General features: G+C 39.6%; 1 protein-coding gene, 3 long non-coding RNA genes and 5 pseudogenes across 7 annotated transcripts in view; 4 read left to right on the forward strand and 5 right to left on the reverse strand.

Moving 5' to 3' along the window:
• Positions 1-16,585, forward strand: part of LOC133772717 (uncharacterized) — a 20,867-nt gene extending 4,282 nt beyond the window's left edge. Inside the window, exons 3-4 of one of the 2 annotated variants that reach the window (XR_009867808.1) lie at positions 1-515; positions 16,373-16,585. The exon at positions 1-515 is cut by the window's left edge and continues 464 nt beyond it. This is a non-coding gene — a long non-coding RNA (uncharacterized LOC133772717). Of the gene's footprint in view, positions 516-2,870; positions 4,217-16,372 lie in introns of those variants that run through there. The other variant, XR_009867807.1, reaches the window with a different exon arrangement.
• A 91,414-nt stretch (positions 16,586-107,999) lies between these two features.
• On the forward strand, positions 108,000-122,377 carry LOC133772346 (small ribosomal subunit protein uS2-like; annotated as a pseudogene).
• A 1,565-nt stretch (positions 122,378-123,942) lies between these two features.
• Positions 123,943-762,949, reverse strand: LOC133772720 (uncharacterized). The gene is made up of 8 exons (XR_009867809.1): positions 762,908-762,949; positions 690,656-690,690; positions 633,625-633,689; positions 632,757-632,776; positions 164,940-165,086; positions 163,194-163,268; positions 160,091-160,242; positions 123,943-123,996 (listed from the first exon to the last, which is right to left on the reverse strand). It is a non-coding gene; the product is annotated as an uncharacterized LOC133772720 (long non-coding RNA).
• On the reverse strand, positions 136,134-137,041 carry LOC133772181 (centriolar and ciliogenesis-associated protein HYLS1-like; annotated as a pseudogene).
• On the forward strand, positions 164,202-175,098 carry LOC133772721 (uncharacterized). Of its 3 annotated transcripts, none has more exons than XR_009867810.1 (4): positions 164,202-164,276; positions 165,850-166,009; positions 171,840-172,049; positions 174,992-175,098. It is a non-coding gene; the product is annotated as an uncharacterized LOC133772721 (long non-coding RNA). The 3 variants fall into 3 exon arrangements; XR_009867811.1 differs by having other exon boundaries at positions 165,850-165,956; XR_009867812.1 differs by lacking the exon at positions 164,202-164,276 and adding an exon at positions 164,737-164,823.
• LOC133773109 (U2 spliceosomal RNA) lies at positions 177,203-177,375 on the reverse strand (annotated as a pseudogene).
• On the reverse strand, positions 740,843-741,235 carry LOC133772182 (small ribosomal subunit protein uS8-like; annotated as a pseudogene).
• Positions 762,148-778,254, forward strand: ETAA1 (ETAA1 activator of ATR kinase). Its single transcript, XM_062209554.1, has 6 exons — positions 762,148-762,505; positions 763,902-764,027; positions 764,298-764,374; positions 769,506-769,618; positions 769,862-771,813; positions 777,897-778,254. The coding sequence occupies exons 1-6, from the start codon at positions 762,283-762,285 to the stop codon at positions 778,022-778,024; spliced, it is 2,619 nt and encodes an 872-aa protein (XP_062065538.1). The 5' UTR covers positions 762,148-762,282; the 3' UTR covers positions 778,025-778,254.
• Positions 778,255-933,351: 155,097 nt separating this feature from the next.
• LOC133772347 (U3 small nucleolar RNA-interacting protein 2-like) lies at positions 933,352-1,005,457 on the reverse strand (annotated as a pseudogene).
• Between the last annotated feature and the right edge of the window lie 147,976 nt (positions 1,005,458-1,153,433).

Consider the following 1,153,433-nt stretch of genomic DNA (forward strand, 5'->3'; position numbering starts at 1 on the left):
AGCTTTATAATTCAATGCCATATAAATAAATGCCAGCAGGTAACAAGTAATTTAGCTCCAATCAAGCTTTCACCCCGGCATTAATATTGTTATTGCAAGAAAATGGAAAATTGAAAAAATTCAATATGTTAATGAATTAAGAAAGGTTCAGGGGCTATGCAACAGAAGTTGAAAAGGGAAACTAAGATTACTAAGGTATCATACTTGATGCCATCCTAAGGGCCAACAGTCATATAATCAATTGAAACAAAAAGAGGAACCTGGAGCAGTGTTGCCTTAGACTCCGGACCTGGGAAAAATGGAAAATGGCCTTTGAAAAAAAAAAAAAATCCACCTCTCTCCAATTTCTGAGGACTCTCAGTAGAAATGTAAGAATGTATATATCATGGAGCATTTCACTGGCTTTCTTTTTCCACCTGAAATATTTCCTATGAAGCAGGGAGAGGCGTGAGTGAGTATCCAAGGAATATTTCCATCTGTTGAAGAAAGTCGCGTGAGCACCTGCTTCCTGTACAGTAAGTCTCATAATGAAACTATTTTAATATAAAGCCTATTTTTAAAATCTGGAGTGAAGGTAAAGGCAAAAGTCATTGTTGCTCTCCAGCTGTCTACGTTGCGGAAGTGGACTAGAGGATTCGGTCCCATCTTCGGAAGGCAAACTTCCTGATCAAACCAATTTGCAATTTTACTATTTGTCCAGCAAGACAATGTGCCATCATGGTGACAGCAGTAAAAGAATTTGAAAATCTCTAATTAGGAGAGCTGCAGAGCAATTAACGCATGTCAAATTTCACTTCATCAAGTGCCACTCTGATTTTCCCTCTAAAAATTAATGGATTTTTTTTTCCTTTTGGTATGTGTGTGTGTCCCCTTAAGGCAATGTTGATTCAAATCTGCTCAAGATGCAGTGTTGCACAGCTAAGCATCTTCTTGATTACAATCCGCCACACTTCTAACTGCGCTCATTCTCACTGCCACGGATACTTTGTCAACAGTCAAATTACACCACGCCGATAACAATGCATAATGGTGTTCCTCCTCCGAGGCCTCTGTCAAGAGATGGGGTTCATAAAAATGTGATGTTTTTCTCTCAACTGGCTCGAAAGGAACTTTGTATGAACAGGTCCCCAGCCAGGCATTCAGTTTTAAAACTTAATATGTTCATTTTAGAAAAAAGAACAAAATGTCAGAATCAGAGAATCCTGTCCCCCACCCCCACCCCGGAAACTCTCCCCTCCAAAAAAAAAAAAAATCACAGGAAGAATGAAGAATTGAGAATATCTGTGGCCAAAGTTTTGCTTAAACACTTTGTTCGGAGACGTTTTCAAGAGCACTATTCTTGGTTAAATACCAGATTTTTTTCCCTCTTACTTATGGGCTATAAACATTGGAAGCGTCTCTTGAAAAGACAGTATTCAGACTGTGTGAGAAGTTTGTTTAACTGCCATATTTGCCAGAATCTTCAAAACATAACAGGGCACGGAAGACAAATGACTTTTTTTTTGGAGGGATTGGGGGGGGGGGCGGTCAGGACTGTATATTCCAGATAAATGTTGGTTCACTTAACCATGTTTTATCTTAGTTGCTTGTTGCACATCAGAGTGTCTGAGTCGTCAGCACATGTGAGGAATGTTACTCACTGAAAAATGAAAGAGAGAAAAGCAAAGATTAGAATTCGAGTTTATGTCCAGTGTGTTTAGAGATGATCCAGGTTTTAAAGATTTTTTTAAAAGGGTCCAATCCAGAGCAAACATGAAGAAATGCAGGAAAATGCTTAATGCATCTCTTGATAGATTCTTCAGGGAGCAGAGAGCATTCGCATGGATGGGCATCTCAGTTTTCCCAGCATGTAGGTAGTTTTTTGATTATTGATTACCTTTCATCATACATATTCATTAATAAAATCTAAATTCATGAAATGTAAACTTCATTTTTTAAAAAATTTACAGCTCTAATCCATCTCTTCATTTGCTGACCACTAGCTCAGAAACTTAAAACTTGGTATTTTGAGGTTTGTATTTCCAAATTTGAAAAGCCTTGCCTATGGCTCCACCCCAGCACGTTCTTAAGTGGTGTATTTCAAACAAAAGAAAATGTCATCCCCCTTCTACTCACCAAATGTTAGATCCTCTCAAAACCGATTGGGGGCTCACTAGAAGTTTTGTAATTAGATTCACACAAATTGAATTATTTTCTTTCTTCCCAAACATCATCCTTCAAACTTTATAAATATAACCACACTGAGTTTAGAGTTCCATGTGGCTTGTTTACAAATACAGGCATTTTGATAAAACCAAGCTCTGTGTCCTTCTGAAACATAAAAACCTGGACCGATCTCCTGTGAAAACATTACGGAAGGATTGTAAAGGGAAATTTAAAGGGAGAAAACTTGATTATATAATGCAATCCAGCAGTAATCAATTTTACCTTCCATATCTTGCTTTTGTTTTCAAAATGCTAAATAAACAATACATAATGCATCCCCCATCAGCCAAACCAGGGAGGCTCTGTGCTCGAATAACAGGAAACATATTCAATTTTCCTAACAGAAGACAGTTCATTAAGCTGTGCCACATCAAATAAAACTTTAATTTCTCCAGCATCAGAGTCGCAATGAAAGCAATTGAAGAAGATGAGCCATATGGTACTTCTATCAGCAAACACATATTGCTCATTCCCCCAAAGTTTTCTAATTCTGCTCCCCAGACCTGTGTAATATAGATAATGTGCTCAGAGAGCAGCAACCATGAGCTATCTCGTGTACACTTCTAATACTGTATTTAATGGGAAATAATGAATCATAAAAGCCTCGAGAAGACGGCGTTTGCTACCCTAAATCTCAGCTGTAATTTCATTGTTCTGTGTCTAAGATGCTGTTTGCCCTTTCCCAACAACCACGCTTGAACATAATTATGCTGCCTCAAACCCGGGCTGCAGAGAGAGCATCCCTGATATAACCAAGTTCCTGTTAACTCCTGAAATTCTGAATTCCACGGTGCCCGGATCCCGACGTCCTGAGATCACAGACCACGTGTCGTCTTCAGCCCCAAGAAGCCCCTTCGCCTCCTCCCCGGGCAGACCTCGCCAAGCTGTTAACTCCCTCCCGCCCCTGCCTTCCTCCGCCCCCCGCCTCCACCCCGTGCAACAGGAGTGGCACGATTAAAAATGAGGAGATTTTCTTGTTATTAACAAATTTGACATTTGCCTGATGAAATGCGCATACAATGGGGAAGCGAGGCAGTCCTGGGAAGGAATGCCTCCCCTCCCACACCGGCTACAGGATGAGACCATTTAGGTGAAGGAAGTGTAACGATCCTTGTCTGTCTCCGCTGTGCAGTGCTGGGGTTGTGTTATAAATGAAGGCGCCGAACAGCGCGGAGCTTTCAGACTGATAGCATGTTGACACGTGTGACGTGCGCAGTGTTTCATCTCTCACCTTAGCTGCCTAAACAGAGCACATATGCTCCAATGCGGTCATTTGCCTCGCGAGTCCAGCCTCTCCCTGGTGACACCTTGGGGCTGGGGTTTTGTTCATTTCTAGAGAAAAATGTGGTCTTACACCCCCCCCCCAAACAGGTTGATGATTTCAGCTTTTCTACTTCTAAAGCTCATCAAATCAATATTTTACCAACACGATGCTAATTTAAAACACCATCAAATAACACTGCGGATACATATTGAAAACATATTTTAATGGCTTTGTTTGTTTTGGCATCATATGAACCAAGGACGATTAAATTAAAAAGAGACTTTTAAAAGTTAGAGATTGCCTTTTTAAAGCTTATTAAAATCAGCATGTTACATGCCTGTCTGTGAATTAGCTCTACACACTTGATTGCCATCATTAAAACTAGTTGTTTGGGTGCTGCTCAAAGCCGATTCTGACTAGTTATTACTTGAAATCTCTTTCAACGGAAATGAAAAAAAAAAAAAAAACGCAAAAAATCTTTCTAAGTGGAAGAAGAAAACAGTCACCAAAATGTGAGCTGGCACAGCGACACAGCGGCAGCAAACCCCAGACAGACCAACAGGTAAACTCACAACAGGAACATCCAACACAGGGAAAAACAAAACCAAACCCAACCCACGCAACAGCAACAAAGACGCAGTCCATTGATTATATTTCCTGAAAGCCTTAAAACAAATGTTTGAACAGTTTCCTGAGACAGTGCAGAGAACCTCTGCCTGCTCCGCTGGCTGCAGGGACAATGGTCTATTGCAATGGAAACCACGCGGGAGCAGAAAAAGGTGCTTTTTGTTACCATTTTATCAAAGCTGTTCATCTTCGAGCTGCAGGCAGCATTTTGCTGGAATTGCAGATATTTCTCTGTCCAGGCTCCTTTGTTTGTGCATCTCATTTGCATATATTTATCTCCAGCTGAGGGTGCTTTCTGCTCATTAAAGCCTCCCTTCAGATTATTTCATAAGCCAGCTGCTAAGAGGGATTTCACCTGTGGTGGCTGAGAAAAGAGGGGTGAAAAACTAAATTCTTCATAAAAAGGAAATCTTCGGAGTCTCTTCCCCTATAAATGGGCACCATTTGTGTTAAACAGCCTCTTGTCATGATAGATGCCTCCAGAGGTCAGGGGTTAAAGTTGATTTGAAGGTCAGCAGTAAAACAACAGACAAACCAGACGCCAAACTGGTTCCTTAGCTGTCGGTGGGAGCTGTGGTACAACCAGGTCTTGAACCTTTTTCAACCTCTAATAAAACAGGGGATGAATCTGAAGTGGATCAACCAGGCCCCTGAGGAAGCAGCACAGCAAAACAGAAATAATATCAATATCAGGCAGCCACAGGAAACAATGGGGCATTTCTCCGTGCTGCATGCATGCTGCTATTGTTTCCCGAGCTGGGGAATTAATTCCACTTATTTATTTAAGGCGTGTCAACTCACTGCCTAAACCTGTTTCAGTGTCAAGATGAATAAAACTTTTATGGCTCATAAAATAGAGCCATTCATCTCAATGTTCTTTGTGGTGCGTTTTTTTTTTTTTTTTTTTCCTGGCATACTGAGCTAGGCCTCTGCTCCGAAATGGTTACATCTGAACCCACTGTTGCTATGATCCACATCATATTAGAGAAAAAAATTATTTCACTGGCAAATGGATCTCAACAGAAAAGACCCAGGGAAGCGTTTTAGCTACGATGTAGTAGTCCCAAAAATCCTTCTAAATATGCCTCATGCCGTGGCATCTGTTTGGGGCATATATTATTTACAAAGCAGAAGTTTCATTAGTTTAGAGAAAAGTTCAAAAATGATAGCAATCCAACAATTAGTTTCCTAGACTATTACATATTTCCTTTTACTTTAGAAATGCAGCCTTGTTAGCATAGCTTTTCCCCATCATCATTTTTTTGCCCAAGTTGTCACCGTTATGCAGTCAGCTTGCACTGATGTAATAGTCAAATGCCTTCCTTTATACTTCTGCTCTGAATTTTATGTTTGATTTCAAGAGTAAAATGGCACACATAAATGGAAAAGAAAATATGTTTATGTGAATTTTGCGTTATAAATTTTTCCAAAGTTCAGTTGTAGAATTAATTTTACTTTTGATTGCCTGACAAATGACTGTAACAGTAATACAATACTAATACACAAGTTAAGTTTATAAAGTGCCACACACAGTGCTAGGCATGTGCATTTTCTCATGCAAATATTACTGATATTCAATACATGTCACAAAGGTCTCTTTAGGATGGGCTGTGGCAGTGCTCTTTCTTATCCACAAGATTTTTGTTAAACAAAAAGTTCCAATCAAACAATGTAATCACTAGAGTAGATCATTATAGTCTTAATGGGTAACGTCATGGAAACATGATTGATTTATGTTAAAAGGGATAAAACAAGCCATTTGGTGACATTTTACCAACTTTCCAGTCACAGCCTCAGTCATGTACCCCACAGCTCTTTGCTCTATTGACACATAAATTGAGTTGTGGAGGCTTGACCAAACTCTTTTTTTTTTTTTTTACAGGCAGAGTGGATAGTGAGAGAGAGAGACAGAGAGAAAGTTGACCAAACTCTTGTCCTGGTTGCTTTGCTTGCAGGTTCTGAGTGAATATTGTGGTCTTGTGATGCTGGATTATTTCTGGCTTAGTCAGTGGGTAGGTCAGGGTCTTTCAGTATGAACTCGAGTTTTTCCAGTGAGGAGGTTATTTGAGAACAGCTCCAAACACAAGTTGTGTTTTCGTTTTTGCTTATGCACAAAGATGTGGCCCTGGTGAAGAGGGACTCAGTGTTGGGGTGTCAGGCATTGCACACGCTTCAGCAGCCCTCTCCTGCCTTCCCCTGTGAACTCGTGCATGCGCTCCACAGAGGCACCACTCATTTTCCATATGGGTGGCCCATTTATGAAGCAGCCTGTTTGAAAATTCAGGTGCTTCCAAGTGAACCACCATGCCCTAAGAAAAATATTTCAGCACATAATTGATTAAATTTTGGTAATCTATAGCAACATGTTCTTGGTTCAGCATGGAGCAGGAGATTTTTCTTTTATAACCAATTACAGATTTCAAAAAATGCAACCAGGCTTGCTTCACAGAGGAACTCAATGTGTAGTAGGAGAAATTTTCCAACTTATTAAATGTTGTTTATATCCTCCTCTTTGTAGACCCTCTGCCTTCTCAAAGCATTTTATAGCTCCCTCTGTAACTGACTTATCAATTTTCCTTCTGACCTTCGGCATTAAGTTTAACCCTACCCCCAACCCAAACCCAGGACCCCAAGCAACTAGACTGCAGCAACAGAATACAGTTTATTCTCTGCACGTCTGCACCACATCTCTCGTTTTTCTTTTCCTCTAATCTAATCGCCAATTCTTAGGCTTGGCCAAATAGTTAAAAATGTTAAGTGCTAGCAAAGCCTTCTACCTCCCCCTCATATCTGTCTCTGTTTATGGAATGGGTCCCAGTTTCCTCCTTTTCTCCTTCAGCCTGGGGTCTTCAGGTCAGAACACTGTAAATACACACAGCCCTGTCTGGACCCATAAATCTGAGCAAAGGGCAGGCTTATATATTCAGATAAGCGCAGCCGCGGATGGGGCATGGAAGGAGGGAGCCCCAACACACTCAGGCCTTGCAGCTCTGTTCAGAGAAAACCCAGTAAGAAAGGCCAAGAATGCTTAGTAGGGAAGGAAAAAAGGGATTTTGTCTTGAAACCTCTCCCCTTATTTCTAATGGATGAGGTTGGCACTGCTTCCTCTCCGTTTATTTTATTTTTTCCACAGTGCTTATATTCACATCCTTACCAAACATATTATCTTAGAGGCAATCAAATTAAACAATAAATTTCATTTATTTCCAATGTCCTTTTTTCTTCCTAAGCATATTTGTTTGTGTTTTGACCTTTCGGAGAGTGTGTGTGATGTGAATTGGAGTCATTCTACCAGCAATTCTCCTTTACTGTAATTTTTCAGTCACAAGGTCTTTGACTACATAACCATGTTGCTCGTCACCACATTGAATCTCAAAAAAAGTAATGTCTGACGGAGTTGGGAATGGCAAAGCGAGAGACAGGGGGTGACGTAGCCTGTGGTCTTCAAGGCTTCTACCTTATTCCTGGGTCTAGGTATTCCTGTTGGACCTTTAGGTCTCAGGGTTTTCTGTGACTCTCAGAAGACCGTCCTTCTTGGGAGACGTGCCCCTTGGGAACAGGACTGTCACAGTGGAAACTTCTGAGCAGGCCGTCATGGCTGAGGTTGTGCTTTCTGTCACGCCTCTAACCTGACTTCTTGAGACGCAATGTGTCACATCCCAGATTTGCCCTGGCCATTTAAGACTCCAGGAAAAAGTGGCACACAATTTCTTGCCAGTCAATGTTTTATCATATATATGTGTATGTATAGATATATACGCGTATATATATAGACACACACATATGTATTATATACACATACATGTAACACACATATATGTAATATACACACATGTACATATATGTAATATAGTCACACATATATGTAAAATATATAAACAAATTTTATCTGATATCTCCATGTATGTATAGATATATATGTGTATATATAGATATAAATGCATATATAGATATATACACATACATATACATGTAATATATATACAAACAAATTTTGTCTGATTTCTCCATGCTATACTTTAGGCTAAAAAGCTAAAGCCTGATTCATGTTTGTCTATGCGAGCTTCTTTTCTTTCATTGAAAAGTCAGTGAAAACTCCACGTAGTTAAGAGAAGTTCATGGGAAAAACTGCCAAAAGAGTAATTGAGGGGGTGGGGGGCCAGCGCTGTGGTGCAAAAGGTTAATTCTCCAGCTGTGGTGCTGGCATCCCATATGGGCTCCAGTTCTGTCCTGGCTGCTCCTCTTCCAATCCAGCTCTCTACTGTGGCCTGGAAAAGCAGTGGAAGATGGCCCAAGTGCTTCAGCCACTGCACCAGCGTGGGAGACCTGGAAGAAGCTCCTGGCTTCTGGCTTCGGATCGGCACAGCTCTGGCTATTTCAGCCAATTGGCAGTGAACCAGTGGATGGAAGACCTTTCTCTCTGTCTCTCCCTCTCACTGTCTGTAACTCTACCTGTCAAATGAATAAAATCTTTTTAAAAAAAAAGAGTAATTGGGAGTCCAGAGTATTGCCTACATTAGAACCTCATCTTTGGCATGATAATAAAATGATAATAAATGATAATAAAAATGATAATAATAATCATTGAGCACTTACTTTTGGAAAATAATGTACTAGGTGTTTAGATATATATTAATGTTCATGTTTATAACAGTTGGTAAATGAAGTATTACAGTCTCCATTTTGCAAGTGTCAAACTCTGATTTGACCCTGGCACGTACATTTGAACCAAAAAATTGAGTATAGATCCAGTTCTAGAGCTCTCTCCTCTGAGCTGCCTTCCCTGGCCTCACGTTCTGCATCTTCAGGACGATGGTCGTGGGTAAAATGGTATCTGTTTTGCAGGGCTTCTCTATGTCCAGGTAGGTTTTCTCCAGTCCATGCCTTTCCTCATCCCTGGCTTAGCATTTTCAACACCACCTTGGCACCTCGGCCTGGCTCTTGAAGACTTCCTAGACAACACGTCTGAAACTGATTTCCTCCCTGACCTGATTCTACTTGGTGACCTGGTGGTGTTTAATGGGAGCACCCTCCACTCCACAGTCCAAGCTGAGGGTTCTCGGGCTGCGTCTGCTCTCTCTGGCCTTATCTACTGTGCTCATTGTTCAGACCAGCAGGGTAGTCACCTATGCAGCAGGTTGGACAACCTGAGTTTGGATCCTGGCTCCTCTGTTTGCCAAACTGTGCAGGATTAGAAAGTTACTCTACTCCTCTGTGTATTGGTTTCTCATCTGTAAAATGGCATCTGAAATTCTACTTATATCGTAGCTGGCCCAGACTCTTGGGAATGCCTGACCAAACTATTAAAGTAGCCTCAGTCTGGTGTTTCTATAGTTAGTTTCTTCCTTCTATAATCCAGCCTCCTGGATTAAAGAATCAAATATATATCATAAACACGATACATTAATGCTTCAAAATCTTTTAGACTCCCTATCATCCTCAAGTTAACTATTGAGTCAAGCAAAGACCTTCATAATCTCCCCATGGCTGGCTTTTCATGGGTCACTTTTTGCCACATCCCTTAGGCAATTTGCACCCTTTAGCAGCAAAAAAATTGTACATGTGCTATTCTTTCATGCCTTGAGACGTTTGTGCTGTGCCCTTGACCACGAATGTGCTTCCTTTCCATTTCTGTCTAGTGAGAGTGCACTGACCTTGTACGGCTTGGTTCAAATGTCATCTATTTTCTAGGGCAGCATAAATTAAATTAATCACTTCTAGAATATACTCCTTTGTCTTAGAACCTAACATGTTGCATGGTAATCATAGGCACTGTAATTATTTGTCTATCACTAGGCTGTGGATTCCTGGGAGTAGGGACTGTGTCTTTTTCCACTTGATATCTTTTGTTTTAGGACCTCACATATAGTGGGAGTCCCTCAAATTTAAATTAATATATAAAATACCACTCTTCACTCCTTACAGAAAGACTTAGAGCAAAAGTAAATGTGGAATACCTGATGCTGTTAACTAGTTGAATTAATTAGCTTGAAATAATAGGCAGCGAACTTGCAACAAAATAAAAAAGCTCAAGTCCAGTTGTGTCGTTCTAGCCATCTACAAGATGAAGCCAAGGTATTTTCTTCTAGGACACCTGGTACGTTTTGCTCTCACCACTAGGCAGAGTGAGTATGGAAGTCTTTTAGAGCATTGTGTTGGATGTAGAGCACCCTGCATTTAATACAGTATTTCATTATAAAAGGAGCCTGTGTTTTCCTCCTGTGCCCTTACTCTAACTTTTCATGGGAAACAGCCTAAGTGATCCTAAGTTCCGGAGATGGAATGTGTGGGTTTGAATGCTGTGCTGTCACTTAGAAGCTGTGTAACTGCTGCAAACAGTTTTCTCAAGACCTGCTGTCTCATCTGTGAGATGGGCGCCATAACAGCATTTGGTGCAGAAAGCAATTCCAAGGCTCTAAGAGGTTAACACATCTGGCACTTAGACGAGTGCCCGGCTTGTAGCGCGTACTGTACAACTGCGCCTCCTTATTCAGCTGTTGTTTATTAGACAAGTTCTTGGCCTCTTGGTGAACAGGTGAGGGAATCTCCTCATCAGTGGAAAGGAAGGGGGCTTGAGAGCTTGTGAGAACTGGCCCATTCACCCGTGCAGGACACCTCATGAAGCACTTCCTGTTGTCAGTTTACATGTGAAGCAGCACCTGGTAAGAAAACCTTGTTTCCACCACACGGTTAGGAAGGTTCCAGAAATGTCTGAGCTTCAGTGCCAGCTCCATTACATGTTGGCTGTGTGACCTTGGGCAAGTGTTTTCGTTTCTGTAAGTCTAAGTTTTGTCATCTGACAAATGAGAAAAAATGGAACAATTTTGCCTTCTACCTGTTGTGAAAATCAAATGGAAAAAATTTCCAGAACATTCTTATTATAATGTCTGCCACATACTAAGGGCCCAGTATATGTTGACTACTGACATCATGTTGAAGCTATTATTTTTTTATTATATGATGTGCTTTCTTCATATACTTTATTGCGACATCCTATAGAAGAGTACAACATTTATTCAGATTTTCAAAAGCAAAGAGAACACCCACCTGTTCCCATCCCAGGGTGGAAAGGAAAGGTTGCTTAGCAGTCCCTTTTCCCCCCTTTTTTTTTTTTAAGGGAAAGGTTGGGGGGGGGGGAAACCTGACAGACCAGAGGGAAGGGGCGAAGAGGGAAAAAGAGAAGGAGAGCGTAAGAGAGATCAAGAGAGAGAGCAAGAGAGAGACACATGTTCAGGAACAGGTCCTATTAAATTGTGTGTGGGGGGTGGGCAGGAAGGGAAGTAGGAGCATCGAATCCCAATAGGGTGGGCTTGGAGCTGACACCTGTGGTTGTCTATGTGCTTTCCTGAGCACAATATTTCCACTCCCCTTAGAAGACTTCTGTCTCTCCTTTGGGTCATCACAGACTTTGACTTCATAGTTTTAGTTCTTCTAAATGTACCACTAAACAATATGCTATTTGATTTTGTCTTTCATGAATACTGTGTTAATGGGAGTTGTTGCGAGTACGTGTGTGTAGATAGACATTTATTCTGTGCCTCACTGTCTGCTCTCAACAGATACAACCAGAGGGATGTGGGTATTCAGGTTCAGTCAGTGTCTCCTGTATAGCATTTTATGATATCAACACCACAAAACTTGGTTTATTATTTTGTTCCTATTGATGGGCACCTGGAGTGTTATTTACTTTTTTTAATTTATTGCTTGCTGTAATGCATTCTGCTTCCTAGAACATTATTTTTTTTTAAAAAAAGTTTATTTATTTATTCGACAGAGTTACACAGAGAGGAGAGGCAGAGAGAGGTCTTCCATGCGATGATTCACTCGCCAGATGGCTGCAATGGCCAGAGCTGCGCGCCAGGAGCCAGGAGCTTCCTCTGGGTCTCCCACACGGGTGTGGGGGCCCAAAGACTTGGGCCATCTTCTACTGCTTTCCCAGGCCACAGCAGAGAGCTGGATCAGACATGGAGCATCCAGGTCTCGAACTGGTGCCCATATGGGATGCAGGCACTTCAGGTCAGGGTGTTAACCTGTTGCACCACGGCGCTGCTCCCCTAGAACATTCTTGTACGTGTGCCCTGGTATACATAGGAAAAGACTGAGAGTCTTTCCTTAGGCAGTTAGGCCTAGGCGTGGCATTGCTCTGCAGGATATGTGAGTTTTCAAGTTTATTAGGTAACAGCAAACTCTTCTCTGAGTAGCAGCACATAAAGGAGTTTTGACAGAAGGTCATTACATATGTATTTTGGGTCCTCATAAAAATTTCTATATGTAGTAGTCGGTCTTCAAGACCTTAGAGTTTCAATGTAAGATCCACACAATCCCCTCCTCCTGGTATTGACACTCTTGTGTAGTCCCCTAGCAACCTGTATCCCAGCTTGTCTGTGCAACAAATAGGATATGGTGTAAGTTCTGGCATGGTTAAGTTCCAAAGGACTGTGGCTTCTGTTTTGGGCATTCCTCTGCTTCTGTCTCCTTTGCGTCACTCATACTGAGGGGAGGAGCTGCCATGGTGTGCAGTTCTGCAGAGAGGCCCACACAGTAGGCGACAATGGCCTTTGGTCCATAGGCATGGGGGAACTGTGCCTGCCCACAACCAGGTGACTGAGCTCAGAAGCCAGTTGTCTGGCACCTGGAGTCTTGAGATATCTGCTGGTAGGGAGCTTTCCTACAGCCTCATGAGGGACCCCTCCCCAGAACTGGCATGGCTTGTGCCTGGACTCCTCACCCTCTCAAACAGTATGAGATTATAAGTGCTCATTGTATTGAGGTAAGTTTTGGGGTAACTAGTTATGCAGCAAAGACACTAATACAAATTTTATTAAGCAGGTAAACATTTCCAAGTCCCCTTAAAGAATTTGCACAATAAAGCAGGATATTGAGATGAATAGATTTGAAATTAGATAATATGAAATGCTGATGTATCAATAAATCGAGGTGTTAGTAAGTTAGTTGGCCATGTAAAAAAGGCACCATGCAGATGAGAAAGCAAGAATAATTTGTGATTCATAACCTGTAGAATCATATCAAATGTCTTCCAACTTTTTAGTTGATTAGGATTTACAATTATGACTCCTTTTGATATCTTTGTTATTCTCAATGTGAAATTATAATAGCAAAAGATTGAGACTAAATGTGTGGAAATGAGAGAATCATTAAATAAATCACATATCCACTCAATAGAGTTTATAAAGCCATGAAAACTTTTTTCAAAAACAAAGTGACGTGTTCCCAACATGTTCAGTGAAAAGAGCAGGATATAACGTGCAAACAGTGGAAAGCTAACCTCGCAATGCTGAGCAGGTGAAAATGGGTTGTGGGATGATGTGGGAATTTGTTTTCCTCATTAAGCTTTTCCTGGGCTTGTAAATTCTGATAAACATGTGTTGTTACTTTTATTATCAAGAGAAAATATTTAACATTTGAAGAAATTGTTTTTATTTTTAGTTCTACAAGGAAATGAGGACCACAACTCCTTTCTTTTTTTTTTTAAAGATGTTTTAATTTATTTGAAAGGCAATAAATGAGAAAGAGAGAGAGAGAGCAGGAGGAGAGGTTGAGAGAGAGAGAGATTGAGAGAAAGATATATTTTTCATGTGCTGGTTTGGGCAAATGTTGACAGTCGCCAGGGCTGGGCAGAACTGAAGCCAGGAGTCAGGAACTCCATTTGGGTCTCCCACTTGGGTGGCAGGGGCCCAAGCAGTTGCTTCTATTGCTTTTCCAAGTGCATTAGCAGGGAGCTGGATTGCAAGTGGAGCAGCCAGTATGCTAACTGGTGTCCACATGGAAGGCCAGTGTCACAGGCAGAGGCTTAACTCACTATGCCACAACATCGTCCCCCAAATTCTCTTTATAAAAATACTTCTGCCCATGAGATTAAACTTGGAAAAGACCTTGCAATGGGGTGTTCAATTTGGAAGAATTACCCAAAGCCCCACCACTGGAGGAAAGCTGCTTCAGCATGTTGAAGTATTTCCTCTGATAAATGCTTTGTGCAATTGCATTGCACCCTGTGGTTTCTCTCTCTTATTGTCACTATAGCTGTCCTCCGAGCCTGTCAATTCTGGGAGAACAGCATCTGTATCTTTCTGGCTTACTATCCTTTTCTCAGCCCTCTTAGAGCATAGTATGTGTTTAATAAACACATTTTGAGCAACTAAATTGTTAGGCAATACAAGGAAAAGGGAAATTCCAAGAGCAGAAAGTTAAGGCAAAGCTCTATGCCAACTGAGGCTATTGGCAATCTGGAGGGTCAGTGTTCTGCTTCACTGGGTACCAGGTGCCCAAGAAGACAGGTGGCACCAAGGGTGGGCACCAGGTGCCATCCAAGTGCCCTGGGGTCTGTGCTGGGTGGAAGTGTGGAAGCTTTCTCAGTCAGTGCCAAGCAAAGAGACTGGGGTTGGTTTTCTGAACTCCCCAAAAGCAAACAAGAATAGGGAGCTTATCATCGATGCTTTGGGATAAGCAGGAAAACACCAGGGCTTCTAGATGCATTTGAACCATCTAATTCTGAATCATATTTGGTTCTCAAAAGGAGAAACTAATTTGCTTATCATGTATAAAATATCATGGTCACAAATATTTCTGGCAATAGGAAAAATATATTACTAGCTATGGCAAATACTGGAATTTATAATTTGGAGACTTTGAAAAGATCTAATCATCCCAACATTACATCTCTAAGCCTTATTTCATTAAGCACTGCATTGATAGGGAGCCTCATAGCCAGAATTTATTGTTTGTTTAGATTTTTCCAATGCCCTCGTCACTGAGGTCTCTGATTGCATGTGTAGAAGATTAAGAGATATAATAAACTCAGAAGAATAGACCAAGCAACACACTCTAGACCCAGGCCAAATTAAATAAATACGTCTATTTCGAAGTCCTGGAGTTCAACAAGAACAGAAACAAATTCTTACAGACAAAATAAGTGAAATGTTTTTAAGAAAGAAACTTCAGCCTTAATCTGAGTCTTGATCTGAGTTTCCCTAAGTTAAGCGTTCATTTATATGAAAACCAGTATTCATATTATATTTTCCAATCATATTTTTGAAAATATTATGCACCCTAAATAAATACAACCAAGCAAAAGTGAAATCCCCCAAGGTGTGAATTACAGACAAAATATGTATTTCCACCTCAAAATAAATGATTGAAATCCTAGTTGAATCTGCTGTGCATAAAATTGACAAGAAGAAAATACAGCTTAAGTGCCTTTCTTCATAGTGTCTGGTTAAAAGCCAAATTCTTCAGTTTCAATATTGTGTTGTATCGTGGTGCACAAATTACTTACCTATTTGTGTCTCAGTTTTCTCACCTGTAAAATGGAGAGAATAATCTCTCTCATAGGCTTGCCTGGAGAATTCCATGAGTTAATGTAAGTTTAGTTCTAAGAAAAATGACTGACACACAGCAAATGCTTTATCAATAGCTATAATTGTTAGGAAACAAGGGAACAAAACACTTGCCTATGACATATCATCTCATCTTTTTTTTTTTTTTCTTGACAAGGGAACACATTGGTCTGACTTACAGCTGTAGTCTTTCACATTATTGTTTTTATCATCATTATTATTATTATTACTTGAAAAGTAGAGAGAGAGAGAGAGCTCTCCCATCTGATGATTCATTCCCCAATGTTCTCAGCAGTCAGGGCTAGGCTGCCAGGCTATAGCCAGGAGCCAGGAACTGAACCTGGTTCTCCCTATGGACGGCAGGAACCAAGTATTGGAGCCAACCCTAGCTGCCTCTCTTGGTGTGTTTATTGACAGGAATGCTGGAATCAGAAGCAAGGTGGAACTCGAATCCAGACCTTCCAGTATGCGCTGCAGGCATCTTAACTGCTGTGCCAAATGCCCACTCATTCTTATTTCAGTTTCCTTCTTTCCTCCTTTTGTGCAAGAAGTTTTCTTGGTTCTCCTGTTGTCAAGTCTAATCTCTTTTGATTTACCTCTTATAAAGTAGGATACTGTGATATGCTGGAGCAGGAAATAGACCGAAGGTGGTTCCTTTGCAGATGAGTGTTTGTACTTCCTGACATTCCAGAATCATCTATTGTGCTAGGCAAGACCTGACACAACTTAGAAATCTACAAGAACACAAGAGCATGCTCTTAAATGCATCTGTTCTAAAACAAACCTCGTCCTGGGGTGAAGGTGATTGAGCACCTCATTTTGCTATATAAAAATGGAGAATAAAAGAGCCAATTTCCATGTGAGGGTCATTGTTGACATGTATGTGCAAAAGACACTGAATATGAATTTTCTTTCCTTGCAGATTTGAAAGGAGAAAACAGTTGTCTGTTTCATTGGCTTGTTACTTTGCAATCTCTTCTGGAATGAACCAAGAAGTGATCAGAGGGCTTGGGCATAGAAGGAATGTGTGCCCTGATGTTCTATCCACAATTTCAGTCCATCTCAGGCACCTGTGGCTTGGCTGAACACTTAGTGGTCCATATCTTCACATTTCATACCCTGGGATTCAACTAACTTTGGGGCACAAACAGTTAAAAGAACTGTCTGTACTGAACAGGTACAGATTTCTTTCTTGTTGTTATTTCCTGAATAATACAATGTAATGACTATTTACATAGATTGTACTCAATATTATAGGTAATTTAGAGATGATTTAAAGTATACAGGAAGATGAGTGTACCCCACAGGCAAATATCCTAACAAGTTCAACACTTCCTCTTATTTACTATCTTTGTTCTTTCCCATGCCTTGCCTTTGGGAAGATTGTTTCTTGTGATGTTAAGATACTTCTTAGCTTTCTTTCCTTCGATGAAATTTTCTCTTCCTACATATTAAATCCAAGTTGTCTTGGCCTTTGGGAAATTTGCCCTGAACTAAACTGGTCCATTCATGGTTTCCCATTGCAGTGTTAGCCATGCTGTGTTGTACCTGCCTTTTGATGTTCAACATGATCCAAGGTTGTGCTAGAAGCTGCCTAAAATTGTATTATGTTCATGTTGTCCAGTGATCTACAAACTTCAGAGGACAGCGGTTGACTCATCCATTTCAACAACTCCTGCACCTGGTGCCTAATATATCATAACAAAGTCAACAAATGCTGATGGAATAAATACATGAATGAAGCCTTATTTGACAAGAACTCAAGGACATCATTAACCTAGAGGGCCTTGTAATTTGTAGTATATATACAATTTTTTAAATTTTTTTTTATTATTTTTTTATTTTTGACAGGCAGAGTGGACAGTGAGAGAGAGACAGAGAGAAAGGTCTTCCTTTTGCCGTTGGTTCACCCTCCAATGGCCGCCGCGGTAGGCGCGCTGGGGCCGGCGCACCGCGCTGATCCAATGGCAGGAGCCAGGTGCTTCTCCTGGTCTCCCATGGGGTGCAGAGCCCAAACACTTGGGCCATCCTCCACTGCACTCCCTGGCCACAGCAGAGAGCTGGCCTGGAAGAGGGGCAACCGGGACAGGATCGGTGCCCCGACCGGGACTAGAACCCGGTGTGCCGGCGCCGCAAGGCGGAGGATTAGCCTGTTGAGCCACGGCGCCGGCCTATATATACAAATTTGGTTAGTGAAAAACTTTTCTGAACGAACTGAGAGGAGGCCGATCTAAATCATACCATAAATGTCTGATGATTTATTAGAACCAGAAGGGGTATGAGGAAAGAATCAGGCTACAGAACCTAGGGAGGAGTTTTCAACAGGTATCACACCTGAACGATTCCGTTTAGAAACTGATGAGCTGTATGATTCTGCCTGTAGGGCTCCGAAGCTCGTGAAATGAACACAAGCTGTGGGAAGAGGACTTGTCAGAAAGTGACTAAAAATAAGCTGAGACTGCAATAGGTGCCTAAAGTTGCATCAGTGTTATTATTAACTGTTTATCGAACACCTAGCATCTGTTGGGCATTTTCATTACATGCTCTATGTTCATAACCTCATATAATTAAACTCTTACAACATTTCTGTGAAGTGAGCAGTAGTAGCCCTCTTTTGTGATCAACTAGGCTGGGGAGGAAGGGAGATTAAGCAACATACCCAAGGTCTTACAGCTTGGATGAGATGGCACTGAATGCATGACTCAATGGTTAGGGATGGAAGGAGAGGTAACCTTGATCCTACACTGTCATTCATGTGTGAAAGATTATTTGCATTTTGAGCACCCATTTTAGGACGACCCTAGACAAACTAGAGTAACTTCTGTGGAGAGAAGCTGATGAGGATTCACAGATTCTTATCGCTTCCTCAGATTTCTGAATCAATTGAGAAATACCTAAAGAAGTTGCACAGATGGAAATGCACATGTGAACTTTTACAAAGGAAATTTGTGCTAATCCTGTACCCCCATCCCCAGTAGTCAAATGTAGCCCTTGGGACCACAAGTCTATCTGGAAGGGGCAGATCTCCTGGGGAGCTCCTGCAGGCGTGGGAAGTCAGAGTCCACAGGCGGTTCTGAAGCATGGACTTGGCTGCCCTTGCTCAGTGACATTTCCCATACTCAATAATTAGGTAAGTCATAACCCCTTGTGGGCAGCGATGAGTCAGGGAGAGGCCAGAAGGATGACTTTCCATCTCCTCCGAGGTGCATCTGGCCAGGGAATGAAATCCTTGTCACTAGCCATGGCCAGAATCTGCTCATTGACATGTCACTGGGGACAAGGGATGGAAGGATGGATGCAGTGGCTAAACTTAGGTGTCCAACTGACCAGGCTGTGATGCCCAGATGTTTAGTCAAGAACCAAATGAGGTGTTGCTGGGGATGTTTTTCAGATTTCATAATAACTTGATCAATAGACTAAGTGGAGCAGATTAAGCTCCACATTTGGATGGGGCACTCCCAATCCATTGAAGGCCTTAGGAGAAAAGACTGAGGTTTCCAAGAGAAGAAATACTTCTTAAGATGCAGCATCCGCTCTCACATAGATTTCGAGGCAGCTTGCCTGCCCCCTAGATTTTAGACTAGCTCCTAAAACAGTGTGAGCCAATTCCTTAAAATCAATCTCTATTTCTCTCTTTCTCTACACATGCATACACATACATACACATATAAACATAAATGCACTTATAGAAGGGTACTTCAAAAATTCCCTGAAAAATGGATTTAAAAGATGTTCCTCTTGGTGCAAGACCAATCGAAACCAATGTGTTGTTTTTTTGATAATGTATATGTCATGAACGTTTTGAAGACTTGTCAGAAGCACGGCTTTCACAGAATTTTATGTACCAAAATAATCTTTTAATGCCATTTTTCCAGGAACCTGTTGAAATCCCTTTGTCTGTATCCTTCCTGTTGGTCTGTTTCTCTGGAGAACCCTGAACAATATGGCTGAGAATGTTAAATCTGCAGCTGAGGAGTCAAGGTAGCAGTCATGGGAGCTGTGTCCGTATTTCTTATGGGTTCATATAGGACAAGCTATTGGGCTTGTTCCCCAAGGTGGACTATCTTGCAATACTTTTAGCATTTGAAATGGCTTATATGGAGTTCAACCCCCCTGTCATTGGTTTAGAAGAACTGTTCATATTAAGAGAAGGCTGACTCAGATTGCTGTCAGTGACACTATCTTATGCTTCTGCTCAATAATTATAATGCCATTTTTCACATTTTAATATTTGTGAAGTTCTTTCATGTCTGTTAGTTTACTGGTTTTCCCGTAGTGCCCAGTACACAACTGGCAGTTATGGAATTGAATTGCGAGTGCAATAATGGCAAATTAGGAACCAAATTTCAGCTTGAAATGGACATGTATGTCTCCTTATTCATATTCCTTTGTCTCTATATACTCTACTTTTAAAGTATTCATTTTTTATGACCAGCATGTTAGTAATGTTCTATTATTACTTGGTTATTTAATTATAAATTAAAATACATAGCTCACAGGATTTTTGACCAGAACTAAGCAAGAAATTAAAATACAAACAAGAAAATAACCTAATTTGTAAATAACATTTCTCTGAAATCAATTATCTTATTTTCATAGGAAACACAATTAGAAGGAGAAATCTGTCTGCTAAATTCATCCAAAAGAATAAAAGAGTTAGTGGAATCTATAAAAAACTACTGCCTCTTTAAATGCTAATGAACACCAGCTTTATCATTTCTAAAGAAGAGGATTTTGCTCTTATTTTTGATCTTCCACCGAAAAATTTTTCTGCCTCCTGTCTGGCAAAGGGACGTGGGCTTGAGCCTGAGCTTTGAGACCAGAAAAAGAGCTGATGAGAACATTTCAAGCCAATTCCTTCCTCTTTCCATCCAGCACAGTTACACACCCTCCCCCTTTCTCCTTGAATTCTCCTGTCAACAGTCTTGGTCTTGCCAGTGTAGAGACAGCCATCATGTCAAGCCCAGATGCTTACCTTTGCACCTTACAAGGGAGAGGGGGATCTTTTTGGAGCCCCGACACCATTCACCTGTTCAGATCATCTTGCAGGGCAGAGAACAAGAACCGAGGCAGGAGTCCCAGGAAAGCAGAGGCTGGGGGTATGAACAAGCCTTGTTCTTAGTACTTCGTGTGGGAGACAAGTCAGGCAAACTCTGGCATAGCACTGAGATGACAGACACCATCTCTGTATGGCAGCAAAGCACGGCAGAGCCTATGCCTGACAGGGCCAAGGTTCTCTCAGATGGGCTTTTTTTTTATGCCATAAGCTGTCAACGTGTGGTTCTGGGATGGGCAGTATCAGCACCCCTGGGGGCTGTGTCAGAAACACAGCTTCTCAGGCCCCACCCCACATCTGCTGAATCCTAATCTGAAGGCGGGGCCCTGCAGTCCAGTCTCCAGGGAATTCTGATGTGCATCCAAATCTGAGAATTGCTGATTTATAGCACAGCTCCTCACAAAACCAGATGTGTGGACATTTGGGGTCCTCAAATACGATGGAAATCACATTTCCATCAATAAAGAAGGCACTGGGTACACTGAAACTGTGTGTGTGTGTGTGTGTGTTTGGGGTAGATATGAGGATCAGGAGTTTCCTAGAACTGTCCCCGTCAACTGTGGATCTGTATTCCTGGACAGTCTTCACTCTGCATCCCCTGGGCTTTGCAGAGCAAAAATGGCCTCCCCTGCGCCTAGCCACAGTGAGGCCTCAGGGTGCCCAAGGCCAAGGGCTTTGCTGAGATGAGGTGCACTGATATACTCGTGGCTCCTGCCTGTCAGACAGTACAGGACTGCATCTAGTGGCCTGAGTGCAAATATGGCCTAAGCTGTGTGACCAGATGTTTGTGGTGAGTCAACCATCAGAGTGGACATCCTGGGTAGGTGGGCAGGGATGGTGCTGACTACCCAGGCCTCCCTCACTCCTCTGTATCTCCTGTTGTACAAAGACTCCAGTAGAAGATGTGTGAGGATACTTCAGAAAGTTCAGAAAGATCGAATGGAGGCAGTGATGTGCATTTTCTACAAACTTTTTGAAGTACCCTTCCATGAAGAATCTCTAATACTGGAAAGAAAACCATTGTAAAGCAAGTGTTCATTTCTAGGTTCATTTCTAGCCCCAAAGCTCAACAGGCAGGCCTTGGCTGGGTGTCTTACCTTGGCATCCCTGCACTGATGGCTTTATCCAGGCTTTCAAAGAGCTAGGGCCCCTCTCTGATTTGTTTTCTGGTGGTGGGCTTAGCAACTCTATTTTTTTTCTTAATCTATTTTCTTGTACAAAGAACAAATGCCCCCAAGTGCAATTGCACCCAGATTACTAGAGTCTCAACTTAAACATTACCAAAAGCTATAATTTTGAATTTCTTTTATCTATCCTAAGCTAATAGCAGTTTTGCATGTATTCATATTGTTTTCATCTGGTTCCTTAGCCCCCCTTTCCTTTGGTTATTGTCTCTGGAATATGTGCGGGCTTGTTTAATTTTACTGCTGAATTTGGGATATGGAAAAGATTACTCTTAATTCTTTTACTTATTTATTGAAACCTAATATATTTAAATGGGCCTTCTGTGCTACAGAAGCAATGTGCTCTTCTGTGGAGATGTCACCGGGAAATTGCTGAGGACCTGAATGAAACAGGATCTGAATCTGAAGCTACCCTGGAATGAGCCACTCTGCAGCATCTTCAGACCAGCCTCTCAAACGCTTGCTTCCACGTGAAACACGCATGCTGGCCCTGGAGCCAACCAGTTCAGTGCTGGTGCACTACACTTCCATGAACCTGCTAGCTAGGCCCCTTCTGAAATGTTCACCCCAGCAGGACCTGGGTCTCAGATTTCCCTCCTAGGGAAATTAACACAAAATGAATTGGGATGAGTTGATGAATCTTGATTTATCTCTTTGGCAGGGTGACTACAACCCTGAGACTTAAACTATATCAGGTCAAACTACAGCCCAAATGACTTTTCCAAAATGATATAATGCAAGTAAAGAATCAAAAATAATCTTTAGTCAAGTCATTGCCAAGTAGAAAAAAAATCCAATCTCATTGAATTTATCACTTTGTCAATAAAAGTAGGAACCTCAACTTCCTGCATATTTCTTTGTGCCTGCTGGTAAGGCAGGAGCAGTGCAGTGTCGGATGTTGTCATAGGACCCCGACCCCATATGCTGCTCTGCATGAGGGCAGGACCAGCCACATGATTTTTGGGTCCAATGCCAAATGAAAATAGGAGGCTCCGGTCGGCGCCATAGCTCAATAGGCTAATCCTCCACCTAGCGGCGCCAGCACACCGGGTTCTTGTCCCGGTCAGGGCACCGGATTCTGTCCTGGTTGCCCCTCTTCCAGGCCAGCTCTTTGCTATGGCCCTGGAGTGCAGTGGAGGATGGCCCAAGTGCTTGGGCCCTGCACCCCATGGGAGACCAGGAGAAGCACCTGGCTCCTGCCTTCAGATTGGTGCAGTGCACCGGCCGCGGTGGCCATTGGAGGGTGAACCAACGGCAAGGGAAGACCTTTCTCTCTGTCTCTCTCTCTCACTGTCCACTCTGCCTGTAAAAAAAAAGAAAAGAAAATAGGAGGCTCCATACTCAAAAATTATTTAGGATTTCAAGATGGTAGTGGCAGAGCATCGAAACAGGCACTGTACTCTTCTGAACTGGGTGCCTGGACAGTTGCACAAGTCACATGCTCATGAAAGCCTGCCCTGGCTCAAGGAGAGACCTGGTTAGGAGGGGCAATGCTCATTTCCTTCTCTCCTGTTCTTGAGCCCAAGGCTTTTAGGTTTCTCTCTGAAGTCTGCATGCAATTCTCCTAGCTCAATTAACTGCCTCCCTGCTTACCACATTCGCCCCACTCTTGAGACTATCTCCAAGGGACATGTCCACTGTAGTGCCAAGTAAGCCACATTACCATGAGTCCTCAAAGGGCTGATGAAGGCCATGGGGAGGGGCAGGGGTGCTCTGCCCTGCCTGAGTTAATAGCTCTGCAGATCTCAGACATGTCCCCAGCTGTGCAGCTTCCTCTCCCTTTGAGTCCGACAGAATCCTCTATCATTCTCTTTCAGTGTTCCAGGGCTTTATTTGCCTTTTCAAATAATTGTTCCCAATGCCTGTAGAATGCCTTGGACCTTCCCCTCCTTGTCTTTACTGTAAAGCCATTCCTTACTCTTTTTTAAAAAGATTTATTTATTTGTCTATTTGAGAGGCAGAGTTTACAGATACAGAGAGGGAGAGACAGAAAGAGAGGTCTTCCACCTGCTTGTTCACTCCCCAGATGGCCTCAACAACCAGAGCTACACAGATCCGAAACCAGGAGCCAGGAGCTTCCTCTGGGTCTCTTATGTGGGTGCAGGGGCCCAAGCACTTGGGCCATCTTCTAATGCTTTCCCAGACCATAGCATGGAGCTGGATCAGAAGAGGAGTAGCAGAACTTGAACTGTCGCCCACATGGGATGCCAGCACCGCAGGCAGAGGATTAACCTACTGTGCCACTTCATCAGCAAGGTCATGGCTGTGCACAGGAGCAAGAACTCTACAGAGATCTGGTTTTCTTTGTCCCTATGTTTATTTAATTGTTCTAAGAAGATGTTCTTTTGTCCCCCTGAAGGAATCCCACTGTCTTTTCACAGTCTCTTCTATAAAAGTCTGCAAATGGGGGGAGGGATTTAGTATAGTGTTTGAGAAATTGCTTGGGATGCCTGCATCCCAGGTCAAAGTGCCTGGGTTCAAGTCTTTGCTGAGCTCTGATTCCAATGTTCTGCTAATGTGTACCCTGGGAAGTGGCAGGCCTTTGAGCCCCTGCCATCCATGTGGGAAACCTAGATTGGCTCCTGGCTGTTGTAGACATTTGGGGAGTAAATCATCAGATGAAACATCTCTGTCTTCTCTGTCTCTCTGCCTTTCAAATAAATAAATAAATAAAAATAAAATTCTCCCTACTATTCCCCTTCCAATTATGTTACTGATTTCTGATCACATAAAAAATTAATTGTGTTGTTCTAAATTGGAACCCACAGTTGACTCAGGGATAACTTTGCCAACAATGGGAGTATTTGGAAATTGTTGCTTCAAAACCAAAGTCCTGGAGGCCCCCTATGGAGAACATTGAGGGGGTCTTTTAGAGAATATTCTTGCTGATGGTGATTGCCATTGGGCAATAAAGTTCTTAGACATTAGCAAATGAGTAGCTTAATTTAAAAAGCTCATTAATCAACTTTGGGACTTCTGAATTACCCCACCACAAAAAAAGTTGACAGAAGCATTGAAAATGAGACTATAATGCCAGGGCCGTACTGGCCTCATCTCCATCTTTTGCTCAGTGCTACCCCTTGTCTGTGGGGTGCACTTAAAATTTACCATCTCTCTGTTGGCTGAGTATGGCAGTGGCTGCAATCCCAGGCAGAGAAACCAGAAGATGTGGGGTGACTTGTCTGCACGTTCTTTGCTTGTTAAGTCTTACATGACTTTAGCCAGACCACTGGATCCTGTGATTTCCACATTGAAAAATGATAAATGATCTGTAATTATGGACTTTTCTTTGCAGGGAGGTGAGTGGTGTGGATGGAGGAAGTACCTGTGAGAGCAGTTAGAGATCCTGGAAAGAAAGTGGTCTTCCTTCAATGGGATTTTTTTCTTTTATACCTTCTCATGGGAGTCCTCCACCTCCCACACACTCATTTCTTTGGTATTTTGAAGGACAAGACAGAAGGATTCAGCACTCTGAATATTTTCTTTGTATTGGGGTAAGTTTGGATGTAGATGTTAGATCCATGGCTTCTAGACCTGCTGAGGCCCAGGTCTCAGTCCATTAGGCCTCCCTTCCCTTCACTGCTGTAGAGCTCACAGCAGATGTCTAGCTAGCACTCTGATTTACTTTCCTAGTTGAGTGAGGTTCTTTTCTTTCTTGAGGTATTCTAAGGGGGAAGGTATGCATTCCTAATTAAAAAGTAAATAGATGGAATCAAGTCCATTGGGTTCCTCTGTAGATTATTTCCTCATCCCTAACAATTGTTATGTACTTTCTTTTCTTTTAAAAACATTTAAAAATAACTAATTAATTAGAGAGGGAGGGGGGAAGAGAGAGAGAGAGAGAGAGAGAGAGAGAGCGAGCGAGCGCACTCCCATTCTCTGGTTCACTCTCCAAATGCCCAACACAGTCAGGACTGAGCCAAGCCAAAGCTAGGATTTGGAAAATCAATCCAGATCTCCCATGTGGAGTGGCAGGAGTCCAATTACTTGAGTCATCACTAATTCCTAGTTTCTGCATCAACACACTCATGACAAAAGAGGGGTTAATTGCTTACACATTTTGTTGATGGAAGCCATTTTGTTGCAGGAGTCAGGAGCTGAAGCCAGGCACTGAACCCAGACACTCTGATGTGGGTCCTGGGCTGCTGAAGCAGCATCGTAGCTGCTTCCTTGACACTTCTTTGTTGAGAACAACCTTGATATTTTTCCTCTTAATGAAATGATATGAGAAGGGAAAATAAAATCCCTTCTGCACTGCTGTGTCAGGCATCCCCTACACTATGCTCGCTTAGCGTTTCCCAGGACTTTGGGGCTCCTCAGAAGCCTGGGAAGCAGATTTCCTTCTGCCAGACTCTTTCCTTCATTCCATGATGCCAGGAATATTTTTTTGCTAATGTGGAACAGTTTCAGTTTGTTGCACCAGAAAATAAATGTTTTAAGGCTTCGTAACTTTTTGTCCTCCCGTGGTACTCTAAACACATGAGCAGTGGGTTTCCATTGGCTCACCAAATAATTTCCTACAGACTATTTCCACTTTGTTTGTCTTCCGTGACATGTCTTTCTCATGCTGTTTTCCAGCTTACCAACATGCTCCTGTCCAGGGAGGAAGAGTTAGGAAGACAAAAGAGCATGCGTGTCCCTCAGAGTTTTTAGATTCTGGCATTACCTATTTCAGCATCTTATTAATTGTGAAAATTTTAGCAGTCTCTGAGTCTCAATTCCCTTCTTTGCAAATGGGGATAATAAATGGTACTTTCCTTGCAGAGGTACTGTGAGGATTACTTGAGATAGAACATGTCAAAAGCTATTTTTGGATGTTTAAAAATGTGTGTTTATTATTATTTCAGTAGACTGATTTTTTTCTAATTGTCATTTTGAGTTTTCCAATTCATGCAAGTAAGTCTGTTTGTAGATTAAATTTAATTATTGATTCACAAAACATGGATTTACTTTTTTCTGATGTTAAACTTGGTGTCAAGCCAGGTTTTGAACCCTTTGTTTTACCCAACAAATCTAAAGTTAGAAATAAATGCCTAAATTATGAGGAAGAAACTTAAGTACAGTTCAAGCCATAAAGCATGCTAATTAACACATTTGTTTGCCTTTGGAACATCTGGAAAAGCAACTACATACGAATTCTCTTAAAAATGATTTATTTAAGCATTTGTGGTAGATTCAGGTATGTGATTTTAATTACACAATTAATTAATTATTGGTGAAGTTCTTTTATTTCCTAGTAATCAACATAGTAAAACATTATGGTGTAAATTATGATAGAAAAGAAAATTAATAAACATAATTATAGTTTTCATTTTCATTCTGAAATCATTTTCAACTTATTTTGGATGTTAAGTAGATTTTATCCTACCTCCCACCCTTCTCTCCTTCCTTCCTTCCTTGCTTCCTTCTCTCCTTCCTTCCTTCCTTCCTTCCCTCCTTCCTTCCTTCCTTCTGCTGATAGAAGCAACACACAATGATGAGAAGTATGCTTAAGGAAGGAGTTGACCTAAAAGTATTTAAGCTGTGAAAAGATGAAAACAAGAATAAAGAGGATTGGCTAACCTGAGTTTTCTCTATGAATTAATCATATTGACAGGAAGAAAAGGTTGCTGACATTCTATGTATGTGATATACACACATGTTTGTATGTAAACAATTTGGCACATTCACAGCCAAAGAAGAGTTAATTGCTTCTGACATTTTGTTGATGGAAATGTGATTCTCTGACTAATTATTTCTTATCTCTTTAGATTAGCTATTTTCTTCCTGATTTGTACCAGACTTTAGATGAATTTACCAATTTCCAGTGGTTGGCAAATGGCCATGCACACTTCCCAGATCTACATGTGCCCCTACCCTGTTCCAGGAGTCCTCTTCAAAGAGTGGGAAATCTCCTTTCCCAGAAGCTCCCTGTGTCTTGGTCTATGTGCCCATCCCTGACCCAAAAGCTACGAATGGGGAAGGGATTATAGTGATGGATTCAGAACTTAGTCGTAAGTTCCAAACAGATGTCAGCTTCTCCCAGAACTAGAGGGCGCAAAGGAGAATGTGGATATTCAAGAAAAGAGGCATGGGTGATGAGAAGGCCACCCTGAAGTCAATGATAGCAAATCTAATGACTGTAGTAGGTTGTTATTCCCCCTGAGGACTAATTCTGGGAGAAGTAGGGGGCCTGAGAGGTCACCCAGACGTTGAGAGGCTGCCTCCGATCTTGTATCTCAGATCTTGAGGCTGGTATGCTTACACCAGAATCCAGGTGTCCTGATGCTGCACTCTATCTCTTTCCATCACACAGCACAACTCTGCCTCTTGAGATCTTCCTGCACTTTTGAATTTTACATCTGGGAAAGTAGAGGGTGAGAGTGAAAAGGATTCCCTCCCTGTTATGTAGCCTGTGAATGAGTGAAGGTCCTGGGCCTGTAACTACTCCCTCCGCCCAGTACATCATTCCAGGTACCAGTGGACAGCCAAGCTGTTAGGAATTTTGTAAGTAAATGAATAGCTGTTGTCATGTACATGGATATCCATGTCAGCATTGTTGACAATGACAAGCTACTCAAAGCTATTTAAATACATGGCAGTGAATAAAATGCAACATATATTAAACTTATATCTGCAAAATTAGACATAAGAATGTAGCTCTATATGTGGTGGGGATCTTTATAAAGCGCCCATCAAGTTACAGGTTCTACGAAGAAAGCTATACTTAGAAGAACATGGTATTATGGCTCCTGTTCCCTGTGTGGTGTGTGTGCTTGTATATACACTTAAATTTCCTTAGGAACACTAAAGAAACTGTAGCTTCTAGTTACTTTGGGCAAGGAAACTGGGGTTTGATTGAGACAAGGATATTTCTAATGATTAATTTTTAAAATTATTTCTACAACTATTATTTATATTACACTTCCACTTAAGAGTACTACTTTGAAAAAGGATCTAGCCTGCTTGAGTGTCAGTCCAGGGTCTACAATGTCATGATTTTAGACAAGACATTTCATTTCTTGGAGTCTCAGTCTTATCCTTTGTAAAGTGAAGATGATAATGGTTATCATACAAGATTCTAATGCAGATTCGCTGAAAAAGTCCTGTGAATATGCTTTCAGTTACTCATGGTTATATTTGATGGCATTTTTCTTGAAGACTACCCCACACCTTCCCCATCCCATGATGTCAAAGAAACAGCTGTGGAAATTAAGGGAAAAATCATCTCCTTAGAGTTTCTGGTTAGCACTGACTCAGTAGGGAGGCTGAGGGGTTCAGGGAAGGTCCAATTTGGAGTCTATGAGCCTTCTTCCACACGTTGATGGACTCGGTGTTCCTAATGCCTGAATCCTGACACAGTTGTGGAATTGGGCTTCAAAAACCCTCAATGCATTCTTACATGCCCCCAAAAGATGGAAATGTCTAATTGCACTTCAGTTTTTATTTGTTCAATCAGTACTTACTATATACCAACTGTATGCCGGACACTGACTGCTAAGAGCAATTCAGCAACCCTTGGAGTACAGTAGAGCAGACTCAGCAAATATTCATTAACTATTGTGCAGAGTAACCAGCATTCATTTTAAATAAAGGATGTTGGTGGACAGAATGCATACCCACTAACTCCTAGGAGTGCAGTTACAACACTATGAGGACACTTCACAAAGATCATGGAAAAATGGAATTTAAAGTTAAACTTATTTTGGTGCAAAAGAATTTTGAAATCCATAAACATGCATAGTTTTTTCATAATATGCATTTTCCTTGAACTTTCTGAATATACCTTGAGTGCCAGTTTGTAGCTCTCCATTGTTTATATAAAAGCAAAGTGCCTGGGGTGGGCATTTGGCCTAGTGGTTAAGACTTCCACATCCTGTTAGAGTACTTGGGTTTGAGTCCAAGCACTTCTCCTGATTCCAGCTTCTCGCTGCTGCACTCCCTGGGAGGTAGGTGATAGCTCAAGTAACTGGGTCCTTGCTACCCATGTGGATTGACATCTTTGTTCCTGGCTTTGGTCTGGCTCAGTCCTAACTTGCAGGCAATGAGGAATGGACCAGCAGGTGGGAAGTTTCTCTGCCTGTCTGTCTCTTTCCTTGTCTCTGCCTCTCTGTCTCTCTACCTCTCAAAGTTTAAAAGAAAAATTAAAAAATAAAAACAAGATGCCTGTATGCCTGCTCAGAGTTTGTATACATCCTGGACATATTTTCCAAAATGCAACCATTGACGGTCAAGGGGCCAGTAGGAGCCAGACATGATTTTCCAAGGGTTTCATCAAGCCGTCAATTCTGGGTCTATGAATTTGATCCTTGGCTGTACCAGGCATCTGCTGAGAGCTATGGAAGCTAATGGAAGAAACAGAGTAAATAGAAATCCCTGTAGACAAGAAGGACATCGTCTTAGGACTCAGCATAATGGATGAGAACTTGGGAGGAGCAATAGATCACAATCCAGCTTTGGAGTTTCTTTGACAAGGAGGCTCTGATTCACATAGGTGGCAGCTTGCTTCCCTTACCCGCCCTCCACTCACACACTTCTGAAAACTTTCCTGCTTGCAACGGAACATCCCCATGAGGAAGCTTGAATCCAAATAATTCAGGTCTGGAAAAGAAACCTCTTGTTAGAACACAGACATCATTGACAATTAGCCAGGATTCCAGGGAGAAAAAAGGGAGGCGCCGGCAAGGTAAGCACACTTGTGTTTATATAGCATGTGATGTGTTTTGAAGTCCCCCAAGAAGAAAGGGCCTCTCTCCTACTTCAAAAGCCATTTTCATGTTTTTGAAATTACTGGAAATTACGGGCTAAACCCCCTTCACACGTAATTTATTTCACCCAGTATCTCATACTTTGTGATAACATGCAAATACCATATGTTGTACTTTCTCTTTATGGATGAAGGAGGGAAGGGAGGAGAACTGGCAGAATTATCACTAGGCACTGCAAAACCTTCCATTGAAATCCACATTTACCATGGTGACATTTACTAGTTGTGGCAGAGCTGATCAACTGCAGATTTTCCTGCTGCTGAGGCTAAATTGCAAGCTGCTCATAACGCCATCAGATGCTGCTGGGCTTTCAGCCAATGAGAACTTTGGAAATGCTCCCCTCCTTCCCTAGTGCAGTAGAGACCCCATGCCACCGTGTGTGCAAAGTCGGCACAAACTCTACCCTTGTTTGAACTCGATTGACCTTATGCAGCATTTTCCAGGAATTAAAGGCATCTCCCAATCTCTTGTGGGTTCCAAATACTCAAACAAGAGATCCCAATGTATTCCCAGAGCCTTCATTTTTGTTTTCCCTAGCAGGTATTTATTTTTCTAGATGAAATAGTCAATATCTAGGAGTATATATTATTCATAAGATGGAAAGCTGAAAAAAAAAAAAACCCCATGTCTTGTATTCTGCTATTCTATTTCATCCCAGGCAAATGTTTTATGCCAAGCCAAGTGAGTAAAAAACACAAAGCTATTATTCAACCCATAGCTGCTTCAATCATTTCTCTACCAACAATGGTGAAAAGATGTGATTTTACAAGCAAACAGGAAGAAAAGGCTTGGACACGCCCTGAGAAGGTGTTTAAGAAGTTGATTTATGTTTCATGCTGAGTCTTACACCTGCAGTTCAAGCAAAACCCAACTTGGCTGCCCCACAGAGTCTGGTTTATTAGGTATCAAGGAGTCGCAAGAAGCCATGTAATTAAAACCGTAATTAACTGGAAAAGGAAAGTGCCACCTGAGTTTTGAGAGGCTGTCAATTTTATTTCCATTACAGCCCTCCTTCTGGCTTTCCTCTTGGACTTTTTATTTTCCTTTGCCTGATTAAAAAAAAAAAAACCTATATATATATATGTGTGTGTGTGTGTGTGTGTATTACATGCATATATGCTTTTTAATGTATTAAAACATGTATGAATGGGCCCTTCTTTAATGCTGGAGGTCACCAGAGTTGTTGTGTGCCTCAGGTTTTCTAGATCAGTTTGTCCATGGGAGGAATATTCTAGAAGTGCAGCAGTCACCAGTCACATGTGACTATTGAGCACCAGAACTGTGACTAGTCTGCATTAAGATATGCTGTGAGTGGAAAATCCAAGCAAGCTTTGAAAGCTGTATTACAAAACAAAGAGTATAAAATATCTCAGTGATGCTTTTTGTATCATTGTTGAGTGATATTATTTTGGATATATTGGGTTGTGTAAGAGCGCATTACATTTAATTTTACCTGTTTTTAGAGTGGCTTCCAGAAAATTTTGAATTGCGTAAGTGAATCACATCAGATTTCTACTGGGCAGTGTTGGCCTAGCGGGAGGCATAGTGTGTTTTCCTACTGAATTGTGAAATAATGCATTCGAAGTATCTATTTCTGTTCTCTCTGCCATCTGGAGAGCCATGAGGGCTGGCCAGCATGGAGAAATAGGAGCACTTGGTGGCAGTGTGCAAGGGTGCTGGAACGAGTTATTAAGGCACATGTTTGCGATTGCTGGATTGTTCAACTCAATTTCTCAATAAAAGGGCTCAAAGGAGATGTCTGGGCAGCACAGTTGGAGCTTCAAGGGTCCTTTCTTCTCTAACTGCCCCTTGGCCAACAGAGGTTCAAACGGATCATGAAATATGTTAGCACCAGAATGAGGAGTGCTAGAAACTTCAGATGAAGGTACTGAAAGAGAGTTCAAAACCAACACGTGTGCCTTAATTTGTGAATTAAAGTGCTGATAAAACAAGCTTTTGAAAAGGTCAATCCATTTACTTTTGATTCTGTAAATATCCATCTCACATTATTATGCCGCCATCTTTCTGAACCACATCCTTTGAGGGTTATCAAGAGGATTTGTAACGAAGACACAATTATAGAATAGCTTTGAAGGTGGTTAGGAATGAAGGCTTTCCGGCACTATAGACTTGAAACAAGCAAAAATTCAAAAACAGCTTTGTTGTTCTCTTTTCCTTTTTTAAGGATTTTGGTGGGGTGGGGGAGGTAGCAGAGATAGATCTTTTGGACACAAATAGGTACATAAAATCTTGTTTTCCTATTATCACTACAACATTGACAGATTCAACAGTTAATACTACCCAAAGGAAGGGACTGAGGGCATCTTTTTCGGGGGCAGAAGAGAAAAAAAAAATCATGTGTTTTCCTAGCCTACGTTTTTCCCCACCTCTGTGCACTTGTGCATTTTAAAGCTGCCTACATTAAAAAGTAAGGGTCTCTGGAATCTTCCAGTTCACAACAGAATTATGTCGGTGTGTAATTTTGGGAAGTGAGCCTGAGGTACCCAGAGCAGATGACACACAGGGCTTAGGTCCTGATTCAGCTACAAGTCAGCGGGGCACCCCAAGACCATCTGCGTTCTATAAATTACAGTAACGCTGGCACATGCAGCTTGTAAATCACCGATGAACAGGCTTCACCTTGTGACACACGACATGAACTCTGTTGTATATTCCAATAAACTCCCATAAACCATCTGATATAAACTCCGGATTATGTTTCTTTAGGGGTTGGAATTCAGATTTTCTTTGCTACACATGTGAAATGAATGCACACGGTATATTCCCTTCCTTTTCCCATACACTGAGAATTTTGCTATTTTCAAGTGCAGAGTTTTACGTTGTGGCTGACATGTGCAATTTGGTGAACTTTAAAGGACTGATCTTTTATTCCTTTGCCTTCTTTAATAAACTTGTTTCTTTCAACACTACTGTGAATGTCAAAGTCTTGTGGTTACTACACATGGAAAATACAATTTATAAACAGCAAATTAATGGCGAAATTGTCAGTAACCTACTCCACTGAATATAAATAAACGCCTATCATAAAAGGTCCTATCATTAACATGGTTTTGCCGGCTTTCTGGCAACCCACACGGCTGCCTTCTACAATGCTTTTTTTTTTTTTTTTTTTTTTTTTTTTTTTTTTAGTGTGCAGGAGTATGAGGAGGAAAAATAGCTGGAGAGGAGATAGCGTTCAATTCCATTTATGGAACACCCATAAATCGTTCCAAGCAACTGTTTTTTGTTGGGACACAGTATTACCCTATTCTTGGAGACTGATCCTTCCTCCATCTTTAGGGAATTTTCTTCTGAAGAATTCCTTCTTAAGGAGTAACACAGCTGACTTGCTGGTTCACATGCCAGAGAAAATGGAAATAACCCCCAAAACAACAACAACAAAACCCAAATATGAGTCCTTTGTAAAATCGAAGCTTTATTTCTCGTAGAAAGATGGTAGGCTTTTCCCCTAACCTCTTCTTCTAATTTTTTTTAATTAAACTTTTATTTAATGAATATAAATTTCCAAAGTACAGCTTATGGGTTACAATGGTTTCCCCCCTCCCATAACTTCCCTCCCACCCGCAACCCTCCCCTTTCCCGCTCCCTCTCCCCTTCCATTCACATCAAGATTCATTTTCAATTCTCTTTATATACAGAAGATCAGTTTAGTATATATTAGGTAAAGATTTCAACAGTTTGCCCCCATATAGCAACACAAAGTGAAAAAAATACCGTTGGAGTACTAGTTATAGCATTAAATAACAGTGTACAGCACATTAAAGACAGATATCCTACGTAATATTTTTTAAAAATTAATTAATTTTCTACTTCTAATTTTTAAAAGTAGTAATGTCAAAAATACCCTTTGTGCTTTTCTTTTCTTCATAATTAAATACTTCATAGTTTTAGAAATTTCTTCTTGTCAGTTTGGATGAGTACTTCAAAAAAGTTCATGGAAAATGAAATTAAGTGATATCTTTATTTTGGTGAAAAGAGTTTTGAAATCCACAAGTTTTAATGCGATTTGCATTTTCCATAAACTTTTTGAAGACTCCTTGTATCTTGATGTAACATTGAATTACTCTCTTTATGTCACTTTTATGTACCCGAAGACGAGATCATTATTGCTTTGTGTAGAATTTAAAATGAACATAACATCATTGTGAGACAAAATTCAAAGCTAAAGAATGAGATAATTCCAAATTTAGTTTTATTTGACTGACTTAGCCTACTCATATTTAGCTGAAAGTTGTGTTGAATTTCCACATGCATTGTCTGAAAAACACATTGATTTTCTCTAATAGCTATGAAAAACACAATACTGTTTTTATTATTGATTCAAGATTTGTAAAGGGTTTGATTACTTAATAAAAATCAGATAATTTTTTCCGAAGTTGTGGTAGTTCTCGAGATACAAACATACTGAGTGTATATGAAGTGTAAATTTCCAGGCTGTATTGAGAAAATAGCTGGAAGTGATCATCTTAGTGGAAAAGAGGTACAAACTGAATTTTGCTCAGACACAGCAGCACTTCTATCAATTCAAAAATACAACTTTCAGGAACACCTAAATACATAATATAATTCTTTAATTGATAAAATTCATCCTGTAATTTTAGGGATTTATTAATACTGGCAGAACATTTGCAAGTAACGTATAAAATTTCATGACATATTATATATCTCAAAGGATTTCATTCAGTTTTTTTTTCTTTTCAACTGCAATCAATAATTTCTTTCAAAACTCTTAATATGCTGAGATAGAGTACAGTTAAGAGATTGTTGGAAATTCTCAAAAGAGGGATTTAAGAAAACAAATATGAACAAAGATGAACTTTACAACATTATGTTATTTCCTTTCATTCACATAATTTTTGAACAAGTTCTGTCTCTGTTTTCTATTACACCTAAATAGTTCTCATTTTTATTCAACTTCAAGAGATATTAATGTGGGTGCATCAAATCAGAGTTTGAGTTCTTTGAACCTATCAAACTATTTTTTTCCAAATATTTGGGGTTTGATAAAACCCAAAATGCATGCTAGAAGCACTTTTTCCATTAATTATTAAACCCATGTGCATTTTGAGGAAAATTTGATCCATATGGGTTCTGGTTCATTTATGCTTTACTCATCAAAATACTTTTTTCTTAAAGCCCATGTCCAAAAAATCTTTTGAGTCCTGTTAAGTGTTTTGAGCTCTGCCAAGAATAAACAAAGTTGAACACCAAAAGATTCAAGTTAGTTTGTAACTCTATACCTACAGAGCATTAGTGGGTTCTAAACTTGGATTAAACACATGCCCTCGTCTCTTCACAGGTAGTGGGATGTACCTCCAGAGGGAAGTTTGTCTTAGAATCTAAATGAAAAGTCAGATCTATGACAACAAAGATACCAGAAAAATTCTAGAGTGTATCACCAGTCATTGAAAATTTACTTTGATAAGATTTTGAGTACATATGCACGGAGATAGATGTTCCATCAAATCAGAAGTGAAAGGTTAAGAAGCATCCCAGGTAAGTAACCAAAAAAGAAAAAAAAAAAAGCAAAAAAATTATTATCTAAAATGTGAAATCCCAGCCTTTTGTGAATAATTCCTAAATTTGGGACTTGATTAAAAGCGAGTAACTATGGGAAATATTCAATTCCTTTTTGAGAAAAATGGGAATACTGTCTCTGATGCTGTTTCTTTCATCTTTCTAAGAGTTTTTTGCTTTGTTTTCTGCTTTTCTTATTTTTCCTATTTGTTTTTGTGTCTTTTGCCTTTTTCTCCCCTAGAAACATCAGCCCAAGTCAAACTAAAATTATAAGTAAATGCAGATTGGATTTTAAGGTGCTGGTCTTTGATTAGATTGGATTCTTAGAAACTTCAGGAGAAGATAATAAAAAATTTGTTATGAATAAAATAACGCATTATTTCCAGAGGCTAGAGAAAATAGAATCTCCTAATGCCACTACAATTAGGGTGTGCTAAAAATCGTGCTTATCTTTTTAGAGATCCCTACTGAAATGTATGTAGAAGAAATGGCAGATCTGTGGGATCTACTTCTGAACACAATAGGAGTTAAGGATATGAACAGAAGATGCGATCACAAGGTAAGAGTCACTGCTGTTTCCTATAGGCATTGAACACCCCTTATGACCACCACTCGCGCTTTGGACCACTCCAGCCAATAGTGTAGAGATGGCTGGAGCAGCGCCTGACCCCAGCTGTGCTCTGGAGACTTCTGTAGGAACCTCACAGGTCATTCTGGTGAAAAGTCCTTATGTAACTTCTGAACATAGACAGTCCTTGCACAAAACTTTGTCTCAGGGTAAGGCTATTTATATTTGGAATTTTTTATAATAAAATATTTTTCTTTTCTTAAAATTTATTTGAAAGAGTTACAGAGAGAGGTAGAGACAGAGAGAGGGGTCTTCCATCTGCTGGTTCACTCCCCAGATGGCCGCAATGACCAGAGCTTCGCCAATCCAAAGCCAGGAGCCAGGAGCCAGGAGCTTCTTCTGGGTCTCCTACATGGGTGCAGGGGCCCAAGCACTTGGGCCATCTTCTATTGCTTTCCCCGGCCATAGTAGAGAGCTGGATCGGAAGAGGAGCAGCTGGGACTAGAACCGGCATCCATGTGGGATGCCAGGGCTTCAGGCCAGGGCTTTAACCCCTCTGAGCCACAGCGTCAGCTCCAATAAAATGTTTTTCTAGGAGTGAGTGCTAAAGGCACATGAGAGAGCCTGGGTTTTAGTCCTGGCTCTGCTCCTGACTTCTGGTTCCTGCTGATGCAGAGCAGGGAGGTAGCAGTGATGGCTCAAGTGATTGGGTTCCTGCCACCCATAAGGAGGACCTGAATAATTTTATTCCGGCTCCTGGCTTCAGCCTGGTTCTTACAGGCGTTTAAGGAGTGAACCAGTGAACGGGAGCTCTATGTCCCTTTTGATCTTTCTCTCTGCCTCTCAAATAACTAAAAAATAGTTTTAAAGCATTCATGTTTTAATATAATTGTATGTGTATATGTATAAAATATACATTTTATTTAAAAATACATGAACAAGATTTTCCCTAGCAGTTAGGCAATTGGAATTCTATATTGTCACTGCTCTCTTTGAACTCATATTTATATTTTATTTCCTCCACAGAATTTTTTCTAATCTAACACATTGTATGATTTAAAGTCTTTCATTGGTGATTCAATCACAATTCTCTGTCAAAAACATGCATCCAACTTTAAGTTTTTGAATTTTTTAAATTTCCTGTAACCATAAGCTTTGATGCATTAAAATATTTATTCTGAATTGAATTAATGTTACAAATATCTGTTGCACTCAATTTGAAACAATAAAAATATATTTTAAAGTTTAAAAATTATTAAAGAGTAGAATTTATAGGAAAACATATCTCTTAATGAAATGGATAGATCTTTTTAAAACATATTTATTTATTTGGAGGGAGGATGAGAGAGAGAGAGAGAGATGAATCTCCCATCCTCTGGTTCACCCCCCAAAAAAGCCACAACAACAAGGCTGGATCAGGCTGAATCCAGGAATTCCACCCTAGTCTCCCACATGGGTAGCAACAGCCCAAGTACTTGAACTGTCATCTGTTTTCTTCCCATGTGCATTAGCAGGAAGCTGCGTGGGAAGTGGAGTGGACAGGACTTGAACTGGCACTTCAGTATAGGATGCTGGCATCACAAGCAGCAGTTTAATCTGCCACAACACCAGCTCCGACTTTTTTTTTAATTAGTTACTCGAATAAAGATTTCAGAAACAATTTTATACCTACTTTTCTTGTTGTAAATGTAAATTTTGACAAAGTTTCTTTACATAAATAAGTGGGTAAAGACTAGAAGAAATTTTGTAATGCACTATACCTCAGTTAATATGAAATGATTTTGAATTATTCTAAATATTACATTGTGATTCATGATCAGAATTATTTTAATTGATGTGACATATGACAACTTCATTAGTTTGTCCTGCAATTTCATTTTTTTAAAAGGTTTAGTTACTTGAAAGGCAGAGTTAGAGAGGCAGAGGCAGAGAGAGAGAGAGAGGGAGGGAGAGAGAGGGAGAGAAAGAGAGAGAGAGATCTTCCACGTACTGGTTCACTCCCCAGATGGCTGCAACGGCCAGAGCTGCGCCGATCTGAAGGCAGGAGCCTGGAGCTTCTTCTAGGTCTCCCACGTAGGTTCAGGGGCCTAAGGACTTGGGCCATCTTCTATTCTTTCCCAGGCCATAGCAGAGAGCTGGATGGGAAGTGGAGCAGCTGGGACTCGAACCGATATCCATATGGGATGCTGGCTTTACCTCCTGTGCCACAGTGCTGGCCCCAATTTCAATGTTAGTTAAAAGTTGGACACCATCTTCTTTATCAAAGATTGTGTTTGGACCACTTCACTTTATCAAGCCATCATTCCTCTGTTTGGTAGTACATCCAGGAAACACATCATAAAAGAGTAGGACAGATGAGGGAGATATCACTCTTTTATAAAGCAGGAAAGGAACATTTGTGAAGAGGAGTTTTTTAAAACACTAATTTTTTATAAATTGAAATTTAATTCACATACCATAGAAATCACATGCTCAAAGTGTACAGTTCGGTGAGTTTTAGTGGTTTCACAAAGTTGTTCAACCTTTTTCACTATATAATTCTGGGGTAATTTTATCACCCAAAAAGAAACTCTGTAGTCATTAGTAGTCACATACATCTGCTCTCTACCAAGTCCATGGAAACCACTAATCCACTTAAGGTTTATATGAGTTGCTCATTGCAGACATTTCCTATAAGCAGAATCATACAATGTGATCTTTTGTGTCTTGTTTTGGTTCTTTCACTAGCTCAATGATTTCAAGATTCATCTCCATTGTGGCATGTATCAGTATTCTATTCATGTTTATGGCTGAATTATATTCCACTGTATCTTTATCATCAGTTGTTGAGTGTTTAGGTTGTTTCCAATTTGGCTGTTATGAATAATTGCTATTGTGAGCATTCATAAACAAAGTGGACACACTTTCAATTCTCTTTTTGTGTCATTTGTTGGAAAGACTATTTGGCTTCATTGAATTGACTTGGCACCCTTGTCAAGACTCAGTTAACTGTAAATGTTTTCGTTTATTACTGTATGCCTAATTTTATTTCATTCTTCTGTATGTTTAAACTTATTCTATTATTTAAAAAAAATTATTTATTTGAAAGTCAGAGTTACACACAGAGAGAAGGAAAGATAGATAGGGAGAGAGAGAGAGGGAGAGAGGTCTTCCACCTGCTAGTTCAATCCCAAAATGACTGTAATAGTCAGAGCTGGGCCAATCTGAAGCCAGGATCCAGGAGCCAGGAGCTTCTTCCGGGTCTCCCATGCAGGTACAGGGGCCCAAGCACTTGGGCCATCTTTCACTGCTTTCCCAGGCCATCAACAGTGAGCTGGAATGGAAGTGGAGCAGCTGGGCTTTGAACTGGCACTCAAACAGGATGCCAGTGTCGCAGGCAGAGTCTTAACCCACTACACGGCAGCACCATCCCCTAAACTTATTATAGTACTGTATAACCTTGATTGCTTGAGTTTATTTTTCTTTCTTTCTTATTTTTTAAAAATAGGATTTACTTATTTGAAAGTCAGAATTATGGGTCAAGGGGAGGGGAGACAGAGAGAGATCTTCCATCCCCTGGCCCACTCCCAAAATGGTAACATTGGCCAGGGCTGGGCAAGAGAGGCCAAAGCCAGGAGGCAGGAGCTCCATACCAGTTTCCCATGTGGGGGCAGGGGCCCAAGCACTTGGGCCATCTTCTGCTGCTTTTCCAAGTACATCAATAGGGAGCTGAATTGTTAGTGGAGTAGGTGAGACATAAACTGGCATCCCTATGGGATATTGGCACTGCAGACGTTGGCTTAACCTGCTGAGCCACAACATTGGCCACGATTACTTGAGTTTTATAGTAAGTTTTGAAGTCTGAGTCTTCCCACTTTGTTCTTCGTCAAGATTGCCTTGGCTATTCTGAGTTTCTTGCATTTTTGTATGAATTTTTGGTTCAGTTTGTCAATTTCTATGAAAATGGCAGACGGGATCCAGGATGGCTGAATAGGGTATAGCCACACTAACTTAAGCTACTCTGGGATATGAAAAGAACAATGGAAGGACTATGTTTCCTGGAGTCTGACTGACAAAAATTTTCAGTGAAGAAGTGAAAAATAAAACTTGGAAATTAATCAATGTCTACTGAATGATCAATTGGCCACTGAAGAAATGAAAAGGAAATCAAAACATTTTGTGAAATAAATGAAAATGAAAACACAACATAACAAAACATGAGGGTTACAGCAGAAGTATTAAGAGAGAAGTTTACAGTATTAAGTACTTATATTAAAATCAAGAAATGTCTCAAATTAAACATCTAATGATACATCTTGAAGACTTAGAAAAACAATAAGAAACCAAACCCCAAATCAGCAGAAGGCAAGAAATAATAAGGATTAGAGCAGAAATAAATGAAATTGAAACTAAAAAAAACTATAAAAGATCAACAAAACAAAAAGCTTGCTTTTTAAGAAGATAAACAAAATAGATAAACCTCTAGCCAGTCTAACAAAAAAGAGAAAAAAATTCACATAAAATTAGAGATGAAAAAAGAGACATTACAACTGATACCACTGAAATACAATGGATCATAAGAAACTACTATGGAGAACTATACGCTAATAAGGTGGAAAACCTCAAAGAAATGGAAAAATTCCTGGATACATATATCCTACCATGATTAAAGCAAAAAGATACGGACAACCTAAACAGACCCATAACAAGCAATGAGATTGAACCAATAATCAAAAGGCTTCCCTCAAGGAAAAGTCCAGGACCTGATGGCTTTACTGCTGAATTCTACAAGAAATTCCAAGAGGAAGTAACTCCAGTACTCTTCAAACTTTTCGAACATATTGAATGGGATTGAACTCTGCCAAACTCTTTTTATGAGGCCATAATTACTTTGATACAAAAAGCAAACAAAGACACAACACCAAAAGAAAACTACAGACCTACATCCTTAATGAACACAGATGCAGATTCTCAACGAAATACTAACAAGTCAAATCTAGAACCACATTAAAAAGATCATATATCATGATCAAGTGGGATTTATTCCAGGAATACAAGGGTGGTTCAGCATTCACAAATCAAGAAAAGTCATAAATCACATCAATAGAATGAACAGCAAAAATTTTATGGTCATCTCAATAGACGCAAAGAAACCATTTGATAAGATTCAATGCCCTTCATAATAAAAAACCCTCCACAAATTAGGAATAGAAGAAACACATCTCAAAATTATAAAGGTTTTATACCACAATCCCACAGCCAATATCATACTGAATGGGGAAAAGCAGAAAGCATTTCCCTTCAGATCTGGAACATAACAGGATGTCCACTTTCACCACTCTTATTCAATATAGTACTGGAAGTTTTAGCAAAGAGCAATTAGGCAGGAGAAAGAAAAAAAAGGGCATCAAAATTGGAAAAGAGGAAGTCAAATTTTCCACGTTTGCAGATGACATGATGTTCTACATGGAAAAACCTAAACACTTCACCAAAAAGCTGTTAGAATTGATAAGCCAATTCAGTAGAGTTGCAGGTTACAAAATAAACATACAAGAAACAGTAGCTTTTTTGTATGCTAATGATGAACTCACAGAAAGAGAAATCAAGAAAGAAATCACATTCACAACAACCATAAAAAAATAAAATATTTAGGAATAATTTTAGCCAAAGAAGTGAATGATCTCTACAATGACAATTATCCAACATTGAGGAAAGAAATCATAAGGACACAACAAATGGAGAGATATTCCTTGCTCATGGATTGGAATAATCAATGCCAACAAAATTTCTATCTACCTAAAGGAATGAACAGATTCAATGCAACCCCTATCAAAATACCAATGGCATTCTTTACAGAGTTAGAGAAAACAATCCTAAAATTCATATGGAATCACAAAAGACCATGAATAGTCAAAGAGAGCCTGAGCAAAACCAAGCTGTAGGCTTCACAATACCTTATTTCAAAACATACAAAATTAAAACAGTTTGGAGGCAGGCGCTGTGGTGTGGGTAAAGCCGCTGTCTGCAGTGCCAGCATCCCATGTGGGTGCTGGTTCAAGTCCCGGCTGCTCCACTCCAAATCCAGCTCTATGCTATGGGCTGGGAAAGCAGTAGAAGATGGCCCAAGTCCTTGGGCCCCTACAGCCGTGTGGGAGACCCAGAAGAAGCTCCTGGCTCCTGGCCTCAGACCGGTACAGCTCCAGCAATTGCAGTCAATTAGGGAGTGAACCAGGGGATGGAAGATCTCTCTCTCTCTGCCTCTCATCTCTGTATAACTCTGACTTTCAAATCAAATAAATAAATCTTTAAAAAATTTGCTTGGTGCTGGCATAAAAAGTTATACATAAATCAACGAAACATAATAGAGAGCCCCAAAATTAATCCATGTACATACAGAAAACTGATTTTTGACAAAAATGCTCAGACCATACAGTGGAGTAAGGATAATCTCTTCAACAAGTGGTGTTGACAAACTGGAGGTATATATGTAGAAGAATGAAATTATATCCATATCTCTTACCATATACAAACATCAACTCTCAAAGACCCAATTCAAGACCTTAGACCATGCAGTTGCTGGAAGAAAACATAGGGCAAACACTCTAAGACATTGGTGTAGAGGACAATTTCTTGGACAAGACCACCAAGGCACAATTTAGTCCAAGTCCTTGGGCCCCTGCACCCGCGTGGGAGACCCGGAAGAAGCTCCTGGCTCCTGGCTTCGGATCAATGCAGCTCCAGCTGTTGCGACCAATTAGGGAGTGAACCAACAGGTGGAAGAACTTTCTCTCTGTGCCTCTCCTCTCTTTGTGTAACTCTGTCAAATAAATGAATCATAAAAAAAGAGAAATGACCAAAGTTGGTGGAAAACTATCATTCCTGTTCTTTTTTCTACTCTTGGGCCTGTCCCAAGAAAAACCGAAATGACTTTGGGGAGAACAAATAGAAAGCTACAGTGAAGAACAAATAGAAAACTACATGTGAAATACTGAAAAGTTACTGGGCTAACAGTTTCAAGTTCGATTTCTTTGCCAATTTTCCATCAGATCGTAGAAGTTAGTTGGTTAAAAAAAAAAAAAAGGCTTGGTAAGCCCTGAGCAACACCATATCCCACTTTTGTCATAGACACCCTGCTTTCTCCACTCCGCCTCACAGCACCCGTCAGAAGTTATTTTCTGGGTGCTAAGCATTACGTTGCCTGGGCATGCTGTGGAGTCTGGTCTGCTCCTGAAGCCCAGCAATGAAGCCCAGCTGTGCACTGGAGCAGCGAGGTGTCCACACCCACACAGACCTGGAAGCCAGCCCAGGGTCATTAGTGTCAGTGACTGTGTAGTCCTGAGAACCAACAGCATGGTCTCAGAGAAAGGACAGAGCTGCATATGGGCTCAGACACTTGGCCCCACAGAGGGGCCTTTTATCCATGGAGAGGACATGAGAGAGAAGAGACAGAGTGGGAACCTCTAAAGCCTGCTGCCCTGGGTTAAGAGAGGTTTTCTGATCCCCAACCTCCTAACATGTATTCTCTAGGAAGTTCCATAGGGGCGCAGATAGAGGTGAAGAACTTATCTCTCCCCCTCTCTCTCCCTCTCTCCTTTCTTCAGGACAAATAACACTGTGCAATCTTAGAAAATGCTCCACAGTGTAAGTAGGAATATTCTTACCACACCTCGCTTGTAGTTCCCTTGAGTGTAGAAACAATGTCCTATGCCTTTTGGCATTTGCAATATTATCTAGTAGAGTCCCAAATATAAAAAATAAGAATGGGAATAGGAGAGGGAGGAGGAAAAAGGGTGGGAGTATATGTGGGAGGGAGAGTAGGGAGGGAAGAATAACAAAGTTCCTAAATTTGTATATATGAAATGCATTAAGTTTGTATACCTTAAATAAAAGGTCTCTAGGTTAAACAAAAGAAAAACATGTTAATAGAGGTTGATCTCAGAAATCTGTTCCAAAATCATCTAACATATTTTTGCCTCTGAGGTGTAAAAAATGTGTCATAGACATGAATACATAGAGGGCAGACAGCCGGCGTCTGCCCGGGGACCTTCAGACACCCCAGGCTCAGCACAGAACCTCAGGCTGCTTGACACGGAGCTAGCCTGGGTTCTGCCCTGACTCTGGGCTAGCCTGGGCCATAGCCTAGAGTGAATATTTTTCATCCCAATGGCACTGGTCTGGTTTATATGCATACTCTTGTTTCCCTTGAATCAACTCCTGCTGGAGCCATGCCCAACACACTGTGCAGTCTGGTTCCCTATTTCTCCTAACAAGACTCACAGACTTATCTAGCACTATAAGAGCATTTGCAATTGGGTGATTTCAGGTTTGCAACAGTCTCAAATATGCAAGTTTATGAACCAATAAGATGGCTTACAATTTCTATATTTTCTGGTTTCACAGCATAGGACATTGGCTTCAATGAATAATTTTTGGATTTTACCAAATTGATCTTTTACTTAAACCTCCTTTATATATATAAAACTCCAGAGAACTGTTCGTGGGAACAGAAATGTACCCAAAAATGCAACTGCATAAATGAAAGAAAAGAAGGCCATCATGCTGATAGGAAGAGCACATATTTCTAGACTGAATATCTGACTAGAAAGCAGAAATAACATAAAATTCTTCAAGGTAAATCTCTGCACCGTGGACACGAGAGAGCCAATTCCCTATCGCCAATGTTTTATGCTTTTTCCCCAATAGGTACAGAATCTCAAAGCACTGAAGCAATTTTCCTCTTACAAAGTAGAATTAGCTATCCATCCTCCCCTCCTCCTCCCATTAACCATCTCCCCAGCGGCTACACACAAGAACCATTTATATTTACATTAAAAATGATTTGGCCTATGTACACTGCATTGTTTGACAGGAAAGATGGATGTTCGCTTATAATTAAGTTTCAACATAAATGACATCATTCAGGAGGATAAGCGTTCCCTTATTCCCTCTCTGCTGGTTTTCTCATATGGTCCTATGGGTTACATGCAGACTCCTAGGATTTTTTTTCTAGACCTTCTCATCAATGGACAGCTCTGCAACAAATCAGTTACCTCTGAAAATCTGAAGGGAATTTTTCCTGTCCAACTCATCAGCTATCTCTGTTCTTTGCTTCCAGATAAGGGGGAGGGGGCAGAAAGCTTCATCACTCAAAATAAAGTCTGTGGACTGGCAGCATGGGCTTTGTCGGGAGGTTTATTGAAAATACAGGACCTGTGAGATTAAAACCTGCATTAAGAGGGTCCCCTGGTGATTACTCTGCAGATGACAGTCTGAGAGACACCAGTGTAAGAGTCATGATCTGTACAATGGTCAGCATTATAGATAAGAAGCATTTTTCCTGCCTTATATACCAGGCTCTGAGGGTTGTGTTTTCCACATTTATTTATTATTTATTTTTTTGACAGGCAGAGTGGACAGTGAGAGAGAGAGACAGAGAGAAATATCTTCCTTTACTGTTGATTTACCCCCCAATGGCCGCTGCGGCCGGCGCGCTGCGCTGATCCGAAGCCAGGAGCCGGGTGCTTCCTCCTGGTCTCCCATGCGGGTGCAGGGCCCAAGCACTTGGGCCATCCTCCACTGCACTCCCGGGCCACAGGAGAGAGCTGGACTGGAAGAGGAGCAACCGGGACAGAATCCGGTGCCCCGACCGGGACTAGAACATGGTGTGCCGGCACCGCAGGTGGAGGATTAGCCTAGTGACCCGCAGCACAGGCCTCCACATTTCTTATATGCCTTTTCCCTACATTCCTCTCTGTAGCAGAAGAGCAAAAACATTTTTTCATCTCATATAATGCTTTCATTGCTCCCAGTGAGCAATCTAACCTTCCCAGCCAAATTATAGGGCAGCAACCATATCAAAATAAACTATTTCTCCTTTATCATATGTTGAATACATGAATACATTTCAAACATGATATCAAATATGAGGGATATGTTGTTAGAGGTATGTATAGGTATTATTCCTGACAAAAATAAATGCTTGTTCTTGTCTTGTCATCATGAGACTTTAAACTTCCACAGAATATGTTGGTCACTGTTGGACCAGTAGCTCCTAGCACAGTGCTAGGACAAAGTAGATGCTCAATAAATATTTGAATGTCATTACAAATATCTAAAGGCAGGGTATATATAGTTAGTGTCAGCACCCATATTGCTGCCACTTGCCTCCACTTCTACAAAACTGATGCGCCTAAGAAAGAACGGAATCCTTCACAGACTCTTCCAGAAAATTACTGTTTATTTGACAGGAATAGTGACAGAGAAGGAGTGAGAGCAAGAGCAAGGGCGAGTGAGAGAGAAATCTTCCATCTACTGGTTCACTCCCCAAATGGCCACAATGGCGGAGACTGGGCCAGGCCAAAGCCAAGAGCCAGGAACTATATCCAGATCTCCCACATGGGTTACAGGAAACCAAGCATTTGGGCCACCTTCCAACTGCTTTCCTAGGTGCATTAGCAAAGAGCTACATCAGAAATAGAGCAGCCAGGACTTGAATCCACACTCCCATATGGGATATCAGAATGGCAATCATTGAATGTCAAGCAGTGGCTTAACACACTGCATCACAACACTGGCTCCAGAAACAATTCTTATTTAATTCCATGAGGTCAGTATCACCCTGATTACCAAACCAGACAAAATATAACCAAAAAAGGGCATACCAGTAGACCTGATGAAAATAGACACAAAAACCCTCAGCACAATTTGAGCACACCAAATCTAGTAACACAGAAAATAGGTGATGGAGCGTGATCAAATGGAAAAATCAACCAATCTAGAATGACATATAACAAAATCAGGAACACAAATAATAGATTATCTCAATAATGCAGAAAAACATCTGATAAACCCCAACCAACAATACTCTTTTGTAATAAACACACAAAAATAGCAACAATAGGGGCCAATGTTGTGGCATAGCAGGTAAAGCTACTGCCTGAGATGCCAGCATCCCATATGTGCACTGGTTCAAGTCCAAACTTCTCTTCTTCCAATCCAGCTCCCTGCTAATTCTCCTGGGAAAGCAGTGGAAGATGGAACAAGTGCTTGGGCCTTGCACCCATGTGGGAGAACCTAACGAAGCGCTGGCTCCTAACTTCAGTCTGGCCCAGCCCTGGCCATTGCAGCCATTGAGGGAGTGAACCAGCATATGAATGATCGCTCTCTCCCTCTCGCTCTCTTTCACTCTCTCTCACTCTGTAACTCTGCCTTTTTTAACAAACAGCAATGATAACAACATCAAATGGAAGAGAACATGCTTGCCTTGATGAAGGGCATCTATATAAAACCCCCAGCTAACATCATAATTGTAAAGGAAGACCAAAAATAAAAGATGTCTCTGCTTACTAGTTTTATGTATCAGTTGAATCTAGAGATTCAATCCAAGGCAAGTAGGTAAGAAAAATAAATAAAAGGTATCCACATTGGAAAAGAAGAAATAAAATTATTTGTATTTACAAAGACAAAATCTTGTATATTTAAAAGGCTAAAGAATTTACAAAACCATTATTGGAACTAATGAACAAGTTCAGCAAGTCATTGGGCTTCAGATCAATGTACATAAATCAGTTGTGTACCTATACAGTAGCCATAAACAATCTGAAATTTAAAAAAGTCATTACATTCACACAGCATCAAAAAATAATAGATTTAGGAAAAAAATTTAGCAGCAAAAGGTCCAAGACTTAATGAAAACTACAAACATGTTGAAGGAAGTTAAACAAGACCTAATCTGTGGAAAAAGACATCCTGCATTCACACAATGGAATATTTAATATTGTTAAGATGGTAATAGTCACCTATATATATAGATTCAATACAATCCCTATTAAATTCCAGCTGTCATTTTAAATTTTTTTTATTTTTAGTTTTTAACAGATTCAATGTGATTTGCGATACAATTCTAAGAATATAATATTAACTTCCTCCCTTCCCTCCCTCCCCCCACCCTCTTCGCTTCTCCTTTTCTTTTTTCTTCCTTTTTTTTTTTTTTTTTTTTAGTTTTTGAGATAACGTGTTTTAAAATTACATTGCAGCATGTATTGGAGTGAAATAGACATTTTGAGATTCTAGAATTATTTACAGCCCTTGTCTTTTCCTTTGAGGAGCAGTTTTTTTTTTTTTTCCTCTTCATATTATTTGTTGAACTCTTCTACTTAGTGTAGAACTATACGATCATTAAGTAAACTGAAAATAGATCTTAGTAAAAATTAAGAGTGGGAATATTAGAGGGAGGAGGAGAAAGGGTTGGAGCGTGGGAAAGAAGGAGAGTAAGGGGGGAAGTATCACTATGTTCCTAAATCTGTATATATAAAATACATGAAACTTGTGTAACTTAAATAAATTTTTTTAAAAATTACATTACAATGAAAGGACTTAATACTTCACTGAATAAAAAATTTAATGACTAAAAAGCAAAAAAAAAAAAGGCCCTAGTTTTGTGGAAATATAGACAATGGTTGCAACCAATAATTGAACAGAAAAATGACCATTTAACCCATATGTAGTAAATTTTAAAGTAATAACAGATAAATAAAACTATAGTAGTATAACATTCTTAACCATTGACTTAACAAAGTTATAATTATAGCAAAGGTTTATAAAACTATATTTGCAGCAGATACACACAGACATTTCTTTCTTTTTCCTTTTTTTTCTTTGTTTTTTTAAATTTTACCTACCACATATAAGAAAGAACATGCAGTATTTGTCTTTCTGTGTCTGGCTTATTTCATTCAATATGATGTCTTCCAGTTTCATCTATTTTGCTGCAAATGATAGAATTTCATTCTTTTTATCGCTGAATAATATTCCATTGTGGATACATATCACATTTCCTTTATCCATTCATCTAATGATGGGCACATTAATTGGTTCCAAATTTTGGCTATTGCCTTAAACATGTTAGTGCAGGTATCCCTTTGATATGTTGTATTCAAGTCTTTTAGATATCCAATAGTGGGATTGCTGATCATATGGCAAGTCTATTTCTAGTTTCTTTTTAAAGATTTATTTATTTATTTGAAAGCCAGAGTTACACAGAGAGAGAAGGAAAGGCAGAGAGAGCGAGAGGTCTTCCATCCGCTGGTTCACTCCGCAATTGGCTGCAACAGCCGAAGCTGTGCTGATACGAAGCCAGGAGTTTCTGCCAGGTCTCCCACGCAGGTGCAGGGGCCCAAGAATTTAGGCCATCTTCTACTGCTTTCTCAGCTCATAGCAGAGAGCTGGATGGGAAGTGGAGCAGCCTGGACTGAACCGGCGCCCATATGGGATGCCGGCATTGCAGGTGGCAACTTTACTCACTTTGCCATAGTGCCGGCCCTCTGGTCATTTCTTTCTGAAACCCTCAACACCATTTTTTCCTTCTTCCCTTGAGGTGGAGAAAATCAGACAGGGAAGAAGTGAGATAAGGAAGAAGAAAGATGGAAAAGAAGAAGGGAGACAGAGGGACAAAGAGAAAAGATTGCTCTGGTGCTCCCTGTGATCTGGAGACATTTGCCAATAGTAGAATTTGAACTGTTGATGAGGGAGAGGAATGGAGGGAGATGGGGAAGGGAGGGGGGGACGAGTGAGATACCATCAACACTGTTTCTTCCAACTACCAGAGTTGACCAGGAATTAAGACAATCTTTATCCAGTGCCTGGAGCTGAAATTGGTGGCAATAGTCCACACTTCAGGCAAGGGAGGTGTTGTCTGATTTGCTTTTGTGGTTTGGGGAAAACTTCTTCAATAACTTTCAGGTGGTGACTTTCTGAAAGAAAAGCTTCAATTGTTTCCATGGGGCCCTGTCCCTGGCACCAGGGCCTGCACATTGCCAGCAGCTAATGAGCTTGTTGAGTAGGTGTGGAGGTGGTGGGGGCTGGCTTTCATCACACTCTGTTGGTTCATTTTGACAACTAGGCTGTGTGTCAGAAGCTACTGTTTTGGTTTTACAACGCTATTTTTTGTATCTGTTGAGCCCCTATTTGAAAATGTCTTTCTCTTTATTTCACTATAAATTCTGAAAACTTGAACTTAATATCCTCACTATAAGGAAGTGTTTTCTCCAACACCATCAAGAGGACAGGAGAATTGTTTTGGACCAAATGACCAAGGCATTGTTAAAATACTGTTTAGCTGAGAAGTCTTAGAACCCACAGTGAATCTAAAACAAGGAAGACAGTATCCGCCCACAGTTTCAATGCACATTTTATTTTTTTAAAAGATTTATTTATGTATTTGAAAGGCAGAGTTACAGAGGGGCAAAGGCAGAGAGAGAAAGAGAGAGAGAGTGAGCGAGCTTCCATCTGCTGGTTCACTCCCTAGATGGCTGCAACAGCCGGCGCTATGCCAATCTGAAGCCAGGAGCCAGGAGTTTCCTCCAGGTCTCCCACGCAGGTGCAGGGGCTCGAGTACCACAGTACCCACATTAATTTTCACAATTTTTAAAAAATTTCTGTTTTTTTCTTGTGTTCTGTCATTTAATTTCTGAGTTTTCACTTTGGCTTAAGTTTTTCTTTGATGTCTTGCATCATTTCTTTAAATCTTTTAGCTCATATTGGAATAGTGTGCATTAAGTTTGATTTATTCTCCAAACATTCTCTTTCAGGGAGCAATTTTATTTTTTGCAGAAATAGCATTTGGCTCCTTTTTGGTTTCCTGTGTTAACTTTATATGGAAATTAACAGTAGTACTTTTCTGCAGATCGTTTTATTGTGAAATTAGTTTTCCTGGACATCCAGAAGGAGACTTAATTCAGATAGCTTTCCTAACTTCACAGACTCTTTTGATGTAGTAATGGGTTGTTTTCGGAGATTTTTAGTGCTGTTTCTGTCCTCCACTCTAATCTGTACCTACCTTCCTGCATCTGTCACCAATGACATGGTTAAATTTGATTCAACTTCTATTTTTTTTCAGGGGGAGGGGCATTGTTTGGGAGGGAATCCCTGCTGGGTCAGTTTTGAGACTTCACAGCAGACAGCCCGTAACCCCCTGGTATTCATCTGCTGTTTCGGTGAGCCAGATCTACCCCAGGTTTGAGTGGTGTTTTCACATTGGTCTTCTGAGCTTTCCTGTGAATACTTATTAACTATTTTGGATCACTCCTCACTTCATTGATTCATTGTGCATTTATCTGCACAGGTGTGAAAGCATGCCAATTTTGAGATTATTGGTTTATATCTACCTGTTTATATTGAGAGATGCATGGTAATATTTTGTTATCTAGTTTTGTTCCAAATGTTGTCCATGAGTTTTGCTGTCACTTTGCTGTCAATTTTTACATGAGGATCCTGGAAAACTGAACAGCTATGCTGTTACTATTACTGCAGTGTTTCTTGGAATACATTTTCAAATGGCATCAGTATTAAAATTTTATAGAGCAGTGATTTGCAGAGCTCTAGTTTGAGAAATGCTGTCCTGATCTATTAGGAGCATTAATACTGGCTTAAGCATATTCTCCCTGGTGCTTAAAACAAAATCATTATTTTCTAGTTTGGTTAAATACTGTAATGTCAATCAGCATAGTAATTATGAGCTCTTAAACTGTGAATAACTTTTCCCTTTATGAACACACATGAGCACTATCTTAGATAATTGTATGGTCATTTCTGTATAATGGGTAGGGCACCTAATATTCATTTTAGAGAGGAGGATTTGGAAACTCTGAAAGCCTGAGTAGCTCTCATACTTGTATATCAGGCAGTAAGTCAGGGATCCCTCCCTACCCTTTCAGGGTCAAAGCCATGCTGCCAGTGAGGAGTAGCCAGGGGTGGGATGGTAAAGATGGTAAATGCGCCCCCATGAGAGATAGACAACTTCCCCAGTCACACTGGAATTCTCTTAACCTCATCCCCACCTACTCTCCAGTTCCACCTGTTGCTTGGTTCTGGGTCCCAGTAGTGTTATTGATTTGGATCCACATCATAGTTTCTCCTCTGTGGAACTGGGATTGAATAGGGGAGACAAATAAGGAGTTGGGAATGAATTCAATGGAGGGAAGCTTAAGCTTCACCTTGGCCAATTATCAATAGTCAGATTAGCTGGAAAATATTTCAGCTTATGGAAGGAGCACCCCCTCTCTGCGAAATTCTGGCTTCCTTCTCCACAGAAATCCTCCCTCCAGGCTCCACATCAGCCTGCCAGTCTTTGGTCTTTCCTGCGCTCTAAATTCTAAGCATTGTGGATTAACTTGTTAACTCTGAACCTCTGTCCATTGTCTACGTTTACTGATGATTATACTCATATTCATGTCAGAGAAATGTCAAGTGACTTCTTTGCACGATCCTTCCATAGAAATTCTTAGCTGCTTGAGGCTGATGCTAATAGCTTCTTCCTCTTTGCTTGTTCTTGGGATCTACTATGAAGCATTCCACACATTACCAGCTATTAAGTGCTGATGATTGGTAAGATTTACAGGTAAATATGTATCCATTTATGGACAAAGAAAAAAACACTTTTCTTCCCTGAAATTTTACCTGCAGGACACAATAAGAAAGGAGAGGAGCTGGCATCGTGATGCAACTAATTAAGACACCATTTGCTATGCCTACATCCTATATGGGTGCTGGTTCTAGTGTTGGTGGCTCCACCTCTGACCCAGCTCCATGCCAACATGCCTGGGAAAGCAGTGGAAGATGGTCCATGTGTTTAGGCCCCTGCCACTCATGTGGGAGACCCAGATGGAGTTCCAGGCTCCTGGATTCAGCTTGGCTTAGCCCCTGCTGTTGCCATTTAGGTGAACCAGCAGAGGGAATATTCTCCCTCTGTCTCTCCCTCTCTCTCTAAAACTCTGACTTTCAAATAAATAAAATAAATCTTTAAAAAAGAATAAACAGGAAAAGAGAGAAATATTCTGGGAAAATAAGGTACATGTTTGATTAAAAAAAAAAAAAACAAGGAGTAGCGTGAAATAAAAGAACATGAGAGAGGTAGACATTGTAGCACAGTGGCTTAAGTGACTGGGATGCCTGCATCCCAAATCAGAGTACTTCCTCAAGTCCTGACTACTCTGCTTCCAATGGTCCAGCTTCCTGCTAATGTGTCTGGGAAGGCAGCAAATGATAGCCCAAGGCTTCGTGTACCTGCCGCCCATGGAGAGGATCCCAGTGGAGTTCCAGCCCTGGCTCTTGTAGGCATTTGGGGGAGTAAAGCAGCAGATGGAAAATTTCTCTCTCTCTCTCTCTCTCTCTCTCTCCCTTTCCCTCTCTCTCTTTCTCTCTCTCTCAATCTGTTTCTTCCTCTCTCTCTGTATCATTCTTTCAAATAAATAAATCTTAAAAAAAAACATGAGAAGCCAGGAAGAGGGATGGCCATACCCAAGATTCAAGCAATAGGTTGTGGTTCTTTCTTAGAGTGAGAATCAGCTCATAGACCATATGTGGCCTGGTTCCAGTCTTCATAAATAAAGTTTCATTGAAACACAATCATGTCTATTTGTTTAAATCAAATTCATTGTGTCTTTCATGTTACAGTGGTAGAACCAAGCAGTTGCAAGAGACCTCTTGGCATGCAAAGCCAAAAATGTAACCACCAGGCTCTTTTCAGAAAAAGCTTTCTGGTCCTTTCCCTAGACCAAGGGACATTTGCATAGCACTGGGGACTGGAGGGAGTTCTCACTGGAGTCAGAGACTTTCCCTCTCGCTACTTTCTGCTTTCAACCCCAAGGGAAGGTTATAATGACACTGTAATGGTCCCAGTGTTCTCACTTCTCAGAGAAGAGAAAGAAGGAGGAAAGGACGAAGTTCATGAGTCAGCCACCAACTCTTGAGAGGTCACATAGGCTATTGGCCTTGTTTCCCTGCAGAGTGGAATATGAAAGTGAGATAGAAAAATGTGTTAAATACATCTTCCTTTTCTGGGGAAATAGCTTTTTAGGTATATCACTGCTCATACCCCTGTACATATATCTCATTAAAGCTTATATTGCTCTGAAATGAGCTTCTGGTTGAGATAATAGTATTGGATCAAGATTTAGTTTATATTGAAGTGGTTTGATTGGAGTATCATAGTATATGGAAGCAAGGAAAAGGCCAAATGCACTTACATTAGATGTAATTTAGTAAAAATGGAAAGTTCAGGCATTTCTGGAATATAGAGAACATTTATAGAATTTTGGCTTTTAACATTCATCTTTTAAAGTTCCCAGTTACAACATTTTCTTTTCTTGGCTCCTTAAAAATAATGAATAATCTTTCTCTGTACTCATAGACTGAGATATTTTGGTATATGTTAATTCAGAAGATAAAATTTCTTTTGAAAATGCTCACTTTAGGCTGCATACAAGAAATGAAGTCTACTAGCTAGAATTCAAACACTACCAGTTGTCATGAGTTCACATCATTAAACTATTTTGAGAACTTACTAAAGATCTGGAATTAGTAACCATCCATGTAGAATATCAACTCAAGAGTCAGGTTCTGATTTAATGACTCCATCTACTCCATACTTTTATATCAATATTAAGCATGTGCTTTAGCAAGAATTAAAAGTCAACCTGTTTGGAAAGCCATGTCCACTTCCATCTTAGAAAGAAGGATTACAGCTTTGGAAATCTTATGACGGTCTATTTTGATGTCTATTGTCCACCAATGTTTGTCCTTTTCTACTTCTAGGTACTTTGTAGGACATTTCATTGCTTCCTTCATGTGAAGGATGGCCTTTGCTCTGACCAGCGCCCTGTCAGAGGAAGTTTTGAGCATCATTTCTGGTTGTCAGAGCTCAAGCTTGTATCCCCGCAATCATTGCCCCTTTTTCCATCCTTAACAATCAGAGAATTTTATATAAATCTGGATTCCACAGTACGGTAGGTAATGTGGAGGCGAGCCCCCAGCCACCCTCCATAAGATATATAGTGAGAGTAAGGCAAGCATCTTCACATATTAAGCCACTGGGACATGTGGTTTCTTTTGTTATTGCAGCATAACCTGGCCATCCCTCATGATTCAGTATCTCTGGGATTTCTTAATTTTTTAAAATGCTAATTCTCCATAGTGAAAGGAGGCTCTATGAAAGGATGGGCAATTTTTTTTTTCCAAAGGGAATCATGTGAATCTGTGGCTTGGCATTTTAGTCAATGATTTTATATTGCTAAGCCTCTGGGATATAATGCATGCTCTGAACTGTCTGCTCACTTTATGTTGCTGTTGTTTCCTATTTATTTTATTCCCAAGAAAGAAGGCATTTGAGAGGATACTTTGGAAATTGAATGTGTTAAAGGCAGTCCGGCTCTCAATCAGCATTCCTTGGAGAAAGCAACCCTAAGAAGGAATTGAGTGGTATTAGGCCTGGGGGAAATGCAGCCAGAGAGTAACAAGCTATTAGCAAATTGGGTTGCTTTCAGCATAACATAACATAACAGGATAATATAAATACGGATTAGTGCTACAGTCCAAGTTTTTACTGCAAGAGGTACAGCTGATGTGAGTGGAAGAGTAGCTGAGACAAAGATTTAGCCAGAAAAACACATTTTTGTGTTTGTCAGACCACTTAATCCATCCCTAGACTCATTTTTAAGCCTGGGCATTATAATTGTTAACAGTTTGTCACCTTTTTAAACTTGGAGAGACTAAGGCTCTTCCCACACTCTTGAAAATCATGTACTTGGAACAGTTTTCATTGCAGTAGCCTTAGACAAAGGGCTAAATTAGTTAGGCTTGCTAGTGTTCTGATCTTTCCTTTCTTTTCTGTCGAGAGAGGACAGGGATCTCTTGCAAAGATTTTCTGTTAGGACTAGGAACTTGCAGATCTTTCAGGAGACAGGTACTGAAGGAAAGAAGCTATTTAAACTGGCCAGCGTAGGTTTGTGCTTGCACAGAAAAAGGCCATGTTCTGTGCCTATTGTTCCAATCATAGCCACATGCACATATTAGCAGCAATAATAAAATATTGCTGCATTATCCCCAAAGCATAAGGCTCTGATAAGATAAAAGCTTTTTTCCCAGAGGGCTTTGTTAGTGTATGGGGGTGGGAGATTGGAGAGGAAGGAAATACATTAACCCCATGTTTCTGCTAGAGGTGGCCTCTTCCGTGTTAAATGTGTGAACAGCACAATTGTAACATCTCGGTTACCTTCTCATTCTACTTATCTTAGTTTATAGGACTAATAACTTACTAGAATGCTGTGATTTGCTCCAACGGTAAGTGATTCATGGATAACACACTCTGAATTCTATACAACAACAACAACAAAAGAATCAGAGAGGTTATTAGGTCATTGGGTGCGGGGAAACTCAAAATGCACTATATATATATATATCTGCCGTGTCTGCCTGTTCCCTGTGAGGTCTGTATGACAACCTCTCCTTCTCATGGCCTGGGATGAAGCTGGTTTCTTTTTCTCATGACATCTCTGCAATGTGAGGATAAATGTAGCATATGTGTAAGCAATGAAGCAGAACAATAAAGGGAACTGCTGTGAATTCAGCACCCAGTTTTAGAAACACAAATATCATTTCATTTGCTTCTATAATTCTCCTATAACACTTGTTCCTGGATCCTCCCACAATGCTGATGAACTTTGGCTTTACAATTGCTTTACTAAGAATTATTTAAACGCACACATACACACAGCTCTCCACATGGTGTGCTTTCAGGTTTTGCCTTTATCTTTTGAATTTAAAAAAATCATATATACCTTGTGTCACCTCCCGGTATTTTAGATATTTACTGAATATTCAATTTTTTAAGACTCACCATATTGTTTGTGAAGTTCTAGTGTATTTATTTTTCCTGCACTATAATTTTTCATTATGTGGCTGTATTACAATTTGTTCATCTATTTTCCTGTGATTGGCATTTTAGTTGTTTCCTGGTTTTTACTGCCATGAATGAAGCCACTGTGAATATTTTGTTTGTGCCTTCAGGAGTAAGTGAGCAAAAGTTTCTCTGGAGTATTACCTTTGGTGGTAGTATGCATGAATATATGAATATTCAACTTCCCAGCAGAACACCACATTTTTTCCCCACAGTAATTGCTTTTCTATCACTAGTATACAGGACTAAAATTCCCAAGATTCACATCATTCAGTCATTGATACTACAGAATGATTTTTTTTTTGGCCTTATAAGATGTAATCGTTTTTGCCAGCCTGGTGTAAAAATGATTATTGTAGTTCTGATTTGCATCACCATGATTTCTAATGAGTTTGAGCATCTTGGCAAACATTATTAGCAATTTGTGTCATCTGCCTTTTTGTTTGGAAACTTGTGAACTTTCAATGTTAAATTATTTATCTTCATTAGAAGAGAAAGAGAAGTCAGCCAATTAAAGTCCTTTGTAATTACATTTGCAACTGGTAGGCAATAGATGACTCAAAACTAAGATGAGTGCCAAAGGTTCTCCTCGTGAAGTAGAACATCCAAGTACCCTTGGGTATTCTGTAAAATCCTCTACTGTTATGATAGTGTTAGCTATTAAGAACAATGAGTTCTATCTGTAAATAAGTACCCCTTATAAGTGGGGATTTTCTATATTCCCATCTAGATGAGTCAGTATTTTGTGGTTGTAAGCAAAAGAAACCTGCTTTGGCTGACTTACGCCCCAAAAGATCACAGATAGCAAGTCTGCTCACAAAAGCAAAAAAACTGGAAAGATAAAAATATCCATTAACAGGAGAATGGGTGAGTCAATTTTTGGAGGGCAGGGCATCTGGAAAGATGGTTCCACCACACTGCACATGGTCTCAAGAAAGGTAGATGAGCAAACTGGGTAGGAAAACAGCAGAGCTAAACACCTGGACTCACTAAGTTCTTTCTTAGGGAGAAAGACTGAAAGAGTCACCAATTTCCTAGGAAGACAGACAGGAGCTTAAATGAAAAATTTGTTAACATAATCCATTATGGGAGAATAATGTTGGATTATTATTTTTTAATTATACCAGCATTCCTGTTGGCAGGGGGTTTTCTAGGCCAAGCTAACAGTCAGTGAATATGTTAATTCATGCTAGGATGTGAGAATGGTAATGACTTGGTTCAGGGAATGAGTATGTTCCAACTCCAGGGACAGATTTGACCCCTGAGCACATTCATGCATTCATTCTAGGTAATTGTGAATCATTAAGAGAGAAACTAGATCTCCATTCATAAGAAGTTTGGGGCCTGCTCTTATAACCGAAGGGAATGGCTTTTGTTAAGATTTCTTTGGTCTCTCTTGCTGGCAGGAGTCATCTTTAAATCTTATCTTTCCAACAGTTTGAAATTGGTATTAAGTGTAAGTAGACAGTAAAGACAGCGCCTGGGTTCTAACAAGGCACCCCAAAACCCTAGAGGTAGAAGGGGCGGAGACTGTGAAGTTTAGTTACTTTTACATAGCAGAGGAGATAGGGCAGCATCACCTTAAAACCCTACAAAGGTTTGACTCACAACAAGGTACTATATAGTTAGGGTCATTTTACTCTGATTTTTATGTTAGGCATAGATATCAAAACATATGGTAAAAATAATTAAGTTATAGAAGCAATACAAAATTTTAAAGATGAGCTGTGTCAATGATAATAATGACAATAGCTCCCATTTGTTGATTTTTCTTCCTTGTGTGTTTTGTGTTGGATTTTTGACCCTCGAAAGGAATCTTTCCATAGGTTTCTTATTCCTATTTATAATCAAGAATGCTGAAGATCACCTTGTTTCAATACGTTATGTAAGGTGCAAGTGATATTGCTGGGATTTTGTCACATTTGGATTTAGATTTGTGCACAAAATGAATTTTTGTACATTTTACTTTTTCCATACACAGGATTTGATAACTGTGCCTTGGATTTATGTGCAGGGTTATATCAGTATAGTCAGGTGGGAATAGTTCATGAAACAATTAAGAGTGGAACAGTTTATTTTTAATTGGTGAGGGAGCATGGTGGCATACTGGATGCCTCTCTATGGTAAACACCTCTTGACATTTAGCATCCTACTTTTGAAGTGGTTCTAACAAACTTTCTTTTTCTTCCTCTTTAAATGATGTGGAGAAGTAGAAGGCTGCTCAGATGTGGCCCAGTGGCTGGGAAATGTCAACTTGTTTGGTGGAAGAGAGTTCCATGTTTGGATCTGTTGAATTGTTAAAGTCTTGGGGGATTTGAAAATTTGACCCATTTGGATAGTAGCATCATAATAGCACTGTATTACAATTCTGGTTTTTGCTTAAGCCAATTACCTAGATTTAATAACAATCTAATTCTTTAATATAAGTCTTATGATGCTGATCAGCACTGTGGTTCTTTTCCTCGCCTTAATTTGTTGCTTGCTGGACAACAATGCTCCCATCTGAGCCACCAGGCGGGGTATGCTCCCCTGGCTCCTGCAAGATGGACTGGAGCTCAGCGTTTTGTGTAGTTGTTATCTTTCAGCTTGCACTCTAATCAGCAGTCTTGCACAGCTTGATCTCCCTTTTAATTTAGGATTTGTCTTTTTTCTTGGCTGCTGGCTGCCTTCAGAAAGGAATGAGCATTCTCAGTGAGTAAATGTAACTAACTCCCCAACCCTCACTCTTCCCACCCCAGCAATCATTAGTCAGAACATCTGTTCACCCTGTGTTTAGAACTTGATAGCGTTCACACTGGGATTTTTGGTTGGGATCTTTTCAACATCAATTATTTACTAGGCTGAAAGCTCCTAAAAAGAGGAAACTGTGTCTTATAGTCAACTGTGATTCTGAGTCTGAGCATAAAGCCTAATTATGTTAGGGCCAAAGAAATATTTGTTTAATTGCATTGGATATTTACATTTGAGACATTAACTCAAGATGGTCAGTAGAGGAGGGAAACCAAAAGAACCACTTTTTGTCAGAGAGATTTATGATATAACTTATCCTTCCCTGGAAAAGAAACATGATAATGACTTTATTCTTACAGTTTAATTCTTTTTATACATTTGCCTTTTTAACTCTGTGAGGCAGTAGTGAGAGTTCAGCTTTCGAGGCAGACGTATGTGGGACAGACCCCAGTTTTGCTGTCTCCTAATTTGGTATCCTTGAGCAAGTAACTTAAATATTCCAAGACTTAGTGTTCTCAGCTCTAAAATGAGCATGGACAATTGCAACTATCTTAGTTTAGCATAGTAGTATAGTATAGTATAGTATAGTATAGTATAGGGTTTTGAGATAGTACCAGTAAATTATAAACAGTAAGTGTTCAGTGATTGAAAGCAATAATGATTCTTATTTTACAACCAAAATAAAAGTAGGTGTGTTACTATACTAAACATGTAGCCAGCTTTTCCATTCAGTTTCAAAGATTTGTACCATCTAAGATAGTGATTCATATATAAGTTGATTTACTTTTATGTACCCCTAATAGACATACAATGATGGCTGAAGCAGCATGATTCTTTAAAAAGATTTATTTATTTATCTATTTGAAACTCAGAGTTGCAGAGAGGGAAAGAGAGGATGAGATAGAGAGTGACATGCTCCATTTGCTGTTTCACCCCCAAGATGGCCGCAATCCAGGGATGGACCAGGTCAAGGCCAGGACCCAGGAGCTTCATCATTTGGGACTCTCACATGGGTCGCAGGGGCCCAGACACTTGGGCCATCTTCTGCTTTTTTCCCCCAGACCATTAGCAGGGAGCGGGATTGGAAGTGGAATAGCTGGGACTCAAACTGGAACCTATTTGGTATGCTGGCATTGCAGCTGGCAGCTTTACTTGCTACATCACAACACCAGCCCCAGCATGATTACTTTGTAACATAAAATGAATCCTTCACCCTAGAAACTCACTTAAATTTTTTTAATTTCTTAAAATTTATTTTTAAAAATTAAAATTTTGAGATAACATTTTAAATTTACATTATAGTCAAAGGTTTAATGCTCCATTGAATAAAGAGTTCAACAAATAAAAAGACCATAGTTCAGCAGAAATATAGGTAACAATGCACACAAATCAGATAAATAATAATCGAATAAGAAGTAGATCTTCAAATCAGCTTTTCTCTATGGGTTTTTGTGTATTCAGTATCAAGTCTTGCAGTGTGTATCAGTTTGCTATTGCTGTATAACAAACCATTCCAAACACATAATAGCTTCAAACAACAGGCACTTATTCTCACTCACACAACTTTAGGATGTGTGGGTAGACTGGGTTTGGCTGGGTGGTTCTACTTCAAATTGCATGTCTGGTTAAGCAAATGTACTAATTGCATATTGAGTTCATGTCTCCTCATTCATTGTGTGTCAGAGTTCTCATACTAATTCCAGAGGTACAAGAGGGCAAGCACACCTGTACAAGTTATCTTACGCCTTTGTTTGCATCTTTTCTGCTAATATCCCATTGGCAAAGCAAGTCACATGGCTTAGTTCAGAGTCAGGAAAGTGTGTTTATCCTGTGGAGATGAGTGGTCAGGAGTAAATACGAGTTTATTTGACCAATATTCAATCTTTCCCTAAGTATAACAACTCATGAAATTCTAAATCGAGACCAGTGGATTTCTAAACGTTTATTTCCCACAGACTCACATAACAATTGTGACTGATAAAAGAATGAATTTTTCTAGGGATACATATTCAACCAACCTTGTACCACAACCTGGTCAGTTCAGTATTACTAAGAGGAGGTATATAACATACCTTAAAATATGCAGCACATGAGAAAGGAGATTGAAGTGATACCTGGGCGGCGGGGGGGGGGGGTATTACTAAAGAGATTACTATCACTTATAGCAATCCAATTTATGCTTCCTGCCAGAATACTGTTTTGGGTGTCTTTGTTTTAGAGAGAAAAATTAAACTGTGCTTGGGTTAGTTTTGATAATTTGGCTTCTGAAATACAGCATTAAACTTTGTATATTAGGCTTTGTAGAAACTTTTATTTTGTCGGAATTTTTCAGTGGAAAAAAAACATCAACACGTTCCACGTTCTAGATTTCCAGGTGTGTGCGTTCGTTTGGAGGCATTGGGGGCAGGCAATGCTCATGCTCTCACTCTGGTTTGCTTTCAGTGAAGCCTTATAAAGAATAACTGTCTTGAGGTTCGCTGTTTGCCTAGCATGGAGACCTTTATTCAACTGAACGTGGTGACTGAACATAGGCTGGTTAGATATTTACCACCTTTGTAGGAAGAAATGTATTTGAACTAAGAATTTTTTTAGTTGTTCAGAATGCAATTGTATTAAACTAAGCACCTTCAGAGCAATTTCCTCTTTCCTCTTCGTTCTCACCATCATCCTCCAGGTTAGCAAGCGGAAGGCTGCCAAGCTTCTGTATTTATTTGGGTCCTGAGTCAGAGAGGTTGATTTGACTGGTCCCCTGAGCATCAGAATATTGAATGCTACCCCGACTAATTAATTTTGTAGCTAGAATTGTGGACCTCTAATTAAAGCTCTTGCTGTCTTCGTCTTTGTCATCGTAGAAACTCACTGCCTCTAGATTCATCCACATTCAGTGCTATTCAGAATGAGAGGGTGGACACAGTGGGCTGTCTTCAGTGCTCCTGGAGCTTGTCATTGCATAATTTAGTCTTTACCAAAATCTTGTGAGGTGGGTATTGTCTTGATTCTTTTGAGGAGCAACCAATGCCTCAGAGAAGGAGCTAGCTTGCCCTCAAACACAGAACAGTTAATCCCAAAGTTAGGATTCCAATCCTGGCTATCAAGTCCTTTCTTACTCGGAAATGAAACTGAGGAGGCACTCTTTTGCTACCCTCTTTCATCCCTTCTCAGATGGAGAGCAGGTTTTCATAGATGAGTGTGTTAAGAGACTCATAAGCAGAAGAGTGGATATTAAGTTAAGATAGCAACAGGCAGCTGTAGCTGGATTCAGATGCACACTGAAGGTAAGTGTGGTAAATAAAGGACAGGGAAGAGTTCATGGCAAGTTGGATTGTAGATGTAGGCTTCAGCTTGTATCTTATACATGTAGTGGCTTCTGAAGTCTTCCTAATGTAGAAAGGTGGATGGGAAAAATGAGAACTTCTAAAAATGCTTAAAAATTGGGAGACAGGCTTTAGAAATTCTGATGTTGAGAAGCAAATATTGGCAATTCCAGAGGAACTATGGTGCTAGAGAAAGCTTGGAGATGGATGAGGGGTGAAGAGAAAAGGAATCAAGAAGGTTCTTTTTTTTTATTTTTAAATTTTTTTTTATTTTTTTATTTTTGACAGGCAGAGTGGACAGTGAGAGAGAGACAGAGAGAAAGTGCTCGGCGCCGTCCTCGTCCAGCAAGAGACAGAGACCGAACACTTTGCACGGGGTTCCTTTATTGCTCGGCAAGCAGGAGATCCAGCTTCGATCTCTTCTGGGCAGGAACTTCCCTTACACCCGCGTAGCAAGGGTTTATATGCACAATACACGTCACAAATCAGGTGATAGGCTAGAAGCGCGGGGATAGGACAATCTCGTGGCAAGGCGGGAAGGAGCGAGCAAGAGCGGGAACTCCCTGAGATGAGGAAGAACCCGGAAGCAGGGAGTCGGCGCCATCTTAGGGGCACGGTTCCTCCGGTCTGGTTCCCTACATCTCCCTCCTTTTGTTTTTGCACAAATCACATCCCCGACGGCCCTGGCTCATGAGGGCCGGGAGAATATTTACTAGGCAGAGAGTAGAGGTGCATACCCAGCGTGCTTGTGATCCGTTAGTTACGGAACTTCAAGGGCCTGGCCACAACCCCTGATGTCTCCGTTAGGGATCAGTTTTTATTCCCTTTTGCTGGGGCAGGCTGGGAATTGAACCTGCATGCATATGCATATGCTCTCCCAGGACCCCCGGAACCCCCGGGTGGACTCCTGCTGCAGTACCTTTGGTCTCGCATACCCAGTTTTCGCTCCCCGTCAGGGATGGGTGATACAGCCCAATGAATGAGAGGGGGAACAAGACAACTCGAGGAAGGTGTGTGCCTGATGGAGGCATTGTCCATATGTGAGGCGTGAGTAGGGATGGGGGGACGAGGGTTTTAATCGCTTTGTTAGCTGTTGGTGGCGGAGCTGGTCCTGTGGGCCTCCGCCATCAGAGATATGCACGGGTGCCGTAGTGCGCCAGCACGCCCACTGTCCAGGCGTACCAACACAGGGGGCTGAGAGGTAGGGGGATGAATGGACTACCTGTGGCAAATGGTCAGGACTAGAGGACCTGCGAGTACTTTGTAACTGGGTGGCATAGTACGACTGACCGCCAGAAGTGCATTGGAAGTATGAGGAATCGCAAGAGCTGTGCATGGATTCTTGAAAGGTCGAGCAAGGACAGGAGTGGTTTTTGCTATGGAGATCAGAAACGCGGGGTTTGGGCACACATATGTAGCCGCGTGGTAGGCCGGGGATCCCCTGGAGGGGCAGATATGCAGTTTTGTCCCCACAATCAGCTGTGGCGATGTGAGTACGCTGCAGTACGGTGTTGCTGGTCCCCCCTTTGCAGTCGCAAGGGTTGCCTACGTTCTGCAGTAAAGCAGTGGGGTTGGAGTTAAAGCCCGCATAAGAGCCAGGGAGCAAAGCCGCTGCCAGTATGAAGAAGCGGAAGGGGTGCATCTCACGTCTCGTTGTTTTGTTGCAATTTGTCGTCCTGTGAGAGCGTGGTAATCTCGGTTATCTCGGGGGAGATGTCGTCCGTAGGTGATAGAGGTGTATCTTGCGGCGGCGGGGCTGTTTTTCTGACCAATCTTTCCGGTATCCAGAGAGGTTCTCTTCCAGATTCCTGTGGGAAGACACAGACCGCGCCTCGGTTCCAGCATAATACCGGATCCGGGCCGTACCACTTTCCCGTGAGGACATCTTTCCAACGGACATAGCCTCGTGAAGATGGCTCCTTTAACATGTGTCTCTCAGCGGGGGACATAGAATGATCTGTCAAATTCAAAAAGTTTATAGTAAACAGTGCAAGGGAGAGGCGCATTCGAGGGGTTTTGCCCGTGGCAATTCCCTCCTTTTGTTTTAAGAGAAAAGCCTTGAGGGTTCGATGAGCCCTTTCAATTATGGCCTGTCCCTGAGGGTTATAAGGGATTCCAGTTTTATGTTGTACCTGCATACGGGTGCAGAAATCTTGGAATGATTTACTTGTGTATGCAGGACCATTATCTGTTTTTAAAGTTTTTGGTTTGCCCCAGGCTGCCCATGCAGCAAGGCAGTGATTAATGACATGGGTGGTACGCTCACCCGTCTCCAGAGAAGCAAAAATTACTTGGGAACAGGTGTCAACTGACACATGAACATACTTTAAGGTCCCAAACTCGGATATGTGGGTGACATCCATCTGCCAGATATGTCCTGGTAGTAATCCTCGGGGATTAACCCCCACCGAAGGCACAGGGGTTAAAGTAGGGCATGCGGCACAATGGCGAACAATATCGCGAGCGGCAGCACGAGAAAGACCGAATTTGGCGGCAAGGGTTTTTGCGTTTACATGGAACTCTGAATGAAACTGGATAGCCTGCTCTTCTGGGGAAGAAAATTGGAGTATCCAAATGGGGCGTGTGGCTTGATCAGCTATAGCATTGCCTGTGGTCATGGGTCCAGGTAAGGAAGAATGAGCTCTAATATGAGTAATAAAGAAAGGAGCAGACCGATTCCAAATAGATTTTTGCAGGGTGAGGAAAACTGTCGCTACGGAGGATGAAGAATTGACTAGTCCTGCGGCCTCAAGGATAGACACAGAATTAACCACATAGCGTGAATCAGACACAATATTGACAGGTCCGGGGAAATCAGAGAAGACTTGGTTAACTATAAGAAGTTCAGTTACCTGGGGGGAGTTAGTAGCGAATTGGAATGTTTTTGGCACAGATCCTGAAACAACATATGCACCGACTCCTGTTTTAGAACCGTCGGTATACACTACTGGGGCTCCCTGTAAGGGCTTTTGGGATGTGGACTTTGGAAAAATAACTGGGTGAGACTGAACAAAGGTTAGCAAAGGATCAGAGGGTGTTCTGTTTGTAATAGTTGCGGAAGTGGAGCAGACTAAAACCGCCCAAGCATCAGTACAAGCGATTAGCACACGTACCTGTTCCATGGAATAGGGGACAACAATGGTGGATGGTTCGCGTCCAAAATGTTGGATAGCCCTCTGAATGGCTAGGAGAGTTATCTCCGCCACTGCCACGGGATAGTAACTAATAGATCTAGTAGATGACATTGAGGGATGGATCCAGAGGAGAGGCCCATCCTGCCATAGGACCGCGGTGGGCTGTTTAAGGGTGTCGAGGACCCAAAGAGTAAGGTCTCCCGCAGGGTCCCAACGTTTTAGGGCAGCTTTACTAAGGGCATCGTTGACAATTGACAGTGCTTGTTTGGCCTCAGAGGTGAAGGTTCGGGGGGAAGCAAGATCCGGGTCTCCTTTAAGTATATTAAAGAGGGGCTGCAATGCAGCATTAGGAATGTTAAGGTAGTGCCTAATCCAATTGATATCCCCTAAAAGTTTTTGTAAGTCATTTAGAGTGGAGATAGCATTGATTTTTATTTGAATTTTTTGAGGTCTAATTTGAGTAGGGGCGACTATAGCCCCAAGATAAGAAACTACAGACGACAATTGCACCTTATTAGGTGCAATATGCAGCCCTGCCCCTTCCAGCACTTGTTGGAGTGTACTGTATAAGGCCAGGAGCCTCTCTGCTGTGGGGGCTGCACACAGTAGGTCGTCCATATAATGTAGGCACCTGCAGTCGGAATATCGGTCTCTAAGAGGTTTTAGTACTTGGGCTACATAGACTTGACACATGGTGGGGCTATTAGTCATACCCTGAGGCAAGACTGTCCACTCCCAACGCTTGTCCGGTTGTTCCTGGTTCTGGGTGGGGACAGTAAAAGCAAAACGTGGGGTATCCTTTTTGTCCAATGGAATGGAAAAGAAACAATCCTTAAGATCTATTACAATAACAGGCCATTGGTTGGGAAGTGCCGAAAGCAGAGGAAGACCACGTTGCACAGGGCCCATAGGCTGCATCTGTGCGTTGACTGCCCTAAGATCATGTAAGAGTCTCCATTGACCTAATTTTTTGCGGATGGCAAAAATAGGCGTATTCCATGGAGAGGTGGATGGGATCAAATGACCAGCGTTGACCTGCTCCAAGACCAGAGTGTTGACTGCCTCCAGTTTCTCCTGAGATAGGGGCCACTGTGGAACCCAGACGGGTACGTCCGTTAGCCACGAGATGGGTAAAGGCTCCACTGGTTTAGGAGGCGAAACAGTGACCCCTAGGAAAAACCCAGGCCAACTTTACTTGGTCTTTGTTTTGGTTCAATGGGGGAAGGGTGGCCCTGGAGCTGGACACCGAGTCCCTTGCCTGGGACGTAACCCATATTTTGTAGCATAGATCGTACTGCAGGGGAAGTGGTGACCAAAGCAACATCCATTTCGGCCAGGACGTCTCTCCCCCAAAGGGAAATGGGTAGAGGTAAAATGAATGGAGAAAACTGTCCTCTATGACCCTCGCTATCCTGCCATGACAACAAGGCTGCACTGATTTTTGGGAAATGAGCAAAACCAAGTCCTTGCAAGGTTTGTTCCGCCACATTTGTAGGCCATGTACTAGGCCAGTCCTTTGTTGCTATAATGGATTTGTCGGCTCCTGTGTCTAAAAGTCCCTTAATGTCCTTGCCATTAATCTGCAACACTAAAGTGGGACGTTCATTTAAAAGCATATGTAAGCCGGTAAAATTAATGCCAGAGGACCCAAAGTTACCAGCGCCGCGAACGTGGTTTTTAGCTGGGATTAAAGAGTGAAGACTGGGCAGTAATAACATTTGTGCGATACGGTCTCCAGGATTGATTACTAAAGGTCCCTGAGGGGCCTGAACCATGATCTTTACTTTACCAGTGAAATCAGAGTCAACTACCCCGGGGATCACAGCTAGCCCTCGGAGGGCGGCGGAGGACCGACCCAACACTAATCCAACCGAATCCGGGGGCAGAGGACCGGAGCAGTCGCTCTCCACTAATTGTACCCCCATCTCCGGAGTTAAGAGGAGAGGGGAGGTGGCGCGGAGGTCCAGGCCTGCGGACCCGTGAGTGGCACGGGCTGAGGGTGCACTGGGTGTAGCGCAGACACGGGAGGTGGAACCTGAGAGTAGATTTGATTTTGGGGGCTCCTCGCTGGGTTGGGGAGCCCCCTCTGGCCGTTTTTTGGCCCCTGGGCGCTACCTGTAAGTGGGTTGCCATCGATATCGAAAGCAGAACGGCATACCTCTGCCCTATGAGGGCCCTTGCGGCAACGGCGACAAGGCTCTATGCCTGAAGGCTGTGCCGTGGAATACCCATGGCTGAGATTGGGGCAATCGCGTTTTCTGTGACCCGGTTGATGACATTGGAAGCAAAGTCCTGAAGATATGGGGGGTCGGGTCGATTTAGATTTTGGACTGTTTTCTTTGACTTTTGCCAGCATCGCAGCTAGGCCCGCATTAGTAAGTGGCCCACCGGTATCTCTGCAGTATTTTAACCAGGAGTCCAGAGATTTATGTCTATATTGTCGAAGAATGTTTTTGCACTCTTTATTAGCCTGCTCAAAAATAATTTGTTTGACCAGTGGCTGAACGTCAACCTCGGAAGGGAAAATACGCGACGCAGCCTCAAGTATGCGAGCGACAAAATCAGCGAAGGGTTCGGCCGTGCCCTGAACGATCTTGGTGAGGTGGCTAGCTGAGTCACTTGGATTGGACGCCTGCCTCCACGCACGTTGGGCACAGTTGGAAATTTGCCTGTATACTTGTCTAGGGAATTGGGTCTGGTCAGCCTGATAAGGTCCACGCCCTAAAAGCATATCAGCATTCCACGTAGGGTGGCCGTCCTCAGCATTTTCATCTGCCTGGTCATGACAGCACTCTGTATTCATAGATTGCCACAAAAGAAAGCCGCCTGGACTTAAACAGGCCCGAGCCAATTGGGTCCAGTCGCTAGGTGTTAAAATGGACTGGCCGACTGATTCAAGGAGTGACAATGTGAATGGGGCTGTGGGTCCATAGTCATGGACCGCAGCCTTAAGTTGTTTTAATACTGTCATGTCCAATGGTTCGTGCCGGGCCTCTCGCGTGCCCAAAGCCAAAACAGGGTAAGCCTGAGCGGGGGCAGCGGGAGCGCCAGTTCGCAACTGTTTCCAGGCTTGTTGATGAAACTGTCTGCCTGAAAAAGGTGGCACATTTGGGACGTTTAATGGCCATGGCGGCACGGGTGTTAGATGGGGCTGAGGCACGCCTACATGACCGCCAGTAGGAGGCGCTGCGTCTTTAATCTGATGGGCGGGCACGACATCGATAGGAGGAGCCGTAGGCACTAGAGGGCGTAAACAGGCATCTTTTAACTTTTGCCGCAGCTGCGCATACGTAGGAGGCGGGGATTTAGGATCGCCGTCCCCTTCCCCCTCAGACTCAGAGGAGGCGGAGCCACATTCGGAGCCTGAGGCCAGTGAGGAAGTCTGGCATCCCGTGTCCTTAAATTGTATGAGGTCCCGGGCGCCGTCCGAGCTCTGAGAACGAACTTCCTCGAGAGCCTCGCGAACCGCCGTAAGAGTCGGGCGGTCCGCTCCCACCGACCTCTCCTCTTGGAGGCACGCCCGCAGTAGTTCCCATAAGGGGAGAACAACGGGGTCGATATCGGGTTCCTGGGGATCGTTAACTGTGCGCCGGAGATCCTTTCCTAATTTCTCCCAAGACTCAAGAGTTATTTGGCCCTCGTGGGTGAGCCACGGCGCAAAGAAATCAACACTTCCAAGGAACCTGACAAGTGTGGTCTTAGAAACCTTAATCCCTTTGCTACGCAATAATGCTTTTAACGGATTAAGCAACATTGAATGGCTAGATGAATTTCCCATTTTCAGTTTAAAGCGGGAAGACACGTCCGCTATCTTATTTTCAGTTTAAAGCGGGGGAACAAGTCTGCTATTCTTTCAGTTTAAAGCGGGGAAACACGTCCGCTATCTTAGGGTGCGTCCACCCTCCAACCACGAGATATACCTCACTCGCGGGGCCCAGACGGTAAGACTGACCTCGCTTACCTTCTACTTACCGGGCAACGTAGAGGAAGCTCCCCGTACGGGCCACCAGCTGCTCGGCGCCGTCCTCGTCCAGCAAGAGACAGAGACCGAACACTTTGCACGGGGTTCCTTTATTGCTCGGCAAGCAGGAGATCCAGCTTCGATCTCTTCTGGGCAGGAACTTCCCTTACACCCGCGTAGCAAGGGTTTATATGCACAATACACGTCACAAATCAGGTGATAGGCTAGAAGCGCGGGGATAGGACAATCTCGTGGCAAGGCGGGAAGGAGCGAGCAAGAGCGGGAACTCCCTGAGATGAGGAAGAACCCGGAAGCAGGGAGTCGGCGCCATCTTAGGGGCACGGTTCCTCCGGTCTGGTTCCCTACAAGAAAGGTCTTCCTTTTGCCGTTGGTTCACCCTCCAATGGCCACCGCGGTAGGCGCGCTGCGGCCGGCGCACCGCGCTGATCCGATGGCAGGAGCCAGGTGCTTCTCCTGGTCTCCCATGGGGTGCAGGGCCCAAGCACTTGGGCCATCCTCCACTGCACTCCCTGGCCACAGCAGAGAGCTGGCCTGGAAGAGGGGCAACCGGGACAGAATCGGTGCCCCGACCGGGATTAGAACCCGGTGTGCCGGCGCCGCAAAGCGGAGGATTAGCCTGTTGAGCCACGGGCCGGCCAAGAAGGTTCTTGAGATCAAGAAAAATTGGGCGTTGGATTGCAGAAGTCAAGGGCAGGAGAGCAAGCAGGGCTTGCAGACAGGACAAATGTCCTGCACCTCCAAGGTAGGAGGAGAAGTGGATCATGGCTGCTCTTAGGGTTAGAGCCCCTCGCAGCTGCTTTGCCTATTACAGAAGCCCTCTCTCTGGGCCCTGGGGGACTGTTGAATGGTGTTGATGTGGGGGCAAGTCCTCTGGGGATTGCCTGGACATTTAACAGAAGATGTTCTGCTCAGAGGGGACAGCTGGGGATGATCCAGGTCTGTTTCAATGCTTCTTTGTTTCAAGATCTTAACATGATATAGAAGCAAAAAAGAGCAAGTGCATGTGTATGGAATAAAGAGACAGCACAGATAGAACTCATAGGTGAGGAGAGGTAATTATGAGATGTGCTTTTCTCTAAAGTTTGTTACATCCTGGCAATATGAACTTTCGAAGCTGTAGGATTTTTCTGGATGTTTTGGTATAAATGTGGGCGGATCCCTCCAAGCAGAAAGTACTTTCAGACTGAGCTTTACGGTGTTTTGCTTCCTATTCATGTTTCTCAGCTGGGTCTCGAGTCACATGCTCATCAGTCAGGGAACATGAAAATTCCTCTTCTGACCTCTGACGGCTGCAGACAGACTTTTAATTTCACCTCATGAATTAATGAATCAGAAAGCTTCATTTATATTCTCAATTCACTAATAATAAAGCCTGGTAGTTGCATATTAAAACATGTTCTTTATTGATTATACAACATTTCTTTTTGTGTGTTCCCCTTTGAGCCTTACAAAACCTATCTGACATAGTCTCCATTGGTATGGGTTGTGTGATTTGACGTGGATCCTGATTCGTAAGTTACTGATCCAATGCATTAATTGAGTTCTGTGAAGGAAACCACAGTATGTTTTCTGTGCAGTGCCTTATGCTCTGCTGGGTGTGTTGGCCTAGAGACACACTTGGCCTCCCAGGAACCCTGGTAAGATGAGGCAGATATTGCCACTTGTTTTATGGATGAGGAAGCTGAGATCTTGAGTGAAGAGGTCATTTTCTCAAGTTGCACAAATTTGCTTTCATATTTGGATCCCCTCTCTCAAGGTAATTAAACAATACTGGCTTGAAAACACTGCCTGAGGGACAAGAACTAAAGCAGAGGAGGGATAAGACCTGCTGCCCTGGGGGCTAAGGTTTTCCTGCTTATTCTTCCCTGATTCTAGTAGAATGTGTTGACTCTTTTAGAATAACATTCCCATGTCCAATTAAATGGTGGGTTATTTTAATTATGATGAAGTTAAACTTAGAATCTGCATTTAACCACAAACTCTTTAATTTTGTTCCAGACCAGACATTCAAGTTCAGTCATCTTGCTTTCCCTCACCCCTCGCCCTGTCTCTCTTTCTCACAGTTATACAAGCAGTGTTCTTCAGAAAAGTGGAGGATAAGAAGATGCACTGCCGATGAGGGAATTCAGTATTGTCATTTTAATTTATTTCATTTTTATTCTAGTTTTTCTGTTGGTTTTACATGACATAAAAGGTTAGTCTGTTACATATATACAACACACTTGTAGCTTACAGAAGTGCGATAGACATATCAAAGTGTGCACACAAGGTATTTTAATTACTGGGTATCTATGGGGTATATCTGTTTCTAAGAGTTTGGGGACACCTAATTCTATGTCCTCCCAAAGAAGAAATGTTGAAGTGCCAACCCCCAGTACCTCATGATGCGATGTTATTTTGGTAATAATGTCACTGCAAATGTCATTAGTTAACATGAGGCCACACTGTAGTAGGGTGGCGCCCTAAGACTAGTATCCTTACAAGATGATAACCATGCAATGACATAGAGACACAGGGAAAAGAAACATCATGTGGAGATGGAGGAAGAGGTTGGAATGATGCATTTACAAGCCAAGGAATGTGGAGACTGCCAGCCTCCCCAAAGGTAGAAAAGAGGCCTGGAATGGATTAACTCTGAGAGCCTCAGAAGGAACCAACCCTGCTGCCATCTTGGCCTCAGACTACTAGTCTCCAGGACTTGGAGACAATGAGTTTCCCTTGTTTTAAGTCACAAGTTTGTGGTGCTTTGTTAAGGCAGCACTCAATAACAATAGACCTAGTCTTTCACGACAAAAAATTACCTGGACTATTTTAAGAAAATGTCACAAGTTGAATTATTTTTCAAGTAGTGCAATCTATTAATACGATCCTTTTGTTATGAAACCTAAGCAGACAGATTTGAAGTCTGAGGCAGGCACAAGGACTCAGGGAGAGAAAACACAACAAGTGCTGTTGGAAGCCATCTCATTACTGGGGGAAAACCAGGAGTGTCTCTGCAGAGGAAATGAATCCAAAAAAGTGCTTGGGAGACTGGGAAATGCCACTGGGCTTTCAGAGCAAAACTTGAATGGCTGAAGAAAGATATTGGAAGCTAAGAAAAGAAACCAGAGAGGCCTGGGGCTAATTTTGGCTGGTTTATTTTTTTCCCATTTGTTTATTCACTACAAGTCAGATTTTGGAGCAATTAGCAAAATATCATGCAAATATTCCCAGTGTGACTACACATGAATAACTTTAATTCTGCTGAACATTTGTCTTGTTGCTACAAAATACATCTGCTATTTGCATTAACTTAATCTGTGAAGATATTGTGAACTAAACCACAGACTTCCAGAGACATTTAGGAAGCAGCTTCCCATTTTTATTGGACACTTTTGACTAGCAAAATCTGCTTTGTGATCACATGACCCCACCCCAGGAGCACCTCTTTTCCCAGTGCCATTTCAGGCAATATAAGAAGCAGCATAGTGGAGCATCATATAGGGAAAATGTTGATAAAGCAGGAGGGATGATGACTGGTAACAGAAGCAAGCAGTGGAATAAATAATTAAAAGATGGTAACCCGTGGATATTCATTCTGCAGATTTCAGAGAGGAGAAGAAAGTAATTGAACTCTTGACATGTGCAACATGAAAGTACATTGTATGCACTTCACATACCTCATATCCAGTCCACCTTGTGACCACTTTATAGGATGGATTTAGAGAGTCAAATCACTTGCCTGTTTACACAGAGAATAGGAACAGTATGAGTTTTCCTTTCATTTATTCAACAAGCATTCTTTTTTTCTTTTTTAAAAGATTTATTTTATTTACTTGAAAGTCAGATAGGTAGATAGATGATATAGATAGATAGATTTTCCATCTGCTAGTTCACTCCTCAAATATCTGTAACAGCCAAGCTGAGCCAGTCTGAAGCCAAGAACTGGGAACTCAATGTGAGTCTCCCACTTGTGTTGCGGGGACTCAAGGACTTGAGCCCTTGCTACTTCCCAGGGTGCACATTAGCAGGAAGCTGGAATAGGAAGCAGAATTTGTGGACTTCTTACTCAAGATGGTCCTGGAAAGCACCTCCAAAGAGGTGATAGTAACTGGCAAAGAGGAACATCCTGGGGAGTGAGAAGACGAAATGCCACCAGTCAGGATTGACAAGAAGAAGGCAAGCCATTGGTGAGTTTCCACCAGCAGAGATGTGACTTACTGCAATTCTTAGGTATTGCTTTGATTGCTATGTCAGGGATGGCTTGCCCAGGCTAAGAAGCAGGGATAGTGATTTGGAGGTGGTTGGTGGTGTCCAGGGAGAGCAGGTAAGGTGTCAGGTCAGGACGGAGGCAATGGTAGTGCACACGAGTGGGGCAGATTGAGGCTGTATCTTGGAGGGAGGACTGACAGAGTTTGTTGGTAGTTAAGTAGGAGAGTGATATATCAGTAAAAGAATGAATGAATCTAATGTTTTCTTGTTTCATCAATTGGTAATTTGTACTATTTACTGAGATGGTATAGGCCAGGCAGGAGTGAATTTAAGGTGAAGGAGAAACGGAAAATTCCCTTTTGAGAATATTGAGTTTGAGGTGTGTGAGGTAGCCCAGGGAGAGTACAATGTGATGTTGGAGATTTCTGGCTCTAGAGGGAGGTTGCTGGGGAGTAAGTCCAGCCTTCATTTGCCACCTGAGTGGCTGCGGCTGATCACTTAAACTCTCTATAGAATATAGATAATTACTAACAGTGAGTGATGCTATGGCGCAGTGGATTAGGCTGCTCAGTCTGGGACCCCTACATCCCATGTTGGGTTGTGATTCCAGCAGTGGCTACTCTGCTTCCAGCTGGCTTCTTGCTGATGCATCCTGTGTTATCAGATGATGGTTTAAGTACTTGGATCCCTGCCACTCATGTAGGAGACTCAGATGGAGCCTTGGGCTCCTTGATTTGGCCCAGTCCAACCCTGGTTGTTGCGAATGCAAGTGAACAAGTGGGTTGCAAATCTCTTTCTCACTTTCTCATTCTCTGTATCTCTCTCTGTCACTTTGCTTTCCAAATAAAGAGGACCACTTTTATCGTGTTGTGGAGATCTGAGGATAATGCATATAACAATAGTGTATAGCTTTTATCAAATTCTGTATCTCTTATCTATATTGTCATCTCGATCTTTCTCTATCATCTTATCTCTATATAATTTTAAAAATATTTATGTCAAGGGGCTGGCGACATGATGCACTAGGTTAATCCTCTGCCTGCGGGCCCTGGCATCCCATATGGGTGCTGGTTCTAGAACTGGTTGCTCCTCTTCCAGGCCAGCTCTCTGCTGTGGCCAGGGAGTGCAGTGGAGGATGGCCCAAGTGCTTGGGCCCCTGTACCCGTATGGGAGACCAGGAGGAAGCACCTGGCTCCTGTCTTCAGAAAAGCGTAGCTCCGGCTGTTGTGGCCATTTGGGGAGTGAACCAATGGAAGGAAGACCTTTCTCTCTGTCTCTCTCTCTCACTGTCTGTAACTCTACCAGTCAAATAAATAAATAAAATCTTTCAAAAAATTTATGTCCAGTATTTTAACCTAGAACTGAGTGACACCAATCCTATGCTCATTATGTGAAACTCAAGAAAAAGGTAAAACCAATTAAATTTTCGCACTCAGGACACTTTAACTGAACCTTATCAGTAAGCTCTTCTGTTTTTCTTCTTCCCAATTGTTCAGTGTCTAAGGTCCATCTAAATTCACAAGACCCTGAAAAGCATGCCATTTCCTGAGCCTAGTGTCTACATAGTTTCCCCATTGCTCACAACATGAAAGACTTGTTTCATAGTTTGAATATGTCTCCCAAAGTTTGTATGTTGGAAATGTAATTCTCTAATGCAACAATGTTGAGAAGTGGAACTTTTAAGAGCCAATTAAGTCAGGAGATCTTGGCTCTTAGGAATGAATGACTACTGTTACCATATGAGTGGGTTAGTCATGGTGGGAGTCCATCCCTGATGAAAGCAACTTTGGCTCTTTCTCTCTTCCTTCCTTCCTTCCTTCCTTCCTCCCCTCCCCTCCCCTCCCCTCCCCTCCCCTCCCCTCCCCTTCCCTTCCCTTCCCTTCCCTTCCCTTCCCTTCCCTTCCCTTCTCTTCCCTTCTCTTCTCTTTTCTACCGTGGGCTGCTGAAGCATGAAGGCCTTCACCAAATGCTAGCACCATACTCTTAGACTTCTGTGTATCCGGAACCATGACCAAATACATTTCTGTTCATTAGAAATTACTCAGTCTGGGCCAGCGCCGCGGCTCAATAGGCTAATCCTCCACCTTGCGGCGCCAGCACACCGGGTTCTAGTCCCGGTCAGGGCGCCGGATTCTTTCCTTGTTGCCCCTCTTCCAGGCCAGATCTCTCCCGTGGCCTGGGAGTGCAGTGGAGGATGGCCCAAGTGCTTGGGCCCTGCACCCGCATGGGAGACCAGGATAAGCACCTGGCTCCTGCCATCAGATCAGCGCGGTGCTCCGGCCGCAGCGCGCCGTCCACGGCGGCCATTGGAGGGTGAACCAACGGCAAAAGGAAGACCTTTCTCTCTGTCTCTCTCACTGTCCACTCTGCCTGTCAAAAAAAAAAAAAAAACAAAACAAAAACAAAAACAAACAAACAAAAAACCTCCTTGAGTCTTGGTTTCCTCATCTGTATAATAGGGATAGTGAAAGAACATATAGTATAATGGGGGGGGGGGAGGGGGAGAATTACATGCAGGAAGGCATACATGCCCCTTAGCATACTATCTTTGATATGGGCAAGGAACTTATTAAATTTGAAACCAGGCTCTTGTGTCCCACAAAGTTGGAAATACAAAGTTGGAAATACTGAGTGGAGACCAGTATGGTGTGCAAATAGGAACAGAGTTTATTTGGCAGTGGGAGAATAAACATACATTCAGGGGAGAATGTAGACCACCCTGCACAGAGAAAGCAAGTGGAACAGGACAAGCTGTCCACAAACTAGGGAAGAAAGAGAAAAACTAAAAACAATACCTCAGTGGGAGGAGTCCATTCTAGGCCCATATGCAACAGAAAGGAGCCCAGACTAGAGCCATAAGTCCAAGTGCTTTCTACAGTGGAAAGACTGAAAATGAGAATGCTACTTCTAAGCTGGGTCCATGGAGGACAAAGAAACTCTTGAAAAGCTCCCTTGGAGCTTGGACACAGTACCTCTAACGGAGGACTAAAGCTGAAAGGAGAGTGCTCTCCCACTTTCCATCCCCTTTTATCTCCCACGTGCTCAGGTCCCTGATGTAGCAGGTGCATTATGGGAAGTCAGGTGCCTTGATTAACTAGTAGGAGGGTACATGGTCGGGGGAGGGGGGTGTGTGACTCTGAGTCCCACAGACCTAACTAGAATTCTACTATTTATCCCACCTCATCTTTGTGTAACTGGCCCTTTGTATATTTGTATTTCTCACTCTACAAGTCCAATTCATGACCTAGGTACTAGAAACAGCATGTACCCATTGCTCACTGAATTCATACATGGGTATATATGTCTGGCATTCTAAGTTTTCTGACTCCTCTCCTCAATCCATGGTTAAGGTTTTAATTCTGTTTTAGTATGTGACAAATTATAGAGATATGTTTTCCTCCTGGATCAAGTCTTTTTAAACATTTTTCATTTAATTCATTTGTATTATTTTTAAACATCTAAATTACCACTCGTGGGGAATGTCCACTTTGAAGTTCACTTTTTTTCCCAGAAGAGAGCAATTTATCAGCTTTCAGATGGTTATGATTCAGCAGGGAGCCTGCTCAAGTCCATTTTGAGACATGAGTTCCTCAGAGGCTTCAACACAAGGAAGCACAGTCAGGCCTTGTTAACAGAAGTATTAATATTCATAACGCAGCCCTCCATCTCTTTGGTGTCTTAGACTCATCCTTCTTCTAGAACGCTGTGATCTGTATCACTTTACCAGCTGCAACTCAAGCCATTTTGCTGATAATTCACAAAACAAATAAATCTGCTCCTTAGCCTCTCTTCCCCCATGGGTCTCCCAATCTCTCCTGGATCACTTTCTTCTTTTCCTTCGATTCTGATTCCCCAACACAATGGCATGTGCCTGGTATCATCCACAGTGAGTGCCACCTGGGAAGCTTCAGGCAGGCCCTGCGAGGGGCAGCCCAGGTGTGGACACCTCTCTGCTGGCTTCCTCGACACCAGGAAGTGTCTTGGTAGAGTATCAATTATTAAAATAAGCATTTGGGTTTATTTCTTATGACACAACATGTCAGGTCAGTAGATTGTACTGAGCTGAAGTGGTTGGGATTTAATGGCAACAAACACCAAATAAGTGTATACAATGCACAAAGGTACAACAGAGATGTTGACTGTATTTCATACCTAGAAATATAAATTGACAATTTAGAAACAATGTTTAATTTTACTACTTGCTGTATTTTCTGGTTGCTTTTCTTTTTGGAGGTGGGGGTGGGACAGAGAGGGGTCAAATAAATTGAGTTTATAATTATGTGAATATATATAACACATACACATGTACATACACATTAACTTGGCTCTGTGTGCACTTTCTTTATGATTGACTTTTGCCTTCAAATTATTTATTTGTGAGTATTGATAAAGCCTTAATTTATTTCTTAATCAAGTCAATTGTAAGTGCAGGACTTTCTTTGGAGTTGACACACTCACTGTCCCACACTCAGTGGGTACTGCAGATGCCCACTTTGCTTTCCTTGGTCACTCTCCAAGTACTAGAAAAATATTGAGCTATCTCAACCAGATCAGTCTCTCACAATCTGAGTCCCAGCACATTTGCATACAATTTTTGGCTTCCACTTCAAAATCCCCTTTAATCTCCCTCCCCAGGAATTTTTGTTTAGACTCCGAATCTGAGGTGAGTAATGAGAGAAGACACAATGCAGCATTGACTTTCAAATCTGGAGATTGCCTGCTTGAGCAGCCAAATAATTCCACATGGAATTTTAGGAACTGTACTGCCTCCTTTCTGGAAGACCCAAGATGAGTTTTTACATATGTGTGTGTGTGTCTCTGTGTGTGTGTATGTCTGTGTGTCTATGTGTCTGTGTCTGTGTGTGTCTCTGTGTATATGTGTGTGTGTGTGTGTGTGTGTGGAGTAGCTGGAATATGCTCTGCCTGCTCTCTCAGAAAAGATAAGAAATGCCACATCTTGTTTCTTAGTGAAGCTGACAAGACTAATATAATCTGTGATTTTGAGCTTTAAACATGTTAAATGTTTCCTTATCCAACAAGGGAAGTGGGATACACAGCAGACTCATAGAATGGCAGATGTTCTAAACAGCACTCTGGCCTCAGAATCAGCCTTTAAGGCATTTGGATCTGGCTGAAAATTCCATGAGAGTATTTCAGGCATGGAAAGCCAGACACTGTGGAAAAAAAAATGACCTAAATGAAAGATCTCTGCAAGTGTGATCCCAGTGGAAAGAACAGGTCATCAAAGAAGAAGGTACCTTTCTCAGAAGGGAGGAGAGAACTTCCACTTTGATTATGACCTTGTCTAAATAAGATGGGAGTCAGCAAACTCAAAAGGCCTCCATAGCCTTGGCAACTCATGACAAGAGCCTAGGGTAATTACTGATGCCATAAACAAGAGTGTCAATTTGTTAAGTCAACAACAGGAGTCACTGTGTACTTACTCCTCATGTAGGATCTCTGTCCTAAATGTGCTGTATATTGTGATTTAGTGCTATAACTAGTACTCAAACAGTGTTTTACACTTTGTATTTCTGTGTGGGTGCAAACTGTTGAAAAGCTTCACTTAATATATGCTAAGTTGATCTTCTGTATATAAAGATAATTGAAAATGAACCATTGTGAATGGAAGGGGAGAGGGAACGGGAGAGGGGAGGGTTGTGGGTGGGAGGGAAGTTATGCGGAGAGAAAAGCCATTATAATCCATAAGCTGTACTTTGGAAATTTATATTCATTAAATAAAAGTTAAAAAAATAAAAAAGGGCATGTAATAATACAAAAATAATGTTACATGACAAAAAAAAAATGTTTCCTTAAGACTGACTTGATGTCTACTGGTAGCCTCCTTCTAAAGCACTCAGAACCACTTGATGAGATAGGTATGCTAGATAAGAAGATGTTACTAGATGGGAGGCTGCCTTGTAGCCTAGCAGGTAAAGCCACTGCCTGCAGTGCTGGCATCACATAGGGGTGCTGGTTTGAGACATGGCTGCTCCACTTCCAATCCAGCTCTCTGCTATGGCCTGGGAAAGCCGTAGAAGATGGCCGAAGTGCTTGGGTCCTTGCACGCGCATGGGATACCCAGAAGAAGCTCCTGGCTCCTGGCTTCAGATTGGCTCTGTTCAGGCTGTTGTGGCCATTCAAGGAGTGAACCTGCAGCTAGAAGACCTCTCTCTCTCTCTCTCTCTCTCCCCCTCCCTCCCTCCCCCCCACCCCGCGCCTCTCTGTAGTTCTGCCTTTTTTAAAAAAGAACATAGTACTGGAATGAGAAACACTTATGGGACAGAATTCTAAAAGCAATTCCATTTCATGCCTACCTCTCCCTTCAACCTGTGCAAAAACAAAAGTGTTTCCCTACTACTGGCTAAACACTTGGAATCTTGCGGCTTTTTTTTTGCTTACTTTCAGGTGACAATAGTCCAATGGTCACTTTAAGGAAAAGAAACAAAACACAGTCTCCATTTGGGTGTGAGGAGGCCCAGTCCTCCTGGTCCAACGATGAATCACTTTTAACCAGTCTTTGAAGGGACGCTGGGTCTGCTTACCAGCTACCCCAGCTTCCTCAGGTGTGGGTTTTGCTCAGGCTACCGTGTTTCTAACAGTAGAAGCCCACGGTGAGAGTTCCAGACTTTTCTCGGACGTCCGTTCATAGTTTGGGGTTAATAACAGCATCCTTCCCTCATCTCCAGGATGGGAGATTTGAGGTTGCTGAGCAGCGAATACCAAAACACTCTTGCACAGTTACAATTCTCTCACAGTTTCTGTGTTCTCCTTGTGGGAAAGAAATGTTTTGACTCAGGAAGCTCCATTCTATTTATTTCTCTTGAAAATGTGCATTTGGCGTGTTGGAGTTTCATAGGCACAGACTTTTGGGTACATGGCTTTTAACTTTTACAAGTCTTGATCATTCTGTTACACGTGTCATAGAGATAGCTGAGGCCATAATAGTTTATTTCCTGTTATATGTGTGTCACATGGTGACTGGGACTATAAAAGCAGAGAAGCCTTGAGGGTTCTGAGCATTCTCTGCCTGTGGCTGGCAGTTCTAGGGGAGGCCTTAGTGACGAAGGGACTCTTTAAGGGCTAAAGGATGAAAAAAAAAACAAAAAAACAAAAAACAAAAAACTATTGACCATCACTCTCACAACATTCAGAAAGACTTTGAGGCTTTATCAATAAAGCCTCAAGAGGATCTAGAGCTGGCATATGGACGTGAGAAAGCAAGGTAGCTTCCTATAGCAGGCAGGGTTCCACTATGACCCACAGAGATGTTCAGCCTTGTATAATTCTCCCTTGAGTGTGGTCAGACCTGTGGTACGATGGGACATCACTCCTGTGATTAGGTTATGTTATATACAAAGGTGAAGGGAGTTTTGCAGGTCTAATTAGGTCTGTAATCAGCTGACTTGGAGTTAATCAAAAGGCAAATTGTTTTAGGTGGGTCTGACAGAAATAGCTGACTTTAGAAGAAAGAGTCTTCTACCAGCTTGAAAGGAATTTCACGATCATTTTGTGAACTGCCTAGGGAGAAGAGTGGGCTTTGGTAACTGACAGTTCCATTCTTATAGCCACATACAAAAACCTCCCTGAATTCTATCCACATTGAAGGAGTGTGAAAGTGGACCTCAGTTCTCAGATAAATCCACAGCCTTGGCTGACACCCTAATTGAAGACTTTGGAGTCCTTGAGCTCAGGACTCAGCTAGGGCATGCCTGGACTTCTGACCCATGGAGAGCAAGATGATAAATGGTGATGTTGTAAGCTGCTAAATTCACGGTAGTTTGTTATACAGCAATAGGAAATAAGTATGCTTCTGTTCATCAGACCGCTTCATGTTGGAGCATGTTGGGACACAGAGATACAAAACTATAAAAGGGATTCAGGGTGGGAGATCTGATAGGAGTGTACTATTCAGGAGAGAGCTGATATGTGATATTAAACAATAGTAATAATAATACAGACTGATTTGTTCATGCTCCCTATTCTTTACCGATTTGCTGAAGGTATAATCGTGCCCAGTCTCACCCCAGGTCCCACGCTGATAACGACTCTCTGTAATGCTACCAATGGCTGTGATAGAAGACAAATAGGAGAATATAATGAATTGTATAAAACCAATTATATCTTTTGTCCAGAAGTGTCACATTTTAATTTTACAGACATTCTGTGGGCCAAAGGATGTCACATGGATATACCTCACAGCCTAACATCAAAGGTGAAGAGAATGAACCAAACACATTTGTTGAACTTTGTCAGTGTGACATAGTCATTTAAGATTCATGAACAAGATGGTGACGTGATGACAGTTCACCTTCCTAATTTATACCCAAGCTCCTTCTTCCTTATCTCAAACCCTAGGAGGTATGCAAAGGTACATTGCAAACACACAACTTGTTTGATAGTGGATATTTGACCCTAGAGTGAATAGTGAGCCAACACTAGGGAATGAGTGTCTTTTCTTATGTTAATGTTTCCTACTATAGTATTTCTGTTGCATATAAAAATGCATTTTAAGCCATATGTATGTTAAGAATGTCAATTTTCCTGACTCTTCAATGGCTTTATATGCTCCTCCTCTTCTCTTCTGACCGTCAATTTATGAGCAAATTCAGTACCAGGCATGAAAGTTTCAATGAGAGATGACTGGGAAAATTTAGAAAAGGTATTCTAATAAAAATGGTTGCATTAGGCCTTGGAGGAGAGTTTAAAGGGTTAAAAACCAGTTGTAGGCCAGCGCCTTGGCTCACTTGGCTAATCCTCTACCTGCGGTGCTGGCACCCCAGGTTGTAGTCCCGGTTGGGGCGCTGGGTACTAGTTCTGGTTGCTCCTCTTCCAGTCCAGCTCTCTGCTGTGGCCTGTGAAGGCAGTGGAGGATGGCCCAAGTCCTTGGGCCCCTGCACCTACATGGGAGACTGGGAGGAAGTACCCGACTCCTGGCTTCAGATCTGGCTTCGCAGTGCACTGGCTGTAGCGGCCATTTGGGGGGTGAACCAACGAAAGGAAGATCTTTGTCTCTCTCTCACTGTCTAACTCTGCCTGGCAAAAAAACAAAAACAAAAACAAACAAACAAAAAAAAACCCAGTTGTACACATGCCAGTTTGTAATAATATTATAACAATTTACAAATTCTCAGGGCACTTTCTTCTCTCTGCTGGCTGGCAAAGGGAAGAACAATGGTTACTATCTGACTTGTGACAAATGAAAAGCTGAGAGATAGAGAACATATGACTTGCTTCTCTTCCACATCTTCTCCCATCAAAATATTCCCTTAGGAAAGAATTTGCTGGCATTTTAGTTCTTCAAGGATTATCTGCATTTTAAAATCTAAAATGAAGGGGCTGGTGCTGTGGCATAGTAGGTTAGGTTTCCACCTGTGGCACCAGCATCCCATGTGGATGCAGGTTTGAGTCCTGTCTGCTCCACTTCCAATCCAGCTCTCTGCTATGGCCTGGGAAAGCAGTAGAAGATGGCCCAAGTCCTTGGGCCCCTGCAACCACATGGGAGACCTAGAAGAAGCTCCTGACTCCTGGCTTCGGATCAGCTCAGCTCTGGCTGTTGCAGCCATTTGGGGAGTGAACCAGCAGATGGAAGACCTTTCTCTGTGTCTCTCCCTCTGTCTGTAACTCCACCTCTCAAGAAATAAATAAAAATCTTTAAAAAAACTAAAATGAAATGAGACCTATGTTCTTTGTGAAAATTATTTGAGGCATAAACAAAGATATGGTAGAGATTGATGTGGGAAGGTAACATTCTAGAGAGGGACTCAATATCGTATTGACAGTGTGGGAGCCAGATATGGAGGAGGGAGCCACAAAAGAACACTCAGAGTAAGCAGATGAATGGACATGTTAAGGCATGATCAGCCTATGCGTGTCCTGGGTGGAACAAGAGACAGAAGAAAGAACTGAGGAAGTGCCTAGAGAACTACTTATAGAAGGAGGAGTTGGGAAGAAGGCTTTAAAGAATCCAAAGATGGGAGCCTTTTCAGAAGAAGGGAAGGGTAAAGTGTCAGATCTTAGGAGGCAGATGAGAAGTGGCAGTAAAGAATTTTGTGGATGTAGTAAGACAAGGTAATTACTGACCTGGGGCAAAATCCTGCTGGTAGAGAAGGAATGGAAATGAGACTAGTGAGGGACATAGATTTATTTCCAGGAAGCTATGAAAAGAATTGATGGGTAGGGTGATAGATATGGTAAGAAACACAACCTCAAGGGTATGGTTTGAAGTTGTCACTGGGGGAGAGATGCGTTTGTTTCTATGTAAGGGGACAGTGTTCATAGAGAGGAAAAGATTCATCATGCAAGTGAGAGGTGGTGCTGTTGCTCAAGACTGGTGCCTGCTGAGGTGGAACTTCAGTTGGAAACATTAGTCTCTTATCAGGGGAGTGTTCCTCTGTGAAGCCCAGGGGAAGGAGGGAAAAATAGTCTCCCATGAAAGTGAGGTGGGATGGGGCTGGAAGGTGAGGCCATTCTTGTTGAAAAGCTGTTTGTTTGTTTTTTTTAAACTTTTATTTAGTAAATATAATTTTCCAAAGTATAGTTTATGGATTACGATAACTTTTCCCCCCAATAACTTCCCTCCCACCAACAACCCTCCCATCTCCCGCTCCCTCTCCCATTCCATTCACATCAAAATTCATTTTCAATTATCTTTATATATATTAGATCAATTTAGTATATATTAAGCAAAGATTTCATCAGTTTGCACCCACACAGAAACACAAAGTGTAAAATACTGTTTCAGTACTAGTTATAGCATTACTTCACATTGGACAACACATTAAGGACAGATCCCACATGAGGAGTAAGTACACAGTGACTCCTGTTGTTGACTTAACAAATTGACACTCTTGTTTATGGCATCAGTAATCTCCCTAGGCTCTAGTTATGAGTTGCCAAGGCTATGGAAGCCTTTTGAGTTCGCTGACTTCCATCTTATTCCGACAGGGTCATAATCAAAGTGGAAGTTCTCTCCTCCCTTCAGAGAAAGGTACCTCCTTCTTTGATGGCCCCGTTCTTTCCACTGGGATCTCACTCGCAGAGACCTTTCATTTAGGTTTTTTTTTTTTTTTTTTTTTTTTTTGCCATGGTGTCTTGGCTTTCCATGCCTAAAATACTCTCATGGGCTTTTCAGCCAGATCCAAATGCCTTAAGGGCTGATTCTGAGGCCAGAGTGTTGTTTAGGACATCTGCCATTCTATGAATCTGTTGTGTATCCCGCTACCCATGTTGGATCGTTCTCTCCCTTTTTTATTCTATCGGTTAGTATTAGCAGACACTAGTCTTGTTTGTGTGATCCCTTTGACTCTTAGACCTATCAGTGTGATCAATTGTGAACTGAAATTGATCATTTGGACTAGTGAGCTGGCATTGGTACATGCCACCTTGATGGGATTGTATTGGAATCGCCTGGCACATTTCTAACTCCACCATTTGGGGCAAGTCCGATTGAGCATGCCCCAAATTGTACATCTCCTCCCTCTCTTTTCTTTAAAGTCATATAGGAAGCTCATCTGCACGACAAGGTGGCTTAAGAAGACCCAAGCCACTCAAGTTTTGCAAAATGCAAAAATCCATTGAATCCGTTTTCAGGAAGTTAGGTAGCATGGGAGAGCTTCACAGAGCATGCTTCTACTTTTGGATGAGGCAGGAGAGAACGCGATGGTTCCTCTGAGCCAGCTGTCCCTTCACATTCCTTATCACATCCTTACCAGTCCAGAAATACATGATGGAGAGCAGTGGACAGGGTGGAAGGTGAATACCTTTCATCAGGCCTGAAAGAAGCATGGCTTTGAGTAGCAAGCTATACCCGTGAATTTAGTGAGTGTTTTTGGAAAATGAATGCATACCTTGTGATTAATAATTAATCTTGTAACATCTAAATCACGAGGAAGATGACTTTGACACCTCTTTTTAAATACTATATTTTTATTAATATAACAAGAACAGAATTCTTGTAGTTCATAGGTATAATTCTAAGAATATAATGATACCGCCTTCCCTCCTAACTCCTATTCTTTCTTTTTTAGCTTTTGTGATAATATATTTTTCATTTACTTTTCAGTCACAGGTTTAGTGCCCCACTGAATAAAGAGTTCAACAAGTAACTAGTAGAAAGAGCACTGTTCAACACGGCCACAGACAAGGGCGATAGACACAAGTCAAGTCCCAAGATGACTTTGATATCTCTTTATGTTTGCATCTGTAAGAAAGACACTTCGCCTCAGTGAGTCAAAGAGTTATCTACTTTTTCCTTTCTTGTGAGCATTTTGTGGGCCAAGTGTAGTCCCTCTTCTTTCTGAGAAATGGGTTTTAGGTTTGGGGTGAGCTTGTCGTCTGTTCTGTCAAAGAGCGTCTCATGAAAGACACTGTTTGAGAGCGGCTGTTATCCGTAGAACCGGAGGAGGGGTTTTCATCTCCTTGGGTTAGGTTGATGTACCAATCTCTTTCTTCTCTGGGGTTTTTATAAAGAATCTTCCATGACTGGCTGAGCATGAGGAATCTCCCTGTGACAGCTCTATAAAGAAAGAAAGACAATAAAGACAATCTAATAGGCAGTCAGTCGATGAACATTTTGTCTGGAATAAATTTAGCGCGTCTCATAAAGTTTTTATAGATGCTACCTTTCAAATGCTTAGAATATTATTATCTAGCCCAACATTTCTCTGTTCCTGATTTTTCTTATCTTGCCTAAAAAAAAAAAAAAAAAGGAAAACCCATGCTTTTAGGGTGTTCTGCATCTATTTTAAGCCCTTAGCAGACTTGTTTAAGTGACTGATTTCTCTTTTCCACTACTCAATGTTCTTTTCCTATGGGATTTAATTAGAGCCTTCCAGAAAAATCTGACAATTAGTGGGTGTTGCAATGGAATTTGTGATTTGTATTTTTACTTGGGTTTAATGTGTAAGCCTCAACAGGTCCTCCATAAACATAAGGTTTTGGATGCTTCCATTTTGGACCAAAATGGACAACAAATGAAATTATAAAAGAGAGAAAATATTGGATCATTCCCAACTACCAGACAGAAAGTGACCATGAATCTAGCTTGAAGTAGCCAACATGAAGTTACTTAAAAACTCACCCTACATTTGAAAACAAAACAAAGCAAACAAACAAAAAATAGTTAGCAGCTATATTACTCAGAATCCTATTCCCTTTTTGGCAGGGCTCCTTGAGTCTGCTTTTCTCTGGCGATCAGTAAAACTTTCTCCTACCCTAATCCCGTTCCTCTTCCTCCTGTTGTCTTGTTTTTGGCAGGAATTGAGTGAGAGTCCACACAGATACAAGGACTCTGAGGCAGCTACAGGGGAAAGATGTGTGTGTCAGGTAAAAATATATTCCCATCTTTCCACATGGATGGTGCTCGATGAGCTCAGCTTAATGTCCCCTGGGTCTGAGGAGTTGTGAGACTCCACAGCATATTTTATTATTTAATGGGAAAGAGAGTGTGTCCTTGCAGTGGGGCACCTAGGATGTCCACAACCCTGCCACATAGATACTCCTTTTATGAAAATATTTTTTCCTTCTTTTCCTGAAAAAAAAAAAAATTGAGATGGGGGGAAAGGAATTTGAATCAAGAATTATTTCTTGAAAATCTTCCTCTTCCCTAAATCTTTGTAAGTTGAATGCTCTGATTTCTGCTGGCAAAGCTCCCCTTTTATGGTAAGGAAAGAGCAGTGAAAAGATAATGTGTTTTAATGTTTTCCCTTCTAGGGAGAAAAGCATATTGAGGTCATGAAATCATACTCTTTTTATGGTGTTTCCATCACTCCTGTACCTCCACAAAGAGAAAGCAGGCACTCAAAGAGTTGGATTTAGAATCTATTTTTTTTTTTTCAGAAAATATTCAAGGAGGAAATACAAATCTTAAGCCTATGGCTTTGAGTCCTTCATGTCCCGGCTCAGGGGATGGGGAGGCGGCACTGTGGAGGGAGGCAAGATCAGTGCAGAGCCAGGAACAGAAGTCCCAGAGGCAGTGGCTGTGTGGTGCTGGGCATCCACGCAGGGCCCAGGTGGGGAGGACTCACCTCAGACACTCAGGGTGCTCCCTGATCTGCAGATGTGTGGTGAACACCAAGTGGGACCTCTGGACTTGTCCTTTTATTCTAGGAGTTGAGAGAGCTAACAGAGAAAAGAAAAGCATTGTTTTGGGAAATTGTGGGCTTTTCCAACAGCAGCACTGTTTGCTCATGGCATTACCTTGGGCAAGTGAAGTCACTTCATCTGGCTGCCTCTATGTGGTGACTTTGGCATAGACCGAAAAGCACTTTGTCAGCTGGAGAAACCTCGCTCTGAGCACTTTGTGCTTGGGCTCTCTGGTGGAAGGCCCAAGACTTTCAGACCACAGTTCTGGGCTCTAAGCAGTCTGAGAATTTTCAAAGCAGAAAGAAGCAGTGATGGCCTTACGTCTTTCAACAGGGTTGTTCAGATAAGCAGTGGGCAGGTGCGTGATTTACCATAGTAGTCCCCAAACTCTCTCAGGGGTACATGAACCATGTGGATGGCAATGAAGGATCAGAAGTTGTTATACTTTGTTTCTGAACACTCCCCTCACCCCTGACATTAAAATATGTTTATACATTTTTATCTTATTTGAAAGGTGGAGAGACAGACCTTTCATCTGCTGACTTGCTCCCCAAATGCCTGAAACAGCCAGGGCTGAGCCAGGCTAAATCCAGGAACCAGGAAATCAATCTGGGCCTCCCACATGGCTAACAAGGACCCAAGTCTCACAACACATTCTAGCATTATAGACAGTGAGAGAGAGAGACAGAGAGAAAGTGCTTCCTTCTGCTGGTTTACTCCCCAAATGGCCGCTACAGCTGGCGCTGTGGCGATCCGAAGCCAGGAGCCAGGTGCTTCTTCCTGGTCTCCCATGCGGGTGCAGGAGCCCAAGCACTTGGGCCATCTTCCACTACCCTCCCGGGCCACAGCAGAGAGCTGGACTGGAAGAGGAGCAACCAGGACTAGAACCCTGCACCCATATGGGATGCTGGTGCCGCAGGCAGAGGATTAACCAAGTGAGCCACGGTGCCGGCTCTCTAGCATTCCTTAAACCAGATGTCTCTTACAATTAATGACTGATTATAGTTTAAATAGAATTTCTTTTTGGTTAGTGGTACACAAGCAATGCATCTTATAATCTATGAAGTCTTAGATCCAATAAAATATCATAGAAAAAGAAAAATGCTGTGTCTATGATATCCAATGCTACTAAGTACAGTATTGGAAGAAGAACTTTACGCAAGTGTTACTAGAGTCTCCCAGCATCAAGATCACTTTATCTGTCATCCAAATAGTTTTACAAAATAGGAAAGAGCAGATATTTCACATGGATGTCTCCATCTAAACTATTTGATTTTGACATTTAGAGCATCCAAATGCTATCTGTAAATTAAAAAAAAAAATTAGAAACATGATCGTATGTGGCAGGAAAAACTGAGACAGGAAATTCAGACACTAAGGAAACAATGGGTCTGCAACCTTGAACTTTTATCTTGAACATTGCTTTCAACTCTCAGCAGTGGATTCTTTCTTTTAAAACAATTTTTATTTAATGAATATAAATTTCCAAAGTACAGCTTATGGATTACAATGGTTCCCCCCCCCATAACTTCCCTCCCACCCACACCCCTTCCCTCTCCCGCTCCCTCTCCCATTCACAATGGTTCATTTTCAATTAACTTTATATAAAGAAGATCAACTTAGCATATATTAAGTAAAGCTTTTCAACAGTTTGCACCCACACAGAAACACAAAGTGTAAAATACTGTTTGAGTACTAGTTATAGCATTAAATCACAATGTACAGCACATTTAGGACAGAGATCCTACATGAGGAGTAAGTACACAGTGACTCCTGTTGTTGACTTAACAATTTGACACTCTTGTTTATGGCGTCAGTAATCACCCTAGGCTCTTGTCATGAGTTGCCAAGGCTATGGAGGCCTTCTGAGTTCGCTGACTCCCATCTTATTTAGACAAGGTCATAGTCAACTTGGAAGTTCTCTCCTCCCTTCAGAGAAAGGTACCTCCTTCTTTGATGGCCCTGTTCTTTCCACTGGGATCTCACTCGCAGAGATCTTTCATTTAGGTTTTTTTTTTTTTTTCTTTCCCCCATGGTGTCTTGGCTTTCCATGCCTGAAATACTCTCATGGGCTTTTCAGCCAGATCCGAATGCCTTAAGGGCTGATTCTGAGGCCAGAGTTCAGCAGTGGATTCTAAGTCAACATTGAATTGCTTCTAATTTTTTTAACTGACACACCCACTTCCATTTCTTCTTCTTTCTACCCCACATATTGTGTTTGAAGAGTCATGTTGGAGCAGTACCCCTTCGGCAGCTAAAGGGGGGTGAGGTAAGTGGTGAAGAGAAAGGAAAGACTACTCTTCTCTGCTCTTAGTTTCTGTAGCTGAGCCTGAGAATTAAACGAGAAAGGTTTACAAATTGTATTTCAAGTGAATATTTCACATGCATACAGAACGTCTTCACACATAAGAAATGAAGACCCAAAAAAGAAGATAGACTTGCTTGTATACTATTTTAACAAGGAATGATAAATTGTGACAAAGTAACAAGAAAAGAGAATTTAAGAAATGAGTAGTAAATTGTGGGAAAATTCCTAGGAAATATAAGGAGAGAAACTAATGCGAGATAAGAGTTATTTTTGGGGCTGGTGCTATGGCGTAGTGGGTGGGGCTGCCACCTGCAGTGCCGGCATCCCATATGGGCACCGGTTCAAGTCCCAGCTGCTCCACTTCCAATCCAGCTCTCTACTGTGGCCTGGGAGAGCAATAAAAGATGGCCCAAGTCCTTGGGCCCCTGCACTTGGGTGGGAGACCCAGAAGAAGCTCCTGGCTCCTGGTTTCAGATCAGAGCAGCTCTGGGTGTTGCGGCCAATTGGGAGTGAGCCAGTGGATGGAGAACCTTTCTCTTTCTCTGCCTCTCCTTCTCTCTCTGTTTAACTCTTTCAAATAAATAAATAAATATTTTATAAAAAAAGTTATTTTCTAAGTTTTGTACGGATTCACCTCAGCATTGACTCTGTGATTCTAGTGATAAGAATGCTCTCCTTCTCTTGGTACCGAGAGGGCACTTTTCTCATGGGAAATTTATGCCCTGCTTTTAGATAGAAAAGGGGAGATCCAAGAGTCCTTCCTGTATCTGCTTTTCTCCAGTTGCTTTCAGCTCAATATAATATACCACAGCAGTATAATTTGGGGGTGTCATGTCTTTATCACCATCACTTGTTCACATCTTTGTACTTTCCTTGAAGGTAAAAATTCTCCTTTGATTTTCACTTGGGCTGTTTCCCTAAAGCCTTGAAATATGGTAGTCTCCTCACTATATCTCAGTGCCTGATCTGAATCCCATTGATTTCTGGCTCTGAGTTCCCAGGTCTTCCTGCTATATTTCTCGTGCCCTAAACTTTTAGTTTGTATCATTAAGCAACTTGACTTCCTCACTCCGCCTGCTTATTACAGCAGGTGGTTGAAGGCCCTCAGTTCTATCAGCTCCTTCTACTATTCTTTAACATTTCCCTCAGGAAATAAATTTCTTCTGTATTTTGGAGGTTAAGAATCAGACAGGTTCTGGGTTCAAATTTGGTCTTTGCCAGTTAACTTCTCTAACTACTGTATCAGTTGTCAAATAGGATAATGATAATGCTTACTTCCTACTACTGTTGTGCTGTTGATCTTAGAAGATAAGGGGAGCCGGTGCCGTGGCACACTAGGTTAATCCTCTGCCTGCGGGCCCTGGCATCCCATATGGGCGCCTGGTTCTAGAACCGGTTGCTCCTCTTCCAGTCCAGCTCTCTGCTGTGGCCTGGGAGGGTAGTGGAGGATGGCCCAGGTGCTTGGGGGAGACCAGGAAGAAACACCTGGCTCCTGGCTTCGGATTGCTGCAGCTCCATCTGTCGCGGCCATTTGGGGAGTGAACCAACGGAAGGGAGACCTTTCTCTCTGTCTCTCTCTCCCTGTCTGTAACTCTACCTGTCAAATAAATCAATAAAATCTTAAAAAAAAAAAAGAAATTAGAAGATAAGTTTTGGGGCCAGCGCTGTGGCGCAGCAGGTTAATGCCCTGGCCTGCAGCGCCGGCATCCCATATGGATGCTGGTTTGAGTCCCGGCTACTCCTCTTCCGATCCAGCTCACTGCCCTCTCTCCCTCTCTCTCTCTGCTTCTCTTTTATGTAACTCTGACTTTCAAATAAATAAATAAATAAATAAATAAATAAATAAATAAATATTTTTTAAAAAAAAATAGGTGTTAAGTGCTCAGCACAGTGACTGGCGCATAGTGAGCACCAGGCACATTTGAAACTATCTTTGTCTCCTTCTCCCTAGTAGTGGTAGTTGTTTTGGTAGTGCTAGTCATACTAGTAATATTTGGGGACAAAGAGGGCCTTGCAACATTTCTCAAATGGGTTTATAAAGACATGTCTATGCTCTTTGAAACACCCAGCAACCCTCCTCAAGATTAAGTCCTAGAACTTTAAACTACACATTTCATGTAATGAATTAACGTATTCTGTCTGTATCTAGAACAGAAAGCACCTTCCATGGGAGAATTGAGAAAACAGTCATTCAAATCATTTTCTATGAGGCTTAATTCTCTCAAGGAACCTTGGTTGGGAAAAGCTGATAAAGAATAGATTTCCATAATTCACGAAGTTGATTTTGTGTTTGAAAGCTATTTGATTTAGAAGAATGAGTGTGACTCAAAGGGGAACGAAGCTAATACATGAATTTCAAATATAGAGTACTTGTAAGGTGTTCTGAAGACTCCATCTCCAAAAGGAATGTTTCTGTTGTTTATGGTTATCCTCTATGGGCCTGGTCCTGAAACCTATTTCCTAACTAATAATTTCCATTTTTCCATTATTGAGCCTGAGTGCTGACCACAGGCTTTTCTTGCAGGTGGTGCTAAATAAGAATGTTGATGCATTTATTTTGAAAGCCATTGGGGAATGTTGTCCAGCCACACTTCCCGCTACACTCCTCTTATTAAAAAATGAATATACCTTTTTGGTTGACACTTAAAAAAGAAAACAAGGAAAGGGCATATGTCTGCAATAATACAATAATACTGCAACATCAAGTCTTCCTTCTCATTTGCCTCTCCATGACAAGCAAAGTACTGGTTGGGGATGTAGGGGAATTTCCCAAATTCATTAGAATTGTGAAGACACAAACTCTGAAATATTATAGGTATTTCTTGTATTTGAATCAGAATTACTGCTCAGACTGGGGAGACAAAGTGGCTGGGACACTCTCTCTTTGACCACATCCAGACTATAAACAGAAACCAAATGATGGAATCAAGAAAAAGGTGAATTGATCAATTTTCTCCAAACAAATCATGTGGTTAGGGGAGGAAGAGAACTGACTAGAACTCTGAAGGGGCTTCTTTGCTAGAGGACATTCGTGTTTGGAAATAAAAAGTTGTTCACAGCATCTTCCAGGTTTTTGAAATGTCCTGTGATTGTTTTATCATGGACATGATTTGATTCAAGGCAGGTATAAGAAGGGTACAAGAAGAGTCAACATTAAGGGGATCTGATAGTAGGAAAATACAGCATGAACACATCTTCAGGAAGCCCCATGTTCTGACCACATCCCCATCACAAGGTAGACTAATTTAACATCGTGACTCTGACGTACTGAAATTTGGCAGTCACTCCCCTTGCTGCAATCTTGCATTTAGTCTTTTCCGATGAGCATTAATATTTAAGCTATTTAGCTAAGTGAAAAAATTATTGTCTATGAAAGGTTAAGCAATTTATACACTTGTATTAAAGGGATATTTTCCTTTTCCTGTAGAGATTTACATTTACTTTAAAGATTAAACATAAAATAAGCCATGAGAAGGAAAAGAAAAAGTGGAATCATAGATCAGAAGAATTCCACTTGCAACACATCTTCTTCTAATGAGCCTGCAATTAGACAGAGATTGTCAACATTGCCTTTGCCAAAGCCCAGACAATTGTTTTTACCAGATTTGGCGGAGTTAAGAGATAGAAAGGGAGGAAATTCTATGTTAGGAACCTAACTGTTTCTGCATGTTGATGAGCAAACTCAAGAAGATTTGTAGTCCGCTGAGCATCCAGGTGAGCTCATCTGTGGAGAATCCCGGGCTGTCCTCTTGCTGTGTATTCAAATAGCTCAACTCATTGAAACAGGGTTGATGAGGCAATTTTTAAAATTCCTGGTAAATTTGTGAAACAGGCTGTAAAAGAAAGCATCTTCTAACTCCTTTCAATTGTTTATTGCTTTGTATCATATATCCAACTGCTTATCCACCTGCCTCCACTCCCATCTGCATAACAGCAACTTCACAGGCTGGGAAAAACAACAACAAATAACATACAGATATTATGGGATACTTTGTGATCCATCAGCATGAAAACAGCTTTTTGACAATATCTGGAAATGGGGAACTCAGTGCCTGCAATAAATAAAGTTGTTCTCCTATTACCTAAGGGCAGAGTTAAGAAGGGAAGGGTAGTGTACCACCACAGGATGCAAAAACTCAGAGAGCAACAATGCTGATGGTTTCAATCAAAGTCAGCAGTGCTGGACTTGGTGCTTAAACATCACTTGACCTTGCCTTGCACAGGTTGCATGAGCTGTTTTGTGCATCCCAACCCGAGTTCATGATCAAAGCGATGCCCTGGTGGTTGCTTAGGTTTAAAAATACTTGAGTAGTTACTTCCTCTTAGATTCTATACATCCTAGTTAGAACTGATCAACTATCAGCCTCATCCTGAGGGTATGGCTAGAAATTGAACCTCACAGTGATTCCTGAAAACTGCACTGGTAGCTTTTTGGGGCTACTAATGAGAATCATAAAATAACACTAAAGAAAGATCTGAACATGCCAGTGACTGCCTTTGTTCTCATGGAATTGGATTTAAGACTTATACACCGAGTTCAAAGCTGCCTTAGCATGTGGCTTTGCCTAAAATTTGACTGTGGTGTCTACTTAAATAAAAGTGGTTTTAAGAGTGTGATGAAATTGTTTTGTTATCGAAATACTAATTTAGATGTGACAATTGCCTAAGAGGTGACCCCACCAGGGAGACACACCTTGCACATTTGAACTCATGCCCAACAAGAGCCCCTTTCTTGTGTGTGTGTGTGTGTGCATGTGTGCCCACACATGTCATGATTTGACAAGCCCTTCTGTGAGTGTCAATATTGGAATGTTTCTACCCAAGGGATTGCCTGTGGTTGCATTAGAACACATTCTAAATTATTATCGGTTGGGCACACAAGTTCTCCTTTTCAAATATCATCGAATACTTGACAAGATTTGGAAGCTTCCAGAAAAGTATCCAAGGCTTAGTGGCTCTGATCATGAGCTAGTAATTTTCTTGAACAGAGCATCCAAGCACCCACACAAGGCAAAGGGAAGAATGTGGAGTGTGGTCCACTCCTGACCAGTCTAGAGAAGCAGCCTTTTATGTAGACCATTGAAATGAACCCCCTCAAGTGAAATGGCTTCTTCCTGTCCCCCAGTTAGCCTCAGCTCTGGGGAACCAAGCAGTCCTGAGGCACTGTTGTCACTGTGGATAAACACACCCATGCTATCTGAACCACAAGGTCTCCCTGCAGCCATGCAAATCGAAAAGTTAATGCACTTTGGGCCGAAACAAAGCCGTAGGTTTTGAAAGCCCAGCATGGCGATAAAATGTACAGCAAATCTGCCATTTGTGGGGGGCATCTGAGGGAGAACGCATTAGGGCTTGAACTTACTTGTACAGGAGGTAAGCATGAAGAACTGTCAATATAACACTAATTGTGGGTGATATTTGTTCTGTTCATGTAGCTTTTTCAATTAGCACAATCGCTAAAATGCATGGTTAAGACTCTGCAGTATTTACCTGTTCCTTCCTCTCATTGTAAATGTGGAGACTCTGAAATGTAATAAGTGGGAAGGAAAAAGGATGCAGAGAGAGATGGAAAAAACCCAAGACAGAGATGAAAAGTACCATGTTGGAGCTCGCAACCTCTGGCTCAGCAAGGCTTTCCAGGTCATTCATCTTACCTTTGATTTGTCTGCCTTTTCACTTCAAATAGGTTTACAGGTTTTTAGCTGAAACCAATTAAAGACAGCCAATTGGCAGAGTTAGCACTTGTGGTGTTTATGGTGTGCATTGTATTGATTTATGCTGCTTGGTAGCTACAGTGAAAGGCAAACTATGAATAGGAAGGGAAACCTCATACTGGGGCAGGCATTACAGTTTATACAATTATTTTGAGGACAGTAATGAACAACTTTATAAAGAAAACTGATGACTCCACATGATCAGGCAATAGGGAAGCTTTTTTTTTTTTTTTTTTTTTTGAAGGATGAACCAACAGCTATGGTTTAATGACAAGTAATTATGCAAGATGCTGAGTATCAGTTGACAATGCAGAGTCCCTTGACTTGAAGTTACAGAAAGGGATGCAGGAAAAGGAAAAGGGAATATGTTTTCTGGTTATATGGCAGCTCCTTTAGGGTTAGCCTGCTGGGCAAAGAACTAATTTGGCAGGCCCAAGGAAATGAGTTCCAGGAGAATGTTCTATGATGTTATTGATTGGTGAGACAGAGGTAACTTTTTTTTTTCCTTTTTAGATAGTGCAATATTGAAAATAGTTGACTGATTAGCAGATAATGGTTCAAATAATTGGGTCCCTGCCGCGCCCATGTGAGAGACCTGTATGGAGTTCCTGTTTGCTGGCTTTGGCTTGTCCCAGCCCTGGCTGTTGCAGGCATTTGGAGAGTCAACCAGTGGATGTAAGATTTCTCTGGCTCGCTCGCTCTTGCTCTCTATTTGCTTTTTCAAATACATAAACCTTTCTTTTTAAGATTGATTTATTTATTTGAGTTACACAGAGAGAGAAGGACAGGGAGAGAGAGAGAGAGAGAGGTCTTCTATCTGCTGGTTCACTCCCCAATTGGCCGCAACAGCCAGAGTTGTGCTGATCCAAAGCCAGGAGCCAGGAGCTTTTTCAGGTCTCCCTTGCAGCTGCAGGGGCCTAAGGACTTGGGCCATCTTCTACTGCTTTTCCAGGCCTTAGCAGAGAGCTGGATCGGAAGTGGAGCAGCTGGGACATGAACTGGTGCCCATATGGGATGCTGGCACTGCAGGCAGTAGCTTTACCTGCTATGCCACAGCACTGGCCCCTCAAATACATAAACCTTTAAAAGAACATTGAGTGAGATATTCTGGAAAATGAGAAGTCTTAGGGGAAACACTCAAAGGGTGAGGGTGGTGAACACAACCATTGACTAACTTCTATGATTTTTTTCTCCTGCCTTCAAGCTGTACAGGGCATTGAATGCTCACTGTGGTACCCTCAGTCTTAAGGAGTTATTGAGGCTTTATATGTTTAATCATACAAAATCATGCAAACAGGCAGAGTAATGTGCTCATGTTTGTGAATGTAAGTCTACTTGGCTATATCTTGAGGTGTGAGGGTAGGGAATGCCCAAAGCCTTTTTGTTTGTAGCCCTCTAAGGCATAGGCTTACAAAATGCAGGAAGGGTAACAAAAACAAAACAAACAAAAAACCCTCTTTTGATAAATCTCATAGATTCATGGAGGCAAAAAGCTTTGATTGTTGAAGACAAAATTACGAAAGCAAGTAAATGATCAGTTAGGTTTGGAAATTACTCATGCTTTATTGTCATGCAAGACTTTTTAAAAATTTTTATTTATGCTATACAAGTTTCATATATTTCATATATACAGATTTAGTAACATAGTGACACTTCCCCCCACCCTCCCTCCCACCCACGTTCCAACCCTTCCTCTCCCTCCCTCTTGCATTCCCACTTTTAATTTTTACAAAGATCTATTTTCAGTATACTTAATGATCATATAGTTAACCCTACTTTAAGTAAAAGAGTTCAACAAATAGTATGAAAAGAGAGAAAAAAAACACCATTACTCAATGGAAGAGACAAGGGTTATAAACAATCATCAAATCTCAAAATGTCTATTGCGCTCCAATACATCTGTGCAAAGCTTTTATGACTTGGTGTTAAGCTTCATAAAGACAGGTGAGTCAGGTGCAGCCTTGAATATTTGCAGCAATAATAGTAATTATTATTATGGTGTTAATAACATTGCCTTGCTTTTGTTTAAGAACAAGTTTTTTAAAATTTTTTTATTTTTTAAATGCCATAACATGCACTGACTCTTTGGTTATCAAGGCAGTCCTGTGAGGTTGTAAGGTAGGCAACATTAATCCCATCTGAAAGATGAAGGAATAACCTCAGGAAGATTAAGTGATTTGTTGTGGAAACTGATCAGGGGAAGTGGAAAGGAATTAATTGTTGGAGACTTAGGTTCACAAGACCCTGGACTTCTATGTGTTGGGGCTCAAAACTCAGGTATCAATATTTTGACAGATGAGGAAACTGAGCACAAACAAATAATATAGACTTCTCCTAGGTCAGTAACAAGTGGGAGAGGGCCTGGGGTTTGAACTCATGTATCAAGGATACTCAGACTTTCCCATTCCCTCAACCATCTTGGCTACTGTATTAAAGAGGAAGTTCCTTTGTCTACCATGTAAGGATCTTAGATATCATCACTCCATTTTTTTTTTTAATGATTTAGTACTTGAACATAAGCAATGTAATCTTTCAATATATCATGCATCTTTTTAAAAAAGATTTATTTATTTATTTGAATGTCAAAGTTACACACAGAGAAAAGGAGAGGCAGAGAGAAAGAGACATCTTCCATCCACTGGTTCACTCCCCAGTTGGCTGCAACAGCTGAAGCTGCACCAATCCAAAGCCAGGAGCCAGTAGCTTCCTCCAGGTCTCTTCTACACGCGTGCAGGGGCCCAAGGACCTGGGCCATTTTCTACTGCTTTTCCAGGCCACAGCACAGAGCTGGATTGGAAATGGAGCAGCCGGAACTAGAACCAGCACCCATCTGGGAGGCTGGCACTGCAGGCGGAGGCTTTACCCACTACGCCACAGTGCTGTACCCTTCATCATTCCATATTAACAATAAGTAAATAGTTAAACAAATGAAAAATCAACAACTCTTCTAAGATCCATCGAAGTGAGATCACAAGGAAACCTCCTTCCATAACTGGAGAGGAAGATGAACATGGAGACACATAACTCACAAGAACAGCAGTCTCTGCGGAAACAAGTCCTGTGTAGTAAATCCTGCACCGCAACTGAGGAATTGCTGAGGCTGCAGTGTGGGCCAGTCTGAGAGACAAAATCCCAGGGGATCCAGTCTTGGGGAATGCTCTCACACTTCCGTGAATTTTATCCCCAGGATATCTGCCAGGCTCTCAAGTGAAGACCACAGAGAAAAGATCGCCTTGGGGTTCCTGGAGGAGGAGGGGAAGTAGCCATGTTAAAATACTCAGCGTGCCACTCTCTCCTGACAAGAGCTGCCCTCCAGAGAAAATATTTCAGTAGATCCTAACCTAACTGGGGAAAGCCCACTTTAGCCTTCCTCATGGATGAACAGGCAGAACACAGAGGATTTTTAAGGCAGCTTCATAATACTAAATGCTGGAGACACGTCCTTTTTCATTCATCCAACCCACAGAATGCAAACACAAGAATGGACCCTGATGTAAACCATGGGCTTTGGATGATTAGAATGACCCCATGTAGGGTCATAAGTTGTAGCAAATGTACCACTCTCTTGGGGGATGTTGATAGCAGAAGACATTGTGCATATGTAGGGGAAGAGGGTATATGAGAACTCCCTGTACTTCCTGCTACATTTTTCTGTGAACTTAAAACTGCTTTAAAAGTGGAGTTTATTTGAATTTTAAAAAGGATATGTCACAAAAGCCTCAGGATTCACTCAGGTCAAGCTGAATGAAGACCTCTGACCAGTTTATTTTTTTAAAAAATATTTATTTATTTTTGTTTGAAAGTCAGAGAGAGAGAGACAGAGAGAGAGAGGGAGAGACTCTCTTCCATCAGCTGGTTCACTCTCCAGATGGCTGCAATGGCCAGGGCTGGTCAGGCTGAAGCCAGGAGCCAGGAGCTTCATCTGGGTCTCCCATGTAGGTAGTAGGGGCCCCAAAACTTGGCCATCTTCCTTTGATTTTCACAGGCCATTAGCAGGTAGCTAGATTGGAAATGGAACAACCAGGAATCCATCCAGTGCCCATGTGGGATGCTGGTGTTGAAGGCATTGGCTTTACTAGTATGTCACAATGCAGGCCCCAGAGTGGTCAGTTTATAGTTCTGTTTTTAGCTCCCTTTCAGTTCACATGTGCTGTTTTCTGATACCCATTCTTTATCTTACTTAACGTATAGAGGTCATAGACTTCTTGGTCCCCAAGAAATATGGAAATTTTCTTTGTTATGGGACATGGAAATAAGAGGCCATATAATTTATTGTCCATGTAAGAGAAGTTTTAATGCAAAGGAAGACATTATGAATCATTATATCAGGAAAACAGGCATAAGCTAGACTATGCAGTGCAAAACAGGAAGAGTGGTCACTCAACTTATGGCATCAAGGGGTTTAAGGAGAACTGAGCCTGTGTGTTTGTGTGTGTGTGTGTAGTGGATTAAATCCAGGCAACTCTAAATACTCTCCCGTGAAGCCATGAGTTCCTCAAGGGCAATGCTTGTTTTGTTCTTCTGTGTATCTGCGTTACATTTGCTGGCTTGCCAGCACTTAGCTACTTAGCCGGTATTTCATTGAATGAATGAATGGGCTGAGAGAGAGGCACAGATGCAAATTCATAGAGCTATACATAGTTGAACTTTTCTTTTGCTAAAATCTTTGCTTCCTGATATTGTTCACAGCTACTTTTCTCTTTGTTTCTTCCATATCAACTCCTTGTATTTGGATTTCTGATTCTGTCTACGAGCTCCCTTCCAGTGACATCATTCATTTTGGACATGAAAGAGTCTAGCTATTTATTTCTTATGTTCTTATTTTTTCAGGTGCTTTTCTTTGTAAGGCCACACTAACTCAGTAATTGTAGCAAATTTGTGTCTTGGGATCTGGAGGTTGAGTTAATGATAATAGCTTTGTGAAGTTTAGCAGAGAAAAACTTTTGCAAAATGGTGTATTCTGAGGCAAAGACAAAAGCAGCCCTATCCAGCAAGCAAGAATGGCAGGGGAGGAAGCCTGTCACAATTTAGAGATTACTGTGGTCATCATATCTTCTATGCATATCACAAGGAAAAAATAAGAGGTAGAGTTGATTTAGGAACCTACTACAAAGTTGATAGAAGAAAAAATATGACAATATCTTGATAACACAATTTTCTTAAACTAACCAACCAAACGAACAACATGAAGCAGATTTTTATTACAAGGGCTTGATACAGATCCTTTTAAGCCTGGATAAGGCTAAGTATTGGCACGATGTGATATGAGTAATGGAGAATCTGAATTATAACCTAGCAAACCTAAGTTCTTTTTTATTATTATTTATTTATTTTTTATTTAATAAATGTGAATTTACGAAGTGCAACTTTTGTATTATTGTGGCTTCCCCCCTCAACCTTTCTCCCTCCCGTGGCCCTCCCTTCTCCCACTCCCTCTCCCATCCCACCCTTCATCAAGTTCCATTTTCAATGATCTTTATATACAGAAAATCAACTTAGTATATACTAAGCAAAGATTTCAACAGACTGCATCCACACAACCGCACAAGGTATAGGGTATTGTTCGACTAGTAGTGTTATCTTTAACTCTCATAGTAAAACACATTAAGGGCAGAGATCCTACGTGGGGAGCATGTGCCCAGTGACTCCCGTTGTTGATTTAACAATTGGCACTCTTATTTATGACGTCAGTAATCACCCGAGGCTCTTGCCATGAGCTGTCTAGGCTATGGAAGCCCCTTGAGTTCACCAACTCTGAACTTGTTTAGTCAAGGCCGTGTCACAGTGGAGGTTCCTTCCTCCCTTCAGAGAAAGGCACCTCCCTCCTTGATGGTCCTTTCCTTCCGCTGGGGTCTTGTTCACCAGGATCTTTCATTTAGGTTGTTTTTGCCACCATGTCTTGGCTTTCCATGCCTGTGAAACTCTCATGGGCCTTTTAGCCAGATCCAAATGCCCCAAGGGTTGATTATCAGGCCGGAGTGCTTTGGGGCGTTTGCCATTCTATGAGTCTGCTGTGTGTCCTGCTTCCCCTGCAGGATCATTCTCTCCCTTTAATTCTATCTTTCATTATTTGCATGCACTGGTCTTATTTGTGAAGTCTCTTCGACACTTACCCTATCTTTTTGATCGGTTGTGTACTTATACTTATCACTTTACCAAGTGAGCTGGCATTGGTACATGCCTCCTTGGTAAGATTGAGTTGAAATCCCCTGGCACATTTCTAGCTCTACCATTGGAGGTAAGTCCAAGTGAGCATGTGCCTACCTGTGTATCTCCTCCCTCTCTTATTCCCATTCTTATATTTAACAGAGATCACTTTTCTGTTAATTTTAAACGCCTAAGAATAATTGTGTATTGATTACAGAGTTCAACCAGTGGTATTAAGTAGAACAAACAGAGCAACAACAACAACAACAACAAAATACTAAAAGGAATAAAATAGTAAGTTGTTCCTCAACAGTCTAGACAAGGGCTGATCATGTCATTATCTCTCATAGTGTCCATTTCACTTCAATGGGTTTCCTTTTAGGTGCTCGTTTAGTTGTCGTTCATCAGGGAGAACATATGATATTTGTCCCTTTTGGACTGGCTTATTTCACTCAGCATGATATTTTCCAGATTCCTCCATTTTGCAAACCTAAGTTTTATCATGACTTGGAGGAGTGCCTGTGTCACTGAACCTCCGTGGGTCTAATTTTCTTCATCTGAGATGTCAGGGAATTAGGACCCCATACTCTTAATCTTTTTATATGACTTTTTGAAGGTGCTTAGGCTAGAGCGCCCTGGAAGCAGAAGATGCCTGAGTTCTAGGTAATACTGCTTCTCCAGGCATGTGCAACTCTATTCTCACAGAATAGCAGCCTGGGATCGTCTGTGTCCTGTTCACTTAGTTACCAAAGGGACTAGTTAGTACCCTTTAGACACTAGGCTCAGAATTCCCCAGCTTGGAGAAATTTAGGCCAACTCCATAATTCTACAAGAGAGAAGCCAATGCTCATGGAGAGGCATATCTAAATTCACAGAGCCATGTTATACCAGAATTTTTACTAAAATATCTCCTAATTTTGCTTAAGTCTTATAACATTTCATTCATTTATTCATGCATTCAATATTCTCTGAGTATCTACTATCAAGTGAATACCTTTTTTACCTGTTAGGACTCAAAAAGATATAGAAGTTATGACCGCTGTTTAGCAAAAGGGTCTTTATATATTGATAAAATCTCATTGTTGGTGTTGGTTTTGTAGTTATTTTCTTTCAATAGCTGCCTGCCTTTGCATCATCACTGAAAAATGTTTTATACTGCTTCTGTGGGCTGAAACACTCAGATGACCACACATGTGTGAAAGGTAGATGCAGAAGTGCAGTTAGCTCTGTGCTCTGACAGAAGATAACCGTAAGTTTTTGTGAAATTCCTGCAGTCTTTGCCATACTGCTTTGTGTTGCAGTACTTGAAGTGTATCCCCAAACCTCACTTTTTATTAAACCATTCTGTACATTCCTATTCCTACTTAGATCAAGTTTATTTAGTTTGGTTCATTGGTATTTGGAGTTAGATCAAGTATAATGTTAAATGTCTGTGTTCACCTGACTTGAAAGTCAGTTTACTTGCTCTTTTCCAGATGCCTTTAAAATTCTGCAAATAGGGGCCAGCATGGTGGTGTGGTGGGTTCAAGTCCAAGCTGCTCTACTTCCAGTCCAGCTTCCTGCTAATGTGCATGGAAAAGCAATGAAGAAGGCCCAAGTGCTTGGGCCCCGTACCTACATGGGAGACCTGGAAGAAGCTCCTGGATCTTGGCTTTGCCCTGGCTCTGGGCATTGTGACCATCTGGGGAGTGAACCAGCAGATGCAAGACCTCTCTCTCTGTCTCTCCTCCTCTTTTCTCTGTAACTCTGCCTTTCAAGTAAATAAAAATAAACATTTTTAAAAAATGCAAATAAAAATTTAATATTGCATTTAATAATAGAAAACAGATATGAACTGTGAAGTTTTGTTTCTACATCTCATTTGATTTGGTTTTCAATACAACATATGTATAAAATATCTTAAGATATTTACATATACTCTTTATTAAAGCAAGCAAACAAACAGAAATAATAGAAACAACAATAAAATAGACATCCATTATCTTAGAGAAAGTTCTGAGGGTTTAAAGGAAGAGAGTTAGTCAAGCATATTTTTAAAATTTGAGTAAGAGATAACAGTGGAAATAACTTCTATTTCATGTAAGAAATACATTTGTATAGTTATGGAAATATTGTTTTACCTATCATTAACAAGTCAATGTAGAAAATCTTTCAACCTACCAATAATCTTTTATATCAACTTATGATTAGCCATTACATTGAAAATGCAAAAATTTGATAATGACATAGGGTTGAGCACTAGATAAGATTACTAAACTTCTTCAAAGAGACACAAAGGAAATCCTGAAGGGGATCACTCAAAGATAATTTTTATTTATTTATTTATTTATTTATTTATTTTTTTTGACAGGCAGAGTGGATAGTGAGAGAGAGACAGAGAGAAAGGTCTTCCTTTTGCCGTTGGTTCACCCTCCAATAGCCGCCGCGGGAGCGCGCTGCGGCCGGCGCACCGCGCTGATCCGATGGCAGGAGCCAGGTGCTTATCCTGGTCTCCCATGGGGTGCAGGGCCCAAGCACTTGGGCCATCCTCCACTGCACTCCCGGGCCACAGCAGAGAGCTGGCCTGGAAGAGGGGCAACCGGGACAGGATCGGTGCCCCGACCGGGACTAGAACCCGGAGTGCCGGCGCCGCAAGGCGGAGGATTAGCCTAGTGAGCCGCGGCGCCGGCCTTCAAAGATAATTTTTATTAATTAATTGATTTAAGAATATTTATTTATTTGAAAGGCAGAGTGACACACACACGCATACAAGAGACAAAGGGAGGGAAGAACTGAGCGAAAGAGACCTTTCTACACTGGTTCACTCCCCAGATGGCCAAAACAACCAAGACAGGGCCAAGTTGAAGGCAGGAGCCAGGAATTCCATCTGGTTCTCTCATGTGGGTGGCAGGAACTCAAGTATTTGAGCCATCATCTGCTCCAACTGGCACTTCGATATGGGATGTGTGTGCCCCAAGTAGTGGCTTAACCTGCTGTGCCACAATGCCATACCTGATAACTGTAATCTACAAATCCCCATCCAACAGTAAGTACTATTTCTCTGGATTTTCACATGGCTAACTCTTGTACTTTATTTCTGTTCAATATCTCTTTTTCAGCAAGGCCTTCTCTAGCTACCCTATCAAATATAGCTTCTCCTTTCCTAGCTTTATTTTTATAGCTTGTTTGACTATTTCACATAATATTAAATCATATTATATTATTACTATTTGTTTATTGGCATCCCTACACACCAACAGAACATAAGCTCAAGGAAGGCAGAAACTTGATCTGCCTTGTTCAACATTGCATTCCTAATACCTTGAACAAAGAGCATCTGAATTATTCTGAGGCCTCAATACATTTTGTCTGAATAAATGACTTGCTTGTTTCAAATAGAAACCAGGTTGCTCAATGGTCACATGACCAGAGTGTGGGTCATTGGCTATGACCCACAAGTGCCATTTTGGGTGATTGCATCCTTCAAGTCATCATTGGCTTGTGCCAGTTAGCTTCAACCGATGAAATAACTGTCCACAATTTAGTGGCTTAGAACAACAATTATTTATTTAGCTTATGATTTTGTGGGTCTGCAATTTGGGCTGAGTTTTCAGCTGGGTGGTTCTTTTGGTCTTGGCTGGGCTCACTCAAGCATCTGTGGTCAGGTTTGAGTCAGCCAGGGGGCTCTGCCATGGGGATTGGCTGCCTGTCACCTGTGTTCACGGGGGTGACTGAGCCATGTGTCTCTCATCACCTAGCAGGCCAGACCAGACTATTTACATGGCAGATTTCCCAGGGTTTCAAGAGTAAGAGCAAAAGGTGGAAAGCCTTCTGAGCCACATGTTCAAAACCTATGTTGCAATCTATTAGTGAATGTATGTTACAATGGCAGCCCTGATTCAAGGCAAGTACAGATAAACTTCACCTCCAAAAAGATGGCATGGCCAAGACTGAGTTGAAGAACATGGATCTAGACAAGCGAAGAGCTGTGGACAGCTTCGGAATCTATCACCAAGCCTTTATTGCTTGGTATAGAGGACCTTCTGATCCTGGACAAGCATCTTTTCCTAAACACCATCAAATCAAGACAACCAGCTATAGAAAGTTCAAATGCACATCTGGCAGCAACAGCCTTATCTGCATAAAAAGCTTCTCCTGTGGGGGAGGACTGACTGCCCCCACCCAACAGCCGTCACCTTTCTTTCTCCCCAACAATTGTGCCCACCCAACAGCCATCACCTTTTCTTTCTCCCCCACAACTGCCCCCACCCAACAGCCATCACCTTTCTTTCTCCCCCACACTATTCATTACGGTCTACTTTGCATGCATCTCCGCTCGGTCTACCTTACCTCTCAATAAAAAGAGATGCTGCTTCAAAACAAATAGTCCGATGCACTGTAAAGAAGCAGCAGATACTTAGAAACAATATTTTCTAAATATTTATAAGCTATATTTCAAAATCTGCTACATTCAGTGAATTATGTAAATAAATATCAGACCTGCAAGTCGGCATCCCACGGCTCCAGTGCAGCAGGACCAATTACTCATCTGTAAACAGACAAGTCATCATTTAAAACTCTGTCCTCTGTCTTACAGCTCTGCCTTTGGATTTTATCCAGCTAAACAAACCTAAAGTGTGAAACTTGTTTTTTTCCTACTGGAAGAAAAAAGAAGAGTGTCTTTATTATGCAGGGGAATGACAGTGTTTGTTTTATTTATTTTTTAATTGCTAGAAGACAGTGGGGAAATCAACCAGTGACACTGATCCAAGACTCAATTGGAACAGGGTAGAAGGACATGGCAAGGGAACAGGAGATGGGAAAAGGAGAGAAGAAACAGAGAGCCTTTTTGCGGAGAGTCTGAACTTCACTTCCTTGAAAAGCTCCAGGCGTGCAGAGTTGCAGTCTAAAAGGACAGGTCAGCCAGATGGGAGTGTTTAGGTCACACTTTTGGAACAATGTTCTGCAGGATGTGAGGATGAGAGGGAAGCAGGAAGCAGAAAGCCCCCCCCCCCAACTATTCATATAGTGAAGCCTCATAGAACATCCACATACTTTGTTCTCTCTGCCTGACCACGTTCATCTCCCTAGAGACTGGATCCAGATCTAGACAGAAAGATGAGAAGTCTGCCCTGAAAGTCTGAGTGTATTGAACTTCATAGATGGAGTTTAACCAGCAGACTACAAAGGTTTTGCTGGAGGGATTTCTTTACTGTAGTGTGGATTTGGAGATTTTTAACGGACTCTTTAAGGATAGATACAGCAATCTAGAAAAAGTACCTCTGGTAAGATGAGTGCAATTGAAAAGCTAGAAATGGGGTCTGTGGCATAGTAGTTAAAGCCACAGTCTGGGGAGCCAGCATCCCATATAGGCGCTAGTTCGAGTCCCAGCTGTTCCAATTCCCATTCAGCTCCCTGCTAATGGCCTCGGAAAGCAGGGGAGATGGCCCAACTTCTTGAGCCCCTGCACCCACACAAGAGACCTAGATGAAGCTCCTGCTTCCTGGGTTCAGATTGGCTCAGTTCTGACCATTGTGGCTATTTACAGAGTGAACCAATGGATGGAAGACCCCTCTCTCACCCTTTCTCTGTAACTCTGCTTTTCAAATAAATAAATAAATAAATCTTTAATAAAAGAAAATCTAGAAATGTATGTAGGGTATTTGGAGACCTTGATGGTCTGAGTGCAGTGAAAAAGATGGTTTGAATGCAGAAGGATTTGTCTTGGGCAGAGGTGAGGTGTGGGAAGGTAGGGAAAGGGTAGGGATCTTGGGATTAATTCTAGTGGTAATGGGAAACCACTGAGGATTTTAAACTCATATTTAAAAAAGAATGTATGAGAGATGTGGACAGTTGTATGGCATCTCCTTGAAAAATTTTGAGTCCAGGTACCAGGCTCCTTGTTCTCAGTGATGAATTTTAGCAAAGGAAAATGGAACAAAACCTGGCCTATTTGACCCTCTGTAACCCAACAGAGTGATGGGGAGTTTCTGTGCCAATGGTCAATGCCAACTGACAAAGGAAGGGGACTGAGTTATAGTATTCATAGCTACTTCTGCAAATTAGATTTATCTGTGATTTTATCTTTCCTTTCACTTTCTTGTGATTTAAATTGTTTTTCTGTGACAAACAATTGTGATTCTTATAATATGGAGAGTTATTGAAAAGTTGGTTACAACTTTCAAGTAAAATTTGTGAAACAAATTCAAGGGAGCTTTTAAACCTTTTTGCTGAAAAGAAAATATTACCTTTCATTTAGAAATGGTGTCTGCATTGGAAACAGTGGAAATACTTAAGTTGAATTGCTAAGAGCAAAAAGTACAGAAAAAAATCAGCAGGGTTTGTACCAGGCAGCAATCTGCCTCAGAAAACTTGGGAAAAGGAGAACTAGTACAAATATTCAGAAAGGCGTTCATCTAAAGAAACAGAATACATATGATAGAAAAGACTGGTGTGAGGGTATTTCATTAATTCAGAAAGCTTGTTTGTTCATTTATGTATTTGTTTGAAGAATTTGTCTGTAGAGAATTACAGTTTAATACCCGGGCAATTGCCAAGGGAAGCGAAAAGATTAGAAAGATTATTTCAAATTTCCAAGCACTTTGAGCTTCCACAAAGATCATTCTCTTCAGTAATGGACAAAAGTCTTTACAGTTAACACTTACCCATACTGAACAGTCTATGTGACTATTCTGATTGTGTGTGTGAGTGCATATGAGAGAGAGAGAGAGAGAGAGAGAGAGAGAGAGAGAGAGAGAATGAGAGAGCAGTATGGTGTTAATTTTTTGAAGTATTTTGAGGTCACTTTTGATGAAGATGAGGAGAAAATATATGATATTGATGCCTTTTTTATCTAGAGCCTATCATGAGTAACTTAAAATATCAGTATTTTCTTGGTTTATTAAATCTTTGCAAAACTTAAAATTTCTTTACCAAAATTAGCAATAAGTTATTATAGAAAAGATCAAGGATAAATGTTACTACTGGTAATTATTGAGGAGCCAGCTACTAGTAAGGATTAGGGGTCTTAGCATTTTGAATCACTGTGTCCCCCCACAGAGATCTGAGATTTTACATTCTCCACATAAATATTTTTAAGGACCCAAATTAGTTCTTCAAGGTGTGAATGACAGAGCTAGTTTCCTTTACTTAAAAAAAGATTTGCATGATTTAGAAGCAGCCAGATGCCCTAGCCTTAAAGACACAGTTTACCCAAAGTCTGTCATCAGTGCAGCATATAATCTTGCTGATAGCAGTCTCTTTTGCTAGAACAGAGGAGTTATTAAAAGCACTGATCCAGAAAACAAAACTACTTAAAATGCCTTAAATGTATGTCTTATTTCACTAAACATTTATTCTTATAAAAGAGACCACTTTCGAAATTAATACAAAGAGAAAAAAGCTGGCAGCTGTAATTATTCTACACTCCCCCCAAAGTAGAGCAAAATATCAACATGGGGGTGGGACATCTTTTTTTGTCTGAACTTAGTTCTGATTCAATAAAAGTTAGTTTTTTTCTGCCCCAAACTCACAACAATGTAACTTAAAAAAGTTTCTAGAAATATTTATTGTATACAGCCTAGAAGATGAAAAGAATGTAACTATTATTCTTGGTTTGTTTTGAGGTTATTTACTTAGGGCTAAGCACCTCATTTTTCTTGTGTACAAAAAGTAATTATGCAGTCAAAAGAAATATAGCTCATATACTTCAAAACATATGAAAAATGTAAAACTTTATTACACACATTAATTTCTAACAAAGGACATCTCTAGCATCAGTGTAACTGGGACAAGCCAGATAACTGATGTATATATACGGATGTTTCTCCCAAATGGGTTTTATAAAGGCAAACAAACAAATAAACAATTTCTCCTTTTATGTCTGCCTCTCTTTTATAAATTTTCACTCCTCAATATGGGCAATAGTTTTGAGGATTTTTGCATTTGTGTGTACATTGATATATTCTGTTCAAGCAAGTCTTGCTAGCCCTTCATTTCTCATTTTATTGATTCAAGCTACTCAAGTTGAATCTATTTCTACATGTAGCAAAGCAAAGATATGAAAACCTACAAATTATGAACTAAATACATTCGTGGATTTTTCATCTCAGATCTTGCCCATTCTGCCTTCTGGAAATGTCAGTACATTGGAAAACCACGTTCAGTGTGGCCAGGTCTGCTCCATGTGCCCTCATTCTTTCATTCCCTGAGCGGCTCCTGGGTAACGAGGTCTGGACTCTTGCCACTCCAGCAGGGAGATTTGTGGCTTGACTTTGGTTGTCTTCAGGGCCGTGGCTGATTCACTGTGGGCATCATGCTGCACACTGTAGCATGGGGCTAATGTGAAGGACTAGGTGTTCATCTTGTACACGCACACACACACACATACTAATAAATATGCACATATCCATATACACACATATGCACATGTAAACACACACACATACATACCCACCCTTGCACATACACACGTATACATATTTGTTACTACAGAAACCATCTTATCAATGAAAGAGAAATAAATAGACTAAAATCCAAATAACAGATCTATTCTCAGATGAAGTAATAGAACTTAACATTTTAAACTTGCAAGCTAGAAACTTGACCTAAGTCGCTGTGCCAAATGCCTGCTCTGATGAAATATATTTTTATGGAAAATATCTGAGTGTCTACGTGTATAATTTTGTGTGTGAGTATGTATGTGTTACTGTATAATGTTCTCTGGAACATATATCCCTCAAGGCTAGCACTTGTCTACATCCCCCAGCACAGTACTATGCACATATTGGACAGTGAATGTTCAACAAAACAAGCATCTTGAATTAACCCTAAAGTATTTGGTAATGAACAACAAACAAGAAGATTATTAAGAATGGAGAGCTACAATTCCTGAAATTCAATGTGAAACAGTATACAATCAAGACCACATTTACCAAAAAGTAAAAGGATCGACATAACAAGTTAAGAGTAGGAATAGGAGAGGGAGGAAAACGAATTGCTGGGAGCGTGAAGGAGAGGGAAGCTAGGGTGGGCAGTATCACTGTGATCCTAAACCTGTATATGTGAAATACATGTAACTTGTATAACTTAAATAAAATTTTTGAAAAATATTTACATATATATTTTAGCAGTATATGTATTATGTAAAGCAAGGCACACTACCATCAAGCTCAAACATGCTAATAATTAAATTCCATGACATTCCTTAAAGTTCTTAAGGAAATCGGTGGCAGAAAATATGGGCCATCAAGCTAGAAAATAATGCAGATTTCATTTCCCCTGATCTGAGAGACTTCGCAAGCAGGCCCATTGTTGTTATGCAGGTGTCCTGATGTAACGTATGGGACATTTCTTCAGCGGTAGACAAACTCTTTAGTTTACTCTCGCAGCCATCAGGACTGAAAGCAGAATAGATTCGAGGAGAAGAAAAGATGAAATTGTTTTTGAGACTGGTTTGACTACGTCAATTTAGGAAACAAGCTAAGAAAATGATGCCTTCTCCCATGTTGGAGGTCATCATTTATTTGAATTAAGATGGAACATGAAACTACAGGATTGCTGGTTTTAGGAGGGCTGGGAAGCAAGACGGATGCAATTTTCTTCTATCTTGGAGCCATCCTAGAAGTTCTTTGCAGTGTGATTCTGGCAGCTTGTTGCCAGATACGATAGGAAGATTGTTACCTTCTCCAAAAGTTAAAGCTCAACTTGTTATTTTATTTTATTATTGTTTTTTTATTTTAAAAAAGAGTTGGAGGCAGCCAGCACTCTGGTCCAGCGAGTTAGGCTGTCGCTTGCAATGGTGGCATCCCTTAGTGGACTGCCAGCTCAAGTTCCAACTGCTCTGGTTCCAATCCAGCTCCCTGCTAATGCTCCTGGAAAACAGCGGAGTATGGTCTGAGTACCTGGGTCCCTGCACCCAAGTGCGAAACCTGGATGGAATTATATTCTCCTGGTTTCAGCCCAGCCCCAGCCCCAGGCATCTGGGGAGTGAACCAGCAGATACAAGATCTCTTTCTTTCTCTTTCTCTCTCTCCCTCTCTCTCTCTCTGTAACCCTGCTTTTCAAATAAATCAAATACACCTTCAAAAAAAAAAAGTTGGAGAACTTCACAGGGGGCAAAATAGAGATCAAAAGTGACAAAACAGATTTTTATCTCTGAATGACAAATTCCTGCATGGCCTTTAGCTGAGAGACTTTGTGATCCCATCCTCTCTTAAAGACAGGTGTACAGTGGCAGAGAAAGGGTCTCAGACCTCAGCAACAAAAAACAAGTTCTAATACCGTGGGTTCATGTTGCAAGAGAAACTGCTGCTTTTTCACAGTAGGAGACAGAGAGAGAGAGAGAGAGAGAGAGAGAGAGAGAGAGAGAGGAATATATATAGAGAGAGTTCCCTGATGTCTGCTTATCTCCCCACTCCAAATAAAGAAAAAAACTCCCTCAAACACCTCACTCCAAGAACAAGACTTCAAATCAGCACAGCTTTGGAATCCTAATGATTTCCTCAACTGACTTCAGAGTAGAGTTCTGCTTTGCTCCCCACCATTTTGATTTCCTAGCAGAAAGCACATCCTTAGAAGTTATTTTTATCCAATTTGCCATCTTCCGTCGTAAACCTCCCTGTGTCTCTTCATCCAGGACACTGCCAAGTCCTAAACTTCTTAGATGATAAAAGTCCGTAGAAGCACAGGATTTGCAACCCCTCCATCTTTGGTTTGAGCCTAACAAACAGGAGTAAACAACAACAACAAAAATTACTTAACTTCCATTGGCTAGGGATTGAGACAAGACTTCTCCCTGGCTGCATATTTGCATCTGTATGGTCAGTGGCACAATGGTGAAAATTTAAGTTCATATTGTCCCAAGAAATGGATTAAAAACAACTGGACAGTGGAGAAGGATGGCTTTTTTTTTTTGTGGACATATCACATGATTTCTCACTGATTATCAGCATTCAACCTCATGGGTTAAGCAACTTTCTTAGTGTTATTGAACTCAATACAATCATACAAGCAAACAAAGACTGTGTGCCTTGAAATCTGTTAAGCAGAGCAGATTTCAACTATTTCACATACTGCTGTTTTCACAGAAATAAATTCAGATATCAGAAAGCTATACTTTGACCCTGCATAAGCTCTCTTCTGGATTTTTTTATGAATTGGAATTGTGTTTGAGAGGCTTGTTTTCAAGAAATTTGTAACCTTGTTTTTATTTATTTATATTAAAACTTATTTGAGAGGCAGAGAGAGACAGAAAGAGAGAGAAAGACACACACACACACACACACGGGGAGAGAGAGAAGAGTGAGAGAGAGCGCAGCAGTTCCCACTCACTGATTAACTCCCCTCCTCGAATGCCTGCAGTGCCTGGGGCTGGACTGGCCAAAGATGAGAGCTGTGAGCTCAACGCAGGTCTTCCCTGTGAGTGGCAGAGATCCAGGTACTTGTGCTCCCACCTGTTGCCTCCCACAGTGCACCTCAGCAGGAAGCTGAAATCAGGAGTGGAGGTGGGACTTAAACTCATGCTCTTTGACACAGGACATGAGTGTCCCTAGCAGCATCTGAATTGGCAGGCCAAACCATCTATTCCTTGCAATCTGATTTTTACTGTTAATGATTCTGTATGGTATGTAACAGCTTCCAGGCAAGTTATATGCAAAGAGCTAAGAAAATCTTGAGCAGGCTAGGAGGCATAGGCGCTGTTGCAAAGGAGAACAGCAGAAATGATCTACAAAGCTGTATAGGATGGCAGGACACCAGAATATGCCATTTGCATTTATACCAGTGAGCCCAAGAGACGAGAAGAGCCCAAGGCTGGTATGACCAAAGGCAGACACACACAGGAAGGTGACATTCCCAGGCATTTTGGAGCTCAGGAAAGCCCCCCATAGAACCTCTTCCCCACAAACATTCTTCTTAGCAAAGGGGAAAGATGAATGTTCAGAGTTTCTGGCCTAGAGCCTAGAGCTTCATTCCTTGCATTTACACTCCCAGTTCTCCCTTTTGGCCAATCTTCAAACACGACAAAAGATGAAGGGGTTGAGGTCTTTCTTAAATGCAGCCTTTCAGAAGTTGATTTTTATGTTTGTTTTTCTTATAGAACTTTGGACACTAATGGAACATCCAAAAACTTGTATTTTCAAATGCCAGCTAATCAGTGCTCTCTACTGATTCTGACTTAGGATCTTCTTGACTTTCTTGGGTTTATACTGGTTTGTTTTGAAGACTGAGAAAAATACTTGCTAGACGATTGGGCAGAGGAGGGTTTTTCTTTTTTTTTGTTTAAGTCTTTGGATTTAGAAAAGTGAGATGGGTAAAAGGAAGGACCATGATTAACACACAGTTGTTAAGTCACAAAATCAATGAAAAGGGAGTTTGAGATACAAAAAAAAAAAAAAAAAAAAAAAAAAAAAAACACCTCTCCCTGTGCGTCACTACATACGCAGGAGGCAGGTCTTCCATCGGCAGGTGTTACAGGGATTGGTTCACCATCAGGAACTTGTACTGCTTGCTAATTTTATAACACATCCCAGCCAATGCTGTGAACCCAAGTATGCATCTCCCTTAGAAGTCCCGTTAAGTTTTGGTTTTACTTCGACAAGTAGGAATTTCTTGTTTTCTACTCCTGACACTTTATGGATCGAATGTTGCGCACTTACAAACTTACAAAGTTCATTTGATGACATTCCATCCAGTTTTCAGAGTCATCTTTGTCCTCTCATTCCTGAATTTGGAGCGAGGCTGAGCAAGGTCATATGTTGATACAGTCTAGGACCCTCCAACATTTGTAAAATGCCTTCAAATGAAACAGGAGCATACTGGTTAACATGCTACACCCTGTCTATAATTTGCAGCCTTACAAGGAGACAAAGACCCTCAGGCATCCCCTAATACAGTTGCAATCAGGATAGGATGATGGCCCTCAAAAAGAACATAAAATAATTGTACATAGAGGCTTATGCAAAAAAGCTTTGTTTCTAAATACTAGAAAGGCAGTCACCCCGAAACAATGGGGCAAATTAGCATGCATCCAGCCCAAGGCTCTCAGCTGCACACACACACACACACTCGAGCTCACAGTGACGGATGCCTGGTGCTTGCTGGGAGGGCAACACTAAGAATCTTTCTTGGGAAGGCAGCATGTCAGGTTTCAGACACTTTCCCTACAAATGGGCTCTCCCTGCTCAAAGGGAGGGCTTTCTGATCCAGATAATACAGTCCATTTACATGAAAAGATGCCGCCTTCAATGACATGATTAATTTCGGAAATACCTGGCATCTGAATGAAGCCGAGACTTCAAGAAATGACTGATGATGAGAAAAGATAATTAGGCAAATGTCAAGAGTCGGTGTTTTGCTTGGTGACTGGGGGGCTGGCCTGTCTAGGTTATCGTATCCTCCTTCCAAATGAGAGTGAAAGGCCTTTGTGGGAAGTTGGAGATGATCAACCTACGGTTACATAGAAACTCTCTTTAGCTCATGTTGCTCTGGGTTTTACCCCGTCAGGACCAGCAGGCACCCAGGGCTTACCTTCAATGACTTCTCAGCGAATCCCACACAAAGCTGGCCTTGTTTTTCACAAGGCCTGAAAAATGGAAATTTATCTTGCCTTCCATGTCATTTGTTCAGAAGTGACCTCTCTGTCCTGAGGCCTTTCAAAAATCTCATTGACTTCTCCTCCCCTCCAAAAAAGAAAAACAAAAAAGCAAAAAAGCCAAACACATTTAATACTCTGCAGAAAGGACTCGAAGACAAAGGCTGAGGCGGGAGGTGGTGCAAACCCACTTCCCCACATTGGTGTTGAGACCTTTCTTTTTTTAAAAATGTTTTTCTGTAAATGATGATTTTCTCAATGGGGAATATGAGAATGTCAGTGACCATAGTAATTAGTGATCGCCACAGGAGAGAATTGATAGAGGACAGGGGCACTCCCAGTGGACTAAGAGAGTAGTTCTTTACTCAAAAGAAAAAATCTCTTTAGAAAAAAGATTGTAACAGCGTCAAGAAAAAAAGGGGTTCTTTCTTTACTTTTTCTGTCTGTCAGTACTGCTTAATTCACCCAAATAGTTATTCATTAAAGCCTGTGTGTTCATAGATACGCAGTGGCCCATGAATGAATCTTAGCAATCTTAACTTTTCCACTTTATTCCCTTGGTGTCCAAAGGAGAAAGGTGACTCTATGAGGCCATCTCCAGCCATGGGCCACCTTCAGGGAGAGAAGAGGTGATTCATAGAATGATTTTCCTAGCAATACGGCATGTGCATGCCAAGTTTGGTTTACATCTGGTAATTGTTGCTATGGGGTGAATTATGTCCCCCCAAAAAGATCTGCTGATATCATAACCCCCAGCTCCCTGGAATGTGACATTTGGAAATAGGGTCATTGCAGCTCAATTAGTTAAGATGAGGTCATTCAGAGGTAGGACTGGCCTTTTAGTCCATGTGCCCATTTTCCTCATGAGACAACAATGTGGAGGTATGCAGAGAACAGCCTGCAACTACAGAAGCAGGGACTGAGTGATGTGGCTGCTGGCCAAGGAATGTCAGCCATTGACGGCCACCAGCAGAAGCTAGGAAGAGGCAAGGGTGACTTTTGCCCTGCACTTTTCAGAGGAAACAAATCCCCATGAACACCTTGATTTGGGCCATCTGTCTTCTGGGGCTGTGATGCAACAGACGTCTGTGTTAAGCACCCCCAGTTTGTGACGCTTTGTAAGGCAGTGGTCATGACACCAACATAGCAGGCTTATGAACTGCACGTGTTGTCTTTGTCCTTGATTTGAATCTTTAGGGTATAACCCCAATTTCTTCCTAGCAGAAAAATATATCTTTTTTTTTTGACAGATAGAATTAGACAGTGAGAGAGAGAGACAGAGAGAAAGGTCTTCCTTCAGTTGGTTCACTCCCCAAATGGCCACTACAGCTGGAGCTATGCCGATCCAAAGCCAGGAGCCATGTGCTTCCTCCTGGTCTCCCATGTAGGTGCAGGGGCCCAAGCACTTGGGCCATCCTCCACTGCCCTCCTGGGCCACAGCAGGGAGCTGGACTGGAAGAGGAGCCACCGGGACTACAACCGGTGCCCATATGGGATGCCGGCGCTGCAGGCGGAGGATTAACCAAGTGAGCCACAGCGCCAGCCCCGACAAATATCTCTTACTAAGAGACAGTGTTACCTGTTACAAATTCTCTGGAAACTGAGAACCTACCTCTATATGACTTGACAAGTGTAGACATATGCCCAGCCTAGATAAAAGGGCTAATCAAGAGCCATGGCAGGCCTCAGAATGAAATGAGTGAAATGCTCTATGTATTGAATGAAATGCTATATTATATAACACAAAGTGCAGTGTGATACTTATTAGTCTGTAACATAAAACGCGTTTGAAAGCAAGCCTGAGAGGAGAAACAAGCCCAAGTGCAACCTACTTCATTCCTTTGGATAAATACATTAAAATATATTCACAGTGCATATGTGAGGTCCTTCATTGAATCTGTTTCTAATAGCGAAGCAAAGCTGGAAAGAATTGAAATTACCTATTGTGTAAAAATTTCTACTTAAAAGGGGACAATTTCATACTCCCAGTGTAATTTTTAAAAGCTATGATCCCAAATAGTAAGGTACAAGTGGTACTACATCAGAAAATAACGTGAATAACTTGCCATGAGTTAATTCCCTTCAAGTTTTCAGAACTTGCTTAGGAAATTACATTGCTTAGTGGCAGGTTGTGCAAATGATAAAGTGTTAACTGTAAAAACAAAAAGGATTGCTCTACTATTTATAATTCATTTATATGACATTGTGTAAACATATTTACTGAAATATTTCATTTCTGTTGAGTTTTTGCTACTGTTAAAAACATTATCAGCACACTAAACAATTTTAAAATAAAAAGATATTTTTGGTATGCGGTCTAGAAAACTTCATGGATGGGAAAGGCTTTCACAACCCAAATACAACACAATTGTGTTTTCCTAGTTGCTTTTAATCATTTGTAACTCCTGAGATACTTAACATTTTATGGTTAAATGTTATCTCCAAATGAAGCTTTTCCTCTGCTTATGCATAATTTCATCTAGAAATTAATATCTCCCACTTACAATGCATCAAAAACTAGAAACATTTTCCTTCCTTAATGGTGTAGGAATTAGTGTAATTTTAAAGCACTCAAGGATATAATTATTTACACGTACTAGAAATATTAAGTAGAACTATTTGATAAAGGTATGTGGAAAGTTGGAGAGAAGGAAAACATTCCCTGAAGTTATAAATAGCAAACTATGTTAAATGTTTCTTAATAAGAAATAATTAGATTATGTGGACATTCCAGCTTGTAGAAGCATGTGTGCCTGGAATCCTTTGAACATTAAATATGTTTCTGTAGTTTCAGAATTGCAAAGTACTTGATCTTTTACTTTATTTTCTGTTAAAGTTAATATATATGTATATATGATTTTGGTATTGTTGGAAGTGATAGAAATAAATGAAGTGTTAATTTAATAAATGTGTTGCCAGTTGTGCTAAAATTGAATGCTAGGCACATATGTCAATTCGATGTATATACAGTTGTAATATTTTTATCGTTATTATGAAATGTGCTTAGTTTTATAAATGCATCTGCTCATTGTGATGATTCCCATGTTCAGCTTAAATGAGATTTATCATTTTTCTTCTTTTGTTTATGGAGGTACCGTTTATATTTCTTCTGTGATTGATTATATTCCTGGAAGGTCTTATGATTAACAATATAGTACAATTTTTTATTGAGTTATTTTACACACAAATGGTAGGGCCCAAAGGGTATTCTGAGTTTACTGGATTTTTCCCATACATGTGTTCCTTTCTGTATTGAGTCTGCTAATTAGTGTTTTTAAACAGCTCAACATAGGATTGTTGGAAGGTACCATATCAGGGATAATATAAAACTGTTTATGTGGAAGGATATATAAAATAGGAATGTGTTAAACCCAACACAAATTGAGTGGCAAGGGGCTACTACCAGTGCTAATTTTATGTTTGCTTTGTCTCATTTAATGTTAAGATGTCTGTGTGAGAATTGTGATGTGGAACATGCTGTACTTACAGATGGACTGAAGTGTGTCCATGTATGAGCTGCATTTGTTTGCAAAGTCGATGGCTAGCTTTATCAGAGAATAGCTGGAAGGACATATGAAGACTTGCGTGCGCGCGCGCACACACACACACACACGTCACATGAGGCAGCATTTGTCAGGTTTTTTCATTTACTCACTAATGCTTCTCCTTCTGTATAGAATTCTTTGGAAATTGCCATGGACAGTGCATATTGAAGGAGTGGAAATTGACACTCACTTTTGTGAGGACTGGTTTCTAAATAAACTATTTTTAACTCTTCTGCATGAGAGATTTGTCTCTTCTTCCAGTTCATATATCCAATCATTTATTAGTATCAGCATAGACTTATGGATATTTATTTTATATTAAAAACTACTTTATGTTATTTCGTTGCTCAAATTACCCTGGCTTTGAGTGTTGGAAACTCTATCAGTTGGCTCCCATGTTCCTTTGACATACTCTCATACTTTTCGGCCACTTCCTTTCTTTCTTATGCTGAAAGATATTCTGAGCTCCTATTGTACAAGGATGCTTCCAAAAGTATGTGGGAAAATGGAATTAAAAGATAAATTTATTTTAGGAAAAAAAATTGATGTCTATGTACAGTTTTTTCACTATATACATTTCCATGAATTTTTGGAAAAGCCCTTATATTACTTGTTCCAGTCTTAGAATTAGGCATTTCTCCAGGATCTCTGGTTTCTTTCACTGCATTTTTGTATGCTACTATCCATTAAAAAATAACATTTCAGTTGAGTAAAAAAGTTCCAAATGTTTAGAGAAAATATACCAAAAAGAGGTTCAAGATTTCTGCACTGAAAACTTCACATTAATGGGAGGAAATAAGGAGACCCAAAGAAATAATCATGAATGAAAAATTCAATATAGTAAAGATGTTAATTTCCCACAAATTGATTTACAGATACAATTCAATCTCAAACAAAATATCAGGGCAAATGTGAAAATTCACAAGCTAATCCTAATGATTACAGAAAGCCCTAGGGTCAAAAGTAGTCAAGATAACCTAGAAGAAGAAAAACTCAATATATAGCTAGAACACCTAAAGAAGTGTGATATTGGGTAAAGGCACACAAATAATGGAATAAAGAAATATCCTAGCAGAACAAATAGTCTTGAAGACTATATGGTCACTTGGATCCCCAACATTTGAATATGAAACACTTCAACCATAAAGCAAACTTTGAAATAAGCTTCCTTTCCATGCTACCCAGCAAGGGGTCCGTATGAGGTGAGGTTGTTCTTAATTCCTATCATCGGGAGCCCATGCTGTCCTGCAAATGAAGGAGGAGGATGACTTCAAATTCCTTACAGCAGGAACCCACCTAAGTGGTACCCACCTTGACTTCCAAATGGAACAGTACATCTACAAGAGGTAAAGTGATGGCATTTACATCACAAACCTGAAGAGGACCTGAGAGGAACTTCTGTTGGTGGCTCACACCATTTGTGTCCATTGAAAACCCTGCTGATGTTCTTTAATGTGCTGTACATTGCTATTTAATGCTATAATTAGTAATCCAATGGTAGTTTTTTCACTCGATGTTGCTATATGGGCAAAATGTTGAAATCTTTACCTAATATATACTAAATTGATCTTCTGTATACAAAGAGAATTGAAAATGAATCTTTACATGAATGGAAGGGGAAAGGGAGCGGGAGGGGGGAGGGTTGCGGGCAGGAGGGAAGTTATGGGAGGGGGGAAGCCATTGTAACCCATAAGTTATACTTTGGAAATTTATATTCATTAAATAAAAGTTTAATAAAAAAAAAAAAAAAGAAAACCCTGCTGATGTCACTGTGATATCCTCCAGAAAAACTGGCCAGAGGGGTGTGCTGAGGTTTGCTGCTGCCACTGGAGCTACTCCTGTCGCTGGCTGTTTCACACCTGGAACCTACACTGACCAGATCCAGACAGCCTTCAGGGGAGCCACGGCTTCTGGTGATTACTGATCTCAGGGCTGCTCACCAGCCTCTTACAGAGGTATCTTATGTGAACCTGTCTGCTATTGCTCTGTGTAACACAGACTCCCCTCTGCACCTGTGGACACTGCCATCCCATGCAACAACAAGGGAGCCTACTCACTGGGTCCTAGGGTGGTGGACGCTGGCCCAGGAGGTTCTGCACATGTGTGGTACCAACTCCCAAGCACACCCGTGGGAGTCATGCCTATTCTCTACTTCCACAGAGATCCTGAAGAGATGGAAAAAGAAGAGCAGGCCACCACTGAAAGGGCTAGGACCAAGGAGGAGTTTCAGAGTGAAAGGGCTGCCTCAGCTCCTGGGTTTACTGTTACTCCACCTGAGGTTGCAGACTGGTCTGAAGCTATGCAGGCGCCCTCTGTGCCTATTCAGCAGTTCCCCACTGAAGACTGCAGTGCTCAGCCCCCCACAGAAGACTGGCCCACAGCTCCCACTGCTCAGAGCCACTGAATGGGTGAAGAATAATCACGGAGTAGTCTTAAGCTGCTCTTCACGTCCTCTGAAGCAAAAATGGAAATGAGTTTGGTGGAAAATAAACACAGGTTTCTAAAAAAGAAAGAAAGAAAGAAAGATGCTTGCAGGACCTGCCTATATGTTCATCACCTACATTCTCCCATTATCATTTTCATAGAGCTTGCAAATTGTATATTTCCGTATTCATTCATCTACCATATTTTCTTGCATGTCAAGAACTACAAGCATTCCTATAATTTCCCCCAAATATTTCGGTATGAATAATATTAAGTGTAATTCAATATTTCTTTATTTCTGGTATAAAATGATTCATGGAATGAATAATTAAGGTTATAATTGTTGAGATTTAAGAAATATTTCCACTTGTAAACACAATCTCCTATCAAATTATAGAATATGTTCATCATACCAGAAAGATTCATTGTTTTCATTTCCAGTCAATGCCTGTTCCATTTCTTTGAGACAATAATAATTCTGTTATTTTCAATTTAGAGTTTTTTGTGTTTTCTATAATTTTATATAGATGGAATCGTTCACTGTGTTCTATTTTTGTGTGCCACTTCTTGTATTCGGTGTATCTTAAATATTTTTACATGTTGTTACATGCATTGAAAAGCTATACATTTTTATTGAATGGTACTCCATTGTATGAACATACCAGTTTGTTTATTGCTCCTTCTATTGATGGACAGATGGGCAGTTTCAAGTTTTTGTTTATCATGAATAAAACTGCCATGAACATTATTTTATAAGTCCTTTGTGGACAAAATATATAATTTCTGTTGCATAAATACATCGTAGTGAAACTAATGTGTCATAGGGTGGGCATCTATAAAGTTTGAGTTTTGCAAAATCTCTATTCTGCATTATTGCCTTCTCAAGTATTCAGTCCAGGAAATAAAGCAAGCGAAAAGACGTTGTTTACTGTTCTTGAGTTCTGAGTTCTCTAGTTAGCTTGCCTTTGTTTCTCTACCTTTCAGAATTTTCTTACATTTATTTTACTTCTAACATCTAAGGATTTCAGCTCTACTTTGTCATCTTGTTTGAAATTGTATTTTTGTTATCTTTTTGAATATGCCAATAGTAGATATGGGCAGGATCTGTGAGGCAGCATCTTTGATGGTCTCGATTTTCTGCAGGTGGAAGTGGGACGGAGCTTGCCATGTGCCTGGAAATAGGAAACAGAGTGGCTAGAGTTTATGAGTAAGAGGAAAGAGACAGGAGTCAGTTTATTACCAAGAGGAATTTCTGATCTCTGTTTCTTGGGACGCTTCTTTGAAAGAACAAAACTTGGATCACTCTTGAGGGATGTCAGATGAAGGGAAGAGGCATATGCTTGGGTGGAAGTGTGAGTAGCTCAGAGCAACAACAGAGGAAATAAGCTGAATGGGCATCTGCAAGTAGTTCCTGAAGTCTTTGAGGCAAAGCTAAGTGGTGTTTTCCAAAAACCATGAGAAGGATGAGGCAAGAAAACAAGGGTAATAACAAAATACTTGCCTTTAGTTGTAGAGAAGTGATGCAGGAAAGCTAGAGGAGAATCCCTCTGGTCCCCACCTCCACTGGGCTTCCTTTGTCTTCAGTAGTCACAATTGTAGCTGGAGAGAAGTCAGACAGATGTAATCTGGGAAAGAGTGTTGCTTGAAGAGAGATCCGACATGAGCTTAAGTTAGCTTTGAGCAAAGCAGTGAAGAGTTGGGAGGAAGCATGAAGTACAAAGGAGCAAAAAGCAATTTATCTTTGCAGTTAATAACCAGACAACTTTTACAATGGGGTGGTACTAGAGAAGCTGATTTTGTTGTTGCTTGTGAGAGAATAGCAAGATGAGAATGCCAAGGGAATAAGAGACAAATAGCAATAAAAATTACCAGGATTACAGTGCAGGAAAACAAAGTCATCAGTATAGAAAAATGCCCTCTTTTAACCATTTGTAGTTAGTTCACATCTATTTACTCACAGTTTACCTGCCATTTTACTTCTCATGTAGCACGTTACATGATGTTACATTGATGTTCCTATTCTGACACTTTATGCCCTGGTTTCAGGGCAATGCATATCCATTATGACAGTCACTTATAGGGGGCCGGCACTGTGGTGCAGCAGGTTAATGCTCTGGCCTGAAGCGCCAGCATCCCATATGGTCACTGGTTCGAGATGCGGCCAACTGGGAAGTGAACCACTGGATGGAAGACCTCTCTCTCTCTGCCTCTCCTCTCTCTGTGTAACTCTGACTTTCAAATAAATAAATAAATAAATATAGAACTGCAACCCTTTAAAAAAAGGAAGTCACTCATAAATTAGCCAAAATACATACATAAACACTATATATATGAATATATATATATATATATATACACACATATATAATGCATTCTTTAGCCAAGGAAGATTTTTTGACACCAGGAGATTGTTTGACACAGGAAGATTTTTTCACACACACACACACACACACACTTAAACACATAATGTGCAAATCTTTTTGTGTTCTGGTGTCAAAAAAATCTTTCTTGCCTAAGGAATGCATTACAAATATATTTGAAATAATGTATGCCTCAAGCAGTGAGTGTCTTTTTTGAGTTACTTTTATTTCTGTCTCACTTTGAAAGCCAAATATCTTTATAAGATACTGCACAGAAATTTGTTTGCTGATTAAGAAATTTACTGATGACTCCCTAAGGCATCTTGGCGACATGGTTGATCATGACATCAGACAGCTGTTGCCACGTATGGTACATTCCTTTGCTTCTGAGGTTGACCCAAGTGCCCCAGGAGATTAGGGCTATGCTCAGTGGGCAGGGCTGGGTGCCATGTAATGCTACAGGATAAGCATGGAGATGTGCTTGAATGCATTAATCTTATTTGAGGATTTGAGAGAAAATTCATGGGGAAGAAAAGTAGTTTTGTATACACAGCAAGATGAAAAGAATAATATTTTCCATGCCAGACAATTTTAAATTCTTCACAAAAACACAGAAAGTAGATTAAGGAATAAGTGCAAAACGTAGAACTGTGACATTGTCCCCTAATTGTGATTAGTGCTGCAAACTCATCAAAGAGAAGTGAAGGTGCCTGTTGGGGTATTGGGAACTAATGACATAGCCCAGTGGCTGGTGTTCTTTCTCCTGCGATAACCAGCTGGAAGATGGGATTTATTGGTGAGTCTCAGAAGATTTACATGGCTAGAATTTTGGAAAAATGAGTTTATCCCCTGAGATCTGGGGTTTTTAACATTTGACAGTATACACACAAAAATGTTTCCCACAACTACTCTTTCTGCTCTGATTATACTCAAATGTTCTGTTTACAAACATACTCCTATTCTTAGTTCTATTTTCCTTCCCCGTGAAATCCTTGGTAATACAAAAGCACTGACAATTCTAGAATTTGACATTTATGTGTTAATCTTCATTTGCTTTTCCAATGTTAGATAATATAAATGTATGAACTTCCCCATGACAGCTGAATACAGTTCCTCAACAGACAGAACAGTGAGAAGAGTTCAAGACTCCTGGAAACCACCGAGACTGTGGCAGGTGGGACGTTCTGCTGGATGATCCTACTAATAAACTTGAAGAGCTTGATAAGAGCTTAGTGCATAACAACTTGAGAAACCGTAGTCAAGCTAAACAGCAGTAAACCTAACAAGTATGGAATGTACTTAGATGCTTTTCCAGATTTTTACTGTTGTAAAGAGGTGGATGTCTCCATGTTTTGATATTGCCTGGGGAACCTGTGAGCAAAATCTACAAAATGTTGTTGCTCTACATCAATTTTAGGAGAACTGATGCCTTAACACTATTGAATCTTCCAATCCACTAATGTATCTTTTAATTTTTTAGGTCTTCTTTCATTTATTTTCATCAGTGTTTTTTTTTAAATTTCAGGATACATATTCTGAATGTATTTTGTTAGGATTACACTAAGAATTTAGTTTTTTGGTTCTGTTGTAGTAGGTACTGTCATAGTTAATTTTATGGTATCAACTTGACTGGATTAAGGACTACATAGAAACCAAGGAAAGTGTTATTGTGTATCTGTGAGGGTGTTTCTAAATGGGACTAGTATGTAGATCTGAGTGGGCCAGGTGGGAAGGTTCTGCCTCATTGTGGGTGGGCGTCACGCACTGGCTGGAGGTCTAGGAGAGCAAACACAGGTGAATCAGTCTTTTGCTTGGAGAGCTTGGATGAACTTGATTCCTCCTTGGACATCAGGTGCTGGTCGTTGGACCCCAGGACTTAGACAAGTGGTCCTCTTACAGGAACTCAGGCTTTTGACTTTGAACTGAGAGTTGCACCCAGCTTCTCTGTTCCTGAATCTCTTAGAATTTAGACGGAGCCGTGTTACAGGCATCCCAGGGCCTCCATTCTGCAGATGACTTGTCATGGGACTTCTCAGCTTTCATCATCAAGAGATCAAGTTATCCTAATAAATCCACTTCAGATATCAGTATACATATCCTATTGATTCTGTCCCTCTAGAGAGCTCAGACTAATACAGGTACTTTTTCTGAAATTTATATTCCAATTGTTCATTTCTAGGATATAGAGATAGTTTTTGGTGCATAATGGCCTAGTGTTTTACAGCTTTACAGAACTCATTTGGTATTAGGAGGAGACTTTTTTTTTTTTCCCAAAGAAGCCTTTTTATTTAATGAGTACAAATTTCATAATTACAACTTTAGGAATGTAGTGGTTCTTCCCCCCATACCTGCCCTCCTATCCTCCTCCCATCCCACCTCCTCCTCTCTCTCCCATCTCATTCTCCACTAAGATTTGTTTTTAATTAACTTTCTACACAGAAGACCAACCCTATACTAAGTAAAGATTAACAATTTGGACACACACACACAAAATATAAAAAACTGTTTGAGAACAAGTTTTACAGTTAATTTTCATAGTAGAACTCATTAAGGACAGAGGTCCTGCATGGGGAGTAAGTGCACAGTGACTCGTGTTGCTTATTTAACAATTGACAGTCTTATTTATGACATCAGTGATCACCCAAGGCTCTTGACATGAGCTGCCAAGGCTATCGAAGCCTTCTGAGTCCTCAATATCAGGAGGTTTTTAATAGACACTGTGGGATTTTCCACAGATATTTTTATTCCTTTATTTCTAATCTAAATTTTAAATTCATTTTCTTATCTTAGGACATGGAATAGAACTTCCAGGATCATGTTGAACCTGGTGTTAAGAGGATATTCTTTTCTCTTTCCTAATCCCAAATGGAAACATTCAGTCTTTCACTATTTCAAGATTCCAATTATATGTGTGTTAGACTGTATGATATTGCCCCATAGCTCTTGGATATTTTACTTTTAAAATTCATCTCTTTCCTTCTTTCTTTTTTTTTTTAAGACTTATTTATTCACCTAAAAGGCAGAGCTACAGAGAGGCAGAGGCAGACGCAGAGAGAGAGAGAGAGAGAGAGAGAGAGAGGTCTCCCATCCACTGACTCACTCCCCAAATGGCCACAAAGCTGGAGCTGGGCTGATCCTCTGGGAGCCTCCTCTGCATCTTTCACGAGGGCACAGGGGCCCAAGGGCTTGGGGCCATCCTCCACTGCTCTCTCAGGCCATAGCAGAGATCTGAATCAGAAGTGGAGCAGCTGGGACTCAAATTGGCACCCACAAGAGATGCTGGCACTGCACGCAGTGGCCTCATATGCCACGCCACAGCCCTGACCTCTAATTCATTTCTTATCTTTTTAAAAATTTTTTATTTTTTTTACAGGCAGAGTTAGACAGTGAGAGAGAGAGAGAGAAAGAGAGAGAGAGAGAGGGGGGCAGAGAGAAAGGTCTTCCTTCCATTGGTTCACCCCTGAAATGGCCGCCACAGCCAGTTCGCTGCACTGATCCAAAGCCAGGAGACAGGTGCTTCCTCCTGGTCCCCCATATGGGTGCAGGGCCCAAGCACTTGGGCCATCCTCCACTGCCTTCCCGGGTCACAGCAGAGAGCTCGACTGGAAGAGGAGCAACCGGGACAGAACAGCTGGGACTAGAACCCAGGGTGCCAGCGCTGCAGGTGAAGGATTAGCCAAGTGGGCTGCAGCGCCATCCTATCTTCGTGTTTTAGTTTGGGCAACTTCTATTGACCTAACTTCAATGTCACTGATTCTTTTTTTAGCCATATCAAACCTACTTGAAGACTTTGCTGAAGGCATTTGTATCACTGTGTTCTTATTTGTAACATTTTCATTATATTATTTTTTATGGTTTAGTTCTCTTCAAATTACCCATCTGATCTTTCAAGTTGCTCATATTTGTATTAGAGCCCTTTATTTTTATTATTATTTTTTTTTACAGAAGATCAGTTTAGTATATATTTGGTAAAGATTTCAACAGTTTGCCCCCATATAGCAACACAAAGTGAAAAAAAAATACTGTTGGAGTACTAGTTATAGCATTACATAAGAGTGTACAGCACATTAAAGACAGAGATCCTACATAATATTTTTTTAAAAAATTAATTAATTTTCTATGCCATTTTCAATTTAACACCAGGTTTTTTTTCATTTTATTTTAATAGATTTAAGGTATATAAAATTATGCAGATTTATAGGATATGTGGTATTTCATTATGTGTATCTACTGTGTAATGTTCAAAGTAAATATATATATATATATTTTAACTTTTATTTAGTAAATATAAATTTCCAAAGTACAGCTTATGGATTACAATGGCTTTTCCCCCCATAACTTCCCTCCCACCTGCAGCCTTCCCATCTCCTGCTCCCTCTCCCATTCCATTCACATCAAGAATCATTTTCAATTATCTTTATATACAGAAGATCAATTTAGTATATATTAAGTAAAGATTTCAACAGTTTGCGCCCACACAGAACATCAAGTGTAAAATACTGTTTGTGCACTAGTTATAGCATTAATTCACACTGAACAACAGAGATCCTAATGTTTGCAAATATTTAACATTTCTTCATAGTCTTTAATATATTAATTATGGTTATTTAAAATATTATTTTAAAATTTGAGATAGGGAGATAGAGTCAGACACACAGAGACAGAGCTCCCATTCTTTGGTTCACCCCCTAAATATCTAAGATAGCTGGGGCAGGGCCAGGGTTAAGCCAGGAGCCAGGAACTCAATCTGGGTCTCCCACTCTGGTGACAGGGACCCAACTGCTTGAGCCATCATCCCTGTCTCCCAGAGTGCTCATTAGAAGGAAGCTGTAACCAGGAGCCAGAGCTGGGTGTTGAACACTGGCACTCCCGTATAGGATAGAAGTATCCTCAATGGTAGCTTCAATACTAGACAAAATGCCCTCCCCTCTTTTAAAATTTCTTTTGGACATTTCCAACATCTTTTCCATATCGAAGTACCATTCTATTGATTGCACTATTGTCAGTTGGTTGTTTTTTATTTTCTTTCCAAGTTTCATTTCTTGGTTATTATTGCTGTTGTAACCTGACATCATATGTACAACACTGGAGGCTGAAGTAAACAGTTTTTATGGCTTGAAATGGGCATACTTATGCTGCTACGAGACCCCAAATGGCTCTACACTCTCTGGCCAACCTACACACATTCTCCACAAATTTGTCACTAATTCCAGCTGACTCTTTCCTACTCATGTCTGGCGATGTCCGACCAAGCAAGGTAGTTGCTTACATTTTCACTCCCTCCAGCTACTTGTTTTTCCACATATTTCAGGCTACTCATGTCTGTGACCATAGCTCTATGATGACTTCGAGAAAAGTTGTGAACTTGCAGTTTGTCTGGATTTTTGTTTATGGTTGTAATAGTAGAACTGGTGCTCTTTTGAGGTCTCTGAACCCCTAGCAGTTTGAAATAGCAAAATTACATGAATAAGAAATATGTCCTACTACTACCAGATTTGAACAATCAAGAAGTATTTAAAATTACAAACTCACTTTCATTTACTCTTCTGTCCTATTCTGCTTCTGGTTTTTTCTTCTAGCTTAAAAAATTTAAATAAACATCTCAGAAAAATATGTGGAGGCACTAAATATCTCTCTCCCATTCTTACACCAAAATTGTCACCTCTTGCCTTTTTCTCTGAATATCTTTCTTAGTAGATTCATAGAGACGTTCTTTTTTTTTTTCCCACAGCTGTGTACTATGCCTTAGTTTATCTGATAGTTGCCTATGTTAGCCACTTAGGTTGTTTCTAATATTTTGCTATTATAAATAATATAATGGACAATTTTGGAGATATGTTAAGTTCTTACATATGCAGACTTATCTGTAATAGAAAATCAGAGAGTTGGGATTGCTAGAATTCATTCATAAGTTTACATGTTTGGCTGATTCCCCACATTTTATTTTCAACAATGTTTGTTTTCATTATTCTAGTGGAGTTTCTAGTGAGAACTAAGTTAGACATTAGTTATTAATCTACTGTCTTTGCCCAGTTCCTCACATTTATTCTTCAGTCCTCATTTCTCTTCCCACTACTCCATCTAAGCTGCTCTTTTAGTTCCTTATAGCTAAATCCAATGGGCATCTTTTTATAAATCACCTTGTTTGACCTCTCAGTTGCAGTGGGCAATTATATCTCTTCTTGGATCTCATGACTCCACTTTATTTTGGTATGGTTTCTACTTATTTACTGTTCCTTTTCATTTGCTTTTGCCAGCTCCTCCTAGGCACTCCAATCTCTTAGCTTTAGGAGTTCTCATTTCTACCTACTCACTCGCTAATTTCAGATGGTAGATGCAGAGGAGAAAGACATGTGAAATAAATGCCTTTCACCTTTGTAGACTCCAAGATCAGGAGAGACATTCCCAAGTAGTGACAAACCCCCCACAGGTCCCTATTCCACACAGCACAGAAGCAAAAGAGATAGAGTGAGGTTCTGATCAAGTACCTGAAACCAACTCCCAGAGTCCTCACGTGTTCAGTACTGTGCGAGAAGCAGTCCAGTGTTTTTCATGCTGGCAGGAGGGGTGCAGATAACTGAGACCAAAACAAAACAAAAAACAAAACCCCAAACACTACATAAATAAATAATTTGCCAAAATAAAGGATGTGGGGTTGTTTTTAGATATAAAGGAATACAAACATCAGAGAGGTTGTATTTGATGCGGGCAATGTTCTCATGATTCTTACAAAAATTTTACTTCTTTCACTTTAATATACCATCATCTCCAGTGGCAGAATAAAGTTTGTGACCATCTCCCAAAGTGAAATTTTGTAGAAGTCTGTTTTAACTAAAACATATGTGTGGAATTTTAATTCTACATCATGCATGATTCATGTTATTTTTGTATTAAATCATACTTCTATTTTTAAGGAATATGTAGTCTAAATTGCATGACACCGGATTAAGTATGCTTTTCTATTTTTAATAGTTATGTGTTTTTTTCCCTTCTAATATTTGCTTATTCAAGTAATTTATTCATAGTTTTATACACAATTTTCTTTGACCATTTTTCCTATTTTTTTTTTAAAGATTTATTTATTTAAGTGAAAGTCAGAGTTACACAGAGAGAGAAGGAGAGGCAGAGGGAGAGAGGTCTTCCATCCTCTGGTTCACTCCCCAGATGGCTTACTGGCCGGAGCTGGGCTGATCTGAAGCCAGGGGCCAGGAGCTTCTTTCGGGTCTCCACAAGAAGGGGCCCAAGGACTTGGGCCATCTTCTACTGCTTTCCCAGGCCATAACAGGGAGCTGGATCAGAAGTAGAGCAGCTGGGACTCAAACTGGCACCCATATGGGATGACAGCACTGCAGGCCACAGGGGTGGTCCCCTCCTATTGTTTTGTAAGAGCTTCGTGTTGAGGATAAATCTCATTTACAAACATGATTTCTCAAGTTCACATACACTCTGAACTTAATTTATATTATAATCTTTATTTCTGTGGGTACTGGAAACTAAATCCTAAACAACTCATGATTTTCCATCATTTTCTCCCAGACAGGGAAAATAAGCTTTATTGAACACTACAGATCATAAGATTTGATTAAACTGCAGTTAATTGACTTCTACAATTTAAAAACCACTGGGTCCAACGTTTAAAGACGAACAGATTTCACAGCAGGAGAAATTCAAATCTGTAGTTGCTGTTGAGGTGTCAGAATTATCTGTCTTCATTGGGCTTACAGTTTTGCATGGAAGCAGCTACCTGGAGCTCTGGAGCAGCTGCTCTTTTCGAAGGGTACCTGTGTGTTCTCCAGCTTAATATAGTCCCACCCTATGTGTTTTAAAAAATATGGGACACATTGGTATGTGCATGTGGGTATGCATTTAATGACCATATGTTTACATATAAACCTACCTGCAAATATGTAAGCACATATTTTTAAGTGCTTGTAGGAAATAATTCTGTTTGGATTTAAGTCACAGCAAACTACTGCTACTGTCTACTGCTCCCTGTTGTGCACCTGCATTCTTTGCTCATTTATGTTAACTGTGTAGTCCCTGTCATCATTCGAGTTTTCAATGCTTTCTCTAGACATTATGAAAACTGTGCTAGTGATAAACAACTTCATTAAAAAAATTGATATTTATACACTTGATCAGCTGGGAATTGTTAATGTAAAGTAATCTTCATATTTTATGTAGACTATATCATCAGGCATTTTTTTCCTATTTCTTGATATAGTTTCTAATCTGCTGTTTTATTTTGTACCTCTCAGTAGCTGAATTTTTATACTAGGAGGTTTGTCCTACCCCATCTGATAAACTTGTGAAATGATGTAATATATAGGATATATTTTAATCTATATTTATGTTTTATTATCTATATTAACTTGCTATTTGATAGATGAAAATGATCTGAAGCTCAGTGTTTTCCTTTGGCATACATGTAATATTTATTCCCTAGAAATCTTTTTTGTTACATAAGTAGAGAAATCACAAAGAAAAACTGGCACCGGACAGGATGATAGGTGTTGTATGATCAGATACTGGGCCGGAGGGGAAAAATAACTATAAATAAATTATATACACATATTAAGTTATGAAGAATGGTAGTGGTTTAGAAAGCACAATAAATTACTCCTCTACACCTATGAGTTCTGACCTATTAAGGAATAAAGAGTTGGTATGCAAATGGGATAATAATTATGGAAAAACCAAATCAAAATTGAATAGAAAACCTATTAATTCTTATGGCCAGAAGTCCAAATTGCTAAAGCAGAGGTTGATACAGGATTTTGACCAATTTTATTCACATTTAAGTAATAGTATTATAATTACTATGAAAATCTGTTTCTGTGGATCCAACGCTAGATAAACAAATCCTCACTATATATAGGCAGTACCTTTCTTTTTCCTTCTCCTGACTTGTAGTTACTATTTGAAATAGTATATAATATTATTATGAATGACAGCATGGGATAATATGTATTTAACATTCTTGGATTGCTCTGGTTTGTTCTTGTTTTGTGATTTTGCACTGTTTCTTATCTTGGTATATACATATGGCGTGGCATACAGGGAATGCTTTCTGAGGAAAGGAAAAGTTAACCTACCTCTGGCTTATAAAGAGTCTGTAACCATATATGTTTACAAATTGCCAACTTTGAGATGGACAGGTGAAAGGCACTATATAAGTGCCAAGTATTTTTATCTATCTACATCTTGCTGAGTGAACAAATCTTTTTAATGCCCATTGTAATGACACAGTTGTTCCATATGGTGGACTTTAGATGCATAAAAAAATCCAGAGTTAGTACATTCCCTGGAGAGAACCAGATTGTCCAGGTGTGCCATATTTTAAACTCAGGGTACAACTATGAGACACAGCTTTTCAAAATTCAGCCTCAAATAGCAACTCAGATGAAGTAAGTTTTTCCATTTACAACCCTCTCTTTGATTAGTGAAACAAAACCATGCCAGCACCTACTAAACAGGAGATCCCAATAATTTTATGGTATTTTCTTCATATATGGTTACAGACTCTTTATAAGCCAGAGGTAAGCTAACTTTTGCTAAGAGGAAGTTCCTGGGAGCTAAATTACTGAGATTATATTATTTGCATATTTTTTTCTGGAATTTGATAAAGACTCAGACTGGGCTTGTTTCTGGTGATTCCAAGAAGGTGGTGTTCCTCAGAGATCTTTGGTGGCATCTTTTAAGTCTTTGTGGATTATGTTCAGAGTTCCTCATGCCATTGGCAGATAGAACAACTAGACACATTCAACAAAGCAGTACATTTAGAAATCTGATGTTAGGGGGCCAACGAGTGGCACAGCGAGTTCAGCCACTGCCCGCGATGCTGGTATCCCATATGAGCACTGATCTGAGTTGATTCCTGGCTACTCCACTTCCAATGCAGGTCCCTGCTAATGCACCTGGGAAATCAGAGGAAGATCACTCAAATACTTGGTCCCTCCACTTAGGAGACTGGATGAAACTCCTGGCTCCTGGCTTCTGCCTGGTACAACCCTGTCTTGTGACCATTTAGGGAGTGAACTAGTGGATGGAAGATTCCCTCTCTCTCTCTCTCTCTCTCTCCCTCCCTCAAACCCTCCCTCAATGGCTCCTTCAATCCCTCCCTTTGTAACTCTGCCTTTCAAATAAATACAATGACTCTTAAAAAATTTAAAAAAAGGAAAATAACTTGATGTCAGGGCAGGTGTTTGGCATAGTGGTTAGAAACCACCAGGGATACACACATCCCATATTGGAGTGCCTGGGTTCAAGTCCTGGCTCCACTCCTGATTTCAACTAATGTTCTCCCTGGGTGATGACTCCCAGAGGTGATGACTCAAGTAGCTTGTCCCTGCCACCTAGGAAGACGGGGATTGGGTTCTCAGCAACTGGCATTTTCCTGGCCCAGCCCTAGAGATTGTAAGTATTCTGTGGAATAAAACAGTTAATGGAAGATCTCTGTCTGCATCTCTATTTGTCTCTCAGATAAATAAATAAAAGTTTTATAAAAATAGATTTATTGGAAGACTAGATTCTTACTGAGTCAGATTCCTTTTCTCATTTTACTGAGTATTTACTGTTGAAGTAGATCTTCCTTCTCCTAAATGATCAAGTATTTCTCTTGTAAAATAACTCATGCATGTGGCATCTTCAAGAAGTCTGCTTGTTGTGGTACCTAGGACTGGAAGACAAAAGTCTGAGTGAGAAGGTGAAACAAAGATGCTTGCTTCCTGGTGTGCTGGTGGAAGTGTCTGCCTGGCCTAGTGAGTTTTCTCACCAAGTCTGCTCCACTAGATAAGGTAGTCATAATGAGGCCCTCGTGGATCCTAATGACCCCAGAGCATATGCAGTCAATATTCTCTACCTAGGCTTCCTTCCGAGTCTTCCACGCAGAAAAGACTGGTGGAAAGAGGTCAGGCTTTGAAATATCATTCACTGCACCTAATTTCTTATCCTGGTTCTCAGCTGGAAGAAAAAAAGATCTGTAAGTTCCTTTTAAAAAAATTTCCAGAATTCTTTAAGAGATAAGCTTAATGCCCAGCAATTTTAAAAACATTTAAACTCAGGTAGCACACATTGGCCAAAGGTAAAAAGGCTTTAGAATAGAAATGATGCTTATTAATTTTATAAAATAGAAGGCCAGGCCTATTTTTCTTTCTCTAGCATGATTTCTCTTGCAATTTCTGTATTTAACAGCAGTGATTTGGAAGTTAAGTTGTATCTGTTACCAATGTGATATATAGCTTGGAAGGACGAGTGATGGGTGAAGTCTTTACTCTAGGTAATGTTCCGTGGGTTTTTCAAGTCACTTGTTTTTATTTAAGAGGAGAGATATGAAAGTTATTGCAAACTGTGAAGGGAGAGACAGTAAAAAACAATTTAAGAAGGAGAAAAAGGGGAGGGAAGCTTCCTGGCAATACACCATTTGCAAAGTCACAATGAACACCCCAACAAATGTATAGTGCAGCCAGACTTTCTTCTCAGTTGGCACAGGTAATTGTTCGGAACACACATGTGCTGAGGCTTGGATTTTGGTTCTGCTTGACATATCATCTGCTCTTGGACACCCCAGCATAATTTCTTCCTATGATCTTCACCAGTTCACTGTATGAGTTCCAGTATCACTTCTCAAAATACTGGGCTACCTGCTTTATCTTGCATCAGTTTCAGCTTCATTGGTCCACCTTTGGGAGAATAAAGCACTGGGTCTACTGGCAACAATCAGGTCTTATTCATATGCCTGAGGTCCCATTTCTTCTCTTTGTAGATAGCAAGTGAGCTGACCTTGAGAAATTCCTTGGTATTTAGGTGGTAGATTAAATTCTTGTGAAATATCAACTGGGGATTCCCTCTCCTCCTAAAACTGCAGATTCATCAGCCTTTGTCTTAATTTTCAGAGACTCAGATCATTTTCTGTACTGGACTCTGACTCACTGATAATTGATTCATCTGTCACTAACACCTCCCCTTCTGGCTCTCTGTGCTGCACTTTCCATTATTGGATTCTGTAGTCATTGGGAGGCTTCTGAGACCATTTCTGAAATGCCGTTGACTTCTCCATGTGGGTACTGCCACTTCACAGGAAGAGCATGTTGCTTCCTTGGGGTTACTGACACTTCACCGTAGGGATCATATTTGATAGATCGGGCTTCTCTCCTGACATCTCTCTCACTCTGCCCTGCACAGATACTGGTAAAGCCTGTGGCAGCTGGATCCACATTGGCTTCTTTTTCAGGTCCCATGTGTTCCTTCGTGGCTTCACCTACACTATAGGACCATCTTTTTTCTGCCAGCAAAATTGATTCTAGTGAGAAAATCTTTGTCTCCAGGTTCTATTTCCAATGTGAAATGTAATCATTGATACTTTTCATCAATTAGGCTAACTTCTATTGGATCATCTTATTTCAATGTATTTTTATTGGTATTAGTATTACAGTTAAAATGAGAAAACAGGTCCCACTTCTCCATGTCCTGTGGCCCAGCCAGTAAGGATTTTCCCGTTTCCTGAGTTCCTTTGTATATGTACTTATCTGTGCACAATTTATAGGTATCTTATACTTCATCTAAACCTTCATTCAGATAGCATGTTGTGAGTTTTAAGAGGTATGAAATGATGTTTTAACACAAATTCAGGAACTGTGAGGGTTAAGTGAATGAATACAACTGCTGAGAGCCAAGAGAAAGAGCAGAGTATATTTAATGATCATGGGTCCCTACCCTGAGCCTCAGCTTTGGAATTGTAGCCCAGTGAATAGGTTGATGAACTCTGGGAGTCTGTGACTGGGACCATGGAGCCAACACTGACAAGTGTTCCAATTTAAAAAGAGAAGCCAGAAGTCTGAATCTATATGCAAAATATCTTGATCTTTAAATTGTGGAAACTAATTCCCTCTCCATATCTCTACTCCCCACTTAATGCTTCCTTCACATTAGAAACAGGTGAAAGTCTCATACAATTCTAGAAACTGTAATCTCTCTTGAACTACCATGAAATAATTCTTGTATCCCAGGTTCTGATGACGTTTTCCCTGTCAGAGTTTCTATTCTGAATTATTCTTTATGTGTTTACTACCTGGCTATCTTAAAAGTCTCAGATATTTAGTCTTGAACATTTATAATGAATGTATAAATGTGGTAACTTTTCCACAGTCATCCTTTTTTTTTCAAAAAAATTTTAATTTTATTTAATTTATATAAGCTTCATATCTTTTATATATACAGATTTAGGAACATAGTGACACTGCCCACCCGACCCTACCTTCCCTCCTGTCCATGCTCCAACACTTCCTCTCCCTCCCTCTCGCATTCCCACTATTAATTTTTGCAAAGATCTATTTTCAGTATACTTAATGATCAGATAGTTAACCCTACTCTAAGTAAAAGAGCTAAACAAATGGTATTAAGAGCAAAATAACAAAAACAAAACAAAACACCATTCTTCAATGGAAGAGACAAGGGTTATAAACAATCATTGAATCCCAAAATGTCTATTTCACTCCAATATATTACATTTTAGATACTCTATTAGCTGTCTTGGATCAGAGAAAACATGATAGCTGTCATTTTGGGACTGGCTTATTTCACTAAGCACAATGGTTTCCAGTCGTGTTCATCTTGTTGCAAAAGACAGGATTTCTTTTTTTTTTTTTTTTTTTTTTTACAGCTGAGTAGTACTCCATAGTGTATATATACACCATAATTTCTTTATCTAGTCAACAGTTGATGGGCATCTGGGTTGATTCCATATCTCAGCTATTGTGAATTGTGCTGCAGTGGACATGGGGGTACAGATAACTCTTTCATATACTGTTCATATACTGATTTCTTTTGGTTTGAGTAAGTTCCCAGGAGTGGGATGGCTGGGTCATGTGGTATGTCTATATTCAGATTTCTGAGGTATCTCCATACTGTCTTTCACAGTGGCTGCACCAGTTTACATTCTCACTGACAGTAAAATCCCAATTTCTTACCCACTACAGAATTAACATCTTGTTTTTGGTGGCCATCAAGTCTATTGTCACTGCCGAAACCCCTCCCTGACTCTTCCCTGATGTGCAGAATGTGTATTACTGCTCTTCCTGGTGATGTTCTGTCCTCTCACCTGTGGTCTGCTGTCCAGGATTGGCCCTGGATTCTCCCTTTACCTACATGAGTATTAGCTTCTCTCGCCTTTCTGTGCCTGACTTCTAAAGGGATGTGCTCCCGTAAAGTTTCATTCTTGAGTTTTTAACTTCTTCTTAGACATCCCCATGTAGACATGTCAGCAGCACCATAGAGTCACTACAAAAATATATATAAATTTGAACTAATCCCTTCCCTGCCCATTTGCCTCTAGGGTACAGTTAGCAAAAGAGAATCACATTAATTTTATTAACAAAGATAACTTAAGCTAAAAAAAAAAAAACCAGGTATTAGGGGCATTGAAAATGGGCTGCAAGGACAATGAGGTAACAAAGAGACAGTAACCACAGGAAGCAGCTGCCCTGGGGCTGAGACGCAAGAGGAAGAGGTTGTGATTGTTAGAACCTAGGGACCCAGAGACAAGCCTTTCCAAAGCCAGGATATGGAGCCTTGGGAAGACCTCCCTTTGGCATCTTGAAAGACGTGCTATCTGAGACTGGTTTTAGGAGTGTGGGTAATATCTAGAATCTGGAAATACCTGCTACTTCCAACATGAAGGGTTCTTGCTGAGGGTATACGGCAAGTGAACAGCAGGAAGCATCACCGTTCTGCCTCTTCAGGTTTTCCATCTCTCTCTCTCTCTCTCTCTCTCTTTCTCTCTGCCTCTCTCTCTCTTTTTTTAAGATTTATTTATTTTATTTGTAAGTCAGAGTTACACAGAGAGAGGAGAGGCAGAGAGAGAGAGAGAGAGAGAGAGAGAGAGAGACGGAGAGAGAGAGAGAGAGAGAGAGAGAGAGGTCTTCCATCCAATGGTTCACTCCCCAGATGGCCTCAACAGCCAGAGCTGCGCCAATCCGAAGCCAGGAGCCAGGAGCTTCTTCCGTGTCTCCCACGTGGGCGCAGGGGCCCAAGTACTTGGGCTACCTTCCATTGGTTTCCCAGGCTGTAGCAGAGAGCTGGATCAGAAGAGGAGCAGCCGGGTCTCGAACTGGCCCCCATATGGGATGCCAGTGCTTCAGGTCAGGGCGTTAACCTGCTGTGCTACAGCGCCAGCCCCTCCATCTCTTTCTTTCTTTCTTTCTTTTTTTTTTTTATTAAACTTTTATTTAATGAATATAAATTACCAAAGTACAACTTTATGGGTTACAATGGCTTCCCCCTCCCAAAACTTCCCTCCCACCCACAACCCTCCCCTTTCCCGCTCCTTCTCCCCTTCCAATCACATCATGATTCATTTTCAATTCTCTTTATATACAGAAGATCAGTTTAGTATATATTAGGTAATGATTTCAACAGTTTGCCCCCATATAACAACACAAAGTGAAAAAAAATACTGTTGGAGTACTAGTCATAGCATTAAATAAGAGTGTACAGCACGTTAAAGACAGAGATCCTACATAATATTTTTTTAAAAAAATTAATTAATTTTCTATGCCATTTCCAATTAACACCAGGTTTTTTTTTTCATTTCCAATTCTCTTTATATACAGAAGATCAATTCAGTATATAATTAGTAAAGATCTCATCAGTTTGTACCCACGCAGAAACACAAAGTGTAAAAATACTGTTTCAGTACTAGTTATAGCATCACTTCACATTGGACAACACATTAAGGACAGATCCCACATGGGATGTAAGTACACAGTGACTCCTGTTGCTGACTTAACAATTTGACACTCCTGTTCATGGCATCAGTAATCTCCCTAGGCTCTAGTCATGAGTTGCCAGGGCCCTCCATCTCTTTCTATCACCACCACTGGGGGAACATGGTAAGAAGCCGGTCAGCAAAGAGCGGATGTTTATATAGTCTGGTCTCTACCACCCCCACAATGAATATAGAAAAGTGGATTTGGAGCTGAAAGCTATGCTGCATCTTCCATACCTTTGTTGAAGGCTCCACCATCATCCATGCCCTGACGACTTCTGCATTCACCTCTAAGAGATGCCTTTCTCTTCCAGTGACACTATCCTTGTTTAGACCTTTATTCCTCTTACTGAATCCATTTCTGAAGCTTACTAATGATTTCTTCTCTCCTCCTGTCTTATTTATGGTTAATCTAGATTAATCTCTACAACCACCGCCCTTTTTGTGACTCTGCTGCTACTAAGATTAAGTCAAAATCTTGGCATGGCTTTCAAGGCTTTTACATTCTCAGGCATCTTTTCAGACTCACCTAGAAGATGTGAGGTGATGGCCATGTTAATTTACTTGGCTATCCTAACCATTGTGTACAAGTATATATAGTTTCTATGTATCAAAACATCATGTTGTACACCTTAAAAAATGGATTACCCTAACAGTGCCTTGTTTCCATAATCTTTGTATACCTGGTTCTACCCATGATTTCCAACTCACCAAAGGCATCTGGATTTTCTTGTCTCTGTGCTTCTGGTCATCTAGCCTCTAACCTGAATGCTTTTCTTGTGTTCACCTGATGCCTCCAAACCTACCTTCAACACCCTCCGCCTCTGTAAAGAAACCTTTGGAAATGTCATAGGCTGAGTACAGCTCATTGAAACACTGCCTGGAACCCAGTAAGCACCTTGTTAGTCTGCAAGTTGCCATTATATTTTCTGCAGAGCAGAAATTTTGAATTATAACAAAAATTTTAAATTAAATGCGTCTTTGGAAGCAAAAAGAAAATGTAATTTTACTTTTTCACATTTCCTCAGGAAAAGAAAAAGATAAAGGCAGAAAATATAAAACATATCACTAAAAGGATCATTGTCATCAATTTTTCTCTGGCAGGAAATCAGTGAATGCACACACACATGCAGTGTGTGTATATATATATATTTAATGTATATTAACATATATTTAAATGTAAAGAGAGCACCTAACTTAGAAAAAGGGGAAGTTTACAGAAACCTGAGCCACAGACTTTATAGCTTGAAGTGAGAATATATTTAAAGGAAATATTGCTGGGAGGAAGAGTAGATGTAGAAGAATGGACATATTAAACAGAAGTTAAATAATACAGACATAAACATGATTATTTAAAAAGAGGTAGTGATGGGCATTTGGCATAGTGGTTAAGAACCTGTTTGGGGGCTGGCACCTCGGCTCAATAGGCTAATCCTCCGCCTACGGCACCAGCACACCGGGTTCTAGTCCTGGTCAGGGCGCTGGATTCTGTCCCGGTTGCCCCTCTTCCAGGCCAGCTCTCTGCTGTGGCCCGGGAGTGCAGTGGAGGATGGCCCAAGTGCTTGGGCCCTGCACCCCATGGGAGACCAGGAGAAGCACCTGGCTCCTGCCATTGGATCAGCGCAGTGTGCCAGCCGCAGTGCGCCGGCTGTGGCGGCCATTGGAGGGTGAACCAACGGCAAAGGAAGACCTTTCTCTCTCTCTTTTTCTCTCCCTCTCTCTCTCTCTCTCTCGCTCACTGTCCACTCTGCCTGTCAAAAAAAAAAAAAAAAAAAAAAAAAAAAAAAAAAAAAAAGAACCTGTTTGGGATACCCACACCCCATGTTGGAGTGCTTGGTTTTGAGTCTCAGCTCTGATTCTAATTCCAGTCTCCTGCCAATGAACACCCTGGGAAAAACTGGTGATGGCTAAAGCAATTGCATCCCTGCCCCTCACCCCGCAATGTGGGATACCTGGGTTGAGTTCCCGGTTTCTGGCTTTGGCCTTGTTCAGCACCAAGACATTTAGGGAGTGAATCAGCAGATGGGAGATCTCTCTCTCTCTCTCTCTCTCTCTCTCTGCCTTTAAAATAAAATAAAATGAATGAATGTATAATTTTTAAAAGTGCTAAAGCATTCTGAGAAGAAAAAAATTATTGGGCATGAAATAGCTTTTGCAATAAAGCTTGTAAAAAGATAATCCAAAAATACATTGGAAGGAAGAGAAAGACATTGAACATATTTTGAATGACAAGACTGAATAAGGGAAAATAAGTTTAAAAACCTCACAAATAGCCATGTTTTGCCTAAGATGTCTTCAAAATCATAGAATTCAGGAAATAAAATAGAAAATGTCTTAAAATGGCTTGTGAGGTTGGAGTTAGGGGTTTGATATGCAAAGTCTACCTCTTAGAAGAGTGATAATGAAGATGATAAAAATGCTAAATTTTGTTGCACACTTAGTATGTGCAAGGCATTCAATTGATTAAACTACCCTTTTATGAACTCATTTGATTTATAAACCTCTTCCCCATGAAACCTGCACTTCACTATTCCCCTTTTACCTCTGAGGAACCTGAGGACAAAAAGTTTTAGTCATATTGCCCAGCTGATGTGTGTTGGATCTAGAATTTAAATCACTTAATCTGAATCCAGCATCCATGCTATTGGCCCCAGACAGGACCGTAAAATGGAGATTCAAAGAGAGGACTGATCCTAAAATCAGTGAATTTATTCACAGAGGAAGTCAGCCTTTTCTAGAGGTTTCTAACGTAACTTTGAAATAGAATCAGGGTCATGGGGCAGGGGGAATAGACAAAGGTGATGACACAAGCCCTATTAACTGGTTTGGTACAGAAAGGGGAAGAGAAGACTCCTTGGTCCTGAGAGTTCCACCTGAACAATGCTGCCTTCAGTTCAAATCATTGCTGAATGAAGGGGAGGGGTCCTGTGATCAAAGGCTCTTCAGAGAGAGACATAGAGTGGCAGCCGCAGGCTCTTCCCTGTCCCCTGAAGTTCACTGCACTGCGTTTAATAATTGCCTCCCATTATTGCCTGACTGTCCTTTCCAAATGCATCCACCTGATTGGGATGGATTTGGTCTGGGAATATCTGTTCCACCCTATTAGCCAGCACCTTTCCTGAGATTTCTCTGTCTACATTTATTAAGAAGATTGGGTGATAATTCAGACCGGGTTCTGGTTCTCCTCTCAGTTTAAGACTTACAATGATTAGTGCTGATCTTAGGCCCCAAAGTCAGTGTTTCATTTTCAGTTCATCTTGCCTCTTAGTAGCAGAGGCAAGGCTACCTAGTTTTGGGGTGTGAAACCAACTTGTCAAACACCAGGAGTCTTGGTGCAGGTCAGAGAGTGGGGAGTTCTAGGGGCATATTTTCTTCTTTTCATTTTGATCTTGTCCTCTGAAAGAATGTATTGCAGGCTAAGCTTGAAGCCTCTGTCACTCCTATGCAGGCCTTTAGAGACAAGCCCATAGAGCCTGAAGACGGAGTATCAGTGACTTTTCTGGACACAACTTGTTGTTTTAGGAGAGCCTTTCTCCTTCATTAAGTTAATGATAAAACAAAAGATCAGAGGGGCTTGGCAGTTGATGACAGTTCAAAGACCCACATCACTTATTACAGTACCTGGCTGGAAGTATCCCAGCTTCTCTTTCAACCCATCTTTCTGCTAATGTGCATTGTAGGAAGCAGCAGGTGATGGCCTAAATGCTCACACAATGGGACTTCTTTAAGAAGGAATATAGAGCAATGTTACTGTATTACTCTCCAACTTGTGTAATTCCTGAGAGACTAACTAGAAAAGTAAGCTTGGTGAGAGAAGTTGGTGTGCTTGATCTAGAAATACCTTTGGCAGTTTAATTGTAACTTTGATAGTAGGATTCTACTTCTTGATTTCTTAAATATGTTAGAATTATCAGTGGGATGTATGTAATCCTACATAATGTAAAAGTCATATTTAATTAAATTAATGTAACTGAAATAGTTCAGTTGGCTTAACGTGTTCATTTTCTCTAACTGAATATCAGCTTACACTAAAAATTTTATTAATCACAGTAATGAGAATTTTTATATTAAATATATATATTACATTTAGTTTAAACGTTAATAGTCTACATTATTTTAATAAATTGCGCTAAGGGAGTATATATGGAATAAGTCTCTCATGCAGATTTTATTGGTTGCTGCATAGTTAATAGACACTAATGTGATCAGAGCCTGGATGTGATCATAAGATCAGTACTTAAAATGATTGAAATATAAATTAGGAGCTGGAATAATTGTTTGTTAGAAGCTCAGATAATAACTGTTTGGTAATGCACTGAGGGTCGAAGATATAAAACATTCAAATGTGCACCAGTAGCAGGCAAAAGAAACCCTTTGAGGCAGACAAAGGCAATGGATATTTTCTACTAAATGCTCTCGCTCTTTCTCTCCACTGAGACTCAACATGCACCTCTGCCTTCCCTTAACTTGCTCCCTCTGTGTTTCTCAGTGAGCCTTCTACCCAGCAGCTAGACCTGGTTCTTTCTCCTTAGCTTCTTCTTTTTTAAAAGATTTATTTTTTATTTATTTGAAAGGCAGTGTTTCAGAGAGAGAGGGGGAGAGAGAGAGAGAGAGGTCTTCCATCTACTGCTTCACTTCCCAAAATGCTGCAACAACCAGGGCTGGGCCAGGCCAAAGCCAGGAGCCCAGAACTTCATCCAGGTCCCTTACATGGGTGCAGAGACCCAAGCTCTTGGGTCATCTTCCACTGCTTTCTCAGGTGCATTAGCAGGGAGGTGGATCAGAAGTAGAGCAGCTTATTCTCAAACTGGCGCCCATGTGGGATGTGGGTGCTGCAGCAGCGGCTTATTCCACTATGCCACAATGAAAGATCCTCTGCTTTGCTTCTTTACTCATAATCTGTAAATTATTCCTGTTGGTGACAAGCACTGTGCCCTTATCTTTCCATTAGCATATTTGATTCTTTGAAGACTCATAGCAAAGTTATCCTTGCTTCCTGTGGGCTGAAATGTTCCTTCTTCTATGCCAAGGGTTGGCCAAATGGTATAATCAGTGCTAAGTAGTTTAAGATAAGTGAACAATACAAACCTCATTGAAATGACTCAACTCTGCCCTTATAGGCACAACAAGCAAATATAACACAATAATAGTTCACTACTGGGTATGGCTGTGTTCCAACAAAACTTTACAAAAACAAACATCAAGCCAAATCTGCTTTACTTGCCACTTCCTGTGTCAAATGTCTTTCTGACCTAAAGTTGTGTTTAGCTTTTTCTCTTAAAGGAAATTCTCCATTGAAATGTCTTCCTCAGCAATGGGGCTGTAATGAATTTCTTAAACCTGTTTGCTTCTGTGCTGCCTGACAAAGTAAAATTGGTGATTGCTAATAAAATAGAAGCAATCTAGACTCCATTTCCCAATAGACCAGGAGGCTAATTAAAAAAGAATGCATTGTGTTTAAGAGATGTAATAAATTTTTCTGTCTTATGCAGCTATTAAGACTTCTTCCAGATAGGATTTGATGATGATCAAATTTAGTTCTTCAGAAAAAATTTTGGATAATCTCTATAGAGAATTTTTTTATTTTGACTTTTGGTTTTCTTCAAAATTCTTGGTAGAACAATTGGCAATCCATTTACTTTTGTTTGGAGCCCTTGCTGGCTTTCTAACCTTTCCACTCCAATTAATTCACCTGCCTCCTTTCCCTTTTAGGATGTTTTCTTTAGTTATTTATCTTGGTGGTTTGACTGGGAGAGTTCAGGCATGTTTTCCAAGGAGGGTTTCTGGTGCATATGAGCAATGTTTCCTCTCAATCTCTTTAATACATTCCTTAAGGAAGTTGGAGATTTTTGACAGCGATTTTTGAATAAAGGGCCTCTGATTCCCTTTTCGTCCATTGCTCTGGAAACCATATAATTTTAACATTGTTTCCTCTTCCTCTCTTAACCAGGTCAGCTATTTCAACTTTTGACTTCAATTATTCATTTTTAATGCATGTATATGTTAAATTCATTAATTTCTACTAAATTCCCTTAATTTACTCACTATTGGCTAAACACTTGTGAAAGATAATGTGATGGAGATAATCATTACCCTAAAATACAAGTTTGCATGTGATACACACCTAAAAAAATAGCACAAAGGAAGTTAATAAAGGAGGCAAAGGCCTTTGTTCTCTGGGGTTAGTATGTAATATTGGACATTGGTTGATTTTGCTGTACAGTAGCTGCACTCTTTTGTGTAACGATAGTACCCTATAGAGCTCTAACCTGTTTTACCATACTTCTTCACCTTCAGTCCATGTACCGACTATCATACTACTGACTTTATTCCCAAACCAGTCAAATGCTCCAAGTCCACCCGCCCAACCAGCAACCATAAAATCCTAACTTGGGTCCCATATGTTCTTTTATGTGCCATCCCAAAGGCAGTTTCTCACTTCTGGTGACTGAGTTTTTATGACAAAGTGAGGTTAAAACTGTTGTGCACCACCTCGCAGATGCTCAAATGTAGCCAACAGGAAGAAGAGAGTTGGATTCCACTGACCTCATATGAAGTCTATATCAATGTGGAACTGAGGTTCAGCTAGATTTTTAAGCTACCTGAACTATAGATTTCTTTTTAGCTTAAGATAGTTTAAGAAGGTATTTTTGTCAATTGCAACATATGGTAGGGGGGCTCGGAAAATATGATAATATTTTATAGGTAAAGATGAGGTTGTAGTTTCCAAACATTTTCCATTTACAAACATATTTCTGCATTTGACAGTGTTGAACATAGTTCGCAAGTTGGGATAAAACACTGATTCATCTCCCTCTGACCCTCCTTCTCTCTGTGTGTATCCCTGACATTCTAATAAATAAATAAATCTCTAAAAAAGGGGGGGGGGGGCTGGCGTAGCGGGTAAAGCCGCCACCTGCAGTGCTGGTATCCCATATGGGTGCCGGTTTGAGTCCCAGCTGTTCCACTTCTGATCCAGCTCTGCTATGGCTTGGGAAAGCAGAAGATGGCCCAAGTCCTTGGGCCCCTACACCTGCATGGGAGACACAGAGGAAACTCCTGGCTCCTGGCTTCGGATCGGCTCAACTCCGGCTGGTGCAGCCAACTGGGGAGTGAACCATTGGATGGAAGACCTCTCTCTCTCTCTCTACCTCTCCTTTCTCTCTGTGTAATTCTGACTTTCAAATAAATAAATAAATCTTATAAAAAAAAAACACTGATTCAAAAGATGTGCTGTTGAAGTACTCACTGTGATCATTTAATCTACCACATTACCCACATGTGCTGGAATCATTTTAGGAATCTCAAACAGCTAAAACTAAAGGGCACCTCCGAGCACTTTACCACATTTCCCTGTGTAGCTTACTTTCCCTGGTGACATCACCACGGGCAAACTACATTGTACCCCAAGGTCTCTATAGATAGTTTACTGTTTCACCAGGCATTTCTATGCTTCCAGAAAATCACTATTTTGACCCCCCCCCCCCATAAATATATGGGAGGTGGGAAGGAAGTTAACATTTTGGAAATGGACTGTCTGTCTTGATTTATAAATTAATTAATTTGATTTTGCTGTAGAGCTAGAAGGAAATTACCATTATTTTCTTTTTTTAAAAGAAGATCTATTTATTTTTTACTTGAGAGTCAGAGGTACACAGAGAGAGGAGAAGCAGAGAGAGAGAGAGAGAAAGAGAGATCTTCCATCCAATGGTTTATTCCCCAATTGGCCGCAAAGGTTGGAACTGCGTTGATCTAAAGCCAGGAGCCAAGAGCTTCTTCCAGGTCTCCCATGTGAGTGCAGGGGCCCAAGGACTTGGGCCATCTTCTACTGCTTTCCCAGGCCATAGCAGAGAGCTGGATTGGAAGTGGAGCAGCCAGGACTCAAACCAGTACCCATATGGGATGCCGGCACTTCAGGGCAGGGCGTTAACCAGCTGTGCCACAGTGCCGGCCCCCACCATTATTTTCTTAAGGAAAAAAAATGGGGGAGGACTAGTGGATATCTCCAGCATTTTCACCTCTTCAAGCACTTCCTGGGCTCCACAGAGCTGGATCCCAGATTCTGCCAACATTCTTCAGAGTGCTGTTCACAGCTGGATTCTTGGTCAGCTCTGACACCATACAGGTTTTTCTACTAACAGCACTTTCAAAGAACATATTCAAAGTCAGCACTTCTACTCTCCCCTCATTGATGTATTGAAGCATTGTCCCTTAATGAGACAACTCAAGGGACCCAGTGCATCTGCCCAGTAAAGCCCAAATAGAGGTACTCAGACAAGCCATCAGTTGCCCCTCATTCTTCCAACTTTGTAGTCATACACACCAAACTCCTAAATCAGTTCTCAATGTCTTGTGATTTGCCAGGAGAGTCACATAAAGTGAACTTGGGTGGTTAACAGCCTGGACTTGGAATAGGAAGGAACTGGATTTGAACCCAGGTTCTGACATTTAATAACTATTATTACTAGAAATTTCTGAAGCCTAATATCCTCATGCACAAAAGAGGGACAAGTAATATTCTATGGATTTTTTGATGACCAAGTGAAAAATAAAAATAAAGGACCTTAGCATGTAGCATGTTCTTGGCATATAGTGACTATTGTTTCTGTGTGTCCTTGCTTCTGCTATTATGTTTCTGTATCCCATTGAGGTGTGCTTCAGTTAATGAAAATATGACTTATCTTTTTTAAAAAAGATTTTATTTATTTATTTGAGGCAGAGTTGCAGACAGAGAGAGAGGTCTTCTATCAGCTAGTTCACACCCCAATTGACTGCAATGGCCAGAGCTGGGCCAATCTGAAGCCAGGAGCCAGGAACTTCTTCTGGGTCTCCCACGTGGGTGCAGGGGCCAAAGCACCTGGGCCACTGTCCACTCTTTCCCAGGCCATAAACAGAGAGCTAGATGGGAAGAAGAGCAGCTGGGACATGAACCGTGCTGCTGGTGGAGGCTTAGCAAAGTATGCCACAGCACAGGCCCCAATTCAAATGATCTTATGACTTCTGTAATGGATTTCAATATTTTTTATCCCAGTTTTTCAGAGGTGTATAGGGGGATGTGCAGCACCTAACATGTATCCTGAAGATATTCCTGAATTCAGTTGTTGGAATCAAGCAACTACATCTCAAACAACTCAACTCTGTGTTGTTATATTGCCGTAAGCTCCTGGACGGGATGGTGCACAACACCTTGTGCAGTAGAACCTACAAAGATGGATAAATTTCATGGCCAATGCTAGTGTGGTGAAATGTCTGTGGGACCCCAAGGATGAGGATACACAGGGGTTTTAGTCCCAACAGTGACTCTTTCCTGAAAATGGCAGCATACTGTTGCAGTTTGTGCTCTGAGAGTTGAGAGGGACACAAGGTGAGTTATTTCTCTGAAGCAAAGCTACCGTGAGTACTCCAAGTAGTTCCTCTTACTGGACTCTAAGCTGTGATGACTGTGGATCCCTCCTGCAGCTAACATTGCCAGCATAAGGTGTCCACGCAGATGGACTCTGCTGAGGCTCTCCTCTCTACCTTTTCCCCTGCAGTAGAGAGTGCTTCTGGCCATAGGACTGGATTAGCAGTTGCTGATTGGATTTATTCCTCTCTCTATTCAGCCATTCCAGGTCTCCATGTCCTCCAGGGTTCCTAAATCTCCTTTGCTGGGTTCTGGTGTTTCCTCTGGGGTGCTCACCTTGAAATGAAGCTATTTATTTGGTTGTTTTTGCTCTTGTCTGTGGAGGAGAAATTAAACATGAGATTTCTCTATTTGATCATCTTGAAAAAAATCCAGGGCCAATTATTAAGACTTTTCGCTATTGCTCCACAATGTCCACAAGCCATCAAAGGGACATCAAGACCATTTTCTTAAGCCCCATTTGTTCTAAAGGCAGAGAGTTGCTTTTTTTTTTGGACAGGCAAGTTAGACAGTGAGAGAGAGAGAGAGAGAGAGAGAGAGAAAGGTCTTCCTTCTGTTGGTTCACCCCCCAAATGGTCACTACAGCCAGCGCGCTGCGCTGATCCGAAGCCAGGAGCCAGGTGCTTCCTTCCTGTCTCCCACGTGGGTGCAGGGGCCCAAGGACTTGGGCCATCCTCCACTGCCTTCCCGGGCCACAGCAGAGAGCCGGACTGGAAGAGGAGCAACCAGGACAGAATCCGGCATCCCAACCGGGACTAGAACCCAGTGTGCCGGCACCGCAGGTGGAGGATTAGCCAAGTGAGCTCTGGTGCCGGCCGAGAGTTGCTTTTAGAATCGTACATTTAAAATAGCTAGCTCTATAATCTTGACTTTTCTGAAAGATTTTCTGCTGTGCAAGATTTCTTAAACCAGAACTAAGGCAGTCATGTCATCTATATTGCTCAATAAGGAGGAGCACTAATTCAGCACTCTCAGCTCTGATAGCAATAGGGTAGGGATGGGTATGTCTGGAGAGAATGAGCTGTCAGGGTTCCCTGAAATCTTAGAGATCTTATCAGCCTGTCTTTCTTGGTCTTGGTTTTAAACTTGCTCTGAGCTGACTGGGAACTATCATTCACCAAAAGAACTCTGCTAGAATCAAACCCCTGCTGGAAGGCAGGCAGCAGCATCCCTGCTCACTTTATCTCACTATCATGTTATCTTTGGCAGTCAAATGCCAGCCTCAAAAGCATGATGTGTTTCTGAAGATCCTTCTGGGTGGTTTCCAGTTGAGCAACAGTTGAACTGTGGGGGTGATAATACCTTCAAGAAGTGGATTTGAGGCACAGAAAGAGCACATAGATTGATCCTCTGCTGAAAATGTGCTGAATAGGTTGAACGAAAGGGAGGGTCACTTAATAAGTCCAACTCTGTGGTAGATATTGTAGGGCTGGAGGGAAATATTAAGCTCCATTTCTGTCCTTAAGGAACTTGTGTTTGTGTTGGCAAGGGAAGACTAAGGCACATGAAACAACAGGCTAGCTGAGGGAGTATGTGATTAAGTGACAAACGAAGAGTAGAGACAGAAAGTGCTCTGGGGGCCTGGCCCTGGGAGAGATGGTGGAGACCGCCAAGTGTTGACAGGTTTGCAGTGATCTGATGCTTTTGTGAGATGCTTGCCCAGGGTTAGACACACAGTTGTGACTGTGAACGTGGAAATTCCAAAAATCTCAATGATCATTTCATTTTCTCAAGTCCCAGGATGTTGTTAATTGAGGAAATCCCATTGGAAACTTTTCAGGGTCACAGAATAGCATTTTTTTCTTTCTAAGAAACCATTTAGTAAGAGTTTCAACAGCTCCCAAGCTCTAGTAGACTTGTAAGTTTCTAAATGTATGAGATCAGGGTTTGCCTTCCTGCCACTTACTGACCACCTGACCTTGGGCTTATGAAATCTGCTACATTTCACTTTCTCTGCCAAATGACAGTAATGGTACTATCCTTACAAGGTTATTATGAGGATCACAGGAAAGTAACATATCCAAAGTGGTTGGTTCACAGAAGGGGAGTTAGTACAATACAGGTTTATCATGATCACTGTTGGACTGGGAAGAAACATTTTTGAAATGAATATAAAACCACAGAATGTGGGACCTACAAGGGATCACTGTGGTCACTTGGCCCAACTCCTTATTTTAGGCGGGTCTGGAAATAGAGGCTGAGATAAATAATTATTTGCTTGACAGCACACAGATAGCCAGCAATGGAGGTAGGCAAACACCCATTTCTTAACTTCATTCCAAAGCATTTCTGTGGAATATGGCTTCCTATATTGGTTTGAGATAAGATGTTGAGTTCAGCAGTTCTTTCTTTCTGCCTCTTTCTTCTGCTGTCTTCCTCCGGCATTTTCAATACCTACTCTGTGTTAGGTACTTTGTCAGACTGAAAAGTAAGCGGGATGGAGTCCTTGCTGTCAAAGAACTGGTGTCACAGATGACCAATACCCATTATGGCTCTCAGATTCACCTGTGGTGAATGAGGAGGAGGTCAGAAATGGGGGTGGAGGGTCATCAGGTAGGTACAAAGAGGGAAGCAAGCCAGTGCAGTGATTCAAGTTGGGGTAGGAAGATTGAGTTTGGAACTTTGGCTTAACCTTGAGTAAGTTACCAAAACTATTTATCCATAAATGGGGATGATAATAATACTTCCTTTCTATTGTTGTACAGATGAATGAGAATTTAGTACATTAGCTGTATTTATCCAGGAAAGACAACAGCGGTTTTATGTATAGGGGAGAAGAAAATAGCAAAAATAGAATCACAAAATCATAAGAAAAATATCTGATGCTAATTAGTGATTCCATTGCAGTCCTTGGAGGAAAGTCATGCACAACAGTTATTTCTTTGCTTCTCAGGAATGAATTCCAAGACATCGAATTACTCAGAAGATTCAAAGTTACTAAAGCTTTGTCTAAAGAATGAATTTGTTCCCTCACTCCTCTTAGCTTTGTACTCCAGAAGGTGATGTAGCTCAACAAATGTGAGGACATTGGATTTTTTGTAGGGAAATAAAAAGTGGTGAATCTGGACTCCTTTTTTTAAATTAAAAAAAGCTTTTTAATTTTTGCCACACTGTTATTTTTCAAGCCAGTTTCTGATTAGCAGCTTCAACTGAGTATATGAGGTCCCTTGTTCCTTATAGTTCTATTTCAGATCCGTTTTTCACCAGCCCTGTTATTGCACATTCTTTTCAGACTTGCTCTCAATGTAATAATAATACCTACCATTTCCTTTACAGTGATTTATGACTTTATTAAGACTCTTAGATTTCTGTTCAGATTTCTAATCTGTTGACTTGGGTCACTTTGTATGATTTAATTATCGGCAGAGTTTTGCTAAAGGTAGGACACCTGAATTTAATTAATGCACTGTTTGCATATTTCACATCATAAATAATGATGCTCAATAAATTACATCTTATACTAATCCCATAGTACCCCTTATAGGAACTCCCTGCATTTAAATATGTACCATTGATCAAATCCTCATCATCAACACTTATCTAAATTTTCTCCCAGGACCTTTCTAAACACTATAATACTTCTTTTCTTTTCTCCACTTAGAAAATAGGTATATCCAGGGCTTTTGAAAGATTGAGAGCAATGCAAGTTGATTTCTTCTGTGAGATTTCTTTCTCTGGTCATACAAATATTAAGAATCCAGGGGGTTAGTGGCAAGGTCATATTTGTCTAGTTTCTTAATTGCAGATCTCCACAAAGATCACTGTGGATTATAGTGCAGTTGATAGGCAACTGTCCAGAATACGGTTCCTTCAGACTCCACAAATCAATGTCACCACTTTAAGAGAGTATTTCAATTTTACTTTCATCAAAGAGTTAAAAAGCCAGAGCCTTTTAGCATCTCATTTCACCTACACACATAGCCCATTATAACCGCATAAACAAGGATGACAAGTTGAGATTAATGAGAGTCCCCAAGTGACAGAACAATTTAATTGTCAGAAATCATAGGAACTGAACTTTACCAGTGTATTTATACAAGACAGCCACAGTCTAAAAAGTTCACTAATTGATTAAGACCAATAAGTAAGAACTTGGAAAGCAGTTTTCTGGTATACAAGTAACAAATATCTCATAATAGTTAATTGAGGTATTAAGATGCATAAGGGAAGAATATTAGATTGACTAGATAATTGATTCACAATACAAGGTAAATAATTGGCAAGTTCATATTCCTAAGTAAAATATAGCTCAAAGCAACACTGAAAGTACATCAAATAAAGGAAACTGTGTTTGCTAAATGAACTCCCAGCTAATCCAGTATTATAGCTATGTTGCCTCCAGGCTCCATTGGATCCTTGCTTTCAGGCAAAGTAGCTCTCTTACAGGTCCATCAAAGCCAGAATTCTCATCATGGATCCTGCAGTCCTTGCAACTTCAGGGTGTGAGGTTGGAGTGTGATGGTGGTAGGCCAACCAGCCAGACATGCCAAAAGTGAGCTTCATGGCCGGTACTGTGGCATAGCGGATAAAGCCACCACCTGCAATGCTGGCATTCCATATGGGTGCCAGTTCAAGTCCTGGCTGCTCCACTTCTGATCCAGCTCTCTACTATGGCCTGGGAAAGCAGTAGAAGATGGCCCAAGTGCTTGGGCTCCTGCACCTGCGTGAGAGACCAGCAAGAAGCCCCTGGCTCCTGGCTTCATACTGGCTTAGCTCTGTCCATTGAGGTCAGTTGGGGAGTGAACAAGTGGATGGAAGGCCTTTCTCTCTGTGTCTCTCCCTCTCATTGTCTGTAACTCTGCATCTCAAATAAATAAATAAACCTTTAAAAAATAAGTGAGTTTCATTATGGCTGAACCAATAATATAATACCTGATCCTGCATTTGAAAGCTAGGTCTCTGGCAGGCCATGAGCCCAGCTTTGGGAGTCCAGGGTAACTGGTGTAACGTCCCTTACGCTCTGGGCTGACCTTACTAGAAGATTAAAGGAGTCTTTTTTATGTGTTACATGGTTGGGAATCCTCTATACATACATATCTCTGCTTCAATCTGTACTAGATTTTTCTCTATTTATTTTTTTAAGATTTATTTACTTATTTGAAAGAGACAGAGAGAGAGAATGTCTTCCATCCTATGGTTCACTCCCCCAGTGGTCACAATGGCTAGGGCTGAGACAAGCTGAAACCAGGAACCAGAAGCCAGGAGCTTCATCTGGGTCTCTCGGGTAGGTGCCAGGGTCCCAAGCACTTAGAACATCTTATGCTGCTTTTCCCAGCCATTAGCAGGGAACTGGATGAAAAGTGGAGCAACCTGGATTTGAACTGGTGCCCATATGGGATGCTGGCATTACAGGCAGTGGCTTTACTTGCTACACTGCATTGCCAGCCCTGTTCTCCATTTCAAACTGCACCTGTTTAATTCCTCAGATCCTGAGAGTATCACAGATAGCCATCACTAACAGGTTGCAAAAATGAGAGAAAGTCAATGCTGATAGTAGGTATAGGAAAGAAGCTTGGTGGGGATGCTTTGGGAGCCAGGTAAGAAAGTGAGATAGCCAGAGGGAAAAATCTTAATTTAAATTTTGTAGGTTTTTACCTCAGGCCATACTTTCTAGTCCCTAAATTTCCATGTCTCTAATATCTATTTCATGATTTTACTCAATGACAAAGGAAGAGGAGGAGGGAAATAAAAGAGGAAAAACAACAAAGCGGGGGGAGGAGAGGTGGGATAGAGAGGGAGAAGAAAGGAAAAAGTGAGGAAGGAGAGAAGTCATTAAGTAATTTATTGAATGAATTAGTAATTGAGAGCATAAGTTCTAGAACTACCACGGCTCTGGAATTGTCAGCAAATCACTTCATCTTTCATTGCCTCAACTTGTTCATCTGTAAAGTGTGGAGGTAGTAGATTCTTCCTGTTAGGGATGTTGAAGAGTAAAGGAACTCATACAAATCACAGTTTGTAGAGGAGCTCCTGGCACAAAGCAGTCACTAAGCAATCGGTATTATCACTCATAAGCATTTCTCAATACATGTTGGGCACTGTTGTTTAACCTTCAGCTGCTTAAATAATTTGATCAAAGTTATAGCGAAACAAAGCGGCTGAACCCAACTTTTCTAATATCAGGTTGTATCTTCTGCCCAACATAATTAAGAATTTTTTTTTCTCAAAAATTATTAAAATAGTTTTAAAAGAGCAGAGCTCTTTTTTAGCCATTGTCTGTTTTGTCGTTCTTTGCCATATGTGGATTTTAGTGAGTGTGTACAATATGTACATGTTAACAGGTGCACTAGGATTTCTTGTGGGGAATCTCACCCAAAATCCTGCACTCTCAGTGCACTTTGATTGGCTTCAAGGTGTGGCTGTGCAAAGGTTCCAAATTCTCCAAGAAATTTTAAAATTCTTTCTGCACAGCCTTTAAAGTCCTATCCTCATATATTACATGAATGGGGCTTAATTTATTCATTAGCAAGCTGGGTATACCTCCTTGGCCTCATCTTAGTTCAATTTTGAAATAGTAACTTCTCTCGTTCATTTGGATAACAGATAAAAAGTAATTTCTAAGTGACTGAAACATGCATGCCCAAAACTATTCTTGGTATATGATGCATTACTCAATTAATCCCCACTCAAACTTTGAGAAATAGAAAATATTCTTTTTTTGCTTCCAAACAAGAAGCTTGAAGTTGGTCAAAGTTAAATGACCAAATTGTGGGTTTCATACCCTTCACTCACTCCCCTTATTCCTTCATTCCCAGATGTGCCAAACGCATTTTCTGGCACAGAATTGGGTACTTAATAAATTCCAATAGAATTTAATTCTGCAAATGTTTCAGCTTGGGATTTGGGTTAAAAGCTGAAACATATTTAGAGCAACATAGAGCAATATAGAGCAACACTTTTCCATTCTCCAAATTCGAAATCCCACACTCACTCTCTGATGGTGATTTGGTACCATTAATAACAATGAGTTCATGCTTACAAACATATTTATTATCATAACTGTCCAAGGAAACCTTAGTTGATTTTAGTATTCTTTCTGAGTTGACAAACATAGGTCATACTTTCCTCTGGGCAAATTCTTGGAATGATTTCTCATGCTTTTTGGAGCAAGGTGTCACAGTCCTTACAGTTATCTGCTGTTCCTTCAACACCAGGCCTGCTTTTCCCAGATACCTGCATAGCTCATTCCATTACTCCAAGAAGTCTTTGCTCAAATGTCATCTTCTTAAAGAAGTCTACTCTGGCAGCTGGCACTGTGCTTTAGCGGGTAAAGCCCTGACCTGCAGTGCCAGCATCCCATATGGGTGCCGGTTTGAGTCCTGGCTGCTCCACTTCCAATCCAGCTCTCTGCTGTGGCCTGGGAAAGCAATAGGAGACTGACCAAGTCTTTGGGCCCCTGCACACACATGGGAGATCCAGGAGACCCTCCAGGCTCCTGGCTTCAGATCAGCACAGCTCCAGTCACTGCAGCCATTTGGGAAGTGGACCAGCGGTTGGAAAACTCTCTCTCTGCCTCTGTCTCTCTGTAACTCTGCCTTTCAAATAAATAAATAAATCTATAAAGAAAAAAAAGTCTACTGTGGGCACTTTGTTCAAGAGAGCAACCCACCATGTGCCCCAGCTCCAGCTTCCAAACCCCTGAACCCATAGCCTATTCAACTTTCTCTTTCTTCCAAAGCACTTGACATGTTTTAACTTAGAGAATTTTCTTATTTATTGAATTTATTGTTGAGTACTTCCTCCATGAGAATGTAAGCTCCAGGACTTGAATCCACCTTTTTTATTCATTGATGCATTCCAAGAACTTAGAAGTGTGTCTGTTCAAAAAAGCTGAATGAATTAATCTATAACAGCAAGAATTCGTTGAATGACTAAATGATAGCCTATTTTTTTCCTTTGGATAATTCAATATCTGTAAAGAGTTTAAGAAACATTTTTGATTAAACTAGTTTCATTATCTTAGAATTAGTAGCAATTAAGGGCCAATGCTGTAGTGTAGAGTGTTAAGCTGCTGCCTTTAGCACTGGCATCCCACGGGGCACTGGTTCCAGTCCCAGCTACTCCACTTCTGATTCAGTGCCCTGCTAAGATGCCTGGTAGGGAAGTGGAGGAAGGTCGAATTCCCTGGGCTCCTGCACCCATGTGGGAGACTAAGAAGAAATTCTTAGCTCCTGGTTTTGGATTGGCCCAGCTCTGGCCATTGTAGCCATTTGGTGCTGCTCTCTCTCTCTCTTTCTCTCTCTCTCTTTCTCTCTCTCTGCCTTTCAAATAAATAAATAAATCTTCTTAAAAAAAGAATTAATAGCAATTAGTCTTTGATCACATTTTAAACTCTCCTCATTTCTCTATGAGCTGCACCTTTCAAATGTTCACCCAAAGGTATAAAACTAAGTATACTATTTGCTTAATTTGTGAGTATAATGAAATAAATATTAAAATTTTGACTTCTAATTTTTAGGAGCTGTCAGATCCAAAGAGATCTGTTGCCATCTTGGTCTCTCACCTCATTTCTTGGCCAAGGCAATCAACACACTAAGGCAGTAAGTGGTGTTTCCAAGGCCGCTCTGCTAGTGGGTGGTTGGGATTTGGAGGAGACCCTGAATGCTGAAGGTTGGCCTCTCAGCACATTCTTGCTGGGCTCTATCACACTCCCTACCAACCTGGTTTGTGCGTTAGGCATGCCATTCTCCTGGTGACCACAGACAAGTTCGTCCTTTGAATCTCATGAATGTCTTTCCCTCCTCCTGTCTTCTTACATCATCTCCAAAACAAACGTTGCAGTTCAAGAACTCACACAGTTGCGAAACCTCATGCTGTGGCGGTCCAGCTCTCGCCTGCAACTTCTGCTTCGTAAGTCCAGAGCAGTTCTTTTTGATTGCCTCTTCTAGGCATGCTTGAAAAATAACTCAGCTAGCATTCTCCTGGCCTCCATCTATGATCTCATTGGGAAAGTATGCATAAGATACTTTGGAAATAAATATACACAAGAAATTACAACTCTGTTTGAATGACCCTCTACCTTGGAATGTCTAGAACTGTGAGAATTATAAGGCCAAGAAATATGTCCAGGCCTGCTGGCTTGAAAAGCTCCTATTCCTTATATGGAATCTGTACAGACAGGAAAGCTGAAGTTGGATAAACTAAATGGAGAGGTTTTTTTTCCCAGCCACTTATGTGCCTCATCCTTGACCTATTTCATTTATAGGTTTCTTTAAGATAGTATGCCTTCAAAGTTTGTTGCCTTCTTGTCGGTTTACTAACAATGATTTTCAGACTAGCCAGTGCTTGACGTGGGATTTGAATTGGAAAGATGGAAGAATAGGCCCAGAAAGACTGCAAGTGAAGTGGTGTAATTATATCAATGGAGTATTAGTACTGTTCATGATGTGGGAATGTGATTGGGGCACAACAGGTATAGTTTATTCATTACGATTAAAAAATTTCAAAATGTAGACATTCCAAAATGTTTAGTCTGGTTTTCAGTAAGGAAAACGGGGTAGTGGATTCAGGCAAGGACCTGAATACAGCAGAGTGAATGTTTCCTGTGCTTTCCTTGATAATGGAGAAAATGGAACAAGAGCTGAGAACCTAAAGCTGAAAAGAGACATTCTATTTTGTAACAGGAGTAACTACTTTCACTTTCACAATGTAGAAGGGGGAAGCTTTTAGCAATCTTGATTTACACAGAATATTTTAAGAAATTTTAAGAAATTCACAACACTGACAGGATATTTGAAAGGGCTTTGCTTATACTAATCCTTGCCAGAAATTTTCGAGTCTTTCTGGGTTCAAATCTTAGCTATATCATTAATCAGGATAAATTTAAAATCCTCACTAAACTTCAGTTTTCCTGTCTAAAAACAGAAGATTCAAAATAGCACCTACAGTATACAATATTTGTAAGAATTTAACTAGTTAAAGCAACATAAGCACAAATCTAATAAGTATATTGTTTGGGGTAAACAAAATAATTATTTCTCTTTCTAGCCATACTTACTAGTTGAATAGACCTTTAGGAAGTGGAAGGTAAATCATAAAAAGGTTTTGTACATAACTGGAATGCGGTCCCCAGAGTCTGAATTCATAGCCTCGTTATTCACGATTCCTTCTCTTTTCTTAGACGAAGGACTACATTTTCATTACCAGTGGGGAAAGAGTGACAGTTACCTAAACAATCCGAAGGCAGTGCTGATTTTGGCCTTTGTTACTGGAATTCTTCAGATGAAAGCTTGTGTTTCCTAAATGCATAAATTAATGTACAGTCTTACACTGGAACTTCACTAGGTTGCATTGGTATGTAAATGGATCTGCGGATTGACCTGGAAACAATAGAAAAAAAAAAGACAGATGAATTATTTCTGTTTCTTCTTAAAGTTTAGATGCTGATATAACCTTATTGCTTGATTTCAAAACAGTTCCTTTCATAGTACCCAATGACTCAACAGCCGGCTTTGCCTAACCCCTGGTTCAAATGAGGAAAATTCACCTTTGGACAATGCATTCAAATTTTGAGATGAGCTAATCTAGAAAGAAGACACTTTAGTTGTAACATACAGACCAGTTTTGTGCTTAAAGTTAGCTTTTGTATTTTAAAGGAGTGGTAGAGGAGCTAGTGTCCTAAGCTTTTCTATGCTTAGTGCCTCTACAGGTCTGATCTAGCCCTATAGAGCTGGATGATCGGGTCAGATAGATTACTGGAATACTTTTATAGCCATTTGTTTTTCTCACCAAAAGAAATACATATTTTGCATATAGAGAAGGTCAAAAGAGGGAACCTCAGATTGGTTTACTAGTTCCCTGATGGAAATACAATGAGTACTAAATATTTCCATTTCACTTAAAAACATTCATTGTAGAGACTTTAATATAATACAAGCTCTGGGTGATTTTGAATTTAGTGAACGTGATTTTCTAGTTTTTGTTTAATCTCTATTCACTAAGCGCCTGGTTTTTGCTCTTTAAAGACTCTAATACTCTCAGGATACTTAGTATTTTCCATTTTCAGCAAAGCCAGCTTTAAATATTTCCTCATGCTAATGCGTGATTTGTCTAAGCATTTTAGCTAAATCTAATCTTTCATTACTGCTGATGCTCATCTCTATTTTCAGATAGTTAATTTGCTGACTTTCTGCACAGTTCAGGTTTTGTTACATGTCTGATCAAGCTCCACAATAATTTCCTATATTATATTAGCCAAAGTAATGTTTGTTTATGAGCTTAGAGTCATATTTATTAACATCCATGATTAACTGAAAATTGCCCCATGTGGTATTTCAATCCACAAATGTGTTTTGATTAGAGAAGGGACAATTATTCCATTTGCATTTGATTCTAACACAAATGGTATAATTTTCAGCTCTCTTAGTCAAACAGATAGTAGGAGAGAAAAGAAGAAAGAAGGCCTTGGGAAGACTGCCCAGGTAGTTGATGCCTTACGGTCATTTAGACCCTAATGTAATTTCTTTTATTTTGTGGTACATTTCTATAAAATAGTTTCTGTATGGATAATTACCTTAATTGTTCATATACTCTCTAAAGTATTGCTAGGGCATTATCTATTACACTGAATGGCATTGATCATTGTGTACTTTCTAACATATTTCATTCCCTTTAGGATTGGATGTCTATTTAGATTTAATGCGTGACATGTGTTATGCATGTAAAAATCCAATAAGTAAGAAAAAAAGTGTTTTGAAAAGATGAGTTATGTTCTCTTTAATTCTGACTATTTTCTCTGAAGCTTTCCTGACCTGATATAAATCTCTGAGTCTGAAGTGGAGTTTGCTGCAGCAGCTTAAGTCACTGTTTGGGATGTCTGCATCTCATATGGTAATGTGTGGATTGAGTCCCAGCTCCTCCGCTTCTGATCCAGCTTCCTGCTAGTGTTCATCCTCTGGGAGGCTGCAGATGCTGATTAAAATGCTTGGGCCCCTGCCACCAACATGGAAGACCTGAATGGAGTTCTGGGCTCCTGACTTCATCCTGACCTGGCCCTGGCTGTTCAGCGTATGTGGGGAGAGAGCCAGTAATTAGAAAATCTCTCTGTGTCACTCTCATTCCCTCCTTGTCTCTCTGACTTTCAAACATAATGAAAATAAATAAAAATATATTTAAAACTCTCTCCTATTCCGCTTTTTTATCCAGTGGAACAGAATTTTGCTTTTCACAGATGCTTGCACACATGATGAGAGATTGTATCTTAGTGTCTGGTGCCCCTGGAATCTGGTTTTCTGAAGCCCTGCCTGAACAGGTAGGGGTTTGGGGTAGTCTTTGGAAGCATGGCAATGCCAGCATAGGATCCAAAGAGTTCCCAAGGTCCATGAACATCTCCAGGACTGCCGATACAGAAGTCACCTCCTAGGAGCTCCTTGTAGACTTCTCAATTTCACTGGAGGTAACAATGACTCTTAAGAGTCTCAAGTCTTGGCCTTTACTGTCAGACTGTGAGGTCATGCCTTTATTTCCAATTCATAGTAAAAACTGATATAACATGACTTGACTTTTGGTGTTGTGTTCCCTGAATTGAAAGCAGATACTTAAGTTTTGGTTCTATAATCTTCCAAGGTTGTTCCAAATAGAATGACAGAAAGGCGCTGGCATCTAGCACAATTCCCAACATGCTTTATAATGTAGGTTGAAGAAATGAATGAGCCATCAGAACTCTCGTGTGACCCTAGACCTAGAGCTCCCATTAAGCTTCTGTACTTCTCTCGTCTCCATGTCCCGTTGGCTCAACGGTATCCCAAAGTTTGCTCTAACTCCTGAAACTCTTCCTATGAACCAGGAACACCTCTTAACTTTTTCTTTTGATCAGTTTTAATCTGCATAGAACCCCCTTTTTGTGCCGGAATGCTAGCTTTAATAAATCAGCCAGCTCAAATTGAATAAATCTATTTAAATACTTATAAAATATTAAGGATGCATTTGGGAAAAGCCTCTAAGGTTATTGTGGCACCCATGTACCTCACAGTAACTAATTTATTAAGCAGTTTGCAAACCTGGGAAGAAAGGAAAAAGAAAAATGGTTTCATAAACCAAGAGCAGAAGCCAATTTTTCAGCTCAGATGATGAAAGGAAGCATGCATTTCTAATCAAAAAGACAGATAAGCCTTCTCTCTCCCACCATTCCCTCTCCGGCAAAGTGCCTTTTCATCATCAACAACACTCCATTCCTAATGGCTGGCTGGGCCTTTCTGCACCTTCTCCATACACTGGTAATGTACACACTGCATCCCTTTGAAACAAGAGCCCATTAGCTGTGGCAGACTACCTTTTCACATGACGTTCTTCTGTTGCAAGTCATCAGTGCAGTGTTAAATCATTCCTACTGGGCATGCTCAGAACCCTGTCAGAGGGATAAACTGATATTTAGAGCCATGGCATGAAAATTGCTTTTCAGCCCCCTTGAAGGACAGTTAAAAAAAAAAAAGGAAAAGGAAAGGGAAAAGGTCATAAACCAGGCAGGTAACACCAAGCTCATTCTTTTACCTTAGAGCTTTGGATTTCTTTGGCTGATCATTTGCGGCCCTCATTCTGATGCATGCTGTGGCTGTCCCTTTGTGCGAACTGCAGGCTCAGGATCCTCATGTTGCTGTTGCCCAGCCTGCCCCTCCCACACTAGTGTAACTATCTGCCCTAGCATTTCAGAAATGATTGCATTAATGACAGCTATTATTTTACATGAGTTTAGCCTGCTTTGTAAGGTTTGGACATATTACCTTTCTACTATTCTCCATGCTCTCATGCATGGTGGTACACAAATGAGCAGTTGTGTGGGCTGCAGAGAACCCCACTGCGTAGGTCCTTAGTCTTAATGCTTTAATGGTGCCATCATTCCCCACACACCACCCTCAAAGAGAGCCGACTTACTCCTCCTGCCTCTCTCCACATGGATTATGGAGCATGTATTGAAATATATTATGTTTACGACAACATATGTAAAGCATATGCGAATGGTTGGGGACAGGGATGATAGAGCTCATAGGGATCACTTTGTTATTTACTTCTTAAGGCCTGATAGCAACAAACTTCACTCAAAACTTAGCTATGGTTTATATTAAAATCACTGACAGAGGGTATGCCGAGAGTAGTAAACCTGGTGCCCGAAGAGGTCTCACGGTTCAGTGAGGATTTTCAAGGGCTCACTAAGGGTCATCTATACTTCCTTTCACCAAGGGCAAAGGGGAGCAGAGGACCAGCTTTCTGACAAGCCACACAGATTTGGAGTTAAATCATTTGTTATTTTAGGCCTGGATTCCAAGTGCATTTTCTGAAGGTGCTCACATGGAGTGTGTATCCGAGCCGTTTCTTTCTCCAGGAAGCTGGTTGGGACATGCTCAGAAATGGGGCTTGGGTGAGTAGCTCTCCTGACAGTGAGCGTGCTGGAGGGAACCAGCGACTGTCATCTTACCAGCAGGAGGGCAGAGTGACATTTCCCAATAGATCTGAGTCATGCGGTGGACGGGAAGACTGAGTTGAGGACTGCCATTTCAGGGCATAATTCATTTCCTTACCACCTTCAGTGCCCTCTGACCTTTCTTACCATATTTGGGACTCCGTGGGGACAGAGCCCTGTGCGGCTACAGATGCTCTGATCTGGCCCGGTTAAGTGAGCATGCGACATCTGCGTGTGGGAGTTTCTGGAGAGCTGTGATTTTGCTTTTGCAGGGGCTGGTCCCATTACTGGGCGACCACCTGAATCACAGTTGGCTGAAGTACTCAGCCTACTTAAGGGTGGAGCATAACAATCCAAGGACGCACAGGGACTTTCACCACCCTGTGAAGCGAATATCTGCCAGGGAGGTGGCAGGAGAAGGCTCAGCAGTTCCCTGGGTGCCTCTGATGAGAAGATTCTCCTGGGCTCTCTGGGTTTTACCCTCTGCTGGAGAAGTCCGGATTCAGTGAGTCTCTTGGCGGCCTGCGAATCTGTTTCTAATAGGAGCCCCAAGTGATTCCCATCAATAGGAAAGGTTCTTTGTAACAATTTCGGGGAAAGTTCTTATTGCTAAATACATACCGAAAATTCCTGCCTTGACAGCAAGCTGATGAGCTTTTTGGCGCGTTGAATAAATTCTTTTATTCTGAGTCCAACAACAGAGTCCACTAGCTAAAATGGTCCCAAGGAACAAGCTCACGTATCAGGGAGGGGTATAACAGAACGTGCCTGGATGAAAAAAACATATATTAAAACTCTGGAAAGCTCAAAGCAGTGGCAGGGTGCAGAGGTAGGTTTGGGGGGAGGAGTCCAGCCCCAGAATAGTCATTTCTGCCTTCGCAAGGGCTGGTTTTAATCACTTTCTTGTACCTTTTGCTGGCATCATTTGTCAAACCTTCGCATAAAAGTTGCAAAGTGAGGTTATTCAGCGGGTACCTTCATCCATCTCCAATTATTGACCGGAGGCGGGGTGGGGAGGATTGGGGAGGATTGGGGAAGGTTGGGGGTGGCTTGCCATTCTCCTGTTTCCAGTCTGCTGCCTGCTTTTGTTCGGTCCTGCATGACAGCCCTGAGCTGGGAGAGTGCACAATGCCCCCAAGCCCTTTCAAACAAAGTCCTATGCAGCCTGTTTGCCTGCATCTTCTGGGTGTGGTCGCCTACAGTCTGCTTTAGAAAGTTCCACTTCTGGGGGTTTACCAATCTGAAACAAATCCCTTGGCTTTGGCCCTGAATCCAGTCATTTTAAACTATGCCATGATCAGAGAGGTTTATCAGCTCAAATGACCGGGTAGCAGGGGCAGCTTTCCTTTTGCTGCTGTGCCCTCTGCCTGTTTGCTGCTAAGTTCCTGGCCCTGCTGTCTGCTCTCTGCCACCATGCCTCTGTTAGCAGTGGAGCCCTTCAATGGTGGAATGAAAGGAAGTGCACAGTGTGGGTCAAATGGGAACAGGAATGTCTTCATGCATATGACTTGGCTCCTCTTTCAATCCACAGACAACTGAAATTGCTGGTGGCTAGAGTGTATGAAGACCTGAGCACACTCCAGGCAGGATCTCAAGGGCTGTACATAGCCCTATTATTAATGCTCACAACTCTATGAGGTGGGTGACAGTATCAAGCCCACTTTGCAGATTCATGAGAACACTGGCAAGAGGTGAGGAAATAGGGTTACATCTATGCAGTACAACAGCGTGGGGCCTAGTGAGCTTGACCTTGGAGAGGAAGAAGGAATTTGATGGAAGTTGGTATCTCCAGACAAGGGAGGAGGCACCAGGGAACTTGTGGGTTGGACAAGCAGCAAGAAAGCATTTTGGATGCTCAAGAGGCATTCTGGATGACAAGTCTACGTGAGGTTTGGAAAATCCAAGTGGAGCTTTCATGAAAGGCCAATGACAGGACCTGTAAGATGACTGGCTGTTATCCTTTGCCTGGACTAGCTGGAATGCATGGAGACAAGGTGTGGATAGTGAGGAAGGCTAGAGGAAAGACTGAGAAGGAGAAAATGATGGCATGTGGAAGCCTGCACAACAGCAGGTCCATCTGCAGCTAAAGTCTGGGACCAATAAGCACGACTTGATGCCATAACTGGGCTAATATGTGAATTTGAATATAAATGCTTTGAAACTCCATTTTGTACACATTTGCCCCTTTATCAACTTTACAGATAATTTAATTTTCAAAAATACTTCTCTGACTTTATTTGTATTGATTTTCACTTTGATAACAGAAGGTGACAGTACTGGTTCACTTGCTACCAATATCTTTTTTCTGGCCCACAACTATCATTTTCCTTCTCAGCCTTTCTTAGAAGCCAGGCAAGGGGAGCCAGTGTCGTGTAGCACAGCCCCATTGAACAGAATTTAATGCAAACCACATATGCATTTTTGAACTTTTTAATAGCCATGTTAAAATGAAAATAGGTAAAGTTAATTTGAAACAGATAGTCTACTTAACCCAATATACCCCAAATATCATTTTAATACATACACAACCTGAAGTATTGTTAATGAAGATTTTTATGTTTTTTTTTTTTTTTTCCTGAACAGTCTGGAAACCTGGAGTGTATTTTATACTTACAGAACAACTCAGTTCAGACTCATCACAGTCCAGGTACTCAAGGCCACCTGTGTCTCACAGCTGGCCTACTGGGCACTGAAGTTCCATCAGCTGACTCAACCAACTAGTTGTATCCTGGCTGCCTCGCTTTTTAGTTATACATCTTTAGCAGAGTTAGTTAACCTCTGTAAGCCTCGCTTTTCTCACCATAAAATAGTGATAATAATAAGGACCAAATGCAACTGTGTTAAACCTGGGCACAGGGCTGGGCACCAAGGAAGCAAGCAATAAATTCCCACAATACCAGGACTATTACAGCAATGTTCCCGGCCTGACTTCCTTCATTCAGAACTTGCTAGAATTAAGTCAATGCTTAGCTTTTAAGAAATGTGACTCCTTAATGCTCTCTGTAATTTTTATTATACACACACACACACACACACATGCACAAGGACATGCACATGCATGCATATATATATATATGTGTATATATATATATCATATATCTTTATTTAATCTAGTAATTCTCAATCAGGGGCAATTTTGTGTTGCTTCCCTCGCTCCTTGCCTCAGGAACATTTGACAATGTCTGGAGACATTTTGATCATTATAACTGGAGTAGGAGATGCCCAGGCATCTAGCAGGTAGAAGCCACGGGTGTTGCTAAATATCTTAAAATGCACAGCCCTCCTCCTGTGACAGAGTTATGTGGCTCCAAATTTTCAGTAGTGCTGACTGAGAAACCACGTTTTAAGCAGACTAACCTGAATATGTGTGTATACATGCCTTTATTATTCTTTGATCTTTTTTTTGAAATAATAGAATATGAATAATGAATAATAGGTAAATAATAATGGAAAGACATCAATCCATAATCATTGGGATGTTTCTCACACAGAGGGAATTTGCTTAAGAAATTCCATCTACAAGTTTCCTCAGGTTTCCTGGCGGGGAGGCCATACGACTCGGGGAGTCAGACGTGGGAGACAGACAAATCCCACACTCCTGTGACCCGCCACCAGTCAGCGGAGGCTTCACCATTGTGGGGCTGATGGGATCATGACAAGGGTTTGGCTGCCGCAGGACTTGCTCCCTTGCCAGGAGCGAGTGCCATGTGAAAGCTGACAGCTGCCTTCCTGGCCCCTGCTGTCTGCTGGGTCCTCAGGAGCCAAGGAAAGGAGTAGGCACCCCACAGTGCCAGCTCTGCAGCAGGTGACCCCACGAAGAGGCCCCTTCTCACCCCATTCTCCCATTTGTAAGGGAGTGATTTACTCAGTTCACTCCAGGCTCTTGGAGAGGACTTGAGGGAAATGGCTCCACCAGCCCCCTCAAGGGTCTTTTAAGAGTGCTCAGTTCATTGGCAGGGGACCCCGGGATCGGTCAGCTCCAGGCTGCACTGCATTTTCTCTTTGGTGCTCTCTTGGGACATCCTTACCAGGGATTCTTTTGGTTTTAATTAATCTCCACATTGGTGTGCTTTATTTTTCTCTTATCATGGTGCTGTTTTCCAGTTAAAGATTTTTGGGTTTCTCAGGTTCATCTTCAAAACAGCATTGTATACTAAGTAGTCCTTGGAGTGCGTTTTGTGAAAATCTCAGGCAGAGGGTGCCTGTCCCCTTTGCTCTGGAGAGTGCTGGATCCTCACTTGTGGATCTTCTTGTAAGTAAGCTGCCTTGAGGCATTCTTGGTTTCTGCCTCCCAAGGAACCAAGGAGCAGCTCTTTGGTTCGTTTTTGTCGTTGTTTATGATTTCCCGGGTAGCTGTTGACGACATCTGTCCTTTCCAGCGACCGGAAAGAATCCTCAGCCTGTCCAGATGGATACAAGGCTGAGGAGCACAGTATTGCAACTTCAGCGACTCCTGCTGCACCTGGAAGCTGGGCTGTTGAAGCAGAGATACTCTGACTGCAAGCTCCGGTGGCCACTGGTTTGGCGGTCTAGCTAACCCCTCAGACCAGAAGATTGTTCTCAGCAAAAGACTATGAGCTGGGAGTAGGGTCCCTTTGTTTTTCATTAAAATTCAAAGTAAGCATGGAGCCCCAAAAGGAAGCATTTTGGCTTTAAGACCATGTCTGGTGAACAGATGGATGACAGCCAAGTGGCTGGCTACTCGCTCTTGCCAATGCTAGGGAGCTGTTCCTCTCCCACATGGCTTCTACTCTCATGGAATAATCAGGTTCCTTCTGGCCACCTGGAAAATGCAGAGTCAAACACCTGTTTAAGTGGATGTGGTGAGCTCTGGGCCTGCCACCACCAATCCATCTACAGCACATGACATAACATTCACCAGCTGCTTTACTTAGCATGAGGTGGGAGTGTGATGCTTTGATGAAAGCATCAACAACACACTTAAACCACCGCGGAGCCCAATGATTTCCACATCAGTGGGGAGGTGCAGGCCCCACCTGGGGTCTGCCAAGATCTTCCCAGGCTGGGGGGAGGGAAGGAGACTGCAAAAGCACAACACAAGCCGCACTGAGTGTGGAACCACTGCTGGGCTCCTGAGCACTAGGGCTGAGCAATCCTTTTCTGGGAGCAGACAGTGGCTTGGCTAAGCCAGCACTCTGATTCTAGAAAAATGAGTGCATTCTGTTGGAAGCAGTCACGGAAACCATCACTTTAGTTTTCTCCTTTGTCTGGTAAAATTTAGCTTACATCTGAGGGAAGAGAAAAGAGGAAAAGTTTTTGCCTTTGCATTTGTGTATATCTGTGTGCCTGCGTGTGTGTGTGCACGTGTGTATGTGATTTGCGTTTTCCTGTTTGGCTAAATGATATTGAGTTTGCTCTATTAACTTCATCTTCACCACTCTTATAATAAACAATGATCATTAAACACAATCCATCATGGGGAGCAAGGTGCGTAGCATAATCTATCTTAATGCACAGGCCCCTATTCTGAGAAGTGGGTGCAATTCTAGAGTATCTCAGGTTATTTCAGAGGGTGGGTCCATAGGAAATACCAGCACCTGGTTTTTCAGTGCTATTTATGAATAATTTAAAATAAAGAAGAAATCATCGTCATATTTGTGTCTGGTCTTCCATCAGGGCAGAATCACAAATGGAACTGAACATTTTACTGAGCACTTAATACATGCTAGGCACGGTTCTAAGTACTTTATACTAATTTAATCCTCACAATCCTAAAAGGGAGATATGACTGTTTTACTGCTAAAGAATCTGATGTGCAGAGAGGTGAAGCAACTTTCCAGAGGTCACATGGCTAGCATGCTGGAGGCAGGACATGAGTCGGACTGGGTCAAGAGCTGGCAAGCCAGGCTGCATCTGAGGCTGCTGCAATCTCACAGTTGTGGCTTGAAATCAGTTACGAATTATATCCATCTTCTTCTTAGACTTTTAGAAACAAATTCATTTCTGAGTATTTTGTGACAAGGCAATTGTAAAATGCATGTATTTAGCATTTAAAAATTCCTGTTTCAGGCCACTCTCAGGTGGCCTATGTGCTTTCTCCCAAAAGTCTTACTCAGGCCTGGAGGAGAAGAGATGAGGGGCTCTAGCTTCAGTGGAGTCCTCCTGGACAGTGCTATCCTAGCGCCTTGGGCTGTTGCCAGTCCTATCTACTTGGAACTGCTCAGAATTCTGTGATCAAAATCAGTTGATGATTTACGACGTGAAGGAAGTATGGGCATGGCACAGAATGGAAAAGCAAGGGCACATGTACAGCCCTCTGCATCAGCTGTGCTCCCCTCCCATCTGCCTGACTCCTCCATTCCACCCCCTGAAGTTGCTTGTTCTCCTGATGCATCCCAGGTACCTATTTGTTCCACTAGCATCAGGGAGCAATTGTCTTCAGCTTGTGAAGTTTGAGGGTTTGACCCAGGACTCAAATCAAAGTCTTTAGTCACCACACTTGACAAAGGAATTTATCACCAATGAAAAGACCACTCAATCCACTGAGCCTTAACTTTGGATTTCTCTGGGAGTCATACCAAGGCTCAGAAGGTCACTCTACAGCATTAAAAGACTAAGGTCTTCCAAGACCAGTGCTATCCATTAAAACCTCCCCATTGCCAAGAAATATCCCTTATTGACTAATAACATGAGAGTTGGAAGAATGAGGGTGATGAGGGAATTAATCTTTCCCACGTGTTGGCTGATTGTCAGGCCGGCTGACTGGAGGCTAGGATAGGCAAAGCCCTGGTAGGGCTACCTGTGTGCTCCATGTGTGCTAGAAAAGGCTCTGATTTGCACTATATGATAAAGATAGGCTATTTCCCGTATTTTATTTAATTCAATTCCAATGGAAGAAAGGAGAGAAAAGCAGAGACAATGCAGAGTCTAACCTCAGCTCTTCACTGATTAATTTGTGGGATCTTGAAAAAGTCATTTAAGGGGCTCTCAGCTCAGTTTCCTTGCTCACCACACAAGGAGACTGAGCCAGATAATCCATTGTCTCTTGCTCAGAAACAATAGTAATAATTATAATTTCAACATGTGTGAATGAGGTTGTTTCCATTTTACTTTGGGATTGATTAGAAGGAAAGTTAAAGACTCTTTAAATCATGAAAAATTTAATGGACAAGCAAGTTTAATATTTTCACTGTTATCTATTTACATCTATCTATCAATCAAACACAGAGAGAGTGCACCAATAGCTAGAACATAATACGATTTTTTTGAGTAATTTCAAAACACATGCCATGTGCTGAATGGAGATTTTTAGGACTTCTACAATTGCTAACTTCAACACTCACCTCTAATATATTCCGACTTAAAGTGTGCAACCTTGTTTAAAATGCACTGCTAAAGCATATATTTTCGTGTATTGCTATGTCTGAATGCATGATAACCAGGTTGAAAATCAAATTATCTGTGTTAGGGTGAATATTATAGTGTGAATACTGCCTGCTGTGCTGTGAATGAATCTTGTAAACACAATCAAATGCATCTTTCCCTTTCTCACGCATTCAGCCCCCGCCCTGCCCGGAGAGGCAATTCTTCACCTTCCACTTCCCATTGTCACAGCAGTTCACGTTTATCGTGGGTGACATCTTCAGCTACAACGCGGTGTGACCGCGGCCATGTTGGAACTGAGCGTTCGCCTCCAAACGTCAGCCTTCCGACTGAAGCCGTTTCATGAATAATGAAAACAGATAAACAAATAGCATCCTGATTTCAGAGGTTTGGGAAATGTTTTGTTTAACTACAAGTGTCTGCTGAGCAATTTCTCGTCTCTGACACTGTTTCACTGAGGGCGTAGAGTTGACGTTTAAAAGGAGCTGCATTTGTTTCATTGCTGGTGAACCCAATCATCAGAACAGGAGGGGTGGAGATGCTGTGTGACATTCAGAGAGGACCCCAGCTTCAGGAACTGGGAAGACAAGAGCTTTCAGGCAGGAGGGTGTGTGGCTTTGGGTCAGTACTGCTGCTTCAATGCTTTGGGGAGCAGCTTTGATAGGCATTTATGGAGTGCATGGCTGAGATACTGAACAGGCGGCAAGGGAGGACTTCATCTGATGCGAGGAGCTCCACCGTTCCAATTCCATACAAGGCAAGGTTGCTGTGCAATCCGCACAAATGATGGCCCATGCAGGGTTGTCCTAGAGCTTTCCTCCTGCTGGCAGCATTCTCACCTAGCCTTGCCAAATCCCCAAAGTTCACAGTTGCAACTTTCAGAAAGAGAAAATAAACTCCATGAATTATGGGGTTACCATGACCAGTTCTTTATGTTACAAGACAGTTAATTGCTCCCTTAGCAAAACAGTGAAGATGATGGTATTAAAGATGAACTTTTCCTTCCCAGGGCCTCGCTTTCTTCTTTCCATACCTTCCCTTCCTGGCCCCTGGCATACTGCGCCATGAAGGTCCCATAGCGCTCAAGCAGCACTCCGTGATGTGTATCCACTGTAAAGCCACACGTTTGGGCAGCACTGCAATGCTTTCCTGGGCCCCTTAACCTGGCTCTCACCTGTCTCCCTGCCTGTGGATTTCTGATATGTACATTATAAGGTGTGAGTACCCATGGGGGTCATGACTTTCCAGTCTCAGGCAGGGTTCTCATCTTGTCTGAGACCTTCAATTCCATGATCCAAAGAGGAAGCAGTGATGACATCGCAGACTGGGTGAGCCAGTGGGTGGGCAGCCTGGAGTCCCTCTAGATCTGGGGTCTGCTCTGAACACGGCGCCCAGGCGATGATGATGCTTCCCCATTTCCCTGTGTCCTCTCCTCCATCACAACCCCAGCCCACCCACACCTTCACGTGTGCAGGCTGTTTCTACCCATTTCTCCGCCTGCCCTCCCTCTCCTTAGAGTCCTTTTCTGAAGCAGAATAAATCAGAACTCATTCACTTATAAGCAATCCCCAAAACTCAGGGCTTGATTCTTCTAAAGATTCCCCCTGGGGGATTTCAAGATGAAGAGGAGTTCGAATTCCCAGAGAAGCCTGAAAATCAGGAAACAGGATCCCCCCTGGCCTCAGTGGTTGTTTGACACAGCTCAGTGAAGTTGTAAAGTAAAGGTGAGTGAACTCCCCTACCCGAGGAAAGCAGGTGGCTGTTCTACGCTCTAATAATAAAAAGCAACAAAAGCTGCAATGGTTTGACTGCTTACTGAGTGCCAGGTACTGTGCTAAGTGCTCCAGACTATTTTTATTTACTTCTCAGACTCTCCTATTATCATCCCCCTTTTACAGCTAAACTAACAGAGGCTTAAAGAAGTGAAGTTGGCATTCAGACTGAGGCAGCCTGACTGTAGAGAAAAGAGGGAGAGAGGGGAGAGAAAATCTGATCAAAAAGTAAACTCCTGCGGGTGTGGGCATTATTTTTCTCTCTGCTGTAATCTGCAGCCAGTCGCAGTCCATGGCACATACTATGCTCCTTATAAGTGTTGGTTGAGTACGTGATGAGAGATTAGATCTAACCTAGAACTTAAATGATTTCAAGATTTATAAAATAAAAACTAACATGGGTCCATTTTTAAAAGCACTTCAAATCCTGAGTGCCATCTCCTTTTATTCTCACAAAATCCTTATGCAGTGGAGACACTAGAACAGAGTTAAAGAGTCTTAGACCATTCTCATGGCTAGTTAGTGATGATCATAAATATGGCTGACATCTTATCATTGCTGGGCATCTAGCACTGTTATTCCTTGCTATTTATTCAATTATTTAATCCTGATAATAACCCCTAGATGTTATTTCTCTTATTATCTCCTTTGTGTAGAAGAAAGAATTGGAGTACAGTTAGGTGAAGAACTAGTGTTCACACATTTACACCAGCTACTTCCAAATAATGTATTAACTGCATGTGGAGTTAGGCCTAGAATCCTGTTTCTTAATGCTAATTCTTGCATTTTGACCCACACAACATTTTACTTGAAGATAGGACTGAGCAGATTATTTAATCCCTTTCTAATTTAAAACATTAGTTCCTCGAGTAGTACTATACCCATGCGATGTGTTCAGTTGTTACATGTATTTAATTGCTACTATACTGAGCAGCACAAATGATAGATTTCACATAATCTGGTTTGCTCTCCTAATATATGAGGACTCTTGAAAAAAATTCATGGAAAATGCATATGAAGAAAAAAAATCTGCTTGGATTTAAAATATTTTTTGTACCAAAATAGACTTATCTTTTAATTCAATTTCCCATGAACTTTAAAACAATGATGTATTTTTTTCTTTAAAGGCAGAGTTACAGAGAGAGAGACAGTGAGAGAGATCTTCCAACTGCTGGCTCATTTCAAGAGTGGCTGTAATGGCCAGGTCTGGCCAGGACAAAGCCAGGAACTAGGAGCCAGGAACTCCATGCTGGTCTCCCACATGGGTGGCAGGAGCCTAAGCACTTGGGCTGCTTTCCCAGGTGTACCGGCAGGGAGCTGGATTGGAGGTGTAACAGCCAGAACTCAAACCAGCACTCACATGGGATGCTGATGTCACAGGCATTGCCTCAACCTGCTGCACCACAATGCTAGCCCTACCGTGAACTTCGTGAGGTGTCCTCATGCTCATGTTTTTGGAAGCATTGTGTGCACAAGAGTCTCCACTTTCTATGTCTGCATGCAATGGAAACAATGCTCTGGCCTTAACCATACGTGCTTGTCTCCCTTGTATTGCAGGGACTGCCTGTGTTACAACTTTGCCCTGGGAAGTATGGAGTCTTGTCTCTGAAGAACTTTGGCCTGAATGTCGAGTGAAATCTTGCACTTTGAAAGTAATAAAACATCATAATTCACAGTAATTACAATATCTCTGTATATTTTTGTTGTCCCCAAGAGTTTGCAAAAGACATTCATATGCTTTTCTCTCATTTGAGCTTTAGAAAAACCACTAAATTTGAGAACAGATGTAATTATACCCTCCTAGAGATGAGAAAGGGAAAGTTCTACAAGTTTAAATAACCAGCTTGAATTCACATGTCAAAGTCTGAATGAAACATGTATGTATGAGCATATTGGAGGAATTCAAAACAAAAGATATCACCAAGGAAGGACATTTTAAATTACCGTTGTCTATGTCTATAGTTGGAGTTAGTTCTAACCCAATTCCAACCAGTACAAGTCCAAGAAAGGCATAGATGGATAGGCATGGAGAAAGCATGTTGCTCCCTCAGAGCTTATAATTCATTGGGAAAAGTAAGTCTTAACATCATTAACAAACCATGAGTTAGCAAGTAGCAAATGCCATAGTAATGTGCAGTTTGGTGTCTTAGTATAGCACAGTGCCTACCACATAGTAAGCACTCAATAAACATTTGCTGAATACATTTTTGTGTGTATGTACTCAATGTTTAAATCCAGATAAGAGAACAAAGTTTTGTTTATAGCAATTCAAGAACCTAAAACATGACCCCACCTCCATCTATTTATGTAGTTACCAGGTGAAATGTACACTGAATTCTGTAACTGCTTGAATTGTTTTTCTGATAACAATTTTTATACAAACACAGCTTTACCTCCGGAAATCAGCTAGGGCATTAGTTACTAAGAAAGGCTAAAGTTACAGTGGTAAATGGCAAATACAGTTTTCACAAAAATAAAAATAGGAGTAAAGGAATGCTACAGGAAAACTGATTATAGACAGCTAGCTCTTGGACCCAAAATGGGCGAGCCTTTTGAAAAATAGCTGGAAAGAATTACAATGTATTGAGGAATGCACTTTTTGTCTAGTGGTTAGGACATTTGTATCCCACATCAGAATACCTGGGTTCTATTCTCAGCTGACTCCTGACTTTAGGTTCCTGCCAACACAGATCCTGGAAGGTAACAGTTAGGGCTCAAGAAATTGGATTCCTGACAACCATGCGGGCTATGTGGATTGTGTTCTAGCTCTCTGATTTGACCTTGGTACAGCCCAGCAATTGCTGAGTATTTGGGGAGTAAACAAATGGATGAGAAATTCTCTCTCTTTTCCCCCGAGCCTGTTTGTGTGTGTGTGTGTCTCCCTTCCTCCCTTTCTGTCTCTCTGTATCTCAATAAATAAATATGTATATTTAAAAATGTGTTGAAAATATTATTGAAACACTCCCAATATCCTGGGAAAATGCTGAATCAGGTATAAACAAACTGTTTCATTGAGATCATTTTTTTTTAAGTTTTGAAGAAAGCTTGAGAATTTAGTAGAGCTATGTTTTATTCATCTTATTAGTGAATAAGAAAATATGTAAATTATATTTGGAGATATTTCTGTTTCTATAAGTTTATCGGTTTATTTTTAAGGATTTATTTATTTGAAAGGCAGAGTTATGGGGGATGGGAAGAGATCCTCCATCTGCTGATTCACTCCCCAAATGGGTACAATGGCTGGGACTGGGCCAAGCTGAATCCAGGATCCTGGAACTCCATCCGAGTGGTAGAGGCCCAAGTACTTGGGTCATCTTCCTCTGGGAGCTGGGTCAGAAATGGGACATCTGGGACTCAAAATGGTGCCCATATGGGATGCCAGCATTTCATAGTTGGAGATATTTCTAACCCAATTCCAACCAGAAGTAAAGATGCAATTATAAGTGGTTTGGCACTCTTTCTAATACAAGTCTGTTAGTCTTTTCAAACAAAGTTCTTCATGGTTGGTGGAGGTTGGAAGGGGGCGCCTAGAAGAGGAGACTGCAGGCAGCTCCCCCAGGACCCACCGATCCTCTTGGCCCCTTGAGGGAAGCCCTCTCCAAGGATGAAACGGTCTGAAGCTCTGAAGTAGATGACACCCTGGGACTCCACTTTCCCTTGCCCAAGTTCCATCTTAGAAAGTGACTTAGGACTGATAACTTCACAGGAGAATCTACAATTTAAATTAGGACAGGAGAAAACTCCTAGGGAATTATTCTCTAGTGGCCTGTGGATTTTTCTATCCCCTTACCTGTGAATTTCTGTAACAGTCTCCTACCAGGTCTCCTGTCTCCAGGCTTGCCCTCTGCAACCCATCTGTTGCCTGTCTACTAACTCCTTATTGCTTATACTGATAAGAACAGATACTACACTTGATCTTAGCCAAAAGGCCGAGAAGCGATCCTCCTCATTGCTTATAAAAGAGAGTACAAACTCTTTAAGCATTCGAGGTTGAATCTGACATCTGCTTCTAAAGTCTACTTTCTCTATTTTTCACTCCAAATAATCCTCTCTGCTCATTCCTTTATAATTATATTCATATTTAAGTTTCTTCAAGGCTTTGACCATGTCTTTAACCTTTCTGAAATTAATTCCTAGATCCATGATTTCCCTGTCATATAGTAAAATGTAATACTTACTGGGTAAATGGGTTGATGGATTTCACTGCTGCTTTTCTTACACTTCTGTTATATTGAAGCTACTTTAAAAAGTTCTTGCAGGGGCAAGGATGTGGCAAAGTGGTTAAGTGCCTGCTTTGGATACCCACATCCCATATTGAAGTGCCTAGCTAGAGACCTGGCTACTCCACTTTCAATCCAGTTTCCTGCCGATGCTCACTCTGATGGTGCAGACACTTGATTTCTTGCCATCTACATGGGAGACTCAGATTGAATTCTGAGTTCTTGGCTTTAGCATGACCTAACTATGGCTGTTGCAGGCATTTAGAGTGAACCAGCAGATGGAAGATTCTCTCTTGCTCTGCCTTTCAAATAAAATGAAAAAAATTATTTTTTCCAAAATTTCATGGAAACTTGGAAATATATTATACATTTATTTTGGTGCAAAGATTTTCTAAATCCATGCAGTTTTTCATAAAGTGCATTTTCCATGAACATTTTGAAAACCCCTAGTATAAAACTTTTACTTTCTAATGCATTTTGAATTTACCTTGCCTTGCTTTAAATACTAGGCCACTTGTCTTTATTTGGCATATGCTGATGTATATATTAATTGTTGATTAGCTAATCAATTAAATCGATGAGCATTTGTTGTGTGGCTTTTATGTGCCATATACTAGACCTACCACCAGGGTTAGAAACAGACAAGTTTTCTCTCTACTGTAAGGAGCTTTCAGTGTAGATGGAATGAGGAAATTGTCAGCCATTGCTGTAAGAAACCTACAGGGAATGCTGTGCAAGCTCATTGGGGAAATCTATAGGAAGGGGACTTATTAAAGTCCTAGCGGAGGGCTCAGAAAATGCTCCTAAGAGGTGGTGATGCCTAATTCAAGGGACGTTTAATTGTGCATGTCTGTTCTCTCCAATTTTCTCTGGACAGGGGTTTTGTTTAGCTGAAGGTCTGTCACTTACTAATAAACATCCTTTGTATTTTTGAGCTATTCACGATGTTTGATGAGATTTCAGTTACCTCAATTAATTCTCCGAAGGTCCATCTAACATAGACAGGACAGGCAGGAAATACCAAAGGACCCAAGAGCATCCAGTCAGTTTCATCATCAGTGTACATTTTCTTTTTATCTGACAGGTAGAGTTATAGACAGAGAGACAGAGAGAAAGGTCTTCCTTCCATTGGTTCACCCCCCAAATGGCCGCTACAGCCGGCACTGCGTCAATCCGAAGCCAGGAGCCAGGTGCTTCCTCCTGGTCTCCCATGCAGGTGCAGGGACCCAAGCACTTGGGCCATCCTCCTGGGCCACAGCCGAGAGCTGGGCTGGAAGAGGAGCAACTGGGACTAGAACCCGGTGCCCATATGGGATGCCGGTGCCGCAAGCAGAGGATTAACCAAGTGAGCCACGGTGCCGGCCCAGCAGTGTACATTTCAAAAAGTTTTCTGATCCCCGTGGAAAACTTTCAATCCTACTGGGCATTTTGAAGGGCTGGGATTACTTAGTGGAGATGGCTATTTCTGATCTGACTTTATTTTTTAAAAGATTTATTTACTTATTTGAAAGGCAGAGGACAGAGAGAGGGAAATAAACAAAAACAGAGATCTCGCATCCTCTGGTTCACTCCCCAAATTATTGAACAGCCAGGCTTGGGCCAGGCAGAAACCAGGAGCCTAGAACTCCATCCTGGTCTCCTATATGGGTTTCAGGTGCCCAGCTACTTTGGCCATCTTCTGCTGCCTTCCCAGGCACCTGAGCAGGGAGCTGGATTGGAAGTGGAGCAGCCAGGACTCAAACCCGGCACTTCAATATGGGATGCAGAGTTGTAGGTGGCAGCTTAACTCCCCACTGATCTGACTTTAAAGGCTCAGAGTTGCGTTGGCTCTGTCGCCCTTTACAAGTGAGCAAGTCGTTGTTTTTGGAGGAATGAAAAGCAGTCATCACAGGTAAACAGAAACAACACTTGAAGAATCCAACTTTAAGGGGCACCTGGAGTGTGGGGGTGGATAAATGGTGCCAGTGAGAGGGGTATTCTTTTTTCAAATGTATTCTAAGGAGATCACAAGATGGCCAATCTCAGCTATGGCAAAGATTTGCGATCTTCCTAGTGGGGTGAAAGAGAGGAGACATTTGTGCTGACAGAGGCTAGCATCGAAGACTCAAAATGAAAAAATGAAAGTTAAATGATGATTTTTTGGGGAGAGCTCTCCTGCCTGCCAAGGGATTGTTTCCTTCTCAATGTCATGTAACTCCTGACACACTTCTGCTGGTAGAGTTTTTCTTGTCTTCAGGAGAATGTTCTATAAATATGGAAGAAATATGTTCCTGGGTTGTAAGAGAAAGAAAAAGGTAGTTTCAACTTGCAACATAGTGAAAGTTTGTAATCCTAGCACTTTTCTCCAGTTCCCAGTATCTAATCCTTGAAGCCACTTGGTGAAACTCAAAAGATTACATGGCAACTTGGCTAATAATTTAAGAGCTGTCAAAGAAAAAATATAGTTCACCATTCTTCTAAGGAAAGATCCATGAGCCATAGGCCTAAAAGCTCCAGTCTTTAGGCTGCATATGTGGAAGCACTGAGCAGAAAATACTCACACTCCTTTGAAACTAAAACCTCATATGTTGAAAGCACAAAGATTTGTAGCTATCACTCACATGTGTAAGGTCCTACTATACACTTAAATCTGGGATGATCTACGCCAGGGTTTTCAATTTGAAGTGACACAACTTTCTTGGCTAGAGGGCCACAAAAATGTTGGTTCTCCAAGTCATGTTTCTGTGATTTGTTTTTGTATGAGAAACCATTAAAAACATAAAACTTTTGACTCAAAATATGAAAACTATTCCAGTAGCTTGGGTTCCTTGCATAATGGGTTTTGGTTTTTGGTTGCAAAGTAATAAAATCACCTGCCAAAATATGTGCATGCATATTAAGATCAATGCGTTAGCTAATTCATTGTAGTTTGTTACTGTGACATAAAATGTACTGTTGTATCTCTATATTGACAAGGGCAGGCTAAGGCATATTGTGGATTAAGAATGTGGGTTTTGAGGTTAGGCAGATTTGGATTTGATTCCTGGCCAATCTGATCAGTGGCTCCAAGACCTTCGGCAATTTTTTTTTCAAAACCTGTCTAAGAATTGGTTTCTTCATCTGTAAAAAGGCTAACACAACCTACTTATAAGATTGCAAGGGGAATTAAATGAGACATTGTACATATATAAAGCCCTAAGCAGGGTCTGGCAATAAATAGTAGATGTTGTTTTTGCTACTACTGCTATTTCTACCATTGTCTAAACACTATGAAGTCCTCTTGAATCCACTCTCTGATCTAAAACACCATACTCTTTTTATGATTCTAGTGATATTTTATCCATGCTTATCAGTGCTCTGAGCACATGTGGTGCATTGATCATTGAAACCAGAAATCACAGGTATATGCCTTTCTAGTTAAAGGAATTAATAGGAGAGACAGATACACTAGTGTGTGTCCAGCAAATCACCATAGGATGGTGAAACTGAGTCATATGCAGAACAAAGAGAAACCCGAGGGTATTTAGCAGAAAGACGACTTAGAAGGAATAGCACAGCCTCTTTCAAAAATGTGAAGGGTGATGATATCAAGTAGAAATTGGACTGGATCAGGGTATCCCAGTCTTATTGGGGCTTCAGATTTCCTTCTTGTGAAAGGCTGTCTTGTACATTACTTGATGTTGAACAAGGTCCCTGGATTATATGCTCTGTATTTCAGTAGTAATTTTGCTAGTTCAACAACCAAAAATGTCTACAGACATTGCCAAATATCTGCTGGAGACCAAAACAGCCCATTTGAAAACCAATGCACTGGATTGACCTTGGAGAACAGAGCAGAATTATGACCAGTCTGTTCATCTCTTGGAAGACCTTTTTGCTATCCAGTAGGTTCCCACAAGAGAACAGACACATGGTGAGTAGTGAGTTGTTGGCCACTGAAGGCATCCAAGCAAAGGCTGAAAGACTGGGTTTTCTAGAGTGTCTATTTTGAATAGATTATTGCTATTCATCATTTATGTCTTTCTAATTCCCCCTCAATGCTATGTTCTTTAATGAACGAGTTTCTATAATCTCAAATAAGATCACTTAACTAGGTCTGGCTTGTTCTCAGCATACAGGTAAGAGAAGAGGACTAACATTTGGGGAAAGGCAAAGCTGTGCTCTTAGATCTGCCTCTCTCTCTGACTTGCTTATCCTTTCTGGTCCTCAGTGTCCCAGATGACATCTCAGATTCAAATCCAAAATTCCTTAGCTCTGAAATGGTGCTTCCTAATTATGGCATCAAATCATACGCTTCCTTGTCACTCTATCTCTTTATGATTACTCATGTAATTGATAATGTGGAACAACTTTTGCTCATTCAGACCTAGATATTCTATTTGCTGAGCTTTTCAGGTCTTAAAATCTGAACCAGAAGAATAAGATCAAGAGTCTTGAGTTTTAAATGTGATGTAGGTGGATATTGCCTCTCACTAATAAAAAAGGGAAGATGATTGAGCCACAAAACTGCTTCATTCAAAAATACATGCTGATGTGCACATAAAAGGTAATCAATGTATTACCTTTTATAATTGAACTAAATAAAAGTGTCCTTTGTGGTAGATTTTTTTTTTTTTTTGGACAGGCAGAGTGGTCAGTGAGAGGAAGAGAGACAGAGAGAAAGGTCTTCCTTTTGCTGTTGGTTCACCCTCCAATGGCTGGCACACTGCACTGATCCGAAGCCAGGAGCCAGGTGCTTATCCTGGTCTCCCACGGGTGCAGGGCCCTAGCACTTGGGCCATCCTCCACTGCACTCCCAGGCCACAGCAGAGAGCTGGCCTGGAAGAGGGGCAACTGGGACAGAATCCAGCGCCCTGACCAGGACTAGAACCCGGTGTGCCGGCGCCGCAGGCAGAGGTTAGCCTATTGAGCCACGGCGCCGGCCCTTTGTGGTAGATTTTAAGCCTGGAAATTCATCATATACCTGGCTTTTTGGAACAGTATCTTCATTTCCAATTATTTTAAGTTTAGCACACCTTCTTTCTCTATATATATTATGTTACCATATTTTCTGTTTGCCAGATTGTTCTTTGACCACATGTTCCAAGTAATAGGAGATATGCATTCATATAAGACTAGATAAATGTGTTCATTGCAAAAGCAATACATTGATTTTGAAAGAGGATAGTATGTTCTATAATTGTCAGATTTTTGTTAGCCTCTTCCTACTGAATTGGCTACATTATCACCTGCCTATTATATATGTATTCCTTGGCCTAGAGATCTGTCCTTTCTGATACCTCACTTCAGAAAGATTAGACTAATAAACAAAAGAAAAACCCAAGCCAAACCCAAAATCAGACAGCATGACAAGAGGAACAAAGTTCTTGAACTTCTGAATCCAGGGTATCATGCACTCTTAAGTTTTTTATAGATGACCCATTAGCTTTCTGGTCATAGTGACTGTATCAGTTAGAGTTGGCTAGGTTGTGAAGCAGTAACAATTCCTAAATAAAGGTTACTTCTTGCTCGTATATATCCTGGGTCTACTTAGCACTACTCCATGTTTTCTTCACTACTGGGTTCTCTCTTACCTGTATGCTGAGAACAATTCTTCTTTGAGACACTGTCAATTACTAATCAGTGAGAAAAACAGAGCTTGGGGACTACATATTGGCTTTTAAAGCTCTGCAAGTTGGTAACACATCACTTCTACATGTTTCACTGGCCACAGCAGATCACATGGCCACATCACATCAATATGAGAAAGAAATATAATTCTTCTCCAGGGAGGTGGCCAAGACTATTTATGAGCAATAATGAAAGTTCTCATGGCCCTTTTCCTGAAGAATTAATCACTTTGCAGTAACAATCTGAGTGATACAAGCTTGAACAATTGAAGCACACCTGTGTGTGTTGTGTGTCCATGCGTAGACAGAGAATTTGGACTGTCAATCTTTGTCTGACAATCCCCTTTTCCACCTGCTGAGTTGGATGGAGAAGCTGAAGCCCTGTCATCCATAGCTGCCTGCTAACTTTGGGAGAGAAGGCACCAGCTGTGTCCTCTGATGGAGTGGGGATGGCAGCTGCAAACTGGAACACCGTGTTTTCTCATGATGTTTCCCTGTCAGGGCATGGATGGGTGTGTGACCACTTTTCTAACTAACCACTTGTAGAGGCATTTAAAAATCCATGTGTCTGGCCTTATTATGGGAAAACCATCCCACAGGAACTGAGCAGGAGCACACGGCACTGATGAGCTGATGTTTGTCTAGTTAGTTTGCTTTTGTGGGCTTCTCTCTCTGCTTAGACCCCATTGCTTATGACATGTGTGTTGTTGAAACTGTGTCAGAGTGAAGAATCTCTCATTGACTGTAAAAGGAGGAAAGCCAGACAAAATAAAAGTATGTAACTTGTCTGCATAAATCACTGTTGCCTTAACCCCTTGTGGCACAGTAAAACAGCTCATCTGGTTCTCTTCATTGCACATCAGAATCAAATGCATTGTTTTCTTTTATAGTATCATAAAGCAGCATGCCCTCTAAGCATCTGATAAGCTGCTGCTCTGCAATAGCTTGCAAGCATCCCTAAAGAACAAACCACGACTATGTGGTATCAAACACTAAATGCCCCCTTGTTTGGGCAGCCAGAGCATATATCTAGGTTGGAAGTCATCCTCTGTAATCTACTAAATTCATGATTTTTGTCATATGATTAGGCATGCTTTTCTCTGCTGTGGTCTAAAAATAAGGTAATGCAATGGAAACTGAATTTATTGGATACATAAACAGCCCTCACTGTGAGATGGTACTTTCTCTAGGTCAGATTTCTTGTGATTGGCAGGAAGCTGTGACAGTTCATATTGTATGCTCCTAAGAGGAACATGGGTAGAAATGGTCAATTAGAACTGCCACTCATCCTTGCCTCACGTTGGCTGCTGGTGGACTGCCACTTGAGCTCTGAACCAGCTGCTAAGCTGGGGGAATTTCTGTTCTCCAGTGTCACTGGGTTAAGTGGGGGGGGGGGGTGAATCCAGGAAAGTCTTAATTGCGTGACCTTATTGCTGAAGTTACAACCCTGCAAAAATAAAGCAACTTATACTTGTGAGTTAGAATTAGCCATCTTCCAGTGTTGGTATAGGACAATTCTTTTGAGAGGCATATTTCTTCCCAATTTTCTTCATAACCAGAACTCTCCTCTATGCACAAAATTGTTCCCTTAAGCCACCTGGCCTCCAGAAGCATGCAGTGACACAACCATGTCTGGTTTTCTTCACTTCTTTGTCCTGTGTACTGATTTCAAGGCTAATCAGGTTAGTTGAAAGAGCAGCTAGAAGAAGCTGGTCTTTAGCTGATTTCTTCTTTAGTTATGAGGGCTGCTGCTAAGTCATCCATCTTGTCCTGCATGTCTGTTCCAATGTTTCAAAAGAAAGCAGAAGGTGAGTGCAGTCCAGTGTGGAGAAACTCAACAAATAGGCAGAATAGACACATGAAAGTTTCAGCAATTGAGCCTGAACAAAGCATCTTGGTTTTGAAGTTGAGCTAGAGAAGATGTTGGATTTGAATCCAGAATGTAAGATTTTCTTGAAGGTTCTTTGAGATAAGTATCACTATGTTCCTAAATCTGTATATATGAAATACAAGAATTTTGTATACATTAAATAAAATTTAAAAAAGAGATTAAACAAGTTGTTCAATCTAGAAGAGGAACAGCAGAAGAGATAAGAAGAAAGGAGAGAAAAGGGGGAGAAATAGAAAAGAAAGAAGAGAGGAAAGGAGAAGTGAGGAGAGGCGAGGCAAGGAGAAAGCATTCTAATCATAAGGGACAGGAGAAATGGAGGAGAGAGACTCTCAGCCACGTCAAAATGTCCAAGAGCCTTTCCTACTGTACATAGTTGAGATGAACAAGAAAACACATAGATTATGCATAGGATGAGTTTGAGCAAGGGGAAGTGGATAAACATCTTAAAGGGAAGTGCTAGGACACTTTTTTCAGGAGTTCCCTTTCTTTCTGTAGTAAGCATCAACTCTACAACCTTGTGGAAGCCAGAAGAAAACAGATAGAGGGGAGATGTTAAGCAATCTCCATACCAGTGCTGTTGGTTGACACCTGCCTAATGCTTGTCTTTCAAGATGCTGTTGAACCATATGCAGGTTGAAGAAACAATGTGCAGGAGGCTCTTGCCTCCAGCTGATTGTGGAAGGAAATACTGCAGCAAGTCGACTGAACCTACTCCCTTTCATCCAGCCTGAGTCTCTCATATGTAACAGCACCTCTGGAACGGGACATTATTTGAATCAGTTCTATCAGAACATACATACTTTGTCTTCTTAGACAGAAATGGCTGTATTGAAGATTTTGGCAGTTTATTTCTAGAAGTAGTATTCACTGTGTTATTCTGGGCTCACATTGGGCTACAAGCTGCAAAAGCAGTCCAAGGCTGCATTGCTTATTGGAATGAGTTGGAAAGGAACACTGCGCTCATTTAAACAGCAAACCGTGGTTGAAGCCTACCCTAGTCGTTCAGGCTGGAATTTAGAGCTCTTGGAGATCAGAAAGTGGGATGCTCAGAGATGGCCTTTGGAAGAGGAAAGATCTGTGTTGGGTCTTGAAGTGTGAAGAGGAGGCTCTAGAGGAGGACAAAAGCCAGGAGCGCTTCCTCCATTGGGTCAAGGCAAGGTCGCTCAAAAATTTACAACTTCTCTTTTTCTTCTTTTCTGCCTGTCCATCAAATCAGCATTTTCTTACCATTTTATCAATTTCTGAAACATCTTTTAAGATAGAAGAAGCTTCTTTGGCCTGTCAAGTTCACGAAGAGAGACCCCATGGTGATTCTTTAGTCATTTGCACCACAGTTGGCTTAGTATATAGTATGTCTGGAGGCCTTGAAGTGGAACTAAGAATGTTCTAAAGACTGGACATTGAGCAGGGAGGGGTTCATGCACTCATTTATGCTTACCGAGTAGCTGCTGCTGAAGGCCCTGGGGATACAGTGCTGAAAAAGCCAACCCAGTCCTGCCTCATGGGGCTTACGTTTCAGTGGGCATGGCAGATGACAGAGAAATGCACACCAGTGATACGCAGTATAATGACAGACACTGTTTAGTACTAAGGACAGGAAGAAGCATAAAACCCTTTGCTAGTGGCTGTGATTTTACATTCCTATTTTATTTAGGTGGACAGGGAAGGTTTCTCTGATGGGCTGGCATTTGAGTAGAGGTCTGAATGAAGTGAAGGGAACATTCCAGTAGACTCCTGGGGGAAGAGGCTTTCAGGCAAAGGGAATGGCTAACATGAAGGTTTTGAGTCAGTAAATCCTTGACCTGTTCAAGTAAGAGCTATGGAGTCCATGGCTGAATCTGGGGAAGCCAGGGTAGGGAAGGTAGAGGTGAGGTCAGAGAGAGATGGTCAGAGCACATAGTCTTTTAAACTATGTTGTAGCTTTCTGATTCTATTCTAAATATGAAAAGGAATTATTGGAGGGTTTTGGGTAGAGGAATAATAGGAACTGATATATGGCAGGACTAATGGCATGGGGCAGGATGGATGGCAGCAGGAAGGATGGAAACCAGTGAAGCATACCACTTCGTGGAAGCCACAGTCTAATGGGGAGACCGGCATGCCAACAAGTGCTTAGAGTACAGTGTCATGAGGACCAAGATAGGAACTGTTATAGTGTGATGGGTACATAGAGTGGGGGAGATGAGCTTGGCCAGGGGATCCAAGAATGGTCTGGCAGACACTGTGTTTTTCAGATGCAACAGGAAGACTGAGGGACAATTCTCCAGACAGAAGAAAAGACAGCAAACAATGTGGATGGAATCAGTGGTGTAGATAAAGGAACAGGTGGGCAGACAACAATGTCTCTTGTTTGAATTACATCAAGCAACTAAAGGTGAGTGAAGCAAATAGGAGCATGGTGGTAACCCAGGCATCAGGTTAATAAAGCTACATAATGACTACTCTGGAAAGCCTCACTTGGGCAAGACTTCATTATAGAAGCACTGGATGAAGAGGATCAGCATTGTAGCAGTGAAATGAATGGCAACATTTGTCATGTGGAAAAGACTCTGCCACTAGTATGAAAAGGGGTAGATGTTTCTACCTCCTTTAGAGCAAGGACTTTGGAGTCATGCAGAACTGGGTTCAAATCCTGACTAGACTAGGCATTAGCTGAGTGATCACTTGTAAATTTCTTTATAGTCCTAAGCCTTGGTTTCTTTGTTTACAAAGTGGGGAAAACAGGGGAGTCATTGTGAACACTAAATTTTGAAAAGTACTTAGTAACATAATGCTTAGCCCATGCTAAGGATCACAGAGTTATCATGACAAAGAGTTGGAATGGAAAGACAGAGAAGGCAAGTATGCCTGTTCCGGTGAGGAGGAGGGGATGCATGTCAAGGACCCCGACTGCAATTGTAGGGGGAATGAGATAAAAAGAGACTCAAGAAATGTTTATGAACCAATGTAAGCTGAACCTGATGAATTCTTGGTATGGTGGTTACTAAGAATGGCAAAAAGTTTTTAGCAAATATGCAAGAAGATTACGGTGTGATAGTGTCTGTTATCAGAGTCCAAGAGAATAAAAGAAAGAAAGTTACCCAAGAATTCCCACAAATCTCTAGTGGGATGTTGCTTTACTATCTCACCAGCACCACTCACAACAGCAAGGAGTTAAGACCCTTGAAGGAACTCAAGACCTAACAAGGTAAAAATAACAACTACAAATACAATATCTTAGATTGTGCTCTTCTAATGTATAAGGGGGATGTGTCAAATGTTTAATTTATTTGTATTTTAATTAAAAAGCCTATCCTGATACTACTGACAATTAGGAATTGTGTGAATGCTAGGGGTAAAAATTGTGACGGTGGTGATGATGTTGATGGTGAGCTCATGATAGACAACTGTGTGCACTAGGGGAAGCCCTTCCAGGAGGCACTGAAAGCCTCCCCACTGCCACGATTCTTGATGTAGCTCTGAGGGCTGACACTACAGTGCTGCAAGATGAATCATCATGGCTGGTACCTCATTCAACATGAGCACTGCCACCTGGGACTCACCTCAGTCCCAGAGCTGGTGTAATTCATCATCTCCAAAGGTTAATTTCCTTTGCTCAGGGATGGCTAGGTACATGGTAGCATCCCAGATGACAGTTTCAAGTTCTCTGAGTGGGCTTTAGGAAGGGTGCCCAAAGAGGGTAACTGGCAGAACAGTGGCAGAAAGGTTTCCACTCCACCCATTTCCTGAGGCGAACACAAGCTGAAAGTTTGCCCTGCTGAGTAGCACTGAACACACACGCTTGCCCTGGATGGTTTCTTTGATATCAAAGAACCAAGTTTATACAGGCCTAAGCCATATTACAAACATTGATACTTCCTGTACATACCATGAGTAATTAGCTGTGAGAGTCATGACCGTTGGGCCCCCAACTTTAAGACGCAGTATAGGAATCCACATAGTTTTCATGCCATAAAAGGTTAGGCTCTTAATGAACCTCTTATCTGGGAACCTCAGCTATACTATATTTCCAGAACCTCATAATGATCACATTGACTTTATATTTTGGTGCTCTTCAGCTATGAAGGAAAAAAAGTGAGTGGAGAAAAAGGTTTTGTGGTATGACTAAGACAAAGCAAGAACTACTGCAGTACTGTTACATGTGAGTGAACTGCAAAGAAAATATGCTCAATTATTCCCCATAAATATTTGGCAAAGTTTCTGCATTTTCCTTGAAGTGGCAGCAAGTCCATGACTGGGAGGTCGTGTTCCAAAACTGCTTATGAACATTGTTATAGCTGGATATAAATTATAGAAGCCAGGATTTCAGCCATGGTAGAAAAGACTATAAAGATTTCTGCCCCTCGTTAACTACTGTGAGACCACTAGGTTTATGAATGGAGTAAAAATTTCCAAATAGGAAGGAAAACATGGTAAATGCCCTCGAAGGCACTGTGAAGAAATTTCCTCACAGTGCTGGTGGCCAGGCACAGACAGAGGCAAGAAGGCATTTAAAGCACTTGTACATAATAGCTGATACTATGAGAAAAGGAGTGAGAACTGCTAGTCTTCCAGGAGCTGGCAGGGGCCATGCGCCAGGCACAGCAAACAGGGGTGCACTTCCAATGTTAAGTAAATAAACTTAATTGTAAGTTTGTAAGACCACAGAAAGTATAAACTAGAATTTGGTTCCATGGTCTGAAACGTCTCCATTGAAAACTCATTGAAACAAGGGCTGTCTCTTTAAAATCAAGACCAAACTGGCTGAAGCGTATAACTGCCCAGAACAGAGCCCCAGGGGCAAGCGGTGAAAAACATGATTTCTGTAAACAAACCTGACATTGCAAACTTAGTGCGAAACTCTATGCATATAGCATCACTTTCGTGTGCAACTTGTTTAAATCAGAGCTGCAGGAAAAAGGAAATGAAATTGGTGTATTAACCTTTTGTTTAACAATACTCAGCTGTGCTTTGAAGTAGCTGGTGGTGTTCTGCCACCCTTCCAAGAGTTATGAATCTCTCAGCATTTACTTTGAAAATTTTACACGTTTTTAGAAAATTCAGCTCTACATATATACTCTATACATAAAATATCCTGGGAGCAAAATCTTACTTTGCTACAGAATTCCCTGGGGGTGTCACCAAATTCATTACACTGAATTAAATTTAGAAAAACATTATAAACAATACTTAACTAGGGGCCTTTCTCCTCTGTCCCTGGACTTAAAAACTGCAAATGGAGGTGGTTTATTTTTTCCTCTGTAAATTTATTAGCCAGTCTTCCCTCACTCCAATTCAATCTTTTGGTATTTGAAGACAAACCACAAAACACTGGTTGTGAATATTGTTGTAAGCCTCACCCTCTTGCTTCATTTGTATCTTTGGTTAGATCTGCTTTTAATATGACACTTTGCAAGTTTAATTAAAATCGTAACAGCTCAATCCAATGAGTTTGGACAACACTGGGTATCAACACACATTTCAAAATTCCGGAGGAAATGTAAAATCTCAAAATGGAACAGTTGGCTTACCAACAACTTAGCCTGAAAAGTCTGTTTCTTAAACACATAAATATTTAGCATGATTAAAATGCATTTACTCTCACTACAATTACTTGAAAAGATCATGTGTCACTCTTGAGTGTTGTTTCAAATGTGCTTCTGACTTGAGTTTGTGTCTCCTTCCTTATCCATGAGGTCACTTTGGGCCAGTTCAGTGTATGACCCAAAACACCATGGCCTCAGCGCATCCTCCTTGAGAATGCACTGGTGATGCGTCACCCTTTGCCCTCGCCGGAGGTGACAAGCATGTTGAGCATTTCAGATGTGTGAAAGGATTTTGCTGTTGTTGCTGTTCATTTGCCTATAGTCCTCATTGCTGAAGCAGTCAGACTAAAGCCATATATATATATATATATATATTTTTTTTTTTTTGACAGGCAGAGTTAGACAGTGAGAGAGAGAGACAGAGAGAAAGGTCTTTCTTATCTGTTGGTTCACACCCCAAATGGCTGCTACGGCTGGTGCGCTGCGCTGATCCGAAGCCAGGAGCCAGGTGCTTCTCCTGATCTCCCACGCCGGTGCAGGGCCCAAGCACCTGGGCCATCCTCCACTGCACTCCCTGGACACAGCAGAGAGCTGGACTGGAAGAGGGGCAACCGGGACAGAATCCGGTGCTCCAACTGGGACTAGAACTTGGGGTTCCTGCGCCGCAGGCGGAGGATTAGCAAATATTGAGCCGCGGCGCCGGCCAAGCCATATTAACTTAGTGTTCTGGTAGGTGGCGGATGGTCAGGAATGGCTTGGTACAGTTTGAGCTTTGGAAAAGACTTACCAGATGGGAAGATTTTGAAGAGGTTTGGTCATTATCTGGGATGTGGTACGTGCAGTCCTTTCTGCGTGGTTTCTCTGCAGTGATTAACTATTGTGTTGCTTATTTCCACTGTGCGTTCTGTGAGCCTGGAAGCATGTGTGGTATGCTTAGTGCTACTCTATTAATTATATGGAGTATCCTCAAATCTTTCCTCTATTGTTTTGCTATTAAGAATTAATGAAACATTTTCTTTGTAAGACTGTGTCCCTTGCCTGTTCAGAGCCACTTCTTCATCCCCGGAGAGGAATATTTTGTAATATATAAATTTGCACCTCTAGGCATTTAAGAAGAAAAGCTCTAACCAAAAATACAGTATGCTTTCAACCAATCGAAGACATTAAATTCCATTTTGACATCATGAGTTTTACTTACCCTGCAGGAGCCTGATATTAGGAGGTGAGCTAAGGACAGGGCATCCATGTATTGGGGTTTTTAAAAATATTATTACTAAATAGTACTGGGTTTTGTGGGATTCAACCAAGTACTAAATGCTAGAAGAACATCTTTTCAGATTTAAATTGCAGTGCACAAATATTCAAGTCTGGTTTGATTTACACTCAATCTGTTTTGTTTCCTTGCTCTCAAGATCCTGAAACGTTACAGAGACACTATGCTGACAGAGGGAGGAAGGCTTTGCGTGGATGATAGCCTATTCAGAAACTTTCCTGAATGATCACTGCCAAGGTCTTTGTTGTTTTGAAAAATTTAGGGCCTGTGCTTTGGTGAAAGTTGGGACAAAAATTAATAACTTTGCTGCTGTATATCAATGGCTAGTAATTTACTTGCATTAGGAAACCATATTGAGAACTTGTACGTACACGGGATCTTCTCATTGGATTGTTTACTACACCTATATACTGACTTTGATAAGTTCAAACAGGCACAGGAGAAGAAAATATCATCACCTGGGTGTTGCCCATTTGACCTTGAATGTAAAATGGGTGCAGAGCCAGAATTTTGGGGCACCTTGTTTGTGCCACATAATGGGGAGTCAAAAAGGATTTATTTTCAGAGGCCTTTCAAAAGTACCATTTAGAATCACATTACATGCCAGCACCGTGGTGTGGCGGTAAAGCTGCCGCCTGCAGTGCCAGCATTCCATATGAGTGCTGGTTCAAGACCCGGCTGCTTCACTTCGGATCCTGCTCTCTGCTGTGGCCTAGGAAGGCAGTAGAAGATGACCCAAGTCCTTACCCGCATGGGAGACCTGGAGGAAGCTCCTGGCTGCTGGCTTCGGATTTGCGCAGCTCCAGCTGTTGCAGCCAATTGGAGAGTGAACTAGCAGATGGAAGATCTCTCTCTCCCTTTCTGCCTCTCTTTCTCTCTGTGTAACTCTGACTTTCAAATAAATAAATAAATCTTTTAAAAAATCACATTAAATTATTTCCTATTTTCTGTACTTACCATTTTCCAAACACTGCCAATACCCCAGAGAATATTTTTCTACTCAGTGCCAACACAAAACTGGATCTAGCACAGGTATTTGTGTTGCTAGCTCGTGTTGGATCCAGGGTTGAATGTTTTCAAAACATTAGTGGTCATGTTACATCACCCCGCCTTATGTTAACGTGCACTGACTCATACCAGCTGATGATACTCAGCTTAATGAAGTAGGATCTGCCTTGCATGGTCACAGTTGCTTATGTTCCAGGGAGACGCCTCTCTGTTTCCTTCATTTCTGTCATAGAGTGGCCCCAGCAGGAATTAAGTTTGAAAACTTATTGTCATTTTGACTCTTTATTAAGAACTCACAAAATTCTAAAATAAGAAAAAAATTAGTGTATCTTATGGCCAGAGCTTATGCTAGAATTACTTTTACTTTTCTTCCAGCTTTTTAAATACAGAATATCAGGGTTCGCAAACATGTCTGTCCCTTTGCTCAGCTGAAGAATAATAAAGATATTTACTTCTATTGATGAGCATTCGCATCTGTTTTTGTTAGCTTTAAAAATTATGGCACACATTGAAGTCATTTGTTTATATGTTTTTTCTAATTGCAAAAGAAATATTTCTCTCTAAGGTAGACAAAATTGGATGGCATAGACAATCACAAAGCTAAAATATTATTCATCCCTATTTTTATTACTCAGAGAAAGCCATGTTTTTAATATTTTGGTATATATCTTCTAGCTTTAAAAATGCATATTCTTTTTGCAAAAAATTATGTACAAGTACACAAGATATTAGGCATCCTATTTCATTTGCTAAACAGTGATTATCTATAGCTTCCCCTGGTATTTTCTTTGACAACATGATTACAGTATTTAATGACACATTTGTATCATCATTTTTTAAGCCAATTAGCTGTTTTTGTTCAGTTAGGCCATTTTCAGTGTCTCACTACTATAGATTCTGAATTGACTTTCTATTGAATATGATATTTTTGTATATTGTTAAGAGCATCTCACAGCTCATAGATATTAATTGTCATACATATTTATGATATAAATTCTGAATATTTTTACAATTTGAATTAACCTTTAATTTTATTTGTCAAAGAAATTGTTAATTTTTAATGATCAAAAATATAAATCTTTATTCATATTGAAATATATTTACTTGTGTACTACTATTCTGCATGATTTTTTTTTAATTAATTTATTTATTTGAAAGTCAGAGTCACACAGAGAGGAGAGGCAGAGAGAGAGAGAGGTCTTCCATCCGCTGGTTCTCTCCCCAGTTGACCACAACGGCTGGAGCTGCGTCGATCTGAAGCCAGGAGCCAGGAGCTTCCTCTGAATCTCCTACGCGGGTGCAAGGGCCCAAGGACTTGGGCCATCTATAACTGCTTTCCCAGGTCATAACAGAGAGCTGGATTGGAAGTGGAGCAGCTGGGTCTCCAACCGCAGCCCATACGGGATGCCGGAGCTTCAGGTCAGGGCATTAACCCACTGTGCCACAGCGCCTGCCCCAAAGTAATTAAATTATTATTAAATAAGAAGGATATTCTATTCTCTCCAACTTATTATTTTCCATGGAATTTAGAATTATTTTGTGATCAAGAGAGATGATTAGAATTTCATTATAGGCATACCTTAGTTTTTTTATAATTGACATTTTGATGTGGTCGGTCTTTCAATCTGGCAGCTTACCACAGCTTTTCATTTTTGAAATTTTATTTACTGCTCATTTCTTTGAACTTTGTTTCTAAAGTTTTGAATCTTTTTCTAATTTACATGTAATTTTCTAACTGGTTATTGACATTACACATAAAACACATTTTATTTTTCATATTCCTTATCTTAAAGTAATTTATTAATATTTTTTAACTTAGAAAATCTAAAGTATAAAATATGATTATAAATGTTTTTAAATGTAAAAATTGATAAAATTCATATTACATGTAATTAAATACATCATTCACATATACTTTCTTTGTATTGTTACCTACATTAGCAATCTTTTTTCTCTCTCATAAAGATATTTATATATGTGCATTTCAAAGGATTAGCATCATATTCTTTATTCCCTTATATAAATCACATTTTCTACCAAAATAGGAATGTTTAGAAAATTTATCTCACTTCATTTTTTTTTTTTACATCTGACAAGTTTCTGGGCTGTAAAGTTGTTCATTTTCTGATTGTAAGATATAAAATATCTTGGTAGAGATAATTTTTTTAAAAAAATTATGTTTAGATACAGAAACAGAGAACTTCTGCCCCTGGGTCACCTCCCAAATGCTGGCAACAACCAGGACCTAGGCAGGCCAAAACCAGGGGTCCAGAACTCAGTCCAAGTGTCCCATTTGAGTGGTGGGGATCTAAATACCCAAGCCATGCCCTGCTGACTACCAGAGTATGCATTAACAGGAAGCTAGAATTACATGCATGGCAGGGATTCGAACCCTGTGGAATGCAGGCATCCCAAGCACCATCTTTACAGCTCTGCCAAATGTTTACCTCTCTTTGAAATTTATCTCACTTCATTTTATGGGCTATATAATAGTATCTAATCAATTCCATATTGTTGGACATTTTATGGATTCTTATTTTTTCATATTAAGTACTACATTACATAACTTGTACACAAATGTCTGAAGATATCAATAATGATTTCTTGAGAATGAAATTTTACAAGTGAAGTCATTGTATTTATATACGCACTCCAATTTTCAAGCTCCTAGTACACATTGCTCAATCTTCCAAATTTTTTTCCTAATTTATTCTCCTATGAGCAGTGCTTAGTTTTCTTAATAGATATTGTCATTTTTATTTTATGTGCTGTCAATTTGATTTGAATAGTGAAAACTGTAATTCACTAATTTAATTTACAGGCAACAAATCTTAGCTATCTTTGTTTTTTATTTTGCAACTTTCTCACTCATGAGTTCTGTTCATCTTTTGGTAGTGGCAGACTTGTCTTTTGTTTGTAATTTTCCACAGTTTTAATACAATAGGGATATAAAATGGTGAAAATTTTGAATGCTTTAAAGATTCCTTATTTATACTAAATTTTGTTTATTTTCTTTCAAGGTCTTTGCTATGAATTTGAGTTTTTAATGTTGTTTACCACCATGAAATTATATATTTTTTAACTTACAATTATTCTTAGTGGCTTTATGCTTGTGTTGTTGTAATTTAAAATTAAATTATTTTAATTTACTCAGAGTATTCTGTAAATGTATTTTTTAAATAGTAGGAAATTTTTGTGCCGATCCACTTAATGAGTAATCTAACCAGATTACATTTATATGAAACTTAATGGTTGGTTCACTTTCAAATTTTTCAGTGTTTATGCTGTGTGTTGTTCCATGTATAATACATCAGAATCTGAAGGAAAGAAATAATTATTGAGGGATTAGACTTGTTATGTTTAAAAATTTAATGAAAATGATTCTGGCATTTAATATTAATTATGATTTTTAGTGTTGTATTGTGATGAGTATTTTTAACATTTAAGAAATTGCTCAACTATTCCTGCCTATTTTTTAAAAATAATTATTTTTTTTTTAATTTGAAAGTGGAATTACAGAGAGAAATAGAGCCAGAGAGAGAGGTCTTCCATTCTGCTGGTTCACTCCCCAAATGACTGCAATGGTTAGAGCTAAGCTGAGCAGAAGCCAGGAGCCAGGAGCTTCTTCCGGGTCTTCCATGCAGGTGCAGGGACCCAAGGAGTTGGGCCATCCTCCATTGCACTCCCGGGCCACAGCAGAGAGCTGGATTAGAAGTGGAGCATCTGGGTCTTGAACTTTCACCCATATGGGATGTCGGCACTGCAGACAGTGACTTCGCCCACTATGCCACAGTGCTGGCCCTAGGATTTATTTTTAGGATTTATTTATTTGAATCTTGATGTGAATAGAAGGGGAGAGAGAGCGGGGGGTGGGAGGGAAGTTATGGGGGGTGGGGAGCCATTGTAATCCATAAACTGTACTTTTGAAATTATATTCATTAAATAAAAGTTTTAAAAAAAGATTTATTTATTTGAAAGTGTTACAGAGCGACTAAGAGAGATTTTCCATATGCTGGTTCACTCCCTAAATGCCCATAACAGCCCAGGAACTAAATCTGGGTCTCTCATGTGAGTGGCAGGGGCCCAAGCATTTGAGCCATCTTCCATTGCTTTCTCAGGCACATTAATAGGGAGCTGGACCCACAACAGAGCCAACAGAACTGGAACCGTGCTCAAATGGGATGCCTGTGTCCCTAGCTATGGCTTAACCTGTTATATCACAGCATGGACCACAAATGGTAGTGTTTTTTAATGTTTTGATTTTGATGGGATAAATTATATAATTTACTTGACAGAAATAAACATGATTTGCTCATTAGTTATTGTCATTTTAGTAAAAGATTCAATTTGCTAGGATTTTGTTTTCTTCACATTATTTGCATTCTATCTCTTTCTACTTAGACCCTATTATTACTAGCTTTTGTTAGCAAGGATATGAGAATTTTTAGGGATAAACTGGAGAGATTTCCATATTTTTTTCATGATCTGAAATGGTTTGAACAACATAGGGATTAACTCTTTGAAGTTTTAAAACACTATCGTTTTTAAAAATTGAAGTATTGAGGCTAGCATTGTGGCATAGCAGCTAAAGCTACCTCCTGCAATGCTGGCATCCCATATGGCTGCTGGTTCAAGTCCCAGATGCTCAATGCCAATTCATCTGCGTGTGATGGCCTGGGAAAGCAGTAGCAGATGACCCAAGTGCTTGGGCCTCTGCATTCATGTAGGAGACCCAGAAATAGCTCCTGGCCATCTGCTATAAACCCTGATGATGGCAGTGCCCTGATCTTGGACTTTTAGCCTTAGGGACTTCAAAAAATACATTTCTGTGTTTAAAGTATCCTATTTATAATATTTGTTTTGAAAGTTTGAACTAAGGTAATTTATTGTATTTTTCTTTTATTTTGTTTTGCTAGTTGACCCATCAAAGAACACTGTCTTAATTTTATTTCTATTGACTTCAAAGTTTATTCCTTACTATATAGCAGTAAAAAACAATGAAATCCAGTCATTTGCAACAAAATGGAGGAATCTGGAAAACATTATGCTGAGTGAAATAAGCCAGTCCCAAAGGGACAAATATCATATGTTCTCCCTGATCAGTGACAACAAACCAAGCACCAAAAAAGGAAACCTGTTGAAGTGAAATGAGTGCTATGAGAAACGGTGACTTGATCAGCCCTTGCCCTGACTGTTGATTATATATTTTTTAACTTACAATTATTCTTAGTGGCTTTATGCTTACTTAATACGTTATCCCTCTTAGTATTTTTTTGTTTGTTCTATAATACTATTGGTTGAATTCTGTTATTAATACACAGTTATTCTTAAGTGTTGAAACTTAACTGAAAAGTGATCCCTGTTAAATATAAAAGTGGGAATAAGAGAGGGAAGAGATGTACAATTTGGGACATGCTCAAGCTGACTTGCCCCAAACGGTAGAGTTAGAAGTATACCAGGGGATTCTAATTCAATCCCATCAAGATTGCATGTACCAATGCCATCTCACTAGTCCAAGTGATCAATTTCCGTTCACAATTGATCATAATGATAGCACTAAGAGTCAAAGGGATCACATAAACAAGACTAGTGGCTGCAAATACTAACCGATAGAATAAAAAAGGGAGAGAACGATCCAACATGGGAAGCAGGATACACAGCAGACTCATAGAATGGCAGATGTCCTAAACAGCACTCTGGCCTCAGAATCAGCCCTTAAGGCATTTGGATCTGGCTAAAAAGCCCATGAGAGTATTTTAGGCATGGAAGCCAAGACACTCTGGAAAGGGGAGGGTTGTGGGTAAGAGGGAGGTTATGGGGGGAGGGCAGAAAGCCATTGTAATCCATAAGCTGTACTTTGGAAATTTATATTCATTAAATAAAAGCTAAAAAAAAAGTTTATTCTTAAATACAAGGACACACTTGACAAGTTCGTGGAAAACTGAGTCAAAAGATGTTGTGATGAAAAAATGTTTGAAATCCATGCAAACAAAGGATCTCAAAAAATTTATGGAAAATGCACATTAGGGAAAAACACATGTATATTGACATTTTGCACCAAAATAAAATTATCTTTTAATTCCATTTTCCTTCCACTAACTTTTTGTTATTGGTATGTTTTATATTACATATTACATTGTATATACTAACATAACAATATATAATTCATTATATTTGTCTTATACTATATGTCTTTTACATTATACAAAATGCAAAATTTATACTATATTATGTACAGTATTTTGGTAGGGTACATTCATAAATTGTACCCTTTTTCAGAATGAATTAACTTTTTCCCTGTGTTTTTGCCTTTATTTTTAAAATCTGCTATCAATGTTATGGTCTTTTCATCTCTATTTATTGTTAAAATTTCATTTTATTATTAACATATTTTTTATTTAGATATTTCTATGTTAAATAAAATAATTGTATATTTTAACTCAATCTGAATGATATTAAAAAACGTTTAGCACTTTTATATTTATTGATACATTTGGACTTTTCCCACTTTCTATAATTTTTAAGCAATTCTCTTATTATTTTGCTATTTTCTGAAATTTAAAAGTAAAATATGGTTTATTAGTTATATACTTTTGTAGTATACTAAGATTAATATATTTTTGGAGGTTGGCATTTGGCACAGTAGTTAAGATGCCACTTGGGATAACCACATCCCATATCAGAGTGCCTGGTTTCCATACCCAACTCTGCTTCCACTCCAGCTTCCTGCTTGTGTGCACCCTGGGAGGCAGCAGGTGATGGCTCAGGTACTTGGGTCTTTGTCATACACATGGGACCTGGATGAAGCTCTGACCCACATTTGGCCATTGCAGGAATCTGGGCGTGAACCAGTAAATGAAAGATCTTTGTCTCTCTTCTTCTATTGCTCTGCATTTCAAATAAAAATAAATATAAATATTTTAAAAATAAGAATAATATATTTTTCTTTAATTCAGCTATTGATTACCTTTCAATTTTTCAAAAGCCTTATTTAATCCATTTTGTTTTCATTTTAGTGTAAAAATTATATTTTTATCTTCCCTGATATGAAAGGGCATTTTTTTAATGCTTTTATTTCTCCCAAGGTATCTCCAGCTTGTGGACTTAGATTCTATTAATATAATCTGGAATTTCCAGCCAAGAATTTTATTGAAATTTCGCTCTATATTATATATTTCCTCTTAACATAAATTCTTAAATTTTTTTCTCCATTTCATGGATTTCATGTTCTGTTCTTATTTTTAATCTTGTTTTGAATCTCTAAAATATTTTTAATCTCACCATAGCATATCTAATTTCTTTGATGTTGTCTTTTTTCCATCCATCTCCTTCTTTGTGCTGCGTTTTGATATTTGTCTACTTTATTCTTAAAGGTTATCCTTTTTTATTCCATAGAATTTATATGAACTTTTACATTTAAATCAACACATTATAATTTACTGAAATAGCTTGCATTTTTTTTTCTAATTTTCAAAGTCAAGTGATTTGTTATTAATTGTTTGGGTCTTGCCATTATATTTCATGCATCTCAGAGGTTCAATAATTTTGATTCTTTGAATTATAATCTCAAATTAGGACTCTAAGAATAAACTCTTACATTGTTCACTCAGCTCTAACTTTTATATTCTTAAATACATCTTGAACTTCATATCTTGAATAAATATATAATGTATACACATTATATTAATAGTTATTAATGCATGTTATATTTTATATTGTTATATATTAGTATATAAAATAATGTAATTAACATAATTATTAATTTATGTTGTATAGAATAAATAGTCACACATTATCTATTTTAATTTTCAAAATTGTTCACAGTTTTACTGCCTACAAAATCCAGATTACTTAATCTGGCATTGAAAATTTTTAAATTGCTTCTTCCTTATTTTTATTGTATATTATGTCCATTTTTATCTTAATTGGCAAATACTAACTATACACATATATCTTTATCAGGAACAATGGCATTTTGACATATGATATGCTGTGGTATGATAGTTAAGTCGCATTTTAATCACCTCCCATACTTTTTTTTTCTGGTGACAGCATTTAAAATCTTATTTTTTAGCAGTTTTCAAATAAATACTATATTATTATTTACTATAATCACCATGCTATGCAATAGATCACTACAACTTACTTCCATAGAACTGGAATTCTGCGTCTTTTACCATCAACTCCCTTTTTCCTATCTTGTCCTTTAGCTTCTGGTGAACACCATTCTACTCTATTTCTGAGTTTGACTTCTTTATATCCCATATATATTTAAGATCATCTGTCTTTCTGTAACTAGCTTGTTTCACTCGGAATAACATCTTCCAGATTCATTCATGTTGTTGTATATAACAGGATTTCTTCCATCTGTAAGGCTGAATAACGTTCCATTTTTATATGTATATGTATAAAAATTAGAATGCAGATATCACTCCAGAAAACGAATTTCAATTTCTTTGGCTCTATATCCAGAAGTGGGACTGCTGTATTATAGGATAATTCTATTTTGACTTTTCTTAGAGAGTGTCAATACTGTTTTTATAGTGACTATACTAATTTACAGAGTCACCAACAGTAAAATGGTCCATTTTCTCCATATGCTCACTAACACACATCTTTTGTCTATTGGTAGTAGCCATTCTAACAGTTGTGTGGTGGTATTTCAATATGGTTTTAATTTGCATTTCTATGATGATTTGTGATGTTGAGCATTTTTTTTTTTTCATATCTGTTGGTTACTTGTATGCCTTCTTTTGAGAAATGTGTATTCAGATCCTTGGCTCATTTGTTACTAAGTTGTTTGAGTCCTTTATATATTTTGTATATTAGCTTCCTACCAGATGTATGCTCTGCAAATATTTTCTCTGAGTCTATGGGTTATCTTTTAACAGTATTAACTGTGGATATGCTTTTAATTTTGATGTAATTCCATTTTTCTGTTTTTGTCTTTCATTGTTTGTGCTTTTGGGATCACATCCAAAAAAATATTATCCACACCAATGAGATGGAGCTTTCCCTCTATGCTTTATTTTAGTAATTTTAAGCTTTGGGTCTCACTTTTAAGCTTTTAATCCATTTTGAGTTGCCTTTTTGAATAGTGAGACATACCCTAATTTGCTCTTCTGTGTGTGGAGACTTATTTTTTCCAGCACCATTTATTTATTGTCCTTCCTCCATTGTGTGTCCTTAACATCATTAAAAAATCAATAGACTGTAAGTGCGTGGCTTTATTTCTGGGCTCTATCCTATTCCATTGGTCAATGTATCTGTTTTCATTTAGGTAGGGTTATTTTGATTATTATAGCCTCACATTTTATTTTCCAGTCATTTTGTAGTATGGTATGTTCAGATATGCTATTTTTTACTCAAGACATCTTTGGTTATTCATGGTCTATTATGGTTCCACAAGAAATTTGCAATTATATTTTCCTTTTAAAAATGGAAAATGACATTTAAATTTTGACAGAGATTGATTAAATCTGCAGATTGCTTCAGGTAGTATAGCCATTTTGATAATAGTAAATCTTCTAATCCATGAACATGGAATATCTATTTATTTGTTTGGTTAACTGTATTCTGAGTATTATATTTTTTGATGCTATTGTAAATGGGGTTGTTTTCTTAACGTTTTCCCATATAGTTCGTTGTTATTGTTAGTTATTTTGTATTGTTATTGCAATTGTTGGTTATTTTGGGACATGCACATACCTAATCTTCCTCAGTTATAGGATGGACTCTGAAAGCTGGGATCCCATCCCTATAGTTTTTGTTGTTGTTATTGTTCTTATGTGATTTAGAAATCTCGATTTAAGCAGAGAGTCTTGTCCTTATTGATTCTGTGATGAATACTAGCTTATTAATACATACACAAGAAACTCACCTATACTATGATCTTTGGGCACATCTATTGTTCTATTGAGGCAGAAAAAACTAGGAAAATCTATTGAAGTGAACATAAATGAAACACATCATATATGAGGAATTTGTTTGCAGTGTGCAGTGAAGCTAAAATGCTTCAAAAAAAAAATCAGGGCCGGCATTATGGTGTAGCAGAATAAGCCTCTACCTGCAGCGTCTACATCCTATATGCGTGCTCCACTTCTGATCTGACTCCCTGCTAAAGTACCTGGGAACATAGCAGAAGATGGCTCAAGTGTTTGGGCTCCTGTGCCCACGTGGGAGATGTGGAAGAATCTCCTGGCTCCTAGCTTCAGCGTGATCCAGCCCTGGCAGTTGCAGCCATTTGCAGAGTGAACCAGTAGATGGAAACCCTCTCTCTCTCTCTCTCTCTCTCTCTCTCTCTCTGTACTCTGCTTTTCAAATGAAATAAATCTTTAAAAAAAGTTATTCAAGGGGCCAGTACCATGGCTCAATAGGTTAATCCTCTGCCTGTGGCTCCGACATCCCATATGGGTGCCGGTTCTAGTCCTGGCTCTTCCACTTCCGAGCCAGCTCTCTGCTATGGCCTGGGAAAGCAGTAGAAGACGGTCCAAGTCCTTGGGCCTCTGCACCCGTTTGAGAGACCTGGAAGAAGCTCCTGGCTCCTGGCTTCAGATCGGCATAGCTCCAGTCATTGTGGCCATCTGGGGAGTGGACCAAAGGAAGGAAGACCTGTCTCTCCCTCTCACTGTCTGTAAATCTACCTCTCAAATAAAATAAGTAAAATCTTTTTTAAAACAAAGTTATTCTAGTTTTCTGTTTTAAGCTGCAGCTTTTCAAGAAAGCATTGGCATGCTCCCTCTTCTGACTCTAATCTCTTTTGCTGTTTCATTGTTCCTTTGGCAGAGATTGTTTGAATTTGTCATAGTCCCTGAACTCAACTTCAAGAACCTAAGTTCAGCCTGTGGTTCCCACACCTTAATCACTTGTTAGGTCCAGAAGCTTTTAAGGCTAAGTCAGGCATAGTAATGGTTTACAAGACTAGATTTCTTGGCAAGGCAAATGACACTTGCAGAAAGATGGGAATTCTTTTTTAATCTTTTTGTTTAAAATGAGTTAATGCAGATGGGGCTGGTGATTTTCCTTGGCATTGGATTTTTATGTCATACAAAGATCTGTGCTCTTCTAAAAACATTGCCACAATTTGTTGACTCTTTGTCAAAAATTTTGACAGTTTGTTGGCATATGGTGTATTCTTGCACCTGTCTGGATGAACTTAAAAATTTGTATATTTAAAAGAAATATTTATAAATACTTCAGCATTTAACATGGATTCAAGAGTACTTAGTGGTTATTTAAAGCACCTACATTTTGAAATCTAATCCCAGTCTTTCTGGGGGTGGTTAACTCAGTTTCCTTGGCAATCATAATACAGAATGATAGGGGAAAGAACCACGATATTCCTAAAGTTGTATCTGTGTAAAAATTCATTCATTAAATAAAAATTAAAAAAAAATACAGAATGAGAGGACACTTTGAAATCTCTAGGTGATTTTTTTTCCAGTGAGTTTTCAGTCTTATTAATCTTTTTTTTTTTTAATCATGAGCATTTAAAATACTCTGAGTTGTCCACCGCTTTTAAAATTATGTGTTTGAGGCTGGCGCTGCAGCTCCAGCTAATCCTCCGCCTGCGGCGCTGGCACCCCAGGTTCTAGTCCCAGTTGGGGTGCCAGTTCTGTCCCGGTTGCTCCTCTTCCATTCCAGCTCTCTGCTGTGGCCCAGGAAGGCAGTGGAGGATGGCCCAAGCCCTTGGGCCCTGCACCCACATGGGAGACCAGGAAGAAGCACCTGGCTTCAGACTGGCGTAGCTCTGGCCATGGCAGCCATTTGGGGGGTGAACCAACGGAAGGAAGACCTTTCTCTCTGTCTCTGTCTCTCTCTCTCTCTCTGTCTAACTCTGCCTGTCAAAAAAAGAAAAAAAATTCATGTGTTTGATATGCCCTTTAAAAGTCCAAGCCTTAGGGCTGGCACTATGGCATAGTGGGCAGGGCTGCTGTCTGCAGTGCCAGTGTCCTGTCTGAGCGCCAGTTCAAATCCCAGCTGTTCCACTTCCAATCCTCTCTGCTATGGCCTGGGAAAGACAGTGGAGGATGGCCTAAGTCTTTGGGCCCCTGAACCCATGTGGAAGACCTGGGGGTGGCTCGTAGCTCCTGGCTTTGGATTGGTGCAGCTCTGGCTGTTATGGCCATCTGGGGACTGAACCAGAGGATAGAAGACCTCTCTCTCTCTCTGTAACTCTGTCTTTCAAATAAATGAATAAATCTTTAAAAAAAAGCTTCAAGCCTCGAATCCCCTCTTTTTACAAAAAATTATTACCTTTAAGTCTACAACTACAACACTAAATAATTTCTTCCATCCTATTCATTTACATGAGGTTAGATGAGAAATATTTTGTTGTTATTTTAATCAGTATACAAAGTCACTGAATAATACAGAACATTTGAACATACTATGATATTTCATCAAAAACAGTCATCTATAACTTTCTATTAGGTGCGGATTAAAGACAGCCATGTTGAAGGGAAATGCTGGGTGAAAATTTCATACTTGAATCACTATTAACCATCTTACTATGCCTGTTTATATTGTTTATGCCACCATGTGATCATATTTCTGACATTAAAAATAGTTTAACTATTGAAGAAAACAAGTTACTATTATCTATTAGTCTTCACTTAATAATGGTGGGATTTTCTAAGAGGCAATATGGCATAATGAAGTCGGACTGGGTTCTAATTCTGACTATGCTCGCTGATTGTATCTCTTTAAGTAAGATTGTTGTCTTCTCTGAATCACTTATCATGAACTTCTCCAGAATAGGTATGAGGATCAAGTGAAATTATGCATGTGTAAGTAACAGATTGCTGTTCTTGTTGGCTAGGAAGGAAGGTTATATGGAAACTACTCACTATTTCAGAATAAAGTTGAATAAAATCTCATGGTGCAAAAAAGTACCTGATGCGTGGAAAGGGGACGGCTATAGAAAATTGGGACTAGAATTGGGTAGGTGATAAATAAATGTTCTGCCTCAACCTTCTCACCATCATTCCTATTACTTGTCTTCTGCCATAATTAAAATGAAAATCACATGCAAGGAAGAGCAAGCGGAAATGGTGGTCTCTGCTTTCCTTCAGGTGGCTGCTTTTGCGACAGAATGCTGAAAACTGCTTCATAACTAGACACAGACCGTTAGGAAGACCACATTTTCTGAAATTGATCTCCAGGAGGATTTCCTATGGTCAGAAATGTCCATTGACTAGAGCTGTGAGAGAAGATGTGAATGAACACAGCACACATTCTGATATGAAGCATAGCCATTAGGCATTAATAAGAAATGAGTGCCGATTCTCAGTTAAAGATTTTAGAATTGAAAGGACCACATGGGTTTTCTTATCATACTCGCAGTTTTATAGACGATGAAACTGAGCTTTCAAGAGGAAAATGGACATGTCTAGACTTAGAGGGTAAGCTAGCATCCTGGTTTGTTGGTTTGTGTATGTTACTACTGTTTGAGTTTCCTTACCATCTTTTTCACACTCAACAGTGTGGGGTTTGTACAGTAAATTGCATGGCCATCATTAGTAGTATCATCTACAGCTGCAGGGCCATGTCTTGATGTCTAGATATTGTCTCCTCCACTGCCTCTCCTACTACTCCACTGCCATCTTTTATTGAGTTAGCAGAAACTTATTCTGTTTTTAAAGTAGGAATTTGAAATTATTTTAAAACAATTTTGGGTTGATTTTGCTCATATAGATACTGAGACAGAGATTTCTGTTTAACACTCTTAGAGAAACATGACAGATATGATAAGAAGATATTTAGAAATTCACTAGAAGAGAATTTATGGCAAACTTGGTCAAATACCACACTTGTACTACTTTGTTTAGGAAACATGTAATCACCTATGTGTACCATAAAGTATATGAACTATCATTAGTCAATGTCTTATTGTATTATTTTTATATTTCCTTTCAACAACTAAGCAAATAATTATTGAACACTTACTTTCTAAATATAAGACATTGTGAAAGAATCAAAGAAGTGAAAGTGGATGATCTTCTAAGGAGTACCAACAATTTTCAAAGGAACAATCTCCATTTTCTTAAGCTGTGCATCTTCATTCAGTCAGGTAGCACTATGATAATTTCGTATTTGTGAGGCAAGAGTAATAGAGAGGGCTCCCATTTGCTGGTTCACCCCCCCAAAGTGTCCCCAACAGCTAGGGTTGGGTCAGGCCAAAATCAGGAACTCAGAACTCAGTCCAGGTCTCCCATGTGGGTGGCAGAGACCCAGCCACTTTAGCCATCATCTACTGCTTTCCAGGTGCACATTTACTGGAAGCTAGAAGTGGGCACAGAGCTGAGACTTGAACCTGGACACTCCAATATGGCATGTGGCTCTCCAACCCATGTGCCTAATGCTTGCCACTTTGTTACATTTATTTAATGGTCAACATCCCCAGCTTGGATTTTACTTGCACCTGCCACATTTAAGACCGCTTAGTATTAGATGTCAGCTACCTGGGAGTTTGGGGAATGTTGGTTTAACATAGTGGTTTACTGGTAGGGAAAAGGACAAGAGAGAGAATTTCTCAGTACCCTTCAAACCATACCTTCTAACATGTTTCCTCCACAAGCCCAGACCATAGGGTCAGGCAAGCCCTGCATACATAAGGAACAAAGAGCCTTGTGTCCTCACTATACAGGGTTGAGGTGCTATGTGACCTTATCCCTGAGAGGTCAGAGGTGTGTCAGAAAGCCTCCCACCACCGCCGGTGAATTAGAGTGCTATAAAACATGAGAACACAAAACCTAATGGTTTAATGGTTCTGGCTGTGCCTTGGTTTTTAAGAACTTATCTTCTTACACGGTCAATAAGCTGTTAACAAACCCACACTTGATTCTTTTAGTGGAGAAAGACACAGATGTGCTGTTCTATTCCAAACATCTAAACAGCACTACTTGGAGTAGTTCAGGATGGGACCCAAGGAAGGAAAATATATTTAAGAGCAGGGTCTCTCTCTCTCTCTCTCTCTCTCGTTTTTTTGACAGGCAGAGTTAGACAGTGAGAGAGAGAGACAGAAAGATCTTCCTTTACTGGTTGGTTTACCCCCCAATGGCCGCTGCGGCTGGCGCACTGCGCCGATCCAAAGCCAGGAGCCAGGTGCTTCTTCCTGGTCTCCCATGCGGGTGCAGGGCCCAAGAACTTGGGCCATCCTCCACTGCCTTCCCGGGCCACAGCTGAGAGCTGGACTGGAAGAGGAGCAACTGGGACAGAATCCGGCGCCCTGGCCGGGACTAGAACCCTGGGTGCACCACAGGCAGAGGATTAGCCAAGTGAGCCGCGGTGCCGGCCAAGAGCAGGGTCTCTTAAAGCTTGCCCTTACTCCCCTTCTCCCCAACTTCCCACCGCTTTTGACCCAGCCTCGTTATCAGTCACAGTAGTTAGTGGCTAATGATCTGAAAGAAACCAGAAGTGGAGGTGGGCTTCCACATGATGAAGATCTGGGGCGGCTAACAAGGAGGTTTTCGTCAGCTGCTTCCCCCGTCTTGTGAGCTGGGGTACCTTATGAGTTTGAGTTGCTGTCATTCAGATAGAATTTCCCAAGTTTGCACCGTGCAAGCTATCCAGAGCTGGAATCCTCTAGGAATTAGATGTCTTTCCATTCCCAGAAATGATCAAAGGGGCTACTTAGATATCATCTTCCTCTGAAAAATAGGGAGAAGAGAAAGAAGCTTCTTCCAGAGATTTTAGTTTACTCTGAAATGTCGGCCTTCTTGTCAGTGGAACTAAGGTTAAGTTCGTGTGCCAAAGACACCCAGCTGGAAAAGTGGAGCTGGTGCTACCCACGTCTAAGGAGTTACCCAGAAGGACAACTCCAGATACCAGACTTCTAAAATGAGATAAAATTGACATGAAACAATCTTATTCATGGGTTAAAATAAAGCTTTCGCTTTTAAATCTAAGCAGCTAGAAACTCATTTTGGATTTCTGACTGGGTCCGTCCCACTCCCCAGGTTTGGCAGAGGGCGTTTGTCCTAGTCTCAGCCAGCACTCAGGCTGCCTTCCCTCTCCTCTCTACCGGTCCTCATTTCCCAAATTCGTCATGATCCTCACACAGTTTGAAGGTTGCTGGATCTCGCAAGTAAAAATTTAGAAACACAGTTAATGCTAAATTTCAGATAAAAAGAAAAACAATCACTTTTTTTTAGTATTTGTTTTGTCCAATATTTGGAGCATATTTATACTAATATTATTTCTAATTTTTAGTGCCTATCTTGTACTTCACCTGGCAATCTCACCATCATGCATACCCTTTATAAAGTGCCAACATTAGCAGCATTTTAAGCTGGAACTGTCAAATTGGGATCATTAAGGAAAATGTATGATAACACAAAACTTCAAATACTGGCAACATTTGAAATTATTTTTAAAATGTTAAAATGTGCATATGTGTGTAAGGATTCTCTCTTTTAGCCCTAAGATGCCTGGGGCATCTGGAAAGCCAGTAAATGTCTTGAATTAAATGGGAATCCTTTAAAAATAAATTCTGTGTCCCAGCACTCATGTAATACATTTAAGTTTCAACTTGGCATTCCTCCATACTTACAGATAAAAATATTTATCTTTGATCATGCATATAATTGAAAGGGTGAACATCAAGAACTCCTTTTTCCTTATCTATATTCAGTTAACTTTGGATACAGTAGTATAAGTTATGGGAAAACAAACAATAGCAGAATAGTTTACCATCTTAGAAATTTGGGAGACAGATTAGGCTCTAGACTGAGCAAAAACATGTATGCAAGTAGCCATGTGTTTTTCTATCAGAGTTTTGGTCAAAATTAGCATATACTGCTGGCTCCTCTTCCAGTCCAGCTCTCTGCTGTGGCCCAGGAAGGCAGTGGAGGATGGCCCAAGTGCTTGGGCCCTGCACCTGCATGGGAGACCAGGAGGAAGCACCTGGCTCCTGGCTTCGGATCGGTGCAACTCCAGCCATTGCGGCCATTTGTGGGGTGAACCAACGGAAGGAAGATCTTTCTCTCTGTCTCTCTATCACTGTCTAACTCTGTCTGTCAAAAAAAAGCATATATATTTATAAAAATCTAAAAAACCCTAATCTCTAGAGAAGGAAAGACAAATAACTGTTGCCTGAAGGTGGGAGATGAGGAGGATGGAAAGGAGGTTTTATGGAGACACAAGGGAACTTTTAGGAATGGTGACTGTATTTACTATCTTCACTGTGTTTGGTTTCATGGGTGGATGCACATTTGAAACCTCATAAAATTATAGTATGAAAATGTGTGGTTTATTATGTCAACTATATCTAAAAAATTGAAAAAAATTTGAATTGTTAAAAAATAAAAGCACATGATAAGCTCTAGTAGAATTTTAAAGCATTTTCTAGGGTAGTTCTATAAGCTCCATTAAGAAAGGTACGTTATTCATTAAACTGACTCAAATTAAGGAGATTTTTTCATGCAAGAAAAAGCTATGTCTTATTTATCTTGGTTGAAAAAAATTCTCAAGTGCTGGCCCAAGCCCTGGAACCTAGGAGAAATTCATAGTATATTTTGAATGAATAGTACAATAGATGCAATATAATCTCAAAGTATACCAGAAAGAAGGATAAACTGGATGGAATAGGAAAATGCATATCAATGTTGTTCAGCTGCCAGTAACAGAATCCCAACCACAGTGGATACATTTCATAATTGTTCAATCTTCTATGCTACTGTAGTTCAGAGATTGATAATCCAAGGCTCTTTTGAGGTTCTCCTAAAGCTTTGGGAACTCAAGATTCTTCTGACTATTTCCCTGCTTCACAATACATGGCTTCTATCCTCTAGGACAATTAATTTTCCCAAAGAACCATAGAAGGCATAGCTGTTACAATTGACTTCAAGGCCACAGGATGGAGGAGGGCAGCTCTTTTCTGCCAAGACTGTTCCTTGTAAGTGGACTTCTCTGAAGACTCACATGACATTTTCCCTTTCATTTCATAGCAAAGGTGGCTGGGAATGTGGATCATATTTCAGATGCAAATGCATGTAATTAAAATTAGGCTTTGGATTACAAAGAATGGGCTTTATGTAGCAACTAGCTGCTCCTACCATAGAGAGCATCAATATTACTTGTGACTACTGTTACTCTTCTTGGAAACATAAAGAGTAATCATTTAGAGTTTATGGAACGTATTCCACATGCTTCTTTTACCAACTCAGGTCTTTTATTTCACTATAAATATGAGGTCGACATGAAGCAGATTGAAAAGGAAGTGACTATACTAGAAGAAAGTAGCAGCACTGAATTCCAACTTAAAGATTCATTCTTCTTCTGAGCAAGGAATACAGGTCAAAGGCCATTGCAATAAAAAGATTGCTTGAATTCTTTTTATTTTATTGTATTGCATATTTCTTATGACAAATGGGTTATTGCCTAGGGCTCAGAAATCTTTTGCTATATAGAGATTTTTGTCACAATAGTATTTGTTGTGATGAAATTTGACCTATATTATATTATTTTATGTCGGCTTCCTAATTTCCCTTAGGGCAGAGGTTTTCAAACTTTTTGATGGGGAAATCCTTTGTTGGAACAAAATCTTGTGGAAGCATACAAATAAAACATAAAATTGATGTGGCTCTAGAAAAAGGATTGTGAGTAGAAGTAACTCTCAAGCTCCATCAGCTCATTCATTCACTCTCCCATTCCTACCTACTATTTAAAAAATTATTTATTTCAGAAGCAGACAGACAAAGCTTAACTCTGCTGGTTCAGACCTTAAATGCTTACAATGGCCCCTGGCTGGAAGCCGAAACTTGGGTTTGGGAGCTGAATGCAGGTCTCTCATATGAATCTCAGGGACCCAAATACCAAAGTCTTTGAGCCATTCCCTCCCAGGGTCTGATTAGCAAGCAGCTCTAGTCAGTGGCTGGTGCAGGGACTCAAACCCAGGCACTCCAATTTGGGATGTGGCCATCCTAACTTGCTAGGTCAAATACCCATTTCCCAAACCACTACTGTTTTTTTTTTTTTTTTCTCAAGGATTTATTTATTTATTTGAATGGCAGAGTTACAGAAGGAGAGGTGAGGTGAGATAGGGAGAGAGAGAGAGAGAGAGAGAGAGAGAGAGAGAGAGAGAGAGAGAAGAGAGAATCTTCCTTCTACTGGTTTACTTCCTAAATGGCTGCAACAGCCAAGACTGGGCCAGGCAGAAGCCAGGGAACAGGAGCTTCATCTGTGTTCCCATGTAGGTGGTGGAGGCCCCAAAATTTCCCAGGCCATTAGCAGGGAGCTGGGTCAAAAGTGGAGCAGCTGAGACATAAACCAACACCATAGGAGATGCCTGCTATGCCACAATGCCAGCTTCCCTACCCACTACTTTTGACCATGCATACTATGTACATGTGGGCCATGGTTTAAGTTCTTATAACTGATTTATTTTTTAGTAAGATTTGCACCTTGTATATTGAAGAATAAGGGACATTTTTTGAAAATATTTTCCCTCATTGGTTCATTTCTTATCATACCTAAAATTTTTCAGTTTATTCATCAGTTAAAGAATTTGAGTATCAATAATAATTTAGTGTGCTTAAATGGTGGCTAAGCTAGAAAAATACCAGTTAGCCAACTGCTAAGGTTATATTGTTGTAAAATCGTATTAGAACATGGAAATACAGCTCTTCCCTGTACAATAGAAAACACACACATCCATTCTCAGGGAAGAGAAATTACTATGTTCTTCACTCATTTGAGAGACAAGTTTTCAGAACCTGTTGATGGATTATTTTAGTCATTATTTTTGTTTTGCTTTTCTTTGCTTGTCATATTCATAAATAAGCTTTGGGAAATTAATAAAAATGATATCTGAAGTTCTTTCATTTAAAAATAAAAGGAATCCTTAAAGGAAAAATCCCTGGAAGTAGGGTGTTGGGAGAAAGTGCATTTTTCAAATTTCAGTATTGTAAAATAGATACATGTGTTTTTTTTAAAGAAAAAATAAATGATACAGGCATGGATAGTTTTAGAAGTCAATTTGGCATTTTGCTAAAAATAATATATAGGGGCCCACCACCAAAGAAATCCTCATGTTAGCGGAAAGGAATACATAATAATTTTTACTTTTATTGAACAGAAATAACTGTGAAAAGCTACTGCATATTCAATTAGATCACTCAATTTATTTGTGTTGTAAAAATACATAATTCACTGTCTAAGAGAGTGGCACTCAAAGGCCCAGGATTGTCCTCCCAGAAGATCTTTTATTTTGTTATTTGTAAGACAGAGTTACAGAGAAAAATAGAGTCAGAGAGAGAGAGAGGTCTTCCATTCCACTGGTTCACTCCCCTAATGACTGTAACGGCCAGAACTGAGTTGATTTGAAGCCAGGAGCCAAAAGCTTCTTCCGGGTCTTCCATGAGGGTGCAAGGGCCCAAGGACTTGGACCATCTTCTATTGCTTTCCCAAGCCATAGCAGAGAGCTGGATTGGAAGTGGCGCAGCCCAGACTGGAATCGGTGCCCATATGGGATGTTGGCATCACAGGCTGGGGCTTTAATACTGCACCACAGCACCAGCCCTTTTATTTATTTTAAAGATTTATTCAGGCCGGCGCCGTGGCTCAACAGGCTAATCCTCCACCTTGCGGCACCGGCACACCGGGTTCTAGTCCCAGTCGGGGCTCCGGATTCTGTCCCGGTTGCCCCTCTTCCAGGCCAGCTCTCTGCTGCGGCCAGGGAGTGCAATGGAGGATGGCCCAAGTGCTTGGGCCCTGCACCCCATGGGAGATCAGGAGAAGCACCTGGCTCCTGCCATCGGATTAGAGCGGTGCGCCGGCTGCAGCGCGCCTACCGCGGTGGCCATTGGAGGGTGAACCAACGGCAAAGGAAGACCTTTCTCTCTGTCTCTCTCTCTCACTGTCCACTCTGCCTGTCAAAAATAAAATAAAAGTAAAAAAAAAAAAACATTTATTCACTTATTTGACTGGTAGAGGGACAGAGAAAGAGAAAGAGAGAGATGTTTCATATACTGTTTCATTCCCAAAATATGTTCAACAGCCAGGTCTCGGCCAGGCCTACGTCAGGAGCCCTGACCTCCATCTGGGTTTCCCACATTGATGATAAGGGCCCAAGTGTTTGAACCATTCTTTGTTGCTTTCCCAGGCATGTTAGCTGGGAGCTAAATCAGAAGTGGAACTAGTAATCTGATATTGAACGCTGGCATTACAAGTGGTGGCTTAACTGGCTGTACAACACTGGCCCACAGATGTTTTAGAAGCATGGAGTTAGACTGACTTGGTATTTGGAAGATGCTGTTGACATTTAATGATGACTGAGTTCTGCAGAATGAGTCATTGCTGATGACTGCAAGACTTGTGGATGCCCCAGTAGATATGCAGTCTGGTGCTCAAATAAACAGAAAGTGGTTTTTTGCATGGTTTTAATGTACACTGACTCTAAAAAATTAAAGTGAGGTTTGGTTTGATTTTGTTCAAAGTTTTATTGAGACTTGCTCACTGAGTTAAGCAGTGATGTCAGGGAGACAGAGCCATTTGTGGTGCTTCCTGCTCTACAAGGCCTCTCTGTGATGCTCTGAGTGAAGAATCAGAGAACAGGCACAAACGCTCTCTGGGGCAGTCATCTCTGAGTGTCACAAACTGAACTAGAGGTTATTTTCTTATGACCTATTTTACCTTTATTTCCCCTTATATATGACGTTAGTAGTTTATAATTATAATACTGTGGACGTTAGTAGTTTATAATTTCCATGATTTTATTTCAGGATGATAAAGGGAGTTCTAAGAAGTAGACACTGGTTCTGATAAAGTTGAGAACTACCAACACATGGTTTCTCAACCTTGGCAATATTTTAGGCCATGGCATTCTTTGCTGTGGAGCTCTATCCTGTGTACTGCATGATCTTTAGCAGCATCGCTGGTCTCTACTTTCTGGATACCAGTAGCAGCCCCTCTTACTCCCCTGCTAAGTTTTGATAACCAAAGATGTCTTATGATATTACAAAAATGTGCCCTGCAGGATGAAAAACCCCTGGTTGAGAACTATTTCAAAAATGTAAGATACAATAAAAAATCTAGAATGGTCAGATGTACTCCTTTGCCCAGTCCACCACTGCTTATTGATGAAAAATTTGGTCAAGTTCTTTGAACTGTTACCAGTGGGTATTTGAGGAATCTCAACTTCTAAATTTCCTGCAGTAGCCAATCATGACTGTGTTAGCTATTGCTTCTTTCAAACCTTTTGAATATCAGTTTCTGTTCTAGGAGGAAGAGCGCTGACCACGTAAGAACTGAATTCTAGCCCAGTTTTGCCATAACCTGCCTGTGTGACCTTGGGCTCTGGGTCACACTTCATTCGTAAAATGAAAGGTGAGGCTGCATAATCCAAGTTGCCCTCAGCTCTGAAAGTCTTCAATTCATTTCTCTCTCACTCACCTTTTTAAAAACCTGTTCCATTGTTGGAAATTCTGAGTGTAATTTGGCCGGACACAACTCTAAAAAAAAATGTATCAGGTGAATTGTCACAGAATTTTGAAATAGCCCAACCAAATTAATTGCTACTTCATGGAATCAAAATTTGTTTAAAATTTTCTTGTTTTAAGAACTCTGCTCAGAAACAGAACAGGAAGTCTCAATGGGATAATGACAAAGGGGTACACCTGAATCCTCTAGGGACCACAGTGAGCCAATAATTTGGCCATGACCTGGATTGATGAGGGACAGAAAACTTGAAGGCTTAAAATGACAACTGTTACCAATATTGATGATCCTATCTCTAAAAGGCCAGGCCACATGATGACAAATGAAGAAGTAAACAAGTCATAGAGTGTTTCTTCCACACAGCTAAATACTAGGATATTCGGAGATACAGAGAACTTAGAGCGAAGTGGCTGAATTTTCACATTTATCTTCTGGTAGTTTTGGCATCAGAAAGATAGAGCTAATTTCATATTGTTAGCAACAGGCACCTCTCTATCTAAGAGGTTTCAACTGTGGATATACCCTATTTTCTTTCTCCTCATGTACACATGGGTTCTGAGAGCACAGTGATTTCCACTATAAACTAAATACTAAACTGAAAAAGGATTGCAATGCTATTGAAGGGGAAGGAAACTTTAAGCACCCATTATATATCAGGCAAACATTACCTCTTACAAGTTAAGTACTGTATTTCCATTATATTTTAAGATTTTATTTATGTATTTGAAAGAGTTACAGAGAGCAGGAGAGAGAGAGAGAGAGAGAGAGAGAGAGAGAGAGAGGGAGAGGGGGAAAGAGGGAGAGAGGGAGAGAGGGAGAGAGGGAGAGAATCTTCCATCTGCTATTTCACTATCTAGATGGTTGCAACAGCGAGCACTGGGCCAGGCTGAAGCCAGGAGCTAGGAGCTTCCTCCAGGTCTCTAACATGGCTGGAAGGGGCTCAGGCACTCGGGCCATCTTCCTCTGCTTTCCCAGGTGCATTAGCATGGAGCTGGATCAGAAGTGGAGAAGCCAGGATGTGTGCTGGTGCCCACATGGGATACCGCCTCTCAAGCAGCAGCTTCACCCATTACTCCACAACTCTGGCCCCTGTAACTCATTTTAAAAATGAAGAAACTGGGTCTATGAGATGACTAGGGGACCTCTATTCTTTTTCCAGGATCCATATTCTTTCTACTGAGTTACCATGATATCCTTAGGTTAGCTGAGGGTAGTTCCAGGATTAGAATAGATATATTTCTCAAATGTCACTTCTGAATAAGACTTAGGTGAAGGGAAAGTGGGTAGCTTGATACTGGTTCTCATTTCCCCTCCCTCTTCTATATTCTCTACCTCCCTGAAGGTCCAACTCTTTTCTACACATCAGTATCCCAAACTGCTCTCTAGGTGCTCCTGGACTTCCATAGCACCATGCTCATTCAGAACAATTTTCAGAAAACGTTTAGTCTGTCAAATCTTACCCATCACTAATTCCATCTTTTCTCTTTTGGGTGGTGATGTGTGGTCATAGCTTTGTAGAACCAACTGCCTGATACTGGGTAGGATTAGCTATCTAGAGGATCAGATATCTTTTTTTAAGTTTTATTTTATTTATTTGAAAGGCAGAGTTATAGAGAGAGAGGGAGGGAGGCAGAGGGACACACATACACACACACACGAGAGAGAGAGAGAGAGAGAGAGAGAGAGAGCCATCTAATACTTATTGAAAGTTTTCTGTGTCCATAACATTGAGCTAAGGTGGAGATAGGGTGTCTTGCTAGTATTTGAAAGGCTTAAGATAACATATTTACAAAACTATGGAACTAAATGTATAGTTTACAGAAGAACACAGAATCAATATATGTCTTAAATACCTATTTGTATTTTTTTAAAGCCAAGAATTGTCTATATCAGGGATGAGTATTCCAGGTACTAGAGAGTAAGACACATACTTGAAAAGAAAACAGTCTGAACCCCCACGGCCGGTTGTCTGGACAAAGACACTAATACTATGTGATGGTTCCAGTAAAAAGTGACTTGACTATCCAAGATCAGTCATCTGGGCAAGTTCTACCTTGCCAGTACACAAGTAGGGCAGGTAGTCCTGTTCTGTGGTGATGAGAGAAACATGCTGGGGGAGATGGTACCCAAGTTGAGACTTGGAGGTTGAGGAGAAAGCAAGGCAAAATATGGGGAAGGTGAGGTAACAAGGAAGAGGGGAACCGTACATACAAAGCTCAGGAATAAGAGAGAAGCTGGATAAATAGGGGAGACTGCAGAGTTTGGTATGGTAAGGATTCAGAGTTTAAGGCATGGAAATAGTGGGAGATACCGGTGGAGAGGAAAAGAAATGGTAATTTATGAAGATAGCTGAACTCATGCCAGAGAGCTTAGATGTTGTTTGGGGAGTGGGGCCCCCATGATGGCTTTTGATTATAGAGGCAAGTTCAGTGATTATAGTGTAGTAGATATGGTAAAACAAAATAATGTTGCTTTTTCTGGAAAACATTGTAGACTAACAGAAAGGCCTGGAGCTAATAGGGAGATTATCGTGCAGGCTTTGGACTCAGCTGTGGTAGTGACTGTGGCATCATGTTCAAATGTGTTCTTCTCTCTCTTTATGAAGCTCTCAGTGGTGAGATTCCTTAGGAAATCGATAAAAAAATTTTGAATAAGAAGTTAGTAAAAGTCATAAAAGACATGAGCTAGAGTAGATATTTTGCAGCTGTTGCTGACTGAAGCCAGAAAGTGAAAATTCTGCAGCTGACACATATCTCCTTATAACTTTTATTGAGCAGACAACCTCCCTTCACCCTAACCACCCCTGTCTAACTCCACGTACTTTTTTTTTAATGTGAAAAGAATAAAAGTTTTAAAGTTAAGAAAACATACAAGTTGACCTGGTTATTCTGAACCAGTTTGCAAAATCCCTTTCTATTTGGATGAAAAAATAAAACTTCAGATTAATAAACTCTTGCCAAATTCCCTGCCTCTCATGTTAGCGAATTCTTTACTAGTTACATTTCCGGCTACCCAGCCATGAGGATAAATTAATACTGGAAGAACTAGGCCTGGCTGTAATTACATTAAGCATTTTTTTTGCAATAAGAAATAAAGTGTGTCATAGTGTACAGATATCCTGAAGGTGATATTAGCTCTGGCCTGCCAAATTTGGGGCTTTGCCCCAGGTTCTTGGATCCAACAGTAAGAACCATTTGGCCAAAGACACATTCTACGTTTTTGATCATTGCAGATTTAGTCATTAATGTAAGTGATAATGCTGCTGGCTAAGTAAGTGAAGAGTAGAGGTGAGTTGTACAGAGAAGGTTGGAAGAACCTGATTTGACCCTCTTTGCAGACTCCAAGTTTAATATTATCTCAGGTCTTAAGAAACTAGGCTCCTGTGACCAAGGGAGGATAAATTCTCCTGAATAGAACTGTCATCCTGGAGTTGGGAAACAGTCAGATGTCACTCTTCTCCCTAACATCTTTCCAACTTTGTCCCAAGATTCAACTGTTCTACTTTCATCTCAACCATTTCTATGGGGTTATTATCATCGAAATGACACAGTATTACTTTGGCCTGTTTTCATATACTACTTATGTCTTTTTTTTTCCTTTTTTACAATGGTTTCACATATTTGGCCTTTCTCTTGCCACTGTCCTCAATGCTTTTGTTGCAGTATGTGCTTAATGCTTTGCTAAGGGTATGATGAAAGAAAGCAATGCTCAGAAAGAGAGAATGTGTAGTGCTGGCACCGAGCTACCTTGCAAGCAAATTTTCCCTTCATAATCACATTTATTGCTCTCATAAAATATAACACTATTCTTATTACTTTTGGCAGTCAAAGAAAGCCTCTAATGTACACCTTTCCTACCATACCTCACATACTTAACTATTAAGGGAGTTCTATAGAGAGGGGCGGAAAGACATGGAAAAGGCCAGATTCTTCCATTGGGAGCCAAATGTCTTGGAGAGTGGAAGTTGAGTCTGCACTTAAAGTGGTGTGGGAAAACATAAACCTTTATATCTGAAATGTGACCCAGTGGCCCAGCCAATGTTTTGAAATGGAGTCCACCTTTCAAAATCTTTCCCTAGTTCTTCTTTGAGGAAAAGTAGTTTGAAGCTTACTTTCAAAGCCCCTTAAGTGTAAAAATAAACAAGTGTTCAGTCAATGAGGTCCCTGATGCCTTGCTATATACCACAACACATTTTTGAGTCATAAATCATGGCTCCGACAGGCCTATGATGATGCATTGTGTTAATACATCATAATGACAATACCGATGATGTATTAGTACAATATATCCTGAAAGCCTATCACTTTAGAATTCTGTTTATGGACAGCAAAGGAAGGATTTGAGGGTGGTAAAACTGTGAAAGAGAAAGTCATGTGGGAAGGTTCAGGATGACAATTATCTTTTTTTTTTTTTAACAAAGTGTTAAAAAGGAAAATTAAAAGCTTCCACCTCCCAAGAACTAACACATTCTCTCTCGTGGTAGTCGGTTATGGATGCAACTCCTGGAGATGCATACTCTATTAAACCTAGGAACATAAAACAAGAGCTCTGTTCTAGGTGAACTCATCGACCAAAATGTTTTGCTTAAAAATTTGCAACACTTAGGAGTTTGATGAACAGTACAGGAACTGTAATGCAACTGTTTCATTTACTGCAGCAGTAAACTGAATCAAGTGTTAACTCCACTTGGTTGCTAGACCAGAACAGGCAAAGTGCTAATTATATGTCAGCCTCCTCTTCAAACCAACTCAGCAGGGCTATTTCCCTTTTCCAAGGGAACATTTGTAGTGACTTGACAACAATGAAAAAAGTTCTTGGGTTTAGCTTATGGCCTTGCTCACAAAGTAAACGAATTCTATGGAAGTTGTGCCACCTTCATATTGGGAACAACTGGAAAAAAAATGCATGCTTTCCCCACTCATATTCATATATCATATCTATCAAATATTCAGTTTGTCTATCAAAGTTGGCCTTGAAAGTCTTCATTTAACTCACCGAAGTTCAGTTTTAAGACATTCCTCAAGTAGTCCACTCTGTGGTACTGCGAGTTAAGCCATGACCTGCAGTGCCAGCATCCCATTTGGGTGTCAGTTTGAGTCCTGGCTGTTACACGACCAAGCCAGCTCCTGGCTAATGTGCCTGGGAAAGCAGCAGAAGAGGGCCCAAATCCCCTGGAGCCCTGCTATCCATGTGGGAGACCTGGCTTTGGCGACCCATGTGTGAAGTTTCTGGCTTCTGGCTTTGGTCTGGCACAGCCCTGGCCATTGTGGCCATTTGGGAAATGAATGAGCTGATGGAAGATCTCTGTCTCTGTCTTTTCTTCACTCTCTCTGTAAGTCTACCTTTCAAACAAATAAATAAATTTAAAAAAAAAGATAGTTCTCAAAAATCAAACAGTCAGAAAGAAAAAAGGAGTTAAGTAGAGATACAAAAAGTCATTAAAATTGCTATGAAAATACTGAAGGAGAGTAGAAAACTCAGTTACATTGCTATGTCTTTGGTTAGAGGATAGATTGAGACTTTTTTTTTTTTCTTAAATTTACAGAGAGATGAAGAGAAATAATGGCAATGTCCTGGTTCACTTCTCAAATACTTACAATGGCCTAGGCCAAAGCTGGGAGCCAAGAACTCAGGTTTCCCATGTACACAGCAAGAACTCAATAACTCGAGCCATCATCACTGGGTCCCAGGTTCTGCATTAGCGGACATTGGAGTCAGAACGGGCGCTGGAGCTGGATATCAAACCCAGGCACCAGGATTTGGGACATGAGTGTCTTAACTGCTAGGCCAAATGTTCACCCTTGAGATCTATTTTTGTATTACTGAAATAAGTGAATAAAAATTCAGATTAGATTACAAAGTGGCTGGTTATTACAAATTCAATATACAAATTCAAATAAATCTGTATTTAAGGATAAACAGCATACTTTTAAAATCACAAATGAATTTACTAAAATACACAGATTAACATGTTCTTAAAATCAACAAAAGAGCATTTATCTTCCAAAATATTATGGAATTTAGATTTATTTAATTAAAATTAAGTATTTGTGTAGCATAGGTGAGGGTTTGACACATGAAAGTCAGTCAGGAGATATGACAAATATTGTTTGTTGGCATTTTTTGATATCAAGTATTTCGCCTTACTTGTCATATTTGTGAGTGCATTCATTGCTGCACATATAATCTACCTCTATAGACTTATATGTAGTTTTTACACATAGTCTGTTTACCCATAGACTTGCTATGTAGATGTGGACAGTCCTTGCCAACACCTTCCATACTATTTCTATAATTCCAATGTGTGGATTCTTGTTGTATGTCTTTTGCTTATGCTGACGTCGGCTGATACAATACCCTTCTGATGTCTTGACTTCCTCATTCTCTCCACCTGAAAACTCGAGATTTACAACTATGCTTTTGAAAACATTAATTCAACAAAAATTATTAATAGATGCCATTATGGAGAAAGCCAGTTTCCAGTCTGATAATAAACTTAAAAATACAGCCAAATATTTTCTATTCAGTCAATTTCTGCCAGTAAATATGGCAGCCTGAGGCAGGAGGAGCAATTATTACCACCCACTGAGTGCTAGGGGACCATTAGGTAAGTGACCAACTCTGCCACTAAATGGCTGTCTTACAGCCTGATGGAGAGAGTGTCTGGAGTGAAGCATTAACTACCAGAGCTCACCAACTGTGGCTCACTCTCGCCTGGGAACACCCACTGACCATCAACTTTGGAGGATATTGCTGTCCAGAAAATGTTAAGGTTGTTATAGAGAATGATGACAAAACCCCAAGGGTCCTGTGGCAAGGCTCCAGAACTTTGAAGATCCTCAGTTCTCTGACCAATGGGTTTATGGTAATGTTTGTTGCTCTTGGCCTTGAAGCCAATCTGTCCCACACCCAAAGTGAGCATCTGGAGAAAGTATGATTTCCAAGAACTGCTCCCAGAGGCCATATCTCTCTCCCCATTACCAGGATAAAAATATCTCCAGCTACTCCAGTGTACCTAGCTAATGAAAAGCTGTCTGATTTACCCCAGCTGGATTACACCAGTGATCTCTAGGTCAGCCTTCCCTTGCCTCTGATTTCTCCCATCAAATCAAGGGCTTAGAATACTTAAACATATGTATAAAAAGTTCTCCTTGTTGCCATTCCTTCAGATTCATAAATCATTTTTATTCTTATAAATCTACAAGGCAGTAATGCATGAGACCCAGGGGAAAGTAGCGTGGAAAGACATGGAGAAAAGCTCCCTTGTCCTGCCCAAGGGCCACCAGCATCTTAGGACTTGTTTCTTTATCGCTACAATGAGGATTTGAATTTTATGTTTAAAGGATACATTGCTATAACATTCAGTAGGAAAGTGAAAAACTATATACTGTCACAGTTATACTTCTAGAAAATAACTTGGAGGGCTACAGATTCTCTAGCAGCTGGTGATATTAACCCTACACTACACAGACATCAGAAACACAGTCCAAGGCGCTTAGACCCTAAGCAAGGTCTCTATTGCTTTCTTACATCCAATTTCCCCAAACTATCCAAACCAAAAATTTGAGTCATAAATTTAGAACATTGTTCATTAGAACAGTTCATTAGAACATTTCATTGCTACTAACATGGCTACAGCCATTTCCTACTCTCTCAAAATTACATGTAATTCATCACCAAGGTGCCAAAATTCTAGTTACATCTTCTGTTTGAGGATATTCAATCTGAAAATATTGTATGTGAATTCTAAAACAAACTCATGTTTCTATTTTGTCTCCTAAGAAATAGACTCAACCATGAAGTTCCTTTTCTTGGACTATTGTTGAAATATTTTTTTGGTACATTATATAGTGGGGAAAGAAAAGAATATTTGCTAAAGCCAGACCACCTTCTCTAGAGGGTCAATACTTGACCTGGAGGCTCTTTTGCCTTGCTGAGGGACTCTGTGTGTTGGCCTCAGACTCTAGGAAGTGGAAACTGGAAGGAATATAAGAATGTGAGGTCTTTGGAGCAATCTTGAGGTCAACAGGAAAAGAGGAATGAGAGAAAAAAGAGTCAGGTAGACCGTAACAGGGTAGGGGCACAGAATTGAAGGACCAGGTAACTAAAATATCCTCAGGATTGGGGATACTGAGATTTTTATGAACAAGGGCTGCCCCCTTCGGTGGTCTGTGTTGCTGTCATATTAATATCCTCCTGCCCTCTACAGGCCACATCCCAGCTGATTCAAGGTCTCTTGGGATAACATAATGGTTGAGAGCAGAAGGAAGCAGCTGAGTTTCTCGTTTAGGTCCTCTTGTACATGGCAGGCTGAGAATAATGAGATAATCCATAAACTGAACTGATTCAGGAAAAGTAGGAATTTCCATGCAGTTAGTCACGAAACTACAATGTTTGAGAATTTGTAGGATTCTCAGTGACATTTTTAGACTTCTACAAAGTATGGAATGTAAAGTTTGAGACAATCTTATCTCAATTTTAAACATCAGGGAGACTTCAGCAGACATATAGGTTCCATTACTGGTGAGGAGTTTTGTTGCACTGGCATTAGAAATCAAGCTAATCTCTTTAGAGCAGACTTTATCTGTGGCAATATTATGTGGAATGATAAGCCTTGGGATATATTAAAGTGAGTGGTAAATGATTTCATAACTCAGTTTTGTTCAATGTGTCCTAACCTCAAAATCTTGATGTCTAATAAAAGTGTACCCACTCTAAATACACAATAACAGCAAAACCCCTAGTCACTACTTTCATTCTCACATCAATTCTAAATTCAGGTGAAACCATGAACTTTGCCTATGTGCATTGAAGAGTGATTTTTTTTTCCTTCAGCAAGTCTCTGCATTTTGAGTCATTTCCTCTACCCCAACTTCCATGTAGCAGTTTCTGTTGTCTGCCTTCAGTCCTTGGCTATTCTCATGGCCAGCTCTCCTCTCCAAAGAGGAGACTTCGCTTCCTCTTACATCGTCTGTGATCCACAGTAACCTTTGAGGCTGATGCAGGGGCTTTGGGAAACCAGTTCATCAAGGGCTGAAGACAGCCAGGGCTGCGGTGAGCTAACAGCTCCTCAAAACTATGGTCCGCAACTGCCTTGGACCAGATTAGTAATGGTGACCTGAAGGTGAAAGGCTCTGTATTCCATTACCAGTCTCCTGAGTAATCTACCTAATTCAGTATCCTTTCATTTAATTGAAACATTATTTTCTCTCTGTTAGCTAGGGCACTCAAGCTGGTGTAGCAGTGTTAATCTTTCAGCTGATTTCCATCTTTGCAGAATTAGCTTTCTAGCAATTAGACCCACTGGTATAAATTCGCTTTTCTTCTTCCTAGGGTTCAACATTAAAATGGAAATCTCCAAGCTCAACGTGTTTTCCTCTAGGCTGACCTAGGGCAGGTATTAATTAACAAGGGTGTTGTGAAAAGGTTGAGCTGGAAAAGCCAAGTAGGAGAATTATTCCCTTAGGATATCTTTGTGGCCAGTAGTTGGACTAAACAGGGCGAGACTTGGTTGAAGAAGAATCACATTTAAAGTCAATAAAAGGCTGCACTATTAGTGAACTGGGGAGCAAAACAATGGTTATTCAAAAAGTATGTTAGCAGTTTCAAGTACCGAAATTTTCTGCATCATTTGTTGAAGTCTAGATGTAGCTCATTTGTGAATGTTCCCAGACAATTCAGGACTACAAGAATGAGTCCCCTCAGCTTGCATGAGACTGAGGGATTCCTGGGACCAGTGACTTTCTGAGACCAAATCAGGAAAATCCTTGGCAAACCACGGTATATAGATATCCTCTTATGTACAATTTCTGAGGAAAAGGCAGACGCCACTTGATTTCTTACATTTCCTACCTAATGAAGCCACTTGATTTCTTACATTTCCTACCTAATGTTAGCAATGAGTAATTTATTTTCACCACTTTATTTCCATATGTTTTCTGAAATTTAGCATCTAACTTCTACAATAGCTAAGAAATGCACAAGGTCAAGGTCAAGAAGACTACTAATTGTAAAATGTCATGGCCTTCTCTTAGATCTTGCTGTCTGTCTAGCATTGGGTATCACGGAATACCTCTTCTTTCTGAATTTTCTCTTTCTTTGATTTCTGGGGTCATGATTGTTTCTGATTATCCTTCCTTCCAACAAGTCCTCTTTCTCCATTGCTTCAATATTCATTGACAAGCCTGTTTTCTCTCTGCAGTTACTCCTGAGGGCACTGTTGATTTCTTACCTATTGCCTCTCAGTCCTGCACTTTTATGTTGTGCTCTATGCTGCAAGCTTTTATTCCATTGAGCTAACTTGCCAGCTTGCCTGTTGTTAGGCTCTATCCATACAGACATCAGGTGGTGGTCAGAAAGCACAGAACAATAGAAGCCTAATTCTCCTGACTTCAGCAGTACAGTAATCCTTCACAGTTGCTTGTGGTTTCCATGGCAGCAGAAAGATGGGATAAATTCTACTGTCCAGAAACCTTTGGAGAGTAGCACCATTCCAGAAGTTCCAGCCATGGTCAAGGATGGGTTCAGAATTGAACTCTAATAGTTGTTCCAACTGCACAGAAGCCAATGTAGAAACATGCTCCAGTCCAGAGGTATTAAACACTTTCATTCTCTGGCTGTTGGCAATCCTCTCAATTATCACTATTTGCTGTTTAAGCCCTTTCCATATGGTCATAATAAATTCTCTTCACTTAAATTTGAAATACCCAGAGTGGCTGGTGGTTTCCTAGCTGGCCTCTGACTGATCTATTCTCAGAAGTTTAAGTCTTAACAATATATATGAGATTCAACCTCAGACCTCCATTAAAAATTATTTAGAACCTATCTTCACAGATAAAACACTATCTGTCCTACACTAGTTGCCTCTTACAGATCTTGATCTTCTGTCCTAATAATTAGGAAAGAATTCTAGTGGTGTAGCCATTATTTGTCTAGTTATCACTGATATTTGCTTTTCCCTTGCCCCCAAAGCATGATCACCAAATTTTGTCCTGTTTTTAAATAAGTAAAAATAAAATCCAAGATGTTTCATTTGTGTTCCTAGTTTTGTCCCCCATTACCTCATATCTGAACAACAGCAATATCTTTCTCACACTATTTTTTTTTAACTTTTATTTCATGAATATAAATTTCCAAAGTACAGTTTATGGATTACAATGGCTCCCCCCACCCATGACTTCCCTCCCACCTGCAACCCTCCCCTCTCCTGCTCCCTCTCCCATTCCATTCACATCAAGATTCATTTTCAATTATCTTTATATACAGAAGATCAATTTAGCATATATTAAGTAAATATTTCAACAGTTTGCACCCACACAGAATATAAAGTGTAAAATACTGTTTCAGTACTAGTTATAGCATTAAATCACAATGTACAACACATTAAGGACAGAGATCCTACATGAAGAGTAAGTGCACAGTGAATCCTGTTGTTGACTTAACAATTTGACACTGTTGTTTATGGCGCCAGTAATCACCCTAGGCTCTTGTCATGAGTTGCCAAGGCTATGGAGGCCTTTTGAGTTCGCTGACTCTGATCATATTTAGACAAGGTCATAGTCAAAGTGGAAGTTCTCGCCTCCCTTCAGAGAAAGGTACCTCCTTCTTTGATGGCCCGTTCTTTCTATTGGGATCTCACTCACAGAGATCTTTCATATAGGTGTTTTGTTTTTTTTTTTTTTTTTTTTTTTTTTTTTTTTTTTTTTTTGCCAGAGTGTCTTGGCTTTCCATGCCTAAAATACTCTCATGGGCTCTTCAGCCAGATCCAAATGCCTTAAGGGCTGATTCTGAGGCCAGAGTGCTGTTTAGGACATCTGCCATTCTATGAGTCTGCTGTGTATCCTGCTTCCCATGTTGGATCGTTCTCTCCCTTTTTTATTCTATCGGTTAGTATTAGCAGACACTAGTCTTGTTTATGTGATCCCTTTGACTCTTAGTGCTATCATTATGATCAATTGTGAACAGAAATTGATTGCTTGGACTGGTGAGATGGCATTGGTACATGCCACCTTGATGGGATTGTATATTTTGGTGCAAAAATTTTGATGGGATTGAATTGGAATCCCCTGGCATGTTTCTAACTCTACCACTTGGGGCAAGTCTGATTGAGCATGTCCCAAATCACATTATTAATACATATTAATACATGTTATCTTGAAAGGGGTGGCTACTTTGTATGAACTGTTTTATGTATGTGATTTCTCAATAAATTGTCACAACTTAGAATGCTGTCTCCTCTTCTAGATGAAGTCATTGAAATTCATTAAAGTTAACATTGCAAAGGTCCACATTGGTGCTATGTGAAAGAGCCCAGATCTGAGTGTAGGTCCTTCCAACCCTAAGCCCATGATTTCTCCTTCAGTTACTCCCTTTTTAGTCTCTTTAACTTCAAATCCACTAGTGCATAACCAGTCTGGTTAATATTTGTAATTCTCACTTCTATATAAACCAGTTGAACAACAGTTATGATCCAATCAAATCACTTCAGCATCACCTGTTGAAAAAATCATCCTTTCTCTATCGAATTGTCATTGTATGTTTGTTGAAAGTCAGATGAATCTATTTCTGATCTCTCAATCCTGTTTCAATGATCCATTTGTCTCTGTTGATGCTACTATGACAATCATTGTATTTTTTTTAATAGATCTTGATGTAAGGCACCAGAAGTCCTTCAACTTTACTTATCTTTTTAAATGTTGTCTAGACTATACATTATGTCATGTGTATTCCTATATGAATTTTAGAATCAGCTTGCCATTTCCCATAACATCCTATTATGATTTAATTGGGATTGTTTTGGTTCTACAGATGAATTTGGATAGATTAGTCCCTGATAATATTGAATCTTCCAACCTATATACATGTCATAGCTCTCCATTTATTTGAGTCTTTAATTTCTCTCAGCAATGTCCTGTAATGTTAGTGTTTAAATTTTACATATCTTTTGTCATATTTCTCTTAAGCATTTCATATTTTGATGCTAATATAAATGAAATTGACTTTTTAAATAAATTTTGGTTTCTTATTATTCACAGTAAATCCTTAGAAACACAATTGAATTTTGTTTCATAACCTACAACTTCGCTCAACTCATTATTTGTATTTTCTCTTCAGGAGATTTCACAGGATTTTGCACACAGACTATATGTCATCACCTCTAAAAAGAATTTTGTCTCTTCCTTTCCAGTCTGGACACCTTTTCTTTCTTTTCCTTGCTTATTGAATGGACTAGAATCCCTAATATAATATTGAGTAGAAGTGGTGAGAGTTGGCATTCTTGTCTTCTGCTCGATCTTATAGGGAAAAGATTCCAGTATATTGTTTCCTGTAGTTTTTCTGTAGGTCCTCTTTCACAGGTTGAAGAGGTTCCCTTCTATTTCTAATTTATTGAGAAATCTCCTATATGTTTATATTTCTATAAATTCCTATAAATATTTGTTAAATACTTTTTTCTGTTTCCATTCCTGGGGTTTGAACTCCAAAAAGCCTAGCTCTCATAGTCATGATAAGAATTCATATATCTATAAGATAGATTTTACAAAGTGCTCACTGCTTCCTGACCAATCCTGGCCTTCCTTCAGGAGCTGAAGAGGAGAAAGGATGGTTATGGGAAGAAAGGGGAACCAGATCTGCAAGGAATTTCCAAACAGGGGCCACTTCTCCTTTCAGTCTCTACTCAAAGTCTAAGAGTTTCCTGGACCCATGAGCTGGCCAATCTTCTATCTTATTTACTTGTCTGTATATCATTTTATGCCTTTGTGCTCTTTTTGGCTGATCTTGTTTTTACAAATTGTTATTCATATTATCATTTTATTGATGAAGTAGATCTTTTTTTTTCTGTGTATTTATGCCATTTAGTTCTTCATTATTTACTTTAGAGTAAAAAAAAATTTCTTGATTTAAGGTAATTTTTACCTTGTCTGTTCAATCTTAATCTAATGATTGCATTATTGGTTTACTTTAAAGTTACAAGCAAGAATCATTGACTTGAGGGGAACGTCTGTGACAATTATCTGTAGATTAAGCCAGAATGCCTGGAAGATTTTCCCCTGGCAGTTCTTTATAGTTGACTCTTCAAAACTGCCCCAATATTTGCCAGTGCTGTGGCACTTCAAGGAGTACTGCTCAAAATTGAGTTCTATGCCAATGTCAGGAAGAAACTGCTCTAGGAATTCATTCCATGTTCACATACTGTGCAATGTAGATACATTCTTTGAAGTTGTACAACACAATATTGGTCATCCAGGAAAGAGTACATCCAGTGTTAACGTTTTTAAAGTAAATAAAGCAATAGCTTCATGGGCTGGTCTCCCTTTCAAAAGATCACATTAATCCTGCCTTCAGTCACAGCACAGCCAAATCATTGAAACAATGTTGTCTTTTCATATCACAAATCATCCAAACCCTTTATAAGGATCTGAATTATTTAAATTTATGATCTTTATTCAGTACAACCACTGAGCACCCAGGTAAATATATGGTTGTATAACAAAAGAAAAATGTGTAAAAAGGTTACAGATAGAAGGGGCTCTCAAAAAACTCTTTTGTTTATTTCATTTTGGCTTATAATTTCTAAAACTTCTGATGTTGCTTTTACTTTATTTTAAAATGTGGATAAAATACAGAGCAGTAATATAAAAATAGAGAACTAAAAGTGAAGAATGGAAATTAAATAACACATGTCACCTAAATTTAATTTTGATAAACTTCACTCAGATTAACTTAAAGATAAGCATCTGTCAATATATGCCTCTTCCAAAGAGAACTTTAGGAAAATTCTTTAAGTGTATAGGTAAAAGTACAAAGATGAGTTATCTAGAGATGGAATTATTGTTGAAAATGTTACAAACATGAAGCCAGCTCTACTAGTGACGAAGAATCACTAGAAAATGAAATCTCAAAGAAATCACCACTTAGTGAATATTTGTCCAGCTTCATTCTATAACCATAAACTGCTGTTTCCTATCGAGCACTTATGAGTTTATGTGAACTGTGGGCAGGCCTCTGTAGCCTTGCCCAATTCCCTAAATTCTAAGACAAATGTGGAAGGCTTAACTCTCCACAATGTAATTTGATTGATGTTCACCCCTTCCTCCATAGAGTTTATGACCTCCAATGCAATGAGATTTTTATTAAGTAAACTTCTCAAACCCCCTATCTGAGACCCACTGCTGTGAAAATGCTATCCCTTCTGTGAGACCTATCTAATTGACATCCTCATTAAATGCTTACACATTCCATTTTCCCTGCAATTTCATCCCTTTCCAGATGGATATAACTTTGTGCTAGGGGCTGAGTAAGATACTCTACACATGGGTGATGAGGTTCTTGTGTTTTAAAAATGCAATTTGTAGAAACAAAGATCTGCATAAATGAAAGATTTCATGTAGGGAAATAACAGAATCAAGTGGGCAACATTCCATACCATGGAATCTGTCCCCTTCCCCCCAAAAAGAGAGGAAATTGTGTATTAGGGTGACCAAGGGAAATTACCCAAAAACGCTGATATTTGGTGTATCCTGGATGGCTGGGAGAATTCAGAAGTCCAACAACCCTTATTGCACAGTTCTGGAAACTAGGAGTCCAAAGGGCAGATGTCAGCGTGCTGTGTCTGATGCCTCTGGGAAGCAAGCCTCCTGGCCTTCTCCAGTTGCTGGTATTTCTCAACCATCTGGTGTGCTGGGCTAGACGTATCACTCTAGTCACTCCAGTCACATGGCCATCTTCTCTTTGTGTGTGTGGGTCTCTGTAACTAAATTCCCCCTTTTACGAGGACACCAATCATATTGGAATGGAGTCTACTCTAATGACCTGGTTTTGATTTGATTACCCTTGTGGAAAAAAAAAAAAAAAAGCTATTTCCAAATAAGTTTACATTTAGAAGGTCCGGGAGTTAGGACATCAGCGTATCATTGAGAGGCACACCATTCAACCCATACCAGTAACCAAGTAAAGAGATTAAATGAACAGTTGTCAACAATTCCATCTAAAGTCAGGAGAGAAGTTTGGTCTGGAGACAAAAATGTGGGAGTCATCAGCTTTATAAATGATATAAATGAGACTGGGTGAGATCACCCGAAAGTGAGAGTAAACAAAATGAAATGTGAAGTCCTTTAGAAGTTGGGAGCAGCGTAAGGACTGTCAACATATCATTTTGCGACAATGTGTTTAAGTACCTCATCTAGGTAGGGCTTACAAACATTACCTCTCTGCCAACTTCAGAAGAGCCTGAGATTTAGTGTCTTTTAAAAACGGCTGCTGCTTAAGAGAATCAAGCGGAGTGATTTTTTTATTTGGACAATCTTAATATGGAAAATAAAATAAATAAATATATACCACTTTGAAAAACAAAGCCAGATAGCTGTGCTGAACTTCAGTGAAACATCCCATTAGAGCTCGTTAACAAATCAAAAATAATATGCATGGGCTCTGCATAATACAAAATAGTCTAACCGTAAGCGGGTAGGTTTTCAATCATAACTAACAAAAATATTTTTGGATTATAGAGCCACATAAATAAATATTCCCAAAGTAAAATTTTCTAGTGCTGATGGAATTCAGCACTGAATGTGGTTTCTAGATCATCCTGTTGACAGATGAGGAAAGAGAGGCCACAGCCAACAAGGCACTGACCCAGCTCCGATGGCTGTCTCAAAGGACAGCAATCAGTGCCAGCAGAGCACTTTTGTGTCCTTGCCTCCAGTCCAGTGTGCTTTGTACTGCTCTACACCCTTATACAAGTGGAATAAAAAACCAGAGACATTCGGGAGAGGAATCAAAACTTTGTTTTTTAAAAATATTTATTTATTTATTTGAAAGAATGACAATTAGAGAGAAGGGGAGACCCAGAGAGAGAGAGAGAGAGAGAGAGAGAGAGAGAATCCTCCATCCGATGGCTTATTCCACTAATGTTCACCACAGTGGTAGGCCAGGCTGAAAGCAGGAGCCAGGAATGTCATCTTGGTCTCCCACGTGGGTGGCAGAGATCTAAGCATTTGGGCCATCATATGCTGATGATCAGTTCAGATAAAAAAATACTTCCAAAAAATTGCAACTTACTGTGATTCCTCACACATTTTAAAATTACTTGACTATCTTTAAGTCTCTTTAAAGAATTATTTTATATTTTTCCTTTATACAACAACCACCTTGCCTATGACCAACTTATCATTGAGGCTTAGAAATACCTTATAAATTTTGTCAGACACATAAATAAGGTGAAATAAAACTGCTTTTTCCATTTGATGTTTTGTTTAAAAAAAGCAAAGAAGAAATTGGAAGAACTTCCCCAAATGTCCAATTTTCAAACTTGAGTTTCCAACTTGCATTCAAGCTTGAGTCCCTTTTGCCTAACAGTCAGTTTTAAAGGGAACCAGCTGTGGGTGGATCGGGTGCCAGGAGACTAACATCTTCAGCACGCAGGCTTGAGGACTGTTCTGAACGGGGGCTTTGCTCTCGTTTGCACATCTGATGGCTCTGGGAACTTGTCTAGGGAACACTTTGTCACCAAGGAAACACTTCTATCACATCAAGTCTAGCACCTTCGCACGTACAACGCGCTTGACAAGCACCAGCTGTAAATACGTCTGTACCCAGGAGCAGGGATATCGAGAGTCCCTCCCTAACGCCTTCCCTAAGTATTACAAATTGCCCAATTTTGGGACTTTTAACAAAAGTTCAGGACAACGGTAGATCTGGCACCAAATCTATTGCATGCTAATTGTTTCACTGAGATAATTTTGAAGTAATTATACCTCACCAGCCCACCAGTAACCTCCCTCACGCTGTACTTAATCCAGTGTAGCTTGCTATTTCCAAAAGGTCAGGAAATCTCTTTCCTCACCTCTAACTGCTCACCTTTCTCGGGTGCACTATGGGGATGCATAATTCCAACCAAGTGGAAATTCAGTCAGTAAATGAAGTCTAGGCATAAATATTCATGGCAAAAACTTTTGAAAAAAAGTCAAGAAAAGAGGCTAAGTAAATTATACCCCCTCTAGAGGCAACTAGACAATTTGCACAGATTTCTTTAAAATTTTACTCTAAATTAGAACTCTTTTCATGGTAACTGACATATCCTGCATGTTCATATTTGGATACCTCCTTTATGTTTTGTCCACTGAAGAAAGCAAGAGCGCTTGGAGCCTTTCAAAGTGTTCTTATTCCTGTGACCCTTCATTCCCTGTCTAAAATTATGGTCTTTAAAAAAAATTCAAAGGTTTATTTCTTCCCCAATGAAAATGTATGTGCTTGTTGGGGGGAAGGGGTGTTTACATGTTTCATGATAAATGCAAACCAACCTTTAGTAATAGCAGTGGCTTTTTTCCATGTTACAAATATCAGACTTAATTCTCATACTTTTTAGTTCAAAGATGTGGCAGGGACCAGGTACTTGAACCATCTACTGCTGCTTTCCCAGATACATTAGCATAGAGCTGAAGTGAAGTAGCCTGGACTTGGACTGGTGCTCATCCCATACACAGGCATTGCAGGCTGTGGCTTAACCTGTTGAACCATACATTAGTCCTTATACTTTATCTTCTTAAGCCCTGGAAAACTAGTAAAAATTTCCCTTGTTGGGGTGAGCTATCCACTAGGAACCATGCCAAATTTGGTACTTCTTAGTGTTCAGTCATCAGGCAATAGAAATAGCCATGCCATATAGCCTTGTGTCAGGGATCTTTATCAAGTGGTAGCTAAGGTCTGAAGTTGCCTGTCATAGCTAATCAAATTAAGATCATGCTGAATATGTTAATTATGTGAAATTAAAGTATTTAAATATAAATAAATACTTCTGTTTGTTTTACATTGATTTCTGTTCACTTGTTTCTTTTGTTTTCTATTGACTGATGTGGAAACTCCATTAAAGCAAGACATTGTAAGGCTGGACTGAAGGACTAAATACCCATTTATCAGAAGAATGACGAGATTTGGATATAAGCCTCCTGTTGGCACTCCTTCTGGTAGCCCTTCTTTTTTTTATCAGAGGGACAGAGAGAGGTCTTCCATCCACTGGTTCACTCCCCAAAGGATCACAACGACTGGGGCTGGGCCAGGCTGAAGCCAGGAGCCAGGAGCTTCTTCCAGGTCTCCCATGTGGGTGCAGGGGCCCAAGGCCTTGGGCCATCTTCCACTGTTTTCCCAGGCACATTATCAGGGAGCTGAATCAGAAGAGGAGCAACTGGGACTCGAACTGGCACCCATAAGGAATACCGGTTTTGCAGGCTCTGTCTTTCACCTGCTGTGCCACAGGGCTGGACTCTCTCTCTCTTTTTTAATCTTCAATATAGTATAGGTTGTTATAAAAGGATACTTGTTACCCTAGCATGTCTCAAGCCAAATGCTAGCGGCAGTCAAGAATGTCTCATCTTTTAAAAACAGCTTTTCTTGCTATGCTAAAGTGTATGAAAAGAAAATAATGAAAATAATATCTTCTCACAATTTCTTGTGATGTTCATATACATAGTAACATGAATACTTTTGAAGGTATGTACTTGATATTTTTCTTTAAAATTATGGATTAAGAAGCTACTGAAAAGTCATGCTTATTCGCTTACTATCAAATGATAAAGGAGAAGGCAACAATTATCTTAGTAGCTCACATAAATAAGTTCCTATGCCTGGCCTTTTTCATGCTTGATCATGGCAAGACCACAGGACTGCTGGTAAGGACCGTCCGTTATGCTTTCTTTGGTGTGTGACCCTAGGCGTATCACTTCCCTACTTCATGGACTCAGTTGCATTACTTGTGTAGCTACTGGCCTAGCAGAGGCGTAATAAACCTTTTGGAAAATGATTCCTTTGGCCCTTAAAATTTAGTGTTTCAGATGGACAAGAAGGAATGTTTTTTTCTTTGGAATATAGTCCTCCCTCATAAAAGATCTATTTCCCATTACATTTTCTACACCGTGTACTTATGAGCCTCAGGTGAAAAATAAGTAGTTAGCCTTTAGAAGCCATACAGGTAAAATGCAACCTTCCTGACATATAAGTTGTTTTAAAATGAGTTTGGTGAGACATAAATATACTATTCAAAATTCAAACCCAAACTCCAAGTTTTTCTTTCCTCTTTCCTATTTTCCAGGGATTTCCAGGAATAGCCATTTCATAGTTCAGATGTGACATCAAATCCTTGTATCACCAACCAGGGATATTGAACCATAAGGGAAACTAGAAAATGTACAATTTGCTTTTTTCGCTTTCACTATAGTTTTATGTGGTTTATTATTATTATTTTTAATAATCATTGTGGCAACCTGAATGGAGCACAAAAATGTTAAAAGCATGACTCAGTGAAGAAATGTTAGTTTTCATTAGTAATGTCTTCTCGATCTTTTTTCCTCAATCTTTTGCCTTCATAAAAGAGATGATGTCATAATTTATGATGTTGAGCTGACTGGTTAAATGTCACTACACAGTGATGTTTTAATTGATGATGTTAGGCTGGTTAGCAAGAAAGTGTCAAATGTCGCTTTTGTGACATAAACTGGCAGTTATGATTATATAATATCAATTTTTCTTTGGAGAATTGCATTAGATCAGTTAGAGCTGAACCAATTTATTTTGAGCAGGTTCATATTTTTTTCTAGCTGTTCATCCTGTTCTAATTATTAGGAGTAAAGCACACTTTGGATGTAGTTTAGATTTCATAATGTCCTCCCTGGAAGCATAATAGGTGTCTTACATGGCCTTTGTGTTGCAAAAGGAGGAACAAGAAAAATCTGTATTGACCTTCCAGAAAAGAGGCTGCACCCTGAATTGTTTTACCCCATCCTCTTGCTCCATAATTGAAACTCTTGGAATTATTTTCCTTGTTAATTGTGATTTAAGTGAAATATGTCACTTATTTTTTATGTTTTTTAATCCAAAGTTATAAAAGTATGTTTTTTTAGAATCTTAGTTTAATTTCCTTTGCGTATTTGTTGCTAAGATGATTTACATTTAATCCAAAAAGTCTAAACATACTTGCTTCTGTTGTTTCATTTTCTTTACAAATAAAGAAAAAACCCAATAGAGTTGAAACAACATTTCCTCATATTCTCTCTCCTTTATTACTAATGACATTTTGAAAATGTATGAGTTGACTAGAAGGATTTGTGGACTCAAAACTCGAAAACCAAATGATAAAATAATAAATACCGTGATAGCAATAACTGCCACTTCTTTTAATTAATTAATTAATTTTTAATTTTTTTTTTTGACAGGCAGAGTGAACAGTGAGAGAGAGAGACAGAGAGATAGGTCTTCCTTTTTCCATTGGTTCACCCCCCAAGTGGCCGCTACAGCCAGCGCGCTGTGGCTAACCTGCTGCGTTGATCCAAAGCCAGGAGTCAGGTGCTTCCTCCTGGTCTCCCACGCGGTTGCAGGGCCCAAAGACTTGGGCAATCCTCCACTGCACTCTTGGGCCACAGCAGAGAGCTGGACTGGAGGAGGAGCAACCGGGACAGAATCTGGCGCCCCGACTGGGACTAGAACCCAGGGTGCCGGCGCCGCAGGTGGAGGATTAGCCTATTGAGCTGTGGCGCCGGCAATAACTGCCACTTTTTAAAATGCTATGTCCATGCACAAAGCTAATCCTTCACAAGCATTATCTTATTTATTTCTAAGACAAGTCTGAGAGCTACCTCTGAGTAGTTACTAGTGAGGGCTAAGTGCTAACAGAAGGATGAGCAGGAAGAAAATATATAGCTGGCACAAAGTGAATGTAGTTGTGTGTACATATGTGTATACGTATCTGTGCATAGGTGTGCATGTTTGTGCTTGGGCATGCATGTGCATGTCCATGTCTATGCATGTATGTATGAAAATACTTGTGCAAGAGTAGACTTCTGTGTACTAGAGCAGAGCTAAGGAGTTACCATGTTGACTTGGGCATTAACCATTCAGTTACTGGACTGTGGAGCAGTACAGCAAAGTCAACTCCTGGAGGAGAGGTCAAGTGATTACAGTAAGAGGTAGATCTGCAGGTGGTAGACTCTACTTTCCAAATGTTGAAATTATAAGAGCAGAGAGAGTCCTACCATTCACAGCTGAGAGTCTTTGAAGGGCATAAATTTATAGGAGATTGCTAGCATTTTCCTGTATCTCATTCTCATTTCTTTACCCACTTGCTCCAAACTAAGGTGTCTTGTTTTGTTGCTAGTCAAAGAATTTCCTCCAAGACACCAAGCTGATAACTCTCTTCAATTATACAGAACAAGGAGGAGGAAGAAGGGTTGGAGCATGGGCAGGAGGGAGGGTAGGGTAGGAAATAGTACTATATTCCTAAATCTGTATATATGAAGTACATGAAGCTTATATAACTTAAAGGAAATTCAAAAAAATATACAGGACTCCTTTCCTTCATGCAGATATTATTTTTTAATTTTATTTTTATTTTATTTATTTTTTTTGACAGGCAGAGTGGATAGTGAGAGAGACAGAGAGAAAGGTCTTCCTTTTGCCGTTGGTTCACCCTCCAATGGCCACTGTGGCCGGCGCACCTCGCTGATCCGAAGCCAGGAGCCAGGTGCTTCTCCTGGTCTCCCATGCAGGTGCAGGGCCCAAGGACTTGGGCCATCCTCCACTGCCTTCCCGGGCCATAGCATAGAGCTGGCCTGGAAGAGGGACAACCTGGATAGAATCCAGCGCCCCAACCGGGACTAGAACCCAGTGTGCCGGCGCCGCTAGGCGGAGGATTAGCCTGTTAAGCCACAGCTCTGGCCATGATTTTTTTAACAAGAAAAAAAATTCAAACCTGAAGCTGAATCAGGTGGAATCAGAAAACTGCTAAGTCCTAAGCCAATATCAGATATTGTAGAACTTGAGTGAAAGGTTCCTGCATTTCCCTCAGGATCCAGCAAGCCTCACTACAAAAATAAATTAATCAATAAATGTGTCAAATGAGAAAACACTGTATTCTTGTCCTTGGCAGCATTTTGAATCTTCATGATAATTCTTCATGGCAAGTTATTATATTTGCCTCTGTCCAAGGCTCTACCTTTTGTTCTCTTTTCCTTTTCCATCTTGCATTAACCTTGATTTAAGAGCAAAACCAAATTATTTTATTTTGAATGTGAAAAAAATACAGAAATTGTATCTGAGACATTGAATTTTTCCCCATTGCTCCAACTCAAACAAAAGATGACTCCAGAGGAGGCAGGACAACTGTAACACACATTTGACCAGTGCTCTGTGAGTCCCAAAAGTATGTTTATGGATAAAATCATTGTTTCTTGCTATAATTTTCTGAGGTCATGCTTATTATTACCTCCTTTGACAGAAAACAAAACAAGGTTCAAAGAAGTTGTTACAATAATGGCAACAGTTTGAGTCCCATGTATTTGTGGGGGTGGTTCCCAAAGTCTTACGTTAATGGTTAATTGATTAATGTTAACAGAATGCTCAATGGATTAAGAGTGGAGACTAAATAAAATTATGGCATCTGGGAGCTCTCTAGCTCATTGGGATGTGTCCTTAGAAGGTCTTCTTGAGAGAGGTTGATGATTTAAGCTGATTTTAGCCCAGCTTCTCTCTCTGATTCCTGGCATTCCTTGTGATTGTTTTATTATCATATGGCTTCACCAGATATATAAAGCAAAGAAGCCACTTGATCTTGGATTGTGAACCTCCAAACTAAATTCAAAACAAACCTCTTTCCTCCCTAAATAGCTTCTCTCAGATATTTTAGTTAAAGTAATGCAAAGCTGACTAAATAGAAGTTACACAATACAGGTAACAGATTTTCTCAGTATATGCTCCACGATCATTATGAAGTAACAGTGAACTTCATAACTGTCTTCACTCTGGTTATTTGGAGAAATCCTAAGTCCTCATGCCTTGACTCCAAAATCACTTAGACTTCATCTTTTCTTGATTTAATTTCTGACCATGACTCACTTATTCACTTGTGTTCACTCATCAAATGTTGATTTTACATCTACCATGTCAAACACTGATACATGTTTGGTGATATGAATGTTAGCCCACTTGTGCCTTTCTCCAGGTTTCATTCCCACTGGGCCAGGTCTAAAATATCTGTAAATGAAATACTTTTGGCCTTCAGTGTTCCGTGGTTTTTCTTTTTCCTTAGAATCAAATCACCAGGTTTAGTTCACAAACATGAACACCAGGACACAGGGGTCTTTGGTAGCAAAATACCATATGTTTTCCCTAATTGGTTGTAACTAATAGAGTACCAAAAATGCAATGTATAGGGGTGAAATTGACACTCAGAGATTCAATGGTTGTTTAAAGCCCTTGTTTCTACTGTTGAGGAACTGTTTTTTTTTTTTTTTCTTCTTACTGTTTGTTGAACTCTACTTAGGGTTAATCTTATGAGTATACAGTAAACTGAAAGTAGATCATTTTGAAAATTAACAGAGGTAATAAGAGAAGAAGGGGGAGGAAAGATGGGCACACGGGCAGGAGGGAGGGTAGGATGGGGGAGTATCACTGTGTTCCTAAATCTGTTTATATGAAATACATGATCTTTTGTATACATTAAGTAAAATAGGAAAATAAAAAAAAATAAAACACTTTCTAGCAAAGAAACTAAGAAGATCTCTCAGGGCCAAAAATATCTCTCCCCTACAATGGCACGCTTATCTTAGCACGTAGTGGTAACTGCCAGCCAAACTTTCCCCTCGTAAGATGTTTTTCTGTATTGATGGCTTTAGCATCTATCTCTTAATACCTATTAAGAAATAAGCTACTAAGGACTTGAGGTGTTACCCTTTTTAGGATTAAAGCCTTCTCCAGAAGGATTTTCATCGCAAAGTATTATTATTTATTTGAGACACAGAAGCAGAGAGACAGAAAGGAGACATGGAAGATAGAGAGAACTCGCACGCACTGGTTCACTTTTTAGAGTCTTATAATGGCAAAGCTGAGCCATGACCAGAGTCATGAGCCAGAAATTCAATTTCAGGTCCCCCACATGGGTAATAGAAACCCAGTCTGCATTGGTGAGAAGCTGGAGTTGGGAGCATGAACCAGGAATTGAACCCAGGCATACAAATGTGGTACATGGGTGTCTTAACAACTAGGCTAACCACTTGTTCCCTGAAAATCATTGTATTAGAGAACACTAAGCAGCATTTCTGATCTCCAAAGCCACATCAATATCTTCCTATTCCAGTCACTGTTGGAATAAAAAACAGGCTCTAATCAGTGTCCAGTAGATTGAAACTTGCTGCAAGTCAGCACTATTTGTCTCTTGTCTCAGACAAGCATGAGTTGCTTTATTAGTAGCATTGCATTGAATGTTTCAGTAACTTACTTTGTGTCCAAGAATATTCATCGTAGAGGTGGGAGGAATTAATATCAGGTTAGAAATGTGTACTAAGGAGACTAGAAGTCCATGGTAAATGCTTCTTTCCTTGTCCCTTTCCCTACCCAAGGAAGATGTTCACATGCATTTCATTCTATAGAATAGATGATCCCACAGAGAGAAACAACTGGAAACCCAGAGATGTCTTTGCATGGGTTCTGTATTCTTCCATTTCACTTGAGTTTCCTGAGATCACTTTCCCAAATCAATTACTCATACATAATTTTTTTTTCTTAGACTTTTCTGCCTGTGGAACCCAGGCTAAGGTAATTTTCAAGATTTGATCACTCATAAAAAGATAAGGAAATAAATTACTTAAGATGAAATTTTGTGCTATATATATAAGACACTCAGATTGAAATATGTTTGAGTAAGCTGGCATTTTGTGAGATCCATGACATAGCATGAGGCTGACCATTGTGGTCCTTGAATATTCTTTCTCAGTCAGTTGCCACACTGGGTCCATCTATTTCTCTATTAAGATAATTATCTGGATCTTTATACTTGGGTTTTCTAAAATGTAGGTGGTGGATGAAAATAACAAAATGAATAAAACTCTCTGTCAGTTTATATATATCTTCTTATTTTAGGCAAAGTTTACAGGATGGACACCAAGAATGGCATTTGCTGGGGTTGGACCACAGTGCAGAATAATCAGTTCTGTGTTCATCCTGCAGGGCACTGTGCTTGGGCATGAAGCCACTGGATGCATTGTGAGACTGTTCTTCTTCTTAAGGAACCTCAAGTCCCACTGTTGTCCCTTATTATAAAACAATATACAAGCTAATTTGATAGGAGGTAAATAATCTGACCTTGTTTTCTTTCAAGAAATCTAAGCTTAAGACCAAAGCTTTTGAGCCTATTCTGAGGAAATAGATGCCCGGCATCTAGAAATATTAGAGCTTATGGTTACTTAGGAGGTGATTTAATTGTACTCCCTCGAGCACCCATGGAAAGTTGCAGCTCAACCCTCGCCCAAGGAATGAAACCATTAATCCTAGCTAGGTCATTACCAGGGAAGCCATGGTCATCATCAGAGAGCTACAAGATGATTCACCCAGAAATCCTACCCTTCCCTTTATGAGATATAGCAGATGCACAGTGACTTGAATGGAAATTTTCCATTTCCTTTGCACTTAGGATTAGTGATAACCTTTGGCCAGTATGGCCAAGGGAATATTACTGAACTGGCCCTGATTCTCCTTTATTTGCCAAATATGTCTCCTCTACACTGCCTTTTGTGTTGCTTGATTGGGCAATGTGTACTTCTGGTTTTGATGACTTCATTGTTAAGCATTAGCCTTGCTTCTGACCTTCACAACAGCGGAGTCATCAGGTAAGGGTTCTCATCGAGTGATTTTCACTGAGGTCTTTCCTCCTATCCGTTATTCTCTGTGAACTGCTGGCTGTGACTGGTTCTAGGTTGCTGTACTCCCTAGCTCTTGAAGTTTCCTTGCCACAATTACCTTCTCCATGTAGAACTAAGGTTCTTCTCAGGGCTTTGGAACAGGCTTTGAGGGTGATAAAATCATGAAGGAAAGGGGATGATAAACATACTTTTCCAGAAAAAAAAATGGTTTTCTTCTTGCATTTGGAATTAAAAGTAAGTTTCCTTTTTGTCCTATGCCAATATGCCCTATATGAATAACACCACTAAATTTCCTGCTAGTAATCCTGACACAAGAAGAGAGCCAAGATGCTATCATTCATTTTGTTGGCTTGCAGGTTTCCTTAACTAACCCGATAGCAAGTTATGATAAGGATATTTTGGACCCTGGAAAGACTTGTGATTTCTTTTGGTAGAAAACCTTCTACAGTGGCTCCCAGTGACCTCCGCCTGTTGGCATTCACACTCTCTGCAGTCTCATTCCCTTATGTGTGGTTTGAACCTAGTGACTTGTTTCTAATGCAAATATGATGGGATCCCTTCTGAGGTTATCAAAATCCCTGTCTTCCATCTTGTAGGCGTCCTTTTTCTTCCCATCTGGCCTTACTCAATTTGATGAAGCAAGCTGCCCTATTAGATCACATGGAATATGGCAAGGAATTCAGGGAAGCTGCTAGACAGCAAGGAGCCAGAACCCCCAGTCCAACGACCAGCAAATACTCAATCTTGCCTACAACCAGGGAGGGACCAAAGGGACAGCTCTTGATGTGACCTCAGGCTGGCTGACACTCAGATCCCAGTAACAATAACTTGAAGAGGAAAACCCAGCCAAGCCTGACCAGATACTTGACCCACAGATACATCAATAGTTGCAGGTAACTAATTACATAGCAATAGAGAGTGAATACAATCCCCTTAGAATGCAATCCCCATTCAATTAGGAGGCTGCCTCTCATTTTTTTGTGAGCCATTTTAACAGCATCCTCTGGTTGCAATACTTAAGAAGCTCCTGTAATATACTATCTGTTTGAATGCAGGCAGTCTTTGCCATCCCTGGATCACTAAGCAACATTCAACCTGTCAGAAACAATGGCATCCAAATTCCATTAGAGTCACCATATTTAACACAGGTACCTGGGTAATAAGGTCAGAGATGTATTTTACAGCCTCAACCTGGCATTGCATCTTCTCTGGACTGAGGGCACTTTCTATGGTTCTGATTGAGAATAGCAGTTATTTTTCCTCTCCCTCGATCAGTGATCAGTTATCTTTACTGAAAATGTACATTGCTGTCGCTTCTGACAAGGAGGACTTGTATTAGACACCATGGGCTTGCACCTGAATACCCAAGTGATGCATTACATGAATATAATTTACATAATGAACCAGGCAAAAAGCGTGTGTTAGAGTGTACATGCTTGTCAACATTTAAAAAGGCTGCAGTCTTGACAGAAAGCTGCCTCTTCCAGTGAAGAAAAGAATGATACTTATTCCTACCCCCCTTCAAACTCTTATCTGGTGCCCTACCCCAAATATTAGTCATGGAGGGAATTCACACTGTTCACACAGAAAGCGTAAAACATTTGCTGTACATCCAAATGTTAATAAAACTAGCACATTTGACTTACCTGATTGCCTTGAAGGAGATTTTTTTTCTAGGCTTTCAATGACTATGAAAGATTAAATTCACACACCAAGTTGATTTTATGGTTAAGCCACAATTTATAAGTGGGCATTAATTAATGTCAGATAAAAATGAGATTCCCAAGGAATTATATTTTACCTTCTCATTAGTGACTTGTTTATAATTATAAGCCTTGCTGGAATGAATAATTAAGAAATTGTAATAAATAACTATAGGAAGGCCCTGGGATAATGAAAACAGCAATGTTTGGCACAAGTTTGAGTAAGTAACTGGTAGACCTTGGTTAGACACATTACCTTTGGCTACTTTCACAGCCTATGAAAGACAGATTGGACTCTAACAATTGCAACTGAATTTCAGGATAATTTGATATTTTTATGAGTTCTGAGATTCCTGAGATCAGGCATAAAGAACTCTGGAAATCAAAGCAGAGTTTTTAGATTACTGGTAGATCCCAATAAACTTGATAGTGGATTTGACTTGAACACATATTCTATATCAACTATGATGTGAAAATTTTCTAGTTTGCTTTTTCTGTAATATTTTGAGGTTTAGAGCTGTATTTGCATGATACAAAAAAGTGTCTATTTAGTAGAAGGGAGAAAAAAAGCAACAAAATTGTTGTCTAGCTTCTCATAAATTCCCCTCAATCTCATTCTCTACAATGAATTTTATTTTATTAATTCCAGCTTTTAAAAAGATAGTGGACCTTAAGAAATAATCAGTGTTTTGTGTCTTAAAATTGTTTATTTCTGTTACTCAATTAAATGGAGCTATCTTTTGGTGCCTCAAATTCATGTTATTACCTTGATCCAGTCACTTAGTGTTAATAGGTGCTTGTATGTGCTATGCCAGGTAGGGGGCACACTGTCATTCTCCAGGCTATATAGTACCTGAAGCAAGATGTCCAGAGGAATGCAAGAGGAATGAGAAACTCTGACATATCGTGGCATTTATTTGCCCTATAACCTCTGACCTTGGCAAATCTTCTAGGATGGGAAAGCATAAGCTGTGCACTGACCTAAATGGAATCTATCAATCCTGCTCAAATGTTAGCCAGCTCGTAATTACCTTACACACTAACAGTTGAAATGTCAAAAGAATTGAAAGACCTTTCCTTTTAGACTGAAAGGTGGCCACCTGTACTTTCCAGAGGATGTGGCTCTTACCAGTCTTAGGTGCCAGGATGAAAGTAAGCAATAATGGCTTTGCTCCTAGCCAGCTGGATTTACCACTTTATCTTTATTTCTAGTTCCTTCCCACCTAGGTCCTTGCATTTGAGGCTACTTCTGTTTAGAATATGCTCAGATGTTCTCGTGGCTGGGCTCTTTCATTTACGCATCCAATTAAACATCATCCTCTATAATGGTCCAGTCAAACTTTTCAGTCACTTCTGGGTTTTGGATGACTTCAAATACCAATTCTATTATCTACTAGCTTTGTATACTTAGACAATTTATTACACTGTTCTGTGTGTTTGTGAGTATGGATGAATGTATCCATCTTTACTCTTTATTATTCCAAAAAGTATTTAAGACAACCAAATATATTTGCATAATTTGAGTGTTTTCCATTGATATGTCCTTAACATTTCTCTTTCATTTTTCTGTCATCTTAATTTGATTCTAGGACCAATCTAACTTCTGTGGATTTTCTCTATGTCTTCTATTATCAGGCCACAATCACTTTTATTTATTACTCCTTTTCATAAGATGATATTGATCATTTTTATATTAGCAAAGACTGTGTTTTGGATCAAAACACAAACAACAGGAGCAGATAAGAATGGGAGCAGATTTATTTAATGAAAATAAAGAGGGGTGTGTGAAATTTTTCCTATGTCTTCCAAACTAGAGGGCTCTTGTTTTATTGTCTAGTAATGGTTCAACTTTTCATTCATTTCAGCTTTATAATTACCTAACTATTTGTAAGAATTGAGAGAATTTGATCACTTTTACAGTATTTGGAAAATGATACATAACTATCAATAGAAATGAATGAATTCTAAATTGTTTTGCAATAGAAAAAAATTTGTTGGTAATTGGCTAGTAGCATTATTAACAATATTTCATGGTGTACATATGCCATAATTTCTCTACCTAGTCTTCAGTTGAAGGACATTTGGGTTGATTCCACATCTTAGCTATTGTGAATTGAGCTGCAATAAACATGGGGGTACAGATAACTCTTTCATAAGCTGATTTCATTTCACTTGGATAAATTCCTAGGAGTGAGATGCGTATGTCTATATTCAGAGTTCTGAAATAGTTCCATACTGTCTTCCACAGTGTCTACCACATTCCCAGCAAGAGTGGATTAGGCTACCTTTTCCCCCACATCTTGAGCAGCATTTGTTGTCTGTTGATTTCTGTATGAAAGCCATTCTAATGGGAGCGAGATGAAACCTCATAGTGGATTTGATTTGCATTTCTCTGAAGGCTAATGGTCCTGAGCATTTTTTTCATGTGTCTCTTGGCCACTTGGAATTCCTCTTTTGAAAAATGCCTGCTCAAGTCCATTGTCCATTTCTTAATTGGATTGTTTGTTTTGTTGTTATTAAGTGTCTTGAGTTCTTTATATATTCTGGTTATTAATCCTTTTTCAATTGCATAGCTTGCAAATAATTTCTCCCATTCTGTTGGTTGTCTCTTCACTTTGCTGAGTGTATCTTTTGCAGTGCAGAAGCATCTCAATTTGATGTAATCTCATTTGTCAATTTTGGATTGTCTGTGCCTCTAGTGTCTTTTTCAAGAACTCTTCACCTATGCCAATGTCTTGCAGGGTTTCCTCTATGTTCTCTAATAATTTGATGGTATTAGTTCATGGATTCAGGTCTTTAATCTATTTTGAGTGGATTTTGTGTAAGGTTTAAGGTAGAGGTCTTGCTTTATATTTCTGCATTTGGAGATTGCTTTTCCAGCACAATTTGCTGAAGAGATTGTCCCTTCTCCAGAGATTGATTTTACCTCCTTTGTCACAAATAAGTTGGTCATAGATGCATGAGTTGATTTCTGGCATTTCTATTCTGTTACATTGGTCCATCCATCTTTTTTTTTTTACCAGTACCAGGCTTTTTAAATTATTATAATTGCTCTGTAGTATGTTTTCAAATCTGGTACTGTGATGCCTATAGCTTTGTTTTTATTGTATAAGATTGCTTTAGCTATTCAGAGTCTCCTGTATTTCCACATGAATTTCAGCATCATTTTTTCTATATCTGAGAAGAATTCCCTTGATATTTTGATTGGTAATGCATTGATTCTGTGAATTCCTTTGGTAGTATGGATATTTTGATGATATTGATTCTTCCAATCCATGAACATGAAAAGTTATCCCTTTTGTTTGTGTCTTCTTCTATTTATTTCTTTCATGTTTTGCAATTCTCATTCTAGAGATCTTTGACATCCTTGGTTAAAGCTATTACAAGGTATTTAATTTTTTGTAGCCATTGTGATTGGGATTGATTTTAGAAGTTCTTTCTGTGTATACAAAGGCTAGTGATTTTTGCATGTTTGACTACAATGTGTCATGGTGAAGATCTTTTCTGGTCATGTCTATTAGGAGCTCTATGTGCATCCTGTAGTTGGACTTCCCTTTCTTCCTCCAAATTAGGTAAGTTTTCTGTTATTATTTCACTAAAAAGGTCTTCTAATCCATTCTCTCTTTCTACACCTTCCAGAACTCCTAAGACCTCTATGTTGGGTCGTTTGATAGTATCCCATAGTTCTCTGACATTATTATTTAGTTTTCTAATTTCTTCTCCTATTTCTCCTTCTCATTCTTCTTTTTCTCCTCTTCCTTCTTTTTTTTTTTTTTTTTTTTTTTTTTGTCTGATGGTAAAATTTCCAGAGACTTATCTTCTAATTTGGATATTTTTCTTCTGCCTCACTGAGTCTGTCGTTAAGGCTTTGCACTGCATTTTTTATTTGTTCTATTGAATTCTTCATTTCCAATATTTTGTTTTGATTTCTCTTTAAAATTTCAATTTCATGGCAAAAGTTTTCATTGATGTCATGTATGGATTTCTTTAGTTCACAGATTTGCTTCTGATTACTTCTAAGGAAATCTATGATCAAGTTTTTGAATTCTGTTTCTGGTATTTCTTCAATCTCTTCACCTTCACATTCTAGTACTGAACTGTTATGTTCTTTTGGGGGTGTGTGTCATGTTGTTTTCCTTATTCTTGTTTCTTATAGAGATACTTGCTATTTTTTTCCCCTATGATGGCTTTCATCTTTGGACTATGCCTCTGTGACTTAGTGGAGTGTCTGTTCTTTCAGTGAATACCCAGAGGCCTGTGCTGGGTGTGGTCAGGGGGCTTTGTTCAGTGCTCCAAGGTGAGGGGCGTTTTTAAGGTTACACCCTTAAATTTTCTTTTCTTTCTTTCTTTTTTAATCAGAGGGGAGGTTTGTTCAGCTCTATTGGCATATTCTCGTGCTCACTACCTCTCCTCAAAGAAGACCAATGCCTGAACACTAGCCCTAGTAGGTACAATAATCATCCATGCTGCCACAAGAACCACAGAAAGAATCCATGCAGTTCTCAGTCTGAACACAGATTGCACATCAATGACCCTCACCAGACAGTCAGGGAGCTCTGAGCATGTGGAGCCAGGCACAGTGACTGCCCAAAGTCGCAGCCACACCTTGCACCCTCCCAAGCAGCCACTGTGTTTTCACAGTCCTGACACACAAGCCTCCCATAGTCACGGACACCTAGCCCCCTGTCAATTCTCCCAGCCAGTCTCAGATGTCTCCTCTAGGTTGGTTGCTGGGTGTGCGGACATGAGCTGGCACAGCTGTTACATATGTTCAAAATGGCACCCACCCTTTCTCAGCTAATTACAGGACACCAGTGCTGGGTGGTAGAGGAGAGAAAAATGTACTCCCTTTCTTCCCCCTCTAGATTGGCAGGTACACTCTCTCCTACAGGGCTCCAAGCCAGACTATCTCCCCAGGCTCTTCTCACAGCTTAATCGCCAGTGGCTTGGGCTGCTGCAGTCTGGTTTCACCTCACTCCAAAGCTGGTAGTGAGGCTCTCAGTTGCTGGGGCCCTGAGTTGAGTCAAATTATTTAATTTAATACTTTTAAGATTTTTGCTCTGGAATAAAAATTTGGCCAGCAATGATCTATAATGGTCTTAAGACAGAAAAGGGGTACTCATTAGTGGAGAAGAAAATGAAGGCATAGTTTTAGAAGATTAGGTAAAGTATGCTTTTTAAAATCTGAAATGTTTGGGTGATTTAATTCAGGTTGACCTACCAGTACTTTCTTTAATAAAGTGCAATTAATGAGTAACCAAATCAGCAGAGACTTGGTTCCAAATAATCTATCAAGTTTGTCCTTTCCTATGGTCAGATTATTGACCCCAAAGACTTTATGAAAGCACTTTAAAAAGTTAGTGGGAAGTATAATTAAACAATGTTTATTTTGGAACAAAATAGTTTTTAAAATCCCTGTATAGGTTTTTCAAATATTCATTTTCCACAAACTTTTTGAAGATTACTAGTATGTGTCAGTCCTTCATATCTGGGCTAATTTTATGGTGAAATTAGTACTGGATTCAGTGGACAGAAAGACATTGCCTTTTATGCTGTTTAAAATAGTTTAGAGCATCATCAAAAATACTTTACCTTTTAAAGAACCCTTCCAAAATGTTTGCACTAAATGAATTTTAGAAGCAAAGGAAACTAAATTCAAATCCATTCAAATAGTGAGCCATGGGCTAAATTGCACACGGCAGAGTTTGGTGATGGAGGACACTCCGTGAACACGTTAAGTACTCCATCGCCTGAGTTGCACTGGATGGTTCTCTTCTGCTGTTTAATCAGAGCATGTGTAGAAAAACTTTACTCACATCATTCTCATGAATTGTGCCATATCAGAGAACTCCCTCTACTGTGCTTTATTAAATTGGTTTAAAACAAGTCAATATTTTACTTAGACCCATTCCAAGAAATAATTTCCATGAAAGCAAAGATCTGAAATACTACCAGTTACATTTCTTTTACCAGACATTAGAACTGCTAAATACAAAACTAAAAAAAAAAAAAAAGCTTTCATATATCACTGATTGCACATGTAAAATTGGGAAAAGCTGATGGAGTCACGGCTTTTATTCTATCCTTGTATTTTAAAAATATCCATTTGCCTCAAAAGGGTACACCCATCTGTGAATAAAACAGCCTTCCTAATGTACAGAATTCCAGGATAAAAGAACAAAGCCTGGATGCTTGTGGCTAATTAAAGAAATACAGAAATTACTTTAGAACTTGGCTTTTGTTCCAGAAATGCATTCTGATTATAATGTTCAAATTCCTAATTTAAGAAAGATGAGGTAGGTTATACTATTATGTTCTTTGCTAGATAAAGAAAACAGTAAAAAACAGCAGAAGGATTTTTTTATTACTTAGATTTTAAAATTACATTGAAATTGTAGGATTTTGCTTGATAAACACTGCTACATACCAAGCCAGTAGCATGTCTATTTTGCATGAGTAGATGTATTTCTCCTTTACCTTTGTCCCCATCCAAGAAACCCCACTACCCACTGGAATGTTTCTGTGATGTGGTGACCTATTGAACACCAACTCCCTTTAAAAGTATGCATTCCATTGCATGTCATCAACCTTTATCTAGGGCTGTCATTCTCATTGTGGGCTGCACATTAAAATCACCAGGGAATTTTTTAAAATATACTTATGCCTGAGTCCTAACCACAGAAATTCATATTTAATTGTTCTGTGGTGGAACCTGGGCATTGGTATTTTAAACACCTCACCAAAGGTTTCCTTTGTGCAACCAGCCTGGTGATTTTATTTCTCTTGCCATCATGGCAATTGTTGAGGACCTTGAAAGGACCAGGAGCTTCAGTCATGTTCAGGTTCAGGCAGGGGGGCTTTTGCAACAGAGACCACCTACAACCCTAGGTTCTGCCCATCCCTACGTTTCATTCAGCATGAGGAAAAAAGGAAACAGAAGAGCATTTCCTTTTCACAGGCTTGGCTTCTCTGTACTGGCAAGATGCCCTGGGAGAAATGGCTTTCCAGCGTGCATGCAAAGGAATGCAGTATGGACCTTGACATTAATCAGACTATGTCTCTTCTCCCTGTAAAAGCACAGCTTAGCCATAAGGTGAAGAAGACAAGACAAGGCTGTTTCATCCTGGCTAGATTTCTCTCTCTCTCTCTCTCTCTCTCTCTCTCTCTCTCTCCCCCTCTCTGTTGTTGGGGAACATGGAACCCTGAACTCAACATTTATAATAATGTTTAACAGCAAGTAAAGAGGCCTGGTCAAATTTCTGGAGGGAAAAGCAGTAGGAGGTTGAAAGTCACCATTTTATTCTTGTTTGAGAAATTAAGCTTTTCATTTTTCCCTAGCTATGCTGTATCTGCTGCATTTTCTTTCAGGAAATATGAAGCTGGTAAAAGCCTGTTGCTGAAATGAAGTTCAGGCTTTTCTCCTTTCCTCATCTTTCTGGTTTCCTTCCCTGAAACTTGGGTTCATGACAGCTTGTTGTTGGGCAGGGCATTAGCCTTTTGTAATTTATTGCTTTTAGATTAAATCTGGGGAAACTCAATATTGCAGTTGAATGATTAGAGCAATACCCCTTGGAGTAATAAATTTTCTTTGGTGCTGTGCACCTCCAGATCATGTTTCCCTTCTAATTACATTTACATAAATGATATTCTGTAAAATTAAATTAACATTCAAACGGTTACACTGGCAGGGAGAGACAAAAATTAGTTACCAAGTTGCATCTCTTAAAAAAAAATTGGAGTTCTTTTCATAAAATGAATCACCACCCTCTCTCAAGTGTCAGCAATCAACAAAACCTCGGTTCCAGAACTGCACAGGGATGTTTGTCACCAGCTAATGGAGATGTTTTGTTTCTTTCTTGGAGGTTTAGACTGTAAAGCCTCATTAGTCAGTGACTATGGTGACTTTTCAAACTTGGACACTAATGAATTGCTAATCTTCCTTCAAGCTTCTCGCCTTGAAATTCTGCTGTGATCATGGAGAATGTCCAATCTGCATATGCACAGAGAACTTGGTTATAGTCTGTGCCTTCCTCACCATCCTCCCCTGTTCTTCCAGCCGTGGTCTTTGAGTCTACAAGTTTGCAAAAGGCCTGCCACAGCTCACATCAGGGACTCCATACTCTTCCATATCTCTTATTCCACTTCAGAACATTTCCATTATTTCAGTTTGGATCTATTCAGCAGTTGCTCTATTTGGAAGGTTTGAATCAAAATCATCAATCTCTAGCTTCCTTGTGTTGGCTAGCAATTTTGCCTCCACCATGCTTATGCACATGATCTCAGAAAAACTTGACTCATTTCCGTTACATCTTTCAGTCATTCCAGTCGGTTTCATTTGTGAGCATGATGATTTGATACAAAGGTGATTTCATTTATCTCAGAGAATATACAGACATATCCTTTGAGAATATGTTACTAATTCTTATTTATGCTGTTTGAATTGCTAACAGTCAATATGTGTCATTCTTATTAAAAGCAGTATACTATTGCAGAAGAAGTGCCTCTTCAGGTACTTAGGTTTAGGTGAAGAGATACTTAAATGGGGTGATAGCAGCCTGAACCCCTAATAGCTGCCTTCTCCCTGTCAAGTTCCAGAGTTCATGATTCCTCGGCACGTAGATTCAGTAATACCTTGGATATAATCATATCCATGATCACAATTATTATCTATTGAAATGTCTTATAAAATGTGACCATCAGGAGTCCTCTCTTGAAATAATCTTTCAGGAACTTAGAGCATAATGGGAGTAAAGAAGACAATCAATATCTCTTTTGAAAAAAGATTGTTACCCTCAAAAGCTTGTGTAGGTATGTTTGAACTTTTCGTCACCTGATTTCCCCTGTTTTCATCTTTCTTGGACTTGATGGCGCTTCAACTATTCATGTAACCTGTATTGAGTTCCTATAGTATGTCAAATCTTGTGATTGTCATTGGCAATAGAATGAAAAGACAAAAAAAAAAAAAACTAGATATAGCTCTTGTTCTCATAAAGATTACAGTCTTCATGGGAAGACAAATCAAATGCTAATTAGCTAATCATGTAAATGTTTAATTAAAATCTGAGAAGAAACACAGTCCCAGGGGAATATAAATGTAGATAATCTACCCTAGACTGCTGAGGGATGAAAATAGGGGTCGAGGAAGATTTTCTATGGAAGTGAGACTCAAGATGAAGTGAGACATCAAAGATGGATTTGGATGACCCGGCAGTCATGAAAAGTCTTCCCAGGAGGGAGGAGATGATCATGTCAACTTGAGGGAACAGCATGCACCAATGCCTTGCACTGGAAGGGAGCACGTGTGTTAGATGCCAAGGGAAGGTCACTGTGGTTGCATTAGAGGAAGCCCAGGGAAAAAGATATGTAATGAGACTGGTGAGGTAGGTTAAGTTTGATCAAGCAAGACCTGAGGTCATGCTAATGATTTTGGTTTAGGACTCAGAGCAACATGAAACCATGAAAATGTCATATCCAGGGGAGTCACATTTCCATTGTCAAAAGCATCCTGAGAGCTGGGTGGGAAGTGGATTGTGGAGTAGTAAGAGTGGCTGTGTGGAGACCAGAGCAGTGTCCACAGAAATGTGAAAGAGTACATGGAATCAAAAGATAATTCATAAGAAAATAACATCGATTGGTGATAGTTGGGTCTTGTAGGAAGAGACATAAAGCAGTGACAAAAATACCTCTTGGGCTCCTCACTTTATAAAAAGGTGAGTAGTGGATGATGGAAGAATTAGGGAGCAAGGAATCAGGCCTAGAGGAATGAACAATGGCTATAGTTTGAGGCATCATGACATTGATGTCTAGAGGAGAAGCTGAGTAGGCAGTTACACATATGTCCATCTCAGAGTGGAAAGTCCCAATAGACTGTATAAAGATGGTAACTAAAGCTATGAGCAGGTACCCACGGAGACACAAATGAGCATTAGCATGTATTTAAAGGCCATGCCCTAGCTTCTTATGCCTCAACACTGCCACCTCCCTCTGTAAGCTCAGCTGACAGCCTTGTTGCACAGTTTGCCTCCCACCAACTGTGTGTGTGACAGAGGAGAACTCTACATACTACTTTGACCCTGATGTTGATAATGAATTGCTGGATTTTGATCCTACCTTTTTAGCTCCTTTTTCCAGTATTAGCTGCCATAGACCTGTTGTCCTGAATTTTGAGGAGATAAAAGAAGTCACTAAAAATAATGCTTAACTTTGAAACTTGGGTCTTAGCTCTCACACCTAACCTTCCTTCCTTTGAACCAATGGTTTCCTGCCTTCTTATGGGATTCATTCAATATTTCTGTTTGTTTCAAGAATGGATTTATAGTATATCCAAACACATGCACTGAAATACCATGCCATAATAGAGTTCTACTACACCATGCAAATGTCTATAATTCATTTTATGCCTCTTACGTAGTACTTAAGTTTTCTGTAAGTAATAGTTATTTGCATCCTTTTCTTATTCCTCATTCTCCCCTGAGAATTCAAGCCCATTGAAAGCAGGGATAGCAGGGATGTTGCTTTATGTAGTTTTATATCTTGCATGACACCAAGCATAGTGTCTGTCAGCCAGGTAAGAACATATCAACATTTACTCATTGATTCCATCCTGAAGGACTGGGATCTGCAACTCCTGGGCAAAATCAAATGCAGAATATAGATACGAGACAATGAGAAATTGGGCATAGGAAATAAAGGAATGAGAATATCTTACATGAAGTAAATATCTAATAAATAGTTGTTAACTGGTTGAATTTTAGGAATAATTGATAGAGAAAAAGATCAAAGTGAAGGAGGGAAATAAACTCATCAAAATGCTACATTCTTTTGTGTCTTACTGCTTGTGTATGCTGTTTCTTTGCCTATGACTCTATATCATACTCCCTTGTGTTCCTGCAATATTCTTTTTTTATTGATTTTTTTATTTGAAAGTCAGAGTTACACAGAGAGAGGAGAGGAGAGGCAGAGAAAGAGAGAGAAAGAGGTCTTCCATCCGATGGTTCACTCTCCAATTGGCCGCAAACGCAGGAGCTGCGCCGATCCAAAGCCAGGTGCCAGGAGCCAGGAGCTTCCTCTGGATCTCCTATGCAGGTGCAGGGGCCCAAGGACTTGTGCCATCTTCTACTGCTTTCCCAGGCCATAGCAGAGAGTTGGATCAGAAGTGGAGCAGCCAGGTCTCTAACCGGTGCCCATATGGGAAGTGGGAGCTTCAGGCCAGGGCGTTAACCCACTGCACCACAGTGCCGGTCCCTCCTGCAATATTCTATCCAGTGACCAATCATAACTTTCTCCCCATTAATAAGAGACACAGGCATCTTCCCTTATTTAGGGTCTCATTAATTGTAAAGACTATTCTGACATTTAACACATTTCTTCTTATGCACATAATTCTTTGCTCTCCAGCATTAGCCATTTTTTTCAGGGTTCTACACAGGGTCAGCTTTCAGTTCAAAAGAGGCACAATACAGGAGTCATGAGTAGTACAGAGGGGTGAATGAGGCTCCACATTCAGAATTGAGCATAATTTTAAGGGCACTTAAAATGTCATCTCACATCTGAAATGCATTGCTGTGATTTCTTGTCTGCTTGGATTCCCTTTTATGGGGAAAATAACATTAAAATTTCCAGTATTTCTTTATTCAAGAATTTCATTTTTTAAAAAAAATTTCAAATAAATGAATTTTATTATATACTTAAATAAGAAATAATACTTTTTAAATTTTTATTAATATAACTAGAACAGATTTCATGTATTTCAGATATATAATTAGAAGAAGAAAACCATACTTCCCTCTCTTCCTCTTTTTCCTCCATCAATGCCCTTCATTCTTTCATTTTTTTAACTTTTATTTAGTAAATATAAATTTCCAAAGTACAGTTTATGGATTACAATGGCTTCCCCCCCATAACTTCCCTCCCACCTGCAACCCTCCCATCTCCCACTCCCTCTCCCCTTCCATTCACATCAAGATTCATTTTCAATTATCTTTATATACAGAAGATCAATTTAGTATATATTAAGTAAAGATTTCATCAGGTTGCACCCACACAGAATATAAAGTGTAAAATACTGTTTGAGTACTAGTTATAGCATTAATTCACATTGAACAACACATTAAGGACAGAGATCCTACATGAAGAGTAAGTGCACAGTGACTCCTGTTGTTGACTTAACAAATTGACACTCTTGTTTAAGGTGTCAATGGACACTATTGACAAACAATAACTTGATCGGCCCTTGTCCAGGCTGTTGATATACAATGTAATACTTTATCCCTTTTAGTACTTTTTTTGTTCTACTTAATACTATTGGTTGAACTCTGTAATTAACACACAATTATTCTTAGGTGTTTAAATTTAACTGAAAAGTGATCTCTGTTAAATATAAGAGTGGGAATAAGAGAGGGAGGAGATGTACAATTTGAGACATGCTCAAGCTGACTTGCCCCAAATGGTGGAGTTAGAAATGTGCCAGGGGATTCCAATACAATCCCATCAAGGTTGCATGTACCAATGCCATCTTACTAGTCCAAGTGATCAATTTCAGGTCACAATTGATCACACTGATAGGTCTAAGAGTCAAAGGGATCACATAAACAAGACTAGTGTCTGCTAATACTAACTGATAGAATCAAAAAGGGAGAGAACAATCCATCATGGGAAGTGGGATATACAGCAGACTCATAGAATGGTAGATGTCCTAAATAGCACTCTTGCCTCAGAATTAGCCCTTAAGGCATTCAGATATGGCTGAAGAGCCCATGAGAGTATTTTAGGCATGGAAAGCCAAGACACCCTGGAAAAAAAAAAACCTAAATGAAAGATCTCTGCGAGTGTGATCCTAGTAGAAAGAACGGGCCATCAAAGAAGGAGGTACCTTTCTCTGAAGGGAGGAGAGAACTTCCACTTTGACTATGACATTATCTAAATAAGATCGGAGTTGGTGAACTCAAAAGGCTTCCATAGCCTTGACAACTCATGACTAGAGCCTAGGGAGATTACTGACACCTCATTCTTTCTAAGATCAATCTCATTCACAATACCTACAAAAACAATCAAATACCTTGAAATAAACTTAACCAAGGACATTAAAGATCTCTACGATGAAAATTACAAAACCATAAAGAAAGAAATAGAAGAGGATACCAAAAAATGGAGAAATCTCCATGCTCATGGATTGGAAGAATCAACATCATCAAAATGTCCATTCTCCCAAAAGCAATTTACAGATTCAATGCAATACCAATCAAAATACCAAAGGCATTCTTCTCATATCTGGAAAAAATGATGCTGAAAGTCATATGGAGACACAGCAGACCTCGAATAGCTAAAACAATCTTGTACAACAAAAACAAAGCTGGAGGCATCACAATACCAGATTTCAGGACATACTACAGGGCAGTAGTTATCAAAACAGCATGGTACTGGTACACAAACAGGTGGATAGACCAATGGAACAGAATAGAAATACCAGAAATCAACCCAAACATCTACAGCCAACTCATATTTGATCAAGGATCCAAAACCAATCCCTGGAGTAAGGACAGTCTATTCAATAAATGGTGCTGGGAAAATTGGATTTCCACGTGCAGAATCATGAAGCAAGATCCCTACCTTTCACCTTACACAAAAATTCACTCAACATGGATCAAAAACTTAAATCTGCGACCAGACACCATCAAATTATTAGAGAGCATTGGAGAAACCCTGCAAGATATAGGCACAGGTAAAGACTTCTTGGAAAATACCCCAGGAGCACAGGCAGTCAAAGCCAAAATTAACTATTGGGATTGCATCAAACTGAGAAGTTTCTGAACTGCAAAAGAAACAGTCAGGAAAGTGAATAGGAAACCAACAGAATGGGAAAAAATATTTGCAAATTATGCAACAGATAAAGGGTTGATAACCAGAATCTACAAAGAAATCATGAAACTCCACAACATCAAAACAAACAATCCACTTAAGAGATGGGCCAAGGACCTCAATAGACATTTTTCAAAAGAAAAAATCCAAATGGCCAACAGACACATGAAAAAATGTTCAAGATCACTAGCAATCAGAGAAATGCAAATCAAAACCACAATGAGGTTTCATCTCACCCCGGTTAGAATGGCCCACATTCAGAAATCAACCAACAATAGATGCTGGAGAGGATGTGGGGAAAAAGGGACACTAACCCACTGTTGGTGGGAATGCAAACTGGTTAAGCCACTATGGAAGTCAGTCTGGAGATTCCTCAGAAACCTGAATATAACCCTACCATTCAACCCAGCCATCCCACTCCTTGGAATTTACCCAAAGGAAATTAATTGGCAAACAAAAAAGCCATCTGCACATTAATGTTTATTGCAGCTCAATTCACAATAGCTAAGACCTGGAACCAACCCAAATGCCCATCAACAGTAGACTGGATAAAGAAACTATGGGACATGTATTCTATAGAATACTATACAGCGGTCAAAAACAATGAATCCCAGTCATTTGCAACAAGATGGAGTAATCTGGAAAGCATCATGCTGAGTGAATTAAGCCAGTCCCAAAGAGACAAATATCATTTGTTTTCCCTGATCGGTGACAACTAACTGAGCACTAAAGTGAAACCTGTGGAAGTGTAATGGACACTATGAGAAACAGTGACTTGATCAGCTATGGTGCTGACTGTTGATGTACAATGTAATACTTTATCCATTTTAGTATTTTTTTGTGAATTCTGTAATTAATACACAATTATTCTTAGTTGTCTAAATCTGAACTGAAAAGTAATCCCAGTTAAATATAAGAATGAGAAAAAGAGAGGGAGGAGATGTACAATTGGGGACATGCTCAATTGGACTTGCCCCAAATGATGGAGTTAGAAAAGTGCCAGGGGATTCCAATACTATCCCATCAAGGTGGCATGTACCAATGCCATCTCACCAGTCCAGGTGATCAATATCAGTTCACAACTGATCACACTGATAGATCTAAGAGTCAAAGGGATCACACAAACAAGATTAATGTCTGCTAATACTAACTGATAAAACCAAAAAAAGGGAGAGAATGATCCAATATGGGAAGGGGGAGACACAGCAGACTCATAGAATGACGGATGTCCTAAACAGCACTCTGGCCTCAGAATCAGCCCTTAAGGCATTTAGATCTGGCTGAAGAGCCTATGAGAGTATTTTAGGCATGGAAAGCTAAGACACTCTGGGAAAAAAAAAGATGAAGAATAAGAAGAAGATCTAAATGAAGGATCTCAGCGAGTGTGATCCCAGTGGAAAGAACGGGGCCATCAAAGTAGGAGGTACCTTTCTCTGAAGGGAGGAGAGAACTTCCACTTTGACTATGGCCCAGTCAGAATAGGATCGAAGTCGGCGAACCCTAAAGGCTTCCATAGCCTCAGCAACTCATGGCTAGAGCCTAGGGAGATTACTGACGCCATAAACAAGAGTGTTAAATTGTTAAATCAACATCAGGAGTCACTGTGTACTTACGTCCATGTGGGATCTGTCCTTAATAGGTTGTCCAAGGTGAAGTAATGATATAGCTAGTACTGAAACAGTATTTTTACACTTTGTGGTTATGTGTGGGTACAAACTGATGAAATCTTTACTTAGTATATACTGAAGCGATCTTCTGTATATAAAGATAATTGAAAATGAAAAAAAAAAAAACCCTTGGTGTTAAATTGGAAATTACATAGAAAAGTAATCAATGTTTTTTAAAAAATATCATGCAGGATCTCTGTCATTAATGTGATGTACACTGTTATTTAATGCTATAACTAGTAATCCAATAGTATTTTTTCACTTTGTGTTGCTATGTGAGGGCAAACTGTTGAAATCTTTATATATACTAAACTGATTTTCTGTATATAAAGAGAATTGAAAATGAATCTTGATGGGAATGGAAGGGGAGAGCGAGTGGGAAAGGGGAGGGTTGCGGGTGGGGGGGAAGTTTTTTGGGGGAAGCCTTTGTAATTCATAAGCTGTACTTTGGAAATTTATATTCATTAAATTAAAAAAAAATTTTCAAAAATATAATTTCAGCCTACTCTATAATCACAGGTTTAATGCAGCACAAATCTGATATTCAACAATTAAAAAGTAGAATGACCACTATTCCACAAGAGTATAAACAAGGGCTAAAAGCAACAATGAAATAAAAAAATGTCCAATTCATTCCTATATATTTTTTTAAATTTTACATTGACTGATACATATCAGAGAAAGCAATGGACATTTGTATGAGACTGGCTGATTTCACTAAGTTTAATTGTTTCAAGCTGCATTCAGTTGTTTCCAGTTGCACAAGACAGTATTTCATCCTTTTTTATGGCTGAACAGTATTCCATTTTGTATACACGATGATAGCATTTTTGGATGATAGCCATTCTAACTGAGGTAAGGTGAAATCTAACCATGGTTTATTTACATTTCTCTGATTAATGATACTTACAATTTTTTTCATGTGTGCATTGGTCATTTGTATTTCATACTTTTTCATATTTTGAAAATGCCTGTTTGTGTCCTTTGCCCATTTCTTAATGTGGCTTTTATTGTTGAGCTTCTTTTTAAAAAAATACTTATTTATTTATTTGAAAGTCGGAGTTACACAGAGAGAAAAGGAGAGGCAGAAAGAGAGGGAGAGAGAGGTCTGCCATTCACTGGTTCACTCCCCAGATGGCTGCAATGGCTGGAGCTGTGCAGATCCAAAGCAGGAGCCACGAACTTCTTCTAGGTCTCCCACACAGGTGCAGAGACCCAAGAACTTGGCCCATCTTCTACTGCTTTTCCAGGCCACAGCAGAGAGCTGGATTGGAAGTGGAGCAGCCGGAACTTGAACCTGTGCCCATATGGGATGCTAGCACTGCAGGCAGTGTCTTTTGTCTGCTATGCCACAGTGCTGGCCCCTGTTGAGTTTCTTTATAAATTTCTTGGGTATTAATCCTTTATCACTTTCAGTGTTTGCAAATATTTTGTCATTTTCTGTTGGTTGCCTCTTCACTTTGTTGAGTGTTTTCTTTGCTATGAAGAAGTTTCTTAGTTTGTTGCAATCCCATTTGTCTATTTTTGTTTTAATTGCCCGTGCTTTTGGGGTCTTTTCCAAGAAGTTGCTGCTTATGCCAATGTCTTGCAGAGTTTGCTCAGTGTTTTCCTCTAGTAATTTGATGGTATCACGTCATAAATTTAGACCCTTGATACATTTTGAATTGATTTTTTACAAGGTGTAAGGCAGGGTTGCTGTTTCATACTTCTGTATTCATAGATCCAATTTCCTCAGCACAATTTGTTGAAAAGACTGTATTTTCTCCAGGGATTGATTTTATCTTGTTTGTCAAAGATTAGTTAGTTGTAGCTGTATGGATTAATTCCTGGGGTTTCTTTTTGGTTCCACTGGTCTACATGTCTATTTTTGTGCTAGTACCAGGCTGCTTTGGTTATAACTGCTCTGTAGCACGTCTTGAAATCTGGTATTGTGATGCCTCAGTATACCAGCTTTGTTTTTGTTGTTTAAGACTCCTTTAGCTATTCAGGGTCTCTGGTGTTTCCATATGAATTTCAGCATTTTTTTTTCTGGAACTGAGAAGAATGTCTTTGGTATTTTCACTGGATCACATTGAATCTGTAAGTTGCTCTCTGTAGTATGGACACTTTGATGATATTAATTCTTTCAATCCTTGAACATGGAAAAGTTTTCCATTTTTTTTCACTTCTATTTCTTCCTTTGTTTTTAAATTTTTCTTTGTAAAGATCTTTTACATTCTTGGTTAAATTTATTCCAAGGTATTTAAACTTTTTAGTTGCTAATGTGAAAGGTACTGATCTTACAAATTCTTTCTCAGCTATAGCATATGTGTGTATACAAAGGCAACTGATTTTTGTGTGTTGATTTTATATCCTGCCATTTTACCAAACTCTTCTATGAGTTCCAATAGTCTCTTGCTGGAGTCTTTTGGTTCCCCTATTTATAACATCATATCATCTGCTAACAGGGATAATTTGACTTCCTCCTTTCCAATTTGTGACCCTTTGATTTATTTTTCTTGACTAATGGCTCCTGCTAAAACTGCTAGAACTACATTGCATATCCATGGTGTACTTGTCTGCTTCTCGATGTTTGTGGAAATGTTTACTAGTTTTCTCCATGCAACAAACCTCAGGTTAAATGCAGATGCAACTATGATAGGAGTCAGAAAATGGCTTTAGAAAAGTCATTAACAAAATTGTCTCAGTGTTTTTTTGTATATAGATTAGAAATATTAATATATTAGATCTGGCAATGCACATTAAAGGAACTGTTATCCAGGACCTTATAGACATATGAAGTGTCACATTCATATTGGTTTCTGCAGCTGATGTGAGGGAAGTCAGTGGTGATTGCCTTCAGCCTGTCATTTAGCCCATACGTGATTAGTGAGTGCATAGTGCCCGCCCGATTTGTGTTTAGCTGCTTTGGAAAGGAGGAAAAGTTTGGGAAGATGTGGCTTGTGTTCTCAAATTGTTTGCAATATGAATCAGAAGACAAAACAATGTAAATCAACTAAAAACAAAATATATACCAAAGCAAGGTCACCTGCCATCAGGCCATGTGTACCATTGCAGTCCTTGGAAAGAAGAGGGTAGATGAGTATTCACTTTCATTTTTATGTACAGAGGCCTCCTTTCCTTTCCTCTTCATAGATCCCTCTGCGTTTTCCATGGCCTAATTTGTAAATCCTCACATCAGGATCTCCAATCAGTACCTCCCTTCTTTGTCATGCACCCACTTTCTTTAAGCAACTCAACTCTAAGTAGCCCAAATAGCTCCTGCAATTCAGAGCTTTCAGTCCCCTTAATCACCACCTGCAGCCCCTTGCTTTCCCAGGTGGGAGGTGAGGTGCAGCTCTTAGAGCATGATCGGCCTGCTGGCCTCTCGCTGCCTCCATCTGGACCTGCTGTCAATGGATGGATGCCCAAAGCACTGGCTCACCCACCCGAGATGAACAAATGGGACCTGTGCCCCAGAGTTCCTTGGGGAGAGTTATGAAGACTGGTCACTGGAACCCATCATTGCCTGCAACTTATACACCAGGGAAGGGTTAGAGAAATTTATGAGTGGGCACCATATGCCAGCCCAACATCTGCTTCCTCATAGGGGCATGAATATAGGACAGTGCTATGTGCATTAAAGATGAGACGCAGGCACACACACAAATGTAACTGAACTGCTGAAGAAGGTAAAGACTCTAAGGCACTGTTAAGAGTTTTCATTGTCATTTTTCAAAGGCAATTTTATGGAGAACACCAAATATAAATGCAGGTGAAGTTGCTTTCTTTAGGGGAGCTAGGAGGCCCTGAGTCCTTCCCCTAAGCATTCCCTTGGATATTTCTGGGCTTCTTCCATCCGTGCTGGGAAACTGAAAGATGTAATTTTAAAAGAACTTTTTGTTGGTTAAGGGAAGGATAGTTGATTTTTTTTAAACCTTCCAGTATTTTCTGCATTAAACACTGGAGGAATTCCAATCCCATTTAAACATAATTAGACACATAGACAAGTGCAAAACACAGACATGGATCTTACTTATTGGTGTTCTTGCTAAAGTAATTAGCTTGAAGTAAGTAATGAGTTAGTCTTCTTTTGATATGGTGAATTATATGCAAAAGGTAAGTACATTCAGTATTTGGATATTGTTCTTCAGCTTGTAGGATCTACTAGATAGCCAAGGTCATGTTTTTACCATGCTATTGCTCAGAGCCAGTTTGCAATATCAACTGATAGTGTCACACAGGCAGGTATGAGAGCGAAAGGGAAATTATGGGATTATAGTGATGATGCCATTTTGGTTTCAAAACTGGTGACAGTGGTTGTATGCTGGAACCTCTATTAATTGTCTCAATTCTGCACATGCCACTGTTCTTCAAAGAAATGTCACTTTCACTGTTTGAAGCTCCATTCCATGCTGCAGTCAGCACAGTGAGTGGCCACCATCACCAGGATCGTTGTTAGGCATGAAGGTGACAATGATACATTAAAAATGTTTTTAAATTATTTCAAAATGTTCTGGTATGTTGTTGATTCATAATTCATATTTAAGTGCTTTAAAAAAGCCCAATTAGAAACAGGGGCTTTAATTATTAGATAATTATGATAATATAAAGAAGTAAATTCTATGCAGTAGAAAATAAACCCATCAGAAGTAGTATGGTAGTGGACATATCATGGACAATTGAATTGCAGAGAACTCTCCAATTTGAAGTTCCCCTCAGCTCTACAACTTACTGGATGCACTGTGAACTTGAACAGATACTTCTCTGGACCTCAGTATACTCAACAGTAAGAGACAACCACCAAGTCCTTTCTTCAGGTTGTTTAAAGACACAGTTATTGGAAGCTCCTTTCTTACCCCTACTTTATCTCACTAAAGCCATTCATGCTAGTCATAGGATCTCTGTTATAGAAAGTAGCTTGATGCCATGGAACAGAACTGGTTTTAAAGTCTGGAGATGGATACGTCATTCCAACACCATGAGTTTTCATTTTCTCAACTATAAGATGAATAATTTACAGTAATAGTCTTAATCAACATCCAAATTTTTTGCCCCACCCCCATGTAGTGGCATTGGGAACATACAAGAAGAGCAATATAGACATCCAACAACTTCTGAAACAGCACCTATTTGAGGTGCTCAATATGTAAAGATATTCTGCTGGGTGTTCTGGAATTAGAAAGTTGTGCCACACACACTCTTCAGTTCTCTGAAATAAATTGTCCTCCTGGGATAAAGAGAGCTTCCATTACTCAAGTACCCTAGCAAGTCCTCTGCCAAATAGTTCACTAGCCATGAAAGTCTAGTGTCCTGGGGCCGGCGCTTTGGCCTAGCGGATAAAGCTGCCACCTGCAGTACTAGCATCCTATATGGGTGCCAGTTCGAGTCCTGGCTGCTCCACTTCCGATCCAGTTCTCTGCTATGGCCTGAGAAAGCAGTGGGAGATGGCCCAAGTCCTTGGGCCCCTGCACCCACGTGGGAGAAGCTCCTGGCTCCCGGCTTTGCATCAGCTCAGCTCTGGCCCTTGCAGCCAATTGGGGAGTGAACTAGTGAGTGGAAGTAACCTCTCTCTCTCTCTCTCTCTCTCTCTCTCTGCCTCTCCTTCTCTCTCTGTGTAGCTCTGACTTTCAAGTAAATAAATTAATTTTAAAAAAAGAAAGTCCAGTGTATTCATTCTTTTTGTGCGACATACTTATATATCCTGTTTCTTCTAAGTCTGCGCTCCCAGGAACCAAGGGAAAAACAGCATCCTCCTGTAAAATGGTTTCACACTTCTTAAATTCTAATCAAGAAGCGAATGAATAATTGCTAAGGAAATCATCACCTCACCTCAAATATTTACATCAAGTCTTAAGGATTATAGGTAAAAACTAAAGATAGATTATTTTAGTACGTATCTTAAGTGGGAGATTTATTTGGATATATGATAGTCTTGAATCCTAGACTTAAGATGAATTATTTTAGTGGTTATTCTGTGTGCCCCATAAGAAGTCATGTCTCTTTTCCCCCACCAACACCCAGGGAAAAAGCAAAGTGGTAAATAAATGCCAGTCTGAATTTCTGGTGATACCGACATTTTACCTATGCTTGCTCCTAAGCAGAACTTCTCCTGGCAATGGTGAAGAAGAACAAGAAGCTAATAAGATCTGACCCTAATCTGATGGTATTAGAGTGCTCTGGACATCAGTGCCAAAGAACAGGGCCAGAGTTTCACATGTAGCACTTACCATGTTCTATGCAAATTTGTCTACAGCCTGCATGACTGTACCTGTTGCAGTCATTTTCTTCTCAACGTCTGCCACCAGAGTATGAATACTTCACAGCACACTCTGGCTGAATCCTTGACCCTGAATTCCCAGATTCTAACCTAGTCATCAACGTGCAAAAGTTCCCCAGAAACAGTTGCCAAATAAATTACGAGCAAAATTGTTAAAATATTTGTCTGAACTTTGCCAGAAAGGAGTAAACACATTATCATATTTTAAACAAGGAAACCAGCTATTCTAACAATTCACTTTTGTGTGATTTCGACTTGATAATAATTTGGAAATTTTTATTTTGTTCTGAAAGTGAAAGGATGAGATAAGTAGTAAACATGCAGGTTTCCTCACTTGTGTGGTAATAGATAAATCACCCAGACTCTTTGTGCCTGTTTCTTCACCTCTGAATGGGGAATAATAGCCAACTATAGACACCACAGAAATTAATCCAAGCATCTACAACCAACTAGTCTTTGATGAATGAACTAAAATCACTCCCCGGAGAAAGGACAGTGTCTTCAACAAATGGTATTGAGAAAAGTGGATCTCTGAGGTCAGAAGTATGAAACAAGAACCCTGCCTTATGCCGCATACAAAAATCAACTCAAAATTAGTCCAGGATTTAAATCTCTAATCTGATACCACCAAATTACCAGAGAACAGTGTGGACCATCTGTAAGACTTTGGCATAGGCAACAACCTCTTGTAAAAGACCTCAGAGGCACATACAATAAAAGCAAAAATAGACAATTGGGATTACATAAAGCTAAAAAATTTCTGCACTGCAAATGAAGCACTCAACAAAGTGAAAAGGCAATTGATAGAATGGAAAAAAATATTTTCAAAATATGCATCTAAAGGGTTAATATCCAGGATATATAAAGAAACTCAGCAAGAACAAAACCAACAGCCCAGTTAAGAAATTGGCAAAGGGCATAAACAGGCATTTTTCAAAGGATGAAATTTAAATGGCCAACAGACACATGAAAAGCTGCTCAGGATCACTATCCATCAGGGAAATGCAAATAAAAGCCACAATGAGGTTTCACCTCTCCCCAGTTAGAAAGGCTATCATGCAAAAATAAAAAAGTAGCACATGCTGGTGAGGATGTTGAGAAAAAGGTTCCCTAATACACTGTTGATGGGAAAGTAAACATGTACAACTACTAAGGAAGCCAGTCTGTAAATTCCTCAGAAGCCTGAAAACAGATCTACCATATATCTTGGCCATCCCACTCTGGAGGATTCACACAAAGGAAATGAAAGTTATTTGTACACAATAGTTAAGATTTACAATCAACCCAGATGTCCACAACTGATGACTGGATAAAGAAATGTGGTCCATATACACCATGGAATACTACTCGGCCATAAAAAAGAATGAAATCCTGTCTTTTGCAACAAAATTAATCCAACTGGAAACTTTTAGGCTTACTGGAATAAGCCAGTCCCAAAAAGACAAATATCATATTTTCTTTGATATCCAGTATTTAATATAAAATATGAAAATAAAAACCTCCACAAAGAATGAAGCTGACATCTTATGATTTGATTATTGTTTTCGGCCCTTGTTTATACTCCTGTGGAACAATGGTCTTTCTACTTTTTACTTGTTGAACATTATTGTTAGTGGTACATTAAAACTGTGATTATAAAGTATATCCAAATTATGTTATTGCAAATATTAAAGGAAAAAAAGGGGGGCTGGTGCTGTGGCATAGTGGGCTAACTCTCCACCTGTGGTGCCAGCACCCCTTTTTGGGCACTGTTTTGTGTCCTGGCTGCTCCTTTTCCAATCCAGCTCTCTGCTATGGCCTGGGAAAGCAATAGAGGATGGCTCAAGTGTGTAGGCCCCTGCACCCATGTAGGAGAGCTAGAGAGAAGCTCCTATCTCCTGTCTTTGGATTGGTCCAGCTTTGGCTGTTGTGGCCATTTGGGAAGTGAACAAGCAGATAAAAGACTTTTCTCTCTGTCTCTTCCTCTCTCTTCTTGTTACTCTCTCAAATAAATAAACAAAATCTTAAAAAATGGAAAGGAAAAAAAGGGAAATAAGAAGAGAGGATTGAGGGATGGAGGAAGGTCTTAAAATTATATCTATGAAATCTGTTCTCTTTTTGCTAATAAAAATTATTTTTAAATGAATGCCCAGGCATTAATAATTTTTTTAAAAAAATAGCAAAAATAAATGGGAATTGAAAGGATTAAATCCAGACTTATAAAGCACATGGAAAAATGCCTGGCACTTGAAAAATTTTATAATTATGAGCATTTTAGTAAGTCACTGTTCAGACAGAATGGCATGGTGAATTAGACTGCCAATCCTCCCCTGCATGTGCTTGTCAACTGCCTGGGAATTTGGTCCCTTGGGTTGTGAAATTGTGTTGGAACCACTGACTCTGAAAGTGCTTCTGAATCTCACAGTCTATGGAGTTCTGAGCTACTTGGGTCAACGGACACCTGGGAATTTTGACTTTTTTTTAAAAAAAGATTTATTTATTCAAAAGTCAAATGTGAGAGAGAGAGAGATTGATTGATTCCATCCACTGGTTACCCTCCAGATATTTGCAATAACCAGAGCTGAGCCAGGTTGAAGCCAGGACCAGGAGCTTCAACCAGGTCTCCCACATGGGTGGCAGGGGCCCAAGCACTTGGGCCATGTTCTGTTGCTTTTCTGGTGCCTCTAGTAGGGAGATGGATTCGAACCAGAGATGCCAGGACACAAACCAGTGCCCAAATGAGAAGCCAGTGGCAGCTTTACCTGCTATGGCACAATGCCAACTCCGGAATTTTGGCTTTTGGAATGATTCATAATTGATATTCCTCTGACATATGGCAAGTTACTAATTTCCATCCTTTCTGATATCTCAGTGTATATTTATTCTTGTCGTCTGCGAATTCTACTACTTAAAGATTAAAAGTTAATTTGAGATATATAAGAGAAATGCTGAAATAATCCAATGAGTTTTCCTTTTTCTGCTTTTCTGATTCTTCAAAAAGATTTATACTTTAAACATATCAATTTAATTACAAACATAAAGAAAATGGTGAGTTTTCCAGTCACACCCAAAATTTCACATTATTATTTTATATTTGGTTAAGCAAACTTACAATTCCAGGGGTCCTTGTAATAAAAATCATATCTCTAAAACATCTCAGAACAAACTATGTCATGTTAAGTCAATCTGATAATTTTTATTTTCTACATGTTTTTCTTTCAATGATTTGCAAATTCATAAACTTATAGATTTTTGAAGCTAGCTCATTGGTTTGAGGTAATATATGACATTCTCATCAATTTAAGGACACTTAATATGTTGATCCCAATCTTAAAGATGACATTGAAATACTTTTAAAATTTAATGCTACTTTTATTACTTTGCATATACTTTATAAGACCAGGATATATAATGTTCAGTGTTACATACAATGATGCACACTTGAACTTTATATTAGTGGGGGATGTACAGTCAAAAAGAGTTAGAGACCACCTTTTTGGACAAAAATAGTAAATAAGATTGATCCTAGTGGGCTGTAATTTTGGTCAAACATTTTGAAATGCATAAAATCACAAATCATTTATTAAATACCTACTGTTTACCAGGTACTTTTGGCTGTTCATATGATTGTGCCTTCCACACTGGAAGTGATAAGTTATGTAGTGTACCGCTGGGAAAGAACAGACATGTGGACATGGGATAGAGTTTATCTGTGTCAGATTGGCCTCTTTTAGCTTGAGTAGCTTTATTTTTTTTTACCTCCACTATTCATTCATGCATATTTGGCAAATTAATAAGTGTGAGATGATAAAATACAAAGTTCATGTCTGAAAACAAATGACAACAGACACTCTCACGAGACGGAAAGGAGGAAATTTATGCCTGGAATACTTGGTGCTTTGTGACTGGCTGGCTGTCAGCTAACAGAAGGAAGATTAGAGAAGACCTATGGGAGGCTGACTGAAATAAAAAATAATGGGTAAGTTTTAGAGGTAGGCTGATGGAGGCTCAGCGTCCCAGACATTTAGCTACAGTGCAAAGATAGCATTATCTGTCATCATTAAGACTTAGAGATAATAAGAGAAAAATGCTTAGGTTTGGGGTGTCTTAGGACCCCAAGTTAGTGACACATGTAATGCTTCTATGAAGCAGAGTATGTGTGACATTACCTAAGGCAGCATCTGAATTCCTAAACTTCAGTGTTGAAGAACTTTGTATCTCATTGGAGGCATGGCTCCTAAAGCGTACAGAGGAATGTTAACAAGCGCAGTCATGAATTTGGAGTCTATGTCATCTGAAACACTCAGAATAAAATTATGGAACTTGCAGGAGAGTTTAGAAGAAGGGAAGTTGGGAGGCCAATTGATAACAAGTTCCAGCATATGGTAGGAACTCGGTAAGTTTTAGTTGAGTGAATGTATTGAACTTTGAGAGTTCAATAGATGAGGAATAGCTTACCTAATTCAGAGATGCACAACATACAAAGATATAATGATTTGTTACCAATATTATTTAGACCAGATAACAAATAATATAGTTTTAAAGTATTTTATTATTTTAATTTGCAATACAGGGACAACTGAGTATGGTTATTGTTGCACTGTTCAGAGAAAGGTACAAGGCCAATCAAAGGCTTTGGTTTGGGGGCTCTCAGTAATGATACAGCTATGGAGCAAATCACTAAAGAACAAGAAACAGAGAAGACAAGCCAGTCAAGTCATTTTCTGCTTTCCCCATTGTTCAGTCCAGTATAGCCAGACCCAGGCATCTGTCTATGAGGTGACTTTTGACACCACAATCATCCAGAAATGGCAAATCCATGGCTATGAATGTCTGTTCAGAAACTGCCTTTGATTTCTAATTACAGAAGGTTAACAATGACAGGACAACCCAGGAATCATGGAAAAACTCATGGAATTTTGCTTTGCAGGAATGGGATTGAGGCATGCCTTTGAGAATGCAAAACGAACTTTCTGTAGGGCAGAACCTGACTTACACACACACACACACACAGAGAGAGAGAGAGAGAGAGAGAGAGAGAGAGAGAGAATTTGGATTTGGAACTGGCCAGATGAAGTAGGAAAGAATGCCTAGCAGTCTGGTTGAACATCTCTCACCTATCAATTCACTCAGTGTCTCTAAAGGATCACAGAACCCATGAGCCCTGAGCAAAGGGAGATGTCAAGGCAAGCAGCATAGTCAGTGGAAGTTTCTCCCAATTTTCATGCTGCTGGTGTCTCTATATTTTCCAGGGAATAACAATCACTTTATAACTCCTCTGGTTTCCAAAATAATAGAGATATAATGTGTAGCTAAATCAATCCTATTTCCAAAAATGGGCAGCTTGCATGTGCTAAGTGATCAGAAGGAATAGCTCTCAAGTTCAACACATCCATTCAACCAAAACTTACCAAGTGCTTTCCATATGCTGGACATTGTTATCAATTCTTGGAATATAGCAGTAAATAAAATGATAGAAAAAAGAGAAATAACAGGAAGAAAGAAAGGAAGGGAGGGAGGAAAGAAGGAAGAAATTAATAGTTTAAAATACCCCCTTTGTAAGTCATATCTAGTGTAGCATCAATGAAGTTTACAACATTTATGGCATTTTAGGAAACAGAAAAACATGACTCACAGAAGACAGTCAGCAATGCGGCCACCCACCCACTCCACATGAACAGCTTCTTGATGATGTAGACTGTGTTCAGGTCAGAGAGGAAGATCAGTCAAATCTGGATTAAAACCTGGCTGTACAATTGATTAGCCATGGAGTCTTGGTCAAATGAATACTCTCTTTACTGTGGGTTCTTCATTGGTAAAATGAGGATGAGTATACTCATCTCACCTGTCCAGGATGCAGATTAAATAAAAAAACAAAAATTCTCTGCAAAGCAATGGCTTATAATAAAAGTCCAGTAATCTATATTTTTCTTTTATTTCTGAAAAACCCCATTGTCTATGACAATTATATTCCTTTCTCTCATGATCTCTCTGGGTTTAAAGTTCAAGCTCAAGGAGAGTAAACCTGAGCAACTTTAGAGAGCTGATGGAACTATAGAAGCAAGTAATATGTGCACAGTGATGGGCATTTAGCTTGGCACATAGTAGGTTCTGACTTTTTCCTTCCTTTCTGAAAATATCATATAATAAAACCAAGCTAGATTATATGGGTAGGTGAGGCAACTTTGGGTGTGTATTTTTCTCTATGAAGAGAGTCAAATTGTGGTAACTATATGAAAAGGAAGAATTTGTGGAACAAAAGAACTACGTTCTTCAGTAACACTGGTACCCTTGCAGCTGGAAAGACATTTTTCTTAAGTGGCTGGAGCTTGTCGCTCTGCTAGATACATCCTATTTATGGTGACTTTCTCTAAAGCTCATGATTAATGTGGGCTTTTAAAAATTGTTTTTCTTTGTGTTATGTAAATAGGGTTTCTTTCCAGTATAGCTGAATGCTGGTTTTAATTAAATTTAGGGAGGAAAAGAAGGGGTTGGGTAGCCTGACAAAGTTGAAGAGCATCAGTGAAAATCACATTTATGTTTCGAGCATGGCATTTGAAAACAGAATAAATAATAAGAAAGAGAAGACTTCTCTAAATGGGAAAATAATGAATATGCTTAAGCTCTCTTATATTGTTCTCATTTTGCCTGAAGATGGGATTTCTGCTTTGGAAGGGAGATTTTTATTTTATTTTTAAAAATTTAACCCTATGTATTCTATACATACCTTCCCATGAACCACTTTTTTTGTTTTCTTTTCCTCTAGAAAAAAGTAATTATTCTATGCAAAAGAACTTGACTATTTAATTAATCATATGTGTATTTGTGTTGGTTTGGCTGTAATGTAATTGAAACTTAGACCAAGACTAATCTGCACCTGGCTCAAGTTAATTATGATGCGGTGATGAAACAACATTACTTTTGGCTGAAAATCTACCTTTACTTAGCATACTCTTTTCTTTCAAGAAGTACAAGTTAGTGGCATAAACAAGATTACTTAGGAAAAAATTCTTTTCAAACACATGAAGAACTTACCTATATTTATAATAGCTATGTTAATTAGAAACTAGTCTCATCTATTCTCAAAGCAAGACCATAAGAGCCTTCAGTTGGTAATACCATGAATGGGTCAACTCTGACATGAACTTAAATTGTTGTGCTTATTTGGGAGTCATAAAACAATATTTCTCCAAAATATTTCCGTACCCACATTTCTTAATGGTTTCAGCCTGACCTTCCCCTCTACCCGTTCAAATAAGTAAAATTGCCTGTCATTCCTAAATCATTCCTGAATGTTCTAACTCCTAACATCCAATCAATGGCATCTCCTGAGCAGTTTATGTCCTTGTAGGCTGCTTCTCACCTGAGGCAGTAAGCAAGCACACTGAGAAGGCTGATTAACTCCATCTCTGAAATATGATTAGAATTTAACTTGTGCATTTTTTAAGTGGAAAGAAAAACGCTAAATTTAAGGCAGTCATGCTTCTTGCAAAGAGGTCAAAGAGTGAGTAGATTATGGGGTAAGGGGGACGAAGAATGAAGGAGCAAGATTTATGTGCTCTGTGGTATTTGAAACCAACTTACAATGGGTCCCTAGAGTCTAGAGATTTACATATTGTGTAGTTTGAGAAAATTGATGGGAAATTTTAGAGAAACCCTCTAAAGTACTTCTTGGGAGCTTTCCTGGCCAACAGACTCTCCTGGTTAATTTAAAAAAAAAAGAAAAAAAAAGCCCTTAATATTAAAAGTCTTATTTGCTTGAAAGAAGTAAACATTTGTCTGGAAGTGTTTAATAGTGGTTAAAGGCTCAAATTAAGGTATTTATGAAGCTTTCTGAATTTGGGCAAGACCCTTAATTTCTTTATGCCTCATTATAAGAAGGACAACAGTAGTGAAGAATCACATCCTACATACCCAGTGTACAAGAATTCAACACCATGCACTTGTTAAAAGAGGAAGGGGAGAGAATAATAATTTGAATTGAGAAAATGATTCCATCTGCAATTAAACTCAATAAATGTTTTCCCAGGAAAATATGAGATGGGAGATATGAATCTGCTGCTACCACATTTTTTTCTAATTTCTGATATCCTCATGTGATGTAAAAACCACAACAAGCTCAGTATGCTTCAACTATTTAAAGATAAAGTAGACACTTTTACACAATGAGATCCACAATGTGTGAGCTGCAAGTGAAGAAAGTAAAACTGGGTCATGCTTTCTGGGAGAGAGTACATAACCCACTAACACAAAGGATGGGTAAAAAAGTTCATGAAACATGGAATTAAAAGATAAGTATATATATATTATATATATATACACACATATATGTATATATATATATATATTTTTGTATTTGAACTTTTATTTAGTAAATATAAATTTCCAAAGTACAGTTTATGGATTACAATGGCTTTTTCTCCCCCATAACTTCCCTCCCACCCACTCCCCTCCCATTTCCTGCTCCCTCTCCCATTCCATTCACATCAAGATTCATTTTCAATTATCTCTACACACAGAAGATCGATTTAGTATATATTAAGTAAAGATTTCATCAGTTTGCACCCACACAGAATATAAAGTGTAAAATACTGTTTCAGTACTAGTTACAGCATTAAATCACAATGTACAACACATTAAGGACAAAGATCCCACATGAGGAGTAAGTACACAGTGACTCCTGTTGTTGACTTAACAATTTGACACTCTTGTTTATGGCGTCAGTAATCTCCCTAGGCTCTAGTCATACGTTTCCAAGGCTATGGAAGCCTTTTGAGTTCACCGACTTCGATCTTATTTAGACAGGGTTATAGTCAAAGTGGAAGTTCTCTCCTCCCTTCAGAGAAAGGTACCTCCTTCTTTGATGGCCCCGTTCTTTCCACTGGGATCTCACTTGAAGACTTGCAGAGATTTTTTTTTTTTCCACAGTGTCTTGGCTTTCCATGCCTGAAATACTCTCCTGGGCTTTTCAGCCAGATCCGAATGCCTTAAGGGTTGATTCTGAGGCCAGAGTGCTGTTTAGGACATCTGCCATTCTATGAGTCTGCTGTGTATCCCGCTTCCCATGTTGGATCGTTCTCTCCCTTTTTTATTCTATCGGTTAGTATTAGCAGACACTAGTCTTGTTTGTGTGATCCCTTTGACTCTTAGACCTATCAGTGTGATCAATTGTGAACTGAAATTGATCACTTGGACTAGTGAGATTGCATTGGTACATGCAACCTCGATGGGATTGTATATTTTGGTACAAAAATTTTGAAATCTATGCACAGTTTTTTTATCAGATGCATTTTTCCAGAAACTTTTAAAAATATTTAAAGTACCTCATATGGTACTTTTCTTCCTCAGGTATTTTCAGTGAGAATATAAGTGGTTTGTGATTTTTGCTTCATATTTTAATTGCACTCCAGGGAAGATATAACTCCACTTTTATGATTACTCTTAAAATGTAGTTGTATCATGGAAACAAAAAGAAGAACAGTTAACCAAAAGTTGTTAGGGAATAGAGGAAGTTAGAAATGGAGAGCTATTATTTAATATCCAATTTGGATGGTGACAAAGCTCTGGAAATGGTCTTGATAAGTGCATAGCACTGTGAATGTACTTTATGCCACTGAATTGTACACTTAAAATTGATCAAAATGTTAAATATGATGTTATGTGTGTATTCATATATATATATAAAGATTTATTTATTTATAAAGCAGAGTAATAGAGAGAGGGAGAGGGAGAGAGAGAAAGAGAAAGGAGGTTTTATATATACATATATATATATATATTTTTTTTCCATCCACTTGTTCACACCATAAATGGCTGTAATGGTTGGGACTTGGGACTGGGCCAAGTTGAAGTCAGGAGCCTGGAACTCCATCCAGGTGTCTCATATGGATGGTAGGGGACCAAGCTTTTGGGCCATCTTTTACTGCATTCCAACGTGCATTATCAGGGAACTGGATCAGAAGTGGAGCAGCTGGAACTCACAATCAAACCGGCTCTCCTATGGGAACCTGGTGCAGGTGGTGACTTACCCCCACTGCACCACAATACTGGCTCCAAGTTATGTGTATTTTAACACCACCACAATGAAAATTTATTTAGGAAGACTCCATGAGAAAACAAGACACAACAAACACTTAGTACAAAGACATGAACAGTTGGTGCAAATTAACTATGACTGTTAGAGGAATTATTTGGTTACTGTTTATAAAAAGACACTACAAATAGGACCCAGAAAAAATGGAATTTAAAGCTAGTGTTCATTTTCCATGAGTGTTTTAAAGATCCCTTGTATGTCAGACCTACCTACCCCTTTGACTCAGTCTAATTCATCACAAGCGGGGATGTGATGTGATGATTTTCCTGGCTCTTGGCACATTTCAGGGCATATATCACATAATTCTTCTCTGGATACCATTAAGTCCTTGCCCCTCCTCCTCCTGAATCCTATTTCTCCCACGTTCCTGCATCTACCCAGCTCTGGCTTGCTTCCTGGGTTGTTGTTTCCATTTCCATCTCCATGATCACTGTTTGGAATTGTCTGTTTTCTCTTCATATCATACTTTATTCTCAAAATCATTTTGATTTTTCCTCCCAAATCCTATTTCATTGTTCAGGGTAATTTCTTATGGGACAAGCTTCAGTCCTTAATCTTCCACTCACTGGAGACCCAACAGGATGGTCTACCCTCAGGCTCTGAATTCGGTGTCTCTCAAGGGGATCAGATAAAATCCCCAGAATAAGATCCCAAGAGGATAAAGAGGTCCTTTCCATAACCATTCAAGTCTCATGTTCTACCTTAGGGCACAGCCTCTTTGAATATCTGAGAGAAGTAATAAAACCAGAAATTGAAGCCCTGATATGGATTTCACTTGGACAAGAAGGAATTGAAGAAAAATGGGGAGGGAGCCAAGGTGAGAAACAAACAGTGGATTCAGGATGGAACAAAGTGCTATAAACACTTTCTTGATGGTCTCATGTTGAAATCAGGAAAAGAAACAGAATTCAGCATACAAACATTGAACTGGAATCCAAAGACTGAGAATGTCTCTGGGCATAGCTAACTGTTAAAGTTCCAGATCAATTCTCATTTAATATGGCTGCCTCCTAAGCGGGAAGAGGACCTGACACCACACCACAGTGTGACAGCACCTTAGAGATTATGTAACTCTTCAGATGAGGCATGGCTGAGAAAAGGAGAAATCTGTGATCCAGTTCACCTGGCTGTTCAGTGGTGGGGTCTAGATTTGAACTCACATCTCACTATTTTCAAGAATGCCCTTGTACTTTGAGCCCCAAATGGGTGAAGACCATGAAGATGGAATTGTGTAGAACCATGCCAAATACAGTACCATATGCAGTGCAAAAAGTTATAAATGCTTCTTGATGGTGGTGGCAATGAAGATGGTGATGATTATGGCCATAGAGAAAACTCCATTTAGATGAAATTAAATGATACCGCCTGGATGAGAGAGGGAAATGCTTTGCTATTTAATGGCTGACATGTAAGATGAATTTGGTAATGAAGCTCGGGGACTTATCAGGCCAGAAAACTGCATCCTTTCATTCTATAGCCCTTAATGACCCACTTATTACTAATATAAAGGGAAAGATATACACATAAACACATGTTCTTGAATGTTTGACTGCAAGAAATGAAACCAGCACACCAGCTTGAGGGGTTAGCAACAGACGCTGTTTCTATACGAATGATCAAATTTGCTTTTTTCCATCTGGGGAATGACAACTGCAGTGAGAAGGTAAAGGATGATTTGACAGCTTACAAAGCAGACAGGGGAGAGGGGTGAAAGGAAAGCAGGTGGAGCTGGGTAGCTCCAGGCATCACTGCAGGGAACCAAGAAGTCATAGACTTATTTGGAAGTATGACTCATGCCTTCTTTTGGAAGGTGTGTCTCTAAAAGTATTCCAATCCTCATTTATATGGCATTCATTTCTCCGGCAAACTCAATCATCTAAGATACAAATGATTGCTGTCAGGGAAGCCAGAGCAGAAACTACATTTATTGAAAAGTCTTATGCCCTTCACTCATTAAGAGTCCTTGCTAAAATTTACCTACTCCTATTTGATGTCCAATCTTGGAGACTTACGTGGCTTTCTATCTCAGAGTGAATTACAAGCCACACAGCATAAGGTATGAAAGAGGTGTTTACTGACACACAGATTCTTTATAACCAGAGCAAGTGACACCTGACAACTTGAAAGTGAGCCAAACGAAAGGAAACCATAAAGCAAACAAATAAAAAAGAGTTAAGATGAAATAGGCCTCAGTGGTAGGCTGCCATTTACTGTAGGGAAGTTCTTATACATCACTACCCCTTGGGGGCATTGTTGATTTATATCACAGCCCAAGGAGTTTTTTTGTGTCATCCATGACATCTCAAGATTTAGAGGGTTAGACTAGATAACCTCCAAGGGCCTGCCAAAAAAAAAAAAAAAAAAAGGAATTTTTGTAAAAAAAGATTTTTATGGTATCTTCATAGCAAAGACTACATTCAGAAATGGTGAGGAAAAAAGCAGATTCCTTCTTTCTCTCTCACTAGCCACTACAGAACTTTGTCACTTGAAGAATTTATCTCAGTTATTTTGAAAAATTTCTCCTTAAGAACAATATTCCATACCGCTGCCCCACTGACATGCCCATGCTTTGGTGTTGTGAGTAGTAGAGTTCTATTGTATTGTGTGTTAGTAAATGACCTAGGCAAGATATTACCCTTTGATACTCTTGGTTTCTTCAATTTGTAAATTGAGAATTATAATATTTATTACACTAGGCTGTTATAAATGTTAATAGCTTGAGTTTGTGTCTAAAACATAGAAAATAATAAATATTAATGTTGTCATGTTACTGGCAATATTACCAGCAAACCATTTGCCCTTCTATGTTTGAGAGCATATACTGTGCATATGTAAGAGGTAGAGCTGTAAGTCAGGGACACCTGTGACACTTAAAGGAGCTACTCAACAGTAAGAAAGGTGAAGCATCCTCATGCCAAGATACTGCCACAAACAATGCTATATTGAGACCCCATCCTAGATACTTGTCCCTTCACTCAAAGCAGGACACACATTGGAGCAATCTTTTCTAGTTTATATGAAAATTTTGCAAACTTTGTCCCTTTGGCCTTCACAATAATTTTATGAAATAATACTATCTGCCCCATTTCATGGATGAGGAATGAGTTACCTAGAATTTAAATGGCTTGTCCACATTTAACTACTTGCAAAGAAAAATAAACCTGAACTCAAAAAATGTAATGTATACCAGTGAAAGTCACATCTTGAGATTTGATTTAGCTTTTAGCCCTTGTCTAGACTGCTGCAGAACAGTGGTCTTCCCCCTTTCAACTTGTTGAATTCATTATTTAGCGGAAGAGTAAGCCTGTGATAACAAACTGAAGGCATTGTTATTGCAAAAATTAAAAAGAAAAAGAAAGAAACAATGAAAGGAAGGAAGGTGTGAGTTATCCTTATGTGCTTCAAATTGTATATATGAAATGCATTAAAATCTGTTCTCTTTATTTAATTTAAAGATTAATTTAAAAAAGAATTATGCTCCAACACTAGTGGTATTGCTCTTTGGTAATTCTATTCCACAAGGTACATAATGGCTGATAATAGAGTTGCTAATAATTTGACAAAGGACTGACCATGGGACATGTGAGTTTGTGAAACTGCATTGAAGTGATGCAGAGTTCACAAATCCAGAAAAAAACTGGGTCAAAGATTTATTTTCTCCAACTAAGTTATTATCTGTAGATAAGTTGATAGTACAATATATAAGAGAATGTTTTAAATCATTAGAGAGAAAAATGTTTTCACGAATCCTTATGCCAATTTGGAAACATCAGTTTTACATAAAAATCCAACTACCAAATTACAAGTCATTCTTGTCTGGGTTTAAGCAAGTCTATCCATGCTGCTGGAGGGCATTAACATGTGGACTACTTGGTAGGTTGGAATGGAGTTCAATATAACCAAATCACCAATTTCATTAAAAATAATACATATTTTTTCTTTAATATGTTCTCCTATTAAATAAAATAATCCCTTCTAACATAGGCAGGAATGAGGAAAGAAAGAGAGGAAATTATTAAATTTGAGCATCTATACAGGAACATATACTTTGCTATGTACTTTCTTACATGCCAACTTATTTAATCCTGAAAACAGTCTTTTGCATTGGCTGTTCATTATTCTCCTCCTTCAAAAGGGTGGGTTTGCAAGAATTAGTACAAAAGATATTCTAGAAAGTATTTGTGATAGTATGTGAAGGGTTAGAATCAGGTCATAAACTTGCTTAAGATATGTTTTGTTTGGCCTGTAACATTGTTTCAAAAATTGTAAGCCTATATCCAGCTTAAAGAAAAATCAGAGGTTCTGGCATCTCTGGGCCTACATCCAGAACAGCAAATCCATGGCTAGAGCTGAGCTGCAACTGCCCTGTTGGTGGCCTGTGGCATTCATTTTGCCATAGACACCCTCTGGCCTGTTTTGCTTGGTCACATTGCAGCCCAGGTCCCTGTTGGCATCTGAGAGGAGATCCCCAAAGGGATAAGAATCATCAGTGTGGACCATTTTCTAAGAGCTCAAGTGTATTTATTATTGTGAGCATCACTGCATATGACCATATATTCTTTTTCAGATGAAAGCAAAACTCAAATGGGGAGCAGTTGTTTGGAGTGTCTTTGAGGACAGTATTTTTAAATGGAAATCAGCATTCTTCTTTCCTGTTTCTGCTGCACACCAGTGACACTGGAGCAAGTGTTGAAGGCCCCTCTGGCCTGCCTCTATTCCTCCCTGCCTGTCTTCAGCAAATATGTCAAAAGCAGTGAGGATGTACACAGTATTATGAGGGTGATATAGAGATGATTGATTGGTACATGCCTCAAGGACTATACAACCTAGCAGAGGGTAAAACACAGGGTCACATAACTATAATGTAGGAGAAGGAACCAAGCTCTATAAAGGAAGAATAGGCAAGTGCCCAGTGTATATAGGGAGGACTGATTAATTCCAATTTTGGGGATCAGTGTGGGTCTTTATAGTTGAAGTATCATCTTTTAAAATTTTAAAATTTCCTTTCTCTGAGAGACAGAAAGGTAGGCAGAGAGAAAAGACAGAGCTCCCACCACTGTTTCACTCCCCAAATACTTGTAGTGGCTGGGAATATTCCAGGCCAAAGGTGGGAACCATAACTCACTACAAATACCAGCCCCCAAAGTATCATTTAATTAAGCCAGATGTTTCCATAGACTTTTGTTGTGGTGGTGGTAATGGTGGTGGTAAAATATATACAACATAGAATTCATCTTGTAACCATTTTTTAAAAAAAGATTTATTTATCTATTTATTTGAAAGGTTTGGAGAGAGAGAGGGAGAGACCAAAAGAGAAAAGGAGAGAGAGAGGAGAGAGAGAGAGAGAGAGAGAGAGAGAGAGAGAGAGAGAGAGAGAGAGTCTTCCATCCACTGATTCATTCTCCAGATGGCTTCATGGCCACAAAGGCCAGGTTGGGCCAGACCAAAGGCAGGAGCCAGGAGATTCTTCGAGGTCTCCCACATGGGTGGCAGGGGCTTAAGCACTAGGACCATCTTCTGTAGCAGCCTAGTTATGAACCAGCATCCATATGGGATACCAGCTTAAGACAGTGGCTTAATCCACTACACCATACCTCTGGCCCATTGTAGCCATTTTTTAAATATGTAGTAAGTGGCATTAAGTACACTCAAAATGTGCAGCAGTGGGCATTTGGCTTAGCTGTTAAGATGTAGGTTGAAATGTCAGCATACACGTTGGAGTGCTGGGTTGCAATTCTTGGCTCCAGCTCCTGATTCTAGCTTCCTGTGAGAAAGTGATGATGGTTCAAGTAGTTGAGTTCCTGCTTTCCACTTGGAAGACCTGAACTGAGTTCATGGCTTTTGATTTAAGCTCTGGCTCCAGTTCAGCACTGGCCACTGAAGGCATTTGGGGAGTGAATCAGCAGATGGGAGTTTCTCTCTTTCTCTTCCTCTCTCTCTCCCCTTCTCCAAAAAAATAATAATGACAATAATAATAATGACATACACCTATTACAACTACTGGTTGGGAAAAATTTTGTGGGGCTTTTTTCTTCTTTTTTTTTAGTTTTTAAAGCTTTTAACAGATTCAATATAGCTCATAGATACAATTCTAAGACTATAATGATATTCTGTTGCTCCCTCCTTTTCTCTGGGGAGAGTTTAATGAATTAAAGAAACCAATAATAGTATCTCTTATATGCGCTTGTAGAATTAACCTAGTTAATTTACTCGTCTGCAGCTTCATCCTAAAGAGAATTTGATAAATGAGAACACACAGTATGCAATAAATGACATGACCTATACTATTTAAGAGTTTTGGTCATAATATAAAATCTGAGGTCCATGGCCAGGGCCTTGGATCACAGGTAGGAGGGGTTAGATTTCAGGAAAGAGGTAGTCAGAGAGGGATCTAGCTGGTTCTCGGTTTTTGTCTTGTGTGATTGGGTGCACTGTGGAGCCCTTGCTGAGATAGTAATAACAATGTTTTTTATACAAAGGACCAAAGAGTGAATATTTCAGGTTTTGCAGGCAACATGGTCTCCACCACAACTACTCAACTGTGTCGTAGAATGAAAGCAGCTACAGACAAATCATAAACAAATGAGTGTGGCTGTACTCCAACAAAGCTCTAGAGAACAATTCATTGGCTTTTGCAAGAAGGAATCAAGGCTGTCCTCAGTGCATTTTCTATGGTTTCCTACAGGCCTCTATAGGTTTATGGAAGTTTACAGTCCTCACAGTATTCTCCAACACATGTCATGTTATTTTCACAATACCCCAAGGAGTGGATTTCCCCCTGGTTTTATTCATGAGAAACTGATACTTGAGTGCTTAAAGCCCCTTTCACAAGGTTACAGAGTGACCTGATTTGAAGCCACACATTCTGACTTCATAGCAATGGCTTCTATAAGCTAGGGTTTTCAATCCACTGGGATCTAACAACATGAAAAATGATTATTATTGTTTTGGATGACTTCCTTCACAGTGCCTGTCTACTATGCATACCTTAATGAGTTCTTTATTTACTTATGCATTCAACCAGTATGCATGGAAAGGTCTTTTATGCTAGACATGATGTTAGACTGTTCAACCTTACTGACAGAAGAGTAATCAAAAGCTTATATGAGTCCTTTCCTCTGAGGGGTGGTAAAGGATGGATAGCACCCAAGTAAGATAATAAATATCACATCAATGCAATTGTAGCAAGAACTTTGAAGGAGAAGTGCATCAGATGTTCAAAGCTTGTGCAGGGGTATTTGATCTAGTTGATGAAAGTCCAGAAATACATCCTCTAAATGAATGATGATTAACCAAACAGTGAAAGGATAAGGCCATTTTAACAAAGGAGACAGAATTTAGGGTAGAAGCATTAGCTTTCCAGAATGAGGGGCTGGTTTGTTCAAAAGTATTGTGGCAGAAGGAGCACCTCATTTTAGGGACTGGAACAAAGCACAAGTGATAAGGGCACTTTGGGTAGCTGTGGGTAGAGGATCTAGATCCAGGTCTTTTATGAGAGTTTTGATCACCATATGAAAGATTTTCTGCAGAGTGTTTATCTACATTTAAAAAAGTCATTAAAATGTTTAAATAGACAAATAATACGGTCCCACTCTAATTTTTTAAACTATTGCCTTCCCACAGTAGGGAGGAAAGGATTGGATGCAAATAAAATGGATATTAGACACCAAGTGGTGGCAGTGATCATGGTAAAAGAGAGAAGTGGATAGATGCAAGGAATAGGAGGTAAAATCAGTAGTATTGGTGGTGGCCTGAAAGAAGGAATTGAACTAGTAGAGATATAAGGATCTTCCCTGGTTTTCTAACAGTGGGAGGCTGGTGGCTCACTCACTGAACTGGAAGTATGCTTCTGAAGTATTTTAAGTGCAAGGATGTTTTGTGTCTTTAGATTTTTAAGTTTTGAATTTCACAAGCCTTTGAGACATCAAGAGAAGCCATCAAATAACATTTACCAGTCTTGACTGAGCAAGGGAATAACCCAAAATGAAGATTTGTGAGGAATGTCTTATAGCTGGCATCAATTGAGGTATATCTATTTTCTCATCACGCAGGCTATGATTTTATTTAAGTGGAAATAAAATATTCCCTGTATTTTTTTAAAATAAAGTCAATAATTGATTAAATGAAATCAACGAGGTAGAAACAAGGACGTTCCACAATGGGGGATTTTATAATGAATAGAAAGAAAGTATAGACTTTCAGGTTTGGGAATAAAACTGTATGTTTTTAGTTAACTGGACATAAATTTATCCCAGCTCACATCTGATATTCAGGAAAAGCTTTACCATTCACGCAGAGCATGCTGTGAGTCTTTTAGGCTATTGTAGCTGAGAATTGGAGTGAAAGTTTCAAAATCTGCATTGTGTGGAAAGGGCTTGTTGCTTGTTTGTTTATTGTGCATCTTTCTCACTTTATGCCTCCTCTTCGCCTGAAGCTACTATCAGGAACGAGATGTTGTGGTTGTTATTTCCCAGTGAAGTATGTAAATATAAACATGAGCTAAATGCAGTTAGGGGATGTTTAGAAGAGAGTTGCTGCCACTCTGCATCTGATTTCCTTATTCCCTTTTCACTTTCTCTCCTCGTGGCTTTTATCTGCTGCAACCATATGTAAAGGTGAAAACAGAAAACGAGTCAGCTGCGGGGGAGGGAGAACCACTGCTACCTGCAAGCAAAGACATCAGGTCTGGTCTATGCAAAACTGTGACTTCTGACAAAGACACTCCATCGTTTAATTTAATCATGAATGACAAAATGAAACTGGCTAGGTATTCCCTAGAATCACCTGTGTCAGGTTGAGACATTTAGACCCATCATCTCCACCAATGTACCTGGAAGTGTGAGGTGCTAGGATAGGAACTACCTGCACTCTTAGGACAGTACCTCCATGAGAGCAGGTCCTCTGCAAATGGGGTGAATGCATGAATGACCAACAGGTAATCTTTATGGAAGCTCTCCTGGGTCACCTAACTCATTTTTCATTTTATTAATGTCATTATATGTTAAGATACCTCTCTTACCACTTTTTCTTTGTATCAAAGTCTACTCATAGTGTGTGCTCAATAAAAATTTTGGAAGGTATCTGAACTGTTTTTCTAGAATTTCTAGAAATCTAATTTCTAGAAATCTAATTTCTAGAATGAGATTCATTCCATCCCTGGGACCATCTAGAATAACTTTGGTCTTATTCTCATGTCTTAGTCATTTAAATATTGGAAGATGACTGCTGGCTTTCTAGCGTATTCTCCTTTTCCTTGCTTTTACTCCACTAAACGTTCCTTATTGCTAAAGGACCAACAAGTCTAAAGGTAAGATCTGTAAAGGCATTTCAAAATTCAAAAGGAAGTGCTCCTGTAGGAATTTTAAGTTTTAAAAAAGTTTACAGGGGCTGGCATTCTGGCACAGCTGGTTGAGCTGCCATCTTTGATGATGGCTTCCCATATGAGCACTAATTAAAGTCATTGCTGCTCCACTTCTAATCTAGCTCCCTGCTAATGCATTTGAGAAAGCAGCAGAAGATGCCCCAAGTGCTTGAGCCCCTGTCACCTATGTGGTAGACTGCGATGAAGTTCCAGGCTCCTCACTTTGGCCTAGCCCAGTCCTGGCCACTGTGACTATTTGGGGAGTAAACCAACACATGAAAGATCTCTCTCTGTCCCACTCTCGCTCTCTGACTCCCTCTCCTTCTCTCACTGTAATTCTGCCTTTCAAATAAATAAATATATTTTTAAAAGCTTACAAAATCCTAAACAACACGAGCAGCCCAGCTCTCACCAATGAGTCTTTTCTCTTCTTTTCTCCTAGATGCATTCTTGCTACAGTCACTGTCCACTTGATCCAAGTCCCTAATGAGGAGCATACATGTAGCAGTTCATTCCTCTTTGTAAGTAAAACACATTTTCTAGGAAACTTACTGAGTTCTCCCTTGGGAAGTCAGTGACTCCTACTGAGATTAGGAACACACAAATAGATTTAAAGAACATTGTTCTCTGTCTAGCAGTGGGAACACGTTCTGAAATAATCTCAAAGTGATGTGAGACCCCTACTAGAGATACTTACTAGGTGCTATGGTTGCTGAGAGAAGGGGGTTCTGACTACCTGGGGAAGCAGGAAAGACAGCCTTACGTTGAGAATGGAAGAATGAGTGGTAATGGGTCAAGAAAGGACATGAGGAAGGACACCTTCAGTTGGGTGAAAATGGTGTGTAGAACTTGTATATTCTGGTTACAGAGAGAAATCCCATGTTGTTGGGATCTGGTGACCCCAGCCTATACTGGAGTGGCATTTAGAAGTAGGTGAAGTGATGCCTTCATGATGAGCTCTGGACACCCCAGTTCCTGTTCTAGTGTTATCATCTGAGCCTGACTCTCCTGGCAAGATGCTATAGGCTTCTTCACATTGGGTGTAAAAAGTTTTACCGTGTGTGCCTATGTTCAAGATAAGGTGGACTTACACGTGTGTGCATGAGAAAAGTGAGAATCATTATTTAGAAAATTCACATCTCATTACTTAGAAATTCTCAAGGGAATTTCTGGAGCAAATTTGGCCACCAGAATTTTCTGAAGCTCTTCAAGTATCAAAGAGGAAAATTATATCAAGAATATAAAACGGGCTGGCACCGCGGCTCAATAGGCTAATCCTCCGCCTTGCAGCACCAGCACACCAGGTTCTAGTCCTGATCGGGGCACAGGATTCTGTCCCGGTTGCCCCTCTTCCAGTCCAGCTCTCTGCTGTGGCCCGGGAGTGCAGTGGAGGATGGCCCAAGTGCTTGGGCCCTGCACCCCATGGGAGACCAGGAGAAGCATCTGGCTCCTGGCTTCAGATCAGCGTGGTGCGCCAACTGCAGAGGCCATTGGAGGGTGAACCAAACCAACGGTAAAGGAAGACATTTCTCTCTGTCTCTCTCTCTCTCCCTGTCCACTCTGCCTGTCAAAAATAAAAATAAAAATAAAAGAATATAAAACAATAATTTGGGAGATATCTTAATCCCCTTGGGGCAGGAATCATTTTTCTGTGGGGACGTTTGGATATTTAACATCATTGATGGGCAATACAAAATGATCAACTTCAAAATGAACCTACTATAGATTTATTGAATTTCAAGTACTGCCTATGGTTCTCTTGGCAGGCCCAGACCAAATGATTTTTAGTGCTTTACATGGCCCACAGGTTGGATGTTCTCTACCCCTGCAAACCAACAGAAACTTTAGTATGTCTCAAACTATAGTTGGAAATTAGTTTTTAGATTTATTTCATGATATTAGAAGACAAAGACTGTTTTGCTCTTATTTGAATTGTATTTTTGTTACTGATGCATGTATATCAGTGTTGAAATTTCTACTTTTAATGTGGTGTTAAGAGTATTTACAAATTGTGTCATTTAATATGATTTTTCTTGAGTTCAACTTTATTTTATATTGATATTTCCATCTACAGATCCTTTTAGTTTGCATTGGTTGCACATCATCCACCACTTACTTCAAAAAGGTAATTTTCATTTCTTATGGGCATGTGTCTTTCATTGACAACTAAGCTTGGGGGGCTAACTATATTTAAATCTTGATCCTAATACTTTCTGTGTAAACTTGGGCAAATTTCTCAAAATCTCTAAGCAGTATAATGAGTTTAAGCAAGACCTTGACACATGACATTCAGTAGGGAACAGTTATTATATGATAATGGGAGTAATAGCATTAGTCTTGGAAGATATGTTGCAATAGTAGTAAGTAGTAGTAGTACTTACATTAGTCATTATTTGTTCTTACACTATTTAATTTCCTATCATTTTCTACTTTTTAATATATGCTACTCATCTGTTTTCTTAAATTTTCTCTAGAAATCTGAAATCTCTACATTATCCTTGTACTATTAATGATTAAAGATAGTAACTTAAATTCTGTAAAATTTAACTTAGTCTCATGTTTTTAATCTGTCAAAAAAAAAAGTAGACATGGAGCTTTCTCTTTGATATATTTAAAAATCACTTTTATCTCTTTCATTTTCCTGCTCGTTTTATTTGTTTTTAAAGAGTAATTATCTGGCAGCTTAGATCTAAATGATTATTCATTTTGTATACACATTGTTCTTTATAAAGAATTATTTTGACATTTACCTCACTTTACAACTATATTAGCATTTATTTAATTTGAAAATTATTTAACTTAGATGCTCAATATATTTCTTTCTCTCTTTTCTTCTTACATTTTCCTTTCTAGACACTTTACTCTTTTATCAGTGAATTTAAACTTTTCCTTAAGCAATGTTTTCATGTATGGATACAGGGTTGGAGTCTCTGTTTTCTCTCATATTTCTTTTTTTTTTAAGAATTATTTTATTTATTTGAAAGACATTTACAGAGAGAAGTTGAGCCAGAGAGAGAGAGAGAGAGAGAGAAAGAGGTCTTCCATTCCACTGGTTCACTCCCCAAATGACCACAACGGCCAGAGCTGAGCTGATCTGAAGCCAGGAGCCAGGAGCTTCTTCCAGGTCTCCCACACGGATGCAAGGGCCCAAGGATTTGGGCCATCTTCTACTGCTTTCCAGGGCATTGCAGAGAGCTGGATCAGAAGAGGAGCAGCTGGGACTCAAACCAGTGCCCATATGTGATGCTGGCACTGCAGGGTGGGGCTTTAACCTGTTGTGCCACAGTGCCGGTCCCTTCTCTCATATTTCTATTGGGATTGCATATCAGTGACGATTCAGTTGATCCCAAACTCCTGGGTGATAGTCTTTTTTAAAAATAGCTCTAACTCCTTTATCTTTTGGCATTTAGTATTTCAAAAGACAAATCTGATGACAACCTTACATAAGCAATGCATACAATATTTACGTTTATTACATGTTATATATTCATATATATAAGTATTGATAAGTCTATCATCTCTAATTTTTTGACAATGATAGGATAATAGTGGGATATTCTCATCTTCTAAGGATAACTGTTTTTTATATTTACTTTTACACTTGGTTTTACTGTTGTAAGAACACATAACATTAAAGTTAGCAGTTTTGCTGAGAAATTTGAGTCACTAGTTATTAATTTTATATAATACTTGACATGTCATTTTGAAAAAAGTTTTTATCTTTTTCTGGCTCAGAAAGTTTTTATTATTTTTTTAAAATTTTTTTCTCCCTAGCCATTCTTTTCCTTATAGGGTCCCTTGGATACCTTGTAATGTGTATCCTCAGTCCCATATCTCTTTATTTTATTTTATCTTATTTTTTTATTTTTTGACAGGCAGAGTGAACAATGAGAGAGAGAGAGACAGAGAGAAAGGTCTTCCTTTTTCCATTGGTTCACCCCTCAGTGGCTGCTACGGCCAGCGCGCTGCAGCCGGCGCACCGCGCTGATCTGTAGCCAGGAGCCAGGTGTTTCTCCTGGTCTCCCACATGGGTGTAGGGCCCAAGCACTTGGGCCATCCTCCACTGCACTCCTGGGCCATAGCAGAGAGCTGGACTGGAAGAGGGGCAACCGGGACAGAACCCGGCGCCCTGACCGGGACTAGAACCCGGGGTGCCAGTGCTGCAAGGTGGAGCATTAGCCTATTGAGCCGTGGCGCCAGCCCAGTCCCATATCTTTGATTTCATCATGTAGATATATGCACTCTTTCCCTCTCAGTTTGGGAAGTTACCCTTTCCTTTCGAATTCTCTTTTAAGCTTTCTGTAGTATTCAACGTGTTGATCACCCAGTCCATTGTGCTTTCAGTTTATGAATTACCTTCTCTTTTCCAGTGAAACTTTCCAGATAATTTTCCCTTTTACATGAGTGCTCCTCATCCTTGTCTCCCAAAAGGCTGATAGACTCCTAATCTTGCAAACAAAGACAACAGATTTAAATATCCCTTTCTCTTTTAGTCTGAGTTCAGTCAGTTGAAGCAGATCGCACGTTCTGAGCTCATATGGAAGAGAAAAGGAGGGAGCTCTGAGCCCCAGGAGCCTTGGCAGAAAGCTTCTCCAGGGCCTTGGGTGTTCTTATTTCCTGGGAAGACCGCAGCGAGATGAATCTAGTCACGAAGTCTGCTCCAAGGCAGAAATGCAGTTCTCTGTGGACACCACTACCCAATACAGACCACATCCTGGGGACACTGGAAGGATTAGGATTTCTTCTCCTTTCTCCTCATTTTTGCCATTGCCTTAATAATACAGAGTGAACCTCTCGTAATGTCAGTAAGTGTCCTGTGCTGTCATCAAGTGGTTGTATCCTCTTCGCTTTGATGGATGCATCTAACTTATTTATTAATTTCCCAATTGATGGACGTCCAGATTTTTTAAAAAAAATTCAGTACTACAAATAAAACATAATAAAGTCTCTCCATGTTCATATGGAAACATTTATCTGTTTATTTATCATATAGTCATAGATGTGGAAATACTGGGGAAATTAATTTGTATAACTTAAGAATTTTAATACATACTTCCAAGTTATCTTTAATACATTAAAGACACATAGTATGACAGGAAAATTGAATCACCTATTCCTTTATCTTCTAGAATTCAATATTCTTGTGGATAACTCTAGCATATTGTGATTTTTCTTCTATTATGGATAGTAGTCGCAGTGTTTACTATTTGGTGAGAACTTCCCATATTTATTTCTGTTATAGATATTATCCTTTAATATTGTCAACAAATCTATAAGCCAACCATTGCTATTATTCCTACTTTTTAAGTGTGGAAACTGAGGTTTAGCACGGTTAAAAAATTTGATGATTTCAGAGTGCATAAATGACAAGCTATGTTTTTGACTCAAATTCCTCTAACTCTTAACCCTATGATATTTTAAATTTTCATAACTTAAGTATATAGTATTCTTCCTTTACTTTTGAAAATAAAAAAAAATTAAACAGGGTGCAGACATTTACCTCCTTATTAATTTTTACTGGTTAATGTAAACTTTTTTAAAACTGAAAGTCATTCCCTTTTCCAGTTTAGAAAAGTGTCTCAATATAGCTTGATTAATACACTTGTGCATTTTTCTTGTTCTTCTTTAAAAATAGCAATAGACTCCTTTGCTCTGAATTCTGTGAGCTCTTCCTTGGTTTACCATCCATGCTGTTCATTAGTTTCTCTGTGGCATGGATCTTGCTGATTGAGGAATTTCATTTTCAAAGAATTAATCACAGAAAATGAGAGTCACCCTACGTCCCGGAAAATGTACTGTGTTGCTTGGAAATATATCAACTTTCTGTGGCTGGTTAGTGGGTGCCAAGGAGGTACCTCATCTCTAATCCTTGATGCTCTCATTGTGAAAAGGCAGAACAGTAATCACAACATCTACTTTCCAAGAGTAGGCTAATAAGGCATGAAAGAATGCTGCAGACATCTAAAAGTATATTTTAAACAACTGATATTTTTAAAACATTTTAGTACTAGATCCAGGACAAATTATCATTGGTGAAAACAAATCAGTCTGAAACAAGTAGTCCAGGACCATCATTCCAAAAATGAGAAAATTGGGGTCCAAAGAATTTAAGTGACTTGCTCATGGTGTCGGGTTAGCAACAGATATGGAGTAAACCTTCAGCAAAGAGATTTGCATTATTTTTATTTGTTCTTGAGACACATTTTCCAGCCAGGAACAATGTGGTAAAAGCCAGATCGTGGGCTGTAAAGGCTCTTCAAGGCTTTTTGGAGAGGGTTTTCATGATGTCTCAGGGAGTTAATTTGGGGTGTAGGCAATGAGCCAGCTTGGATGAATCCTACACGCCTCTTCCTTGGTTACTGCATGGTGATTTTAAAAATTGTTTTCCCTGCTGAGTGATAAGAACAGCTTCCCCAGGGAAAGTGCAGTTTGCACAGCTGAGCCTGTTCCCTAACTTTGTCCCGAGATAGTCCCATTTAAGTAAAACTTGAAGTAAGGAAACTGAAAAAGTGAACTCAATTCCATGAAGAGATAATCAAGCAGCATAATTTTACTAGTTCTAGATATCCCAAATATTGAAACTCACATTATGCAAACAGATTCATATCCAACACAAGGGAAAGACAGTGAACTACAGCAACCCCCTCCCTACATAAAAAACTCCACTGTTTCTTCTTGTCAAAACCTCCAGATGTGCACCAAGTGATCAGAATTTCCATTAAAAGTTCAAAAGATGGAATCCAGATGTTTCTCTCAGCTCTGTGCCCTTTGACCCTTGATGCATTTACTTGCTTTTGGATTTTTTTCGGCCACATGATGCTCTGAACTTTATGCTCTACCTAAATAGCTCTGAAATTTACTCTATGATAATGGAACATAGAATTGTTTGGGTTGGGGATCAATTTCATGTGTATGAAGTGTTGCTGAAACTTTAAAGTTTTCTTTTTTTCTTTCAGTTCTTTCAAAAGAATGTCTGTGTTTAAGTCATGTTATCACTATTCTATCTGGAATTTTAAGTGCTGAGCATTTTAAGTGCCAAATGTTCGACCCACTTTGGCAGCAGAAGTTTGAAACAGATAAAGATGCTAATAGAATATACATTATCTTTCCTCATATTGCAAATAGAGCATTAATAGACACTGCTGTGATGAGATGAACAAAATGTTCTAAGAAAAAATTGCTTTAAAATATATGGTTTGGCTTTCAATAACCAATCATAAAACCATTGGGCTCACACAACAATAGCAACAAAAATGGCTTTAAGCAAGAATAGCAGTTCTCCGTGTTGGACACAAATGTGTTAGTTCCTAGCCATAGGATGTGAACAGGATCTTCTGGAAGTTGAAAACAAAGGCCTGTGTAAAGTCACATTTGCAGTGGCAAGGATTCAATGTGGAAAGTCAGTTATAACATGTAGTGATAACCAAAGAATGTTAACTTATTTTTTTTTCCTCCAGCCCTGTGGGCAGTTTCCAAACTGATTCAGAGCAATAGCTAGAACTTTAGATTCTTTAAGTGAAAAATAATGGCAAAGCCATATTCACTTTTAACATTTTCAAAGGTCCTTAAAAATACTGTTTAGCTCACACCGTAAGCCCACAGTAGTTAAATGTTGAGTTGCTTTCTCAAAGGAATGTCAAGAGAGGGACTGCAGCTTGCTGTGGTCAAGCTTGGTGGAAAGAAAGTGTTGCTAATGGGAACCCAGAAGAATTCTTATAATTTCTGGTCAATGTTGTTTTTGACAAAAACATATTGATACAATTGAGAAAGATTAATAGAAAAAAGAAGTTCTCTGAAACTAAAATGATTCTGCAGCAATTTCATTTGGCAAGTTGTCATTCTGCACTTTAATATTTTGTTCTTGGAATTGCCTATTCTAGAAAAAGAGAAATTCAAGGTTATCTTTGAATGGAGATCCAACCAGGGAAAGTAGATTAGAGTACAGCCATTACTCCTTCTCTGAAAATACAAAATTCTCCATGAGGTCTTCTGATACACAGTTCCACTGTATCTGGGCAATGGCTTCCCTGCTTACCATACCCACTCGTTCAAAGACTAGAAAAACTCACCTCCTATTTTTTTCCTGGAGCTAGGAAGATGACTTTGTCACTTATAAGTGTGGATCATTTCCCTGCATTTCCTATCATACCAGTTCTAGGTGATGAATATAAATTACAGAATAAAAACTGTTTAGCTATAATTTTATAGCTAAATCACATTTTTTCTTACAACATAATAATTAGCTTTTATATATCTATTTCATTTGATATGACTCTGTGGTTTGCATTTATTTCAATAACACTGAGTTACAAAGACTGAATAACAATGTCAATAAGTGGTAAATAAATCAATTTCAAGTAAAAGTATTTCTACAGTCAGTGTTCTACTGATCAGGCAGCAAAATGGGGGCAATTCGATGGATAATTTGGCTAAAAGTAAAATTCTATTTGATGGAACACAGGAATCAAAATAATATGCATAGCTAGCTAGATGTTTTATATATTCTTTTACTTAATCATATATCCATTTATACATTCATTATTAATCATTTATTCATGTCAAGAGTAACTCAATGTTCTTTTGTCATTAAGGGCATATGATGGAAGTAGGATTCCTGAACACACACGTGAATCATCATCTTTAAGTGCTCCTTATCACCTGAATCTGGAAGGTTGACTATTGAGTGGTCCCTAACTGGCACTGATAGAATGGCTAAACTGTTATCGTTTTGGTTTTGCCTACTCTGGCAACATTTGAATGGAATTACACAATTGCCACCTCAGAAAATAAAAGAGAAATTATTTTAAAATAGCTCAAATATTAAGTAGACCTATCCATCAACTTACTAATAATTAAATTAGACATTTATAACTTAAATATGTTTCTTGGAATCCTAATTTTAACACCAACTCTACTTATTAAAATAAATTGTTATAGTTTTCAGGAGTCATTTGTGGCTTCCTCAGTGTTTCAATTCTTGTTCTTGCATCTTCTGTTGCTTCTTCAATCAGACCTTGACCTGCTCCCTCAGATCCTGATAGCCTCACTAGGCTAGATCTCTTTGTTCATGGTACTGTCATTGGTAGCATGGGTCATATTTTGAGATGGAGTAACAGTTTTCATTTTATTTTATTTAATTTTTCTCTGCCATGAAAAGTACCTGCAACAATTTTGGTTACTCATTGATAATGAAAAGCCCTGAGTAACTTCAAACCATTAAATCAGAGTCAATTCAGAAAATAAAAGACAGGGCTATATCAAAACGTCAAAGCTTGACTTAACCTTATTTTTATATTTTTTTAATTTCAAAGTCAGAGAGAGAAAGATATATCTTTTATCCACTGATTTATTCCCCAAATGGCCACAAATAGCCAGGATTGTGCCAGGCTGAAACCAAGAGCATAGAATTCAATTTAGATCTCCCACATGGGTGGCAGGGACCAAAGTATTTGAGCTATCACCTGCTGACTCTCAGGGTGTGCATTAGCAGGAAGATAGAATTGGAAGTGGAGCTGAGACACAGATCTAGACACTTTGGTATAGAATGTGGGCAGCCCACACAGTATCCTATCACTGAGACAAATGCCCACTCCAATTTGACTTAAGTTGCCTCTCAACTCTAGCTTGTACCTGTCAAAGGTGAAAACATGCAGTGGGATTAGGGGTGGAAGTGGTTAGTCTTTCTACTCTCTGCTCTCCCCCAGTTTGCCCTCCTCCACTGTGGTATTTCTCCCACCCAGGGGTTCAAGATAGAGGTGACAGAGATAATATAGATGTCACTTAGCTGAGAAGCACTAGGCCCTTGGGAGCTGAAAAATTGTTAAACTGATTCTTTCCTTGTGGACACTTTTTTTGTTTGTTTGTTTTATTGAGAGATTCCTTGCTGAGCCCCTTTTTCCTGATATTCCCTTGACCTGGATGACACTGTGTTCAGGTAGTCAACGGAGCTTCTTCCTGGGGTCTACAAAGTGTCCTATTTATGCAGGATACCCCGTTTGGCAAAACCCAACAGCTTCCCACCCTGGCCCTCTCGTCCGCACAGCCTTCATGTGATCCATAGTAAACACTGCCACATCCCTTGTTGTGCTAACTCCAGTGCAGTAGCCAGTCTCTTCCCCCTCACCACTGAAGCAGGCAGCCACAGAGAGAGAGAGAGAGAAAGCAAAAAATTCTCCCTGCTCCTCTCACATAAAGGCTTCTTTCTCTATAGTCTCTGTTATCTCCTGGTTCTGTGTAGCCACGGGATCCTGGAACAGTTGCTAGGATCATTTCCTTTGCAGGGAGAGTCCCACTGCTTCCTTTTGCCATAGTATTCAGATCATGGGAAGCAAGTGACTTAATTTTGCTAATATAAAGAGAAGACATCTATATGCATCTGCATCTCAAAGTCATCCTAACAATGTTTCAGGGGAAGCCCAGATTTCGCATCCTGCCTGCCCTGCCCCCTTTTACCTGATAACCTGCCAGGTGGAGGCCCTCACCCCTCCTGCTTCCTGCCTGATAAATCTTCCACAATCTCCCAGGTGCAGCCCAGTATCTGCATCTCAAACACCCTGCTCCCTTCCTCAGGTCTGATAACATTTGCATCCATAAAGTCCTTTGTTTCAGACCTTCAAGAGAAGTTTTTCTATTTACATCCAAAAAGCCCTTTGTTCCAAGAGGAGCAGAGGTGGGGAAGCAAGACCCATCTCCTTAAAAACCCCCAGCCTCAACTGGACTGCGCGCTCAGCTCTCTGCATCTTTGCTGAGCCGCCCGCCTGGCCTGGCCGGGTGTACTCTCCACTCACCCATGCAGCCCCCCCCCCCAGTCTGAGGGACTGGGCACTCTCTCTCAGGCCCTGTCTGGAGAGGTGCCCATCCGTCCTTACAGATGTTCCTTCTTAATAAACCTTGCTATTTTACCTCCCACTAAAAAAAAAAAAAAAAAAAAAAAAAATTTTTTGCTAATATTTATAGAGATTGTTCTTCTTCCTGATGAAGTTAATCTGTTATTGATACAATTCTGTCTTTTGGTCAAGCCTCCCTTGAAGGTCATATTTTACCTAACGTTCAGTTCATTCCATTACCTCAGGTAGGAAGACACAACATATTGAACTCTTGGAATAGCAGAATTTGAGGGCTTCCAGGCAGGCCCTTAAGGACAGTGCTGCTTTATTCCTATACAGATTCCTGTCTCCAATATGTCTGTGGCCCTCAGTGAATTCCTTGGGTTCGACAGATTAATTGCCAGTGAATGGGCTAAAACCCAGCAAATACTGGAATAGAGAAAGAGAACAAACTTCAGGCTGAAGTGGTCCATGGAAGGTTCTGCTCAGATAGCCCACCTCTTTTCAACTGTGTTTACAGCCCCAGATAATGGGTCTTAACCAACTAACAACTCTCTTACAAGGTCTAAACTCATGATCAGCCCAGCCCTTGAAACCAAGACATTAATGAAGGACTTTACAGTCGATGCAAGCTTAAGGCTTAAAATTAGTATAAGGCTTAAAATTAGTATAAGGCTTAAAATTAGTCTAATGCTTAAATTTTTATGTGGAGAAAAGTATGGCTTGGTCTTCAAATTTTATACTGTCCTGGATCAAAAGGGTGCCTAAAACCCAGGGTCACAGGTGTTGCCCATGACAATTCACAAACATTTTTTCAATGGGGTTGAGTGCTTACTGAAGATCAAATCATTTGTTGACTTCCTAAATCTGATAAACTATTTTAACATTTCACAATTACTATTTGTTAAGACTACCAAAAAATGCATTAGGCCTTGCTGCTTTTCTCACATGAAGCTGTGTGTGTAAATTAATTGGTCCCAGCTTGCACTGCCGTTGTCGAATCAACATGGTCTGGCTGCCTTCTGTGAAATGCCAACTAACGGATCAAAGCCTCCGGAGAATGACCCCTATCTTCCCCCAAATATGTGTGGTTTTCTGGAAATCCATATCTCCTGCCTCTTTTAATGTTTGTGGGTCATTGTGAGAAGACAGTTCCCATCATTTTTATTTGGACCCATCTTATTCCTAATTTACAGACCTATAAACCATGAGTATTCCACACACCACCCATGAGATGGTGTTTGAAGTGAGTTGCTCAAGTTTCTGTTCACTTGTGTGCACAGAAGTGCACTCTGGCTGTCCTATCTCTATTTCCAGTTCTACCTGGAGCAGGGCTAAGCTGGTACTTTGCATCTGCCTTCACATTGCTTTCTGTGGTAAACTTGCAGGCAGTCTGCTTCCTAGGAGATGGTAAAAAAGGAAGCATCAGTGACACATATCATGTGTGCTCTGCATGAATATTAATGATTAATATTAGGTAAGTTTGATTGATATTAACCATTCATAAGTGTATAATTCAATGGAATTAAAAGCATTCATGATGTTGCAGATCCATCTCCTGCATCCGTAACCGAATCTTCTTCATTCTTCCTAACAAAAGCTTTGTTTCATGAAACATAATCCATGTTTGTCCCCTTCCCCAAATAATATTAACATTGATGTCAATGAAAGATAGCTCAATGGATGGGATATAGGTGACTCATGTTCCTATTAGCACTACTTAGTGGTTGTCTTGTGAAAGACAACTGAGTGAGAGGGGATAAAACAGACTAAAAGTTCTAAAAACTTTCCCATGTAGTAGTATAAGGAAAAGCTAGGAGAATGTCCTTTGGGCTGAAAAAAGAATTTTTAAGCTTCTCATATTTTGATTGCATTTGGTTTTTCCTTTTGTGCTCAGGCAAATTTAGTATGAGCAAAGATAGGGGAGAGCCATGGCCCTTTCATGAAGGAGAAAGTTCTCTACTGTGTAACCTGCCCTTGTTTTCAAGGAGAGCTACACAATGAGATACTTGGACAGACAGGACTTTCCAAAGATCCTGGTGAAGGGTAGTGGGATCAGATGAGCATCAGTGAAGTCCAAGGCTGGCCTCCACCTCTCTCTCTCTCTGCCTCTCAGAAAGACCCTCCCACCAGCACTGCTGTGCAAAAGGACAATTCATTTTAACAGGCTGAGTTGCTCCAGGGGGACAACAAAAGCAAACAAGTTCCCTGTCCCACAGTAAATCGTCTCTTGCTGAATGATGTCTGATTCCTCTCTGGAAAGAATGTTCTTTGCCGAGGTGCAGTTTGCCAAGGGTCAAATATGACAGAAATGAGGGGCTGTTAATAGTGATTGAAAAGGATTCCTACTGTTTGTGGCTGGTGCTGGGTAGTAGAAAAGCCAAATTTGTGGGCCAGAAACAGCAGGAGCCAGTAAACTTTCCCCAAGACTCACTAAACTTTGAGTCACCTCTGCTTCCCCCAACCATTCTGTCAGCCCTGTTTGGGGGAAACCGATATTATAATTGCTAATCTCAGCTAGGGCCTAATGTGCAACCTGAAGCTTTTTCAGCCTTTGGAGCAATTAGGGTGGAGGGCAAGGCCAGCAGACACTGGCGGGTTCCGCCCTCTCCTCCCCAGTCACCCTGCTTGGGTTTCATGCACACACCCTTGCATCCTCTGTAGACAGGTAACTGAGCAGTGCCCGGCTCCTAGCCTCAAGTGAGTGGAAATTATTCCTGCCCAAACTGGTGGGAGCTATTAAAGGTTTAAATGTCACCTCAAAAGGACTCTGTGCTAACCTTTAAGTGGTGGCGTCTTGAGGGCTGTTTTAGGCAGGATTTGCCCCCTCCCAGGGAGTCTGGAGAGCTGAGAACATTTGTCTGTACTGTTTCTCCACCCCCTCCTTTTCTATTTCTCCTTTCAGGGAATTATCACTATACCTTCAAAGGGGAAATTCATAGGACAACCGGCACCTGCCGGACTGAGCTTCCCAATGAAGGCTCTCTTGGCTGAGTGTATAATTTCATTTAATCCTAAATAGCCCCCTTTACCTATTGTCGACAAATTCCCTTTAATCCTAACCACCACTTACAAGAATATTTACTATCAAAAGCAGACAAATCGCTATTTAAATGTGGATTTACTCAAGTCTGAAACTATGACAGTGACATATGGTAAAATGATAATATGTAAATAAAAACTGGAGACAGATTTATCCCCCGAGAAAGCTGGCAGAGCAGTGGATTAAAGTCACATGTGATCTACTTTGAGTGGCCTCAATTCAGGCCCAGCACTCAGCTCTGACCAGCAACACCATTCATTCTGCTTACTTCAATTCATTTGGCCCTAGTTCTGAATGACCCTCTGTTACCAGGCATACACCTCTGATAAGTAGGCCTTGATGTTTACAGCACTTTGGAGCAGAATAAATGCAAACTGCACATTATTTATGGGTGTGCACTCTCAGTTTAAGGGGCATTTCTCAAGAGCGTGAATACAGGTAGAAGAAGTAGATGAGTGTTAGCTCAGGCAGCCTGGCTTCCAGAAGCTAACCAGAAAAAAAAAAAAAATAGCACCCCAAAGACAACAGCTTTCAATTATTGCCCACAATCCTGAATTCCTCCCAAAGAGTTGAAAGGAAATCTATACCAGATGGCATTTTTCTGAATCAGCCAAGGGCACCAGTTATTCCAGACTCTGAGAGATGGGCAGTGATGCCAAAGAAGAGCAGGCCCTCCAAGTTCTCCCTCTGCTCACCAGTCAACAAAGACAACTTTGCTTTCTAGGACTGTGCTGCCTCATTGTTCAAATGTAATTAGAATAGTTAGAAATGGAAAATTTTTTCCTAAAAAGGCAGAAGTCAAGCAAATTATGTTCTATATTCTTTGGCAACCATCATCCAATTAACCTAACTCAGAAAGGGGAACATGCTAAATACCTATCTCTCTTAGGCATATGGTGATCATCTTTTCCATTGAGAGGCTCTCAAAATATGCAAAATCACTAACAACGCCTACACATATAGAGGGTGGGGCATAAAAATCATTGTGTTATGACATAGCATTAGAATACATTGTACTGAATCTACTCGTGTGTTACAAGGAAGACCTAGCCTGTGTTCATCAAATCCTTTCTTAAATTATCTCATCCCAAGACACCAAGTATGAGAATGAGAATAAATTTCCCTTGAAAATTCCAGAATAGGTCTGACATCTCTAACTTGGAAAGGATAGTGTCTGATACTAGTTTTGTTTTTATGTTTGTGTTTTGAGAAAATCGTTCCCTGTACAACACTCGCAGGGTTGGATCCAGTGTGTTCTACATCCACAACTCAGTATGGGCAAGTTAGAAGAAGGGTACCATGCATATACTTCCTTTAGCTCAGGAAAAGGTATTTATGACGAAGAGCAAATACCCAGGGCATTTATTCAACAAATTGTTTTCTGAACTTATTTTTCTCACCAAATAGTGTCATTTTATTAGTGGGTAGATAATGTATAGTTTTAACTTCTATTTATTTAATTTTATTTGAAAGACAGAGAGACCCAGAGAAAGGCAGAGATGGAGAGAAATCTTTCATCTGATTCACTCACCCAAATGACTGCAATAGCCAGGGCTGGACCAGGCTAAATCCAAGATCCTAGAACTCAATCTAGGCCTCCATGTCAGTGACAGGGACACAGGATATAAGTCATCACCTGCAGCCTCCCAAGCTGTGCAATAGCAGGAAGCTGGATTAGAAGTGAAGTAGCCAGGATGTGGACTATGAACCTCAACACAGGATGCAGGCATCCCAGGAGAAAAGGTGAGAGTGAAGGGAATAGGACAATCATGATGTGTGAGAGACTGAATGGTAAATAGGTTTTCAGGCTGTGAAGCTGCTCATCAACGTGTTACTTAGCCAAGTCCCAAAACACTTCGGTTAGCTGCAAAGTTTAAGCAAATGTGTGGCTGTTTTACAGAAAGAAGAACAAAACACCAATTCAGCTCAAGAAGAAACCTGATTGATAGAGGAAGCCAAATGTCCATGGTTCATTAAAGATATTTGTGTTTAACTAAATATAGGTAACTAGAGGTTGGTGGTTGAGGTTGCCAAAGGTCTTCAGATGGTTATAGTAAGATAATTTATCAGGGCTGGTATGTCTTGAAATAATGGGCACTGAGAATCAAGGCCTTTGTATTATAATTTCTACAAGCATAAATATTTCACTTTATTACTTTGATAGCCTCTTTTTAAGAATTTTTTTTATCGATCAAGGGTAGTTTTAGTTGCTTTGTGATGATTTAATTCACTTGTAAAACTGGCACTGAATTCATTAGATAATCAAGGAGAGTCTGAAAAAAAGCTCACATTTGCTGCTGATTTCTGCTAAACCAACCATGAATGCCTCAACAGCCTTCAAGCTGGGTAACACTGGAAGAAAATGGATCTTGCTTTGATGTGTTAAGAAAAAGCTGAAAAAATCCAACACTTTCTGTGATAGTGATAGAGTAGGAGCCATTAGTCTTTATTGTGGATTGGATATCATATCCATTTTGGTCAGAACATTTTGCAGTGTCTTCTGGACTCAAGTTCAGGGAGTAGGATGGTATCAATGACCCCATTAAAGTAAAATGGGCATCTTGGAGTTCAAGCTTCACCCCTAATAAAGTAGCTGAGAGGATCCCTTGCCTCGGTTGCCACTGAGAATCAACAACTGATGGTCTTAAGTTAACAAGCTAATATTTCATCCATGGATACCAGAGCATTAATGGCTAAATATGCCAGTGAAGAGAAGGAGCACATATGCAGCTATTTGCCCGACACAACTTCTGCTGTCATGGCCTATTAAAACCAGTTTACATGTGCATGTCGAATTTGATGAATATGTATGTGACCCTTTTCAGAGCCATCACTCACTGGGCTATGGCCCCCATGGCAGGGAAAACAGCACCTCTCATTAAACACAGCATGAGTTACAGGCATGTTATGTTAATATTTCTTCAGAACTTTAGGGGGTTTTCGTCTTGTTCTAATAAATCGTGCGAAGAAAATAATTTAAAAGTATAATTGATTAAAAAAAGAAACCTTTTTCTCATTTTCTTCTTAACTATTTTATTTGTAAGTTCTGGAAGGCTCTTTCCTCAGGAAGTTGTAGGACATGCTTATGAATTGTGCTTTGTATCACTCATTTGGGACTCCCAAACGAGGCCCCCTCCTCAGTGGGAAGTTTAGCAAGGCTAAACAGGAGACCTCCCTGCAGGAAACTCTAAAACTCAGGAAAAGCAGGGCTGCCTCAGAGCTTTTGGAACATAAAGGAGTGATCTGTTAACTCAGAGTTCTAACCAGCAGGTTGGGTTTGTAGTAGGTGTTCAACAAATGGTAGCTACTCCAACTATAATAGAATATTATATATAATAGTTATATATATATAGTTATATATATAGTTATAATATATAATAGTTATTACTATTATTCTATTATACTACTATTGACAAAGTCAAGATAATCTCTGTACTAAGGGAGATGAAGCCTTTTTGAAGATTCCTTTCAAAGTATATTGGGCAAACTCTTGATCCTCATAGAGTTTGCCTATGTTAGAGCAAATATACTACTAAAGCAGTAAGTTCACAGGCTATTCCAGAATACCTAAAATGTCAGCTATGTCCAATGACTCACACAGCCTCCCCATTTTTGCTGCTGTCAAGACTTCAGATATCATGGTTCCCACCCACACTGCTCTGCGTGAGCTCCCACCTTATCTGACCAACCAGGGTATGAGCTGTTTGATGGCTAGGAAGGGATGATAGCTCATACTCTTTGGTAGCATCTTAAGTGCCTAGCACACATCTGACATACAGATTAAAATAGACTCTCAAAATTATCTCATAATTACTGATCACTTTAAGCCAAAATATTGGAGATCATCCTACGTGTGCATGAATATACTAGATGTTTATTAATCTATGACTTGGAATAGTTGCGTAGTTTAGCCACTGATAGGAGCCAGTACATAGAAAGGACAGGGTTTTGGTGAGAAAAAGAACATCAGTTCACAAGGAGTCAATCCACTGAGAGATGGCAGAGGTCCTGCAGGGGCTCCTTGGAGAGCCACCAGAATACAAGAACACTGAAATACAGTTTGGGTTCTAATCTTGATTCTTCATTTATCTGGCTGTGGACCATGGACCAATTTGTGTTATACCTTTATTTCCTCATTTTCAAGTTATTGTCAAGGTCCTTAAAATTTAGTTTTCTCCACTAAGAATTTCACTCTCTTTTCAAAGAATTGGCCTAGGTTTCAGCTACTGTTCCTTATCTGAAGATAAGAAAAGATGGTTATTTCCTTAATCTGCCATCATAGAACTATACTTCCTGTGAAGAGGAGATGACATGGCTTCAATTCTCAAGGAAGATTACTAAAACAGTCATTTCCCCCACCTTCAGGACTGCCATTTGCAAACATCAGAACTGGAGCTGAGTTGGCTGGCATGCTACCTGGTTGGTAGTCAATCCAAATCTCATTGTGAAATTTTACATTGTGGCCACAAGTCTTCAGATTTACTCTCATAGATCAGAACACACAACATGCATGACGACAAAATGTGTTTGTTAAAGTAATCATAGCCAAAATTCCTCAAGTAGTTGCCTTTGGAAGTGTCCTGCTCCAAGTGCTTTACATTTCTGGTTTTTGTTAAGTCATTCAATATGCACATCTACAATACTAGACAGGTGCTATTATCACGCCTGTTTTAAACAGAACCGTGATGGAAGTAGCCTAAGAATTACCCAAGGCCACACATAACTGGTAAGGGAAAAAGGCTGGATTTATATTTGAGCAGTGTGGCTCCAGAAAATAGTTTTTTTGTTGTTATGCCATACCCTATGTCAAACTTATTCTCCCAGGTGGTCACCTCCCCAGCATAATAGACTTGGAACTAAATGGAGCAATATCCTTTGTAATAGAAAACTACAAACTCAAATAAAAACAAATAACAAAACAGACCTAGTTTTTCACCAGAGATATATTTTTCCCAGTCCAGCTCTGCTGTGAATGCCAGTTTTGCTATTGTGATGTGCACTGCAGAAGAATGGCTAGAAATTTGGGGACTGTTGTGTGTTGTGAGACCAGTCTCATCGGGGCCCAACTCTCTAGCCTGAGGTGTATAATCCTGAGGACACCACTGGGAGTACCTACACAGAACACTATCCCGGGATCCATGCCACCACCCTTCCTTCACTTGAGAGGTCCCCAGATGGCTGAGTGGCAGCCTCAATTGCCAAAGCAATCTCCAGCCCTCTGTATAAATCTAGTACCGGAGCTGCCAACAGACGGTGCTGGATGAAGTCTGCTCTGCTCCCTGCCAACCAAATGGCCCCACGGCATAAGGTTCCAGGTTTTCTCAGTCACATAAAACTTGGCAAAATGAGACCATGGTGCCATGAAATTTGCATTTATCTTGTGCACCTGACACTTCCCGTCATGATGATGGAGTGCTTCCCTCAGGTCAGAGTGCTTTTGGATTTTAGGGAGGACAGGAAATCAGGATGGAGGGTGGTTGTGGGACAGGCTAATAAAAGCCAGGAAGAAGAGTAAATCCATAGGCATGAGGGATGGGAAGCAAGGTATGGGAGGAATGGAAACTGGGGGCTGGGAGACACTGACTTAAGATAAAAGAGCATTCCAGAGCCCCTTGTGCACTTGGGCCATCAGTCATTTCTGCTTTTCAGGGACAACCTCTCTGTTGACCTTCAGGTCCTGGCCTGTGGTGTCCTTACAGCTGCCTCAGGGAAGCTGATCTCCTGTTTCATAGCCACCATTGTGTGCACATTTAGAATGAGCCTGCAAGAAAACTGACCTACAGTGTCTACAGGCTGTTGTAATGAAATGGTTTCTTTGCAATTTGTTGTTAGGGTTTTTAAATGAGAGAATGGGTGCAGGAGACTTTACTCTGTCAGCTGAGAAAAAAGAAAAAGAAGCCTTACACTCAAGTGAAAGTCCCCTGTATCTGCCTCTTTTCCATCTTACTTAAAAGTCCTCAATATAATTTAGTTTCAACAATAAATAACACAATAAAATAAAGCATGCGGTTAAAATGCTTGGACTCTAGAGGGGTGTAGGTTCAAATCCCAGGTCAACCATTTACTGATGGCCAAGGTTTGTCTGGATTATTATTGCAGATAAGCTTGTAGAACACAACAATTTTTAAAAATTGTATATATATATATATATATATATATACACATATATGTTATAGTGCTCTTGTTTCTTCATGTCTATTAGCTACATTTTCCCAACTACATCTGACGACTCGAGGATCAAATTTCGAATGTTAACTCCATGGCCTCTTCTGAGAGACAAAACGTGAAGTCGGCATTTCTGGCAGTCTTTGTTAGAGGACCTGGCCTATATTCCCTCATATGACTGCATGGAGAGTGCACTTAAAGTTTGCTGTGTTCCTGGAATCCTGGGGGTCTGCAATATTCCTGCAGTCAATGAATGTTTGGTAACTGTTCTTTGAGCATTCTTCTCCATACTACCCCACCATTCCCAATATTTGTTAGTTATGTTTTCCTTCCCTCCTACCTGTACCTCCACTGGGTTACTGCTTTGAGACCTTCTCTCTGGATATTCAGCATACACTGCATCAAATAAAGCATGACTAAATGAGAGTACCATCCATCACAGTGGAAAAACAAGAAGGAAAGGGAGAGTAATAGGCATACATTTTAAAGGCCAATACTGGTTAGTGGACAAACTTCTGCCCTTCCAGATCTTATTAGCAGAAGCACAGTGTTTCCATTTGGAGAGAAAGCCAACCTGATATTGAACATGAATTTTGATAATGAAGCTTTATTGAATTATTCATAATGTATTCACTTTTCTATCAATTTTTTGGGGGAGCTGATTCATGTTAGACTTGATCCATTAACTTTTTTAAACTGCTAGTATCTTTCAGGAATATGTATATAAAGTTAAATATTATACATTCTGAGCTGGTTCAGTGAATACAAATAAATGAGAAAGGGAGGAAGGAAATAAATTAAAAATCTTTGTTAGATAGCCATGGTGAGTCCCTAAGTCCCAAATTTGTGTGTGACACAAGGCTAAAGTGGGAAGTAAATCTTTTCTGAAATATTGGTGTTAACAGTTACTTTGCCTATTTCCTCATTGTTTAGGAAATTCTTCTCTTATCTTCAAGAACACAAAGCAAAGCTGACACAACTCGGAGAGGGAACAAACAATATCTGTCGTGAATAATACAGGGATAAATGACACAAACCAGCCATTTCGTTGAGAGTCAGGAAGTATCTAGTTTACACCATGAACTTATGTACCAATGAGACAACGGGTGCTCAAATTATTACCACTAAGGGGAGGGCTCAGCTTTTAGACTTTGAAGTTTTTTGAAAGCAGTTCTCTTCCCATAGATGTAACATTAAGATGACATATTTTATGCCTATCACAACAAACTAAAGGAGCACTAACACAAAGATATTTTCTCTTTTTTTATTTTATTTTTTGACAGGCAGAGTGGATAGTGAGAGAGAGAGACAGAGAGAAAGGTCTTCCTTTTTGCCGTTGGTTCACTCTCCAATGGCCGCTGCGGCCGGCGCACTGCGCTGATCTGAAGCCAGGAGCCAGGTGCTTCTCCTGGTCTCCCATGCGGGTGCAGGGCCCAAGGACTTGGGCCATCCTCCACTGCCTTCCTGGGCCACAGCAGAGAGCTGGACTGGAAAAGGAGCAACCGGGACAGAATCCAGCGCCCCAACCGGGACTAGAACCCGGTGTGCTGGCGCCGCAAGGCGGAGGATTAGCCTGTTAAGCCACAGCGCCGGCCTCAAAGATATTTTCACTCCAGAAATGTATGTGCAGTTTTCTATGTGCATGAGCATGTATGTGTGTATACATACTTTCACACACATAGGAGTGTTCATATATACATAGATTTGATAATTATATTAATTCTAAATTCAAATTATATACAATACTTGGGTGATAAGAAATGCTATTACTTCAATATCATCTGTTTATAGTTTCTATAACTTTCTGTTAAAATCAATAGCACAAATTATAATAAAAGTTATACTTAACATAATCATTTAGAAACTAGGGTATATCTTCATGGGAAAAATTAGAGAGTTAATATCTATCAATAATCTCTTGAGAATACTTACTACATTTTTCATGAATTAGACTGATTTCAAACAAAAACCTTTTAGAAGATGTCATGAAAGAAAATGTTCCATTTATAAAAGAAATGAATAAGATAAAATACCAAGGAATAAACAGAGCAATAAATGACTAACTCTATATAAAGGAGCATTTTAAATAATCTAACAATCTCAGCAGAAGACCTGAACAACAACAACGGCAGAAAGCCTGACATATGGCTGGCTAGAAAGACTCAACGTCATAAATATGTAAATGTCATCTAAATTAGATGAGATCCCAGTAAAGTTAAAACAAGAGTTATTTTTAAAATTTTTTATTTATAAAAAGGGAATAAACTTCAGGTGTTTCATATATACAGTTTTAAGAGCATAATGATACTTCTAACCCTACCCTCCCTCTCTTTCACTCCCACTCTACCTCCTTTTTATGTTTCTCTTACTTTTTATAATGCCATATTTTCAGTTTTCTTTATAGTCACCAGCTCAAACCTCCACTAAATACAGACTTCTACAAGTAGTAAGTAGAAAAGCAACAGTTGCTCATTTTTTTTGACCTGCCAATTTGATTTTAAAGTTCATGTGAAAAAGGAATGGACAATAATAACAATTACTGTAAGAAAAAAGAAAGACATGGGGAGACTAGCTCTCCTAGATGTTATACCCGCCAAGGACTCAAAAACCAAAGTAGTGTATGGGGTATGACTAGACAAACAAATGGGATAAATGGAAAGCCTAATAAAAAGTCAAAATATATATGAATTTAATGTATAATCAAAGGGCATCTTAAGTTAATGAGCAAAGTGACTATACAATAAATGATAATAGAACGAAACTTCTGGAAGAAAATATAAAGGAAATTGTGTACTCTATCCTTGTGCTTTGAAGTACACCACTAATAATGTTAAATGATAAGCAGGGACATTGTATTACAGCAGGTTAAGATGTCACTTTGAGATGCCTGCATCCCACATTGGAAAACCTGGCATTGAGTCCTTGGTTTGACTCCCAACATTGCTCCAAATCCAGCGTCCTGCTAATGTACACTCAAGGAAGCAGCAGATGATGGCTCAATATTTGAATCCCTGTCCCCCACATGGGAGACTAAGATGGAATTTTTGGCTCTAGACTTCCACTTGGCCCAGCCCTGCCTGTTGTGAACCAATGGATGGAAGGTATCTCGCTTGTTCTCTCTGTCTCTCTCTCTCTCTTACTCTTGCTTTCACTCTAGCTCTATGGCTTTTTCAAATAACTAAAAAATAAGTAAATAAGCATTTAAGAAAAGAGAAAGTGATACAGCAACATCTCAACAGTAAAACAATTAGATAAACCATAAGATAAACAATTCAGTGTAAAAAATGAGCAAAGGACTTGAATGAATATTTTCCAAAAAGATATGCAAATAACCAGTAATCACATGAAAAGATTTTCAATGTCACTATATGGCTATTAATTAGGGAAATACAATCAAAACCTTAGGATACTACTCTACATCCACTAGGATGACTGTCAAAAACAAAATAAAGGGGCAGATATTTAGCCTAGCAATTAAGACACTGGATAAGGCACTTGCATTTTACACTGTTTTTTTTTTTAACTTTTATTTAAAAAATATAAATTTTCAAAGTACAACTTTTGGATTATAGCAGCTTCCCTCCCCCCCCATAACCTCTCTCCCACCCACAACCATCCTATCTCCCACTCTCTCTCCCATCCCATTTTTCATCAAGATTCACTTTCAATTATCTTTATATACAGAAGATCAATTTAGTATATACTACGTAAAGATTTCAACAGTTTGCACCCACACAGAAACACAAAGTATAAAGTACTGTTTGAGTACTAGTTATACCGTTAGTTCACATAGTACACTGGGTTTGATTCTTGGCTCTGGCTCTAGGTTCCAGCTTCCTGTTTTTGCACACCCTAGGAAGCAGTAATGATGGTTTATATAGTTTGATCCCTGCCACGCGAACTGGATTGAGTACCTGGCTCCCTGCTTCTGCCTGGCTGAGCCCTGGTTATTGCTCCCATATGAAAATTTAATAAACATAAATTTCAAAAGCAGGAGGTAAGAAGTATTAGTGAGGACAATGGAGAATTTGGAACCCTCATATGTTCCCAGGGAGAATGCAACATTGTGCAGTCACTATGGAAAACAAGCTTGCAGTTCCTCAACAAATTTAAACAAATGTGCAACAGTGGATGAATTGGGAAATCAAATTTGGTATAGAATATGATACAACTAGAAAAATAATTGAAGTACTGACACATCATACAACATGGATAAAAAACATGCTAAGGATAAGAATCCAGTAATATAGAATTGCATGTACATGAAACATCTAGAACAGATAAATCCATTGAAACAAAAAAGCAGATTGATGGCAGACAGGGGATGGAAAGGCAAGATAAAAGGAGTGACTATATAATGGGTATTAGGTTTTCTTTTGAACTGAAAAAAATATTTTGGAATTAGAGGCTGTGGTTGTATAACTTTGTAGATTAATTAAATACCTCCAGTTTGTATCCTTTAAAGTAGTTAATTTTATGTTATTTTTTTCACCTCAATTTTAAGAAGTTTGAAAACAATGAGTCTCATCACTATAAATTATGGACTTCAGCCAACAATAATGGGTTAATACTGGGATACTGTTTCATCAATTGTGATAAATTTGCCATACTAACCTAAGTTGTAAATGAAATAACTTTATATACTATCTTCATAATTTTTCTCTAACTCTAAAACTATACCAAACTAAAAAGGGTTTTGTTTTGTTCCTCGAAGGAAGAAAATAATAATGATTAAAAAAATGATAAACTCAGAAAATGTAACTCATACGAACAATTAAGGGTTAATTTTACTATTTTAAAGGCTATTTTAAAGGCTGCTAGAAATAGAGAATGTTCACACATCAAAAAAGGAAATAGAAAATGAAATTTCATCAAAAGTTAATATGGAAGGTTTGTCAACAGATAAATTCAGATATTTCTTAAGCATAAAGACACTTAGTGGGGTCGGTGCTGTGGCACAGCAGGTTAACACCCTGGCCTGAAATGCCGGCATCCCATATGGGCACCGGTTCGAGACCTGGCTGCTCCACTTCCAATCCAGCTCTCTGCTATGGCCTGGGAAAGCAGTAGAAGAAGGCCCAAGTCTTTGGGCCTCTGTACCTACATGGGAGACCCAGAAGAAGCTCCTGGCTCCTGGCTTCTAATCAATGCAGCTCTGGCCATTGCAGTCAACTGGGGAGTGAACCATAGGATGGACGACCTCTCTCTCTCTGCCTCTCCTCTCTCTGTGTAACTCTGACTTGCAAATAAATAAATAACTCTTTTTAAAAAAAGTTAGTTTCTATAAAACACACAACACACACACAAATGAACCTGTCATAACAATTTTATCCACCACAATGAAAAAAAAAATTAACAATATACTCAGTAAGGCTGAGTAGGAACAGGCATTCATGATGGCACACATGTGAACTTGTGTAACTCTATGGAGGAAAATTCATCAACATCTATGAAAACTGCAAATGATTACCCTCATTGGTCCAGTAATTTCACTTGCATAATCCATCTTAGGGATATGCCACATTTATAAGAAATGACATAAGTACAAATTTATTAATTTCAGTGTTGCTCTCAATAGCAAGGAACTAGAAAAAAATGGAGTCCATTGAGACTGATCAAATAATACTTATGGTACATCCATTTAATGATATACTATGCAGCTCTAAAAAAGGATGAAGCAGTTCTCTGTGTAGCAGCATAAGAAGATTCCAAGGTTAATTGTTAAATGAAAAAAAAAATAGAACAGCATATACAAATGCTACGTTTTCTGTAAAAAAGGAGAAAAACTACAATTGCATTTGTACATACATCAAAAAACCCTAACATACGTACAATGATAGCAGCAAATCCTGGTGGAGGGGAAGTGTACTTTTGAGTGGATGATAATAAACTGTATCTTCCACCCAGTCTACTCAATGCATCCCCATTGGGTAGACTGGACACTTGGATAGATTGGGTGGAAGATATTCAGTTTACTAAATGCTTTAAAAATTTTAAATCTCCATGAATCTATTTGAAGTAAAATGAAAGAATATGTAAGAGATCAAGACAGGAAAAAAAATGTGATGTGCAGAAAACAAATGGTCTATGACTTCTAAAATTAGAAAACAGAAAGAAGAGAAATGTATTTTAACTTGGCATATAATTTCGATTATAAGAGTGAATAACTGTCACACATAAATCTCTGTCATTGTCAAATAACACGAAAATATTTTTGGATTTGACGTAAGCCCAGAGCATTATGGGTAAACAGAACTTGCTTACACCAATTATTTTTCCCTAATTATTTTGTAGCTAAAGAGTTTTAGAACATGGTCTTCTTTAGGGTGACGAGACATCTCAAGCAGAGCACTCATCAACAGAAACAGACTCCCTTTCCTTTCTCAGAACAAATTCCCTGGATGTGACGATGAAGGAGCTCTCGTTGGAATATCTGTATATCCAGGTTCACTGTGTCTGTGATACAAGAATGTAATGAATTTAATTCTCCAGGGAAATTCAGCTCATTTTGTGAGCACTGAACTCATTTGGGGAGAAGGGGGAGGGAAAAATGATTCAAATATATGTATCCATGGTTTCCAGTTGCATAGGAAAGTGTGTCAGTTAAAATATGTTAAATCAATTTCACAGGTAATGTTACAAAAACAGCTACATTGACAAGTGGATAGAAATCACTCATCTTGACAAGTGATTATGTAGATTAGGAAACATGCAGGAAGTATACTATATGGCTGAGGAATGGGGTCTGAAAATGAATTCCCTGTTGATATAATGAACAACATGGCAGGTGTGTTCTGTTCTAGGTTAACTTTCTCAGAACTTCCATTGAAGCAACACTCACTCACACAGGATGTAAGAGGAAGGTCATGAGAAATGCTGTGAGGTCCCGAGTATTTGGGTCCTCAGATAAATTCCAAAATATGGAAGATTTTTGGGCCTCCTAAACTTTTCTCTTAGTCTTCTGTGATTCAGATCTCAGTTGGGCCTCTTGAATCATTTTATTCTTGTCCATATTCACATTCTTATGTCTATCTTGAAACAAAGTTTTGGTATATAAAGTAGATTGTATTTCTGTCTTGACTGAAGTTTGCCAGCTGCTCCTACCTCCATCCTGCCTTTCCTCTGGCCTCCAGGAGAATTTATGATGGTACACTTTGCTATTCTCACAGAGCTACTGAGAACTGCTATAGTTTCTTTGGTGGGACAAGGAGGTTTTCAAGGGCAGAGCTTCTGTCAGGCACTTCCTTTGTCCACCAAGTCTCTAAAGCAGGACTGCACATAGTCTCGACATTTGCATGCAACCTACAATTTTGGTGATGGCTTCCTATTATTGACCTCTGACAAATATCTGCATTCAGCAATGTGTGAAGAGCAAGGATTCAGCAATAACATCACATATTTCCAAGGATCCAGAAATTTGAAATCTAACACTTTTCAACAAGATATATGTTTGTTCTTAGAAGTATATGCTATTTGTCATCACCTATCAAAGGGAAAGACTTTGATCATTTCCAATGCTGGACAATTTAAAAGTGATTGTGAAACTCAGTGAATTATGAGTAAAGTCACAGCTCAATTTTCCACCTTTCTTTTAAGATAAATCTAGAGCAATCTACCGTCAGCTCCACGAGGAACTAGCTTAGTCCAAAGCACTTGGTGGTAGACAGTAAGGTTCATAAAATGTTGCTCAACTCCAGAGTCACTGTTGCTAGCCTGAACTTCATCATGCGCTCCAGGAGGCTTTCGAACCTTCTGAAAATGTATGTGAGAAACCGTGTTTATGTAGCGGTTACTGAGGAAGGGCAGTATCTTTTGTTTCTTATTCTCCCAGGAATTCAGAACTGCCAAATATTAAGAGAATCAGTTTAGAATCTCACAATTCATATCTGGAAAATTTTAGATGGATTTTCTCATCTAATTTTACATGGAACATAATAAATATTGCACATTATTTATTTAGTAAATATTGATGCAGTATGTCCATATGCTAATGCTGTCCTAGGTGCTGTATAAATAAGAATGAATTGTCGGCACAGTGGCATAGTAAGCTAACCCTCTGCCTGCAGTGCCGGCATCCCATGTGGGTGCCAGTTCATGTCCCGGCTGCTCCACTTCCAATCTAGCTCTCTGCATATGAACTGGGAAAGCAGTGGAAGATTACCCAAGTGCTTGGGCCCCTGTACCTGCATGGGAGACCGAGAAAAGGTCCTGGCATCTGGCTTTGGATCAACTCAGCTCCAGCCATTGTGCCTATTTAGGGAGTGGACCAGTGGATGGAAGACCTTCCTCTGTCTTTCTCTCTCTGTCTGTAACTCTACCCCACAAATAAATAAGTAAATAAAATATATAAAAAAGAAAAAAAATTTCCTAAAAAAAATAAAAAGGAAACAGAATGAGGCTGAGGTGAATTTCCTTTAAATTTTCTAGTACTGATTTGACACTTTGTTCTCTTGAAGGTTGGTTATCACTACTAGTATATACTTTTAATTGAGTTACCATAATAACAATAAATCACTTCAATTAACATTAAGTTCTATTGTGGCAGATATAATTAAGAATACATATGTGACTATTTCTGCCTTTTATAATGGGCTTTCATAGTAATCACTATTGGAACTACAGTATTAAGTATAATTACTAAGTAATCTACTAGAACCCAGAATTACTTTATAATTATATGATATTTTCCTAAGCATATAGCATGTAGCTACATCAGGAGTAAAGCACAATAGTGACATTTAGCAATCCATTACATAATTGATGAGATCTTGCTAATAAATGTGTTAGCATTCATAAATGCTAGGCATTTTAACTTTCAAAATGAAGCCAGTCATTCATCCAGAGTTTGAAAGGAAAGACACCTTATTTTAAAACCCCAACTCCAAGGGGAAAAATTATCTGAAATGAAAAGTAATGTGGTTTTTGAGGTCCAGAAGCTAAGCAGATGGCATTCACTGTCTTATTAAAAAATGTGTGTTTAATGTACTAGAATAGGGTGTTTGGAAAAAATATTTATGTCTTAGTCTACAACTAATTTTTTTGGTGGGTACCTCTAAGAAGTACAAATGAGCACTTTGCAATATGTTTTCTAAAATAGCATTTTCAAATAAGACATAAAAGGAAATCTTTGGGGGAAATTGTGTTTCCTCAAGTTCAGTGACTTATTGCTTAACAAAGAATCCTACTATAAAACTTCTGAAAATATTAAAGCACTCTCTAAGGCAGGAAAACATAAAGCAGATAGCAATGCTCAAGTCTGTAGCAGTATAGAGAATTAGAAAACTGAAATTATTTAGTAAGGTGTATTGATTTCCATGGGCTACTTTAACAAATTACTCAAATATGGAGACTTAAAACAATGGAAATTACGGAAATTTATTCCTTCTCAGTTTTGGAAGATAGAAGTAAGAAACCAAGGTATCGGAAAGCTTGGCTCCTTCTTAGAGTCTCTGAGGGAAAATCTGTCTCATGCCTCTCTAGTATCCGGTGGTTATTGGCAACCCTTTTTATTCCATGGTTTTTTGTTTTGCTTGTTATTATTATTATTTTTTTTTTGACAGGCAGAGTTAGACAGAGAGAGAGAGAGAGACAGAGAGAAAGGTTTTCCTTTTTCCATTGGTTCACCCCCTAAATGGCTGCTACGGCCGGTGCGCTACGCTGATCCGAAGCCAGGAGCCGGGTGCTTCCTCCTGGTCTCCCATGCAGGTGCAGGGCCCAAGCACTTGGGCCATCCTCCACTGCCTTCCCAGGCCACAGCAGAGAGCTGGACTGGAAGAGGAGCAGCTGGGACAGAATCCGGCACCCCAACCGGGACTAGAACCCGGGGTGCCGGCGCTGCAGGCAGAGGATTAGCCTAGTGAGCCATGGCGCTGGCCTATTCCATGGTTTTTAGATGCATCACTCCAGTCCTTGCCTCCATTTCACATGGCCTTCTTCCCCGTGTCTGTCTGTGTCTTCTTTTGTATCTCTTACCAGAACATTTTGTGATTGGACTAAGAATCCAAGATGGCTGAATAGAGAAAAGGTGTGCTGATTTTGATGTTGGGAAGATTGTTAACAGAGGAAGGTGAAGTGGTTGTATTCCCAGGGGAGAGTCAAGCAGAATTTTGCAGCGGGAATTCTGCAGAAAGAGGACAGATGCTGTGGAGCAGTGTGGACAGTGTGAGTGCACAGTAGTAAGCAGGGACAGCACCTGTAACTCACATAGTTGGGGGCTGGAGGAGACGCCACCTTCTTGGAGCGAGGTGAGAGATTGAGGCAGCCTATGTCACTGGTGATATTGCCTGAGGGAGAACCTTGCAGACTACAGTGACTTTGAATCTGGCCTGAAGCACTAGTCAGGGTTACAGTGCCCACCCAACCCCATGAAAGGAAAGCACATATCTTTTTCCCCATCCCCCAACAAGGGCACCTGGTGACTAGCAGGGAGGAAGCACCATCTTAATAATAGGAGTAGAAGCTCACACACTTGTGCATTCAAGGGAATTTACTGGAGGGATAAATCTGTGGTTCCCATTGATTTTGATCTGGCCTGGAAGGTTGGCAGGGGGTGGAGCACCCCCTTGGGAATGTAAGGCACTCCCCTTCCTCCACTATATCACTGGCAGCTGGACTCAAATGGCCAAGGTGGATCACCAACAGGCAGCTGTCTCATGGAACGCCTTTGCCCTCTCCATACATAGGGCAGGATTGCAGGGCTAAGAGTGGACCTGTTGTTCCCTGCAGGGGTCTTATGCACTATGATTGTGGGTATTCTGACTGCACTATATAGGGTGTAGGGTGCAGCTGGGTCTCTAAGCAGTCACTATGTCTGGCTCAGAGGCTCAGAGTTCCCTGAGTGCCTGTAGTGAGTCATTGCAGAGGGTTCCATTCTCACATTGAGGACAACACAGATCTTTTGTGTGGTTCATGAACCTGCGTGGCTGGGTATATAGCCACTATGAGCTCACCCTGACATTGATCACCTTGGCAGAGAGGAGCAGAGGCTGTGATCATGCCTGCTGAGGTCATCATATTCTCCACTGTGCTGACAATAGAAGAGATCTACCAAACCAGCTTGGGTGAAACCCTGGACTCTTGTTCCACCCTTAAGCACTGATGGGAGTTCCCTTGCTCCATCCAACACATGCCTCTGGATATCCACTAAGTAGTAGACACTCCATGAAGCCACAGAGAAATATTTCAAAGATAAAAGCCATTAGATGAGGAAACCAACCATTGTTTCCACAAATGCTCCAAAATAAATGGAGAAATGCAAGAAACATGAACAAGGAAGACAACATGATTCCCCAAAAGAAACACAACAACACTTCAATACTATAATGTGAAGAGGATGAAATGCCTGAAAATGAATTCAAGGAAGGATCATAAGAGTACTCAAAAACACACAGAGGCAAAAATATGAGATAAAGAAATCCATACATGAGAAGGACAGAATATTTTGCTGGGAGACAGAGGTATTGAAGAAACAACAAACTGAAATATTAGAAATGGAGATTTCAATATGTCAAGTAAAAAATACAATGCAAAACCTTAACAGACTTGGTGAGGTAGAAGAAAGAATATTTGAGCTACAAGACAAATCCTTGGAAATACCTGACAGAAAAAAAAAAAGAAGAAAAAATTAGAAAAACTGAAAATAGTGTTCAAGATTTATGCAGTACTATCAAACATACATGTCTTAAGAGTTCCTGAAGGTGTGGAAAGAGAATGATTTGAAGGTCTATTCAGTGAAATAAGCAGAAAACTTCCCTAATTTGGAGAAACGTAGGGACATCTAAGTACAAGGAGCATAAAGAACTCCTAATAGACATGATCAGAAAAGATCTCCACCACAACACACACACATTTAAGCATTTTTTAGATTTATTTATTTATTTGAAAGTCAGAGTTACACAGAGAGAAGAGGAGAGGCAGAGAGAGAGAGAGAGAGAGAGAGAGAGAGAGAGAGATCTTCCATCCACTGGTCCACTCCTCAAATGGGTGCCACAACTGGAGCTACACCAATCCAAAGCCAGGAGCCAGGAGCTTCCTCCGGGTCTCCCACATAGGTGCAGGGGCCGAAGGACTTGGGCCATCTTCTACTGCTTTCCCAGGCCATAGCAGAGAGCTGGATAGGGAGTGAAGCAGCCGGGGCTCAAACCAATGCCCATATGAGATACTGACAATACAGGTGGCAGCTTTACCCGCTATGCCATGGTGCCAGCCCCCATTTAAGCTTTCAACAGCAAAATATAAGATTCTAAAATGTGCATGAGAGAAATGCCAAACTACTTTCAGAGGACCCCCAATTAGACTAACAGCTGATTTCTAATTATAAACCTTACAGGCTAGGAGGGAATGCAGAGACATAGTCCAAGTCCTAAAAGTAAAAAGCTGTCAATGCAGAATTCTGTACTCAGAAAAGCTCTCATTTATAAATAAAGGTGAAATAAAGACCTTTCAAAACAAACAGAAATTGAAAGCATTTGTCAATTTTGTCCAGCCTTACAAATGATATTTGTGGATATGTTACACCCAGAATCGGAGAATGATAATCATCATTATGAAAGAATGTGAAGGCAGGAAATCCAAAGCAAACAATAGGAATATTTATGGAAAAATGGCAGAACTAACTTGTTATTCATCAGTGATAACCCTGAGTTTAAATGGCCTAAATTCTCCAATTAAAAGATAAAAACTGACTTTAAAAACAAGACCCACCTATTTGCTACTTAAGAAACACATCTCACCAATACAGATACATGCAGACTGAAAGTGAAAGTTGGAAAAAAGATATTCCATGCTAATGGAAAACCAATGCAAGCAGTTGTAGCCATCCTAATATCCAACAAAATAGACTTTAATACAAGAGACAAAGAAGGGCATTATGTAGTGATTAGGGGATTGATGATGTGACAGTAGTAAATGTATATGCACCTAATGCCAGGGTGCCTGGCTATTTAAAACCAATGTTAATGGATTTAAAGGGAGACATGGATGCAATATAATAACAATGGAGGACTTAAACACCCATTTTCACCAATGGACAGGTAAACAAAACAAAGAAACAACAGAGCTAATCTACACTATGGACCAAATGAACCTAATTTATGTCAACAGAACATTTCATCCCACAGCTGCAGAATGTATATTCTTTTCTTCAGTGCGTGGAATTTTCTGAAGGTTAGACAATCTGATAGGACATAAAGCAAATCTCAACAAATTAAAAAAAAAAACCTGAAATCATACCATGTATCTTTTCTGACCACAATGGATATTAACTACTTAAGAATCTCTAGGGGCCCGTGCTGTGGTGTGGTGAGTAAAGCTGCCACCTGCAGTGCCGGCATCCCATATGGGCTCCAGTTCAAGTCCAGGCTGCTCCACTTCTGATACGGCCCTGTGATATGGTCTGGGAAAGCAGTAGAAGATGGCCCAAGTCCTTGGACCCCTGTATCCATGTGGGAGACCTAGAAGAAGCTCCTGGCTCCTGGCTTTGGATCGGTGCAGCTCCAGCCATTGCAGCTAACTGGGGAGTGAACCAGCAGATGGAAGTCCTCTGCCTCTCCTTCTCTCTGTGTAATTCTGACTTTCAAATAAATAAATTAATGTTTTAAAAAAGAAGAATCTCTAGAAAATATGCAAACACATGGAGAATGAACAGTATGATCCTGAATGAACAGTGGGGTCATGGAAGAAATCAAAAGGGAAATAAAAATATCCTATAGACAAATAAAGATGACAAGACAACATATCAAAATTTATGGGATATAGCAAAAGCAATTTTATACCAATAGTTCCTACAACAAGAAATTGGAAAGGCATCACATAAATGATCTAACAATGCATCTCAAAGACCCAGAAAAAAAAAAAAAAACAACAAACCAAACCCCAAATTGGTAGGAGAGAAAAATAATTAAAATTAGAGAAGAAACAAGCAAAATTTAAACCAACAAAAGAATACAAAAGATTGGTGATTGAAGAGCTGGTTTTCTGAAAAATAAATAAATAAACAAACAAATAAAATTGATACACCATTAGTCAAACTAACAAAAAAAACGGGGGAGAAGGCCCAAATTAATAAAATCAGAAATGAGAAGGAGATGTTACAACAGATAACACAGGAATTAAAAAGAACATCAGGAATTATTACAGACACCTATATGCTAACAAATTGGAAAACCTAGAAGAAATGGATAGATTTCTGTACACATACAATCTACCAAAATTGAGTCATGAAGACACAGAAAACCAAAATATACTGATAACAAAGATGGAAATTCAATCACAAATAAAGATCCCCCAAGGAAGAACAGCAGAGGACTGGATGGTTTCACAGCTGAATTCTACCAAAATGTTAAAGAAGAACTAACTCCAATTCCTCTCAAACTATTCAAAACAATTGAAAAGAGGGAATCCTCTCAAACTCCTTCTATAAGGCCAGCTTTGCCTTAATTCCAAAATCAGAATAAGATACAAGAAAGAAATAGAACTATAGACCAATATCATTGATAAACGTAGATGCAAAAATCCTCAACAAAATCCTAATTGAATCCAACAACATGCAAATCAATACATGTGGTACATCACAGTAACATACAGAAGATAAAACCATGTGATTATCGCAATAGATGAAGAGAAAGTGTTTAGTAAAATACAACATCCTTTCATGATAAAAAACCTTAAGCAAATTATGTATAGAAAGAAAATTTCTCAACACAATAAGGGCAATATATAACAAACCCACAGCCATCATCAAATTGAATGGTAAAAAGTTGGAAGCATTTCCACTAAGATTTGGAGATCATCTCTGGAGATATAGACCTCCCTCTGCTACTTAACCTAGGAAATGATGGCTCCTTCAAAGAAAAAGTAGCTAATGTCAGGGAAGCTAAATGGTTTAGCAAGTGTTACTATCCAGAGAGTGATAAAAGAGGGCCAGATGTAAGTCATTGGCCTCCAACTGAAGTACTTTTCTTACCCACTTCATTCAGTGGTGGAGGAGGGATTAAATTTGTCCTTTTAAGCTTTATTTCAGAAGGATGACTCTATCTATGGCTTAAAAGAAATAAGAAAATTGGCCAGTGCCGCAGTTCAATAGGCTAATCCTCCGCTTGCGGTGCTGGCACCCGGGTTCTAGTCCCGGTCGGGGTGCCAGATTCTATCCTGGTTGCTCCTCTTCCAGTCTAGCTCTCTGCTGTGGCCCAGGAGTACAGTGGAGGATGGCCCAAGTCCTTGGGCCATGCACCCGCATGGAGACCAGGAGAAGCACCTGGCTCCTGGCTTCGGATTGGCGCGGTGCACCGGCTACAGCACGCTGGCTGCAGCAGCCATTGAGGGGTGAACTGACGGCAAAGGAAGACCTTTCTCTCTGTCTCTCTCTCACTGTCCACTCTGCCTGTCAAAAAATAAATAAGTAAATAAAAACAAAACAAAACAAAAGAAACCAAAGTGCTAGAGGGTAAGATCCCAAGTAAGAGTACCTTGGTAATGGGACTTCTATGAATTAAGGTGATGAATATAGGAGTTAAATTTGCCCTTAATGGACAGGTAAAGAGGGAAGAAGGGAAAAAAAAAACAATTTAAGAATATGGTATAATGAGAAAATGGGCACTATTTGGTGAAATTCCTTGTGTCTGAGCACTTCAATATTTCAGTGAGGTTATACCTATTACTTCCTGAACATTATTTCTTTCATCCAAGGAACACTTGCCTGCACTCATTTTATCACTCCCCATTTAGCCCTAAGAACAGTGTTAAGTGAGTAGTTTGGAACTACAATAACATAAATTGATTAAATGACAGGTGGGAGCATGAGACCCTTACTAAGTTAGATTGATATATGTATACTTTATCTATCAAGGGATTTATTTTGAAAGTTTGTCTCATTTCAGAGCTCAGTATGATTGATGAATTAGTTGAACATAGTTACACCCTTTGAAGAGCAGGTAGAAAGCATTCATAGGGGATGCAAAATAATATTCCTAAAAGTCTGTGAGAATTTTAGCATTGCTTTTGAGCAAGAAAAATACCAGAGCCTTGTGGGTCATATGTTCTCTGTTATAATTATTGAAAACTGCCTTGTTACTGGAAATAAGCCATAGATCATAGGCAAACCAAAAGCTTTGGCTGCATTTCAATAAAATTTTATTTATAGAAACAGGTAGGAAGACTTTTCTGGCCCATGAATTGTAGTTTGCTTATCCTTACTTTTGAATCAACATGTTTCAAATGGCATTTATCTTTTCACCAAATTGTATCTCGTGGGAGAATTATTTTATTTCAGTGTTTTCTTCAGTCTCTTAAGCAGCCATGGTTAAACCACTGAGATCATCTTCCATCCTTTTCAGTCCATTGTTTGGCAATCTCTGCCTGTCATTGAGCATGTTATCTCTACTCCTGTACCCATCACCTTAATTCAGGGACGTCCCCATTACCAGGGATCTTTCTTGGGATCTTTCCCTGTAGTTCTTAGTTGTTATTTTTATTTTAAAATGTTCTTTCTCTTTTAAGCCATAGACAGAGTCATTCTTCTGAAATATAGCTTAAAAACATTCAATTTAAAAGGATTCCATGGATTAATGTATGTGAAGCTGTGAAGTGCTAGATAAATACAAATAATTCAATCCATACCATTTAGGAAAAATAACAGAGAGTAACATTCACACCATTAGACTGCTATGCAAGACCCTCAAAAACTCAGTAAAACCCAAATCAATTGAACAAACATTCATTGGACAGTAGAGAAAAGTGTTTAAAAGGTTGAGTTCTTGAAGTAGATCATTCGCTTTCAAATCTAGCTCTATAAATACTTAGCTGTGTGCCTTATGTGAGTGACTTAAATTCTCCTCATCTGAAAATGGGGATAGCAACTATTTCTACCTCTTAGGATTATATGAAGATTAAGTGATTTTCTTTCCCAGATAAGCACTGGAACATAGCTAAGTGCCAATATATTTTCCTTATTATTGTTGTTATTATCATCATCATATGTCAGTCATATGTTAGTCTGTCTGTTAGGGCTAAATATTTATTGAATTCCCTTCATGAACTAGGCATTGTTCTAGGTGCTAGGGACATAACAGTGAAAAGATAGACTAAGCTTCCACCATTATGATACCCTATTAGCCATTGGCCTTTTCAACAAATATTCACTGAATGCCTTTGATGCACCAGGCTCTTCTAGGCACTGTGACAGCTGTTTATTAAGACTGACAAGGTCCCTGTCCCTATAAACTTATATTTAGTCTTTTAGGTGTGGTCTTTTTAGCTAAGCTATGTGTCCTTTGGGCCAATTATCTCTATATAAATCATCCCATGTTCTAAGAACCTACAAAGGAATTATCACAGAGACTTTATTCTGTAAATATTAAATTAATGAGTGAATGAATCAATGGAAGAATAAAATGAACACTTTCATGACCCAGGCACAAATAAGTTAGCACCAAGTTCTAAAGCAGAATGGAGTTAAAATCAACCATCCTGATTAGAAACATATCATATACTATTCCATGAGGTTCCCACAGAAGACCCTATGATCCTTCCTGCTTTCAAATTGGCAGACTCAGATTTCATAGGTAGTATGCATGGCAGAGAGAGGATAAAGTCCTCTCAATAAACAAGATTCCAAAAGAACAGATTAAACAGAACATTAGGACTGTCTGCACAAGATAGAGATATTTGGGCTACATTGCTTAAGTTAAGTTTGCTTTCCACTTGGGATTAAGAATGAAATCATAAAAAGTGCAAAAGTTCTGAAAACAGCCTGGAGACCATATCTAAAAAAGCCTTTGAGGTCTAGGCTAATTTTTGAAAAATTTTATTTGGACTATGAATGGCACTGAGAAAAACATTTAAAAAAATCTGTAATTTTTTTTTAAAAAGAGTCATCATATCTAAGAACACTTTGCAATGTGTAGAAAATGAAGGACAATAAATGAAGGACAATAAATAGCTCCCATTGTCATTTGATGTGAGATCATACAGTTGATGCAGGATGAAGGCCTTGTTCAGGTACTCAGGAGAGTGGGAGAAAGGGAAGAAACTGGGGATTTTTCTCTTTCATGGCTTGAGGAAATCTTGAACAATTTAGATGCTTTATTAAAGCTTGGAGTATAGTGCTCAATCTGGAAGATATTTCTTTTAACAGTTTTAGAAATCCAGTCTGACCCATTTTCCTCAGCCATGCTTGTGGGAAGCCTTATCAGCAAGAAATGGTTTTATAGGGAAAAGCTTCTGAGACCTTGAGGCTGCCCTCACATGCAAATCCTCAGGCAGCATGCAAATGGAGAACAGTAATACAAGCAGCAATTGCACAATGAAACATTTCCACTCCTCTTCTTGAAAAGAAAAGGAGGAGCTAAGAGTGCCCCAAATCTTAGAAATGTTAGCAGTAAAGTAAGAATTATGGAAAGTCTTTGCCTGAAAAAGTACATGGGATAAGACCTGACTTCCATGGTATTAGCCTACATTTCTGGAGGAGGAAAAAAAAAAGGTGCAAAACCACAGTTGCTGTTTTTCCTTAGGTAAGTTATGATCATGAAGGTATGTTTAAAATTGGGGGCTTTGGCCATACCCCTAATGGCTATACTTCTTGTATGTAGTTTGGAAAGTACTTTAAGATTCCAAAATGGATCACGAATGCTGTAAGAAATCCTTTCAATATAGTCAGGCTAGAAACATGGGAGGCACTGTTCCAGTGAGACAACGCAACTTATGTGTTTGTCCCCATGGTCCATGGTCAAATGGCTGACTGCAGGCACTGTTTGGAGTTTTTCTAAGTTTGCTTTTAACTGGAGGGAGAAGTATATATTGTACTTGCTAGGCAAAGAGAAAAATAGAAATTGCTTAAAAGGCAGCCTGCCTCATCCAGAGATAAAAGATAAAATTTACATGAAATATTGTTATAACAAGATTATTTACATTCTCTAGTCATTAAGGATAAATAGGATACTTGCAGATCTATCTTACTAAACAACAAATTGAAAATCCTTTTTGATAAAATCTCTCTGCTCTGAGATTTTCAATTCTGTCAGATACCACAGAAAAATTGTGCCAACTTAGCATATCTATGCACTCAGGGACTGATGTGTATTCTTTTAAATGTAGATACTGATGCTAACTTTCCTATATGCTGTCTTATGTGACTTTGTACTTAGGGAGATCAGAATAAAGTCAAGAAAGCCAGCTTATTGGTAATATGATTTTTAAAAAGAGTTATTTATTATTTATTTGAAAACAGAGTTACAGAGAGAGGGAAAGAAAGAGAGAGAAGAAGATCTATCTGCTGGTTCACTCCCCAAATGGTTTCTTCTGGTTCTCCCACATAGGTGGCAGAAGCCCAAGCCCTTGGGCCATTTTCCATTGCTTTCCCAGGTACATTAATTAGCAGGGAGCTGGATCAGAAGTGGAGCAGCCAGGATACAAATTAGTATGAGATGCTAGTGTCGCAGTGGCTTAACCCACTGTGCCACATCACCAGCCCCTGGGGATGATTTTTAAGTGATTTCTGTAACAAGGATATTGCTGTCTGGGAGTGAATTTGGTGGCAATAGTTTTAAACACACACATACATAAGCACATTCACACAGTAGGGCAAATATAGGCTTGATTTTCGCCATTTAAAATGATCTATAAATTTAATGACTTATAATGTTTTCAAGCCATTGTGCCACTGATGTTCAGATATATCAGTTATTTTAAGTTTCTGTTTAATGTGTATTGTGGCTTTCATGAAAAAACAAATGGAAGACACTTGTCTAGGAAGATTAGTGTAATTAAGCTATCATGTCATACCTGGAAAAAAAGGATTTAGTTTCTTTAGTGTGGAGTGATAATGGCTCTTGTTTCTTCCTTGACATAACAAGAAAAGGAAGACATTGTGACTTTCATTGGGTGCTAATTGCGAACTCTCCTTGTGAGAGAGTGTTGCATCATATGGGGAGACTCCATCTAGTTAAACCTTGCTTCTACCTGGAAGAGAAAGCTCACGGTAGTACATGAAGACTGAAGTACTTGTGTTATCAAATAATTATGGACTATCCAGGAAGCCCTTTGGAGGAAAGCTCAGGTTCCAAAAACTACAGTCATTAGCAAAGTCTGCCTGAACCATCATGATGTGTAACAGGTCCATTGCTGCTGACAGCACAGGGGGTATCCAACAATGATCTTTGGACAGTGTACTGTGGTCAGAAAAAGATAATAAAGAGGCTAGAACACGCACCATCTGTTCTAACAGAAGGGAAGATGGAAAACATCAACAGGGAGTTAGAACTGTTATGGAAAGCCAGACGGTGAAGCATTGATTAAGATTATTTTGTTGATTAGGTGATATTCTGTGATTTACGCTATGGGCAAGGAAACCCAAATAACTTTTTTTGTGTGTGTGAAACCAGAGTGTGATGTTGAGCTACAATTTAATTTGACCCTGGGATCCTCAGAAAAAAACTCCCTATCTAGCAGAAGAGGCCAAGCCAAGAAGTGGGGCTCCCTGAGGACATGAGAGCTCTATGTGTTCTGCAGATGATGAGGCGCGATGACCTACTTGGTCCTCAGAGTTAACCGACAGCAGGGTAGCAGTGGGGTACAACATCACAGAGAGATTGCTCTTTTTCAGAGACCTCAAAGTTGCTGAATTTGGAGGCACTCTGAAAACATGTAAAGAGAAAGGAGGCCAATCAGACTAAAAAGCTTGATCTCAGCTTCCTAAGGGATCCACAGGATCAGAGTCCATTGAGGGAATACTCAGTCAGATTAAAAGTCAGCATGAGGCTGGCGCAGCGGCTCAATAGGCTAATCCTCTGCCTGCGGCGCTGGCACACCATGTTCTAGTCCCGACTGGGGTGCTGGATTCTATCCCGGTTGCTCCTCTTCCAGGCCAGCTCTCTGCTGTGGCCCGGGAGTGCAGTGGAGGATGGCCCAAGTGCTTGGGCCCTGCACCCCATGGGAGACCAGGAGAAGCACCTGGCTCTTGGCTTCGGATCAGCGCGGTGCACCGGCCACAGTACGCTGGCTGCAGCGGCCACTGGGGGGTGAACTAATGGAAAAAGGAAGACCTTTCTCTCTGTCTCTCTCTCTCACTGTCCACTCTGCCTGTCAAAAAAAAAAAAAAAGTCAGCATGAAAGGTAAATCCGATGCTGCTATATGAAATTTCCAAGATTTCATAAGACAAGTATAGGCATATATCCTAAAACTAATTTCTTATATGCAGTCTTCATAGTGTTCTCTCTCCTCTCTCCACTCAATATTATTCTTTGTCTTCCTCAATAGCAGACTTTTCCTCACAATCCGTAAGGGTGGAACAAATAATTTTAATGACCCCTTGGAATATTTTTATTGTTACCACGTATTTCTACATGACTACTTCTTTGACCTCACAGCCAGGTTTTGCTATATGCTATAGGTTTGTTCATCTTGACTTAGTTTGATCTTAAAATAGCTCTGTGAAGAACAAACTATGAATATGCACATTTAAAAAATGTGTGGAAGCTTAGATTTTACCTAAGGCCATCAGCTAGTGTTTGTTGAAGTCCAAACTTCCCAGGCCTTATCTCTTTGCTACTGTTCCACACCACCTTGATCATTTGCCTCCATTTCAGTATCTCAATTGTAAAGAAAACAGAAGTGCAGAGAGCTCAGGGAGAGTAGTTGTTTCTATTTTGATAGGAATTGGACTTGAACTCAAACCCTTGTCTTCCAATCCAGCTCTCTCTTCCCTACACCATCTCACTTCCATAAATTTGCCTAATAAATAAATAAACATATTCAATGAAAGGAAATAGCCCAGATGTATATCATTTCTCTCTTTGTTATTTTTATGAAAAGCAAGTTTCTTGGTGATCCAAACCTGTCGCTTCTCAATTTACAGGAGATGTCTCACATGGAAATATTTGCAAGGTGTTAACTAATCATTAGAAGGTACTTAAAACACAGATTTTCCTCCTTGATAGCAGCAAATGCCAACTTCCTCTTAGATGAAGTGCTGCTGCATTTTTTAAAGTTGACAGCTGGAGTTTGAATATGGGCAACTGATCCACTGCATTGACTAGAAATTCAGCTTGGTCAGGTATCATGAAGGATATTCTTATGATGCTATAGACAAAGCATCTACCTTATCAGTGAGAAGGGACATGTAGTTTAATCCTTTTGCTTCTCCATTTCATCCCAAGCAGTTGCAAGAGGATGGCATTGAGTATCAAAAGTGTTGCCTTCTGCAATTCATAGTTGCACTGAATAGAATTATCACCTTGAAATTACAGGGTAAAACTCCCTATACAAAAACAGATTAAAGACAAATTAGACTGTGAGCCAGGTCACTCTGATTGTTAATTAGTGATAATGGAAATACAATTAGCATAATGAGTTCCAATTACTGTATATGGAGAAATATGAGCATACTGCTTTCATAAATCTTAGTTCCAGGAAAAATAAAATGCATCTGGTTTAACAAAGCATGTCCTTCTCTTCTGCAGAAAGCTTCCTGGTAAATATCTTTGTGAGGCTAAATCCTTCCTCTGATGGGTTGTGATTTGGAAAAAAAAAAAAAAAAAAGGCGACAGAATGGATTTGCCCCGTCTGATAGCTGAGCAGTTTTGTATTAGCTCAGCTTCTGTTTTAAGCTTCCTAGAAAATCTAACCATCTGTTTCTCCAATTGTGGGTTAAAAACATTGGGGAGAATCATAGACCATCACATAAAATGTGCTTATTGTCTTTGAAATGTCGCTGAGCTCCCCTCTTTGCCTTTGATAAGCTGTGAAATTTGAAAGCCAATTATAGTCACATATTTACACAAATCTGAACAGCTTTTTGAAAACTCTGTGTAAGAATGAGTGGATGAGAAGCAACAGCTTTACACAGAGCTGTAGCAGGATGCCTGTGGGTGTGTTAATCAAGTTATTTTTGTAAGAGTTGCACTACAAGGTCTGAATATTTGTTTTCACTTTGGTCTAACACTATGTCAACTTTGTGCTGCAGCCACTGATTGGCCTTAACTTTCTCAGAAGGTCCATCCACTGATAGCACAATATGACAGTTCTGTTGTCTTCTTTCTTTGACTCTCCCTCTTCATGCTATGAATGCTCAACTGTTGACAGATTATGTTCCAAGGCTGGTTAAAACCCAGGCCATTTGGCCAATGAATGGTAATGAATGTGGACTGCTCAGCCCACACAGGTGACATTACACCTTGCACTGGGGGAATGTGCCATCTTCCTTGTTGTACCCTGTAAATCTGATAGATGCTATTAACCTTTTCAACAAATCCCCATGGATGGCTGCAATGGTGAATCTCAGTAGTAATTGCTAAGACAAAAATGCCCCAGCATGCCTATATTCTCTGTAAGGATCTAGGAAATAGACAAGTTGGCTACTCAAATGCCTTTTCCCCAACTGCTGTCTTGATTTACTTCCAGCTGTCAGTCTGTACCCAGGCTGCAGGGCTTCCAAATCTTTCAAACAAGCACAAGCAGCCGATCAGGCCAAGTATTTAAAACAATTAAACACTTTTGAAGAGGATTTTTAGTAGAGGAGAGTGGCATTAAGATCTGAATATCTGTTAAAGTAGCTGAGTTCATGGAGGAGATTCCCCATCCTTACCTTTATGATTCACAACACACTTTGCACCACGGTTTTGACTGCGGTTGTCATATTTTTAACCTAGTCAAGTCTCTTCAGTCTGTCTGGAAGCATTTGTAAACTGGATTATTCAATAAAGGAAATGCTTGTCAGGCATCATTCTCCTTCAGCAGTTTGAAATGACTTCTCTAAAAATGGCTTTCACACTACCATCATCTCTTCTTGAAACATACACGTATGTGTGCGTGGACGTGCACACACACAGGAATGGAATCCAAATAATCACTGACTCTCTGTCAGCACGTATTTATTATAGGAGGTATATTAGAACTTAAGAAAATGAGCTTCACTCTCTGCCTAATATTTTTATGATTAAGTGTATATTAGATCTACACTTCTTTATAGATTGTAACGAGAAAAGGCAATGCATTGCGAGGCATCTGAGGTATCCTGGAAAGCAGACTGATGTCCAGGGTGCTGGAAAGCATTGCATTGGCAAGCATAGCCATGTGCACTTGATATATGCTGATTCTAATGGGTACTTGGTAAAGAACTCCTGACAGGGTCTTGAGAAAATCACCAAAGCCTTCTGGGATTCATCTTTCTTATAGTGTGAAGAATTTCACCTAGATGTTCTCTAAGGTTTCTTTCAGGTATAACATCTTATGATTCCAAGGGGTGTACCCCCAAACCAGGAAGTAAGACATAAAGAAGAAATGCTAAAGACATGTACATTGGCAGGGGCCATGGCTCAATAGGCTAATCCTCCGCCTTGCGGCGCCGACACCCAGGTTCTAGTCCCGGGTGGGGCACCAGATTCTGTTCCGGTTGCCCCTCTTCCAGGCCAGCTCTCTGCTGTGGCCAGGGAGTGCAGTGGAGGATGGCCGAAGTCCTTGGGCCCTACACCCGCATGGGAGACCAGGAGAAGCACCTGGCTCCTGCCTTGGGATCAGTGCGGTGCGCTGGCCACAGCGCACCAGCCGCTGTGGCCATTAGAGGGTGAACCAACAGCAAAGGACCTTTCCCACTGTCTCTCTCTCACTGTCCACTCTGCCTGTCAAAAAAAAAAAAAGACACATACATCTATCTAATTCATGACTTACTTTTACCCACTTGTGTCACCTAGAAATTAGATTTAGCTGTGTCTAACAGAAGAGTCACAGACAGAAGAGGGATCCAGGTCTCTTTCCAGATTGGGTAATCCTGAAGGGGCATCTAGCCCTCACTGTTCAAGAAGGCAATAGGTGCCCCAGTCATTGCATGTATGTTCTGATGGAAGAAGAAATAAGGAATGAATACAAAAGGGTGAACCATCTATTACGTCAATCCTATAAGAAGCTTTCCTGGAATCCCCACTCAGTGACTTCATTTATATCTCATTGACGCTGGCAGCTTTACGGAAGGCTGGAAAATGGAGTATTTTAGGTAGACACATTGTGGCCCAAATAAACCTGGATTCTATTAGGCAGAAAACAATAATGAATTCTAGGTAGGTAACTAGTGCATTTAATATTTAATCCCTTTCTCTTCAATATAAATCTTTTTGTACTATGCTTCTTGGTTCTAGAAAAGAACCCTGCCAGTGTACAAAGAGAATTCATTTTCATTTTGTAACCAGGGCTATGATGGTTGATGCTCAAATCTCATCTGATTTGACATTTACTCCTTGAAAATCAAGTATGAGGCCTCCTGCCATCTAATCTATCATAATGCAAATTTAAATTTTTAAAAATAATCCTCTTCTGCAGATGGTATTAAAAGTGAAAAAGAAAAACATTTTAAAATGTTATTTATTTATTTAACTTATTTGAGAGGCACACACAAAAAGAGCACTACCATCTGCTGGTCCAATCTCCAAATGTCCTCAAGTTCTGGGGCTGTGCCAGGATGAAGCTGGGAGCCAGGAATTCACTCCCAGTGTCCTATGAGAGTGGCAGGGACCTAACCACTTGAGCCATAATCTGCTGCCTCCCTGCACGCATATTACCAAGAAACTGGAATCCAGAGTAGAACTGAAACTCAAATCAAGTACTCTACTAACCACTAAGCCAAATACCCACTCCAAGAAAAAGTAAGTTCGGTACATAATTTTATGTCCAAACAAAATTACCTAGGGAGCTATATTTAACTGAAAACAAATAAATTCAAAAAGTCTAACTATTCTTCTAAAATCATCTGTGTTTCTGGAAAACCAGTTAAATAGAATTTTTCCCAATTTATTTCATTGAATTTAAAAAGCGATTATTTTACTATCTGCAATGTTCATTTGGATGAAGAAATTTGTTAATGAGGTTTTGATTTGCAACACAAAGAAATTCTTATCTTCCATATATGTGGGAAAAATGGAATGTGACCTGTGGATTTCTATCATACAGTGATTAAACTTCTACCAGAACATTAATTTCTGTTCCCAAATATCTAATCAATATCATATTCTCCTTGGTACTATTTTAAAATGTGAGCAAGTTGCCCAAACTACAGCTTGTCTATGGATTCCAAATTATTCCTACTTACTGGTGGTTGACTTTTCAAGAGTTTCTACCAGGTTTTCCCTTCAGTGTTGGGGGCATGAAAAATACAGGGAAGAGTAAATGTAATGGCCTCACCTGTTGAAATTATTCAATGGGAGAAGGAGGACAGACTTTCTGAGGACTCATGGAATATAAGGGTTATGTTGATCACATGGCAATGGCAATAGATTGTAATGTGTCCTTTCATACTGGCCCAGTTCTCTATAAATTGGTTTTCTTCAGTTTTTAGGGGAAAGAAAGCACACAGAGCCATATAACAGAAAACTACATTAAGAGTCCTGAAGTAGGTTGGACAAGCTAATACAGAACATCAGTTAAGAATCTGAGTTGCAAGCAAAAGAATCTGAGCCTGGTTAATTTAACTGAAAATGACCACATAGGAAAGAGATTCTAAGAATTCAAAGCAGGAATGGTGAACCAAGCTCTCAAAACAGACAAATCTGACAGGTGAAGAGGTGAAGGCAGCAGTAAACATGAATCATTGTCATCTAATACCATCACTGAATCAATGAACTTAAGCAATCTGGATGGTGTTTGCTTCCATCCATTCTTTATATATATATATATATATATATATATATTCCCTATATCTAGACATAAATACACACACACACACATATATATATATATATATATTTATGTCTAGATATAAGGAATCTGGTTGGCTAAGGGACATGCCCATTCTATGGTGAAAGGAGGCTTGGGAAGTACAATTTGTTAAACAGAAACCGCAGTAATACACAGATGGAGTTGAGGAAATTTCCTCACACAACTTTTGCCTGAAATAGGTTAAATGAATGTGATTTTCTTAAAAAAAAATCATTACTGTAACCATGCCTCTTAGACTTCAATGTGCATATGAATTTTCTGGGCTTCTTACTAAGTTTCACATTCTGACTCAGTAAATATTGTCCGGGGCTCAAGATTCCACATTCATGCCAAGTACCCAAGTAATGTTGCTGTCTGCTCTGTGGGCCACTCTTTGAGTAGAAAATTCTGTAAAAGTGAATACCATGGAAACAATTAGCACCATGTTTCTTAATCCATATTATTAATATTTTTGTTTTAATTGAGGTAAAATTATGTCTGTAAATGTGTGTAAACATATAACTATTTTTGTATGCATATATATGTATATATATATATAAAGTGTGTGTGTCTGAAACATTTAACTTGTGTTTATACATGTATGTAGCCAACAGCAAGCATTAATTCTCCCCTAAAAAGCTGCTCTTGTCTCTTCTGTCTCCCCTTCAAGAAGCAAAAACATTCTAATTTCTTTTCCCATTTATTGGTTTTGTCTACTCTTGAACTTCATATAAGTATAATCACACAATATGCACTTGCTTATTTTGCTCAACATAATGTTTATGAGATTCTTCTTCCATGTGCATGTATCTGTGATTCATTCCTTTGTATTATTCTGTAGCATTGAATTCTTGAGTATACCTCAATGTTTAATATTACATCTTCTAATAGACATTTGAGTCATGTTTGACTTTTTGACATTATAAATAAAACTGCTATGAACATTCTTAGAAAAACCTCTTTATGAACACATACATTTCATTTCTTTAAGACAAGTAATCAGAACTGAAATAGAACATAAAGTGTATATGTATTTAAGCTAAACATTTGAAGAGACTGAAAAAAAGCTTCCTTTAGTGGTTGTACCATTTTGTATTTCTATCATCAGTATGTGAGAAAATTCTCATTGTTATACTTTTGGTATTAATGGTCTTCTAAAATTTCAGTCATTCTAAGTGTAGTAATAATTCACTGTGGTTTTATTTGCACTTCCTTGATGATAATCCATGTTGAGAATCTTTGCACAAACATATTTTCTTTTACTCTTTTACCTAATCTCATTTCTAACTTTAAAATACAGTCTACCTTTGAATTTAATAAAATTTTTATTACAACCAAGCCACATGATAGGATTTTTGGCTTGATTTTTATTTGCTCTTGTAAGTTATGCTTACTTTTCACAGTCATTCCTAACCAAGAATTTTGGTTCTGAGGATCTAAGTACAGCCTGGTGGACATGCTAACAATATTTTCTCATTAAAAATAATGCTCAGTTCTTTCTCTGATGGTATTTAAATTTGCCATCCCAGACTCTTGTACTCAAATATATTGATAGTGTCCCATGTGTGTTCTCTGACACTTGGGTGTAATTGTGGTGAACTTTGAATTCCCATCTTAAGGTCAGTTATTAACTATTGATGGATTCTCCTTTTCTCCACTTAATGCTAAAGTATTCATACTAACCAAGACAGATGGGAGCGGCTAAGGAGTTTTTCAATGCCATTGCTGTGTAAGCTGTCTTTTGCTTCCCTCATATGAGAAACTCAAAGCACTTCTGTAGAGAAGATCATTTATTCAAGGTAAAGCGGGGGGGAAAAAAAGCTCCCACATCCATATCCGTTCTTAAACTCCCAGTTTTCAAAGCCCCATATATTTTTCTGCAACAGAATTTTCTTGTGATTAAAGGTGAGGAAATAGCATCTTTGACAACAACCTTGGCCACCACACTTTGGAGCCAAATAGGTTCTGAGTGTAAGAAAGATGGTCAAGACTTCAACATCCTGGACAAGTCACCCTTACAAACATTGGCTCTGTTTTTGGATTTCCCAGGAGGTGGAAGAGTGCCCTCTGAGATTTATAAACACATCCATAATAAATGGGAGGCTGGAGTTTAAACTGTTCTGGAGCCTCCTGTGCTGTGCCGCGAGGTCTCCTTTGATTTAGAGAGGTGACATTTACTGTGTGCAGACCTATTATTCAGAGTGACTGTTTGTGTATAGACAATATTTTAAAATGGCTTGCTGTAGATGAAAAATTCTTATTAAGTCAGAAAAACAGTTTAAGTAGGTAACACTCTCTCAGTTTAGTCTGCTATAAGTCTTACTGTCTTGCCACATGGAAAGTGGTTGGGGTGGGAGGTACTGACACCTTGCAGGCGCTAGCTAACATACTATCTCAAGAGCAAACACAATGCCGGGCTTTAACTGAGACCAAGAAAGTCATTGAAGACCTGAAGTTAAATGAAGAGTATTTCCCCAGGTTTCTTCAGTACTGATATAATAGCATAGTCTAACCAAAAGTGTGTAGTCGGAAGAACACTGGGAGTCTAGAAACTTGAGAATTGGGTTCTTCTGCCAACTAGCAGTGTGTTCTCACTGCTGTTAATCCCCATGAGCCTCAGTTTTCCTAATCTATAGAACTGAAAAATTAGATTAGGCTATTTCTAAAATTTGTGTAACATACAACTCTTTTGTGTTGTCTTCTTTTACAGAGAAGTCACTGTCATCCCTCAATGGCTGTATGGCACAGTCCACCAAGAATATTCTCATGTCATCACTTTTCCTCTTGTAAATGTCATGTTAGTTCCCAGAAGGAGGAAAACCATGATTGTCCATGTTTCCTAATGAGAGAATTCTCCAAGAGCTTAGGTCTCAGGTTCAAGATCATCTGACTGGAAGGAGCCTCAAGTCCACATTTTGCCTCTTAGTTTAGAGGCTATGTCATCATGTTATACCCTTGCCTGCCATTGCAGATCTGGAAATGGTTACTTCCAGCCCACTGGGAGAAGACAACTGCTGCATTACAGATACGGAATGCAGGATGGTGAAAGAAGAGACATAGTTCCTGTTTTAATCAGGCACACAGTTTTCCAACAAACACAAACACGTCTCTAATTAATCAAACTCCATCCGATTTTAAAGTCCAAACTTGATTCTTTTTTTTCCTCCACCAAGGATGCCTGCTCTGACCCACCCTTATTCCAGCCTCCAGGAGTTCTCCCTTCTGCATTACTGATTCCACTCTATTTTTAGATATTTGCAATAGACTTGCTCTTTCCTCCTCTGTTTTACTTTTGTATGGGTGCACAGTATCTAATTTTTCCCTATTCATTAGGAAGCTCCATGTGAGCAAGATTTGTAAATACTTTATTAGTTACCCATACTCATTCACAGTGAGGAATCAGATAACAACGTAGTCCATCAATCAGCTAAGAAATATCTCCCAACCTGGATGAAGGTCCAAGACAGAACACTACATATTCTTCTTACAACATTAACAGATTAGAAGCTGAGCCATCATAACCTTTTTCATTCACAAGTCTGCCACCTTGTTGTCTGCATCATTGTCTCTTTGCTTCTGTTATCTTTCATCACAATATTCATTGCTACAGAACTTGAACATTTCTTTGTTTCTCTCTCAACTTGAATGCAAACTTTAACAGGGCACAGTTTTGCCTGACTTGCTCATCACTACATCATCATACCAGCAACAAAACACATTGCAGGAGCTCAATAAATATTCATGGAGTAAATAAATAAATGGATTCATTTTAGTTTTTGAGACTATAGCATGTGAGCCCCAACTTGTATCTCTATCCTCAACCCTCAGATTTTCATATCAGTAAAGTAGTTCTTATTCTATAAATTTAAACAATACTAAGTTACAGTATTTGCAATAAAAGCTTTTTTAATTACTAAAGAAAGTAACCATTGTGGTCCCACTGTGCATAATCATGGCCATTATTTTGGTGAGAAATATAAATCATGTATGTTGTTTTGGATAAATTCTCGATTTCTCTCTTCACAATCCATTAAGTATATATAGAAGAATTATTTTCTTCAAATTGATAGGATTTTCTGTTAATGACAAAATTGGACACTAGTACATCTACATTTAATGTTAGTGCATCAATAATAAAAGGCCACCATCGAGTCACCCATACCAGTCTTTCATCTTCATTTCTGTTGGGTAGTTCTATAACTTTGAAGAAGAGATTCTGTCTCTCTAAACCTCAGTGTCTTCATATGCAAAATGGGTGTAATAACAGTATCTACATCATGGGGTTGTTGTGAAGATTAACTGAGATAATTCTCTTATTTACTGGCACAGAGAAAGAACTCAGTAAATGTTCAACTTTACTATTACTGCATGGAGTTCAAAAAGTATAGCATACAATTTAAATGCAAATAGTAATTATACTGTAGTGTTCTGCATTTTTATTTTATTCTGTTAGGATGCCTGATTGCTTCTGCTAATTTAGCAGTAACGACATTCAAAACATATGTTTGTTCTCCTAAGAATTAACAACAAATAGACATGATTATTTGTTGGCTTTGGTCTGTGTGGATCATTGTAATAAGCTGCCCTATATTAGAAATTACGATGAATTTCTACAGCTGATTAAAAATATAATTTTCTGAAAAGTCATGGTAAATCTCTTTTCAACAGACACCTTTTAATAAAAAACATAAATTATAAACCTACTCTTATGCAAACAATATTGGCACAACAAGAAAATGATTAAGATGCAGACAGGGTAGGTCAAAAAGACTATAAAAGGATTAATGCCTGTTGTTGAATGTGTATTAAAACAATTGGTCAAAGTTTAGGTAGCATTTTAATTTTTGGTGTACACATACTTATGACCAATTCGAACAGAACCAAAAGCAAACAGATTCTTTTTTTTTGAAACAAGGAGTTCAATAGAAACCGCTAAAGCATGTTAAATCTACTGCCACTACTTTGTAAGAAGTATTTCAAAATAAAGAAGGCAGCAGTTCTGACTGTTTTTAATTTATGGACTAAAGTAACAGCTATTTTCTTCCATTTTTAACTTGATGCTTCTCAGATGTGGAACACCTTTGGTGATGCTTTGATTTCTCACTTGGGCCACTACATGCTAATCCTCATTTCTGAGATCACCATGGCCTTGAACACAGCAATTTTCATTGTCAAGTAAAAAAAAAAAAAAAAAAAAACAAAAAAAAAACATTAAAAGAGAATTTCATTTGATCAAACTTCCTAAGTGTATGTTTTGGTATTTTGGAATTAGTTGTGGACTCAAGTGCAACATGGCATTTTGGCAGCCACATGATGGTGGCTTATCCTCATGTGTTGTAGTAAACTTGAGTTTCCTGATGTCTCACCAGGCCATGAGATTAAATTGAGTCATGTGAAGGAGTGAGAAACCCCTTTTCACCCTAAGTATTGCTACCATTTTTATACAGCTCCTATTCTGCAATGTTTCATATCTCAAAATTGCTGGAAACCCTAAAAGGCGTCTCATACCTGTTCCCACACAAATACAGTCTGCTATTACTAGTCACTACTGGGTTTTCCCTGTCTTCTGCTCAATATATCACTAGGCATTGCTACTGCTGCTACATTCTTCTCTGTCAGGAAACCAAAGCTGAGTCTATAGGACTAGATGGTGTGCATATTTAGACATTAAATCTTGTTTAGAATCGATCCTCCTTTCTGAGTCACCTGGCCTGAACTGACTTCCAAGAAGTTCCTAAATCCCTTTATGCTCCTAAATTTTAGACCTGTTTTGCTCATTTTTCAGAAATATATAGTCGTTACTGATGTTCCATGCAAGATTATATGGAATTATTGCAATATTTGAAATCAGAAACATTTTAAATAAATTTCACTAATATCTCATGCCCGATTATTAATATCATAAGATTTAGTATCTAGAAAATACATTATATTGTTGCACTAAGAAACATCCTCAAACTCAGTGGGTTAAAGTAACAATGATTTATTCTTACTCATGCATCTGCTGTTGGGCTTCCAGCAGGGGTCAAGGTGAGTCTGTGCTTAGCTGGCCATGGATTCAAATTATAGATTGGGTTCAAATCTCCAGGTGTTTCCTATACTTCTTAGATCCATGAACTAGCAAAGGCATTATCTTCTCGTGATGAGGACAGAAACTCAAGAGAGTGAACTGTGCATGTGCATTTCAAGCTTCTGCTTTTGTTGTTTGTTAATGTCCCATCAGTAAGACATGTAGTCAATCCTAAAGAAAATGAGTGTCGAAATGTATTCTATCTCCAAGGGGAGGAGCTGAGCAGTCACACAGCAGAAGGTGTGAATATGAGAGTGATGAAGAATTAGGAACCACTATGAAATCTTCCAAAGGAATGGAAGAACCAAGTCATAATAGTCATTTAACAATGCATTCCTTTTTTAAAAATTTTATTTCTTTATTTGAGAGGTAGAGTTACAGATAGTGAGAGGGAGAGACAGAGAGAAAGGTCTTCCTTCCATTGGTTCACTCCTCCAAATGGCCACAAAGGCTGGAGCTATGCCTATCTGAAGCCAGGAGCCAGGAGCCAGGAGCCAGGAGCCAGGAGCCAGGAGGGAGAGGGAGAGGGAGAGGGAGAGGGAGAGGGAGAGGGAGAGGGAGAGGGAGAGGGAGAGGGAGAGGGAGAGGGTCTCCCATGTGGGTGCAGGGGGCCCAAGCACTTGGGCCATCTTCTACTGCATTCCCAGGCCACAGCAGAGAGCTGGATAGGAAGAGCAGCAGCCAGGACTAGAACTGGTGCCCGTATGGGATGCTGGCGCCGCAGGCAAAGGATTAACCTACTGTGCCACGGCACCAGCCCCCATATTCTTTATTATTAACATTTATGTAGCATGGAAGCAGAGTGCACTGGAGAAAGAATTGAATTTATTTAAATTCAGTAACCATTCACTGGCTATCTACTCCTTGTAATGCGGTCAGAAAATAGTAAAGATCTATGTTGTATGTAGAGAACCTTGAGCCTGAGAGGTTAATGGTGGTAATTGGGTGGGACTGACTCTCAGTGCTGAGTGAATTAAGACAGTGTCTTAGATGCTCGTGAGACCTGCACTAGCCGAGAGTCTTCTTATAGTCCTTTTTTATTTTTATTTTCATTTTTATTTTTTTGACAGGCAGAGTTAGACAGTGAAAGAGTGAAACAGAGAGAAAGGTCTTTCTTCCGTTGGCTCACCCCCCAAATGGCCGCTACTGCCGGCGCGCTGCGCCAATCCGACGCCAGGAGCCAGGTGCTTCCTCCTGGTCTCCCATGTGGGTGCAGGGCCCAAGGACCCGGGCCATCCTCCACTGCCTTCCCGGGCCACAGCAGAGAGCTGGACTGGAAGAAGAGCAACCGGGACAGAATCTGGCGCCCCAACTGGGACTAGAACCCTGAGCGCCCGGAGCCGCAGGCGGAGGATTAGCTTAGTAAGCCGCGGTGCCGGCTCTTATATTCCTTTAAACTCTACTGCTTTTATATTATTATTACTAAAGTAATACACAATTATTTTAGAAAATTGGAAAGTGTGTGTATTAAATTAAAAATCAAATATATTCGTATTTTCGTCACTTGTAAGTAACTGCTATCTGCTCCAGAAATGGACAGAGAGATGGTGGAGATTATGTAGATAAGTAGACAGCTGATTATACAGGAGTGTTTTTAATCTTTTACTTAACATATTATGGATGTTTTCAATGTCAGTAAGTATTCATATTTACACATATCATTAATGCTGCCTAATAGTTTGTCATTCTGTCATATTAATGTAGCAAATTTTATTTCATTAATTTACTGATCGACAACCAAGAATCACATCTGTGCTATTATAAACAATGTCGTTTTGTGTATATCGTACATCTCTGAACACTTGAGTTACCTAAAAGCAGAAAGAATACAAAGGATTCTCAGGAGTGCTCTGTGTGAGCAGAGAGATAATTTTTTTTTCAAGAGATTGTAAAGCAAAAGTCCAAGGGCTATAGCTAGGTTCCAAATCAAGAGAAATAATCTTAATGGAAAAAGGATCTGATTTTGCACCAGGCAAGGGAAATAAACGGACTTTCTAATTAGACACCCAAGGCAAACCTCAGGGGAGGGAATGGACCATAATATAAAAAATTTGAACACAAAAGAAAATGCACAAGCTAGGAAAAACACATTTTGTAGGATTAGTTACTAAGATATGTGCAGCAGGTAAAACTGTGAGGCAAATTGTACCGGAGAGAAGAAAATGCTGCACAAATCAACATGAATCTGTGTACCCAAACCAGTCTTCTAAAAGCTATCAGCATAAGGTTGACTTCCTGTGTGGAAAGGCATCCAGTCATCAAATGGTGCAAACGGGAGTGGCTTGACAATAAAGGGCACATTCAACAAGCCTGGCAGGGACATCTAACAGTGGTAGCACCAACTCTGCCACCTGTCTCAAGGAATAGGAAAACAAAGCTAAACTGGGGTTGTTTCCACACCTTATATGCTTGCAAATCATCCATCTGTATCAGCCTGCCTTTCTAAAGTGATAAAAGAGTAAGTCAGCATCATACTGCAATTTTAAGAACAAGGAGATGAGATGTACCTATTCTCAAGGTTGGTCTTCAGTAGTCTGGATGTCGCTGGAAGAATATCCTTAATAAATTCTGACAGCTACAATAAAATCTTCCCCTCCTATAATTACTCTATGAAGAAGAATGCTTTAATTTGAATCTAAGACAATAGCCTTAGCATATCAGGAAAGCATTTAAATTAGGATTCTTTTCTAAATTGAGAATATACTATTTTTATGGAATAAATTCTCAAATTATGTAGTTTAATTGCTTACTGTTGAAATTATTTTTTTAAATGTCATTTTTTGTTTGTTTTAGAAGTCAAGTATAGTGGCTAGTGCTGTGGCATAGTTAAACCTCTGCCTACAATGCTAGCATTCCATATGGGTGCCCATTCAAGTTCTGACTTCCAATCAAGCTCCCTGCTAATGTGCGTGGGAAAGCATCAGAGGATGGCCCAAATTTTTGGGCCCTTGGAAGACCTGAAAGAAGATTCTAGATCCTGGCTTCAGCCTGGTCCTGCCATCGTTGGGGACTGAACTAATGGATGGAAGATCACTGTCACTCCCTAGCTCTCTGTATCTCTGACTGTCAAATAAATAAGTAAATCTTTAAATAAAAGCATAAAGAATAAGTCAATACAATAAATGCACTGGACTCTAGTGAGAAAACTGGTAGAACTTATGAACAGTTTTCATCCTCTCAATTTGTGGTTGGAGATGATATAGAAAATTGAGCTGAAAAATGCATTGCACCCATAGTAAATTCCAAGGTGCATGAGAGAAGGGACTGGGTTTGCTTTGTTCACTTTTCTAACTAGGCATCTTAAAGTAAGCACCCAGTGAATGAACCTTCAAAGTGTATTTTCTTGTTGTTTAGTCTTTTTTTAAGGAAGTCAACTATAAAGGAAAATATATTAAAAAAGGAGAAAGATTGAAGAAGAGAAAGAAGGAAGGGAAGAAGGAAGGCAGAGAAGTATAGAAGGAGGGAGGAAGAAGAGAGAAAGGATAGAGGAAAGGAGCAAAGGAAGAAGAAAAGGAAAGAATGTGGAAGGAAATAATCAAGATGTAAAGGAAAATGTAGGAAGGAAGGAAGACATTCAATAGAAATCTTGGATTTTCAAGTGTTGGTTTTCCTCCAATGAGGTTCCAACCCTTTCAGTCAATGTTTTATCTATTAAGTTGTAGAATCATATTAATCAACTGTCTGTCCCTGTTTCAATGTCCATCTCTTTCTCATTTTCTGAAACCAGGACAAGAGATTCCCTTTTTGTGCCTCCTGGTTCTTTCTCTAAGCCTCAGGCCTGGGGAAGGGGGCTGGTGAGGATCACCCATCACGTGACCCGGGAGCCACCAGAATACACCTCCAAGGACACTCGCTTTCTGTTCCCTACCCTGGCGCCTCACTAGAGCGGGCTGAGAAGACGCCCCTGCGTTAAGTCCTTGCTTTGTGTGCTCTTTCCTGACCATCCAAGTAGTTTTGACTAGTTTGGCACGGTGCTAGTTAAAATTCATTCTTTAAAAGCGAATATCCACTTAGCTCCTCTCCTCTGAACTTTCGTCATTCATTATTAACAGTGAAAGCCAAAGTGCATGAAACAAGTTCAGCCCTATCTGTGTCTGGCATGAAAGTGATGTCTGGGCGTATTAGTGGGACACGGCTCTATCTTACATAAAGTGATGCCTGGGCCCACAACAAAGGCTCTGACTCTCAGCGCCTAATAGGATCACCTACTTCAAATGTGAAACTTCCTTCTTTGAAATATTTGTTGAGATTTCATAAACCTATGAAGATTCTCAAACTCAAACAAAACCTCCTCGGCCTCGATGCAAGCTCTGACTCTAAAGAGCTTTCTGTTCTATAAACCGGTTATTGGATCTGGGTCCCAAGCCGGACAGGCGGGGAAGTGTGGGCAAGTCTGCAGAGGGAGAGCTTGCTCTCCACTTTCGCTTTTTGATACAAAACATAAAAGTCATCTGGCTTTGACTGCAGAAAATGAATCATATTAAGCATTTTAAAAGCACTATTCTTTTGGTAAGGCCTAATTTCAGACCGATTAACACTTTAATATGAAACAGAAGCACATCATTTCATTAGAAGACAAAACAAGGCTTCTCAGCTACCATATGCTGTCTCTTCCTTTGGAAAAAAAAAATCTTTTGAAACCTCAGATTGCAGATTGAGCTACAAGACAAAATGCAAATTTGGCACCAACGCCCACCCCAGGTGAGCAGATTGCTTTGTGAAGGAGCCACACAATCATAGGTTTGAGGTTTTGCTTTGCTTTTGACAATGCTCATGCTCACTCTATTCAGTAACAGAAGACTTGGCCCTTGCCCTAGAAAGCTGTCAGAGAAATATTCTTCTGTGAAAATAGAAATCAAAAGAATCTTTCAGTGTGTTCTTCCTAAGAATGTCTACCCTGACACAAAGAGCAAAGAGACACTTTGTACCACTGATTTCACAGATTACTTATTTATTAAAAAGATGAAACAAAATTATAGCTGTCCCTTTTCAATATTTAAATTTTTTTAATGATAATGCCTTTAAAATGCACAGAACATGAATGCAGGAGCTGGTGTGATAGGAGAAAGCCTTATTGCACATAATTAACAGACACATAATGTCTGGTAACTAGTAATTTCCTTCTAGCTGAGTAAGGAAATAATTTAATCATGTTGATCAAATGAATCCCAGGAGCCCAGTGTAACATTATGCCTAAAAAAAAAAAATCTACATTAACTGATAAAAGACTACTTGGTTAAAAAAAACATGGTTTCCAACCTTGTTTAGGTATCCTTAATAGTATTTAAAATACAGGCCTGATTTTAGTAATTGGCTTAATCTGACATTTTAGGAATATTATTTTCCAACACCGGCTGAGGCTACAAATATTGGCATGGTCCACTTTTGTAGAATGGACTAAATCCTAAGTGTTGCAAGATGTGTGTTCCCCTCGCTAGTGCAAACAGCTCCATCCTTGCTTAGAGAAGAGGAGCTGTGAGGAGGGGATTCATGACAGGCAGGGTCTGGGATGGGTGGCTGGATCACACATCCATTTTTTTTTTTTTTTGGTAAGAATTTAAGAATTTCTTTTCTAGAATAACATCCCATATTCAATAACTAAATATAGACCCCTCTGCTCATCTATAAACAAGCCAGGGGAAGTTTTATTCCAAATCGGTCCCCCAAACACCTTCCTCTTCAGGAGAGGACATCCAAGTGGTGATGACCTGGTGTTTCCTTTGGAAATCTTTTGTGGTCTTTCCCATTGTTCTCCTGAACTACTTGGAAAAGGCAGCCGACCACCTTCATGGTATCTGAAGTCAGCTATCGGTAATGAGGTGATATAATTTAACACTTACCGTAAGACATTTTATCCATCTATTGTTTGCTAAATAATTCCTGCAATAACACTTTTATTCTTTCCATAATTCTTCGGGGCCATGCTGGAGGACTAATATTTTTACTGCACTGATTGATGTGGGGTCCTGGCGCTCGCTAGTCCCCGTGAACAGAGGTTATTGATACGCATCAGGAAGATTGGGGGGCGTGGAGGGGGCAGGGAAGGCACTCAGAGGCCCCTACTGCATGGAGAGCACATCAGGGATCAGAGGGTTAATACCATTTTATGAGGTTGTAAAAATCTACCCCAAGATTCTTGTGTTAGCAATATTCTTTGTGTAAGATGTATGTTATTAAAACAAGTAGCAGCATCTGAATTAAAGTGACAGTATGATGGATGACTACTGAAGGGGAATCGGAGCCGTTTGCAGCATTTTGGGCTAGATGTGGGAATTCTGCCTCAGAGGCAAGGAGCTTGGCAGACACATTGATTCCGGGCTGACGCGTGTTCATAAATATGCCCCCAGAGAGGTGTGGCCTAGCAGAATTTACAAAATTATGTTCATGAATTATTTAACATTTATTTATGGATGCTATATTTAAACAGTATTTGCCAAGGCGAATGGACCATAGCTTACAGAGTGATCTTTAGATAATGCAAATTCTGCACAAGGCAGAGGTGGCGGGTGGCTTGCCCAGTGATGCTGAGCCTATCAAAACCATATTAGGGGAGATGAGTCCACTGACTCTGGAGCTGCCCCTCCGAGACTGGAAGTGTTTCTCTGGTGCAGCGGAGCTCCAGAGCAAGAGCAAAGATCCAGGGATTTTTCTTCTTTAGGAATTTGTCTACATCAAAAGACAAGATTATTCTAGTTCTGATTCATAATGAGTTTTTCTATTTACAGCTGTCTTTTCATAATTGTACTCTCTCAGTTTGAGGTTGAAAAGGAGAAAGGGGAAGCTTTACAAATTGCTAGAACATGGACACACCTCTGTAATCATGTTGAAAGTCACATCCAAACATATGAAGGTAAAATTATGATTTATACAGTTATTAATTTTGTGTCATATCTTTGGCATGGGCGATATGCCAGAGACTCTACTGCTCACCAAATACTCTAGCTGCTGTCAACATTTGTCTTTTTCCTGGAAGGAGGGTGGTGCCTTCTGGCTAGTTCTTGCTTATGAAATGTGCATGAGTCACTTCTATGGATGAGTCACACAGGTTCTCAGAGGTTTTCCTTTTCTTGTCATGGTCTGAGGAGGCTACATGTTGTAGGAGATTCAGTTACAAAATAGGGGGGCTCCCACAGCCCACCCCTCTGACGGGAGTTGAGTTCCCTCCTACCTGCCCGGGATGAGTAGCGTGATAGAGAAATTACAATTGGCTTGGGTTAAGACTGAGATTTGGTGGTTGCTTATTGCTGTATTTAATGGAGACTGTCTTAATTAATGAGTAGGCCAGTGATACTCACATCGCCTTTCTGTGATGAAATAGGATGCTCACACCAGAATATAAATCAGCACATTACTCAGGTTGGGAAAGTCGCACCATGAGAAATAGGTCAGGTGACCTGAACAGTGCATCTTCTCACAGAAACTCTGTAACTAACCTCACCTGACAAGGTAGAGTTCATAGACACACTCCGAGAGTCACTGCAGTAGACAAGTAGACAATGGCACTTTGTGTTTTGTTTTGTTTTGTTTTTTGCTTCTTGGTAAGCCTAAGTCTTTCCACAAAGATTGGGGATAGTCACAAAGGGAAAGAAAAGTATATAATAGACCAGATAATATTTTTCAAGAGATAGCCTTTATGATTTTGTCTTTCTATTAATTTGAAACCACAATCTACCAAGAAGAAACAGGAAAAATCTTTTCCATTTTGATTCTTCTCAAAGGAACAACAGTATTTTTCTCTTCCAGAAAAGTCACTGTAACTGCAAGTACACAACACAGCACAACCCCCTCCCACACACACACACACTTCTATCTGAATATTTAGGATAGTTACTAGTGTAAGTTAAAAACATAGTACATTACTGGGGAGTGAGTGAATAAAATCTGTTTGCATTAGCCAGAACATAAGTATTGGAAGCACTGACTACACTAATATAGTGCATAACTGTGGTGGATTTCACAAATGTTGCTGGCATGGTCAGAAATGAATTCTCTATCTTTTATCAGATCTTTTAATAAAATGGCATAAGGAAGCTCCTTAGAATTTCTGTGACTTGACATAGACTGTTGAATTCTAACTGATACTTGTTATAAAGCTTTTCAGGACTTTCATAGGGTGCAGTAAAAGTGCTAGAAAATTGGAGAAAAGTAGTTTTCAGATGTATAGAAAAATACACAGTTCTTCTCTGACCTCCAGTTCTCTCAAAAGCAGGTCCAAGACACGATATGAGTACTGATCTGTTATTTTTGGGAGGAGAAGCCGATGGTGAGGGAAGGAAAAGGAGACAAACCAGGCATTCATGCAAAGCAAAGAATGCTATGAGCAACGAGTTAGCTTCTTCTGCAAAGTGGACATCGATGGAACTCAGAAGGTTTCTCAGCACATGTGTGTGTGTGTGTGTGTGCCAGGCACTCAACAGAAGCTTCACCTCAGAAGGAAGGGATGAAATGAATATTACCACCTCACCTCCCCTCACCTTCTCTCCTCCACTGAACCAAGCGTACAGCATGGAGGGGGTCATTCCCCACAATTCTGGGTTGGATACTTCAGCCATCTGGTAGCTGTGTGGGCAGCCCAAAGAACAGTGCTTCATTCGGGTTGAGAAGTGGAGAGACAGCCCAGCACTGTGAGAGCTTGGCAGGAGGTGAAATACCATCCTGTCCTAGGATTCAGCTCGGACTCCAGTCAGCTGACAGAGCCAGCCCAAGTCACTGGGAGTTTTAAGTATATTTAAGGTTCTCATCACAAGAATTTTCCTTGATGATGTTTTCCACAGTGACCCTGGCTTTGCTCCTAGTCCTCTTCCCTGACCCTGTTTCCCCATCAGCTACCAGTGCTCACTCATTCACCCACATTTCCCACTATATCCTGCTTCTTGTGGAATCTAATGCTCAAAGTGAGCAAGCCCCACCACCAGTGATCTTAGTTACTGGAGGAATACTCTTCCATGCGTTGAAAACAAGCATCTTTATAAGAAGTCCTTCCTTCATCCTTGCTAATCAGGTGCCCCTTCGTACACTATGTCCACATACTCATTATATTTTTATTCAGATAGTTGTCACATGATATTCTCATAATCATTTATGTGTCTTTTTCTACCCACTAAACTGTTAGCTCTGAGGGAACCCAAACCATGAAATCATACAGAATGAGTTTGAATGTTGGTGTCTGACAACTCTGATTTCCCCAGAACTTACTTGCTTCATGCTCTGACAGTTCAACTCATGGTCCACCTTTCTGAGATTTATCACCTTTTAATCCAACTGCTATCATAATACCTTATTTGGTGTGAATGAAAGTTAGCAGAGACAATTTAATGCTGCTGCCCAACAGAGTAACTGGCACACAGTAGATGCTAACTAAAGATTCATTTTAAGTCTTAATCCAGGTTTCACATCCCTTTCAATCCCAGTTGGGTGGCTTGTGAACGACAAAGAATTTCCAATTTGTGTAATATTGGTGAGTATGTGTAGTGCTTATATATGGCAGGGATGATTGTTAGCACATCACAAGAGTTTACTTATCTGATTCTAACAGGTAGATATAATTTTTATGTGAAAAAATTTACATAACACTTACTGTATGTTAGACATAGTTCCAAATACTTAACACATTTTAATGCACATAATAGTCCCCTGAGGCCATCATCATCCTCCCTGTTTTTCAGATAGGAAAACTGAGACACAGATAGGTTAGTGTCTCACCCAGGACTGTACAACTACTAAGATGTGGGATTCAAACACAGCTCATCTGTTCCAGAATCTGCATTCTGTAGAGTGTAGTGTGCTATAAATCAGCTCCTAAGTAAAAAAAACTCCCATGTATTTTTTAGAGCTTTCATCACTTTTAGATGAATAATACTTTTCTAGAAATGGCCCTATCCCCTTTTTTAAAAATGAATATTTTTGGGCTGGCGCCATGGCGCAGTAGGTTAATCCTCCGCCTGAGGTGCCGGCATCCCATATGGGCGCCGGTCCTAGTCCCAGCTGCTCCTCTACAGATCCAGCTCTCTGCTGTGGCCTAAGAAAACAGTAGAAGATGGCCCAAGTCCTTGGGCCCCTGCACCTGCTTGGGAGACCAGGAGGAAGCACCTGGCTCCTGGTTTCGGATCAGGGCAGCTTGGGCTGTTTCGGCCATTTGGGGAGTAAACCAACGGATGGAAGACCTTTCTCTCTTTCTCCCTCTGCCTGTAACTCTACCTCTCAAATAAATAAATAAAATCTTTTTAAAAATTTAAAAAATGAATATGTTATGTCTTTACAAGTACTTCCATTACCTAGATATGGTTTCTTTGTATTGAGCAATTGGCTCAATTGATTAATTTTAAGCTATGGCAACCTAGCTCTGGTTGATGGAAGGAATCAATTAGACAAGACTAGTATTAATCCTTACCCAAGATAGATTTGACACCAGCACAAACACAAGAATAAAGAGAGCTAACACTTGTTCTTCTAACTATTTTCATTACTCTATCATATTGCTGCTCACATCCTTACACCATAGGACATTTCTACCCGAAGACTCTTGCTTTCATATGCAGTTTTTGGATATCCCATAAACTCTACCTGAGTCAACTCAATGTGTGTACATGTATGCATATGAGATGAGACATAATAAAATAAAATTCCCCAGTCCATAAAATTGTATAGGCATCATAATAACAAAAGTACGAGGACATTTTCAAACAAAGTACAATGTTAGCAACATTGCTGCTTGCCTTGTGAATGAATTGAATTTGGGCCCAGACCCAGGTCACCATGATCTCATGAATCACCAAGCAATGTTTATACAATGTTGAGTACCTTCCAATATCCAGAGGACAAAAGTGAGCACATATTAAAAATCTAAAGAATTGAATTTTTTAGCTAAAGGCCTACTGAAATCAGATAAAATTCCTATATCATTTCCTTCTTCCCTGTCTTCCCCTGAGGCAAGAGTGTGAGACCCTAACATAAACCTAAGCTTGTCATCATCTTAAAGTATATACTGTTTTTCCATTTATGCCATCTTTCATACAGTTTTTTGCTGTGAGCAAAAAATTACTCAAATTCCACAGAAATGTTATCTGGAAGGTATCATTGTCCATCAGAGAAGGTGCTTAGTGCAGGTAAGACCGGAGAACTGAGAAAGCTCTTCTGTAAGTTAACAGTGTTTCCTTCAGAGTTAGCATAGATATTATTCATGTTTGACCTTTTACAAATGAAAATAAAATTATTCCTTATAGCATGGTGTGCATTTTCCTATCCTAAGGTCTCTACCCTTAATTTTGGTATTTACGTATTTGAGAGAGATGTTAGTATGGTTGGTATTAGCTATAAGAGCTCACATGTCCCCCTAAACAAAATTCTAGTTTTAAAAAAAGACACACACACAGCTGTCTGATAAATTTTCTGCCTTTCATTCCTCTCACCAGGTCTAATTATTTTTGAATGACAAGTTTCAGGTACATTCTCATGTGACGAACTCTCATTCTTCTTCATCTTTTTCCCATTATGGGCTTCAGTCTTTCTCTCCCAGTAAGCTAGGCCTTTGGCAAAACCGTGGGGCAGACTTGGCAAAACCGTGGGGCAGACAGGAAGCAAGAGGCCAGACCAAACTATCCCAGGTTATTTGCAGAATTCCCACAGCATTACTTTATTTTGTTGTTAAATTAGTCACATGCAGAAAACAGCAGGCTATGGCTACCTATGCAAAATACTTTTTTTTTTTTTTCCCCCAGAGGTAAGCAGGGAGGGGAAGGTTAGGGAATCAGGGAGATAGAGAAAGAGTTACCATTTGCTGATTCACTTTTTTTTTTTTTTTTTTTGACAGGCAGAGTGGACAGTGAGAGAGAGAGACAGAGAGGAAGGTCTTCCTTTTTCCATTGGTTCACCCTCCAATGGCCGCCACGGCTGGCGCGCTGTGCTGATCCAAAGCCAGGAGCCAGGTGCTTCTCCTGGTCTCCCATGCGGGTGCAGGACCCAATCACTTGGGCCATCCTCCACTGCACTCCCTGGCCACAGCAGAGAGCTGGCCTGGAAGAGGGGCAACCGGGATAGAATCTGGTGCCCCGACCGGGACTAGAACCCGGAGTGCCGGCGCCGCAGGCGGAGTATTAGCCTAGTGAGCCACGGCGCCGGCCTCTGCTGATTCACTTTTCATATGCCCACGATGGCTGCAGCTGAGTGGGGGCCAGAGCCAGGCTTCCCACACAGATTTCAGGGACCTAATCACTTGAGCTACTACCTGTCACCCTCCTGGGACCTCATTGGTAGGAAACTGGAATTGAGAGCTAAAGCTGGCATGAAACCCAGGCACTCTGATATGAGAAGTGAGTGTCTTAACTGCTAGGCCAAATGCTCAACCTGTAAAATAGTATTTTTAAGGTGATGTTAGACCTTAAAAACAATAGCCACGTCATTGGTCCTTGAGGAAAAGCCCAGATATCTAGGGCACAAATCCTGTTTATTGTCTGGGGCAGTTACTTTGCTATAAATCTGTAGTCCAAAAAAGAAACTTGTCATTTTTGTGAATAATCTCATCTGCCATCATGATCCTGTCTTATCATGCCCTCACATTACAGTAGTTACTATGATGACATTATGAACTAGGAGTATAGCTCTTCCAGCCCAGTGTCCCCCAGTTACTTACTTTATCTCATTTCCTTTTCAGTGGTAGTGGTTAGGGTTCATTTTATCTCCATCCTAATTTCCTCCTAAATACTAGAATCCCTTGCTTATTGGATATGACTTCCCAACCCATGCTTATTCCAGCACAAAGTTGTGTATATTCACAGAAATGGCAAAGAGAGAACCCCCACAATCATACCCCTTCCTTTTTCTCTCCATGCGTGGTCTGTCTATCCTCCCTTCAGGACAGGAGGCAGTCCATATGGAAAATGCAAACATTTCAGGGCGGTGGCTGTGTGCAGTGGGTTAAGCTTCTGCCCACAATGCCGATGTCCCATGTGGGTGCCAGTTCGAGTCCATTTCTGATCCAGTTCTCTGTTACTAACCCTAGGAAGGCAGCAGAGGATAGCCCAAGTGCTTGGGTCCCTGCGCTCACATGGGAGACCCAGATGAAGTTCCTGGCTGCTGGCTTAGGTCTGGCCCAGCCAGTGCTGTTGCAGACATTTGCAGAGTGAACCAGTGGCTGTAAGATCTCTCTCTCTCTCTCTTTCTCTCTCTCTCTCTCTCTCTCCATTTCATTCTATTTGTAACTCCACCTTTCAAATAAATAAATAAAGTCTTTAAAAAAATTGAAATTATTCAAGAATGCTTAGTAGAGAGTGTCTTACAGATGAGAGGGAGGACAAAGTTCTCCATGTGGGATTCTTATTTCTGAAAGAGTGAGAGAGGGGCTGGCGCCATGGCTCACTTGGTTAATCCTCCACCTGCAGCACCGGCATTCCATATGGGCGCCGGGTTCTAGTCCTGGTTGCTCCTCTCCCAGTCCAGCTCTCTGCTGTGGCCCAGGAAGGAGTGGAGGATGGCCCAAGTGCTTGGGCCCCTGCATCCACATGGGAGACCAGGAGGAAGCACCTGGCTCCTGGCTTCGGATTGGCATAGCTCTGGCTATGGCGGCCATTTAGGGGGTGAACCAATGGAAGGAAGACCTTTCTCTCTGTCTCTCTCTCTCTCACTGTCTAACTCTAACTGTCAAAAAAAAAAAAAATGAAAGAGTGAGAGAAGGCAAAAATCACATTAAAAACAAAGATATTTGTTCACAGTTCAAATTTGCGAAAAAGAAGAGAGGGAAGCTGTAAACAGATTGATGGGCTATGTGCAAGATTTCCACATGGGAAATGACAGGAACAAGGAGAAGGTTGGATAGAGGGCTTTAACTGTGAAGAAACTAGAAGAGATCCGTGGACAAAATTTGTGGGGCCTGGGGCAAGGGTACAAACAGAGGAACAAATACTTTATGACTAAATGTTTTTAAAATTTAAATCAAAATATCATCTATTTAATAAAATAGATTTCATTCCCAAACCTTGATATATTTTTAGTTATAGCAATAATTTACAAAAATACTTATGTAAAAGTAAAGTTTTTATAACATGGAAAACTGAAAAAATATGAGAGTAATAAATTCAATTATTAGTGCACATGTATATTCTATTGATGGACCCATGATGTTGAACGAGTAGTTGTATTATGTATTTCCCATAAAACATGTTTCTTATCTTCATTTTGGCAAAATCACTCTTTATGTTATTATAAAAAGTCTCATAAGTTATGTGCTACCGAAAATAATGCCAAATCTGACCACCTTTCATGAGTCATTGTCATTATTACAATGTGTTTTATTAATTTTAGTTCTAGAAACTCTAGTCACCATGGTAGTAGCAATTTGAGTTGCCAATAGCATTCTTAAATCAACACTTAGATTTAAGGAGATAAGATTTTTTTAAAATATTTAGATTGATTGCTTAAGATAAACTGTCAGTATCAAACATTATTACAAGATTTTAAATTATTATGAATTTCTTCATATAAATTACTAACATTCATATTACATAGTTTGTAGATTTATACAGTAATATAAGGGATTGATACTGCATTTCATGCTTTTTAAATGTAGACACACATGCATTAAGAAAACTGTGAAATGTTTAATTTTTAAAAATGTTCACTCAGCTCAGGCATCCTGTGCAATTGTTGCATACTTTATACTATTTTTCAAAACCCTACATTGCAAGAATTGGAAATTTGAAAAGGAAGAGGAGCAAGAACAGAGATATTTGGAAATGGCATTTTGTTATGCAAGAATTCATTGGGTTCCTGCTATCAGAGAGAAAGGATCTGACAAGTTAATTTATCTCCTCTCACTAAATGCTTTAGTTGCTAAAACCTGACTGCACTTGATGCAGTGTCTGTCTCTGAAGTCAGCAGGAGCACTACCTACAAAACTTCGCAGCAGTCAAATGCAGCTGCTTTTTGTTTCAAAGACATGAGGAAATAGACATGGAAAAGCATTTCCTTCCAGGGCTTGAACAGTGTTACTTACAACAGCGAATGTTTAATGTCACGCTGGGCGGACCAATTCTGGACATCGAATCCCTAGTGACAGAACGTTTCTTGAAACTATTGCAAGTCTGTTTCAATGATATGTGGGCCCTCTAAAGTATGGAGTTCAGGTAACAGCTCTCTTTCCAAGGTCCAGGTATCCTGCCTAGAAAGTTTTGGCCCTCCTTACACCTCATTCCTCAGCTGTCTCGATAGCCTTGTCTTTTCTTTTTAAGTCTTCCTCGTCTCTATTAGTTCTTCTCTCTACGACACACTATTTTTTCTTCCCTTCATTTCTTCCTTTTCTTCACTGAAATTTCTATTTTTGAAATAATTTTTGAAGAAGTACATCAAAAATTATTTCTTAAATTTGTGTGTATGTATGAGAGACAGGGAGAGAGTGAGGGAGAGAGAGAGAGAGAGAGAGAAACAGAAATAGAGAGAGAGAGGCTGGTGCCATGGCTCACTTGGCTAATCCTCCGCCTGCGGCACCAGCACTCAGGGTTCTAGTCCCGGTTGGGGTGCAGGTTCTGTCCTGGTTGCTCCTCTTCCAGTCCAGCTCTCTGCTGTGGCCCCGGAGTGCAGTGGAGGATGGCCCAAATGCTTGGGCCCTGCACCCGCATGGGAGACCAGGAGGAAGCGCCTGGCTCCTGGCTTCGGATCAGCACAGCGCGCTGGCCGTGGAAGCCATTTGGGAGGTGAACCAACGGAAGGAAGACCTTTCTCTCTGTCTCTTTCTCTCTCACTGTCTAACTCTGCCTGTCAAAAAAAAAAAAAAAAAGGAAAAAAAAAGAGAAAAAAAAAAGAAATATATAGAGAGAAAGGGGCTACAAAAAAGTGAAATTATTTCCTCCCTTGTCTCTCCTCCAACAAGCATCCACCCTATAGGAAATTACTATAGAGATCTTAATTTATCTTTCTGGGCCATTTTCTACAAATTTTAAAAGTATAGAATTTTTAAAACAAATACAAATCATCAAATATATATTGGTATACAACTGATTGGTTTCCACTTAACAATGAATAATAGGTTTTTTCATGTCATTCTATAAACTTTTAATTTGTACATATTTCATGCTATGAATGTACCATTGATTTAACTATTTCTGCAAACAATTTTCTCCAATTTTGGGTAGTCTTTTTTGTAGAAATTGTCAAATTGATTTTAAAATCTATATGGAATTGCAAAAGACCTAGACTATCCAAAATTATTTTGAAAAGTAGCCACATTGAAGAACTTACCTGACTTAATTTCAGGTACAATAATAAAGACAGTGCAGTGCAGAATAATGATCAATACAAACAAATCAATGGACTAGAATACGGAGCCCAGGAATACGATCACAATTATTCAATCATTTGATTTGTGATAAAATTATGAAATCCAATGAAAAATGGAAAGTCATTCCAACAAATGGTGTTGGAATAAATAAATATCTGCATTGAAAAAAGAGAGAAGGCACATTATAGTTATCATCACATTGTTCATCAAAATTAACATTAGATGATAGACACAAAGATAAAATCTAAACTTATGTAGCTTTTTGTTTTTAAAGATTTATTTTATTTATTTGAAAGATAGAGTTACAGAGAGAGGTAGAAACAGAGAGAGGTCTTCCATCAGCTGGTTCACTCCCCAGATGGCTGAAGCAGCTGGAATTGTGCTAATCCAAAGCCAGGATCCAGGAGATTCTTCCAGGTTTCCCACACGGGTGCAGGGGGCCAAGGACTTGGGCCATCTTCTTCTGCTTTCCCAGGCCATAGCAGAGAGCTGGATCAAAAGAGGAGCAGCTGGGACTAGAACTGGTGCCCATATGGGATACCAGTGCTTCAGGCCATGGCTTTAACCCACCGTGCCACAGTGCTGGCCCCAACTTATGTAGCTTTTAAAGAAAGACAGGAGAATGTGTATACCAATTGAGGGTACTCAAAAGTTTCTAAAACAACTAATAGAAAGCAATAGTGCAACAGAAAAGAGTGAAAAGATAGACTTTAACAAAATTAACAATGCTTGCTTATGAAAATATAATATAATGAAAATAAATATGCAATCTAGAGACTCGGAGAAGTAGGGCCTACTTCAAAAGGTTTGTGGAAAAATGCAGTTAAAAGATTAAGTTTATTCTGGTACAAAAAATTGAAATCCATGCACTTTTTTTAAAAATATGCATTTTGATGAACTTTTTGAATATTCTTTGTATTTGCAAAACATCTGTAAAAGAATTAGAATCTAAGATACATAAGGAGCTGCTTCAACTCAGTAGTGGTTTGCAAAGTTGGTGCACTTGTCAAAACATAGTGAAGTTTCACTTATGATTAGTACATTTTATTGTATGTAAAATTAATTTCAAGAGAAAAATGTACATAAATGTAGAACTCTGGTTAATGCTATGAATAAAACACAGGAAGAAATGTACTCATGTTCATGATTTACTTAGAAGTACATAAAAATCTGGAGCCAGCCTTGTGGCACGAAAGCTTAAGCCATTGCTTGCAATGCCAGCATCTCACTCATCTCAGAGCACCACTTATAGTACAGCTGTTTTGCTTCCAGTACAACTTCTTGCTAGTGTGCCTGGGAAGGCAACAGAATATGATCCAAGTACTTAAAGTACTTAGGCCCCTGCCACTCACATTGGAGACCCAGATGGAATTTCTGGCTCCTGGCTGCAGCCTGACCCAGACCTTGCTATTATGGCTATTTGGGGAGTGAATCGGTGAATGGAGGATCAACTTTCTCTCTCTCTCTCTCTCTCTCTCTCTCTGTCTCTATCTCTATCTCTATCTCTCTCTCCTTTTCCCTCCATCTTTCTCTTTCACTCTGATGTCCAAATAGATACATAAACATTTTAAAGTTTTAAAAAAGAATGAAATTATTCAAAATCTACAGTATATTAGTAGATAAGAAAAGGATTTGATAGAAGAATAAATATTTGATGAAGTCTGATACAAGGTTAGTGGTAAAATCTAAATGGTGAATCTAAATATATATATATTAACTGTGAAATTAATTTTTGGTGTATGCCTGAACATTTTATATCGAAATATTGGAAAATTATTTTTTTAAATCGGAAGACAATCAAATAAAAATGATTATATCTGATAAGACAATTCAGTAGGTGACTGGATAAAACATAAATATATAAAAAAAAAAAACTTTCTAGAAAATGTAATAGGAAGTGAAGACTCAAATGATAATGGGGCTGGCGCTGTGGCGCAGCGGGTTAACACCCTGGTCTGAAGTGCCGGCATCCCATATGAGCGCTGGTTCAAGTCCTGGCTGCTCCACTTCCAATCCAGCTCTCTGCTATGGCCTGAGAAAGCAGTAGAGGATGACCCAAGTGCTTGGGCCCCTGCACCTGTGTGGGAGATCCAGAGGAAGCTCCTGGCTCCTGGCTTCAGATCGACGCAGCTCCGGCTGTTGCAGCCAACTGGGGAGTGAACCATCGGATGGAAGATCTCTTTCTCTCTCTCTCTCTCTCTCTCTCTCTCTCTCTCTCTTTGTCTCTCTGCCTCTCTGTGTAACTCTAACTTTCAAATAAATAAATAAATCTTTAAAAAATGATAATAGCATCAAAGTTATCAGACTCATAACGGCAACCAAATTTATAAGACTCTGTACTAGTGACACAAGCTAAAATTCATATGGAAGCACGTAAGAAATGTGTAAGAACAATACGAAGAAAATTCTAATGCTTTCCTGAACAGCATAGTCCTGAACATGCCATATGCTTCTATGCAAAAGAACTTATTGGGCTGGCACTGTGGCTCAGCAGGTTAAAGCCATGGCCTGAAGTGCCAGCATCCCATATGGGTGCCAGTTGTTGGAGTCCTGGGTGCTCTACTTCTGATCTAGCTCCCTGCTAGCTACCTGTGTTGGGAAAGCAGTGGAGATTGGCCCAAGTCCTTGGGCTCCTACACTCATGTGGGAGACCTGGAAGAAGCTCCTCGCTCCTGGCTTTGGCCTGGCCTAGTCCTGGTCATTGCAGACATCTGGGGAGTGAACCAGCAGATGGAAGAGCTGTCTCTGGCTCTCCTCTCTCTGTGTCTCTGGCTTTTGAATAAATAAATATTTTTTAAATGTTATTATAATTATTATGATATAAATTTTACTCATACTAATATAATTCAAAAAATTTCCAATGAAAAACAATGAAGTGAAATATGAAAAAGAAAACCCTAAACATATTTGCAAAAGTAAATAGATTGAATAGACAGGCTGAAATAACAAAAATCAGAGGGAAATGCCATGGGATATTAAAGTAAATTATAGCATCTCAGTTACTAAAACAATGTTCATTTGCTAAAATGATCATTTGTGAAAAAAGTTTCTATTATGATGCCGTGTACAAATATAATTTCAATGGATTTTTTAATAAAAGAGACAGGGGCAGAGAGAGAGAGAAAGTCTTCCATGCACTTGTTCAGTTCCCAGATGGCCGCAAAGACTAGAGCTGCGGCAATCCAAAGCCAGGAGCCAGGAGATTCTTCTGGGTCTCCCACGTGGGTGCAGGGCCCAAGGACATGGGCCATCTTCTACTGCTTTCCCAGGCCATAGCAGAGAGCTGGATCGGAAGTAGAGCAGCCAGGACTTGAACCAGTGCCCATATGGGATGCTGGCACTGGAGGGGCAGTTTAACCTGCTACTCCTCAGCTCTGACCCCCAATGGATTTTAATGGGAATGATTCTTCTGTTTCATAATGTTTTGGAATTTTATGCAATTAAATTTACTGTCTGACTGTTGGTATCTAATTGATTCATTTCACAAAGGTAAGAAAATTTTTCTTTTTTTAAAAAAATAGATTAAAATGATACTTGTGTATTTTTATAGAGAGCAGTTCAATATTTCTGCACATATCATAATATAAGGTGATTAAACTTGGCAATTAGTCTTCCTATTTCCTTTGTTATGAATTATAGTGACCCTACTCTTCTGTGTAACACCACATTATCTTTTTCCATTATCCATCCTGCTTCCATTCTTCCACCCTTCCCTGCCCCCACTTTTCAATATCAAGGATGGTTGTGGAATAATACCTTTTTGTTATTTATTAAAATAATCACAAAAATTTCTGAAATCTATTAATATTGGCTATTGCTTGCATACATTGCCAAGCATTGAACTGTCTTTGCGTTAATAAGCCTTGTAAATATGTTGTCTCCTGTTTTTAAACAACTTTTGTTTTATGAAATTCAAACTACATTTATTGTAGTATAAAACACTTGATTTGCTATAATCTTCCCAGTGAATGCTTTAAATTCATTAACCAACTACTGTGTATACTCTGGGCTTGCGCTACACTGCTCAATGAGACAGAAGTTGTATATTCTCTGCTGACGGTCATATGCTTTAATGTGAGGAAAAAAGTTTACATGAAGATTTCTGGTAAAGTTAAGTGCTGGAAGACAGTAAGTCTGGACGGGGTGATGGAGTAAGATTGAGTACATCAGAAAATAACATTTACAATGAAATCCGAAGTCTTTTAAGCAGAAGAACAACAGTATTTTGTTTTATTAAAATGAACATTTTGGATGTTATACTGTGGATAAGATTAATAAATGGGGATGCCATTTAACTGGCTATAACTGTGGAAAGAGTGGTAAACATATGATGCTTATTTGTGTTAGGGGCAGGGTGAGCCAAATCAGTGAGTAATAGAAGAGATGTTTGCTTTTCAAAGTCTCTAAGGGATGAGTAGGAGGAGAGGAATTAAACTATGCTTTGAAAATGTCCAAGATAAAGTCCTGGGATGAGTGTTTGGTCTAGCAGTTAAGACACCAGTTGGGACACTTGCACCCCATATCTGAGTGCCTGAGTTCAAGTCCTGGCTCTTCCTGACCCCAGCTTCTTGCTAATGCAGGACCTGGGAAGCAGTGCTGATGACTCAAATAGTTGGGCCTCTGGTACCCATGTGGGAGATCTGGGTTTGTGTTAGAGCAACTTGATAAAACATAATAGAAAGTAGAGTCAGACAAGACAAAGGCACAAAAGCTTCTAATGTGGGGATGTATGGGTCCTTAGTTGTATTTATTTCAGGTTCTTGTCTCAGCATAGGAAATGAGTTCAAAGCAGATACATAAAGAGTAAGAATGGGAGCAGGACTTATTTAAAGAGATTAAAAAGATACTATAAATTCAGAAGTGAATGCAGACAACCTCATGAGGAGTATCACATTCCACTCCAGTTCAGTCTCTTATCTTTATCCAGTATGGAGTGCTGCCCTAATTGAATATACGAAGGAGGTAGAGTTTGGTCAAGGTTCAGTACGTATGATGATCTCTGGGGGAGATTTGCTGATGCCTCCACAAGGAGCTCAGCTTACACATGTTCATCATGTCATCTTCCTGCAAGACAGAGGGAGTGCAGGTGCATTATGGAAAAGTAGGTTGCTATATCAACACAGATGGGGTAGACTTATTAGTAATGCAGGGCTACAGCACAGAGACTGCTGGAAGTCTCCTTGTCCTTCACTAACTCCCTGCCTAGCCCACACCACTTCCAGAAAGACGAAATGATCAAATGTGCTGAATGCTGTGAGACATAGAATAGGATGAAAGCTGAAAGGTTACCACCATTTTTGGTCATGCAGATGCAGTTGAACTTTGATGAGGTAATTCATATCAGTGCTGGGAACTGAAAATAAACTCAAGGTATTTGTTCAGTGAATAGGAAGTAAAGATGTAGAAATAGCAAGTGGTTTTGATTTATTTCAATGTAATTCATAGAGAACAATCCGCTGGAACTAGGCTGTTAAGTATGTACTCAAGTAACAAAAGAAAAGTCATTTTATCTAATAAATCCTATTTAGGGAACTGAGACAACTAAATATAACAACTATTATGTTTAGCTAACTGCCAGACCCTGTATCATTTTCTTCCTTAGACATCCGCAGGTTGACAGAATAGAGTAAATATTTAAAGCAAACAAACACAAACAGACTTTGATCACGTTGAGTTAGTGTGAAGAATGTTCCCATCTCTCTGGCTCTATCAAAACTACATTGTTTCTATGGTGAAATACTGCATTTCTCTTTACTCCATTTGAGAAATAATTCATCATTGCTGAACTTTCCCACCAGAAATCTTGGACATGATACAAGTCTTTACTTCAGTTCCATTAAGATTTTATTTTAATAATCTAACCTTCTATCCAACAAAGTTTATTTTTTTTTTCATTGCTCTACTTCCATCTCATTCTTATAATTGGTAGCAATTGTATCATATCAACTGGCTTTTCTGGCAGCCAGAATTAAATTTAAAAAAATAATAATAAAGGTTGTTTTTCACTTGTTAGAAAGTCCGGAGAGGCTTGATGTAAAGTTTTCTCTTTTTTCCCAATAATTTCATGAAAATGGAATAGAAATACTTTATCACTGTATAGTCCTCTTTGTCTTTATGAAAATATTGTGTTTCAATGATCTCAAATGAGTGACTGATATTCATGAAAAGAATCTTATACCTAATTATTTTGGACATACTAATCCATATTCCACTCCAAAGTCTTGATTCTGTTGAGTAGGACTCAAAATGGCAGTGGAAGAACAGTACTTAAATTTTTATGGTCTCTTTGGAAATCCTTTGGGAACAAAGAATGTTGCAAATTAGACAGAATGGACAAAGCTATGCTTTGGAAGGCAGTTTTAATAGGACACAAAAGGACACTTTGACCTCATCACAGTTGTGTGGAGGGCAATCATCACTCAGGCTGTACTTGGATTATCCATAAAACTGGGATTGAAGAGGAAAATTTGGCTGTTCAGAGAAGTATTCAGTTGGAATTGTAGAGAGGAACAGTTATAATAGGAGGATATTCTTAGAAGCTAGGGAGAAATGATGTTGCCAAAACTACCTACTATTATGCTGTAAGTTAAATAAGCATTTCTCTCGTTGTTTCTACAAATGAATAAATGCTCTGAATAGTGACTGGTGTTTGTGAATCCCAAGTAAGTGTGAAGTTGTTCTTAAAATGCTTATAAAAACCAGAATTTTACCAGTATCACATTGGGAAGAAACATGCCAGTTTGAATTTTAGAGCTGTTAGATCAGGATTTGTATGCTCTCCCATCTAATTGGCAGATAAAAGAACACCTTCCAAAATGTAATTCTTGAATGTGCATCTTGAAGAACCATTGTCCCACAAACCAGTCTTCTCTGGTAGTTCCATCATAAAACTAATCATAAAGAATTGTTCTGAAATATTTTTGAAATGACTGTAGTGGTCAGAAATGAAAACATTTCCCACTAATTCAGGGTCAACCCTAATATGTTACTAGAGTTGATGTCACCCTTTTTCTAGGAAATAATAAAGTGGCTGTATTCTTATCCCAGAGGATGTCCAAAGGGAACTTTGAATTGCTTATAATGATTACTTTCCAGTGGTCTAAATGAATTACCAGCCTCCTTGGGGAACAGTATTCAGTATAGGCCAAAAGACAGAGAACTTTATCCTTGTAATAGAAGGACAAATCAAAAATTAGAGAGGATGTCACAGATACCAAGATCTGCTGCGGGAGAAATACCCAGTCTGTGATTATCCAGGGGCTGATTATCTAAGCTCTTTGTTTATCCTCTAGGTCTTATTTTTTCATGTGGTAGTTTAGCATTTTATTAAGGTTCTATGTAATGCCAGGCTCTGTGCTGATGCTTAATGTGCATTTAACCCACTGGGACATATTGATATTCTGTTCTATAAATGAGAATATTGGGACTTAGAGGTATTAAAAACAAAACAAAACCTATCCAAGTTTACCCAGATAAGAGCAAATCTGAGATTTAGGGTCTAGATAGTATGAGTCCAACTCATGTCCCATTAACCTTCACACTAAGCTAACACCTTTAAACTGAGGATTGGCCTATGACACAAAAAAGGAGATGAACATAAACCAACAGAAAAAAATAATGCAAAAGCTGTCCCAACTAAAGTTTGGCTTGGCATTTTGGGTGAGGCATATTTTTCCTGCTGTCCACTATCAAAATTAAAGGAATTAGCTGTGTTAAGATTTTTCTAAAACTTTGGAAATTGATTGATAATTAAGGTAGCCTAACTGCAAACTGTGCTATGATTGCTCCTGGTATCGAGAAATATGCCATAGCATATCAATCATCACTCAATAGTTATTATACCTTTTACTGTAAATTTGACAATTAGATAAAAAGCACTAGAGATGAAGACTTCTCACATAATCTTTATGCATGAGTAATTCCCGGCATAGACTCCAAGAAAGATAAAAGGGGATAATAGAATAGAAGGGTTTGAGAAACTTGAAAACCCCAGAATGTAAAAACTGATGAGAGAATGAAATGCCAGAACATTTTATTCACACTTAAGCTTCTGGGGAGAAATAATCAGTGAGGATTAACTTGTCCAAGGTTATCCAATTGTCTTCCTGACTGAGCAATTTGGTATTTGAGATTTTACTGTGTTTATCAAAGTCCTAATACAGAACTGGGAATATTCTTTATCAGCTTTGCTTCATTCTTTGGGATTTGGGGGGCAATTTTAAATTGTAGGATGAGTTACTAATAGACATTTCTTTATTTTTATCAAATAGTACTTTATGAGGAATTTAGCTTTGATTAAGTAGAGCGTTTCAACATTTTTCCACTAAGAACTGTTATGGTTGACACTAAAATGCTGTTGAATGACATATAAATCTTTTACTCATTTATTTTTAAATTTTGGTGTTTGAAAAGCTGATAATGCTTTGCATAATTGTTGGTTTTCTGTCAAAAATATTTTTTTCTGGGCAAAAATAGTTAACTGTTCATTTGTATGGGAATATACACATAAGAATTTACATTGGGTTATGTGCCTGACAGAGTTGAATTGGAGAAATCATAGTAATGTAAGAAGAGTTTTGTAATGCCTTATAGACGATGAAGAGTTACTACAGTTACTTATATATTTCTAAATGACCTAATACCTCAACATTCAAATAACCTAGAAACTTTATCTTACATATTTTTTAAAAGTTGTGCTTTTTTGTCTCTTGATATTTGACATAGTTACAGACATAGTTGTTTTCTACATCTTGCTTTAGGATTAAGATGATCTTTGATATATCATCCAAGCTGGTATGCTAGTTTAAATGAAAAAGGACATAAATGAATGATTACTACAGGTGCATAAAAGGGTGTTTCTCAGTAAGTGTTGTCACCCAATCTAGGAACAACTGTCCTATATGTGAGGTAATTAATGATTGTAGGAATTCAAGTCTTAAAATTAAGAAAAAATTTAAAAGAAAACATTACTTTATTCACTGAAGGCCTATGGCAGTACAGTAAACCCCCATGGAATTGTATTTTCAGTGTTTTTCTTTTACTGAGAACCAGGTTTTAAATTCTGCATCCGCAAGGAAAGTTGCAATTTCTGATTCAGCTTATTAGCACATCTGAATCTAAAACTTGTATCATTCCTTTGAAGCAGTTATTCTCAGTTCAAAATCCGCCATTTGTTGTCTTGATTACCATCTCCCTATATGAATGGATAAGCCTATGAAATGCCATCTATATGTAAACAAGATACTAGTTTGTGGTCCTTCTATCACTATAAGCTATTGTTTTAACACCTCCTAGAAAATCATGCACAAGCCTACCTCTGTATTTTTTCCCTTCATTTCATTCTTAGTTTTTTTTTTAAAGATTTATTTATTTATTTGAAAGTCAGAATGACAGGGAGAGAGAGAGAGAGAGAGAGAGAGGTCTTCCATCCAATGGTTCACTACTCCCCATTTGGCCACAATGACTGGAGCTGCGCCAATCTGAAGCCAGGAGCTTCTTCCAGGTCTCCCATGTGGGTGCAGGGGTCTAAGGACTTGGGCCATCTTCTACTGCTTTCCCAGGCCAAAACAGAGAGTTGGATTGGAAGTGGAGCAGCCAGCTCTTGAACCGGTGCTCATATGGGATGCCGGCGCTTCAGGCCAGGGTGTTAACCCACTGCGCCACAGCGCTGACCCCCATTCCTAGTTTTTTAAAAAAATCTACCTTACATCTGAAATGTTTTCTGACCACTCCACTAATGTATTGTAATACTGTCACCTTTCCGAGTTCTTACAATACTTGTCTTTGATGTTCATTAGAACTACTTCTTACGGCATGGTATTTGAGTAATATTTTCATGTATAGATATTAATGTGTCTATTAGACTGTAAGTTCCTTGAAGATAAGGACCAAATCTTACATGTATTTTTTCTGTTTTTTCTCCTCCCCCATAACAAATATGGAATCTTGCTGTGGCAGGGATCTGTTGGCATGTATTTCAAGCCCGTACACTCACTCCTCTCTACATCCAACACCCTCTGCCCATAGAATTGGAAACCCAAGATACACTCCTAAGTGAGTTAGCTGATTTCTCCAAGCTAATTTTTGCCAAAGTGTATCCTGACTCAAGATGAATCAAATTCTAATTTCCAAGTAAAGGGATCCAGGGGGAAACAACTGATCTTTCTTAATTTCTTATACTGAATCAATGTAAAAACACAGGTGGGACAGTCATTTCTGGTCATGTGAATAGACAAGTCCCTAGGGCATGACAAGACAAATAAAGTCAGTCTTTTGGAAGAAACAGGAGTAGGCGGATGCATGCCGAAAGATGACCTAATATCCATTCTCTCTGGCCAAAGCAACCAACAATCACTTTCTTTCACATTTTGTTTTCATTATTATATTTTAAATTTTGGGTTAACATGTAATATTGAAAATTTTTAAGGGGTACAATGCAACATTTCAACACATATACATAGCCTAAATTGACCATGCAGGCAACCTGTCTTTCTATTTCCCATTTTTTCTTGGTGTTTGGAGCCTACCAGCTGCTCTGTTTCAGTTATTTATACAGAATGTTATACATCATTGTGAATCACTTTGTTATTTTACTTGATTTTATTGTTAAAAATTATTTATTTGTGATTCCAAGATGAAGACATAAAGAGACACAGAGAGAAAGACAGAAAACTCCTGTCTGCTGCTCACTACTCAAATGTTCTCAATGGCCTAACCTGGGCAAAAGCCAAAGCTGGGAGCCAGGAATTCAATCCAAGTAACCCATGTGGTTGTCAGGAATCAGTTACTTGTGTCATCACTGACCTCTCCCAGAGTCTGCATTGGTGGGAAACTGGAGTCTGAAGTCAGAGCCAAGAACCAAAATCAGGTGCCTCAACGTGGGGTATAAATGTCTTAAATGCTAGGCTAAGATACCCTGTAGCATCTTCACAGTACTTACCAGGGTTTAGGTATGGGTACATTTTCTATCTCTCCTTTCTCAAATGTACTACATGACAGCAATGGCACTGTGTATTCACTGCTGTCTCTCTGACGCCTGGAACAATGGGTATAACATAACCACACTGAATCATGTTAAGTGAATGGATCCATAAACAAGTATTTACACTATTTCCTGTTTCTTAGCAATTAAAGAGACTGGAGGACAAGAACATGTTGATATGGTCAGCAAGAAAATAGGAACATAGGCCCTCACTTGTTACAGGATAGCCAAGTGGGGAGTTGTTGGCCAAGGTGAGATTATACAGTGGTCTCGGAAAGAAAGAGAGGGGAAGTGACAGAGAAGAAAAAGCCCCACAGGAGATATGGAGAGGAAATCAGAAGATAAGCTCTCTGGTGACTTTGCTGTTTGCTACCCTTGTGTGTAGACCCAGGCGGAGTAAGTACCTCCAAACAGCCAGCTGCCAGAACAGCCTGAGAAAAGGGTGGAATATAGAAGCTGCAGATAACAGAAGACTTGGAGCCTTTACAGCAAGTGCAAACTTTCACACCTGCCAGCTATAAATCAAGAGGTTTATGGGGCTGCAATATTTACACTCTAATTAAAATATCATAAAGCAAGCACCCTTTCAGATTGTATAAAACAGAAATCCAAAAATTCTACAGCAGCAACTGTTAATCAGTTACTCCTAACGATCTGCCGTCCAGATCAGGTGCTTGCTCAGCCACAAACAGCAAACAAGACAAGGGTGGAAAGTGATTTGCCCTGAGGAACAGCCTTTGGAAGTGACCGTGACTTGGCTAAAAAAACTCAGTTTATGGCACAGTCTCCATTAAGGACTGGGAAAATATTTTTGACTAATATAGTTGAGAATGTCATTTTCTTTTTCTGTGTTCCCACGTGGAACTGAATAAGGAAGGTGAGATTAGGCACCCTGAGTAGGGTTAGTGGCAGACAGAATCCGATGTAATGCAATAAACTGCCTATCAAAGTGTCAGACCTTCCATGTGCAGCTGTAACTGCACACCTGAGAACGGGGCGAAGGTGATGTTCATTTCAGTGCTTCTTGTGTTTCCCCTTCTGATGGTCCCTCTTGCTACCCAGAGGCCAGGCCCACTTGTTGCTGGTGGCTGTACAGAATAGCCTAGGCTGGTTCTTCACACTCCTGTCTTCTTCTGCATCCTACCTACCTCTCATTGCTCCCTCACTTTAGCGCAACTTTAGGGACTTCTTTCAGATACTGGAAAAGACCGTGGGATATCTTCCCCTCAAGGCCTCCACCCAACTTCTTTCTGCCTGCTCTTTACCTGTAGGATCCCTTCTTGGTTTTCAGGTCCTGCTATAATTTGGAGAAGCTTTATTTTTAAAGATATATTTATTTATTTGAAAAAGTTACAGGGGTGAGGGGGGAAGAGAGTGAGAGAGTGTGTATGTGAGAGAGAGAGAGATCATCCATTTGCTGGTTTACTCCACAGGAGGCCACAATGGCCAGCACTAGGTCAGGTCAAAGGCAGGGCTTTATTCTAGTCTCCAACATGGGTGTCAGGGGCCCAAACACTTGAGCCATCTTCCACTGCTTTTTCCAGGGCATTATCAGGGAGCTTGACGACGGGAGTTGGAGCAGCAGGGACTTGACTGGTGCCCATATGGGATGCCAGCAAAACAGGCAGCAGCTGTACCCACCATACCACAATGCCAGCTCCTATGTTTTATTCTTAAAACACCCTGCTGTTATCCTTCAGAACACTTTCTTTACTTTTTTTTTACAGGCAGAGTGGACAGTGAGAGAGAGACAGAGAGAAAGGTCTTCCTTTTTGCCGTTGGTTCACCCTCCAATGGCCGCCGCGGCTGGCGCACTGCGGCCGGCGCACCGCGCTGATCCGAAGGCAGGAGTCAGGTGCTTCTCCTGGTCTCCCATGGGGTGCAGGGCCCAAGCACTTGGGCCATCCTCCACTGCACTCCCTGGCCACAGCAGAGAGCTGGCCTGGAAGAGGGGCAACCGGGACAGAATACGACGCCCTGACCGGGACTAGAACCCGGTGTGCCGGCGCCGTAAGGCGGAGGATTAGCCTGTTGAGCCACAGCACCGGCCCTTCAGAACACTTTCCACAATTGATCATTAGATACTCAAGTGTGTATTTGATTGCCTGTCTCCTTCACTTTGTTGTTTGCCTCATTAGGACAATACGATAGCAAGGCTCTTTTATACTCCATCGAATGTAGAGCTCCTAGCTCAACATGACATATACAAACATATACATATATGTATGATATATATACATGCAAGACATATATATGCGTGCATGAAGATGTAATTATTTTTTAAGATTTATACTTGTTGAATGAATCAGCCAATGCTAGTAAATCATGCTTCCCCAAGTTGGTTTTCCAAAATGACACCCAGGAGGAAGTATCTAGGAAAAATTATGCCCCCCTTTCTTTCCTTGTCACTACCTAATCTGGTTTATACAATATAGAATTTTCTTTCCTTCCATGTCTAATATCAAAACGAATGCTAATGGTGGGAACTGCAACGACTGTAGGAACAAGGACAGAAGCCACATATTGGCAGGTATTGTTTTATACTGTTTGGAAAATATTGCTGGGAATGGTAGAAAAGATACTGGCCTTGCTTTCAGTAAACCTGGCTTTAAATATTGCCTCTGATACACATTAGAGTGCACCATTTTACCTCTATGAGTTTCAATTTCCTCATCATTGCAATGAGGATGAAATGAGCTATTGCGTGTGAATTTCCTGTCAAGCTCTCAAGAAGATGTTTATGCCACTCATTGTAAGACTGCCTGGATTCGAGGATGCATTGTCTCCAATATGGGGTTACTAAATTCACACCTTTCTCAGCCACTCTTGCTACCTGGACAGAATCTTCACTGCTTGTGCCCTGTGGGGGGCTCTCCCCTTTGTTCATTCACTAGCATCACACTTGGCCTTTGACCCTGGCCATTGGATCACTTGAGGGAAGATATTTCCAAGGCCTCTGGGAACATAATTAAAAGCATTCACTCAGTCACCCTCTACAGTTCTTGTTTCCCAAGTTGTTTTCAATTATCAGCAAAATGCACAGGCCCAGTGAAATGTAAAGGGTTTCTACCTCCAAAGATAATTACAGACCTTTTCATTTGCCCATTCAATGCAAAAGTGACAAAAAAAGAAACTTGCTTCTATCGGCACATGCTCACAGCTCAGATCATGCTGGTGTTGTGCTGCCTTGGCACCTAGGAAAAGATAAATCTTGGGGAATCACTGGGTTGCATGAGGCTTCCCATTTAGCACAGAAAGAAACACCTAATGTCTGAATTTGCTTATTGATTCAGTTAGGGACAGATGCACTCATCCAGCAGGGGAAACATTTAGGTCTGTGAACCAAGGCCTGGAGACAAAGTCTGGGTTGTAATCAGGGCATCCCATGTAGGCTGGAATTATTTAGTGAGCATTTCCTGAAGAAATTTGAAAAGAAACCCAAACTTAGCAGAGCTTTCTCTCTCGTTGACATGACAATCCCTCTTCTTCAGTCTTGGAACTCATAAGCAATGCTCAAGTGATTTTGTTCTCAAGTGCCGTGGAAGCAAAGCAGATACCTTTATCCTGCCTGCACTAACATGGTACCCTGCATAACAGAGACTTTGCAATTTATTGAAGCTCACATAGTGAATCACTGCTGTTATTACAAGGCAAATGTTCAGTTTCTCATCTCCTCACCAGCAAATATTTTATTCTCCAAGATACTCTATGTCCTCCAAATTCATCAGACGCCCCTGCCTTCCCTTGCTGATCTGTCTCCAAGGAAAACACACACATACACACACCCATTTACAGCTGAATTTTTTTTCTTTGGAAGTTTTATTCTCCTGGTTGTCTACTTCATCCACCCTCTATCCACCCCCTATTCAACCACCTACTCACCCCCTAATCATTATCCATCGCATCTAGCCAGATTTAACAAACAAAAATACAGGCCATAATAAAAGACAAGTTATTTAATGGTGAGTCCCATGCAATAACTAGAACATAGTTTTAGTGAAATATTATTCATTACTTATAAGATATTCAAATTTCACTGGATGTTTTAATCCTATCATAAATGTCCACAAAATTTCTATTCATCGCCTAATTCCATAATTCTTCCCTCTACTTTTGTACTTTACCTCCTATTGGTTCAGATTTCAGCTAAACATACTATAGTGTTCCCAAACTTCTCCAAAGTCAGGCATGACTGTGAAGACCCCCATAGGAGCACTCACTCCTGGGTTCCAGCTTGACCCTACCACATGCTGTCTGAATGTCTTTGGACAACTGTCGTAATGTCTCTAAAGTTTATCTCCCTTGTCTGTAAAGTGAAGGTTTCTACAGCTCTTAACTTGTAGTCCACTGAGAGGACTGAATGATGATGTGATGCACAGGCCCTGGCATATGGTATGAGCACATTAAATTGCAGTGCCAATCAGTACTGCCTGACTTTTGTTTTTGTGTTTATTGGCATTTTACAGATAAGGATGCAGTCTCAGAGTCTGCGAATGGACACAAGAGTACTTTTCTTGGGGGATTTCACCAAATAAACAGCCTCAAGCAGGAGTTTCTCAGAGGAAAGCTTTATTTTCTTGTGGCAAGTGAAGGAGATGGTGAGAAAGTAGAGTTCCCTAAAGAAACAGCCCCCTAGAGAGACAGTTTGCCAGGGCTTTTACAGCAAAGGTTAGGGGAGCATTCAGCATGTAGAAAGGGGTAGCAGGAGAGCCCTTCTTGATTGAAATATACAGCCAGGATTTAGGCAATGGTGAGTGGAAGTTCCCTTGGTATCCAAGCAACATACATATACCATCATACATTGTGTGTTCAAAAATATAAGATGTTTCTGAGGCCTCATCTCCTCCTAGAGCAATGTTAAGATAAGTCTGTCTTTCTTTCTTTCTTCCTTCCCCTCTCCCTCTCTTTCTTTCTCTTCCTCCCTCCCTTCCTCCCTTCCTACCTTGCTTCATCTCCTCCTAGAGCAATGTTCTGTCTTTCTTTCTCAATGTTTTAAGTCTTTCTTTCTTTCTCTTCCTTTTTTTCCTTCCTTCCTTCCTTCCTTCCTTCCTTCCTTCCTTCCTTCCTTCCTTCCTTCCTTCTTTCTTTCCTTCCTTCCTTCCTTCCTTCCTTCCTTCCTTCCTTCCTTCCTTCCATTGCTTTTATTTATTTGAAAGGCAGAGTTATAGATAGTGAGAGGAAGAGACAGAGAGAAAGGTCTTCCATCCACTGGTTCACTCCCCAGATGGCTGCAATGGCCAGAGCTGTGCTGATTGGGAGCCAGGAGCCAAGAACTTCTTCTGGGTCTCCCACATGGGTGCAGGGGCCCAAGCACCTGGACCATCTTCTACTGCTTTCCCAGGCCATAGCAGAGAGCTATTTCGGAAGAGGAGCAGCTAGGTCTAGAACCGGCACCCATGTGGGATGCTGGCATCAGAGGTGGAGGATTAACCTACTGTGCCACAGGGCCAGCCCCTAAGATAAGGCTTTCTGGAACATCCTTTGAAAAACAAGCTCCAGCTAGCACACTGTTTCAGATTGTCTACCTGTATTCTTGTGTCCCTCTCTTGCCTAAATCTCACTCTCCGTTACCAAGTTGAAATGAGTTCATATGTCTGCTTAGTGACAATGGAGCTAATTTTTAAGGAGAGCGTTTCTGAGACTGAACTTCAAATGTCAAATTTGATGTTTAAGTTAAACATTTTAGATTTATATCACTTGCAGAATGGGTATGTTAGACATAATTAGTCACTTATCCAATTGCCATTCTCATTGCTGGAAGAAACTGATTTTGGAATATTTACTCAAAATAATGTTATCAACTAAGAGTTTAAAACTTATTTTTAAAGACGTTTTTATTGACATATTTTGAAAGAGTTACAGAGAGAAGGGAGAGAGAGAGAGAGAGAGAGAGAGAGAGAGAGAATCTTCCATCGACTTGTTCACTCTGCAGATGGCTGCAGTGGCTAGGGTTGAGCCAAGTTGAAGCTAGGAACCAGGAGCTTCATTCTGGATGGCAGGAGCAAAAATACTTGGCCCATCTTCCACTGCTTTTCCGAGGCTATTAGTAAGGAGTTGGATCAGATGTGGAGAAGCTGGGACATGAACCCATATTCTTATGAGATGCTGGTGTTGCAGGTGGTGGCTTTACCTACTAAATGACAATGCCAGCCCCTAAAAATTATTTCAAATACAATATCTAGCTTTGGGAAGTTCTTCATGAAGTTCAATTTGACAAAATAATATAACAACATGCAATAACAATATAAAAACAGCATATTTGGCCGGCGCCGTGGCTCACTAGGCTAATCCTTCGCCTGTGGAACCGGCACCCCGGGTTCTAGTCCTGGCTGGGGCGCCAGATTCTGTCCCGGTTGCTCCTCTTCCAGGCCAGCTCTCTGCTGTGGCCCAGGAGTGCAGTGGAGGATGGCCCAAGTGCTTGGGCCCTGCACTCGCATGAGGGACCAGGAGGAAGCACCTGGCTCCTGGCTTCGGATTGGCGCAGTGCACTGGCTGTAGCGGCCATTTGGCGGGGTGAACCAATGGAAGGAAGACCTTTCTCTCTGTCTCTCTCTCTCACTGTCTAACTCTGCCTGTCCAAAAAACAAACAAACAAACAAACAAAAAAAAAAAAACCAGCAAATTTTATGGAATGTTTAAGGTAACTATCAATAGTTCTCACCTTCCACCATGCATCAGCATCATTTGAAAAAGCCTGCTAAACATTCAGATTTCCAGAGTAGGCATTTAGCCTAGTGGTTAAGACTCTAGTTAAGATGCCCATATCCTATACTAGAGTACCTGGGTTACACACCCAAATCCGTTGCATCCCTACCACCCATGTGGAAGACCTGAATTAAGTTTCCAGCTCCGGTTTTGGCCTGGTGACTAAACCAGTCATGAAGGCATTTAGGGAGGAAACCAGAATCCAGGAGCTTGATCTCTATCTCTGTATCTCTATGTCTTTCTCTTTCTGTCTCTCTGTCTTTAAAGTAAAATTCTGACTTCTAAGTTCTACCCCTCACTAGGAATTTGATTCAGAAGGTCTTGAGTCTGATTCAGTAGAAATTTTTGTTTTAAGTGTGCATATGATTCCGATGCAGATGGTCTATATATCATGTGTTAAGGAACATTTAACCCACAGACATTTAAACTGTTAACCCGGAAGATGGTAAGTCCAGTGTTGGCCAAAAGAAGCAGTTTTCAAAGTGTAGTCCCTGGATCAGCAGTGGAACATCCATTGGAAAATTACTAGAAATGTTCAAATTCTTGGTTGCTATCCCAGACCTGATAAATGAAACTCTGGAGGTGAGGTTCAGCAACCTGTTTTCTCACAAGACTTCTGGGTGATTCTAATGTATGCTGAAAGATTAAGAAACACTGACTTAAATGTTTGGGAAGTTTCCTTGAAAGAAGAATCATTTGAGATAGATTTCGTGAAATTTAGATATATAGTTTACTCCCTATCGGCTGTAACCCACACCAAGACAGCAAGTGAATCACGAGTATTTTATGTAAGGCAGTAGGAGGAGCCTACCCTGGCACAATAAACTTCAAAACCAAGGGTGGCTTGACCATGGTCATTAAGTGACTCTGGAATGGTGTAATTTGCCTGAATACAGGAACCTTTTCTGGGATATTGTAAGTGGGCTGTTTCCAGCTATAATTTCTGATTTTCCCACAGACCTGCTGCTTCTTTGCCAAATCTGATATTGCAGTGTGCTTCCTAGAATATCTAAGAGCCTCTTGGAGAACCCTCCTTCTAATGCAGCTTTCTTTTGCTATGGATGATAAAATTGGGCTCAAGGAGAGTGAAGGCAGCACAATAAAATCATCTTATTCCTTTCCTTTGTACTTTTGCAAGTAGGAGATTCTTCTCACTAGACTTCAAAAGAGTTGCCCACATCAGGACCATTGGTGGGTAACATTGAATAGTTGTTAACATTTCTTTTCTTTTTTTTTTTTTTTTTTTGACAGGCAGCGTGGACAGTGAGAGAGAGAGACAGAGAGAAAGGTCTTCCTTTGCCATTGGTTCACCCTCCAATGGCCGCTGCGGCCTGCGCACCGCGCTGATCCGAAGGCAGGAGCCAGGTGCTTCTCCTGGTCTCCCATGGGGTGCAGGGCCCAAGCACTTGGGCCATCCTCCACTGCACTCCCTGGCCACAGCAGAGAGCTGGCCTGGAAGAGGGGCAACCGGGACAGAATCCGGCGCCCCGACCGGGACTAGAATCTGGTGTGCTGGCGCCACAAGGCGGAGGATTTGCCTATTGAGCCGCAGCGCCAGCCAGCTGTTAACATTTCACTCACTACCCTCAAGAACTTTGGAGTCTTTGATTGGGTTAACTCACATCAACTTCTTCCATGACCTTCTCTTTGGTCACTTTAGCAAACGATTCTGGCTTTGTGAGGACTGGCATGTTTCATCTGTTAAGCTCCTTCCAGTAGAACTTAGAAATGGATCATTGCCGGGCAGAAGAAATGGTAAATTTTGGAAGCTTAGAAGCAAGCATTGAGATGCTCTTATCTGAGGTCATTAGAGTCTTAGACTTGCCTGGGTTCCCTGGCTTTACTTGTAGAAGCTGGTCCTCTTGGAAGGGACCAGATTCCCAGATTGCTCTCAAACCTACTTTCCCCAGCAGCAGTACTTGTGGTACTTGAAGGAATCTGCTGCTGCTCTTCAGATTCTACCCAGACCTGGGAAAGCTGCCCTTTAGAACTCTCCCTCCTGGTTAACTGCTAATGTTCAGGATCCCCCAAGGCCTGAAAATGGTGCTCGAAAGGCTCCTTGGAATGGTTGGATTTCTCACAAGCACTCGATGAACCTGAGGAAACTTCTTGCTTGTCTTCAGGCCTTCCAAAAGGATTGTAAAGGGGATCTCAGAGATAGCAGTTTCCAAGAAATCTCTTTTCAAGTATCACTGTTCTCCAAGCCTGGGAAGTTTTGGTGCTGGATATTGGGTCTAAACAAAGATTTTGGAAGACGGTTTGCAGGCAGAACTCTCCCAATTTTACTCTCTAAAAGAGCAGAACTTTCAAGCCTGGGATTTTCTGTACTACACACCTCATAAAAGACTGGGAAGGAGCCCTGGAAGGCAGTGTTGCCACATAAGTGCACTCCATGGCAGCAACACTCTGGACTTGAAGACATTTGCTGGACTTTAATTCTCTCCCAGGGTAAACCAGGACATCTACTGGGTAGCAGCCCCACCAAACAGCACCCTACAATGGCCATGCTGTCTTCAGAAATCTTCAGTCTCTGGAAACCCTTAGAGATGAGGTGCATGGATTTAGACCTCATCAATGGCTGAGAATGGCTTCTGGGAGGCTTTTGACAAAGCTTGCTTCCATAGCAACACTGTTTGAGAGATATGTAGGGCTTCAGGTATTGTCAAGGACTGGGAAGGCTGTTTGGGAAACTGTGGCTCCACAGGTGTCCTTCTTTCAGTAGGAGTGTCCACCGAACCTTACAATACACTTGCTCGCCATTGGACCTCAGCAAGGGCTTGGAATGGAGCTAGGAGGCAACATATCAGGGCCATGCCCACCTCAGCCACAGTACTCTCTGGACCCGAGCAGATTCATTGGTGTCTCACCAGGGGCTGAGGCTACAGTATCTGGGAGACATCCCTCTTTTTCAACAGTGCACTGGCAGCAGCACTCCAACTTTGCTTTATGTCCTGCTATTGGATACTTACAGTTCAGTCAAGGATATAAAAGAGGCTGAGGAGCCTATGGTTGTCCAGCCATGAAATAGCACATTTAAGCTGAGGCCTAGAGAGAGAAGTGCTCTCTTACCAGTAAAGCAGCTGGAGGACAGAACAGATAGGCTGTCACGTAACTGCTGTGCTGCTTCCCTCTCTACTTGCAAGCATATGCAAGTATAAAATACACACACACACACACATACACATAGAAAGAGAGAGAGCAGTTAATTTGTTTACCTATGAATAGACCATGCCACACCAAATCTAAATAAGCCTATAATACCAATATTAATCGAAAACTTACTATGATATTGGTAGTCTTTTTAAAAAAGATTTATTTATTTGAAAGGCAGAGTTATATATATATATATATATATATATATAGAGAGAGAGAGAGAGAGAGAGAGAGAGAGAGAATTTCTTCTACCTACTGGTTCACTTTTCAAAGGGCTGCAACAGCCGGGGTTGGGCCAGGCTGAAGCCAAGAGCCTGGAATTCCATCCGGATCTCCCCTTTGGTTGGCTAGGACCTAAGAACTTGGGCCATCTTCCTCTGTCTTCCCAGGTGCATTAGCAGGGAGCGGAATCATAAGGGGAGTAACTGGAACTCAAACTGGCGATCATATGGGATGCTGGCATTATAGGTTTAACTCACTGGGCTACAATGCTGGTCCCAATACTAGGGCTCCTAAGAGCTTTTACATGGTTACAGTATTGAATTATTAAAACAATTCAAGGCCAGGCTTTTTCCACCATGGCATGCTTGGCATTTGGTCTTGCATTGTTTGTTGTGAAGGCTGTCCTTTGCACTGTAGATACCAGCAATCTCCTCTTACCCTCACCCTGAGTTGTGACAACCAGAAGTGTGTCTACATATTGCCAAATGCTCCTTGGAGAACAACCACTGCCCTAGGAGGAAGACACACTTGCTTCATTTAGAGAAGTTAGGTTAGGAAGGTCACACCTTTCATGTGGTCTCTACTGGGGTGAGGGGAAGCCTAAATTTGTCACAGCCAGAGAACATTTTTAACAACCCGAGTGAGAGAAGAATGGCTTTGCTGTCACACAGTATCTAACAAGGTCACTGAACTAGGTAAGTCATTCCTGTTTTATGCTTGATGACTCACTTCCTAGGCCTCAAATACATTTTCTGTTATAGATGCTGTAAAGATCAAGGAGGCAGCTTTTGCCAAGTGCCTAGAGATTCTGAATGTATTCTTCTACAGGGATTTTCATTCATTTGCCAAGAAAAAATATAAAACTAGTAGCTGAAATTCACTAATCATCGTTAGTGTGGGAAAAGGTTCAGTGTTTTGGCTTTATAAGGGGCTAACAAAAACTATCCTTCCCTAGCTTGATGTAAAAGGAAAAGTCCAGTCAAGGTATTGAATAAAAAATAGCAATGGTAACCTATTTGTTCAAAACTTCTCTTTTTTAGCAGCTTTCCAATTTTATATAAATGCTGTGATACTTTCTAATTTCCCTACATTTTGTGGTTTTTAAATTTTTTTTGTTTATAGGCAGTGTACAAATTTCATATATACAGAGTTAAGAGCAAATGATCATGCTACCCTCCCTCCTGCAGTGCTCCCACCCTCCCTCTTCTTTCCTTTCTTATTTTTTCTTTTAATTCTTACAATGACACTTTCAGTTTATCTCATAATCATAAACTTAACCCTCCACTAAATAAAGAATTCAATGAGTAGTTAGTAGAAAAAACACTTCCTCAACAGTATAAAGACTGTACTTACTTCTCATGTGGAATCTGTCCTTAATGTGTTGTCCAATGTGAAGTAATGCTATAACTAGTACTGAAACAGTATTTTACACTTTGTGTTTCTGTGTGGGTGCAAACGGGTGAAATTTTTACTTAATATATACTAAATCGATCTTCTGTATATAAAGATAATTGAAAATGAATCTTGATGTGAATGGAATGGGAGAGGGAGCTGGAGATGGGGGGTGCGAGTGGGAGGGAAATTATGGCAGGGGGAAAGCCATTGTAATCCATAAACTGTACTTTGGAAATTTATATTTAGTAAATAAAAAAAAGAAAAAAAAGAATATAAAGACTGTAAACAATAAATAAATCTCAAAATGTCAAATTTGCTCATATACATCACATTTTTTTGGTACTCTGTACAATTCATTGCATAGGTTGCTGACTCTTTAAATTTCAGTGCCTTTTGAAACAGAAACCTGGGTTTAGCATCATTTTTCTGGGTAAGCACACCAGTGATATTGCTTTTATGTTCCAAAAATACACTTTATATAATTCTTATAATCTTAGCTTAGTAAGAAGTGTGTATGTACTATTTCAAATCCATTTCCCCACTAGCTTACCATTGCCAATGCTTTGATCATTATAGGCTCATATATTAAATAAATCTGCGCTTTACCTCATCAAGTTTGTCTTTACCCAAAACTGGCAAGATATGTCATTGTCATTGATAATATGGCAAGTAGTGCATTAAAGAAAACCCTCCAGATCATGGGTCCATGCCCCACATCGACTCTTAAAATTCTACCAATCCCAAATATAAAGTGACAACCTCAATTGCAAAGCTAAACAGTTTTGTTGAAATCTCCCCAGTCAACCAAACCCTGACCAATGAGTTTTGTCTGAAATTAATTTATGACTCTTTAATAAACGTAATGTTAACTCACTCAGTTAAAGAATTTGGCTTAAATTTTCTGGATGTATTTTTAACGAGTTTGATGAATGTATGGGTGATTAATGGAGAGAAATGTGGGGAGAGAATACAGGGAAAACAGAGACCAAGCTTGTTTTGGACTTGACAACCCTATTTCTCAACCCTCCAGACATTTATTTCTTGACTCCATGATGTCGTTTGTGGCCTCCTTGCTACCTCCCTTCAATCTATAAGTGCCCATATTTCACAAGACTCAGCAGAAAGCATGTTGTAGGCACAGCAGGTGAAGCACTATGTCCTGACAAGTGATGTCCCGATGACACACGGCAGCATCCAGCTTTGTTCTCCTCCAACCTGACCCAGCCAGCACTCCTTCTCCAGTTAGTAATTTGGAAACCATGGGAAAACCCCAGGACTGCCTGCTCCCTGTAATGCTTCTAGAAGAAGTCTCTAGCTGATGAGAATTACATGTTGTCTTTTATGGATAAACAAATATAAGGGACCGATCCCACGTATGACAGGGCATGAGCAATCACCTTTGGAGAAAGGCTTTATAATAAGCTGTGTGGAAAATGCTAACAACTCAGAGTTGTTGGTCTGAGTCGTGGCCTCTATGTTCTACCTTGCTCCTATTCCAAGCAAATAGCCTTTCTGCTTTGATGCCTGGGGGGAACGGGTGGATTTGTGTTGCTGTAAGAGAGAAGTTACTTTTAAGAAAACTCCCTTTCTGTCTTTGATTTTCTGCAACTCTGAACTCTTTACGGCTATTATGCTGGGGAGGACTTAGGGTAGGGAGTGAAAGAGAAGAATCTCCCCATCTCTGTCCAGATTGAGAAGCAGACACTTTCTGTGAGAAGTGGTATCCGTGCCCCATTTCCCAGTAATGGGACCTACAGGTGACAAGGCCTGAAGATATTCTTTCTTACAAAGAAATAAAGTCTTGTATTGAAGGAAACCAAGTATTATTATGGACAGCATGGATGCTAAAGCCAGTCTGCCTCGGTTCAAGTCTCAACTCATCATTGCTGAGCCAACTGAGCCTTGTTCTACATATTTCTCTGTTCCTTGGTTTACTTATGTGTAAAATAGCAAAAATAATTTAAAAAACCTCATAGAAGGATATATGTGACAATTAAATGAATTAATTCATAGAAGATACTGGAGCAATGTCTGGCATATTGTGAGCCCTCAATAAAATTCAACTACTATTTTTCACATTGAAAACCAACAAATAGCTCCACATTCAAGCTTGATAGAAAATCAAGAGAAATTATTGCCTTCAAGGTCCTCCATGGACTTGCACAAAAATACTGTGAATACAGGGTTGGATGAGAGACAAGACAACTCTTTCTACTTTTTATGAGTACAATACTAACTTCCAGGATTCCAGAAAAATAGAATCCCCTACCTCACACAATCCCGAGTTTGAATTTGTCAGAAATCCTGCAGGATGGAGGGGCAAGTTAGATATTCAGCAATGTAAAGGAAAGAAAAATAAAGGTGGTATGTTTTGCACATTTGAGTTTTATTGATAGTGAGCCATTTGCTTATCCTTAAGCATCATTGAAGACATTTATTGGCACAGAAAACTTAATTATAAATAAATTTTATAATACAAGTAATCTAGGAAATGGGCTCAGATGAGACTCAGAAAGTCCTTTTTAGGAAGGAGAGATCCAAGTGACATGAGGTAGGGAATAAAAGTCACCCACAGGACTGATACAGGTGAGAAAGAATGAACGAGAGGTTAATGTCTTCAAAACATAGTGCCTAGAGGAGAGCGGCAAGATGGCGGAATAGGCAGGGAGCACACTATTAGTCCGTGGGGAGAGTAAGTTTAATATAAGTGGAGATACTGCAGGGTCAAGGAAGAGTAGGGGATGAAACAGCAGAGGAAACTCTTCTGGAACTAGTGATTCACAGTGGACCTGCGTGGAGAGCGTGGGAGCCCAAGTTCGGGACACCAGCGGCAGACTCAACGCACCAGCGCTGGAACGCGAGGTGAGCTGAACCTCAATAGCCCGAGATACCAGCGGGCAAGCGGAAAGAGGAGACTAGAGGGAACGAGGCTTGAAACTCCGTGGGGAAAAGTTCACCAGGCTAACTAGAAGAGAGATAGGAAAAAATTAAAAAAGTGACCGATACAGACACAAGTTTCTCTCTCTCCGCTCACCTCTCAAAGGCAAGCAAGACAGAGCAGGCGCCATTTTGGACATACGTCATAAGCAGGGCGACCTCAGATCTGCACCAGCCCTGAGCCTAGCAGAAAAACCTGACTCTGGGGGGAGGGGTGAAATAACAGGAGATTAGCATCTAACTTGGCAACCCAGTGGGAGACTGCAGGAGAATTGGAGCCCACACTGAGGGCAGCAGAGATTCCCTGTGTGGTCCTTGGGAAAGAGCTTCTGATCTCTGGCTCCTGTGGGTATATCATTTGCCTGCTAACTACCTCCAATTACGTTCAGCTGTGCGGAACTACTTCCCTTTTAAATCAAAAAAAGAAAGATTTACCACACCTAACCTGGGAGTGTCATCTTTGACACACCCTCAACCCTGAGGAACCAAACACAGCTCTCAGTCCACACTCATCTCAAGCCTCTAAGGCTCCACTGAAAGCAGACAGTCCACTTAATATAGAGCCATACTGTAACAAGAAAAAACACCACAGTGAAGAAACCAAATATCTCCAACATGCCAAACAACAAACGCAAAAACCAAGCTAACAAGAACAAGGAAGACACTATGACGCCCCCAAATGAAAAAGACACCCCAATTCAAGATTATGAAGATGATGAGATCGAAGAAATGCAAGAAGCGGATCTCAAAAAATTGATAAGAACATTAAGAACTTCTCAAAAACAAATTCTTGAACTACAGAAATCCTTAATGGACAAGATAGAAAATCTCTCTCGTGAAAGTGAAATATTAAGGAGGAATCAAAATGAAATGAAACAACTAGTGGAACAAGAAACTCTGATAGTGACGAGAAATCATAATGAAATGAAGAATTCAATAGATCAAATGACAAACACATTAGAGAGCCTTAAAAACAGAATAAGCGAAGCAGAAGAGAGAATATCAGACTTAGAAGACAGAGAACAGGAAAGGAAACAGGCAAACCAAAGAAAAGAAGAAGAAATTAGAAATCTAAAAAATATTGTCGGGAATCTACAGGATACTATTAAAAAACCCAACATTCGGGTTCTAGGAGTTCCTGAAGGCATGGAGAGGGAGAAAGGATTAGAAGGCCTTTTCAGTGAGATACTAGCAGAAAATTTCCCAGGTTTGGAGAAGGACAGAGGCATCTTAGTACAGGAAGCTTATAGAACCCCTAATAAACATGACCAAAAGAGATCCTCACCACGACACATTGTAATCAAACTCACCACAGTGAAACATAAAGAAAGGATCCTAAAACGTGTAAGAGAGAAACGTCAGATTACTCTTAGAGGATCTCCAATTAGACTCACAGCAGACTTCTCATGAGAAACCCTACAAGCTAGAAGGGAATGGCGAGACATAGCCCAGGTACTAAGAGAGAAAAACTGCCAGCCCAGAATACTATATCCTGCAAAGCTCTCATTTGTGAATGAAGGTGAAATTAAGACTTTTCATAGCAAACAGAAACTGAAAGAATTTGTTGCCACTCATCCTGCCCTGCAAAAGATGCTTAAAGATGTGTTACACACAGAAACACAGAAACATGGTCACCAATATGAAAGAAGGTAAAGGAAGGAAACCTCACAGCAAAAGATCACAGGAAGCTCAATTTCTCTTTGACATAGAATTAAACTCTGATGCTCTGTTAAAGCAATGTGTTCAAGTAATCTATTATGTTCTCTTGATGTCTGTTAAATTCTAATTGTTCAAAAACAGCTGAATTTTTATTAAGAGCTATGGGTTATTTAAATATGTGCTTATTTTCAACTATGAATAATCACCTTGTAACAATGATCAAATTTGGTCTATGTTATGTCATGATTTTAAGAAATCTTATTTCAACCAGATATTTTGGATTTTGAGCCTTCTTGGCATTCTTGACAGGCATTCAAAAAATCAAAGTTTCAAACAATCTGGTCTCTAAAATTTCCAGTAAATCCTGGACTTTGGTTTTTCCAGTTTGGGCCCAACTGAAAAAATCGAAGGACCTATGTCTCTCATCTTATAGAGACACCAACTAATCAGTCTATTTGGAGTATATTAGAAGGACTGTCAAGATGTGATGTGGTACCAGACTTTAAGTTTCTATAATGGAAAATGCTATTAATACAAATGTTTGAGAATTAAAAAGTCTAATGATCTTGTGTTACTAGACATGATAGTTATCTTAATGAGAAAGCCCCAGAGGCCTAAAGGGTTAAATACTTGTAAAATCCTACAGGTGCTTTCAAAAATACTGTGAAGTAAGCAAGTGCCTCTTGTTGGTTGATAAGTTTATAATTTTAAACATGGCGACTTAAAGTCTTTTGTCATCCACAGTTATATATGATGTGCTGCTCATAAAACTAAAGCGTTGTTGGTTCTGTGTTTAGCTGTCCTCCTATAGGTTCCTATGGACTTTTTCCAGCCACTTTTATTGTATTCAGTACTTTGGGATGGCTCTGTAAATAGATGAAGCCAATAATGTATTAACAGTACCAGCTGAGAGAAAGTATGGTTAACTGAGGTTACTAAAAAGAAAAAGCAATTCAAATCAATTGGTAATCTACAAAAAGAGTTAAAGATTTTAAAAGCTATTATTAAAATTGCTATATTGGTCTATTATGCTATGTTATATGTGTGTACATATTGTATGTCCACATGGGGAAATTTTATTAAGAGTTTTATTTTAAATGGCTTATAGATAAGATTGTCCATAAATTTAAGCTGCTAAAATCAATCAAAGATACATTTTAATTTGAGTGACCTGAGTCTGTGTATCATATGTTTTAAACGTGTTGGTAGAAAGAAACTAAAAACATTTTAGATGGTTGTGCTTAAGTTTACTGGCTAAACAAACTACACCATGTTAGATATTTAAGAGGTGTTTTCAAATACATGATTCTTAAAATTTATAGAAGGCATTGGACCTTCTGGTAAATGTTTTCTTAAGTTGTTATCTAGTGGTTGCAACAGTTTGCTAAGTATTCATGTGATATTGCTATTGTCAGCAAGCGATCTAGGACTTGCTCCCTCATTTCTCTATTCTAAGCCCAACTTGTTCTTTCATTTCTCTATTCTCTTCAAGGTAGGAAGCTAATTCTATTATGAAGGAATCTGTAGGATGCACAATTTAATCTTTAGACCTTATAAAAGAGATGGCTAACATTTTTCTGTAATAGCATAGACAAAATAAGAACTTAAATAATAATCTCATAGCTAGATTTACTTCGCCATCAGCGAAGTAAACAGTAAGTAGAAAAAGCCTCCCTTTCAGACCAAAGGGAAAGAAAGTTTTTAAGTGAGAATATAATTTTCCTCATGGGCATTGTCTACCTTAGAAAAACTACTACAGAACATGTCTGTGACTATAGACTTGTAGTTCAGGCCACCAAAGATTAGAGATGGGACTTGGGCACTCCCTTGACTTGCATCCTCTGGTCTGCTTTAACAAAAACTAGCAGGAAAAGAAAGCTAGGCATCAGAAGCAATGGTGGCAGGCCTGTTAATGGCTGATCTGTACAGTGATCTGCCCTCAAGGAGACCCAACAGGCCAATCCACTGCAGTGGCTTTCAATGTGGTAAGCCTGGGCTTCAGCAGAAGTCAGCTTGTGAAGAGCCCTGGCAGCTCTGCCAAGAGTTGGATCACTGGAAATGGACCTGCCCTGGAGTCGAAGGATGCCCAGGTCAGAGCCACAGATCTTATTGGCTCTAAGCTGAAAAGCCCTTCACTCAGCCCAACTTTTCCAAAGTGACCACTGCAGCTGAGGGGATGGTCAAGTAGGGTCAGCAACATTGCAGGCAGAACTGTAAATTTCTTGTAATTTCTTGTTAGAGATGTCCCTTGCCTTTACCTGGCCAGCTCTCCTCCCAGGCCAGCCAAGTAATGAAAGTCAACAGAGTGCCTTCCCCTAGGAGGTTCACACCTCCCTTAGGATATACCCCATGTGAAGAGATAGATAGGTCTGGGCCTCTTAACTTACAAGGCCTAAAGCCCACCAGATTATTATCAAGCCCCTTCTATCAGGTTCTATTTGCCTCTCAATCAGAAAACTTAATTGTAGCTTAGACAGCACCTTTCTTAGCTCCTCTAACAATGACTCTGTCCTTTGTTCTAGGCCCTGTCTAGTGCACTTGGGCCTCATTCCTTTGTAATCATAACCTCTACTCCACCACCAATGGCTCTACTCCCAACCTGTGTGTACTGATGGTCCTCTTCCCCACTTAATGCTGTATAATTGTTCAAACCTGGTAAATGCCACTCTTAGGATCATTGGTTACTATCCTCACTCTGTCTTTTATGACCTTGTCTAAATATGATCAGAGTCGGCAAACTTGGAAGGCTTCCATAGCCTTGGCAACTCATGACGACAGCCTAGGATGGTTACTGGCGCCGTAAACTAGAGTGTCAATTTGTTGGGTCAACAACAGGAGCCACTGTGCAGTTGCTCCTCATGCGGGATCTCTGTCCTTAATGTGCTGTACATTTTGATTTAATGCTATAACTAGTACTCAAACAGTATGTTTCACTTTGTGTTTCTATGTGGGTGCAAACTGTTGAAATCTTTATACTAAATTGATCTTCTGTATATAAAGAGAATTGAAAATGAATCTTGATGCAAATGGAAGGGGAGAGGGAGCGGGAGAGGGGAGGGTTGCGGGTGGGAGGGAAGTTATGGGAGGGGGAAGCCATTGTAATCCATAAGCTGTACACTGTAAATTTATATTCATTAAATAAAATTAAAAAAAAAACATAGTGCCTAGAAAATTGGGTATCCACACAAAAATAATTAAGATAAACCCTTATCTTACACCATGACAAATATTAACTCAAAATGGATTAGAAGTTTATATCCAGAATATATAAAGAACTGATGAAACTCTACATAGAAGACCCAAGTAAGTCAATTAAAATTGAGCAAAGAAATTGAATAAATATTTTTCCAATTGCAGTAATATACAAATGGCCAACAAACAGAAGAAACAATACTGAACATCATTAATAATTAGAGAAATTTAAGTCAAAACCACAATGAGATATCAGTTCATAGCCATTATGACAATTAATTAAAAATAGAAAATTACAAAGGGATATGGAAAAACTGGAACTCTTTTTTTTTTTTTCAATTTTTTTGACAGGCAGTAGAGGGAGGCAGAGAGAAAGTTCTTCCTTTTTGCCTTTGGTTCACCCTCCAATGGCCGCTGCGGTAGGCGCGCTGCGGCCGACGCACCGCGCTGTTATGATGGCAGGAGCCAGGTGCTTCTCCTGGTCTCCCATGGGGTGCAGGGCCCAAGCACTTGGGCCATCCTCCACTGCACTCCCTGGCCACAGCAGAGAGCTGGCCTGGAAGAGGGGCAACCGGGACAGGATCGGTGCCCCGACTGGGACTAGAACCCGGTGTGCTGGCGCCGCAAGGCGGAGGATTAGCCTACTAAGCCGCGGCGCCAGCAAAACTGGAACTCTTTTACATTATTGGTGGGATTGTAAAATTGTATAACCACTATGGAAAACAGATGACAGTTCCACAAAAAATTAGCAACAGAATGATGATACGATCCAGCAATTGCACTTCTGGATATATATAAAACTAAAGATAGAGCCTGGATGTGACATTTGTGTACTCCTATTTATAGTAGTAGTAGCAGTTTACCATCTCTACTGGCAACTTCATTCATTCAAGACCATGTGAGTGGGCATTAGGAGAAAGGCATTAGTCTAAAGTGTGGTGAATTCACTCAAACTAACATGGCTGATGAGTACAGAAGACCAGGAGTTTTCCATTTTAGAAGTGAGTAGGTGAAACTATCTTCCATGGGGGGATCCAGATATTCATTTTACCATCTCTACTGGCAACTTTATTCATTCAAGGCCATGTGAGAGGGCATTAGGAGGAAGGCATCCCAGAATGAGCTCTGCTGCAAGATGAGTGGCACTGAGTGATTAATTTTCATATCTGAGACTCAGTTTCCTCATCTGTAAAAGAAAGAAAAGAGTTGTGCTCTAAATTATCTTCTACCCCTGGCATTCTCTTCTAGTCCGAGACAGTGATGTCTCTGCCCCTATTTTATTGGAACAAAAACTGGACACTGTGTTTCCATGAAGGAGAAGAGCACCATTAATATATAAGCCCGCAGCTGAACTTGTGGAAGAGGGTTTTAATGTGTAAATAGCTGCCTCATTTGGGGGACGCTCAACGCTGGAAACCTGACTTTATTACAGTTATACCAGGATAATTTTCTGGAATATCCTTGTTTCTCTTCCTTCCCTCCTTTCTTTTTCAGTTCTTTCCTCATCCCTTAATTCCAGCTGTATCATCATTTTTTTACTTCTATCTTCCCTTCTTCTACAAACTTTACTCTAAACCTAAATGACTTTCAACTCCAAACTGGTCTTTCTACTTGCACAATATCATCATGGGCATTCAGCTATGCCAGGAATTAAATTTCATACTGAATGAAGCCTGGATATCAGCCATAGCCATCAACCCTCCTGGCCCAGAATAATTGCTTGATCATTGTTTCTTCACCACTCAATTGAGTCACATTGACAATATAACTAAATTGAGAGATCACTAATGTTTGTTACCTAACAGATTTAGGTAAATATGTTGCAACTAATTAGTACATGATTAACAATTTATTAGTTTACTTAGAACAGTGATACTGTCTCTGTATATATTACCTGAAACTTTCTTCTATTTTTTTCCAGATAACATAAATTCAGACAAGTTCCTATTTACTTTTACTTCAGAAGTATGTTTAGCTCAAGAACTTAAAGGGAAATATTGGAATTTTTATTCAAAATTTAGGTCTAAAGCCATAAAACATTTACTCTCATGAACTGTAGTTTAAATGTTGAAAAGAATAGACATCAAATATAAATTCTCAGTTATTAACTAATGTAATAAAATCAGATGTAGAAGTTGGCAAATGTTCAAGTAAATTATACTAACACTTCATGTACCTACTCATAGCATGGGCTCTGATGGAGTTTTAGGTACTGCTATTTTTTTTGCTTATTTTAAGAAAGTAAAAGGGAAACATTTCTAGAACTACAAGTATGTGACTCTGTTTTTCTCATTTTTAATGGATAATCCAAAGTAAAATCCTCTTCACTGAATCTCTAAATGAAAGTATTCGCAAAACAACCTCCAAATAAACCTTGGTATTCTACAGTTTAAGATACTCTATTATGAAACTTACACAGTAAGGCTCACCTAGTTAATTTTAAATATTCAGTTTAAGATTAGCCATGATATCTAACAGAACTGGATCTAAATCTTACTGACACCATTCTGTACTATATGATCTTGGGCAGATTACCTAACCACTTTATACTTCCATGAAATGGGAATATGTACTGCTTCACAAAAATGTGATGAAGATGTAAGTTGCTTAGCACAATACATGGCACAGAATATGCATAATATTCATATTAATCATTTAGTAGTAATAGTCTTATTATTATCAAATAAAGGGATGGAAATATATATTCCTCCAGTTCCCTTTCAGCTTTAAAATACTGGGAATTTATCTTCTAAACTGAAGTCGCTTAGGATTTGAGAGAATGTAAAAACCATCTGTTGGGAGAAATTATGCAACTCCAGAGTTAACTTAGAAAAATTCTTTATCATTGGTCTTTGAAGGTGCATCAGCAAGCAATCAAGCCATTGCTCACAACCAATTTCAAATACCATTACATGGCACACCAAAAACCTGTGTCCCATTAAAACAAAATATGGCCCATTTATTAAGAATTTCTCTTAAGCAAATGTCTGTGTCTTTGAAAATTAATCCTTTTTTCTAAAATCATACTTTCACCATTAGTGTTTCAATTGGTGTCAACTTGTGTACACTTTACTAGTGTATTTCCAAAACCATTGACCTCCTCTAATAAGAAACGTGTTGAGAAAATCAACTCAGAGTTTCAGTGAAAAATCTGAAAGGAAGCACACATATATGCATGACCTTGGACACACACACACAAACATACAACACACACTCACGAACATACACAATACTATCTAGAAGCTGGAATCTCACACAGGAAGAGCCTCTGACTTCCTCTGAACCAGTCAGAGCCACCTCAGTCAAGCTTTCACGTTGTGCATGTACAAGCTTCATATGACCTTCTTTAGGATGCACACAAGTCTCAGCAACTCGCTGTTGAAGTTTCTCAAAGCCACAGCAGTTCTTTCTCGCTTTTAATGAAATTCCTTTCTATTTCTCCAGGTATGACTCCCCTTGGACCAGCAGGGCATATTTTCTCCTTGAGTTAGGACAGCTTATGACAAATAATGATGGGGAATCAATAGACAGGAGGGAAATATTGGGTGAGAGGCTGAATGAATCTCTGAGATAAATTATTGACCATGGGCATGGCCAGTTCTCCTTTCACTTATATGTTCGTATTCCATCTCACTAACAACCTGAAAGAAAATCAAATATTTTGTTTGGGGGCTTCACTAATATCAGCAACTTTTACTATCTTAATGGCATTTTTATTGATCTCAGCTTTAATGGGAGCTGTATATATTTGATGTTGGTCATTTAAAGTAGAGGTGAGTAATAGACTTCCCCACTGAGGATCATAAAGCAGCTCCTTGTCTGGCAAGCACGGGAAGCAAATAGAAGACAGCATTTAATCTACTGTTCTACTGCAGTTATCAGGGGCTGAGATGAAAAAAATTAAAATGTAAAGGCTGATGCTCCCCCACCTCCATGCTTCCCACCCCCTCCCATTTTCTATCCCCCTCGTCCCCTCCCCACTCTGGCTCCTGGGCACACTGGTCATCAGCAGACTAACAACAAAAGGCCATTGGCGCAATGACCTTGGCTGTGGCATCACGCACTGGAGGAAAGAAATGAAGCCATTAGACTGAGGCAGGAGAACAGGTTATAAATCAAGCCGTTTCCAATAAGCTGCCGTAATGGCCATCCATCATTGCCAGCCCGGCACACAGCAGACCATGGAGACACTGGAGCTGCTAAAGCGGAGACATAAACAATAATAATCCGGGCTTGATGTTTCAGCCCTTCAGGAAATTTAGGGACATTTGCTTTTCTTTTGTTTGTCAGAGGTGATATTTAAAGCATAAGATGTAATAAATAGAGGATAGGTGGCACATTGGTACAGTTACAAGCACTGCATTCTGGGTGTGATTAAAGGGAAAATAAAAAGTTGAATTCCAAAAATAGCCAGTGCCTCTGGAATAAAAGAGGAGAATCCCCCCCACACTCCATCAAAGAAACAAACTAAGCATCATAATTTTCATGGAATAACAACTAAATGCTGTAGGAATAGTTTGATAGATCTCATTGCTTTGAGAATTATAGCAGTCTTTGCTATTGAAGAAAGACTTAACAATACTTGATTATGATTTTGCTTGTCTAAGAAAGACATAAAATTGGACAAGGGATTCAGATCTGCAAATGTAACCAGTTCCTAAGTGGTTAACCGGAATTAGATACATAGAGGTTGTGTCTTTTAATACAATATTGTGTACTTCCAGTGGACAATTCACTATGGCATATGGCCTGATGATAAATATTTCAAAACAACGTTGTTAACATTTTAAACGCAGTGGAGATTGTTTACCTTGGCTTTTGGTGGGGAAATGCCAGTTGAAAAACTAGCTTTGCTAGTATGTCTGCTTTTTTCTGAAAGTCTTTAAAATGATTTCCTCGGGTTATTAGGATTTTATTTCAAAGCTGTGCCCATTAGAGATTGCTATCTGGCATATCTTTCCAGATTTCTCATTTCTATTCCACAATGCTCACCCATCTCTATCTTGATTTGATTACACAAAATATCCAGTCCATCTTTTTTATGTTATATGATATTCTTTACTACAAATAATAATGCCAGTTTTTAAAAATATATTTCAGATCATGAAAAGCATGTAATAGAACTGGATGGTCTTAAAATTCACAAGATGACCCTTATGGGTTATGATGCTGTTTCAAACCATTTGGTAATATAGTAGAGTGAACTTGTTACATACCAAAAGCCAAGAGCAATTAAACTAAGCATAATTGACAGACATGTTACAACAACAACAGAATATTCCAAAGGGAAATTCTTGGAAATATATGAAGGACTTCAAATTCTTGATTGCACTAAATTATTATTAACATTATTAAAATTTTGAAAATGTATTATTAATTTTATTTGAAAGGCAAATAAAATAAAAGGCAAATATAGAGAGAGAGATACCCAGGGGACAGATAGAGAAAGATCTATCATCTGTTGTTCATTCTCAAAATGCATGAAATAGCCAGGGCTGAGCCAGCCTAAAGTCAGGATACAGGAACTCAATCTGGATTTCCCACAGGGGTGTCAGGGATCCAAGCACTTGAACCATCATCTGCTGCCTCCCAAGGCATGCATGATCAGGAAGTTAGAATTGTTAAGTAGAACAAAGACTTGAACCCAGGCACTGGGATATGACATGCAGGAATCCCAAGCAGTATGTTAACCACTTATTGCAATTGTGATGCTCCAAATGCATGCCACTCTGATAGGGTGCTTGTGAAATAGTTATAAAGCAAATACTAGACCAAGGTTAAATGAAGTTCAATTAAATATTGTAGTAACTGAGGTGGAAATAGACGATGTATGGAAATTACAATGCTTCTCAATAGAAACAAATCAGTTGTAGCCAGTTAATGTGATCCACCCCCATTCACTTTCTTTTCATGTTAAACTTAAGAATCATCAAGGAAAATGTACACTTAGATTCTTATACTGAGGTGACCCATCAGTCTCAAAATAGAATATTTTAATTATATTTCCAGAACAGAGAAGGATAAGGTGATGTGCTCTACAACAGATCAATGCAAGCAATAACCATTTTTCTTCCAAGTTGAAAAATAGAACTGCCAATTGAGTGTTTGGAAACTGATTAAAACAGCTGAAGGAACTGAAGATGCTTAATCAAAAACATTTAGAGACATGACGTGTTTTGATTCCAGGTAAGCCTGAGACATTTATGCAGAAAGAGTCTATCCTTTCTGACAATTTTTAAATTTTTAAATTCCTTTTGGCTTCCCTGGCACAAAGGATGGATCTATCCAATTCCTAGAGAATGGAATTAGACATGGATTTTCCTTCACTTTTTTTTATGGAATCCTATCAAATTTGTCTCCTCAACTAAATGGAGAAGTCTAACTAGGTTGATTCCAGACATAAGAAAGTTGGCATAAATTTTTAATGGTTTGTCTAAATATTTCTATAATTAAGCATCTGAAGAATTTTAATACTAACGTAATAGATTTGTTTTCTCATGAGCTGCTATTTAAATAGTCATTTATGATAAATATTTATAAGTGTTTATAAATAAAATATTAATTGCTTGAAATGACACTTTATTGTAGTGCTAACCATCAATGAAAAGCATGAAGCTGTCTCACAAAATGTTTTGGAGGTTTTGACTGTACATCAGCTGCACCATGGTAACACAAGGGACAGGCATAGCTATGGGGGTATTTCCAAGGCTGCTGTTGGACAGAAGCAAAGCCCTCCTGTTACAAGTGATGTCGGAAATGTCAAACCACAAGCAACTCAACGATCTCTCCCCTCTTCCTTTTGCACAGAATCTTTGGGAAATGGAAACATCTAGACTATTACTAATGCTTTGCACCAGGCAGGATTCCATCTTCTCTGAGGTCTCTGTGCCAAGGTCCCTAGTCTCAAATATCATATGTTCTCCCTGATCGGTGACAACTAACTGAGCACCAAAAAGGAAACCTGTTAAAGTGAAATGGACACTATGAGAAATGGTGACTTGATCAGCCCTTACCCTGACTGTTGATGAACAACTTAATACTTTAACCCTCCTAGTATTTTTGTTTGTTCTACTTAATACTATTGGTTGAATTCTGTAATTAATACACAGTTATTCTTGAGTGTTGAAACTTAACTGAAAAGTGATCCCTGTTAAATATAAGAGTGAGAATAAGAGAGGGAAGAGATGTACAATTTGGGACATGCTCAAGCTGACTTGCCCCAAATGGTAGAGTTAGAAGTATACCAGGGGATTCCAATTCAATCCCATCAAGGTGGTACATACCAATGCCATCTCACTAGTCCAAGTGATCAATTTCTGTTCACAATTGATCATAATGATAGGACTAAGAGTCAAAGGGATCACATAAACAAGACTAGTGTATGCAAACACTAACTGATAGAATAAAAAAGGGAGAGAATGATCCAACATGGGAAGTGGGATACATAGCAGACTCATAGAATGGCGGATGTCCTAAACAGCATTCTGGCCTCAGAATCAGCCCTTAAGGCATTCGGATACGGCTGAAAAGCCCAGCCCATGAGAGTATTTCAGGCATGGAAAGCCAAGACACTCTGGCAAAAAGAAAAAAAAAAAAATGACCTAAATGAAAGATCTCCGTGAGTGAGATCCCAGTGGAAAGAACAGGTCATCAAAGAAGGAGGTACCTTTCTCTGAAGGGAGGAGAGAACTTCCACTTTGACTATGACCTTGTCTAAATATGATCAGTCGGTGAACTCAAAAGGCTTCCATACCTTGGCAACTCATGACTGGAGCCTAGGGAGATTACTGACGCCTTAAACAAGAGTGTCAAATTGTTAAGTCAACAACAGGAGTCACTGTGCACTTACTCCTCATGTAGGATCTCTGTCCTTAATGTCTGTACATTGTGATTTAATGCTATAACTAGTACTGAAACAGTATTTTTCACTTTGTGTTTCTATGTAGTTGCAAACTGTTGCAATCTTTAATTAATATATACTAAACTGATCTTCTGTATATAAAGAGAATTGAAAATGAATCTTGATGTGAATGGAATGAGAGAGAGATCGAGAGATGGGAGGCTTGTGGGTGGGAGGGAAGTTATGGGGGGAAAGCCATTGTAATCCATAAACTGTACTTTGGAAATTTATATTTATTAAATAAAAGTTAAAAAAACAAAAAGTCCCTAGTCTCTCTTAGTCTCAGGCCCTCTGGTTGTGAGATCTTTCAGAGGGGAGGGACAGAGAGACCTGACTGTTATCCAGGCTGCTCTCATCCTGTACAACTCATTCTACACCAAGATCAATCTGGATTACAAAATGGCAGAGAAGATAGGAAGGAAAGACTGCAAACAGCCCTTTCAAAGATTAGTTTGGGAAAGAAAGGAAGAAAGAAAGAAAACTAATATTAGCCTGTTGAAATGTCTTTTTAGATTAAATGTCTATGATTCACCTGCCCAGAAGCAAATAGAACAGCTACGGGCCTGAATATCTCCATCTGTGAAATATGAAAATAAATGCATTTACATATTTTAGGGATACTAATGAGAGCAACAGTTTATTGTTATTTATTCATTAATTGATTCAATTCATAAACCTCCACCATCTGGTACAAAACTCAATTAACTAATTATTATATCCCAGTTTGCAAATATAATATTTTATAAAAATGTTGAAATAGTGGCAGCAGCAGGGTGTGTGAGCAAGGTGAATTTTTTTCTTGGAAGCGTATATCACACTTTTGCTTTTCACATACCTTGAAGCAAATTTGAATATTGTGAATCTTCTGTGTTATCTAAAGGGAAGTGCACCCAGTGGGCAATGACAGACTTTAGCTACTGGCTTAGCTTTAGTGTGTACCATCTGGTGCCTTGAATGAATTTTCTAGTATCTTTGTGGGGCTTTTTATTTTGTTTTTTGAAAACTTTTTATTTCAGAATAGTTTTGAATTTGCAAAACAAAACAATTTTCCAGTATCTTTAAGTCTCAGTTTCCACATTTATAAAATGAAGAAGTTAGATTAGATGCAGATGCTGACAAGAATGTTAACAATACCTTACTTTTTTTAAAGCTTTTTACTACTTAAAAAGTTCCTATGATTATAATACTTGATTTTTTTAAAATGTCATCTCAAAGAAAGAGACTGAATAAAGATGTTATAAACCTCAAACTTGGGGATGGCGCCATGGCTCACTTGTTAATCCTCCGCCTGGGGCACCGGCTTCCCATATGGGTGCCGGGTTCTAGTCCTGGTCCAGCTCTTGGCTGTGGCCCGGGAGGGCAGTGGAGGATGGCCCAGGTGCTTAGGCCTCTGCACCCGCATGGGAGACCAGGAAGGAACACCTGGCTCCTGGCTTCTGATCGGTGCAGCGCTGGCTGTAGCAGCCATTTGGGGAGTGAGCCAATGGAAGGAAGACCTTTCTCTCTGTCTTTCTCTCTCACTATCTATAACTCTACCTGTCAAATGAATAAATAAAAAAATAAAATAAATAAAATAAACCTCAAACTTGACAAATGAAGATAATGAGCGTCAAAAAGTCAAGATACTAACATCATTCATACAACTGGCCAGTGACAGAATGAGGATTTAAATCTACATGTTCCTTCCTCGACCCCAAGTTTTGTGTAACAATGTTTTTATAATTATAAAGCATGCTCTGAATGCATGTTTTCTAAGTAGGTGGTTTCCAAAATGTATCTTATCTCAACATATCATTATTTCTCTCATTTCTAATTGGCTCTTTTGTTCTTTGACCATTTCTGTGGCACAGTGCTCTGAAAGGCCTTTCTGTTTCTTTGGTTGCTGAAAGGTTTCTCTTTTCTGTTCTAAACATGGCAGCATTCATAGTCAGGGATTTAATATGGGTCTCCAAGAAAGACAATATGCAAAGGTAAAAGTGTGTTGTGTTAATGCCAATGATGTCATAAATGAGAATGCTTGTATTTGCATACGTGAAAATCTTCCTGACTGCCACTCTTATTATTTACAAGTCATTACTTAGGAGTTGAGTCCCCCTATTCAGCCCACACTCTGCCAATAGCATTGTTTCAAGTTTCATAAAAGAAGGCAGTAAACACACAGGTACCTGTTGCACAGTCCCCTAGAAACCAATTCTCTGTGTAGTGCTCTATGAAATTCGGTTTTGATTAGGTTGTTACATCTGGGACAGAACTGCAAATAGTGTTTGGCGGAGGAAAAATGTGGGCTTGTATAATGCTAGATTAAAGTCTGTCCAATAATACAAGCATGTCAGCCGGGACAGGTCTTGTATTTATAGTGGAAAGGCCACTGAGTGAAGATTCATCACACAGGTTCAATGGAGGTAGTGTCAATTACTTTGGGACCTTTTGTGATAACACTGGATGGACCACTGAGAAAGCTCCATATTTAATCTATTTCCTGCTTAAGTGGACAAAGAACTAGAAAATGCAATGGGAAATAACCATTTGGGCAGAAAGCAGAGACAAGGAAGATGGGCAAAAATTACCTCATGCTGCAGATCCTCCACACTGTAATTTTTATGATCCTATGATGTGAGGGTCTAATTAATAAGGTGACTTCGCTGAGTATTTCATGTTCTGTGCCTTACGTAACTCTTTCAGATGGCAAATTATATGGCTTTAACCGCCAAGCAGAAGGAGAAGGTAAAAAGGGGAGGAGTAAAAGAAATGAGTTTTTAAATTAAAGGGTTTGAGCAGGGACACATCCTCAGTGGTGGACCATGCTCTAATGATTTTGTATCTGTTATCCTGCAGTAGAATGGCTTCCCCAATTAATCAACTTTTTGTATGGTTGTGTGGACATGACAGAAAGAGAATAAAAACCTGTGTGTAAAATAATCACACACTAAAAGGAGATTTCACTAAATTTGGTACCTATACACCACACAAGAGGCTCTTTGTAACAGGTCGGATTATCCCTCAGATTTACAGATCTAATAAGCATAATTGACAGATCCTGCATGTGACCACAGGTGGGAACAGCTGGTGGGTACTTGCCAAGAGCAACACATTTAACCAGCTGCCAGTCGAGCTTGCCAAAGCAGGGTCACCATGGCACAGCTGGTCTTCTGGGTAAGAAGCTAAAAATCTGTCACTAGTGCTTTCCAATTGTCAACGGCTAGATAATCTCCCAGTAGGCCCTCAACAGGAGGAAGGGAGTTAGGAAAGTGCGTGCATCACTCTGCAGCATTTGCATGTCCAGGAGATGTCTACAGCCAACAACAGGGTTGTCACTCCAACCATGGCAATGCACCGAGGCACCATGATCACCATCAGCATCAAGTTGTTTTTGCTCGCTGTAGCCCCACCCCCCCTTTTTTTTTCAAGAATACACCATTCAGTTCTAGGGAAATTCCAGATATTGTTCTCAACAAGAGAAATCTGTAGAACTCCAAAGTGATAATTTGCATTTGAGGAACTTGTTGTTTGACAAGAATTGTATTCCACAATTAAATAATTAGCTTACACCTCAGTGTAATGTAGCATAAATATAAAGATCTACACTTTCTGCAGAAAAACAGAAACTATATTTATAGCACTACCATTACAGGGTTCACACTGTACTTACCTTACCATCTCCTGATGCGCTAGGCTTTTTCTCCTATAATCCTGTGATACAAATATCCCATCCTAATTTGACCCAATTGACAAAACCCAGATTTTTGTACTCTAGTCATTAAGATGTCTTGTTTTCTATTTAGGTGATAACATACATCATGCTGCACAGTGTGTAATGCATCCCTCATTTCTTTTTTATTCCTTATTTCACAAAAATTCACACAAACTTTTAATACAGCCTTTTTCTTATAAACAATAACCTTGATAGACTTTAACCCAAGAATTGAGAGCTAACAATTTCTCTATGCCAATTGTATTTAAAATATAACTCATTGTCCCCAGTGTGAGCATTTGCGAGAAGCTTGATGCCATTATATATCAGAAGATTACACACCAAGGACATAAAAATGCTGACACATTACTGCATCCATTTTTAAGTTGTTTCCCTCTAGCTTTTAATATTGAGTTCCCTTTATCTGGATTATAGAATATTCTTTCCTTACTTCAGACTGGACAACCTGGAAAACTTCATTTCCAGCTGCTTTTTTTTATATTAAGCAGAGTTACACAGAGTTCCTCAAACACTGAAACGGATAGTAATTGTTCCTCACAACCCATCATTCCCTTCCTCCTTTCCATAACAGAATCACTTGCATTTTAACTGGCTGTGGTGACCCAGTTTAAAACTACATTTCCCAGGTTTCATTGAAACTTAGAGTAATAAGTTAAGCAAATGGGGATATGAATGGAAGTGATGTGAACAATCTCTAACTCATGCCATTTTAAAAGGAAACTGCTCATATTCTACTTTTCTTTCTCATTTTCTAGAGCTGCTGATTGCCGGCAAACTGCAAACAAGGAAGGAATCTGAAACCATGTTGATCTTCTGGCAGAGAAATAAATACACTGCTGTCTTGTTTGAGTTACTCTATATTTCAGTCTTTGTATTACAACAGCTCAATTTTAGGCCCCAACTGATACTCATATAGACCTTCCTCTTTCTGGTCTCTATCTTTTTTTCCTGCTATTCTCTTTTCTGTATCAACTTTAACTATTTAATGAATATCCACTTCCATTTGTAGGCACAGATCATATGATACCCACTTCGACTCTTCAACTTCTGTGTCTAAAATTTTTCAGTTTCCCCCTACATTCTTACTGAGTCTCTATCAGAATGGATTGTGGAGCGTTTGCTGTGTTTCACCTCTTTCCAGTTAGGTTGTGAGTTTCTCAGTGTGGAGGGGGATCACGTTCCATATCAGAACCTGGACCATCAATAAATATTTGTTGGAAGAATAACTGATATAACGATCAGAATAACAACAGGAGTTCCAAGTTTCTGTATCCATTTTCAAGTTGATTAAGATGAAGGCTGCATACTGACAGATATTAGCTGTGTGCGTATGTCTTCTCTTGCATGTCATTTCCAAAGATTTCAAGCCAGTTGTCATTATACAGACCTAGCATGTAGATCTTCTTGAGAGACAGTTTCTCCAAATATGGTACACTGGCTGGTATGCCAGTAAACTTGAAATTTCAGAGAAGAAATGAAAATGGGAGAATAACTGTGAAGAAGAGAACTTTGAATAGAAGATTATAATCATGTATACAGTAAGTCCATATGGATGGGCCAGTTCTGGATGAAATGTATTCACAAATGGAAATTCCTCTCCAAGACCTGTTGATGTATTTGTTGAAATACTCCTTTAGCATTTCCCCTCTGTGTGATAAGTGGTCTAAAAGTCAATATGGTTCCACAAAATTTTAAAGCGCCTTTTCAGAGCTGGAATTTGACCCAGGTTACAGTTAGAGGTTAGGTATTTGGGAACCTTAGAGGTGAAAGAATTTGTTAAGAAGCAGAGTGATGGCCTTGGAAGAGATGGAACACACAATGCTACACAGGAGATGAGCCACTAATGCTGTGTCCCTCCCCACATGAATGAGATGGTAACTAAAGGAGGGAACACACACTTATAATGGTAGTAAGTAATGATAAGCAACAGTCTTTAGGCTTCTAGATTAATTCATATTTTAGAAGCAGGTATTAGAGGTGATTGATGAAATTCAGGGCACTTGAAAATCCTGAAGAACACATAGCAACTTCTTGGATTGCAGTGACTTCTGGGGTGATTTTATAATTGAGTACAAGCCTCCCCTTTGAGGACAGAGTCACTTTGGTATAGTCACTGTCCCTTAAAAGTTCTAGAACATTTTTAGACTCTACTGAAGATAGGTCTCTGTCAATCACTCAGAGTTGATTTAGCCATCTCCAAGTATTATATGTTGGTGTTGAAGTTTTTGACACATAAGCTATTTCAGAGCAGGGTGGCCTCTGCCAGCCTTTGTCAAGGCATCTTCCCTCTAGTTCTGTTGCTTATAGACCATGTAGAAATAGGAATAATGGAAGTGATAGCACTGCAAATGCAGGCTTGTTTCACTTGGTGTGAGTGAGCTTCTAATTTTGAGTCATCTGCTCCAGCTTGTACAACTTATCTTTTCTGATAAGTTGGCCTCTGTGAAGCAGTGACTCCATACCTTAATTTTAGTCAATTCAACCTTCATTGACTGTCTGCCAATAACAAACAATGTCAATGATTTGTGATAGAATCTAGATCTTGGGGAAACGGGTACATAGCTGAATTGTACCAAGCAAATCCACTAGTGAAATAGATGCTCATGATGGAGATAATTATGAGGGAACTCTCAAAAATCTAATATTGGGTTGAAGGACACTTGGGGCTCTCAAAGCTGAGGGCATAGTTACAGATTAGACATATTCCCAAAAGGATTTGTAACTGATACAGAAAGAGAGAAGGCCTGATGGTCTCCAAGGATTACTGGATAGCTTTAATGATACTGAGGGATATCCATCCCATGTTTCTGCATTCCTTACCTAGAACTGCAGACTATGCTATGCAGGTCCTCAATACCCTCCCTTCAGGGTTTCAAATACCTCTCTTTGTTTGATACATTCAATCCAGGGTATCCTAAACCATGGGTGAGAAAAAGTCCTTGACTGTCAAGTAAATTAGGAGGTCACAAACTAATGCTTCATATTAGAGGACCTTTTGTTTCTGTTTATTGGTGAAGGGAAGACAGCAAGGAACTTCGTAACTCAAACAATTTCCATTTGCCTAAGACACATCAAGTAGGTACCTTTCTATCTGTCTTCCTTTTTTGATCAGAATGAGCCTGTGTTTAGCATGACTGGTCAGCTTCATGGAAACAGGAAGTGCTCTGAATTTGCTCCAGGAGCCTGGGTTTCATCGGTGGTGAGAACACTGGGGCCAAGGGACAGCTTCCTGTTCTTCTTCTACAGGAAAAATGCAGAGGCCTTGGCAAGAGAGTTGGAGAGGTTGAAGAACTTTTGGAAAATGTTTTTTCATGCCAAAGGTCTTGGCTTCAGACTCAGACAGTCAACTTTCTTGCCTGGCAAGCATTGGAGAACCCCAGAAACTAGGCCCATAGTTATCTGGAAAATAACTGCTAACTTTTTCCATCCAGCAGTCAGTATTCTCAATGCTCTGCATTTATTGTTTCATGAAATCCTCACCAATCTTATGAAGTGGGTACCAACAGCAACAACATTTTCCAGATAAGAAAACTGAAGGATAAGAATGTTAAGTATATATATATATACATATACATATATATATATATATATATATATATATATTATGCTCAGAAGTACTCATATAATAAGTAGGGCTAAGATTTAAATGGAAAAAGTCTGATCCTTGAGCATAACATTTTAATATTAGAACTGCAGCTGCTGAAACTCATTTCCCTTTTATCTCAAGACTGGGTCAGCTGGAACAATGGAGAAAAATGTTAGGAGGGAAGCTATGTCCAAGCTATGCTTCAAGGGTGACATCCAACTTTATCATTTCCTAGGAACTTATTGACTGGATATGGGCATTGTAAAGAAAGGACCTGAAGACACACAGGAACTCTGGGTTTCTCTGTGAATGACTTCCTACAACCTCTGTCCTCTCGTTTTGATTTGTTACTTTCTCTTAAATGACCTTTGGTCTCATTTCTTGCTGTGACCAAGAAGGTCAAATCAAAATGAGTATTACCTACCATCCTAATTCTTCGTTTCCCATTTACTCCCATCCGTCTCAATTCTGACAGCACACTCCAATTTGCACCCCTGGCTCTCAGAGGTGCTTCAGTGGATTTCAGTCTTCATAATATGCTTAAAACTCTGTGGTTTGGCATACCAGGTACACTGTGATTAGAACCTGCTTACCCCTCTAGGCTCATTCTCCATGGTCCCTTTTCCTCTTCCACTCCACACCCCTAACTTTATCCTCTATACTCTGTCAGGACTCAGCACTCTCAGCAAGGCGTGGTGTGAACACAGCCATAAAGTAGTACAGGTCACTCCTTCTGATTGCATATATAGCTTTCCCTCACTCCCAGCCCTGACATCCTTTATGAAGCTATTACTCATATTGTAATATTAAATCAAATATTATCTCTTCTCTCCCTTTAAAGCCTTCATGACTAATGGGTTCATCTGTTCCTGCTTCAGATTCCCATGGCTCCCTAACAAGGGGACAGGCTCTGTCCCACAAAGCTTCACATCCAAATTAGGAAAATAGAGAAGCATTATACATTTGAGTGAATAAAGCTAGATTCTTTAAGTCACAGTTTCCTGATCCATAGCACAGAGCTAATAAAAAAGATCTTCCACATGGAGTTGTTGGAAGGGTAAATGTTGTAGAATATGAAAGGCACTTAGCTCAATGTCAAGCATACAGTAAACACCAGGTAAGTGATAGCTCTTATCAGTATTATAATAATCAATCCTTTTCACCTCATAGTTGGGCAATTGCTGATCCATGTGCTTGTCTTCTTATCTAGATGTACATTTCTTGAGGATACTGTCTGTGTAATTGGATTTTATATCCCTAACACCTGGCAGAGTGCCTACTACATAACAGGTGCTCAATAAACACTTACTGGATGAATTATAACTCAATTATCTGCCATCTGGTTTGTCCAAAGCCACATATATTAACAGGATCCAGTCCACAGCTCCATCACCCCATCATCTAATCTTCCTTTATATTTACAGATAGAGTAGTTTATCCTACATCTCCTCTTGGAATCAGATCATACAGGATCTGCTGCTCTGTTCTCAATGCCTCCCAATGATCCCTACCAGGTTATGCCTGGTTTCTGGAGATTTGACTGTTAGGCACACTCTAGAAATGTAAGACTGCTGCTTTCCCTCCAAGTGATGCTGCTGGCACCTTGCTAGCCTGAAATCAGGATGTGATGTATGGAAGTCCTAATTCCCTTCCCTGCCATATCCCCCATAGTGAGCATTTCCTCCCTACTAACTCCCCACACAGTGTCACTAATGCAGTCCGTTATAGGAAATAAATTTTCAATTGAGTTGAGGCTAACAAAGGGAACTTATTTCATGGCGTGTGGGGCAACAGCAGACATCATTATTTCTAAAAATAATGCATTATTTCCTTCACCCAGCCACATTTCTTAGGACCCAGCCTTCTGGCACATGGCACTGTTGCTCTGGCTGCTCATCTTCCTTTCATCTCTCAGTTCTTCAAGCTCAAAGGATCTATCTCTTTTCTCATGTACTCTCCCATTTCTATTCATTTGTTACACAGTCTTTCATAATCAAAAGAATCACTGACATGCTTGAATAAATAAAGGATCAGTCTGTTCTATGAGTCAAATTGACATTGTATGATTTGATTACTGGTTATAGCCCTTGTATATACTCTTTTTTTTTTTTTTTTTTTTTGACAGACAGAGTGGACAGCGAGAAGAGAGACAGAGAGAAAGGTCTTCCTTTTGCCATTGGTTCACCCTCCAATGGCCGCAGCGGCTGGAGCAATGTGGCCGGCGCACCACGCTGATCCGAAGCCAGGAGCCAGGTGCTTCTCCTGGTCTCTCATGGGGTGCAGGGCCCAAGCACTTGGGCCATCCTCCACTGCACTCCTGGGCCACAGCAGAGAGCTGGACTGGAAGAGGGGCAACTGGGACAGAATCTGGCGCCCCGACCGGGACTAGAACCCAGTGTGCCAGCGCCGCAGGTGGAGGATTAGCCTATTGAGCCGAGGCGCCGGCCTACCTTGTATATACTCTTAAGGAACATTGGTTCTTCTGCTTGCTACTTGTTCAATTCTCTATTTAGTGGAGGGTTAAGTTGTGATTATAAAGTAAATTGAAAATATGTCACTGTAAAAATTAAAAGAAAAATAAGAAAAGAAGGGGGAGGGAACCTGGGGAAGAGGGAGGGAGGACAGGAAGTATCATTATTCTCTTACAGCTGTATATTTGAAATACATGAAATGCATCCCCTTTATATAAATAACAAAAACTGAAAAAAGTTCAGATTCTTACAGTTATAACATTTACAATACAACTAGACATTAAACCCTGAAAAACGATTTTATGCTAGAAGCGTCTACATGGTCCACATAGTTTTCTGAGAACTGAAAAATTCCCCCCTGATGAAATTCCTTTCCTGCTACTCTAAATATGGGTACATGCCCCTTCTTGGAAGTAGCACAGTGCACAGCATGGGTAAATTACACGCCATACTTCCACATGGAGAACGCCAGAGTGTCTCTTCCACACTCTCCTCCACAATTCCTTGATATACATGGGTCTGGTCAAACATTTATATGGGGCTTCAGGGTTATCACCTGATGAGATACTGGGGCATTGAGAGGGCAAGTGGAAGGCATACCACCTATTATTCTTGCTATTACTATACCTAGGGTTTCTGCAGAAATGATATGACCATGTGATCCAAATATAGAGCAGACAAGGTGGGAGGGATTTTATTTTTGACAACTATATAACTTAGTATGCTGCAAAAAGAATAACTCGAGAGATTTCCTCATCTGGAAAGTGACAAAGAAATTCAGTGCTCTCCAAGGGCTGGGTATGAGATATGGTAAGCTGGAGAGCAGAGAATGGCTGCACTGAATTTTGAACAAGGGTGCCTAGTGCTGAAGCAAATGCCCCAGAGTACAGCCCTCTCTATGGTAGATTAAGTACAGTGCAAACTCAGTAATCTGAACATCCTTTATTTGAACTGCCCCATTATTCAAATGACTCCCTAAAGCCAATTCCCTTTATCTTTTATGCCCTGCCATGCTAGAATTGAAATTTTCTGTCATCGTTCCATTTCTTTCTTTTTTTTTTTTATCTTCAAACTGTATTAGTAAAACACATTGCATGCTTGAATACCTTTGAGTCCTGATTTGTTTGGATAATTGAGCTTTTTCTTGTACTACAATTCTGAATCTAATATTTGATGGTAACTCTGCTCAGAGGTTCTTCACCAGATGTAAAATGGAAGGGAAATGGGACATGGCCAGCAAAGCAGGACCAGTTCTGCATTGGAGGAGTGAGTTCCCATCCCTGCTGTCTCATGCATGATTACAGTCAATCAATGAATCTTACATTTATTAAGCCACTACATATAAGCAATGAGAGAGAATATAATATAAAAGTTAGCATTTTTTAAATTTAAGTCCCAGTTGTACTACCTATTAACTTTGTGACCTTGAGCAACTTACTTAATTTCCCTAAGATTCAAATTCCCCATATATAAGAGAAATGATAATAATTCCATCCATATCATTGAGGTTGATGGAATGAATTCACTATGTGTATTTAGCACAGGACTAGGAACTTAGGAAGTGTTTGATAAACATTAGATGTTATTACTGAATTCAAAGAGGATTTCATAACACAAGATCTTGGCACTACCATCAAATGGTTTATAAACATTCTGGAAAGTTGCCATGTAACACAAGAAAACAACACACACACACACACACGTGCATATCAATGCATAATAAAAGCCAAATCTTGGCTCTGGTCCTTCCAAGTTGTTTGAACTTGGAAAAGTTACATAACATTTCAGCGACTTTAAATATAAAATGGAAGTAGTACTAGTTTCTACAACACAAAATCTTGTGATAGATTCAATAAATTGATAGATGTTTCATGTGCTTAGAACAGTGCCTGACATGACATGAATATCAGGATTAACACACAGGTAGGTGTTAGAAGTCCAGGGAGGACATATGAATGCATATAAGAAGAAGAATGGATCTTGGGTATTGAGAAGCAGAGCATGGTCCATAATGGTTGATCTTTTGGATGGGAAGGAAAAGAACTTTCTAAAGTGGAAATGACATGAGATACTTTGCTCTCAATTGTGTTGCTATCGCTGGGCAGGGACCTTTCCCCTCAAAAAGACTAGCACTGTAGTAACTCCATTTCCCATCTTAGCCCTCTATTGAGTTTTTTTTAAAGCTTCATTTGTAATTAAATTAAAAAGTTAAGTGACAGTTTCATTTGAGAATTAGGCAATAGATTACTACCCTGTTGTAAAAATGCTCTCCATTTTAACCCGTGAGGATCTACTTTCCCCCATGTTATCCTGCTGGTATTTGATTGCTCCTTCTCATTCTCCTTCGCTTTCCTCTTTAGATTGAACCCACTCTCTAAATGCCTGTCAGTGGCTCCTGGTTGTTTGCTCTAGCTTCTCCTCTGGCTCCTCATGAATGTTTTTCATGAGTGAATATATTCATCCCTATGCCTTTACCACTGTTTCGTGCTAAAGTCTCTCACCATGAAACATCTAAAGCCCTTTCTCCACACTTCCAGACACATAATTCCTTTTACTAACGATATTATCACCTGGTTCTCCGGAATGCAGTAAAACTATAGGTAAAACTTCCTCTTCCCACCTGCTTAATACATATTTCTTTTCCTTCTGAGGATGATTAACATCATCACAATCCACCTGTCTTTTTTACTAGCAATCCTGACACGTCCATTCCCATTTCCATTTATTCGATCACTGAGTTTTGTCAATTCAACCTTAGAAACTTTCCAGAAACTAATTCTCTCTTTCTCCTTCTGTTGTCACTGCATCAGTTACAGCCAACACCATTTCTATATTTGACTTAGGAGCTGTTCCTTCCACAAATCTCTCCCTAATGTCAGCCCTCCTTCACAGAGCTGCCAGTCTTAGCTTTTTCGAAAGCAAATTTGTAATTGTTACTCCTTATCACAGCACCCAGTTGATCAGAGATTAAATCCAGACGCCTTGGTCTTATTCCTGCCCACCCTAGTCTCTTCAGCTGTTAAACAGAAATTTGTACCAGGATGGAGCAACCCCATGCTTTTTACCTTCTTGTTCTCAAAATGTCATAAATTGTGAAAGGACATAGTAGAGGTTAAAAAGGGACAAATGATTTTGTATGCTGTGTAAAAAGGATAGGCCACGTGGCACCCAGAGTATAGCATTTGTTTGTTGGTGTCTACCCTTCCTCCTACACTGGCTTTAGTCAAAATGGTGAATGTATTCACTGCCCTAAATGAATAATCTTAAGAGGTGGAATACAATATAAGGAGAGCTGTATCAAGAGGTTCAGGGGAGGTTTAGAACTTTGTCTCCATCTCTGGATGCTGTTCAGTTTCTGTCTCAGGCAGATTTTCCCTTTGTGGCACCAAGATGACCAATGGCAGTCATGAGCACATGTCAGCTGTGTAGGTCATGATTCCATGGGCCCAGGGAGAAACTGAATAAGCAGACCTGAACTATACATCCACTGCCTTAGGTTCAGGTTCTAGTCTCAGTCCTGTTCAAGCCAAATGGATTGAGGGGTGGCATGAGGTTGGGGGGTATGAATGGGTTCCCAGTGAAACAGACAAACTATATATGCCCATGATGTCTCTCAAACTACACCTCTTCCCCATTATGATTAATTATCTCCACGAGAAACTTCCAGTATTCAGCCACCAAGAATAGAGCTCACAAGCATGGGAAACATCTAAGTCAGAGGTTCCTGACCCAGGGAACAGAGGGAGCACACACCTTCCCTAAAGTGTTTCTCTGAGAAGATCCTCAACAAAAGGCCAGCTACAACTTTGATTCTAAATTAGCCTACTCTTTTTCCTAACTTCAGTGCATCTAAGTCTTTGAGATCATGGTCTTATAATTTTCCCCAAAGATTAAGCAACTTTGTGTTCAGATTTCTTAATGCAGTTATGATTTTCAGTATTCTACTCCAGAGCAGCTTGTCAGACTACAGGAACCAACCAAGGGTTCAGAAATAAGAGCCCTACCCCAAAAGATTCCCTTCTTTGGTTTTCGTTTGGCTCACCCAGGTCTTTGGTGGCTTCAGAAACATTCCCTTCCCATCTGTGGGAGTTAGAGAGCAAGGATGGTGCAGAGGTTGTCTGCTATGTAAATTGATGAGAGTGTGAGTGAATCGCCCATAGACAAGTAGTCAGACTGAGTGATGCTAAACTGAGAGGTAACGAGGGAGGAGGAATGATTATTTGTAAAGAGAAAAGTGTTGAAGGGCCCTTTTGCCTGGCAAACATAAATACCCTGAAGAATAGAAAACTGTGTGTGGATATGGGGTCTACTTAATGTGAATCCTACATCAGGCGTTTGTAGGTGATATAAAACTCTGATGTGTTGTAAAATTTATATCGCTCCCCAAAATGATCTACTGGTAGAACATATAAATTTTGCAGAAACTGTTAAAGCTGTCATAAAACCTCATTGCTACAGATACAGTAGGTGTTTCAGAAATACACACTGAAGCAGAGATTTGTAATCATTTCAGTGTGGTTCACACAAAGAAGCACATTGTGTTTCCACATTTGAGAAACTGCAGATTCCCTACCTCTAAAGACCTGTTTTATCTTATTTTGCATTCTTAAAGAGGCAAGCTGAGACTAATAAACAGCTTAAATATTTAAACCTGTGAACTTCCTGTGTGTCCAGGTTGTTAGAAAAGTGGGAGCAAATGATTATTTCTTCACCAAGTTCACATAGAGTTGTTGGCTCCATTTAATAATAGTCGATCTTGTTCAGGCTGAACAAACTGGTCCCTGAGGGGGTGTGTGTGGGGGGGAAGGCAGCAATAAATCAATACCTCAGATGTAATCTTGGTGTCTAGAATGCAGAGGGAGATTTTGGTGCATAATGGCAGTGGTTTGTCTATTGTCATTCAGACATGAGCTGCATTGGAAAAGGGCTTGTGGGAACCTGATAAGAGGTGGTCAAAAGTGGGCCATAAATCACGGAGAGGCAGTATTCAGCTGATTTCATACACAGGTACTTTCTGTGGGGGAAAGAAAGTGATAGATCTGCAATTTACTGCTTATCACATCTGCTAGAAGTTTCATAATACAAAAGCCTGACCTTCAGTGAATAAACAGCCTGGTTGACTACTACCTGCTCCTGTGGAGGAAATACAGTACTTCAGCCCCTCGGTTGGGAAAGCCCTTACTGACCTATTTAACAAGCTTCCTTTGATTGTGAGCCATGCAGGAGTGAGTTTTACTCAAGAGCAACTCCTTGAACAAGGGATAGATGGCATTTATTGAAAGAAACTGGATATTTGACTCTAGGAAAACTAATGAACTGCAGGAATCACATGGATTCCTCACTTGTTCAGCACTTGTTAACTTTCTGCAGATCACTGGACCACAGAACCTTCTCATACAATAAGGGAAGGAGGAAGGGGTAGGGGGTAAGGAGAAATAGCAGGGGTGAAAAACCAAGGAAGTCACTGCTGCCCAGGGAAGAGATCATCAACTTCCCAGACAAAGACACAACCAACCAGAGAAGCAGAACCAAAAGTAATGTAAGCTTTCACTGCAGTGCACCTTACCCTAAAAAGGTGGAATATATTTGTCTCATTTTTCTTCCTAGAGAAAAGTTTGAGAACATTGACCATTATTTTAATTGTAGCACTTTCAAAATTAATCTGTATATAATTCTAGGATTCAATTCAATTCAGGGTGGCTCACAGGTAATTAAAAGTACATATAAAAATACAATTTTATAATTTTAAGATGTGTAAAGTAAATCAGTACTCAAAAGTCTCCAAATTTTCTTGTCACTACTTGATTGAATGAATCATATTCCTTAATATACTCTTTCCTGAGTTAAATATTTTCAGAGGGGATCTGAATTTTAAAAGTAGTAACTTCTTACTTAAAAATTAACATTAGCCTTAAGTGGGATACCAGAGAATATGATTATTTAAGGATTTGTAACTTCAAACTGAGTTTATAAAATATCTTAATTGTCTTATACTTCTGCAAATGAAAATTCTGTTCACTTATTATTTGAACAAATATTTATTGTGTGGTTATTGTATGTTAAATAGTCTTCCAGGTTCTGGGGTGAACTTGACATCAGCAATCATTGCCTTCATGAAGATCTAATCTAGTAGGGGGTAGGGGGTTATATATTCGAACAGCTAAATAACAGGAGCATGTCATATGTCAATAAAATGAATGTTGTAAAGAAAATAAGCAGGGAAAGTGTCTAGAGGGTGCTGGGGTCAGAGTGAGGGGGTGGGGGTGTGAATGGCATATTATTTGAATTTTAAATAATTCCCATCAGCAAATAGCTTCAAATTCCTCCCTCCCAAACTTTCTAGTTAGAACAAAAACTAGAATCAGAAATGCTTCACTTGGAGTGGGCCAGTGGCCTAGAGGTTAAAACACTCACATCCTACATTGGAGTATACGGGTTTGAGTCCCAGCTCTACTCCCAACTCCACATTCTTGCTCATACGGATCCTAGGAGGCAGCAATGAGGGCTCCATTAATAGTGTCTTTGCCACCCACATGTAAGACTTGGATTGCATTCCTTGCTCCTAGCCCAGCCCAGCCATTGTAGGCATTTGGGGAGTTATCTAGCAGATGGAAGCGCTCTCTCTCTCTCTCTCTCTCTCTGTGTGTGTGTGTGTGTGTAAGTCTGTCTATCTGTATCTCTCTCTCCCAGATTAAAAAAAAATAATAAAGGGATGCTCCATTTAAAGTTCATCTTTTGTCCTGTGCCCTTTTCAACCTATGCATGGAAGAGCCACGAAATGGCCAGTAGGCTGAGAAAACGTAGGTACGGTGTTGGATGCTCAGGGCAGCCTATTTCATTAACCATCAAGGCACTTCTTGAAGCAAAATTGATGACTGGACATACATAAGTGTATTACTACCAGATATACATCAGTTAAAATTTCAAAGAGGACAGAATATTCCAGTTCTCGTTTCTGTACAACAGTCGTTTTTATCTTAACTTCTTGACAAAAGTAGATTTAGGTTTTACTCTTAATGTGATCGATCTGGATTTTGTTCAGTCTTCCTCTATCAAGGGAAGCATTGGAGAATGCTTCCTGATGTAGAGTATTTTGAAAGACTATGAAAGCCTACTTGGCAGTTTATTTATGGCTATGTATACTTTTTATTCAACTCTCTGGAATGAATTTTAAGAGGTGTGATGATTTGGCTGAAGTAATGCAAACCAATTCTACTGGTGTCAACAACAAAGATTTTCTAATGTATACCTAAATGGAACTCCAGAAGTGGCTTGAGAAGAAAGTGAAGTGCCTATTGCCTCTACTCCTCTATTCTACCAGCTCTGCCTCTTTTCCCATGCTGTTTTTGTCTTGCAGTCCCAAGATGATCACCACCACTAATGGGCTATGGTTAGGAAAAGGAGAGAAGGAAGAAGGGAGAGATAGAAAGGGAGGGAGAAGGGGAGAGGGGAGGGAAAAGAGAGAGAGAGGGAGAGAGAGTGAGAGAGAGAGAGAGAGACTTTGATTTCTCGTAAGAGCCCAGAATTTTCTGTTTCAAACTTTGCCAGGAGATTAAGTCATTTTTCTAATTAACTAAACCTGTCTAAATTCTACCAATCTTTAAGTCAATTGTAAGCAAAAACATTGAGTAACTGGCTAATACTCAACCAACCTTGAAAGAGACCTTGACGAAATCATCTTTGCAGATGACCAACACCATAACCTTCCGATAGTGGATAATCAATTATTATTTCATTCATTCATTTATTTAAATGTACATCAAGAACCTGTACTATCCCAGTTCTCAGAATTAAGGAAATATCAGTGGGAAAAAATTCCTATTATCTTGGATTTTATATTCTAGTAAGGGGGATGATACACAATAAACAAATATATTAATCATATGATAATGACTATATACTGAATCTAAAGATCCTAAAATATAATCCAATTTAAAAGCACTAGAAATCAGTTGCCTTGGTATCCTCTTAGCCATAGTTGATTCATAAGATGTCTCCAACAGGCACAGAACATACTACACAATCCTGTTCAAATTACCATACTTCTACTTTCCTGACCTACTTACCTAGACCTGCTTGACTCTCACCTACCTTAAACCCGTGGGTTTAAGAGTCCTAATTTCCTGTGACTTGTGATTCTCCTTTGACAACTTTCTGTTTTACACTTCTTGTTGCCAATGAGGACTCCACATCAATTGTTGGGTCACTTGGTTGACAATTCCAAACCATTTTCTAGTTCTTCCAGAACTGGCACAATGACAATACAAGGTAATTGATTCCTTAGTCTAACACACAGTCCTGGGAGGTGGGTATTATCATGATTATTTTGAAGATGGGGAAACTGAACCACCATGGATCAAGTATCTTCTTCAGTACTATACAGCTAGAATGTCTCAGAAACATGATTCAACTCTAGATCCTCTTAGACAACTCAAATAAAAAAGTTGCCTCTGTTTATAAGTATTTGCTATCATGTTAAATGTGTTCATCCTAAGACTGTAGAATCCATGTCTCATATTTCTTTCCTCCCACATTTTATCATACTTAAGGATACCCTAAAATTAAAGAAAATCTGCTAACTAAAAAAACATTATAACTGATAGATAATTGACTTCAAAGGATTTCTTGCTCATATGGAAACAATACAAAAGCAACCTTGAAATAATAGTTTTCAAAAAATAAAAGTAAACAACTACTTTTGACAAGATGACAACAACGATGTTCAAATAATAAATGAATTTACTCTGATGGTTATGCAGATAGATATTAATATGGCATGGAAGCATTTTCATCAGTTACATAGGCATGTGTGGGCCCCAACAATGACATAGGAGAAGCATCAAAGCCTTTAGAAATAGTGATTAGGGAACAACATGGATCATCATTTTAAAATAACTCTTCTTCATGGCTTAAAGCACAACTGTTACCAACAATCATAACAACTCAAGTTTATAGTCACAGAGCGAGTGCGCTGAGCGGTTACTGAGCTGTCTGACTCTCGCATGGGACACAGCAACCATCAATCTGCTTCTGCCATTCACATAACGCACACCCATTGCAAATACCTCTCAGAATTTATGCCACCCGTGAACAGTCATTAATTTGGATGACCAGCACCCTGCTCAACCAAAATTAAAAAACAAAACATTTAACATACCTCAGTATGATTTACTACCTACAAATATGACTATCATAAATCAGGGAATTTCCCCAATAGGAAAGGCATAAATCTCCCAGTTTCCTTTTAGAAACCAAAACAATTCATGCTATGGTCTGAACTATCATGGGATCATGGAACTGTGGTGCTATGGGAAAAATGTGTGCACCCACCCATCTCCTCTTCTGCAAGTCCGAATACATTTTTTTTAAAAAGTCAGAGACATCTAGAGAAGAAAATTTTGATCTTCTAATAGTTTATTTATTTTAATTATAAAATATGATTACATATCTACATGTTATTATATGCACAGCATTTTTCTCAAAATTCAGCGTAGTTGTTTTACTGATGATTGGGGGTACAGTTGCTGAAACAAATGGAACCTGAGATGCGGAATGACTGAAACACAATAGAAGATGATTTTGTGCTCATTAAACAGTTGAGGCAGGTGCTTCTGGTGAAGGTAGTGATTTTTCTCCACCTAAGGCTTTAGAAGCAGTCATCTTTAACACAAGTTCTCCAAAGTGTCTGTGGAGTTGTTCATACTACCCAACCAGAAGAGCTTGGAGTGGCATTTGTGGAAAATGTTCACATGCTAAGCCAAAAAGTAGTTCCCATCATTTTCATGGTCAGATAGTGTATTGAATAAATACTAAATATCCTTTATAAAATATCTCAAAGATTCTCTACTTACTCAGTTCACCTTTCCTAAATTGGCCAGAAACCAAATTTAAGTCCTATGTTCAAGAGTGGATAAAAAGGTATGACAGATTTTCAAAATATAACAATTTACTCCGGTCCCTTTTATCACCTAGAGACTGCATGCTCAACCAAGAACTTCAGCTGCCTTCTGAAGAACTCCACTGAGGACTCAGCTACAGTAGATTATAAACTAAAAAAGCTAATGTCAGGTCACAATAAAACTTTAACTGGATTTTGTTTCCAACTTCCCCAAAGTCCATGATGGTATACCCCATTAGCTCACTAGAGAACTCCCATGTTTTATGTGCTTTTGTGCTGTGTGGCTCATGTTAGCGAGAAAATTCCCCAATTCAAGACCTTTTCATTTAAGAAATAGTATTTCAGGGTCTTTAAAAAAATCCTTTGTTCCATTCAGTCTTTTCTAAGTGAGTAAAAACCATTTTCTGTATGTTTCCCTTTGTTATTTATAATCCCTTATAATATAATATTAATATACATAATATATATAAATCCTTATAATCTCTTCCTCCTTTCTTCCTTCTTTTTCTCTGCATCACTGAATTTCTCTCTTCTCTCAACTGTGTGAGGACTGCAACTGATGCAGGGTGAGGAAGGGAAGAAGAAATTCTCTAAGTGTCTCATTTTCCATCCCCCTCCCAAACTTAACCCCATGCCTTACCTGCAATCTGAGACTGGCCACTAACAGATTTTATGATGACCACCATCCTCCCATCTTCCCCTTGCTCTCTAATTGGAACACATGGCACTGTGTGGTAAAATTTTTCCATAAAACTAATGTCAGCAACATCTCCAACTTTTAGTAAATATCAAGGGGTTGCTAACTGCTCGAAACTTATTCTAAAAAGTATAGGTTCCTCCTCCCTTGTAGAACAACTGCCTCCTAAATTTCTAAGCTTAAGAAGTTCAAAAATTAACAGAGATATTCATGCTGGGAACAGTATATTGTTGAAGTCACAAAGCTTAGAAATCCCATTTTGTCATCATAATTTGATTACTTCCTTCCCAATACTGCTGAGCCATCATGGTATTATAGTGGAAGTGGCATGGAGTTTTGCATCAGAGAACCCTGAATTCACTGTTACGTTGTATCAGTATTACCTTGGGCAAAATCCATATTGTCTCTGAACCTCAGTTCCACATTTGTAAAGTGAGGAAAATAAATGGTATAGTATAAGGAGTGGTAATTAAATGACAAATTATATGCACTATAAGCATTTTAGAAACACTCAGATCTTTTTTGGCACCATGGGCATTTTTAGAGAAGTAATCTTATAGCTGATCTCTGTGTTAATGAGCAAATGAATGGATAAGTGAATAAATGAATTTACCTAGTTAATTTTAAAATTTTTCTAAATTCAACACATGCAACTGATAGTCAAGAGACCTAGGTGAGATAAATACTATCAGCTAATTGAAGCAGACTTTGTTTTATGATTGAAGCAGTAACAAACTGTGCCATCGACTGTCCAATCAACACCAAAGCCATTTGCTACATGAAACCTGTTTATGCAAACACCAGAACAGAACTCCCTAGGGAAACAGGAAATGTACACTTTGGGTACTGCATTATGACAATGTCTTCTTGGTCCCCTAGTATAAGGATACAGATAAAACACCTGGAAAGGAATAGTGTAAAGTCTAGAAAAAGAGCACCTACTTCATCCATCCTCCCCTGCCCCCAGTTATGTAGCATATCAAGTCAGAAACTTCAAACTGTAATCTGATTAGAAAAAGATACTCTTCAGGACTTGAGGTCATCAGGAATTACTTTCCTAGCATTAGCTGAAATGTGTAAATCAGGTGAGAAACTTCCTGTTTCTATTTCTTACATTATAGATTGGTATAGAATTAATTTAATCATTTCTTGATTAATAACATGGTATTCTGTTAAATAAGTATTTTTGAGAACATTTTCAACACCCTGACCTGTGATTTCATTGTGTTCCAGGGCCAGATGCTCTTTTTGTCGACTGACTTTCTGACATTTATGACTTTCTAACATTTATAATGGAATTGAGCAGTGTAATAGGATTCACTTAACAAAATATTGCTGTGATACGAACTTTAATGTACCTTCCACTGAAAAAGGGATGCCTGTTTTAACATTATCTGGCTTCTATTTGCTCATAGAAATGTAAGCCACAAAGACACAATAGCTAGGTCTCTACAGATGAACTCACACCATTTTCTATAACGGAGACACAGTTATAAAATGAAGGCAAAATTAAAACAACATTTCATCTTTTACTCTTTGGTAAAATTCTCCCCATACTTATGGAAGACAACTTTTCAACTTTCTGCCAAAACTTCCAATGTAGTCCAGTCGCATCCTTTTAATTAAACCCTCTCAAAGTCTTCCAGCATTCTTGAAGTCTCTGGAGCTGTGCTACTGCTTCCAAGTAGCTAATGTGCTGTTATTTTACAACATTCTGCCAGAGTTGCTTTCCCTCAAACAAGAATCCTACTAGTTTTACCGTTTGGCAGCCTGTAGCACGTAAAAAAAAATTCATAAACCAGATGGCGGAAATACAGAGTAATCTGTTTGGGAAACCCAGGTTATAAATATGTGCATGTTGGGAAAAGGGCAAAAAGTTGAGGTAAAGCAGCTGATGCAGCTTTCAGGCTGGGCTCCAATCATGACCATTTTTAGACTAGTGCACAGGGAAATGTCTATATGTTTATTTTCTATCGTATTTTCCCTCTCCTCTCAGGAAAAACCCATTGGAATTAACCCTGGATACTTTCCCACACTTGAAACCAAATTGAATCTTGACTTGGAAGGTTTGGCCAATGTTTTATCTGCATAAAAGTATATTCTTCCATTGTTGTGGGGAGGGTGGAGATGACATGTTGCAACTGGGGTACTCATACTTTGAATCAACCTCTTCCTTCCTTGACCCTTCTCCAATATATGTAAGGATTTCAGCTTCTCCCTACATCTACATCCAAGAGAAGTAAAATGAATGTGAAAAGCAAAGTTAACCTCGAAAGAACAGGTGATCTAAAACCACAGCTCATGTATGTGCGGGGAATGGGATCAGATATGTGAGAGATGTAGTCAATGGAAGATCAGATCTTTACTTCTGTGTTTGTGTGGGGGGCGGGGGGAGTGACTTGTGTAAGACTTTTCATGTGTATGTACAGCAGGATCTTAGCAACTGAATCATACCCTTCTTTCCTTCTCGGGTCTTCAAGAGTCACAGCCTACCCACTATGGATTACGTTAGACTATTGAAAAGTTATCTCCTGGGGCCCGCACTGTGGCATAGCAGGTAAAGCCACCACCTGCAGTGCCAGCATCCCATATGGACGCTGGTTTGAGTCCTGGCTGCCCTACCTCTGATCCAGCTCTTTGCTTGGTGTGGGAAAGCAGTAGAGGATGGCCCAAGTCCTTGGGCCCCTGCACATGCGTGGTAGACCCAGAAGAAGCTCCTGGCTCCTGACTTCGGGTTGGCTCAGCTCCAGCCGTTGCGGCCAACTGGGGAGTGAACCAGTGGATGGAAGACCTCTCTCTCTCTGCCTCTCCTTCTCTCTCTGTGTAATTCTTTCAAATAAATAAATAAATCATTTTTTAAAAAAAAGAAAAGTTATCTTGTATAGTCTTGCTGTATATGATGTACTTTCTAGGTACTTCGGACAGTTAACTCATGTAGCCTGCCTCCTTGAAACTTATGCTCTAGAACCAGCAGCAACGTTGCAGTCAGACGTACTAAAGGCCCTCAAGCAACTGCCTACCTCAGAACCCTGTCTTCACCACCACCCTAAGAAAGAAAGATGAAGGCCTTCAAAGAAGGAGGTACCCTTCTCCGAAGGGAGGAGAGAACCTCCACTTTGACTATGACCCTATCGGAACAATATCAAAGTCAGCGAACTCTAAAGGCTTCCATAGCCCTGGCAACTCATGACTAGAGCCCAGGGAGATTACTGACGCCATGAACAGGAGTGTCAAATTGTTAAGTCAGCAACAGGAGTCACTGTGTACTTACACCCCATGCGGGATCTGTCCCTAATGTGTCGTCTAAAGCCAAGTGATGCTAGGACTGGTACTGAAACAGTATTTTTATACTTTGCGTTTCTGTGTGGGCGCAGACTGATGAGGTCTTTGCTAATTATATACTGAAGTGATCTTCTGTATATAAAGAGAATTGGAAATGAAAAAAAAAAAACAAAACAACCTGGTGTTAAAATGGAAATGGCATAGAAAATTAATTATTTTGAAAAAAAAATTATGTAGGATCTCTGTCTTTAATGTGCTGTACATTGCTATTTAATGCTATAATTAGTAATCCAATGGTAGTTTTTTCACTCGATGTTGCTATATGGGCAAAATGTTGAAATCTTTACCTACTATATACTAAACTGATCTTCTGTATACAAAGAGAATTGAAAATGAATCTTTACATGAATGGAAGGGGAGAGGGAGCGGGAGGGGGGAGGGTTGCGGGCGGGAGGGAAGTTATGGGAGGGGGGAAGCCATTGTAACCCATAAGCTATACTTTGGAAATTTATATTCATTAAATAAAAGTTTAATAAAAAAAAAAAAGAAAGAAAGATGAAAAAACAGTGTGTCATGTTAGCAGTGGTTTCAGGCAGACAGCCCACTGAGGAGATAGCAAAGACTCTAGCCATATTAGCTCCTCTGTTCCATTACAAACAGTGCTGGAAGTTCTCCCAGGTACTCCCAAGAACCACTCCAGACTTCCCTTAGCTGATTCTTTTCTTCTCATCTGTCTGACGCTAGTTGCTGTGGTTACATTCCTGCTTTTCTCTCATGACCTCAGCGACACTAATATAACCTCAGCGGGTCTGCTCTTACAGCTGCTGTGTGCAAGTGAAGAGCGAATTCTCCTCCCACTGGTGTTTTATTCTTTATTGTAAAGCACACAAACATTAGAGCTGTGTGCTTTTAGTCTCTTCCAGTAATCCTTTAATCATTTCCACCTTTCAGCATTTTAATTTCTTTCCCACTCTTCTTGGGGTTAATCACAAATGCTGAAAAGCTGTGTTGGAAAAAAGTTCAAGAAAACAAGACCAGGGTTATGGCTGGAACTAATATCAGCCTTCCTATTTGAATTCCCTACTGCAGTTAAATGGCCTAAACCTCCCAACATGACAGGGTGTCCAGGAACTTATTTGGTTTTCTGGACTCTTCTCTGAGGAAAGTCATAAGCTCCAAAAGTCTGTGCAGAAAATTCCTTATACTCTGGCATGCTCAATTTTCAAGTAATTTTATGTAGTTTAAGCTGATTCTTTTGCACTCTTGCCATGTATATATCACTTACAAATGTCTCATATTGTTGTTTAGGATTCCCTGTGATTGGTGGATGTCCAGTCATATGTAAACTTATGGTATAAATTAATTATTATTGTTGGTAAATAATAAGCATTTATTGGGGCCAGTGTTGTGGTTTAGTGGGTTAAGCCACCACCTGCAATGCCAGCATTCTCTATGGGTGCTGGTTCCAGTCCAACCTGCTCCACTTCTGATCCAGCTGCCTAGTAATGCACCTGAGAAGGCAGTAGAAGATGCTTCAAGTGCTTGGGCCTCTGCTATCCATGTGGAAGACAGGGATAGAGTACCATGCTCCTGGTTGTGGTCTGATTCCATCTTGGCCATTGCGGCCACTCAGAGAGTGAAATAGTGGAAGGTAATCTCTCTCTCTCTCTCTTTAACTCTGAATTTCAAATAAATAAAGTAAATATTTGAAAAAATATTTACTCACATTAACTGAGAAAAGAAAAGAAGTATTGTGGAAGCAGAAAGTATTTACAAAACCCAGCTCTCTCAAATTTCAAAAAAAGAATGAAATCAACCAGCAGCCTTAAGTCCTCATGAGACTCTCCAGAATCCTTTTCAGAGCATATAAAGTACTGAAGGCCACTAGCTGCTGGGTTATCCAGCATCAAATTATCTCAGCAAGATGAGCCTTGCTGAGGGCTGACTTACGCCCTTCTGCAATCTATATGTTGAGATCTTAACAGTCAGCATGACCTTATTCACAGATAGGACCTTTAAGGGGTAGTTAAGGTTAAATGAGGTCTCTCTCTCTCTCTCTCTCTCTCTCTCTCTCTCTCTCATTTCTACCTCTACCTCCTCCTCTCTATCCATCTCTATCCATCCTCTCTCCCTCCAGCCCTCTCTCTCTTTTTATCTCTTTCTCTATCTCTGTCTCATCATCTGTCTCTATATTTTTTTTTCCAAAGGCCATAGAAGAAAGGCCGTGTAAGAACTCAACAAGAAGGCAACTTTCTGCAAGCCAGTAAGAGAGGCTTCATAAGAACCTGTTGCTGCCAGACCTTGATCACTGACTTCCAGCCTCTAGACTGTGAGAAAACTATGTTTATGCTATTTAAGCCACCCAGTCTATGGTATTTTTAATGGTTACATGACATACTATTATAAGACTCATCAAAACATTATTGAGTGCCTGGTTCAACCAGGCTAATCAGATCTGCATTTCCTCATTTGGAGAGGCAAGATGAAGATCACATTCCAATCTTTCTTGAAGTACAGAGGAGAGTAGCCCTGAGAACTGGAGAGAAGTAGCAAAGGTGACATGTGGTATTAAAGTCATTTTAATGTAATGCCCTAATCAAAGGCAACATGGAAAAGCAAAGAAAGCCAGATATCCTGGAGTAGGAAAAATACATAATTTATTAACTTCCATGAATTTTAAGTCTAGAGCCAAATGCAAGTTTTTCTTGCATTTTGAGAAGTGGTTTTCTTTTCTATAGAAATGAAACTACCCTGTCTTACAGTTCATTTATACTATAGATTCAGGATTTATAGGAGAATTTTAAAGCACAATTTTCCGCTTTCCTTACAAATCTTTCTACCCTGGCTTGAACAAAAAACAGAAGTCTCTTAGGTCTTTACACATATAAGAACAGAAGCATCTCTGATGAGAAGAATTGGGTTCTTTGGGTGGGTGGTATGGTGCCACTTTGGATCCCTGCACCCTGTATCTAAGTGCCTGGTTCAAGTCTTTGTTCCTGTTTCCAATCCAGGTTCCTGTTAGTGCACATCCTGGGAGGCAGACAACAGGTGATGGCTCGGGTACATGGGTGTCTGCCACCCATGTGAAAGACCCAGAAGTAGTTCCAGGCTTCTGACTTCAGATTTGCCCAATCCTGGCTGTTGTGGGCATTTGAGAAGTGAACCAGCAGTTGGAAGATATTTCTCTTTCTCTCTCTCTCTCTCTCTCTGCCTTAGAAAGAAATAGAAATAAGTAATAAACATTAGAAAAACTCGGCACTTTCTTTTCTACTCTGGCTTCTTTGCCATCATGTTTCCTGGGTGGATTCTTCAGCCTTTGTAATGCTGTCTGTTCTGTTTTAGTTCTAAGGATTTTCCCAAATGGAAAGCTTTGCACACTATGTTAATAACCTTATCTGTTAATATGTGAATATGTTAAAATTCTGAATTTTCATCTGTCCCTCATAAGTTCAAGATCCATAAATTCCTTCTAGATATTTCCTTTATAGAATTTTTAAAAATTTTAACTGATACATAAAAAAATTATATATATTCATGGGGTACTATGTGATGATTTGATGTGTGCATATATTGTGTAATGTTCAAATCCAGGGAAACATCTATTTTCTCAATCATTTATCATTTGTTTATGGCAAAGGCATTAAAAATCCTTTCTAGCTTTTACAAATATGACACATTATCATTACCAATAATCATCCTATTATGCACTACCACAGCTGAACTTCTTTCTCTTGTCTAACTACAACTGATTCAACATTAATTAAACATCCTCCCCTCACCCCACTCCCTACTCTACCCATCCTCTGTAACCACCAGTATGCCCCCTACTTCAATGAGATTGGCCTTTGTAGATTCCACAGGTGAGTGATATCATGGAATACTTGTCTTTCTGTACCTGGATTATTTTACTTAAGATAATGCCCTCTAGTTCTATCAATGTTGAAGTAAAGGTTAGGATATCATCCATTTTATGGCTTTATAGTATCCCACTGTGTATATGTACCATATTTTCTTTATCCATTCATCAACTGATGAATACTTAGGTTGTTTCCAATTCTTAGCTATTGTGAATAGTGCTGCAACAAACATGGGAGGGCAGATGCCTCTTCTACAGATTGGTTTTATTTCCTTTGGATGTATACCTAGTAGTGGGAATGCTGGATAATATGTTAGTTCTACTTTTGGTTTTTTGCAGAATCTCCATACCATTTTTGACCATAGTTGTATTGATACACATTGCTGCCAACAGTGTACAAGTCTTTCCTTCCCTCCATATGCTCTCCAGTATTTATGACTTTTCAAAAAAATTATTTGAGAGACAGAAAGAGCACTCCCATTCTCTGCTTCAATCCTTGAATGCCCAAAATGACTGGGTCTGACCTAGGGGCCAACGCTGGGACCACAGAGATGGCAGAAATTGAATCACTTGGCCAATCACCTGATGCCTCTCAGGGTTTACATTAGCAGGAAACTGAAGTCAGGAGCTAGGACCTGGTGTCGAACCCAAGTACTCTGGAATGGCATGGAGGTGTCTTAACTACTAGACCAAATTATCACCCCAACATTTTTTATCTTCCGTTTTTAGGATAGTTATTCTAATCAGAGTGAGATCATACCTCACTGTGAGTTTTATTTACATTTCTGAGATGATTTTAGCAATCTTGAACATTTTTTTTTTCACATACATGCTGTCCATTTATATGCCTCCTTTGATAAATGCCTATTCAAATATTTTGCTTGTTTTAAAAATCTGGTTGTTTTTAAGCTATTGAATCCTTGAGCTCTTTATATATTCTTGGTATTAACCCCTTGTCAGATGTATAGTTTCCAAGTATTTTATCCCATTCTGCAGGTTGTCTCTTCTCTCAGTTGATTGTTTCCTTTGCTGTACAGAAGCTTTTCAGTTTGATATAATCCCATTTGTACAGCTTTGTTGTTTTCTGTTATCATGAAACTGTTCCCATATCTTGAACCTTTCTCCCTGGTTGTTTTCTACCTTATTATTTCTTCCTATCTTCCTTTTTGGTTATTCTTCCTCTGCTTATACTTTAAATTTTGGAGCCTAGAGAACTTTACTTGCAGTCTTCCCTGATCATTTCACATGCTCTCCCAGATCTCATCTTCTCCCATAGCTTCTGTAGCCCCTATTGCTTTTCTTGATCTGGGTCTCTGCCTGAGTTGCAATAGTACTTTCAATTTCCAAATGAACATCTGCAGGTTGATGATGTCTCACAGAAATGTGAAATCACAGTTTTACAAACTGAATTCCTTACCTATTTCCCTCAGTATTTTTTCCTTTATTATTTCCTGACAAGAATTCCTGTTAGCTACCCAGTTATACAGGGCAGATTCTCACTCATTAAACTTTTTAACAGATTCTACTCCAAAGAGGTTCAAATTGTTGATGCCAGGCATCTTCAATATCCAGCATAACATTTCTTCACTTCAATTCTGATATCAGCTGCTGTTGTAGCAGATAGTTCTGTGTGAACCAAGTCACCTTCAACAGGAAGCATGCATTCCCAGAATTTACCACTTGTCTTTCTACATAGTCTGCTCTGAAGTTTCATGCTTGTCCAAAGGCACAAGCACAACCCAATAGAGAAGGGAAGACCTATATTGCCTGGGGAAACTTCAATGGATCCAACTTGGAAGCCAGAGGATAAGCAACCGGAATCACGTTTCTATACTTATAATAGAATCTGTCTATTTTATTGTTAGTGGACATTTGAATCATTTTTAATTTGTGTTAGGCACAAGCATGTTGTCAATAACATTAATTGTACGTCAATTATTTAACATGTCTTCTGACACACATGTGAGGTAATTTATGAAGGGTACAAGTGGAAGCATCTGATCTTCAGGTATGTTTATGAGTGACTTTACAAGAAACAGATTTTCAAAGTGGTTATTCCAGTTTAAAAAGTAGGAGCAGGGAACTCAATGCAGGAATTGCTGCTGGGTGGCAGGAAGCCATCACCACTGCCTTACAGGGTCTGCACCAGCAGGAATCTGGAGCTAGGAGCTGGAGCTAGAGATTGAACTCAGGACACAGGTATCCTAACTGGTATCTAACCACTATGCCAAATGCCTGCCCCTTACCTTTTACTTATATCCTCTCTTTTGTGTGTGCCAGATTATTTTATTTTCTTTTTTAACTTTTATTTAATAAATATAAATTTCCAAAGTACAATTTTTGGATTATAGCAGCTTTTCCCCCCCATAACCACCCTCCCACCTACAAGCATCCCATCTCCCACTCCCTCTACTATCCCATTCTTCATCAAAATTCATTTTCAATTATCTTTATATACAGAAGATCAACTTAGTATATACTAAGTAAAGATTTCAACAGTTTGCACCCACACAGAAACACAAAGTACAAAGTACTGTTTGAGTACTAGTTATACCGTTAATTCACATAGTACAACACATTAAGGACAGAGATCCTAAATGAGGAGTAAACGCACAGTGACTCTTGTTGTTGATTTAACAACTGGCACTCTTATTTATGATGTCAGTAATCACCCGAGGATCTTGTCATGAGCTGCCAAGGCTAAGGAAGCCTCTTGAGTTTGCCAATTCCGATCTTATTTAGACAGGACCATAGTCAAAGTGGAAGTTCTCTCCTCCCTTCAGAGAAAGGTACCTCCTTCTTTGATGGCCCGTTCTTTCCGCTGGGATCTCACTCACAGAGATCTTTCATTTAGGACATTTTATTTTTGCCACAGTGTCTTGGCTTTCCATGCCTGAAATACTCTCATGGGCTTTTTAGCCAGATCCAAATGCCTTAAGGGCTGATTCTGAGACCAGAGTGCTATTTAGGACATTTGCCATTCTATGAGTCTGCTGTGTATCCTGCTTCCCATGTTGGATTGTCCTCTCCTTTTTAATTCTATCAATTCTGTATAATGTGTGTATTAGGGGTCTATATGTGTGTTAATTGGGGTTTTTCCATATATGAACAAAAATGTTTTTCATAGTTTACTGACCAGTCCTTGAATTCTCCACTCATCTCAGCCTTAGCTCTGTCATACATAAAGCTAACTTATGTAAGTGAGACTGTTTCTTCCCTCTATATTCCTTTATGTAAATCTTGACATTTGGTAAGTTAAGTGCTTCCCTAACTCTACAACCTGTTTTATTGTATTCAGTCATTTCTTGATTGTTTTCTACACTTTTCTCTAGAATTATCTTGTTAAATTATATATATATATATATAATTTTTATATATACACACTATACACAATTATTAGAATTTTGATAAAAATTACATGGATTTTCTATATGAATCTTAGAGGCACTGTTATCTCCATTAAATTATTACTGTTTGTCAATATATTTCTCTATACTTATTAAAGTTTACTTTATTGTCTTTTAATATAATTTAATAATTTTGTATACATAGATCTTGTAGATCTTTAAAAAATTACACCTCTAGATTTGTTTATATATGGTATACATTCGTTAATCTTTTTTCTAAAAGTGTGTGGTTGGGGGCAGATATCAGAATGCTTGAGTTTGAGTCACTGCTTTGTTCTTCACACTACTATTGTACACTGATGGAGGCAGCTGTATATTGTTGGATAGTTCAAGTAGTTGGGTCTTTGCTAACCACGTGGCAGACCCAATTGAGTTCCTAGTTCCTGGCTTCAGTCTGAATCAACTCCAGCTGTTGCAGGCATTTGAGGAGTGAATCAGCAGATGACAGACATTCTTTCTCTCTTTTTCTCTGTCTTATTCACTTATAATTACTTTTGATTACAATTGTAATTTCTTTATTACCAAAAAATTATATTATTTTTCCTTTATTTACAGATGTACAGATATTCCAAAGTGCTATTAATAATAACTGAACTACACTCTCAGCAGGAATGTGTTTCTTACAATTTTATGCCCTTGGAAACTTATTTAGACTTACATCAAAGCCACTAAGTATTAGTTTTCTGTGTCATAGTTTGTTTTGAATTCATGTAATTCTTCCATCAAAGTTAGGATGGAGAAATTTTCTATTTGTGTTTACTAAGTTGAGCTTACTAGTTATATTTTAAAAGTAGTTTGAACATTTATCATTTTTGTTTTGTTGATAGATCATAAACCGAGAAGTAGAAGTTATACAACTCTCATCAGGTATTTGAGTTATAGTCCCTTCTGTTTTGTTGATTTTTCTTTTATATATTTTGAATTTTTCTTACTAAATGCATTCACATCCAGAATTTTTTTTTAACTTCCTGGTAACTTGAACATTATCAAAATGTAATGATTCCTTTATTAAAAAAAATTTCTTGTGGTGCTTTTTGAGGAAAAACTAATTTGTCCATTGTTCATTAAACCATATTGGTTTTATTTTGGTTAGTAGTTCCCTAACATAACTTTCTAGTCATTTTTCTTTCATTCTTCTTCTGTCCCTGTGCATTAGATGTGTCTGGGCTTCACGGATGCAATTGTGTGTGCATTCGTTTATCTATCTAACAATCTATATACATTTTATATAAAATCAACAGCATATTTTACATTATATTTTGTTGCTGGCTTTCTTCAAAAATATAATGAAAATTTCCTCTTATTAACATATATTTCTTCCAAAAATTGATAGCTACATCATCTTACAGGATATGTAAATTCTACAAAATAGAATGTAAAATTGCTACTGATTTTATGTAAAACGTACATATAAACAAATGTATAAACAGTGCCTATTTAACAATGTACATATCAGGAGTAGGTAAGTAGCACAAACGTTTCTGTAGAGAGACACTGAAATCCTGTAGTGCTTTCCTTTTTTTCTGTCCTGAACTCCAAAGAAATAAAGCATGGAAAGGGGTTTTCTTTCAGTGCCTTCGCTGCCTTTTTCCTCATGTAAAACATTTCACAGCTTGTCTCATTACAGCATTTGTAAAAACACAGTCTGAAAGCAGTGGTGCATAAATGAATTATTTAAGTTTTGCAGCAAATCGTCCTGATCTTGCTTGCTGCTTCTTAATGCACTTTAAGTGAGCCCAGGGAGGCGCGTCAGAGAAGGCACGGGGTGGAATGTAAACCAAGTTTTATTAGCCACAAAAAGCCACACTATAACATTTATTAAGTATCAGAGACCGTGTGTTTAAATAAGTTTGATTCCTTGAATAATCATCCACGTTGCAACCATCTTCCCCGAATAGGAACACTCACTTGTCAAAAACATTTATTTTCTTGTCACTTTTGTTAATATAATGGGCTCTTGGGGTTTTGTGAGAGTTTCTTAGCAAATCATGATTTTCAACAAATTACTATGTGTCTCCCACTGAATACAGCTTTAATAGCAATGGAGAGGAGAGGAGAGCCGCACACATCACTGTCTGACAGTCTATCATCTTATTTTCAGTGCCACATTTAGGGACTTTAGCTGCCCTAGGAAAATGAGGAGCCAGACTTGCTCCCATGTCCTTCCCAGGCTTTCCTTCAGTAAGCAGTGTGAATAAACGTGATGTTCCCCCAGTTAGCGAGGCCTGAGGCTAGTTTCTTTTTTCTTAAGGGGTTAATCAACCCTTAAGACCAAATAATTTATACCACAGTTGCCAACTCTCCCTTTTCTAGCTTTTTCTTGCCTCTGATTCCAAACGAATTGGACAGATTCTCAGAATATTTCTGAGCCTGGGAGCACCTTCCTAACCTTACAGCAATAGGGTGAGTTGAGGATAGGTGCTTCCAAGTAGCTCTGCTATATATGGCTGCATTATGAATCCTTTTTACCCTTGGCTAAGGTCATCACTTTAACTCCAGAAGGGAATATAGCACTAAGGAAAATTAAATATGCCTAAATTCTCCATGGACAGAAGCCCGCTGATACTTAACACAACTTGGAGCTCATCCTAGGTGTTTGTGAATCAGTGTCTATTTGTGTACTTGTCCTACACCTCTATAACTAGATGTAATATATGTGTATTTCTGAGTATGTCTCTGTGTTTGAACCCTGACTGTGAAAGAAGGAAGGGAGGGAGGGGAATGGAAGGAGGGGGGGAGGAGAAAAATGTCCATTTTACCTATCCTGTCTTGGTTGAAAATAGTCCTTCTGACAGAGACAAACTTATTGCCTTCTTTTCACTGCACACACACTTGTGTCACTGCACCTCCAGAGATACCAGGGAAAGGCTTAGAGTTATGGGATTTTACTTTCTGCCCATCCTCATCCTTTTGGCAGAAGTGAACAGATAGTTTCCTTAGTCAGGTGTCTACCAAGATTGTAATTATCCATAAGAAGAATACTGTTTCCTCTGACTTACCAGGACATTCAAGTCCTTTGACTGGGACATAGGTTTATTTTGGGAGTACAACTTGATGGTGTGAAAGCACTGAGATTCATTCATTCACTCGCTCAGTCATTCAACACATATTTATTGTATGGCTATTATCTGCTGGAAATTCTGCTGAGTTGGGGCTTTTTTAGACATTCAAATTGCTCTTTATTTACTGGGAGAGTCAGAGAGAGGGGAAATTTTGTAATACAGGTAATACCTCATATAACATTACAAACATAGGTGGTTACAAGAGTCAGGGGTGGGTGGGCATTGACCCCATGACCCATTCTTGGGAGAGGTATGGGGTGAAGTGTTGGGGGGTCTGCTAGAATTTCCATCTAATTTTTTTTTAAAAAAACCCTTATTTATTTGAAGCACAGAGTGACACAGAGAAGGAGAGGGAGAGAGAGATAGAGAGAGATCTTCCATCTGCTGCTTCACTCTCCAAATGGCCACCAGGAACCAGGAGCCAGGAACTGCACCTGATCATCCTCATGGGTGTCAGAGATCCAAGTTCTTGGGCCATCTTCCAGTGCTTTCCCGGGCATATTTGCAGGGAGCTGACTGGAAACAGAGCAGCCAGGACATGAACCAGCACTCTGATGTGGGATGCCAACATTGCAAGGGCCAGCTTAACCCCCTGCACCATAATGCCAGCTCCTTAACCAAATTTTTGAGGCCAGTGGATTATATTGCAGATTTTAAGGAGGGAATTCACATGCATAATCATATTTTCAGTGTAGAAGAGTCACTGTTTTTATTTTTTAATGAATTCAGAGAGAAGTATCACTCTTTATAGTGTAGGGAATAATTTAGAGGCAGAGAGAAGACCAGAATCTGAGAGCTGATGATCTGATCAAGAGCATCTCATTGGTAAGAGACAGAATGGGGTGTGTATGTGTGTGTGTGAATGTGTGTGTGTTTTAATTTTTCTAAATACTGATAACTTGCCAGATTTAGTAGTAAATAGAAGAAAGTTTGAAAAATTAGGCCAGAGATTCTGCCATAAATAATAAGGTAAATGAAAGTTCAATCGAAGGACGAAACAGAAGGAGCTGACTTCCTAGACAGATCCTCCAAGTCACAATAGGAACAACCAGGAGAAACCATCCTATAGACAATGGACATCCACATCTGAAGTTCAGGACTGGGATTACTGGTTTCACTTTCCCTGCCTTTATCCATTCCACAGCTAAATATTGTAGCTAGCCATAATGTGCCTTCTTTCAAAGGACCTTTTCAACTATCTTCATAAAAAACATGAGGTTGAAATATAAATAAAACCAGTATCAAATCCATCAATGATTTGTCTATCATTTTTATATCAAGCACTGGGAGACTAGAAAACAGCTAGGCTTATAAATAGCTGTTAAAAGATTTTTTTTCTTCCACATCTGGCATTGTAAACAGGGAAGAAATGTTCTTCATGTCTTGATAAAGGTAAACATTACATTACATTTGGAAGAATTCTTAATTCATATTTATGTGGAACACATTGTATGGACTGACTTACTGAAATAAAAGTTGCTGTCTTAGCACACTAGAACCCCATTAGAAAAGGAAGTTTGGGATTCTAAGATGGCAGATTAGGGAACAACATACTGCACTCGGCTAGAGGTAAATATTTTTAAAAAGTGCAAGAAGTGCACTCTCAGGGGAGAATTGGAGACAAAAACCACACTGGAAATCCTAAGAGAGGAAGAGGAACAATGAGGATCTGTGTGGAAAGTGAAGATGCACAGCATGAACACAAACACAACAAGTGACTAAACAGCCAAGAGCCTGCATGGGTGGCAGCTTGGAGATGGAGATGAGATGGGACTGCAGCAACCCATGATGATATAGTCAGAGGAAGAGCATGCTGAGTCCACACTGGAGCCCTGGGGGCTAGCAATTTCTATCAGTTACCTGTGAACCCAATGGAAGGAGAGGGGGCATGTTTATCTCGCCCTCCCCCCCGCAACTTCCCCACAACAGTTGCCTGTTGCCCAGCTGAGAAAGGGTGGGTGCCATTTTGGGTTTTGGTAGCAGCTGGAGAAAGCTTTGTGCATGTGCACAGCAACTGGCTGAGACAGGATGCTGTCTTCTCGGCAGTATTGGTGGTAGTAGTGTGGTGAGAGCAACATTCAGGCAGTGGATCTTGTGTATGATTGTGACCCAGATTCAAACGAAGGGAAAAATTTGCAGTCACCACTGACTCTGAGCCAGCCTGGCTGGGAGGAATGACAGGTGGCTGGGAACCCACATAAAACTGTGAGGTGCCCCCAGCTTCCCAACAAACCACAAGCTCCCAGGATCAAGATGCCTAGGCAGAGCTAGCTCAGAGAACATCTGCCTCTCTGTTGAATGGACAGGCTGGCAAGGCAGAGTGAAACCTCTGCATCCAGCAACTGTGGGAACCTTATGTGCTGAAATCATGGGGACTCACTGACGACATGAGAGGGTGCAGGGTATAGCTAGGTCTCTGGGAAATCACTGGGTGCGGCTCCAAGGACTTGGAGCTTCTTGGTTGCCTGGGTCCTGTCATTACAATAGAAACTTTGCTCACAGAAAGGACTGCACAGATCATTTGTGTGCTTCATACGGTGGTATGGATGAGTGTTAAAAACACTGGAGAATGACACCTGGGCATTGCTCAGTTATGAGGAGAGGAGGTGAGGGAGTCAACACACAAGGGTGACAATTCTCCCTATTCTATTAAGAGGAGTTCTACCATGCCCAACTTTGGTGTCACCCTGGATACGCACTCCACTGTGGGACACTGACCAGAACTCCTTGGCCACACCCACCACACACCTCTTGGTATTCACTGAAAGGGCAAACATTCCATTAAGCCACAAAGGCATAGCTCCAAGATAAAAGCCATCAGAGGGGGGGAAAAAAACCCTCAATAATTAACTCCAAAAATGACAAAAAATAAATGAAGAAATTCTAGAAACAAGATTAAGGAAGATACTATAATGCCCCCAAAGGAGCACAACAATTCAATATTAGAATGTGAGGATGAAAAGATTGATGAAATTCCAGAAAGAGAATTCAAAAAATTAATCAAAGGACTACTCAAAAGCAATCAGAAGCAAATCCACGAACTAAAGAAAACTATATATGATGTGAATGAAATTTTTTCCGATGAAATTGAGATTTTAAGGAGAAATCAAAATGAAATATTAGAAATGAATGATTCAATAGATCAAATAAAAAATGCAGTGGAAAGCCTTAACAACAGCCTCGGTTAGGCAGAAGAATAGATATCCAAGCTAGAAGACTAATCTTGGAAATCCTTCAGTCAGACAAAGAAAAAAAATAAGGAGAAATTAGAATACTTAAGAACAGTGTTGGAAATTTATGGGATGCTATCAAATGAACCAGCATATGAGTCTTAGAAGTTCCTAATGGTATGGAAAGAGAGAATGGATTAGAAGGCCTATTTGTGAAATAATTACAGAAAACTTCCCCACTTTGGAGAAAAAAAGGAATGTCCAAATCCAGGACGCACATAGAACTGCTAATTGATATGACCAGAAAGTATCTTCACCATGACACATTGTAGTCAAACTTTCCACAGTAAATCATAAAGAAAAGATTCTAACCTGTGTACAAGAAAGATGTCAGATTAAGAGGATCTCCAATTAAACTCACAGCTGATTTTTCATCAGAAATCATACAGGCTAAGAGAATGGGGAGACAAAGTCCAATTCTTAAGAGAAAAACACTGCCAACTCAGAATACCCTGTGAAACTCGCATTGATGAATGAAGGTGAAATAAAGACCTTCCACAACAAATAGAAATTGAAATAATATTTCACCACTCATCCAACCTTACAAAAGAAGCTTAAGGATGCGCTACAAACAGAAACACGTAAAGATAGACATCCTTATGAAAGAATGTGAAAGCAGGAAATCCTCCAGTACAAGTATAAAAGAAACCCAAAGTAAACAATAAGAATATTTTATGGAAAAACGGCAGGGCCAAGTCCTTATTTAACAATAGTCACTTTGAATGTAAATAGCCTCAAATGTCCAGTTAAAAGATACAGATTGGCCAAATGGATTTAAAAAACAAGATCCATTTATTTGCTGCCTACAAGAAACACATCTCACAAACAAAGACACTTGCAAACTGAAAGTGAAAGGATGGAAAAAGATATTCCATGCTAATGAAGAGCAAAAAAAGGGCACGTGTTTCTAACTTAATATCAGACAAAATAGACTTTAACACAAAAACTGTTAGAAGAGACAAGACAAAGAAGGGCAATATGTAATGCTTAAGAGATCATTTCAAAAGGAAGTTGTAACCATAATAAATGTATATACACCCAATTACAGGGCTCCTGGCTATTTAAATGAAATATTAATTGATCTAAAGGGAGACATAGACTCCAATACAATAGTAACAGGAGACTTCAACACCCCACTTCTATCAATGGACAGATCAACTAGACAGAAAATCAACAAAGTAACAACAGAGCTAATTGACACTATGGACCAACGGGACCTAATTGTTATCTACAGAAATTTTCACACCCTCCCCGCCAAGTTGCAGAATACATATTCTTCTCATTAGTGCATGGAACTTTCTCCAGGATAGACCATATGCTAGGCCATAAAGCAAGACAAAGCGAATTCAAAAAAATCAAAATCATACCAAGCACCTTCTCTGACTACAATGGAATGAAGCTTGAAATCAGCAGCTCACAAATCTCTTGATCTTATAGAAACCCATGGAGACTGAACAATATGTTCCTGAATAAAGAATGGGTCATAAAAGAAATCAAAAGAGGAATCAAAAAATTTCTGGAAAAGAATGAAGATGACAATATATCATATCAAAAGTTATGGGATACAGCAAAAGCAGTATTAAGAGGGAAGTATATAGCATCGATGCCTATGTGAAGAAATTGGAAAGGTATCAAATAAATGAGCTATCAATGCATCTCAAGGACCTAGAAAAACAACAACAAACCAAACACAAAACTAGTAGAAGGAAGTAAATAATTAAAATTAGAGAAGAAATTAACAAAATTGAAACAAAAAATATACTGAGGATCAGTGCAATGAAGAGCTGCTTTTTTGAAAAGATAAACAAAATTGATATGCCATTGTCCCAACTAACAAAAAAGGAGAGAGGGAAAAAAGAGAAGACCCAAATCAATAAAATCAGAGCTGAAAAAGAAAATGCAAAAATAGATTACAAAGAAATAACAAGAATCATCAGGAATTACTAAAAAGAGCTATATGCCAACAAATTGAGAAATCTAGAAGAAATGGATAGATTTCTGGACACATGCGATCTACAAAACTTGAATCATAAGATACTGAAAATCTAAACAGACCAATAACCAGGATGTAGATGGAATCAGTAATAAAGACCCTCCCAACAAAGAAAACCCCAGGACCAGAAGGCTTCACTGCTGAATTATACCAGACAATTAAAGAACCAATTCCCATTATTCTAAAGCTATTCAAAACAATTGAAAAAAAGGGAATCCTCCAAAATCCTTCTATGAAGCCTGCATCACCATAATTCTTAACTCAGAAAAATACACAACAGAGAAAGAGAACTATAGACCAATTCACTGATGAATATTTGCAAAAATCCTCAACAAAAAATTAGTTGATTGAATCCATCAACACATCAGAAAGATCATTTACCTGGACCAAATAGGATTTATCCCTGATATGCAGGGATGGTTCAACATTTGCAAATCAATCAATGTGATAAATCACATCAATGAAATGAAGAACAAAAACTATATGGTTATTTCAATAGATGCAGAGATAGCATTTGATAAAATATAACATCCTTTCATGATGAAAACCTTAAGCAATTTGGGTATAGAATGAACATTTCTCAATACAATCAAGGCAGTTTATGACAAAGCCATATCCAACATCCTATTGAATGGGGAAAAGTTGGGAGCATTCACACTAAGATTCAGAAACAGACAAGGATGTCTGCTTTCACCATTGGTATTTAACATGGTCCTGGAAGTTTTAGCCAGAGCCATTAGGCAAAAGAAAGGAATCAAAGGGATACAAATTGGGAAGAAGGAAGTCAAACTATTCCTATTTGCTGATGACATGATCCTATATACAGGGGATCCAAAAGACTCCACTGAGAGACTATTGGAACTCATAGAAGAGTCTGGTAAAGTGGCAGGATATAAATCAACACAGAAAAGCCTTGGTATAAACAGACAATATCACAGCTGAGAAAGAACCTTTAATGTTAATCCTATTCACAATAACTACAAAAAGAATTAGGGGCTGGCACTGTGGCATAGCAGGTAAAGCCGCTGGCTCTAGTGCCAGCATCCAATGTGGGCACCAGTTTGAGTCCTGGCTGCTCCATTTCTGATCCAGCTCTCTGCTATGGCCTGGGAAAGCAGTGGAAGAGGGCCCAAGTCCTTGGGTCCCTGCACCTGTGTGGGAGACATGGAAGAAGCTCCTGGCTCTGGATCAGCACAGCTTTGTCCCTTGCAGCCAATTAGAGAGTGAACCAGCAAATGGAAGACCTTTCTTTCTCTCTTGCCTTCTCCTCTCTTCGTGTAACTCTGACTTCCAAATAAATCTTTTAAAAATAGAATTAAATACTTGGATTAAATTTAACCAAGTATGTCAAAGATCTCTACAATGAATTTTACAAAACATTGAAGAATGAAATAGAAGAGACATCAAAAAAATGAAAAAAATGTCCATGTTCATTGATTGGAAGAATCAAATTGTCGATGCTATTAAAAACAATTTAGATATTCAATGAGATCCCAGTCAAAATACCAATGACATTCTTCATAGAACTAGAACAAAATGGTGCTAAAATTATTATGGAAACACAAGAGACTTCAAATAGCTGAAGCAATCTTACACAACAAACAAAGCTAGAGGCATCATAATACCTGATTTCAAGACATACTCTAGGGCAGTTATCATCAAAACAGGTTGGTACTGGCACAAAAACAGACATGTGGACAAATGGAACAGAACAGAAACTCCAGAAATCAACTCATGCATCTACAACCAACTTATATTTGATAAAAGAGCTAAAATCAATCCCTGGAGCAAGGACAGTCTCTTCAACAAATGGTGTTGGGAAAACTGTATCTCTGCATACAAAAGTATGAAATTAGACCCCTATCTTACACCTTAAACAAAAATCCAGTTAAAATGATTCAAAGACATAAATCTACATCCAGATACCATAAGATTACTAAAGAATATTGGTGAAACTCTGCAAGACATTGAAAAAAGCAAAGACTTCTTGGAACAGACTGCAGAAGCACAGGAAATCAAAGCCAAAATTGGCTGACACAGTGGCATTGTGGGTAAAGCCACTGCCTGCAGTGCCGGCATCCCATATGGGTGCCTCTTTAAATCCCGGCTGCTCTACTTCTGATCCAGCTGTCTGCTATGGCCTGGGAAAGCAGTGAAAAATGGCCCAAGTTCCTGGGCCCCTGCACCTGCATGGGGGACCTGGAGGAGGCTCCAGGCTCCTGGCTTCAGATTGGCACAGCTACAGCCAATGCGGCCAATTGGGGAGTGAACCACTGGATGCAAGACCTTTCTCTCTCGCTGTCTCTCCTTCTCTCTCTGTGTAACTCTGACTTTCAAATAAATAAATAAATCTTTAAAAATAAAGCCAAAATTGACAAATGGGATTACATCAAACTGAGAAGCTTCTGCACTGCAAAAGAAACATTCAGCAAAGTGAAAAGGCAACCAACAGAATGGGAGGAAATATTTGCAAACTATGCAACTGATACAGGGTTAACATCAAGAACCTATAAAGAGCTCAAGAAATTCAACAATAACCAAAGGAACAATCCAGTTAATAAATGGGCAAAGGACTTGAACAGGCATTTTTTCCAAGACAGGAAATTCAAATGGCCAAAAGACACTTTAAAAAATGCTCAAGATCACTAGCCATCAGGGAAACACAAATCAAAACCATGATAAGGTTTCACCTCACTTCAGTTAAAATGGCTTTCCTACAGAAATCAATAAACAACAAATGCTGGTGAGGATGTGGGCAAAAAGGTACCCTGATTCACTGCTAGTGGGAATGTAAACAAGTATAGCCACTGTGGAAGACAGTATGGAGATACCTCAGAAATCTGAATATAGACTTAGCAAATGATACAGCCATCCCACTCCTGCGAATTTACTGAAACCAAAAGAAATCAGCATATCAAAGAGTGATCTGTAGCTACATATTCATTGCAGCACAATTCATAATAGCTAAGATATAGAATCACCCAGATGTCCATCAACTGTTGAATGGTTAAAAAAAAATTGGTATATATATACTATGGAGTACTATTCAGCTGTTAAAAAAAAAGGAAACCCTGTCTTTTTTTGTTTGTTTGTTTGAATGAGCTTTTTATGTTTTTTTAACTTTTATTTAGTAAATATAAATTTCCAAAGTACAGTTTATGGATTACAATGCTTCCCCCGCCCCCATAATTTCCCTCCCACTCGCACCCCTCCCATCTCCCGCTCCCTCTCCCATTCCATTCACATCAAGATTCATTTTCAATTATCTTTATATACATAAGATTGATTTAGTATATATTAAGTAAAGATTTCATCAGTTTGCACCCACACAGAAACACAAAGTGTAAAATACTGTTTCAGTACTAGTTATAGCATTACTTCACATTGGACAACACATTAAGGACAGATCCCACCTGAGAAGTAGTGTCAGTAATCTCCCTAGGCTCTAGTCATGAGTTGCCAAGGCTACAGAAGCCTTTTGAGTTTGCCAACTTCGACCTTATTTCAACAGGGTCATAGTCAAAGAACTAGTGGATGGGAGATCTCATTCTCTCTCCTGCCTTTCAAATAAAAGGAAAAAAATTTAAAAATTATCAGTGATACATAAACAGTTATGTAATTATTATGTAGTTTTGTATGCATGTATGTATGGTAGGAGGGAAATGGTAGACAGGTAGTGCCTATAATTAGCTACAAATTCAGATACAGAAAGTTGGTGAGGTCAGTATACAGAAAGATCGGTTTGTTTGCAATATAAAAATCACAGTTGAAAACAAATGAAAAAAACATTCCTGGAGCAAATATATATTAGCATAAAACCAAGGAACTAAGTGAAACTACAAATAGGGCTGTAAAAATAAAATTTCTTTAGCTTAACTGTGAAAAGATCCAGTTGTTGATCATTCAATAAATGTTTCTCTGTATAGAAAAAAACAAAAGAAACCCTGTCTTTTGCAACAAGATGGACACTACTTGAAACCATTATACTTAGTGAAATAAGCAGTCTCAAAAAGACAGATATCATATGTTTTCTTTGATCCAAGGTAAATAATATTACACCTAAAACTAATGTGTTGGAGTGAAATGGACGTTTTGAGATTTTATAATTGTTCACAGCCCTCCTTATCTCCTCCTTTGAGGAACAGTATTTTTATTTTTTCCTTCATAGTATTTGTTGAACTCTTTTACTTAGTGTAAATCATTAAGTAAACTGAAAACAGATCTTTGTAAAAATTAAAAATGGTAATTGGAACAGGAGGAGGAAGAGTGTTGGAGCATGGGCGGAAGGGAGGGTAGGGTGGGAAGTATCACTATGTTCCTAAATCTGTATACATGAAATAGATGAAAATTGCATAATTTAAATAAAATAATAAAATGAAATAGTACCATTATTCTTAAGTATAAACGCAGACAGATAAAAATATAGTATCATATACATTTATACTCCATTTCTTTTTTTTTATTTATTTGACAGAGTTATACAGTGAGAGAGAGAGACAGAGAGAAAGGTCTTCCTTCCATTGGTTCACCCCCAAATTGCCACTACGGCCGGAGATACACCCATCCGAAGCCAGGAGCCAGATGCTTCTTCCTGGTCTCCCATGCGGGTGCAGGGACCCAAGCACTTGGGCCATCCTCCACTGTCTTCCCAGGCCACAACAGAGAGCTGGACTGGAAGAGGAGCAACTGGGACTAGAACCTAGAACCCATATGGGATGCTAGCACCATAGGCAGAGGATTAACCAAGTGAGCCATGGCACCGGCCCCTATACTCCATTTCATAAGCCACTGTCCCTCACTGTACACAATTGCTTTCCCAGGAATACTTTTAAATAAAATATTATTTTGATTGCTCCAAAATATTTTAAATAAAAAGGAGAAAAGGAAATCTTTATTTACAGGAAGTTTGAGACCATTGGTGCCAACAGGAGGAAAACTCTTGGATTTAATATGATGTTATTAAACTTAATGGAGAAACTCAGAAACTGATTGCATAAAGGAGAGTTGATTAGAAATCATCTCTTTTTCTTAGAGGTTTCTATTAGGAAACAGGAGTGATTTTAGGATGTCCAAAAAGATTAAAACAGAGTATATGCTCAAAAACATTATGTGTAGTGGTAAGCAGTGATTGACTGAAGGATAATTGAGAATTAGTCCCTTCATGTCCTGTGTATGTGGATCTCCACAATTTCTCTTGTTCTTCTTATCCATTTTTTTTCCTGATTGGCACCATCTTGGTCTGGTCATATATATAATACTGTTCTCAATTTTCCATTTTACTTCTAAGGTTGTACACTGGTTTTCTAAACACTTAGCTTAACAAAGGCTTGAAGTTGATTCTCTAGTTCTAAGGTAACATGGGAGTAGTAGGTATGTGTAAGAAGATGGGGTGATGGGGCCAGCGCTGTGGCACAGCCAGTTAAAGCCCTGGCCTGAAGCATCGGCATCCCATATGGTGCCAGTTCCAGTCATGGCTGCTCCTCTTCCCATCCAGATCTCTGCTATGGCCTGAGGAAGCAGTAGAAGATGGCCCATGACCTTGGGTCCTTGCACCCATGTGGGAGACATGAAAGAAGCTCCTGGCTCCTGGCTTCGGATCGGTACAGTTCCAGCCGTTGTGGCCATCTGGGAGTGAACAAACGGATGGAGGACCTCTCTCTCTGTCTCTACCTCTCTGTAACTCTGTCTTTCAAACAAATAAAATAAACCTTTAAAAAAAATAAGAAGAAGATGAGGTGAATCCAAGGACTGATAAGAAAGTACAAGGAGAAAGAGAAGGAATTCATGTAATGACTAAGTGCAGAAGGTCTGCTTAAAGAGAGAACTGGGAACTGAATTTCTTCTCCAAAAACAGAGTGCAAGAGTCCAATAATTTGCATCTAGTTGTCTAAAATGGCTAACAATGGGTAAGGAGTGACCCACAGGCAAGCTCTGCCATCCTTGTATAGGCTTCTAGGAAGTAAGCTGATTTAAACATGCACCATTAAATTAATAACTGCCTTTAGTAGAAGAAAAGAACACATAAAAATTATGCCAAGCATACACTTTCCCCATAATAGCAAATGTTTTCTAAAGAATTGTATAGTAATTCTTTGGTAGCATGATTTAAATTTGTGTCTGAGCTTTCTTTAAGTCAATATTACAGTAAAGATTTATTTATTTGAAAGGCAGAGCAACAGAAATGGAGAGAAAGAAAGAGAGAAAGAGAGAGAGAGAGAGAGAGAGAGAGAGAGAGAGAGAGAGAGAGAGAGATTTCATTTGCTGATTCATACCCCAAAAGGACACAACAGTCCAACTGGACCAGGCCAAAGTCAGGAGCTAGGAACTCCAACTGGGTCTCCCATATGGGTGGCAGGATTCCAAGCACTTGGGCCACCATCTGATGCCTTCACAGGAAGCTGGATCAGAAGTGAGACAGCAAGGACTCAAACCAGTGCTCCAATATGGGATGCTAGCATTACAAGAGGAGGCTGAATATGCATACCACAGTGTTCGCTTCAGTCAACATCACTTTACATCTCCAGTGTCTGTGCAGGCTTTGGAGTGAGATGCTGCTCCTCAAATCTCACTGGAAGTCTTGACCTCTTTAGCACCTTTGAGGCAGTGGGATTTCAAGGCATATTGAAAACTACTCTTGGTGTATGCTGAAGTTACATAGATTTTCCTGAATTGAAGTTTGTGGTAGATAGTGATAAGTGATTATCACCTTGAAAATTATCACACCAATCTGCCTTGGAAAATTCTATGATCTGTTTCAAAAGATTTAGTAACTGGTTTTAAGTGTCTTCATTTGTCCCTAATTTTGTTTGTTTCATTATATAATTAGTTTTCCTTTGAGTGTTGGGTCACAGTGTATTTTTTTCTGAATATATTTAAGGAAATGATAAAATGTTCTAATGATGAAATATTCCCAATCCAAAACAACTGAGGTAACAAAGGCATGAACAGATTGCTTCTATGACAACCAGGCCACAGTTAACTGTGTTGTCTCATAACTGACAGTTTTTAAAAAGTTACATTTATGGATTGGTAAAGATGTATATAACACATAATTCCAAAAGTGAAAAAAAAAAGTGAAATTTGAGTTTCCTAGCTTCCCTTCCCAACAGCATCACTTTTTTAAAGATTTTATTTATTTTATTTATTTGAGAAGTAGAGTTACAGACAGTGAGAGAGAGAGACAGAGGGAAAGGTCTTCCTTCCATTGGTTCACTCCTCAAATGGCCGGAGCTATGCCGATCTGAAGCCAGGAGCCAGGAACCTCTGAATTGAAGTTTGTGGTAGATAGTGATAAGTAATTGTCATCATGAAAATTATACCACACCAATCTGCCTTGGCTCCCTCAGGAGCTTCCATATGGGTACAGGGGCTCAATGACTTGGGCCATCCTCTTCTGCTTTCCCAGGCCACAGCAGAGAGCTGGATTGGAAAGAAGAGCAGCCAAGACTAGAACCGGCGCCCATATGGGATGCTGGCACCACAGGCGAAGGATTAACCTACTGTGCCATGGCACCAGCCCCAGCCCAATAGCATCACTCTTACCAGTTCCTTTATGTGTCTCTGTAGTCTGTCAACATATAAATATAAACTTTTATATAACATTATATATTTTTACACAAGAGATAAACTGAACTTTCAGATTTTCAAGAAAATCTTTCCACTGCTTCAGTGCATGTAATTAATTAATTCCTTTAATCGCTTCAATTGTTTATATCATTTGTATTTGCCATTATTTATTTAATATATGATCCTTGGTTAATGCAGTGTGTATTTCATTTTAGTTTTAGCTTTTGCATTTTTGTTAATAATAATGTAGACAAGTCATTATTTTTATTAATGTATATTTGTTTTTATTTATTTGAAAGGAGAGAGTGAGAGAGAAAGACAGAGATCAATGTTCCATCTACTGGTTCTCTCCCCAAAAGTTTGCAACATCTGGGACTGGGCCAGGCTGAATCCAGGAGCCTGGAGTTCTGTATCAGCCTCCCACATGGGAGGCAGGTACTCAAGCACTTGAGACATTACTACTTTCTCTTTCCCAGGATGAGCATTAGCAGGGAGCTGGGTGGAGAGTGGAGTAGCTGGGACTTTGACCAGGCACTCTGATATGGGATGCAGGTATCCCAAGCAGTGACTTAACCCTCTGTGCCATGATAGCACAATCATTCTCACATATATGTAATTACATGTATGTGCGAGTGTGTCTACAGGATAAATTACTAGAATTAAAATTACAGGATCAAAGTAAATAAGCATATACAGTTTTGATAGATATTGGTGGATTGTCTTCCACCAATGTTGCAATGATAGTGCCACTTTAACCTAACCAGTTCAGCTTGCGAGCAACAATTTTGATATTTGTCAAACTTGTAGGTGAAAAAAGGCACTATATGGCTAAATTTTTTCCCATTATGAATGAGATTTCTCCACATTCTTTTAAAGACACTGCTTCTACTTTGTAGAAAACTATCTATTCACATTCCTTGCCTAATTTTCTATTGTATTTCTTATTAAATAATAGGAGCTGTTGGTGTTGATAAAAATTTATCACTATTCCTGTGATATGCATTTTAAATGAGTTTTTGTTAGCTTTTCATTTCATTGTTAATCTAAATTATGGGGTTTTTGGAGCAGAATTTTTATATAGTATATTTTCTGTTTTTTGGTAGTTTCTGAGTTTTGTGGAATAATTACAAAAGCATTTTTAAACTGTGAGATTCTTTTTTAATCTTTCCTGTTTTCTTTTTGTTGCCTCTCTACTCATTTTTTGTAATAAAATCTTTGACCTACTTGAAATTTATTTTGGAATACTAAATAAATTAGGGACCCAAATTTTCTATAAAATTTCTCAGTAGTTTTGACATAAATTACTGAATAAGCCCATCTTTTCTTCACTAAGGTACCATGCCACATTTTTGGGATACACTTAACTTTTATATGCACTAGGTCTACTTTTGTATTTTTAATCCATAATATTAATATATTCATATATTCATTCATTGGCCACTTTGTTCTTTTTTTGTGATATTTGTTTAAGCCAGCTCTCTTCATTCCTCATAAGTGTGCAGTTGTGACTATTCTTGTTTCTTTCTCCATCTGGATCATGGACGCAGAACTTCTGCTTCTAAATCTTAGTCATTTTCACTTTTATTGGGATTGTATTTTTAGTTTAAGAGGTGATGCTTGGGGCCGGCGCCATGGCGCAGTAGGTTAATCCTCTGCCTGCAGTGCCAGCATCCCATATGGTTGCTGGTTCTAGTCCTGGTTGCTCTTCTTCCAGTCCTGCTCTCTGCTGTGGCCTGGGAAGGCAGTGGAGGATGGCCCAAGTGCTTGGGCCCCTGCACCCACGTGGGAGACCAGGAAGAAGCACCTGGCTGCTGGCTTCGGATGGGCATAGCTCTGGCCGTAGCAGCCATTTGGGGGGTGAATCAACGGAAGGAAGACCTTTCTCTCTGTCTCTCTCACTGTCTAACTCTATCTGTCAAATAAATTTTTTAAAAAAAGTGCCTTTATGAAACTTGGTCCTTCTGTCTCCAAACTGTATATCATCTTCTCCAATCCCCAGAACATAGGCTTCAGTAGCTTGGTATCACCTTCAAAAAGAATATATAATCTATATTAATATTGCTTTAGGAGCCCAGAGGCTTCTGTGTGTCTCCCATCCCTCCACAAACATACCACCACATTAGCATAGGGGGCTGTAGCCTCACAATTCCAACTTGATCCAGTAGGCTGACTGTGACCCTAGCATCAAAGCCAGATCAGTGCTTTGCACAACAGAAGGTGGTGGTTTTGCTAGGAACATGCCACTCTCAGGACATGGACAATTCAAGGCCTTTGTCTCCTGAGACTAGGAGCCTATCCTTCATTTGATGTCATTGCCTCTAATAGGTAGTTATCTGTGAACAGGATGGAGCTGGAGGTGTGGCATAGTGGGGAAAGCTGCCACCTGTGATGTCAGCATCCTATATGGGTGCTGGTTTGAGCCTGCTGCTCCACCTCCAGTCCAGCTGCCTGTTAGTGCTGGGGAAAGCAGCAGAAAATGGCTCAACTCTCTGGGTTCCTGCTGCCTAAGTGGGAGGCCAAGATGAAGTTCCAGACTCCTGGCTTTGGCCTGGCCCAGAGCTGGTTGTTGCAGCCATCTGGGGGAATGAACCAGCAGATGGAAGATTTCTCTCCTACTCTCTCTCTCTCTTTCTCTCTCTCTGTCTCTCTCTATATATGTGTGTATGTATATGTGTCTCTCTCTCGCTGTGTAACTCTGAGTTTCCAAATAAGTAAAATAAACAATGAGTGCCCCAATACCTGGCCATCCCTCATCCTGAAACCAGTCACACGTGAACCTTGGTACTTGCCAAGATTTACAGCAGATGCATTTTCATCTTGCCCTCCATGACCAACTTGATTTGGTCAACTCTGCTGAAGCCAAAAGCAGGTGTATAATAAAGCATGTACCAAGAACCAGGGCCATGATCTTGGCCACTCTTTCTTCTTCAATGGTTGTTTTTGGGTGTGTCACTCTGACTCTGACACTGCTGTCATTGTACCCAAAACAATTGCTTATTGCTGAAGAAGCCATAGAGAGACTATAACACAGCACCTAAGTGGAAATAAAGCCCATGTTACCTACCAAATCAACAGCCCAAATCACATCTCTAAAAGAAAGTAGGTTTCCATGAATGTCAATCTATTAAAAGTGCAAAAAGACAACTGATCTGCTAGATGCACACATATAATGTCAGATCACATGTAATGTGAAAAAACAAGGTAATATGATGCCTCCAAAGGAACAGAATAATTCTCTTGCCACAGATCCCAAGAAAAGGAGATCTTTGAAGTATTAGAAAAAGAATTCAAAGAATGATTATAAGGACACTCAAAGAGCTACAAAAGAATATAGACAGACAGTTGAGCAAAATTAGAAAAACCATGCATGATATGAACAAGAAATTCACCAAAGAAATAAATATCTTTAAAAGAACCAAACATAAACCTTAGAAATTAAAAACTCTGTAAGTCAAATAAGAACACAGTTGAAAGCTTCAACAATGAATTAGGTCAAGTGGAAGAAAAGCTATCCATATTTGCACACAAATCCTTTGAAATTTCCCAGTCAGACAAAAGACTAAAGTAAATAAAAAGAAAGGAAGACACTTCCTGAGACCTTTGGGAAATCATTAAATGAACAAATATGTGAATTGTGGGAATTCCTGAAAGAGAAGAGAGGAACAATGTCTAATAAACCTACTGAAAATAATAATAGAAAACTTCCCCAACCTGGAGAAAGATAAGAATATCTGGTATAGGAGGTCCATAGAATTCCAATTACACTTGACCGGAAAATATCCCCACTAATGCATTAAGGTAAAATTCTCAGAAGTACAGCACAAAGAGAAAAAATTTAAGATTTGCAAACGTGCCAAGTTATTTTAAATGAATCTCCATTAAAATAAGAGAGATTTTTTCAACTTTTATTTAATAAATACAAATTTCCAAAGTACAATTTTTGGATTATAGCGACTTTCCTCCCTATAACCTCCTTCCTCCCGCACCCATCCCATCTCCCACTGCCTCTCTCATCTCATTTTTCATCAAGATTCATTATCAATTATCTTTATATACAGAAGATCAACTTAGTATATACTAAGTAAAGATTTCAACAGTTTGCACCCACACAGACACACAAAGTATAGAGTACTGCTTGAGTAGTAGTTTTACCATTAATTCACATAGTACAACACATTAAGGACAGAGATCCTACATGGGGAGTAAACGCACTGTGACTCCTGTTGTTGATTTAACAACTGGCACACCTATTTATGATGTCAGTAATCACCCGAGGCTCTTGTCATGAGCTGCCAAGGCTAAGGAAGCCTCTTGAGTTTGCCAATTCCCATCTTATTTAGACAGGACCATAGTCAAAGTAGAAGTTCTCACTTCAGAGAAAGGTACTTCCTTCTTTGATGGCCCATTCTTTCCACTGAGATCTCACTCGCAGAGATCTTTCATTTAGTTTTGTTTGTTTGTTTGTTTTTTGTTTTTTTTTCCAGAGTGTCTTGGCTTTCCATGCCTAAAATAGTTTCATGGGCTCTTCAGCCAGATCCAAATGCCTTAAGGGCTGATTCTGAGGCCAGAGTGCTGTTTAGGACATCTGCCATTCTATGAGTCTGCTGTGTATCCTGCTTCCCATGTTGGATCGTTATCTTCTTTTTAATTCTATCAGTTATTATTAGCAGACACTAGTCTTGTTTATGTGATCCATTTGACACTTAATCCTATCATTATGAGCAATTATGAACTGAAATTGATCACTTGGACTAGTGAGATGGCATTGGTACATGCCACCTTGATGGGATTGAATTGGAATCCCCTGGCACATTTCTAGCTCTACCATTAGGGGCAAGTCCAATTGAGCATGTGCTGAACTGTACATCTCCTCCCTCTAAAATAAGAGAGTTTTCAATAAAAATCTTACAGGATGGAGGGAATGGAATGATTAATTTCAAGTCCTGAAATAATAAAACAACTACCAACTGAGAATACTTCATCTAGGGAAGCTATGTTTTATAAATTAAGGAAACAATATATAACAAATATAAAGGTATTCTGGGATAAGGAAGAATTGAAGAAATTCATCACCTTGCAAAAATGTTAAAGGAAGTCCAATACACAGAAATCAACAATGATAACTACCACCATGAAAACATGTGAATGTATAAAGTCCCCTAGAAAAAGAGCAAAGGATATTCAAATAGAAGAAATTTCTTAAAAATGACAGGAATAAGTCTTTACAAATAATAATCTTGACTATACATGGAATAAACACCTCAATTAAAGATATATACTGGCTGAATGGATAAAAAATAAGATTCAACAATACATTGTTATGAGGAAAATGGCCATGAAGGAGAAGACCTTTGTTTTTGTCTCACATAGAAGAAGAATTTCCACATGGACAAAGCAGTGAGCAAAGCAAGATTTATTTAAGTTTGGTGCTGTAGCAGCCGGAGGGAGGCTCCAAGACAGAAAGACTGGAGAAACTGTGATGGCAGAATCTTTTAAGCACAACATGTTGGAAAAAACAGAACAGCAGCTAACAATCAGAGGGTGGGAATAAAAGCCATCAAAAGACTGGAACTGTAATCCTGTGTAGCTTGTTTGTGATAAAACAAAAAGGCCATCAGAAGGGTGTGATTGATTACTTCTCCTTTCTATTCTCACAATAAACTAAAAACTCAGAAGAATGGAATCACTCTTTCCTTGCTATTCTCCTGATTAAACTGGAAACTTGGAGGTGTAGAATTGGCACATTTATCTTGCTTTGGCATTTTTGGGGGAGAAGCATGCATTTTGTACCCTATTAAGGAGATTTCCCCTTTCCTCATTCTGACTGGGACCCGACTTAACTGCCTTTTAGTCCTCAAAATATTGCCTACAAGAAATTCACTTCACCAGAAAACACACACACAAACAGAAAGTAAAACAATAGAAGATATCCCATGCAAACTGTAACGAAAAGTGAGCAGGAATAGCTATATTGAAATTAATCAAAGTAAACTTCAAGACAAAAACTGTTAAAAGAAACAAATTCGCCACATAATGATTAAGGAATCAATTCACCAAGAAGATACAATGACAGCAAATCTAGCACCTGATGCTAGATGACCCAATTTTACAAAACAAACAGTAATTCTAATCTACAGATAAAATCAAATGTAATAATAATGGGGTACCTGAACACCCCACTTTCAGCAAAGGATATATCATCCAGATAAAAAATCAACAAAGAAACTATAGACCAGGTGGACGTCACAACATTTACAGAACATTCCATTTAACAGATGCAGAACACACATTATTTTCACTAGAGCATGAATATTCTTTAGGATATGCCATATATTAATCCATAACAGTATTAACAAATTAAAAATCAAAATAATATCATCTTTTCTGTTCACAATGGAGTAAAGCTAGAAATTAATGACAAAAGAAATGTTAGAAATTATTTAACTACTTGGATACTGAACAACATGCTTCTAAATAAACTGAATCATTGAAGAATTAGAAGGGAAATTTCTTTTTAAATTCTAGAAACTAACTACATAAATAAATTCTAGAAACTAAGAAAAATGAAACATAATATTCCAAAACTTATGGGATTCAATAGAATAAGTACCAAGCAGAAGGTTTACAGCAATTACATACACTTAAAAAATACAAGGATAGCAAAGAAACAACCCACAAAGACATTGCCAGTACCGAGAAGAACAAAGACAAACCAAACCAAAGCAGTGGTAGGAGAGAAATAGTTAAGATCACAGCAAATATTAAAGGGCTCTTTTGGGAAGATTTAATTATTTATTTTAAAATCAGAGTTACCCATATTGAAGGAGAGACAGACAGAGATAGAGCTCATCCATCCATTGATTTACTCCCCAGATGGCTGCAATAGTCAGGGCTTGGTCAGGCAGAAGCCAGGAGTCAGGAATTGCTTTTAAGGTTTTCTATTGGGTGGCAAGGAATCAAGTACTTGGGCCATCCTCTGCTTTACCAGGACATTAGCAGGGAATTAGATTGAAACTGGAGCAGCTGGGTCATGAACTGGTGCCTATATGGGATGCTGGCCTCACAGGCGGCAGCTTTACTTTCTATGCCACAATGCTGGCCCTAAATAAAGTTTTTGTTAAAGGATAAAACTGAAAAACTTTTAACCAGATTAAAACAAATGAGAGAAGACTCAAATCAGAATTGAAAAAGGAGATATCACATCTGATATTACAGTAATATAAAGAATCATTTGGAAATATTACAAACAATAAACTAGAAAATGAGTAGAAGAAATTGATACAATCCTTGCTATTACAACTAACACAAATGAAAGTATAGAAAACATGAATAAATTGGTAATGAGTATTGAAATTGAATGCATAATCAATAGTCTCCAATAAAGAAAGTCCATGACCATATTACTTAGTTGCTGAATTCTACTAAGCTTTCAAGAAAGAACAGCAATTCTTTTCAAATTACTCCAAAAAATTAAAAAGGAGATAATCTTTAAAAACTCATCCAATGAGGCCAACATTACCTTATTTCCAAACCAGGCAATGGCACATCAAAAAAGAAAAAATTAGAGAGAAATATTCCTGATGAAAATAGATACAAAAATTCTCAATAAACAAGTAGCACATAGAATCCAACAATACACCAAAAACAGAACTTATCATTATCTAGTGGGATTTATCCCAGGATTACAGAGATGTTTCAATATACAGGAATAAAAATATATATAAATCATCAAATCATTAGAATGAAGGATAAAAATCATCTGATTAGCTTGATAGATGTAAAAAAGCATTCAACATCCATTCATGATAAAAACCTTCAACAAATAAAGTATAGAAGGAGTAGATCTCAACATAATAAAGGATAAATATAACAAACCCATAACCAACATTATACGGAATGTGGAAAAGCTGAAAGTATTTCCTCTAAGATCTAGAACCAATAAAGATGCACAGTCTCAACTAATCTTGTACTGAAAGTTTTAGATAGAGCAACTAGATAAGAGAAAGAAATAAAAGACATGTTAATGGAAGAGTAGTAAGTCAAATTATCATTGCTTGCAGAGGACATACTTAAATATGGAGAAACCTGAAGACTTCATAAAGAGACTTTTATAACTAATAAATGAATTCAGTAAAGGTGCAGGGTACAAAATCAATACACACAAAAGATGGGGACAGCGCTGTGGCACAGCAGGTTAAAGTCCCAGCCTGCAGTGCCAGCATCCTATATAGGCACTGGTTGGAGTCCCAGCTGCTCCACTTCTGATTCAGCTCTCTGCTATGGCCTGGCAGTAGAAGATGGCCCAGGTGCTTGGGCTCCTGCATCCACGTGGGATACCTGGAGGAGGCTCCTGACTCCTGGCTTCAGATCAGCTCATTTCTGGCTATTGCAGTCATTTGGAGAGTGAACCAGCGGAATGAAAGACCTCTCTCTCTTTCTCTGGCTTAACCTCTCTCTGTAACTCTTTCAAATAAATAAATAAATAAATAAAAACTTTAAAACAAAACAAATCCAAAAGAGCAAATCCATTTTTACACACAAGTAATGAACTTGCTGAGAACAAAACTATAAGAACAACATCATTTATAAAAGCTAACCCCGATATTATTCCGAGGGGCGGAGCCAAGATTGCGGATAGTGAGGATGTGCGCCGTAGTTTGGGAAAATAAAGTTTCATAAAAGTGGAATTACTGTAGCCTCAGGAAAGTCTCAGGAAAAGACTCAAGAAAAAAACTGCAGAGGAAACGCTTCTGGACCTAGTGGATGTGACACAGAGGACCTACAGCGAGCCCACCGCGTGGAAACTCAACCGCGGGAGACGAGCCGCAGACTCTCGCCAGCGCGGGAACGGGAGGGAGGTAAGACAAAGACAGCAGAAACCCGAGACATTGGGGGGGAAAAGCAGAGGCCTCTCTTGTCACTCAACGAGCAAAACAAAGAACAGGAGCCATTTTACATATCTAAAGCGCAGCCACAAACTCAGTAACTTCGGAATTTGGTGAATCTTGAGAACAAATTGAGGGCTGCATAAACTCTTTGTGTGGTCCCAGGGGTAGATCAAACGAATACTCACAGAGGCCAGATTTCAACTACCCTCAATTTCACTCAGCCATTCGCGATTACTTCCCAACTGAGTCAAAAAAAAAAAAAAAAAAAAAGAGAGAAAGAGAGAGAGAGCAATCCAGTAAGGAGCAAGGGAGTGAACAATCTGGGTGAGTCGCTTTTTGCACAGCCTTAAACCTGAAGAATCAAGCAGAGCTCTCTGGCCACACCCATCACAGCCCCTAAGGATCCATCAAAGCAGACAGCCCACTTAGAGGCATAGTATAGTGAGAAAAAAACACCACAGCAAAAAAAAAAAAAAAAAAACAAAAAAACAAAATAAATTATCTCCAACATGCCAAACAACAAACGTAGAAGCCGAGGTAACAAGAGGAAGGAAGACACTATGATGCCTCCAAATGAACAAGACACGCCAATGCAAGATTATGAAGATGAAGAGATAGAGGAAATGCAAGAAGCAGATCTCAAAAAATTGAGAAGAACATTAAGAAGTTCTCAAAAACAAATTCTTGAACTACAGAAATCCTTAATGGACAAGATAGAAAATCTCTCTCGTGAAAATGAAATATTAAGGAGGAATCAAAATGAAATGAAACAACTAGTAGAACAGGAAACTGTGATAGTGACAAAAAACCACAATGAAATGAAGAACTCAATAGATCAAATGACAAATGCATTAGAAAGCCTTAAAAACAGAATGGGTGAAGCAGAAGAGAGAATATCAGACTTAGAAGACAGAAAACAGGAAAGGAAACAGTCAAATCAAAGAAAAGAAGAAGAAATCAGAAATCTAAAAAATACTGTCAGGAATCTACAGGATACTATTAAAAAACCCAACATTCGGGTTCTAGGAGTTCCTGAAGGCATGGAGAGAGAGAAAGGATTAGAAGGCCTTTTTAGTGAGACACTAGCAGAAAATTTCCCAGGTTTGGAGAAGGACAAAGACATCCTAGCACAGGAAGCTCATAGAACCCCTAATAAACATGATCAAAAGAGACCCTCACCACGACACGTCGTAATCAAACTCACCACAGTGAAACACAAAGATCCTAAAATGTGCAAGAGAGAAACGCCAGATTACTCTCAGAGGATCTCCAATTAGACTCACAGCTGACTTCTCATCAGAAACTCTACAGGCAAGGAGAGAATGGCGAGATATAGCCCAGGTACCAAGAGAGAAAAACTGCCAGCCCAGAATATTATATCCTGCAAAGCTCTCATTTGTGAATGAAGGTGAAATTAAGACCTTTTACAGCAAACAGAAATTGAAAGAATTTGTTGCCACTCGTCCAGCCCTGCAAAAGATGCTTAAAGACGTCTTACATACAGAAACACAGAAACACGGTAACCAATATGAAAGAAGATAAAGGAAGGAAACCTCACAGCAAAAGATCACAGGAGTCTCAAACCATATATTAGAAAAAATCTTTGGCAAATGACAGGGCAAAGTTACTCCTTCTCAATAGTCACATTGAATGTTAATGGCTTGAACTGTCCAGTTAAAAGACACCGATTGGCTGATTGGGTTAAGGAACAAAACCCATCTTTTTGCTGCTTACAAGAAACTCATCTTTCCAACAATGATCCATACAGGCTGAAAGTGAAAGGCTGGAAAAAGATATACCATGCCAACAGAAATGAAAGAAGAGCGGGCGTAGCCATCTTAATATCGGACAACATAAACTTTACCACAAAAACTGTCAGGAGAGACAAAGAGGGGCACTATTTAATGATTAAGGGATCCATTCAACAGGAAGATATAACGATTATCAATGTATATGCACCTAATTACAGGGCACCAGCTTATTTAAAAGACTTGTTAAGGGACTTAAAGGGAGACTTAGACCCCAATACAATAGTACTGGGGGACTTCAATACTCCACTCTCAGAGACAGACAGATCAACAGGACAGAAGATCAACAAGGAGACAGTAGATTTAAATGACACTATAGCCCAAATGGTTCTAACAGATATCTACAGAACATTTCATCCTACATCTAAGGACTTTACATTCTTCTCAGCAGTACATGGAACCTTCTCTAGGAATGACCACATACTAGGCCATAAAGCAAGTCTCAGCAAATTCAAAAGAATGAGAACCATACCATGCAGCTTCTCATACCACAAAGGAATGAAATTGGAAATTAGCAACTCCGGAATCCCTAGAACACATGCAAACACATGGAGGTTGAACAACATGCTCCTGAATGAACAATGGGTCATAGAAGAAATTAAAAGAGAAATCAAAAATTTTCTGGAAGTAAATGAGGATAACAGCACAACATACCAAAACCTCTGGGATACAACAAAAGCAGTGTTAAGAGGAAAGTTTATATCAATAGGTGCCTACATCAAGAAATTGGAAAGGCACCAAATAGATGAGCTTTCAAGTCATCTCAAGGATCTAGAAAATCTGCAGCAAACCAAACCCAAACCCAGTAGGAGAAGAGAAATAATTAAAATCAAAGAAGAAATCAACAGGATTGAATCCAAAAAAAATTACAAAAAATCAGCCAAACAAGGAGCTGGTTTTTTGAAAAAATAAACAAAATTGACACCCCATTAGCCCAACTAACTAAAAAAAGAAGAGAAAAGACCCAAATCAATAGGATCAGAGATGAAAAGGGAAACGTAACAACAGACACCACAGAAATAAAAAGAATCATCAGAGATTACTACAAGGACTTGTATGCCAGCAAACAGGGAAATCTATCAGAAATGGACAGATTCTTGGACACATACAACCTACTTAAACTGAGCCAGGAAGACATAGAAAACCTAAACAGACCCATAACTGACACAGAAATTGAAACAGTAATAAAGGCCCTCCCAACAAAGAAAAGCCCAGGGCCAGATGGATTCACTGCTGAGTTCTACCAGACATTTAGAGAAGAACTAACTCCAATTCTTCTCAAACTATTCAAAACGATCGAAAAAGAGGGAATCCTCCCAAATTCTTTCTATGAAGCCAGCATCACCTTAATTCCTAAGCCGGAAAAAGATGCAGCATTGAAAGAGAATTACAGACCAATATCCCTGATGAACATAGATGCAAAAATACTCAATAAAATTCTGGCCAATAGAATGCAACAACACATCAGAAAGATCATCCACCCAGACCAAGTGGGATTTATCCCTGGTATGCAGGGATGGTTCAGTGTTTGCAAAACAATCAACGTTATACACTACATTAACAGACTGCAGAAGAAAAACCATATGATTCTCTCAATAGACGCAGAGAAAGCATTTGATAAAATACAACACCCTTTCATGATGAAAACTCTAAGCAAGCTGGGTATGGAAGGAACATTCCTCAATACAATCAAAGCAATATATGAAAAACCCACGGCCAACATCCTATTGAATGGGGAAAAGTTGGAAGCATTTCCGCTGAGATCTGGTACCAGACAGGGATGCCCACTCTCACCACTGCTCTTCAATATAGTTCTGGAAGTTCTAGCCAGAGCTATTAGACAAGAAAAAGAAATTAAAGGGATACAAATTGGGAAGGAAGAACTCAAACTATCCCTCTTTGCAGATGATATGATTCTTTATTTAGGGGACCCAAAGAACTCTACTAAGAGACTACTGGAACTCATCGAAGAGTTTGGCAAAGTAGCAGGATATAAAATCAATGCACAAAAATCAACAGCTTTTGTATACACAGGCAATGCCACGGCTCAGGAAGAACTTCTAAGATCAATCCCATTCACAATAGCTACAAAAACAATCAAATACCTTGGAATAAACTTAACCAAGGATGTTAAAGATCTCTACGATGAAAACTACAAAACCTTAAAGAAAGAAATAGAAGAGGATACCAAAAAATGGAGAAATCTTCCATGCTCATGGATTGGAAGAATCAATATCATCAAAATGTCTATTCTCCCAAAAGCAATTTATACATTCAATGCAATACCAATCAAGATACCAAAGACCTTCTTCTCAGATCTGGAAAAAATGATGCTGAAATTCATATGGAGACACAGAAGACCTCGAATAGCCAAAGCAATCTTGTACAACAAAAACAAAGCCGGAGGCATCACAATACCAGATTTCAGGACATACTACAGGGCATTTGTTATCAAAACAGCATGGTACTGGTACAGAAACAGAAGGATAGACCAATGGAACAGACTAGAAACACCAGAAATCAATCCAAACATCTACAGCCAACTTATATTTGATCAAAGATTCAAAACTAATCCCTGGAATAAGGAAAGCCTATTCAATAAATGGTGCTGGGAAAATTGGATTTCCATGTGCAGAAGCTTGAAGCAAGACCAATACCTATCACCTTACACAAAAATTCACTCAACATGGATTAAAGACTTAAATCTACAAACTGAAACCATCAAATTATTAGAGAGCATTGGAAAAACCCTGCAAGATATAGGCACAGGCAAAGACTTCTTGGAAAATACTCCAACAGCACAGGCAGTCAAAACCAAAATTAACATTTGGGATTGCATCAAATTGAGAAGTTTCTGTACTTCAAAAGAAACAGTCAGGAAAGTGATGAGGCAACCGACAGAATGGGAAAAAATATTTGCAAACTATACTACAGATAAAGGGTGATAACCAGAATCTACAAAGAAATCAAGAAAATCCACAACAACAGAACAAACAACCCACTTAAGAGATGGGCCAAGGACCTCAATAGACATTTTTCGAAAGAGGAAATCCAAATGGCCAACAGACACATGAAAAAATGTTCAAGATCACTAGCAATCAGAGAAATGCAAATCAAAACCACAATGAGGTTTCACCTCACCCCGGTGAGAATGGCTCACATTCAGAAATCTACCAACAACAGATGCTGGAGAGGATGTGGGGAAAAGGGGACACTAACCCACTGTTGGTGGGAATGCAAACTGGTTAAGCCACTATGGAAGTCAGTCTGGAGATTCCTCAGAAACCTGAACATAACCCTACCATACAACCCAGCCATCCCACTCCTTGGAATTTACCCAAAGGAAATTAATTTGGCTAATAAAAAAGCCATCTGCACCTTAATGTTTATTGCAGCTCAATTCACAATAGCTAAGACCTGGAACCAACCCAAATGCCCATCAACAGTAGACTGGATAAAGAAATTATGGGACATGTACTCCATAGAATACTATACAGCAGTAAGAAACAATGAAACCCAGTCATTTGCAACAAGATGGAGGAATCTGGAAAACATCATGCTGAGTGAATTAAGCCAGTCCCAAAGAGACAAATTTCATTTGTTTTCCCTGATCGGCGACAACTGAGCACCAAAGGGGAAACCTGTGTAAGTGAAATGGACACTATAAGAAACTATGACCTGATCAGCTCTTGTCCTGGCTCTAGATGTACAATGTAATACTTTATCCTTTTTAGTATTTGTTGTTGTTGTTGTTGTTGTTGTTCTAGTACTAGTGGTTGAACTCTGTAATTAACACACAATTATTCTTAGGTGTTTAAATTTTAACTGAAAAGTGATCCCTGTTAAATATAAGAGTGGGAATAAGAGAGCGAGGAGATGTACAATTTGGGACATGCACAATCTGACTTGCCACAAATGATGGAGTTAGAAATGTACCAGGGGATTCCAATACAATCCCATCAAGGTGGCATGTACCAATGCCATCTCACTAGTCCAAGTGATCAATTTCAGTTCACAAACGATGGCTCTGATAGGTCTAAGAATCAAAGGGATCACACAAACAAGACAAGTGTCTCCTAATACTAACTGATAGAATCAAAAAGAGAGAGAAAGATCCAACATGGGAAATGGGATACACAGCAGACTCATAGAATGGCAGACGTCCTAAACAACACTCTGGCCTCAGAATCAGCCCTTAAGGCATTTGGATCTGGTGGAAGAGCCCATGAGAGTATTGTAGGCATGGAAAGCCAAGACACCATGGAAAAGAAAAAAAAAAAGAAGAAGACGTAAATGAAAGATCTCTGTGAGTGAGATCCCAGTGGAAAGAATGGGGCCATCAAAGAAGGAAGTACCTTTCTCTGAAGGGAGGAGTGAACTTCCACTTTGACTATGACCCTATCGGAATAAGATCAAAGTCAGTGAACTCTAAAGTCTTCCATAGCCCTGGCAACTCATGACTAGAGCCTAGGGAGATTACTGACGCCAAGAACAGGAGTGTCAAATTGTTAAGTCAGCAACAGGAGTCACTGTGTACTTACATCCCATGTGGGATCTGTCCTTAATGTGTTATCTAATGTGCAGTGATGCTATAACTAGTACTGAAACAGTATTTTTACACTTTGTGTCTCTGCGTGGGTACAAACTGATGTGATCTTTACTAATTATATACTGAATCGATCTTCTGTATATAAAGATAATTGGAAATGAAAAAAAAAACCCTGGTGTTAAATTGGAAATGGCATAGAAAATTAATTAATTTTTTTAAAAAATATATTATATACGATCTCTGTCTTTAATGTGCTGTACACTCTTATTTAATGCTATAACTAGTACTCCAACAGTATTTTTTTTTTCACTATATGGCGGCAAACTGTTGAAATCATTACCTAATATATACTAAACTGATCTTCTGTATATAAAGAGAATTGAAAATGAATCATGATGTGATTGGAAGGGGAGACGGAGCGGGAAAGGGGAGGGTTGCGGGTGGGAGGGAAATTTTGGGAGGGGGAAGCCATTGTAACCCATAAGCTGTACTTTGGAAATTTATATTCATTAAATAAAAGTTTAATTAAAAAAAAAAGCTAACCCCCCAAAATATATTGAAATCAATTTAACCAAATGATGTGAAAGAACCCTATAATGAAAACATCAAGGAAAGAAGCTGAAGACATAAAAAAATAGAAAGATTTCCTATGTGCATGGATTGAATTTCAATATTATCCAAAGCAATTCACCAATTCAATGCAATTCCCATCAAAATACAAATGACACTCTTCACAGAAGTAGAAGAAAAAATCCTAAAGTTCATATGGAAGCATATAAGTTCCTGAATAGTCAGTCATCCTGAACCAAAAGAACAAAACTAGAGGTGTCATTATGTTTTGTTTCAGGACGTACTACAAAGACACTGTTACCAAAACAGCATAATACACTAGGACAGAAATAGATATATATTAATCAATGCATCTGCATCCAGCTGATATTTGACAAAAGCCAAAAACATGTGTACTAGAGAAAGGACAACTTCTTCAACAAATGGTGCTGGTAAAACTGGATATCCATATGCAGAAGATAGACACTTCACCTTACCTGCCCCCCCCCCCCGTCCTATACAAAAATCTATTTGTAATGAGTCAAAGATCTAATACAAAACTACCAAAAGACAACACAGGGGAAATACTTGAAGACATCAGGATAAGACAGTGTCTTTTTGAATAACTCCCCCTCAAAACCACAAGCAACAAAAGCAAAACAAGGAAAATGAAGTTTGTTTCAAATTGAGCCTCTGCACATGAAAGGAAACAATCTACAAAATGAGAAAATATACTTGCAAACTATTCAACTAATAAAGAATTAGCATCCAGAATTTATAAAAAAATTAAAAAATATCCACAGTAACTAAAAATAATCAATTAAGAAATGAGCAAAGGTTAAAATAGACCTATCTCATCTCAAGGGAATAAATACGAATGGCCCAAAGGGATATGAAAAAAATTTTTGTCCTCCCTCACCATCTAGGAAACGCAAATTAAAATGACAAAGAGGTATCATCTCATTCCAGCTAGAAAGGATATTAATAAAAAGACAAAAAAGTAACAAATGTGGGTGAGGATGTGGTGAAAAGGAAATATACATACATTGTTGGTGGGAATGAAAATAATTACAGTCATTATGGATAACAATATGGTGGTTCTTCAAAAACACTAAATACCATATGACCCATCTGTCCTACTTCTGGGTACATGTCCCAAGGAACTGAAATCAGCATATAAAAGAGATATCTGCTCTCACATGTTCATTACAGCACTATTTCCAATAGTCAAGATTTGGAATCAACCATTGATGAATGAAGGCATAAAGACAATGTGCTGTATATACAAAATGTTCAGCCATAAGAATAAATCTTGGTATTTTCAGCAAGATGGATGGAACTGAAGGTCATAATGCTACGTGAAATAAGCCAGACATGGAAAGACAGATGATTTATATACTCTATCATAAGTGGAAGTTAAAAAACTAATTGATCTGAATGTATAGCAGTGATTACTAGAGACTGAAACGGGTTTGGGAGGAAGGATAAAGAGATACTGGATAGCTGGTACCAAAACACAGTTAGTTAGAAGTAATAAGTTCTAGTACTCCCTCAGAGTATAAATTATAGTTCATAATAATGTGTTATGTACTGTGTAAGGAGCTGGAAGAGAGTAGCTAGCAGGCTCCAAACTGAAAGAACAGATAGGAAAATGGAAAGGATGGTGGCCTGGTTTGATTGATATACACTTTGTATATATGTTCAGCTATTTCTCTGTACCCTATAAGATACACAAGAACTGCATGTCATCCCAAAAATTAAAAAAGTATTCTCAGACATATTGGCAGACCTCCAATTTATCTAGATGAAAAATAAGCAAATTGTAACTAGAGTTAGACTGCTTAATTTATAACCTGCTTTTTTTTTTTAAGAGGAGAGAGTCTTAAAAGTTTATAGTTCTGTAATTCTGCTTCTCAGAGAATATGTTTGAACTCCTGTTGGCCTTTTATTCACATGTAGTATGCTTTGGCTGAATTCAAAATTAGTTGATGATAACTATTAAAATGATGCTGGTGGCAGCAGCTATGATGGAAATGGAACTAAACCACCTCATCAGACAGGGAACACTTGCACAGCCAGGATTCCTACTTGGCATTTGAAAGCATCTTCTCAGGAGACAAGCATGCACAGAGGAGATAAAAATTGTCATCTGGCCAGCGCCGTGGCTTAACAGGCTAATCCTCCGTCTTGCGGCGCCAGCACACCGGGTTCTAGTCCCGGTCAGGGCGCTGGATTCTGTCCCAGTTGCCCCTCTTCCAGGCCAGCTCTCTGCTATGGCCCGGGAGTGCAGTGGAGGATGGCCCAAGGCCTTGGGCCCTGCACCCCATGGGAGACCAGGAGAAGTACCTGGCTCCTGGCTTCGGATCGGCGTGGTGCGCCGTCCGCAGCGGCCATTGGAGGGTGAACCAACGGCAAAAAGGAAGACCCTTCTCTCTGTCTCTCTCTCACTATCCACTCTGCCTGTCAAAAAAAAAAAAAAAAAAAAAAAAAAAGAAAAGAAATTGTCATCTGGGTTCTTGTTTCCAACCTGCTCATCCCATCTGAAGAAAGAATATCACCTTAACTTACAGGTCATACATATTCAGAGTAGTTGCTTTGTAGTATTCAGGCCCAGATTGAAGGCCATAAAGAAACTCCACATTCTAATTTATTCACCTCTCATGTTCTAATTGAACATCCCATGGAAATATTATATTTGGTTTGTGATTTACACTTGAATTAGAGTTATTTTGGTTTTTCACTGTGAGTAATATTTTCTTCTTTCCAGGATGGTGCATTATGTAAGAGGGATGGAAGAAGAGGAAGTTGGTAAATACCTAAGTGCTCCAACAACCCACAGATCCTTAATGCTGTCCTGGTGGTTTTTGGCTAACTCTACCCTATAATGTTATGAAATTAGGCATAAGATACTGCATCATTACAGTTATGAACTAAAACCCATAATTGTGATTAAAAACAGTCATAGATTTACTTTTGACATATGAAGTCAAGAAGAAACAAAGTCCATAACTAATTCTTCCATGTATTTGGCTTAGAATATCAGTATTTCAGGGAATAAAATATAGAATATTGCCAAGTTCTGGCATGAAGAGCATGTGGCTGTGTGTCAAATAATTGTCGTAAGGATTTTGTAGCCAAATTGCAAGACCTTTTCTTAAATCTCAGTGATGCTGTGCTGTATTAAAGCCAAGCCTTAGCTAGCCAGTCAGTCAAATGGTATTAAGAACCCAGACTACATCTAATTTGCCCCATTTCAAGAGTGAACCTGTTTTGAACTAGTCTGATTTTGTTTTGACTTTTTCACTGCCTGCAAACCTTTTACTGTAATTAGATAGGAAAGTTCTAGTATGGGAGACATGGGGAAATGTTGAATTTGGCGAGCATCTAGCTCAAGGTCTGTTGTAAAATACATTCTGAACTCTGATCCGCTGGCTGGTTCTACTCTTTCAAAGGCGAGGGAGAGTAGCAAATGGGTTTGTTTGTGCTGAGTTCTCTCAAAAGAAGGTCTTGTTCAGATGAGCTCTTTAAACCAAAATCACATCAACAGTAATTCTGAATTCTAAAAACAAAACCCAAACCAGGAAACATTTAAGAGTATGGATGTTCACCCATAGCATTTCCATCAGATACAGGAAAGGCTGTGTAAAGAATGGAGGCTCAGGAAAGTTTCACATAAGGATGGAACTTTCAGGTAATGAATTTGTAGTTGTATTATGTGATTATAACCTGTGAATTCAGTGCCAAACCTTCAGAGAAAGCCAGCAATCAGACCATGAGGTCCTAGACATAGTTTGAAAGACATGAGATAAAAACCAGAAAACCAAATATACTAGTTAAGAACTTGGATTCTACAGTCTGAGTGATTTGGATTTATGACAAGAAAATTCCACTTCCTAGTTCTGTGACAAAGGCAAAGCTGATTAGCTTTTCCCAACCTCAATTTTGGCTTCCTTAGCTATAAAATTGAAACAATTATTTTGATCTCATTCATTAATGAATTTTATTGCAAAGTAGAGCAGTTTATTCATTTATGTAAATGCAAACTTATGCTTTCCTATTTTATTCTAGTAGTTATGATCTTTGCTACAAATATTTAGTGTTATACTCAAATTGTCCCAGATTTACCCAATGAGAACTGCTTCACACTGAAATCTGTGTCTTTTTGACAACTTCCTCTCATTTTTAAGTCCTTCCTTATTGTGAGCTATTTTCAAAAAAGGGTGCTTCAAAAAGTTCATGATGGGCATTTGACATAGAAGTTAAGTTGCTACTTGGGATGTCCATATCTCATATTCAAGTGCTTTGGTTCAACTCCAGGCTCCACTTTCCATTCCAGCTTCCTCTTGACGCTCATTCTGGGAAGCAGCAGGTAATGTAATTGGATCTCTGCCACCCACATGGGAAACCCAGATTGAGTTCCAGCCTATTAGTTTCAGTCTGGCCCCACCAGGGCTCTTGCAAACATTTGGAGAGTGGATCAGTAGATGGGAGATTCATATTCTCTCTCTTTACTCCCCCTCTCTACATTCAAACGGAAACAAAAATTTGCGAAAAAATACAGTGAACTAAAAGATAATGTACATTTCCATGAACTTTTTGAAGACATCATGTGTGTGTGTATATTTCACACTAACTTCTTCAATTCTAATCCCAACCAAGGTTTATTCTAGCTCTTCCAACTTTTAAAGATATTTGGATCTCCCATCTCTAAGACTGAGACCAATGACATCTAGTATCCTTGATGTGATTATTTATGTCCTCATGTTTGTATGAATACAAAAATTCTGACTAACTGAGGGCTGGCTTGCTTGAATGACCTCCTTGTGTGCATCCTGACCATGCTGTTCCCCATTTCTCTTCAGCCTACCTAACAAAATTTCATGGAAGACAGGAAGTGAGGAGGAAGGAAAGAGAAGTTATGGAAGGAAAAATGTATGCCTTCACAAATGTTTGAGCTGGTTAGAGTGTTATATAGTAATGATTTGGTTCTTACTAATATGAAATGAAAAAGTCACTGCATTTTAATCAAGCAATGAAAGAAAAATAATAAAGACACTGAAAGAGAAAAAAGAAGAGAAAAATACATAAAGATAGATATTGAAATAGAAGAAAGTGAAATCTATGATTAGATTTAAATAAAATCAATTATATAAGTATTTTAGACTTAAAATACATCAAGAACTAGAAAGTAGTAGTTGTTATTACAATTATTCAAAACTTCTGTGTCTAAATATTCATTATCAGACTTCCAATTCTAAAATGGAAAGCAATCATGGGAATAAACGCATATCAACAAAAATTCTCCAGATAGATAGCTAAAGCTTAACTATGAAGGTCAAATGACAATAGCGTATCTTCTTCAATGTGTACAAAGAAAAATAAGCATAAATATAATACTGTTTTTGTCATGAAGATGAAATACACACAAAAATAGTTGAATGAGTTTATTTCTGGCCCGCAATAAAGAAAATTCCAAAGGTGTTCAAATAAAAGGAACATTTTGCTAGATGGAACTAGAGGGAAGGTCATAAATACAGAAATAAATGAAGAGAAAATAAAATAATAAATGTATGTGTACATTTAAAAACATTTTGCCTTTAAAACCATACTAATATATTTTTAAGTGCATAGACATAAATATAAACACACATCTAGTTACCAAGAAAGAGACACACAGATAATTAAAATGCATAATCTAATTAGTGCATTAGTAGAGGTTTCAAATTAAATTATTTTAAGTTCTTTGCCTGGACTAGGGAAAAGCTAAAATTTCAATTAATATTAGATTGAAATAAGCATATTAATGAATAATGTATTTTGGAGATAATTATTATAAGAACAGTAAAATAGTACACAACTTAAAAATGGAGAGATAAGGAAGATAAAAAGGAAGCAATAGAAGAGGTAAAAGGAGAATACACATCAAACAAGTAGAAAACACAAAATATGTTGCTACAATACTCTATATTTTAAATTCAGTCTATATGCCTTCTATATTTAAAGCATATATATAACATATACACATATATATATGTATATCTAACATATGCTGGATTTTCCATTTGTAAAGCCATTATGCAAAACAGTATCAAAGTTCCTAAAGAAACTAAAACAGAACTAGCACATGATACAGCAATCCATCTTCCAGATATACATGCAATGGAGATGAGATCACACCTCAAAAAGTTATCTGCACTTTCATGTGTGATGCAGTACTATTTGCAATACCTAAAAGATGCCCATAACCTGAATGTCCACTGATGGATGAGTAGATCAAGAATATGTGAGACAGGGGGAAATTTTATTAAGAGTTTTATTTTAAATGGCTTTTAGATAAGATTGTCCATAAATTTAAGCTGCTAAAATCAATCAAAGATACATTTTAATTTGTATGACCTGAATCTGTGTATCATATGTTTTAAACTTGTTGGTAGAAAGAAACTAAAAACATTTTATATGGTTGTGCTTAAGTTTACTGGTTAAACAAACTACACCATGTTAGATATTTAAGACGTGTTTTCAAATACATGATTCTTAAAATTTATAGAAGGCATTGGACCTTCCGGTAAATGTTTTATTAAGTTCTTATCTAAGGGTTGAAACGGTTTGCTAAGTATTCATGTAATATTGCTATTGTCAGCAAGTGATCTAGGACTTGCTCCCTCATTTCTCTATTCTAAGCCCAACTTGTTCTTTCACTTCTCTATTCTCTTCAAGGTAGGGAACTAATTCTATTATGAAGGAATCTGTGGGACGCACAATTTAATCTTTAGACCTTATAAGAGATGGCTGACATTTTTCTGTAATAGCATAGCCAAAATAAGAACTTAACTAATAAGCTCATAGCGAGATTCAGATCGCCATCAGCGAAGTATACAGTAAGTAGAAAAAAAAACCTCCCTTTCAGACCAAAGGGAAAGAAAGTTTTAAAGTGAGAATATAATTTTCCTCATGGGCATTGTCTACCTTAGAAAAACTACTACAGAACATGCCTGTGACTATAGACTTGTAGTTCAGGCCACCGAAGATTAAAGATGGGACACGGGCACTCCCTTGACTTGCATCCTCTGGTCTGCTTTAACACAAACCAGGAGGAAAAGAAAGCTAGGCATCAGAGGCAATGGGTGGCAGGCCTATTAATGGCTGATCTGTGCAGTGATCTGCCCTCAAGGAGACCCAACAGGCCAGTCCACTGCAGTGGCTTTCAATGTGGTAAGCCTGGGCTTCAGCAGAAGTCAGCTTGTGAAGAGCCCTGGCAGCTCTGCCAAGAGTTGGATCACTGGAAATGGACCTGCCCTGGAGTCGAAGGATGCCCAGGTCAGAGCCACAGATCTTATTGGCTCCAAGCTGAAAAGCCCTTCACTCAGCCCAACTTCCAAAGTGACCACTGCAGCTGAGGGGATGGTCAAGTAGGGTCAGCAACATTGCAGGCAGAACTGTAAATTTCTTGTTAGAGATGCCACCTGCCTTTACCTGGCCAGCTCTCCTCCCAGGCCAGCCAAGTAATGAAAGTCAACAGAGTGCCTTCCCCTAGGAGGTTCACACCTCCCTTAGGATATACCCCATGTGAAGAGATAGATAGGTCTGAGCCTCTTAACTTACAAGGCCTAAAACCCAACAGATTATTATCAAGCCCCTTCTATCAGGTTCTATTTGCCTCTCAATCAGAAAAATTACTTGTAGCTTAGACAGCACCTTTCTTAGCTCCTCTAATAATGACTCTGTCCTTTGTTCTAGACCCTGTCTAGTGCACTTGAGCCTCATTCCTTTGTAATCATAACCTCTACTCTACCACCAATGGCTCTACTCCCAACCTGTGTGTACTGATGGTCCTCTTCCCCACTTAATGCTGTATAATTGTTCAGACCTGGTTAAGGCCACTCTTAGGATCATTGGTTACTATCCTCACCCTGTCTTTTATGACCTTGTCTAAATATGATCAGAGTCGGGGAACTTGGAAGGCTTCCATAGCCTTGGCAACTCATGACGACAGCCTAGGGTGGTTACTGGCGCCATAAACTAGAGTGTCAATTTGTTGGGTCAACAACAGGAGCCACTGTGCGCTTGCTCCTGATGTGGGATCTCTGTCCTTGATGTGCTGTACATTTTGATTTAATGCTATAACTAGTACTCAAACAGTGTGTTTCGCTTTGTGTTGCTATGTGGGTGCAAACTGTTGAAGTATTTTATACTAAATTGATCTTCTGTATATAAATAGAATTGAAAATGAATCTTGATGTGAATGGAAGGGGAGAGGGAGCGGGAGATGGGAGGGTTGCGGGTGGGAGGGAGGTTATGGGAAGGGGAAGCCATTGTAATCCATAAACTGTATACTGGAAATTTATATTCATTAAATAAAAGTTAAAAAAAAAATAAAAAAATAAAAAAAATAAAATTGTATCTACAAACTATACTGAATTTGTTAAAATTTAATGAAAATTTAAAATAAATAAAAGCAAAAATATAAAGAAAAATGATCAAACTAAAAAAAAAAAAAGAATATGTGAGAAAAACATATATTTCATAATATATGGACATACATGCATATATTTATGTATATTTGTGTGTATACCTGTATACACACATATATACATACATACATATTATATATATAATATATATGTACCATCCTTAACAAAAGCAGATTCTATATTTGCTACAATCTAGATGGATATAGATGGCCATGGAGGATATTATGCTATGTGAAATAAGATAGAAATAGAAAGAAAATTTTTGTATGATCTCATTATGTGTGGAATATATATATATATATACTCATATTTTTTACAATGGCCAAGTACACAATGATAGAGACTAAAACAGTAGTTATCATTGATTAGATATACAAAATTTATGTACTAGAAGATTAAACAGAATAGTGATGTCAATACTTCTGAAGTTGTAATCTCAACCAGACATAAGAATGGTAAGTTTTAAAATGAATCTTTATGTGAATGGAAGGGGAAAGGGAGCGGGAAAGGGGAGGGTTGCAGGTGGGAGGGAAGGAAAAAAAAAAAGCACTCAAGAAAATGGTAGCGGGCTAATAAACTCATTTTAAGGCTTGCTGGTGTTCTGTTGGGCACATATTACTTTATTTTGTGAGAAGAAAATTAAATAAAAGTAACAAGTTGAAGCAAAAGAAAAAAAAATTTATTTATATAAAGGGAACAGATTTCATGTATTTCATATGTTTGGTTTTAAGAACATATTGATACATTCTACCCACCCTCCAGCCCTCCTCCCACCCTCCCTCTTCATATTCATACCTTCTTTCTTATTTCTTATTTTTCTTTTAATATTTGTTGTGACATACTTTTTTTTTTTTACAGGAGGAGTGGATAGTGAGAGAGAGACAGAGAGAAACGTCTTCCTTTGCCGTTGGTTCACCCTCCAATGGCTGCTGCGGCCGGCGCATCTCGCTGATCCGAAGCCAGGAGCCAGGTGCTTCTCCTGGTCTCCCATGGGGTGCAGGGCCCAAGCACCTGGGCCATCCTCTACTGCACTCCTGGGGCCACAGCAGAGAGCTGGACTGGAAAAGGAGCAACCGGGACAGAATCCAGTGCCCTGACCGGGACTAGAACCCGGTGTGCTGGCGCCGCAAGGCAGAGGATTAGCCTGTTAAGCCACGGTGCCGGCCCTGTTGTGACATACTTTCAATTTACCTTATAATCACAAGCTTAATCTTCCAAGAAATAAAGAGTTCAACAAGTAGTAAGTAGAAAGGTCACTGTTCCTTAGGAATATAGACAACATCTATATCAATAATCAAATCTCAAGATGTCAGTTTCATTCGTATATATTACTTTCTTTTGGTACTTTATATATTAGTTACTGAAAAGAGAAAAAATATTATTTGTCTTTTTGAGACTGGCTTATTTTACTAAGCATAATGGGCTCCAGTTACATCCATTTTGCTGCAAAAGACAGGATTTCGCTTTTTTATGGCTGAGTAGTATTCCACCATGTATACACATAACAATTTCCTTATCCAGTCATCAGCTGAGGGACATCTAGGTTGATTCCATATCTTAGCTATTTTGAATTGACCTGCAATAAACATACGCTGATTTCATTTCCTTTGGGTAAATTCCCAGGAATGAGAGGGCTGGGTCACACAATGGATCAGTTTTCAGATTTATGATAATGGTTGTACTGGTTTATGTTCCCATCAACAGTGTCTTAAGGAGCCTTTTTCTCCACATCCTTGCCAACATTTATTGTTTTTTTAACTTTTGGATGATACCCATTCTAACTGGGGTGAAGTGAAACCTTTGTGATTTTATTTGCATTCCCTTGATGGCTAGTGATCCTGATCACCCTTTCATGTGTCTACTGGCCATTTGTATTTCATCTTTTGAAAAATTCCTGTTCATATCCTTAGCCCATTTTTTAAATGGATTATTTGTTTTGTTGTTGAGTTTCTAGAGCTCATGGTATCTTCTGGATATTAATCCTTTATCAGATGTTTAGTTTGCAAATATTTTCTCCCATTCTATTGGTTGTCTCTTTACTTTGTTGAGTATTTCCTTTGCTGCATAGAAGCTTCTTTTTTAACATTTTATTTATTTCATTTGAGAGGTAGAGTTATAGACAGTGAGAGGGAGAGACAGAAAGGTTTTCCTTCCATTGGTTCACTCCCCAAATGGCTGCAACGGCCAGAGCTGCGCCCATCTGAAGCCAGGAGCCAGACGCTTCTTCCTGTTCTCCCATGTGGGTGAAGGGGCCCAAGGACTTGGGCCATCTTCTACCACTTTCCCAGGCCATAGCAGAGAGCTGGACTGGAAGTAGAGCAGCTGTGACTAGAACTGGCGCCCATATGGGATGCAGGTGCTGCAGACAGAGGATAATCCTACTGCACTTGATGTAATCATATTTGCCTTTATTGCCTGAGCTTCTGGGGTCTTATCTAAGAAGTCTTGGCCTATATCAGTGTCTTGTATTTTATCCCTATGTTTTCCTTTAGTAATTTGATGGTTTCAGGTCTTAGGTTTAGATCCTTGATCCACTATGAATTGATTTTTGGATAAGGTATAAGGTAGCAGTCCTGTTTCATCCTTCCACATGCAGAAATCCAATGTTCCCAACACTATTTGTTGAAGAGATGTCCTTTCTCTGTGGAGCGATTTTAGTTTATTACCAAAGATCACTGAGTTATAGATGTGTGCATTAATTTCTGGGGTTTCTAATCTGTTCCATTTGTCCACATACTTATTTTTGTGCCAGTACTAGGCTGTTTTGATTATAACTACACTGTACTATGTCTTGAAATCTGGTACTGTGATGCATCTGGATTTTTTTAAATTTTTTTAAGATTGTTTTAGCCATTAAGGGTCCCTTTTATTTCCATACAAATTTTAGTGTCTTTTTTTCTAGATCTGAGAAGAATATCTTTGGTATTTTGATTATATTCTCAAAGTTCAAATATATTTGAAGATATCAAATTTATGGACTAAAAGATTCAACAGAATAAAGAGATAAAGTCTTCTCAAATCTAATAACTATAAAGAATCTTCCATCTGCTTTTTGTCTACTTCATAAAAGTTTATCTACTGTAATTCTTTCAAATAAATAATAAATATTTTAGAAAACAGAGTGAGAGAGAGAAAGAGAGAGAGAGAATCTTCCATCTGCTGCTTCAGCCCCAAGTGGTCGCAATGGCCAGGGTTGAGTTAGGCCAAAGCCAGGAGCCAGGAGCTTCATCTGGGTTTCCTACATGAGTGTCAGGAGTGCAAATAATTGGGACATCTTCTGCTGCTTTTCAAAGGCCATTAGCAGGGAGCTGGATCAGAAGTGGAGCATTGGGATGCTAACCAGCACCCATATGGAATGCCAACATCACAAGTAGCAAGTTTACCCAATATGCTGCAAAGCTGGCCCCTAAAAGTAGTTTTTCATACTGAAAGTAAGTGACACTGAAGAATAAAAAGAAAATGTCAGATGGTAGAATACTCACTGGCAAGAATAACTATACAGACAAATTCAAAATGGCCTAATGTAATTAGCATGGTACACAAACCATTCACTTCTTTAGTATGAAGCCTTGAAAGTTAGTAATTAAAGAAAAATAAATATATGTTAAGACCAGGCAATAGAGAAAGATGTAAAATACATCAAAAATTCAATATTAGGGCAGGAATGGAGTGCAAGTATACAATTCTTTATTTGTATTTCTATCCCCTTTTCTGTTTCTTTTTTTTTATCTTTATAATCAATGTCAAGTGGTATCAATTATTTATAACCAAAATATGGCTCTGTAAACTTCATGGTAGCTGAAAAAAAGAGAGCCTTTTGTAAACTTTTGGTGGGAATGTAAATAAATACAATTATTTTGGAAAAAGGTATGGAAGTTTCTCAAAAACTAAAAACAGAACTATCTTATGGCCAAACTGTCCCATTATTGGATATATACACAAGGGAAAGGAAATCACTCACTCTGTTGAGGAGAAATCTACATTCCCATGTTTACTGCATACTCTTCATAATACTTTCATAGCATTCTCCATAATAGCCAAGAAATGGAAACCATATAAGGTTCTATCCACTGATGAATGGATAAAGAAAATGTCATAATTGGGTAAAATGAAATACTATTCAGCTATAGAAAAGGATGAAATCTTCCAATGGCAAAAATATAGCCTAGAGGTCATTATGCTAAGTGAAAAAATCCAAGCATTGGAAGAAAAGTACTACATTATCTCACTCATATGTGAAATCTCAAAAAAAAAAAAAGTTAATCTTACAAAAGTTGAGAGTATAACCTTGTTCACTAAAGAATAGAATAGGATGAAGGAAGGGATCAGAAAATTTTATTGATGAGTTATAGTTACTTAAGAGTAAGACGTTCTGGGTTTCTACTGCACAGTAAAATGACTACAGCTAACATTGTACTGTGCATTTCATTTTTTATAAGATTTATTTTATTTATTTGAAAGACAGAGTTACAGAGAGAGGTAGAGACAGAGAGAAAGGTCTTCTATCTGCTGGTTCACTCCCCAAATGGAATAGACGATGGATTTTATCAAAGGACGTACTGAGATAATTTCACATTTCCCTCCTTTATTGTAAAATCAATATGGTAAATTACATTTTCTGATTATTAAATGTGCAATCAATCTTCCATTCCCAGATTCCATTCCCATTAAAATGTAGTAGTTTATAATATATTACACTTTCATATATTATTGGGTTTGATTTGCTATAATTTTGTTTAGAATATTTGCATCTATGTTCATATATTATTTCTTTCCATTTTTCTTGTAATATATTTTACAGTTACAATCATGGTGTGATGTCAGTTTCATAAAAAACATCATGCTGAGTGATTTAGGCCAGTCCCAAAGAGACAAATATCATTTGTTTTCCCTGATCGGTGACAACTAACTGAGCACCAAAGGGAAAACCTGTTGAAGAATTCCCGCCTTTTCAAGTTTGTAGGAAAAAATTATGAAACATTGGTGTCATATCTTCCTCAAACATGTGGTAGAATTCACCAGTGAAACCATCTGAAATTGGGAATTTTTTTGTGGAAATATAGGCTAATCAGGCAATTTATTTCTTCTTAGACAAACTTTAAGGCTTTGGAGGATTTTAAATTTTGGTTTATATTGTTAAATTTATTGGCGTAAACTTGTTATTAAATTTTCCTTATTACCCTTTCAATGTCAGTACAATCTGTGGTGATGTCACCTCTCTCACTTCAGGTATTGTTAATTTATAACTTCTTTCATTGTTTCTAATCCACTTGGCTGCAGATTTATCAATTTTACTGATGTCCTAAAAGAGCCAGCTTTTGGTTTCATTGATTTTTCCCACGGCCACCTGCTTTTCTGTTTTCTTTTTCTTTGATTTCTGCTCTGATCTTGGTTATTTTTCTTCCTTATTTTATCCTTAGTGTGTAATTTGATTTTCTTTTTCTAGCTTTTGTTTTTTAATGTGGAAACAAGGCTATTGAACTGAAATCTTTCTACTACTAATTTGGGAATTTATTGAGTTGCATTTTCCTGCTCCTGTAAATGTTACCTTTTTACATGTTGGATATTTTCAAAAACAGTTTTAAATATTCTTGACTTTTCTTCTGGAGTGCAGTTAAGTGTCTTAGAAGCAGGTTTACCCTTTCTGTATTTCATCTAATATTTTTTTGGAAGAAATAGGCAGTTCTCTTTTTAGAGTTAATGATTTCTCGCTACTGAGAGGAGAACTTTCTCAGAACTCTTGCAAATGATATATGAGCTTTTCGAGGCTTCCTGGTAGGAAGAGGTACTAATTCTGGTCCTAAGTGAATTTCAAACACTGGTTCCTGATGCTCCTTTCCAGGCATTCTTTCCCAGCCTTGGACAGCTTCCTTAAACATGTACGTTTGATCATTATTCAGCTGAATATTTAGGGGACTCCTCTGTAGACTTTTTGGTTTCTTTTTCAATGTATATTTTTCCTTCCCAGTATTCTCCATGAACCTTGGTAGTACTTCTAGACTCTCAGCATTATAGCCTCAACTCAGATAATCGCCAGGCCCCACCTCGGTTTCCCCTTTCTGCACTACAGCCTGGAAACTCTTTCAAGGCAGTAAACTGGAAAATCGAGAAGTCATTTGTTTCTCACCATTCAATGATGCTTTTCCTCACTCATCTGCTTTGGTTGGGATACCCTGTTTTGAAATCACTGTTAAAATCTACTTTTCTTTCTATTCCAGGTGAATAGGTAAATCAAGTCTTTCTTATTCTGTTAAGACACAAGTGTTAAGTCAAGGTTCCTCCCTAGTCATAAAAATTTCAGAGATCAACTCTTTTTTAAATATTAGCAAGTGCGTACTGCCTTGTTTTCTATCTAATCACATCAATTAGATGTTTTGTTAGCATTTTCCAGCATTTTATTTCCCTGTATGAGTTTTGTAACTAGTTCACCATTGCTGAAAATAGAATTCTTACTGTGCAGTGAATTTCTCATCTTTATAATATATTGTCAATCTACTTAATTCTTGATGTATTCTCTAAACTCACAGATTGCTCTTTTTTATTTTAATTTTTTTATTTAATAAATGTGAATTTACAAAGTGCAACTTTTGTATTGTTGTGGTTCCCCCCCAACCTCCCTCCCTCCCGCAACCCTCCCCTCTCCCACTCCCTCTCCCATCCCGCCATTCATCCAGTTTCATTTTCAATTACCTTCATATAATGAAGATCAACTTAGTATATACTAAGCAAGGATTTCAACAGGCTGCACTCACACAACCGCACAAGGTATAGGGTATTGTTCAACTAGTAGTGTTGTTTTTAAGTTTCATAATAAAACACATTAAGGACAGAGATCCTACGTGGAGAGGATGTACCCAGTGACTCCTGTTGTTGATTTAACAATTGGCATTCTTATTTATGGCGTCAACAATCACCCCAGACTCCTGCCATGAGCTGTCCAGGCTATGGAAGCCCCTTGAGTTCACCAACTCTGTTTGTTTAGTCAAGGCCGTATCACAGTGGAGGTTCCTTCCTCCCTTCAGAGAAAGGCACCTCTCTCCTTGATGGCTTGTTCTTTCTGCTGGGGTCTTGCTCACCAGGGTCTTTCGTTTAGATTGTTTTTTGCCATCGTGTCATGGCTTTCCATGCCTGTGAGACTCTCATGGACCTTTTAGTCAGATCCGAATGTCCTAAGGGTTGATTCTGAGGCAGAAGTGTTGTTTTGGGCGTTTGCCATTCTATGAGTCTGCTGTGTGTCCTGCTTCCCCCACAGGATCATTCTCTCCCTTTTAATTCTATCCTTCATTATTTGCTTACACTGGTCTTATTTATGAAATCTCTTCGACACATACCCTATCTTTTTGATCAGTTGTGTACTTATACTTATCACTTTACCAAGTGCGCTGGCATTGGTACCTGCCTCCTTGATAAGACTGAGTTGAAATCCTCTGGCACATTTCTAGTTCCACCATTGGAGGTAAGTCCGAGTGAGCCTGTGCTGAGCTATATATCTCCTCCCTCTCTTATTCCCACTCCTATGTTTAACAAAGATCACTTTTCTGTTAATTTTATATGCCTAAGAATGATTGTGCATTGATTACAGAGTTCAACCAGTGGTCGTATGTAGAACAAATAGAGCAACAACAACAACAACAACAACAACAACAAAAATACTAAAAGGAATAAAATAGTAAGTTGTTCCCCAGCAGTCTAGACAAGGGCTGATCATGTCATTGTCTCTCATAGTGTCCATTTCACTTCAATGGGTATCATTTTAGATGCTCGTTTAGTTGCCATCGATCAGGGAGAACATATGATATTTGTCCCTTTTGGACTGGTTTATTTCACTCAGCATGATTTTTTTCCAGCTTCCTCCATTTTGTTGTAAATGCCCGGATTTCATTGTTTTTTACTGCTGTATAGTGTTCCATAGAGTACATATCCCATAGTTTCTTTATCCAGTCATCCGTTGATGGACATTTAGGTTGATTCCATGTCTTAGCTATTGTGAACTGAGATGCAACAAATATTGAGGTGCAAATGGCTCTTTTTTTCTCCCCTTTAAATACCATTTGGGTAAATTCCAAGGAGTGGGATGGCTGGGTCCTGTGGTAGTGCTATATTCAGGTTTCTGAGGACTCTCCAAACTGTCTTCCATAGTGGCTTTACCAGTTTGCATTCCCACCAACAGTGGATTAGTGTCCCCTTTTCCCCACATCCTCGCCAGCATCTGTTGTTTGCTGATTTCTGTATGTAAGCCAAACAGATTGCTCTTTCTAGCCATATTGGGAAAAATTGGACAGACGTTCCTTTAGTGACAACTATGTGTAAAGCATTATATGAAACAATATGTGATATGAAAAATAATGAAAAAATTGATTCTTAGTCAAATAGATTTTTAAACTTATTTAAAATATCATAATTGATTGTGGTTGAGAAATGTACATAAAAACATTGTGTATCTAATAATGTTAAAAGCCACTTAAATGCTTAACAAAGTATATGATAAAATATTTGTGAAAGTTCTTACATTTTAGTTATCAAAGCAAACTTTTAATATTTATAGATCAAATTATTACCCTAACTTGAATTTTCTATAGAGAAATCAGAAATAAAATGCAAATTTTTAAATAGAATCTATCATTCATTTTTCCTACTAATGAATTTGTTTATATAACATAAGTTAATACATTGAATGGCTACAATGTTCTATATTCTGATAACAAAGTTCACTAAAGCAAATTAAAACACACAAACATGTACTGAGTTAATATTCAAACATGTTTGGTAACTAGTATGAAAAATAAAACATTAAATGAAAGAATAGGACTAAAATTTTAATTCAATTACATTGTACACATTATTCATCAAAGTAATTATTTGTGAATGCACACAAATGTGTGTGCACATGCATATACACAATCAGGAGAACAAAGACACATAAATCAGAATTGGGAAAGGAGTTGTTTATTAGATTTTTCCAAGGTTAAGCAATAGTGGGTTTAGTTTTCTTTGTTTTTTTTTTTTTTTTTTGACAGGCATTTTTAAAGAAAGTTTTAAGAAACTTAACATCTTAGAACTATTTTAATTCATGTTTAGAATCTAGTGAAAGAAATACAAATAAATTTGATGTGATTTTCAAGAAACACTCTATTGATAGTGGTGAATGCCCTTGAGAATTAAGAATTCTGCCTTTTGTAGGTAATTCTTGCACCCCTAGAACAGCTTACTTCTGATCAATCATCAACTTCTCTGTCCTCCAAAAGTTTTATCGATGACATGTGCCTCAAAGACCACAGGGAACCAAACATGCTGGAGCTCTGCGGCTTCTGATGTTTCAAACAGTTCAGAATAAAGTAAAAGTTTTAGATTACTTCTCCAAACAAATAATTATCATTTATTCGGAGGCAAGATAATTTTCAAGAACCTTCCAATTTCTTTGATAAATTAGATCAAGAAATGTCAAGCAAATTATCAGGTCAAAGCTATATGTCCAACATTTTTCAGTAACATGATAATAGCTCTTTGCATTATCATCCAAGTTTTCTCCAAACTTCTATGCACAGAGCTTCCATTGAAGTTACAGTTTTAAAGTTGAATAAAATGATGACTTGTCTTTCAAACAATTTTGGGTAACATATTTGTAATAAATTAATTCTTCTTAAAAAGGAGATTACTCAGTTAGGAAACTTTAACTTCAAATTATACATTTTACTCAAAATACATTTTTGCAATGCTTTTTGTGATAAGTATTACATTCACATTGTACTCAGATTCCATCATTTTAGTCTTCCTTTGGGCCTTAAACAAATGGATATAATTACCTTAATATGTTAAAAATTTTCCCTAAGTACCTAATGGAAAATAGCAATCCCTTTTTTGAGATATGTACACACATGTATATATGGCTATATGCTTATGTGTATGCCTGTGAGTATATGTTATATGTATAGAGCTCTTGGTTTGCTACATCAATGGTGAAGCCAGATAAAGTGTGACAAGGAATTTATAATGTTTGGACATTCACTTAAACAAATTCTCCATTCCATAAACATTGCCTCAGCCTTCAGACATAAATAAGGAAAGATGAACTGTTCATATCATCTCTGCAGATGTTTTGTGTTTTGAGACTCCATATCACATCTGCGCCAGGGATCTCTAAATGCTGGGAAATGGGCGAACTTTATAGCTCAATGTGAACAGAGCAAAAATTCTTTGGCTCTGAGGTACACACAGGTAGATTCCATCTCTACACTTTTACCCATCGATCAAAATTGTTCATCAAGTAGTAGCTACAGGGGGTAAATTTTCCCACAGCTATTATATCCTGAATTGCATTTAAAAGTCACAGAGATTTCAAATATCTAATACTATCTTTTTATCTCTTGGACTAAATGAAGCTGGGATAGTATATATACTGAAGCTAAGAAGATAACCCCTCGTCTCTAGACCTATATTTAATCACTGCTATTGGGGGGGCCTCACTAAAATTAACACTTTAAGTAAAAAAAAATCCATATACATCATTGAATTAGAATATACATTTTATTTTTATTAAGATGTTAAGTTCGTATGAGCATAAAGGCCGAATTTTTCCCTTGGGAAAAAGATTTTTCATTTAAAGTTCTTAGAATAGCAGCTAAGGACCCATGAACAATAACGGATTTAAAGACGATGAAGAAACTTTCTTTCTTAGATGAATTAACTGACTTGCATCAATCAAACGTGACTGAGGAAACACTTGAAGGTGAAGAACATCCAGTGACAGACACTGAAAATAAGAAAAATGAAGTGGAAGAGGTAAAGGAAGAGGGGTCAAAAGAGATGACTTTGGATGAGTGGAAGGCAATTCAGACAGAAGACTGGGCAAAAGCAGAATTTAATACCTGAAAACCTAATGAAGGTGCTGATGGGCAACAGAAGAAAGGATTTATTCTTCACAAATCAAAGAGTGAAGAGGCTCATGCTGAAGATTCTATTATGGACAATCATTTCCAGAAGCCAGCAAATGATAGAATGTTGCACCTAGAGATCAATTTTGGAGACCTAGGCCACCCAGGACGTGGTGGCAGGGAAGGGCAAGGACGACGTGGGCATAGTGGACGTCCGAACCATGGCATCAGGGCTGACAAGTCAAGTGCTTCTGCTCCTGATGAGGATGACCCAGAGGCATTTCCAGCTCTGGCTTAACTGGATGCCATGACAACCTGGTTCCTTTGTGGACCCTCCTATTCAAAGCTTTTGCATGCTTAAGGATCCCAAACTACTAAGAATAAAAAAAAAAAAAAAGACTGTTATTCATACTATTCACACCTAAAGACTGAATTTTATCTGTTTTGAAAGTGAACTTCTCTCATTACACAGAAGTAACAAATATGGCAGTACGTTTTGTATTTAGGAATGTATTGGTAGCAGGGATGTTTTCATAATTTTCAGAGATTATGCGTTCTTCATGAATACTTTTGTATTGCTGCTTGCAAGTATGCGTTTCCAAATTTGAAATACAGGTGTCAACAGTGACAAAAAAAAAACTATCTTTCTTAATAAATGCTGAAGAATTTACTATTGGAGATGTGAAGGGATATCTGGTTTTCTAAAAAAGAAACAAAAAGGCTGAGCATTTGGTAGAGGAAGTGAAACATGAAGGAAAAATCTCATTTGGCCATTGGATAAAGTAAGGACTGTAAGCATTCTTTCCTGAATTTGACAAGGCATCAAAATCTCTGGAGTACTGGGTAAAAATTCAGATTCTTCAACCTCATCCCAGATCTACTGGGTCAAAATTTCAAGACATGAAGTTTTATAATCTGCATGTTCAACAGACTTCACATACAAAAGCTGGAAACTCCAAGCATGGGGTGAACAGAGAAGCTGGGTGGGATTTTGAGAAAACACAGACAAACTAACACAATGTGAATTTATTTTCAGTGAAGACAACTCTAATCATGAAATGCTAGATGAGAAAAAAATTTTTTCAATTAGCAGGATAATTGACTCCTGCTGACTAATCTATACAAGGCTCAAACAATCAGCTTTTTCAATGAAAGATAACTACCATCTATATTACTATAAAAATATTTTGGTTTGTGTTTTGTTTAAGTTTCTCTAAGGTGGATTTATTATTTTGTTAGGAAGAACAGTCAGGTGCAGATAATCTAATTTTTCTCTGCTGATTGAAGATCTTGCACTTTCTCTGGGTCATAATGGTGAGAATCATTTTCACTTGTCAATGATGATAACAATGGATGTAAATGTAATAGAGAATGGACTGGATGTGTTTTGGTGTTTACAGTACTTGAAGAGAGCAAATAGTCTCAGGAAGCTAACCGTGGGTACTAAAAATGTTTAGTGAATTGGAGTCTGGATTTCCGCAACCAAAGAGGGTATGAATGGGGCTGGGGTATGATTCTGCCAAGATATCCAAACCCCAGAATGATCAAGTTGTGGAACCAGTCTAAAGAAGAGAGCAAGGAGCACCATGGTATGTGAGCACAGGCTCAGTTCTGCAGTAAATTGAAATATAAACAGATTATATTCTGTCCTTAGTTTATTATTTCCAACAGATGTCCAACCACTCTGTGACTGCACCAACCAGCAAGTATCTAAAAAAATCACTCAAAACACAAACTTTGTATGTGAGGTGTGTGTGTGTGTGTGTGTTACAGAATTCTTGGGAGAGGCATCTTTTTGCTTGGGAGCAGCCAAGGTGTTGCTCAATTGAAGCCCAGTTAACTGGTGTTAAGCCATGTTCTCATCCTTCTCTGCCCACATTGTCTGGGCTATTCTTTAGAATGTCTACTCTAGGGTCAGGAGGATGTTATTTTATTGAAAGGAGGCATCAAGGCAAAATAAAGGTTAATAGCAGAAGGAGTTTTCATCATCCAATGAAAACAACCTCCACACAAATTTGTGACATTGAATTCCTCTCTGAAATTTCTGCAGACTGAAGTATAATTTCTTATTTTTTTCTGAAAGACTATATTCTTTTTAAGAAAAATCTAAAAATATGGAAAGGCAAAAAATTAGAATAATAACTAGTACAAATGATAAATTTTAAGCTTATTATCTTGAGAAACCATTGCAATATTTGAAAATACGTTTTCAGAGCCTTTGTATGTGTATACACTTATATTCATAGAATTGTTTTATTAATTATAAAAATGACATCACACTTTAGCTTTGTAATAAATTACTGATATTCATTAATTTTAGCCTACAAAAACAATTTCATATGGCTCAATTTATATGTAATTTTTAAAATTCACTTTCAAAAATATTATCTTTCCACACCAAATTATTATAAGTGATGCAGTTTTCCACTATGTCAGTTTATGGAAATTTAATAAACAATCTATATTTACATTTTCATTTTTTCTATTGCTAATAATGTTTCCATAAATATTCTTATAGCTGAATTTATCACACATATTCTTCTAACTCCCTCTCCTAATGAGTACATTTCTGTAACTAGAATGCTTAGGTTAATAGACATATACTAAAAATACAATTTTTAGTCTACTACTTTCTGCAAATGTTCTGTAACGTTTACTTTCTGTGATTGCATCTACATACCAAAATAAACTTTGTTCTTCATTACTTATACTAACTACTAATGCATTGAATATAACACAAGTTGGGGAAAACCCTTTAAAAATTACCCACATGTGTACTGGCAAAGCTACAGACCCTAAATGTATTTACATTATTTACTTTATTCTCCTGGTTATAAGTATTAACAGTGTGATATTTAGAGACTATGAACATGATCTGTACTAACCAAATGAAGTCTTCTCTCATTCTTCAAATGGACTCCTCAGGTGAAAACAAGTATTGAGTGAGAAGGATTTAAGTAAATTCCTGGCTTTTTTTCCCACACTGGGCCTGTGGAAACCTTGTACATAATTACCTTTTGATTTTCTAGGGTCCACATTTCAATTGCCCATCATAAACATCAACTGAATCTTGAGAAAAGTCTTTCCTCACCTGTCCTTGACTGTTTAGGCAGAAAACAAAGATAATAAAACTTGCAACATCCATGTGCATCATAATCCGGAGCCAGGCTTCATGTTGAAGGACCATGGAATTATGAATCACTGTTGCTGGCTGTGTTGAAAATAATAATTGAGTAACTTCAGCCATAGCTCATCCAAGAAGGCTGGAGCAGCATTTATGGGACTGATTAGGATTGACAGTAAATATCTCAGAATGCAGTATCTTCTCAGAAGTATGCAAGGTTAGATTGAATCTGATGTTGCTCACTTGGCAGTGAGCTAGAATTAGGAATTTTTGCGGACTGAAGCCTACAATACTCTAACAACTAACTTCTCTCTGACTTGCCTTGCATTTTCCAGGGTGAATCAATTGACCTCTGGCTGCCCAAGGACTTCATACTTGTATATGCTTCATTATGGTGTTGTGAAATTACTTTCTGTATCTCTGTACCCTGTATACTGCAGGAGCTGTGAGGTGTGGATCACAGTGTGTTCTCCCCTCCCCATGTGGCACTGAGTCTGTCCTTGAAGACCCCTAATGGCAGGGTGAAGAAAGCAATAATTAAAGAAATAAAACAATCATGATACTTCATCAGTTTTTATCAAAAGTTGAATCAATAGGAATAGTTCATATGTTCTAAAATAAGGAACAACCCTTGCAGTGTTGGGGACCTCAACAGAAAATAATAAAGTTGGCCTTATTAATTCATCCATTGTATATCAGTCTAAATTATTCAAAATGAGAAGTTGTATAAAATGGAAAAGGAAGATAGCAAGCAAGTTGTGAGAAAAAGACAATTTATGAGAGTGCAGAAAGTTGAGGGAAGCAATGAGATAGGATGGGATGGATCTGAAAAGACTGGAAGAAAAAATTTAACAGGAAACCATTTCCTGTTTTTGTCACCAATAATTAATCATTTTCTATAAGAGAAAAATTAGCCACTTACTTTTAACTCATTGATTGTGTCTTGGAGAAATTCAGTTTTTTAAAAATAGTAGATTCTTTCTTTCTTTCTTTCTTTCTTTCTTTCTTTCTTTCTTTCTTTTTTTTTTTTACAGGCAGAGTGGACAGAGAGACAGAGAGAGAGAGAGAGACAGAGAGCAAGGTCTTCCTTTTCCGTTGGTTCACCCCACAATGGCCACTGTGGCCAGCGTGCTGCAGCCGGCGCACCATGCTGATCCAAGGCCAGGAGCCAGGTGCTTCTCCTGGTCTCTCATGAGGGTGCAGGGCCCAAGGACTTGGGCCATCCTCCACTGCACTCCCGGGCCACAGCAGAGAGCCAGACTGGAAGAGGACCAACCAGGACAGAATCCGGCACCCCGACCGGGACTAGAACCCGGGGTGCCAGTGCCGCAGGCAGAGGATTAGCCTATTGAGCTGCGGCGCCGGCACTATATTCTTTATTTTTAAATTTTATTTAAGGTACAGTTGTCAAGCATTTCATGTATATAGATTTAGGAACAAAGTGATACTTCTCAACCCACCCTCCCTCCACACACACTCCTACCCTTCCTTCTCTTTCCTTTCTTAATTTTTACAATGATCTACTTTCAGTTTACTTTATGCTCATAAGATTAACCCTACACTAAGTAAAGAGTTCAACAAATAGTAATAAGAAAAAATGCTGTTCCTCATCAGTAGAGGAACTGTAAACAATCATCAAATCTCAAAATGTCAATTTAACTCCCATATACTACATTTTTGATATTCAATTAGTTTCCACAGGTCAGGGTAAATATATGATAATTTTCTTTTTGGGACTGATTTATTTCACTATGTATAATCATTTCCAGTCGCATCTATCTTGTTGCAAAAGACAAGACTTCTTTTTTTTTTTTTTTTTTTTTTGCAGCTGAGTAGTATTCCATAGTAGATATGTCATGATTTCTTTATTCAGTCATCAGTTGGTGAACATCTGGGTTGACTCCATATCTTTGCTATTGTGAACTGAGCTGCAATGAACATGGGAGTATAGATAACTCTTTCATACGCTGATTTCATTTCCCTTGGGTAAATTCTCAGGAGTGGGATTGCTGAGTTATATGATATATCTATTTTCAGCTTTCTGAGATATCTCTGTGCTGTCTTCCACAACGGCTATACCAGAGTAAATTCCCACCAACAGTGGATTAGGGTACCTTTTCCTGCATATCCTCACCAGAGTTTATTGTTTGTTGATTTCTGTATTAGATCCATTCCAGAAATGGGGTGAAGTGAAATCTCATTGTGGTTTTGATTTGCATTTCCCTGATAGCTAGTGATCTTAAGCATTGTTCCATGTGTCTGTTGGTCATTTGAATTTCCTCTTTTGAAAAACGCCTGTTCAAGTCCTTTGCCCATTTCTTTACTGGATGGTTTGCTTTGTTGTTGTTGAGTTTCTTGTGCCCACAGGTTTCCTCCAAAGATCTTGACAAAAAGAAATGCCACAGCTGCCACTCCAGAAATTTTATATTTGTGGTGCACTGGCCACTCTTACCTTTACACCATTTTTTCTAGGCAATTTCCCGAGTCCCTCTGGCTGCAATGTTCCCAGCTACTCTTCCTCATCATTCAACTGAAATGTCACATCCTCAGAATGGTCTTCCCCAAACATTCTACCTAATTAAACTGCTGCTCCTCAAGCCCTCTCAATGGATATTCATGAATACCAGCAACTACATTATTTGTGTATGTGTTTGCTCTCTGTCATGCCTTACTGTACTGTAAGCCCTTGGATAACAGCACTATGTCTTAGTTATCATTGTGTGAGCTTTACCTGTACATGTTATGCAGGCAGTGCATATCTGTTGAATGAACAAATGAATGGATATAGAACCTAGGTCTGATTGAGTTTCTGTTTTGATTTGGTTTGTTTTTGTAAACAACAGTCTTGTTTACTCTCAGTATCTTATAATTTGAGTGAATTTTGTTTAAATAAGGTAGGGCAGGCCAGGTGGAAGAAGCACACACTTCTCTTTGGGAATTCAGGAAATAGGGGATGGAAGGGAAGAAGGACACATATCCCAATCCCAAAAACATTTTCCAGGTGAAGATGATGAAGAGTTGCTCTGAGAGCAAAGGCAAGTGTCCTTTCTGGGATGTAGGTGACAGTTGTTGCATCCGAGGGACAAGGAATAGGTGCAGTTGAAATGCCAACCCAATGTGTGGGTGGAGCCCTACAAGAACAGCAGAACTTTGAAGCCCTAAAGCAATCCAAAAGAATGTCATAATTTGAGTGCCATCTTGCATGCATGAAAAGGAAGTATCTAGATAAAAGCAAATTCCACACAAAAACACACACACAAAAATCTGTATTTCCAGAATCTGAGTAATGTTTTGCTAAATTTTAAGTAATTTAATGTCACAGTAGAAAAGGACAATGAGATTGACACTGAAAATGGAGGGTGGGGAAAACATCAACATAGAACGTGAAGTTGAACCACTTTCGCCAGAGGCAACAGGAGCCAAGAGAATTTAGGAGCATTCCTAAATACCTGAGATTGGCATTCCTGTTACAAATTTCTTAGAGTTCTCTCATTTTTCAATATTGCAATTATTAAAAAGAAAAAGCCACACAAGGGTTCTTTTGACTGTCCCCTAAATAATTAAATATCCAAATTCTAGTATAGTTCATAACCTGAGAAAAATATCTTCTAACATCAGTCGTTGTTAATCACCAATGGCCTGACTGAAGCTAAAGGAGAGCTGTGGCATTGGCTGAGTGTAACATTCAGTAATTAGAGCACAGGGGATCATTCAATATTCTGCCTGCAGATTATTTATTTTGGCCATGTTTAGAATAACTTGATATATGACAAGATTTATGAAACTTGAACAAAACTTGCAAAGCACACATAGTGCTGCTGACAATATGGAATCTCTCAGTACCATCTGTATGGAAACAAAGTACAGATTTCCACAGTGCAGCCAAAGAGCTATGGTAAAATTTTCCCTGTAAGCACAATATTTCCTCAGGATAGTCCCTTTCTGAAATCACTTTCTTTTGATGCTTTGTATGGTGTAGTAAGGATGACTGTTTGGCCTGGTTGATGTGAATATAAAAAGCAAAATGAGACTCCGATGACATATGCACCATGTATAGACATATAGATGCATGTACATATAGGTGGAATACAAACGTAGCAGTAAAATACACAAATATAGTAAGAATACATACAGTAAAATATAAGTAGAAAATTGGAAGCACATTAATAATGAAAGTGTGGGAAGCCTGGCTGGAGGAAGACTTTGGTGGGATCTGTGGTGGGGTTGGGGGTGGTGGTTATGAAGGAAGACCCACAAGATGGCTGAATATTGTATAGCCAAACTAACTTCAGCTACTAAGGAATACAAAAAAAAACAAAGGAAGGAACACATTTGCAGGGGTCTGACTGATGGAAAGTTTCAGTGAAGAAGTGAAAAAACAACAGATTTTGTGGGACAAGAAGAAAGAAGACAGAGGTACCTCTCCAGCCAGTCACATGGTGCATTAGCCCCAGAGCTAGGCTCACACACTCTTTGTGATCCAGGGGGATTCACTGTAGCTTCTCAGGACTAACACCAGAAGCTGCCCATAAAATCAATCTGCCCCCCACCCCATCCCGCTCCCAGAGATCTGGGTAATGATCCCCCTATACTCCAACACCAGGACTGAAATAAATACTTCTAAATTTCTCAGTGCCACTGGAATCTACCCAGTGGGCTAGGGAAGAAGCTACTTGCATTCCACCTCCTTGGACTCACATGCTTCTGAGCAAAATCTGCTCTATACCCTGTAGACACCCTGTAGGAATGGAGCAGTGTTCAGTTCACAAACTCTAGTGATAGGACTAGGGATGTTGGTACTATAAACCACAACACCAGTTGAACTCTCCTAGAAGCACCTGAGGAAGGGTCCATCTATGTTACACAGTCCTAGAGCCCCCACATTTGATGCCACGAGACCCAATAGCACTCAAGCTTACCAGTAGGACAAGGGGGCAGACACTTTGGTCTCCCTGAGCACCAAGAACAAAGCACTGGTTGTCACAATCACTGATAATGAACTCACTGTGGACCACAGATGCACACCCTGAGAAAGCTACATTCATTTCAAATCCACACTTCTATGCCTACGAACTAGGCAGACTGGTCTACTGTGTCACTTACAGATATAAGCGATATTGATTAGACAAAAGGAATCATTCAGAGACTATACTCCTGGGCTCACCTAGAACAAAAAGCCAAAGCAATGACAAGTGATACTCTACATTCCAATAAAACCTACTTCATAAAGAAGAAGGGAAAATTTCACCAGATGTTTAGACATCAACATAGGTACAAAGGAGACATGAAGAAGCAACTTAGCATGACACTGCCAAAAGAACACAGTAATCCTCTAGAATGAGATCCTGAACTAAAGGAAAGCTACAAAATGACATATAAAGAATTCAAAATAATGAGTGTAAGGAAATTCAGAGAGATGCAAGAGATGCAAGAAAATGCAGAATGATTAGAGAAATGAAGGAATCAATAGGTGACATGAACGAAAAGATTATTAAGGAGACAGAACTAATTAAAAAGTCCCAAATAGAAATTTTGGAGATGAAATTCTTCTATCAGTAGAATAGACCAAGTGTAGGAATGAATTTCTGACTTTGAGGTCAAAGATTTTGAAATAACCCAATCAGATAAAAAAGAAAAAAAGGATTAAAAAGAATCAAGAAATTCTACACAAAATATGGGACAGCATTAATGATCAAATATTCATGTGATAGGTATTCTTGAAGGAGAAGAAAAAGAAAAAGACATTGAGAAACTGCTGAATGAAATAACAGTTGGAAATTTCCCAGGTTTTGAAAGAGATATGGACATCCAGATACAAGAAGCTCAAAGAACCTCAAGAAGACTCAGCCAAGAAAGATCTTCTCCAAAGCATATTGCAATCAAATTGTTAAATGTTGTAAACAAGTAGAGAATCCTAAAAACAGTAAGAGAAACATGTAAAAACAGATTAACATCACACTTCCGAACAGAAACCCTATGGGCCAGAACAGAGGGTGTTGATATATTCAAGGTCTTTTTTTAAAAAGATTTTTTTTTAAATGATTTAAAGCACCCCTGATGCTTCAAGCCTGAATGAATGTATAAGATACATAACAGGCCGGTGCCGCGGCTCACTAGGCTAATCCTCCGCCTGCGGTGCCTGCACCCCGGGTTCTAGTCCCGGTGGGGTGCCGGATTCTGTCCCCGTTGCTCCTCTTCCAGTCCAGCTCTCTGCTGTGGCACGGGAAAGCAGTGGAGGATGGCCCAAGTGCTTGGGCCCTGCACCCGCATGGGAGACCCGGAAGAAGCTCCTGGCTCCTGGCTTCGGATCAGCACAGCTCCGGCTGTTGCAGCCATTTGGGGGATGAACCAACAGAAGCAAGACCCAATAGTTAATTTTGGCTTTGACTGCCTGTGCCTCTGGGGTCTTTTCCAAGAAGTCTTTGCCGGTGCCAATATCTTGCAGGGTTTCTCCAATGTTCTCTAATAATTTGATGGTGTCGGGTCATAGATTTAGGTCTTTAATCCATGTTGAGTGGATTTTTGTGTAAGGTGTAAGGTAGGGGTCTTGCTTCATGCTTCTGCACATGGAATTCCAGTTTTCCCAGCACCATTTATTGAATAGACTGTCCTTGCTCCAGGAATTGGTTTTAGATAAAATATAAGTTGACTGTAGATAGGAGACCTCAAATAGCTAAAGCAATTTTGTACAACAAAAACAAAGCCGGAGGCATCATAATACCAGATTTTAGGACATACTACAGGGCAGTTGTAATCAAAACAGCGTGGTACTGGTACAGAAACAGATGGATAGACTAATGGAACAGAATAGAAACACCAGAAATCAACCCAAACATCTACAGGAAGACCTTTCTCTCTGTGTCTCTTACTGTCTAACTCTGCCTGTCAAAAAAATTATTTTATTAATTTGAAAGACATAATGACAGAGAGAGTTAGAGACAGAAGGAGAGAGGTCTTCCATCTGTTGCTTCAGTCCCCAAATAGCCTCAACAGCCGGAGCTTGGATGATCTGAAACCAGGAGCCAGCAGCTTCTTCCAAGTCTCCAATGTGGGTGCTGGGGCCCAAGGACTCAGGCCATCCACTGCTTTCTTAGGTGCATTATCAGGGAGCTTGTTCAGAAGTGGAGCAGCTGGGACTAGAGCCAGCACCTATGTAGGATGCCAGGGGGCTCTAACGCTGCACCACAGTGCTGACCCCTATTCAAGGTCTTTTTTATTATTTATTATTTATTTTTCCCTCAAAGAAACCTTTTGTTTAAAGAATACAAACTTCATGCATTTCATAAGTGCTACTTTATAAATACAGTGATTCTTCCCACCATACCTGCCCTCCTATCCACATTTCCAGCCCTCCTCTTCCTCTACCATTCCCAGTCCCAATCTCCACTAAGATCCATTTTTGATCAACTTTATACATAGAAGATCAACTCTATACTAAGTAACGAGTTCAACAATTTGCACACACACACACACACAAAAAAAAGTGTTCCTCAACAGTCCAGATAAGGGCTGTTCAAAGTCATTGCATCTTGAAGTTACGTTCACTTAATTAACTTTAAAGAAGCACCCAAGAATGATACATCTTTTGTGAACATATTCAAGGTCTTAAAAGAAAAAAAAAGATGTCCAATGAAGAATATTATATCCAGCGAAGCTATCTGTTAAATTTTATGTATTGGAGTGAAATTGACACTTTGAAATGTGATGCTTGTTTACAGCCCTTGTCTCTACTGTTAAGGAACAGTGTTTGTCTTTTTTTTTTTTTAGACTATTTGTTTAACTGTTTACTTAGTGTAGAGTTAATAGTATGGCCATAAAGTACCTGAAAATAGATCTCATAAAAATTAAGAGTGGGAATAGAAAAGGGAAGAGGAAGTGGGGGGGGGGCGTAGGTGGGACAGAGGGTGTGCTGGAAAGTATCAGTGTGTTCCTAATATATGTTATATATGTTTACACTAGGAATCATTATGTCTCATCTATACATTAAATGCATGAAATCTATATAGTTTGAATAAATTTTTTTTAAAAAGTGAAGAAATAAACTATTTTCCAGATAAGCAAAAAATGAGAGAATTCACCACCACCACACCAACCTTACAAGAAATTCTGAAAGCCGTCTTGCTTTTGTAGTAAACATGGAAACATATGACACCATCAAATTCACTAACAGAGCAGGTAGAATCATTATCTGAGCAACAACATCACAATCTTAGTTCTTATCTATCAACATTAACCTTGTATATAAATGGCTTAAATTCTCCAACCAAAAGACTTGGGTTGGCTGAATGGACAAGACATCACAACCGCACTATATGCTGCCTACAAGACACTCACTTCACAAAGATACAGACAGGGTTGGAAGCAGATATACAGGCAAATGGAAATCCAGAAAGAGCAGGCATAGTAATCCAGATATCAGGTAAAACATATATTAAATCAAAAACTGTGAAAAGAAATAAAGACATTATATTTTGATAAAAGTTTTAATTCAGCAAGAAGACAGGTCATAAATATTTATGCACCCAAAACAAGACTATCCAGATATATACAACAAATACTTAGACCTAAATGGAAAGATAGAATCCAATACAATAATGATGGGTGACTTTAAAACACCACTCTCATCAATAAACAGATCATCCAGACATAAAAATAATAAAGAAACATTGGAGTTGAAACATACTATTGAGCAAATGGTCCTAACAGACACTTGCAGGACATTTCACCAAACAGCTACAGAATGCATTTCATGAAACTTTTTTCAAGCATAGATCACACATTAGGCCACAAATCAAGTCTCAGCAATTTTAGAAAGACTGAAAATATATGATGTGTCTTTTCAGACAATAAAGGAATAAAACCAGAAATCAATAAGAAGAACAGTAGAACACTCATAAATACTTGGAAATTAAGCAACATGCTATTGAATTATCAATAAGCATTGAAGCAATTAAAGAGGAAATCAGAAACTTTCTTGAAATAAATAAAAATGAAAACATTGCATACCAAAACCTATAGGATTCAACAAAAGCTGTAGTAGGAGGGAAGTTTAAAGCATTAAGTGGTTATATTGAGAAAAGAGAAATACCTCAAATTAAAGATCTAATGATACATTTTGAAGACTTATAAAAACAATAACGAAACCAAAAATCAGAAGTAGGAGAGAAATAATCAAGAGCAGAAATAAATGAAATTGAAACTAAAAAAAAAAAAACACAAATATAAACAAAATGAAAAGTTGGGTTTTGGAGAAGATAAACCTCTAGCCAGGGTCACAAAGAAAAAGGAAAAAACTCAAATAAATAAAATTAGAGATGCAAAATGAGAAATTACAACTGACACCACTGAAATACAAAGGATCATAAAAAACTACTACGAAGAACTACATGCTCTTGAGTTCCATCGCTTTGGCAGCTCATGACAAGAGCCTTGGATGATTACTGACATCATAAATAAGAGGTCAATTGTTAAATCAACAACAGGAGTCACTGTGCACTTACTCCCCATGTAGGATCTCTGTCCTTAATGTGTTGTACTATGTGAATTAAAGGTATAACTAGTACTCAAACATTACTTTATACTTTGTGTTTCTGTGTGGGTGCAAACTGTTGAAATCTTTACTTAGTATATACTAAGTTGATCTTCTGTATATAAAGATAATTGAAAATGAATCTTGATGAAGAATGGGATGGGAGAGGTAGTGGGAGATGGGATGGTTGCGGGTGGGAGGGAGGTTATCGGGGGAAAAAGTTGTACATGGAAATTCATATTTATTATTCATATTTATTAAATAAAAGTTATTTATTTAATATTATTATAGTATTATAAAATATTATAAATAATATTATTAAAATATTATTCATATTTATTAAATAAAAGTTTTTAAAAGAGCTATATGCTAATAAACTGAAAAACCTTGAAGGAACTGATAAATTCCTGGATACATATAACCTACTAAGATTAAATAAAAAAAGATATAGACAATCTAAATAGACTCTTAACAAGCTATGGGATTAAAGCAATAATCAAAAGTCTTCCATGAGGTACTTTTTTCTTAAGGGAGGAGAGAACTTCCATTTTACTAATGGCCCTGTCTAAATACTGATGGAGTTTGTGGACTCAAAAACTTCCATAGCATTGACAGTTCATGATAAGAGCCTCAGGTGATCACTGACATCATAAATAAGAGGTCAATTGTTAAATCAACAACAGGAGTCACTGTGCAATTACTCCCCACGTAGGACCTCTGTCCATAATGAGTTGTACTATAAGAATTAATGCTAAAATTTGTCTTCAAACAGTACTTTATACTTTGTGTATCTGTGTGGGTGCAAATTGTGGAAATCTTTACTTAGTATAGAGTTGGTCTTCTGTATATAAAGATAATTAAAAATGAATCTTATTGAAGAATGGGCTGGGACAGGGAATAGCAGTTGGGATGGGAGAGGGGGTGGGAGGGTGGATATGGGGGGAAGACACACTATATTCCTAAAGCTTTACCTATGAAATTTGTATTTATTAAATAAAACCTTAAAAAAGTCTTCCATGAAGGAAAAGTCCAGGACCTGAAGACTTTTACTCCAATTTCTACAAAGCATTCAAAGAGAACGTAACTCCAATACTTTTCAAACTATTCCAAAATACTTTTTTTAAAGATTTGTTTATTTTTACTTGGAAGTCAGAGTTACACAGAGAGAGGAGATGCAGAGAGAGAGAAAAAGAGAGAGAGCTCTTCCATCCAATGGTTCACTCCCCAATTGGCCGCAACGGCCAGAGCTGCACTGATCCAAAGCCAAGAGCCAGGAATTTCTTCCGGGTCTCCCACATGGGTGCAGGGGCTCAAGGACTTGGGCTACCTTCTACTGCTTTCCCAGGACATAACAGAGAGCTGGATTGGAAGTGGGGCAGCCGGGACTCAAACCGGTGCCCATATGAGATGCCAGCACTGCAGGTGGCAGCTTTACCCGCTAAGCCACAGAGCTGGGCGCCCTCAAACTATTCCAAAATACTGAGCAAGATGGAACTCTGCCAAACTCTTTTTATGAAGCCAGCATCACTTTGATACCAAAACCAGATGTGACACGAAAAGAAAGTTATAGCCCTATATCCTTAACGAACACAGATGCAAAGATTCTCAACAAAATATTAGCAAATTGAATCCAAAACCACATTAAAAAGATTATATATCACAATCAAGTGGGATTTAACCCAGAAATACAAAGGTGGTTCAACATTCACAAATCAAGAAAAGTCATAAATCACATCAATAGAATGAAGAACAAAAACTGTATGGTCATCTCAATAGATGCAAAGAGCATTTGATAAGATTCAACGCCCTTCATAATAAAAAACCCTCCACAAATTAGCAATGGAAGGAATACTTCTCAAAATTATAAAGGTTATATACCACAATTCCACAGCCAGTGTCATACTGAATGGGGAAAAGCTGAAAGCATTTCCCTTCAGATCTGGAACATCACAGGATGTCCACTTTCACCACTCTTATTCAGTATAGTACTGGAAGTTTTAGCAAGAGCAAATAGGCAGGAGAAATAAACAAAAGGCAACAGAATTGGAAAAGAGGAAGTAAGTTATCCATGTTTACAGATGACGTGATGTTCTACATGGAAAAACCTAAACACTCCATTAAAAAGCTGCCAGAAGGGATAAACCAATTCAGTAAAGTTGCAGATTACAAAATAAACACACAAGAAACAGTAGCTTTTTTGTATGCAAATGATGAACTCACAGAAGGAGAAATAAAGAAATCCCATTCACAACAACCACAAAAATATCAAGTACTTAGGAAAAATTTTAGCCAAAGAAGTGAATGATCTCTACAATGAAAATTATCCAACATTGAGGAAAGAAATCATCAAGAACACAAAAAAATGGAGAGATATTCCTTCTTTATGGATTGGAAAAATCAATGTCATAAATTAACCACATTTGCAGATGACATGATGTTATACACAGAAAAACCTAAACACTCCACCAAAAAACTGTTAGAATTGATAAACCAATTCAGTAAAGTTGCAGGTTACAAAATAAACATATGCTAATGATGAACTCACTGAAAGAGAAATCAAGAAAGAAATCCCATTCACAATAGCCACAAAAAATTAAAATATTTAGGAATAAATTTAACCAAAGAAGTGAAAGAGCTCTACATGAAAATTATCAAACACTGATAAAAGAAATCATCACAGACATAAAAAATGGAAAGTTATTTCTTGTTCATGGATTAGAAGACTCAATATTGTTAAAAGTCTATAATCTAAAGCAATCTAGAGATTCAATGTAATCTCTATCAAAACACCAGTGACATTCTTTATTGAAATATCAAAAATAATCCTAATATTCATATGGAATTACAGAAGTCTCAGAATAGTCAAAGTGATCCTAAGAAAAATCAAGCTGGAAGTATCTCAATACCTGACTTCAAAGCATACTACAAAGCAATGGTAACTAAAATATCATGTTAATGGCATTAAAACAGCTACATAGATCAATGGAACCAGAGATCCCATAAATCAATCAACATACAAACAGTCAATTGATTTTTGACAAAAGTGCTCAGATTACACAGTGGAGTAAGGATAATATCTTCAACAAACGGTAGTGGAATAATTAATATATATGTGTATATATATATATATATATTATGTGTATGTATGTGTACAGAATAATGAAATTGCATCCATACCTCACACCATATACAAAATCAACTCAAGATGGATCAAAGACCTAAATTTAAGACCCAAGACTGTGAGGTTGCTGGAGGAAAACATAGGGGAAATACTCCAAGGTATTTCTGTAGGGGACAGCTTCTTGTTTAAGATTCCCCATAGCAAGGGCAACAAAAGTAAAACTAAACCAATGGGACTATAGCAAACTCAGAAGCTTTTGCACAGCAAAGGGAATGATCAATAGAGTGAAGAGACATTCAACAGAATGGGAAAAAAATATTACTTATCTGACAAATGATTAATACCCCAAATATATCAGCAACTTAAAAATTCATCAGTAAAAAAACAACCAATCCAATTAACAAATAGGCAAAGGACCTCAATCGACAGTTCTCACAAGAAGAAATACAAATGATCAACAAATATATGAAAAAAATGTTCAATATGACTATCCATCATAGAAATGCAAGCCAGAAATACAATGAGATACCACCCACCCCTGTCAGAATGACTAAAATCCAAAAGACAGTAACCAGTGCTGGTGAGGATGTAGAGAAGTGGGAACACTTATACATTATTTTAGGGAATGTGCAGCCACTGTAGAATCAGCTGAGGCTCGAACTGGCACCTGAACGGGAATGCCAGCATCGCAGGTAGCAGCTTTACCTGCTATGCTACAGGACTGGCCCCGACCTAATTTTCAATTTATGGTGATGTTTGAACTCTGCATCTATGGTATATGTATTATTCTGAAGACAGTAACCACATCATTACACATCAGCCATGTAGTTTTTAGCATAAACATCTTTCAAGAAGGTATAAAATATCAGCTAAATTTGGTAGTGCAACTCTTTGCTTTAACTGCTTCTATACTTTAAAATAATTGACCATGAATGTTTGTTACCATTAATCATTATGCTCATAGTGTGAATATGCTGCTCTCATTTAATACAAATATCTTTCATTGCAACATCCTGTTCTCATACTAATCAAGACTCATGGAAAAAAAGAATTGGGTTGAATTAAGCCATGATTATTAGAAATAAAAATAATTACCTATTTATGAATAGTGTTATATCAGCTCCTTTTTTAAAATCAGTTCTAAATCCAAAATTGCAACTGTTAATTGGAATTTTCTAAGGTCATTTAAAATGATCCCCCAATTTCCACTTAGTCAATTATTCAATAAGGTCTTTCCAGATGAAATAGAGAAGTCCTTAAGTTCATAATCTAAACCAATCATGTGATACAATGTTCAGCTCAAGTTTTAAGCATTAGTCTAGTCAGCAATTCCAGTATTTACCCTGCACATAAAAATAATGTACAGACACTGAAAATCTACGTCTAAATTGGACACTTCCCTTCTCTCGCACATATGTTCTATCTAGGCATGTGCATGCATTTTGGAGGATTGTTGGAGCAGAAGGGCATAATTTTACCTGATGCCTACTTGTCCCAGGGGGTAGGTAGGAAGTTACATACTTCCTCTCTCACTTGTCCTCACAAAAACACTTGCAAGTTCTTATTTTGCCCATTTGATAGATGATAAAATTGAGGCTTAAAAATAATAATTTACCAAAAGTCGTGCATCTACAAAGTGGCATAAATAGAACTCAAATCTCTAAGAAAGAAAACTGTCTTTACAGTCTTAGGCTGAAAATACCATATATAGTTATCACCACAGATCTCTACAATGTCAAAGAATAGCCATACGAGAAAAACAAACAAACAAAAAACATAAAAAACCTTGAAGGGCAGGTGTAGTGGCATAGGGGGTTGAGCTGCTGCTTGGGATCCTGCATCCCATAGCTGAGTAATGGTGAAGTGCTGCTTAGAGTCCTGGCCACTCTACTTGTTGCAGACTTTTTGCTAATGTACCTGGGAAGCAGCTGATGATGGCTCAAGTGCTTGGGCCCTTATCACCCACGTAAGTGACCTGGCTGGAGGTCTAGGTTCCTGGCTTCAGGTTGGCCCAGCCCTAGTTGTTGGTAACATTTGGGGAGTGAATCAGCAGATGGAAGAGCTGTGTGTGTGTGATTGTGAGTGTTAGTCTCTGTCTCTCTGCCTTTCTGGTCAATGAAAATAAGTTTTGAAAATGCTTTTGACATTATCACTTATTATTTACCGACCTTAGCACTGTAGCATCCTTGGGGACTTTTTCAAGCCCATGGAGAGGGAATTATGCAGTGGTAAAATCAATAAAGTGTTGAATCGGACAAGTCCCTCTGGGAAAAAAAGCTGCTACAAGCCTAAGGCAGAGCATGTACCAGCTGAAACAAGAGCCACCATGGAGAAACTCCCTGAGTACTGAGGGACACTGCCTGCCTGAGACTGATGGGGGAAAGTTAGGAGACAAGGGGAGGTACAGAGGTTGAGCCTACCAGGCCAGGCCTCTTCTGAGAGGCTAGACCTTGACTTCCCTAAGATCCCAAAGAGTGAGCTCCATTCAGCAGTTTCTCCAGTGATGGGAGCCACTTTACATGCATTTAGGGATAAGGGCTCTGCTCAAATCTGAATCTCGAGTGATCTTTCATTTCTTCTTCTTCTCCCTCTTCCTCTCCTTCTCTCTCTCCTTCCCCCTCTCCTTTCTCCTTCTTCTTTTAATTTTTTTTATTTCTTTGAAAGAGTTACAGAGAGGCAGAGGCAGAGAAAGAGAGAGGTCTTCCATCCACGGGTCCACTCCCCAGGTGGCCCCAGTGGCCAGAACCGCACTGATCCGAAGCCAGGAACCAGGAGTCTTTCCCGGGCCTCCCATGCAGTTGCAGGGGCCCAAGATCTTGGGCCCTCTTTTACTGCTTTCCCAGCTCATAGCAGAGAGCTGGGTAAGGAGTAGAACAGCTGGGGCTTGAACCTGCACCTATATGGGATTCTGGCACTGCAGAAGGCGGCTTTACCAGATGCACCACAGTGCCAGCCTCATTATCATTTACTTCTGCCAGACCTCAGGCAAACCATTTTACCAGCTCCCCTGTTTCTTTATCTGTAAAATGGACATGAAGTGATGAAATGAAGATATGTGTATAAAATGTGATGAAGGGAGCGAGTCACATAAGAAACTCTAATAACTGAAGCCAAGGATTATTATTTAAAAGCTCCATTTCTACTAACACCAGTGCATTTGCGATTTGCTTAGTTTTCTCGGGTATGCTGCTTTTGTTGGTGGGGGATAAAAGAAAAACACAATCTTCCTTCTTTTTTGTGGCCCTACACTTGAAGAATGTTATTCGTACTTAGTAAAATGTAGTATTTATTTAAGAAAAAGGGAGTAGGTCAGTTAAATGGACATAGGATCTAGTTTAAGTAATTGAATAAATGTATTTAATCTTTAATTCTAACATCAATGGTAAGGTTAAGACACCATTAACATCCATCATAATGACAAAATCAGAACTTGTATCCTCTTTCCAAAAGCTAAGCAAGTTTCTGCTAAATAAGAGAAGCTGTGTGAGAATAAAATAAATTTTATGAAACCTAGAAAGAAATGTACTTTTTGAAAATAACACAGTAAATAATGAAAACCAATATTCATAAATATAAATATAAATATATACACACATATATGAATATTAGGAAAATCTATAAAGCTTTTAATACAAGTCTATAGCAAAGGATTAAAATATTATTCTTGTTGGCATTTTGGGTGTTATTACCTATGGTGAGAAGATATTCAATAATTCGGTTTGAAAAATTCCCAGCTGTTAATGTCCTGGTTTGGTCAAGCATGCCCTAGAGACCTGTCCCCCCTCCCCCAGGGATGCAATACTGTTCTGGTCTAGTGGGTACCATCATCAGTGTGACCTTTACAAAGGTGGCCTGCATGAGTTATCATTATTAAGCTCCTGAAATGAAAAGCACCCCATCAGTACTTATTGGGCTTTGCATTTTTTATGATTCAAATATTTTATAAGAGGTGAGAAGCACTTGAAGAGATTAGAAGAGTAGTTTATAAATAGGAAGTAGATGGAGCTGAAATTCATTGGTTTGTGAAAAGCTGGAATTGCTGCATGAATACTTTTGTCCCAGAAATGTTAATTGAAACATTCACTAAATAACAGAAGAATGGCAAGACTATAAATAAAAATGCTACTCAAGGAGTACAGGTGGTTATTTTTAGAAAACTTGAAAATCTGTGTTTTGTTTCCTTCTCACAGGAAGACTAATAAAAATAAAACCCTAGCAGAAAAGACCAGCATCACTCAGAGTCATCATTACTGCCTCCATCTTGGCCCAGGCAGCCCAACATGGCTGCCATTTTGTGTTTCTTTCTGCTTAGAGAGGCCAGCAGCCTATAGACAGCTGCTTTTATCAGCTATAAAAGATAATTTTGCTGTATTAACTCCATAAATTTGATAGAGCCAGCGAGGCTTCTACAGCATAATGGCTTAATTTTTCATTCTAATAATAACTGCCTGCCAGTTGAAATGAACAGGAGCAAAAACAAACATTCTCGTTCTACAACATGATCTGCAACAGATGGACTGCTCAGGAGGCCATGGGCAGGCCAGTTCTGCCCCCTCCAGTCACCCCAGGGCAGGGAAAACATAAACTCCAAGAAAAGGGACTGATGTAAAAGTAGAGGAGCTCAAAGGCACGTGACCCAGCTCTCCCACACATAATTCTACAACTGTCCAGAATCCTGATTTAGAACCAGGCACTTTTCCAGACCTTTGCATAGGGTTATGGTTTTTTCTCAATCATCTTCAGCTTTGAAAAGCTCCGAGGAAAATTCTATTTTTTTCCCTCTTTTTCTTTTCTCCCCCACTCGTCCACTATTACATGCGTAAAAACTGAGTAGTTTGATTATTCACTTGTTTGTATGGATTTTTTTTTTTGGCTGACAACTTAACAGTGTTCTTTTAAAATGCCAGGACAAATCTTGATACAATTAAGTGAAAATAAGGTCATGCAACTTTGTGCCAACAAGCTACTCAGGCATTATGTAGTTATTGATTTATCTACCAAATGAGACTGAATATCAGCAAATTGTTTTTCACTGTTTGTAAGAGAGGTCACTTTCAGGAAGGGAAAATTTAGTGAATTCAAATGCAAATTTACTATTTCTGGAATGCCATGGATATATATTAATCAATAAATCAACATTTCCATCTACTTTTGTCCTCTTTTCCTTTTTTTTGGTAATAAATTTGATTCTTATTCAAATACTTTCAGGGCCAGCAATGTGGAGCAGCAAGTTAAAGCCCTGGCCTGTAGTGCTGGCATCCCTTATGGGCACTGGTTCTAGTCCTGGCTGCTCCTCTTCCAATATAGCTCTCTGCTATGGCCTGGGAAAGCAATGGAAGATGGCCCAAGTACTTGGGCCCCTGCACTCACATGGGAGATCTGGAGGAGGCTCCTGGCTCCTGGCTTCGGATTGGCGCAGCTCCAGCCATCGTGGCCACCTGGGGAATGAACCAGCGGATGGAAGACCTCTCTCTCTCTCTACCTTTCTCTGTAATTCTGTCTTTCAAATAAATAAAATAAATCTTTTTTTAAGATCTTCCTTCCATTGGTTCACCCCCCAAATGGCCACTACAGCCAGAACTATGCCTATCTGAAGCCAGGAGTCAGGTGCCTCCCTCAGGTCTCCTACGCGGGTGCAGGGGCCCAAGCACCTGGGCCATCCTCCACTGCCCTCCCAGGCCACAGTAGAGAGCTGGAGTGGAACAGGAGCAACCGGGACCAGAACCCGGTGCCCATATGGGATGCCAGCACCGCAGGTGGAGGATTAGCCAAGTGAGCCATGGTGCCCGGCCCCAGTAAAATAAATCTTTAAAAAAAAAAATTTCACAACATTTTACATTCTCTTCTTAATCATTAACTATTGTTCATATATTTCGTTTTCCTTTTTTTTTTATTAAACTTTTATTTAATGAATATAAATTTCCAAAGTATAGCTTATGGGTTACAATGGCTTCCCCCCTCCCATAACTTCCCTCCCGCCTGCAACCCTCCCCTTTCCCACTCCCTTTCCCCTTCCATTCATGTAAAGATTCATTTTCAATTCTCTTTGTAAAAATATTCTATATCCTAAAAGTTTTCTGAGAGATTATTTTTTACTATAAAATTGGAAATGTGGAAATCTGTATATAAATCATTTTTTAAAATACTTTCTAAATTGTTACACAACTTAATGTTATACATGTAGAAACTCATGAAAGAAAACTTTACCATAAATAATAGGTGAATTGTGTGCAACTTAATTTGATGGGAAAAAGTTATAAGACAGGAAGAAGATAAAAAATCATGATTAGGTCAATTTTTCAATTTCAAAATGAATTTTCAGATTTGATGTTATTATCCATATTTTACTTTCTTTAGTTGTTCCAGCAATGGTCTATACAACAATTTACCCCTGGGACAGGATGCAATCTAAGATCTCTTTGGTATCTGGAACATTTCCTCTATCTTTTTCTTTCATACTTTTGCCATCTTTGAAAACATACAAACCAATTGTCTTATTTAAAAGTCTCATAATTTGTTTTTCAGCTGCTTCCTTTTGGGTTTTGATTATGCATTTTGAGCGGAATTCTACATAAACAGTATCCCAGGTTATTATAACAGGAGAGACATTATGTGTGTGTGCCCTTTATTACTGACATCAATTTTGATTCTTTAGTTAAACTACCACTGTAACAAATATCCATATCATAGCGAGATCAAGATTGGTTGGCTTTTCTTTCTTCTTTTCTTTCTTTTTTTCTAAGACTAAGGATATGCTCCTATAGTTAAAAGTATTGCTTTCCTTTCGTGCGTTTGTTTTTATCCCCTTAATGCATGGATTATGTCTGAAACAAACTGAATTCTTTTGCTTTGTTTTGCATTGAGTTTTAGGGTTTATTTCTCTTCTATCTTTGTTAGATTTATTTTAGTTTTTAAATATGAAGAGTACATATTTGATTCCAAAAATAAAAATGAGGGGTTGGCACTGTGGTGTAGTAGGCTAAACCTCAGCCTGTGGTACAAGTATCCCATAAAGGCACCACTTCAAGTCAGCTGCTCCCCTTCTGATCCAGCTCTCTTCTTATGGCCTGGGAAAGCAGTGGAGGATGGCCCAAGTGCTTGGGGCCGTGCACCCGCATGGGAGACCCTGAAGAAGCTCCTGGCTCCTGGCTTCGGATTAGCACAGCTCCGGCCATTGCAGCCATTTGGGGAGTGAACCAACAGAAGGAAGACCTCTCTCTGTCTCTCCCTCTCTCTCTATTGTAATTATACCTCTCAAATAAATAAAAAAATAAATAAAATCCTTTTAAAAAGTCAAAATGAGACAAAAACCTACAAGTATGCCCAGAGAAAATCACTCCCTTTCCTAGAAGTTTTATCTTGAACTTCTTGGAAACCAGTTCTGTAAATTTTCTTTTCCTTTTCCTTTATTTCTTTGTATGAAAAAGCATGCTTTCTTACCTCTCCTTTCTTACATTAAGGGTAGCACAGTATATGTACTCCTTTGCACTTTACTTTTGTCGTTTTAACAATATATATTGGAAATTGGTCACTATCAGTTCCTAGAAGTCTCCTTTATGCTTTTTTTGACAGTTACATAGTACTCCACTGTATGATGTACATAGTTTATTCAGTTTTGCTTAATGATTTAGCAACAACCAATGGGTCCTAGTTACAAGCATTACACATGTATATTCAGGTTAAATTGCTCTAAGTGGTATTTCCTGGCCAAATGCACTTGTAGTTTTGTTTTATATTATCAGATTCCCTTTTGAAACAGTTATCATATTTTATATTGCCACAATAATGAAGGAGAATACCCATTTTCTAATAGCTATGTCAACTCTATATTGTCAGCTTAGATTTTTGTTTAATCGGTGAGTAGTAATAATAAATATATTTCAGTGTAAACATGAATTTAATAGAATGCAATGTATTTTAATTTATATTTTTGCTTTATGAATGCATTTGAATATGTTTTGATATGATCAAGGACTATTTTAATTTTTTTCAAAAATTATTTGTTTTGGCCAGCGCTTGTGGCTCACTAGGCTAATCCTCCGCCTGCGGCACCGGCACACCGGGTTTTAGTCCCGTTTGGGGCGCCGGATTCTGTCCTGGTTGCTCCTCTTCCAGTCCAGCTCTCTGCTGTGGCCTGGGAAGGCAGTGGAGGATGGCCCAAGTCCTTGGGCCCTGCACCCGCATGGGAGACCAGGAGAAGCACCTGGCTCCTGGCTTCGGATCAGGGTGGTGCACCGGCCACAGCACGCCGGCCATTGGAGGATGAACCAACAGTAAAGGAAGACCTTTCTCTCTGTCTCTCTCTCTCTCACTGTCCACTCTGCCTGTCAAAAAAAAATGTTTAGATGCTTTATTCATTTTCAATTGAAAATTTTTTCCTTCAATCTTACTGAATTTTTTGAACATGAGAACATTTATCTCTTTAAGATACATCTTGTAAGTATTACTCCTAAAATTCATCATTTATATTTAGATAAACGCATGCAAATGTTTTTTATGTAGCAAATGTGTCCATTTTCATTCTGTACCTGGAATCATAGTAATCATAGTTCAAAAACTTTACCCCAAACCTAAAGAAAAAATCAAACTACTAGACTAAAACATAGGGGAAACAAGACATTGGCATAAGCAAAGATTCGTGGAAAAGACTCCAGAAGCACAGGCAACAAAAACAAAAATAGACAAACGGGATTACATTGAGCTAAGAATCTTCTGCACAGCCACAGGAGCACTCAAAAAGTGCAGAATCAATCAACAGAATAGGACAACATATTTGCAAACTATGCATCTGATAAGCAATTAATAGCCAAAATATATAAGATGCTCAAAAAACTCAACAGCAACAAAATAAATAATCTAATTAAGAAATAGGCATAAACAGACACTTTTTAAAAGATGAACTACAAATGACCCACATATGAAATAATGCTCATTTCACTAGCCACCAGGCAAATGCAAATAAAATCCACAGTGGGGTTTCACCTCACCTGTTAGAATGGCTATCAAAGAGAAATAACAAATATGGAGGGGAAAAAGGACACTAATACAATGATCTTGGGAGGGTAAAATAGTAAAACTATTATGCAAGACAGTGCGGAGATTCCTCAGAAATCTGAAAATAAATCTGCAATAAGACCCAGCCATCCCACTACCAGGTATTTATCCCAAGGAAATGAAACGAGCCTATGAAAGAGTTATCTGTACCCCTATGTTTATAGCAACTCAATTCATAACAGTTAAGATATGGAATCAACCCAGATGTCCATCAACTGATGCCTGGATGAAAACAACATGGTTTATACACAGATGAAACACTATTCAGTCACAAAAAAGAGTGAAGTCTTGTATTTTGTAAAGAAATGGATGCAACTGGAAACCATTTTGCTTAGTGAAATAAGCCAGACACAAAAAGACAAATGTTACATATTTTCTCTGATTTGTGGTAGATATATGAAGTACCAAGAACACTGAATGCCTAAGAGTAAAATTCACACTCTATGATTTAATTATTGTTTGAAGCCCTTGTCTATATTCCTGTGGAACAGTGGTCTTTCTACTTTCTACTTGTTGAACACTATATTTAGTTGAGCATTAAGCCTGTGATTATAAAATAAATTGAAAGTGCATTATCAGAAAAATTAAAAGAAAAAAAGAAGAAATGGGAGGAGATAAGTATCATTATGTTCTTAGAATTGTATCTGTGAAATATATGAAATCTGTTCTCTTTATATTAACAACAAAAACAAATTTAAAAAGAAATGCCTGTATCAATTTTGCTGCAAATACAGTGTTTCACTCAAACTTTCTTTTACATTTTTGTCAAATTGTTAAGAATTATATACTATCATAGTTTCAATGATCTGTGACTATTTAAAATTTACTTTATGTGAGTGAAGATGAATATATTTTCATTTGATTATTGTTCATAGCCTTTGCCTGTATTTATGCTGAACTATGGTCATTTTACTTTTCATTTGCCTGAACTTTTTACTTAGTGCAGCATTAAACCTTTGACTAAAATGTAAATTAAAAATATTATCTTGGCCAGCACCATGGCTCACTTGGCTAATCCTCCACCTGTGGCTCCAGCACCCCTGGTTCTAGTCCCGGTTGGGGCACCAGGTACTAGTCCTGCTTGCTCCTCTTCCAGTCCAGCCTCTGCTGAGGCCCGGGAAGGCAGTGGAGGATGGCCCAAGTGCTTGGGCCCTGCACCCGCATGCGAGACTGGGAGGAGGCACCCGGCTCCTGGCTTCGGATTGGCGCAGTGCCGGCCATGACAGCCATTAGGGGAGTGAACCAACAGAAGTAAGACCTTTCTCTTTGTCTCTCTCTCACTGTCTATAACTCTCTCTCTCTCTCTCTCACTAACTCTACTTGGCAAAAAAAAAATTATAGCAGAAAGAGTAAAAAGTGAAAAAAAAATTTTTTTTCCAAATGGCTATCCAGTTATCACAGCAACATTTATGTAAAAGTTCAAGTTTATTCCTGATTTGAAATTTATCATTTAATTGCAATCTAAGAATCCATATGTACTTGGATATATCTCTGGATGTTCTCTTCTGTTCCATTGATCTATTTATTTAAGTACTGGGTGTTTTAATTAAAGAAGCTTTGTAGTACAATTTAACACTTGGCAGGGTTAGCAGCTGTCCCTATCCCCAAACATTTCATTTTTAATGGTTTCTTTGTTATTTTTCCATGTTCAGTTTATCATAAGAAGTTTAGTATCAACTTTTCAAGCTTAAGAAACAGAACTTGTTGATTTGGAAACACATGAAATTTATAAATTAAGAGAAAGTGACATCTTGTTGATGTTGAGACGTCTTTCCCATTTGTGCAAGTGTACTTTTGTCTTTCAGATGTATTTATATTTTCTTCATATGCTTCTTATATTATTTGATTAAGTTCATGCTTTAGAAATTTTATTGCTGCCTGTTCCCAATTCAATATTTTTCCTCTTACATTGTATCCTCCAATTGGTCATTAGTGGTATATATGAAGACATTATTTTTGTATGTTAATTTATATCCTTGTTTAATAAAAAAATCACTTTGTTCTTTAAGTTAATATTTATTTAAAGATTCACTGATTTATTTGAAGGTCAATGTTCCAGAGAGGGGAGAGAGGGAGGGAGGGAGGGAGAGAGGGGGAGAGAGTGGGGGGGGGGAGAGAGAGAGAGAGAGAGAATGAGAATGAATGAATCTTTCATCTTCTGGTTCACTTCTCAGATGGACAAAACAGGGCCGGGCCAGATTGAAGACAAGAGCCAGCAGGTTCCCCTGGGCCTCTCAGATGGATATCAGGGGCCCACACACTTGGGCCATCTTCTGCTATTTTCTCAGGCCATTTTGCAGGTAGCTGGATCACAAGTGGAGCAGCTGCAACTTGAATCGATGTCCATATGGGATACTAGCACTGCAGTGGAAGCTTTACATGTTACTCAATGCTGGCCCCTGTTTATGCTAACTTTTTTATTAAATACTCACATTATTCAAACAGGTATAATATAATTTCATTTGCAAATAAAATTGTTTTACTTTTTTTTTTTTTTACCAATTTGCATTCTTCTAATAGTTTTCTATTGTCTGATCACAATGGGTAGCACCTCAAGGATAATACTAACTGTAGTAGACAGTGAACACATTCAGTATTCCCAATCTTAGTGGAAATTCTTTTCCTGCATTCCCATTAAGTATCAGACTGGCTTCAAAATTGATACATGTTTGCATTTTTTAATCACATAGCCTTCTATTCTTATATTTTTTTAAAACTAAGAATTCATGTCAAAATTTTGTCAAAGGCTTTTTTAGCACCTCTGAAGAAAAGATCAAATAATTGTTCCCTTTGGATTTTACTAAAAAGATTTATTTTCAGAGACTTCCTATAATAAAAATTTACATTTCTGTTATAAATAATACTTAGTATTGACTTACTATTTTTTGGATAATTTTCGACTTGTTAATATTTTATTGATTGCCTTTCTGTGAATCAATGTTTTTAGTGATGTTGGTCTGTAATTTTCTTTTTCTTTCTACCAATATCAGGTCTATGCATCAATGTTACACCAGCTTCATAGAAAGAAATTTCAATGTTTAATTTTATTTTTTAATGTTTTCGATGTTTTATATAGCATTGGAACTAGCTAATAATTAAGGGCTTGAGAAAATTATGCTATTTGTATGTAGTCCTTGTTTTGTGAAGTGGTTCCCTATTAACTTCTCACATTTTAAGGAAGAGAGCATATTTTTTAAAAGATTTATTTATTTATTTGAAAATCAGTGCTATAGAGAGATGACAGAGAGAGAGGTCTTTCATTCACTGGTTTACTCCCTAGATGGCTGCAATGGTCATGGCTGTGCCAGGCTGAAGCCATGTCTCCAACATGGGCCCAGGGCTCCAAGCACATGGGCGATCACCAGTTGCTTTTCCCAGGCCATTAGCAGGGAGCTGGATCAGAAGTGGAGCAGCCGGGACTTGAATTGGTGCCCACGTGGCAGTGGCTTTACCCAAAGGGGGCTAAATCTGGGAAACTTTGTTTTCCTTGATAACCATATATTTCCTTCAGATTTTCAAATTTTATGGAGCTATAGGAAGTAATTTCTTACGACTTTTTAAATATTTCTGAATTGATAGTAATTTGTTCCTCATCATTTCTTATTTATTAATTTCTTAATTTCCCTTATTTCTTAATTATATAGTGGACTGTCGGTTTTGAAATATTTTTCTTGAAGAAGAAAATTATTCTGCCATATCTTACCTCATTAATTTGTTTTTATTTTTATTGACTCTTGCCTTGTGCTTCTTTTGCCCACTTTGATTTTCCTTTTCCAGATTTTCAAGTTAGACTTAGATTCTTTTATTATCATTTTTAAAATTTAAACACCTAAGAATAATTGTGTTTTAATTACAGAGTTCAACACACAATTATTCTTAGGGGAATGAGCCAGTCCCAAAGGGACAAATATCACATGTTCTCCCTGATTGGTGACAACTAACCGAGCACCAAAAAGGAAACCTGTTGAAGTGAAATGGACACTATGAGAAACAGTGACTTGATCAGCCTTTGTCCTGACTTTGATGAACAACTTAATACTTTATCCCTTTTAGTATTTTTTTTTGTTCTACTTAATACTATTGGTTGAACTCTTTAATTAACACACAATTATTCTTAGGTGTTGAAATTTAACTGAAAAGTGATCTCTGTTAAATATAAGAGTGGGAATAAGAGAGGGAGGTGATGTACAGTTCATCACATGCTCAATTGGGCTTGTCCCAAATGGTAGAGTTAGAAATGTGCCAGGGGATTCCAATACAATCCCCTGAATGTGGCATGTACCAATGCCATCTCACTAGTCCAAGTGATCAATTTCAGTTCACAATTGATCACACGGATAGGTCTAAGAGTCAAAGGGATCACACAAACAAAACAAGTGTCTGCGAATAACAACTGATAGAATCAAAAACGGAAAAAACTATCCAACATCGGAAGTGGGATACACAGCAGACTCATAGAATGGCAGATGTCCTAAACAGCACTCTGGCCTCAGAATCAGCCCTTAAGGCATTCGGATATGGCTAAAGAGTCCATGAGAGTATTTTAGGCATGGAAAGCTAAGACACTCTGGAAAAAAAAAAAAGAAGAAGAAGACCTAAATGAAAGATCTCTGCAAGTGAGATCCCAGTAGAAAGAACGGGGCCATCAAAGAAGGAGGTACCTTTCTCTGAAGGGAGGAGAGAACTTCCACTTTGACTATGACCCTGTCGGAATAAGATCGAAGTCAGCGAACTCAAAAGGCTTCCATAGCCTTGGAAACTCATGACAAGAGCCTTGGGTGATTACTGATGCCATAAACAAGAGTATCAATTTATTAAGTCAACAACAGGAGTCACTGTGCACTTACTCCTCATGTAGGATCTGTGTCCTTGTGTGTTGTCCAATGTGAATTAATGCTATAACTAGTACTCAAACAGTACTTTACACTTTGTGTTTCTGTATGGGTGCAAACTCTTAAAATCTTTACTTAATATATACTAAATTGATCTTCTGTATATAAAGAGAATTGAAAATGAATCTTGATGTGAATGGAATGGGAGAGGGATCGGGAGATAGGAGGGTTGCAGGTGGAGGGAAGTTATGGGTTGGGGGGAAGCCACTGTAATTCATAAGCTGTACTTCGGAAATTTATATTTATTAAATAAAAGTTAAAAAATAAAAATAAGATTTTATTCATTTGAAAGACAGAGTTACACAGAGAGAGAAGGAGAGGCACAGAGAGAGAGAGAGGTCTTCCATATGCTGTTTCACTCTCCAATTGGCGTTAATGGCCGGAGCTGTGCCAATCTGAAGCCAGGAGCCAGGAGCTTCCTCTGGGTCTCCCACATGGGTGCAGGGGTCTAAGCACTTGGGCCATCTTCTACCGCTTTCCCAGGTCATAGCAGAGAACTGGATCTGAAATGGAGCAGTTAGGACTTGAGCCAGCACCCATATGGGATGCTGGCATTGCTGGTGGTGGCTTTACCCACTACATCACAGTGCCAGACCCAGGAAAAGTTATTTCATGGGTATCGAGTTATAGCTCCATTGAATTAAGACATTCCGTTTTACAGTATATTGACTACAACAATAATGTACTGAGTATTTTTTCTTTTATAAAAAAAGCTGGAAGAAGGGATTTTAAAAGCTCTCATCATAAAGAAATAATAGATATTTGAGGAGTCAGATATGTTTCTTCTAACTGGACATTATATAATGTGTACATTTATCAAAATATCACAAACTACCCCATAAATATACACGATTTTTTAATTAATCAAAATTTAAAAATTATTTAAAAATCGATTCACAGATGGGACAAGGAATATACCTCCATTCTCAAGTGGACAAAATATATATTAAATCCAGAAAATTTGAAATAAAGTGATGAAAAGAGTTTATGTTGACCAATCTCAGAAAATTTACAGTACTTTTTAAATTATATATTTGTCAAATATATATATATATATGAAATTTTAGGATCTTTGAATAACATATTTTGTAGACATATGTTTAAGAGCACACTTGTGCTATTTGAACACATTGGTCTAATTGACTAGACTTTGTATTTGTTTGTATCGTGGCAGTGTTAATTATACATTTTGTGCAAAACCCTTAGTGATTTAATGGTTAATTTAGCTGAACACGGGCTCAAAAATAAAATAAATTATTGAGCTGGTAAGTAGGAATCTAAATAACACGTGATGTATTATGTATGATGTATGATGTAGTAAAACCTATGGATATAGGTTTTAAAAGATAAGTTTCCTTCTTTTCTTTGAAAACAGAGATATTACCTAAGCTCTAAGCAATTTTGTCTTAGCAACATATTTGGTAGTAGAGATTTTACATATAAAGGCAGCCCAGCACGGAAAGGGTTAGTAAGATAAATGATTCTTGAATTGAAAAATGAGTGGTGTGTTTCCATATTCTAAAAATAAAAAATATGCCTGGAAGATAGAAGGTAAAGTATGAATAGCTTACTCTAGTACCTACTTACTCCAGGCATCTCCTAGTTGCAAGACTTGCAATTAACCCACAAGTTTCTTTGGGTTCTCTGGAGTCAAATAAAATAAAATTGTGATTTACCAAAGATGGAGTATTTCAGTCATTAGGAATGTTGGTTAATTGTGGGGTTTTTTGTTACTAATTTAGAGTAAGCATCTTCTGTTTCAATATTATTTTCGAAATTATTTTTGATAATCAACTTAGTTACTTCACTGAGTGAAGTACTGTCCAGTACACTAGGACATATCCTGAAATTATTTCTTTATTTTAAAAGTCCTGACTTAAGATCTAGAACAATACTTTACATATAACAAAGCAATCAATAAATATGCTGAAAGAATGAGTAGAGATTTCTTATCCATATAAATGCAACACAAAAATAGTTAGTTGTGGTTATCATTAGTAAAGTTCTGGTTAAAGGTTTTTTAGAGTAACTGGTTCTAAATCCTCCATACCACAAATACAATGTTTTTATAACATTCCATTTAGGATCACAATGGCTTCCAATTCCAGAATGGCTATCAAATCATTACAAATTCTGTGAAATAAGGGATTTGACTGGGAATTTTAGGGTTGGTTAACAATCTATAATTCTAAAAATAATTAATGTTGTTATTGGGATTTATAACCAAACTCTCATACAAACTCTCTGAATTAAGAATAAGCCTAGCATGAGGTAAACATTAGGAATGGTGTGTCCTAAATAAGCCCAAGTTTTAGTTGATGGAATCTTGAAGAGAAAATTTGTTCCTTTTGAAATAACAGAATCCTTAGGTAGAAGATGGATGAAGGGAGAATTCCTCTTGCTAATAATGTGTAGTATTCTAAAGCTGCTAATAGATCATTCTTTTATAAGCCATTTGAATGACTACTTTTGAGAAATCCCACATGATTTCAATTAAAGTGGTCATTAAGGCCGTCAATAATTGAAGTAATATTTGAGAGGAAATTCTTTTGTAATATAATATAAATGAAAAAAGGTATCATCAATACCTCCGGGACTTTGTGTCTAGAAATGTGCAATAATATTAAGTATACATGAGAGGATGTATTTGAAATGTGGCTATATTTATTGTGACTTCATCCAAAGTTTCATAACTTTTTGATGCTGGGACATGTGTGAATACAAGAGCTGGAAGCTAAGCAGTGTTGTGGGACAGAAGCAGTGCCATTGGATGAAAGTAGCTGTGCATGAGAGACACTAAATAATAGCCCCACAGAAGCAAAAATAATTGGCTGAGGTATTCCTGGGAAGAACATGGGTTTCCATCTCCTTATGCCTAAATATAGTACCTTCATTTACCTCAACATCTGTCTTGCACCAGATTTCAGAACTTTTTTCCTATGGGTTCAGTCCTCACTTTGCACTTGATGTCTTGTGTCTTTTTATTTTTTTAAATTTTTATTTATGTATTTGAGAGCTAGAGTTACAGACAGAGAGAGTGAGAGACAGAGAGAGAGGTCTTCCATCCACTGGTTCACTCCTCAAATGGCTGCAATGACTACAGCTGGGCTGATCTAAAGCCAGGAGCTTTTATGGGGTCTCCTACATGGGGGCAGGAGCCCAAGTACTTGGGCCATCTTCCACTGCTTTCCCAGGCCATCAGCAGAGAGCTGGATCGGAAGTGGCACCCATATAGGTTGCCAGTGTTTCAAGTGGAGGCTTAGCCTATGCCACAGTGCTAGCCCCTGTATTGTGATTTTTAATCTTCAAAGTGTATCTGCTTTTGGCTGGTAGGAGATTATTGGTCGTATCCCTAATATCATTATTGAATTATCCGGTCCTGATTAAGGATGTCACCATATCCACTTTCTGCAGTAACTTGAATGTGATATTATTTCACCAAATTGGCCCACTCCCAACTAGCTTACCAAAATATTTTTAAAAATCTGTTTACAAGGGCTGGCACCATAGTGCTCTAGGTTAATCCTCCACCTTCGATGCTGGCATCCCATATGGGTGCTGGTTCTAGTCCCAGTTACTCCTCTTCCAGTCCAGCTCTCTGCTGTGGCCCAGGAGTGCAGTGGAGGATGGCCCAAGTGCTTGGGCCCTGCACCCACATGGGAGACCAGGAAGAAGCACCTGGCTCCTGGCTTCAGATCAGTGCAGCGCCGGCCGTAGTGGCCATTTTGGGGGTGAAGCAACGGAAGGAAGACCTTTCTCTCTGTCTCTCTCTCTCTCACTGTCTTTAACTCTACCTGTCAAATAAATAAATAAATAAAATCTTTAAAAAATCTGTTTACAAAAATTACTTTCTTTTAGGTACAACTCCTGACTCAGGAGGAGGAGTTATTCAGAGCCATTGACACATGTCCTACCTCAGTTTCCTGCAGTAACGTACAAGGTTTTATGGGAATTGTCCAAAATTCCTGTCTTTATATTCAATTAATTGCCTTTTTATTTTATTTTTAATTTCCTACTTACTTATTTTCATAAGAAAATTTAACATGAAATCTATACTTTCAACAATTTTTTATGTGGTCAAGCCATTACTACTAAATCACTTAAAAATTATCTTTTCCACTGGCAGGCATTGTGGCACAGCATGTTTAATCACTGCTTAGGATGCCTGAATCCCACATCAGAGTGCTAATTTGAGTTCTGGCTACTCTGCTTCTGATCCAGCTTCCAGTTAATACACCTGGGAAGGTAGCAGATGATGGTCTAAGTACTTGGGTTCCTGCCATCCACATGCAAGACCTGGATGGAGTTCCTGGCTCCTGGCTTCCACCTGGCCTAGTTATGGCTCTTGCGAGCATTAGGGGTATGAACCAGCAGATGGGCGATCTCGCCTTGCCTCGCCTCACCTCGCCTTCTCTCCTCTCTCTCTCTCTCTCTCTCTCTCTCTCTCTCTCTGTCTCTGTGCGCGTGTGTGTGTGTATATCTTTGTTACTCTGGCTTTCAAGCAAATTTCTAAAAACATGTATCATACCACCCAAGACTATATGATGTAGGAGGAGGGAACTTGTTCAAAAGTATTTTTTTAATGTAAGAACATTTTGTGAAGAAGACATTTTATTATCCTGGAGTTTAACCTGAGTATTTGGGGTTTCACAGAACTTCTCTCTATAAAGAATACATCCATCCATGTTAAAAAAAAAAAAGAAGTTGTAAATGTGCATAAGTCATAAACACACACAAGAGTCATTAAATGGTTTCATTGCTATTTAGTTTTTAAACATTTTATTCCAACTGCCTGAGGAGTCATCATTTCTCTTAATGTGATATGTTCCAATGCTGGGTATATTTGTCCTCTTGGATTGCTGAATAAAGCTGTGAGTACTGTGCGATTTCAGTTGTGCAATCTCTTTTTGTGTACGTTGGTTTGTGTGGGTTCACACCCACTGAGCTGCACTTTGAAAAAACACAAAGTAAAAAATTGAAACTATGCCATTTCACATAAACTTTAAGTTGTTTAAACACCATGCTAGACTTGTTAAAAAATAGACTTTTGGTTTACAATAGTTAGGAAATCTTTACAGAGTGTTGGCTGGATCTTATTCTGTATTAAAGGCTGAATACAACCCAGACTACCCTAGTCATTTAAGTAGCCAGAAGTTTTCATACTACTAAGCTATTCAATTCTTCTGCTTTGAATTATTATCTTGAATTGTGCTTATAAGAGCAAGACCATGTATGTTGGAAAAATTCCATGGTTTTAAAAGAATAATATTGCGAAATTCCTTCTTATAACTCCTTTATAAGATTTATTTACACATAGTTTATTCAAAAAATGTTTTTTAAGCTCCTATGAGTTGCCTGGGACTGCTAGATAGTTAACATATGAGGAAGAGTAGGCACTCATTTATCTCAAGAGGTTTATGGTCAATAAATAAATATGTGCAATGAGGAGTCAGAGATGCCAAGAAAACAGAAGGTATCAAACAGAATGGAGATATAAAAGAGGAAGGGAAAAGTTCTACATGAAGATGATTTGTAATATTTTCAATCAAGAGTTTGCATTTGAAGCTGCAAAATGTTAACTGTTAAGAGTAGACAATTCCTCCAGGAAAACAAAACCCCCATGAGATACCATCTCACTCCAGTAAGAATAGCTATACAAAAAAGATCAAAATATTACAAATGCTGGTGAAGTTGTGGGAAAACACAATTATTACACGCTGTTGGTGCAAATGAAAATCAGTATAGCCATAATGGAGAAAAGTATGGAGGTTCCTCAAAACAAAACAAAACACAATGAAAAAATTTAAAAATTGATCTAACATATGACTCATCTATCCAGGTAGAAACCAGAAAGAAATGAAATCAGCCTCTCAAAGAGATTCTTTTTTTTAAAAGATTTATTTATTTATTTGAAAGTCAGAGTTACACAGAAAGAGGAGAGGCAGAGAGAGAGAGAGAGAGAGAGAGAGAGAGGCCTTCCCTCCGATAGTTCACTCCCCAGATGGCCGCAACGGACAGAGCTGTGCTGATATGAAGCCAGGAACCAGGAGCTTCTTCTGGGTCTCCCACGTGGGTACAGGGGTCAAGGTCTTGGGCCATCTTCTACTGCTTTTCCAGGCCATAGCAGAGAGCTGGATTGGAAGTGGAGCAGTTGGGACTAGAACTGGCGCCCATATGGGATGCCAGCACTTCAGGCCAGGGCATTAACCCACTGCGCCACAGTACCAGCCCCTCAAAGAAATTCTTGAACTCTCATGCTTACTGCAGCAATATTTACAATAGCCAGAATATGGTATCAACCTAAGTATTCATCAATGGATGTATGAATAAAGAAAATGAGGTAAAGGTACACAATGGACTAATACAGTCATTAGAATGAAAACCTGAAATTTTCAGCAAAATAATAGAACTGGAGGTAACTATGTTAAATGAAATTGCCAAACACAGACACTGCATGTTCTCTGTCATTTGTGTAAGTTTTTAAAAGTAGCTATGAACTTGGAAAAGTGATTACTAAGATTGGGAGGGATGGGGCAGGAGAGATAAAGGGAAGCTGGATAGCAGTTAGCAAACATAGTACAACAAAAGTAGCAGCCTTTAGTATTCTACAACACAGTGAGAAGACTACAGTTTACAACCATGTGCATAATGTATAAAGAACCGGAGGACATGGGCTGGTGGGCTCCAAACATAAAGGAAAGGAAATCAAAATACTAATTGCCCGATTTGATCATGTCACAGTGTATATGTGTGTTGAAATATTGTACTATATCCCATAAATGTAGAAGTATTACATGATTACATGTTAAACAGGAATTATTAGTTTAAATTAACTTTAAAAGCATGAAGTTATTCTCAAAATAGATTCACTGAATTCTGACTTTGAATCTTAAGTCTACTGTCTGATAGCAATGTAAATTAAGTTACTTTTGATATTACAGACTGCGATCCTGAAACAGCAAACAATCCAAAATGTAAAGTATTGGGGAGAGTGTTTAGAAATTCTCTATAAATGCAGGTTATTACAAATCTTAGATGTTTATTTCATCAGACAAAAAGAGTGAAAAGCACAAAAATAATGCTTAGAATGTATACAAAGATAATCTTCTTCAAAATATTGCTCACTAATGTATCTGATGAAATTAAAGCAATAAATATATCCTAATGGAGGAAAATATTTCCAAAGTCTCTCCTCCCTTTTTTGTTTGTTTACAAGCTTGACTAAGTACTAAAGGCAAGTTGTTGTTGGATTTGGGGTATTACACCTCATGTAATACACTTTTATGACAAGCTGTGGATTTATGGACTACTGTCAATCAGAATTCAGAATAGGAGTTAAAAAGTTGGTCATTCGGACTTGCCTCAAATGATGGAGTTAGAAATGTGCCAGGTGATTCCAATACAATCCCTTCAAGATTGCATGTACCAATGTCATCTCACTAGTCCAAGTGATCAATTTCAGTTCACAATTCATCACACTGATTGGTCTAAGAGTCAAAGGGATCACACAAACAAGCCTAGTGTCTGCGAATATTAACTGATAGAATAAAAAAGGGAGAGAATGATCCAACATGGGAAGTGGGATACACAGCAGGCTCATAGAAGGGCAGATGGGCCGGCGCCGCGGCTCAATAGGCTAATCTTCCGCCTTGCGGCGCCGGCACACTGGGTTCTAATCCTGGTTGGGGTGGCGGATTCTGTCCCAGTTGCCCCTCTTCCAGGCCAGCTCTCTGCTGTGGCCCGGGAGTGCAGTGGAGGATGGCCCAAGTGCTTGGGCCCTGCACCCCATGGGAGAATAGGCGAAACACCTGCCTCCTGCCTTCGGATTGTTGCAGCGTGCCGGCCATGGCGGCCATTGGAGGGTGAATCAACAGCAAAAGGACGACCTTTCTGTCTCTCTCACTGTCCACTCTGCCTGTCAAAAAAAAAAAAAAAGGAAGGGCAGATGTCCTAAACAGCACTCTGGCCTCAGAATCAGCCCTTAAGGCATTTGGATATGGCTGAAGAGCCCATGAGAGTATTTTAGGCATGGAAAGCCAAGCCACTCTGGCAAAAAAAAAAAAAAAAACCTAAATGAAAGATCTGTGCCAGTGAGATCCCAGTAGAAAGACTGGGCCATCAAAGGAGGAGGTACCTTTCTCTGAAGGGAGGAGAGAACTTCCACTTTGACTATGACCTTGTCTAAATAAGATCGGAGTCAGTGAACTCAAGAGGCTTCCATAGCCTTGGAAACTTATGACTAGAGCCTAAGGAGATTTCTGATGCCATAAACAAGAGTGTCAAATTGCTAAGTCAACAACAGGAGTCACTGTGTACTTACTCCTCATGTGGGATCTCTGTTCTTAATGTGTTCTCCAATGTGAATTGATGCTATAACTAGTACTCAAACAGTATTTTACACTTTATGTTCTGTGTGGTGCAAACTGATGAAATCTTTACTTAATATATACTAAATTGATCTTCTGTATATAAAGAGAATTGAAAATGAATCTTGATGTGAATGGAATGGGAGAAGGAGTGGAAGATGGGATGGGTGCGGGTAGGAGGGAAGTCATGGGGGAGGGAAAAATCCATTGTAATCCATAAACTGTACTTTGGAAAATTATATTTACTAAATAAAAGTGTTTATAAAAAAATCCCAGTTAAAATGGCTTGAAAAAAAAAAGTTGGTTTTGCAACAAAACCATAAATAAACTTGTCAAAATGATCCCAGTTAAAATGGCTTGAAAAAAAAAAGTTGGTTTTGCAACAAAACCATAAATAAACTTGTCAAAATGATCTGATTGTGCATTGTGTGCCAAAGATGATAGAAATACCTAATACAAGGAAAATGTTGCCTTTTGTGATAACTTAGTAAAATAATTTCAAAACTTACAGAAATAAGTGGTTTTTGACCAATATTTCCTTTTATAATTTATTTTAAGAAATCAACTAAGTGCAGAAAAGGATTTATATCTAGAGAAGATCCAGAATGGCTAAGTTAGCTGTGGCCTAAGAGGTTTTCAATGATACAGAAAATATTCACATTAAGATATAAAAGCAAAAAAGCACAATACAGTGTCAACTGTATAAAGTCCATGAAATAAAGACTAGAAGGAAACAAGTAAAAATATTAATAATTATTTCCATTGGGAGGTAGGAATAAAGGTCATCTTTTTTACTCTTTTCAGTACTTTCAACATAAAAGAACATAGGACATTAGAATTAGACAAATAAATAATTAACAGATTGAAAAGGGGGAGAAATGCAGTGTAGTTCTATGAAATTCTTTAGTGGAGGAATGTTCAAAGGAAGAATTTTAAGTGAGGGTTTCTCTTTGGCCATCCATCTCTATCCATCAAGCTGTCATCTGTGGCCTCCATACATCCTTTCTTTGCTCTGAGTCATGTAAAATCATTTGCTTTCCCGACAATGCATCCACTGTGCAGTGCCATCTTTTTTTACATTTTATTCACATCTTCATGTTCTGGCCTGAGAGGCTCTGAAAAATCTGTCCCCAGAGTGTAAAATGCCTTTTCCAGCAGAGACTTGAGATAAGAACCAATCACTGGCCAGTCTTCAGTCTTTAATAGGAAAAGAGAGTTCCTGTGTTGTTTTTTTTGTTTGTTTTGTTTTTTGTTTTTTTGCTTTTTTGTAGCTGTGAAAAAAGTCTTGCTCAAATTGACCACCAAAAATTATTATTGTGTTTTCTTTTTCTTCATTGTGTCATAGCTAATACAATGATCTTTTCCCATGGCCATATTTGAATTTTATGCATAAATGCATAAATGCCAAAATTCAGCCTTAGGCCTTCAGGAAACTCCATATGTCTGCATTCTGTTTCAATCCTATCTGCATCTCAGGTAGAATACATGCTGTCAAACTGCATGTGGCCTGAAGAATGATCACTGGGATGTATGGTTTTCTTTCTTTTGCTTTTTATGCTAATAAATCAGCACTGTTGACTACTACAGTCACAGAGTCAAGTGAGAAAGCAAAAGCAATGAAAAATACAAATCCTAAGTATAACTGGTATTGTAAAATAGAAAACACAATTCATACTTTCAAGATGTTTGTAGCTTACAGCCATACTCTGCAGTATGGTAGCTACTAGATACATGTGGCTATTTAGCACTTGACCTGCAGCTACTCCAAATTGAGAGGTGCTGTCAGTGTAGAATGCACCCTGGATTTTGGAGACATTAGTACAAAGAAAAAGAATGCTAAATAACTCAAGAGCTTTGTATATTAATTACACACTATTTAGAATATATTAGAATAAGCAAATATTAGATAATTTCATATTTCTACTTTTATTGAGTGTAGCTCTGGAAAATTTTAAATTGTATATGTTCATTCCATTCATGACATGTTTCATTTCTACATAAAAATTCACCCATATGAAAATTAAATGATTAGACAAAAATGAATATAAATACTGAAAAATAATCCTTAGTAATGTGCATACATAATACACTTACAAATTAGCAATAAATATTGTTAGTTCAGAAGAAAAGATATGGACATGGACAAAGTCAGGACAAGTCTTGGAAAATGTGTCCAGAAAGTCACTGTGTTGCTTCAACTTAATGACCCAATCCACTCTGATGATTCTTCGATTTTGGTACCTCCAGTTATGTTTTAGTCTAATTCCTACCTTTTAAAGATTAATTCAATGCCTTGGATTTCTATTGTACGTTATGATGCTGTCTGTCTGACTCACTTCTAAATTGAAGTGCATATATAAAAAATTGAATCACTTCAATGATTTTAAATCACTCTTCAACGTGCAAGGCAATTTAAAATTACTGGAGTGCTTCCAATTTTTATTAGTCCTTGAATTTGGAAGTGATCTAGGTTTTTCTGGGCATGTGCAATGCACTGTGACTTAAAATTATTAAGCTTTCACATCGCCTCTCCACCCTTATTTTAAGAAACTGATTTCACTTTGCAATGGAAACCATCAGGAGGGTATGGCCTGGATGTTGCATGGATAACAAAAAACACAGGGGGAGAATGGCTTCCATTTAACAATGAGAACTATACTTCATAATTAGATAGTGTCTTGCCCAAAGATCTCTAAGTGCATCATAAACATTAGCTCATTCATCATGAAGACATCTTACAGGGGGCATATTTCCAGCGTGGGAGGGTGGGGTAGGACGGGTAAGGGCATTTAGATTGCCTTCAAACACTGAGGTGGGTTAATTTGAATGATGTGAGAGCTCTGCCTAGGACATTTATTTTTGGTGCTTTTTTATGTTTTTGTTTTTGCAAGGAGAAGGAGGTAATGTTACACTGTCTGATCCATTTGCAAATGTCATAAAAATTTAACGTGGCAATGCAGAATATACTAAATGAATTGCTTATCCCAAATAAACTTCAGCAGCAAGCATAAAGTGGTTGGTTTCCTAATTTAATTACTTTACTTAAACTTTGGAAGAAAACCATAAACCTTTCCATTATTTTCTTTCAAGTTAATTCTTTCCTGTTTAGCATATACAGAGTTCACCACACCTAACACATTTACCTGTAAAATGGTGTATCCAAGAATTTTTAAATCATAAAATTTTCCTCTGCTTTGTAACATGAGTTTTAATCAACATAGGAGTCTAGCAAAAGTTTTACAATGGAATGATTAAATTCAGAATCAAGAATAAGAGATTTGATTTTAAATGTAGACAAAGAAGCAGATGCCTACTTCACTATTACGCATCAGACTATTGAGACTTAATACTGCATGAGCAACAACCATGCTAAGCATTGAAAACAACGGTAGGAAACTGATAAAAATGAACCCTGTAACCTGAACCCTGTTATCTATCAGGATTATTGGAAAGGGAACATTTCAAGTGGGTTCACCACATGGTAACACAAGGGAAGGGCTTTATACAATCTACACTGTCAAAATTGGACTAGTAGTCTCTATAAAACATAATACAGTATGGTGGAAAAGATACCTCACCTCTAAAGATCTAGTTGTAGGTTATAACTAGTTATGGGCTATAACCAGTTATAGGTCCCATACAATAAAATAGGACTTAACCTGTAGCATTAACCAAGTCCTTAACAAAGCCAATGTGTTCTTCCATCTGCTGTAAAAAGCAAGACTAACTACAGCAAGTAGTAAAAAGGAAAAGAAGTGCTTAAGGCTACTCAAGGCTGGAAGAAGCAAAAACCAAATCAAATGAAGTGAGCTCCACGGAACTGAGAGAACTGCTTGCCTTGGACCACATACAAAAAGTATACCTACGAATGTAAAATTTCAATTTCAGCTCAAACAATTACAGTTCATTCTTCTAAACTGATAGTAGCAAAGCCTTGAAGAAATCCAGGCCACATCTTTCTCAGTGCATTCAGTAATATCTTAGCAAAGGTAATCTTAAAGCAAAACCTGATGTGAAATATATGTATATTGCTGTTGTCTAAAATCCTATTTCAAACAGCATAACCCACAGGCGGAAATAGAATTTACAGTAATATTGAGGATTAAAAGGAATGAGCCTCTTGTTTGGAAAATTAGCTAATCAATATGGCAAGCTTATTTTTAAAAATGCTCTAATTTTTTAAAATACAGCCTGTCCGCTCCAGCTTCCTGTATTTGACTCTGATAATAAAACTTTCAGTATGACTAATGCAGTTTAGCTAAACAAATTAGAGAGCTGCACCATTTGTGCTGAGGAGAAAGTTTCCATTAGCTACCGTAATGCTCTCTGTCTCTTCAGCATGGAGCGACTGTGAACCAGGCCAGGTAGGTGAGGCTCACTCTGACTTAATGAAACCTAAGCTGAAAACCAAAGAGAACTCAGAGAAGGGAACAAGGAAGACTCACTTTACCAGTCCTCCATTCTCTCATGCCTACATGCCATGAGCTATGAATTGAGCTGTGTAACCCCTCTCCTTAAATAATGCTGAATTCCTAACCTCTGAATGTGACTTTACTTGGAAACAGGGTCTTTGCGAGTATGATTAGTTAAGCTGCAATGAAGTCATGCTGGCATAGGGTGTCATCCTTCTAAGAAGAGGATTGTTGATGTGAAGACAGACACTTCGGGAAGAAGGCCATGTGACAGCAGAGGCAGAGTGATGTAACTGTATGCAAGAAATGGTCGAGAATTGCTGGTAACCTCCAAAGGCCAAGCACCATCGTGGAAGGAATCTGCTCAGAGGCTTCAGAGGGAGTGCAGCCCTCCTACCACCCCAATTCTGGACTGACATCCTCTAAAACTGTAAGAGAAGACATTTCTACTCTTACAAACCATGCTGTGTGAGGCAATTCCTTACAGAAGCCCTAAAAATCAAATACAGGGTATGAAGAAATACAGAACTTTCTGGGATGCCCAAAAGGCTGAGTGTGAAAAGTGGTGACTGAACTGGAAAGGAGTTGAGTTTTAATAGTGATTTTGCTGGTAATTAGCTCTGTGACCCTAATCAAATCAGTTCCCTTCCTTCGCTTCTGTAAAATACATTTATTGTCCCTATTGTTTCATGGTCTGTGAATCACTAGCTGAATAGATCAAGTGGGGGGGGGGGGACAAGGCTGGGAGTGGAGGAAATCAGGTCAAGTTCTTATCTCCATGTCAAGTGGGAAGATTGGAAGATGAGCAGAGAGGATGTTTGATGTGGCAGTTTATTTCATCTTGACCTCCCTCTTGAGGCCTACACATGACGTCTGCTCTCCCACATCAGCCCAGGGCACCGAGTACATGGGCTGTATTCAATAAGAATTCATCAATGCACCATCATTTAAAACAGTATTGTGTTCATTCTCTCACTGCCTTTGTAATGAGGTATCTGTTACACAGGGTAAGGAGAAAGTCCCTAGGATTAAAAGGAAATTTGTAGGTGTCCCTAAGAAACATATGGGCTAAAAGATAAAATAAGCAAAAATACAATGCTAGGGAATAACTACAGTGAACATATAGAGATGAGATTTACATACTTTTAAATTCATAGCAAATGAGATCTGTAAAGGAATTTTGTCAACTGTGATGCCAAAAGATTTATGATTTGGTCTATTTGATACAACAGTATATATAAAACCGTAGCATTTCGCAATAATTCCTTTTCATTAAGAAAATCTACGGTTTCTCAATAAGTAATGTTTCTCAAACCTAATCCAGCATTAACATGTTCATTAATAACATAGCCATCACCTATTTATTTTGCAGCTTTTCCCACTTTTTCTGAATGAGAATGAGCACTTGTTCCCAGAATCATTTAGTCATGATTCTGTGTCTTCTTTTACTGTGAAGATAGAAAAAAAAAAAGTGTCTGTTCTGCTCCCACTTTTGTACATTTAAACAAACTTGCAGTGTCTCCCAGGAACTCTGGCTGGAAAAGAAAACTCTTTGAGACTTGGAGTCCCTTAGCTGACTCAGGAGAGATCAAAATGCATGAGTCTGGTAGACTACATTTTGGAAGAGAAAGACAAAGGAGTTCAAGGTGTGGTTTCTGAATGTTCTTCTATGATTTGGGACTACCCTTACAGCTTCACAGAGCAGTAGACGTGGTGAGCTATAATTTGGTCAACCAACAAGTTTCAAAAAGGGAGCCAACCTGATGGAGGTCCAGCTCATCTCTTAGTTGACAAATGTAATAGCAAACTGGTGGTAAAGACCAGTTGCTTCAGTTTGTTTTTACAGAGGAAGAAATCTTGGTCCAGAGAGGAATTTACTTGCTCAGGAACATATATTAATGAATTGGTTAACTTCAAACTGTTCTCTATAGTTTTGCTTGCTACGATCATGATTTTTTCCTTATAAACTTAAAGAAGATTTTAGAAACATTTGAGATCCCCTTAATTATATACATAAGAAGTTTCACTCAAAATATGTATTTTAGAAATATAATAGAATTTCTGTAACTTCTTACTGAATAAATGAATAGAAGAATAAATAATTGAGGGATAGAAATATAGCATACTATTAATTACAAATCTTTTATAGCTACAATTCTTTAATATTTGTAAGTAATTTCCTACTCCCTCATTCTTATATTCCATCCTATCCCACTAAAATTGCATCCCCATCTTACATCCCAATAAAATCATCCTGCCCAAGCGATTTAAATTATCTTGTGCTTTATAAAAAGGAAACATGATTTCTGAACGCTGTTCCAGTGTTTGAGATCATGGCTTTTCTCACAGCTTCAAAGAACAGTACCTATGCTCAGAATTTACTTTTTTTTTTTTTTTTCGAACATCTACTTAAGCCCTAGCTTAGACTATCACATTGTTTGGAAATGTCTGGTATTAGTTTTATACTTAATACAATGTTAAGATATTCAGTTTTAAAAGGGATATGATAATCACATCAACTTAAGTTAATTCTCCTCACCTCCAAGAGAATGGAGATCCTGCCCTGCTTTGGACACCTTAAGTTGTAAGATATTATTACATTCCACACTTTAGTAAGAAATGGTGGGTGGGAGTAGATGAAAAATTAAATGTTAACATTGGTTGGTCTTCAAAAGTTGTGACTGATCATTGTTAATAACTATACTTTTTTTAAAATTCTGATTTCAAGAATAAATCAACTTTTGACTTTTCTTACCTTTGTACCATAAATGACAGTATAAAAATCAATATTTTTTAAGCATAGAATCTTAGAAACTTCATTTATTAGTTGTGATGTAGCTCTTTGGATTTGTTATTGTCCACTCATTTTGTAAGTGCATTTGTACTAAAGGAAAAGTTTGCAACATTGTCTTTCACTATGTAATTAAAGGTCAATACCATTTCCAATGTTTCTAATGTCATTGACAAAAGGTCCAAGGGAGTCAGTAACAACAAATAAATACTTAAAAGAAGGAATTCTTAAAGGAAGACATAAAAGACAATAAATTCTAACTACCCCATGGGGACAATTACAAAAAACAAAAAGAACTTTTTATGCAGTTGAAAAATGAATTGTATTATAGCAGGTCTCTAGCATATAAAAACAATTAAAAGAATAACTGTTATATTTTTCATTGTCTCATAATCTTATAAAATGAAATTTAATGAAAGGCGTGTGAATATATTTGACATGTTGAGTTTGAAAATCAGTCATAATCTAAACAATTGTTTGAAATCATGCTTGTCCACCAAATAGTTTAAGTGTAACATGTACTCTATAGGGGCCAGTGTGTGGCACAGCGGGTAAAGCCACTGCCTATGGTGCCGGTTCTTCTGATATAGCTTCCTGCTAATACACCTGGGAAAGCAACAGAACGGGACCCAAGTTCTTGGGTTCCTGAACCCAGGTGGGAGACCCAAAAGAAACTCCTGGCTCCTGGCTTCAGATTGGCCCAGCTCCAACCATTAGGGCCATCTGGGGAGAGAATCAGAGGATAGAAGATTTTCTCTGTCTCTTCCTCTCTCTTTCTCTGAAACTTTGCCTTTCAAATAAATAAATAAATCTTATAAAAATGTAATCTACGTAAGATAATAGAGACTTTTTAAAAAATCATAATAAAATTTATAAAAGAGATGAATCTAACCCATGGGATAATTTTACCCCCACCCCCACAACTTTCTAACCAGAGTCCAATAACTTGAAGGTGTTGGTCACAGTGTTGTGAATGCATAACTACTTGATGGAGAATAGTCAAGAACTCAAAGTAATTGAATAACATTCAATTTTCTCTTTTGCCTGATGTGTAAAGTGCCTGCTAATGGAGTGAGCCACAGGTTCTCTCAGAGAGGCCACTTTTCACATTTCAACCTGAAGAAATCAAGAGAACATTCTTAGGAGTGATATTCTAGACCACTGATCTCTTTTCAGAAGTAAATCCCCAAGTGATCATAGTTAACTATGGTTATTCTCTGGGGAATTTCAAAGGCATCTTAGACTCCTGCAGTGATATAGAAACATAAAAATTCGTTTGATAATCACCTTAGTCAAGTTTTTTCAGAGGTTATGGAATTTCAACAATTCTTACATTGAATAATTATGGCAAATAATTGTTCCGGTTCTTTTAAAAAAATTTAGAGAACATTTTCAATTTACATTATAGTTAAAGGTTTAATGCTCCACTAAATAAAAAGTTCAGCGAACAAAAAGCAAAAGTCCAGAGTTCAGCAGGAACACAGGCAAGAGCCATAAACAATAAACACATGAAACGATGTCAAGTTCACCAATGTACAGTAAACTTCAAGAAAAACAAAAATGATCAAAATTGTTGTAGTATATAACTCCCAACAAGTTGCCTGACAAAGATTCAAAACAAAGGTTAACAAAGCACTGTATTTGCAGCAAGACTGATACTCACAGGCATTTTTTTTTCTTCAATTTTAGCTCCCACATATAATGGAAAATGTGGTATACATCTTTCTGTGTCCAGCTTATGGACAGTTCAATATGATGTTCCCCAGCTGCAATCATTTTGATGCAAATGAAAAAAATCATTCTTGTAGCATAATAATATTTCAGTGAGTATGTGTGTGTGTGTGTAGCCTTTTCTTTATCCATTCATCTAATGATGGACAGTGTAGTTGGTTCCATATTTTGGCTATTGTGAACAGTGATACTATAAACACAGTGGTGAAGGTATATTGTTGACACATCGCATTCATGTCTTTCAGGTATATACCCAATAATGCAATTGTTGGGTCACATGGCAAATTTATTTCCAGTTTTTTTTTTAAAAATCTCCTTATTCTTTACTGTTTTCCACTGTGGTGAAACTAACTTACATTCCCAACAATAGTGTCTAAGAGTTCCCCTGTCTCCAAATCCTCTCCAGCATTTGTTACTTTGTATCTTTTGGTTAATGGCTATTCTGACAAGGGTGAGATGATATCTCATTGTGGGTTTGATTTGCATTTTCCTGATGACTAGTAATGATGAGCATTTTTTTTTTGATGTATTGGTTGGCCATTTGTATTTCTTCTTTTGAGAATGGTCTGTTGAGGTCTTTTGCCCATTCCTTAACTGGATTGACTGCTTTGTTGCTGTTGTTGAGTTTCTTGAGGTATATTAATTCTTTGCTGCATAGATAGCTTGCAAATATTTTCCTGACTTCAAAGCATACTACAAAGCTATAGTAATTAAAGCAGCATAGTATTGGCATAAAAGCTGACAGATAGATAAATGGAATAGAATATAGAGCCCAAAGCATAATTCATATACATACAACCAACTGACTTGGACAAAGTGCAGACCACACATTGGAGAAAGTGTAATCACTTCAATAAATGGTGCTGGCAAAACTGGATGTATGATGTAGAAGAAATAAAATTTGATCCCTATCTCTCATCCAATACAAAAATCAACAAATACAATGCAACATGGATCAAAGAGGCCAGCGCTGCAGCTCACTAGGCTAATCCTCCACCTGCGGCGCCGGCACCCCGGGTTGTAGTCCCGGTTGGGGCGCCGGATTCTGTCCCCATTGCTCCTCTTCCAGTCCAGCTCTCTGCTGTGGCCTGGGAAGGCAGTGGAGGATGGCCCAAGTCCTTGGGCCCTGCACCCACATGGGAGACCAGGAGGAAGCACTTGGCTCCTGGCTTCGGATGCAGCGTGCTGGCCATAGTGGCCATTTGGGGGTGAACCAACGGAAAAGGAAGACCTTTCTCTCTGTCTCTCTCTCTCTCACTGTCTAACTCTGCCTGTCCAAAAAAAAAAAAATGGATCAAAGATCTAAATTTAGGACCTGAGATAATAAAGTCGTTGGAAAAGGATATAGGGAAAACACTTCAAGACATTGGTATAGGTGATGACTTCTTAGATAAGACCCCCCCCCCCAATACACAGACAACAAAAGTAAAACTAGACAAATGTAATAATATCAAACTCAAAAGCTTCTGTACATCAAAGGGGACGATCAATAGAGTGAATAGACATCCAACAGAATAGTAGTTTCATATACTATAAATAAGAAAATATTGTGGTGCAGCAGGTTAAGCTGCTGCTTGCCATGCTGGTATTCCATATGAGCACCAATTTGAGTCCAGGTTACACTGCTTGCCATCCAGCTTCCTTCTAATGCACCTAGGAAAGCAGCAGAAGACGCCCCAAGTGCTTGGAGCCCTGCAACTCACATAGGAGACTGGATGGAGTCCATTCTCCTGCACCAGAACTGGCTGTTGCAGCTATCTGGGGAATGAAACAGAGGATGGAAGATCTTTGTTGAAGTCTCTCCCTCTGTGTGTAACTCTGCATTTCAAATAAATAGATGACTCTTTCTTAAAATATAATATAGTATTATTAATTATACCCCCAAAAGTTGAGCTGCAAAACTACAAATGTCAGTTTGTGGCTGCTGTTGATGGAAAGTATCCTCCAAATTCATCTGTTGAAGCCAAATCTTCAATGATGGTATTTGGAAGCAATCAGTGTATGAGGACAAAACCCTCATGAGTGGGATTGGCACCTTATAAGAAGGAACAGAACATAAGCATTCTGAGCCATGTTAAGGAAGGTGTCTGTCTGCAAGCCAGGAAGTGGGCTATCATCAGACACTGAATCTCTGTTTTTTCATTTTAGACTTCTCAGCTCTGGTAATATGAGAAGTAAATACCTGTTATTTAAACCACTCATGGCCTACTATTCTTGTTATAGCAACCAAATAATTTATGTCTTTGTATGGATCATGTAATAAAATATTTATTGTCCCCCAGAGTATTTACTAAACCAAAACAACCTCTCTTTGCCCATTTCTATCTCTGTCAAGAATTTGAATATTATAAGTTTTCTGAGCTTTTCCTTAGATTTACTGGAAAAAGTTCCTTGGATAAAGTAACTTAGTTTGATCCCTGTGCTGAGATCCCAATTCACTTCTCTCACAAATAGTTTAAATAAACACCAACAGAAATGTAAAACTGCTGATAATGGTGAAACTTCCTGGAATTATTTTAATTAAGACATACAGTATCAAGAATGGTTAATATTGTTTGAAAGTAAAAGCTTTCATGCCAATAGCAAAACCTCTCTGTGTGCACTGCTGGGTCAGCACTATAATTAAGAAAATTGCCTTCACTATGCTTGTTTGGTAATGCTATTATCATCTTTTTTCCCCTTTTAATAAGAGTAAACTACATGGGGATGTCCCCATTTATTCTACTTGCTTCCACTAACCCCTGATCCCACCAAGGCTATGCCAGGATAGCATTTAAATGACTAAATGAGCTACTTTATCATCTGGTTCACTCTTAAGTCTTTTACATATTTTTCTTGACCTCTAACCCACAGACTATTATTTTGACAGCTATCACTAATGCTATGTCCTGAGTAACCACACATTGACTAAGATGGATGGTGAAAGAGCTGAGGAGTTGAAAGAAATGGACATCTACTTTCATCTTCCTCTTGATTAAATCGAAACCATCCAAAGCTCTTGTGCACAGACCATCCTATGCAGTACTGCAACATATGAATAGATTTTAATGGGACACCCCATTCAGGAAGAGGAAAAGAATCCAACTATAAAACAAATAAACCACATGAACTAAACATCTAGAACTCTATACATTTGATAAATTATGACTAGTCAAGTATGAAATTAGAGTAATCAATGTGTGGTTAGAATTAAAATACTTCATAGTGTTCCACTGAAGAGAAGCCTTGCTGGTAAATTTAATGGAAAATTCCAATGTCAAGACACATAAGCTAAAATGACATAGTTAGACACAAAGTTTTGTCATATGTCTTTAAAGTGCAGGCTCCCATTGGAAGGGCCAGGTTGGTCTGCTATGACCATTTCTGTGGAACACCATGGTCTGTGGTTGCTTTGTAATTGTGAAACCATTACTAGGTTTAGACTCACACAATGTAATTGCCCCTCTCCTCCAGGAAATGACTGTAACTGAATTCAGTGACTTAATTTACACTGTAGGAAAGGCATGTAGTAAACATGGCAGTGACAGCATCCTAGAGCCCAGCAAGCTTCATAGTGATAAAGAACTTGACCAGAGTGTTAGATCTTGATAAGATGAAAGTGATACCAATTGCAGAGCTTAGAGTGGTATGAAAAAAGTTGATGGGGAAGGATGTATGGTATTGATAAGAAACTGTTCTTAAAATTGAGGTATTAATTTTTACTCAGAAATGTTGTCACTCCATTAAACAAGCTATGAGTAATTATTTGGGAACTGAGAGACAGGAGGAGGAAAATAAAATGCCATATTCAGAGAATGAGATCTGCCGAATAGATAAAGTATAGGGCTAACTGCTCCTAAATGTACATGTATTTTTTTTCAAATGTAGTTAAGACTTCAGTCACACCCTGTACCCCAAGCCTTCTCTCCATAATTTAAATTCAGAAATGAAATGTAAATCTACTTATGAATGATAGTGGGATAGCTAGGAATTTCTTCTAATTTTGTAGATAAGAAATAATCCAGAATGGTATGGTTATATTTCTTGAAATCTTGGAAAATGGACAACATCATCTCTTGAGATAATATCCAGTATAATTATTCTAAGCTGCTACAACATGTTTCATGGAAAACACCTTAAAATATGCAACATGTAAGTTAATTTGATATATGTCAATTTGCTGATTCTAAGGGGAAAATCTTTAAGCGTGAAAATCTTAAGGATATCCTCCCATGTTATAGTTACTGACAAACAACTAGACAAAGGAACACATTGTGTTATAATGGCCACACTTTTGCATGCTCGTGACCAGAGCCTCTCATAGTTTGTAAATTTCTCAATCAGCCAAAGAGAACCCTCCTCCAAAAAAAAAAAAAAAAAAAGGGGGAGAAAAACCTTCTAAGGGACTATCAATTTCTAAATCCATGATGTATGTATTTAGGTCTCCTCAAAAAGCTTGCTTTTAAAGAAAAGAATGTTGTTTTAACTCTCCTTTGTCAGAGGAAAACATGGGTAAATAAGTAAGTATGTCGAGCTTATCTTTTAGAGAATGACAATTTAGTTAAGTTCAAGCAAAAAACAATTCAACTTTGTGGTTTGTAGAATCCTGAACTATTAGGTATGATTCTTAAGTGACTCACTTCAACCTGCTCACTGATTCTTTTCTAAACAGTCAAATATCTATTGAGCCCTCAAATATGCCATCACTATAGATTTAAGGAAAGAAAAGAGCTTTCATAAAAGACCAGGAAGGAAAAGGAGTACACATAATTTAGGCTCTTGAGTCTTCTCCAGGACATGAAAAATAAGTAAACTGACAATGAAAACACTGGAATAAAATTCAACATATTAAAGTTTTAGAAATAGTACAGAAAGACCAGAGTAGAAAGCAAATGCTGAAACAAGAAAAAAAATATTTTTTCTTAAATTATAAGATTAATTAAAGGAACTCTTTTTCTTCTCATCTTGAAAAGTTGGATGTATAAAAAAAAATCTATAAGAACTAAAGCTATTTTATTGAAAAGCAAAATGATGACGACGATGATGATGATGATGAAATGTGTTTAAAAGTCAGCCTAATAAATAGAAAGGGAAAAAATTAATATATTTTCTAATAGCTTGATAGAACTGCCAATAACAAACTACCATAGATTTCTTGGAAGCTAGAAATCTGAAATCAAGGAGTTGGTAGGGTTGGTTTCTTCTCAGCCCTTTCACTCTGATTTGCAGATAGCAGGTTTCCTCTGGTTTCTTCACATGGTCTTCCCTTTGTGTGTGTCTGTGTCCTAATCGCCTCCTACTATGGGGATACCAGTCATACGGGATTATAGCCTAGGCTAATGGTCTTATTTAGCCTTCATTACTTCTTTAAAGACCCTATCTCCAAATACAGTCATCTTTCAAGATATGGGAGTTTGGACTTCAACATATGAATTTGGAGTCCATAACAAGTTTGAAGCTGTAGCATGAGTTTTGGGGTTACAAATGTCAGGATTATGTTTTACTGATTAAAACAACAACAACAACTTGGGGCCAACATTGTGGCTTAAATGGTAAAGCTGTTGCCTGTGACACCAGCATGCCATATGGGTACCGATTTGCATCCTTGTTGTTCCACGTCCAATTCATCTCCAATCCATCTCCTTGATAATGGCCCAGGAAAAGAAGAAGATGGCTCAAGTATTTGGGCCCCTGCCACCCATGTGGGAGGCCTTGATAAGGTTCCTGGATCCTGGCTTCATCCTGGCCCAGCCCTGGATATTGCAGCCACTGGGGAATGAACCAGCAGATGGAAGATGTCTCTCCCTTTCTTTATCTCTCCCTCTCTCTCTGTGACTCCGCCTTTCCAATAAATAAATAAATCTTTAAAATAATTGAATAAATAAGAAAAACTTCATAAGGACAGAGGGATTTGATGTTAAAAAAAAAAAAAAACTGGGGTAGTGTGGTGGTGCAGTGGGTTAATCCTCTGCCTGCCGCTCCAGTATCCCATGTGGGCACTGGTCCTAGTCCCAGTTGCTCCTTTTCCGATCCAGCTCTTTGCTAATGCCTGGGAAAGCAGTAGAAGATGTCCAAGTGCTTGGGCCCCTGCACCAGAGTGGGACACCAGGAAGAGGCTCCTGGCACCTGGATTCAGATCTGCCCAGCTCTGGCCATTCTGGCCATCTGGGGAATGAATACGAGGATGGAAGACCTTTCTCTCTGTCTCTCCTTCCCACTGTCTGTAACTCTACCTCTCAAATGAATAAATCAAATTTTTTAAAAAAAATTTAAAATTCTGCTTTAAGAAACATTATTTGGTTTGAAATTTGACATTCATTTTATTCAAAATAATGTGCTTCCAACAAAATAATTAGATTCCCTTTCAATTACCTCTGAAAATGGTTCTGAGCATAACAACAACCTGACGTGTCCATTCAAAACTTCATGCTCATCATTGTCTTCATCATCATAGTCATTGTCATCAAGCTAATATTTATTAAGCAATTCTTCATATCATACTTTGTGCTAGATATCTTGTAAGTATTATGTTGCTGAATCCTTATGAGAATGTGAAAGATTTAGTATAATAGCTATTCCTTATTGTAATAATAAACCTGAGACTGACAGAGTTAAATTATAATAGGAAGACGCAATACAAGTAAATGCTGGAGGTTGATTACAACCCATTCATGTCTGAATCTGAAATCTCTGTGCAGAACTACTTCTCATGACTGATGTGACACATACAGAAGGGGAAGCCTGTACTAGTAAAAATCTACATATATTGGTGTATATATAAACAATAGAAACTTCCAAGAATTTCTGCTGGATATAGAATACACTGAAGTAAATCTTGTTCTGACTTCTATGTTAAGGTGCCTTTGACCCAGGAAAGGGGAGGAAGAGTTCCAGGCAAAACATTCCCAATATCTCCTGAATTAGGAAAGCTGGAAGCAAACAGGCAGCAGTGAGAAGGAAATTCTCCCCGGTGCTTACTCTCAGCCCAATTCATGCTCAGCACTCTGGGCAGGGAGGAAAAGGAAGCAGGAAAGGAGGCTCTTTAAATATAGGATGAGGATGGGCTTTGGCCGTGTGGTTAAGATGCCCACATACCACAGTAGAGTGCCTGTATTCAAGTCACAGCTTTGCTCCTGATTCCAGCTTCTTGCTAATCTGCACCCTGATAGGCAGCAGGTAATGGCTCCAATAGTTCAGCCCCTGCCATTCACACAGACCTGGATTGAGTTCCAGGCTCCTGGCTTAGGTCTGGCTCAGCTTTTGACTGCTGGGGACTTCTGAGGAGTAAACCAGAGGATGGAAGATCTGTCTCTCTGCATGTCAAAGGAATAAATAAATAATATAGAAAATAAAAACAGGATAAAAACATCAATTGATAAGGAACTTGTGAAATAATAAAACCATCATTACTGGATTAAAATGCCAAAGATTCTAAGCTGGCATGAAGAATCAAAATGTAACTGCACTTCTTGAAATAACTTAAATGGCACTAATTACAACGACCCAAATTGGAAACTGTTTTTTAAAAAGTGCTACATGGTTCATGGAATACCAAGCAACTTTTCAAAGTTATGATCTACAAGATTATTTGTAAATAATGTATAAATATTTTTTATTCTTTAATACAAAAACCTGGGAGCAAAGTATTAATTACAAGATATCTTTTGTTGCAATGGAATTCTAAGTTTGCAAATAAATGATAATATACTTATTAACATAGGAAAAATATTTCAAATACTGTACAACCCCATTGTAGTGGGGTTAAACATAACTTTTGGCCTTTTATGTTTTAGGAATTTCCTTTAAAAAGGTATATTGTATAATAAAAATAATACCATTCTCCAAAAAATTAAAGAGGACAAAATTAAGGGCAGTTTACAGTGAAAAGGCATCTTTAAAACAACATGAGGAAACCTGTCTCAGAATAAGGGAAGTGTGCTATTGCATCTGACAGGTTATCACTGCTCAAGGGTTAGAGAATAAGGCAGATAGAATGCCAATGCTTCTGAAGCCCCAAATGAAGCAGAGGAAGTTGGTTCAGGCTGCTGTTCATCTAAGCAACACCAAGTCCTGTTAATGTGGTACTTGAAAGCATAAGGATTTACTCAATTCTCAAATCATACTCACTTGAAAAAGGCCACTAACCTAAACCAAAGACTCTCAACTCATGGCAAGAATCAACTGGGGATCTGTATATATGAAATACTTGAAATCTGTTCACCTTAGAAATTTTTTTAAAAAACCCACTAATCTGTACCACAAAAAATAAAAAACTATAAACAAAAAAATAAAGAAATGGCCGAATGTTAGTATTGCTGCAAATACAGTTTTGTCAAGCTGCCTTATAACTGTCAAACCACTGGTTAAGAATGATAACTGCTAGAGTTTTAATGATCTATGATTATTTTAAAATTAATATGTATGAATGGAACTGGCATCTTTTCATCTGATCATTGTTTATAGCCCTTTCCTATATTTCTGCTGAACTATAATCTTTCTACTTATTGAACTCTTTATTTAGTGGAGTACTAAACCTTTGACTAAAATGTAAATTAAAAATGTGTTGTTTCAAAAATTTAAAAAAGAAAAGAAAACAAGGGGGAGAAAAGGAGGGATGCATCATTATATTCTTAGATTTGTATCTATGAACTGTTCTCTATATTAGCATAATAAAAAATTTTAAAAAATGAAAAAAAAAAACTCAACTAGGGGATTCTTTTAAAAGATTGTTTCCCCAAGTCATTCTCAAGCAAATTAGACCATATTTTCTTGGATGGGCACAAAGCAATGTATTTTTAAAAGTTCTGCAGGTAAATCTACAAAGCAACCAGGATTGAGGACAATTAGTCTACCTCCAAATAATCATCTTGTAAAATGCAGGAAGTGCAAGCACTTTTATCTTTGACACACTCTTAGTTAAAAATCATCTACTGAGAATTGCTGAATTCCAATGTTTTCATGTTAATCCTTTCATGATGAGAAACTCTGTCTTCCTTTATTCTGAGCAGCAAATTTCTATCTGAGGCCATCAGCAGCCACTCAGCATTGTATAAAGATGAAGTAGACAACAAGTGCCATTAGAGGTGACTGTAAGAAGAAAGTAAATAGACCTCAGAGGGAGGACTGTCTCAGTCCTCACACAGATTTGCACTTTCTATTCTCTGTGCTCCCAAAGTCCCTGCCAATAACTCTGCTTAATTGTTGTGTCTCCCACTTGGCCTTTTTGTTCCTTCAAGCATGATATGTGTCTTCTCTATCATTTTTACCCAACATCTGGTAGGCAGTAGATGCTTTAACAAATGTTTGCTAATTAGGTAAAGAGATGAAGTAACAACCATTATTATTATGTACATTATATTATTTTCAGTTACATGACTCTAGAATTCTGTGGTATCTCTTTTCTGTCTTCTTAATGTCCCCATTTTCCTATACGTTGTTAAAATTGTTTGATAACAACAAACTTTCATGGGAAATAGTATAAATAATTCTGAATTATATTATGATACTGTGCCTAAATATGTATAAGAAATGTAAAAGTTATAATAGAATTTAACAGTGTATATGTCCAGCTATTTTGTTTTTATTTGCTTCAAAATTCCTTTCACTTATTGAGTAACAAGTTATTTATGCATGCCAAACTAAATTCTTTAGGGATAAAAATAACTGTAGTAAATAAATTTAACATGTTCAGGTTGGTGAACCATAGATCATATAGTCTGGATTTCCTCAATTAAAGATAAAATTTCTGGAGGCAAACGACTTAGGTATAAACAAATCCAATGTGCTCTGGGATGACCATGCTCATTCTTTTTTTAAGCTATTCATCCCCAAAGATGTCAAATGAAATTCAAACATTCCAGTACCCTTACGGGTTAAACTAATTCCTTGGAACTTTAGAGCTTAATATATGGCACAATCCATGTGCCAGGAGGCCAATGGGTTGTTTGACAGCAGGGGTCAACTCGGAAATTTCAGAACTAAAGAAAGATACACTATCCCACGAGACATCTACTATCTTTACTTACACACACTATGCAGGATCATTTAAGATACTGAATATTAGAAAGAGTATGCACGATGGCTTTTTAAAAACCATAGCAATTGTAATTAATTATTGCAATGAAGAAAATAGACAATGAGTTTTAAAAGATGCTTCATGTAAAACACACACACATGCACATGTGCCCTCATACACACATGGTCTGCCTGTCTGAACAGGTATTTTAGGATAATTTGCAGTAGAATATTTTGTGTTACTGCAAACAGTTAATTTATATTTTGTTTGTTAAATGCTGTTGTGAGAGTAAAAATGCAGATGAGTTTATTTCACACATTCTACTTCTTTTCCTCTACTCAGTTCTTTTTCATACTCCAGTAATCTTGATATAACCAAGTTGACTGGTGTTAAAACCTTAAGATTTGAAAACAGAAAACAATATTCTATAATCTTTGTTTTGGTTTCTTCTCCACCAAGCAACTGAAATTATATTGCTACTGCCATTGCTGATATTGAATAACAGTAAAAGCTTTATTATAGCTTGCATATCAATTGAGAAGAGTAAAGACATAATATAGTCATATATCAGAGGATGTTACCATGTGTTTCAATCTACAAATATGTCTTTCTCTAGCAATGGCATTTCCATGATTCTTTATTAAAATCATTAATTTTTATTTGATGAGTCACTATTACTCGTTGAAAGGTAATGAAGACTATTCATGTCATAGAACTGTCAAATGTACTCTTCCTATTTTCAGGAAAATGCTTACTGCATATTACAATACTTCATGCCTCACTACTAATGTTTACAAAAATCACTACAAAGATTTTTAAGTGCCATGTGTATTTATATATATGCTTGCCTAAAATATATATACGTATATATATATATATGAATTTACATATATATATATATATATATATATATATTTGCCTGAATGTCTAGCCCTGAAAAATAAGATAGAATCTTATCACATAATTATGAAATAACAAATTCATTTCCTTGGTAGGTTATATCAAATAAAATTGACACAGAATGAGCAAAAAGGAATGCACTGCTGGTGTTCATATCCTAGCTTAAATCTAGATTCTTATATCTGAATATTTCCTTTTATACCATCCCCATAATGAAACACAGGTATTTTGTCACAATAAAAATGTAACAAATTATAGATGGAAAAAGAAGTCTTCATATTTGAAGTTACTAATTTTTAGCTATGTGGAGGAAGTAAAGAAAATATGCTCATTTATCAGTGCCTGGCAGTTTCTCAATGAATTTGCAAACTTACTTGGGGTTTTGAAACCCTCCTTAAAACAAGACATTAAGAATTCATAAGTATTTTTTAGCTATAGTGTATTACACTTTCTTTTAATCATTAACTTGAGAACAGACTCAAAGGGGGAATAGTTTGAGATGCCATGTAGTAAAAGATTTTTCTTCCTTGATGCTTTATTATGAAAATTTTCAAAAATACATAAGAGGAAAATAATGACACAGTGAACACTCTGCACAGAGTGTTTTAAAAGTTGAGAAGTGATCCATCTATAGCTTTTATGTAACTAATATTAAAATAGAAAAATTCATGTTCACACACATATTTAATTAAAGCTGGAAATTAAGCATAGAGTTACAAAATAACAAAAACTATTTAAACTAAGAGAGAATATAGAGTAATTTATTAGAAATATATACCTTTAATATGAGTAGATCCATATTATTGCTGGTAGAATTATTCAAATGCATTAAAAATGGCATTCATTTGAAGCAAACTTTCACTGAGATATTGAAAAAAAAAGAAATAACATTTTTCTGTATTATCAAACTGCAGGAAAATCTGGATGGAACCATGCCAATAGATTTAACTGTAAGTTACTGTTTAAATTCAGTGTCCAAACTGTGGGAAGTGTGCTACTAGTAGTTTTGGCTTTTATACCAAACAATATAAAGATATTAATTCCATAAGTGCCTTCCAATCCTTACTATTTATCAAGAAGAAAACAGTTGTTTAATAGCATTATGCACTAAAGTCCTCTCTGCCCATCTGAATGCCTATTTTTATGATATATCCTTCAACAGGAACAGTTTTGAGGCAAAATTGATAACACTGATTTTCTTTTTAAAATTGCTTTCTATTTATGGTTGTTGAATGTGGTTTTATTTACACTTCAATATGAAATTTCTTTTACATAAATTTATTTAAGTGAAAGTGAATTCATTTGAAGAAGAATTAGGCAAATAATAATATAGACATAATGCAGAGTATAATAAGCAGAAACTAAATAGGTAGTCATCAAATGCCACAGAAGGAGAAATATTACTTTAATTGTTGCTACAAGACAGTGTTTTGAAAAATACATGATATTCCAAATGATGAAATCCCTCAAATATGTGTTTATCATCCTTCTCTACTTTTTGAATACTAATTTCTTGGTTTCTCTTGCCTAAAACTTGAATACATTCAAGATTCTGTTCATGACTGAAAACTCTCAGTGACCAAAGGTTCCATTTCCTTGAGGACCCTCAATCTATTGTAAAGACTACTTCTATTTACCAAGAGGGATGAAGTAAAATATTTTCAAACCTTCCCTGACTCAATGTCAGCCTGCAGCTTGAAAACCATTTTTTGCCAGTAGATTAAATTACCCCACAAACACAGTGATCTCTAAGCCATAAAAACAGCAGGCTAAAAATATGGGTGTGACTGTTTGAAACACAAAGTGAATATCATGTCATTGAAAGTCTTTAATTATTGACCCTTGACTCCATGTGGACTACATGAGTAAGAAAAAATTTCAACATCTATGATCATGCCTAAAACTCTTTATAGCAAATGTACGGTTTTAAGACAGGAGACTGGAATCATTGTATTTGAACCACTTGTAGATAATCTCCACAGTGAATGAGTTGAATTGAGCAAGATATTAAATTAAACCGTAGAATTTGTGAATGTTCATTTTATTCCAGAATTTCATACAGTTTAAATAAGTCACATTTCCTCCCTACCCACTCTTGCCAAAAGCAAAAGCTTTCAGATTTCAGAGGATGTTACCTCCAAAAATATTTGGGGTGAGGATGAGGAAGTCTTAGTAGGAGCAAACATAAAGTGTCCAATCCTATTCAGTAGAACAACACCATTGTTAAATACAGTTACATACACACACACACACACACTCATGAGAGAAAAAAAAAACTTTCCAAAATGTAATTGCTTTTATAATCCAAGTATTACAATATTTCATTATTTCATTTTACTAAACTCTGCTTTTAAAATGACTTAAAAATGCATCTCTCTGGTATTCAAATCATTTCAAATAAAGTATCCTATTATACATATAACTATATAGGTACTGAATCTTTAACTTTATCACAATGGTTGTACTGGAATAACTGGAGCCCATTCTCCTACAGTAGAGAGGATATCTGGAGTTAGTCACAGAAAATCACAGCTGGAGGCATAACTAGGATCATACTTTCTTCTTCTTGCAAGTATTTCACCACAGCCTAGCAGGCCCTTGAATCAAAGTGAAGGTCAGATTTTTCTAACCCTATATGGAAACATATTTTGTACTGCTCATAACAATTTTTAGCTTTTTATATTGCATTTGAAATTTAATTTTCACCATGCTCCCTCAGCCAGAATCATATTAACCACATTAAACCCTAGCACCATAACATGGATGCTAATGGGCCATGGTTAATGGACTAAAGTTTAAGTAGTCCTACAATTATTTTGTTCAACATAGACTGAGCCTCAATAATAAAAAGGATTGTGAAGCTAACAGAGAGATTTGGGTGGTTAAAATCTAAGAGGTAAAGAATTGTTTTATATTCATTATCATTTGTAATTATATAATGTCCACTATAGTTTCAACAGTGATAAGAGATTTAGAATTAAATTAGGGTTATAAGAGCATCTACTCCAGTTCTATAGACCAGATGTTATTTTTAGCTGGACAAAAAAAGAGCTTCAAACAAAATATTTTAGGTTTCAAGTTCATCGCTTAATTTTATATTATTCCATAGGATCTATATGAATATTATCTGCACTAAGTAGAATAGGAAATCTATGTGACTCAGTAGACTATTTCTTCATTCAGAGGTCTTTGATTAGGAACACTTGTTTCAATTAATTTCAATGAATACAGAAAAAGGAGCTTAACTTAAAATTAAATGCAACAAACTTCCTCATATTGCATGGCTATCAATTTGTTACTTAAAATGATAGGGCAGCCTAATAAGAAAAAAAAGTAAATTCATCTTTTTCTGAGTTTTTGTCAAGTCAATTGTCAGTTTTACCAAATATTATGGTAGAACTGGGATAGGGTGCGGGGAGTCAATCCGTTATCTTATTCTCAAATACCAAATTTCCAAAATATCCAATAGAAACATCCTCTGTTTTCCATAACTAAATCTACCAAGTCCCTTGCAAAGCTCATCCTATATTTAGGAACTGGATCCAATTTATCCCACTTACTTGGGAATCATACCCCACGGACGACTCATCCTTTGATTTACCTTCAAGGTTACACTTTTCTATGATACCGTTCCATCAACATTGCAGTAAAACGTACTCGCTGTCTTAGGGGAAAATAAATGGTTTTTGTTTTTGTTTTTGTTTGGTTTTTCCCAGCTATCTTTTTTCAACTCCCTGTGATATTCCTCCTGCTGACCTATCTCTTCCCGATCTTTAAATGATGACACTCAAGATACATCCTGTACCTTTCTCTCTTCTTAGCATTCCCTGGATAGGCGATTCCCTTCACATCCATGGCTGCTCCATCCGTTTATGCACTACCATATTTCAAGTTCACATTTCTGAAGCTGTTGCAGTTTGTTTTCCCCGGAAGACAAGAATTAGAGTGTAAGTAGTTCATTTTGGAGGTGGTCACAGGAAACATCAGGAGGGGACTGGGGAAGTGTGAAGGGGAAGGAAGCCAGTGAATGTTATCAAGTCAGTTACTGCTGTGACTTACTGGAAGGGAATCCCACTGGAGCACTCTGGGACATGGAGTAGAGCTGCCAAGGATGGAGAAGTTTAGCACTTCAATTTTCCCACACAGCTCTGCAGGGGTGTAATAGGTCTTCTAGTACAGTTACATTGAAATACGCAGTCAGAGGGTATTCTATGTGATTATTTTCTCTGGAAATGTAATGTACAAACATATTTAATTCAAGTTAATTTATCCTTTTAAAATAAATTTCATTGTGCGTTTTAGTTTTTTAGTATGAAGCTATGAGATACCTATAGATAGTAAAATTGTTGCTATAGTGAAGCAAATTAACCTATCATCACACATAATTACTTTTTGTGACAGTGCAGAAAGCACACATTTATTTAGCAAAATTGCCTAGTACAATATAATTTCCTTTATATAGTCGTCATATTGTACATTAGATTTCTAAACTTGCTGATCCTACATATATACCTCTTTGTATCCTTTAACTTGAATCTCTCTTCCTCCCTCATCCACATGCCTGGCAATCACCATTTTTTCCTGATTTCTGTATATCTGGTCTTTGAGATTCCATATATAAATAAAATCATGCAATATTTTTCTTTCTGACTCTGGTTTATTCCACTTAGTACAATTTCCTCCAGATCTATCCATGTTTTGACAAATGGTAGGACCTCTTTTGTTTTTAAGCCTGAATAATAGTCAATTGTACGTGTATACCACATTTCTTTTTTCTTAAAAAAATTATTTCTTTATTTGAACTGCACACACACACACACACAAAGAAAGAGAGAGAGAAATACCTTCCCTCCACTGGTTCACTCCACAAATCGTCACAAGGCCTGGGGCTAGAACAGGCTAAAGCCAGTGGTTTGGAATTGCATCACAGTCTCCCACGTAGATGGCAAGGAACCAAACACTTGGGCCATCTTCTGCTGCTTTCCCAGGTGCATTAGAGCAAGGAGCTGAATCAGAAGTGGAGCAGTGGAGACTCTAACAGGTACTCCAGTGTGGGACACCATCATCACTGGCTGTGCCTTAACTCACTGCACCACAACACCAGTCTGTACACCACATTTCTTTATGCATTCATTCATTCATAGACACTTCTGTTATTTCCATATATTAGCTGCTGTGAATAATGCTGCAATGTATATGGGAGTGCAAGTATCTTAGCAAGATTGTGTTTTCATCTTTGTATATGTAGTCATAAGAGACATACTTGGGTCATATGCTAGTTTTGTTTTTTAAAATTTCCTTAGGAACACTGCTTTCCATAATAGCCATACCAATGATCTACAAACCATCAACAATGTGTTAGAATTTCCTTTTCCCACACATCTGTAACTTCTTGTTCTTTTGATAGTAGTCATCCTAAAATATGAGAGGTGATATCTCACAGTGGATTTAATTTGCATTTCTCTAATACTTAGTGATGTTGAGTACTTTTTCCTATACCTGTTGGCCATTTTTATGTCTTCTTTGTAAAAACAACTGTTCAAGTTTTTGCTCATTTTTTAAAATATTTATATTTTATTTATTTAAAAGACAGAATTATAGGGAGGGAGAGAGAGAGACAGAGACAGAGAGAGCCAGACAGAGAGAGAGAGACAGAGAGAGAGAAAGTACTCTATCTGCCATTTCACTCCCCAAACGGCCACAATGGAAGAGCTAAGCTAAACCAAAGTTAGGAACCAGGAGCCTCCTCCAGGTCCCCGATGCAAGTGCAGGGGCCCAAGGACTTGGGCCATCCTTCACCACTTTCCTAGGTCACAACAGACAGTTAGATGGGAAGAAGAGCAGCCAGCACTAGAATCAGCACTCATATGGGATGCCAGCACTTCAGGCCAGGGGTTTAACCTGCTGAATCACAGCACTGGTCCCCTTTGTGCATTTTTTTAAATCAAGCTATTTGTTTTTAGGCTATTGAGTTGCAAGAGTTCTTATAATTTGGAATATTATCCTCTTATCAAGTATGTGACCTGTAATTTTTTTTACCAGATTCTAGGTTGATTTTTCATATTGTTGATTATTTCCTTTGCTGTGCAGAAATTTTAATTTAATATACTCTCATTTTTCTATTTTTGCTTAGGAAGTCTGATATTCTGCTGATATATATCATCAAATATAATGATAACATACATATTATCATTACCAGAGCTAATGTCAAGGAGATTTTCCCCTAGATTCCTTTTTTTTTTTTTTTGACAGGCAGAGTGGACAGTGAGAGAGAGAGAAAGAGAGAAAGTTCTTCCTTTTCCATTGGTTCACCCTGCAATGGCCACTGTGGTTGGCACGCTGTGGCCGGTGCACCATGCTGATCTGAAGCGAGGAGCCAGGTGCTTCTCCTGGTCTCCCATGGGGTGCAGGGCCCAAGCACTTGGGCCATCCTCCACTGCCTTCCCGGGCCACAGCAGAGAGCTGGCCTGGAAGAGGAGCAACAGGGACAGAATCCGGTGCCCCGACCGGGACTAGAACCCGGTGTGCCGGCGCCGCAAGGCGGAGGATTAGCCTATTGAGCCGTGGTGCCAGCCGCCCCTAGATTCCTTTTCAGGAGTTCTTTTATTCATTAAGAGTTGTTTCTGGGAATGGTGTTAGATAAGGGTCCAGTTTCATTCTTTTGCTTTTACAAATCCAGTTTTCCCAGAACCATTTATTAAAGAAGCTTTCCTTTCTCCATGCTTTTCCCCTTGATGCCTTTGTTGAAAAATTGGTGGACCAGGTATCTTTGGACTTAGTTCTGGTTTGTCTACTCTGTTCCATTGCTCTGTGTTTTGTTTTTATGCTAGTACTCTACTGTTTTGATTTGTAATATGATATAAAATCAAGAAGTGTGATGCTTCTAGCTGCACTCATCTTTCTTATTGCTACTTTGGCTATTCTAGTTTTTTTTTTTATGGTTCCATACAAATTTAAGAATTTTTTAAAACTTATATTTAATAAATATAAATTTCCAAAGTACATCTTTTGAATTATAGCAGCTTTTGCCCCCATAACCTCCCTCCCACCCACAACCATCCCATCTCCCACTCCCTCTCTCATCCCATTCTTCATCAAGATTCATTTTCAATTATCTTTATATACAGAAGATCAACTTAGTATATACTAAGTAAGGATTTCAACAGACTGCACTCACAAAGACACACAAAGTATAGAGTACTGTTTGGGTAGTAGTTTTATCGTTAATTTACATAGTACAACACATTAAGGACAGAGGTCGTACATGGGAAGCAGGTGCACAGTGACTCCCGTTGTTGATTTAACAATTGATACTCTCATTTATGACATCAGTAATCACCCAAGGATCTTGTCATGAGCTGCCAAGGCTATGGAAGCCTCTTGAGTTCACCAACTCTGATCTTATTTAGACAAGGCCATAGTCAAAGTGGAAGTTCTCTCCTCCCTTCAGAGAAAGGTATTGCATTCTTTGATGGCCCGTTCTTTCTGCTCACAGAGATCTTTCATTTAGGTCTTTTTTTTTTTTTTTGCCACAGTGCCTTGGCTGTCCATGCCTGTGAAACTCTCATGGGCTTTTTAGCCAGATCCGAATGCCTTAAGGGCTGATTCTGAAGCCAGAGTGCTGTTTAGGGCATTTGCCATTCTATGAGTCTGCTATGTATCCTTCTTCCCATGTAGGATCATTCTCTCCTTTTTAATTCTATCAATTATTATTTGCAGACACTGGTCTTTTTTAGGTAATCCCTTTAACACTTAATCCTATCTTTTTGATAAATTATGAACTTGAACTGATCACTTTAACAAGTAAGATGGCATTGGTACATGCCACCTTGATGGGATTGAATTGGAATCCCCTGGCACATTTCTAGCTCTACCATTAGGAGTAAGTCCGAGTAAGCATATGCCAAACTGTACATCTCTTATGTCTTATACACACTCTTATATTTAACAGGTATCACTTTTCAGTTAAATTTAAACAACTAAGAATAACTGTGTGTTAATTAAAGAGTTCAACCAATGGTATTAAGTAGAACATAAAAATATTAAAAGGGATAAAATAGTAAGTTGTTCCTCGATAGTCAGGACAAGAGCGGGTCATGTCACTGTTTCTCATAGTGTCCATTTCACTTCAACAGGTTTCCTTTTTGGTGCTCTGTTAGTTGTCACCAATCAGGGAGAACATATGATATTTGTCCCTTTGGGACTGGCTCATTTCATTCAGCATGAAGTTTTCCAGATTCCTCCATTTTGTTGCAAATGACTGGATTTCATTTTTTTTTACTGCTGTATAGTATTCTATAGAGTATATATATCCTATAATTTCTTTATCCACTCTTCTGTTGATGGGCATTTAGGTTGATTCCATGTCTTAGCTATTGTGAATTGAGCTGCGATAAACACTGAGGTGCAGACAGCTCTTTTATTTGCCAATTTAATTTGCTTTGGGTAAATTCCAAGGAGTGGCATGGCTGGGTTGTATGGTATACCCACTCTCACCATTGCTATTCAATACAGTCCTGGGAGTTTTAGCCAGAGCCATTAGGCAGGAAAAACAAATTAAAGGGATACAATTTGGGAAGGAAGAACTCAAACTATCCCGCTTTGCAGATGATATGATTCTTTATTTAGGGGACCCAAAGAACTCTACTAAGAGACTATTGGAACTCATAGAAGAGTTTGGCAAAGTAGCAGGATATAAAATCAATGCACAAAAATCAACAGCCTTTGTATACACAGGCAATGCCATGGCTGAGAAAGAACTGCTAAGATCAATCCCATTCACAATAGCCACAAAAACAATCAAATACCTTGGAATAAACTTAACCAAGGATGTGAAAGATCTCTATGATGAGAATTATAAAATCTTAAAGAAAGAAATAGAAAATGATACCAAAAAATGGAGAAATCTTCCATGCTCATGGATTGGAAGAATCAATATCATCAAAATGTCCATTCTTCCAAAAGCAATTTATAGATTCAGTGCAATACCAATAAAAATACCAAAGACATTCTTCTCAGATCTGGAAAAAATGATGCTGAAATTCATATGGAGACACAGAAGACCTTGAATAGCCAAAGCAATCTTGTACAACAAAAACAAAGGCGGAGGCATCACAATACCAGATTTCAGGACATACTACAGGGCAGTTGTAATCAAAACAGCATGGTACTGGTACAGAAACAGATGGATAGACCAATGGAACAGAATAGAAATACCAGAAATCAATCCAAACATCTACAGCCAATTTATATTTGATCAAGGATCTAAAAACAATTCCTGGAGCAAGGACAAAAAATGGTGCTGGGAAAACTGGATTTCCACGTGCAGAAGCATGTAGCAAGACCCGTACCTTACACCTACATGAAAATCCACTCAACGTGGATTAAAGATCTAAATCTACAACCTGACACCATCAAATTATTAGAGAACATCGGAGAAACCCTGAAAGATATAGGAACAGGCAAAGATTTCTCAGAAAAGACCCCAGAAGCACAGGCAGTCAAAGCAAAATTAACAATTGGGATTGCATCAAATTGAGAAGCTTCTGAACTGTAAAAGAAACAATCAGGAAAGTGAAGAGGCAACCAACAGAATGGGAAAAATTATTTGTAAACAATGCAACCGATAAAGGATTAATAACCAGAATCTACAAAGAGATCAAAAAACTCCACAACAACAAAACAAACAACCCACTTAAGAGATGGGCCATGGACCTAAATAGACATTTTTTTTTTAATTTGACATATAGTCAGACGGTGAGAGAGAGAGATAGAGAGAAAAGTCTTCCTTCCGTTGGTTCACTCCCCAAATGGCCACTATGGCTGGCGCTGTGCTGATCCGAAGCCAGGAGCCAGGTGTTTCCCCCTGGTCTCCCACGTAGGTGCAGGGGTTCAAGTACCTGGGCAATCATCCACTGCCTTCCAAGGCCACAGCAGAGAGCTGGAGTGGAAGAGGAGCAACCGGGACTAGAACCCGGCACTCATATGGGATGCCAGCACCACAGGCAGAGGATTAACTAAGTGAGCCATGGCACCGGCTCCCTAGATAGACATTTTTCAAAAGAGGAAATCCAAACGGCCAACAAAAACATGAAGAAATGTTCAGGTTCACTAGCAATCAGGGAAATGCAAATCAAAACCACAATGAGGTTTCACCTCATCCTGCTTAGAATGGCTTACATACAGAAATCAACTAACAACAGATGCTGGAGAGCATGTGGGGAAAAATGGACGCTAATCTGCTGTTGGTGGGAATACAAACTGGTAAAGCCACTATGGAAATCAGTTTAGAGATTGCTCAGAAACCTGAATATAGCCCTACCATACAACCCAGGCATCCCACTCCTTGAAATTTCAGAATTTTTGTAAAACATTTTTTGTAAATTTTAATAGACAATTTCACTGAGATTTTGATAAGGATTGTATGGAATCCGTGTATTACTTTTCGTTGTATGGACATTTTTTTTTTTTGACAGGCAGAGTGGACAGAGAGAGAGAGAAAGAGAGAAAGGCCTTCCTTTTTGCCATTGGTTCACCCTCCAATGGCCGCTGCGGTCAGCGCATCTCGCTGATCCGAAGCCAGGAGCCAGCTGCTTCTCCTGGTCTCCCTTGCAGGTGCAGGGCCCAAGGACTTGGGCCATCCTCCACTGCCTTCCCGGGCCATAGCAGAGAGCTGGCCTGGAAGAGGGGCAACCGGGATAGAAACCAGCGCCCTGACCGGGACTAGAACCCGGTGTGCCTGTGCCACAAGGTGGAGGATTAGCCTGTTAAGCCACGGCGCCGGCCATATGGACATTTTTATAATATCAATTATTTAATTCATTAATACAAGAAATCTTTCCAAATTCCAATTGGGTTATAATGGTGTATTATCCATTTTAACAGAAGGGAGATGGATGTACATTGGACACCAATAATATATCACTAAAGTATTATGTGACACATGGATTATCAGCCAGATCTCCATCTTTTGAAACTATAATGGGAACACAGTGCTCCCAGCTTTTGACAGGCTGCATATCTACTCTGCATACGTGGGAACATATATCCCTGGTTCTTGGTCCATCTCTAATCTCCTGTTTCATAGGCAGTAAATCTTTCTTTTTACCCTACTATTTCTTTTGTTCGTTTGTTTGTTCAAAGTGATCTTCCCAGGGTACTTTGTCATTCGACCTTTATTGCCTAAATCCCTTGGCCAGTGACAACTAAGTGCATACATATTCCCCACCTGTGCACTCTGTGCTGTAAAAGCATTGCAAATATTGATAAAGTTAGCAGCATGGGTGGGGAACAGGCATGTGTGGGAAATAATAAGGCTACGACACAAACATAAAGTAAAAAAATAAAAGGAGACAAAAGATTCTGCTTATACCAACAAATGGATAAACCTTTCATCTCCTGCCCATCTGTTCATCTCATCCTGTAAAAGCACAAACATACATTTCCCTGGAATGAAGCCTCATTTGCTACATATGTGAGTAGGCATGTTATCAAACTGTGAGAAGCCCAGGTCTACCAGTAGGCTAGATTGTTTTCTTTTGCTAAGAAGGAGAAATAATAATAGTATTTACTTCAGAATGTTTTTATACAGGTTAAATGAGATATTCCTTGTAATCATCAAACACAATGCCTGACACATAGTGAGCACTCAAGATGCTGATATGTTGCCAGCATCTGCCAGAAATTATTTTCTCCCAGGCACAGAGACTGTATGTGGCTACTTGCTCCCTCTCTGGCAAAAAAATTGTGAGGAGACGAGTTCCGCCGGGTATGTGCAAGTGCTTCTACACATCCTTTTCGGAAACCCTGTTGAAACTTCACCAAAGGGCATTTATCATACATGTCTGCTATCTGTTCAACAGTATATAGCTTTTTGAGGGTCTGTTTTTCCATTTACTTGTTTTAATTAAATGCTGCTGTACCTGCACTGATATAATTTGTCTGCTGATAACTCCTCTAGTATTGTAAATGTCATACTTTTGTCCTAACAGTAAAACTGTACATATCTTGGGGATTTAAAGAGTCCTCAGAGTAGAGATCATCTGCTCTACCTAAGACTGAGGGCAATAGAAGCTAAAAATTCACATCATGCTTACTGGCAGTGCGCTGCAGCTCTGGGTGAGAGATGCCCTTCTTTGGATTTTTTTCCTTCTGTACAGTACTTGAGAGTAACAGAGGACATGCTCCTTCCCTGCAAAGAGGTGTGCTCCTGATAGAGGAGGGATAACAAGGGATGAAGAGCAAATAGATTCAGAATTTTCATATAAAATAAAACAAACCTTTCTCCTCTCACATTATCTATTTAGGTTGGCAAATCTCTTACTGAGTGGGAGCAGGATTTTTTAAATGCTCACTTAAGATTTGACTTATTACTATTAGAATTAAAGATCAACTATGAAAGCAGAAATATGTTGCTAACAACTTAAAAATATTTAAGTAACAATATTCAACTTTGCTTTAAATGAGCCATACAATGGTTCTTTTACTAAAAGGATACGTATAATACCATAAGTGCATATAGTCCACACACAGATATGCCTACACACAGATGTCTATGGGTATTGCTTAACCTAGGGGGACCTTTGCCCATACCTTCACTGTGTATGCAGTTGGGCTGCGGCAGGTGCTCCCCATTGTAAGTTCTGGTTTACATAATAATTTGCTTAGCAGAGTAGCAGTCTAATGATTTGCAATCAGCAATGCCTTCCCCTGAATCAGCTTGGGTCTCAGCTTCCTCACAGTATTCATTAAGTAATTTTTTGATATTTATGTTCCACTCTTGTATTTTATTTTCTAGCAATGTGGTTACCATGTAGGAAAACCCTGACAGCTATGTTTAATCACCACAAAGAAGAGACTCAGTTCATTACATATTTGTTTATGTTTTGTTATTTGAAAATTGCCTGTGACTAAATAATGCATTATAATCCAATTTGTTGTGTTATTACAGTCATAGTTGTTGCAGATTGCACCATGCAAAAGAACTAAAGAAACAAAGGAACAGCAAAGAGGGGCAAGGGGATGAGGTCAAGTTCAAATCAGATTCGCTTTCACAGCCAAACAGCAAACAAAGAGTTGAAAGACATTGCTGTATCTCAGTAGATTATGAAACTCTCTGTTATAACAAAGATCATCAATGGGAACTAGTAAGCAGCTGCTAAGAAGAATGGTTGATAGAGAAATTAGATACAGGCCCAGCCTACCTCTGGTGTGAAGTACCAATGAAAGAAATAGCATTTATGGAGAAATTCTATTTCCAAATCGAAAGATCAGATTCATTCTCCCACGTATACACCTTATTTTCCTATGACTCTTGGACTTTGAACTTCCTGCTACATTGCATTGTCTTCACCCTCCCTCCCTCATACCATACGAATATCACTGTGCTTGGCACATAGTAAGTCTTTAATATATGTTACCTGTGATTACTCCTGAGAATATGTTAAACATTTTCTACCTTATTATTGCTTTATTGTTTAACAGACATCTTTCACCAGCCCAATATGGACTGCAAAATTGTTTACCTGTGTTAGCTAGGAAGCTTTCCTTATTCAGCCTGTATTTATTTACTTATTTATGCTGGAAAATGAGTCAACTTGATTTTGGCATGGCAGTATTATAAAACAGAATATTTTACAAATATTTCCGCATATTAGCAGTCAGTCCATTCATTACCAATAAAGCGTGGCTTTAAATAATGTCACATGTTTATTGGAAGCACAATCTACATTGTGTTAAAGATACCATTTATTTTAACATCAGATTAATTACAAAATTATCTCTTTAAAAAACACAGTGAGCCTGATTAAATTAATATACAGGGATCATGAACAATGTTTCTATTCTCCCGATTAATAAGGAGTGATTTTCTTGCCACTGGTTGCTTGAAATTGAAAAAACAAAAACAGCAAGTCACTCTAAACAAAATCAAGCCAACATCCACAGATAGAATTAAAGGCCACGATTAATTTGGAGGCCTTACTTTGTGGACAGGATTGGTCCATTCATTGATGCTAATATGGCAACTAGATGTGAATGAAACCTGTTTAGAAAAATACTTTTTTCCAGGTAAAATTCTAAATATTATCTTAACTATCCTGGATTACAACATATCAGTAAAAGCAGGGGGAACTGTCAAATAATGAACTAGTTCCATTAGAAGTTCCATCTTCTGAAGGTACTGATCAACTTGTCCTTAAAAATACCACTTGGCGTTCATTGTTCATTTAAAAAGGGTTCTGGATCAGCTAAGGTTTTCATTATGACCTTGCAAAAATATCCAGAGCATCCAAAACCTCCATTTCATCCCTCACTTATTTCAAAATAGATCTTCTCTCTTGGTTTCAGCATTGGATTTTTCCTGCAAACATTTCCCTGACTTGCTTTGTCTCACATGCTAGCAGCTACTGCTGTAGCTAACCCCATCATTTTTCACCTTATTGGCCTGATTTATTACTGTTTTGGGTGTAAAGTTGGAATCCATTATTTATTCTGTTGTTTTCTAATAAGAGTTTCTGTCTCAGTGGTGTGTGGGAGCTTACCCCTTTCCCGACTTCGTATGCTGTCTTTATGAAGTTGATATATATTAGCCAATTTTGTACACGATATTTCTCCATAAATATTTTTCCTTCTTTTTTTAAATTTCTGCCTCTACAACTAAGTACTACAGAGGGGGAGCATGAATGGAGGAAAAGCTGGTCAATGGGTACAAAGTTACAGTTAGACAGGAGTAAGTTCTGATGTTCTATTCATAGTAGAGTAATTACAGCTAAAAAATGATGTGTTTTACATATTTCAAATAGCTAGAAGATTCCAAACGTTTTAATCACAAAGAAATGAAAAGTGTTAGAAGTGGTGGATATACTAATTGCTCTGATTTGATCATTATACAAAGTATATATGTATCCAAACAAACAGGTATAATTGTTATGTGTCAGTTAAACATAAAACATTAAAAATAGCAATAACAATAATACTAAAATAAGTAGGAAGAAACTTTGGGAGTGATTAATATAGCTATGGCCTTAACAGTGTTAATGATTTCTTTGATATATACTTATTCTAATACTCACTGATATGTATATATTTTGTATGTGAAATTTTTAATAAATTAGTTTTTTATTTATTTTATTTGAAAGGTAGAGACAGAGAGAGAAGCAGGGAGACAGATCCAGAAAGATCTTCTATCTGCTGTTATCTTTTCAAGTACAACAGTGAGAAGGGCTGAGCCAGACCAAAGCCAGGATCACCATCCAGGTCTCCCACTTGAGAACAGGAACTCACATACTTGAGCCATCACCTGCTACCTCTAAAGGTACACATTAGCAGGGAGCTAGACTCAGAAACAGAGAAAGACTTGAATCCAGACACTACACCATGGGATGTAGGTATTCCAAGAAGCAGTTTAACTATGTGCCAAACACCCACCCTGGTACAACTTTGTTATGTCAACATGCCTCAATAAAGTGATAAGGAAAAAATTAAAATTGAAAGCTTGCTCTCAGAATTTTCCCCTTCTCATTATATCTCCTAGAAACTACCACTGTCCTTCAATGTTTATGGTATCACTAATACATTAAAAGAAAACACAGTCATTATTGAAGAGCTTTCTTTCAAGATAGGCTTACCACCAAATGTGTGTCTCATTTTTTCTCAAAGTGAGCTTTTTTGCCCAGAGCTAATCCATTATTCATTCATTTTTGAAAAACTTTGTTTAGCATATACAGTGCTCCAGCCACCAGGTTAATGACTGGGATATATGGGTGAAAAAAATATAACTTATTTCCATAAGGGACTAATGCAGATATAGCAGAGATGTAGTCTAATAAATGAACACTTACTCTGTAGTGGATACATCGTATCATGCACAAGTGGAGGTACTATGATAAGACATAGAAAGTACACTCTTTGGGAAAGTCAGTATCACAGAAGTGATATTGACCTGACTCTTGAGAAAGGAAGCACTGGCCAATGGACTTGAGACCGAGGGGGATCACACCAGTAAGGAACTTCTTATTTTGAATGCAAAGAGATATGGGTGAAACTCTAAGTAGCTATCATGAGTGTTGTACTAAGAAGTTGTATGAGTGATCATGAAGAATCTTGTCATTAACCCTACAAAGATTAAATTTTTTAATTGATAAATTGATTAAAAAACTCACTTGAGGAAAAAGTTAAAAATGTACATTCCCAGGGCTGGTGCTGTGGTACAGTGGGTTAATGTCCTGGCCTGCAGTGCTGGTATCCCATATGGGCACCAGTTCAAGACCTGGCTGCTATACTTCCATTCCAGCTCTCTGCTATGGCCTGGGAAAGCAGTAGAAGATGGCCCAAGTCCTTGGGCCCCTGCAGTTGTGTAGGAGACCTGGAAGAAGCTCCTGGATTCTGGCTTTGGATCAGTGCAGCTCTGGCCGTTGCGGCCAATTGGATAGTGAACCAGTGGATGGAAGACCTCTCTCTCTCTCTCTCTCTCTCTCTCTCTCTCTCTCTCTCTCTTTGCCTCTCCTCTCTCTGTGTAACTCTGACTTGCAAATAAATAAATAAATCTTTTTAAAAAAATGTACGTTCCCAGAACTGACTTTCCCTCAAAGTGGCCTGGTAGTGGGCACTGGAATTCTGTATTTTAAGAAATCCTCTTATGTGATTTTTGGAACATACTACAAAGAGAAGTCTTTGAAATCTGAGGAAGCAAGGTAGTTACATAATCAGAATTCTATATTGAATCTTCTGGTAAAACTGTAGAATGCCAAAACAACTGTTTAGTCAAGTCATTCAAATTACCAATAAGTAAAAATATTTGCCAAATTGATTGGATAGTTCAGTCTGAAAGGTGACCCAATAGTCTGACTTGGAACCATTTTAAAGTATTTTTTTGAGCTTATCATTCCACAGAATAGTTCTTGTTTGCCTTTGCACTTCTTCAGTAACACAACCCAGTTTCCGAGAGTCAGTGGTTTAGGTCCTAGGAATTATCCTTGAGTGACCTTTAAGTTTATAGACTCCATATTCATGTTAACAAAAATCAGGCATTCTGCATTGGAAATTATCTGCTTGAGCTTCTGCTGGTAATGACGTATGAGAACTTGTAAAATATAGTCAATTTCATATAAGCTAAGAAACTGAAAATCCAAGAGCTTTATTACTAGTTATATCTTATTTTTCAAAAATCACTCCAATCTGAGCTCAAGGAATTGTGCCTTTATTAGACTGTAGATGTTAGACCTAAAAGAGTTGTTATTCCTTACTGCATAGCCCAAGGAGTCAGAACTTCCCATGCCATCAAAGATTATTCCTATGCAATGGAAGACAAATTATGATTTCTTCACTACATAAAAGGATCCATCTAAGCATATGCAAATTCTGAGTGATGCAACTAACCACTGACATATACAAGGGTTCTCAAAATTTGGGTTAAGGACTCCTAGCCTTGACATCTGTTTGACTCTTTCAAGGAGTTTGTGTTATTTTTTCTCTCTAACTACATCATCTTCATGAGGCTGTTTTCTTCATCCATTTCAACCAATACAATATATCCAGTTGAATGAACACAGAAGTTGTTGTAAGAATCCAATTGTCTTCTATTAAGTCAGATGTGAAAGAGATTTGCAAAAAGGCAAAACAATGCTATTTTTAACTAATTATTTTGGTTAAAAATATAATTGTTACATAAACTATTATGTTATTATGCATACTATTTCTTGTCATTTTAAATGAAATATTTTGAATTTTTCTCAGTTTTAATTTCTAATATGATAAGTATTTATATTTGGAGTTAACATAAATCAAAGCTTTTTAGGATCCTCAGTAATTTTTCTTCTTTTTTTTTTTTTTTTTGACAGGCAGAGTGGACACTGAGAGAGAGAGAGACAGACAGAAAGGTCTTCATTTGTCATTGGTTCACCCCCCAATGGTGCTTCTCCTGGTCTCTGACGGGAGTGTAGGGCCCAAGCACTTGGGCCATCTTCCACTGCACTCCCGAGCCACAGCAGAGCTGGACTGGAAGAGGAGCAACTGGGACAGAATCCGGCACCCTGACCGGGACTAGAACCTGGGGTGCCGGCGCCGCAGGCGGAGGATTATCCTAGTGAGCCATGGAGCCGCACCCTCAGTAATTTTAAGTGTATATAAATGTCTTGAGACCAAAGGAGAGATACATGAAAATGTAGTATGTTTGGTCACATTTAGTGCTTTTGAATATTTTAATTTGGGTCCATTCTCTAAAAAAATTCCTACACTCCACTTCTTCTTCTTCTTTTTTTTTTTTTTTTTTTTTTTTTTTGGACAGGCAGAGTGGACAGTGAGAGAGAGAGACAGAGAGAAAGGTCTTCCATTACCGTTGATTCACCCTCCAATGGCTGGTGCGACCAGCGTGCTGCAGCTGGCACACCACGCTGATCTGAAGCCAGGAACCAGGTGCTTCCTCCTGGTCTCCCATGCAGCACTTGGGCCATCCTCCACTGCCTTCCCGGGCCACAGCAGAGAGCTGGACTGGAAGAGGAGCAACTGGGACAAAATCTGGCACCCTGACCAGGACTAGAACCTGGTGTGCCAGTGCCACAGGCACCGGCCCTACACTCCACTTCTAAAGACTATAGTTAATATAGATACGCTTTTTTTTTAGTAGCAGAGTTTGCTAAAAATTTAAGTTGCTCAGAAAATGCCTAACTCTTAAAAAATTGATTATATTTTCTTACAAGAAGCACACTTGCAAATGCATGTATGTGTGCACCTGTGCATGTATGCATATTCAGTGGAGAAAGATGAGAATTTAAAATGGTTGGAATACCTTTCTGAAGATTCCTAGCAAATAAATAAAATACTACTGTATGTGGTCACACCTATCACGTGTCCTCTTCAGGTTTTTTCTGCCCCATACTCTTACAAAATCTTTTCCAAAATTGCTACATATATTTCTTTTTAAATTTTCTTCTAAAATAACATCTTTGTGATGGTTTAGAGACATATATCTATACATATAAGGTGATTATACTTATACATCTATACACAACTAGATATATAAAATGTGATTATATATGACTTGCACATATTTATATCTTTTTCCTTTAAGTCCAGCTAGCACTTCATTTCCATCCAGCTGATTCTATTTCTAATTTCTCAAGATTCCTTTGCATCATTTCTCAGACTTCAACAGCATTTGTCTTTCAACTTAGATGCATAAATTTTATTACTATATTATTTACCTAGGAGATTAAATAAAGCCAGACAAAACACCAGGCCTCCAAATTCTACATAAATACATAAATAAATAAATAAATATTCTGTTCCCAATGATTGTCATTTACTGCTCCCTTTTTTCATTTATCATTAGAAGCAAGGTTGCAATACATGCAATAGTGTTCTTATCTAAGTCACTTTGAATTAATTTTGCAAGTAAGATGTGTGAGATCTTGCATAAAATAATTCACTAAAGTCAATAGGTCACTAGCACCTTTTTAGGGGAACCTGCTTCCTTGCTAATTTTGCAGCTCTTCTTCCCCTCCAAATCCTAAGCCAAACCCTCCATGCCCCCTTCTGTCACAAAGGTTTTTCTAAGAATAACTCATTTAGTATATATAGTTGCTGTTTACAGTTGGGCCATTTCACAGCTGCTCAAATGTTAGTTCTTTTTCATTCTTGCAAATCGAAACTTTTAACCCCAGGAATCTTTCTTGCTAGAGAGCAGCATCTTATGTTGTTACATATTTCATGTATCCAGAACCTCAGGATCATTGTATTCATTTTAGGACTACATTATGGTACACGCATGGCACCCTTGGTTAGAATCTCACTCCATCAGCACCTTAACCATCATCTATTCAACAGGCTATTCAACAGAACATTCTAGGGAGCAGGGATCAATCACTCACTCACTTCTTCACTCATCCATTATTTATCCATCCAACAGTATTTTAAGCACACTTTTAAGTTCCAGGTGCAATACTAGAGACAATAAAGGGTACAAAGTTTCTGCAAAAAATTCTGACATTGTCCTTAAATAGTTCAAAATGTGATGACATGGCTTGTAGAAAGTTGGACAGAGAAATTGCAGTCCAAGATATGGGAGCAGTTTCAGAAATGTCAGAGGACACCAAAGAGAATCAATCAGTTTCCCAGAGGCATAAGAAATGATCATTCTGTTCCTGCATGAAGGGGTGGGGCTAGTGTGGAGTGGACATTAATGAGTGTATTTCCTCATAGAAACTTTTGCCAGTTTGCCAATCACGATGAAATCCAATCATCCTGCTCTGTGGAAGTAACTCTTCTTCAGGTCTTAATTGAGCAAGAATAAAAGGGACAAAATGTGGTGGGATGAGAGGGTGAGAAGGCCATGCCAAGATGGTCACTGACAACAGAAACTGCCTGGCTAGCTCAGTTGGCAGAGCATGAGACTCTTAATCTCAGGGTCGTGGGTTCGAGCCCCATGTTGGGTGCCAACTGTTGAGGTAGATTCATTTCTTAGAGGAAGAGCATGGTAGGGGCAAGAGGCGCAGAGTCACCACACAGACCCTGGGAGTTGGGTGAAAGCAGGCCTGAAGCAAGCAGCCTGCAGACTCCTTTATTTCAGTTGCTACTGCTGCTTATATAGCCAAGGCAGCCAATCCGGTCAAGGGACGGTCTATGCCCTAACCAATTACAGCCTGTGCTGCAGTTTTTTAAACTTTTATTTAATACATATAAATTTAAAAGCACAGTTTATGGATTACAGTGGCTCCCCCCCCCATAACTTTCCTCTCAGCCACAACCCTCCCATCTCCTGCTCCCTCTCCCATTCCATTCGTATCAAGATTCATTTTCAATTATCTTATATATAGAAGATCAATTTAGTATATATTAAGTAAAGATTTCAACAGTTTGCCCCCACACTGAAACACAAAGTGTAAAATACTGTTTGAGTACTACTTACAGCATTAATTCACAATGTACAACACATTAAGGACAGAGATCCTACATGAGGAGTAAGTGCAGAGTGACTCCTGTTGTTGACCAAACAAATTGACACTCTTGTTTATGGTGTCAACAGAAAGAAAACCAAATGATTATCTCAATAGATGCAGAGGAAGCATTTGATAAAATACAACGCCCTTTCATGATGAAAACTCTAAGCAAATTGGGTATAGAAGGAACGTTCCTCAATACAATCAAACCAATTTATGAAAAACCCACGGCCAGCATCCTATTGAATGAGGAAAAGTTGGAAGATTGCTTTAACTATTCGAGGTCTCCTATGTCTCCATATGAATTTCAGCATCATTTTTTTCCAGATCTGAGAAGAATGTCTTTGGTATTTTGATTAGTATCACATTGAATCTATAAATTGCTTTTGGAAGAATGGACATTTTGATGATATTGATTCTTCCAATCCATGAGCATGGAAGATTTTTCCATTTTTTGGTATCCTCTTCTATTTCTTTCTTTAAGATTTTGTAATTCTCATCGTAGAGATCTTTAACATCCTTGGTTAAGTTTATTCCAAGGTATTTGATTGTTTTTGCAGCTATTGTGAATAGGATTGATCTTAGCAGTTCTTTCTCAGCCATGACATTGCCTGTGTATACAAAAGCAGTTGATTTTTGTGCATTGATTTTATATTCTGCTACTTCTCTGGTTTGCTGACCCATAAATGACTTGATAAAAACCACAAGTTCATTGGCTTCTTTCCCTTCCATGAGTCACTTTTTCCTATCAGAGCTTCCTAGGATGTCCTTCCAAAGAAACCACTCATACTTGAATGTGTCTCAGAGTCTGCTTCAAGGGGAACCCAAACCAATACTGAGAGTTTTTCTTGAAATTTTGCAAGTGCATTTGCCAACAATGCTTAAAAAGATCAGCTTAGGGGCTGGCACTTTAGTGTAGCAGGTTAAGCCTCCGCCTATGATGCTGGCATCCCATATGGGCATGGTTTCAGTCCTGGCTGCTCCACTTCCAACCCAGATCTCTGCTAATGCACCTGGAAAAGCACCAGAAGATGGCCCAAGAATTTAGGCCCGTGTACTCATGCAGGAGACCCAGATGAAGCTCCTTTCTCTTGGCTCCTGGCTTCAGCCTGGCCCAGCCCTGGTCGTTGTGGCCACTTGGAGAGTGACTCAGTGGCTGGAAGACTCTCTTTCTGCTTCTGCCTCTCCCTTTCTCTAACTCCACCTTTCAAATAAATAAATAGCAGCTCTTTCTCTAAAAAAAAAAAAAAAAAAAAAAACCAGTCTGAATGTAACCTTCTCTTTGCATCGAGTCTCAATTGGCCCAAACAATCCTTCAATCTTTTTGTTCCTATAGTACTGCACTTAATGACAATTATTCACTTTAATTAATTCCCTGTCCCAGTGGTGTAGTTCTGGTGTCCCTATGCCTTAATCTCTAGACAGGACTGATTCATTTTTTTTTTTTTTTGACAGGCAGAGTTATAGAGTATGAGAGAGAGAGAGAGAGAGAGAGAAAGGTCTTCCTTTTTCCGTTGGTTCATCCCCCAAGTGGCTGCTATGGCAGGCGCATTGTGGCCGGCGCACTGCACTAATCCAAAGCCTGGAGCCAGGTGCTTCCTCCTGGTCTCCCATGCAGGTGCAGGGCCCAAGGACCTGGGCCATCCTCCACTGCACTCCCAGGCCACAGCAGAGAGCTGGCCTGGAAGAGGGGCAACCAGGACAGAACCCGGCACCCCGACTGGGACTAGAACCTGGGGTGCCAGCACCGCAGGCGGAGGATTAGCCTAGTGAGCCACAGCTCTGGCCAGGACTGATTCAAATACCTATTCCATATACACTAGAAAGGCCACTGTCCTCCTCAAAATTATCTTGTAGCAGGCTTACAACTTTAAGGTTTCTGAATAGCCAGTGAATGCTGAATTCTTGTTTCCTGCTCTGCAGTTCAAGGCTATCCCTTTATTTCTACCCTTGCATTTCTCCAAATATGGAATTCAGTCCTTTTCATGATTTCTACCAGAAAGATAAAATAAATTACTGCTCATAGTCACTTAGTCATTCAAATATATCTTTTGAGCAAAATGCTGTTCCAGATATCATTCTAGTCTCAGGTGAAAATGAACAAGATTGAAGGAATTCCCATTAGCTGTGATCAGATTTATGTTAAATGCCATATCTCATACCACTGTTGGAGCTGTGTTATGACTGATCTCAGCTTTACTTTTTTCCCCATGAAGTTACTGATCATTCATCAAGCATATCTAAGTAAAGTTGTCCTTTTGTATCCATGAGGACTTGATCCCAGGATCCCTGAGGATACTAAATTCCACAAATGCTCAAGTCCCTTATATAAAATACCTTACTATTTCTATATTTGCACATCTTCCTATATAGCTTATTATCTTTAGATTCCAGATAATACATATTACAATGTAAATGCTATATAAATAGTTGTTATACAGTATTGTCTAGGGAATAGTGACCAGAAAAGAGTCTGGATATGTTCAGTACAGATGCAGTTTTCCCCAAATATATCCAGTCCTCAGGAGGTTGAATCTACAGATATGGAACCCATGGAAACCAAGTGCTGACTGTATGAACAATTTTCCATGCATGTATTATGAAACTACAGGAGTTAACAGTCCCATTCCTCAAGCTATTGTTGCCCAAGAATATAAAGTACCATGTCATCATCAGGAAAGCCTGGGAGAGTAGGAAGAGGGAGGCCTTACTTTCTATCTCTTGTAGTTTAGGCATTATAGGTCCAACCGAACTTGGTGGATAGCAAACAAGGGGCTAAGAATCCAAGCTACTACCAGGATATGGTTCAAGACAGCGAGTGAATTCACAACCAGGCAAAGACCTGAAGAATAGGTCACCATGACAGCAATGGTACCTATTCAGTAGAGGCTTGGAGGTAGGGACATAGGAACACAGCCTAAAAATGAGTTAAGGGGGCAATGTAAAACCAAACCAATAAAATTCGCAGTCCTCTGAGAAAAGTTAGCAGAGCAGTGTGGAGTAGCCCAACAACAGTGACCCGGTGGCTCTAATTCCCCAAGTCTTGTTATGAGTATATTCAGATCATCATTTTTGTTTTCAAAGGCTTGATTAAGACAACTGATTATGGTATCATCAGTGTCAATATAACTGCTACAAGGAACTTATCGGCAATCCTGCTAATTGGGTAATTTGGAATACACTTGAATAGGTCAAACCTGAGATACCCTGATTAGTGGTTTGTGGCTTTCCTCTTCAAGTTGTTATCATTCTCCTCACTCAGGAGAATGGATGTCCTTGTGTATAATAATGAGCCATTTGATTTTCTCATAATTGAGCTCATAGTGTAACTGGACCCCCTCATTCACTGAGAGTTGGCTCTCGGCTCTCCTTTCTGTTGGTTAGGAGATACCAGTACTTTAGCAGGCATTGTAATGTTCTTTAATACTTGATGAATCTTGCTGTCTCTATGTTACTATACACATCCACGTTAAGAAACTTGAGACTGCTACTGTAAGTATTAATCTTAAGCGATGTTGGGGTCATGCCTTTGCAAATCTATTCTATTGTAGTTACAATAACTCTCTCCTCTGCTTCTCTCTCTTTTCACTCTACTTTGGGATACTCCGTCATCCCCCAGTGACTAAGTCTCTCCTCCATCTCTTGTAAAGCATTAATACCTATCATTTTCCCTTTTACTTATTCCTGGTTTAATTTATTTTTCCACCAGTAACTAAACCTTCATATGAAAGAAAATATTTAATTGTACATTTTTTGCCAATTATTAGTAACATTTGATGCTCTATTACTCTTTTTTTTTGAATTTCAGTTACTTCTTATGTCATAAATCCATGGAGACTGCAGAAAATACCACAATGTTTAAAATAACAACTTTTCAGTATTAACTATTCTTTTATAGGGATTTAAAAGTTAATTTCCATGTGGACATTTAGAGTAGCAGTTAAGATGCCCACTTCCCAGATTGTAGTGCTTAGGTTTGATTCCCAGCCCTCTCTCCTGACTCCAGCTTCATTTTAATGTAGATTCTAGAAGGCACCAGTGAGGCTTGAATGTCTGGATTCCTGCCACCCATATAAAATACCTGGCTTTTTGGGGCCAGCGCTGTGGAGCAGCGGGTTAACGCCTTGGCCTGAAGTGCCCGAATCCCATATGAGCGCCAGTTCAAGACCTGGCTGCTCCCCTTTCTATCCAGCTCTCTGCTATAGCCTGGGAAAGCAGTAGAAGATGGCCCAAGTCCTTGGACCTCTGCACCCAATTGGGAGACCCGGAAGAATCTCCTGGTTCCTGGCTTCAGATCAGCGCAGCTCCAGCAGTTAGGGCAATTGGGGAGTGAACCATCGGATGGAAGACCTCTCTCTCTCTGCCTCTCCTCACTCTGTGTAATTCTTTCAAATAAATAAAAATAAATCTTTAAAAAAAAATCTGGATTGCTTTTCCTGTTCAGACCCCAAGACATTGCAACCACTTGGAGAGTGAACCAGTGGATGGGAGTGTTCTATCATTCTCTATGTGTATGTGTGTGTGTCTGTGTGTGTGTGTCTGTCTCTCTCTCTCTCTCTCTCTCTCACTCCTTCTCCCCCTCCTTTTCTCTCTCCCTCTCTCTCCTACATACATAATTTTTTTAAAAAAGGCAATTGGCAGGCAGCTTGTCAAATCAATAGAAGATATTCACAGAAGAATGTGGAGGTAAGGAAAATAATATCCTAGTTAAATTCAAGAATTAGTGAACACGAGAATCACTGGAGAACTTGTTAAAAGTATAACCTTCTAAGTTCTTGCCCCCAAAATACTGATTTAGCGGGTCTAGGGTGAACTCTAGGGCCTGAGTTATGAACAACTGCCCAGGTAATACTCATGTGATATGGTTTGAAGAATCACGGCATAAATTTGTAGAAACCAAACCTTTACCAATGTCCAACACAGATTTTGCTCTTTGTTGCTTTTTTCAAATATCTATAGGCACAAAAGGTATTTACAGAACTATCCTGTTGTAGACTATGGATTGATATTTGCTGTATAATACTCTAAAACAAATTCTATGAGTCACCTGAGTAATTTTTCAGGTATGAGTTAGTTCAGCAAGGGCTGGATGATCTAAGATGACCTTATTCACATGACTTGCAGTTGGCTTCAAATCAGCTAGAGCGATAGGAATAATTTTGCCTCAGCTCTCTCATGATAAAAGAGAAAGCGAAGGAGTCTTCATATGATAAGTTCATGGTTTCTACGAGCAGCAAGCCCCAATAAACAAATTATTTTCAAATCTGCAACTCATTCATGTTTGTTATTATCACACTGACCAAAAGAAGTAATATGGCTAAGTCTAGAGTCAGTGTGAGAGGGATTCCAAGTATGCTGATTCAGGCAGGCAAATGATTTCAGCAATGTTTGCAACAATATAATTTCCATGCCCAGCTGGAAATTCAGTTGACTCATACACATGCATGGTAGGGAAAAAACACAATGATTCTGGAGATAATACACTAGAGTTAAACTTAGCCTTCCACTTAGTAGGTGGAAGACAGGTATTTTTTTTCCCCTAAGTTTCATTCTCTTCATCTATAAAATGTAAATACTATCAATAATGTTTACTTCACAAAACTGTTTAGAGAATGAATGAAGTGCTAGATAAAAAAAAAAAATACTGCTCATTTATGTTTATGTGACTTTTCTTCACCCTTAAAAAAGTTAGTACAGGGGGCTGTGGTGTAGAGGGTTAAACAGTGCCAGCATCCCCTATGGACACTGGTTTGAGTTCCAGCTGCTCCACTTCCAAATCAGCTCTTACTAATGTGCCTGAAAAAGCAGCAGAAGATGGCCCAAGTACTTGGGCCACTGCATCCACATAGGAGACCCAGAAGAAGCTCCTGGCTCCTGGCTTTGGCCTGGCCTAGACCCAGCTGTTGTGGCCATTTGAAGGGTAAACCAGCAGATGGAAGATGAATCTTTCTCACTCTCTCCTCCCCTCTCTGTAACTCTACCTTTCAAATAAACAAAAACGCATATTTAAAAAATAAATATAAAAAGTTATTAAAGTATCTATTAAATAAGTGATCTTCCTGATATTTCTGACTCAACTGTTCTCAATCTTGTCCTCCCTGAATCTGTTATTAGTTATTTTCCTAAAAAATCACAATTCAAATGCTACCCAGCACTTTATAAACCTCTGAGAGATCTTCATTTGTCTGCACAATAAAGGCAGAATCAGCACATGAGGACTTTGCTAAACTGGAACCACTTTACCCCCATCCAACCTCCTTGAGTCTCCAGTGAATTTTGTTTCATTCTCTTTATACATCAAATCTTTACAATTTCAAGCTATATCCATTCTGTTTCCCTCAAACTAGAATCATCCTGTCCTACATTTTCACTTTGGCAAGCTTCTAATTTCCTTTTAACACCAGATCAAATGCTTCTTCCTCGTTCCATAAATATTTAGTGGGCTAAGAAGCTTTCTCAACTCCTTCAATGTTAATTGCTCTCTTTTCTCTAAATACTTAGTTAACAACACTAGCACTTTCCACAGTGTATTTTCATTTATGAGAAATGCTGTCTATCTCCTCAGGTAGACAATGAGCTTCTTCAGTACTAAAAAATGTTACAAGCTATCATGATACAGTTGTGAGTAAATTAATAAATGAATAGCAGAATCCTTTATTCCTTCCCTGGTTGACCAGATTATGTTCTGGTACTAAACCAATAACATTTAACCCTCTTGATTTTCTCTTTGCCAACCCTGACTATAAACCCAGAAATGTCTGTATTCTTGAGCAGTGGTCTAATCTCACACCTGGAAGTCAATTATCTGTGACTTAACCCTCAGCATACCTACTAAAATTTTGACACACTGATTTTTTTTTCAGTTTATAATTCTTTTTTTTTTCATTTTCATTTCTCTTTATATACAGAAGATCAGTTTAGTATATATTAAGTAAAGATTTCGACAATTTGCACCCACATAGAAACACAAAGTGAAACATACTGTTTGAGTACTAGTTATAGCATTAAATCACAATGTACAGCACATTAAGGACAGAGATCCTACATGAAGAGTAAGTGCACAGTAACTCCTGTTGCTGACTTAGCAATTTGACACTTGTTTATGGCATCAGTAATCTCCCTAGGCTCCAGTCATGAGTTGCCAAGGCTATGGAAGCCTCTTGAGTTCACCGACTCTTATCATATTTAGACAAGGTCATAGTCAAAGTGGAAGTTCTCTCCTCCCTTCAGAGAAAGGTACCTCCTTCTTTGATGACCTGTTCTTTCCACTGGGATCTCACTTGCGGAGATCTTTCATTTAGGTTTGGTTTTGTTTTTTTTGTTTTTTTGTTTTTTTGTTTTGTTTGTTTTGCCAGAGTGTCTTGGCTTTCCATGCCTGAAATACTCTCATGGGATTTTCAGCCATATCTGAATGCCTTAAGGGCTGATTCTGAGGCCAGAGGACATACTGATTTTCTTGACCTTCCAACCACTACCAGGTTAGGAGTTATTGCATCTTTTCTGCTACACTTAAAGCTATAATGATACAATCCAAATGTAATTGTGTCTCAGAGAACAGATAAGTAACTCATTTTTATGGGTTAAACATACTGAGAAATTTTCAAGAGAAATTTTTTTCTTACCATGTAATAGTTGAAAAAGGTAGCTCACAGAAAATAAAAACCAGAGTTACAGAGTTGGGTATGTGGCATACAGGATTTTAATCCAATTTATTCAGCAAAAAAAACCACTCTTATCCTTTGACTCTTTCATATTATAGTTTGGAAATTTACTGATCCATGTCTTATTTCCAATGGTTCACATCCAATAAAACTAAAGTTATAGTTATGACTTGGAGAATGGTAAAGGGTTACACTTGCCTATTTTAACTATATGTCTATGACCTTAAAAGATACTAAGAAGTTACAAATCGGGGCTGGTGCTGTGGCTCACTTGGTTAATCCTCCGCCTGCAGCGCCAGCATCCCATATGGGTACCGGTTCTAATCCCGGTTGCTCCTCTTCCAGTCCAGCTCTCTGCTGTGGCCCGGGGGGGCAGTGAAGGATGGCCCAAGTGTTTGGGCCCTGCACCTGCATGGGAGACCAGGAGGAAGCACCTGGCTCCTGGCTTTGGATCAGCCCAGCACCAGCCATGGAGGCCATTTTGGGAGTGAACTAATGGAAGGAAGACCTTTCTCTCTGTCTCTGTCTCTCACCGTCTAACTCTATCTGTCAAATAAAAAAAAAAAATGAAGAAAAGAAAAAAAAGAAGTTACAAATCAATTTTTAAAAAAGCATGTAGGCACAAATGTGTTGGTGGTATTACATTAATAGCTATTTTCTCACAAATTTTTAGTTTATCCAATGTTTTAGAGTAAATATGATATAAGAATTGTGGGTCACTTCAAACAAAAAGCTACAAAACTTCAGTCCCTCTGCTTCAACTTGTAAGTTCAAGATTTCATCTCCTTCTGGGCAAGCAGAAAAGTTTTGTTATCCCTTTTACTAAAAATAATAATTACAGATAAAATAATGTACTTTAAAGAGTTGGCTCTTATTCCATCTTTGGAATTTCCCACTCCAAACAGCCCTTTCACTCTTGCCATAATATGACATACTGATATGAAAGAAAGAAAAAAAAACACTTAAACATTTGAGGCCAAAAGTTAATTGAATAAGACCTTGGATTCTGATGAGTTTGTGTTTTATGGGTGATTAACTTCTTTTAATATCAAAAAATGTTTAAGAAACCCAATTATCATGTCACTTAATCTGAGTTATTGACTTATTTCTGCTAGTTTCTGGATCTCTTATTGACCAAGTTATATTTCCTACTATGACATGCAAAACCAACTGAACTTCAGTTTGGAAAGAAAGATTTAGGTTCAAAATATGAGAAATTGCCCAATAACAGAGAAATTAAAACCTTAGATTCTTCAAGCCTGTGACCCAAACTTGTAATTTCCAGTTACCAATATACTCCTGCTCTAAAAATAGTATATATCTTGTGAGAAACCTAAGGCCCTAATGTTTTTCTGTACTTTGCCTATTTCCTACTAATATGGCTACTGCCATCTAACAGTCGTGTTTTTAATTTATTTAAAATGAAGATGTTGAAGCCAGACACCTGGTTATAAATACAAGAGGTTATCAAAGAGTTTACAGAAAAATGCACATTCTTTTAATTCCATTTTCCACAAACTTCTAGAGGTACTCTTGCATAGAAACTTGAAGAGATAACAAGTGAAATCATAATATCTCATTCTTGGACCAACTGGCCACACTGTAAAGAACAACATACAACTGCATAACATGCACACATTACCAATTTTGCCTCTATTTAGAAGTACCTGCTCTTACGTTAGATGACTATCTTTAGTCATTTGCTATAGGGAAGCTAGAGGACAGCTAGACACAGACCTCTTGAAGGACTATTGGAAATTTTTACACGATTTTCTGAGATAAAATTTTTGTCTTCATCTGAGCGCCACAGTCGAGCTTTAGTAGGTCTGTGAACATGACATCATGTAGTTGTTTGCAAAATTGTGATATACATTTTTCTATTAGATTTTAAGGGACTCTGACTCATAAAAAGATAGGTTAGAAATCAATGTTCCTAAGTTCTTTAAACTTCTAGGAATAGCTATTTTTGGCATACCAGAGAATCATAAGGACCAAAGAAATGACAAGTAGAATAGAGGAAGAATGACCCATGGCTTCTTGCCTAGTACAAGCGGAGGCAATGTGGGACCATCTCTTCCAAACAGAGAATTTTAAGAAACTGAATTAACAGACTGGCTGAAATGAAAACAACTCTCATAACCTCTCATAACCATCAGGTTTGCCCTTTCCCTGATGAGTAGTGCAGAACCCTTTGTAGGATGGTTCTTCTTTTTTGCAGTACCAACTATTTGGAGTAAAGCACCGAAAACCATAGATTACTGAAAGCTGCGGATTTAACGTGATTCATGTTTTCTACATGTATTTCATTGATCAGCTGCCAAATGCCAAGTACACTGTCAGGCTCTAAAGATATGGTGGCAAACTAAGCATGAATTAGAAGCATAGCTATAAGTAAGACTTGATTCAGCCAAATTTGTATGGGAATTAGGATACAATTAAAATTCTTTGAGCTGAACTGTTAATCACAAATTAGCCCAAAGCCATAGAATTGCAGAACCAGAAGACTTGACGATGATCTAGTTCAGTCCTCCTGTTTTACAATAACGAAGAACCTGTTTCAGAGTCATTAAATTCAGGTGGCAAGTCTGGTTCATTCATCTTTCCCCTCCTTTAGATTGTACCTCCACAACCTATTATACCCTCTACTTGTTGAGCTAAGCAATTTCAGAAATCCCTGCAGCCTCTCAAAGACCTCCTTAAGAACAAATAGTTCTTAAGAGTTTCTTCCTCAGAAAATCAAATCACCCATTCCACATGCCAAGAAGGAAGAACATTCGGAATTAACTGTAAAGTATGCAGGATGACATGGATTGTGCCCAACCAATTAATAAACTAAAATAAATTCAACATTCAATGCTACTCATTGCTTAAAAAAAGAAGCATCTCTGGCTCTTTAAATCACACTGTCAACTGGTCCACTTGCTCATGATGTCATATACAGTTTGACGTTGTCTGGGCAACATGGTAAACACACCGCTTCCTTTCCATTGTTTAATTCCCTTCCCTGAGTGAGATCCTTGGGTAACCAGGCTTCATTAGTTCAGGTGCTAGCCTCAGGGAGCTACTTGTTTTAATTAGAGGGATGAAATGGCATTTTAATTGTGCACAATGATTAATAAACATGCTGAGCTGCTGCATAATGATCTGCTGCTTGAAGAGCTTGCTCTCCTATCCTTGATATCTACATCCATTAACTGATTGTTATCCAGGTTGAGAGTCATAGAGCTCTTTCTCCAGCGAAACTGCAATTGTCTGTCCTTCAATGTTTTTGCTAATAATAAGTATTAGAGCTTAGTTCCTTTTTTTTTTTTTTTGTAGTAACAGAGATAAGACTGGAATGGAGAATTTACAAAGTGATATACAGTCTATGTAATTTATTTCACCAAACTTCCTTGTAAAAGAGAGATAATAATAGGACCAACCTGACAGATTAAATGAGACAATGCATACACTGTACTTAGTCAAGTGCTAGCGTAGAGTAGGCACCCTGAAAATGTTAGCTGCCATTATCATTAGTGGTATTATTGTTGCCAGACAAGATTAAGAGTGATCAAGGTGGTATGGCTATAGACTATCATCATCTTCATCATCCTCATCATCATCACATCTTCTTCATGCTCACCATTAACTTCATCAAGACCATCATCTTGGCCTAGATTGGATACTATAAGTGTTCTCTTAGAGACTGAAATGTTCACTATATAACTGGAACATTCTAGTGTCTCATATTCTAAAGGGCAGAAAATGACTAAAGATTTTCAAAATTACATTAAAAGAAAATATGAAAAGTTTGCAAAGTTATATTCTTTAAAGGCTTAATTTCATCTCAGTAGTTGAACAAAATACTAGGTATGGATTTGAACTTCAATGAAAACATAAATCAGAAACTGGTTGAAAAAGTGTCTTCTATGAAGCTGCATGTAATTGGGATTTGTAATAGTTTCATTGGTCATTATAGTTTAATGAATCTTACAAAATTGCAGATGTTTCTAGTGTTGACGCTAGAAAATTGTTTTCCTTTGTGTCTCCTGGGAATTGTTCCTCAAGGTTATATATCTACCTAGTCTTTGACTTGGCTTGAGAGTGATAAGTTTTGATGAAACTCAGTGCACCTCCACTACTGTTTGCAAATGAATATTATGTACTTGGACATTACACAAGTAATCCTGTCCCTCAGCTTGAATTACTAAAGACAGCATTTAAAAGTATGCCAACTGACCTACCGATGTGCTTCTACATACATTTTGACACACTGCCATAACTACATATGAGTACAACTCAACTATGCCCAAGAAGAGAAGGACATACGTGACTGAGAAAGACTAACACTAAAAGTAAAATCTGCTTTCTATCCCACAAAATGTTGAAGACTTCCTGGAAGCAAATTTGCCACACTGAAGATATTTCCTGTATACAGGGTCACTATAGTTCATTGAAGCAGATATGATTGATTACATGGGCCAAATTTTACCTTGCCTACAGGGCACTATTAATTTTTGTTGTAGTTCCTTTAAAGTCACACAACCACCCGCAAGGGTCAAAGGGGAAAGGTGAATGAACTCTTTTGGCTATGTTAAAGAAAGGTTTCTCAATAGATGCTGAGCTGAAATATCCCAGACATGGCAAAAAGTAAAAGAAGATGCAATGTATTTTCATAACTTCTCATTTCCTAGCAAGGATGACTTTAAAATCACTCACTTGAAATATAAGCACACACTTGTGAGAATCCCACTCCTTGTAGTATACCCAAAGGAAATGAAATCAGCTTATAAATGAGTTACCTGTACCTTCATGTTTATAGAAAATCAATTAACAATAGCTAAGATATGGAATCCACCCAGATGCTCATCAACTTATGACAGGATAAAGAAAATGTGATATATATACATAATGGAATAATACTCAGCCATAAAAAGAATGGAATCCTGTCTTTTACAACAAAATGGACAAAATGGAAAATTTTTGTTATCCACTAATAGTTTTTAATAATCAAGAAGCAAGTATATTATACTAATTAAGATGAATCTATACTGATTGATTATTTTAATGGTATTCTCTCCTTGCTAGGTTTTCAACACATTTATTGAGTACTTAGATAGTAATAAAACTATTTGAGGGGCCGGCACACTGGTGCAGTAGGTTAATCCTCCGCCTGTGGTGCTGGCATCCCATATGGGCGCCAGTTCTACTCCCGGCTGCCCCTCTTCCAATCCGCTCTCTGCTATGGCCTAGGAAAGCAGTAGCAGATGGCCCACGTGCTTAGGCCCCTGAACCCACGTGGGAGACCAGAAAGAAGCACCTGGCTCCTGGCTTTGGATCGGCACAGCTCCAGATGTTGTGGCCATCTGGGAAGTGGACCAATGGAAAGAAGACCTTTCTGTCTCTCCCTCTCATTGTCTGTAACTCTACCACTCAAATAAATAAACAAAATCTTTAAAAAAAAAACTATTTAAACAATAATTTAAAAATCATCTCAGTGATAGAAAAAGAGAAGGAAGGGGGAGAGAAGCAGTAAAGAAAGAGGAGAGAGGAAGAGAAAAAGAGAGAAAAGGGAGGAAATTGTACCTGTATATAGTTTTTTAGTGTGTTAGTCACAACATGCATTGTCTGAATTAGATTCTCCATCTTAGTTCTCATTCTTGGTTACTCACTTAGATTCACTTGGATCTTACTCAAGACCAATTGAGTAAGAATCTCTCCGAGTAGGGGCAAGGACTGATGATTCTGATATAATTTCTGCCTTACAATGCACAACTTCATGATCGTAGTGCTGAGGCAGCATTAACCTTCTCATCAGATATTGATGTCAGCTGTCTTCCCATTTCCTGGCCAATATATCTACCACGTTCACTGCGACATGTTTTGCCATGCCTCTGGTTCTCTTTTCACCATGCTCTTAACCTCCAAATGAAATTCAGTATGAATTTCATACTAGAGAATTTGCTGAAGTATACGTGTAGGGGCATCAGAGAGAATGCTTTATATCACACATCCCACAACCACACAGCCCTTGCCTTTCTTCAAAATCCTAACTTAATAACTTAATATCACTGAGGTTTTTTTTTTTTTTTTTTTCCCCACTGAGCCAGCTTTGTATTAAAGAAAAGTGGGAAAATGTATACAGATCTGAAGGGCAATTCACCCCCTCCCCAAACCTGTATATTTCCAGGCAAATAAATTAATTACATAGATAAATAAATAAAGCCATGCAGTTAATAGATCTACTCATAATTAACAAACATTTCAATTACCATGCTGTTATTTCAGCTTATGTTTGTGATCCTCTACATTCAAACTGACATATCAGAAACTTCTCCCACACACACACACACACACACAATAATCTCTGTGACAAGAAACTTTGTACCATTTGGTAAAATAATAAATTGTTTATTGACATGTGTTAATGTTGATCAAAATGTTACTTTTGTGTTAAAAAAAGCAAACTCAGATCTGGAAAAAGTGAACAGGAAAGAGGCTAACAAATAAAGCAAATGTAGAAGGTGGGAGTTGTGATAAGAGAGATAAGTGGAAACAGCTCCGGGCGGTCTTTTGGTCCATAAAGAGTAGCTTCAGAGCACTACTGTAGCTCTACATTTCTAAAGCCTGGTGTCTCATTCTCAGTGACACTGATTAGGTAGATCTGGGTCTGGCCTCAAGTTGACATTTTTTACCAGCTCTCATATGATTCTTTTTAAAGATTTTTTATTAATATAAAGAGAACAGATTTCATGCATTTCATAGGTACAATTCTAAGAAGATAATGATACTAATGCAGATGACTACCATACTTCACTTTGAGACCTGAAACTATAAAGTACATAAAAATCACCTAAGATTGTTGTTATAATGCAGATTTTTGCTTCTAATTCTACAAGGATGAGGCCTGATCTTCTACATTTCTAACAAGTCCAAGAGAGTTTCAGTGTGACCCATGTGCTGAGGTAGACTTGGAAAATTGGGTTTGGATATAGGTGATACACATGATTTAGATGATATCCAGAAAAGACGATTTTTTGAAAAATCCGATTTCTTGCTTTCCCCAGTGCAACTTTCCCCTGCCCCACCCTGGCCCAATTCCTCAGATTTACTTCTCATTATAGAGTTAAGTAAGCTTCAATTAACAGCTGTAAATTCAGTAAGTTCATCCTTTTCTTTGTTTAGACTATATTTGAGTACCAGCTGTGATAGTACTTAGTAACCCATTACAGGCAGGCCAAACCTGACTGCTACCCCTTTTTGTAAACGTAAATAAAGTATCACTGAACCTGCCATACCCATTTGTTCACACAATGCCAATGGCTCTTTTCCTGTTGCTATGGCAAGGTTGTGTAGCTGCCATAGAGACTATAAGGCCCACAAAGCCTGTGACTCTTTATGGAAAACTTGGATGACCCTTCATCTATGACAATCCACAAACTTCCAAGCTTCATTCTCTGTGATTGTCCCAGAGGATATGTCCAGCATAAAAATACAGAGAAAGAAAAAGTAGAAAACAATCTATTACTTCTGAGGATCTCCAGAGCTCAGGAGTTTGTTTTTTTCTCTCTCTGCAACTTAATGTATCTAATTCTCTGTTGCTATTTTTTTCACCTATTAATTTGTTTTAGTATTCTGTTCAAAAATATTAGTCACTAAGTGCACAAGGAGTGATGAGAGGATCAGAGGAGGGAAAGATTATTTTATATTTGATCACAAGAAAGTCTTCATGGAGAAGGCAAGAATTAGATTTGCCATTGAAAAAAGTAGACATTCGATTACAAAGAAGCCAAGAGGGGCAGAAGCAAGGAACAAGTTGAGAAGACAAATCAGAATGATTACAGAGCATTCAACACGTGAGTAAGTACTCTGTATAACTAGATCGGAGTGTTCACATAGGCAAACGGAAGACAGGTCTAGACATTCGAGGACCTTGAAGGCTAGCGTAAGAGCTTGACAGAGTTCTTCTATCCTTGTTCTGCCAAGTGTGGTTTCCAAACCAGCCTCAACGTGCCCTGGAACCTTGCGAGAAATGCAGGCTTTCTTCCCAGCCTTAGACCTACAGAATCAAATAAATATACATTTTAACAGAGCTTCAGGACATTTGCACGCAAACTGAAGTTTCAGAAGCTCTAGTTTAGGAGAGAACACCCCCATCCCCACCCCAGCTGACACACACAAACATATACACCACATCCCAAACAGTGGAGAAAGTACCGAACCAGGCTTCTGAAGACTCGGGAGCTACCATTCCCAAAGTGAATGAACTTGCATGAGTCACCTAAAATTACTGTGCTTCAGTTTCTTCATATACAAAGTGATGTGAGAAGTGACAAAACATATTTTAGAAAGATCAACCTAAAGACTTTCAACTTGAAGTACAGATAAAAAAAGAAGAAGAAGAAACCAAAAAAACAGTTAAAAACACTGTGTTATGTTCTAAAAAAGACCATATTGGAATATAAAAAGCCATACATTTTGTGTAAAACTATTTACCAGCATAGATACTTTCTTGTATTGACATTATATTCCACTACCTATGTTTGAGTAATACATTTTTATTAAGTGCGTTAAACTACAAAATACAGGTTATGACAAAAGTAAATGAGAAAGAGAGAGAGAGAGGTAGCAAAGAAAGAAATTCAAACAATTCCAATGGAAATTTTAAAAAGTAGTAAAATTGTTGTTTTTAAATTGTCACTCCTTTGAGATGGCTGCTCTATTTCTGATTAGAATACTGTTGCCAAAATCATAGAGCCATAGAAAGTCTTCATGTCTCCTTCAAAACCAGCTATGATCTCATCATTAAAAGAAGCATGAAATTAGTTTTAAGGCATGAACAAGTTGACAAAATACTGGTGTTTTTACACCCAAAGAAAACTTCTGTTACACTACATTTTGTTGTCTAGTGATTCATTTGGAGCATATAATCTGTTCTTCCTTACTTTTCAAAAAAGTTTTGTTATAAAATTTTTCTCCAGTTCCCAGTAGATATCTTTAGAGCTTTCTTCCAGATAAATAGAGTGTCTTTTTGAATTGACTGAATTCAAGGATTTATTTCATGATCTTTTATTTGTGTCCTCCCACCTTTAAAATAAATAAGGTTAATATTGATAGAACAAGGTTGTGTTGGTCTTAGAGGATCTATTTTTTTCATCACACCTCTTTTGTTCCATCTTGCTTAGCAAATCAGATGCTAGATACATTTTGATTAGTTTGTACTTTAATGGATCATGTATGGAGGGTCCACCTTTCACATTGGGGCCATTAATTTTTCTTGAGTCTGATGGAAAAAACAGGTAGAGCTTTTCTTGTGTGCTGATTGAAAAGTGATGGATTATTTTCATGTGGTAAGAAACACAATGTTTTCTTTAGCACAGCAGGATATAATGTTTGCAAGGTCTAACAGTGAAATATTATGCATATCTGCCACTGGCCGCCTGCCAAAAATTGAACAGCAAAATCAGAGGAGATTTTGAATTTGAATCTTAAAACCGGTGCAGCCTACAAAGGAGCTAATGAGCCGTTCTAAGCAGAAAAAGCATTTGTACTAATAGATGATGCCTGCCATACATGCCAGCATTTAGCAAAATGGTAAATAATTATTCATTTAAATGTTACCTTGAACTTTACTTCAAGAAAAAAGGATATTTATTTATAGTAGTTTCCAGCAGGCACCACTGCAAGAATTTTTTTTCTTCCAGCCCCAAGTTAGAAATCCATGACATTTCCTTTCCAGGGAAAGTAGAATCATTTTCCATATAGCTTTTCCCTTCTCATGGCTGAATAATTGATTCACAGAAAATTTTAATTCACCATTATTTAGCACTTGAAATTTTTTTTTCAAATCAGTACATAAAAGCATAACAAAAGTTTTGAATTATCATAAGAAATAAATACACAAATATAATCTTAAAAGGTGGGAAAGCAAATTTTTTGAGTTTACTGAACATCTTGAGCTCCTTTGTTTACAACGTTAAGGATCTGGTGATGGGAATTCTTTCTTCAGTTTAATGTCATGGGACACTATTGTTATATTAAGGGAATAGTACATGTTTTATCTAACTCATCGAGGTACTGTTTTCTAAGAAATATTTGAGATCTTAAAAAGTGGGCACCTCTTTTTCTAGATATCTATTTATTTATTTATTCGAGAGGCAGAGACAGAACTCCCATTTGCTGGTTCACTCCCCTAAATGCTAAGAGTGAGGAACTCCTGGAGGTCGGCCATGTGGGTGGCAGGCACTACCTGAGCCTTCCCCTCTGCCTCCCAGGGTGTGCATTAGCAGGAAGCTGGAATCCTGGAACCGGGGCAGAGGAAGCTGTACTAGAAAGAACACAAGCAGTCAGATATGAGATGGAGGCATCCTAACTAGGGGCAACATAGCTAGGTCAAATGCCAACCTCTCTTTTCTAGACATTTAAACTTTATTTTATATTTCTTAGAGCTAGAAAATTTCATTTCATAGGCATTAAAAAGAATTTTGATCTAGCAGAGCACTTGCTCAGTTTTAAATGGAGAAGCTACACAATCAATATGGAAAATATACTTGGTATTACTGCTCTCTTGTAAATAGAGAAATCTAATGGGAGGAGACATTTGCTACATCTTGATGCCTTATGTATTTTATATTACTGTATTTCAATCTCACTTTTAAAGGTGGTGTTATGACTTTAAATTATAGGCTTTCGGTTTTAAGACCATAATAATCTCCCAGTGCAGCAGCACTCCTGGGAGGGGAACCAATGCTCAGTACCCTGGAAATGTAGGTGGAAGAAGAGAGGAGAGGCCCTGTTGCACAGTCACTTCTTGCTCTTTAAAGTCACAATTGAGACATGCCTGTGATCATTCAACCAGTCTGTCCTCCTGCCTGACTTACGCACCAGGTGTTCCTCTTTCCTGGAAGACCCATTAACTTTTCTGGGCCTCTAGGGTACTGAATAGTAATTTACTGCTACTTCACCCCAAATGGTGCTTTTGTGGCTCAAGGCCTGGCCTATTTCTAAGTAGACACAAAGCCTCAAAAACCTATTAGAGATGACTAATAAATTAGAAGACTATGGCTTATCTTCCACATACTATTTTTCAGATGTCACATATCATTAACACTTTTGATTTGCTTAATTGTAGATTATTTTTAAAAGTTTAGAGATCACACAATCCAAAAATCTTGGCCCTCAAAGTGTTCATTTAAAATTTTTGGAAAATGAAGTCCCAAAAAACATTCAACAGAATGCAAAGCAAATTTAAAATTTTCTTTGTATATTTGGTATGCAATACTCACATATTATATGGAATGCACGCTTTATTTTAAAAAGATAAATCAGTTCTACAAGGGCTATCCATATGTTTGAATTGTGTGAATTTTATCTGCTTTATCAAAATGGTGAGTTTGATTTATTTGTTAGAAACTCATTAAAAGGAGAAATAAAAGATCAGAATCACAAAGAACATATTAGTAGGTGCTTGAGTACACACACTTATAAACAAAGTAGTTCATGTCAATTTTTAAACATCTTAACTGTAAGGAAATATGTGAGTGATGATGTGATATTCTATCTCTCCCACAAAATTAATAGTGGTACTCAGGCTGCACTGAGACTATAATACTCAAAATTAAGTGGTGCAAGGGGAAGAAAATCCTAGCCATGTTTATTATTTTCATTGTAAAATAAAAAAAAGACTAAAAGGAAGGAAGGAAAGAAGAAAGCACTGTTGAAATGCTAAATGACAGAATGATGCTTCCATCATGATTAAGACTACAGAGTCTATTTGTTCAAACTGCTAAAAACAGTATATATTACATATTTTATATGTTTATAGCTGACATATGCAGTATTATAAGAATGAAAACTGAGACATTTCTGGATATTACCTAGCTTATTATTATTTTTCTCCTGATGTCCATTTTCCCTGAGTAGTGACTCATGTTCCTATATTTCCTGCATCTTGTATTTGATTATCTTCTTTAGTGATTAACATGTCCTTCTGGTTCATCTCACTTAGCCTATAAATTCCAAGCACAAAGGCTTCAGGTGCATGCTGTCTGGCTTCTCTATTGGTCTTCACTTTGGCCTCTGAAAACTCTTAAATACAGTTGATTTATTAAAGAAACAATTGGCCTTTTGTGTATTTAATATTTATGGAGATAAAGATTTAACTTCAGGGCACAATAAATATACAAAATACCTAACTGGAGATATTTAAATGTTTGATTGAAACTTAATATGTATCTTAGGACTTTTCCATGTTTCCAACATTTATAATGTATTACTCCTAAGCAGCTAAAGCCCCCCATCAGAATGGATTCACCAGGACAAACTTTACATTGAAGACCTCAACTGAACATTGCTGGAGCTTGTGAAATTAAAAGGAGAATGGTTGATTAGCTACATACATATTTCTAATAATCACACGGCAAATGTATTTTTGTTACTGCATAATCAGATGCCTGAGGTCTGGCAAATATACTTACTCCAGAAAGCTAAAAGTAAGAATTTGTAAGTAAGAAAAGCAACTGCAGTTCAGTTTCATGCCTATGATTATAAAACACTAAAACAAGTGAGATTTTTTTTTTCAAAATTAAGTTTTGAATTTACCCTATTTTTCTACAAGCAATTTTCTTTCACAAACCACGATTACCCTCTCTCTGTCAGAAAAAAAGCATTTGAGAATATTCTTTGTGATGTTAAAATTTTCCCTAAAGTGTTCTTCGCAGGTTCACTTTCACTGAACGATTTCTGTAATTTAAAAGTTGAATTTACCTTTAAACAGTCACTTCCCTCTTGCAGATTCAAGAAACTCACGGTGGGGCACTGGATTACAGCTCACTTGTATTTTGAAACCTTAGTAGGACTAAGTTTTCAATCCGCAAAAATTTTAACTAACAAATTCCATCCAAACCTTTTAAAATCTTAAAAGTGATGGAATTTCTATTTCACTCCAACAAAGGAAGCAATAGTAAAATTTTAGCTGATAAATTGTTAAATATTTCCCCCATCAAGAATTGTAGAGTTTCAAATGCTTCAGTACTAAAAAACCAACTGACAGATCTTTTATGAATGTTTGGAAAATCATCCTTAGCTCTTTTGTAGCCCAGCAAAGATGCAAAAAGAATCATAACGTGCATTTTGGAAAGCTGCTTGGTGATATAAAAGAGTCCCATGATAAGAGCAGACGGAAAATGGTAGTTATTATTAATTTAGAAAAACAAAAGAGCAGCCCAGCATTTCAGTAATGTGGCAAGTTGTGTGCTCTTGAAGGAGAGAGGGTTTTATAATTGGATTTGAGTGTAATTTAGAAGACGAGATAAGATGTAATGGTTGTGTATTAGAGGTTAGAACTACAACAGAAGCCCATAATGTAAGGGTTCATTGCACTGGGAGAAAACAGAACAAAGAAAAGCAGCGTCAACCGAAAATGGTCTGGGTGGCAAGCAGTAAGGTGAGGTTTGGGAGATCTGAGGCTGGCGAGTTCTCCGTGGACACGGCAGCGACAGGGGCTCGAGCTCCGTCTACAGCAGCAGATAACACGGGTTTCCTTCCAAGTGTTTGTTTGTTTTTTTTTTTTTTTCCTTTCTGCCTTCTCCCACCTTGTACCTCCTCCATCCATCAGGGCTTTTCTTTCTCCCAGGGAGTCCAGCAATCATTCCTGAGCCCCCTCCACGCAGGCCTCCGCTCTTCGCCGTCCGCCTCTGGCTCACCTGCTGGCTCCCAGGTTCTCTCTAGGGGCGCATTTACACACCCTACACCATATACACACAGTCTACACAAATACCACACGCTGCACACACGCCACACGCATACAGCACACACTTCAACCAGTGGAGCCACACACACACACAAGGCTGCTGTGTCTCTCCCCTTCCCAGGGAGCTCAGAGCCTCTGCGCCCTGGGCCGGAGAACAGAATGAGAAGGGAACGTCCAAGCTGCCCCCCTCCGCTTCCCTTGCCAGCCCGGGGCAGATGAACGGGCTTCCCCTGGAGGACCGGGCCAGTCTGGGGGAGGCACCCCTCGGCAGCGCGGCGGGCACGGCCGGCTTCTGGGCAGCGAGCTGCGCGGCCGGCGCGCGGCTACCCCCTGCTGGGCGGGACGCACGTCTGGCCCCCGGAGGCCTGGGACACAATCCACTCACTTCCTGCCAAACTGCTGTCGCACGTCCCCGCCACGATGCAGGACCGCGAACTTACCTCCCAAACCCCAAGACGTGTTACAGATTTTTTTTTCCCCTCTGAGCCCTTTGTAAGCCAGTTTAAGCAGAACAAATCTGTTTGTTTACTTATTTATTTATTTACTTATTTATATTAATTTACTTATTTAGAGGACCGGTTTATGAAAAGCACGCACATGATTCAAAGTGTGTAGTAAAATGATGGTAGGCTTTGTTGAGCGTGGAAAGTGCGCTTGCCTAAGCCCCATTTCCAGCCCTTCAGTGCGTCATTTTCCCCTGAAGCAGGACCTAAGCCATGTTCAGAGGACGTCAGCCCAGAGGCCTGACAGGGAGCAGAATTCCCAAGCCTCCTGCATCCATTTCCTCCCACTGCGCCCTTTTCGGACCTCTCGCGAGAACCTCAGCTACGCGAAGTAGGAGACCTTGGCAAACGTAAGTGGGTGGGAAACCAATTTTTAAGCGGATCAAGTTTTCAAATACAGATTAACACGTTTTAATTGTCCTCCAAACTCTTCTTAAAGTCATTCTAACAGAACCCAGATTTGGAGGAGGACATTCGCTGGCGCAATTCTAATGTGTATACACTATTAAGACAGTTATGAAACCTCGACACATTTGGAAGACACGGCTTAAAAGTGCCTTTAATACAAAATAAAATAAAGTGAAATATAAATAAAAAGGGATTAGTTGTTACAAGCTGTGACACAGCTGCAGTGACAGAAACTTCAGAAACATGTAAACAAAGGGTGCTTCTAGTTACTCAGTGACCCAAATGTCTTTTTCAGGCTCTCACAGTTCTAATTCTGCCACACTATTTCATTTCATTTATTCTGCAGATCAAGCAGAAATGAAACGGATGTTCAGATAAAGTAAACAAGGGCTTTATATGCAGCCACTAGCCTGCCAGAGAGACAACTTATGCTTACGGGGACTGCAAGGGTAGAGAAACAATGTCAAAACTACATCCCTTCTTGCATTTATTGGCGTGAGGTGAAAACCCAAATGTATTCACCAAGAAATTAATAAAGGACGAACAGGCTACAGCCTTGCATGGTGTGTGAAAGTGTCAGAACACTTGAACTCCACATTGTGCCACAGCTTCAGAAATAAACAGAAACCTTTCTCTTTGTCAGAGAGGGGCAAACAAATTAGGATTTTTGCTAAATCTCTGACTGTTTTGGTCTCATGTTGTGGCCTGGACTAAGCTTTACAACACTATTTGCAGCTGAAGCTGGCTCCTCTAGCTGCCTTAAGCAAATGAAACAAGAGGTTGCCAGGGAGGGAAGGGATTGGCTTGAGATTTTGCTTTCTTATTACTCAGCAGAGAATGCAACCCACAAATTACTGCTTTTTCAAACTCCCGCACTCTAATCCTATTTTTCCTTGATGACCCTTATGTCAATTGCTGCTGTCTGGGTGTAGTCTTGTAATAGTCATGTTCAGATAGTTTACCAAGGTCAAGACAGGAGGAGGGATGCAAAACAAAGAGATAAGCTTGTTCCTCAGGAGGAGGCTCTTACTTCAGGCAATTTCAAATAATCCTGCCCCCTCATTCAGCTGAAGAGGCAAAACAGCCTTTCCCCTAGTTCTACCAGAGGATAGGGCTCTGATCTATTCCGGCTCAACAAACTGTGTTATTTCCCTCCTCCAATCCTTGTTATCTCATGATTCCAACTCCTTGGAGCTATTTCTTCTTTCCATTTTTTTGAACTTTTGTCAGATCAACTCTATTTGTTCTTAAATTCTCCTTTACAGTGAATTAATAGGTGACTGAAGAGAAATTCAAGCATCTTTCCTGAGCTTATTGATTGTACACCAAACTGTGGTAGATGCAAAATTAGTATAAGAAATTGCCACTGACATAACGGGTCTCATACTGAACTAATAGTAAACTAATAAAAAAATGGAAAATGAAAAGTTATGTAGTAAAACAATGATTGCCAATGATAAAGGAGTTCCAAAGGAGAAAAATCAATGAGACCTAAGAACAGAAACCATCCTAAATACTTTTATGTGCATTGTATCTTTTAGTCCTTATAATAAATCTATTTGGAAAGTATTACCTCCATGTTGGGGGTGAAAAAACATTGAGACTTGCAAAAATGAGAAATTCTACATTCTTAAGTGGTAGAGCTGAGATCTGACTCCTAACCCCGGACTTGTATGGCTATGCTACTGAAATAGAATAAGGAAATAATTAAGAAAATAAGAGCAGGTCTTTGGCCTAGCAGTGAATACTTCAGTTAATCACCATCTCCTATATCGGAGTGCCTGGGTTAAATTCCCAGCTCCACTCCTATCTCCAGCTTCCTGAGAATGCAGCTCGCTCGCTCTCGCTCGCTCTCTCTCTCTTTCCCCCCACCCAAAGTAAAAAGGAAGGAAGGGAAAACAAAACAACAAAATAAGTCAAACACCCTCGCAAGCCAACATTCTCTTTGAATTGAGCGGATTTTATTATCACAAAATTCTGGACTCACACTTGCAAACATTGTAAACCAAAGGAAAGAGTGACCACTCCATGTTTCAGAGGTTCAATGTTATACAGTCCGATATAGATTTAATGGATCTTAGAAAATCTTGAGTTGCTAAAGAATGGTCCCAAGAAGTGAGTTCAGACAACTTAAGATGGAGGTGTATGTAGTTGCAGAACTGTCCAAATGAAAAGCAATAATTTTCCTTAGTCCTTTTGTCATGTGAAGTTTAGGCTCAGATCTAGATGATGGGTAAAATGTGGTTACAAACTCAGGTGCCTACAAGCAGCAGTATGTCTAACAATTTTGGTGCCTGCAGCAATGGTCAGAGGCCCACATTTTGTATATATGTATATGTATGTGTGTGTGTGTGCATATATAAGGCAACAAACTATCAGTGTTAATGTATTCTATCCTACATTAACTGACAATCTGAAGGGATAATTTTGAATTTAGAGTTTTTGAATGACTTGGAATGCTATGTTAGCATATATGGAGAAGCATTGGCTATGGCCTCCAATCTGGAGCCTAGAATCAATCTTGTGATCTCATTTCTCTTCTGACCCCTGGCTTTGCTCTAAACCTAAAGGTCCTCACTCATCTGAGCTCTGCTCACAGACCCCACTCTCAGAATCCCATCAGCTACTCCTCAGGACTAGAAGAGAATACACTGGTACCACCGTCTGTCTTAGAAGGATACACCAAAGAAGAGAACAAGTAGACTTGGCATCATTTACTCAGGGACTTCCAAGAGCTACAGCATGCTACTTAAAGTATAGGCTATAACATCAGTGGATTATTTAAAATGCCCTCACCCTTGGCCTACTGAGTTAAATCTGCATTTTAGGAAGATCTCCAAATGTTTGATAAGTTTTTTACAGTTTGGAAAGCTCTGAACTAGCAGGAAGAGTAGCTGCTGGATAGGTAAGTCCACTTGTCCCCTAGGGCTCCCCGCTCTTTGAGAGGAGGCATAGCTGAGTAAGTGCCAGGATAGATGGAGCCCATAAAAGAATGTAGGAAGACCAAATTCCTTCTCTGGATGGCCAACTCTAAAGCTCAACAAAGGCCAGGCAGTTTTAATTATGTAAGTGAATACAGTAGACCTAGTATAAAAACATGCCACATTTAATGGCAGGGGAATCCAAGGTGTCAGCCTTGCCAACTATAGCTCACTGTGACCCTGAGGCCATATGGAGAGGTCAAATCATGGACATGTGAAATTAATATACTAGACTAATAGTTCTCGTGGAAGGGTATGGGTAGGGAAAATGGATAGCAGAATCTTCTAGAAAAGTATTAGAAAATATAAATATTTCTGCCTCTAATCCTAAGGGAGTATATACAATTTTGATTGAGGGAGACATATGCATATTTTAAATCCCCAAATCATTTTGGTATACTAAATCATCCGTACTCCCCTGCCTCCATATGTCATTTTAGAAATTGTTTTAGAAAACAAAACACAATTACGTCTTTACATTGATTGTCATTTCTTAAGGCTTGGAGTTGTGTTTGCAAGAGGCTGATGACCCACACAATCTTTTCTCAATCAGTCCATTACTACAAGTATACAAATGAACCAAGGTCCACTATCCATCTGTGCAAATGGACCCAATGTTGGAACTGCAAAAGAGGAATTCCCAGATCATTTGGACCCAGTATGAATTTCTACAGGAAGTACATCTTGCCATATGCATCTGGGTTTTATCAAAGAGAAGGTTTATTTCTACTCAGGGTTCTATCTTTGAGTAGTCATATTCTTCAAAGTAGGAGAAAGACAAAAAAAGCTGGGCAAATCAAAAGTAAGACAGTATAATTACTGAAGACTCTCAAAACAATCACTTCTGTTCTTTCATCCATTGGATATATATGTATGAGTAGAACTGTATAAATAATATTCAACTCATAATTCAAAAGCAATTTATCTTTGGCATTGGAATGTAAGGCTACTTTTTTCTTTATCAAATATTTACCGAGAACACACTACATACAGTGCACTTTCATATACATTATTTTATTTAATCCTTACAATAACTCTTTGGATGAGGCATATAAGCACAAGAGAGGATAAATGACCTACCCAGATCATTTAACAGCAAGTTAGTGAGAGCGTGTCCCCAACATACACAGTGTTTTTCCACAATGATTCCCCTTTTACTTCATTATTTAGTCTTGCTTAGAAAGGGATATTCCACAAATATCATCCCTCATTATAGAAGCTTAGCATACATAGTAACCAAAACCTAAAATTTTAAACATTTTTGAAGAAAGATGTTTTATCATTTGTTATCTATCTCCACATATTCTAAATAAAAGTTAGTGAACAATGTTTGACCTTTTCTAATATTTCAGAGTCAATTACATGATTTTTTTCTAAATCAAACTATGTCAAAACTATGTAGTAGGGGGCTGGCGCTGTGGCGCAGTGGGTTAACGCCTTGTCCTGAAGTGCCAGCATCCCATATGGGTACTGGTTCTAGTCCCAGCTGCTCCACTTCCAATCCAGCTCTCTGCTGTGGCCTAGGAAAGCAGTAGAGGATGGCCTAACTCCTTGGGCCCCTGCACCCATGTGGGAGACCCGGAAGAAGCTCCTGGCTCCTGGCTTCGGATCAGCACAGCTCTGTCCATTGCAGCCATCTGGGGAGTGAACCAGTGGATGGAAGACCTCTATCTTTGCAGTTTACTAGCAGTGTGATCTTGAGTGAGTTACATAACTTCTTTGTAGATCATTTTCCTCACCTGTTCTTAGGAGTTCTCACAAGGATAAAATAGATAATATTTGTAAAGTTCTTTGAATAGCATCTGGCATATAGGAATTGCTATTAACTCATAAAATGTAGTCAGAAGTCAAATTCTGATGGGAAGAGAAAGTCACAGATAATCTTGTAAATATATAATTAGTATCAACTATATAACTAGAATGACTCCAGATTTGAGGTTCCCATTCCCTGCCATTCTCTGTGTGATGCTTATTAAGTGCACCCCTCAGAACTAAGTTGCTTATATCCTGTAAATGCCATGGCTTGTGGTAACATGATCCATCATGAGATGCTGCAACAGGCTGACATTTTCCAAATGTAAATCCTGCACTTTGTAATGTAAGAGCAATTACTTTTATGAACAGAATCTTTCCAATCCACCATTTCAAATCCTTGTCTTGCCATGTCATAGTCAAAACATCTGTCCATTAAAGCCAACGTGAAAGTATATTAAACCAAGTGTGTTTGGTTTGGGACATCTGCTTCTTTCTACTGGTATGAGAACTATTCTAAATTCAATGGGTTCAGTCTGCAGAGCTTTCAAGAAAACTTTTCAGTCATGTTCATGGGGATTATCAAATAGCCTACAGTTTTGATTACTGTTTCAGGTTCAAATAGAATTCATAGTTCAACAAGGGACTCAATCAAAATAATGACAATAATAACAACTATAATGCAAAGAATAAAATCATTCTATGACAAGTTTACATAAAGACTTTCACATATTGTTGTTAAGTATTATATAAATATGATAAAATGGTTCATATCATAATGAATATTCTATACTGTTAACACTATTGATGTATTTTTTCTTTGTTCGTCATTCTACATTCTTGCTGAAAGTAGTCATTGTTTTCACACCAAGCTTGAGGGATGAAAAGGCAAAAAATTGAGTTCAGGAGACTATGGTAGTCATAGATTTCAGATCCTGATTGACTCAACTCCAAAATCTTTTACTTCTTTCTCTGTAGATGTTGGAAGCTGAAACTAAGTGAAATTTTGGGTATCTTTCCAAGAAATCACTTATGAATAAATATATGTCTAGAAATCAGTTGTAATGTTGATACAGGTATAATTAAATTTTCAAGAAATAAATCTAAGAAACATATTCAAGAAAAATATTCTTTCATTGTTTCCACCAACATTTGGCTCAGAAACAAACAAGAAGTACAATTTTCTAAGCTAACAAAGCCATGGAAGTCTCCTTGGTCCATGGCATTCACTAATCACATACCCTATGTCATTTTATTTCCAATATACCAACAGTAAATTCTATCAGGAATAATAGAGAGCTTGGAGTAGGAAAATACTGTTCAAGTCCCAGTTAAATGCTTATCAATCTTTATATAAATTTGGGCGAGTAACACAACACATCTTTTCAGTTTTCCCAACTCTGAGTCAATATGTGCTGCCTCCTTAAGAAGGTTGAATGCTACAGAAAGTTTAAACATATAATGTATTATATCCATTAAGTGCCCACTCCATGCCAGCCTTCTTTCAGGGTGTTGATGATGATTTCATATGATCCCCAATAAATCAAATTTTGTTTGGGCCCATGCTAATTACAGAGTAACTTGGCTTTCTTCCCACTAAGAGGTGGAGTTTTTGAAAGCTGGCATTGTGGCACAATGAGTTAAGCCACTGCCCACAATGTCAGTATCTCATATGGGCAATGGTTTGTATTTTGGCTGATCCACTTCCAATCCTACTCCCTGCCAATGTGCCTGGGAAAGCAGCAAAAGATGGCCTAACTGCTTTGGCCCCTGCACACATGGAGAGACCCACAAGAAGCTTCTGGATCCTGACTTCAGTTTGGCCCAGTATAGGCTTTTTTGGGGAGTGAATCAGCAGATGGAAGATCTCTGTCTCTACCTCTATTCCTGGAAGTTTGCCTTTGAAATAAATAAAAAAATTTTTGACAGGCAGAGTGGACAGTGAGAGAGAGAGACAGAGAGAAAGGTCTTCCTTTTCCATTGGTTTGCCCCCCAATGGCCGCTGCAGCTGATCCAAAGCCAGGAGGCAGGTGCTTCTCCTGGTCTCCCATACGGGTATAGGGCCCAAATACCTGGGCCATCCTCCACTGCACTCTTGGGCCACAGCAGAGAGCTGGACTGGAAGAGGAGCAACTGGGACAGAATTCGGTGCCTCAACCGGGACTAGAACCCAGGGTGCCAGCACCACATGTGGAAGATTAGCCTATTGAGCCATGGCACCGGCTAATAAATATTTTTTTAAAAATAAAAATAAAAGAAGTGGGATCTTCCCCCACTTCTTGAATATATGCTAGTATGGTAATTTTCTCCAACCAATAAAATGCACAGAAATTACTTTCCATGACTTTACACCCAAGCCTACAAATCATTTCATTCTTGGAGCCCAAGTGCCATGCTAAGAAGTCCAGCCTATCCCAATGAAGAGAAAAGCCAAGTAGGGAGAAGGAATCCCTAGAGGTTGAGATACCACATGAGAGGATACATGGAGGGGTCTTGAGTTGCTCTATCTTTAGCCAACACCATGCAGAGCAAAGATAAGCAGATACTTCTAAACCTTACCAGAATTCTGACCCACATGGTCATAAGCAGTAATATGGTGGTTGTGTTAAGCCACCGAACTTTGACATGAACTGTTACATATCAGTGTATCACTGGTAGACAAGGTGATTTTCACTATATTGTCAATCTTCAGAACAAATTGCTAGACTCATTTCACATCCAGGAAACTGTCAGTCAGAACAGACTGATATTGAATGTAAAAACTCCTTCAAAAATCCCTGAACTTAAAATGTAATTATAATTGGAAGCAAACTCAAGCAACTCCTTCCCCTTGTCCAAGAGTGTACTGAAAAGAAATTTTCTGTATAAAGTATTGTTTCACTCCTGCAATGATTCAGAACTTCTTCAAATGTTCCCAATAAATCTCTGTCATTCCCTAATAGGCAAAAAGTCTATTTGTAGGTCTTAGAGATGGCAGACTCCATCTAAGTTCCAGGAAGATCAAAAACACTTGTACTGTAACAAAATGTTCAGTTTCTCATATTATTGGAAACAAGATTCAATAGTATACTAAGCATTATATAGTAGTAGCCTTTTGATGGAGCTGATCTAGCTCCCCGAATTTTACAAATGAAAGAAACTTTAGAGATTATCTGGTCCAAGCTTGCACTAACATAGCTAAGTTGAAACCCTAAGTCTTGTTCAAGTCCATTCAGCCAGCTCACAGCAACAAGACCAAATCTTGTACCTGATTACCAATCCATTTAGTATGGTCTTTCAGATGAAGTCACAGGGTTCCTGAACCCCTGCCAAGGGCACCTAGTACAGGATTACCAGTTTCTAGAATCTTGGAAAAGACAAATAATCGCATTTTTTCTTATTTCATATTTTTTCTTATATCATAATCAAGTTGTAGTGTGTAGTCATTTAAAGCTGTATCTAAAATCTTTCACAGTAGACAGCATCTTCTTTACCTTTTTAAAAAGTCACCATAATGACTTCTAAAATAGCATAAAGAAAAGTACATGCAAGGGCCTGGAATGGCATTTGACCAGATGAAAGGATGATCTAATTGGGCAGTATGAGCTCTCAGTTCTCAATTCATTATTTATGATGCTTGTTGACATTTGAAGTGAAACACCAATGTCCCCATCTTAGCATGAAAGAATTTATTTGGAGAAAATACCATGCAAATGATAGAACACCTTCAGGATGTATCAAATTGTAGCCATAAGTAAATAAATAAAAAAAGATACATCCTATGATAAACTTGCTTTGCTTTCATGAAGTTTATTCTGCTTCATTTGCATGTCACTTAGCAGCCTAAGTTAAAAAAGAGGTTGAATTTCTAAAGCAACTTTGGCTCAAGGTGGTAAGCAGTGGGGAAACTGGAGTTTTCTATTTTCATGGTGTATATGTGTATCTTGCCTTGGTATATCCTTTACACAATTAAAATATTATTGCACACTTCAAAGTATTTATGTACTACCTTCTGCACTAGATCAAAGTACATGAGTGCAGAACCTGTGCCTTAAACATCATCCTCCACAATGCCTACTAATTCTATACTTGTAGAAGAAGAAAATTTGCTGGAAGAATATAAATGATATTTAAAAGCTGATTGCTCTTTTTCTCCAGGTAATAATTTTATGCTATATCAACATCTTCTTGTTGAGCACGAAACCAAGGAAAGACACTGACTCAAGTTAGAGTACTTGGAAACAGAATGGCATGAGTCCCTGTGATCTCTGCATTTTAACAAGTAACAATTTTAAGTACTCAGGCATCTGCAACAGTAATTTAGATATGTAAGTTGTAAGTTTAGGAAGGAAGGGTGTTACTCTAACATGGTCAGATTTTGTGTTGTGAGCGGAAGAGGAGACACTTTAAGGAATCAGTGAGGGAGTACTCGTTGAAAAATCTCCAGTTACAAAGTGACCACCACATCTCAAACAATAGCATATGGCTGAATCTAGCAATCTAGCATAGATTCTTGACTAACACTCCATGATTCCAAGAAGGAGAAAGAGAGGAAAAGAAAGAGGCATTGACCTGAATTAGCTAAATAGTTTACACGACGTTTATGAATGAGCCTTTGTGTCCTCCTACCTAGGGTGTGCCAGGATTACCTCTATCAGCCTATGTCATTTTTTAAGTTAGATATTATATTTTCTCTTCTATCAGAAAAACTTAAAATCGATCTTAGTGATAAATAAGAATGGGATTAGGAGAGGGAGGAGGAAGAAATGTGAGAGTGCAGATGGAAGGGGAGGTAGCATGAAAAGAATCACTGTGGTCCTAAATTTGTATTTATGAAATGCAGTAAGTTTGTATACCTTAAATAAATGGTTCTAGGTAATACAAAATTACCATGGGAAAAAAATTTTTTTATTTATAAAATACCAGAAGGGTACATTTTAACTTGAAATGAAGGGTAAATTTTAACTTGAAATTTTTCCACAAAGCAGATGTCTTTTCTTGAGAAACTTGTCATATTTTTACCTTCAGAATAATCTCTGCTTTCATATGCCTAATTAAGTTTTAGAAGCCCTCTGCTTAAATAAAGATTTATTAGCTGTTAAAGTTATAGTATAATTCTTCTGCTACCTATATGCTATCCTTGAATATATTTACATGCAAACTAGGTTTATCCATTATTAAAAAAATGGATGATTTAATGCTGCTATGTATTGGTGTCAATTACCAAAATTCAGCTTCACAAGAGAGCTCTCTGAAGACACTGTTACCTGACTTTCAGATTGTCAATTTGGGTCTCTAAATTTCAGCCATTTAGTATTAGAATTAGCCTAACAGAGCCAATCAGCACATCTGGAACCCTGAGAACAAGGCCCATACAAGGTTACAAGTTATTGCTATACAAACAAAGTCACATCACTAAAAAGCTTTCTTCAGGTGGGTAAATGCATGGAAATCATAATGCATGTGTATGTTTAGTGAGACACACACAACTCACAGTAAGTTTCACCCATGAGCATATGTTTTGAAAACTACTTCCACATTCCAACAACCTTGAGATCTTCCATTTTTATATGGGACTTTTTTTTAAACACATGTAATTTGTGAACAGAACTGTTATCTGTCCATACTTAGAAATTTACTTATTTATTTTCACTTTATTTGAAAGGGAGGGGAGGGAGAGAAGGAGAGAGATAGAAAGAGAGAGACAGAGACAGAGACAGAGAGAGACAGAGAGAGAGAAAGAGAGAGAATGAATCTTCTACTGGTTCACTCCCCAAATGCCCACAACAGCTAGGACTGGAACAGTCCAAAGCCAAAAGCCTGGAATGCAATCTAGATCTCTTACATGGGTGGCAAGGACACAAATCTTTGAGTCATCATCTCCTACCTCCCAGGGTACACATTATCAGGAAGCTGGATCAGAAGTAGAGTAAAGCCAGGACTCAAACCAAGTACTCTGATATGGCATCTAGGTGTCTCAAGTGGCATCTTATCCATTGCACCAAATGCTTATACCCTCTGGGATATTTAGCTATGACTTTTTCAATCCTAAATTTTGGCAACATATTTAAAATATACAGAATTAAATTAAATTTGGCAACATAGGCAAACTTTTGGAGTCCTTATGTGTAATAAATAAATTTCTAGTATGAATTGCATTATGCCTATTTTTCAGTGGCGACTCTATGTAATCAGATCTTCCAATTCAAAACAATCTCAAGGAAAGTTCTCACTGACCTTAAGGTCAAAATATCCTTTGCAGACTGAATCAGAACACTCTAGTCTGAGTAGAGAGACTGGGTAGAAACAAGGTACAAGTATAGTTATTTAGTAAACTGGATTTTTAAACAATTTTTTTTTAAGAGGCAAAGAAACAAAGATACAAAGAGAGGCAGAGAGAGAGAGCTTCCATCCTCTGGTTTACTCCCTAAGTAACTGCAACAGTCAGGGCTGGCTGGAGGCCAAAGCTGGAACATGGAATCCAATCGAGGTCTCCCATATGGGTGGCAGGAATCCAGTTACTGAAGCCATCACTTGCTGCCTCCCAGGGTCTGCATTATCAGAAAGCCAAAGTCAAGAGCACAAGCCAGAAATCCAGCTCAGACATTCTAATGTGGGATGTGGGCATCCTAACCACTATGATAAACATCTACTCATAAACGTGAATATTTCAAAGACATAAGCTTCAATTTTCTAACTCATAAGAAAGAAGAAACATTTCAAGCTCCATTTCTAAAATCCTCCCGTCTTTACTTCAGAGGCCCCCAATGCAAGGACCAAAACGCTTAGATTACACTCAATGGAAATGGAAGGTCAATGAATTGGCATTCTAATAAAAAAAAATGACAAAATTTGAGAGTTATGATTAAAATCGCACTTTTTGGATCCTGTGCTACTATAACCCCAAAACTGAACAAAAGCCCTTCAAAATAAATTTCATAGAAATACTTCCCAACATATTTTCTTTCACTAGTCAAGCATCCCAATAGCAACTTTATGTATAGTAGCAATTTTATGTATAGTTTTTGTACTTTATGTACAAATTTTAGGTATGAATTTTACATATGACTTAATTCACTGTCACATTTAAAAAGTACAATTTCTTGCACCTTTTGGGGTCACATGAAGTTAGAGGTTTTACTTTATTGTGTTTGACTATAAACAAATACAAAAATAAGTTTTGAATGTCTGTGTTCATCAGTGGGAGACACAAGCACTTTATTTTCAGAGTGACTGCAATACACATACCATCTCTACCTATCCTCATTCATTAATGTGCCAAATAATTTCATATGGTAATACATGGGCAATTACACATTAGCCCTGAAAAATTAAAAATACTAAGAGTAAAGTTTTTTACTTGTTTGTTCATTTGTAGTTTACTTTTTTTTTCTTTCATAGCCGTGTGTAGTTCTTTGTAACATACAGATTGTCAGTGATTTCAAGGACAGAAAAGCCAGGCCAGCCTAGAACCCAGGAACCTGCTGGAAAGTAATGAGCTATCCTTACCAACACATTAGCAAGTTTCTCCCATTAAATATCATTTAAGAGCAGCACCTATAATATAAATACATTTATTTTTTCATGTTTCTTTAATTTTTTTATGGCTAATTTGTTTTTAAATTAATGTAAATGCCTGACAGAAATAGAGAAGGGAATCCAGGCTGAGCATGAGAAGTATGTCAGTGTCTATCAAGATGTGAGATGGTAAGGTTCCATCTAATTTAAGAGGGGAGGATACATGTATAGATACATGTTGGTAGGTATATGTGATTTTTCAAATTATTTAATCATTGTATTGGAATATTCTTTGAATCATAACAAAAATAGCTATTAAAATCCTACAAAAAAGTAAACTATTTTGATAGTTGATATTTAAGACATAAACCCATATGGGTGCTGGTTCTAGTCCTAGCTGCTCCACTTCTGATCCAGCTCCCTGTTAATGAGCCTGAGATAGCAGTGGAAGATTGCCCAAATGCTCAGGCTCTTGTACCCACATGGGAGACCCAGATGAAGTTCCTGGCTCCTGGCTTTTGGCTTTGGTCTGGCTCAGCCCTGGCTGCTGCAGCCATTTGGTGAGTGAACCAGCAGATAGAAGACTTCTCTCTCTGCCTCTGCCTCTCTCTCTCCATAACTCTGTCTTTGAAATAAACAACTAAATCTTAAAAAAAAAAAAAAAGACATAAACATGTACATGTTTGATTTTGGAAATACAGTTACCAAAAGAGTTTTTAATTCTATAATTTCTAACACTGGCTGGTATAATAAATTGCCACTTTCTATTTGGAAACACTTCACTAATTTAATTTTCTTGATCGATAATAGGAAGAGACAATTGGCAAAAAATATATTTCTATAACACTCAGGATTAAATTATCTTCACATTATATTGTATTATATATGACTATTATATTCTATATGATTTTTTGAAATATAGAGCACTGATTACATCAAATTATTTAATGTGAGCTGTTAAAATGGAAGTTCGGCCGGCGCCGCGGCTCAACAGGCTAATCCTCCGCCTTGCGGCGCCGGCACACCGGGTTCTAGTCCCGGTCGGGGCACCGATCCTGTCCCGGTTGCCCCTCTTCCAGGCCAGCTCTCTGCTGTGGCCAGGGAGTGCAGTGGAGGATGGCCCAAGTGTTTGGGCTCTGCACCCCATGGGAGACCAGGAGAAGCACCTGGCTCCTGCCATCGGAACAGCGCGGTGCGCCGGCCGCAGCGCGCTACCGCGGCGGCCATTAGAGGGTGAACCAACGGCAAAGGAAGACCTTTCTCTCTGTCTCTCTCTCTCTCACTGTCCACTCTGCCTGTCAAAAAAAAAAAAAATGGAAGTTCATTTACAACATGCAATATGGCCTTTCTATACTCTTACAAGTATAATCCTTGTTTTCTTTACTAGAAAGATCTAATGGTTTGAAGTGAAATCTGTAATTAAATGTCTTTGAGAGTTCTGACCCCACTCAGAAGTGAAAGAAACCTAGTTTTGTGTTAAAATCCTATTTTTCACCTGCCTTTCTTCCTCCTCAAAACATGTAGAGCTTTGGAAAACATCCTCTGAGTATCTGCTACAAACTTTTGATTCTAAACTAACATCTAGAATTTTCCTCCATATTAGGCTTCTCCAGAGAAACCAAACCAAAAGGATGTATTTAAACACATAAGAGGATATTTAGCACAAGAACTGGTTCATGACAATTATGGAGGCTAAAAAGACCCATGATACACTGTCAGGAAACTTGAGATACAGGAAAGCCACTTGACACTGAGTCCAAAGGTATAAGAAGAGAAGCCACTGGTGTAAGCCTCAGAGTCCAGAATCCCAAGAACCAGGAGCTCCAAGGTTTGAGTTCAGAGATGGATGTTTCAGCTCAAGAAAAGAGAGAGACTTCACCCTCCTCTGCCTTTTTCTTCTTTTTGGGCCCCCAGTGAATTGTATGATGCCTGCTCCCACTGGTGAAGACATCTTCTTTACTCAGTTTACTGATTCAAATGCTAATATTTTTCAGAAACCCCCTCAGAAATGATGTATTACCAGCTATCCAGGCATCCCTTACCCTAGTCAAGTTGTCATAAAATTACATCAATCCTCCCTTTCTGCATTAGTTCTCCCTGAAAACATCTCCTTCAGCTGCCTTTTAGTGGCATGCTATTACTGCTGAGCCTCCATTACCACTTCCCACCCATCAAAGGCCGAGCAATTGCAGTATGATGTTGTTGATGCCCCTCAAGGGTATTCCTGCCTTTGTTACCACCTACAATACCAATGGTGCATGATGTTCTCCCCAGATCTTTCTTCCTTGAAGCCCCAAATTAGTGTATTATGTATTAAGCCCTGGAAGTAACATTTGACTGTGCTTTTGCCTTTTCATAACTTCTAGCCTTCCTGTGTTACATTCTCTTACATAGGCAGTATGTCTGTAGAATACATCCTCCCCCCCTCCAAAAAAAAAAAAAAAAAAACTCAGATCCTTCCAACTTTATTCTTGCTTTTATTTAATTTACTCACTATTTCCTCTCCCTAGAACCCAATTATAAGTCTATGTGAGATGGACTGGAAGCTGTCTTTTCGCTGAAGCCTGGTGTCATTGAATAGAACTTTTATGCATTGTGATCCCTCTTCTGACTAATCATTTTTTCAATAAAAGGCTATGCCCAGGTCCTCTAAGTTCATCCTGCAAATTTTCCTGAAAATTGTCTACCTCCGATGAAGACATATAAAACCAAGATAAGACATCTTTTGGACATGTGTATTTCAAATAATTCTCTGAATATTCTTTTAAAAATTAAATATATTATTGTATTGAATTATTCGTAGGATTTCTTGAACTTCAGGGAAAAAAAATCATCTGTGAAAAAGCTCTACTCACTTTTTTGGAAGATTTTTTTTTTTATTTGAAATCCAGAGTAAGAGAGAGAGAGGAGAGAGACTGAGAGAGGGAGAGAGCAAGAGCTTTTCCATTAATGGTTTACTTCTCAAATGGCCACAACACCTAGGCTGGGCCAGACTAAAGTCAGGAGCCAGGAACTCCATTTGAGTTTCCCACATGGGTAGCAGAGGCCCAAGTACTTGGGCACAGTAGTGAGACACTTGATCAGAAGCAGAGCAGTCAGAATTCGAGCCAGCACTCAGAGATGAGATGCCAGCTTCATAGTGTCTGCTTAATTCACTGCACCACAATGCCAGCCCCTACTTTAGTCATTTTAATGATACAATGTTGAGGGATAAATATTGTGATGCTGGAAATACTGGACTTATTATAATGTTTCAGATGTTAAACCAACATGCTGCTTTCTATGGTATATTTCTACAAACTCTTCCATCTTTACTTTTGCTAAATTAATACAGCTCTCTCCAAATTTCCAAGTCTCTTTCTAAATTGTAGTGTGTTCCAAAAAGCAACAATCTTTTTTCTATTAACTTTTATCACATGGATTCACCTTGGCCTTTGAGAAGTCTGTGTCAGTAAGGTAGTAGTTACCACATAACACCCCAGAATAGCTGTACCTGCACCCCCTGGGCATCAAAGTAGACATATCTGTTCTCCACTCCAGACCTGGTTAATCAGAACGTCCAGAGCAAGGCTCAATGCAAAAGCACCCTTGTTAAGGAGCTAAGGAAACACCAGTAGCACACTTTATGGCACTGGTTGAGTAAGGCAGAAATTCATGCTTGTGGTGGCAGTGGGTAGTTCACACTGCTCTGCTGGAGGCATTCACAAAGCCTATCTCATGCTTACTATCATTCTCTATTTTCAACTTAAAATCCTATTATCTTGTTCATGTGGGCAACAAGATTCCACCACACACAGGATCCTATGTTAAAATGTGGCAAATAACAGGCAGAACCCAAGCACTCATCACTCAGAAGGCGGCCGAGTTTAAAAGAAGCCACCACAAAAACCATCTGATGTTTTATTAGCCACACTTCACTCAGCTTCTGGTTAAAAGGCAGTTCTTGCAGCAACCCAGTTTTAGCTGTCCCCAGGGCTCTGGCTTGAAAAGAAGTTTGATATATATTTTTAAGCCAAAGGGGCACTTGTATCATAGAAGCATCAGGCAAGACACCTGGTCCAGAGCATTGTAACTCATTTATTTCTCACTGAACAAGGTATTGCCCTCTTTTTTTGTCCAGATTGTTGTCCCCAGATGCTATTCCCATGGGTGGCCCCTATCATCATAATGTTCTCCCTCTGGTATCGATAGGTCCACAGGCCATGCAGCCTAAAGAGAAACATGGTTTGATAGCCTAGGGTGCAATTTCTCTCCTTGGGGAAGCACTGGTTCCCACTGCTCCGCCTTGCCTCTCGTTAATGTGCACTGCTAGGGCTTTTTACTGCTCTATTTAACTGCATCCACTCCATTATTGATCATATTGTCTGCAATGGTACATTTGCTGAGGAAATGATGATTATGCTGTGAAGAGAGGGCAGTATATGGGATCTTGTGTCTATACAATTTAATGATGTTATAGAATCTGCCTCAAATAAATGAATTGCAGATTCATTCTGGATGAATGGTGAGTGGAACAGAAACAGTTCCTGAGGTTGAGACAATTAATGTTCCCCCTATTCTGTAAGCCAAAACCATTCCAAAGCAGATGTTTTGTGTATTGGCCAAAAGGACATCCAGGGCCATTTATAATCTTTAAGTGAATATTATGCAATTTTGACATTATTATACATACATTATACATACACACACATAATCACCTTTTTCTTATCACCTTGTACATGCACATAATCACCTTTTTCCATTTTCTGAATTTTTTTATCTTTCTAATTTATTTTTTATTTATTCTATGGTACAGCTAAGAGTTTTGGTACATTCTTGCTGCATTCTTTATACTGAAAATTACATAGGATCATACTGTTTTATAATTTATGGCTATTTCTTCTGAAGGATGATGCTTGCTTGCATCATAGGTTGTATTCTCTTTTTCATCCTTTTACTATTACCACTTCTCATATTTAACTCAGAAAGTCATAGTAATAAAAAAATTCATTTACTTCTTTTAAAATTTATTGTATTAAAGATAGAAGAGTTATTGAATCAGTCAGGTTCCAATCAGGAGAAAGAAAGCATATAATAATTTTAACAGAGAAAGTTTAATGAAAAAAATTATTAACTCCAAGAGGGATTGCTGACTGGGTTTAGTTAGTAGAGGTAATATTACAGAAATAGCAGCCCTAGGGAAGGGCCACTATCTTGGAGCCTGAAGCACAGGTCCTAGTGAAGTCCCTCCTCCTTCAGGAGTGAGATCCTGTTCCCCTTGGACAGAGACCATGGTCACTATTCATAGAATCGCAGACAAGTCCGCTGCACCATGGAACTCTGTAAAGGTGCTCTTGGTGTTGCCAAGAGACCTCACACAAAGGGGTGATGCTAATGACATTTGCTGGTTCTGAGCACCACTGGGGTCATGTGAGCTCCTGACCACCCTGTACTATAGAAACAACTAGAGGATAAACCCGAACCAGGAAGAAAAGTCCTTTCCTCTTCCAGTGTCCCTTCAGTGCTCCCTACAGAAAAAGTTTAACATCGTGGAAGCTGCCAAGGGAGAAATGTCTCATTATCCAAAACAAAGGACAATGAAAGGGTGATTTGGAGCTAAGAGGCACTGCTCCAATAACTGACATAGTCATCTCTTTGGCAACTCAACTTCCATAATATACCAATATGCATACAAATGAACTTTCTTTTTAACAGCAAAACAAGTCTGTTTCCACCAAACAATATCTATGTATCTATCTTACTTAGAAGTGAAGTTCTTTCGCTTTCCTCAAAATGGGAAGACATATGGTCCCAATACTCCAATACAGTGATTCCACCACTAGCTTTATTAATTACCCTTCAAATTCAATCATAATCCCACGGAATATTCTATTATCTAAAACTAAACACAGGGACTGGCATTGTGGCGCTGTGGGTTAAGCCACTGCCTGCAATGCTGACATTCCAAAAAGGGGACAGTTTGAGTCCCAGCTGCTCTATTTCCAGTCCAGCTCTCTGCTAATAAGTCGGAGAAAGCAACGGGAGATAGTCCAAGAGTTTTGGCCCCTGCTACTCAGGTGGGAGACCAGGATGAAGCTCCTGGCTCCAGGCTCCTGGCTTCAGTCTGGCCCTGCCCCAGCCACTGTGGCAATTTGGCGAGTGAAATAACAGATCGAAGTGCTCTCTCTCTTGCTCTCGCTCTTGCTCTCTCCCTTTCTGTAACTGCTTCTCAAATAAATAAATCAATCTTTTTCAAAAAGACAAAATATATAGTCAAGTGGCAAACCATAAAGAAAATGGAACCCAATGTGTGGTAACATGACCTCTAACCCCTATGGCACACCTTCCCCTACATGGTATCTCCATGATCATTGATCCTCTTCCTCCCAACACATTGTTCTTCTGCCCAGTCTGAGGTAACTTGGTCCAGTTGACCCACGTACATAGTTCCCCTTCTGCTATTTTCCAGACTCATCATTGCTGTGTTTTAGTAGCTGATACAACTCAATACCATGTTTAATGTAGAAGCCACACATTTTCATGATATGACACGTGGATGACAGAGAAAACTACACAAGTAATTGTTACATGAAATCATTTGATCTCCTTCCCCAACTAGGGTAATTGGCCAATTTCAGTCTAACTTGTGTCTCTTGTACCATACTTTGTTAATGAGAACTGGGTGACCCAGAGTCAATGAGGGGAAAAATAAATAAAATTTAAAAATAAAGTCACTGAAGAGAGGGAAAAAGAGAAGCAGGATAGATCACAAGCCCGTGAAAAGTTAGGAACTGGCAATACAACGTGCCCTTGTTTTAGTATTTTTCTTCAATTGTTGCATATCTGCGGTTCATTACATCTGACCTACTGGAAGTCCTGCAAGTCACACTGACCTATTTCTAGTAACCTAGACACTTAACAACCAAGAAACAGAGCTCAGGCCTGCTTTATTTCTCTACTTGCACCTCAATAGCAGCAGTGACCTTTGTCTATTATACACCAACAATGTGGAGGGCATCATATTTCTACTGACATCTCTGTTTGGTGTGCTAAGTTATTTCAAAAAAGCTTCATTTATTTAATCCTCTAGCTGTCTAGAAATCTTTATGGGTGACCATTTTTAGCTTGCCCTTTCCCCTTTGCTCTCTGAACTTATCCAGGTCCTTGCTTGAGACTCCCAAAGGTCTAAGATCAGTAGGGGAAGAAAGTGAAAACTAGTTGTCTAATGATATAGAAGTCAGCTGGTAAAGTTCCATAAAATTGCTTGGGGGAAAAACTGGTAGAAGGGATACCATTGTGTTTTTATTCTTACTATCACAACACAAAATAATTAATGGCTAAAAAATACTTTTTGTTTAATAATTGCTGTTCTTCATTAGTGTGAACCAAGGGCACAGTCTATCTAAGACAATAACATCTGCACCCCATATTTCATTATCACCAAACTTCACATTTCACACAAAAGCATTGCTAGCACAGCCTTACAGCTTTAATTAGTTTCTGCCATAGCTGTGAAGGTCAGCCAATTATTGTGTGTGAAATTTCAATATGAAATGGCTGAATTGAAGACAGCATTGCAACAGTGTGGGATTCTGCAGAGCTATAAATCTAGTACTTTGGAACCATTTTTTGAAACAAGATAACATAAAATAATCATCAGGTATGCATGACTTCAAGGCTTATTGGTTAATTTAACATGCTTGAAAGTAGGAAAAATACACATAATTTTGATTGTTTTTTTTTTTTAATTCCCTGTTTGTTCACTGTCATTAACTATGACACAATTGTTAAGGCTGAATCCATGTTTTTATGATTAGCTTTATTTAACTTACTTAGAATTCCGCTGGGACATTTGATCTAGGAAGAAAGGCTACATTTATCAGATTTACGTGATAGAATGTTAAACACACACACACACACACATAGTCAAATATTTCCTATAAATATACATGCATTTAATACATACAAGAATCTTTCAAGAAACCTGTAGAAAAATGCAATTAAAGTTTATTTTGGTGCCAAACTTTCAAATCCATGGTAGTTTTTTTCATAATTTACATTTTCTAGGAATCTTTTGAAGATACCACATATGTATCTTATAAATATACACATATCAGGGCCAGCGCTGTGGTGTAGCGGGTAAAGCCACTGCCTGTGATGCCAGCATCCCATATGGGTGCCAGTTCAACTCCCTGCAGCTCTATTTCCAATCCAGCTCTCTGCTGTGGCCTGGGAAAGCAGTGGAGGATGGCCCACGTCCTTGGGCCCCTGTACCCACGTTGGAAGACTTAGAGGCAGCTCCTGGCTCCTGGTTTTCAATCGGCACAGTTCTAGCCGTTGCAGCCACCTCACGAGTGAACCAGCAGATGATGGAAGACCTCTCTCTCTCTTTCTCTCTCTCTCTGTCTCTCTCTCTCTCTGCCTCTCCTTCTCTCTCTGTGTAACTCTGACTTTCAAACTAAATAAATTTTTAAAAATAAATAAATATACACATATTCAAACACTATATGCTTGATCCATAATAATGTAAATGCATATCAATTGATTAGAACAATTTTAAAATGTCATTTTACTAAAAAACTTGTATTAAAAATGCTTTACTAGAGATCTGATTTTAGGATTTTCCTTGTTAAGATCATTGAATCTTGGAATTGGAAATGATCTTGAAGTACCTAGCCTCCTTTGTTTTACAGATGAGGAAAGATGCTTAAGAGTAGTGCAGAATTTAGTGAGGTCACAGAGCTCCATAGCACCAGTGTCAGCAATTAAACATCCATCCTGACTCTCTTCCCTCCTGACTCTTGATAGCCCTGTCTTAACATCCCGTAACAGTGTAGATAAGATGTACCACAGGACATATAAAGCTTCAAATATTTCTCAAGGACTTTCATGAAATTTAAAGATAGTAATTTTGTCTTCCACATTGATATACATGGGTACTTCAAAAAGGTATTGGAAAATGGAATTAAAAGATAAGTTTATTTTAGTGAAAAAAAAACCCTTTAAAATCTATGTATAGTTTTTTACATTAAAAAGTTCAAAAGTGTATTATGGAAAAATTCATGGATTTCAATTTTTTTGGACAAAATTTATTTTAATGCCATTTTCCACTAATTTTTTGAAATACTCTTTTATATGTAGCTTAAAACTAATTCAAGCAAAAAAAGATCTACTGCACTATTTCCTTGTGCAAGGCAACCTACAAAACTTTACAGGAGTCTAGAGCGATTAAAATAGTTTCAGTGAGTTTTCAAACCAGCAGAGTAGATAAAGCCAAAGAAGAGGAAGAAAAGAAGAATACAGAATTAATGGAAATACATCTGTCAAACTGGAAGTGCATAAACACAGGGCAAGGAACAAGACCAAAGAAGGAAAAAGAAAGTTGTAGGCTACTTTGCAGCATCCCTGGCCTCTACCCACTAGATGCCAGTAGTGTCTACCTGCTCCAATCATGACAACAAAAAAACCTTTCTAGACATATTCAAATGTTCCCAGGTAGAGGTAAAGGAGGAACAAATTTCCCAAGAACCACTAATCCATTCTGTACCACAGAGTATTGTATTAGAAGACTCCATTTCTAAGACAGGAAATCTATTTTAGCTTCAGTGAGATGCACGATTGCTTGATCCTTCTTGGATTTCCCTGAATACAGGATGGGAAGGTAGTATCACAAACTGCACAAAGACTAGCAAAGCTAAAGGCTGGACCAAGATCACTTAATTTCATGGTTTGGTGACTTATCGAAGGAAATTAGATTGTGAAGGACTGAGGAATGAATATGATGAGCCAGCAGAACAAAGGTATGCACAATTCTTAAAAAAATTAAGTAAAATAAAGAGCAGAAGTGGTACAGTATCTCCAGGGAATTGTAGGGCAGGCTGCATACTCTGAACCTAAGGAGTTGCTGGTGTCCACAGCACGTAATTCTTTGTTGGATAGGAGGAAGGGATGATCTGTGAAATTAGGGTGACTGTCCACACTGAGTTTCCAGCCATGAGATATCAATAGCACCCCTCTCCTCAATTGTGACAAACAAAAATATCTCTGGACTTTGCCAAATGTCCACATCTTTCCTGATTTAGAACAACCATGTTGAAGTGAAGGCTTTTTTTTTAATTGAAGATGGAGAAAACTTGGACAAGGTTTAAGGAATAGAAACAAAAACAAGTAGAATGGAAGAGAAAGAAGAAACAAGTGAGGGCAAGCAAACTTGGTGAAGGGGCCATCAAGATATAAAGTTAATAAGAAAGATCAAGAATGCTTGGATAAGAGAATGGATTTGCCTTCAGAGTAAATAAAGAGAAGTTCCCTAAATTGCAGACAAATGATAAGAGCAAGGAGTTTTGATCTTTTAAGGAAGGTTGTGGAACTTCATCTGATGATGGGATCTAGAAGTGAGAATTCACCAGAAAGTTAAGAAGCAAGCTGCAGAACTGCTTAGCTCAAATGAGAGTGCACATCTTTCTAACAAGTATATCTGAGATGTCAAGTTGTTGCTAACTCAGTTGCCCTTTATGTAACTGGAAGCAGCAGCAGAGTAGTTACTTCCTAGCACCAGGAACTATCAAGACAGGAATCAAGGGAGATGCGAGTCAGGCAGGAAATCCTTATAAGTATACATGAGTTGCAGATTGAAATAGTGAAGCCAAGAAAGGGAGACACAGCTTGGGAAATTAGGGGAGAATCAAAAGATCATGCATCCCAATGAGGTTGAAGCAGATCTGTTTTGGAATTGCAAGGCTTTCCAAGATCCATAATAACTTATTGTCTAGAATCTAGATCAGAGGTTCTGTCAGGAAATAATTCTTACTATCATTACTAGAGCTGGGGAACAGAAGGGGAGCATGGCCACTACTGGCATCTAGTGGGTAGAAGGAAAGGAAGCTGCTAAACATCAAGTGATGAACTACATAACCCCCCCCCCACTACATAATTATCTCATCCATTTGTGTCAACAATGTCACTATTGAGAAACTTTGTTCTATATTAAAGCTAAATATCTTGTAAATTATTTAATAGAAACTTGGGAAATTTTTAAAGAAAAACTGCTGAAAGTGCCTTTTTCACAATACTGTTATTCTTTGGCATCGGTTTTTATAGCCTCTTAGAAAGAAAGAACCTCCAATTGCTTTTATTCATTCATTCATTTATTGTTTCATCCAAAATGAGTTATTAAAATTGATAATGGGGACCATACTAAGCACTGTGAATAGAAAAATAAGGTTGACACGGACAACATTAACTCAGAGGAAACAGGTATGTGCTAAACTGTGTCCTCCTAAAACCCATATGTTAAAGCCCTAACCTCCAATATGCGTGTATTTAGAGATAAGACCCATAGGGAAATAATTAATGTTAAATCTGGTCATTAGGATGAGCCCCTGATATATATAATTAATATCCTTCTAGGAAGAAATCATGCCCCCGAGCCAGAAAGACAGCCCTTGCTGCAACTTACCATGCAGAAATCTAAATCTCCTATTTTTAGACTCAAGAATTATGAGAAAAAAAGGATCTGTTGCTTAAGCCACTCATTTTCAGGTCTTTGTTATGTCAACATGAACAGACAAACATATTCTCCTCCTTTACTGTTGCTCCTTTGCTTACCCTAAAGTTTCTAAGCATATTATTGCCTAGGAGACTGTCCATTCCAGCTAAACCCTTTGCCTGTTCTCCACACTGCCCCCTATCTATGGCATCTAGGAAAACAACTGAACTTTGAAATTAAACCTGATTTTAATCTATAGAAGCACTAAACTATAGAAGAACTAAAGTTCAGTCAAGATCTCTGAGACATAACTTCCTCATTTATAACAATGGACATAATCACATCTGCTTTCAGAAATGCTATATGAGTTCAATAAAAAGCTGGTGAGAATTCCTAATATCATTCTACTGGAAGTCTCTCAATAGATATGTTCCTATTTTTCAGAATTGCATTCAAATTTTCTGTCTAGGGAATTTTTCTCTTTCCAACTGCCCCATAAGGTGTTGGTCCAAAGAATCTCCCAAAGAATTTTGGGAGAAATTCCCATTGTCTAACAATCAAAACACCAATGTTGAATCTCTGGTTCTATAACAAGTGGAGGAAGTTATGGTATTTGGAAGTGTGAATACTTGATTACCACCTAAAATAAAATACATATGTAGTTTCTAATTTAAAAAATCCAACAAATAAAATATAGGGGCCAGCACTGTGGTATTGCAGGTAAAGCTGCCACCTGTAATGCCAGCATCTCATAATGGTGCAGGGTCCTGTCTTGGCTGCACCACTTCCAATCCAACTTCCTACTAATGGCCTGGTAAAGGAATAGAAGATGGTCCAAGGAGTACTTGGTCTCCTGCCACTAATGTGGGAGACCTGGAAGAAGTACCTGACTCCTGGCTTTAGCTTGGCTTGTCCTTGGCCATTGCAGCCATCTGGGGAGTGAACCAGAGAACAGAAGATCTGTCTTTGTACCTCCCAGTGTCACCCTCTCTTATGTGTAACTCTGACTTTCAAAAAAATAAATAAATACGTCTTTAAAAATAAAAGTAAAACTATATTTATTTATAGCATACTATAATATAAAATAATATGAAATATTATTTTAGCATACTAAATCACTGAAGCAGTTTTTGTGATACAGCATGGAGCAGTAATATATCTATAACCACTACATCTATCTATCAATACTCCCAGTTCACTACATGTCTTCATGGGCCAAGCATGTGCAATTCCCATTTGCTAACTCATGTTGCTCACAGAAGTCTATCCTTCCCCAGCATGTCCAGTTGGATTTTGAAATGAGGGACGTGAGCTGTCATTTGTGGTTTGTAACAGTCCCTACTTTGTGTGACAAGTGAAGCAGTATAATGCCATCTCTTCTCACCAATATAATGGAGAGTTGGAATGACTCCTGGAGGTGCTAAAGGGTGTCTGGCTTAGAGAATCTGGGCCAGTTTCATTTGGCAAAAGATTATCACAAGTTTCAGATCAATTTTTCAGGAAACTTCTCCAAACCACATCCAGAATCATCTTATCTTCACTGTTTTTCAAATATTGACAAAGGAGAGACAAAGACTCTTTTCATGAGGAATTTTTCATATGCGCTGGCTGTTAAAAATACAAGTAGTCCCTCTGATTCATCATCTCTAATCACATAGAACTCTGTGGTTGGGGGGAGGAAAGGGGTGGTTAGTGTACACCCCGGACAAGCAGGAAATGAGGCTCCTATTGCTTCATGACCAGGTCAGGACACCTGATCTCTCAATCTACTCCTCTAATAAAGATCGTAAAGCTCATGAACAGAAGAATTGGGTGACAGCTACCCATTGGATCAAGCCCTACTCTTTGTCTTCCAGGCTCCAGTCTCTAAATTTAAATGTTCTTCTGTCAGGTAGCCCAAATCACAGAGTACAATGCAAGGCAGATGGCAGAATAGCTGACATTTGGCCTAGCAGTTAAGACCTCAGTTAGGATGCCTGTTTCCCATATTGAAGTACCAGAGTTTGATAATAAGCTTCAGCTCATAATTCCAGCTTCCAGCTCATGCAGACCCTAGAAGGCAGCAGCACTGGCTCAATTAGTTGAGTCCAGCCATGCACATGGGAGACCTGGATTGAATTCTGAGCTCGAAGCTTGGGCATCTGGGGAATGAATCAGTAGACGATAGTCCTTTCTATAGATATCTATATATATCTCTATGTGTGTGCCTGCGCTTTTGTGTACATATGTATCTACACACTATACATACCTCTAACATAAACAAATCTAATAATTTTTAAAAATAAAAAAAACATAAAGCATGAAGCTGCCTTGGCCTTTCCTTAGACTGTCTCACCTTCAGATTTGCAAGACAAAAGGAGTCACAGTGGAAGAGGCTTGCAAAGTCTTCACAGACTTCAATGGACACCTTGTTCATTCTCTGGGTTCAATTATATAAGCTGTACAAGGACAGAGATCTTCGTTGTCTTCTTCACTACTAGGCATGTGTCACTCCTAGGCACGTGTCAGGCATGTTACAGACACTTAGGAATGATCGTTAGGAAGCAAAGAGGAGGAGAGAAGTTGTCGTAGAATCCACGCATATGACGGCTCACTAGAATTGTTCTTGGTATCAAAATACAGTACATAAGTGGGAAGGAGTCTCATAACTATCACTGAGCTCAACTCCTAATTTATTGAAGTAATCAATCAAAATATGTAATCGTGGTCACACACAAGTTTGTAGCATAAGTCTCCTGGCACTGAGTCCAAGAGTTTTTCTCTTATGCTCTGTGACTTCCTGGGTGAGTTTTTCTGGCTTCTGTGTCAACATTTTCTATGTTTTCAAAATCCACAGTGTACTTAGAGCTATTGAGAAATCCAAAAGCACTTCAAAAAAATCATGGAAAAGTAGAATTAAAAGATAAGTCGTGTGGCAGAAAAAAATTGAATGCAAGTGAAGTTTTGTTATAATATACATTTTCCACACATTTTTTGAAGATTCACTAGTATATGATGTACATATTCATTTATTTAATGAAATAGGTTGACACAGTCAGTTCCTTGATAACAGATAATTTCATTTTGGGTGTGTTTATGTGTGGATTTGTGTGTGTTTTGCTTTTTCAGTCTAAAACGCAGAGTAAGATTTCATAGCAATAAGGGCTTCTCTATCGAAGGAGAATGAGTTTTGAGGAATTCAAGGATTTAAATTCTGAACAATGAGTTTTTATTAAAGAAAATGCCTCCACAATTTTGGAATTCAGACAGTAGTGACATTTAATGAAATGGTCTTTAGAGTTCAAATCTTGAAATGTGCTGTGTACACACTGAATATTGTGACTTGGAAGAAACAATCATATAATTCCCAAATTAATGCCATGCCTATGAATTAGGAAATTAAGTCAACCAGGATTTCTCAGGAGATGCAAGCAGACAGCAGCAACCTGAGAATGGCATAAAACCTGATGCCAAAACAGGAAGAAAGACATTCTGCAACAAGGGAACTGCACCTTGAAACACGTAACAGGCCAGCGCCATGGCTCACTTGGTTAATCCTCCGCCTGCAGAGCCGGCACCCCAAGTTCTAGTCCCGGTTGGGGCTCCAGATTCTGTCCCGGTTGCTCCTCTTCCAGTCCAGCTCTGTGCTGTGGCCCGGGAGTGCAGTGGAGGATGGCCCAAGTGCTTGGGTCCCTGCACCCACATGGGAGACCAGGAGGCAGCACCTGGCTCCTGGCTTCAGATCAGTGCAGCGCGCCGGCCGTAGTGGCCTTTTGGAGGGTGAACCAACGGAAAAGGAAGACCTTTCTCTCTGTCTCCCTCTCATTGTCTAACTCTGTCAAAGAAAAAAAAAAAAAGAAAAAGAAAAGAAACATGTAACAGAAGGGCCAAGTCCATCTCTCCATAGCCTCACTTGCTCCTGGGCCAGAACTGAGAGGTATGGCTAAGACATGGTTTATGAAAAACTATAACATCAGAAATTTCCAATTTAACACATTATGCTGCCTCTATACATCTATAGCTCTTTTAAATTTTGTATAATGACTTCTTTCTTTGTGGGTTAGTATAACACTCTCCCCTCCACCACCACCACAAGGACTAGAGTGCTGTATTTTGTGCTACTGTTCTAGATAAAGGAATGCAGAAATGAGAGGTTACATAGTCTCTGAACTAAAGTAGAAGTCTTTTTTTCCTTCCAGTCTCATGTTCTTTCTGCTAGACTTTGCTGGGAACTAATTTTGGGGTAAAACAGTTATGTTAAAAATTAAAAGATATAGGCAGAAATAATGGGAAAAATAGAAAACTGTATCTGGTTGCCTACTCTCAGTCATCTTCTACTGTAATGAAGGACAAGGAGAATGGAATAAATCCACAAAGATAAAGATTGCCATGTTAAGAAGATGAAATGGGTCTACTACACAGCATTTAAAGCTCCAATATACCCAACATGCTAAACTTTGGCCGAGTTAAATGCTCTCTGCCAGCCTGAGTGATCTTTTGGTTGGCAGTTCTAATGTGTGAGGAACTGACTCAAGGATCAAAGAGTCCTGTAGAAAGCTATATTTGGAATAATTGGTCCCTAGGTAATTGACAACTGACTATCTTTCTGTGACCTAACCAACTTGTTCCTTCTACAAAGTAATAAACAACTTTCTGGAAACCATTTTCTATCCCTTGAAAAACTATCTTTCAAGGATATCTTTAATACAGTTTTCTAGCTCCTGGGATTCAATATCTCAAAAAACACCTTTAAGCCAACTAAACCTCTAGAGATTTTTCTGTTTTCACTCAACTCTTGTTTCAGTTCCAATACTTCCAGGAAACATTGATTGATTTACCATAGTAAATTATGAGATGTTTTTAATGTTGGATGCAGTATATCTGATTTGTGATCTCTAGGCCTCAGATTTTTATAGCATTAAGTTAAAAAATGTACACCATAGCCTGGCACAAACAGGCTCACCTGTGAGCCCATAAAAGCCTCCACCAGATGTGTTGCTTCTTTTCTCATGCCTTCTGACTCCACTCTCCCTGACTCAGTCATGATCCATATTAATAATTTAGTGAGGCAGGATTTCAAACAGCTGATTTCAGACCAGTCGTGAAGCAATCTACATGTCATGCTGAAAGCTAGCACGGATGCCAAGAGCTTGATGGAGACTGGTTATACATGAAGGCAGGCATCGCAGAGGAAGAAAGTTATGCTTGATGTGTCAGAAAAAGAGCAAAAAGCCCAAGCTTCAAAGCTTAATCATTGCCTGTTTGGGTGTTTTCCCTGCCAAACTGTAAGATCTGTGAGGTCTGTGGCTGCCCTACTCATCTTTAAATATCTGGTACCTAGCTCTGTGCTCAGCATATGGGAGGTGCACAGCACATGTTTCCGGAAGAGATGAATAACCGGGAGACCAAATGAGTCATGATGAGACAGAAACGCAAATTCAGTTGGATTTATCAAAATCTAAAGCTGAATATCTTGACTACTTTTATCTTTTTAGCATTGCTTATAAATTTCAGTAAAATTTGTCATCAATTTTTATTCATTTGAACTGACTGCACAATCATCAACTTGCATGTTCACTCTGACTCTAAAGGCAATGTATCTTGCATGTAAGCTCCATGTGGCTCCGTTGGCATGCTTCTGCCCTATGACTGGTGTATTAGTCAGTTTTTCATTACAACAGTGAAATGCCTGAGGTAGTTAAATTATGAAGAGAAAAGGTTAATTTAGCTCATAGCTTTGAAAGTTCAAATCCAAGATTGAGGGCCCCTCTGGTTTGTCTTGAATGAGGGCAGCAGATGGCAGCCTAACACGGTGGGGTTGCTTGTGTATGTTATACAGCTTACATCACCAAATAGGAAGTCAGACAGAAAAGGACTGGGGTATCCTACAACCCTCTTCAGGGGCTTTCCAATAAGCTCCACTTTCCGAAGGTGCCACCACTTTCCAATAAAGCCAACCTGGGGACCAAACCTTCAGTGAAGGATTTCTGGGGACCATCCAAACTGTAGTAGCCAGAGACCCAAATTACATATGTGTTAATTCTTACTGTCTAGGCTTGTTTTGTAATGTCTCACGGTCTTCAAAGGAAAAGTGCTTTCTAATATTGAATCCTATTTCTCTTCATCACAAATGAAACTCATCTTTGTTCTGCCATGGATGAGCACAAAAAACAATTATTCACTTACTTTCATGTTCCATTTTGATTCTTCTCTGGACCATATAATTTCTTCTGTATAACAAATCACTATTCCAAGGGGCTTAGAACAACAGCCACTTTACTTAGTTCATGATTCTGTGTATTATCAATTGGATATAGGCTTAGCCATGTGGTTCTTCTGGACTAATCTTGGCTCAACTATTCTCAGCTGACCTCACTCATATAACTAGGGGCTCAGAAAGATCTGCTGGAACAACTAATGACTGCTAATGACTGTGGTGCCTTTCTTTGTAACGTCACTCATTCTCTCGGAGGCTAAGCCAGGCTTGTTCATAGGGGCAGAGGGTATCAGAGGCTGTAAAGTCTCTGAATGCCTAGTTCAAGACTCTACTATAATTCATTTCTGCCACATTCTATTGGCCAAAGCAAATCATTAGGCCAGCTGTTTAAAGGGCAAGTAAATGAGTGTCCTTTATTAATGGGAATAATTTGTGACTATTTTTGCCCTATATTACACCATCCTAGGCTCCTGTCAATTTCCTCACTTTCATTCTTTCCCCACATTTTCCCCAAATAAGTCTTTTTTTCGTTTATCTTGTACCCAACTTCCAGATCCATATGTGTATCACAATGATTTCTTCCACAAATATGTATTGATCATGTAATGTAATCAAGATCTATGCTAGGTTCAAAAACCCGCCAAAGCATAGTTATTACCTGTAAGGACCTGAAGGCTAGAGAATTGAACAAACAATTAAGAACGAAACAGTGATAAAAAGAATAAAGAATCCCAGAAACCATGAGAGTATAGGGCAGGGCCATTAAACTCAGACAAGAAATGGTGAGTCAGAAACAATTGCTGGTAAAGGTGGGACTTAACTGAGTAGGAGTCTTTTAGATCAGCACTACTCAAAGTATGGTGCATGAAGTAAGGACAAACTGCAAATTGTTTGTTACAGGTTCAATATAGACAGCAACAAGAGTTTGAAATTTTAACTACAGATTGGTGCAGCTGCAAAGTCCAAGCATGTGGTTTTGAAAGTTGTCAGACTGTGAAAAATTGAAATTTAACTTTTCAAGAAGTGATCCTTCATCATCAACAGGGTAGAAAGAAGGTCTCAGGCTAAGGTAGTGGCATATATGTGGTAGGCTGAAAAACGATATCTGACTTCTAATCCCTAGAAGCGATAAATACATGTTATTGTATATGGAATAAAGCCTTTTACTTTATTTTTTTGCAGGTGTAATAAAATTAAGACCATTGAAATGACATTGCCCTATGTGTTAGTCCATGTTCTTTTGCTATAACAGAATATCTAAGACTGAGTAATTAATAAAGGAAAGAGGTGTATTTTTGGCCCACAGCTCTGGAGGCCCAAAAAGACAGTGCTAGTATCTGCTTGGCTGCTAGAGATAGAAGGATTCATGCTGTTGCATGATTGGCAGAAATGTGTAGGGACATGCAGGCTCATGAGGAAAAGGGGAAGGGGAACTGAAGTCCCACAACAGCTAACCTATTCTCCCAAGAAAGACATTAATCCATTCATGAAAGTATACCCTTCAAGTCTCCAAACATCTCAAAGAGACCTCCATCACCTCTCAATACCATTATGTTGATGACTAAGCCTTAACGTGAGTTTTGAAGGGGACAACCCATAACTCAACCCATAACATCTTAGATGATCTAGGTGGACTCTAAATGCAATCATGAGTATCTTTATAACAGAGAAAGGCAGACAGAGACCTGACAACAACAGAAGAGGAGAAAGCAGTGTTATCATTGGAGGAGACTGGATTGACATGGCCACAAGTGAAGAAATGCTTGATATCAGCGAAAACTAGAAGAGACATGGAACAGATTCTTCCTCAGGGTCTCTAGAGGGAATGTCAACCTACATACCCCTTGATTCTGGACTTTTGGGATCCAGGATCATGACAGAATAAATTTCTACGGTTTAAACCACCAAATCAGTAATGATTTATTATAGTAGCCACAGGAAACTAAAGCACTGTGTGAAGGCAAGGGGGCTTAAAGCACTTTGATACATTCAGGAGTCTCTATGAAACTAGAAAGTAACAGGAGTAAAAATACACATGCAATAAGGAGAGTAGAGAGGAGATACTAGGGATGGAACAAAGGAAAAGACTTTGGAAAACATTCACTTCCCAACTGACAAAACATGAATGTTTCCTACAGAGAACAAAGCACTGAGGAATATTATTCTTTGAATTTAATTCAGGAAAAAGAGTACAACTTGCTGGAATCTATAAATTCAAACTAGGTTGTGATAATTAATGTAAACTCTAAGAACAGCCTTCTCAGGAGAGCAGAATTAGCTAAATCTGACAAGAAAAGTGAGGAATTTATATTATATACCTGGTTTGTAAGGAGCAGATGCTATAAACAAGCTATAGAGCCAGTAAAAACAAATCTCCCAATTTGTCTATCCTGAAACATAATAGCATGCACTCATATACATCATAAAACCAACCTCCTGCACCAACCCAAAGGAAAAGGGAAAACCATTAAGGGAAAGAGAAGGAAGAAACTAAGAACCAGCAATTGTTAGTGACATGTTTACTAAATATGCTCTAAAACATTAAACATAACATTGGAAAGCAGATGAGCCAAGTAGTTGGAGAAGCCCACTGATTACAATTCAGGTTTGGTCTCTGATCTGTTTTCTCAGCACTTGGCTTCACAACCGGAGCTCAGCCAAATGAATCCGCATCTCTGGAGTCTCCAAGCAACTCCCAACTTGGCATTTCTGACACAGGAGAGCTAGCCAGAAAACCCCTCTTAGGAGGGGAACCATTGGCCAGACTCACTCTATCAACATCCAGACATCATAGTTAATTACAAACACACAGGACCATCCTGACAGCCAGCTCTGCAAGTAGCAGACACCAGCCTTCCCCAGGGAACTGGCTGTGCTCCAGTGAGTATTCCCAGTGACAAGAACCCTTTTAAGTAAGACACTCCAAGGGTTCACCAGACTGTGATGGGCTTTGTGTGGCCGTGCAAAGATCCCATCCAACCTCAGGAAGACCAGATTTCTTTTCAGAGAAAACGAATGGAAACCCCTGGCAGGGGGATTTATATTCAACATTTTAAAAATAAAAATAAATTCCTAATCACATCCCTGTTTCCTACCCATATGACACTACACTATTTTTAGATTAGAGCCTAGGAAGAATCTTAGAAAGGAAATTGGTAAAAACCATTCACCTATGACTCAGGTATGTTGGATGAAACAATTTGACTCGGAAGCCTATGAAGTCGTCCTCTTTTTTGACATTTTCCAACAATAAGTTAGTCAGAAGAAGAATGGAAATCTGGCCGTGAATTCATTTGGCTATGAATTAGTCAAATGTTTTTATGGAGAACTCATTTGCACTTGACATTAATTTGGGATGTCTGCTAGAAGGTTTGATTTTTTGGAAAAGTTAGGGTTAGGATAGAGTTCTGTGCAACCAGGTTCTAATTGGCTAAATCTTAAGAAACACACTTTGCTTCACCCCACACAGCAGAGTGATCTTGGCACTTGTACTTGTTACAGGAGAGTCAGATAAATGGCTGGATTAATCACATTACTCCAGTAGCCCAATAGTGACAACAGCCACAACTTGGCCAAAGTCATTCAACTCATCTGAGCCAGAGCCTGATGCCAATACTCTACATGAAGATTTCACATCCCTAAGACAATTCTACTATTGTGCAGTTTGCCACCAGAGTGTGGATCTTGGCTCTTAAGAAAAATGTTTCCAAGCTGATTCCACCCCTCCTCCCAGGCTCCGCCACCACACACACTCCTGCACATCTGCTCTGCATCCCTTTAGCAGCTTATTGCACCACAGTCAGCTAGGTAAGAGCTTTAGGCATTGACCCTGGTTAGATGGTAGAGAACTTCCCTAAATACTATTCTTCAGAGGAAACCATAACATGGACTTCTAACTCACTTTTTTCTAATAGTGAAACATGTATTTTTTTGCACAAGAAAAAAAGATTCTTTAGCCAGAAACCACAGCAGCATCGCATTCCAATAATCCTTGGTGTATCTCACTTGGAAAGATTCCTCAAGTAACATTTTCTCATTTGTATTCCATTGTCCTTTTACATGCTGCCCCTTTGATGCTCAGATTCTTAGACCATATGCACATCTGTCACACAGGACCCTTCCCTTTAAGCATTCCAATGGTCTGTGGCAGAATACCAAGTCCTCCTTCCCCATTCTATACTAGTCCAGGAGGAAATTTGTGTCCAGAAAGAGAATAGCCCTAACAAAATGACCTTTACTGAGGCTTGACATCTGCTACCTTGTAAGCTTCTTACACACTCAGCCTAATCCACCTGGAGGATTTGCTGCTTGATGGAAGGTGATAAAAAAAAAAAAAGCTGTTAGGCTGTAAGCCTTGTCTTAGATTCAAAGCATGTAGGCTGCTTGAGATTCTGAGACTTAGAGCAGGCAGAGAGGGAAATATTTCTTGGTTCAGGTGCAATTCTCAAGATGCTTATTAGGATGAACTCTAGTCTAAGAACAACTTTATTGGTATGAAAGTCAAGGCTAGGCTTCCTAATAGGAAGGAGGCACCCTGCTTCCCAACATTTCAGACGAGCTAATGTAATGGTAGTCATAAAACTTGCCTTGCCGACAAGAACCAAGAAGCCCAACTCTAGAAATTTACAATCCACGGAGGATCAACAGCTTGTATTCTGGATATCTGAAAGGTGACTGCTCTAAAACACCCATCCATCTGTAGTGCTGAAAACCTGGACACCCATGGTTATAAATAATCCAGTCTGTTTCTTACAGCAACTAAGGTGAAGGCCTAATTTTCAAATTGAACTGGCTTTTTGATTTATACCTTTGGCCAAGAGAAGAAAATGCAGAGATGAAGATTCTGAGAACAGCAAAAGCATGTCTCTGAGGAGAGAGGGAGGCTTTGAGATAAGTTACTACTAAAATGCTACTGCACTGAGCATTGAGATAATTTCTTCTCAGAATCACAAAGTGAAAATGGAAATATGAACTATGTTGCAGGAGGTAAAACTGGGGAAATGTTATTGTACTACACAAGATTTTTTTCCCCAAAGCAAGAAATGGGATTCCTAGTGTTGAACAAAATCATTCCATAGAAGAGTTATTTATAGTCTACATTGAAAGAAAAATTTGCCACATTTTCATAAATTTTAGGTCTTAGGAAATCTAGTATACTAAAAAATATTTCTCTATTGATAAATTATTTGCATTTTTCTCATTCATATTTTCATGATCAGATTGTAGAAATATAGAACTAAATGTGAGGGGGGTCTTCAAAAAGTTCAAGAAAATGAATATTGTGAAAAAACTATTCAAAATCTTTGTACCAAAATAAACTTATCTTCTTATTCTTTTTTCATGAAGTTTTTTAATTACCTTCATATATACTGAGGATACTTCAAAAGTTCATAAAAAACTTAATTTTAAGTTAATGAGGACGGGCATTTGGTACAGCCAATAAAACACCACTTGGAAGGCCTACATCCCATAAGGAAATGTTTGGTTTGAGTCCTAGCTCCACTACTGATCCAGCTTCCTGCTAAAGTACACCACAAGAGACAGCAGATGATGGTACAAGTACTTCAGTACCTGCTACCCACATGGGAGATCTGGATTGGGTTCCAGGCTCCTGGCTTCTGCCTGGCCCTGCTGAGATATTGCTGGTATTTGAGGAGTGATCCAGTGGATGGAAGGTGTCTCTCTGTCTCTGTTTCTGTCTCTATCTCTGTTTTTCTCTCCTCTCTTTCAAATACCATGAAACAGGCCAGTGCTGTGGCGTAGCAGGTAAAGCCACTGCCTGCAGTGTTGGCATCCCATATGGGCACCAGTTTGAGTCTCTGCTGCCCCACTTCCAATCCAGCGCTCTGCTACAACCTGGGAAAGCATTGGAAGATGGCCCAAGTCCTCAGGCCTCTGCAACCGTGTGGGAGACCCAGCAGAAGCTCCTGGCTTCTGATTCATATCGGCCCAGCTCCGGCCATTGAGGCCACTTGGGGAATGAACCAGTAGATGGAAGATTCTCTCTCTCTCGCTCACTCTCTCTCTCTCTCTCTCTCCCCTCCTCTGCCTCTCTGTAACTCTGACTTTCAAATAGATAAATAAATCTTTTAAAAATAACATGAAACAAATTTTAGGAAAGAGGAACAGCATTTTCCATGAACTTTTTCAAGACCTCTTATGTATATCTTATGAGAGGTATGAGACAAATAGTTCTCAACATCACTGACATCACCAGTTCTGTGCCCTTTGAAAGATACACATATTTGAATAATGGATATTCTAAGAAAACCTGTCCTCCAGGGAAAGGAGTGGGTATGTACAGGATAACCTCTCAGTCATAACAAAATCGCCCTCAGCACAAACAACAGATAGGGGATTGTTTTAACCTCAAGTTTTCAGGAAAGTAAGATGTGAACCTTAGAAATTAAGACCCAAATGGAGCTCCAGGCTTCTGGATACTGTGGCCATTTGGGAAGTGAACCAGTGGATGGAAGATCTCTTTCTCTCCATGTTTTCCTCTCTGTCACTCTTCCTTTCAAACAAATACATCTTTCCTGAAAAGAATTGGTATTCCCAATCCCTAATCTGTGCTCTCTCTAGTACAACATACAGCCTATATTCTGCACCCAAATGGACCACATTACAGAAAAGCTAATAATATGTCAATGCTTTTTATGGCTAAAAAGAGATGTCTATATTTGCCATGAGCTAAAACAATAGTGATTCTGCCAACCTAGCAAAGAACATAACTCCTCTAAGTTGCTAAGTTTAGGCATATCAGGTAAAGTAAAAGAATGCAAAGTTACGACAATTTTATATTTCCCAGTTGAGATAATACTACTGAGCATGACTTGGAGATGAATAAATTGAAGAAGTACAGTTTTGATGAATTTCAAAGGTTAAAGAAGGAGAGTATTTTTAATAAAAAAAAATTAATTGCGGGGCCGGTGCTGTGGTGCAGCAGGTTAATGCCCTGGCCTGAAGCGCCGGCATCCCATATAGATGCCGGTTCTAGTCCCGGCTGCTCCTCTTCCAATCCAGCTTTCTGCTGTGACCTGGGAAAGCAGTAGAAGATGGCACAAGTCCTTGGGCCTCTGCACCCATATGGGAGACCCGGAAGAAGCTTCTGGCTCCTGGCTTTGGATTGGCACAGCTCCGGCCGTTGCAGCTAATTGGGGGTGAACCAGAGGATGGAAGATCTCTCTCTCTCTGCCTCTCCTCTCTCTGTGTAACTCTGACTTTGGAATAAATAAATAAATCTTTAAAAAAATTTAAAAAATAAAATAAAATAAATTGCAGTAAAATAGTAATCCTATTCTAGCTATATTTTATTTTATATTTATTTGTTGAATTTCAATATTAAGTATGCAGAATAATTTGAGAAATAGTTTGGTGTGTCTCTTATCCTAAGTAAAAGGTCTAGAGAGAGATAGTTATTTTAATCACTGGAATACATAGGGGAAAAAAAGAAAAAAAATCAAAAGGAAGAGGCTTCATGCTAACTCTCTCCTTTCTGTTCCTACACTCACATGTCACTCCATTGCCTTCATCACAATTCTTTTTGTTTTTAATTGGTAGATAGTATTTCTACTTTCTTATGGGTTTTAGTATTATAATTTGATATATGTAAGGTATAACAATTAAATCAGGATAACTAGCATCTCCATCTCCTTAAATATTAATATGGTTGATACACATTGGGAAACTTCTAAATCTTCCTGCAGTCCCATATTTATTGCAGTGCACTAGACACAGAGCAAAGATATGGAAGCAACTGGAATGCCTACTGATGGATAAATGGATTTTTTAAATATGGCATATATCCCAAATTTTTACTGCGTCCAGCCCATTCAGCTATGGGCAGCACCATGTTAATAAAGATGGGTGGGGCCGGTGCTGTGGCATAGCGGGTAAAGCCACCTTCTGCAGTGCTGGCAGCGCTTGTTTGAGTCCCGGCTGTTCCACTTCCAATCCAGCTCTCTGCTGTTGCCTGGGAAAGCAGTGGAAGATGGCCCAGGTCCTTGGGCCCCTGAACCTGCATGGGAGACCCGGAAGAAGCTCTTGGCTCCTGGCTTCGGATGAGTGCAGCTCCAGCTGTTGTGGCAAATTGGGGAGTGAACCAGCAGATAGAAGGCCCCACCCTCCCACCCCCGCCCGCCCGCCTCTCCTTCTCTCTCTGTGTAACTCTTACTTTCAAATAAATAAATAAATCTTTTTAAAAAATTGATTTTCTCTATATCCACTCTCCTGCTTCCCACATCCAAGCTCACATTCACACCAAGCTTCTATGGCTTTCCATTGTACTTAAAATTAAATGACTTCATTTGCTTTCCAAGGCCATTTAATGGTTTGCCTCCCCTCACTTTTGCTATTCTTTTCTTACACAGAACATCCCTAAACTCTACTCAAAACTAGGATACTTTCTTTCATTTTCTTGAGTCTGTAATGCTCACACATGCTTTTCTGTGTTCCTGAATCATTGTCCCTACTCCTTTCCACGTAGTTGAATTTTTTTTTTTTTGCATTGTTCATTTTTCACTGAGAGAAAACAGGGCAGAAGGTCAGTTCCTCTGACCATGCCACTGGCAGGCCCTCTGTACTCCAGAGCACCTCTTCCCTGCAGCTACCATGGTCTGCCTATGGCAGACAGGGCAGTAGCATCCCAACGTGGCTATTGGGAAGTGCACCCCTGAGTGTGTGCTGCTCCAGGTATGCATGGCCTTCATTTAACTTCTAAATCGTCCCCACACAGAAGTTCAGTTATTACCTCATCAGGGAAACCTCCCTGACCTCTGGCACGAGGTCAAAGAATCACAGTAAAACCTCTCAAGTCAGCACACATTTTCACTGCACTAACCAGAATAACCATTTGGCATTTATTTGGTGACTATTTAATCAATAAGGGGCTGCAACAATAAACACATGAGCATAGGGTACAGCTGACCTGATACAACTTTGGAATGTCCTATTCAAGTTTTCCCTATGGTGCCAGTTCAGAGCTCACATCCTGCAGGGTCAGTATGCTATGCTTCAGAATATATGTAAAAAATCTTATTCTGGGGGCTGGCAGTGTGGTGCAGTGGGTTAAAGCCCCAGTCTGCATTGCCGGCATCCCATATGGGTGCCAGTTCGAGTCTTGGCTGCTCCTCTTCCAAACCAGTTCTCTGCTATGGCCTGGGAAAGCAGTAGAAGGTGGTCCAACTCCTTGGACCCCTGCACCCATGTGGGAGACCTGGAAGAAGCTCCTGGCTCCTGGCTTCAGATCAGCTCAGCTCTGGCCATTGCAGTCATTTGGGGAGTGAACCAGTGGAATGGAAGACTCATCTCTCTCTGGCTCTACCTCTCTCTCTGTAACTCTTTCTTTCAAATAAATAAAATAATTCTTTAAAAAAATCTTATTCTGATATCTGATGCTGTGCCCACAGTAAGCTAGAACACACAGGCCACAATCCCCTCGCAATCTTAATATCAAATCTGCATCTCACTGCTACCACTGGAGGTTCTGTTGGGTGAGAGCATCTGGATCTCAGCAGGGTGTGGATTGAGTGTAAGGAATGTTTCCATGTATGGCTGGGGCAGTATAGAAGAACTCTGAACCTAAAACTACCAATACTGTTTAGTTCCTTGGGCTCCTCTTGCCAGTTAACCAGCCAGAAACAAAAGGAATTACTACATTGGCAAAGCTAGTTGACCAGACTCAATATGAGAAGCTTAGGTTGTTTCACAATGTGGGCAGCAAGGAATATGTGTGGTGCTTGGGAGACTGCCAGGATACTTCTTGGTGCTGTCAGGACTGGAAGAACAATGAAGGGAAACTGTAACATCGGCAGCCTGACAGAGTAAGACAAAAGGGCTGGATCCCTCAGGCAGGATTATATGAGGCCTCCCATGAGCCAGCCAACCACTTGGCTGAACATGAAAAAGTCTGGAATGAATGGGAAGAGAGGGTGATAATGAATATCATTAATGAGTCTGGGGTCAGCTGCAGCAGACACCAGTTTTAAGTCTTTCTGAAGAGTCAAGAACAAAGTGTACTTAATATGGGCCACAAACATCCCAGAGCAGGGTAGGAGGTGGACTGTAGCCAATGGAACATCCAGTTAAAGTGCCCAGTTAAAGTCCTATCAGCATCCCCTTACTTTTCTGCCTCTGGAATTTTTTTTCTAAACTCTGGGATCTCTGACAACTGCACATAGGGCAAGCCTGAAGTGCAGGGATGGTGACATTCCTGAAAATGTCTCTCAGCTTATATTCATACAAATACAATGACAAAACTGTTTGCAAGTACACAGCTCAACAGAATCAAGAACTAAGGCTGTCTATGTTAACTTGACTTTACTAGTCTAGGACTCAGCCCTAACCAGTGTTATGTTTTGGAGCATCAAGTTCCTAATCTGTAAATAGGGGAAACTTCTTTTGTTGTTTACTCTCTGGGTATTTTCTGACCCCATGAAACTTAAAAACTCATGGCATTCCTCATTTCACCACAGCTCGTCTGTGTTGTTTAGTTTTCATCTATTGCTCCACTTTAGGAAATTAACATTGTAACAGACCAGAGGGAATAAGGGCAGTTACAATCACAATTTAATCAACTGCTTCCAAAATCATTAAAGCAATGGCTGCTACTTGAGGGTGCATCAACCAGTTTATGGAAAAGTAGGATGAAAAGATACACTTATTTTGCTGCAAAAAATTGAGATCCATGCATACTTAAAAAAACACATTTTCAGTGAAATTTTTGAAGAAAACTCTTTTGAAAGAACTTCAAAAATGAAACTTTTGGAAGAACTCTCCTATATATGATGTCAAATTTTTTACACCAAATTAAACATATTCTTGTTTAATTTTCCATAACCTCTGCAATTTAACTATTGAGTGAATTAGTTCAAACTTTAGCTGAATTTTTAAAACAATTTTGTAACTTTTGATCCCAAATTTAGTTTAGTAAGAGAACTGGATTTACATTAGAGAGACCTTGATTATAACTCTGAAATCATCACTTGGAGTACTTTACTTCACCTCTGTAATTCTGTTTCTCCAAGTGTAAAACAGGAATAATAATAAGGAATTTATGTGGGGATTTAGAAAGATTGAGAAGAATAACTGATGTGAGAGGACTTGCCATAGCACATGGTACCTACAAGAACTCCAGGCAATGACTGGAAGGAAAATCGAAGTTTATACTAAAGGGAAGAGAAAAGAAAACATGAGAACACAGTGATGAGTATAGACAGAAAGAGCTCTAGAGGCAGAATGACACCTGCATTCTGTCAGTCATTACTAGCTAAGTGACACTGGACAGGTCACTTCACGATTCTCCCTCAAGTCCTTCACTGTAGCACAGTAGGCTAGGCCTCTACCTGCAGCGCCAGCATCTCATAAGGGAGACGGTAGTGTCCCAGCTGTTCCTGCTCTGATCCAACACTCTGCTATGAACCGAGAAAGCAGTAGAAGATGGCCCCAAAGCTTGGGCCCCTGGACCCATGTGAGAGACCCAGAAGAGGCGCGTGGCTCCTGGTTTCAGATCAGCCCAACTCCAGACGTTGCAGCCATTTGGGGAGTGAGCCAGAGGATGGAAGACCTCTCTCTGTCTCTCCCTCTCTTTGTCAGTGACTCTACATTTCAAATAAATAAATAAAATGTTAAAAAAAAAGATTCTCCCTTAATTTCTTTTTTTTAAAGATTTATTTATTTAAAAATCAGAGTTACACAGAGAGAGAAGGAAAAACAGAGAGAGAGAGAGAGGTCTTCCATCTGCTGGTTCATTCCCCAATTGGCTGCAACAGCCAGAGCTGCACCGATCTGAAGCCAGGAGGCAGGAGCTTCTTCTAGGTCTCCCATATGGGTGCATGGGCCCAAGGACTTGGGTCATCTTCCACTGCTTTCCCAGGCCATAGCAGGGAGCTGGATCGGAAGTGGAGCAGCCGGTTCTTGAACCAGCACCCATATGGGATGCTGACACTGCAGGCGGCGGCTTAACCCGCTACGCCATAGCACCAGGCCCCTCCCTTAATTCCTTGATCTTTAAAATGTTGGACATAAACGGAATGATCCTTTTGATTCTACTTTAACCTTCTAGGATTCTGAAATGATTTTATTTTGCCATTGCTGATTTTGTTGGAGTGATATACAATAGCTAAACTGACTTAATCATTGCAACAAAAAAGATCAATTCTTCACTAATTATATCATGACTGGAGGCATGATTCACAGCATGAAAGCATAGATAGAGCAATATCTAGCCCTCAAAAAATGAGCTGATATTTTTTTAAAGTCTCTTAGGATTATAATTTTCAAATGGAAAACTAAGACCCAACAAACTCTCCATTAACTAACCGAAGCAACATTATCCTTTCTTCCTCTAATAGCATAGTGGCTACCTCCAGTACCTCTGAGAATACACATGTCTGTTATTCCTACTCTTCCTAACCCCTCAACAGTTCCATCTCAGCTTTTCCCATATTTCTACAACTCAGCATTCAAACAGCCTCTCCAAGTTCCAAGCAAGATCCTGTCATTGACCTTCAAAATGGGTGTTGCATCCACTAATAAGGAAACTAGACCTCTGCCTCAAAGAACTTCATATCCCATGGCATCATTCCTACCTTTCAACTAACATTGGATGGTAGTGAGATGTGTCATCTCTCTGCTAAGAACAGTTTGACCTTGAAGTCGCTAGATAGCTTGTAACCTACGTCAGAGCAAATGCAGATAGTAGATTTCCTTTCTCAAGCAACACATCTTTAAAAAATTAAAATTCCTTCCACTTCACATTGGAACGTTGAAAAAAAATATTTTATAGAAATTTTTTCTTCATTCCAAATAGTTAAGTACACATCTGTATTAAAAATAAGGTTGCCTGGACCAGTAGATAGCAAGGAATTCTGAGACTACAATTACACTGAGTGGGAATGCTATACTTGATGAGACAACGGTGTTTCAGAGAGGAACAAGGAAACGACGATTGACACAAGCCTTTTGTTTTGGACCTACTCCAGGGATTATCAAACTACACCCTTTGGGACAATTATTGATACCCCATTCATTTCTGTATTTTCCATGGCTGCTTTCCCACTATAACAGAGTTGAGTTCCATGGCACAGTATGACCACAAAACCTAAAATGGTTACTATCTGGCTCTTTGCAGAAAACATATGCTGACTCCTGATTTTAGACCAACACGTACATCTTACAAATACTAGAATTAAATATATCTTCCTTTCAGCATAAAACTTAGACTTTGATTAGTTAACTAAATTGAAGTTAATCATCACTTCTTACCAGAGGGAATACAATTTGATAGTACAATTTATTATATGGAAGAAACACCATTAAGTGGAATTAAACCAGAATTCAGAAACTCTAGTTATGTATCAACAGTGTTCACATCTTAGAAAAAGGAATTCTGCATTTTGATCCAGAGCTTACTTGTCATGTGACTTTATTTTAAAAAAAATAGTATGAAGGAGTAAATAGATGTTAGCCTAACAGCTAAGACACTAATAAGACACACACATCCCATATCAGAATGTCTGAATTCAATTCCCAGTTCTGCCTCCCAACTCCATGTAGCTAGCAATGCAAACCTAGGAAAGGAGCAATGATGCTGCTCACCACTCATCAGGGAGACCAAGACTGAGTTCCCAGATCCTTGGCTTTGGCCCCATTTATGGGCTGCTTCAGGCATTTGGGGAATAAATTGGGACAGGATATCTCCATCTCTTGGTCCCTCTCTCTTAAATAAATAGTTTTAAACAATATGATTTTCAAGAAAATAATATAACCTATATTTCACAATTATATTTCCCCCTCTTGGTACATTTTTCATAATATAAAAGGAGGAATGAATAATAATCTAATATTTATAGTTTCATTATTGGTTATTGACATCCTTATAGTTTAAGAAAAGTGAGCACCAGAAACCCTGTGGTAACTATCTTTATATGCACTTATTTTGTGTTTTAACAAGCTGAAAATGTTCACATAAAATATAAGGCATCTGGAGACTTATTGCTGAATACTCCAAAGCATTAGAAACACACTATATTACAAACACAATTTGAAAACAGTTGAGGTAATCAAGTTCGGTATAGATCTGTGCTATTTACTGTGATAGTGACTAGCCATATGCGGCTATTGAACACTTAAAATGTGGCTAGTTCAAATTGAGATGCATTGTGCATACTGGGTTTCTGAGATACAGATATAGTATGAAAAGTAATGATATTTTAGATATACTGAGTTAAAATGTATGGTTAAAATCATTTCACTGTTTCTTTATAATGTGGCCTCTAGAAAATTTAAAATTATCTGTATGACTTATGTAATCTTCCTCTTGGATATACTTCTAATAGAGAAAACAACAACAACAAAATCTTGGTGAAGATACTACTATTGTATACCTCTGCTGATGATATTCAACAATGTCATATCCCTAATCTAATGGGCAGGGTTAATAGAAAGGAATAGCTCAATAAGTCAACATCTGCCTGTTGACTTATTGTTCATGAGAAAAACGATGTGGTATATTCTGACTAAAGGCCTAATCCTTCACTGCCGTTCCTTTAAAAAGTCTCGAAGTAGTCCAACACAGTTTGTAAAAGGTCCCCTTCAATCTCATATACTCACCCCCGAAAAAAGGGAAACAGATTGAAAATACCTGCTGACCTAATAAAAGCTAAAAAAAAAAAAAAAAAACTAATAAAACACATTATAAGCCAGAGACTACTGTGTAGTGTTCAAACAGTTGAATTTGCTGAGAATTCACGTAACTGAAGTAAATATCATGTCACGATGTTTGATCTTTTTTATGTGAGCAAGGATAAAAAGAGCAGCCACAAAGAGGCATGACAAATACCCAGAAAGTGCCTCAGACGAATTCAGCAGTTGCCCAAGGTAGAGATTCTTGTTTACATCAACATCCCAAACCAGAAAGTCCAGGAGGAAGCTTCATTCCCTGAGGCATTAAATCCTTGCCCTGATTGCCCCAATCTAGGCCTCAACCACCTCTATCCAGACAGAGTCCTGAGAGCAACAACTTTGGAGGTCAGTTGTCTTTTCTGTGAAATTGTCATTAAACCATGAGTAATTTGGCACTATTTTCTGCATGATTTGTCCTCTCTGAAAATGAGCAGACTCAGGCTTGTGAAAATGGAAATTGATTTACTTTCTATTCTTCTTGAGCTCATCTATTTCAGGTCTACTTCTTCTAGGATGTGCCAGGAGACTGCACTGCTTTCAAGTTGTGGAAATTTCTTAAAAAAAAAAAAAAAAAAAAAAAAAAAAAAAAAAAAAACTGAAGGAGACTTGGAATGAGAATGCACTTGGTTAATTGGCTTGCCATCCAGCACTATGTCTCTCAATAAACGGGGACAATCAAGCCACTGTCTACTTGGCGAGGCAGTGGCAGCCTATGCGTCACCTAGGTAGTTATCTTCTACCTTCCTCAGCTGGATTGACTCCATCCTATATATCTCATTTATTTAAGACAGAGTATAAATTTTAGAATAACATTTCTATAAATCTTATCAAGCAGAAATGGCACAATTAGATGCTAAATTACAACACTGATCATTCCAAGGTGAATTGCAGAGCTTTGGCACAGTGTTTTTGGAAATGTGATTAATTTTGCTGCCAGTTCTTCTGGCAAAGCAGTCCCACAAGTTAGCCATTCGATTTCATAATAAAGTGCCTTGTGATCACCAAAGCAACACTATCCGTTTAGGTGCTGGATTAGAATCCAGGCAAGTCCACAGTATAGTCTTTACACATCATCAACTTCCACACAGGACATAAATTGCACTAATGCGGTAATACACTGAAATCTCAGACCAACTGTTTGTCATCGGATTAGAATGTGATGACACAAAATAAAGATGTGAGACAGAATCTATGCTGAGGTCTAAATTCACATTGGAAGTCTGGAAAGAAATGACTGTTTATAAAATTATAGCCCAGGAATTGCTGCCAAAGTCAGCCTTTGGTGCAGCTGTAAGTCGGATGGAATCCACCTCCCTGACATCAGACCCACCCACTGGAATGTTGCTGCTCCAACTGGAACTTCCTTGAATGGAAACTACAGGTCACACCACAGAGTAGGCGCTGTCTTGCCAGTGCTGTCAGTCTCATTGCATCTTTGTGATGGCTTGGTCATTGGCTCACTTTCATCCAGTGAAAAGAATGCCACCAGGCACTCATGGTTTTGGTATTCATATTTGTCAATGCAGGCTTTGAGTTTTCATCAAGCTATTAGATGTCACGAGTCCTACTCTACGAGAACTTTATCTGTGATAATGAGGTACCTGTTCTCTTTACTTCCTCCTGGTTTTCTATCTGTTTAAATTCCCTTTCTCTTCATCATCTTCTGTTCATAAGAAATTATGGTTTCCTTCATAGAGATTCTGTTTCCATAGATAGTGATATATCATTTACAAAACCCAAGGATACATTGTAACTGTCAATTGTTGGGAAGAATTATGGCCAAATGGGAAGATTTCATGGAATAAGAGATTATGTAAAATATTTGTCTAGACTGGAGACAAAACAGTTTTTTCTATAACTACACACTTTAGAAGCTCCTAGATAACTATCTTAAAGTTATTTCTAAAATATTATGTTTGAAGTGACAGTCACAAATAAAAATATTTAAAGAGATTCAATTGGTTTGGTAGAACAGCAGGATGGTATAATTGCTAATTGTGCTAATATGCGTCATTTAAGTTGATTATCATAAAACTCTCAAGAGAAGGAGGGTTACATTAGTAATTCAATTTTATAAAAATACTGGTATTTATAGATCAAAAGTGACATGCACAATGTTCCCTCTTAAGTCACAGAAACTTAATGATTAGAATCCAAGTCTCTCTTAAATCTTAGTTTTTTTATAACTTATTTACCTCAAACAATATATCATCTAGTCCTATATGATGTTAAGTGTAGTGATTTCATATGTTACTGGCATTTTTAAACCACTTTATTAAGGTATGATGGACATACCAAAAGCTCTACCTATTTGAACAATTTGATGAGTTTGGAGATAAGTACACAGTCATTATACTATCACCATAATCAATGGCATATACATATCTATCACCTTCTAAAATTTTCTCCCATTCCCTTTGTCATTATTATAATTTGTACTATTTTGTCATAAAACACTTAGCATAAGACTACCCTCTTAGCAAATTTGAAAGTGTATCAAATATTATAATTTATAATACTGTTAATAAGCACTATGCTATATAGTTGGTCTCTAGACCTATTCATTGTCTATAAACATAAATTATGTCTTTGACCAGTACCTCCCTGTTTCTTCCTACCCCCATCCATACTTTCTGCTTCTACAAGTTTGACTATTTTTTATTCTTCATATAAATGAGAGTAGACAATATTTGTCCTTCAGTGCCTGACTTGCTTAATTTAGCATACTGTTCTCTGGGTTTATTGTTTCCAAAAGCAGTAACTCCTATTCTAAGAATGAATAAGATTTCATTGCATTTCTATGTCACATTTCCTTTGTTCACTCATTCATTCATGTACATTTAGATTGTTTCCATGCCTTGACTACTGTAACTAATGCTACAATGAACATAGGAGTGCAGAGATCTTTTCGGGATCCTGATGTCAATTCCTTTGGAGAAGTATACAGAAGTGGATGCCTAAACCATCCAGTAGCCCTATTTAAAATTGTTTTTGGAACATCCATACTATTTTCCACAGTGGCTGTACCCATCTACATTCCCACTGACAGTGCACAAGAGCTCCCTTTTTTGTACATTCTCACAAAAATATTGTTATCTTTTTTCTTTTTGATAATAGCCATCCTAAGTAGTGTGAGCTGATTGCTCAATGTGGTTTTGATTATGTTTATCTGATGAACAGGGATGCTGAGCACAAATATATATGAATTTTATATACCTGTTGGTATAAATGGTGTCTTCTGTAAAGAAATATCTAGTCAATTCTTTTGTTTCTTTTTAAATTAGATTTTTGATTGCTTGGTAATGAGTTATGGGAATTCTTCTCTACATTATGGATATTATGCATTTATCAAACCTAGGGTTTGAAATATTTTCTCCCATTATATACATTGTTGTTTTCATTTTTTAACTGTTCCCTTTGCTGTGCCAAAGTATATTAATGTGATATAATGCCATTTGTTTATTTTTATTTTTGTTACTTGTGCTTTTGTTGTCATATCAAAGAAAGCATTGCCAAAGCCCATGAATGTTTCTCCTTGTTTTCTTCTAGGAGTGTTATGGTTTAAAGTCTTACATTTAAGTATTTAATCCATTTTAGTTGATTTTATGAATGCTCTAATGGTCCAATTTCATTCTTTTTACTTGTGAATACAGTTTCTCCAACTCTCCTTTCCCCACTGCATAATATTGATACCCTTATCAAAGATTGATAAACCATGCAGTTGACCATGCATAGGTTATTTCTGGGCTTTTCAAATTCTTAATCCAACATTTTATGATCATTTAGGTACATTCTGGTCCTTGGTTACAATCAAAGAAGTACATTGATTCAGTGAACTGACTAAGACTTTCCTAGTTTTAACTATGTGTTTATAAGTCACTAAATATATATCTTGCACATTATGTATGTACTTAATGTTTATAATCAGTAATCAGCTGATAATTATGGATTGACTTGCTGATATTGATAATAATTTCTTAGTACCTGCTTTGTGCCAGGCTCTGTGCTAGGTTATGAACGATTAATGTAGTATGCTTTGTATTAGGGCATCATCCCAGATGCTTTACAATGAATAAAGCATTCTATCAGTTTTCAGACATAGTATAAAGACATAATGAATCTTGCAAGCTCTACCATTTATTCTAAGAACAGGGTATCATGATGGGGAATCTGTATGATAACAGGGTTGAAATGAAGTGGCAAAACCTGGATTAGAACAAAAGCCATAGCAGGAAATATGATAAAATCACCAGATGACAATGTGAGTGAGAAATCAGGAGATATTGACTCTAAACAGGCATGTGAGTCTTCAGGTCAATCTGAAATTAAAGGCAGCAAGAATTCTCGAGGCTAGTAGTTCACAGTTCACTCAAAATCACAGCGCCAGTCCTCAGCCGTAGTGACCTCTTTCAGGCAAGTAGCACTTATGGGTTTCAAAGACACAGTATCCTGAGACCAAAGCCTGAACTCTCAAATGTTTCTTCTGAAGGATGTTATTGAGGAAAGGGAAAGTTTGGTTGTATAACTTATTACAATATAAATTGTCATAGTTGGTCTTTAGTTTTGCTTTATTACCTGGAATTAATGATGGGCTCAAGCCCTTCCTCAAGCTACTATTGCCTCATATAATTCTTTACTTCCAAAGCCTCAGATATTCTTCTGCCAGAATAAATGGCCATTATTTGTACTTTGGGAAAACCCCAAAGGAGTTATTGCACGCATGTGCTTGTGATGTGGACCTTTCTAGAACTTCCCTTTAAATAAACATCTATCCCTCAAATCACAAAAATTTGAAGAGTTGCATTGCAGAGTCTTCAAAGATACAAAGCATCACTTTTGTCGCATTGTTTTGGTCAAAACTGAGAACAGGCACCCACAGCCCAGATTCATGGAAATGAATGGATAGACAACTCCTCCGTGGAGAAGATGAACAAAAGAAATCCAAGTCATGGTTTTCAACTAACCATTCCTGCAAACCTACAGTGGCATCATCCTAAAGCACCAAAGTTTAATCTTTGACCCATTTTCTCTGTCTTCCAAGGTCCCTGAAACCTGAAATCCAAACAGTTTAATGATACCAAATCTTTCAAATTAGTGTCTGTCTTATTGTTCCTGCTAGTTGGGGAGGGGATCAATATTAATGAAGAGAGAAGCAGTAAACACTGTTAATGAGAATGAAGTAGAGACCAACTACTGCAGGGATGTGCTTCAGCACGCAGTAAGTAAAACGACACTGGCTATGAAAGGCTGAATCTTTAATGCACCCACAATAATAACAACACCAAAGTTAGCACTATGGGTAAATTTTAATAGATGATGTCTTACAAAAAGCCCCTTTGCTTGAAATGCAGCCCAAAGACTAAATTAGAGTCAAAGCCCCAGTCAGTTAACTGTGCTATAACATGTGAAGAATTGATTTTCTTATTTTCAGCTGTCAGACCTGCTACAAAGAATGAGTTTTAATTCTGGGGATGTTATTAAACTCCTTGCTTAACTGGCAGAAAAATGGAACTGCTAGCTGGGTGACAGTGGAGCTGCTGTCGGATTGAATGACACCTGTCAGAGTATGATGAATGACCCTCTCTTCCCCACAATCCCCTGTTCTGTCACTCAGGTGAGGCCCATTAATCTTCATCCTCGGCCTGTCAGACTAGGCACCCATGACGACAAAATGTCTTGAAGCATTCACCCCCAAGATACATGGAACAATACGATCTTCTCATTGTCAGAGCCACATCAAATTAGCATAATTTATTATGACTTCCCTCCCTCTCACTCCCTACCTCTATAACCAACCCCCAAAAAGCAAGTGGGGGCTAGATGGGATTAGACAGATGGAGTGTAGGACCAGACTGCCAACTATCAAGCCCCCTGCAGTGCCTGATGAGGAGGGAGCATCTCTACAAACCAATCAAAAAGCTGGCAGTTCAATTACAGAGTAATAAAGGGACATTCATCATTCAATTAGGCACCTGTCATGGTTTCACAAAAGGGAAAACTTCTAACCTGAGACTCCAGGGAGAAGATGCTACAACCAAGAGACAGGGAAATAAATGAAAAAAGGGACAAAGTCAATTACTAGCCAACCAGACAAAAGGATATATGTTAAAAATAAGAGGAAAGTTCTCCCTAGGCAAAAATCAGAAAACTTAGTTGACCTTACCCAGATTAAAAGGGGCTAATATTAAAAGTAGCATGATGCCCTCTTCTACTGTACGGCTCATGATTGAATTTTCCCTTTAGAAGCTGCTCAGGAAACTGGATTTTGTAAAGCCAAAAAAAAAAAAAAAAAAGTCAGGAGGAAAGAGTAACTCTGTTACTCAAAAGCATTGTCCTTTAAACGACTAAGACATGAGGGCTAAGAGAGAAAGCTTAAGTGGACATTCGGCTTTGATACTTCACCATATTGACAGGGAATGATCACAAATGGCATTTAGAAAAGATGATGCTGTTCTAGCAACTGGAAACAAGAGTTGACAAATTTTATTTCCTAGTAAATGTATGTGCTGGTAATTGAGGCCAGAAAAGGGTTTTCAGTGGAAAGAAACTTAAATTCTTTTTATTTTCCTAAACTAAAATTTGTTCTTAGGATATATCTACCAACTATTTTTCTATTTCCATTCATGCTAAAGGTTCCAGACAGGTTGTTTTGTGTAAGATAAGCAAATATGTGTGATTAGCAAGGCAGTCTGTACTACACATATTGATTCTTCTCACAGTGATTCAAGTCATGGATTTCAGTGTGGTATCTACCATGTGTCATCTTCCAAGGAACCAGGCTTTCAGACATAGTTTTGAAAGGCTCATAGATTATGTTATGGTCCCCTCTATTTGATTTCAGGGAAGAGAATGACTTCATTTTCCTTCTTGCCTTCTTTTCCTTTAGCTCTTTTTTCTCAAGTTTTTTATTTGAAAAAATATGTATTTAGGTAAACTATACCATCAACATGAAATTAATTTTGAGAACAAGAATCCAAGTAAATATAATTTTCTGTATTAGAAAAGAGATACGCTTAAACCAGACTTTTGTGGAAGCCCTGGATCATGGTCTTAGACATTGAGATCCCTTATGGGGGAAGAAAATCTATGTCATGTGCTAAGCCAATAGATGTGTATGCCAGTCTGTATACTCATACGTGTTGCATCACATACATGTACAACCTATGTACACACATCACCTTGTAAATGTATTCTCAGTTTGGGTTTTGAAGTGTCATCTGCTTCAAAATATAAAAATACAAAGCACAGCCAATCTCATTTTGTTGCATACTAACATATATTGGCATGCCCTCTCTGCTGCTTTTTAAAAAAAACATTTAACTGTCCTATCCTAAGATTAGTAAGGTAGGCCACTTATCCAGACCATATTTAGTGCTTTCATAGGCCTCTAAAATATATTGTCATCTCCACTGGAGGAAGTGGAGTACAGAGAAAATGACTTTTCCTACATCCTCTCCACATATCTATCCTTCTTGTTAGCATCATCATTTTTAAATCCAAGAGAGAGTGCCGCATAGTTTTCATTGAGAAAATAGAAACAAGACTAAAGAATGGAGGGCAAATTTGCTAAAGTCTTAATTACTTAGAAGAAAAATCTTCTAGGACAGAAGAGTAGTATGATTTCCAATCTCTAACCAATGACAAATCTCAATATATGTTCCTCAGTGTGAAAATGACAAAGGCTTAGAAGAACTGAAAAAGTTCTATACAAAACCAAAATGCACAAAAAGTTCTATATTTTGTCTATGTGAAAATTTGCCTTGTAAGACCCATGGGTGTGATGAAGACCGGATGCCCCACTGAGGGCAGGAGTCCTAATTATTGCCATGAACAATCTGTGAGATCCCTGGTGGGGCATTTCATTTCTTTGGGCTTTGGTTTACTCATTTGTAAAATAATAGAGTTTAACTAACTCATCTCAAGATCATTTCTACCTAAAATTATGTAATTTTCTAATTTCGATCTTAGAGTTATGCTTTCAGAATTTCCTACCCTGTTTTGACAAAGTTGCTAGTGACAGTCAACTGCCAAACTCTAATTAACACCTACAAAAGATACTCTTGAGGGCCTGCATTGTGGCATAGCGGGTAAAGCTGCCGCCTGCAGTGCCGGTATCCCATATGGGCACCGGTTAGTGTCCCAGCTGCTCCACTTCCAATCCAGCTCTCTGGTATGGCCTATGAAAGCAGTAAAAGATGACCCAAATCCTTGGGCCCCTGCACCAGCATGGGAGACCTGGAGGAGCTCCTGGCTCCTGGCTTCAGAGCAGCCCAGCTCCAGCCATTGTGGCCAGCTGGGGAGTGAACCAGCAGATTGAAGACCTCTCTCTCTGCCTCTCTTTTTCTCTCTGTGTAATTTGGACTTTCAAATAAATACTAAAAATCTAAAAAATACATATATATTCTTGAGGAATGCTATATCCTATCTAATCACTTGTGAGCAGTACAAAATGTGTATACAGATTCTATAGATCTATAGATAACACAGAAGGAACTTACTGACTCTGACCCCCTGAGAGGTTCCTATTGGTCCCCTTGAGAATAGCAAAGCTGGACCAAGTGCTCATTTCTGATATAAACAGGCTGAGTTTAGACTGCTTCAAGAACCAGTGGTCCAAGTCCATTGTTAGTATGTAAATCTAATCTACAACTTGATGGAAGCTACTACACAAGAAAGGATAAATCAATCCCGATGTTTCTCTTTTTATAAACATAATTAACACTGCTGTGCAAATCATTTAAAATTTTAGGTTAGATTCTAATAACTTCTTAACCAGAAGGCTCAAATGAGGAAAAATAATGGAGGAGATTACAGTCATGTTTCTTAACAAGTTTCATGCAATGACACACACAAAACATGATGAGAAGCTAAAATCTATCCCCTGAAAGATACATCATGGTTTTATATTTCACTAACAGGAAAGAAAACCTTTTCTCCCACCTTTAATTGCAGAGCTTGGCTTCTCAAGGACTTCATGTATGTACAGACATATTCCTTTCCTCAAAACTAAAGTATTTGATTGTTCATTCCTTCTGTGACATATTTTTGCATTATCAGTATCATACTTAGGCTTCTTTTTTTTAAACTTATTTTATTTATTTGAAAGGCAGAGATACAGAGAGAGAGAGACAGAGACAGAGACAAAGAGACATAGACATGTCTTTTATCAGCTGGTTCATTCCTCAAATGTCTGCAACAGCCAGGGTCCGGCCAGGACAAAGCCAGGAACCAGGAGCTCAGCTTCCCAGGCACACTAGCAGGGAGCTGGAGGGGCAGTATAGCAGCCAAGACTGGAGTCCTTATGGAATGCCAGTGTCACAGACGGTGGCTTCACAGCGGCCCACCTGCTTCCCCCTTTCCTTACCTTGTTGTATACCCAACAACTGTTTTATTTCCATGCTGAATCATAGGTTACTTTACTGAAGAAAGCTTGAGAGAAATTCAACCCAATGTAAAAAATATAATGCATATGATCCAGATGAAGTTAGGACCACATTAGCAGCTGTGACCAAGTTCAGTGATTTGCAGGCAATGACTACTATTTGAATCACTGACATCTGGCCAAAAAAACACTGTAAAATATACATAGCAAAGCACACTGGAATTTCAGAGGTATTTAATGAGAAAAAAATGCATGTTAGAATCTATAGTATGAGATAAATAAATAAATAAAGGCTTGTTCGTCATCCTGTCAATCTGCTCTCAAGGTAGCACTACCTCTACTGTCCATTGTTCCAACTGCCTAACATAAATCAAAAACCATATGTAGTTTTTCCTTTTCTTATCCCTGATCTCCAAATGGAGTAATGACTTTGGTCAGCATCACAACCTCTAGCACTTCCCTTTCTTAAGAATGAAAATGGGCTTCCTTGCTTTCTTTTGATATTGAATGAGTAAACTGAATAACAACAGACTTGGTGTAAATCCAGCCTCTGCCCCACTCCAAACTTCACTCACTCTTTTTTTTTTTTTTTTTTCAGAAATTTCATTGAAAACCTCCTCTCACTTGTGTAAAACACAATTTAGTCCTTAAAACCATGGCTAAATTTGACAAAAAATAAAATAAGTATATGTAGAACTGGATATCACATGGAACTGGCTATTTTTGAATCAGCCCTGTAGACACAGTCTTCACCTGCGTGATCTGTACCGTAAAGCAAGGTTCTCTTTCACAGTGTCTTGTCTAGTTTCCTCTGAGGCATACAGATAGATAGTGTTCAGCTCCCTTTCTCACAATCCTCTTGACTATATACAAAGAGCTAAATATTGGGCATGACTTGAGTACCCATACTCGTTCATTTGTTTACTGTTCATAGTGAGTGTCTGTTAATGTATCAGATGTTCTCCAGGAATCAAAGGCTAGTGGTGGAGACTCATACATAAAATAGATACTTGCAACACAGTGTGATAAGCACAATAGAAAGATCCAGAGCACTGAGAAACACAGTCAGGGGTACCCTAATCCTCTGACACCCTCAGAAGTTAGATTTCCCTTATAGTAGACGTCCATTATCTTATTTGGTATCCTGGTTGAGTATTGAGGTGAGATGGTGAGCAGAAGAAAAAGAAATGAAACTGAAGGCTTTGTTTACACTCCAGGTAAGGAAATGGAGGGTTAAAAAAGTAATCACACCAATGCAAAAAGAGGAGGAAGATAGCAAAGTATCAGGAATGCAGCTGGATGAATAATTGATGAGCTGGTGGCCTAACAGAGAGTCTCATTAATATGATCCTGCAGGTTCATTAAGTACTATTCCAGGCTTGTCTTGGAGGGAGCCTCCTGAGTCTTGATTAGGGATTGTGTGGCTTTTGCTTCCACATCAGAACTTTGGGCCTTGGGTTCTGACAACTGCTTCCTAAGCTCCTCTCTTTTTACCCCAGCACTTTGGAGAAGCTCTTCTTGATCCCCCTCTCACTAATCATGGGCCCCTAACCATGACAGTCAGTCCTAGTAAATAATATATCAAGATAAATGATAATTGTTCTGTTTTAAGTGTCTCCTAATGAGCATCATAAATTAAAAATTAATATTGCAAAGCCTGTATGAATAGCATCAAATCCATAAACAAAGCAGCGGGTATCACGCTTGCAAATGAAAGCTAAACACCTCCCTTGTCCTCTTTTCTGTTCCCCACCTCCACCTACCTTCCCCCACCTCAGTCCCAGTTCCACAAACTACCAGAAATTACCTTGGGAAAAACAATACTCCTTTTTTCCCACATGTGATTTCTGACCTGCTATGTTCCAACCTGGCTTACTGTGACAATAAGATCCAGTCCAGAGATCTCACTTCTCATTATTTATTTTTTTTTAGCTAAATATGGACAGGTTATAAATGAATTACGAAAAACTTTTAGGTAGGGCAGATGAACTAGATCTGATTCCAGAGAAAAGCTAAATACAAAGTCACTGTCTCTGGCATCAAATAAGTGGTGTCCATGCCACTTTAGAGAGTTGTATTTCAAAGTGAGTCACATTTTAGAAAAGATTATATACCACAATGTTAGCTAGCACTTTTTTATTTTCTGGGTAGAAAGTATTTTTTTCTTCCATTTTTGGGTGCTTTTCTGTATTTTCTCAATTTTTACCATTCCTATAAATCTTGACAATTATTATCATGATCTGAAAATCTCATTCAGAAGTGAAGGGAGGTACTGAGTCTGGCATAAAAGCCCAGTTGTAAAGGTTAGAATAACCATCAATAGATGAGCCTTTTTATAATGCAAGAGACACTGTGAGGTGCACATCACCTCCATCTTTCACAGCAGCAAAAAAAAAAAAAAAAGTAGAAGATATTATTCCCAGCATCCAATTGCTGTCTAGAGGGAACAGCAGCTTAACCAACAAGCTATGAGCATTCCAATTCCTTTTGCTGAGATGGACACTCAGATTGTCTGGGCCAAGTGGCATTATATATTCTGCTTGTGTAACTAATGCCCCTTGTTGGAATTCCAAGCTCACCCAAGCACCCGCTGGTTGTCATTTGGCTTTTTGAACAGACAGCCAACGGTCAGAGAGAGTACACATAGTCATGCTCATGGAAATATTTCAGACCATACAGCAATTGTATTTCTCACTGTAAACAAACACATTGCCTTTGTTCTATATAAAATCAATTTCACAAAACTTGAGTTCAGTTACTTTTGGATGTAAAGGGTAAGGATTTCTTAAGCCCTCACTAATTGCTGAACTCACTATAACAAATCCACATGAGTTCCACATCCCTGAACGTTCTCCCTCAGTTGATTCACTTGTTTGACTAATACAAGACCTCATATGCGCACACAGTTATCTATAGAGAAAAATACAGAAACAACTCATTTTTTTAGTAACTGAGCTAAATATCCAACAAAGGTAGTTTCTTGTCTGGTCACTATCCAGATTACTTTGACAAAACTTAGCCAAAATGCCATCCCTGTGCCTTTGACGAATCTGCCTATTGTTCATTGGTGCTGACACTACTGCCACTGTAACTCCCTCGAATGCATGGAGGCACCGCACTTGTAATACTACAACAATGAAAAACTGCACCTTCCTGTCCCAGAATGCCTTAAGACCCCTAATGGCCACACATCCCCAAACCAAAGTACACATAAGATTACAGCGTTTAAGCTAATTAAATCTGCTGCAGAACCAAGAGACTTCTAAGAACAGCACTAACACATTCTTATTTTATAAAAGTGCCCCCAATAAAACAACATATTTGAATGCAAATGTAAAACTAAGTGATAATGCTCACTTTCACATCTGTCAACATTTTAGAGAAACTTCAAAAAGAACACAATTTGTGGTTCTAGAAATTTGTAGTTTATGCAAAGGATACATTTGGGGAGAATTTGTGTTCACACATACGCAGGTATCAAATTAAAAATGTGGTGAAATCACAAACATTCAAAGCTGGAAGGGATCAAGAGCATTACACAGACCTCCTACCTCATTTAACATGTATGATCAAAGTTCAGAGAAGTTACTCACATGATTTGATGTCAGGAAATCTGAGAGAAAAAGAAATAGGGGTAAATTTCCCATTTCACCTTTGCATTCAAATGGCAAATCATTCAGTCTGCGATCAAGAGCTAAGCCCAACAAAATTCACTGGCCACCTGGCCTTTCTGTTTTGGAACATTTGTACTTTTTTTAAAAAAATTTTAAAGGCAGAGAGAAAGAAGGAGAGAGTAAGAGAAGAGAAAAGAAAGGGAGAGAAGGAGTGTGTGTGGGAGAGAGAGACAGACACATGTAGAGACAGAGAGAGAGAGAGAGAGATAGAGACAGAGACAGAGACAGAGAGAGATCCCCCATCCACTTATTTACTCCCCAAATGACTGCAACAAATAGGGCCAAGCTGACACCAGGATCCCGGAACTCAATCTGGGTTTCCCCACAAGGGTGGCAGGGACCCAAGTACTTGAGCTATCACCTACTGGCTTCTAGGGTATGCATTAGCAAGAAGCTAGATACAAGAGGGGAGCCAGTCTGCTATAATAGTGCTTCCCACATACTTTCTTAACTGCTACACCAATGCCCTCCCTGTTTTTGCATTTTTACAAGCAAAATTAAACATGGAATTTAAACATTTGCAAAAATTGCTTTGGTTAATTTATTGAGATTTGTTTAGCTTTATAAAAAACAAAATACAGTAGAATAGGCAGTGTAATACATCTTGTAGTATTTAAATTTAATAAAATCACATTTAATGTGAATATTTTTACTACATTTCACAGCTATTATTTTATTAAACATTTCATGTTTCAGTTATATCTATATGTGTACGTCTATATATGTGTTTATGTGTATATAGTATACCTACATATATTGTGGTTATGATATAAAATGTATTTCTTACCATAGGCCAGAATGAAAGGATCAAAAGTCACTTCCATAGGAGTTTCACTTGAGGTTCTATGTAACCTTTTAAAAAACAAAACAAAAATTACAAAAAAAAAAAAAAAGGAAATGTTAAGGAAGCTTTCATAAAAACCTGGAGGAAAGAAACTTACATTCAGTGATCACTTTCTTATCACTATAATCTGAAAGGTTCTTTTTTATTCTAGGCCTGGTATTAAGCCTGCAGATTGCTAAAGAGTAAACATTAAATTTAAGAAAATAGGGAGGAAGGCAAATGCATATTAGGTGAAAAATGAAATGTAACTTACTTCCACTGTTTTAAGATTCATTATTTTCCTTTCCTAAAATAATGTTTGCACAACAAATGTCATTAACTAAGTGTCTGGACTGTGGTAGATGTACAGTCATATGTGTTGAGTGAATATTAGGCAAAGAGACAGAAGAACAAGCTTTACACTCTGCTACTAACTTGTGGGGTGAAATCAGACACTTACTAATGCTTCTGAGCTCTAATCAAAAAGAAGTGACTAGACAGGAGCAGTATTTTCTTTAGGAATGTTTGAAATTTTTTTGCGTAGGATGCTAATAGATGGTTCATGAGAATCATTTGCAACTGGTAGGTCAATTGGTAGTCCCTTCCACAATCTCTCTTTCTTCTATCCTCACCACTGTATTTCTGATCATCCAATGAGTACTGGCTCAGAAGCAATGACTCTAAGGAAGGAAGAAAGTCACACTGGATTTCTTTAGTAGATAGAAAGAAATATATCCAACTACACAGACCAGATCCTTATAAACCTCTCAATCCCAGGAGCAATAGTTTTGGCTGTGGATTAGTGACCTCCTTTATTCCACACATCCTTTCTTTTCATACATCTGAATTTTCACAAAAAGGAAAAAGAAACTGAAGACATTTGGGGCTCGAGAAAATACTTTGTCCAAAAGGCAGCACAGCCACAGGCGCTGTGCAGCATTTGTTCAGGAGTGGCCCGGTACTATCAGGACAAAGTTGGAGGAGAGGAATTGGCAGCAGCCCCACTCACCTGCTTTTGTAACCTTGGAATGAAAGGGGAGCCAAATGAGCCCCAGCCATGGAGTTGTGACTCCCATCACCTACAGTTGCAACTCCGGCTTACACACACTGTTGTTAGGAAACAAAGATGACACTTTCTGTAAAGAGGTTCTGAGTTTGCATCGACAGAGGGCATGTTTCAGCTGGTGATGCACAGTATAATAATTAAACAAATAATGTTTCATTTCGCAAACCATTGGGACTTTTTTAAGTTTATATTTCTTTATGCAAAATGATACTAACATCAGAACTACCTCATGAGTTGTGTAAAGAATTAAGCATGTTTGTAGCATTTGTCCCCTATCAGATACATAGTAAGTGTTCAATAAACATCTGTTTTCATTATAACTGAACCCAAACCCATTAAGAGATCAGCATAATGAAACTTTGAAGGATTTATTAGTATAGCTGTGTTTTACTGTGATATAAATGCATTAAGAAGACACTGAGGAGGTAATTACATTGAGTTGAACACTAGTGCTGCCTTCATGGTCCATTTTACTCACTTCACTCTAGCAAAGGGCTTGGAAGAGTTGAAGAAAAACCAGCTGGTGATCTCTGAGTGAATAGGAAATCTATTTAACAGGCAAAATGACAGCCAATGATGCATACATTTATCAGGAGATATCTGCTTGCCATAGATTTCCATTCTTTGCTTAAACTGCAATACATTTCAGGCTAAAAGTATCAGGGTAGCTTGCATCCACTTTGCCATCTTGAGGCTGTATTTGCCAATGATACCCTCTTCGCAATCCTGTGAAGCACTGTTTTTGCGCTGTGATCTCTAGTTGTCTTTATGTAGTCAGGATGGCTTCAGTTTACCCTTCGCAGGCACATTACTGACAGGCACATTACTGTGCCTCTTTTATCTCTAGGAAGCAAATGTGGAATACAGAGAGCAGCAACATGTCCAAAAGACCCACTGTCTGCACGAGTTACTGAGCCACCAAATGTAGTAACTGGCCAGACGGCAGTGCGAACTCCACCACCGCCCCATCCGTCATGCAAAGCAGGTTACCCTCTCTTATTTTTATGAGCCGCTCAGGACAGAGAGTGCAAGCTTCAATTCCACCTGGTGTGTGCACTGCAGAAATGGTTGACAGGCTGTCTGAAGGTATATTTGGGAATAAAAAGAATAGTAAAGACTTAATTGAAGGATATATAAAGAAAGCAAAAGAAATTACCGAAGCTATCTGCAAACCACACACTGGAAATGAATGGGTTCTTTAGTGTTTGGGACATTTTAGTCTTATAAAAATGTAGACTATAGAGCTATTATATCAAGTAATTTATGGGATGAATATTGTAATTCATTGAATGTCACGACTTATCTTTTATTCATATAGTTACTATTCCATTACCAGAGAGGGAGGTTTGTCAAAGGTTAATTATTTTAAATTGCTCTAGCAAATTTATTTTGATTTGTACAATTTTTTGAATAATCATAGGTCTATATATTCATACATCTTTATGAGGATTCTTTTTAAAAAATAATATTCTTTGATGAGGCTGTTAAAGCTAGATAAATGCTTTAGTGATGACTTTAAAATATATTCCCTCTAACTCTGGATGTAGAACTACAAAGAAATATTAAATTATTATTGTTATTGATATTATAAGTCTATTTTAGAACTTTCTACTTTTCCAAGAAAAAATATAATAATAAATGGCCAGGAAATTAAAGTTTGAATTTCTTAAGGGATTGCTCATGTTTCATAATTGTCTTTTAGTTTTAGGAATCTATTTGAATCCTCCTAAATAGTGAAGGGGAGAGCTGTCAGAATTTCCTATCAGCTACACCCTCACCTCTGTTTCATGTGTGCCTGTCCCTTGGCCAAGGGTCTTCCTCCTTATAGGATAAATAGTGCTGGAAGATAGGCTACTACCTTCCACAATGGAAAAGCACTTTGAATTATAAACTTATGTCAGAAAGGAAGCCAGAAGCAAACACAGAAATTTTAAAAAGTAAAAAACATGCAGTATATGCAATACCAGAAATAGATTAATCTAGTCCTACCATCTTCAAAACGTATAGCCTATCTCACAAATCCTTTCTGACCAATTATTCTTGTATTCTTTATATTTCTCAAATATTTATGGATCAAGTACATAGTTCATTAGTATGGCCTTATTGTGATGTGGCCTCTTAATTATTAATACATCATTTGAGGGTTAGAGAGGCGCAGTGGAGAAAATCCTCAATTTGGTATCAGAAGATCCAAGTACACAGTGAGGTTCAGTGAGTTTTTGTTTGTATGACCTTAGACACATTATCTGACTTGTTTGAGACTCAGTTTCTTTTTATGTCAAAGAGGAATAAGAAAACCCACCCATGTGCTTTGTGGAGTTGGCAATATGTCACCCAATAATTACATACTTCTTTCAGTTCATAAAATTACATACACATATATATGTTTAACTATATATATCTTATTTAATCTTTCAAACAACATTCTATAAGATGAGCACTATAAAGAACGATTTTTATGAACATAAGCATTAGATGAATTATATGAAAATGTTAGTCTTAACACCATAAGTTACTGTTCTCAGTCTGTGTATTTCATATCATTAATTTAATAATAACAGTCCAGAGGCTAAAGGGCATAGGAATATTTTATTTGTTTTATTTTTATCTCATTCTCTCCCATATTCTTTCTTTTAGGTGGCTTTATGAATAGATTCATTCTATTTTTCTAGTACAAATAACAAATTACTTTGCAAAATAAATGCTCAGTACAGCTGCATCTATATGCTGCCAAAGTATCTAATTGTACTTAGTGTCAGGAAGAAAATAATAATACACCATTTGATCAAAATTTTCACTTTTAACCAGTTGCACTGGTGTCATGCACATGGTAAAGTTGTTCATGAACGGCACAGAAATTCTGAAGGCATGGAAATAAAATACACGTAGCATGTGTATTCTATAAATGCTATTGCTAAACCAAAGGCCACAGAACATGGCTCTGGAAAGCATGAATAGTAGCTTTAAGAACAAAGGCTCTAAAATACTTCCTAATTACTTAGCGCACCAGAAGGAAAGATCCACCAGTAAAGGACCTTGTTCGCACTTGGCGTACAGTTGGTGTTCATCAATTGTTAGTTAAGTGTAAAGCTTTTCATTATATTCATATCAGTCAGACTCTTAAAATATGATGAAACTTCACAGTAAAGAAGGATTAGGAGTTTTCAAAAACTCCAAATAAAGAACAGTGTTGGAGAAGGAACTTGTGAAAAGAAGTTAAGGAACTCTACAGTTATTATTCAACAAGGATAGCCTAAAGGAAGATCTCAAATGTCACATGGCATCATCCATTATATCTAAAATAAAGCAGGAGGGGCAGGTGTCGTGGCACAGAGGGGTATGCTGCTATGCTGCCACTGGCAACACCTGCATCCCATATCAGAGTGCCTGGCTTCTCCACTTCTCTAATGCACCTAGGAAGCATCAGAAGTGGGCCCCAATATGTGGCCTCCTGTCACAATAGGGGAGACCCAGATGGAATCCCTGGCTCCTGGCTTTGGCTTGGGCTAACCCTGGATGTTGTGGACATGTGAGGAGTGAACCAGCAAAAAGGAGATATCCCTTTCTTTCTCTTATTCTCTCTTTCCCTCTGTTTCTGTTACTCTGCTTTTCAAATAAATAAGCAAAGATGTAAGCATTGCTTTTACATAAAATAAAGCAGATGTTAGCAAGGACTGACCCCTCATCTCTGCTATTAATAGAAGCAAGGGTAGTGCTCACTTTGGCAGCACATACACTAAAATTGGAACCAATAGAAGCAGGGGTGATGTGTTCATCTTGCCATAGAAAAGATGTGCATTAGGTGAAATAAATACATATGTAAATAAATGCACACATAAAATAAATCCTCATCGAGTAGTTGAAACTGAATAGAAAAGTAACAGAATTATTTCTTCATCACTTTCTGTTCAATACTGAGTCCAGCTCAGACACGACATGTCTAATGACTTATGTTCTCTAAACAAACTGAGCAGTGAATTTTATTATGATGAGAAAACTGAGACTAGGAGCAGTCTGAATAACTAACCCCAAATCCAGGCTAGTGGCCAGCAGAGCCTAAAATGAGTGTTCATCTCCACTTACTCGGTTAAAGTCATCATTTAAGACACCTCTTTCCACAGCGTTAACCAGCTCTGCAACTTTTTCCTCAAGGAGCCTAGAGGATCCTATTTTGTTCCTATTTTGTTTAACAGTCTACATGACCGCAGAAGCCAATAATTGACAGCTGTGATCAGGCAACATCTTTACTAATGCCACCCACAGAATATTTCGTATGTATGTGTAATATGTGCAAATATTTTAATTTTCCTAAGTCTCCTTTACCAAGGGTTCACAGCAAAATATGAACCCCATAGACCAGAATCACTGAATCGGCAAGTAAAAAGATTTCATCTTTAAAGCCATATACTTGGCCCTAAACATTTTTTATTTTCTTGTTGTCTAGCTATATATCAATAAAGGAATCATTCCATTGAAGTATTGTGGATGGGGCCGGCGCCGTGGCTCACTTGGTTAATCCTCCACCTGCAGTGCCAGCATCCCATATGGGTGCCAGGTTCTAGTCCCGGTTGCTCCTCTTCCAGTCCAGCTCTCTGCTGTGGCCCAGGAAGGCAGTGGAGGATGGCCCGGGTCCCTGGGCCCCTGCCCCTCATGGGAGACCAGGAGGAAGGACCTGGCTCCTGGCTTCAGATCGGCGCAGCGCCGGCCGTGGCGGCCATTTGGAGGGTGAACCAACGGAAGGAAGACCTTTCTCTCTATCTCTCTCTCTCTCTCACTGTCTAACTCTATCTGTCAAATAAATAAATAAATAAAAAGTATTGTGGATGAATGGGCCCATAAGTGGTCACATGTCTACTTACTTCTGAAATGCAGAATATACTGTGTAAGGTAAGATTTTGGTGTGAGGACATGCTGAGCCATAGTGAGAACAACACTGGCAACAATGCTGTCACTGTAAGAGCTCAAAGTATCATTATAAATCCTTGGGGTGACATTAAAGAAGACAGACCACCCAAGAATACCATGGCAATATTCAGCCAGCAAGCACCACCAGGGAAAGTCACTCTGCATCCAGTGTCTGTTACCAGAGACAACCTGATTCCTGTGGATTGGAATATTTCTGTTTTTAATTGTCTTTAACAGAGACCTCTAAATGCAGAATCTCCCTCAAAGGCCCATGAAGTGCTGTTCAGATCACCCCTTCATGTTTCTGAGCTTCTCCGAGATAATGCAGTGGGGGAAGGCCCCCAGGGGAACAGCTGATTGGATTCTGGCAAGACGGACCAAACATCTGCTTCAAACAAAAGACATCTGCATATTTCACATTTATTTTTCATAATTTACAGAAGCAACCTGCCAAAATTCAGCAAGGGAGAATACACTAGCACATAATTAGCTTAAAGTTTGCTTGCTTTAGAAGTGTGAGCATGGAGCTCGGGAGCTCACCTGGGAGGACATTGAGGAATGGAAGGGCTGCAGTTGGATTTCTATAGATTTTGTTTTAGACCTTGTGTGCCAGGGCAGAAGACCCAGCCTTGCAAGGCTTGGAAGAGAGAACAGTAACTTTGCTATAGATGACACTGGGAGATCTTTTGTCTCAACTCAAACAAAGCCTCCACACCAATGGAATGGATAAAGGTAATATAAGTTATTAAATAAGATTTGATTAGGCATAAGGAAAGATTTTGCTTCAACCACTTAATACTGCAGTGCCCAGGTTATATAATAATGCAATGCAAGATGCCTTTTAATTAAAAAGGGCCAACGCTGTTGTATAGTAGGTTAAGCATCCACCTCTGTCTCTAGCATCCCGTAAAGGTGTCAGTTCAAGTCCTGGCTTCTCCTCTTCTGATCCAGCTTCCTGCTAGTGGTCTGGGAAAGCAGTACAAGATGGCCCATAGTGCTTGGGCCCCTGCACCCATGTGGGAGACCCGAAAGAAGCTCCTAGTTCCTGGCTTCGGATCAGCACAGCTCTAGCTGTTGCAGCCATTTGGGAAGTGAACCAGCAGATGGAAGATCTCCCTCTCTGTCTCTCCCTTTCTCTATCTGTAACTCTGCCACTCAAGTAAATCAATAAATCTTTTAAAAATATATGTATACCAAGAATACCAATGGTATGATGAGAAATAATGTGCAGGAAATTCCATTAATTTCAAAGTATTTGAAAGTCATTACCTACTAAAAATAGAAGAAAATGTATTTGTTGCCCAGATGCTAGCATGTTTGGAACATGTGATAAAAACATAAAGAGAACAAGATAATGGATGACATGTTGAGCCTTATTGTATCCTGAAGCAACGGATATAACAGATTATCTGTTCCCCATGAACTATATCTTTCTGGTTGAAATTCAGACTTTCCAAGGTCATTGTTAACATGAAATAACTAAAACTGACTTAGCTGGAGAATAAAAGAATTTTTGATGAGAGATCAGTTTCTTTTCCTATCCAACAGAAGAATTTCAACCCTATGTCTAGTGTTAAATCTATATATTACTCTAAATTACATTTATGTATTAGCTCTGGCATCCTATGAGATTTCCCTTGATGCTAACTCCAGAGAGGAAGCAGTTCAAGCAAAGATCTGCAAAATATTAGGCTCTGTTTTGAAACATCAGTCCCCTGGTGGGAGGAGGGAGTGGTATTTTGATTTTGCTGACTGTCTATGATCGTCCAGTATTAGTTACTCTTTAAAAAGTCAGTTTTGTTCCTGATTTAGTCATAGACACAATGCTGACTCTATGGAAATCTCTGCAATAATACCATGGCAGTTCCAAAGGAGTTTATATCTTAAATTGTGTGTACTTTATAGAAGCAACATGTGCAATCCAGGCACTGTGAATAATTGCTTGGTGATCCTAACTAGTTCTAAGGAGCAACTCAGTTGTGGTCATTCCAAACAACTTCTGTATGTTTTTGATATACTTTTAAAAATCTTTTTAACATGTCAAACTATTTTGAACCATGAGATTCAAATTCAAACAGCATTAATTTGAATAGAAATATTTATAATTATGCACTAGCTTATTGTTTGAAACTGGCAAGTCACTCTTAAATATGCACCTTCCTTTTTACTTCTAATGTACACAAACCCTTTCACGTAATTAAAAGTTCTCTTTTTGCCATCATCTCTCAAGGAAAGGACAGCTTGTCATAAATGGAAGGAGGCTGGACTTGGGGGCCTCAGAACTGGATTTAAATCCTAGTCTGATCATCAGTACCCTGGGTAACCTTGTGCATTCTAACTGTCTGGATTTTTAATTTCTGTCTGTGTCTAGGGGTAGGACTTTCCTTTTTTTTGAAGGCTTTTATTTGATGAACACAAATTACAACAAATTTCATAGGTAGAACTTTAGGAATGTAGTGGTTCTTCCCCCAATAGCCACCCTCCCACCCCTACTCCTACTCCCAGCCTACCTCCTACTCCCTCTCCCATTCATTCTTCATTAAGGTTCATTTTTAACTAACTTTATATACAGAAGACCAGCCCTAAACTAAGTATAGATTTCAACAATTTGCACCCCCCACACATACACAAAGTATAAAGTACTGTTTGAGAACAAGTTTTACAGTTAATTCTCATAGTATAACTCATTAAGGATAGAGGTCCTACATCGGGGGTAAGTCACAGTGTCTCCTATTGTTGATTTAACAATTAACTCTCTTATTTATGATGTCAGTGATCACTGGAGGCTCTTGACATGAGCTGCCAAGGCTATGGAAGCCTTTTGAGTCCACAAACTCCATCAGTATTTAGACAGAGCCATAAGCAAAGTAGAAATTCTATCCTCCCTTAAGAAAAAAGTACATCCTTCTTTGATGGCCATTCTTTTTTTTTTTAACTTTTATTTAATGAATATAAATTTCCAAAGTACAGCTTATGGATTACAATGGCTTCCCCCCCCCAATAACTTTCCTCCCACCCTCAATCCTCCCATCTCCCACTCCTTCTCCCCTTCCATTCACATCAAGATCCATTTTCAATTCCCTTTATATACAGAAGATCAGTTTAGTATATATTAAGTAAAGATTTCATCAGTTCGCACCCACATAGAAACACAAAGTGAAAAATACTGTTGGAGTACTAGTTATAGCATTAAATCACAATGTACAGCACTTTAAGGACAGAGATCCTACATGAGGAGTAAGTGTACAGTGACTCCTGTTGTTGACTTAACAAATTGAAACTCTTGTTTATGGCATCAGTAATCACCCTAGGCTCTTGTCATGAGTTGCCAAAGCTATGGAAGCCTTTTGAGTTCACCAACTCTGATCATATTTAGACAAGGTCATAGTCAAAGTGGAAGTTCTCTCCTCCCTTCAGAGAAAGGTACCTCCTTCTTTGATGACCTGTTCTTTCCACTGGGATCTCACTTGCAGAGATCTTTCATTTAGGTTTGTTTTTTTTGTTTGTTTGTGTTTTTTTTTGTTTTTTGTTTTTTTTTTTTGGCAGAGTGCCTTGCATTTCCATGCCTGAAATACTCTCATGGGCTTTCAGCTGGATCCACATGCCTTAAGGGCTGATTCTGAGGCCAGAGTGCTGTTTAGGACATCCGCCATTCTATGAGTCTGCTGTGTATCTCGCTTCCCATGTTGGATCATTCTCTCCCTTTTTTGTTCTATCGGTTAGTATTTGCAGGCACTAGTCTTGTGTATGTGATCCCTTTGACTCTTAGTCCTATCATTATGATCAATTGTGAACAGAAATTGATCACATGGACTAGTGAGATGGCATTGGTACATGCCACCTTGATGGGATTGAATTGGAATCCCCTGGTATATTTCTAACTCTACCGTTTGGGGCAAGTCAGCTTGAGCATGTTCCAAATTGCACATCTCTTCCCTCTCTTATTCCCACTCTTATATTTAACAGGGATCACCTTTCAGTTAAGTTTCAACACTTAAGAATAACTATGTATTAATTACAGAATTAAACCAATAGTATTAAGTAGAACAGACAAAAAAAGTACTAAGAGGGATAACGTATTAAGTTGTTCCTCAACAGTCAGGGCAAGGGCTGATCAAGTCACCATTTCTCATAGTGTCCATTTCACTTCAACAGGTTTCCCTTTGGTGCTCGGTTAGTTGTCACCCATCAGGGAGAACATGTGATATTTGTCCCTTTGGGACTGGCTTATTTCACTCAGCATAATGTTTTCCAGATTCCTCCATTTTGTTGCAAATGACCGGGTTTCATTGTTTTTTACTGCTGTATAGTATTCTATAGAGTACATATCCCATAATTTCTTTATCCAGTCTACTGTTGATGGGCATTTGGGTTGATTCCAGGTCTTAGCTATTGTGAATTGAACAGCAATAAACATTAATGTGCAGACCGCTTTTTTGTTTGCCAATTTAATTTTCCTTTGGGTAAATTCCAAGGAGTGGGAAGGCTGGGTTGAATGGTAGGGTTATATTCAGGTTTCTGAGGAATCTCCAGACTGACTTCCATAGTGGCTTAACCAGTTTGCACTCCCACCAACAGTGGGTTAGGGTCTCACTCACAGAGATTCTTTCCCTCCCTTTTTTCCTGTTTCCTTCCTTCCTTCCTTCCTTCCTTCCTTCCTTCCTTCCTTCCTTCCTTCGTTCCTTCCTCCCTCCCTCCCTCCTTCCCTCCATTCCTCCTTTCCTTTTCTTTCTCTCTCTTGAGAAGGAGGGAAAGGGGAAACAGACAGAGATCTCCCTAACATCTGATTCACTCTTGAAATGCCCACAAAGTATGGGCATGGGTCAGGCCAAAATTGAGAGCCAGGAATTCAAAGCAGGTGTCCCACATTCGTGGCAGGGGACCGACTACTTGTTCAATCACCTGCTGCCTCCCAGTTTGTGCATTAGCAGAAAGCTGGAATTGAGAGCATAGTCATCATTCAACCCAGAGCATTACAACTTGGGATGCAGGCATCCCAATTGGTGTTTTATAAACTAAGTCAAATATCTACCCCACCATTGAGAGTTTTTGCACAAAACTTTCTAGCCTTTCAACACCAAGCATAAATTCGTTTCTTTAGTTGGAGTAAATCTGAGATCCAACTTGACTCAAATATTATTTCCAAATAGTTTCTAGAGTATCTTCATTTAAAGTTACAGGAATCATAGATGTCTTTCTTGTTTGTTTTTTTTTCCAAATGCCTTGGGAGTTGAAGTTTGTTTGACACTCAGTATCATCCAACATGTGTACAACTTGGTCAAGACTATTGAGATCTGTGAGGGGAAATCCTTACTCAGAGCCCATCACTACCCTTATATTTTTGTTTATTTCTAATATAATATGCAAGAAAAGATCCCACCTTCCCTTAGTCTCTGAATTTTCCTGGACTATTTTATTTCTTTACTAGAAATACAAAAAAATGCAGCCTTAGGAGTCTTTAAAAGTCTAAAGAAAATAGCTATTAATAGTATCTTTTTATTGCCCACAATTCATGCTGCTGAAAAAGGCAGTTATGTTCTTAAAGTTGATTATGGCTTAGTCTTAAATTTTCTAATTGTTTTATATTTTTCACTTATTTTAGACATTTTCACTTTACCCTCTAGAGTAAATTAAGATGAAAGGTAAATTAAAAGAGAGGAATTCAACATAAAGAGAATAAATAAACAAAACACAGATTGCAAAGCAGGAATGAAAACAAGGTCTTCCAGACCAATCTGTTAAAGGAATGCTACAAATGTGAAGTGTTTACTATTTTAAAACATTAATCATGTACTCACCCTGTTTATTTAGCTATCAATGTTTTTCCTGTAACTCTGACTTGAAAATGTGTAAGCTGTTTAGAATTAGGACTCAAGTTGAAGTCAAATGATATTTTGATTATTTATATTGCCTAGCTTGTCTTGAAACTTCAGAGTTACAGTCCTTTCATTTCAATTCACACCTTTTTAAAAAGTCATTATTATTTTGTATAATGTGACATCTCAAATAACTTTTATTGCCACCCACTACCATATGCCTGAGCCACAGCCATTAAAGACAAGGAGCCCAACTCCTGTATCAATGGACCTATTCAGAAGATTGCTGGCATCTTGCTTGTACCTAGAATCTTTGCATCAACCCAAAACACTGAACAGTCATCAGAATCAGAAGTCCCAATGGTTTATAAATTTCCCTGGTTCCTGGCAGTATTTTCTAGGCAGATATTGTTTTTTAAAAAATTCATCATTTGGATAAGCTAAGAGAATAGCCATCAAAGCAACCATGTAACCACTGTGAACAGGGGCATCTCACCTGTTCTCATAAAAATAGAAGTCCCTTAGGCTGGCGCTGTGGTGTAGCCGGTAAAGACGCCGCCCGCAGTGCTGCCATTCTATATGGGAGCTAGTTCAAGTCCCAGCTGCTCCACTTCCAATCCAGCTCTCTGCTATGGCCTGAGAAAGTAGTAGAAGATGGCTCAAGTCCTTGGACCCCTGTATCCACATGGAAGACCCGTAGGAAGCTCCTGGCTCCTGGCTTAGGATCAGCGCAGCTCTGGCCTTTGCAACCAACTGGGGAGTGAACCAGCAGATGGAGGTTCTCTCTCTTTCTCTCTCTCTCTTTCTCTCTCTCTCTCTCTCTCTCTCTCTCTCTCTCTCTCTTTCTCTCTGCCTCTCCTTCTCTCTTTGTGCAACACTGACTTTCAAATAAATAAATCTTAAAAATAAAATACAAGTTCCTTAAAGGAAAGAAGCAGTTCACATAAGGTTGATTTACTTATTTCTCCCCACCAAGAAAGACATGAAAGAATTAGAATTTGCTCCTTTAAGAAAGATCAGAAGAGTTCTCCCAGGAATATTTGCCTTGCCCCTTTTGCTATGGCCAAAAGAGTGGAGGAGCTATTGGTGAAGGAGGGAAAAATGAAAGCTCCATCCATTTCAGAGTTTCTGATATACTCCCCATTAGACTCAAGCAGTGGGCCCACTACAGACACAGTGGGTGCTATGTGCCACCAGTCCCTCTTCTGTGTGTCCTTTGCCAGCCCCCACCCTTCCTTGGTAACTCTAATCTTGCCCTCTGGGTGCCTAGTGCCCTTATCAGCGGCTTAGCCCCTTCAAACTAGTTGTTTTGTTGACAAACTGGATCACAGATACTCAATGTCTGATGTGTATCACATCTCTTGGGAAAATTACAAACTAACATTTGAGACAAAGCAATGAGTCACTAAAGGTGTCATTTTGATCCTTAGTGTTTAACAAAGAGCACTGAGAGAAGAAATAATATCTTATAAAAGAGATGGTCTCCTGGGATTTTCTTACTCATATGTTCAACCAGAGATGTACACACATATACATGTATTACATACATGCAGACACACATAGACACTTCAAATTGAAATGCTAAGGTGTATCAGCATGAGATTGACAAGTAAAGAAGGACCTTGACAACATAAAAATTCTTACAGATATTTAATACTAATATGTATCCATTTCATTTGACACAGGCTTCCCTAAGTAAAGAAATGATTGAGAATTGCACAAAAAACAAGGAACTGCAGAAGTGATGCAGTCAAAAAAAATCACAAAATAATTCAAATGGCTGCAGAATTACTTGTGGAGCAGATATTTAACACAGCATTTTTACCTAGTGACATAAATAACCCCAGGAATGTTTCTGTGACCAGCCATTAGAAACAATACTAACTGTTCTATCTGTAAAGAATGTAGTTTTAGGCAAACCTAAACACATTTTCAAAAGCTGGTTACTTTTTATTTGGTTTAGTATGGTTTGGTTTTTTGATTTATAATCATAAACTAGGGGATTTTTTGAAAAATTAATTTTTTAAAATTCTGATTAACATGCAATACTTGTATATTTTATGGGGTACAATATAGTATTTCAACAATATAGATAGTGAAAAACTATCAAATCAAGCAAATATTTGCATTTCATCATCTTTGTGTTTGGAGCCTTCCAAATTCTCTCCTCAGTTCTTCTTTTTTTTTAAGATTTATTTATTTTACTTGAAAGTCACAGTTACACAGAGAGAGGAGAGGCAGAGATAGAGAGAAAGAAAGAGGTCTTCCATCCGCTGTTTCACTGCCCAGATGGCCACAATGGCCGGAGCTGTGCTGATCCAAAGCCAGGAGCCAGGGGCTTCTTCCGGGTCGCCCATGTGGGTGCAGGGTCCCAAGGACTTGGGCCATCCTCCACTGCTTTCCCAGGCCATAGCAGAGAACTGGATTGGAAGTGGAGCAGCTGGGTCTCGAACCGGTGCCCATATGGGATACTGGCACCACAAGTGGCAGCTTTACCGGCTATGCCACAGCGCCGGCCCCTCCTCAGTTCTTTATACAGAATATAACACATTACTCTGAACCACGGTCATGCCACTGTGCTGTGAAACACTAGAACTTGTTACTTCTATTTGATGGTGTTTTGGTATCTGTTATCTGACCTTCCTCTATCGCCCTTCCCCCCACTCTCCTCAGTCTCTACTTAGAACTATGGAAGGGTGACACAGGCAACTCTTTCCTTCCTGCTTCCTTCAATGCAACTTTACCTATTATTAGACTAATACCAAGCACAGTGATGTTTCACCTGGATTCCATACCTCTTGTGAAGTTGGTTTGGTGTGTGAACAGCTGTTTCAATTGGTGTCTCTGTAAAGAGGTGCTGGCAGTGTGTCTTACTCGACTGCCATCTTGCTCCAATCATTATATTTAAATGTAAAAATAAAACCAGAGAGCTTCAGAATACTTGGTCAGTGTACACAAACACAGAATTAGAGAAAACAGGCAAGAAGTATGGCATTCATATATTTCACATAACCAACTGAAATTCCTTAAATACTATTCATTTGTTAGTTAAATTGCTAGCTAGCTATTATGTGCCAAGCACTAACCTAGGCATGGAGGAAAAAATCAGTAAACAAAACAGGAAAAAGTACAACTTATATTCTACCGGGAAGAAGAATAGAAAATAATTACAAAAATATAGAGTTGTTAAACATAAAAAAGTAAGGGGAGATAGGAGTGTCAGGGAAATAGAGCAATAAGAAATGCTATTTATATCTTTCTGGAAAAAGAGCAAGTTTTAAAACTTGTATCTGGGCTTAAATGTTTATTTAATGAAAAGCAAATGTTATTTGGTTACTTAGTGTGGGAAAGGTGATGAACTGGACATCACAGTGGAGATAAAGATGAATAAGAAATATTTTCAAGAGTCTTTCAAACTTCCAATAGTGTTTGCAGTCTAGCAGTCTTTCTCCATTGGACCTCATAAGAAGTTTAAAGCCTAGAGTTATTACATATTCATTTTAAGCTGTGAATTAGCCTCTCTCCTATGCATCCAGAGTGTTTTTCATAGTAAACTAAACTTTGGGTAACTACTCACATCATTTTCTACTTTCTGTGGCAGAGATGAGGAATACCCATTGAGAAAGGCAAAGAGAGGTGTGGATAAAAAACAGATCCAAACCTGTTTTACTTTGTTTTATTTTGGGTGGTAGTTGTTTATTTTTTAAGACATTCAAACCACCTGTATTGGTGGCTGTTATTACGGGATAAATATACTAAGGAACATTAAGACAATTTGGCCTCTACAATATATTTGGGTTTGGCTAAATATTTGCCTTGGAAGAATTATGTATACAACATTCATTTAAAAACAGATACAACAGTTACCACCAAGCTTTAAGATTTGCTTAAAGCTTGAATTAGATTGAAAACACCTGGCTACCATTAGAAGATGCACCAAAGAGCAGAAAGGAGGTCCATTTTGCTCTTAAGGCTCATTTTGATTGAGTTACTTTGTATTGTGGTGTTGATCATTCCAATGGGTTGGGGATATTCTTATCTCTTAATGCTGGCATAAATGCTTAAGAAATACACTTGAAAAGGTTAAAGATGTCTTCCAGGTTTGTCCATTAACATCACTTTGTTCATTTGCTCATTTGTTCATTTGTTCATTGTTCATTTGTACTGTTGTACTGACCCTGTCAATAACCTCGGCTATTTCTTAGGACTTGTGACCCATCTCACGTTCTATCTCTACCTGGAATAGATGTCATTCATCCAAAAATATTGTAGCACTCACTAATGAAATGAGGCAGACTTCATGCATTGGTTCCAAAATCATTAGGTTAAAGTTTGATGGGAAATTTTATAATGGATAGATCAGACTGACATTGCCTGGAAAGCCACTCACTTATCAATCCCAAGTATGTGCTTATCAATATGCCACCTAGGGAATGTTAACTTCAAGTTTGAATCAGTCCAATCAAGTATCTACATCTAAATAGCATAAAGGATTTCTTTAGTTTCTAGAGAAACTAGCATACACAAATGGAGAAATGCCACGAGTAGAAATTAAGCAAATCCATTCCTGTCATTAGGTACTGACTTAATAATGTTAAAACAGCTTCTTATGACTAATAAAATGGCAATGGACAACCTTAATGCTTCAGTCTTGGATAAAAATGCCACAGATTGGCCCAGTAACAAAGTTTTAAAGAAACTTCAAAAAATCCTTCACAGTATTTTCAAACCTTGGCAACCAACTCAGGGCTTTGGAGATTTCAACATATCACATCCACACCTACAGCCTAACTTACTTCAGCTCCCACATCCAGAAATCCAGCATTGAGTTGGCATCTGAAACTTGACTTACCACCTAACTTCATGCCCAAGATCACGCATGCTAGAGATTAGTAATTAACCATTGACCTGGAGTAGCAACATTTTGTCTTTCTGCATGTGGATCCCATCACTTCCTACCAAACCTAAGAAACTTAAAATACTAGTGGTATTTTTAAAAATTTATACTCTGAACATGGCTGTATTCAGCCTACAATTTGGACTAAATTGTCTGAGACAGAAATGTATCAGCAAACAGTCTAATACATAGCTTTAAATGATTGACTCAAGACCAAATCAGCAACACTAGTTTCTTGCAATGCTAGTTACATATGGCTGTGTTAATATTCCCTTTCCAGAAATCCAGCTGAGAATCATTATTTAATGAAAGGCTTACAAATTGCATCCCATTTAATAGCTTTCATTGCAGATTCTGTTGTAGAAATGCAGAAAACATGTAAGTGACCACATTGCATTGATTTGTAAATTCTATGCTGTGCCTGCAATAATATGAAGGATTTGATTTATATATATATGAAACATATATGTGTCTGAATATATATGGAATGTATGTGTGTATGTATACATATAAGACACATATTGCTATATATTATATATCCATATATAGCAATATAAATATGGCATAGTATATAATTATGTAGTATATATTATATAATACATATGCTTAATATTATTTAGTATACATAGTATATTTCAAGAGATCATGCTAGCCAGTAATATCTAAATTCAGAAATTCAACAGATGGATTATAAGAGATAGATCAGAACTTGACTTTTCATATCTAATTCTAGATTTAAACACTAGCTACACCATTCATTAAATAAATGACATTAACCAGCTTTATTTCCTACCTAATCTTTTGTTTTCTTATGCTTAAAATAATAATAATATCTACAACTCAGTGTTGCTATAAATGAAATGAGAAAAAAAGACAAGTAATTAAGTCTTGTGCAGAGCAAGTACTCAATAAACTTTGTTTCTAATATAGAAATAATAAAGGAAAGATTATGGTTTGTTGTAGAACACAGTGTATTGTCCATGGGTTCATATGAAGAATTTAACTTAAGTAGGGAGATGAACACTGATCTGTAAGTCTCTGTAAGTTTGGACAGAATCCCATCAAGGTGGCATGTAACAATGCCTTCTTACTAGTCAAAGTGATCAGTTTCAGTTCATAATTGATCATAATGATAGGATTAAGTGTCAAAGGGAGCACATAAACAAGATTAGTGTCTGCTAATAATAACTGATAAAATTAAAAAGGAGATACGATCCAACATGGGAAGCGGGATACACAGCAGACTCATAGAATGGCAGGTGTCCTAAACAGCACTCTGGCCTCAGAATCAGCCCTTAAGGCATTCGGATCTGGATAAAAAAACCCATGAGAGTTTTGGAGGTATGGAAAGCCAAGACACTGTGGCAAAAAAAAAAAAATGACCTAAATGAAAGATATCTGTGAGTGAGATCCTGGTGGAAAGAACGGGCCATAGGTACCAGGGGCCGGCGCCGTGGCTCACTCAGTTAATCCTCCACCTGCATTGCTGGCATACCATATGGGTGCCGGGTTCTAGTTCCAGTTGCTCCTCTTCCAGTCCAGCTCTCTGCTGTGGCCTGGGAAGGCAGTGGAGGATGTTACAAGGGCTTGGGCCCCTGAACCCACATGGGAGACCAGGAAGAAGCACCTGGCTCCTGGCTTCTGATTGGTGCAGCACCGGCCATGATGGCCGTTTGGGGAGTGAACCAATGGAAGGAAGACATTTCTCTCTGTGTCTCTCTCTCTCATTGTCTATAACTCTACCTGTCAAATAAATTTTTTTAAAAAAGAAGGAGGTACCTTTCTCTGAAGGGAGGAGAGAACTTCCACTTTGACTATGACCTTGTCTAAATAAGATCAGTTGGTGAACTCAAGGGCTTCCATAGCCTTTGCAGCTCATGACAAGAGCCTTGGGTGATTACTGACGTCATAAATAAGAGTTTCAATTGTTAAATCAACAATGGGAGTCACTGTGCACCTACTCCCCATGTAGGATCTCTGTCCTTAATGTGTTGTACTATGCAAATTAATGGTAAAACTATTACTCGAACAGTACTCTATACTTTGTGTCTGTGTGGTTGAAATCTGTTGAAATTTTTACTTGGTATATACTAAATTGATCTTCTGTATATAAAGATAATTGAAAATGAAACTTGATGAACAATGGGATGGGAGAGGGAGTGGGAGATGGGATGGTTGTGGGTGGGAGGGAGGTTATGGGGGGAAAAGCCACTATAATCCAAAAGTTGTACTTTGGAAATTTATATTTATTAAATAAAAGTCGAAAAAAAGAAAAAACAAAAAACAAAACCGTTGTGCATATTGAAATATCCAAAAAAATAAATATCATATTTTTTGATCTGTGGTAGCTAATAGAGTATAAAAATGTAATGTATGTGAGCAAAACTGGCATTTTGAGGTTTTATTATTGTTTACAGTCTCTATTGTTGAGGAACAGTGTTTTTTTTTTTCTCCTTACTATTTGTTGAATTCTTTACTTAGTGGGGGTTAAGCATATCATTATAAAATAAACTGAAAGTATATCACCATAAAAATTAAAAAAAAATAAGAAAGGAAGGAAGAGAGAGTGTGAGAGTGTGGGCAGTAGGCAAGGTATAGTGTGGGAAGTAAAACTATGCTCCTAAATCTGTAAAGAAAGAGAGAGAGAGAGAGAAGAAGGAAGGAAGGATGAATGGAGGGAGGGAGGGAGGGAGGAAGGAAGGGAGGAAGGAAGGAAGGAAGAAGGAAGGAAGGAAGGAAGAAAGGAAGGAAACACTAAGAATTTTGCAAAGGCAGAATCATGACCAGGCAGAATTACTTGGGAGCTGTAAAATGAACGAAATCTTGTCTTTTGCAATAAAATGGATGCATTTAATATAATGACTGAAATGGATATTTGAAGACTAAGCCAAAGAGTCTTCTGGAAGGGATGTCAGAAGGCAAAGCCCCCTAAACAACCAGCTAAGAAAATAATCCCCAATTTCAAAATGGAACCCTAGCCAGAGATAGCCCATGTGGTAAATTCATATTAGTACAAAAATTGTGACTTGACATCTATCTACTTCATTCCTTATTTTGACTCAATTAAAGCCATTTGTTTTTTAAGGGAAGACAAGAGTTGACTGATTTCTCACTGAATTAATTAATTTTGTCCTGTCCAAATATTCTCAAATTTCTCATTGTTAAACTGTTTAGTAACAACAATAGCAATCATAGTTTTATCTATTTTATAAAATACTTTCCCATGTTATAGTCTGAACCACCACAGTTGCCTCTGAACCACATATTGTTGACCTAATTTTTTAAATGAGGAAAATGATCCTGAGAGGTCACAGGATTTACCTAGATTTTCATAGTTCATGAATAGCCACCCTAGACATATCTGTACTAGGATCTCTTTACAGAATTTTCAGTGTGGGTATCATAGACATGCATTCTTTAAATGTTAAGCATTTTAAAACCAGGACTGAGTAGTTAACAGGCTTCATTTCTCTATATAGGAAAAAAAGGGGGCTACAACATTCTTAAATGGGAGTAAGAAAAATGGCCCTCAGTGAACACTTACTGATTTTAGCTCCTACTCAATGAAGTTATTAACCCCCCATTTAAACCAGGAGTTCAGTGGTCCATCTCTGCTGTCCGAAATGTGAAGGATATTCACATTTTCCACGTACATGATCAATAGCTACCTCAACAGAGCTAAGCTATGCATGACTGCAGTGCCTAGCTAAGTGGGCAGTCATGCCCTGCCACTGGAGCAGTCAGCCACAACACCTGTCATTACTGTGATGAGCTTCTCAACACTTAAATAACAAAAGGCAAACATTATGATTTCCTCAAAATTCAACTGTAGTTACTTTCACAAATAATTTTTGGCCACAATTATCATACTGAATATTGGCTGTGTGTCAATGAAACCCCAAGAGATAATTTCAGTTCAACTGATGGTCTTACTTGATTTCCCAGAGGCAATTCTGAGAATTCTTTTTTTCCCAAGACTGGTCTGGTGTTGAAAATCACTTGCAAATATGTTTTGTTCTAAAGGTTCTCTTTTAATTGTGTTATCTATAATATACATCAAGAGAAAAAGACTTATAGGTAATCAGGATCCATTTTGATTGTATTTGAGGTCTGGCTCTTTACTTAGTCACCAGATACGGAAAAAGTGTGAAACCCTAGGGATATATAATCCAGGGCAAGGACTGGAAAATACCAATCTGCACCATTGAATGGCTTTCAAATAATTTTATAGTGGATCATAGCCATGCCCGTGCATTTACATATGGTTTATGGACATTTTCAAAGTAGTTATTTTTGAGACCATATGGTGGGAGGGAAAAAAAAAGTACTTGAAAAGCAAAATATTCACCAACTGGCCCCTTTAAGAAAAAGTTTGCAGGTCCATCATCTAGCGGGAACTTCTGCTACTGGCAATAGTTTAAAAAAAATAAAAATTTTAAAATAAAAACACTGTCTCAGCAGGCCTTCTTTTAGCCAGAAATACAATATTTCCCCTCACCTCAGGACTCATAATTGATGAACATGGTGATGTTCGTGAGGCAGTAAGAGGCCTTGAAGCACCTTCTGAATCAGCAAAGATTAAATTCCACTAGCTTTGGGTCTCTGTTGTCCAGATTCATTTTCTTAAAATTGAAAAGAAACTTCAACATTCTCTTTCACAAAAAAAGTCGAAACTTCTTCTACTAAATGCATTATATGTAGTCTTTCAATCTGTAATCAGAGACCCAATGAAAGTGGGCGAAGCACTTCACACAGGATCCAGGATACTTTATGGCAGTTCTGGTTTTCTTATTCTGGCTTGGGAGGTCCTCCCACCTCCCCACACTGAGTTAATATCCATTCCTAGCCACTCGCTTGCCCTCTTGCAATATTTTCACTGTTAAAAGTTATAAATGATATATTCACCTACTGTTCTCTCTAGTAACCAGGAGGCTCGTTAAACAGAGTGACCCATCCTTTGATTCTGCTTTACTAAGTAGCTAAAGCTGATTTTCAGTAGCAAACATAGATTTTGGAATCAGGCCTATGTTCAACTTCTAGCCTCCTCATTAAAAAAAAAAAAAAAAAAGGTGTAGCCACAGGCAAACTGCTTTGACTTTTTTTGCACCTCAATTTCCTCAGTTGCTAAATGGGGAAAACTTGAGAATCCAAAAAAAGGCATGTTTCAGTGCTTGAAACTGAGGAGTTAGTCATTGAAAAAGAAAGGAGTGGGCACATAGAATGTGCCGTGGGCAAATGTGTAAGTGCTAGAGCATTCCAAGGCCCAAACATAAGCTAGAGGCAGTGCTGGGAACTAAGGGTTATCCTATATTTAGGATTTATTTTAAAAAGCCTAATATTTTCTCATGTATTCATAAACATTCCAGGGCAAGTATTAATTTGTCTGGATTTTATATTCTACTGTGCGGGACTAGGAGATTAGTGCTTGTTTTTAGCTGGTGAAGAGTGCCAAGGAGTAACCGGCGTAAACACTGGATATTCTAAATGTACACAAAAGGACATTTCAAGAAACACCCTCACCTTTTCTATCTAAAAAGTATATAAACTATGCAACTAAGGGGAAATGGTATCCTTAGAAAGTCTAGATTATGAGAATCTGTCTTTCTCACTTGGAAATATTGTGTCTTGGGAAATCCAGCCATGTCTATAGTATCTGATTTTAATGTGACAATTCTCTCCTATTCTTGATTTTTCTGTTTAAAGGCAACATATTGAGCCTCTTTGGAGAAAAGTCCTCCCGTATCTGCTCGACTGAAAACATGAGGGTGCACATTCTGAGCTACATATGCTCAGCTCTGAGTTTCCAAGGAAACAAGGGACTGCTCATCTATCTGCAAAAATGAACTGACAAATCACTTTCAGCCTGTTACAAACCTTGATTCCAAATCAAATTCCTCTGTGTAGTTTAAAAAATGTCAGTGTCTTGTCATTTCTACCTAGCAAACCACTGACGCTATGGAGGCTGGCAGTTGGGCAGGCATTAGCTGAGTTATGAGTGATTATTTTTTTCCTCTTGCACTGTTAGTGAAATACTGTCAGTGAAAGCCAGCTCCACACTGCACCCATGGAAGAATGGCATTCAAATGTTTCTATCAGTGAATCCAGACAAGGCCATGTGCCTTTAGAATGCCCCAGGCTAATCACATGGGGTGGGGTGGGGATTGGGGAGAGCTGTGTGGTCCTTCTGGTCTTGTGGTGGCTACCAGCTCTCAGCTTCATGCACAAAGCAAAGCAAAGAGCAGCAGGACATCCACTTGCAAACTTTTTTTTTTTTTTTTTTGACAGGCAGAGTGGACAGTGAGAGAGAAAGACAGAAAGGTCTTCCTTTTCAGTTGGTTCACCCAACAATGGCCGCCGTGGCCAGCGCGCTGTGGCCGGCGCACCGCGCAGATCCAAAGCCAGGAGCCAGGTGCTTCTCCTGATCTCCCATGCAGGTACAGGGCCCAAGGACCTAGGCCATCCTCCACTGCACTTCCCGGGCCACAGCAGAGAGCTGGACAGGAAGAAGAGCAACTGGAACAGAATCCGGCGCCTCGACCGGGACTAGAACCCGGGTGCCGGTGCCGCAGGCGGAGCATTAGCCTAGTGAGCAGCGCTGCCGGCCACCTGCAAACTTTGATTGGAGTTTAAATCCTAGTGGTTGATGGTGTTTCTGAAGTTCTGGAATATGGAATTTCCTGACCAATTTTTAGCATTCACTGATTGGAGTACTTTAGGTGTTCTACATTGTTTAATAATCACAACAAATGTTGAAAAGGTACAACTATTTTCTTCATTCTCTGGACCCTGAGGCACATAGGGGTTGAGGGACTTCCACAGAGATAACAGCTTTTAAGTGACAGAGCTGAGATTTGAACCCAATCTGTATCACCCCAAACTCAAACTCTTTATACTTTATTCCACTTCCTCAAGACTGGTCATTCTTTAAGCTTCAAATTAATATGCCCATTCATATGTTCATTCATCCATCTATTCTGCAAATATGTACCTGGAATTTGTTATAGATTCTGTGGATATGGAAACATACAAGGTGGTCAAGGTCTCTCATGGAGCTTACAGTCTATGGAGGAGACAAAAAATAGACCAGCAAACAAATACACATTGTAGAGACTGTACTACCATGGCAACAAAAGAAATCAACACCTTGAGAAGATTAAGTCAGGAAAGATCTTGGAGCATTCAAGGTGCAGAAGGGGACAAGATGAAGTGGAGATCCCAGGGGCCCTGGTCATGCTGAACCATACAGTATGGATAAGATTTCATTTGATATGAGATGATAAGTCATTGAACAATTTTCATATTTGAGATGGGAAGGCCTTCTGTTCCTATTGTAAATAATCTAATAGGTAGATATGAAGTACACCTGTGTACCAGAGGGAGAAAAATTTATGCAACACCTGGCTCCAATGATATTTCTCTGGAATGATCTTAAATATATATAAATAAACACATATTAATGTTCTTGAAAGACTAAAATCAGCTCTTTCTATTATTGATTGATTTCTGGATTTATGGATAAAGAGAAAGTACACTAAAGTAAGAAATTACAGGAGTGGTGGTGAAAACAAGACCCATTGAACTACCACCAGAATAAAGTGTATCCATGAGTGGGCTACTTGTGACTTTTCAGCCTATTACCACCCCAAGACCATCTCAAGGACCCCAACTTCTTTGGAACATCCCTAGTGCCTGACTCTGTGAGACAGGGTCCTTTAAGTCTAAGGCTAGAGTCTTTGTTCATTTAGTGCTCATCTTCCACAATATTTGTGGATGGAATGATGGACGGAAGAAGAGAAAGATGGGAAAAAAACAGGAAATAAGGAAAGCAGAAAAGTAGGAAAGAGGGTACTCTCCTGGTTACAAGCTGATATCTTTATCTCTTGGTTGTGCATCTTCTTGACTGTTTCATTATTCTCAGTTCTCCCCAACCCATCTTTCTGGGATTAAAAAAATACAGCTGACATGACACTTGCAAAAGATTAATATTTTCATTTCAACATTTCTGAAAGTATTTCAATGAAATTGCTTTCAAATGGTTTATTTTATATTAGATCATTGAGAGATAGATTAATGCCATAAATGTAGGTAGTAGCAAGCCATATTTTTGTCTCCTATGTGCACATACTGTATATTTCATATCCTCTGATAACTTAAAGTCACTAATTTAAGTCAAATTAGGAAGGGGGTAGTAAAATAATTGCTATATTTCCAGTTCCTTATTGGTAACAAATGAGGCTTTTTTTTCTTCCACCAGTATATAATAGTGTACTTTTTCTTTGGCTAAGATATAATAGCAGTGCTCTACACGAACAAAAATATTTTTACTGGCTACGTTATTACTGAGAAATGCACCGGGAAAATGTAAAAATATTTCACGTTTATGTTGAAGAAAATAAACACAGTGGATTAAATAAAATGTTCACAGCTCTTGACACGTGCCATATGTAACACTGGGTAAACATCAAAGAAGAGGCATTGGATTCTTCTGTGAATCACAGTCTCCAGGACCTGAAGGGGACCTTGGATATTTACTGGTCCCCATGCCACCCCTCCTTATGCCAGCAATGACTGGAATTAGATGATCAGAAGTCTTTAATGTCAAGAGAAAGAAAACAAATTTAACACATTGGACAGAGGGAAAACATTTGAGAATTTTGAGGGTTGTCATAGGAAAAACTTCTGGAATCTAAACTAAAGACATTTGGAGGATATGTCAGAGAAGAGTGGTGAGGCAAAGGAAGGGTCAGGGACTGGCAACTAGTGCTTGCTTGTAGGGAAGGGAGGTCAATTCGGCACTCCTTCCCAGGTAGTGCTTCCTCACGTCGTCTGTTAGAAACCGTAAATCCCTTCCCATCAAATCTGTCTACAGTTGTCTTTCCAGCTTCCTCAGGGACCTTACTTATCTTTACTTCCTCTCTCAAGAACAGAGTTCTTTAACGTTTTGTTTTTCCTACTGGTTTGATTACAGAAATAATAAGTTCCCATAGAAAATTCTTAAGATGCTAAAAATATTTAAAATGCACCAAAAACTGTTGTAATGCAGAAGTTAACCCGTTACTTGGGACACCTGAATCCCATATGAGAATGCCAGTTTCAGTCCCAGCTCTTCTGCTTTTGATCCAGCTTCCTGCTAATCTGCCTGAGAAGGCAGAGAATGATGGTCCAGATACGTGAATCCATGCCACTCACATAGGAGACCCCGGTGGAGTTCCTGGCTTCAGCCTGACCCAGCCCTAGCTGTTTTAAATATTTAGGGAGTGAACCAAAAGAACCAGATCTCTCTCTCCATTCATTCTCTCCCTCCTTTCTGCTCGCTCGCTCTCTCTCTCTCTCTTTCCCTCTCTGTCATTATGCCTTTCAAATAAATTAATTAATCGATTAATCTTTTTGAAAATGCACAAAAAATCATACTCCTACCAGCAAGATCAATTACATCATCAATCTAAGATTTTCACTATGTACAGAATTTTTCTTGCAGTTTCAAATGCATTTTTTCCATGAAATACTGAGATCAGGACTGTGCCTTTTACAACATGACCAAAGAACTCAAAATTTTTCTTTGTATCTCACAAACGTTTAGCAAGTGTTCTTTGAATAAGGAATGGAAAGTTACTGAGAGTTTCATATGCCAAAACTTACTTTAAAACTATGGCAATTCTGCTTTAAGTATTTTACTGTAAATAATTCTAGAGACTCAATACCTATTGTAAACACTTTACTTTACTGTTCAACTTCAATGTCTAAGTTAACAAAACACTGGAAAATAAATGCATAAAAGTAGAAAAATACAGGTGCCCATGTCCTTTAATTCATACTTTATTCATGACAACTAATCAAGCTAGTGTCCAATGACTTATAGGACAGCTGGGTGTTGCCAAGTATCCCTCTTTGGATAGTTCTCCATGCTATCTTGAATTTACCTGTATATTGCTATTAAAAATCACTCAACTAGACAAGTCTATGAAATGAGGAAGCTTATTTATGACAATAGATCCACAGCACCAAACCCAAACCCAAAATCATGCCTGTTTTTTCAGGCTGAAAACGCTGGAGGAATAGGTGTGGATCTTAGATTCTTGGTCACAAAATCAAAGTTACAAGTTTGCTTCTGCCCACATGTTTTAGTCACCCCATAAAATTGAGATGGATTTAGAAACACTTTGTTCTATCAGAGTTTTCCATCAGCAGAGCAGCAAAAAATCAAGTAAATGTCTGATGACTCTCAAGAAAGTAACTAATAAACAAGATAAAATCTTCCTTTTGTGAACTGCAATGGAGAATATAGTCTTAACATGGAGTTACACATTAATGAGAGTCATTTGGTATATTACAAATGTACACTAGATTGTTAGAGCAAACATTAAATACAGCAATCACTATTATTTGCAGGGAGTTTCAAACAACACACATCCTTTTTTAAAAAAACTTTGAGGCCGATACTTGTCTTGTTTGTGTGATCTCTTTGAGTCTTAGACCTATCAGAGCTATCAATTGTGAGCTGAAATTGGTCACTTGGACTAGTGCGATGGCATTGGTACATGCCATCTTGATGGAATTGTGTTGGAATCCCCTGGCACGTTTCTAACTCCACCATTTGCGGCCAGACCGATTGAGCATGTTCCAAATTGTTCATCTCCTCCCTCTCTTTTTCCACTCTTAGATTTAACAGGGATCACTTTTCAGTTAAAATTTAAACACCTAAGAATAATTGTGTGTTAATTACTGAGTTCAACCAATAGTACTAGAACAACAACAATAACAACAAATACTAAAATGGATAAAGTATTACATTGTACATCTAAAGTCAGGACAGGAGCTGATCAGTTCATTGTTGCTTATAGTGTCCGTTTCACTTAACAGGTTTCCCCTTTGGTGCTCAGTTGTCACCGATCAGGGAAAACAAATGATATTTTTCTCTTTGGGTCTGGCTTAATTCACTCAGCATGATGTTTTCCAGATTGCTCCATCTTGTTGCAAATGACTGGGTTTCGTTGTTTCTTACTGCTGTATAGTATTCTATGGAGTACATGTCCCATAATTTCTTTATCCAGTCTACTGTTGATGGGCATTTGGGTTGGTTCCAGGTCTTTGCTATTGTGAATTGAGCTGCAATAAACATTAACGTGCAGATGGCTTTTTTATTAGCCAAATTAATTTCCTTTGGGTAAATTCCAAGGAGTGGGATGGCTGGGTTGTATGGTAGGGTTATGTTCAGGTTTCTGAGGAATCTCCAGACAGACTTCCATAGTGGCTTAACCAGTTTGCATTCCCACCAACAGTGGGTTAGTGTCCCTTTTTCCCCACATCCTCTCCAGCATCTGTTGTTGGTAGATTTCTGAATGTGAGCCATTCTCACCGGGGTGAGATGGAACCTCATTGTGGTTTTGATTTGCATTTCTCTGATTGCTAGTGATCTTGAACATTTTTTCATGTGTCTGTTGGCCATTTGTATTTCCTCTTTCGAAAAATGTCTATTGAGGTCTTTGGCCCATCTCTTTAGTGGGTTGTTTGTTTTGTTGTTGTGGATTTTCTTGATTTCTTTGTAGATTCTGGTTATCAATCCTTTATCTGTAGTATAGTTTGCAAATATTTTTTCCCATTCTGTTGGTTGCCTCTTCACTTTCCTGACTGTTTCTTTTGAAGTACAGAAACTTCTCAATTTGATGCAATCCCAAATGTTAATTTTGGTTTTGATTGCCTGTGCTGTTGGAGTATTTTCCAGGAAGTCTTTGCCTGTGCCTATATCTTGCAGGGTTTCTCCAATGCTCTCTAATAATTTGATGGTTTCGGGTCGTAGATTTAAGTCTTTAATCCATGTTGAGTGGATTTTTGTGTAAGGTGATAGGTATGGGTCTTGCTTCAAGCTTCTGCACGTGGAAATCCAATTTTCCCAGCACCATTTATTGAATAGACTGTCCTTATTCCAGGGATTAGATTTGGATCTTTGGTCAAATATAAGTTGGCTGTAGATGTTTGGATTGATTTCTGGTGTTTCTATTCTGTTCCATTGGTCTATCCATCTGTTTCTGTACCAGTACCATGCTGTTTTGATAACAACTGCCCTGTAGTATGTCCTAAAATCAGGTATTGTGATGCCTCCGGCTTTGTTTTTGTTGTACAGGATTGCTTTGGCTATTCGAGGTCTTCTGTGTCTCCATATGAATTTCAGCATCGTTTTTTCTAGATCTGAGAAGAAGGTCTTCGGGATCTTAATGGGTATTGGTCTAAGACTCAAAGAGATCACACAAACAAGACAAGTATCTGCTAATACTAACTGATAGAATCAAAAAGGGAGAGAAAGATCCAACATGGGAAGTGGGATACACAGCAGACTCATAGGATGGCAGATGTCCTAAACAACACTCTGGCCTCAGAATCAGCCCTCAGGGCATTCGGATCTGGCTGAAGAGCCCATGGGAGTATAGCAGGCATGGAAAGCCAAGATATCATGGGAAAAAAAAAAAAAAGACCTAAATGAATGATCTCTGTGAGTGAGATCCCAGTGGAAAGAACGGGGCCATCAAAGAAGGAGGTACCCTTCTCCGAAGGGAGGAGAGAACCTCCACTTTGACTATGACCCTATCGGAATAAGATCAAAGTCAGCGAACTCTAAAGGCTTCCATAGCCCTGGCAACTCATGACTAGAGCCTAGGGAGATTACTGACGCCATGAACAGGAGTGTCAAATTGTTAAATCAGCAACAGGAGTCACTGTGTACTTACACCCCATATGGGATCTGTCCCTAATGTGTCGTCTAAAGCCAAGTGATGCTACGACTGGTACTGAAACGGTATTTTTATACTTTGCGTTTCTGTGTGGGCGCAGACTGATGAGGTCTTTGCTAATTATATACTGAAGTGATCTTCTGTATATAAAGAGAATTGGAAATGAAAAAAAAAAAATAACCTGGTGTTAAAATGGAAATGGCATAGAAAATTAATTAATTTGAAAAAAAAAATTCTGTAGGATCTCTGTCTTTAATGTGCTGTACATTGCTATTTAATGCTATAATTAGTAATCCAATGGTAGTTTTTTCACTTGATGTTGCTATATGGGCAAAAAGTTGAAATCTTTACCTAATATATACTAAACTGATCTTCTGTATACAAAGAGAATTGAAAATGAATCTTTACATGAATGGAAGGGGAAAGGGAGCGGGAAAGGGGAGGGTAGCGGGCGGGAGGGAAGTTATGGGAGGGGGGAAGCCATTGTAACCCATAAGCTATACTTTGGAAATCTATATTCATTAAATAAAAGTTTAATAAAAAAAAAAAAAAAAAAAAAAAAACTTTGAGGCCAGCGCCACGGCTCACTTGGCTAATCCTCCGCCTGCGGCACCAGCACCCAGGGTTCTAGTCCCGGTTAGGGCGCCGGATTCTGTCCCAGTTGCCCCTCTTCCATTCCAGCTCTCTGCTGTGGCCCGGGAGGGCAGTGGAGGATGGCCCAAGTGCTTGGGCCCTGCACCCACATGGGAGACCAGGAGGAAACACCTGGCTCCTGGCTTCAGATTGGCATAGCGCGCCGGCCTTAGCGGCCATTTGGGGAGTGAACAAATTGAAGGAAGACCTTTCTCTCTGTCTCTCTCTCTCTCACTGTTCAGCTCTGCCTGTCAAAAAAAAAAAAAAAAAAAAGGAAAAAAGAAAAAAAAAACCTTTGAGATAGTTCTTCAATAGTTTAGGCAGAATTTAGATTTATAATTCAAACTAAATAGTTAATTATCAGGCCTGGCAAGGTAGCATAGCGGGTAAAGCTGCAGCCTACAGTGCAGTCATCCCATATGGGCACTGATTCGAGTCCTAGCTGCTCCACTTCTGATCCAGCTCTCTGCTATGGCCTGGGAAAGCAGTAGAAATGGCCCAAGTCCTTGGGCCCCTGTACCCACATAGGAGACCTGGAAGAAGCTTCAGGCTCCTGGCTTTGTATCGGCCCAGCTCCGGCTGTTGCAGCCATTTGGGGAGTGAACCAGCGGAGAGAAGACAGACCTTGCTCTCTCTGTCTCTCTCTCTCTCTCTCATTCTCTCTCTTTCTCTCTCTCTGCCTCTGTAACTCCACCTTTGACATAAACAAATAAATCTTTTTTAAAAAAAGAGTTAATTATCAATGTTGCCTAAATTTAGCATAATACAGCATTGTTATTGCAAGCACACTACATCACAAATGATATACATTATATATACATATGACCATATACATTTATACATATGGATAGTTGCAGAATATATTTGGCTTTTGTTTTATTTTCTTTTTAACTTTTATTTAATGAATATAAACTTCGAAAGTACAGGCTATGGACTACAATGGCTTCCCCCCCCAATAACTTCCCTCCCACCCACAACCCTCCTCTCTCCTGCTCTCTCTCCCCATCCATTCACATCAAGATTCATTTTCAATTCCCTTTATATACAGAAGATCAGTTTAGTATATATTAAGTAAAGATTTCATCAGTTTGCACCCACATAGAAACACAAAGTGAAAAATACTGTTGGAGTACTAGTTATAGCATTAAATCACAATGTACAGCACTTTAAGGACAGAGATCCTACATGAGGAGTAAGTGCACAGTGACTCCTGTTGTTGACTTAACAAATTGACACTCTTGTTTATGGCATCAGTAATCACCCTAGGCTCTTGTCATGAGTTGCCAAAGCTATGGAAGCCTTTTGAGTTCACCAACTCTGATCATATTTAGACAAGGTTGTAGTCAAAGTGGAAGTTCTCTCCTCCCTTCAGAGAAAGGTACCTCCTTTGATGACCTGTTCTTTCCACTGGGATCTCACTCGCAGAGATCTTTCATTTAGGGTTTTTTTTTTTTTTGGCAGAGTGTCTTGGCTTTCCATGCCTAAAATACTCTCATGGGCTCTACAGCCAGATCCAAATGCCTTAAGGGCTGATTCTGAGGCCAGAGTGCTGTTTAGGACATCCGCCATTCTATGAGTCTGCTGTGTATCCCGCTTCCCATGTTGGATCGTTCTCTCCCTTTTTGTTCTATCGGTTAGTATTTGCAGGCACTAGTCTTGTGTATGTGATCCCTTTGACTCTTAGTCCTATAATTATGATCAATTGTGAACAGAAATTGATCACATGGACTAGTGAGATGGCATTGGTACATGCCACCTTGATGGGATTGAATTGGAATCCCCTGGTATATTTCTAACACTACTGTTTGGGGCAAGTCAGCTTGAGCATGTTCCAAATTGCACATCTCTTCCCTCTCTTATTCCCGCTCTTATATTTAACAGGGATCACTTTTCAGTTAAGTTTCAACACTTAAGAATAACTGTGTATTGATTACAGTATTCAACCAAAAGTATTAAGTTGAACAAACAAACAAAAAAAGTATTAAGAGGGATAACGTATTAAGTTGTTCCTCAACAGTCAGGGCAAGGGCTGATCAAGTCACCATTTCTCATAGTGTCCATTTCACTTTAACAGGTTTCCTTTTTGGTGCTCAGTTAGTTATCACCCATCAGGGAGAACATATGATATTTTTCCCTTTGGGACTGGCTTATTTCACTCAGCATAATGTTTTCCAAATTCCTAACAGGGATCATTTTTCAGTTAAAATTTAAACTCCTAAGAATAATTGTGTGTTAATTACAGAGTTCAACCACTAGTACTAGAACAAAAAAATACTAAAATGGATAAAGTATTACATTGTACATCTAGAGTCAGGACAAGAGCTGATCAAGTCACTGTTTCTCATAGTGTCCATTTCACTTCAACAGGTTTCCCCTTTGGGGCTCGGTTAGTTGTTCCCGATCAGGGAAAACATATGATATTTGTCCCTTTGGGACTGGCTTAATTCACTCAGCATGATGTTTTTCCAGATTCCTCCATCTTGTTGCAAATGACCGGGTTTCATTGTTTTTGACTGGTGTATAGTATTCTATATAGTACATGTCCCATAATTTCTTTATCCAGTCTTAGTTTTTTTTCTCATTTATTAAACTTTTATTTAATGAATACAAATTTCCAAAGTACAGCTTATGGGTTACAATGGCTTCCCCCCTCCCATAACTTCCCTCCCACCCACAACCCTCCCCTTTCCCGCTCCCTCTCCCCTTCCATTCACATCAAGATTCATTTTCAATTCTCTTTATATACAGAAGATCAGTTTAGTATATATTAGGTAAAGATTTCAACAGTTTTCCCCCATATAGCAACACGAAATGAAAAAAATACTGTTGGAGTACTAGTTATAGCATTAAATAAGAGTGTACAGCACATTAAAGACAGAGATCCTACATAATATTTTTTTAAAAAATTAATTACTTTTCTATGCCATTTCCAATTTAACACCAGGTTTTTTTTTCATTTCCAATTCTCTTTATATACAGAAGATCGATTCAGCATATAATTAGTAAAGATCTCATCAGTTTGTACCCACACAGACACACAAAGTGTAAAAATACTGTTTCAGTACTAGTTATAGCATCACTGCACATTAGACAACACATTAAGGACAGATCCCACATGGGATGTAAGTACACAGTGACTCCTGTTGTTGACTTAACAATTTGACACTCCTGTTCATGGCGTCAGTAATCTCCCTAGGCTCTAGTCATGAGTTGCCAAGGCTATGGAAGCATTTAGAGTTCACTGTCTTTGATCTTATTCTGATAGGGTCATAGTCAAAGTGGAAGTTCTCTCCTCCCTTCAGAGAAAGGTACCTCCTTCTTTGATGGCCCCGTTCTTTCCACTGGGATCTCACTCACAGAGATCTTTCATTTAGGTCCTCTTTTTTTTTTTTTTGCCAGAGTGTCTTGGCTTTCCATGCCTACAATACTCTCATGGGCTCTTCAGCCAGATCCGAATGCCTTAAGGGCTGATTCTGAGGCCAGAGTGTTGTTTAGGACATCTGCCATTCTATGAGTCTGCTGTGTATCCCACTTCCCATGTTGGATCCTTCTCTCCCTTTTTGATTCTATCAGTTAGTATTAGCAGACACTTGTCTTGTTTGTGTGATCCCTTTGACTCTTAGACCTATCAGAGCCATCAATTGTGAACTGAAATTGATCACTTGGACTAGTGAGATGGCATTGGCACATGCCACCTTGATGGAATTGCATTGGAATCCCTTGGCAGATTTCTATCTCCACCATTTGGGGCAAGTCCAACTGAGCATGTCCCAAATTGTACATCTCCTCCCTCTCTTTTTCCACTCTTAAATTTAACAGGGATCACTTTTCAGTTAAAGTTTAAACACCTAAGAATAATTGTGTGTTAATTACAGAGTTCAACCACTAGTACTAGAACAACAACTACAACAACAACAACAAATACTAAAAAGGATAAAGTATTACATTGTACATCTAGAGTCAGGACAATAGCTGATCAGTTCATTGTTTCTTATAGTGTCCATTTCACTTAACAGGTTTCCCCTTTGGTGCTCAGTTGTCACTGATCAGGGAAAACAAATGATATTTGTCTCTTTGGGACTGGCTTAATTCACTCAGCATGATGTTTTCCAGATTGCTCCATCTTGTTGCAAATGACCGGGTTTCGTTGTTTCTTACTGTTGTATAGTATTCTATGGAGTACATGTCCCATAATTTCTTTATCCAGTCTACTGTTGATGGGCATTTGGATTGGTTCCAGGTCTTAGCTATTGTGAATTGAGCTGCAATAAACATTAAGGTGCAGACCACTTTCTTGTTTGCCAATTTAATTTCCTTTGGGTAAATTCCAAGGAGTGGGATGGCTGGGTTGTATGGTAGGGTTATATTCAGATTTCTGAGAAATCTCCAGACTGACGTCCATAGTGGCTTTACCAGTTTGCATTCCCACCGACAGTGGGTTAGTGTCCCTTTTTCCCCCACATCCTCGCCAGCATCTATTGTTGGTAGATTTCTGTATGTGAGCCATTCTAACTGGGGTGAGATGAAACCTCATTGTGGTTTTGATTTACATTTCCCTGATTGCTAGTGATCTTGAACATTTTTTTATGTGTCTGTTGGCCATTTGCATTTCCTCTTTTGAAAAATGTCTATTGAGGTCCTTGGCCCATCTCTTAAGTGGGTTGTTTGTTTTGATATTGTGGAGTTTCTTGATTTCTTTGTAGATTCTGGTTATCAACCCTTTATCTGTTGCATAGTTTGCAATTATTTTTTCCCATTCTGTTGGTTGCCTCTTCACTTTCCTGTCTGTTTCTTTTGAAGTACAGAAACTTCTCAATTTGATGCAATCCCAAATGTTAATTTTTGCTTTGACTGCCTGTGCTTCCGGGGTCTTTTCCAAGAAGTCTTTGCCAGTACCTATATCTTGCAGGGTTTCTCCAATGCTCTCTAATAATTTGATGGTGTCTGGTCATAGATTTAAGTCTTTAATCCATGTTGAGTGAATTTTTGTGTAAGGTGAAAGGAAGGGGTCTTGCTTCAGGCTTCTGCATGTGGAAATCCAATTTTCCCAACACTATTTATTGAATAGACTGTCCTTACTCCAGGGATTGGTTTTGGATCCTTGATTGAATATAAGTTGACTGTAGATGTTTGGATTGATTTCTTGTGTTTCTATTCTGTTCTATTGGTCTATCCATCTGTTTCTGTACAAGTACCATGCGGTTTTGGCTATTCGAGGTCTCCTGTGTCTCCATATGAATTTCAACACCATTTTTTCCAGATCTGAGAAGAATGTCTTTGGTATCTTGATTGGTATTGCATTGAATGTATAAATTGCTTTGGGAGAATGGACATTTTGATGATATTGATTCTTCCAATCCATGAGCATGGAAGATTTTTCTTCGTTTTATTTTTTTTGATAAAAAAGCTTTATTTATTTACTTGAAAGTCAGAGTTACATAGAGAGAGGAGAGGCAGAGAGAGAGAGAGAGAGAGAGAGAGAGAGAGGTCTTCCATCTGATGGTTCACTCCCAATTGGCCGCAACGGCTGGAGCTGCGCCAATCCGAAGCCAGGAGCCAGAAGCTTCCTCCAGGTCTCCCACGTGGTTGCAGGGGCCCAAGGAGTTGGGCCATCCTCTACTGCTTTCCCAGGCCATAGCAGAGAGCTAGATCAGAAGTGGAGCAGCCAAGTCTCGAACCAGTGCCCATATGGAATGCTGGCACTTCAGGCCAAGGCGTTAACCTGCTGCACCACAGCGCTGGCCCCTCTATTTGGCTTTTTAAATTGATTTTGTTCCATTGTCTTAGTTCAAGCATAATAACAGGACACCATGATAGGGTGATTTAAACAACAAACATGTATTTTTAACAGTCTGGATGCTGGAAAGTCAAAGACATAGGTACCAGAAAAGTCAATGACTAGCAAAGACCAACTTCCTGGTTTGTGGACAGCTTTCTTTGTGTTATATACTCAAGGGTATCAAGATGCTGAGGGAACTCTCAGGAACCTCTTCTATAAGGGCACTAATTCAATCCATGGGGGCTACATCCTCTTGACGCAATCACCTACAAAAGACCCCTTTTCCGATTTCCTATTATCACATTGTGAGTTTTAGGATTTCAACACATGCACTGAGGGAGGACCCAACCATTCAGTCCATTACACCCAATTAAAGGGGTTTTGCTGCCTTTGTATTTCAAATCTGTTTTCATCTGTGACTTTTCTTTCTTCTTTCACTTTCAATGTCTTAAATTTACAATGATTGATAACCTACTTTTCCATGTGCAATCCTTTACAACACTTTTCTAATTCATTCTTCAGGCTCCCAAGTCATCCAACCATAACTTTATTTTCAAATTGGTTTTCCAAACATGCAAACTTCTGCAGTCAAGGCTATATCATTTTTCTCATATTTTTTAACTTCATTAGATTACTAGGGGCTTTTTCTTGTCTAAACTTCCATTTCTCATGAACTCACTCTTGAGCAGTTAGCTAATTGCCTCACAGGCATTCATTTTCTTGTCTTATAGTTTGCTTTGTTTGATATATATATCATCTTTTAAAATGTATAATTCAATGGTTTCTACTATATTTGCAAAATTTTCATCATTCCAGAAAGAAACCCAGACCCCCTCCCTAGCCCCTGAAAGCCACTAAACCACCTTGTGACAACATTTTTTTCCTCAAGATTGCTTTCACAGTTGTGGTTCTCTCACATTGTCATGTGAATTTTAGGATCAACTTCTTAAAAAAAAAAAGTGAACTAGGATTTTGATAAAGACTGGATCTATGGGTCAGTTGGAGGAGAACTTCCATATTAATAACATTAAGTCTTACAATCCATGAACACAGATGTCTTTCCATGTATTTTGGAAATATAACTTTCAGTGTAGAAGTCTAACAATTTTTAGGTGAAATGTGCAGTATTTTTGCTTTATTTTCCAGATTACAAAATATTTCAAATGCTACACAAGTATAGTTTACTTTTTAGATGTATTTATTTATTCAAAAGGCAGAGTGACAGAGAGAGGGAGAGACACAGAGAAACAGTGAAAGTGATCTTCAATCCACTGGTTCACTACCCAAATGGGGCTAGACTAGACTGAAGCCAGGATCCCAGAACTCCATTCTGTTCCCCAACATGGGTAGCAAGTGTCGAAGCACCCCAGCCACATCCACTGTGCTCCCAAGCACATCAGCAGGAAGCTGGCTGAAAGCATGGAGCAGCTGGAACTCTAACAGTCACTCTTCCTGGGATGCGGGTCTGGCAAGCAGCTGTCCAACCCACAGCAGTTTAAAGAATCCCATCATCCAGTGTCAACAATCCATAAGTGATCTTTTTCCTTGAACCTCATTCAATACCTACCCAAATGCTACCTCAAATCTTTCAAAGCAAACCTGGGTATCAGTTCATTCATTTTTTTAAAACCTAACCATGTCATCACCAAACTGAAAATTTAATTCTTAATATCATAAATCTAACTGATGTACTTGAGTCAAGATCTCAATAAGATCTATATAGTCCAAATGGTTGTTGTCTCTATTAGCCTCTTAATCTGTGCATCCTTATTTCTTCATTGCTTAATTTATGATAGACTTTGAATATACCTTCCTTTGTAGGTATACCTCAAGATTTCCTGATAGATTGGATGTATGGTATATAAAATAGAAAACAAGATTCAATGTTAAATTTTGCCTGAGTATTGGAAGGATGGAGTCTGCATCAAATGAGATGGGAAGAGACTGCAGGAAGAGGATTGAGTCAAAAAAATCCTAATATAGTGGCATCACATCATTTTTAAAGGTTAAGACATAGGATTAAGAAACTAGTAAAGGTTGTTAGGTATTTTTTTTTAATATCAAAGTCTAGGGCATGGAAGTTAAGTGACAGAGGTAGGGATGAAGACAAGGTAATTGAGACCTTGGCCTGCAGCAACCATGTTTATCATAAACACAAATTTACTACACCTTCCAGTTCTTACTAAGGCTATATCACTTTTTTCCACTTCTCTATGGTTCTTTTTCCCCACAAACGACAGGACATTTCTGGCTTACTAATATTCAATTCATGTCTCAGTAAAATAAGACACATTTTGGATCTTCTCAGATTTCCACATCCAATGATGAACAGCCACACTTTTTGCCCATCACTGGCAGCATATTCCTCTTGCCTGAAATAGCCTTATTATTCCTGAAAACAGCAGATCCAAACCATTTGTTCCCATGGCGGGAGAGGAACAACTAGAAAAAAATCATGTTTTATTCCTTCTGTATTGTTGTTAAGATGCTAGAGCTTATTTCTCTACTATTTACTTTCCAAGTAGTTGTAAAGGATAATCAATTTAAGAAAAAAATCTCAAATCAATAGATCTTTTATTATATCATAAAAACATCACAAATTAGTCTTATAAGCTGTGCTCTTGTTCTACACCTGAACAACTTTTAGATCTTGTTCATCAGTCAGCTGAACTGTTGCTTTTTCAGAGACATGGAAGATGAGACACAGAAACTGCTTCCAGAAGGAGAATGAAACTGGAAAGAATATCTTTGAGGGGACTGGCAGATCCTAAGCCAATAATCATGGCAGTAAATGACAGGTAACCCACCAGAGTAAACCCCTCAAGAGCAGGGACTGCAAGGAGGTCATATGTGTCCCAGTGCCTAACACAGCTCTTGTTGCTCATGCAAACCCTGGATAAGAACCTCATGTATCAGTGATCACCTGGCTGAAAATTCTATTCAAGCCACAGTAAGTAAAAAAGAACTGTTCTTATAACAGGGAAATTGTCATGGTACAGAAACCACACACTCACACACACACAAACACACACACACACAACATTTCAGACTACCAGAAAAATGTATTGCCATCGGAACAGCGCGGTGCGCCGGCCGCAGCGCGCTACCGCGGCGGCCATTAGAGGGTGAACCAACGGCAAAGGAAGACCTTTCTCTCTGTCTCTCTCTCTCACTGTCCACTCTGCCTGTCAAAAAAAAAAAATAATAAAAAAAAATGTATTGATTTTCTTAATAAAATTTTAAAATTTTTGAATGATTTCTGTGTAGATTTTAGGGCACTGGTGCATAGAGCACTTTTTGTATTCCCAGAAAACTATGAAAAATGTCTAATATTATTGAGTCCATGGAATGTGTCAATTATAGAGCTGAATTTGTTTGCTTTTTTGTTTCTATGTCTCTGCATCCTCTTTTTGGCCAGTCGTTCAGTTGATTGCTGTAAGCTATTCTAGTAACTTAAGATTTTTATCCACATGACCAAAACATGAAGAACTCTTTACTCTCTGATTTGCTATGTATTCAAGTTCCAGTGATTACTCTATTCTTTGACACAAATGGCTACATCCAAGAGTGAGGGGGGCGAGGGAAACAATTGCAGGAAGATTTTAAAACTATCTTCTAAATGATGTGCCAAGTTTTTTGCCTTGAAAACCCTCCATTACTCACCAAATTAAGTTACCTAGCATCTACTAATTATCAGAAATTTATTCTATATCAGGAGATGGGCTTTGATTCTAGATAAAATATATATGTACCCTGTATCCCAATCAGTAAATCATCAAATCCATTGCTTCTGCTTCTCCATATCTTTGAATAGTTATTTTGATGATACAGATCTTGAATAACTTTTGGTATGTTCAAGCCCTACCTTGACTTTAAGAAGTAGTATATTATGGCCGGCACCGCGGCTTACTAGGCTAATCCTCCGCCTGCAGCACTGGCACCCCGGGTTCTAGTCCTGGTTGGGGTGCAAGATTCTGTCCCGGTTGCTCCTCTTCCATTCCAGCTGTCTGCTGTGGCCCGGGAATGCAGTGGAGGATGGCCCAAGTGCTTGGGCCCTGCACCCACATGGGAGACCAGGAGAGGCACCTGGCTCCTGGCTTCCGATCAGCGCAGTGTGCTGGCCACAGCACGCAGGCCACAGCAGCCATTAGAGGGTGAACCAACGGAAAAAGGAAGACCTTTCTCTCTGTCTCTCTCTCTCACTATCCACTCTGCCTGTCAAAAGAAGAAGAAGAAGAAGAAGAAGAAGAAGAAGAAGAAGAAGAAGAAGAAGAAGTAGTAGTAGTAGTAGTAGTAGTAGTATATTACAGTGGATAGCATCATGGATTCAAGAACAGACCAGCTGGTTATGAATCATGCTGTCAGCACTTGCTCTGTAATGGGCAGGTTTGTTTTTTTTAATCTCTCTGGGCCTCAGTTTCTTCATCTATAAAATAAGGATAATGATAATGCCAACCTCATAGAGCTATGGTGAGGATTAAACAAGTTACAGTATCTATAGTACCCGAAATAGTACCTGACATAGAATAATCTCTGTTATGCTTTTGTTGTCACCATCAGTTATTATATACTGGCAGAATTCTGGTTAGTCTTGTTTTATGAACACCTCATCAAATTTTTGAGTTCAATCAATAACAAGTTCAACTTCATTATTACTTGCACCAAGAATCACAGGTAAGTTTGAAGTTTCCACTAAAAAAATAGGATATTCAAAATTACATACAAGAATCAAAACTTTAATAAACAACACTTGCTGTTACATGTAACCATTCACAACATCTTTAATTTCCAGTTCCCCTTCAAATATAAATCCATGTCAAATGTATTTTAAGATTTAATACTAACTTACTTAAAATACAGCATTAGAGGATATAATTAGAGAAGCATGTCAAGCACAGTTCCACAACTGTCCTTCAAAATGTTATGACATTGGGGCCGGTGCTGAGGCATAGTGGGTAAAGCCGCTGCCTGCAGTGCTGGCATCCCATCCCATAGGCACGCCAGTTTGAGTCCCAGCTGCTCCACTTCCAATCCAGCTCTCTGCTATGAGCCACTGCACCAGCGTGGGAAACCTGGAAGAAGCTCCTGGCTCCTGGCTTTGGATTGGTACAGCTCTAGCCATTGTGGCCAGTTGGAGAGTGAACCAGAGGATGGAAGGCCTCTTTCTCTCTGCCTCTCCTCTCTCTCTGTGTAACTCTGAATTTCAAATAAATAAATAAATCTTTTAAAAAATTTACCACATTAATGTTTTCAAAAAGATTTATTTATTTTTATTTGAAAGGCCAGAATGATAGAGAAAAAGGGAGAGACAGAGAGAGAAAGCTATCTTCCATTCATGGGTTCACACCCCAGATGCAAACAGCAGCTACGGTAGGCCAAGTCAAAGTCGGAGCCAGGTCTCCCAAGTTGGTGGCAGGAGCTCAGATATGTCAGCCATCATCTGGTGCCTTCCAGGTTCATTAGCAAGAAACTGGAAAGGTAGCACCAAGCAGCTGGACTTGAAATAGCGCTCCAATATGGGGTGCAAGCATTCCAACCAACTGAAACACAATGCCCACCCTCTATTACATTAATCATTATTTTTTTCTTTTTGTTCTGGGAAGATTGCACAATGGATATGGATTTTGTGAAATTTATAGAGTCCATTTCATTAGTGGATCTCATTAACTTCTGTTAGCTGAATGTATGCAGCAATGTTTATTGTAAAATGTCTTCTTCCTTCAGTTTTTCTGCTTTGCTAACTGTGTACTGGGAGCAGTAGTAGCATTTCTTTTAGAACCCTTTCCTTTTTTCAGTGTTGAACTGAATCACTTGATGAAAGAAACTAAATAATGCCAGACAATACATATGGAATTTCAGTGTGGCAGCAATTTAGTAACTATAATAGCATGACATCAAGGAGGGAGGCGCCTTTCTCCGAAGGTTGGAAGGAACCTCCACTGTGATATGGCCTTGACTAAACAAGTTCAGAGTTGGTGAACTCAAGGGGCTTCCATAGCCTAGACAGCTCATGGCAAGAGCCTCGGGTGATTGCTGACATCATAAATAAGAGTGCCAATTGTTAAATCAACAACGGGAGTCACTGGGTATATGCTCCCCACGTAGGATCTCTGTCCTTAATGTGTTTTACTAAGAAACTTAAAAACAACACTACTAGTTGAATAATACCCTATACCCTGTGCGGTTGTGTGAGGGCAGCCTGTTGAAATCCTTGCTTAGCATATACTAAGTTGATCTTCTGTATAAGAAGGTAATTGAAAATGAAACTCGATTAAGGGCGGGATGGGAGAGGGAGTGGAAGAGGGGAGGGCCTCAGGAGGGAGGGAGGTTGGGGGGAGGGGAAGCCACAACAATATAAAAGTTGCACTTTGTAAATTCACATTTATTAAATAATTTAAAAAATAATAGCATGACAACCAAGAGTTTTTTGTGATGACATTATTATTTTAAAGGAAAGTCAATGCTATGCTTAGTTCTGTCACTAAAACTTCATAGCAGCCCTTTATATATGCTCTATACATTTTAATATTACTTATAATAAAACACATGGTGTACTTTCTCTTCTACACATGTTACTCAATCTGATGTCTCTGGCATGACTTCATTTTTGAAGTCAAAGCTTATGGGAAATTCCAGCAACTTCCAATGACCTAACTATACCAAAAAAAAAAAAATCATCATAAATGCGTGCATTTGAAGGTAAGTGGGTGCCAGTGTAGGCCATGTACGTTAAAAGCAACATTTTATAATCTTGGCAAGATGTAATGGGTAGTCAAAGTAATGAAGCTAACCCAGGCGTAATGATTAATCTTTCTGTGAGTCACGACCCTGGCAGCTGCATTCAAAATGAACTGCAATCTATGTAATGTATTCTCAAGAAGACCAGACAACGAGAAGTTGCATTAGTGCACAGTACAGACGGTGACACTACATGTAGAAGCATACTCAGCTCTGGCCTAAGAGAGCAGAGGTCAAGGTTGAGCTATAATATTCATATCTGAACAGAAATCATGGATATTTATTGGCCCTAGTTTATCAAAACAGAGTATGACATTAACCCTTACCTGATTCAACAAAACAACCATGAGCCAGAATACTTAAAAGACTCATGGGAAGCAGAAGTAAAACTGAGAGGGACCTGGTAAGATGGACAGGAGCAGAAAGTGCATTCCAGATAAGAGATGCAGCATGAGCAAAGCTGTTGCAGCAAGAATTCACAAGGAGTATGTGAGGCACTATGACTATCCCTGCCACGTAAAAGAATGGAATTGTTGTTGAGAGTGGCATATGATCAGAATCCCAAGTGCAGCCCATGCATAAAGCATTTAAACATTCCTCTTTTAGAAAGAGGAAAGACCCCTTGTAACTAACCAGTGGTGTGATGATTGGCATTATCATCTAGGGGAGACTGGGTATTGGCAATGGTTAGTTTTGGCAAACAGTTTCCAAGGTACACAGATGGATAATCTGGGAAATGGATCAGGAAACTTAAAAGAGGAGATATGTTTCAGGTGAGAAATAGTGACAAGGGCCTCCCAATAATGATTGGATGAGCCTATTTAGTAACAAAGATTCAGATACTGTGATGCCATGCAGTGAACACTCATTAAGGGATTTGGAAGTTAGTCCTGTCACTGATGAGACCTGACTCAGAACTCACTGTCCAGAGCTTCAATTACTTATAGAAGGAAGACATGGACCAGATGACACTCGATGACTCACCACCGAACCATATTTAGAAATGACACTTTATCACAAGGACTTCCATGATCCCATACCTTTGTTGTGGATCAGAACATCACTTTGTTATGAACAATCATTCTGAAAATACACCTGGAAAATGTTCCCATTGCCTATCTGTGTTCATATACATTTTCAGCATTCAACTTGTATAACCAGCTGGGAAGACACATATGATAACCAATGACTAACTCAATCTTTCCCATTTTACAGATGCAAAAAAATGAGCCACAGAGAGGTTACACAATTGGTCTAAAGTTATACGGCTAAAAAGAGAGTTGGAATTAGAAAGCAGGCCATGGACTCCCAGAGTCTACAGTTTATATCATCTGTAGATCCTGCTTCTATAAAATGCTGTGGAGCTGTGCCAGCCTGGAGAGAGAACACACTGGTAAGGTCTTGAGTGAACCACCCTCTTTAAAGGGAACTAGTGGTAAGTAGCCTTGGTCTCAATGAGTAGATGTGACCACAGTGTTAAGAGATTCCCTCTAGAAGTTGTTCAAGGCCATATCCTTGAAAGAAGTGGGCTTACATATGAGGTGCCTGCCTTCCATTTGGAAATACATTGTCTCCAGGTGTACCAATCTGTCAAGAGTTTCCTTCTGGCCCCTCAGGTATTAACAACTCATGTCAGCAGAACAATTTTAGCCTTTTATTTCCTAACCTTGGTTCCTTTCCCCACTTTCTGTCCCAGGCAAATTTAGCTCAGGAAGGGAAGTGAGCAAGCACATGCAGATAGTCTGCCAGTTAAAATCAAATCTGATGCATCTGCTTTTCACACACATCGAAAAGTCAGGAACCCTTTGGTTTCCTTAACATTTCACCTTGAAGACCTAGGAAAGAAGAATCAAGAGTGACTCTTCAGGGATCACAATCTCAACCAAGGGCCCATCCCAAAAATATTAATTCATTCTCTCTAATGCTTGCATGACAGTCTAAGGTCACTCTTAAAACATGTCAGCTGCTCTTCAAGCTGATAGAGGTATGTGTCATTAGAGACTCCAGTTAAAAGCCCCAAGTACTTCTCACTCTGACCAGGGTGTCAGAGGTAAAAAGTCCATGAGGGTTTTAGCTGCTGATCCAGCCAAGCTCCTCCACAGCCAACGCACCCTCCAGATGGCAAGTTGTGTATATTTAAGTCACTCGTAGAAGATGTTCGAAGGCTTATTGCAAAGATGACATACTTTCCTTGCAGTTCATTTTACTAAATTAAAAACATTAAACATAAGTGTCTCTTGAGGTGCCTTTTCCTCCTTCAAAAATTATTTCTCTGAACTAAAATGTGTTTATATAGTGTCAGATAAGAATTAAGCAACCGCTTCTTTTTTCACCTGCCAGTGGATGTCTGAGTGCACCGACAGGCTTCTGAGAGCAGCAGGTCCCCAGAGTGTCTAGTGTAATTCTTTTTACTCTGGGATGCTCAGGCACAGAATGGCCTACAATCAATTTGCTTTCACATCCTGGCATTAAACTCACTGTATATAAAAGTATCACAAGTATTTTCAATATAATTCTAAGTATCAGTGATTTAAAAGCCTTTTTATTATAATGAAAAAAATTACAAGGCATAGTAAAAGCTGTATAGCCTATTCAACTGAATCCAATCAAACACAGGTAAGATTTTCTATAACCCCAAAATGGATAAAAATGACTTAAAAATTAAGAAGGGAATTGATAGCAGTCATTTTGATGTCTGACAGATGAAGCACTATACCTGAACAGTATTGTGACCTTCTGGTTTCTAAAAATACAGAATAGAATAAATCATAATTTAATTTAGTGCTGTGGGGAAACAGGGGTGATTCAAAGATGTAGATATAGACATAAAATATAGGTATTGGTATAACAATCTCCTTAAGTATACAGTTATTTCTTATATTCAAAATCAAAGAACTTCTAATAAAACATACATCATTAGTTGTCAAGAGTACAGATGATGTCTATATCGCTATTTGATTAGAAGGCAAGAAACAGGACTTAGGAATCTAAGGTCATTGCTATTCAAAGCAATCACCATTAATATCCATATGCATATAATACTCTTAAACCTGAATATGTGTATGATACAAATATAAAAATATTATTATAGCTATCATACAGTGCCTGCCACATAGTAGCCCTTCAATAAACATTTGCTGAATGAATAAAAGAAGAACTAGTGAATAACACATATCCATAGGCAACCTGCATTTTTATACTGTTTTAATTGAGACATTTTCACTTTTGCCTTTTAGAGAAATAAGGCAAATCAGCCAACTGTCAGGTCACTATCTATGGCTTGATAGCTCTGCTATTCTCAGCCCCCTCCAGACCACAAAACCATCTCTTCTGACTTCTCCTCAACCTTTGGTTCGAAGTCCTCCAGGTGTTTATGCAAAGGCACAGCCCCCCTCCCACCACGACCAAATGGTTTGCTGTTGTAACTCGAAAAAGTAGACAGAAGCAATACTGAGTTTATTATTTTTCCACTAAAGAGGTTGGAAAAATAGAGTTGTCAGATAAGATACAAAAAGCCAAATTAAACTGAATTTCAGATAACCATGCATGATATTTTAATGTATGTCCCAAATATTGTATGAGACATACCTTACTAAAAATTATTCATGGTAAGGTGGAGGAATAGGAAGGGAGCACACTGAGAGTCTGGGAAGACACAATTTAATAAAAGTGGAGATACTGCAGGGTCAAGGAAGAGTAGAGGAAGAAACAGCAGAGGAAACTCTTCTGGAACTAACGATTCACAGTGGACCTGCGTGGAGAGCGTGGGAGCCCAAGTTCGGGACATCAGCGGCAGAATCAACACACCAGCGCTGGAAAGCGAGGTGAGCCGAACCTCAATAGCCCGAGAGACCAGCAGGCAAGCGGAAAGAGGAGACTAGAGGGAACGAGGCTTGAAACTCCGTGGGGAAAAGTTCACCAGGCTAACTAGAAGAGAGAGAGGAGGAAAAAAAAAAACTTACCGATATGGACACGAGTTTCTCTCTCCGCTCACCCCTCAAAGGTTAGCAAGACAAAGAGCAGGCGCCATTTTGGACATACGTCATAAGCAGGGCAACCTCAGGTCTGCACCGGCCCTGAGCCTAGCAGAAAAGCCTGACTCTGGGGGGAGGGGTGAAATAACAGGAGATTAGGATCTAACTTGGCAACCCAGTGGGAGCTGCAGGAGAATTGGAGCCCACACTGAGGGCAGCACAGATTCCCTGTGTGGTCCTTGGGAAAGAGCTTCCAATCTCTGGCTCCTGTGGGTATATCATTTGCCTGCTAACTACCTCCAATTACGTTCAGCTGTGCAGAATTACTTCCCTTTTGAATCAAAAAAAAGAAAGAAAGAAAAGAAAAGAAAGAGAGAGAGAGAGAGATTTACCACACCTAACCTGGGAGTGTCATCTTTGACACAATTTCAACCCTGAGGAACCAAACAGAGCTCTCAGGCCACACTCATCTCAAGCCTCTAAGGCTCCACTGAAAGCAGGCAGTCCACTTAATATAGAGCCATAGTGTAACAAGAAAAAACACCACAGTGAAGAAACCAAATATCTCCAACATACGCAAAAACCGAGGTAACAAGAACAAGGAAGAAACTATGACGCCCCCAAATGAAAAAGACACCCCAATTCAAGATTATGAAGATGATGAGATAGAAGAAATGCAAGAAGCGGATCTCAAAAAATTGATAAGAACATTAAGAAGTTCTCAAAGACAAATTCTTGAAATACAGAAATCCTTAATGGACAAGATAGAAAATCTCTCTCATGAAAATGAAATATTAAGGAGGAATCAAAATGAAATGAAACAACTAGTAGAAAAAGAAACTGTGATAGTGATGAGAAATCATAATGAAATGAAGAATTCAATAGATCAAATGACAAACACATTAGAGAGCCTTAAAAACAGAACGGGCAAAGCAGAAGAGAGAATATCAGACTTAGAAGACAGAGAACAGGAAAGGAAACAGGCAAACAAAAGAAAAGAAGAGGAAATTAGAAATCTAAAAAATACTGTCGGGAATCTACAGGATACTATTAAAAAACCTAACATTCGGGTTCTAGGAGTTCCTGAAGGCATGGAGAGGGAGAAAGGATTAGAAGGCATTTTCAGTGAGATACTAGCAGAAAATTTCCCAGGTTTGGAGAAGGAAAGTGGCATCTTAGTACAGGAAGCTTATAGAACCCCTAATAAACATGACCAAAAGAGATCCTCACCATGACATGTTGTAATCAAACTCACCACAGTGAAACATAAAGAAAAGATTCTAAAATGTGCAAGAGAGAAACGTCAGATTACTCTTAGAGGATCTCCAATTAGACTCACAGCAGACTTCTCATCAGAAACCCTACAAGCTAGAAGGGAATGGCGAGACATAGCCCAGGTACTAAGAGAGAAAAACTGCCAGCCCAGAATATTATATCCTGCAAAGCTCTCATTTGTGAATGAAGGTGAAATTAAGACTTTTCATAGCAAACAGAAACTGAAAGAATTTGTTGCCACTCATCCTGCCCTGCAAAAGATGCTTAAAGATGTGTTACACACAGAAACACAGAAACATGCTCACCAATATGAAAAAAGGTAAAGGAAGGAAACCTCACAGCAAAAGATCACAGGAAGCTCAATTTCTCTTTGACATAGAATTAAACTCTGATGCTCAGTTAAAGCAATGTGTTAAAGTAATCTATTATGTTCTCTTGAAGTCTGTTAAATTCTAATTGTTCAAAAACAGCTGAATTTTTATTAAGAGCTATGGGTTATTTAAATATGTGCTTATTTTCAAAGATTTGAATAATCACCTTGTAACAATGATCAAATTTGGTCTATGTTATGTCATGATTTTAAGGAATCTTATTTCAACCAGATATTTTGGATTTTTAGCCTTCTTGGCATTCTTGACAGGCATTCAAAAAAATCAAAGTTTCAAACAATCTGGACTCTAAAATTTCCAGTAAATCTTGGACTTTGGTTTTTCCAGTTTGGGCCCAACTGAAAAAAATTGAAGAACCTATGTCTTTCATCTTATAGAGACACCAACTAATCAGGCTATTTGGATTATATTAGAAGTACTGTCAAGGTGTGACGTGGTACTAAATTTTAAGTTTCTATAATGGAAAATGCTATTAATACAAATGTTTCAGAATTAAAAAGTCTAATGATCTTTTGTTACTAGACATGATAGTTATCTTAATGAGAAAGCCCCAGAGGCCGGCGCCGCAGCTCAATAGGCTAATCCTCCGCCTTGCGGCGCCGGCACACCGGGTTCTAGTTCCGGTCAGGGCACCGATTCTGTCCCGGTTGCCCCTCTTCCAGGCCAGCTCTCTGCTGTGGCCAGGGAGTGCAGTGGAGGATGGCCCAAGTGCTTGGGCTCTGCACCCCATGGGAGACCAGGAGAAGCACCTGGCTCCTGCCATCGGATCAGCGCGGTGCGCCGGTCGCAGCGCACTGGCCGCGGCGGCCATTGGAGGGTGAACCAACGGCAAAGGAAGACCTTTCTCTCTGTCTCTCTCTCACACTATCCACTCTGCCTGTAAAAAATTTTAAAAAAAAAAAAAAAAAGAGAGAAAGCCCCAGAGGCCTAAAGGGTTAAATACTTGTAAAATCCTACAGGTGCTTTCAAAAATACTGTGAAGTAAGCAAGTGCCTCTTGTTGGTTGATGAGTTTATAATTTTAAACATGTCAACTTAAAGTCTTTTGTCATCCACAGTTATATAGGATTTGCTGCTCATAAAACTAAAGCATTGTTGGTTCTTTGTTTAGCTGCCCTCCTATAGGATCCTATGGACTTTATCCAGCCACTTCTATTGTACTCAGTACTTTGGGATGGCTCTGTAAACAGATGAAGCCAATAATGTATTAACAGTACCAACTGAGAGAAAGTATGGTTAACTGAGGTTACTAAAAACAAAAAGCAATTCAAATCAATTGGCAATTTACAAAAAGAGTTAAAGATTTTAAAAGCTATTATTAAAATTGCTATATTGGTCTATTATGCTGTTATATGTGTGTACATATTGTATGTCCACATGAGAAAATATTATTAAGAGTTTTATTTTAATTGGCTTATAGATAAGATTGTCCATAAATTTAAGCTGCTAAAATTAATCAAAGATACATTTTAATTCGTGTTACCTGAATCTCTACATCATATGTTTTATACTTATTGGTAGAAAGAAACTAAAAACATTTTATATGTTTGTGCTTAAGTTTACTGGTTAAACAAACTACACCATGTTAGATATTTAAGAGGTATTTTCAAATACATGATTCTTAAAATTTCTAGAAGGCATTGGACCTTCTGGTAAATGTTTTCTTAAGTTGTTATCTAATGGTTGAAACTATTTGCTAAGTATTCATGTAATATTGCTATTGTCAACAAGCGATCTAGGACTTGCTCCCTCATTTCTCTATTCTAAGCCCAACTTGTTCTTTCATTTCTCTATTCTCTTCAAGGTAGGAAATTAATTCTATTATAAAGGAATCTGTAGGATGCACAATTTAATCTTTAGACCTTATATAAGAGATGGCTAACATTTTTCTGTAATAGCATAGACAAAATAAGAACTTAAATAATAATCTCATAGCTAGATTTACTTCGCCATCAGTGAAGTATACAGTAAGTAGAAAAAACCTCCCTTTCAGACCAAAGGGAAAGAAAGTTTTAAAGTGAGAATATAATTTTCCCCATGGGCATTGTCTACCTTAGAAAAACTACTACAGAACATGCCTGTGACTATAGACTTGTAGTTCAGGCCACCAAAGACTGTGGGACTTGGGCAATCCCTTGACTTGCATCCTCTGGTCTGCTTTAACACAAACCAGGAGGAAAAGAAAGCTCGGCATCAGAAGCAATGGGTGGCAGGCCTATTAATGGCTGATCTGTACAGTGATCTGCCCTCAAGGAGACCCAACAGGCCAGTCCACTGCAGTGGCTTTCAATGTGGTAAGCCTGGGCTTCAACAGAAGTCAGCTTGTGAAGAGCCCTCGCAGCTCTGCCAAGAGTTGGATCACTGGAAATGGACCTGCCCTAGAGTCAAAGGATGCCCAGGTCAGAGCCACAGATCTTATTGGCTCTAAGCTGAAAAGCCCTTCACTCAGCCCAGCTTCCAAAGTGACCACTGCAGCTGAGGGGATGGTCAAGTAGGGTCAGCAACATTGCAGGCAGAACTGTAAATTTCTTGTTAGAGATGCCACCTGCCTTTACCTGGCCAGCTCTCCTCCCAGCCCAGCCAAGTAATGAAAGTCAACAGAGTGCCTTCCCCTAGGAGGTTCACACCTCCCTTAGGATATACCCCATGTGAAGAGATAGATAGGTCTGTGCCTCTTAACTTACAAGGCCTAAAGCCCACCAGATTATTATCAAGCCCCTTCTATCAGGTTCTATTTGCCTCTCAATCAGAAAACTTAATTGTAGCTTAGACAGCACCTTTCTTAGCTCCTCTAATAATGACTCTGTCCTTTGTTCTAGACCCTGTATAGCGCACTTGGGCCTCAGTCCTTTGTAATCATAACCTCTACTCTACCACCAATGGCTCTACTCCCAACCTGTGTGTACTGATGGTCCTCTTCCCCACTTAATGCTGTATAATTGTTCAAACCTGGTAAATGCCACTCTTAGGATCATTGGTTACTATCCTCACCCTGTCTTTTATGACCTTGTCTAAATATGATCAGAGTCGGCAAACTTGGAAGACTTCCATAGCCTTGGCAACTCATGATGACAGCCTAGGGTGGTTACTGGCACCATAAACTAGAGTGTCAATTTGTTGGGTCAACAACAGGAGTCACTGTGCATTTGCTCCTCATGTGGGATCTCTGTCCTTAATGTGCTGTACATTTTGATTTAATGCTATAACTAGTACTCAAACTGTATGTTTCACTTTGTGTTTCTATGTGGGTGCAAACTGTTGAAATCTTTATACTAAATTGATCTTCTGTATATAAAGAGAATTGAAAATGAATCTTGATGTGAATGGAAGGGGAGAGGGAGTGGGAGAGGGGAGGGTTGCGGGTGGGAGGGAAGTTATGGGAGGGGGAAGCCATTGTAATCCATAAGCTGTACACTGGAAATTTATATTCATTAAATAAAAGTTAAAAAAATATAAAAAAATTATTCATGGTTTGTCAGAAACTAAACCAGGCCTCATGGCCTCACAGTTTTAGTTTCTTGTTTTTATCCTAACTCTGGCAACCTCAGAATGAAAGCAAATATTCTGACTAAATATCAGCTGCTTCTATATATGCAGACACTGGTAGAACTGATGAACCTTTGAGTAAAAAGCAAAGCCACAATTATCTGGGTGAATTATTAATGATGGCCAACTTTTCAAAGTTTACTAAAATAATATTTTGAAAGAGGCTTACTGCTTATACTAATGCTTCATGCTGAAGATTTCTGAAGATAATAAAAGTACTACCTGTGGATGGTGCAATATTATGAAAAGCAAAGAAAGCAATGACAGGGAAAAAAAACAAGAGGCAGAATATACATTTTTGACATTTACAGTCCCTTTGAAAAGGATATAGGTATGCACATGTTTCTATAGACATTTACTGAGGTCAAAGATAAAAATTCTCAAAAAGTATTGAATTTGATGAAATATCAACTATGGTTTTATTTTATTTGTTTATTTTATTTTTTTTGACAGGCAGAATTAGGCAGTAAGAGAGAGAGAGAGTCAGAGAGAAAGGTCTTCCTTTTTCTGTTGGTTTACCCCCCAAATGGCCGCTACGGCTGGCATGCTGCACCGATCTGAAGCCAGGAGCCAGGTGCTTCCTCCTGGTCTCCCACACGGGTGCAGGGTCCAAGCACTTGGGCCATCCTCCACTGCACTCCCAGGCCACAGCCGAGAGCTGGACTGGAAGAGGAGCAACCAGGACAGAATCCGGCACACCAACCGGGATTAGAACCCAGGGTGCTGGCACTGCAGGCGGAGGATTAGCCAAGTGAGCCATGGCGCCGGCCATCAACTATGGTTTTATACCGTGACAGAAATTCAGTGCTTATGAAAGGTGGCTGATTGATTGAATGAGTATTAAGATTCACTACATACTAGTAAGAAGCTAGAAGCTATTGGAATATGCAGGCCAAGTCTGCATGACCTGAGGAGGAAGTGGCCTTTGTTGGAGCAATAGGTTGCAAGGTCTTCTTTGAAAGGATAAGATAATATATGTTGTTGCTGAACAGGTTGAGATATTTGTTCAAATGAGATCTGACAATTCATAAAAGATAGCTACAAAATTCATAAAACAAAAAATTCATAATTTAAAAACTGAAGTTGGACTATTTCCTCCTATTTCAAGGACCACTTGATATGCAACTGTCATGCAAGGCCCTGATGGGAAGAGTAGGCTTTGTGTGTTCACAGTTCCAGGCTGGGCAGAGGTAGGAGCTTCCTGAAGACACACACAGAAAGGCTTGACCAGAGCCTCAGAATAAAGTGCCAGGTGGAAGCAATACTTCTAGTCTTTCTAAGGCAGAATGGATATTGTTTTTAATCTTATCTATCATAAACATAAGTCAAGGGACAGAGAGAAGAAGGTCTTATCTACTGAATGTCCATGGATTAGAACTCAGATGTTATATGAATGTTATTCATTTTAGTTCTCATTGCAACACTATATAGTTGGCATTGCTTCTCTCATTTTATCAATAATAATCTGCTGAGCATGAGAATTTCATGAATTACCCAAGATTACAGAACCCCAAATTAGTGAATATGAGATTCTAACTCAGGCCTATCTGGTATATACTATCACAGTACTTCCAAATCCAGATCATCCCAGGGCTAGTGATGTGGCACAGCAGATTAAGCATCACAAACATGTGATGCTGGCATCCCATATCAGAGCACCAGTTCAAGTTCTAGTTGTTCCACCTCATATCCAGCTCCTTGCTAATGCGCCTGTGAAAGCCGTGGAAGACGGCCCAAGTCCTTGGGCCCCTGCCACCCATGTAGGAGACCTGGATGGAGTTCTAGGCTCCTGATCCCAGCCTCAGCTGTTGTGGTCATTGTTGGGGGGTGGTGGGTTGGTGAACCAGCAGATAGATCTCTTTCTCTCTCTGTCTCTCCCTCTGTTTGTCACTCTGCATTTCAATAATATCATTTTGTTAGGTGAATTATTGAATAGCAATTCCGAGGCAAAAAAAAATTAAAAGAATAACTACTGTCATGAAATTCTTCAAGGTAACTCCTGATGTATGGCCTTTTCCTAGATAAATTATGAGAAACACACAACATAATGTACATTTTCCATTTAACACCAAAAAAAAAAAAAAAGCAGAAACTTAATTAGGAAGACACCAAAGTCTGTATACTTTAACTTCAAGGATTAGAATTCTAGAAGTTACAGCTATATCAGAAGAAATGATAAAATAGAAACTTTAAGTCATAGCACAAAGTAACTTCACATTATATAGTCATATGCTGTAAAAGCTTGGCTTTTAGAGTCATGTAAACCAGATTAAGATCATAACCTCTCTTCTTTCTAGCTAGGTGATCTTGGCAAATTATACAACCTGTCTGTGCCAATCTCCTTGTCAATAGAATAAATAAAACAATAGAACATTATCTCATAGGGTGGTGGCGAAGTTAAAGCGTGATACTCCATCTAACATGGTAGGCATAGATCTTGGCATAAACCATGCAGCCAGTAAAAATAAGCTGTTATTTTTATCATAGTGAATATAATTTATTAAAAATGAATATGTGGATATAAAATGAGGGTTTGCATTCAGGTCTGCATTTTTCAAACTGAAGATTCCTGGACACCAAAAACCCCAAATAGTTTTTCCCTAAGTTGGTATTAAAATGTTCCTGGAAATAGCTGCCTCTTAAATAACTCCTTTTCTTAGAAGTACAGAATTCCAAATCCTAAGCTAAGTCCATTTATACTGCGTGGTTGTTTTATGATGCTGCACACATTTGGTTTGCAGACAAAGGAATGAAGAAACTAATCCAAAGATCTTTTGTCACCAATAGGTCACATAGACACGTGGGTGAGTTTAGATCACTCAGTTTATCAATGTTATTCTGAAATGGAGTCTACAAGCATGTCATGTGTGTTGGTACATGTCAGTGTGGGTGTGGCTGTGTGTTTTCAGGATGAATGTCAAGATCTCTAGAAGCAGCGGAAACATCAAGATGACTAGGATTAGATGCTTCAATATCCACTCCCAGTTAGGTGATCTGTGCTGCCTAAACGGCAGGTGCCCAGCATTGGGCATCATCTCTGCCTTCTCTATGGAAAGCAAAGCTTCTGGGGCTCCCACTGCTTGAGCCTCAAGGCTCAAGACTCAGGCCTGCTGCATTTTTTCCTCCTAAAGAAATTTACAGGCTATTTTCCCACCCTTCCTTTGAGCTAGGATATTGAGGCTAAAATGTACCTACTGAGTAGGTAATGCATTTGGTATTAAGGATCCATCATATGCGTATGTCTTCTCAGCATAATGGTTCCTTTGGAGCTATTATAGGTATGCTGTGAATAGATATTAGAAATAATACACAAAGAGTGTCTGAAGGAGATCTCATATTAACTACTGTAAGACTTTTAACATTATTTGAAACTAGGCTTTTTTTTTTTAATTCCTGGAGTTTAATACCTCTATACTTTGTAAACTGAGCAGTTTTCAAAGAGAGCTCCAAATTCCTACAGAGCTGTCTTTAGGTGAGCTTTGATCTTTGCAGAGCACCTATCTTGTGTTTCTATAATTGCTCTGGTTTAACAAGGCTCTCTAGCACGTGAAGGGGGAAAATCCTTTTATTAAGGCTATAAACCTAACTGACCACAGTGATGGAATGTGCAGCTTGGGGGTAGCCCTCAGCTCTAGGAAAAAAAAAAAAAAAGGAAACTGGGGAAAGTCTTCATGTTAAAACAAAATGAAATATTTATTAAACATGTTTCTGGTGTCCCAGGTGGCAAGAGGCTGCCCTGTGGTCCGCTGAAAGGTTTGATCTTTGTTAAGTATTGTGAATGCTGATTTCAATAATGGGGTGAAAGCTGAGGAAGTTATGGCTGAAATTTTGGCTAAAGATGACAGCTCCAGGTTTCAGGTTGCACAAAGCAGTCTGAGGGATTAAACCAACAAAGCCTGCTCAAAAGTATTGAGTTTCCAAAAGTGCAATCCTCCTATTGGTGATTCACACTCCAAGGATGGGGAGGATTCCTCATTTACTCTGACTTTGCCATATTAATCTTACTTTACAAATACATGTGGTGATTTATATCATGTTTAATTAACTGATTGAGGGCTCCGGTGGTAAAAATGGCATCACATTAAGCTCTGTCCGTATGGCAAATTCGAATCACATCCTTAGCCTTGCAAGAACAAAATATCCCGAGAGTCACTGATGACAGGATGTAGGAATTGAAATCAGGTCCCTCCTGTTGTCTGAGAATCCAGGGAGGGTGCCTGCCATATGCCCGTCACTTCCAGGAGGGGGGATGACAGGATAAAAGAAAGGAAGGCTCTAGTTCTTCCAATATGTTCAAATCTCAGATGAAAATGATTGTGCAGCAATGCTGTACAGAGGCCAAGATTCACATGAAAGTACAGCTCCAACTTCGCAGAAAGCTTAATGAGAGGGGTTTGTGGGGGTTTTGATACACGGTTTTTTGTTTTGTTGTCTGGAATGGCTGCTCAGGGTTTTTCACAACTGATAGGTGAAAATGCTGTGGTTTAGAGCTGAATATAATACGAAGGAAAATTTCAAAAACAAAAGAGGGAATTCTTACTTAATAAAGTATATGTACACTGTGAATCCATAGAAAGCAAATTGGGTTTGACTACTAAAAACCACACACTGGGATACTAGTTTCAAAGTTAGCATTTTTGGAAGTGGGAGTTGTCTAATTTTCCCCTGAAAATTCTGTAGTGATTGTTTATGACATAAAAAGAGAAAAAATGTAAATTGACCACTGATTTCTTTGAAATAATTTTGAAAACTTAAAATGTATTTTAAATTGCATTTTTATGATAGCAAAATAAAAGTTTGAATAAAGGATAAAAAATCAGCTTCACTCAGTAATATGATGAGCATTTTATGTACACTCTTTTAGCGTTTCATTATTTGCATGTTTTAAAATTATTGTACTCATTCTATGCTTTAAACTTGTGTCCTTTTATTCATTTGGTAATTTATCACACATTGCCCTTCCTGGTATGTAATCATAGTTTTTATTGACTGAATAATTTGTCATCAAATGAATGTTACATTTTTAACAATGCAAACAGTTAGTTATTAAAGCATTTTCCCATGTTTGTTATTATAAATAACATTGTAATTTTTTATACATATGGCTCTTTTCACATTTTGAATTATTTCTTTCGGAGAGAATTCCCCATAAGTTTCTTTAAACCGTTTATAAGTAAAGAAATTTTCAATACAACGAAAAGTGGAAAGTAAAACATACTGTAAATGTATTTATCACTACATAGAAAATCTCACCTGAAGTTAACATGTAGTCTAGAGTAACTTCATTCCTGTAGAAACATGAGAAAAAAAAATTTCATTTTATTGCTTTGTCCTCTAAATGTTATACTCTTCTTTAAAATAAGCATGCAATAAAAATAACCTCAGAATTTCCTATTTTGTTTTACCGGTTTGTCATTTTGTTTCAGAAAAAAAAAAACTCTCAAGTGTAATTAAAGTTTTCAGATTTATAACAGTTTCCTAGAGAGTCTTACGAATAGAATATTAAGCCAGTCACTTTTTAAAATGACCACTATTTTAGTTAAATCAGAGATGTGGTCCTAACAATTAATAATCCTCAAAGTTTTCATGGCATTAATTCAGACTATGATGAATTGGTTAAGTTAGGTAACATTTTAACTAAAACTACTTTGGATTTTGACAAGGAATTCAAACTTTTCAACTGTGGTATGTAGCTCTATGGGCAGCTTATAAAAAAGAATAATCACTCCAACTTTTTCAACTTCCTGAATTCATTCCAAATAGAGTAGCTCAGGATTGTCTCATTTAGAAATAATAAATTATACAACACAGTGTGCTGCAGTATATTTAATGTATTGGTTTCAAATCTCATGTTCTAGATATTCTGAATGCTCCTCTATTTGTGCTCAAAAAAAAAAAGAATAAATTTAAAATTCTTACTTGCAGCCTAGTTTATCAAGAAATTTTCTAATTTATGTAATTTGATCTCAAATTTCATGAAACACCATCAAATTTGACTCAAGCCTATATCAGGGTTCAACGGATATATTTTTAACAATTTTGGAGGCCAGAAGTACATTTCCCTAGATGGTTTGTTCTGGTCAGTTTTTAGTCCTGAGATAACATCTTCTGTTTTCCAAATCTACTCCTTTAAGTGAAATCTATTTCTTTCACACGCTTTAAAAACAAAAGATAAACATACTCTATAATTCCCTATGAGGCATGAGGAGAGGCAATTACAGTGAATTTAACAAAACACAGCGTCCTGGACTGATAGTAAAAAGAGTAAGCTTGTTTGATTGTTGACTAGTTTTGTCTTTAAATAATGGTCTTCTTTTGGCATTTAATGTATATTTGTTCACAATAAACATAATTTATGAATATTTTAACACATGTGTACTCAGTGGGGTGGATTATCATACTGATATAAATAGAATTAATGAGCAGTCAACCTGCCACATGCCATGACATATGACAGGGCAGCTAGAGCATAGAAATAATTCTCATAGTTTCATAACAAAGATTTTCTCTGAGTTCAACTTTTAAAAATTATTAACAGTCTTCTTTTCCCTTTGTTCTGGAGTATGGCTTATAAACTATGAAACATGATTCAGGTTTTACCACAACAGTCTACTCCTACATTCAAAAAACTATTTTCTTACCTCCTTTAAAATAAAATAAATACATTTGAACAAACTAACTTCTTCTAGCCAAATTTCGAGGGGACATGTCATAGACAAGCATTTTACATATTTCTACTCATAAAAATCAATATTTTTTTCTTCTTTTCATTATGTGACAAGGACATGATTATGCCCAAGTGCTGCAACCAGGCCTTTACAAGAACAAAAACTTTCTAAATGGTTCTACATTCTGAAACAGATCTGATGGGCACCTTGCCTAGATAAAACTACTCTGAAAAATCACATCTTCATAGCCAGTTATCTATTCTTCTTGTACACTTTCAAGCAACAATCTATTAAGCATGTCTAATAAGATTTTTTTGTAAAGGAATAAACTCAATGGTATAAAGACACCTCTTCAAATAGCAGATAGTGGGGGTGGGAGGAGACATGGGTACAAAAATATTCAGTTTCACCACACTTTTCTTGACAAAGAATTATTTTCATGAAGAGGTAAGTTGAAATTGAAGATTAACTTTTATTTTCTGTTAGCATTTTCAGAGCTTGATTATGGGCAAAAGTAGAAAAAACTAAAACTGCAGGTCCAGGGGATCTGGCAGGAGGAAAGCCTTAGAAAAGACATTCTTCTATGCCTTTTTAGAAACATGGATGATAAGGTTGCAGCCTTTATTTCACTTATCTTTCATTTTCAAAGGGAATATTTGAAGCTTTCTCTACCATTACCCCTCCTATGTTCATATTTAAAACACTGCCTCCCTCTCCAAACCAGAGCCCTGGCCTAAAACAGAGAACCCCCAGGATACTTTAGGATGAGGACAGAATGTGACACCCTGGTCTAGGCTGTCAGGTAGAGGAAGGGCCTGCACTGTACCAGGCTGGGGCCTGAAGAACTTCCCCTGAGTGATTCCCCTGGGAAATCCAGCCCTTTCACCGGCGAAGAAAATGGGCACCACCTAGTGCTTTTTTGTTGCAAAGGCTGTTGTGCTTCTGTAGAAACCAGTGGGCGTGTGTGGCTGACATTTACAAAGGAAGAAACAGGGGTCAGTGGGCTTCAACCCTTTTGCCTTAAAAAAGGAAATGACAATTTTTTAAAACAAATGAATTCCATGCTTCCAAAACAGGAATTTTCTTCTGGCTTTTTTTTTATTATTATTATTGTTTGTTCATGAGAAATAACATCTTTCCTTTCCAAGATGCTAATTGCCTCCAGATCATTTTCTTTTGCCTCTTCTTCTGTGATTAACTTGTAAGAATTGCAAGAATTTCTAAGAATTGTCATTTCTTCCAAAGCAACAAAGCAGAGCTAGCACCAGCTCATCCCAGCCCCTCAAAATCTATTCTAACAAGGAGTCTCTCTGGAGTTCTCCTAACACAACAAATAGCTTTTATGAAAAATGATGTGTAGCACAAAATCTTTTGCAGTGCAATAAGATCAAGTTAACCACTCATGCCTCTAGGAAAAAACCTAGGAAGTTTTATCTGATTGGCAAAATGGACCCAGATATGAGTTCAAGGATTGAGTACACTTTGATGAAATTTCACAGCAATGAAGTCAGATTATCTGAATGATTGCTTAAACCTTTTAAAATATAACTCAGGGAAGCACTAGATTTTGCTGCACTAGATTTGGGGGTACAAAACACACAGTCCTGCAGGGAATAGGATAGTCATTTCCTATGGTATAATTACGTTGTAATACTTTGGGAAGAATTACTTCTCTCATTCTTGCTTCTAAAAAATAATAACAATGACTTCTTTTTTGCCAAATGTAGATGATCCCATAATAAAACTGGAAAACTGAGTGTAGAACAAGGTAGAAGGCAGAAATAGGTAGAATGTATAACCTGCAACACATAACTATTTTTGAGGGACTACTACACATGCAGGAACTAACTGGATGACTTTGAACTCATTGGGGAATCTGCTTATTCGTGATGCTGTACAAACACAATCCAGACAGAACAAAGACTGATAAAACAGATAAAAATGATGATAATTTCTCCCAGTTAGGAGCTCAGTATCTGTTCTATCCAAACTGATTATAAGAAAAGGAAGGAGGCAAAGCCAATGATTCTGAACATTTCCCCGCTGCCTACAGCAAAATTCTCCCCCTAAAAGACGGTGATAACATTCCCTAAATAGAGTATTTCGTATCTGTATTATGAACTTAAAAAGTCTAAAGCACTCTCATATCTTTGGCCATTTTTGCTTTAATTTAGGATATTCAAGAAGTGATTTAAGTAAATTTCAAAATTTATACCAAGGAGGGTATAAATGTTGCATAGTGAATTTCTACTATGAGCCACAGGGAGAAAAAATGCATAGTAAATCTCTGGGCTCTCATTGGTACAAAAGATCCACACCTTTAGGTTTCAGAATAAATGGGAGCTCTCATTGTCTTGACAGATTTAAGAAGCCCATGAGTTGATAAACAGAAGCCACCAGGTGTGACTGAGCCTGGGATTTTCCAAATATGCATACTGGAAGAGGAAAGGTGACCAGCTGAATCATCTTTTCAATGCTTTGCATTCACGTTGAATTCCCTCACTTTTAATGCCCTCCCCGTTCTGGTAAGCCTGTCAGACTAAAACAAACAAACAGACAGACCTGTTTTCTCTGTCCCTCTCCCCTTTCCCCCCATGGGCTTCCCTTTCCACCCTGGCCTGCCTTTCTCTCTATGCTGTCCTTCACAGGGAACCCTGGGGTAATGACAGCCCTGAAGTGATAATGCCCTCCCCTGCCTTTCTGTTAACAGTAGCACTGGATCCCGCCGTGGGTGCCAGCTCAGCGGCAGCAGGAAGCTTTTGTTGAAGCGGCCAGCTCAATTTACTGCCTCGGCCACCTCAGCAGTTTCACTAAGTTCTGGCACATCAATGAATGTTTCACTGAAGAAGAAGAAAAGGGAGGAGGAGGAAGAGAAAGTAGGAAAGGGGTGGGGGTTAAAGAGAGGAAAGCAGTGTGCCCCTGAAATCAGAGAACATGCTTTGTTTCTCCTCCCTGGGATACAGTGCAGCATTCACACAGAAAATAAGGAATTAAGGTGAGTAGCGACAAATAAAGGCAGTGGACTTGGAGAAAAAACAAACCAAATGCTCACTTCCTACGGTAATGGGGGCTCTCTGTGGCACAAGCCACAGGCACCACGGGCTATCCATGCATCCTCTGGTTCTCATGTCAGCCTGTGCAGTGGCATCCGCATTGCACCTCCACCCAGCACCCACCCAATGCCCACCCAGTGCCCACCAGCTGCCCACATTCCCCCACTTTAGACGGATAGAGAGTCCGTCTGTTGAGGTAACAGAACTTTAAGTGATCAATGGCTCTACCCAAATGCCTGTTATTATAACAATATGGCCAGAGTGGTTTCTTGGCTACAAGGAGTTGGGGAGATGCTATTTGTTCTATTTTAAATAAAATTGATTTTCTTTGCTTCAGAACCCAGATGGCTCACTGCACCCCTGATACTTCAAGCCTGAATGAATGCATAAGGCCGCACCACAGCTCACTAGGCTGGTCATCCGCCTGCGGCGCCAGCACCCCGGGTTCTAATCCCGGTTGGTGTGCTGGATTCTGTCCTGGTTGCTCCTCTTCCAGTCCAGCTCTCTGCTGTGGCCCGGGAGTGCAGTGGAGGATGGCCCAGGTCCTTGGGCCCTGCACCCGCATGGGAGACCGGGAGGAGGCACCTGGCCCCTGGCTTCGGATCAGCGCAGAGCACTGGCCGCAGTGCAGCGGCCGTGGCGGCCACTTGGGGGGGTGAACCAATGGAAAAGGGAGGGCCTTTCTCTGTCTCTCTCTCTCTCACTGTCTGGCTCTGCCTGTCAAAAAATAAAAATAAAAATAAAAATAAAGATACATAACAGTTATTTCTGTTTGTCTGAGGATGCTTTGTTGGCTGATGTCAGTGCTGCTTTGCTTTACGGTTCCATCAGCTCAAGTCCACCATGGGGACAGTGGAGACAGGAAGGCAGAGTCTATTGTTTTGTAGGCACAGTGCCACCCTGCCTCCCATGCAAGGGGCCAATAAGTGATCTACTTGAAACCAAGTGTTTCTGGCTGCCCAGCCCCTGTTTTTCCACCATACTAATGACCAAAATTCACAGGCTGCAACTCCACTAAATTTTTAATCTGGGGCCGGGGCAGTGGTATAGCAGGTTAAAGCCCTGGCATGAAGTGCCAGCATCCCATATGGGAGCCAGTTCTAGTCCCGGCGGCTCCACTTCTGATCCAGTTCTCTGCAATGGCCTGGGAAAGCAGTAGAAGATGGCCCAACTTCTTGGGCCCCTGCACCCAAGTGGGAGACCCAGAAGAAGCTCCTGGCTCCTGGCTTCAGATCAGCACAGCTCCGGCCATTACAGCCATCTGAGGAGTGAACCAGCTGATGGAAAACCTCTCTGTCTGTTTCTGCCTCTCTCTGTAACTCTGTCTTTCAAATAAACAAAATAAATCTTTAAAAAAATTTTTATTCTAATAATTGTTATTATAACATGAATGCAGTTTGGTAAACAGTGTGCCATACTAAGCTATCCTTCAGATTTTTAAATTATTTTGATAATGGACTTGGTACCAGCATGGGAATCAGAACTATACTTGCTGGTATACCTAGGAAATCCATCAACATGATTCAAGGTTTTCTTCTAAGAACTAAGAGTTACAATATTCACTCTCCAAACTCTCAGATTGAATTCATTGGCAGTACTCATTTGTTTCTAAGAGTCTGTTACTGAAGACAGAAACAATTTTGAGATAACAAGCTTTTTAACAATAAAAATCATTTAAAAAGAATAACAATTATCATTGCTATTGTTCATGATCTTTGTTGAACTCACAACCTGACAGCCACTATTCTGGGCTTTAAATATAACTCATTTAATTGTATCACTCTTTGAAGAAGGTAAATAGTATTACTTCCACCTGCCAGCCAGAATTCCTTCATCTTCTTTATCACTAGTCTCCCATTTTAGAAGGTTATTATATATCTCAAAAGATGAATGGTGTTGTGACTAGGACTCAAGAAATTTGCATTTCTCTTGTTTGCTTAAATGAAATATAAAAGCTTCTATTATCTTATTGGTTTGATGAATCTGATTGTTTTTTTAAAAATACATTATATGGACCAGCGCTGTGGTGTAGTGGATAAAGCCACTGCCTGCAGTGCCGGCATCCCATGTGGGCACCGGATCGAGTCCTAGCTGCTCCACTTCCGATCCAGCTCTCTGCTATGGCCTGGGAAAGCAGTAGAAGATGGCTCTGCACCCATTTGGGAGACCCAGAAGAAGCTCCTGGCTCCTGGCTTAGAATCAGCACAGCTCTGGCAGTTGCGGTCAATTGGAGAGTGAACCAGCGGATGGAAGACCTCTCCCTCTCTCTCTCTCTCTGCCTCTCCTTCTCTCTCTGTGTAACTCTGACTTTCAAATAAATAAATAAATCTTTTTTAAAACTACATTATAGGATTTAAAACAAACTTTTGTAGAAAACTTCTAGAATATTCAATGATAAATTAGCATGTATGTACCTTCAGATAACACAAATTCCCAGTCATAATAGTCCATGATACCTGAAAGTTCAAAGGTAACCATGATCCTGTGATAGGTTGATTCAGTGGCTCATCAGTGACATCAAGGACCCACATTCTTTCCACTTTTCCTCTCTCCCAGCCCTTGTCAGCTTTGTCCTCTCTACAGATCCAGATGGCACTCCATACACTACAGTGAAGAGAATAAAAGCCTTCTGCCCAGGAGTAGCTGAAATTAAAACCCATAAAATCCTGATCAGCAGATTTTTTTCTTTGGTAAAAATGAGTTGCATGTAAGTGCTAAACCAGTCATCAGTAAAAAGAAACAGAATAACTGTGATTAGAAGAGAAAACCTTGGACTCCCCGAGCTAGGAATGATGGTGACTGCCCTGAAGCACATGGCCCTTTGGACAAGGAAGAGGAGGGGATGAGTGGGGAATCTATAATCTATGTAGACTGAGTTAGCAATGTCTGATACAAAGGGAAAATGTTTGTTTTTAAGGGTATATTTGGTAAAATAGAAAATGAAACCACTTCCCCTTGTTTCATCTGCTCGGTGTTTGATAAATTATCAAATGTATAGGGGGACTGTTAGCCCAGCAGTGAAGAGGCTGCTTGGGAAACTCATATCCCACACTTGAGTGCCTGAGTTCTAGTCTAGGTTCTGCTTCTGACCCCAGCTTCCTGCTAATGCGCACCCTTAGAGGCAGTAGGTGATAGCTCAAGTACTTGGGTTCCTGCCAAGCCTGTGGGAGAGGGAGACCTGGAATGAGCTCCAGGCTCCTGGCATCTGTCTGACCGAGTCCCGGCTCCAGCTGTTGCACGAATTTGGGGAGTGAATCAGAGGATAGTAGATCTCTCTGTGTGCATGTGTGTGTGTGTCTGCCTTTTTAGATAAGTAACAAATAATTTTTAATTAGTAAATTTAACAATAAGAAATATTTGTACGAATCCACTAAGCATGAGCTATATGCTCTGAAGTTAACAGGACTCCATGCTTACATTACAGAAAGAAGAAAATTAGGTTAGTAAAACAAACATCTGAAAAATATCAACACCCATGAAGATAAATGAATATCATTTTCTGTATATTGAGAGCAGATTGGTATCTGCTAACAACTATGGGTGAAATACTACAGAAATTCATACTTCCTACTTCATGGGTAGATTTCCTCTAATTCAGTTAGCATATTTTCCTAAGTGAAATGTAGGTGCAATTTTGAAAAAAAATCTATATAAAATATATAAGCTGATAATGTTTACTTATTTTCGATAGACCTTTCAGTTTCAAATACTTAGGTTGGGTTTTTCTTGCTGATTGCTTTCAGACACTTATTCCTCTCTCAGAATCATGCAAACTGAGTTTTTTTTTTAACTTTTTTGTTTTGATATAATTTCAAACTCACAGAAAAGAGGTACAAGAATGGCTCACATAATTCTCACATAGCCTTTATTTATATTCTGCAAATGTTAATGTTTTACCACATTTGATTTATCTTTTTTGTGTATATGCATACACACACATTCCTTACATATACATGTATGTATATGCAGGTATTTTTAATACAGCCTGAGGTTTTTTGGATCATTTGAGAATAAGTTACAGACATGACACTCCTTTAGTTCTAAATGCTTCAGTGTGCATGCCTGATACAGAAGAAATTCTCTTTAAATGCTGCATATGGATATCAAAATCAGAAAATTAACGTGATACAATACTTTGATCTGCTTTAAAGGCTTCATTCAGATTTTACTAAGTGTCTCAATAATGTTTTCATGAAATCTGTTCTCTTTATCATAATAAAAAGTTTTTAAAAAGAAAAAATTATAATACTTAAAAAAGTTTTCCATCTAAGGTCAATCCCATTCACAATAGCTACAAAAAAATTAAAAACCTTGGAATAAATTTAACCAAGGTCCAAGATCCCTATGATGAGAATTACAAAATTCTAAAAAAGGAATAGAAGAGGTCATAAAAAATGAAAAAAAAAATTCCATGTTCATAGATTGGAAAAAATCAGTAGCATCAAAATCTCCATTCTTCTGAAAATAATTTACAGATTCAACTCAATACCAATCAAAAAACCAAAGACATTCTTCTCAGATCTAGAAAAAAATTATACTGAAATTCATTTGGAAACATAAGAGGCCTAGGATAGCTTAAGCAATCATGGACATCAAAATAAAGCCGGAGGCATAACAATCCCGGATTTCAAGACGTACTACCAGGCAGTTATAATCAAAAGAGCCTGGTACTAGTACAAAAACAGATGGATAGACCAATGGAACAGAATAGAAATGCCAGAAATCAATTCAACCATCTACAACCAACTTATATTCGACCAAAGAGCTAAAACCATTCCCTGGAGCAAGGACATTATCTTAAACAAATGGTGCTGGGAAAACTGGTTTTCCACATATGAAGTAAGACCCCTACCTTACACCTTACACAAAAATCCATTCAAAATTGATTAAAGACCTAAATCTACAACCCAATACTATCAAATTACCAGAGAGCACTGGGGAAACCCTGCAAGACATCGGCCTAGGCACAGAGTTCCTGAAAAGACCCCAGAGGCACAGGCAATAAAAACAAAGATTAACAAATGGAATTACATCAAATTGAGAAGCTCTGTACAGCAAAAGAAACAATAAGGAAAGTAAACAGGCAATCAACAGAATGGGAGAAATTATTTGCAAACCATGCAACTGATAAAGGATTAATACCAGAATATATAAAGCGATAAAAAAGCTCAGCAATAGCAAAGCAAACAACCCAGCCAAAAAGTGGACAAAGAACTTAAACAGACATTTCTCAAAAAAGGAAATCCAAATGGCCTGCAGACACATGAAAAAATGCTCAGTATTGCCACCCATCAGGGAAATGCAAATCAAAACCACAATGATGTTTCACCTCACCCCAGTTAGAATAGCTTTCATACAGAAATCAACAAATAACAAATGCTGGAAAGGATGTGGGGAAAAAGCTACCATAATCCACTGTTGGTGAGAAGGTGAGAATGCAAACTGGAAAAGCCACGATGGAAGACAGTTTGGAGATACCTCAGAAATCTGAATATAGTCATAGAATATGACCCAGCCATCCCACTCCTTGAAGTTTCTCCAAAGAAAATGAAATCAGCAAATAAAAGAGTCATCTGCACATCTATGTTTACTGCAGCTCAATTCACAATAGCCAATACATGGAATCAATCTAAATGCCCATCAATGGAAGACTGGATAAAGAAGCTATGGATATGTACTCTATGGAATACTATAAAGCAGTTTACAAAAAAAAAAAAAAAAAAAAAAAACGAAACCCGGTCATTTACAGCTAAATGGATGAATCTGGAAAATAATATACTTAGTGAAATGAGCCAGTCCCAAAGGGACAAATATCATATGTTCTCCCTGATCTGTGACAACTAACAGTGAACCTAAAAGGAAATCTGTAGAAGTGAAATAGACACTATGAGAAGCAATTACTTGAACAGCCCTTATCTTGACTGTCAAGGAACAGTTTATTATTTCACCTTATTTATTTTTTATTCTTTTTTTTTTCTTTTCAATACCATTGACTGAACTCCTTACTTAACATAGAATCAATCATAGATGTATTAAGTCAATTGAAAATGGATCCTAGTTAAAAATAAGAGTGGGAATGAGAGAGGGAGGAGCTGTACAGATCAGCACACATTCCCACAGACTTACCCCTAAGAGTGAAGTGAAAAACTTGCCATGGGACTCCAAATCTCATTTAGCTGGGTGGCACAAATCTCATCTTATGTGATAAAGTGATCATATTAAGTATGGAATTGATCATATATATAGGACCATTAGTCAAAGGGATCACATAAATAAGACCAACTGCCTGGTAATAACAACAGATAGAATTACTAAGGAGAGAAAGTTCCAACATGGGAAGCAGTCCACACAGCAGACTCATAGGATGACAAACACCCTAAACAGCACGCTGACCTCAAAATCAGCCCTTAAGGCCTGACTGAAAACACCATGAGAGCATTTCAGGTATGGAAAGCCAAGACATAGTGGCAAAAATGGTTCTGCATGAAGGATCTCTGTAAGTGAGACCAGACCCCAGTGGAAAGAAGGGGCCATCAAAGAAGGATGTACTTTTTTCTGAAGGGAGGAGAGAACTTTCACTTTGCATATGGCCCTGTCTAAAAACCGATAGAGTTTGTGCACTCAAAAGGCTTCCATAACCTTGGCAGCTCATGTCAAGAGCCTCAGGTGATCACTGACATCATAAATAAGAGAGTTAATTGTTAAATCAACATCAGGAGGCACTGTGTACTTACTCCCCATGTAGGACCTCTGTCCTTAATGAGTTGACCGTGAGAATTAATGGTAATACTTGTCTTCAAACTGTATTTTATACTTTGTGTATCTGTGTGGGTGCAAAGAGCTGAAATCTCTCTTTAGTAAGCAGTTGGTCTTCTGTATATAAAGTGAATTAAAAATGAATCCTAATGGAAAATGGAATGGGATAGGGAGTGGGAGGTGGGATGGGAGTGAGGGTGGGAGGGCAGGAATGGGGGCAAGACACACTATATCCCTAAAAGCTGTACATACGAAAATGTGTATTCAATAAATAAAAACCTTCAAAAAAAGTTTGCATGGATCATGTCTTGTATTATCATTTCTTTTTACTTTTCTTTATTCAGAAACAGTTCTGCAATCTTTCCTTGGCAAACTTCTTAGAGTATCAGGCAATAGCGTAACATTAATTAAGAATACAAACCTCATTCCAAAACAAATGAATTTGTATGGATGTTTGGGTGGGATTTGTGCTGCCTTTACAACCTTGCTCTAGCAGAAATAACTGGCATGAGTATGTCTTCACTCTTTTCTTAGAAATCCTGACATGCACCCCAAAATATGAAAGCAGACTAGAGAACCATGGAGTCCATTTGTTTGTTACTAAGCAACTCATCTTTTGCCAATATATAGCTGCAAGAGCATCCCAAAATACTTGAAATATTTCTGAGTTTATAAAAAAGAAAAAAAAATAAGTACATTACAGAAAAAAAAACTTAGAAAAGCATTCCTTTCAATAACTGTATGCTTAACTGTAATCATTAAAAGTACTATAACATAATTAGAATAGAGGTGTCTGTAATTGGTTAAAGGTCCATTATTTCTGAACCAAAGGGCAGAATCCAGTTTACAAGTATAAGGAAAAAAGGTATTCAGATTAATACTCTTATATTTATTGACATTTGAATTATTTTATAAAAATTTACATATTTAAAAGTCCACTAAAGTTTAAGAAGCTCATTTCCTTCCACAGGGCACATCAATGATTTTACTTTTTTTTTTTAATATGTCAGATTGTACGCATACAGCAAGTAGTAGATATTTCAGTAAAAAATAAATGGTTTCAAAAAGGCATAAGCAAGTGTGTCCTACAGCATATCTCTCTTTCTGGAAGTCCTTAATGAAATATTTCTAGACGTTTTCCAACCATTATATTCTATCACATGAAGAGAAGCTACCCAGCAATAAAATTATTGGTCACTGTATTACAGCCAAACTTCTAAATCCCCTTCCTCTTTCTCACCTTATGAAAGAGAAGGAAGAAATTATAGCTCAGAAGAGAATATTCCCAAATGGGCCAAGCAAGGGCATCTAAATCTGTAGTTGGGCCTACAAAACACTTTCTCCAACCATCAATCATTTGCTGAGTTCATTTTTTATACTGATCTTAAAAATAGAGCATCTGTAAGATTAGTTTTTAATTAATTTTTTTTTTTAGACACCACAGATGAGATCATGTGCTAATGGTGCTACCAGAGGCTGACCAGCGATGGGGAAAGGTTCGTTAATAGGCACTGAGTTACAGCTAGGTAGGAATAAGAAGTTCTGGGGTTCTATTGCACAGTAAGATGACTGCAAACAATGTTAGTGTACTGTGTATTTCTCTATACAAAGAAAAAAAAAAACACACAAGAAGAGAATTGTGGATATTTCCACCATAAAAGATTGTTAAATGTTTGAGGATAATATTGTACAATGTATATATGTATCAAAACATCACATGGTATCCAGTAAATATGTGTAAATTTTCTCTGTGAAAAATTTTTAATGAAAATTTTAATTAAAAAATAGGGAAGTGGCCGGCACCACGGCTCACTAGGCTAATCCTCCGCCTGCGGCACCAGCACCCCGGGTTCTAGTCCCAGATGGGGCACCATATTCTGTCCCGGTTGCTCCTCTTCCAGTCCAGTTCTCTGCTGTAGCCCGGGAGTGCAGTGGAGGATGGCCCAAGTGCTTGGGCCCTGCACCAGCATGGGAGACCAGGAGGAAGCACCTGGCTCCTGGCTTCAGATCAGCACAGTGAGCCGGCCGCAATGCGCTGGCCATAGCGGCCACTTGGGGGCTGAACCAACGGCAAAAGGAAGACCTTTCTCTCTGTCTCTCTCTCTCTCACTGTCTAACTCTGCCTGTCAAAAAAATAATAATAATAATAAATAAATAAATAAATAAATAAATAAATAATAGGGAAGTGCTCCTGAAGTAAAATGAGTAAAAACAAACCATTACCCTGTTCTTAGTAGTGAAAATAGATTATAGATCTTTATTTTTCCTCATTACAGAGTTGAGTTACATGGCAGAGCAGAAATCATATGTTCACTTGAGTTCAGCTCCAGATTATACTCAAGTCTGACTGCAAAAGTCCATTCACATGGAAGAAAGACAAAAAGCTAGAAACACTCTAGGAAGAGTATCAAAGACTCGATGTTTACAAGAAGAAATTGAGGGGAAGATTAAAGAACAATTTTCTCCTGAGAAATGATGATGGCTTAAAGATCTTTTGTAGGGAAAGTCCTTTGCAAGGATTAAGACAGGATTATTGGTAGAGAGTTTAGAAATTGAAATGGAGAGCCTCTTAAAATGGCAATTTAGTTGGAATATCCAGGGAGTTCTTGAAACATGCACTCTAAAGAAGTGGGTAGTACTAAAGTAGAAAAGCTGAACTCAAACTAATGATTTCAATCAAAGCTGAAAGTGGGTACCAAAGTGATGAAACTGCCAATACCTTCAGAAGAAAAATAAGATACCAAAACATGGTGACCTGGGTCAGCTTTTAAGTAAAATTCAAGTTTAAATTCAAGGTCTTAATGAATAGGAAGACAATCTGCCAGGTAGATTATTTTATAGCTGCAAACCGAATTATTGTTATATTGCTCATGTTATCCAATTACAAAAAGCTAGCATTACCTAATGTCACACTTTAACATAACTATTCTATGTAAAAGTAATGTTTGAGTTTGGCTCCTCATAGATAAACTCAATACCTCTATATTTAAAGTATGTGAAGTAGGAAGTATTACAGGTTGAATGTTTATATTCCCCTAAAATTCATACATTGAAATCCTAACCCGCATGGAGTGATATTTGGAGGCAGGCCTGTGGGAAGTAATTAAGTCATGAGGTGGAGTCCTCAAGAATGGATTCAGAGCCCGTTATAGAAATAGACATAGAAATCTTTTTCCTTTCTCTGCCACATTAGGATACGTGGAGAAGTTAGCCACCTGCAAACATGGAACAGGGCCCTCCCCAAGAAGTGCAGGCAGGGTCATACTTCCTCTGGAAGGTCTATGGGAGACTTTGTTCCTTGTCTTGGCTTTCCACTTTTGATGGCTGCTGGTATGTCTTGGCTTATGGCAATGTAACTCCAATCTCTGCCACCATGGTCATATTGCCTTCTCCTCTTCTTCCTATGTGAAATATCCCTTTTCATTGCTTTTATACTGATACTTGTGATGGTATTTTGGTCCATCCAAGATATCTCTCCATCTCAAAGTCTTAATCTAACCTGCAAAGTCTTTGTCGAATAAGGTAACACTGAATATCAAGGAGTAGCCTGTGAGGAATGGGGGCAATCATTCATCCTCCCACAGCAATATGGAATGAGAAGAGTCTATACAGGGACCCTTTAGTACACTGACAATATTCAATTTCTTAAGTGATAAAAGCATAAGTCTTCAGGTTCTGAGCAGCAAAAAAAAAAAAAAAAAAAAAAAAAAAAAAAAAAAAAAAAAAACCAGAAACTAAACCTGAATGTGTAGTTTGGAAATGTAGGAAAATACATGAAAAATTCAGGCTGTGATTAATAGACCCACATGACTGAAATATGGGGTGTGATGGAACCAATTTTAAAAAACACAGATGTTAACCCAATGATGGACCATCTTATATCCCCTGCTAGTAAGTGTGACATTGCTTAGTTGGTCCCAGGGAGCCAGTAAATATTTTTGAGCTGATAAGAATCCAACCAGTATACTTATTAGTTGTTTAAATGCATACAAAGTGTGATAGCATGTATTATGTGTCAAAAAGGCTTCAGCATTTTAGTTATTTTAAATCATTTTATCCTTGTAACAACCCAAAGAAGTGGCCACTATTATATTAGACATTCCACAAATGAGGAAAGTGATGCACAGAAAAGTCAAGAGGTTTTCTCCAGGTCACACAGAGATCTCTTAGAACCAGGATTTGGATCTAGAAAGACAGCCTCCAGAGTCCTTATTTTACCAAGTTGCTCCACTAAGGGAGAAAAGAAGAGAGAAAAAAAGAAAAAAATGAATGCAGGCAGGCAAGTAAAAGGATAAGAAATGAAGAACAGAGAGCTAGGAGCAACACTCTGAAAAATACAGAATTAGTAAGACAGAGACCGAGTCATCAAAAGGAACTGCAAACGCCCCCATGCACTCCCTTCAGTAGGGCTAGACTTTCTGCATCAGATAAAAAAGTAAATCGTGATGCCATCCTCACAACAGATCCATAAAAGTTCCTGATTCTCTCATGTATCTGGGAAAAATACCTATCTTCCTGTCATTCCACAGGCTGAAGGACAAATGTCAGGTCACCTCTTGAGTAGTCCAGACCTCTTTTTTCTCCTCCCACAAATGCCTGAACAAACACATCTCCTTCATATAGACTCTATAGCATTTCTGAGAGTTGTATTTTTTTAGAACTGCAATAAAGTAATGTAGTAAATGTATTGTTTGAATTTTTTAGTGTTTTATATATGATATCTGAGATTAGAATTGTGTCCCTTTTCCATAAAATTGGATAGTTTTCTTTCATGTGGTTCCAACTATATTGTTTTATGTCACTTTAATTTCAGATGTTTATTCTTTATTTCAGAGTCAAAAAACGAGCTCAGCGGGAAAACAAGATGTATGATTTCACATGCTTTCAACAATGCAGACCTGGAGCATTTACGGGAACTTTCCCCAGGACACTGCATTTCAGTTCCAACTGGCTGCTAATTACATACTCACAGTGAAAGTGTCACACTGCTCTCCTTTCAGCACTTTGTTGGCCAAGCGTCTCCAGCAATAATCTCTCAACACATAAGCACCATTCCCTTTCATCACATTATTTAATCAATAAAGTAATGTCCCCGCACCAGCCAAGCCCAGAGCCATTTTGTCACGAGAGTTAAATAAATGTAACAAACATCAGTCCTTTTTCTACAACCTCTCCATTAATAAACATGAATGAAGATGTCTTTAATACAAAATCCATCCTCTTGAAGGTTTAAAACTGCACACACATGCATGTTTGTTAGACTAAAAGAGGAATCATTTATGTGATGGTGAAATTAGGCCAAGTCCCACTGGGCCAAGTTTCACCTACAAGTGGGTAAAGTGACACTGCTTCTAACTTGAAAATTGTCCCCTTCCTCTCCCATTTGGGCCTGCTTGTTCCAAAAGGTTATGTTTCTTCATCCACTCCCTGTCCGCACAAAGCAAGCACACCATGACAGGGGCTCCCTCCCCAAGTGGAAAGAATGGTTCCCTCTACTGCTCAGTCTGCAAAAGAATATGGATGGACTTGAGAATCGCCCATGTCCCCATCTCTCTTTGCCAGGGGTCCCACACTATGGTAGTATTGCATTCCCAAGTCTGAAGTCTGGATTTCAATTCATCCTGTCCTGGCCATTTCTGATTAGTCAGAGAAGAGAAGGATGAAACTCAGGCCTAGGCCCTCCCAAAATGCTAAAGCCTGTGAGCTCCATGACGATAGAGGCAGCGTTTTCTCATCTTCTATCTCTGTACCCTAACAGCCTCCAGCACATTATGTATATACAAAAGATGATAAATGAATAAAATGACTTCTTTCCATAGCATCAAGAGTAACCATCTTATAGAAGCTATCATTTATTCACCCCTTACAGTGTGACAGGTGCTCTTAATATGCAATTTACTTAATCCTCTTTTTTCCTTTTTCACAGATAAACTAAGGCTTGGGAAGGATAAGTGGGTTATACAGAAAACCAACAGGTAAGAGAGTTAGGAAATCTTCATCCCTCTTTGAAACATCTATGATTTCCAATTCAAATCTTGTATGTTTCAAGGTCTGTTTTGCTGTTGTTTTCTGGGCTGCCTAGGCTGAGTAAGTTTCATGACCAATTGGCATTGCTATGCTATTCACATTTCAAGTGTAAGCCCAGCTAACCCCAAGTTCTCTAGCATTCAGGATCAAGAATCATATTTTTAATAAATAAAATTGTTGTACAGTCATTTGATATTTCATGAAAATGTTCACTCTTCCACACATCCCCAACAGACTTCCTCTGCCCAATTCTTTTCCTTCTGAAATTACGCTCCTTCCTATCTCACATCTTGGTGAGGTTTTCTTGATCCTACTTTATCCCAAGTATGGAAGAACTCCTCTTCCTGCATCACCCAAAGCACCATAAGATAAGATAAGGGCTACTGGGTAAAATTGACTTTTATTTAAGGTTATGGAAGGAAATCAGATTGTGATACAAATGAACACTGAACTTCAAGTGGAATATTTCACATCATAGCTATGAAAAGCCATTTTGCTACAAGGAACCTCGTACCAATCTTCTTTCTTCCTTAGGGTTTACCTCTTGGCCATGTTATCTACCTTTTAAAGTCCTTTTACTTTGCTCCTCTCCTGTTTTCTGAATATTTCTCGATTCATAAAACAACTCTTTCTTGAGATTCTAGGAGGTAAGAACTAAATTCTTATTATTTATGATGGGAAGCAAATAAAAGCACCCTTCCTAATATCCAGATGAGTCTGAGAAGGTCACTCTCTTTTCATAATCAGTGTACCTAAAAAGAGATTTTCCTTACAAAAAAGAAAAACCCTCTTTTCCAAGGTAGTCATTTCAGTGGCTGCTGCCTTTTAACATTGCTTTTCTCACTGCCCAACTGTAGAGTTCTAGGAGCTGAACAGAGCCTTGTCTAAGCAGCCAAAGCTCCTGGCAGCGTGGACACACTTACCCTGAAACAGGTCCTTACTTATGACGCCTAGAGGAATGCCATCCTCATTAAAACAATCCTTTCCTAAATCAAGTATAAATAGCTCCTTTTATGTTATTTGATAAGCTAGTGTCACTTAGGTTAAATAGCATACTCTTAGTGTCATCCAACACATACCAAATACTTAGGAAAATTCAATAATTTCCCAAAGGAAAGGAGACACAAGGTATAAGTAAAGTAAAATCACTTTATTTTCACTTTAAGAGCAACAACTTTAATAATTGCCTGAAGTCTGTTTTAGCAGAAATTAGGCACTTGGTTTTCATTAGCAAAGGCATTCAAAGATATTTCTCCTAATGAAAATCTAAAAGCAGGCCTTTAAAATGGCTTAGTGATAGTGATGATTCTTCAGAGAGCTCACCAGTTTCATGGCCCAATGGGACATGTTGATCATTCGTTTTATAGGTCAAGTGCAAGTGCGTTTATTAATGTATGCTCTGATCTAACCCACACTGCAGGATTAACTTCACAGTTCTTGATCAACGATACCCAAATTAATGGATTCATCAGTGCTGCCTAAGGAGACATCCTTGTCATTTATATTGTATTTCTTCCAGCTTGCAATTAGGCATGTAATCTGTACAGCCTCTACATGGACTCTCGTAAGAAATCTACATCACAAGAAAGTGTGGAGATTCTTATTATTTTGAAGACATTGGTTCATCAGTTACCCCTGTTCTGGTGCATAATTGCTCCTATGTCTTGACAGGCACTTACTCTCATGCTCCTTTATGATTATAAATGTTTCGATTGAAGATTATAGTCTATATTGTGCCTTTTCTTTGCCCATAACATTTCTACTTCTACTACTCTATTGAAACAATTATCTCAAAAGTCTCCAACAATCTTCTCACCAACAAATTTAATTGCTGTTCATAGAATCAGCAGCATCTAGCATTAACAACCACACACTCCTACCAAAACTTTTTCAGTTGCTAGACTATTAAGACACTACCCTTTCCGGAACCTCTTATCTCTGCTCAGAATTTACTAGTCTCTTTATTGGATCTTTTGCTACTGACTTGTTAAATGTTCCTCCAACTTCTATTCTCTCTCCTCATTCTTTTATTCTCATTCTTGGCAGTCTACTCACTCCTGGCATGTGCACTCATATATATATGTGTGTGTGTGTGTGTGTGTGTCTGTGTGTGTGTGTAATTTCCATATGTATACCCTAAGCTAACTACTAAAGAGGTAAGCAGGCAATGAAGAAAATATAGTAGAAAAAAATTCCCAAATGCCATTGATAAAGACAAATAAAAAATAGCTGAAAACTGCAGTTAGAAAGACTTTCAGGGAATATGCAAATAAATTGGAAACAAATTCTGATTGAACTAACCAAAAAATTCATCTGTTTATATTTGAAAGAGAGACATCTAAAATATAGGCACAAAAAGAATGAAAACAAAGGGATATAAAAGGCTTTTGTCACTATAATAATAGCATACAAAATGAAATTAAGGGCCAAAAATATTTTGAAATAAAAGTCATTATATATCCAAAGCATCAACAATCCACCAAGAAAATATAAACTCATTACTTATATATAACTAACAACATAGCCTCAAGAAATATTTTAACAATAATTAAAATGCATGCACGAATTGATAATGCTGTAATTATACTGAAAAATTTCAGGAACTTACTAATTAGTAATAATGATAATAGTAATAGTAATCTTACTAATTAATAAATCAAGGAAAAAATCACTGTGTTGTACCATATCTTGATATAAAACTACATCTACCAATTAAAGAACAAATATTTTTCTCACACTCAGTAAAAGTTGACCATCTACTGGAACACAAAGCAATCTTAACACATACCAATTAAATAATTTCTATCACTCAGATCACAATATTTTAACAAAGGCAGTAAGTAGAAGTCAAAGACAAATTTGGAAATAATAAAATGTACATCTAAATAATTCATAGATTTTTAGGTACAATGGCAGTTTTAAAATATTTATAATTAGACAACAATGAACATTCTACACATCAAAACTGTGGGATACAACTGAAGCAATACTTAGAAGAAAATTTATATTCAACTGCATATGCTTTTTAAGAAAAAGAGTAAAATTAAATAACAACTCCCCAACTGAAGAATTAACTTTGTATTATAAGTAAAAATAAAAGCATAAATTAATGAAATGTTTAAAGCAACTACAAAAATAAATACAATCAATTAAAACAAAATCTCATTTAAAAACAAACAAAAAGCAATTGGATAAACCACTAGCCAAAACAATAAAGAAAACAAAAAGACAAATAAATAATATTAAAAGTAGGAAAAAATGACAAAGTTATAGAAATAATAACTTTTTTTTTTCTGTTTTTTGAAAACAGAAGAGAAGACTATGACCAAACTTCTGGAGTGAAGTTTGAAACCTAAGATAAAAAGTACAATCTCTTAAAAACATCCAATTTATCTGATCTATCTTAATAACAAACAAATCAAAACTGAATGGAAATATAGCATGTACAGTCCAGATATTTAATTCCTAATTAAAATCAACACTCTTCACTATTTGAAAATAAAACAAAGGCCAGCATGTGGCACCAGCATCCCATATCAGAGTGCTGGTTTGAGTCCCTTCTACTCTGCTTCCAACTCAGCTTCCTGCCAATGCCCCTGGGAATATAGCAAAAGTTGGCCCAAGTACTTGGATCCCCACTATCCATGTGGGAAACCATGATGGAGTTATTGGCTCCTGGCTTCAGCCTAGCCCAGACCAGGGTGTGGCAGCCATTTTGGAAGTAAACTAGTGGATGGAAGATCTCAATCTCCATATATCTCTCTCGGTTTCTATTTTTTTTTTTTTTTTGACAGGCAGAGTAGACAGTGAGAGAGAGAGAGAGAGGTCTTCCTTTTTCCGTTGGTTCACCCCCCAAGTGGCTGCTATGGCCAGCACACTGCGCTGATCCGAAGGCAGGAGCCAGGTGCTTCCTCCTGGTCTCCCATGCGGGGGCAAGGCCCAAGGACCTGGGCCATCCTCCACTGCACTCCCAGGCCACAGAAGAGAGCTGGACTGGAAGAGGAGCAACTGGGACAGAATCCAGCACCCCAACCGGGACTAGAACCCAGGGTGCCTGTGCCACAGGCGGAAGATTAGCCTAGTAAGCCGCGGTGCTGGTCCTCTCTTGGTTTCTTTTAGCCTTGATCCCACTCTCTCTCTCTGTTGCTCTGCCTTTCCAATAAATAAATCTTTTGAAAATAAATAAAAAATAAAACTTTTTAAACAATATCTAGAATCATGAACTATTAGTACTGAATGAATCTTAGAATGCATTTGGTTCAACCCTTTTCTACAAATAAGAAAACTGAAGTTCAGAGATGAAAGAGCAACAGTCAGACATGTTAAAGAAGTCCTTACTAGGAGTCAGGTACTATGTTTAATACTTTGAATGCAATATCTCATTTAATATCAATAACCCTGTAAAATAAGCACTAACATTTTAACTTTTTATGTCAGCAGATCGCAAAATTTAAATAAGCTGTCCAAAGTTACTTGGCTAATAAGAACAGTGAGATTCAAAGTCAGGTTCATCCACCTGTGCTCCTAGCCATTGCAGTGGAGACCAGAGTACATATTGCAAAGGCATACTCTATATTTGGTTCCTTCTGGTTCTTCTATAACCCCCTGCCATTATCACCATCACTAGAACACCTTTCTCCCACTACACTCTCTCTTCAAGAACAAGTTTTTGGAAAATATTAGGGATAATAACACTACGATACCTTAATGAAGTTGCTGCACACAATTTATAAACAAAATAAACTCTTTTACTGGCAAAAAGAAACCTCACCTCTATAGGGCAGTGCTAATGACAGAGCAGGCTGGTAAAGGATATGTCAGTATTATCAGATTCTTCCAGAAGAGAACAGACACAGCAAAGTAAGGTTATTCAGCTCCTTACTAGAAATGTCTACTTCTTTTTATGCTCTCCTGTGGTAAGCAGAATAATGGGTTCCCCGAAAGAGATCTATATTCTAATCCCCAGAACCTGTAAATATAATACAGTACAAGTAAGGAAAAATTAAAACTGCAGATCAAGTTAATGTTGCTAATCTCTGGACATTAACATAAGGAGACTATCCTGCAATATCTGGCTGGACCCAGTGTAATCTCAAGGATCCTTACAAGTGGAAAAGATAGCAGCAGGAGCAGAAGCAGAGAAACAGCCATGTGAGTCTGGTTTGGCCTAATGTTGTTGATTTTGAAAAGGGAGGAAAGATGCCATAAGCCAAGGAATGCAGGAAGCCCCTAGATGCTGAAAAAGGGAATCAGCTCCTCCCCTAAAGTCACCAGGGGGGATGCAGTCCTGCTGCCTCCTTAGTTTTAGCCCAGTGAGATCCATGTTGCACTCTCCTGACCTCCAGAACTGTCAGATTAAAATAAATATGTGCTGTTGTAATCATTAAGCTTGTGGCAATTTGTTACAAGAGCCACAGGAATCTAATATACTTCCATGTAACATATACAAATTGTCATGATTAGAGGAGCTGGCTGTGGTGGTCCAGCTGTGCCTATAGGATGAGAGTCACATGGCAGGCACTCAGCAACTTCTTGTTTTTCTAATTACTTAAATGAAAACATTCCAAAGAACAAGCTGGAACATATTTTGAGCAATACATATTCATATGTACTTTTTTGGCTTTTTAAATATTTACTTATTAATTTGAAAGGTAGAGTTACAGAAAGAAAGGAAGAGACTGAGAGAGATATCTTCCAACTGCTGGTTCACTCCCCAAATGGCTGCAATGACTAGAGCTGAGCCAAGCTGAAGACAGGAGCCAGGAATTCCATGTGGGTCTTCCACGTGGGCCATCTTCTACTGCTTTCCCAGACGCATTAGCAGGGAACCACACTGGAAGTGGAGCAGCTGAGACTCAAAGCAGTGCTTATCATGGACTGTGGGCCAACACAGTACACACAATGCTGTCCCTGTACATTTGTTTGAGAGGTAGAGACACAGAGACAGATGGACAGACATCTAGTTCATTTCCCAAATGCCTGGGGAAATGGAAACTCAATCCAGGTCTCCCACATGGGTAGTAAGGACCCAAATTTTTGAGCCATTACCCACTTCCTCTCAGAGTTAATACTTTTTAAATGATAATCTTTATAAAGATAGTATAAATGATGAAATGATATATTTCATGTAAAGAATTAACAGGAGTATAAGTCAATAAAGCTTAACTATGTTTTGTTTTAATCACTAGCCACTATTTTTTTAATACCTGCAGTGCTACTATACATTTTTATGGCCTACAACAACCTGCAAAGTCCATATTCTTTTCATCTTAACAGAGAAAATATATTGGTTGGCCTTAAGCTAATTTCTTAATTTTCCTAAAGTGTTATTGGGGAAATGAAATTAACTGGGATTTGGGAATTAATATGGAATTTGGGAAATAAATTTAGAATTTCTTAAATTAGTTCTATTAAGAATACAATGCACTAGAATGTGGAAATTTAGCATGATTGTTTTAAGAAAGCAGTCATAAATGTTTCAGATTTCAAAAAATTCTGATCACCAAGGGAGCATATATTCTGTATCATCAAAGAGAGATCACAGAAGCAAAAATATGAAAATCTCCCTTCTAACTATAACCTCAGCTCATTGTGAGATCTTGGACAAGTCTCTGCATCTCAGTTCTCTTGTATGTAAAAAATGAATGAGAGAATCACCATCAAATTATTAGAGAACATTGGAGAAACACTGCCAGATATCGGCACCGGCAAAGACATCTTGGAAAAGACCTCAGAGGCACAGGAAGACAAAGCCAAAATTAACTATTGGGATTGCATCAAATTGAGAAGTTTCTGTACTGCAAAAGAAACAGTCAAGAAAGTGAAGAGGCAACCGACAGAATGGGAAAAAAATATTTGCAAACTATGCTACAGATAAAGGATTAATAACCAGAATCTATAATCAGATCAAGAAACTCCACAATATCAAAACAAACAACCCACTTAAGAGATGGGCCAAGGACCTCAATAGACATTTTTCAAAAGAGGAAATCCAAATGGCCAACAGGCACATGAAAAAATGTTCAAGATCACTAGCATTAAGGGAAATGCAAATCAAAACCACAATGTGGTTTCACCTCACCCCAGTTAGAATGGCTCACATACAGAAATCTACCAACAACAGATGCTGGAGAGGATGTGGGGAAAAAGGGACACTAACCAACTGTTGGTGGGAATACAAACTGGTTAAGCCTCTGTAGAAGTCAATCTGGAGATTCCTCAGTAACCTGAATATAACCCTACCATTCAACCCAGCCATCCCACTCCTTGGAATTTACCCAAAGGAAATTAATTTGGCTAATAAAAAAGCCATCTGCACATTAATGTTTATTGCAGCTCAATTCACAATAGCTAAGACCTGGAATCAACCCAAATGCCCATCAACAGTAGACTGGATAAAGAAATTATGGGACATGTACTCTATAGAATACTATACAGCAGTAAAAAACAATGAAACCCGGTCATTTGCAACAAAATGGAGGAATCTGGAAAACATCATGCTGAGTGAATTAAGCCAGTCCCAAAGGGACAAATATCATATGTTCTCTCTGACTGGTGACAACTATCAATCAACCACAAAAAAGGAAACCTGTTGAAGTGAAAGGGACACTATGAGAAACAGTGACTTGATCATCTCTTGTCCTGACTGTTGATGTACAATTGAATACTTTATCCCTTTTAGTATTTTTTTTGTTCTAGTTAATGCTATTGATTGAACTCTGTAATCAACACACATTTAATCTTAGGTGTTGAAATTTAACTGAAAAGTGATCCCTGTAAAATATAAGAGTGGGAATAAGAGAGGGAGGAGATGTACAATTTCGGACACGCTCAATCGGACTTGCCCCAAATGGTGGAGTTAGAAATGTGCCAGGAGATTCCAATACAATCCTATCAAGATTGCATGTACCAATGCCATTTCACTAGTCCAAGTGATCAATTTCAATTCATAGTTGATCACACTGATAGGTCTAAGAGTCAAAGGGATCACACAAACAAGACTAGTGTCTGCGAATACTAACTGATAGAATAAAAAAGAGAGAGAACGATCCAACATGGGAAGCGGGATACACAGCAGACTCATAGAATGGCAGATGTCCTAAACAGCACTCTGGCCTCAGAATCAGCCCTTAAGGCACTTGGATCTGGCTGAAGAGCCCATGAGAGTATTTTAGCCATGGAAAGCCAAGACACTCTGGCAAAAAAAAAAAAAAAAAAGAGGACCTAATTGAAAGGTCTCTGCGAGTGAGATCCCAGTGGAAAGAATGGGGATATCAAAGAAGGAGGTACCTTTCTCTGAAGGGAGGAGAGAACTTCCACTTTGACTATGACCTTGTCTAAATAAGATCAAAGTCAGTGAACTCAAGATGCTTCCACAGCCTTGGAAACTCATGACTAGAGCCTAGGGAGATTTCTGACTACATAAACAAGAGTGTCAAATTGTTAAGTCAACAACAGGAGTCACTGTGTACTCACTCCTTATGTGGGATCTCTGTCCTTATTGTGTTGTCCAATGTGAATTAATGCTACAACTAGTACTGAAACAGTATTTTACACTTTATGTTCTGTGTGGATGCAAACTGATGAAATCTTTACTTAATATATACTAAATTGATCTTCTGTATATAAAGATAATTGATAATGAATCTTGGCCGGCACCATGGCTTAATGTGCTAATCCTCAGCCTTGCGGCGCCGGCACACCGGGTTCTAGTCCCGGTCGAGGCGCCGGATTCTATCCTGGTTGCCCCTCTTCCAGGCCAGCTTTCTGCTATGGCCCGGGAAGGCAGTGGAGGATGGCCCAAGTCCTTGGGACTGCACCCGCATGGGAGACCAGGAGAAGCACCTGGCTCCTGGCTTCGGGTCAGTGAGATGCGCTGGCCGCAGCAGCCATTGGAGGGTGAACCAATGGCAAAAAGGAAGGAAAAAGTCATTGTAATCCATAATCTGTACTTTGGAAAATTATATTTACTAAATAAAAGTTAAAAAAAATTGACCATGATCTCTTACAACTCTTAAGCTCATGTTTTTATGATAAGTACCTTCTGTGAGGTACTAATTGTCAAAAGCATCAGTAACTTCCTTATTAATGAGATGCAGCATGATCCTCTTCCACTCCATTCTTCTGGACACTCCCTGCTTCCAGCATACTGACCCTCCCTAACCTGACCCTCAGGACAGAATCTCCTTGTCAGCTTCCCCTACTGAGCTCTGTTTTTTCCTTGCCTATGCCATGACCTGCTCTCTCAGTTCTCTGATCCAGATTTCCACAGTTCTTCTTTGGGAAAAGCAAAAAAGAAAAAAACCTAATAAGCACTCAATGTATATATTTCTGCCAGGAATAAAAGCTGCTATTGAAAATATTGCAACATAAACATTTCTGAAAACCAGATTTTTTTTAAAAAAGGTTGAACCTATATATTTTTAAGACTTTGTTCTATCTTTCTTTTATGTCACTAACTGGAAATATTAAGTAAAACACACACACACACACACACATACACACATACACACATAAACCCTAAGATACAAAAATTCCTCTAATTAAACCCCAGTGCCTACCAGGAAAGTGTTTTACATTATGTGAACCACTGACTCTGAGTCCAGTCACTGTCCTTTATTAATGATGTTTATCTTCAAAATATAATAAAAATAGCCCATGTTATACAACCCTAGTGCAAGAAATCAAATGGTCAGAGAAAGAAAATGCTGATTAGTATACCAAAATTACTGTCAGTGCCCAAGAGCTTTCCAGTACCATCAGCTGTCAATTTCACACCACATATGAGCCTTACAAAGACACATTTTAAGGTATATGGAATATTAAAATAAAAATACATATCTGCAAATGATCATGTTTTAAATTATAGACTACAATTTTAATTAAAGTTGGCATACTTCTGCTGCCATGATTTAAAAGATTAACTAAGTTGGACAAGGTCTCATATCTTTAACTACACCCAACCTGTCTGTGATTTTTGGCACTCTGCACTTTAGGTGTGTTATGAAGATGACAATGTGCCAGTCATCCAAGCTGTCAAATGCCTGCTAAAAGCTGTTCAAAGCCAAACTCATTTGCACTCAGATGAACACCTCCCAAAAAGCAGTCACTTAAATACCTACAGTTTCAGGTGCCACTCATGGCTCATAAAACAAATTTTATAATAATTCCAGAATTATTTTCCCCAAAGTACTGAAATGGAATAAACCAAGGTAAAGAATTATGGGAATTATTAGTATAGTAATTATAGCGCATCAAGCATTTACAGAATAAAACACTACGTTTGAACGTGTATGCAATGATATGGTTTAAAATATCTTCCTGAAACAATTAATATTATTTTAAGACATGTATTAAAAATACATCCTCTAGGGGCCACTGCTGTGGCATTGTGGGTTAAAACCCTGGCTTGAAGTGCCAGAATCCCATATGGGTGCCAGTTTGAGACCCAGCTGTTCCTCTTCTGATCCAGCTCTCTGCTGTAGCCTGGGATGGCAGTGGAGGGTGGCCCAAGTCCTTGCCCCCTGAGCCCATGTGGGAGACCCAGAGGAAGCTCCTGGCTCCTGGCTTTGGATGGGCGCACCTCCAGCCTTTGTGGCCATCTGGGGAGTGAGCCACCAGATGGAAGACCTCTCTCTCTGTCTCTCTCTGTAACTCTGTCTTTCAAATAAATAAAACAAATCTTTAAAAAAAAATCCTCTATTGGCAGGACACCTCACATACTGCTGGTGAGTTTTAATTGATAGATATTTCTGAAGATAGTTCAGGAATATACATCAAAATGTTTTAATGTTCATATATTTTGACCCACAAATCTCAGAGGTAAGACCTGCCCTGTTAAAGGACACAGGTAAGAGTAGACAGAATTTTCTGGACAAGGCCTCATGTGCAAAGCATGATATGACAGAAAGTCTAACAATCTTTCTCAGAAATGTTAATTTAGAGTCTCTGGCATTCAGAGGCTCTTGGCACTCAATCTTCACAACTTGGGCTCTTCCACGCAACCAAGAAGACTTAATAGTAATGTTGCAAGTATGACTCTATGTTAAGGGCTGTGGGGCTTGAGGACTTTTCCTTGCCAGTGAGTGCACCAATGATTGTGTTTCTTGCAGTGATCCTCATTAGGGATTTGTGCTATTTATCGATTTCACCATAGCTTACTGTATTTTAGGATACATTGTGACAGTTTCCAGAAACTTCAGGGAGACTACCCAGATATATAGAGCAAATACTATTAGCCATAAAGGGAAAAATGGATTATAATACAATAATAGTGGAAGACTCCCACATCCTACTGTCATCAATGAACAGGTCATCCAAACAGAAACTTTGGGGTCCCATGGTGATCTCTAGGAACATCAAAGGGGCTGGTGTTGTGGCATAGTAGACTAAGCCATCCTTACGATTCCAGTATTCTAATAGATGCTAGCTAAGTCCCAGTTGCTCCACTTCCATCCAGCTCCTTGCTAATGCACCAGGGAAAGCAGTTAAAAATGACTCAAGCAGACTCTGGGAGGCAACAATGATGGCTCAAGTACTTGGGTACCTGCCACCATGTGGGAAACCTGCTCTGAATTCCCAGCTCCTGAACACTTGAGGTGTGAAGCAGTGTCTGTCTCTCCAACTCTCAAATAAATGAATAATTTTTTGAAACCCATCAATAAATTATGGCCTAACATGGCTGTATCTCCTGATTGTCAAAAAGACCTTCAAAGAATACATGCAAGAAAAAGTGGGTGTGGACTTAAGGCGAAGGGGGTACTTGAGATAAAGACCTATGCTGTTGGTGAGGGTAGATCTATACACCAGAAGTTAAATCAATTATGGCAAGGTCAATGATTGTCATCTGAAGACAACCAACTTCAAAGTGGACAATTTTTTACAATAAGATAAAAATGAGTAGGCATGAGAAGTTAAAATTGCTTCTACCTTTCTCCCCTTAGTCCAATAATCATGGAGAGTACTCGTGCAAGTAGCAGCACATTTGGGAGTCGTGAGATCTTGAGATTTTATTTCAGTCTCACAGCTAAGGAAGATTCCTGAAGAGTTGAAGACCCACAAAACAGCTCAATTTAATATGGAACAGGGGTGTCAGTGGACAAGGTAAAACAGTGTTGGGGGGAAGGGTAGTAACAGAAAAAATGGGCAGTGAAAACATGCAGATGACAGGGAGGGAGGACAAGAAAGAACATCCGATCAGAGAGTCTAGAACAGCTTAGGTTACTTCATGACAGAGTTTTGAGACAATTAGCTGAGCCTCAGAAACCGTGAGGAACCCAGGACAAAGTGGGGTTGCTAGACTTGCACAGGCTTAAGTCATTAGAGCTCTCATGGGTCTCAGGTAACTAGAAGATGTTAAGGATGATGTAAATCAAATGACATTTTCTTACTCCATAAATAAAAGTTTGGGCAGTAAAGCAAATCCCACAGCCAGAAAATATGTCTCCCAGTATTACAGTTTTCTTTGCCTTTCATTCTAATTCAATTGTACACGTATTTCACCTCTGCAAAACAATCTTCTACAAGTTCCTTAAAAGCTTCACAGAAAGACTGTGTAAGGAGAGAATTGAACAAAAAGAAAAAGCTAATCTGAGGAGGAAAAAAAGGCAACATGTCAGAGGAAAGGATAGAAACAGAAGTGATAAACAGGGGCTGGGGTTGGATTCAATGATTACAGATGCTGCTTGTGAATGCCCATATCCCAAGTTCCGATTCCACTCCTAATCTTAGCCTCCTACTAATGTGCACCCTAACAGGTAGCAGGTGACAGCACAAGTACTTAGATCCCTGCCACCCAGCAGGAAAACTCAGAGTTCTGGGTAACTGGTTTCACTCTGGCTGCAGCCCTAGCTGTTGTGGGCATTTAGGGAGTGAACATGAAGATGGAAGATCTCCCTCTCGCTTTTGCTCTTGCTCTCACTCTTGCCCTCTCTCTCTGCCTTTCAAGTAAATAAAATTTTTAAGAAACAAAAATATAAAAAATAGATTCTTATGTTGAGTAATACTATTAAAAAGGGGAGGCAGAATTTTCTTTAATTTTGATATACTAAAAATAGTCACGTAAACCTCAAGGAAAGAAACAGTGTGACTTTTATAGAAGAAATAACTAAAAAATTATATCAAGAGCTACTTTTTTGAGCTATATTATTTCTCTCTCTTTTTAATCTTTGGAGAGCTAAAGATATTATTTCAAATAATTTTTTGATTGTGTCTCTTTTGAACAAGCATCCCCTTCCCAACTCCATCAGCTGGTGAAATGCAACCAGATATTTCCTCCAGGACCTTGATGAATGACATCTCTTGTTTAACACCGTGGCTCTCAATACCATAAAACAACAACTCGAACAAACACACCTCTTTACCACTCCCACCAGAACTACTCACACCTTCCCAGAAGAAAGAAACTCTTTGTGCTATAGGAAACTCTACTCTGACTGGTAAGTTAGTTGAAGAAAATGCTAACATAGGATTACAGCAACACATAAGGAAATAGCTTCCAAATGATAATAATTGATAAATAGTATCTACGGATGAAGGCATTCTTCCTAGTTGATTAAAATTCTAAAATCTAGGGGTTTCATTAAATTCTGGTTTAATTTTTCTTAGTTGCATGATTTTTGGTAAGACATATAATAGAGAATTAAAGGAATTTCTGAACTATGCAAGAAAGAAAATGTGTGGAGAAGAAATCAAAATCTTTATATGAAACTAAACTAGACTACACTAGTAATAATTAAAATATGGAAACAAGATTTTTTTCTCCTGCTAAGTTAGCAAAAAATGAACACACAAATACCCAATGCTTGCTAAAATACAGCAAAAAGGATATTTTCCTTTTTTTTAACTTTTATTTAATGAATATAAATTTCCAATGTACAGCTTATGGATTACAATGGCTCCCCCCCCCCTTAACTTCCCTCCCACCCGCAACCCTCCCCTTTCCTGCTCCCTCTCCCCTTCCACTCACATCAAGATTCATTTTCAATTCTCTTTATATACAGAGTACCAGTTTAGTATATATTAAGTAAAGATTTCAACAGTTTGCCCCCACATAGCAACACAAAGTGAAAAATACTGTTGGAGTACTAGTTATAGCATTAAATCACAGTGTACAGCACATTAAGGACAGAGATCCTACATGATATTCAAAAAGGATATTTTCAAACACTGCTTGTCAGAGAGTAGATTATTCTAATGTTTTTAGAAAGCAATTTTGTAATATATTCAATTTTGTAATATATTATATTAAATATAAGAAATTTATAAATACAAAATAAAAAACAATTACAAAAATAAAACATAAATACATAGTTTTAACTCAATATTTATACTTTGGGGGACTTATCACCAATGCCTTATGCATAAGATGTTCTGCACATTATTTTGCAAAGGCAGAAGTTTGAGGGAACATAAATGTTTGTACAGAGGCAAATTTATAACTTAATCATGTTACAAAAGTCACTATGTGAAATGCTGTCACTATTAAAAACAAGGACTCCAAAGACTATTTTACATTACATAAAAGACTTATTGATGGAAACATATATGAAAAGTTAGGGGCCAGCACTATGGCATAGCAGGTAAATCCACCACCTGGAGTGCCAGCATCCCATATGGGCATCAGTTGGAGACCCAGGTGCTCCACTTTCAATCCAGTTCTCGGCTATGGCCTGGAAAAGCAATAGAATATGGCCCAAGTGCTTGGGACCCTGCACCTATGTGTAAGATCCAAAAGAAGCTCCTTGCTTCTGGCTTCATATCAGTACAACTTCAGCTGTTGCAGACAATTGGGGAGTGAAACAGTGGATGGAAGACCTCTCTCGTTCTCTCTGTCTCTCCTTCTCTCTGTGTGTGACTCTGACTTTCAAATAAATAAATAAATCTTGAAAAAATATTAAAATTTAATATATAGATAAAAAGATACATTAACAAATGTGGTTGGCATCTATTTGAGTGTATGCACAAATGCTCAAACATAAAAGGTGTTTTTAAAAATTTCATGGAAAATGTATGTTATGAAAAAGCTATGTGTGAATTTCAAAAACCTTTTGCAGCGAAGTAAGTTCAAACTTTTTATGAACTGAATCTAGTTTAAGGTACTAAGAAGGGCAAGATATTAGAAAAAGAGCCCTGATCAGAGTAACATAAACTGCTAAAATTAAAGCAAGAACAAACATCAAATATATGATGAAGCTTGGGTGGAACACATGTTTTATGAAAAGTTTATGCTAATACTAACTGATAGTATAAAAAAGGGAGAAAACGATCCAACATGGGAAGCAGGATACACAGCAGACTCATAGAATGGCAGATGTCCTAAACAGCACTCTGGCCTCAGAATCAGCCCTTAAGGCACTCAGATCTGGCTGAAGAGCACATGAGAGTATTTTAGTCATGGAAAGCCATAAACAAGAGTGTCAAATTGTTAAGTCAACAACAGGAGTCACTGTGTACTCACTCCTTATGTGGGATCTCTGTCCTTAATGTGTAGACCAATGTGAATTAAGGCTACAACTAGTACTCAAACAGTATTATACACTTTATGTTCTGTGTGGGTGCAAACTGATGAAATCTTTACTTAATATATACTAAATTGATCTTCTGTATATAAAGAGAATTGAAAATGAATCTTGATGTGAATGGGATGGGAGAGGGAGCGAGAGATGGGAGGGTTGCGGGTGGGAAGGAAGTTATGGGAGGGAAAAAGCCATTGTAATCCATAAACTGTACTTTGGAAATTTATATTTAATAAATAAAAGTTTTTTTAAAAAAAGAAAAGTTTATGGGGACAATGTTCCCAAAGAAATCAGTAGTTTCTGAATGAATATCTCATTTTACAAAGAGACAGTATTAAACCTGAAGTCTATAGTAGCAAATTGCTCACATTAATTAACTGTTCACAAAATTAACCTTCTTCCTCCCTTATTGAAGAGGATTGATGATTAACAGCCGAAACATTATGGACACCAAAGTTGGTTCTGCTTACACAATTCTAACTTAAAAATGAAAGCTGAGCAAATGTTCTGCTCAATGAGTGCCAAAACTATTGTGCTCAAATCATCTGCAGTAAGGGGCAAAGATTTTCCATGAAAATTTTAAATAAGTAGGATGAAGATCCTGAAGCCTTACTTTGAAGAATTATAAAAGGAGAGGAAACATGGCTTTCCCATGTTAACAATATGTTCTCTGAAGACAACAAAGCACAATCAAAGCAATAGCTACCAAGAGGTGGAACTTGTCCAATCAAAATAAAATCAGATCAATGAAGACCACAGGTCATGGTAACAGTTATTTCTTTGAATACGGAGAGCAGTTTTCTTATTGACTTTCTGGAGAGCCAAAGAATCACAACATTTACTTGTTAAGAGAATGTTTTAAGAAAGCCAGGGGCCAGGCTGTGGTGTAGCTGATTAAGTCTCTATCTGCAGCACCAGCACTCCATATGGACACCAGTTCAAGCACTGGATGCTCCACTTCTGATCCAGCTCCCTGCTAATTAATGTGCTTTGGAAAGCAGTGGAAGGTGGCTGAAGTGCATGGGTCCTATTGCAGCCATTTGGGAAGTAAACCAATGGCTGGAAGACCTCTATCTCTCACTCTCTTTGCTCCTCTCTCTGTATCTCTGCCTTTAAAATAAGCAATAAAATAAGTACTTAAAAAATAAAAATAAAAATCTACATAGTCTTTTCATTTTCAAAAAAAAGTTGGCCAGAGCATTAACAATACAATAATAATAATAATAATAATAATAATAATTTAAAAACATAAAAACCTTAGAAAACTTCATCAGAGTCTCCATCCTGTCAATGCTCCTGCTCATTCTTATCAAACTAGGGCACTTTTGTGAAACTTTCAAAGGATTAGGATGCCACCTTACAATCCTGATTTGTTTCCTTCAGACTTGTTTTTAGTCCCTGATCTTAAAAACTTTGAAAGACGTGCATTTATCTTCAGGTAACGATGTAAGATACTGTATTGACATGGATAATGTCCAGGACCCTTCAGTTCTTTAGGGTATCACTTGCAAAAATGTCTTGAATTTGATGGAGTTTATGCTGAGAAATCAGGGTATATTTTTATTTTTATCTTTTTAATTCCATTTTTCCATGAGTCTTGACATTCCCTCTACCACACTCGCATACAGTTTAGGATCCCTTTGGCTTGAAGGAGTCCAAAACCCACTGAAAACTGGTATTTAAACAGTAAGGATGTTGTTTAAGCTAAGATCTGCATCAAGAAACAAATGGTATGTGAACATGAAAATAATTTTAACTCAATGAGGATTTATTTAGGAAGGAACTGATTACAGAGGTAAGAATGAGATGTACAGGAATGAGGATAAGGGCAACAAAGGTCATATTATCCCCAACCATTTACAAAAGAGGGAAGGGAGGGTAAAGAAAACAAAACAATTAAAAACTGACTAGCAAAAGTGACTTGCAAGGTCATGGTAAGCAAATGCACTGACACCTTCCTAAGAGAATCTGGCAACATTGTCAATACCCAGAAAGATGGCAGAAGGAAACCAAAAGAGGAAAGAAAGCAGGAAGACTCCATCAGGTGTTCACTCCACAACAGCAGAAGTGATACAATGCTTTAGTGAGTCACTTCCATGAGATCACAGTGTCAAAGGTCCATCATAATTTGTTGGAATAAATGACTCCATGAGCTCTCAAAACCACACATCACAAAATTTTTGAATCCCGAAGATTTTCTCTAACATTAATAGAGCAAAAAAAAACAGTATTATTAAAAACTAAGACAGATGTATTGTTTCTTAAAGGTCTCAGAATAACTTTTGATCTACTGCTTTAAAACTACAAAGGGAAAACAGTGTGATATAACCATTGTCAGGATATAATTTTGATGTCATTTGAAGCAAAATTTGTAAAGTAGGAGCAAAAGGAAACAGTGACATAGTGATCCCCTTGAAAGCAGATTAAATTATATCCATGGTAATAATCACGATGGTATCAATTATCAATATGTACAGTTTCAGCAACATCACCTTTAAAAGCAAATGCAGGGGGCTGGCACTGTGGCGTAGCGGGCAGGACCACAACCTATGGTGCCAGCATCCCATATGGGCACTGGTTCAAGTCCCAGCAGCTCCACTTCTGATCCAGCTCTCTGCTGTGGCCCGGGAAAGCAGTAGAAGATGGCCCAAGCCCTTGGGCCCCTGCACTCCCATAGGAGACCTGGAAGAAGCTCCTGGCTTCAGATGAATGCAGCTCCAGCCATTGTGGCCAATTGTGGAGTGAACCAACAGATGGAGGACCCCTCTCTCCCTCTCTCTCTCTCTCTCTCTCTCTCTCTCTCTCTCTGCCTCTCCTTCTCCCTCTGTGTAACTCTTTAAAATAAATTAAATAAATCTTTAAAAAATAGCAAATGCAGAATTTCCTGATTTTGATAATTGCATGGAGGTTGTTTTAGGAATACATACAGAAGGAGATTCCAAGATGGAATGTACTGCACTAGAATAGGGATAAATAATGAAACAAACAACAACTCTCAAGGGAGAATTAAATAGAAAACTGCACTGGAAATTATACAAAAGGAACAAGAATGCCATGGACCTGTGAGGAAGCTGTGGATGTGCAGCATGAACATAAACACAACACACAACTGCAGCAGCAAGAGCTTTAGAGGGCAGCAGCTTGGAGACAGAGGTGAGACCATGCTGCTGCAACCCGTGGTGATATAGCAGGGGAGAGAGCATAGCATGAGTCCAGACTGGTGCCCTAGGGGCTAGAGGTTACTAGTGGTTACCAGCAGACCCAGTTGAAGTAAAAGGGGCATGTTTATCGAACACCATCCTCCCCACAACGGCATCTGCTGCCCTGCTGAGAAAGGGCAGATGCTATTTTGGGCTCGGGCAGCAGCTGCAGAAGCCTTTTGTGCACACAAAACAACTCGCTGAGACAGGATGTTATCATCTTGGCAGTACTGGTGTCAGTGGTGAGGAGAGGGCAACATTCAGCCAGTGGATCATGTATACACGTGTGATCCACAGATACTAGCAGAGGAAAAAATCCAGTCTCCACTGACTTTGAGCCTGGATGGGAAGATTGCCAGGTATATGGGGCAACCACCTAGGACTGTGAGGTGCTCCAAGCCTCCCAACATACTACAGGCTCTGGGGCTCAAGCCACCTAGGCAGGGCTGGCTCAGGGAACATGTGTCTCTCTGTGGACCGGACAGGCTGGCAGAGCACAGCTGAACCTCTGCCCCCAGCGACTATGGGAGCCTTGTGTGCTGAGACCATGGGGACTTGGTGGCTACATAAGAGGGTACAGGGTGTAGCTGGGTCTCTAGGCAATCACTGAATGCTGCTCCATACGTTCGGACCTCTTTGGTTGCCCAGAGCAGGTCACTGGAGCAGGAACTGTGCTCAGGGTGAGGACTGCGCAGACCATTTGTGCAGTTAATATGGTAGTGTGGATGAGTGTTGAAACCACTGGGGGCTAACACCTGGGCTTTGCTTAGCTTGGAGGAAAGGAGGTGAGAGGGTGATCACAACAGAGGTGACAATTTTACCCCTTCTATAAACAAGAGATTTACCATGCCTAACTTGGATGTCACCCTGGAGCAATGACCAGAGCTCCCTGGCCACACCCAGCACACAACTCTTGGTATTCACAGAAAGTGCAGATGTTCCACTAAGCCACAGAGACATAGTTCAAACATAAAAGCCATCAGAGGAAAAAAACAAGTAATTTGACAAATGTCTACAAATAAATACAGAAATTCAAGAAACAATGAGAAGGCCAGCACAGGAGCACACACTAGGTTAATCCTCCCCCTGTGGCACTGGCATCCAATATGGGCACTGGATTCTAGTCTCGGTTGCTCCAATCCTAGTCCAGCTCTCTGCTGTTGCCCAGGAAGACAGTGGAGGATGGCCCAAGTGCTTGGGCCCCTGCACCTGCATGGGAGACCAGGAGGAAGCACCTGGCTCCTGGCTTCAGATCAGAGTAGCTCCAGCCGTAGCAGCCATTTGGGGAGTGAACCAACAGAAGGAAGACCTTCCTCTCTGTCTTTCTCACTGTCTGTAACTCTACCTGTCAAATAAAAAAAAAAAAAAGAAAGAAACAATAAGGAAGAAAACATGATGCCCTCAAAGGAACACAATAACATCGTGATATTAGAATGTGAAGATGAAGAGATTGATGAAATGTCAGAAATGGAATTCAAAAGGTTAATCATAGGATACTCAAAAGCAATCAGAAGCAAATCCATGAATTAAAAAAATCTGTACATGATATGAATGAAAATTTTTCTCATGAAATTTAAAGTTTAAAGAAGTGAAATGTTAGAAATGAAAAATTCAATAGATCAAATAAAGAAATGCAGTGGAAAGCCTTAACAATAGACTTGGTAAGGCAGAAGAAAGAATATCCAAACTACAAGAAAAATCTTTAGAAATCTTTCAGTCAAACCAAAAAAAAAGATAATAAGAAAATAGAAAACTTAAACACAGTATTGGAGATTTATGAGATACTATCAAATAAACCAGCATACCAGTTTTAAGAGCTTCTGAAGGTGTGGAAAGAGAGAATGGACTACAAGGCCTTATTTGTGAAATAATTATAGAAAATTTCCCCAATTTGAAGAAAGGGACATCCAAGTACAGGAAGCACATAGAAATCCTAACAGACATGACCAGCAAAGATATTCACCACAACACACTGTAGTGAAACTTTTAACAGTAAAACAAAAGGAAAAGATTCTAAAGTGTGGACTAGGGAACTGCCAGATTACTTTCAGAGGATCTCCAATTACACTCACAGCTGACTTCTCAGCAGAAACTCAAGGGCTAGGAGACAATGGCAAGACAACGTCCAAAAAAAATGTCAACCCAGAATACTGTACCCTGCAAACTCATTTATGAATGAAGGTGAAATAAAGACCTTCCACAACAAACAGAAATCGAAAGAATTTGTCACCACTCATCCAGCCTTACAAAAGATGCTTAACGATGTGCTACACACAGAAACACAGAAAGACAGCCATCATTATGAAAGAATGTGAAGGCAGAAAAACCTCCCAGTAAAAGTACAAAAGAAATCCAAAGTGAACAATAGGAGTATTTATGGAAAAAAAATGGCAAGTCCAGTTCATTATTTATCAACAGTGCCATTGAATGTAAATGGTCTCATTTAAAAGACATAGACATAGAAGATGGATATTTTGAGATTTGGTTACTGTTTACAGACCTTGTCTCTTCTTTTGAGGAACAATGTTTTTTTCTTCTTAGTATTTGTTGAACTCTTTTACTTACTGCAGGGTTAACTTTTTGATTATTAAGTAAACTGAAAGTAGATTTTTGTAAAAAATAAGAGTAAGAATGGGAGAGGGAGGAGGAAGAAGGTTTGGAGCATGGGTAGAGAGAGGGTAGGGTGGGAATTTTCACTATGTTCCTAACTATGTATATATGAAATACATGAATCTTGTATACTTAAAATTTTTAAAGGAAAAAATCAAATATAGTGTTAGTGAGACTTGCTGGAGGCAGGGAATAAAGATGGATCAGAAATATTCAGGGAGGGAGTGAAATTACTAATCAGATGGTCAGCAAAATAAACATGGAGAAGGTGACTTTTGAATAAAGCCCTGAAGACAATGCAGGGATGAGCCATGTGACTCTCTGGAAGAAGACCACTGGATCTGGAGTGCAGATAGCAAGAGCAAAGGCCCTGAGATAGCTGCATGCTTGGGGGATTCAGAAACAGTGACTGGACTTGGGCTACAGCAGAGGAAACCAAAAGAGGGTCACGGAAGATAAGGCTAGAAAAGTAGCCAGGGCATGTATCACATGAGGCCTAATAAAATGAGGATATTGGCTTCTGACAAAGTGAGATGGCAAGCAATTAACAGAAGCATGACATGCTCTGCCAAATGTTTTTCAGAATTACTCAGGCTTCTGTGTGAGAAAAAGGTGGCGAACATGGCTAGAATCTAATAAAAGCAGGAAAAATGACTAAAGCCGTAATCCTGGCAAGAGATCTGCTGGTGGAATTTTTTTTTATATTCAAGCAGTCTTTGAACAGATCACAGAACTGTGCAAAGAGAAACTACGCAACGTAATAAATATTAGTAGTCAATAGAAAACATTATAATTGTTCCAAATCCTTTAAAATTTTTCTCAAAACATTAAAAGACATCTGTTAGTTGTAAATGTAAATGAAGAAACAGAAAAATCATTATATATTTAGGACACTGTAATTTAGAACACTTAAGACATTAGAAATTTGCGCTTAATTTTGCTGCAAAAAGTTTATCAAAAGTAATTTGAACAGTGCTTGCCTGTTTCTTCTTTCCATGTAACTTAAAATAATGAGCAAGCATCTTTCCTATGCCTTGGTAGATGGTTACACTTCTGAATTTTTTTTGATGATTTATTTATTTATTTGAAAGGTAGAATTACAGGGAGAAAAGGAGAGAAAGAGAGAGAGAGAATCTTCCATCTGTTAGTTCATTCCCTAAATGGTTGAGTAGCCAGGACTGATCAAGCAGAAGCCAGGAGCCTGGAACTCCATCCAGGGCCCAGGCACTTGGGCCATCCTCAGCTCCTGGCCCAGATTCACTAGCAGGGAGCTGGATGAGAATCAGATCAGCTGGGACTCCAGCATTCATACAGGCCTTAATCTGCTGTGCCACAATGCCGGCCCCTACATCCTTGAATTTGAATTGGCTACTAACATTTTATCTTTCACATGTTCAGCATTATGAGATACCTCTGAAAGATTCTTGAATGTGAAGTTAGATGTCAGTGTCACTTCCTCTGGAGCATCTCATCCATGTTGTTACAGCCACTTTCTTTATTCATATTGATAAGTCCACCCAAACTAAGTCCTTCTGGCTATACCTAGTCTCTTGAAGTATGATTATGCCAACATTTCCATAGGCTTATTTCTTTTCTACCTCCACTTATGTCAATTTGAAGCTCATATCCAATATTATCATTTTTCTTTTTTTGCTGTGTTTTTATATTTGTGGATTAATTGCTTCTTTCAATTATCTGTTTTGTAAAATATCATGTGAGGTTATCATTAAGAGACAAAGAGGCAACACAACTACACACTTTGCCATCTGTGCAGTGACCAGACAATTTTGACTTTGGTTTTTGGTGATGACAGGCATCTGTTGTTTATGAGGGATTGATGGCCTGAAGAGGTAGTAATGAAGTTTGTACTGTTGTAACAGATATTTCAGCCAATGTTGTTGGATGCCCTAAGATTATTTAACTAAACCATCATAACTGAAACTCATATCTATCAGATCCATAGAGCAAAGACTGCATGTGTTTTGAAGGGAGAGACAATAGGAATATAAGATGTATGGTGTGAAAAAGTGTTTCTCATTCATAGCACATGTCACAGGTACAATTTTACATTTGTTAGTGATATTGATTATCTGCTTTTGACTGTCCCTCTTAATAGCAAGTTCCATGACAGCAAGGACCACACTTATCTTTGTTCACCAGTATACAGCTGATGCTGTACTTTTTCAAATAATATCTCTTGAAGTCTCACAGCAGCCCTTTCAGGCAAACAATACTAATGCCATTTTGCATATGAGGAAACAGAAACTGAGAGAATTTGCTCTCGTTTCACACACTGAATAAATGAAAAATTAGGGCTCAAATTCATGTCCTCTGAATTCCATTCCAGTATTCTTCCCCTTGAATCACGTACTGCTCTCTAATAGAAAAACAGTTCTATAGAGTCTCACTTGGGAAGTCATAGCACCATGTTTTCTATGCCAGAATAAATTATCGTATCAAGACTATAGAATATAAGTGAGCAAAAATAAGGAAAAAAGTGATGTTTGAATAACCTATCTATATCAATATCCGACAAGTTTCCATTAAAATTCTTGTATTAACCTTTATGGCAGGATTTACAAAATATTTAAAGATTTTGTTACAACAGCAACAAGACCAGTGCTGCTTTATTCACCATTTTCCTGGCTTCTAACTCAAATACTAATGAAATCCATAAAAAGACAAAAATTGGCAACCATTCTAATGAAAGGCAAAGGAACACATTATAGACTTTGGAAGAATTCTAATATATCCACAAACAATAATTAAGAACTGTTCAAACTCATAGGTGAATCAGAACATTAAGGACAGGAACCTGGAAGGCAGAAAAGCCATTGATTCACATTACCACATCAAATTCAAGGGTGTCTTGGTCCATTTACAAGAAATCCACTTCTCTTTTCCAAAAGAATTCTCTTCTAATCCATCTACAGCCTTACTTTCCTGTGCTACTTCCAAGGCTGTTCTTTTCCTGTTTGAGTCCTGATATCACTCCTCTTGGCAGGTAACTGTACAAGTAACCAAAAGGACAGGGCAATCTGATGCAGGCATGTTGATCCAGTAAAAGGACTAAGGAGACTATTGTCTGGCTGTTTTCACTACTAAAGTAGTCTGTCAAAATGTAAAATCACAGCCTTGTTATTAGCATTTTATTTCAGAAAGAAAGATACTTAGCAGACAAAACAATCCCAAGTCGGGGATATTTTCACTTTCTACTTTTTTACTTTGATATGACTTTTTTTACACACTGTAAATATTACTTTTACAATGAACACTAATTATTTTTAAACAGTATAACTTTTTAAATGTTTTAACTTTAAATATTTTATCTTCTAAGAATGTTTCTATTTAGGGGTTCCAAACCACTAAGAAACAATAACCTAAAGTATTCAATTAAATGTATGTATAAAGGATGGGCATTGAGTTTAGCAGTTAAGACACGCTTAAGATGCCCATGTCCCATATCAGAGTGCCTAGGTTCAATTCCTGGTTTCAGTTCCTTACTCCAGCTTTCTACGAATGCATGTCCTGGGAAGCAGCAGATGATGGCACAAGTGACTGGGTTCCTGCCACCCATATAGGAGACCAGGATGGAGTTCCTGGCTCCAGTCCTCAACCCAGTCCCATCCTGGTCACTGAGTACATTTAAGGAGAGAATCAAGGAGCTTTCTGTCTGTCTCTCTCTCTAAAATAAGTAAAAATTTTAAAAGTATATGTATAATATTGAATACTAAAAAAACCATTGGAAACAATATTTGAGAATATCCTGTATAGTCTAGAGCTCAGAATGAATAAGACCACATAACATAAATATCCTTTCCCTTATAACTGCTTTATAATAAATACCTAGTTGGCTGGCACCATGGCTCACTTGGCTAATCCTCCGTCTGCAGCACTGGCACCCTGGGTTCTAGTCCCGGATGGGGCTCCAGGTACTAGTCCCAGTTGCTCCTCTTCCAGTCCAGCTCTCTGCTGTGGCCCGGGGAGGGCAGTGGAGGATGGCCCAAATGTTTGGGTCCCTACACCCACATGAGAGACCGGGAGGAAGCACTTAGCTCCTGGCTTCAGGTCAGTGCAATGCTGGCCATAGCGGCCATTAGGGGAGTGAACCAACAGAAGGAAGACCTTTCTCTCTGTCTCTCTCTCACTGTCTATAACTCTCTCTCTGTCTCTCTCTCTCACTGTTAACTCTGCCTGTCAAAAAATAAAAAATAATAATAATAAATACCTAGTCAAAATTAAAACTTTATATAGGGGCCAGTGCTGTGGGCATCCCATATGGGCACTGGTTCAAGACCCGACTGCTCCACTTTCGATCCAGCTCTCCACTATGGCCTGGGAAAGCAGTAGAAGATGGCCCAGGGGCCGGCACTGTGGCACAGTGAGTTAAAGCCCTAGCCTGAAGCACTGGCATCCCATATGTATGCTAGTTCTAGTCCCTGCTGCTCCTCCTCCAATCCAGCTCTCTGCTATGGCTTAGAAAGGCAGCAGAAGATGGCCCAAGTGCTTGGGCCCCTGCACCCACGTGGGAAGCCTGGAAGAAACTCCTGGCTCCTGGCTTCAGATCGGCACAGCTCTGGCCATTGTGGCCAATTGGAGAGTGAACCAGGAGATAGAAGACCTCTCTCTTTGTCTCTACCTCTCTCTGTAACTCTGTCTTTCAAATAAATAAAATAAATCATAAAAAAGAAGAAGAAGAAGATGGAAAAAGTCCTTGGGCTCCTGCACCCACATGGGAGATTTGGAGGAAGCTCCTGGCTCCTGGCTTCAGATCAGCTCAGCTCCAGACATTGTGGCCAATGGGAGAGTGAACCAGAAGATGGAAGACCTCTCTCTCTCTTTCTGCCTCTCCTCTCTCTGTGTAACTCTGACTTTCAAATTAATAAATAAATCTTTAAAAATTACATAAAAATGAAAAGTTAAGCCAGCACCATCCACTGGCAACCCAGATGAGTACTGGTTCACGACGGAGCTGCTCTACATCCATCCAGCTCCCTGTTGATGTGTCCAGGGAAAGCAGCAGGAGATGGCCCAAGAATTTGGGTCCCTGCCTCCCACAAAGGAGACCTGAATATAGTTCCTGGCTCCCAGCTTCATCCTGGACCAGCCCTGACCCTTGCTGCCATTTGGGGAGTGAACCAGCAGGTAGAAAATTCTCTCCCTCTCTCTGTATCTCTGCCTTTCAAATAAATAAAATGAAACTTTAAAAAAAGGATATCAATTCTAAAACCATTTAGTAACATTCCTTAAAAGTTGAAAATTTGTTTTTTTTATAAAACATTAAGACTAACCCTGGGTCAAAACATCTTTATCAGTTAAGACAAAGATAGTAAATTGAGCACATGCCTCTAATTTTGCTCTTTTCTATAAAACTGGAAATAAAGGATTTTTCCTTTTAAAGAGTTAAATCCCCGTGTATAGACAGAACAGGACAACTTGAACAAAATTTTGAAAATGGAAAAGCAAATAGATTGGAGGTAATTAACTTAGAAGACTAGAAAAAAAGGTGAATTTTAATTTGTTAAACGTGGGAAACCTGAACATATTCATAAAATCTTCCTGAGGCTCAGGTGTCAGACTGACCAAGTGCACCTAGAAGTGGGGTGCTGGCTGGCGCCGCGGCTCACTAGGCTAATCCTCCGCCTTGCGGCGCCGGTGTAGACCAGGATAGGCACCTGGCTCCTGCCATCGGATCAGCGCAGTGCGCCAGCCGCGGTGGCCATTGGAAGGTGAACCAACGGCAAAGGAAGACCTTTCTCTCTGTCTCTCTCTCACTGTCCACTCTGCCTGTCAAAAAAAAAAGAAGAAGAAGAAGAAGAAGAAGAAGAAGTGGGGTGCTAATATCAACAAAATTAGTAAACAACAGTTCAGGAAACAGAGACCAGAGCACTCCTCTACTCAATAGATCTGAGCCAGTGTTCCCCCATTCATAGATGGTTCACTGATAGTTTCTTCTTGGGAGATTTATTTTAACCTGATATTCTTAAATGTAAGTGGGCTACCAAGATTCCCAAACAGTTGAGGAAACTTTATAACACAAATAACTAAAATCAAGAGACAGAAAAACAAACAAACAAGAAACACTTAAAGGAAACAGACACTGCAGGGAAAAAAGAAACACTTGGGCCAGAAGAGCAGTCAATTATACAGTATAAAGAAGAACATTTAAAAAACAAACTCATGGAATTGAAAATATGAGAGCATACATTGTTTTCTTTTTTTAACTCAGTTGCTTTAGTAAAAGCAAAATATTGGAAAAATTTAGGAAATATCCCAGAAAAATGAGGACAATAGAAAATGAGAGAAAAAATTAAGAAAGCTTCTGTGTTGGTTTCCTTTTATTTTGATTTCAAAATCAATGTACCTATTTTTAAATGCCAAATTAGACTAAAGGCTTATTACAAAGTAACTTATCAATTCCTTCCAATTTTTCCTCTTCCCTGCTTGATGATTTCAGAGACAATCACTTTAATTATCTCAGCTGTTTCTTTTGGCATTTACCTAACTTCATATGTTTAGACAACATGTATTTTGCTGTTTAGATACATCAATCTGAAGCATTGTCTAATTACTTCCTGTTATGGTAGTTGAGTGTTTTTTATAATCCCACGGCCTCTGCGTTCCCTCTCCATGATTCCAGTGCAGTTGTACTCATTTTAGAGATTAAGTCAATATTCAGTTATGTCTATGTAAATATTACTCACAGCTGAACACTGTATCATGATTATATTTCCTTTCTTCCATTTTCATAAAAGTTAATTATTACCATCTTTTATGTTGAGATACAATCCATTCACCATAATATGCACTCATCATTAATGTACAATTCAATGAATTTTTGTGAAATTACAGAGTTATGCAAGTATCATTGTAGTCCAACATTTCCATCACCTGAAAAATCTCCTTTGCACCTGTTTGCAGTCAATCCCTGCTTCCACTCCCAGCCCCAGGCAACCACTCATCTGTTTTCTGTCTTCATATACATGCAGTCATGCAATATGCAGTCTTTTGTGTCTGGCTTCTTTCGCTTAGCATAATATTTTGAGATTCATTATGTCATATCATGTATCTGTATTTTGTTCCTTTTTACTGATTAATAGTATTTTATTTTATGGATATAGAATACTTTGTTAATCCATTTACCAGTTGATGGGTATTTGGATTGTTTCCACTTTTTGCCTACTATAAATATTGCTGCTGTGAACATACATGTACAGGCATTGTGAGGACTTACATCTTCATTTCCCCGGGACAGATATTTAGGCATAGAATTTCTGAGATGTATGGTAAGTTTAGCTTCTTAAGAAACGATTAAGCTGTTTTTGAAAGTAGCTGTCTCAATTTACATTCACACAAGTAATATCTGACAACCCAGTTATGTCATATTCTTACCTACAAGTAGTATTTGACAGTCCTTTTGTTTGAAGCCTTTTTTGGCGAGTATACAGTGGCATCACTTTCTAATTAAGATTTCTCTAATGATTAATTATTTTGAGCATATTTTTATGGGATTACTATCTGTTAGTAAAATCTCACTGAAATGTCTGCAAATTTTTAGTCAACTGTGTTAGTTTTTTATTGGTGTCATAACAAATACTACAAACTTGGCTGCTTAAAACAACCCCAATTTATCATCAGGACAGGAGTTGTGGCACAGCTGATTAGGGACTTACTATACCCACATATCTTACTGGAGTGGTTCCAGTCTCAGCTGCTCTGCTTCCTCCTATCCAGCTTCCCACTAATGCATCCTGAAAGGCAGTGGATGATAGCTCAACTGCTTGGTCCTCTGCTACCCACTTGGGAGACTGGGCTCCTGGCTTAGGCATGGCCCCACCCTATCCATTGCAGACATTTGGGGAGCAAATCAACTGATAGAAGATCTCTCACTTTCTGTAACTTTCAAGTAGATGAAATTAAATAAAATGATTTGTTTAACTTTATTATTATTTTTTTGTTTGTTTTTAACAGACAGAGTGGACAGTGAGAGAGAGAGACAGAGAGAAAGGTCTTCCTTTTTGCCGTTGGTTCACCCTCCAATGGTCACTGTGGCCGGCGCATCTCGCTGATCCGAAGCCAGGAGCCAGGTGCTTCTCCTGGTCTCCCATATGGGTGCAGGGCCCAAGGACTTGGGCCATCCTCCACTGCCTTCCTGAGCCATGGCAGAGAGCTGGCCTGGAAGAGGGGCAACCGGGATAGAATCTGGCGCCCCTACCGGGACTAGAACCCTGTGTGCCGGCGCCGCAAGGCGGAGGATTAGCCTGTTAAGCTACGGCGCTGGCCTAACTTTATTATTTCATGGTTTCTATAGGTCAGAAGCCCATGTGGGTTCATCTGGGTTTTCCATTTAGGGTTGAACCAAACTAAAATGGAAGAATTAACAGCACTGTCCTTACTGGAGGCTTGGTAAGAATTTTCTTTCAAGATCCCTCAGGTTGTTGGATGAATTGTGTTTCTTGTGTTTGTAATACTGAAGTCTACACTTCCTACTTGGTTGACAGCCATGGACCAATCATTGCTCCTAAAGACTACCTGAATTCCTTCTCTTGTTTTCTACATGACTCCAACCCCAGGGAGTTGTGCCCCTTTCACACCTTGCATCTGTCTTTTCCTAGCTAAAGAAAAGATTATTTTATCTTTCTACTAGCCCCCGTCTTTTTAGCTCATCCCTCTGTCTCTCGCTTTAAGGGCTATTGGGATTAGATTGGAACCACCCAGATAATCTGGGCTAATACCCCTGTCTTAAAGCCCATAACTTTAATTACACCAACAAAAATCCCTTATGACATGTCTCATAACAAGTTCACAGATTCTAAGCATTAGAGCATGCAATTTTGGGGGAAGAGAGTAAATTCTGCCCAAAACATCCATTTTAATGGTATTGTTTGTCTTCTTATTAAGAAGAGTTGTAAAACTGCTTCATATATTCTGGATACAAGTCCTTTATCAGGACTGTTGGAGGTTTAAAAACTTTTTCTGTCAATGAACAGATAGTAAATAGGTTATATTTTGCAGATCACACAGGAACTTTGGCATTTTCTTTAAAAAAAAAATAAACCTTTAAAACTGTAAAGACAATGCTCAGCTTATGAGCCTTGCAAAAACATGCTGCAGGTCAAATGTGGCCTACACACCAATGACCGCAAGCCCCTGAACTGTGTGAGTTGCAAATATTTTCTCCAGGTTGGTAGCTTGTCTTTTTTCTTGTTGATGTTTTTCAAAGAATGTGTTGAACAGACTTTAAGGTGTCTTTCACAACCCTGCCTCCCGTATTGATGTTAATATAATCTTTCCCCTTGAGTGTTTTGCAAACTGACTTGCTTCTGACCAATGGGATGAAGCTAAGGTGATTCTAGATACATGATTACAAAGGAGTATAGCACGATCTTGTGCTCTCTGTCTCTTGCTCTTCTATTGGACATTCTCTTTCCTTCCATGAAGAAACATGACACCTGGAATCCTGAACTTTCAGATGACTGAATGTTGTCAACAATCCTGCAAGTGGGGAAATGGATCATCCCTAATTGAGTCTTATATGAGACCTCAGCCCTGTTGATATCTTCCTTGTAGCCTCCTACAACCCTAAGGAGAGAATCCAACTGAGCTATGCTCTGATTTCTGACTCACAGAAATTATAGTGAAAGATGTATGTGTCATTTTAAGCAACCAATCTGGTGGTAAACTGTTATGCAGTACAGAAAACAATAGAAAGAGCAAACATCTTTAAATTTACTTTATTGCCTTTTTTCTTTTGTAGTCAGATTGAAGAAATCTTTGCCAGAAAATCACAAAGGTTTTCTTTAGAGCTTTCTTATAGATGTTTTACAGTTTTAGTTCCTAAATTTAGATGTTTCAACAATTTTTAGTCGATTTTAATGTGTGAGATAAGAGCCTAAGTTCATTTTTTGCAGATGAATATATGTCTGCAACAGAACTGTTTGTTGAAGAGTCTGCTTCCCTCCTCACTCTCACCTCCCCTGGATTCTACTGTCTTGGTACCTTTGCTGAGAAATCAGTTGAACATAAATGCAAAGGTTTATTTCTGTACTCTCAGTTCAGGTTCATTGATTCCTTTGTCTGTTCATACCTAAGTACTCCACTATGTTCCTAACTGGATTTTATACTGTTTCATAATTGGATATTCCAAGTCCTCCAAGTTTGTTCTTCTTTTTCAAAATTGTATTGACTACCCGAGGTTTTTTGTGTTTCCACATAATTCTAGGAGCAGTTTTTCAATTTATACAAAAAAAAAAAAGAAACACTAAAGCCTGCAACTCAGATTGTGTGGAATCTAAAGAATATTGCCCCCTTCACAGTATTGAGCTTTTCAGGCTCAGAACATAAAATGCCTCTCCTAGTAGTTAAATCTTAATTAATTTCACCTGTGCTCCGTAGCTTACTGTGCAGATGACTTGCACTACATTTATTCCTAAGTATTTTATTGTTTTTGATATTAGTAGAAATGAAATTTTCTTTTTTTTAAAAAAAAATATTCATTTGAAAGAGCTACAGAGACAGAAGGAGAAACAGGGAGAAGTCTTCCATCACCTGGATCACTCCCCCAGATGTCTGCAACAGCTAAGGCTGGGCCAGGCTGAAGCCAGGAGCTGCTTTTGGATTTCCCACATGGGTGGAAGAGGCCCAAGCCATCTTCTGCTACTTTTCCCAAGCCATTAGCAGGGAGATGGGTCTGAAGTGGAGCAGCCAACCTATATCCATATGGTATGCCACATTGCAAGAGGTGGCTTTACCTGCTATGCCACAACACTGGCCCCAGAATTTTATTTTCAAACATTTCATTGTTTGAAACATGTTTTTGCATATTCATCTTATATCCTATGACTTTCTTGAACTCATTTTTTAGATCTGTTTTTCTGTTGTTTTGAGCTTCCTTAAGAGCTTTTATGTTCCAGGATCATATTTTCTTCAAAGAAAGTAATTTTATTTATTCCTATTTAATCTATAAGTTTTAACTTTTTTGTCTTATTCTACTGGTTAAGGTCTCTAGTACAAGATTGAACAGGTGGATAATAGTAGGTATCTTTGTTCTATTTCTGTTCTTAAAGATAAAACACAAAGTCTTTATAACAATTAGTATGGTGTTACTTGGTGGCTTTTGTAGATGCCCCTTATCATTTCGAGAAAGTTCTCTGATATAGCCAATTTATTAAGAGTTTTTTTTCATTCATGGGTGCTAGATATTTTTCAAATGTTTTTAATGTGTTTTCTGAGATGCCCAGGTGATTTTAATCCTTTGTCCTATCAACATGATATATTATATTGGTTTATTTTCAGATGTTACAACAACTTCACCTTTCAGGGATAAATACACCTTTTTTATGCCACTGGATTTTATTTCCTAGGGTTTTCTGCATGTGTGTGTGTTTGTGTGTGTGCTTTTGCATCAATATTCAAGGGGCCATTGATCTGTAATTTTATTTTCCTTGGGTATCTTCGTGAGACTTCAGCATCAGAAGGATACTAGCTTGTAGCATTGGGAAGTACCTCCCTTTTTACTGTCTTCTGGAAGAACAAGTGAAGGGTGGGTATTAATTTTTACATAACTATTTTTTTTCCATTGAGCTTTTATTTGTATGTCTGTGTTACATCCCTAGAAAAAGAATCCCAGGATTTTCCCTCCTGTGTGTTTTTGTCATGCTTCTTCATGGTCCATGATGCCAGCTGAGGTTGTCAGCGCAATGAAACCAAACTGGAGGGATGGAAGCAGATTATTCCGCCATTTTTCTAGATCTTTCAACTGCACATCAAATCTCGGACTGACCACTCCACACTTGTTTAACCTGCCAGTGAGGTTCACAATGATCTTCCCAGCTCTGTGATCATCAATGATTTCAAATTCACCAATGTAACCATACTTCATCATCACAGTCAGAAACCTGACGATGACTTTGGAGCACAGCCTGATAAGAACCTAGCGTTTGCCTCTCTTTTCGGCATTGTTGATGCTCTTGAGAGCATTGGCCAGGACGTTCATGCCCACCATGCACCATCACAGTGGCACAGAAAGATGGCGGAAAGAGGAGGGAGGAGCCCGAGCATGGAGTTATCTTACATAACTATTACATAGATTTCACCAGTGAAGACATCTGGGTCTTGGCTGCTCTTGGTGAATTTTTAATCACCAATTTAAGTACTGATCTGTTGAAATTTCTTTTTATCCTTGAACCAGTTTCAGTAATTTGTATCATTCATCTAAGTTTTCTAAGTTTTTAAATATGCTGAGATAAATTTATTGATAATATTTATTTCCTTAAGATTATTTTAATGTTTGAGGGTTGGTAGTGATATATCATCTTTTATTCTTAAATTTTCTAATTTGTATCTTCTTTTTAAAAAACATCTATTTTACTTAAAAGCCAAGGTAACACAAAGAGAGGGAAAGACAGAGAAATAGTCTTCCACCTGTTGGCTCACACCCTAAATGGCCACAACAGCATGGGTTAGGACAGGCCAAAGCCAGGAGACAGGAACTCCATCCATGTCTCAAATGTGGGTAGCAAAAGCCTAAGTACTTGGATCAGGTACTTACACCTGCTGTTTCCCAGGTGCATTAGCAGGAAGCTGGATCAGAAGCAGAGGAGCCAGGACTCAAACTGGCTCTACCATATGGGATGTGGGCATCTGAATTGCTGGCTTAACCCACTGTACCACAACGTCTGTACCTCTTTTTTCTTTTTTCTTGATCAGACTAGAAAGAAGATCAATACAGCATATATAGCTTCGTGGCCAGCCCAAGATTGCCAATGTTGTACTCAAACACCTTTACCTATCACCCTGCTGACAAATACATCTGTAGAAGAGGAGCACGTTCAAGTTTCAGGCATTTAGAATCTGACCCAGTTTTTAATTTAAATTATGTACTTAAAATTTTTGCTGTACATATGCATGGCCTCCTATTCAATTAGTGATGGCTGAAGGTCTTATGTAGCACTTCTATAACTCTCTCATTTAGCAGGACCTACCTGTTAAATTCCTGGCTGGTTCACAGTTTTGGTGCTCAACCCTACCAGGACTATAACCTCTGGTTTGCACTATAGAGTTATGACTTTCATTATTCTTTTCCTACAAAGATAGCTACTATTACTAGCAATACTGCTGGACATGGAATTTCTGCCCACCACTCCAAATCAAATCAGCCCCAAGAACCTCAAAGCTGCTAGTTTTATGACTAGCCCAACTGAGATAGAACCATCAGGCTAACTGATCAAAGACCTGGATGGCAATAGCATCTGAAACAATGGCGAGGTCTCCCCTGCTCTTACTGCAGTTTCAGTGACTTCTGCATTACAAAAGAAACATTCAGCAAAGTGAAGAGGCAATCCACAGAGGGAGACAATATTTGCAAACTGCACAACTGATAAAGGGTTAACATCCAAAATCTATAATAAGCTCAAGAAATTCTACAACAACAAACAAAAAAATCCAGTTAAGAAATAGGTAAAGGACTTAAACATGCAGTTTTCAAGAAAGGAAATTCAAATGGCCAACAGACACTTGGAAAAAATGCTCAGGATCACTAGCCATCAGGGAAATACAGATCAAAAACACAATGATGTTTCACCGCACCCCAGTTAGAATGGCTCTCATACAGAAATCAACAAACAACAACTGCTGGTGAGGATGTGGGGGAAAAGGAACCCTAATCCACTGTTGGTAAGAATGTAAACTGGTCCAGCCACTATGGAAGACAGTATGAAGATACTTCAGAAATATGAATGTAGACCTACCATATGATCCAGCCATCCCACTACTGGGAATTTACCCAAACCAAAATAAATCAGCATATGAAAGAGTGATCTGTATCTGCATGTTCGTTACAGCTCAATTCACAATGGCTAAGATATGGAATTAACCCAGTAGCATCAACTTAAGACTGGATAAAGAAATTATCGCATATATACACTATGGAATACTATACAGTGGTAAAAAAAAATTGAAATCTTCTCATTTGCCCCAACTGGCTGCAACAGCCAAAGCTGTGCCAATCCAAAGCCAGGAGCTTCCTCCAGGTCTCCCACATGGGTGTAGGGGCCCAAGGACCTGGGCCATCTTCCACTGCCCTCCCAGGCCATAGCAGAGAGCTGGATCACAAGTGGAGCAGCCAGGTCTCAAACCGGCACCCATATGGGATGCCAGTACTTCAGGCCAGGGTGTTAACCTGTTGCACCACAGTGCCAGCCCCAGGGCCAGGTGCCCTTAAAGTGATGGGACTAGCTGTATCATGGAGAAACAGAAAAATGTACAACAAACAGTTTTATCTATTCTGGAATTGCTGCCTTCCAACAATGTGGAGTAGGATATGGGTAAATTAACAATGACTCTACGTTCAGGATGCAGTTTCATCCTGACATCCCCCTGTGAAGCCAAGCTCTTGGATATAGACACACTGATGACATCCAAGAAAAATTCCTAGTTTATGAATACCTATTGAAAATTCTAGACCTACTGCTAAGATGTTAGAGATGCTAAAATGTTTATTTGCTGAGGAAAAACTGAAGAGAATGAAGCACCTTGATAGCCAAGGTACAGATGGAGTGCCTCAGGTGATGAGTCGCATGTTTATTGTCCTTCTGTGGTGAAGATGGAAGCCACACACACAGCACTGAGGCTCATTATGCTCTCCACTGGACTGCACTGGCAGCAAGGGGCTCTCGACATCCTATATGAGATTGTCTTCTGCAATGAAAGTCACTTTAGCAAAACCAGGGATACACTTGTCAACTTTTCAAGAGGTTCTGTAAAGACTTAAAGGGAGAAAACAAAGCTCTTCACTGCACAAAACCTCATTAGGCTTCAGACAAGTCATAAAAAGCTTTTTTTTTTTTTATTAGACTTTTTGTGGTTGTTGACTGTAGAATGTTTGTTTGCTTATATTTACATTTTTAAATCTCAGAACCATTCAAAAGGAAGTTATCTTTTGGGCTAGCTTGCTTGGAAGATATTTTGATTCATATAAACGAGATAAGCATTTTCTTTCAAGACAAGTCAGTGTGTTGTTTCTATGAAGTCTTAGACATAAAAAGAATGAAGTATTTAGGAAGAAACTTAACAAGGGAAATGAAAGACTTGTGTACTGAAAACCACAACATATTGGTTAAAAAAAAGTAAAGATGACATAAATAAATGAAAATATATTCTTTGTTCATGGATTAGAAGACCTAATATTATTAAAAATGTCCAAACAAAAACCCTGTCTCAAGAAATCTGTAGATTTAATGCTATCTCCATCAAAACTACATTGGCATTTTTTTTACAAAAGTAGAAAAGATATCCTAAAATTCATATTAAAACCAGAAAAGATGCAAATAGTCAAAGCAACACTGGGAAAAAACAAAAGTAGAAGTATCACCCTTCCTGATTTCAAAATAAATTATAAAGCTGTAGGAATCAAAACAGTACGGTATTGGCATAAAGAGAGATATTTAGACCAAAAGAACAGAACAGAGACTAGAATTAAACTCAGCCATATATGATCTTCAAAAAGGTTGCAAAAAACACAAGAGGAAAAGATAGTTCTTCAACAAATGGTAATTGGGAAATTGGATATTCATGTACAAAACAAAATGAAATTGAACACCTATCTTCTACCATATACCAAAATAAATTCAAAATATATTAAAAACAAAATATCTGAAATTTTAAAATTCTTAGAGGAAAACAAAAGTGAAAAGATTTTTTTTACATTAGTTTTGGAGATGACTTCTTGTATACAACACCAAAAGCTTAGGTAGCAGAAACAAAGCTAGAAAAGTAGAACTACATCAAACTGAAAAGCTTCTATACAACAGAGGGAAAAATCAACAGAATAAAAAGGCAGCTTATTAAATGGAGGTTAATATTTGCACACCATGTATTTGATGTTCTGTAAATATCAGTTAGGTCCATTTGGCCTAGAGTATAGTTCAAGTCTGTGGTTTCGTTATTGACTTTTTGTCTGTATTTTCAGTGCATTGTTGAAAGTGGGATTTTGAAGTCTCCTACTACTAATGTATTGCTATTTCCTCTTTCATATCTGTCAATGTCTGCTTTAAAAATGTAAGTGTTCTGATAGGTACATACACATATATAATTATTGTATCATCCTAATGAATTGATCTTTTTGTCAGAATAGAGTGGCCTTCTTTGCCCTTATAACAGTTATGAACTAAAAATCTACTTTGTTCAATACAAGAACAGCCATCCTCATCTTCCTTTGGCTACCACTTGCACAAAATATCCTATACATTCTTTCACTTTCAAGTCATATGCTTTTTAAACTCTAAAATGAGTTGCTTACAGATAGCATATAATTTGACCTGTTTTTGTCCATTCAGTGTCTTTCAGTTGGGGAGCTGATTCCATTTATATTGATAGGTAAGGGCTTACTATTTTCATTTTGTTATTTTCTAATTTGAGGTTCTAATTTTTTTGTCTAATTTGAGGTTCTCTTGTCTATTTTTATCTTGCTATTTACCTTTGTAATTTACCAGTCTTTTGTAGTGAAATGCTTTGATTCCTTTCTTTCTTTTGTGTACCTACCAGGAGTCTTTGTGTGTATGTGTGTTCTTATCATTGGGTTTACACTTTATGCTGTTTTAAGCTGGTGCTGTTAACAATTTAAACTAAACTACATGCAAAAACTCTCTACTTTTACCCTCCCCAAACACTGTTAATAATGTTATATTGTATATCTTTTCAAAAGATTTATTTATTTAAGGGAAGAGTTACACAGAGAGAGAAGGAGAGGCAGAGAGAGAGGTCCCGTGGTTCACTCCCCAATTGGCCACAATGGCCAGGGCTGCACCAAATTGAAGCCAAGAGCCAGGACCCTTCTCCAGGTCTCCCAGGCGGGTGCAGGGCCCCAAGGGCTTGGGCCATCTTCTACTGATTTCCCAGGCCATAGCAGAGAGCTGGATCAGAAGTAGAGCAGTCAGGATTCAAACCAGTGCCCATATGGGATGCCGGCACTGCAGGTGGTAGCTTTACCTGCCATGCCCAATTGTCAAATTTTTTATATTTTGTATCCATTAACAGATATTTGTATTTATGGTTATGCTTATGCTTTTGTCTTTTAGCTTTTAAACTAGAAGTGATATTTATACTCCCATCACAATATTATAGTATTCTATCATAGGTCTATATATTTACTTTTATTAGTGAATTTTACACTTTTATGTATGAATATCATCCAATTCTAATACATCCTTTTAGTATTTCTTTCAAGGCAAGTTTAGTTTTGATAAAATCCCTTAGCTTTTGTTTTCTTGCAAAAGTCTTCATTGCCTTTCATTTTTGAGGGAGAATTTTTTCCAGGCATAGTATTCTTGGTTGGCAGGTATTTTTGTTCAGTACTTTGACTATATCATCCCACTCTTTTTTGTTCTTCAATATTTCTTCTGAGAAATTTGGTGATATTATGATCACTCCCTTATATACAATAAGTTGCTTATCTTTCAAAATTCATTTCATCCTACATTTAAAATTTTTATTTATCTTTCTATTTAATTATTTATTTGAGAGAGAGAGACTGAGATCCCATTGTTGGTTCACTCCCCAGATGCTCACAAGGGCTGGGCCAGGTGGAATCAGAGTAGTAAACTCAATCCAGGTATACTACATGAGTGGTAGACATACCCACTTGAGTCATCACATTTTGTCCCACAGTGCACATTACCAATAAGTTGGAATCAGGAGTAAAGCTGGGACTTGAACCTAGGCACTCCCATATAGGATAGGTATCCTAACTGGTGTCAGAACAGCTAGGCCAAATGCCCACCGCATGTCCTTGACTTTGAACAATTTGATTAGAATGTGTCCCATTAAACTGGCCTTCAGAGAACACCCTGAAAACTCTGGGAGTGCAACGGAAGAACAAAGACCACAGACATTCTTCCCACACATACACATGAGGGAGAATTGATACCTCGCTTAGCACTGAGCTGTGCTGGCTTGGGAGAGGAAATGATGTGGGTAAAGTCAAATTGATCTTCTTCCCTATTTGAGTGAGGCTGATTTTATTTTTCTTGTCTGGGGATCATCCTTTGGAATCCCCTGAGCTTCATGAATCTAGATGTCCATTTCCCTCCCAAGATTTAGGAAATTTTCAGCCATGATTTCTTTTTTTCTTTCTTTTTTTTTTTAATTTGAAAGTTATAGTTAGAGAAGGAGAGACAGAGAAAGGGGTCATCATTCATCCACTGGTTCACTCCCCAGATGGCCACAATGGCCAGGGCTGGACCAGGCCAAAGCCAGGAGCTTGGAACTTCTTCCAGGTCTCCCACATAGCAGGGGCTCAAGCACTTTGACCGTCTTCTGCTGATTTTCTCAGGCCATTAGCAGGAAGCTGGATCAGAAATGTAGCAGCCAGGACTCATATGGGATGCTGCAACTGCAGGAGGCAGCCTTACTGGCTATGCCACAGCACTGGCCCCAACCATGATTTCTTTAAATAAGTTTTCTTTCTCTTTCTCTGCCTCTTTTTCTTCTATGTAATAGGAATATTGCTTTCCTTGGTGGTGTCCCTAATGGGATGCTATTCCCCAGGGGAGCTACAATGTTTTTAATGGATTCTAGAATTCTCATAAAAATATTTTGTTTGCTCTTTGGTTGTTAAGGAAGTCTTTCTGTAGGACAAGAAAGGCTAGGGCTTCCTATTCTGCCTTCTTCCTGATGTTACTCCCTTTAGTAGTCTCCATGACAAGTCACCGTGGCTACACTACAATCCCTAGGTAATCAAGCATTAATCTGGCTATTGATGTGAAGGCATTGTGCAGATTAATTAGAGTCCAAATCAGTTGACTTTAAGTATGGGAGGTTATCCTAGATAATCTGGAAAGAACTGAGTCACTCAGGTGAAAGTTCCTAAAAGCAAGCAAAAGTTCCCCTTAAAAAGAAGAAATTTCCGAGAACAGCAGCTTCAGCCCATGCCTAAAAGATTCCAGCCTACTCTTTCAGACAGCCTGTCCTACAAATTTTGGGCTTGTGTACGCAGCCCTCACAAGGAAAAAGCCAACTCCTTGCAATAAATGTCTTAATCAATGTATATCATCTACTGGGTCTACTTAGCTGGTTGCAACTTGGAAGGATATAATGTTGTTGTGCAATTCTTTGGTTAGAATATGTTTTATCCTCTGGACTGTAAACTTTTTAAAGATTTATTTATTTATTTATTTATTTGAGAGGCAGAGTTGCAGCATGAAGGGGAGACAGCAAGAGATCTTCTATCCACTGGTTCACTCCCCAAATGGCCACAATGGCCAGGGCTGGACCAAACTGAAGTCAGGTACCAAGAGATTCTTCCAGGTGTCCCACCTGGGTGCATGGGCCCAAACACTTGGATAGTCTTCCACTTCCCAGTCCAGGTGCATTAGCAGGGAGCTGGATCAGAAGTGGAGCAGTTGAGACCCAATTTGGCACCCATATGGGATGCCAGCACCATAGGCAGAGGCTTAACTTCCTACACTACAGCACCAGCACCAGGACTGCAATCTTCTTGAAGGCTGTTGTGGCCATCTGGGGAGTAATGAACTCTCTCTGTAGCTCTGATTTTCAAATAAATTCTTAATTAAAAAAAATACTGGCCATTATCTCTGATTGTAATGACACAAAACAAACCAAAATATAAAATCTGTAGAAATTAATAGCAAAAATCAGATGAATATTCACAACTTCCTGGAAATTAATTTCTTCTAAATAACCATTGGCTATCCAGAAAATCAAATTCAAATGACAGATTAATCAGGGATTCTTAGAAAGGAAATTAACACATATGAAAACAGGTTAAACAGAAGCTATACATAAAAATAAGTGATAGTCTCAAAAATTGAATCAAATTTTCAAAGTAAAAAAATACAGAAAAAAACAAGACAAATTCATTTTAAGACTTAGAAAATATGTTCAAAGGAAAGCAAGAAGTAGAAAGTTATGATGGTTATGTTTATAATATAGTAGATTAGAAAACAGAAAAAGAAAACTGATAGATAGTCATGGTTTAGTATTGTGAGAAATATATAATGCAATTATAATCCTTTAATAAATCTAATAAAAAGAGACTGTGACAAATATGGAAGTGATATTCATGCTTGTATTTTGTGTTCAATCCTATGCTAATAAATTTGACAATTTCAATGACAAGGAAGAAATTGAAAATCTAATTCTACTATAAAGAAAATTTTAAGTTATCATGAAATAACTTCCCCAAAAGACTGCAGAATCAGATAATGGATAGCTAGATTTATATTATGGATAAATTATTTCAGTCTTCTGAGAAATCAATAACTCCCACACAATATAAACTATTCCACAACATAACAAAATATGGAAGGCTTCTTAGTGTACCAAATAAATTAAGGCTCAGTATAGGGAATAACACTCAGAATTTCCTGGCTACATGATCTTAGAAGATTTCTCTCAAATGCAGTTTTCTCATCTATAAAAGGAGAATAGTTAAGACACAGACTTCATAAAAGTTCCATAAAACTTAAATAGTGAATATAAACCACAGCTCAGTAGATTTTCATAGATACATTGCACATTCAACAGAGCTTTTTATTTTTCTCAGCTAAAATAGCCCTGAAATAAAAACTTGTTAAATATAACTCTGAAGTCAACTACATACTAATTTAATTAATAATAACTGATACAAAAACCTAAACAAACTATAGGTTGAGTAGTCTTTATCTGAAATGCTTGGGACCAAAAGTGTGTTAGATTTTTTGACTTGGGGAGGGAGGGAGGAGTGATCTGGGGATGTACATAATAAAACAACTCGGGGATGGGACTCTAGTCTAAACATGTAATTCACTTCTGTCTCATATATACCTTATACACATATCTAGATGGCAATTTTAAACAATATTGCCAGTATACCTGCATTTGAACTGTGACCCATCACAGGAAGTCAAGTATGGAACTTTCCATTTGTGGAGCTCCAAGAGTTTTGGATTTTGGAAGATTTTTGCTTTTGAATTTTTAAGTTTAGGGATATTTAACTTGAATATGCAATCAAATTCAATAGACAATTAAGCATAAATGCAATGATGATCTAGTACTATGACATATACCAACACAATTAGTCCACCTATATAAATATACCAAAGAAGAAAAAAATAAAATATGATTATATTCAAAGATTCTACTTCTGATATCCCCTTACTAGTAAAGAAGAAACATGAGATATATCCTTAATATTGTCAAAGAAAATATAGAGCTGGAAAATAAAATGATAAAATTAGATTTTACTGGGGACTATTACAATAAGGGAAAGATCTCAGTATGGAACCTGGCTCAGTTTTGAAATCACAGTTGACAAAGGGGAGTTAACAGTCAACACTACAGTGTGTATCAGTGGGTGGAAATTTACTAAAGGGAAATGTTAAGAGCAAGGGAGGATTCTGTCTGAACTGACTCAACAGGATTTTTGCTGAAGACAGTAACAAAAGACAATGCTCTTAACATAATAAGGTATCTGATAAAAGCAAGTCACATATGCTGGTTTATGCATCCATTTATATGTATGTATGTATATTCAAGGATATGCAGTTCATATCTAAGGAGATTGGTTCTAAGACCTTCTTGAATACCAAAATCTGCAGATGCTCAAATCCTTTACATAAAATACTGTAGTATTTGTACATAGCCTACACACATTCTTCTGTATATTTAAAATCATTTCTAGAGAACTTATGTAACTCCTAATATAATATAAATGCTATGTAAATAAATGTTATACTATATTGCTTTGGGATTAATGGCAAGAAAAATTCCACACATGTTTAGTAAAGACACAATTTTTTTAAAAAGATTTTTTTTTTATTTGAATGTCAGAATTACAGAGAGAGAGGGACAGATAGAGAGATCTTCCATCCACTAATTCACCCTCCAAATCGCCACAACAGCCACAACTGGATCAGGCCAAAGCCAGGAGCTAGGAGCTTACTTGGATCTCCCACATGGGTGGCAGGGGTTCAGGTGCTTGTGCCACCTTCCACTACTTTTTCCAGGCCATTAGCAGGGATCTGGTTCAAGAGTGGAGCAGCCAGACACGAATTGGAACCCATAGGGAACGCCAGAATCAAAGACATTGGCTTTACCCACTACACCATAATGACCACTCCTGAAATATTTTGGATCTGCAGTTAGTTGAACACATGGATGCAGAACCTATGGGTACAGAACTCTGATTGCATATGTATGCATTATGTATATATACATATATACACATTTGCATATCTATATCCAAAAGGAAATATTCCAATATTAACAATATTTATCTCAGAATTATGGTATTTGACTATATCTTATCTTTGTTTTTTCTGATTTCTAAATTTTCCAGAATGAATATGTATTGTTTTTAAAATCAGAAAAAAGCCTCCTCTGTCGATACCAGCAACCCATATCAGAGCATAGATTCAAGTCCTAGCTGTTCTGCCTCCACTCCAGCTTGCTGCTAACACACCTGGAAAGGCAACAGAAGATGACACGAGTACTTAAGTCTCTGCCACCCATGTGGGAGAGCAGATTGAGTTTCTAGCTCCTGGTTTCAGTCTAACCCAAATCTGGCTATGTGGCCATTTTGGGGATAAACTAGTAGGTGTAAGATCCATCTCTCTCTCTCTCTCTCTCTCTCTCTCTCTCTCTCTCTCTCTGCCTTTCAAATCTTAAAAAATAAAATCAGAAAAAACTGCATAAATCATGTCCTGTCTACAAGAAACATCAAACTGTTTTTTCTCTCTAGGCTCACACTCAAGAGACAACACTTCTATGGCCAAATGTGAGGGGAGAAACTGCTTCCCACATACTCAGCAATTTTTCAGTAGATATCACTGGTTGTCCCATAATTCAGTACAACTCTGACACTGTCTACCTGGAGCTAGTGTCAGGTTACACAGTGAAAAGACTCAGACTCACAAGACTGCTCCCCAATTCAGAGGCCAGCTGCAAGTCAAAGGCTGAGGTTTGTGTTTCTGACTAATCTGGTATTAAACAGACTATCCACAATCTTTTTCTTGGGTTATTTTGCTAAAACAACTAAACATGATATTTATGTATGTTTACCAGTTTATTATAAAGACTGTAGAACAGTCAGATGAAGAGATGACCAGGGCAAGGTGTGGGGGAGCATAGTGTTTCCTTGCCCTTTCTGGACACAGCATGTCCACATGTTTAACAAAGCTTAACTATTCAAAAGTCTTTATAACCTTGATTTTCAGCCTTCCCAGAACTCCCCATCACTTACTTCCTGGAAGTTAGTGGATACCTGGGCTTTCTTATGACCTGCCTGTTACTTGATTAGCATAAACACAGTTGAGCTCTGAAAGGGGCCATTATGAATAACAAAAGACACCCCAGGGCACTCAGGAAATTCCAAGAGTTTTAGGTGTTCTGTGACAGGAACTGGAAAAAAGCACCAAACATGTTTCACACACAGTTGCAAAAAACAGGGGTGAGAAAAGACACCATGTGAGGACTAAAGGCTTTACTTGCTAATAGATCCCCCAGAAAATCTTGCACAAAATTTCAGAATGGAATACATAAGATTTGCAGTAAACACTGTTTATGAGAGTAAAGGAGGGAGGAAGAGAGAGACAAAGACAGAGATATCGCTACTGCTTTCCTCCCCAACTGCCTGCAGTGGCCAGTGCTACTTCAAGAACTGATTCCAAGTCTCCCATGTAGGTGGCAGAGACCCAATCACTTGAGCCATCTCTTTGAATCTGAAGTTCTGCATTAGCAGGAATTTAAGAGTTAGGAGCAGAGCAAGACAGTCTAATATGTGATACTGGTGTCTTGATTTGCAATGTTTTGAGTAATTATTCTACTATAATAAATACACTCCTTGAAACGGATTGAATTTCACCCTAATTTCTCAAGTTGAAAATTTACCCAAATCGGGGCCGGCTCTGTGGAGCAGCAGGTTAATGCCCTGGCCTGAAGCACTGGTACCCCATATGGGCGCAGGTTCAAGACCTGGCTGTTCCACTTCCAATCCAGCTCTCTGCTATGGCCTGGGAATACAGTAGAAGATGGCCCAAGTCCTTGGGCCCCTGCACCCGAGTGGGAGACCTGGAAGAAGCTCCTGGTTCCTGGCTTCGGATCAGCACAGCTCCAGCCACTGCGTCCAATTGGGGAGTGAACCATTCGATGGAAGACCTCTCTCTCTCTGCCTCTCCTCTCTTTGTGTAACTCTGACTTTCAAATAAATAAATAAATCTTTAAAAAAAAAAAAAAGAAAGAAAGAAAATTTACCCAAATCAAACTTATCTCATAACCCCACTAACACTACTAACCTCACAGGCTACCACACTGATTGTAAAGGCACAGTGCCTTTACAAGTGTACCTGGAACAACAGTCAGGCAAACTTATAGGAAATGAGGTTCCTTTAAAGAGAGAAGTTAGGAGCATCCCTATCTTTCATCTTATTCTCTCTGGCTCTCTTACTTCCTATCTGCAGAAGGTTGACCCAGAACACTGAGAAAGTCTGAAAGCTAAAGGCAGTGCAGCCTCTCCCAGCTCCACCCAGAAATGCAAATTTCCTATCTGGGAAAACATATTGGCTCATGGGAAAAACTGACCCTAATCAAGAAAGCATAGCAGTTACAACACTCTCATTGGATTGTAGCCCATATTCCAGCAGTAGTCAGTTACTAGATATCCTGCTTGCCTGCTGCTCAGTACATGGCAGCAGTAGTCAACTTGTAGCCATCCTGCTTTTCTGGTGCAAAGTTCAATAAATCTAACTCTGCTCACTTTCAGACTGCTATTGTGTGATTTCTTTCACTACTGGTCAAAATGGGCCTTAACTGGTGGTTTCTTGTGACATTATCCTGATATATTTTCTGTTCCTTTTGGAGTATGGGCCTCCAGTTTCATTCACCACTCAATGTTCAAGCTTCACCTTTCTACATACCTACTACAAGGGATGACAACTGCATGGACTAAAAGTACTATGACCACCAAACCCAGACCCACCTGAATTTCAGTTCTTTCCTCAAGGTCAGTTCTGACACTAGACAAGAACTACAAACAAAGGTTCCAGCAAGTAATATTTTAGTAAGTGGTTAACAACCAGCTTCTAAGGAAAATAATACATGTAGATATACCATACACCCCTATATTTAGTATAAATTTTCAGTAATATGAAGGATGCCGAGCACAAAATTTTCAATTAATAAGATATACAATATTCTGTACAGCTTAATTAAATCTCACAGAATGCTCTTGCTGGTGTTCAGTAAACTTGCATGCACAGCCATTCTGGCTGCAATTGATGAGTGAGAGTGTAGCTCTGACATGAATGCTGGCTGATATATTCCTTTACGTTAATGAGAAAGTAGAAAGATGTACATAGGACTTCAGTATTTCATCAATGATCTGAATGATTTCTTTTCTCCATCAGAGAATTGTTTTTGAATACTGGAAAAATATTTTCTAATTTTTTGTGCTATTTACACTGTACTGATAACATATAGTCAAGGCACATTTGTTTGTTCAGCCTGCATTTTTTCCCATCATGTTGTAGACAATGAACAAATAATAAGCCAAATCTTGATTTGTAGGATTCAACAATTTCCCATGCCTTATTTCAGGCTACCAAGGTGACATCAGTGAATGCAGAGCTGAGAAGAAAGATACATAATGACTGTAGAAGAGCAGGCTATTTCTCCAAACAGACACAAATAAACTGAAAGTATAGCCAACAGTAAAATGGAGCAATTATTGTGAAGTGGTGAGTTTTGAATATTAATTTTTTAAAGTACAATTCATTTAGTTATTCGTAATAATGGCTTTCAAAATTCTTGAAATGGTATTTTCATGAGCCAACCATTGACCCCAACTCCCTAAAAGGTGGATTTCAACATTATCACATACTTATAAAGGAAACTGTAGCACACATGCATCTGTGAATAACCTGAACATCTGCCATTTTTCTCATATGTTCCTTGGAGAACAAGAAAAATATTACAGAGGCCCAGGGAAATGACCTGGAAATTTGGGTCATTTTGGCTACATGAGGCCTGATTCAAGCAGCAGACCCCTAACAGAGCCTAGAGCCCTAGCTCTCATGACTAAATACCTACAAAAGGGAATCTAAGGTAGGAATTTGCTGAAGGATCATGGGACATCATTTGGAACTGTCCTGTTACAACAGACAAACAGAAGAAGCTGGAAAAGCTCGTCTCCACTTTGAGTGTAGCTGAATCACTGTTTTTATGCATTAACACTAGATTCTGGTTAAGTAGGGACAATACTTGAACATGATAATTATCATTTACGAAGTGCTTATTCTGTGTCATGTGCCATGTTAAATGCTGTACATACATCATTTCTTTAACCTTTAAAACAACTCTGGGTTGTAAGGATCATTATTCCATATTATTATTTCTACAAGAAAAATGAGACACAGAGCAATTGGGAAATTTGCCAATATCACACACTCAACAAGTGATAAAATAGGATTTGAACTTGCTGTGTACCTCCAAAGCTGAGGTTTTGCTATACCACCTCCAGGGTCATTGAAAACCCATTAATTAAAAACTTGGAAGGTAGTTCATTCTTTAACATTCCTCATTTTTCCAACTGTCCCTGGTATACTGCTATTTTCTGCTGAAATAATAAGATCCCTTTTCACTATCAAAAGTGTCATAGTTTGTGTGTTGACATGGCACCCCACATATAGAAGAAGCTGTTCTGTGTGTAAGTAGGAGTTGAGTCAAGCTGTTTCTGCCATGGTCTCAGTGGCAGCATTACAAAACCAGGGTTCTATTCTGCTCATATCACAGTCTGCACAGCCACATCTCCAGGGTCCCTCTGCATTCATGTGCATGTATAAGGGGGACAATTTCAGTAACCAGAATTTGGGGTCATGTTCTTTCACCTCTCCAATTACTTCCACTGATTTTTAATACTCAAAATCATCTTTAATGAATGACTCGCCCAGACCTGACCTGGCATGAAGACATAATTCTGACAGTATAGAATGTATTTCTGAGAAACTACCCCCATGCCAAACTTGAAAAGTACAAGTTTTCACTCCCAAGAAACTCAGCAGATGCCTGCAAAAGGAGCAGTCCTCAAAATAACTGAGTTATTGAAAAATTACTTACATTAATGACAAACATCTTCACAACTTTAAATTATGTTGTGTAGCCTTAATTCAACTCAGATGTTCAGAAATAGGGCAGTTCTTCTGAAAGCAGCAAAAGAAATAATCTCTAAGATATATAAAAGTAATGCTTTTTGGTCTTTCCTAATAGAAAACTATTTTTTCTGCTCTTAAAGTAAGTTCATTACTCGTTTTCTTACAAGCTTTAAGAAAAAAATCCACAAAATATCAGCCTAAATAGAAAACCCAGTTCTCTTTCTAACATTGCCTGGAGCAGTAATCTAGGTCAGAACACTTGTGAGTCAGCGTATGTGTATGAGTGAGTGAGTGTGTGTGTGTGTGTGTTGGGTGAGTGTCTATACAATATATGAGTTATTTTGCTCTTTTTCATAGAATATTTTTCATTCTTCTCTTGCTAATATTGTTTTAATTCATTAATACACAGAAACTAATTCTGATGGGTGTATCCTTTAAACACAGAAGATAGCTAAAATATTACATTGCAAGTTTACCAGCATTCATAGATTAAAGAGTAACACTATGGCCAAGTCGCTCTCAAAGTAGATATGGTTATAAACATTTTAAAACTATTGTCCTGTATCAGCTTATATGTTTTTGCTATTGATGTATGTATTTTGGGCAGGAATAAATATCAAGATTTCTGTACAAAAACAATCTTTTTTTTTTTTTTTTTTTTTGCAGGCAGAGTTAGACATAGAGAGAGACAGAGAGAAAGGTCTTCCTTCCATTGGTTCACCCCCCCCCCCCCCCCGCCAAATGGCCGCTATAGCTGGCTCACTGCGCTGATCCGAAGCCAGGAGCCATGTGCTTCCTCCTGGTTTCCCATGCGGGTGCAGGACCCAAGCACTTGGGCCATCCTCCACTGCACTCCCGGGCCACAGCAGAGAGCTGGACTGGAAGAGGAGCAACTGGGACAGAACCGGTGCCCCAACCAGGACTAGGACCCAGAGTACTGGTGCTGCAGACAGAGGATTAGCCTAGAAACAAGATTTGCATACCTCCTATAATGGCTGAACAACATAAGATTATATAATCCACTGCTAAATTAAACAGAACAGACTGAAGGTAAAGTGAGAGTTGAGAAAAGAGACATTAATCACTCAACTATGGGCCAAAACTGTTAGGGCAAGCCCCTGCAGAGGGTCACCTGGTGCCCATGTGATTTTCCACACACTATGAATAGCAAGGACATAATACAGGTTGGGGAAGGTTTGAGAACATGAAGAGGAGCAGGTAGAGAGGGATGCCTGTGGATGCACTTAGAAACCATGATTAACAGGCCTTAAAAAATGGTTCTCAACACGCTTCTTTGTTTTCCATGCATTTCTTACCAATGAGATGATAACCCTCAGCCCAGTTCTCCCTGACACTGTTACCTATATTATTAATACTAGGGAAAAACCAGAAGAATCATTTACATTCATGTGAAATAAATGAAAATTTTCTTTGCTGGAAAATGAACCGAAGTGGGGGTGGGGGGGCCTGGGCTGGGGCAAAGCAGGTTAAGCCATGGCCTGCAGCACTGGCATCCCACATGGGCAATGGTTCCTGTCCTGGCTGCTCTACTTCCGATCTAGCTCTCTGTTAATGCACATGAGAAAGCAGCCAGGGATCACCCAAGTGCTTGGGCCCCTGCACCCACTGGGAAACCAGGATGAAGCTCCTGGCTCCTGGCTTCAGACTGGTCCAACCCAAGCCATTGTGGTCACTTCGGAAGTAAACCAACAGATGGAAGATTTCTCTCTCTGTCTCTTGAACTTTGACTTTCAAATAAATAAATAAATATTTTTTTAAAAATTAGGTATATCATTAAAGGAAGCCTTCACAGCAATAAAAAGGAATCATTATTCAAAATAAATAAATAATAAAATAAAATGATGGTGACAGAGAGAATGATCTGGATCCTGCTGCTTAAAGAAAAGTCAAGGGCAAGCTTTAAAATCAGGCCAGCTTTCAGGTATTCATAAAAGTCAAAACCCACAGATGATGGCTAAATTCCATTACAGCCAGGGAGAAGGAAGTTATTAACTCTGAATAAGACATTTGGGCTGTTCAGGTTTTTAAATTTTTTTCTTCTGCTGAAGTTTTCACTAAATGCAGCAGACCAAGATTTCTTTTCTATTTATGTCTGTGACATCCACAGTCATTAATTCCAGGGTAGATATGGGCCAGATGGAGGTTGGTACCTGAGATAGTCAGTGGGGTTGAAAGTGCTACTGTGAAGTAGTGCTGCAGAAAGCATGGTGTGCAAAAATCTGCTCTATCCCAGACTTGGGTTAGCCTGCTTCACTTCCATCTTCCTACTGACATTCACTGAACTCCCCATAGTGACTTAGAAATGGTCCTCCCTTTCCACAGTGGAGCTGCCTTTCCCAGCAACTTTCTAATTTCTCAGCTCTAGTAAACTGCCCTGGGCTTCCTTTTCTTTTTAATATAACCTACATTATAGGACTCTCTAGATCCAGATCTGAGTTCAACCACTAAGTTGAGAGGCTTAAATTGATGAAAAATTTGAGAGATAAGATGAGGAAATGTCAAAGAAACAGAAGTTACTTAAACTTGAGTAAGGAGAAAGAGATGTAACAGAATTAGTGGTGTACTGTAACCAGATCCTACAAGCTTCAAAGAGCTTTTTGTTAGGTTTTAGGAATTTTATGATATTTAACCAAAAGCAAATTATTATCAACTTACATAATAAAAACAAAAGTATTACAATGGACACAAAGAAATTGTTGAAGTTGATGAATATGCTCACTACCATAATTGTGAAAATTTCAGAAAATAAATCTGGTAATAGTGATTGCTAAAATACTTCAAATCATTTTTATTTCATTATAAAATTTCATGTAAGGGGTGAATGCTTGGACTAGCAGTTAACATACTAGTTGGGATGCCCACATTCCATAACAGCATGCCTCTCTCCCCAAAGAAACCACTGTCCTAACTTTTACAGTACTCATTTCCTAAGATATTCTTTAAAATGTTAACCTTTAAGCTTAAATTCCTATGCAATGTAATGAATGGGTGCTGCAGTTTATTACCTATGGAGGTGGGAATGAGGGGAAGTACAACCTTTTTTGTTCAACTTTATATTTGTGGGTTTCTAATGTTGTAGGGAACTGTAGCTTTTCATTATCATGTAGCTTTTTGGTATGTTAATATAACTCAATTTACCTGCCACTCTACTATGGACAGACACTTGCTTTTCCTACAGTTTGGGGCAATTTCAAATTTTATTGCTAGTAGCATTTTTGTAAAATATTTTGATGAATAAGTCCATGCATTCCCACTGAGTATATTCCTAGGAGTGGGATTGCTAGACAAGAATCGTTTGCTGAAGTGGCAGTACCAAGTTATACTTGGTCCATGACAGTCCACATCAGTTTACTTCCTTCTTACCTGTATTGGAAGTCTTTTTGATTTTAGCCATTCTGAAAAGGTTTTCATTTTCATTTTCCTGATTAAAAATGGAGTTAAATACCTTGCTATATTTTGTCAATCATTTAGATTTTCTCTTTTGAAGTGTCTGCTCAAGTGTCTTTCCCATTTTTCCTTATTGATCAGATTTTAAATATTTATTTATCTGAAAGACAGAATGTCAGAGAAAAACTGATGGAGATCTTCCACCTACTGTGTCAAATGCCACAACAGCCAGGCCTAGGCCTGGCCAGCCTGAAGCCAAGAGCCAGGAACTCCAACTATGTCTCCCAAGTGGGTGACAGGAACTTAACTACTTAGGCCATTATCTACTGCCTCTTAGGCACATATTAGGAAACTGGATAGGAAATGCAAGGTAACCAGGACTTGAACCATGCTCTCCAATATGGGATGCAGGCATCCCGAGTGGCAGCTGAACCTGCTGTGCCACAACACAGTTCTTTACACTTGTAGATCCTATCTAAGGGCCCTTCCTTACACATTTTACTATAAATATCTTCTCTCAATCTGTGCCTTTGCTATCACTCTACTTAATGTTGTCTTTGGATAGGCAGAAGTTCTCAAGTTATCAGTATAATGTAGTCAAATTTATAATTATTTCCTTTTTGTTTATTGACAATTTTATACTATTTAAAATTCATTTTCTGTCAGGAGAATAATTTACATCAGCTTATAAAATATTTTCTTTTATAAGTGTTTATAATTAATGTGCAGTTGATTTGGGGATACAGTTTGAAATAGGGATTACAATTCTTTATTTCTCCATGTGAACATCAAATGGTCCAAGCATAATTTATTTTTTATATGAGAATGTTCCTTTTTGTAAGTATATTTGTTTACTTACTTATTTACTTATTTATTTGAAAGGCAGAATGACTGTATGATTGCGTATCAGTATGTCAGAGAGAGAGAGAAAAAGAGAGATCTTCCATCTGATAGTTCACTCCTCAAGTGCCCACATCACTTAGGACTCGAGCAATCCAAAGCCAGGAGCCACAAACTTCACCTGGGTCTTCTACCTGCGTAGAAAGGACCCAAGTACTTGGACCATCATCTGCTGCCTTCCAGATTGTACAATAATAGGAAGCTGAATAAGGTGAGGAGGTGGAACTCAATCCCAGGCACTCTGATATGGCATGTAGCCATCCTTGTGGAAGGCTTAACACAATGTGCCACATCATTTGCCCAAGCACTACTTATTTTCAAAACTCCTTTTGCCATTGCTCAGGAGAGTTATCTTTCTCTTAAAGCAAGTATCCATTAATGTGGAAGTATGTCTTAGGACCATCTGTTCTGTCTTTCATGTATTTGTCTATCATTTTATCATAATACTGCCTTAACTTTACATAAGGTCTTGATATTCACTTCATTATTCTTCAAGAGACCTTCAAGAGATTCTGAGATATTTTTTGGCCCTTTGCATCTCCATATACATTTTAGAATAAATCTGTCACATTAGACACATACACACAAATGTCCTTGCTGGAGACTTTGAACAAATTTGTACTGAATCTGTAGATCAAGCTGGGAAGAATTGACATTGGAATATAAATCACGTTTCTTCAAAAATTTAGTTTCCTATTTGTTACTAATCCATTGAAACACAGTTATCTTTGAATACTGATTGAGTTCCCAGCAAGTCTGTTTATTTATTAACAATTTTTCATCAGGAGATGTTGCTGTGCAGCAGCTTAAGTCAGCACTTGGGATGCCTGCATCCCCAGTGTGAGGTCCTGGCATTGAGTCCCCCCCACGGCTTCCAATCCATCATCCTTTTAAATAAACACTCTGGGAGGCAGCCTTGATGGCTCATAGGCCATCCCTATGGGAGATCCAGAAATTGTTCTTGACTGCTTGACTCCTGGTTTAGGCCTGGTCTAGCCCTGGCTGTTGTGGACATTTTGGGGAATGAACCAGGAAATGGAAGACTGATCTCTCTCTCTCTGTCTCTCTCACTCTGCCTTTCAAATCCATAAATCTTTCACTATTTTCCTAGTTTTTTTCTTAATTTTTTTCTTAATTTTCCCATGCATCTTATAATAGTTATGTAAAGTATGTAAAATTTCTTCCTAATCTACACTTTGTACTTCCTCTTCTTGAGAAATACTAAAACCCACAGTAATCTGAATCTAATTAATATGAAAATATAGTTGTAAATTCAATGAACAGTTGTTAGCAGATGAAACCTGCTTCCCATCACACAAACTCTCACTCTCAGCTAGCCGGGCTGGACCACCGCTCAGCCAATCACTTCCAGTCCGGAGGAGTCTGAGCCCAGACCCCGCCTCCGAAGCGTGCTCAGGGCTTGGCTGCGAAAGCTCCGCCCCTCGTCCGGATTGCAGCCAATCAGCGGCCGCCTCTTACGCGCGCCCCACCGGCCAAAATGGCGGCGGCCTTTGGCGGGGAGTCCGGTTTGTAAGGGCCGTTGTTTCACTCTTCCCGTGACAAAATGTGAAAGAAGTGACTGGTGGAGGGGGGGTCGCAAGTCATGAGTCGACGAAGGAAATATGGGGACAGTCCTGCCCCGAAGAACACGCCGCTCAAAACAGCGGCGGCTGAGGACTGCAGCTCGGTGGTCGAACCCGGGAGGAGGCGGCTGAAGTCGGCCCGCGGCTCCCGGTCCCGCGTGGCTGGAGAGGGCCCTGGCCCACCAGTGCGGCAGCGAGAGCAGCGTCCAGCAGCCGCTGGGTGCAGTAAAAGTAACCCCAAGGGTGAGACGTCGGCAGTGCGCCTCGCCGGGGCCGCGGCGCTGAGTCCCACAGCCCCGCTTGTCACAGGCCGACTGGGGGTGGGGGTGGCTCTGGCACTGCGTTCTCTCTGGGCTTCTCCCCTGCGAGTCCCAGAAGAACCCTGTCTCTCTCCTCCACGGCTTTTCCCCGCGAGGCTGAGCACCGCCCGGTTAGGTCTGGCCCCCCACGCGTCCCCGCCACAGGAGTGTGTGGTGGGGTCTACCTGTTCGGGGGCGGACGGCTAATTTCTAGGCTGCTCTTCGTTACCAGCTGTGGCGGAGCTGGGAGCAATGCCATAGGGCTGTTGCGCACAGCTTATTCGTAGGGGAATTATTTCTCTCAAACTTGTGTGTCCTAATTCGCTTCAGAGAGGGAGTCACATACCGGGCTGGTCTCTTCAAAGCCTTGGCCCGCATCTCCTCATTAGGAATAAACCGGAAGTGCCTGTGGGTAAAATTACCTCAGAGTGGCAACCCCCGGAGGGCTCCTTTCATCCTGATTCCTTCTGGGTGCCCTATCTAAAATGATTTCTAGTAAATATTATAAACTGGAACTCATACAAAAGCCTTTTGCTATAGTGTGTTTTTAAAATAGACGTATCCTTTTATTTACTCCCATTAAAGTTAACATAAACGAAAACAAATCTGTTGAAATGTAAATGATTATAGGTGAAACTAATAATGTTAGAAATGATTAATGTAGGTTGGGAAGAATTAATGAAAGAAGGCTACACAGTTTCTGTTGAGATATTTTTCTGATATTTTAAAATATCTACAAATTGCAGGTGGTTCCACAATGCTTGGAGCACGCCAATAAATGGAGTGGTTTTGTTATACAGTATTACTCATTCATAAAGGTACTAGGTTATCTAGAGATATTTACTATTTACAAAGTCAGATTTTCTTTTCTTTTCTTTTTTTTTTTTAAGAGAGATTTATTTATTTGAAAGGCAGAGTAAGAGCAAGAGATCAATCTTCCATCCACTGGTTCACTCCTCAAAGGGCCACAATGGCTGCAGCTAATCCAGACAGAAGCCAGGAGCTTACCCAGGCTTCCCTTGTGGGTGCAGGGCCCCAAGTACTTGGGCCATTCTTAGCTGCTTTCCCAGGTGCATTAACTTAGAAGTGAAACAGCTGTGACTGGAGCCAGCTCCCATATGAGATGCTGGTGTTGTAGGTAGTAGCTTAACACAGGCCCCCAAATTTGATTTTGAAAGAGACATTTCAATTGTAGTTAAAATAATCCAGTTGTCTCTGGGAGACAGGTTTACAATATACCATAAGGGAGTCTAAGCAACTTTTTGACTTTGGGGTATATTGAAGTACAGGAGTGGTGCTTTAAAATATGACAATTGTTATTTTAATCATATTTTATATAGAAAGATATGAGACACCAACAAGAATGCTGAAAATGGACTTGTCATCTACATTCAGTTCTCCTAATGATCCAGATGGACAGAATGATATCTTTTGGGATCAGAATTCTCCAATGACAAAACAGTTAGGTAATTTGTCATTAACATTTTTTATGTGCATCAGTATTTGATAAATGATTAGGAGGTAACTAGATTTTCAATCAAGTAATGTCAGGAACTTTTGTATTGCGATGGTTTTTGAGAATGACATATAATTTTATCTCTCTGAAGTTTATGTGATGTCAGAATGCATAGTAACACAAACTATGCTAATAAAAATCATTTTCTGGAAAGTAGCAGCTATTTTTAAATGTGTTTTTTATTTGTTTAAAATGTATAGAAATGTTTTTGTTTCTTCAGGTAAAGGAAGAAAAAAACAGATTTACACCACAGATAGTGATGAGATTTCACATATTGTTAATCGAATTGCTCCTCAGGTAAATATTACTAATTCTGTAGTTTATTTTATAACAGTGAAAAGTACCACCAAATCCTCTAATTTGTTTATATGAAAAATGTTTTTTTTTACATTTTCTTTTCCAAAAACAGTACGGCAAAGATGACTTTCACCTTTTCTGTTTCTGAAATGCATGTTTTGAGTAAAGGAACGTAATATAAGTTGATAGTAGCAATATTTCCTCAGTAATCACAGTAAGAACTGAGGATAGATTCCAGAACCCCTACAAATGCCAAATACGAAAGATGCTCAAGTTCCTTATATAAAATGGCATAGAGTGTGTATATAACTTAGGTACATTCCTCTAGGTACTTTTAAATCTCTACATTTCTTGTAATACCTAATAATAAGGCAAGTGTTATGTACATAGTTGTTATACTGTCTTGTTTAGGGGGAAAATGGCAAAGAAAAATATTTGTACATGTTCAGTACGAAAAACAGTTTTTTCTCCTTCAAATATTTTCAGTCTGTGATTGGCTGAATCTGTGGCTCTGGACTCATGAATATGGAGGGCTGACCATTTTTATAAGTATATGTTTAAATTTATTGATTTTTGGCTAGAACTTGATGTTTTTATGTCATAAATATTCGTATGTTGTATCATTTTTAAGCTACTAAAATAATAAGACATTTAATACAAATTTAAACTTTTACGACTTTTTTTGTGATTGGTATTTGTTTACTATCTATAGTACAGCTTTTCTTATTAAAACTGATCTTACCACACACTGATATATATAAGATCCTTCGGATTAGCGTGGTGCACCAGCCGCATCGCACCGGCCACAGTGGCCATTGCGGGGTGAACCAACGGAAAAGGAAGACCTTTCTCTCTCTCTCACTGAGCACTCTGCCTATCAAAAAAAAAAAAAAAAATCACTTAAGCAGCACTGGTTTTAGATATAGTGTTTTTTAAGCTTCTTGTGCTGTGTGACTATAGATGAGTTACATAAACTCTCACATCTTCAGTTTATTTAGCCAGAAACTAGAAGTATTACTTATTTTCTTCATTGGATCATTGTAAGTATTAAATTAGATAATTTATAAACTGTATAGCAATATAAATATAAGGTTATTTTAAGAGTGTTCATTATGATGGCTAAATTATTTGCTGTAATACAACTATCATCAAGTTTTTTTAACTTTCATTTCAGTCGTTGTACTGCTTAAGTGGAATAGAAATAAGTTTTTAAATCAGTTATTCAACACATAGCAATCTAGTAACTCTAATAGCATTTATCCTGTTAGACCTCTAATTATTACTAAGAAATATGAACCCAACAGGTGTAACTGCTCATAGCTGCTTTACTTTCTCCTTTCTTTCTTTTTCTTATTCAGCAACTCCTAAATCTAGAGATTATCCAGTACTTTTTTTTTAAAGATTTATTTTATTTATTTGAAAGACAGTTACAGAGAGAAGTAGAGACAGAGAGAGGTCTTCCATCTGCTGCTTCACTCATCAGATGGCCGCAATGGCTGGAGCTGGGCCGATCCGAAGCCAGGAGCTTCTTCCCAGTCTCCCACGTGGGAGCAGTGCCCCAAGGACTTGGGCCATCTTCTGCTGCTTTCCTAGGGCATAGCAGAGAGCTAGATCGGAAGAGGAGCAGCTGGGACTCCCAACTGGGGCCCATGTGGGATGCCGGTGCTTCAGACCAGAGCTTTAACCTGCTGCACCACAGCACCAGCTGGAGATCATCCAGTTTTAACTTAGTGTCTTTTCTGAAGGAAATGTGATACTTTTCTTTAACATCCCCTGGTTGGTTATTATATATAACCATAAAAGAAAGATGACACTGGCCCAAAATGTGGTTACAAGGAATCACCATCCTCCAGGTGGAGCAGACAGGAAGTAGTTTTTCCTAGCAGATATAATATATTACACTTACGACCAGTGCATTCAAAAGAACTCTGTTACTACTAGCTCTATGTTCCACCTTTAGCATGTCATAGAAATTTGTTTTACATACTGTTCATTAGTCAGTAGTATTTGTACAGTACTTACTCTACAAGCTAACAATAAATCACAAATCGTGGATTTCACTTGAAAGAAACATAATAAAATGTGTTTGGGCTGGCTAGCCTAAATAGTGATAAAAGATGGTTGAATAAATTATTGGACTCTACCTAAATGGACTGGAAATAATACCTCACATAAAGAAATGGCAACAGTATCAAATGGTAAAATGGATAAAAGAGAAAGTATGTGAAATTAGTTGGTTTAAAAAATGTTACCCTCTTCAACTGCCCCCCCCCTTTAAGATTTATTTGATTATTTGGAGTCAGAGTTACAAAGAGAAAGAGAAAGTTCTACCATCAGCTCGTTCACTCCCCCAGATGACTATAATGGCCAGGGCTGGAGCAGGCCAAAGCCAGGAATCAAGAGCTTCATTTGGGTCTCCCACATGGGTGGCAGAAGCCCAAATAGTTGGGCCATCTTTGGTACTTTTCCCAGGCCATTTGTGGGCAGCTGGGTCAGAAGTGGAGCAGCTGGAACTTGAACTGACACCCATATGGGATGGTAGTGTCACAGGCAGCAGCTTCACCCATTACACCACAACACTGACCCCTCAACTGACCAGATTTAAGGCATCCTTATATAAATCTTTGCTAATATCAAGGTCTCTAAATGTTTGTCATGTTTTCAGATTGAATATTGTTTATTTTTAGGTAAGTTATCTTCATGTCATTTAATTTACCCATAATGTTTTAAAACATGGCATTTTCTATAATATGCACTTCCATTTCAATTGGATAGATATTTAACTTTCTGCACGAATACTTAATACAGTATCTTTCATTTGAAGTTGAAGTATATCTTTCCATCATATATACATAGTATACTATGTATATATGAATGAAATGAAGTAATTTTAGATACCTATGCAAAACCTGGATTGTAGTTAGGAGTCATTAAGTTATACAAATTTTAATATAGAAATATTTAAAAATAATAATAATTGTAAATAGTATATAAACTTAGGATATGTATATGATATTTAAAGTTGGGCAAATAAAGTTTCCATAATTTAATTCTCAGAAAATTGAATGAATTTTAAATTTTAAATTACTTAGTAATTGGGTAGAGTACATAACTAAATCATTAAGAACGTATTTTTCTGGGACCATGTTTGGTCCTTCTCCAGCTTGTAATTCCTGCTTCCTGCTAATGAAGACCCCATAATGCAGCAGTGATAGCTCAAGTATTTTAGTTCATCCATGTGGGAAATTTTTGTTTGAATTCCTGACTCCTGACTTCAGCTGCAGCCTAGATCTAGCTATTGCAGGACTTTGAGAAGTGAACCAGCAGCAGATGGAAGATACTTCTCTCTAAAAAAAAGTTATTTTCTTTAAATTCAGTATTCTTGTTGAAGCAAAAGGGAAAATACATATTGTATCTAAAATGAAATTGTTGATTTTCTTAAGTGTTTTGCAGTCCAAAATTCAACTAAGTTCAAGTAGATTCTAAGAAACCTGTTTCTTGATTGCTTGAGGATTTTAAAGTGCAAATAGTAAGGGTCTTTGCACTAAACCTTTTAGTAAATGTATGTAAATTAGCATCTTCTTTATACACCAGCATTTCAGATGTGGGGAACCTTTTTTTACCAAGGGCCATGGGGATATTTATAACATCATTCCCATGCCATACAAAACTATCAACTTAAAAATTAGCCTGCTATAGATTTATTGAATTTTGAGTCCTGCCTGGGATTACTTTGCAAGGCCAGACCAATGATTTCACAGACCCTCTGATGAACTTTCATTAGAAGAGTCCTGAGCCAGTGTTGTGGTACAGCAGGGTAAGTCACTTTCTGTGATGCCCACATTCCATATGAACAAAGGACAGACTGGGATGGCGTTCCAGGCTTGTGGCTTCAGCATGAACTATCTCTGGCCATTGTAGCGATTTGGGGAGTGAATCAGTGGATGGGATATCTCTTAGTGTTTGTGCCTTTCTCTCTGTAACTCTGCCTTTCAAATAAACAAATGAATCATTAAAGAAAAAAAGGAAGGGTCTTTGCCTCTCATCTAGTGATAAGGTTATTTTTATCTTGCATGGTATTTACCATAAAAATAGAATTAAAAATGGTTAATTGACTTTATTCTTGGTTTGTAATCATCAAGCTCATTCTCTAAATTTTTTTGTGTGATCAAGTAACTGAAATGAATAGCAAAAATATGAAGTTTTAAAGTGACTGTTTTCTAGATTTTTTTTAAATTATTTATTTATTTATTTAATTTTTTTGGACAGGCAGAGTGGACAGTGAGAGAGAGAGACAGAGAGAAAGGTCTTCCTTTGCCGTTGGTTCACCCTCCAATGGCCGCCGCGGCTGGCGCGCTGCGGCCGGCGCACCGCGCTGATCCGATGGCAGGAGCCAGGTGCTTCTCCTGGTCTCCCATGGGGTGCAGGGCCCAAGGACTTGAGCCATCCTCCACTGCACTCCCTGGCCACAGCAGAGAGCTGGCCTGGAAGAGGGGCAGCCGGGACAGAATCAGCGCCCCGACCGGGACTAGAACCCGGTGTGCCGGCGCCGCAAGGCGTGTTTTCTAGATTTTATTCTGGCTAACCTTTTTTTGCTTTCTTTACTTATTTTTGTTCTTATCCCTGCCTCATTTTGATCATTAGTTCTGACCTTGCAATTATCTGTCAGTCTTGACTTTAATTCTACATCAGTGTTCTCAATTCAAGTCAACATGGATTAAGATGAAGACTATTTTTTATTCTGATTCTGCCATACTGTCTCCAATACTGATTTTTGTGAATCTTTTATAACTACTGAAATAAGTCAGTTTTCTTTGATATAAACATGCTTTTACTGTAAACATGCATTTGATAAAATATTCTTAAAACAATCTTTTTTAAAAATCAGGAACTCCCAACTCTCTTCACTCTTTGAAACAAGTGAAACACTTATGACAACTTGTTATTGCCATCCCCCAACTTCTCATTAGTTTTGAATTTGGTAACCATCATATCACCAGAATGTATTATTTTAGGAAAATAATTCAAAATCCTTAGTTTTAATTCCACCCCCACCTTGATTTTTATGTCCATCTTCTTCCTTTTTCTTTTTGGTACTTTTACATATTTTTTCCCCCTCCCCGTGTCATAGGATGAAAAACCAACAGCAAACTCCATGCTGGGCATGTGGATTGGTGCAAGTGCTATTCCTTGTACTCCCAGTGTAGCAAAAGGAAAATCAAGAGTAAAATTCAGCTGTACAAAGTGAGTTTAAACTTTTCAGATTTTATGAGATACAACGAAGCAAATATTTTTAATAATGCTCATAGTTTTGTGAATGTATCTAAATGATTAATAATATTCCCTTAGTTTTGACATAACAAAATTTTGGAGTTAAAATAATTATAAATGTTGAGATTTTGAAGTTTTAACATATCAATGTATGTTAAATGAAAAGTATAATGACAGCATATTTCTTAGTTATGACTTTTTAATATTGTTTAATAGGCTAAAAACACAAAATCGAGAAAAAGAACTTATGAAATTGGCTAAACAGTTTGATAAAAATATGGAAGAATTAGATGTAATTCAAGAACAAAACAAAAGGAATCATGATTTTATGCAGACAATTTCAGGAACAGAGACTTTAAATAATTATAAAGATAATGAACAGATGCAGTTATTATGTGATATAATTCCTGAAATCAATAATGCTATAATAAAGAAGCCACTGAAAGTAAACACCAGGATATCTGTGGTAGAAGATCAAAACAGCAGTCAGAAGTCAGTTGACGAAAATGCTGAAGCAGACTTTAATGCCATTTTTGACGGTTCTACCCAGAAATGTAGCGGACAGTTAAGCCAAGACTTGTCAGATGCCAGTTTGAATACAAGTAATACTACGGTTGGAAAGAAAAGTGCTTTGAAAGCAGAGAAAGTCATTACTATTGAAACTCTGGTCAATGAAAAGCTGCCAAATAAAAGCACAGGATCACTTTCTCAACTAGATACTCCCATAACAACAAAATCACGTGTGACTACCTGTTTCATGGAGCCAGAAACTTCTAGTGAGCACATTGATGCATTTACTACCAGTGATTTTGAAGATGATTGGGGAAGCTTACTAGATAATGAACCTTTTGTTATGCAAAATCTTGAAAGGCCTGAATTCCCTGTTCTAAAAAGTGCCCAGGTTACTAATCAAAAGGAAGTTTGTGTCTTTATTAGTAAAAATAGTAAAAGTAAGTCAAGAACCAATACAGGTATACATGATCTGTTAAGAGATTCAAAAATATTGCAAGACCTTCCTTCCAAGACACACAGTGGAGAATTAATAGATTCTGGAAAACATAGAGTTTCACCAGATCTAAATGTTAAATCAAGCAAATTGCCATCCACTGGAAATAAAATGAAATTTGAAAACTCTTTCAATGAAATTGTTGTTGAAGACAAATTTCAAGATTGTACAGTTACATGTAATCTGACAAAAGTAAAGGAAGATAGTGATACTAAATTTACTTCTAATGTAAATCCCTCTGAAAAGAAATTTGCCTTAAACAGAAGATACTCTAATGAACAAGAAACCAGCGTTACTAGCACACATCAAGCTAATGCATCAAAGATTGCTTCTTTCTTTGATGATTGGAATGATCCATCATTTGCCAATGAAATTATTAAGACATGTCATCAATTGGAGAATACCTGGGAATCAGATGATGTAGATGATGATATGTTATACCAAGCATGTGATGATATTGAAAGACTAACTCAGCAGCAAGATATTAGGAAGAATAGCAAGACAACAGAAAGTATACTTGAGATCAATAACAGTTCTAAACATGGAGCCAGAAACTGCTTTAGTACATCTAAAGGAAATCAGGTGGTACAATCAAAGCATTTAAATCTGGGCAGCATTTCATTGCAAACATCTTCCTTGACAAGTAGCTCACAGATAAATAAATCAGTAAAGGTGGACAGAGGGGAAATGTATAGAAATTCTCCAAGTTTTTTAAACATCACAACAAATTTGACAATGAACTCCAATTTTCAGACCAGTAATTTGCATGTCTCTGGGAATAACACTGCTGTACCAATACCAATGAACAGTTTCAAATCAGTTTTGCCCAGAAGTTCAACACTGAATGTGATTTCAAATCCTGTGACTACAGAAGTTTCTACTTATAAGAAAAATGCTCAACAACTGTCTACTACGACCATTATGGATGAGCCCCAGAACAACTTTAATGAGACAGTTAGATTTTCAAAATACACATTTACAAGGATGAAAAATTCTCAGATTCTTTCTCAGTTTAACAGAAGTTGTACGGCAGGAAGTGTGTCTGATACCAAAATTACACAAGGACCAGAGAAAAAGAAAGCTGTTAGTCCGTTATTGGAGGAACCAGATCAACAACAATCTTTGGTGAAATATTCTGAATCTTTGAGACAATCTTCCAAAGGTATGTATGTAATAATTTTCCAAAAATATTTTGACAAGTAGTAAAATTAGTTTTGATTATAACATATATGGTTAAAAACTAGTATTTAACAAGAATTCTTAAGCAAATAATTAAAATATAGTATACTAAGGGTAAGTAGATGATTCATTTTTCAAATTGTTACATCAGATTCTTGCTTAGCACTTATGATGATGACTAGCATATGGTAGGAACTTAGTAAATATTGAATGATTTATGGATTATTTCCATGAAAATCATAGTTTTAGATATATGCATTACAGTGTAAGATTTAAGATTCTGTTTACTAAATATTTCATTATTTTGAAACTTGAATAATCTTACTCCAACTTTTAGCAAAACAATGAGATGAACAATAGTTTAGAGTAGGGGTGGGTAACCTTTTTTCTGCAAGGGGCCATACAAATTATCAACTTAAAATTAGCATGCTTTAGATTTATTGAATTTCAGGTCCCACCTGCAGTTGCCTTGGCAGGGCCAGACCAAATGATTTTGCTGCCCTTACATGGCTTGCAGGCCAGATGTTCCTCTCTGATTTGTACTACAGAACATTCTGATTAAAAACCTTACTAGTATAATATCTTGATATAAAACTCAATGAGGATTGGTGTTGAGGTGCAGTGGGTTAAGCCCCTAATTGGGATGATTGTGTCTCATTTTGGAGCATTTGGTTTGAATCTAGCTACTCTGGGCCTTTGATCCAGCTTCCTAATAATACACTTAAGAAGCAATAGATGACAATCCAAGTCTCTCAGCTTCCATCACCTACATGGGAGACTCAGAGTTGTTGGCTCCTGGCTTTGGCCTTGCCTAGCCCCTGTTGTTGTGGGCATCTAGAAAGTGAACCAGTGAGTAGAAGGAGCTCCTTTCTGTCTTTTTTTCTCACTCTGCCTTTCAAATAAAGAAATACATCTTCAAAACAAAGCAAAACTCAGTGCTACTTGTAATGGTTAGAATTTTGAGTTTTCATTTGATACGATCTGTCATTTCTTATTTTTTATTCCTCTTTCCCCCAATTCTCCATCCCATCAATAAGTTCCATTATTTCTAATCTCAAAAATTATATTTCAAGAGTTTTTTTTTCTCTCTACTGCTTCCATGCTTACTCAAGCCAACATTTTTTGACTTGAATACTGCAGTTCTTTTTTGTGTTCCCTTTTTTAGTCTCCAATTGCAGAATAATATTTTAGAACCAGAAAGGCAAACATGGTATTCTTATTAGAACACTTTCAGTGGCTTCATATAATATTTCAAATAAAATCTGCATTTTGTGATCTACAGAGTCCTGGATTATCGCTCTTTAACCTTCCTTTTTTTTCCTGTTCACCTGCTTAGCTTCAGCTATACCAGCAATCTTTCCATCTCTTAGATTCTTTCTTAATTTAGAATCTTAAATCTTACACTATGCTATTATTCCTTTTGACTAGAACTACTTCCAACATTTCATTTCTCAACTTTCACTATTTTGTTGGTGCTTTTTTACTCTTACATTTCAATATACTTGCTTCTCCAGAGCCTTTCCTTAAAGAGTCTGTAAGTGAGTCTTCATGTTTATTTTCCATAATTTCTTAATTCCTTTTTTCACAGGTTGCAATTAAATATTTAGAAACTGTTGTCTCTTATCAGTGAATCCTTTGGCCTTTCACACAGCATCTGGCACTTTGAAGATGTTGATTTAACTGAACATCATGTAATATAATGTGAAAAATCTGTTGTTCACTGATACCAGTATATTTTTTGCAAAGGAATATGTAACTACTTGTGATTCTTAATGCTTGTGCTTTCCCACAGCTTCATGTCTTTGTACTTGCTATTTCTTTCACCAGAGACATAGCACTTGCATATGCATTCACCAAATCTACCTGACCAATTTCCATTTGTCCTTTAAAATACAATGTGTTTCTACCTACCTAGAATGATTTAAATTCATTTTCTCTGGGGTGCTAACTTCCGTTGCAGCATTTATTATGCTGGCTTGTAATTACAGATTTTCTTAATCAGTCTCTCTCATTTGAAGTTAATTTTAGGATTCTTATCTATTATGTAGATCAATGCTAATATGGTGAGGGAGTTTTTAGTTTCATTTAGCATTATTATTTTCTGTCATTTAGATTCTGAGTGTTGCTTTTGTTGGCATTACTGCTACAACTTTCTTGTTTAAGTGATTCTTTTCCCCCTTTTTTAAACTTACTGAAGTAATATACTAGTTGTTTGGAAAAAATGAAAACAGTGTAGAATAATTAGAAATAAAATGTTATCTTTTGTATAACCATTCTATCAGGAGAAACTGCTATTTTTTTTTTAAAATAGTGTTCTTTTTCACAAAATAGAAAAGGCTTTGCTTCTTTTAGTTAAATATTTTCTTCCATTTATGTATTTAAAAGATGCACAGGGAGAAAGACATACAGACCTCCCATCAGCAGGTTCAATTACCCAGTATCTACAATGACTAGAGGTGGGCCAGGCTGAAGCTAGGAACCTGGATTTCAGTCTCTTATCTCCCGTATGGGTGGCAGGTAGCTGACTACTTAAGCCATCACTGCTGCCTCCCAGAGTGCACATAAGCAGGAAGATGGAATCACAGCAGAGCCAGGTTTAAAACACAGCCATATCAGTATAAGATAAGGATGTCCCAACTAGCTTCTTACCTGCTGCACCAAATACCTGTCCTAGGAGACCACTAACAAGGATACGCTGTACATCATGTAGCATTTTCTATGCATATGAAGAGGTTGTTGTGGATATATACAAGGATACTTCAAAAAATTTTTGAGAAATGGTATTAATAGATAAATTTATTTTGGTGCAAAAAACCTTGAAATTCATAAATGGTCTTTTCATAATATGCATTTTCTATGGACAAACAACCTTACCATATATGTTATATTTGTGTATAATTATAGACTTACATAAATAGATGAAATTATACACAATATACTTAGTATTTGGCAACTTGCTTTTTCTTTATTTAACATAGCTATCTTTTCTTGTTATTACTATAGATTAGCTTTAATTCTTCGATTGACTACATGGTATATTATTAGGATATGCCATAATTTAATTATTTTTCTATTGATGGAAGTTTGGTGGTTGTTGCATTGTAATTACAGATAATACTGAAGTAAATGTCCTTTTGCATCAGAATCTCCATGCTTGTGTAATTATATCTGTTAATTCCTCAAAAATTGGTGTAAGAGAATGTTTTGAATTTTGATGGTTATCACCAAATTTTACTCCAAAAAAGTTACACTAATTATAGTTTTACCAGCATGAACAATGAAATTAGATATTTTAAAACTTTAAAAATTGTCAATCTTTAATAATTTTAAATATTTAAACTTATATTACAAGTGAGTACATTGTAACTAATTCAACCACCTTCTCAACATGGACTTAGTTACATGTAGTTGTAATTCCATTAAAAATTAGCCTCCCTGGAACATTTGAGCTTTCCCTCAGAAATATGTCATTCTCTGAAATTTTTTTAAAGATTTATTTACTTATTTGAAATGCAGAGTTACAGAGCGGAAGAGAGAGAGAGAGAGAGAGACTTCCATCCACTGGTTCACTTCCTAAATGGCCACCAGTATCCAGAGCTGGGCCAATCCAAAGCCAGGAGCCAAGCAGGGTGTAGGGGCCCAAGGACTTGAGCCATCTTCCACTGCTTTCTCAGGCCACAGCAGAGAGCTGGATCGAAGTGGAGTAACCAGGACTCAAAACAGGCACCCATATGGGATGTGAGCACTGCAGGCAGTGGCTTTAGGCACTATGCCACAGCGCTGGATCCCATTCTCTGAAATTTTTAGTGGATGCTTTACTTTTTAACTTGCCTTATCAATTTTGCTTTTAAGTTTATTGACAGTATTTAATCTCTTAATATTACCCCGTCAATATTTTCTGTTTTGTGTACTTTATTTTATTTTGATATTTAGCAAGCTGCTTTCTAGGAAATACATAAAAAAGTCCTTTTAACTTTCATTGATTTAAGACAGGAGTTGGCAAACCATGGTGTGTCCAAATCCAGACTGCAGCCTGTGTTTCTATAGCCAACACTAAAAATGTTTTGTATGCTTTAAAGTGGTGGGAAAAAAATAAAAAAAATATTATTACCTGAAATTATTATTTTATTTTCCATTAATAAAATTTTATTTCAAAGCAGCTTATCATTGGTTTATGCATTGTCCATGACTATTTTCTTGCTATAGTGGTGGAGTTGAACAGTTAGGATAGCAGGACCTTTGACCTTTTACAGTTAATATATTTTCTGACCCTTTACAGAAAAAAAAAAAAATGAACCCAACACTTTAACAATTAAGAGGGGCCTCATTTGCTCAGTAACTTGCAACAATTTTAGGCTTTTCTGTGTATTTTTGGTATACATTGAGTTAAATGAAGGGCAGTTGGGTGGCCAGCGCTGTGGTAAAGCCACTGCCTGCAGTGCAGGCATCCCATATGGGCACCAGTTAGAGTCTGGGCTGCTATGGCCTGAGAAAGCAGTAGAGGATGGCCCAAGTCCTTGGGACCCAGCACCTACGTGGGAAACCCGGAAGAAGCTCCTGGCTTCGGATCGTCGCAGCTGCGGCTGTTGCGGCCAATTGGAGAGTGAACCATCGGATGGAAGACCTCTCTCTCTCTCTGCCTCTCTTTCTCTCTGTGTGTAACTCTGCATTTCAAATAAATAAATAAATCTTTAAAAAAAAAAAAAAAAGAGGCTGGCGCCGTGGCTCAACAGGCTAATCCTCCGCCTGCAGCGCCGGCACACCAGGTTCTAGTCCTGGTCGGGGTGCCGAATTCTGTCCCAGTTGCCCCTCTTCCAATCCAACTTCTGCTATGGCCAGTGAGTGCAGTGGAGAATGACCCAAGTGCTTGGATGCTGCACCTGCATAGGAGATCAGGAGAAGCACCTGGCTCCTGGCTTCGGATCAGCACAGTGTGCCGGCCACAGTGTGCCAGCCGCAGCGGCCGTTGGAGAGTGAACCAACAGCAAAGGAAGACCTTTCTGTCTGTCTCTCTCACTGTCCACCCTGCCTGTCAAAAAGAAAAGATATATATATTGGCTATTTAGTCAAACTAATATATTCAAGATTATGTACAGAAAAATAGCTGTGTGTTTGATTACTAGCTTGGAAAATAAGATAACAGAATTATCTGAGGACTTATTTGAAAAATTTATTTCTTACTCTGAATATCTCCAGTCCCATTTTTAATGATACCAACGAAGGAAAGTAAGGCACATGATATATTTGGGGGAACATCTGTCTTAGTTACCAAGAAAAATGTCTTATAGCAAATTCTGTATCTTATTCTAGATCAGTAAATATTTTTCTTCTGACACTGCTGCAGATCCTTCTCTGGAAAGCACATTTTACATGAATGGTTTTACCAATAAAAGTTCACTTAAATATATATTAGTGTTGGTCTTAAACTTAAAATATCATTTAAGTGAGGAAGTATAAAGTTTCTATAAAACATATCCTTCAAATAAAAATATAATCTCTTTAAGAGTGAGACACAGATGAGCAGTTTCACATCAGAGATTCATTCTATCAGTCTAAATTATTTTTCTGAGACAGCTGAAATGAAAACGTTGAAGCTCCCCAGGGAAAAAAGTAGGTATGAATATTAATTAGCTTATATTACAGTAACAGTACACGTTGAGGTATTAATACCGATTTTTATATTAAGCCAATTAATTGATTATAGTCTTTTTTATTTATATAATATTTAAAGTCCCAGTGTGTTTACTTTCAAGATATATTTATTCATAGATTATATGAATTAATTTCATTGTCAACGATAATTATTTGATGGGCAGTCAAAATCAACATAGTTTTTAATCATATTTAATTTCCTCATACTGAAAAGAGTGCAACAAATAGGGGTAGATTGGTTTTTTTGTGACCAAGAGCTTTATGTCTATGTATTGGAATCTTGTATTGATAGTTTAGTGTGATTAAATAACCAAACAATGTAGCAAATCTGAGTAATAAAGCAAAAATTAAAGTTCATATGCAGAATGACTTAATGGCCTATAAAACTAACATGGACATTTTGATTACTTTTAGAGGAAAATGAGAAAAACAGAAAGTATTCTCCTGAAGAAATTCAGAAAAAAAGACAAGAAGCACTGGTTCGAAGAATGACCAAAGCACAGGCATCATCTGTAAATACAACTCCCACTTCATTTCTTTAATGAAGTATTATTTGGAAGACTTTATAAAGACTCTGAAAACTATCTGTGATAGGAAATAATGTTTTCTTTATTTCTCTGTGAGAAATTAAATGCTAACTTATAAAGCATGGACTTTTTATTTAATAAATAAGTGTTTAAGTAGAAATTGAAAACTTTTTTTTGAGATGTATGTGAGTAATTACATAGAAGTTTTGGAAATTCAGGAAAGTTAACAATTATGTATTAGAATACAGAGGAAAAAAGTTACATTTTTACATATTATGAATAAAAAGGATCATTAAAAATAATTTACTTAATTTTCTTTTGTAATGTCCTTCTATTACAAAGTTCTCATTTACTAAGTTAGTATAGATTACTTTTAGTTTAATAACTTTTGCTTAAGGCTTTTATACATTTCCAAATTCTAGGTAGTATTTCTATATTCCTGACAAGACAATTGGCATAAAAGAATTTAATTCATTTTTAAGGAAATTATTATTTTTTAATCCTAGTCTGAATTGGATTTGAATTTTATTATTTCTAAAATGTGATACATTTTAATAACTAGACCATTTTTAGGAAAAATACTAAAAATGGGAGATATGGGTTAGCTATGTAAGTAATATGAATCAATTTAGAACTGGCAGAAACTAGATATCATTTGGTGCAACTGCTTTATTATACAGGTGATATAGTACTGTTATTTTCAAAGTTATAAAAAGCTGGTCTGCATCAAAATGATTTCTTTGGACATCTAGACAGTCTGCTATTTGCTTCAGATTATTAGTATGTTAAATAACTTGTTTGAGGGAGCATTAATTATTTTGTAGAATAAAACAAAAAATTAAAAATTAAAAGCACATAATCTCATTTTTCCTTTTTTTAAAAAAATCTTCCCAGGATACAAAAATGAGACTTTTTTCTTTTTGATTTTCCTATCATTATTCAGTTTTCTCCTCTGTTAATTTATTTACTGTATTGATTTGCAAAATAATTTGAGTTCTCCCCTAAAGGCCCATGTGTAAAGTCTTAATCTCAAAACTGTTATGTTAATGGATTAAGAATGGAACTTAATTGAACTATGGTTTCAAGAGTAGTCTCTTAAAAAGTCTGTGATAAGATTAGGTTTTAGAATAGAGGCCCTATAATCAAATCATTGTGGCATAGTAAGGATTGAAACAATGGCATGAAGGAAAACTCTGCTCCCCTTGTCTCTCTCTGCTTCATGACTTGCCATTTGATCCTTCCTTTACTTGTATTCAGTCAGCTACCACCCTCACCAGAGGCTAGATTAGTGGGGCCAAAAGTATAAACCTTAAGTAAACCTGCCTACCTAAGTAGTTCCTCTCAGGTTCATTAGATAAAGCTGACAAATATACTCAATTTACTAATGTTTTCTTCTCTATTAGTTTTCCCTTGTTACCTGTTTGGAATTTGCTGATCCTGTAATAGAAGTCTAACCAGAGGACATAAGGAAGTAAGGATGCTTTATTCCACCTAAATGGTTTTAGGAAACCTAAGAAAATTTATAGATATGAAACACTGTTATATGGTGTTAACCACTATTCGGTGTCTTAGAGCTATGATAATATAGTGGTTATTGTTTATTTGGTCTATATGATTTTGTGAATGGTATTTTCATATATTCACATTTTGGGTAACCTGTATTACTTGTGCAAGAATACATTATAATACAAGCAAATACAAGTAAGTTTATATAAGAAAATGAAGAGCTGAGTTATCTTTTTCTAAAGTGCCTTCACTGTCTTCTGATTCCACTTTGGATGTCTATCTTTGCTTAAGCTCTTCTCTGCTTACCACTTGTTTTCTTTAGAGTGCTTTTAGACTATCTATTTTTTAGACTATCTATTCATTTGGAATCGGCCTTATGACTTTGTTTCTTTGAAAGTCATACTTGACCATCATCACTGTAATTGATTTTTCTCTGGTCATGATGGTACTTATTTCTTAGATCTTTCATGGGCCATTCTTTAAATGCCTTATGTGACGATCAGTTATATATGTCTTATATAGTATTTTACAGCTTATAATTTTGTGCTGTTTTCTTAAGTCTACCATATTCTCATATAGCTTGTAGTGTTACTTACATATTTTTCTCTAAGTGACTCATTTCTCTTTAAAAGGAAGTTTATAGCTCTTGGATGGTGGGGGATTTAGTAGCCCAGCTCATCTGAAGCTGATCATGATTGTCTTTCCGGGATAGCTCCTGTTCATCACTTTCCTCTCCTATTCTAATTCATATTACTTTAGCCAGTGTTGGAAATAGTAGATGTTGAGTAGCCTATGAATGAGCAGGCAGAGAACTGCCTACATAGTTTTGCTAGCCTGGCTCTTTCCAGAAGTCTATAGGGAATCTATCTCCACAGGGAAATGGGGCAACTGGTAGGCCTGACAGCTCTCTTCCAGCTCAAGTTCTGCTACTGTTTATACATCTGAGAAAGACTGACCACAGTAATGCCATTATTTCAGCAAAGAGACTATTGCAAAGTAAAGCCTATCTCTCCTTACTTTTTTCCTAACGTCAACAGGCTACTATGATTTCAGGAATAATTGAGTTACTTACTACGAAATCAGTTGTATATATGTAAATATATAACACATCATGGGAAGTACTACCTTATATCATTATACACTACCTTGTTATCACCAACTTTTAAATGGGAGCAGAGATATTTTACTTATCTCTGTCTACCTGACTTAGAAATATTCATTGGGTACCTACGAAATGTTGAACAAATTTAGAAAGATTTCTGGTGGCACGGATGCTTTGTTGCCCCCACCTGAGGCAATTGGTTTTCAAGTATCTTAGCTTTATTTAAGGTTAGAAAATCTTTTTAGGAACAATTTAAATTTGTCCAACACTGATTGGTGTAGGCAATAATTTATAATCTGATCATGCTGTTCAATTATTACCCTGTATGTTCACTTGCAGAATTCAAAACCAGAACAGCAGCGTTGGCCTTTTCCTTCACTTAGACTTCATAAATGACTGTGTAGATAAAAGTGAGATTTTAAGGAAAAAGTGCTGTTTATAATACCTTCCAAAACATGAAGTGCTAAGGGATAAATAAAAAAAAACAAAAGCTAGAAAAAAGCAGTACACTGAAAACTATAGAACATTGCTGAGAGAATTTTTTTATTATTATTATTATCTGACAGGTAGAGTTATAGACAGTGAGAGAGAGAGAGACAGTGAGAAAGGTCTTCCTTCTGTTGGTTCACTCCCCAAATGGCCACTATGGCCAGCGCTGTGCCGATCCAAAGCCGGGATCCAGGTGCTTCCTCCTGGTCTCCCATGTGGGTGCAGGGCCCAAGCACTTGGGCCATCCTCCACTGCCTTCTCGAGTCACAGCAGGGAGCTGGACTGGAAGAGGAGCAACCAGAACTTGAACCTGGCGCCCATATGGGATGCCGGCGCTGCAGGCAGAGGATTAACCAAGTGAGCCACGGCACCGGCCCCGAGAGAAAATTTTAAAAACCCAAATAAATGAAGAGATTCAGAAGTCTTGATATTGTTAAGATGTTTTCCCCAAGTTAATCTAAGATCCAATACAATCCAAATCATACCAGCCATTTTAAAAATAGAAAATAACCAAAGCATTTAAAAATTCACATGGAAATGGAAAGAACCTAGAATTTCCAAAACAACTAGAAAATTAATAAATTTGAAGGCAAACAATATCTGATTGTAAGACTTGTTATAAAAGTGTAGAAATTAAGACAGTGGCATAAATAGATGAATGAAACAGGTTTTTTTAAAAGATTCATTTATTTATTTGAAAGAGTTACACAGAGAGAGGAGAGGCAGAGAGAGAGAGGTCTTCCGTCCCATGGTTCACTCCTGCAATGGCTGCAATGGCCGGAGCTGCGCCGATCAGGAACCAGGAGCTTCTTCCAGGTCTCTCATGAGGGTTCAGGGGCCCAAGGACTTGGGCTATCTTCTACTGCTTTGCCAGGCCATAGCAGAGAGCTGGATTGGAAGAGAAGCAGCCGGGACTAGAACTGGCGCCCATATGGGATGCCAGCATTTCAGGCCAGGGCGTTAACCTGCTGCTCTACAGCACCCGCCCCAAAACAGATTTTTAAATAAACACAAATGTGTACACTCCTCACTTTTCAAAGTTGTGCCTTTGTAATTCAATAGAGGATCTTCAGGGAAAAAAATGTGCTGTAAAAATTGACATCTGTATGGGATAAAACAAACTTTAATATCTTAGAAAAGCCAAAAAGTGCTAACAAAATTTGAAGTGATGAATCTATAAGAAAACTGTTGTGACCTTGAATTCACAATTTTTAAAAATTTTAAGGTACAACACCAAAAGAAATCCATAAAATAACAAATTGATGAATAAGACTTTTATCAAAATTAAGATGACTGGTCTTCAAAACATACTTTTAAGATTTAAAAAAAGGATCTAAAATTCATTCAATGAGGGAAAGAAATCTACAAATGGTACTGGGACAACTAGTTATGCACAGGCAAAAGAATTAAGTTGTACCTACACATCACACCATATACAAAAGATTAAAATGCATCATAGAACTAAATTCATGAGGCTCGAGCTGTGACATAGTAGTCTAAGCCTCTGCTTGTGGCGCTGGCATCCCATATGGGCATCTGTTTGTGTCCTGGCTGCTCCTTTTCCAATCCAGCTCTCTGGTTATGGCCTGAGAAGGTAGTAGAAAATGGGCCAAGTGCTTGGGTTCCTGCACCCATGTGGGAGACCCAAAAGAAGTTCCTGGCTCCTGGCTTCAGATCGGCTCAGCTCCGGCTGTTGTGGCCATTTGGGGGAGTGAACCAGCAGAAGGAAGATCTTTCTGTCTTTCCCTCTCAAATAATTCTCAAATAAATTTTTTAAAAACAGGATTTTTTTTTTTAAGTGAATTCAAGAGCTAAAACTTCAAACTCTTTTTTAAAAACTTAGAGTAAATCTTCAGGCCTTATATGGTCTGTTTCTGGTTTAGGTGACCCAAGAGTCTGTGTACTTGGAGGCGTGGTCCTTCAGGGCAATGGTATTCGTAGATGGTGTGGATCTTCAGAAGTGGGGCCTTGAGGGAGGTAATTAGGTCATTGAGGGTAATTAGGAATTACCTCCAAAAGAGATTAGGTTATTTTCTAATGGGACTAGCTAATTCTTGAGAGAGAGTAGAATATACTTCAATTCCCGAGGAGTAGAACAGGAAAGTAAGCACAGGACCTTGCCTAGGAACTCAGTGTCAAGCCCACCATGGTCAAACCCAGCACAAGACAAAATCCAGCAGCCCTTCACACTAGGCCAGCACTCACAGATGGAGTCTGTAGATCTGCATCCTGATGGGACATATTTGTGTCTTGCCTAGCATCACTAGCAGCCTTGCTGTGTGGGCCTAGGGTACACCCTGATTCTGTACAGGTCCTTGCAGCCACTTGACTCAGGTGTGACTTGGTATCAGCCTTGGAATGCAAGGGCTCCTTCATTACCTTTCCCCCAGCATCCACTTCTTGGAGAAACACTCCATCCACTGGGGGTGAGAAAAGGAAACACACAACTCTGCTTGGAAACTCAGTTCTAGACCAGAACCAACACTGGGAGAATCCCAACAGGCCCTGTCTCTAGGCCTGGGGCCATAGGATGCAATCTTGAAACCTGTGACCTAAGCCTAAATGATGGCTAGTTAACAGTAGCCTTGGACTGCAAGTGCACCATAGCATCAGGCCTGTGATGGTAGCATAGACCTTGCTTTTCCCTACATGGTACACTATTCTTAGCAGACTGTGGACTCTTGGATGTGACTCAGTACTGTGACATTGGTCATGGATTTCACACCACTTCCTGCCCCTATCCCAGGACCCCAGTGTAAAGTCATTGTCCACTTAGGGAAGAAGGAGGTAGGTACCAAGTCATTGCATGGGAGGCAGGGACCAATTCTTCCCCCAGAAGGCCCAGACACAAGCAGGATCCTGCAATGTCTGACCATACACTGGTGACTAATGATGAGAATCTGGGCTCACCCTGGCTTCAGGTTGAGACTTGTTTGGATGGACTATACTTTTTAGTCACTCTACCAGTTCATTCTAAATAGCACACAAACTGCACATTTGGGATAAACGTGGCATGGGGACTCTTTGACAATGACAACACACTAACCACAGACTTGTGGCAAACCTGGACTTAGGGTGCCATCTAGTGCTGAAATACTCAACACAGACTCAGAGAAAATAGTATGCTTAGAATTAATAGGAACAGCGCAAAACAAAGCCAGATTAATGGAATTTAATGGGAATGAATATCTAATCCTTTATTGCAGTTGTCATATGGAAATGATCATCAAGGACTTTCAGAGAACAGTAACCTCATGTAATGGACAAAATAAGGTATAAGAAACTGACTGTAGAGCAACTGATATGTGCAAACTCTTGGACAGAGAATTCAGAATAACTTTACAGGATATTCAATGAGCTTCAGGAAAACAAAGGGAAACCAGTCAGTATTCTATCGGAGAAACTTGATAGTTTGAAGTCATTTTAAAAATAAAAAATCCTAAAGTTGAAAAGTACAATAATTGAAGTTAAAAGTGTGATGAAAGTTATCATCAACGGAGTAGATCAAACAGAAAAATATATCTGAACTCAAATAATATTTGAAAAACAGGAGATAAAAGAGAAAGGGAAAAGACTTAAGAAGGCTTATGGGAACTTTGAGGCAATATTAAAAGCAAATATTCTGTTATTGGGATTCAAGATCCAAAACCCCCTCATGGTAGAAATTCTGAACAAACTAAGTATAGAGGAAACATGCCTCAACATAATAAAGGCTGTATATTACAAACTTTAATAGTTTACATCATAGTAAATGGGGAAAAGTTGGAGGCTTTCTCTGTGAAAGAACAAGAGCTGGATGCCCACTTTCACTTTTACTTGACATAGTAGTATAAGTCATAGCCAGAGCCATCAGATGAGAAAGAAAAGGCAACTGAATTGGGAAGGGAAGGAGGAAATCAAATCATCACTGTTGCAGATGATGTGATCTTATAATAGAAAATCGCTGTGGTGCTGCAGGTTAACGCCCTGGCCTGAGGTGCCAGCATCCCATATGGGTACCGGTTCTGGTGCTAGCTGCTCTTCTTCTGATCCACCTCTCTGCTATGGCCTGGGATAGCAGTGGAGGATGGCCCAAGTGCTTGGGCCTCTGCACCCACGTGGGAGACCCGGAAGAAACTCCTGGCTCCTGGCTATAGATCGGCGCAGCTCCGGCCTTGCAGCCATCTGGGGAGTGAACCAGTGGATGGAAGACCTTCTCTCTGTCTCTACCTCTCTCTGTAATGCTATCTTTCAAATAGATAAAATAAATCTTAAAAAAAAATAAAGAAAAATCTAGAGATTCCTCCAAGAATAATAGAATTGACAAGTACAGCAAAACTGCAGAATAAAAAGCACACAAAACTTGACATTTTTGTAGTTGATGGTGAATTACCTGAAAGGGAAATCAAGAAAGCAATCCCATTTACAGTAGCTACCAATAGATAAGTAAAATACCCATGAATAAATTTAGTCAAAGTTGTGAAGGGTCTGTGCAATGAATACTGTAAAACATTGATGAAAGAAACTAAAGAGGACACAAAAATTGGAAGGACATCATAAATTGGATGAGTCAATATTGCTAATATGTCTATACTGCCCCAAAATGATTTATATATTCTACCAAATACCAATAAAATTGTTCAGAGAACTAGAAAAAGCAGTCTTAAACTTCTTATGGAACCACAAAAGCTAAGCAATCCTTTTTTTAAAATTACAGTTTTGTTTATTTATTTGAAAGGCAGAGTAACAGAAAGGGAGAGGCAGAGAAAAGTGAGATCATCCATCCAATGGTTCACTCCCCCAAATGCCTGCAATAGCCCAGTTAAAGCCCCAAACTGGCTCTTTATAAGGGTGGCAGGAATCCAAGTTCCTGGACCATTATTTGATGTCTCCCAGGCACAATATCAGGAATCTGGCTCAGAAACAGAGATGGGATTTAATCATAGGCACTCCAATATTGGATGTGAGCATCCCAAGCTGTGGTTTAACCTGCGTACCACAATGCCCACCTGCAAAATTATCTTGGGCAAAAAGAATAGATTATAAGGCATTATGCTACCTGACTTCAAAATATGAATATACTGTAAAGTTATAGTAATTAAAACACTATGGTACTAGCATAAAATCAGATGCATAGACAAGTGGAACAGAACAGAGACCCTAGAAGTAAACTATACATCGCACCAACAGCCAACTGATCTCTCACAAAGGTGCTAAGAACATGAACTGGAGAAAGGACAGTATGTTCCATAAATGGTGCTGAGAAAATTGGATAATCACATGCAAAAGAATGACACTGACCTCTGTCTCTCACCATATTAAAAAAAACCACAAAATGGATTTAAAGACTTAAATGTAAAATCTGAAACTGAAACTCTTAGAAGAAAGCATAGAGAAAATGCTTCAGAAGATTACGATAGACAAGGATTTTTTTGTAAGACCCCAAAAGTAAACAAAAGCAAAAATAGACAAATAGGATTCTATGAAAACAAAAATATTTTGCATGGCAAAGAAAACAATCAACACAGAGACAACTAAGAATAGGAGAAAGTATTTGAAAACTGTATATCTCACAAAGGCTATGTATCCAGAACATAAAAGGAATTGAAACAATGCAGTAGCAAAATAATAATATGCTTTTTTGTTGTTGTTTTGTTTTTATTTTTGACAAGCAGCGTTAGACAATGAGAGAGGGAGAGAGAAAGGTCTTCCTTCCATTGACTTACCCCATAAATGGCCGCTACAGCTGGCATGCTTTGCCGATCTGAAGCCAGGAGCCAGATGCTTCTCCTGGTCTCCCATGGGGTGCAGGGCCCAAGCACGTGGGCCATCCTTCACTGCACTCCCGGGCCACAGCAGAGAGCCAGACTGGAAGAGGAGCAACTGGGACAGAATCTGGTGCCCCGACTGGGACTAGAACTCAAGGTGCCGGCGCCGCAGGCGGAGTATTAACCTAGTGAGCTGTGGTGCCGGCCCATAATATGCTTTTAAAAAAGATTTATTTAAAAGGCAGAGAGACAGAGATATCCCATCTGGTGGTTCACTCCCCAAATTACTACAATGACCAGAGCTGTGCCAGGCTGAAGCCAGGATCCTGGAACTTCCATCTCTTTGACATATGAGAGGCAAAGACCCAAACATTTGGGTCATACTCTACTGATCTCCCTGGCACTATAGCAGGACTCAAACCACACTCAGGTATGGATATGGGATGCCGGTGTAGCAAGCTGTAGCTTATCCTACTTTGCAACAACATTGGCTATAGTTATCTGATTTTAAAATTGGCAATAATTCTACTGGACATTTCTCAAAAGAAGACATACATACGGCCAACAGATATATGATTAAATGTTCAACATCACTAACATCAGGTAAATGCAAATCAAAATCACAATGACATTACCTCAGAAAAGTCAAAATGGTTATTTATCCAAAGGATAACAAAATAAGTTCTGGTGAGAGTGTGGAGAAAAGGGAAGCTTTGCACACTGTTGATGGTAATGTAAACTAGTACAGAAATCAATGGAAACAGTGCTGAGATGCCTCAAACAATTAAAATTAGAACTATTGTATGATCCAGTGGTCCCTCTTCTGGTCATGTGTCCAGAGGAAACAAAAACATGTGAAAGAAATATTTGCATTCTCATATACTATTCACAATAGCAAAGAAATGGACATAATCTTAAATGTCCATCAACTGATGAATGGATAATGATGGAACACTACTCAACCATAAAAAGGATGAAATTTTGAAATTTGTGACAACATCAATGGAAATGGAAGCTGCCATGTTAAGTAAAATAAGCCAGGAACTGATGCACCCTGCCACTCTGCTTCCTTATCTATTTCCTTTTTTTGTAGTTTTTGAGATAACATATTTTAAATTTACAGTACAGTTAAAAAAGGCTTAATACTTTGAGAAATAAGAAGTTTAACAAATAAAAAGCAAAAAGACCCTAGTATAGCAGAAATATAGACAATGGCGATAAACAATAATTGAATGAAAAAATGACCATTCCACCCATATACAGTCCACTTTAAAGTAATCACAGATAATTAACACTATAGAAATATAACATTCTTAACTACTGGTTTCACAAAGATATAAAACAAACTTTTACAAAACTATATTTGCAGCAATAGTGATACACATAGACAATTCTCTCATTTTTCTTTTCTTTTTAATTTCAGCTCCCACATGTAAGGTAGAACATGAAGTATTTATGTTTCTGGGTCTGGCTTATTTCACTCAACATTATGTACTCAAGTTGCACCCATTTTGTTGTAAATGGTAGAATTTCATTCTTTTATTTATAGCTGAATAATATTCCATTGTGTATATATATACTACATTTTCTTTATCGATTCATCTGATGATGGACATCTTGGTTGTTTCTAAATTTTGGTGGCAGGGAGAGGGGGAGAGGTGGAATGAGGGAAGGAAGAAGGGAAAATCATTACATTCTTAGAATTGTGTCTACAAAGCACATTGAATCTGTTAAAAACTAATTAAAATTAAAAAATAATATCTAGAATGGATTTTTAATATTTTCACCATGAGAAAATAGTAAGTATTTGAGGAGACATTTATACTTACCTTAATTTGAACATTCTACAGTATTTATATAATTCCAAAATATCATGTGGTATGCCATAAATATACACTATTTTTATGTGTCAGTTAAAAAATTTTTTTTAGGAAAAAATTAGTTGTAATGTAGAATCTGAAGCCAAATCAGGGAGCTTCTTATATAATGGTACACTAAAACCAACTGGAATATGCTGTAATTTGAATGATCTTTTATGCATGAAAAGTAGCATCGTGATCATTTGAAAAATACTGAATTTTAAGATCTTCCTCATGTTGATTGAAATATTTCATTATATAATCACCTTTCTACACTATCATTATCAATTTCAAAAATCTTTAATGTGCTGATAACTTTCAAATTCACTGTGGCTTGTACATATTTTATAAAATTGTAATCTTTGCATTAAACTGCATTTTATGACTGGCAAAAATAATGCCCATTGTTTTCATGTGGTTAACTTTGCTCATTTTTCAGAAAACTCCTGCCAAACACCCAACTCTGAATAACTGTACTTTGTCATCCATATTTTCAGTAAAACTGTTATCCCAGGTAAAAACATATCAAACTAATTCAGGTTGTACCAAGTACTGCTCCAAGAGACAACCATTTCACTTTGATATGCAGCAGAAGGGCTTTGTGTGTAATTACCATTTGCTTTCACACAATATCCAAAGGACATATTCTGAAGAGTTTAAATTTTAAGGAATGGCTGTTTTGCTTAGTGGTTAAGACACTGTTAAGATGTATACATCTCACATCAGAGTGCCTGAGTTCAACTCATGGTTGGATTCCTGACTCCAGCTTCCTGCTAATGCAGACCTTGGGAGGCAGCAGTGATGGCTCAGTAATTGGGTTCCTGCCGCCCATGTGGGAGACTTGGATTGTGTTGCCAGCTCCTGGCTTCAGCGTGGCCTAACTGTAGTCATTATGGGCATTTGGTACATAAACCTGCAGATGGCAGTGGTGTGTCTCCCTCTCAAAGAAATTTTTTGTAAGAAAGTTGATAAAATTAGTATTATTGCTTCATCCTGGTCATAAGTACATCTCTTTTTTAAGTGCAAGTGAATGACAGTGAAGAATATAATGAATACCTGTCCATTTTGTTGCTATTTTTGATTTGTATGCGATATTAGTAGTTTTACCTTCTATGACTTTTGAACCACTAGTAGTTTTACCTACTATTGGTTTTGAACCACTAGTGTAAATGTCAACACAGTGAAAAGGGCAAATAATGTTATAGTGGTATTATACATATACAAATAGTTTTGACCTTGCAGTCTCTCTAAAAAAGTTTCTTGGAAACTCCTAGGGCGTCTGAAGACTACAATTTGAGAGCCATTGCTAAAGAATATACTATTCTACAATTAGAAGCATCAGACCAGAATTCCTACATTGAACAGTATGAATTAAGGATGGTTATAAGGAGATCTGTAATAGGATGCAATATGGAAAAATTAAAGATATCGCAACTAATACATTTAAAAAATTCTTATCAAAAATTAGAATGATTGCTACTGACACTGAGGAACATTGTTTCTTCTCAGTAAAGAGGAATTGCTGGGTCAGTTTTTATATTCTTTATCAGGCCAATTATAGATTTTTGCAGTGCTATCTAAGGACTACTGAAATAGTTGTAGTTGTTCCTAAGTACTGATGAGAATATAGCTATATAAATGAATATGTGAGAACAAGAGGGGAAAAGGTAAAGAAAAATTAAAAAATAAGACATGAACAAGTGGAAAATAAGCCATGGGGATATCAGTCCAAACAAAATTCCCAACTTCACATTTACCCTATACGCTTCTCTAGAGTGGTGATAATAGTGGAATATAATTTACTTTTATTTAGCTGTTTGTTGTTACTGTTTTGAAATGTGAGATATTTGGCCAGTTCAGTCTTTCTGAGTACAGCCTCGGGATCTATTGCTTTATAGTGTCCACTCAAATTTCCCTTCTGAGCAGAGTTATTTCTAGTGCTGGCTTACTTTGAATGGCTATTCTTTGTCACATAATGGAAAAATCCTAGAATATCTTTCCTTATTTGATACCATAGTTCATATTTACAGCAAACTCTACTAAATGGTGGTGGATGAAAAACAGGAAATACTGTCTTCAAACTTCATGATTAAGAGAAAGTGAACATCTAGACGTTTCTAGTGAATGATATGAAGCTGTCAAACTATGCACTTTTATTTTTTATTAATAATTTTTTAAGGAATACAAATTTCATTAGTACAACTTTAGGAATATATTTATTTTCTCACTGTACTCACCCTCCCACCTATACTCCCACCAATCCTCCTCCTCCCTCTCCCCTTCCCAGTCCCATTCTGCATTAAAATTCATTTTCAATTAATTTTGTACACAGTAGAGCAACTCTATGCTAAGTAAAGATTTCAACAACTTGCACACACACACAAAAAGGAAAACTGAGAACTAGCTTACCTTTTCTACCACATCCTCACAGCATTTGTTGTTTCTTGATTTCTGTATGAAAGCCATCTAACTGGGGTGAGGTGAAACCTCATTGTGGTTTTGATTTGCATTTTCCTGATGCCTGGTGATCCTGAACATTTTTTTTTTCAATGTAGAATATACATTTATTAACAGTGAAAAAGCATTTATCCAAAGTGTAAAGTTACAAAATACAAAGTACTTCCATCGTCTGGCTAGCTCATTATATTAGGCATTATTTCAACCTCAATAGGGTTCTTTCTCTTTCATTCTGGCCTTTTCTCCTATCTCTAACCAAAATTTTACCTTAAGATAAACAGGAGTATTTAATGCCTACCTCTTCAGCAATAGTTATTAGGCAAAATCTATTGAACAAGTTATGTGTTTTCAAGCTCTGGGTATTTTAAAACTAAATTATCGACTAAAATAGGAAAATAAGACTAGATAGCAGCTATTAAACAAGTCAAATAAGCAAGGTTGGTAAACAGGTGCCATGGTAGTAGCTAAGATATAAATTCAATTCTTCTACTATGCCTGTCTTTAATATGCATGCAGAGAGAGAGAGAGAGAGAGAGAGAGAGAGAGAGAGCCACAAATAAGGCTTTGTTTGAGTACCAGAATGGAAGTTTCCCACTATTCTGATCAATATCTAGAAAATACAGAACTTCAGTGTTCATAGACTTTAACTTCTTGTACCCCTAGTAGCCCGATCTCAGCCTTGGCCTTGTCTGTGTATACAAAGGCTGTTGATTTTTCTGTATTAATTTTGTATCCTGCTATTTTACCAAACTCTGCTATGAGTTCCAATAGTCTCTTGGAATAGTCTTTTGGATCTCCTATATATAGAATCATGTCCTCTGCAAATAGGAATAGTTTGACTTCCACCTTCCCAATTTGTATCCCTTTGATTTCTTTTTCCTGCCTAATGGCTGTGGCTAAAACTTCCAGGACTATATTGAATAGCAATGGTGAGAATGGGCATCCTTGTTTGGTACTGGATCTCAGTGGGAATACTTCCAACACTTCCTCATTCAATAGGACACTGGCCATGGGTTTGTCATAAATTGCCTTGATTGTGTTGAGGGATGTTCCTTCTACACCCAATTTGCTTAGAGTTTTCATCATGAAGGGTGCTGTATTTTATCAAATGCTTTCTCTGCATCTATTGAGATAATCATATGGCTTTTGTTCTGCAGTTTGTTAATGTGAAGTATCACATAGATTGATTTGCTAATGTTGAACGATCCCTGCATACCAAGGATAAATCCCACTTGGTCTGGGTGGATGATCTTTCTGACGTGTTGCTGGAATTGATTTTCTAGATTTTTTGTTGAGGATTTTTGCATCTGTGTTCATCAGGGAAATTCGTCTGTCGTTTTCTTTCTCAGTTACATCTTTTTCAGGTTTAGGGATTAAGGTGATGCTGGCTTCATAGAAAGAATTTGGGAGAATTCCCTCCCTTTCAGTTGTTTGGAATAACTTGAGAAGAATTGGAGTTAGTTCTTTAAATGTCTGGTAGAATTCAGCAGTGAAGCCATCTGGTCCTGGGATTTTCTTTGTTGGGAGAGTCTTTATTACTGATTCAATTTCCATCTTGGTTATTGTCTGTTTAGGTTTTCTATGTCTTCATGGCTCATTTTAGGTAGGTTGTATGTGTCTAGAAATCTATCCATTTCTTCTAGATTTCCTGATTTGTTAGCATACAGCTCTTTGTAGTAATTTTTGAGGATTCTTTTTATTTCTGTGGTGTCTGTTGTTACATTTCCTTTTTCATCTCTAATTTTATCGATTTGGTTCTTCTTCTTTTGGTTAGTTGAGTCAATGGTATATCAATTTTGTATATTCAAACAACCATCTCTTCGTTTTGCTGATCTTTTATATTTTTTAATTTAATTTTGTTGATTTCTTCCTTAATTTTTTAAAAGATTTATTTATATATATACACAACCCAGGAACCCAGCACTCGACAGCCTCAGCACCAGCTTTGGAGAGCAAGGTGATACCAGACTGCAGCAGCCCAAGCCTAGAAAAAAGCTGTTGGGAGAGCCTGGCATGAATCCAGCTTGGAGCCCTGTGGAGAGACAGTTTACCTGCCAACCTACAAGAGAAAAAAAGGGGGCATGTTTCTCTCTCCCCGACTACCTTGCACTGGCATCCTGTAACTAGCTGAGAGAGGGCACATGCTATTTTGGACATATGTAACAACTGCTCCAGCTTGTGTCTGTGCACCCAGCAACAAGCTGAGAGGAGATGCCTAAGAAGGCTGGGAGAATTGACAGGGGGCTGGGCACTTGTGATTGTGGAAATCTTGTGTGCTAGGACCGTGAAACACTGCGGCTGCTTGGAAAGGTGCAGGGTGTGGCTGGGTCTCTGGGAAGTCACTGTGAGTGGTTCTACATGTTCAGAGCTCCCTGTTTGCCAGGAGAGGGTCATTAGTGCAGGATCCCTGCTAACACTGAGGACTGCACAGATCCTTTGTGTGGTTCTTGTGGCAGCATGACTATGTATCAGACCCGCTGGGGCTAGCACTCAGGCATAGGTCTCCTTGGAGGAGAGCAGGTGAGCATGAGAATATGCCAACAGAGCTGATCAAACTCTCCCCTCTGATAAAAAAAAAATTTACCATGCACAACTTGGGTGTCACCTTTGACACTCCCCTCACCCTGGAGCACTGAATAGAGCTCCCTGGCCACACCCATCTCATTCCTGTTGGTATTCATTGAAAGAGCAGAAACTCTACTAAGATAGAGAGGCACAGTCTAAGATAAAAGCAATCAGAGAGAAAAAAAAAGAAACACAAGTATCTCTGCAAATGCCTAAAAATAAACACAGCAGTTCAAGAAACAAGAATAGGAAGACAACATAATGCCCCCTAAGGAACACAACAACACTTCAATATTAGAATGTGAAGATGAAGAGATTGAAGAAACACCAGAAAAGGAATTCAAAAAATTGATCATAGGATTACTTAAAAGTAATCAGAAGCAAATCCATGGATTAAAGAGATCCATACATGATATGAATGAAAATGTTCCCATTAAACTAAGATTTTAAAGAGAAATAAAAATGAAATATTAGAACTGAAGAATTCAATAGATCAAATAAAAAATGTAGTGGAAAGCCTGCACAACAGACTCAGTAGGCAGAAGAAAGAATATCTGAGTTACAAGATGAATCTCTGGAAATCTGACAGACCATAAAAAGGAACTCGGAAAATTTAAAAACAGTGTTAAGGATTTATGGGATACTATCAAATGACCCAACATATGGGTCTTGGGAGTTCCTGAAGGCATGGAAACAGAGAATGGATTAGAAGACCTTTTTAGTGAAAGAATTACAGAAAACTCCCTGATTTGGTGAAAGAAAGGGATGTCCAAGTACAGGAAGCATATAGAATTTCTTAACAGACATGACCAGAAAAGATCTTCACCATGACACATTGTAGTCAAACTTTTCACAGTAAAACATAAAAGATTCTAAAATGTGCACGAGAGAAATGCCACATTACTTTCATTGGATCTCCAATTAGACTCGCAGCTGACTTTTCATGAGAAATCCTACAGGCTAGAAGAGAATGGCGAGATATAGTCCAGGTCTTAAGAGAAAAAAACTGTCAACTCAGAATACCATACCCTGCAAAGCTCTCATTTATGAATGAAGGTGAAATAAATACCTTCCATGACAAACAGAAATTGAAAGAATTTGTCACCACTCATCCAGCCTTATAAAACATGCTTAAAGATGTGCCACACACAGAAACACAGAAATACAGCCATCATTGCAAAAGAATGTGAAGGCAGAAAATCCCCCAGTATAAGTACAAAAGAAATCCAAACAAACAATAGGAATATTTATGGAAAAATGGCAGGGCCAAGTCATTACTTATCAATAGTCAACTTGAATGTAAATGGCCTCAGCTCATCCATTAAAATATACAGACTGGCCCAATAGATTAAAAAACAAGGTCCATCTATTTGCTACCTACAAGAAACACATGTGACCAATAAACATACCTACAGACTGAAAGTAAAGGGATGGAAAAATATATTCCATGCTAACAGATATTAAAAAAGAGCTGGTGTAGTCATCTTAATATTAAAAAAATAGACTTTAACACAAAAACATAAAAAAGCCAAAGAAGGGCTCTATATAATGATTAAGGGATCAATTCAACTGGAAGATATGACTAAAATAAATGTTTATGCAATCAATTACAGGGTGCCTGGCTATTTAAAAGAAATGTTAATAGATTTTTTTTTTGACAGGCAGAGTGGACAGTGAGAGAGAGAGAGACAGAGAGAAAGGTCTTCCTTTTTCCATTGGTTCACCCCCCAATGGCCGCCACGGCCGGCGCATCGTGCTGATCCGAAGCCAGGAGCCAGGTACTTCTGGTCTCCCATGCGGGTGCAGGGCCCAAGGACTTGGGCCATGCTCCACTGCACTCCCAGGCCATAGCAGAGAGTTGGAATGGAGGAGGAACAACCGGAACTAGAACCCGGAGTGCTGGCACCGCAGGCGGAGGATCAGCCTATTGAGCCATGGCACTGGCCGAAATGTTAATAGATTTAAAGGGAGATATAGACTCCAGTACAACAGTACTGGGAGACTTCAAGACCCCACTTTGAGCAATGGACAGATCACACAGACTGAAAGTTAAATCTCTCAGTAATCATTTGTTCAAACAATGCTCAAGTAATACAGATGTGAACTGTAACCAGTTGAGCTGTATCTGTACCTCACTTCCTTTTCTCTGGCTATAAATATAATCTGCCAATCTGGTGGTGCAGACTCTGCCAAATTCCAGAATACAGCCAACTAAGATGTGCAAAACTAGATTTGTTATAATTTTTGTCTTTTCGCTTATAATAAATGTAGTTTATCATATCACTATATGGTAATAGTTATCATATCACTATATGATTTGCTTTTAGGCCTGTTAGAAATTTTACATGTAGCCTCTTCTCCACCTTTATGCATGCTTACTCAGTTATTCTGATAATTAGGATGTTATATTTTTATCCTATTAACTATCTTTGTAACAAGAACATCAACTCTAGAATTTCCCAATTTCTTGAAACATACCTAACTTTTTACCATAAGTAATGACAAAGTTGGTATTTTGCCCTTCTTCATTTCCTCTCCTCTGTCATCTGATTTGGGTTGAATATATTATCTTTCATGTTATTAACCTTTACATATATAATTATAACTCTGCCAATGATTTGTTAGCTTTTAGTGATGTGCTTTGACATGTAACTATTAAGGATAAATAAATTAGAAAAGTTATATTACTTCTCATCTTCATTCTCTCTCCTTTTCCATTTTTGCTGTACTGTACTATTTCTGTGCTTCAAGGACATATAGCAATGATGACCTTTTCTAACTTGAACCCTACATTGTTTTTACTCAGTATTCAGTATTAACAGAGACAGTGTTATCATCAATCATCTTTTCTATAATTTTTCTTATTCAAATAGATTACTCCACAAAGTCCCACAGGAACAATATTTTCTGAGTTCTTATACTGGTTTAATATATTGCTTTTAAAAAAAATCATGTTTAGGCCGGCGCCGTGGCTCAACAGGCTAATCCTCCGCCTTGCGGCGCCGGCACACCGGGTTCTAGTCCCGGTCGGGGCACCGATCCTGTCCCGGTTGCCCCTCTTCCAGGCCAGCTCTCTGCTGTGGCCAGGGAGTGCAGTGGAGGATGGCCCAAGTGTTTGGGCTCTGCACCCCATGGGAGACCAGGAGAAGCACCTGGCTCCTGCCATCGGAACAGCGCGGTGCGCCGGCCGCAGCGCGCTACCGCGGCGGCCATTGGAGGGTGAACCAACGGCAAAAGGAAGACCTTTCTCTCTGTCTCTCTCTCTCACTGTCCACTCTGCCTGTCAAAAATAATAAAAAATAAATAAATAAATAAATTTAAAAAAAGAAAAAAAAATCATGTTTAAGTAGGTGTAGAATTCTTAGGCCCTTTCCCTACCTGCTTTATTTCCTTAAGGATGTTTATTTCCTATAAGGATCTAAAAAGTTGTAAGATTCCCTACAACTTCTACCTTTGAATTTTTCTGTGGAAAAGCCTGAGACCAGCTTGAGTCCTCCATCTCAGCCCCTTGATTTTTTCCTAGTTACCCAATACTTGCTTAACTTTTATTGAAATCCTATAAATTTGCTGGAATATGTCTTATTCTTTTGAGTATACATTTTTTCATCATTTCATTAAAATACTTTAAAATTACATTGTGAATTATTCTATATCATTTTACTTTTGAGACTGTATACAAATCTTGGGTCATTTTACCCATTATTTCAATGTAATTTCCTTTACTTTACTCTTGTTTTCTATAAATTTTATTATATTTTCCATAATCTTTTACCTTAATTTTTTTTAACTTTTATTTAATGAATATAAATTTCCAACGTACAGCTTATGGATTACAATGCCCCCACCCCCATGACTGCCCTCCCACCCGCAACCCTCCCCTCTCCCACTCCTTCTCTCCTTCCATTCACATCAAGATTCATTTTCAATTCTCTTTATATAAAGAAGATCAATTTAGTATATATTAAGTAAAGATTTCAACAGTTTGCACCCACACAGAAACACAAAGTGAAAAATACTGTTTGAGTACTAGTTATAGCATTAAATCACAATGTATAGCACATTAAGGACAGAGATCCCACATGAGGAGCAAGTGCACAGTGATTCCTGTTGTTGACCCAACAAATTGACACTCTAGTTTATGGCGCCAATAACCACCCTAGGCTCTCGTCATGAGTTGCCAAGGCTATGGAAGCCTTCTGAGTTCACCAACTCTGATCATATTTAGACAAGGTCATAGTCAAAATGGAAGTTCTCTCCTCCCTTCAGAGAAAGGCACCTCCCTCTTTTTTTTTTTTTTTTTTTTATGGAAAGGGTTTATTGCGGAACACCCAACAGACCGGAGTGAAGGGGTGGTGAAGGGAAAGAGAGAGAAAGAGTATAAGAGAGAAACAGAGAGGAGAGGAGCTAAGAGAGAGGAGAGAGCAGAGAGGAGAGAGAAGAGAGACAAGAGGAGCCAAGAGAGGCCAAGAGAGCTCAGGAGAGAAGGGCCAAGAGAGAAGAACCAAGAGAGCAGGAGGGAAGAGCTGAGAGAGCACGTGTTCAGGAACAGGCCCTTTTAAAACTTTGCCTGAGGGCAGGCAGGGAAGCAGGAGCAGCGAATCATATTAGGATGGGGGGTGGAGCCTGGCACAGGTAGCTGGGCCATGCGGCCACCTGGCTAAAATTGCCCGTTTCCTAACATTCTCCCCTTTTATTTTTTATAAAGCAGGAGTTGTATGGGATTACATTAGTCCCAAAAGTCCAGGAGGGGTAGAGGGACGATGATCTGTCTTTAGAGCTACTTCCTGCTGACATGGGGCGATGAGGTACTCTTTGCTGGCATGGGCCAATGTCTCAGGCTGCTATCTCCTGGGTGGGGAGCCGAGTAAATCCTTGTAGCAGCATTTGGTTGACCACCTGGTTGTTGAAGACCTTTGTTTGTTCCACTATAACCTGCTGTAAACACTTAGACACTGTAGTATAAAAGGATGAGAATAGTAACCAATGGTCCTAAGAGTGGCATTAACCAGGTAATAAGAGGATTTCATAGAGGAGAGGAAATGGGGGGGAGGGGTGTCTCTGGACCCTTGTGGGGACAGTTTGATGGATGTGGCTTGAAGCTGATTCTAGCCAAGACTGGGAGAAAAGTCACTCATCTTTTGTAGGTAGAGGGGTTTGTCTGTAGAGAAATTCTGAACAATTATACAGCATTCAGTGGGGAAGAGGACCATCAGTACACACAGGTTGGGAGTAGAGCCATTGGTGGTAGAGTAGAGGTTATGATTACAAAGGAATGAGGCCCAAGTGCACTAGACAGGGTCTAGAACAAAGGACAGAGTCATTATTAGAGGAGCTAAGAAAGGTGCTGTCTAAGCTACAATTAAGATTTCTGATTGAGAGGCAAATAGAACCTGACAGAGGGGGCTTGATAATAAACTGCTGGGCCTTAGGCCTTGTAAGTTAAGAGGCCCAGACCTATCTATCTCTTCAAATGGGGTATATCCTAAGGGAGGTGTGAACCTCCTTTGGGAAGGCACTCTGTTGACTTTCATTACTTAGCTGGCCTGGGAGGAGAGCTGGCTAGGTAAAGGCAGGTGGCATCTCTAACAAGAAATTTACAGTTCTGCCTGCAATGTTGCTGACCCTACTTGGCCATCCCCTCAGCTGCAGTGGTCACTTTGGAAGCTGGGCTGAGTGAAGGGCTTTTCAGCTTAGAGCCGATAAGATCTGTGGCTCTGACCTGGGCATCCTTCGACTCCAGGGCAGATCCATTTCCAGTGATCCAACTCTTGGCAGAGCTGCCAGGGCTCTTCACAAGCTGACTTCTGCTGAAGCCCAGGCTTACCACATTGAAAGCCACTGCAGTGGACTGGCCTGTTGGGTCTCCTTGAGGGCAGATCACTGTACAGATCAGCCATTAATAGGCCTGCCACCCATTGCTTCTGATGCCTAGCTTTCTTTTCCTCCTGGTTTGTGTTAAAGCAGACCAGAGGATGTAAGTCAAGGGAGTGCCCAAGTCCCATCTCTAATCTTTGGTGGCCTGAACTACAAGTCTATAGTCACAGGCATGTTCTGTAGTAGTTTTTCTAAGGTAGACAATGCCCATGAGGAAAATTATATTCTCACTTTAAAACTTTCTTTCCCTTTGGTCTGAAAGGGAGGTTTTTTTCTACTTACTGTTTACGTTGCTGATGGCAAAGTAAATCTAGCTATGAAATTATAATTTAAGCTCTTATTTTGTCTATGCTATTACAGAAAAATGCTAGCCATCTCTTTTATAAGGTTTAAAGATTAAATTGTGCATCCTACAGATTCCTTCATAATAGAATTAGCTTCCTACCTTGAAGAGAATAGAGAAATGAAAGAACAAGTTGGTCTTAGAATAGAGAAATGAGGGAGCAAGTCCTAGATCGCTTGCTGACAATAGCAATATTACATGAAAACTTAGCAAACAGTTTCAACCATTAGATAACAACTTATGAAAACATTTACCAGAAGGTCCAATGCCTTCTATAATTTTAAGACTCATGTATTTGGAAACACCTCTTAAATATCTAACATGGTGTAGTTTGTTTAACCAGTAAACTTAAGCACAAACATATAAAATGTTTTTAGTTTCTTTCTACCAACAAGTATAAAACATATGATGCAGAGATTCAGGTCACATGAATTTAAACGTATCTTTGATTAATTTTAGCAGCTTAAATTTATGGACAATCTTATCTATACGCCGATTAAAATAAAACTCTTAATAAAATTTTCCCATGTGGACATACAATAAGTACACACATATAACATAACATAATAGACCAATATAGCAATTTTAATAATTTTTAAAATCTTTAACTCTTTTTGTAAATTGCCAATTGATTTGAATTGCTTTTTGTTTTTAGTAACCTCAGTTAACCATACTTTCTCTCAGTTGGTACTGTTAATACATTATTGGCTTCATCTGTTTCCAGAGCCATTCCAAAGTACTGAATACAATAGAAGTGGCTGGAAAAAGTCCATAGGAACCTATAGGAGGACAGCTAAACACAGAACCAACAACGCTTTAGTTTTATGAGCAGCAAATCATATATAACTGTGGATGACAAAAGACTTTAAGTCGCCATGTTTAAAATTATAAACTCATCAACCAACAAGAGGCACTTGCTTACTTCACAGTATTTTTTAAAAGCACCTGTAGGATTTTACAAGTATTTAACCCTTTAGGCCTCTGGGGCTTTCTCATTAAGATAACTATCATGTCTAGTAACACAAGATCATTAGACATTTTAATTCTCAAACATTTGTATTAATAGCATTTTCCATTATAGAAACTTAAAATTTAGTACCACATCACATCTTGACAGTACTTCTAATATAATCCAAATAGCCTGATTAGTTGGTGTCTCTATAAGATGAAAGACATAGGTTCTTCGAATTTTTTCAGTTGGGCCCAAACTGGAAAAACCAAAGACCAAAATTTACTGGAAATTTTAGAGTCCAGATTGTTTGAAACTTTGATTTTTTGAATGCCTGTCAAGAATGCCAAGAAGGCTCAAAATCCAAGATATCTAGTTGAAATAAGATTCCTTAAAATCATGACATAATATAGACCAAATCTGATCATTGTTACAAGGTGATTATTCTTTGAAAATATTAGGATTACATTTTAAATAAGGTAGCAGAAATTTTAGCCTGAGTTTTTTTTTCATTTCTGTTTGCATGGTATATCTTTTTCCAGCCTTTCACTTTCAGTCTGTATGCATCTTTGTTGGAAAGATGTGTTTCTTGTAAGCAGCAAAAAGATGGGTTTTGTTCCTTAACCCAATCAGCCAATCTGCATCTTTTAACTGGACAGTTCAGGCCATTAATGTTCAATGTGACTATTGAGAAGGAGTAACTTTGCCCTGTCATTTGCCAAAGATATTTTCTAATATATGCTTTGAGCTTCCTGATCTTTTGCTGTGAGGTTTCCGTCCTTTACCTTCTTTCGTATTGATGACCGTGTTTCTGTGTGTAACACATCTTTAAGCATCTTTTGCAGGGCAGGACGAGTGGCAACAAATTCTTTCAATTTCTGTTTGCTATGAAAGGTCTTTATTTCACCTTCATTCACAAATGAGAGCTTTGCAGGATATAACATTCTGGGCTGGCAGTTTTTCTCTCTTAGTACCTGGGCTATGTCTCGCCATTCCCTTCTAGCTTGTAGGGTTTCTGATGAGAAGTCTGCTGTGAGTCTAATTGGAGATCCTCTAAGAGTAATCTGACGTTTCTCTCTCGCACATTTTAGAATCTTTTCTTTATGTTTCACTGTGGTGAGTTTGATTACAACGTGTCGTGGTGCGGATCTCTTTTGGTCATGTTTACTAGGGGTTCTATGAGCTTCCTGTACTAGGATGTCTCTGTCCTTCTCCAAACCCGGGAAGTTCTCTGCAAGTATCTCACTAAAAAGGCCTTCTAATCCTTTCTCTCTCTCCATGCCTTCAGGAACTCCTAGAACCCGAATGTTGGGTTTTTTAATAGTATCCTGTAGATTCCCAACAATATTCCTCTTCTTTTCTTTGGTTTGACTGTATACTTTCTTGTGCTCTGTCTTCTAAGTCTGATATTCTCTCTTCTGCTTCACCCATTCTGTTTTTAAGGCTGTCTAATGTGTTTGTCATTTGATCTATTGAGTTCTTCATTTCATTTTGATTTCTGTTCACTATCACACTTTCCTGTTCTACTAGTTTCTGCGTTTCATTTTGATTCCTCCTTAAAATTTCATTTTCTCAATGGAGATTTTCTATCCTGTCCAGTGTGGAATTCCGTACCTCAAGCATTTGTTTTTGAAAACTTCTAATTGGTTCTTATCATAAATTTTTTGAAATCCGTATCTTGCATTTCTTCCATCTCATCATCTTCATAATCTTGGCTTGGGGTGTCTTGTTCATTTGGGGGTGTCATAATGTCTTCCTTGTCCTTGTTTCCTCGGTTTCTGCATTTGTTGCTTGGCATTGTAGAGATATTTTTTGGATTCTTCTTCCCTCGCTGTAGTGTTTTTTCTTGTTATACTATGACTGTATTAAGTGGACTGTCTGCTTTTGATGGAGCCTTAGAGGCTTGAGATGGGAGTGGCCTGAGAGTTCTGTTTGGTTCCTCAGGGCTAAGGGTGTGCCAAAGGTGACACTCCCAGGTTAGGCGTGGTAAATCTCTCTCTCTATCTCTCTCTCTCTCTCTCTTTTTTTTTTTTTTGATTCAAAAGGGAAATAATTCTGCACAACTGAGCAGAATTGGAGGTAGTTAGCAGGCGAATGATATACCCACAGGAGCCAGAGATCAGAAGCTCTTTCCCAAGGACCACACAGGGAATCTGTGCTGCCCTCAGTGTGGGCTCAAATTCTCCTACAGACTCCCACTGGGTTGCCAAGATTACCGAATTGTAGCATCTCTGGAGAGTACTCACGTGAATTGCGTGAGTTCTCTCCCCCACCGTCTCTTTTTTCACAGTCTCAGTTCATTAGCACCACACATTCACTAGGTCCTAATCTCCTGTTATTTCACCACCTCAAGAGTCAGATTTTTCTGCTTGGCTGAGGGCAGGTGCAGGCCTGAGGTCGCTCCGCTTATGACGTATGTCCAAAATGGCACCTGTTCTTTGTCTGGCTCACCTTTGAGAGGTGAGCGGAGAGAGAGAAACTCGTGTCCATGTCGGTCACTTTTTTTTTTCCTGTCTCTACTATATAGCCTTGTGAACTTTTCCCCATGGGGTTTCAAGCCTCTTTCCCTCTAGTCTCCTCTTTCTGCTTGCCCACCAGTGTCTTGGGCTATTGAGGTTCAGCTCACCTCGTGTTCCAGTGCTGGTGTGTTGATTCTGCCGCTGGTGTCCCGAACCGTGGTCTCTCACGCTTTCCACGCAGGTCCACTGTGAATCACTAGTTCTGGAAGAGTTTCCTCTGCTGTTTCTTTCCCTGCTCTTCCTTGAACCTGCAGTATCTCCACTTTTATTAAACTGTCTCTTCCCGGACTATCAGTGTGCTCCCTTCTTATTCCGCCATCTTGCCACTCTCTTACCTTAATTTTTATGATGGTTTTGTTTTTTGCTTTCACTTTGCAGGTGAACTTACATTCAGTCTCTTATCTTGTGATTTCTTCTCTATCCTTAGAGGGTATTGCTTGATTAAACATTTTTATATTTCTGTTGAAAAATTTGGTCCCAATTTTTCTGCTCCTTTAGAACATTTTTCTTTATAACATAGTTTATTTGGAAGCTATTTCTCTTATTTTTTCCATTTTCTTTGTAGTATATTTGTGTGACTTTAGTGACACTTCCTTTATTTTAATTACTCATCTTAAAAGTGGGTGATTTTCTTCAAGATCAGTTATTTTCAGAACTTTTGTATATGGAATACTTCAGGGCTATTTTCCATGTTGTCTAGAATTATTCTGAAGACTCAGAAGTTTGTATATCAGTTTGTGTAATGTTTAATTTTTTCTAATCAGTGAGGATATGAACTATAACATTTTTGCACAGTGCCATATCTCTGCACTCAATTTCTGCAGAAGTCTTCTTTCTGTAAAGATAGCTCATCTGCATAACACCTTGCCTACAGACATCTTCTCAATTCTCAGAAGTAAACTAGGTCCAGGGGAGTTCTTGCCTCTAGTACCTGCAACCTATTTTTGTTGTTTCAAACAAGCATTTGGATTTTACACTTCAGAGAATGCCCCCTCTTTTTTTTTTTCCTAAGAAGTGTATTTTGTTGATTGCTTCTGAAATCTAAAGCTACAGTGTTGTTTCCCTGTTTTGCATACATCCTGCCTTGATCTCCACTCTTACAGGAACCCTATATTTTTATTTTTTAAGTTTGTGGTTTTAGTACTATTTTGCCCCAAAAAAGTTTGTGTTATTTAGGGAGACAGCAAGAAAAGGCTACTACAGCCAAGAGCATGTCCTTTCTGCTTTTGCAGTGACATACAAGATATCAAGCTTCCATGCTGTTATGCTCCCTTACCTGTACCTCTGTGACAACTGGTGTGATGGCAATTAGGCAGGCCCTGTAGGTGACACATTTTCAACTTGTCAGCAGGCCCAGTAACTGATACTGTTATGCTGTGTAACTCCCTGCCTGCCTGCCTGCCAGTCATATATGTCTGAAAAGCATATATAAGAAACTTAGGACAGAGCAGGACGCAAGCCTCTTTGCTGTAGCTCAGGGGCCACCAAGAGCAAGCAGACCTCTCTTCTGTAGCTTGTTGGCTGCCACAAGCAAGGAGATTTGTACTTTCACCCATGGCTTTAAAATTGAGGGATGAATTCCCAAAGCTTTGAGGTTGTTCTTTAGGCAGTTCAGGCCCCCACGTGCGTTGTTGAGGTGTTGGCTAAGTAAAACATGTCTCGTCTACCTGCAGCCCTGCAAGTATTCTTCCAGCTTCCGGTCCTGCACACCCCTCCATCACAACAGCTAAGCACAGGCCCAACGTTATTACCTCTCTTTCTTTGTAATTTGAGGGATTTCCAGGAATGAACTGAGGAAATATTGACTCCAGAATCACCTTCGTTTTTGATGCCAGCTCATTGGTGACATTATATTCAACACTGTATAAATTATACCTGTTGGCTTATTCCTATTTAGAGATTATTAAAGCATATTTCAGGAAATTCAATTTTGAAACAATTCTATTTGAATTTCTGTTTGCTTTCACCTGTTTAAGAAACTCTCAGTTATGTTTCTGACCTCTCACTACTAATTAAGTCACAATTATTTTTCTTAGTTTTCTTAACTAATAAATGTTTAGGCTTAAAATATATAATACATGAATTTAAGTAACATGGTAGCTCTGTAACAAATTATATTTCAACAGTTTGGGGAAAACCTATCTTTAGCACATGGATTAAAAACCTGTACTTTCATGTATTACACATCAGTAGTCCTGGGACTCTGTTGCCAGACTCAAGTATTTTCATTCATCAGTTGAATGGACAATTAGAGCACTTGTTTTCTGGACCTGCCTGCAGACTAATAGTTTTATTTGACTTAATTAACATTTTATATAACAATTTTGGGACAGTTACATGAACAGAACAACTTATTGCATTTTTATAGATTTCGGTGGAAAACAATAATTAACCTTTAGGGTTGATTTTAAAGAAAATATACAAAAGTCCCTTTTAAAACTTTTAATTTTATAAAACTTGAACCCAAAAGAATCTGGCCACTTAGGAGAAGAAATTGAGATACAGTTTGACCTAAAGCTTAGGAGTAAGGTTAACATCAAAATTTATGGTGTCATTTCATCTGTGGGTCAAAAACTGGACTTTTATGCTTCTTAGTATAGAGGAGAACTTTTTCATTTCCTTTTTTTATTTATTTCATTTATTTGAAAGACAGAAGTTACAGAGAGAGGTAGAGTGAGAAAGAGAGAGAGGTCTTCCACCCACTGGTTCATTCAGGAGCCAGGAGCCTCCTCTAGGTCTCCCCTGTAGGTGCAGGGGCCCAAGGACTTGGACCTTTTTTTACTGCTTTCCCAGGCCATAGCAGAGAGCTGGATCTGAAGAGGAGCAGCTGGGACTAGAACCGGTGCCGATATGGGATGCTGGCGCCTCAAGCCAGGTCTTTAACCCGCTGCACCGCAGTGCCGGCCCCTTACATTCCCTTATTTTTGTTTTTGTTTTTGAAACTAATTTTATTTAAAGGCTGATAATTAGTAAAATCTGATAGAACCAAGTCTCTGATCAATGTAATAGACTCAACGGAATATCTGACACCAGTACAGTTACACATATTACATAGGAAATTATAGACTGACTTAGAATGAATAAACTTAGATTCTATTCCTTCTTAACCATTTTAATCTACCATTTTCTTCATGCATAAAACAATAACTGTACCCATTTCAAAACACTGAAGCAAGGAATACATGAGACAATGTTTTGAAAGTACTTTTATGCTAACATTAATAAATTATAGTTTTTCCTTTCCTTCTTGTTCTTTTTTTAAAAAAAGAACTTTTATTTAATGAATATAAATTTCCAAAGTACAGCTTATGGATTACAATGGCCTCCCCTTCCCAAACTTCCCTCCCACCCGCAACCCTCCCCTTTTCCGCTCCCTCTCCCCTTCCATTCACATCAAGATTCATTTTCAATTCTCTTTATATACAGATCAGTTTAGTATATATTAAGTAAAGATTTCAACAGTTTGCCCCCACATAGTAACACAAAGTGAAAAATACTGTTGGAGTACTAGTTATAGCATTAAATCACAATGTACAGCACATTAAGGACAGAGATCCTGCATGATATTTTTAAAAAATTGATTAATTTTCTATGCAATTTCCAGTTTAAAACCAAGTTTTTTTTTTCCATTTTCAATTATCTTTATATACAGAAGATTGATTCAGTATATACTAAGTAAGGATTTCATCAGTTTGCACCCACACAGAAACACAAAATATAAAAATACTGTTTCAGTACTAATTATAGCATTACTTCACATTGGACAACACATTAAGGACAGATCCCACATGAGTGAAAGTACACAGTGACTCCTGTTGTTGATTTAACAATTTGACACTCTTGTTTATGGCGTCAGTAATCTCCCTAGGCTCTAGTCATGGAAGCCTTTAGGGTTCGCTGACTTCAATCTTATTCTGACAGGGTTATAGTCAAAGTGGAAGTTCTCTCCTCCCTTCAGAGAAAGGTACCTCCTTCTTTGATGGCCCCGTTCTTTCCACTGGGATCTCACTCACAGAGATCTTTCATTTAGGTTTTTGTTTGTTTTTTGTTTGTTTGTTTTTTGCCAGAGTGTCTTGGCTTTCCATGCCTAAAATACTCTCATGGGCTCTTGAGCCAGATCCGAATGCCTTAAGGGCTGATTCTGAGGCCAGAGTGCTGTTTAGGACATCTGCTATTCTATGGATCTGCTGTGTCCCCCGCTTCCCATGCTGGATCGTTCTCTCCCTTTTTGTTCTATTGGTTAGTATTAGCAGACACTAGTTTTGTTTGTGTGATCCCTTTGACTCTTAGACCTATCAGTGTGATCAATTGTGAACTGAAGATGATCACTTGGACTAGTGAGATGGCATTGGTACATGCCACCTTGATGGGATTCTATTGGAATCCCCTCGCACGTTTCTAACTCCACCATTTGGGGCAAGCCCGATTGAGCATGTCCCAAATTGTACATCTCCTCCCTCTCTTATTCCCACTCTTATATTTAACAGGGATCACTTTTCAGTTAAAATTTAAACACCTAAGAATAATTTTGTGTTAATTACAGAGTTCAACCACCAGTACTAGAACAAAAGAAAATACTAAAATGGATAAAGTATTACATTGTACATCAATAGGACAAGAGCTGATCAAGTCACTGTTTCTCATAGTGTACATTCCCTTTTTAATGTGAATTGGTGCAATTGTTATAAGATTTTGATTAGATGTGGTATAGGTTCCAAATAATTGCTTTATAAAAAATGTAAAGGATATGGACCTAGTTTGAGTATCTTCCTCCTAAATTTAAGCCCTGACTTGAATTAGCTAGCATTTCCAAAAGAGCTTCTTTTACCCCAGAAATGTCTTATTCTTGAGAGGTAAATGAGCTCATAACTTATTTCTTCAAATTAGAGGATGGGAATTAGAGTGATAAAAGAACTAAAACTAACACCATTAAATAGGCAATTGAAAACAGCTGATTTTTCTAACCAGGCGGTAAAGAATCTCTTTTCCTTAAGATGTCTGAAGCCACAGAAGCAATGTCTTTTAACAAGCTCTATTGTATCATAAGGATCCTTTTTTACTCCATTATTTTTAGGACTGTGGACTGTGGTTGGAAAGTGTGGACCTTTGCAGGAACAGAAGGGAATTTTCCAACCTTATGGACCTTGTAAAAGAAAGGAAGAGGTTTTAGAACTTCAAGTGAAATTGATAAGTACTCTCCAGACAGATCCTAAATAGCTGGATTGAAAGCAATCTTGGAACTATAAATTTTAATTTTTTCTATTGAAAAAAATGTATGAACTGCAGTTACAGCCATTTTAGTTGATTTTATGTCTCTTGGGAAATTGTTTATTAGTTACATTTACTGATTTAATTTTTATTAGATGACATGATAATTATATATTTTAGAAAAGTACTTATGCATATTTCTGTTTCTGACAGAGTATGAAGAAAAGACTATATGAATAAAACTAGATTCACTAATAGGCTTATGTATACTTAATAAGTGTCCCAATTATTTTAATTAAGGGAACTATATTATAAAAAAAACACATGTTTTGTTTAGTGGGATTTTGTCATGATGAACAAGTAGCCATAATTCAAAATAGGAACCTCTTAATCATATGTTCAGGGCAGGAGTTATTCTAAGTTACTGACTGATGGCCCACTGGAATCACTTGGGAAGCATTTAAATGAATAGTAATATCCATTTGGAGATTTACCTGGGCATTAATATTTTTTCAAAAGCTCCCTGGGTAATTTTAATGGCTTCCGGTGTTCAAAGCAAAGCTTTCCATGTGTATACACTCGTTTAAAATATTTACTGTCCTAAGCCCAATATTGCTAAAAATGAAATAGTATTTATGAAATAAGTTTATTTCCTAATTGGAATGAGTCTTGGTTACTTTACTTAGGAGCTTTCTTGCACTGGGAAAGATTATTTAAAGAGAAAGAAACAGAAATTTTCAAAATATGGCAGAATTAACAGCTAATTATGGTAAAGAATTTATCCTAAAGATGTTCTGAGAGGAGAGAAATCATGGAGGAGAAATGATTGAACAAAGACTCCAGGAGAAGCTGGAACTCAGTCTAGGCTTCTAAGCTTGAGAACTATGGTAGCCAATTCCAAGATGACTCCCAATAAATTTCACTTCTATATTCACATCCTGTGCTTTACATCCTCTCTCCCTCCCTCCCTCCCTCCCTTCCTCTTCCCACCCCCCCCCCTAATAACTCTGAAAGAAGCCAGTTGGGAGGATACTTAGGCCAATATACAGAGAGGCCCAATGCAATGAGGAATGGAGGCCTTGCCTAGGCCAATAATTATGTAGTGAGCTTGTAAGTGGATTCTTTAATTTCAGTTAAGTTTGGAGATGTGTGCAGTATCAGCTGATCACTTACCTTCCACCACATGGAAACCTTCAGCCCAAACAATTCAGACCAAGAAAACAAGCCATTGGAAAGAGCATAATGAGCAAGGAAGCGAAGCGGGACTTAAATGGTGTCTTGTGTTATTCTGTCTAGAAATACAGATACATTGGCCAAGAAATGTGGGAGAAGGGGGTAAGAAAAATATAGATTATTGAGAATTTGAAAAATGTACTAAAAAGAAAGGGGAAATAAGGAGTTTGGAAATTGTTTCATTTCTCTCAAAATTTTGGAAACATTTTTCTCACAATGTGATAATTCAAATACAGAAGGTGGATATATTGTTTATAAATTAGCAAGAGAAAAATCAGAGCATTGATTTATATAAAAATGATGTGCAGTATTGTGAAAAATATTTAAGTGTACTAACAATACAGCACAGGGCTTAAGTAGAATGGGAGACCTGGCATATAAGGTGAAATTCATCAATCACTAGTGAACACTGAAACCAACAACAAATGTATATGCCATAGACTAGTAATAGCACAAACATATAAATATGTATTAGAGAGGCTGCAAAATCCTTTTATTTTAATGAGTTGATTTCTAATCAAATTGACTTCAAATGTATTTACAATTTTTCACACATTAATTGGGTGTGTTATACATTTTTCACACAACTGCTTACTTCCTACAAAGTATGTAAGTTCTAACTTAAAAGTACAAAGGCAGCAGTTTTTAATTTTATCATGATATTGTAATACGAGCAGGAAAGAATCTTATGAATGAAAATTCACCTGGGTTAAGTACAAGCTCAGAGCCTCCCTTAACTGTCGGAATGTTTTCTTAAGGAATTTTGCCTTGGGCAAGTCTCTGCTTTTAGAATAAATCAGATCTAGCTCAGTTTTATCAGTGTTTTGCTTTTGGCTGGATGTTTATTTTGCAAGGAAAACTCAGCATCAACAGTTGGGTCTAGGTTGAACATTAAGGAAATTGTGTCCACACTGTAGAGTCTGCATGAATTGCCTTTTGCTAGTGATTTATTTGCTTTTTTTTCCATATTTCTTCAGAAAGCAAATAGAATATGTTTCTTCTTATGTTAAAATAATTGTTTCCTTCTTAAAGTAATAGGATTTATTATATAAATTTCAAAAAAAAGAAGCAAAATAGAAATTATTGTATTTAACTGTATATTTTAATACCACCAATTAGAACATGTCTTTATTGCGTTTTTGTGTCCTTTCTCCTGGCATTTTTTCCCCTCTGTATATTTGGGTGATGCTGTATAATTTTGATTATTTAATATACACAGTTTTATATCATGTTTCTACCTCTGCTTGGATCCATTAATTTATTCTTTCAACAAATATCCATTGAACAATTTAACATCTGTTATATTTTAACTTTAACTTTTATTTTTATTTTAACTTTATATTAAATTTTAATAGTGGCATAAAATCCCATAAAGTACAGTACCATTGTTTATATAATCTATATTCTATTGAACATTTAGTTTCTTGTCCTATTTTTGATCTCTGAAGGTTTTTTTATTTAATTCTTACTTTTTTGTTGCAATATAACATGTACAAGTTGTAAATCCAAACAGTAAAAAGGAGTTTATATGAAAAATTTCCTCCCATCTCAGAAATCCAAATCCCTACTCATCTTTCCTTTACTATGATTCACTTCTCTTCCTTTAGAAGCAGTCTGAAACATTATGGCAATAACCTCTTAGCTGCAAATGCTTCTTGGTATTCAGCTATAAGGGTCTTTATTATTATTATTGTTACTTATTTAATCAGTTCTTTGTTGATGTGTACCTAGGTTATTTATGAATTTTCTGCTATTTCTCTAGCCTATTAGGTTGGCCACTTAGTACTGCTTGAACAGTGTTAAATTGTTCTTGACTTTAATTCGGATGTATCTAGTTTTCCCAACATTAGGCAAGATCCTGGCTTTGAGCTTCAGATAGAAAACCTTGTTAAGGAACTATCCATCTATTATGTTAATGTGTTTTAAAAATCAAGAGTGGCTGTTGTATTTTTAGTATCTATGGAAATGTATGCATTTTTCTCCTTTGATTTTATTAACTTGTGGGGATACACTGATAAATTTCATAGGATCTACCATCCCTGCTTTCTTAGGATGAATTTACGAAATATAGAGTTGTAGTCATACTGTGTACACAATTTGTATCAATTTTTTTCATCTTAACATAGGAAAGTTTTATTATTTCATCTTAAATACTTAGCATATATTACCATTTTTTAATAATTATCAATCTATTGTTGTGTAATGAACTTATTTCCATTCTAAGCTATTTTAAACAATGAGAAATGTCAAATGAATTTTTGATTTATGCATTTATTACTTAGGAGTGAGCCCTAATCTTGTAGTCTTAAATAATTTTAACATTAAATACTACAATTTGAGTCCCCTCTCACTATGGTGGAAAATTTAGTTTGCAGCCCTATATAAATATTTATATAAAAATAAATATTTATTTGAAATATTACAGAGAATTACAGAGAAAGGGAGAGACAGAAATCAATCTTCTATCTGCTGGTTCACTCCCCAACACTTCAGCGCTGGGCCAGCTTAAGTGAGGAGGCAGGAGCTTCTTCTAAGTCTCCCACATGGGTGCAGGGGCTCAAGAATTTGGGCTGTCCTCCATTGCATGTCCAGGCACATTAGCAGGGAGTTGGATTGGAAGTGGAGCAAACAGAACTTGAACCAATGCTCATATGGGATGCTAGCATTGAATATGATGGCTTAACCTGTTGGGCCACAATGCTGGCCCTTCCAATATCTTTAAGGATTGTCTGGGACTTATTTTTTATAGCTATATCTAGTTTGGATTTTTTGGCTTCTACTGTATTTTGATCTATCTCTGACCTTTTGTGGCAGCTTCTTTCTGATACCTTAATTGAACCTAGATTGTTCTCCCTGTCTTAAATTTTCCAAAACATAATCCAAAGACAGCTGTCAAAGGTAGTTCCCCATAATAGATATTTACTTTTGATTTCATATTTACACAATAGATAAGATTATCATTAAACATTCTTGTTCTTACAATTTCCTTAGTTTTTTGTGCTGTTGGGAATTTCTCACTTTGTAACTTTTCCTTGAATGTAATTGTCCATCTTCTCCTTTCATCTCTGGACTTCCTCAATCCCTTTCTCACTCTAGTCCCTGTAAACTAAAAAATTTTCCCATTTTACTGTGAAGAGTAATTTTGTGCTCTCTATATTTACCCTTACTCATAGCCATACCCTAAGGACTACAATAAGGCTTCAAAGATTTTTGTTTGTGTGTTTTTGTTTCTATTTTTGATAATAAAAAGCAGTTCTCTCCAAAGAGGAACTGGTCTGCCTCACCCTCATCGTAATCCTCTCCAGCAGTGTTGATCAACTTAGAACACAGTTCTAAATCTTTAAACAGGATGAGTCAGATAATGTAGTACCAGTACTTGTGTGGTATTCCCACCTGTATATTTTAAGCCTTCCAAAAAGGTGGTAATTACTTACTTTCTTTGTTGATGGACGAATTAGATTGTTCAGAATCTAACATGATGTATCTGTCAGCAGCATTGATTCATCATCACAGAATGCCAAAGTTTTCTCTGATCTGAAAAACAGGAAGATTAATTGATCAGCGCCTTTCACCTCCTTTTCCTCCCGTTTTTAATTCCCTCTGTACTCTTGCCTTGTGATCTCCCTGTCTGCTTTATTCTCAAAGAGAGACAAGATTCAGAGAGTGAGAGCAGGATTAGACACGGTGTAAAAATTACATTCATTTTTCCCTTTTAGGTATTAATCTAACCTCTATTTTGTTTAGCACTCTTCTTTACAGTGTGTAATGGGTTAGGACTTCTCTCTCTGTTTTGTCCTATAAATCCTCTGCACAATCATTTCTGTGTGACTTCTATTGGCCTTTCCAGGATTATCTCTGGTTAGACTATATTTTGCTCTCTTTAATATACAAGGAGTGGGACTTAGAGAGTTAGATACAGGGATTATAGTCTCTATGTAGTGTGTGCTCAATTATAAATATTAAATTGCACACAGAACAGTAAACTATCTACAGACAGCAACAGTTTAATGCTCATAGTCTGATGTTGATTCTTCTCACAGGATTACATGAATAATACAAGAAACCATTCCTTAACTATCTTGAATAGGGCTTTGGCTTTCCTGCATTTATGACTAATTGACATTGTCATTGTTGTTGTCATCATCATCATCATTGTCAACTCTCATCACTTTGCTCTCCTCCCTGCCTAGAAGTAGCCTCTTCCCATTCTGTACCTCCCAACTGGGGCACACAAGAAATGTAGCTCAGAGTTCGGAGAAAGATGAAGGGTAGAAAGGGTAGTGAGAATTGAAGGCATAGAGCAGATGATTATGAGCAAGTGAGCACAGAAACAGGAGGGTCATAAGTCAAGGATACACCATTGATGAATGGCGAGGAGGAGAAGGTCTGGGAATCTCAGAAAAGGAGAAAATCTAAATAAGTAGGAGTAATATTGAATGTAATAATATGCTGTGATTCATGCTAACAGTGTGTTCACAATCCCATGTGTAAGGGGACAAAAAAATAAGCTGCACCCGAAACACTCATCTCTGACATCTTTCATAGTGATATAGATAAAATGTATATATAATTAAATACTTTATTTATATTAACTGGAGACAGATGTATAAAATATAAACATAATCCTCAAATTGCACTTTCACTTTATAATTCCATTCTACCTGCACTACCTTATTTTCTAGTGTAAATAGAAAATTAGCTTGTTAATACCTCTCCTATTCTTCCATGCATTGGGTGAGGATACAAATTGCAGCAAAATGATCATCATTTAGGTCAACTTGAAGACAGATGAGAAGTCAATAATAAAGACACTGGCAATTCAACATGGAATGATAAGTTCCTGAAGCACGATTATTCATTGTCTCACCAGTGTGCTTCTGGGATCAGAGTAGTTGCATTTAAACTCTTGGTATCACCACCTACACACAGGTCCTTGAATCTTGAGGAAATAAACCAAAGTGACGTCAGACAGTATTTTAAAGTGTTGTGTTTCTAATGTTTGGAAACTAAATGCATTTAATTTATTCAAAGAGTTACCTGCTTTTATAGATGTTTTAATAGTATATGTTGGAGAAACAGACTTTAATAGATATTTTTTATATCCTCTCCAGGATTGCAAGGAACATAAAGTCATAGGGAAGTCTGCAGAAGTGGAAGCAAACACAACCCAATATAAAATGCTATAATGGAACCAATTCAACAGTACTAACTTGGTCTGGTGTTGGAGGGACTGGTAAGGAATGGTTCTCAGCAGAACTGTCATCTGAGGTAAGCTTAACTGAAGAATGAAAAGAAATTCTCAAAAGAAGAAGGGAGGAAAGTATGTTCCCAAGTACTCCCCTCACCTGAAAACATCAAAGAGATGCATTTTTTAGCAGAATATGCCTGACACGAAACTCATGAGGTGTCTGAAGGGCCTAAATCACATGTGACTGTGAAGACAGGGACAGGTAAGAATAATACATCTAACGGGATGGCTTAGCCAATGGATTCTAAAGGCAGACCACATATTGGGAATCCAGATTTTGTTGCTGATTAGCTTTGTGACCAGGAAATTTGCATAGGTTTTTGAGGCTCAGTTCCCTCTTCTCTGAAAAATTGCATTTCCAGTGATATATTCCCCAAAGCGATCCTGTAAGAATTAAATGAAATAAATACTTTCATGGTACCTGGAAATAGTGAGGTATCAAAAAGTATCAAAAGTAAAAACAATACTATAAGAAATCACATCATGCAAGCATTTAATAATTCAGCATTTTAGCATTCTTGTTTTTAGAATAGGATATATACGGCTAGCGCCGCGGCTCAATAGGCTAATCCTCTGCCTGCAGAGCCGGCACACCGGGTTCTAGTCCCGGTCGGGGCGCTGGATTCTGTCCTGGTTGCCCCCCATTCCAGGCCAACTCTCTGCTATGGCCCGGGAGTGCAGTGGAGGATGGCCCAAGTGCTTGGACCCTGCACCCATGGGAGACCAGGAGAAGCACCTGGCTCCTGCCTTCGGGTCAGCGCGGTGCGCCAGCCGCAGCGCGCCAGCCGTGGCGGCCATTGGAGGGTGAACCAATGGCAAAGGAAGACCTTTCTCTCTGTCTCTCTCTCACTGTCCACTCTGCCTGTCAAAAAAAAAAAAAAAAAAAGAATAGGATATACACAAACTTCTTTGTGGCCTAACAGTGGAAATTGAACAAACTTAAGAAGTACAAAATATGAGACATAAAATCGATGCACTTCATTACATCACATGAAGATTTCTGTTAAGATCATTGTGGAAAGACAAGTAGATAAATGAATGGCAGAATGAGAGAAGGAAGCTGTAATTTTTAAATCTGATGGAATTTTTATATATAAAATAAAGGGAAATCCTACAAAACAACAAGAAAAATATAGTGACCAGTAGAAAAGTAGACAAGGAATATAAAGGAAAAAAACATTTCAGAAAACAAAACCAAAAAGGCAGTGAGCATAATGATTGCTTAAATTAAATTTTAGCAGACAAAAGCAAATAAGTACACAATAAAAGAATCAGCATTTAACCTAGAAGTTAAGATGCCCACTTGCACATCAGAGTAACTATCTTCAGTTCCAGGCTCTGGCTCCTGATTCCAGCTTCCTGTCAGTACAGATGCTGGGAGGCAGCAGTGGTGCCTCAAATAATTGGGTTCCTGCTTCCTAGGTGGGACATCTGAATTGTGTTCCTGGCTCCCAGCTCCAACCTTGGCCCAGTCCAGGCCATTGAGGGCATTTGGTAGGTAAACAAAGAGATGGACACTCTCACTCCCTGTCTTCCTTTCTCTCTTCCTGTCTGTATCTATCCCTCTGCTTTTTTTTTTTAAAGATTAATTTATTCATTTGAAAGTCAGAGTTACACAGAGAGAGAAGGAGAGGCAGAGAGAGAGAGAGAGAGAGAGAGAGAGAGAGAGAGAGAGAGAGATCTTCCATCTGCTGGTTCACTTCCCAATTGGCCACAATGGAGCTGTGCTGATCCAAAGTCAGGAGCCAGGAGCTTCCTCTGGGTCTCCCATGTGGGTGCAGGGGCCCAAGGGCTTGGGCCATCTTCTCCTGCTTTCCCAGGCCATAGCAGAGAGATGGATCTGAAGTGAAGCAGCCGGGACTCGAACCAACACGCATATGGGATGCTGGCACCAGAGGCGGCGGCTTTACCCTCTTCACCACAGTGCCAGCCCCTATCCCTCTGCTTTTAAAACAATGAGATAAATTTATATTAATGAAACTGGCACAATTTACAAACTTGATATGTTGATAAGGATGGGAGATATAGGCAGTAAAGGCTGGGGCATCCAGCTTTCTGCTATGGCCTGGGATAGCAGTAGAAGATGGCCCAAGTCCTTGGGCTCCTGCACGCACATGGGAGACCCGGAAGAAGCTCCTGGCTCCTGGCTTCAGATCGGCACAGCTCTGGCCGTTGCAGCCATCTGGGGAATGAACCAGTGAATGGAGGACCTCTCTCTCTCACTCTACCCCTCTCTGTAACTCTGTCTTTCAAATAAAAAAAATAAATCTTTAAAAAAAAGAAATATACATAGCAATTCCACTTCTATGTATATACCCCAGATGTATTTATCACAATATCTGAAGATATATCTGTCAGGAAAGGCCAGTTGTCTTGAAAGAGAAATAACTCCAAAATCTCACAATTGAGGAAAGGTAAGTATATTTCTTATTCATGCTACATATTCATCACACATTGGCAGAGTCTTCTCTGCTCATCTAGCCTCTGTGAAACCCAAGCGGGCAAAGCAAGTAATTTTAGACATTGCTCGTCCCTGTACCAGAGGAGAAAGTGTGTTACCAAGGGTTCTGAATGGGAGGTTATATGTTCTACCACATAAGAGACATGTGTCACTCCTTAAACAATTCAATGGCCAGAACTAGGCACTTGAATCATTTGACAATAATGGATGCAGAAACTATAGTACCTTATACATTTTCCATCCAGCTTTCTGCTAACGCATACTTTGGGAGGTAGCAATGATGGCTGAAGTACATGGATCCATGTGGGAGACCCACGTGGAATTCTGGTCATTGGTTTTGGCAAGGCCCATCCCTGGCTGTTATGGGCATTTGGGTAGTGAATCAAACTGCTCTCTCACTGTGTGTAACTCCACCTTTCAAAAAATAAAAACAAGTAAACTTTTTAAAAAAGATTCTCACTGTTACACCAGAGAATCTGTCCCCAATTTTCTTTGCATCACTCACCTCTGTTTTTTTTTGCTTATGCCAAGATGACTGAAGGCTTCCATGAGTAATATACCTAATCTCTTCAGCAAAGGGTTTTCTCCAGAACATACAGGAAATATCCTAGTTTTGGTGACTTTTCAGTCTGATAAGCTAAGAATTTCTGAAACCATCAAGTCTTTATTTTCTTATATTTAACAATTCTTCCCATAATGTACCACTTTCATTGCACATTTTACTATAAGGAGCAAAAAAAGAAGCCAGCCTGCAACAATATTTGCCTGGAAATATTCTCAGCTAAATATTCAGTATCATTGCTTACAAGTTCTTTCCATACAACTGTAGAACACAGTTCAGCTAGACTTTCTGCCTCTATTAACAAGAACTCCCTTTCCCCAAGTTTTCAAAATCATGTTTCTCATATCCTTTTAAGCCCACACCAGTAGCAGCTTTAACATTCATATTTCCATCAGCATCCTATTTATGACTATGTATATTCCAAAATAATAAATGCCTTCTCTATTATGATTCTCTATTATGATTCTCAATTCATTCTTAGCCTTCACCAGCAGTCCCTTCAACATACATTTGTCTACCAATGGTCTGTTTAAGACAATCTAGGCTTTTTCTATCATGCATCTTAAAATTCTTTCAACCTGTACCCATTATTCAATTCTAAAACCACTTCCACGTGTTTATGTATCTGTTTCAGCAATATCCCATCTTTATTACCAAAATCTGTATTAGTTTCCTGTGCCTGCTGCAATAAATTAGCAGAAACTTGGTGACACAAAACAACAGAAATTTATTCTCCCACAGTTCTGGAGGCCAGACATCCCAAAGCAGTTTCATTGCGCTGAAATCAAGGGCCTGTTGGATTGTACTCCTCTGCCGTGTCTAGAAGAGAATCCATTCCTTGCCTCTTCTGTCCTCTGGTTACTTGGTTTTTGGCTACATCATTCTAAGCTTTGCCTCCATGGTCATTTTTGCCTGTATTTACTTTTGGGGGGCATTACCTAGTCTATCAAAAATATTTTTATATTTGCATATTATTGCATAAGAGAACACAGGAAATTATACAAGAGAGCTTCAAAAAGTTCATGATAAAGTGGGATTAAAGGTGTTTATTTTGGTACCCAAAACTTTGAAATCTATTCATAGTTTCGTCAGAGTATGTGTTTTCAAAGAACTTTTTGAAGACCCTTTGTGTTATTCAGTTTCCTAGTATTGACCCTTCCTGGCATTAAAGAAAAAATTCTACATAATAATCATGATATCCTTTTGAAGTCTTTACAGAATTCCATTTTATGGTACTGCTATACTTTACTTAACACAACTTAACTGCTGAACATTAAGACCATTTCCAATCTTTCTGCAACATTTCATTATTATAAATGCATATGTGTACAATCTTTGTGTACTTGCCAATTAGTTAATTAGATCCTGGTAGTGGAGTTGCTGACCTTACTTGGAATCACAGAATGGTGAAATTTAAGAACATTTGGGCTCCATTTGTTTATTTTCCAGTTAAATTCTCAGCTACACGATTCTCTGAAATATCATCCAAATTTGCCTCTCAAGTGTTAGGATTTGAGCCAGCCATTTTTGCTGAAAGCATAGAAATATTCTGAAGAGCTCTCACGATCAACATCTTACATAAATTAATGTTTTCTGTGGCTACTGTTCATATTTATTCTGAGTTTAAAGCCTGAGCACTTCTCTTCTCCCTCCACTTCTGTTCTGTTTTACCCAAAGGTGAAATCAATTAGATCCAGATGTAAATTTTTTTTTTTATTTGACAGGTAGTGTTATAGACAGTGAGAGAGAGAGACAGAGAGAAAGGTCTTCCTTCCATTGGTTCACTCCCCAAATGGCCGCTGTGGCTGGCGCTGCGCCGATCCAAAGCCAGGAGCCAGGTCCTTCCTCCTGGCCCATGCAGGTGCAGAGGCCCAAGCACCTGGGCCATCCTCCACTGCCCTCTCGGACCACAACAGAGAGCTGGACTGGAAGAGGAACAACCTGGAACTAGAACCCGGTGCCCATATGGGATGCTGGTGCCACAGGCGGAGGATTAACCAAGTGAGCCACGGCGCCGGCCCCGATGTAAATAGTTTTAAAGAGAGAGGATGCAGACAGACACCTGAGGAATGTTTCAGAGGTCTCATGTCGAAGGTTGTTCTGGGGCTCCTGAGTTTGAAAGTTGTAAAGTGTGGTATATGTGAAATGTCGGGTCTGAACTGCAGTTGTTACCGACTACTTAGGTATTGCAGTCCATGTAATATTTTAAACCTAAGACTAAACACAGACAAAAACTTACCTGTATTAAAACTTAGTTGGTAATAAAGTCAATTTGGAGTCTGAAGTCACATACCAGTACCAGATAATATGAACATGTTTCTTTTACCCTTTAGTAAAAAGTGTCCATTCAGGGTGAACACAAATCCAAAAGAAAAAACATGTTAAGAAATGGGCCTTCATCATGCATTTATTTTATCTCACTGATTTTTTTAATCAAGTCTACATTTGGACTGTGAGCATTCACTTTAATTGCTTCTCAGACTGTTCTTTCCAATATTAACTAACGTCAGGGGATACATGAAAGATATCAATTAAATTTTGCTCATGTTTGCCCCTCTTGGGGACTTTTATGCTTCCATTTTTAGTTGTTATAAATACAGATCCCTTCAGGGTGTCCACCCTTGCAATGGCTGTCATCTTTGTTTACCTCAATGAGGTCATCACAAGCACACCTAGTTTCTGAGTTTTTCCTCCGTAATTAATTTCCTAGAGTCACTGAATAACTTTATCTACCTTCTGCCTTAAACTTCTCATTTTCTCTACTATCCTTATTTGCAATAAGTCAACCAGAATTGAGCACAATATGGCTTTCCCCTTCAGTGGTGCTGAAATAATGTCTTCTGATTCATGCTCTGTGCACTGAGTGGTGATGGAGGCAGTCTGTGATTGTTTGCTTGTTAACCACTTGTACATGAGATTATTAACTGCTTGTTTAATTGTAACTCACTGAGAGTTCCACTCTCTGTTAAATCTTATTATCATGTGAGTGCTATGCACCAAATACATCTTTCTCTTAATCTAAGTGGTTCAGGTAAAATATTTACTTTTTCCCCTTGATTTTTAAACTCACTACTCCTGCAACACACACACACACACACACACACACCCATTTTCTCATTTCTGTAATCAGAGTATGTCCTAGAATCGTTACACATCTATAATGTAGTAGTTTCTTCCCAAAACTTCCTAAGTGGTTCCTTCATCTTACAACAATTCAAAGAATGGCATCTTAAAATTACACAGTTCAAAAGCACTTGGTTTTGAGACACTAACAAATTACTATGAAACAATTTTTAAAATTTTACATTATAGACATGAAAGTTACATTTTGGAAATAAAAAAAAAGTATTTTTGTCTTTTATGAGTATAGGCCCGAGTTTCTATAGTTTGGTTTGTATTGCTTTGCCATTTCCTGTACATAGTTATTACGTGATGATGATTAGAAATAAATTAATCCTAGAGACCCTCCCTGCTTTTTACATATTTTTATCATCTCCTTTCCACTCAAGCACATTCTAACTTTAGTTGACTTTATTCTTAATTTCTTTGCTCCTGAATCTATGGCTGAGTCTTATACATAGCACTGTGTAAAACAAAATTTTGAAGTCAAGGGTGTATTATATATAAACACCATTTTCTCTGTTTTGGCTCCTCCTATAAATTTTCATGGAACTTTAACTGCTGAATTCCATTATCTTCAAAAACAGAGTGGGTAAAATGTCAGATTTGAATACTAAGGTTCTATGTTTGTTCAACTTCAAAAAATATAAAGGCATGTTTATTATCTATATTCTTAAAAAAATTTTAGGGCCAGTGCCGTGGCTCACTTGGTTAATCCTCCGCCTGTGGCGCTAGCACCCCATATGGGTACCTGGTTCTAGTTCTGGTTGCTCCTCTTCCAGTCCAGCTCTCTGCTGTGGCCTGGGAGGGCAGTGGAGGATGGCCCAGGTGCTTGGGCCCCTGCACCCACATGGGAGACCAGGAAGAAGCACCTGGCTCCTGGCTTCGGATTGGCGCAGTGCTGCCTGTAGTGGCCATTTGGGGAGTGAACCAATGGAAGGAAGACCTTTCTCTCTGTCTCTATCTCTCTCACTGTCTATGACTCTACCTGTCAAATAAAAAAAAAATTTTAAGGCCGGCGCTGTGGCTCAACAGGCTAATCCTCCGCCTTGCGGCGCCGGCACACCGGGTTCTAGTCCCGGTCGGGGCACCGATCCTGTCCCGGTTGCCCCTCTTCCAGGCCAGCTCTCTGCTGTGGCCAGGGAGTGCAGTGGAGGATGGCTCAAGTGCTTGGGCCCTGCACCCCATGGGAGACCAGGAGAAGCACCTGGCTCTTGGCTTCGGATCAGTGCAGTGTGCCGGCCGTAGCGCACTGACTGTGGCGGCCATTGGAGGGTGAACCAACGGAAAAGGAAGACCTTTCTCTCTGTCTCTCTCTCTCACTGTCCACTCTGCCTGTCAAAAAAAAAAAATTTTAAATAAAAATGTGTACCAAACGCAAATATATTTTCAAATACAAATGGAAACTTGATGGGCAGCTAGAAAATAGGCATATGTTTATATCTTAAAATATGTGTGAGGTTGGCACTGTGGAGCAGCAGGTTAAGCCGCCACCATCAGTACCAACATCTCATATGGGCACCACTTTGAGACTTGTCTGCTCCACTTCCAATCCACAGCTCTCTGCTATGGCCTGGGAAAGCAGTGGAAGATGGCCCACGCCCCTGGGCCCCTTCACCCATGTGGAAGACCCAGAAGAAGCCCCTGGTTCCTGGCTTCAGATCCACGCAGCTCCAGCCATTGCAGCCAATTGAGGAGTGAACCAGCAGCTGGAAGACTCTCTCTCTGCCTCTGCCTCACTTTCTCTCTCTATGTAACTCTTTCAAACAAATAAATAAATCTTTTTTAAAAAGTGAACACTTTGCTTAAAATCTAGATAATTACTATTCATTTTTGTAAACATACAGATAATTAGATATATGATTATAGATTACATAAGATTGACCTATATGGTCGTATTCCTATATATAAACATGTATTATAATTTTTGGCACATTTTGAGAAACATATAATCTGTTTAATTGGGTACAATAAAAAACTGGATTAAATTCCATCTCTGCCATCTTCTTACTTTGTGAACTTAAATCATTTAAATGTTCTGATCCTCAGTCTCCACATCTATAAAACTTATATAAAATAGGGACCAGCACTGTGGCATGGTGGGTAAAGTTGTTGGCTGCATGGACACTGTTTCATGTCCCAGCTGCTCCACTTCTAATCTGGCCCCTGCTAATAGAGTGGGAAAAGTGCCAGAAAGTAGTCCAAGTGCTTGGGCTTCTGTCACCCACCTAGGAGACCCAGGTGAAACCCTGGCTCCTATCTTTGACCTGGTCCAGTGCTGGCCATTGAAGCCACTTTAAGAATGAACCAGTGGATGGAAGATTCTCTCTCTCTCTCTCTCTCTCTCTCTCTCTTTTTCTCTCTCTCCTCCTCTCTCTGTGTTTCTCTCTGTTTTTTAAAATTTAAGTTATGCAAGTTTCAGGTATTTCATATATACATCTTTAGCAACATAATGATACTTGCCTTCCTCCCATCCACGCTCCAACTCTTCTTCCTCCTCCCTCTCCCATTCCCACTCTTGTTACAGAGATCTACTTTCAGTTTAATTAATGATCATAAGATGAACACTACACTAAATAAGAGTTCAACAAGTAGTATGGAAAAAAAAAACACTGTTCCTCAACAGAAGAGTCAAGGGCTATAAACAATCATCAATTCTCAAAATGTCCATTTAATTCCAATATATTACATTTTAGGTACTCTATTAGTTAACCCTGATCAGGGAAAGCATTTGGTATCTTTTCGGGACTGGTTTATTTCACTAATTTCTAGTTCCATCCATTTTGTAACAAAAGACAGGATTTTATATTTTTTATAGCTGAATAGTATGCCATAATGTATGTAAGTTATAATTTCTTTATGTAGTCTTCAGTTGATGAAACTGGGTTGACTCCATATCTTAGGTATTGTGAATTGAGCTGCAAAGAATAGGGGGGTACAGATCACTCATATCCTGATTTCTTTTGGTTTGGATAAATTCCAAGGAGTGGAATGGCTGGGTCATATGGTAGGTCTATATTCAGATTTCCAAGGTTTTTCCATATTGTCTTCCACAGTGGCTGTACAGGTTTACACTCCCACCAACAGTGGATTAGGATACCTTTTTTCCCACATCCTTGTAAGCATTTGTTCTTTATTGATTTCTGTTTGAGAGCCATTCTAACTGGAGTGAGGTGAAACTTCATTGTGGTTTTGACTTGCATTTTCCTGATGGTTAGTGATCCTGAGCATTTTTTTCAAGTGTCTATGGCCATTTGAAGTTCCTCTCTTAAAAAATCCCTGTTCATTCCTCTGCCCATTTCTTTTTTTTTTTTTTTTTGACAGGCAGAGTTAGACAGTGAGAGAGAGAGAGACAGAGAGAAAGGTAGTCTTTCCATTGGTTCACTCCCCCAAATGGCTGCCACGGCTGGCGTGCTGTGCCAATCTGAAGCCAGGTGCCAGGTGCTTCCTCCTGGTCTTCCATGCGGGTGCAGGGGCCCAAGCACTTGGGCCATCCTCCACTGCCTTCCCAGGCCACAGCAGAGAGCTGGACTGGAAGAGGAGCAACCGGGACTAGAATCCAGCACCCATATGGGATGCTGGCGCCACAGGCGGAGGATTAACCAGGTGAGCCACAGCACCGGCCCCATCCTCTGCCCATTTCTTAACAGGATTGTTTATTTTGTTGTTGAATTTCTTAAGCTTATTATAGATTCTGGATATTTACCTTTTATCAGTTGCATAGTTTGCAAATATTTTCTCCCATTCTGTTGGTTACCTCTTCATTTTGTTGAGTGTTTCTTTTGCAGTGCAGAGGCTTCTCAATTTGATGTAATCCCATTTGTCAATTTTGGCTTTGATTGTCTGTGCTTCTGGAGTCTTTTACAAAAAGTCTTATGCCTACGTCTTGCAGAGTTTCCCCAATGTTCTCTAGTAATTTGATGGTATCAGGTTGTAGATTTGGGTCTTTGATCCATTTTGAGTGGAATTTTGTGTAAGGTATAAGGCAAGGGTCTTATTTTATATTTCATTATGAGGAGATCCAGTTTTCCCAGCACCGTTTGTTAAAGAGACTGTCCTTGCTCCAGGAATTGATTTTAGCTCCTTTGTCAAAAATAAGTTGGTTGTAGATGCATGGATTGATTTCTGGAGTTTCTATTCTGTTCCATTGGTCTACATGTCTGTTTTGATTATAACTGCCTTGTATTATGTCTTTAAATCTGGTATTGTGATGCCTCCGGCTTTGTTTTTGCAGTGTAAGATTGCTTTAGCTATTTGGCTTCTCTTGTGTTTCCATATGAATTTATCATCATTTTTTCTAGATCTGAGAAGAATGTCTGTTTCTCTTTCAAGATAAATAAATCTTTTTTAAAAATTACATAAAACAATTATTCTGCCTTCCATATAATGCATACCTATGCATAAAATTGTTCAAAAAACTTTTCAAAAATCACAAAATACTTTATTAATATTTATTATGTTTAATGGGATTTATAAAAATACCCCATCTTCCCTACTCATGAAAAAAAATTCATCTTCTTCAAGTGTATTTTCTCAAGAATTTAGCATTTCTTTTTTCATTTGCACCTAATAGGTAACACAAAATAGTTAAAGGTTTATCTTTAAAAACTAAATTGAGAGGCTGGCATTGTGGCATAGCAGGTTAAGCTGCTGCCTGTAATGCCGACATCCCATATGGGTGCTGGTTAAATCACAAATGCTTCTCTTCCAATGCAGCTCCTTGCTAATGTGCCGGGAAAAAGCAGTGGAAGAGGCCCCAGATCCTCGGGTCCCTGCACCCACATAGGAGATCTGGATTGGCTGGTGCCGTGGCTTAACAGGCTAATCCTCTGCCTTGCAGCGCCGGCACACCGGGTTCTAGTCCCAGTCGGGGCGCCGGATTCTGTCCCGGTTACCCCTCTTCCAGGCCAGCTCTCTGCTATGGCCCGGGAAGGCAGTGGAGGATGGCCCAGTTGGCTTGGGCCCTGCACCCGCATGGGAGACCAGGAGAAGCACCTGGCTCCTGGCTTTGGATCAGCGCGGTGCGCCAGCCACAGCGGCCATTGGAGGGTGAACCAACGGCAAAAGGAAGACCTTTCTCTCTGTCTCTCTCTCTCACGGTCAACTCTGCCTGTCAAAAAAAAAAAAAAAAAAAAAAAAAAAAAAAAAAAAGGAGATCTGGATGAAGCTCCTGGCTCCTGGCTTTGATCTGGCCCAGCCCTAGTCATTGCGACTGTTTGGGGGAGTGAACCAGTGGTTTGAAGATCTTCCTCTCTCTTTTTCTCTCTCTCCCTCTGTCTCTGTGTAACTCAGTCTTTCAAATAGATAAAACAAGTATTTTTTAAAAATCCCACTTTTTAAAAATACATATCAATTTAAATTGTATACAATTTATTGTATATATTTATTATATATGGTTGTAGAGATTATAAATATATAATATAAATTTACAACAGATATTAATCTGTGTTTAGTGGCCTTATTTCCAATGGTCTAGTCAGAAAACCCATAAGAAAGGGTGAAATCTCTTTTTAAAAGTTTCATTTGTTCTCCAGCTGCTTAAGTTTTCCATACCCAAAATGTGATTTATTAAAATAATGACATAAGTTGTAAATAAATAAATGAAATTGTAAAATAACATTCAAATATCCTGGCTGAAGTTAAACTGAATGATCAAATGACCGCAAAGACCCAACACAGGCTTTTAAAATTAAAGTTAAATATCATCTATGAAGTAGTGCTACATGAAGGTTTTGGACACCAGGCTACCCAAGAAATGTCCCAGAAGAAACCATTGAGTATCACTGGGTCAAATATTTGGTACCACCCCTAATAGCACTGTGCTTATAGGGATTTCCACATACATTCTTTGTAATAGGACTTTTAAATACAAAGACATTTTCAGTGGTTTTTCAAAATTAACGAGGCAGAGTCAGTTTGATTTCTTTATCCTGGAGGCTCCAGTCTCATGTGAAATATATACTTTCTTTTCTTGTAGGGTAAAAAGCTTGCTAGTTTTTGTCACCTGCTGTCAGGTGAGTAAATAGGGACAAGCAACACTCAGGAAAGTATGACTGACCATCACTATCATACATGAGTAAGAATGTCTCCAGACAATCCCAGCTGCTAGTCTTCACATGTTTCCATTTGAGGCTTCAGACGTCCAGGAGGGGGAGCAAGCTAATCCCACTATACCCTGTCTGAATTCCTGACCCCAAAGATATTATAAGCATAATCAAATGATTATTTCATGTTGCTAAATTTTGGGGTAGTTTGTTGCATAATAATAGTACCTAGAACACCTGCTTTTGAATCTAGGTTGGCTTCCTCAATTGCTTTGGTCAATAGAATGAGAAAGAGACAATATGCTGAATCTCAGGCTCAAAAGGACTTGCTTATTTCCATTTATGTGTTGTACCCTAGTCTGCAAATGAGAACAGGACTAGATTAGTCTGCTGGAGGATGAATATATGAATATATGGTGGAATATACTTGACTTATCCTGGTCACTTCAGCTGAGGGAGCCTAGATCTAGACATGGAGTAGAGACACCAACCTCACTGCTCCAAAGAAACAATAAATGTGTGTTTTCAAATGCCATTGAGATTTTGTGGATGCCTGTTAAGCAGTATTATGAGAGCAGAAGATAACTAGTATACCATTTTAAAAATCCAAAGCAAAAATAAGCTATACATCTTACAGTCCCTTTAGCTAATGCCTTATATCTCTACTTTTCTTCACAATAAAATCCCTCAAATCCATTATCTACTAAATGGTTCCACCTCCTTACCTGTTCTTTCTTCAACCCTGATCATCCTGACCCCGGCTTTCACCACTACACTGGATCTATTCTTTTCAAATTCAGCAAGGACTCTCATGATACCAAACGTGATGCTCAATTTGCCTTATCATTTAATTGCACTCTTAGTAACAATTGACATAATTGATCATTCTCCATTTTCAAACACATTTTTCTTTTAGCTTCTGAGATACCTCTAGGGTTCTCTCCTACTTCGTTGACTGTTTTATTTTCTTTGTTGGTTCATTCTCTCATTTATTTGGAAATATTTTTAAGCACATATTATGTCAATTTGTAAATATTGTAAATATTATGTAAATATTTTAAGTGCATATTGTGACATATTATGCATACATCAAGCATTTTCCTGGATTTTATGGTCACAACAGTGGGAAAAAATAAAAGTCTGGCCCTTGTAGGGCTTACATTCTAGTGAGGAGAGATAGAAATAAGTAAATGTATATACATGGTGATAAATTCTTTGGAGAGAGTAGAGCAGAAGAAGTGGAGGATAGAAAGTGATGGGGTTACTATTTTAAATAAGGTGGTCAATAAAGTGCTACTGAATGGCTGCCATTTACACAGACACCAGAAGAACCTTTAGGAGCAAGCCAGGTGGCTTCTGAGGGTAAAGGGTGCCAGGCAGAAAGAACAGAAATTGCTAAGGCCCTAAGGCAGGAGTCTGACTAATGTGTCCCTCGGGAGGCCTCTTTATTCTTTTATTATACTCATTTTCAATTCAGTTGCTTAGCTTTTCAAACTGAAAGTTTAATTTAAAGAAGAAATAAAAGAACACCTAAGCAATCCTTAACAATTACCTCAGTTTGGCATAGTTTAGAGAATGAGAAAAGGAACACTTTTCACATTTAAACTTGAATTATCTAATTATTATACCTATGTTTGGTGAGTTACAAAACGAAAAGCAAATTTTAGTTGAGAAAATATTCAGAAGCATGGGAACATCTCAGTGTTGTTTTCCTTCAAAGTCACTTTCATTTCTATGATTGCATGATTTTTATGTTTTCTAAGATGAGGTTGACAGCTCCAGTTCATTTGTACTCTAGTTTATTAAATTATTAGATTCCTGGATTTTACAGTGTGAATAGAGTTTTTAATGAAGATGAATATCTATTATTTTAATAATAACTCACCATGCTAAAAATTGGCATTTAAATTTATAAGTAATATCAGAACTGCTGACCTCTTTCAGTGAAGAAAAGAACGGAAGGAATTAGCAACTCATTCTGAGAGTCCACTTAAATCAATTAGGATGTTAAATCCATGCATAAAACAATGTTTAATAAAAATGTTTTAAAGGGAAAATTGTCCCATTTTAAATCGAATGAATACAAAAGATGACACAAGATTCTTGGATCGCTGTTAGGAGGCTGCAAGACACCAGAGTTGGGCATTGCTAATAGTTCAACAGTAATTGGAATATTAATTGGATGTGTCATTCTGATTATATAGAATATGCATCAGAGTATCTTACCTAACTCTTCTGGATTGATTGGAGAGTGGCAGAGAATAATCTAATTGTCACTTCTCTCAGTTTTAAGAGCCCCATTTCAGTATGCTTACTTGCAGACTCTATTTGAGGACATATTCAAAATAAAATCGATGCACTTATAATCTAATTAGTTGGTCTATATTGATTCATGTTCCAGATATTCAGTTTGCATAGCATTATTGTTTTCACTAACTACCTGTAAATATATCCTAGGTGGCATATTGGGTTAATGCACTAGTCTTTCTGCCCGAGGGACTGAATTAGCAGCTGCTATAAGTCATTACGGAAGTTCTACATTTTTCAGTTTTCTCCTAGTCAATATATGTTAATGAGACTTCAAACTTTAAGTCCTGGGCTCTGTACATTACATTAGGTTAGAAATAGCTCTTGTATAATGAATGGATTTACTGTCTAAAAGAAAAGGGAATCCTGGCCTTTGAACATTGGCTCTCTCAGTTCCAGGATAAAAAAAAGGGACCAGGAGAACACTGGAAAAGCTTCCAAGAATATAACCTGTTTAGGGGTGTGGGCCTACTCACCTGTTCTCATCATGCCAGCTTGAGAAGGGGCGAGTGGCCTTTCAACTTTGGCTGCCACAAATTTACTCCTAAGTTGTAATATAAAAAGAAAAAAGAAACTAGGCCATATGTTATTTCAGCATCTCCTGGCTTTAAAAAATAAAACATTCCATGCTCTATGCTCAGAACTGGTCGTTCTTCTCTAATTACATTAGTGAATCCATGAACTTTGCTCTCAAAACATGTAAATATTCCTTAAACTGTGGAGAAATGGCAAGTCTCAACTCTTGTACACAGATGCGACCAGAGGCTTAAAATATGTTAGTGGTTTTTATACTGGAAGCTTTGACTCTTTGTGCTTGTTAAGGATGTCATTGATTTACTCATTCCTTGGAGGTACAAAGCGAGGACCAGGGGAGATAGGTTTAATTAATCTTAAATATCTCTGCAATTTAAGAATTGTAGGCCTGGAACAGTTCCTGTACTAACATGATTAGCAAATATTGACTTTTGAATACAATAATAATGTGTCATCTGAAACCCTTGATAAGTAACTTAAGTACTTCCTCAGCTTGCATCTTATTAAATTAGATGAGGTATGGTTGAGGCACATTACACAAAGACACTAAAATGAAAAATCAGACCTAAGGGTTTTAACATTGATTTTAAGAGAGCTAAAAGTCACAAAGAAAACATGTATGCTTCAGTTCTGCAACCTATGCATGTAAACTGTCTGTTTCTCTAGATGGATTTTTAAAAACTGTGCAATAATTTTCATGGTACAACTGTAGTAAACATTCACAATTTGTGACTTTATGACAGCTGTAATCAATCATCAGATTATGGATGATGACCATATAATTTTAGTTTTATGGAAGGTTAACTTACACAGATTATGAGCTTTTGATGTTAAAATATGGAAGAAAGAGCCATGTCACACTAGCACGCCTGTGAATGTGGTAAGAATAATCTACCCAACTCCCTTCATAAGGTTTAACTTAAAAATGCCTATAAGTCAGCTAAGAAAAGAGTTAAAAGATATGATACTAGTCAGCTGCAACCTGACAAATCTTACCATATTGATTAGTTTTCAAAGGCTGTACGGCATGTGTACTCTACTTACAATAGAACTGGAACGAGGGGAGAAAGGCCTCCAAATGTCATCAAAGCAAATGGTCTGTGAATGTTGCTTCAAAGCTCGTCATTAGTTGCCAGAGTATTTGGCTGCAAAGCTTGTAAAGCTTTGCAGGGGAAGCTATGACAAAATGCACTTCTTGGCAAGAAGACTTCTGCTCAAATAGCAGGATGCATTAATTCTTGCTTGATATATAAAATTAATTAGAGCATTAACATCCTTTGCGAAATTTTGCCTGCTTTTTATATCTTTTTTAAAAACCCAAGAATAGACCCCAGGCCTTTTTGGTTCTCTAATCAAATTGCAAATTGACTTGTGTTCAAATGGTGCTTGAGTAAAATGAACAATTAAAAATGTATCACTAACAATGAGATGTATCAGCTGATCTCTTTAAGGATTAATTAGTTCCAGAAACAATCTTTCTTATACAAGAGGCAAAGGGAATAGAGCCATCCTGGTCAGACAAGAAGGTGTCCAAGACTAGGGTTTTTAACACATGCATTTGCACATATGTGCATATATCCGCATACATTCATGTAGTGGAAGAATGCAAATATATGTACAGGCATCTTTATGGTTTAAACCATAAAAAAGAGCCGCAGCATCCTTGGAGATATTTATTCCACCTCAGCTAGGATGATTCGACTGTCGCTGATTAGCGATCCATTAGTTAGCTTGAAGGCAGCCAACAGATTTTACTGATCGTAATTTATCATTAAAGCAGAGAAATGCTTTAGGTATTTAAATAATGTATGCAGATAAATTCACTCTTATTTTTTTAATTACCCACCTGTACCAATCTTGTAAGAATCTTTGCCCCCTATCAAAAGTTTGCTCTCTAAGGAAATTTTCAAAGTTAACCCTAAAAGAAAAGCTCTTCCTTTTGCATGGATCAATTCTGCATTTCAACTCACCCCTTCTTATGTGTTTTAGGTTATATCTGCAGTGCTTCAAAATCCTGAGATTATCTCCACATTTGCCTTTGTAGACTGAGGGCTTTTCTTGCAAAATACAGTATCTGTGCCATTCCTTCAACAAAGATTTCAGATTTAGTAGGGATAAATTGGAGTCCCCAGAGCGAACTGCAATATCGCAGGAGAAAATGGACATGTTCACTTTTTCAAGACCTGTATCAATTGATGATCTTCTAGACCATGTCATTTTTCTTAGGCTGCCCTCAAGTCAGATCTTCTCACTGCTGGCTTTATGCTACATCAGCCTAAAAGGGCATTCAACATTGAGGCATTTGGTAAATACTGCTTTATCGTGCTTTGTCCTCCCTACAGGGCATTCTGAAGAGATGAATAAGAAGTGTAAACAGGAAGAACAGGTTTCCAGTCCTGTCAAATTAATTAGACTAGTGTAGAATGAAGTGAGGTTTGCCATCAGGTAAGATGGAAACATGTAAAGAAAATTATCTAAGGAATCTGAAAGGATTTTAAGGCAGCAAAAAGTCTGTGTATATTTTTTGTTTGGGTTATATATATATATATATATATATATATATATATATATATACCCACACACACACACACATAATTGTGTTGTGTGTAAATGGATATCATCTCTGGAGAATAGTTTGTATGTTTATATGACACACACAACATATGCAAAAACATACCTGGCAAGCCAGTTGAAAAAGGGGCAGCCACAATTAACACCTATTCAATTTAAAAAAAAATAAGCAAACATGAATTTTCCAACCTTTTACTTGCCAGAGCAGACCTTGGTTCTATACTAAGAACTGTACCAGGTGAGCTTATTAAGAGATTCATGAGAGCACAGGGAGCAATGCAATTTTATTGTTGTTTTACCAAGTTCCAGTTGGGTGCTTTGAGCCACAGATCTGCTATAAGCAGATACAGGAGAGGGAGTTATATAGGTGCTATCTGAATGCAGGACTGACTGAGTCATTTAGGCTAATTTTAAATGACCTTTTGAGATACATTTCCATATTTCACTCTATTCTGGAAAATTGATTTTGGTAATTGAGGTAATCAATTTGTATATCTATAAAGCATCCACCCTTGGCCAACATTCTATGATGCAAATTGATGTTTTCATATCAAGTTCCAAAGTGGCTTGCTGCAGCCACTCTATTTCTCCTAGCTGAGAGAGGTAATTTACTCCATAGGCACAGGATGGATGTCCATTGTTCTAGGTTAAACCTTACTAAAGCAAACTATTTCTAGAATCACCTTAAGGTTGGTAAGTGGTTTTCTTTTGCAAATGACATGAAGTCCTGAAACTCCATTTTCATATATCCAGCTTTCTCTCTCTCTTTTTTTTAACCTTTCCAGTCTCCATGTACCTTACTGCCTTTAACTGCTCTTTTCTAACTTTTCTATTTTTAGTTCCCTTTCCCTTTTACCTAACATTCATCAGCATTGATGGACCCCATTCCAGGCTCTCTTCTGTCAAAGAGGAGAGAATCTGTAATTGTCAGTGAAATTTTTTGCTGCTTTCTGCCTATCCTGCAGCATCTTGGATAGAAGTCTGAGCTAATTCTAGGTAGAGAACTCTTCCCCATCATCAGGTTATTTTCCCAATTGCTACTCTTATTTCCTTTTTCAAAAAAAGTTTAAAATGTTTTTCAGTGATAGAATATAGGAAGGCAGAACTGCCCTGCATCTGAGTCGAAATCCAGGGTTTCATTTCTCATGTACCTGATGAAAATGTCTCCCACAAAATGATGACAGTAAAAACATCAGAGTACTTGTTCTGGCAGATGACACCAAGATAACTAGAAAGTATCTTTTGGGTGTCAAAAAGGTCTGTTTCAACTACACACTTTTCTCTATTTTGTCAGGGTAAGTCAACTGTCCTTCAGCTATAGAAGCAGGTCATGTCATTTTCCAAATGAAAGGAATTCATGCCCGTTCCAATTAAAATTCATCATGAACAGCAAGCTTTATATCTTCCTTGGAACATGTGAATCATTTTTGGTGCTGGGAAATGTGCTTCATAAACCTCCATTGTCGTAGAATGTCTACTTCCACAAGAACTTGTTTTATATTGGTAAATAAAACATCATCTGACATTTTTGTCACTTCTTATGTCTGGATGCTGACGAAAATAATGGGAATGCTCAGAGGTTATGGGACATTGTTTATCAAGGAATGTAGGTGATGCCACATAGTATACGTAACGCTATACAGCTGGGTGATTGATCCCTACTGCATATTTTAAAGCTCCCTTCATTGCTTATCGAAACCTTTTAGGTAATGCACTGCTCTCAGATATCATTTTATGTTTGAAAAGCTTTATAATTCATAATGAAAAGTTGCTTAGTTACCCCAAGTGAATCCATAGCTTCAATTATTCTCAGTGCAAATGGTTGATTCCATTTTGACCAATGTTTATGGTGTTTGGCAATTTTTCAGTAGCTACTTTGCTCTGAAATGATTAATTTCTCGCATAATGCCCTGCTTTGCATGTTTGGAGCCAAAATAATCTTAGTAGGCAGAAAGGAAATGAAAGGCCTTGTGTGGTTCGGTTTTAGAAACATTTGAAACATAACATCACAATTTTAACAGCACCAGCAATGCCAGATATCCTGGATAAAACAACCACAAGAGACACAGTTATGCTGATGAGACCCAGCCTGGGACAATCAGCCCTTGCCTTGTTCCATGACCAACTTTCTCTGGTTTGAGAGATCCAGGCAAGTGAGAGAAAGAAGCACCAGAATTTACCACAAAACATTTAACCACCATGAAAACATTGGCCTTCTTCTCACTGATCTTTTTCCAATGCTGTCATTTACCTCTTTTTTTGACAAAATTTATGTAAAACTAGCCTCTTATTTTTTTTAAGATTTATTTGAAAATGAGAGTTATACAGAGAGAGGAGAAGCAGAGAGAGAGAGGTCTTCCATTGGATGGTTCACTCCCCAGTTGGCTGCAACAGCCGGAGCTGGGCTGATCTGAAGCCGGGAGCCAGGAGCTTCTTCCAGGTCTCCCACGTGGGTTCAGGGGCCCAAGGACTTAGGTCATCTTCTACTGCTTTCCCAGGCCATCGCAGAGAGCTGGATTGGAAGTGGAGCAGCCAGGTCTCGATCCTGCGCATATATGGGATGCCAGTGCTTCAGGCCAGGGTGTTAACCCACTGCACCATGGTGCCAGCCCCAAAACTAGCCTCTTACTAAGTGGCTACCCAGGATGCTGCTTACCCTTGTGCAGAGATATGAGAGATGTACATATCTATTAAATAAATGAGTGGCTAATCATTTCAAGAGCTATATGTGTGATGACTTAACTGGCCCAGTGACTTTGGAAAATGTTTATCTTGCCCTGTCCTTACACAATTTCTTGATGCCTTTACACTCTGGAATTCTTGCATTGTGTGATGTGTCTGATGTTCTCTCTATTACCTTCATCCTTTTGCCTTTTCTTTTGATCCATGGAATGCATTTGTGAAATGACTACCTAGGATAGGAAGCCTGGGGAAAAAATGGGGAAAAAAAAGGATTTTGAAGTCATATAAACCTGGGTTAAAAAAAAATCACCATTTGGCAAAATTGCTGGCTGGAAGCTCTGGGAAGGTTAACTTAGCCATGTACAGCCTGTTTACTTACCCAAATAAAAACAACAATAGTTTATATGCAGCAAAATGTTATTAGAATTAAATGAGATTGTCTGTGTACATAGCATGTACTAGGAATAATTTTTTTTTAATTTGACAGGTAAAGTTAGTGAGAGAGAGAGAGAGACAGAGAGAAAAGTCTCCATTCTGTTGGTTCACCCCCCAAATGGCCACTACGGCCAGCGCTGCACCAATCCAAAGCCAGGAGCCAGATGGTTCCTCCTGGTCTCCCAAGCGGGTGCAGGGGTCCAAGCACTTGGGCCATCCTCCACTGCCTTCCCAGGCCACAGCAGAGAGCTGGACTGGAAGAGGAGCAACCGGGACTAGAACCCAGTGTCCATATGGGATGCTGGCGCCGCAGACGGAGGATAAACCAAGTGAGCCATGGCGCCACTTGGTTGATCTCTCTCTTTCTCTCCCTTTCTCTCTGTACTCTGCCTTTCAAGCAAATAAAGTGAATTTTAAAAAATCTAATTTATAGAGGAAAAGCATATTTTTAGTAGCTTTTCATTAGGTAGATGGAAGGAACACATTTTTTTTTTTAATTTAACATTTCTTTAACACACCAAGTACTGGTCTAAGCATTTGAAGTACTTGTGAGGTATCTGCTGTTAATTACTATCCCCATTTTACAGAACCACAGAATTATTCAGTGACTTGACCAGGATCACACAGCTAGCAAGTGCTAGAGCCAGGATTAAAACCTAGTCAGGCTGGCTGCAGAATCTATTGTCCGCAACAATTATCAAAGTCTGCTTGCCATAATGGTGATTGCCATTGCTATCATTGCAACTGTCCTCATCACGATTACTGCCACCGTGACTATACCCAGAGCACAGGGAAGACTGGGGCCAAGTGGGGATTGAGACAGAGCATTACTGAGGTGAGGCCAGCCCTTCCTTCTCACCCTTTTATCCTGAAGCCTGTGGACAGACACAAACAAATGAGCAGTCCAAGGCCAGTGCCACAGCATGGCATACTCAGCTCTATTAAATGACAAATGTTCAAGTAGCCCAAGGGCTTGGGGCCACTCTGTGCCATCATATCATCTTGTCCTCATTTCGAACACATGTGTTCTTAATTAATGTTAAAATTGTTCACTTTTGTTGAGATCTTGACCATTCAGTATCTTGGTAGGGTGGCTTTTACTGTAAAAGTAATGTACTGGGATGCCATTGTGGCCTAGAGTGTAAAGCTGCTGCCTGCAATGCCAGCATCCCATGTGGATCCCAGTTTGAGTCCAGGCTGTTCTGCTTCTGATCCAGCTCCACGCTAATGACCTGAGAAAAGCAGTGGAAGGTGGCCCAAGTGCTGAGGCCCCTGCACTCATGTAGAAGACCTGGAAGAAGCTCCTGTTTCCTGGCTTCAGTTGGGCCCAGCCCTGGCCGTTGCAGCCATTTGAGCAGTGAACCAACAAATGAAAGATCTCTCTCTTTCTCTCCCTCTCTCTCTCTACTCTGCCTTTCAAATAAATAAAGTGAATTTTAAAAAATCTAATTTATAGAGGAAAAGCATATTTTTATTAAGAGAACTCTTATAGTAGCTTTTCATTAGGTAGATGGAAGAAACATATTTTCTCTCCTTTTAAAAAAATGGAAATCAACTGAACTTCTTTCAAAAACAATGGCAATGTTTCTCTCTTCTCAGAAGCATGAAAATAATGTAAAATTATCACCATGCCTGGGGTGGGGGTGGAGAAGGTCACTGCCAGAGTAATCAGCTAAGTTTATTTGAAAGATACCTTGGCTTTGTCAACTTTGCCTTCCTCAGCAGATGTTTCTGAAATTAGTGAGAATGAGGGATTCCCAAGAACATGGAAGTAACTCTGTTTCATTAGCCAGATGGACAGAGGACAAAAAAGAAGAGCTAGAGTCTCATATCAAAGTGTGTTGCTCGACCTATTAAACAAAGACTCATAATCATAGATGATTTTGATCTAATTCTTGTCAAAACAACCTAAAAACTATATAGAACGTGTTTTTCCTTTTCTAAAGTCTGATGAGAAAGAGTAATTTAGCCAAAATTTCTGTGATTGTCACACTTCATTATTTTCTTTTAAAATATTTACTTATTGGATTTCATGTACTTGAAAGACAGAGAGAGAGAGAAAGAGGTCTTCCATCCACTTGTTCATTCCCTAAGTGCCCATAACAACCAGGGCTGGACCAGGCTGAAGTTAGGAGCCCAGAAACGCCATCCAGTTCTCCCATATGAGTGGCAGGAACCAAGCACTTCAGGCATCCTTTGCTGCCTGCCAGAATGCGTTAGCTGGCAGTTGGACCAGAAGCTGAGTATCTGGGACTCCAACTGGTATTCGATGTGGGACGCAGGCATCCCAAGCAGCAACTTAACCTGTTAACACCACAACATCTGCTCCCATATTTCATTTCTTATCAAGAGCTACCTGTATCTAGAGGAACTGGAAAATCAATTAAAAATGATGAAACATTTCTGGAGTTACATGCAGGTTTTTCTTCTTTTTCTCCTGCTTATTTCTAGTATGTGGACACAGCCACCATATCTGTAATCCTCTGAGAGTGGTTCAGTACTTTTATCCTCTAACGTGGGAATGTGGGAATGCAAAAGCACAATATGACCTCTGCTTTGGAACACACTCTTTCATGTTTTTACATTTGAGACTAAATAAAAAGACTCTAGAAGATTTCATGAAATTCTTCAAACACAAGACACACTTGTGAACTGGAATCATTTTGAATCCCAATCAGTGAAAGGAACACAATGTTATGGTAATAGCTTGTTTTAATACTACATTACATGAGGAAAGAAGTAGGATTTCAGAGTCACACAATAAGAAAAAACTGTAAGCATGAAAGGTAGGAAAATGATTTTTAAAAGACAAAATCCTGAAAGGAGTGTGCCATGTAGATTCAGGCATCAGGGAAGACTCCCACATTTGAAATGCCAGCCACTTTCCCAGTTACAAAAAACAATGTGTGCATCTTAATAATTCAGTTCACTAGAATTTTTCTGATTCTTTTTCTTCCATGTCTAAAGCAACCTTTTTTTTAAAGCTTAATTTTGCAGCTATGGGGGAAAGGAAAAGACACATATATTGATAATCTCAGATTTATGATTTTCTTTTTACAGAATTGGTATGTTAAGAGCACATTCTGTGCCTCATGGCCAATATGGAAATGTCAGGGGCTTAATTGGCAGCTGTGACTAGCAGCACCTGCAAACAGCTCAGGGCTTGTTCCTGTGGTCTGGCAACATTCTTACTTTATGCTTTAAATAAAGGCTTACTCACTGGGACAGAAATAACTGACAATGGATGATTGATGATTGCCCATCACGCAAGGGACCAGGTCTGTTTAAGAGTGCACGCCCAGATTTCATTAATGGGCATGACATCCAGGAGTGGGTCTGCTGCTGATGGCAAGTCAGTCATCTAGATCAGAACACCTACAAGAGACCAGGTTTTTGTTAACCTGCAAAAATAGAGCACTGGGGATTCAGTATACCCGAGGAAGATTTCAAAATTCTCTTTCCTTTTTCCTGCTTGTTATGTTCTTTTGTGAGTATGTTTGGTTTCATGTTCTTACGTTTCTCCGATTCTTAGTTCAAATTCATATTACATTTGAAAGCTGTGACGTAAGGAAGAGGTATACTAAAGTAGCTATATTTGTAGTTATTAACACTCTGATGTCTAGGGGACTACTTAAGCTTTGAGAAAGTAAAGCTTACATTTTTTTTGAAAAGAAATAAAGATCTATTTTATTTATCTGAAAGGCAGAGTTACAGAGAGAGAGAAGAGATAGATAGAGATCTTCCATCCTGCTGGTTCACCCCCAAATGGCTGCAACAGCTGGAGCTGGGTCAGGCCAAAGCCAGGGGACAGCGCTTCATCCAGGTCTCCTACAAGGGTGCAGGTGCCCAAACACTTGGACCATCTTCCGCTGTTTTCCCAGGTTCATTAGCAAGGAGCTGGACTGGAAGTGGATCATCTAGGACTTGAACTGGTGCCCATATGGGATGTTGGTGTTTCAGCCAGCAGCTTGACCAGTTACAACACAACACCAACCCCAATTAAGTTTATTTTCAATTAAGAGGGCAAAAAAGGTGCCAAGAAAATAAATCCACAATGCATACAAATGGCTAATGTCCATTTCCATATCTGGATGTTTGTCAGCCACAGTGGGTCTCAGATACATCAAAAGCACACCAGAAATGGGGTGCACTGGAAACAGCACTGGCATCACAAACCTTTCAAAATAAACACTGTTCAATAAAGTGGCTCACAGCTTCTCTGGATTGGTGTGTTCTAGTATGAGGCTACTGCTTAGTTTAAAATTTCTTCTTGTTTCTTCTCTCAAAGTCCCTGTCCCCAGCTGCAGTGTTTTGCAGTACAAATCTGTGTTGACTATTTTTTTCCTGCAATTAAATTTTGATCTTCTCTGATGTGCTTACAAACATTTTCCTGGCCTGTGACTGGATCATGGGTTTTTAGTGTGTGTCCACCTTTTGGACAGTGGCAGTTCTTATATCCAATCTAGGGAAGCAATTGAGACAGAATAGAAACAAAACTCACTGAATAAAGACCCTCCCAACCCATGTGTATTTATTTCCCACCTGAACATGTGTCCATCTCCAACTCCAAACCAATCAGGGTAAGGTACTTCCACACACTAATCACAAAAGACTCCCCTCTACCCCCCACCCCAACCATTGCTCTGATATGGATGTCCCCAACCCTCACACTGGCCCAGAATAGCCCCACGTGACTGATACATGACCTTCCTGGGGTGGTGGTGGTGAGCAACCACCATTTCCAGCACATCGTGTGAAGCAATCTTGACTGCTCAAAACATCAAGTTAGGTTCAAAATTAAGTTCCATTTGCTGGAGGGGATGAGCCAGAGAAAATGAAGACATGGCCACACCTTCCCAATCCATTAAAAACATCTATTTGGCTCCCACTAGGGAGCCAACCATGGGAGCTCTTCCTGCTGTGCTGTTTTCCTTCTGTAAGATCCCCAGTAAACCTTGTCTGGGTTCAACATTGGCTTCTTGTCAATTTCTATTTGCAAGTGAGGCAAAGAACCCAGGTCGATATCACAATGGGTCATTGTGCTAAGAAATGAGGTCTTCCTCTAAAGTCTTACTCTGGGATCAGTATTCCTGCAACCACTTACTAACTTATTTCTATAAATGATTGTATTAAAGGCATTAAATTAGCCATATCTGAATTAAAAAACCATTTGTTTTTAGCTCTAAGTCTCGCCATATTCTTCTGGGAAAATAGAGCAGGTATCAACATCAGTGTTGTCATTTCATGGTTACAGAAATTGGACCAGGGCCAGCGCTATGGTTTGGCAGGTAAAGCTACCACTTGCAGTGCCAGCATTCCATATGGGCGCCAGCTTCACTTTCCATCCAGCTTTCTGCTTTGGCCTAGGAAAGCAATAGAAGATGGCCCAAATCCTTGGGCCCTTGCACCCCTGTGGGAGACCCGGAAGAAACTCCCAGCTTCAGATCGGTGCAGCTCCAGCTGTTGCAGCCAACTGGGGAGTGAACTTGTGGATGGGAGACCTCTCTCTCTCTCTCTGTGTCTCTCCTTTTCTCTGTGTGTAGCTCTGACTTTCAAATAAATAATAAATAAATCTTTAAAAAAAGAGAGAGAGAGAGAGACTGGACCAAGAGAAGCCAAGCAGCTGGTCCCATCACACAACTTTAGCTAGCACAGGAGCCTCTACAAGAACCCAAGGCTCACCATGGCATGTAAGGGATATTTCCACAGGACTGGTTGGCATACGCCATCTGTTTAATGTGGGCCTCCACAACAGAAACCCATGGCTGCCCTGTAAATGTCCTAATTCAAACACAAACATTTCATGAGCACCAGTGAACAAGGGTGGAGTCCCAAGCATATGCACAAGGCAATGCTCATGACCATTTGGCTCAGGAGATTATTACAAAGCAAGGATGGTGCGCTTTACCTCTGAGTTTGTCCCGTGGGAATATGTATCTATCTCATTGGCTTTCCAAGTATTTTTTATTTTGTGCTAGAAAATCTTCCATCTCTCTTTTTGTTTAATTGTTTTCAGTTTAAAATCTCTTCCAGAAAGAGCAATTAATTATATTTCAGCATCAACAGAAGAAGGATGATTGCAGCCATGATAATTCATGCAGTTGAGCTAGATCTGGTGTAAAGTCGTCAGACAGGGAATACCCAATCTCATTGTTTTAGGCTTTTCTAGATTTGCATAGAATCACTCAACTGTAGATTTGAACCAGTGACAGAGTTGGCAATTACAGTTAAATGAGTTGTGATTTTGTGTAAAAGGCCATAGATAAATCCAAATGAATCAAACAAGAAAGTATTAGGATCCTTTGGGTAAATAGCCTGACTCTCAGGATTTGAACCATCTCAGGACTAGCTGTGTGTCCTTGGGTAAGTTATTTAACTTCTCTGTGTTTGTTTCTTTAGCTGAAAATTGAGAGTGATACCAGTATATGCCTGTAAATGACTGTAAAGACTAAATGAGGTAAATTATGTAAAACACATGATAATATCTAATTATAGCTATATATAATATACATATATATATATATGCTCTTATTTTCAGGGAGATTTGTATTGAAAAAGTTTAAGACTTTTGGAACAGCATTAGCAGGAAAAACAGACATTAGAGATATATCCAGGAGAAAATTTTCCCCTAACAAATGTTGTCTTAAAAGAACATATCTGTAACAAAATATGTGCTGGAGATGAATGGTTTCCCAGTATTGAGACATCTTAGTCCCTATGGACATGACATTTACAGATGGAATGACCAATCATATCTATGAAGTTACTCCTTGAATTGCTCTGATGTGTTTGTGCATATCTCTTTGTATATTTATGTGTGTGTGTGTGTGTGTGTATGACTTTCTTGTAGGCTTAGAGAATGTAGGGACAGTATCACATAGACTGAATGATTACTGAATATTCCTCTTGGTAGCCCATTGTTTTGGCTGGGCCAGTTGTGGCCCAACTCTGTCAACCGTAATATCTGACTGCCGTTATGGGGCATCCAGCAGAGAATACAGACTTTCCCCCCAGGAAACTGCCTAGTGCAGTGATGCATGATAGAGCATGTCACTTCCCTATCTTTAGAATAAAGCAGAACATGAAATCATTATCTGAGTATTAGTTGAAAAAACTTGCTATTTCTGGTGATGAGTAATTTAAAAAAAACAACAATTTGAAAACTATCTCTGCTCCTTGCTTTTTGTATGCTGCCTTCCCTTAAATCTTGCATTGAGATTCTTTGCTAAGTTATCCTGGTTCTCCAAAATCAGTCTATCAAATCTGCTTTTCATATCTATTTTCTCCTCAGTCTCTGTTTTCCTAGTTAAGGGCTACATTATTTTCTGTTTGGACTCGATAATGGCCTCCCAAATAGTCTTTCTGATCCTAGTCTCTCTCCCTTCAAATCCATAATCCTGCTTCCAGAATACCACAGCAATAATCTTTCTTGAAGCCTAAACCTCTTTCATGGTTCACCACTGCCAATAGAATAAAAGGCAAGTTTCTTAGTATTGCATAAAAGACTTTTCATGATTTAGCCTTTGACAGCATAGACAGCCTCATCCTCCTGCCTGTGTTCTGGTAACACTGAAAAGCTTGAAGTCTCTCTCTTTCACTCTCCTCGTCTGTGTGTAGGTGGGTGTGGGGGTCTCTCTCTCCCCCCAATGTGTATGTGTGGGGTCTCCCCCCTTCCTTTTTCTCTTTCTAGTTTCACTCTTCCACAGTCCTCTGTTATTCCATATATGCACATCATCTTCCTCTTGTGACCCTAGCATGCTTCTATCCATATTTTGAGTTCCTACTTAAGTTCACTTCTTCCTTGAACTCTCTCTAAAAAAGAAATCATTCATTATTTCATATAGGCTATTTTTATAAAGCAACAAGTGAGACATATATATTACAACACACAGTATGGTATTTTTAAAAAATTATTTTACTTAGTTGAAAGGCAAAGTTATATATATATACACACACATATATATATATAAATATATAAACATCTCTTAAATCTATCTATCTATATAGGTAGATAGATAGATAGATACATGCCTTAAATCATTCAATCTATCTATATTTTCCATCCACTGGTTCACTCCTCAAATAACTGCAACTACCAGAGCTGGGCCAGGCCAAAGCCAGAAGCTAGGAGCTTCATTTGGGTCTCCCACGTGGGTGCATAGGCCCAAGGAATCGGTCCATCTTCCATTGCTTTCCCAGGCACGTTGGCAGGGAGCTGTATCAGAAGTGGAGCAACCTGTGCCTATATGGCATGCTAAGCACTGCAGGCAGCTGCTTAATCCATTATGTCATAAGGCCAGCCCATATATCGTATTTCTTCTACAATTATTTTTTACATCTATTTCCATTAATAGACAGTAAGTCTTTTAAAGCAAGACCATTTTGTTGTTCTTCATACCCCAACTATTTTCATGGCCTTTGGATACAAGGTAGATATCCAATCTGTATTATGAAAAAAATTCTTAATGGTTTTGTAGTTACCAAGGATTCATCTAAACAACTATATGTAATCAACAAACATAAGGGAATTAAATGCTCTAGTTGGAGCAAATGAAGCACTTATTGAGAAACATGCCTTAAATTGAGATAACTCTTCATCTAATGCCTTTGATAGTATAACCCAAGCAACATTTGCTTATCATTTGAACAAGTTCTGTAAGTCATAAAGCTAATTAAATAAGTCTTTGTTGTTTAATTAATGCTCACACTTGAAAACTTGAAAAATAATGGTGCAGATTCAAGATGGCAGAATAATAATGTTTAAAAAAAGGGAAGTGCTAATTCTGACCTCAGGAAGATAACAGAAGAAAGGGAGAGAAATTGCATTTCCAGAGGACAGTTGTAGAGAAATTTACAGTGGAAATTCTCAATAAAGACAAGAGATGCTGTGGAGCAGCAGGGCCATTACAATCGCACAGCAGTGAGTAGGAAACCACCAGTGCCTCATGCAGCTGGTAGCTAAAGGAACACCATCTTGGAGCAAAGCATCTGGCACCAGCAGAAAGGAAACATCATCTTGGTAAGACAAGTATAGGCTGTTGCAGCCCATGCACAACTTGGAGGAGTTTATTGGAGGGATAAATAAATGGTCCCCACTGACTCTGAGTATGGCCTGGAGAGTTGAAGGAGGGCAGGGCACACACTTATGTCTATGAAGCTCTTTCCTTCCCCTCTCTCTATCATGCTGTCCAGAGTAAACTTTCCAAGGTAGAGCACTGACTAACTCCTATCGGTCAGGCAGCTGGTCATACCATTTATGGTATACTATCAAATGAACAAATAAATGTGTCTTTTTAGTTCTTGAAGATGTGGGAAGAGAAAATGGATTAGAAGGCATATCCAGGGAGATAAAGAAATTCACTCATGACATGAGTGAAAAATTCTGCTGGGATATATAGAGATATGAAGAGAAATCAAACTGAAATATTAGAGTGAAGAATTCAAAATGGCAAGTAGAAAATACAGTGGAAAGCCGTAACAACAGACTTGATGAGACAGAAGAAAGAATATCCAAGCTAGAAGACAAATCTCTGGAAATATCTCAGTCAGACTAAAAAGAAGAAAAATTAGACAACTTGAAAATAGTGTTTGAGATTTGTGCTATACGATCAAAAGAACAAATATGTCTTTGGAGTTCCTGAAGGTATGGGAGAGAAAATGGATTAAAAGACTTATTCAGTGGGGGTGGCACTGAGGTGTAGTGGGTAAAGCCACCGCATGCAGTGCCAGCATCCCAAATAGGCTCTGGTTCAAGTCCAGGCTGCTCTACTTTTTTTTAAAGATAAATATCATCTTTTTAAAGAATCAATATCATCAAAATGTCCATTCTCCCAAAAGAAATTTATACATTCAATGCGATACCAATTAAAATACCAAAGACCTTCTTCTCAGATCTGGAAAAAATGATGCTGAAATTCATGTGGAGGCACAGGAGACCTCAAATAGCCAAAGCAATCTTGAACAACAAAAACAAAGCCGGAGGCATCACAATACCAGATTTCAGGACATACTACAGGACAGTTGTTATCAAAGCAGCATGATACTGGTACAGAAACAGATGGATAGACCAATGGAACAGAATAGAAACACCAGAAATCAATCCAAACATCTACAGTCAACTTATATTCAATCAAGGATCCAAAACCAATCCCAGCTGGCGCCATGGCTCAATAGGCTAATCCTCTGCCTGCGGCGCCGGTACACCAGGTTCTAGTCCCGGTTGGGGTGCCAGATTATGTTCTAGTTGTTCTTCTTCAAGTCTAGCTCTCTGCTGTGGCCCAGGAAGGCAGTGGAGGATGGCCTAAGTCCTTGGGCCCTGCACCTGCATGGGAGACCAGGAGAAAGCCCCTGGCTCCTGGCTTCAGATCGGCACAGTGTGCTGGCTGCAGCACGCTAGCCGCAGTGGCCATTGGGGGGTGAACCAATGGAAAAGGAAGACCTTTCTCTCTGTCTCTCTCTCTCACTGCCCACTCTGCCTGTCAAAAAAAATTAAAAAAAAAAAAAAACAACCCTGGAGTAAGGACAGTCTATTCAATAAATGGTGCTGGGAAAATTGGATTTCCATGTGCAGAAGCATGAAGCAAGACCCCTACCTTTCACCTTACACAAAAATCCACTCAACATGGATTAAAGACTTAAATCTATGACCAGACACCATCGAATTGTTAGAGAACATTGGAGAAATCCTGCAAGATATAGGCACAGGCAAAGACTTCTTGGAAAAGACCCTGGAAGCACAGGCAGTCAAAGCCAAAATTAACATTTGGGATTGCATCAAAATGATAAGTTTCTGTACTGCAAAAGAAACAGACAGGAAAGTGAAGAGGCTATGGACACAATGGGAAAAAATATTTGGAAACTATGTAACAGATAAAGGGTTAATAACCAGAATCTACAAAGAGATCAAGAAACTCTACAACAACAAAACAAAAAACCCACTTAAGAGATGGGCCAAGGACCTCAGTAGACATTTTTCAAAAGAGGAAGTCCAAATGGCCAACAGACACATGAAAAAATGTTCAAGATCACTAGCAATCAGGGAAATGCAAATCAAAACCATAATGAGGTTTCACCTCCCCCGGTTAGAATGGCTCACATTCAGAAATCTACCAACAATAGATGCTGGAGAGGATGTGGGGAAAAAGGGACACTAACCAACTATTGGTGGGAATGCAAACTGGTTAAGCCACTATGGAAGTCAGTCTGGAGATTCCTCAGAAACCTGAATATAACCCTACCATACAACCAGCCATCCCACTCCTTGGAATTTACCCAAAGCAAATTAAATTGGCAAACACAAAAGCTGTCTGCACATTAATGTTTGTTGCAGCTCAATTCACAATAGCTAAGACCTGGAATCAACCCAAATGCCCATCAACAGTAAACTGGATAAAGAAATTATGGGACATGTACTCTATAGAATACTATACAGCAATCAAAAACAATGAAATCCAGTCATTTGCAACAAAATGGAGGAAATCTGGAAAACATCATGCTGAGTGAATTAAGCCAGTCCCAAAGGGACAAATATCATATGTTCTCCCTGATCAGCGACAACTAACCAAACACCAAAAAGGAAACCTGTTGAAGTGAAATGGACGCTATGAGAAACTGTGACTTGATCAGCCCTTGTCCTGACTGTTGATGTACAATTTAATGCTTTATCCCTTTTAGTATTTTTTTGTTCTAGTTAATACTATTGGTTGAACTCTGTAATTAACACCTAATTATTCTTAGGTGTTGAAATTTAACTGAAAAGTGATTGCTGTTAAATATAAGAGTGGGAATAAGAGAGGGAGGAGATGTACAATTTGGGACATGCTCAATCAGTCTTACCCCAAATGGTGGAGTTAGAAATGTGCCAGGGGATTCCAATACAATCCCATCAAGGTTGCATGTACCAATGCCATCTCGCTAGTCCAAGTGATCAATTTCAGTTCATAATTGATCATACTGATAGGTCTAAGAGTGGGATCACACAAACAAGACGAGTGTCTGCTAATAATAACTGATAGAATAAAAAAGGAAGAGACTGTCCAACATGGGAAGTGGGATACACAGCAGATTCACAGAATGGCAGATGCCCTAAATAGCACTCTGGCCTCAGAATCAGCCCTTAAGGCATTTGGATCTGGCTCAAGAGCCCATGAGAGTATTTTAGGCATGGAAAGCCAAGACACTCTGGCAAAAAAAAAGAGGACCTAAATGAAAGATCTCTGCAACTGAGAACCCAGTAGAAAGAACGGGAAGGAGGTACCTTTCTCTGAAGGGAGGAGAGAACTTCTACTTTGACTATAACCCTGTCGGAGTAAGATCAAAGTCGGCGAACTCAAAAGGCTTCCATAGCCTTGGCAACTCATGATTAGAGCCTACGGAGATTACTGACGCCATAAACGAGAGTGTCAAATCGTTAAGTCAACAACAGGAGTCACTGTGTACTTACTCCTCATGTGGGATCTCTGTCCTTAATGTGTTGTCCAATGTGAATTAATGCTATAACTAGTACTGAAACAGTATTTTACACTTTATGTTCTGTGTGGATGCAAACTGATGAAATCTTTACTTAATATATAATAAATTGATCTTCTGTATATAAAGATAATTGAAAATGAATCTTGATGTGAATGGAATGGGAGAGGGAGTGGGAGATGGGATGGGTGCGCGTGGGAGGGAAGTTATGGGGGGGGAGCCATTGTAATCCATAAGCTGTACTTTGGAAAATTATATCTACTAAATAAAAGTTAAAAAGAATTTATTTATTAATTTGAAAGTCAGAATTACACACAGAGGGAAGGAGAGATAGAGAGAGAGAGGTCTTCCATCTGCTGGTTCACTCCCCAGTTGGCCACATCTACTGGAGCTGCGCCAGTTTGAAGCCAGGAGCTTATTCTGGGTCTCCCAAATGGATGCAGGGGCCCAAGCACTTGGGCTACCTTCTCCTGCTTTCCCAGGCCATAGCAGAGAGCTGGATCGTAAGTGGAGCAACGAGGATTCAAACAGGCACCCATATGGGATGCTGGCACTGCAGGTAGTGGCTTTACCTGTTACACCACAGCGCTGCATGCTCCATTTCTGATCCAGCTCTCTGCTGTGGAATAGAAAGCAGTAGAAGATGGCCCAATTCCTTGGGCCCCTGCACTACATGGGAGACCTGGGAGAAGCTACTGTCTCCTGGCTTTAGATCAGCTCAGCTCCGGCATTGTAGCCATCTGCAGAGTGAACCAGTGAATGGGAGATATCTCTCTCTCTCTCTCTCTCTCTCTCTCTCTCTCTCTCTCTCTACTTCTGCCTCTCTGTAACTCTCTGCCTTTCAAATAAATAAATAAATAAATAAATAAATAAATAAATAAATATTTTTAAAAAGGCCTATTCAGGCAAATGATGGAAGAAAACTTATCTAATTTGGAGAAAGATAAGAACATCCAAGTATAAGAAGCACACAGAAATACTATTAGACATAACCAGAAAATAGCTTCACTACAACTCATTATAGTGAAGCTTTCAGCATTAAGACTTAATAAAGAAAAAATTCTAAAATGTGCATGAAAGAAACAGCAGATTACCTTCAGAGGATCTCCAACAGACTGACAGCTGTTTTCTCATCAGACTCTCTACAGGCTAGGAGAGAATGGGGAAACATACTCCAAGTCCTAAAAGAAGAAAAAAACCTGTCAACCCAGAACATTGTACGCATCACAGATTTCAATTCTAAAAGAAGGTGAAATTAAGACCTTCCAACAAATTAAACAAAATTGGAGTCATACCATGTGTCTTTTCTGACCTCAAGGGCAGGATGCTGGAAGTTAACAACTTAAGAAACTCTAGAAAACATGCATACACATGGAGAATGAAGAACATGCTCCTGAATGAACAGTGTGTCAAAAAAGAAACCAGAGCTTCCTAAAGTTGTACTTATGAAATTTGTACTCACTAAATAAATGGTTTCTTTGGGTAAAACAAAGAAAGAAATAAGAAGGAAAATAAAAAAATTCTTAGATTTGAATGAAGATGACAACATTAAAACTTATGGGTAGGATACTACAAAAGCAGTATTAAGAGGAAACTTTATATCAATTAATGCCTACATCAAGAAATTTCATAAGCATCAAATAAGGATCTAACAATGCATGTCAAGGACCAAGAAAAACAAGAAACAAGAACAAACCCAAAATTAGTAGAAGGGAAGAAATAACTAAAATTAGAGAAGAAATAAAATTGAAACACACACACACACAAAAATTAAATGGGGGCTGGTGTGTCACAGCAGGTTAAGCCTCCAACTACAACACTAGCATCCGATAAGGGTACTAGTTCAAGACCTGGCTGCTCAACTTCCAATCCAATTCCCTGATAATGCACCTGGGAAAGGAGTGGAAGATGGCCCAAGTGTTTGGGACTCTACACCCATTTGGGATACCAGGAAGAAGCTCGGGGCTCCTAGCTTCAGCCTGGCCCAGTCCCATCTTTTGAGGCAATTTGGGGAGTGAACCACCAAATAGGAGATTTTATTTTATTTTTTTTTTTTTTGACAGGCAGAGTGGACAGTGAGAGAGAGATAGACAGAGAGAAAGGTCTTCCTTTTGCTGTTGGTTCACCCCTCCAATGGTCACCGTAGCTGGCGCACTGCGGCTGGCGCACTGCGCTGATCCGAAGGCAGGAGCCAGGTACTTATCCTAGTCTCCCATGGGGTGCAGGGCCCAAGGACTTGGGCCATCCTCCACTGCACTCCTGGGCCACAGCAGAGAGCTGGCCTGGAAGAGGGGCAACAGGGAAAGAATCTGGTGTCCCGACCAGGACTAGAACCTGGTGTGCCGATGCCGCAGGCAGAGGATTAGCCTATTGAGCTGCAGCGCCAGCCAAATAGATTTTCTCTCTATCTGTCTCTCCTCCTCTCTAACTACCTTTCAAGTAAATTTTAAAAATTAAATCTTTAAAAACAATCAGTAAATGAAGAGCTAGTTTTTTGCAAAAATAAAAAAAAATATGATACTCCACTGGCATAAATAACAAAAAAGGGAGAAGACAAAATTAATAAAATGAGAGATGAAAAACGAGATGTAACAGTACATACCACAGAAATAAAAAGCATCATCAGGAATTACAATAAACAGCAATATGCTAACAAACTGGAAAACCTAGAAGAAAGGGAGAGATTTCTAGACACATACAATCTACCAAAATTGAGTCATGAAAACACAGAAAACTAAATAGACCAATAACCAAGACGGAGTTTGAATCAGTAATAAAAACTCTCCCAATAAAGAAAATGCAGAGGAACAGAATTCACTGCTGAATTCTACCAAATCTTTAAAGAAGAACTAATTCCAATTCTTCTCAAGCTATTCAAAACAATTAAAAGGGAGGGAATCCTCCCAAACCCTTCCTATGAGGCCAGAATCACCTTAATTCCAAACCCAGAAAAAGATACAAAGAAGAAAGAGAACTATAGACAAGTATCCCTGTTGAATATAGTTGCAAAAATCCCTACCTAACTGAATCCAACAACACATCAGAAAAATCATTCAGCTCCACCAAGTGGGATTTGTCTCTGGTATGCAGAGATGGTTCAACATACACAGATCAATAAATGTGATACATCATATTAAGAAACTGAAGAATGAAAACCGTATGATTAACTCAATAGATGCAGAGAAAGCATTTATTAAAATACTACATTCTTTCCTTGTAAAAACCTTACACAAATTGTGTTTAGAAGGAACATTCCTCAACATGATCAAGGCAATATATGACAAACCCACAGCCAGCATCATAGTGAATGGGAAGTTGAAAGCATTTCCACTAAGATCCAAAACTGGACAAGGATGCCAACTTCCACAATTGTTATTCAATATAGCTCTGAAAGTTTTTAACCAGAGCCATTACACAAGAAAATGAAATCAAAGGGATAGAAATTGGAAAGGGCAAAGTCAAACTAACCCTTTTTGCAGATGACATGATCCTATATATAGAGGAACCAAAAGACTCTACTAAGCAACTACTGAAACTCATAAAAGTTTTGTAGAGTCACAGAGTACAAAATCAACACCCAAAAATCAGTAGCCTTTATATATGCAAGCAATGCTATGACTGAGAAAGGATTTGTAAGATCAGTACTAGTCACAATAGTGACAAAAAATTTAAATACCTTGGAATAAATTTAACGAAGGAAGTGAAGGAACTCTACAATGAAAATTATAAAACATTAAAGAAAGAGTTTAAGACACACACACACACACATACACATAAACAAAAATCAGAGAATCATCCATGTTCATGGATTGGAAGAATTAAAATCATTAAAATGTTCATACTACCCAAAGCAAGTTACAGATTCCATGCAATCCCAATCAAAATACCGAGGACACTCTTCTCAGATCTAGAAAAAACAATGCTAAAATTGATATGGAAAAACAAGAGATCCTGAATAGATAAATCAATCTTAAACAACAAAAACAAAGCCAGAGGCACCACAATTCAAGATTTCAAGACATATTACAGGGAAGTTATAATCAAAACAGCCTGGTACTGGCACAGAAACAGACATGGAGACCAATGGAATAGAATAGAAACCCCAGAAATTAATCCACAAAGCTACAACCCTCTTTGACATGCCCTCTTTGACAAATGAGCTAAAATAAATACCTGGAGAAATGACAATCTCTTCAACAAATAGTGTTGGGAGAATTGAATCTACGCATGCAGAAGTATGAAACAAGAACCATACCTTACACTTTATGCAAAAATCAACTACAGTGGATAAAATATTGAAATTTCCAACCAGTATCACCAAATTACTGGAAGAGAAAATTGGGTAAACTCTGCAAGACATTGGCAAAGGCAAAGACTTCTTGGAAAATATCTCACAAGCACAGGCAATAAAAGCAAAAATGGACAAATGGGATTACATCAAAGAAATCTTCTGCATAGTAAAGGAAACACTCAACAAAGTGAAGAGGCAACTCACAGAATGGGAGAAAATATTTGCAATCTAAGCAACTGATGAAAAATTAATATCCAGAATCTAATAAAGAACTCAAGAAACTCAACAACAAAACAAATAATGCAGTTGATAAATGGGCAAATGACTTGAAAAGGCATTTTTCAAAGGATGAAATACAAATGGCCAACAGACACATGATAAAAAATGCTCAGGATCAATAGCCATCATGGAAATGCAATTCAAAACCACAATGAGATTTCACCTCACGCTAGTTAGAATAACTCTCATATAGAAATCAAAAAGCAATAAATGATGTTAAGGATGTGGGGGAAAAGGTACCCTAATACACTGTTGCTGGGAATGTAAACTAGAACAGCCATTGTGGAAGACAGTGTGGAGACTGCTCAGAAATCTGAAAACAGATTTCTAGACCCAGCCATTCCATTCCTGGGAATCAACTCAAAAGAAATGAAATCAGTATATGAAAGAGTTATTTGTGCCTTCATATTTATACCAGCTCAATTGACAATAGTTAAGATATGGAATCAATCCAGATGTATGTCAACTGATGACTAAATAAAAATTGTGGTATATATATATATACATATATATACACACAAATATACATATATATGTATATGCAGAGTTGTACTCCATTATATATACTTACAATATAATCTATAGTAACATATAATGGAGTACTACTATATATACTGTATAGTACATATATATACTATATAGTGTGTGTATATATATAGGAGTACTACTCAGCCACAAAAAAGAATGAGATTGTGTCTTTTAGAACAAAATGGATGCAACTGGAAACCATTATACTTAGTGAAATAAGCCAGTCTCAAAAAGACAAATACCTTATGTTTGCCTTGATTTATGGCAACTAATAGAGTACCAAAATATATAGGAACAAAACAGACATCTTATGATTTGATTGTTGTTTTTAGTCCTTGTTTAGACTCCTGTGGAACTATGCTCTTATTCTTTTTACTTGTTGAATATTATGATTAGTAGTGCATTAAGCCTGTGATTATAGAGTGAACTGAAATTATGTATTTGCAAAAATTAAAGAAAAAAATAGGAAGAAACAAAAGAGGGGGATGGAGGGAGTTAGAAAATGAGGACAAGAAGGAAGGTATTTTGGTTATCTTCTTAGAATTGTACCTATAAAACACATGAAATCTGTTCTCTTTTATTAATAAAAATTTTAACTAAAAATAATATCAATAATGACTAAGACATATATACTCAGAGTTTTCAGTCTTGTTTTTGAGTGAAATAAAGCTTATTTAAGTCAGAAACCTTTCGCTACAGCAGCCAGGAGGGGGACTTTAAGAGAGGAAGACCCCGGCCAGTGCCACAACTCACTTGGCTAATCCTCCGGGTTCTGTCCCGGCTGCTCCTCTTCCAGTCCAGCTCTCTGCTGTGGCCTGGGAAGAAAGTGGAGGATGACCCAAGTCCTTGGGCTTTGCACCTGCATGGGAGACCAGGAAGAAGTGCCTGGCTCCTGGCTTCGGATCAGTAGAGCGCACCAGCCATAGTGGCCCTTGGGGGTGAACCAAAGGAAGGAAGAACTTTCTCTATGTCTCTCACTGTCTAACTCTGCCTTTCAAAAAAAAAAAAAAAAGAGAGAGAGAGAGAGAGGAAGACCCTTGAGTTTTGCAGCCTTAAGTGGCTTGGCGCTTAATGTTGGCATGTTACTGTAGTTCTATCCTTTTGTAATATTGTTTATTTTGTGTACAAGTGACTTTTCCTGTTATTTTAGAATGAAGTAAAACATCCAAACCAATTACTACAGGGACAATATCTAAATTAATTAAGGAATGAGCTTTGAGGACTGGATAACAAGTACTTGTCATCCCCTCTCAAGCCAGGAATATCTGCAAGGCTTGTGTTGTTCTTATTGTTGCCATGGGACTCCATGTCCTGCACACCCAACTCCCTGAAATCCAGAGAGCTGCAGAGTCCCCACAATTTTCATTAAACATTATTAATTATATCAAGGGGACCATCATTCAGCTATAACATATTGCTCTGTGATATAATGTTTTTCATCCTGAGAGCAAATATTTCTTTGAGGCATTAAGTAGATATTCCAATATAGTAACTTTGGTCGTTTGGGAAGCACATGAATACTAATTACAAAATAACTTTAATTTAAAATTTCAAAATTGGCAAGTGATCATTTAATTCTGGTCGCTAATAGCTTGTAGTGTCTTGACAAAATTAAAATGCTATTTTAGTGGCAAAGATACTTCACTCTCAAAAGTAAGTGTGGAGCGTGGATAATAACCACAGGGATGTCTTCCACATAATACATAATCCCCATGTGGAGCTTCAGGCACATCTCAGCACTGCATGCCTCTGATTGACTTAAAGCATTTTAATTTTAAAAATATTTTTTCAGAGTGCCTAAACATATGTTTATGCATTATAGCTATTGCATGGTATGAGAAAGAAAACATACAAACCTAATAAAGAAAATTGATTCGGTGCATGGCCATACAATGGAATATAATAGGAAACTAGAAAAAGAAGATATATGATTTCATAAGCAGGACAGGAAAAAAAAAAACTTTGACAAGTCAGTCATGTTAAAATTAGGAGACAATACTGACATAAGAAAACACACTCAACTAACGTTAAGGCATCTGAGTGCTTCTTAATCACAGCAGGTCTAGACAGCTCCCACAGCTGTGTCTGCTCTCACAGAGTGATGTGTGGCCCTTCCTAGAGGGTGGTGTGAGCTCCAAGGGAAATGTCAGTGCAAAGTCTTAATTAATTTCCTTCTGCCCTGGTGACTGTGTCGTAGTGGTTTTGAATTTGCTGTGAAGCAGCTTAGTGAGGAGGGCTTTACCTGCACAACACCTTGACTTACCAAACTACAGGGCAAAGAGCTCACCCTGCAGAGAGCACACATGACCCCTCCTGCCAGAGCTTCCATGACCCTGCCCTCCAGGTGAGCCAGAGTTCAGCCTCACAACCCATTCTTTAGGGTACAGAAGAGGATTCATAACTTGTTTGAAGAAGTGGGCTTGGCCAAGACTGCTTCTTGGTATGGATTGCTTAAAGCGATCCAAGATGGGGACAAAGTCTGAAAGCCTACGGACCATGTTCTGTATGCCTGATGACTTGCCTCGCAATGTACTATGGAAAAGTCGCTGAAAGACATCTATTCTATGGTTCTAGCTGCAGACATCAGAATGCCCAAAAACAGCACTGCTAATAACATCCACAGAGCATAATCCAGCAAATTTGTGCAGCTCTTGAACCATGCATATTTTGCCCCCAATTATTTATGGTAAACAATGAAGTTATATCCAATCTCTCCACTGCCCACTGAGGGCAATGAAGTCTTTTAGGAGCTCCTGTGATACTGATGACCTAAGTGGTTCCTGACTGGATAGAGAGGAGCCTGGCACTGTGATGACCTGGAGGTGGAATGTGACAGGGATGAGCTGGTGTTGCAACCCTGGAATCATCCAAATTGGACTTCTCGTTGAAAACTTGGGCTTTCGGTGGCAGTGATAGTCTCTGAAAATGACTTTGGGGCCTGGGGTAGATTAAGGTAACCTTTGGGTAATAAACTTGTTTAGGAAGGAGTGCAGTTTACCTTTTTCCAGAGGGCAGTAACATTTGGAAAGAAACAACAACATTTTACTCCACCTCCACTGAGCACCCAATTGATTATAAAAATAGAATTTTTCAAAGTAGAACTTCCCATTCTTTAAAATGCAGTCTTTTGGCCTGATTATCTGGAGAGCTATGTTCTTATTTCAGCTTTGGACATCTGAAGAGTTTCGTCCTGAAGATGTTGCAGCGTCATATCTGTGCTGAAGAACTAACGGAGGCAGCTCATTTTGAAATTACAAAGAATACTTCTTTTAGGCTCTCATTTCTTCTTCTGTAAAATGATGTCATCAATATTATGTCTCCTCCTGTGCTGGCACAAACCACTCAATTATTTCAGTGATCATTCCATGTGAATGCTTTCTCTTATTTTTCTGGGGTACTTGAAAGAATGTATCTTGTATAGTTAGGAGCTGAACATTTTAAATGCTCCTTCAACAAAAGCTTCTTTGATGTGGCACACCATTTGCAAATGCAAGGTGAAGCCATTTTGTTATTGTTGTATCTGAGCTGGATCAGAGGAGTTTTCCCCGATGTCCATCATACACACAAGTAAATCAGGGTTTGGAAGATTTGTAGCTTACCTAAAATGCGTTATTATCATCATCCTTATCATCATCATCATCTTGTTTCTTTTTTCCCACCCATATTTAATCTAGTAGGCCACACTGACCTGGGTTAAGAATTTTTCAAGTATAAATGATCTAAATGTTATTTGGCAAAACAAAGGCAGAGTAAGTCAGTTTTCCAAGTCTCTCTTCAGGCATGCCTTATAAGGAAGGTTTTCTTTCTAAGGGGATTTGGATTCTCATTAATCTATTTCTCCTTTCAACAATAAAATGAAAAATGGGATGAGATTATCAAAATGGATAGTCTGATGTGGACCTGATAACATGCTTTTGAAAAGTGGTTTACATTTGACATCAGTTAAGCTCCTTGGGCCAGTGTGTCTCAGGTCTGTTATATGGGGCCTGCACTCCACTCCAGGCTTGGACACAAATATATTTTATTGGTTTCAAACTCCTTTCAAGCCAGTTGGAAGGATGGATGAGTTCCTTTTGCAGTGAGTATTAAGTCATCTACAGAACTATAAATATCCCTCTCTCCTATCTCATTGAGCATTGCAAAAATGAAATTTTTGGCAGTATGCTTTTTCCTTAACCTAGATATATATTTATTTAAAATTTTTAGCCTTCTTACACATTTATGTGACAGAAAGGGTATACAGTAAGAGGTGAGCAACTTAGTACTTGAATTTTGATGCATCTTCCTTTGTGCCTTTTCGCACACATAAATATAAGAGTGGGAATAAGAGAGGGAAGAGATGTACAGTTCAGCACATGCTCACTTGGACATACCCCTAATGGCAGAGCTAGAAACCTGCCAGGGGATTCCAATTCAATCCCATCAAGGTGGCATGTACCAATGCCATCTTACTTGTTAAAGTGATCAGTTTAAGTTCATAATTGATCAAAAAGATAGGATTAAGTGTCAAAGGGATTACATAAATAAGACCAGTGTCTGCAAATAATAATTGATAGAATTAAAAAGGAGAGAATGATCCTACATGGAAAGCAGGATACACAGCAAACTCACAGAATGGCAAATGCCCTAAACAGCACTCTGGCCTCAGAATTAGCCCTTAAGGCATTTGGATCTGGCTAAAAAGCCCATGAGAGTATTTTAGGCATGGAAAGCCAAGGCACTGTGGCAAAAAACAAAACAAAACAAACAAACAAAAAAAAAACCTAAATGAAAGATCTCTGTGAGTGAGATTCCAGCGGAAAGAACAGGCCATCAAAGAAAGCAGTACCTTTTTCTGAAGGGAGGAGAGAACTTCCACTTTGAATATGGCCTTGTCTAAATAAGATCAGAGTTGGTGAACTCAAGAGGCTTCCATAGCCTTGGCAGCTCATGACAAGAGCCTCAGGTGATTACTGATGTCATAAATAAATAAGAGTGTCAATTTTTAAAATTTATTTGACAGGTAGAGTTATAGACAATGAGAGAGAGAGAGACAGAGAGAAAGGTCTTCCTTCCGTTGGTTCACCCCCCAAATGGCTGCCACGGCTGGCGCTGCACCAATCTGAAGCCAGGAGCCAGATCCTTCCTCCTGGTCTCCCATGCAGGTGCAGAGGCCCAAGACATTGGGCTATCCTCCACTGCCCTTCCAGGCCACAACAGAGAGCTGGACTGGAAGAGGAGCAACTGGGACTAGAACCCAGTGCCCATATGGGATGCCAGCACCACAGGCAGAGCATTAACCAAGTGAGCCATGGTATCAGCCCCAAGAGTGTCAATTGTTAAATCAACAAGGGGAGTCACTGTGCACCTGCTTCCCATGTAGGACCTCTGTCCTTAATGTGTTCTACTATGCGAATTAATAGTAAAACTACTACCCCAACAGTACTCTACACTTTGTATGTCTTTGTGGGTACAGTCTGTTGAAATCTTTACTTAGTATATACTAAGTTGATCTTCTGTATTTAAAGATAATTGAAAATGAATCTTGATGAAGAATGGGATGGGAGAGGAAGTAGGAGATGGGATGGTTGTGGGTGGGAGGGAGGTTTTGGGAGGAAAAGCCGCTATAATTCAAAAGTTGTACTTTGGAATTTATATTTATTAAATAAAAGTTGAAAAAAATTTTTAGTCTTCTTTCACATTTATGTGACGGTATAGAGTATGAAGTGAGCAACTTAATATTTGAATTTTGATGCATCTTCCTTTGTGCCCTTTGGCACACATAAATGTAGTGTCCAAGTGCTTCCTATGTCAAGATTTTTTAAAAATTTATTTATTCAAAAGGCAGAGTTATAGAAACACACACACATGCACACACAGAGAGAGAGAGAGAGAGAGAGATCTTGTAACTCCCCAAATGACAATGGCTGGGGCTGGGCCAAGCCCAAGCCCAAGCCAAAAGACAGGAACTTCTTCCAGTTCTTCCTTGTGTTTGCAGAGGCACAATCATTTGGACCATCCTCCAGTGCTTGCCCAGGCCATTAGCAGGGAGCTGAATCAGAAGTGGAGTAGTTGGAACATGAACTGGCACCCATATGGGAAGCTAGCACCACAGGCAGTGGCTTAACCTGCGTACACCATGATGCCGGGTGCTATATAAGGATTTTTAACAATCTTAAGAGAGTGGAAAGTTCTGTGTCTCTTGCAATGAGAACTACAATGGCAGTAAAAACAGCTAAAACTTAGGACTTGAAAATAATGCTTTCAAATAATTATTCAGAGTGTACAGAGTAACCTAAAGAAAATCAATAAGCTGATAACAATCTACCTTATAATTTTATTTCACTGACTGTTAGGATTGAGCCTCTGATTGCTATCCGCTATGGCAGATGTGGTCAACGGATGTCTCCCTATATTTTGCCCAATTAATTAAAACTTCCTAGATCATCGCTAATACTGTTACTCCATTGTCTCAAAATGAGGTTTGTGGAGTAAACCATAAAATACCTGCTCTCTCTCAATGTCCTACAAGAGTGAGACCTAGATCTGCTCTATCCATATGCCAAGAAAGTCCACACTAAGCCAAGAACTGAGCTCTTGTTAAAACTAAGTGCTGGTAGTGAGCTGGCAATGTTTCTCACAAAGATATTGTACCAGAAAAATAAAAACTAGCCAGGGAGTTGATTGAAATCAGATTCCAAGGTTCCAAGCCCGAGATGACAATTCAGCAGGTCTTGGGTAGGACCCTGGGCAGTGCAACTTTCCAAACAGGCTTCCTAGTGGTTCTGATGACAACATTGTGCCAGTGGCCAAAGTTTTGAAAAGCACTGGAGAAGACTGAGCTGTCTTTCAACCTCTGGTGAAAGAGGTTGCACTTTGGTGAAAGTAATCCTGCAATACATCACTGCTTGAGTCCAGAGATTCCATTTCTCTTTCAGCACAAGACTCTCAAGGACATTCCAATACATTTTCCTTATTGCACTATAAACTTCTAATGTCTGGAGAGAAGTGACTTGTTTGAAATCATGAAGTAGAAAGGGATTGAGTCTAGAAAAAAATGATGCTAAAATTAATATGGAAATGCAAGAGGGGCTGGCATTGCAGTGTACTGGGTAAAGTCTCAGCCTGCAGTGCCGGCATTCCATATGGGTGCCAGTTCAAGTCAACTGACAGACAGGGACAAAATATTTGCAACCTAAGCAACTGATAAAGGATTAATATCCAGAATCTAATAAAGAGCTCAAGAAATTGGACATTAACAAAACAAACAGTGCAGCTAAGAAATGGGCAAAGGAGCAATGAGTAGGCATTTTTCAAAGGATGAAATACAAATGGCCAACAGACACATGATAAAAAATGCTCAGGATCAATAGCCATCAGGAAAATGCAAATTAAAGTCACAATGTTTCACCTCACTCCAGTTAGAATAGCTCTCATATAGAAATCAAAAAACAATAAATGCTGATGAGGATATGGAGGAAAAAGTACGCTAATCCACTGTTGCTGGGAATGTAAACTAGAACAGCCATTGTGGAAGACAGTATGGAGACTGCTCAGAAATCTGAAAACAGATCTACCGTAGACCCAGCCATTCCACTCCTGGGAATCTACCCAAAGGAAATGAAATCTACCCAAAAGAAGAGTTTTTTGTACCCCTACATTTATACCAGCTCAATTCACAATAGCTGAGATATGGAATCAACCCAGATGCCCATCAACCAATGACTGGATAAAGAATATGTAGTATTATACACTATGGAACATGACTCAGCCATTAAAAAATTGAAATGGTCTTTTGCAACAAAATGGATGCAATTGGAAACTATTATAATTAGTGAAATAAGAAAGTCCAAAAAAGACAGATACTGTGTTTTTCCTGACCTGTGGTAAGTAATAGAGTACAAATAATGTAGTGTAGATTAGCAAAACTGACATTTTGAGAGTTCATTATTGTTTACAGCTCTTGTTTCTACTGTTGAGGAGCAGTGTTTTTCTTCTTCTTCTATTTGTTGAATTCCTTACTTAGTGGAGGGTTAATCTTATGATTATAAAATAAACTGAAAGTATGTCATTGTAAAAATTAAAAGAAAAGATAAGAAAAGAAGAAGGAAGGAGGGTGGGAGTGTGGGCAGGAAGGGAGGGTAGAGTGGGAAACGTCACTATGCTCCTAAGTGTGTGTGTGTGTGTGTGTATACATACATATATATATGAAATAAATGAAATTTGTTCACCTTATATAAATAAAAAATTGTAAAAATAAAAACAAAAAAGAAGTTACCATAGTAGAATCAAAAGCATAAAATATTATTCAATTTATCAATTAAATACTATCTGAAAAAAAAGAAAGAAAGGGGCAGAGGCATTGAAGGGGTCCCTTTCTCTATACAAAGCCACAGACATCTCCCTCTGGTGGGAAGTGTTTTGGCAGTGAATTCTCCACGCAAAGGAAAACACTAAATTAATGACTTAGGCAAAAAACCTAACAGTGGGTGTCAGCACTCTAGTCCTTTCTGTGGCTCTCTCTTCACTCTGAGACAGCCAGTGTTTCTTTATCCCCGAGCCCTTATGAAGGAGTCCCCTGCACTGACCTCTCCTCCTCACTACCTCTTTGTCACTCAGTGTCTCTCTTCTGCAGAGCTGCCTGGAGAGCTGCACCATTGCATTTATTATTAAAGTCTGACTGTGCCATGAAAGTCCCTAACGTGGCAACATTGTTGTCAACAAAGGGAAAAAACAAGTATCGGAAGTCATTCATAGCACAGCCAACACAACAGGCGGGATCCTGGGTATCTCCTCAGCTATACTTGCACAACATTTACCTTCCATGTTATGGAAGCGTAACCAATTTGCCTCCACAACCAGCACCTAACGAACACTCCAAAGTCAAACAACTGCCTATGGACAGCACAGCAGAATTAATGACTGAGGGAACTTTTTAAAAAATCCATTTGGGGAAACCTTTTTTTTGTTGTTGTTAAGTGGTAGACATTTACTGTATTTCTGCCCAACCCTTGTTTTGTTGACCCAGAATGTTAATAAAATAAGAGCAACTCAGAAGCAGTGTTCCAGGGTGTGGCCGAGAACAAGGGCTTTAAAAATGTTTTAATCTAGTCTAAAAGGCAATTCCAGTGCTTTCATTGCAGTAAGAGGAGAACATGAAACTATGACGTTCTCTACCCCAGAATCATTTCCTGGTTGAACTGCTCATAGCTCTTTTGTATACCCACGTGGGAAAGAAATTCTTCATTTCTCCCACTCTAGGCAGTACTTCTTAAGTAAGATTCTATTGAAGACTTAGCAATTTGGCTAATGAGAAAATTTGGTAACAATTATTCAATTTGGTCAATATAACCATTATTCAAAATAATCAAGGAATTGCCAACTCTCCATTCTACTTTTTACTTCATATAGTTTTGCAAAAGAATTTAAAAACTAAGAATGTGCGTGTGTGCATGTCTGTGTGTGTTTGTGTGTGTGTGTGTACAAGGCTCAGCCACTGTAGAGATTTGCCCAAGGTCACATAATAGTTCCTTGCTATTTTCTTTATTGTCTACCCTCAAATCCTCTTTTTTGTAGTAAGCAATGGAAGGGAAATGACGCTGGCTTCCAAATTTCATTATAAAAGCTTCCATTTAAAACAAAATGTATTGCATATTATAATTGCAACCAGAGCCAGTGAGGGCAGTGGTTTTCAACCTTGTAAGAGCTGTGTGGCTGCTCTTAAATGTGGCTGACTTCAATGAACACCCAGCCCTCCAACCAGGCTGTGGATAATAGGGCATTTTCAAAAAATTGTTACAAGGCGCAAAACTCAAACATATTTAGTGTCTTTTTTTTTTTTTTTGGTTAACAAAATGTATTCAATTTTCTTAACCAAAGAATGTATGGTAATAGTTCTATGTCATAATAGTAAAGTGTCCTATTTTCCCTAAAGTCCAAGTTTAACTTTGTATACGCAAAACTGGAAAACAGAAACACAACTGTTAATTAAGACCTGTTTCAGCCTCTGTGCCTCTGCTCCTGCCCTGCCTCAAACAACAAGCTGCTGTCTTCAACTGATGTTTCCTTATGTTGCTGTTGTTGTTGCAAAACTGCTTGTAAACGTAAACACAGCACTGGTCCCTCTTTGAGAGGCCAACAGGAGTTCCATGGACTTCCTCTGTGACAACAATGACCACTGACATTTACTTAAAGCTTTTCTCATGCCCAGCCTGGTTGCCAACCACTTTACAACCAGTAACTTATATCATCTTTCCTGGAGAGGCAGAAATTATTATATCCTTTTAATAAGGAGAAAATCAGCCTTGGGACACTCAAGACCTTGCCCATTTCACCCATGCTGGACAGTAAAGGCACCCAGTCCATCACATAAACTGTTCACACTGAGTGTCACACTGGCACAGCACGCACTTCTGATGCCTGTTAGGGCCGTGAGCCGCCTAATGGCCTTCTGTCACTGCAACCACTAATTTCACAAAGGATACTTGGAAACTACTCTTAGAAATATGGAGTTCTCCATTGAAATACTCAAATTAAATTCAAAATCTATTTTGCCCATGCCTGGGGAACTTGTAGAAAGCACCCAGTTACTGAAGTTATTACCCAACTCTTTGAACTTTAATCATTCCCAGGACTGTGATCATCTATGTGGACAAAGCCAAAAACACAATGGAGAGTCCTGTACAAATTCAGCAAAGAAAAGTACAGAGCAGTTTCCTGCCCCTCACTCCGTTTTTCATTTTTGGTAGGCTTGGCGCGATCAAACAAGTGTATGTTTTCTGTGCAAGGGACAGAAAGCAAGGAAGTTAAAACATGCATATTTCTGCAAACATCATGTCAAGACCTACGGCTGGAACTTCAGACTCTGAGATGATGTTTCTCGTACCAATTCCTGTACCCTAAAACTTTAACAAGAACACTGATGGGCATTAATGCACTTATGGGTTTCCTTCTTTGCGAATAAGATGATGCTCTTCTTGGGGTACACCTTTCAACATTTAATTTTTTCTGTTGATTCACTCAGGCCTAGCTGTGAGTCTTTGGGAAGGATCTGCTGCTTCTCTATGAACAAAATGCATCCATTGAGCACCTTTGAGCACCTGAAATCTTGGTGGGAGGCAGACAGATCCTGAGTCTCCTGTGGGAGCTACAAAGAAGGGAATTCTTTCTGTTAGATTCATTACATTTACAATGGCCCACCAGGGAGAACAGTTATTTTCCTAAAATAATTTCCTTTTATGTATGTAGAGTTGAAATCCTTTACTAACAGTTCCCATGCCTGTCCCAACACTTTTCAGACTTACTGTACCTAAAAAACTCTTTCCCCATACAGCTTCAAAGGTGGGACTAAATATATTATCCCTATTTAACAATCTTACAGTTTTGCACAGTGCTAAGAGGTGGGATCACTTCCCCTAATAAGAAACAGCATGGCAACCGGGATTTCTCAATTACTTCTACTTTTAGATCTAAGTGAATATAGAGATGAAAGGTGTTTTAAAAATGTACAAACTAGTTGCAAGACTTTTTTCACCAGAAATGAAGTATTTGATATAATATGAAAATTAAGACTTGTTTTTATATTCTATCTGTAAATATTTGTTTACATACCCTCCAGAAAATAAAATACCATGACATACTTTTTTAGCTTAATGAAGGAACCAACCTTTTTAGTGTTTTGCCAACATTCACACAGACTACAAAACACAAGTATATTCTTTTACATATATATAAAGTGTTATTACATATGAACACATATGTATATACATATACAACTTCTGCTCAAGCAGCAACAGTGACCTCTAGTGTGTCTTTTTAATTTTCTCACTCTGCAACTTCCATTTATTGTTGCTTTAACCTCTAGGGCATCATTTAAGCAAAATTTTCCAGTTGCTATTTAGTTTAATTTCTGTATTGACTCTATATGCTGACAACTGATTCTTGAGAAGTCTTCTTTGATCCTGGTAATGTATGATAAAGTAATTGTGCCTACATTAATGACTATAATTATAGTGCATAAAACTGTCATTTAAATGAATAATCACCTCCCACAACACCCCCCCACACACACACACACAGGTCTGCTTTATTTGCAAGATGAATTTAACTTTGGCTAAATAAGTCTTTGAGGTCCAAACCATAAGCATCCACACCCAGTCATATATTGTTTGCGAGAGTCCTGATTCGTCTTTGATGAGGCCTCCCCCACCCCAGTTCTTTTTATTAAAATTAGCTTAAAAGAAAAATCAAAGAATCTGTCTGATGGGCAAAACAATTTTTTAGTTTTTGGGGTTTTATCCTAGACGTGTGCTGATGTCAGGACAGAGCCCACAAGAATGAAGTGGCACGGATCTCACGGCTTGTGTCAGCACTTTATTTCAAGTTCCTCTTTTCAGGAGTTTATAACATTGCAATAAAATTTATTATGGGTTGGGACTTGGCATTCGGGAGCTTGGGCTAACACTGTAAAGTAGTTTGGAGCTTTCTTTTTTCTTTTTTCCAAGCAAGTGTTTGAATCTGTTGGGTCCTGTCTCCCTTTAGAGGGAGTTCAAAATAAAAGTCTGCACTCATCTGTTCAGATGGCCATGGCTTCCCTTCCTTCAGCCTTGGCCTCCCTGTGGTCTGTCAGAGGAGAACTGAAAAGGGCTCTCTAGCTGCCAATGGCACACTCTTTTAGAATGAGTTGGAAAGAAAAAAAAGAAAGAAAGAAAGTAATACCGGAATAAATGTTTCCTGAAATGAAAGAGGCCCTCAGAATCCAAGTGGTTGGAAACCAGGGTAGGACAGGAGGATACTAAAAGGTAATTGGATGATATGCGGTGCCCTCCAACAGCTGGGTTTATTTGCAAACAAGAAGCTGCATGTGAAAAGCATGCTCTGGTTTATATAAACTAAGCAAAGCATAAATATAAGCATCATCCTCAGGTTAAAAAATTAAAACATGCAGAACATGGATGCTTGGAGAAAAAGACAAGAGAATATATGTGGTTGAAAGTTATGTGTAGTAAACCTGTTTTTTAATGTAGCATATAAAAATGTATACTATATGCCATATATTCACACTTAATGTATAGCTTATCATGCCGGCCTCCCTTACTGTTGTCTTCTTGCTATATTGCCCGTGAGAGTCTGAGTCTCAATGATAATTCTGCGATGACTCCTATCGAGGGAAAGAACAAACACTTGAATCTCTCATGGATCCCATGAGAGGAAGTTCTAGGCACATGTATGGCTTAATAAAAACTTTCCAAGTTGGAAGAAACAGCAGAACATTGCTTGATCACTTGCAAGTGAGTAAGGTCCAGAACGTGAGCTCTCAATGGTCAGAACCAGCAGTCAGTGAGGACACACAGCATATCTTCCAGGTGCTTAATGACTAGTAGGTGTTTTAATTGGACAGCATCCAAGCTATCTGGGTGCCTTTCAATAGTACCCTTACTTTGGTCACATAGTAAGTTTATGGCAATCAACTATGTCACGGGTTTCTTTAGTGGTTATCATAAATTGCTCAGATGCCAAAATAGATAGCTTGAGGGATCTGTAGAAGGTTATTTTTAAAAAGATATTGTAACTTTCACCATATTCTTTTTCAATTAAAAGATACATTTTCTTTTTTTTTTTTTTAATTTGAAAGGCAGAGAGAGAGAGAGAGAGATTTTCCCATCTACTTGTTCACTAACCAAATGCTCATAACAGCCAGGGTTGGGCCAAACTGAAGTCAGGAGCCCAGAGCTCAAATTGGGTCTCCCACATGGGTGGCAGGGACCCAACAACTGACCCATCAGCTCCTTTTTCCTAGGGTGTCCAGTAGCAGGAAGCTAGAATGAGAAGAGGAGCAAGGTCTTAAACCAGGCATTCAATATTGGATATGGGCATGCCTGAGTCATCTTAACTGCTATGCTAAACGCCTGCCCTGCTGGAGAAGTGTTTTTAACTAGTATCCATTTAGTTGCTTTGCAAAATCAGACCCACCAAACTGATTAGCAACTGCTCTCTTCATAAAACCCACGATAAGATGATTGATAGTGGCTCCCTACCAGGTGAACGTAGTACACACCAAGAACCAGTGGTATCTTTAGTTTGTTTCCAAACCTGTTTGTCATTGCCCTTTTAAATAGAGTGATGCCATTGATCAGTCAAAATATGAATGTCTTTTTTTATGAATCTATGAAAGGCAAAGCTAAGTGCTTTGGAAAAACTTGATGGGATGAACTTTATTTTTTATTTTTTTGAGATTTAGTTATTTATTTTGAAAGTCAGAGAGAGAGAGAGAGAGAGAGAGAGAGAGAGAGAGAGATTTTCCATCTGCTGGTTTGCTCCCCCAGATGGCTGCGATGGCCAGCTCTGGGCTGGGCCAAAGCCAGGAGCGAGGAGCTTGTTCCAGTCTCAAACGTGGGTGGCTGAGGCTCTTATACTTGGGCCCTCATCCACTGCATTCAGAGGCCATTAGCAAGGAGTTGGATTGGAAGTGGAGCAGCTGGGACATGAACTGGCATCTCAGTCAGTGGCTTAACCCGCTGCATCACAATGCAGGCCCTAAGGGGTAGAGTTTTTAGAAAGTAGGCAGTGGAAATAGGGGTGGGTAAGACAACCATAAAATCTTTTAGAAAAAGCTGTAAAAAACGTGGACAGCTTTTTGGCAGTGAAATTGCTTTGCAAATATCATTAAGTTTTCTCGAAGAAACCCCTCACTGGAAATTGTAGAAACGCAATGTGGATATGGTTTATACAAGATGCCATGAAACTCCAGAGGGTCCAGACAGCAGGAAGCACCCTCATCCCTTCATCAACAGATGCCAAGTGGATATGCATTAAAATAAATGTTTAAGTATAGCCTCATTTTAAATCAGTCCCCACTTGAAGTAACTTTGGATTAACTGATTAACAAGTGGTCTTATCATGTGTGATAAGAGGGCTCTTCCACTACTCTTTACAATCTGCTGTGTTGACAGGATTCCCAGGGGACCTAGCAGTTTCAGCTGTGGGTGTGGGTGGGAAGCTGAGAGGGGGTGGGAAGCACAAGAAGGTGGTGAAGATTGTGAAGAAGGAAAGTATGGTAAATCTGAGTGGGCCCTTTACAAATGATGTGTTAGAAGGCAATTGGCAAAGATTAGACAACTGGCAGAAGACAGCATTGGGTAACGGCAAGTTCAAGTACGAATGATCATTCAGAAAGACTGGCTTGGAGAATAAATGGCTTCTGTTGTATTTAATGGTCATTAGGATAAGGACATGCACAGATTCCCTACAGTGTATTCCCTCCTAGCTCTCTCCCACTCCTGGGATATATGCAGACGCTTCCGTGCAGGTTAATTACAAGGTAGTTTATGTCTTCCTCTCTGCCTTTGCAGACGCAGGGTTGTTCTGTGTGTCAGGCTGGCTGGATTCTTACTCTCCCCAGCCACTAATTCAGCGAGGTCTCTCCCATTATGCTTTTTTAGTGTGTTCATAAAAAATAAAAACTCACAATGAAAGCATGTAAGGCTAGATACAGTTTTAACTTTCCTACTGAGCTACTACTATATTCTTTAAAGGCATGCTTTGATTGGAGCACAATCTTTTCCGTAAAACTTTTTTTTTTTTTCCTTTAAAATGCTTGAGTTAGGGATACAGGGACAGTGCTCAGTTTGAATCCTCTGGCTTTTGTCAATTTGTGTCAGGCCTTAATGTAATCTGTCCTTTTCAGGATAAATAACACGGTAGTCTCCCTTTTAAAACAACTGAAGAAATGGACTTTTATTTTTAAATGCAGGAAATTAATATCAGGAAGGAGAGGGTTTTTTTCCCTTTAATATGTCTTTTGAATTAATGGTTTCAGTTTTTCGCTTACCTGAAAGGATTCCTTTTGAAATTTTTTTCTTTTAATGTTATTTTTTTGAGAAAGAGAAAAAAAATATTCATGGAGAAAAAAAGCAAGAGCAATTCTGATTTTTATTTATGATAATTTTAAGTGTCTCATAGCACTGGTGGATCTTTTTGTTTGACTGGCAATGCCACTTTATCTCACAGAGATGGATGCTATCTTACCATGGTGTCAGAACACAGGGGGAGCAAGGTGCACTGCAGCACCGTTTAAAATGGGGAAACATGAGTGTCTGTAAACAGGGAACTGATTAAATAAAAAGAATGAAATAGCAATGTGGCCATTAAAAGAAAGATTTTATCCATATCCATTGACACTGCATCTCCATGATTTTTTGAGTGAAAAAGAGCAGGTTAGAAGAAAAGAAATACAATATCATCCTATTTATACATATTACATATACACCTCTGCATATATACTCTTACATATGTGTGTGTGTTTGTGTATGTAGAGAGAGAGAGAGAGAGAGAGAGAGAGAAAGAAAAAAAAATGAAAGAGGCATTAGACACCAAAATGGGAACAATGCCTATCTTTGGGCGATAGGGTTTAATTTATTATTGTTGTTATTTAGCCACTAAATGAATAAGTGTTTCTTTTTCAAAAAAATGTATTTATTTATTTAAAAGATGGAGTTACAGAGAGGCAGAATCAGAGAGAGAGAGATATCTTCCATCTGCTGGTTCACTCCCCAAATGGCTGCACTAGGTAGAGCTGGGCCAATCCAAAACCAGAAGCCAGGAGATTCTTCCAGGCCTTCTGCATGGGTGCAGAGACACACACGGATTTAGGCCATCTTCTGTTGCCTTCCCAGGCCATAGCAGAGAGATGGTTCAGAAGTGGAGCATCTGGGACTCGAACCCATGCCCATATGGGATGCCGGCACCACAGGCGGTGGCTTTACCCGATACACCACAGAGCCAGCCCCATGAGTGCTTCTTGAAGACATGCAAAGGCTGTCACTGCATAGTACACTGGGGTAGATACTGTTGGTTTACTGACTCAACATTTATTCCCACTGCCCCTTCTTCCTCAGTGTCTTCTGCTATTCCGATTGGAAAAGGAAAATCCCATCCTATATGTCCTTGCAACTCAAGGGGTCATGTGATGCAGTTCTGGGGGTAAGGCAAAATGAAAATGGGTGTGGGCCCAGGGGAATCTAAGACATCTTTTGGCTTTGGAGTTAAGTGACATAGCAGCCATCACTCCATCACCTTTGCAGCAGCCATACGGGAAATCCAAAGGCATCCCAGAGATGCTCATCTCACAAACAAGGCAATCAGAATTTTAACTCCAGGCATCTTGTTATGTGCGGACAAAGTAATCTTTTTTTTCCTTTAGTTTTTCAGTACTTGCATTTTCTTAATGCTTGCGAATAATAAGTCAAATCCCCTTTGACCCTTCCACCAACACAATTGTCAAGAGTTAACTATCTAGGATGGCATTTTCACCTCTCATTTCTTGTTCTCTCACTCTGCCTCTTTCTCTACACATACATATACACACACATACACACACATGTATATAAACATTATTATATGTGCATATCTTTATATACCTTGTATTCTAAACACTGAAATGTATCATATATTTATTTAAACTGTTCATTGTGTAACTTTTATTTAAAAAGACAAAAACAGCTATCTTTATTGGTTCATATAGCTCTATCATATTCACTCTAAATAGCTTTATTAAGATAAAATTTACACAGCATACAATCCACCCATTTAAAGTGTGCGATTCAATATGGGTTTTTTTTTTAATATGCAGAGCTACATAGTCATCACACCTGTCAATTTTAAACCATTTTCATCACTGCAGCCCCCTCTCCCAAAAAACATACCCATGAGCAAGCACTTCTCATTTCTCCCTAGCCCTGCAAGACTACAAGCCTATGAATTGTAGCAGCCATCAGAAGCTGAAAGAGGGAAGAGCAGTTTCTTCCTGACAATCTCAGAGGGCCAGGCCCTGATTTTGGTGCAATTGTCTAGGTAAGGTTATAGTCAGGGAGCAGACAGAGAGCTGGAGGAAAGATGTCAGCACACCCTCACCACCCGGGGCAACTCTAAAACTCCTCCAATGGCTGGCAGCCCGAAAACCTAACGGCAGCAAAGCTGCCTCCCACAACCAGTACCCGCTGAAAATTTCCAACATGGCTGCTGACTGTGTCCCCTTGATGACCCAAAGCCAATTATAAAATCACTATAATAAGTTACTATGGCTGCTATTCCCACTCCAGTCATGCACCTGATGTCATGATACTTCCAACAGTTCCTAAAAAGGCCAGAAATAGGGCTGTCACCAAATTCCTTGAAGTATCTATCCTCTCCTGGAAAACTCTGCCCAGACACAGATCACATAAAGGGATGACCCTGAACATCATGGATTGCAACTCACTTTAAAGTGTGCCCATACTTCCTCTTAACTATGTTCTTTTGATTTGCTAATAAATCTTATTCCTCTGCTAACCATGTCTTATCCTCTAATTCGTTTGTGTTCAGAGACAAGAATCTGGATCCCTGACATCCCCACCCCTAATATAGTCATACTGATTTGGGATTTCTGGCCTCTGGAATTGTGAGATAATAAATTTGTTGATTCTAAGACACGAAGTTTGTAGTAGTCTTTTACAATAGCCACAAGAACCTAATACAATCACAAATATGTGAATGCGTTATTTAGAAAAGTTTGAAGTATGTTGGCTTATTATGTCTTATGTCACCTATCCCTCAGGGAATATTATCATGTGTTCAAGAACCTTTTGGAAGTCCAAGATATCAAATGTGTGCTCTTTTTTTCTTTTTCTTTTTTTTAATTTATTTTTTGACAGGCAGAGTGGATAGTGAGAGAGAGAGACAGAGAGAAAGGTCTTCCTTTGCCATTGGTTCACCCTCCAATGGCCGCCGTGGCCGGTGCATCGTGCTGATCCGAAAAATGTGTGCTCTTAGTGGGAAGATTCTAGGACTATTTAAATGAGGGAGAAATACTTTGGATTAGGAATGCAAGGCAAACTTAATGCCATCACAGTCACAACTTTGAGAACATAGTCTTTTCACCAGTGAATTCTGATAGATTTGAGGCCTGTCTTAATTGTGTGACCTTGAACAAGTCATTTGAGTGCTCTCCAACTCAAGTATTCATTTCTAAAATGTAGAAACTAATTCTTACTTCAAAAGTAGGGTTTGAATATTAAAGAAGATAATATATGTAAATGCATTATGTAAATTGTAGGCTGTTGCAAATTCAGTAGCATTATTATTATTTTCTGTGCATGAGACCTTGAAGGTTTTAGGCAGAGGGTGCCAAATGACATTGTAGGTTGGATGCCAGCTACCTCACTGGCTTTTTTGTGAAGATGAAATAAGAACAAAGTAATTACTGCCAATTTTGAGGGCAGATCAAGTGTCAAATATTGTGTGATATGTCACATCATTGAAACACTCAGAACAACTCTTTGAGGGCAAGTATTGGAACCTGCACTTCGCTGAGGAATGATTATATATTGGAGTACTGGCACATAGTAGGTACTCAATAAATAGTAGCTGACACCAAGGTGGCTTCCCACTGGGTCCTGAAATCTCTGCTTCAGTTTTACTTGGGCCTGTTCTAGTGGTTAAAACAAATTAAGGACGATGATTGGAAACAAATGATTATCCCTCTGTTGCTTTTCTGTAGATATCACTTTTAGCTTCAGCTAAAATTAATAACCAGGCTCAAGCTCCCACTGCTGACTGCCCAGTGCATGTGCTGGGTAGATTCAAAGAACCAGGGATCTCAATTATGCAGTGGCTGCATCTTCTGTGGCTGTTCTAGGGAAGGAGAATTATACCTGTCCCAGACACCTGACCCATTCCTCTAGCTTCCCTTTCTCTAAGCACAGGAGAGGAAGAGCCATGGGCAGGCCCTCCCATCACCAGCACTTCATAAGTTAATTACCATCATAGGTAGCTGGCAGTCTTCTGACTTTCCTTTGGGGCCTTTCTACACAGTCCCATGCAGCTGCAATTATCTCAATAATCCATTTTAGTATTCATCTTCAGAATATTTACTAGTGGAAGTTAAACTCCAACCTCACATCATGTCAACATACCTTTACACAGGAAAGGTACTTGGATACCCTGGTTTAGGAGAAAGAATGGGTTGTGGTTTGGTGTTCAATGACTCAGAGGTCAGGCAAGAATGTTTTGGCACAATAGGTCATTTTCTTAGAGGCAGAACACTGAAGGAGCCTTTAGTGGCATGCACTATCAATTTATAAGGAGAACTTGATGCATCTCAAGAATAATACATTAACTGTGTCACTAAAAAATGACTCTAAGAAGGTGCAGTGATTTTAAGACTAGAAAGATCCTAGATGCCCTTTTACATGGGAGAAGTAGAAAGAAGTGAAAGGGAGAAAAGGAAAGCATTCCTGAGAGCAAAGGCGTTTGGTATCAACGTTGGAACAGTGATGTCCAAGAATCATGAGACCGCAAGGGAGGAGCTGGGCAGCCTGTGAGAGGCGCAATGCACAGCGAAGTTGGCTGTGATCAGGTAAATGCAAGGAGATTGTGTGGCAATCACGTCACTGAAGTTGCTGTGGAAGATGGGGAGGGTGTTTACAGGTGAAGCTAGAGAGCACACACTCAATAATGAGCATCTCAATATGAGCAGGGGAAAACAAGAGTACACAGAGACAATAGAAATCCTCTTAAGGAGTTTTTCAATCTTATGATTCAGGGATTAATACCTAGATCATTATGTATGGCTAATTACTAATTTAATTCAGGGCTAGGCAGGCAGACTAGAACTTGCCCATGTAAAAGGCTTAAAAAATTCCCATGTAGAGACACATGTGCATCAGAGTCATTAAATAACAAGGAAATTGTTTGTGAGATTAAACGCAAATTGAAGGTGGAATCCTTTGGCCTAAACCCCACATGGGCGTAGACAAAGTGAGTTATAACTCAGGCACTAACCCTGTCCACAGACCTCTATAGCATCCTGTAGCAACACTGTACCACCAAAAGAACAGCCCACAGAGCTGAAACGGAGCTCAAGGCTACATTGTCCCACTGTGTTTCAAAGAGATCTGAGATTCCTACTGGAGGGACTGAGGTCCTGAAAGTGACTTGCCCAAGCACACATTGTAAGTGGCAGAACTGGGATGAGACCTGAGTTCGTAATGTTATGTAGTAGCCATCTTTCTACTTCAGCAGCCGCTTCTCCTGCTTGTCTTAAGCGGAAGTTTGAGTTCATCCCACTGTATCTGAAAGAGAGGACCCTTAAAGAGTAGCATGCTCCAGAAGCACATGGAAGTGGAGTCTTGGCACTGTCTTCAAAAGCTCTCCCCTTCCATACCCTCATTTGATCCTACCAGGATACCTTGTTTGATCCTACCACCTACTGTAGTGATTTCTACAATATTCCTGAATATTCTCAAGAAATGTTGGCTAAGATTCATATGCCTCTGGAGGGATAATGTGTTAGGTAATTATTGGCTCTTGGCCCCTTAGAATAGCTGAGCCCATCAGCTATTTTTGTAGTGGTATCTAATAGGTAATAAGTACAATAAATATAGAAGCAAATTTTAAATATTTTCAATAATAGTCTACTTTCAAAAATATATTCTGAAATTCTAACAGTAATATTAATTTATTATAAATTTCATCAATTAGATCAATGAGGCTGATGCAAGGAAATTTTAATTGGGGGCTGGGAAGAAGAGCTACAATTTTAAGAAGGTATAACATTCAATAGATGTCTGAATAATCCCTGGAGTATCACTGTATATCTAGTTCTAGAAAAGCCGGTCTAAAATGAATTTCTTAAAAGATGAGGGTGGGACCAGAGCTGTGGCGCAGCAGGTTAACGCCTTGGCCTGAAGCACCGGCATCCCATATGGGTGCCGGTTCGTGTCCCGGCTATTCCACTTCCGACCCAGCTCTCTGCTATGGCCTGGGCCCCTGCACTCACATGGGAGACCCAGAAGAAGCTCCTGGCTCTTGATGGGAAGATATCTCTCTCTCTCTCTCTCTCTCTCTCTCTCTCTCTCTCTCTCTTTCTCTCTGCCTCTCCTTTCTCTGTGTAACTCTTTCAAATAAATAAATCTTTGAAAAAAAAGAGATGAGGGCAAACAGGCATTGTGGTACAATGAGTTAAACTGTCACTTGGGGTGCTCCATTCCTTACTGAAGTGCCTGAGCTTGAGTCTCAGTTTTGTTTCTGATTCAGCTTCCTGCTAATTGTACCATGGGAGCTAGCAGGTGATGACTCAAGTATGTGTGTCCCTGACACCCATCTGGGAGATCCGAATGCAGTTTCTGGCTCCTGGCTTTGGCCAGGCCCAACCCTGACTGTTTCAGGTATTTGGGGAGTGAACTAGCAGATAGAGGATTTCTTTCTTTCTCTCTGTCTCTGTCTCTGTCTCTGTCTCTCTCTCTCACAACCCCCTCTTTGTAACTCGGCCTTTCAAATAAATTAAAAAAAAGAGAAACGTCAGATCAAGAAACCACTACTTAGACCAAATCTGCCTTACTGGTAGCGTGAACCAATGACTGTTCCTATGATTGTCTATTGAAAAAAAAAAAAAAGACCATTAAAACTTCTACCATTTGTTATTAGTACTGTATTTTGAATTTTCATTTGTTTATGTTCTATATGTAACTTCTGTATGCTTATACTTATAAACAAATACACAAGTGTTGAGGGATTGCTCAAAACTTATTACTGAGAGTGTGTGTGTGTGTGTGTGTGTATATATATATATATATATATATATATATATATATATATAGAGAGAGAGAGAGAGAGAGAGAGAGAGAGAGAAATTGAAGCCCCATCCAGGGCAGGGAGAAAGAAATGTGGGTAGCAAGAAAGGGACTCACAGAGGCAGATGTGGGCTTGTTGAGCCTGAAGCTTATACCACTTTGCAGTCCCTTTTTATGAAAAGCATGTGAAATTATGGATATAAATTCAGTTAAGGAATAGGATATATATTTAGCATGAAAAAGAAATCATAAGATGTGATGGTAGGTTTAGAGATTTGAATCCTTTTCTTCCTAAACTAATTACCAGAAATAAAATAGAGACCTGACTCCTAATGCAACCTGGCTTCTTCTCCTCATGCAGAACACCCCACAAGGTCCTAAGGCATCCAACACTCACAGCAGCCCAAGAAGGAGAATCAACCTGCCTGCAGCCACTGGCTACTCGTGGAATAACAGAAGATTATGAGCACAGTAGGAAGGGAAAGAGTTGCAGAACAGAGGAGGAAGGACTCACAGACCCACCACAGCAAGAGCCTTTCTGGAATTATGATGTGGCTGGCCTTATGCTGACAAGTCAAATATTATCACAACTTTGAGCTAACAGTTGGGCCAGAACCACATGAAGGTTAAGCAAAGAGGTTGGTGTCAAGCAGAACCAGTGTCCGTCCTAAGATGACCAGTGTGCTGTATCCTAGGACGCCAATGTCTCACAGTTGGGTTCCCTAGATCCATCATCTCTACTCCTGAACAGATGACCTGTTTGTCAAAACCAGGTTTCTTTATGTATGAATTGGTGGAAACTGGAGCACCTTTCTTACCATTCTTCAGAAAATGGAATGAGGTGATCCTCCTTGAAGGATTCAGAGAGGTAGGGAGAGGGGCCGTGTTGTGTGGTGCCAGGTTCTGTACAACTCCTCTCAGGTGTCAAGACCTCAGCCCTTGCCCTGATGGTCTCTGTGGATTAGAAGAGACAGCAGGCGTCTGTGCCCATGAATGTTGATGTTGTCTTTTAGTTATGGCTAGGGAGCTCTTTCCCAAAGTGCTTCTCATTTTCTTAAAGGCCTGAGCATGGCCTTGTTCCCCCATCCTTGGGTGAGAACACAGAGGGAAATCAAGCTTACTGACCAACCTTCCTGTCCCCTCTCTGATGCTAAGTTCTTTCTATGCTTGTGGGAGGCTGAGGAAGTAGAGAAAAAAATTAAAGAAAAGGAGAAGAGCATGTAGTTCAGAGATTAAGATTTAAGAGTGAAAAGGCATATTGTCCATTAAAGAGATTACATGGACATGGGTTTCTTTTTTAATTTACTCATCCGTGTAACAAAACTTCAGGAGTGAAATTCTACTGATGCACCTGGGAAAGCAGCAGGGGATGGCCAAAGCACACACGTGGGAGGCCTGGATAAAGCCCCTGGCTCCTGGCTTCAACCTGGCCCAGCCCTTGATGTTGTGGCTCTTTGGGGAGTGAAACAGCAGATGGAAGATCTCTCTCTCTCTCTCTCTCTCTCTCTCTCACTGCCTCTAACTTTGCCTTTCAAATAAATAAATAAATCTTAAATAAAAAGAATTCGATGGCAGAGGAAGAAAACACTCATATACATTTAATTCCACATATTAAAGGGATTTTTGGAGAGCAGACTATACCAAATATGGATAGGAAACACCAAATGATCCACAAAGGCATGTACCCATATCCCCGGGGTACCTGAACACTTGGTCGGCAGCTGAGGTCTCAGGCATGGGGAAACCTTGGCAAGCACTCTCTCAAATTCCCTGCCGTGTGCTCTCTGCAACATCCACAAGAAATGACATAGGAGTAACAGGCAGAGAGCTCCAAGTATAAGGATTTCATGTTTGGAGATCATCTAAGGACCATAGGTTCCCCTTAGCATTTTAAAGTCTGCTTTTTAAAACATTTGGCACCACTAAGTGAAAAGAAACGTAACTAGTAGAGGTAGCTATTGAATGCTATCTCACCCTCCTTGAGTTTGTGCCAGTTGGTAAACCAGAAAATATTGGAATATGCATGCTGACCTGGAGGCTACAAAGAATTGGCTAAAGATTGCTAAAGATTGGCAGATGTGAAAACACTGAACTACAGCTCAGTAAAACTTGAAGAGTTTATGGACATGTTGGCTGAATCCAGATATAGTTTAGGAATTTAGGGAGTTAAGGATTTTATGGAAGATAACAAAGTTCTTTTGTTCAAAGTAATATGTTGGCTTATGAACTCCACAGATTTAAGTAGAATCAGGAGGCAAGAAAGCATTAAATGGCAACCTTAGCAATGTGAAAATTGTCAGATACGAGGAATTCTATGGGTGGAGAAAAAGTTGCAGTCTTCCCTTTTGGTGATTCTATACCAGACTGCTAACAACTGATCCCCAAAATTTAAGAAGAAAAGTTTAGGCTTATTTTCTCTCTTCTCTCAGGTGGCTACATCAAGAGGTTAGGATAAGGATGAGTGGAAAACCAGTAGAATGAAAAGTGGTGAGGGGTGGGCTTAGGAACACCAGATAGGATGACTGGAACCCTGATGTCCAGTCCCTGCTCCATTTCCAATTCCAGATTTCTGCTACCGTGCACCCTGGGAGGCAGGAGAACATTAACTCAAGTTGTTGCGTTCCTGCCATCCGTATGGGAGACCAGGATAGAGTCCCTGGCTCCTGGCTTCAGACTGGCTCAATCTCGGCTGTTGGGGGCATTTGAAGAGTAAGCTGTGGATAGGAGCATGCTGTCTCTCTGTCTTTCAAATAAATGTAATTAATGATGAAAAATTTTAAAATAAAAGAGATGAGAGGGAGGAAAGTGGAGGAGAAGGGTGAGAGAAATGAATCAAGCAAGGAATGTAGAATAGGAAGAACATGGATGTGGGGTTCATGGATCTGAACTTTAAAGTGTACAAACTTGCCTCTGTTTTTAACTTTAATTGAATTCTGAAGAAAACACAGAAATAGTCTTAATTCTGAATTAACTATTGCACAGGGAACAAATATCAGATATTTTAGATCTGTGTAGATAAAAGATGCTGACCTGGGGCTGCTGCCTGCGGTGCCGACATCCCTTATGGGTGCTGGTTTGAGTCCTGGCTGCTCCTCTTCTGATTCAGCTCTCTGCTATGGCCTGGGAAAGCAGTGGAAGATGGCCCAAGTCCTTGGGCCCCTGCACCCACGTGGGAAGACCTGGGAGGAAGCTCCTGACTTTGGATCCATGCAGCTCTGGCCGTTGCGGCCAGCTGGGGAGTGAACCAGCAGATGGAAGATCTCTCTCTCTGTGCCTCTCCCTCTCTGTGTAACTCTGACTTTCAAATAAATAAATACATCTTTAAAAAAAAAAAAAAAAAGATGCTGACCTGGGTGGCAAACACCAGCAAAACCTGGCAAGGCTAACTCAGGTTTATAGCCCTTGAGCACTTACCTACATGCAGCTGTGAACACCTGGGTTCCCTTTGTATGGGGCAAAAATGAAAAACTTCCAGTTAGTGCTAACCATGAAATCATTCAAGCCCTTTGATAACCTGATAATATATATCCTTTGATGTCCACCAATTACTTTCTAACATATTTTGCCCTAACAATTTGGCTCAATTCAAATACTCCTAGTAAAATAAATATTTCTTTTAAAGTGAACTCCCTCACAGGGAAAACTGAAGAGTAGAATAAAGAGAAGAGAGGGTTTTTAGCATTTGTTAGTCACAAGCAAAGGACACTGTATTTTTGGGTATTTTCACCTGGGCCAGAACATGAAAAACTGACTCTCCCATAAAATAATTTACAATCAGAGCTTTCCTTTTAGTGGTTCACTCTTTAATGAGTACTTAGTTGTGATACAGAACCTAAATAGAAAATAAAAACCAATAATACCCTGTGTGCTTTCCACTTGGGATATCTACCCAAGTCTCCAAATATATTTTCTTGTTACAAAAACATTCAGACATCTTTTTCATCTCACCAACCAATTTGACTAGAGTTAATATATACCAGCCCTATTTAAAAATCAACCAAATGAAATAATAAATAAATTAGAGTGCACTTGATATAAACAGTGACAAAAAAGTACAAAGGTACTTCAAAAAGTTCATGGGGAAGTGTAATTAAAAGATCAGTTTATTTTGGTGTAAAAAGTTTGAAATCCATGCATAGTTTTTTCATAACACACATTTTCCAGGAACTTTTGAGACGGCCCCTCATATGCTTGGATTTCAAAGAATTTTTACAGCAAAATAAACTTATCTTTTAATTCCATTTTCCATAAACTTTTTGAAAGTACCTCCTTTACAGATTCAAATGTTCCATTTGTCTGGTGGAGAAATATTTGAAATAGCGGCCAACATTTTAACCTCTGGGATAAACAGTTTTAAACATTCTGTTGCTATTGACCAATGGAATCTTGAAATACCTTAGCAAAAGATAATACCTTGGACTTTGGATAAAATGCTAACTCCTTAGCCTGACAAAAAAGGTGATCTCTATCTATCCTAATTTATGCTTGTGTTGTAAACAATCCCATCCCGTGCTCCATCATCACCCGCTCCAGAACGTTAGATTGCTGTACTGTTCCCCTTTCCATCTGAAATTGTGTCAGACACAGCCCCCTGCCCCTTGGCTCAGAATTCTCTCCATTCTCACGTCCTGTTTCCTTCTCTGGTTGCAAAAGCTGGCTCCTTCAGAGCTACTATCAATTTCACATCCACTAACTTTCCTGAATGACTCAACATATAGTCCTCCATTCTTCCACACTAGGGTATTTCTGATGTGTGCAATTCATTTGGAAAAGGAAAAGAGAACAAGGTATTTCCCTTCTGGATCTGCCTCTCTGAACTTGTGTGGTCGTACCCCATCTCACCAAACTTCTTTAAGAGCTCGGGGAAAGGAACTGTGTCCCTTGCTGATTAACAGCATCCACACAAAGCAACAGAACAAGATTAAGAGATATTCTTATATTACCTAGATACTTTATCTCGGACTTTTACTCCAGCCATATCATGTAACAGAAGTGGCAGTCCACAGAACCATAATACACCAAGACAAGATGTGTGATCAATTTGGTGAAAACTATGAAGAAATAGACCTTGAAACTCTCCTTTTACTAAGCAAGCATAAACAGACTTTTATAATCCTTTCACATCTTTTTTTTTTTTCTTTTTAAGAACAATATAATCTTCCTGGGAGGATATAAAATCCTTTGTAGTTTCTAAATAGTTTATTATAAGGAACTCATTAGAATGATCCTGAGAAGTTTGATGCCATAGCACTAAGCATTTTAAACCAAAGATATCAATGTGGTTCCCAGCTTGTGTTTATAAAAGCAGAGAAATAATAGTAATAGGAGTTTTGCTGTTGGCGTTTCTTTCGAGGATCCAAGATTTGCTTATTGCAATTCCAATTAATAAAGATGACTTTGGATGATGAGGATTTTTGATTGTTATCTAAATTGTAGGTTTTGTTTCAATGGATTAACGAAACTGAAGATTTAAAAACAAGCCATGACTGTACTAGGTAGCAAGAGGCTTCATGAACTCACACAGATGCAAGCCTTAATTGTTTCACCAGTCACTTCCTTTTCCAAAAGCAGCATTCCCGCCATTTCTCCACCTCCATGAATATATCTTAGTTTCTTTATGCTGTAAGGGTGCTTGATGCCCATCTGTTTCCAAACTGGGAGACATTGCCTTGACCACAAAGATCTCGATATTTCATCAGGTCTTTGTTGGGCACTGGTTTCAGCTTTTCTTAATGGTACATTTTAGTGGCAGCTATTTTATACATCATTAAACATTGATGGCAACACTTGTGCCTCTTTTCTGATTTACCATAGATGGCAATGTGTAAGATCACAATAAATGCCACACACATTTTTGGCCACTCGACAACATTGTTGTAATGAATAGTCAATTGTATTTCCAAATTAGGACAACATGGAGGTCTATTTACTGAAGCAATTAAGTATTTTTGGTCTTTCAGAGAAGATGCAGTGTTCATGCCGGGTAATGAATTTGCCATTCAGTCTGAATTCGCAATCCCCTTTCTTTTCTCCTAGTGATTTCAGGTCTAAACTATAAAAAATATGTTTAAAAAACAATAATTAAGTGAATTCATTGTAAACTATGTATCTAGACACATTTCAACTATCAGCTACAATGGACATCATCTAGGAGAGAAGTATGGGAGCACAAACCCAGACACCACCTTCAAGGAATTTGAAAACAACTGGGGAGAGAAGAAAAATTATATGAGAGGGATGGGCATTTTGCCTGGTGGTTAAGATGCAGGTTATGACACCTGTATTTTGTATCAGAGTAACTGGGTTTGGTTCTTGGATCAGTTCCTGAATCCAGTTTCTTGTGAATGCAGACCCTGGGGAGCATCAGATGATGGATTAAGTGATTGGGTTCCTGCCATGGAAACCAGGATAGAGTTCCCAGTTCCTTGATTCAACTTGTCTCAGCTCCAGCGATTGCAAAGATCTGGGAGTGAACCAGTAGACAGGAGCACAAGCACACTCGCTCTCATAAAAATAAGTAAGATGTGTGAGAGCTCTGTTAACATATCCCTTAGGCGGATGCTTACAGCTGCAAACGGAAGAAACCATTCCAACTGTCTGATAATACAGCTATATTCCTTATTAAGTTAGAAGTTGCCAGTAGGTAGAGGTTGTTTTAGTTATCTTTGCATCTATTGTGCCTGGTGCAGCATTTGAAACACTTTATAAACTGCAAACTATGTGATAAATTAACTATGTTGTCAAATGGGATGTAAGAGAGAAAAGCTTGGAGGCTTTTTAAAGCCTGATGGCTCTTTAAAGATTGCAAAGATCAAATCCAGGAAATATTTGCTAGACAGAAAGAAATTGGTCTTTCCGAAGTCTATTCTTCCTTTCAGATTTATTTATTTATTTAGTTGATCGCAGAGTTACAGAGACAAGGAGAGAGAGGTAAAGGGAGAGGAAGAGGGGAAGGAGGGGAGAGAGAGAGAGAGAGAACGAACCACTGGTACTTCTTTATGAAATGCATCACCTAGCTAAAAGCAATGAGTACGCTTTGGTAAGACAAGCATCTTCCCCACGGGCCTGTGATGGTGGCTGATGAAAGGAGCCAGAGGCAAAGTCACGCACCTTGCATCCTGATGTCCCCATTGATGTGATGTTCTCATCAATCCCAGCTCCCCTCACTTGTGTGAGCATTCCCCCTCTGCCCCCTGCCCTTGCTACCACCGCCAGACTTCAAAAACCCTGGGAAGATTTGGTGTCTTCAGCCACATAGGAAAGGGCAACTTGGGATATTTACTTTTTTTTTTTTTTAAGATTTTATTTATTTATTTGAGATACAGAGTTACAGACGGTGAGAGGGAGAGACAGAGAGAAAGGTCTTCCTTCCATTGGTTCACTCCCCCAAATGGCTGCAATGGCTGGAGCTGCGCCGATACAAAGCCAGGAGGCAGGTACTTCTTCCCAGTCTCCCATGTGGGTGCAGGGGCCCAAGGCCTTGGGCCATCTTCCACTACTTTCCCAGGCCTTAGCAGAGAGTTGGACTGGAAGAGGAGCAACTGGGACTAGAACCGGTGCCCATGTGGGATGCCAGTGCCGCAGGGTGGAGGATTAACCTACTGCACTATGGCGCCAGCCCCAGCATATTTACTTTGATCATGCATAAGTAAGCACAGTTCTACCAGAATGATTTGGATTGGTAAGGTTGTGATTTGAAGTGTGTCCTTCTTTCAATGTGCAGTTATTGGGCTGAAGTGAGAGGGACTAGAGATGAAAACTTCAGAAAGTTCTGAAGGTTTCAGGTCATCTGTGGAAAGGGAGATTTTTCCTTAGGAGACGTCTCTCATGAATTTCCAGAACACTGTCCTTAGAAGCACTCTGAATACAGACCGTTCTAGGTCTACAGGCAGGTGAAATTTCCCTGAAATATTGAGTTTTACTTTCTTGTGCATTTTCCATTTTATTCCTCATTATATCCATGAATGCACATTGATACAAGTCTTTCCTTTACTTCCTCTGATTTCTCTTTACCCATAGTGTTTAGTTTTACACGTAGTGTTAGATTTCTCTCTTGTGGCTATATAGTTTATAACCATTGCCAAATATTGTGTCATGTTTCTTTTTTAAGAAAATGGACATATTTTAATTCCATTTTCCCATAATCTTTTAAAAATATTTCATTTTACTTGAAAGGCAGAACAAGAGAGAGGGAGACAGAGAGAGGTCTTCCATATCCACTGGTTCATTCCCAAATGCCTGTAACATTTGGCCTGGGCCAGGCTAAAGCCAGGAGTCAGGACCTCCATCTGGACCTCCTACTTGAGTGGCAGAGACTCAGGCACTTGAACCATTATCTGCTGCCTCCAAAGGTACATTAGGAGAGTTAGTACTGGAATCCAGGCATTCCGATATGGGATTCAGGTGTCCCAAGCGACATCTTACCCACTGCGCTAACTGCCCACCACTAAATGTCATCTTTCTGTTTTCTTAACTAAATGAATGTCTCTTAGTCATATACAACCAATATTTACTGATCACAACTCTATGTCAGATACCGGGTTAGGCCTCTGCTAGGTGAAGGAATAACTCTCTGTGAGGTAAACAGATGGACAGCAGCAGCTCTTATTCACCCAGCTAGGGATAGAGACCTCATGGCTACTGAATGGCGCACCACCAGCAGCGTCTCTGTCAGATTTTGGAAGCCACTTAGCCTTGGCAGTGGAACTCATTCACCTCACATTCAACTGCTCTCAGAAAGATATAAAAATATAGAACTGATTGTCAAAGAATGGAGCTGAATTCATAGTCCCCCCACACACACACACACACATGTAACACCTTCATTCAAGCACAGTTTCATTAATTTCCCCAGGTGGTTAATCTTATCAACCACTGATTGGTGCCATCTTTTCTATCCTGACACTTCTGAAAATGTCTGAAATGTAGTCTTCTTATCACAGATTTACAATGAGAAGCATGAAGAAAAGGAAATACTACTTGCAAAGTATAGCCAGCAGTTTTTCATGGGGCAGTGATGGGGAAAAGGGTGGTAGTGGAATGGGGTAAGTCTGAGGTAGGCAGGCATACAGGTTAAAATTGTTAGATTTGTGAACTGGAAGACCACACCTTTGCCACGCCCCTGAGTGGCCTCATTCCCCTACCTGGCCACACCTGGGTGCCCACCAGCCAATCAGGTTAATTAACCACTCCCCTTTGGAAGTGGGTTAAAAGCCAGGACATGCTGTGGCCTGGCCTGCTCTTTTTCCCTGGCCTCTTGTTAGGAAGAGGGCTTGCTGTAGCCCCGCGCTTCCAGGGTACATGGCCTTCGAGCCATGTGCTCTAGGCTTTCTGGCCTAGGTGGTCTTCCACGTGGCTGGTTCCTGGTGCTTGGTATGAACCCCTATTTACCTCTCTCTCTTAAATAAAGCTCTCACTCTCCTATTCATCTTTCTCACTAAATAAAAGCTTAAAATGTACCATGCTGCCTCGTTTATCTGTGCCGGTATTTAGAATTCTTCTCTAAATATTAGGCAAGAACCCTCTTGGGCTTATTAATATTGGGGATTTAGTAATAAGCTCGTGGTGAAATCATAAGGCACCCCAAATTCCGGTAGCACATGTGGCACCCCGAATAGCATTTCTAGGGAAATTTAAAGGGCCACATTTCAGTGTAAATTTTAGGGGGTCTTTTACGATTTCAAGTCTTTCTCACCTAGATAGTCCAGCCCCTGACTCCTTGTCAAAAAACCACTTCTAAGTCCATTAGAACACTAGAAACACAAGTGACTTTTTCAAAAGCTCATCTCATCATTTTCTCCAGCTTCTTCCTTCTTTTGACAGGGTTACTTGCCACAGCTCTTGAGTCTTAAAAGAGTCTTGCTACTTTTCCTCTTTCTCTTTTTCCTTTTAGTAAGTTTCTGTATTATGTCCTTTTTATATTCCTGTGTGATCATTAGCAATATTACCATATCCCATTTATGGAGTCTGTGCAGCATCCAAGGACCTGTGCTAGGAAAAGTCAAAGATACATGGGTGAGTATAGCTATGTGGAAGCCACCTGCCTCACATGAAGAGATAACCATGCACATCTTAGCTGCAACCTAGCAAGCTGGGATAGCATAAATGCATAAAAGCCGTGGTAACACCAGTATACAAGAGGTTATGTTATTCTGGAAGGGTGGTAGACTGTTTTACAAGATGATCATGGCATTTCCAGTGGACAGTGGATCAGAATTTAACTGGAAAACAGGAGTGGTTGGAGAACAGCATTCTCAGCAGAAGGGAAGTAACGGGCAAGACTGTGGAGCAAGATAACCCAGGATGTGTTTTGGGAAATGACAAGTCATTCCTTGCAAATGGGGAGTATCTGGGATTTCTGGTCATTAACAAGCCTGTGAAGGTAAGTTAGAGTCCACAAAGCACCCATGAGACCCAACAAAGGAATTAAGAATCAGAGCTCTATAAAGGGAGGGTCCTGAGCAGGACACCTGGATCAACAACAAAAAGTCCTACTTACACGGTAGACATTCTGGAAGAAAACCTTGCTTGATTAGCCTGCTAGAGTACATCCAGCTGACTCCAGGAAGCCAGATTTCTCCTCTTCTCTTAATCAGGTAGCTAACAATGGCCGTGAATTTATGAAGAGATTCTCTGAAGCATAAAGGACTGGCTTTGCAGAAAGATAGACCAGGGAATTGTACAAGATTGCCAGATTCCTACTAATTCATTCAGTTTTCCACATGGACAGAGCTAAAAAATAGTTGATATGCCTACTCTCTGCCTGGGAGGAGTCACTTCAAAACCTGATATTTGAGGATTCTTGGAATAGTCTTTGTTTTTCTTTTATGTCAAAAAATATTAAGCTTGCTTTAGAAAAAACCATATTTCTGCCCAGATGCTAATCTCTGTCTTCCTCCTGACTTTTTCCTGTTTTCCCCACCAAAACCAGTGGTCCACACAATGCATACATGGACAACTTTGCAGCTGCAAAGAACAGTGAAGAGGCAGAACCTGAAGACTAAAGAGGAAAGTAGAATGGATGCTGCAAGTTCTAAGAAAATGTAAGCATTATGGTGGCTGTCTCTCAAGTAGAGACAGAGATACAGAAAGAACCCCACTGGATCAAATCTTCTGGGCTTAGAACTCAGTGTGATGCTTCTGAAGTCTTGGACCCTCAAACTTCACTTGGCCTTGACAATCAATGAGCTGCCGCACACCGTGTTGTTTTTATTCCCTGAGCTGTCCTAGAAGCAGCAAAAGGATCACTCTCAAATGAGAATTTTTATTGCTTTCATCACATGCACTTCCGTCAGGCTATTAAAAAAGACTTTCTATTATGAAATGTCTCTTGAAAAACAATGAATTATAAGATAGCAGGAAATGACCTCAGGAGAGAGAAAAGTACCGGGAAAAGCTGTAACAAAATTTTCCAAAATTCTTTAGACTTGTGTGATCACCTTCCTTTTTTCCACCTCTAGACAGCAAATGATGAGTTGGCTAATTTCTTACCTAGTATTTGTGATCTTGAATGAGGGTAGGTCTGTCCCTCCCTCATTTAGATTCCTGCCATAACAAGCATGATTTGACCCATTCCCATGTACATGACTCCCTTCCCCAGTCAAGGAAATTTAACCTTTGATAGAAAACTAATCCTTTGCTTTCTGCCTTTTGCAGCACAAAAAGCAATATGCTCTTCAAGCCATATGCACTTTTTCAATGCTTATTGAGGATCAACCAGAGCGTTTGGAAGAAGGGAGCAAAAAAAAAAAAAAAAAAAAAAAAAACACACACACAGAAACACAGGGAGAGATGGTGAGTTGTTCCCTGAACTCTGTTCTCAGCTCCTCCTCCCCCTCTTTTTCTTTGGAAAGGGAACTAGCAGGTGGCACGTTATACAACAAACTAGCAGCAGGCCTATTACAGCTGTGCATGCTTCGCAAACAAATGTTTAATTTAGGATTTGGTTGTGGGCCAGCTCGATGGAGTAGGGGTGAGGAGAAGAACCTATTGTTGCCCTGGAGAAGCAGAATTTGTCCTCAGAGGCCAATAATCCACATCACCCTGAGTAGCCACATAAATACTAAGTCAACTCCAGTACTCCCTGGGTGACCTTCCACCCACAATCCCAGGCCCTGACAGAGGAAGAAGACTGCAAGAGAGGTGATTCCATTCACAAGAAAAGTAGTTGTCATCAGAAGAGGGAAGTGAGTAATCCTCAAAGTTTCCTGTGTTCTTTGCCTCTTTGACAAAGAATTAGAATTCCACTAACATTGGATGGAATCTGCAGACATTGAATAACATCTTCAGGGACTCTGAGTTCTCTAAGAGCTCACTTTCTTGGCCCAGCTCCTAGAAGAACATCTGATACTGTGTAAGGAAGACTCCAATGTGTCAGGGAACACAGGGCAGTTTCATTTCTCCAACTCTGGGCAACCTCTGCCTGAACATCCACTGCATCTGTGTTTCTGTTATTCTATGTAATGGGGCAGACTCCTCCCATTGTGATTTCTGAGGGTGGGATCTAATAATAGATGTAATGGTGACATGAAATAAAAGTCCTCTTGCTTTTTACCTGGAAGGGCTCACGGCTGAGGTGGTCAAGTGAGAAAGGTCTGACAGCAATGACATTTGGAATCAATGCAAGTAACATCAGCATTATTCCAGAGGAAGTGAACCAAAAGTGGGAAATGTGTATCTGAAGTCTAAACAACTGGAAACAGGAATAATTGGTTTTCAGGGTTGGGGGAGGGATGAGCCTCTCTCCTCCATTCCTCTATTTTGAAAAACATTAAATAAAAAGTTGCTGTGAGGAACCATAAAAAGGCAACTTGCCGAGCATGTCATATGGTGGGAGAGAAGAAGGTGGAACCACTTCAAAATTAGCCCAATAATATTCTTATTTTGCCTCTATTTTGGAACCTATGATGGTTGAAGACCACAGTGAGGACATAACTGTTATAAAAACTAAAGTGATTTCTTGTGCCATCAAATAATAAATTACTTTCAGGAGACTCTCAGCATCTGGCATAAATACAAAGTTCAACTGGTGTTTCCTTGGTCATTCTTAGAAGTGACCAGCATATCTAATCAAAAGACACTAGTATTCTTTCAAAAAAAAAGTAGAAGTTAACATTTTAATATTCCTGTTGGAAAATATAACAAGTAACTACATCTTACCACACTTCTAGAAGAAAATTGAGAAAGATAATACAATAGCTAGTTACAGTTGGTATCCAAGATATTTGATGAAAGTTAGGAGTTTTGAAAATGTCTAGGGGGCCAGCGCTGTGATGCAGTGAGTTAAAGCCCTGGCCTGAAGCGCCAGCATCCCATATGGGCGCCGGTTCTGGTTCCAGCTGCTCCTCTTCCAATCCAGCTCTCTGCTCTGGCCTGGGAAAGCAGGAGGAGATAGCCCAAGTACTGGGGCCCCTGAACCCACATGGGAGACCAGGAAGAAGCTCCTGGTTCCTTCCTTCGGATGGGCACAGCTCTGGCCATTGTGGCCATCTGGGGAGTGAACCAGCGGGTAGAAGACCTCTCTGTGTCTCTACCTCTCTCTGTAACTCTGTCTTTCAAGTAAATAAAATAAAATTTTTTTAAAAAAAGAAAATGTCCAAAAGTGCACAATATTTTTTACTTTTTAATTCAGATACTGTTTGATTGATTGACTTTCTACTGATCTTACTGTCATGATAATGTCCTTTAGAATCATTAGTTTAACATAATCTGTCCTTTCCTTGCCATTCTAATTTTCTTGGCATACAGACCACATGAAGAGAATCATCTAATCCTCTCTATCAAATTGTTTATTTTGTAAAATGACTAAATTAAATCATCAGAAAAGATATAAAACAGCTGCCAATCATACAGTCTCAACATTTGAGTAGATATTTCATAAAATATCACAATTGGGAGGGAAATCTTAGGACTTCTATCTACAGGGGGTACAGCAGGTTGGTTTCATACACTGGCAGGCCATGGTGAGCCTACGTTTGAAATTTTTGGCCACCAAGTTAAGATGAAGTATCAGCCTGTTTGTGAAGTATGCTTCAACTCCCATGTCTCTTGGTAAGTGTTTTGTGGTCTGCATAGAAGTCAGTTGTTGAGTTTTACTGGATGTTAACCAGATGAATGTTAACAGGCTGAAGCACATCCCCTTAAATTCTTGAGCCTTCATGATCCCTGCCTCAATGAGCACCCTCCTTCTCTGCTAGTCAGTATCAAACACTCATTATATTAAGCCATCTTGTTCATTGTCTCTTGTCTGCTCCCCAATACAGAAATTTTCTTGAATAGAATTTGGTTTTATTCACCATTGCACTCCCAGTAACTGAATGAACCACTCAAGTATGGAATCCTAGAAGAAAATGCTGCTATTCACACAAATAAGAGAAAAACAAGTGAAGTTTTGTGTGTATTTTCTGGAATATGCATAAAATACCTCTGAGAACAAGGAAATACATGATAATATTGGTTGATTTGGGTGCCAGAAAAGAGGGAGATTTTTTTACTTACACCCTTTTGTACCTCTTAAATTTTGATTGTATTTTGAAAATGTGACTGTGGAAACTATTCAAGACCAGAGGATTAAAGTTTTTAAAAACAGAGTGCTCTATTCTTGAGAACAGGGCTTAGATGCCCCTGCAGGGTACAATTATTTCTCCATTATTGTTGGTCCTGTAAGCTCTTAGGCTCTTTGGTTGTCTAAGGGAGTCCAAGTCATCCTATGCTCTTACATATTTTGCCTCATCATCTTCAAATATTAGTCAAATGTAAGAATATTAGAAGACTTTGACCCCCAATTCAGATTGTTCTATACCATGAAAGAGAGAAATTAAATGAGCCAATTACACAGGAAGGATGGAATTGCATAATTAAGAGCATTCATGATGGTTTTACTGAATAGCATTAAAACAGTCCATTTTCCAATCATTCATTGCTTTTATTGGACACCATCCTGACTTAATAGAATAGTTCTTCTTAATGCTGTTAATTTCTGGAAGGGCTCCAAGGCAAATGAAATCTTGATACTCAAGTTCTGGGAATACAAGTTGTAAAAGAGTGGAGGTGGGGTGTGTGGGGGAGGTCTCATTGAAGATCAATTTTACTGTGAAATCTGATAGGATATCTCATACTTCATCTCAACCTAGTCAGTTTCTATCTGTGCTTCCTCCCAGTCTCTAGAATGATTTGCTGATACTGAGCAAGATTCAGGCCACCTACTCTGAGAGGATAAGAAGAGAAACTAAAACCATGCTATAGATCAAACATGTGCATGCATAGTTAGTATTTATTTGGGAGGTGGAGAGAGAAAGAGAGGGAGAGGGAGAAAGAGAGAGAGAGAGAAGGAAAGACAGGAGAGAGAAGGAAAGAGAGAGAGAGACAGAGAGCTCAACTGTTGGTTCACTTCTCAAATGCCTGCAATAGACCAGCAAAAGTTGGAAGCCTGGAATGCAATCCAAGTTTCCCATGTGGGTGGCAGGAACTCAGTCACTTGAGCCATCAGCACTGTCTCCCAGGGTCTACATTAGCAGGAAGCTGCAGTCAGGAGCAAGAGATGTATATCAATCCCAAACACTCTGATGTTGGATGCTGGTGTCTTAATTGTTAGGCTAAATGCTTGCCCCCATTTCATGCTTTTAACTACTTCCCCCACATAAAGAGGTTGTGCATGAGTGATTTTAGTTCATATAATTATCTAAAAAGTCACAATAACTTTAAGGAGAATATTAATGACAATACCATTATTGTTATACAGTGACCCAATATCTTACCTCAAACAGGCCACAGTGTTTTCATGGGCAAGATTAGAGCCACCATTACCAAGGACCAGTGTAGTAGGCAGGTGCAACTCTTGATGTTAGTGCTTTTTCTTCTTCCTTTTTTTTAATTTGAAAGGAAGAGTTACAGAGAGGAGAGACACAGGAAGAGAGCCTCCATTCTCTAGTTAACTCCCCAAGTGGCCACAATAGCCATCATGAAGCCAAGGATCCTGAGCCCATCTAGGTCTCCAATGTGAGTGGAAGGGGCCCCAGTGAGTGTAAAGCATCCCCCAGTGTTCTCCCAGGCACATTAGCAGGGAACTAGATTAGAGACAGAGTAGCCCAGACGCAAACCAGCACTCATATGGGATGTCAGCATTGCAGGCAGTGGCTTAACCCACTGAACCCACAACATTGGCCCAAATGTTACTGCTTTTTAAGGGGCCTAACAGAAATCCAAATGCGGTCTCATCTCTACCTCTTGCCTACCATCCAGTTCTATGATACCCAATGCATCTTGAGGCAATTAGATATAATCCTATCTAAAAGAAGATGGAGCAAAAACATCCAACACAGTCGTAAAAATCTCACTGAATTGTGAGTCATGAATGAATCAGACTTTTTTTTAATAAACATATTCAATTTAATCACAATTTATTTCTGGGTTTATAACTCTATATTATATGTACTGCAGACATTTCCTAATATTACCAAAGTGTTGATTCTGATATTGATAACTTTAAAATTATACATTTTTTTTTAGGTAATGTAGAAGTTTCCATTTTATTCCATATGGGATAAAAAGCTTCCCAATTAGAAGAGCCAAAATAATTCTAAAAGCAACATTTAGCACAAGTGAATAAAGTTCTCTCAAGCACTTTCAAAACACTCATTTACTTATAAGCAACAAACACACTTGCTTGGAAAACATTCATGACCTAGAAACACCTTACTCTGTTCACTTGAAAGAAGCAGAAAGCGGAGTGCATTTAATTTAAAAATGCTGGGGCTGGCGCTGTGGTGTAGCAGGTAAAGCCTATGCCTGCAGTGCTGGCATTCCATATGGGTGCTGGTTAAAGACCCGGAAGCTCCACTTCTGATCCAGCTCTCTGCTATGGCCTGGGAAAGCAGTGGAAGATGGCCCAAGACCTGGAAAAAGCTCCTGATTCCTGGCTTCAGATTAGCGCAGCTCGGGCCATTGCAGCTAACTGGGGAGTGAAACAACGGATGGAAGACCTCTCTCTCTCTCTCTTCCTCTCTCTCTCTCTGCCTCTCCTTCTCTCTGTGTAATTCTGACTTTCAAATAAATAAATAAATATTTTTAAAAAAGAATTCTATAAAACTTTCCTAAGTTGTTACACATTATCGAGGTTTTATCAGTGTTATATGCATACATGTTCTACATGGAATGGGTACACATCTGTACAATGTTCAGCTGAGTACATTTTCTACCTACATCTCAAAACCCTCTTCTTACACTCACTACACGGAAGCTCCAAATAATGAAAAGACAACATTTCATAGTTTCTCTGGATACATATTAAAAGATTACATCAAAGTAAAAACTATTTTTTTTTTTTTACTTTGTTTCATTTAACCAAATGATCTAGTGTTCAAAAACTCTGGAGTGTCTCCAGTGGTATCACTCAAGATATTTAGCAATCAGTAAAGTCCAGGGAACAAACAATGAGAACAGATGCCAGCCAGGTTGTTGTTAATATCTGTACTGGTACCTACTAATTAAAAATCAGTGATTGTCCAAAAGTATGACCCTGTGAAGATAAAACCTAGTTTCTGTCCTTGTCAGGGAGCACAAAGGGTACAGCTCCCTGGGATTCCCTAGAGGGCAATAGATTTCACTGCTTCTCTTTATGGACCAAAGGTTAACAAATCAGACAGGAAAACTGACAAGACTCATGGGCATATAAATACTTGTTTATTAAAATGTGCACAGGAGCCATTCTATTTAGGTACACAGGTTAATTAACTTGTGGACACATGTTCTAAGAACAAGATTGATTTGCAAAGTGCTCTGTGGCTGTATCCATACGGTCAAACCTGTTAAAAAACAGATCAGTTTAACTCTAATCCAACCATCAACTAATGATCAGTTATTTTCAGATTTCTTCTGAATTAATCTCCAATTCTGGCACTCCAACTGGTACTACTAAAATAATCATTAATTGGTTAAATTGAAACTGTTAAAATAGAAACCAAAATTTGAAAGAGACCCTAGAATTTCTGAACTGAGTCTCTCATTTTTTGCAGAAATCCTTTCTCTTAAACTCTTGGGTTAATCTCTGTTTGATAACATCCATCTGGGAGGAGCTTACTATCTATCTTGAATAGTACTTAATTAACAAATTATTGTATTCTTTTCAGTTGTATATTTCTTTTAATTGGGGGTGATGTTTTTTGTTAATTGGGTGCTTACATTTTGCTCATATTACTTGTAGCCTATAAAATTTTTCCCACAGTTGGAAAAATCTCACAAAGTAATTACTACCTTCTAGCATGTTTCTGGTGAGAGGAATATGAACGAAAATTGCGTTGGAACTCATTCTTCACTGTTCTCAGAGGGAAGTCTAAGTCTGAAGTATAAGGCAAGGTGGTGAAAAGGAAGAGAAGAGATCAAAAGATCAACCAATCAATTGTCAATGGGTATTTATTAAACGATGTTCTTGGAGTACAGTAGCTACTCAGTAAAAAAACAACTTGATATTTGGCACTCAGTGATGAGCATAGAATGGTTACACAGAATTGTTTGGGTAATGGGGTATTCTGAACTGAGTTTTAAAGACGCGTAAGTCTGGAGGAGGTATGAAAGAAGAAAACAATCCTACTCTGGAATCATGGGACCCAAGGGTTTGCAGATGTTGAATCTAAAACCTCTGGAGGATCGTAACAGGAACCAACCTGCCCAGAGTGGAGAACGGATTGAGGAGCGAGGGACAAGCGGGGCTGCCTTGAATCACTGAACACTCTGGGTGAAGAGCTTGTCAAACTCTTCGAGTCTACCAGGAACTGGAGGGAAAACTTGAGCCTTTAATGAGGAAGCATTCTGACATCACTCGTTTTAGAGATGGGATCAATAAAGTAAGACATGACTCACCCCTTTTGGTAAATTCACAAAATTAAATACAGATGAAAACTGTCTTTACATACCCATTCTATTCATTATACAGACAAAAATAACGATCCTAAAAGTAGTAACAGCCAAATAATGCAAGGATTCTGGAGACTTATGCCACCAGCATTTCTTTCAAAGGAACAAACTAGACATACAGATACTTGTGTGTCCAAACCAATATTTTTCAAGAGGCATTTCTACTTTCAATTCACTTAAAGGGTTCAGGAAATACAGATACCCAACTATGAAAAAAGTACACTAATCAAACACTGGGAAACTTGGTGGGTCACTAGCTAGTCGCTGGCCTTGTAACATTCTTTATCTATTAATCTGGTAACATGAACTAACATCTCAAGCCTTTTTCCTATTGCATTACAATTACTAGCCAAGTTCTGATGAGTCAAGATAATCGCCTTTCAGTGTGTAACCTAACCTGCTTTGAGCCTGTACATGCACGTATGATACCTGTTTTACTGTTTCGCCAAAACCAGGACCACTTCCACAGAAGAATGGAAACCTAAAAGACATTTATCTGAAACGACCATTCTTCTGTTGTTGTCACTCTTTGTTGAATGTCACAACCCACAGGCATTTAGCAAAACATAAAGATTTATCAACCGGTTCCCTTATTCATGGTAACTTGGGTATCCTGATTTTTGCTTTGATGTCAAGACGTCTTCCTTCATTACGTACCATGGATGAGTCATTTGTGCTCTGTCTCCTACACATGAGTTTTTTTAGGTTTAAGACCTTCTCTCTCCTGTAAAATATGAACTGTCATGGGCTGTGTTCGGTCTATTTATCTCTGAATTACTGCCCCTCACATTAGAGTTTCCATCAGCGGAACAGGGGGGCAGAGATAGCTGTTTGTTTGCCCTGAGGAAACAAATATCTGAAGCTGAAATGTTCTTAACAAAAAGAGCTGAAGTTGAGCAAGGAGAGGTGCAGGGACAGTAACTAAGTGAAATCAAGTGCGGAGCCGTGTAGTAGGTGACAAGCGCAGGCACCATGGCTGCTGTTTAGCTCACTCGTGGCCCTGTGCCATGGACTCCTGTCTCCAAATAAACGCAGGGTCAGGAGAAGATGAGAATGAGATCTGATTTACTGAGTCCTACCAGCCCAAGACCCATTTAGATAACAATTGCTATTTTATAGCTTCACCATCTAAGGAGATATTTTTACGTGCAAAAATGTTGGGTAAAATATAATCAAGGATGCATGTAAGGAGTGTGAATATATCCTATCCCACTGGGAATTTTAATCAACATGTCTCCCCAATTATTGTTTAAGTTGAATTTTGAACCATTCAAATGACTCATCCAATGCTGCTTATGTACTGACTAGGGCAGTATTTTTGTCTTTGTTGTTAATACCTTACCCTAAATTGAAGTAAACCTGGCTATGGAGAAGGTGCAATTTATGTTGCCTGCCACATTCCGTGGTTGGGCAAGATTTTCAGTTCAAGTCATCCTCCCTCACTTCTGTTTCGCCCCAGGGAAAGGAGATACACACGCATTCAGCCCTGACAGGTAAGTGCTTGCCACTTATAAAATCCAATAAATAAATTCTAAATAAATATATCTGCAAATCGAAACCATTTTGAGCTACTTAACTGAGTGCAAATCTAGTCCTTTGTACACATATTTGTACAAAGTGTTGCCTGTAATTTTAAAGATGCTTGCCTCCGGGAGGTTTCGTTTTTCCATTGAAGTCCCCTTGATTTACTGTACGCAATATGTTACAGCTTCCTTATTTGCTCCTTTGGGACAGTTACTGACAGTAAATCTCTATTAAAATATTCTTCCATATGGTTGCATGAAAATTTTATTGCAGTGAGCCTGGGGCTGAAGGTCACAGCTGAGTAGCTGCAGTTAAGTATTGCAGTCTATGGACTCAGAGGTACATCTGTTCTGGGAGCTGGAGTAAAATTAGAATTTTACTGTCAATAGCATTTCTCCAAAACTAGTTATATTTGTTTACTATGGCTGGCTGGGCCTTTTCCACCACAGTCTCTGAAATGCATGTCACTAGTCCCTGCACCCATCTCTTTCAGGTTGGAAGTTTTAATGCAGAATTTGCTGAACCGGAAGGTCACCTGAGGGATGACCTAATGGATATCTCATTTATGATACATGAAAATTTAATTTTATCTCTCCTAATTTGAATCTGTTGCTCACTCACATTGGCTTTAGCTGTAACTCATTGTTTACTCTCAGCACTTTTTGGGTGGCAGATCATACAAACTTATTAAATGCTACCAAAGGATGATTTTTTAAATCTGCATCTCTGGAGATAATGAGAGAGTACCCGGTAAAAAGTTTTCATACTATGTATTTCTGATTGGAAAGGGTAGGGTAGATTGAACACCATTTGACTGAAATTGGAATGCCATTAGTTCAGTATATAATGCTTATCCCCCAAAAGACTGGGAAAACACTGAGGGACTTTTGAAAACATAACTCTACTTTATCAATGTGCCTTCATCAAGTGTTTCATGGCTGTAAACACCCCATTCAGCACTCAGGAGGTAGAGTCAGCCAAGTGGCAATGTTTAGCTTCGTTTTGTTACTTAGAAAGAAAAAGGAAATGTTTCTATGCCTGTCCTTCCCAAAAGGGTGACACCCAGCTAGACTCCGAATCCATTGCAGTGTCGCCCGCCTCAGTGCCCTGTGAGTAAGTTACAAGGAAAGACTTGCTCGTGAAGTTCCCAGCCTGTGGCTGTCTTTTCGAGAATGTTGTTCATGAGCATTTAATGCCAGTCTTCACACAAACAGTGATAGGTTCCGCAGATGCAGAAACTTTAGTGACTATATGGTGATTCTACTTTTTATTTATTTTTTTAAAGATTTATTTATTTACTTGAAAGGCAGAGAGAGAGAGGAGAGAGGAGAGAGAGAGAGAGAGAGAGAGAAAGATTGGGAGAGGAGGAAGAGAGAGAAACACAGAGACAGGGAGATTTTCCATCCATGGGTTCACTCCCCCCAGATGGCCACGACAGCCAGGGTTGAGGCCGGCTGAAACCAGGAGGGAGTGACAGGGACTCAGTGCAGCCTCCCATAGGCCTTAGCAGGAAGATAGATTGGAAGCATGGAATAGCTGGAATCACTGGAACCTGGAACTCTGAACAGGAACACAGGCATCCCAAGCAGCAGCTTAATTCTTTGCACCACAAAGCCCACCCCTGGTGTTTCTTCATTGGTGTGATTAATTTTCAGCTTCAGTTTTGAGATGCAATTATTGATTGTTTTCTATTACTTCCATAAATTTAGGGAAACGTTCAAAATCAACTTTATAAAAAATCAAAATTTTAAGTATAAGCCACCAAACTTTTAGGAGGCAGTGGAGGGAAATCTAGAGTAAAGAAGTGAGAAAGGAGGTAGAAAAAGTGTTGGTTACATTCACTGAGCACCAGCTGTGGGCTACCCTTGGTACTTCTCAAAGTACTAAACCTCATATTTCTGATAGATATTTATGAGTTAAGCAAGGTATTATCCCTGTTTTACAAATAGCAAAGCTAAGGTACAGAGAAATTAAGAATTTGTTTAGTCACACTGCTGGTTTGCACATCTGGATTCAAAACAATATGCTTCCATACCAATGTGTTAACCATTGTTTTATTGCCTTTTATAATAGCAGGGTGGTGAGGAAGGTACTGAGGGACCCAAATGATTCCAAGTTACTTCTAAGACACATACACAGACTATACTATTTGGCCCTAAGGTGTAGCCCGAGTAAGTTGACTCTGTTGTTTTTGTTGATATTCAGCAGTGAGGATAAATACAAAATAATTTAATCTTCAAAGACTTTAATAATAACTTTAATAAATATATAGTGAAGTGGAAGAGTTTAATTTGGTGGAACTGATGAACTAGATAGAATCTCTCCCCCATTTATTTGTTTTTATAAAAGTACTTTCAAAAAATACTTAAAAGATGCAATTTACTTATGGACTAAATCTCAATCTCACCCCCCATCACTTCCACCCTGCATACCACTGTCCCCAACACACATATACAAAGACTGGGAGCCGGCGTCGCGGCTCACTAGGCTAATCCTCTGCCTTGCGGCGCCGGCACACCGGGTTCTAGTCCTGGTCAGGGCACCAGATTCTGTCCCGGTTGCCCCTGTTCCAGGCCAGCTCTCTGCTGTGGCCTGGGAAGGCAGTGGAGGATGGCCCAAGTGCTTGGGTCCTGCGCCTGCATGGGAGACCAGGAGAAGCACCTGGCTCCTGCCATCGGATCAGCGTGGTGCGCCGGCCGTGGCAGCCATTGGAGGGTGAACCAACGGCAAAGGAAGACCTTTTTCTCTCTGTCTCTCTCTCTCTCTCTCTCTCTTTTTTTTTTTTTTTGACAGGCAGAGTGGACAGTGAGAGAGAGACAGAAAGAAAGGTCTTCCTTTCTCTGTTGGTTCACCCCCCAATGGCTGCTGCGGCCAGCACACCGCACTGATCCAAAGCCAGGAGCCAGGTGCTTCTCCTGGTCTCCCATGCGGGTGCAGGGCCCAAGGACTTGGGCCATCGTCCACTGCACTCCCGGGCCACAGCAGAGAGCTGGCCTGGAACAGGGGCAACCGGGACAGAATCTGGTGCCCTGACCAGGACTAGAACCCGGTGTGCCGGCGCCGTGGGTGGAGGATTAGCCTATTGAGCCACGGCGCCGGCCTCTCTCTGTCTCTCTGTCTCCCTGTCTCTCTCTCTCACTGTCCACTCTGCCTGTCAAACAAACAAACAAACAAACAAAACAAAGATTGGGATAATGAGGAACTGTGTGCTGAGAAGGCCAGTGAGAAAGAGAGGGTGAAGAGGTAAATCCAGGCGGAAAGTCTGAGCCTGAGTTCCTCATGGAGACCTAAAGGCCAAATTTCAGTCCAGATCAAATACAAGGAGCACATCCGAAAGACCAGAGGCAGGACCGGAATCTGGGAGTAGGATAAGGGGCTCTAAGGGAAAGGAGTACAGTGAGTGCAAGAAACAGAGTGCTTGAGAGATTGCCTAGCGCAGCCCTGAGACATCAGTAGGCTTAAAGGATTAGCAAGTCATCCTCTTCAAGGGCAATTTAAAAATTTGAATTTTAGAATGATTTTAAACTCACCTAGAAGTTACAAAAAGAGAAGAAAAGAAAAAGTTCTCATGGATTCTTTTCTCACCTTTCTTCAATGGTGATGTCTTACCTAAGTGATGCCTAAGATGATGTCTTACCATGACCAAAACCTTGAAATTGGCTTGGTACCATACTTTTTGCTAAGCCACACATCTTGCTTGCATCTCAGCAGAATAAATATTTTTGGAGCACTCTTTTTGTGCCTGACATACACTGTGGTAGGGACTGGGGCACAGTGTTTGCCCTCACATTTTTTTTAAGTTTATTGACAACATTTGCTGGCCAGCTACACACTGCTTGACTATGGAATTTTGCAGCTAATATTTGGAAATACTGTTATCTCATCCGGTTACCACAACACATGAAAAGCATTAATTACTTCATTTTACTTAAGTACACAAAGACTAAGCCTCTGTTCTTTGTGTCTTCAAATTACAAATGATGTACAACAGTGTTTTTACTGGAGGGGAGTTGGATAGACTTCTTCCTAGCCTTAGGGAATGAGAGTAGAATTTTTAAAAGTTTTGCTTATTTGAAGGGCAAAGCAACAGAGAGATACACACAGAGAGAAACAAAGAGAGAGATTTACATCCACGGGTTCACTCCCCAAAAGTCTGCCATCGCTGGAGCTGGGCCAGGCCCAATTCAGGAGCCTGGAACTCCAGTTTGATCTCTCACATGGGTGGTATGACTCAAGTATTTGAGCCATAATTTTCTGCCTCCCATGCCTCCCAGGATGTGTGCCAGCAGAAGGCTGGATCATAAGTGGAGTGAGGACGCGAGTTCAGGCACTGTGCTGTAGGATGCAGGTGTCCCAAGCAGCATCTTAACCACTGTGCCAAATGCCTGCCCCTGCAATCAGAATTTCTGAACAACTTATGCTTTGGGAATACTATTTAGAGAACATCAGAGTTTGTGTTTACATGTATTTGAACAACTTAAATGAATCCCTCAAGAACTTTGAGCTTTTACCTATTCTTGTATTACAAATGCTTTTTATTTAATTTTAAAGATTTTATTTATTTGAGAGACAGAGTTACAGAGAGGGAGAAAGAGAGAGAGAGAGGGAGAGGGGGAGGGGGAGGGGGAGAGGGAGAGAGAGAGAGAGAGAGAGAGAGAGAGAGAGAGATCTTCATCGGCTGGTTCACTCCCCAAATGGCCGACCTGGCCAGACCTGAACCAACCCAAAGCCATGAGCCAGGAGCTTGTTCTGGGTCTCCCACGTGGGTGTAGGAGCACAAGCACTTGGGCCATCTTCTGTTTTCCTAGACCATAGCAGAGAGCTAAATCAAAAGAGGAGCAGCCAGGACACAAGCTGGCACCCATATGAGATGCTGGCACCACAGGCAGAGGCCTAGCCCATTATGCCACAGTGCCAACTCCACTTTTTATTTTTTTAATAGCAAGTAGCATTCAACTATTAAAATAGTACTATTTTTCTATTATTAGATTTTATACTATTCTGAAAAAGCTAGAATTCACATTGTTATATACATAAGGTTAGAAATTTGAGAACAACATAATTGGATTCATGGTAAGAGATGTAATCTTTTTTTAAATTTGGTTTATTCTGTCATTATGTAATACTCATGGACTTGTTTTTGTGGATTTCTTCATATACCAGATGTCATTTCAAATTATTTTATTTATAACATAAGTGCTCTAAAAGAAATGTGTACAATGATTATAGCTACGTCCTGGAGAGTACAAGTTAGTCTCTCTGTGTGTGTCCACTTTAAATCCTATTATTTAGAAGCAGATGCAGTAATACTAAGTAAATACATATTTACTAACCCTACATGCCTCTATCCACACAGGGCACCTATTATAAAGATACAAAAGGAACAGCAGGCAAACTCCCTTTCCACTGAGCTTGTGCTACAGAGCTCCTTGTATTTGCTTATCTGGGAAGGGGGAAAAGATCATTTTAAAGTTAAATTGCCTAGTGAACCCATCTATCATTTGCAAAAAAGTAATGAGCTGGAGCCGGAAGCCCAAGTCCTCTTTTTCTCCCCCTTTCTCATGGCTGAGATGTAAGACATAAAAAGCCATTTTTCTTGATGTGTGATCAAACAGTGGATTAAGACTTGCAAGGAGCCGGTGATCAATTGTCTGATAATATGTGACAGATCTTGTCAGATTGACAAAAATGTACCCCAACCCAAAGGGAGAGAAGGCTCTGAGCTGTGAAGGTGCTTTCTTAAGCAATTGCCTGCGAAGCAGAGGCCCCTGTGATGTCAATTATCTTCTGTATCAACACCAAACAGGATTTTTGCTGTGGAAGCTGCCATCACGGTTTGATGAGAGTGAGTTAATACTAATTAGATGCATTTCAGTAATCACTTAACTTTAATTGGTTTTGTATCTTATTTTTCAAAGGAGGAAGGTATAGACTTGTCCTAATATTTTACCAAAAAAATACACCACAAGACATGAAGAGAATTCCCCTCCATTCCCCTAACATTCTGACATGCTAATAACAACTGCATTAGGTGATTAAAGAATGTTTTTTAAGGTAGACATAAAGATAAACAGTAATGACGTTGAATAGCTGGCGGGCTCCTTGATGGATCCTCCACCTGATGGCTGGCCCTGGGATGTGGGCGAAGCTTCTAGCCTTCCTTTGGTTGTAGGATCCACACAGAGCCTCAGAGCCTCTCTGGGGGAGGGAGCAAAGAGGGACAACAATGAGGAGGCTTTGTTTCCACCTTGCACTGCAGGATCAAGCTGGCACATTCATACTCACTCACCTCTGACCTGCTATGGAAGTGGCAGGGGTGGTATGGATGGAACACAATTCAAAATCACTTGGTCTTATTTTGGGAGGTCAGAGAACATGTGAGTCAAACTTTGATTTTTCTTTTTTATTACTCTCTAAGTTTGGAGAGAAAAGTTTTACTTTTACACAAGGCCAAAGAAAGGAATGAAATAGGTTTCAAATTCCTTCCTAATGCAAAGAGGGAGGGATCTGCGGACTCAGCATTTTCTTCCCATTTCCCTGTAAAAGAGGACCCTGTGCTGAAGCAATTATTCCTGTATAAACAAGCTGTCTTCTCATCTGGGAGACATTTACATTTCGTGTTTTAGATGCAATCCCAGAGAAGAGGAGGCTGAGCTTTTATATGTGTGTAGAGAAGAGCTGGGGAAAGTGGCAGGGTAGGTGGCTGGAAGAGGATGTTAACGCCTAAAACTCAATTCGACTGGTCCCTGAAGCTATAATCTTAAATAGAGAAGACACTCTCATGATGACTGAGGAACCTCTTCCTCATCCATTCCTCAAATGTACTCTGTATGTGTTTTTTGGCTAGGTGGTGTTTTTAATGCTGTTTATGTCCAGAAGTATGCCTGGGGACTCAGGAATGATCCAGGCATTGTCCCTGACTCCATAGAGTTTGAAATTGTAGTACCTTAGGGATTACATAGCCCAACATTTGTCCAACTAAACTCCAGAGAGCTAACTGGGGGCCTTTTTTTTGGGTAGGATAATGCCCCAACCCATCTTCATCATCCCTCCTCTTCCACACAGGTCCTTTATCCTATTAGGCCCTATAAGACTTGCTCAGGAAAATAAAGTTCATGCTAAACAAGAAAGAATGAGAGAACCAGAGTGCATTCCCTTTGTTTTATGTAAAGAAAATTAGATGCTTGAGCCTCAGAAGCGTCCATGACATCTTTGGTGGCAGCCTGGAGAGTCCAGCAGGTCTGCTGTCAGGTTATCATGCAGGTTCCACTCCGGAGGTCAGTGGCTGCCTCCCCTCTGCCATGTGCTGCCCAGGATGGAGGAGCCTTTTCATCTAGGGGGAAACAAAGGCTTGTGGGCAGGGGATACTTAGCATAAAATCCCTCTGGAGAGAACCGGAGGTTGCACTCTTGCTGTGTTTGCTGATTAGAGCTTTAGAGATGGCCTTTTTTTTACCAGAGATTTTTGGTATGTAAGAGGGTGTCTTATTCCTGATTGTCAGAAATGTTTGGGAGCGCCTCTGCAGACTCTGATAGTATGTGTTGGCATTATGAAGGAAGTAAATTCTTATTTACCATAAAAGTCTATTGATTTCCCCCAATTTATACAATTTTTTCTTGAACCATGTTTTCTAGATTCCAGCAATGATCAGAGCCAATAGGAGAGTGGCGGCCAAAATTACAGCAAAAACTGATCCAGTAGAACAGGAATGAGAAAAAAAAGATGTGTGAAGAGGTGAATAAGCAAGAAATCAGAGCTTACTTGATCCGGTGCTGACACCCTGTTTGCAGAGAATGAACAGGGATCAAGACGCACGCAAAGCCAGGTCCCTGCAGGGGCCTGGACAGCATGCTGTTTTCCCACTGCTGTGGACACTGGGCTTACAACGGGGAAGCTCTGAGTAAGAGAGTGGGGACGTCTTGGTGTATCTGGTTGGAGAACTGAAGTCATGACTCCTGGACATTCTCTGTAACCACATCGGCCACTGCAGCCAGACCATGCCATCCCAACCCACTCCTTTGCAGGCAGTCGTGTGTCAAGGCTAAGCCCCCATTACCCATTTATAACATTAACTGCTTTTCTCTTAGAAAATTTGCAAGTGTGACAGCCCTTCTTGTATCTACCCTAGAATCAAAAAGGTTAATTCTGAACATAAACAGCACAAAATAAGATATTACTTTAGTGGGAACCTGGGAGAAAGAAGAGGAGCTTGTGATACAGTGAAGTAAGTACAAGACACTGAAAAGAGGAGGGAAATGCTTCTCATAGTGTCTGGGACACTGTCACTATCCAGTTAACATTTGTTAATGAATGCTGAGCTTGAGGGGTCAGTTCTCAACCAGCAATGTCTGGGGTAACTGGCCTTCAATCTCATATTTGAACATCTTATAAAGTTTCTCTGAAGGAAGAAGTAACCCCAGCATACGTCCAGAGTCTAAGGTATGGGTAGAGAGGTAGAGAAATATGAGAAAGGTTGAAATCCAGTTGGTGTGGACACTTCTCACGTTGTTTCTGTTCTCCTTTATGTATATACCATATTCAGAAACCTGGCAGAAAGGGATGTGTGGATAGTTTTTAAAAGGAGAAATCACAGGAGCCAGCATTGTGGCATAGCAGGGAAAGCTGCTGCCTGTGACCCTGGCATTCCATATTGCACCAGTTTGTGTCCCTGTGAGCTCCCTGCTAATGGCCTGGGGAAAGCAGTGGAGGATGGCCCAAGTACCTGGGCCCCTGCACCCACATGGAAAGAAGCTTGTGGTTTCTGGCTTCGGCCTGTCCAGGTTCTAGCTGTTCCATCCATCTGGGGAGTGAACCAGTGAATGGAAGATCTCTCTCTCTCTCTGTCTCTCTCTGTCTCTGTCTCTGTCTCTTCCTCTCTCTCTGTAACTCTAATTTTCAAATAAATAAATCAATCTTTATTAAAAAAAATGATTAAAAAATGAACACTCCGAGTATGATCAGACTGAAATAAATAAGCAGTAGCCAGAATTTCAACACAAAGGATAAAGAACTTGGTATTGAATGTTTGCCATCTTCCTAATGTAAACTTGCAATAAGCAAGATCAAGTAAAAGCCTGAGTTTAACAGAAAAGAGGATTTGATTTGTAATTCAATCACTTTCCTGAGAACTAATAAGGGAAGTCACAAAGGGTCAGAGGTGAGCTCCGTCCCTGGCCACAAGGAGGCTATAGCTGAAGTGGAAGGAGAGCAGCCAGGTCATTTCTTTAATTGGGCAAGGAGGGGCAGGCTTCAGCGATTGTAAACAAAAATGAAGAACCGTCACATCTGGACACTGATATTTCCTGCCAGAAGTAAAAATCTAGAAGGTTCCCTGGTGCACTTCCTTTGAAACAGCTCTTTCCACTTCTGTGGCAAGGAAGCAGCCTCGCTGGAGATTTCCAAAGAAAGCTCCTTCAGCTTCCAGGGGTTTCAGTGTAAGAAATAGTCCTAGGACTGCTCACCAACTGACTCAATGTTCTTTCAGGGGCAGTGAGTAAGAGATCTTGAGTAATACGTTAGCTCATTCAAAACTGGTGGCAGCACAGTCACAAGAAGCCATAACTCACGGTGTCTCCTCCTTGAGGCCTTTCTCTTCAGGAATTTGCCTCAGTTAAATTCAGGAAACGTTTTATCTTACATCTGGAGCACCAGAAGATGTGTTATATCTGCTCTGGGGAAACTTTCAGAGAGCCACTATTGTTCCAAGATTAGGGCCAGCCCCCTTCACACTCATAAACTAATGTTTGATCTTTACAAAAGCCCTGTAAGTCAAGGAACCCCACTTAATAGAAACAGAAACTTAGGTTAGATAACTTGCTCATGGTCAGAGAGCTGTTATGTTACAGAAATGGAATTCAGAGTTAGGGTTTCTGGTTTAAAACCAAGGTCCCCACCAGTAGACTTTGTTACGTTTCAATGTTGTAAAACTCTTGGTTTTAAAAAAAGCACTATGAGAAACACAAAATTTACTCATTTTTAGGCTTTAGCTATTGTCATAAAGTTTGATAATGTGAAATGATTATTGTTCAAGAATTCTAATTCAGCAAAATCACAATTGGAGAGGTAAAATATTTCTCTGGAAGAAATGCTGGTATCATTGGCTTGTGTATTCTTCGGCAAGTGTCAAAACATCATAGAAAAGGAGCCTCAATCACTTTGCAGGATTCCTGTAGAATCAGAATATTCTGAGGGCTATTTGCCAGTCAGTGTTAAACCACAGCATCATTGCAGAACCCATGGAAACAAGCCATGAATAGTGAATAACCATTAATAGGGAATTTCTTTTTAGGTTTGCAAAAATATTTTCTCCAATAGTGAGAGGTAACTGTAAAAATGGAAGGAGGTGCCACAAAAGATCAGTACAACCCCCAAACAAAAACCCCCCAACAAAAACAATAATAAAGAAAATAGATGTATTAACCCACAGCTCTGCAACTTAAAACCTGCAACACTAAACGCCAGTCATGCCCAATTGTCTGCAACAAATACTTTGAGCTAAAAATCTAACCCCATGTGTTTAAAATACTGTGGTCATAGAAAAGATTTATATGTATAAATTCCTATTACAAATAATGCTGGGAGATTTGGATTTTAAAAATTAAGACCAAATGTCTAAATATGCTGTAAATATTATGGTAAAAAGAATAGTTGCATATATAAATGCAATCCTTAATCATTTAGAAATTCATTACTTTTTAATTTGTTTTCCAAAATTACCCAGGAGATTTTCTCAGTGAGAACAAAACACATGGTTAAATCATAGCATCTACCCACCAATTTATTATTGTTTTTTGTTTGTGGGTTGTTGGATTATGTTTTAGCTTCACAAAAAGCCAAAACCAATCGAATGAGCACTCCAAAAATATTACACTGGGGCCTGAAACCAAGCATGAAGGATACTGGCTTGTAGAATGTGATTATGAATCACTAAAAATGATACTGGAAATCCACATAAAATATTCACTCTAGAAACAAATGGGAGATATGAAATGCATGAACTGGAAGAGCATAAATAGTGCCACAAATATTTGAGAGTCAGGCAACACCAGAGAGAAAAGCAGCAAGGATAGAAATAACTACAGCATCTGGCTTATGGCGTAAAATGAAATGAAGTCCTCATAGTCAGGGAATCCAAGAATCATATTTATATGCTTTGGGGTTTACCAACTGGAACACTTGAGCTACACTGGCTTTTCCCTCAGACAAGATACCAGCTGCCAACTTGCATTTTCATAGCAATAATTACCCAAATAGGATATCTTGACGTAGTTCTTTTGACATGGACCATGTAGCTGCCAACACGTTTAACTGGTTAAGCTAAAATAATTATGTCCTCAATAGACATCTCAGACTGTCATCTTATTCCTTAGTCCATCTCTAGGACAGCTCTCCATAGTTTTTGATAGTTTCTTGGTAAAAATATAAAGGTAGCTGCTAAAAAATTTGTGTAGTAATCTGAAACTCTAAAGTTTAAATACCTGGACTTTAAGTGTTTCCAAAACAAAATTGCAGTGTCAAAATATTATAAACATTTTAGGAGTGTGAAAGCCAAACGCTACCTTAAAATTTGCAAAAGATCTATATGTGAAGAAAACTACAAAACTCTGATGAAAGATATTAAAGAAGTATCTAAATGGAATGATATTGCACACTCCTGAAGTGATATCACTTCTTCTCAACCTGGTCTATAAATTCAGTGCAATTTGAATCAAAACAAAAAATTTTGTTATTGATTCTAAAATTTATTTATTTGGAAGGTAGAGAAACAGATAGAATTTCCCATCTGTTGGTTCACTCCCCCAAAGGCCTGCAGCAGTGGGAACTGAGCCATTCTGAAATCAGCAGCTGGGAGCTCAATCTTGATCTTCTATGAGAATGACCCATCACTTACTGCCTCCCAGGGTACACACAAGCATACAGATGGAATCAGAATTAGAGCCAGAACTTGAAGCTGGGCACTCTGACAGGATGTGAGTGTCCTAAGTGGTGTTTGAACTGCTATGCTACATGCCCACCCTTGATTCTAAAATGTATATGGAGAAGCAAAAGACTGAGACTAGCCATCACAATATTGAAAGAGAAGAAAAACACTGGAGGAGTGACACTACTTAGCTTCAAAACTAAGTAATAATGTGATTTTGGTGAAACAATAGACAAATAAATAAATGGGGCAGAATAGAAATAGACAAATACAGATAGAATAATGGAGCAAAGATATTCTAACAAATGATGCTGTAGATGTGCTTTTCTCTGAAAGAAGGAGAGAACTTCCACTTTGCATATGGCCTTGTATAAAAACCCACAGAGTTTGTGGGCTCAAATGGCTTCCATAGCCTTGGCAGCTCATGTCAAGAGCCTCGGGTGATCACTGACATCATAAATAAGAGTGTCAGCTGTTAAATCAACAACAGGAGTCACTGTGCACTTGCTCCCCATGTTGGACCTCTGTCCTTAATGAGGTGCACTATGAGTATTAACAGTAAACTTTGTCTTCAAACTGTACTTTAAACTTTGTGTGTTTGTGTGGGTGCAAATAGTTGAAATCTCTAGTTAGTATAGAGTTGGCCTTCTCTATATAAAGTCAGTTAAAGATGAATCTTAATGGAAAATGGAATGGGAGAAAGAGTGGGAGGTGGGATGGGAGAGCGGGAATACGGGAAGAAACACTGTATCCTTGAAAGCTGTACATATGAAATTTGCATTCATTAAATAAAAACCCTAAAAAAACAAATGATGCTCTAACAACTGGACATCCACATGCAAAAGAAAATCAGTCTGGACACATACCTCATATGATTTACAAAAATTATTTCAAAATGCAGTCATAAATATAAAACAGTCATAATATATAAAATTCATAAACTATAGTACTCCTTGAAGATAACACAGGAGGAAGCCTAACTGACTTTGGCTATGGCAATGAACTTCTAGTTGCAACACAGAAGATACAACCCACAACCATAAAAGGAATAACTGACAAGCTGGTCTTCATTAAAATTAAAAACCTGTGCTCTGTAAGAGATACTGTCAAGAAAATGAGAAAACAAGCCACAGACTGGGAGGAAATATTTGCAAAAGACTGATTTGATAAAGGGCTACTACCCAAAATAACAAAGAACTCTTGTAGCCCAACAATCAGAAAATGAACAACATATTTTAAAAATGGGCAAAAGATGTGGTTGCCTCCCCAAGGATACACAGATGGTAAGTAAACACATGAAAAGATGGGTCAACATCATATATTCTTAGGGAATTATAATTAAAACAATAAGATACCACTACACACCTATTAGAAAGGCCATAATCCAGGACTTTGAAAATGCCAATTATACTGGCAAATACAGCACTAAATTCTGACAGCAAGAACTCTCCTTTTTGCTAATGAGAATACAAGGTGGCACAGCCATCTTTAGAAGACAATGTGGCAATTCCTTATGAAATCCAACCTACTCTTACTATACAATCCAGTAATCAAACTCCTTAGTAGTTACTAAAATGAACTGAAAATTTATGTTTAAACAAAAACTTTGACACACATGTGTATAGGAACTTTATTTATAATTGTTCAAATATGGAAGTAATTGAGATGTCAGTAGGTAAATGGATAAACAAACTACGGTATACATAGACAATAGCTTATTATTCAATACAAAAAGGATGAGCTATCAAGCTATGAAAAGACAGGGAGGAAATCTGAATGCATATTACTTAGAAAAGCTAAGTTGAAAAGGCTATATAGTGTATGATTCCAGCTATATGACACTCTGCAAGAGGCAAAACTGGAGAAAGTAAAAGGATCAAGGATTGCCAGGGATTAAGGGGAAGAGAAAGATAAATGGGTGGCACATAGAGAATTGTTAGGGTAGTGAAACTGTGTGATGTTGCAAAGGTGACTGAATGTCATTATACATTTGTTCAAAGCCAGCCGAATGTTCAACATCAAGATTGAACCCTAATATAAACTATGGGCTTTGGGTGACAATGACATCTCAACATAAGTTCATTGATTGCTGCAAATGTACTGCTCTAGTGGGGAATGCTGATAATGAGGGAAGCTATGCATAGGATGGGAAAGGGGGTATAAGAGAGTTTTCTGTATCTCCCATTCACTGTTGCTGTAAACCTAAGAAACTTCCTTTAAAAATTAAATTTTTAAAAATGTTCAAGTTCGCATGATTGGGAGATGAAGATAGTATAGCCAAAATAAGAGAGTAATTCCATTCAACAAGAAGTTTGTTTTTTTTTTTTATTCACAAAGCAAATGAAAAGGCTTATGAAAATCTCTATTTAGCAGAAATTTTTCCTTTTCAATTATTGGAAAATATACATTTAAAAGATATAGAGGGGCCAGCACTGCCTGCGATGGTAGCATCCTATATGGGTGCTGCTTCATGCTCTACTTCTGATCCAGCTCTCTGCTCTGGCAAAAGCAGTGAAAGATGGCACAAGTACTTGTGAGTCAGCAGATGGAAGAGTGTGCTCTTGCGTGCTCTCTTGCTCTGTCTTGCTCTAAATCTGGCTTTCAAGTAAATAAATCACTCTTTTTATAAATATATGGGCATTCGGTATAGCAGTTAAGCTGCACTTGGAATGCACACATCCCACATCAGAGTGCCTTGGATCAAGTCCTGGCTCCACTCTCCAAGCCAGCTTCCTGGTAATGCGCATCCTGGGAGGTAGCATGTGACGGCTCACGTGGTTGGGTTCCTGCCTCTCACCTAGGAGGCTCAGTTTGAGTTCCCAGTTCTTGGCTTCAGACTGGCCCAGCCCTGGCTGTTGGATGTGCTTGGGGAGTGAACCAGCAACCAAGAGACCCCTTTCTCTCTATCTGCCTTTCAAATAATTAAAATAAATTTTAAAAAATTAAAGATGCATATAATGTATATACAACTTACAAATCTCAAAGAATGATATGTAGTTCCCTGAGACACTCTTGTAGAGGTTCTACAAGGTCAAAACTATTTCATAACAACATTAAAACATGTGGTTTTTTTCACCACATTGACATTTGCACCAAAACCAATGTTGGGTAAAAATGTTAGAGTGCTAACCAAGGCAATGGCACCAAACTGTGCTGAAAGTCAATGTATTCCTCATCACTACGCACTTGCAGATAAGAGTGCCAGCTCGCTTCCGAGTATTCTCAATGAAGCTGTAGAAATTACTGATCTTATTAAATCTTGACTCAATTACATAAAGTACAATGGGACAAATACGTGAAGCTGCACACAGAAGTTCAATGATATCCTCAAGGTGACACGCACATTGCTTAGGCTCTGAGCTCAGCTAGCTGCTTTGTCCATGGAACGTGATATGTACATGGAAGAATGGCCCATGGACAAATTAACAGTATTCAGATTCAGGCATCTGGCAGACATTGTTCCAAAACTGAAGTGAGTTTGACACTGTAAGAAAAACAACCGACAACATTTGCTGCTCATTGTACAAGCTGTGCTTTGAAGCAAATAAGTAAGATTTTGGAAAATGTGTATTCACCACCATGAGCCTGACAGTTCACGGGATTTAAAGACTTTGGTGATGACATCAGTGGTGATATTTACTAATGTGAATTTTTGATATTGTAGTATGAAATCTGTCAGCACTGGCAGATCTGCATAACTTAGTGAGCCACTATTTTCCAATGTCACAATATCATGCATGGTAAAACAGCCATTCAAAATGCAAGAAGATTAAAGGACTTTAAAGGAACAGAGTATTGAAAGTTCATTAGGATAGTTTTGGTGCCACGTTGCAACTAGCCTTTAAGAAATTAGCACTTGTCAAGTTTAAGTGTAGTATCAAAGAATATTCACAATGAGAGCTTTTAATATTGTCTAGTATAGAATAAATATTAGCTGTTATTTTATCATCTATTTTTATTTTTCCTGACTAAAAGTATCTAAGTGTCATTTCTTCATGATTTTATACTGTACAAATTTAGGTGACACTGAAAAAAAATTGAAATAAAGTTGTACACAATCAACTTTAAAAAATAAAGTAAAATAATCCCCAATTTTCCAATTTCATGGTTGTCTAAAGATAGATTTTCTTTCCATTCTTCAATCAAATGGCACAATGACTACAGGCTGAATACAAGGGTAGAGCAGGTACAAGAATCTAGCTGTCTTTTATTATGCCAGACATCTGAAAGATTTGAAAAATTATGTAACTCTTCTCATTCAACTTTGTTTTACTTTGTTTCATTTTGTTTTTGAAGGCAGATGTTTTCCTAATGAGAAATTATATTATGCAATTAGTTTATTACTGTAATTTTCACATAAATACAAATATTTAAAAGGTCATACAGTTTTAATCTTGATTTGATATCATTTGATTTAACTACTATAAATAGGAGTTTAGACTCAAATAATTTTGAAAAGTGTGCAGGGGTCTTGAGACTAATACATTGAGAACTGATCATTGTAATGATAATAAAATGGGTGCTATGTCTTTAACACAGCTATAAAGAATAAAACAAGACTAGCTTCTTGGAAGCCACTCTGTATAGCTATCTCCCTTCTCCCCGGAATGAACATTCTATATTAATCTTAAAGTAGCTGTTTTTCATGCTTTCCTTTATAGTTTTATCTCACATGTACATTTCCCACTACAAAATTTAAATTTGCCTATTTATGAACTGCACACAAATGAGACCTTACTGGATGTCATACTTGGGATTTCTCTAAAAGCAATGACCAAGAGAAGGACTTGAGGGCAGGAAGTACATTTCAGAGGTGATCCCCAAAGTTTGGGGATGAGGTAGAGACTAGAGAAGAGAAGTGACCACTGTAGGCAACTGAGGTACAGTTCTGCTGGGCGCCCTCAGCAGCACTGAGCACAGCTCATTTCAGAATTGGGCCTGCACAGGGACAGAACCTGGGCAGCTTCTCACTGATCTTCTCCCTATTTGCTTGAGAGTTGCTTAACTTCCTTGCATATTCAAACTCAGTGGCTTCCTTTCGATGGTCCCAAGAAACGGTTGTGGCCAAAAAGCATAGGTCCCTTACTGTGACCTTGAGGGACTGACTTTTATAGCCTCTAAGTTCATGTTTCTCACTTTTCTCTCTCTCTCTTGCTACTAGAACAGAAAATGGTCAAAGGTTCATATTGGGAAATGTGATTTAAAAATGTAGAAAGTCGCATCACTCCCCACAACCCATCAAAAGAGTGAGGAAATAAATGTCATTCAACACAATTACACCAGGCTGCATGGTAGCATATCTCCCCAGATTCAGATCTGGTAATCTGTGTTTCAAGTGCCTTAGGCAGCACTACGTCAAGATTATTTTGTGAATGTATTCAGAAGAAAAGCTAATCTGTATGTGTTTCATTCATTTATAAATCATTAAATGTTGACTTAGCAGAGCTGGTAGATCACCAAGAAATATATACTTCTTTTTTTTAAGATTTATTTATTTATTTGAAAGGCAGAGTTACACAGAGAGAGAAGAGGAGGCAGAGAGAGAGGGAGAGAGAGGTCTTCCATCCACTGGCTCATTCTCCAGATGGCCACAACAGCCGGAGCTGTGCTGATCTGAAGCCAGGAGCCAGGAGCTTCTTCCAGGTCTCCCACTGCTTTCCCAGGCCACAGCTGAGAGCTGGATCAGAAGTGGAGCAGACAGGATTAGAACCGGTACCCATGTGGGATGCTGGCACTGCAGGCTTCACCACAGCAGCAGCTCCATAAGCTGCTTTGTGATTCTGTTAACCACATTTTCTCAACAGAGATCTGCATTTTGATTGCCATAAATACATTAGACTTTGAATCAAAGTTAGGACATTCCAGCTGACTGCAGCTCAAGGTGGTGTTTGATTTTGAGGTTCCAAATTTTCCTTGCTTCTGCTGACAGAGAAGAGGAGAAAAGTCTGGGGGAAAAATCCCAACATCAATAGCACCTGCCTCGATTCTGCACTAGGGAAGGTGGACACAACTTGCCCAGGGAGTCAGAAGGATGTTTGTTTTCTTTGCCCCTGGAAGTGAGGTTATGCTTGGCAGAAATGGAACAGCAGAAGCTTCAACAGGATACAGGGAGTTCCAGTGAACAGCTGCCTAGTTAGGATACTGCTTGTGGACTCCTGGTGGGTACTGTGGGCTCAGGTAAGCAGAAGAGGTGTCACGTGGACACCATGCCAGTATGTGCCTTTGCATTATCTAGGTGCTGGAGGCAGCTCAGGAAGCTAAGAGATGCTGCCAGAAATGGCACCTTTTTCCTTGTCGATACAATAACAAACACGAATGCAGCTGAGTAACTGCTTGCAAATGGGAGAGTGTGCTCTGCTGAAATCCACAACACAGGGCACAAAACAAGCCCCTACTCCGCCTGTTCCTCACCACAGGAGTGCCATAACCGTCTGTTTGTTGAATGCCAGCTTACTAGCATCTCTCAGGTAGAACAAGCTACAATTACTTGTGCTTTTAAACACCAAAGAAAAGCACTAACGACTATACAAAGCACAAAGCAGAAGTGCCCTGAATGCCCCAAGGTTGTCCATGATTGTCATTTTGAAGGAGTGTTATGACTCTATTTTGACACCAGTGGATGTATTGAACTTCTTTCCTTAGTGCCATTGCTGTCATTGGGATCAAAGGTGTGTGTGTGTGTGTGTGTCCTTGTACCTGCACAGACGTGGCAGGAGGTGAGATGGATGAAACTGGAAAAGGGGAGAAAAAAAATGGGCAATGGAAGAAGGAATGAAAGATGAGGGTGGAAGAGAGCTCTGATTTGAGGTTATGTGGTTCATGGAAGATGAATCATCCAATAACACAGTTCAGAGATGGGACTGGAACAGGTATCTCCTTCAGAAGCACTCTGCCCTTGGTGAGCTGCCTCCTATGAGTTTATTGAAGGAAACAACAATCCCATTTATGGTGGGCAAGACTGATGTCAGGTACGGAAAATGAAGGCATTGGGCAGAAGCAAGGCTGTGTCTTCACACTCATTTTGAGAGCAGTAATAAGATCAGATGCATCTTCATTGGATCTTTTACAGAATTTGTTGGATATCAATGTGCCAGCAGAATGATAAGTGACAGGGGTATAGGTCAGTGTGAAGGGAGTGTAGAATCATCCCATTTCTGAACAGTGGGACAAACATTACAAAGGCAGATGAACATGCAGTTGAGAGGGAGCATAAAGGAGCAATGCCTAACTCAACTTTGAAAAAGGGATTCTTTCTAGGGGACAGAGCATAATAATTCTTTCTAAAGGAGACTTGAAATATATAGGAATACTGAGTTAACCAAGTTGACAGGCAGTAATTATAGTTAACCTTTATATACAGTTTGTACCAAGAATTGCTCTGAATACCAAACTAATCTTAATTCATTAGCTTTAAAATTTTCATATTTTCACTGTTGTCATAAATAAGAGTATCAATTTTTAAATCAACAACAGGAGTCACTATGCACTTGCTCCCCATGTAGGACCTCTGTCCTTAATTAGTTGTACTATGAGAATTAACAGTAAAGCTTGTCTTCAAACAGTACTTTATACTTTGTGTGTCTGTGTGGGTGCAAACTGTTGAAATTTTGACTTTAGTATAAAGTTGATCTTCTGTATATAAAGATAATTAAAAATGAATCTTAATGAAGAATGGGATGGGAGAGGAAATAGGAGGTGGGACAGGAGTTGGGGTGGGAGGGCGGGTATGGGAGGAAGAACTGTTATAATCTAAAAGCTATACCTATGAAATTCATATTCATTAAATAAAAGCTTTCTAAAAAAAAGCATGGGCTTTGAAAACTCTCTCACACACACACAAAATAAAATTATTACATTGGAGAAGTAATATAATCTACATCCCTATTTTACAGACAAGGAAAGTAGGGTAGGAGAAAAGTAAGTAATTTCATCAAATTCAAAATGCTAATGAGGGCCTTTCCCAGATTCTTAATCCAGACAGCATTTAGAGCCCATGTTCTTAACTACTATCCTATGCTGTCTATGGTTGCTAGAAATAAAAAGATACAAAGGTGTGCAGTTTTCATGCATTGTCACTTCAGTTCAACCAGTGCATCTATTGTGGAGCAGGTATTGTCCTATGTGCTGATGTTAGAATGATGAAAAAAGCATAGTTCCCAGTCCCAAGGTGTTTAAACCATGGTAAGTGGAAAGATCCTTCAACAGCTCATTTCAGTGTAATGTGGGATAATGTTTAGATATGTTAGCTGATTTCCTTTTTATTCTCTGTAATTCCTTTTTTCTCAGTAGCCCTTCTCTGAACCAAATGAAATATCAAGATAGTTAAAACAGAAAAGTAGAAGAAATGCTTTCTGGGGAGAAAGACCCAGTGTTTATAGGACCCAAGTTATAAAAGGTAGGTCATAAGCAGTAGATGTGGAAGAATTCAGGATGATGTCACATCCAGCCCAGTCTTCCTCCCACCCACCCCAACCACAACTCCTCAATGAGATGAACATTGGCAGTGGGGAAAATGAGAGAACCCAAAGAGTTGGAGGCTGGTGTGAGCTCCTGAGATGGGTACTTGTGACAGGTGTTTTGGAAAAATACAAGAGCCAAAGATTCTGTACCTCTTTCTTGGACAGTTGTCCTTTGTGAGAGAATTCTAAGTAGGAAAGATGAATTTGGCATCAACAGCATGTAGTCAGTGTTAAAAGCATGAGGCTGCCGGCGCCGCGGCTCACTAGGCTAATCCTCCGCCTTGTGGCGCCGGCACACCAGGTTCTAGTCCCGGTCGGGGCACCGATCCTGTCCCGGTTGCCCCTCTTCCAGGCCAGCTCTCTGCTGTGGCCCGGGAGTGCAGTGGAGGATGGCCCAAGTCCTTGGGCCCTGCACCCCATGGGAGACCAGGAGAAGCACCTGGCTCCTGCCATCGGATCAGCGCGGTGCGCCGGCCGCAGCGCGCCTACCGCGGCGGCTATTGAAGGGTGAACCAACGGCAAAAAGGAAGACCTTTCTCTCTGTCTCTCTCTCACTGTCCACTCTGCCTGTCAAAAAAAAAAAAAAAAAAAAAAAAAAAAAAAAAAAAAAAAGCATGAGGCTGGAGGAAATCACCAAGGAAACACCAGAAGAGATGGTAGACCTCCTTCACACCCATGTTAGGATGGATTCTGTAGAGGAGGACAAGAAATGTCTATGATGATGCCACCTGGATATCCTAGCAGATTTTCTTAGCACCAAGAGTATTATAGGGAGAAGTCAAATGTCCCCCAGATTTCCAATGAAAAACTCTATCAGGATGGGTATTAACTACTTTGTTCACTATTTTATTCCTAGGGCCTAGAATAGTGCCTGGGACAAAATAAGTGCCCATAATTTGTTTAATGGAAAAATTGAAGTTAACACATTCAACAAAGATATAGTGAGTGACTAGTATTTGCAGGCATAGTTATAATTGCTTGGAATATATCCATGAATGAGAAACCTGTTTCGTGTCCCCTTAGAGCTTATATTTTGTTAGGGGATGCAGACAATGAATACTGAGCCAGACTTGTGAATTGATTGTATAGTATGTTTCTCTATATGATCAGGCTGAAATCAGCCTCCCTGGACTTTCCCTGAAAATGCAGCCTTGTTCGATGTCTTTGCTTTTCTCTCTTGACTCCCCTCCCCCTCCTTGCTTTCTCCTGGGAGTACTTCCTTAACAAAATGCTTGCACACAAATCCTGGCCTCAGGTTCTACTTCTGGAGAAACTGACATAAGTCAGTCCTAGAAATTAAGCTTAGTTACAGATGAAGAAACTGTATAATTCTTGCATCCCCAAGTTTATGGTAGCTGCTACAAATATCATGCAGTAAATACTACAACCATGTGCACCATGAAGTGGCACCTGATCCTTTGTGGGGAATTCACAAACGCCCCCTGGAGCACGAGCGAGTTGTCTGGATGGAGAGTGCTTGGAAGTCATGCCGAAGAGAAAGGACAGTAAAGAGAGGAGTGCAGAGACATGCAGAAGTCACCAAGTGTAGGAGTCTACACTAATCTTAGTAGGCCTGCTGCAAAGAGTTGTCTATGGGAGCAGAAAAGCATACTTTACAGGGTGATGGTACTTGAATCATAAGAGGAATATACAGAAGATGATGCAATGTGGGCAAAAGGACCAATCATAAGGGTCTTTGAAGTTACGCATTTGCACCCTTCCTTCCTCCCTCCCTCCCTTCCTTTTCTTTTTTCCTTTCCTTTCCTTTCCTTTCCTTTCCTTTCTTTTCTTTTCTTTTCTTTTTAAAATTTATTTAACAGATAGAGTTAGATAGTGAGAGAGAGAGAGAGACAGAGAGAAAGGTCTTCCTTCCGCTGCTTCATCCCCCCCACACCAAATGGCCACTACGGCCGAACTACGCAGATCCAAAGCCAGGAGCCAGGTGCTTCCTCCTGGTCTCCCATGAGGGTACAGGGGCCCAAGCACTTGGGCCATCCTCCACTGCCTCCCCAGGCCACAGCAGAGAGCTGGACTGGAAGAGGAGTAACTAGAATCTGGTGCCCATATGGGATGCTGATGCTGATGCGGAGTATTAATCAAGTGAGCCATGGCGCTGGCCCCTGCACTGTTTCTAAAGGTGTTCAGGGGCCAAGGGAAAATTTTGTTTTGTTTTTAGAATTAAGTCATATAGTCACAAGATGCAGAATTCAAGAGTACTGAAGATTTTCAATTAAAAAGAAAGTCTCTCTCCACTCCTTCTCTAAGCTGTGGGACTCACTGATAAAACTTTATGGAATGTGCTTTAGGAAATATGTTTTATTGATGTAAGGAATGCAAAAATACTAAAGCAAGTAATGTAGCCCTGCATTGTGCATGTTATTGTAGAATTGTAACTAGAAAAGTAACATGGTGGGGCCGGCACTGTGGCACAGCGGGTTAAAGCCCTGGCCTGAATCGTTGGCATCCCATATGGGTGCCGATTCTATTCCCGGCTGCTCCTTTTCCAATCCAGCTCTCTGCTATGGCCTGGGATAGCAGTAGAGGATGGCCCAGGTCCTTGGGCCCCTGGAACCATGCAGGAAACCCAGAAGAGGCTCCTGGCCCCTGGCTTCAGATCGGCGCAGTTCCGGCCGTTGCGGCCATCTGGAGAGTGAACCAGCAGATGGAAGACCTCTCTCTCTGTCTCTATCTCTCCCTGTAACTCTTTCAAATAAATATAATAAATCTTTTAAAAAAGTAATAAAGACAGGTATATATATGGCAGTGACAATATTGTGGGGAAAATGAAGACTGTAAGGCTAGCTAATTTAATCAAACAATAACCCTATAATTTGTATTTAGTACATTTCTTCTAAAGAGCTCCATGCACTTTCAACCACAATCCCTTTATCCCTAAATTTCATTGTGGCCACCTGAGAAAAGGTATTTAAGCTTACATTTGTAAAGGGAAGAGACAATGTACATAGAGAAGTAACCTGAGGAAATGCTGATTCTGGGTATCCTAATGTTCGGCTGTTTGATGGTCCCAACCAGCACAGTAAATGGGAAACCTTCACCTGTATAGGAAAAGTAAACCAGTGTTCCATGATTTCTTGGAAAATAGAAGATTTTGTTATTTTTGTTGTTGTTCTGACACTTATAAATCCTTTAGAGACCTTGTGGTAAAACAAAGTATTATTAAGTTAGAAACATTTCAAATAAATATTTTTCTGAAGGAAGAAGGAAATTAGACACAAGGCAGACTCTGCAGCTAAAGGTTCTCTGGACAATTACCTTGATGCTTCCTAAGGCCATCCACACCCAGCGCTCACAGCACATGCAATAACTATGATGGATTCCTTTTGTCAGAGGTGGACATGGAAGGTTTGGGAAGGCAGTCTTCCCAGATGGTCCCCAGCGATTTCCATCTCCTGGTATGCATGACTTCGTGGAATTCCCTCCCCTTCCCCTGGAAATAGGTTGGACCTACTCACTTGCTTCTAATAAAAAGAATACGGCAAAAGTTATAGGATGTCTATTCTGTGATTCGGTAACAGAAATTGGGACTTTCACCTTGCTGGCAGATCTCTTGATTTCCTTTGTGTAGTCAATTCTGGCAGCTAGTACAGAATACCCGAGAACGGGTAGCTTATAAACAACAGAAATTTATTTCTCACACTTCTGGGAACTCTGAGCCTAAGAGGAAGCCTAAGAGCCTACATATTCGGAGCCTGGTGATAAACCACTTCATGGCCCATGGACAACCATCTTTTCCCTGTGTCTTCACATGGCAAAAGGAAACAGGCAGCTCTCAGAGGCTCCTTTTATAAGAACACCATTCCCATTTGTGAACCTCTGCCTTCATTATCTAGTCACCTCCCATTACCATCACATCAGGCATTGGGTTTAAAACTTATGAACTCTGGGCTGGCGCCGTGGCTCACTAGGCTAATCCTCTGCCTGCGGTGCCGGCACCCCGGATTCTGTCCCGGTTGCTCCTCTTCCAGTACAGCTCTCTGCGATGGCCCAGGAAGGTAGTGGAGGATGGCCCGAGTCCTTGGGCCCTGCACCCACGTGGGAGACCAGGAGGAAGCACCTGGTTCCTGGCTTCAGATCTGTGCAGTGCATAGGCTGTAGCGGCCATTAGGGGGGTGAACCAACAGAATGAAGACCTTTCTCTCTGTCTCTCTCTCTCACTGTCTAACTCTGCCTGTCAAAAAAAAAAAAATTTATGAATTCTGGGAAGATGTAAACAGTCTTTAGCAGCCTCCTGGGTTTGCTTGTTTGGATGATCTACCATGTTAGGCCCAAATGGTAAAATTCTGAGCATGGCCTTCAGCCAATGGCTAGCAGGGAACTGAAGCCTTCAGAAAATACTCTAAGAGGAACGAGGTCCTACCACAAATCGTGTGAGTGGCTTTGGAAGCAGATCTTCCTAAATTCAGGCATCAGAAGAGAATGCAGCCCCTACACCCAAACGTTGATTGTACCACGTGGGAAAGTATGAAACAAAAGACTCAGCTAAGCTGTGCCTCAACCCTTGAACCACAGAAACGCTGACATAATGAATGTGTATCATTTTAAGCTGCTAATTCTGGTGCTATTTGTTGCACAGCAATAGATAAATAATACAAAGGCTAATGTCAGTGTATGCAAAAATCAAATAATCATGATTTAGGTACATAGACCAATGTTGTGCTGTTATACTTAACATTACCCTTCTCATGAACTCAATAGCATAATTCAAGTCGGGGGCATACATGCTTGAGATATACTGGTATTTTTTAGACATTCACTGTTGTCTCTTCATTGCTACCACTTCCTGGAATGGACTCTTGTATGTTTCTGAGACCTTTCACCTCGACTGCAGATTCTCTGAGCAAGACACAGAGGAAGTTAGTATTACTGTTGTGCATAAATAGGCAAGATAAGTTGCTAGACTGTTTGCCTACACCTTATCACACAAAGAGTTTTCGGCAATTCCAACACCATGGGATTAAACAGGGTCCACAAAAACTTTAAGTAGCCCCTCAAATTCCTTAAATAGGAGCAGGAATAATGAATTTAGGGAATATTTTGACAACATTTTTAAGGGATCTTTACTTATTTGGGAAGTGAAATGAGGCACTGTAGCTCAGAGATTTTCTCTTCTTATTCCAAATGTTTTCAACCTGTCTTTACTTGAAGTTGACAAGTCTATATTTAATGAACACCAATCAAGGGGACCTGGGAAGATGATAAAGAAGTAAAAAAATCAAAGTTTCTGCATTAAGTGTCCTTCTGTTTGTAAAGACAGCAAATATATATGAACAAGAGCTAAAAATACCAGTTTTAATTTCACCTGCAACTGGCAAGACTTTCAGTATGTAAACTCAGTTGTACCAAAAACCCCAATTTAAAACTTTTCCTTATTAGAAACTCCTCTGTGGCCTCTTTTTGCCTGGCTACTGAAAAATTTGGTAAGAGCCATTATTAGGACCTTTCTGAAGGACTATTGCAGAATCACACCCAAAAGATGGACAAAGACCTCTAACCTTGAATGCAGTGCAAATGTTGCTACCCAGGCAGCAGGGGTCCTCTGGGCATGGACTGTTGGGATAAGACAGACATGAGAGTCTCAGGGTACCTCCACTAAGGACCAGAAGGCAGGAGTCCAGACCTTCTCTGTCCATCACCTCTAGTATTCCTTGGAAACACTCACTCACCTTTGTAGATGCTCTGTTTCTCTTTCTATAAAGCTGAGGGTAAATATATTTGCATTCCAACTGCCTCATGAATAGTCAACTAGGTGGTTTTCTCTCACTTCTATACTTTCCAAATTGAAAAACTACAGAAAGTACAGTTTTTCAAGACCAGTCCTCTTGTATTCCTCCTGGGAGGGGAATGGACAGGAGACACAAATGGTCTTGTGCCCGTGTGAAAGATAAGGCAGTTAGGATGCTGCTAAAGAGAGTCATCTGAGCTCACATGCAGCAGGTCCACAACCAAGCCATCATTAAGATGAAGGGTTTGGAGTACTTAATGCACTGTTCTTTTCTACTGACTGTGGTTGCCAGAATAGTAGTCTTCAGTTGTTACAAGTCCAAATGTTAAAATGTGCATATAGACACTTTGCTGATTTTTTAATCCATTGTGATTTCAGGTGGAGCATCTCTAGTGAGAGAAGGGCTACACACAGCTACATAAGGAACTGGGACTAATGGGACAACAGAGAGCAGGGGGCTGGCTTTTGTGTTTGGTAGATAGATATGGTTTCTATTGTGCCTTTGTTTTTTAATATTGGGTCTTTCTCTGCAAACATATGGATACAGCACAGAGACATCTATTACCTGTTTCTGAAACATCATCAGAAACCCCATGGGCAGCAGAGTATAATGTAATGTGCCAACATGACAAGTGTGAAGTGTGTCAAGTCAGGGAACACCATAAATCCTCTATTCAATTCTCAAAGAATATGATACACAAATGTCCATTCATCTTGTGCTCTCACACTTCCACCATTTTCCAAGGAGGCATCTGATAGGCTGGTGAGGGCTCCCTTTGTGCTGAGCTCCTGAGGGCAAGACTCATTAGCCATTTGGCTGTCTCTAAAATCATTACATTCAAACACTCAGGGAAAATGGGAACCTAAGGTAGTAAACCACGCCTTGCTACTATCATTTGTCAAAAACTGGCACCAGTTAGAAATGACACAGGATAACAAGTCCAGAAGCATCTAGAACAAACAAGAATGATGCATCACTGCAACCAGGGAAAAACACACCAGCATCCATCCTCACATCGGTTATACAAGCCAGGAAGATGGCACTGGCTCACATTCTCACAGTCCAAACAAAATCTTACGGGCTCTAAACAAATTCATTATCCTTAAAATAGAAACCAGATCTAAGGAAAAAAATCAATATGTGTCTGTGTGTCTCTGTATTTGCTCATCGTTAGGTTTCCTTTTCCAAGAACAAAATAAGTTTGTGAGGTGAAAACTTAGTATTTGACTACAAAAAATATATATGCATCCTTCCCTCTAATTTGTTTTTTTTTTTTTTTTTTTTTGGACAGGCAGAGTGGACAGTGAGAGAGACAGAGAGAAAGGTCTTCCTTTTTCCGTTGGTTCACCCCAAAATGGCTGTTGCAGCTGGTGCACTGCGGCCAGCGCACTGTGCTGATCCAAAACCAGGAGCCAGGTGCTTATCCTGGTCTCCCATGCGGGTGCAGGGCCCAAGCACTTGGGCCATCCTCCACTGCCCTCCTGGGCCACAGCAGAGAGCTGGACTGGAAGAGGAGCAACCAGGACAGAATCCGGTGCCCCGATGGGGACTAGAACCCAGTGTGCTGGCGCCACAGGCGGAGGATTAGCCTATAAAGCCATGGCGCCGGCCCTCTTCCCTCTAATTTGGCAACATTGGAAAAGATGAAGAGAGGTGGAAGGGATGTTCAAAAGAGGGAATTTGAGTGGGGAGCCAAACTAGGAAGCACTGGAAAGGTGACCAAGAGGAAAAGGGTTCTAAACCTTGAGAATGGGCAAAATTTGGACACTAGTAGCTAAAACTTTGAAGTACTTATGAGGCTCTGGTTTTTGCCAAATGTTTTCCATGCATTTTCTCAATTTAATTTCACTCTAAATCTAGATGGATGATGCTATTATAATCCCATTCAGAGATGGAAATTGAGGCACAGGAAGGCTAAATGATATGAAAGTTAAATATTTGAATTCAGGCAGTCTGCCTCAGAGGCCACAGTGTTAATAAATTCAGTGGTTTTCACACTCATTCTTACAACAGAATCCTCTGGAAGGTTGGTCAAACCCAAATTGCTTGTCCAGCTTCAGAGCTCCTGATTCAAGATGTGAGACTAGGAAATTTCCTTTCTAACAAGTAGTCATGTGATATGGATGCTCATAGTCCAGGGACCACATTTTGAGAAATAGTACATTAAGATACATTGCCCTTTTAACAAGTGAGCTTTCCAGTTAAAGCAATTAACATCTGAAAATGCACAGAATAAAGAAACAAAGGCTAATAATGAAAAATTGCATGTAACTGCAGCAATCATGTTGGTGACTATGCTGAAAAACAAGTCACAGCCCAGACTTGGAAATGCTGGAGTGAATACTGCAGTGTACGGCAGAGATGCCACCCTTTGCAATGGTGGGGAATGTCCAGACCTTCAGCCGTATAAGGCCTGTAAAATCATTTGGCCTGGCCCTGCCAAGACAACCACAGGGAGGACTCAAAATTCAATAAATCTATAGCAGTTCAATATTTAAGTTGACAATTTTGTATGGCCTGTGAGTGATGCTATGAATATCCAAATGACAGAAAAAAGGTTCCCCACCCTCAAAAGGATAAAATTTGCAAGACTTAGAAACAAAGTGAGAGCAAACAAATTTTTACAACAGAGGCAAGGCAAATGGCTATAACATTAAAAGTGCTGGCACACATTAACTCTCACTATGCTTAAGTCAAAAGGAAAACAATGAAAAGAATATGCTAATTTGTGTATGGCCATAAAAACCACACCCTATATCTGTGTCCCAGCCTGCCTACCAAACACACATACATAAACATGCACAATGACACTAAGCAGCATTGATATTTTTCTCCAAATCCATGTCAAAATTTAATAATTTGGGGGGGGGGGGAGAGCCATTGTAATCCATAAGCTGTACTTTGGAAATTTATATTCATTAAATAAAAGTTTAAAAAAATTAATAATTTCATTTACACTTAGAAGTCTAGAGAAACCTGTTCTCCTTAGACTATGTTAAAAGTGTCAACTGATACTCAAAAAAGCTAGTTTTGGGACTACAATATATACATTTACATAGAGTTTTTTTTTTTTTTTTAGTAAAAGGAGATTGTTAAGAAAACGTTTTAACAATAAAAATATTTTTCTGTAGATTAACAAGAAAGTCTCCTAATCCTGGAGACTATTTTTATTACACTGGAAATTTTAACAAGAAAAACATGTTCAAAATAAAATCAATTTCTTTTAATACCTTCTTTGCCAAAGCTCAGACATAAGAAATCAGAACATGTGACTTATGAGTATATTTTTATTAATATGTTTGAAAAATTTCTTTATCCTTTTCGCCCAGAATGTCTTAGTTTTAGCCCATCATGAATAGTATGGAAGACACAGAATGGCTCAAAGTATATCTTTACCTCTTCCGTCAAACTGCCTATTAGTCCATGTAAAGCCTGCTCAGTGTGGTGCTATGCATCTGTTTTTCCTTAGATGGTTGAGGGGGGTGAATGATGGCACTGAAGGGAGAAGAAAATTTTATATATAGACAAGGGCAAAAATTGTAATTACTACATACATTTTGCAGATCATATGTGCATATTCATATAACCTTAGCAGTCAAAGATATCACTGGAAACTTTAGTAAACTTTCTGAGAATTCATAAATAAACAATGGCAGAGAAATAATAATGAAGAGAGAAGCTTCTTCTGAACCAAAGTTTTGCAGCAAGACTGTCAGTCTAGAGTGTACCATTGTGAAGAAGATAGGAATACATTAATACAATGGAGACAGCAAACAGCCAAGCAGGGAAAATGCCTGGACAAGTACAGAAAAGGATTTTTGAGTGGCTCAAAGAGTAGCTGGGTTGTAACACCAAGGGTGACATTTAGAGGCAAAATGAAGCCATTGAAGAATTTGAGAGGAAGGACATGAACAAAGTAATGGTTTAAACAGACAAGATGGCAGCATTTTATAGAGTATGCCCAAGAGTAACATATCAGCTAGGAGACTGCACAGATATGAGGTCACAAGGATCCAAACTAGAGTCAGGCCAGTGGCAATGTAAAGGAAAGGATGACTGTGACCCTCAATAAGGTGAAATCCTTGTCTTGGCTATTACTCCGGCTGAGGAGTAGAAATCGCCATGGAATAATGTGAGTCAAGCTTCTCCATCTTAGTGTTTGACCAGAAACAGCAACCAAGGCTCTGACTGATTAAATGACTTGATCAAGCTCATGTTTAGTTAATGAGAAAGTTGCATTTAGATATTTGGGATCTCAGCCCAGCCTTTTGTCCAGCACATTGTACTACCTCATGCATATTTCTTACAACACTTTTGAGTCTTGACATTTTGCCATACCACAATAGCTCTAAAATCATGCAGTTCATCTTATAATAGAAAAAAAAAACCCAAATGTTTTCTATCTACAAGTTTTCATTGAAATGAGTGGTTTTATAAAAAATATATTTTTTAAATTCGAACATAATTATTTATAATGTCATTATACACACACACACACACAAGCACACATAGTGTTCCAAGTCTTCATTTGCTACACAGAGTAATTTCTCTGAACTCCACATTCTTCATTGGTCACAAAGGTTTCTTAGAGTATGCTTCCTCAACTTTCACACCATTGACATTTTGAACTGCATGAATCTTTGCTGTGGGAGCCATCTTGTGCACTGTACATTGTTCAGCAGCATACCTGGCCTCTACCCACTTGATGCTAGTAGCACCCACCAACAGGTGATATAACCAGTGTCTCCAGACAATGCCAAATATCCATTGGGGAACAAAAATTATTGCCTTAAATATTATTTTAATTTAAAAAATATTTATTTATTTATTTATTTATTTGAATGGCAGAGCAACAAAGAGAGGGATAAAGGAGAAGAGAGAGAGAGAGTGATAAGGTTTCCATCTACTCATTCACTCCCCAAATGGCTACAACAGTTGGGGTTTGGCTCAGGCTAAAGTTAGGAGACCAGAATTCCATCCAGGTCTCCCATGTGGGTGACAAAGACCCAAGGATTTGGGCCATCATCTGCTGCCTTCCCAGGCACATTAGCAGGAAGCTGAATTGCAAGTGGAGCAGCTGGGACTCTAATGGGCATTCCACATGTGATGCTGTTGTGGCAAGTCAAGGCTTAACCCACTGCACCACAACACTGGCACTGTGGAGGTTACTTTTGAAAAATTTATATTCAGGAAGACATCATTTATATCCAGTTCTCCTCCTATCAGGAAAATCACATTCTGTCTCTGGATGGTAATTATTTTTTGTGGGAAAAGTTGAGGGAAAGTTGAAAAGCTAAAACTCAATCACCAGTTAGCAAGTTTTATCTCCAAGTACCTCTTAATGGAGTATCACTGCATCAGTGCTATATGGAAGGAGATTTCTTTAAACAGAGCACTGAAGTTTTCTGTAGTCTTTGAGGGTCATATGACAAGAGACTGCTTTCCATGAGCCCACTTTTTGTTCAAAGTCACTCAAATCTTGTTGAGCTGTTTAAGGGATCTTATATTTTGAAACAAGCAAAATTATCACCATCTTTGGCACGTTTAATTGCCTGAATTATAAACTCTCCCAAACAGAGGCCTTACTATAGATAGAGCTAAGCTCCCTGTCTCTAAGGCCCTGACCCATCAGGCAAAACCGAGAAAATTACCCTTTATCTACGAAGGAAGTGCATCTTGCTGTACATACATTGATCATCTACCTCAAACAGGAAGGCCTGGGTGGGAACAAAGGACCTGATGAGACATAATGTCCCATCAACATCAGATTCTATAACTTCATCATTTAAATTCATCAAGAATTGAGTAAAGAAAACAGGACCTGTTACATTCAATCTTGAGCTGACAAGACGTTTGTATTTATGTGGCAAGAAGTTACATCTGCCAACCAGGCTCTTGTCTTCCTTAAGTAAAAGCTTTGTGTCAGCTCTTCTGTTTACTCAATCACAGGCTGCTTTCTGGTCTCACTTGCTTTAGTATATATTTATATTGAAAGAATACATTCTCAGCAGCTTTTAGGCTCTTAAATGCATTTCAAGAGGAGACCAAGTCCAATCATTGTTACTTAATTAACACAATTGTGAAGACTTCAATCTAGCTACACAATAGCTTTCCTGACCTTGCAGAAGGAGGCAGGACTTCATTATTGAGTATATTGTTTCCTATAAACATATAAAACCCCTACAATAACAATCCCATCAGCCGAAATGAAGTTATCTGAGAACAGAATTAAACTCTAAATGACCTTTTGCTCTACTCCGTAGCCCCCTATTAATAATTTCTAATCTAATCAGTGTGGATAAATGCACTAAGGCTGGTCATGCCAGGCACTGGGCCAGCCCGGCCAATTGCCGTCCATCTGATTCATTCCAGTCCAGAGCTTGTCTGGAAAAGACGCATCCCTCGCTGAGAGGCCACTGCCTGATTTCCTCTTTTGTTATCTTTTAGCAGCAAAGTCATGTCCTTGTAACAGATAGACACGTTTCTTTGTAAATAACCCTGGAGTGACTGATAGAGCTTTTGCCAGACAAAGGCAGCAAATAGCAAGGCATTACTCATGCCAAGCCGGAGAACACTGTGTCATGGCTGACAAATTTATGGGAGATATGAGCTCACCTCTTGCACAAATATATACTTTCCTAGCAAATTCATCACATGCTTTAATGGCCCCATACTGCATTTGTCAGCTGTCTGTCCCTGTGTCTTGTTGCCTTTGGTTTCCTGTCAAGGATTGTTTGTTGAAATCATCTTACAGCCCCATTCTTCAGCAGTGAGACCCAAGAAAGATCAATGATGACACCTGTATTGATAATATTTTACATTCAACTATTTGGCTGATAAATCATTTTAACAATGCTGATATGTTTATTGAGTGTCTGCCAGCATCACAATTATATGGAAAGTGATGCCAACTTAAATCTTTGCTTTGTTGGCTTGGATTTTATTTCTTTCTTTTCATTTTCCCGTAATTAAATGTGCCATGGTACAGGTTTGACTTCTCCATCTCAATAGACAGCACGTAAAACAAGACAAGAGGTGACCTTGCTCTTCTACTCATTGGTTTGTTTTATAGAAAGTAGAGAACAGCAGCGATGTGGTTATCCTTGCTTAAGAAAGTAGTCACTGAACATGACAGCAAGGGTTTTTAGGGTCTTGGTGATGTTCTGCTTCTTGACCTGCATACGGGGTGCAAAGATGAATTTTTAGAAATTCTTTGAGTTCTATTTTATAAAAGTACACTTTTTTTCTACATTATACTTTCATAAAAAGTTAAAAAATTGGCAAATCAATCACACACACACATTATACATGTAAGGGCTCAGAATCAGTGTTTTCTGTCTTGTAACTCTATACTGTATCAGCTCTAATCCCTCAGGTTTCCCCCCACATGTATCACATGTATGATAATGGAAATTATGTCCAACAAGCACTTCATAGGTGATCATTTCACAATAATCCCAACAGAATTTCAAAGATCTTAGGGTTCTCAAGGTCTCTAGCCTTTATCTTCTCTGTAGGACACTTCTGACATGGACTCTGTAGTCTTGAGAAAACGGAAAGAGAATAAATCTTCAATAAAAAGTGGTAAAATCCTCAAATTACCTGTGACTCGAGTCACATGCTCAGTCTACGTCTATGGAAACATCGAGACAAATGTAAACATTCAGATGAAAAGTGAAAAATCCTGAGCTGACTAACACATTATTGGAAATACCTGGATGTGCAGACATTTCAGGGGCCCTTAGCAGGCATTCATTTTCTTGTCTTTGGACATTACTGTATTGTGTGCACCTCCAACTACAAGGGAGTCGAGAGAGGGAATATTTAGTTTCTTTAGCCTCTGGAATAGAGGCAGGTAATTACATAGCATTTGAGAATGGACATTGAATTGGCCAAATCATAGCTTGGGCAAGATGAGCCAAAGCCAAAGCAGACTAGGTGAACTAGATGGAGAAGGATAAAGCCCAAGGGCTGGCATTGTGGCACAGCAGGATAAGCTGTGGCCTGGGATGTCAGCATCCCTTATGAGTACCGGTTTGGGTCCTGGCTGCTTCACTTCCCATTTAGCTCCTTGGTAATACTTCTGGGAAAGCAGGAGAATATGGCCCAACTACTTGGGCCCCTACCACCCACATAGGTGACCTGGGTGATATTCTATGCTCCTGACTTCAGCCTGACCTTGCCCTAGTTGTGTAGACATTTGGATAGTGAACAAGTGGATGGAAGATATTTCTCTGTCTCTGTCTCTCTTTGTGTGTGTCTCTCTCTTACTCTTTCTCTCCCTCCTTCTTCCTTTCCCTATAACTCTGCCTTTCAAATAAATAAAATAAGTCTTAAACAAAAAAGGATAAAGTTCAAGGAAGAATTACTTAAATCAGTAGTTTCAACCTTGGATACTCATTGTAATCACCTGGGTATCATCCAGAGATTCTAATTTAATTGATCATGGGTGCGACTGGACATCAGGAGCTTTAAAAGCTTCTCTATGTGATTCTAACAGTCATGGTTGAGAGCTATTGGCTTAAAGAGGTAAATAAGAAGACTCATATCCCCAAAGAAAATAGCCAAAGGTATTATACATATCACCAACTAGCATGTTTTTTAGATTTGAAGTTGAAGATTAAACAAAGGCTTAAGAGTATGTTTGGACAGAAGGTTAGAGTCTAGAAAAAAAAATTATCCCTTGATTTTGTAAACACTTGAGTGACAAACAGCCATCAACTAGAACATGAACACACTTTTAAAAAGTGGTATGTTGATTCGTTAACAGTAACTCAGGGGCTGGGGTTGTGGTTTGATGGGTTAAGCTGCCACCTGAAACACCAATATCCTGTATGGTGCCAGTTCAAGTCCTGGCTGCTCCACTTACAATCCAGCTCCTGGATAATTTGCCAGGGAAAGCATTAAAGGATGGCCCAAATCCTTGGACCCCTGCACCCACATGGAAGACCTAGATGAAGCTCCTAGCTACTGACCCAGCTCCAGCTTTTGTAACTATTTGGGGAGTGAACCAGAAGATTGAAGATCTCTATCACACCATCTCTCTTTAACTCTGCCTTTCAAATAAATAAAATAAATATTAAAAAATAGTCGCTCAATTCAATATTTGGCTCTGTTAGCACAAAAGACAAGACAATCTTGTTTCTATAGTTGTATACTTGGGCACTGTCACACACATCCCAGCTCCACAACTTCCCACCTGGGATTGATTGTAATGTTTCGATCTTTCTTTAAACTTCAGTTTTCCCACTCCTAAAAGAAAGGAAATGATGGACCCAACCTCAATAGGCTTGTTGTGGGGAATGATTGAGATAATCTGGATAAAACACTTGGTTCAATGTCCAACAAATAGGAAAAACTCAGTATCATTGTATTTGGTATCCCATTTAGCAGGCTTTTTGTGTGTTGCCCAGAAAGAATTAGCAGGAATTGGATCTGAAAAACACTCAGGTAAGAATTTGATCACCATTGTCATAAGAGACTTGTGACCAGTTACTCCTCAACTATCCAGGAGCGAAAATTATAAGACAAAAAAAAAATACTGCTTGAGCAACTTAAGTTAGATATGATAAAAAATAATTAACTATAAATATGATAAAACATTACCAGAAGATGCAATGGCCATTTTTCATTCTTCAAGAATAGTAGAAGCCAGGACCATGGAGAAAACTCATTTTTCAACTTTTTCCCTTTTAGCTTTAGGATTCAACAGTTGCTACCCAAAGATGCAAACTCTGGGAGATGAAATTTAAAATTCGGTTGAGAAACAATGCTCTTTCACTCTCACTAGATAATTGACTGGTTTGGGAAATACTATAGCAAAACTGTACTTCTTCCAAAATGTGAAGTCTTGGCCTGGGCAAACCAAGGCAGAAAATTCACACCATGAAAAGTGCGGACAGGATGGATGTCACAACATCTAGGTTGTCCCTTCTGCCCTTGAGACAGTGGCTCTTTCTTTCCATTGGGCTGCCATCCGTAGTCAGATCCAGACCGTCCCAGGTGGTTTGGGGTTTTGCTCCTCACTTTAGGCACTCTTTAAATAAGAGACCTTGTCAGTGGCTCTTCTGACTTCAGAAAGTGTGTGCCCACTAAATATTCGTTGAATGAGCCTAATCATTCTGATGAAAAGAGACCTCCTTTGTTCTTTTGGGCCATTGAGTTCACCAGTTACTAAATGGCCTGTGGATTTCTGGTCTGACTAATTTATAGCACCTGTTTATGTCTTTCTCACCCACAGGCTTCAACTGAATACCTGTGGCTGTACTTGGAAAAGGTGGCCAGAAGGACCCATCCATTTTGGCAAGTGCCTCCGGTCTGAAAGGTACAAATCAGAACTTTCACCACTTTCCATCTGGCACTCACTGATGGCGCCAACACCTCAAGAGCCCTGCTGGGGCAATTTGTCACTACGTGGACACATACAGACCACCGATGAAAGTGGGATTTTTGAACCAGCTTGAATGACCTGCCTATACGTGTAGACAGCCATGGTCACTTTTTCTCCATAGGATTAGATGTGCTGATTCCAATGTGGTTTATATTAGGCCATTATTTTCCTTCAAAGGTAAAATTTCTTTCAGAAAGCTGGAAATTTCTGAAATATTTCACTCCATTCATTCTCCTTATAAGTGCCCAGAATCTGAATATTAGCATATGACAAAAGAAAAAGAATTATTATTTTTTCTTTAGAATCCAAAGGAATTCTTCATATAACGTACAGTAAGCCATGGGGGGGGATAATTCTTTTCAGAATATTTTCTTCTAGTGTATGCATTGAGAGACTCTGTCAACTCTCCTAGAAATGGATGCTCAGGCTTTAGGAAGAGTGAATTCTCCTTAAAGTGCATGAAACATTCACTGTGACAAAATCAGGGGCAGGAACAAATGTCATTTCTCTCTCTTTTTTTTTTTTTTCAAGAGGAGGATTTAATGCACAGAAGGGCAGGGACCAGGGCATGGCCTGGGAAGGACTTAAACAAGGAGAACGAGAGAATCCGGAGCCTGAAGCTGTGGACCCCCAGACCCTGTGGAGCAGGATGATGCACAGGGAGTCGCCAGCCTCTTTGATCTGCCACCATCCACCAAGCATGCACTCCTGCCCCATCCTGGCCACCAGAAAGTTCCTCGTGCTGGAGAACTCGAGGCTGTTGATGAAACCCAACAGGCGGGTGTCCAAAGACTCAGCTGCCGGAAGCCCTCCCCACACTGCCAAAGCCTCACACAGGAGCCAAAGGAGCCTGTGGCAACCAGGTCAAGGCGGCCACGGAAGACACCCAGAAGGGCTGCTCCAAGCTCCATTGCCTGAATAGCCCGTGGCATCATGCTGCACAACAAGGGGCTGCTTCTTGGGGAGGTCCCACAGAGCCACGGAGCCATGGTCTGCCCCCAAAACCATGGGCTCCTCATTGATGAGGTGGATGTAGTCGTTGGAGCTCTGGTGGATGGAGAAGTCAAGCTGGGACTCCTTGGGGGTCTTCTACACACAGACACACACACACAGAGACACACACACACAGTCCTGTCCTGGCCCCCAGCCATCACACAGCACTTCTAGCAGGCCGTCCAGGGCAGCACAGTGGCTTGGTGTCCAAAGAGTATCTCCACGTTGCAGTTCCCCACCACGTTCTGCACCTTCATAGAGCAGTCTTAGGAGGTGCTGTGGAGCTGGTGGGTACCTCTGTGGCACGGCAGCCCCAACATGGTGTCCCGATGTCCCGTGCAGTTGTATAGGTGCCGGCAGCTCTGGGCCTTTCAGAAAAGAATGAGCTTGCTGCTGTTGCCTGAGACCAGGTAATTGCCATTGGGATGAGATGGCTATGCAAGGGGTTTGGCTGCTGTGGCCAGGGAGATTCTCCTCTGCGCCCTTCTTGGCGTGAGGAATCACATGCAGCTCCCAACCACTCCCCATGCTCCACTTAACAATGGTGCAGTCTTTGGCAGTGGGGACGATGGTCAAGGCATCCAGGGGTAATGGCCAAGCATGTGATGGAAAGCTGATAGCCCCTGTAAAAGCTGAATGTTGATGGGGCTGGGGCCGGAACCTCCTTTGCCAACGATTTCCACAGCCTGCCCCTCTGCTCAAGCTCAGGTGCCCTACCACCTGGTCCTGCTCAACGGCACAGGCATTGGCCTTCTCCTCTTGCTGCCTGAGCTGCTCAAAGTAATTGGGTCATGCACAGCTTCTCCTGGCAGTCTCCTCTGGCTCCTCTCCCTCTGTTGTCCTTGGAGCTGGGCTCCTGCTCTCAGAGTCTCTGGAGGTCTCCTCATTCATCTTGCCTCCACCCTTGGATTCGCCTCCATCCCCTGCAGAGCCTGCCTTTCTGTGTGCTTCCCTGGTCCTGCATTGCCTGCTTTCCCCATTTAGGGGCTGCCGCTGTTGCCTGCATGCTGCCTGCCACGTGTGTCAGAGTAAACGTCTCATACTCTTGTCCTGTTTCCCTACTGTATTTCTAGATTTTCACAGTTGGAGCTTGGATTACTTTATCATTTTCAACATTTTTTTCCTTCCTAACACTTGTTGAGGAAAAATTATGAGGTTCACCAGTAGTACTTCCAGGTGAAAAAAAAAATGTGTATCTAACATCCTCTCCTGCAGAAAGGAAGAACTAGAAAATAATTATTCCATTATAATTCCTGCCTCAAAAACATCTGGTGCTGAACATAGCATCACGCCCCATGTGGAGAGTTGTGAATTGTCTTTCGTAGGTACACACTTTGTCTCCTCATTAGATAATACGCTCCCAGAAGTGGAGGAGACCACCATGCATCGAGAACAAACCGCAGCCCATTACGTATTCTATTCCATGTATTTCCAACAGTCCTGTGAGGTCTTTATAGTGCGGAAAGGATGGGAGGTCTGACTCATTTCTCCAGATGCACACAGTGACAGTGGAGCGTTTACCCCACCTTGAGCTTGGACTTGTCAGTGAAGGTGTGCTGAGCAACAAAGACCGGCGTCAATTATCAAGATCAAGAGATTAGGATCATGAGCCTGTATGTCTGTTGGGTGAGGACTCTTGAGACTTCGGGAGCCTCTTTGAATTTTAAGAACAGTCTTAGCTTTAAATATCAATGTCATCCCACAAATTTTAAGAGACCCACTGTCTTCCACCCCACCCTAATACTCATTCACTCATTTAAACTCAGTATTTATTGAGTGCCTTGTGGGTGCCAAGCATTAGTTTATCTGCATGGGAGAAAGCATGAAACAAGTCAGAGACAGTCACTCCCTAGTAGAGCTTATGCTCAGCATGTTTGCTATCTATTGCTATTATCCCACAACTTATCAACTTATAACAAGGAACTTTTATCGTCTGATATTTTCTGTGAGTGAGGAATCTGAATGTTGGATAGTTGGGACCTCTGACTCAGGATCATAAGGGTATAATGTGTCAGTTAGGGCTATGGTCATCTCAAAGCCCATCTAAGAGAACGTATGCTTCCAAAATCACTCAAAGGGCTGAGACAGGCCTAGGTCCTCGTTAGCCAGAGATGTGAGTTCCTCGCCACATGGACCTCTCTGAAAGTATTCACAACAGGGCAGCTTGCTGCTCCCAGAGCAAGGACTCCCAGGGAGAGGGTGTCAGAGATATAAAGAGGACAAGAACCAAGTCACAGTTGTCCTGTAACTGAATACTATTCAACAGAAAGAAGTCACAGGGCCCAACCCACACTGTAGATGAAAAGGGTTAGCACAAGAACATAAATACCAGAAGACAAGGATAATCAGGGGCCATTCTAGAGCTTGCCACAGAGAAACAGACAGGAAATACAGAGCTAAGTAATAGTCAAAGATAATGGGGGCCGGCACGTGGCTCACTTGGTTAATCCTCTGCCTGCGCTGACAGCATCCCATATGGGAGCCGGGTTCTAGTCTCAGTTGCTCCTCTTCCAGTCCAGCTCTCTGCTGTGGCCCGAAAGGGAAGTGGAGGATGGCCCAAGTGCTTGGGCCCTGCACCCGCATGGGAGACCAGGGAGAAGCACCTGGCTCCTGCCTTCGGATTGGTGCAATGCCAGCCGAGGCATCCATTTGGGGAGTGAACCAACGGAAGACCTTTCTCTTTGTCTCTCTCTCACTGTCTGTAACTCTATCTGTCAAATAAATAAAAAGAAAAAGAAAAAAGAAAAGAAAAGTCAAAGATAATGGTAAGTACTACAAAGAAAAATGAAGTGAGATGAAGAATAAAATATAAATTGAGGGACAGTGTTATAAACAGAATTGTCTGGGAAGGTTTCTTGGCAAAGGTGACTTTTTTTTTTTTTTTTGACAGATAGAGTTAGACAGTGAGAGACAGAGATACAGAGAGAAAGGTCTTCCTTCCATTGGTTCACCCCCCAAAATGGCCTCCATGGCCGGAGCTATGCTGATCCGAAGCCAGGAGCCAGGTGCTTCCCCCTGGTCTCCCATGCGGGTGCAGGGCCCAAGGACTTGGGCCATCCTCCACTGCCCTCCCAGGCCACAGCAGAGAGCTGGACTGGAAGAGGAGCAATCAGGACTAGAATGCAGTGCCCATATGGATGCTGGCACCACAGACAGAGGATTAACCAAGTGAGCCACGGCACTGGCTCCGCAAAGGTGACTTTTAAGTTAGGATCTGAATGATGTCTGGGAGCCAGCTATGCCTGAATCTGGGCAAAGTGCACACTGGAAGAAGTGACACAAAGTACAAAACTCTGTGACAAGGATCCTGGTATGTAGGAGAAATGGTAAGGAGACCAGTGTGGAGAAACCATGGGAAGTGAGGTGGATGTGGGGGAAAGGTCAGTGTGGCGGCCATGACCTTGCATTGTTGATCAAGGCAAAGAACATAGGTTTTATTCCAAAAGGGATGATAAGGCTTATATTTTTAAAAGTTCACTTTGGTTGCTGTTGTAGAGAATGGGCTACAGGCAAGAGAGAGAAAGCAAGACCAGTGAGATGCAATCACAGTGGTGCCTATGAGATGTGATGGCAACTCAGACAAGGGTGAAGTTTCAGGTTCTTATTTGTCTCTTAATGTCCTCCTGCTCCCACCAGCTGCTTTGCCTGAATTCTGACTCTCCCAGTGTCTCTGTGACAATATTCGCACCACCTTAGCCTGACCTCCGTGAGGAATGCAGTTCCATGTCTGTTTAATTCCTCTGCAGAGTGATCATCAACACAAGAAGGCACACATGACGGACTCTACCTGTGACTCAGCAGGTTTATTTTCCAGCCCAGAACAGTGCGGCACACTATTTAAAACCTAATATTAAGCATTGCTATTATAAAATGTCCCTTGCTCATGCTTCCACCATCCACATCAGTCACCATGTTGCCATGCCATTCATTGTCCCTTGATCTTCTTGGAGCTCCATGTTTCCAGGTTTCCTGGATCTTCTCTATCTCTGTTTGCTCACATATAAAGTTTCTACATAAAAGTTTTCTAGTCTTCACATATGAAGGCAATCAAGTACCCCCATTGGACCTCATCCCTCTAGATCTTGACTCAGGGCTGAACTTTTCACAGCCAAAATACTCTGTCAAATTGTTTTACCAAGAAATATCAAGAGCAATTAAATTTTCCTAAGTAATACACCCAGAGATTTTCATACCACCATGATACTTGGATGGAAAATTAGAAGGCAAGAGGAGGAACAGGCTAGGAAGGACTCCAAAAGCAGATTCAGAGCTTATGTCATTCTTTGCAGATGAAGAAAGTACTCAAAGATGCTGAATTAAAAATAATTCCAGCAAGAATTTCTCTAATCAATATAGACATTGAGTATTTGGGTTTTCTTATCACCCAGAGAATACAAATGCCCCAAAGGACACCCAAGTCATAATAATTCCACAGCTCCCATCCTCTGTACACTTTTTGGCAGCTCCATATATTACAGTCACTGTAAACTCAATTCCCCCAGAAAACTTCGAGATAACAAATTTACTTTTCAACTATTTATTTACTTGGCTTATTATATTAAGAGTCTAGGTACTCATAGAGTCTTCAGGTTCTGTTAATGATATCATGTTTCAGAAGTACAGAAATGATGGAAGAAGAATTAATTTCTGATTCACATAGCAATAAATTGAGACATGTTGACTCGAGTGTTATTTCTGCCAAGAACTTTTGCTGCCAGATTTTATTTACAGAATGTCATCATTTTCCAAAACATTATTGTTTCCTTTTTCAGATCCTGCCTTCAGAGTAGAGCAGGTAAATTGGGGGAGGATTTATACATGATGATAGCTAAATCCCCTCATTTATGAAGTTGCATAGCGTTTGGCTCATTAATAGCTGTTGAAAATGCTAGTCCAATAAAATAAGAAGAGCTTTCACCTGTTGCACTTAATTGTTGAAATCAAGTGGGACATATTCCCAAACATTGTCTTGAAGCAAACAATCAGTCCTGGTACTGGGTGTTTCTCAAGTCAGATGTGGGAAAGGCACTGCCCTTGCTGGATGGGCAATCTGATGTTATAAATTTACCATCTTAGGGCTCTGCCTAACTCAACAAGGCTTGTTGTGCTCAACAACCTGTCTACTCAACTCCATTTGGGCAATTGAGAAATTCCATTGAAGATATTGACAAGTTTCCAAAAAGCAATAAAATCTGTAATAATGGTTTGAAGGATACAAGCATCTGTCATTACACCAGTGATGACACTATATTTTCATCATGAAGTATATAGTAAAGCTGTGGGCCAGAAGGAAAGCTAAAGAAATGCCAAGTAAGTACTTCTCCACAATTATAGATGTTAATATTTTGCTTTGTTCTCCTCATCTGCTTCAGGCCCTGGTTTGAGAGCTGGTGGAAGAAGCACTCTGAACTGTGGAGAAGAATGTGGAAAGACAATTGCTGATTTAGCTGAAATTGTTCCCAAAGTTTGAAGAAGGGCAGGGTCAAATTTCAGGGGCTGAAGACAGAATGTTATGGTCCAGATTGGACTTCAATTTCCTCTTGATAAGAGTACATTCACGTGTGTGTGTGTGTGTGTGTGTGAAGAGTCCACAATTTATTTCCCATAACTATGTGGTTCCAAATCTAGGTTGATCATCAGAATTATTTGAGGAGCTTTTAAAAACACAGATGCCCACACTAACTCATTCCAAGGCCAAGGAATCTGTTTGTGAAGCAAGTTCCCATTCAGATGACTGGTTACTAGCCATGTTTAGTGTCACTATTATAATAGCAATCCATCTCTTCACCTTTCCCATTTCTCTATGGATTTCTTCAAGCAGTTTCATTTAGCCATGTTTCTTTTTTCATTTCCTTTATATTTTGACCTGAATTTTTGGTCCGTAACTGCTGTTTCATTTTTGGGTTAATAAAGGTGCTTGTCTTTCTGTGCAGAGCTTTTCTCTCCATTTCTAAACATTTTCAATAATGAGAGATTCAACTCTAAATGATACTGTATTCCCAAACCTCTTAAAGGCCTACTATGAATTCACCAGAGAATAGGCCCAGTCATTACCTATACATCACCATGGAGGTGAATCTTCCTTAGTTCCGAGAGAAACCTCAACTGCAAACTGGCCAAGTGCTGCCCAGTGACCCAATGGCACATTCATAAATCTGTGTCTATTCTGCTTCTGAGACCAACATGGAATGTGGTGCAACCCACTGGGTTGCATTCAGTACTGTCAGCAACTCCAGCATTACAAAATAAGCCAATTTTTGATTTTCAGGTGAAATGTCATTAAGAATTTTTCCCTGCTTAAAGATGAAAAAGAACATAAAATGGATCACATTAACCTCAAAGACCATGTTCTTACAAAACAATAGCTTCCTGAGCTAATTTTAAATAAGGTAATTACAAATGAATCTGAAGCATATAGTTGCAACTTCTCTGAAAATCCAAAAGGGCCTAAAATTTCAGGGGTAGAGCCAGAGACAAACATGAAGATTTTCCAAAGGCCTAGATAATGGTCTAAAACACTTTCTGAAAACTCAAAGATGTCATGTTTAATAAGCTCTACTTCTCTATTTTCTAGCTTAGTTAGCAAATCTACAGATATAAATGAGAGTTTCTAACAAGTTCCAGCCAGAAGTAGTTTATAAACTACAATCTAATTATACAAAAGTCTAAGAACAGGATGTAAATAGATAGGGTACATGCTCAAAAAACCCAAAGCTGGGCATCCAACAACTTTCAAGTAATTTTTAATAAAAAGAAAGTACTTGAAAATGAATGATAGTTCAACTAATCAATTGTTGCTGAAGAATTTTCCCCTAATTAAGTCCTGATGGTTTTACAATGCAGCAAAGAATGCACTGAGCTTTTGACAACTTCTTCCACTCCCAGTGAAAAGGAAGCCAGCCCAGAAAACTACTTAGGAAGATCCGGACAACAGATGGCACATCAAAACTGAACAATGATTCCAGTAAGCGAGGCCTCAGAGGCACTGTGATACATTCCACAGCTGGATATCATAAAACTTGGGTGCCATTGTGCTGCTGTGACCATTAAACTATGCCACAGACCAGTGTACATAACTGGTCGAAGCCTAGTCACAAGCTGGACTAATTAAGGAAAGCACCTGGGGACTTAGAGGAAGCAAACTTTCTCAGGTTTGCTATATAGCTGGAATGTGAAACAAGTGAAAATTCCTCCATCCCAATTCCCAGCAGAATGGGGGCAGCTACCTCACAACAGGGATCTAAAATGAAAAAATAGGCTTTTAAAAATGTAAATATATTACAGTTGAATAGCTGGTATCTTATTATAAAAGGATGATGCTTGTACTTTTAGAGTTTATATTTTTAGAACTCTTGGCTAGAGTAAAGAGAGCTACAGTGGTTGGTTTTGTGGTACAGAGGGTTAAGCCACTGCCCACAAGGCTGACATGCCATACGAGCAATGGTTCGTGTTCTAGCTGCTCTGCTTCTGATCCAGCTCCCTGCTAATGTGGCTGGGAAAGCAGCAGAAAACTAGAACACCCATTATCTTGTAAAATGATTATATAATTAATAGCATAACACATAACAATATTATGTAATTATTATGCAATAATAATCCCCTACAAGACTAATAGTTTTTATTTATTGAGTCTTAGTTTCCACAGTAAATGGAACCCACATATCTTACTCAGTAGACTTTACACACTAAGACAGAAGGGTGCTTTGTTTACCACAATATATCACATGCCTAGCATGATGTCTGGTGTATAAATAGACATGTTTAATAAATTATTCTAGTGAATCTTTTTTTCTGTACTAAAATTTTGACACTTTGTTTTTCTTTATTAAAAAAAGGAATCAATATAAACCCCAATAAGGTCAGGACAAGAAAGGGGAGTTAGAGATTGAGAGAAGGAGCTCAATCTCACAACTCAAATGAACACAGTGGCATTTATAAGAAGTCTCTGGAAAGCAGTTATTAAGGCTATGTCTAAACCAACTGGCTGCATTTACCTTAATCATTTACTATCTGGGTTTTCATGACCAATTAAATCAGTCTAATCACTTACACGCACAGACATAATCAAAGAAGGAAAAATGGAAAGTTGGATGGCTTTCACCTAATGAGAAAACAATGCCATGGTGTAATTGGAAACTTAATCCCAGTGGACAACATATTCTACAAAACTTGCAATAGAACATAGAACACAAGAGATACTATTTGGTCCCACACCTCATTCAGGTCTTGAAGCAACAGCCAAGGGAAGGACATGATCTGTGTTAGTGGGGTGTGAAATTTCAGATGGGGCTTGAATTCAGTTCCACAATCATATTTCAGGTCATTAAGCCGAACACCCAGAGGCAGCAGTCTTCCCAAAGGCATGCCAACAGCTTGAATGATTTAAACGAACCACTGCTTCACATTTGTGAGATCAAGGAGAACATAGGTTGGAAGGAAGCTGGTTGGTGAGAAAGATGGATGAAAGCACTGATGTCTGGGACTGGTGCTGGTGGCATAGTAAGTTAAGCCTACACTTATGGTCCTGGTATCCCATATGGGTGCCAGTTCGTGTCCTACCTGCTCCTCTTCCAAAGCAATGCTCTGCTAATGGCCTGGGAAAGCAGTGGAAGAAGGCCCAGGTGCTTGGGCCCCCACACCCAAATAGGAGACAGGAAGAAGCTTCTGGCTGCTGGCTTTGGATTGGCCCAGCTTTGGCCATTGTGGTCATTTGGAGAGTGAACTAGCGGATGGAAGACCTCCTTCTCTGTGTCTCCCTCTATCTGTAACTCTGCCTCTCAAATTAATAAATAAATCTTTAAAAAAAATACTGACTTCAGGGATAGCACATCTGCTAAGGATGAAGCTGGCATGAAAATTATTTTTAACGAAGCAAGATAACAATAAATTGGGGTTAAAAATACAATGAGGTCTTCAAATGGTGGATATTCAGGTTATATTGCTAGCAGTCTCAATACACTGAACTCCATGTGGCCTCAGGGTTTGGAGAGTTACAAGACTAGGAAGGCAGAAGAAGTTGAGCACAAAGGCTGTTATAGAAGGAAAGTATACCGTAGCATGAAACTGCTGTTCTCTAACTCAGTGCATCAAGTGACATGGCGAAGGATCTTACCCAATTCATATCCTTTCAAAGGGCCTTGAAGAACAACACTTGGAGCCCTACTGCTCTGGATGTTTTGCCACAAATATTCACAATACAATACTGATGGAGAACATGAATGAGCCAAGCAAAATACACAAAGGCAGCCCACAGTCATACTGAAGTCACCACTCTGTCCAGAAGGCAGGACAAGGTCATAACTGCTTCTCAGGGGACTGGGTTGTACCAGAAAGAATACAGAGCCTAGTTCAGCTTAGAGGCATATTTCCCTAGGTGACCTCTGAATAAATGCAGTAAGAAGCAGCTAAAGAGAGGCTGTATGTACAGCATATGTCAGTTTCTATTATTTTGAGAAACCTGCATTGTGCAACTGGTAGATCATAAACATCTGGCTTGCACTGGGCTATTATTTAATTAAGCCAACCCTTCATGACTGATAGTTCTGTCATTTTAACAATTCTTTGTTTTGCTCATCTAATTGGCAAATCACTCCTTATCGTGGCTATGTTTTTTTTTCTAATGTAACATCTTCTAGCTGCTGTCCAAGATGATATAAACTCCAGATTATTGACTTCCTTAGGTCTTCAATGGAAGTTGTCATGGAGAATTAAGTTTTTGACAAATCAACACCGTGTGTGTAGTGCTTCTTCCTGGGTGTGATGTCAAGTAATTTGAGAACTGTCTCTAGATTTGGCCTGGAGTCACACTGAAGTCTGAGACTCTGTCATTTACGTCAAGCTTGAACATATACATCTTAATAGACTGCAGTATTTCTTAGACTTTGATGGTATCTGCGAGCATGATGAAAAGGGTTTCACCATCAAATTTAAAATGTTTGTGTGTATTTTTTAAATCATAGGCTTCTTTTGTCATAAACAAGTTCAGGCAGCAGAAAAGAGTAAAGAGAGTTCAGATTTACTCATATGGTATATTCTCAGAAGAGATTCATTTTTAAGGAGCAATTATTGGGCTATCCACATCAGGCCCGTGCAAATGAAAAGATCAGAGTTAATTAATCTCATCCTGAGTAAGAGAAGTGACGAATAGCAATTAAGTATTTTGTGTTCCTCAAGGAATTTGCCTACTTACTTACTATTTATTTCTCAAGGGAAAGAGTCACTCTCATACTACAGAAAATGCTTGATGGAGAGGGCTAAGGCTAATGACTCATATTCGGATTATCTGTCTTGGGCATGGCACAGGAAAAATAATGGGAATTTTTGGAGTCATACATATAAGGGTACTTCAAAAGTTTCTCAAAAATGTAATTAAAATATAAGTATATTTTGGAGCAAAACACTTTGAAATGCATGCATTTTTGAGGGGTCTCCAAAATTTTCATGGGAAAGGTATTCCATAAAAAAACTTTGTGCAGCTTGCAGAAGTTTTCACACCAAAACAAACCTATCTTTTAATTCCATTTCCCATGAACTTTTTGAACCCTCGTACCTAGTTTCCACCATTTGCTGGTTCTGAGATCCTACCTAACTTGTATAAACACCTCATTCATAAAGCAGATGTAGTAGAGCCCAACTCCCTTCACAGCAAAAGCAAGGCAGCCACCCGCTCCTCCAGGCTCTAGAAACAGTAAAGAAAGAAGGTCCTGAGGAGAGAGGAAATTCAACCCAAAGAGGTTTAGTCAGGCACAACTGAAACTAGAAATTACATTTCTAATATGTGGCCTTTCACTTCATGCAGTTTATTTTATAGAGTACATTAAGGTTATGTCTACACCCTGGAAAATTTGGTTTCATTCAGGTAAACAAAACTAGATCAAATGACAACACAAAAATAAATAATAATAATTGATGTTATTCTGATGGGAGAAAGTATGAAGAACATACTTTTTTTCATTAAATGATCTTAAGTCACTTGCGGGATGCCTTTTTTGCTGTTCAGTTCATCTTTGAGGCACCCTTAGAAGCCAATGTCTTTATCAGGGAAAATAATCAGCAAGTATATTAATTAGGGCATTGCTTACACTTTTACTCCAAGTCTAATGACTTGCTGATTTTAAGGTAGAATGCCTTTCATTAAAGTCATTAATACTCTAAGTGAACTTGTGGCTGAAATTCCATATGAATTTAGGAATTATACTCAGTTTGCTTTATATTTTAAGACCCTCAGGCTATAAGTATTTCCCTATTGTAGACATTCAAAATTACAACCAGATCTCTTTAGGTATATTAACAAATGCCTCATCTTCACAGGTGAAAATGGAAATGAAACACAGAATCCTCAACAAAACCCTGTGTGTGTTAATGTCTCTTTGCTGTTGTTATATATAAGTCTCTTCTGCAGCTGGTTTCAAATTAGCACAGCTGGTTCCTAGAGTGTGGTTGGCATTGACATTCACTGTTCAGTCTTCTTCAGAATATCAGAGCACATACTCTTCTAGGCCTCACCATCCAGCAGGCACCCTTATACAATGTGTTTCTCTGAGCCCCAGGGAGGGTCTTCTTCCAATAATTTATTTTGCAGTCCCTGATATGGTGTAGTAGTGATGACTGCAGCTTTGTTCTGATTCTCACTGTTCTTGTGACCTTTTTGTGGACCAGGGATGGGCCTAGTGTTTGGGAAGCTTGGACCTCTGACCTCTGGGGAATGTCTTCCCCTCTACCCATATAGAAAACTCCTTTGGCTCTTGTGATTTGCTTTTCCACAAGTTTCTTACAGAAGAATTGTGGAGATGTTGTGAGGAGGGCATAAGGGAAGGAGGTGGTAGAGACTGGTGAGGTAGAGCTCCACCCTAAGTCTAGAACCTTGTTCCCTCTTTCACCAGTTTATGCTAATGCCACTGACTCTTTGAGCACCCTGTGCTTTCCTTTGGATGCATTTCCTTAGAATGCTCTAAGGCTTTATCTCCTAGCCAGATCCTTTTAGCTTCTGTGAGAACATCAGAGAAATTTGTAGACCCATCAAAAACTTTCTAACAGGTACTCCTGGCCCCATGCAAGCCAAGGAATCAGTCAGTGCAAAAACCTCAGTGCTCTGAAGCATTTCTCAAAAATTCAGAAACTCTCAGAATATCTGGAAGTAAGCAGGGTTAGGGTTAGGGTTAGGGTTAGGGTTAGGGTTAGGGTTAGGGTTAGAGGTAGAGGTTGGAGGGTAGAGGTAGAGTTAGACTTAGGCTTAGGCTTAGGCTTAGACTTCAATTCAAACTTAGAATTAGGCTTGTGTTTGGGTTGGGGTTGGAACTGGGGTTTGGATTGGAGTTGGGATGGAGTTGCAATTCATTCTTACAGTCACATTGACCCACCTCAACAGGTTTGGTTCTGGTTGATTATGTTACCAAATCCACATTCCAGAAGATGCAGCCAGCACACATATATAATTTTTACTTTTCAAGACATATGTTTTAGTAAGTTTGGGCCTCTACAACAAAGTATTATAGAGGGGACAGCTTTAAGCAACAGAAATTTATTTCTCAGATTGGAGGCTAGAAGTCTGAGAAAGGAATACAAGCATAGGCAAGTTCTGGTAAGGACTCTCTTCTGGTGATTTGCTTTTGCACAAGTTTCTAACAGAAGAATTGTGGAGATGTTGTGACTTCTCTCGCAGACTGCTAGTTCTTCTTTATATACTCACATGGTAGAGCAAGGGTGAGAGAGCTCTCTGGGGTTTCTTTTATAAGCACACTAATTTCATTTATGAGGTTTCCTGCCACGAGTCATGACCTAATTACCCCTGCAAAGGCTTCATCTCCTAATTCCAACATATTGTTGGTGAAGATTTCCTTCTTTGTTTTTACTTGAAAGGCAGAGGGAGAGAGCGGAGGGGAGAGAGAGTAAGAAAGAGAGATCTACTATTTACTCTCCAAATGCCCATAACGGCCAGGACTGAGCCAGGTCAGAGCTGGGAGCTGAGAACACAATCCAGGTCTCCCATGTGGGTGGCAGGAACCCAATCACTTGAGCCATAAACACTGCTCCTGGGGTCTTCATTAACAGGAAGCTGGAGTCTGAAGCCAGGGCCAGAAATTAAAGCCAGGTACTCCAATATGGAATGCAGATGTCTTTTTTTTTTTAAGATTTATTTTTTTCGAAAGGTGCTGAGCCACATAACTGGCCCCAGGGATGCAGACATCTCAACCACTAGGCCAAATACCCACCATGGTGTTGAAGATTTCAACATGTGAATTCTAGGCAGACACATACATCCAGTCCATAATAATCAATTATATTCTGGCCACCACATCCCCTCTGCATGTACTCACTGCAAGCTCCTTCCTTCAGTGATTCACCACACAGCATTCCCGTGACACTACTTTTGGAGGTGCTTTGTGTTTAGAATCTTTTCCTTCTCCATGTATTTTTTATGTAATTCCTCTTCTTCTTACAGAACTGTCTTAAAATCTACCTCCCTGTGAAGACTTCGTCAATTTCACAAGTCCACACAGATCTCTCTATTCTCTTTCCGTCTGGTCTGTTGTTCTCTAAACATATCCATTAGTCTTGGCTTTACACTGAACTGTAGATCCATTGAAGAGCGGTCCCTTGCTCTTTATGCAGTCTTGAATCCATCCGATATTTAGCATGATGGACTCTACTGGTCACAGAGGCAAGGCAATCAATCAAAGTAAGGTAAAAAATAAGTTCGAGCAGTAGTGGGAGCGGAGAGCGGACCCCAGAGAACCCTGAGCAGGCCCACCACACCTTTGACCAGATTACCAGAACTGTCTGCATTACCTATGCAGCTTAGGGTTTTTATTATTTTTACCTAAAGATGTCTCCTTTTGGTAATGATAAACTTGTTTTTTAAAAAAGCCTGGTTTTTCTCAACACACCTTTAAAGGTTTTTAAATTGTTTCATATTTGATCAAGTTGTGATGTTTAAGAACTTCATTTTTAATCTGTAATAGAAGTTTATAACTTGATTTTTTTCAAAAAGCCAACAAACTGCAAGCACCAGTTAATAAAGGTCTTAAATAATTGAAAAAAATAAAGTAAAAAAATATTGCTTATTTGGTTGGTCCATTTGATATCTCATCTAAACTTGTAGTAGGCACTATAGCCTATAATCTCTGCCTTCAAACAGCTCCCAATCTCACTGAGATGGCAAGAAAAACAACAAGAAGCAATTTGGACATAGGCAAATTCTAAATTGCTTGATGCAATCAAGTGTTTGGCACCCAAGAGAAGGGTAGTTTGAGGCAACTGAAGTTCACCAGGAACACTTTATGGATATGATAAAGTTTTTGTATGGCCCCTCAACATTTACAATTGAGGAAGCCCATCAAAAAGCAGGTGGTTATAGTTTACAAAAACCTATACATGAATGATTGTTGAAGTTTTATTCATATTTTCTAAAAACTGCAAATGGCTTAGAAGTTCTTCAACGAGTGAATGATTAACGTGTTGTGTGTTCACACAATGAAATACTATTTAAAAATAAAAATAAAAGAACTATTGGTACATGCATCAACATGAATGAATGTCCCAATCATACTGCATGATTCCATTTATATTAACATTCTTGAAATGACAAAATTTAGAAAAAGCTGTCATATTAGTGGTTGCAGGTGTTTGGAGAGGGGCAGGAGAAGATGGGCATGGAGAAATGCAGGAGAGAGGTGGTATGGTTAGGCAATGGCAACCCAAGGATCTTTGCTGCGATGGAACTGGTTAATATTTTAACTGTGATGGTGGGTATGGAATTCAATATGTGCACATCTATACTGGAATACAAGTAAAACTGGAAAATCTGACAAAGATAATTTGGATTGTATCAGTGTTAGTATACTGGTTGTAAATTTGTTACCCCTAATGGAAACTGGATAAAGGGTACAAAGCATCTCTGTTTCTTGTGGCTCAGCCTTTTAAGTAGATGAAAATATACAAATTAATACTGCTGTGAATCTATAATTATCTCAATAAAAATTTTCATTAAAAAGGCTTCTGGGTTCCATTGCATATGAAAAGATATAGTATCAACTAAGCAAAAAAAAACCTAGATGAGGACCAAGATCAAATTTCCGGAGGTTTTTTTTTTTCTTTTTTTTTTCTTTTAAGAGTTACCTTATATTATTTGAAATGCAGAGTAACAGAATGAGAGAGAGAGAGATCCTCCATCTGCTGGTTCACTCCCCAAATGGCTGCAATGGCCAGGGCTGGACTAGGCCGAAGTCAGGAACCAGGAGTTTCACCTGGATCTCCCATGTGGGTGCAGGGGTCCAAGCACTTGGGCCATCTTCTGCTGCTTTCCCAGGTGCATTAGCAGGGAGCTATCAGAAGCGCAGCAGCCAGGAATCAAATCAGTCCCTATAAAGGATGCCAGCACTGGAGGCAGAGGCTTAACCCACTATGCCACAGCACTGGGCCCTAGAAGTTTTTGTTACACAAATAGTTCTTAGTCTTTAAGCTACTTTGCCTCAACATTCAAGTCAAAAAATTTAAAATAGAAAGTAGTAAAATATATCAGGAGAATTTTTACAATTCAAACACTCAAGGAACACCAAGTTTCTTTCATTAATGTGTATAGAGTCTAACTTGGGGAAACCATTCCATTTCATTGAAAGAGTGAGAAAATGAGACAGTGTTTTTGCAACAAATACTATACACCCTGACTCTCAAAAAAAAAAAGCCCCTCACCTGTTCCCAGCCTAATAGTTCTTTTTTTTTCTCCTTTTTGACAGGCAGAGTGGACAGTGAGAGAGACAGAGAGAAAGAGAAAGGTCTTCCTTTTTCATTGGTTCACCTCCCAATGGCTGCCGCGGCCAGCGCACCACAGCTGATCTGAAGCCAGGAGCCAGGTGCTTCTCCTGGTCTCCCATGCGGGTACAGGGCCCAAGCACTTGGGTCATCCTCCACTGCACTTCCCGGGCCACAGCAGAGAGCTGGACAGGAAGAGGAGCAACCGGGACAGAATCTGGTGCTCTGACCGGGACTGGAACCCGGTGTGCCAGTGCCGCAGGCAGAGGATTAGCCTATTGAGCCGCGGCACCGGCCAATCTAACAGTTCTTAAACAGTGTTATTCAGGGTCAGCGCTGACACTGGCATCCCATATGGGCACAAATTCGAGTCTCAGCTGCTCCAATTTTTTTCTTAAAGTTTTAAGGATTTTACTCAGTGAGAGAATTATGCAGGAAAGTGAGGGCTTTATTTAGGGAAGAAAGCAAAGTCTATAAGCTAAGTTGTGGCCATACCAAGCAGAAAGCAGGCCAGGTGCCACATGGAACAAGCATGCAGGTAGGAGATCAAAGAGCAGGTGGCCTGAAGGCCACGAGCCTGGAAGGTGCAGGGCAACAAGGGCAACAGAGGGAGGGGCCCACCGTGTTCCAGCCCTTTTATCCCCTTCCAAAGGAGAATGGTTATGTAGCTGCTCCACCCTATTTTTTTTAAAGATTTATTTATTTATTTGAAATCAGAGTTACACAGAGAGAGAAGTAGAGACAAAGGTCTTCCATCTGCTGGTTCACTCCCCAGTTGGCCGCAATGGCCAGAGCTGGACCGATCCGAAGCCAGGAGCCAGGAGCCAGGAGCCAGGAGCCTCTTCTGGGTTGCCCATGTGGGTGCAGGGGCCCAAGGACTTGAGCTATCCTCCACTGCTTTTCCAGGCCACAGCAGAGAGCTGGATCAGAAGCGGAGCAGCAGGGTCTCACACCGGCATCCATATGGGATGCTGGCACTGCAGGTGGCAGCTTTACCTGCTACACCACAGCACCGCCTAGCTGCTTTGCTTCTGATCCAGCTCCCTGTTAATGGCCTGAGAAAGCAGCTTAAAATGGCCCAAGTGCTTGGGCCCCTGCACCAACATGGGAGATCCAGAAGAAGCTCCTGGCTCCTGGCTTCTAATTGGCCCAGCTCTGGTCATTGCAGCCATTTGGGGACTGAACCAGCAGATGGAAGACCTCTCTCTCTGTCTCTGCCTCTCATTGCCTGTAACTCTACCTCTTAAATAAATAAATAAATAAAATATTTTTTTGACAGGCAGAGTGGACAGTGTGAGAGAAACAGAGAGAAAGGTCTTCCTTTGCGGTTGGTTCACCCTCCAATGGCTGCTGTGGCCGGCGCACCGCGCTGATCCGATGGCAGGAGCCAGGTGCTTCTCCTGGTCTCCCATGGGGTGCAGGGCCCAAGGACTTGGGCCATCCTCCACTGCACTCCCTGGCCACAGCAGAGAGCTGGCCTGGAAGAGGGGCAACTGGAACAGAATCCGGTGCCCCGACCGGGACTAGAACCCGGTGTGCCGGCGCCGCAAGGCAGAGGATTAGCCTACTGAGCCGCGGCGCTGGCTAATAAAATATTTTTTAAAAAATCAGCCAGCTCTGGCAGTGGTGGCCATCTGGGGGGTGAACTAACAGGTAGAAGATATCTCTCTCTCACTTTCAAGTAAATGAAGATTTTTACAAAACAATGTCAAGCAGAAGACCATCTCAAGATATGAAAAACATATAAATTCTTCTACCTATATCTAGTGATTCATATTCAGTACATTTTCATAGGAGTCTGTAATTTTCACATCTAATAACCAATCGAAATAATTCTAATCCTGGAATCAGAAATCAAACTAACATACTTATTAAAAATCAAATTATTTTGAGGCCCACTATTTTGATTATGCCACGGTCTATTTTAACTTTATTTTGTTGACTCAGTGAAATCTATAGTAAGAGGCATCAGTACTTTACATTTCGTTCTGGGTAAGTTCCTATATGGTTGGGGTGGAGAGAGAAGAGGAAGCTGTCAACATAGGAACCCTTCCCAGCCCTCCTTTTCCAATCACAACTCATCAGAGAGCATTCTGCACGGAGAGATCAAAGCCCCTTGCCGGAGAGAAGTTGAAAGACTTTGCTGTTGTAATTCTGGGGCAGAGGTGCTTGGATATAAATGAGTCCTAACTGTGGGTTTGGGGGACCTTGCAACGTAGAAATGTAAACACAGATGTCAAGCCTTTCATCCCCACTATGTAAACATACCAGCTGCCGGGGGAAGAAGAAGAAACCTTTCAGAATTAGCTGCATTTTTTTGCCATCTAGAGCATAAAAATTGGCTTTACGCTTGAATTTCCACCAGCAACACAAAGCCCTGTTGACCAGAGTAGGGCTGAACAATGGAATGAGGCACTCCCTGACAGAGCTGCTCTCCTCCAGGACACATTCCATCCTTGCCTTTCCCTACCATTTTAGTGGCTGTCCTGGAAGAAGGGGATGAGAAGAGGAGGTAGCACAGGAGCCCCAGTTCACACAATGCTGGACTCACGGAGTGAGACTCTTCAAAAATCTGAAGCCATTTTGTTCCCAGTGAGTGGAAGCCAAGACTCTGACAGAGATTCATACTCCCAGTTGACCCAGATTTAGGGAAAATGGAAGAAGCAAACTCTCGTGAGTTTTTGTGAGAAAAACTGAATCGTTTCCAGTAAAAGAGGATCTGATTATTCCGGTACATGAATATTTGAAGAGCCACAACTGGTTTAGCCACACTAAACCACAACAGACCGTGTCTCACACTATTAAATATATTTTTTTAAAAAAGAAAGAAACCATGAAAGAAGTGATTTCTGGAAAAAAATGTGCAAGAAATATAATGGGAAATGAATTTCTAAACAAAACCCTTCAATCCATGGAGAAATGTGTCTTCAATTACATTTCAAGCCAGCATGCCAACTGGCGTATTCATGTAAGTGCAGTGTTTTCCACAGAGCCTCAGTTCTGGAAAGCCAAAGAGTTTTGACAGAAGCACGTGAAGACTGTCTTCTCATTGGGACATGCATGTTCTTTTCTAAAAACATTATGACAGTCAAATATGTTCTGGTGATGGATATGCTAGTAGCAATATTATTAGCAATACATATCAGCTCAAAGCGATAAAAGTTGAGTCTGAAATTACCAAGCCAGCCCATACCTGTGAGCTCATTAGACAGAGGCCAACGTGGTTCAGGACACATTAGTTTGACAAAATGTACCCCTTTATAAATGGTCCATCAGAGTATTGTAAAGGACCGTCCTGTTGTTAAGAATGAATCAGTGAGACAGCTGTACGTAATAGAAGAACCAATCAGTCCTGGATAAATGCCACGTGGGTGTTAACTAGAAATTTTGTCTTGCTGCCTGCGTTTAGCCTGGGAGATACTATTTTCTGTAGTCAGGTTATAGACTACCACTGAACTGAAATACATGTAGGCAGTAACTTGTACTTACAAGCAGATACGTTCAGGAAAGTTCATACTCCATTTGTTTTTAAGTTCAAAAGATCACAAAGCTCCATGTACACACCCTTTTGCTTTCACAAGAGAGTTCTAGATGTTGACTACATTGCTTCTTTCTTCATTTTAATGTAGTTGAATCTTCAAATGAGGTTCTTCATTTTCATGCCTTCCCCATTACCAGTAACCCCCACTAGCTGAGATCTCTATCTTGTACAATTAATCTATTTGTAATTTGCTATAAATGATGAGCCTACATTGACACCAAGAAGAATTGAAAGTCTACATTAGGATTTACACTTGATGCTATTTATTCAATGGGTTTGGATCAATGCATAAAACTTAGCCACCATTAGCCACCATTGTTCAACCATACAAGGTAAGTTCACTGCCCTAAAAATTTTCAGTGCTCCCCCTATTATTTCCTTCCTCCCTACCCCCATGACAACTACTGGTTTTTCTATTGTCTACATAGTTCTGCCCTTTCCCTAACATCACATTGTTGTAATCATGCATTATGTAGCTTTTTCAGGATGACTTCCTTCACTCTTAGATTTCCACCATGTCTTTCCATGGTTTAATAGTTCATTTCTTGTTAGCATTGAATAACATTTCATTGTCTCTGTGTACCATAGTTTGTAATGTGTCCACGTACTAAAGGACACCTTGGTTGATTCCAAGTTTTGGTAATTATGAAAAAAGCTACTATGAACATCTGTGTGCTGTTTTTGTGTGGACATATGTTTTTAACTCCTCTGGGTAAAAACCAAGAAGCACATTAATTGGTAAGAGTATGTTAGGCTTTTTAAGAAACTACCAACTGCTTTTCTAAGTAGCTATCTCATTTTGCATTCCCACCAGCAATGAATGAGAATTTCCATTGCCGGAACTTGATGTTGCTCTCACCAGCACTTGGTGTCAGTGTTCTAGGTTTTGGCCATTCAATTATGTATATAGTGGTATCTCATCGTTTTTATTTAAAATCTATGATGAACCATGATGTGGATCATCTTTTAATAGGCTTATTTACCATCTGTATTTCTTTTTTAGTTGGGTGTCTATTGAGGTCTTTGGCCTAATTTTTAATCATGTTGTTTGGTTTCTTGTTGAGTTTGAAGAGTTCTTTATTTGGGATAAAAGTTCTTTACCTAATGTCTTTTGAAAATATTTTCTTCTAAGTTGTCTCTTGTCTTTCTATCCTCTTGACAGTGTCTTTCAAAAAACAAAAACTTTAAATTTTAATGAAGTCCAGCTTATCACGGATCAGGCCTTTTCGCTCTACCTAAAAACTCAACTTCATCTTGATTTTCTCCTATGTTATCTTCTAGGAGTATTATAGCCTTACATTTCACACTGATGTCCGTGATCATTGTGAGCTAGTTTTTGTGAATGGGGTAAAGTAGATATAAAGATCCATTTTTTGCATGTGTATGTCCAATTGTTTTAGCATCATTTGTTGAAAACTGTCCTGGCTTCACTGTATTACCTTTACACATTTGTGAAAGGTCAGTTGGTTCTATTTTTGTAAGTCTGTTTCTGAGCTATTTTATTAAAGCCTTGCCTTATTTATATTTTTGTCCTCAGAATTCTTTCTCAGATCTTCCAACTGGGATTATATACCCTCTGTTTTAAGTATGGATATCTAGTCATATTTCCTTTGAGAGATTCTTTTGGTGATAAATGCTTTACAGTTATCTAAAATGTTTTTATTGGGCATCATTTGGTACAATTATTTAAATCACTGCTTAGGATGCCTAATTCCATATGGGACTGTTTGTGTTCAAATCCTGGTTCTGCTCTCCATTCCAACTTCCTTCTAGTGCACACCATGGGAAGAAGTAGGTGATGGCTCATGTAGTTGAGTCCCTGCCACTCACATGGGCCAACTGGATTGAGTTCCTGGCCTAGCCAAGGCTGTTTCAGACATTCGGGGAGTGACAAGTAGATGAGAAATCTTTGTTTTCAAATAAATAATAATATAAATAAATAATTTTTAAAAATCCAAATGGTGTTTTTAAATAAACAAACAAGTACATAAAAAAGATTTTATATTGACCTTATTCTTCAAATGGATTTATAGGCATATAATTGTAAGATGATATTAACTGTTTCTCTAATTATCTAAGATATTATTTCACTATCTTTTGGGGTTTGTTAATGTTGAGAAGCATGCAACTGAGCTATCACTCCTTTGAAGATAAACTGCCATTTTTCTTTAGTTACTTTTAAAGTCTTCTTGTCTTTAGTATTCTACATTTTCTCTATGATGCCTCTTGAAGATTTCTTTTCCAACACTTGCCATTAGAAGTTTTAAATAGAAGAATTCTAGAATATCCTCATTCATTCTAGAAAATTATATTAAATTTTATTTAAAAAAATTTTTTTATTTGATGGATAGAGTTAGCGAGAAAGACAGAGAGAAAGATCTTCCTTCCATTGGTTCACCCCCCCAAATGGCTGCTACAGCTGGAATTATGCCAATCTGAAGCCAGAAGCCAGGTGCTTCCTCCTGGTCTCCCATGCGGGTGCAGGGGCCCAAGCACTTGGGCCATCCTCCACTGCCCTCCCAGGCCACAGCAGAGAGCTGGACTGGAAGAGGAGCAACAGAGACTAGAATCCGGTGCCCATATGGGATGCCGGCACCACAGGCGGAGGATTAACCAAGTGGCCCCTAAAATGTTGTTTTTCATTTGTCTTGTGAGTAGATAAGAAATGTACCCAAGCATGTAATGCCTCAATAAGAATTTTAGTATTTTCTTCTATAACAGCCATGAGTACATGCTTAATATGGCAGAGCTAATTTCTTACATATAGTCATTCAGGAAATAGCTGCTGGAACTCTGCCTTTTCAACACGTAGCTTTCCAAAGGCATCACCATCTCAGTCATTCATAAAGAGATATAAATATGGAGGAACACTTATGTTTTACAACTGGGCCTACAGAGGCAAATGTAATTTTTGTGTCCATTGGCTGTAATCCAGACACATGGTCGCCCTAATAGCAAGTATGGCTGGGAAATATAGTCTAAGTGCCCAGTTAATAGAGTTTGGATTTCATTGATTGGTTGGCAGCTTCTGACACATCATTGTCTTTCTCTTCGGCATACACTGCATGTATGAAATGATATGCTCTATCATTTCACTTTCCTCCATTTTTGTTGGTAGCTCTTATTCCCCGTGATATTATCTCTTTCTCTGGCTATTTTCTAATGTTTTCCTAAGATGTATCCTCTATTTCATTAATTCTGTCTTCAGCTGAGTCTAATCTGCTGTTAAAGAATTTTAATTGCTCTATTTGCAGTTGCTATAAATATCATTTGGTACCTGTTCAAATATCTAGGGTCACACTTTTTATAGTATCTATATACAAAACATATTTTCAGTCTTGTTCTTCTTTTTGGAAGCTAGTATTCATTGTTGTTTTAAACAATTCCAATACATGAAGTTTTGCTGGTCTGATTAACTACCTTTTGTTTTTGCTGGCTTTCACTCACGGTATCTTGTTTTCCTCGTTTATCGTTTATTTTATATTGTGATTTAGTGGTGAATTCCTCCAGAGTGAATGTGTTTGCTCCTGCTGGGAATCTGAGAGCACTATCAACTTGAAACTACTTTAAGCTAACATTTCAGATTTAGGTTTTGTTTTGTTTTGCTTAAAATCATCTAAGATGTGAGAATTCAGGATTGTAAGATTTTGAGGGATGGACTGAGATTGTTATTGATCAAAGGGTTTTTTTTCCTCTTCTACTTAGAGTCAAAATTCAAAACAGCAACTTTAGCTGCCATCTCCCAGAAGAAAGACACAAGAGGTGAGTTACGTTTATTTTCAGTTCACCTTCACAAGGTGGGTATAGATCTTTGGGAGCCATGCTTTGTGATTGAAATATAGAGCTCTCTAACTTACAGAAATCTACACTGGAATGTCATCTGTTCCCTGTACACTGTGGGTCCATTCAAATGGAAACTTAAGTTCTCCCTTTTAGACAAATACACATAAGGCAAACAACAGCTTTAATGCTCTACTTACTTGAGTCCCTGTTTTCACCTACTTGGGGTTAAATTCCTGTTTGCTCACTGACACATGTAAAAACACTTGGACATTTTTAAATAGCCTATTCAACATTTTTGTTTCCACTGTCAACTGGGTCCATTAGATATTTTATCCACTATTTTGCTGGAAATGGTAGTTCCCTTCTACCGGTTCTTCTGGTATTGGTTTATAAACAATTTCCTCTCCAAAGCTTCCCTGACTACCCACCCTTTCCTGCTCGTTCCATAGCATTCAGCTCATACCCTCATCTTAGTATCTATTACATGGCACTGCAGTTTCTACTTTGTCTATTTCCATAGCATGTTGTAAGTTTGGAGGGAGAAAGAATCATGAGTGCCTTGGTATTCATTGTATCTCCCATGAATCAACAAAGTGATTTCTGATACCTAAGAAGTACTGAACAAATAAATATTCATTGAATTATTGAATGCATACAATAGTTAAATTCTTTCTTAAACCTGCCTCATCTTTCTTCTGCCTTACCTTCCTTTGTTTGATTCCTGGATATTTTCTGGGGTTGTGTTTAAAAGATTGACTATTAGTTTTAGGATAATTTGGTTTTCAGGTGATGTGATGGCATAGTGGGAAATACAATGAATTTGGTAACTATTAAGTAATTAAACACATGCTTAATTAATATTTACTTTTGAAATCAACAACTTGCCATGATTTGTAGTAAGTCATTGGCGAAATAATTTTCAGATGGTCTTTGAATTATTTTCTGAAAATTGAGTCAATTGGTTAACTAACACTTAGATGATTTGATCAATTACATTATAAGTGACTGGAGAAAATCAAGGAGTGTTTTATTGCCCTAAATCTCAATTTCATTGTGCAACAGATTCCAGGAACCCTGTCTCCAAGCTGGGGTGATTCTTACCCTTCCCCGTGGCCAAGAATCTATCCAGAAACACACAGTCATCATATTTTCTTGGTACTGGTTAGGCTTACCAGTTTTTATCTCTTCTATGACATGTTCTCATCCACCTTTCTCTGTAGGGCTCCAGCTTCCTCCCTAGTCCTCTGAGTACAAGAGGTTGTTAGTAAAGTTCCACCCAGCTATTTCATTCATCCTCTGGTAAATGCTGTTTTTTCAAAGGATTAAAGACCAGAATGTCCTGATTAAACACTTAATTAGACATAATAAAAAATATTGCCAGTTTTAAATAATTGATTCACTCATGAGTCTAATATGCTAATGACAGAGCCCTGAGAAAAGGAAATGGAATAAAATTTACCCTCTGAGAAAATGGGTTGAAATTAGATTTTTACACTAAGATATTTCAGAGCAAATTACCAGCTCCCAATAGATGAGAACTGTCTTAACTAGTATTTCACTCACTGCATGGACCTCTAACGGCCAAACTTTTTGCAAATGAAAGCACTCAGGCCTGGCCTTTTTAGTTACTTACTGTTAGAACTGCCATAGACCAGGAGACACGATGAAAAGGGCCCCATGTTCAGAGTCAGGTGGTCTGCATTCAAATCCCAGCTGTCACTTCCCTATTGTATCCCCGAAAAACCTCTTAATCTCTCTGGGATTCCATTCAGCCTTCTATTAAGATAAAGCCTGCAGTTGTGTCTGAGACAACTTTTTCTCAAGCCACATATGCCATGGTGTCTACCGATCCCAGGCGCTCAGTCTATGTTTACTAAATTAATAACACAAGAGCTGGATTAGGTGGTATCTGAAGTGCCTTTCAATTCTAAAATTCCATTGTACCCTCTATTACTCAACTTTTTGTAACTTTTGCCCCAAATATCAAGGAAAAATGGTATGGAATTTGTGCACTTATAGATAGATCAATGATAGATGATAGGTAGATACACATATTGTTCTAAATCAGCACCAATTATAAGCTGTTCTATCCTTGTGGGAAATTTTTTTTTTTTTTTTTTTTTTTTTTTTTGGACAGGCAGAGTGGATAGTGAGAGAGAGACAGAGAGAAAGGTCTTCCTTTTTGCCGTTGGTTCACCCTCCAATGGCCGCTGCGGCCAGCGCATCGTGCTGATCCGAAGCCCGGAGCCAGGTGCTTCTCCTGGTCTCCCATGGGGTGCAGGGCCCAAGCACTTGGGCCATCCTCCACTGCCTTCCCGGGCCATAGCAGAGAGCTGGCCTGGAAGAGGGGCAACCAGGATAGAATCCAGCGCCCCGACCGGGACTAGAACCCGGTGTGTCAGCGCCGCAAGGCGGAGGATTAGCCTGTTAAGCCACAGCGTCGACCGGGAAATAACTTTTTAATTATTTCCACTGATTTCTATTTTCTGGAATATTATATTATAGAACTTTGGAAGTAGCCACTTAGATCTTAGGTCTTATTCATCATCCAGCAGGACAAATTGAAGAACATAAGGAATAGCAAAATGATAAGATAGATAAAATTGTATTAGCTCTCTATGTACTGACATGGTACAAGAAATATTGCCACACAAATAAAACAAGTTGTAGAACTTAATATAAGAAGTTTTTATAAGAAGTAGTATTATGAACATGCATGCTTATTTTATGTGTTTGCTTGTGGTGATATAAGTTTGGATAAGCTTTTGGGGAAAAAAAAGGTATAACTGACCACCCAACAAATTATTGACATCTGTTTCAAGGAGTAGGGTGGTTGGTACTGGGTAGAGTGAATGGAAAATAGGCATGAAAGGGATGAGATTGTTGGCTTCTCCTTTGTCCACGTCTGTGTAATTTGGCTTATTTTTTTTTAAAGGTACAATTTGCATGGAATTACCTTTTCAAATTAAAAAGTATATAACATTTGATTGAAACCCAAATGTAACTTGTTCTGCTAGCATTCCATATAATTGATAATTTGAAGTCCTTAGATTGATCTCCAATCCCTTTCATATTCTGGACCCTCATTACCTCTATGTCCTTATCCCCCATGGCTCTTTCCCACCCCCACCCCCCATCCACAAATTTCTAGCTACATGGTCCGCCTTGACATTCTTCCAAAATGCTAAGCTTGCTCCTACCACAGTCCCTTTGCAGCTTTGACTATTTCCACTTCATGGAATGTTCTTCCCTCAGATACTTTTTTTACTCTCTCTTTCATGACTTTCAGATATCTGTTCAAATGTCATTTTCTAGGTCATCATATAGTAGATCCTACCTCTGTAACATTGTTAACCTGTTTACTGTACTTTCTCTATAGAGACATCATAAGTGTTTGTCTATTTCCTCACTGTGTAATCCCCTTAATAGACTATTCCTCAGTGCCTAAAATGTTGCTTGACATATAGATGGCATTCAATCAATATAATTAATAAATAAAAAGGCAACAAGGCAAATGTGCTCCATCCCCATGGGGCAATTTAGTGCCATTTGGGAGCATACATGCTGACCTATACTGCTGACATGAATGGTTCCAAAACTGAACAAAAACAAATGGTGCTACTTCCAGTTTTCCTTCTGTTCCTAGTTCTCCAACTGACTCTGTCAATATCTAGTAACATCACAAAGTTACTCTGTAGACCTTGATCATTCCCAAGCCCTTATACTTCTTAACATTCAGAATTTGCTAAGTCCAGCAGACAGACTAAAAAGCAGGCCTTTAGGTTTATCTAATCACCTACAGTGTCTATTTATCTGGTGTTTCCAGCTAGGTCTTCTCAATCTTGCCCTAACACACCTGATATGGGGTGTTGACTAATTCAAGTTGCAAAGTGATCTCAAGATGCAAGAATTTTCATCCTTGGACTCTTCATTGGAATATTATATCTTCAACCCTTCTATGTTGATAGCTAAGAATGTTCCACTTGTGCTAAGGTGCTTTTAGTTAGAAATGAAATAAAAGACAGTCATTTGGTTTTAACAAAAATGTAGATTTATTGACCCTCAGAACTGAATGGTCTCAAGGAAAGGCAGCTTCATGACTGACTGATCTATGACCCCAGATTTTTACATCTCTCTGCTCAGTAACCCTCAATATGAACTCTATCCTAATGCTTGCTCTCATAATGGTAGTAGGATAACTGACAAAATCAGGGATAGAAATAACCTTTCAAGTCCAGTAGGAGAGATTCCTTTTGCTCCAGTACAAGGATACATTAAAAAGTTTGTGGAAAATGGAATTAAAAAATAATGCAATTTTTCTCCCAAACGTTTTAAAGATCAATTGTATTACAACAGTACTGAGATATACAAGGAGTCTTCCAAAAGTTCATGGGAAAATATGTATTATGGAAAAACTGTGAGTGGATTTCAAAATTTTCTTGCACACAAATAAACTTATCCTCTAATTCCATTTTTTTTCTTGAACCCTTTGAAGCAACCTCAGATATTGACTGGATTGACCTGGGACATATTTCCTCCCCTTAACCAACAGAATGTACTGATTGGTTGAACCACCCCTAGAGTTAGGAGTGGGATCAGCTTACTCTAAAGTCAATTGGCAGAATGGAGAAAAAGAGAAAAGAATCCAACAATGAAATTCAGGTCACCCTAAGGTTCACAAATGTCCACTACAAATACTACTAGTGGAGGGGTGTGAATGCTGAAGAGCACAGCTCACTCAAATTTTCCATGCACTCAGAAATTGGAAGGTAGAGAAGCCATAGGTACATCTGTAGGGTTTGTATCCCTAAAATCCTAAGGCTGACTAAAGCATATGTATTCCTTGGAAATCAAATTACATCCAGAAGAATTAAATCTTAATCTAAATTCTGTGACTTATCAGTGCATAGGAGTCCAGCTAGGAACTTTCCTTGATAAAAAGGCCAAAAAGATTGTCTGATAGAAACAATATGTCAGGAAAATTATTATTATTATTATTATTTTTTGCTGATTCCAATTTGAAAACCGAGGGGGGAGCAGTTGTTGGAGGGGAGATCTATTAATATAATAAAAATTATACTGCTTCATTTTTTAGCAATTATTCCCATATTTTAGTATTAGTAACATGTTCTGCTGAAAGAGCAATAACAACTATATTTCATTCTTTTAGGTGTACTCTAACTTGTCACTCAAGTAACTGTTTATAAAGCTCAGAGGACAAAAAAACTGCTCAATGCAAACTGATGATATTTTTAAATTTTTTTCTTGTTGTGAAGAGTTAAGCACAGAATGTACAATACACTGCCATACCCATCACCCAGATTAAACAATCAACTTACAACCAATTCTGGTTTTAGCAACTCCTTCCTCCAATATTATTTTATTTTATTATTTTAATTTTATTTCTTTATTTTAAGAGACAAAAGAGCTGCCATCTGCTAGTTCACTACCAAATGCCTACAACGGCCAGGACTGGGTTGGAACTGAAGCTGGGAGTCAGGCACTCAATCCAGGTCTTTCACAAGGGTAGCAGGAACTCAATTACTGCTTACTCAATTACATCATGCTACCTTTCAAAGTCTGGTTTAGCAGGTATCTGGAGTTAGGAACCAGCACCCAGAATTGAACCCAGGCAATTTAATAAGGGATGCTGGCCTCTTAACTGCTGGGCAATTTTTCTCCCAATAATCCCAGATTATTTTAAAGCAAATCGCATAGCATAAAATTTCATCTGTAAATATTTCAGTGGATATCAAATGTATCTAAAGGATAATGAGGGGCCAGCGCTGTGGCATAGCTGGTAGAGCTGCCCCCTGCAGTGTTGACATCCCATGTGAGTGCCAGTTCAGGTCCTGGTGGCTCCACTTCCAATCCAGCTCTCTTCTATGGCCTGGGAAAGCAGTAAAAGATGGCCGGGTCCTTGGGCCCCTGCACCCACATGGGAGACCCGAAGGAAGTTCCTGGCTCTTGGCTTCGGATCGGCGCTGCTCTGGCCATTGCGGCCATTTGGGGAGTGAACCAGCTGATGGAAGACCTCTCTCTCTCTACCCCTCCTTCTCTCACTTTGTAATTCTGACTTTCAAATAAATAAATAAATCTTTAAAAAAAGGATAATGAATCTCAAAAAACACAATATGATTATGATAGCTTAAAAATTAATACTACTTCATAAATAATCAAATATCTAGTCAGGATTCACATCTATAGTTATCTCATAAATTTCATAATCTTCAAATTTGTTTTTTGTTCAAATTAGAATACAAATGGCATCTACATATTGCAATTTATTTATAATTCTTGAAGTCTTTTTGGAACTGTAGTTTCTATCTTATCTCTCTTTTTTTTTTGTTTTTTTTTATAAGGTTTTTCTTGAAGAAGCCCAGTAATATGCCTTGTAAACTTCCCCATGGTCTAGATACTGCTGATTATATTCCTCATTGTGCAGTTTAACATCTTCCTCCTTTCTCTTCTTTTTTATTTTTTCTTTTTGAGGCAGAGTGGACAGTGAGAGAGAAAGACAGAGAGGAAGGTCTTCCTTTTGCCGTTCACCCTCCAATGGCCACCGTGGCCAGTGCGCTGTGGCCAGTGCACCACGCCAATCCAAAGCCAGGAGCCAGGGGCTTCTCCTGGTCTCCCTTGTGGGTGCAGGGCCCAAGGACTTGGGCCATCCTCCACTGCACTCCCAGGCCACAGCAGAGAGCTGGCCTGGAAGAGGGGCAACTGGGACAGAATCCAGCGCGCCGACTGGGACTAGAACCCGGGATGCCGGCTCCACAGGCGGAGGATTAGCCTATTGAGCCATGGCGCCAGCCCCTCCTTTCTCTTCTAAAAATTGGTGGCTGAATCAACAAACTTCACCAGATTCAGGTATGAATGACATTTTGAACGATTACTTAAGGAAATGTATTCATGTATGTTCCTACATCTTAGATATATATGACCATAAGTGCCTGCAAAATTCCAAGCTCAATGAAGTACCATTTCACTTACAACAAATAAATAACTCAGATGAAGTGAGTTCACATGGCACAGTGTTATTCTGAAACTCACATAAGTTCACATTTCCAAGTCATAGAAAATAAACAGCAGGAGGTGGTTCTAAACAAGTACAGACACTGTTCTCTTATTTGTAACGACTGTAATCACATTTCTGGATGTTTTGTTGGTCACCATACTTTATCCTACACTCCAGAAAGTCCACATGAATGAAGCAGGCTAAAGTGTAGTTCTTCAAAGCTCTCTGTTTTCTTCATTCCCTGCCTTCTAATATACTCACCTTTTCACGAGCAGCATAACTCCCTTGAAGCAAACTCAACTATAAACCATCTTGGAAGAAACACTTGTTGAACAAAAGTTGATACAAATCAATATATATTACCAAATGCAGATACAGAAAAAAACTGGCCTCTCTCAGAGTTCTGTTTCTGTATCTGGGCTGAATCCATGGGAGTTATAGCAATGCTATGCTGACAAATCTCAGGCAACAATGTGCCAAAAAATTCAGAAGAGAAATCAGAAAATGAAAACTTGCTGAGAAAGCATTTAATAAGTTCCTCTCATTTTTCAGAAGTTCAGAAGGCTTAGTAATTTTCCATTAAAAAGCCATGATCAATTCTAAAACCCAGTATTTCTGATTTCTAATCAGTAGCTTTCTGCACATCTCTCTACTGAAAGGTTTAAGATATCCCAACTGACCATCCTCAAATCTATATAACTTTAATTCTTCCTATTGTTATCCGTAACTTGGAGCCTAAGTAAAGATGTTTCTGGAATTGGGCAGCAGATGGTATTTCATATTCAATACTCCCATTGCTACTAGGATTACTGCTCTGTCTTCTGAACTTGAAATGGAGCAAATGCAACAACTTTCTTTCCCCATGAGTCTCCAATATAAGTGACAAGGTCTCTTATTACTTGCCTTTTCTATAGTTTCTGATCTAAGCAATTCCTATTGCACATCATTTATTTCTCTCCTTTCTTCATTCAAGCCTCGGCTCAGATCTAGATTTTTCTATATATGACTTATGGTAACCTCCTCTCCTTGATCACTTCTTACAACCACTAGAATAATCCTTTACATGTGCTTACGTGGGGGGGGGGGGGAGGCACACTTCAGTGATTTCACATCTCCTAAGGACAACTGTCATCTGTCCAGTCCAACTGCAAACTCCTGACCTCACTTTACAGTGCTCTTCATTCACCCCGTCATCTCTCCCCCACAAATCTTACTCACTCTGTGTGTTACTGATTTCACTTTTACATGCTTTTACAGTATTTTCTCCAACCTTGTTATCAGATTTTGCTTAACCTACATGTCACATGCACAGAACATGTTACAAACTAGACCAAGTCCTCTTTTGTTCTGAAAAATCTATTCCACTGCTCCACAAACTTCAGCTTTCTCGATTGCCCTCCTGCCATCTACCAAGTACTTACGATGGTACCTGTCACAAGTACATACAGTGTGATCTCCACATAGATTATCTGGCTAAATTAACACCACTTATAGGAACATTTTTATTGTGAAAAAAAGTCCTCAGCTTTCCTGGAAAGCTGCAAATCTACTGATAAATATTTGTTGAAGTCTTAAATGCTACATAATACCATATACATGACAACACTCTAAATTATATAGTACTTAAGACCACTATATGTTTGTTTAAAATATAATATACAAAATACACACATTTGGGAAGATGGGAAGCAACAAAAAACAATTGCAAATAAAAAGTTTTTAATAGTCCAACAGTAGCTACTACAGGAAATTCAGAAAAAGGGAAATCATGGATAGAGGAAAAGAATTTAGCCCTTAGTGTGAGAGTTCTAGATAGAGTTTTCTTATTTTATTTTTTATTTATTATTATTTTTTTTGACATGCAGAGTGGACAGTGAGAGAGAGAGACAGAGAGAAAGGTCTTCCTTTGCCATTGGTTCACCCCACAATGGCTGCTGCAGCCAGCACGTTGCAGCTGGCACACCGCGCTGATCCGAAGCCAGGAGCCAGGTGCTTCTCCTGGTCTCCCATGCGGGTGCAGGGCCCAAGCACTTGGGCCATCCTCCACTGCACTCTCAGGCCACAGCAGAGAGCTGGACTGGAAGAGGAGCAACCAGGACAGAATCTGACTAAAACCCCAGGGTGCCAGCGCCGCAGGCAGAGGATTAGCCTATTGAGCCACAGCACCGGCCTAGATAAGAGTTTTAATGATTGGAGAGGGGATCAGAATTAGCTAGGATCACAATTAGCCAGTATATGAGCATAGAATGCACATAGTTAGCAAATGTGGACCAAATTTAATGTTTAGTAGATGTCTTAGTCAATCTGGGCTGCTACCACAAAAATACCTTAAACTAGGTGGCTTATATACAACAGAAATTTACTTTTCGTGGCTCTGGTTTCTGAGAAGCACTGACAGATTCTGAGTCTGGTGAGGGTCTCTTTCTGTCTTGAAGATGTTGTCTTTTTGCTATGTTCTCACAGGCAGAAGGGGCCTTTTTCCAAAGGCTCATTCATGAGGGCTCCACACTTGTGATCCAATTACCTCCCCAAAGTCCCCCTCTTATTACAATCACCTCAGGGGTCAGAATTTCAACATATACATTTTGAAGAACATAAACACTCAGTTCACTGCAGTGTGCTTCCAAAAAGATACACACAACTAGAGTCTATAAATATGATCAAGATTATGTTAACAATGGTGCTAACGATGGTGATGTGAGGAAGGGGGATATTGGTGGGTTGACAAACTACAGTGATAATGCTAGCAACAATGGAATATGCTTTGCAAAATAAGTTACTGTTTTTATTACCAGCCTGGCCTTGATTTGTATCACTTGGAATGAAATATTCTTTGGTTTCAGTCTAATCATTCCAATGCTAATTTTGATAGGAATGCTGTGGTTGGATGTTTTTTCTTGCTTTATGTCAATGACTTAATGAATTAATTTATTCAGTGAGACAGCAGCAAAGCTGTGATCTGCTGTTAATTTCATCTGACTAGAGACTTTTTAATATCCTTTGGCTTGGTGAAGGGTAGTCCATGGAGTGTGAAGACAAAGCAGAAATAATCAAATGCTCTCCAGAACTTGTGAGCTGCTGTTGCACCAATTTTCTTCTAGTTGCTGTTGCACCATAAACTTGGCTTCCTGACTAGTGATAATTTAAGTTGAGCCTTACCTCCAATTGAAAAAGCAGTATGCATAAATGTAATCAATAACAAGATTATGTTGACACGAATTTATGATCTAAATGAATTTATGCATCTAAACTCACAAGAAGGCATACACACACACACACACACACATTGCTTACTTTATGTGAAAGACCCTGCCATTTTACTCTCAAGCTCAGAAAAATAGAAGGCACAAAGGCAAGCATGTTCTTAGTTCCATTTGGTAGAGGCTTGAACTAACATGACGCCTGGAAAGCAAATGTGATGACCTTTAAAGGAATTGAGAAGAAGCTATTTCCAGCACATTACTAAATGCTATATTTTAAAGGTGCTAACCTTATTTGCTACAAGTGTATAATATCAGGAAACCTTGTGAGGGAAGGGCTGCATTCATCACATGGCACAAGTCACTTACAGAAGAGATGGGGAAAGTTATTACTTTCCAACTTACAGACACCAAAGTTCAACCCAGCTCCTTCTGTGGTTTGCTGCATTAAATAAGGTTTCAGGGATCACCTGAAGAATTACAGGCTTCTTGACCTAACAAAAATATAAAATTTTCTGCAAATAACAACAGCTATATCATCATGCAGAGCAATTTATGACATAGCACACGTACACACACACACACACACACATCACCTTTTACAGTTCTTTCCAGCCAGCAAAATTAACCTTTGATGTATGTGCGAAGTTAACTTTATTTACTCTTCCAATTGATTAACAGTAGTTACTTATCTATAAGATCCAGCATCAACATAAAGGATGGGTGAGAACATTACTCGTTGAAAAAACCCAAATCACAGTCTTTCAAACTGAAGTTAAACTCCATTATGAAGCTCTAAAGGTTATTTGGGGGGGGGGGGGGAGTGTGTGTGGGTGGTCATATCGCTGATTTTAAAAAATATTTTATTTATTTATTTATTTATTTATTTGAGAGGTAGAGTTACAGACAGTGAGAAGGAGAGACAGAGAGAAAGGTCTTCCTTCTGCTGGTTCACTCCCTAAATGGCCGCAATGACTAGAGCTGGGCAGATCTGAAGCCAGAAGCCAGGAGCTTCTTCTGGGTCTCCCATGGGGGTGCAGGGGCCCAAAGACTTGGGCCATTCTCTACTGCTTTCCCAGGCTATAGCAGAGAGCTGGATTGGAAATGGAGCAGCCAAGACTTGAACCAGCACCCATATGAGATGCTGGCACCACAGATGGAAGCTTAGCCTAATGTGCTACAGCAGAGGCCCCATGATCATTTTAACAATTACCACAGTCCTCAGGTTTGGAATGTTAGCTAGACATAGATAGATAGATAGATAGACAGACAGATAGATAGGTAGATAGATAATAGATCAATATTGATAATACTGCTACTATTGATTCACATTTATATGTTGCTTTACAAAACATTGGCATTTGATTACACTTTTGTATTCTTTACGTTTTATCTTATAGGTTGAAAGTAAAGATTTCTATTCAGATGAGCTTCAATGAATCCTTTGCCCACACTGATTGCATAATCCACTGTATGAAGGAGTGAGTTGCCAATTATCACACGGATAGATGATTAATAAATCAGCCAAGCCAATAAAACATCGTGTGGGGGACTACGTGATCAGCATTGTCTCCAGTTCATCTTTATGCTAAATTGAGTGATTAAAATATTAGTAAATAACCCTGGCTGTCTAAGAATTTGCTGGCTTCTGTAATAGCCTCACTGGTTTTTGATTTTTTAATGGTGGACTAGAGAATCCATTTCAACCTTGTTAGCATGATTTTTTTCCTATTTATTGGTTTTCCCTACTTAGAGTTGAAAACCAAGCCCACAAACAGAAAGTAACCATGTGGGGCCTATGACGTGGGTTTTCAGACTGGGGAGAGTTCTCTTCCTTGGGATTCTATCCCGTCAGAGAACAATTGTGTGAGGGCTTTGAAATCACTAGTAAACCAAAGCCCCAGGCAAAAGAAACCAATAAATATATTGAGCATTAAGCAAAGTTAGACAAGAAAAGGAAACCAAATAGTTTAAGGTGGCATGCAAACTACACTTGCAAATGAGTTCAGTTTCACAAAGAAGACTGGGAAAAGCTGGGAAGCCCAGCAATAAGATTTGAAATAAAAACATCACTTCAACCTAAAGATCTTACCAATGTTTCCCTGGTGACTTGGGCCATGATGGCTCCAGAACGTCCTCAACTGAATTACAGGAAATCTGAGATCTGTTGGGGTGGGGAGGCTCACTCTGAGCAGCATAACGAGCATGTTAAAGTGTGTTTAAAGCTATGGTTGTGGGGATTCTCCGTAATGAAACAAAATGCACATTGATTTTCAGTATGAAGTTCTCAGTATTACGGTAAGTCAAAAAGTGTTTCTGTAAGCCGATTCCTGTAGCACGAGCCATACTAAAGAAGCCCAAGGAAGCTCAGGCCTGACAGCCCCTCACACTGCTCTATGGTAATTTAACTTGGGCTGTTCAGTGGGGTTGTCTTGTACACTGCTTCACTCCTCATCATGCCCTCATCATCAGAGGAAGTTTCATGCATCACATGGTTTTGTTTAATCCAAACTCAACAAAGATAACCAAATGTGATGCTGTTAAAGAACACACATGCGGCCAACGCTATGGTGTAGTGGGCTAAGGCTCTGCCTGTGGCAACTGCATCCCATGAGAGCGCTGGTTTGTGTCCTGGCTTCTCCTCTTCCGATCCAGCCCTTGGCTGGAACGGCCAAAGTGCTTGGGCCCCTGCACCCATGTGGGAGATGCAGAGAAAGCTCCCAGCTCCATTTTTGGATCAGCCCATCCTACGCCATTGCATCCATTTGGGGAGTGAACCAGCAGATGAAAGAGCCTTCTCTCTGACTCTACCTCCCTCTGTCACTCTGCCTCTCAAATAAATAAATAAAATTTTAAAAAAAGAAGAAAATACATGCCAATGCCAGGCTTCCCTTCATATTCTCCTCTGGCAAAAGTGGTCATTGGGATTGCCAAGGAAGACTGGAATGTGGTATTTTCAGTCAAACTTCTAGTTTGTAAAAGGATATGTTTATTCATCTAACCTATAAATATGCAGGAGATTAGCCCAGTAAATATGCCATCTAGGGTTCAGATGGACCTCATGCCATCACCCACACTATCTTGAACCACTATGTTTTTTTTTTTTAAGATTTATCTATTTATTTGAAAGTCATAATTACTGAGAAAGGGAGAGAGAGAAAGAGAGAGAGAGAATGAATCTTTCATTCACCAGTCCACTTCCAGGTGGTCACATTCACTGGGGCTGGGACAGACTGAAGACAGGAGCCAGGAGCTTCTTCTGTGTCTCCCACATGGGTGGTGGGGACACAAGGAAGGACTTGGGTCATCTTTACTGTTTTCCCGGGTACATTAGCAGGGAGCAGGATTGAAAGTGAAGCAGCTAGGACTCAAACTGGCTCCCATATGGGATGCCAGCATCACAGGTTGCTGCTTCACCTGCTATACCACAGCATCAGTCCCAAGCCCACCACATTTTTGTTCTATCATCTGTTATAAAAGCAGCAGCTAATTTTTACTGAGTGCTTTTTATATGTCAGGCACTGTTCTAAGCATAAGGGGATCAATTCTAGGGTATTTGCTGCCTCTCAGAGCTTTATAAGGATTCAAATATTTCCTGACACACAGTTAGTACTAAAGAAGTGTTGGCTATTTTTTTAAAGATTTATTTATTGATTTGAATGGCAGACTTATAGAGAAAGAGGAAGAGGAAGAGGGAGAGGGGGAGAAAGAGAGAGAGATCTTCCATTTGCTGGTCCTTTGCCAGATGGCTACATCCACCAAGGCTGGACCAAGCCGAATATAGGATCCAGGAGCTTTTCCCGAGTCTTCTACATGGGTGACGGGGGCCCAAGGACAGATTTGAGCCATCTTCGCTGCTTTCCCAGGTGCATTACAGAGAGCTGGATCAGAAGTGGGCAGCAGGGACTCTAGTGGATGCTGGCTCTGCAGACAGCGGCTCAACCTTCTATGCCACAACAACGGCCCCTAGCTACTATTTTTATTATTTTGACACCTTTCCTGCTATTATTATCTTATTTTTATTAATTATGCTTTTATACAATCTGTTAAAGACTCTAACTTATGTATTCATTATACTCCTTCCTTGATCTACCTTCTCAAAATCTGTTGGAATTTGACATGACATAAATGTATAGTATTTAGCCTTACTGACCAATAGTCCACTGAGATGGTGAATGTTATGTGCCTGCTTGCCTGGGCCATGGTGCCCAGATAGTTGGTCAAACATTATTCTGGATGTTTCTGTTACAATGTTTTACAAATAACATTTAAACTAGGGAATCTTGAGAAAAAGCAGACTGCCCCCTCTTTAGTGGATGGCCCTTGCCTAGTCAGTTGAAGGGCCCAGGGAACAAAGACCAAGGCCCCCTGGGAAAGCAGGAATTCTACCTGCAACATAAGCTCTTTAGCTCCTTCCTGGGTCTCCAGCCTGTCTACTTGTCCTTCAGATTTTGGGTTTGCTAACTTCCATAATCATGTAAGCCTCACCTTAAAATCTGCCTCTCCCTCTCCCAGTATGCTATATCTACACACACACACACACACACATGCAGACCCGATTCGATCTGCTAATATGGAGAACCTTAATACCCCAGCTAACTATAATGACAAAAATTAGACTGCCCACAAGCAATTTTGCCAGTCTACACCATTCATCATTCTTTCCTATTCTTCCTACAACCATGAGAACTGCACAATCCCAAACGTTTTCCAAAGGGACAGACCTCCAAGTGTCACTTGTTGGCTCTTACTTAAATCCTTAAAAGGATTCAGTTTGCCTACAAAGAACTTCAGGCTGCACTATGAACAAACACAGAAATGCCAGAAACGTGGTCAGATTGCTCCAGAAGAGCTTGTTCCAGGATAGCCCTTGGTCACCTGAGAACAAGTCCACACAGTAGGTGAGGAGGGAACCTTATCCGCCTCACAGCCAACCAGTCGTCTCTTCAGCTGAAAACCGAGATGTGACTGATGAAATATCATGCTAGAGATTTTAGGCCTAGTTATTTAAATTCCTTAAGGTTAATCTTTAAGAAAACAGTAGGGAAATAACATCAATAGCTTGCAAAAGTAAGTCTCACACCATCAAAAGCAAGAGTAGCACTTCACCCAGTTCTGCTTGTTCATGCCCTGGGGAGGACTTCCTGCTCGCATGTTTAAAGACCTCTCATCTGATGGAATGGTGTGTGAAGTTATAAACAGCTGGTGGGTCGTTTAATAGTCACAGGTGACTGGATTTCCCTCTCCCATTTTCTCAGTATTGTCACTTAAAAAAAAAACACACACACACACAAGAAAACCAAAATAAATAAATAAATATTGCACCCTCCAGAATGCATATATATAAAACCAATATGTTTGTCTTTCAATTAAAGACCTGAGGCTCTCAGCTTGAGCGCAACACCCCAACATCAAGGAGAAGATTTTTCTAAGAACTGTGAAATGCAAAACTGGCTGAGAGGCAGTGTGGCTGATCTGTGAGGGTTTCTGCGGAGGAATCCATTTAATGAGCTTTAATGTCCTTGACAGCTCAAATGGCTCTGGGCTGAAGCTTGGTCTACACATTGTCACCTTGGGCACGGCTTTTTTCCCTGAAATCGTAATCCACCAAGATGTATTTGAGGCTTAACAATCAAAACATTCACATGGATTCAAATGTTTCTGTGGTTTTTTTTTCCTTTCAGTTTTGTTTTAAAGCACTGGCCGTGAAAATGGCACCATTGGTATGATCCCAACTTCTCTTTTGAAAGACCCCTGGGATTAGTGACTCATTCAGGAAAAAGAAAATATTGTTTATTAAAATGCATTTGTAGAACAGTGACTACAAATTTGCTGTGTGTGGTAGGCAGGCTGGGGTAGAGAAGCCGTAAGTGAGGAGAACCAATGATTAATAAAAATATTATAGTCTCTGATATTATTTAATCTGACTTAATCACTCAATGTTAAATATTGCATAACATTAAGAATTTTGAGTATATATACACCACTGAAATCAGTGGCACTATTTGACAATTTCAAATTTGCCACAGTAACTTCCTTAATCCAAGACCTCAAAAAATTCTGTTGACTGCCCCATCATGTTAGGATAGAACAATTTTGACTGTTATCCTCAGAAAAAAAAATGAAGTCAAGTAGCTATGGAAAAAATAGTGTATTCTCAGGTATAAGTTCTACCTACTTTGTTCATCCTTTCATGACACACGTAAAGGTATTGTTAATAAAATCAATTGCTCCCCAACTAGTTGTTTGTATCACATAAATCAAATTAATTGTTTTTATCAAACCAATCAACATTTTCCGAACTACTTATGTATCTCCATGATAATATAAGCACCATGAGGCCATCCATAGTTCCCTGGGTTAGTTCCAAGATCATGGTCCTCAGTAATATTTGTTAAATATATGCTCATTTCAGGGCTGGCACTGTGCCATAGCAGGTAAAGCCACCGCCTGCAGTGCTGGCATCTCATATGGGCACCAGTTCAAATCCGGCTGCTCTACTTCCGATCCAGCTCTCTGCTATGGCCTGAGAAAGCAGCAGAAGATGGCCCATGTCTTTGGGCACCTGCACCCATGTGGGAGACCTGCAAGAAGCTCCTGGCTCCTGGCTGCCAATCAGCCCAGCTCCGATCATTGCAGCCATTTAGAGAGTGAATCAGCGGATGTAGGACCTCTCTCTCTCTCTCTCTCTCTCTCTCTCCCTCCCTCTCTCTTGGCCTCTGCCTCTCTGTATCTATGCCTTTCAAAAAAAAATATTTTTATAAAAATTTCAAAAATGCTCATTTATTTAAAAAATATTAGCTAAAAAAAAGGCTTGCTTGTTTAAAAAAAAATGGTGACTACACCTAAGTCACAGGGTTCTTATCCTGCCAGTAATAACTAGAACACATCTGAGAATCATGCATTACCAATAATCCCCCATTCTCACTATCTGTGATGACCCATAAGTCATTGGTCAATTCCTTGGGCCCAGAGCTGTGTTGTGGACTGTACAGCCCCAAAGGGTATCAATTTCATGGAGGATGATTACTATGGGAATTGTGGCCCTTGCAGTTACGCAGTGTGGCAGCCTGGTTGGTTTCAGGGATTCCATTAATGTACATGAGAACTGCAGTGTAATTAATGTCTACCTCCAAGCTAAAGAGAATTAAGAGGAAGCATTCCTTGACTGGGTTTCAAGAATCTTGTCTACCATCTAATTAGCTAATTGGGAGCACTTGGGATATTGCAAGTCTGAGACGCTTTTAGCTTCTCTCAGATGGGGCTAAAATCTGGCCCAAGCTGTCTCATTGGGTTGTTGTGCATTTCTGGCCTCTGTATGCTCATCTGTAAGCTCAGCAAGGCAAAAATCCAGAAACCTCTATGGGCCTCTTACAATTCTGACATTGTACAGATTTGTAATAGAATCCTTAGACCTCAGGTTCATGCTGTGATGATTGCCTTTGGTATTAAGGGCCCAAATCCTATTATAAACACAATCTTTGTGTCTTTCACTCAACAAATATTTAGAAAATACCCATTATGTTCATGGGAAGAGGGTAGATATGCCCACTCATCCTCACCAATAATAACTGGCAACTACTACACAAAGAGTAATGTCAGCATCCATTCAGCAATTACTATGCACCGGCCATTCTTCCGAGATTTTACGTACTTCTATAGTTTGAAATGTACCCCACAAAATTTCCACTGCAATTTAATTGTCATTGTTAACAGTATTAAGAGGTGATCCTTTAAGATGGGCTCTGCCTTCATGAATGGAACAACACCATTATTGCAGAAGCGGCCCCTACATGCCTTTTGTTCCTCCAACCATAGGGACTGAGTGCAGTGTGAAGATTATCACTAGAGGTGCGGCAGCACTCTGGTTAAATGTTGAGCTCTGGAGCCCCATCCATCTGTGAACCCACGAAGAAGTAGGTATCAACCTTGGCTCTTGTGGAAGAGTAGTCTTGCCAAGTTCTTCAGTCAATCAGACTTCAGATTCTTCATCTGAATAAGGGGGAGAAAGATGACATCTACCTGATAAGATTAGGATGATGAGATGATCCACTAAGCCTTGGATTGTCTTAAACACTCAAAAAATTGTTTTCCATTAGTATTCGATAAGGCCGCTCCATTCTGACCCATAGTGCCTCTCAATTCGACTACATGCCGAAAGGGAGAATTTCTGAGAGTCTTCTGTACTTTCCTTTACGTTTAGTTCATATGATGCTCATTGAGCACATATTGACAGATTGATCAGCAAGTGGAGCAAAACTTGAAAGCTCAGATCTCTATGTATTTTTTTTTTTAAAAAAAAGCAAATGAGTGTATTACTATTTGGTCTTTTGATCATTCTATTGAGATTTGTGTGACCAGATTTCTTCTCTTCTTTAAATCACAGGAATAACTTCAGGAAGCCTCAGACATCCTCATATAAGGTTAAATATTTAAAGCAGAGCTGTGCATGAGCGTTGAAAATATCCAGACAAACATATGTTGAAAACCTTTTGTGAAGCCCCGCCGCAGCACAATGAGCCAGGGATGCTGGAGCACCCTTCCAGCTGTGCACGCAGGGTGCACGCACTCATTTGTCTGGGGCTGTCCATCTTGAGCACAGCTTGCAGGCCTATTCTCAAGAATGAGGTCACCACAGAGCCCACATGGGCAGACGGGCTGCAGAGTAAGATATGTCTGGGTGCAGATGTGGGAGGAATGGGGACTAACAGCCATAATGGAAACAGGAAATGAGAGTTAGGTCAGCCCAACTGCACACTTGTTAAAAAAGCAAAACTTAGCCATGTGGTATAATTTTCATGCTCTGTAATGTTACCACCTACCAGCCAACTTTACCAATAAGTTGGATTGTTGCTACAAAGAAGGAAAGGACCCCCAGACATCTATCAGACCGCATTTCCAGCACAATCTTGCTAAGTTCTTCTGGGTTCTCAATCAACACATAACTCACACACTTCAACTGCAAACTTTATATTTTCCCTACTATTTAGAACCATAATGAACGTTAGAAGCCTTTTAAAAACTGGAGGGGCCTCACTGATATATAACACAAAAAAGAAAGTTGGATTTAGTGATAACAAAAGAGCAAGCCCCTTGGAATATGGTATAGACATGTTTGTTCATTGTATGTGCGCTATCACAGACACACATATACACACATAAACACAGACATGCATTTCGAGTTTTGACTCTTTAAATATAAAGTTATTTTGAGAAAACTGTGTGGAGTCTGTGGGCTAGGATAGCAGCAAACCATTAATCTCAAGATGGTTAGCTTATGCTTGCAGCTGTGATGACATTGTATTCACCCCCACTCCAAGAGAACATCCAAGGCTGTCTGCTAACCTAAAAACTTTGAACGTTCTCTGCCACTCTATCTTTGACCTCACATGGATCTTAGCATCTTTTTGGCTGATGATAAAAGTCACACACAGCTAAGACATGTGGTCTGCTAGGATTACCAGCATTCAGTCCTGAGAAATTTTTTTAGGACTCTCTATAATACTGTACTCTTCCTAATATCCATTATTTTATTTGTTAAGATAAACCACTGTATGTAAAACTTTGGAATCATCTTACACAAAACATTTGCTAATTTTGCAAACTCTAATTGTTCCATTTCTTTGGAAAGCTTTAGAGTCTTTGTATCATGTCACCACACTGTAAATCATCTTACACTCTTCTCTCATTATTTCATGTATAGTAAGCCTGTTTTCCCAAATAAAGTGGACCCAGAAAGAGGTTAATACTTTGAATAAAATACAATACTTAGGATAAAAACTATTTTTTCTTAATTTGTTACTTGAAATCAAAAGTGGGGAAGAATACAGGACCTGCTGAGCTGATTAACTGATAATATATTAATGTGTGTCAGAGTGCAGTAGAACGTTCCAGATTTCATTTTTTTTTTTTTTTGACAGGCAGAGTGGACAGTGAGAGAGAGAGACAGACAGAGAGAAAGGTCTTCCTTTGCCGTTGGCTCACCCTCCAATGGCCGCCGTGGCCGGCGTGCTGCAGCCAGTGCACCACGCTGATCCGAAGGCAGGAGCCAGGTGCTTTTCCTGATCTCCCATGGGGTGCAGGGCCCAAGCACTTGGGCCATCCTCCACTGCACTCCCTGGCCACAGCAGAGAGCTGGCCTGGAACAGGGGCAACCGGGACAGAATCCAGTGCCCCGACCGGGACTAGAACCCAGTGTGCTGGTGCCACCAGGCGGAGGATTAGCCTGTTGAGCCACAGCGCCGGCCCCAGATTTCATTTTATCTGTCAGAGAGAAAAAATGTCCAGACTAGAAAGGAAATATGGACAAGCTTAAGTGAGAGAAAATAGAGCCTAAGTCAAGAGTGGAAAATGTCAGACAAGTAACCTGGAAGAAATGAATGAAACCCTGTATGTCCAAGAAACGACACACTCAAGATAAAATTACTGAACACTTTAGAAAACTATAATGCACAGAGAAGACACTAAAAAAAAAGAGAGAGAGTAAAGTGCTTATCTGATTATAAATGCAATACAGCCCATAATTCAATAACTAACTTATGAACAAATATGTGTCAGGAAATACCCAGTATATGTCTAGGATTGCTTTTAGCATCTTTGTGTAGAAAACAATACAGATAAAGTTTCTGCTGTAGTGAACTTGACATTCTAGTGATAGAGACAGTAATTAAATGAATGAATAAGTATACCTAGAGGGGCAGCTGATGATAAGCATTATGAAGAAAAATTAAGTAGAGTAAGGAAGTAGAATGTGACCACAGGGAGATGCAGGAGTTGGTCTGGACTTCCTGAGTAGGTGACATTTGAGCATAAATGAATTGAGGAAATAGTCAAGCAAGGGTAGAGAGAACATTTCAGGCATTGGAGGTAGAATATATAAGAGTCATGAGTAAAGAAGGATGTTGATGTGTTCAAGTCTCAGAAAGACTACGTTAATTTGCTTTAATAGAGTAACTGTTTTCTGTTTATCTAGTTCTATGTATCCTATAATATCACATTTTGTACTATAAATAGACACATTTAAACTATTTTTTTAAAAAGGAAAGAAGAGCAGATGACTGGAGCGGAGGACAGAAGCAAAGAATGAAATAGACTAGAGGGAGGAGTCAGAGCACAGAGGACCTTGTGGAGCACAGTAAAGAAGGCTCAATTTTGTCCGAGTGTGAATTGAAGAATCATGAAGAAGTAGGGAAGTGTCAAAATCACATTTACTGTTTACGTAGTCTGTCAACCATGTGAAGCATATTTTAAATGTGAGTCCTTATATAAATAAAAAAATATTTTTAAAAATATGAACAAGGAGAAGAAATTCTAGACAAGTTAAGAGGCTGTTCCATCAGTAAGCAAGGGTGGTAGTGGAGGAAACGATACCATCTGAAGGAAGAGCAGATGGGACATGACAATAGCCTGCTTAAGGGGGAGGAGTCAAGATGATATCCAGGTGTTGGCTGGAGCAATTGGATGAATTGTGTTTGTTTACTAAGATGGAAACAAAATTGGTGGAAGAGCAAAATCGGGAGTAGGGCAGGGATGTAAAGTTCCGTGTGATTTGGGAATACTAACTGTGTAGAGCAATTGCTGAAAAAACTAATCATATCTTTGACTATATAGATCAAAGTGTAATATAGAGATTGAATAACACAATACTGTTTGTACCATATGCTAACTGCTCTGTTCAGCATCCGACCATACATTTTAGGAGGAGTATTAACAAAGAGAATCACATTCAGAGGAGGGAGTCAAGGAAGGAGCAGGAGTCCCCATGACAAATGCTCGAGGGAACTGGGAACCAGAGAAGAGATTTTTGCTGAGAAGAGTGACTATATTACATGATAGCTGTCTTCAAATAATTAAAGAAAATTAACTTCTGTGTGGCTTCAAAAGGCCCTTCCAAAGGCTTCTGGTCAAAAGGAGCTTTCTATCCATCAGAAAGCTGTTCCAGAAGAGACCAAGCAACCATAAATTTGGGGGTGCGTCAACTAGTCTGTTGAACCAGAAGACAACCAAGTCTCATTCATCACAAGGGTTCTAGGATTCTAGATTCAAACTCATTCTGGGTAGAACCTGTCTTGATTTTTTAAAAAGACTCCAACAGGGTCGATATTTAAAGCTCAAAAGATACTTAGCAATTCAGAATTTTTTTGACCAGGCTTTCTGAACAAACTAATGAAACATTTCAAATAGTTGCTAGATTTTTCTTAATTATTTTGTATTTCATCTAGGGGTGGTGATGAAAAATCTGTTCTCTCTGCTACAAACGCCTGGGTTGACTCTGAATCATTAGTAATAGTTTAAGAGAGGCAGTAATCAGGGACAACACTGAATTCTATTAAGTCACTAGGTAAATCCTGTTTGCTTCTAAAAAGAACTGGATAGAGGAGACACTCATTTCTTGCCAGCAATCTTAAACATTGTATTGCCAATGATAGTTGTAAGAATAAAATTATATTGTTCATGTAATGTATGTAGCAGAGCTTCTGGATCGCAATAAGCAGTTGCTATTATTTTGTAACTATAATTATTCACAAATGTTGTCATTTCCTTATATTGAGTTTTCTGATATTTGGCTAAAGAATCCCTGGGAAGATGAGGTGGAGTCTTTTCAGGACCTTCCTTACAATGGAGCATGATGCTGAGGCTTCCTGCTGGACTGCCTTTAAAAGAGAAGACAGGATGACCTTAGGTACTTCCTGCTCTCATAATCAAAGTTTCTATGAGATTTACCTCTACAGAAAATATTAGAAAAAATGCGCTATGATTCTGAAATTGGAATTAATACGAAACTTTAGTAAAAATGGTTGACTATTACTTAACCATGAGAAATAGTTTTTCTTTATATTCATTAGAAAATATGAAAAACATGGCATTTACAAAAGCAATATCCATAAAATACTTAAATGTAATGCTAGCAAGACATACAAAAGACCTATGTAAAGAAAACGTCAACTAGTTCCTGCAACATATAAACTAATTAGTGAATAACTGCGAACTTAACATTCCCAGAAGGCCAAGCTAAATGTTGTAAACATATTAATTATTGGCAATTTAACTTGTTTGTTTAAACTATATCCAGTTAAAGCCCCTACAAGGATTTTTTCTCTCTTCTAGCATTCTGGAAAAAGAGTTTCAGAAGTTCATGTAGAAGAATATATATGTAATACGTATTTATAATATAATAGCTAAGTATATTTTGAAAAAGAATAGAAATAAGAAAAGACTGGACATAATACCATAGATTTTATACATTACTAAAAGCACAAGCTAAGTTCTTAATTTACCAAGAGCTAAATAAAATTTTCAAGTCTTAAAAATTAATAGGGAAGGATAAAAAGAAGGAAAGACGAAAAGACGGGGAGTGAAAATCTATGAGCAACTGATTATTTCAACAGATAAAAGCTTTCATGATCTGTATGTTAAAACAATATAAACCAAAGTAGAATGCACATAAACTCAAAGAATATTTATAAGACTATGAAAGAGGTTTAAAATTCAACATATAAAAAGTTAATTTAAAGCTTGCTTCATTCAAGGATCCAAGAAGCTGGCCAAAAGACTGGATTGAAAGTAAGAGGATTGGTGCCAGCACTGTGGCTCAGCAGGTTAAGCCACCATCTGCAGTGCTGGCTTCCCATATGGGTACCGGTTGAGTCCTGGCTGCTCCACTTCCAACCCAGCTCCCTGCTCATGCACCTGGGAAAGCAGCAGAAGATGGTCCAAGGCCTTGAGCCCCTGGACCCACATGGGAGACCAGGAAGAAACTCCTAGCTTCAGCCTGGCCCAGCCCCGGCCATTGTGACCATTTGGAAAGTGAACCAACAGATGGAAAAATCTCTCTCTCCTTCTCTTGCTCTCTCTCTAACTTTTTAAAATAAATAAAACTATAAAAAAAGTAAGAGGACTGTATTAGGCATATTGGCTTCCTGGGGGCAGACATAGCAAAATATCATACACTGGGATGCTTAAGAAACAGAAATTTACTATTTCACAAATCTGGAGGCCAGAAGTAGGAAATGGAGGTGTCAGCAGGGTTGGTTTGTTCTGAGCACTGAGACAGAACATGTTCTATGCTGCTCCCCTGGCTTCTGGTGGTCTCAACTATTCCTGGGCTCACAAATGGTATTCTCCTTGTGTCTCCACTTCTTCTTCCCTCTGTAAGAATCTGTCTCTTCACATAGAATTCTTTACATGAAGACATCCATCACGATCAGATAAGGGTCCCATCCTACTCCAATGTGACCTCACTTTAATTATATCTGCAAGAACCCTACTTCCAAACAAGGCCATATTCTGAAGCCCTGGGGTAGGACTTTAATATACAAATTTTGAGGTGACACATCTCAAAGCTTCCCATTAGGGGAAATGCTGGTGTGAAGGGAAATAGGAAGGAGTCAGGCAGACTGAGAGAGAATCCCAGGTGAAGAGAGTGGTAGACTGTATCAGACAGCCAGCGTGGAGTCCTTGGGACAAAGTTAGCTGACAAAGGAGTTCTCACCTCCTAAGAGCACATCTGCTTTACTATCCACAACACACTTCATCCCTGTTGGGGAGCAGGGCCTCCGGGATGTGGGTCTGGCATAAATAAGGCAATAGGTTTCAAAATGCTGCATTGGAGTCCTCAGTCAATGACACTCCTGTGGTAGGTGGTCTGAGAAATACCTTCTCCTGGCTGCCACAATACCATAAAAAATAAATGGATAGAAGGTAATTTATAATAAAGGGAATACAAAAAGTTCAGCCTCACTGGGAATCACAAAAGTACAATGTAAGATAACAGAGAACATTTTTTGTTTGTAAAATTATCAAACTAAGAATTTTTCTTTAAATTTTTCTTTAAATCTACATGATTCTTTAAAGAGGAGATAATCTACATGAATGAGAATGAAGTTGACAAGTTGTTTTTAATATAAATTGGTACAACTATTTTGGAATGCAATTTTACAAAAATGTGTCATATAAAGTAATCACATGTTTTGACCTGGTAAGTGGTTGTTTAGGTTATCCATCCTAGGAAATAGTCAGAAATGTATACAAAGATGATAATTACATCTTTGATAATTTTATAATCAAAAAATGTTAATGAAAATAAAGGTTTAATCACAAGGGACTGTAAGTGAAATATTGATGCGTTTACACAATTAGATAAAATAAAGGCATCAAAATTATACTTTTGAAAAGACTGTAATGTAACAGGGAAAAAACTCAAAAATGCAAAGTTAAATGAAAGATCTCTGCGAGGGAGATCCCAGTGGAAAGAACGGGCCATCAAAGAAGGAGGTACCTTTCTCTGAAGGGAGGAGAGAACTTCCACTTTGACTATGACCTTGTCTAAATAAGATTGGAGTCGAGGAACTCAAGAGGACGAACTCAAGAGGCTTCCATAGCCTTGGCAACTCACGACTAGAGCTTAGGGAGATCAGTGACGCCATAAACAAGAGTGTTAATTGTTAAATTAACAACGGGAGTCACTGTGCACTTACTCCTCATGTAGGATCTCTGTCCTTAATGTGTTGTTCAATGTGAATTAATGCTATAACTAGTACTCCAACAGTATTTTACACTTTATGTTTCTGTGTGGGTGCAAACTGTTGAAATCTTTACTTAATATTTACTAAATTGATCTGTATATAAAGAGAATTGAAAATGAATCTTGATGTGAATGGAATGGGAGAGGGAGCAGAAGATGGGAGGGTTGTGGGTGGGAAGGAAGTTATGGGGGGAAAAAGCCATTGTAATCCATAAGCTGTACTTTGGAAATTTATATTTATTAAATAAAAGTTTAAAAAAAGAAAAAAAATGTTTATTTCCATATGTAATTAAAATTCAATTATGTAAAAATATATGAGGAAATTCAAAATCCTCTCTACTAGCTATTTGGAAATAATCAATCAATTGTTGTCATCTATAGTTACCTTATTAGGCTATGGAACATTAAAAATTATTCTTCCTCTCAACTGCACCTCCGAACCCATTAACCATCCTCTCTCCTTCCTCCCTTTACCCAGTCTCTAATTTGATCATTACATATTATATACACATATTGAAATATCACACTCAACTCCATAAATATGTGCAACTATTATGAGTTAGTTAAAAATAAAATATGTACAATTATCATGAGTCAGCTATTTTAAAACAATAAGGAAAACAATAGCAGCAGCAAATGTGTGTACGTGTGTGCATAGAAAGGGGAGGGTTGTGGGTGGGAGGGAAGTTATGGGAGGGAGGAAGCCATTGTAATCCATAAGCTGTACTTTGGAAATTTATATTCATTAAATAAAAGTTTAATAAATGATAAAAAAAGAAAAGAAAAGGTAACTAGAAGAAAGCACGTCAATATTTTAACGGCAATTATTTCCAGGGTATGTGGATTTTGCTTCATTACTCTTTTCTTCTTTGTTTCCTCTCTGTGTTTTCTAAAATGAGCATTAAAACCAGCAACTTATTTATGCTAAAGTGGCAGATTTTCCACAGGTGGAAAGAGGTAAGAATGAGCCAATGGCAGGAAGCTCATGCGACAATCACAGGAGGAAAAAGAACACCCTATTTTCTCAGTGATGTAGGAGTCAAAGGGAAAGAGGGAAATAAAGCAGATAATTAAATGTGCCTTTGATATTTCCTACCATCCATGCAATCCTTATTCACTGTGGGCAAAAATAACCATGAGTTAACTAAAGCAATTGGCTCAACTCCAGTCTGTATAATCACTTCCCACTTTACATCTAAACCAAAAGAGACAATCCACTCTCAATAAATCACTCTGCATCCTAGAAAACAAAAGTGTCCTCTCTCTAGAGAACAATGCCTAAATACACTATGACAGGCCCTAGGGCATGATTCCCTGTGCAGACTCCCGGGGCTCATTCAGTAATGTGACCTCTAACTGCTCTTACACTTCTGTACACAGTAAAATATGGAGACACTGGAAAGGGAGTTATTGAAAGTATCTCTTTCTCCCAGCCCCTTCACTTCTAGCTTCATATCTACCCTCAACTAAAGTCACATTTATTCTGCTTCAGAGGAAATTTGTAACACCAAAACCATATCCACCGTGGAGTAATAGCACGTCTAGCTGGCTTAATGACCTTCCTTTTTAGTGGTTGCTTAGCTATTGCCACAGTTTTAATAACCTAGCTTGTCAGAGCACACAGTTCAAAGTAGATGCTGTAATTTTGCAAATCAAGGAAACGGACAGTGAAACTCTTTGGTGCCTTCCTTTTCCAAACCAAGAAGAAGATCATTAGAAACAGATACAAGATCTTTCTTGCAAAACGTCCAGTTTAATTTTCACCACAAATGGTTCAGAGAACTTTTCATGCATTTGACATGGAAGAACCCAATTTAAGTTCAATTTTGGAAAGAAGAGAGAGGAAAGACGAGGAAATTCACCATCCCATGAACAATAGCCTGCGAACAAGCTTTAAAACTCTTGTACAGTCATGGTGGCTTGCCTCTGAAACTCTTCTTCCAAATGACTCCCAACCACATTACTCAATGCAATTTCCCAACACATCCCTCCAACTCCTTCCAGTTTGTCAAGACATCTCTGCTTTTAAGTGCTCTCCTCTCCCTGGAGTGTCATTTCATTGTTTCTTGGATTTGACAACAGTACCTTGGTTTGGTTTGTCCCATCACCCTTTTCCCTGGGAGGCATTCGGCACATTTTAGAGGATTTTACAGCATTAAAGGAGAGAAAAACATCCCTTCCGGATGTCTGTTCTGAATTTGTTTGTGTTCTCTTCTGTGTATACCCCTCCTTTGTTCTGTCCTCTGCATCAGACAGAAAGCAATCATCCTGCCTGGAACATATCTATAGCCAAGGCTCCATGTAAATTACAGAAAGAGATGACAAATTTCATGGCCTGGTTATGGTAAAAATGGCAAATTTCACAGTTTGTCATGGATTAATAGAAAGGGAAAACAAACACAAATGAAGTCATCCCAATTGTTAGAAATAATTCCAGAGTGACTATTTGATGAATTTAAACAATGGGATGGAATGCAAGCTGTTCAATATGCAAACTATGATTTTAAATTTAATAAAGAACCTTGTCGTTTTATACTCAAACATCCTCAAACTAAAGGTTGAATCCAAACACACTTGCACTTCAACCTGATCCCATAATGAGAAAGCCCTAAATTCCAAAAACCTGAGTTTACCCTTTTTCACAGAAAATAATAAAGCTTCCATGAAATGTTTTCACGATGAACCATGGACTGCAGATTTTTAGGGTCATTGGTGACATCATGATAGATGAGGAGATTTATCTACATGCTTGGAAATGTTACACAGCTCCGTCACGCCACCTGGAAAATATCTTTAAAGGATTAAGGAACTGAGTCTAACTTCATAGTTCATTCTCTTTAGTTCTAGTTTTAACTTTATCCCTTTCTTTGCTCATTCTCAGTTACTACTGCAACCTTACGAAAAACGTGTTGACGAGGGCCTCGCTCACCAAGGGATTCTGAGTAGGGTCTTAGCAAAGAATTGGGTGATCCATCATCATCTCTTTAAATTCAGATTTTTGTAGCCAGAACTTCTGGCCTGGCATTCCTGCAGCTTTCGTGACTGCTTCTCCACATTGTCTGAAATTCTTCTAAAGAATTCTTCAAAAAAAAAAAAAAAAGAATTCTTCATTGTTTCAGAGCCTAAGCAGTGTTTTGCATTATATCTTGTTTCTGGGTCTCAATTTTGCTTATGATTCACCTTTGTGTCTTTATATAGAATTTATGTATATGGTCTGAATAAAACAAATTCTGAAATTCTGAAAGAATTACATATAGCCAGATCATTTATTGTAGCTGAAATTTACCTAATACTTGTCAACTCAATCAAGTTGACCATAAATATTTAGTCTGAGTATAACTCTTTAATCACTTCAGATTCTTCAACAAAAGTGAAGGTCAGAATTCAGATGCTAATATACATGTAGGTAGAGGGAGGGAGGAAGATAAAATAGATGGTGATATTAGATGCCTTCAATCATGAAAGGTTTTGGGACTGTCCAAAACACTGAATTTAATAGGCACAGATCATTCCAAGGGGGTATATAAGAGTACCATGGTAATTCCCTAACAAAGAAGACATAATTCATTTTTCATCTCTGTATCTTGGTATGTGTCTACATTAGAAACAACCATATTTGGCTTATTGTAAGCTTTGGCAATCATGACCAACTCACCCAGAAGTTGGAAATGAGTAGCAAAGTTTTCCAATAATGATACCTCTTTTCTTTTACTCTATTGACAGATTTTTGATTATATGGAAAGGCAGATAGAAGAAATGATTTTTGCATCACTTTCAATCTCTTCAGGGCCTATACCTGTTCCACACTGTCACCTTGTTTATGTCACCTTGCAATGTTCCTATGTGTATGTTTGTCTTATACAACCAGACTGGAAAGCTATTCATCTTCTTGTAATTCTTCCTGAGCACACTGGGAACAATTCAGGACCATAGTGTTAGCTGGCTAGAGAGACACTCCTAAAGCCCATCTCAAGACCATCAGCTGCACAGCTTGATAATTTAACTTTAGTCATTTGCAACAGGTCTTCCTAAATCATTGCTAAGGATTCCAGTCTCCAGAGCTGTACAGTGTATCCCTACTTAATATTCTCAGCACTGCTGTAGAAAATAGTTTCGTATGCAAATATAGTCACTCAGCTTTCTGGTCATAGAAACTCTGTGTTAAGGAAAGGCTGCTGGAACATCTGGTGTCCCATCAAGTTCCAAACATCACCATCAGTAAAGAGTGAGCTCAACTTGGAGTGTAGGATAAAGGCACTAGCCTCTGGCGGAGTCCCCACTCCATACTGTTGACGGAATCTGAAGAGGATAGTCATTGGCTCTGACAAAGTCTGTAACAAATTGTATAGGTTCTGGCAGATATGGCAGAACCTAAATCTGAACCTGTTTTAAGGAAGCTAAATCAGAAGCAGAGTAGCAGGGACTCAAACTGGCATCTGATAGAGGATGCCATTATCACAGGTGGAGGTTTAACCTGCTGTACCACAACACTGGGCCCCACCTCTTCTTTATGTCTCTTTCATCTCATAGAAAACTGACAGGGCTTCCTAAACCTACTCAGTGGAAAATTCAGATCCAATTTGGGCATTGACCCAGTGGAAGGCTGGCTCTCTTACCCCTTGTCTTGACACTACCTGGTGCACCAAGTTCAGGAACAGGGTTTAAGCCTTTTACACCTACATTGTTGAGATCCCCATTTTGGCTTTCATGGTAGCAGGAAAGGCAGGTTTGGTCTTATTAGGCAGGATACAGGTGGTGGAGGTAAAGATGCAGTCATGCGCATATGTGTAGGTCATTAAAGTTGAAAGATGATACATACAGACTGGGAAAAAGAGTCACACAACTTCCTCCTCCTCTGCCTGATACCTGTCAGGTGCATCTCAGCTCACAGTACTCTTCAGATTGTAGACTTTCCTAACTGACCACAAACAGATCCAGATATCCAGCTGCCAGGAGGTGGGTTAGTGGTTAGCAGCACAAGCTGTGAGGTTAAATTCATCTAAGGCTGGTAATACAGACCTAGGTTGGCTCCTCACTAGCTGTGCAGCTTGGAGCAAACTAAATTTCTTGAAGACTAAGGTTCCTAATTTGCAAATGCACATTCTTCAATATGTATGAATTTATTAGTCAGGCAATCAAGGCTGGCTGGGATGATAACAGTGATGATGATGACAACTCGCAGCTCCACAGCCGAGCAACAGTTAATTTTTTTACTGGTGTAAGTCAGCCAACTCTGCTCCAGTCAAGACTCGGAGATTCAGGCTGAACCTAGTAAATGGATCTGACTTGTAGCCCTCTAATAAATCCTCTGTATCTGCCCAGGAAATGAGGAAATCAAAAGAGCAGAGAATATTGTGGGGGATTTTAGAAGCCAAAAATCTATTTACACCCCATTGACCAGAACCAGTTTCATGGTTCATCATGAGTTCGATGAGGCTGGGAACGTGCCCAGGAAGAGGAGAGGAGGCACAGGCACTGGCTTTCACTGTTGTGCTCTGCCCTTGCCACCATGAAGGCACTTCATCTGGTCAGGGATTTGAGGAAATGGACATGGAGGCTTGAACCCTTGAACTACCACATGAACCAAAGGACTGGGGGCTATCATGGAGATTAAAAGGAAACTTCTTTGTAGATGGGTAGCTGCCAAGGGATGGATAAAACCGATTTAGTGGGCTTGTTCACCATAACCTTTCTGCTTCCTTGGATAAATAAAGGCAGGAAACCCCCTTAGTCCAATCTTAACTAATATGACATGAAGCCTTGGATATCTTTGTAAAGACACTTTGTCAAAGGCTACAGAAATTACTCTAAGCTGAGATAGTTAGGAAAGTCCTCAAAGTGAAAAAAGAACTTAATCTAAGTTTTCAGTTAGGCAAAGAACTATACAATTGATGCAGATATAAAGTTCACATGCTGTTAGTTGTATTTGCCCTCAAATCACCAAAAAAGATAATGAAAATCAAAGGCAAGTCATTGAAAATTTTGGTCATAAAGTGAAAGTAGTATTGATGAGCAGGAGACTACCTTATTCTGCTAAAAATGACTAAAACATTTGAAAGGGAAATTAGTTCTTAAAATGATAATTCTTTCATCCATATGTTCTGAACTTCACTGTGCAGATTTCATGTGTGCAGGTGTCTTTCAACTGGCACCTGTCAGTTGCTTCTTAGCTCACACTGCTCCTCAGTGGACATTCCTAATGAAACAACTCCAGGCATCCACCTGGCAGAATCATGGTTTAGACCATAGTTCATTGGTCTCAGATTTATCATCTTTGGCTCAATGGGGTTTCAGCTTGTGGTTCTGGATCTTGATTTGCCTTTCCTGCTCTAGTATTTGTGTGGAAAATTGCCTCAGAACATCCCTGATCTGTTTAAAGAACTATCTGGGCATCTCATGATTCAGGGGCTCTCTGTTTTAACCAAATAAGAGAAGGGAATGAAAGTAGTGTGAATAGAACCAGACCAGAGGAAAAGAAATACTCAGAAGGTAATCACAAGAAAGGTACAAGAAAATCAAGAGTTTAAACACCAAGTTTAGATAGTCTGGTAGCTTGAGAAATTTTCATGCCAAAGAATTAGTGTTCTATTCCCTAAGGATACTATATATATAATAAAAAAAATAAAATAGAATCACAGTTTATGCATTTACAGATCTTCATTATTGTAGTGACTCCTTTGCAATTATTAAAGGTCCTAGAAACTAATGAAAATGTAATTCTATTAAGTAGCACTTGATAACAGGAGAAATATATAGAAGTTGATATGTATATATTACCCAACAGTTATATTTATTATATTTTACTTCAATTAACTTTTCCTTTATGTTAAACATGATCATAGGTAGCAGAATTTAATTAACTTTTATAGGTCTACTTCAACATATAATATACCCTATTTCTAATGCATTTCTGAGAGCTGAAGCATTTACCTTTCTCTACGTTATCCATAACTGGGACAACTTATTTCCTCCAAAACCATCCATTTTTCCTGAAACTCCTCATTCTTGCCATAATTCCTGCTATGTTGGTTGTTCACTTATTGCTTTTGTCAAGGCCACAGCCCAATCTTCTATACTCTGCTTTGTATTGCTGGGACTGGAAATCTACAAACTATGTTTCCCAGATACCCTTTTCAGTTGGGTTCTCATTATATTCTACCATTTAGAGGAATTGTTGGAAGATTAGAAAATGAGAGGAAAAGCAGAAGCCATTTTTTGTCTTTTCTTCTGATGCAACAGCACAGCTGTTGCTGTTTCTGGTAGAATGATGGCAGCAGGGCTGGGGAAACTTTAGCCTCTGGAGTGCCAGAATGGGCAGCCTGTTATACAATAGTTTGTGTTACAGCTGAGGCTACACTTTGTTGGCAGTTTCAGCAGCAGCAGGTGTAGGATCCTGGGCTGGGCCCAGGAGCACCAGAAGCTCCCTTTTTCTATTAGCTCAGACTCAACCTGAGGTCATTCATGGCCATTCTCCCTCTACGTTACCTCTTGTCAATTACCTTTTTCTTTATAATAAATTTCATACACATACATTCTTTCCATTCTAATTTACTCAGCCCTGGTTTATTTCACAACAGTTTCATGGGCTTCCACAATATTCAATATCCAGATATTGAAATCTGGAGAGGACTAGATTTAAAATTTAGTTCTTCCACTTAACTTCCTCTGTAGCTTTAAGCAAGCTGTTTCACTTCTTAAGAATCAATTTCTTCATCTGTATTAACAGTAAAGAAAAATTGCTAAGCCCCATTGAGCATCTACAATATACCTGAAGTTTTGTTAAATACCATATGTGCATTTTCTATTTTAATATTTAAAACAATCCCATGGGATGAGTGTTATATTTTTATAGCTATAAAACTGAAGTATAGAACAATTTTCTTAAGGTCTCACTACTGTAAATAGAGGAGATGGGCGTTGAACCCGGGTGTTGCTAACTTCAAAGACCATTCTCTCAAGATTACGTAAGAGAGGATAATAATATACATATTATAAGGTTATTGTGATTAAATGAGATAGATATCCCAGGGTCAACACATAATAAGCATTCAGTGAATGGCAGATATTAGTTCTGAAAAGTGATATAATATTCTTTACATCTCATATCATATAACATGTGTGTATTAATGGCAATAGATTCTGCTTTGGACATCTTTACACAAATGAGTGGATGTCTGTCCCCATACAAATGTATAAGAGAGTTAACAGGAAAATAGAATTTGCCTTACAGTCACTGATGCTGAAACACAAGTTCTATAGACCAACTCTTCCTGGCATTGAATATACACTTACGCATTAGTTTTTCGTACTTAAACAATATATAATTCTTTTCTATATGTAAGCACACAGTTAAAACTTAAGAAAACTTAGATTTGCATATTTAATGTGAACATTTGACATGAAAAGGATAATTATGACAAGAGGAAATGCTGAGTGCCACCAAGCAGGAGAGGTCAGGTAGTAGCCCAGTTAAAGAGAAGGGGGGATCCTGAAGGCAGAGCCCATGCAGGCTTAGGGTTAGAACACATGTTCAATTTATTTTTCTGTTTCACAATATAATCAGTTTATCTTTTCATGTAGCTTATCTTTGCTTTTTGTTGGGATGGTGTATTCACTTGTCTTAATTAAAATATTTTATATTCAAAGAACAAGAGTTAGCAACCCAAATAAAGCTTAAAATTTCTGGAGCATCACCTTCATCCCAAAGGGTTCTGTTATTTTCAAGGTTTCTTGCCTTACCTTTCTTACTCTCAGTGGATAGTTAGAATTACTTCCTCTAGAGTCATGCTTATATAGCATAAAGGGGAATGGGCAGGTGTCAAGGACCAGAAGCCTGAAAGCAATGATGCTAAATACTTCTTTGAACTTTCTGGGCCTTTATTTCCCCATTTTCATAATGAGACCCAAGGTTTTATCCTTTACAGAAATTTTATGATTCATATTATTTTTCCATTCTGATTTACTACATGAAATTAAAGCACACCTAAAGCATAAATATCAATGCATTCCAAAATGCTGCACCTGGGAACCCTACTCAAGATGATTTTTCAGAACATTCAGTTGACCATTCTTTGAGCAACCGTGATGCGATGTGTAACTCCACCAAATATCAACTGTCAGGGATCTTAGTCTAGACAGTAAGGCAAGACACATGCACCAAAAAGAAGATGCAAGAATAAGGCAGAATAGGATGTGAATCAATACCAAAATATCTAAGTAGATAATAAAGTGGAGAACAATCACAGATAAGGAACAAGTTTGGACCATTTGAAGGAAATACAAATGTAAATTCGACTAAAGTGGAGAGTCTGATGGAAGAGCAGAGGAGAAGGAAAATAGAAAAGCTAGATAGGAAAAACCCTAGAATGACAGAAGGAAATGACTCCTTGCACCATGTAATGGGCAACCATCGTTAGGCTTTGAATAAGAAAATGACACTTTCTAAAGAATCATATGGGGTGGATTCTAAAGTTACAATCCTGTTACAACACACAGATGTGAACTGCAAAAGCTTTAGGATTTGGAATTTATCTCATTTAAATTGTGAAGTTGGACAGGTTCTCATAATCCACAAGGGGTTTATTACAAACATACAAGTCACACAGACATTCCTTTAAGTGACTTTGGTTTCATTGAACATACTTTCAACTTAATGTTACTAAAGATCAAAACCAGTAGCTAGTGGCAAAGTTAAAGCATCAAAGAATTCTAGTCTTTAGAACTTAATCTATCCTCTCATTTATTTTTTAAACTAGATATCACTTCATAAGAAGCTATTTCACTCAAACACCTATGTACCTGTGTTGTGTGTGCATTTGGTCAGTCTTACAATAAAGTCAACACTCTCTTTGTCCATTGAACATGGTTGATTAGAGGATGACCATCCCAACCACTCGTGTAGCTGATGGACATTTTTTTTGTTGTAGTATTTGAAAGAATCAAACAAAAAGCTTCTAGCATTTGCCTCTAACAAGGATTGGAGAGAGAAGAAATCTCTACTTATTAGCATGAAACTTTACTGTTTTCTCTACTGAATTAACTCCAATCATTTTCAAGAAAGAACATTTCAATACATTTTTCTGACAGGTAGGAAATTAACTACATACCAGAAGCTATTGAATTCAACTTTAACAGTATCAATAAACATTTCTGATTAAATTATGAAATTGATTTTATAATTTTGACCATTATGTTTTTACATCAATATCATCATATGACAGTAAATGTAGTTACTGCTTCCTTATTGATCTCAGACATGGCACTCTAAAGTACTCATTTGACTATATTACAAAATCAAACTTGATTTCCTGTAGTACCACAGTAACTTCAGGTCATAATCTAGTCTGAAGAATCAAAATAGATGAATTATTCAGTTATTAAAAGATATATTTTTCCTTGGAGGGAAAGGAACACTTTGGTCAAACCATCCTAAATCGTTGTGTTATAGGATATTTCTCCATGTGGGATTACTTTGTATGGGTCTCACATAAATATACCATCACCTCCCAGCTTGTGTGTTATCAATCACATTTCTAGTGAATAACATAAACACCACTTGAAGAGAAAGAAATGTTTATCTTTCCTACATAGGAATTCAACAAAAATGCAATGTTTCCATGAGTTAAAAATCTATGTTTTGGTCTCACCAGCCCAACCTATCAAAATAAGACTAATATATTGACCCATTGCATTTCCCAGGAGAGCAACATGTCTTATATGCATTTAACTAGATAAGTTTTAAAAGCAAACCAGAAGATTCAGCATTGAGCTAATAAAAATGTGAATTTTCATCATAGAGGCCCCACATCCCTGGGTAGGACCTCAGAAAGATATTCCGTGCTTGTAAAAGCTTTTTCATAGGGGGCCCACAAATGTGACACCACATATTAAGTTGCTGTTTGCGACATTGGCACCATTATTGGAACACAGGTTTGAATCCTGCCCTTTCCACTTCTGATTCAGCTCCCTGCTAATGCACCTGGAGAAGCAGTGGATGGTGGTTCAAGTACTTGGGTTCCTGACACCCATGTGGGAGACCCAGTTGGAGTTCTGAGCTCCTGGCTTCATTGTGGCCCAGGCTTGGCCACTGTGCCCATTTGGGGTTCAGTGAACCAGCAGATGAAAATTAATCTCTCATTTCTCTCTCACTCCCTATTTCTCTCTCTCATTGTTCTGCCTTTCAAATAAATCAATTCTAAAAAAAATACCTTTTTACAACAGAACTGATTTTAAAGTCTTAAAAAGTAAAAACCCGAGGTAGGGCCAGCATTGTGGCAAAGCAGGTATAGCCGCCGCCTGCAGTGCCAGCATCCCATATAGGTGCTGGTTTGAGTCCTGGCTGCTCTACTTCCTATCCAGCTCTCTGCTATAGCCTGGAAAGGAGGAGAAGATGGCCCAAGCCCTTGGGCCCCTGCACCCACGTGAGAGATCAGGAAGAAACTCTTGGTGCCTGGCTTTGGATTGGCCCAGATCTGGCCATTAAGGCCATTTGGGGAGTAAATCAGTGGATGGAAGAATCTCAATCTCCCCCCCCCCCCCCTTCTCTTTCACCTTCTCTGCACCTCTGTAGCTCTGCCTTTCAAATAAATAAATCTTTAAAAAAAAAAAAAAAGGAAACAAGGGAATCTCCCATATTCTAGTATACTGCCCCATTATATACATGAGAGTGCAAGGCCTCAGGTCATTAAAGAAGGTATTGAAGGAGACACAGCTGTTCATAATAGACTAGACCTGGCATTTCTTCCCTCCCAGCCTGATTCCTCTTTTGTTTCTTTGTTTCAAGTGCACCCTGCTCATAATCTTTGAAATAGCCCATAAGATGAGTGTTAAAACATCAAACTCAAGGTCAGTTGCATCCAACTTAAAACAAAGCGTATCAGTCTATGCTGGAGATGTTCTAGGCTTAGAGTTGGTGAGTTTCTTTTTTTCTGTTGTTGTTTTTTTTTTTTTTTTTTGGATGGGGTGGGGTATATTTTTTGGTTACCTCCCTACTTACTTGAAAATGGAAATACTGTGTAAAGACTAAGAAAATAGTTCTAGTGCTGACATCCTGAGGTTTGGTCCTGTGTATGTAACAAGTAGAGAAAAATCGTTCTTCAGTTGTTGCTATATTGAAGTTTATCCAAGGAAAGTAAAAGGCAGACAGACTTGCATCGAGTCAGATTGTATATATGTAACATCTATAGGCAACCTGAAGATGTTTATCTTAACTTTGTTCAGAAGAAAAGTGTCATTATTATAAAAATAAACCTTGGTATCATTCCTACATCTCAGAGCATTGAATTCAACGTTTTTAAAATTTTCATTCCTCTTTAACTGTTTTTAGCTTTCATTGTTTTAAAAGCTAATACACCACTCATTTAAATTTTACACCAAATTCATCTCCAATAGTGAAACTTAAGATAGAAATGACATAACAGCAGCTTGGATTGAACATTACACTATGCATATATGTACCAAAACATCACACAATATCCTATAAATATGTATGCTTCTTAAAAGTGTTTGGATATGAGAAAGATAAAAATAAAATGGCATAGTGTACCAAATATCTATTTTACTATGTCTATGATGCTCCTGTGGAGAAGGGGAACAAGCAAATGAGTATGGGGGCACTGGAAAACCATTCCAGAAGGCTAGAAAATATTACACAGCTCTACTTCATGCAAACTAACAAGATCTACAGAGAAAATGTGAATAACTTCCTATTGTTACTTATATTTATTCTTTATAGATTTAGCACAACTGTTAGAGCAAACGTTAGCAAGGGAGTAAGATAGAACACACAAATTTCATTGTTGGAATCCAAGTGGCTGGTTGAATCAATGGTTCTGTCCTATAGTAGTATAGGTGGTCGTGAATAAAGCAGACATGTTCGCCGAAAAAAAAAAAAAAAAAAAAAAGAACAATGTTTGGGATTCATCTTTATCTTACCTGCAGCATAGGTTGGCTTCTTCCTGTTGGTGCAGAAGTGTTGTTGTATGTTCTAGAGAAGGTGTGAGTAAATTACAGCCTCATTGCTAATATCCAGCCTGCTACGGATGGTTAAAAAAGAATCAAAAGATGAGTCCAGCAGACAATGCGTTTGGCTTTGCAGTTCATATAATCTTTATTGCTGCTACTCTGCCTTTACAGTGGGAAAGCAGCCACAGACAATATATGAACAAATGAATGTGACTGTGTCTCAATAAAACTTTATTTACGGACACTGAAATTTGGATTTCATGTAATTTTCCCATGTCATAAAATATTATTCTTCTTTTCAATTTTTTTTTCAACCATCCTTAGCAGACTGGATTTGGACTATGGAGCTGTAATTTATCCACCCTTTCTCTAGAGTAGAAACAATACACCTTCAGGCTAATAGGTAGAAATCAACCCATGCTTCAGGTAAGATAAAGGAGAAGTATCAGACTGCTCCTTTTCCGGATGATGGAATATCTATAAGAAAACTTGTACAGACTCTCTAGACAATACTCAGCTAATTCCTAGGGAAAAGATAAAACTGATTTCAAAGGTTTTGTTTTCCCACATGTCTATTATATCTTGCATTATTCACATATTGCTTCATTTAATTATCATAGTGGCCATATAAGGACATTTTTAATTTTCCCCAGTTTTTAAAATTTTTTAAATTTTAAGGTGTACAAATTTCATGTATTTCCTACATACAGATTTATAATTTTCCCCACTTTACAGGCATGTAACTGAGGCCCAGAAGGATTGTATAACTTGCTTAAAGTCACACACTAGTAAGAAGCAGGCACATGGCCGGCACCACAGCTCACTTGGCTGATCCTCCACCTGCAGCGCTGGCACCCCAGGTTCTAGTCCCGATTGGGGCACCGGTTCTAGTCCCAGTTGCTCCTCTTCCAGTCCAGCGCTCTGCTGTGGCCCGGAAAGGCAGTGGAGGATGGCCCAAGTGCTTGGGCCCCTGCACCCGCATGAGAGACCAGGAGGAAGCCCCTGGCTCCTGGCTTCGGATCAGCGCAGTGCGCCGGCTGTGGTGGCCATTTGGGGGGGTGGACCAATGGAAGAAAGACCTTTCTCTCTCTGTCTCTCTCTCTCTCTCACTGTCTAACTCTGCCTGTCAAAAGAAGAAGAAGAAGGAGAAGGAGAAGGAGAAGGAGAAGAAGGAGAAGAAGGAGAAGAAGGAGAAGAAGCAGGCACAGGATTTGCACTGCCTGCCTGAGATGAATTCATCCTTTTCCCCCTCTACTACACATAGCAGTAATGTTCTTGAATCTTCCATTATGTTTGGAATTCATCATTTATACCAGCATGTGGATGAATTGTGTAGAAGTTACTAGTGTGGGTATTCAATGCCTTCCATGACATTCCTGCTCTGGCTTCAATTTTGCTGTCCAACTTTCTCTGTCACAATTTTCTTGCATGAACTCTGAATCTTCAAATGTCCCAACTCAGTGCTTTTGCCTCAGCCTAAGCCCAGTTCAAATGCATTCAGTACCAATAGCCTTTCCTTAACATCCTCCCATCAGAACCTGAAAGCGGGTGACTTCCCAAACTTCTTTGTACTCTGCCGCTGCTCCCAACTTTACAGCCATTGATATTTAGGACTTATTCACCAATGATTAGTTCCTTGAGAACAGAAAAAGTATCCTATGAATCTTTGAATCTTCATATAAACATTTCAGGGCTAGTGTTGTGGCACCACAGGTTAAAGCGCCACCTGCAACACCACTATCCCATATGAGCATCAGTCCATGACCTGGCTGCTCCACTTCTGATCCATCTTCTTGCTAATGCACAAAAAGGGAAATCAGTGGAAGATGACCCAAGTGCTTGTGCCCCTTCCACCTACCACCTAAATGGGAGACCTGGAAGGAATTCCTGGCTTTTGGCTTGTCCAGCCCCTGCCATTGTAGCCATTTGGGGAGTGAAACAGCAGATGGGTGATCTCTCTCTCTCCCTCTCTCTCCTTTTCTCTCTCAATTAAAATAAGTAAATCTTTAAAAGACATCACATATACATACTGCATAGTTGAGTGTTTGATAAATTGACTGAATGAGTCACTGACAAAATTCTTTATTTTAGGAAACATTATAAAAAGTTATTATCATCTTCAGTAACATAAAATGTAAGTTCCTTAAGATAGACAACAGAAGGATGCAATTCAAAATGGGAAGCGATTTGTCCACTCAGTGTTGTTCTTTACATCTGAAACTCAGATCTTCTTGGCTGTCTGGCCCAATCACTCAACCCTGGGGAAGCAAAGGAGTTGCTCTCTCTTTAACAATCTCTCTGAAGCTTGGGCACCTAACTCCTCCCTGTATTTCCTATAGCACAGCTGAGATGAGGCAGAAGCATTTAAACAAGAGTTCATTAAGGTTTACAGGATGACAACAGGGAAAAATAATCGTGGGGAAGGGTTAGAAAAAGAGATTGTATAGAGAAGCCTGCCCATGGCTGAGGCCAGCTCACATTCCTGATTCTGGGAGTGCATGTGATATCTACATTCTCTAAAATGGACACTCCAGTAGTAAGAGAGTACTTCAGAAAGTTCATAGAAAAAGGAATTAAAATGTGAGTTTATTCTGGTACAAAAAATCTGAAATGCATGCATGCAGAGGCCCTTTAAAAAGTTCATACAGAGTGTGTATCGCTATGTATGGATTCCAAAATTTTTCCACCAAAATAGACATGTTTTAATTTTTTTCCCATGAACATTTTCAAGTACTCTTGTATGACTTCAAAGAGCCTGTAGCCTGCATTTCTGGCTAAGAACTGTTGGCCAGACTTTCAGATGTTTTGTTAGAGAAGCTTTACCTTTATCAGCAGAATGAGTTCCAGGATATTCACCTTCTTTAGGTCATAAATCATTCTGGTCCAATGTAAAAAAGCTTAAATTTGGAGAAGGGGGGAGGAGAGGAAAGTAGAATTTGATACAGGATAAAAGAAGAAAAGAGCTGCATGCTAACTTTGTTGAGAACAGACTAAGGTGAAAGTGGCTCAAATTGCAGAGGGAAAGATTTTAGTTAACTATATGAAATATTTCTTACTAAAAGGGTAGTTAGACCAACAAAAAGTTCTTAGGCCATAAAAAGTCTTGGAAATGTTTTCCAATAGAATGGAGGTCATGCTTAGACTGTCCCAATATATGACAGTTTGAAAACAGGGACCAAGAGGCTACAGTATGGACCAGGGGACATCTAAATTTCCTTCTGGCTTTGAGTCTCTTTAAGTCTTGGATTGTAGGATAAGGTAACTAAAGTGTGAACAACATTTTAAAATAATTGTATTTCCTTTTATCTATAAGAAAACATTCTGAGGGATGTTAAGTAGAAACACTAATCAAATGCTTAAACTTTAGGGAATTATTTAGAATAGCTGAGAGAGAGAGGGAGAGAGAAAAGAAAAAGGGAGATTGGCTGTGTGATCATGAGCAAGTCAATTTCTTCTGAGTTTCTTCATCTGTAATATGGGAACATGGGAAATAAAATGTTTCCCAGGATTGAGTGAGGATGAAGTGAAATAACAGAGGTGAAAGACTTTTGAAAGGTAGAAGACACTCAAACAAATGGAAAGAATTAATATTAGCCAAATGCAGTACAGACACAGCGCATAAGGCAGACTTAACTTCTTAGGCAAACGGCAGTCCAACAGGTGTCTTGAGTAAAGGGCAAGACTCATTCTGATTAGCCCATGCGAAGCCTGTGCATCGTGTAATGCAATGTGATACACCCAAACAGAGTCCCCTGGGAGCCAAATCAGGCTTCTGGTTTCATGTTGTTATGATTGTGTTTTTCATTAATTTCAGTGACCTTTGCAGTTCTTCATCTGAAGAATGGGAGGAGGGGGATCCATTAGGAAGACTGGGAAAGAAGAGAGAAGTTTGGATGCTAAAGCAAAAAGATATTAACTTTTGCAAAAAGGTAAATTAAAAAGCAAAACTGTTAATTCAGCTAAACAAGCAGGCCCTTGAAACCTGCCAAAATATGCAATGAATAGATAAGAAAAAATTTTAGGGAGTAGTTTCATCATTTGATTTGACCCTCAAAGGAAATATCTGGCAGGGTTTTATGTCTTGTTATTAATTTATCTTGTGGTTGATATATTTGCTTGGTTTTATTGTATAAATAAAACAAGGAGCCAAATCTAATTTATTTGGCAGTATGTAACACAACTCCTACTAGAAAAGACAGGAGTAGTGAAGAAGTAGCATTTGAATATGGTTTTTGTAAGGCTATTACTACAGATTTTTTAAAGGAGATATGGAGAGGATTTGTAGAGAAAGCGCTAATGTAAGACCAAAGCAAGGAAAAGAGCTCTAGTTTGGACATATTTGGTTTGAAAAGTAGCATTCAGTTCAGCATGACTAGCAAGATAACCAAGCAAATGATTCATCAGGCTCATAACTCAGCAGGTGAATTGCTCTGTGCCTCGCCAAAGAATCATTCACGACTCATTTCAAGCTGTGACTTTCTCTGTGTGGCAAGAACAAGAGAGGAAGCTTAGGCACTCAGCTTTCTTCTATGGGTGCATCTCACTTCAGTCTTTTCAAATCTACTCAGACAATATTTATCAAATACTCATTCTGGGCTACAAAAGGGCCTGGGTTGCTGATGGGAAAGAGAAGGGTAAAAGGGTAAAGAAAGAAGGGAATAAAAGAGAGGAAACTATCCCTGCAATCAAGAACTCTGATTTGATTAATAAAATGTGGCTTCTCTTATGAAAAAGTTATTCAACTATAAGGCATAGTATAGACAAAAACACAGAGTACAATACTGAATGAAAAGAAATTCCCAAACTAAATACCCAGTCTAAGTCAACATATGATTTAATAATTATGTGTGTAAGCATAATTCATGAACACACTCAAAGAATAATAATTAGAAAGTTATATACCCAAATGTTACTATTAGTTATGGAGACAGCATTTTTGCACCGCTGATTAAGACATGGTCCACAATGCCAGCATCGCCGTTTGGGCACCCATTTGAGTCCTGGCTGTTCCACTTCCAATCCAGCTCCTTGCTACTGCACCTGGGAAAGTAGTGAAAGATGTTGCAAGTACTTAGACCCTTCACCCATATGGGAGACCCAGATGGAGTTCCAGGCTCCTGGCTCTGGCCCAGCCTTAGCTATTGAGGCCTTTTGGTAGTAAACCAACAAATGGAAGATTCATTTATATTCTCTCTCTCTCTCTCTGCCCCTCTGTCTATAACTTTGCCTTTGAAATAAATAAGTAAATCTTTCTTTAAAAAAGAAACTGGTTATCTATATATATATAGGCTTACAGGTGACATTTTCTTATTTAGAAAATTTTGTATTTTAACTCTCCTGTAGCGGATAAAATCCATTTTGGAGCCAGGAAACTAAATTATCCGAAAGCTATATTTGATGGGTCTTCAAGAAATGCATTTGTAGAAAATGTGTGTTATGAAAAACCTATCAATGGATTTCAAGTTTTTTTGCAGTGTATCTATGAACTTTTAAAGGACCCTCACCAATAGGCAAGCACCCAACACATGTGGTAAGGACGAACGATGTAAGAAGAACCTCTAAGGGATCATCACTGGGAGGGAGAGAGGACCTGGGAGATGAGGGTGCCCTTATAGGAAGCCTTCAGGGAGAGACTTACTGCCCTGAAGACTGCGATAAAGTGAGTGAGCAGCCATTTCTGCAAAGACTACAGCCAGAACTAGAGGATGCCTCAGAGAGTTCTGGATTCAGATGGAAAAGCAATGATTGCATAAAGGTGAGTGGCAGGGAGGCTCACCTCAGAGGTACATCAATGGCCAAAACAATCCCTTGTGGGACAGGAGCAAATTACATGATTTTGACCAGCATCTCTCCCTTTACTCCTTCTCAGAAAGACCTGGGTCTGCAGATATGAGTTCTGATCTCCCACATTGTTTGTGATAAACAAGACCAAGAGCTGTGGACTGTAGTGAGTAGAGTCAAGGCAGAGTTTTTGACAGTTTGGAAAAACAGAGGATGAAGAACTGGAAAGAAGGATCTGATTCAAAAATAGCAAGTGAAGATGCAGGAGTTAGGAACTATCTAGGCTGGATTTGTGGGGAGGATTGTTGATAGGAAGTTGAGAGAATAAAGGGATTATTTTGTGTTTTGAAAGACCAGGTGCTTCCTTATAGATGTCATTGTGTATGGCAGAAATGGGGTGGGAGGATCATTTGCTTGTATATTGGGAGTGCTCTCCCCCATAATGTCTTCTAACACAGCAGTCAATCGATATTTCAAATGCGACTGTTTTCCAATAAAATTTTTATTTAAAAAATTTTCTTAAAAAAACAAAAACAAATTTGACTCACAATTCCATGTTTGCCCATCCCTGTTCCATGAGATGATTAGGATTTAAACACCTTCTATTGGGTTTCCCCTGGTTGCTTGCTCTCTCTCTGAATCTGTGTTGTGCAGAATCAGGGTCAGGTGGTACGTTAGGGATATTCAAGTCACAGCAATAAGCACAGCACATGCTTACACTGACCACTGCAAGGGCAGTGAGACCTACAGAAGACAAACCCAATTAACAGAATATTCTCCAGTGTTGTTTTTGTTAGTTTTGTATGTGGTTCCCCATGGTGACCAGATAGGTAAACTTCACACTGAGAAAGGATTCCATTTCAATGACGAAAAAGAATAGAGGAGCTGGCACACTGTGGCTCCTCAGTCCAATTTACAAGAAGAGGAATCTCAAGAGAGAGAAATGTGCTGGCAGATAACGAGTGAAGTCTAAAGTGGCCTGGAGCTGGCTGATCTGACTTAGCCCAAAGTCTAGGTGATTCCCCTACAGAGCGTCATTCTATTCATCAGTATCTACAAAACCCCTGCTATGTGCACAGTACTAAGGCAGATACTGGAGACCAGGCAACGAACATAAATTCTGTCACTGAAAAGCTAGTTTTACTCAGAACATGGGGAGCACTGCCCACTCCCTAACCTCCCCCCAACCCCTGCCCCCTTGGGAGGAAACAGTCGTTCACAGCTAGTGAGGACCAAGGCTCTATAGAGAAGAAAGTCAATTTCATGTTGCTCCCAGATCAGAACAGAGAGATGCACATTGCCTGGCACTGCCCAGTTTTGCATCAACACATATTTCTTGAATCACTGAACACACTAGAGGCAGGAAGGAAAAGCTGATCTTTTCCCCAAGGACAGATCTGTAGTTTCAGGGCAAGTCATGTTTGACCTTCCAGCCAGCTCACATGAGATGAGTTTGGAGGGGCTGCCCTCACCCATTTACTCATAAGAATTCAGATGTCTATGGTGGTAAGAAACCGTAATTTTCTCCAAGACTTAAGTGCCAACCAGCTGAACAGATGTTTTTTGTTCGTGTTACTAAGGAACCAGATGTTCAGAAATGACTAGTTGGCTCTCTGACTTTTTCACTTTTTAGCTTGATGCTGGTATTCCCTAGAAATAATCTGAGATAGGATTGTTTCTATACAAATCAAGCAGTATATTGTCTCCCAAGGGACTTCCTAAGAAAATACTGCTTTGTGTTTAAACAATGATATGCCCCTTATTAAACCTTCCATGGTAGACAGGGTCATGGCTGTGCTATTCTTTCACCATGGTCCAGCCTGGTGCCATGCTCATGGAAAGAGCATGTTGGCAGTGAATGATTATAGAAGACAACCAATGCAACAAATGAGCTTTTTCTTGGTCTGTGTGCCCTCCTTTAGGATGCTTTTCCTGCCATATTTCATGTAGACTCACTTGCTGCAGACAATTTCCAGGAGTCAGGCTTGCTGAAGAATTCTAGGGCTCCTGAAACCAAGGGGTGAATAACAAGAGCCTCCACCCCAGGTTCATTTAGAAGTTGCAGGGTTTTATGAGATGAGAGGAGCACAACAAAGAACACCTGTGCACTGAACTGACTTGCACAGCGGTAGCTGACGCTCCTGTTCTCTCCTACCCAGGCAAGAGATGTCCAGGTAGGGGCTGGCTGAGCCCTGTAAGGTTGCCATAGAATCCATAAACTGCCTTCTAGAAGTCACCACACACACTTAGAGCTATTATGGTAACCATGTTGCCTTCCTTTGTGTATCTTAACAGCAAGAAACTTGTGGATATTTGTACAACAGAGAAGTTTGCCAGCTGCAATGTCCAAGAGGCTCAGTACTTCAGGGTTTGTTTTGTTTTTTAATTTTATTTATTTATTTTAGAGGCAGAGAGAAATGGTGGGAGAAAAAGAGAGAGAGAGAAGGAGATACTGAGTCTCCTCATCTCTTTGATGACTTTCTCTTCCTTCTTGGCAGTTTCACTGATTAATCTGCCTCGTTTCTCATTAGAATAACATGGGTCTTTTTCCTCAGACACCTGCTATATTGCTGGTATGCATGCTGTACTGCTATTTTCCCTTCAATGCCCGTGACCATCTAGTGGCTCTTCTCCGGCTTTCAGGCTGGGATCCTGGTACCATGCAGCCTCAATTGAAGGTTGATTTGAATATTGGGTGTAACATGGCCTGCTCCAGGTTTTGCTGGCATCCAGAAGGCAAATTGCTTTTGACTGTACCCAGCTTCCAACTTTGCCCCTCTAGCCATGCTAAGCTAGCATCTCACAGCATGCTACAGGAAAACAACTCCCCAGTCTGTCTGTACCTTAAACTCCTGGTGGTATCCTTTATATAACTTTTATTTAGAGAATCAACAAATTTTAATCTGGAAGGAACGACTCAGTCCATTCTGCTCATTTTCCAGCTAAGGGAATCAAAGTCCAGATGGTAAAAGAACTTGACCAAGGGGTGAGCATTTTGCACAGTGGTCAAGTCTCCACTTGGAATGCTGCATATTATATCAGAGTTTGAGCCCCAGGCTACGCTGCTTCCAATACAGCTTCCTGCTCATGCTCACCATGGGAGGCTGTAAATGATGGTTCAAGTACTTATGTCCCTATCACCCATATGGGAAACCCGACTGAATTGCAGGCCCCCGGCTTCTGTCTTAGCCCTGGCTGTTACTAGCATTTAGGGAGTAAGCCAAAGGTTGACAGAACTCTCTCTCTCTGCCTTTCAAGTAAATTGAAAATAAATAAATAAGGATTTAAAAAAAGAACTTGACCAAGGGTCACATAGCTAAGACTAGTTTATTAGAAACTAAAATCTGTTCTCCTATGCCTGCCTTTGTTCTTTTTGCTTTCTTATCTCCCTCAGTGTTGCCAGCTCCTCTTTCGATAAAACTTTGCAACTGAAATACTGACGTACTTATTAGATTGGGTGATCAAATTATTTGATTCTGCAATTAGACAGCAGAATAAACATGAGTTCTAGATATCTTCCTGACTTATGAACAGTCTTCAATCTTCTCTCTGTGACCCATCTGCCCAGGCTCTCAGGGAGTAAATAATGGTGCCTTCCTAAAAGTATGAGCTCATGAAGCAACTCAAGATGGGCCTTGGGTCAAATATGTTTGCCAAATGCTCACAGCACATCTGATTCCTGCCTTGAGAATTGATAATGTGTGTCAAAGGCTCTGAGTGTGCTATAATCGAAACACTTTTATGATTTTGTTTAATATAATATTTACCAAGCCTGTTTGGCTATAGAACAGGTTTCATAACATATACTCATTGAAATCTTGCAAAACACATTGTAAGGAAAAGCAGCTGTAACCTCCCTTTCTCTTTTTGTCTGGATTTTCCATTCTTGGCATACCTACACTTGACCTATTTTCTTCCATTCTATATCTACGCTGCTCTACAAGAATATTCCCATTCTCGGGACTGTCTTCATAAGTTCCTACCATGTTGAAGTATTAGTAAGGGCTTGCTATATTCAGGAAAAATGCTGAACACAGATTCTAAATGAGTTGAATCCAGTTCCAGTGGGTATATGGCTCCTGTGAGTATAAATTTCTTCACCTATAATCTCAACATCCGAATTTCTGCCAGGCCTATTGTCATCATTTCTGTGAGGAAAAGCAGATACAAAGATGGGAAACCATGTTAGTAACCCAACAGATGATATGAATGTTAAAAATTATCACGATGATAATGACAAAGAGGCTAAACCTCTTTCTTTAAGGAGCAAGGTTTATATTAGTGATGGAGACTCCCAAAGAGCAGCAAACTGGAAATACTGGGTTTAATCTGTCAATTGAACATTAGGAAGTATGACTAAAATATCAAGAACAGAAATTATCCAACTGCAAAGGCAACGAAGGGCCTTGTAACTCTGGGTGCGGGGCCGTGCAGGGAGGGCTGGAAGGAGGCTAAGCACACTCCCTGATTTGGCAACACTCTTTGATGAGCTCAATAAGATTTCTCATGACCCAGAGGCTGGGGGAAATGGTGCAGCTAGGAGCTAGGTGCTTGGTGGAGCCACATACAAAACTGTTGCTAAAATGGAAAGTATGAGCCACAAGCAGCAGACTCCTTCCCAGGAACCCAAAGCCAGGAGTACTAGGAGATACTGAGTTCAGGCAAGAACTAGTCTTTTGTGAGTCATGGTATAGATTCTTTGCTTTTCCCCCAAAAGAACAAGGGCAGATAGGACTGGAGATCAGCAAGCAGAGGTCACAAACTTAGAGCCAAACCACAGAAACACTAGATTTTCACCAAAGGCTTTATATGAGCGTGTTCTTGTCTGCCAGGCTAGTGGCCAGAAAGCATTTGTTCCAGCTTTTAATAGAGGCCTTCTGAATGCATGATGTTGTAACCCAAAGGAGTGATGTAAATGTGGGGAAATTTAAAGATCATGGCTGGCCAGAGACTAAACATGACATGGCCCTTTAAGGCTTCAGCCTTCTGACCGTTCCAGGTTGCTGATCCTCTGCCAAGCGGGCTGCAAGCCAAAATATTTCCTAACTTTGCATTAATTTCAGGGTGCTAATCTCATAGGAAACCACCCCCTATTTAATAAACTCCAACTCCCACACTGGCCCCGCCGGGCTGTCTGTGTGTGCCGTCTGAAGGCTCAGCCGACGTGTGCCTGCCGCTGTCCTTTCGTGCTGGGGAGGGCGTTGACACAGGACTGCCAGGCATCACGCAGCTGTCATCAGCACCACTCCACAGATGGCACCTCGACCACGCATCACCTCCCGAGGAGATGTACCTGCTTCTGGCTCTCACGTGGAGAGGCAGGGGAACTGGAGACCAGATGGACTCCGGAGCTTCAGCTCTGCGACCAAGCACGGGAGTGGGCCTTCTCGCCCCCTTTTCCGCCCCATTTCTAATCACTAGCCGAGGAAGGTAATGAGAAAGTGCTTGAATTACAAAGATTCCCATTTATTACTCTGGCTGCCCTCCACAAAGCGCCTCTTTTCCCCTTTGGCAAGAACAGATCACTATTGACACTTTTAGAAGGCCCTGGGCCCCTCTCAATTATTGGCCTAATCTCTGCCTGCTCTGAAAGCAGAATTCTTTTCTAACTAGATTTTTTAGAAAGTTAAGAGGCTACCCTTTGCTTTATTCATTGGAATGACTTCATGGGCTAATGTATTCTCCTGTCAGTATATCTCATGGGTTCAGCAACATCTGCAGGATGTGGAAAGAACAGAAACAAACCAGATGTTTCCAAAAGGTAGCTCCACTAAGCCTCCTTAACATAATTATGGCAATATCGCATCCGCATTTTATTGTCCCTCTTCTATATTTATATGCTGTTAACTTTTCCTGTAGAAATCCAAACCAGTGGATCTGAGTCCCTTCTCAACAGATTTGCAATCTTAAAAAAAAATGACATATATCCCCCATTAAATCCAAATTTCCTTTATCAAATTTTAGAAGGGAAAAAATAGATTAAGGAAATGTAGATATTTATCTCGGCCTTCAACGTTTACACTCATTTAGTTAATTAGCACTTAATTACACTGTCGAAGAGGAAAATTTTACCACGGACAGACCAGTCCCCACCCCTCAGGCCCTGGCTTCTTCGGCGAGGCAGACCTCTGCTCAGAGCCTGCTCGCTCCTGCACGAAACATTTGTAATGATTACTTGACAAGGAGTGTGGATCCAAAACTGCGCAGTGGAGAGCCATCACTCACCAGGGCCCTGCTGAGCTCTCAGGCTGGAGCAACAGTGCCCCCAAAAGCCAGCGGCCAGAAGCACCAAGTAAGCAAACCTTGGGCTGCCCAAGCTTCTATTTTCTGCTTTATAAGCCGAGGAGCTATTTTAAGAGTTGCTGGCCAAAAAGCAGGCTCTATTACAACCAGACGAGCATTCCAACCAAGCTGGGGAGCCTCGGCTGGAAAGAGACAGTGTTTCCACCTATTTTAACTCTGACGCCAGGAATTCTCTGAGGAGGAGATGGGGGTGGGAGAGCAGGAGAGGCATGGTAGAAAATTGGAAAACTTTAGAAGGTGACCAAACTCGAGGGGACAAAGCCTAACTAGATTAATGCATAAATCTTATTAACCAAAAGGCAACTTAATAGAGTCGTTTGTCATCATCAGAATTTCTCCATCTTTTAACAAACGGTGGTATTTTTTGGTCTCACAGGTTCCCTGCCAAGTATAAGGGCTCATTAAAGATGTTGGAAAATAATAGCATTCTAATTGGTTTAATTATGATATGATGAATTATCAACCCAATTTTTAAAAACAATAAGCAATTACCCCCCCTTTTTAAGTCAAAGACTCTGTTTTCCAAAACAGGAAATGAAGCATAACACCCTTAATTTCTTCGTAAGGGCAAAATCCTAGACACCCAGTGCAGTGGTATAATGAACATGTAATGAAACCAACAGTTCCCACTCCCCCAGTGACTCCCTTTGTGCATTGACTAGACGGTATGTTGGCTCTAAGAATGGAAACTGCATTAAGCTGGAGACTGACCCAAATTTTCTCTTTCAAGTTCTCAAGTCCTGTTTTCTATTTCCCCTTCTAAACTAGAATAGGGTCACCCTGTAAAAGATGAAATATTACATTCTTAAAAGACAATGACCTGATGATGTCATATCAACATGCTTGGGTTTTACATTGCTCTTAGGGAGATTGCAAGGGAAAACATAATGTCATATTGGAAATAGGGGAGGCAAGCCAGGAAACCTGAAATCCAAACTTTTAAAATCAAGTTACATAATCAGAAGCATCCATAAAAAGGCAATATACGAGATACTTGAGGGGTAAGTACAGAAAACAGTACAAAAATACACAATCCAGAAAAAAAAAAAATACCCACAAGGAGATCCCCCCACATACCTACCCTCTGCACTCATACCAGATAGTTTCAGTGAAAAAGATTGATTATACCAAGTGCTTGTAAAGATGGCAGAAAATTTGAATTCTCTTGCATTTTAGTTGGAGTATAAATTGGGGTCGGTGCCGTGGCATAGCAGGTAAAGCCGCTGCCTGCAGTGCCAGCATCCCATATGGGCGTTGGTTCGAGTCCCGGCTGCCCAACTTCTGATCTAGCTCTCAGCTCTGCCCTGGGAAAGCAACGGAAGATGGCCCGAGTGCTTGGGCTCCTGCACCCACGTGGGAGACCTGCAAGAAGCTCCCGGCTCCTGGCTTTGGATTGACCCAGCTCCAGCCATTGTGGCCATTTGGGAATGGAAGACCTTTCTCTCTTGTTTCTCCCTCTCTTTGTAGCTCTGCCTCTCAAATAAATAAATAAATAAATATTTTTAAAAAATAAATAAATTTGGGCAACCACTTTGGAACACTGTCTTATGGTATCTGCTAAATAAATAAATCCTAAGACTAAGAAATTCCACTCCTGGCTATCTATCCAAGCTAAATGAGTGTATATGTCCATCAATAGACAAGTAGAAAGAAGTTCATGGCAGCTTTATCCATAATAGTCTGAAACTGGAAACAACTCAAAGCTCTATAAATAGTGGAATGAATAAATTGTGACAAATTCATACAATGCAATACTACATAGGGGTTAAGAATACTGCCTCCCAAAAAAAAAAGATATTCTATATAAGTTCACTAATCTTTTGTTCAAAAACAGGCAAAAATAATCTATAGTGATAGAAGGCATCCTAACTGAGCTTGAGAGAGTCTTCTGGGGTGTGCTGGATTCTTCTGTGTCTTAATCTTTTTAACCTGAGTGCTGGCTACATGAGTACATGCATACATATACTCAAAATTCATGCAACTGGACAGCTACAATATATGCACTTTGTGTCTAGTATACACCCAATTTGAAAAAATAAAAGCAAAACAAAGAAAGAAAGACAAAGAAATCTCCCTCTACAAGCTAGCATCTTCTCATTCATTTAAATATGTATCACACAAAGCCACTTCTTTCATGTAGCCCTCCAGGACTTCTCCTTTCCCCTTCAACTGCCTTCAAAGGATGTGTAAGTTTGGGTCCTACCTATCTCAGCAAAGTCAACACTCATGGTTTCCACTCCACCCACTCCCCTCCAACCACATTCATATTGTCCTTTTACAACAACACTTCAAGCTTGTTTTGATGTAGGTCCTTGGCACTTGTTCTTTATTCTGCATACAAATCTCTTCTCCCAGACCCTGATGACTGCCCCCATAGCTCAATTAGATTTCAGCTCAAATGCCATCTCAGAGAGCCTTTCCTGACCACCACAGCTGACATAGCATCCTCCTTCCAACACCACCTCTCTCTAGCCCATAACCCTATTTATCCTCTTCAACTTTATGTACAGTGCTTCTTGAGAGCTTGTTTGGAGGTTCTAGCAGGGGAGCGCAGCTACTCATATACCCTTGACCGAAGACCGGTCCTCCTCTAGCGGGGAAGGTCGTCCTCTTCGACCGAGCGCGCAGCTTCGGGAGGGACGCACATGGAGCAGTGAGGGAGGAAGGGGACACCCGCCTAGCCAGCCAGATCAGCCGAATCAACCCTGGCGATTAATGGGGTGACAGATGTCGCAGCCAGATCGCCCTCACATCCTGTACAGTGCTTCTTGATCACTACAATTAGTGTGCTTGCTTACTTATAAATTTTCTGTGTATCCTCTAATAAAATGCATATTTCACATAGTGCTTATAAATCTATACAATTATCTTGTTCGTTTCCTGTGTCCTGCACTAAAACCCATGTTCTTTGGGAGGACAGAATACATCCTGTTCACGACTGTATCTCTAGAACCTAGGAATAGACCTAGAATCTAGTAGATCCTCAACAAATATTTGTTTAATGATGAATAAAGAACAACTCAATAAATGAATTTTTTTGCCATCAAAAGTTAATGGGCATGGAAAAATTAATAAGGGTATTGCAGGGGCCAGTGCTGTGGTATAGCAGGTAAAGCCGCCGCTTGCAGTACCAGCATCCCATATGGGGGCTGGTTCGTGTCTCAGCCACTCCACTTCCAATCCAGCTCTCTGCTATGGCCTGGGAAAGCAGTAGAAGATGGCCCAAGTCCTTGGGCTGCTGCACTATGTGGGGGACCTGGAGGAAGCTCCTGGCTCCTGGCTTTGGATTGGCGCAGCTTCGGCCATTGCGGCCATCTCGGAAGTGAACCAGCAGATGGAAGACCTCTCTCTCTGACTCTTCCTCTCTGTAACTCTGCCTTTTAAGTAAATAAATAAATCTTTAAAAAAATAAAAAGGGTATCATGGCCTGGTCAAAAGAGCACTGGGTTGGGAGTCATAAGACTGAAAAGTTTAAAGTATTTGCTCACCTGTTTCAACATTGTTGGCAGTTACATCTGCCTCTAGATGGGAGATTGTACAGCAGACACAATGTAATGCTCAATCCCATGCAGCAAAAAGAGCCAAGGGGAAGATCTTGACTCTTATCCGGTAGGGGTGGCATGATCATCAGTATACTTTGTAAGGGTAAGTGGGGTTTGCACTGGTCCTAGAAGGCTGGGTGGAAGGAATCGGAGTTAAAGGAAAGAAATAAAAGACTCTAAAGAGTAGGGTTTAGCTAGCAAATGTTCAGACATGAGAAAAACCAAGGCATGATCAGGGCCCAGGCACAGATACTTATCAGCTATAGTAAAGGACTGGTATAGGAGATTGGGTCTCACCACTGTTCAACCAGTGACTTCATCCTCATTTTATGGACACATCCAGACTTTAGAAAGGGGCTTAAAAACCACCAGTGAACAATCCTCAAAGAGTGGAAGCATATATTATATAATGGATTAAATGCACACTCACCTCCCCTGAAACTGGGCTGCTAATGTCACTATATTCCTGACTCTGTTTATGTAAAATACATGAAATTTATATACCTTAAATAATTTTTTAAAAGGTGATAGGAATCAAATGTCAGAAGTGTGCATTATCATCTCTGGCAAGATGCAAACTTAAAACATACATCTCTTATTGGGAAGTCAGATTTGTACTCAAAATAAATAAAAACCTGTGGAGTGGAGTGGGATGAGCACTATGGCATAGCATGTTAAGCCATTGCTTGGAACTTCCCCAAGTCCTGTCAGAGTGCCTGTTTGAGCTCCAGCTGCTCTTCTTCTGATCAAGTTTCCTGCTAGTGCATCCTGGGAGGTGGCAGATTATGGTTCAAGCACTTGGGTCCCTGCCACTTGTGTGGGAGACTCAGATGGGATCCAAGCCCTGACCCAGCCCTAACTGTTGCAGGCATCTGGGGAACGGACCAGCAAATAGAAGATTTTTTTTTCTCCCTTCCAAGTAGATGAATGAATGAATGAATGAATGAATAAATATTTTTAAAAAACACTTGTGCAGATAACTCCTTTACTCTTTTGTTCTAATATTTTTGGTTTTATAGGGCTAATAGTATTGTTTTATTTAGAAAGTTACAATGCTTTCTTGTTACATCCACCTGCTATTACCATGCCAGCCATAAGTTAAAAAAATACAATTAATTTCAAACCATGAATGTTTCTAAATAAATGATTGGACTTGTGTTTTTCAGAGGAATCAGTTGATTGGATTGAGCATGTTGTCATCTAGGAATTGTGAAGTGTGTGAGTGACTCTGTGTGTGTGTATGTGTGTGTGTGTATACACAGCTAGAGCTTGATGAATAGTATACTACTCATGGAATTGTAAGTAAAGAATATTTAGACCCTAGACAAGCTCAGACTACCAGGAGTGGGATGTAAGCAGAGATGAAGAGGAAGTTCACAGATGCCAATTGTCGCTCATTTGAACACAGCTTGGAATTTGATCTGGAAAAAAGAAAGAACTAGGGCTTGATTCAGTTGTTATTTTTTCAGAAATGATTCATTCCTTCTCACAGCACAGCTGGAAACACATGGAACAAAGCGAGTGTTTTGCTGTGAAATGCTCAGTTGGAAATAATTTGCTATTGAGCTTATAAATTGTGAATATCAGACCTCCAGTTCTGAGGTTGGACCCAAGAATGGCAATGGCCACCTTTTGGTTACTGAACCAAACCAGTGGGATCCCATGGGTCATTCCCTTGTAGATTCTCTGTATGACTCCAAAGGATGGGCACAGCTAAGGCTGCCTTCACAGGATCAGCTTTATGAGTCACCCAATTACACTAACCTTTGGTGTCTTTGGAGCCTGCTTCACATTTTAGAAAAGTCTCAATGGTTAGGGCTCCTGCTGTTCACAACATCTGTATGTTCTGCCAAATGCTCAAGAAAGCTCCAACTGTTGCAGATCATAGATACCCACCACAGTCAGAACTCACGGTACATTTTTAGTTTAAAAAGAAAGTAGTGGGGCCAGGGTTGTGGCACAGCAAATTAAGCTGTCATGTGCAATGCCAGCATCCCACATTTGAGTGCCAGTTCAAGTCACTGCTGCTCTACTTCCAATCCAGTTCCTTGCTAATGCACCTGGGAAAAGCCGCAAAAGATGGCCCAAGCGCTTGAGCCCCTGACACCCACATAAGAGACCCAGATGGAGTTCTAGCTCCTAACTTCAGCTTTCAGCTTGGCCTAGCCCTAGATATTGCAGGCACTTGGGGAATGTGGGGAATGAACCAGCAGATGGAAGATATTCTCATTCTCTCTCTCTCTCTCTCTCTCTCTCTCTCTCTCTCTCTCTGTCTCCCTCTCCTCTCCTCTCCCTCTCCCTCTCCCTCTCCCTCTCCCTCTCTCTGTCACTCTGCCTTGAGAGAGAGAGAGAGAGAGAGAGAGAGAGAAGGAAGGAAAGAGGGAGGGAGCGAAGGAGGGAGTGAGGAAGGGAGGGAGGGGAAAAAGAAGGGAAGGAAGGGAGGGAGGAAGAAAGAGAGAAGGAAGGAAGAAAGAGGGAAGGAAGGAAAGAAGGAAAGAGAGACAGAGAAAGAAAGAAAGATAAAGCAGGTGGGGACAGGCATTTGGCCTAGGAGTTAGGATAGACTGAAACACTTGTGTTGCATGCATATCAGAGTGCTTGATTTGAAGCCCCCCAGTTTTTCTCCTATTTCCAGCTTTTCGCTAATTTATAGCCTGAGAGGCAGCAGGTGATGGTTCCAATCCTTGGGTTCTTGTCACCCACATGGGAGACAGATGGAATTCATGTCTCCCAGTTTCAGCCCTGGCCCAGCCCTGGAGGTTGCGGACTTTCGGGGAGTGGACTAGCAGATGGTATCTTTCACTCTTTCTCACTCCCTATTAAGTAAGTAAGTAACTTAAAATATTTTTGAAAAGGTGAAGAAGGAGGAGAGGGAAAGGCACTGGATAAGGAAGAGGGGAGATGCCTATTGTTTATATGAATTAGTAGTAAAAACTTCAAACAGCCATAAACATTTCAAATTTTGTTTTCACCATTTGTCTCAGGCTGTGTCTATGCTTGGCAATGAGACCCCACTATCTCTAATTCTTATTTAAAATGATAGCTATGGTGCATGTAATGTATATCAATTCTCCAATCTTAATCAATAGTTCCAAAATGATGATAAATTGGTCTATGAGAAGGTTGCCATTTAAAGGTTTTGCAGTACCATTCAATCAATGTAGCTGTCCAGCTCCACCTGCAGTTATCTGTTCAAACCCAGCTCTCTTCGTGGTTTACTTACTAATAAGTCATCCTGAAAACCCCCAGGTCTTGGATCACTCCAATCACCTTACAATGTTCACTCTCTTCCATGTCAGAGTCTACGTTCCTTGGCCCATTATCTTTTGATTTCTCTGAACTCCTAAAATACTTAGTTCTTAGAATGGATATCTTTTATTCCTAACTGTCATTTTCCTTAATTGCAAAGACTATGATTATATATTTTTGATATGCTCATGACTAATGAGATATGCCATTCATAACAGGTGTTCAACCTATTAATGGCAGCACTGAATACAACAAAAATTCTGGATTCAGACAGAACAGTATCAATTTCCATCTCCACTGCTTAATAGATTTCTACTGTCTTTGACCCTCACATGCAGCCTTTCATTAAGCCCCGTCAATTCCACTTCTAGAACATGCGTTTAATCTAGTTACTTCTCTTATTCTTGCTGACAGTGTGTTTATTCATACCCCCATCATCTCTCATCTCAACTATCAAAATAGTCTAGCACTCAACCTTTATTCCATTTGTATTCCTTGTCTTCCACTCTCAAAAGTGTGACAAAATTATCTTTCAGTTTAAGGTAAACCAGATTATCTCATTCCCTTGCCGAAAACTCTTCAATGTGTTCCCTCTATAGTCAGAATGAAGCCCAAACCTCTGACCATACTTCAAGGCCTAAGTGAATTTTGCTCCCCTCTGCAGCATCATCCATGCTTATCAACTCCTCCACCACCATGTTCCCTTGGCCAGTTCCTGGGAATGATTGAGTTCTATATCAACTCCAAGGCCTTTGCCTGGATAGTTCTTCAACCTGGAATCCTTTTTTCCTTGATTTTTCCACTAGGCTGACTTCTCACCTCTCACATTTAAGCGCAGATGAACTTCTTGTCATGAAAACTTTCTCATTACCCTATCTAAGGTATTCCTATCCACCCTGTTATTCTCTGTTAAAACATTCAATTTATTTCCCTTACGACACTTAAAAAATTATCTTGTTTACTTGTTGGCTTGCCTGTTACCTGCCACGTCAGTGAAAATGTACAGTTCTCAAGATCATTCATTGTATCTGTTCTATTCTCTTGTTCTCTGTAACTGCAAGAACAGTATCAATGCACAGTGGATGCTCAACCTTTATGATAAAAAATGTTGGTTTATAAATAGCGGCCTGATACATGGACTTTAATTTCTCCCTTCCTAAGCTTTGTGTTATTGTCACATATTTTACTTCTACAGATGCTTCAAGCCCTATACTATACTTTAATTATTATTTTTAAACAATCCACTATGTTTTAAAGATACTTTGCTTATAAAGAAATACCCAGAGGCCAGAGTTGTGGCCCAGTGTGTTAAGCCACTGCCTGTAACATAGGCATCCCATATGAGGACTGGTTCCAGTCCCATCTGCTCCACTTCTCTTTCAATTCCCTACAAATGTGCCTGGGAAGGCAGAAGATAGCCCAAGTGCTTGGGCCCTGCCACCCAAGTGGAAGACCTGGATGGAGTTCCAAGCTCCTGCCTTCTGCCTGGCCCAGCCCTAGCCATTACAACCATGTGGGGAGTGAACCAGCAGATAGAAAATCTTTCTCTCCTTCTTTGTCTGCTACACTGGCTTTCAAATAAATCAATAATAAATCTTTAGGGAAATAAAGAAAATACCTTATATATTTATCCATGTAGATAATGTTTCCAATGTTCCTCATTACATGGTATAGATCTATATTCTTATCATATTATCATATTATTTCTGCTTGAGGGATTTCTTTATTATTACTTGTAGTATGGGTCTCCTGGTGATAAATGCTTTCAGCCCTTACATATTTGAAAATCTTTCTTTTCAAAAAAATAATTTTTTTATTTATTTGTAAGACAGAAAAAAAGAGAGAGAGAGAGAGAGAGAGAATGCTTTCATTTGCTAGTTCAATCCCCAAATGCCTGTAATAGCCAGGATTGCGCCAGGCCAAAGTCAGGAGCCTGGAATTCCATCCAGGTCTCCCACATGGGTGGTAGGAAGCTAAAGACTTGGGCTATCATCTGCTATCTCCCAGGGTGCATGTTAGCTGGAAGCTGGAATCAAGGGCAGTTAGGACTCAAACCCAGGCATTGTGACGAAGGATGCAGGCAGCCCAAGCAGTCTCTTAATTGTTGTGCTAAAGTCTGCCCCTGAAAAGTTTTAACTTGGCTGGCGCCGCAGCTCACTAGGCTAATCCTCCGCCTTGCGGCACCGGCACACTGGGTTCTAGTCCCGGTTGGGGCACCGGAATCTGTCCTGGTTGCCAGGGAGTGCAGTGGAGGATGGCCCAAGTGCTTGGGTCCTGCACCCCATGGGAGACCAGGAGAAGCACCTGGTTCCTGCCATCAGATCAGCGCGGTGCGCCGGCCGCAGTGCGCCAACCGCGGCGGCCATTGGAGAGTGAACCAACGGCAAAAGGAAGACCTTTTTGTCTGTCTCTCTCTCTCACTGTCCACTCTGCCTGTCAAAAAAAAAAAAAAAAAGTTTTAACTTTGCCTTCATTGTAAAAGATACTTTCCTAGGTATAGAATTCTAGATTTGTTATTTTAGAATTTTTAAAGACACTGCTCCACCTTCTCCTTGCTTGCATTTTTTCTAATGAGAAATCTGCCCTCAGCCTTACCTTTTTCTCCATATACAATGTATCTTTTTTCTGGGGCTGCTTTTAAGATTTTCTCTACCACTGGTTTTGAGCAATATTATTGTGATGTGTTTGACATTTTAAAAATGTTTCTTTAATTCTCTTTGTATTTTGTGGAATTGTAGTTGGTTGACCTTCTTGAATCCTTAAGTTTAATGTCTCATCCCATTCCTCTCTTCAAGACTGCAATAATAGATGTATGAGATTAATTTAAATTGTTCCACAGTTCGCTGATAATGCCTTCATTCTCTTCTTGAGTCATTTTTCTGTATGTATTTCCTTTTGGGTAGTTTCCATTGCTATGTCTTCAAGTTTGCTACTCTTCACTTCAGCATTGTCAGATATATGGTTAATCACACCAAATGTGCTTTTATCTCAGGTATATAGTTCCTATCTTTATAAGTTTGATTTGGTCTCTTTTATGTGTCAATGTTTCCATTAACATGTTCAATCTTGCCTGTAGTTTTCTGAACATACGAAATAACTCTTTTTAATGCTTTTGTTTTCCAATTCTAACATCATTATTAGTTATGGACTAATTACTTTTGCCTCAAATGTGTCAGATATTCTTTTCATGCCTTATTGTTTATGTTTTGATGCAAAGCATTGTGAATTTTATCTTGTTGGGTGCTGGCCATTTTTAATTTCTACAGATATTCTTGAACTTTGTATGGAGATGCAGTTAAACAACTTGGAAAATTTGATTCATTCCTGCTTTGCTTTTAAGCTTTGGTAGGTAGCCTTAGGTCTAGGGCTGTTTATTCCCCACTACTAAAGCAAAGCCCTTCGAAAGACTCTGTCCAATGACCCATGAATTCTGAGGTTTTCCAGTCTAGTTGATGAGAACAGGTACTAATCCTTCCACATGGTTCTTCCTGAGTAGCTTTGCACACACATGTGCTAATCAGTAGTACTCAGCTGAACATTCAAAGGGACTCCTAAGTAGATCTCCAGAGTTGTCTCTCTGTGTAGTGTTTCCCTGCCTCACACAGTGCCCTGGGACTTCTACCTGCTTTGGTCTCCCCAGATCATCAGTCCCATCTCCTTATTCAAGATCTCTTTTCTGCCTGCACTACAACCTGGAAATTTTCTCAAGCTTGCAAGCTGCAGCAATCATAGAGTCCAACTCATTTGTTCTTACCTCTCAAGTTTCACTGTCCTTTTCTGCCTGATGTTCAATGTCTTAAAACTGGTTTGTTTCTTGTTTTTTGTTGAGAGAAGAGAACATGTTTGGTCCATTTTTCTCCATCTTGGTTGAAAGTAGAAGTCCCATGGTTCATATGAACATTACTTAAACCTTTTCCACATCAAGCTACCACCTGGGGAGCAGTTCTAATGGATAATAAAATGCTAACAAAGAGGAAATGTGAAAAAAAAAAAAGCAGAGAAAGGCAAATGTACTATAAAATCCCACACCCAAGTTATGCTGCAGTTGGTTATTAGGGAAAGAAAGAAATCATCTCTTCCAATTATTGTCTATCTAATTTGGAATTTATGGGATAGGCCATGCTAAATGAAATCCTCTTCTGTTTTGGTGGGAACTAAGGTAGGGTTCAGTGAGGTGAAAACAAAGCCAACCACCCTCCCAAGCCTCTTATCTCATTAAGTGATGTGACCCTCTCCACAGAGGAGGGTCATCAGCAAACACAATAGGTTGTGAGAGCATCACAGGATGTGCTCATTACACCACAAAGATAGAGCAGGGACCAAGCAATCACAGAACAACATGGAAAATTGTTTTATAAGCTGACTTTTACAAATTGATTTCAAAACTGTGGAGCAATTACCATTAAGCAAAATAATGTGCTGCCCCAAAGAGGGTAGGGCAAGGCAATAGGTCCAAAGATAACCTAAGCCATCATTAGAGAAATCCAGTTATTTAGTCAATTTTACTTATTTACAGGACTAAAGATTAATGAGTTCAGATACTCACTCAGACAGTAATTAGGTTTCAAAAACATACTATAACACAATCAATCATGGCTCTTGAACATAATGGCATTAGGGCAGAGCCCTCTTTCAGCTCCAGTTATTAGCAAGTGATTGGTGAACACTGGGCTTAAGCAGAGACGCTACCCCAGAGCCCTGCAATAAAATGAAAGAAAATCCTTGAATAAGAAGAAAGTGTATCTTTGATCCTTTGTCCTTTGCTTGACTATGCTGAGATATTATGCTCAGGACGTAGGAATTTGTGACAGAACTTCAAGTTTGGCGACATTTCAAAGTACAGTTGGTGTTTCACTTTCAATCTATCTTTACATGAGAATCTAGCTATTTATATTCTTTTGAATCTAATCTTTTGGGGCCATTATTACTTTCCTTTAGATTTTTAAAAAATTTCCTTTCTCATGACTTTATAAACAAAGAAAACCAAAGGGTTTCATAAATGCACTGGGACCTCATGGCACCAAAGAAAAAGGCAGGAAAAGAAAAAGAAAAAATGCTTTGAGATGAAGTTTTCCATTGTCTGCTATTACTTAGCAAAGAACAGCTTCTCTTGTTTTGAAACAAACAAACAAACAAAAAAATTAGAGGTGGAATCTAGGGAGAAGAAGAGATAGTAAAAGGAAAAAACAGCAATCATATGGAATATTTTTAGGTTTAAGGAGAAGTGGCAAAGATAATTGAGATCCCACATCCCCCTTCCCCATTTTCTCCCAATGTGAATATCTTTCATCACCATGGTACATTTGCAAAAACTGAGAAACTAACATTGGCATATTACTATCAACTAAACGCCTGGCTTAGTTTGAATGTCACCAGTTTTCTACCAATTTTTATTTGTTGTTGTTTGTTTGTTTGTTTGTTTTTTGCTTTGTTTTTCAGTTCCAGGACTCAATGCAATACACCAATTTACATATGGGCATCTTGTCTCCTTGTGTTTTCTGGTCCATTACAGCCTCTCAATCTTTCCTTGTTCCCATTATGTAGACGGTTTTGAAGAATACTAGGAAGTAGTTTGTAGAGTGTTTCTTAGTTTCTCACGACTAGAACGGGATCAGGGATTTTTGGAATGAGTACCACAGAAGGAAGAAACTTTCTCATTGCATCATATCAACAGGTATAAGGCTGTGGCGTAGCAGGTAAAGCTGCCGCTTGCAGTGCCAGCATCCCATAGGGGCGCTGGTTCAAGTCCCAGCTGCTCCACTTCCGATCCAGCTCTCCGCTATGGCTGGGAAAGCAACAGAAGATGGCCCAAGTGCTTGGGCCTCTGCATCCATGTGGGAGACCTGGAAGAAGTTCCTGGCTTCTGGCTTCAGATCGGCTGTTACAGTCAACTAAGGAATGAACCAGCTGATGGAAGACCTCTTTCTGCTTCTCCTCCCTCTGTGAACTCTTTCAAATAAAATCCTAAAAAAAAGGGGGGGGGGGGGCGCGGATATCAGCATGACTTAAGACTGGTGATGTTCACCTTGATCACCCAGTTAAGGTGATATCTGTCAAGTTTCTCCACTGTAAAGTTCTATCTTTCCCTTCCTGTCCTCTATTCTTTGGAAGCCAATCATTACATCTAAGTCCCAGTTGAGAGGGGAAAAAGAGAATAAACCTCTATTTCTGGACAGTGGGTATCTACTTATCTTAACTTTTTCTGTACAGAAGATTTTCCCTTTTCCTTCTTTCATTTATTTATTTAACCATTTCCTTCACCTATCACCTATTTTTAATAAACATTTCCTCCAAACTGCTTCCCTTTATATATTGGGTTTTTCTAATTACTGATTTTTTAAAAAATTTTATTTATTTTTATTTATTTGAAAGGCAGAGTGACAGAGAGAGAACATAAGACACAGAAATCTTGGATCCACTGGTTCACACCCCTAATAATTGCAACAATAGGGGCTGGGATAGTCTGAAACAAGGAAGCTAAGTAATCCATCCAGGTCTCTCACATGGGTAGTAGAGACACAAGAACTTGGGCCATCATCCACTGCTTTCCTAGGCACATTAGCAGGAAGCTTGATTAGAAGTGTAGGGCCAGTGCTGTGGCACAGCAGGTTAAAGCCCCGGTCTGAAGCCCCGGCATCCCATATGGGTGCCAGTTCTAGGCCCGGCTGTTCCTCTTCCGATCCAGCTCTCTGCTTTGGCCTGGGAAAGCAGTAGAGGACGGCCCAGGTCTTGGGCCCCTGCACCCACATGGGAGACCTGGAAGAAGATCCTGGCTCCTGGCTTCGGATTGGTGTAGCTCCGGCCGCTGTGGCCATCTGGGAATGAACCAGCAGATAGAAGACATCTCACTCTGTAACTCTCTTTCAAATAAATAAAATAAATCTTAAAAAAAATTAAGTCTGGCTACAAGAAGGAATGTTAGTTAACAAAACAGGTTCAACACAGACAACTCACAGAATTGGCATACATTCTTCTGATTGCTAGAGTTAAAAAAAAAAAAGTATAGAAGATTTGAACCTATACTCCAATATGGGATGCTGGTATTGCAAGAAGCAAGTTAACCCACTGTGCCACAATGGCAGTGCTTGATTGTTTTTTTAATTTAAAATATATATTTTTAAAATTCTCCTGGTATATACAATTATAGATATTTATTAGTTTCCAATGTGACATTTTGATATATGTATACATCATGTTCAAATCAGGATGAATATTTCTGTCTCCTCAAACATTTATCATTTGCTTAGGTGAAAACACTCAAATCCTTTCTTCTAACAGACACACACACACACACACTATATATATATTATATATATATAATATACACACTATATGTATTTATATATACTTATATATATATATATATAAATAAAATGGCACATTATCATTGTCTAGAGTTATCCCACTGTGCAATATAACACCAAAAACTTCTTTATCCTATCTAGCAATAATTTATTGCCCATTAACAAACCTTCCTCCATCCTTCTCTCCTCCCTACTCTCTCCAGTCTCTGGTAACCACCACTGCCCTGTAAGCGTTTTTTGAGATCAACTTTTTTGTATTCCACATATGAGTGGGATCATGTAGTACTTGTGTTGCTGTATCTGGCTTATTTCATGTAATATAATGATCTCTAGTTTCCATCTGCTACAAATGACAGGATCTCATCCTTTATATAGTTGAATAGTATTCCTTTATCCATTCATCAGTTTTATGGACACTTAGGTTGTTTCCAGTCCCTGGCTATTACGAATAGTGCAGCAATAGACACAAGAGTGCAGATATCTTTTCAATAAACTGATTATATATTGGATTTTCCATCAGACGATATGGCAAGCACAGCAACACTCTGTGTTACAAACACCAGATCTCCTTGGAAGCCATGTGCTTGTCCTTCAAGAGGCCACTGGGCATGTTTTGTTTGAATTTCTAATGGAAAGCTTACTTTCCTGTGGTTGCTTATGTAGTGTTCATGCATTTCCTTTTAGAGTGTTAGGACTTTCTCAGATGCAGCTCATTTTCCCCCTACAGATTATGCAGACTTTGGAATTAATCTAAGATAATATAAACTTAGGCTGTTTCTCAACAAGTTTCAAAAAAACAGTTGAAAATAAAAACATAATATTAGTATCATTCAACCCAGCAGTTGTTTGGTTTCTATAACAGCAAACAAAGGTTTTGACTTTGTCTGAACTAATGTTTTCTCTGTTACTATTTGAACCTACAAATTCTTTTAGCAAGTGAAAATCTTTGGGAAAAAAATGAAAAATTGGCATCTTCTCCTGTGGATAACCTCTTCTTTACATAACCCTTTCCCCAAGGGGGAGAAAAAAAGACTCCCTTAAACGTTAAACTCAGTCCTGAGATGGACAGCTTCAGAAGAGCATAGGGACTTGCATTTGGTACTTCATGTATCTGAGACCAAATCAATTGGCTTCTTGAATGAGTCAGACCAAATTTCTTGTGTCCTATGCCAGGCTTCCTGTGAGTCATTAAGTACTGCACTGGTTTCTCACCAGCTTTTCCAGGGGAGAGCAACATGAGCCCCATGGGACCTCCTGCATACCAGCTCTAAGAAAGAGTTCTGTCAACAAGGCATTGGTTTCAAGTATGGGTAAAGGCATCCCCACGGTGTGTCACCCTGCTTGAATATTGCCAATGCTAACATGTGCTGTCAGCCAGTCTTTCCCTCATTCTGCCAACAATAAGTATGCAGGAGCTCAAGGAGGACGGGGAAGGGTACTGCCCCGGGAGACACCCATCACTGAAGCTAATCTGCTGAGCAGAGAGGAGGCAGAGCTTTGCCTGCTGCTCTCGCACTTGCTAGGAACACCTCACTTCCTTCCTTCCCAATCTCTTCCATTTGCAAGGCCAAAACTGCTCTATTTCCTTTCAAAAGTTTCCACTGCATGTGGATTTCCATTCTTCAGAAGTCCTGAGGGCCCAAATACACAAACTTTTAAATATACATCCAGTACCTTACAGTTGCTGTTTCCAATGTGTTCCTTCTCACTGGAGTCCAGCTTATAGGCCATATGAGGTTTTAAAAAGTCTTATTAAATATTTTATCAGTCCTTTCTGCTAGAATGTAAACACTATGAAGACACTTAAGACTCCTTTAGTGCGATATTGAATGTGCTTAACAGACCAAGAGGATAATATAGACTCAATAGGTGTTTGTTGCATGGGAAGGAAAAATGAAAATCTCAGCTCAGTCACCCTGTTGACCTCCTGACTGACTTCTACCTGTTCCCAAGGACTTAGGGTCTAGATTAGCCATGAGGTAGCCATGTCTGGCATACTTCCAAGAATACTTGTATTATATTATAGTATAACATATCATATTACATATTTATACAGCCATGTAAGCCCTCTTTCCTGTTAAATAATTCTTTCTTATCTCATTGTCTGAGTAAGGCTTTTCTTCTTTTGATGATTTACTTATTTGAAAGGCAGACATAGAGACAGGGAGAGACAGAGAAACAAAGAGAGATCTTCCATCTACTGGTTCATTCTCCAAATAGCTGCCATGGTTGGGACTGGACAAGGCCAAAGCCAGGAGCCTGGAACTCCATCCAGGTCTCCCATCTGGATGGCAGGGGCCCAAACCCTTGCACTGTCATCTGCTGCTTTCCCAGGCACATTAGCAAGGAGCTGGATCAGAAGTGGAGTGTTGGACTCAGACTGGTGCTCATATTTAATGTGAATATCACAGGTACAACAGCTTAACCCACTGTAGCACAATGATGGCCCCTCAGTAATTCTATAATATAACTTTAGTCACTGATTTCTTAGCATGTTATCCTGGGAGAAAATACTTGGCCTTAACCTCAGCAGTTTTGATCCATTGGGACTGGCATCAAGCATTAGGCATGAAAGAGCTAGCCAAGTAAGAGATGTTAATTTCTGTTCCTTGCCTACTCATTCCAGAAATGTGAAATCATAACCAAAAACATCAGAAATCTTTCTCAAGTTTATTTCTGGTTTCCTAAAATTAAAAGGCAATCCTTTTCTTCACATAAGTTCTGTGTCTCCTACTCCAAATCCTAACCTTTGACTGGACAAGAAGCAGGTTTCTGCTGAGTGTACTAGAAGGAGACTCATTTTTTGGTGTAGGACTTCACTTCTCAAATTCTACCAAGCATGATCACTTTATGAGCACTCAAAATTCTTCATATATTTAAGTATGTTTATATATATATATATATATATATATATATTCCTATAACCTGACAGAAAAGAACTACAGAGGTATATAATACATATTGCTACAGAAATATATTTTGTCTCTTCTCAGAATTTTTCCCTCAGTTAAAAAAATCATTACTATGAAAGACTTAACATTTTTCCAGATTTTTAACAATCTCTCTTACCCAATATTTCTATGCAGGTAGATTTTTACAGGCAGAAAGGTAGCAAAATTTTTTAAAATAGTGCATATAATATTTGATTTTGTCAAAAGACTTCATTCAGTTTAGAGTTTCAAGGGTAGTTTTTAGTTAGTTTATCTGTAATGGCTTGGGGCATGTATGTTTGTGCATATATATTTGTAAAAACATAGGCACCCATCAGTGCTGAATGGACTTTCCTTATGTCAAGTTGTTTTACCAGCTGACTTTCTAATTTGCACTTTCTCACTAGTCTTTACTTTTCCCTCTCCCCCACCCCAGCCTCAGCCCATCTCACTTGTTTGCTTATGCCTCAAAATCACCCCACTCCTAGATATCGGGAATTTAGGATTCGTGCCTTTATTTGTTTAATTGCAACACAAATGAATTAACCAACAAGGCCTTCCCCAATCTGCAATTTTAATACATGTGTCCTTTACGAGGAAAATCTTGCAAACTGATCAGAACAGCCCCCGAACCGGGGGAATGAGAGCCAGAGAATGAACATTCTGATGGATAACAGTGGCCAAGCCCCACGGATCGGCCTCCTTCAGTATCAGAGTCAAGAGGACCAGTCGATTTACCAGTTTCTATATCTATGGAAAATAACAGAGATTCCAGGGTTAGATAGGTTACTCTTTCTGAAAAAAATTAAATCTTCTAGCCTTTGGATATAAAGCCTGCTCATAACGACACATGTGGGGTGAGGATCACCCTGTTTGAATTCCTCTCTGCTGAGCCCAGAAAGTCCCTGCAGACACAGCGCTGACCCCGGGCTAAAGCTGGAGGTCCATTTTTGGAGTTTCTCACATTTCGTCCCCTGCTCTCTGCCAGTTTGCTTGGTGACAAGAAACCCATGGGGAGAAAGAAGTGGGAGGGGATCATGGAAAGGCATTCACGTCCAAGGTGTAAAAGGCAAACTTTAGGCCAACAAATCCAAATCCACAACTAGCTTTAGCCTCTGTGCTGCTTTGAGCCATTGCTCAACATTCTAGGCTTTAATATTTTAAGAAAAGTTTATTGTGACAAGTCAATGACAGCACTTTTAGTAGGTCAATAAATCATGGACATATCGTATCACAGAGATGACAGCTATGTAAAGCATCACAGGAAACCAGATATTATTTCAACAAAATAGCAACTAGAGCCTCCTGGCACTTACTTTAATTTTAAGTCAAAGTTTAAAATGTTTTTATTAATATTACTGAATGGGAAATTTTCTTGGACAAGGTACTGAGAAATGAAACAATTCATTGCAAACTTTAGCATGAGCAGGAATAAAGTATTACAGAGAAGGGGTTGCAATGTGGCGTATATTGATGGTCTGGTTATGTCTTGTAATTTGCTAATATCAGGGTGGGAGAGGGAAAGAAATCTAAGCCAGATGAAAAATAGGATAAAACGATTGTCAGGAGCTTTCTGTCATGGCTTCCTTCCAAGCATATGGAACGAGAGGAGATGTTAATTTTTTAATAAGGTTTGGGGCACAGTAGAGCAGGAATCAGGGGCTGACCCAACCTTGTTTTGCTACTTCCATAGTGAAAACTCTGGCGCAGCTGTCAGAGCTGGGGGTGACAGATGTTAGCAGGAAAGGGTGCAAAGGCAACAACTCGCATCTCCTTCCAAACTGTGAAAATCACTCTGAGCCAACATTATTCTGATCTTGTGGAGGAGAGGACGGTGGAATGGCAGGAGGAAGAGGGAATAATAAACGCTCCTAGTTGGATATTGCACTCCAAATTTTACCTCATGTGATTCTCAAATCAACTTTCTACAGTAACCAGCCCAGGCTGTGCTGTAATTTTTTTTTTCCACACAAGAAGATGAAGTCTCAGGGAGTTTAAGTGCACTGGCCCCAAAGGTCCCTAAGTGCCTGTGGTAGAAACAGGAGAATAACCCAGTTTCCCATGGTGGGCTCAGAGTTTTCCCCAACATGCAGGTTTATCACAATTTTGTTTCATGTGCATTTCTTCCACTCCCCCATAAGCCAATTACAAAACAATCAGAACCCCCATTCAAGAAGCACCCCTAAGCCTTTGCAACAGAACACTCTATTCCCTCTCATGTGAGGCTTCTCAGATAACTATTCCATGTGCCTCCCCCAAGACTACATTAATCTCATGTCACTGCATTTTTTTAAAAAATGTTTGTTTATTTTCATTTATCATCTACTTTTAGGGCAGAATGACAGAGAAAGAGAAGTGGAAAGGGAGAAGAGAGATCTTCCAACTGTTGGTTTATTCCAAAAGTGCCTGCAACAGCCAGAGCTGAGTCAGGCCAAGCCAAGAGCCCAGAACTCCATCCAGTTCTCCCACATGGATGGCAGGAGCCCAGAAACTTGAGCCATCATCTGCTGCCTCCCAGGATACATTAGCAGGAAGCTCAATCAGAAGCAGAGCAGCTAGGGCTTGAACCAGTACTCCAACATGGGATGCTGGTGTCCCAAGTGGTGACTTAACTGACTATTCCACAATACCCATCTCCACTCTTTCTTTTTTAAAGACTTATTTATTTGAGAGGTAGAGTTACAGAAAGAAAAAGGGAGAGAGAGAGAGAAAGGTTCATGCCCAAAATGGCAGCAACTGCCAGAGCTGAGCCGATCTGAAGCCAGAAGCCAAGAGCTTCTTCTGGGTCTCCCAAGCAGGTGCAAGAGCCCAAACACTTGGGCCAACTTCTACTGCTTTTCCAGGCCATAGCAGGGAGCTGGATCAGAAGAGAAGCAGCCGGATACAAACCAGAGTCCATATGGGATACTGGCGCCATAAGTAGAGGTTTTACCCGCTATAGTGTAGCACTGGCCCCTCCACTTCTTTATTATATATTTTTTAAAAGATTTATTTTATTTATTTGAAAGATAGAGTTACAGAGAGAAGTAGAGACAGAGGTCTTCTATCCACTGGTTCACTCCCCAAATGGCTGCAATGGCTGGAGGTGGGCCTATCCGAAGCAAGGAGCCAGGAGCTTCTTCCAGGTCTCCCATGTGGGTGCAGGGGCCAAAGCACTTGGGCCATCCTCCACTGTTTTCCCAGGCTCATTAGCAGGGAGTTGGATCAGAAGTGGAGCAGCTGGGACTTAAACCGGTGCCCATATGGGATACAGACACTGCAGGCCGAGAGTTTAACCCACTGTGCCAGAGTGCCAGCCCCACACTTCTTTCTTTTAACTTGCCTTAACTTTGTAACACTGGAATCCAGTAGTTCAGTGTCCATGGTGCCTCGTTATCATGATCCCTGAAGGGAAAGGGAGCCCTCTCATTTTTCCATCCTAATTCTGGCCTCAGGGTCAGCCCCTTTCCTCTGGTTTTGGAGGGCATTTCACACCAGGGAGGCTTAATGATAAGAACAACATTTTGGCAATGTTGTAATGGAGCTATTGCATGGTGCTTAGCTCCCAGGAGATACTAACGCAGTGCTCAAGAACACTCCTATCTTCCAAAGTCACTCTGCTCTTTACCAAATCAAGATAGGCCCTCAGATCCCACAATGTTTGAGCAGGGATGAAGAAGGAGGTACAAATGAAATGAGTTGAGCATGTGCACACAGTTGAACACAGACACACACACAAAATCAAAGTAAAGTAAATCAAGCTATTTCCCCCCACAATTGATTCACTCCTCCAGGCTGCTCTTTGTGATTCTTTTACTCTCCAAAACAATTCCATATAACAATACACATTTATGTAAACAGATGTGCCCTGTGCCACCATCCCACTCCCATTCCTACCCCTGAAGGTACTAGATGGAACATTCAGCATTCTCTGTCCTCAGACTCTCTCCTCCTAAGCAGTCAAGAGGATCCCTTACTTTGATTTCCTGTTGTGAAACGGCCTTCGGGAACAACCTGAAATGGATTCAGCATGTAACTGTCAACAGGAGAGTCTGCCAGATCTGGCTCGGAACAGAAATAAACCCAAGTTGGCAGAGAGGTGGGGAGTGCAGCCATGGGATTTCATCACCGTCAGATCCTCCCAAGAGATCTATAAAGCAGCAGCTCTCATCAAGGAGAGCTGAGAATCCAAAGAGAAAGAAGTAGCCCAAGAAGGGACTGGACACCCGCATGGCATGAGTAGTTTGAAATTAGTGACTCCCGGCAGTCCTCCTGAGACCACACTGAATCCACATGAGGCTGGGTGCAGCATGCCCACATTCTGGTGCCAGCAACATCTCTTGTTCACCTTGCTGGCTGTGTGTTTCATGTGACTACCCTGTTTGTCTGTTGTAATAATCTGTGATGTGAGAATGGAAAACTCCACTTCCTAAGATGGTTGTTGATCTCCTAGGACCAGTGGGCAGTTGATTTCCTAGGAATGTTGTTGACTACCTAGGACATTAGGTAAGAGAGAAAGGTTTAAAGCCATCAGATAGGAGTTGCCTCTGCGTCTTACTAGTTATGTGGCTTGGTTACATTATATAAGCTCTCTCAGGTTCAGTCTTCTCTTTATGGGAACAGGTGCACAGATTAAATGATATCAAGGGCATCTAAGTATTAAACATAATATCTAGCTTAAAAATACTCAACAAATGGTGAAAAGAGAACACAAACACTTGTTTTACATTTGGTCTGAAACCCTAAATAAGACTGAATGTGAAAGAGCTTTGAATATTTTATTACTTCATAGTTTACAATAAAAATAAATGTCTGCTGCACTTGTTAATGTTTGCCCTTTGCAAGTCCAACCATCTATTTAAGTGTCTTAGCCTTCGAGGATGCTCCACAGTTTGATGTCATCTGATCAGACCCTGCAGTGTATTGTTCCCAATTTTTCAATCCCCTAGTATCAAACATCACACTTTGCCTTCTGGTAAGCAAGTGTACTTCCTCATGCCTTGACTTTGGGTTTGATCATGTCACTAGCCTTGGCCTATTAAAGTTAGCAAGAACATCTGGGAGAGTGCCATATTGTAAACTTGACCTGCTGAGACTACAAGATCATCTCCCTGGAGCTACAAGTCCCAGAATGGCAAGAGACATGTGAAGCAAACCTGAATCCAACTGCAGAATAAGCCAAGCTCAGTAAAACCTAGACCAGTCAATTGACAGACATGTGAACAAGAAATAAATACTTATTTTTCTATGACAATAGGCTTTTAGGTAGTCTTCTTGTGGAACATTATATTGTCAGTATTTGATCTATATATATATAATTTAATTTTATATAATTTATATATGCAAAGATGACTTACGTATCAAATCATACCATATATATAAAAGAGAGAGAGAGAGAGAAAGAGAAAGGTCAGCCCCTCCAGTTTCCTCCACCCTACCTGGAACTTTTGTGCTGAGTGGCAGAATCAAAACCCCTGGAGGGGTGGGCCCCTCTACTACCCTGGCTCAGGGGAGTGAGCTAGCCTGGGTTCGTTCCTGATGATTTTCCTACAACATTAGATCAATCTCCACCAGTTTGCTTTGTAGATTTTGTCTCCACAATAGTCAGAGTCAGATCAGCAGAAAATGTGCCTTGGGATCTGCAGAATCAGAGGCCTGAAGACCAAATTAAGCCTTCTAAAAGTAGCTGACATCTCGAGAGGAAAGGGACAAAGGAAATGCAGACATAATTGTGGGGGTGACAGAACCTGTTTTTAGTTCCCCAGCTCTTTCTTCCATGTTTAGCCATAGCCCCTTCTCTAGTTTTCCCTCCCTCTCCCAGAAAGCCAGGGTATCCTCCACTACATGGCTACATCCAGAATCCAGAATTCAGAGTCAGTCACTCAGACCTCGATGAAATTTAAAATCTATATTACTTCTTTTAGGGATATTTTCATACCAACCTTACATTTAATTATGGAAAAATCATCTTTTGCAAAGTGTAATAATAATCAGGAACTATAACTATGGTAAAGTTGTTCAGTGAAATGGAAAATTTCCCCTAATACCCAGAAATGTGCCATACACCAGCTCTTTTAAAAGATGATCTAGGGGCTGGCGCTGTGGCATAGTAGGTTAAGGCTCCGCCTGCAGCACAGGCATCCCATATGGGCGCCAGTTCAAGTTCTGGCTGTTCCACTTCTGACCCAGCTCCCTGCTAATGCACCTGGGGAAGCAGCAGAAGATGGCCCAGGTGCTTGGGCCCCTGCACCCACATGGGACACCTGTAAGAAACTCCTGGCTCCTTATTTCAGACAGGCCCAGCTCTGGCTGTTGTGGTAATTTGGGGGGTGAACCAGTGGATGGAAGACCTTTTTCTCTTTGTCTCTCCCTCTCTCTGCCTCTCAGATAAATAAATAAATCCTTGGAAAAAAAAGAGATGATCTAAGTATTGAGAGTAGTGCCATAACATGTGTGTTTTAGGTGTCATTTATAGGATAATAGATGATTTGCCATTGTGTTACAACAGTCATCACTTTGAAGATGTATAAATGAAACACACAAATAAAAACCAGGCATGCTATCCATTAGCATAATTTAATATCTCTGGCTCCTAGAACATTCTATAAGACATTTCCAGAGGTAAAAGATGAGTCTTAGGGATCCTATGCTGGAAACTCCTGAGAACATCAGAGAATAGAGCTTTCAAAGGACTAATGATTGGAAATCTACCAGGCAAGGCCTTAAACTCTTCAGCATTAGGCTGGGCAGTTGTCACAGTGGTTAGGATGCCCCTGGGTCTGCCTACATCCCATATTAAAGTTTCTGAGTTCGAGTCCTAGCCGTGCTTCCAATTGCAGAATTCCAACTTCTTGCTAATGTGAGCTCTAGGAGGCGGCAGGTATTGGCTAAAGTGGTTGGGTCCCTGCCAACTATATCAGAGATCTGTATTGAATTCTTGGCTTCTGTCTTCACTCTAGGCCAGGCCTGGCCTTTACAACCATTTGGGGAGTAAACCAGTGGATGGAAGATATCTATGTCTCATTTACCCTAGGTTGCTCTAGGAGTAGAACTGAGAGTGCAGCCCATGTCTCCCATCAACATCAGATGCTCTCTCTCCCATAAACATCAGATGCTTCACTCTACAGAGAAACACAATTGAGGATATATCTTCAAAACCAAACTGTAAGAACTGGCATTGTGGCACAGTAAATTAAGCCATCACCTGTGATACCAGAATCCCTTAGCAGAGCACGAGTTCAAGTCCCAGCTGCTCTGCTTCTGATCCAGTTGCCTGCTAATGAGCCTGGGAAAGCAATGGAAGAGAGTCCAGGTATGGGCCTCTGCACTCACATGGGAGACCAGGATGGAGTTCCTGGAACCTGACTTTGGGCTCAACCAGCCATGTCCGTTGTAGCCATTTAGGGAGTGGACCAGTGATAGAAGATATCTGTCTCTCCTTTCTCTTTGTCATTCTGCCTTTCAAATAAGTAAAATAAATATTTTTAAGAAATAAAATATTTAAAAGAAAACCTAAACATTAATAAAGTTAAGACAATAAAAGATTGGCTCATGCCCCAGGAAAAATTAGTTCTACCAAACTACACAGACATGGGTTTGGTCAAAGTTATTATTTCTTTTAAGATATATTTGCTTGTTTGAAAGGCAGAATTACAGAGACAAAGGAAGATATATAGAGAGAAATCTTCCATCTGCTGGCTCACTCCCTAAATGGCCACAAGAAACTGGGTCAGGCTGAAGCCAGGAGCTTCCTCCAGGTCTCCCACGTGCATGCAGGGGCCCCGGTACTTGGGCCGTCTTCTGCAGCTTTCCCACCCCATTAGCAGTGAGCTGGATTGGAAGTGGAGCAGCTGGGATTCGAATAGGTGCCCAGATGGGATATCTGTGTTGCAGGCGGCAGCTGTACTTGCTATGTCACAGCACGGGCTCCTACAGTTATTTTGTGGCTGCCCAGTGCACATCTTCAGGAAGGCTTTAGAATGATGAATGGATGAATTGCAGAGGTTATCACCACAGCCACCACCAAAGTATATTTCATGCCCATTTCTTATTCCAAAGCAGTTCTTTAATATCTCCACAAGAAGATGAGTTCATTTAATAAGTTCATGACCTCAGATGGTCCCCACAACTTCTCGCACCTGGCTTTGCACGTGGGTGGCTGTGTTTGGGGCAATGCCAACCATTTTCTTGGTAAACAGTGTAGAAAATGATCCCTCACAAAATCTCAGAGAGAGAATGTGCATAAGTAAAATGGGCTTTTTGATTTTAACATGTGCTTTTATAAGCCAGAGTAAGAAAAAGGTTAAAGCCTATATTTATATGGGAAAATTCCTCTGTCGCATGAATTAAGGAAAACAAACTTAGTTGAGAAATCAAAATTACCTTCCCTGAAAAAGAAGGAAGGGGAGAGGAGCAGGGCGAGGAGGAAGAGAAACCTTGTGATGCTCTGTAATGTTACTGAAACGTGAATTCTCTGAGTGAAAGGAACATTCTAGAGGCAGAATGCGGATTTTCATGAAAGTATTCACTCCCTGGAGATTTTAACTTCTTGGACTTGCCCAAGCTGTGCTGGGGAAGTGAAAACTTGTGAGGAGCAAAACATTGGGAGATTTTCATTTGCAGCCATAAGTTATCCCATATGGTTGGAGAGTGAGTTCTTACATGACGGGGAGGAACTTGCATTAGCTTAGCTGTTTTCTACAAGGAGAAAGAAAGAAAAGATGGGTGGGCCTGATTTCTGTGTCATAACCGGGGTCTGAGGTTGTAGCAGCAGCAAATCATTTCAAGTCAGAACAGTCTTAGGTGGCTGAAAAATTATGGCAAGGATGGAAGGGGGAGAAAGAAAAAAAAATGGAGGAAGAAGATAGGTGATTACCAGCCAATAGGAAATGTATGGTAATAAATACCAAAGGCACGGCAGAGGGAGGAGATGAGGGGAGAGGAAATCGGTAGCAGGAGATCAGTCAGAGGCAAGAAGGGCACGCGCAGGCGAGTTATAAAATGTCAGGTAGAGGAGGCCTCCACTTCGCCACAGCAAAATCCATATAGGGTAAAAAAAAAAATGATAAGGCAAGCAAAGGTGGAGAATGAACACAAGATAAATTACATAAGAGGTTGAAATAAATAAGACTTCTTAAGTACATAAGGAATAGGAGGTCAGAGAAATGGCGAGGGAAATTTATGGCCAGAAGAAGCAAGGGGAAAAAAATTAAATGAATTCTCTGCCTGAGTGTTCACAGAGATGGGGCAGCAGGTGGGGGGTGCTAAATGCCAGAAATAGGCATAAATTTCCAGAAGGAGCAAGGAGAAATGTTTAAGGAAATCAAGATCGATAGTGGGAGCAGCCATCAAGAAACTGCAATGTTCCCAAGACTCAGGAAACTCCAGGGGCAGAAGTGGCACCCAGCCCAGAGGTCTAAGGCTATGGTGGAAGGGACGGCAGGAACCATTTTTTCAACAGGGCTTGTGCAAAACTGCAAAGGGAGAGGCAGGCACAGTCCTGCAGCAGTAACACGATAGCAGCCAGGGACGAGGCAGGATCCGCACTTGGACTGCCATGTGATGAGAACTAAATGCAGAGGAGAGTGACACCTAGCTTGTTCTTCGTGACTGGCATTTTCGCTATGACAACTGTTGTCATAGGGGCTGTGTGTCAGGAATAAAACGCCTGGCATCTGTACACTTGCAAAGGCCAGTCGTTCCAGGCCTGGCCTTTAGCTAGGGTACCAGCACACAGGCGGCTAAGCAGTCACGGTGGCTTTTGACCCTTGAGCTCTGGGAATCTTTGGCTGACATGCTTCCAGGAAAGAAAAGCCACCACGACAAACAAGAGGAAACCAGAAGGCGGCCCCAGGAGAATCAAACTGGGGGTTTGAGCTTGTCTACTCACTTCCCTCCCCACATAACATTTTCTACTCTGAGTCTCTCAGTCTCACTTTTTAGCTTAATTATTTAATTGCACTACATTGTAAATATCTTTGCAGGCTCCCTTGGTTTTTTGAAAACAGCTGAGAAAGGAAGAAGTTGGAAGAAAGAAGAGGAAGAAAAGGACAGAGGCACAAAGTAGGAGGAAAAGGGTGAGAAGTTGTAGTTGCCTTCCCAGGGGAAACAACGGGGCCAGGAAAAGACTAAGTACAGGGTCTCAACCAGGAAGAAAACTGAGCTGGGGACAAGCAAAAGCATCCACTAAGAAGAGACGTCATCTAACAAGGGGAGGTTGAAAGAGACAAGAGCACCACACTTGTAAAGGAGTGAAGAAAGGGTTGGGGTGTAGAGTGAAGAAGGAAGCTGTCAGGGGGAAGTAAGAGAGGTCTGGTGGGACGAAGGCCTGGGATGGTTCAGAGTGGAAACTGGAATGCAAAAAACTGGAAGGCAAGAAACAAATCCTTAGCAAATCTACACTGAGCTTTGAAGAGGGTCCCAGGAGAAAGGAACACAAGCAGATGAGAGAGAGGCAGGAAAATGGCATGAAACCAAGGCAGTAAGCAAGCAGAAAGAAATTTAGAGATCAACCAGACAATGTTGCATCCCTGAAAGAAGAGTGCTTCTTAGCAAGCTTGGCCACAGCAGTGAGCTTGTGAACACCAAAGCAGCTCTTGGAAGACAGACAGACAGACACACACACACACACACACCCAACATCACATGCACATACACTTCTATCAGAATAAAGCAATTTAGATTCCCTTTTGGGAATAAAGAAGCATGGGCAATCTACTCAATTTCCTCATGGAAGACAGAAGTTACTCTAATATTCCAGTTATTTGATGTCATAAAATTTAACAGTTAGAACTATAAATTTCACGTGGCAATGATTATAATTCCACATACACAGAAGTAAGAAGAGCTTTAAAAGTGTTTTAGGTCAGCGCCGTGGCTCAACAGGCTAATCCTCCGCCTAGCGGAGCCGGCACACCAGGTTCTATTCTCGGTCGGGGCGCCGGATTCTGTCCCGGTTGCCCCTCTTCCAGGCCAGCTTTCTGCTGTGGCCTGGGAGTGCAGCGGAGGATGGCCCAAGTGCTTGGGCCCTGCACCCGCATGGGAGACCAGGAGAAGCACCTGGCTCCTGGCTTCGGATCAGCGCGGTGCGCCGGCCACAGCGCACCAGCCGCGGCGGCCATTGGAGGGTGAACCAATGGCAAAGGAAGACCTTTCTCTCTGTCTCTCTCTCTCACTGTCCACTCTGCCTGTCAAAAATTTTTTTAAAAAAGTGTTTTATTTGCTAACTTGATCAAAAAAATTCCTAGCTTAGTCTAACCAGTTTGCCAATAAGGAAAATAGTCTATAAATCCTAAAAATAAAATCAATCATTTGGCTTCACAAAATTTCAGGGAGGAAATCGAGAGAAGCTGTTGTTACTGAGGTCACATTGCATTAGATCATGCCCATTCTGTGAAGTACATCACAATGACACGTATATCTTTGATGCCTATTAATTAATTAATACCTAAAAATCTAGGTTTTTTTCCTCTTCTTCAGGTTCTCTTCATGGCACACTTCTCAGCCAGAAATGTCCATACCTACTGATTTATTTTCTAATATTCAATGTAAAATAGAGATCAGCAAGTTTTCACTCCTATTTTGTAGTTAGGAAAATGGAATCTGTGAAGGAGGAACTGAGACCAGCGTCTATAAATTAGAATAAGAAAAAGGGTGGCCCATAATCGTACGTGAAAGGAATTCATTTATTCAAGTTTATGAAAACAATTTAAATCTTGATTCTACTCTTTTTGAAAAATTGGAATTTATGACAATAATATTTCCTCCCATCAACTGTGTCCAATTGCCTAGTAGGCTGCCCAGCTGAGATTGGACATTTCTCTCCAGGTCAACCCAGTCAGTGCTCGCCCATGCAGAGCCCCTACAGAAACCTGAGTTGTCAATGCCTGACTGAAGAAATCAAGGAACCCCAGCAAACCTTGCATAGTATCCTGGAATGACCACCTTCAGTGTTCTGAACTTCTACTCCAAGAAGGCAGAGAGAGCAGAAGGCAGGTCAAAGTGACCACAACATGCACAATGCTTGGTATATGTTTTCAGTGGCTACAAAAACAGTTGGCAGGACCTCATCTGTCTCTGTCTCATTTTAAATTTCAGAAGCAAATAAAATTCTGTGCTTTGTCATTCCTTGGAAAATCAGATTAGGAATTACATAAGTCTTTTTTCTAACTTAGCTTCCTATGTGTTCACATATTTCATTGTTATTTTTCTTCATTGTATATCTTAAACTGAATGATAATCTTGCTAATAATGACAACTGTGTTATGAAACATCTATTTTTCTAATGTCTTCTTTCAAAGACTCAATTTGTATTTTATTATTACTTTACTAAAGATTAAATAAATAAACTAATTTGTTATAATACTGGAATTTTCCAACACTTAAATTGAAAAATAACAGTTTTTTTAATGCGATGACCTGAAAATTCCTTGAAGTAATTTGATGGTTAAAATGATGATTAAAAACAAAAAACCCTGCAACTTCTGATTCATTTCATTACAACGTCTCTTCCTGTACCCAAGGGGAAGACATAGATGAAGGGACTGGGACCTGACCTGTGGTAACCTTATTTCCAGCAAGGCAAGCACCAGGTAGAAAAGGACACAAGCTAAGATCTCAAGATCTATAACCTAAAAATAGCACAAGGCACTGAGAAATGACTCCTCATTTAACTCATAAAGGTGAGATACTAAATTTACTATTACCACATGCACCTTACTCAATTTAGATTCTGTGTTTACTCTGAATTACATATACATTTTTAAACCAGAGCATTTTTTTGTAACAAGGCTGGAAACCAGATTGGGTCATGACTTCCTTACAAATATAGCTTTCCCAATCCACTATCACCACAAACACACTTTCCCCAGAGCATGTTGTAGGCTGGATGGCCTATGTCATGTACAGGGATCAGTGCAAAATGAAAATGCAGAGTTTCGTGTTCAAAACTATGAAGAATTTCAAGGTGGTAACAGAAGAGTGTTAAACCAAGAGAAGCGACCTTCTGGACTAGGTCCTCTGTGTAATCACACATGGGGAGACATGTGGTTGCAAGACAGCATTAAAAAATAATTCTTCTGGGTTAAGCATTTATGGCATAGCAGATAAAGCCGCTGTCTTCAATGCTGGCATCCCATATGGGTGCTGGTTTAAATTCTGGCTGCTCCACTTTCGATCCAGTTCCTTGCTACTGCACCTGGAAGATGGAACTTGGGAGACCCTGGCTTCCATTTGGCCACACCCTTGCCATTGAGGCCACTGGTGAGTAAACCAGTGGATGGAAGACCTCTCTCTCTCTCTCTCTCCCTCTCTGTCTCTGTAACTCTGCCCTTCAGATAAATAAAATAAAATCTTTTAAAAAAAAAAATTCTTCCTTCCAAAGATATGAAACCATGTATTCACTTCTGTATCCTCAGATCCAGTCTTAGATAAGAGAACATTCATATTCCAGAACAGAGCATGGGGATACAACTGAGAGTCTACTGACTTCTCAAGTATCTTCCGGGTTCTTGCTTCGACCCATCCTTGTTCTGAGAGACACTTTCATCTCCTCCCCAAGACCAAGGAAGATTTGCTCAAGCATTCATTCTGTTTGCATGCAACTTTGGCAATTAATTAATTAAACACCTTTTTAATCTCAAGGACAACAGTTTGAATGAAATGAGTCCAAGAACTTTTCTTTGAGAAAGAGAAACTGGGTAAAAGAACAGACCCCAAAGTTAATTTCCTATTAAAAATAAGAAGTAGTTCTTCTAGAAGGGTTCTTTGGACACCGAAGCAAAAGAACTCGGATTTTAAAGTGTCAGCAGGACAGAGAGAACACATCGAGTTAGACCTTAAAGGGCACAGCCCTGGTAACAACTGGGACCGTAAAAGAAATTCTAAGAATAGAGCCTCAAGCATGTAGTGGGCATCATTTGGGGAGACGCAAGCGCTGGCATAAACATCTGCTGTATCAGCTGTGGGCAGAGTCTTGGAATTGTTGGTATCATTTCCTGGTTCTACAATAACGTTCTGTTTCCTGTAAAACATTCCTGTTATTCTCCGGGCTTTGCCTTCTCAATCACTTATTAAGTCTGAGAAATTGAAACTATAGGATTTTGGGTGCAGTCAGGTTTCTTGGTGTTGCTGTTCGGGGGTTGCTTTCTTCACCATAGTCTGAGAATCCAGATAGCTGGGCTCTGTTACCAACAGGCTATGTGACCATGGGCAAAGCCCAGCACCTTCCAAACATAGCTTCTCAGCTTCATCACCCAAGAACATGAGGGAATGTGACTGGAGCAGAAGCTGGCCGACTGGCCTTACTATGGGGCGAGGGAGTAAATAAGGCAGGTCAGGTCCACACCCAAACCTAGCTTCAACCAGAGCAGTTCCCTGGTTTTCAGTTCATCCCTCCAGTGGAAGACAGAACTGAGAGGCAGGTCTCTGAGAGGCAGGACTTCCCCATCACATGTGCTTCCAGGTAGCACCAGCTCTGACATCAGCAGCCAGGGCTCCAATCCCAGTTCCATCTCCTCTTAGCCATGCCTTCTTTCACCTCTGTGCCTTGGTTCTCTTGTCTGGAAAATGAAGATTAATAACTCCACCAAACTCCTAGGGTTTTTTGAAGATTAAATGAAGTAATCCAGTAATTTCCTACCTTATCCATGGTTTCAAGTTCCACAGGTTCAGTTATCTATAGCCAACTATGGTCAAAAAATATTAAATGGAAAATCCCCAAAATAAACAATTCATAGGCTTTAAATTGCATGCCATTCTGAGCAACATAATGGAATCTCATGTTATACCACTCTTCCTACCCAAGATGTGAATCATCCCTTGTCCAGCATATCCATGCTGTATATACTAACTACCCATAAGTCACTTAGTAGCCATGTCAGTTATCAGTCCAATTGTCAGCAAATTAAAAGGCCTGGGTTCAAGTTACCGTTATTGTACTCAATAATGGCCCAAAAAGCACAGACGTGATGATGCTGGCAACTCAGAAGTGCCAAAGAGAAGCCATAAAGCACTTCCTTTAAATGAAAAAGTGAATGTTCTCAACTTAAGGGAAAAAAATTGTATGCTGAGATTTCTAAGTTCTGTGATAATAACAAATCGTTTATCTGTGAAAGTGTGAAAAAGGAAAAAGAACTTAGTGCTACATTTGCTGTTGCACCTCGAACTGCAAAAGTTAAAGCCACAGTGCATGAGTGCTTAGTTAAGATAGTAGAAGCATTAATTTTGTGGTTGGGAGATATAAACAGAAAACCTGTTCAAAATGATGGAAATGTGCTGTGCCATAAAGCATCACACTTATATGAAGAGAAAAACTGTCATACAGCTTCTGTTACTGTATGTTTATTGCTATCATTGTTCCATTTTATTAATATTGTTAAATGCTTGTTGTGCCTAATTTATAAATTAAACTTTGGCTTGGATATGTCAGTGTGTGTAGGAAGGAAGATTGGGTAGAATCTTTCAGAAGCACCTGAGGTTTAGGCACCCATGGGGTGGGGGAATGTGTGGAAGCATCCTGCAGATAAGGAGTGAGATCCGTCTGTGTAAAACATCTGCCCCAGTTCCTAGTTTACACCATGCCTAAACAAATGGTAATAAGAGCAATTTTCTTTGAAGAACAGATTGTATGGCAAAAGAAAGACTAGAGAGCATCACACCAGAATCCCTAAGATCTTCTTCCTTTGCTCCTTTTATCCTTTCCCTCCCTCTCCATGAACCCTCTACCAAGAGGGCTGAACAGAGATCAAACAAGAATTCGTCCCATGGCCACGGCTGGTGGTGACGGGGTGTCTACCAATTTAAAAGCATTCCTAGAAATGCTGTCTGGAAGCTTAGTGTGGGATTTCGCCTGTCCTATTTTAGTGGGTGTAATGGAACCCTCCCTCCTCACCTCCCTATTTGTGAGAGAAATCCTGAAGACCTACACGTACTGTAAGGGCAAGGCTCAAATCTCTAATTACCACCGCAGACAATAATGCCAATGCCAACAGCAAACGCTGTCACAGAGGAGAAATCTAGGACAAGGCAGAAGCAATAGCTAGCTGAGGTCTTGCAGAATACATATAATTTATGTGCACTTCATGGTGCTGATGCACAAATGCCCTCCCAGCTGGCAGTTACCTTCCTCGGCGTTCTCCTTCCACCTGCTTAGTGAGAAAACAGCCATCGATGACAGGAGCCCAAGATAAATCTGTCAGCATGACTTACAGGACCAAATCTCCTGAGAAAGGCTGGAGGAATCCAATAAATAAAAATCCCTATGTCCCAAACAGTAGCAAGGTTACTCAAGTTTATATGTCTCCTTTTAACCCCTCTGGAATGGGCCTTATGACTATAATTATCACCAACCTCAGATGACACCCCGAAGTGACACGTCCTTTGCCACGGTGGGGACTGCTGCATGCGGACTTGCTCCCCAGAGAGCAGCCCCAAGAGCAGCAGGTTTTGGACAATGGGTCATCGCTGTGTTTTATTTGACAGATAAGTTGTAGGCTGTGAATCTTCCTGGAAGTGGCTGGACAGCGAAGACAGAATTCGGGCATTTAACAGAAGTTGGGGAGAGTGATTTCAAGATGCTTAGAGACTTAGAGGACAAGAGGCCAGCAAGGTCCCTGGTTACAGGATAACAAGAGCTCTGGAGCTGTCACCTAAGCCTGCAAAAGGACCTCAGTTGACAAACTTGACCAGAAACTAGACAGTGATTCTAAAAGAGGTTTGAGGACACCCAGAAAGGTTCAACCCTGTCTGTTAGACTTCTACCCGGTTTCACCTTTGAAAGGTCAAGAGCACTGGCAGCAATATCCAAGCTGCAGCAGAGAGTCAGCACAAAGGCAAGTCAAGAGTACTTCTGAAAGTAACACTGGCTAGACAAAGAGAAGGGTGAAAGGGGGTGTCTTGTTTAAAGTTCCTCTTGACTAAGAAATAAAGTCCCAGCTCCTAAGCCTGACACCCAAGGCTCTACCCAATACAGCCCTACCATTCTCCCCACCCAGCTCCAGCCCCGGAGTTATAGATATAGACCCTGAGGGAACCTAGGAATTGCTGCAAGAGACAATGGACTCATACACCCAGGTTGGCATAACTATATCTTACTATCCTGGGTTCTAGTCCCGGTCGGGGAGCCAGATTCTGTCCCAGTTGCTCCTCTTCCAGGCCAGCTCTCTGCTGTGGCCTGGGAGTGCAGTGGAGGATGGCCCAAGTGCTTGGGCCCTGCACCCCATGGGAGACCAGGAGAAGCACCTGGCTCCTGGCTTCGGATCAGCGCAGTGTGCCAGCCGCAGTGGCCATTGGGGGGTGAACCAATGGAAAAGGAAGACCTTTCTCTCTGTCTCTCTTACTGTCCACTCTGCCTGTCAAAAAAAAAAAAAAAAAAAAAAAACCTACTAGAAGGCTAATGAGTTCATTTAAAGATGTTACTGAATTTTTTATTGCTTTGGTACTGAATGAGTGACACTGTCCTATAGAATTCTTGAGTTTCTATTTTTTTTTCATCTTCTTATAAAGGATTGGGTTTTTTTTTTTTAAAGACTTATTTATTTATTTTGAAAGAATTACAGAGAGAAAGGGAGAGAGAGAGAGAGATCTTCCATCCTCTGGTTCACTGCCCAGATGGCCACAACAGCCAGGACTGGGCCAGGCCAAATCCAGGAGCCAGGAGCTGCATCTGGGTCTGCCACATAGGTTCAGAGGTCCAAACACTTGAGTCTGCTTCCTCTGCTTTTCCCAGGCCAACAGCAGGGAGCTGGATCAGAAGTGGAGCAGCCAAGACACAAAGCAGAGCCCATGTGGCAGGCTGGCATTAACAAGCAGCAACTTCACCTGTTACGCCAGAACCCCACTTGGGATTAGGGACCTCCCAGGCAACACATCCATTTTTTTTCTTTTTCTTTTTTTTTAACATTTAATTATTTGAAAGAGTTATAGAGAGAGAGGGAAAAGCAGAGAGAGAGAGAGAGAGAGAGAGAGAGAGAGAGAGAGAGAATCTTCCATCCACTGGTTTATTCCCCCAAATGGCTGCAACAACCAGGGCTGGGCAAGGCTGAAGCCACAAGCCAGGAGCTTCTTCTGTGTCTCCCATATAGGTGGCCCAAGAACTTAGGTCATCCTTTGCTGTTTTCCCAGGTCACTAGCAGGGAGCTAGCTGGAAAGTGAAGCAGCCAGGACATGAACTAGTGCCCATAAGGGATGCCAGCACTGCAGACAGCAGCTTAACCTGCTGCGCCACAGTGCTGACCCTGATCCATATCTTAAGTTAGGCCATTTTTTTCCCTGATGCCTTTCTCCCAGCACTGTCAAACAGAAATAAGGTGCAAGCCTCAAATGTAATTTAAAATTTTCTAGTAGCCACATTTAAAATAATAAGAAATAGGAGAAAATAGGCCAGCACCGTGGCTCAACAGGCTAATCCTCCGCCTTGCGGCGCCGGCACACCAGGTTCTAGTCCCGGTCAGGGCACCGATCCTGTCCCGGTTGCCCCTCTTCCAGGCCAGCTCTCTGCTGTGGCCAGGGAGTGCAGTGGAGGATGGCCCAAGTGCTTGGGCTCTGCACCCCATGGGAGACCAGGAGAAGCACCTGGCTCCTGCCATCGGAACAGCGCGGTGCGCCGGCCGCAGCGCGCTACCGCGGCGGCCATTGGAGGGTGAACCAACGGCAAAAGGAAGACCTTTCTCTCTGTCTCTCTCTCACTGTCCACTCTGCCTGTCAAAAATAAAAAAAAAAAAAAGAAATAGGAGAAAATAATTTTCATAACATTGTTTAATTCAATGTATTCTATTATTTAATATATCATAAATATTTTAAAATTACTAATGAGATATTTTACACTCTCTTTCTTTTTTCATATTAGGACTTCTTGAGGTGTTTGGTCTGGTGCTTAGCTATCAGCTGGGAAGCCTGTGTCCCATATTGGAGTGCCTGGGTTCAGAGTTCCAACTCTGCCACTGATTCCACCTTCTTGCTAATGCAGATTCTGGGAGGTAGCAGGTGACAGTTCCACTAATAGGGTTCCTGCCACCCATGTAAAAGACCTGGATTGAGTTCCCAGCTACTAACATGGGCTTGAATATTGTGGACATTTGGGGAGTGACCCAGCAGAATGGAAACTCTCTAGGTTTCCCCCTTTCTTTCTCTCTCTCTCTCTCTCTCTCTCTCTCTCTCTCTGCCACTCAAATAAGAAAAAAAAAAATTCAAGATGTGATGCATATTTTATACTTACAGTACATCTCACATTGCACTGGCCTCATTTTTTTTTCCCCCAGTATGATGAGATTTATTACTAATAAAACCAACTGGAGCATGAAACATTCAGACTAAAGGCCATGCTAACACTTTTGGTCCCTTCCATTTCTTTTATTTTTTTTTAATTTTATTTAATGAACTTAAATTTCCAAAGTACAGCTTATGGATTACAATAGCTTCCCCCCCCATAACTTCCCTCCCACCCACAACACTCCCCTCTTCCACCCCCTCTCCTCTTCCATTCACATCAAGATTAATTTTCAATCATCTTTATATACAGAAGATCAATTTAGCATATTTTAAGTAAAGATTTCAACAGTTTGCACCCATACAGAAACACAAAGTGTAAAATACTATTTGAGTACTAGTTATAGCATTAATTAAACACCAAAGAATAATTGTGTATTAATTACAGAGTTCAACCAATAGTTTTAAGTAGAACATAAAAAATACTAAAAGGGTAAAATATTAAGTTCTTTTTTTTCTTGTTTTTGTTTGTTATATAGTTATTATTTTTTTATTTAATAAATGTGAATTTACAAAGTGCAACTTTTGTATTGTTGTGGCTTCCCCCCCCCACCCCCCTTCCTCCCGTGGCCCTCCCCTCTCCCTCTCCCATCCCGCCCTTTATTGAGTTTCATTTTCAATTACCTTCATATAATGAAGATCAACTTAGTATATACTAAGCAAGGATTTCAACAGGCCGCACTCACACAACCGCACAAGGTATAGGGTATTGTTCGACTAGTAGTGTTTTTAAGTTTCATAGTAAAACACATTAAGGACAGAGATCCTATAATGGGGAGCATGTACCCAGTGACTCCCGTTGTTGATTTAACAATTGGCACTTTTATTTATGACGTCAGCAATCACCCGAGGCTCTTGCTATGAGCTGTCTAGGCTATGGAAGTCCCTTGAGTTCACCGACTCTGAACTTGTTTAGTCAAGGCCGTATCACAGTGGAGGTTCCTTCCTCCCTTCAGAGAAAGGTGCCTCTCTCCTTGATGGTGCACTGGCCTCATTTTAAGTAGTCAGTAAAAACACATAGCTAGTGGATACCATTTTAAATGGTACAGTTCTCATCAGTCATACTTCAAACCCTTGGTTTTTGCTCTTCCCTCTACCTTCCACACTTCTCTGCCTGTCTACAATGCATCCATCCTCAGTACCAAGAGTATGAACCATCATTTCTAGAGACCTCCAATTCCAGAGTGGTCTCCTACTCTGCCTTATTTCTTCTAACATTTAATGTCCGTGCCAGACTTGATCCAGCCCTACCTGGGCTCACCAATCATCAGTTTTCTAAATGTGTGTCACATCTGCCTAAGAAGTTTGTGGCCTATTTTTGAATAATAAATGTGGTTTTTATCTTTTTTTTTTCCTTCCCTGTGGATCTCAGCAGAATAAACACACAGTAGACTCCTTGATACTTGCTCAATTGAATTGATTTCGTTTTCTTAAATACTCTGCTCTACAGTGCTAGAGAAGTGAGCCTTTTTATTTGCCAATGAAGACTTAATATGATGTGTATTTTTCATCCACAGGCCAGTTTTCTTACTTCTGGATGGATACATTTTCTCATCAAGAACATCTTATGACTTCTCAGGGCCTTTACACTATGTCAGGCCTCTCATGTGCACTCATAGACTCCAAATATGTATAGCCAGTGAATTACCCTAAAAATACTTTCCAATGTGTGTTTCCTTATGCCTCCCACCCCTTCTCCATTTTAGCTTCATTGAGGAAACAGGAGCCACTTTGATAAAAAGAAGAAAAATGGCAAGAAAACACTTCTCCCTCCCTTTGGGAGTCTGCAGAAGAAAGGCTATAGGGGCAAGGAACTGGGACAGGCAGGCAGAGGTATGCTCAGAGATCTCCATCCAGGGTGTAAACCAGGTCTAGGGTCAGGGCGTGATTAACAGAGTTAGGAGGCCAAACGTTCATGATCGGGCAGAGAAGAACTTCCCAGTAGCCTTGGGCTCCTGTGTGTCCTCGATCCTGACTAGTTAGCCATAGACCCTGGCAGGAGACAGTGCTACCCCACAGGCTGTGGGGCAGATGACCTCATCAGAAACCCTTTAGAGGGCTTGACAGGGACTCAGAGACATCTAGAGAGGCAGTAGGAGAAGAGAAGAGGCCAATGAACAGAGAGAGGCCTTTGGGCCAGGACTCAACTATGAGACATTCTCCAAACCCTCAGCTGCGGAAAGCCCAGGAAAGCAGCAGCTAGACCAGGTTCTGGTGGACATCAGTCAGCACCCATCCAAGGAGAATCCTGAGGCCACTTCTTCTTCCCCACACAGCGGCGATCCTTCTCCCTATCTTAGACACCATCTTGAAGTATATAAGGAGCATCAAATAGCAGGTCAAAGAGACAAGTTACCCAAGTGGACTGTTTTGAATCAGAATGTATTAAATATATGAAAATTAGGGTGAGGGTGGTAGACCAACATAAGGGATATTGATACAAATTTAGAAACATGGAAACTATGTTTTTACTGGACATCTGGAATATTATAAGGGACTCTGAGATTCTAATATGTAAGCTAAGAGAACAAAAAAGTATGAGTGCATATTCTGTGTCTGTGAGAAGACAAACAACTTTGAGAACTTGTTGAGCCAAAATTTACCTTAATGGAAGGGCACTGGCCTTGAGTAAAATTCATCTTGACATCTTGTACAAAACAGCATTCACTGAGCACTTGTGATAACCACTGCAGATACTCTATTATGCAACATTCTCGAGAGGCACTTAAACCATCATGTTGTCCTCCCTTCCAATCACAGAAGTCTACCTGCAGATATCCACATTCAAGAAGGTCCTGGAGTTGGTCATGTACACTTCAGAATGAGTTAATATGTTGGTTCTCTATAACTTGTGGTTTGTTGGTGGTGGTGGTGGTTGTTTATGTTTTTATGTCATTCTGAATATAAACAAAGTTGATCTCTGCTGGAGCAACTTTCACAGAACAGTGTACACTTCAGGAGCTAGATCTTGTCATACCATGAGACCTTCTCTAAATTTTATAAACAAATATTAATTATTGTTGCTTCTCTTCTAGATTGAGAACTAAATGTTGGAAAAACATGGCCGCCTCTCTGACATCTCTACTTGGAAGTCCCAGAAGCATCTCGAATTGAGTATACTCTAGGAGGAATACCTGATTCCCACCTACCCCACCCTGCTCATCCTGTTTTCTGTAGCAACACCAGGTACCCAATGTGCTCAAATCTGCCTGTAATCTAATTCCTCCTTTTTGCTGACACTGACCCTCAGAAACACACACTTTGACACACATATACACATGTGAACCCTCACACACAAGTACAAGGGATCACTTCTGTTGTCTTGCCTCCAAATCATATTTTGTGTCTATGCTCTTCTGTCTGTCCCCACTGCTAGTGGTGTTATAAGCCACACCGTCTTTCTGTGAGGTCACCCAAATAGACTGAATGGGTTCTGCTGATTTTGCCCTTATTACCTATAATCAGCTTTCCTCCCAGTACTCAGATTATCTCACTCCCCAGCAAATCCTGTATTCCAGCACATCTGGAATAAACTCTGAATTCTGTTCCTGTCTTTCAAGGTTCTGTATCATCTACACTGCTCAGCTCCCCATGCCTTGCCAACTCACCTCTAGTCTCTCCTTACCACCTGTGCATTCCAGCTATGTTGATCTTAGTTGGTTCTAAGACAGGATCACTTTCTTTCCACCTCAGATACTGTGCACTTGATACTTTTGCTTGGAATATGTCTCCCATGTCCATTTACATGACTGGGTTCTTCCCCTCCTATAGGTTTCAATTTAAATGTCTTCTTACAATTTCCTGGACCAGCCTACCTAAAAGTACTCCTGACATTTTTCTATTATAGCATTCTATTTATTTCATTAAAAGTAAAGCCATAGGTTGTAAACTGTTGGCTGATTTATTGATGGCATAACAGGTTAAGAGCCTGAATTCTGAAGCCTGACTCTGGATTCAGATCCTGACTCTGCCACTTACATGTTGCCTGGCCTTAGATAAGTTATTCAACCTCTCAGTGCCTCCATTTCCTTACCTCTAAAGTGTAAAAAATAATGGTACATAGCTCACAGAGTTGAAGAGTAAATGAGTTCATGTAAGTGAGGCATTTTAAATCATGATGGTTTATAAGAAGCAAAATATGACTGTGATATAAATAAAAAAATAAAACAGTGACTAGCAGAAATCTTGTCTTTCCTATTCAGCACTCTCTCTCCATGGCTTAATCCCATGCCAAAGTACAGCACAAAGTAGACACTCAATAAATAGCTCATTAAATGCATAAATGAATATAAGAATGACTAAATAACATGACTTGTGCCCTTGAAGTTTATGTGGTAGAGCCCAACAGGTCACAAATTTTAATGTGCAAATGAATCACCTGGGAGTCTTATTAAAATGTGCACTCTGATTTTGTGGGTCTGGGATGAAGCCTGAGATTCTGCATTTCTAATAAGCTCCAGGTGCAGCTGATGCTTCTGGCCCACAGTGCATACTTTGAATAGAATGCTGAGCTGATTGTTGGCAGACTTCAATCTAGAAATCAGCTCCTGAAGCCTGTTGGAAACAACCTTCCCACTGCAATACACTCAAACTTTTTAGAGAGGCATTTCCTAATAAGGCCATCCCAGAGTTGGAGCATTCTGGAGGTCTTGATGAGGTCCCAGTGGACACCGCCCATGATCTTACTCAGGTGTGGGGTCACAAGAGTCGATAATCTTCCCACCTTTACTCTTGACCACCTGGGAAGACCTGGCAAAGGTCGCCTTCTATACTTCCCCTTTACCGTCAAGCAGGCCATGGATGTATTTCATTTAAAAAGAATCTTTGCACTTTAGGACTCTCTTTGGGGCCTTAAAAGGTGTAGTAAATGTGTTCCCTTTACACCAGCATTTTCTGTAATTTATTCCAGAGACTGGATCTTGTATTATTTAACTCTTAAATGTTTTCAGACTTCCAATATGCTTTGTATCAGCACATGCAAACTATGTATGTTGGCACTGCATTTTAAGAACAAGAAGGCTAAAGTTTCAAAAGAAACACCCTGATTTCTTGAACATGACTAAGGTGTGATTGTTTTTTCCGGGGCAGGAGGTGTGTGGCTGGAATTACTCAGAGTTACTCACTGTTTGCCTCTTAAGAGTGTTTGAATTTAAGACACTGGCATTGCCTCTACAGAAGCATGTGCCCCAGAAAGGAAGTCCAGCCCCTTTTCAGACTCCCAACAAAAATAACCCTAGGGCACTCTTGAAAGTAAGCATCATCTTCATGCAATGAGACATTTCACAGCACCATGTCTGAAAACTCAATGTGTATCTCCTTTAAACAAGCACAGCCTGCAATGCCTAATTATCTGCTTCCAAAAGCATTTGGTTAGGCACGCAACACATCTCAGTAATGGAAATGGACCCTAGCCTCCTACAGCCAGTTCATAAAAGCAATGGAGTCACTTTAATATTGTCAGTTCTCTCTCGGCAGCACAGTCGAGTAATGTAGCAGAACTGTCTGATAGCCAAGGTAATGATCAGAAGGGATATAACAGAGAGAGACATCTACTGGCTGATATCACAGAATTAGCTCATTTATTCAGTTGGAGGAGTTTGGCTTGAGGGCCTCGTGGTACTTGTTTCACATTCCAATGTCCCCTGTATAGCAGTGTCACAGTCTGGGCTGTGGGGGATCTCCAGGAAAATGTCTCCATCCTCTTTATCAGCTCCTTCTCAGAACCACAACTTTCTGTGTCACTCCAGTGAAATTTCCTCTCTCCCATGCACACACACACACACACATTACTTCATAACTGGCCACTCATGATTTTAGCATTTGAAGATACTAATTGCAGCTAAAAATACAAACATACAAAAATGAAGCTGTTAGAATTCCCTACCAGACAGATGCTTTGGAATGGACAACTTGAGGTCCAGTTTAGCTCATCAAGGTGATGGGTTTTCCATTTTCAAGTTTGTAACACCACTGAGCACTTCTTAAAGTTTTAAAACTCCATAAATTATGATAGCACCTACTGCGGAGCTGACATCCTGGCTTAATCCCAAATTAACTCTACCCTGAAACACTACAATTCATTTGTGTTCTTATTTTTCCCAGGCAAGTATGTTAATTACTATGTTAATTACTCCTGATTCCCTATCTACAATAATTCCCCCACCCCAACCCTGACTACTTGCTTTGACTTGAGTCTTCTATTCCCCCCAATCTATAATTGAAGGGGACCAGTAATAATAGAAGCACTACAATGAAGCCCAGTATTTATCCTGCCCTATATTATTAGGCATAAAAGCATGAACAGTGGTACCCTCTCTCACTCCCCAGTCTCAGGGGCACACCTTCATGTTCCACAGGTGGCATCACGGAGCCCATACTTCTCTACCATGGGCTATCAGACCACACTACAAGAAGGACCTGAGGTTGTTTTTCCCCCTCAACAAGCATATTTTAAAGTGGAAGTCCTTGCTGTTAGAAAGAGAATGAGAAAACAGCACAGACCTAGCACAGCACTTGTACAGAGTTCCAAACATTGATTGATAAAGACCCTAAACTTAAAGACTGTACTGGCCAGCACCGTGGCTCACTTGGTTAATCCTCCGCCTGCAGGGCCAGCATCCCATATGGGCACTGGTTGATCCTCTTCCAGTCCAGCTCTCTGCTGTGGCCCGGGAGGGCAGTGGAGGATGGCCCAAGTCCTTGGGCCCTGCACCTGCATGGGAGACCAGGAGGAAGCACCTGGCTCCTGGCTTCAGATTGGCGCAGCGCCAGCCATAGCGGCCATTTGGGAGTGAACTAACAGAAGGAAGACCTTTCTCTCTGTCTCTCTCTCATGGTCTATAACTCTACCTATCAAATAAATAAATTTAAAAAAAGACTGTACTTTCTATAAGTGAATGAGCAAATATTAAGACAGTGTTTAATATTCATATTGCCAGAAATCAAGTAGTAGATATCCTTGCCCAGAGGTGGGGCACAAAGAAGGTTCTAGACAGCAATATATTTCATCAACAAGTATCACAGTTTCTTACCTTTATATATAAAGATGAGTTTAAAACTGTGTAGTGCTCTCATTACAAGATGCATACTCAGTCATTATCAATTAAATATTTTTTGTCTCCACAATGGCCCAGTTAAGATCTCTCCAGATGGCCATAGAAGATAGCCCTGCCTAGAAGCTGCCAGGCTATTAGTAGGTGGTCGGCAGCCCCACTGCTGAGCATCCATCCTGTTCTCCAGGACCTAGGTGCTATCTAGTCCTTATGGCCTATCAGTAGAAGGTGGTCGTGGAACTTCTCCCTCCACCTCACGGGAAACCCAGGCAGGAGACCTTGGCCTAAGGCACAGAAGGTTCCTGGCAAATTCCAAGAGCCTTAAAAATATTCATGTTTATTGCCATTGTTTTTAAGTCTACTGTGTGGAGTAAAACAATTGGCGACTTCCTCCAAGTCCATTTATGATCACTGCAAAGTGGACAGAGCTTTCTCCTAGAAATGCTCATCTTTTTCTCCAAGAGTGGTGATTCTCAAATGGGGTGACTTTGCCCCAAGTAGGAACTGAGTGAAGTCTGAAGACATTTTTAGTGGTGATAACTGGGGCTGGGGGAGTGTGACTCATCCCGTGGGTAGGGGCCAAGAATGTTGTTAGACGTTGTTTAATACATGGAACACCTACCCCAAAGAATGATTGCCCTATCAAAAATGTCAGTAGTGCTCAGGTGGAAGGAGCCATAGCTTGTGGGACCCTGGGGAAGGCAGAAAAGCTCTTCTAGCCTTATCCTCCACTGGAACTTCATGATCAGCTTTCTGGCTGAGTGGGATTTAGTGTAGCAACAGAGTTCTGAGCTTTAGAAAAACCAGGCCCTTATTCTGGCCACTTCGAAATTGTGTGGCCTCAGAATGACCCCCATTTCAAATATTGCTTCTGTTGTCAAATATATCCTAGATTGGCATTCTTAAACATGCTTGCCGTAACTCAAGTGACAATATAATGTATCCTTCACATGTGAAAGTGACAGGAAGAGATAGTCACAATTATTGTTAGATAACAAGAGTTAACTCTGGACCGCCCTGAAAACAGGACGCTATCCACCAAGAAGAGAACAGCAGAGATAAGCAAAGGCAAATGGCCTTCTCTCATGTTTGTCTGATATTCTGTCCTTTCCAGCAAAGTCACATGTTTATTAGTCTCTCTGGTCACTGTATCAACACTCTCCTAAGAAAAGGACAAGGTAATGAAGAATGGGATGGGAGAGGGAGTAGGAGGTGGGACAGGAATAGGGGTGGGAGGACAGGTATCAGGGGAAGAACTGCTATATTCCAAAAGCTGTACCTATGAAATTTATATTTATTAAATAAAAGCTTTCTAAAAATTAAAAAAAGGGCAAGGAGATGCAAACTGAGAAATACATTGGGAGCCAAGCCCCGGTATGCTCTGGTCTCCTGATTTCTACCCCAGCAGCCCTCATCTGCAGTTCAGCCTTCCCCAGCAGCAGCAGAATGGAGACACGAAGCAAGGAGCCAGGACGTCATGGTGCCAGATCTGTGGGTTCATGGCTATTTCCTAACGGGTTTAACAAGCCTGTTACGTGCATTAAGAGGATCTGTGACACCATCTTAATACTAGCCAGGAGGGAAGCTGTTTAGCATTAAGCACCCAGAGGGTTGCAAGCCGGGACAGATGGTCATCTTTTCTTCATTAATGCTCAACTTCCTATGGCACTGCTAGATAGCAAACCACATCCATCTTTATGGGGAATTCAGAGAATAAAGGAAGAAAGACACTCGTGGGTAATGGAGAACATCCTCACACAGAAGACTGTCAAGTTTGTCAGCTGACTTAGATCTGGTTTTCTAACCTCACTTTCTATTCGTTGCAGAGCTTGGTCCCTTAGATCCGGATGCACTGCAATGGACTGAATTTCTCCTCTGTAGGTCCTTGATCGCAGCAAGGTCAGCTGGCCTGGCTCTTCTCTTGGCATGATCTCCTGGCTTGGAGGTGTTAGAGCTGGACTACACTCGACTCCTGTGACCACACAAAATGCTTTCACTCTTTTGTCCTAGTATGAAAGTACCAAATAAGCACACAATGTCCAGTTAAATTTAAATTTAAGATAAACAACAAATAATAATTTAATATATGTATGTCTCAAATATTACATGAGATAAGCTAGAAAGTTATTGATCATAAATTTAAATGTATGTTTTTAAAAAGATTTATTTATTTAAAAGCAGAGTTTTATATATATACATACATACATATATACATATATGGAGAGAGAGAGACAGAGACAGAGAGATCTGCAATCTGCTGGTTCACTCCCCAGATGGTCACAACGGCTGGGACTGGGCTGAAACCAAGAGCCTGGAACTCTACCCAGGTCTCCCATGTGGATGGCAGGGGCCCAGGTACTTGGGCCATCTTCTGCTGCTTTATGGTGCATTAGCGGGGAGCTGGACCAAAACGGGAGCAACTAGGACTCAAACCGGCGCCCATATGGGATGCAAGTAGAGAAGCCGGCAGCTTAACTTGTTATGCCACATTGCTGCTCCCTTTAATTCAGATTTAATTGAGTATTTTATTTTCTAAATCTGGCAAATCTCTGTTTTAAAGGCATCTGCCCCTCCTCTACAAGTCTACTGACCTTTGGTCTGGCACCCTTTGAAAGGCACACAGTGCAGATGACTGTAGACCTACCTGAAATCAGAGCCATTACGAAGAGGCTGGAGGCGGCCTTTGCCTAGGCATTAACCACTGATTGGGATGGCCCACGCTGGAGCCCTGGGTTTGAGTCCCAGCTCTTTCTCCATTCCAGCTTCCAACTAATATGTACCCTGGGAGGCAGCAGGTGATGGCTCAAGTAGTAGCGTCCTTGTCAACTACATGGGAAACCTGGATAGAGTTCCCAGCTCATTCTCTCTCACTCTGTCTCTCCCTCAAATAAATTAATTAAAATTGAAAAATTTTAAAAAAGAAATTGTTTGAGAAACTTAGAAATTTTTAGGCACAAACTAGTCATTGTTGTAAAATGGGAATTACTACTTTCCTTAAGAAAAGTCTAACCAACCACTGTTTGGCTGGGCTGAGGCTCAGGATTGATTCCTTCCTTCCTTCCTTCCTTCCTTCCTTCCTTCCTTCCTCCCTCCCTCCCTCCCTCCCTTCCTTCCTTCCTTTCGTTCTTTCGTTCTTTCTTTTTTTTTAAAGATTTATTTAGGGGCCGGCGCCGTGGCTCACTTGGTTAATCCTCCGCCTGCGGCACTGGCGTCCCATATGGGTGCCGGGTTCTATTCCCAGTTGCTCCTCTTCCAGTCCTGAGGCTCAGGATTCCTTCCTACCTTCCTTCCGTTCTTTCGTTCTTTCGTTCTTTCATTCTTTCTTTTTTTTTAAAGATTTATTTAGGGGCCGGCGCCGTGGCTCACTTGGTTAATCCTCCGCCTGCGGCACTGGCGTCCCATATGGGTGCCGGGTTCTATTCCCAGTTGCTCCTCTTCCAGTCCAGCTCTCTGCTGTGGCCCGGGAGGGCAGTGAAGGATGGCCCAGGTGCTTGGGCCCCTGCACCTGCATCGGAGACCAGGAAGAAGCACCTGGCTCCTGGCTTTGGATCGGCGCAGTACTGGCCCCTCAGGATGTCAATGAAGGAAGAAAATTGAGCTTAACAAAGAGCCTGGACTGAAGCTATTAGCTGACTTGTGCCTGATGACCAATGGCATCATTCAGGACTGGCCCGAAGAGATTGGATAAATAAAGCATCTAGAAATATCAGCTTCTAAGTGTGTTGACAATTGTTTGGGTAAAAACCTACAACCAGAGAAACCATGCCTGGGGAGCTGATGCTGTTGGTGGCAAATAGCAAGTTTTGGGGGAGCCCTGTGTCTATTTGTCTCTGAAGGATGCAGTAACATAGAATGGTGGAAGAGGTAACTGGAAATACTTTTTAAATTCTGAGTTATAAATAAATTTTAAAATGAAATTTTGGGAGCGGGTGTTGTGGCTTAGCAGGTAAAGCTGCTGCCTGCAGTGCCGGCATCCCATTTGGGCACCAGTTTGAGTCCAGGCTGCTCTACTTCTGAGCCAACTCCCTGCTAATGTGCCTGGGAAAGCAGCAGAAGATGGCCCAATTCCTTGGGCACCTGCACCCACATGGGAGATCTGGAAGAAGCTTTGGGCTCCTGACTTCAGCTTACCCTATCCCTGGCTGTTATAGCCATTTGGGGGAGTGAACCAGTGGATGGAAGACTTCTAGGCTTATTGTCTACCTCTCTGTTTCTGTAACTCTGCCTTTCAAATAAATAAATCTTTAAAAAATTGAAAAATTAAAAATTTTTAAAGGACAGATGTTTGGTATAGTTGTTAGCTAATCCATCTCTTGGGACACCCACACCCCATAACAGGATGTCTGAGTTCAAGTCCTGACTTTGCTCCCCATTTTCATTTCCTGCTAATACACACCCGGGCAGGCAGCAGCTGATGGCTCCAGTACTTGTATCCCCACCACCCACATGGAAGAACCAAATTGAGTTCCAGACTCTTGGCTTTAGCCTGGCGCCCTGGTTGCTGCAGGCATTTGGGGAGTGAACTGAACAGGATGGGATATCTCTCTGTGTCTTTCTGTCTGTTTGTCTCTCTCTTTCTCTGTCTCTGGCTTTCAAATAAATATTAATCAGTAAGTTAATTAATTAATTAAAATGAATTCTATTTATAAAGTTTCAAGGCAAATGAAAGACTTTTGAAGCTTCCACTCATATAATGTTAGCAAAAAAACTATTTCTTATTTCTAAGGGGAAATATATTTGTAAAAACCTATTAATTGTTGGCTTGAAATTTTATGCTTTTAAAAGCACAAATATTTTAAAAAGTTGTGGTATAATCGCATAAAAATCATGAGGATCACTTTATTTAAAAAGTCTGAGCTTGAAGACATGGCTAGCATGGGGCTGTCACCAAACATCCAAAGTATATGAGTTGCTTGCAATCCAAAGAGAGAGGGGATGTTCAGTCATTCCTAGAGGAGATAAAATCCTGGCCTCCTCCTAATTCAATTGTCCATCATTAAATTCAACATAGGACTCTTGAGCCACTTCTGCTTTAGTGTAAGTATGGGCTCTGTAGCTTACTTCTTTCTCAGGAAATGATTTGACAAGTGTTCAGTGTCTTCTCAGCATACCCAGCTCCTACCTTGGTAGTCGTGGGCTCCTTCAGCTGCTAATTCCCACTCCCAGTCTACCCCATCCCCACCCCTGGCATCAAGTAGAGTGAGTGCCTATCTAGAGATGTACTTGCTTTCTCACTACTGGAATCCCATCTCTGACCACAGTGTTTGGTATTTGAAATTCTGGATTTGAGACTTGGTCAGTCATTTACTTAGTCATATTTGGAGCCCAATGATCTCACTGTTTCAAATACAACCTGAATTAAAATTAAAAGTAAAGCATGAAACACATCACTTAAATCAAAACCAAACCAATCTCTCTCTCTCTCTCTCTCACTCGCTCTCTCGCTCTCGCTCTCAATTTTAAGCCAGTTTCTCTAACAACCATGAACAGCTGTCCAGAGCACAGTTTGCTATCATTATTTTATGACTCAGCCCCTTCCATCACTTTGCCAGGGAAGGTCTGAGAGTCGGCATGCATGAGTGGTACTCTGAACATGGCAAGTCCCTCCTGATCACCTGTGATTAATGCTAAGAACCCCCAATGGTACGTCCTTTAATGATACCCTTGGAATCGGGATGTCTGATCTTGGTTCTATTACTGTCAAACGCACTTAAATCCGCCCTGGGTTAAGGGCTTATACATCCACGCTGGTGCCTATCCAGGGAAGCAATTGATGAGTTTTTTTTCACTCAATGCACCAAATATTCATTCTGTTTTTCTATTTCCCTCATAACATAGAAATGGAAGAAGCAAAGAGTATGTGTCCTCCAGTGGAATCAATTGTAACTACCACTATTACACAGGTCATTTGGCCTGAATTGAGGCATCCTGCCTGGTTTTTCTGTGCCTTGACTTCGAGGCAACAGAAAAAGGAAAGAGCGGGTCATGAGAAATCAAAGTGCTGTGCAGGCACTTCCTGGGAGTGTCACCAGCATGTCCTGTGATATTTCAGGGCCAATTTCAGCCAACTGTTAACAAACACCACCAGACGCAGAAACCTCCAATGCCATTTGCTTATTTCAATACATCCTCATATTTAATGTGTCGGATGCTTCCCCCAGCAGGAGTCAGCGAACAACAGGTGAAGCAGGGCCCTGGTTGCATACCTGCTTATGTTTTTAAATAAAGTGTATCCACTTCCGGGGTCTACATTCAGCACACCTCCTTGTTATTTTCTAACCTCCCATGTCCTCCTCTGTCGTATGAGGAGGATAAACATCTGTAATCGTTAAAATTCTAATTCTGGTGCACTGGGGCTCCTGTCCCCCTTTAATGCATAAACAAATATGTCTCAAGATGGATTATTTTCTTAAAGAGAGAGGCACTATATTTTCATCAGAGCAAGTAGCCTAATGTGAGATTTTTATTAAACTATTAACTGCAAGGTACAAAAATGACTGCAACAATGAAGAATGAAACCGCCAAGCTAATGATGGTTACTCTACTGATTAAATTTGACTTCTGAAATCCACAGAGGGAAATTTCTGTTTATTTCATTTATGTCTGTGTGTACGTATACATATTCCCCCATATTCCTCTACTCATTTAGCTAGAGGGAGGAAAGTGGGAATAATCCAAAATTAATATCACTAATATAAGAATTCAAGCAGTTTTAATAGTGATGGGGCAACTCAAGTGAGAGAATCTGGAGATAAATACTGCTGGAATTTAGATTGGAGGGAAGAGAATTGGGCATGTACAATGACATTAATTCACTTAGCACTCTTTCCTTTCCCAGGGTTGACAGTGCCCAACAGGGATTTAAAGTTGTCTGAGAAAACAAAAGGCAAGGATATTTAAACTCTAAAGTACTATTTTTGCTTGCACTCTGTTCTAAGTATTTTTCTGCAATTTACTGCTGAGCCTTAGCTTGCAGAAACTCTTGGCTAAGACACCATGATATCAAAAGCTTACTTCCACAAAGGCTTTTCAAACTTTGGGGCACATTTGACTCCCTTGGCAGTCTCGTTAAGATGCAGAGGCTGAAGCAGTGGACACAGGGAGGCCTGAGACTCTGCATTCTAACATCTCCACAGGATGCTGCTGCTGCATGTGTCCAGACCCCACTTCGAGTTAAAAGACCCCTGAGCAACCACTTTTCAAAGACCTCAACTATAACCATTTGCACTCAGACTATTCTAATGACAATTTGCTATTCGATGATCTGGAAGGTCTCTGCAGGGCTTAAGTTTCACCAATAATTACTACCAGAAAACAATCCCATTGTTTAAGTTTTCCCATTGTTTGGTTCTGGATCACTAAAGGTCTATTCTCCATGGAGATGGGGGAAAGGCAGGGCACACACATGGAGAAGAGTTCTAGTTTCCCTCCATGCCCTCAAGCTTAACTTTGCACACTGACTTGGACATGTCTCTGACCTGAGGAATTTTTCAGGTGCCAGACTAGATGTGGCCATGAAAACCTACACTGCTTTCCTGAGACATGTTGCCCTTCATTGGCCCTTACAGGCAAAGGATTGGGCAGGTCCTGTTTGAAGAATAGCAGCTGAGTTCACCTTTAGCAGTCAACTTTCAAAGTCATTGCTGGGAAGCCGACCTATGCATAAGGAAAGGGACCTTGGCCTGTGGGTATCCTGAAGATAGGAGTCTTTAAATTCTTATACTTGAAGATCTTTTCATAGTGCAATGGTTATTCTGGTACCTCCAAAAGACTTTTCTTTAATAACAAATTTGTTACCTTCTAAAACACTCAACAAATGCACAGGGAAACATAACATTTGAAATAAAAGAATCTACTACTTGATACTCAAATTGAAGATGTCAGACAAAAAACAAATAAGTTCCTAATCTGGAATATGAGAAAGGGGAAAATGCTAAGGAAACATGTTCATAGAAAAGTTATTCACAATAGCCAAGAGGTAGAAATAACCCTAGTATTAGTTGGTCGAATGGATAAGCAAAATGTGATCTAAACATAGAAATATAAGTCAGTCTCAAAGAGGAAGGAAATTATGACACATGCTATAATATGAATGAACTTTGAGGACATCATGCTAAGTGAAACAAGCCAATGACAAAAAGACAAATATTGTATCTCACGGATGAGGTACCTGGAATCGAGCAATTCATAGAGACAAAAAGTAGAACAGTGGTTTCCAGAGACGGAGGCAGAAAAGAATGAAAACTTATAGTTTAATGTATATATAGTTTCAGTTTTATAACATGAAAAGAGTTCTGGAAACCCGATATACAACAATGTGAATATACTTAGCTAGCACCACTGAACTGTAGACTTAGAAAAAGTTTTATATTAGTTGTCTTTTGTCACAATTCTAAAAAAAAAAAGTGGCAAAGAAAAATTAAGCCGCAAAGCGGGCTTGTGAGCAATAGGTTATTAGGGTAGGAGATGTTGCCATTTTAAACAGAGTGGTTAAGAAAGGTGTCATTGCTAGGGTGACTGTGGTACAAAGACTCAAAGGAGGGGAGCGATTGGGTCATATCAGAGAAGAATCTTTCAGCAGTGGATATGGTGAGTGAATAGACTTGAAGGTGATGGGAGTGACAAAGAGTCCACAGCAACTTTGGTCTTATTATCCTCACCTACTAGACAGTGGAGTTAGAGCCACTCTCCATGGCAGGGCCACTGATTGAGATAAATTTGGTTCTGTTGAGACATGCCAGAAAAGACTTCACAGAAACAAGGACTCAGTTTGGCATGGCTCTAGCAGCTCTTTAGGTTCTTGACTATCAGCTGCAATGAAAGGGAGAGCAGAGTGGTGTGCCCTTGGTGAGCCTGAGCAGACTTCAACCAAGCGAGGTAGCACAAACTAGGAGAGAACAATAGGGGAGCATGGGGTCGTCATCCAGTTCAGGCTCCAGGAAGAGAAGATTCTGCATAAAAACTAGAGAACTATTGGCAAAGGGACTTTGGGGGAACCTGGAATTGGAAGGGCTTCTGGAAGAAGGGCCATCCCATTCTGCACAGATCACAATCTGGCTAAGCACAAAGTGGTCTAAAGCATACAAGGTAACTGGGGTTTCAAACTGGAGCTTCTAGAATGTTTCAGCAAGGAAAGGAGTCCACATAAAAGGTCTTGGTTATATTTGTATAGGCAAGTCTTCTTGGAAAAGACCCCAGAAACAAAGGTAATCAAAGCCAAACCTGACAAATGGGATTACATCAAGCTAAGAAGCTTTTGCACTGCAAAGGAAACACTTAACAAAGTGAAGAGGCAACCAACAGAATGGGAGAGAATATTTGCAAACTACATAAGTGGTAAAGGATGAATACCCAGAATCTATAAAGAGCTCAAGAAATTCAACAGCAACAAAACAAGCAATCCAGTTAATTTAGCCAAAAGATGAAATTCAGATCGACAACAGACACATGAAAAACTTCTCAGGATCTCTAGTCATCATGGAAATGCAAATAAAAACCACAATGAGGTTTCACCTCACCCCAATTAGAATGGTTCTCATACACAAATCAAAACAACAATAAATGCTATCAAGGATATGGGGAAAAAGGTACCCTAATCCACTGTTGATGGGAATGCAAACTAGTATAGTCATTGTGGGAAACAGTATGGAGATTCCTCAGAAAGCTGAAAATAGATCTACCATATGACTCAGCCATCTCGCTCTTGAGAATCTACCCAAAGGAAATGAAATCAGCATATCAAAGAGTTATTTGTACCCCCAAGTTTATTGCAGCTCAATTCACAATAGCTGAGATATGGAATCAACCTAGATGCCCATCAACTGACGACTGGATAAAGAAAATGTGGTATATACACAAGGGAATACTACTCAGCTGTAAAAAAAAGATTGAAATCCTGTCTTTCACAACAAAATGGATGCAACTGGAAATCATTAAACTTAGTGAAATATGCCAGTCCCAAAAAGACAAAAATCATATATCATACTCAATCAGTGGTAATTAATAGGATACAAAAAATGTAATGTAGATTAGTAGAATTGACATTTTGAGAATTGATTATTTTTTATAGCTCTTGTCTCTTCTGTTGAGGAACAGTGGGTTTTTTACTTACTTTTTGTTGAATTCTTTACTTAGTGGAGAGTTAATGTTATGATTATAAAATTAAAAAAGTATGTCATTGTAAAAATTAGAACAAAGGATATGTAAGGAAGAAGGAGGGAAGATAGGAGCATGGGCAGGAGCCAAACTTCTTAGTGAGCCAAACTTCTTAGTGATTTTCCAGATGGGTTTTTAATGGTTCTAAAAACTTAGAACAAACCATGTTCAAACAAAATAAATAAAGAAATAAAAGGCCTTGGCTCTGTGGCAAGAATGGGCCACTTAGCATCAGAACCCAAAAGTGAGCATAGAAATAGAAAAAAACTATTGCTGAGGGGCCAGTGTTGTGGGGCAGCAGGGTAAGCCACCACCTGAGATGCCAGCATCCCATATCAGTGATGGTTAGAGTCTCAGCTACTTAGCTTCTGATCCAGTTCCCAGCCAATGTGTGGAAAAGTCCTTGGACCATGCCACCCATATGGTAGACCTGGATTGAGTTCCCTGGGGCTCCTAGTTTCAGCCTGACCCAGTCCTGGCCACTGCAGCCATTTGGAGAGTAAACCAGTGGATGGAAGAGCTCTCCTCCTCCCTCTCACTTCTTCTTCTGTGTGTGTGTAAGTGTGTGTTTCTCTCTCCCTCTCTGCATCCCCTTCTCCCTCCATTGCTCTGCCTTTCAAATAAATCTTAAAAAAATTATTGGTCAGGCTGGCACCGTGGTTCACTTGGCTAATCCCCTGCCTGCAGTGCCGGAATCCCATATGGGCCCCAGGTTCTAGTCCTGGTTGCTCCTCTTCCAGTCCAGCTCTCTGCTGTGGCCTGGGAGGGCAGTGCAGGATGGCCCAGGTGCTTGGGTGCCTGCACCCGCGTGGGAGACCAGGAGGAAGCACCTGGCTCCTGGCTTTGGATCGGCATAGCTCTGGCCGTAGCAGCCATTTGGGGGGTGAACCAATGGAAGGAAGACCTTTCTCTCTCTCTCTCTCTCTCTCTCTCTCTCACTGTCTGTAACTCTACCTGTCAAATAAATAAATAAAAATCTTAAAAAAAAATTACTGGTGAATATATGAGACACCACTGGAAATGCTTAGAAATAATGCAAGAAAAGTTAAAGTCTAGGAAAATAGATGCTGCTTATTGGATGCTCCACCTTTGATTGGTAAAGACTGGTAGATATGGTTTAGTGAAGGAATTCAATTAAAGCGCGTGTGTGCAAGCACACAAATACGCACTTAAAGACTACAGGATTCCATGATCTAACCAAGTTCTTCAGATGTGGATCAGCTAAATTTTTGGTCAATTCCTCTATCCTATCTGTGCTTCAACTTCTTCATATGTTAAATAACCCCCAAATAACTTCCCTGTTGGAGTAACTTTTAGGGTTGAATAAAATCACAGATGGGAAAGTACTTAGAATAACAAAAAGTTTTAGCTCAATCATGGTGTTTATTATTGTATTCTTTTCATTGTCATTTTTTTTAAAGATTTCTTCCTCCACTTCATCCTGGAAAAAAAAAAATCTGCCAAGAGTCTGAGCAAAGGTGTGCGATTTATTTGTCACGGTCCCTAATGAGGAATTTCATTTTAACCTTTTTCGAAACATCTGTTGCATTTAAATGCAGGAAATGCAAATAGCAGAAAAAGAGTAGCATCTGGGCTAGAAATAAAAAAAATCTGCTCTTATTTGTAAAAAGAGAGCAAGAGCTACAGAAGGGGAAGGAGATGGAGAGAAAGAGAAAAGAGAGGAGGAAGGGAGGGGCGAGGAAGGGAGATTGCTACATTGCTAGCGCTGAGCACTTGATCACCAAGAAGTCCTGCTCTACCTGAGGCAGGAAGCAGCATGATTAATGTGCACACGCAGCTGTGCATCTGCTCCAAGTCAGTCTCAGAGTCCCAAGGCCCCTCCGCTGGGTCAGCACTTTCCTCAGCGGGTGCTGCGAAGTGACTTTCTGTAAGCATTTCCCAATCCCTCCCTGGTGCGGGCCTTTGCTTCTAGGAAAGTGGGAAGAAATGGTCCATGAAGTTTCATTTGCCTTGAAAAAAGCAGACCCTCTTCGGAGAAATTGCAAGGAGCAGACTAGACTGCCCAAGTGCAGCCAAGAGGGGCGCCTGTGGCCAGTCCAGCCTGCTGCCTGCAAGAAGCAGCCCGGCCCCTGGGATTAATAGTTCTTAAAGCCACTGAGGCCACAGGAGCAATGCGGCCAGAGAAGGAAAGCCTGAGAGGAAAAGAGAAAGATCTCCCCGGTCTCAGATTTCCCAGCCTTTTGAATGAGTTTCCTGGAGTTGCTTTGGGTCTGGCTGGAAGGAAGTCGGGTGGCAAGCAGAACGAAAACTAGCCAGCTCTTCACCTCTGTAGGCAGGTGACAGCCGCAGAACCACACATCATCAGAACAGGTTGCAGCTGTCACAGAGGAAGCTGATCCCACTGACATCGGCCAGGGACAGATGTTGAGATGGCCGGGGAGCTCCAGGGGCCCAGTCCACGGTGTGGCACTGGCTTTGCCTGGCCAGCAGTAAACCATGCACCACAGAGCGTTTGTTCCCAGCTGCAGGTGAGAGCCGATGCATCCTTTGTCCAGAGACAAAGGGACCCTTCCGAGCCAATGTTTCATCCAGATGTTCCAAGGGAGGTGGGAGATGGTCTTATTTATAAGGATTCTTCCTTTTCAGAATTGGTTTGGGGACCTTAAGCCTTATTTGTTGTCACCCTTGTAGTGGCTGAAGGACATCTCGAGGCCACAGAAATTGTGACAAGCCCACCATGCGAATTCAGAGGCCAACCTGAGGCTCTTTCTCTCCCAGCAGGAGACACCATCTGGTTTGTCCCTGGAAGGTTCACAGAGCAACAAAAGCCTCCAGTGACTGGAATCCTTCTGTACACTGAGCATGTCTTTCACAGGCATTGCCCCCAAGCAGAATGTGAAAGACGCAGCAAACAACAGTAACCCCTGGCTGGTGCGAGGCCACAGGGAGGTGGAGAAGAGAACTCAGGGGAAGGCAGAGAGGCCCAGGTGTGATAAAGAAGAACAAGGGGAAGTCAAGAGAACGCAGGACACACAGCAGATGAGAGAGGGAAGGAGAAAAGGCAAGTGAGCTGGACAGTGGTGAGGCATCGGAGCAGGAGGGAGCGGGCGTGGAGAGGAGCTGTCAAGACGACAGCGTGCCAGAACTCCAAACCAGGAGACCCGCGGGAAGGCAGAGAGCAGTCAGGCTGGAATGCTTCTGCTGAGACCCGACGAGGGTATGGGGTGGGTGGGTGTGTGTATATGTGTTTGGGATACTGTGTGACTATGTGTGGCTCTGTGTCGGGGGAGGATGTGAGTGTCTGTAGAGAGTATGGGGTGGTGTTGTGTATGGCTTATATATGTGTGTGTGTGTGTGTGTGTGGAGGGGGTGTATGTGTGTGGTAAGTTTGTGTGACTGGGGGGGGCCTGTGGGGGTATGTGAGTGTGTATGGGTGTGGCTGTGAAGGTGAAGGGGCTGTGTATGGGTTTATGCGTGTGTGTGGGGTCTGTGTAGGGGGTACGTGAGAGTGTGCGGATGTGGGCGTGAGGAGGTGGTGGGAGGATGTAAGGAAATGTATGGCCCTGCGCTCCCACCCCAGTTTTCTACCATAAGGAACATATACAGACCCCAGGCTAACAAGTCAGATTTCCCAACCTGGACCGGAAAGCCCTCCCTGGGGGCATGGTTGCCCTGCAGAGCCTCCTTGCCTCGAAGTACAGGGGAGGGGGGGCAGCTGACCTCAGCCACACACCAGGGGCCGATAGGACTGCACAAAGCTCATATTATTCTTACTTTAATCATGGGTTTTGCTTCACAAACCCTGCTGAAGTTTTACAGCAGCACTTAGGGAGGCATATGGCTTTGTCAGGGATTGTTTTTTTATTTTCTAAAGATACCAACAAATTTCCTATTTTCCCTCAAAATAATTATCAGCAAACATATGCAGAGGTGGCACCACCCCTTGGATTTCCGTTCAAAACAAATGAAATCAAGTCCTCTTCTTTTCCATTCAGTTATTTCTTTATGAAAGACACAGAAACAGACAGAGAAGCAGGGAGAGAGGGGAGGCAGAGAAGGGGAGATAACGGGAAAGGCAGCAAGAATACCTTTATTAAAAGTTGAAAATCCAAATTCTCACAATGTTTAATGAAATATTTCCCTCTGTGTAAAGATTTAAAACTGAATTATGCCAAGGTGTGACAATTAGAAAAAAAATTTTGAGTCGGGAAATTTTCCTAATTTTGTGCTTTCAATGCGAGTTTAGACTCCAAGACCTGCATTTAGAGTGGGGATGTGAGATATTACTGAATAAGATAAGGAAGCCAAGAAGATGTATTTTTCTCTAAACCAGATAAATGGCATTTTTTTTTGCTCTGACTCACAAAGGTATCCACATGAGATTCAGAGAGGACAGATTAAGTCCAAGCACACAGCTGCCGCTACGGTCAGTTTTATGGGCTGGAAGACAGCAAGGTGCACCTGCAGGGTGTGATATTCCTGTCCCCTCTTGCTTAAAAGATGCAGAAACTAAATAGGAGGCATCGCCAAGCCATCATGAATCTGTCAATAAAAGCTCATCTTCCTGTAAATCTCCTAGATGTGGCCTTTTTCACACACTAATTGAACACTCAAAGAAATCATTTCTTCCAAAGGAAATACCTGACAAATGGTCTTGTTTGCATCCGACGTCTCAATTTAGCTCTGCAAGAGATGTCCATTTGCAGCAATTCAATGAGGTCAAGTGGATAGTTTTGCAGCAGTACTTGCAATGATGACCACTACTCTGTAACTCAAGAGAAAGCCTTTGAGGCTCAGGATCCATATCTGTATAACAGAGTGATAAAACCTGTTGTCAACTCCCCGTTTTGTTTTTTTCTGGGGGAAATATCTGATGTAGATCAACCCCTGAGTACTTGTCTAGAAGAAAAAAAATGTAGCAAAGATGCAACCTACACCTAATAAATGAGCCATCCTGTTCAAGTTCTATCTGTTTAACTAAGACAAAACATGATATAATTTTATTTCAGCAGGGTGTCTTCCTTCTCAAATTCTCTAGGAACTTGACTTGTTTATTATCCTCAGTCCACAGAAACCAAAGTTCCAAAAACTCAACAAAAGTGGAGAAAGAGAGAGAGAGAGAGAGAGAGAGAGAGAGAGAATGAGAATCAGTTTAGATGATGGGTTTCTAGAAGTCTAGAGGATAATCCCCAGCCCAGCTAGGTTGAAAATATGGTTTTAGTTTCCTGCTTCTGCTGAGTCAGTCTCCATGGTGTATCCTTGTGGTTTTGTTTGAGTTGATACAAGTTCCAAAAACATCCAATGCATTCATACTAGAAAGAGTATGTAAAACCAGTCTACAATAATGTCCAGATGACCCCCACCATTGCATTACTTGAACCATCCCTTCCTGTGATAACAACAGCACAGTTGCCTAACACTCATTCTCTCTCTACAATAAATCTTAGAAGATGGCTGTGGCTTTCCCGGATTCTTGCCTAACTGACATGCATTTTTCCCTCCTCCCTGTTCACCAAACTGTAAATGTCCAACTCCAGGCACCACGCTTGTCCAGCATTCCTAGAAGTTCAACACAGCTCTGTGCTTGGGTTCTGGCTACGGAGATGAAAGAGTCTCAGGGGCCAGCACTGTGGCACAGATTAATCCTCCGCCTGCGGTGCCGGCATCCCACATGAGTGCTGGTTCTAGTCCTAATCCCAGGTGCCCCACTTCCAGTCCAGCTCTCTGCTATGGCCTGGGAAGACAGCGGAGGATGGCTCAAGTCCTTGGGCCCCCATACCTGCGTGGGAGACCAGGAGGAGTATCCTGGCTCCCGGCTTCGGATCAGCTCAGCTCCGGCAGTTGCAGCCATTTGGTGAGTGAACCACTGGATGGAAGACCTTTCTCTCTGCCTCTCCCTCTCACTGTCTATAATTCTACCTCTCAAATAAATAAATAAAACCTTTTTAAAAATTTTTAAAAAAGGAAAGAGTCTCTGGGGGCAGGCTTGTTCCTCCTGAAGTGAAGGAGCCGTGCTTCCCTTCCTGTCATGTGTGGGGAAGAGATGGTCTACAGACATGTGGGTCACACAGTATAAGGTCAAGAATGGTGCAGCAGGGGCCCAAGCAGAGAGTGGAAAGGGTTTGAGGCCCTGATGATAGCACTGAGTAGTAAGATTCACACCAGAAACTGCATACATCTGGTCTTGTTGATATCTGAAAACAAGAAGCATCTAAAAGCATAGAAATTAAGTCATCCAATGTGTATAGTGAAATCATTACTAGGGGCTGGCATTGTGGCATAGTGGGTAAAGCAGGTAAAGCAATGCCAGCATCTCTTACGGGTGCCTGTTCCTGTCCTGGCTGCTCCACTTCCCATCCAGCTCTCTGCTAATGACTTGGGAAAAGCAGCAGAATATGCCCCACGTGTTTGGGCCCTGGCACCCTTGTGGGAGATGTGGAAGAAGCTCCTGGCTCCTGGCTTCAGATAGGCACAGCTCCGACCATTGCATCCAACTGGAGAGTGAACCAACGGATAGAAGACCTCTTTATCTATCTATCTATCTATCTGCCTCTCCTTCAGATGAAGCTCCTGACTCCTGGCTTTGGCCTGGCCCAGCCCTGACCATTGCAGCCATCAAGGGAGTGAACCAACAGATGGAAGATCTCTCGGTCTCTGCCTCTCTCTCTCTCTTTCTAAAACTCTGCCTTTCAAATAAATAAATAATTTTTAAAAAATCATTACTAACATATACAATGACTACATTATATGAATGCAGAGAAATTACAAGTGGAAATAGCATCCTCGATTTATAGAGATAAAGAGCTCTTGAGAGATCCCCTGCTTCCCAGAAAAAGTGCCCCTGAAGAATCTCTTCCTGTAATGTATGTCCTTCATGATGTTTGTATATAGAGATGAAGAATTACTCCTTAGATCCTGAATCCTTGGCCTCTGTAGCTTCACTGTATCCTGCTATCCAATGCCATCAGCTGTTCCACATTTTCCTTTTATTATTTTCCATCCATTAATCACTTGTATTGTTCAGGTTTACAATTTTCCAAACTCTGCCCATTTCAATTAGATGCCAGGGTCATAGACATAACCCGGCAGCTCTGACCTGCGCAGGACCTACCTCAGAGGCGGCTGGGCTCCTGCAGACTCCATTTCCATGTGCGCCATCTCCAGTCCAGGATGAGATAATTTCACTCATCTAGAAAATTAAGGTGAATAAGAGAATAGAAAACTGGAATGGCATATGGTCTAGCTTCCTGAATTTGCGTGATTATCCATTATCAAATCGCAGGCACTGAGTTATTAAGTCTATTGACAGATGCAATGTAATTTTCTTCAAACAGATAACTGATCCAGGAGCTGATAAGGTCTGAATGTGCAGTGCACACTCCCTCATATTTGATCATTCTTCACTTTCTTCATTTACTGCTCTGTTATCAAATTACTGGTACAAATATATACACAGAGGTATAGCCACATCAGATGCCTTAAATTAATACTCAAGGTTACTGTTTAATTACTAAAAATTTTCTGAATCTGAGCAGTATTACTCTATAATGTTGGGACCAAGAGAAATAAGAATAAATAGGAAACCTGCAAAATACAATGTTCAGAACTAAACCTGGGAAAGAGTTGAAATAAATTGGATAGAAACAGGTGAGCATGGGCTCACTTTAGAAGATTTTTAAGGATTTCAAAGTTGAGAGAGAATTCTGTTCTGCTAAATGTGTGAAAAAATTGCTACTTTTCCTTTTATAACCTCTGGCGAGGATATTCTCACACAGCTAATAAATCAACACTGAAATCTTGCTCAAATTACAAAAGCAAAATAAAGTCATTTGCACAATAACTGATGCAAATGGACTGGAGAAGACACTTTGCAAACATTTGGAATTACTCCCTCTGAATTTGCACTCTTGGCACCCAAAAGCACAATGAAAGTGCACAATGGTTTCCCAGCGTTTGAGAATAAACTTCAACACTTGTGAAACAAAAATCCCATTTATCCCAAAATTTAGCCTTAAGTCCCAATTTAAAACTGTTCTGTGGTATTCTAATTTTCCTCTATCCCTCACTAAGATGACTCTGGCAGTGTTCTGAGTTCTAAAGAATTAAACAACAAAAGGATCATCCAGATGTTTGCTTTCTGATGCATGGGCGTACTGTATTCATTGTAATTAAAACACAGGTACCAGATTATACAGCCCCTTTGGGAGGGAACACGTGGACCAGTGGTTTAATCAGTCTTCATTTGTGAAGACGTAGGTGAGACCCTATTCCTTCATGCAGAAACAGGAAAAATTGCTGCGTCTGAGTTCTTACTAAGAACCAAAATATTTTAGAAATTCCGACATGTTACCATTTGCCTGACAATAAGTCATCATGTACAGAAATCACTGATTATATCTGACTGTAAGAATATATCAAGTCTGTTTATATAAGAGTCTTATTTAGTAAAGGTACTAAACATGACCCTTGGGATAACAGGTGTTCAGTTTTTATTGCATCTTCAAGAGACACGGCCTAGAAATCTTGTTCATCTTCCTTAGCAAAATCCTTTGATATTTCTTAAAGGATTTAGTCTAGTGAAGAGTTTTCAGGGACAGACATTGTGGCATAGTGGATTAAGCTGCCTTTTGGGATGCCCACATCCCATATCACAGTGCCTGGGATGGAGTCTGGCCTCAGCTTCCAGTTCAGCTCCCTGCTAACCTGCACCCTGGAAGGCAGTAAATGACTGCTCAAGGATTTGGGTCCCTGCCACCCACATGGGAAACCCAGATGAAGCGCCTGGCTCCTGGCTTCTGCATGGCTCAGACGCAGCTTCTGTGAACATTTGAGAATTAAACAACATATACAATATCTCTCTCTCTTTCAGATAAATAAAAATAAATAAACTTTAAAAACAGGTTAAAAAAGAAAATACATTTTGTAAACACGCCAGGAAACCATTCTATTTCTTCTGGACTTCTAATTTTTGAAGACCACAGACAGACTCTAATAAGTCAAACCTGATTTTCTATATAAATGGAACCCCACAAGAAATTTCAGATCTCAAAATTCTATGTACTGTTTTTAGTACTAGATTTCTCGATGACTCCCTTTTCTTCAGAATTCCTCTTCTTTTCTGGAGGGTCCATATTCAGAAATGTGTGACAGAGTTCAATAGAAGAATAAAATAAAAATATTAATTACCCAGCGCTGCCTGAATCCCAGCAGCCACGCTGAGTGCGCAGGACACTGATGGAGGAATCCAGGGAGCATCAATATTTATTATGAAGATGTGTGTATTGATTGAGCTGTAAAATGATTCAAAGTAATATATACCATCCCAATAATTGAACTCCATTCAAAAGAACACCCATGTAGCCTCAATGAAAATTGAAAACGATGATTTTGATTTATTAAATTACTTTATGCAGCCACAAGATATTGAACAAAGGCAGAGAAAGCTAATATCAGTCTACAGTCAGGCTGCCTTGCTGTGAACTAGAGGGACCAGAAGCAGACTTTCTAGCATGACAAAGAGGAACCTGATTTTCAGGTTTGGGCCCAAGTTACTCTGAGGACAGGTGAGCAGTGGGCGACCCTGAGGCAGAGACCTTAGATCACACCTTCTCCAAAGGGCTTGTCCCTTTTTCACATCACCTGCCCTTCCTGTAAGACCTTCCTAAACATCCATTTCTCTGCTCTCTGCATTCCTATATCTGTAGGTGGGTATGTGGACAACTCCTTATGGGCAAACAGGGATGGGAATTATGTTGAAGCAGACTTAATGGGCTCCACTTACTCAAAACCCTCAATTACCCAACTGTTTTCTATGTCCTACTTAAATAAAAGACATGGTGGCTGGCGCCGTGGCTTAACAGGCTAATCCTCCACCTTGCAGCGCTGGCATACCGGGTTCTAGTCCCGGTTGGGGCACCGGATTCTATCCCGGTTGCCCCTCTTCCAGGCCAGCTCTCTGCTATGGCCCAGGAAGGCAGTGGAGGATGGCCCAAGTCCTTGGGCCCTGCACCCGCATGGGAGACCAGGAGAAGCACCTGGCTCCTGGCTTCGGATCAGCGAGATGCGCCAGCCGCACTGGCCATTGGAGGGTGAACCAACGGCAAAAAGGAAGACCTTTCTCTCTGTCTCTCTCTCTCACTATCCACTCTGCCTGTCAAAAAAAAAAAAAAAAAAAAAAAGACATGGTACATATGGGAAAGACATAAGGTTGGTTTGTTTACTTTTAAGGAACTTTGTGGGGCCGGTGCTGTGGCGTTGTGGGCTAAACCTCTGCCTTCAGCGCAGGCATCCCATATGGGCACAGTTTGTGTCTGGGCTCCTCCTCTTCCAATCCATCTCTCTGCTATGGCCTGGGAAAGCAGCAGCAAATGAGCCAAGTGCTTGGGCTCCTGCACCCATGTGGGAGACCCGGAAGAAGGTCCTGGCTCCTGGCTTCCGATGGGACCAGCTCTGGCCATTGCGGCCATTTGGGGAGTAAATCAGCAGATGCTGCCTGTAGTGCCTGCATCTCATATGGGTGCTGGTTCAAGTCCCAGCTGCTCCACTTCCTATCGAGCTCTCTGCTGTGGCCTGGGAAAGCAGAGGAGGATGGTCCCTGCACCCACGTGGGAAACCTGGAAGAAGCTTCTGGCTCCTGGCTCCAGATTGGTGCTGCTCAGGCTGTGGCAGCCAACTGGGGAGTTGGCTCCATTCAGAGGATGGAAGACCTCTCCCTCTCTCTCTCTCTTCTCTCTGCATCTCCTTCTCACTCTGTATAACTCTGACTTTCAAATAAATAAATAAATCTTTTAAAAAAAGATGTAAGATCTTTCTGTCTTTGTCTCTGTGTGTGTGTGTGTGTAACTACTTCTCAGATGAATAAATATTTAAAAATCTTTAAAAAAACAAAAACTTTGTATAAACTAATCGCAACTTTTTAAATTCTTTGGCTCTATACAAAGAATTGCAAGTTCACATCCAGATTGGGAACTGTGTTATATTATAAACATATGCATTATTAAAAAAGCATGGTTATCTTCATAATACCATAATTGCTAAGATGTGAAAATAAACAGGAGAAATTTTAAACATAGATTAAAACAAAAAGATTTTAGGAAGCCTTTTACCACAAATGTTAACTCCTCAGAATACCCTCATTTCCCTATTATTTTGGTAAACTGAGGTGTTAGTAGCACCCCAAAAGCTATGTCCACCAGGAACTGTGAATGTGGCCTCTTTTGAAGAAAAAAACAAGAGTCTTTGCAGTTGCAATTAAGTTAAGGATCTTGAGAGGAGAGCATGTGGATTACCCTGGTGAGCTCCAAATCTTTTTGTTTTGTTCGTTTAAAGATTTATTGATTTAGTTGAAAGGTAGAGCTCAGAGAAAGATGGAGAAACAGAGAGAGAGAGATCTTCCATCCCTGGCTCATTCCCCAGATGGTTACAGCATCCAACGCTGGGACAAGTTGAAGCCAGAATCCAGGAACTTCTTCCAGGTCTCCCACATGAGTAGCAGGCACCCAAGCACTTGGACCATGCTCCACTGCTTTTGCAAGGCTATTATCGGGGAGCTAGATCAGAAGTGGAGCATCCAGGACTTGAGTGGGCACCCACATGGGATGCTGGAGTTGCAGACGGTGGCTAATCCTGTAGCACTACAACACTGGCCCTGAGCCTCAAATCTAACCACAAGGGTCCTTATAGGAAGAGGAAACACAGACAGAGGGAGCTGGTCTTACAAAGATGGAAGCAGAGATTGGGAGATGGACCTGCAAGCTAAGGAACACCTGGTACCACCCAAAGACGGAAGAGCAAGGAAGGGTTTTCCCTGAGGCTTCAGAGGGAGTGTGATCTCGGACATCTGTCCTCTAAAACTGTGAGAGAACAAATTTCCGTCGTGTTAAGCCATCAGGTTTGTGGTTATTTGCTATGGCAGCCCTAGGAAGTGAACACATAGGGTTTTACTATATTTGATTAAATTCATTCAATAAATGCAAATATAGTACAATTATAGATGTAGATTATTCAGTAATTCATTCAACAAGCAACTTTTTAGAGTCATAATGTGGCAGGAATTGTAAAAGGCTCTAGATGTACAACAAAAAAATTTTTTAATATTTATTTGAAAGCTAAATGAAAAAGAAAGAAGGAGAGACAAAGAAGTTTTCCATCTTCTGATTCACTCCCCCAGATGGCCACAACTGTCAGGACTGAGCAAGACCAAAGCCAGGAGCCTGGAACTCCATCAGGGTCTCCCACATGGGTGCAGGATCCCAAGCACTTGGACCATCTGCTGCTGCTTTCCCAGGTGCATTAGCAGGGAGCTGGACCACAACGAAAGTAACCACGGTTCTAGGTCTGAGACAGAATGCCAGTTCAGCAAGTGGCAGCTTAACCTGCTGTGCCAAAATGCTGATCCCAACAGCAAAAATTTTAAAGTACAGTATACCATAAGATTCTCATTTACCTTATAATGAAATCTGAAAAGGTTTTTTTTTTTCCCTCAATCCTTGTAGTACAAGAGAAAGAAATACAAGAAATTTTAAAGAGGAGACCATGAGCTGGGGTGAGGAAGTAAGGTCCTGTCAAGTATGAAATTTGTGATGGGGGCTGGCATTTGGGCAAAGTGAGTTAAGCCACTACCTGCAATGCTAACATCCCAAATGGACACTAGTTTGCCTCCTGGCTGTACCACTTCTGATCCAGCTCTCTGCTAATGGTCTAGGAAAAGCAGATAAAGATGGCCCAAGTGGTTGGGCCGCTGCATCTACATGAGAGACCCAGATGAAACTCCGGGCTCCTGACTTCAGCCTATCCCAGCCCCGGCCATTGTGGCCATCTGGGGAGTGAACCAGCAGATGCAAGATCTTTATCTCTGTCTCTCCCATTCTCTCTGTAACTCTGCCTTTCAAATAAATAAAAAATATTTTTAAAAGAAAGTTATGATGGCAGTTCTAATGTGTATGAATGATACTGTTACCAAAGAACTACAGAAAGGTTTAGAAACATTCAACTCAGAGACTACCCATCCCCAAAGAATAAAAAAGTTTTCTATATCACTTATTAATTAAAAATGAAAAGAGCAGTATGTAGAAGCCTAGCAAGACCTGAATTCTTTCCCAGGTAATGATTTTTATCAAGGAAATCTTTTTCTATCCTATTCAGAAATATCCAAAAGTAAAAGTGAAATAGTTTCTAGTCCTCTGTCTTTTTTTCTGTTTTCCAGATGATATTTCACATTATGATGTGTCATCCCATGTTGTATCAATCACATTACAATATGTCACTTAATGTAACATAACGCAATATGATTGACACAATCTACTGGGGCTTGTCACAACACTGCATGTCAACCAGCACATTTTTATGGGTTTTGTGAAGAAAAAAAAAAAAGTCAACATATTTCACAGACCATCACATCCAAGGTGCGGGCGGGGGGTGGGAGGGCGAGAGGGGAGCGAAAGAAAGGCTTCTTTGAAAATGTTTGCAACATTCCTGTTGAGGGAACTGATAAACATCTGTGAGTAAATGGAGTCAAATGTCTTCCCTACACCTGTATCAAATGGACCCAGAGAAGCCCTGCCAGTGTCTCGGGTTCAAAGTCAAGTCTTATTGCTCCCTGTTCCCCTTGTCACATTTAATCCAGGACATCTTACAAGATCACCATTTAATGAGGGAACAGACCTCTCAAATGGAAGAATACATCAGAGCCAAAAGAGGCAGTGAAAGCAGGTAGGCATCGAAGGTAGATTGAGAATGTGCTAGAAGCCAAAATTGGTGCAACTCTGGTTATAAGTAACAACTCAGAACCATTTATACAAAAACGGGGATTCATTATAAGGATGTGGGGTCTTTTCAAGGAACTTAGCATAGGAATAGAACTGGACCCTAGGAAAAGACTAGGAGCAATAATCCACCAGTAGTCTACTCATCCCCATCTCTGTTTCTTTGTTTCATCTGATTTCTTCTTCCCTCTCTATTGCTGTTTCATCCATTTGGTAGAATTTACTCCCATAACAACAAATAAGTTACAGTCCCAATGGCTCAGAGATATTAGTAGATATTTGCTGATTTCCTGTCTAGGATATGTTTCCTCTTTCCTAACACATTCCATTTTCTCAGCTATGCAGTGTATGGAGGATGGACCTCAACCCTAGCTCCAAAGGAAAATGTAAACTGGTTTCAATCAGCTAGTAGAGTCCATTACTCCAGCCAGAAATGGGTTCAGCGAAGGGAATGGAATCCAATTAACTGCGAACACTGGGACACAAGCTCACTATTCTCCCCTAGATCTGTCAGCGAACGTGAACTTTAGAATGATATAGTCCGCCGGCACTGTGGCTCAACAGGTTAATCCTCCGCCTTGCGGCGCCGGTACCCCAGATTCTGTCCCGGTTGCCCCTCTTCCAGGCCAGCTCTCTGCTATGGCCCGGGAGTGCAGTGGAGGATGGCCCAGGTGCTTGGGCCCTGCACCCCATGGGAGACCAGGAGAAGCACCTGGCTCTTGGCTCCGGATCAGCGTGGTGCACCGGCCGCAGTGGCCATTGGGGGGTGAACCAACGGCAAAAGGAAGACCTTTCTCTCTGTCTCTCCCTCTCACTATCCACTCTGCCTGTCAAAAAAAAAAATGATATAGTCATTGGTACTACCATGATGAGGCAAGCTTGAGAGGAGAGCAAAGAAGCCAAGCCTTAGACCCTGATGACATCATCCGAGTTCTTGATCAAATCACATCTGTAACCCAAGTCTCTTCTAAAAGCGTTTGGGTACATGAGTCAACAAAATCCAAGTAGTAAAGTTTTCTATCCCTCGCAACCAAAGGATTAGCAACTTACATAAGAGACCAGTTTATTATCCTACAAATTTTAGGAAAATCACCAGTCAGCCTAGCTTGAGCTAGACAGTTTAATCAATCATGGCAAAGGTACAAACAGAGTTGCTGGGACCAAACACCCTGGACCGACTGAAAGAACAGTTCTTGGAAAAGGGGAATATTTGGGTGGTATTTTGAATAACTCTTTATCCATGAAGATAAGCATTTGCTGGATGCGTCTGGATAACTAGCTTTCTGTGTCTTGGTTCTTTTCCTTTGTAAGTTGGCAGGTGTCTTTTCTGCCCCTAAACTCCCTCCTTTGAGAGATTAATTGGATACCCACTCTAAAAAGGGTTTATAACTGATAGATGGTTCTAATATGAAAAGTATTTTATGTACAGATGGCTTTTCATATTTTTCACAATTCTTTACCCCCTTTCCCACTGCTGTTGCTATTTGCATGCAAAGAAAACCAAGAAAGACTTAGATTCTTGCCCTATATGATTCTGCAGCTCTAAATCCATGGCATTATTGCGTTTAAGAATATCCACCTGAGGCCAGGCTGTGGCGAAGCAGGTTAAGACACAATCTGCAAGGGCCAGCATCCCAAATGGGCACTGCTTCCAGGCCCTGCTGCTCCACTTCCAATCCGGCTCTCTGCTAATGTGCCTGAAAAAGCAGTGAAAGATGCCCCAAGTCCTTGGGCCCCTGCACCCACGTGAGAGACCCAGAAAAAGCTCCTGGCTCCAGGCTCTGGTCTGGCCCAGCCCCATGCTTTGCAGCCATTTGGGAAGTGAACCAATGAATGGAAGATTTCTTTTTTCTCTCTTGCTTTCTCACTGTCTCTCCTCTCTCTGCAACTCTGGCTTTAAAATAAATAAATAAATAAGTCTTTTAAAAAAAAAAAATCCACTTTCAAGGGCTGGTGCTGTGGTGCAGTGGGTTAACGCCTTGGCCTGAAGCGCTGGCATCCCATATGGGTGCCAGTTCAAGTCCCGGCTGCTCCACTTCTGATCCAGCTCTCTGCTGTGGCCTGGGAAAGCAGTAGAAGATGGCCCAAGTCCTTGGGCTCCTGTACCCATGTGGGAGACCGGGAAGAAGCTCCTGGCTCCTGGCTTCGGATCTGCACAGTTACGGCCATTGTGGCCAACTGGGGAGTGAACCCCAATTGAAAGATGGAAGACCTCTTTCTCTCTCTCTCTCTCTCTCTCTCTCTCTCTCTCTCTCTCTGCCTCTCCTTCTCTCTCTCTCTCTCTCTCTGTGTAACTCTTTCAAATAAATAAATATTTTTAAAAATCCACTTTCAGAGGCAATGGTGGCTCATCCAGTGCTACTGGGAGTATGAATGGCTCAGCCTGTCTGGCCTTTCTGGATGAATCTTGGGTGTGATGGAACAGGAGGCTTCAATTGTTCATATCCTGAATTGAAGAAATTCCTAGTGGAATTTCACACAAAGAAAAGCATCAAGGATTTGCACAGAGTTATCCATAGTGCTCATCATTCATTCAAGTCTTTTGCTTTCTGAAATAATAATTAAAAATCAAAAACAATTGAATGGTAAAAATGTTAGTTTTAATAAATTATGATTTGTCCATCTGACATGATTCTGATAAACAATAACAAACATTTTTGTAGGACATTTTAGGAAGTAGAAAAATGCTTGAAAAACCTACAAAGTGAAAAAAGCAGGTTCCAAAGTGTATACACAATGAGATTATGACTACACACATGTCCCGAATGGGAGGGACACAAGTCTAAAGTGTGGATACTTAAGAATTCCCAAGATACTAGGGTTAGGAATGGATTTTATCTCCTTTCATATATACTTTTTTTGCATTTTTCCAATTTTTTTCATAATGAGTAAATATCATATTTTAATTAGAAGAGGGAAAACAATATTAAGAAATTCCTTTGTTGCAAATATGGAATATACTTTATTTTCTGAACTTTGGTTTTAAAGACATTAACAGCATGTTGACATGAAGATAGCTTAGAGACAATGTAAATATACTATAACAAAATCATACTGAAGAAAGTGCATTAAAATAACTTTTTAAAATAATGATGAAAGTAAGCATTACCCACTTATGTAAGGAGAGAGTATTTTTGTCCATTATATTTCCTAGTTGAAGACTTTTGTTCCTATGAGAAGAACAAACTGTTCGTTTTAATTTCCACCTTTGAAATGCCTCCAAATCAAAGGTCAGAGCAACTTCCTTTGTGCATCATCCTATTACAGCAGCTGTATGATTTATAACTCCGACTACACTTTCTCTCCTACAATATGCTAAAGTGGGTGAGGTCAGAGACTCTGCCTTCACTCCGTTTCCTTGTTTTCGTGGCTTCAAGTCAAATTATTCCTATTACTTTAATGCAGTTTTGTTTAGCTTAATTGTATACTGAAAGTCTGGTACACATAATTAATCAATGTATTGCTAGGGCTGTCGAACGACTCGTATTTGTTGGAAATTTTACTGTAAACTCCTGGATGCAAGGAGAAGGAGGGTGGGAACAGATGAGTGAGGAAAACCATGCCATTTTCCCTCAGATGGATGTTATCAAAGTACTCATGTGTATGGAGAAAAATAGATTTACAGATTTGTCTTCAGTTCTGGAAATTCAAAATATATCTTGTGTTGTTTTGCCTGCTGGGCTGACACACCAAACCTTATACATTTATTTTCAGATGTATTTTTTACTTATTTGAAAGGCAGAGTGAACAACAAAAAAAAGGTAGAGACGGAAGAAAGAAATCACCCATCCACTGGTTCCCTCCCTAAATGGCTGCAATGGCTGGGCCTGCTCCAGGAGCCTGGATCTTCACCCACTTTCAGAAGTGGAGCAGCTGGAACTTGAACCAGCACTCCAATATGAGAAGCTAGTGTCAATGGCAGCAGGTTAACTCACTGTACCATGTCAGTGGCCCTTACTTTTTATTTATTTTACTTTGCTTTATACAGATAGATGCACTGTTTTGCAAGTCATAAAGGATTAGTGGGTTTAACTGGTGTAAGAACACAATGGCTCTCACCATGCCTTCACCTGCAGCCCCCAACCAGTCTTTATGCTTACACTTTCTTCCTAATCTCACAGAGAGATTTGAGGAGGGAAATTACAGCCCCAGATTTTGTTTTTGCATCAAACACTTTTTATTTCTATTTTCCTTAGACCTCATGGACTCTGAAGAAACTGTTTTAAGAATTGTAAGGGGCAAGTGTTGTGGCATCATGGGTAAAGGCGCCACCTGTGACATCCAGGACATATGGATACCAGTTCCAGTCCTGGCTGTTCCACTTCCAATCCAGCTCCCTGCTAATGCACTTGGGAAAGCAGCAGCAGATGAACCAAGTGTTTGGGCCCCCACTCATGGGGGAACCTGGATGAAGTTCCTGGCTCCTGGCTTCAGCCCAGCCCAACTCTGGCCATTGTGGCCATTTGAGGAGTGAATCAGCAAATGGAAAATCTCTCTCTGTCTCCTCTCTCTGTACCTCTTTCAAATAAATAAATAACTTTTTTAAAAGATTGTGAAAATTAAAATTTCTTTCAATGTATGTTGCCAAGGGGAGCTGACACATAATCAGTAGCAAATCTAGTATCCTTTAGAGCAGCATTTTAAATGATAGAGCTATATTTGTCCATCATTTGCCAGCCTTTGCCAAATGCCTACTGAGAACGGGCTTTTCTGTTAGGCTCTAAGCTGCACAAGATATAAAATGAGGGTTGGCGTTCCTACCCACAAGGAGTTTAAGGCAAGTGGTGGCATAGCCACAGACAGTATGAGCTACCAAGTATAGTAAGGGCTCTCCTTCAGGTGGGTAAGCGGCCATGCAGCCTTCCAGCAGCCCATGAAAGTCCCTGAGGTGGTAGCATGTCATGGTTGTATTTCAAAGGATAGGTACAGGGGAGCCAGGGAGTAAAATGGAACCTTTTCATTTTCTGGGTCCTCACTGACCCCCATAGCAACGTGTCAAGAGTGCTTAGAACAGGCATTGTTAACACCACCCTGGAAATGAGAATATTGACAAATACAGAGATTAAATGATCCCAACACTGTCACCCACCCAAAGAGCAAAATGGCTGCCTTCATACCATGGTTCCTGAAGAATACCATTTGTTCTTCCCACCCACCGTGGCAAAACAAACAACCTATCATTCCACTGGTGTATGCCACACACACACAAAGGCACTTCACAGAAAGCACATTATTTGTAAATAAGATTTTTATTACTTCCCAGAGATACCAAGGGAACTTAAAAAACTGCTTCCTCCAAAGCACTTTTCTCGGCCAAAACCAACGCAGCACACGTTAAGTACTTTCCCCAAATGATAACAGGGAAACTGGAGATTCCAACACACATTCGCTTTTCACCCCCCCAAAACCTCTGATCATTCTATCATGGGCTCGTGGGCACTGACCTGGTTATCTCTGCATTTTGCATAACTCCAATCTTGCACCTACAACAAAGTTCCTTTTCTCCTCTATTTAATTGTTATGGTCATTGCCACTGTTGAGTGAAAAATAAAATATCTCTTTGCTGGCATTTTGCTTTATTTTGTTCTGCCTTATTAAAAAGAGAGAAAATGGAACTGAAACCAGCAGAAAATGATCCTACTTGATGAAAGGCAATAAAATTATAAAAGTGGTCAAATTCCACTGAATCCTACCAAATATGAAGAACTAAAATCAGAATGTTTCTAACAGAACCATGGGCTTTAAAAAGTGACTGTGGCCAGGATGAGTCACTACCCCAAATCTGAGCTACATTTCAGCAGCTTGGAGAAATAGGGACAGGAGCACTTCTGTAGGGGGCCAGGGATTTGGCCATCACAGTGGTGGTGACACTTTGTCATTATTGAACTGAATTGAGAGGTGAAGACGTCACCAAAAATGGGATCATGCATGATAGAATGGTGGTTGCTATGCTTGCCACAGCAAATAGTGGCTATCTGAAGTCCATTTCTGGGCTTTCCATGGGTCAGAGAAAATCCAGTCTTGACCTCAGAAGTTTCCAGGGATCAAGAGTAATATTGATGTTGAGAAAACTGGCTTGCATTCTCTACTCCCTATACATTTTGTTTACAAATAAACTGCTATTTATGCCAACCCAACTTCAAAAAGAATTCAGCAAATCTCATCAAGTCAAATGGCAGTTTGAACATAACCAGCTAGAAATACACATGAACAAATCTTTTGTTCATTTTCTTGTTAAATAGTTCATGTTTGGAAGGGAAAGCTACAGAAGAGGGCTGTTAACTGGCACAGCAGTCCCTGTATCTTGTAGAACCACAATGCTCCCATCTGATGTTATTAAGCATGAATCCACTGCCATGTAAACCAAAGGCAATGTTTCTCTAAATATGCTTCTCTGTGGTATCTCTCAGGATCCTTGCTCGATACCCAGATGCTATTTAGTACCACAGGGATGAAGAATTCCACTGGGAAAGGATGATCCGGTGTCTGTAGCCAAAGACAAACTTGATCTTGAGGGGTATTGGATATTGTTCATAATGTGTTGTTTCATGTCCCCTCCCTTTCTTGAAGAGTTGAAATGTAATTGAAGGATGGGGGGAAAAGAGATTATTCTTACTAGTTCTATCTATTGCATAAGTAAATGCACACATAAATAGAGAAGAGGGAACAAGCGCAGAACCGTGTATGAGCTTGCGATGGGGTTGCGTGTACATGCGCATTGTACACGTGCGCACGTGCTCAGTCCCTACGCAAGTGTTAATCCCTGCCCCTTGTCCTAGGGAGAGTTAAAACACGATCCTCATTCATTTACAGTTAATCCAAAAGGTTAATTTTGTTGCTCATACTCTATAAACAAAGAAGATATTTCTTTGCCAGCACGGGGCCTTTTGCCATAAGGGAAACAGAGAAGAAAAGTCAGCACGTCCTAAGGATTAAGAGGAGGTCGGGAGATCCGAAGAACTTGGTGCTGACAGACTTGCTTATTAAAAAGCGTGCTCGGGTGGACGGCCTGCCGCTGACGGCCTGACACGGCCGGACTTCAGAAGGCCAGCGCACAATCAGTGGACTGTGCAGCCCTGGGGACAGCGGGGCAGCGGGGAGCCGTCTCTAATTTGTCAAAGTTGTATCTAATTCCATAGAACAAAGTTCGCAAAGAGAGATGAGCAGAAGCCACAAATTATTGCTCATTCACCAAGCCCTTGATGGAGCGATAGAAGCGGCACACAGTCGGGGTTTTGTAGGGTAACTCGACCCAGCCAGTCGGCCCGGGGAATGCCTCGTGGGCATAACAGTTTCCCTTGTTTTTTGTTTAATAGGATTATTCCTCCGAATATTAAAAAGATAACATCAACATCTTTCAGTGGCCCCATAAACTATTTCTGGAAATAGAAAAAGAATAGTTCAGGTGTTTTCGGGATTCTTGATAGGACTTTTGTTCTCTCATAAGCAAAACAGAAAGAATGTGGCTTTGTGAGGGTGGGTGTGTGCCTGGAGCAAAGTAAACAAGATGCTGGATTTCCAAGGAAGGCAGAATCGTCCATGGTACCTTGTCCATTGAAACTCCCACTTGCCATGGAAAATGAAGCTGACTTTCAAATGAGAACCTGCAAATTCAAATTCTGAAATTTAGGAGATGTTAAGAACCATTACCCCGGTATATGAGTTTTAGTTTCTAGGCAGGAAAAACTATGAAAAGGAAACATGTTCTCTGAAAGGAAATGTAGTGAACCATCTTGAGATGAAGTCCCCGGAAAACACGTACCTTCTTGTTGGTAGGAAGTGGCACATTCAAGTAGAAGCAGGTGCAGCTCCTTCAGGAGCCCTGTGGATCTGAGTCTGCACACTCCAGGAATCAGGATAACAGAAACAGTGTCTGGGTACACTGGGTCTATAACATTTTTATGCCAGTGGTGAAGGCCTCCTATATTTTTTAAAGCTTTATTTTATTTACTTGAAAGGCAGAGTTACAGAAAAGGGGAGAGAGAAAGAGATCTTCTATCTGCTGGTTAACTCTCCAAATGGCACAGCCACCAGAGCTGGGCCAGCCCAAAACCCCAATCCAGGAGCTTCTTCTGGTCTCCCACATGGGTTCAGGGGCTCAAGTACTTGGGCTGTCCTTCACTGCTTGCCCAGGCACATTAGCAGGGAGCTAGATGGGAAGTGGAACAGCCAGGACTTGAACCAGCACCCATACTGGATGCCAGCACTGCAGGCGGCAGCTTTACCCACTACACTACAACGCCAGCCCCTGTAACGGTGTCTTATAATCAATATTGAATAATAATCACAATAGGAAGAGCTAGGCAGAACTCACACAATGCAATGAACCACATGTAAAACTACCAAACAGGTAAGTTATACCTAGAACACAAGTCACAAACGGGAGTAACCAGAGTGTAAGCTACCCATTTCTCCTCATCAGATGTTGATGAAACTGCTAGAAGATTGTCCCGGGTCTTCAGGAAGCCACATCTTTTTTGTTGGGTGATTGTCCATCCCTACCAGTCTAATTCAGACAGGTGTTTTTGACCTCATAGCAAAGACTTGGTTCGGACCTTTGCCTTATACCAAAGTCACTGTCTGTCCCTCTATGGCTCTAGATACTGATTTCCTCACTGCATAAGATGTATGCAGGTGCAGCAATTTCAGAAGTTGAGACCGTCTTCCAACCTGCATGGGTCTTCTAACTGCTTTTGCAAAAAGTTCTTCTGCCCAACACTTTCCCTGACCATGAGGGGATTGATTTTAAAGATCACCCCTAGCTTTAGGCAAGAAAAAGTAAAACCTCCAGGTAGAATGTACCTGAAAGATGACTGTTACTTAGAAGCCCTTTGTGGTTGCTTGTCCTCCTCCTGCTGCAAACCTTTGGATGCAGACCAGAGGTTAAAAGAGAGCCCTACTTGTGCCATCCTTGAGGTCAGGCTTTGGGGAAACAGCCTAGAATAGTGGATAGGATATGGGCTTTTAAGTTATGATGATGACTTCAAAACCCAGTTAGGACAGTGACTCCTCTGTGGGACCCAGGGTGTGGGTTCTGCAACATCTGAGCTTCTATTTTCTTATATAAGATTGGAGCTGAAAATAGTGCTTCCGTACTTTGTAGGGCTGATATGAGAAATAAATAGTTGGGGTACATAAGGATGCCATGTAAAATATTCCATACATGTTAGCTGGTGGTTGTGCGTGGTAGATTTTGTAATGTTCTATGATTACTGACTGCTGTGTTCCCCCTGATCAGCCCACATAGGTCTAGGCCAATCATCCCTATAAAGACCCTTTTCCCATTGCAATTAGGCAGCCTACCAAGGTAGGGCTTCCATGTTCAATTCTTTTAAAACATAAAATGAATGTTTATATAAAAATCTGACCTTGCCATTTTTATTAGATTTTGGTAAAAAATAAAACTATTTCAAGCCAGGTGTGTAGAACTGGGCATAGATGTGTTTATAAGAAACATCATAGACATCATTTTGTGATACTTATATTTTTCTTCACTGAGTTACAGAAAGGTTTTCAGAAAGCTTAAAATCTAGAGAACAGGGACCTGGTGACTAAGACACCTACATTCCACATTGGTACCTAGGTTCTGTTCCCAATTCTAACTCCTGACTTCAGCTTCCTGCTAAAGCAGACCTGGGGAGGCAGTAGCTATGGCTCAAGTAATTGGGTTCCTGTCACCCACATAGGGGACTTGGATTAAATTCCAGGCTCCCAGCTTCAGCCAGACCCAATTCAAGCTGCTGAGTACATTTGGGAAGTGAACCAGCTGATGGGAGCTTTCTCATTCTCTGTCCATCTGGCTCTCTTTCTCTCTGCCTCTCAAATTTATATGGTGCAAATATGATTAAAGTGGAAACCATTAATATGAGTAAAAGAAAAACCAGATCTACGATAGTGCATAGTTTCTTCAGCTAAACACAACACTTTGCACAGAGGTGGGTCAGCCTGAGCACAGGGAGGAGTGCAGGTGAAATGGCTTTCTTCTTCTGATGTAGGAAAGCCATAGAAGTGAGAAAAGTTATTTGCCAACCCTAAATCCTGGGAGGTGTTTTTCTCCACAGGAGTCTTCACATAATTGATTTTAAATCACCTAGTAGTCTCCATAAAAGATTTTTAAACATAGTTATTTGCCCATTCTGATTTAGCCCTACCAATAGGGATACTGAATTTATAAAGCCAATTTAGACAAAGAAATTTCCTATTTACAATAAGATCATAGTGTTATAGATTGAGCAGGACTTGGCTTCTCAAACTCATGCCAATGTTTAAACTCTAAACCCTTAATGTTAAGGGTTCATAGATTAAGGGTAGAGACTTCATATAATTGGGGGCCAATGGAAGTTTTTTAGGTCATTGGCCATGTTGCCCTCAGAAGGTGGTTCTTGTGAGATGGCTGGTGATTTCAGCTATGATTACTGACTCATCATGTGATCATCTCTCCATATCTGCTCTGTCACAGGCAACCTCCACTCCAAGACAGAATAATGGGGCCTCAACTGATGCTCAACGGCAAACCTCCAAACCATAGCTGAAATAAACCTGTCCATCCTTCTCAAGAAGCTCCTGATACTTTAAAGTAACAAAAAGGTGATTAATACTTGAATCATTATGTATGTTATTATAATTTGTATGTTCAGCAAAAATAACTTATACATACAATATTTACAATGAATTTATTTTGTTTGTTACAAGTATCAAAGGTATACTGAGCTCTTGTCATGAACCAGGCATGAGCAATTGAGCATTGAGCAGTTAATCCTCCCTAGCATCCTACCATAGAGGGATTTTTACTTTACCCCTTCTGTATATGAGAAGACTACAGCTTATGGAAGGAAAGAATCTTGTCCAAGGTATTACAACTTGTCAGGCATTGTGAAAATGAACTTGAAGTCAGTTCAAGAGTGTCTGCCTAACCCCGTACCACTATGCAAATCTGTTCTCACATTTTCAAAGAGACAATGTACAGACTGCAGCTGTCAAGAGAACACAAAAGTGTACTGGATTGATCAGAAAAAGCAAGCTGTCAGCCAGCACAGATTCTGTAGTCTGTTTCTGTTTTTAAGATTCATTTATGGTGGGCACCGCAGCTTACTAGGCTAATCCTCTGCTTGCGGCACTGGCACACGGGGTTCTAGTCCTGGTCAGGGCGCCGGATTCTGTCCTGGTTGCTCCTCTTCCAGTCCAGCTCTCTGCTGTGGCCCAGGAAGGCAGTGGAGGATGGCCCAGGTACTTGGGCCTTGCACCCGTATGGGAGACCAGGAGGAAGCACCTGGCTCCTGGCTTCGGATCGGCGCAGAGTGCCAGCCATAACGGCCATTTGGGGGGTGAACCAATGGAAGGAAGACCTTTCTCTGTCTCTCTCTCACTGTCTAACTCTGCCTGTCAAAAAAAAGATTTATTTATTTATTTATTTATTTGAAATGCAGAGTTGGAGTAGGAGAGAGAGAGAGAGAGGGAGAGAGGAAGGGAGGGAGGGAGAGAGGAAGAGAGGATATCTTCCGTTTACTGGTTCACTCCCCAGTGGCTGCAACGACCAGCAGCATGGCACTTCATTCATATCTCCCACATGGATGGCAAAAGCTCAAGCACTTGGGCCATCTTCTGCTGCTTTCCCAGGCACATTAGCAGGGAGCATGATTAGAAGCAAAGCAGCTGGGATGTGAACCACTGTTCATATGGGATTCTGGTGTCACAGGTGGAAGCTTAACCCACTGTACCACAACACTGGCCTCATAAATTCTGTACCCTACAAAAAGAACTGATTAAAAGTAAGTTTATGGAGAAAGAAAAGGCTGTTATTCTTGGTCTACTAGTGGTTGAGACTGAACAGCTAGCCAACCAAAGCACCTCGAGAGAAGCATGGATTTCATTTCAAAGTTGAGTCAGAAGATCACTAAACTTACATTTTGCTTCCCTAGAAAGTCCATTGGCTTTTCCCTTGTGCTTCAAGAGTTTCAAAAGAGTTGAAGCCTTGTGTGCCTTCACTTTATGGTCCTTTCTTACAATGTGATTATATCAACAACCTGGTGATCAAATTGTGTTGCTTAAACAGGCATAGTACACACTGTTAACCTCCAGCAAATATATGATCATTTTAATTGACTTTTAATATCAGTCTCCTTATCTATAAAATGAGAAATTAATATGAATGAGAAATAGATCACTGTGTTTTAAAACTCTAAGATTATATGATTCTACAACCAGTCTTTCTTCTTTGGAGACTATAGTAATGTTTTGAAGTTTTCCTTTGCTCAAATCTGAACAAATACTGCTATATAAGGAGCACCCTAAAGCCAAATACCTCTTTTTGGTCACCTTTTCTTATTGAGATATACTTTGGTAAAGAGATTATGTGCACAGGCTCTGAGTAACACACACTTACAAACTGTGTGTCCTGTGCAAGTCATCTAAGTTTAGTGCCTCGGTTCAATCATCTGTGAAATGAAAACAATCAGATCCACCTCGACGATTGTTATAATCTTTTTTTAAAGATTTGTTTATTAATTTGAAAGTCAGAGTCACACAGAGAGAGAAGGAGAGGTAGAGCTGCGTCAGTCCGAAACCAGGAGCCAGGAGGTTCTTCCAGGTCTCCCACGCCGGTGCAGGGGCCCAAGGACTCGGGCCATCTTCCACTGCTTTCCCAGGCCATAGTAGAGAGCTGGATCAGAAGTGGAGCAGCCGGGACTTGAACCAGTGCCCATGTGGGATGCCAGCGCTGCAAGCCACGGCTTTACCCACTACACCACAGTGCCGGCCCCAGTTATAAACTTTAAGTGCATTAGTATGTGCTTAGAACCATACTAACTACCAAGTCTGGTAGTTCAGCTATCTCTAACTCAACCCTCTCATTTTTCCTCAAGCCAAAATACTTGTTGTATACAGTTGGCTCTGCGTAGCACAGGTTCTGCATCTGTAGATTTAATCAATCTTGGATAGAAAATAGTTGCTCTGCAAATTTTTATTGCATCTTTAATGAACAAGCACAGCCTTTTTTTTTTTTGTCACTATTCCCTAAGCAATACAACAACTATTTGCACAACATTTATATTGTACTACCTAGGTATTATAAGTAACCTAGAGATGACTTAAAGTATATAGAAAGATATGTGTAGGTCACTACACCATTTTATATATAAGGGATGTAAGCATCCAAGGATTTCTGAATTCTTAAGGGGTCCTGGAGCCAACAGCTCATGGATGGATACAGAGGGACAAGTGCATATTTTCCAGTCTCCCATCTTCTACAGCTGTGACTTATCCCAACTCCTTTTCAGACTTCAAGCCAACCAAATCATCTCTCTTCAGTCACTCCAACTTTCCCAGGTAATAGAGCTTCAGGCAGGTAACTCTTCTCCATTTTAAGCTCACAGCCTCTATTCTACCATTTACTTCTTTGCAAATATATCTGCCCTGCATACATGTTGCACAGCACTTATTTTAGAAGGCATCAATCTGCAGATGGGGTTTGAGGCCACTACAAGAGTGGATTTGTCTCCATTGCAAGTTTTGATTTTATATGCAATTATGAGGATATCAGATAAATCAACACGCCAAAATGTGAATAAAAATCACAGGATGTGTTATCTTGAATTAGAGGAAAAAATAAAATGAAACTTTATCTCAAGAAGAAGCAAAATGTGCTGTGGCTTGATACCGGTGTTCAAAGGTACTGTCTTTGAAGTGCAGAAATCATCTTTGACTTTTCTAACCATCTTATTCCCTGGCTCTAATCATCCTATAACTCTTCCTTCTTACACCTCTCTCTGAGATGCGTTCAGAATATGTCATATGACATTCTCACAGCATCTCCTACAGTCTGTCTCATATTACAGTTATTTATACCCATGCCTGTCATCCATGCTAGATCATTTAGACTGAAAGGCCCTGGAACCTGGTTTGTCTTTGTAACCATAGCAGCATCTAGCACAAAGGCCTGTGTTACTCTGTGCCCCTCCTCCTTGCCCTCGCCCCTACTGTACTGGATCACTCTTCCATACTTTCCTATTGCTGTTCCTTTTGTTGCTAATGCCCTTTCCTCATATCTTCTATACCTGGAAAAACCTTTCTTGTCTGGGAAAGTCCTTTTGCCTTCCTTGCCTGAGGGTGACAGCTTTGAGGAGCAGATCCATATCTTCTCCTTCTTCCACCCCTTACCTCACCTTTCATAGCACCTGAAACATAGTAGATACCCAAAAACTATGTGTGCAATTGAAGTGAAACCCAGGAGTAAGCACCCTCTTTCAACAATTTCTCTAGTTTTCTCAGATCACTTGCCAGGAGAGTACCAAAGACAGTTTGTCTATACCTATTTATCATCCTATAGCTTCTACACATGAGCCTTGAATTGGGGACAAGAGCTTGAGCAGAGCTGGCGCTGCGGCGTAATGGGTAAAAGCCATCGCCTGCAGTGCCAGCATCCTGAATGGGTGCTGGTTCGAGTCCTGGCTGTTCCACATCCAATCCAGCTCTCTGCTGTGGCCTAGGAAAGCAGTAGAAGATGGCCCAAGTTCTTGGGCCCCTGCACCCGCATGGGAGACCTGGAAGAAGCTCCTTGCACCTAACTTCGGTTTGGCTCAGCTCCAGCCATTCCAGCCATCTGGGGAGTGAACCAGCAGATGGAAGACTGCCCCCCCCCCAATAAATAAATCTTTAAAAAAAAATTAAAAAAAAAAGAGCTTGAGCATGAATCAACAGGAACATCTTTCCCGAAAATCTAATTCTCTTGTGGGCTGCATGGGCAAGTGGCAAAGTGAGAAAAGGAGCAAAAAGGTCAAATCTAAAGCTTATATAAATTCAAAAGCAAAAGCTTAAGAAATACCACAAAATGAGCCACTTGTTGCTTTCCAGTAAATAAGTGGTGACCCTACTGGGCAGAGTCCAAGATTCTGCGTCACAGGCTGGCATCAAAGGGGCTCTGATGCCTTGGAGAACAGAGGCCTTATGTGTTCCCATTAACGATGCAGGCCCTCCTGGAACACTGGACTCGGCCCCACAGGTAGTCAAGTCCCATTCCTAAAAGATCTTCCAGAACAGATGACTCACTCCACAGAAACAAAAGCTGCTCCCCCAGTCTCTATATTGACCTTCATTTTAATGTGCGCAACAATTGTAAGATTCTGCCCCAAAGATATTTGACAGCTGGAGAGATGTTTTTGTAATTTTTTTTCCTGAGATTTAAACAAAAGGTTGTGTGAAGTCTTTTTGTTTTGAGTGTTTCCACCCTCATCCCTTTTTATTTTATTGGATTGAAATCGCTTCAGTGTTTTTAGGGAGAGTTCCTCTTAAGAAGATGCAAATTTATACCATCTTTCTGCATTCTTAGGATCACATGTTCTGCTTACAATCCACACTGCACTTCAGTTACACACACGTAATTCTTCCTGACCTAGATGGAGCAGAATAATCATAGCAAATTGAGAATACGGACTGGCCTCCAAAGCTAATGGTCTGCATATCACCCCCACACAGGATTCTCTGGGACTTTTTTTTTTTTTTAATTGTGCCCTTTTAGGAGGAAATAAGCTGTTCTTTCATTTCTTATTACAGCCTAGGAAAGATCAGCACCTAAAGCAGGAGACTGTAATACTGAGAGACACATGTGGAAATCGCTTCCCTGACAGCCGTTTCCTGAACTGCTTTCAAAAGCCCTTTTTTGGCTTAAAGAGTCCATAGAGCCCTTTTAAGATTTTACACAAAGAAACTGATCAGTTTCATAATATTGTGATGAAATCAGAAACCATAGTGCTGAGCTGAAATGACTTTATACACAGTAGCCATCCTTCTTTATAGCTCGTCTGTAATTGTCTGGGGGAAAGCGCCTCTCTAGAGGGCTTAAGCCGAGGCAGAAAGACCGTATAGTAAGGACAGACATTGGAACCTGATTTGCAACCACTGGAAAGTTGGAAGATGCTGTTGTGACACCCCGGTGAGCCCCGCTTTGATTCCAACCATCAGGGAAGTGGTTTTGGTGAGGGAACATCTGGTTTTCTCTCTTATGTAATGAGAGCTAAAAACAGTTGCACTCCTTGGATCGAGGAACCTGTAGGGCTGAGTCAGTGTGTGATGAGTCCTGGAATGCCAGTCTAACACTGACATGGGGCAGTTAACAAAATCCCTGATGCTTTTCCCAACAACTTTTTTGGCCTGGTGTCCAATAAATCCCTGGTCAAAGGAAATTAGTATAAAAGGACGTATCTGTGAAACTTTCCTCCACTCAGAGACTGGGCTTCTTTACCATAACTCCCTCCCAGCTAGGAAGAAGCATATTTTAGTTTTGTTGACCATAACCAGTTCTGCTTGCTTGGCAGTAACCACATTTAAGTGATCCACTCACCTGTGGGAAATCTCCATGTTAGTGAATGAAAGGAGAGGAGTTTGCTACAATGGTGATGTGTGTATTAGCATTTAGGATTCCCCCAGCAGTGGTTAGAAAGCCACAGTGAATAAGACCATATATGGCTTCCATGGGCCACTGGACACTTTTAGTTCTGTGGTCCCTTCTGTGAACTTCAAAAAGTTCATGGAAAATGGAATTAAAAGATAAGTTGATTTTGGTGTAAAGCATTTTGAAAAAAATTCATAATATACATTTTCCATGGCCTCTTTGAAGTACCCTTGCATAGGCATACATACAAGGATAAGTATGTGTATGAATATATACATACACACATAAACAAGTATATTTTATAACATACTGCATTATTATAAACTCTAAATCTGAATATTATATATTAGCATATTTTTTACCTAAAGGGTCATTTAGTCCTTCTGATTTTAAAAGACATTGAAACGTTTTTGTGGGAGATTATAAGTGCTGCCAGCACTGAGCGTTATGCATACAGTGTGCCCTGGATAAGCTGGTCCTGATGGGAGATACTTCCCACCCTGGCACGGACAGCACAGCCTCGACATCTTCCTGTATGAGATGACAGGATCAGACTTCCTGATCTATGCTATCTCACTGGCCTCCCCTAGCCCAGTGAACTGTTATTTTCTCCATTTTCCACAGTATCCAAAAACTTGAGATTGTCCTAAATTACCTCAATGACAACTGACAGTGCTTCTTAGGTAAGCGAAAGGAATAAGAACCAACATTTGCCAATTTTAGGTATTTTACATAAACCCTACCACTTGATTCCCACAAACCCTGTGGGATACGTCTGACTCTGTCATCTTAGCCAACTAGCCTAGGGAGAGTTTGGCCAGGGCTGGGGCATCATGGTCAGTAGGAAAAGTTGGGAAAATATGATAACAATAAGTCCAAAGGGCAAGAACCAGGCTCCTAATGATACAAAGTCAAGGGCCTCAAGACAGATAGGAAATGGAGTAAAATAGTAGCATGGCGAGCTGGCGCCACGGCTCACTAGGCTAATCCTCTGCCTGCAGCACCGGCACTCTGGGTTCTAGTCCTGGTTGGGCGCCGGATTCTGTCCTGGTTGCTCCTCTTCCAGGCCAGCTCTCTGCTGTGGCCCGGGAGTGCAGTGGAGGATGGCCCAGGTCCTTGGGCCCTGCACCCGCATGGGAGACCAGGAGGAAGCACCTGGCTCCTGGCTTCGGATTGGCACGGTGCACCACTTGGGGGGTGAACCAACAGAAAAAGGAAGACATTTCTCTCTGTCTCTCTCTCACTGTCTAACTCTACCTGTCAAAAAAAAAAAAAAAAAGAAAGAAAAACAAAAAGAAAAAAAAAAAGAATAGCATGGCAAAGGAGAAATGTGATGATCTACTGCAGCAAAGAGGCCAGCATGTCCAAAGCCCAACTTGTCCAGAGGTCGTAAAGGTCTAGACAGATTGGATATCTAGATAATTTCATTCCCATTTTATGGCTGAAGAAACTGAGGCACAAAGTGGTTAGGTAGTCTCAGCTCACAGCTAGGAAATGGCAATTTTGCATTAGACTCCAAATATTGTGTTTACTCAGAGAACAGACGTGAGTAGGAACATCAGGGACAAGGTGTAGCCTGCGAATGTCCCAGATGGGCCTGTTTTAATGTGATCTGTTGTGCGAGTCATCAGTATAACTCTTGAGGATCAAACTCATGACATGTAACAGAACAGAGAAGAATGTGGAGAAAGGGATATATTCTTCTTTACATATTCTCAAAGAAAACCTTGCAGAAAATGGAGTCCTAAAGAGTCCAAGGAATCTGACCATTCAGACTGTGGTGAAGATAAAAAAGGAGCCTCTAGCATTTCAAGTCATCTATGTATTATGTGTTTGACATTTCCCAATCAATGGAAGCCCTCAGGATCCCCATTTCTGTTGAAGGAACTAGCTTTAATATTGGCCTGGAGGGGAACTGTCTGAATGCGGCCATTTCAGCTGCTTCCCTCTAGCCAACTTCTCAGAGGCCGAGTGGTAAGCCACCTGCTAGAAGCACAGACGGCAGAGTACTGCAGGGCGGTGATTAGGATGGGATGGCCCAGAGATGACAGCCATGCAGAGCCACAGCACAGAAATTAACCATTTGACTCCCATCAGCCATTTATTTTAGGAATAAAATCTAGTTTGCTAAGTTTGTTTCCTAAAATCTGAATTTCCGTGGCCGGCATTTGGACTAGCAGTAGGATACTCGTTAAGATGCCTGCATCACACGTCAGAGTGCCTGGGTTTCACTCATGGTTCCAGGTCCTGACTCCAGCTTCCTGCTAATGCAGACCCTGGGAGGCAGCAGTGATCACTCGGGTAGTTGGGTTCCTGTCACTCACGTGGGAGGCTTGGTTTCCATTCCAGGCTCCTAGTTTTGGCTCCCTGGAAGTTTCTGGCATTTGAAGAGTTCACTAGTAGATGGGACATCTCTCTCTCTCTTTCTCAAATAAATTAATTTTTAAAAATATATATATATCTGAATTTCCTTTATAGAATTTTAAAAATGTGTTACACCAATGGCCCAGGAGTGCAGTGGAGGATGGCCCGAGTCCTTGGGCCCCGCACCCACATGGGAGACCAGGAGAAGCACCTGGCTCCTGGCTTTGGATCAGTGCAGTGTGCCGGCCACAGCGCGCTGGCCACAGTGGCCATTGGGGGGTGAACCAACAGAAAAAGGAAGACCTTTCTCTTTGCTTTCTCTTTGTCTCTCTCTCTCGCTGTCCACTCTGCCTGTCACCAAAAAAAAAAAAAAAAAAAAAAAAGCATTACACCAAAAAAAGTGTCCATTCTGTAGCAATTATTTTATGCTGTCTCCCACAGCTGTGTCACTCACACAATTGAGGTGACTTTCTTTACAGCTTCACAACTATCAGAAAATGCATCACCTGATTAATGCCATCATTTAATTGCAAACCAAAGTGAATAGTGTCTTTTTTTTTAAGACTTTTTATTTATTTGAAAGAGTTACACAGAGAGATGAGAGGCAGAGAGAGAGAGAGGTCTTCCATCCACTGGTTCACTCCCCAGTTGGCCGGCTGGAGCTGCACGGATCCAAAGCCAGGAGCCAGGAGCTTCTTCTGGGTCTCCTACACAGGTGCAGGGGCCCAGGACTTGGGCCATCTTCCACTGCTTTCCCAGGCCACAGCAGGGAGCTTGTTAGGAAGAGGAGAAGCCAGGACTAGAACCAGCGCCCATATGGGATGCCAGCACTTCAGGCCAAGGCATTAACCCTCTGTGCCACAGCGCTGGCCCCGAGAGTGGCCTTTTATCAAATGTTGACACACTCTAGCTCAGCCAACATGCAAAGTCATCACCTGAGAGCTACATATTGGTCTGTAAATGCATAAATGTATTTACTACAAGTTAAACAACTCCCTGGAGCCTGGTAAGAACTTTGCTCTGAGCCAAAAGAAGACAAAGCCAGGTTCTCAACTGCTTTCAAGAGGGGAGAAGGGTTCTAGCCTGTGCTTCTGGGCTCCTTGCTCACCATGATGCTTTTGGTAAACATGGTCTTGGCTGTAAGCAAGGAGGAGAACCATGCAAGCTGCAAGACTTATGATGCAAGTTGGAGAGCACCTATGTGGAAGACCTCACAAGACTGAAAAGTTCACACTGGCCCAGTCCCCTGTCTCCATGCACAACACAACCAAAGTGGTCCCACAAACAAGACTTTACAGTTCCCCTGAAATCTGACACGCATCTACTTAAGCATTTATTACACATCTGCTAGCATATGTCTTGGCTTTGGCATTTGATCATGAATGCATGCTGGGAATACTTAACTGCACTAACATCCACATAGAATAGTGCAGTCCATCACCAAGAAGATCTAAATCGAGTCCTTTCCACACAGTTAGCCCACATCTGCTCAGCATGCTTGATGCTGTGTTTACTTGATGTTCAAGTTGGGATCCAAATTCCAACAGGCCTTCCAAGGCCACATTAACTTTTCATGAGGAAAGCTCTGTGTGTGTGTCTGTGTGTCTGTGTGTCTGCACTCATGAATTTCTGAGGAATGAGGAGGAATTGAAGTCATCATTGACAACATATGAAACCTTTAGATGTGTCGCTGTTGGTCCAACTGGCATTTGTCCCCTGACCAAGTGATTTGAGGATGACACACTTTTAAGAAGTCCATTTTCACTGTGCATTTCAGCATCTCAGAATGCTCTCTCGGAGAGCAAAGTCAATCCTAGGTCACTCTTTCAATGTAGTTTCCTTTATACTAAATCCTACTTTCAAGAAAATTCCTGCTATGGTTCACTGGTGTTTAACCTATCATATAATATCCAGGTTTACTGTGTTAGAAGAAGCAGAACAGTATTAAGCTTTTCCCACAAGCCTGTGATTGCATTTGACCTAGTAACCTGTATTAGATTAACATTTATTCTACAACTGCACAGCAAGCCCCGCACCTCGGTGAGCTGCAGTTTATAGAGGACACTAACCATTTTTACAAGTGGAACAGGAAAAGGGAATTGAATCTGAGGGAGTAATTCCAAGCAAGTATGTTGCTGCAGCAGTTAAATTGTTTATACGAGGAGTAGGGGAATTACTTCTGACTGACCTCTCTTTTTATCTGCTTAAAAGACAAAGTGCAGGTCTCCACAGCAGAGGCCAGCTCTGGGGAATGCAGCTTTAAAATGCATAGGAGCCATAGGGTCCAGCCATCCACCAATAAGGAATGGCTTCAAAGGGAAGGTGGCATAGGAATGTAAACAAAGTAAAGTTACTGGAATTGGGATGTTTTAACAGTAGCCAATGTTCAAATATTCTCCCCTCACCCCCATGCAGACCCTCCAGGTCAGGTGGGACAGAAGTGAAACGCAAGTTCAAAATGAAAACAGGCTTTTCCATCACAGATATTTTGATGGAATGGCCTCTTGATTATCCTTGGCCACAGGCTCAGTATGTGGTGGATTCATTAAGGAGCAGGTCAGGCTTTGAGGGAGACTGAAGAATGACAACAAGGGATCAGATGAGGCATCTGGTCTGGACCAAGATAGAGAGGGAGGGGGAGAGAGAAAGAGAGGGAGAGAGGGAGGGAGGGAGAGGAAAAGGGGAGGGGAGGAGAGAGAGAGAGAGAGAGAGAGAGAGCGAGCGAGCAGGCTGTATACATGAGGAAGCAATTACCAGGAAATAAAAATCAGAACTGTCTGAGCATCCACCCAACATAACAATGGGAGGAGGTCACCCCGCATTATGCAGCATCGTGTAATGAAATCCAATTTATTCCTCACCAACACGCCTGCTGTGATGGCTGGGGAGTGTTCCTCCTAATGGAGTCTGAGGGGAAGCTGTATCCAAATTACGGACTCATCCAAGAAAGTCCAATTGTTCCTTAAAACGAAGCAAGCAACAGAGCAATGAAAGGGAAAGTGCAGTGTCCTCACACTTGAAATTTACACTAAGAGCCCTGCTAATGTATTGCTCTTCACTTCCAGGCATCCATATCCTCTGCCCCTAAAAAAAGATTTGATGTGATTATTTCACAATTCCAGAATTTTCTTGTGCCTTAATGTGCTAATGTGGTCACTTAGTTTTCAATGGAATCCCCTAGAAGTTCTGGAGGACTCACTTGAATTCACTAGAATAAAAAGGAGTTTATTAAAAATCCAATTACCCAAACTCTTCCCCCAGACAGAAGAGTCAGCCAAGGTGAGGCACCAGATCTGTGTTTCTTTACCACTCCTCCAGGTAGTTCTGATGGATACTCTCAACTGTGGAGCAATGTTCTAGAACCCATGAAATGTTTCCAATTGAAAGTCTGCTAAAGAGGTGTCAACTAGCACTTGGCATGGCTGCTTAGCCCCAGCAGCACAGCCAAAGCTGACCCTGTTCCATCTAGGAATCAGCTCAATTAAAGGTTGATGAGACATTCACTTCTACACCACAATCAATAGGTGCAATCCTGCAGCTGTCAATGACAAGCAGTAACTTGGCTCTGAGGCTGCTGACCGCCATGATTTTCTTCCCATTGTCCTTGGATGGGGAGGTGGAGCCTAGAGGTTTAGCTTGGAAACCTGCCACCTGCCGGACCTCTGCCACTCCAAATCTAGGATCTGTCAGGCCTTTTTAAACTACTTCATTCAGAACAGTAAGAAGGTATTTCTCAAATTCTCTATAAGGAATAACTTCTATAGCCAGACATTCAGAATGGGTAGGCTTTATGTTTTGCTTCACTCTCTTTTCTTTTTCTGAGGGGCAGGGGAAAAGTAAGGACAAGTACTGGGAGTTCAAGGAAGCGAGAAATAAACAAGGTGCACCTGGGAATGTTAAACAGCAGCAGCCAGTGAGTTCTGAGGCCAGGATAAGAATGGAATCTGCCCTCGGGATGCCACTGCCAACAGGCCTGAACACAGAGAGCAAACGTCCCGTGGAAGCAATGCCTGTCAATACAATGATCACTTGGATGAGAAATGAGCGTGTTCAAATGCCCTACTTTAAGCCCCTCTACTCCAGGAGGTGAACAGGGGAGATTCCAGACAGCCAAAGGAGACAGCTGAACCTAAAGGATGTAATGTGAGCCCCATTCCTTCCCTCACCTGCCTCAGCCTCATTCTCCTGCCTGGGGTGTTGAGAGCAACAAAGTGAGACAAAAGAGGGTGCTTCTTAGGGACAGATAATCCTGCAGCCATCAGGCCAAAGCAGCTCTGTCATGCAAGTTCAACTTAATCTCAGGTATTTGAATTCCATAGATAACCTCACTCCTGCTAGCTTACCTTTGGAGAAAAACAGGATGAAGACTGAAAAACTTGAACACTGATGGGTGGGGGTAGAAAGATGGGAACTTTTCTGACTTAAGTCTCTAAGGCTGTGTCTTTTCAGAAACATAATAAAGATTGAATCTTAAATACACCCATGAGGGGGCTTCCAAAAATTCATGGGAAATTCACATCATGAAAATACTCTGTATGGATTTGAACATCCCATGAAAATACACTTAACTTAAAAAAAAAGACTACTTATTTATTTGAAAGGCAGAGCAACAGAGATAGAGAAAAACAAAAAGTTCTCTTCTGTCTGCTGGTCCACTCCCCAAATGGCCACAACAGACAGGGCTGTACCAGGCTCTAGCGAGGCCAGGAACTCCATTCTAGTCTCCTACACAGGTGGCAAGGACCCAAGTACTTGGACCATATTCCACTGCCTTTCCAAGCACGTTAGCAAGAAACTGGATCACAGGTGGAGAAGCCAAGACTTAACTCTGCACTCCAATATGTAAAGCCAATGTCAAAAGTGGCAGGTGAGCTTCACCTGCTGTGCCAAAATGCCAGCACCAAACTTAACTTTTTTTTCTTTCTTTTTTTTTTTCTTTTTGACAGGCAGAGTGGACAGTGAGAGAGAGAGACAGAGAGAAAGGTCTTCCTTTTTGCCGTTGGTTCACCCTCCAATGGCCGCTGCGGCCGGCACACTGCGCTGATCCGAAGCCAGGAGCCAGGTGCTTCTCCTGGTCTCCCATGCGGGTGCAGGGCCCAAGGACTTGGGCCATCCTCCACTACCTTCCCGGGCCATAGCAGAGAGCTGGCCTGGAAGAGGGGCAACCGGGATAGAATCCGGTGCCCTGACCGGGACTAGAACCCAGTGTGCCAGCGCCACAAGGTGGAGGATTAGCCTGTTGAGCCACAGCACCAGCCCCAAACTTAACTTTTGATTCCCTTTTCTGTGAGTTTTCTGTGATACCCCTGTATTGCTACAAACAGGTAAATATACGTTAATATGTTTATAGATACAGCCCTTCACACAGATATACCAGTTTACACAATTACACTGCAGGAAAATGATAATGATAGGACGGCAGTAAGTACAGAGAATCTCAGACATCAAATTAGAAAATACTTTCGTAGATTATCCAATTCAATCTCTTCATTTTACAGATGAGGAAATTCAGCATAAGAGAAGCGTGAAGTCACTCACCCAAGGTCACCCAGCACCTGGCAGTGACTGGGTCTGGCTCAGAACCCCTCTCCTTGCTTGTCACGTGTCCCTCCTACAGTGCCACATCGACTCCATGATGGTAAGGGCAGAGCACATGGCCTCTAATGTCTCCCTGCCAGTATCAGGGTGAGTCATAAAGCCTTCAGAGGAGCTCTCTATGTGTTGTGCAGAATTTCAAGTTGTCTGGTGCGCATAATGTGTCCACTTAGCCAGAGTCTCTAGTATTAATTACCTTTGTGAGATACAATATGGCATCACACAGCTTTAGAATCTGTACCCTTCATTAACTGTTTCCCCATTAACCTTGACTGGAATTACATTCCCACTCTAACTGGTAAGATGTGTTCTATTTGTAAGCATTCCCATTTTCTCTTGGAAACCATTCTCATATTCTTATTTCATTGTAAATGGTCTTACTTGCAATAAAGTGCCATTGAACGTATTTACTATTTGCTGCTTAATTTTGTCCTCTTGGAAGGAGACGGATGTCAGCTCCAACAGTAGTTAATATACCTTTGAGCACACACTGTGACCTTTCTCCAGCTCATGCCTGACTTCATTCTCAGATCTCATTAAACAGCAGAAATTATCTTCAGAAAGAGCAAAACCAGAAGTGTGCAGGTTTTGTGCTCAGCTATAGAGAAGAATTTGATTTAAATGGCCCCACAATGGCACGCACCTAGAAAATAAAAGATGCTGAAGCTTCAAGCTGAAACGGCCCATTCTCTCTACAGACGAGGTGTTACCTGCCCTGTCATGGATGTGGAGAGGATTTGAGTGATTTGTGTACCAGCCTGTCCTGCCAGATGAGCTACGATATAGGAAGCCCCTATCCATACCAGCTGGTGTGATCCATGAATGAGTCTTGGGAATTTATCAACCCTTAACAGAGTCCTGTGGAAGTGGAGCAGAGGGATTTTTTTTTTTTTTTTGATACATAGAGGGAAAAGGTTAAATATTGGAAAAGATCAAGGAATCAAGATAATCATGTCTGAGAAAGTCACTGCCTAGCTCCCGAATCAAAGATAGTTCCTGAGCACAGAAGTGAGAAAAGGTAATCTTAAAAGCAGATAAATGGAAAACAAGAAGGAAATGGGGTCACAGAAGGAGAACAAAGAGGAGTTAACTAAGAGGCCACTCCACCCCTGGACATTGACCCCGTGCTAGAAGGAGAAAATAGAATTAAACATTTGGCCCAGAGAAATTTAAATGCCCCAGTTCCTCCCCATTTTCACTTCTGATTCACTAACCACCCTCCACCATGAACCCTGCCATCATCTTGGTGGCCTTGACACTGGTGATCCTTCCAGGTCACTGGCCTCTCATTTCCTTGGTTTCTGGTTGCTAAGGATCACATTCCTATGCCCACTTCAAACAACAACTCTAATTGTCATATCTAGCCACAAATACGCATTATTTGAGATGGTTTATTTTTTAATTACAATGTGCAGGCCCCATACCAGACCAGTTGTCAACAGAATCTCTGTAGATGAAGCTCATCATTGTATTTTTTGCCAGCTCCCCTGGCAGTTTCAATATACAGCCAGGGATGGGAAGCACTGACATGAATACTGTTATGATCAATAACTGAATAATTAACAATTTTTATTTTAAGTACTCTGCTTCCTGAAGATGGTCTTTCAATTTACTCACTCTAGTAGTTCAAACTCAAAAATATCTCTTTTATTTAAATATTTATTTATTTATTTATTTGAAAGTCAGAGTTGGAAAGAGAAGGAGACGGGGAAGGAAAGAGAAAGAGAGAGAGGGGGAAAGAGAGAGAGGGGAGAGAGAAGGAGGGAGAAAGAGGGGAAGAGAAAGGGATAGAGAGAGGGAGAGAGAAAGAGAGCTTCCATCCATTGGTTCACTCCCTAGATGGCCACTGAGGCTAAAGCTAGGAGCCAGAAGCTTCATCTGGGTCTCCTATATGAGTGGCAATGCCCAAACACTTGGCCCATCTGCTGTTGCTTTCCCCTGGCCATTAGCAGGGCGCTGGATAGGAAGTGGAACAGCCAGGACACAAACCGGTGCCCATATGGGATGCCAGCATCATAGGTAGCGGCCTTACCCACTGCACCACAAGGCTGGCCCTTCAAGAATCTCTTGACCCTTTTGGGACTTCCCATCAACATACTCTGCCACTTTAGAATCTATCCTACTCATGCCTTTATCTCTCTCTTTAGTCATCTCAGAGACTAAAAGAATCCTCTTTCCATCATCATCTCTCCTTGTATTTCTACAGATGCTGTGTTCTTTTCTCCCTCTGTCAGCCTCATCCACCCAAATTCCAAACCAGCTTTTCAATAGTCAAATACTTGCCAAGAAATCCTTGAAACAACGAGAAAACAGATGACACTGTAATGAAAAGACTGTGTCTAAAAGTGTAGGCAGGTAACAGGGAATCAACAAAGAGTAGAGCAGCATCCCAAAACCAACAAAACTAGGAAGCAGTTACCACCCCAAATTTTGAAAGAATAAGAAGAGGGAGGAGTGATTCCTGGAACTTAAAATGCCACGGCTGTTGAAGAAGCCACCCCCAAAAGAGCTTGGGCCTCCAAATGGGGATGCAGCCACTGCCACAAAGGAGCACTGGAGAGAAAGTGGGAAAACAAGAGCCAGTATCTCAATGCCTCCTGCCTTGCAATCTCTTGCTTGTACCTGCTATTGGCCAAAAGCCAGAAAATTCATTGAATCATTCCAGAAATGCCAGCCTCCCAAGGGACCAGGCTAGGCGAAGAGGGATGGGTTAGGATGGGAAAATGAAGAGTACCCAGCACATACCAAAATTCATCTGTCTGCGACTTCCTGGCATTCCAGCACAGCTGGGAAACTTGCACAGCCATGCTGATTGGTCTCACCTAAGGCTGACGTGACGGACTTCAAGGACACCCACAACACTGCCCTGCAGCCCTATGTATTTGCTGGTATATTCATTTTCTTACCACCTTAGAAGACCACCACTCCCTCCCCAGCCTCACTCCCCCTACACCTCATTGACTTGGCTTGGTATTTTTTTTTTTAAGATTTTATTTATTTATTTGAGAGGTAGAGTTCAGACAGTGAGAGAGAGAGGGAGAGAGAGAGGGAGGGAGAGAGAGAAAGGTCTTCCTTCTGTTGGTTCACTCCCCAAATGGCTACAACAACCAGATCTGTGCCAATCCGAAGCCAGGAGCCAGGCGCTTCTTGTGGGTCTCCCACGTGGGTTCAGGGGCCCAAGGGCCATCTTCTACTGCTTTCCCAGGCCACACCAGATAGCTGAATTGGAAGAGGAGCAGCAGGGACTAGAACCAGCACCCATATGGGATGCTGGCACCGCAGGCGGAGGATTAACCTACTGCGCCACAGCACCGGCCACTGCTTGGTATTTTTACTAACAAAATAGAACCAACTAGCAAATAACTTACTAAAAAAAAAAATCTGTAGACCCTCCCTTCTATTCACATATTCACATCTCTACCTTTCCTCTTGCCCCAGAGATGACCTGTGCTTCCTTTTCAAGGCCAATCTCTCTACTTATGCACACAAGACCCTAGCCCTACGCCTACACACACACACACACACACGCACAATTTCATATGAAGCTAGCCACATTCTCCCTCTCCTAAATCATGAAACAAAACAAAATTTTTAAAAAAAGACATACTGATCTTCCAACCCGTTTATTTGCTGTTCCATCATCTTGGGCTGCTCCTCCTCATGATATGTGCATGACTCTCCCTGTCCCTTTATTCAGGTCCCTTCTCAGATAGCGTGTATATGCCTCTGACCAACTGAGACAGAACTTCGCCTACCCTGTTCCACCATGTTACCCTGATGAGGTTGTCTTCATAGCAGTTACCACTCTGTGAAAAACTGTGCAAGTTCAGTTTTTATTTCATCTTTTGTAGCTCCCTCTAGAATCCATTAATAGGCTCCACAAAGACTCCATGGGTCTTGTTTACTATTGTATCTCCAGGACTTAGGACTGATTTATGACAGACTTTCAACAGGAGATGAGAGGGAGGAAGTGAGGACCCAAGAAGATGCCTGCATGGTGAGATTATTTGCTTGCTGCTCCAGCAAAAATCAGGCTCATGAGACAAAACGGGTCAAGCTGCAGTACAGGGATAGGTCTTTATCTGGAAGATAGCTGTAAACAAAAATGGTGAATGTATGCATAGAGTGCAGGATCCAAAGCTATGATTTCAAATCTGTTTCTAACTCTTCTTAACTATACCACATCGACCAAGCCATTTGACTTCTATCTAACTTCTCTTTGCTTCTATGTGTTTATCTATAGATGAAGAAGGATCAAGGGACAGAATAGCTGCTGAAATGTTTTGTGAATTTTTCAACTCTGGCATTTTCTGTGTATTTTCAACTTAAATGTGTCTGGCTAAAAGCCCCTGAGAAGATTTCAGGCACGGAAAGCCAAGACACTGTGGCAAAAAATGGCCTACATGAAATATCTCTGTGAGTGAGATCCCGGTGGAAAGAAGGGACCATCAAAGAAGGAGGTACCTTTCTCTGAAGAGAGAACTTCCACTTTTCTTATGGCCCTATCTAAATAATGACGGGTTTTGTGGACTCAAGAGGCTTCCACAGCCTTGGCAGCTCATGACAAGAGCCTTGGGTGATCACTGATGCCATAAATAAGAGTGTCAATTGTTAAATCAAAAACAGGAGTCACTGTGCACTTGCTTCCCATGTAGGACCTCTATCCTTAATGAGTTGTACTATGAGAATTAATGGTAAAACTTGTCCTCAAACAGTTACTCTATAGTTTATGTGTCTGTGTAGATGGAGTCTGTTGAAATCTTTTCTTAGTATTGAGTTGATCTTCTGTATATAAAGATAATTAAAAATTAATCTTAATGAAGAATGGGAGGGTGAGGGAGTAGGAAGTGTGATGGGAGTGGGGGTAGGAGGTCGGGTATGGGGGAAAGAACCGCTATATTTCAAAATTTCTACCTATGAAATTTATATTCATTAAATAAAAGCTTTCTAAAAACATTTAAATTTGCCTCCTGGCAAAAACACAGTCAAGACTATTACCCACTACAGAGGCAAATGGCTCATTATGGTATTAGTATTTAAGATGTCAGTTAACCTCAACTCTCATGTTAAGTGAAGAAATAAGAGTAAGTACAGATAAGTGAGGTGACCTAATTGGACTACAAATGGGGGATGGAGTTTAGTTTAAAGATCCTTTGTTTCCCATTTCTTTTTTATTTATTTATTTAACAGTTATAGTAAGACAGTGAGAGAGAGAGACAGAAAGAAAAGTCTTCCCTCCGTTGGTTCACCCCCCAGATGGCCGCCACGGCTGGCGCACTGCACCAATCCGAAACCAGGAGCCAGGTGCTTTCTCCTGGTCTCCCACGCGGGTACAGGGGCCCAAGCACTTGGGCCATCCTCCACTGCCTTCCGGGCCACAGCAGAGAGCTGGACTGGAAGAGGAACAACCGGGACTAGAACCCGGCGCTCATATGGGATGCTGGTGCCTCAGGTGGAGGATTAACCAAGTGAGCCATGGGGCCGGCCCCCATGTTTCCCATTCCTTCTACTTTTCCCCAAAACTCTAGAGAACCAGGGGTTCTTGAGGCATGATCTGATACATATCATCTCTTGGGATCCTTGAGCATCTAGGCCAGCCCTTCTCAACTTCACATATTCAAGGAGTTGCAGTAGTAAAAATTGGAATTTCCTATCCCAGAGGAAAAAATAAATGCTGGAGAGAGTAGTGTTGAAGTGCTGACCATTAGACCAAAGACTGTCAGGCCTCTCACACTCTGGACACTATGCCTAGCAATTTTGGCCATCGACCTTTGTGATGGAGACTAGGTTTGCAGAGATTCAAATAGTAGCACAGTGATCTACTTCATTAAACACTCTAGCAACATTAGTGAGTTGTGTCCAAATATCCTTTCTCCCATTATTTTTCAAATAACATAACTCACTATTATCTAGGCACATGTCCAAAAGAACTACTATCCCAGTCTTCCTGTAGCAATACATGGTCATATAACCAAGTTGCAGAGAAGATAATATGCACAAGAAAGAGGTATTCAACTTCTATGCTGTGGTTTTTGATGATAAAGACCCCTTTCCTTCTTTTCTCCATCCCCTTATCTGGACCATGGGTATGGGGACATCAGCTTGATCATTTATGTAAGGGCAACAACTTAAAGATGGGAAAAAACAAAATAGAAGGAGCTCATCTTTGGACAAACTTGTAGAACTGAGCTCTATGCCAGTCCTGGACTTCCTACTTACTAGAAACTGAAAAGAAAAACAGAGTCTATCTTACTAAAGCCATCTTTGTTTGGGGGGCTGTGTTACGTGTAGATGAACACTTATCCTAATACACACAATAATCAAAGTTAAAATCAGGAAATGGTCTCTTGACCTCATAAGTCCTCCAGCCAAAAAACTCACTCATACCAGTGGGTGGATCTAGTCTCAAGGCAAAAATCTGGAAGCTATCACCTCCCAACATTCTCAATCCAACACTTCTCCTCTTAAGGGGAGGAGCCATTGGAATAAGGTATGTGGACCCCAACTCCTCTCTTTTTCATCTCTGCATGCTGTACAAGCCCTGTGAGTGCTGTCCAACTCCAGAGCCAGGTACCATGGCCAGGCCACAGAGCCCCACCCCCAAAGAGAATCTCAAGAATAACCTAAGTTCTGATGAGAAGTAACTATGAGAGGTGGCAGCTGAAACAAATCAAAGCCCGTTTCCAACTATGCACAGCCCCTATGCCAGCTACAGGAGGGCCATACCACTGCCCATCTCTAGCACACCCATCTCCACCCACCTCAGGACCCAAGCTCCCACATATCCTATCAGATACCACTTCCAGAAGTGATTGGTTTCAGAAAGAAGGTGTCCAGGGAAATATAATACGTTATAACAGAATTGTAGCAAATTCCAAGATAATTATACTCTACCCTATGAAAATAAAGTATAAATCAATCCTTGCAGCATTCCTTGATAACTTCCTATGTGTCATGTGGGTTTCTTGGAACCATTCATTGATATGGATGAAACTTTGACCACAAATGATGTCCCCAGAGGTTGTATATGGGTGTATCTGGACACTTAGTCCTCTCTGTTCAAAAGGTATAGGGAAGCTCCCAAGCTGAACACAGAGACTAACAAAAAGGTATCATTCACTGTCCCAACGTACTCCTCCCTGCACCTTGCCTATACCTTCCTTGGGATATTTAGGATATTCTAGTCGAAAGGAATCTGTTGTGGATTAAACAGGACTTGGCTCACATTCATGAAGACATTTAAATCCAAAGTCTCAATGATTGATGGAGTAAGGTAGAGTAAGGGTGGAGACTTGATCTATTTTTGGTATCTGAGAGATGGGCTTAGTGGGAAGTCTTTTGCCCTCTGAAGGAAGTTCTTGCAAGAGGATTGGTTATATCAGCTGAGTGTTCTTCCTTTTTCTCTATCTCCCAACTCACCATGTGGTTACCCCTCCACAGGGTACCACCACTGCCAGCCTCCAGCAGATGACAAACTAATTGGGCGGCAATCTTGACTGTGAACCTGAAAACTATAAGCTGAAATTAACCTCTTCCTTCTCATAAAGCTCTACTTAGATATTTTAGTTAAGGTAACAACAAGATGACTAACACAGAATCTTAGAAGTCATTGACCAGGTGGTTTTCCCTGTTTATAAGGCAAAGTTATCCTTAATAAAAATGAAATTTTATGTAAAATCCTAATATTTAAAACAAATAAAAGCAGAACTTTACTAGCTTAATGTCTATTTCCTGAGTTCAATATCAATATTCATAAAGGAATCAGTAATAGGACTTCTTCATACCTTTTTAAAATTTTGTTCGAAAGTCAGAGTTACACAGAGAGAGGAGAGGCAGAGAGAGAGAGAGAGGTCTTCCATCCGCTGGTTCACTCCCCAAATGGCCACAACAGGGACTGGGCCAGTCCAAAGCCGGGAGCCAGGAGCTTCTTCTGGGTCTCCCATGTCGGTAGCAGGGCCCGAGCCACTTAGACCATCTTTGGCTACTTTCCTAGGCTCTTTAAAAGGAAGCTGGTCCAGAAGTGGAGCAGCCAGGACTCAAACCAGTGCCCAAATGGGACACCAGAGCTACAGGTGGCAGCTCAATCCACTATGGAACAATGCCAGCCCTGCATTTTGTAACTGTTTTGTAATTCACTTTCAAAAGTTCTTTTTTTTTTTTTTTTTTTGCCAGGCAGAGTTAGACAGTGAGAGAGAGAAAGTTATAGACAGAGACAGAGAGAAAGGTCTTCCTTCTGTTGGTTCACTCCCCTAATGGCCGCCACAGCCAGTGCTGCGCCAATCCGAAGCCAGGAGCCAGGTACTTCTTCCTGGTCTCTCATGTGGGTGCAGGGACCCAAGCACTTGGGCCATCTTCCTCTGCCCTCCCAGGCCACAGCAGAGAGCTGGACTGGAAGAGGGGCAATTGGGACAGAATCTGGCACCCTAACCAGGACTAGAACCCGGGGTGCCAGTGCTGCAGGCGGAGGATTAGCCAAGTGAGCCATGGCGCCAGCCGAAAGTTTTTTTTTTTTTAAAGATTTATTTATTTATTTGAAAATCAGAGTTACACAGAGAGAGGAGAGGCAGATAGAGAGAGGTCTTCCATCCGCTAGTTCACTCCCCAGTTGGCAATGACGGTCAGAGCTGTGCCGATCCAAAGCCAGGAACCAGGAGCTTCCTCCAGGTCTCCCATGCAGGTGCAGGGGCCCAAGGAATTGGGCCATCTTCTACTGCTTTCCCAAGCCATAGCAGAGAGTCAGATTGGAAGTGGAGTGGCTGGGTCTTGAACTGGTGACCATTTGGGATGCTGGCGCTTCAGGCCAGGGTATTAACCCGCTGAGCCACAGCACCAGCCCCTTTTTCACACTCTTGTCCCATCCCACTCTGAAGATGACCTCAGAGACCCAAAGGGAAAAGGTTGAACTGTGTCCAAACCCCTCCTTACCTCATATTTTTGTGCAGATTAATATATCAAGTCAACAAAAAAATTAAGTACATTTGAAAATATCAGGTTAGATTTTGAGTTTTTTTTTACTTTTCCTAATTTAGCAATCTAGGCTTAAATTATTTTAAAAGACTGACTAGTTTAAGATTAAGAAGGGTAATTTTTGAATGTTTCTAAACATGCAGAATGCTAGCAGTTTAACAGATAATCTATATGACCTTTAAAATCTTTGAAAATTCAGGCTTTTCAAATCAGCTTTGATGAATACTCTAATTTTTAAAAAATATTTGTAACATTATTGAATATATGCCAACAAATACAATAAATGTACAGATAAATGAGTGTTTTGGCCTCGAGCACACTCGTAACCAACACACAAATTAAGAACAAAACATTACTTGTACCCCAAGAGTCCTCACTATTGCTGCCTCTCATTTCTTTTTTTTTAATATGAGAAGCAAGAACATACTGTTATTTACATGGTTTCATTCAATGAAGCAATATTTATAATTAAATACCAAACATACATCCACAAAATTTTTTTATTCTATATATTGACTTCCATAAATCAGACAAAATATGTAATATTTGTCTTTCTGGGTCTGGCTTATTTCACTTAGAACAATTTTTTAACAAAAAAGTAGATTTTATAAGTGAATAAAGAGGACAAAAATAAGCAGAGGGTGATAGCAGGTCCATATAAAGATATATAGGTAAAGGATAGAAACATGGATGGATGGATGGATGGATGGATAGAAAGAAGGAAGGGAGGAAGGGAGGAAGGGAGGAAGGAAGGAAGAGATGATAAATAGACACATATATATAATGTGGATGGCTAATATGTACATAAATGATATTCATTATCATCCATGAAAGAATTGCAAGCAAGATTAAAATGTGACACGATTTCTTACCCATTACTAACAAAAAGATCAAAATATTTGATAATATTCACTGTAGGGAAATTTTAAATTTGTAATCTGGAATCAGCAGAAGCTTATAACATATTCAGTACAAAATAAAAGGTGTATGCCCAAACTACTAAGATAAACTTCGTAGTTGACTACCTAAGAGAATCTCACAGGTTAAAATATATTTATTTATTACATACTTTCTCTAAATTGCCAGGGTTCTTAATGCCAACTCGGTCAATAAAAAGAAACTCTGGTCTCCAACAGTCATCTACAACCAGTTCTAGCACTGTTCCTTTCATATTTCTCCAAGACAAACCACCTCTCATGCCTCCTTTCCACTCACCCCAATGACCCTGGTTCCATCATTTTACACTATCCTATAATAGCTTCCACCATACAAGTATAGTCACAGCTAATTCCCCTCTCTAAGCTGAACCATATCTTCCTTATTCACTATATGTGTTGGATTATCATTTCTTTCTTAAGAACCTGCAATTGTTACCCATTATCTATTATATCACTTTCAAATTTCTAAAGGGCTTCAGTAATATGGGCTCCCAAACAATATTTTCTATCATTTCTTTGAGTAAACTTTTCAATCTAATTGGTCACATCTCTCCTTGACCCCAACCCATGCTCATCTACACCCTATGCTTGTATTCCTACCTACAACTTCCCCCACCTATAATTTCTTCTCACCTGCCTTCCCAAATGCTACTTCTCTTTCAATGTCTAAAGACGAATTATCCAGCTTTTTAGGGAGTATTATATAATATTTTCTTGGTCCATGACTTTCTCATGGCAAATAACACAAGCACTTTCCATTCAGACATCTAGTCACCAAACTGGACACTCACAAACATTCCGATAACTTGTGATGCGGATATGGATATTATGTGACCCTTGCCAGACCAAAAAAATGGAAGAAAGATACTCTAGGCAGAAGGAATAGCCTGAATATGGGCATGGAGCCATGGAAATGTTTTATATCGGGAATAACATCTGATGTGGATTCAGAATGGAGTGGGCTGCAAGAGTGATGAATATATTCACATGCAGGCAATATTTGTTTCTCAAGTTGCTGTACCAGGCACATTAGTACTTATCTTTGAAGAGAAATGTGTCATAATAAAATATGAACTCCCACAGTTAGACTCTCAAAGGTTTTTCCCTGAGACATCTTTCTCCAGTTACAGTTGAGTAGAGTACTTACAGAGTTCCTTCAATGGCTAATGAGGCCCCAGATTTAATTAATCAAAATGAATCTTGGGAAATATCCATTTGAAGTATAAGGCTCAGGCAAGGCAGGACCAATCAGAGGCTGGGACTGAGGACATACAGAGCGGGTGAGGAAGGCTGGCAGAGTGGGCTGTGGCCCCTGCTCTAGGAGACAGGAAATGGGCCAGCCAAGTCTAAGATGAGAGGTTTTATACTGCCACGATGTTTCCCTTCAGAAGATCTCAAAGCTTTATGCAGGCACCACTGATTGTGTGATTTGCCAATTCCTATGCCCCTGACCTGAATCAGACCCCAAAACAGCTGGCCCACCACTTGGATGATGTAGTGAGGGACAGACTGGTAGTGTCATGGAGTCCTATGCACCCCAGTCACCTGAGTAGCTGGATGTGACTTCCATATCCACATATGTGTATTCCCTCAGGGGCCCAAACTAGAAAATCCCAGCCTTATCTTCCCATATCCCTACAAGTGCTCCATGTAAGACAACTTTTAAAGCAATCATCATAGTCTTTCCTTTTTCTGTGTATCTGTCCTGCCTTTAGATTTAGGTTATGTGACTCCAAAAATACGTTTTCTTCCTCACTTTTAGCTGTTCCTGATAACTAATCTGGATTCAATGTTAAAAATCACATTGGGGAGTGGGGGGCTCATCCAAAGACTCAGTAATATACCTCAACCACATAATTCACAGAAATGTCATTCAGGCATCTCAAATTTTCAACAACCCAAACAAACTCAAATTTACCTTTCAGGAGAGATAAACTACCTATGGAAATGTTCCTTGTATACTGAGGTTTCTCACTGTGCATTCATGGTGGTGTGTGAGTCTCTCCTTTGGTTGGAGCAGTCTTTCTAAGTAGCAAACTCCATTTAAAATGCTTCTCTGGTGTAGTGGTTAAGACACCAATTCTGACACCCACATCCCATATCAGAGTGCCCGATTTGAATCCAAATCTTCCGCTTCCAAAACAGCTTCCTGCTAATGTGAACCCTGGGAAGTATCAAGTGATGGCTCAAGTAGTTGAGTCCCTGCCACCTACATGGGAGACCTGGATTTTGTTCTGAACCCCTGGCTTCAGTCTGGCCCAGCCCCTGCTGATGTGATCATGTGGTGAGTGGATCAGTAGATGGAAGCTCGCTTGCTCTCTCTTGCTCGCTCGCTCTCTCTCTCTTCCCCTTCCTCTCTCAATATTTGAATAAAAGAAAAACTTTCCAATAGGATGAACAGGGGTGTCTTTTCTACTACGACACACAATCTCTGACATCGATACAGGAAAGACAACAAATCTCAGCAAAATTTTTCTCAACTTCCAATTTCTCTTTTTCCTATTTTTGTTCCTGGTAGCAATAAAAACTACTGAAGTGTTAGACTACATTTGTATTGCTCTTGAAAGTCTTTCTACGTGGACATGTCTGTCCCATTGTTGCTGTCATTTCTCCTGGCTGTAGGCTGTCTCTGGAGACAAAGACATTGGATTGATGCTGACAAGGAGCTGAGAATCTCTAAAGTGTCTGCTCAACTTGGTATGAGCCCTCAGCAACTCTTGTTTAATTGGTTTGGTGGTAGATTGAAGGATATGGGACTTAAATCCTACCCCATCTCCGTTTTTAATGAATTACTTTGGATTAGGTAAGACCTCTCAAAGAATCACATTAAACAGCAGGTTGGGGAAAAGAGTGGAGCATTTACATATTCCAGTGAGTATTTACACCCCCGCAAGGAAAGAGTGCCCAGAGAACATAAATTCAGAAATCCACGAACCTTGTAATAAATCTCATAATCATATTCCCCTCTCTGTCTTTGACTCAGTAGTAGCTACAACCCACAAGACTAACTTAATCTAGCACCCCTGAGATTTGGGGACCCAGAGTTTACTCATGGAGGAATCAAAGGCCTTTAGAAAACTCAGTTAAAATGGATGACCACTGCTCTGCAGCTCTGTGGGGCAGCTGAGCATCGCACTCTGAACTTTATTAGAGCCATCATCACACAGCTGTAATATTTACATCTCCACCACCCCGTGAGCTCCACAAGGACAGGAATCATTTCTCATTCATCTCCACGTCCACAGTGCCTGGCTCTGTCCTTGGCATAAAGAAGAGTCCAGATAAACATTGGTGGATGGATGGGTAGATGACTGGACGGAATGACAGAAGGAAAGAAGGGAGGGAAGGAGGGAGGAATTACAAAAACAAAAAAACAAACAAAACAACAGCAAAAGATCTTTTTAAAAAAATGATAAAACTTATTTCCAAATCTTTATTCATGGGGGGAACTTCTTTCATTACATAAGGTTCAAAATATGTAATGAAAGAAGTTCGAAAGTTATTTTCTTGGGTAGTTTTTTCCACTATTATTTAAATAATTACACACCAAATCATACTTTCTTCTCTTTGGAAGAAATTTACTTGGATTAATTGTCCACCACGTTACAAATATATCTGAAGAGGATTGTAGGTGATCAGTTTTGGGGGTAGGCAGAAGCCATTTTGTCCTCCAATGTTAGAATGGCCAATAGTACCCAGCTACTGTGATCCTAGAACAGAAAGATGCAAGGGACAACAAAAGAAATGGAATCAGGAGGGGCTGTCCTAGGCGGTTAACTGGCAGCCACAGTTGTACTACCCCTGGCTGTGTAACTCAACCTACAGGGAGAATTCCTCAAGTTCTTAAAAAAAAAAAAAAAAAAAAAAAGACATTTATTTGAAAGGCAAATTGAGAGAGAGAGAGAGAGAGAGAGAGAGAGAGAGAGAAAGGCTTCCATCTGCTGGTTTACTCCCCAAATGGCCACAACAGCTGGGGCTGGGCCAGGCCACCACCAAGAGCCAGGAGCTTTATTCAGGTCTCCCATGTGGGTGTAGGGGCTGCTGCTTTCCCAGGTGCATTAGCAGGGAGCTGGACTGGAAGTGGAGCAGCTGGGACTAGAACAGGTATCCATATGGGATGCTAGCAACACAGGTAGCAGCTTTATGCACTATGCTACAATGTCTCTCAAGTTCTATCCAGTCTGCCTCCCCATTAATTTACATAATCTATTCTCTGCCTCATGAGAGTAAAATAGTGGGAAAATCCATACATTTTTAAAGAAAAATCCCAAGTACCTTTCATGTGGAAAATATGGCAGTCTTACTTTAAAGCAAAGATACCATTTTAACCAAAATTATAGCCAGAAGTTACTGCTGATTACAAATACTAGTTTAACCTCTCAGAGACACTTTTTCCTATAATTCTTTTCCCTTCCATGCATTCTCTTTATCCCACCAACTTCATTTCTTGCCCCATAATCTATTCTTTAGTCCCACCATTGGAACCTCAATCCCCATAGACATTATTTAACCCACTAATAGTTCATAGAACTAAAAAGGATTCTGACCTCTGATCTAAACACATAAATATTCATTGCTTTTTATTTCCATGATCACTTTACTGAAGGGTTTCTCACGTTTCACTGTGGTCCAAATATGTTCCGTGAATCTCAAGAAGCCCAAGAGATATGAGCACAGATGGGCCCAAATATCAACCACAGCTCCTCAAATCCTCCCAAAGCCACCTCCAGCACCTCCCAACCTGTGCACAGGGACCCTCAGGTACCATAATTCAGAGGGAAAATGTGGTTTCTATTAAGGAGAACTGTTGTCTCATGTTTTCAAAAGTTGTTTTTTCTCCCTGTTTTCCCCAACTTCAAATTAAATCTGCACTTTTGTGAAGAAAACAAAACAAAAGCCCTTTCCATGTGAGGAGAGGAGAAGCAAATGATGGCTTTATTATTCTACATGTGAGCTCACACTTCATCTGCACCACCTCCTGGCTAATAGGGAGGGAACAATGGAGACTAGAGGTCTAATTGTGCCTTATTGGAAACACATCTGTGCAAATTCCAAGCTGGGAACATGTCTCCCATCTCCTTGTCCAGGAAATGGAAAAGAAACTCCTAGTTGCCTCATTTAAGTTTCATGTCTGTCTTAGAAAGTTGTGGAGGTTTTGGTAAGTAAAGTGTAGGAAACAGAATTTGAAAAAACAACCTGGACTAATAGGAAACTACACTGTATTTATTTCTAAGCAGTGTCCATCTAAATTTCAGATAAATAAGTTTTCCATCAAAGGTGACAGCCTTTTCCACTAGTTCTTGCCTTTGTCTATTTTATGTGTCCTTTTTGGAGCCTGATATGAAATCTAGCAATCCAGGCATTTAGAAGGGACAGTTGGGAGTGATGGGGAGGCAATATCTCAACCTTTCAAGCAACAAATGAAATTTCCATATTATCAAGAAAATTTTTCCGAACAACTACATGAAATCAGATGTGGATGGCATGAAAGCCAGTTCAAAACCATTTAGCATTTAATTGTTCTCTAAGTGCTTGGCATCTGGGTGCCCTATTACATTAATTACATGGCAGGCTCACTCTGGACAGAGACCATTATATTTTCAACATATAGCTTGTGGGACCAGCACAAGGTCAAGGCATGTCTATTGATTGATGACAAAGTCTTCCCCTTTGGACTTAATATAGTAAAATAAGATTGGCCAGAAATGATCAAGGCAATATATATTATACTCATGCTAAAAATTCCAGTGTCATACTAAATAACAAGGTTAATCTGAAAGTACGTTTTAGAATAGAACAAGATAATTGGACCATAAGAAACTACTTTTCTGAATTGATAATATAGTCTCCTTGGGTGCTGATATCTTGTATATGCTTTAGTCATTCAAGAGTTTCACATGATTCAAAGTTTTTACATTATTTCAACTATATTTTACCTGATGCCAAACCTTAGAACCACACTTTGGAGTAAAAGCATTTGGGATGATTTTTGAAGACAGCTAAGAACAGTATGATTATATGCCAACAAACCTGGGATAAAAAAAAACAAAACAAACAAACAAAAAAAACCAAGATGCTGAAAGTCACCAGAATTTCCTTCTAGTTCAGCTTCAAATGTTGGTGAGAATTTTAAAGCATGGTGGGGTAGTGAAGAGAACCAAGATGGTGGCTCAGTTAGAGGCGCCTGACCACCTCCTTGAAGAGACACCAGTGTGAACAGCTATACACACACCATGTTACCTTCAAAAGAGCTATGGAAATCAGGTAACAGACCACAGTGCTTCACCTTGTCATAGTCACAAGAAAAGTCACATAGAATAAAACAAGATGGAAGCAGTTGCCTACATCACCCTCCCCCAACTCCAAGGTGGAGAGACACCTCCCTCTTGAGAGATGGATAGCTAGCTGAAAACCAGTGCCATTCCCACTGCAAGAAATTCAGACAGATGGAGACCCCAGCCTCTGTCCCCAGGGCCATAATGTGAAGTGAATAGTTGGAGATTCTACAACCAAGTGGCCTCTGCTAATGCTCCCCCAACTGCCAGCAGGAAGCAGAACACCAGCCACATGGACAGGCCAAGGGAGGGATCTTAAGATCACACCTTGGAGCTCAGAGCCAGGTCTACCACACCTAGACTCAACATCTGATGAAGTCCAAAGGTCTCTAGCCCCTGGCCAGTGTTCACAAACTGAACCTCTAGACTTTCCAGGAATCAGGCAGAAACCTACACTCCACAGGTCCAGACTCATTTTGGTGTACATCACTGGTGGATTCTGGTGGGATTAGTGACACCCCCAGGACTTCGTGTGGACCTGTAACTGTGGAACCTAGAGTGACCAGCCAGGGGTCACTCAGGGTGGCCAGAGGGCTGCCTTTATACTCTTTTCCAACCTTGGACAGATAGCAAGGAGCCATCTGACTGTGTCTTGGGACTGAGTGCTGGGCTGGTAAAGCCCATAGGACAAAAATTACAATGATCATAGTTGCAGAAAAGGCATTTAATAAAAATTAACATCTTTCCATTAAAAAAAACTGTAAGTTAGGTATAGAAGGAACACACTTCAACATAATAAAGGACATATATAATATGACAACAGCTATCATCATCTTGAATGGGTAAAGGCTGAAGACTTTCTTTCTAAGATCTGGACAAAGACAAGGCTGCCCATTTTCATCACCTTTACTCAACATAGTACTGGAAGTCCTAGCTATGGGAATTAGGCCAGAGAAAAATGAAAGGCATCCAAATTGGAAAGGAGGAAGTCAAATTGTCCGTATTTGCAGATAACATGACCTGATATACAGAAAGTTAAAAATACTCCACCAAAAATCTGTTAAATAAATGTTTTCAGCAAAAGAAACAAAGACAATTACAAAAATCAGCAGTGTTTCTATACAATATGAATCATCTGAAAAAAGAAATCAAGAAAGCAATCCCATTTCCAATAGCTACAAAAAAAAAAAAAAAAAAAACAAAACAAAACAAAACAAAACAAAAAAAAACACTGGGAATACATTTGACCAATTTGACCAAAGAGGTGAAAGAGCTATACAATGAAGACTCTAAATAATTGATGAAAAATTGCAGAAGATAAAAAGGATTGGAAAGACATCCCATGTTCATGGATTGGAAGAATCAATATAATTAAAATGCATATACTACCCCAAGCAATTTACACATTCACAGCAATCCCTAACAAAATCTTCCTGACATTTTTCACAAGAATAGAACAACTTACTAAAATTTGTGCAAAGCCACAAAAGACTCTGAATAGCCACAGCAATCTTAAGGGGGAAAAAAAAAAGCACAGAGCTTTCACTACCTGATTTTAAAATATACTACAACTTACAAAATGGGGGAAAATATTTTTAAGCTCTACATACAACAGAGTTACTATCTAAAGTATATAAGGAACTCAAACAACTGAATAGCATAAAGACAAATAATCCAGCTACAAATAGACAATAGCTCTAAACAGACATTTCTCAAAGGAAGAGTACATGAAAAAATGCTCAGCATCACTAATCATCAGGGAAATGCAAATCAAAACTACAATGAGATATGACCTCACTCCAGTAAGAATATCTATTATCAAAAGACCAAAATGGAGTCTGTGTTGTGGCATAATGGATACTTCCTGTGACACCAGCATCTCATACAGGCATCGATTCATACCCTGGTTGCTCCTTCCAATCCCTGCTAATGGCCTGGAAAAGCAGCAGAAGATGGCCCAAGTGTTTGGACCCCTGCCACACACGTGAGAGACCCAGTTGAAGCTCCTGGCTCTCAACTATGCCCTGGCCCAGCACTAGCCATTGCAGCCATCTGGCTAGTGAACCAGCAGAAAAAAGTACTCTCTCTCCCCTCTCCCTCTCCCTTTCCCTCTATAACTCTTCCTTTCAAATAAATAAATAAATCTTTTTTTTTTTTTTTTGACAGGCAGAGTGGACAGTGAGAGAGAGAGAGACACAGAGAGAAAGGTCTTCCTTTGCCATTGGTTCACCCTCCAATGGCAACCGCGGCCGGCGCACCACGCTGATCCAAAAGCAGGAGCCAGGTGCTTCTCCTGGTCTCCCATGCGGGTGCAGGGCCCAAGCAGTTGGGCCATCCTCCACTGCACTCCCGCGCCATAGCAGAGAGCTGGCCTGGAAGAGGAGCAACCGGGACAGAATCCGGCGCCCTGACCGGGACTAGAACCCACTGTGCCGGCGCCGCTAGGCGGAGGATTAGCCTGTTGAGCCACGGCGCCGGCCTAAATCTTTTTTAAAAAGACAAATATAACAAGGGTTAGTGAAGATGTGGAGAAAAGGGAACCCTTGTATACTGTTGGTGGGAATGTAGATTAGCATAGCTTTTTGTGGAAAATGGTATGAAGGTTCCTCAAAAAACTAAAAATAGAACTACCATATGATCTAGCAATTCTATGCCTGTGCATATATCCAAGGGAGATGAAATCCATCTCTCAAAGTGATGTCTGCACTCCTATGCTTATTGCAGCACTATTCACGATAGTTCATAAATGGAAACAACTTACGTATCCATACACTAATGAATGAATAAAGAAAATGTTGCATATATGCACAGTGGAATTTCACTCAGCCCTAAAAAAAGAATGAAATCTTGTCATCTGCAACAACATGGGTGGAAATGGAGGTCATTTTATTAAATGAGATAAGCCAGGTACAGAAAGACAAATATTACATGATCTCCCTCACATGTACAATCTAAACAATAGATGATCTCACATAAATGAAAATCATAATGGTCACTACCTGAGGCTGTAAAGGCAAGTAGGGAAGAAGGGATGAGCAAAGGCTGAGTGAAACATACTAGGTTATAGCTATGTGGTTCTAAGAAGTTCTGGGGTTTTTCTACAGATAATGTAATGTACTGTTTATTTCTCTAATAAAAAAAAACTTAGAAGATGATTTTAGATGCTTTCACTGTAAAGAAATGTTAAGTGTTTAAAAGAATAAATATATTGACCCTGATTGGGTATTACACAATGTATACAAGTAACAACACATCACATAGTAACCCATAAATATGCACACTTCTTTAAAGATGTGTGTGTTTATTTGTTTGAAAAACAGAGTGATAGAGAGAGGGAGGGAAGAAGGAAAAGACAAAAGAGAGAGAGAGATCTTTCATTCACTGGTTTGTTCCCCAAATGCCCTCTACCTCCAGGGCTGGGTCAGGCTAAAGTCAGGAGCCAGAAACTCCATCCAAGTCTTCCATATAAGTGACAAGAACCCAAGTACCTGAGCCATTACTGCTGTTTCCCAGACACATCGTCAGGAAGCTGCATCAGAAGTAGTGTGGAGACTTGATTCAAGTACTCCAATTAGGGATGTGGGCATCGCAGGTGGTGGCTTAAGCTGCTGCACCAAATGTCTGCCCCTGTACAGTTTATATGAAAAACACTATGGTGGAGGATTTAGATTCTAAGAGGTTGTAGAGTCGGCATGGCATGAAAGCACAGAGGTTGGCCAACCTGCCCCATTGGTGAGCATTTCACCTTCCCATCCTCAAATCACATGAGACAGAGGCTAATAGAAGAGCTGCAAGCAAAATTCCTGGGCATGGACCCAAGAATGAGCCAGGTAGGAAGTAAAATCTGTTCCCCAATATAAGGACTCGAACCCTTTGGGGAGATTGAAAAGAAATCAATTAGGATCAGGAAAATTAATGATTGCTGCTGGTCATAGCAAGCCATGTATTTTAAACCAGAACAACAGAACACTAGTGTGTTCATTAGCCAGGGTTGCCATAACAAATCACCATACACTCAGTGGGTGAAACCACAGAAATTTATTGTCTCACAGCTCTGGAGACTCGAAGTCTGAGATCCAAGCAACAGAAGGTTGGTTCCTTCTGAAGGCTGACAGACAGTCTGTTCTAGGCCTCCCTCCTCACTGCTGGTGCTGGCTTTCAGCCTCTGGTTTTCCTTGTCTTAGAAAGCATCACATGACACTTTACACAAGTCTCTGACTTCATTCTCTCTGTGTGTATGCCTTTCTCTGTGTCCAGATTCCCTCCTTCTGTAAAGCCACCAATCATACTGGACTACTGCTCCCCCCTAATGACCTCATATCTTAAAAAAAAAAAAAAAATTATTTGAAAGGCAGTGTAACCAGGAGAGAAGGAAAGAGAAGAGAGAAAGATATCTTCTATCTACTGATTCACTCCCCTAAATGACTGCAGTGGCCACAGCTGGGCCAGGCCAAAGCCAGAAGCCAAGAATTCCATTCAGGGCTCCCACATGGTGGCTGGCAAGGCCCAACGCCCATTAGCAGGAAGCTAGATCAGAAATAGAGCAAACAGGACTCGAACCAGCACTCTGATAGAGGACGGCAGTAGCTTAACCTGAAGTGCCATAATGCCTGACCCTGATGACTGCATCTTAAGTTGATAATTTCTGTAAAGACTGCTTCCAAAATGTCACCTGCAGAGGTGCTGGGCATTAAGACCCCAACGTACCTTCTGGAGGAAGGGGTACAATTCAACTTACAACTCACAAGAATAGGTGGTCAGGGAGACATTGATTCAGAGCCCAGGGACCCTGGTAGAGAAAAAGTCAGAAGTAATAATCATGGATACCATGGTCTGGAACTATATAAGCATGTAAGAGTTCCACAAATGTTCTTCTTGTCTTCAGTTATCTCCCTCTTTCCATCTACGTTCAAGATGCGGTCAGACTTCCTATGTCCCTAGAGATAACTATGGCCACTCCCACACTCAGAACCACCCAAACTTACCAATTATCACTGCCAAAGTACAGAATGTAAAAATCTTCAGACCCAGCTGTCTACATTTTTGCACTCTAGGTAGCTCAAGCCCAAAGAGAACAAAATGGTCAATCTCTTATTTACCAAGCCAGGTCTTATTCATTCCCCAGCCCCTTCTCTTAGTTTGCCCCATTCACTGAGTCCTGATTGAAAGGAACCTCTAACCCAGACTGATCAGACCCATTCAACCACATTAGGCAATCACAGCACAGACTGCGGCTTCCCCTTTAGTTCCAAAGTTGTCTCTAGGATAGGCATGAATGGCCTGGAACAAAGAAAGCCATTGCTGCCAGAAACTCTTGTCCTGGCCTCTATACAATGGTATATATATTTCTTTCTGGGTCAGCTGCCCCCTAGGTCTCCATATTAGACATGTGTGAGTAGGACAACTCTGGCAGGAACAGGAAATAAGCTGAAGACTTGGTCACAGCCCCCAGGTCCACGCACTCCATCAACAGCACAACCCCAACATGCCCCAAGTGTGAAGCCCCACCAAGAGAGTCTGCATCTTCATGATGGGGCCAAATGTCACATGCCCTGTTCCAATCACCAAGCCCAGGCATGAACTCAATATGTGTTTCTGCTCCAACCTCCCCAGACCAGTCATCTCAGTGTCATACACACGGAAGCAAGGGGGTATCCTGATAAAGTCCTGCTTGGCTGACTGCTTCCCTGTCACCCCTCACTGCCACTCTCAGTTACTTTCTTCCTCTGCTTCTGCCTCAGGCCTGCCATTTTTCTTTAACCCCAAATCAAGACACACCATCTAGCAAGCATTATTTCTGATCAGTTAATTCATCTTCACCAAAAGTATAGCTCAGGTAGAGATTTAATAACACAATTAATGGCTTCACCTCAATGAACAGAGGACAGAAAAGCCATCAGAGTCTGAGAAGAAATTCGGGTTGCAGGGATGGATGCCATTTGCTTGTATGTTAATGGGAGATTCCTGAACTTAAAAGGCAGGCAACACACCAATAGTTCAACAGGGCAAAACCTAAGGTGGCTGCCAGTATCTATGCAACTTTAAGGCCAGAGTCAAATCCAGCCAAAGGTCAATTGCAGTATTCGTTTCCAATTCACCTGCCCTGTGAAGGAGAAGATACCATGGAGAGCAGAGATGACTCAATTCTGCTGACTGAGCTCCGACACAATCCCCAGTCAGAGGCTGATAATTAGGCAAGCTAAATCTTTTAATCTCAAAATGGGAAAACATGACTTCATGTGGATCTGTAAATGTTAATGACCAATAAAACCAGCTGTAGCACCACATTTGGTTCACTTTATTAATGGGCTATTTTAGATGAGCAGAAGTAAAAAGAAATTCCATTATGCGTGAGAGGCTCTTTCTTGTGTGCGTCCATTAATGCAACATTTTTATTCTATTAAAAACCCAGGTTCCTTTCCTTTTAGAGCCTAGTTTTCTTTTTATTGTTGTCCCTTAATCTCCAATTGGATGGTTGGCTGGTTGGTTGATTGGTGGAGGTGGGAGGTGGGGAGGAAGGGCACCTAATTTTGGCAAAAAACCAATTAAGATCAGTAGTCCTGAGGAGACATGAGACCTCCAGCTCATCTCCAATCCCACAGTCATTGTTTCTCAGAGCCCAAATATTTGCCTCTACCTCTTTCTAACATGTCTATGTTTTTCAGTCATAAAGATGGGTCATGAGGCCGGCGCCGCAGCTCAATTGGCTAATCCTCCGCCTGCGGCGCCAGCATCCCGGGTTCTAGTCCCAGTTGGGGCGCAGGATTCTGTCCTGGTTGCTCCTCTTCCAGTCCAGCTCTCTGCTGTGGCCTGGGAATGCAATGGAGGATGGCCCAGGTCCTTGGGCCCTGCACCTGCATGGGAGACCAGGAGGAAGCACCTGACTCCTGGCTTCATATCAGTGCAGCACGCCAGCCGTAGCAGCTATCTGGGGGGTAAACCAACAGAGGGAGGACCTTTCTCTCTGTCTCTCTCTCTCACTGTCTAATTCTGCCTGTCAAAAAAAAAAAAAAAAAAATGAGTCATGGACTAGTTTGACTAACACAAGGCAAAAATGAATGACTGCCCCTTAAACAGAAATTTAGAGACTGAACATTTTAAAATTCAATGAAGAGAAGACATTTGACCTGGCTCACTTTCAGTTCTAGTACTCTGGAAGGTAGCAGTGACAGTTCAAGTACTTGGGTTCCTGCCACTCATGTGAGAGACCCAGGCTGAGGTCTGGCCTTATGACTTCGGTCTGGCCCAACCCTGGCATTTGGGGAGTGAACCAATGGATGAGAGATGTCTCTTTGTCTCTTTCTTTCACACTCTTTCTCTGTTTTTCAAGTAAGCAAACATATACAAATTAAAATTTAATCCATGGTGGCCTCAGCAAAGGCTTATAAAATAGTTACTTTGTGAGGGACAGGGTACAAAGTACATTAATATTCATTTCTTTTTTTCATTCAGTAAATATCAAAAGATCTACTATGTGTCAGACACTGTCCAGATGCTAAAAACAGGAAATAGAGAGCAGCAGGAGACAGACAACCCTCTGCCCTCGTGAAACTTATTTCAAGTCAATGAGGCAGACCATAAACACGTAAACACTTAATATTAATATTAGGTAGTAATAGGTGCTGAGAAAAACACAATCAATCTGGGTAAGAAGGCGGAGCGTGAGGAGATTGCTGCTTTAGACGAGGAACTTAAAAAGCAGCCTGGACAATGTTGTAGGAGATGCAGGAGTAGAGGGAAAAGTTTTCAGCAAATGATGGCAGGGGCTACAGTACTTCTCCAGCATTGTAGGCCACTGAAGACTTTAGGAGAGGAGAGGAGAGTGTTAACATTTGATTTACACCATAAAGTGGGGGGGGGGGGGGGCATTGCCGTGGCTTAGTGAGTAAAGCCACCACCTGTGGTGCCAGCATCCCACTGTGAGTCCCAGCTGGTCCATTTCCAGTCCAGCTCTCTGCTATGGCCTGGGAAAGAAGCGGAAGATGGCCCAAGGGCCCCTGCACCTGCGTGGAGACCTAGAAGAAGCTTCTGGCTCCTGGTTTCGAATCATCTCAGCTCCAGCCACTGCGGCTTTTGCGGAGTGGACCAGTGGATGGAAGACCGACCTCCCTCTCTCTCTCTCTCTCTCTCTCGCTCTCGCTCTCTCTCTAACTCTGCCTTTCAAATAAGTACATAAATCTTAAAAAAAAATAAAAAGTGGTAGCAGGGACTAGAGTAGAATCACCAGAACAAACTGGGAAGCTATCATAATAATCACTAGACAGGAGAGGTGATGGTGGCTGCTGAACGCTTGTGCACCACACCCCTAATTCAGACACTGAAATTCTAACCACACGAGGTGATGAAGTTGTGAGGATGCAGAGCTCCTGAATGGGATTTGTTCCCTGCAAAAGAGGTACAGGGAACTCAATCTTTTCCAAGTGAGGTCACGTAAAAAGTCGATCATCTAGGAATGGGCCCTCACTAGATACCAGATCTATTTGACACCTTCATCATGGACTTCCTAACCTCCAGAACCATGAGAAATAAGTTACTGTTACTTAAAAGCCACCCAATATAATACCCAATCTAATATGTTTTATTATAGCAACCCCAATGGACTTAGCTTACACTGGAAGTTTTGGAGGGAGCACGAATAGCTGGACTAACTATACCCCGGCCATTGTTGTACCAAAGGGATTTACTGATGGATTTGAAATGAGGACAAAGGAATGATTTAATAGTTAGTAAAAATATAGGGTCTTAGGGCCAGCACTGTGGTGTAGTAGGTAAAGCTGCCACCTGCAGTGCCAACATCCCATATGGGCACTGGTTCGAGTACCGGCTGTTCTACTTGTGATCCAGCTCTCTACTATGGCCTGGGAAAGCAGAAGATGGCCCAAGCCCTTGGACCCCTGCACCCACATGGGAAGACCTAGAAGAAGCTTCTGGCTCCTGGCTTCAGATCAGCACAGCTCTGACTGTTGCAGCCATCTGGGGAGTGAACCAGAGGATGGAAGACCCTTCTCCCTCTCCCTCTCCCTCTCCCTCTCCCTCTCCCTCTCCCTCTCCCTCTCCTTCTCTGTGTAACTCTGAATTTCAAATAAATTAATAAATATCTTTTTAAAAATAGGGTATTTTAGCTTATTAGACTATTTTGCACATATCATCTCATTTAAGATTCATAAGGATATTCTCAAAAATGACAAGCAGACAAGCTTCAGCAACATTAGCAGGAAGCCTGTTAGAAATCTTGGGGCCGGTGCTGTGGCACAATGTATTAAGCTGCCATCTGGATCTCACATGGACATCAGTTCAAGTCCCAGCTGCTCCACTTCCCATCCAGTTCCCCGTAAATGTGCCTGGGAAAGCAGCAGAGGATGACCCAACTGATTGGCCCCTCCACTCAGGTGGGAGACCCAGAATAAGCTCCTGGCTCCAGGGCCCATATGGGATATGGCAACGCCTGGCCCAGCTCCAGCCATTGTGACCATTTGAGGAGTGAACCAGAGGATGGAAGACTTCTCTCTCTCACTCTCTGTCTCTCCTTCTCTCTCTCTCTGTAACTCTGCCTTTCAAATAAATTAATAACTCTTTAAAATAAAAAAAAAAAATTAAAAGAAATACAGAATCTCAGGCCTCATCCAGACCTCAGGTAATCCACATGCGGGCTAAAGTTTGAGAAGCAAACTTTTCTGAGTGGCAGCAATGTTGATGATGAAGTTGTTGATGATGAAGGTAATGATACAATAAATCATTCTCCTAGAAGTTTAATAATTTGCTTAAGGCCACATGATCAGGATACAGGGGTTCTGACCATAAAGTCAGAGTTTTTTGTTTTGTTTTGTTTTGTTTTGTTTTTTTTTGACAGGCAGAGTGGACAGTGAGAGAGAGAGACAGAGAAAGAAAGGTCTTCCTTTGCCGTTGGTTCACCCCACAATGGCCGCCGCGGCCGGTGCACCGCACTGATCCGAAACCAGGAGCCAGGTGCTTCTCCTGGTCTCCCATGGGGTGCAGGGCCCAACCACTTGGGCCATCCTCCACTGCCTTCCCGGGCCATAGCAGAGAGCTGGCCTGGAAGAGGGGCAACCGGGACAGAATTCGGCGCCCCGACTGGGACTAGAACCCGGTGTGCTGGCGCCACAGGCGGAGGATTAGCCTATTGAGTTGCGGCGCCGGCCAAAAGTCAGAGTTCTTTCCAACCCTCTGTGTTTCTAAGACAGAATTCCTTGATGGCTTACATTGTGTCAGGGAACCAGACTCATATCATGTAACAATTGTTGTCTGAAACATCATAGTTTTTTTTTTTTTTTTTTTTAAGATTTATTTTATTTATTTGAAAGAGTTACAGAGAGAGGCAGAGACAGAGAGAGAGTCTTCCATCCTCTGGTTGACTCCACAGATGGCCTCAACAGCCAGAGCTGCGCTGATCTGAAGCCATGAGCCAGGAGCTTCTTCCTGGTCTCCCACGCGGGTGCAGGGGCCCAAGGACTTGGGCCATCTTCTACTGCTTTCCCAGGCCATAGCAGAGAGCTGGATCAGAAGAGGAGCAGCTGGGACTAGAACCGGCACCCATATGGGATGCCGGCACTTCAGGCCAGGGCTTTAACCTGCTGCGCCACAGTGCCAGCCCCTGAAACATCATAGTTTCAATGGAAGTCACAACTTAAGGATCACAGAGTAGGCTTCAGAGAGGAGACCAGATTCATCTTGTGATGAAGTGAGCAGAATTTAGATATGATAAAGAACAGAGCACTACAGAAGAGGGAGAAGTGTGTGGGGTTGAGTGATGTGTGGTACGGTATGTGTGTGTGGTGTGTGGCGTATGTGTGTGTGTCTGGTGTGGTGTGGTATAATGTGTGTGTGGTATGTGCATGCTTGTGTGATGCGTGTGTGTAGTATGGTGTGGCAAAGGGGGGGAGTCACTGAAGAGAGGAGAACCATATGAACAAAGCCCACAGCTACCCCTGACGCTGATAAATCACTCTCTGTGTTACATTATGCCTAGCAGACATATTGATCCTGAACTAATCAAGCAGAAAGAGTCATTGGGGAAAAAATAATGGGCTTAAAAAAATAAATCCCCCTTACACACTTACTGCTCCAGGAAGAGCAAGCTGTACCCAGCTGGAGGCAACTCTGTCAAAGGCCAAGGTGGACACGCAGGACAGGAAAGGAAGGGCGAGGAGGCAGGAGGGCCAGCCCCTACCAGGGAGGACCCTGTGCCTGCTGTAGTTTGTTTTTTGGCTGGTGTTGGCAGCGCCTGCTCCAGTGCAACATCTGGGCTCAGTGCAGGCCTGATTTAATAATGTGTTGGGAGCTGGCATTTGCTGTAATCCCACAGCAGCAGTAAATAGTGGCAGGGAAGATGGGTACCAGACTTAATTTGCCCCTTTTTCTACTTAGAAAGGCACATTAATATTTAATAGAAGAAAAATAATTCATGCAGATTTGAAAGCAAAATCCATGAAAAGGCACATTTAAAAAGCTGGGGGAAATGGGTCTGTTTCAGGAAGGCTCGATTTTCCCCCTAAATGAACAAAAGCTCATGATTTATTTGCATGGGGAAAACCTAAGCAAATTTCCCCCACCTGCCTCCTCCTGCATTTTGGTTCCATGACTATAAACATCCCCCAAGGTCCTACCCAGACCCTGCATTTAAGTCTCCTCAGTTTGTTGCTGGAAATTCAGGAGCCAAGCAAAGGCAGGGCGTTGTGCTTGGCATGGAGGGCAGGAAATCAGGATTGGGAAGAAGCTAGATCTTCCTGCGTTAGAAATCTCTTAGGGCAACTTTGGAGCCTGTGTTTGGGGTCCCCATTTCTATTAAGTGCAGAATGGACTGCATGGGGGTATTGGCCTCAGTGCTGAACAACCCACAGGCCCTGGGAAAGAGCAAAAGATGTCTCAGATCATTCTCCTTCTGGTAGCTTTCTTCCTGGGGATTCTGGGTGGCCAGTGCCCTCTTATTGCAACATCCCATGGAAAGAATGTCTATACCTAGGCCTTAGCATCCTTCCTGTACCCATGAAAACTTACCAATTTTATGTCCTACCACATGTGTGTTCATAGCTCATTGGTGTGACATCCAATATCTTTATTTTAACAAACATCCCTCAGAGGTCACACTGACCTTCAGAGACTGGTCCCAATACTGTCACTGTGTCCCTTACTTACATAATGGAGAGGGGCCTGGCCCTGCTTCTGTGAAGTGTATCCTATAACACATTGTAATGAATCTTTTTTAAAAAAAAGATTTACTTATTTGAAAGACAGAGTTACACAGAGAGAGAGGGAGAGGCAGAGAGAGAGAGAGAGAGAGAGGGAGAGAGGTCTTCGATCCACTGGTTCACTCCCCAGATGGCCACAATGGCTGGAGCTGTGCCAATCCGAAGCCAGGAGCCAGAAGCTTCTTCTCAGTCTCCCATACAGATGCAGGGGCCCAAGCATCTGGGTCATCTTCCACTGCTTTCCCAGGCCACAGCAGAGAGCTGGATTGGAAGTGGAGCAATGGGGACTCAAACCTGCGCCCATATGGGATGCTGGCACTGCAGGCAGCAGCTTTAACCCGCTATGCCACAGCACTGGCCCCTATAAAGATCTTAACCGAGGGCCTGTACACCATCTCCTCTAACATCATATCAGCCAACAGTGTGGGCTCTACTCCTCTGCCACATTGGTGGCATTTCTCTCCACATTCTAAAAATTACCTTCAAAAGGTACCTCACTCATCTATGGCCTGGGGCTTAATTCCCCTTGGCCCTTGACATCATTTCTTTGATGAAGGGGAAACAAGAGGGCTTGGGAAGCAGATTGGTGGGTCCCACTTGTCCCTTTGAGGCAAAAGAGCAAGTCCCCTGGGCAAGGTACAAACACCCAGCCCCACATGCACAGACGGTGGAGCTCCCTCCTCTCCCAAGTGGCATAATTCCCAAGCCACAGCAGCAGGTTTTCATTTGGCCCAATTTTGCCTCATTTCCTCTAAAATCATTACTGCAATGATTTAATGTTCGAGGCTAGGAACAACACATCTTCTTTCTCTCCCTTACCACGAGCCGCCGTCCCTTGAGGATGTAACTGAGACCTCAGCGTGGCGGCCCAGAACTATTTAATCAACGTAAAGCTACATGTTCTTACAGGGCAAATGTGTGACTACATTTTTTCCACGTAAATAATGTAATTTGGGGGAGGAAGGATCTTGGATATTTTTTTTTCCCTATGAATAGGCCCATTATAAGCTGCACCTGCCCAAGAATCATTTTAGAATTGTTCTTTGCTGAGCTTTCTATTTAACAAATATTTCCTGATACTAAATCACCATAAGCCACATTTTATGTCACTGTGAATTTGCTCTAAATAAATTCTATCTACTTCCTCAGATTCTATTCAGAAAGGTCCCTTAGGAAAGATCTGGCTGTTGAGGAGTCTTTTTGTGTTTGTTTGTTCCTTTAAATCCCGGAGAATGTTGAAGGAAATAACTTAGGGAGGTAGGGTAGGATTTAGCAAGAAGGAGAAAAAGCAGAATCCCTAGGAGTTTTCACCACTAAAGCAAAGCATATTTCAAATTTGATGGTTTTCTTGAAACCAACAGGAAAGAAAGAACTGTGCTCACAGAGTGGGCTGTTCTCCAGCGAGAGACCCCAGTGGAACCATTTGCAGGGTGGCTAGGTCAGCTCAACCTGTCTCTGCCTCTGAAAAACAAAATACTCAGGAGAAAGCTACAACTCCTCCAGGGGGCTCCATCAGCGGGGAGCAGCGGAGGGAAACCAAGTATTAATTATGTCTTCCCGTGCATGATATTTTCAGATTTAACAGACATTAGAAAGCCAGACATTGACAAAAATGACAGGAAATAGTCTTAGTCAATTAAATCACCACAATGTAGGCCTCACATCTGTTCTCTGATCCCTGCAGAAATGTGTAGCGTTAACATTTAACAAATGAAATAGCCCTCGTTGAGAATCCACAGCCATTTCGCACTGTCCTCCCAGGACATTCACTTCAGATCTTCAAAAATGTAAACATACACATGCCCCTCAAGCCACCCTTGACCCGAGCACTCTGAATTGGGCTCAAAGGAAACTCTGCTTTCACTCCTGTTGAACCAGTTGTCTTCCAGTCATACCACATTTCCCACGGGCTTCTGTTCAATGAAGGCAGCTGTGACAAGGCTGACTTTGGGCCATACTGATATAAATGGAGAGGCAACAAGAGAGCATGCAGAGAGCTCCATAACCCAGAGCTCAGCCCCACCAGTTGCTCCTCTTCCTTGAGGCTCCTAGTGTTCAACCCTGAAAGGCGGGGTTCACCAGGTTCTCACCTCCTAAGCTATCATTTTCTTCTAGGTCTAACACAAAGAGGTGGCCTCCAAGGTGTCTCAGTGTATTGAGGAACCTACCACCAAAGCCTCTCTGCTCTTGTGGAGAATCTCCACTGCCATCTCCACTCAGAATCTATGGCCCTGCTCTAGTGGGAAAACTAGGAAAACCCATGGAGAAGATTCTACCCCTCTCCTCCTATGGTATCACCTTTCCCCTTCCTCCGTTCATACACAGAATTTACAATACTAGGAAATGTTAGAACCAACCCCATGCTGCTCGTGACAACCTCTGGGTTTTCTTTTCTTTTTTTTTTAAGATTTATTTATTTATTTGAAAGTCAGAGTTACACAGAGATAGAAGGAGAGGCAGAAAGAGAGAGAGAGAGGTCTCCCATCTGCTGGTTCATTCCTCAATTGGCTGCAAGGGCCAAAGCTGTGCCAATCCGGAGCCAGGAGCTTCCTCTGGGTCTTCCCATGCGGGTGCAGGGGCCCAAGGACTTGGGCCATCTTCTACTGCTTTCCCAGGCCACAGCAGAGAGCTGGATCAGAAGTGGAGCAGCTGGGACTCGAACCTGCACCCATATGGGATGTCAGCACTGCAGGCGGCAGCTTTACATGCTATGCCACAGTGCCAGCCCCAGCCTCAAAATTTTCTAATAAAATACTTTCCTTCCCAAGAATGAGTGCAAGTATCAAATCACCTGCCCTTTTCTCAAAAGGCCTGTGGGGAGTCATTTCTCCAGAAATTAGTTTCATCCCTTCCTTTTTAGTCAGCCATCTACCCCAGATTTGAAGCCATAGATTCAACTCAAGTTTAGGAAGATGAGGTGGGGATTTCCAAGGCTATCATTCTCTTAGGACAGCAACAAAGCTTCTATTATACAACAGCCACCTGGGCAGAAAGGAGCAGCAAAATCTACACCTGCTTGAATGCCGGTGCTGCTAAGGAGCTAGAAATGATGCTAATTCAGGTCCAGTTTTTGTTGGAGGAGTTGGAGTGCTGACTAAAGTCTCACCCTCTGCACCCCTAAGTTTTAACCAATTGCTCCAATCTACCCAAGAATCATAGTGAAAGAGATGTCAAGGATGTCAAGGCAACTGCTCTGTTAATAACTGAATAAATGTTCAACTTAAAGATCAGACTCTCTGATTTTAAAAAATGGATGAGAGAGCAGTTTGGAACAAGGGACAAAGATTCAGGTTTCTTCTCCATCTGCCAATCTGGTTTTTGGTGTCTGTCTGCAGTTAGTGTTGAGTCTAGGGAACCCATCCTAATACATGGCCCAAAAGTTGGCAGAGATGCTTACATAGCCCATAAACAGCATTTTAATCTCTACCTTATATTTCAACACAACAGCAAAAAAAAAAAAAAAAGAAAAAAAAAAAAGAAAAAAGAAAAGAAAAGAAAAGAGAAAGCATCCCAAATGTTCCTAGAAATTGAAGGCAGACAATGAAGAACTTGTTCAACCTGATAACCACAAGAAACACATTTGCCCCTGGACATAGGCAGAGGGTTCATGCCACACTGAGAAGTAATCTTATAAATGACCCTATGGATGCCAGCTCCTAATAACAACTACCCTAACTCTTGGAAGTCTTAGCAAGTGGTATGGGAGAAATTCAAAATAATTATTTCCATATTCTCTAACTCTAAGGAATAGAGAAATTTCTTTACTTATAGGAAATGTGAATTAGAAGATAAGAACCTGGCCGGCGCTGTGGCTCAACAGGCTAATCCTCCGCCTTGCGGCGCCGGCACACCGGGTTCTAGTCCCGGTCGGGGCACCGATCCTGTCCCGGTTGCCCCTCTTCCAGGCCAGCTCTCTGCTGTGGCCAGGGAGTGCAGTGGAGGATGGCCCAAGTGCTTGGGCTCTGCACCCGTATGGGAGACCAGGATAAGCACCTGGCTCCTGCCATCGGAACAGCGCAGTGCGCCGGCCGCAGCGCGCTACCGCGGCGGCCATTGGAGGGTGAACCAATGGCAAAAGGAAGACCTTTCTCTCTGTCTCTCTCTCACTGTCCACTCTGCCTGTCAAAAATAAAAAATAAAAAAAAAAAGAAGATAAGAACCCACACACACATATTCCTAAAGAATTAAGGAAAAACCAGGCCTCTAAAGTCCTGGATAAGACTTCATAATAAAACTTCACTAGAAGTAGAAAGGCTGGGGTGAGCTATTGGCTTGGTAGTTAAGATGTTGGTTGAGACTCCCACATCCCATTTTGGAGTACAAGGGTTCAAGTTCCAGTTTTGCTCCCTATTCCAGTTTCCTGCCAATACACACACTGGGAAACAGCAGGTGATGGGTCAAGTGCTTGGGTCCCTGCCAGTCACATGGGAGACTAGGATTATGTTCCAGGCTCTTGGCTTCCTCCTGGCCAAGTCTTGGTGTTACAAACATTTAGGGGAGTAAAACAATGTCTGGAGCTCTCTTTAAGCCTCTCAAATAAATTTGCTTCTAAGTTCAAGTTCTCATGTGACATCAGGTTGGGAAACAATCTCAGGGGAGAATAAACCAATCTCTGTGTAGTCTAAGAAAGTTCTAAAGCCATTATCCACCTCATGTGGAAAAGAAAGAGGGAAGGAGCTCTGAGAAAAGCCGTATCCTGGAACGGATACCCAAGTTTCCTCCTGCAAGCCCAGTACTGGTAAGGAAGCACCTGACAAAGCAGAGCATCATGGAAATCCTTGTCTGCATTAATAAAGTGGTGATCACACCTGGAAAATACCATGAAACCCTATATCCCGCCACATGAAGGGGTACCATTGACAAATACAGCATCTAGTCAAATAGAAGAAACTCCTTCTGTTACTCTAAAATCAAATAAGAGGCCTGGGATGAGTGGATAAACTATGTTCTTTTGAATATACCAGATTACACTTGATGTCATCATACTGTACAGATACATGAAAAACAGCCAAATCAATGTCAAACACAGAAAGGTGGTTACTTTAGTTACTTGGATTTTGACAACTTTTCAGAGCCATCACTTCTGGCTGGCTTCCTTTTCTGCAGAGAAGGCATGAGACTATGAACATTTCAAGTATCACTGAAAGCCCTAAGTCCTTGACAGCCTCAGCCTATTCCCTAGGGATATTCTGAAGCTGACATTCCAGCCACCTTTTTGCCTTAACCCATAAAATGGAGAGTATCTAGATTTAACAAGTTTTCTCTTTCTTATACTTCCAATACAACAGCAGAAAATCCAGCCCAAATTCTCAAGGAAAGTCAAGCAGGGATACAGCTGACAACACAAGCAAGGGTTTGATATCTTAATGTAGGTCTGTCTCATGTTCACAGTACACAAATTTAGGAAAAGTTCACTTTTTTTTTTTTTTTTTTTTTGCCAAATCCATTTTTCCCATCATCTTAAAGTATTTGATATAAACAATGCTGTATCTTCACCTCAGGTTGGTTTTTATTTTGCATAAAGATCCTAAATTTTAGGGCCAATTTCATCTACCACAGCCAACCAAGAAGTTACCGGATCCTCAGACACTAGTAGTAACTAACACTACAGAGTACTAGAATCCGCTGTTTCTGAGTCACTTTGTTATGCTGTTTCATCAGTCATCACATCAATCCCCACACTGGCTGATAAAGAAGGTAATTGTTATTCCTAATTTGCAGATGAAGAAATTCCAGCAAGTAGAGGATAAGATGCCTACATGAGATCACAATGCAAGCCCCACAGTCTGTCCCAATAACACCTCCAGCTGAAGCATGCTGCTTTGCCCAAGGCAATCCTCAATTCAGACTTTGAAGGTTCTCAAGTCTCTAACACAACAGGTTTGATTTGCTCAAGTGCTACACCCACATGCTCAAGAGGAGCTAAGAGAAACTTGCTCAGGACTTGGAATTCATCCCTTTTCCAAAGAAAAACCATTAGCAAATACTCAGTTTCCTTTCTTCGTTCCTTGAAGGAAGACCATAAAAACGATCATCTGTACCTAGAATGCCTGGTTTGAGTCTTGGTTACTCTTCTTCCAAGATAGCTTCATTTTTCTAAACAGACCAACTATAATTTTTCAATCCTACACTTCAATGTCATATCCAGTTCATTCAATCCATTAGACTGTTCTAGAACCCAAAAACCTGGGTTCATTCCTCTGACTCACAACAAGCCAATTACTGATATGAGCATGGTGGAAGCAAATATTTACTTGAAAAACATAGAGCAAGTCTCCAGGCAGCTGTTACTTATTTCCAAGGGTTTCTGAGGAATTGAACATTAAGAGTTCTTGTAACTAAAGCTGGAGTTGAGAGGTACATGTTTATGTGCAAATCCCTAGTTGGTCCATGGTGCTTGTGGCCCTTCCTTGGTCAGCAATATCCTGTTCTTGTAGGAATTTTGATATAGGCAAAGAGCATTTCAGTTAGTCAAGTGGTGGTTATATTCATATATAAGTGGTGATTATACACACACACACACACACACACATATATATATATTTCAGTTAGTCAAGTGGTGGCAAAAATGGGGTTCCTGTGAAAACTCTCAAAACAAAACCAAATATCAAGAGGTTGTCTATAGAGAAGATAAATGATCTTATGAGTCATGTGAACTGAGACTTGGTGGTACTCTGCACCACTCTCTCAATTTTCTTTTTTTTTAATGACAGGCAGAGTTAGACAGTGAGAGATAGAGACAGAGAGAAAGGTCTTCTTTCCATTGGTTCACCCCCCAAATAGCCGCTATGGCCGGTGTGCTGCGCCGATCCGAAGCCAGGAGCCAGGTGCTTCCTCCTGGTCTCCCATGCAGGTACAGGGCCCAAGCACTTGGGTCATCCTCCAGTGCACTCCCGGGCCACAGCAGAGAGCTGGACTAAAAGAGGAGCAACCAGGACAGAACCGGCGCCCCAACTGGGACTAGAACCCGGGGTGCCAGCGTAGCAGGTGGAGGATTAGCCTAGTGAGCCGCGGCGCTGGCCCACTCTCTCAATTTTAAGAGTTAATTTTAGTAAGAGGTTGCTTTGCAACCATAGAAACAGGGCAAAGAAACTTTAAGTTAAGAAAGCGAGACTGAGAGTCTATGGGCAACAGACACTAGTAGTATCTTGCCTCTACATCAAAGACATTGGATAAAGGCCACAGCAGTTGGCTAGACAATTATATCACTAAAATGTAATCGGGATTACTTTTAAAGCTAATAGGTATTTTTCACCCTTCATGCCTCAGGAACCACCTCAGAGCATCAGAGGGTGAAAACAAAATGGGGAGATCACATTGATCCACCCAGATATACTTAGGAAAAAATTAACCAAACCAACTAAGGAAGTAAAAACTACAGCTTCTCTTTATTGAATTATTCCATATGTATGTGTTGAATGTGTGTATCTCATTTAATCATCATGATACTTTGTAATTTCTGGTACATCCACATTACAGCAGACAAGTGGACTCAGCAGGGTAAGTCATTTGCCCAAGGCTACACGGCTGACTCAAGATTTGAATCCAAATATGCCTGATTCCAAAAATCCAAACCCAACTTGTGACAACTAAGTCTATAAACTCTTAGTTTTGTGGATATACCTTTAGGAATTGAAAATAACTTTCTACGAGAGTTTTGAACTTTTTTTCTATTTTACTAGAAAAATGATGGCTTGTCAGACATGCCCAATTCAGAAGAACATTCTGGGTTGTAAACCCATGGCATGCACATTTACTGTGTGAATCTGGAGTCCCCAGTGAACCACTTAGAAATGTTGGTTAGCAATCAGCATAACAACAAATGAACAACAAATATTTTTTCTATCTTAATTCAAACACTAATTGCATTACCTACTCACTTAATCCTGCAGGTTGGACTAACAATGCAGTACTTACCTTTCCTTCCAATGAATGAGACACCTCATTGGAAATGACCATTTGAGGATTGCTCCAAGGTAAAGTTAGGGCTAAGGGAAAAATCCAGTTACCTTGAACCAGCAAACAAAGGCCAGAAGTGTTTAAAACTATTTTGTGCAACCAGGCTTTCTTTGTGTTAAGAGTCATTGATATCAAGATAGAAAAATAAATACAGAATTAATTTGACACTGTATTTTTCAAATATAATGCACACAATTTTGTTTGAACAAAATAGTATCAGTCACAAATTGCACTGATTTAGCCTTCTTACATGATTTTCAAAAAATTTTTGGTATTGGAGTTACATAACAGCTATGAGCATACATGATTTTCAAAATTTAATTTCATGTATATATTTATCTTAAAAAGTGAAGAAAACTGGGGCTGATGCTGTGGCTTAGTGGGTTAAGCCACTGCCTACAGTGCCAGCATCCTATATGGGTGCCGGTTCAAGTCCTGGCTGCTATACTTCTGATCCAGCTTTCTGCTATGGCTTTAGAAAGCAGTAGAAGATGGCCCAAGTGGTCCCTGTACCTGCATGGGAGACCCAGAAGAAGCTCCTGGCACCTTGCTTTAGACTAGCAGCTGTTTGAGGACTGAACCAACAAATGGAAGACCTTTCTATCCATCTTTCCCTCTCTCTGTAACTCTACCTCTCAAATAAATAAATAAAAGATTTTGTAGCATACTTTTTTTTAAAGATTTTTAACTTTTTTAAACTTTTTTTTAGGATTTTTATTTATTTATTTATTTATTTGAGAGGTAGAGTTACAGAGAGAGGGAAAGACAGAGAGAAAGGTCTTCCTTCTGTTGGCTCACTCCCAAGATGGCCGCAACAGTTGGAGATGCGCTGATCTGAAGCCAGGAGTCAGGTGTTTCTTCCCAGTCTCCCATGTGGGTGCAGGAACCCAAGGACTTGGGCCATCTTCTACTGCTCTCCCAGGCCATAGCAGAGAGCTGGATTGGAAGAAAGGCAGCCGGGACTCGAACCTGCGCCCATATGGGATGCCGGCACCACAGGCGGAGGATTAACCTACTGTGCCACGGCATCAGCCCACAAAATCTCAATAGTGGCTACTTTTAAGTAGAGGAGTGATTTTTTTCTTATGTTATTCTATATATTTCAAGTATGTATTATTCTTATAATCATAAAATAATCATTTTGTTAATCTGTTGGAAATATGTTTAAATATTTTAATACAAATAAAGAGATAACATGACCATACATGTCAAAAATTAATGGGAATGCATATTATGAAAGAAATGTGTATGGATTTCAACATTTTTGGCAACAAAATAATATTTAAATTACATTTTTCTACATTGGTTTTGACATTCCCTCACATGTATGCTCATGTGTGTATTATGTATGCACATATATATTTATATATGCACACATATATACACATAAGTTTATCTGTCACACAGAAACATTTTAGATGTTCTCTATCATCTGACTGAATGTTCATTAAAACAAATTTAAAGCTTAGGAATCCTTGTCAACAAAATTCCATTCTCTTTGCATGTTTTCCCTGGCATTCCAGGATATATGCAAAGAGAAAGGATATTGGAGGTAAATACTCTTCCTGATGGAGGTACATTGTCCCTCACTCTGGCCAAATTTACAACTAGAGTATCAAAGCCTAATTGTGAATTCTTTTCCTCCTCATTTCACCTCACTTCAAAGACTCCTTGGTACATTTTATAGCCTAAATTAAGTTGGTCAGAGAGAAGTACTAGAAATCAAAATGTTTGAAGTGAGCTCTGTAAAAGTCAAATTCAGGGGGCCGGCACCATGGCTCACTAGGTTAATCCTCCGCCTGTGGTGCTGGCATCCCATATGGGCGCCAGTTCTAGTCCCAGTTGCTCCTCTTCCAGTCCAGCTCTCTGCTGTGGCCTGGGAAGGCAGTGGAGGATGGCGCAATTCCTTGGGCCCCTGCACCCGCATGGAAGAGCAGGAGGAGGCACCTGGCTCCTGGCTTCGGATCGGCGCAGCTCCGGTGGCCACTTGGGAAGTGAACCAACAGAAGGAAGACCTTTCTCTCTGTCTGTCTCTCTCACTGTCTATAACTCTACCTGTCAAACAAACAAATAAATAAATAAAAAGAGTCAAATTCAAAGGTACCTTGAAAAATGTACTAAGTAGATAGATGATAAAAGATGATAGATAAATGGATAGATGTTAGATGAGGGGGTGGATAGAGTAAGGATAGGGAGATAGATGTAGGTTCTTTTTTGCCCAAGAACTGGGCTCAAATGGATTTTCCACTGTTCTGGGGAAACAGAAAGGGATCATAGTCTGGCCTGTCCTTCCCAAGTGCACATGTCTTTGGCTAGACATGGGCAGATATTTATGTTTTACCAAGAGATGAGCAGCCTGCCCAGAGATGGGTGGGACTCTGAATGGCTTGGGGTTTGTTTCAGCAATCATTTTCCAAACCAGTCACCCACAGTCCCTGGTTCTGGGGTAGCACAGGCACTGTGAACAGAGTACCACACTTATCACTCACCCTGGCATGGGCTACTTGAATGGTATCCATCACATAAACATTTCCCCCAGGACACGGCATGTAGGTTCAGAGAGAGAGAAACTTGCTCGTTCTTGACAACAGGGAAAGCTCACTAAACAGATATTCTAGTATGCAGAGCGGAGCACACACTCCAGCTGCCTTTGTGTGAATCCAGTCTTTCCCTTTACTAGCAGAACAACTCAGGTTGTATTAAGTCCAGTTTCTTCACTCATTTAATTTGCCTAGTAAAATTGCTTGAGGATTAAGTGAGGTTTACCTGAAGTATGTAAATAGCGCATGATACATGAAAAACATTCGAGAGTTGCTTGCTATTATTTTTAGTGAATCTATTTAGCTGTCAGAACTGTCATATCAAATGCACAAGCTCTGCACGAAAGCCCTGAGATGCAGGCAGTGAAGCTACTACTACCATCTCCACATTACAGATGAGGAGACAGAGGCTCATACAAGTAAGTGAGGTGCTTGGCTTTGCATACAGCAGAGCCAAAACTTGACCTCGGAGCTTCCAAACCTATTGCCACACCGTTCCTGAGGCTGAAGAGGCATTTAAACGCCAATTCACCATATCATGTAGTTGCTGTCAAAATCTTGTCCATGTTGAAATTACAATCACCAAGGATCATTCCATTGAGCAGGGTCCAGTCTGCTGACAAATCTGCATGTTGGAATTATGGCCCAAAGGTACGTAAATTGGAGAGGGTTCAGTTCTCTCAATGTAGCCTTAGACAAGTGACTTACCCTCTCTGGGCCTCTGACTTCTAATCTGTAAAGTGAAAGGGTTAGACCTGAAATTTCTAAACAATTCTAAGGGTTTTTATCAGCTCTGAACCTCTACTTTAAATTTTATCCTTTTAACCTATATTTTCCTTCTTTAAACAGTTTGTTTATCCTGCCCAGAAGAGGTATCAGCAAGCCCAGACAGTTATGTCACCCCTTCACAGGCAGCAGAGTAAGCAGAAGTGAGGTAGGAACCACATGGAACCAACAGCTATTCTGGAAAGCACTATCAATTGTGTGTTGAGGAAACCAAAACCCCAACAGCAAGATGGCATCTGCCCCTAACCCTGGAGAGTTTTCCTATTTAATATCAGGGCATCTCAAAGGGATTTAGGAAGCAATTCAAGTCTTCTTTATACAGACCAGAGGACTGAGATGGTGGGAATTTCAATGCCTCACTCAAGCTGTTACACTTCATTGACAACAGAGACATGACTTGAACACAGCCCCAGGCTCCTTATCCTCATTCCTTCCACTGTGCTGTGTTCTACCCTCCAGGCTTAGCGAATCTGCACCAATGGTTCAGAGAGCTTCTTGCCAGGAGGCAACCATGGAGGAATCAAAGCACATCTGTGAGGCTAACGACAGCATAATTCACTATTGGCAGAAACATGGAAGATTTGGGGAGAAAATTGCAACAGACTGTTCTGCAGCATTGAAAACAGAAAACACCTCGTAGATCACAAAGCATCACTGGGAAGGGGAGCCGATAGTCCCTGCTCAGTTCACACTGAGTTCCTTTCCATGCTTGGGTCCCCCACCCAGTAAGGTCCACACGCACATCTGCTTCCATGCTGGAGAAACGAGAACCAGGACTCTACTGAACTCATCATAAGCTTATTTTTCAAAAGTAGAGTTAAGAGCTTAACTGGATAAACTACAGAATCCAGTGAATGTGATGCAATCATGCAATTGGCTGCTTCATCTTCAAAAAAAGCCTTGGTCTTTCCAGTCTTCCCCGCCTAGCCAACTGTCATCTGAGTTTAAATTTACTTCCTGCAAAAGAAGAATATAGCACGATTCCTCTTTTGTTGATAGAATGAGTCTTATCGAGTGCTTTCTAGATGTCAGGGACTATGCTAAATCATCTCATGAGCTAAATTCATTGCAATTCTAGTTTCTAGACTAATTCCTAATCCCTAAAGACCAACTGACCAACATGAAATGGAATTCAGTTGTAGTGTCTAACAGTCACAAGAATCCCAAAACCTCTGCTCCCTTCCTAGTTAAAATTCTTCATTCTCAAGAGTACTTAAAGGCCGGCGCCGTGCCTTAACAGGCTAATCCTCTGCCTTGCGGCGCCAGCACACTGGGTTCTAGTCCCGGTTGGGGCGCCGGATTCTATCCCAGTTGCCCCTCTTCCAGGCCAGCTCTCTGCTATGGCCCGGGAGTACAGTGGAGGATGGCCCAGGTGCTTGGGCCCTGCACCCGCATGGGAGACCAGGAGAAGCACCTGGCTCCTGGCTTCGGATCAGTGAGATGCGCCGACCGAAGTGCGCAGGCTGCGGCAGCCATTGGAGGGTGAACCAATGGCAAAAAGGAAGACCTTTCTCTCTGTCTCTCTCTCTCTCACTATCCACTCTGCCTGTCAAAAAAAAAAGAAAAAAAAAGAGTACTTAAAGATTATGTGGTCGGCCGGCGCCGTGGCTTAACAGGCTAATTCTCCGCCTGTGGAGCCGGCACACCGGGTTCTAGTCCCGGTCGGGGCGCCGGTTTCTATCCCGGTTGCCCCTCTTCCAGGCCAGCTCTCTGCTATGGCCCGGGAAGGCAGTGGAGGATGGCCCAAGTCCTTGGGCCCTGCACCCACATGGGAGACCAGGAAAAAGCACTGGTTCCTGGCTTCGGATCAGCGCGATGCGCCGGCCACAGCGGCCACTGGAGGGTGAACCAATGGCAAAAAGGAAGACCTTTCTCTCTGTCTCTCTCTCTCACTATCCACTCTGCCTGTCAAAAAAAAAAAAAATTAAATAAAAAAAAAATAAAAAAGAACCCAAGGATGAGTTACTTCTTTAAAAAAAAAAAAAAAAGATTATGTGGCACATGGCTGTCTTTAAAAACACCATCATCAGGGTTGATTATATTTAAATATATATATATCAATTTCTTGTGCTGCTTTTCCTTATTTATTTAACTTCTATTATGAAAATTTCAAACAAAAAGGTAGATAGAATAGTATAATAAAGATCCTATATATCTATTACCCAGATTCAATAATTATTGCCATCTTTTCCTTTTATCTCTACCATTTACCCTTACATTTTTAAAAAGTGTTTATTAGTGATGTTCTAATTTAGGAATACCATACATTACCATTTGCCTGGGGCAATCACAGGCAATACTTCTGTATATTAACTAATACTGATTCACTGTAGAACCTTCTTCATTTTTAAAAAATGATTTGGGTTTGATGATGTATTCTGTGGTTAAACCTTATCAATAGGTAATATTACTGGTCTGAGGTGCTTAAGAAAATGGTTAAATCTTATTCTGTTCCACGTTATTCAGTACCATCTCTTTCCAGACTCTATCCTAAACTTTGAGCAGAGAGCCTGGGAAACATCATTCAAAGATTCACTCGCAGATTGCACCACTGAAAGAACTTGATGTAAGTGAAGAAAAAGCAGGTTTCCCAGGTGCAGCAGACACACAGGCATAGGAAGATAGCAGATGACCAACATGGACTCTTGCTTATGGTTTTCAAGGATGCAGGCAGCCAAGCACATAGGTGGTAGCTCCCAGAATTTCCTGAGCTTCTGAATTTCTTCAATGTGGTCCTAAGTTTGTTCCCCAGATTCTACCCCTTATTTGGATCTCCAATCCCTGGCTTTCATTTTCCCAAGTAGTGACTAGATAGACAGTGAATCCCCACTTCTCAAGTTTCTCTAGGCACTGAGTAGCGCTGCAGGAGCTCTGCAGCACTCGAGGCCGTCCAGGCTGTGCTCCCACCCAGCACTACCCCCGTTCCAACAGTAGGCAGCTCGCTAGAGCACCAAGGTATTTTTCATTTCCATGTCATTCTCATGCCAGCCTACAATTCCTTCTTTGGCTTAGCCGACTGCCCTTGGCTAACTTCTACAACTTGTACAAGAAGCTAGGTACTTCCTCCTCCAAGAGTTTTCTCTGCCCCCTCCCCAGTATGCCTGGGTATTTCTCCTCTGTGCTGTCTCACAAACCCAATATTTACAATATTAGACTCAGCAGAGCCTATTTACACTTTTTTTAAATGTAGGCTTACATATGTCTCAATGTATACTTTAAATGTGTATGTTCTCCCTGTATACAAAACCTATTTTTTCTATCTTCAATGTCTGTCATAGAGCTTGGCATGTAGCAGAAATTCACAAAGCATTTGCTAAATGAACAAATGAGTGAGCAGCTCCTCATAAGTCAGCTGCTAAAGGACAGGAAATTCTGCATGTAAAAGGGACAAGGACATCTCTGCACTGGACCTCACATTCAAACCTAAACTTGCACTGTCCCATGCCCAGTGGTCACTGCCCTACAACACTATTTAAATTTTAATGACTCAATCTCAATTCAACAAAATTAAGCATTCAGCTCTGGATTTCACTGGCCACATTTCAAGTGCTCAATAGCCACAGAAGACTAATGGCCAGCATATTGGACAGGAAAGACACAGGATATTTCCATCATTGCAGAAAGTTCTATTGGGAGTGCTAATCTCTAAAACTAGTAGAACAAAATAACCATTTTCAGAGGTGGAGCTAGTAAAAGTCTTCTCTCTCATCTAGATACTCTCGGAGACAACACATTTTATAGGCTTATTCAGAGCCAAATGACCAGCCAGAAAGCTCAGAAATAAACTAACACTAAGGAAGTGGGCTATAACAACAGGATGAGAATCTCAGTGCTAGCTAACATTTATTGGGTAGTTAGTATGTGGAAGCCACTGTTAAGAGCACTTTACACAGACTTCAAAAAGAAATAATAATTTTTTGAATAAATACAGATTCACTGTCATTTATCTATACTTCCAAAATCCAAAAAACTGAAAACCATCTTCTTTTTTTCATATTTGCCATGAACTCCTTTGGCAATAAAATCTGTCCTGAATTTGAATTCCTATGGGCCTATTCATAATCTTTATTTAGGGTAAATAAACAGCATTTTGCTGTAGAAATATTAATAGGTTACAGGATGCCTCATAGACCTTGTTCTTTTATTTAGGGTAAATAAACAGCATTTTGCTGTAGAAATATTAATAGGTTACAGGATGCCTCATAGACCTTGTTCTTTGCTAGCAGCTTAATAAAAGAGGGCATATGTACTATACTATTTTATTTTTTAAAAATCTGAAAGACTCTGAATTTTAAAATACATCCAGTCCCAAGTGTTTCAGATAAACAACTTTGGACCTGTGTTTTTATGTTCCTATTTTATAAATGAGAATACAAACCCATAGAGTCTATGCCCAAAGCCTAATGCCTAACCACTAGTTAATAGGGCCTCCCTCAGCTGTTGTTGAAACACATAGCAGACTCATAGTTAGCCTCTGCCACAAATGTATAGCAGAAGCCAAGCCACAAAACCTACAATTAGAGTAAAAATTCCACGTTTCAGAGAGTTCCTCCACACCAGGCCCCATGGCCACAATCAAAACTGCCTGCATTAGAAATCACCCCTGAGTTGATACATGTGGAGGCAATGTGTACTTAGTGTTTGCAATATTTCAAAGGAAACAGAATCCTGATATCAAGTTCTCCAATAAATTACAGTAATTAACATTTTCAGGACCCAGCTATTTAATTCAAAATACCGCAGGGCAGGGGGTCCTCAACAAGAGAGAAACAAGGGGAAATTCACCATCTCAAGAGGCACAGCCTGCTTAATCACAGCTGAGCAAAGCTTCCCTCTGCTAAAAGAGGCCGACACAGCTTCCTTTTTCTTAGTCCTGCTGGGAAAGAGAATGCTCAGAAAACCCTCAGGAATCCCACAGAGGCCTGGCTGCCAACTTCCAGAGAGCAGCCTCTGGGGACACATCAAACCACAGGCATGGAATCAGCTGCCACACCAGTGACACGTCTTGCAGGCAGATCAACGCCAGGAGCATCCAGGCATCTTTGGGTTTTTCTGCTAAGCAGTCACCATGCGGCTGGGGCAGAGCATCATCAGTTCTTTAGCAATCTTTGACAGCATGGATAGCTCTCTGTCTGGAATTGTTTAATTAGCCAACGATGTTGGAGAGCATTTCTACTTGGAGATCATTAGCTAAGGTTTAACACAGGAGACTGAGATGAATTCTCATTTGTAAGAGTCAGCGGATCTCTTGCCATGGATGGCCATCCAGAAGCCCTTATGATCTGCTCTCCACGGCACTCACTCCAGCCAGCTTTGTTTCCAGATTCACAGCCATTTAGACTCTGAGACCAGCCGGGAGAAAGGCAATTGCAAAGACTCTAACTCATGGAACTGGGGAGGGCCTGATGAGGCCTGATCTAGGTGTCAACTCCTCACTACCTACACGTTAGGCTTCCAGTGACAGTGGATATAGCAGCCTGGGGCTCCACGATGTCTACAACTATAAAAGATTTAGAGAAGTTTGTTAATTACACTTGCTTTAGAACAAAGGAAATATGCTCCTTGGCTCAGACAAGGAAAAAAGCTGCCTGATACCCATTCAACCAGGTTGACGCCATAAGTCCACATAAAGATGCAAAGGCAATTCCTGCCGTCTCACTCCATCTGGAATATTCTTTACCCCCAAAAGCACAGTGGAAACTCACAAATCACTCATATACATTCCCTTGAGCCCTTTGTAGAGGGAAATGACTTCAAAAGATTAGATCAGTTGATGCTTCAGGAAACCATTTGTTCCAGATAAATGCAAATTTTCTACCCGACACAAAAGTTTGGACCTAGACATGAAAATAATCACCAGGATTACCTCCAGGGAAAGAAGCTGTACCCCTCACCTGTAAGAACTGTGGTCAACAGAGCTCGGTTCTGCATGCTTCAGGGGAAGGGTCCACCTCAGGGAATTGCACTGTTGGTCACTCTCCCTCAGGTCTGCCCATACAAGAGCCCCAGGACACACATCCAAAGTCTTTATGATGAACTCATGCTTGACTAGTGATGTTTTATTCCAGGAGAAGCAGAAATAACAAAACACAAGACTAACACACACACACACACACACACAATCTCCTTTTTGTGGACACAGTCTTTTAGCTTCCTGCTCTGTACTGCTTAACACGCTGAAGCTCTGAGGTCCAGACCATGTTATCCACAGAGCTTGGATGTCCCCATTTCCTACGCAGTATGCTTCCCAGTAACATCACAGGCTCAGATTTGAAGGGTCCTCTGAGCCAAAGTCAAACGTTTAAAAATACAAAGCCCTGTGGTGCTCACAGTTAGGATTTTCTTTAAAAAACAGAGAAAGAGAGAGATTTATTTGAAAGGCAGAGTTACAGAGAGGTAGAGAGAGAGAGGTTGTCCACTCACTGGTTCATTCCTAAAATGGCCAACAGCTGGAGCTGGGCTGATCCAAATCCAGGAGCCAGGAGCTTCTTCCAGGTCTCCCATGTGTGCACAGGGGCCCAAGGACTTGGGCCATCTTCCACTGCTTTCCTAAGTCATAGCAGAGCGCTGGATTGGAAATGGAGCAACCAGGACTCAAACCTGCACCCATATGGGATGCCAGTGCTGCAGGCAGAAGTTTAGCCCACCACGCCACAGCGCTAGCCTCCACAACTAGGGTTTTCAAATAGTGATTTATAGTGAGTGCAGGAGTAGGAGTCAAAATCCACAGAGGGATTAGGGCAATTCATTTACAGACTCTGAGTCTCAAGTTCCTCATCACATACAGGTTATACATAATTGAAAATACAAACTTTGGATCCAATTTTTTGGGGCTCAAATCTGGATTTCACCACTTACTTTGTGACCTGGCTCAGTAACTGCTCCATACATATTGCTACCGTAGTAATGGATAAAATGAGAAATAAAACAGTGGTCCTCTCTACACCACAGAGAAGTAAACAGGCCAAACATGATGAGACTTCTGAAAAACACTTTTAAAAAGAGTAAGAAGGGCTGACGCTGGGGTATAGTAGGCTAACCCTCTGCCTGAGGCACCCACTCCCATATGGATGCAGGTTTGTGTCTGGGCTGCTTCTCTTCCAATCCAGCCCTCTGCTATGGCCTGGGAAAGCAGTAAAAGGATGGCCCAAGTGCTTGGGCCCCTGTACCCACGTGGGAGACCCAGAAGCTCCTGGCTCCTGGTTTTGGATCTGCCTAGTTCTGGCCACTGCAGTCTTTTGAGGAGTGAACCAGCAGATGGAAGAATTCTCAATCATATTCTCTTCCCCCCCCCCCTTTCTCTGTCTGAAACTCTGCCTCTCAAATAAACAAAATCTTGGGAAAAAAAAAAAAAGAGTAAGAAGGTTACTACCTAAGCAAATGTATTACTATGTTTTGTTTAGACAACACATTCTACTAATGTAATGTTTCATTGATTCTAAGACACTCTTTTCACATTTTAACATTTCGGATGTTATACACATCTTACAGTTGAAGGGGTGCAACCATTAATTGGCAATGTTTGGTTAATTCCAATAACACATAAAATAACTTAATTAGCGGTACCTTAAATTTAGTGAGATATGACAGTACATTTTCTTTTTTTATTTTTAAAGATTTATTTATTAGAAAGAAGTTGCAGAGAGAGAAAGAGAGAGAGAGAGATAGAGAAAGGTCTTCCATCCTCTGGTTCACTCCCCAGATGGCTGCAGCGGCCAGAGCTGTGCCAATCTGAAGCCAGAAGCTTGGAGCTTCCTCTGGGTCTGCCACACAGGTGCAGGGGCCCAAAGACTTGGGCCATCTTCCACTGCTTTCCCAGGCCATAGCAGAGAGTGGAATGGGAAGTGGAAGAGCTGGGACTGGAACCAGCACCCAAGATGTGATGCTGGCACTGCAGGCAGAGGCTTTACTCACTGCACCACAGCGCCAGCACCAGTACATTTTCAATAAATGTGAATCGGCTGGTTATTTGAGGGTTCATCCTGCTCATGATACTGAGTCTATTTCTTCTTTGGATACCTTCTTTTTTTATTTCAAGCTGAGTTGGTCTGGAAGCAGAAAGTCTGGGATCCAGTCCCAATCATAACAAGCAGAGGTTGGCAAGTGGGGAAGATTTGATAAAATGACAATAAACAAATAAACCAAAACCTCAACTGGAAAAAAAAAAATGAAAGAAAGACAAAATTTAAACAACCCCAAATAAATTCAGGAAAGTATTATGTGATAAAAATGATGTTTCAAATCCATGGAAAATAAATGGACTTACTGATCAATAAATTATCATAAGATAAAAAGACAGTTACTTAATCGTGTCGGTATGTGAGAAAACTGAAAACCTTTCCTGGGAGTGGCGCTGTGGTACAGCAGGTTATACCAAGGCTTGCAGCTCTGGCATCCCTTATGGTACTGGTTCGAGTCACAGCTGCTCCACTTCGGATCCAGCTCCTTACTAATGTGCCTGGGAAAGCAGCAGAGGATGGCCCATGTCCTTGGGCCCCTGAACTCACGTGGGAGACCCAAAGGAAGCTCCTGGCTCCTATCTTCGGCCTGACCCAGCCCCAGTTGTTGCAGCCATTTGGGGAGTGAACCAGCAAATAGAAGCTCGCTCGCTTTCTCTCTCTCTCTCTCTCTCTCTTGCCTTCTATCTCTCTGTAACTCTGCCTTTCAAAAAATAAATGAATATTTTAAAAAAAACCTATCTTATCTTTATAGAAAAATAAATTCCAAATATTTAAATATGGCTATAAAACCACCAATTATTTCAGCAACAATTACTTCTTGCACACCTAGTCTGGATAAAGTACCACAGTGGACACACAAAGTCCTTCTTATGTCCCTGACATTCTAAGGGGTCAGAAAAACACACACAGACAATGGAGATACAGAATGACAGGAACTTGTTTTTGTAAGCCCTTTCTATGACCCAAATATATACAAGAGAAAATATTACAGATATTCTTAAATATGATAAGAATACATAGACATCTTAAAGAAAAACACTTAAAATTTAACTTCATTTATATTTTAAAATTTATGAATAAAAAACAATAGACAAACAACAATTGGGGAGGGAACAGCAAAACTGGTAACAAAGGATTAATTTTCTTATAAGCACATGTTACTTTTTGCAATGTTTAAAATCAGTTTAAGGGGCAGGCATTGTGACGTAGCAGATTAAGCTGCTGCCTGGAACACGCACGTACTTATTGGAGTGCCCAGGATGGAATGCCCTTCTGCTTCCAATCCAACTTCCTGCTAATGTACACACTGGGAAGCAGCAGATGACAGCCAAAGTACTTGGATCCCTGTCACTCCAGTAGGAGACTCGGATGGAGTTTCTAGCTCTTGGCTTTGGTCTGATTTAGCCCTGGCTACCTCAGGCATTTGGGGAGTGAACTAGCAGATAGAAGATACTTCTCTCCCTTACTTTCTCTGTCTCTCTGCCTTGCAAATAAATAATTAATTTTTTAAAAAAATACAGTTTAAGAAATGAGAAACAGGATTCCAAGTTTGCCACCAAATGGATTTTTGAACTTGGATAAGGGACAACCTCTCTGAGACTGGGGCTGCCTCTTGGTGAGAGCTGAAATGGATCGACCACAGAGTGTTTCCAGCACCAATGCTGTGAATTTGCTTAAGGATATCCAGGATTGAAAAGGGAAAATAGTGAGTGTAAGTGAAATAAAATTCCATAGAGGAGACAACACGAGATAGATTTAAAAACAGCTTAAAATCCTAAACAGTTACCCTGCAAAGTACAAAATGAGATTTTTTTTTTTATTGGAAACTTAAATTTTCTAAAGAAATTCTATGGGGTACAAAGTAAAACAGAATCACATCCTTAGCCTGTTCATGGGGAGCAAATTATAAAATGGACCCCTTCACTTAGGGAGACAAATAAGGGGTATTCAAGGACTACCTTCTCTAGAAGGCAATTCCAGTAAATCTGCAGTAGGGGATGACGTGTCCACTGAGTGAACCCAACGCCTACCATACCCACAGAGGAAGTGAAAGCAGAGGGTGGTTTTCCATCAGAGTAGTGGGGGAGTGAGATTCTGGGAGGCTTGCTGTGCAAGGAGCTCCCCATCATCTTCCCACTTGGCCTGATTCACAGCGCAAGTGACTCTGGGGGCCCAGGGGAGGAAGTGCATCAGGCACAGCAGGCTCCTAATAGGTCCCTAACATGCACTGCTCTGCCCAACACAGAGTAAGTTGTTTGTTTCACTCCCAGGCTTCTTGACAGACCCCAGACTGCAGCAGAATCTCTTCCTCCAACAGCTCTCCAGCCCCTCTAACCCATGACATCATTCTTACCATGTTCCATGGCTCCCTATAGCTACACCCCAATCTAGTAGCCCCTCAGCTCCAGAACAGTGGCATGTCAATAAAACAGCAGTTCTGTTACTCAGCTTTCATTAAGCTTTTGAGGAAATCTTTGCCCCAGACAGTTAGTAAAGGAAACAGAGCAAAGAAATAAAACACTAGCTCATTAGAGCTGAAGCAGAGCATAGAATGAAACCTTATTCGCTCAGAAAGGATTGGCTCAGGGTCTGGGGAAGTCAACAGGCTCTATGAATAGGAATGTTTCTCTACAGACATTGTGCAGGAAAATTTCTCAATGGCCTTTAAATGAAGGGCAAGTGGTCTAATCCTATTCCCAGGATATGAACTTTGGGAAGATCAACATTGTTTTAGGGGTGCGAGCCCCTCCCTGATAACAGTCCAAATCCTAAGGTCTGCCTTGTCTTTGAGATTCCAGGACTCTACTCCACTTGCCTTCCCTTTCTCCAAGAAATTCTTCCTTGAAATGAGACACACTTTAGGGAAGTAGCTTTTTCAATAAATATGTGACTGCCATGCACAATGTTTTGGTGTGCACTGCCCTGCCCCACAGGGGTCCAGTTAGAGGCAGAAGCTGAGAATTTGCCGAGACCTTACAAGAGCCTGCAGAGAAACCTCTGCACTGAGATCCTAGTTTTACAAGTTGGAGCAAAGGGATGCATTCCGCTCAGGGCTTCTTCAGTGGGGAATCTTGTTAAAATGCAGACCCTGCTTCTGGCATGGAGTTTGAGATTCTGTAATTCTAACAAGTCCCTGGACCCACCTTCTGAGCACAAGACATTAGCTCCTGGAGGAGCAGATGCCACCTCCCATGGTCATCCCAGCCTGGGCCCTGTGGGAGAGGGGGTGGATCCCTGGAACTGGGAAAGGGTGTGGCTGCCAGAGACAGCTGATGCTGTTGGAGCACCCTCAGAGTGAAAGCATCTAGCCCCCTACACACCCCCACTTCAATCCCCTAAGAGATTTTTCTTGTTTAACAAACCCAGTGGTTAACAACTAGCTTGTTAGTTAAAGGCCTGAGGGACACAGAGGGAGGCTCATGCTCTCCTACTCAGTTCATTAACTGGAGTAACAACCAATTTCAAGGTGATTATTGCTATTATAAGCTCTGATCAATTTTTTAAACATGTTTCCAGGTTTTGAACCTAAAGCGGGAATATTAGCGCTCAGAGAGCAGCTGTGTTGAGAATTAGTCCTATCCCCAGATTAATATCTGATCTCTCCATCAAAGGGAATACAGGACACATTTAGTTAGGGTTCTAATTGTCCCTCCAATAAACCCCCACCACTGTGAAATATGAGCGCCCATAATTTTTAGTTTCGACTTCCTATACATAATCCATCTGACTGGATGGTCTCAAGCAGAGGCAGTTAAAGCAATTTGTTTCACTTATATAAAGGAATAAATCAGTGCTTAATTATGTGAGGTTTATTATTAACAGTGCTGGCAATCTGACCACATGCCATGACTTCATCTTTTTACATCAAGAAAAAATATGAGAATACACTGATTACTTTTATGATGCCTTTCCCCACTCCAGAGTGGTGCTAGGGGAGGAAAATGGCTCGCAGTGTGACCCAGTGAGGAGGAGAGGGCTTGGGCATTCGCTGATCCCGGCAGCCAGCCACAGGCCACGCTTGCATGCAGGATGATCAGTGAATGGTGGCCATTGAGCAAGGGCAGGGAAACTTAATGCCAGCCCAAGCACCACTTCCTATCAAGCAGAAAAAAGTCCTTCAAATCTCTTTTTCTAGAGAATCTCAGTGACTTTCCTAAATCAGCATTAAACCAACAGCATATAAGAGAAGAGAGGTCATAGTTCTGGTGTCAGAAATGTGAGTCCACATCCCTACTGTCTTCCTCGCCATTTGACTGGGGAAAGTGATCAAATCCCTTTGACTTCCAACTTCTGTAGCTGAAAAATCGGGATACTGGTGCCTCCCTTACAGGGTCATACTAGGCTCAGACACAACGGATGAATAACACCTGGCTCATAGTAAGTGAACAATAATAAGTGACCATTACCACGGAAATTCTTGTGCTGGGAATAAATGGAAAATGAGGATGTACACATGTCCATGTCCTATTGTCCTTGGGGAACTGAGGGCACAAGTGACAATATTTCAAGTTGTGCTTTGTTCTTGCCTTCGATGTCTATTTCTATTATCCAGAGTTAATTCCCAGTTCCTGTTTAGATTGTCATGTACAGCCTCTACAGCCTCTCTTGAAGTTCCATCTGCTTTATAGATGAACTAGTGCTTTCTCTTACCAGCATCACAAAAGATGCTGAGAGAAAAATTCATGGGAAAAGGTATCAGAGTCCCCAGAATGGGGACGGTGATCAGCCAGCCTTCCACGTAGGACAAACCTCATAGAATCTTGAGGAACTACTACCTTTCAGTTAGCTAGTTGTCCAACCAGTGAATGTTTGTTTATCTTCTTTGGTAAAAGATTACAATTGCAGATACCAGCTAAAATTCATCCTTGTGGTTGGGGTAGCCAGTGACATGCAAATGGAAACTGTTGAAGGGAATTTCTAGGAAACCACCTTGGGGGAGGTGAAGACAGCTGGCATCTCTTCCCCTCACCATTCTCATTTCCTCTCCTTCCTTCCTGGGTATGGAAATGATGACAATTAGAACTCCAGCAGTCATAGTGGACCACAAGACAGCTCCGAGGGATGGAAGCCAGGTGCTAAGACTGGAGGAACAGAAATGGAAAGAATCTGGGATCCTAGTGATACCATGGAGTTGCCTTATTAGCCTAGACTGCTTATCTCTGGATTTCTATTGAATGAGAGAAAGAAAAAAGTCACAATTTATACAGGGCACATTATTGGCAACCTATGTTACTGGTAGACAAATACAATTTTTAAAAATCTTATACACATTCTGAACAGTCTTATAGTATCCACAGAAAGCTTTGGAAGAACAATGTTACAGATCTATGCTGAAAATGCAGAGCTGAGCTTTACCTAATGTAAAGTTATTCATAAACCAGTATGCTCCTTATATCTAAAAACATAGATGTTCCTTGCAAAGAGAAGGATTTATTTAATTTCATGATATTTTGGACTTGCAATAAATACCCCAAATGCACACCTTCTTCAAGGTTTCTGGCTTAATTGGGTCCATGCTCTGAAGCTTATGAAGTCACCAATCTTAAAATAGCTCTGCTTTTCATCCCTCACCAAGCCAGTCTTAAACTCTTTACTAGACACTGTAGCAAAATAAAATGTTCTTGAAAACATTAAGGGTTGATGAACTGGTTTGGATTTTCTCCAATTCTCTAGACTTTCTCTCCTCTCCATAGATATAAACGAAGTCCAGCCACTTTGAAATGAAGACATTTAATTTGGGGCCACCGTATATTGATTTATCTAGCAGAAAACACTTGCATTTTTCAAGTCAGAGCAAAGAGCTTCCACACCATACCACTTTACAGGGCTTTGGCATGGTGCACTGGAACTTGGCTGCCAGAGTGAATAGACTGTCCCATTTCTTGCCATGAAGAGGCAACTGAGATGGACTAACTTGAGCAGACAACCATTTGGCACTGGAAAAATACATCAGTCAAAAGAAGTACAAATCCTAGTTAATTTTCCACTCCATATTACACTTTACATACCGAAGAGAAGAAAACAGAGAGGCATTCGATACTGGTCCACACAACATAGCTGTCCTAACTCTGCTTATACTGATGATATAGATTAACCAACACTTAACAAGTAGAAATGAATTGTTTGACAACCCTCAGGAGGGTAAATAGGCTGTTCTACTGAGTATGTTCTGATGTTATTTAAAATCTTTATAAAATTATAAAAGAATAGGGGTTGACACTTGGCAAACAAGTTAGGACACCAATGGGGGCATCCACATCCCGTATCAGATTGCCTGGTTCAAGTCCAGACCCCTCTACTTTCAATTTAGCTTCTTGCTAGTGCCCACCCTAAGAGAAAGTAAGTGATAGCTCAAGTACTTGGGTCCCTACCACTTCGATGTGAGACCCAAATTGAGTTCTGTGCCTTAAGCTTTTGCCAGGCCCAGCTCTGACTGCTGCAGGCTTTTGGGGAATAAACCAGTCGATGGAAGATCTCTCTCTCTCT

Source organism: Lepus europaeus, chromosome 13 (assembly GCF_033115175.1).
Source record: "Lepus europaeus isolate LE1 chromosome 13, mLepTim1.pri, whole genome shotgun sequence".
NCBI lineage: Eukaryota > Metazoa > Chordata > Mammalia > Lagomorpha > Leporidae > Lepus > Lepus europaeus.

What these genes read in the sequence shown, in the direction of transcription:
- ETAA1 (XM_062209554.1), top strand. Translation starts at nt 762,283, where the DNA reads ATGAGTCGACGAAGGAAATATGGGGACAGTCCTGCCCCGAAGAACACG. An exon ending in CAGTAAAAGTAACCCCAAGG is followed by an intron (nt 762,506 to 763,901) that starts GTGAGACGTCGG and finishes TATTTTATATAG; the next exon opens with AAAGATATGAGACACCAACA. An exon ending in TTTGAGACAATCTTCCAAAG is followed by an intron (nt 771,814 to 777,896) that starts GTATGTATGTAA and finishes GATTACTTTTAG; the next exon opens with AGGAAAATGAGAAAAACAGA.